Source organism: Bos grunniens, chromosome 21 (genome assembly GCF_055505025.1).
Source record: "Bos grunniens cultivar Pamir isolate PY7600 chromosome 21, Bosgru_T2T1.0, whole genome shotgun sequence".
Classification (NCBI taxonomy): Eukaryota; Metazoa; Chordata; class Mammalia; order Artiodactyla; family Bovidae; genus Bos; species Bos grunniens.
The window spans coordinates 69666990-70820422 of record NC_141185.1 but is presented as its reverse complement, the minus strand read 5'-3'; the positions used below and the strand labels follow the sequence as shown (position 1 = coordinate 70820422).

At 42.9% G+C, this 1153433-nt stretch overlaps 9 protein-coding genes, 10 long non-coding RNA genes, 4 other non-coding genes and 22 pseudogenes across 59 annotated transcripts; 23 read left to right on the top strand and 22 right to left on the bottom strand.

Moving 5' to 3' along the window:
* Positions 1-36994: 36994 nt before the first annotated feature.
* On the top strand, positions 36995-37101 carry LOC147349987 (U6 spliceosomal RNA). Its single transcript, XR_015150768.1, has one exon. It is a non-coding gene; the product is annotated as a U6 spliceosomal RNA (small nuclear RNA).
* A 15125-nt stretch (positions 37102-52226) lies between these two features.
* Positions 52227-58208, bottom strand: LOC147349986 (uncharacterized). Its single transcript, XR_015150630.1, has 2 exons — positions 57884-58208; positions 52227-53467 (listed from the first exon to the last, which is right to left on the bottom strand). It is a non-coding gene; the product is annotated as an uncharacterized LOC147349986 (long non-coding RNA).
* A 25176-nt stretch (positions 58209-83384) lies between these two features.
* Positions 83385-96830, top strand: LOC147349985 (uncharacterized). Its single transcript, XR_015150629.1, has 2 exons — positions 83385-83555; positions 94635-96830. It is a non-coding gene; the product is annotated as an uncharacterized LOC147349985 (long non-coding RNA).
* Positions 96831-129207: 32377 nt separating this feature from the next.
* LOC147349984 (uncharacterized) lies at positions 129208-130751 on the bottom strand (annotated as a pseudogene). Its single transcript, XR_015150192.1, has 2 exons — positions 130633-130751; positions 129208-130536 (listed from the first exon to the last, which is right to left on the bottom strand). The product of XR_015150192.1 is annotated as an uncharacterized LOC147349984 (transcript).
* A 3209-nt stretch (positions 130752-133960) lies between these two features.
* On the top strand, positions 133961-144016 carry LOC147349983 (liprin-alpha-1-like). Its single transcript, XM_086365004.1, has 5 exons — positions 133961-133970; positions 134111-134350; positions 136035-136195; positions 138845-139089; positions 140865-144016. The coding sequence occupies exons 1-5, from the start codon at positions 133961-133963 to the stop codon at positions 141208-141210; spliced, it is 1002 nt and encodes a 333-aa protein (XP_086221130.1). The 3' UTR covers positions 141211-144016.
* A 6754-nt stretch (positions 144017-150770) lies between these two features.
* On the bottom strand, positions 150771-154008 carry LOC147349982 (uncharacterized). The gene has a single exon (XM_086365441.1). It carries the CDS (start codon positions 153759-153761, stop codon positions 153060-153062), a length of 702 nt encoding a protein of 233 aa, XP_086221567.1. The 5' UTR covers positions 153762-154008; the 3' UTR covers positions 150771-153059.
* A 3342-nt stretch (positions 154009-157350) lies between these two features.
* On the bottom strand, positions 157351-157469 carry LOC147349981 (5S ribosomal RNA; annotated as a pseudogene).
* Positions 157470-167433: 9964 nt separating this feature from the next.
* Positions 167434-168460, bottom strand: LOC147349980 (olfactory receptor 4P4-like; annotated as a pseudogene).
* An 8897-nt stretch (positions 168461-177357) lies between these two features.
* LOC147349979 (olfactory receptor 4P4-like) lies at positions 177358-178263 on the bottom strand (annotated as a pseudogene).
* A 16081-nt stretch (positions 178264-194344) lies between these two features.
* LOC147349977 (olfactory receptor 5D3-like) lies at positions 194345-204703 on the top strand (annotated as a pseudogene). The gene is made up of 4 exons (XR_015150603.1): positions 194345-195763; positions 199661-199761; positions 201851-202615; positions 202911-204703. The product of XR_015150603.1 is annotated as an olfactory receptor 5D3-like (transcript).
* On the top strand, positions 194404-195685 carry LOC147349978 (olfactory receptor 5D3-like; annotated as a pseudogene).
* On the top strand, positions 201582-213214 carry LOC147349976 (olfactory receptor 1165-like; annotated as a pseudogene). Its single transcript, XR_015150601.1, has 3 exons — positions 201582-202024; positions 202606-202870; positions 211957-213214. The product of XR_015150601.1 is annotated as an olfactory receptor 1165-like (transcript).
* A 13183-nt stretch (positions 213215-226397) lies between these two features.
* On the top strand, positions 226398-227299 carry LOC147349975 (olfactory receptor 1165-like; annotated as a pseudogene).
* A 13054-nt stretch (positions 227300-240353) lies between these two features.
* LOC147349974 (olfactory receptor 5D13-like) lies at positions 240354-241428 on the top strand (annotated as a pseudogene).
* A 3784-nt stretch (positions 241429-245212) lies between these two features.
* LOC147349973 (olfactory receptor 5D3-like) lies at positions 245213-248377 on the top strand (annotated as a pseudogene).
* A 6597-nt stretch (positions 248378-254974) lies between these two features.
* On the bottom strand, positions 254975-255457 carry LOC147349972 (olfactory receptor 5W2-like). Its single transcript, XM_086365013.1, has one exon. It carries the CDS (start codon positions 255455-255457, stop codon positions 254975-254977), a length of 483 nt encoding a protein of 160 aa, XP_086221139.1.
* Positions 255458-263020: 7563 nt separating this feature from the next.
* LOC147349971 (olfactory receptor 5W2-like) lies at positions 263021-265537 on the bottom strand (annotated as a pseudogene).
* Positions 265538-267814: 2277 nt separating this feature from the next.
* LOC147349970 (olfactory receptor 5I1-like) lies at positions 267815-268785 on the bottom strand (annotated as a pseudogene).
* A 2893-nt stretch (positions 268786-271678) lies between these two features.
* LOC147349969 (coiled-coil domain-containing protein 3-like) lies at positions 271679-354902 on the bottom strand. Of its 16 annotated transcripts, none has more exons than XM_086365429.1 (8): positions 353740-354639; positions 349408-349582; positions 335603-335720; positions 292992-293104; positions 291319-291448; positions 291058-291212; positions 284531-284799; positions 271679-272221 (listed from the first exon to the last, which is right to left on the bottom strand). In XM_086365429.1, the coding sequence occupies exons 1-3, from the start codon at positions 354107-354109 to the stop codon at positions 335633-335635; spliced, it is 633 nt and encodes a 210-aa protein (XP_086221555.1). In that variant the 5' UTR covers positions 354110-354639; the 3' UTR covers positions 271679-272221; positions 284531-284799; positions 291058-291212; positions 291319-291448; positions 292992-293104; positions 335603-335632. The 16 variants fall into 16 exon arrangements, 12 of the variants coding, with proteins under 12 accessions (XP_086221555.1, XP_086221562.1, XP_086221557.1 ...); XM_086365432.1 differs by lacking the exon at positions 271679-272221 and adding an exon at positions 348589-348724 and having other exon boundaries at positions 281862-284799; positions 353740-354655; XM_086365436.1 differs by lacking the exon at positions 349408-349582 and having other exon boundaries at positions 353740-354653.
* Positions 354903-366295: 11393 nt separating this feature from the next.
* Positions 366296-373303, bottom strand: LOC147349968 (uncharacterized). Its single transcript, XR_015150623.1, has 4 exons — positions 373092-373303; positions 368266-368348; positions 367468-367527; positions 366296-367228 (listed from the first exon to the last, which is right to left on the bottom strand). It is a non-coding gene; the product is annotated as an uncharacterized LOC147349968 (long non-coding RNA).
* A 39591-nt stretch (positions 373304-412894) lies between these two features.
* Positions 412895-923104, bottom strand: LOC147349945 (ankyrin repeat domain-containing protein 26-like; annotated as a pseudogene).
* LOC147349967 (5S ribosomal RNA) lies at positions 438504-438622 on the top strand (annotated as a pseudogene).
* Positions 441326-446264, top strand: LOC147349966 (uncharacterized). Its single transcript, XR_015150620.1, has 3 exons — positions 441326-441456; positions 443319-443385; positions 444099-446264. It is a non-coding gene; the product is annotated as an uncharacterized LOC147349966 (long non-coding RNA).
* On the bottom strand, positions 447582-461345 carry LOC147349965 (uncharacterized). Its single transcript, XM_086365446.1, has 10 exons — positions 461150-461345; positions 460066-460226; positions 458221-458357; positions 457756-457945; positions 457145-457299; positions 455142-455373; positions 450164-450244; positions 449385-449536; positions 448367-448539; positions 447582-447997 (listed from the first exon to the last, which is right to left on the bottom strand). The coding sequence occupies exons 1-10, from the start codon at positions 461343-461345 to the stop codon at positions 447621-447623; spliced, it is 1854 nt and encodes a 617-aa protein (XP_086221572.1). The 3' UTR covers positions 447582-447620.
* Positions 465046-466627, top strand: LOC147349964 (uncharacterized; annotated as a pseudogene). The gene is made up of 3 exons (XR_015150642.1): positions 465046-465180; positions 465350-465465; positions 465689-466627. The product of XR_015150642.1 is annotated as an uncharacterized LOC147349964 (transcript).
* On the bottom strand, positions 471741-473838 carry LOC147349963 (liprin-alpha-1-like). Its single transcript, XM_086365426.1, has 2 exons — positions 473722-473838; positions 471741-471962 (listed from the first exon to the last, which is right to left on the bottom strand). The coding sequence occupies exons 1-2, from the start codon at positions 473836-473838 to the stop codon at positions 471741-471743; spliced, it is 339 nt and encodes a 112-aa protein (XP_086221552.1).
* Positions 504152-504258, top strand: LOC147349962 (U6 spliceosomal RNA). The gene has a single exon (XR_015150792.1). It is a non-coding gene; the product is annotated as a U6 spliceosomal RNA (small nuclear RNA).
* On the bottom strand, positions 515549-527363 carry LOC147349961 (endogenous retrovirus group K member 18 Env polyprotein-like). The gene is given in 6 exon segments (XM_086365445.1): positions 515549-516927; positions 520655-520777; positions 521345-521398; positions 521621-521772; positions 523283-523456; positions 527355-527363. Coding segments are annotated over 6 exon segments (1581 nt in total). The 3' UTR covers positions 515549-515858.
* LOC147349960 (liprin-alpha-1-like) lies at positions 515549-556895 on the bottom strand. 6 transcript variants are annotated; one of them, XM_086365420.1, is made up of 7 exons: positions 556667-556873; positions 546542-546873; positions 541492-541746; positions 539217-539437; positions 534950-535029; positions 529354-529577; positions 515549-527577 (listed from the first exon to the last, which is right to left on the bottom strand). In XM_086365420.1, the coding sequence occupies exons 6-7, from the start codon at positions 529575-529577 to the stop codon at positions 527379-527381; spliced, it is 423 nt and encodes a 140-aa protein (XP_086221546.1). In that variant the 5' UTR covers positions 534950-535029; positions 539217-539437; positions 541492-541746; positions 546542-546873; positions 556667-556873; the 3' UTR covers positions 515549-527378. The 6 variants fall into 6 exon arrangements, 5 of the variants coding, with proteins under 5 accessions (XP_086221546.1, XP_086221545.1, XP_086221547.1 ...); XM_086365419.1 differs by lacking the exon at positions 534950-535029 and having other exon boundaries at positions 556667-556874; XM_086365421.1 differs by lacking the exons at positions 534950-535029; positions 539217-539437.
* Positions 556895-561603, top strand: LOC147349959 (uncharacterized). Its single transcript, XR_015150612.1, has 4 exons — positions 556895-557257; positions 557693-557732; positions 557905-557959; positions 560847-561603. It is a non-coding gene; the product is annotated as an uncharacterized LOC147349959 (long non-coding RNA).
* On the top strand, positions 564047-568426 carry LOC147349958 (uncharacterized). The gene is made up of 2 exons (XR_015150622.1): positions 564047-566277; positions 568117-568426. It is a non-coding gene; the product is annotated as an uncharacterized LOC147349958 (long non-coding RNA).
* LOC147349957 (frizzled-3 pseudogene) lies at positions 596035-596906 on the bottom strand (annotated as a pseudogene).
* Positions 654513-686935, top strand: LOC147349956 (uncharacterized). Of its 5 annotated transcripts, none has more exons than XR_015150616.1 (5): positions 654525-654676; positions 668020-668055; positions 674930-675355; positions 679636-679782; positions 683020-683505. It is a non-coding gene; the product is annotated as an uncharacterized LOC147349956 (long non-coding RNA). The 5 variants fall into 5 exon arrangements; XR_015150618.1 differs by lacking the exon at positions 683020-683505 and adding an exon at positions 685862-686935 and having other exon boundaries at positions 654531-654676; positions 675039-675355; XR_015150617.1 differs by lacking the exon at positions 683020-683505 and adding an exon at positions 685862-686935 and having other exon boundaries at positions 654531-654676; positions 675030-675355.
* LOC147349955 (U6 spliceosomal RNA) lies at positions 695239-695344 on the bottom strand. Its single transcript, XR_015150797.1, has one exon. It is a non-coding gene; the product is annotated as a U6 spliceosomal RNA (small nuclear RNA).
* Positions 746061-752617, bottom strand: LOC147349954 (uncharacterized). Of its 2 annotated transcripts, XR_015150614.1 has the most exons (4): positions 752292-752563; positions 749711-749765; positions 748616-748705; positions 746061-746815 (listed from the first exon to the last, which is right to left on the bottom strand). It is a non-coding gene; the product is annotated as an uncharacterized LOC147349954 (long non-coding RNA). The 2 variants fall into 2 exon arrangements; XR_015150613.1 differs by lacking the exon at positions 748616-748705 and having other exon boundaries at positions 752292-752617.
* LOC147349953 (liprin-alpha-1-like) lies at positions 752653-792766 on the top strand. 6 transcript variants are annotated; one of them, XM_086365424.1, is made up of 8 exons: positions 752655-752880; positions 754510-754675; positions 762654-762985; positions 767804-768058; positions 770113-770333; positions 779968-780191; positions 781967-782189; positions 791035-792766. In XM_086365424.1, exons 5-7 carry the CDS (start codon positions 770268-770270, stop codon positions 782163-782165), a joined length of 489 nt encoding a protein of 162 aa, XP_086221550.1. In that variant the 5' UTR covers positions 752655-752880; positions 754510-754675; positions 762654-762985; positions 767804-768058; positions 770113-770267; the 3' UTR covers positions 782166-782189; positions 791035-792766. The 6 variants fall into 6 exon arrangements, 3 of the variants coding, with proteins under 3 accessions (XP_086221551.1, XP_086221550.1, XP_086221549.1); XM_086365425.1 differs by lacking the exon at positions 754510-754675 and having other exon boundaries at positions 752653-752880; positions 770248-770333; XM_086365423.1 differs by lacking the exon at positions 791035-792766 and having other exon boundaries at positions 781967-786835.
* LOC147349952 (liprin-alpha-1-like) lies at positions 789912-814811 on the top strand (annotated as a pseudogene). The gene is made up of 7 exons (XR_015150641.1): positions 789912-789947; positions 794789-795406; positions 796824-797040; positions 802189-802402; positions 812120-812200; positions 812863-813015; positions 813858-814811. The product of XR_015150641.1 is annotated as a liprin-alpha-1-like (transcript).
* Positions 822677-824315, top strand: LOC147349951 (endogenous retrovirus group K member 6 Env polyprotein-like; annotated as a pseudogene).
* LOC147349950 (5S ribosomal RNA) lies at positions 829998-830116 on the bottom strand (annotated as a pseudogene).
* Positions 844612-844718, bottom strand: LOC147349949 (U6 spliceosomal RNA). The gene has a single exon (XR_015150790.1). It is a non-coding gene; the product is annotated as a U6 spliceosomal RNA (small nuclear RNA).
* LOC147349948 (uncharacterized) lies at positions 851240-857113 on the top strand. Of its 2 annotated transcripts, none has more exons than XR_015150610.1 (3): positions 851240-851581; positions 851776-851861; positions 854968-857113. It is a non-coding gene; the product is annotated as an uncharacterized LOC147349948 (long non-coding RNA). The 2 variants fall into 2 exon arrangements; XR_015150609.1 differs by having other exon boundaries at positions 851240-851590.
* On the top strand, positions 884610-891594 carry LOC147349947 (uncharacterized). The gene is made up of 3 exons (XR_015150621.1): positions 884610-884741; positions 888498-888577; positions 891176-891594. It is a non-coding gene; the product is annotated as an uncharacterized LOC147349947 (long non-coding RNA).
* Positions 893985-894281, top strand: LOC147349946 (liprin-alpha-1 pseudogene; annotated as a pseudogene).
* Positions 923105-1021303: 98199 nt separating the features above from the next.
* On the bottom strand, positions 1021304-1022681 carry LOC147349944 (uncharacterized; annotated as a pseudogene).
* A 23897-nt stretch (positions 1022682-1046578) lies between these two features.
* On the top strand, positions 1046579-1119405 carry LOC147349943 (uncharacterized; annotated as a pseudogene).
* The last annotated feature ends 34028 nt before the right edge of the window (positions 1119406-1153433 follow it).

The window sequence follows — 1153433 nt, the reverse complement described above, 5'->3', positions numbered from 1 at the left end:
AAAAATGTTCCTTTCAAGCCCAGGAGACTTAGTAACTAGAGCCCTAAGTTGATTTGTTTCAGAAAAAGGTGGTCAGGGATAGCCCCCTGTAAATGTCAAAAAAGTTGGTGAAAAGCATAATATAATAAACAGTAGACAGACAGATTTTAGTTTTGGGGTAGATGCTGGAGCAGATCCAGGGAATCCCTTGAGTCCTGTTTCGACTTTGTCTGTCAGGTCCTCTCCACATGACGTTTGTCATGGTTGGGATCTCTCGTGGTGGCTCCCGACATATATCAGAAGCTTTCTCTATCTCCTTTATACTTTAACAAAACTTTATTACATAAAAAGCTCTGAGCAATCAAGCCTCATCACTGGCCCTGGATCGAATTCCTTTCCTCCAGAGGCCAAGTATCCTGGCATCTGTCACAGCTCATCGCAGCAACATTTCAATACTGAAGAGATCCTCCAAGAACTAAGAGTCTTTTAATAGTACAAAGCCATAGATTACAAAATGAAAATACATATGACCCCCCCCTAATTTGTGCAGCTTCACAGGTGCCACTATGTGGGTCAGGAAGATCCCCTGGAGGAGGGCATGGCAATCCACTCCATTGTTCTTGCCTGGAGAATACCATGGACAGAGGAGCCTGGCAGGCTACAGCACATAGGGTCGCACAGAGTGGGACACGAATGAAGTGACTTTACACTCATGCACCTTAATTTGTAAAGAAACAGCTGGAGTAACAGCAAATTTAGCCTTGGAGTACAGAATGAAGCAGGGCATAGACTAATAGAGTTTTGCCAGGAGAACACGCTGGTCATAGCAAACACCCTCTTCCAACAACACAAGAGAAGACTCTACACATGGACATCACCAGATGGTCAACACCGCAATCAGACAGATTATACTCTTTGCAGCCAAAGATAGAGAAGCTCCATACAGTCAGCAAAAACAAGACCGGAAGCTGACTGTGGCTCAGATCATGAACTCTTTATTGCTAAATTCAGACTTCTATTGAAGAAAGTCGGGAAAACCACTAGACAATTCAGGTATGACCTAAATCAAATCCCTTACAATTATGTAGTGGAAGTGATAAAAGAGATTCAAGGGAATAAGTCTGATAGAATGCCTGAAGAATTATGGGCGGAAGTTGGTGACATTGTACAGGAAACAGTAATCAAGACCATCCCCCCAAAAAAAGAAATGCAAAAAAGGCAAAATGGTTTTCTGAGGAGGCCACACAAATAGCTGTGAAAAAAAGAGAAGCAAAAGGCAAAGGAGAAAAGGAAAGATATACCCATTTGAATGCAGAGTTCCAAAGAATAGCAAGGAGAGATAAGAAAGCCTTCCTCAGTGATCAACCCAAAGAAATAGAGGAAAGCAATAGAATGGGAAAGACTAGAGATCTCTCCAAGAAAATTAGAGACACCAAGGGAACTTTTCCTGCAAAGATAGCACAATAAAGGACAGACATGGTATGGACCTAACAAAAGCAGAAGATATTAAGAAGAGGTGGCAAGAATACACAGACGAACTGTACAAAAAATATCTTCACAACCAAGATATTCACGATGGTGTGATCACTCACCTAGAGCCAGACATCCTGGAATGTGAAGTCAAGTGGGCCTTAGGAAGCATTACTATGAACAAAGCTAGTGGAGGTGATGGAATTCCAGTTGAGCTATTTCAAATCCTGAAAGATGATGCTGTGAAAGTGCTGAACCCAATATGCCAGCAAATTTGGAAAACTCAGCAGTGGCCACCAGACTGGAAAAGGTCCGTTTTCATTCCAATCCCAAAGAAAGGCAATGCCAAAGAATGCTCAAACTACTGCACAATTGCATTCATCTCACACGGTAGCAAAGTAATGCTCAAAATTCTCCAAGGCAGGTTTCAGTAGTATGTGAACTATGAACTTCCAGATGTTCAAGCTGGATTTAGAAAAGGCAGAGGAATCAGAGATCAAATTTCCAACATACGTTGGGTCATTGAAAAAGCAAGAGACTTACAGAAAAGCACATACTTCTGCTTAATTGACTACACCAGAGCCTTTGACTGTGTGTATCACTAAAAAAACTGTGGAAAATTCATCAAGAGATGGGAATACCAGACCACCTGACCTGCCTCTTAAGAAATTTGTATGCAGGTCAAGAAGCAACAGTTAGAACTGAATATGGAACAACAGACTGGTTCAAAATCAAGAAAGGAGTAAGTCAAGGCTGTATATTATCGTCCTCCTTATTTAACTTATATCCAGAGTACATCATGAGAAATGCTGGACTGGATGAAGAAAAAGCTAGAATCAAGATTATCAGGAGAAATATCAATAACCTCAGATATGCAGATGACACCACCCTTATGACAGAAAGCCATGAGGACCTTGATGAAGAGCCTCTTGATGAAGGTGAAAAAGAGTGAAAAAGATGGCTTGAAACTGAACATTAAAAAAAAAAAAAACAACTAAGATCATTATTTTGCCATCAAAAGTCCACCTTCTTAAAGAAACAGATTTTCCAGTAGTCATGTACGGATGTGAGAGTTGGACCGTGAAGAAGGCTGAGCATCAAAGAATTGATGCTTTTCAACTGAGGTGTTGGAAAAGACTCTTGAGAGTCCCCTGGACTGTATGGCAATCAAACCAATGAATCCTAAAGGAAATCAGTCCTGAATATTCATTGGAAGGACCGATGCTGAAGCTGAAGATTCAATACTTGGGCACCTGATGCGAAGAACACACTCCTTGGAAAAGATCCTGATGCTGGGAAAGAGCGAAGGCAGGAGGAGAAGGTGTGACAGAGGACGAGATGGTTGGATGGCATCACTGACTTGATGGACATGAGTTTGAGCAACTTCTGGGAAATAGTGAAGGACAGGGAAGCCTGGTGTGCTGCAGTCCATGGGGTCACAAAGGGTCAGACATGACTGAGCAACTGAACAACAGCAATTATTTCAAAGAATTCAAGTGATGTTGCATGTAAAGACAAATATGTGAAAGCCTATCTCCACTGGCTTTTTTTCCAAAATGAATTTTCTCACCTTTTGCTTTATAAATTGAATTCATTTTACCCCCTTAATCCAGACTCGAGATTCTGTTTGTATACGGGGAAATTCCTCCACCAACATGTGTGTAAGCCGATCCCCTTTAAAGTCTGCTTGTTTCTGAGTGTAAATCTGCTTGCTCCCCAAGCCCCTGCGACGAGTAATATCTGGTGACAGTAAGGTCCACCAGGTGCTCTGCCAAAGAGAAGCATTGGGAGTGACCTTTGACAAGTGAAGTCCCTGCCTCCCTCTGCACCTGCCCATCTGCTCTGGTGATGCTTAAGAGCCCACCAGAGGTGGCCATGGGAGGGGACCGCCTCAGGAACCAAGACATAGGCCGCTCACTTCGCGGCTCCCTGGTGTTTTAAAAGAAAGACCATACTTGCTCTTGGAGTTTATGAGTTTTTGTTTTTCCTGTTTTAGGCGATGCAGAGACTAAAAATGAAGAGCACAATAAATGCTTATCAGATACCTTGGATAAGCTTCTATCCGAATCAGATGAGAAACTTCAGCTTCATCTGAAGGAGAGAATGGCAGCTTTGGAGGATAAGGTGAGCCAGCCCCATGGCCTCTTTAGAAAGAGGCGCTTCTGGCCTGGCCTGGCCTGTGTGTGGGGGAAATATCCAGCATAGGAGTTGGAAAACTCTTCCCATAGAGGGCCCCGGAGTGAATGTCTTTACTGGTATGAATAATTGAGTAGCAGCATTCCATGCTAGTGAATAAGCGTGACAGCATCCACAGGCAGTGTGTAAAGGAACAGACATAGATGTGTGCCTGCAACCTTTACAGAAAGCCTCAGAGAGCCGGATCCACTGATGGCCCCAGTGTTACCAGCCACCATGCTAGAACTTTCTTCTAGGTCCACCCTCACCCTTTCGTTTCTTTCTTAGAAGTTTATTTCTGGGGCTTTGCTGGCAGTCCAGTGACTGAGAGTCTGCCTTGCAAGGTCAGGGACGCAGGTTCGATGGCTGGTTGGGGAGCTAAGATCCCACAGACCACGTGGCAACCATGACAAAGGAATCCCGCATGATGCAGCTAAGCTAAGGCCTGACACAGTCAAATCAATAAGTTTAGTTCAGGATCTTTTACATAAAGTGATAGAAAAGACTGAATCAACTAAAAGCAAGTATTCTCATATTCCAACTCCAGCCTTCTCTCTTTTCATTTCCTTTGAAAAATGGCTGAGAACCTCTACCAGAGCAGCTCAGTGGGCAACATTCTGGTTCAGGTTCGGTGAAAACCTGTCCCAGCTGCACCAGTGCCCTAAAGACGAGGCCCAGAACCTTCCCCGAGGTTGGCGTTTGGGCAACACTTGTCTGAGAGAGACCAATGGCCACTACAAGTTCTGTGGCACGTTTTCCCCCCACAAAACCCAAGATGAAACACACACCTCACTAGAGACCACACAGTGTGGTCTCCTCACTTCACCCTGACCTGTGGGCTGGCCCTGAGGTGGGGATAGTTTTGTCTCAGGCTTGAATTTGGCATGTGAAACCTGTGCCAGTTTCCTGAGTGACCACTGAACTGCAAAAAGCTATAAGCAGTTTCACTTCTCCCGGGACCTGGCCTCCTTGTATCTAAAAGATCAGTCAGGGAAGGAGGAGATTGTCTGTGTACAAGTTAATGTTAAAAGCTGTCATCCAGCCTCTTGCTGGCACTTCACTCTGGGCGCGAGGTCCGCCACTCATCCCGAGGTGCTTTATGCTTTCAGACAGAAGAGTAGCCATCCCACAGTCCATGCAACATCTGTAAGAATTGACACTAAAGCTGTTTGTATCTTTTTCAGAATGCTCTCCAATGGGAAGCTAAAAATGTTAAAAAGCAATTAGAAGAAATGCAAAATAACAAGCTACTTAAATCTCTAAATCGTTTAGCAATTTGTTAAGAGCTGAATTGAGCTGGGTTCATTGTTCCAGTCACTAAAGATGCTTAGCAGATGTCGAGTTACATTTTCCTTATGGCTAATCCACTGCTGTAACATGTATAGCATTTCTGGTTTTGAACACTGAATGTGTTTGCATTATAGATGGATTTAGAGTGTGTGGCCGTTGTGTGTGGTTCAGAATTCTGAGTAGTCCTTTCTGGGTTCACCCGAAAGCTGAGACAAAGCGTGAGCCTTTCACGTGGACTGTGCTGTCCGTTAGAAAGATAATATGAGCCACATATGCAATCTAAACTTTCTTAAAAACCAACAGGCTATTTGACGTCCTTTTTTCACTGCGAGTCTTGAAATCCTGTGTGATTTCCACATCGAGGTTTGCACCAGCCTGTCTCACGTGCTCAGGGGCTGCAGGAGGCGAGTGACTGCCATGGCCGACAGCACAGAGCTGCCAGGTTGAGTCAAGTGACTCAGAAACTTGGCCCGTTTGACTTGTTTTACCCCATGAAGAAGTGGGGTGTAGAGGAATGAATGTGAGGAATGCCCAGGAATGCAGGTGAGCTCCATGGATACAGTTTAAAGCAATGAGAGGAGCGAGGGCAATAGAGTGAGTCCTGCCCCCCTACCCGAAGCCCCGTCCCAAGTCCAGCTTCTCTCTACAGACTTCATCATTGTTAACGGCTTGCCGTGTTTCCTCCAGAAGCTTTTCTACACCTGAGATGGAACTTCTTATTCATTATGGTTTATAGGGCTTAATACTGTTCTGAGTGCTTCTATTTGCTATGGGACACTTAGAGAATATTTTCTCACAATTAAAATATTCGGAGTTGATAACTACTCCTGTAACCTGTTGTGCACATTTTGGTGCAAGTCATTTTACATCCAGAAAGCAAGCGGTGCAGTCTGTGTCATTTGCTTTTTCATAGGACCAGCTGATTCTAAACCTGGAGACCCTGAGAGCCGAACTGGACCAGACGAGGCTAAGAGGGGCTCCCTTCCACCATGGGTAGGCCGCTCCCCCAAGCAGCTCCCCTCAGCGCTATCGAGTGTGACAAGGTGTGTGGACAGTATGACTGGGTGTTGCTCATGGTCGCACCTCAAGGAGCCTGTAGCTTCATGGCCAGCGAGAGAGAAGAGACAAACATTGTTCCTTAGGGTCAAACTTGGTACCACGGAGTGGTAGTCACAGGATTGACAACACTCAAAAACACAGGCAGAGGTTTGGAACTGGTGGGGCGGGGAGGGCGACCAGTTGATATTTGGGTGTATTCATTTGAGGGGCCTGACAGACTGTGACACTGCTATTTCTTAAGAGTTGCAGAAGGATAATAACCTGTAGTCTTTTTCACATGAATGGAGACTGAGACATGACTTGTCGTTGACTATGGTGGGAGGAATCACCTGGCTTGTGAATGAGGCAAGCAGATCAAAGTGTAACACAACTGGGCACAGATTTCTCAAGCCTAGTTCTTCTAAAGCAGAGTTACACCACATGTATGAAACGCTCAAACCAGGACCAGAACTTGCTGCTGGTACAACTCCTGTGCGCCAGTTCAAAATCCATTTCAGGTCCCTCCCTGGTCATTAAGTAACCAATGTGGGCAAAGTCCTAACATCAAAAGTGAAAGGTCTTAAAAACACTTTTTCCAGAATTCTGTATGTATTAAACTCTGCCACCTAATCTCCTGTTGCCAAAGAGTAGTGTGAATAGCTTATACAAACCTGTGCAAATATTTCTTTTTTGAGTTCTCACACAGAATTACTCACACCAAGCTACTAAACAAGGACACTTGCTGTACCACATGTTGGAGGGGTTCTCTCTGAGATGGTCTCAAGGGGGAGGGGTGGGCAGGGTGGGCGCTGTCTGTCTGTGCACAGAGGAGAGGTGAGGCTCACAGGAGGAGGCCTGAACCCCCAGCACTCTTCTGTTTTCACGGTGACCGTTAGGTAGTTTCTTATAAATCATGACACCAGCAGACACGACCGCCAGAAACATCATGATTCCACATGGTTACACAACTCGGGCCTGAGGATCTGAGGGTGAGCAAATGCCACTTGACTTGTCTGACCGCCGGTATCACTGTCACACATCCCTTCAAGGAGCGGAACCTCAGAAAACTAGAGAAGATGGCCAGGCAAGTTGCCTCAGCAGAGTCCACACAGCATGCTCCCATCTTTCCGAGAGAACGGGCTCCACAGACGTCACCAGACTCGCCTGAGTGAATCAGAAGGAAATTTCAGCATCATCAGGAACACATTTGACAGGGAGTTGCGGGGGGTGGGGGTGGGGGTGGGGGAGGAAGAACCGGGAGACTCGGGTTGACATATATACAGCACTGATACTACACATAAAGTCAACGAGTGAGGACCTAGTGCATAGCACAGGGAAGTCTACTCAGTGCTCTGTGGTGAAGTAAATGGGCAGGAAATCTAAAAGAGAGGGAGATACATAGATAGATAGATAGATAGATAGATAGATGACTGATTCACTTTGCTGTACAGCAGAAATTGACACAGCAGTGTAAAGCAACTATACGCCAAAAAATGGATGAATGAATTTTTTAAAAAGGAACACACTGGGCACCCTAGAACTTGTAGAAATGAGGAGTCCACACCGAGGGTGCAGCACAGCGCTAGGGCTGCCCTAATGTTGGTTCACTGCCAACGGAATGCCTGGACCAGGCCTCTTCTACCCCAGAGATCTCAATGCAGAGGCGGGGAGGCAGCCAGTTGCGGGCTCGCCAGAGCTCTGCTCTTGCTCACACAGCCATGCCAAGGCTGAGATCACCGGGAGAACAAGGGACCCACAGTCCACCTCAGGACAACAGACACAGCTGCAGTCACTCACTTCATGAACATCCTGCTGCAGTTTCCTGTTCACGTCCTCGGACTTGAGGAGGTCCTTCCTGGCCATGTCCAGGTCCTCCTTCAGTCACATGGGCAAAGAGGGCTGCCAGGTGCTCCTCCATCTGGCTCTGCTCCTGCTTGTCTATGACTTCCTGGAAGTCGATCACCTTAGCCAGGTCTTCCTCGTAGCTTAGAGGGTCTCTAAGGGGGAAAGGAAGCCTTAGACAGCCTTGTTTTGAGAGGGAGGGACCACAGCACTTCCAGGCAATCGGTGAGGTCAAAACTGCCTTCTGCTCTCTGGGAGCTCACAAGACCCTCACAGCCACTCAGACCTACATGGTATGTTGGTGAGAGGTCCCGACAGCCCCACACAGACTGGATGGTAAGACAAAAACCAGACAGAGAGTGAGACCAAGGACTTGCCTTTCCATTGGCGCTTGGCATGTTTTCTTGCTCATGATTTACATCAAGCACCCTGTGCATTAGTATCTTTTCCTGGTTATTCTCCTCTTTAAGAATCATCTGCTAAAACCAAAAAGTTGAATTAGAGTAAAGAAATAAGTAAAGACAGCAAAACACCTGGAAAAATTCAAGTCTAAACTGAAAACGCAACATAAGAAGAAAATACATGGTGATGCTATCCATCCCGAATACCACCAGGTGATTAGAGTCAGAATTTGTCTTCTGCTGGACAAAGGGGTACTTAAGAGATCCTGCAACTCTGAGCCACAAGTCTAGTTTACTAGTCATTAAAATAACCCAGGTGGGAAGGTCCTCAATCAGAACGATAAATAACATCTGATGCCCACCACTACAGCTTTCATTCTTTTTTAAAATGAAAGGATTCAAATGACAAACCTTCACGGAAATTACACAATGAATGATCAAACTTACCTCTTTATGTGTGGCACCTAATTCTTCTTCTAACAAACTACACCTTTCGAGCGCTACTCGTAATCACGCTCTCAACTCAAATAAAAGGGGCCGAGTCACTGTGTGTTGATGTGTGTATATACATTAGTACACTTCTTAGTGTATACTCACCCTAATACATAGATACTGTCACAGAATACCTTTAATGTCTCTCATTGATCTTAACGTCAAGTAAATCTGCTTGTTAACAGCTTTAAATTCTAAATTTGAGAGAACAAAATGTTATCCTAAATAAATTCTATTACCCAGTTTTTAACTGCAAGTTGATATACAGAATATAATAAATCTGAAGACATTTATGCCAACTAACACTTTTTAACTGGGGGTTTCCCAGGTGGCTCAGTGGTAAAGAATCCGCTTGCCAATACAAAAGGGCAGGTTCGATCCCTGGGTTGGGAAGACTGCCTGGAGTGGAAGATGGACACCCACTCTAGTATTCATGCCTGGGAAGCCCCATGAAGAGAGGAGTGTGGTGGGCTACAGTCCACAGCGTCACAAAGATTTGGACATGACTGAGCATGTACACAGGCAACGCTTTTTAACTATATAAAACTCTGACTTATTACAGAAAAAATATATATACAAGAATTCAAGAAGCTCAAAAGTCAAGTAGTTACATAAATACATGCATCATCCACCTAACAATACAGCAAGTGTACAAATCCAGGACGACTGGGTGGCTGGTACCTTCTCGTCCAGGGTCGTGTGGTGCCCAAACAGCAATTTCAGTGCGCTGAGCACCTCCACATCGCTGGTCATGCCGGCTAGGGACTGCGCCTGCTGCTTGCCCACCGTCATCTGGAGGGATGACACATACCAGGAAACCAGGCACTCCAGGTGCTCCAGCAGCAGCTGCAGGGCAGGGCCAAAGGAGCACCTTCAACCTCATGCTTGATTCAGGCCCAATAACTCCTCTCAGACTCACCCTATAGCGGAAAACATGCTAAGGCACATCGGAATCCCGCCAGTTCAGGCTAAAGTTAGAGTGGACTTTCCCAGGGGCCCAGTAGTCAAGACTCCACACTTCTGCAGAGGTCATTGGTTTTAATCCCTGATCGGGGAACTAAGATCCCACACAAAGTGTAACATGGACAAAAATGTAAGTTAAGAGAACTCCCCCCTCAAATGTTCTAAAATTACATTAGCTCTCATCATAAATTTGAAGCAAGGTATGAGAACCCCGAACTGATCCACCCTGGTCTGCTCAGTGGGAAGGTGTGAAAAATGACTTGGAAATCAGACAGAGTTTAAAGACAGCACACGGAGGCCAGCGGTGACCCCCGCGGGGCAAATGTCAACACGTGAGAATCCCCCTACTGACCCTGGTATTGCTTCTTTCCACTCTAAGCTCAGCGATTTCTTCTTATTCTTTCAAGAAGCTGCTCCATGCATATTTTTAGTTCTTCAGTAGGAGTTGGAAACTCCTAGAAAACAGTTAAATGAGAAACTAAATGCAAACATAAATTAAAAAGAGAGAGAGACTGTGAAGACTGACCCTGTCAAGTCTCTCCAGGCTCCACACAAAGGATTTCCTTGCCCCTCCAGAGAAGAGGGGGTCCACTGACCCCACGAGCACACAGACCACCACAAGTCAGACCAGCCTTCGGCCTTCACCTCAACCTGGCAGGCATGTGGCAGGGGAGAACGTGGAATCCAAGCCTGCCTTCTCAAGACCCAGGGGCATCTGAGAAGCTTTCCAAAATATAAACCTAACAACAAAGTGGATAAAGAGATTCTTAAATGACACACAGACCAATGACCTAGAGCCACCGGGGAGAGTGAAGAATAAAGGGAAGGTCGACAAGGCCACCAAGATTTGGAGTGTTCCTCTGGGAGAAAGGCGGATGACACCTCAGGGCCATCTGTTAGCCTGACTCCACTGAAGCCACCCAGTCATTCAATCAAGTGGTTAAAATGTTAAATTTATGTTATATGTATTTTACCACAATTTGCGTGCACATGGGGCCCTCCACATGGTGAACTTTCTGAAACTGAACCACATGGAATCTTTCGTTCTTCTATTTTTCTTTGCAGAAATAAAAAAATCCTGGGCTACGTATCCCCTACTACATACTGAGTGTCCAGCACCCAGAACAATGCCCAGCACTTGTAAGAGGCATGTAGTAGACATGTGTAGTTATGAGGGTGTATGTCATACATGTAAGCAGTAGGTACCTGACATTAAAATACTGGACACACTGGTCTGTGCTTTGTAAGATGGGAGACATTAACGGGCTTAGCCTTTCTGCTTCAAGGACTGACTCTCTAGCTCGATCCTCATGCCCCAGAGACTCCTCCAGCCAGTGTATCCTTTCTTTGGAAGAAGGGAGACATTAAGGGGCTTAGCCTTTCTGCTTCAAGGACTGACTTTATAGCTTAGTCCACGTGCCCCAGTGACTCCTCCATGCAGTGTTTCCCTTCTTGTGGGGCCCCCACCCGTCCTCCACGTGGCACCTGCACAACCTCTTACAAGGTAATCCTGCTGGGGTCGATCGTGCCCACTAAGGCCAAAGCACCCTGGCCGGCAGGGCCCAAAACTATGCTAACAAAATGAAACACAACCCCAACACTTCGCTGGGTGAGGCCCAATCTGATGGGCCCAGCCCCCGGCTGCTCTCACCTCAGGCCGCTCTGCTTCCAGGACTTGGGCCGAGGCCAAGTTCTTCCTGGTCTTGGTCTTTGCCTTGGGGTTGCAACACTGAAAAAGTGCCCACAGGCGGGCCCTTTGGTTACACTCTCTTGCGGATGGGGGCAGCCCCCGACTTCAGGACCTGCCGAGAAGTGGGGGGGGACCTATGGGGCAGCCCAGGCTTCCAGACCGAGATGCTGGAAAGCTCCTCCCTGGGGTGGTGGTGGAAGGTGGGTGAAGGCTGCTGAGACTGAGCTTACAAGGACACCGCCCCCTCCCCAGCCTCAAGTCCCTCAGGCCCTAAGTGAACAGACAGCTCTGTCCCCACTGGACGTGTGTGTCAGAGGAAACTCTGGAGAAGGCAGCATCACTCAGAACCTCTAGGGTTTTCCAAACATAATGTCCAACATGCAACCAAAGAAGCAAAAAAGGGTGTAACAACAAACAGGACCAAGAGAAAAAGAGCTGAACCAGATCCAGAGCTATCAGATGTATATCAGCATATCAGAAGTGTGCTAGAGGTATCAGATGCAAATGTCACCTGTTCAAAAATATACTTGACAAAAGGAAAAATTTCTGAGAATCAAAACCGACTCTCGAACTTTACAATAACAGTGACTGAATTTAAGAACTCAGTCTCTGGGCTTAACACCAAATTGGACGTAGCTGAAGAGAGGATCAGTGAACTGAAGGACTGGTTGGGTAAAAAATATATATAAGAGAGAGAAAAAAAGGATAGAATATATTGAAGGAGTCTGTTGTTAAACTATGTTGTTAAAAAGTATAAATGGGGACCCTCATGGTGGAGAAAAGACAGAAAGGGGAATAAGAAATGCCTCCAGGGGTTGAAACTAGAGAGCCTCTTAATGAAAGTGAAAGGGGAGAGTGAAAAAGCTGGCATAAAACTCAACATTCAAAAAATGAAGATCATGGTATCCGGCCCCATCACTTCATGGCAAATAAATGGAGAAACAATGGAAACAGTGACAGACTTTATTTTCTTGGGCTCCAAAATTACTGCAGATGGTGAAATTAAAAGATGCTTGCTTCTTGGAAGGAAACCTATGACAAACCTAGACAGCATATTAAAAAGCAGAGACATTACTTTGCCAACAAAGGTTCACTGAGTCAAAGCTATGATTTTTCCAGTAGTCATGTATGGATGTGAGAGTCGCCCCATGAAGAAGGCTGAATGCCGAAGAATCGATGCTTCTGAACTGGGGAGTTGGAGAAGACTCTTGAGAGCCCCTTGGACTGCCAGGAGATCCAACAAGCCAATCCTAAAGCAAATCAGACCTGAATATTCACTGCAAAGACTGATGCCGAAGCTCCAATATTTTGGCCACCTGATGCAAAGAACTGACTCATTGGAAAAGAACCTGATGCTGGGGAAGACTGAGGGCAGGAGGAGAAGGGGACAACAGAGGATGAGATGGTTGGATGGCATCACCGAATTGATGGTCATGAGTCTGAGCAAGCTCCGGAGTTGGTGATGGACAGGGAAGCCTCATGTGCTGCAGTCCATGGGGTTGCAACGGGGCAGATACTGAGCAACTGAACTGGCTGACAGGGACAGTGGCAAGAGTTGGTTCAAGAATCAGACCACTGACTCAAAAATGAAAACCACCCATTGGTTTCAGCAGCTCTGTGGGTGCCTAAGGCTAGAAGAACATGTTCAAGTGTTCAGAGGAAAAATGGTGTGGCTTTTAATGGCACAGCAACACTGAGAGCTGACTTTTCAAGAACAAGGAAGTCAGAAAATAATGCACTGGCATCTGTAAAATGCTGAAAAACAAATAACCACCAACCTGGAATTCTATACCCAAGAAAAACACTCTTCGAAAATGAAAGCAAAATAAAGACTTTTAGGGCAAGTGGAAATGAGACAACTCATCACCCACACACATGCACTAAAAAAATATTCAGGCAGTGCTTTGGGAAAAAGAAAAGTAGTCTCTGATGGAAATATAAAAAACAAGTAGAGACCAACAATGAGGTAACTGTGAGGGTAAATACTAACTTTACAAAACAATGATGTTAACGCCAAATATATATCTAACAGTTCAAAGTGTAACAGTGACAAGGAGGAAACAGGGAGGCAGTAAAAGTACTAAGTTAGACTTGAATGTAAAACACATGCTGTGTCTCTGAATGTGCACCCAACAACCTGACAGAGGAGCACAGAACTAGAGAAACACTTCAAACTTCTAAAAGAAGGCAAGAGCAAAGAACACAGACTAGGTGGGACAAACAGAAAACACACAGCAACATGGTGTCTACACACTATCAACATTATAAGCAGAGCAAACACTCTCATTAAAAGATAAAGTGTCAAACTGATTCCAATGAAAACTGTACACTATTCACAGAGCTACATGTTAAGATGGAATATCTTTTAGACAGGTGAAACTAAAAGATACCCAGGCCAACAAGGACAGAAAACCGATGTGGCAATATCACTGTCAGATAGTCTCTAAAAAAGAAGCATTTCTAGCAATAAAAAGGAGCATCTCATACTGATACAAGTTCAATCTAGCAAGAAGATTAGGATTCTAAACTTGAATGTACCTAATAACATAACTTCAAAATATCAATACATAAAAACCGACAGAAATAGAAAAGGAGTAACAGCCGAGTTCATAATCCCAGTGGGAGACATTAAAGACACATCTCTCGTGGAACTGGGCCCCCTGGTATGTAGTCACCTGCAGCCATGAAGTACCTGAAATGTGGCTGGCTCTACAATCAGATGCACTGCAAGCATGAAACTCACACTGGATTTTAAAGACTTAGCATGAAAAAAAGAACGTGAACTATTTAATTAGGTTTTATCATGTTGATTACACACTGAAATGATAATATTTGGGGTGTGTTAAAATAAAATATATTACAGGTAATTTCACCTACTTCTGCTTTTATTCAACGTGGCTACCAGAATCTGAATTACATGAGTGACAAGCCTGATCTGACTGAAACACATGGAACACTGCATTCCCACTGATACATATTCAAGAGCCCAAGGAACATATAACAGAAAGAATATGTATTGAGCCATTAGGAAAGCTTGAATTATTTCAAAGGACTGAAATAATGCAGAGGATACTTAGGGATTGCAATGGGCTGACGGTTTATGGGCCCTCAAACTTCACCCAGCACATGGTGATGATCCGAGGAGGCAGGCACCCTGCGAAGGGTCAGGCCAGGAGGGAATGGGCTCCTGTGCTGTGAGGACAGGGAGAAGCAGGAGGCAGTCTAGGAACCAGGAAACAGGCCTCACCAGATGGGGCACCTGCTGGTGATTTTGGGACTCCCCAGCCTCAGGACTACAAGAAACAACTTTCTGTTGTTTATCAGCTAGTCTACGGGATTTATAACAGTAACCCCAAAAGCCTACGATGGGGCTCTTCATGGAATTAAGCTAGAAATCAAAAAAGGGTCACTGGAAAAAGCTCCCCAAACATTGCGAAGTTAAATGACACACTGCTTGAAGAATTTCATGAATAATTTTAAAAAACACAATGAAAATTAGAAAATACTTTTCCATAAAAGATAATGAAAATCTGGCTTATTCAAACCTGTGGGACACAGCGACTGTGTTTAGAGGGTAACTTAAAGTCTTAAACACATACACTGGAAAAAAAGGAAGGCTAAAAATCAATTAAGCCTCTCTCCCAAGAAACCAGGAAAAAAACATAGCAAATGAAACACAAGGTAGATGGGGGAAAAAAAAGGAGCAGAAAACAAGCAAACAGAAAGTAAATATGAAGTTTTTTAAAAACAAAGCCAAAAGTTTGCTCTTTGAAAGAAGTGATAAACCCCTAGAGAGACTTATTAAGACAAAGAGACAAAGCTCAAATCACCAGCATCAGGTGTTTTTAAAAGGGGAGACAACACATCTTGCAGATAAGAAAAATATTATGAACCACAGTTCACTTACTAACTGGAGAGTCTGCTTGCCTCAATAACTTCCTAGCAGGAGGGAAATGCTTTACTGAAATAGACCCAAGAAGACATACAAAATCAGAAAATTTTATTTGCGTGAAAAAAATTACATCTGAAATTAAAAGCCTCCCCACAATAAAACCAACTGGTTTTGCCAGTCAATTCTTCCAAAATTCTAGGGAAGAAAACAGTAATCTCACAGGAATTCTTGCAGTAAACAAGGAACACTCTCCAACCTTGTTTTATAAGACTAGCATAACCTTGATACTAAATCCAACCAGGAAGAAGTACAAGAAAGTAAAATTATAGACTCTGAGTATAGATGAAATAACCCTAAATAAAACTCTAAGAAATAAAGTCCAACTGAAAGAGAATACATTGAGATCAGGTTGGGGTTGTTTTAGAATCACAAATTTTTTTTTAAGTTAAATCACATAAAAGAAAAATAATCACATAAAAGAAAAATTACCTGTTTCAAAATCTGCAGAAAATAAACAAGAAAATGTAATGTAATAATTTTAGTTCACGACTAAGAAAAAACTTAGTAAACTAACAGAGAAGAATTTACATATTTTGATTAAACTATCTACAAAAAAGCTAATATCATGTGTGATGGTGAAATACTGAAAGCTTTTCCTCTGATAATGTGAAAGAGACAAGGATACTTATTCTTACTACTTCTGTTCACCAATGTACTCAGGACTGGAGATCCTAGTCCATACAATAAGGCAAGAAAAAGTAAAGGGTTATCACAGTTTCAAAGGGGAAAAAAGAACTGATTTGCAGACATAATTGTGTGTACATAAATAAATACAATTAGAATGATTTGAAATATATGGATTTACCAAGTGAATATAGAAAAGTAAATTCTGTATCTATTAGGAATTTATAATGGCACTGAAAATATCAAGATATCTAATCAAACATGTGCAAGACATACGGCAAACTATAAACTTCTAAGATAAATTAAAGAAGATCTTAAAAAATGGAGAGCTATCTATATTGTGTTCACGGATTATAAGAACAACATAAAAGACACACACACACACAGAGTTAACCGTGTGAGGTGATGCGTATGTAAGGCAATCATTCCATGATATCTATGGGCATCAAGTCATCGCAATGTAGACTTGAAATACACACAAACTGTATCTGTCAGTGACTCCTTAGTGAAGCTGGGGGTCTAAAATCAGGGCCTGGCACCTGGTAGCTAGCAGGTGTGGGAACCCAGGTTCACGTGCAGGCTGTACACACTCTTAATCACAGGTGAGACCTGAAGCAACCCAGCAACTCTCTATTTTTCTTTTTCTGTTTTGCTCTGTTTCCCTTGCCATTTGTGTTTAACAGATTCCCAGTATCGAGTGAGCAGTGTCAATGCAGCAATAACGTTTCCCCATCTAAGGCAGGAGCATGTAACACCAACAGACTTCCCATCACCCTGAGATAACTGGAGTGCCCTATCACAACAGAAAGCAAAGAAACACTACAGTCCCCGAGAGAGAGCTGCCCCACGGCAGGGGGAACTAGGTCCACCAGACGTCCCAAGGGGACCCCCAGGGGTTTGGAGCCCAGGCTGGGACCCTCAGCTTGAGGCCACACTTGCCTTTCCACCATTCTGGGGGTCCTGGCAGAAGAAAGCCAGGCCAAGGAAGGGGCATGGTGTGGCCGGCCCGTGGGACTCAGGGCAGGACTGACTTGGGTCTGTGCTGGGCTCCACGTTCAAGTCACCACCCTTGGAGTGTACAAAGCTCTTGGGATCATTGTAGGTTTTTGGCAAAAAGCAATGGAGCTGAAGTCACTTATGATGGTTTTTTTTTTAAAAAAATCCTCACTGAGGATTCCCTCAGTGCCAGCCTCGGCCCCTAGTGAGATGCAGACTCCTTGTCATCCATGGCTCTCCCCGCAGCCTGCCATGGCAAGGGGAGGCTACCGGACACTGGGTGCCACATGGGGTTCTTCCCCCACTTTGAGTGAAGGGCTGCACCCCCCCAGGATGAACCCGGCTCAACCCTCCACCTCTGATGCTGAGGCGCCCATGCCTCCCACGACCGGAGGATCCAGCCTCTCCCGGGGCCTCCGTGTCACTGCACAAGCCTTGTCCATGCGGCCCCAGCAGGCAGGGTGAGTCCTGTGTGGAGCCTCCCAGCTCGCTGGCCTCACTGCCCGCATCAGGGCCTTGTATGTCCACTGAATGAGTGGATGAGGGCCCCTCACAATGACGGTGATGGTGACGAGGAGGAGGAAGTGAAGTGGGCTGAGATCCAAATGTCAGTCCCTGATTCAGCCATCTGTGTGTATGAACTCATTTAACCTCATGACAAGATTGTGTGTTGGGGTTGGGGGGTAGGGGGTGGGTCCTGCCACTGTTCTCACCTTGGAGCCGGCAAGTTCACTCTCAGTGTCCAGGGGTGGCTGCAGCCACTGGCCACAGACTGGACAGCTTTAACACAAATTCATTCCCTACCCCAGTTCTGGAGTCAGAAACCTGTGATCAAGGTGTGGGCAGGGCTGAGCTCCCTCCAGAGGCTCCAGCGGAGGGTCCCTCTGGCCTGGTCCAGTCCTTGGGGGACGCCAGGCCACCCTGGGCTTCTGGCCACATCACCCCGACCTGTGCGTCCATCTGCACAAACCTTCTCCCCTGGGTGGCTCTGTGCCTCAGATCACCCCCTCTTTTCTTCCAAGGACACCTGTCGTTGGATTTAGGGTCCACATGCATCCCGGGTGATCTGTTGCAGAGGTCAGGAACTTACTTCCATCTGCCGAGACCTTTCATCGGAATAAGGCCACCTCTGGAGGCTGCAGAAGGATGGATGGCTTTTGGAGCCACTACTCAGCCCACCATACTTGTCATGAAGCCACAGGGCAGAGCCTCACTGGGCTTGGTGAAGGGAGCTTCGAAGAAGCAGGGCTCAGTCCTGGGGCTGCCTCAAGAAAACAGTTAGGATCAGGACACTCGGGCACAGAGACCAGATGGGCAGGGCTCGGAGGTGTGCTGGTGGGCGTGGGGCTCACCTGCAGGGAGCCTGGAGCCTGATATGACGGCCCAGGGCTGGGGGACACAGTGCATGGTTGGGAATGGACACATCCCAGCGCAGACAAGGGGAGGCAGGCCCGGGGGCTCAGGCCAGGGGAGCCCAGATCTTCCTGCTGCCCTCAAGGGGCAGGTCAGATGGGCACAGGAGGGAGCTGTGGTTTCAGCGACCTGGGTCGGAGTCCTGGTCTGCTGCTGTGTTGTCTCTGGTGAGTGACTCAGCCTCTCTGAGCCCACCGGAGAAGTGCTCGCTGGTGCCCGGGAAACAACGCATGCATTTTGGAACTGGGAGAAGAATCCTCGTGCCCGGGAAACAACGCATGCATTTTGGAACTGGGAGAAGAATCCTCGTCACTTATTGGTACAGCTCAATCTTTTCTGGAGGCCATAACCAATGTCTTTATGTTTGATGTTCATTTCAAAGTCAAAAGTTTTTAAAAAGATATGTGTGTCAAAGGATTTAATTGGACTTGGAAAGGCTCTTCTTTCTCCTTTATGAGCATGGCCATTTCATTATCATATGAGCAATAATGATATATGACTGAATATTCACATCACCAGTGAGAATTTCCCGAGTGCCAGACTCCAAGTTAAGTACTTTAGGATAACCCAGTGATGTAATGACTTGTTTCCCAGGTGGTTCAGCAGAAAAGAACCCGACAGCCAATGTAGGAGATGCAGGAGACCTGGGTTCAATTCCTGGGTTGGGAAGATCCCCTGGAGGAGGAAATGGCAACCCATTTCAGTATTCTTGCCTGAAAAATTCCACAGAGAGAGGATCTTAGGGGCTACAGGGCTGCAAGAGTTTGACACGTATGAGCCACTGAACATGCACACAGTCGTGTAAATACTGTTGTTATCTCTGACAAATGGTGAAGCTTCGGTGTTGTTGATTAGTCATCAGATTTTGTCCGATTCTTTGTGACCCCATGGAGTATACACTCCATGGAATTCTCTAGGCCAGAATACTGGAGTGGGTGGTGTTTCCCTTCTCCAGGGGATTTTTCTGACTCCCCACATATTGTAAGACTAAACTTGAGAATTCTTGTTTTTATTTCATTTCAAATAGCCTTTGGGAATCTGAAAGGACAGTGTAGGTACTTTCAAGATGTCTTCTGCAAAACAAAGCCCTTTCAGCAAATGTGGCCATTATACCCAGGTAGGTGTTGCTGTTGTAAGTGTCACATATCAGCCAGAGGCAAATTCTGAGCTCTTCCTCTGGCAGAAACAAATTGACAAAATAAGGCAAGAAAGAGAGCTGGGAAAACAAATCACATCAACAAGTGGAAAAGCGTTCCTCATGAGACAAAGCTAGAGAAAAACCCAACATCCTTGTGGCCCAAAAACCCTCTTAGAAATGAATGTTCCATAGGGAAGAGACGAAACATGTCAAGTTCCAAGGAGAGGCAATGCCCATGGCCAGTGTAGCTTAGAGACGGCCTGACCACTCGATGAAGACACACACCAACGTAAACCCTTTGCAGACAGCAGTGACAGTCATCACCATAGTAAGTGTTTAGTCTGGGGACAACCTGCCCTGGGCTCCAATAAGCAAGCAGACCTGGTTCTCTTCCTCTGCCCCCACACCATTCACTCATAATGGCAGCTCAGGTGCTTTCGTGCCCTGCCTGCCTGTCTGGCTCTTCCATGAGCTTTGACCACCTCCAGGAAAGGACTCTGCCTTCTCTTCTCTATGCGCCATGAATCTGCACACAGTGGGCCTTCAGAACCTCAGGAGACTCACCCCACCCCCACTATAGCCAGACCCTCCCCAGGCATTAAAACAGCTGTGGAATCACTTTGGCCCAAGTCCTACTTACGGATCCTTGGAGCCCACTACAGCCTCTACAGCATGATTAATCAGGCCCTTTATACACAGATTCCTGCCTGTCAGATCTGAGCTTTGGATTCATGGTCAGCTCTGTCCCTCCCGTGGCAGCCAGGTGGGTCACAATGCAGACAAAGGAGCTCAGGAGCTGAGTGTCAAGGGAAGCATTGAAAGGACAGTGATGGATGCAATCTGTTGCAAACTGAAGGAGGGTCCCTGCATGTCTCAGAAACGGCCTCTGGTGTGCAGGTGTCGAGAAAGGCCCCCACAGTGCAAAGGAAAGAGGGGTACTCGGGGGCAAAGGCACTTGGCCTCTCCAGTAGCAGCTCCAGGTGGTAGCTCGTGAACAGTGGACAGCCAATGTGGTCACATGAGCGTGACGCTTATTCCCTCACAAAGAAAGAGAAAGCGGGCAGGGTGTGGGAGTACCTGGAGGATGTGGTGGGTTGGATGGAGGGACGTATCCTTCCTCTCTCCAGTGAAAATCGCTTTTTTGAGTCTCAGAGCTGCGAGAAGGCAGTTACCAAGTTAGGTCCCCACAGTATCCGGTGTGGGCTGGGTGTCTTAGCCCCCGTCACATGGACAAGCCACACCATATGGCTTCCCTGAGTTCTAACGGCAGGATCTGGGGGTTTTGTCTAGGTACACACTTCCTTGCTCTAGCTGTGTTACCCCCTTCTTTGAGCCCCAGTTTTGTCCTCTAGAAAAAGGACATCGATTGCTACCTTAGCAGGTTGCTACCTTAATCCCATGAAGACTAATTAGGGTGATACTACAATGAATAGCTGGCCTTAAGAGATACTGGGCTTCCCTGATAGCTCAGCTGGTAAAGGATTCTCCTGCCATGCAGGAGACCCCGGTTTGATTCCTGGGTCGGGAATGCTGATCCGCTACAGAAGGGACAGACTACCCACTGCAGTATTCTTGGGCTTCTCTTGTGGCTCAGCTGGTAAAGAATCTGCCGGCAATGCGGGAAACCTGGGTTCAATCCCTGGACTGGGAAGATCCCCTGGAGAAGGGAAAGGCTACCAACTCCAGTATTCTGGCCTGGAGAATTCCATGGACTGTATAGCCCACAGGGTTGCCAAGAGGTGGACACGACTGAGGGACTTTCACTTCACTTTCAAGAGATATGACCTGAATCCAGATTAAACTGGAGTCTCCCAGTGTCATCTGGCATTTCTTCCCTGAAGCCAGCCAAAACCCACACAGGTGCATTTCCAGGGTCTTCACGTAGCCAGCTGGACAGAAAACCCAGCGTAGTCCAATCAAGCTGACAGTCAAGCAGGAGAGGACTCACGGGCAGACAGCTTCCCTCCGGTCTCAGGTGGAGCTCCGGGACCACAGCAGGAACTGGCGCTCTCAACCCCTGGGCTCAGCAGCACCCTCCTTATCAGGCCAGCGGCTCTGCCCTAACGGGCGCAAGAAGGTCACCAACTGCCCCAGGTGAACTCACGCCCCCTCCCACTGCTGCAGTCTGACCTCACAGGGCCCCACCCCTTCCGGCAGAGCCAGCCCTCCTCTTCCTTTGAATCCCCCTTGAGGCCTGGTCCTGGGTCCCGATTGGTCAGTGCCAATCATGGTGGCCAGGGATGGAGCACACTGATTGGCCAGGTCCAGGTCATGTGACCATACTCTCCAAGACACGTGTGAGCTGCTCACGCTCTGTCAGGGATGGAGAGAGTGCAATGCCCCCAGAGCAGGGCTGAGAGTCTGGTCACTCTGTCCGTGTGCTCAGTGTCCTGGGACATGCCTGCACATCATCTCTACACACCACTTTGTCTCCTCTGCAGACCAAATATTCATGACACACCTTTTCCCTTCCCAAGCGCTGTTTCACGCACTGACATTCAAGGGAGCATGACCTCCTTTTGGAAGGTAGGTTTGGAGATCCTCTCTTAAATTCTGGGCTTGTTCCTTGTATCATGTTAGAATAGTTTATTCAGTCTAAAAACCCTCACTGAGCACCACCATATGCTGCTTTGCCTATTCAGGATTCTTAGCTGTTCTGAGTAGAGGGCATGGCCTAGGGGCCTCCCAAAGGGAATGAATTTTTTCCAAGGAAGTACCTGAGAGGCTGAATCACTGAATCACTTTGCTGTAAACCTTAAACAAATTATTGTAAATCAACAATACCTCAATTTAAAGAAAAGATATTCCCTCATCAAAAATGGTTTGAAATTTTGTCAAGTTTTTCCTTCAATTGTTGGTTTTTAGTATGTGTCTAATTGATTTGGTGCTGTCTTTTGAGGAAGGGATCCAACTTACTTTCCCACATGGATACCAAATTGTCCCAATGGGACGATTCCTTTGTCCTTTCTCCTGGAAATATCCTTTCTGCGTTTACACATTAAGAAGCTTCTTTTAACAATGCCAAGTATCAAGAACTTCAGATCTTTGGAAATTTGTACAGCACCCCAGAAGCATGTTTCCATTTCTGTGTCTTCTCTTCACACTTCACCATTGCCTGTTTCTAGTATACACAAGTACCCTCAGAGGGTTCTCTGTAGTGAACTATGTATGTTTCTGTGAGGACAGAGGATGTGAGCACAGAGGAGGGACTGAGTGACCCTAGTGACCACATAACCATGCTCAGCAACCTCAATATTAAGTCTGGCTGAGACTTCCTAAGGCAAGGTCTATGTTTCTCCCTCTTGCTGTCTGGATATGCAAAAGGATGTTGGTGGATTGGGACATGGGTCCCTGGGTCCAGCAGTGTAGAAATATACCCATAGCCTGCTTTTCCATTATATTTTCCTCCTGTGGGCTCTGCTGAGCTGCTGTGGAGATATTTCTGCTAAAGGCTTGAGAGGTAGTCAATCCTTCTGCTTCTCATCCCCTGCCCTGTCTGTACTTCTGTCATTTTTTTAAATATAGCTAATTTTCAATGTTGTTAGTCCTTGTGTCATTCTGACTCTCAGGCACCTGTGGTTTAATAGACCTCCAAGTCCCAAGAGCTCTTTGCCTGGTGGAGACCTGGAGATCTCAGGGAGCAGCACCACATCACACTGGAGCCCGGACCAGAGAGAAGGTTCTTGCCAGGAAGGCTCCATCCCTGCTGGGGGTGGGGTGGGGTCGGGGTTCACATCTGATTGTGCATCCCCCGGGCCTTCGGTGCAGGCCCCACTCTGAGATCTGGAAAGGAGGTGGCTTCCCTCCCTGACACGGAACTAGTATTTTTTTTTTGTCCTTGTCATTGTCTAGTCCCATTTGGCTCCCAGGCTCTACACTTGACCCTCACCCACAGGATCAGGAGAGCCCAGTTCTAGAAGAGTTTCATACAGGGAGAGGCTCCAGGAGACACTCCAATGTCCGGGCCTAAATAAGCATTTCCTTGGAGTTTCACAGCCCTGGGAGGAGATACTGGGTTTGTGTCCATTTTACAGTTGAATATGTTGAGCCTCAGATCATTGTGTGATTTGCCCTGGGTCACTCTGCAGGTCAGTGTAAGGTGGGGTTTGAATCCAGACTCTATGTCTTGGAGCCTGTGACTGTACAGGTGTTTCTGCTCATCGGTAAATTTTATTTCATGGTTGTTGTTGTTGTTGTTTGATGCATTTGTATATGGTACTGTTCTGTTCTCTCTCTGATGGCTCATTTCCTGCTACATTGCTGAGTTTATTAGTTTTAATACTTGTTACTTGGTGGAGTTTTTATGGTTTCATATAAATCCTGTCATAATCGAATAGTGGCAGTGTAACTTCATTTGTTCCAATGGGGATGCTTTTATTTCCTTTTCTTGCCTAGTTATTCTGGGTAGGACACTTCCACTACTATGTTGAACAAGATTGGGGAGAGTGGGCATCCTTGTACTATTCCTGATCTTTTAGGAAAATCTTTCACCTCTTTACCACTGACTTGGATGTTAGCTGTGGGCTTGTCTTATATACCCTTTAGGATGTTCCACGTTTAACCACTGTATTGAGAGATTGTACCAAAATTGATGTTACACTTTGTTGAAAGCTTTTTCTGCAATTATTGAGATGATCACATGATTTCATTCTTAATTTTGCTCATATTGTGTATCACAGTGATTGATGTGCAAATAATAAATCATGCTTGCAGGCACAGAATAAATTCCATTTGATCATAGTGTATGATTCTTTTTAATGTGTCTTCAATTTGGTTTGCTAATATTCTTTTGAGGATTTTTACATCCGTGTACACCAGGGTTAGGGTTTTCTGGTGGTTCATATGGTAAAGAATCTGCCTGCAATGCGGGAGACCAGGGTTTGACCCCTGGGTCAGGAAGAGCCCCTTGAGAAAGGAATGGCTACACACTCCAATATTCTTGCCTGGAAAATTCTGTGGACAGAGGACCTGGTGGGCTACAGTCCATGGGTCACCAATAACTGGACATGACTGAGTGACTCACACTTACAAGAGTGCTTCTTGACATTCTTAATATCTAAATTTAAGATTTTATCTCAGTCAAAAATTACAGCCTAAGGCAAAAATGTCAAAAGTCCAAGAGTCCTTAGAAGTAAATGAGAATATGGCATAACAGATGAAAGCAAGAAGGACTCGACACAATGTACTTTTCATAAGAATTTTAGATCTTCAGAGGAATTCTCACTGAACTGAATTAAAATGCAAGCTTTAGTTTAAAATGCAAACCTTTTTTGGTATTATGTTTCTATGTTGAGACTGAAATGTTATTATGTATGTGTGAGATATTAAGCAATACTGTGTAGCTATTAAAATCATATTTTAAAATCATATTTTCAAAACCTTTAATGACATTTATAAGCACTTATAGTGGAAAAATAGCTAGGAATAGAAGATGATCCCATATAGCTTTAGATGACAGTACAAATGTGTTGAATGATAGTTTTTAGATTGTATTTATTAATTTTTAATTGAAGGATAACTGCTTTACATTGTTTGGTTTGTTTTCCTCATACAACAACATGAATAGGCCATAAGTATATTATCCACTCTTTGGTGAGCCTGCCTCCCACTTCCCGCCATCCCACCCTCTAGGTCATCACAGAGGACAGTGCTGGGCTCCCCATGTTACATAGCAACTTCCCACTAGCTAGCTATTTTACATATGGTAGTAGGTGATGTTTCAGTGCTACTCTCTCAATTCATCCCACCCTCTCCTTCTCCAGCTGAGTTCACAAGTCCTTCCTCTACATCTGTGTATCTATTTCTGCCCTTCAAATATTCACCAGTACCATTTTACAAGATTCCATGTGTATGCATTCATATACTATATTTGTTTTTCTCTTTCTGACTTACTTCACTCTGTATCACAGTTTCTAGGTTCATCTACCTCAGTTAAACTGACTCGTATTGTTCCTTTTCGTGGTTGAGTAATATTCCATTGTGTATATGTTCCATGACTTCTTTATACATTGTTCTCTTGATAGACATTAGGTTGCTTCCATGCCCTGGCTATTTTAAATAGTGCTGCAGTGGACATTGGGGTACATGTGTCTTTTTAGAGGTATGGTTTTCTCCGGGTATATGGCCAGTAGGGGATTGTTGCATCATATGGTAGCTTTATTCCTACTTTTTAAAGAAACCTACATTCCTTCTCCATAGTGGCTGTATCCATTTACATGTCTACCAACAGTGCAAGAGGGTTCCCTTTCTTCCATGTCCTGTCCAGCATTTATTATTTGTAGAATTGTTGATGATGGCCATTCTGACTGGTGTGAGGTGATACCTCACGTAGTTTTGATTAGCGTTTCATTAATAGTGATGTGGAGCATCTTTGCATGTGTTTGGTGGCCTTCTTAATGTCGTCTTTGAATAAATTTGTTCATGTCTTCTGGTCACTTTTCAGTTGGTTGCTTTTTATCTGATATTAGGCTTGATGATCTACTTGTGTACTTTGTAGATAATCCTTTGTCAATTGCTTCATTTACAATTGCTTTCTCCTATTCTGAGGGTTGTCTTTTCATCTTGTTTATAGTTTTCTTTGCTGCTTATATACTTTGAAGTTTCTCTAGATGCCATTTATTTTTATTTTTATTTCAGTCATTCTCGGAGGTCTTGCTGTGATAATTGGCAAAGAGTGTTCTGCCTATGTTTTCCTCTAAGAATTTTATAGTTTCTGGCCTTACATTTGGTCTTTAATCCATTGTGAATTATTTTTGTGTATAGTATGAAGAAGTGTTCTAATTTCATTCTTTTACATGTAGTTGTCCAGTTTCCCAGCACCACTTACTGAAGAGGCTCTCTTTTCTGTCCTTTCTCCATTGTACATTCTTGCCTCCCTTGTCAAAGAAAAGATGCCTATAGGAGTGTGGGTTCATCTCTCAGCTTTGTGTTTTGTTCCTTTGCTCTCTGTTTCTGCTTTTGTGCCTGTACCATAGTGTCTTGGTAGTATAGTCTGAAGTCAGAAGGTTGATTCCTCCAGTTCCACCTTTCTTTCCAAGATTGCTTTGGCCCTTCTGGGTCTTTTTCCCCCCATATAAATTGTAAAATTATTAGTCCTAGTTCATTAAAAAAATGTCATTGGTTGTTTGATAGGGATGAATTGAATCTTCAGATTGCTTTGGGTAGTATAGTCATTTTCACAACATTGATTTCTTTCTTTTTTTTATCATTTTTATTATGTGTTTATTTTATTTTATTTTATTTTTAAACTTTACCTAATTGTATTAGTTTTGCCAAATATCAAAATGAATCCACCACAGGTATACATGTGTTCTTTGAATTCAAGAACAAGGCATATCTTTCTATCTTTTTATTTCAACTTGGCTATGTTTCATCATACAGCCTGTCTTTCTGCATACATGTGTTTTGTCTGTTTAGGTAACTTTATTCCTAGCTATTGGGGAAGAAAAATGGAAACCCACTCCAGTACTCTTGCCTGGAAAATCCCATGTAGAAGGAGCCTGATAGGCTACACTCCATGAGGTCCCAAAGAGTTGGACACGACTGAGCGACTTCACTTTCACATTTCACCTTCATGCATTGGAGAAGGAAATAGCAACCCACTCCAGTGTTCTTGCCTGGAGAATCCCGGGGGTGGGGGAGCCTGGTGGGCTCCCATCTATGGGGTCGCACAGAGTCGGACGTGACTGACGTGACTCAGCAGCAGCAGCAGCATTCCTAGCTGTGCTATTCTTCTTGTTGCAGTGGGGAATGGCACTTTTTTCTTAGTTTCTCTTTCTGATTTTTCTTGTTGTGCTGTAAGTCTGCAAAGGATTTCTGTGTATTAATTTTGTATCCTGGGCTTTACTAAATTCATTGATTAGCTCTAGTAATTTTCTGGTTCTATCTATAGGGTCTTCTATGAATAGAAACAGGTCATCTGCAATCAATGACAGATGGACTTCTTCTTTTCCAATGTGCGTTCTTTCTCGTTTTCTTCTCTGATTGCTGTGTCTATGACTTATAAAAAAACTATATTGATTAATAGGAATAGAGTGGGCCCCATGATCTTGATGCTGATCTTAGAGGAAATGCTTACATTTTGACACCATTGAGAATAATATTTGCTGAGAGATTTTCCTATATGACCTTTCTTATGTTGAGGTAGATATCTTCCATGCCCATTTATGGAGTGCTTTTTAAACTGGTATTTAGTTTTGTCAAAACCTTTCTCTGCATCAGTCAAGATTATCATACGCTTTTTATCTTTCAGTTTGTTAATATAGTGTATCACATTGATTGATTTGCAGATAGCGAAGAATCTTTGAATCCCTGGGATAAACCCCACTTCAACTTGGTGTATGATCCTTTTCATGTGTTTTTGTTTGGTTTTTGAAACAATTTTCCCCAGGATTTTTGCGTTAATGTTCATCAGTGATGTTAGCCTGTAATTTTCTTTTCTGTGTGGCATTTCTGCTTCCTTTTGGTTCATGGTGATGGTGGCCTCGCAGAATGAGTTGGGAATGCTCCTCCCTCCACATTTTTCTGGAACAGTTCGACCAGCATAGGTATTATCACATCTCTCCCATTTGAGAGCATTCATCTGTGAAGTCCTGGGCATTTCTTTGTTGGAGACTTTTGATCCCAGTTAGTAGTGCTTGTGATTGATCTGTTCATAGTTAGAGCTTGTGACTGGTGTTGGTGCTTGACTTATTCATATTTTCTATTTTTTCCTGGTTCAGCCTTAGAAGATTGTACTTTTCTAAGAATTTGTCCATTTGTTCCAGGTTATCCATTTTATTGTCATGCAGTTGTTTCTAATTGTCTCTTATGATCCTTTCTCTTTCTGTGTTGTCTTTTGAAATGTCTCCTTTTTCATTTCAAGTTCATTTGAGTGGGCTGCCTTCTATGGGGTCACATAGAGTTGGACACGACTGAAGCGACTTAGCAGCAGCAGCAGCATATAAGGCTCAGCGACCCCGAGCTTTCCCAGATGTGGGATTTTTAGTGCTAAAACCAGGACAGAAGTCAGGATGATTTGAACTTAGGTAAAAAAAAAAGAAGTGGAGAAGGAAATGGCAACCCACCCAGTGTTTTTACCTGGAGAATCCCAGGGACGGGGGAGCCTGGTGGGCTACCGTCTATGGGGTCGCCCAGAGTCGGACACAACTGAAGCGACTTAGTAGCAGCAGCAGCAAAAAAAAAAAAAAAAGAGAGAGACACCAAGAGATCACTCTTTCTCCCCCTCCCTCCATCCCCCTCGCTTTTTCCCCCTACAGAGTCACCTAGGAAAGACCGTGTGAGCACACACTGAAAAGGAGCTCCCAAAGGGAGCTCTCAGCAGACATCCACCCTGTCAACATTGGGTCTCAGGCTTCCAGCCTCCAGAGTGGTGAGAAAACAAATTTCTGTAGTCAAAGCCACCAGCCTATGGTATTTTGTTATGGCGCACCCAGCGCGATAACACAGGGGTCATACCCAGTTCATATAACCATGCTGTGACGATTGATGGGTGTGGTCACACAGGCACCCTCCTGAGTCAGAGAGTTGCTTTCTATTCCAAAACCCTTCCAATAATACTTCCCATCCCATTTTAAGAACGTAAGTGTTCAACATGACAAGATTGACAAACCTATTTTTCTATCATTCTGCTTTACTTCTGCAAACAAGTATCTTAGAATAGTAACTTCTGGGACTGGAAGTGGTTACATGAATACAGTGGTTCAGTTTCAAATGTATGACTAATATTTTTTGCAGCTAAGTAGCATTTTCTGTTTTCCAATGATACTTTAAAGCCCATTTATGTTACTGAGTATGCATAATTAATTCCTCCTTTGGAAATGTCTTTGTTTTCTCCACTGAGCTGGTGATTCTTCATTGTCCCACTCAAATCCTACCACTCCCCTCCCACTCCTGGCCACACTTGTCATCCCGTTCCCTGCCTCAAAGCCTGACATCTACAAGCTGCAGCCCCCAGGCTTTGCTGTTCTTAGCGCCTCTTTCTCGGCTCTTGACCAAAGGGAAGCACTATTAGAGTGTGAAGAGAGGAGTGTGAAGGGCGGGGAGAGAGAGGGGTGGGTCTTCTCCCTCCCTCCCTGCCAGAGCCTGGTCTCCACCATGGGTGCCTTCCTCTGTCATATAGCACCCACACTGGGCGGCCCCTCTCCTATGACCACAGCTCTGGATGGGTTCTAGGAATAGCACACCCTTTCTCTTTTGTTTCTCCAGGCCCAAGGATGATGGAAGCTTCTGCTGTTAATAGTTCCCAGTGGCTTCTCCATTCGTCTTGATTCTCTTTACCTTGCCCACAGTGTGAGTTAAGGGTTGAGTTGTAACCCCTGCCCCCCATTCCTATGTTAAAGTTCTAACCCCCAAGACCTCAGAAAGTGACTGTCTTAGGAGAGTGTCTTCAAAAAGATAATTAAAGTTAAACAAAGTCATACAGGTGGACCCTAATCCAATCTGACTTGTGTTCATATAATAAGAGGCCCAGATGGCACTAGTGGTAAAGGACCCGCTTGCCAATGCAGGAGACATAAGAGATGTGGGTTCGATCCCTGAGTCTGAAAGATCAACTTGGAGGAGGGCATGGCAACCCACTCAAGTATTCTTGCCCGGAGAATTCCATGGACAGATGAGCCTGGTGGGCTACAGGTGAACACAACCTAGTTACTGACCAATGACAAAGTAGTGTAAAACAATTTTATAAAATCATAGGACGGGATGGGATTTATTGAGACATCCCAGTTTTACCACCTTCCCCCTCATTCACCCTCAAGTATTGAGTTACTCCTAATAAATACATTTCTTTGTCTCCAAAGCACTTTCACAACCACATTTCATTTGAGCCTCAAGGAAATTGTGTGAGGTAGATAGGGAGGTATTCATGTCTCCATTTTACAAATAAATGAAACTGAAGAGCAGGTAGTTGAAATGCCAGCATTCAAGGAGCTAAAAAGTGTTAGAGCTGGGCCTGGAGACTCATGATCCTCAGACCAGGTGGGTATTGATAGAGTTCCCATCGTTTACCCTCCCTGCTAATCTGGGCATGCGCACTAAAGACTGATGTCACACGTGGACATTCCATCCAAAACTCACAGCGAGGAAGGACTTCTCAACATCTGGCCGTGAGCAGAAAAGGCAGAGGAAGGGAGAGCGTGAGAGAAAGATCTAATACGAGCTGAGTTTACAGGGAGCAGGAAAGGGCACATGCACTCTTATCTCAGCCCCAACTGGGCAGAGCAACATAGGAGAGCAAGCAGATGTACAGAGGCTGAGCCTCTCCGAACACGGTCCCCCTCCTGACTCCATATTCAGCTGGCAGGCCCCAGGAGTCAGGTCATCCGTTACCTCCCTCTAATGCTCTGATGGATATGTTTGCAACACACGTGGTTTCCATTAATCTGGGGAAAGTCCTACTTTAGGCTTTCACTGATTCTGAAATTGCTTCAGCCATGACTGCTGTCTCCAGTGAACTGGGTCCCTCTTCTTCCACAGAGATGCCCCACACAGGCTGCTCTCGCCTGCACCCTCCACCTGCCTCTCTCTCTCTCTCTCTATGTATCTTTAAATTGGAGGATAATTGCCTTACAATGGTGTGGTGCTCTCTGCCGTACATCAGTATTAATCAGTCATAATGATATATATGTATATATCCCCTTACCCTCTTGAGCCTCCCTCGCCCCGCATTCCACCTCTCTAGGTCATCACAGAGCTCCAGGTTGGGCTCCCTGTGCTATATAGTAGCCTCCCACAAGTTATGAGCATACATGGGGCTTCCTTGGTGGTTCAAATGGTGAAGAATCTGCCTGCAATGAAGGAGACTCAGGTTTGATCCCTGGATTGGGAAGATCTCCTGGAGATGGGAATGGCAACCCACTCCAGTATTTTTGCCTGGGAAATCCCATGGACAGAGGAGCCTGGCAGGCTGTAGTCCATGGGGTCTCAAAGAGTCAGACACATCTGAGTGACTTTGAGAGTGAGTGAGTGTATATACATCAATGCTACCTTCTCAATTTGTCCTAGCCTGTCCTTCCCCCGCCATGTCCACAAGTCCATTCCCTACATCTGCATCTCCATTTCTTCTCTGTAAATAGATCTCTGTACTGTTTTCCTAGATTCTGTATATATGTGTGGTGCATGCATGCTGAATCACTTTGGTCGTGACTTTGGTCATATAGACCCCATAGACTGTAGCCTGCCATAATGCATATCATACATGCATTAATATACAATATTTGTTTTGCTCTTTATGACTTACTCACCTGCTCTCTTTACTCCTTCTCTACATCTATCCTTGGAGGCCCACCTTCTCCAAGAAGCTTGAGTGTTTCAACCCTCAGGGATTTTTGTCTCAGCTGCATTCCTGAAGCCATTATCATACAGACCCCCAAACTCAGCACTGAACATATGCTCTTCAGGACTAGTTCTCTGATGAGATGTCAGCCCCTGGAGAATCAAGCTGGAATCCCACATCCTACTGAATCTCTGCTCCTGCTAGTAGATCCATGCATGCTAGCTGTGACTTTTCTGGGAAAGAGTAGGCAAAACTAGGGTTAAACACAGCCAGTCATTGGAATCCAAGAGGAAAGGGGGAAGGAGTGGGAATTAATTGTCTTCCCGTGTTGGAAGTTTTCACTGTTGTTTCAAGATCCGTGTACAGTGAGCATATTCATGTTGCTCTAGGATTAGCACAAGGTAAAGAACAAACAGAAGCCTTCCTTTGTGCTATTTTAGGAACAAGGAAAATAAAACAATACCTTCCAAATGGAGGAACAGCCTAGCTTTCTGTGACACAAGAATGGGCTCATAACACCTCGGCTGTAACCGTTTCAAATGGAATCCTATTATAGTGCAGAGTATATTTATCCGTGTTTTTGAGGAACCCTTTCTCCTAAGTCCCCCCAGGGGGAGATCCACAGGCCCAGGCAGGCTCCTCTCAAACTCTCCTATTCCACCCTGGCAGGTCCCAGGGACTCCCCCACCCCACCACCTCTCCTCTTGGTAATTGTCACCACCACCCCAAGCTGTCAAGTTTCTCACCCCTTCCTGAGGGGCTCTGGAAACTGGTCTCTTTATGCCCACCTGTTGGACTGCACCTCACAGGCCTACAAAGCCTGCATTTGCCCAGCTTCAAGACTGATGAAAGCCTGGATTGGGCAACAGAGGGCTTCCCCGGTGGCTCAGCGGTGAAGAATCCACTAGCAATTCAGGAGACACAGGAGACGGGGGTTCGATCCCTGCACCAGGAAGATCCCCTGGAGAAGGGAATGGCAAACCCACTCCAGTGTTCTTGACCGGAGAATCCCATGAACAGAGGAACCTGCTGGGCTACAAGCCCATAAAGTTGCAAAGAGTCAGGCCTGACTGAAGTACCTTAGCATGCACACATGGATCAGGCAACAGAGACATCAGTGGTTTGACAGATGGGGCGCTTCTGTGTCTGAAGCAAAGTCCTGGAGTGACCTCCCACCCTGTGCAGCATACACCTTCAGGACGTGGCAGCAGTCTTTGCTCCTGGTGGAGGGGGAGATTGCCAGTTACAGGGGAGTTGATGTCAGATGGGCTCATCGATTACCAGGGAAACCAACAGAAGGGCACACACCTCACCGCCCCTTTGATAAGAACAATCACTAGCTGGCACCCAAGGCAAGTATGTAGGAAGGCCAGAGTAAGTATAAATGAAGCAGGCACTGGTCGGGCAAGGGACGGACAGAGAGCAAGAGGACAGCCTTCTTGAGTGGGCTAGTCAGCCACCACCCTTCCTGGTTGTCCCTGAAAAAAAGCTTGTAGACCCTCATTTTAAGACTTTAATGCCCATGATGACAAGAGGAAAGACAAAATATGGGTAATCACATGCATGTGTGTGTGTGTCCAGTGGCTAAGCTGTGTCTGACTCTTTGCAACCCCGTGGATTGTAGCCTGCCAGGCTCCTCTGTCCATGGAACGTTCCAGACAAGAATACTGGAGTGGGTTGTCATTTCCTCCTCCAGGGGATCTTCCTGACCCAGGGATCAAACCTGTATCACTTGCATTGGTAGGTGGATTTTTACCACTTGAGCCACCTGGGAAGCCTGAGGAAATATACAGAGTACAAATCTAACAGTCTTGAGTTTGGTCCAGAGCATGTGATGATCTGGTTGAAATAACTGGAAATTTCCTTTATGTCAACATTGGGTGTTGTAAGCAGATAGGGGAAGGGGTCCCTGGAGAAAGAGAATCAAGCATGACCTCATTTTGGCCCAAGGCATTTTGTGATCTAAGCCTGGCCACAATGCTTGCCCTTAAACAGGTCTCAGTAATTAATGATCTTAAGGGGAGAAAGGACTGCAGGCACGAAGGGAAAGCAGTCAAGAAACAATGGGTCTAGGACTCCCCTGGTGGTCCAGTGGCTAAGACTCTGAGCTCCCAATGCAAAGGGGCTGGGTTTCCATCCCTGGTCAGGGAACTAGATCCTGCATGCCACACGAACAGTTTGCATGCCCCAACTAAAGTCCTGCATGCTGTATGATGTGGCCATTGAAAAAGATTGGTCCACATTAAAATATATATACCTTAAAATTTTTTTAAATAGAGAAATAGAGGTGAGCAAGAAATAATCAACACAGCAACAGGCCTGTTTTTGTTCTTCATTTGTCTTTAGCTCTGGGGTAAAACCATCAGTTGTGGAGGAAAGGCTAAGCAGAAAATTCTAGCCAGGGTTTTGGAATTTAAGTCCAAGATTATATGATATGATATATATATATAATATAATATACCATTCAGCCTCCCAAATAGGTGACATAAAGTCAGGTTGTGCCACCAATGTGCACAGAACATAGAATTCCTATGGTTCTTTGTTAGTAGGGACTATGAATTTACATTTCAAAGCATCCATGCCTAAAAAAATTGGCTTCTAATGTAGTTTGCTGTAAAAAGCCAAACTATTTAGTACAAAGGGTTATACTCATGCACATACATATAGACTACATATGCACACGTATATATGTTTTAAGAATTTTTTTGATGTGGACCATTTTTAAAGTTGTTTATTGAATTTGTTACAATATTGCTTCTGTTTTGCGTTTTGGTTTTTGAGCAGTGAGGCATATGGGATCTTGGTCCCCCATCAGGGATTGAACCTGCAGCCCCTGCATTGGAAGGCACAGTCTTAACCATGGCACCACCAGGGAAGTCCCTTTTGTTTAACTCTTAAGTAAAAACAAGAAGCCATTTGGCCACAGTCTAAATATTCAGGGAAAGAAGTAAGTAGAATTACTCCTGTTGGAAATGCCACATTAATTTATTATGCATAGCATGATCAAACAAGAGGCCACAAGACAGAACAAGCAGACTATGCTCTTTCAGAGGTAAAAGAGAAATGCAAAGATGCTAAGTCGTGGTCCTTCCTGAGAAATACTTCTGTCCCCAGGACTCTTAGCAATTAGGTCTTTTCATCTTGGAGGTATCAGAGGCAAAGGAGGGCGCACAGCACCAAATCCGTGGCACAGAGTTCAACACACAGTATTCTACCTGTGGACGTGGAATCAAAAACCCAGCACTGAGAAGGAGTCATGCACAGACACAAGACTTATGGAGGTCATGCAGGGAAAGAAAATACATGGGTTACATGTCATACCACTCTGGATGCAACCATTTTTCACACAGCAGAAACTGAGAGAGAAGATAAAGGAGAAAGACAAAGAAAAGTGGGGAGGGGCTTTCCCTGGTGGTCCAGTGGTTAAAAATCTGCCTTCCAATGCAGGGGATGAGGGTTTGATCCCTGATGGGGGAACTAAGATGCCACAAGCCACAGGGCAATTAAGTTTGCAAGTCACAACTACTGAGCCCGGGAGCCACATGTAGAGAGAAGCCTGCACCCCACAATGAAAGGTCCCACATGCTGCAATTGAGACCCACCAAGGCGATGGAAAGCTGGAATCAAGATTGCCGGGAGAAATATCTATAACCTCAGATATGCAGATAACACCACCCTTATGGCAGAAAGTGAAGAGGAACTCAAGAGCCTCTTGATGAAAGTGAAAGAGGAGAGTGAAAAAGTTGGCTTAAAGCTCAACATTCAGAAAACTAAGATCATGGCATCTGGTCCCATCACTTCATGGGAAATAGATGGGGAAACAGTTGAAACAGTGTCAGACTTTATTTTTCTGGGCTCCAGAATCACTGCAGATGATGACTGCAGCCATGAAATTAAAAGACGCTTACTCCTTGGAAGAAAAGTTATGACGAACCTAGATAGCATATTCAAAAGCAGAGACATTACTTTGCCAACAAAGGTCCATCTAGTCAAGGCTATGGTTTTTCCAGTGGTCAAGTATGGATGTGAGAGTTGGACTGTGAAGAAAGCTGAGCACCGAAGAACTGATGCTTTTGAACTCTGCTGTTGGAGAAGACTCCTGAGAGTCCCTTGGACTGCAAGGAGATCCAACCAGTCCATTCTAAAGGAAATCAGTCCTGGGTGTTCTTTGGACGGAATGATGCTAAAGTTGAAACTCCAGTACTTTGGCCACCTCATGAGAAGAGTTGACTCATTGGGCAAGACTCTGATGCTGGGAGGGATTAGGGGCAGGAGGAAAAGGGGACAACAGAATGAGATGGCTGGATGGCATCACTGACTCGATGGATGTGAGTCTGAGTGAACTCAAACACCGGGAGTTGGTGATGGACAGGGAGGCCTGGCGTGCTGCGATTCATGGGGCCGCAAAGATTCGGACACAACTGAGCGACTGAACTGAAGTGAACTGAACTGAACTGAAAGGCGATGGCACCCCACTCCAGTACTCTTGCCTGGAAAATCCCATGGGTGGAGGAGCCTGGTGGGCTGCAGTCCATGGGGTCGCGAAGAGTCAGACACGTCTGAGTGACTTCACTTTCACTTTTCACTTTCATGCATTGGAGAAGGAAATGGCAACCCACCCCAGTCTTCTTGCCTGGAGAATCCCAGGGACGAGGGAACCTGGTGGGCTGCCGTCTATGGGGTCGCACAGAGTCGGACATGACTGAAGCGACTTAGCAGCAGCAGCAGCAGCAGCATAGCCAAAAAAAAAAATTTAAAATAGTAAAAAAAAGAAAAGTGGGGCAAGTAAAGGTAAAATCAAGAAAGAGAAGGATGGAGCCTTCTCCTGGCCACCTGGCTGACCCCTCGTCAGCAACTCAGCAGCCACTCAACATCAGCACTCTCTCAGTATCCCTGCTGTCTCCATGGTGATTTAATGTGATTCTGATGGATCTGACTAGTTCATGAACGCTTCCTCGAGTTTGGCACTGTTGGTGCTAACTCCATTTTCCAGATGAGAAAACAGTGCTTCCGAGATTGTTAACAACTTGTCCCAAATCACCAAGTTGCTAAAATTGTGGGATCAGGCCATTGAACCTAGGCTGTTTCAGGCCCAAGCGTGTGCTCTTGGTGAGCAAAGTAAAAAATAAGATGGTGTTTAATGGAGGAGAACATGAACATGTATTGAGTACTTAATATATACCTGGCATGTGATCCTCACAACAGTCCTGCAAGGGAGGTATCATTCCCATTTCATAGATGAAGAAATTGAGGCTCAGTGCTCACTTTGGCAGCACATATACTTAAATTGGAATGATACAAAGAAGATTAGCATGGCCCCTGCTCAAGGATGACATGCAAATTGGTGAAGCATTTCATGTTTTTATGGCAGAAACCATCACAACATTGTAAAGCGATTTTCCTCCAATTAAAAAATAAAGTTTAAAAAGTATGAATAAAACAGGGAAATGTCTTTAAAAGTTGAGGCTCAGAGAGGTTAGGTAACTTATCTAAAGTTGCACTGCAAAGCCCCGGTCTGGGGCACTTCACCTCCTCTGTGTCTATGCTGAGAGTTTTGTACTTTCTCTCTGAAATAAATCCTGTTTGCTTGCTACCATGAAAAAGAAAAAGGCCAGGTCTCTCAGACTGCAAAGCCCATATTCTATTTGTTAAAAAATATATATTGTTGTTTTGCTCCTAAATTTTATTTATTTATCATTATTTATTTGGCTTCTTCAGGTCTTGACTGTGGCATGTGGAATCTAGTTTCCTGACCAGGGATCAAACCCAGGCTCCCTACATTGGGACTAGTGTCTTAGCCAGTGGACCACCAGGGAAGTCCCCCATATTCTTTCTTATTTTTTCTTCCAGATAGAATTCGCAGGAATTTCATGAATGGAACTAAGTAATTAAAAATCTCTCCTTTAGATATTTTTAGTTCTGCATATCCAAACCAAACACCTAGTGTATTTGTCAGAATTTGAAAGAAGTCTATTAAAGACTACTTGCAAGTAAACCACTGTGTAAACTATGTTTTATAAGTTCTTCTGTTTTAATTATTTAGGTTTTCTAAAGTTTGAAGGGAAAAAAAGGAGATAGAAACCAGTTTTTAATGATTTGGAATTGGGATTCATGAATACACCGGATTCTTTCTTGGTACTGGGGGAAAGCAGAGAGTAAATGTGGTAGGAAACTATGAGGGTCCAGAGATTCAGACTTGAGCCTGGAAGAGACATTAAAGAGGTATTTCAGGGACTTCCCTGGTGGTCCAGTGGCTAAGACTCTGTGCTCCCAATGCAGTGGGTGTGGGCTCGATCCCTGGTCAGGGAACTAGATCCCACATGGACAAGGAAGATTGATCTTATGTGCTGCAACTAAGACCCGGTGCAGTGAAATAAATACTCAATAAATTAAATATTTAATAGAAACCTCAATTATTAAAAAATAAAAAAATATGCAATTCTAATTTATTTTAGAAATAGCTTGAGTGTCTGCTAGTCAACAGTAGAGCTAAGGCCAGAACCTGGGGTTTCCCAATTCTTAAACCATTGTTTTTTCTTAGACATGAACCATGAATTGCTTTAGAGAATACTCCTTTCTCCTCCTCTCTTAATCCAGATGGGGGGGGGGGAAAGTGAGAAAGCTTAAAGACTATTAAAAAACAATCGGGACATTAAGAATCAAGTTATCCTGGAAGGAGGTCAAGACAGTAACCACAGAGGCTGGAGTTAAGGGGAGGAGAACCAGGAAGATAAGATCTTAATCTAAAGCAATTAAAGTAAGCAGGCAAGCTTTTGTTACTTGTATTTAGCTGAACGCTGTGAACAGAAAGCTTTTTGAAATCCTTGGCTAAATCAAAACCTGGAAAGTGAGGACTTCTAACCTTCAAGAAAAAAAAGCTGAGCGTGAGACAAAAAGGTATTTGTTTTTATACTTAACTTGGTAGGGAAAAGGAAAGAAAAAACAAGATGTCAGTTCAGCTGTGTCCCAATTCCAGCCCTGGGAAGCCCAAAGCCCACCCCTCTTGGTTTTATTTTTAAGGATAGCATTTTTTCCCTCCCTTGGCCACGTTCAGTGTGTAGGATCTTAGTTCCCTTACCAAGGATAAAACCTTCACCCCCTGGAAGCGTGAAGTCTTAACCACTGGACTGCCAGGGAAGTCCCACCCTCCCCACCTTGGTTTTTGTAAATAGTCCTGAAGGGCTTTCTTGGTTTCTAGACTACTGAGATCTTGCTTCCGTGTGTAAATTGAGTCCAATTTCCTAAAGAGATGGAAGTCAGGCTTTATATCCCAGTAATAGGGAACAAATTTGGGAATGGCTGGGTTACCATCTAACATTGACATGTCATTTTCCCCTGCCGGGGCTCAGCTTCCATCCATCCAGCTGGCTTTTCTTTCATGGTCTTATTTCTTTCCTTTCTGCCCTCTGCCCCTACTCCTCTCTCCTTGCAGGAGCAGAAACAAGAAACTCTTCCTCTAATCTCCAGCCTGGCAGGTTTTCCCTCCCCTGGAGTCCAGGTGCCTGTAGCATTTGCTCCTCAGTGGCTTTCCCCCAAGGAGACAGCTCCCTCCTTCCTCTTCCCCAAAAGGAATCATGGGGCCAGCTGTTAAGATTTCAAACAATTATTTTTTTCACATCTTTACTCAACATGGGAAAATCTCTGAAGTTTAAGGTGGCACCTGGCTGTCCTGTAGTGCTTGTATTTTTTTCAAGGCTTTGTTCTGTCTGGAATTTTATTATAATAACTAATGATGGGATTTCTTTAATGGTCCAGTGGTTAAGATTCTGAGCTTCAAATGCAGGGGGTCACAGGTTCAATCCCTGGTCAGGGAATTAAGATCCCACATGCCACATAGTGTGGCCAAAAAGCAAAACAAACAAACAACCACTACAACAAAAAACTAATGGGAATGAACATACCTTGATGTTTACATAATTTTAATAAATCATCTTCAAAATGATAAAACATTAGTAATCAAATAGAGATTCACTCAGTCATGTCCAACTCTTTGGGACCCCACAGACTGTAGCCCGCAAGGCTCCTCTGTCCATAGGATTTTCCCAGGCAAGAATATTGGAATGGGTTGCAATTTCCTCTCCCAGGGGAATCTTCGCGACCCAGGGATCAAACCCGTGTCTCCAGTATTGGCAGGTGGATTCTTTACCACTGAGCCACATGGGAAGGCTAGCTTCTATCAATGATTCACACCAAAAGGTGGTTCAATGAAGCAGCTATGATGAGGCAGTGGTAGAATTCAAAGGGGAATCAGGTACCCTTGAAACTCAAACCTAATAATAGTAGAAAACATCACCCACTCACAGCAATATACACAGATTTGAAACTGTTTCTTTGAGAATGTTTCTGTTTGGGGGGATAATTCTCTTATTTGAAGGCTCCAAGTAATGACAGGCAGAGAAGATGCCTCAGTGACCTGATAGCCATGCCCTGGAGAGACAGCTGAGAGAGGGGTCCCTAACCTCTGGGATCTAATACCTGATGATCTGAGGTGGAGCTGATATAATAATAATAGAAATAAAGTACACAATAAATGTAATGCACTTGAATCATCCTGAAACCATCCCCACTTCTCCAATTCATGGGGAAAATCCCCTTTCATAAAACTGGTCCCTGGTGCCAAAAAGTTTGGGGATATTCAAAGGAATGTTCTTTGTCCTTCACACCCACGCTGTTTGTCTAACTGCCCCATCTCACAAAGCTTTAACCTCCCCTAGCGTCACACGCCTCTTCCCACTTTGAGGGGCAGGGTGCACACCAGTGTTCAGGCCTCAGGTCCTCCCTGGGCGCTGGTGATCTGTCCTTCTCATCCTGGCTCTGTAAGGCACTCCCCTAAGTTTTTCCTGCTCCCCTGTTTCTCTAGTTCCTCCTGAATCTTCCTAGATAAACCTGTCTAAATGATGCAAGAACTTTCTATCTAATGAATCTGTGATTTTCTCCACTTTAATCACACCTGGGCTGTGTCTACCACACTCTCTCCACAGCTGCACTTGTCTTTTCTGTTTCGTTTTCAGCTTTCTATTTTACACTGGAGCACAGCCGATTAACAATGTTGTGATGGCTTCAGGTGGACAGCAAAGGGACTCAGACGTATGTATTCCTGTGTCCATTCTCCCCCAAACCCCTCTCCCATCCAGGCTGCCACATAACATTAAGCAGAGTTCCCTGTGCTGTACAGTAGGTCCTTCATTATCCATTTTATTGTCAGATTTTATTTACTCCTTACTTTCTTTATGTCCCCTAAATGAATTTCCTCAAAACCCAGTTCCTCTCCTCTCAGGCCCCATAGCTAGTATTTCATTTTCACAATCACCTTGCCTCATGTAGGGGTGTGGTGGGCACGCGGGGGAGGGGGTGGCAAACTGGCGCAGTGGAGGGAGGGGGCCTTAGCCACCTGCAGTCTGCGGCCTGAACAGCCACAAGGCTCCCCCAGTGGCAGAGTGGTACAGACTCTGCCTGCCAAGGCAGGAGATGCAGTAGACTCGGGTTCGATCCCTGGGTCTGAAAGATCACCTGGAGTAGGAAATGGCAACCCACTGCGGTATTCTTGCCTGGAAAATTCCATGGAAAGGAGGAGCCTGGCAGGCTACAGTCCATGGGGTTGCAAAGAGTCAGACAAGACTGAGCACGCACGCATATCATAGACACCAATGTTGAGTCAAACATCCCAGCTCACTTTTGGAGGGTTTAATTATGCCTTAATGCTCCTTATCATAATTAAGCAGAAATAGTGATTCTAATTAGCATATTTACAGAAACCACACAAGTATGCTTCTCTGGTGGCTCAGATGGTAAAGAACCCACCTGCAATGCAGGAGACCCAGGTTCAATCCCTGGGTCAGAAGATCCCCTGGAGGAGGAAATGGCAACCCACTCCAGTATTCTTGCCTGGAGAATTCCATGGTCAGAGAAGCCTGGCAGGCTACAGTCCACAGGGTCGCAAAGAGTCAGACATGACTGAGCAAATAACACACACAAGTAGGTCCATATAATCGCACACTTCACCTACGCACACTTCACCTACTCATAGCTTAGTGGTGTTCCATCCGTGTTTACTTTGCCCTGGTTTCCCTTTCAGCTTGAATGAGCACAACTTTTGAAGTCTTTAATTTATGACTGTTTTAACTTAAGCAAGCCCTGCTAGAGGGTGACAGATGGTCAATGTCAAAAACCCAGAGAGAGGGTTTCTGTTTAGCCTTTGATTTTTGTTTTGTTTTTTAAGCCAGAGAAATGTCCGATTGTGTTCATAGTTTGTCGGAGAAGGCAATGGCAACCCACTCCAGTGTTCTTCCCTGGAGAATCCCAGGGAGAGGGGAGCCTGGTGGGCTGCTGTCTATGGGGTCGCACAGAGTCAGACACGACTGAAGAGACTTAGCAGCAGCAGCAGGAGAAAATTATTTCTGTTCTCAAAACACTATAATAATAACAAAAGTAAAACAAAGAACATGGACTTCCCTGGTGGCCTAGTGATTAAGAATCTGCCTGCCAATGCAGGGGACGCTGGGTCAATCCCTGGTCCAGGAAGATTCCATATGCCCGTGTGCCACAACCACTGAGCCAGAGCTCTAGAGTCTGTGCTCTGCAACAAGAGAAGCCATCTCAATAAGAATCCTGAGCACGGAAGGTAAAGAATAGCCCCTGTTCACTGCAACTACAGAATGCCCAAGGGCAGTAATGAAGACCCTATGTAACCAAAAATGAGTAAATAAATAAATCCTTCAAAAAAATCATCATCACCATGATGGCACTGATAATGGTGGCAGTGATTATAGCAGCCACCAACCCAGAGGTACTTGTATGTGCCAGGCACTGTCTCAGGAAGTATTCCTACCTTATTATTTTTTGAGGGGGGTTATACAGTGAGGCATGTGGGATCTTAGTTCCCCCTACCGGGATCAAACCTGCACCGCTTACATTGGAAGCACAGAGTCTTAACCATTGGACCACCAAGAAAGTCCCGTTCCTACATTACTTTATTTAACCTTCATAATAACTTTAAAAGGTAATCGTAACTGCTTCCATTTTACAGAAGAGAAAACTGAAGGTAGGATAAACTGATAAATTTTTCCACTACTACTGTGAAGACATAAGCAGTAAGACCCAGGGTCAGAATTTGAATCCAGGACTCTCCAGCTTCAGGCCACACAGTGAGCTTCTCTATCCTGTGTCGCCACCTCTCCTGCCATATCATTATACAGTTATTCCACAACTGCAGTTAGTTTGTTCATAACAAGATACGTTCTTAAAAACAGAACCCTGTTCTACCCATCTAAAACACAGAAACAATTTCCATTATGTAGGGGTAAACTATAGATTTTATCAATTATCAAAACTTCAGCCATTCCTAAAGAATTGGGAAATGAAAGTCTTTTTTTTTTTTTTTGAAAGTCTATTTTTTAATTGCCCAAAATGAAAGTCTTGTTTTTTTTTTTTTTTTTTTGTATATAAAATTCGTAAGGGTTTTTATGTGGTTGTAGCCTAAGGGAAGAGATACTGCTACGTTGAGAAGCTATTAAAGGTTTAATTTTTTTTTTTCTTTTAAGAGATTAGGGAAGCTTTGCTCAGTAAATTGGTTTGCTTAAATTGTTTGTGAAAATTTAAAAATTCCCCAAGTTCCTCCAAGCAGAATCAGTTAGTTTCTTATCCTTGTTTCAACTACTCTTTCTTTGTGCATATTTCTCTTACAGGATAGTACTTCGTATTCAGTGTTTGTGTCCTGGGCCATAGACTAGGCTCCCAGAAAGTGGGGTTAAGACCATTGTACCCTTAGCAGCTAGCACATAACAGTATTTAATACATATTTACTGATTTAGTGAGTGATTGTAAGTAGTAGAGTAAGAAGACATTTTACTTTTATATAAGCAATGGCTCATTACAAGATTAGTGTTCAGTGTTTTGTGTGAATCCTGGCAACCCACTCCAGTACTCTTGCCTGGAGAATCCCCATGGACAGAGGAGCCTGGTAAGCTACAGGCCATGGGGCTGAAAAGAGTTAGACAAGACTGAGCAACTAAGCACAGCACAGTGGGGATCTCACTTAAAATGGACATTCAAGGAATTCCCTGGTGGTCCAGTGATGAGGACTCCACACTTTCACTGCCAAGAGCAGGAGTTCAATCCCTGGTCAGGGAACTAAGAGCCCAAGTCACACGGGGTGGCCAAAAAAATAAAATAAATAAAATAAGATGGACATTCATTTCATTTTTCTGAGTTTATAGTGAATGAAATCTATTTTTGCTGGAAGAGGTCTTGTTTAACACCACTGGTAATAAAGAATACATGATAATAAAAAAGCATTTTCAGGGGAGAAAATTTGGGCATGAATGCTCATAACTATATACATAAATAAACATCATTAATTCTGAAAAGTACAAAATATTTGACCCATTAACAGAATAGATAATAATGAAAACTGATGACTTTTCTGTTAGATAAACAAAAACTTTGTTCCCTTTACCCAAAGCCATTTGAGACTTTTTTAAATGGCAAATGATGAAAAAAAATTTAATGCTTTTGTTTGCATATATTGAAATAACCAGACATCTTTTGTCTTTTATTCTGTGAATTACATGGACTGATTTTTTAATATTATGCCAACCTTACTCTCCTTGGATACATCCCACTTGGTCATCATGTATTATTCCTTTTTATATCTTACCAGGTTTAATTTGCCAATTTTTTCTTTAATAGAAAAACTGAAATTTACTATAACAAACTACTCCCTAAAGAAATGAAATACTAAGCAACAATGTGGCAATTTTCTCGTATCAGAACTATTCATCATCTTAAAATATGTGTGTGTTAGTTGCTTGCCGAGGTCCAGCCCCGGCTGATCCAGGGAGTTCGAAGCGGGGACGGTGTCGGCGAGGATAAGGATACAATAGCCTCAATTAGATATTAATTAGAGATGTAAAGAGTAATAGAATGAGGATAGCTCAGTAGGAAAATTCAGTGGAGAAAAGAGGCTAAGTAGCTTGGTTTACGTGGGAGACCAATAAAACTTCAAGACGAGAAGCTTGCACCACTTATGTAGGCCACAGGCGTCCTTCCATTCTCCCAAAGGAGAGGAGACACTGAGGCCTCCCGGTTTGGATCTTAGAAGCCCAGGCATAATTAGTAAGCATGGCGGGTTCCACACTCCAGATGGAGACTCAGCCAGAGTTTGAGAGAGAGAGCGACATGGGGAGACCAGTATTTCGAGAAACTGATCCCAATTCTCTATTTTCCAGGGTCTGTTTTTATACACTGAGGTGTTATACAAAAGTCATGTGGAGTCAGCAGTCCTGACTTTTATCAAAGTCAGGTGCTTCATACAAATGTATTCAGAGGTCTTAGGGGTGTTACATCATCTTCTGGCCAGGGGGCCTGCTGACAACTTATGACCCTCTCCTTGTGACAGCGGTCAGTCAGCCAGGACACTTATTTCTCCAGGGGTGATTATTCTTCAAAAAGACTCCACCTTCCGAAGGTACCAGATAAAGTTACATTCCTATAGGGTGAGGGTGTAGTGGGTTTTAATTAAGGAAAGAATTTACTTAGCCTAAGGTCTAACGTGATTAATATCAAAGGTTAATACTTATTTCTTCTATATATTCATTAATGTGTGTAAGGGCAGGGAATGTGGAGACTTAGCGACAAACATTGGCTCAACAAATGAAAAACCCTTCACCAATACAATTTCTAATCAGCCCACTATACTTATACTAATGGTTTTCTAACTTTTCTAGGGAACCTGTTTTTAGAAGGTTTAAAGCATCTCGTGCCTCTCACGGTTGGGAAGCTGTGAGCAATCACATGTGGCCCGACAAGCCTGTCAGGCAGGCTAGAGAACCTTCAGAGGAGTTTGTAGGTTAAAACACCCTTGTCGCACCCAGGAGTTTTTGTTAACTGGAACTCTAAGTTAACTCCTTCTCTGAAGGAGGTGGTGGGGGACAGCCCCCCATAAAGTCAGAGGTGTAGGTGAGAGTACAAAGTAGTAAAGTAGGCAGGCTCTGGTTATGGGGGTAGATGCTCGAGGATTTCCAGGGGGACTCCTGGGGCTCGATCCCGCCTTTGTGTATGTCGAGCCTCCTTCCTCATGACCCTTGCCACGGGCGGAGTGCCTCACGCTGGCCCCCAACAGTTGCTCAATCATGTCCGACTCTTTATGATCCTGCAGACTGTAGCCCACCAAGCTCCTCCAACCATGGGGATTCTCCAGGCAAGAATACTGGAGTGGGTGGCCATTCTCTTCTCCAGGGGATCCTCCCAACCCAGGGATCAAACCTGCATCTCCTGCATTGCAGGTGGGTTCCTTACCATCTGAGCCACCAGGGAAGTGCATAAATGGTTTCTGGAAAAAGAGCTATTGTTGAAGACCAAGTATTAAAATCAGTATTACATACAATACTCAAAACCTTTTTTCATTCTACAACCTGGTTGATCACTTTTCTCTCCTCTGTCCCAGAACAGCCCACGTGTCAGCTATTGAAGCCTTTCCCTGGCTATGAGTGATGTTGAATGAGAGTTAAGGAAAGCCTTGTGATAAAAGGAGTCATAGCTAGTGTAATTTTTAAAATAACTCTTCCACCACTGCACTTTACATTTTTCTTTTTAAAAGAAATTCTCATGAAGAACAGCCATCATTGAAATCAGAAAGACTGCTTTTATCATTGTAATTATAACAATATTAATTATGCAGTTTATTACTATATTAAATGTAGAGGGTTTCTACTTCAAGTAAACACAATAAAATGAAACGTAAATCAGCATGTTAAGAGCCAACTATTCATCTTTCAAAAGGATTCTCCAATTTAAAAATGACTCACTGCAGCTTTTCTATAAATAAAAAAAATTCCTGTGGTTTTAAAAATAATTTTAAAATTGTAATTTACACATAATTTTCAGGAATTCTTCTATTATACAACATGATGCATAACTGTGCATGTATATAGATCATGCCATAAAGAAAAAGCTCATACAAATTTCCCATAAGTTATCTAATTAACTGTGACTATAAGAATGAACATAAACTTTGGTTGCAATGCATAGAAAACCACTAGAAAAATTTATGCTCATACTATTTACTGTTTACAATTCTATGTAAGGACTTTACATTGCTAGTTTCTAAAGTGAAAAGAACTTTAATATGCCCATTATGCCATTTCCTAATTACTAATTTTTTGCAAACTTTTCTTTATTAATGATAGAAACATAAACATTCAGTTTGCCTGGTAGAATCACAGAAAATTTGAATTAGTTAAGTAAAATTTGATGACCCATAGGTAATAAATACTGCACATTACCCACAGAATCCCAGTGTCAGAATTGTGTACTGTAGGCATCAGAGACACAGAAATCCAGGAATCTGGAGAGAATGAGGAGCTCCAAGTCATAACCTGGTGGAACTGTGGTTTGTGAGTGTCAGATTACTTTCAACTAACATGGATATCTTGAAAAGAGCTGTTAAGTTCTTAGAACAAGGGAATTTTGAAGTCATGGTATATTTCTTTTGAAACAATGGCCTTCTCCAACTTAGTTCTAGAATTCCTAAGTAGCTGATGTTAGGAATTCTTCTTTTCCCAAATTTACCTTGGGCTTGGTAACATGGAGTTCTTTCACCATTTGAATATAATGCTTCTTCCATACACCCTGCTCATAGGGAGTTGGGGAGACATTGATATACCAGTTAAACCGTAAACATTTTAGCATCCAGAGGTGATCCAGTTCAGTTAAATTCTTCCAATGCCAGCTCACCTGGAGAAACAATGTTAAAAAACTATTCAGGTTACATGTCCACTTTCTCTAGGTTTTGAGCCGTCACCCTGGTACTGAGAGAACTTCTTTATTTTTTTTTCTGGAGTGGGTTGCCATGCCCTCCTCCAAGGGATCTTCCTGACCCAGGGATCGAATCCACTTCTCTGCATTGCAGGCAGGTTCTTTACCACTGAGCCACTGGGGAAGTGGATTCATGGATTCATTCATGAATGAATCAGAGCAAACATAATTTTAACTTGATAAACCAGGCCTGGAATTCACAAGTAGTTTCTTTTTGGTCCTTTTTTCCAAATCACAACCAAGTTACCTCTTACCTTAAGTGCTTCCTAACAAGGCAGGAAGATTTTTTTTTAATTGGAGGATAATTACAACATTATGATGGTTTTGCCATACATTGGCCATAGGTATACATGTGTCCCCTCCAACCTGAACACCACTTCCACCTCCCTCCCCATCCCATCCCTCCAGGTTCTCACATAGCACTGGCTTTAGGTACCCCTTTTTCTTTTCTTTTCTTTTTTTTAATGTTAATTCAGACAGAATCCAAGTCAACTAATATTTATTGAGCACCTATTAACCATCCTTGTCACAACCTGAAGGGTAGTATAATTAATATTCTCCCCTTGCAAATGGGGAAACTAAGCTTCAGATAAGACTTTGGAACTTCCTAAAGATCTCTGGCTATGCCAAAGCCTTTGACTGTGTGGATTGCAACAAACTGTGGAAAATTCTGAAAGAGATGGGAATACCAGACCACCTGACCTGCCTCTTGAGAAACCTGTATGCAGGTCAGGAAGCAACAGTTAGAACTGGACATGGAAAAACAGACTGGTTCCAAATAGGAAAAGGAGTACATCAAGGCTGTATATTGTCACCCAGCTTATTAACTTATATGCAGAGTACATCATGAGAAATGCTGGGCTGGAGAAAGCACAAGCTGGAATCAAGATTGCTGGGAGAAATATCAATGACCTCAGATATGCAGGTGACACCACCCTTATGGCAGAAAGTCAAGAAGAACTAAAGAGCCTCTTGATGAAAGAGGAGAGTGAAAAAGTTGGCTTAAAGCTCAACATTCAGAAAACTAAGATCATGGCATCCGGTTCCATCACTTCATGGCAAAATAGATGGAGAAACAGTGGCTGACTATTTTTATGGGCTCCAAAATCACTGCAGATGATGATTGAAGCCATGAAATTAAAAGATGCTTACTCCTTCGAAGGAAAGTTATGACCAACTTAGACAGCATATTAAAAAGAAGAGATGTTACTTTGCCAACAAAGGTCCGTCTAGCCAAGGCTATGGTTTTTCCAGTAGTCATGTATGGATGTGAGAGTTGGACTATAAAGAAAGCTGAGCGCCAAAGAATTGATGCTTTTGTACTGTGGTGTTCGAGAAGACTCTTAAAAGTGCCTTGGACAGCAAGGAGATCCAACCAGTCCATCCTAAAGGAGATCAGTCCTGGGTGTTTATTGGAGGGACAGATGTTGAAGCTGAAACTCCATTACTTTGGTCACCTGATGCGAAGAGCTGACTCATTTGAAAAGACCCTGATGTTGGGAAAGAATGAAGGCAGGAGGAGAAGGGGACAACAGAGGATGAGATGGTTGGATGGCATCACCAACTCAATGGACGCGAGTTTGGGTAAACTCCGGGAGTTGGTGATGGACAGGGAGGCCTGGTGTGCTGGGATTCATGGGGTCACAAAGAGTCAGACACGACTGAGTGACTGAACTGAATTGAACTGAAGGATCTCTGGGAGTCTGCATATGAACATTGTATGAAGGCTACAGAAACTCCAGTTGGCACATTGCTTATTTTTTTCATGATATGCCTCTGTTTTCCCTCCATGCTTATGATTTACCTAAATATATAAAGGGAACACAATGACTAATACTATATTGATGTGTCCTAAATAGCCTTTAAGATTCAATGAAGCATTAAGTATTTGTCCTGGGGACTTCCCTGGTGGTCTAGTGGCTAAGATTCTATGCTTTCAGTGCAGGGGGCCAGGGTTTGATCCCTAATTAGGGAACTGGATTCCACGTGCTGCAACTGACACCTGGTGCAGCCAAATTAATACATTTTTAAAAAAGTATTCTGTACATTCCACTTTCATAGCATTATGGTCAATCCTACATATCCAGCAAATGGTGGAGGTGACCCTATTATGTGTAGTAGTTTTTAAAATAATTTATTCCAGGTTTTAAATAAGTCTTAGTAGAAACTAGAGTCAAGTCCATATATAAAGTTCAGACTAGGCATTCCATATCTCTTAACATGAATTGCAGAGATGGTAGCTAGTCTTCACATTCATTTCATCTTTGGAAAACTGGCCTCTTTTTCAAGGTTAACTCAATAATAAATAATGTTTGAGTGCCCCCCAAAAGGAGCAGAACACTCTGTAATGGAACTCACTACCCATCCATCTGTTTATCTATCTGTCTGTCTTCCTCCCTCCTTCCATCCATTGTGTACGGAGTTTCAAAGTTACCCAAACTCACGTCCATTGAGTTGGTGATGCCATCCAACCATCTCATCCTCTGTTGTCCCCTTCTCCTCTTGCCTTCAATCTTTCCCAACATCAGGGTCTTTTCAAATGAGTCAGCTCTTCGCATCAGGTGGCCAGTGTGTTATGTCCAGGATTATTTTATGGGCTGAAGATAAGACATGTAGGGGAGAGGGAAGCAGAAGTGGGGCACAAATAGGAGAAACAGTAGGTTCAGGATCTAGATAGAGGAAAAGGCTTAGAGGATCTTATATAACACTGCAGGCAGAAACAGAGATCACAACCACTTTGTGCAACCCAGAATGAAACTGTACTGCCCTTAATCCTCATATGGTTAGTTAATTCAATCAAGATCTGAGGTTTGGGAGGGAGGGGATGGGGAGAAAGTTTTTCTCAACTCTCATCCTTTTCCTCTTTTGACTTAGATCGGGTTTAGACCTGGGTAGTTAAGTTGGGGTTCCCCCTCCCCTGCACAGGGGATAGATAAAATTTTGCTTTGTTTTTGATTTTTGCTGCTTTTTGTTTGTTTAAAACTAAACAGGAATGAGGAAAGTCGAGGGTGGGGAAGCTCTTTCAAAACTAAGACAACCGCCACCACATTTTCAAACAGCTCAAAGCTCATCTTGGTGCAATGACTTTATTGTTTACTTTAAATCTAGCTAAAGAACAATTGCCTCACAGTCAGTTCTGGGAAATAAAATAAAATGTTGAAATCTACCAAGATTGACATATGGTACACATAGATGATAAGATTATCTATTTCGTATCACATCTCCCTGGAATGATAACATTCTCATTGTGAAAAACATGGAAAATTCTGAGAAACCTGAAGAAAAACAATACCCAGAACCCTGTCAATCAGAGATGACCAAACATTATCAACAAGCTGGTAGAGTTATTTTCCTTTCTGTTTTTCAGGTATATATGAGAGCAAAATTGGGAAACTGCATGCAATTTAAAATCATGCTTTCTTCATTTTACACATAATAAGCATCTCTGTTCTTCCAAAACATGTTTTCTAATGACTGCCTAATAATTCTTTATATGGCAGAATGATACTCTATTACTGGGCATTTAAAACACTATGTTTTTTAAAAAACAAATTGTTTCAATTTTAGAATAATATGTGTACATCAATACTAAATTCAAAGATACCAAGGGGCACACTGTAAAAAAAGTGAAAAAAAAAATCCTCTCTCATCCTTGTCATATAGCCACTCATTTCCCTCTGTGAATGTAACCATTGTTACTGGCTTCTTGTGTGCCATTCCAGAAGAGCAACAAATATGGATACATTCTTTTATTCTTCCAAAGTGGTAGGATAATTCTGCACCTTTGTTGTTTTATTGATGATATATTGAGGAGATAGTTGCAACCAGTCTGCTATTAGCAGACATTTCCATTGTTTCCAACCTTTTGCTACTACAAACAATGATGCAATATTCTTATATAGACATACATTTTGCATGTGTTGAAGTATACCCATCAGACAAATTCCAAGAAGTGGAACTACTGGCCAAAGGTAATCTTGTTTTTTTTAATTAAAAAGATTTTTAAAGTTTTTAGCCATGTCTCATGGCTTGCAGGATCTCAGTTCCCTGACCAGGGATCAAACTCACACCCTTGGTAGTGAAAGCCACTGGATCGCCAGGGAATGTCCAGGAATCTTTATTTAAAAATTGGGTACTACCAAATTGTTCTCCTTGGTGTTTGCATCAATTTATCTATGAAGGTGCAACATATGAAGGTGCTTGTTTCCCCACACCCCTAACAATATAAAATGTTATCATTAAAAAAGAAACTAAAAAAAGAAACTCAATCCATCTGAGTCACAAAGGATGGCATGAAAATGAGGCTAAGCATTTTATCTATTTTTGAAACATCTGCTTTTCTTTCTGTGAACTATTTGTTCACTTCCTTTGCTCATTTTTCTGCTAGGCTTTGCTTTTTTTTTCTTCTTAATGTAGATTTATAATCGTTCTTTAAAAAATAAGAAAATTACCCCTTTGCTGGCAATATGTTTTTCCCCGGTTTATTTTAATTTTGGGGGGCCACACTGCAGCAGCTTGTGGGTTCATAGTCTCCCGGCCAGGGGCTGAACCTGAGCCCTCATCAGTGAAAGCACTGAGTCCTAACCACTCCCAGGGAGCTCCCTCCTGTTTACTGTCTGTATTTATTTACAGTTTTCTTCTCGACGGAGAAAATTTTAACTTTTATAATCACAACTGAAAATCTTGCTTTCTTTATTTATAAAGCATATATAATATATATACAAAATGTATAAAATAAATAAAGATTTTAAGTTATACATTTTCTCTTGAGGCTCTGAATATTATAGATTACTCACAAAGTCTTCCTTCCCTAGATTTCCTTTAATTACATTTTTCCCCCTTTAGTCATGCCTGGTGGCTTACAGGATCTTAGTTCCCCAAACAGGGATTGAACTTCTGCCCTCAGCAGTGAAAGAGCAGAGACTTAACCACCGGACCAGGGAATTCCCTCCTTTGAGTAGGGAATGGTTTTCCATAATTTCATATCAATCTTTTATCCTTCTAGAATTTTTTTTCAGATACTGCCCAATTGTCCCAGCACCAATTATTAAATACGTCATCTATCTTACTGCATTCATTTTCTTAATTTTTTTTTCATTTTCTTAATTTTAAAAACTAAAGTTACCCTGTGAATGCACAGTAACAGGGAATTTCTGGTCTTTCTAGACTATGAAAAGAAATCAACAAAATGACTATCAATTTTATATCTTAAAAAATTACTTGAATACACGGTGAAATTATTTGTAAGAAAATAATGGTCAGATGCTTTTCCAACCTGTGAGCACATTTGCCCACTCTGAACTCCTTTAGTCTCACATGCTTCTGTATTTATCACATTAGCACCTTATTTCATGCTTTTCTATTTATGAATGGCCTGCGCTCTACACTCTTAAGTTTTACTATTGTCCTCTGCTGTGCAATATAAGGCTATTCTGATGATGAACCATTATATACATGTGTATATATTTCCCCAACTGGCTAATACTATTTTACGGACACTTAGCAATGGCTTACTTTTTCTCCCTTTTGAGCACTAACTGCACAGCCAGACACAAAGAGATGGATGGGGCCAATCCAAACTGTGCAAACGAAACGCGGTGAGCCTCTTGTCGGTGTTCGGTTTTGTATGCATGTTTTCTTTTTTCCCTCAAGGTTCAGTGTTTTCTAGGCTGTCTTTACAAAACACCGAACCCTGCTTCTTTATCTGTGCCTGTGCACAGTGACAAAGGCTTTGGGGGTCCAGGAAAGAAAAGATGTATAAAGATAACACCTTTGGGAGCTTGGTCGTAAAATCCAGAGCTTCTGCTGGAATTTTCTCCTGAAGCTTTCAACAGCAGAACTTTTGCTGTGACAGGGAGCAGCGTTGTAACAGGACTGTCAGGATTCTTCTCCTCTGAGTGTCCATCCATTTGTCAAACTGGAAAAAAAAAAAAAAAAAAAAAAGCAAAGCAAAAAAAAAAAAAAAAAGCTCCAGGTTTAGTCTGACACCAGAGACGCATTATGAAAGAGATAAAGAACTGCATAGAAAGTGAGTTTAGTAACTTATTCTTAACGAATTGCATGCATTTCTTTCCCTAACAAGTACACCCCATGTTTTTCCACCTACCTGTTCTTTCTCACATGTGTGTGTGTGAGCCCAATCAAGGCCGGTGTGGACATAGACATGCACTTGACCTCAAAACTCGGAGTTACAGAAAAATTTGGGAGCTGGTCATAGTCGTAAACTGAGAATATATACAGACTTGTAAAATGTAGATCTTTAACTTCTGATGGGGCTATATCCCAATTAATCCATCATAAGTTGAAAGTATCATAAATTAAAAATGCACATAATACACTTAACCTACCAAACATCCTAGCTTAGCCCAGTCTACCTTAACGTGCTCAGAACGCTTACATGAACCCTGATGCTCCTTGCTGTTGTTTAGTCGCTCAGTCATGTCCAGCTGTTTTGCGACCCCATAGACTGTAGCTCAGCAGGCTCCTGTGTCCATGGGATTCTCCAGGCAAGAATACTGGAGTGGGTTGCTGTGCCCTCCTCCATGGGATCTTCCTGACCTAGGAATCAAACCTGAGTCTCCTGCATTGACAGAGGTATTCTTTATCACTGAGCCACCAGGGAAGCCCTCACATGAACCTACAGTTGGGCAAAATCATCTACCACAAAGCCTATTTTAGAAGAAAGCATTGACTAGTTCATGTAATTTATTGACTACTACACCTGGAGAAGGGAATGGCAACCCACTGCACTATTCTTGCCTGGAGAGTTCCATAGACAGAGGAGCCTGGTGGGCTACAGGCCATGGGGTTGCACAGAGTTGGACATGACTGACACAACTTAGCATGTATACAAGCACACTGAATGTGAAACCAGAATGGCTGTCTGGGTACTGATTGGTTTTAAGTGTATTTGGCCTGTACTCTTGTGACCGAGTGGCTGACTGGGAGCTGTGGCTCAGTGGCTGCCCAGAACCATAAATAAGTATCCTACTGCACATGGCTAGCCACCCCTCCCCAAAAAAACCCAAATACAAAATTTTAAATTTTAAATATGTATCCACTGAAAGTCTATCACTTTTGCATCACTGTAAAGCCAAAAAGTTGCTAAGCCAAAGCATCTTAAGCCACGGACTGTCTGTACAACCTTAAGAGAAGACACCTGGGCAGTCAGTCTTCGCCCATAGTTTACATCAGCTCATTAGTGATTAAAACTCCAGGACCAGAAACAAACCTTTGCATTCACAATTAGAGATAAGGCAATACAAGCAAATATCTCTGAGAAGGGGGAGTATATAGGGTTAAAGTCCTGTGTGTGTGTGTGTGTGTGTGTGTGTGTGTGTGTGTGTGTTCTCAGTCACTCACTCTTGTCTGACTCTTTGCTGAGCCCGCTAGGCTCTTCTGTCCATGGAATTTTCCAGGCAAGAATACTGGGATGAGGTGCCATTTCCTATTCCTAGGGATCTTCCCGACCCAGGGATCGAACTTGTGTCTTTTGGGTCTCCTGCATTGGCAGGTGGATTCTTTACTAAACACTAGCACCACCTGGGAAGCTCCAGTTAAAGTCTTGCTGCTGCTGCTGCTAAGTCGCTTCAGTTGTGTCCAACTCTGTGCGACCCCATAGACGGCTGCCCACCAGGCTCCCCCGTCCCTTGGATTCTCCAGGCAAGAACACTGGAGTGGGTTGCCATTTCCTTCTCCAATGCGTGAAGGTGAAAAAAGAAAGTGAAGTCGCTCAGTTGTGTCTGACTCTTAGCTACCCCATGCACTGCAGCTTACCAGGCTCCTCAGCCCATGGGATTTTCCAGGCAAGAGTACTGGAGTGGGGTGCCATCACCTTCTCCGAGTTAAAGTCCTACTAATATGTAAATGATTGATATGATTGGAAAGGAAAAGTTGATAGGAGGACCTGGAAAAAAAAAGAGTGCCAGAGACAGGAAGTACATGCCAAAGCAATCCGGGGCATACCAAACAAACGCTTGGGTTACTTCACAATTTTCCCCAGTGATGACCCCAAACCAGTCCCAAGATTAGTGACTCATCAAAGATGAGAGCGTGAGAGCTGGCCAAAATCAAAAGAAAGGTTCTTATGGGAACAGCTAGCAGAGGAAGGAGCTGTTATCAGAGTCTAAACCTCTGTTTTTCTTCTTTAGTCCATTAGAGAAGAGAAAACAGGAAAGTTTGGGGCTACCTGTATTTTATACACTATTGCATTTCACCAATAGGTATCTGCTAGTTAGTATAAAGTAATCAGAATTTTATAATACTTTACTTTTAATCATAAAATACATTGACCACCTAAAAAGGCATGAAAGTGAAAGTGAAGGCATTTCCAACTCTTTGCGACCCCATGGACTGTAGCCTATCAGGCTTCCCTGTCCATGGGATTTTCCAGGCAAGAGTGCTGGAGTGGATTGCCATTTCCTTCTCCAGGGGATCTTCCCGACCCAGGAATCGAACCTGGGTTTCCCGCATTACAGGCAGATGCTTTTACCATCTGAGCCACCAGGGAAGCCCTTTAAAAAAAAAAAAAAAAAAAGGCATATAAAGTAAAAATGTATTTTAAGCCTTATGACAAGTCAACTTCTTTGTAATAATAGGATCTATTTTTTTTTTATTAGTTGGAGTACTTCTTGATTAAAACCATTCACTGTGGGACTTCCTTGGAAGTCCAGTGGTTAAGAATCTGCCAGTGCAGTGGACATGGGTTCCATCCCTGGTCTGGGATGATTCCACCTGCTGCAAGGCAAGTAAGCCTGAGAGCCACAACTCCTGAGCCCACATGCCACAGCCCCTGAAGCACAAGCACCCTAGAGCCTGTGCTCTGCAACCAGAGAAGCCACTGCAGTAGGAAGACTGCGTCCTTCAAGTAGGGAAGAATGGTCCCATGCTCACGACAACTAGGGAAAGCCCGCACACAGCAACGAAGACGCAGCTCAACCATAAACAAATAAATAAAAAGAATCTGCCTTCCAAGGCAAGGGACTAGGGTTGATAACCTGCTCGGGGAACTAAGAGCCCACATTTCACAACTGGAGAAAGCCTGTGTTGCAACAAAGACCCAGTGCAGCCAAACCAAAGATTTTTAAATAAAACAAAAACTATTCACTGTTACCAGATCTTTTCAGCGCTCATCAATCTCACTTTGGACACTATTATTCAAGGGGGAGGGGGGACTCTCAAATGAAAAAAAAAAAATCAGAAACCTTAATTTACAAATAAGTGAATAAAATGTATTCATGTATGAATGTTCCCAGATTTCCTCTCCGCCTGTTTCTGCACAGTCCATATTTCTAACTAACATGAGACTTCTTTCCTTTGGGGATGGGTTATTAGAATGATAGAGAAGCCAGACCAGAGTGGTGAGGGCCAGGGGAAGGACCAGCCCACGATGCTGCAGTGATCTCTAAAACAAGGAGCCAGTGGGGGGCATATGGAGACAGGAGAGCGGCAGGGTTTTGGCATGTAGGCAGTTTGTGGCGGTTCAGACTGTAACTGCCTTTCCAGCAGTTATAGAGTGTGAGAGAACTGGGGAATGAAGAAAGGGGATCTGGTAAGTAGTGTTATGAGTTCTGAATTGACTCCCCTGTGATTTTTCTTTGAGAGACAACATGAAAATTGGTATTCATCTTTAAAATTACTTTGGGCAGTGCTATGTGCTACTCTGTAGAAACTGAGCTATGTGGGGACCCAGGATGATGAGGGAAGAAATGTTTATGGGATATAATTATCACTATAGTAAATCAGAAATAACCCCAAATGCCTCACAATAGTGAATCAGCTCAGCAACATGATAAGAGAAAATACGGCATTACATGTATACCTGTGATGGGTTCATTTTGATATTTGGCAAAACTAATACAATTATGTAAAGTTTAAAAATAAAATAAAATTTAAAAAAAATTAATCAAAAAAAAGAAAAGGATGCATGGGGGCTTTGGGAGTGAGGCCATTCAGAGTCTCACAAGAATATCTTAATTTCTTCCTTTACACATTGATTGAATAATTATATCGAAATTTAGAGTTACTGGGAAGATTAAAGAAATGAAAATATGTATAAAATTCCTAAAAGAGTGTATGACTCATTGTACTCATGGTAACGAATGTTATAAACAGTGGTCCCCAAACTTTTTGGCACCAGGGACCAGTTTCATAGAAGATAATTTTTCCACGGACGGGGGGAACAGGCAGGGAGGGATGGCTTCGGGGTGATTCAAGCGCATTGCATTTTATTGTAGTTCAGTCACTCAGTCATGTCTGACTCTGCAACTCCATGGACTGCAGCATGCCAGACTTCCCTGTCCTTCACCATCTGCTGGAGCTGGCTCACACTCACCTCCATTGGGTCAGTGATGTTTTCCTACCCTCTGGTCCTCTGTCGTCCCCTTCTCCTCCTGCCTTTAATCTTTCCCAGCATCAGTCTTTTCTAATGAGTCGGCTCTTCACATCCGGTGGCCCAAGTATGGAGTTTCAGCGTCAGCATCAGTCCTTCCAATGAATAATCAGGACTGACTTCCTTTAGGATTGACTGGTTTGATCTCCTGCAGTTCAAGGGACTCTCAAGAGTATTCTCCAACACCACAGTTCAAAAGCATCCATTCTTCATCACTCAGCCTTCTTTATGGTTCAACTCTCGCATCCATACATGATTCCTGGAAAAACTACAGCATTACATTTATTGTGCACTTTATTTCTAATGTGATACCACTGCTGATCTGATGAGAGGTACCAATGGGTCTGTGGCCCAGAGGTTGGGGACCCCTGTTAGAACATATCATAGTGATGTTAAAAATAATAAGCATGAGGGGCAAATCATTAGATATACAATAATTAAATTACAAAGCATAAAGTTACCATGTTTGTACATTAACAAGGACAGGAAGCACATTTGCAAGGATTGAGGTCAGCTCAATTATTGTCACAGATGCCCAGAAGAACAGAACAGGCTCAGATTGAAGAACAGTGATTTAGAATGAATATAAAAGATAATTACATTGGTTTCTCATTTATTTCCCTGATTATAACAGTCAAAGTTAATTTATATTTGGCTTTGATAGGTGTTCTTGCCTCAGGGGTTTCTCCTTTCTAATTGTGTTTATTTAGTCTAATAGAAAACGAATTTGCATTCCTTGAACTTCTACCAGTTGAAGGTGGGTAGATGACTGAGAAGAATGCTTAATAGCTGGGGGAAATCCCCTTGGAATTTAAAAGGTGCTGGGAATAATCCAAAAAGTAGATAATCCATGGAAGAATTAACTGTACATGAATTTGGTAAACACCCAGTATCTTTCTCTTTTAAAAAAAAAATGCTAAATTGAAGCATTGTTATTTTACAATCTTTTAGGTATCTAGCATATTGATTTATATATGTATACACACACACACACACATATTCTGTTTTAGATTTTTTTCCACTGTAGGTTATAATAAATATTGGATATAGTTCCTTGTGCTATACAGTAGGTTCCTGGGTTTGTTTTTTTTTTTCTCCAAATCTATTATATATAAATAGTAGTATATATATATATCTGTCCCACATCTCTTGCTTCAGCTCTTCAAGAAAAAAGAGCCATACCATCACAGCCAGGTATCTAATGTGTGAGGTAGGGGAGCAGCTAAGACCGTTTTCTTATCCTAGTACCATGTATGATACCTCATTTTACAGTTAGTTCCTTTTTAATATTAACATCATATAATTAGTATACGACATTGTGCTACATTATTTTATGCTATACTATCTTACATGACCATCACTGGTGACTGAGTGGAAAAGAATATGTCTGCCAAGCAGGAGACAGGGGGTCAATCCCTGGGTCAGGAAGATCCCTTGAAGAAGGAAATGGCAACTGGCTCCAGTATTCTTGCTTGGGAAATCACATGGACAGAGGAGCCTGGTGGGTTTACAGTCCACGGGGTCACAAAAGACTCAGACATGACTTAGTTACTAAACAGCAACAATACTATCTTATATCATATCATAATTATATTTTATAGTTACTTTTAATGCCTTTCGGGATTTCTTGACAATAGGATTGTGAAAATCCCATTTTCAGAGTAGTTGTTACAAGGATTCTTGCTGCACTTTCAAGATGTGAGGACCATTGCTAGGGCATCAGCGCCACTCATCGCACACCAAATGGCAAGGAAAGGAAAGTTCTCAGGCAGTGAGGTCAAGATGAAGGAAGAGGCTGTTATTTTTTTTTTTTTTTTTTTTTTTTTTTTGCTTTTTGGTTATATTATCCTGGGCTTCACTGGTGGCTCAGCTGGTAAAGAATCTGTCTGCAATGCAGGAGACCTGGGTTTGATCCCTGGGTTGGGAAGATCCCCTGGAGAAGAAAATGGCAACCCACGCCAATATTCTTGCTTGGAAAATCCCATGGACAGAGAAACTTGGCGGGCTATAGTTTATGGGGTCGCAAAAGAGTTAGACACGACTGAGCATGCACACATGGCTAAATATAAACTACTTTTTGGATTTTCTATCATTGAATAGGTTTCACATTACATCTTGCCCTTTACTATCCAGATTGTTTTTAAAAGTGACTTTACTTCTAATATGAGATTGATCTTTAAAGCTAATACTTGACTCGTACAATGAAAATCCCAAGTAATGCTAAGTTTAAAAATCAGTATCCTTGGGCTTCCCTGGTGGCTCAGTGGTAAAGAATCTACCTGCCAACGCAGGTAACATGGGTTTGATCCCTGATCTGGGAAGATCCTACATGCAGCGGAGCAACTAAGCCCGTGTGCCACAACTACTGAGCCTGTGTTGATCCCATGCACCACAACTTAAACGAGAAGGCTCTAGAGCCCAGTCTCTGCAACAAGAGAAGCCCTGGCAATGAGAAGCTTGTACACCACAACTATAGAAAAGCCTGTGCAGCGAGGAAGACTCAGCACAACCATAAATAAAGGAAAATTAAAAACAAACAAACAAAAAAAACCTGTATGCTTACTTACTTCTCTCCTTTCTTTTTTTTTTTTTTTTTATTGAAAATGCATTCCTTATGCTATCAATCTGTTATGTTGTTCATAAAACACACAGACAAATAAAGCCTAAACCTAAACTGGAGAGAGAAAACTGAATAAAAATAAACTGGAAATATCCACTTCAAACTTAATTCCTGTGGCTTTCATGGAGGTGTAAAGATTACCATATAATCTAGTGAATTTATGGAATAAGTTTGTTGTTGGGCAAAAGAGAAAAACCAGTGAGTACCATTTATTCATTTAGAAAATATTTATTAAATGCCTGATAGCATCAAGCAATGTACAACAAGGAGCATGGTAAAACCATGCCTGACCCTATAGTTTGGCTGATTGGAGTAGAGAGATAATTAGTGATCTTTGCAAATATCAGTGACCTTTGAAATATAGGCTTCTATTAGTTATGGTAAAAGAAAAGAATTAACAAGATCTTTTTAAAAGTTTGAAGACCTTGAATTTTATCCAGGGTGATATTAAAAATGTTTAACAACTGGCAATGCTATCAACCAATCAAAATCAGCAGAGGCTGCTCAGCCATACCAATGAATTCTGCCTGAACATTAGCCCTGGTTATATTAGTTTAGGGATTTACATTCATAGTAAGTAGAATGAAAATGCAAAGATAGTCATTTTAAATATGTCCCTTTTTATTTTATCTATGTGCTTTTTTTATAAGTCTCTTTTTTAAGTTGTTGGTAACAAAGTTAGTTTAAAAACACAAATACAATATGAGAAAAACTTAGCTAGATTTTAAATTTCGGGTATTTCTCATTTTGCCATTTTTAGTGAATTTATTTTATAAAATTTTATTATTATTTTGAATAGATATTACCTTCACATGATTAAAAACATTCACATGATTAAAAATTCAAAAGACACAAAAGGCTCTCCAGGTAAGAGTCTCTTCCACCCTTTAGACAGTTTTCCTGTCTGAAGGAAATCAATATTGCCCCTTTTCTTGTAAAAGTAAAGTGAAGTCGATCAGTCATGTCCAACTCTTTGCGACCCCACGATTGTAACCTGCCAGGCTCCTCTGTCCATGGGGTTTTCCAGGCAAGAATACTGGAATGGGTTGCCATTTCTTTCTCCAGAGGATATGTAAAGTCTTCCAGAAACATTGTGTACATGACTTTTTTTTCCTTCTTTAGGTTAGTAAATATCTTTAGACTGGAGCTTGTAGACCAGCACAGAAAAGAAGTGGTGACTAAATCAGACAAACAAGAACAGTAAGATACAGAGCTTTATGATGGATTGAATGTTTATGTCACCCCTAATTCTGAAATTGAAACCCTAACCCTGTGGTAATGACCCAGGGAGGTAGGTGGGCCTTTGAGAGGATTAGGTCATGAGGGAGAGCATTCGCATATGGGATTGCGAGCATCCATGCTCAATCGCTCAGTTGTGTCTGACTCTTTGCCACCCCATGGATTGTAGCCCACCAGGCTTCTCTGTTGATGGGATTTCCCAGGCAAGAATACTGGAGTGGGTTGCCACTTCCTATTCCAGGGGATCTTCCTGACCCAGACAGCAAACCAGAGTTTCCTGATTGGCAGGCGGATTCTTTACCACTGAGCCACCAGGGAAGCCCTCATGAACGGGTTTAGTGTCCTTTATTAAAGAGACTACAGAGTGACCTTTAGGCCTTTTGTCATATGAAGACACATGGAGAGTCTCTGAGCCAGAAAGCAGGTTCCAAGCAGACACCGAGTCTGCTAGCACCTTGATCTTGGACTTTCCGGCCTCTAGAACTATGAGAAATAAGTTTTCTGCTGTTTATAAGCCCCCGCCCCCACCAGTGTTCTGTTATAGCACCTGGAATGGACTAAGACATACGGGAAAATGAATCTCAGTAACTCACAGGGTAGGATATTCTGTCTACTGCTATATTCTGGGGCAAAGATGCTCCATTAAAAGGAAAGAAGGCTTTGACTGTATGCTTTAAAGATGGACTATTTCAAGTTCATTATATACATCTAGAGTTAAAGAAATCAAAGCATAATTTTTTAAAAGGGATCCTGATTTGTTTTTTTTAATTAAGGTACAATTCATACACCACACCACCCAGCATTTTCATATATTCACAAGGCTGTAAAGCCAGCACTACTGTCTAATTTCAGAACGTTTTCATTACCCCCCAAAATGAAGTCCATACCCATTACAGTCAGTCACTCCTCCCCTGCTCCCTGGCCCCTAGAAACCACTCATCTATTTTCTGTCTGTATGGATTTGTCTATTTTGAATATTTCTTATAAATGGAATCATATGCTAGATGGCTTCGGTGTCTGGTTTCTTTCACTCAGCATACTATGTTCAAAGTTTATGTTGTAGCGTATATCAGTACTTCATTCTTTTTTCTTGCCCGTGCTTTTTAAAATTTAACCATTTTTAAGTGTACAGTTCAGTGACATGATGCATACTCACACTGTTGTGCAACATCCCCACCATCCGTCTGCAGAACTGTTTTTAAAACTCAAGCTGAAACTCTACCGGTTAAGTAACATCCCTATTTCTTCGTAACCTGTATTTTACTTTCTTTCTCTGTGAATTTGCCTATTCTAAGAACTTCATAAAAGTGGAGTCAAACAATATTGGTCCTTTTGTGTCTGGTTTATTTCATGTAGCACAATATCTTCAAAGTTCACTCATGAGTAGCTTGAAACAGAACTGCCTTTCATTTTCAGGCTGAACACTGTTCCATTGTTTGGCTAGACCCCATTTTGTTTATCCATTTCTCACCAAATGGACGTTTGGGTGTTTACATTTTTGACAATTATGAATAATGCCACTGTGAACATTAGTGTACACATTTTTGTATGACCATGTTTCCAGTTCTCTTGGGTGGAAGAGACTCTCAGTGAGAACTATAGAGGAATTTGATGAGTAATACACATTAGCCAGAGATGGATAAAGTCCCCTCATACAAACATTTGAGTTTCGAACTTTCAAAGATGCGAATGTGTGTTTGCATGTCCAATCACATTAGTTCATGCGTCTGGCGTGCACGGTCATGTGTGTCCATCCACTACAGGTGGCTGTGCTTTTGTGTACTTTACAGTACAGTAGAGCAGTTTTTTAATTTCAAGCCCAGGATGTCTGGAAGCAAGCTTACAAACAGCGGGGTGTAGCCAGTTGTGTTAGTTGGGTACCGAGGCTGACTGTGTTGGATTTACGATCAAATTCGACCTATGAATTCGCTTTTGGAACAGAACTCATTCATACAGAGTGGACTTACTGTACTTTGATCATGGACAGTGGTCATTGAGACCATGTTTCCTTTGAGGAAGTGTGAAAGTAACTTAGATATGGATATATAGATTTATATACATTCCTTTGTTAATGTTCTTTTTCATTATGGTTTATTCCAGGATACTAGATATAGTTCCCTGTGCTATACAGTAGGACCTTGTTGCTTAGCCATTCTAAATGTAATAGCTTGCATCTACCAACCCCAAACTCCCGGTCTGTCCTGCTCCCTCCTCTCCTCCCACTTGGCAACCACAGGTCTGATCTCTACGTCTGTGAGTCTGTTTCTGTTTTGAGGGCAGGTTCATTGGTGCCACAGTTTAGATTCCACATATAAGTGATATTCATATGGTGTTTGTCTTTCTCTTTCTGACTTAGAATCAAGTATACTTTAAATAGTTACCCATTTTCCAAGCAGAGCTCTTCTTTCTTCAAATACAATTAAAAAAAAAAGATGGAATGATTTCATATTTTGTGGTTCAAAATACCCATTAAAAAGACATCATTAGGACTTCTCTGATGGTCCAGTGGTTAAATATCTGCCTGCCAATGCAGGGGACATTGGCTCAATCCTTTGTTCCAAAAGATTCCACATGCCTAGGTGCAACTGAGCACAAGTGCTACAAGAACTGAAGCCTGCATGCCCTAGAGCCCTGCTCCCCAACAAGAGAAGCCACCATAATGAGAAGCCTGCTCACTGCAGCCAGAGAGTGGCCCCTGCTTGCCAAAACTAAAGAAAGCCCATGCACAGCAATGAAAACCCAGCACAGTCAAAAATAAAATAAATGAATTTTAAAAAGACATCATTAAAGGATCAATCACTAAATATTGCCAGTCTTTTCCATTTTATCAACTGAGTATAAAGAGACAGATTTTGTACCTGAAAGGGTAACTTTATTTATAACTTGGGCAAACTTTCCTTTTTCTCAGTTTCTCCATGTGAGACAATTCATCTTAGAGAATAAATTTTTTAAAGGCAAGAAATAAGAAAAGAAGGGAACTATAAAGTGAAATCATTTTTGGAATATGAAAGGCGATGACAAAACTGACAAAGGAAAAATAGGAAAACGGACAACCTCCCTCCAAATATTTCAGCATGACTAGTATTAGAACTTGTGAAATTTATGAGTGAGTAGCTCTGTTTTTTTTTTTTTATTTCATGAGTTCACATACCAGTGGGTGTACATTACATATATGTTTGCATATGTGCGCCTCTGGGCTTATAGCTCAGTGTTTATCTGTATAGGTTTGTTGTTATATACCATCGAGGACAGAAACTATGTCTTATTCACCTTGACTTCTCCACTGCAGAGTGCTGTATGTGGCATATTACAAGTGCTCAAGCTTGCTGGAAGGAATGAATATGCTTGTGACAATGAATATCCTTTGGATGTATCGCTACCATGTGAGTGTATTTACATATTAGTGGAGAGGTGTTTTCCTGAGCTTCAGTCACTTGTGTATCTATCTGAATGGGTGAGGAAGGGACAACTTGAGTGAGGAGGTTTGGCAGAGGAGGACAAGCTGGAGCCAGGAAGCAAGAGACAGCAGGTAACAGGCGTGACTGTCTCTCTGGCGCCCACCCTGCGCTCTGTGGGCTTTCAAAATCAGGCTCCATGTTTTCCCTTCCTCCTGGCACTTTCTAAATTATCTTGCACTATTCCTATTTAGAAACTAGCTCAGGGCTATTTCTTCCCTTTTGTGGAGGAGGATGAGGAGCTGGTTTCATGCTTCCAACAGATCTGTTTTCCTTTCTTTTTTTAGACTCTCAAATTCTGCTTTCAAAGGGCAGGCAAAATGGAGACTGAAATAATTGATTCAACAACAACCTCAAGGCCGTAAAATGCCATCTTTGCTACTAACCAGGGAATATCATATATCACAGGTAGACACTTTTTATACTTTAGAGAAGAAGAAAAAGAATACCATTTTCTCCTCCCTCCTAATTAACTGCCCCTTGGGCTACTAGGACCCTCAAATAACAGTGACAGATGATCTCAGAATTTCTAGATAATAGAAATAGTAGAGGGGATTTCCTGGGTGGTCCAGTGGTTAAGACTCTGTGTTTCTGCTGCAGAAAGCAAGGGTTCAACCCCTGGTTGGGCAATTAAGGTCCCACAGGCCAATGAAGTGGTCAAAACAAGCAAACAAAGAAAAGGAAAATAGAAGAGAGCCTATAAAATAAAATTTAAAAACCTATAGAATTTTTCAGAAGACTGAAAAATCAGGATTCAGGGCTTTCATGGTGGTCCAGGGGTTAAGAATCTGCCTGCGAATGCAGGACATACAGGTTCCATTTCTGGTCAGAGAGATTCCACATGCCTCGGGGCAGCTAAGCCAGTGATCCACAACTATTGATCCTGCACGGCCTAGAGTCCACGTACTGCAGCTAGAGAGTAGCCTCCACTCGCTGCAACTAGAGAAAGCCCTCGTGCACCAATGAAGACTCAGTGCAGCCAAGAAAAAATAAAGAATAACAAAAGAAAGAGAAAAATCAGGATTCACACATTTCCTGAACCCTTCTCTTGTGTCTAACAAAGTCCTATCAAGCATCTAATTCCCTTCCTAAGTCTCGGGCACCAGCAATTTTCTGGCACACACTGGTCTCACTCTTCTCAACTTCTCCTCCACTTGCAGCCCATGCTCCACCTGACCTTTCTAGGATTCGCTATTGCCCGCCAGATGATTCTGTTCATTTTCCCTTCCCAGGTAGATTACACTTACTTTCCCTTATATGATCCACAGGTTCCAGGGGAAGCTCTCAACAAAACACCTGCTGACTGAACAACAACAAGAGATTCAGATGTTATAGAATTTTAGGGCTAAAAGGAATCTTAGGATCTTTTGGTTCACTTTTTCTGTTTTAGAGAGGATAAGCAGAGGCCCAAAGGGTTACCTTTATAGATTATAAAGAAAAATCATTGGTTCCAGACTGTATGTTCAGCTGAATAATATACTTGGTTCCTCACTAAAAAGCCATGTGGCACAAGCGTGCTTCAGATCAGATCAGATCAGTCACTCAGTCATGTCTGACTCTTTGTGACCCCATGAATTGCAGCACGCCAGGCCTCCCTGTCCATCACCAACTCCCGGAGTTCACTGAGAATCACATCCATCGAGTCAGTGATGCCATTCAGCCATCTCATCCTCTGTCGTCCCCTTCTCCTCTTGCCCCCAATCCCTCCCAGCATCAGAGTCCTTTCCAATGAGTCAATTCTTCGCATGAGGTGGCCAAAGTATTGGAGTTTCAGCTTTAGCATCATTCCTTCCAAAGAAATCCCAGGGCTGATCTCCTTCAGAATGGACTGGTTGGATCTCCTTGCAGTCCAAGAGACTCTCAAGAGACTTCTCCAACACCACAGTTCAAAAGCATCAATTCTTCGGTGCTCAGCCTTTTTCACAGTCCAACTCTCACATCCATACATTAGCACAGGAAAAACCATAGCCTTGACTAGATGAACCTTTGTTGGCAAAGTAATGTCTCTGCTTTTGAATATGCTATCTAGGTTGGTCATAACTTTCCTTCCAAGGAGTAAGCGTCTTTTAAATTCATGGCTGCAGTCATCATCTGCAGTGATTTTGGAGCCCAGATAAATAAAGTCTGACACTGTTTCCACTGTTTCCCCATCTATTTCCCATGAAGTGATGGGACCGGATGCTATGATCTTCGTTTTCTGAATGCTGAGCTTTAAGCCAACTTTTTCACTCTCCTCTTTCACTTTCGTCAAGAGGCTTTTTAGTTCCTCTTCACTTTCTGCCATAAGGGTGGTGTCATCTGCATATCTGAGGTTATTGATATTTCTCCTGGCAATCTTGATTCCAGCTTGTGTTTCTTCCAGTCCAGCATTTCTCATGATGTATTCTGCACATAAATTAAATAAACAGGGTGACAATATACAGCCTTGATGAACTCCTTTTCCTATTTGGAACCAGTCTGTTGTTCCATGTCCAATTCTAACTGTTGCTTCCTGGCCTTCATACAAATTTCTCAAGAGGCAGATCAGGTGGTCTGGTATTCCCATCTCTTGTGCTTAGTCATGTCCAAGTCTTGGAGACCCCATGGACTGTAGCCTGCCAGGCTCCTCTGTCCATGGGATTTCCCAGGCAAGAATATTGGACTGGGTTGCCATTTCCCACTCTCGGGGAATCTCCCTGACCCAGGGATCAAACCCACATCTCTTGCATGTCCTGCATTGACAGGCAGATTCTTTATCACTAACACCTAGGAAACCCTGCTAGAACCATGGTCTTTCTATTCTGACCCCCAACCTTGATCTTCCTTATTCAGACCTCAAGCCCTACATTCTCAATGAATTGCTGCCCATGGTTTGACCTGACAGTGGGACAAAATAACAATTAGGTCCCAGGATGACAACCTCCTTTCAAAAGGAGGTTGGGAGGACCATCGTGGTGTCCAATGACAACAGGAGGCATCAGAAAGAAAGGGGCACTGACTTGAAGGGGTGTGGAGAGTCAGCAAGAAAGTGGCAGGGGGACTTCCCTGGTGGTCTAGTGGCTAAGACTCCAAACTCCCTATGTAGGGGCCCGAGTTCCATCTCTGGTCAGGGAACTAGATTCCACTTGCTGCAACTAAAAAGATTCCACATGCCACATCTAGAGATCCTGCATGCCATCATGAAGACCCAGTGCAGTCAAACAAATAAATAAAATAAATATTTAAATAAATAAATAATAAATAAAGTCAGTCATTGATAATAAAATCAAATAAAGAGGGTAGGAGATAGGGTCTTTAGAGGGCCAATGACCAAGTCTAAGCAGAGTCCAAGCAAATCCAGCTCTTCACCAAAAGGCGATTAGAGTCAGGTGGGAACTGATAGGCGTGAGGGGCAGAAAGAGAAACACTAGACAAACTCAGATCTGGTTCTGACTCTACCCTTGACAAGAAGTATAATTTGGAACAAATTATTTAACTGTCAGGCCCTCAGGCAGACTCAGAATCTTACAGTCTCTGGTTGGGAGCAAGTCTTCATTCCAAGGCTTTGCAATCAGATTTTTGATCTTAAAAAGCTGGAAGAGGGTTGGAAGGATAAATTGGGAGTTTGGGATTAACATATGCAAACTGTTATATATAAAATAAATAACCAACAAGGACCTACTTATAGTACATACACTACTCAATATTGTGTAATCACCCATAAGGGAAAGAATCTGAAAAAGAATAGATATGTATAATTGAATCCCTTTGCTGTACACTTGAAACTAACACAACATTGTAAATCAGCCATACTTCAATTAAAATAAAAAAAGAGCCCGGAAATAGTATCACTTCAAGTGGAAAACATTAGAGAGAATCATCTTTCCTTGCAGAATGTTGCAGTTGGTTTACATCACAGTTTACTCACATCACAGTTTATTCAGAGCCTGCTGTTAAGTCAGAATCCCATGGTTGTTATTTTAGTCTGTTGACACTGTGGTTGCATATTTCACCATGTGACATCATTACCATGGAGGCATCAGACATTTTGGGGCTCCTAAATTATGACCAATGGATGGTGGTTAGGTGCTTTTTCTCAGAACACCCTTTTAACTACATGTGTACTGTACTACATGTGTACTGTACTACATGTGTGAACCATATTTAAAAAAAAAGAAATGTTCATCACTTTCAATTAAAACACTAGATGGAAAAAAAAAAAAACCTACACTAGACAGCAAAGAAATACATACTTATAAAACATTCCTCCTCTCAACATTTTCACAAGTCCTGAATTATCTTGTAATCTGAGGATGCTATAATTTTGGCATCTACATTTGAATTCAATCTCTCTGCTTAAAGCCTCTTGTGAAGTTAAACTCCTATGAGGTTTATTTTAGACTGAAACAGTTTCATATTTTTCATTTTACTACAGAATAGAAAAAAGGCAAAATTAAAACAAAAACCAGGGACTTCCCTAGTGGTACAGTGTTTAAGACTCCACGCTTGCAATGCAGGGTGCCTGGGTTCTATCCCTGGCCAGCAAACTAAAATCCCATATGCTGTGCAGTGTGGCCAAAACACAAAAAGAGGACCTCAAAATTACGCTGATCACTGGCAAATGCCCTGTTGTAGAAGTGTAGAAAAGCCCTTGAAGTTATCGTATGGACACGGTGTGCCCAGCTGTAAATTTAGGTATCTATTTTTAACCCCTTTCACAGTGTCAGAATGTTAGACCTGGAAGGGGCCTTTGAGGTCATCTGATCCAAGCCACTCAATTTCCAAAGGCAGGTAGTAAAGATCAGAGGCATAAGAGACTCACTGAAGTCAAGCAGGAGATTATTTAGTATAGCTGATCTGGAACCTGTGTTTTTCAATTCTCAGCATTACTGTTCTTTGCTCGCTTTTACTTATATCTGTTTTTTAAATTGTTAAATATCATTGCACTGTATACGGTAAAAAACAAAAACTCTCTCTTCCAACAGACTTCCCTCCCACTCTTCCATGTTGTCCAACATTTTAGGGGAAACCACTATTGATAGTTGGGCTTCTCTGGTGGCTCAACCAGTAAAGAACCCACCTGCCAATGCAGGAGACATAAAGAGACGTGGGTTTAATCCCTGGGATGGGAAGATTCCCTGGAGGAGGGCATGGCAACCCACTCTAATATTCTTGCCTGGAAAATTCCACGGACAGAGGAGCCTGGAGGCCTAGAGTCTGTGGAGTTGCAAAGAGTCAGACAAGACTGAGCACATGTGCACACACTATTATCAGTTTGCTGTATACATATGCAAATTCCATGTGTGTGTCTAAGTACTGATACATTCATTCACATACATATGGGTATATACACGGGCCAAGATTTTTTAAATTTGTATTATATTTAATTTTTATTGAATTATAATTGACATACAATATGATGTTAGTTTCAGGTGTACAACATAGTGATTTGACAGTTTTTTTTAATTTTAATTATTTTTTTATTGAAGGATTTTGCTTGACAGAATTTTGTTTTTTTCTATCAAACCTAAACATGAATCAGCCATAGGTATGCATATATCCCCTCCCTTTTGAACCTCCCTCCCTCTGTCTCGGAGAAGGTGATGGCACCCCACTCCAGTACTCTTGGCTGGAGAATCCCATGGACGGAGGAGCCTGGTAGGCTGCAGTCCATGGGGTCGCGAAGAGTCGAACACGACTGAGCAACTTCACTTTCATGCATTGGAGAAGGAAATGGCAACCCACTCCAGTGTTCTTGCCTGGAGAATCCCAGGGACGGGGGAGCCTGTTGGGCTGCCGTCTATGGGGTCGCACAGAGTCGGACACGACTGAAGTGACTTGGCAGCCCCTCTCTCTCCCCACCCCACCCCTCTAGGTTGATACAGTGCCCCTGTGTGAGTTTCCTGAGCCACGCAGCAAATTCCCATTGCCTATCTATTTTACATATGGCAGGCTAAGATTTTTGAAAATAGTTTTACTCCAAACTAGAACCTAACTAAACCAAACTAAAAATGGCAGGGGGGTGATAAAATGGGAGTTCTGAACAAGAAAATAAATATCATTTCTAATAGAAATTGTTATTTCTCTTATCATTGCTCATCTAGAAATAATCATGAAATTTTTAAACATTTTTATTTATTTGACTGCACTGGGTCTTAGTGGTGCCATGTGGGTTCTTTAGCTGCAGCATGCAAACTCTTGCGGCATGTGGGATCTAGTTTCCTGAACACAGATGGAACCCAGCCCCCTGCATTGGGAGCACAGACTCTGAACCACTGGGCCACCAGGGAATTCCCTAGAAATTCTCATAAAATTTGACAAAAGCTATTCAGGCTTCCCAGGTGGAGCCAGTGTTAAAGAACTCACCTGCTGGGACTTCCCTGGTGGTCCAGGGGCTAAGACTCCATGCTCCCAATGCAGGGGGCCTGGGTTTGATTTCTGGTCAGGGAACTAGATCCCACATGCTTCAACTAAGGGTTCACATGCTTCAACAAAATTGCAACCAAATAAATTAAAAAAAGAAAACTCACTTGCTAATGCAGGTGATATAAAGGACACTGGGTTCGATCCGTGGGTCATGAAGATCCCTTGGAGGAGGTCATGGCAACCTACTCCAGTATTCTTGCCTGGAGAATCCCACAGACAGAGGAGCCTGGCCAGCTATAGTCCATGGGGTCTCCAAGAGTTGGACATGACTCAGTGACTAACACACATGAAGGGGTCCTCAGTGCTATGCACGGTGGGTAGGGTGGAATTTATTCTTTGGAGCAGTCTGTTATCGCTTTTGCTTCATAGGATTAGTTTGGTATTTTAGAAAGATCATTCTGGGACCAGAATAGAGGATGGATTAGAGACAGTGAAACCAGCTGAGGGGTTACTGCAATGTGCCAGGCAAAGGGGTGTGAGTGTGTGAACTGAGAATGTGGAGCTGGATGTGCACAAGTCAAAGGAGAAAGGGGGTCTGGATGAAGAGACCTCGGAGGAAGACTCACAGAACCTGAAAACCAGTTGGATATAGAGGTAAAGGGGAGCTGGTAGACACTCCTCCTTCTCATCTCCTAAATCTTTAAAAAATGTTTATTAATTTATTTGGCTGTGCTGGGTCTTAGTTGCAGCACACAAGGTCTTTAGTTGCAGTATGTGGGACTGAATTTCCTGGCCAGTGATAGAACCTGGGCCCCAGCCCTGGGAGCAAAGAGCCTTAGCCACTGGACCACCAGGAAAGTCCCTAAGATCTTTCTTTCTAAGCAGGAACTTTGTCTCTCTTGCCAACTCTGGCCATGTAACTGGGGCTCAATTAAAGTTTTCTTTATTTTTGTTCTAAATGTATTTCAGTTTTTTTTCAATTAAAATTTTTGAAGAAATCCTTCATTTTTTTTATCCCCTATACAATCCTAAGCAATTCCTTTTCATGTTTTGATTACCAAAATTTTAATGCTTTTTTTTCCTTCAAAGTATGATTTCAACTAAGACAATAGTTCTTATTACTCACCCGGTCATTCAAAAGCTGATGGTTTAGGGGTGTCCAGGTACTCATCTTTGTCTGCATTTTGGGACCATTTGTGTTTTTTGGAGGTGCAAATGCCATCATGAAATAACTGGATATTCTTCTGTAAGAAAAACTAGGATTCATTTCTTCTGAAGATATAGTTTTTCTTACAGAAGAATATCCAGTTATTCTAAACTAAACTATAGTTAGTTTAAACTAACTAAACTAAACTAAACTCACTAAAAATGCTAACACCATATAATCTTTTTCAGTACACTGGGACAGGGACTAGGGGGAGAGTGACATTTACTGGGAGTATTTTATATGTCAGGCACTTAACAGGTTTGCTCAATTAAACCCATAACAATATGGTAAGGTGGTGGGTTTTAGCTTATTTTACAGATGAAGAAAATGAGGCTCACTTTGCTTTGCCCCGAGTTATACAGACAGTAGGTGGTGAAACAGAGAATCAGACCCAGGTCTGTTTAACTCTGTTTGATTTTCATTGGACCAAGCGGAAAAAATCAGAATCACTCTTAGCTAAGAACATACCATATTGGTCAGAAAGAAGTATTTATAAAATCACTGTGCAATCTGATCTACTCCATTTTGTCCCTTGTGACCTCCTTCTTCCTCTGTTAACTTTCTGACACCTAGCTAACAAGGGCTCTAGCTTGCTACCATATTTAAGAAGTAGAATAGTACAATGGACAAGGCCAAGAATTTATATATGGACAGATTTGGGTTTATTGAGAAAAATACACTGGGGAAAATATACAGTACACCCAGTACTGTATATGTCTGCCTTCATTTTTGTGGCCTCATGGCATGTGGGATCTCAGTTCTCCCACCGGAGATGAACTCACATCCCTTGTATTGGAAATGTTGAGTCTTAACCATGACTGCTGTTGTTCAGTCACTAAGTTGTGTCCAACTCTTTGCAACTCCATGGACTGAAGTACACCAGGCTTCCCTGTCCTTCACTATCTCCAAGTTTGCTCAGACTCATGTCCACTGAGTTGGTGATGCCATCCAACCATCTCATCCTTTCTTGCCTCCCTTCTCCTCCTGCCTTCAATCTTTTCCAGCATCAGGGTCTTTTCCAAGGAGTCGGCTCTTTGCATCAGGTGGCCAAAGTTTTGGAGCTTCAGCTGCAGCATCAGTCCTCCCAATGAATATTCAGGGTTGATTTCCTTTAGGATTGACTCATTTGATCTCCTTGCTGTCCAAGGGAGTCTCAAAGGTCTTCTCCAGTACCACAATTAAAAAGCATCGATTCTTCAACGCTCAACCTTCTTTATGATCCAATTCTAACCATTGGACAGCCAGGGAAGTCCCTGTGTATGTCTTCATTGGATTAAAGCACTCTAATTTCCATGAGGGATTACTTTTCCCTCAGTGTTTAGGGTCTGCTGGGTTGGTTAATCAAGGTGGCCTCCCCTTGCCCAGTCATAAGACTAAGCTAGGCCAGGTAACTGATGCTGGCTTATCCTTGCTTTACAGCCAAGGTGATCATTCAAAGTACCATAGATGCTCTGAGTAGACTGTTAAGCTGTTCTTAGACTCTTCTTGGAGGGGCTTCCTTGGTGGTGCTAGTGGTAAAGAATCTGCCTGCCAATTCTGGAGACATAAGAGATGCAGGTTTGATCCCTGGGCCAGGAAGATCCGCTGGAGGAGGCCATGGCAGCCCACTCCAGTATTCTTGCCTGGAGAATCCCTTGGACAGAGGACCCTGGTGGGCTATGGTCCCCAGGGTCACAAAGAATCAGACACAACTGAAGCAACTTAGCATGCATGCATGTCCTTTCTTATCCATTTTGTGAGCCACCTGATAGCCTTCAATAAATTTCACCTACATTAGCTAGAAGACCCTTCTTGTAGGGGAATCCCTGGTGGCTCAGATGGTAAGGAATCCGCCTGCAGTGCGGGAGACCTGGATTCGATACCTGGGTTGGGAAGAGTCCTTGGAGGAGGGCATGGTAACCCACTCCAGCATTCTTGGCTGGAGAATCCTCATGGACGGAGGAGCCTGGCGGGTGACAAAGAGTTGGAAACAACTGAGCGACTAAGCACACAGCACACACATATTAGCTAGAATCTATTTCTGTTGTTTGCAACCAAAACTTTTTACATTACACAGTTTGGATCCTGGCTCTAAAACTTACTAGCTTTGAAACTTTTTGCAAGTAGTCACTCAGTCATGTCCAACTAACCCTATGGACTGCAGCATGCCAGGCTTCCCTGTCCTTTCCCATCTCCCAGAGGTTACTCAAACTCATGTCCATTGAGTCAGTTATGCCATCTAACCATCTCGTCCTCTGGCATCCCCTTCTCCTCCTGCCTTCAATCTTTCCCAGCATCAGGGTCTTTTCTAATGTGTGGGCTCTTCGCATCAAGTGGCCAAAGAATTGGAGCTTCAGCTTCAGCATCAGTCCTTCCAATGAATATTCAGAACTGATCTCCTTTAGAATTGACTTGGACAGGTACACACTGCTATACTTAAAATGGATAACCAACAGGGACCCATGATATAGCACAAGGAACTGTGCTCAATGGCAGCCTGGCTGGGGGAGAATGGATACATGTATATGTATGGGTAAGACCCTTCATTGTTCATGTGAAACTACCACTACACTGTTAATTGGTTATACTCCAACACAAAATAAAATGTTAAAAAAAATTAGCATCACCACAGACTTTCTTAGAACTTCCTGTTATTTCCAGAGTTCTTCAAAGCCTGTCCTTGAAGGGGGCACAACAAAATATTTTAAGGTAAAAAATATTTAAAGCAGATGGATGGCATTTTCAGTATATAGCTTCAGTGTTTCTGTTTGTTTGTGCCTTCTTCCTCTCTGAAGGTATGTTTCAGATCCAAAGCAGTGGTGCTGAGTTGGAGCCTGCACAGGATTTGCCTGCCTGACCCAGGGCTCCAAAAATTATAGCAACAAATATAAGACAATTTTTAAAAAAGATTTATTTTTATTTATTTATCTGGCTGAGCCAGGTCTTTGTTAGGGCATGTGGGATGTAGTTCCCTGACCAGGGATAGAACCCAGGTCCCCTGGACCACCAGGGAATTCACCCAGACAATATTTTGATCCACATGCCACAACTAAGACCTGGCACAGACAAATAAATAAAAACAAATATTTTTTTTTTAATTAACCGTTAGTTTTGGACTTACAGAGGATTCCCCCAAATGCTAGATCTGAAATTTTGTGACTCTCACTTGACATGTAATATTCCCTCTCAGGTTTAAATTAGAGCTGCAGAGAAAGCCAATAGTTTTAAAACCTCAGGGTTTTAAACCATAGATAATGTCTTCCTGCAGTTGCCTGCTGATACCACTCCACTGGAATAAGGGGAAATAAAGGAGGTTCAGATGAGCCCTCACATTCTTAGCTCCTAACAGCTAAGTTGCAAAGATGTAAGAAATGATTTCATTACAGTGTTATTAATTGGCTGCTATAAAAATACACATGAGCAGGCAAATATATAAAGCACGGTCACTGAGTCTAGATCTGTTCAGTTAAAAATCACATATTTCCTTTTTTATTGCTATTTATTCATGTTTGACATTTCTTCTATTTAAATTGATTGAAGTTGTGTGTGTGTGTGTTTTAATTTTTATTTATCTGTTTAGGCTAAGCCACTCGGCTTACAGAATCTTAGTCCCCAACCAGGGATTGACCCTGGCCCTCGGCAATGAACATACAGAGTCCTAAGCTCTGGACTGCAGGGGAATTCCTTAAACCAATTGTTTTCAATCTTTTATTTTTTTCAGGGCTATAAAACTCTTTGAGGGTATGATGAAAACTATGAATCTTCTCCCTAGAAAAATTCATATTAACATTGCTGCTGCTGCTGCTAAGTCATTTCAGTCGTGTCCGACTCTGTGTGATCCCACAGACGGCAGCCACCAGGCTCCCCCGTCCCTGGGATTCTCCAGGCAAGAACACTGGAATGGGTTGCCATTTCCTTCTCCAATGCATGAAAGTGAAAAGTGAAAGGGAAGTCGCTCAGTCATGTCCGACTCTTAGTGACCCCATGGACTGAAGCCTACCAAGCTCCTCCATCCATGGGATTTTCCAGGCAAAGTACTGGAGTGGGGTGCCATTGCCTTCTCCTCATATTAACATTATATTTTGCTTATACCAGGTTAAAAACTTCTGTTGTAAGCTCAGAAACTCTCTTTTCCCAGTTTAAGTAGAAAACAATCTGACTGATTCTAAGCACGATTTCTGATTAAGACAAAGCAGCTTTTCCAGGTCCTCCCTAAGGTTTTGCATGTTTTTTGTTTGTTTGTTTTTGTTTTTTCCTTCCTGGTTCTTCAGAGCTACAAATCATTTGAATTAGGCTCTTTTTTTCAAATCAATTTGAATAAAGTTTGGTTTTCAGGAGATGGGCCTGGCTGAGCAAAAGAGCCCTCTTGGTAATAGTCTTCCTGAAGCAGGCAAATGGAGGTATCCTGCCCTGGTTTTTGTCGTTATCCTTTTACAGTTTTTCCCTCTGTCCACTCTAGAAGATGGGCAGTGTGCGTATCTGCATGTCCACACTGGTTCACAGTATAGACCACTCAGATGCTTTCATACAACATACAAAAAAATTACAAGACAAAGCAAGTTGCCTTCCCTCCTTCTACATACAAACCTTGCTGTTGTTTTTTCATGACCTCTTTCCCCCTTAATGGCTGTCCTTGCATGTTCCCCTTTAATTTTTCTTTGGATAAAGGGGAAGAAAAAGGGCTTCTGGCCCTTACCCCCAGTGTGTGCTTCTAGTGTCATGCTTAAAGGCAAGGATAGGTCCTCTGGTAAAGTTCCAGTGGTAACACACCTCCAATCCCATCTTCAAAGCCATTCTTCACACTGTCACCATTGCACAACTTCACTAAAGACTTATTAGGTCTGTATTACAGGTATAAAGACAAGCCTTGACTCTAATGGAGATTACAGTCTACTACAAGAGGGTTTTTTTAACAAAAAATGTATATATTTAAGGTGATGTTTTAGTATATGTACACATTGTGGAATGCTTACCACAATCAAACTATGTAACATATCCATCACCTCCCATAGTCACTGTGTGTGTGTGCATGTGTGCGTGTGTGTGCATGTGTGTGCTTCTGTGTGTGAGATTACCCTTGAGATCTACTCTTCTAGCAAATTTCAAGTATATAATATATTATTATTAACAATAGTCACCATGATCCCTGGGTAGGAAGATCCCCTGAAGTAAATGGCAACCCACTCCAGTATTCTTGCCTGGAGAATCCCATGGACAGAGGAACCTGGTGGGCTACAGTCCTTGGGGTTGCAAAAGTGGGACACAACTTAGCGACTAAACTACCACCACCATCATCACCACATAGTCACCATGCTGTACTTAAGGTCTCTAGAACTTATTCCTTTTATAACTGAAGGTTTGTACCCTTTGATCAATATCTCCACACTTCCCTCCTCCCCAACTTTGGCTAACCACTAGTCTATTCAGGGAAGTATTTTTTAAAAGGTCTGTTAGTCATTTTTCAGCTCAAAAACCTTCAGAGACTTGATAATGGCTACAGAATCCTTAGCATGCTAGTCTAGGTACACCATGAATTTACCTTTTTGGTTCATCCTCCTTCCTCTCCCTTCATGCACTATCTGTACAGACACACTGAACTTCAGATCAGAGAATGTGGTACAAAACTGGTGCTTCTCTGCTAATGTGGTTTTCTGAATGTGCTCACCTGAATCCTAAACTCAGTAGTGCACAGTAGGTGCTCAATAAAACCTTGTCTCAATCAGCGGAATGAATGAACACAACAGTGGAGGTGAGTGGTTTAAGGATTAAAGCTAGTGGCAAAGAAGGTACAACTCAACATTAGGAACCGAGCACTGGGGTTAGACTCAGGATAATCGGGTTTTTATTTGGTGTTTACAGAGCAGAACACGGTTGAGTTTCTCCACTAACACACAGCTCACCCATTGTACGCTGCAGTATCATCAGAGAAGGAAATAGAGATTACCAGGAAATGATCAGGAAATAGGGTACGGATGTGAGAGTTGGACTGTAAAGAAGGCTGAGCACCGAAGAATTGATGCTTTTGAACTGTGGTGTTGGAGAAGACTCTTGAGAGTCCCTTGGACTGCAAGGAGATCCAACCAGTCCATTCTGAAGGAGATCAGCCCTGGGATTTCTTTGGAAGGAATGATGCTAAAGCTGAAAGTCCAGTACCTTGGACACCTCATGCAAAGAGTTGGCTCATTGGAAAGGACTCTGATGCTGGGAGGGATTGGGGGCAAGAGGAGAAGGGGACGACAGAGGATGAGATGGCTGAATGGCATCACTGACTCGATGGATGTGATTCTCAGTGAACTCCGGGAGTTGGTGATGGACAGGGAGGCCTGGCGTGATGCGATTCATGGGGTCGCAAAGAATCGCACACAACTGAGCGACTGATCTGATGTGATCTGATCTAGATTTAAATATGAATTCATCTTATATTCAACTAGGTGGAAACAAAGAGAAACTATAAGACAATGCAAAGACCTAGTGCTTTGATAAGCATAGAAGTAATTATTTGTTGGTTGTTAATTTCATATATATGATGCACCTGGTCATTTAACTGCTAATACAGAGCAAAATGTAATTCCCGGGGTCACTACCAAGGCTCATGAGAAGCCCAGGAGGACCTGAGAGAAGAGCTCTCAAAAGAGTCTCCATCTTTTTCATGCAGTGATCACTGCTCTCACCTCTTTAAGTCTTTCTCTTCGAGTCTTTCTCCTCAAGCCTCTAGCACTGGTGTTGCCATAGCTCCTGTTTCTGTGACTCCGTCTAGCCCCCACCCCTTCCAGTAGGCCAATCACTACCTATAAATCTTTTCCCTGGCATCCGGGGTCTCTTAGGCAACAATGTGTGGTCTCTTGATTGGCTGGGAGATCCTGGTGGGCTGGCTCCAAATTTGGGCACAGGGACAGAATGGAAAAGTGGGAGGGCCCAGAGGGTGGGAAAGGCTGCCATCTCTCAATAGAGTGCTAGGACGAATATACAGCCAATCCTGAAACAAACAGCATTAAATGCCCCCATTCAAGCTGTAAGTATTGTCCAAATCAGGCCAACCTACTGAGCATGCCCAGTTATATCGTTCTGGTCACTCCGGGGTTCTGAAACGTAAACTCCGTTTCTCTGGGTTTTTAGAGTGGCCAACAGGTAAAAGAAGGTTGCAGGAAAAACAATTCTGGAGAGGTTCAATGAAAGAATAGCACCTGCACACAGGAAGGGAAAGAACGTGGGGAAATTGCCCAACACACAAACTCAGCAATGCTTCAACATGAATTGTAATTTATTGGATTAAGGAATTCAGGCCGACTAACAGATACACCAGGGAACCAGCAGATGGCATGCCTGAATAAGGATAACTCCAAATTTGGGAAATTTTCTCATCTGGTCTAATTTCATTAATGAAATTTATGAAGCATCTACCATGTAATGAGAGGCAGAGTGAGAATGCAAGAATAAAAAAAAAAAAAGAAGAAATCTAATGAGGATTTGAAAGTACAATGTAGAAATAACTACTGGTATAGAACTATAAACTAATGCTAGAGAAAAACAACATTTCAGAAGGGACATCTGGGAAGTGTAAAACAGTTCTTATGGGCAGCAGCTAACCAAATTCAAAAAAGAAGACTTTTCTCATTATCGCACGTTCTCTAAAATACATAAAAATGTACTCTCTTCCAAGGTAAATAAATGTAAACCCTATGTTTATATTGTTTCATTGTTTTGAAATAGGCAGCATTCGTATATCTCCCGTTTAAAAAGAAAATGAAAAGTAAAGCTCATAGAGGTTGCTGCTTTCTTTAGAGTTGACAAAGGATCAGTAAGTGGCCAAATCGAAACTTATGTTGTCTGAATTCCATCCCAGTGGTTTTAAGTATGGTTGTATGTTTTATGATCAGGTTGTACGTAAAATGAATAAACAAAGACTTTTGCAGGGGTGGAGGCCTGGGGGAGGTAAGTAGATGCAATACTAAATTACCATGTATTACGGTTAACATGGATGGTTTCAAAATGGGTTCATCCAGAAAGAGACCAGTTTTAACAACTCCCTGGGAGAGTGTTGGGTCTCGGTGAAGTTCCTGAGCTACCAGGGAAGCCCTAAAGACTTTCTATTGGTGGTTATAACATTGAATGAAAGAAAGATGGGATTAAAGAGAGCCCGACACTTTATCCCTGTTAGATCTGAATATTTTTATCCCTGAAAATAAGGTCCCTTTCATTGATCCTCTCAACTAGCATGCTCTGGACCTCTCCTTGTTCAGCCCTTCACATTGTGTTCATGGTGAGCACATTGGCTCAATGTCCTCGAAAATTTAACATTACTTTCATTTAAAATTTTTTTAAATTCCTTTTACAAATATTTATTTGGCTGCACTGGATCTTAGTTGCAGCACACAAGATCTTGGATCTTTAGTTGCAGTTTGTGGGATCTAGTTCCCAGTTGTTCTTCAGTCGCTAAGTCGTGTGTGACTCTGAAACCCCATCAACTGCTGCACTCCAGGCTTCCCTGTCTTGCACTAGTTCCCAGACCAGGGATTTAACCTAGGTCCTCTGCATTGGGAGGGTGGAATCTTAGTTACTGGACCACCAGGGAAGCCCCTCAACATTATTTTTAAAGGGAACATTTCAACCACAAAGAAAAGTTTACAGACTTGCCTAAGAAACACCCTTTTCTCCCTGCAGAGATTTTATAAAATGTTAACATTTTGCTTCATGTGTGTGATTAAGAGTTGAAGCCTCTTTTACATGCTGCCCAGATCTCATTTCCCACCCTGCCTGCCTAGAGGCATCCACTGTCATAAAATTTAGTGTGCTGCCTACTTGTCCACTTTTTATGCTTATTATATATATATGTTTGGCCTTGTAAACAGTGTGACTGTTTTAAAGAGCTATCATAATTTACGTACTTTGTAGTTCGCTTCTTTCACTCAGTGGTCTATTTCTGAGATGTGATCATGTTGATACATTCGAGGATAATTTCTACATCATTCCCACCTCCCACTAGGAGCCAAGATATGTTCTATGCCTGACAGTTTTCACAAGACCATGTGTAAATTGCATAAAAATGTGAGAGCAGCACATCTCTAGAGGATCTGAAGGTACAAGGGATCTAGAAGTACCCGAAGCAGGTCTATACTGCTTTTCATAAATGCTCTTAGCTGCTTCACTCACTCACCTTCAGTAGAGGCAGTGTTGGCTCCACAAGACACAATGACTTGATAAGAATCAGCCTATGGATCAATGTTATTTTTTTTAAAAAAAGTATTACTGCATTAGTATTTATTAACATTGAAAATGTCATTTCAGATCCCTTTTATGGTGCAATTTGCATAGCTCATCTTCTGACATCAAACGATATTTATGACTGTCTAAGCTCAGTATTTATTATCATTTAGGGAGCATCGTTAAAACAGATTGTTTCACTGGTGGCTCAAACAGTAAAGAATCTGGCTGCAATGCAGGAGACCTGGGTTCCATCCCTGGGTCGGGAAGATCCCCTGGAGAAGGGAATGGCAACCCACTCCAGTATTCTTGCCTGGAGAAGTCCATGGACAGAGGAACCTGGTGGGCTACAGTCCATTGGATCACAAAGAGTCGGACACGACTGAGGGACTAACACTTCCACTTTTCTTTGTATAAAATAGTTGCCTATAATTAAAGATGCCACAGAGATGTGTCCCAAGGGTTTGGACAAACCACAGATTATATAGCTGTTTTTGGTCAGTCTCCTAACATGGGGTGGCAAAGATTCAGACAGAAGATTATACTAAAATACACCATTTTAACCAAGTGTACAGTTGAAGAACGTTAAGTACAGTCATACTATGCTACAAGATCAAAGTATTTAAGTCCTGTGTGCTACCATAGAACAAAATGATGCCTGTGAAGTCTAGGTTGAAAAGGGAGGGAAAGGAAGAGAAAGGAAGGTAGGTAAAATGATAGAGGCAAAGGTAACAGCTTTGGCTTGGAATGAGTGAATCCAGACTCAGCCCTTAAAACGCTGCCTGGCTTTGGCTAAGTCTTTTTAACCTTTCTGGACCATTCTTTTCCGCGTCTGAATAATGAGAGGTTAGGTTTAGATGATTTCTAAGGAATCCTTAAGTTCTAGAATAGCTTATGTAGAAAAAAATAAAATCACTTATGAAGAAAAAGAGAGAAGAAACATTTCCCAAAGAACAGAAGATGGGGAATGCCACCAATAACCTCAAGCCCCACCTGCTGACTAAAGTGGGTGTCGGTAAAGAGGGTATCTACTCTGCTGCTTCAGCTTGGAGCTCTGCAATATGAAAGCTGACTACTTCTATCTGCACCCAGGACCACTCTCAGCACCCACCTCTTAATCAGTTCCAATCCCCGGGTTCCCAGGGGGCACGCTGGTTCTCAAACAGGTTTTGGTGGTCTCTCAATAATAGCGTTCCAGGCTTGAGTGATGAGAGTCGCTGCACTGTCTCAGCAGGGAAGGGAGGGAGAGCTTTGCAAAGGAGACTGAGGGCATTTAAGAAAAGCTTCCAGAGCGCAGAACGACTCCGTTGGAGCAGGACAGGGCCAGGCATCAGCCTCGGCGCGAGGTAAAGAGCAACGAAACCTGCAGACGGGTATCCAGAAGCTGGGCTCAAAATAGGAGCGCTCGGGCGAGCGTGCGCAGTGCGCCTGTGCAGTACGTGCGTGCGCATGTGCCGCGGCCATCGCGAAAGCTCTCGGTCGCTCGGAGGCGCACGCTGGTGGTCCTCGCTGGCTCCGTTTACCTGAGGGACCTTTGGCCGTCCCCAATCGGCGCCGCAGCCCCCCGGGAGCCCAGCCCCGAGGTGTGAGGTGAGCCCCGGGTCGTCCAGGCCCCTTCCCGTCCTGCTCAGCAGGAAAAGGACTTGGGAGTGGGGACTTAGGAGGTGCCGCCGCGGCTGCCCGCTCCTCGGTCTAAGCCTGTGCCAAAGAGCCACGAGCAGCTGCGGCACCTCCTCCTCAAGGATCGTTATTCTCGTCTCTGACAAAACAAAAGCCTTGGGCGCTGTGCTGTGGAGGGGTGTCTCCGGGCTTTCTCGGGGTGGGTGGCGGGCCGGCAGGGGAGCCCGGGTTTGGGGCTGGGCGGACTGTGTGCGCGGACTGGATTAACCCTCTCGGTCCCGAATCTGCGCCGAGCAACCGGGTCGAGTGTGGCCCACGCTTCCTGCACGCCGCCCTTGGCCCAGCTCTGGGGCTCAGTCAGCGCCGCAGGGGTGTGTGGCACTCCCGGGCCACTGGGGGCTGTGGGTGGAGCATGCAGCTGCTGGCGGGGAGGACGATGCACGGAGGGCTGGGTGCGGGGGTGCAGGCGGCATCGCAGCATCTGGACTGCTTCCTGTTTCTAGTCCTGAGGGTTGTCCCCTCTCCTCCCTCCCGTCAGTTTTGCAAAGTCTGCATATTCCTCCTCGAGGCTTTCCCCTCTGCCCCCTTGGACGCTCCGTGTGTTTGCCCTGGGGTACCTCGGGGAGGTTCATCCATAGCCTCTGAAATAAGGTTCTGTTAAACATTTCAAGACATTTTAACATCTTCCTAGAGGTCTTTTTCAGAATTAGTTGCCTTCCTCAATAAGAGAATAAGGGGTGGTTTTTTCTTTCTTTCTTTTTTCTTAACAAAAACATATGCCACTAATTTAGGCAGAGGAGTCAACTCGAAGTTGCAAAATATCTAGGAAGGACAAAAGGTCTGGTTTTGGGCCCAGAATGAATGAAATTTTGAATTTTTGTTCCCTTCTGAATGTAGGTAGACAGAGCAGCAGAGCAGACCAGCAGCTATAGAAATAAATGACTGCTCTATAAGATTGGTCAAACAATATATTATTTTATAGAAGTAGTTTGGAGAGACCTGTAATGTTTATATACGGGAATTGGGTTACTTGGCAAAGCCAATACCGCAGGAGCAAGGAAACAAACACTTGACAAGGGGGATGTTAACCTCCCTCTTGAGCCTTCTGAAGCGTTTAGTGGCATGCTAACAGTCAAAGGGATGGATAAATCCGTAGTTCTGTTATTAAGAACCATTAACTCCTCAAGATAATGATTTCCCTCCGTCCTTTTTTTTTTTTTTTTTTTTAACCCATCCGTACTTTTAAGCAAATCAATACCATCTTTTTCCTCCATAAGAAGAAGGAAAAAAAAAAGTGTTTGTTTGAAGTACCAAACCACAACATAGAGGTAATAAGATAGGAAAGTGATGTAAAAATTTAAGTGGGCAGGCTTGCAAGGATGTAGCTGAAAATAAAAGATAATTGAGATGCAGTTCTTCTTACAGTGTTGCCTTTTATTTAGTGAAATAAGAGGTTCCTCCTCTACTCCCCTCCCCACAAATGCTTTGAAACTGTCAGGAAAATAAGGTAATTAGTTTTCAGGAAGCATTTAACAGGAGGCTTCCTGTGTGCTGTTTTGGATCTGTCAGAAATTCTCTGTTCCTTATTAATTCCTAAATACTCAAGCGTCTCCTGGGGGCTGAGGAATCCAGGCATTTCCTTCATTAGATTTTCTATACGGAGATAAGTACCCTCTCCTTCTTGTGAACCATACAGTAAAAGTGATTGTTTACAACTCTCTCTCTCTTTAATATGGATCACCTATGTTTTGTAAGTCTGGAATTTTAATCTTTATCTTTGCTGAGAATAACTACCTTGTAAGACAGTCTATATGCCCACATCATGTTAATTAAAACCTTTGCTCCATCAGAGCTCTGATCCCCTTGTCTTTCTTTTTCTCTCTCTATCAGGCTATTTCTTTGGAGCACAGAAGCCCTCTGAATTCACTTTTCTGCCCAGGCTTCTAAGACCCTCTTGAGAAGGCGCTGTGCGCCTTCACCACATCGAGAGGGAGCCTGAGGCCTCCGTGAACTGAGCGAGCCCCGTGCCAGGGGCTTTCTTGGCTTTCTGCATAAACCAAGGAATATCAGCCTCTTTCTCTCCTTTACTTTCTTATCGTCGACTCTGGACCACCAGGGTCTGGTCCGTTAAAGGACCTCAACAATTAGTAAAGCCTATCGTCTTACCTTCTCTTTCCTCCTCCTCCATTTTTTCTTTTTTCTTTTTCTCTTCCACTAATATTCCCTGCCTCTACATCTCTCCTAAATCTACCAGTGCCCTATTAATAGAGGAAGAAAGGACTTTAGGTTCTTTGATCCCTTTTTTCATCTTAGGTACTGTATTCCTCTGACCTTTATTTTGTGCTTTGAACATTTAGGTGGATTTTTCTAGAGAGATCCCAGCCATGATTGAGATATTTGAAGTAGGGAGACTTGCTGCTGCTGCCACCAAGTCGCTTCAGTCATGTCTGACTCTATTCGACCCCACAGACAGCAGCCCACAAGGCTACTACATTCCTGGGATTCTCCAGGCAAGAACACTGGAGTGGGTTGCCATTTCCTTCTCCAATGCATAAAAGTGAAAAGTGAAAGTGAAGTCGCTCAGTCGTGTCTGACTCTTGGCGATCCCATGGACTGCAGTGCACCAGGCTCCTCAGTCCATGGGATTCTCCAGGCAAGAGTACTGGAGTGGGGTGCCATTGCCTTCTCCAGGGAAGCTAAATAGTAAAGTGCACGTTCTTTTTTTTGTATAGCACAGTGTTGTGAGCGCATCATCACTGGGCAAAGAGGGGGGGTTTTAAACTCACTGTAAGTCCTCTGTTGCCCACTTGACAGGCAAAACATCTCTCTCCCCGACTTAAATTTCGTAAGTGTTAGTGAAACTGTGAGATTTCATACTGAAAACTTACTCTGAGCATGTTAGTTTGTTGATGTTAGACTGCTGTTGACTTTTATTTTCTTCAGGAGACATGTGTTAGGAAACAGTTCTTACTGCATCTTTACCTTCTTTCACAGGGAAGAGCAGTGTTGGCCTCAAGCATTTTTTTAACCTCTACATCTCTAGAATTAGAGACATTTAAAGCTGCAGCTGCCCACAAAAAGAGCAGTAGTGCAAATGAAAAGCAAAACTTTGAAATATGTATGAGAGGAATTGTTCAGTATAGATTTGGGAGAAGAAGGGTCGCAGCGTCTTAAGGAAAGAAGTGAAGGTTTTTAATAGTGGCATTTCCAGAAGGTTAGGAATGAATGTTTGAAGAGTACCAGCTCCTCTTTGAGTAGAAATTAGTTTTAACTGACTGTTGCATCAGAAATGATGAATCTGTCTTTGAGTTACAATTTGTTATGCTGAGAACTAGCAACAGTTTTGGGGAATCCAAGGAATGCACTGTGAATGAAGTTTAAGAAAAAACAACTAGGCTGCTGCTGCTCCTGCTAAGTCACTTCAGTCATGTCTGACTCTGTGCAACCCCATGGACTGCAGCCTACTAGGTTCCTCCATCCACGGGATCTTCCAGGCAAGGGTACTGGAGTGGGGTGCCGTTGCCTTCTCCAAACAACTAGGCTAGTAGGCCTAAAAAACAAATCCTGGTCCTCAAAGTTTATCTCATTAAACTAATTTTATAGTTAAAACATGCAACCATGCTAAAGGGGAAAAAAAAAATCAGGAGCTTGATATTAGAGCATTTCCTGAACACATTTTAATGGAACAGGGAAACGAGGCTGGAATTTCAACCTTTTTTTTTTTTTTTTTTAAAGTCCAGACTCTGGCCATCTTTTAGTACTTCCCTGGTGGCTCAGATAGTTAAGTGTCTGCCTACAATGTGGGAGACCTGGGTTCAACCCCTGGGTTGGGAAGATCCCCTGGAGAAAGAAATGGAAACCCACTCCAGGAATATTGCCTGGAAAATCCCATGGACAGAGAGGCCTGGTAGGTTACAGTCCATGGGGTCGCAAAGAGTCGGAAACGACTGAGAGACTCCACTTCACTTCACTTCTGGCCATCTTTTAACTTTCCAGTTTTAGTTTTAAAAGATCTTCTGCTTCTGCTGTCTCTAGAATTAAAAGTATATATAAGTTCTAAGATGGACTGGATTTTGATGCCTACTATTCATTTTAGTTTTGAACTTTATTTGTTTTTCCTGTATTTTTTTAAGCCCCATCACTCAGCACACTGGAAGATTAGAATATCTTTTGTAATCAGTGGATGAGTAGACTGACTTTAAAAATGAGATAATGTAGCAAAGTGATACCTTGAGATTCCTAAGAATCTAGGCCCTATGAATTAAATATGCTACTGCTAAATCGCTTCAGTCATTTCCAACTCTGTGCAACCCCATAGACGGCAGCCTACCAGGCTCCTCCACCCATGGGATTTTCCAGGCAAGAGTACTGGAGTGGGTTGCCATTGCCTTCTCTGATGAATTAAATATGGAGCAGAGATCAGCCCTGGGATTTCTTTGGAAGGAATGATGCTAAAGCTGAAATTCCAGTACTTTGGCCACCTCATGTGAAGAATTAAATCATTGGAAAAGACTCTGATGCTGTGAGGGATTGGGGGCAGGAGGAGAAGGGGACGACAGAGGATGAGATGGCTGGATGGCATCACTGACTTGATGGACGTGAGTCTGTGTGAACTCCTGGAGTTGGTGATGGACAGGGAGGCCTGGCGTGCTGCAATTCATGGGGTCGCAAAGAGTCGGACACGACTTAGCGACTGAACTGAACTGATGCTTTAGCAACCAGAAAACAGTATCCTGAGAATGAATTTATTTTTTAAACAAGATATGGAAAACAAAAGGCCAAAACCCACATGAGTTTTAGGAAAAGGAATCTAGCACTTTGAGCAGTGATATGCTCTCAGTGTGTACTTTGCTCTCTTACAAGATGATGATTTCCTTGAGAGAAGAAGCTTCAGAGGTAGTGAGGGCTAATCCTTATAATGCAGTCTTGGAAAACTCTGAAAGAAGACCAAAGAATATCCTCCGGTTCCCATTGTAGCCAGTGTGTTTGAGGCAACCTTTAATTTGTGAATTGGAAACGCAAAATGCTATGTATATGTATAGTGTGTCCAGATAAGTAAATCTAAGCTGAGAAAGATGAAAGAAATCACTTTCTGTACAGAAAGTGTGAATTGGAATAGAATTGCTAGTATCTTTTGTTGCAGGGCCTTGCTGACAAGCCCCCAGGGCCCACTTTTGTCATTGTCTCTTCTAAGATTCTGCCGGCTTTCTTTCCTCTTCACAGCTGCCATCTCTTGCTTTTCCCACCTGAGTTCCTTGGGTCTGGCTTTGTAGCCAGCCTCTGAAGACAGTCTTCCGAGATTGCATGCCCTTTATTGCTGCTCTTCAGGACAAATACTCAACTTATTTTAGGGGCTTTTACTTTTTAACATCAAAAGAGAACTGGTAAATTGGGGAATATCAGATTCCTGATGTTACACATTGATAAAAATTAAACAGAACTGGACATGGAACAACAGACCAGTTCCAAATAGGAAAAGGAATATGTCAAGGCTGTATATTGTCACCCTGCTTATTTAATTTATATGCAGAGTACATCATGAGAAACGCTGGGCTGGAGGAAGCACAAGCTGACATTAAGATTGCCAGGAGAAATATCAATAACCTCAGATATGCAGATGACACCACCTTTATGGCAGAAAGTGAAGAAGAATTAAAGAGCCTCTTGATGAATGTGCAAGAGGAGAGTGAAAAAGTTGGCTTAAAGCTCAACATGCAGAAAACGAAGATCATGGCATCTGGTCTCATCACTTCATGGGAAATAGATGGGGAAACAGTATCAGACTTTATTTTTGGGGGCTCCAGAATCACTGCAGATGGTGATTTTAGCCATGAAATGAAAAGACGCTTACTCCTTGGAAGAAAATTTATGACCAACCTAGATACTATATTAAAAACCAGAGATATTACTTTGCCAATGAAGGTCCGTCTATTCAAGGCTATGGTTTTTCCTGTGGTCATGTATGGATGTGAGAGTTGGACTGTGAAGAAAGCTGAGCGCTGAAGAATTGATGCTTTTGAACTGTGGTGTTGGAGAAGACTCTTGAGAGTCCCTTGGACTGCAAGGAGATCCAACCAGTCCATTCTAAAGGAGGTCAATACTGGGTGTTCATTGGAAAGACTGATGTTGAAGCTGAAACTCCAATACTTTGGCTACCTCATGTGAAGAATTGACTCTGGAAAAGACCCTGATTCTGGGAGGGATTGGGGTCAGGAGGAGAAGGGGATGACAGAGGATGAGGTGGCTGGATGGCATCACCAACTCAATGGATATGAGTTTGGGTAAACTCTTGGAGTTGGTGATGGACAGGGAGTCCTGGCTTGCTGTGATTTATGGGGTCGCAAAGAGTCGGACATGACTGAGTGACTGAACTGAACTTTTTATCATCAAAAGAGAACTGGTAAATTGGGGAATATCAGATTTCTGATGTTACACATTGATAAAAATTAAAATGTAGGGTTAAATGTATCTAGTCCTTTTTGTTTTCTGATGAAATAGTCATCAGGTCACTTAATTGGAAATTAGTTTTCCACATATATTGCTCTGTAAAGAAGTGAATGTCTTTGCTCAGGGTTAGGGCATGAAAAACTGTTGCCAGACCCCTCACTTTTTACTGGTCCTTGATGCCTGAGACTGTTCCCTCCAGTTAATCCACCAATTCCCTTTATTCAACTGAGATTCTGCAGATTGCTATAGTAAAAGATATAATATCAAAAAGAATGGAAAAAATCTTTTAACCTTTATGTGATCAGTTGTATTTGGTCAGTATTTCCTGGTTTCCTCAATCTTCTGTGTCCTCTCTGAAACTTACAGCTTCTTCAAGGATGGTTCTCTTAGGAAAAAGGACTGTTGCTCTGCATACTCACGTGATCCTGATTAGAAGCATTCATTTCATTATGTTATTGAAAAGCAACTTAGAATATATATCAAAAGTTTTTTTTTAATGTGCATAATATTTGCTTCAGCTGAGAGGTGATCTGATTTTTTTCAGTATTCAAAACCAATTTTTGACCCATTCTAAATTTATCATCATTTTTTTTTTTTTCGCTTTTCTTGCTACCTGTAGTAGGGTATTTTTGTGTCCCTTGGCTTGTTATTTAATCAACAGCCAGTAAATCATTGATTCAAGTAGTAGTATTGTCAGCACACATTCATAGACTTAGCACTTAATGTTCCCATACATAAATAACATGCGACAGACTTTAAAATAACATTGCAGCATTTATAATACTTTACTACTTTTTTGTTTTGTTTTTGTTTTTTGACCACGCTCTGCAGCTTGTGGGACCTTAATTCCCTGACCAATGATGAAATTCGAGCTCCCTGACATAGAAGTGTGGAGTCCTAATCACTGGTTTGCCAGGGAAGTCCCTATAATATTGTATTTTTAAAGAGTTCAGGTAATTTTATTCTGTTCCGTGTATGTATATTTTTGACAGAAGTGGGAGACTATATGCTGTTTTGTAAACCATTTAAAATTTTATTTTCCAGTTTTTGTATTGTTACTGTCTTTTGAAGTCAGTATATACAGATCCTGCTCATCATTTTTAGTGAGTGTGTTATATGTTGGTTGTACCTTAGTTTAACCAATTCCTTAATGGCAGACTTTCAGATTGTCTCTGGGTTTTTGTACTAACATTTCAGTTATACATCATGTGTACTTGTGTTTACTTTCTTAGCATAAATTGTAGAATAGGTCTGCTGAATCAAATTATATACATTTTAAGGGCTTTTGATGTCCATAGCTGTTTTTTTTTTTGAAATACCAACTAGTTTGCTTTTCCTCCAGTAGTATTTGAAAATGGAGAATTTCCTGGCGGTCTAGTGGTTAGCCACTCCACTACTCTGGCCCGGGTTCAGTCCTTGTTTGGGGAACTAAGATTCTGCAAGTCGTGTGGGACAGCCAAAAAAAAAAAAAGTACTTCGAGGGGTTGGAATGTTGAATATATTCCTTTTTCTGCACCCTCTCCTATACTGTGTTCTGTTATTCTTACTTTGCTCATCTGATTGGCAAAAATGTTAAATATCATGTTTGTATGTTTTTATTAGTAAAGTTGAGTATCTTTTCATATGTTTGTTGGCCATTTGTAAATTTATGTCCTTTTTTGATTTTTCTATTAAGGTAGTATTCTTTATCTGCTTTTTAAAAAATTCATTTTATATATTACTTTTGCTAAGCACATAATTATGTGTAAATATCCTGTACTATTTTAAGTTATTCTATTTTAGGATAGCATTTCTCAAAATATGACTTATAGATCACTTGTAACAGTACAGAGATAATTGTTAGAATGCATGTATATCATTCATTTTCCAGAGGTTCGGATTTCTTAGACCCGTGGGGTTTCTATGAATCTACTGCACATTAAAATTAGGGAACCTCTAATTTGGAAGAAATATGAATTCCTTAATATTTTTACTGTTCCTATTTTTCTTCGTGTCTCATGGCATTCTACTGTTTTTTCTTATTTATCTTAATAATCATAAACTACAGTCTTAATGTATTGAGGTTTTATCCTATCCCAGCCTAACAATAATTTTACAAAAATGTTTGGATATATGGAAATTTGAATGTTAAAGTACATAAAGGAAAGCACTTTTGTAAGTCTGAGAGAAGTATTGTTTGTAAATGAGGCAAAAGGAATAACTGAGGGAAAAACAAGTAAAATAGAGTAGACAGAAGTATAAGGGGGTTTCTCATCTAGTTTAAAAAACTCAATATTACTTTGTTTCTTCCTCAAGTTTTGTGTGGTCATCTTTGAACCGTCAATTTAGAACCCATACAGCTTGAATAATAGTCTAAATGAAAAATTTGAAATTCTCATTGTTATACACATATTCAGTAGGGAGCAATGTTCTCTTTAATTTTTTTTTAAGTTGCAAGCAGATGAACATGCTGCATAAGGAGCAAACTACAAAAATGGAACTTATATGGATGTTTGATACTGTAGCCAAATAAAGCTTTCAGGGCTGATTTGACACATTTAATGATATGCATAATTGTTACCATGCTGCATGATAATTAAGCTTAAATATACATGACTGTGTTGAATATCTCTTTTCCATAGCCAGACATCACATTTCTGGGCCCAGCTTGAAGGAGGAAAAAATATGGCAGGCCAAGAAGCTTTAACAAATATTTCTGGTTTAGAGATTTCCGTATTAGAGAGATGAAACGTTTGGGGCAGAGGTTGCTTGTAACTTTGGTGTCTCTAATTCCTAAGGTTGTAGACTTTACTTTTCTCTTCTTCTACTCAAGACCATATGCTTGGGGGAGAAATTGGGAAGATTCAGCCATGGCTTTACTTTCTCCAAATAGTTTTTTCTGCCCAGTAATGAAAGCCTGGGATGCAGAGGGCCCTGTCATTGGTAGTGCGCAAAGGACAGTTTCTTTCTCTGCTTTAGCCAAGACGGTTCAAGTTCTCTGTCACAGGCCCTAATATCTATTTGAGTTGTCCTGTTAACCTGGGTCTCTGAGAATTTCTGAACCTGACTTTCTCATGTTTTCCCAGCTGAGGTTGTGTACTTCAAACAGAAATATTTGACATCTGTGAAGCAAAAATAAAGTAAAAGCAGACTTAACATCATTACAAAACCAAATGGAAGTATGATAGTTTTAGAATATGCTTTTTTCCTACCAATCCTGCCTTCCACTCTACCTACCCTTCCAGCCCCAAAAGAGATGCATATTTTTGTCTCTCCCTAGAAAAAAAAGTGAATGTGAAAGTTGCATCCAACTCTCTGTGACCCCACGGACTGTAGCCTGCCAGGCTCCTCTGTCCATGGCATTCTCCAGGCAAGAATACTGGAGTGGGTTGCCATTTCCTCCTCCAGGGAATCTTCCCAACCCAGGGATCGAACCCATGTCTCTAGCATTGCAGGCAGATTCTTTACCATCTGAGCCACCAGGGAAGCCCCCAGGAAAGGCAGTGTCAAATCCAACTCTGAAACTTGGTAGAAACTCTTCACTGGAAATCAATCATATTCCATGCTGTAACTTTCTAGAGTTGACTCTTCTCTGCAGCCTGACTGTGTATAATGAAGCATTTGTTGGTCAGAAGTTTTCTCCATCTATGTACTGAAGTTTTGTACTATCTAAAAGGATGAAGCATTGTTGGGAAAATGTCCTGATACTACTTTTAGAATCTTTGTTTGCCAGTTCAGTATTGGTTGATAGAAGTAAGTCTTTGTATCTGCTGTCATTCAGTAATAAAACTACCTAAAGTTTGATGTTGCTTTACCTTTTATAGAGTGCATTATTTTATAATTCACTCATACATCTTTGATAGGGAGGTGCAATTTTTAGAAAGGAAAATTCTGAGCTCAGAGAAGTTAAGTGATTCACATAGTTGGAAAGAGGCTTCATTCCATATCTTTTGATTTCTTTATAGTTTACACCTTTCACAGACACCATCTGCTGAATCATGTAATGATTAAAACGTATATAATAACATTTAAATAACTTGTTATTAAGTGTGGCAGATATTTAAATAAAATTTAGGACAACAGCATGCAAGTTTTTCAAAATGGATCAATTATGTCTTGTGACAAATGAAAAACTACCACTGTAGATGGGAAATTAAACTATATGTTATATAAACAACTGAGGGAAGAGATAGTGCTTTCCTTTAAATGCTGTTTATGGATTCTCTTGTATATCTATAGCAAGAATGAGAAGGTAGAGAAACTGTCGTATTTTTTCTGAAATATCCATGTATTTTATCTGTAAGGCAGTCAAAGTTTGTGATTGTTGTTGTTAGCCACATGCCTGGCCCTTGGAATTTTAGTTCTCCACCAGGGAGTGCACTGGAGCTCATCAGTGGATGTGTGCAGTTTTAATCACTGGACCACCAGAAAGTCCCAAAGGCAGTATGTTAAAATTTCTCTTTCTAGTAGCTGATTGTTAGTGTGTAGAAGCACAACTGATTTTTGTATACTGATTTTGTATCCTGCAACTTTACTGAGCTAATCAAAGTTTTAATTCAAGCTTGCAATATTTTAAGAGGAAATTGCTGATTTCACCCATTTTTTTTTTCAATTATTTTTCAGATATTTCAGTCAAAGGAAGAAATAGCTCTTCTCCTAAGATGGAACCTGTTGTTTGGGAATGTGGTTGATCAACTTGACACGCTGGCCACATGGTACCCGATGTAAGAAAATGAAAAGAAGAGGCAAGATGATGTCATTTTCCCATATTGTGAAACCAAAAACAAATGCCTTTTGTGAGACCAAGCTAACAAACATCTGACGGTGCAGAGTAATTCTGTTTGAAGAACTTAACAGTAAGATAGAAGAAGTACTTTCAAGCTGAGACCTGTAGGTGTACAAAGATCTAAAATACGTATTGAGTAGGCCTGATCATCTGAATCCCATTCAATTGAGAAAGCGTGGCTATGAGTTGGATCATCTTTTAACTGTGGCCCTTGACTATGTTTGTGGGCCATACAGGTGGACACAGTTTATTTTCTTTGAGCCTATTACCTTGCGGGTGTGCCAGGATTTGCCTTATAACACTGCCTTCATGCCCAGTCTTCTGAATCACTATGACCAACAGATGGTAGTTTTAGCAATGGAGGTAAGACTTCATCTATTATTTGGCATATCATAGAAAATTATTCTTGTATTGCCCTTTTAATCAGTCTAATGAATGTGTTTGATAAACAACAGGAACAACTAACATGTTATTTTTAACTGCATCTTGTACATTAAAAAGTTATGTATTTCGGCTCAGACTCTGATAGATTGAAGATTTCATGTTTGGGGGATGTTACTTATCTTAGTTTTCAGATATTATTCTTTTATGAAGAACTTTGAAACATTGGAACTGGGGAAGTAATAGCTTTTCAGAAGTTTAAATTGTCCAAGTTATGGTTACATCTTTTCTGTTATTTGATAATAAGACTTTAAAGAACAGACTATAATAATAATATTCATAATTCACTTAGTAAATATTGAAGGTAACATGATTTTGAAAATGGGTGCTTTGGTTCAGCTTTGAGGCTGGTGGGTTTACAGTATTTACATTGTCTTAAATAGTTAAGATGGTATCCTGGTCTTACTATCTTTACATCAATTTAAGAACAGTAACTCCCAAGCAGTGATAGAGGTTTTGCTGTGTGAATTATCTGTTCTTGACCTCTCAATACATCATGAAAATCTGTTGCCTTACTTGAATTTTTCTAATGATAATTCTTTAGGCACTTTTTATTTATTTTTATTATTATTATTATTTTTTACTTTACAATATTGTATTGGTTTTGCCATACATCAACATGCATCCATCACGGGTATACACGTGTTCCCCATCCTGAACCCCCCTCCCACCTCCCTCCCCATACCATCCCTCTGGGTCATCCCAGTGCACCAGCCCCAAGCTTCCTGTATCCCACATCGAACCCGGACTGGCGATTCATTTCTTATATGATATTATACATGTTTTAATGCCATTTTCCCAAATCATCCCCCCCTCCCTCTCCCACAGAGTCCAAAAAACTGTTCTATACATCTGTGTCTCTTTTGCTGTCTCGCATACAGGGTTGTTGTTACCATCTTTAGGCACTTTTTAATTATTTTACTTTAGAAGCTATGACAAATTAATGGATACAGTTAATAATAGGTTTAAATAATTTTGCATGTGTTTCAACAGTGGTTTTAGAATTGTGGACAAATATATGTTTACCAGATAGGAATTAGAGGGCAGTAAACTGTGACAACAAGAGGTAAAAGCTTTGGAATTATATAAACTGCAGCAGCAGCTACCACTTTCTACCTGTATTACTTTGGTCAAGTTACTTGGGCTTTCTTACCATTGCCACTTTGCTTGTAAAATAGAGTTAACACTTTGGAAGATACAAAATGAAGTGTTGATACAAAATGAAGCGTTTATAAAGTATTTGGCACAGTACTTTTGGAGTAAGTTCTGTTAAAATGATAGCTTTTACCATTTTCTCATATTCTAAGATTAATGTAGCTACGTAGTACATAGAATTTAAAGTTGTTGTTGTTGTTTTAATTTTAGTCTTTAATTCTTTGTTACAGTGCTTTCAGCAAATCGAATACTACTTGTTTTGGAATCTTCATTTTATTGTAAAATTCAAAGGTTTAATACTTCCAAGTAAACTAGCCTAAATCTGGGAAATTTTGTAGAAAGATGATTATTCATAGATTTTGAAACGTAGAGGGCAAGTTGTATAGTCCAAATACTTGAAAATGTTGTAGAGGTTGAATAAAATATTTCTGCTCTTCCACTGACTACACACAGTCTAACTGGTAAGGAGAGATTTGGTATAGACTGTTAGATTGGGTATATGAAAATGGGTATTGGTTTAATATAGGAATTTGGTTCCTTGCATGGTAGTCCCTGTTGGGTGTTAAAACTACACAGTTCTCTCACCAAAAAAATGAAGGAGGACTATCTTTGGTTCTGGTATCATTTTAAGTCAGTATAATTCCTTTGGAAAGCAAATAGGGTTGTCAGAAATAAGTCATAAAGATTTATATACTGATTTGGGTTTAACTTTTGCCTCTTTCACGTAGTAGCTTTCAGACCTTGAAATTAAGTCACCTAACATCTCTGTGATCTGGAGAAGGAAACCCACTCCAGTCCTCTTGCCTGGAAAAGCCCATGGACAGAGGAGCCTGGTAGGCTACAGTCCATGGGGTCACAAAGAGTCGGACACGACTGAGTCACTTCACTTCACTTCACTTCAACATCTTTGTGAAAATCATTTGTGAAAATGCACTAATAACAAAAATACTTTGAATGGCTATTAGGATTAAATGAGAGATTTAAGTAGCTAGCACAATGCATGATGCAGAATAGATGGTCCAGAAGTGTTAATTCTATTCCAAATTTCATTTCTAAGTGACCCTAGAAAGAAAGTACTAGAAAGACGATGTATTTGTTTCATATGAATTTGCATCTCTCATTGTGGGCTCCTGGGGCTTTCATAATGGTGGCATGGTGAGCTATCTCTGTTCTCTCTTCAAACATGCCCATATAGGCTAGACATTTTGCTGGCAGTGAGACTGCATCTTTTTGAATTTCACTCCTTCTAGGGAGAGCACCTAGATGTGTAAGAGAAAGCTCTGGTGATATGAAGTGATGTCGGGGATAGTTGGCTTGGTTGTCATATCAGGCCAGTGATGCCACTGACAGAGTCTCCTGACAGTCTGAGAGTGTAAAGTTTCTGTACTAGCAAAGGATATGGAAATTCAGCAATCAACACAGCACACTTGCAAATAGAAGTAAGCATTCTTAGATCCTTACAAGGACTTGTCTGCTGATGACACCCTCCTGTCTCTGATCCAGGAACTTTGGATCAGCTTGCCAGCTTTTAGTGGGAGCAAATAATTGGAGCAGGTAACCCCAGCACATTCTTGAGTGTTCTTTGTGGGAATGGATGAGTTGAAAGACATTTCCTAGGTAAAGCATCTTTCAGCAGACCCAGGCTTCAAGCCTGCCTTGGGTTCATTCCTGTACTGATGTTTGGTGAAATCAAAATGAGTGCTTCGAATGAAATAATATATGGTATTGAGCTAAGGATGCCAGGAGAGAAATTGCAGAATTTGGGTTATTTCAAATTTGCTTATTATTGTTCACAATCAACAAGTTGGGTGTTCTTTCATTGGGTATAGAGAATTCCTCAATACTTCGATTGAAATTGGAACATGTTCAAATAAATGGGGTGAATGTCCATGTATTAAATTGGAGAAAAGATCCTTGCTAGTATGTTAGTATGTTTATTTCTCTTTATAAAACGTGCATTTATACACAAACACACACGTTAAATTTTTCCTAAGTTCTTAACTTGATGTCTGTCTTTTCCCCGAGTATTGTGGCTTTTGATAGAAACAAGATTGCTCATTCCTGAGTTTGGCACACCGTTTTGAACTGTCTCAATTGCCAAGTACACGGTACAGTAGAGTTGTCTCCAATGTACAATTGATGTTGTACAGGAGACAGGAATCAAGACCATCCCCAAGAAAAAGAAATGCAAAAAAGCAAAATGGCTGTCTGAGGAGACCTGACAAATAGCTGTGAAAAGACGGGAAGGAAAAGCAAAGGAGTAAAGGAAAGATATCCCCATTTGAATGCAGAGTTCCAAACAATAGCAAAGAGAGATAAGAAAGCCTTACTCAGCGATCAGTGCAAAGAGATAGAGGAAAACAATAGAATGGGAAAGACTAGAGATCTCTTCAAGAAAATTAGAGATACCAAGGGAATATTTCATGCAAAGATGGGCTCAATAAAGGACAGAAATAGTAGGGACCTAACAGAAGCAGAGGATACTAAGAGGTGGCAAGAATACACAGAACTGTCCAAAAAAGATCTTCACGACCCAGGTAATCACGATCATGTGATCACTCACCTAGAGCCAGGCATCCTGGAATGTCAAGTCAAGTGGGCCTTAGGAAGCATCACTACGAACAAAGCTAGTGGAGGTGATGGAATTCCAGTTGAACTATTTCAAGTTCTAAAAGATGACGCTGTGAAAGTGTGGCACTCGATATGCCAGCAAATATGGAACACTCAGCAGTGGCCACAGGACCAGAAAAGGTCAGTTTTCATTCCAATCCCAAAGAAAGACAAAGGCAAAGAATGCTCAAACTACCGCACAAATGCACTCATCTTGCACTCCAGTTCAGTTCAGTTCAGTCGCTCAGTCGCATCCGACTCTTTGCAACCCCATGAATCGCAGCACGACAGGCCTCCCTGTCCATCACCAACTCCCGGAGTTCACTCAAACTCATGTTTGTCGAGTCGGTGATGCCATTCAGCCATCTCATCCTCTGTCGTCCCCTTCCCCTCCAGCCCCCAATCCCTCACAGCATCAGAGTCTTTTCCAATGATTCAACTCTTTGCATGAGGTGGCCAAAATATTGGAGTTTCAGCTTCAGCATCAGTCCCTCCATTGAACACCCGGGACTGATCTCCTTTAGGATGGGCTGGTTGCATCTCCTTGCAGTCCAAGGGACTCTCAAGAGTCTTCTCCAACACCACAGTTCAAAAGCATCAATTCTTCAGCGCTCAGCTTTCTTCACAGTCCAACTCTCACATCCATACATGACCACAGGAAACACCATAGCCTTGACTAGACGGACCTTTGTTGGCAAAGTAATATCTCTGCTTTTCAATATGCTATCTAGGTTAGTCATAACTTTCCTTCCAAGGAGTAAGCGTTTTTTAATTTCATGGCTGCAGTCACCATCTGCAGTGATTTTGGAGCCCAGAAAAATAAAGTCTGACACTGTTTCCACCATGTCCCCATCTTTCTGCCATGAAGTGATGGGACCGGATGCCATGATCTTCGTTTTCTACATGTTGAGCTTTAAGCCAACTTTTTCACTCTCCTCTTTTACTTTCATTGAGAGGCTTTTTAGTTCTTCTTCACTTTCCTGCCATAAGGGTGGTGTCATCTGCATATCTGAGGTTATTGATATTTCTCCCGGCAGTCTTGATTGCAGCTTGTACTTCTTCCAGCCCAACGATTCTCATGATGTACTCTGCATAGAAGTTAAATAAGCAGGGTGACAATATACAGCCTTGATGTACTCCTTTTCCTATTTGGAACCAGTCTGTTGTTCCATGTCCAGTTCTAACTGTTGCTTCCTGACCTACATACAGATTTCTCAAGAGGCAGGTCAGGTGGTCTGGTATTCCCATCTCTTTCAGAATTTTCCACAGTTTATTGTGATCCACACAGTCAAAGGCTTTGGCATCGTCAATAAAGCAGAAATAGATGTTTTTCTGGAACTCTCTTGCTTTTTCCATGATCCAGCAGATGTTGGCAATTAAGTAATGCTTAAAATTCTTGAAGCCAGGATTCAGCAATATGTGGAAAGAGAACTTCCAGATGTTCAAGCTGGTTTTAGACAAGGCAGAGGAAGCAGAGATCAAATTGCCAACATCCGCTGGATCATGGAAAATGCAAGAGAGTTCCAGCAAAACATCTATTTCTGCTTTATTGACTATGCTAAAGCCTTTGACTGTGTGGATCACAATAAACTGTGGAACATTCTGAAAGGGATGGGAATACCAGACCACCTCACCTGCCGCTTGAGAAACCTGTATGCAGGTCAGGAAAAACTGGACATGGAACAACAGACTGGTTCCAAATAGGAAAAGGAGTACGTCAAGGCTGTATATTGTCACCCTGCTAATTTAACTTCTATGCAGAGTACATCATGAGAAACGCTGGGCTGGAAGAAGCACAAGCTGCAATCAAGATTGCCGGGAGAAATATCAATAACCTCAGATATGCAGATGACACCACCCTTATGGCATAACGTGGAGAAGAATTAAAGAGCCTCTTGATGAATGTGAAAGAGGAGAGTGAAAAAGTTGGCTTAAAGCTCAACATGTAGAAAACGAAGATCATGGCATCCGGTCCCATCACTTCATGGCAGAGAGATGGGGACACAGTGGAAACAGTGGCTGATTTTATTTTGGGGGGCTCCAGAATCACTACAGATAGTGATTGCTGCCATGAAATTAAAAGATGCTTACTCCCTGGAAGGAAAGTTATGACCAACCTAGACAGCATATTAAAAAGCAGAGACATTACTTTGCTAACAAAGGTCCATCTAGTGAAGGCTATGGTTTTTCCAGTGGTCATGTATAGATGTGAGAGTTGGCCTATAAAGAAAGCTGAGCGCTGAAGAATTGATGCTTTTGAACTGTGGTGTTGCAGAAGGTTCTTGAGAGTCCCTTGGACTGCAAGGAGATGCAACCAGTCCATTCTAAAGGAGATCAGTCCTAGGTGTTCATTGGACGGAATGATGTTGAAGTTGAAACTCCAATACTTTGGCCACCTGATGCGAAGGGCTGACTCATTGGAAAAGACCCTGGTGCTGGAACAGATTGAGGGCAGGAGAAGGGGACGGCAAAGGATGAGATGGTTGGATGACATCATTGACTCGATTGACATGGATTTGGGTAGACTCTGGGAGTTGGTGATGGGCAGCGAGGCCTGGCATGCTGCAGTTCATGGGATCACAAAGAGTTGGACATGACTGAGCTACTGAACTGAACTGATATGCCTCTTAATTTATAGTTTCTCCTTCCCTTTCCCATCTTCCTTTTTTCTCATAACACACTTGCCCTGCAGATTGTCTCAGACTTTATTTTGCTGTTTGCATCCCTGTGATGCTTTTGACCATGTTCCTCTGTCTGTTTTTGTTTTGAAAGAATAGTTCCAAGGCCCTGTAATATCTGCTTGTTACTCTGTATAATTTTAGCAGCCGTTGATCTTTCCCTAGGTCAAGAATTTTATTAGGGGTTTGTAAAATGGTGATATTCTGTCATTCTTCTTTTCTCAGCTAGAATACTTTATAAACAGAAACTTCCTCATTTTGATTATTGGACTGTTGAGTTACTCTTGTGTTCAGTTTATATAAAAAAGACAGTAAATATGCAACTGTTCTCCTTTGTTAGTTTTTAGGATAATAAATTGATTCATAAGAATCTTTCAAATGTGACTAATGAGATCTTTCTCCTTTCAAATATCATCATTCTCCTTTCAAGTATCATTATGAAGTCATGGATTTTTATCATATTTTATGTGTTTCAGTCCATTGCAGTTATTATTTTGTTGTGGCTCAGTCTGTTCTGCTTTTGGCAGTGAGCACCTCTTCAAGATAGCTCCTAAGTGTTTTTGATACTACCCTAGTGGTTTCTGACTGCTTCCTTGCTTTCTGGTATGATCCAACCTCGTTTTGTAAAATTCTGCCTCAGAACTTGAATTATCAGTTTCTTTTGTGAGCGCTGGTTCCTTTTAGTTGGAAGGAATTTTCACGGATTTTTACAGACTGCTCTCTGGGTGCTATGCTTATTGATACTAGGTTAGTAATTTATAGGTCTCTTCAAAGATGGAGCTAGGAAATACTTTTAAATTCTTTTAAAAAAAGAAAGTTCAGCATGAGTTTATACTGATAACTTGTAATGAAATATTATTGGAGAGTTTTATTTAAAATTTTAGAATTTTTGTTTCTTCTCATACCGAAACCTTATAATATACAGACATTACATAATTTCAGAATAATATCAATATCATTACTGAAAGCACTGTAAGGTTTCTTTGTATTTCTTATGTCCTTAGGACGCATTTCACCAAGGATGTGCAGTCAGATTGCTGTGTTTTAGAGTTAAGCACTCCTCTGTTTGGTTTAACTCAATACACAGTGTAGGTTTGTTTTTCATTTTCATTTTGAGGAACGACTTAAAAATTGTTTTTGTTTAAATTTATTTTATAATCATGTTTAAAAACTTGATATATATGACAAGGTACATTGAGAGGAGTCTAGTTTCTGGACTGTGTTTGTGCTTAGTCACTCATTTGTGTCTGACTCTTTGAGACCCAATGGACTGTAGCCTGTTAGGCTCCTGTGTCTGTGGGGATTCTGCAGGCAAGAATACTGGAGTGGGTAGTCATGCCCTCCTTCAGGGGATCTTCCCAACCCAGGGATTGAACTCAGGTCTCCTGAATTTCAGGCAAATTATTTACCATCTGAGCCACCAGGGAAGGCCATGAATACTGGAGTGGATAGCCTATCCTTTCTCCAAGGGATTTTCCCGACCCAGGAATTGAACCAGAGTCTGCAGCTGGATTCTTTACCAGCTGAATCATCACCTTATTCTTTCCTTCCCTTGGGGGTAGTTGTTTTTTTAAAGCTTTTTGTTTATCCTTCCATTAAAAGTTACAGTAATTGTAGAAAATGTCTATATAATATCTGTGTATAGCTATATATTCTTCCACGCTCTTTTGGTATAGTGTCATACTGTTTGTTTTCTCTACCTTGTTTTTTTTTACTTAACAATATATCTTGGCTATTTCATAGTAGCACTTATAGATAATATTCCTCAGAATTTTTTTTTAAATTATAGCAAAATATACATGTTGAACTAGAGGTAAAGAAACTGCCTGCCAATGCAGGAGATGTGGGTTCGAGCCTAGGGTCGGGGAGATCCCCTCGAGGGAGGGCATGGCTTCCCAATCCAGTATTCTTGCCTGGGGAATCCAATGGACAGTGGAGTGTGACAGGCTACAATCCATAGTGTTGCAAAGAGTTGGACATGACTGAAGTGACTTAGCATGCGTGTACACAAAATATATATAACATAAAACTTACCATTTGAATCTTTTCTTGTTTGTTTTTTGGCATGCCATGCAGTTTGTGGGATCTTAATTCCTCAACCAGGGATTCAACCCAGTCCCCGGCAGTGAAAGTTCAGAGTCTTAACCATGAAACCACCAAGGAATTCCCCCATTCCAGTCATTTTTAAGTGTGCAGTTCAGTGGCATTAAGTACGGTCACCTTGGTATGTCATTACCACTATCCTTTACTTTTTCAGCTTCTGAAACTGAAACACTGTACCTATTAAACACTAATTCCCTGTTCTCCCCTCCCCTCAATCTTTGGCAACCACCATTCTACTTTTTTTCTTTCTCTCTGAATTTGACTACTCCAGTACCTCGTTTAAGTGAAATCGTAAAATATTTGTCCTTTTGTGATTGGCTTATTTCACTTTGTACAATGTCTTCAAGATTCATGCATGTCGTAACAAGTGTCAGAATTTCCTTCCTTTTTAAGACTGAATAATATTTCGTTGCATACTTATGCCCAATGTTTAATCATTCATGCATCAAACACTTGAGTTCCTTCCACTTTTTGGCTATTATGAATATAGCTGCTATGAATACAGATGTATAAATATTTGTTCCAGACATTGCTTTAAATTTTTTTTGGTTATTCTCAGAAGTGAAATTTTAGGATAGCGTGATAATTCTGTTTAATTTTTTGAGGACCCTCCGAACTGTTTTGTATAGCAGCTGCTCCATTCTACATTTTTGCTAGCGATGCACAAGGGTTCCAGTATCTCTGTATCCTCACCAACACTAGTTATTTTCTGGGTTTTTCTTTGGGAATAATAGCCATTGTATTGGGTACGAACTTGTCCTCATTTTTTAGTTCAGGTCCTACTGCAGGACATTTGCTTTAGAAAGCAGAATTTGCTATTGAGATCCTTATTCATCTTTGTAGGGCCAGCAGATAACATAGTACCTAACACATCAGATCAGATGAGGTCAGATCAGTCGCTCAGTCGTGTGCGACTCTTTGCAAACCCATGAATCACAGCACACTAGGCCTCCCTGTCCATCACCAACTCCCGGAGTTCACTCAGACTCATGTCCATCGAATCAGTGATGCCATCCAGCCATATCATCCTCTGTCGTCCCCTTCTCCTCCTGCCCTCAATCCCTCCCAGCATCAGTCTTTTCCAGTGAGTCAACTCTTCGCATGAGGTGGCCAAAGTACTGGAGTTTCAGCTTTAGCATCATTCCTTCCAAAGAAATCCCAGGGCTGATCTTTAGGCAGGCAGGGTAGGGAGCTCTGAAATATCATGGAAACAAGCCACAAAAATGTTCCCTCAGATATCCACACATTCTTTCCTCTTAAATGGCAAAATGTGCATTGACTCCTATACTTGCAACAAAGTAAATGATTTTTGGAAAAAAAAAAAAAACCCTTTCTGTGCTAAAAAAAAAAAAAAAAAAAAAATGAAATCCCAGGGCTGATCTCCTTTAGAATGGACTGGTTAGATCTCCTTGTAGTCCAAGGGACTCTGAAGAACTTCTCCAAAACCACAGTTCAAAAGCATCAATTCTTCAGTGCTCAGCTTTCTTCACAGTACAACTCTGACATCCATACATGACCACAGGAAAAACCATAGCCTTGACTAGACAGACCTTTGTTGGCAAAGTAATGTCTCTGCTTTTGAATATGCTATCTATGTTGGTCCTAACATTCCTTCCAAGGAGTGTCTTTTAATTTCATGGCTGCAGTCATCATCTGCAGTGATTTTGGAGCCCAGAAAAATAAAGTCTGACACTGTTTCCCCATCTATTTCCCATGAAGTGTTGGGACCGGATGCCATGATCTTCATTTTCCACATGTTGAGCTTTAAGCCAACTTTTTCACTCTCATCAAGAGGCTTTTTAGTTCCTCTTCACTTTCTGCCATAAGGGTGGTGTCATCTGCATATCTGAGGTTATTGATATTTCTCCCGGAAATCTTGATTCCAGCTTGTGTGTCTTCCAGGCCAGCGTTTCTCATGATGTACTCTGCATAGAAGTTAAATAAACCGGGTGACAATAAACAGCCTTGACGAACTCCTTTTCCTATTTGGAACCAGTCATAGGTAACTGCTAAATAAATGTTTGAGTGAGTTAATGAACTTCATAAACTGTGAATTCCAGAAGAGGTGGTGGTAGTCGTGTAGAGGTTGTAGAGCTGTACCCAAGCACATGATCTCCTGGAATTGTAAGTAGCTGTGAGTTTGTTGGGGTTAGTAATGGTAGTCCTGACAGGAGTACCAGAGATACCACTTTTCTGTGAACACCAGTGTTTAACTTGGCCCTTTTTTTTTTTTTTTTTTTGGAGCAGGGAAAGGTCAAAGTGACTTGAAGCTTTCGACAGTATGTGTTTCCATTTGTAAGTAGTATAGTAAAGTAAAGGACTAAAACAAACCCGCTTTCTTATCTCTAGACCTCTCATTCTCTTTCTGCCTAAATAATCATCTCATCTCCATCTTTGCCTGTCAAATTCTAATGGTTATACTTGGTGGATCCCTCCAGGCTTCTCTGTCAGTGGGGTTTCTCAGGCAAGAATACTGGAGTGGCTTTGCCATTTCCTCCTCCAGGGAATCTCCCTGAGCCAGGGATTGAACCAGAGTCTCCTGCTTGGCAGGTGGATTCTTTACTACTGAGCCACCAGGGAAGCCAAATCTGATACATTAATTAATAGGAAAAATATAGGAAGAGATAATAAAATACTATATATGGTATCATCCTGTTTTTGTTGAAGAAAAGAAGTGTATTCATGTTCATGTAGTGTAAGTGATCTGGAAAGATTTTTGTCAAGACCAACAGTGATTGTTCTTGAATTAGCACAGTTTATTGTGTTTTCTGTGTTTTTCATTTAATGTTTGTGTTTTCTGGGTTTTTTTGTAAGAAACACATTGTATTTTTAAAATAGTAAAATTAGTACAGAAACTTTATTTTTAAAAATCCCAGCTGTCCTTTTTTGTCTAGCTCCCAGTTGCAGTGTCTAAGACTTAGTAACTTTTATTAAATATGTTTTTATCTGAATGACTGAAACTTAAGGAAGAACTTGGTAAATGCCATAAATAGGCATATAGTGCTGAGAGGATTCAAAGAGAAAGAAAAGGATCATGTGTGGAAAGGATCAGTTGCAGATGATGTTTGAATTGACCTTGAAAGACAGAGTTTTCTGTTGTTTTGTTTTTAAGAGCATACTATAATTTAATACCCCTTTGTACCCGTGATTAACATTTGTGGATAGGCATTTGAGGAAATGAAATTTCTTTGATTGTATTTGTTCTTTAAACTCATGGCTTATATTTTTAGGATACGTGCATTATCCAGCAGACTGACTTATTATCTTCTATTTGGGTTAGTATTATTACGGTGGTTTTCCCTAAGCAAACAACAGCCTGGTGAAGTGGATTGAAGAGCCTATTGTGTGATAGGGAAACCAGCCAGGAATTAGGAAACTTCTGAATCGAAAAGTGTGGAAAATACACAAGTAGTGGAGAATTAATTGCATTTAGTGATTTCTGACTTTAAGAAAAAATAAGCTTTTAAAATTTTAATTGATTATGTTGCATTTTAGATCACTTTAAAAGAATTCCTTAAAATGCTTTCTGTAAAGTATTAATTGTGATGAATTTGGTTTGTAAAGTTTTATCTTTTGAGTCAGACTATAATTCACAACCATTCATGATACTTGAAATGTTAAAAGTACTTCCTGAAGAAAAGTCAGATTTTATGGGCTGCTCCAGGAGCTCCTCTTTGACTTAAGATAAATATACTCCTGTGATAAAGTCATATTTCTGCAAACTAGCTCACTGAACTAATATTGGAAAGTATTTAATATGCTGTCATAAGACATTAACAAAATAAATTTGTAAAAGAAAAGCAAATCTATGGGATTAAAGGTATTTTACAAACGTAGAATTTTTTATATATTCTATATAAAGTAATTCTTAAAGTTTTAGACCTTTTCTCTTTAGAATTTTATTCTTACAAAAACGTTTTCAAAGGTCTTATTTTACGTCACTTAAAATTATTCTAAAAAATTGTTTAAAATAATTTCTTACTCTAATTTGGATCTAAAATAGAATGAATACCATTTTTGAATCTTCAAGGCCATTCCACATTTGGTTTCACATTTAGTAAATTTAGTCATAATATTCCCAAACCCAGTAGGATACAGTTTCTGTGGTTCTCAGACCCTTTGTAGAGTGACAGAGATTGGAATTCTGAATCTCACGAGTCAAATGTTGGCCTTTGACTCTGTTCCCCATTCACACTCCTTGCTAAGCTTGGGCTGTTGCTATGCTTGAAGGCTTGTCAGCTAGCAGGTTCCTATGGTAACAGGAATGGAAATTTCAAAGAAGAAAGAGAATAGGAGCACAAAGGCTTGGTTGATTTGAATTTGAACAAAAAATAGAAGGTTCCCTGTCTTGCACCTTTGTTGAAGAAACCAGAAATTTAATATTAGAAAGTTATTTTTCAGTTTGTAAACTTCATATACCCTGGTCTTAATTTAGTGAATAAAAGTGCTGCTGCTTAGGGGAGTACTCAGTAAGAATCTTCTAAAAACTTTATCAGCTGAAGATTCTTTTTTCCTCCTTTATAGAGCTTTGATAGTCTGTGTTCCTTATATATATTCTCAACTTGGCAGTATGCTGGCTCACATTTAATTTTTACTTTGATGAAGTTAAAAATTGTTAAGAGTTATAATCAGGGCAGTTTGCTTATTTGAAAAATATTACTGTTTTTTGTTTTTACATAATTCTATTGAGGTATGATTTGTATACAGTTAACTGTACCCATTGAACAGTGTTCAGCTTGAGTTTTGACAGAAGCGTATATCTGTGAAACCATCATCACTATCAAGATATCATACATTTCCATCACCTCAAAAGCTTCCTAGGGATCTTCCCTGTGGCTCAGACACTAAAGAATCTGCCTGCAATGCAGGAGACCCAGGTTCGATTCCTGGATTGGGAAGATCCTCTGGAGAAGGGAATGGCAATCCACTCCAGTATTGTCGCGTGGAGAATCCCATGGACAGAGGAGCCTGGTGGCCCACAGTCCATGGGGTCACACAGAGTCCAACACTACTGAGCGACTAACACTGCTGCTGCTGCTAGGTTGCTTCAGTCGTGTCCGACTCTGTGCAACCCCATCGACGGCAGCCCACCAGGCTTCCCCGTCCCTGGGATTCTCCAGGCAACTGACACTACTACGCTGCAAAAGCTTCCCTGTGCGCATTGTAGTCCACCCCTCTGAGTTGACTCCCTGTGGAAACAGCCACTGATCTGCTTTCTGTCACTGTGGATTAGTGTGTTCATTTTCTAGAGTTTTATATGAATGTACTTTTTTATGTCTGGTTTCTTTCACCCAGAATTGTGATTTAGATTTTAATGCATGTTTTATTTTGCTTTTTAAAAACACCATTCCAGTTGACAATTGACTTTTTCACTTGGTAGTTGATTGAGCACAGGAAATTGAGCAGGGTTCCTGGTGCCCATCAGATAGGCCTTCTGCAGCTTTATTAATTTGTAACTCTTTCCTAATCTGTTTTTAAGCTGTCATTTACTAGGAGCTGTATCCTATTTTATATATTCTTATTTGTATATGTTGTTGTTGTTTGGTCGCTAAGTTGTGTCCGACTCTTTGCAACCCCATGGACTGCAGCATGCCAGGCTTCCCTGTCCTTCACCGTCTCCCGGAATTTGCTCAAACTCATCTCCATTGAGTCTGTGATGCCATCCAGTCATCTCATCTTCTGTCATCTCCTTGTTCTCCTGCCCTCAGTCTTTCCCAGCATAAGGGTCTTTTCTAGTGAGTCGGCTCTTCACATCAGGTGGCCAAAGTATTGGAGCTTCAGCATCAGTCCTTGCAGTGAATATTCAGGGTTGATTCCCTTTAGGATTGACTGGACTGGTTTGATCTCCTTAATACTTCTATATATATTAACACCATTTTATAGAGGAAAAGCTGAAATTTAGAGAGGTTACAGAGAACAAACTGGTTAATAAGTTCAAGGGCTCTGGACAAGAATGCCAAGGTTTAACTCTTGGGACTGTCTTTGTAGCTATTGATCTTCGGCGAGCTACTTAGCTTTCTGTGTCTTCTTTTCTTCACATTTATTATCAAATGGTATGACTAATGATAGTACCTGCCTTATGGGATTGTTGAGAAGATTAAGTTAGGTGTGTGAAGCACTTACAGCACTGCCCAGCCTGTAGTGAGTGTCCATCAATGCTAGCTGAGCCACAGCACAAGATACTTACAGCTAGTGAGTGACAGAAGCATACACTTAAAGCCTTATACTCAGTGCAAACAGCACAAAACGGTGATTCAAGTCAGTTTTATAATTCATGATGGGGCTCACAAATGCAGGTTTTACTAACATGGTAACATATCAATATCAGATTAGTTGGTATTGTATAGTTGAGGACTAAGCAAGTTTGAGACTTACTTAAGGCATACATATGCTTGTATGTATGATGTCTATACATACATCAGCATGTGAATATAATGCATTTTTAAGCTTTGAATTTTTTTTTTTTTGGTGGCACTGGGTCTTTGTTGCTGTGCACAGTCTTTCTCTAGTTGTGGTTTAAGAGCTTCTCCGTTGCAGGGGCTTCTCTTGTTTCAGGGCACAAGCTCGAAAGTGCATAGGCTTCAGTAGTCATGGAGCGTGGGCTTAATAGTTGCAACTTGCAGGCCACAGAGCTTGGGCTCACTAGTTGTGGCCGACTGGCTCAGTTGCCCTGTGGCATGTGGGATCTTCCCAGACCAGGGATTGAACTGGTGTCCCTTGCATTACAAGGTGGATTCTTAACCACTGGACCACCAGGGAATCCCTAAACTTGAAAATAGTTATAGACTCACAGGGAGAAGGCAATGGCAACCCACTCCAGTACTCTTGCCTGGAAAATCCCATGGATGGAGGAGCCTGGTAGGCTGCAGGCCATGGGCTGGCTAAGAGTCAGACACGACTGAGCGACTTCACTTTCACTTTTCACTTGCATGCATTGGAGAAGGAAATGGCAACCCACTCCAGTGTTCTTGCCTGGAGAATCCCAGGGACAGGGGAGTCTGGTGAGCTGCCGTTTATGGGGTTGCACAGGGTCGGACATGACTGAAGCAACTTAGCAACAGCAGCAGCTCAGGAAATTAAAGGAGTGTAGAAATTCTATATACTGTAGCTAGTTTCACTGGGGGCGGGGGGGGGGGGGGGGGCTGGGGAACTGTGCCTTGCTATCTTATGTAGCCATTAGTATCAAAACTGGGACCTTGGACTTCCCTAGTGGTCAAGTGGTTAAGAATCCTCCTGCCAGTTTGATACTGGGGGCACCAGTTTGATCCCTGATCCAGGAAGATCCCACATGCTTCGGGACAGCTAAGCCCAGGTACCACAACTACTGAAGCCTCTATTCCCTAGAGTCTGTGTTCTGCAACAAGAGAAGCCGCTGCAATGAGAAGCCCGCACACTGCAACTAGAGAGTAGCCCCCACTCACTGCAGCTAGAGAAAGCCTGCACTCAGCAGTGAAGACCCAGCACAGCCAAATAAATAAATAGTTTTAAAGGCACAGGTGATCTAAAAAAAAAAAAAAAAGGAATGTTATCATAGGTATACTCTTTAGCCCGTTATCATATTTCACCCGTTTTTACATGTACTCATTTTTGTGTCTGTATATGCACATGTCCATGTATTTTTATTGTCTTTGCATTTGTATCACATGTATAAGTTCATGGAGCCATCACTTTGGTTAAGATACTGTGGAAATTCCCTGGCAGTCCAGTGGTTAGGATTCTGTGCTTCCACTGCAGGGGGCACGAGTTCAGATCCCTGGTTGGGGAACTGAGATCCCACAAGACCCCCAGCGTGGCAAAAAGAAAACAAAACCCCAAAACGATACAGAACTGTTTTTATCACCACATCTTTCTTGTGCTTCCTTTCTCCCTACCACTCTTTCCTATTCCCAGGCAACCACTAATTTGTTCTCTGTCCCTATAATTTTGTCAAGAATGTTATATAAATAGATTCATACAGTGTATAATCTTTTGAGATTGACTTTTTTCGTTTAGCATAATACCTTGAGACCCATCCAAGTTGCTTCATATACCAGTAGTGACTGTTTTTAATTGCTGAGAAGTATTCCATTACAGAGATGTTCTGCAGTTTGTTTAATCATCCACTGAAGGATACTGAGTTGTCTCCAGCTTTTTGCTATTGCAAATAAAGGTGCTCTGAACATTCATGTACAGGTTTCTGTGCAGACATAAATTTTCCTTTCATGTAAATAAATGCCCAGGAGTGTGATTGCTGGGTTGCAGGATAAGCACGTATTTGAATTTTTAAGAAACGACTCAGCTATTTTCCATAGAAGTTCTACCATTTTACATTCTACCAGCAGTGTATGAGAGACGTATGTTCTCAGCATTCTTACCACCGTTTGGTATTTTCACTATTTTTTATTCAGCTTTTCTCAGATGATGTGATATCTTACATGATTTCAATTTGCATTTCCCTTATGACTAATAATATTGAACATCTTCATGTGCCATTCATGTATCTTCTTTGATAAAATGTCTCTTCATGTCTATTGTTCATTTTCAGTTGAATTGCTTTTTACTTCTGAGCTTTGAGAGTTCTTTATAGATTCTAGATACAAATCCTTTGTTGGAAATATAGTTTGTAAATAGTTTATTCTAGTCTATAGCTTGCTTTTGCAGCCTTTTAACAAAGTCTAAGAGACTAGAAGTCTTAAATTTTAACAATGTCCAGTTTACCAAGTTTTTTTCCTTTTAGGGACTGCATTTTTGGTGTCGTTTCTAAGAATTCTTCAGTGGGTCTGCAAATTCTCTGAAGTTTTATAGCTTTATGTCTCATATTTAAATCTATGATCAATTTTGAGTTAATTTGTATCAAGTGAGTTTCATTTTTTTGCCTGTGAATATCCACTAGCTTAAGCACCATTTGTTGGAAAGGTTATCTGTCCTTCCACCATTGAACTGCTTTTGCTTCTTCCTCAAAAATCAGTTATCTGTCCTTGCATAGATTTATATTTGAGTTCTCTATTCTGTCTTGTTGATCTTTGTGCCTATTTCACCACCAATACCACAGTGTCTTGATTTTTGGAGTGCCAAAGAATTGATGCTTTTGAACTGTGCTGTTGGAGAAGACTCTTGAGAGTCCCTTGGACTGCAAGGAGATGCAACTAGTCCATTCTAAAGGAGATCAGTCCTGGGTGTTCTTTGGAAGGAATGATGCTAAAGCTGTAACTCCAATACTTTGGCCACCTCATGCGAAGAGTTGACTCATTTGAAAAGACTCTGATGCTGGGAGGGATTGGGGGGCAGGAGGAGATGGGGACCACAGAGGATGAGACAGTTGGATGGCATCAGCAACTCAATGGACATGAGTTTGAGTAAACTCTGGGAGTTGCTGATGGACAGGGATACCTGGCTTGCTGCAATCCATGGGATCTCAAAGAGTTGGACACGACTGAGCAACTAAACTGAACTGAATATTAAGTAATCCGGACTTCATAGAATTTGTTCGGATTAGTTCTCTGCTGTTTTCTGGAAGAGATTGTGTAGAATTGGTATCCCTTTAAAATGGTTAGATTTTACCAATGAAAGCATCAGGCCTGAACATCTTTGTTCAGGAGATTTTAAACTACAAATTCAATTTGTTGAATCGTTACAGGACTGTTCATATTATCAGTTTCATCTTGGGTGAGTTTTGGCAGTCTGAGGAATTGGTCTACTTCATCTAAATTGTCTGGTTTATATGCATAGAGTTGTTTGTAATATTACTTAGGTATTTTTAACATTTTTATTGGAAAGTGAAAGTTAGTTTTGGTTGTGCTGGGTTTTCATTGCTGTGTGCAGTCTTTCCCTAGTTGCAGAGTGTGGGGGCTACTCTTTGTTTTAGGCTTTTCATTGTGGTGGCTTCTCTTGTTGCAGAGCCTGGGCTGCAGAGTGTGTGGGCTTCAGTAGTTGTGGCACATGGGCATGTCACTCTGAAGCATGAGGGAATTTCCTGGACCAGGGATTGAACCCATGTCCCCTGCACTGGCAGGCAGATTCTTAACCACTGGGCCACTAGGGAAGTCCTTCCTTATTACACTTTTAATGTCAGTACAGTCTCTAGTGATAGCCTCTTTTTCATTCTTGATATTGGTTAAGTTGTGTTTCTCTGTCGTTTTAAATCATTTGTACTAGAACCTTATCAATTGTACTACAGTTTTCAAAGAACCAGCTCTTGGGTTGTGTGATTTTTTTAAAAAAATTGATTTTCTGATTTCAGTGTCATTGACTTCTCTTCTTTGTTATTTCCTTTCCTTTGCTTGCTTTTGCTTTATTTTGCTCTTTATGGTTATTATGAATAACACTGCTCTGTTATGAACATTCATATGCACATTTTTGCTTCAGTTCAGGTCAGTCGCTCAGCCGTGTCCAACTCTCTGCGACCCCATGGACTGTAGCATGCCAGGCCTGCCTGTCCATCACCGACTGCCAGAGCTTGCTCAAACTTCTGTCCATTTAGTCGGTGATGCCATCCAACCATCTCATCCTCTGTCGTCCCCTTCTCCTCCCGTCTTCAATCTTTCCCAGCATCAAGGTCTTTCCCAGTGAGTCAGTTCTTCCCATCAGGTGGCCACAGTATTGGAGTTTCAGCTTCAGCATCAGTCCTTCCAATGAATATTCAGGACTGATTTCCTTTATGATAGAGTGGTTTGATCTCCTTGCCGTCCAAGGGACTCTCAAGAGTCTTATTCAACACCACAGTTCCAAAGCCTCAATTCTTTGGCACTCAGATTTCTTTATAGTTCAATTCTCACATCCATACATGACTACTGGAAAAACTACAGCTTTGATGAGACGGACCTTTGTTGGTAAGTAATGTCTCTGCTTTTTAATATGCTGTCTAAGATGATCATAACTTTTCTTCCAAGGAGCAAGTGTCTTTTAATATCATGGATGCAGTCAGCATCTGCAGTGATTTTGGAGGCCCCCAAAATAGTCTGTCAGTTTCCATTGTTTTCCTGTCTATTTGCCGTGAAGTGATGGCACTGGATGCCGTGATCTTAGTTTTGTGAATGTTGAGTTGTAAGCCAACTTTTTCACTGTCCTCTTTCACTTTTCATGCAGAGGCTCTTTGGTCCTTCTTTGCTTTCTGCCATAAGGGTTGTGTCATCTGCACATCTGAGGTTATTGATATTTCTCCCAACAATCTTGATTCCGGCTTGTGTTTTGTCCAGTCTGGCATTTCACATGATGTACTCTGCATAGAAGTTAAATAAGCAGGATTATTTTTGCTTAGATATGATTTAAAATTATTTGGGGTATATTCCTAGGAGTGGAATTCTGGATCACGTGGCAGTTTTATGTTTAACTGCTTGAATAGTCAGCAGACTGTTCTCCATAGTGGTTGCCTCATTTTACATTCCTATCAGCAAATTTTTTTTTGTACCTAGTCCAGCAATCTTACTCTCTTATGTAGTCGATAGTTCATTTATATATAATGCAATTGGTGATGTACTTGGGTTAATATCTGTCATCTTATTATTCGATTTCAGTTTTTCCAAACTGTTTTTCTTTTTCTCTCTCCTGTCTTGACTTCTTTTGTATTATTGTATTTCTCTCTCTGATTACCTAGTTAGTTGTGCATTCTTTTATTGCTTACCCCAGAAATTATGATATGTACTCTTGACTTACAGTATTCTAATACAAATAATAACTTTGATCACTCTCCCACTAGTGTTCCTCTGACTCCTGTCTTTATCATTTTATTATTACACATAATTATTTTGTATTTTATATGTCTCTTAAGGCATTATTTTTTGTTTTTACAGAGAATATTCATTTCTGTTTTCCCACATCTTCCTATTTATTTAGGGGCTTCTAAGAGGCTCAAAGCATTTTATGAAAGAGTTACACATTTCAAAGTTTGTTGATATTTCTAGAAAGCCATTCACATGTAACATATTTATTAAAAACATGGGGTTTACAGTCCCATCTGTAACACTTTGAGTCTCAGTTTCCTCATGGAAATATAGGGAATAATATGTTAAATACAGTAATATCTACCTCATAGGTGGCTGTGAAGATTAAATGAGAAAATAAAGTTAAGCCTCTTACTAGAATGCCATACACAAAGAAAAATTTCATTATTCTGTTGTGGCAAGTACATAATTCCTGAGGTTTAAAAAAGAATTGTTCTTATATTCTGTATTAGAATCATCATTTTGTCTTTTAAACATTGATTTTCGAAAGAACATGTTTCCTTTCCTAAAGTTTCCCCCTTCATTTTTTTCTCTTTCATCCATCTAATCCAATTATCTATGTCCCAAGAATTTTGATACTAGAACCTGTGTTTCAATAATAGAAATGTGTTACCGTAATAGAAGCAGCTTAGCCAAGACTGTCAAGTTCACCTTAGAGCCATTTGTAGAATTAAAAAAAAAAATTATTTGTGTAGAAAACAAACAACCCATTATTTCTGTTTTCAGCCACAGAAGGCAGCCCATCTGTTGTTTATCTAATCTTGATTCAGAAACATACAAAAATAGAACAATAACATCATATCTAACTTATAATTTTAGTTTCATTTTCTGATAACAGTGTTTCCCCTTCACCAGACAATAACAGAAGGACCTGACAGAGGAGCACAGAACTAGAGAAACACTGTTTATGTGTTTAAAAGACAAACTAGAGAAGCATTGTTTATGAAAGGACCATAAGGAAATGGGTATGTTTTGCTCTTCCAACATTAATGACAGCAAGTAATTCTCTATGAATATATAGTATATACTACTAATCTTTTTTTTTTCTGCTACTAATCTTTAAAGTTGGTAAGTATCCTGCCTGTGACTTCCTAGCACCAAACTGATTTGTCCTCAACATTGTTCAGTGCCTGTAATAGAGGGAAAGAGGGAGAATTACTGAAAAACTATTCAAAGTCTTTTATAGGAAAATATTTTGGAATATTATATTTTAGAAGTATAGACTATTAAATTTATTTTAAAAGTATTCATCCTATTATGTACAGGCTGTAAAATGCTATCAAGGGGCACTTTTGGATAAATACTTTAAAATATACGAGTCATTTTGGCCTGTGTGAAACAGACTAAATAGCCTAAGCCATGAGTTCCATTTTAGTCTTAACTCAGATCAACTGGTGGTGGTGGTGGTGGTAGTGGTCATTCGTTAAGTCATGTCCGACTCTTTGTGACCCATGAACTGCAGCACGCCAGGCTTCCCTGTCCTTCACTATCAAAGAGCCCTGTCTTTTTCACTATCAAAGAGCCCTGTCTTTTGGGGCTACTGTTGTAAATCCCGTAGACTAGCTGATAAACAACAGAAAGTTGTTTCTTGTAGTCCTGGAGGCTGGGGAGTCCCAAGATCATCAGCAGGGCCACGTCTAGTGAGTCATGTTTCCTGGTTCCTAGACTGCCTGCTGCTTCTCCCTGTCCTCGCAGCACGGGAGCCCATTCCTTCCTGGCCTGACCCCTCCCAGAGTGCCTGCCTCCTAGGATCATCACCACGTGCGGGGTGAAGTTTGAGGGCCCATAAACTGTCAGCCCATTGCAGTCCCTAAGTATACTCTGCATTATTTCAGTCTTTTGAAATAATTCGAGCTTTCCTAATAGCCCAATACATGTTCTTTTTGTTATATGTTCGTTGGGCTCTTGAAAATAATATGTATCAGTGGGAATGCAGTGTTCTATGTGTATCAGTTACATCAGGTTTGTCACTCATGTAATTCAGATTCCAGTAGCCACGTTGAATAAAAGCAGAAGTAGGTGAAATTACCTGTAATATATTTTATTTTAACACACCCCAAATATTATCATTTCAGTGTGTAATCAACATGATAAAACCTAATGAAATAGTTCACATTCTTTTTTTCATGCTAGGTCTTTAAAATCCAGCGTGTGTTTCAGGCTTGCAGCGCATCTCATTGTAGAGCCAGCCACATTTCAGGTACTTCATGGTTGCAGGTGACTATGTACGAGGGGGCCCAGTTCCACGAGAGATGTGTCTTTAACGTCTCCCACTGGGATTATGAACTCAGCTGTTACTCCTTTTCTATTTCTGTCAGTTTTTATGTATTGATATTTTGAGGTTATGTTATTAGGTACATTCAAGTTTAGAATCCTCATCCTCTTGCTAGACTGAACTTGTATCAGTATGAGATGTTCTTTTTTATTGCTAGTAATGCTTCTTTCTTTAGACACTATTTAACAGTGATATTGCCACGTCAGTTTTCCGTCCGTGTTAGCCTGGGTATCTTTTACTTTCACCTGTCTAAAAGACCTTCCACCTTAACATGTACCTCTGAATAGTGTATAGTTTTCACTGGAATCAGTTTGAGTATTGGCTCTGTTTATAATGTTGATATTTCAGTGTGTAGACACCATGTTGCTGTGTGTTTTCTCTTTGTCCCACCTAGTCTGTGTTCTTTGCTCTTGCCTTCTTTTAGAAGTATGAAGTGTTTCTCTAGTTCTGTGCTCCTCTGTCAGGTTGTTGGGTGTACATTCGCAGACACAGCGTGTGTTTTACATTCAAGTCTAACTTAGTACTCTTACTGCCTCCCTGACATGACTGTTTCCTCCTTGTCACTGTCACACTTTAAACTGTTAGATATATTTTTGGCATTAACATCACTGTTTTGTAGAGTTAGTATTTACCCTCACAGTTACCTCATTGTTGGTCTTTACTTGTTTTTTATATTTCCGTCAGAGACTACTTTTCTTTTTCCCAAAGCACTGCCTTAATATTTTTTTTTTTAGTTCATGTGTGTGGGTGATGAGTTGTCTCATTTCCATTTGCCCTCAAAGTCTCTCTTTTGTTTTCACTTTCGAAGAGAGTTTTTGTTGGATATAGAATTCCAGGTTGGTGGTTATTTGTTTTTCAGCATTTTACAGATGCCAGTCCGTTATCTTCTGACTTCCTTGTTCTTGGAAAGTCAGCTCTCAGTGTTGTTGTGCTGTTAAAAGCCACACCCTTTTTCCTCTGAGCGCTTGAACATTTTCTTCTTGCTTTGGCACCCGCAGAGCTGCTGAAACCAATGTGTGGTTTTCATTTTTGACTCAATGGTCTGATTCTTGAACCAACTCTTGCCACTGTCCCTGTCAGTCAGTTCAGTCGCTCCGTGTCTGACCCGTTGCAACCCCATGGGCTGCAGCACGCCAGGCTTCCCTGTCCATCACCAACCCCTGGAACTTGCTCAAGCTCATGTCCATCGAGTTGGTGATGCCATCCAACCAGCTCATCCTCTGTCGTCCCCTTCTCCTCCTGCCTTCAGTCTTCCCCATCATCAGGTTCTTTTCCAATGAGTCAGTTCTTTGCATCAGATGGCCAAAGTATTGGAGCTTCAGCATCAGTCTTTCCAATGAATATTCAGGATTGATTTGCATTAGGATTGACTGACTGATTGGATCTCCTAGTAGTCCATGGGGCTCTCAAGAGTCTTCTCCAACTCCCCAGTTCAGAAGCATTGATTCTTTGGTGTTCAGCCTTCTTCATGGGCCAACTCTCACATCCATACATGACTACTGGAAAAACCATAGCTTTGACTAAATGAACCTTTGTTGGCAGAGTAATGTCTCTGCTTTTTAATATGCTGTCTAGATTTGTCATAGGTTTCCTTCTGAGGAGCAAGCATCTTTTAATTTCCCCATCTGCAGGAATTTTGGAGCCCAAGAAAATAAAGTGTGTCACTGTTTCCACTGTTTCCCCATTTATTTGCCATGAAGTGATGGGGCTGGATGCTATGATCTTCACGTTTTGAATGTTAAGTTTTATGCCAGCTTTTTCACTCTCCCCTTTCACTTTCATTAAGAGGCTCTTTAGTTTCAACCCCTGGAGGCATTTCTTATTCCCCTTTCTGTCTTTTCTCCACCATGAGGGTCCCCATTTATAGTTTTTAACAACATAGTTTAACAACAGACTCCTTCAATACATTCTATCCTTTTTCCCTCTTATATATATATATATATATATATATATTGTAACCGATCCGTCCTTCAGTTCACTGATCCTCTCTTCAGCTACGTCCAATCTGATGTTAAGCCCAGAGACTGAGTTCTTAAATTCAGTCACTGTTATTGTAAAGTTCTAGATTGGTTTTGATTCTCAGAAATTTTTCCTTTTGTCAAGTATATTTTTGAACAGGTGACATTTGCATCTGATACCTCTAGCATACCTCTGATACGCTGATATATATCTCATACCTCTGGATCTGGTTCAGTTCTTTTTCTCTTGGTCCTGTTTGTTGTTACACCCTCTTTTGCTTCTTTGGTTGCATGTTGGACACTATGTTTGGAAAACCCTAGAGGTTCTGAGTGATGCTGCCTTCTCCAGAGTTTCCTCTGACGCAGACCTCCAGTGGGGACAGAGCTGTCTGTTCACTCAGGGCCTGAGGGACTTGAGGCTTGGGGGTCCTTTTAAGTTCAGTCTCAGCAGCCTTCACCCACCTTCCCCCCTGACCCCAGGGAGGAGCTTTCCAGCGTCTCCAGTGTCTGGAAGCCTGGGGTGCCTCCCAGGGCCCCCCCTTCTCGGCAGATCCTGAAGCCCACCGTCTCTCCTGAGCACCACGAGGTGACTGATAGTCAGCGCTCAGCCGGTTTGGGCAGAGTGTTGGGTACGTTTTCTGACATCCGGACTGACTCATCAGGCCTGCGCTCGACTTTTTGTCTCCACAGCCCAAGGAACCCTCCAGAGCTGTGTTAGCCAGCCCCCTCTGCTTGACTTTTTCCCTTCCTTTTCTTCACAGAGTCAGCTTTGCTCAGATGCCCCGAGGGAAGGAGCGGCCCTCTCAGTCTCCAGCTCCCTCACTGGGCTTTGCTTTTGTTTGAAATCTTGGATTGTGGCTGCCTAAGGACCTCTTTTAAACCTTATTTAGCTTTTCTAGCTCTTGGTAGGCTGACCTACAAGATGCTTGCGTCTGTCACTGGAAGTGGAGACACCCTGAGGGGGTCTTCTGTCATCTGAAGCCACATGTAACAGTCACAGTAATTGTCTTGATCAAGTTTATTTGATACCAGGGAAAACAAGAACCAGGGGTCCTTGCTTGGTACCCATGGTTGTGTTTCTGGTCAGAATCCCCAGCTTGCCTGGGCTGTTTCAGTGCCACGTGAACTTGGGAAGGAGGTGGAGCAGGCGGCCCACGTGGCCTGGAGACAGAGGAGCCAGTCTCCCCTCTGCCCTTGCCCCTGGCGGCCCAGGGCAGGCCTTGCAATGCCGGGCTGCTGGTGGTGGAGGCCAAGGCTGAGGAGGGAGGGGTTACGTGACCTGTATTCTGTGACATGGTCACATGTGGTTTTTCTTTTTCAGTTTGAAAAAATGACTGCTTTTAGTCTTTCCTCCAGTTTCACTTTAAGGTGGAAAATGAAGATTTTATTCGTAAAGTTGAGCACAGTGACCTTACAGTCTTTTTGAAAGCAACAGTTGATGTTTTAAGAACACATCTCAGAGAACTCCAGTAGATAAAGCTAAAAAAAGAGAACGTGTTCAGGGTGAACTGCGGGCGGGACCCCAAACTGTACCCTGTCTCTCCCAGAGTGTGTAATTGCTGAGATGGGTGGATATAGGACCCCAAGCACCCTGGGGACTGAGGTCCTCAAATGACAGCAGAGGTCCGGGCTGAGCCATGAGCAAGTGGCCTGTGCCCTGGCGAATGGAGAGCTGCGAGGGTGGGAGTGGAGCCAGGAGAGGGGTGGGAGACTCAGGCGGGGTCTGGGAGGCGCTGGCTGTCGCGGCTCGAGGCAGGGACACCCCTGAACCTCCACCATGCAGTCCCCACGGACTGCCAGAGTTGTCTGGCAGCCAAGGGTCGAAGTTAAGAGGGTGAGTTCGCAGCAGGTTGAATGAACCCCTGTACCCACTGTGGGTTCATTTTAAGTGCCTGGAGTGAGGTTGGTCAAGCCCTTGCTGAGCTCGAGTGAGGGAGTCTGACAGGGAGGATCGAGCTCAGGGTGAGAGTGAGGGGCAGCTAGCGTGGTGAGTCCTCCTCAGCTGGGTGGGTTCTGGGGACGCCGTTGAGTTCAGGGCTTCCTTTTCAGTAGCCTCACTGGAGGCTTGTTTGGGGGGTGGAGGGGGCAGAAGCCCACTTAGAAGACATGCTCATTCCAAGGGGTTGTGGTTTCTGAAGGAGTTTATACTGGTTGGTTCGACTGTGACCCAGTACCTTGCAGGGTCATGTTTGACAGGGGGCCGGAGCCGTGGGCACAGCCTGCCTTCTCCTGCACTCCACACTCAATTGTTGTCTTTTTGGCAGCCCCTCCCCCCTCTCTGCACCCTTGAGAGTGGGCTTGAGCCCAGCCCCCCTGTTGCCATGGAGCCCCTTGTGACTGAGTGGGTTCCAGTTCTGGGCTCCTGGGAGATGTGCTGGAGGCAGAGCCTTCATGCCATTTGGTGGTCATAGTGTGAGGGCAGTGGTCATAGTGTGAGAACGGTGTGTGTGAGTGGTGTGTGAGAGCAGTGTGTGTGAGAGTGGTGGTCATAGTGTGAGATTGGTGGTGATAGCTCGGTAGCCGAGGTATCCTACTGTGAAACAGCGGTTGCCCCTGAGTGGGGGGCTGCCCCCATCCGTGAGGATGGGTCGCAGAAGGGCCCGCCTTTGGGCGTTATTCCAGTGCTGCAACCCCAAGGCAAAGGCGAAGACTAGGAAGGACTTGGCCTCAGCCCACGTCCTGGAAGCAGAGCGGCCTGAGGTGAGAGCAGCTGGGGGCTGGGCCCGTCAGATTGGCCCTCACCCGGCGAAGCATTGGGGTTGTGTTTCATTTTGTTAGCATGGTTGTGGGCCCTGCCGGCCAGGGCGTTCTGGCCTTAGTGGGCAGGATCGACCCCAGCAGGTTTACCTTGTAAGAGGTTGTGCAGTTGCTGCGTGGAGGATGGGCGGGGGCCCCAAAAGAAGGGAAACACTGGCTGGAGAAGTCACTGGGGCACATGGACTGAGCTATAGAGTCAGTCCTTGAAGCAGAAAGGCTAAGCCCCTTAATGTCTCCCTTCTTGCAAAGAAAGGACATACGGGCTGGAGGAATCTCTGGGGCATGAGGATCGAGCTAGAGAGTCAGTCCTTGAAGCAGAAAGGCTAAGCCCGTTAATGTCTCCCATGTTACAAAGCACAGACCAGTGTGTCCAGTATTTTAATGACAGGTACCTACTGCCTACATGTATGACATACACCCTTATAGCTACACATGTCTACTACATGCCTCTTACAAGTGCTGGGCACTGTTCTGGGTGCTGAACACTTATGTAGTAGGGGATACGTAGCCCAGGGTTTTTTTAATTTCTGCAAAGAAAAATGGAAGAACGAAAGACCCCGTGTGGTTCAGTTTGAGCAAGTTCACCACGTGGACGGCCCCGCATGCATGCAAATTGTGGTAAAGTACATATAACATAAATTTAACATTTTAACCTGTTGACTGAATGACTGGGTGGCTTCTGTGGAGTCAGGCTAACAGATGGCTTTGAGGTGCCATCCGCCTTTTTCCCAGAGGAACACTCCAAAGCCTTGTGGCCTTGTAGACCTTCCATTTTTTCTTCACTCTCCCCAGTGGCTCTAGGTCACTGGTCTGTGTGTCGTTTAAGAATCTCTTTATCCACTTTGTTGTTAGGTTTACATTTTGGAAAGTTTCTCAAATGTCCCTGGGTCTTGAGAAGGCAGGCTTGGATTCCAGGTTCTCTCCTGCCGCGTGCCTGCCAGGTCGAGGTGGAGGCTGAAGGCCGGTCTGAGTTGTGGTGGTCTGTGTGGTCTTGGGGTCAGTGGACCCCTCTTCTCTGGAGGGGCATGGAGATCCTTTGTGTGGAGCCTGGAGAGACTTGACAGGGTCAGTCTTCACAGTCTCGCTCTCTTTTTAATTTATGTTTGCATTTAGTTTCTCATTTAACTGTTTTCTAGGAATTTCCAACTCCTGAAGAATACACATACAGGGAGCAGCTTTGTAAAAGCAAAGAGGAAATCGCTCAGTTAAAAGCTGAAAGAAACAACACCAGGGTCAGTAGGGGGATTCTCACGTGTTGACATTTGCCCCGCGGGGGTCACCGCTGGCCTCCATGTGCTGTCTTTAAACTTTGTCTGATTTTCAAGTCATTTTTCACATCTTCCCACTGAACAGACCAGGGTGGATCAGTTCTGGGTTCTCATACCTTGCTTCAAATTTCTGATGAGAGCTAATGTAATTTTAGTACATATGAGGGGGGAGTTCTCTTAACTTACCTTTTTGTCCACGCTACACTTTGTGTGGGATCTTAGTTCCCTGACCAGGGGTTAAAACCCATGATCCTTGAAGAAGTGTGGAGTCTTAACTACTGGACCCCTGGGGAAGTCCACTCTAACTTTCAACTGAACTGGCAGGATTCCGACGTGCCTTAGCATGTTTCCGGCTATAGCGTGAGGCTGAGAGGAGTTATCGGCCCAGAATTCGAGCATGAGGTTGAAGGTTTCTTTGGCCCTGCCCTGCAGCTGCTGCTGGAGCACCTGGAGTGCCTGGTTTCGCGATATATTCCACCCGTCGTGATGACAGCAGGCAAGCGGCAGGCGCAGTCCCCAGCCGGCATGAGGAGTGAGGTGGAGGTGCTCAGGGTGCTGAAATTGCTCTTTGAACACCACAAGGCCCTGGACGAGAAGGTACCAGCCATCTGGCTGTCCTGGATTTGTACACTTGCTGCCTTGTTAGGCGGATGATGCACATATTTATGTAACTAGTTGACTTTTGAGCGTCTTGAATTCTTGTATATACATTTTTTTCTGTAAGAAGTCAGAGTTTTATATGGTTAAAAAGCGTTGCCTGCATACATGATCAGTCATGTCCAAATCTTTGCAACCCTGTGGACTATAGCCCACCATGCCTCTCTCTTCATGGGGCTTCCCAGTCATGAATACTGCAGTGGGTGGCCATCTTCTACTCCAGGGAATTTTCCTGCCCCAGGGATCGAACCTGCCCTCTTGCATTGGCAGGTGGATTCTTTACCACTGAGCCACCTGGGAAGCCCCCAGTGAAAAAGTATTAGTTGGCATGAATGTCTCAAAATTTATTGAATTCTGTATATCAATTTGCAGTTAAAAACTGGGTAATAATTAATTTAGGATAACATTTTGTTCTCTCAAACTTAGAATTTAAAGCTGTTAACAAGCAGATTCTCTTGACGTTAAGATCAATGAGAGACATTAAAGGTATTCTGTGACAGTATCCATGTATTAGGGTGAGTATACACTAAGAAGTGTACTAACGTATATACACACATCAACACACAGTGACTCGGCCCCTTTTATTTGAGTTGAGAGCGTGATTACAAGTAGCGCTCGAAAGGTGTAGTTTGTTAGAAGAAGAATTAGGTGCCACACATAAAGAGGTAAGTTTGATCAGTCTTTGTGTAATTTCCGTGAAGGGTTTGTCATTTGAATCCTTTCATTTTAAAAAAGAATGAAGGCTGTAGTGGTGGGCATCAGATGTTATTTATCTTTCTGATTGAGGACCCGCCCACCAGGGTTATTTTAATGACTAGTAAACTAGACTTGTGACTCAGAGTTGCAGGATCTCTTAAGTACCCCTTTGTCCAGTAGAAGACAAATTCTGACTCTAATCACCTGGTGGTATTCGGGATGGATAGCATCACCATGGATTTTCTTTTTATGTTGTGTTTTCAGTTTAGAGTTGAGTTTTCCAGGTGGGATTTTGCTGTCTTTACTTATTTCTTTACTCTGATTCAATTTTTTTTGGTTTTAGCAGATGATTCTTTCAGAGGAGAATAACCAGGAAAAGATACTAACAGACAGGGTGCTTGATGTACATCATGAGCAAGAAAACATGCCAAGCGCCAATGGAAAGGCAAGTCCTTGGTCTCTCTCTCTGTCTGGTTCTCGTCTTACCATCCAGTCTGTGCGGGGCTGTTGGGAACTCTCACCGATGCACCATGTAGGTCTGAGCGGCCATGAGGGTCCTGTGAGCTCCCAGAGCGCAGAAGGCAGTTTTGACCTCACAGATTGCCCAGAAGTACTGTGTTCCCTCCCTCCCAAAACCAGGCTGTGTAAGGCTTCCTTTCCCCCTTAGAGACCCTCCGACGGCTCTCTAAGCCACAAGGAAGACCTGGCTAAGAAGATGGAGCTCCAGGAAATCATAGAGAGGCAGTTGCGGGAGCAGAGGCAGATGGAGGAGCACCTGGCAGCCCTCTCTGCCCACGTGAAACATCTGGAGGAGGACCTGGACATGGCCAGGAAGGACCTCCTCAAGTCCAAGGACATGAACAGAAAACTTGAGCAGGACGTCCGCGAATTGAGTGACTGCAGCTGTGTCTGTTGTCCTGAGGTGGAATGTGGGTTTCTTGTTCTCCCGGGGATCTCAGCCTTGGGATGGCTGAGTGAGTAAGAGCAGAGCACTGGAGAGACCACAACTGGCTGCCTCCCTGCCTCTGTGTCGAGGTCTCTGGAGTAGAAGAGGCCTGGTCCAGGTGGTCCGTTGGCAGTGGACCAACATGAGGGCAGCCCTGACGCTGTGCTGCACCCTGGGTGTGGACTCCTCATTTCCACAAGTTCTAGGGGGCCCACTGTGTTCCTTTTTTAAAAATTCATTCATCCATTCATTCATTTATTGGCGTATAGTTGCTTTACACTGCTGTGTCAATTTCTGCTGTACAGCAAAGTGAATCAGTCATCTATCTATCTATCTATCTATCTATTTACGTATCTGTCTCTCTTTTAGATTTCCTGCCCACAGAGCAGGAAAATTTGCTTCACCACAGAGCACTGAGTAGACTTCCCTGTGCTGTACACTAGGTCCTCACTCGTTGACTTCATGTGTAGTATCAGTGCTGTATATATGTCAACCCGAGTCTCCCGGTTCATCCCCGCCCCCCCCCGCAACTGCCTGTTGAATGTGTTCCTGATGATGCTGAAATTTGCTTCTGATTGACTCAGGCGAGTTTGGTGACACCTGTGGAGCCTGTTCTCTCGGAGAGATGGGAGCATGCTGTGTGGGCTCTGCTGAGGCAGCTTGCCTGGCCATCTTCTCTAGTTTTCTGAGGTTCTGCTCCTTGAAGGGATGTGTGACAGTGATACCTGCGGTCAGACAAGTCGAGTGGTGTTTGCTCACCCTCAGATCCTCAGGCCCGAGCTGTGTAACCATGTGGAATCATGATGTCTCTGGCGGTCATGTCTGCGGGTGTCATGATTTGTGAGAAACTCCCTAGCAGTCACTGTGAAAACAGGAGAGTGCTGGGGACTCAGGCCTCTTCCTGTGAGCCTCGCCTCTCCTCTGTGCACAGACAGACAGCACCCACCCGGCCCACCCCTCCCCCGTGAGACCATCTCAGAGAGAACCCCTCCAACATGTGGTACAGCAGGTGTACTTGTTTAGTAGCTTGGTGTGAATAATTCTGTGTGAGAACTCAAAACAGAAATATTTGCACAGGTTTGCATAAGCTATTCACACTACTCTTTGGCAACAGATTAGGTGGCAGAATTTAATACGTATAGAATTCTAGAAAAAGCGTTTTCAAGACCTTTCACTTTTAAAGTTAGGACTTTGCCCACATTGGTTACTTAGTGACAAGGGAGGGACCTGAAGTGGATTTTGAAGTGGCAGACAGGAGTTGCACCAGCAGCAAGTTCTGGTCCTGGTTTGAGCGTTTCATCCATGTGGTGTAACTCTGCTTTTGAAGAACTAGGCTTGAGAAGGCTGCTCCCAGTTGTGTACAATTTGACTTCTGTTTCCACTCGTTAATATTCTACTTTAATTCTGAGGAAATTGCATGAGACTTTTCCAACTTGTACTCGAGGAAACGAGCCTCAGAGCTCCCCGTTGGATCTGTTGAAGGTCCCTCCCTGTTCTGGGTCAAGCCCGCCTGTATGGTGTAGCAGACAGAGGACCTGACTTCATGCCAGATACCTTCCCTCCTGGAATTCTTGCAATAACAGGGTAGTTTAGTATACTTTTCGTTTGCTGTTTGGGTTTATTATGTAGAAAGAAGCTTGGTAAACCAAGTGGCTGGACAGAACGTTAAGACAGATGGGTGCCAATGGTGGCAAACGTGACCTTTGGGATAGGCGTATTTTTGCTCACGTCCGAGAAAACTGCCGTGTCTAGGACTTTTATTCTGAGGACGTTAACTTTATGTTTGATTTGAAACTTAGGACGACATCAATGATAAACTTGAAAATGAAATTACAAATAAGGATTCTAGGCATCGACAGGTAATGGCCTTTATGAACTGTGACTTTTATAGTAGTGAATTACTGAGGAAGGAAGGTAAAGATCTTTTCATGTGACTCCCACATTGGAAATCAAGTCCCAGTGTAAAGTTCTTATGACCCTAAAATACTGTGTTCAAAAGTGTGGATGTACATCATGGTAAATTAGCTGTACTGGAAGGAAATACATTTTTAAAAATTTGCGGGTGACTGCAACTTACAGGTTTGAATTATTTGGGACTTGGTTTAACCATTTTGTGGAATTCCATTCCTGACTCTTTTGTTTTACTTGAACATGAATCTGTTGGCTTGTTAGAGTTTTTACCGAAAGAGTAGAGAGCAGCAGGGAACTTCACGGCAGCTGGCTGCCTGTTGGGAACTGGGGTCACTGTGACAAAAGGCAGGGTTAGAGCTCCGGTCTGATTAGGGTTTGTACTTCCTGTGGTTTGGTGAGCCTTACTCGCTCCTGTTCCTGAGTGGTCTCAGATAATCAGGATTTAACCAGGAAAACCAAATCTGGCTTCTCCAAAACAAAGTGAGTCAGTCTGGTGTGTGCCAAAGTGTATCATTGTCCCCACCACAAAAATAAAATACTAGAAAGCCACTGAAATGTATGATGGGGAATGCTAATTAAAAGCATTACAATATACAAAATAATGGCTGTAAAAGGCAGATCAGAAAATACTATGTACCATATGCTATTGTTTTCTGCGGGTTTTAAAGCATAGCATATTGTTTGTGTACGTACATAGAGGAATACGCACACAGAAAAAGTAAGAAAGCTGCTTAGAAACAAATGCTAACCTCTCAGGAACCTGAGCTTATAGATACTTTAATTTTTTTCTTTTTTAAAAAAGAATCTGTCTAAATGTTCTACATTGAAAGTTTTTCAGAGTAAAAAGATCTGTTAAAAGAATAATCATGCATTTACAAATACTAGTTGACTGGCATTTCACCAGGCACGCTCTTATCAGGTCTGTATTTCAGAGGAGATGAAAGCCATATTTTGGCTTACACGCCCGTGGCCATCTGCGGTCGGTAGGGTTCCCTCTAAATGATGATTCTGGTGATGTTTTAAGAAGGGTCCGTAGTGAACCCTTCTTCCCTTAACTTGTCAGTAAGAATGAATAAGTCCAGGTTCAATGCACGATGCTGGATGCTTGGGGCTGGTGCACTGGGACGACCCAGAGGGATGGTATGGGGAGGGAGGAGGGAGGAGGGTCCAGGATGGGGAACACATGAGAAATAAAGGAATAAAAAATTTTAAAAAAATAAATAAAAATAAATGAAACATCTAAAAAAAAAAAAAGATTCTACAGATCTTCTTTAATATATAAGAACTTTTTTTTTTTTTTTAAGACGTCCTTGGGGAATGTTTAGGAAAAGCAAATACTCTGGCAGGAGGTGTTCTGCTCACTGAGACCAAGCCCAGGAACACTGAGAGAAAATTTACCCTGATGGAGCTTCTGAAACGGAATGAATCCACTAGACACGTGCATTTAGGTTTTGTCTCAGCTTACTTAAAGCTACAGTGGCTACACCTCTCGGCCTGTGTTGATCCTGTGCTCTCCCTTTGTAGACAGAGGATAAGAACCGCCAGTTGCAGGAGCGCCTGGAGCTGGTAGAGAAGCTGCAGCACAGACTGAGGAGGGCAGAGAAGCTGCCCGAGGTGGAGGCGGAGCAGGCGCAGAGGGTGGCCTCGCTCTCCAAGGTGCTGCTCTGGGTCCCTGGGGGGGCGGGCACAGGGAGGGCCTGTTCCCCTGCTCTCCCACCGCGCCCCTGCCCGTGCTGCTCAGTCCACACAGGAGCGCAGACGCGGGGGTCATGCTGCCCGTCTGAGATGGGAGCTCTCCCTGAGTGTCAGGCAGGCCCCACATCTGCGTCATCCCTACGTTAATTTCTCTCCAGTTTTGTCCCGAGTTCTGTGTGTCCCTAGGACACACACACGCTTCAGCTCCGAGTCACTGCTGCTCAGAGTTCAGTCAGCCACTCAAAGCCTAGCAGGATAGAGACCTCGAAAAATCCCATTCTCGTTTAAGAGATGGCCAAAATAGCTCTGTAATGAACACAGTTTTAAGTCATTATCCATACACTTGTTAAGGAAGTCCCAGCAGGGCACGTGCAGACCCGAGGCCCCACTCCCCACTAGCCGTCCCCAGGAGCCCGCGGGTGAGAGGCCATGTCCTTGGGATGTGGCGCTGCTGGGGGCATCGACCCCATTGCCAGCCAGCCAGCCACCCTGTCCTTCTGGCGGGAAAGGTGTTGCCCTGCGCCGCCGGTGGGCACTGGCTGAACATAGAGAGCCGGGCCGGGTCTGTGCTGACGCGGCTGTCGGAAGCCTTGCCAAGAGCTCAGTGAGCGCCTGAGGGGCCATCAGGTCGCGGGAGGCCGCCGGTGTCCGGTGCTCACAGACTCTCCCAGAGCAGAGTCACTAACAGCCGCCAGGGGGCACCCTTCTGCTGTGATCTTCCTCTCCAGGCTTGGTTTCTCCTCTCCCCTGGCATCTCTGCTGTCCATCCCAGGTCGGCCTTGTAGTCCGACCTTTTGTCTTCCGGAAGCTCTACCACTCAGGAGGCTAAACGGTTCGAACTTCCTTCCCAGCTTAGGAAGGTAGAACGTGTGCCTCGGGTTTGCCGCTGTCTGCTGCCAGCGCGGGCTCGCCACAGGCAGTCCGAGGAGGGAGCGCAGCAGCCGTGGGTGTGGGGCCCGGGGCACGGGGAGCACGTCTCCTCTCACGAGCTGGTCACCAGCATCCTCCGTGAGCTATGTGTCACACACGAAGCCACGCAGGCTGTGTGAGCAGGCATGCGGGCGTGCCCCCCGCGAACCCAGGGCCCGTGGTTCGCACAGAGCATGGCCCGCTTGCCGCCCCTGCGATCACAGCCCGTGTGCTGTCAGGACAGGGTTGTTGTGAGCGGAGCTGACGCTGTTCTTGGCCGACAGGCAGGAAAGAGAGACACAGCAGCATCGAGGATAGGCTGCGCCAGATGGAGGCCCAACTGGAGGAAAAGAACAAGGAGATGCAGCAGGTGCCTGTGCTGACGGGGAGGCGGCGTCTGGGCAGGAGACACGGCTTGGGTGGGGTCCAGCACTGCCTTTCTCCACCACTCCCATCTCTGGCATTGAGTGTGTGCCTGTGTGGCCCCATCTGCTGATCTGGGCACCCACCTCCTTGGGAGCAGGGCCAGAGGTGGTCGCCCATAGGCAGTGGGCAGGAGCCAGGGCTTCCCCACATTCAAAGAGGCTGCTTGTTGCTCTGACCAGCCAGTCTGGGGAGCTGCTTGGGATACAGGTGGACCTCACGACTGCCCCTCAGACAAACCTGGGGGAGCCAGCCCGGGGCCCATGAAACTGAAGGCATGGCACCCAAGTGTGGAGTCTGCTTGCCTCAGACGTGGCGCTGGAGTCCCACATGCCAAACTGCTGGTCCAGACACAGTGTGTGTGTGTGTAGGATGGCTGCCTCTAGACAGGAGAACCACAGTTGCGCTGCGACAGAAGGCGCGTCAGGAAAGGGTGATGGTGGAGGTTCGCATCACCGAGTCCTGAGAGAGGTTTCCCAGAAAGGTTGGCCACATGGCAATACAAACCATCGAGGAAATGGAGTGGGGATCCCGGGTCCAGCCTCAAGTGTCAGTACTGTCCCTACCATACCTGTGTTCTTGGGCCTGGACTGCAGAGCCTCACAGGCGGGCTTCCAGGGGGCAGTGGTTCTGACTCCCATCGTGAGACCTGCGGTGAGGCGCCCTCCCCGCTTAGGCAGAGAGCTCAATATCTCCCGATCAGGGGTGCACTTCTTACTTTCATAACTGCTGCTCAGAGGCTGTTGAGATCGGGATGCTGTTTATAACTAGACTAAGCCAATTCAAAGTCAACTTTTGTTTTGCTTTAAAAATCTTTGAATGCCAATGCCTTATTGTGTAAGCTGTGACAGGTGTTGTTTCCTTGGGCTCAAAAATCACTGCAGATGGTGACTTCAGCCATGAGATTAAAAAATGCTTGCTCCTTGGAAAGCTATGACAAACATAGACAGCATATTGAAAAGTAGAGACATCACTTTGCCAACAAACCATATACTCAAACCATATACTCAAAACTATCGTTTTTCTAGTAGTAACGTATGGGTGTGAGAGTTGGACCATAAAGAAGGCTGAGCACTGAAGAATCGATGCTTTCAAATTGTGTTGCTGGAGAAGACTCTGCTTTAACAGAAAATAAACTTTTTAAATGTATTACGATCGAAAATTGCAAACATGCACAAAAGTGGATGGAGTAGTATAATAAATACCCATGGCCCATCCCGTCAGTTAGTCTCAGCAATTTCTCATACAGAGCCAATCTCAAATAGATCATTCTTTTGTCTTCTCTCCATTTTTTTTTTTAATACAGTAGGCCCTAAAACAGCTTTTTAAACCTTGAAATTGATGCTCATTTTATAAAACACAGACTTGGCAACCTTGTTATTGCATTTAAAAATTGCTTGAGGTAATTATTTCCAGTTTTTTAATAAGAATTTTCATATTGGAAAAGACCCTGATGCTGGGAAAGATTGAAGTCAGGAAGAGAGTGGATGACAGAGGATGAGATGGTTGGACGGCATCACCAACTCAATGGACATGAGTTTGAGCAGATGCTTAGCAGAAGTCGAGTTACATTTTCCTTATGGCTAATCCACTGCTATAACACGTATAGCACTTCTGGTTTTGAACACTGACTGTGTTTGCATTATAGATGGATTTAGAGTGTGTGGCTGTTGTGTGTGGTTCAGAATTCTGAGTAGTCCTTTCTGGGATCACCTAAAAGCTGAGACAAAACGTGAGCCTTTCACGTGGACTGTGCTGTGCGTCAGAAAGATAATACGAGCCACCTACACAATCTAAAATTTCCTAAAAGCCAATGGGCTACTCGACGTCCTTCTTTCACCACGAGTCTTGAAATCCTCTGTGTGATTTCCACATCGGGCTTCGCACCAGCCTGTCTCACGTGCTCAGGGGCTGCACGAGGCGAGTGACTGCCATGGCCGACAGCACAGAGCTTCCAGGTTGAGTTGAGTGACTCACAAACTTGGCCCGTTTGACTTGTTTTACCCCATGAGCAAGTGAAGTGGGCTGTAGAGGAATGAATGTGAGGAATGCAGGTGAGCTCCATGGAAACAGTTTAAAGCAGTGAGAGGAGGGAGGGCAATAGAGTGAGTCGTGTCCCCCTGACCTGAACCCCCCGCCTGAAGTCCAGCTTCTCTCTACAGACTTCATCGTTGTTAATGGCTTGCCATATTTCCTCCAGAGAAACCTTTTCTACACCTGAGATGGAACTTCCTCTTCATTATGGTTTATAAGGGTTAATATTGTTCTGAGTGTTTCTATTTGCTAGGGACTCTTAGAGAACATTTTCTCAGAATTAAAATGTTCGGAGTGGATACCTACTGATGTAACCTGTTCTGCACATTTTGGTGCAAGTCACTTTACATCCAGAAAGCAAGCGGTGCAGGCTGTGTCATTTGCTGTTTCATAGGACCAGCTGATTCTAAACCTGGAAACCCTGAGAGCCGAAGTGGACCAGACGAGACTGTGAGGGGCTCCCTTCCACCACAGGTAGGCTGCTCCCCCAGGCAGCTCCCCTCAGCACTGTCGAGTGTGACAAGGGCCTGTCTGGTGTGTGGACAGTATGACTGGGTGTTGCTCATGGTCGCACCTCAAGGAGCCTGTAGCTTCGTGGCCAGCGAGAGGGAAGAGACAAGCATCGTTCCTTAGGGTCAAACTTGGTACCACAGAGTGGTCGTCACAGGATTGACAACACTCAAAACCACAGGCAGAGGTTTGGAAGTAGGGGGCCGACCAGTTGATATTTGGGCGTATTCATTTGAGGGGCCTGACAGACTGTGACACTGATGTTTCTGAAGAGTTGCAGAAGGTTAATGACTTGTAGTCTTTTTACTGCAGTGGGAGGAATCACCTGGCTTGTGAATGAGGCGAGCAGATTACTGAGCATCCTGATTTTTTTTTCCTCGTTGTTATAGGGGCGGTAATTCTTATTATTTAAATGTTTCTTTGGCTTCTTCACGGAAAATGGTCACAAGTGAGAGATAAACTTTAGCAAAGGTTATTAAGTGCTTACTGGTGACATTCATTCATCTGTAGGAAATGGACTACTGCTTGAATTCTGACTTAGGAGACAGTTTGGAGCCCATACGCATATTTCTGTGCTTGTGTGCTTAGGTGATCCTCGCAGTCCAGAGCCCCCACCCAGCCTTCTTCTAGAGAAAAGGAGATGTCATTTGAGACAAAGGCAGAGGCAGAAACTGGTCCTGTGTCTGAAACCACGGCGGGTGGAGTTCAAGGAGAGCACGTGCCCTGTAGAACAGGAGGGAACGTGGCCGGACTTGGTGGCAGAGCTCCTCCAGGGTGAGGGGCTGGGGCTGTCAGAGGTGGGGAAACCCTACTCCCAGGGTGGACGAGGTGAGTGTGAGGAGGACTGCGTAGACAGTGGAGGAAGAGGAGGTGGACACGGCCTCCTCCTCTTGGGAGTTTTTGGGTAACAAGGAGGGACCTGGTGCCAGGAACCGAGGCCTGACACAATTGGGGGCTTCAGATGGAGAAGCCTGGGGCCTGGTCACCAGTCCTGTGTGTGTCAGTGAGAGTGAGAGACGAGAAGAGGAAGCAGCCACGGGGCAGGAGGAGCTGCTGTGCTCTGAAGACAGTGGGCCACAGTAGCTGATGCGAGGGAGGGGTGTCTTCAGGAGGCAGCTCTGGAGGGGTCACAGCAGTGACTTAGCAGCACAGGTGGGGCCTCAGAGTGGGGCTTGTGGGCAGTGTGGGCTGGGTGGGGCCACTGTGCTGCCTCAGGAGGGAGGGAGTGGGGACTGAAAACTGGCTCACAGGCAGGGCAGGCACGGCGTATTTGGTGGGACCTCCCAGAGGAATTGGTCACCTTGTCTCTGAGACCTTCTCCTGGAGGAAAGAGCTTTGGTTGAGGAGGGGGAGAGAGATGGAGGCTGCACCCCGTGAGGGGACTGGGAGGTGATGGTTGGGGGTCGACCCAACCCAGAGGCCTCTGTGGCCCTCAGAGGACCCTCGAGGGTCCGCAGTCCACAGCGGGACTGTGTTGTACCCCCCACTCAGTTCCCAAGTGTGCTGTAGCCCCAGGCCCTTGGGTGGAAGTGGAGCAGAGAAGGGAACAGTTCTGTCAGGAGGGAGGGGAGACGGGAGGGAAGACAGGTGTGGCTCCGGGAGATTCCAGACTTCCATCTCCTGTGCAACACAGTGTTCGCAAAACCGTCGAGCAGAGCAGCGTGTGACCCTGAGCAGGCTGAGCTGGTGGTCGGCCCTGGCCACTCGGCAGACGTATGGGGTGTCCTGCCCTCGGAGGAAGGCCCTGTCTCCTGGGTTTAGGGACTCCTGCACATGAAGGCACCACCCTCGTCCCAGAGACAAGACTGAGCAGAGCCCGGGCGGTCCTGCAGTGCAGGCGGCTCACAGTCAAGGCGGGGCTGCCCTACCTCCCAGCAGGCCCCTGCTGAGTGAGCTCCTGGCACCTGCAGGCCCAGGCCTTAGTGCTCAGGGCCTGAGCATCTGTGCTGGGCCTTGTTCAGCCCAGAGTCTGGTGACACGCTCACCTCTGCTTTAATGGGAGACACCAATGGTGCTCAGCTCCGAGCTGTGGGTCCGAGGCTTTTCTGCTGTGGGTTGTCTGAGGAGCCTTTAAAAACACTGAGAGCGGTGCAGACAGTGTTCCAGGCACACCAGTGATTGTGATCCACAGACTTCCTGTGGGAGAGGGAGGTCAGAGCAGGCGTGGGCCGAAGGGGAGGTGGGGTGCCAAGGGGAAAGCGGAGCAGGTGCAGGCTTTGCCCTGGGACCTGAGAGTGGGCTCTAGGGGGACCCTGGACGCCCCAACCCCAGACAGCCGATCCTGTCCTAGTCAGCTCCACACCCTCGCGTCAGCACTGCCTTCCCCACATACGGGAGTTTTCCAGCTGCTGGGGATGAGCCCTAAGTGTCTGCAGAGCAGTGGGCGGCCTGTTGCTATTGGGACCAGGAGGGCAGTGCCCTCCCGGGGGCCCTTTTGCTGTGAAATTGCCGATCTTCCAAATGGACAGGCTTTGGCTCGTCTGACAGAGTGAGCTCTCTTTTCTTCTCACAGCACTCTTCTTCCCCGTGTGTTTCAGCCGACCCCACTTGGGCAGCGCCCCGGACCTCAGGTTCCCTGTGGCGGACCGGCCGGCAGACTCCTTGGGCAACCGGGCGGTGCTGCGGTGCCCCCAGAAAGGCCGGCTGGCAGCGCTGCACGATGAGCCATCCAAGGCAAGGACCCCGCCGCCCCCTTCCCATCCCTGGTGGGCACCTTGTGAGGCACCTGCCCCCTCACACTGTGGTCCTGAGGTGGTTTTGGAGCAAAGCGCTGATAGATCCCTTTACGTCTTCCCATTTTCCTTTTTCTGGCTAAGAGTTTACTTTGAAGGCATGCTCTTTTTTCCTTAACCAATTTTGATAATTTGTGGCCTACTGTGAGGCCCAGCATGGTACTAATTAGCACAGTTTTGAAATCGTCCTACGAGTAAATGGATACACATATCCATCAGCTTATAGTGAGAATTCTCATTGGAAGTTTAAGTGCCTTTATCTTTTCACCTCATTCATGCCATGTATTTGTTCATACATGTCTGTGTTTTGAGCTTCCACATTCAGTGAGCAGTTAGTTTGGGCTAGACATGGTCAGAAGTAGGACTCCAGCAGTGAATTAAAAACCATGTGTGTCCTTTATCCACTGCTATGTAACGAATCATTGCAAAGCTTAGTGACTTCCCAGGGAGCAGCTCACAGTCCCCAGTGCCTGTGCATTGTAGCAGGCGGGCCTGGTTCAGGGCCTCCTGAGGGCACAGACACGGTAAGGCACCCCAGGGCTGGATGGCAGGCTTTCAGACTCACCTGGCTGCTGGGGACAGGCCGAGGTCCCTGCCGTGTGGCTTTCCCATGGCCTGGCTTTCCTCGGAACACCCTCTGAGAGTGAGAGTAAGGGGTTTAGCCTGGGGCCTTTCACACCCTGGTCTCGAGGCCGCACACCTTCACTTCTGTTTGCGAGAGTGAGCTGCGAAGTCCTGCCTCGCTCAGGGGCTGAGCAGGAGTTGCCCCTTCTGCCTCTTGAAGGGAGGAGGATGGAAGAATTTGTGGACCCCTTTTTAAACCCGCACAGCCTGTTGAACAGTAATGAGCAGGGAAAGGAGACCAGAGTGCCTGAGTTGTCCAAGGAGGAGGGGACGATCGTATGTAAACAGGGTGGCCAGTGAGGTGACACCAGGAGGTGACCTTGAACCAGAGACCCCGAGGCAGGAAGAGATGTAGCCACTTGGAGATAGAAAAAGGTTCATGTCAACCAGCGGGGACAAGGGAGAGAGCAGGCCACATCAGGGAGGAGCCTGGGCTCAGGCCTGAGCAGCTCGAGGCCAGAACCTGTTTCCTGAGGTGAGGAGGGCTGCCAGGGCGGGGAGCTAAGAGCCGGGCCTCAGCCCTGTTGAGGTGGACGAGCCCATGGGGTGTCCCTGGGACGTGTCAGAACAGCTGAGTGTTCCGGCCTGCATCCGGGAGAGGGCTCATTTAGCTCAGGGTGGACTTGGGGTCATGGGCATACAGATGGCATTTAAAGGCACGAGCACGGTAAAGTCACCAGGCGGGTGCTGGTGGAGAGAGATGGGGTGCAAGGGTAGAGCTGTGGGGCATCCTGCATTCCAAGGTTGAGAAGGGGCACAAGGGACTGAGGAATAACCCCAGGGAGGGCAGGGCCTGGAGCCCAGGGAGAGACATGCTGGGGGGGGGGTGTTGTTGGGGAGGACAAGGATGAGGTAACATGGGTTCCTCGAGCCCCCGGGGAGTTGCCCTGTAGGGCGGGGCTCACCGCCTGCTGGCAGAGAAGTGGAGACCGGGCGGGGAGGGGGACCGTAGAGGCCACTCCCAAGGAGCTTTCAGAGACCTGCAGTGGGCGTTGCAGGGAGCCCTGGAGGAGGAATCTGCTGGTTCCCCTTGTGCGATTGGAAGGCGAGAGAAGGGAGAGGACATGCCGACCGGGCTGATGGGGGTGAACCCATAGGCAGCTGGTTCACTGGAGGGGAGCAGGAATGATGGCAGGTGGTCCTGGAGCCAGCGAATGGGGTAGCCCAGCCCTGGGGTGGGGTCGTGAAGAAGACAGGAGTCGGGGGCACCGGCCACAGGGGACAGGGAGCCAGCAAGCCAGCAACTCGAGGCTGCCCCTCAGTTCCTTTGAGGTCATGTCTGGGAAAGAAGGCAGGACCTGGGTGACAGTGTGGCAGGGGGGACGTTTTCAGAGAGAAGGGTGTGAGGTGTGAGAGCGGGAGGGCGGCACGGGGCCCCACAGGCACTATCCCATGTGTCTCTGATGACAGAGCCACCCTTGCGGTGCAAGGAGCCATCCCCCAGAACAGCCCTAGGGCCTGTGTCCCGAGAGGAGAGCCGCGGAGGGGCCGGCCTTCCCGTCTCCTGGCTGCCCCTGCTCGCGCCTCTCTGTGGGTGTTCAGACCAGCCTGGGAAACAGAGGACTGGGAGCCTTCGAGGACGGCACACTCTGGTGAACTGGTACCAGTGATGACCGCTGATAGGGACCCAGCGGCTGCCGAGCTGAAGGGTTCTTTTTTTTTATTTTCCTCCAGCCTGGCTGATGGAGGCATGGATGTATTTTTGTAATTTTCAGTTTCTGTCTCTGACTCCATCAGCCCACCCTTGTGAATAACCTCATAGGATTGCCTGCCGTCCACGCTGAGACCTGAGCGTCACCAGGCCATCTAGGAACTGGATTCTCCCCCTGCCTGTTTCTTGAGTCCTGTTCGCTTAAGAGATAGCAGTGTCTCATGAGCATGGCCCATTTATCCAGAGTCAGGGCTTCCATGTAAAATTGGGTTCAGTTCCTGATAGACTTGAGCTGCCCTGAATGTCGCTGACGAGACGTGGTCCTCTCATGCCCAGGTGCAGACCCTGAAGGAGCAGGACTGGGAGCGCACGCAGCAAGCCAGCATGCTGGCCGACGTGGCCCAGGCGTTTGAGAGTGACGAGGGCGTGTCTGACGACAAGGGCGACAGGGTCACCCTCTTCAGCTTGGCCACTCAGCTGTCGCCCAGCAGGCAGGCCGATGCCAAGACTCTGACCATGATGATGCAGGAGCAGCTGGACGCCATCAACGAAGAGATCCGGTGGGTAATCCTGAACTCAGCTCCCCAGAAACTCCGTTTCTCTGAGGAGGTGTCTTCTCCTAGGGACGTCTGAGTGTTCCATAGTAAGAAACCTGACCTCAGTTTTGCTTCAAGAATTTTCAGTCTTGAGATGGCCCTTGATTACAAAGCTCGGTCAGCCAGGGCGTTCTGTCCACGGTGTGGTGTCAGCACTCTGTGGGGGAGGGGGCGTTGTGGGGTGCCCCCCTCAGCTCTGAGCCCCAAGGTGGGTGAGGTGCCGAGTCGGTGTCCCCTGTGGCCCGTGGACCCTCCTGTGTCCCTCAGAGCCCCCCACGTTCTGGTGAAAAGCCGCCTGGTGAAAGCTGGGGTTTTGGGGTTGGCAAATTCCCACTCAGATCTGCATTTTCCTTTTTAACTTAATGCAGTGTGAAGATTGGCTTGTTGTAAGACAGTGGTCCAAGGACATGTGTTTGAGTTTTTCTCATCTCATCAGTATATTTAAGATGTTTTCTTTAGACACCATCTTGGCAGTTATAACAATTTTGAAAACAGGATAGAATCCAAAGGCCTGCCTCGTAGTGAGCAGGGGGCCTTGGGTCTGGGTGCAGCCAGGTGGCTGGGGGTCCCGAGGCCTGCCTGGTGCCACACCCGCACAGCTATGCCCGTGTCCCGAGTCCACATTCAGAGTGGCTACATGCCAGTGACCCTGCACAGGACCAGGCAGAGCTGCTTCTCAGACTGTTCTCATCACGTCAGCCCAGGCCGAGGTGCCCGTTCCTGTTGGCCGAGTGGGATGCTCCGGGGGAAAGGCAGGGGGTGAACGGGACAACCAGCAAATGCAGGTGGTGTCGCCTGCCCATTTGACGCCAAGACAGACAGCTTTGTGGGCCGTGTACAGATGAGCTCAGAAAGATGGTCTTTCTGCATCCCCGCAGGAAGTATGGAACGGTTATACATTAATATTTTTATTTTTACAGCAAGTTGTCAGGTAAAAGTGATTCTTCCTCATGCGACAAGTTGACTTGATGTAAATGGTCAATTCTGTCCATCAACTTGTTATCAACAGTGAAAAACTTTCCAGATGTATGAGTAGAAGTGAAGCTGGAGAGTTTACTTCCTGTAAGAATCTTGTATTTTAATTTGAAAATCATTTTATTTGCATAATCGTGTATTTAAACTGCTGTATAAAAACATCCACCACACATTAGGGGAGAAGAGCAGAAACTGTGAATTCTAGGTTAATGCAGCACATTGACATGAATCCAGAAACTCACACAAAGCTGGTGGAGAACTTCATCAAGTGATGCGTTTGTATATATACAACCTTAAAAAAAAAAAGATCAACTCAGCACTTCATCTGGTCTGGAGAGTTGTGTTTAGAAACTGCAGCTTCTTTGTGAATTGCTGTTTTGATTATACAGAGTTCCTGATTCCCAGTGGAAAAGACTTGAGGCACTGACGTGCATCTCTGCCCTGAGAGCAGGGGAGGTAAGGGTTGTCAACGTGAGGTATCTCTTCACAGGAAAGAGACTTGCCACCAGGACCCCTTCAGAATGTTAGAGTAAATAAGTGAAATCAAGCATGAATGATCAGGGCCAGTTTGTAAGACTCAATGCTAAGTTTTTCTTAGTTTGAGAATATTCAAAAGAGGAAACGTAGAACCTTTTGGCTGAGATGTTCATTGAGCAACTGTTTCTGGAATTTGCTAATCATGACACAGAATGCCAGCCCAAATTTATTGTCCAGACAGGTTCCTCTGCTGACAAAGGCAGGTGACACATTTTATTCTATTTTAGGTTGATTGAAGAAGAGAAGGAGAACACAGAGCAGTGGGCCGAGGAGACTGAGAGCAGGGAGGGAAGGGGGAGCTTAGGCAGCCTCCGTCGTTTTAAATCAGTGAGCTCCCTCAACCTGCTTCCCACCTCCTCGCATGCTGGCTCCTGCCCACCCCTGCCCAAGCCCAGAAGGAGGTGGCACAGCCTGGCCCAGGAGGGAGACCAGCTGGGCATCATGACTCTGGTATGTGTCTGCCTCCTCCCTGCCACATCCCTCCCCCAGCACGCTGTTTTTTGTTTGTTTTTTGTTTTTTTCTCTTTATACCCAGAACAAAATCAGGTACATTTGCTATGCTCAGAGGTCTAAAAGTTTTCAAACTGCCTTGTCTTTAATCATTCCACAATGGCACAGCGACAAATTAGTCTTGATATTTGGACCACTACTTAGCACGTCATCATGAACTCAGCCAGAGCCTGCCTCTGTAACGTTGGGCCTGGCCTGTGCTGGGCACAGCAGCTGCAGGGAAGTTTCTGTTCTCAGGGAGCAGACAGCTTCATGAAAGTAACCATAGGCAGCTCTCATGGCATGGGAAAGCCGTACAGCACATTTTCCATTGGGGATGCCTGGCTTCAGGGTGCAGGGCATGCGGTGGGAACAAAACAAAGAATCTACACTGGTCTGCTTGCTGATGGACCTCGCCACGCGCTCAGGCCAGCTCTGCGTGTGAAACCAGGTTAAAAGCCCAGGGCCCCAGGGAAGACGTTGGGCTGCCTCACTTTTCCGAGTCTAAAACTGGGATGATGACCTAGGGCTTTTGGTGACAGAGTGTGCGGCTCTAAAGCAGATGTTCCAGCTTTCTTGCGTGTTTACCTTAGGTGTTGTGAGTGCATTGCTGTTTACCCCATGAAATCACGTGTACAACATTCTGCTTTTTAACTGGACTTGTATTGTCTCTTTTTTCTGTTACCACCCATTTCATGTTAGCTGCATTGTTAGTCAGCTTATAATTAAATTAACCATGAATCATTTTAGCGGCCTGTGAAGTGGTAACTAGTCCATTTTGTGGTCTTTTGACACACTGTTTTTATAATTTGCATCATTGGCTAATTAGTTGATATTTAAAATTCTTTGATGATTTCTCTGCGGTTTCATGCTTGATTTCTTTCCAAATATTTAGAAAAGAACAGTTCTGTATGTTTTCCTTGCTGTTGGAGTTCTCTGACAGTGTGTCTGCTTTCATCATTGGTTTTGATTCCCTCTCTCATCCTGTTGTCTGCCTGGTTGTCATGAATCCAGATCCCCCCCAGCCCCCGAGGCTGTAGTTCACCTATCCATCTCCCCTCCTCCGTCCCCTCACTTGCTCTGGTCATAGCCGTGCTGTGGTCCACAGCGTGTGTCCCCTTAGTCGGGTTTGTGCTTTGTCTTCATGTCTCATTAAATGGCGTTTTCCCCCCATAGCAGTAAGTTGAATTGGTGTATCACTATGCAGTTACAGGAGAAGGCAACCCACTCCAATACTCTTGCCTGGAAAATCCCATGGACGGAGGAACCTGGTATGCTGCAGTCCATGGGGTCGCACAGAGTCAGACATGACTGAAGCAACTTAGCAGCAGCAGCACACAGTTATAAGCATAATATATGTAGATGGATCCTAAACTACATATCATGTGTAATTCATAAATGAGATTGTGCTTACATAAAGAAATGATCCTCTTAAGTGTAGAATTAATGGACTTTCAGATATGCAGATGACATCACCCTTAAGGCAGAAAGTGAGAGGAACTAGAAAGCCTCTTGATGAAAGTGAAAGAGGAGAGTGAAAAAGTTGGCTTAAAGCTCACCATTCAGAAAACTAAGATCATGGTATCTGGTCCCATCACTTCATAGGAAATAGATGGGGAAACAGTGTCAGACTTTATTTTTTGGGGCTCCAAAATCACTGCAGATGGTGACTGCAGCCATGAAATTAAAAGGTGCTTACTCCTTGGAAGCAAAGTTATGACCAATGTAGATAGTGTATTCAAAAGCAGAGACATTACTTTGCCAACAAAGGTCCGTCTAGTCAAGGCTATGGTTTTTCCTGTTGTCATGTATGGATATGAAAGTTGGACTGTGAAGAAAGCTGAGCATCAAAGAATTGATGCTTTTGAGCTGTGGTGTTGGAGAAGACTCTTGAGAGTGAGTCCCTTGGACTGCAAGGAGATCCAACCAGTCCATTCTAAAGGAGATCAGTCCTGAGAAGGACTGATGCTAAAGCTGAAACTCCAGCCCTTTGGCCACCTCAAGTGAAGAGTTGATGCATTGGAAAAGACTCTCATGCTGGGAGGAATTGGTGGCAGGAGGAGAAGTGGACGACAGAGGATGAGATGGCTGGATGGCATCACCAACTCAATGGACATGAGTTTGGGTGAACTCCAAGAGTTGGTGATCGACAGGGGGTCCTGGCATGCTGCGATTCATGGGGTCACAAAGAGTCGGACACGACTGAGCGACTGAACTGAACTGAACTGACACAATATCCTCTCTGTGTTGGTGCTTGTATTTTAAGACTGTAAATCTCATCAGCTTTTGCACAGTTAATGTCTCTATTAGACTCGTTAAAAAAGTATCTTCTATGGTTAATAAAATGTAAAGACTGCACCTGCTATTATGCTAGCTTTCATTCTTACATATTTTCACAGGGAACTTGCTTTAATGAATTTATTGTGAGAAGTTTTAAATCAAATTCTATGTCAAGATTTTACATTAATGTCCAAGAGGTGGTTAGATTTGTTCAGTGTTAAAATAGATATTATGGTAACTTCCTCATCAGTTAAATTAATAATTTAAAGTATAACATGTTTTTGATTAAGAGAAACTAACTTATAGAGAAATTTGGCTGAAAATAGACACCTGTTAAGGCCCTTTGTTGTACAGAATGCTATGCTTTAATAAATCATGATGTTGTAATAGAATTGTATCTTCCTGAGTAACAATTTATAGTGTTTCTCTAGTAAATCTTGAATAGCTTATTTAACTTCTGTGGTCAAAAAAAATGTTCTGTTTCCAGTCACATGTTCTCTAAATCTTCATGTCACTTACATGTTTGCCATCATTTTTGCTTTACTGTATTCGCCTCTATGGATTCTTGAAATTTTAGCTTCAAAGTCACAATAAATCTGGTTTCTCTTCATTTCTTTGCATGCATCTATCAGCCTAGTGATTTAAGGAAGCAGCGTCGAAAGGTAAACTATTTAGTCATTTAGCAGGCCTTTGTTTCTTTGTGAAGTATTGAAGAGTCCTTATCATTTAACGTGAATGAACACTGTGTAGTTATGTCCTGGTGAATAACTGATGTTTTAATGGAAGTGATGAAACTCACCCAGCACTTAAAATGTGCTGATGGTTCTGTTGGAAATAGGTCATTCGTTGGGACAGTTGTAACAGTTTGCCTTTCTCCCACTTGTTTGCCTTCTGATCATCTCATGCTTGTTTATAATAGACATAGTATTTTTTTTTTTTTTTTAATTTCTGTACTTATGCTTTTGGCCATGCTGCACAGCTTATGGGATCTTAGTTCCCCAACCAGGGATCAGACCAGTGTCCCGGCAGTGAAAGTGCCAAGTCTTAACCTTTGGACCACCATGGAATTTCCGCTTAGTGTTTTCTTATAAGAAATGACTGAATCAGAGCCATAGATGTTAGATTTGTGGGAAGCCAATTTAATGATGGTGGGTAGCAGTGTGCAGGAGACTCTGTGTGCCGGGCACGTGCTTTCCGAGTCTGTCATCTCATCCCCAGGTGAGGTCCAGGCTGCTGCTATCCCCATTCAGCAGACATAGATACTGAGGCTTAGCAAGGCCGGGCACCCTACCCAGGCTCTCACACCCAGCAGCATGGTGCGGACTGGTCTGATCAGAGCCTGGACACTTAACCATGGTGCTGTCCAGCCCGCTTTCTTCCAGAGGCTCTCGTGTCCATCACGGCATCCCTGATGGAGGGAGCATCAGGAGGGAGCTCTCTGCCTCTCCCCTCGGGTCACTTGGATGAGCTCCTGTTGTTGGAGTCCAGAGCCCCAAGGGCTGGCCTTCCTTGTCCCTCTCCTGCTCCCAGCACACTGACCGAGCACTCCTGGGCCTTCCCGCAGGACTGGGGTGGCTGCGCTCCAGTTCAGGTAGCTCAGTGCCTGGGAGCCCTTCTGCTGAGCACAGCAGAGCAGCGCCGTCCCCCTGGGGTTGGTGACCTGGGTGTGCCGCTCGCCTGCTCTGTGGCCTGCTTTGCCCTCCTGTTCAGCGAGGACATGGCACTGCCCTTCCTAGCCACATGTGGCACCAGTGGGGCAGCTCACATCCTGGGGGAGGGCAGCCAGGCTGCAGACCCAGAGGCCTTCCTCGGGAGGAGGCCTGGGGGAAGGGGCTAGCCTGGGCCCTGACTCTGAGGCAGGTGTTTGTCTCCACTGAGTCCATAGTCAACCCAGGCGTGTCACTTCCCTGCTGTGTTCGTTGTTGTTTTCTGATTTTTATAAATGCTTATTTTAACTTGAATTTGAGATCGATCCCTGTTCAGTTCCATGTGGAAAATTTCTAGCCTTTGTAGCCTTCTGTTGTCTGAGGGTTCTTGTTAGAGCTCAGGGGAGGGAGCCCAGTTTATCCAGCTGCTGTTAAATGAGTTCAGCTGTATTTTGCACTGAGTTACTTTGTTGTCACCAAGCTCCTGTGGGGCTGCACGGGATCAGTATTCTTTACAGAATCCCACCAAAAAGGCACAGGTTAGTTGGTTAAAACAACACACTCATTGTTTATAACAATACATGCCGTGCATGTTTCCTAAAACCTCCCCTGGTTTAACCACACACCGAAATGTATCAGTGAGACCTGTTTGTACCCTGCAGGGTTAATCTGTTCCCACACTGTCTTTCCTTTCCTCACACCCAGGACCAGCGGAAACGCTGGGAGTCCAAGAGAGATCATCTTCTTCTTTTTTTTTTTTAATTAGTTTATTTTTTAATTGAAAGATAATTGCTTTACAGAATTTTCTTTTCTGTCAAACCTCAACATGAATCAGCCATAGGTACCCATATATCTCCTCCCTTTTTGAACCTCCCACCCCTCTAGGGTGATACAAGATCATCTTTTAGTGAAGACCTGGGGGTGCCTTATGGAAACCACTGTGAGCGAATGACACTCGAACTGCGTGTAAGTACTTCAGTGGGTAGTCCCCAGTCTGTATGTTACCGAGAAATATGATCCAGGCACATGGTGTTCGCGTGGAGGGGTTAGGTACCTTTTCTGTGTTTCTCTTGTTGTCATGGGTTCCAGTAACCTGCATCATCACTACAAATGATCTTGGATGGTGGCACAAGCTGTGTCCTTTTCTCCTTCAAACAGAAAGGTCTGGACGGCTTTGCTGAGAGGTTTTGTACTCTAGCTGTGGTGCTTCTGAGCAGCATCTGGCGATGAGCACAGTCCTTTCATCAGGGCAGTTCATGCCGTTCAGGATTCACGGTGCCAGCATCGCTCTGCTGTCCTGCCCCGCAGGGCCATCTGGTCGCTGGATTCCAGGGAGGGCCGAGGCCGGCTGCAGGGAGGCTCCCGTCCGGGGTCTCTGCACTCAGTCAGATGCTCTCGCTGTCCCATAGCCCCGCTTTTTTTGAATAAGACGGTCCTTTAAGATGGCATTAAGCTAGAACAAGGGTTTTTTTGTACTTGGGGGAAAGCATAGCTAATAGATTTTCAAATAAGTTTCTGGTTATAATGTAAAGCCTGTGTGATTGCCTTTTTCAGAACAGTCTATTGTTAGCCAATTTGACACTTACCTCACTCCCTCAGCTGCCAGCTTTACGGGAAGAGGTAGGAGATGACAAGACCGCCATCAAATGTGAAACCTCGACCCTCGCCTGGCTGTGGTCCCTTCGGCTGGGCCGCCTGCACACGGGGGCGCTGCACACAGCCACCCATGAGGACCTCAGGGATGCCCACAAGTAAGCGACCTGTGTGTGCGTCGTCAGTTTCAGGAGCCCTGCGCCTCTTGTCTTGAAAGAGTTGCAAGGATGATTTTAAAGGAATACCACTGAGTTCGGTGCCTGTGTTTAGTGGTGAACTTCAGGTGCTGGGGAAGAAGAGCTCAGTGACCTCAGTGATTTTAGAAAACGTCCATCTCTACAGATTGACTCCTGTGGGAGCTTTCTTCCTGCTCTTGGTAGAGGTCTGCCCAGCCTGGGGCACGTTCCTGACGGTGACGGCCCCGTGCCTCTCGGGTTCGCTTTTGAGGGTCCCTCCCTTTTCTGCAGGGGTCTCCTCTCAGGAGACCCTGTCCCCTCCTGTGACTGACACTGTCCTCATTCAGACCACCACTTGCTGAGCTCCCGTCCTGAGCCAGGCAGCACTCGATGGAGGGCATGTGTGGTCACCTGACCAGCAGCCCTGCACGGTGACTGTTGCTCTCCTGCCACGGCCGGGGACAGTTACCCTGTGGGAGGCGGGGGGAACTACCCAGAGCAGGGGAGCTCGTCTTCTCCTGGAGCGTCGTCACCTGCCGAGCAGCGACTCTAAGGGAGGGTCAGAGCGCCCTCTGCACCAGCTGGCCTGGAGTCAAGCCCTCCTCACGGGAGAGCTCGAGGCAGAGAATCTCAGCTTGCCGGTGCGGTTGTCTGACGCCGGGAGCCTGCATTGCTCCTGTGGAGTGTGGTTGGTGAAGGAGACTCCAACTGTCAGCTGCGAGGTTGAGGCGCGGGTGTTGCTGGGTGCCCGTTTCTATCAGTAGCTCTTGTGGAGGGGTGTGTGTTTGCACAGGGGTGCCAGTTAAAGGTCGTTTTCTCTGCCCGAAGGTCCACAGGCTCTCAGGACAGCCCCAGGAATAACCCCAGCAGCAGCACCAGCAGCCAGGGCTCACTGCACAAAGCCCCAGAGAAGAAGGGCATCAAGTCCTCCATCAGCTGCTTGTTTCACAAGAAGGAAAAGGGCCGGCCTGAACACCCCAGCAAGGAGGCGTTAGGACCAGATGGGTGCTTCACCGTTCAGAGGGAGGAGGGCCTGCAGGCATCTCCCTTCTGTGTCTCCCCTGTCGTCCCCACGAAGCTCCTGTCAATCACGCTGGGGGTCCTCCTGGGAGCAGGAGTGGAGGATGCGTCTGTCTTCTCAATGGGTCTGAGATGATCGGCTGAGTTAATGAGTGGATGGTTGGATGGATGGATGAATTAAGAGTGGATGGATGGATTGATTAGTGAGTGGTGGATGGATGAACAGATGGCTGGCTGGATGGGTGGATGAACAGAGCATGGAATGAATAAAGCAGATGATTGTACTCCAGTGCTAGAAACATATTCTACGAAATTGATTGAGTAGGAGCTGGGTGATGATTGTTTCATCCTAACAGTGACATGTGTTTGGAAACGGCCTAAGTGCTCCTCAGTGAGGGGTGAGGTACAATCTGTGGACACCCCACAAGGAACAGCCCGCCCTCCTTCCTGCCACCTTCCCCATCCCCAGGAGCTCATCAGGGGTTCTGCTCATGCCCCCCACCCCACCCCACAGCCACACAGGTCCTCCTGGGGTCCCCTCATCACACAGGGTTATCATCAGGCCCCCATATCACTCAGCTTCCTCTCCTTGAGGACAGCATATGTTCCAGCCTCTTCAGCCACAAATTTGTTGAGTCTCGTTTGTGCTGGGTGTGGGATGTACAGGGGTAAGTAAAGCAGATGTGGTCTGGAGCACAGTTAAGTGACAAGAGAGAAAAAGGAGCAGATTATTAAATGCTATCCCTATTAGTAGTAAATACAATGCTGAGATGAATGGTGCATTGATTATGTACCAGATGCTGTGTGTGCCCCTTACCAAGCAGGTGCTGCCCCCTCCCGATTTACAGAGGAGGACACAGTGACATTCACGTGGTTAGGGAGCGGTGAGGGCAGGTTCACACCCACCCAGTGGGACCAGGCACTTTGCCGAGCCCCAGCCACCTCTCTCGTGGATGAAACAGGAATGAGATGGCTCTATGGCATGATGATTCAATGGACATGAGTTGGAGCAAACTCCAGGAGATAGTGAAGGACAGGAAAGCCTGGAGTGCTGCAATCCAAGGAGTGACAAGAGTCGGACACAACTGAGCGACTGAACTAAAACCTGAGTGTGTGCTAACCTGTTTCAGTCGTGTCTGACTCTGCGACCCCAGGGACTGTAGCCCACTAGCTCCTCTGTCCATGGGATTCTCCAGGCAAGAAGACTGGAGTGGGTTGCCATGCTCTCTTCCAGGGCATCTTCTCAACCCAGGGATCGAACCCACATCTCTCATTATCTATTGCATTGGCAGGCAGGATCTTTACCCCTAGAGCCACCTGGAAAGCCCCAGTGAATGCTGACAACTAGAATTGCAGAAAATAAGGGCTGCTCCTAAGTTAAACTGGAAGAGCAGCAAGCACAGGTTGTAAAGAGGAAAACACACGATGAGCGACAACAGCGCCAACAGAAACAAGGGATGTGTTCACCCACATAAAGAAAATATCTGTGCCATTCGGAAGAGGAGCCCGTCAGCCCTTGGAGGGACAGTTAGAACCAGAATGAAAACCGAGGCCATGATCAGCAGTGCCCACCACACGGCCTGGGTGGCGTGGTGTCACTCATCGGGCTTCCTGTATCCCCAGAGCTGCTGGCAGTAACATCTCTGAGGGCCAGGCTGGGCAGCATCCCCGAGTGAGCTAAGGCATCACTGCTGTCCTTCCAGTGCTGCTCCGGGGCCCTCTGTGGGCGGCCACCCTCATCCCCTGCCCTGCCACTTGCTGGGGCCCGGCTGTTCCCCTGGGATCCTTTCAGCCCTTGAGCTTGGGTGTTCCCAGCCCTCTGCCACACCGGACTGGGACGCAACTCAGGACTTGGGCTTGAGATATCAAGGAGACCGTGAATCTGGAAGGATACCACCCTGGGGCCTGTGAGAGAGCAGGAGAGCAAAGCCCCTACGGGGAGGAAGCAGAGCTGGGGGAACGTGCCCACAGCCTCCACTGCCTCCTGCACAAGTGCCTTTTCTTTGTCTCTCCTTGACCTGAAACAAACCCCAGCTGCTCCTGCTCCGCAGGTGATTCCTAAAGATGCACCTCCTGCCAGAGCTATTGTCTTGCTGCTCTGGGGCTGCCTGAGTGTGCTCAGGAGTATCAGACAAGTAGGGCTGCCACATCTCACACTGGAGGTGGGGGGCCTGATACTGGGGAAGGGTCGGAGGTGGGGGGAGGGTTTGAGAGTCGGGCAGGGCCTGATGGTGGCCTAGGGCCGTGACGCTGGACTGGGGTCTGATGCTGGACTAGGGTCTGATGCTGGGGGAGGACCTGATGCTGGACTAGGGTGCATCATTTGGGTCCCCGTCAAGGTTGCCCTCGGACACCCCACCCTGTGACTAATGGCGAGCCTCGACACGTGCACTTTGTTCCCACCCTCGGCCCGCTGCCCATACCTCAGCAGCAGAGGGGCCCTGTCCCCGCAGATGCTGAAGTGATGGGAGCCTCTTGTCTCCGGAGCCAAGGGCATGAACACACCGTCGGTCGTCCTCTAGGGACACCTATACTTCCGCCTTCTGGCCTTTCCATTGCATCCGTCCGTGTCTCTTAACAGAATGTCCGTGTGATGACACGGGCTCCCATTACCAGCTCTGGTCTGTTCTCAGTGAGAGTACAGCTTACCCTCGGCACTCTTTATTGGCCCTGGGGAATTTTGCTTCAGTACTTTATTGAAAGAAAGCAATAAATAATACTGTGATAAAAATAGTTCAAAAGGAGACTGTACATACTTTGTCACATATTCGGGAAGTTCACAAAAGATTAATAGGAAAATAGAATGATAACAATGAATTGTGCAAGTAAATTTAATTTAAAAGGCGGAACCCACATGTAAAGAGACATGCTGTCTCTGTCTACCAAGATACCAGCTGCATAATAAATACCACACTGTGACCTGAACGCATCTCTTGCTGGCTTTTTTAATGTGCCGCTGAAAAAGTAAAAATTACATTTGCTACTTATACAATCCAGAATGGCTATGTCGTCACAGTCTAAAAATGTACGCCTAGGTCCATTCTTTAAACATGTTTACAATCATGTAAAAAGATGATTTACATAAAAATAAGGCCTTTGTCAGAGCTACACTACCCTGTCTGTCTGGGAAGTGGCACCTTCACTGTCCAGCTCGATGGCTCTGCAGCGGGTGCAGGGCATCGCGATTGGTCCCCGAAGAGTCTCACCGGAGAGGAGGGATCTGGGTCCACAGAGACTGGGTTACAGGAGAGATTTTCATAGTCTTCTTCTAGGCATCCTTTCAGCCCAAATTTCATTAGAAGCTCACATTTAACACCCAGTACTGTTAAATCACTTCACGCTGTGGACAAAAAGCATTTCTTGCTAGAAAAAGTACAGTTTAGGCCAGTCGTTAACATCCAACAACAATTGGTTGAAATTAAGTTTGCTTATTTCAGAGTGATTGTTGGAGAGCTTGGTTACATTCTGGAAGGATAATAAAGCACAGCGTGTCATGATGATTTTACAATCGCAGGAAAACCCCTTCTCTCATGGTTTAACATTGAAAAATTAAACAAGAATAATTACAATAAATGCATCATTTACGAAAGCCCTGTGTTTGTTCATAGGATTTATACAGACAAGCACTACAGTACATTCATTTGAAAGACTGAAATCAGGTATCAGAACATGAATTGATCTGAAAGGATATTCATAGCCTGAATATACAAGAAAAGGGAAGTAATTATATAAATGAAGTCATAAGTTTACATAAATATCAGAAACATTAAATTCTAAAATATTTTCTCTATGGTATTCATGAATTTTTCACTAATTAAAAACCCTGTAATATCTTCGGGTCCATGTAACAAGTATTAACAGAGTAAAGATTACATCGAGTTCAAAATGTAGTCTTTGTTGTATACTGGATGCTGTATAAACATCTGGAGAATTCGTGCAGGTAAACTGGAAACACAGAAAAGTCAGTCCTGGGTTGGCAGCTGGTGCCCCAGCCCCTGTCCCTCCTGACACCCCCACCCCCCACCCCATTTGGGGCTTCAGCTGCTTTGAGAATTCAGAGAAACATGGAGGACCAAGCAGATCAAGGACAGAACTCTGTGGCTGACTTTATTCTGACATATAGCTAAAAGCTGCTGGTAAAAAAACCTCAAAAGCCCAATCCAGCTTTCTAGCTGAGATGTGAACAGGACAGAGCAGACAGCCTCCTGCCCTCAGAGTTGCTCGAGCAGGGCTGGGCCCCAGGGCCGGACCCACCAGAGGACCACCCAAAGCAGCACCTGCAAGGGAGCGTGGCCCCTTAGCAGCGGCCAAGCCCCAGATGCTGGTGCACCTCCGTGTGAAACGCTGGCCTCCACACGGAGAGGCCCAGGGCAGGGCAGCCTCGTCAACCCTGATGCTCTGGACCCTGTTCCCTCCGAGAACGTGCACGCAGGGTGTGGCCGGCAGCACTGCCGCTGTGGGAGGGATACCCATGAGTCCCTATGCGAGGGGCCTTGGCTATGCTCTGACCACTCCGGCGGCAGTGGGGCGCCAAGGTCACGTTCTCTGTTGTGAGGGTTCTCCCAGGCTAACCTCCAGAGACCCACTGACCCTCCACTCCCTAGGGCATGGGCTCCGTGCCCCCGCAGGACCAGGCCGGCCTGTACTCACCCCGAAGCACATCAGGAGCAAGTCCTGACTGTAGCAGAATCCAGCCCCTGCGTTCCGGCCATGCTGCCTGGTCCCATGAGCATGGGAGGAAGGGTGCAAACACAGTGCGGTTAGTCGTGCAACGTCACATGGGGCACGAGGACACACAACGCACACCCGCAGCAGTGCCCACTCCTACTGAGGGTCTGGGGAAACTTCTAGAGGGTGGATGAGCCGGAGAGAGCGAGCCTGGGGGCTGCCACGTGGGGGTCCCTGCCACCCAGGATGGGGGGAGGGCGGTCAATGGCACATTTGATGACGTAAACGTGGTCATGGGGACAGATACTCCAAGTCGGCAGCTGCCAGTCTCTCCTTAGACCTACGGATTCACAGAGCTCCACATTCACAGATTCCACACAGTCTATTGTTATTCAATTTTACACTTACCTCATTCCCTCAGCTGCCAGCTTTATGAGAAAGAGGTACGAGATGACAAGACCACCATCAAATGTGAGCCCTCGAGATCAGACGAAATCAGGCGCGTTCAGGGTGGTATGGCGGTAGAAGGAGGCGGCTGCCGCTGGGTGCCCTAAGAGCCCTGCGCTGTGCCTCCCTTTCGCTCTGACCTGCCGGTTGGGCCAGCCGGCCGCACCTCACCACGGGGGCACGCGCTGTACTTGAGCCAAAGGACCCGCGACCAGACTCCGCCGGCCAATGCTGCCACGCCCCCGAACACCGCCACCCCGCGGCCAGCAAACGCCTGGCCAGGTTCAGCAGCCCGGAGGGCTTCTGGGACCCCCAGCGGCATGCCGGGCGTGCGTGCGTGCGGGGCCTGGGGGGTGGGCTGAGGGGCGCGGAGGTCTCGGCGCCCTCCACCCCGGGCCTCTCCAGGCCCGGCCGCGCTCAGCGAGCCGGGCCTCCCTCGATCCCGTTCGCTGCCCAGGGCCACGCGGCCCGGAGGTTTCTGGCTTTCGGCCCTGCCGCCGCCCGAACCCCGCGGCCCTCGGGCCTCTGAGCCTCCTGTGGGCCTAGGCGCAGCCCAGCCAGGGCCCTGAGCACCCATCCTGCCCAACACCTGCCCGGTGCCCAAACCCACCGGGAGCCACGGAGGCAAGGTCCACCCGAGCGCCTCAGCCCCGCCCCTTCGCCCTACCGAGGTCCCCCCCTTTCCCCCATGCCGCCGGACAAGCACACAACCTTCCTGCGAGAGCAGACGAGCGACAGGCAGGCACACGGACAGACACACAGACAGTCGACAACCCGCCGTCACAACCTCGTCAGCCAGAGCCATAGCACCTGTGAGAGGCCGGGGCCAGAGGAACGGACGGGCCGCCGGGTGTCAGGAGAGACAGAGGCAGAAAGAGATGAAAGTTCAGAGATAGACTCCAGGACTGTGAGAGGGAGATACAGAGAGACAGACAGACAGACAGACGCATGCTCACGGGGCGCGCGCCCGCACACACACACACGGAGGCAGAGACAGAGGGAGACACAGAGCGAGTGACAGAGAGACAGCAAACAGGAGACAGACAGGGGAGAGAGGATGGCATCGGATCTGCGACAGACACACTGGCACAGCCCGTGACGCACCTCAGAGGAAGGCCACGCGGAAGAAGCATCTTCCCCAAGGGAGGGGGCGCCAGCCTTGGGCCGGGCCGGCTGGACGCGGTGCCCTGGGGCAGGCGGTCACCTGTGGGGACCCCAAGACTTCCTCGAAGCTGACGTCTCAAAGGTCCCCTTCGGCCTGGCTACCTAAGGCGAGACCCAGCCCCCACCCCCAGGCCAGAGGGTGAGTGTGTGAGAGTGTGTGTGAGTGTGTCGGTGGGTGAGGGTGGGGTCAGGTCGACTTGGGGCCGGGTGGATACCCAGAGTGGAGGGGGGAGGGTGTGGAGGCCAGGGGTTGGGAAGCTTGCGTGTCCTCTTGCTGTCTGTCTCTCCCTCTTTCTCCGTCTCCCTTACCTGTGGTTTCTAGCTCTTGACCTGTCTCGGTGGCAGGGTGTGTGTGTTTGTGTGTGTGTGTCTGTGTGTGTGTGTGTACCTCCAAACCCAAAGCAACTTTCTATGGAGACATAGTGAAGGGTAAATGCATTCTTACTCATCTGATATATCCTAAAACACTGGACATGTCTGGACTCAAACTTTCAGGGCCGCCTTCCTGCCACCTCTGGCAAGCATTGATGGTGCAACTGTAATCCTCTAAAGGACCAAAAGTCCTGTACAAATCCAGACATCTGCTCTGTACAGTCTCTTCCTACAGTACAGAAAAGTATAGAACAGAATGACACATTCTTTGTTAATTGTACAGATGAATCAGCTGCTATCTGCTGCCTAGTCAACATGGTCAACATGAGGGAGTCAAGCAAGAGTTCTAAATCTCTTGAATGTCGTCCTTGGAAATACTTCTGTTCTTAGTTACTCAGTTGTGCCCAACTTTTATGCTACCCATGGACTGTGGCCGGTCAGGCTCCTCTGTCCGTGGCATTTCCCAGTCAAGAATACTGGAGTGGTTTGCCATTTCTTTCTCCAGGGGATCTTCCCGACCCAGGGATCAAACCTGAGTCTCCTGCAGGTGGATGCCTTCCCAACTGAGCCACAATACAACTAATTGCCTAGTCAAAATACAAAGAAAAGAGCTAGTGTTCTACTAAGTGGAAAGATGATTTAAGAAATGGAAGCTTTCCTTTGTTGGTATATTTGAATCTTTATTTAGTTTTATTTTATTTTTACGATTAAGGCTACTTGAACAAGGCAATGGAGAAACCCCAGAGTTGAAAAGCAATTGACTTTTTAAAAGAAACATGTGGCAGGTGAAACTTTCTTCATTTTTTAGAGTTGGTTCAATGCAAAATCTTTATTCAACAAATATGACTCTTGTGAACTTTATTTCAAATCTCCACAATGAATCACTAAGGCATCAAGGAAGAAAGGAGTAGAGGTGGAGAAAAAAAGAGCAACCTTTCCCCTTGGCTCCATCTCAACCAGCTGCTTAGTTCCTTCATCTCATGAACTACGATCTGGGATAATCTTGTTTGTCTGATTTTTGTTTGGGGACCGTTTCTAGTCACAAGGCTAGAAACAGTGGAGGGGGTAAGCCCTTCTTTCCATTCCACATCAGACCCAGTGGGCAGTCCAGGCCCTGCCCACTGCATTGAGTCTGTAGCAACAGAATCACCAGTGATGCTGGTTAACAATGCATATTCCTGGAATCCATTCCATTCGCTACTGACTCTTTGAGGTGGTGGTCTGGAACCTCTACCTGGAAACTTTCTTGATGATTCCAAATCACACCAAAGTCTGAGGACTATGGAAGATGTTCACATTTCTGGAAGAGCTGCACACCTCCAGAAGGAACCACAAGACTTGCCTGAAATGGTAAAGGTATAAGTATTGGACTGAAAGTTGGAAGGTCTCCACCTTTGCTATGTAAGTAAAATGATCTTTCTTTGAAATGAAAATGGATAATACTAAAAGTTCACATTGTTCTAGAGCATTAAAAAAAAAACCCTGAATTATAGAAATCTGATGTACGAGTTCCTGGAAAGCAAGAACCTATATTTATTGATATGTCTTCATGCCTTAGATCGTGCCTTGAATATAGTGTGCACATCAACAGAAGAAAGAAAAGAACTGAATCCACAAAGATACAAAGAGATCAAAAGTGCTGAGCCAAGTGAAAAGTTGAGGCTTCACAGAACTTTTCTGTCTTTCACACACTGAATAAATATTGAGCACCTACTATGAGCTAGTAGGCATGCAATATGTTTCTGGAAATAGAATGCTGAGAGAAGACACACAGTTCCTTCTTTCACTGAGACTGATCTAATGATAAATAACAGGCAGATACTTTGAGAACTTCTATAGGGGCCTCTTCCCTCACCAAAAACTGGGTGTCAGAGAAGGCTTTTCAGACTAATAATTGAGTTGAGATCCATAGGTTAAACCAACGTAAACCAGGGTTGAGATGCAGGAAGAATTTCAGGCAGGTAAAATAGCATCTTGGAAGGCTACGTGACAAGGGAACCTTAGTACATTCAAGAAATGAAAAATGCCCTATAGGATGGAACCAAAAGAGTGCAGAGGGCATTCCAGTGAAAAGAGATCAGAGAAGAAAGTGGGGACCAAGCAATGAAGGGATTTGGTCATATCTTCACTATGATGGGAAAATACAAGAGCAGTTGGAGCAGGGAGGTGATAGAATTGCATCTGCATTTCCAAAAGGTCATCTTGCTCCACATCACTCATGATTGGACAGACTCAACTCCAAACTACAACGAGGTTCCACTTCACATTAGTCAGAATGGTCCCCATGGAAAAGTCTGTAGCTAACAAATGCTGGAGAGGATGTGGAGAAAAGGGAACTCGCCTCCACCATTAGTAGGAATGTGAGTTGGTATAGCCACTATGGAAAAGAGTATGGAGGTTCCTGAGGGAACTAAAACTAGAAGTACCATATGATTCAGCAGTCCCACTCCCAGGCATATATCCACCAAAAGTATAACTGAACAAGATACATGCACCGTCTGTGCACATATATCTGTGTGTGCGCGCGGGTGCACGCGAGCTCGGGCGTTCGCCTGTGAGGATGGGGGTGGGGGTGCGGCTGGGGGTAGGGCTGGGCCTGGGGCTGGGGCTGGGGCTGGAGCTGGTGCAGCCCCCGGGGATTGCCTGAGGCACGCCAAGGGAGCCCCAGACAGAGACCCGCGGGACAGTCGTCTGGTTTCCTGGAAGCCAAATGCCGAGGGGCTCGCGGGCCGCGCGGAGGCAACCCAGGTCTGCAGCGGGAGTCGGTGCCCTGGCCACCCACCCCCAGGAGGGGCTGGGGCTGCAGGAGCCCAAGAGTTGGGACGTGGGGCAGGGGCTAAAGGAGAGGGAAGGCAAAGAGCCTACAGCACCCGGTATGCCCAGGCGGTCTCCCACCCAAGTACTAACCAGGCCCGACCCTGCTTAGCTTCGGAGATCAGATGAGATAGGGAGCATTCAGGGTGCTATGGCCTTAGACGGAGGCTGTTGCCCCCCGGTGCCCTAAGAGCCCTGCGCTGCACCTCCCTTTCGCTCTGACCTGCCGGTCAGCCATTCCCTCTACAAGTAATTTTACTCCCTCCCCTTTCTCTCCCTGCTTTCTGAGAGTCTCTCTCCGTCCATACTTGATGGTGTAATGAATGGATGCCTTAGATCATTTTCCCTCAACATTTTTTTCTCTTTATTTTTACATTGATTTCTATGAATTCATCTTCAAGTTTATGGATTATTTCTGCTAGCATCTCAAATGTGCTGTTGAACCTATCAATTTTTCATTTCAATTATTTTAGTTTTCAAATCCAGAATTTATGTTAGTTTCCTTTAAAAAAAATAATTTGTAGCTCTTCATTGAGTCTCTCTGTTTGTTGACTTTGTATCATACTGTCATCTAATTCGTCAAACATGGTTCCATTATTTCATTTTGTAGTTATCATTATTTTGATATTTTATCTTTTGACCTTCATGCTGAATTTATAAGTGATATACTTATATGAGTTATCAGTGGTATGTTATACAAATGCTTTACTCACCACCGTTACAACATTAGAGTTTTCTGAGTTTAACTGTATACTTACCTGTCCCAGCAGGTTGATAAAGAGTCCAAGCCTAAAGCCCCTTTAAGGAGGAGGCAAGCTTGCTTTCTTTTTCACATTCTTTTGCCTAAGACAAGTAGGCATTGTAGGGAGCAGTATCTCAGGTTCAAGGACATTCCTCTTTTTGAGCTTTGGATGTATGTTATAGGAAAGGGTCTGGGCAAAACGCTGACATCCTTGAGATGTTTTTTGTCTATTCTCAGAGGCTAGTTGAGAAGTATATATGGCCCCACTTAAATTAATGAGCCCCTTCTGATGTCTGTGTCAGAAGCTTTTTCTGTCACCTTCACTTTAAATAAAATATACACAAAGCTCTGAGTGACTGAGACTGTCTTTGGCCCCAGAGTAATATCTTCTTCTTAGGCACCATGAATCCAGTGGCATCGGTCACCGTTGACTGCTAGGTTATCATCTTGGGGGCTTGTCCAAGATCTTCAAGACAAGGTAAGAACACTCAGAGTTGAGATTCTTTTGCTCTTTTACTGTGGTCTCTACTTTACTACGGAGAAGGCAACGGCACCCCACTCCAGTACTCTTGCCTGGAAAATCCCATGGGCGGAGGAGCCTGGTAGGCTGCAGTGCATGGGGTTGCTAAGATTTGGACACGACTGAGTGACTTCACTTTCCCTTTTCACTTTCCTGCATTGGAGAAGGAAAGGGCAATCCGCTACAGTACTCTTGCTTGGAGAATCCCAGGGGTGGGGGAGCCTGGTAGGCTGCCAACTCTGGGGTCTCACAGAGTCGGACACGACTGAAGCAACTTAGCAGCAGCAGCAGCAGCTACTTTACTAAATCAGAAGCATGCGGACTGAACTTCTTTTCCCCAGTCAGCTTTTCCTGGTCCCTCTGACCATTTCATATCTGCTTGGGGAATTAAAGTTATTAACCTTGTGTGCCGGATTGTAGACTTTCAAGGGACTTGCAATCCATGCTGTTATTGTGCTTTTCTAGCAAGGCCCCCACTCCAAGTTTTACAAGACACTGCAGACAGGATCACTTTAGGGAGCTAGCTGGAGCTCTAGCTCCAGGGACATCTCTCAGACTAGAAATCACCATCCTGATCCCACAGACACACAGGCAAGTTCTTGTCATGGCTATGCCTCTGGACTATATGGATTGAGGCATTGCTGGTGAGCATGAGATTCCTGAGGACACAGATTGGGACACTCCAGATTTGGGCAGATTGAAAGTGCATTGGGCTTCTTCCCTTAGTAACGCTAGCTCTTAGCAGAGCAGATGAAGCCCTCCAGTGGCTCTTGTCTCAACTCCTTAGGTATTCTTTTCGTACAGTCTGATGGACAGGAATAAAAAGGATGATGTTGGCACTCCATGAATATGAAGGATTAGTTTTCCCTCGCAGGCGGGCCCTCCATCGCCTCCTTTGTTATTAAATAGACTCGTGTGGCCACTCTCAGGAGGATGTCTTGGGTTTTCTGTTCATCCCTTTATGACTTGCCACTTATACTGTTATGAGGAATGTGCGCAGGTACACAGAAGTTGGGTGCTTCCCCTAGTGGTCTTGGCTCGGCAAGCATCCGGAAAACTACTCTGTTCCACCCCAGGTGGTGCCAGAATAAAAGGGAAATCAAACCAAGGTTTTAATGGTGAGGACCTGGACATCAATCTGGGATGCCATCAGGGCTAACCCTGGTGCATTCCACCATGCCTGGGTGGTAGAACGAGGGGGGTTGGGAGTAGGACACCTTCACCTGTAAGAGACAGGTTAGCTCTGGCCAGGGAAGGAAGCTTAGGTGGAAAATCAGTCTCCAACCCCGTCTAGAGCAGGGGCAGACACCTCTGGTAGAAAAAAGCCATGGCACTGAGCACTGCTTTTTTCTCTCTTACAGATGGGGCCTAACAGTCCAGAACCACCCCCCTTGAATAATATCTTGAAAAACTGGGATAATTTTGATCCTCAAGGCCTAAAAATCCCTTATATATGGGGTTTCTTTGCTTTAAGAGAAGACCTCACCTGCCCAGAGAGAGAATCCCTGCTGGGACATCTTATCGATCAGTCTACCCCTGTCATCAGAGCCAATTTGAGCACTCTCTGGTTTAAAGTTTAGCTATGAAGCTATGACTACATGAAGGAGAAATGACATTTTGAACCCTGAATGGCCATGTGTATTCTTTAGACTCCAGAGAAAACTAGGTAAAATGGAATCTTTTTGAAATTACAAAACTGGTTCTTTTTGCACATGTAATTACTAAAAGTTTGACTTGTGAAAATACTGTTTTGGGGAGCTCTGATCCTGCCTGAGAAACAGAAACATGCCTGGGGAAAAACCTGAGTTAACTCTTATCATGTCCTTGAGATACATAGCCCACTCTATCTGGGACTCCAGCCATGAGCTGGAACTCAAGCCAAGAAAATAAAATGGACAAAGAGACATTTTAAATTTCAGGTGGAAAACTGTGAGGTTTCTGTCTGTCCAGATTTGTGTGTGTCTCGGTGTATGTCTCCATCCTTGGAAAAAATTGCTAAAGGCTAAGTGGTTCAATGAGCTCTAATTAATTGGCCTAAAGAGAAGTCAGTGCTTACAAATCAAACAATTCTAAATTCAAGAAAATTAAAGTAAATGAATTTGAGGCTTGTGTGAACTGGGAAATAATCATTACTGAATTGATACATGGCATTGATGTTTGTTTATTGATCTAATTAACAGAGACATTGTGAAGATACTTTTATAAATGATATAACTTTGGGTGATTTATCCTTACCAATCTACAGAATGATGATGTAAAGTACAAGTCATGGTTTCTGAAGAAAAGTAAGATATGTGTTTTTAATAAAAAGTAATAAGGAATGGAATTCCATTCTATTAAGGAAAAGCAAAGTAAGTCTAAACGTACAGGTGGCTGTCCTCTAAATGGACAAATGAAGTGATGAATACAGAAAGTGTAAACAGGTGTGTTGCAAGTGAAAGAAGAGTTTTGTGCATGCTACAAGTTTGTTAAGACATTAAACTGCCTTTGAAGTCTTATTGTTACTATGACTAAGTGAATAACTATTGTTTCACAGTGAATATAAGCTGTTACCAAACTGGAATTTGGTTTTCTCTCACTGATTAAAAGAACAAAGTTTTGTTGGAATGTGTCTTTTGATAACAGACTACAGCACATATGAACAAAGCTCATTCTGCTTCTACAAAAGTTAACACCTCTTCAGGGAATTTAAAATGGATTTAAAATGGCCATAAACCAAAGAGTTTGGGCTATGAGAGGTCCAAGATGGCCACTTGGCTTTTCCTGGCTCCCTGACAAACCTTATTTTTATTTGATAATGCCTTTCCTGGCTTCAGGATTAATATCTCAGAATAGAAAAAAATGGTTAAAAGGTGCTTTCCACAATCTCCAGTGATCAGGGCACCCACTTTGCTGGATAGGTCATACAGACGTTCACAAATACTTCATGAGTCTCTTCGAGACTATTGCTTTCACTGATGTCCTTGGTCATGGGGCAAGGACAGCAGAACAAAGGGATCAATTGCATGGGATGGAGTAGACTGCTAAATATGACCACAATTTTCACGACTTTTTGTCTGACATATTGTTGACTTTTACTCTGTTTTTTCAGATATAAAGAAGCACTTCGTTTAAAACAATCTAGTGATTTACTCCTATGGGTAAAATTATACCTTTTTTCTCTCTGCCTCATTCCTCCAGAAACTGGAGACACTTGGGTTCTGAACAGCCTTATCAGGTAAATAAAAAGACTGTCTCCCGACATATACAGAAATCTCAACGTATACCGGGGAGCTCTAAAAGAAAAATCCACCTAACTGATGTCAGGCCTATGGCATCTATTATGTTTCACTGAATATTAAGTTCCAGTTTTTTTAATTAAGGTCTATATTTACTAAGACTCACTCCTTAGATAGTTCCTTGTGGTTATGTTACATTGCTAAGATGTTTAATTAAGTTGTTAAAAAGGACATTCTGAGTTTGTTTCTAAAGTTTATCTCAATAACCAGCCTTTGAATAAAGATCAGATGCTCAGGATCTACAACCAGGATATCAACAGCAAGCTATAGTCATTTAGCAAACTAAGTCAGATGACATGGAGATGTCACTGGGCTACACCTAATAGAAGTTCTTGACTTAACTTCTTACTTATGATTCTACTATTACTGCTATTGTTTTCAATATTGCCTGTTTCAAGAAGTGTTGTTCCTTACATTATCAAGTGTGTGACTGAGCCACTAAGTGAGTCACTGTATGACTTAGCTGTAAAAAGAAGAGAAGTGAAAAGCAAAGGAGATAAGGAAAGATATAAGCATCTGAATGCAGAGTTCCAAAGAACAGCAAGGAGAGATAAGCAAGCCTTCCTCAGCGATCAATGCAAAGAAATAGAGGAAAACAACAGAATGGGAAAGACTAGAGATCTCTTCAAGAAAATTAGAGATATCAAGGGGATATTTCATGCAAAGATGGGCTCGATAAAGGACAGAAATGGTATGGACCTAACAGAAGCAGCAGATATTAAGAAGAGGTGGCAAGAATACATAGAACTGTACAGAAAAGATCTTCACGACCCAGATAATCACGACGGTGTGATCACTGACCTAGAGCCAGACAACCTGGAATGTGAAGTCAAGTGGGCCTTAGAAAGCATCACTATGAACAAAGCTAGTGGAGGTGATGGAATTCCAGTTGAGCTATTTCAAATCCTGAAAGATGATGCTGTGAAAGTGCTGCACTCAATATGCCAGAAAATTTGGAAAAATCAGCAGTGGCCACAGGACTGGAAAAGGTCAGTTTTCATTCCAATCCCAAAGAAAGCAATGCCAAAGAATGCTCAAACTACTGCACAATTGCACTCATCTCACATGCTAGTAAAGTAATGCTCAAAATTCTCCAAGCCAGGCTTCAGCAATACACGAACTGTGAACTTCCAGATGTTCAAGCTGATTTTAGAAAAGGCAGAGGAACCAGAGATCGAATTGCCAACATCTGCTGGATCATGGAAAAAGCAAGAGAGTTCCAGAAAAACATCTATTTCTGCTTTATTGACTATGCCAAAGCCTTTGACTGCATGGATCACAATAAACTGTATAAAATTCTGAAAGAGATGGGAATACCAGAACCCCTGACCTGCCTCTTGAGAAATCTGTATGCAGGTCAGGAAGCAACAGTTAGAACTGGACATGGAAAAACAGACCGGTTCCAAATAGGAAAAGGAGTACGTCAAGGCTGTATATTGTCACCCTGCTTATTTAATTTCTATGCAGAGTACATCATGAGAAATGCTGGACTGGAAGAAACACAAGTTGGAATCAAGATTGCCGGGACAGTATCAATAACCTCAGATATGCAGATGACACCACCCTTATGGCAGAAGGTGAAGAGGAACTAAAAAGCCTCTTGATGAAAGTGAAAGTGGAGAGTGAAAAAGTTGGCTTAAAGCTCGACACGCAGAAAATGAAGATCACGGCATCTGGTCCCATCACTTCATGGGAAATAGATGGGGAAATAGTGGAAACAGTATCAGACTTTATTTTGGGGGGCTCCAAAATCACTGCAGATGGTGACTGCAGCCATGAAATTAAAAGACGCTTACTCCTTGGAAGAAAAGTTATGAACAACCTAGATAGCATATTCAAAAGCAGAGACATTACTTTGCCAACAAAGGTCCGTCTAGTCAAGGCTATGGTTTTTCCTGTAGTCATGTATGGATGTGAGAATTGGACCATGAAGAAGGCTGAGCACCGAAGAATTGATGCTTTTGAACTTTGGTGTTGGAGAAGACTCCTGAGAGTCCCTTGGACTGCAAGGAGATCCAACCAGTCCATTCTGAAGGAGATCAGCCCTGGGATTTCTTTGGAAGGAAAGATGCTAAAGCTGAAACTCCAGTATTTTGGCTACCTCATGCAAAGAGTTGACTCTTTGGAAAAAACTCCGATGCTGGGAGGGGTTGAGGGCAAGAGGAGAAGGGGACGACAGAGGATGAGATGGCTGGATGGCATCACCGACTTGATGGATGTGAGTCTGGGTCAACTCTGGGAGTTGGTGATGGACAGGGAGGCCTGGTGTGCTGCGATTCATGGGGTCACGAAGAGTCGGACACGACTGAGCGACTGAACTGAACTGAACCGACATAACATAAGAAATCCCCACATAATATGAATTAAAATCAGTATATGAGTTTTCTCATACAGTGTGATTTACTAACGAAAAGCAACCACCACCCCACAACCTGAACTGCTCATGAATCCAGACTGAATAAGGCAGGCAGAATAATGTCTTATTTTAAGCCTCATTCCGAGAGAGAGAGATTTGTATGAATGATGTCTCTGTGAAATGAAGCAATATATTCTGGGCTCTTAATTTCCTAGTACTTGTATTTATTAACAAGAGAGATAAGAATGGCATATATCGTAAGCATCTTTTTTTAAAAATTCCTTACCCAAAATATCTGATATTAAACTCTGTAGTTCATGGCTGAAGGTCATGGATTATGGTTTATGCTTAATTTACACATGAAGGCAGAGCTGAGGTCTCTATGGAAGGCTATTAAACACTATAAGCAAACACAGAGATGGGGATATTGAAAAATATCAGTTATTACCAGATATTTGCAACTATCTGGGAAGATGAATGGATGATCTTTATGAAAATGTAACTCCAAACAACTGATCCACTTGAGATAATTCAATTGGGAAAATAAGTAAGATTTGGTTAATTTACATTATTTACAACATATTCATTCAGTTACTTTGATAACTTCTGCCTCCTTAAGATTATTATTCAGAATTCTGAAACACCATTCTTTTTTGACATTTAAATATTAAGCAAAATATGCAAAATAATATTTGCAAAGTATCTTGCAAGTACAAAAATAAGACACATACATATTCAGTTCAGTTCAGTCCCTCAGTCGTGTCTGACTCTTTGAGACCCCATGTACTGAAGCACACCAGGCCTCCCCGTCCATCATCAACTCCCGGAGTCCACCCAAACCCATGTCCATTGAGTCAGTGATGCCATCCAGCCATCTCATCCTCTGTTGTCCCCTTCTCCTCCTCTCCTCAACCTTTCCAAGCATCAGGGTCTTTTCAAATGCGTCAGCTCTTCTCATCAGGTGGCCAAATTGTTGGAGTTTCAGCTTCAACATCAGTCCTTCCAATGAACACCCAGGACTGATCTCCTTTAGGATGGACTGGTTGGATCTCCTTGCAGTGCAAGGGACTCTCAAGAGTCTTCTCCAACACCACAGTTCAAAAGCATCAATTCTTTGGCCCTCAGCTTTCTTTAGAGTCCAACTCTCACATCCATACATGACTGCTGGAAAAACTATAGCTTTGACTAGACAGATCTTTGTTGCTAGTAAAGTAATGCTCAAAATTCTCCAAGCCAGGCTTCAGCAATACGTGCACAATGAACTTCCAGATGTTCAAGCTGGTTTTAGAAAAGGCAGAGGAACCAGAGATCAAATTGCCAACATCTGCTGGATCATCGAAAAAGCAAGAGAGTTCCAGAAAAATGTCTATTTCTGCTTTATTGACTATGCCATAGCCTTTGACTGTGTGGATCACAATAAACTGTGGAAAATTCTGAAGGAGACACACACATAACATAGCCAAATATTAATATGGCCTATCTTTGTGTGGAGAACAGTTAACAACATTTTTATGACATATTAATAATACGATTCTTTAAAATTCATAATCTGTCCTATTAATTCTACAAAATATTACATTATTTGAGAGAGAAACATTAGAAAATATCCTATTACCTAAAATAAATCTATAGTATTAAATATAGTTTAACTCATTATATAGAATACAAATCTATACTATTAATAGTTACATTTTATATCCAAAACTATGCACATTTTCATAAGAAAATGCAGCAATCTTAAAAATGTATTTCAAACAAAATGTATACTTTGCACTAGAAAATCATGAAAATCCTATAGGTATGGATGTATACACATTAGACTTCCCTGGTAGCTCAACTGGTAAAGAATCCACCTGCAATGCAGGAGACCCCTGGTTGATTCCTGGGTCAGGAAAATCCCCTGGAAAAGAGATAGGCTACCCACTCCAGTATACTTGGGCTTCCCTCATGGCTCAGTTGGTAAAGAGTCTGACTGCAATGTGGGAGACCTGGGTTCAGTCCCTGGCTTGGGAAGATCTCCTGGAGGAAAACATGGCAACCCACTCTGATATTTGTGCCTGGAGAATCCCCATGGACAGAGAAGCCTGGTGGGCTACAGTCCATGTGGCCACCGAGTCAGAAACACCTAAGCACAGCAGCAGAATATATATATATTCCCATCACTGAGTCTGATCTATATTTTGTCAAATATTATTTTAGGATTATTCTACACTTGAATTTAAATCGTAAGTGAAAGTCTTTTACTTTGAGATAAATCATCTATTTTGAGGAACTAAAGGATTTATATTTTCTTCTTTTTTGTAGCAAAGTCAGTTGTAGTTTATTCCTTGATCATGTATACTTAATGTCAAACCCAGTTAAAATAGCATGAGTTTGTATATATATATAAACACATATATTTTCCCCAATACTTACAATGTTACTTCACAAACAGATCACACAGTGACTTGCTTTTCAGACTGTAAGACTTGCCATGTAGACTATTAGGTTGGACTTTACACTATGTTGTATTTAGATCTATATATTCTTTTCACTTAAGTAAAATAATAGCAGTTCACAAATACACACAAAAAAATCTCTAGGTACTTGATTAAAAGAAATCTAGAGTTGTAGGATACGAAGCTAGGTATATAGTTCTGAAAGGAGTTTGCAGTATGTGATTGTTCTTATTTTCCTATAACTGCCTTTTTGTTTTTGTTTTTGTTTAGTCACTGAATCATGTCCAGCTATTTTGCATCCCCATGGGCTGTAGTCCACCAGATTCCTCTCTCCATGGGATTTCCCAGGCAAAAACACTGGAGTGGGTAGCCATTTCCTTCTTCAGAGGATCTTCCTGGCCCAAGGATTGAACCTGTGTCTCCTGCATTAGCCGGTGGATTCTTTAACTGTCTTTTACCTTTTAACATATTATTACCTTTTATACCTTGAGGCCAAGTATTTTGAGAGCTAGGTCTCCCCCAGGTTTAGCCTTCAATACAGGCAGGATCACTCTCCCTCCAGATTTTTCAGTGTGTTTTTACTCTGTAAAAAGTTTTTTCTTTTTTTTTTTTAAACAAAGGGGATTATTAGTGAAAAGTGAAATCAAGGTAAACGCATTGAGAAGAAAATAAAGAAGGAACCACTGAAGGCAAGCTGTTGTTGGAGGCTTGGCTTTTACACATTCTGACTGATTTTCCCATTAGCAGGAGAGAATCAGCAACAGAGGGAGTGATGAGAAGACAGTCACTGGCGTCAGAGATGAATGACCTTCAAATCATTAACCTCCCTTCCCAGAAACTTTTTATTGCACCAAACTCTTCTTATGGAATTTTTCATCTCCATGTTTCTAAGTGTGTAGATAAGCGGGTTGAGCATGGGGACAATAATTGTGTAGAAGAGCGTAAACACTTTATCTTCTGGTAATGTTGTGGCAGGTCTAATGTAAACAAAGATGACAAGTGTGAAAAAGAGGATCACGGACTGTGATGTGGGAACTACAGGTGGAAAGTGCTTTATGGTGGCTTTCTGCAGAATATGTGCACACATTATACAGAATCAAAATGTAGGAGGCCATCAAAACCACAAAGAGCACCAGTCCCATCAAGCCAGAATTGGCAATGACAAAAAAGCCAATTTTGTGTGTATCAGTGCAGGCTAGTTTCAACAAAAGATATGCATCACAGAAATAGTGATCTATTTCACTGGAGCCACAGAAAGGTAAAACAATTGCAAGAAGAAAGAGACCAAGAGAATGAAGAAGTCCCCCTGCACACGACGCTATGAGAATTGAGTGACGTTTTTGCCTGTTCATGGTGATGGCGTCGTGGAGAGGTTTGCTGATGGCCACATAGCAGTCACAGGCCATCCCTATAAGGATGAAGACCTCAATCCTCCCCCCCAAAGAAGTGGGTGGTGAAAAGCTGTGTCATGCAGTTTTTATAGGAAAAGGCCTTTTTCTCCATCAGTAAGTCAGTCATGAGTTTGGGTGTCACAGTGGAGGTGTAGAAGAGATCTGAGAGTGCAAGGCAGTTAAGAAAGAAGTACATGGGCTGGGTGATTAGCTGACTGCATGTAATAGAAATCACAGTGATCAAATTCCCCAAGCAAATAGCCAGGTAACAGAATAAGAAAAATAAAAAGCAGAGGATCTGGACTTTCTTGTCCATAGAAAGTTCTAAGAGGATAAATTCAGTAACATTATTTCTATCTTCCATGATCTGATGTTCAAGAAAGTTATCTGAAATGACAAAACCAATGAAACGAATCATTGATGAGAAAATGGAAACCTAATATCTACTTTAAATGGCACTAATGCCTTTTAAAGACAAGTTATTTTGAGACCCACTGAAATCATTTTCATTTAATATGAGTCTTTTGAATATCTAGTGCTAATATTCTTCTAAGAGCTAAGAATACAGTGATAAATTAGACAAAGTTCCAGTTTTTATATAATTTAAATTATTTTGTGAGGAAGCAAGAAATTATATTTGTTAAGAATTAAAAAAAGAGAGATAATCTTAATAGTGTTAAGTAGGGTGACATATAATGTGCCAATTTAGGATGTAAAATAGGGGTAACTATAGAATTTGCTTGATTAAGTGGTTTCTAATGAAATCACAAAATTGGTGTAGGGTGTGTGGGTGGGTTTTGCAGTGCTGGCACAGAGTCAATGTTAAATAAATGTCAATTAAATAAAAATCTGGAAAGTGAACAATATGCTATAATTTTGAAGGAATAATACAATAAATAATCATCCTTTAGTCAGGTAATTCATGATAAAACTGAAGAACAAATCATTTTTATGAGTGGACTCGTAATCCTTTTTGACTTTTAAGTTAGTTAAGTTGCTCAGTAGTGTCTGACTCTTTGCGACCCTGTGCACTGTAGCCCACCAGGCTCCTCCGTCCATGGGATTCTTCAGGCAAGAATACTGGAGTGGGTTGCCATTTCCTTCTCCAGGGGATCTTCCTGACTCAGGGATCAAACCCAGGTCTTCTGCATTGCAGGCAGATGCTTTAACCTCTGAGCCACCAGGGAAGCCCTTTTGACTTTTAAGAGGAAAAAATTCCTTCATGTGAAATACTCCATGAAACTTTCATATTTCTTAAACTTTATTTGTAGCATCTCTAGGTTAATATATTTACAACTCTGCTTTTCCTATTTGTCTATATTTCTCTTGTAAGATTATTTCCTCTTTCAAAATAAATTAACATTCAGAAGTTATTTGAGTTACATCTTATCAGACTGTAATTATAGTTGCCTAGTTTGGAAATAATATACTGAGAAATGGGTTCCTCTAATTCCAAAATAGTTCCCCCAAACACAATACAATAAACAAGATGTAGCACTTCTTCCCTTAATTTCTTAGAGAATTCACCCATACAATCTGCATGACTATATAGAGGAATCTCTTCGGTTCTCTAAAATAGAAGCAGTTATACCTGTATTCATGTAATCATCTGGTAAATACACTATGTAAGTAGGCAAAATAGCTAGTTTTTTCCTCCCACTTTGTTGCTTAATTGCTCATTCCCTAGGATCCCAGGCTCCCATTCATAAAATAAAAGTGATTAGATAATCGCTGAAGATCTCCCCAGATTCCAATAATGTGTGACTTCTGATTCTCCATTAATTTGGGGAAGACATCTGTTTACCTCTCTCCTGCCTTCCCTTCTCTGCTTGATACATTGAAACTATAAAAAGTAACAAATACAGTGGCAATTTCATTACAATTCCTGTGCCTCAGTTTACTTCTCTGTAAAATCAAGGTAAAGATAATATCTCTTTATATAGTGATTTTTTGAATAATTAGTTTCTAAATATGAAATTTCTTAAAGCAATATCTGGAAAGTACTATATATTTAATCGTTATTGGCCATCCTCAACAATTACTAAGGGCTTCCGTGGTAGCTCCAATGGTAAAAATCTGCTTGCCATGAAGGAGACCAGGGTTCAATCCCCGGGTTGGGAAGATCTCCTGGAGAAGGGAATGGCTACACACTTCAATAAATATTTTTGCCTGGTGAATTCCATGGACAGAGGAGCCGGGTAGGCTACAGTCTACGGGGTCACAAAGAGTCAGATACAACTGAGCAAATAACACACACATGATTACTAACTATAAGATCAAGGCCCCAGAGAAAATGTGAGTACACCATCTCAAGAACTGTACCTTGTACTATCCTTCCCTGAACAAGATAGGAAATATTATTGATATTAATATCAGAAACTTCAGAGATAAGAGTTGTGTTCAGACATAGCTCTGATACTCAAATGCAAGAGTCTTCACCTCCTCAAATACTTTTTCCTTCTTCCTTAAAATAAGCATGCAGTGCCTAATTTACAGGATTACTGTGGAATGTAAATAAGCTTACATATACAGAACTTGATGCTCAAAAACATGTTAGTTTCCCCTCCTTCCTCTTGGAACCCCCATAGTGTTATAAATTTAGGAGGTCCTCACACTATTTGAGTGGTAGTAGATTCTAGTAATTAAGGTTATGAGTTCTGGACCTACATAGAATGAGATGCTCCAAAATTCACTTGGAGCATAATCACAGATAAAATATATAACCTCAGCTTCTTCATCTATAAAATGAATAATACTGTAATTAACTCTGGGATCTGCTGTAAAGATATGATGAGTCCACTTATATAACAGCTTAAGACAGAAACTGGTATATATTAAGATAAAACATTTAGTAAATATTCCTTGTCATTGACATTATATTTGTCCTATCAATGGGTACACTGTATTATTCTTACTATATATTTTGAATCGCTTATTTAAAATATGTAATATTGTAACATGGGATAAATATGGATAAGACATAGCAGAGTTTCCCTGCCGTAAACAATCTGCTCTTTCTTACCTGAAGGCTGGGGTTGCTCACTGTGGGGAAATATCCTGTCATTAAGCCAAATCGTTCTCTTTGGTCTGGGTTGAGCTGACTTTCCACATTTCTGAAGATAAATGTACTGCTTATTTCAGCCAGTTAACACTTTTGTTTTCTTTCTTTTGAATTAATTAACCTTATTGATGGACAGGGAGGCCTGGTGTGCTGCGATTCATGGCGTCCTAGAGTCGGACACGACTGAGCAACTGAACTGGACTGAGCGACTGAACTGAACTGAACTGAACTGATCTGAATCAGACAGATATTTATGTTTCCCTTTGATAATTTTTCTTCATCTCAACTAAGGAAAAAGAAACATACCACTTAAATACTATCCATTCAAATAGCTTCTTTGAAAATTTCATCATATATTTTTGCTTCTGCATAATCTTAGTGTTCTTTTTTTTTTTTTTTTTAATTAGTATACATGTGTTCCCCTTCCTGAACCCTCCTCCCTCCTCCCTCCCCACACCATCCCTCTGGGTCGTCCCAGTGCACCAGCCCCAAGCATCCAGCATCGTGCATCGAACCTGGACTGGCATCTCGTTTCATACATGATGTTTCACATGTTTCAATGCCATTCTCCCAAATCTTCCCACCCTCTCCCTCTCCCACAGAGTCCATAAGACTAGAAGCATACTGGTGTTTTGATTTTAATTTTTTTAAAATATATCTTCAGTTCCTTCACTGCAATACCGTCCACTTATCTGCTGGGCCAGGGCATTCTTCTTCATGTTAAACTTTTTTCCATAATGGAATCCAAAGAGCTAATAATATGATTAAATTTTTGAAATATGAAAAGACAAATAAATCTAGCAATATTTTGAGAGCTGCTGAGAGACATGGCACTGATAATTTTAAGAGCTCATGTACAAATCACAAGTCATGATAGTTGAAGCCAGGTTTTCCCAAATAGTAAAAATAGCATTTTAAAGTTTCTGGAATTTTTCAAAGGTTAATTAGAAGGCTTAGATCATAAATACAATCAGAATGATTCAAATGTTCATTTTAAGGAAAATCACTATTATAATTACGAACTGGATTTAACTTACCAGCTGCTTAACTCATCAGACAGATTTCTTATAAGATGAGGCTTCACACCTAAGATAAAGTCAGAATTTTAAAACCTGGAATTTCCATGCAGTAATCCATCTCTAATTGCATAAAATCTTACAAGAGAACTTGTGAGTTCCACTGTTACAAATATGTTTGGTAAATTGAACTAATTTTGAGATTTTTTTTAGCATGCAGTTTTTCCACTTCTAAAAAATAAATATGTGTCTCTCTGATATTTTGCCTTTGTCTCTATAGAAAAGTGACATATATACATATATATGTATCAGTTCAGTTCAGTCGCTTGGTCATGTCTGACTCTGCGACCCCATGAATTGCAGCACGCCACGCTTCCCTGTCCATCACCAACTCCCGGAGTTCACTCAGACTCACGTCCATCGAGTCAGTGATGCCATCCAGCCATCTCATCCTCTGTCGGCCCCTTCTCCTCCTGCCCCCAATCCCTCCCAGCATCAGAGTCTTTTCCAATGAGTCAACTCTTCGCCTGAGGTGGCCAAAGTACTGGAGTTTCAGCTTTAGCCTCATTCCTTCCAAAGAAATCCCAGGGCTGATCTCCTTCAGAATGGACTGGTTGGATCTCCTTGCAGTCCAAGGGACTCTCAACAGTCTTCTCCAACACCACAGTTCAAAAGCATCAGTTCTTCGGTGCTCAGCCTTCTTCACAGTCCAACTCTCACATCTATACATGACCACAGGAAAAACCGTAGCCTTGACTAGACAGACCTTTGTTGGCAAAGTAATGTCTCTGCTTTTGAATATTCTGCTTGATGTTAAATTGGCATTTAAGGAGAATCCTGACAAAACGTGTAATATAGAAAAGGTCTCAATATCTCTAAAAATATAGAAATTTCCCATCAGTATACTTTACCAAAGATGTAAATCATAGCTTCAATTTCTCAATTTCTACCTAATAAATAAATATGCCAAAGTTCTTAATTATATTTCCCTATTGCATCAACATCCAAAGCACTGAGATCAGACATGGGACATGGAGACTATGAGGAAATGGAGTATATGATGACTATGGACATAGAGTATATAATGCTCATTTGTCAGGACAGGGCAGAATCAGTTAGCTGAGGGAGACTGAAGTGAGCTGCCATGGGAAATACTGAGAACCCTACAGCTAGAATTAAAAGTTCAGTGAGTAGACCCAGGATTTAAGACAATTCTTCCTGGGGAGGAAAAAAATAAGCTTGTTAGGGCATTATAATTTCTGGCTGATGCCTGGAAAAGACTCCTATGCTTTACTCCTATGCTTTTTTTTTTTTCCAGGAAGCTCACATACCCCCATGGGGCATCTGCGCATCTCTTGCAGATGTGCAGACAATTTCCCAATTTATCTTTGTAAGGCGAACTCCTTTGTAAAAAGATATGCTTTTTTCTGATTGAATTTTCCATATGTATATTTCAGAAAATATATTTTAGAAAGAACTATAACAAAAATAAAATGGTCTCATAAATTTATTCATATAAAAATATTTACTATGTCCTAATTCTAAAAGGTCTGACTTGGACAAAACTTACTATGGAGAATGCATTTGTTGTTGTTTAGTCACTAAGTTATGCCCCACTCTTTTGCAAACCCACAGAATGTAGCCTGCCAGGCTCCTCTGTCCATGGAATTTTCCAGCAAGAATATTGGAGTGGGTTTCTGCAATATGTTTCCTTCTCCAGGGGAACTTCTTGACACTGGGATCAAACTCACATCTCCTGCATTGGCAAGTGGGTTCTTTACCATAGAGCCACCAGGGAAGCCCTATGTATTTAGTGGTGAATAAAACAGCCTTTGTCCTCAGTGAGGCTGGAGACTAAGGAAAGAGACAGACAATGAAATAAACAAGAAAATAAGCAAATGTATAATTACAAATAGTATATTTTAAATAAATGAATAGGAAGTTGTGGGTCATTTCTTTTTAATCTATACAAATTTTAATCTGTAGACATTTTAGTCAAGTGTAAATCTTGGACATTCTTATGTTATACAGACATTTATTCCTTAGTTGCCTCTTGAATTTTACTTTATGTAATTCCATAAGACAATTGTATTTTCTCATCCATTTTTTACCTGCAAATGTAGTATTCATATTTGTTGAAAAGTTGAAATCATATGACTGAATTCATATTTTTAAAAATTTACTTAATCTTTATTGTTTGTCTAAAAGCTTCTAAGATCTTTTCATGTACCATTGAATTTTTTAAAACAGTCAGTGGGTATCTGTGAATGGATCTATTTCTATAGTTTCTTTAAAGTTTACCATTTGTAAAAGGATACATTTTAAAAGAGAATATTATTGAATTTTTATGCAAATGATGAATGGACACATGTCAAAGATTCTATTGAATTTATTATTAATATTTAATGTAGAAACCAGTAAGATGTTACCATCAGTTCAGGCAACAGTTCACCACATATTTATCATCAGTAAGGGGTGCTAAAATGAATTTATAAGTTGATGCAAAACTAGTCAAGTATCCAAAGGGCTATCATTACTTGCATTTCACCTGACACAATTTGAATTTCTATGGCCAGACATTGTTGACATTGATATTATTTTGTGTGAGTCAACTTCTCTATTTTGAGTTGTAAAATGTCTTAGCCAAAAATAATGAAAGATAGGTAATAACCTGAATGCAAGAACTAGTAAGGTCACTCACTAAATTACAGAGAATCTCACTGCTCTTTCTTGATATTATATGTGCTATTAATAACCCAACTGAAGAGAGAAATATGGCTGATGCTCTTGAGAAGCTGAGAAGGGAGGAGATCACAGTGCAAAAGTGAAGGAGTTAAATCATAATTCCCTAGTTAATGATTAATATTGACAATGAAGTGTTTGCTTGCTTATCTTATTAAACTATAGTTTATTTACAATGTTGTATTGGTTTTGGGTATATAGTCATGTGATTCAGTTCATATATATGTGTGTTCATGTGTATGTATATTTTCCATCTCAGATTACTTTTCATTATAGGTTATTATAAGATATTGAGTATAGTTTCCTGTGCTATACAATAGATCATTGTTGTTTATCTATTTTATATTTGGTAGTCTGTATCTGTTAATCCCAAACTCCCAATTTTCCCTCCCCTCCCCCTTTTTCTTTTGGTAACCATAAGTTTGTTTTCTGTGTCTGTGAGTCTTTTTCTGTTTTATAAATAAGTCCATCTGTGTAATTTTTTTTATAAACCACATATTAGTGATTATATATGTTTGTTTTTCTCTGTCTGACTTACTTTACTTAGTAAGATAATTTATTGGTCCATCCATGTTGCTGCAGACTCCAAGTATTTTAATAATCCACATTCACAACTTTTGTTCCAAGAATAAGAGTAAAACAGAAACATTTGTGTTAATTTTTGAAGTTTTATTTGTCAATAATACAAGTCTGGTTGGTTGGAGGATAGGGCTTCTGACGCAGAGGGAAACTTTGAGGGTTGGCTGGTCTTATTAAAGACCCTGCTTATTTCACACCAGAAAGTGATCTTTCACTTTCCTGCTCTGTTATGTTCTCTGACATGTATACTGTGCATGCCCTATCCAGGAGTTTTCAGAGAGCTGTCAAGAAGTAGGTTTAAAACAACAACAAGCAAATATGTTAGGATCTTTCTATAAGAATTTCTAGCACATAATATTTTTAGGTTTATTTGTTGGGCATTTTCAACTGAGTCATAGAACTATGCTATTTTTCTTTTTTATATTATGAACCCATCTTAAGAATCCTCAACATTGACAACTCATTTGTATCTAACCTGGCTCTCTCTACAACTTGAAAATAAATTCTCATGCAAGTACATCATATCCACAAAGTTTTTAAAAGACTTTTGAGATTCTACCCATTCCTAATCAGTTATCTAGTGGCCTGATCTTGCTCCTAGTCATTTCTGACATTGGGCAAAGGTGCTTCAGGATGACTTTAAATTCCTACTGGAAAACTGCTATTAACTTGAACAGTGCCAAAGATGTGATCATTGACTTTGAGTGATATTCTCCACTTGCCCACTCTAATAAAAGATTAATTTCACCAGTAATAGGTGCCCATTGCACACTGTGCTGTGCTTAGTCACTCAGTCATGTCCTACTCTTTGTGACCCCCTGGACTGTAGCCTGCCAGGTACCTCTTTCCATGGGGATTCTCCAGGCAAGAATACTGGAACAGATTGTCATGAGCTCCTCCAAGGGATCTTCCCACCCAGGGGTTGAACCCAGATTCCCCACATTGCAGGTGGATTCTTTACTGTCTGAGCCACCAGGGAAGCCTAGTAATAGGAGCATGACATTAATATGAGCCCCATTCTCACACCCTCACTGCTGCAAAGGAAAGTTATTATCAGAAGGGTTACATTTCTGATGCATAACAGGAGACTGGGCAATAAAATAACTCATACGTGTTGAGCACTTACTGTGTGACCAAGCAGTGTTTCAGTCCTGCACATATCCTCACCAGACTGTGTGCTGGGCTATTATTATCACTTGATGGATGGTTTGTTGAGCATATGTCCTAGTCCTCATAGTTAGTAAGCAATTCTGGGTCCAGAACACATGCCCGTAACAAATACACACCATCAGGTGCTAGAATTAGCCAGAGTTGCAGTTCACGTTTACACGGACAGAGTTGGGAAAGACAGTTCCTTTGAACAAAAGAAAAGAGATTGATGTGGGACTTAGGTAAGAGTACTGGTGTTGGACATATGAGAAGCTCCAGATCGCTGTTGGCTACAAAATTACCAGAGTAGAAAGCTATATTTTTAAGAAATATAGTTGCAGGTCCAAAATTTGGTCTTTTAGAATATTATTTACATGATGCAAGTAAAATGTTGGAATTATCTTCTAAATCATTGCTACCTGGGATTGGCTTTATTGACTAAAGTCACATACAAAAATGGGCTGTATATGTTCTCAGTGTTGATTTGTATTACATGATGCCTTTGTGGTCTACTGCTAAATATCTAAATTGATTACACAGCCAAAAGATCAGAGGGGAAGAGGAGATATAAATAAGAAAACAAGAAAACTAGAAAAGAGCACAGCAGAGTCTGGATAAATCCAGGGAGTTGTAAGCTTTTGCTTGTACTTAAATCTATATATTGCTAAAACAAAATGAAACAAAAAAGCATATAAGGCAAGCGTTATACATTTTAAAGTCTTCATTGTAGAAAATCCATATATTCAACCAAGTTCAGCAGTGAAAATCAGAGGTGTCTTTTAGTTCATTTCCTTTCTTACTGCGATATGGCACCAGAATTTCTTTATGTCATTCTTCATCTCCAAGTTTCTCAGTGTGTAGATTAGAGGATTGAGCATGGGAGCAATGATAGTATAAAAAAGAGCGAACACTTTGTCTTCTGGTAAAGTAGTTGCTGGTCGAATGTAAATGAAGAATAAAGGAGCAAAAAAGAGGACCACCACAGTGTTGTGGGAACTGCAGGTGGAGAGAGCTTTGCGGCGATTCTCTACAGAGTAGGACCTGACAGTGGACAAGATCACAGCTAGGATACCAACAAGACCACAGAAGTCACCAGGCCCATGAGGCCCGAGTTGGCAATGACAAGGAGACCAATTCTGGTGGTGTCAGTGCAGGTCAGTTTCAGCAAAGGATACACATGGGCCACAGTAGGGTAAAAAGATGGCCAGGAGAAACTGACCGAAGGAACGCAGGAATCCCCCAGCACAGCAAGCAGCGATCATGGCAACGCACTTCTGTCTGGTCATGATCAGAGTGTAGAGCAGAGGTTTGCAGATGGCCACATAGCAGTTATAGGGCATCCCTATGAGGATGAAGACCTCAATCCCCCTAAAGAAGTGCATGGTGAAGAGCTGTGTCATGCAGCCATGGTAGGAAATGATCTTCTTTGCTGCCAGCAAGTCAGCGATCAACTTGGGGGTCACAGTGGAGGTGTAACAAAGGTCTGTGAGGGAGAGGTGACTCAGAAAGAAATACATGGGCTGCTTCACAAGTTGACTGGAGGCGATAGAAATCATGACAAGTAGGTTTCCGATCAGAATTGCAACGTAACAAAGTAAGAACAGTAAAAACCAGAGAATTTCAATTTCCTTTTTCTGAGAAAGTCTTAAGAGAATAAATTCTGTGATGTTATTCCTATTTTCCATGACTCAGAGCAGTTTGTAGCCACTTGAAATTAAATAGTTATCAATCTTTACAAATATGTAAATATAATGACGTATATTATTCCTTGTCATGGGCATTTTAAAATTGAAAGCATTCAAAACTTGAAGAAAAAGATTTGATTTTTATTTTGAAGGGCTTTCCTTGCATTCTTTTTGTCCCTCTCTGGAAAATATTAATTCCTGATAAGCAACTTTGATACCTGATTTAAAAACTAACCCTGTAGAATGCAGCATATTTATGCAACCATTCTATTAGCATGTATTATCAAACATAACTGGATAATATGCCCTGGTTGAATTCAAGAAATGGTACTGTAGAAAAAAATAAGTCATCCCTTTCCTATTCTCACTATTTGTTATTGAGAAAATAGACACAGAAATGAAACCTTGAGAGAAAATAAAAAAGCACTTATATGTGGATAATGTTATATGTGAGAAATTTCCTTCCATCTATCCTAGGTGGAAATGTGGTAAATAGAAAAAATCAACCAATTTGGAATCATGAGGTATATCAGTTCAGTTCAGTTCAGTCGCTCAGTCGTGTCTGACTCTTTGCGACCGCATGAACCACAGCACGCCAGGCCTTCCTGTCCATCACCAACTCCCAGAGTTCACTCAAACTCACGTCCATCGAGTCAGTGATGCCATCCAGCCATCTCATCCTCTGTCGTCCCCTTCTCCTCCTGCCCCCAATCCCTCCCAGCATCAGAGTCTTTTCCAATGAGTCAACTCTTCGCATGAGGTGGCCAAAGTACATGGCCAAAATCAGCTATATATCTGTTGTACCTAATTTACAAATATTATTAATTTACAAATGTGCTTAATTTACAGATAGAATATTATATTTTATACTCAAACAAAAGGATAACAAGCAAAGTATAATTACCTTTATTTTTTCAAAGGTATCACCTCAAACTTTAAAAAATTTGTTTTTTATGTTCAGTAAGGCATTTGAGGTTAATAGTAGGTTTCACTTGAATTTTAGTCTCATACAGTGTCTTACTCACTAGCATAAATTGGCTTCTTTCTAAGCGATGTACTCAAGCTGTTCAACTCTTCCTAATAATCAGTCATCCTGAAAACATTTGCTTCTTTCTGTTCCTATATCACATGTCTTAGTATCTCAGGCTGGCTTTTCTCTCTTCCATTCCTCTTATTTTTACCTCCTCCTCCTTCTAGTCACTGCTGTAAAGTAAGGTAAAACCAGCTCTAATAATATGCTCATAACTATTATGCCTTTGAACAAACCAATACCTTTCTCCTGGCAGAGGCTCAAGAAGCATAGACTAGGGAGAACTACTGAGAATTAATCATTCCACTAAATTACACCAAAATTCTCTACTTCAACTATATAAAACACAAGGCCTTAGTATTTAAAATATTTTATTTCATTTACTCCAAATTTCAGAACCAATATATTCACAATTTATTTTCAAATCTGTAATGCTCCTCTCCTTATTTTCATTTTCAGTGAAATTGCCATTCAAATCTGTGTACATAAAGTAGGGTTTGGAAGAGAAAAACTGCAAATCTATCTAGTGTATGAGAGTCAACATCAGTGGCCACAAAATGACATTTAAGTATGTAACAACTGAAGAGTGAAGACAGGATATTTGTAGTGGTCAAATAAACCATCTCATTCAACTAACAATTACATTTTAGGCTTTTAAAATAATTCCCAATAATTTAAAAGAATGCAGGGCTCTATTCTAACTTCTCCCCTAAATTATATTCTTCTGATTTGGTGGGAAACACTGTAAGTTATATATTCAATCACAGATTATTCTTTATTTAATACTTGACTTACTGCATGAATTGATCAATTAACTTATATCTTCTCAGTGTCTTTTCCCTTACTATTTGTCTAAAATCCTATCTCTGAGATTCTTTATCAGATAGCAGGTCAAATCATATTTGAAAAAGACAATGTAAATGCCATTTTGGTAAGCGCATTTGCAGACTAAAAGTGGAAAATCAATGAAATGATTATGAATTACCAAGAAAATAAACAAAAGCTTTTAAAATGCAGATTCTTTTGTCTTACCAATACTTGAATATTTCAGACAAATTGAAAATTATTTAAAAAATTTTAATCTTGAAAATGCACTCAGTCTAGGCCATTAGAAAGAGAGGGAATATGTGAAAAATACCTACAAATTAATTTGCATTATAAAATATAAAAACTGTTTAATGCATGACTCAAAACCATAATCTATATTCCTGAACAACTTGAAAGCATTTTCCCTATTTTCAGGTATTTCTATGGAAAATAAGAAAGCGTGCCTCATATGTCTATAAGCGTCATTTTCATATTTTAAAAAATTAATAATTATATCAACAGAAGGTATTCTTTAAAATACTGGACTATTTGGAAAATGAAGCAAAATATTTTCTCCTTCATCTTGTTGTACTATTTTCTAACTTGTTGGCACGAGTATACACATCCCTTTTTTGTATTTCAGTTTAGGCATCAATAAGCAATGGGAGTTAAACTATATGTTTAAGGATCTCTGCTGGACCCTAACTCCTTGTCCATGGTTCCGACGTAAATTTGGGGGAGTCAATAGCTGGATGTTGATGACTATTATTTTCCAAACAAATCAGAATAAATTTACAACTCCCCTCCAGGTTATTGTCTCTCATTTCCTTTAAGATTAACTGATCCAGTCTCAGAAAGAAACACAACTCCTCCAGCTTTCCTTTTCTTTGGATCCTTTATAGCCTGATATTTTAAATTCCCTTTATCCAATCCAGGTATATAGAAGGCTCCATCATCTATAGTTCAAACTTAAGTATTCTTCTCTGGAATCCCTAATGATTCCCTGAGGTAGTGAACCTGGACTAGCAGTTTCAAACAAATCTTTGCTCAGTACTATCACAGTGTATTAAACTCTATGAAATCTACTACTTCCAGGTAGATTTCACTAAATACAGCCCACCATGCTATGGTTACTCAAATATTCTAAGTCTTGTGGTTCTTAGAACTATCTACCTTGCTTCGTATTTTTTTTTTCCTAATAATTACCAGATACTGTTAAGTCCTTTAGCTTATCTCTCTAAAACAATCTTATCTTGGTGAGAGTTAGGGCCAGTGCCTCATTTCCCCCCTAACTTGGACATAATGAAAAACAAAACCAAACAAAATTTATGCCATTCAAATCTATGTTGAACAGTGAATGTTTGACTTTGGAACAGATTATATAAACTTTCTGATCCATCTTACTTGTTTAATCTCTAAAGAAAAGAAAATTAAACTCATCTCTTTTGGATGAAGTTTTGTCTAGTCAAGGTTATGGTTTTTCCTGTGGCCATGTATGGATGTGAGAGTTGGACTGTGAAGAAGGCTGAGCACCAAAGAATTGATGCTTCTGAACTGTGGTGTTGGAGAAGACTCTTGAGAGTCCCTTGGACTGCAAGGAGATCCAACCAGTCCATTCTGAAGGAGATCAGCCCTGGGATTTCTTTGGAAGGAATGATGCTAAAGCTGAAACTCCAGTACTTTTGGCCACCTCATGCAAAGAGTTGACTCATTGGAAAAGACTCTGATGCTGGGAGGGATTGGGGGCAAGAGGAGAAGGGGACGACAGAGGATGAAATGGCTGAATGGCATCACTGACTCGATGGACGTGAGTCTGAGTGAACTCCGGGAGTTGGTGATGCACAGGGAGGCCTGGTGTGCTGTGATTCATGGGGTCACAAAGAGTCAGACACGACTGAGCGACTGATCTGATCTGATCTGATCTTGGATGTGGGAAAATTTATTAACCAGTTATCAATTACTATGTGTCAAGAATTGTGCTAGGTGAAAAAAAGACTAAAATCATCCAGGAGACTTTCTTGAAATTCTCATTTAGTAAGTTAGTTATCTAGTTCTCCCATAATAAGATTGTGACTGGATAATGACAAATTATGAAGGATTTGATGAATTAGATTATACAATACATTCCTCATTTAATCAATTATATGGCACTGTGTCTCATCATGAATTAAATTATTAATTCTGTTGGCTTTCCCATTATATCCTCACTCTATACTTTGATTATTTTAAGTATTCAGTATGCATTTGTCAAATAAATAAATTTTATTTCAATATTTGATAGAATGAAATGAAAATTCATTTTAATTACATGTCATTATCATTATCATTATTTTGTCATGTATTTAAGAGACATAAAAACACAGAATGCTTATAGTAAAATTTACTTCAGAATGATAGAGACTCAGAAAAATCATCTTAGAATTGCTTTCTAATTTTTCCTAGTATTCTATTGGAAAAAATCATTTGAAGGTCACATAAATCCATCCCTGTAACCTTCCCCCACTTCTCACTCCCTTGGCTTACTGTGGAGACTAGACCTTTAAGAGTAGTCTTATATATTAAAACTCAGTCACTTGCCCTAAAACCCTAGTTGTCTCCAACCTGGGTGGTCTCCAAACTGTACAGAACTAAATCTTACCATGCACTATTAGCCACTCTTTCATTTATTCTGAATATTTATTCAAATCATCTTCATTAACCTCCTCTTTTAATAGACAGCCCTGTCTTGGACAACTTGTAATAGAATAAGTGGTGTTTTTAAATACAGGAGTGAGAAACTCAAGCTACAAATATGGCACATTCAGGCAATTAATAGAAAGTGTGAGTGATTTAACATACTTTGTACTTCTTGAGTTTTTCCTTAACAGATTTTCTGTATCCTTTACTGGAATTTAAGTCACAGACTTTCTGCTTTACTAGCTTCCCTTTAACATTCCCCAAGTTATGAAAAAATGTTTATCACTGTCATTTTTATTACTTTATGCAATTGACATAGGAAGGGTAAGTTATCACACATGAGTTGCACAAAAAATGTGTAGCCATGAAAGAGATGCTCTGTGTTACCAGGTAGATAGAGCAATAGTTTCAAATGTTGAATGTATGAAAATGTGGTTAAAGTCTTCTAACAAACATTAGCCAAAGGGCAAATGATCATTAAATTATATTTAAATAATAAATTCTAAAATCATATTGATCTGATTAATTGTGGATTGATTAAAGAAAAGTTAATTCATGTCCAACTCACTTGGCTTAAATCTCAGGTACATGTAATATTTCACAGTACCATAATGTAAATTAACCAGTAAATTCTATGACTATGAAGTAATATGTCTCATTATACAAATAATTCTCTAGAAATCTGAAAATAGAAGTTACCTGTTCTCTAAGGTAAGGTGTCCAGCTTTTTTCTTAAGCAAATTCAAAAGGCTTTTCCCAGTCTTATTTTAATGTTTAAGAGAACAAAATGGTGCCATCATTTATGTTGGCAACTATTCTTTATTTCTCTTTAAATAATACTTTTATTATATTCTACGGTGAACATTAAAACAAAGACAACATAAGGTTCCTATCTGATTTCTAAGCAACTTTACCAGGGAGATATTTAACTTGCAGACATTTATTGCAGTATCTCTGTGAGTTTGGAAATTTCCTTTGGGATAATGTGACCAAAGTGAAGCTGAACTTTTCTGAACATTATTCAAAGACCTAAAAATAATTATATTGGCCAAATCATATTTTCCCTATGTGTATATGGAAACTAAGTACAACTTTCCTTGGGGGCTATTGTGAGAAAACTCAGATGACCTGGAAAGAAAGCTCATAACATGCACACCTCAGAAAGAAGAGGCAAAGAAAGAGAAGGAAACTCTTTCTTTGTTGCAGGTAAAATGAAAACATTGATGCTGCCTCAATTCAGTTTGTGGAGCGTGCTGGCTATTCCAGCATGCATCTCCTGTAGTCTATCAATAATAAAACCACTTTGAAAAGTTATCACAATCTGTTGTCCATTCTTCCTCAATGTCTTTCACTGTTGATTTTTCTGTCCACAGTTTACCCAAATAGCTCCCTTATATACCTCATCCCTGTAATGGAAGGTAACACCAAGTCTTTTTGTAGTTACTTACATTTTTCTTATTTCTCAGTAACATTTGGAGACAATATTTTCTCTTCTCTGACAGCATTTTATTCAAGCTCCAGAGACCATATTCCTCAAATGTTCACATTTTTTAAAAATGGCACTTGTAACAACTTTAAGTGCACAACTCAATGGCATTGCTTATATTTACAATATTGTGTAATTGCTATATATTTCCAAAACATTTTCATCACTCCAAACAGAAACTTTGCACCCATTAAGTAATAACTCCTCATCCTCCTTTCCCTCTGCCACTGATATCGTTTAATATACTCTGCCTCTGTGAATCTTCTTCTTCTATTTCATGTAAGGGAAATCATGCAATGTTTGTTTCTCTTATCTTTTTTTTTTTTAATTACTTAGTTACCTTGGCTGTATCAGGTCTCAGCTGTGGCACAGGGATATCTCATTGCACTGCCTGGGTTCTTCACTGCAGTGGGGGGTGTCAGTTGCTCCTCCACAGGTGGGATCTTAGTTTCCAACAAGGGATTGAACCTGTGTTCTCTGTGTTGCAAGGTGGATTCTTAACCACTGAACCACCAAGGAAGTCCCCTGTCCCTTTTTTTCTACATTGAAATTTAATCTTGATTTCTCACAAAATTCTTTTTTTTTTTTTACAATCTCTTTCTTGAGTCCAACCAACTCTTTTTTGGCATAATCTCTTTTTTCTATTCATGTTTTATTTTATATTTATGACATATTTTTAATATTTCCAAATAATATTTAAGGAGATTTTCATGCAAAGATGGGCTCGATAAAGGACAGAAATGGTATGGACCTAACAGAAGAAGCAGATATTAAGGAGAGGTGGCAAGAATACACAGAAGAACTGTACAAAAAAGATCTTCATGACCAAGATAATCATGATGGTATGACCACTGACCTAGAGCCAGACATCCTGGAATGTGAAGTCAAGTGGGCCTTAGAAAGCATCACTATGAACAAAGCTAGTGGAGATGATGGAATTCCAGTTGAGCTGTTTCAAATCCTGAAAGATGATGCTGTGAAAGTGCTGCACTCAATATGCCAGAAAATTTGGAAGACTCAGCAGTGGCCACAGGACTGGAAAAGGTCAGTTTTCATTCCAATCCCAAAGAAAGGCAGTGCCAGAGAATGCTCAAACTACCACACAATTGCACTCAATTCACACGCTAGTAAAGTAATGCTCAAAATTCTCCAAGCCAGGCTTCAGCAATACGTAAACTGTGAACTTCCTGATGTTCAAGCTGGTTTTAGAAAAGGCAGAGGAAGCAGAGATCAAATTGCCAACATCTGCTGGATCATGGAAAAAGCAAGAGAGCTCCAGAAAAACATCTATTTCTGCTTTATTGACTATGCCATAGCCTTTGACTGTGTGGATCACAATAAACTGTGGAAAATTCTGAAAGAGATGGGAATACCAGACCACCTGACCTGCCTCTTGAGAAACCTATGCAGGTCAGGAGGCAACAGTTAGAACTGGACATGGAACAACAGACTGGTTCCAAATAGGAAAAGGAGTACGTCAAGGCTGTATACCGTCACCCTGCTTATTTAACTTCTATGCAGAGTACATCATGAGAAACGCTGGGCTGGAAGAAACACAAGCTGGAATCAAGATTGCTGGGAGAAATATCAATAACCTCAGATATACAGATGACACCAACCTTATGGCAAAAAGTGAAGAGGAACTCAAAAGCCTCTTGATGAAGGTGAAAGAGGAGAGTGAAAAAGTTGGCTTAAAGCTCAACATTCAGAAAACGAAGATCATGGCATCTGGCCCCATCACTTCATGGGAAATAGATGGGGAAACAGTGGAAACAACGTCAGACTCTAATTTTTGGGGGCTCCAATATCACTGCAGATGGTGACTGCAGCCATGAAGTTAAAAGACACTTACTCCTTGGAAGGAAAGTTATGACCAACCTAGATAGCATATTGAAAAGCAGAGACATTACTTTGCCAACAAAGGTCCATCTAGTCATTCCAGGTGTCATGTATGGATGTGAGAGTTGGACTGTGAAGAAAGCTGAGCACCAAATAATTGATGCTTTTGAATTGTGATGTTGGAGAAGACTCTTGAGAGTCCCTTGGACTGCAAGGAGATCCAACCAGTCCATTCTAAAGGAGATCAGTCCTAGGTGTTCATCGGAAGGACTGATGCAAAGCTGAAACTCCAATACTTTGGCCACCTCATGTGAAGAGTTGACTCATTGGAAAAGACTCTGATGCTGGGAGGGATTGGGGGCAGGAGGAGAAGGGGATGAAAGAGGATGAGATGGCTGGATGGCATCACCGACTCTATGGACATGAGTTTGAGTGAACTCCAGGAGTTGGACAGGGAGGCCTGGCGTGCTGCAATTCACGGGGTCTCAAAGAGTCGAATACGACTGAGGGACTGAACTGAACTGAATAAATGATAATTTTATTATTAAAATTGTTGTGTTTTACTTATGGGCTAAGACATAGTCAATTTTTAAAACTTCTTAAGAAAGATTGGAAAAAATTATATTCCTTATTAGTAGATTTCTGTGATATAATGTAATTGTATCATTTGGGATTATAACAGAAACACAATCACACACACACACACACACATATATATATATATCATATATTGTTTTTAGTTTGAATTTAGAGTCTTTTTATTTCTCCTCTCATCTCTTATAGTTTATGGCTTATTAATATTTTTGCTTTGTCATTGAATTATATATATATGTTAATAACATTATAACTTCATTATGCATTCTTGTTTTTGTAATATATTAACAGTATTTGCTTCTGTAAGGATTTTAATATTTATACTAATATTTGCACATATTATTAACCATGTTTTTGTGTATTTACTTTTTATAAAATTAATTGAGATGAAGTGTTAACACTCTTCATTACCTAAACTATGTGATTATGTATCACTCCTAGTTCAAAAACGAAAATTGGAAAAACAAAGATAAAAATCAAAGGTGAATTGCTGCTTGAATATGATATAGTAAATTGCCATCTTTGAACACTGGTTTCCTTATTCCTGAAAGAGACATGAAATTACTAACAGACCAAAAAACAAACAAACAAACAACAACAACAAAATAAACCTAAAAAGAAAATTATTTTTTATTCTATGGACTTAAACCTAGAAAATAAGTGGCTTCCCTGGTGGCTCAGATAATAAATAATTCACCTGTAATGTAGGAGACCCAGGTTCAATTCCTAGGTCAGGAAGATCCCCTGGAGGAGGAAATGGCTACCCACTCCAAGACTCTTGATGGAGAATCCCATGGACAGAGGAGCCTGGTGGGCTACAGTCCATTGGGTCACAAGAGTCGGACATGACCGAGCGGCCACGCACACACAAACCTGGAAGACAACTTCTCAGTTAGTTCAGAGAAACTGCTCTGAAAAGGGAAGGGAGGAGTCAGGATGTATATGCATTTTTGCAACAAAAACCAGGTAGTCAGACCATCAGAAGATTGTCGGAAATTAAAACCAGAAAGCTCACGTTAATGAATTTAGGGCTTTCTGTGCCTGGGAGAGGGAACAGTCTGGGCTCCTTGAAATCATCCCTTTGAGCTGCACCTTGACTACTTAGGGCCAGTGCCCTGCTCTTTTCTATCCTGTGTTCCCTCAGGGTGCAGCTCTGTTCCAGAGAGTTCCTCAGGGCTCAGCAGCCTGAGCGGGAGGTTGGGGTGCAGGAGCCGTGCTGATGGCTTGGTGGCCTCAGCATCCTCTGTCGGTCGACATGACAGAGCACATTTTTCCTTCACAGAATAAAATGTTTTCAAAGTTATATTTAAACCACAAACATCTTGCTTTCTATCAGTTTCTGCTACTTTCTCTAAAGCAGTCAATCAATGCACATTATTTGTGCCTTGATTTAAATTACAGTGTCACTCTGCCATCTAGCAGATATGCTATTTGTATCACTTGTTGCTGCTGCTGCTAAGTCGCTTAAGTTGCTTCAGTCGTGTCCGACTCTATGCGACCCCATAGACTGGGCTATGCAGCCCACCAGACTCCCCAGTCCCTGGGATTCTCCAGGCAAGAACACCGGAGTGGGCTGCCATTTCCTTTTCCAATGCATGAAAGTGAAAAGTGGAAGTGAAGTCGCTCTGTCGTGTCTGACTCTTAGCGACCCCATGGACTGCAGCCTACCAGGCTCCTCCAGCCATGGGATTCTCCAGGCAAGAGTACTGGAGTGGGGTGCGATTGCATCACTTGTTAGGGAAAGACAAATTCATACTCTTTGCTACTAATTTGCAGAGGGATTTTATGCTACTTGAGGCTCAGAAGGTAAAGGATCCGTCTAGAATGTGAGAGATTCTGGGTTTGATTCCTGGATTGGGAAGATACCCTCGGGAAGGGAACAGCAACCCACTCCAGTATTCTTGCCAGGAGAATTCCAGGCAGAGAGGAGCCTAGCGGGCTACAGTCCACAGGGTTGCAAAGAGTCAACCATGACTGAGCGATTAGCACTTTATACTCTTAGATCCTATGAAAAAATTCTACCAATTACTATGTAATTTTGCTGAGAATGGGATGACAAATAGATAATGTAGGGTCAAACTGGGAATGTTGGGGAAAATAAAACCAACATTTCCTTCCCATTGTGTCAAACTAGTATTTAAACTGTATATAAACTTAAGCGGAAAAAATAACCTCTTGTGTAATAAGAAATAATACTGGACTGAGACTATCAGACTTACTTTAATTCTTTAATCTTTTCTGAATATGTGCCAGACTGGAGCCCCAGACCAGATCAAAGAAAGATAAATAAAACTGCCTGTGCACACACTAGACACCAGGGTGCCCGTGATGGCCTGCACTTCATACTTGCCATTCTCAGAGGTATCTACACATAAATACATGCAGGGAAAAAAGTGCAAGCGTTAGTTGCTCTGTCGTATCTGACTCTTCATGACTTCATGGACTATAGCCCAACAGGCTCCTCCATTCATGGAATTCTCCAGGCAAGAATACTGGAGTGAGTAGCCATTCCCTTCTCCAGGGGATCTTCCCAATCTAGGGATAGAAGCCAGGTCTCCTGCATTGCAGGTCAAATCTTCACTATCCGAGCCACCAAGGATCTATCTAAAATTACGTGTTTACATGTCATACTGAATTTAGGAGGCTATTTTGAATTGAATTTCTTACTTATTTTAAGCATACTTTACCTACATACACTTATAGGAATGATCTCTTTAGTTAAGTGCTGTGCTCAGTCATTCAGTTGTGTCCGACTCTTTGCGACCTCATGGATTAGAGCCCACCAAGCTCCTCTGTCCATGGGAATTCTCCAGGCAAAAATACTGGAGTGAGTTGCCATTCCCTCCTCCAGAGGATCTTCCCAACCCAGGGATCAAATCTGGGTCTTCTGCATTGCAGGAGGATTCTTAACCATCTGAGTCACCAGGGAAGCCCCTCCTTAGTTATAGACAAAGATTAATAAAGTTTGTATTTAATTCAGTCCTTATGTATTAAGGTGGTTAGAATGTACTACTTAGTTATAGTAGTAGATTTTTTTATCAGATGGAGTAGTTAAGTCAACCTGTTACAGATGGGTAAATTATGGATTTTGAGAATTATACAGATAATTTTAAAACAGTATTTTGGGAACACCAAGCAAAAAGTGATCTTAGTGAAAGCTCTAGGCCAGTGTGAGGACCAGTCACAGAATATGGGAAATGTAGAGAGACATTGTGGAGTTTAATATCTTGTCTACATTCTTCCGGAAAAGTCTTCCCCTTCCTTTTGTTTACATTAAAGTTTGTGTCTCTAGAGCCCCTTCTTATATACTTTTAGTGAAACTGGGCAACCCAGAGACTCTGAGTCATTCATACTATTCTGTTCATTGACACTGGAGAAAAAAATAGAAAATTCTTTTATTGTTGTTGGTCTGAAATTAGCTTCCTGCGGCTTTTAAAAGTTAATTCACTTAAAATTAAATTTCTGTCCTTAGGACACAGAAAAAAGGTCAGTGTTTCTTTCATATTTTAGCCTTGAAATATTTGAAGACAGTGGTAAGAGTCTCCGTTTGTTTTCCCTCCGTGTTCCAGATGTCTTCAGGCCTTTGGTTGGTTTATCAGATGCTCTAGCTCCCACATTACACCTCACTGTTTACTACTTCACATTGTAGGTGCCTGTGTAATTATTGCTAGCTTCTGGGAATCATTGACTCGTCTACAATGAGATGCTGTCAAGAACATAATGTTTGTTTCTGAAACAAAATGAAAATGGGAGTTAATTCTTTCTGTTTACATCAACAACTAATGCAACTGCATTGAATGCCATGATTATAATAGTGAAACTGAGTCCATTTCATTCCCATTGTCGACACCGTTTTACAACCACACTCTCTTCATTACTACATACTTGTCCTGTGGGCATAGAACTCTATTTCAACTCTATTCAGCAATCGGTTTAGTTCAGTTCAGTTCAGTTGCTCAGTCATGTCCGACTCTTTGCGACCCCATGAATTCCAGCACGCCAGGCCTCCCTGTCCATCACCAACTCCCGGAGTTCACCCAGACTCACGTCCATCGAGTCAGTGATGCCATCCAGCCATCTCATCCTCTGTCATCCTCTTCTCCTCCTGCCCCCAATCCCTCCCAGCATCAGTACTAATCCTAATTGCATTCTTTACATGATTTAGATTCTCTGGTCCTCTGATCGTATCTCATACTTTTTGTTGTTGTTCAGTCTCACAGTCATGTAAGACTCTTTGCAACCCTATGTCCTGCAGCATGCCAGGCTTCTCTGTCCCTCGCCATCTCCCGAAGTTTGCCCTGCATAAACTCGACTTCTAATTGAAAACAATTTGAACATTCAAATTCCTACCTTGGTTCAGACTGTCTTCTCTGCTTAAAATGTCTTTTGTTTTTCTTTCTTATCCCTTCAATCTATCTTAACACTATAGTTTGACTCAAAGTTCAAAGTCCTATTGTGATTTTATTGATCCGGAAATATCTTGGTCATTATTCAAGTATCTCAACATGTGAGGAACACTCTTAATATGCTTGACAAAAACTTAATGAAAAATAAATAAGCAAAACACAAAAATATGCACAGTGGCAATGCAGAAAAGTATAGTATTTTTTAAAGCAAATCATTATTTCTCTCACTACATTATAATTACACCATAACAATCCCACTGTTGAACTTCCCAGGTGGCGCTAGTGGTAAACAACCCAACTGTCAACCCAAGAAGACAGGTTTGATCCCTGGGCTGGGAAGTTTTCCTGGAGGAGAGCACTGCAACCCACTCCAGGGTTCTGCCTGGAGAATCCCATGGACAGAGGAGCCTGGCGGGCTTCAGTCCATACCCTCTCACAGAGTCAGACACCACTAAAGTGACTTAACACACATGCACCCAGTCACTTTATCATAAGCCATAATTGAGAACAAGCTTAAGTCTCTGCATTGCCACTCAGAGGACATCTGCCTACTGATCTGGAAATAATTTTAGACTTTGAACAATTGATAAATGCCTTCTATTGCATATGTTGACAAGGTGTGATCTGCAAAACAAATCTGTCCTACTGTCTTTTATAAATAAAATTTTATTGGAACAGAGTCATGCCTACTGATTTATATACTGCCTACAGGTGAATCCATGCTGCGAGATACAAAAGTGCATAGCTGAAATTGAGACTATGTGGCCCACAAAGGCTAAAGTATTTACTGTACAGCTTTTTCCAGAAAAAAGTGCTGCTCCCTGTTCTGTTAAACTGTTACTGGAGTTGAGATGTTTATATATTAAGATATGGCAGCTTCTTAAATAATAAATATACTATACTTCCCATAAACCTAGACTATAAACTGAAAAATAGAATACCAGTTTTTTTTTTTTTTTGCAATTTCAATAATAAATGTAAGAATAAAAAAGACTTGTGCTCATATTTGTAATAGTAATGGAAGTTGTATTATCTTAAGAAAACCAATGGTTTTTACAGAAAATGAAACTCACAACACAATGTTAAAGAAAGGGTAAAAACACTATAATATGATTCATATTGTATAAGTTTTACATCCAAACACGTCAATATGTCCCTCAGATACAGAGAAAGTGAAAGTTGCTCAGTTGTGACAGACTCTTTGTGACCCCATGGCCTGTACAGTCCATGGACTTCTCCAGGCCAGAACAATGGAGTGGGTAGCCTTTCCCTCCTCCACAGGGTCTTCCCAACCCAGGGATCAAACCCAGGTCTTCCGCATTGCAGGAGGATTCTTTACCAGCTGAGCCACAAGGGAAGCCCAAGAATACTGAAGTGGGTAGCCTATCCCTTCTCCAGGGGATCTGCCTGACCAGGAATTGAACCGGGGTGTCCTGAATTGCAAGAGGATTCTTTACCAACTGAGCTATGAGGGAAGCCCACAGATACAGGGGGACAACCGGAAATTCAACAAAAATTAAGAATCTTTGGATTGTTACCCAATAGTTGATTTTGCTTTTGTATATTTCTGCATTTTGCAGGTATTTAAAGACAAAATATAGTGTCTAGTTCAACATTTTTAAAAGATCAATGGACTAGAGTGCATGATGAAATTGTTCCCCAAACTTTGGGAAAAATGCATATGCAACCAAAGTATCACAAGGACATTATTTCATCTAATTGCCCCATTTGTGGTCTCAAGGCAATAGCTAAATAATATTCTCTAAGGTTAACCTCCTTGGGGTTTTGGTGGCATATATATGTTACAGTTTGATGTTAGGGTTCAGCTTTTTTGGTTTCCTTTTTTGGTGTCCTTTTCTCAGTCCTTTTCAAGTCTGAATATATTTTTAATACATTATAAGAGAAATTCATTTTCTGAAATATTCATTGCAATATACTTTAGATTCCTGTTAACTATTTTTCAGACTTATTACTATATTAAAAAAAAATGACTTCTCAGCATAAATTTTCCTGGAATCCATTGAACTTAGAAAAGAAGCTTTATTAAATGAGCCAGTCAAATTCTTCTACACTCAGGTGAGTTGATTTTTATTTCACTTTAAAAGGAATATAATATACTTCATTAATCTTTGCAGGAGGCAAACAAGCATGTGTATAAATCTAACTGCCAGATTACTTGTTTAGCTGACTAGAAGTCTTTGATTATTTATCTTTCACCACATTTATTATTGTTCACCATGCTACATCACAAGGAAATTTTTTTTTCTGGATCACAATATTTTCATTCTCTTTATACATACAAACTTTAATAATAAACAAGAACTATAAGTTGTCATTTGTGCTTATATGGATTATATCCTGGAATAATGCTCTAAGAAACAAATTGAGGCTGAGATTTTATAATTTTATAGTTTCTAAAATTCCTGTTACAGGACTGAGCACATAGTGGGTCTGCAATGGGAAAATTATTCCAGGGTAATTGCACAGAAAAGAAGATAAATACTATGCACAGCACCTGTGCTCACAGCTGAGCATGGCTGACACTTCCTGGGCTACATGGGTGATTGGGAACATTGGCCCCAAGCCTGTTGACAAGTACAGAGTGTGGGAGGTGGAGTGAAAGGCTACAGGTGTGGAGAAAGAGTGTGAGGAAGAAGGAACAAGTGTGCATCAGAAATTGTATTCATCTTTGGTGAAGATTTCCCTTTCAACCCTGGACTATTCAAACTTTGTTACCATAGACATAGGGAACAAATCCTGACTTTAAAAAAAAAGTGTTTTCAGTTAGAGAATATGTGCTCTATGATTTGTATGTTAAATTGAAACATACTTTCAGGGAATCAGGAATTAATCACCTGTTTAAGAATGTAAAGGAATAACTGAAGAAAAAGAATGGGGGAATATGTGAATGACATAGTTATACATGTACAGGAAATCTTGAAGTGTTATATGTGTTCTTGGAGTATAAAGTTATAAAACCTGAGTGAAAATAACAGAGTGTTTACTTTCAACTCCTAATGAGATATAGAATTTTTAGAGAAGTCTATGTGGAATGACTTCCCTTTATACTGAGTACCATTTCAGTTTTTGCTAAGAATTTAGGGAGTAGCTTTGAAAATAATGAATTTAATGTCAGAAAAAGACAGTAGAGGCATTTTGGAGGGAAAGAAGCTAATTAAAAAAATAATAATAATTCAATGCACTCTTTTTCCCCATAAGTACTCTCATTCTATGCCTAGGTCAGGAAGATCCCCTGGAGGAGGGCATGACAACACTTCCAGTGTTCTTGCCCAGAGAATCTCATGGACAGAGGAACCTGGCAGGCTACAGTCCATGGAGTCACAAAAACGTCCGACAATACTGAGGGAATAACATTATATTTCATTCAAATTTTGCTTCAGATTTCTCTGAATCAACTTTTATATTTTGTCCACAGGAACCAAGAAAATCAGAGTGCTGAAGTCACTTTCATTCTCTTGGGCTTCTCAGATTATCCAGAACTCCAGGTACCCCTTGTCCTGTTATTCTTAACCATCTACTCTGTCACTGTGCTGGGGAACCTGGGCGTGATCCTAATTATCAAGATAAATCCCAAACTCAACACCCCTGTGTACTACTTCCTCAGACATTTATCCTTCATTGATCTCTGTTACTCAACAGTAGTTACACCCAAGCTACTAGAAAACTTGATTGTGGAAGACAGAACTATCTCCTTCACAGGATGCATCATGCAGTTCTTCTTGGCCTGCATATTTGTGGTGACAGAGACATTCCTGTTGGCCGTGATGGCATATGACCGATTTGTGGCCGTTTGCAACCCTCTTCTCTACACAGCTGTCATGTCCCAGAAGCTTTGTTCTTTATTGGTGGGTGCATCATACTCTTGGGGTACAGTCTGTTCCCTGACTCTTACCCACTTTTTATCCGAATTGTCCTTTAGAGGAAATAATATCATAAATAACTTTGTGAACACGTGGCCATTGTTGCTGTTTCCTGCTCTAACCCCTACATTAGCCAGGAGATCATTTTAGTCTCTGCCACGTTTAATGAAATAAGCAGCCTGGTAATTATTCTCACCTCCTATGTTTTCATTTTTATCACTGTCCTGAAGATGCCTTCAACTGGGAGGCGCCACAAAGCCTTCTCCACCTGTGCCTCCCACCTGACCGCCATTACCATCTTCCACGGGACCATCCTTTTCCTCTACTGTGTTCCTAACTCCAGGAGTTCATGGCTCATGGTCAAGGTGGCCTCTGTCTTTTACACAGTGGTCATCACCATACTGAACCCAGTGATCTACAGCCTGGGGAACAAAGATGTGAAAGAGACTGCTAGGAAGCTAGTCAATACCAAATTATGTCAATGAATGTAAAATGGCTTAGGTTTGCTTTTTCATTTACAAGAGCACTGTGGAGAACTGTCCAAGTTTTGTAGCATTTTTAATACCATTTCAAATTCCAATTTTTAGGAAGGAAAAGAGTGCACACATTTAATATAATTCCCTTGTTGATACATTGTTCAACCACTTTAGTAAACTGTAGAGACTTAGCAATAAAATAATAAATAACACCTGATTAAAGCCTAGACTATTTAAGTCTGTAGATAAAGTGTTTGTCATGTAAAGATTTCTGAGTAAAGACACACTACCATTTGGCTGTTCAGGTGAGTCTTCTTTTTTTCTTTTCTTTAAGTCATTATAAGTCATCAAAGAATGGATTTGAGTTGTCATGAAAGTTTATAGTTAACCATGAGGGAGTTACATGAGTTGAATCATAGTAACTAAGAGTTATTCAACACTAAGACACTAAAGTTAAAAGACATTCCTGTGCTTAGTTGCTCAGTTATGTCTGACTGTTTACAATTCTATGGGCTTTAGCCTGCCAGGTTCCTGTGTCCATGGAAAGAATACTGGAGGGGGTAGCCATTCTCTTCTCCAGGGGATCTGCATGACCAGTAATCAAACGTATGTCTCCTGCATTGCAGGCAGATTCTTTACCATCTAAGGTACCAGGGAAGTCTAAATTTAAAGGATATATTTATTTAACACCACATAGAAAGAATTGGTACATTATAGGTGCAAAGATGGAGAAGGCAATGGTACCCCACTCCAGTACTCTTGCCTGGAAAATCCCATGGATGGAGGAGCCTGGTAGGCTGCAGTCCATGGGGTCGCTAAGAGTCAGACACGACCGAGCGACTTCACTTTCACTTTTCACTTTCATGCATTGAAGAAGGAAATGGCAATCCACTCCAGTGTTCTTGCCTGGAGAATCCCAGGGACGGGGGAGCCTGGTGGGCTGCCATCTATGGGGTTGCACAGAGTTGGACATGACTGAAGCGACTTAGCAGTAGCAGCAGTAAGTGCAAAGAAGTCATGTCTCTGCCCCCACAAATTCCTGAATAAGATTTGGTAAAATTCTACTTGTTAATATAAAATTTATTTGTTCTTTGTACATAAATCATCAAAAATAAAATTAAGAAATGCACACTTCAGAAATAGTTCCAGCTGAATCTAAAATAGTCTTTCATGTCAGTCAAATTACATATAAAATAGCTATTGCTCCACAATGATAACATAACAGAGAACTTAGTTGGTAAGTAACATTAATGGTGGATTGAATGGGGGCCCTGCTGATACCAATTAGAGCATCTTGGTTAACTTGATTTAATTTTGCCCAACTAGTAAACTCATGGATTTCCCTGGTGGCTCAGATAATAAAGAATCTGCTTGCAATGCAGGAGACTTTGGTTCTATCCCTGGGTGGGGAAGATCCCCTGGAGAAAGGGAGGGCAACCGATTCCAGTATCCTTGCCTGGAGAATCCCATCACAGAGGAGCCTGGTAGGCTTCAGTCCATGGAGTTACAAAGATTCAGACACGACTGAGCAACTAACACACTTCACAGTAAACTCACATCCAGTCTAAGGAGTGAATTCTATGTGCTGTGGTGCTTCCCAGGTGGCACTAGTGGTAAAGAACCTGACTACCAGTGCAGGAGATGTAGGAGACATGGGTTCAGTCCCTGAGTTGGGAGGATCCTCTGGAGGAGGGCATGGCAACCCATTCCAGTATTCTTGCCTGGAGAATTCCATAGACAGTGAAGCCTGGTGGGCTACAGTCCATAGAGTGGCAAGGAATCAAACACCACTGAAGCGACTTAGCATGCACACACCTTGATATCAGGTGTACCCAGACCCTCCTCCCTAAATAGACTCTACTATCACGTAAGATATATATTATCTGCCAGAAATTGGGGGGAAAGCCTAACACCTCTATGTGAAAAACTATTTTTTTCCCTGCTAAGCATTTTGTCTAATAGTAATTCTATGTTCATCCTTGTGAGAAGAACCACCAAACTTATTCTGTATGTCTGTAGCGATTCCCTGGTGGCTCAGATGGTAAAGCGTCTGCCCGCAGTGCGGGAGATGTGGGTTCGATCCCTGGGTTAGGAAGATCGCCTGGAGAAGGAAATGGCAACCCACTCCAGTACTCTTGCCTAGAAAATTTCATGGATGGGGGAGCCCGGTGGGCTGTAGCCCATTGGGTCACGAAGAGTTGGACACGACTTCAATAACTAAATATGTTGAGAATATTTTCACATGCTTTTTGGACATTTGTAAATTTTGTGTTGTATCTGATTTGACTTTTTGTCTTTATTGTTTCTTTTCTGTACCTTTTCTTTTCACTTTATTGATAATGTTTTTAATATACAAATATTTTAAATTTTGAGGAAGTTCAATTTAGCAATTTTTTGTTGTTGTTGTTGCTTATGTTTTTGTTCCCCTAAGAATCTACTTCCAAGTTCAAGGGCATTAAATGTAAGGCCTGTGCTTTTCTTGTAAGAGTTTTATAGTTTATGCTCTTTCATTCAGGACCTTGTTCACTTTCTGAGTTAACTGTTGTATATAATATGAGGCAAGTGTCGAATCCCGGAATTTTACTTGTGAATGCCCGATTGTCCTGGCATCATTTATTTGAAGAAGAATCTATTCTTTCTCCAGTGAATATTAAGAGAATCATAACCTCAGAAGCACCATGATGATGGTGAGGTACAAGTTGGGAGAAATCAGAGCCCGTATAGGGCACAGCTACCCAGTCAAATGTATTTTGAATCTTCCACTAGTGAGAAATAAGCTTGTTGTTATTGTTGTTCAGTCACTAAGTCATGTCCGAGTCTTTGCCACCCCATGGACTGCAGCACGCCAGGCTTTCCTGCCCTTCACTGTCTCCTGGAGTTTGCTCACACTCATGTCCATTGATTTGGTGATGCCATCTGACCATCTCATCCTCTGCTGCCCTCTTCTCCACTAGCCTTCAATCATTCCCAGCATCAGGGTCTTTTCCAGTGAGTTAGCTCTTCATGTCAGGCGGCCAAAGCACTGGACCTTCAGCTTCAGCATCAGTCCTTTCAATGAATATTCAGGGTTGATTTCCTTCCGGACTGACTGGTTGGATCTTGCTGTCTGAAGGACTCTCAGGAGTCTTCCCCAGCACCACAATTTGAAAGAACAATTCTTTGGCACTTTGTCTTCTTTATGTCCAGCTCTCACATCCATACCTGACTACTGGAAACAGCACGGTTTTGACTATATGGACTTTTGTTGGCAAAGTGATGTTTCTGGTTTCGAATGTGCTGCCTAGTTTTGTCATAACTTTTCTCCCATGGAGCAAGTGCATTTTAATTTCATGGGTGCAGTCACCATAAAGCAATGATTTTGGAGCCTAAGAAAGTAAAATCTTTCACTGCTTGCACTTCAGCTCCTTCTGCATCAAGTTATTATTATTTTTAACCTGTGTCCTTAAAGCCAAGTTGGATAGTTACCAAAATTAGTGAAAATATCATCCTTTTCATAAACAGATGTTTTTAGAAAACATATCATCCAAAATTTCTTTTTAGATTCAGTAATAAATATAAACATCTGAGAACATTCTATATTTGAAAAGCCAATGGAATCTGTTTTTTATCAATAGAATCAATAGTGTAAATATAAAATAAAGTTTATAGTACAAATTTTGTAAAGTATAAACCGTAAATATTGTAAAGTATAAACAGTATAATTATAATTTAGCAGCCATATGTTTAGAAACATAAGAATATATATATACCTTCATAAGAAAATTTTAAAAATTAAATATGGATTAATAAAAGATAAATCTATTGGTGTATAATTTCCCCTTGTGGATTTATATTTTATATCCACATAGATTTTTTTAATGGTGTTTTTTATTTTTTAAGATTAAATGAGTAAGGTTGATAATACAAATGCCCCAAGGCTTTAGGGAAACAATATACAATCAATATACCACTTGGGACAGAGTTCAGAGTTAAAATGTAATTAGTTGAATTGCAGTCATCAAGGCAGTACCTCAGTTATATTCTCTAGTTTTCACATGCCTAAGGTCATGGTGGCATATATTTGTGATAAAGCTTGGTGCCAGGATTTACTTTTCAGGCTTGATCTTATCTTTGGTATCTCTGAGTTTTCTTAACAGGTTGGAAAATCATAAAGTATGAAATAATTAATGAAAAATACTGGGCACTTTTACTACCCTTTTCAGGTGTGTTTCTATTAAGTCCTAAGCAGCAGCATTGCTGGAGTTCATTAATCTTAGCAAAGAGTTCTTCACTAAATGACTCATTCAAGTTCTTCTGTATTTAGGTGAGTTGACTCATGTCTCTCTTGTTTTACTTAAAAAAGAAAATACAAAGACCCAGTAATCTTTGTAGGAGACAGACACATGTGTAGAACAAGGTGTGCACAAAGAACCACGTTTTGGCTGAGAAGGTTTATGGAGTTATATTCCAATTCTTTCTTTCAAATAATTTGTATCCTAGTTTTCTCATTGGGTATCAACCATAAAGTCAGAAATGGAGAATTCTCCTTTTGGCAAAAGAAGGCCCACAAAGTGGGCCTTGTCTTCAAGATTTTCCTGTAATTTTCTAGAAATAAAGTGACAGTAACAGCCATATTTATAAATAATAGGGATATAACCTACAGTAATTGTGAGTGATAAATATGCAAGTTTGTCTGTATACAGAGGGGATGAAACAATGAGTCATGCCTATAAAAGAAGGTGGTAAAATAAAGCAAACATCATAAGAAAGAATAAAATTGGGAAATAAATTATAAAGAAATAGGCATGTACTATATAGCAGAGGTTGATAAATCCACCTTCACTAAGAAGGATGTATTAAGTGATAATGAGGTTGAATTTATAGATCCAAGCAGTTTTTGGAAAAGTCATATTGAATAATGTTAATGTTATACATTTGCTATTAACATTTATTTGGAATCTTAAAGTCACTGTTATATTAAACAATCATGGGAAATTATTCTCATAATCTTGCACAGACATAAATTGAAGGAATGTGGCTGGAATAATAGTCATAATCAATCTTTGCAGTGCTGAGACCTTACAAAGTCTTGTTACAGAGGGTCTGTTGTGGACATGGTCCTTGGAAGGTATCTTTCTTACAAGTTCATCATGTGGGAATCAGAGAAAGCTATAGTGTGGTGAGAAAACCTAGAGGAAAATAAGGAAAGGTGCATCTTAAACCAAGTGTTCTAATGAAATTCTACAGTGATTCTATTGTGTGGCTTCCAGAAGAAGGGATTTCTGCATTGTCTTCCCCAATGTGTCCACCAGTTGATAGATGTCCATGCTTGTGCTGGATTTTCACAAACATATCAGGTGTTTGAAATCATAACAATTATTCATAATTCTGATATATAAAAAAGGTAAATATCTGTTCTACCAGTTCCAATCTAGTGATTTAAAATTTATATTACTATTCTTATCTTACTATAGAGGAAAAGTTACTGATTATTGTGATCAGTAATAATCAAGAAATATTCTGGTGTCCAATTTGAAATAGGTGTTTTCTAGCCACTTTTCTTTGGAAGAACTAAAAACTTAATTCAAAATGGCAGAGTATATATTTGATTCATTCTGAAGCCTATATGCTTTCTCCAGTACTTCTACAGTTCTTATTTTTGTCACCCAAACTCCAAAATCTGCCACAATGGAAAAAATGAGCTTTCTGTTCAATATTGTTTCAACTATTATCACAGGAAGCATAGCTCATATTTTGTTTTGAAACTTCTGATGAATAATACAATTGGCTATGAAGAATACATTTAAACATTTTCAAAATTAATTCAAGATAAGTGAAAAAGTTTAGTATGTCTTATAGCATAGCTACAGAATGGGTTGAGAATTTGGAATTACTAGGAATAAGAAAGGAATTGAAAGGAGATACAACAACCAAGAATATATTATATTAACTTTTTTGCAGAGATGTTACAATTATACAAATTAGCATATAAGTTAATTGTCTCATAGCTCAGGAAGTGAGTCAGGTAAGAAACTGTGGAACCTAAAGACATGTTTTTCTCCAATACATGTAATTGGATTGTATATATCAGGTGTTTTCACACAGCTCAGAGTCACGCAAAGACAATGTCTCCTGAAAGTAACTGATAATAATGAGTTTTATTATTTGAAATAAAGCAGGAGCAATCTGTTTTAGTTCTTTGTTTCTGAAGATCATGTACAATGAAAATTATTACTGGCTGTATAATTGACATACAAGTGAACATTAGCATGTGAAATAAAGCAGAAGTATAGCATTTACAGAAACACTGTAAACAGAGACCCAGAGAGCTTCCCAACATATTTTCTATTCTCTCACCTATTTCAAAGTTTAGTTTTTACTCTTCTGGATCAACATTGATACTTTGTCCACAGGAACCAAGCAAACCAGAGTGATAAGGTCACTTTCATTCTCTTGGGCTTCTCAGAATATCCTCAGCTCCAGCTGCCCCAGTTCCTGGTCTTCCTGACCATCTACACAGTCACTCTGCTGGGGAACCTGGGCATGATCCTGATCATGAAGTCCAGTTCCAGGCTCCACACGCCCAGGTACTTCTTTCTCAGCCACTTATCCTTCGTTGATTCCTGTTACTTGACAGTAGTTACACCCATGCTGCTAGAAAACTTGGTTGTGGAAGACAGAACCATCTCCTTCACAGGATGCCTCATACAATTCTTCTTTGTCTGCATATTTGTGGTGACAGAGACATTCCTGTTGGCAGTGATGGCATATGACCGATTCGTGGCCATTTGTAACCCTCTTCTCTATGCTGTTGTGATGTCCCAGAAGCTTTGTTCCTTGTGGTTGTCTGCATTATACTCTTGGAGTATAGCCTGTTCCTTAATATACACATACGTTTTCTCAACGTTATCCTTTTGTGGGACTAAGTTCATAAATAACTGTGTCTGTGAGCACGCAGCCATTGTTGCTGTTTCCTGCTCTGACCTCTACATTAACAAGGAAATCATTTTAGTCTCTGCCACATTCAATGAAGTAAGCAGCCTGATGATTATTCGCACCTCCTATGTTTTCATTTTTATCACTGTCTTAAGGATGCTTTCGACTGGGGGGGCGCCACAAAGTCTTATCCACCTGTGCCTCCCACCTGACCACCATTACCATCTTCCAGGGGACCATCCTTTTCCTCTGCTGCTGCTGCTGCTAAGTCGCTTCAGTCGTGTCCGACTCTATGCGACCCCATAGTCTGGACTATGCAGCCCACCAGGCTCCGCTGTCCCTGGGATTCTCCAGGCAAGAACACTGGAGTGAGTTGCCATTTCCTTCTCCAATACATGAAAGTGAAAAGTGAAAGTGAAGTCACTCAGACGTGTCCAACTCTTAGCGACCCCATGGACTGCAGCCCACCAGGCTCCTCCGTCCATGAGATTTTCCAGGTAAGAGTGCTGGAGTGGGGTGCCATTGCCTTCTCCATCGTTTTCCTCTATTGTGTTCCTAACTCCAGAAGTTCATTGCTCATGGTCAAGGTGGCCTCTGTCTTTTACACAGTGGTCATCCCCATGCTGATCCCAGTGATCTACAGCCTCAGGAACAAAGATGTGAAAAAGTCAGTGAAGAAATTAATCAACATTAAATTGTTCTGTGATAAAATGTAAAGCTAGAAAGATTTTTTGAGAGTAAGAGTTTCTCAATAGCAAATAGAATCACGAACCTATTTTAACCTTGCAATTGACAGGCCAATTTCTGTTCACTCTTTTATTTTATTAAAGTAACTTTAAAATTACAAATAAAAATAGAAATAAAAGACTACTTCAACTAAAAGTTTGATACAAGCATTGAATTGCAATTTTTTGTGTGTATAATATCTGACCTTGTATTTGTCCTGGTTAAATTTCAGTTTAATTCAAGTCATGTGAACTGCAGGACTTTTATAAGGATCTGAAGAGTTATAGCCTACAGTAAGGAAGTTTATGTCTTAATGTAAAAGTAGTACATTGAGAGCTGCTCAGCATAAAAGTCTAAGTATCTTAAGACTTTATTAATTCCATAAGAAACATTTTGGCTTTGGAAGATTCCCAGGCAAACAAAGACAAATTTGAAATATATCTAACTTAAATAGTTCATAATATGGTATAGTTTAAATATAATTGCTAATATAACCAGATATAAATTATTCTCTATGTGCTGGTGCAAGAAAATGATACAAATGTTGGAGATATAGTGTATACCCATCACTTAAGTTTTTCCATGTACATCATTGTGGTTGTACATTTTAAAATGCATTTATCTATCTCTTTTACTAGAAATTTTACTTAGGTAATTTTCAATTCAATTTAAGTTACAGTATCTTTAAACCAGTTCTCCCATGATAGTATAACAACCAACAAATTGATTATGATTTAGTGTACAGATTTCAGTAAAGCATTAGCTATTTATTCATGAAAAAAGAAACATTTATGAACTCCAGTAGGTTGCAACAACAGCTATTTTTGAAATAGTGACTTTACTGAGGCAGTTCTGCTGATATGAGGCAGGTCACTTGAGCTTCAAGGCTGAGCTAATGGACCAACTAATCTTCACTCTACAGACCTGTATGTAAATCATCCTCCTTGGACCATTCTTATGCTGGAAGCAATCAAGTCCCTGTTTGGGTCTCATCTATGTTTGGGTCAAAGTAAAAAAAAAAAAAAAAAAAGGCTAAACTCAAAGGCAAGGTTTGAAAATTTTTGCTTCTTGTAGAGCTGTTATGTTTTAGGTCAGGGGTGTAGGGTGACATGAAGAAGTTGGCTCAGTATTTGTGCATGTGTGATGCGTGCCTTCTCAGTCAGGTCTGACATTGTGATGCCATAGACTGTAACCCCTCACGCTCCTCTGTTCATGGAATTTTCCAGGCAAGAATACTGGAGTGGGTCACCATTTCCTCCTCTAGGGGAACTTCCCAATACAGGAATCTAATCCAGGCTTCTCAGGATTGAACGAGAGTCTCTGGCATCTCCTTCTTGGCAGGCAGATTCTTTACCACTAGCGCCACCTGGAAAGCCCTGGCTCAATATTCACCAAAGATTAATTAAAACATTTACCTCATCAAAGATATTCTTTCTTGATAATTCCAGGTAATTCTATAGCAAATAGCAGAGAATCCATGACTATGACTGGTTTTACCAAAGGTTTTAATAATTGATGGGTCATTGGATTGCTTTAAGGAAATGACTGATTGAGATTAAACATAAGTCTTGCCTTTCCTATTTGTGTCTTACTAACGGGCTTTCCTGGCTTCCCTGGTGGCTCAGACGGTTAAGTGTCTGACCGCAATGTGGGGAGATGTGGGTTTGATGCCTGGGTCAGGAAGATCCCCTGGAGAAGGAAATTGCAACCCACTCCAGTATTCTTGCCTGGAGAATCCCATGGACAGAGGAGCCTGGTGGGCTACAGTCCATGGGGTCGCAAAGAGTCGGACACGACTGAGCAACTTCACTCACTTCATTCAACGGGCTTCCCTGGTGGCTCAGACGGTAAAGTGTCTGACTCCAATGCGGGAGCCCCGGGTTCAATCCCTGGGTCGGGAATATCCCCTGCAGGAAGAAATGGCAACCCACTCCAGTACTCTTGCCTGGAGAATTCTATGGACAGAGGAGCCTGGTGGGCTACAGTCCATGGGGTCGCAAAGAGTCGGACACGACTGAGTGACTTCACTTCAATCATGATTAAGGTTTATAAGCAGAAAAAAGGGAGGGGCTATGTGTTGTAGCTATAATTCAACAAATTAAATATTACATTTCCTTCCATGATTTAGAGCTTTCTATGAAAATTAAATATTTACCATAATGCTTTACACTAAATCATATGTCTTTTATTGTTTAGGAATATGCAGCAAAATTCCCGACCCTCTTTACGCATGGCAATAGAGTTAGGAATTTAACTTTTGTTTGTCATCCAAGGGTCATAACCAAATGTTCCTATCCAGTACAGGGAGCCCAGTCTGGTGGTCTCTGATTACTGGGAGGAATGGAATGAGGAGAGGGGAGGGAGCCTAGGAAAGGAGGGGATGCATGTATAATCATGGCTGATTAGCATTGTTGTATGGCAGAAACCAACACAGCATTGCAAAAATTAAAAAAAAAAAATCAGAAACAAAAATAGTGTGCTGTGTATCTGTGTGTAGTTTAATAAAGACATTAAAGATATTCCCTCACATAAGGGAAATTCAGAATCAAAAAATGTAAAAAGTTTAAAAATATAAAATCTACTAGATTTAGTAAGAAATTATTAAAAGAGCTTTTGTTCACATTTATGAAAAGATAGTTTCTTGATCTGTGACACCTATCTGCATTCTTGCATATTCTACTAACATAGCATCTCCAGTCCTAAACATGGTACTCTTCCAATGTGATCATTACTGTGCAATATCTTGATTCATTTTTTTCTTTTCTTTTTTTAAATCAATTCTTCAATTCTTTAAAAGAAGTATTTTCCTATTATAATGTTCTAGTGAGGTTTATGTTTTCCCAAAGAAATTCAAGCAAGAAGTGGTAATTTGGGGGAAGACTTTCAAAGATGAGTATTTGGACAATATCTTTAGCCTTAAACACAGACCAAGCATCATGTGAATAGAAAATTGGTTTCCAATAATCAATGGTCTGTAGTAATATTATGGTTTATAAATTATCCTTTGTGGATGACTATAATAGAGTGTTCACTGAAACAAATGTCTTGAAAAATTGGGTGTCAAGTGGGCCTTAGAAAGCATCACTACAAACAAAGCTAGTGGAAGTGATGGAATTCCAGTTGAGCTATTCCAAATCCTGAAAGATGATGCTGTTAAAGTGCTGCACTCAATATGCCAGCAAATTTGGAAAACTCAGCAGTGGCCACAGGACTGGAAAAGGGCAGTTTTCATTCCAATCCCAAAGAAAGGCAATGCCAAAGAATGCTCAAACTACCGCACAATTGCACTCATCTCACACGCTAGTAAAGTAATGCTCAAAATTATCCAAGCCAGGCTTCAGCAGTACATGAACTGTGAAATTCCTGATGTTCAAGCTGGTTTTAGAAAGGGCAGAGGAACCAGAGATCAAATTTCCAACATCCACTGGATCATGGAAAAAGCAATAGAATTCCAGAAAAACATCTATTTCTGCTTTATTGACTATGCCAAAGCCTTTGACTGTGTGGATCACAATAAACTGTGGACAATTCTGAAAGAGATGGGAATACCAAACCACCTGACCTGCATTTTGAGAAATTTGTATGCAGGTCAGGAAGCAACAGTTAGAACTGGACATGAAACAACAGACTGGTTCCAAATAGGAAAAGGAGTACATCAAGGCTATATATTGTCACCCTGCTTATTTAACTTCTATGCAGAGTACATCATGAGAAACTCTGGACTGGAAGAAACACAAGCTGGGATCAAGATTGCCGGGAGATATATCAATAACCTCAGATATGCAGATGACACCACCCTTATGGCAGAAAGTGAAGAGGACCTCAAAAGCCTCTTGATGCAAGTGAAAGTGGAGAGTGAAAAAGTTGGCTTAAAGCTCAACATTCAGAAAACAAAGATCATGGCATCTGGTCCCATCACTTCATGGGAAATAGATGGGGAAACAGTGTCAGACTTTATTTTTTGGGCTCCAAAATCACTGCAGATGGTGACTGCAGCCATGAAATTAAAAGATGCTTACTCCTTGGAAGGAAAGTTATGACCAACCTAGATAGCATATTCAAAAGCAGAGACATTACTTTGCCAATAAAGGTCTGTCTAGTCAAGGCTATGGTTTTTCCAGTGGTCATGTATGGATGTGAGAGTTGGACTGTGAAGAAGGATGAGCACCGAAGAATTGATGCTTTTGAATTGTGGTGTTGGAGAAGACTCTTGAGAGTCCCTTGGACTGCAAGGAGATCCAACCAGTCCATTCTGAAGGAGATCAGCCCTGGGATTTCTTTGGAGGGAATGATGCTGAAGCTGAAACTCCAGTACTTCGGCCACCTCATGCGAAGAGTTGACTCATTGGAAAAGATTCTGATGCTGGGAGGGATTGGGGGCAGGAGGAGAAGGGGACGACAGAGGATGAGATGGCTGGATGGCATCACTGACTTGATGGACGTGAGTCTGGGTCAACTCTGGGAGTTGGTGATGGACAAGGAGGCCTGTCGTGCTGCGATTCATGGGGTCGCAAAGAGTCAAACATGACTGAGCAACTGAACTGAACTGATGAAGAATACTGTCATGAAAGTTGTGGTGATCACAAGAAATGGGAGAAAATGAGGTATGTGTTCTTTTGATTGTCCTGGGGAGCTTGCAGTAGGAAGTGACAAAATTCTGGGCATCAACACTTTGGCAAATATTACTTTAAAAGAAGTTGAAATATCTTATGGTAGCCCTAAAAGAATCTTCATTTTTATTAAGCCACGAAGAAAGTTCCCTAAATTTCTCAGTGGGAAAACTGTGTGTCAGGGAGTATATAGTCCTCAACATCATAAAATAATTTTCTTTATCACATGATCTGTGGCATTCTGCAATATTGTTGGCATTCCAGTCTATTTTTATATTTTCCCCAGTTGCTTGTTGGTGTCTGTTAAGATACAGTCTGATTTTGTATCAGACAAATGAAACACTTCTCCCTTTGAAAAACTTTTTTCAACAATCTGTCTTTAATAAATTAACAATTTATTTTAATATCTCTCTGGCTTAGACTCTTGAACCTCAACATTTCTCCTACAAATATTGTCCTGTATTTTAACTTGTCTTTCTTCTAATTTTTCTTTTGTTTTTCTTTCTCACTGTACTTGTTGTAGTTGTTTAAAAAATAACAAATTCTGTAAATAAAACTATTTAGTCATTTATTCTTTAAATGAGTATTTGGCACTTACCACTTTCACAAATCTTTAAATCTGAATTTGAAATAATTGTTTTTTTAACGAAAAAGATGCCATATCACAAATACTTAAGACATCCATTTTTTAAAATATATTTACATAACGCAATCCCAACCTCTCTGTGGAAGCATGCACAATCTGGGCTTCTCTACCTAGAAGCACTGTCAAAGCTTATGAAATTAAGGTTTTCAAGCTTTAACTAAACTACATGTTGGAGGATAAAAACACTGTTTCGATCCCTGGTCTGGGAAGATCCCACATGTCACGTGGCAACTAAGCCTGTGCACCATGACTACCGAGCCTGTGTTCTGGAGCCATGAGCCAAAAATAAATAAATAAATATTTTTAAAAAAGAAACAAGTTAGTATCATATACACAGTCCTTGCTTTAACTAAAACTAGCATGCAATTATGAACAAAATTTGGAAGAAAGGAATTTAGAACTACAAAGTAATACTCTATAGAATTAATAAACGTTGCACTAATTATCTTTGGTCTACATGGACTTCAACTATCTTTATCATTTATATTTGATTTACTAATAAAAAGCATACTAAGAAATCTGTAAAATAGCAAAAAAGTAAAATACCAAAAACCTTCTATTTCAAGTGATTCTCTTTTAAAATGCTCCTTTGATTGGATTTATAAGCATATTTGTTGATTCCATCCCTGACAAAGCTTCAGTTGAAATATCAGGCCAACTGCATTGATGTGGTGATAACAGATGCTCAAACATGTAAGCAGATATTTTCTTTATTTCTTAGCCCTATATTAAAAATAGCTTACACTTATAAATGGGAACCTCAATTAGCTGCTGAGTTATAGGTTGCCCATTTGGCTAAATCTTCCAAAATTAGCTGCACCAGAATTGTCAATCCCTTTGAATAATTTGTGAATCTTTGTTTTCCAACACCCCTACGTATGTGTATATCATTTCTGACACAGGAAACTGTGTGTGTGTGTGTGTGTGTGTGTGTGTGTGTTCAGTTGTGTCTGAGTTTTTGAGACCCCCTAGACTGTAGCCCTCCAGGCTCCTCTGTCCATTCAATTGCCCAGGCAAGAATACTGGAGTTGTTGCAATTTCTTCCTCCAAAGAAACTATGTAGTATCATCTTATTGGGTCAATATTTTATATGGCCTTTTTTTTTCTTTCTTGATATGTGACATAAAGGAGTAGGTGAAGCAATCACATGGATGAATTAAAAATATTAGTGCTATGACCTCTGTGACTGTAGTACAGAAATATAGCTGGATCTATGGGAAACAGTAGAAACAGTGTCAGACTTTATTTTGGGGGGCTCCAAAATCACTGCAGATGGTGACTGCAGCCATGAAATTAAAAGACACTTACTCCTTGGAAGGAAAGTTATGGCCAACCTAGATGGCATATTCAAAAGCAGAGACATTACTTTGCCAACAAAGGTCTGTCTAGTCAAGGCTATGGTTTTTCCAGTGGTCATGTATGGATGTGAGAGTTGGACTGTGAAGAAAGCTGAGCACCGAAGAAGTGATGCTTTTGAACTGTGGTGTTGGAGAAGACTCTTGAGAGTCCCTTGGACTGCAAGGAGATCCAACCAGTCCATTCTGAAGATCAGTCCTGGGATTTCTTTGGAAGGAATGATGCTAAAGCTGAAACTCCAGTACTTTGGCCACCTCACGCGAAGAGTTGACTCACTGGAAAAGACTCTGATGCTGGGAGGGATTGGGGGCAGGAGGAGAAGGGGACAGCAGAGGATGAGATGGCTGCATGGCATCACCGACTCGATGGACATGAGTTTGAGTGAACTCCGGGAGTTGGTGATGGACAGGGAGGCCTGGCATGCTGCAATTCGTGGGGTCACAAAGAGTCAGACATGACTGAGCAACCGAACTGAACTGATCAGCAATATCATCAATTAGTCAGTCAGTTCAGTTGCTCAGTCATGTCTGCCTCTTTGTGACCCCATGGGCTGCAGAATGCCAGACTTCTCTGTCCATCACCAACTTCTGGAGCTTACTCAAACTCATGTCCACCGAGTCAGTGATGCCATTCAACCACCTCATCCTCTGTCGGCCCCTTCTCCTCCTGCCTTCAATCTTTCCCAACTTCAGGCTCTTTTCCAATGAGTCAGTTCTTTGCATCAGGTGGCCAAAATATTGGAGCTTCAGCTTCAGCATCAGTCCTTCCAATGAATATTCAGGACTGATATCCTTTAGGATGGACTGGTTGGATCTCCTTGCTGTCCAAGCTAGGATCATGACACCTAATCAATATCCACTCTACCAACCCATAGCTGATGGTACTCATACTCAGGGCATGAATAATAAGCCTAACTGGCTAAATGCAAAAATATGTATAGTATAATGTTGTGTGTTTTGTACAGTGTAATGTTAAGTGTGTTTCCATATCAATATATGTAGAGATATGTAAGACTAAAAAGCACATTGTATCAGCCATAATTTGGGTTAGGTTCATTGGAAAATATACGAATGTAATTTTTCATGATTTTAAGAAATATAGCCTCTGTATGGTCTTCCTAGGTGGCACTAGTGGTAAAGAACCCTCCTGCCAATGCAGGAGACATAAAGAGACAGGGGTTCAATTCCTGAGTCAGGAACATCCCCTGGAGGAGAGCATGGCAACCTGCTCCAGTATTCTTGCCTGGAGAATCCCATGGACAGAGGAACTTGGTGGGCTACATACAGTCCATGGGGTCACAAAGAGTCCAACATGACTGAAGCAACTTAGCATGCACAAACACAGCCTCTGTATGGAGGTGAATTATTTTTAAAAACATCAGCAATAGGTCAATGACAAAAGAAATCATACTGTAAATTACAGAAGAGGAATTTTCCTTTAGTTATTCTGTCTATAGCTCATGACAATAAACTCTGTAAGAATTCTTCAAGGTTTGAGTCCCTAGGGTTAGGTGATTAGATATAAAACAAATTAAAACACCATCATGAAGTATAATTTCTAAGTCTGCCTATTACTCAAGGACATGTTCATTCTCCTTCTGCAGTTTCTTGACTGTTGCAAAAATAACAGATTATATTTCTTGCTATTATTATTAACTATATTTTGTAAGAATCATCAACTTTCTTATTAAAGGATGGGAAATGTTTAAACAAAATTTAGATTTTGATACAAAATGTGTATGCAGCATATTAGTGTTAGCAAGGAATCCATCAGAGAAATACACCAGGGATATCTGGCATTTGGTGAGTTGATTGAACCTAGGATCATCCTTTCACTCTGATCTGAGGGATATGGAATCCAGATTTTTGGCAGAGGAGACCTATATGAACTGAAAACAGCAATATACAGGCTAAATTCTACTTTTATTAGTCCCAGAACCATCGTGCATGTGTAGTTATATGTTTAACCCCAGAGAAATTTACTATTATATTTTTCTTTATGTGTTAAAAATGTTTAATCTTTCCCAGGCCACTTCTGCTGTTATCATATGACTGCCATAACCCAATCAATGATTTGTCTAGTTTTTTTTTTTTTTTTCTTTTTTTATTTCCTTCTATGTAGCCCGTGTTCTCATATAATTATATTCTATCTTGGGGATATTTAGTACTCTATGCATTATACTCATTCAGGAATCATTTATATATAATACTACTACTGATAAATACTATTCTTTCTTATTTCCCAGATAAAGAAACTGAAGTTCTAAAGGATAAAGCTAATTCCCCATATTCAAATTTACTCAAGTTTTCAAGCAAAGACTTCAGCCTGACACTTCAGAACATTCCTGGGTGTACACTGATCACACCACCTTCATTAGCTTAGGTTGAGCAATCTTGAGCTTCTTTCACTCCACCTTCTCGTGTTTCATTGCTCAATTTTAATTCTTCTTTATTTTTATCTTTTCAATCAAGATCCATGGTTCTGAGTGAAGGAAATCAGAGCTCTGTGATCATGTTCATCCTCTTGGGCTTCTCAGAATACCTGCACCTCCTGGCACCCCTTTTCCTGGTGTTCTTGACCATTTACACAGTCACTCTGGTGGAGAACCTTGGCGTAATAGTGATCATAAGGACAAGTCTCAAACTCCACACACCCATGTACTTTTTTCTTAGCCATTTATCCTTTTTGGATATTTGTTCTTCCAGTGTATTTATACCCAAACTCCTAGATATCTTGGTACTGGAAGACAGAGTTAATTCTTTCAAAGGATGCATGGCACAGTTTTTCTTTGGCTGTACATTTGTGATTACGGAGATGTCCATGCTAGCAGTGATGGCCTATGACCGGTTTGTGGCTGTTTGTAACTCCTGCTCTACACAGCTGCTGTGCCTCCTAAGCTCTGCAGCCCCCTGGTTGCTGGGACTTACACGTGGGGTGGAATGTGTTCCTTGACAATCACATGTCCTCTTTTGGAGCTGTCCTTCTGCCGTTCTATGTCATACATCACTTTGGCTGTGAGTATTCTGCCATCATCTCTGCTTCCTGTTCTGACACCCATTTCAGTCAACTGACATGTTTCATTTCTACACTCAATGAGGTGTGTGTAGCCTCCTGATTATCTTCACCTCCTACATTTTCACAGTTGTCACACTCATCAAGATGCCTTCAGCTGCTGGACTCCGAAAAGCCTTCTCCACCTGTGCCTCCCACCTGACCGTCATCACCGTTTTCCATGGGACTGTCCTGTTCCTTCATTGTGTACCAAACTCCAAAAGCTCATGGCTCCTCATCAGAGTAACCACTGTGTTTTCTACTGTCATGATTCCTATGCTGAACCCCCTTATCTATAGCCTTAGGAATAAAGGTGTGAAAGAGACAGTCAGGAGTTTGAGAACTATGAAACTGCTTTCTCCCTCAATATAATTCAGAAGTCCAATAGGACTGAAAAACCACTTGAATTAAAGTCAAGCTGTGTATAACTCAAATAAATATGTTTATGTTCATATTATGCCAATAATTTTCTTATATATTTCTGATGCTAGTTTACCTTTATTTTAAATAAATATATGATTATGTTCCAAATAAATTGTATGTTGCATTTTACATTTTTTTTTGATGGTCAGGAGGAGCTACAATTATTTCTTTTTTTTTTTAATTAATTTTATTTTATTTTTAAACTTTACATAATTGTATTAGTTTTGCCAAATATCAAAATGAATCCACCACAGGTATACATGTGTTCCCCATCCTGAACCCTCCTCCCTCCTCCCTCCCCATACCATCCCTCTGGGTCGTCCCAGTGCACTAGCCCCAAGCATCCAGTATCGTGCATTGAACCTGGACTGGCATCTCGTTTCATACATGATATTTTACATGTTTCAATGCCATTCTCCCAAATCTTCCCACCCTCTCCCTCTCCCACAAAGTCCATAAGACTGTTCTATACGTCAGTGTCTCTTTTGCTGTCTCGTACACAGGGTTATCGTTACCATCTTTCTAAATTCCATATATATGCGTTAGTATACTGTATTGGTGTTTTTCCTTCTGGCTTACTTCACTCTGTATAATAGGCTCCAGTTTCATCCACCTCATTAGAACTGATTCAAATGTATTCTTTTTAATGGCTGAGTAATACTCCATTGTGTATATGTACCACAGCTTTCTTATCCATTCATCTGCTGATGGACATCTAGGTTGCTTCCATGTCCTGGCTATTATAAAGAGTGCTGTGATGAACATTGGGGTACACGTGTCTCTTTCCCTTCTGGTTTCCTCAGTGTGTATGCCCAGCAGTGGGATTGCTGGATAATAAGGCAGTTCTATTTCCAGTTTTTTAAGGAATCTCCACACTGTTCTCCATAGTGGCTGTACTAGTTTGCATTCCCACCAACAGTGTAAGAGGGTTCCCTTTTCTCCACACCCTCTCCAGCATTTATTATTTGTAGACTTTTGGATTGCAGCCATTCTGACTGGTGTGAAATGGTACCTCATAGTGGTTTTGATTTGCATTTCTCTGATAATGAGTGATGTTGAGCATCTTTTCATGTGTTTGTTAGAAATAATACATTATGGAAGTCAGAGTGATGAAAAGATATATATTGTTAGAGACTCACTCCTTATGCTACAGTTTATGTTGTGATTTGTAACACTGCTGCAAACACAGATGATGACTCTGTTTAGTGTCAGGGTTAGGGTTAGGGTTAAATTTGCACTCAGGTTCTCATAACTAACTTTTGATTCAGTTCTATAAAATGCAACTTTTAGCTTTTCTCAAAACTTTATTTTACTCCAGGTAAAATGAGGACTTTTGAGTTTGCATTATAAAAATATTACCTGATTTTAAGCAAGAAGATCCTGAAAATAATATCTAGTCTCTGTATGCATCACTAATTTTTTGAATACCAGTATAATATAGTTCAATAAAAGGTGTTTAAGATGATACTGAATACTGAGAAAAAGTTAAACGTATTTCTAAGGAGATATAATGATCACCCAGTGATAAAGCCCAAGTTAAGAACTGCTCTATTTTCTCTTCTTCTGACATATATACTCGTTCATGTCTCAGGTTTGCATTCATAATCCAAAGAAGAAGAAATGCTCTTTATCAATAATGAAGTATGAAAAAATTATAATAGATTAACAGATGTTTTTGAATAACTGGACCTAATCATGAATCTACCTCATTCAGTTTAATAAGTCTTTCTTATATTCCTTTGAAGTACCTGCCATTACCACATATTCTTTATGATAACTTTGAAGTAAATCTCACTATCCATTAGAGCAACTTCTGACATCTTTTCTTCCCTGTAAGTGGATCCTGTTTATCCTTGACTGTTTCATTTTCATACAGACTTCAGTATTTATTTTGTTCATTCTTTTATTTTTTTTTATTTTTTTGAGTTAAAAACCTCCATCACCTCAAATTTATTTGCCTATGATAAGAAATTTTAACATCTACTCTCTTTGCAATTTTCAAATATACAATAAAGTGGTTAGCTATAGTCACTATATTCTACAGTTGGTTTTATTTTATTTTATTTTTTTAAATTTTATTTTATTTTTAAACTTTACAATATTGTATTAGTTTTGCCAAATATTGAAATGAATCCGCCACAGGTATACCTGTGTTCCCCATCCTGAACCCTCCTCCCTCCTCCCTCCCCATACCCTCCCTCTGGGTCGTCCCAGTGCACCAGCCCCAAGCATCCTCTAAAATTTACATCATTTGTTCTTCAGCTCTGCATGTTCAAGCATGCTTGACTGTAGCCATGCCCTCTCTGCTTCAGTCATCTATACTCCTTTGTAATGATAAGATCATATTAACTGGTTTTTATTTTACCATTGTTTGAATTTATTTATTTTTATTTTTGGCTGTGCTGCACAGCATGTGAGATCTTAGCTTCCCAATCAGGGATAAAGCCTGTGCTCCCAGCAGTGGAAGCAAAGAATCTTAACCCCTGGACCACCAGGGAAATCCCACCATTGTTTTTATTGATGTGACTTTGCCATTTGATTCATTTCTCATTATCATTACTATGATTGATTCGGTTTCTGAGGGAAAAGAGAGACAACAAAGGCATGCTATATATTGAGTTTGACATACTGATTTAAAAATAATCCAAACTTTATCTCTTTCTTTACTGATTAGGGGGGAAAATTGGCATAGGTAAAATTCTACAGGCATGGCAGATAAGAATATATTGTGAAGAATCATTATTAAGAGATTATAAATCTTAGTGAAATAAACACCTTCCTTGAAAAAACATAGCATTCGATCTTATACAATAAAAATACAAAATCTAGGTAAAGTCTTATCTATTAAAGTAATGAATGTCTGTGTGTGCTTGGTCATGTCTGACTCTTTGTGACCCCATGGACTTTAGCCTGCCAGGCTTCTCTGTCCATGAGATTTTCCTGGCAAGAATACTGGAGTGGGTGGCCATGCTCTTCTCCAAGAGATATCCCTGACCCAGGATTGAACCCCCGTCTCCTGTGTCTTCTGTATTGCAGGTGAATTCTTTACCACTGAGTCACTGGGGAAGCCCAAAGTAATGGAATTTGTTTTCAAAAACTTCCTAACAAAGAAATCCTATGCCCTGTTTATTATGTTGGTGAATTTCTCAAAACATTTAAGAAATATTGTCAATCATGCACAAATCTTTCTAGAGAACAAATTGAGAGGATACTTAATAATGCATTATATTCACTGAGTTTTTAACAATCAATTCAAACAAAGCTATTATAAGAAATAAATTTGTAGATCAATCTTTCTCATGAGGTTAGATAATAAATATTCAAGACAGAATATTAACACACTGGGTTTTATTCCAGAAACTGAAAAGTGGTTTAACAGTCATGAATTAATAACCACAAATCAGCATATTAAAACAAAAGGGAAGGTATATCATTCTTGCAATTTACAGTTCTAGAAAAATAATTTGGTTAAATACAAAACTCATTTCATTCTGAATGGATGACTTTTCTCAACTCACATTTAATAAAATTTTTATTAGCTATAAGAAACTTTAAGTAGTCCTCATATTAACTACTGAAATTACTGTGACTAATTTTAAAATACTTTGGCTGTAATACTATGTATATATCTAAACCTACATCTCCCCAAGAATGTACAAATCCAAAGGCAGTCCCCTAGAGTTTTAATTGAAAAGTTCATATTTCCTTGATGGCTGTGACAAATATTTCTAGTATCCATGTGTTGAATAGAAATTAACCTCTTCCTGATAAGAGTGTGGGTGGCTCAAATGGTAAAGAATCCACCTGCAAGGCAGGAGACCTGGGTTCAATCCCTAGATTGGGAAGACTCCCTGGAGAAGGGAATAGTCAGCCATTACAGCAGTCTTGCCTGGAGAATTCCATGGACAGAGGAGCCTGGCGGACTACAGTCCATGGGGTCCCAAAGAATCAGGCATGACTGAGTGGTTAACACTTTCACTTTCTTGTTAAAGTATAGAATGTCAGAAATAGGCTATCATTGTGAAAAATATGGCCTGTTTACCATGAATACTAGAAATAGCTTGCCTTTGGTGTAATTAAGGTATTCAGGGATTACAGCTTAGCTATCAATAGTTTATTTTTAATCTTTATGCTTGCAGGAGACCTGCATTCGATCCCTGGGTTGGGAAGATACCCTGGAGAAGGAAATGGCGACCCACTTCAGTATTCTTGACTGGAGAATTCCATGGACAGAGGAACCTGGTGGGCTACAGGCCATGGGGTCACAAGAGTTGGACACGACTGAGAGACTAACACACACACATACATGCGTGCATGAATAAGTCTTGCAAATTATACTTTAAAAAGTCATTTTTATTTGCTCACCATTAGAATACAATGATGCAATTGATATTTTTATATATACTCATTTATGCACCACTAATGCATTCTGTTATTATTTTTTCATATTTTGGTTGCAAATTCCTTAGAACTTTCTATATACAGAATCTAGCTGGCAAATAAAGACAGTTTTACTTTCTACTTTCCAGTAATTATAATTTTCTTTCCTTATTCAGCAAAAAGTTAAAATAAGATGTTGAATAAAAGTGGTTGAGGACATTAGTTTTTTGGTTGTTTTTATACACAGGGTTAGGAGAAAATTAAGTTATTTTACTTTATGTAGGATTTCTTTTCTGTTTTCTGCTTTTACATTAAACATAATGCTAGCTAGAGGTACTTTTGTAGATGATCTTTATCAGATTGAAGGAATTTTCTTACATATCTTGTTTGCTGCTATACAGGTAATTGTTTTGGTTCCTCCCCTCCCCCCTCGAGTCATTATTTATTTTCCTATCATATACTGTGATATTTTATTTTCTAATATTTTATTCAGTATTTCTGTAATGAAGTACATTAGTTATCTTGATCTTTTTTTTTTTTTTTTACAACATCTTTGTCTGGTTTTGTTGTTGATGGTTGTTGGTTAGTTACTAAGTCATATCTCTTTTACAACCCCATGGATGATAGCCTGCCAAGCTCCTCTATCCATGGGATTCTGGTTTTTTCTGCCAAATATCCGTGAGTTCAACTGATTTCGCAGGTGATTCTGACAGAGGTTCTAAGAAACCTCTATGATAGAAACCAAAGATTTGTTGGTGGGGTGGATTGCCATTTCCTTCTCCAGGGGATCTTCCTGATCCAGGGATAAAACATGTGTCCTCTGCCTGTCAGATGGATTCTCTACCTCTGAACCACCAGGGAAACCCATGAAACACCAGAGATGTCCCAAAACTCAGAAAATGATCAGAAATATTGGTGGTGGCTCCTCCTCACTGTAGGGGACACCCACACCCTTTCTTTCCTGGTGTGCCTCTCTGCCTTGCTTCGATCTTAACTAAAGTTTCTCTGCCTGCTCTCCCACTTGTGCTATGTCTCTAAAAATAAACTTTGTACCTTCATTTACAATTTTTGCCTCCTTGAGAAATGCATTTTTTACTGGGGACAAAAAAATATATACATACTGATGGTTGCCAGTAACCCGCATGTCAGCTATCAGTTTTTAAACTATAGAGTTATGATTCACACATTCTAAACTAATCATTTTCAGGTTTTGCACTTTGTTGATTGAATTGTCTTTGCCTCTTCAACCAAATCCTGAGCTTCTGAAGGTCAGGAAGCAGGCCAAAGAATTCTATCATTGTACTTGCACAGCGCTGGGTTCTAGATATTTGTAGCTGAAAATCAAATCCAGAAATCTTTGGTTTCTATCATAGAGGTTTCTTAGAACCTCTGTCAGAATCACCTGCGAAATCAGTTGAACTCACGGATATTTGCCAGAAAAACCCAGGAATGTTCATTTTAAACAAGCCTCTTGGAATATTCTTATGTACATGGATGTTTGGGAATTAGAACTCTGTCACATACAAATAAACACAATCCTAAGTACATGTTTCACACAAGGTATAGGCAAGATAGTAACAGCATCAAGTTTAAATAACATGTCTTATTTCCTCCTCTAGCCCCTCCTCCCCTTCCTGTCTCAATCATCCTCCTGGAGCAAAATCCTAATCAAGTCCTTCTTTCAACTAAAACCTTCCCAATTGTGAGACTATAAAACCCATGATTATAAGCTTATCCTTTAAGAATCTTTATGGCCCAGTTGCAATCAAAAGACATAACTTTTTAACTAAGAGCACAAATTCTTGAGTAGCAATTGTGTTATGATCTGTTATTTTTAATCAATTTATCTATCAGATGATTGATTTTATGTATCATTTTAAACATCAGAATTTTAGTTTTGCTCAATCCCTTATTTCTATTTCACTGTCCATTTTCTATTTTTGATCACCATTCTCATCTTTTCCTCCTTCTATTTATTGTGAGATTAAAAACTATGTTTGCTTTCTTATCTTCTTATAATGGAATCACAAATCATCAAATTTCTTCTCTTAAGTAAAACATTCAAGCAAGTAGGTGCTATTTTAAATAGAATGAGGTATAAATGGAAAGATTACAAAGATGTTGACCTCATGAGTGACAAGTAGAAGTCTAAACTAGTCCTTAAGATTCCCCACCATTTGGTGCACACATGTATCTTCAACTAGCCATTCAATTACACATTAATCTGGGAGCTGCTGGCAAATACTTTTAAATTATAACTAGTTTTAAATCAGTTGATCATGAGAAAAGAAAGACTATCCTGATTGGTGAGTCTCATATAATCCGTTGATTTGTTTAAAACACTTGAATCCCTCTTTAAAGAGATGTGTGAATTATAAGAGGGTGTTGAGAGATTTGAAGTGTGAGAGTGACTTGAGCAGAGAAAACAAAGCAGATACCTAGAAGTGGATTCTAGGAACTGTGAATAACCCCAAAACAGATGTCAAGGAAATAAGACCTTATTCCCACAACTTCAAGGAACTGCATTATTCCAACAACATGAATGAGCTTGGAAGAGAACCAATTTCTAGATGAGAAACTTGATGACACTTTGATTTCAGCCTTGTGATAACTTGAAAAGAGGGACCAGGTGTATTGTGCTTAACTTCGGGCATACAAAATTGTGAATTAATAAATGAGTATTTTTCAAGCCAGTGAATCTGTAGCAGTTTATTATGATGAAATAGACCAGAAGGCAATGGCACTCCACTCCAGTACTCTTGCCTGGCAAATCCCATGGACAGAGGAGCCTGGTGGGCTGCAGTCCATAGGGTCGCTAAGAGTCGGACATGACTGAGCGACTTCCCTTTCACTTTTCACTTTCATGCATTGGAGAAGGAAATGGCAACCCACTCCAGTGCTCTTGCCTGGAGAATCCCAGGGACGGGGGAGCCTGGTGGGCTGCCATCTATAGGGTTGCACAGAGTCGGACAAGACTGTAGTGACTTAGCAGCAGCAGCATACCACATAATTCAGCAAACCTATCAATTGCATTATCAAAAAATGTATATTCAACAAGTTTTAATAATACAGGGAAACATTGGGATACAATAATAACTGCAAATGCTATAATATCATATTTCTATTCAGAGTGATATTGAATGTGTTTTTTGCAAATATAGATGTTCAAATAAGAAAACTTAGAGGAAAGACTGAAATAAACATAACACTATTCTTGGTCTATGGGAACAACACTATGCTTGGTCTATTGGACAGTAATTGTGATTTTCTCTTTCTGAATTTTGCAATTCACGTCTTCCATGATAAATATAAACAGGTTGATTGCTAGTGCTATTTTTCTAAGATGAGAAGATAAACATGCTCAAGCTACCTGTATGGTTTAATGATTTAAAATAAATTATATTTTAAATGAGGAATACGGGATTTTCTTTAAATTGTATTGTTTGTAGCTCATGGAAAACACCCCAATCAAAATTCTCTGGGGTGTGAATCCCCAGGTCACTGAGGTAGATGTAAATATACAGCATGACCACTAAGTTTAGTTTACAAGTATCGCTTACCCTTGAGAGTGTCTCTATTTTTTAATGAGAAAAAAATGTAATTTTCTTGATGACTTTACTGAAATATACTTTGGAAGAGGTTACAATACTCTTATTACAACAATTTTAATTAAATGTAAGTATTTTTGTTAAATACTTTTCAAGATTCTTATTTAAATTAAAGAAGTCTTCAGTAAATCAGTCTTTAAAGACTATATGGCTTCTGATGAGTTGTTTAAGTGATTTACTTTCATTCTGATGTGGGAAACTTTGAAATTAACAATAATTTTGGCAGAGAAGCACCTATGCAACCCCAGTGGCAATGAAATGGTACTCATTTAATTCATTAAAGGGTAAGAATACAAGATATTGAACTTATTTCTTATATCTTTAATATTCATGGGATGTATTTAGTTTTGAACTTTGCTTATATAGCTGAATGATGTCCTTGGTGGACATTCAAGTAGTAGTATTTGTTTTCAGTTAAAAATAATTTAAAAATTAGGGAAATATTAAAAAGAAATCTATAAAACCGTAAAGAAATATGCCAGACTTTGCATTAATTTTTTTGAGTTTAAAATCATTCAGGTGAAAGCAAGTTGGAGCAGTAGAGTAAATTTGAGTTCTGAATTAAACCCCAAAGTAGTCTGAAATATGTTGCCTGGTATTTGATATTAAAAGGTATTTATGCTTTTATATACCAAAATGTGTGCATTTTGTGCACAAAAATAAAAATTCCTGCAGTGAGTAAAATGAAAGAAGTAGCTATCAAGCAATCTAGGTAATGCAGCGATACTGTGCATGCCAAGTCACTTCAGTCCTTTCTGACTCTTTATAAACAATGCTATAGCCTGCCAGGCTCCTCTGTCCATGGGATTCTCCAAGCAAGAATACATACACACTTCCAGGGGATTTTCCGAACCCAGGGATAGAACCCGTGTCTCTTATGTCTGCTGCATTGGTAGTTTAGTTCTTTTAGAGATCACAGAAATCCAGACAGAAGCGTTCAGTTTGCAGGTAACTTGTATGGAGATGATTTTGAATATGGAAGTGAAAGGCAAAGGAGAAAAGGAAAGATATAAGCATCTGAATGCAGAGTTCCAAAGAATAGCAAGAAGAGATAAGAAAGCCTTCCTCAGCAATCAATGCAAAGAAATAGAGGAAAACAACAGAATGGGAAAGACTAGAGATCTCTGCAAGAAAATCAGACATACCAAAGGAACATTTCATGCAAAGATGGGCTTGATAAAGGACAGAAATGGAATGGACCTAACAGAAGCAGAAGATATTCAGAAGAGATGGCAAGAATACACAGAAGAACTGTACAAAAAAGATCTTCACACCCCAGATAATCACGACGGTGTGATCACTGACCTAGAGCCAGTCATCCTGGAATGTGAAGTCAAGTGGGCCTTAGAAAAATCACTACGAACAAAGCTAGTGGAGGTGATAGAATTCCAGTTGAGCTATTCCAAATCCTGAAAGATGATGCTGTGAAAGTGCTGCACTCAATATGCCAGCAAATTTGGAAAACTCAGCAGTGGCCACAGGACTGGAAAAGGGCAGTTTTCATTCCAATCCCAAAGAAAGGCAATGCCAAAGAATGCTCAAACTACCGCACAATTGCACTCATCTCACACGCTAGTAAAGTAATGCTCAAAATTCTCCAAGCCAGGCTTCAGCAATATGTGAACCATGAACTTCCTGATGTTCAAGCTGGTTTTAGAAAAGGCAGAAGAACCAGAGATCAAACTGCCAACATCCGCTGAATCATGGACAAAGCAAGAGAATTCCAGAAAAACATCTATTTCTGCTTTATTGACTATGCGAAAGCCTTTGACTGTGTGGATCACAATAAACTGTGGAAAATTCTGAAAGAGATGGGAATACCAGACCACCTGATCTACCTCTTGAGAAATTTGTATGCAGGTCAGGAAGCAAGAGTTAGAACTGAACATGGAACAACAGACTGGTTCCAAATAGGAAAAGGATTATGTCAAGGCTGTATATTGTCACCCTGCTTATTTAACTTATATGCAGAGTACATCATGAGAAAAGCTGGACTGGAAGAAACACAAGCTGGAATCAAGATTGCCAGGAGAAATATCAATAACTTCAGATATGCAGATGACACCACCCTTATGGCAGAAAGTGAAGAGGACCTCAAAAGCCTTTTTTTTTTTTTTTTTTTTGCAGTTATTCCTTCTTTCACTTTTTTTGTATAAAAATTTATTCATTGTCTACTTTCTTCCAATAAACGTTCTAGGCTCTGAAGATACACTGGTAAACAAGATAAGCAAAGGCCCCTGGTCACCTGGATATATTTTAATGGGAAAAGACAGCAAACAAGTAAATAAAAAAATGATTAAGGCTATTTCAGAAATAATAAGTGTTATGAGAACATAGAACAGTGACACATAGGTAGAAATATACATTGAATTAAGAGAGACTAAGTGGGAGAGGTAACAAGAGAGTTAAGACCAGAATATCTAAAGGAAATAGGAGCTATAATTTATTATTATTTTTTCTTTTTTTTCTTTTTTTTTTTTTTTCCTGAACCCTCCTCCCTCCTCCCTCCCCATACCATCCCTCTGGGTCGTCCCAGTGCACCAGTCCCAAGCATCCAGCGTCGTGCATTGAACCTGGACTGGCATCTCGTTTCATACATGACATTTCACATGTTTCAATGCCATTCTCACAAATCTTACCACCCTCTCCCTCTCCCACAGAGTCAATAAGCCTCTTGATGCAAGTGAAAGTGGAGAGTGAAAAAGTTGGCTTAAAGCTCAACATTCAGAAAACGAAGATCATGGCATCTGGTCCCATCACTTCATGGGAAATAGATGGGGAAACAGTGGAAACAGTGTCAGACCTTATTTTTTGGGCTCCAAAATCACTGCAGATGGTGATTGCAGCCATGAGATTAAAAGATGCCTACTCCTGGGAAGAAAAATTATGACCAACCTAGATAGCATATTCAAAAGCAGAGACATTACTTTGCCAACAAAAGTTCATCTAGTCAAGGCTATGGTTTTTCCTGTGGTCATGTATGGATGTGAGAGTTGGACTGTGAAGAAGGCTGAGTGCCGAAGAATTGATGCTTTTGAACTGTGGTGTTGGAGAAGACTCTTGAGAGTCCCTTGGACTGCAAGGAGATCCAACCAGTCCATTCTGAAAGAGATCAGCCCTGGGATTTCTTTAGAAGGAATGATGCTAAAGCTGAAACTCCAGTACTTCGGCCACCTCATGCAAAGAGTTGACTCATTGGAAAAGACTCTGATGCTGGGAGGCATAGGGGGCAGGAGGAGAAGGGGATGACAGAGGATGAGATAGCTGGATGGCATCACTGACTCGATGGACGTGAATCTGGGTGAACTCCGCGAGTTGGTGATGGACAGGGAGGCCTGGCGCACTGCGATTCATGGGGTCACAAAGAGTCAGACATGACTGAGCGACTGAACTGAACTGAACTGAAGCATTTGAGCGTGATTTTAAACTAAGATTGAATGAAAATTAGTCCTGAAGCATGGCTGTAGGTAGGCTAAATAAAGATAGCTGCTGAGTAGATGGGTGGTAGCTAGCAATTAAGATGGGAGTGTATTTTGAAGAATATGTTCATTTTGCCCTAATTAAATTTTTCACAGCCTTAACCTTGGATGGAAAAGAAATTATAGAGATACACACAAGGACAGGGAAAAATGGACAAAACAAAGCTCATGCCTTGATGGCTTGAGACATTAATGAAAATGTGTGGCTAAGAAGGAAACATTAGAAAATAATTAAGTAAGAAAAAGATTTCCTCCGTGTATGCATTTTTTATACTTCTTAGTCACTATTTGCACCATTTCAGACTTCGTAAAATTATAGGCAGTGCTACATTGTAGAATATTTTGAGGTCAAATATTTCAAATTGAAAGTAAACATGAAAAACAGCATTAGAAATACAAGAGAAGAAACTAAATTTGGTGGGCGCCATTTATTACATGTGAAATTAAAGTCTTAAATGTTTTAGAAAATAATTAAAGTTGGACTTTCCTGATAGCTCAGCTGGTAAAGAATCCGCCTGCAATGCATGGGACCCCAGTTCGATTCCTGGGTCAGGAAGATCTGCTGGAGAAGGGATAGGCTACCCACTCAAGTATTTCTGGTCTTCCCTTGTGACTCAGCTGGTAAAGAATCTGCCTGTAATGTGGGAGACCTGGGTCCAATCCCTAGGTTGGGAAGAACCCCTGGAGCAGGGAATGGCTACCCACTCCAGTATTCTAAACTAAATTTGGTGGTTGGGGGGCATTTATTACATGTAAAATTAAAGTCTTAAATGTTTTAGAAAATAATTCACTAATTTAAGTTATATTTTATACATAATTGTGTAGTAAAAACAAATTCTTATAATAGAATTATATTCTATAGGTAAGGTTTCAGACAGCTTAACTTGTCAGAGACATATTAATAAGTGACTGAGGTTAATTTGAAGGCAAGTTAAATTTGACTTGATTAAAGAGTCTAGAATGTTAACAAGACATCATTCATATTCTCTAGGAGATACAATATGTGACTTTTTACCAAGGTTTGGCCAGTTGGTGAAATCGTTAAGGGAATGTAAACCTGAGGCTTCTCTGATGAGGTGGTGCTGGATCTCTCAGTTGTGTGACTGGTGACTCCATGGCCTATAGCCCTCCAGGTTCCTCTGTCCATCAGATTTCACCAGCAAGGATACTGGAGTGGATTGCCAGTTATTTCTCCTGGGGATATTCCTGACCCAGGGATTGAACTCATGTCCCTTGCATCTCCTGCACTATCAGGAGGATTCTTTGCCATCACACTACCTGGGAAGCCTCTCTCTGATCAGAGAGCACTAAGGAAAAGTGAGAGAAAAGCAGGACATCTTGAGCAGTTAGAATGCCCTGAACAAACATAAGAATTTGCAAGCACAATCAACAGTTCAATTAAATGAAGCTAAAGAAAGGAATTCTCCATGTGGAGAAAAGGGAGACAGAGCTGGGAGAAATTCAAACAAGGACATATTCTGAGTCACCGTGACACTCAGCTCTTCCCAGTCCATCCTCTCCTTGCCTTTCCATCAGAAGCGGACTTGCATGCTCCACACCTGTAGACACACGGTATACCATTTGGGCTCCACCTGTCTTATTCGTATTCCTGGGAAATCCCAGACTTCACCACTGCAGACCAGTCCCCTGTCCAGGCTGGGGGAAAGAAAAGTACCCTCCGTTTCTGTCATGTCTGGTTGCTTAGGGTGAACTCTGGTTTTCTCTGGCAGAAACCATAGTGATGGATGAGAGAAATCAGAATCACCTTCATCCTCTCAGGCTTCTCAGAATACCCACAGCTCCAGGTGCCCCTATTCTTGGTCTTCTTCACTGTCTATACAGTCTCTGTGGTGGGGAACCTGGGTATGATTGTGACCATCAGAATCAATCCCAAACTTCACACCCCCATGTAATTCTTTCTCAGCCATCTCTCCTTTCTTGATTTTTGTTACTCTTCTATAACCACACCCAAACTCTTAGGGATCTTGGTTGTGGACACAAGGACTATCTCCTACATGGGTTGCATGCTGCAGTTCTTCTTTGGTTGCACACTTGTGATTACGGAGATGTCCATGTTAGCAGTGATGGCCTATGACCAGTTTGTGGCTGTTTGTAACCCCCTGCTCTACACAGTTGCTGTGTCTCCTAAGCTCTGCAGCCTCCTGGTCACTGGAACCTACACATGGGGTGGAATGTGGTCCTTGACAATCACATGTTCTCTTTTGGAGCTGTCCTTGTATGGTTCTAACATCATACATCACTTTGGCTGTAAGCATTCTGCAATTGGCTCTGCCTCTTGCTCTGACTCTTACTTCCATCAGATGACATGTTTTATCATTTCTACTCTCAATGAGGTGTGTCGCCTCCTGATTATTCTCGCCTCCTATGTTTTCATAATTGTCACATCATCAAGATGCCTTCAGCCGGTGGACTCCGAAAAGCCTATTCCACCTGTGCCTCCCACCTGACTGCCATCACCATTTTCCATGGGGTCATCCTTCTTCTCTACTGGGTACCCAACTCCAGAAGCTCATGGCTCTTCATCAAAGTAGCCACTGTGCTTTTCACAGTAGTGATCCCCATGCTAAATGGGGGTCTTACCACCAGAAAATTAGTCAACACCAAAATGTCTTCTCACCTAATGTAATTTTGAATGAGAAAAGAGATAGAGGAGAGCACTTTCTTAAATGTACTTTACACAGTGTGTTGATGGTTATTACATTTTTCTTCAAATGTGTGCTTATTCGCTGATTAGTGTGATCTTTGAGACCCCTTCTCTGTCCATGGGGAATCTCCAGGGAAGAATACTGGAGTGGGTTGCCATGCTCTCTTCCAGGGGACCTTCCCAAGCCATGGATGGAACTCATGTCTCCTGAAGTGCATGTTGATTCTTTAGTGACTGAGACACAATATATATATACATATATCATATTATATATATATATATATATTATATACAAGAGATTGTATGTTATATATATATGTGATTTTTAAACTGCAATGTGATTTTAAAATGTCAACTTCAGTTTAAAAGAAAAAAAGAAATAAAATTATGTTTATGTCTCACTTTAAGAGTGTTATAGGCTAAATAATGATCATCTAACACTGTCCATGAACTTCCCTGGTGGCTCAGATGGTAAAGAATCCCCCTGCAAAATGGGAGACCTGGGCTCTTTCCCTGGGTAGGGAAGAGCACCTACAGGAGGACGTGACAACCCACTCCAGTATTCTTGCCTGGAAAATCCCCATGGACAGAGGAGCCTGGTGGGCTACAGTCCATGGGGTCACAAAGAGTCGGATAAGACTGAGTGACTAAGCACAGCACATCAAAAGGTTGTCCACATCCTAAAATCCTCAGAATTTGCAAATGATTTCTGTTCCATGTCTTCTTTCTTTTTTTTTCCCTCTTTCTTTCATTTCCTTTCTATTTTTCTCACTCTCAAATTATGAAATGTGATAAATATACAAGTAATTCTGTATAATAGTCTTATATGTTGCTTTCTCCAAGAAATTAAAGACATTATCAGCTCTTTACAGCATGTCTGTAAGCATTTTTCTAGTCACTGTGCCCCTCTGATGCCTCTAGGAGCAAACTTCATTGCTGTGTTCAAAACTTTTTCTTCTAAACAGAGAATAGGTTCAGTTCAGTTCAGTTGCTCAGTTGTGTCTGACTCTTTGTGACCCCATGAATCGCAGTGCGCTAGGCCTCCCTGTCCATCATCAACTCCCGGAGTTCACTCACACTCACATCCATCGAGTCAGTGATGCCATCCAGCCATCTCATCCTCTGTCGTCCCCTTCTCCTCCTGCCCCCAATCCCTCACAGCATCACAGTCTTTTCCAATGAGTCACCTCTTCACATCAGGTGGCCAAAGTACTGGAGTTTCAGCTTCAGCATCATTCCCTCCAAAGAAATCCCAGGGCTGATCTCCTTCAGAATGGACTGGTTGGATCTCCTTGCAGTCCAAGGGACTCTCAAGAGTCTTCTCCAACACCACAGTTCAAAAGCATCAATTCTTTGGCACTCAGCTTTCTTCACAGTCCAACTCTCACATCCATACATGCCCACTGGAAAAACCATAGCCTTGACTAGACGGACCTTTGTTGACAAAGTAATGTCTCTACTTTTCAATATGCTAGGTTGGTCATATCTTTTATGACAGTTAAAATTTAACTTTGTTGCTTTTGAAATTTGTATTATTAAAATTTTAGAGTATATTCCCTTATGTCTGGCTTATTTGGCTCAGCATTTTTTTTCAAAAGAATTTTTAAGTGATTGACTATAACAGTAGTTCCATTTTTGTTGCTGAAGAATGTTCCACAAAATAAATATATGATATGATAATATGTTTATTCATACTTCTATTACAAGTGGAATTTGGCTATTTCCTCTTCTTTATTGAAGTATTATTTATTTACAGTGTTATAATAATTTTAGATGCACAACACAGTGATTCATTATGTTTTTAGACTATACACTATTAAAACTTAGTGTCTCAGTGGGTAAAGAACCTGCCTGCAATGCAGGCGATGCCAGAGATATGGGTTTGATTCCTGGGTGGGGAAGATCCCCTGGAGGAAGGCATGGCAACCCAATCCCATGGGCAGAGGAGCCTGGTGGGCTACAGTCCATGGGATCACAAAGAGTTGGACACAACTGAAGTGACTGAGCACAGCACAGCACACAAAAGATAATAGCTAGAAATTATGGAGCTAGGCAGCGGTATCCTTGTAGCTTATCTATTTTATACAGAGTATTTTGTAGACTTTATACTCCTAAATTGACCCTCCTCCTTTCTTTATAAAGTCTGCAAATAACAACTTTTGGAGAGAATTAGAAGAAAGAGAAACCTTGTGCATTGTGGGTGAGAATGAAAATTAGTAGAGCCAACTGCATATTGCTTGGAAAACAGTATGGAGTTTTGCACACACACGCACATAAACACATACACAAAAGCTAAAAATAGAACTACCATATGAGCCAGCAATTTCACTCCTGGTTATTTCACCCTTTTTGTCTTTAATGGAAATGCTGCATGAACATTCTTACACAAGTATGTGCTGCATTGCACATGAGCACTCACTGGGTGAGGTATGCTCTGTCTCTGAATGTTTTGGATCAAAGGCGCTTGTTTCTGATATTTTGCTAGGTGCCATCAAACAATTTTCCAAAATAGATGTATTAGTTTAAATTCCAACTATATTGCATGTGGGTTCTAATTATTGTCCATTCTTGCCAATATTTAATACTGTCATAGCAGACATTTTAGTATTTTGAGGTTGGTGGATGAGTAGGGGTACTTCATTTTGGTTATGAATTCAATTCCACTTTACTAATGTGGTTGAATTCCTATAATTTAGTTATCAGTCATTTGACTTGTCTTACTTCTTTGTGAAGGTCCTATTCAGGTTTTTTTTTTTTTTACCTATTTTTCTATTATGTTGTTAATATTCTATTATGAAATATGTATTTCATTATGCATTCTAAATAAAAGTCCTTTGATGTATGTATCATGAATATTTTCTCCTAGATTGTGGCTTGTCTATTCACTTGTTTGGTGATGTATTTAGGTGCACACATTTACTTATGTTTAATGGATTAATGTTTATCAAACTGTTTCTTTACACAGTGAAGTGCTTTTAATTTCTTATTTAAGATTCACTTCTTACCTCCAAAATAACAAAGATATTATCATACTTTATGTGCTAAATTATCACAAATTTCATACAGTATTATATTTTCTATTCTACTTCCTCTATTTTCAATTCAGAGTTTTATTTTCTCTTTTTACATTGATTTTTATATTTATTTCAAACTGAAAGTAAATTTTGATGGGGCATGACTATAATCTAATTTTATATTTTGACTTATTGGTGTATATTTACCCCAGAAATACTTATTGAAAAATGCACTCATTTTAACACTGCTTTGTGGTGCCAGAATATTCATAAAGTAAATATCAGTATATCTATACTTCTGTTCCTAGACTTTCTGTATGCTTCTAGCTGTTTTATAATCAGAACTACCCTTAACTAACAGGCGTTAACATCAAGTTGAACAGCTCTTAAAAAGTTACTTATTATCTTGCAGAATGTTTAAGATATTCTTTATTTTTACCTTTTAAAACAAACTTTAGAATTATTCTTGTTTAGATTTAGTGTAGAAAAACAGTAGAATTGTAGATCTATTTGCAAAGAATGATAAGTTTGCATCCTCAAGTCTTCCAAATCATAAGCATGCTACATTATTATGTTAATTTAGATCTACTTCATGTTTTACAATATAAGATATATCATATTTTTATAAAGTTGTTACATATATTTTTAAATTAATCTGGATGTGTGATTATTTTTCATACTATTTTAAATGTCATTTGTAAAATGTTTATTGTTTTTCAATTAGGATTCAATGCATTTTTGCAACTCTAACAATATTTTTAAATAATTTTATAATTTATTTGTAGATTACTTTTGATTTTCAGCATGCATATCACACAATCTCTAATAAACATTTTCTGGATATGTTGTTTCCAATGTTATTCTTTTTATTTTTTTCTTGTGTTTGGTTAACTAGCTGAAAACATTAGTACAATTTTGAATAAACAGTAAAAGTGGGTACCCTTGACTTCCTCATCTAACAAGAAACATTTCATGCTTAAAATGTTAAACAAAGTTATCTCACATACTTGTTTTGTATGTGTCTGTTTGTTATATTTTGTTTTTTAGTGAGTGAATGTTGAATTTATCAAGTTAATTTTCCTCATTTTAACTCCTTTAATATTTTGATATGGTAACTTGTATTTTTAAAAATTTTCTAATATCAAAATATGTGTTTTCTCCTAAGAAAATTACTATAATTATATATTTACCTTTCTTTTTTTTTTTTTAATTTTATTTTATTTTTATTTTTATTTATTTATTTTTTTTCCCCCAGGGAACTTCAGTTTATTTTTTATTTTTTATTTTTTTTATTTATTTTTTTATTCTTCCAATTTTATTTTATTTTTTTTTTATTCTTCCAATTTTATTTTATTTTTAAACTTTACATAATTGTATTAGTTTTGCCAAATATCAAAATGAATCCGCCACAGGTATACATGTGTTCCCCATCCCGAACCCTCCTCCCTCCTCCCTCCCCATACCATCCCTCTGGGCCGTCCCAGTGCACCAGCCCCAAGCATCCAGCATCATGCATCGAACCTGGACTGGCAACTCGTTTCCTACATGATATTTTACATGTTTCATTGCCATTCTCCCAAATCTTCCCACCCTCTCCCTCTCCCACAGAGTCCATAAGACTGTTCTATACATCAGTGTCTCTTTTGCTGTCTCGTACACCGGGTTATTGTTACCATCTTTCTAAATTCCATATATGTGCGTTAGTATACTGTATTTATGTTTTTCCTTCTGGCTTACTTCACTCTGTATAATAGGCTCCAGTTTCATCCACCTCATTAGAACTGATTCAAATGTATTCTTTTTAATGGCTGAGTAATACTCCATTGTGTATATGTACCACAGCTTTCTTATCCATTCATCTGCTGATGGACATCTAGGTTGCTTCCATGTCTTGGCTATTATAAACAGTGCTGCGATGAACATGTTGATTGGTTTAATGTGTCAATATTTTATGTATAATTTAAAATTCTGTGATCATTAGTAAGATTATTCTGTAATTTTCTTTTATTGTCCTTGTTAGTTTTTGCCATCAAGATTATATTTTTCTCTCAAAACAAAAATGATGAGAGTCTTCTTATTTAATTCAGTGAATATTATGTAGAAATTAAAATGAGAGTGTGATTGGGAGAAACACAGGACAGTATCATATCAAAAAAACCCACAAAACTATAAGTTAACTGCTATTCAGTTCAGTTCAGTTGCTCAGTCATGTTCAATTCTTTGCGACCCCATGGACTGTAGCATGACAGGCACACCTGTCCATCACCAAATCCAAGAGTTTACTCAAACTCCTGTCCATTGAGTCAGTGATGCCATCCAACCATCTCATTCTCTGTCATCCCCTTCTCCCACCTTCAGTCTTTCCCAGCATGAGGGTCTTTTCAAGTGAGTCAGCTCTTCACATCAGGTGGCCAAAGTATTGGAGTTTCAGCTTCAACACCAGTCCTTCCAATGAATATCCAGGATTGATTTCCTTTAGGATGGACTGGTTAGATCTCCTTTCAGTCCAAGGGACTCTCAAGAGTCTTCTCCAACACCACAAATCAAAAGCATCAATTCTTTGGTGCTCAGATTTCTTTATAGTCCATACATGACCACTGGAAAAACCATAACTTTGACTAGACTGACCTTTGTTGACAAAGTAATGTCCCTGCTTTTCAATATACTGTCTAGGTTGGTCATAACTTATCTTCCAAGGAATAGGGTCTTTTAATTTCATGGCTGCAATCACCATCTGCAGTGACTTTGGAGCCCCCACCCCCCCAAAAAAGAAAAGTCTGCCACTGTTTCCACTGTTTCCCCATCTATTTGCCATGAAGTGATGGGATTGGATGCCATGATCTTTGTTTTCTGAATGTTGAGCTTTAAGCCAACTATTTTACTCTCCGCTTTCACTTTCATCAAGAGGCTTTTTAGTTCTTCTTCACTTTCTGCCGTAAAGGTGTTGTCAGCTGCATATCTGAGGCTATTGATATTCCTGGCAGTCTTTATTCCAGCTTGTGCTTCATCTAGCCCAGGCTTTATCATGATGTACTCTCCATGTAAGTTAAATAAGCAGGGTGACAATATACAGCCTTGACGTACTCCTTTTCCTATTTGGAACCAGTCTGTTGTTCCATGTCCAGTTCTAAGTGTTGCTTCCTGACCTGCATACAGATTTCTCAAAATGCAGGTCAGGTGGTCTGGTATTCTCATCTCTTCCAGAATTTTCCACAGTTTATTGTGATCCACACAGTCAAAGCCTTTGTCATAGTCAATAAATCGTAAATAAATGCTTTTCTGGAAGTCTCTTACTTTTTTGATGATCCAGGGGATGTTGGAAATTGGATCTCTGGTTCCTCTGCCTTTTCTAAAATCAGCTTGAACATCTGGAATTTCGCAGTTCACGTATTGCTGAAGCCTGGCTTGGAGAATTTTGAGCATTACTTTACTAGTGTGTGAGATGAGTGCACTTGTGTGGTAGTTTGAGCATTCTTTGGCATTGCCTTTCTTTGGGATTGGAATGAAAACTGACCTCTTCCAGTCCTGTGGTCACTGCTGAGTTTTCCAAATTTTCTGGCATGTTGAGCATAGAACTTTCTGAGCATCATCTTTTAGGATTTAAAATAGCCTCAACTGGAATCCCATCACCTCCACTAGCTTTGTTTGTAGTGATGGTTCCTTAGGCCCACTCTCTTTGCATTCCAGAATGTCTGGTTCCAGGTGAGTGATCATGCCATCGTGATTATCTGGGTCCTGAAGATCTTTTTTGGACAGTTCTTCTGTGTATTCTTGCCATCTCTTCTAAATATCTTCTGCTTCTATTAGGTCCATACCATTTCTGTCCTTTATTGAGCCCATCTTTACATGAAATGTTCCCTTGGTATCTCTAATTTTCTTGAAGAGATCTCTAGTCTTTCTCATTCTATTGTAATTGAATAGAATGTTTTCCTCTATTTCTTTGCACTGATCACTGAGGAAATCTTTCTTATCTCTCCTTGCTATTCTTTGGAACTCTGCATTCAAATGGGTATATCTTTGCTTTTCTCTTTGCTTTTTGCTTCTCTTCTTTTCACAGCTATTTGTAAGGCCTCCTCAGAGAGCCATTTTGCATTTTTGCATTTTTTTCTTGGGGATGGTCTTGATCCCTGTCTCCTGTACAATGTCATGAACCTCCGTCCATAGTTCATCAGGCACTCTGTCTATCAGATCTAGTCCCTTAAATCTATTTCTCACTTCCACTGTATAGTCGTAAGGGATTTTATTTAGATTTTACCTCAATGGTCTACTTTCTTCAATTTAAATCTGACTTTAGCAATACAGAGTTCATGATCTGAGCCACAGTCAGCCCCAGTCTTGATTTTGCTGACTGTATAGAGCTTCTGCATCTTTGACTGCAAAGAATATCATCAATCTGATTTCGGTGTTGACCATCTGGTGATGTCCATGTGTAGAGTCTTCTCTTGTGTTGTTTGAAGACGGTGTTTGCTATGACCAGTGCGTTCTTTGGCAGAACTCTATTAACCTTTGCCCTGTTTCATTCGGTACTCCAAGGCCAGTTACTGTACTCCAAGCAATTACTGTACTCTAAACAATTACTTCAGTAATGGCTGTTACTGGTGTGCTTAGTCACTCATTTGTGTCTGACTCTTTGCAACCCCAGAGACTGTAGCCCACCAGGATCCTTTGTCCATGGTATTCTCCAGGCAAGAATACTGGAGTGGCTTGCAGTGCCCTCCTCCATGGGCTCTTCCTAACCCAGGGATTGGACCCAGTTCTTCCACATTGCAGGCAGATTCTTTACTGTCTGAGCCACCAGGGAACCTATTAGTGGAGGAGGCCCTAAAGCAACTGTGATTTTTATTATCTACTTATGCAAAGAAAATATTGTGTGCAAACCCTGACTTCACATACCAATTTTCTGGACCAGGAAATTTGATTTGTTGTGTCTTGCTTACTTCTTTGTGAAATGTGTATATTTGGTTAGTCAAAAAATTTGTTCTGGCTTTTCTGTAACATGTTATGGAAAAACTGGAATGAGCTTTATGGCCAGCCCAACATTATTAGGAAATTGTAAGTTTGCATTCACTAATTAGTTGTTATTTAGTTAATAATAAGTTTAAAAAATATTGCTTCAGTTCAGTTCAGTTCAGTTGCTCAGTCGTGTCCGACTCTTTGCGACCCCATGAATCGCAGCATGCCAGGCCTCCCTGTCCATCACCAACTCCCAGAGTTCACTCAGACTTACATCCAATGAGTCAGTGATGCCATCCAGCCATCTCATCCTCTGTTGTCCCCTTATCCTCCTGCCCCCAATCCCTCCCAGCATTGCTTACTACTCCCCAAAACTACCCCTCAACCTGGCCCCAACACACTGACAGTCACAGATACTAAAAGCAAAGTCTGGCAAATGTAGCAAAATGATGCAAAGTGGGAATATTGAGAGCTACTTATTTCATTTACACTTTTTCAGTTCAGAATTGATAGTATGTTGGCATAAAGCAGAGCTGTTTGTAGTATTGGAGATACAATAAAATGGGACTACTAATGTGAATGATGACATTTTAAGAATAAATTATATAATTTTTAATTTAAAAAATAAGTTGCAAAGATATTTCAGTTTTCATCACACCTCACTGTACATTGTTAGTAGGAATGCAAAATGTTGCAGCTGCTGTGGAAAATGGTATAGAGGTTCTTTATTAAGTTGAAAATTGAACTGTACATGATCCAGAAATCCTGCTTATGGGTATTATCCTAAAAATTTGAGGTCAAGCTTTTAAAAATATGTTAGCATTCCCACATTCACTGTAGAACCATTCACAATAGCCAGGGAGTGGAAACCACTGAAATATCTATGGACAGATAGTTGGATAAAATAATGCAGTGCATATGTGAACAGTAGAATACAACCTGACCTTTAAAAAGAAGAAAATTGTGTAATATGTGACTACATGGATGAAACTTGAGGACATTATGCTAAATGAAAATGTCAGCCATAGAAAGACAAATACTGTAGGATTCCACTTATGTGATATATCAGAATCAAGGAGTGGAATAATAGCTACCAGAGGCTAGTGGAGAGGGAAGCAGAAATTTACAAATCAATGGTCAAGAAGTTTTAATTTAGCAAGACACACAGCTGTGCTGTACAAAACTATATGTGTAGTCAACAGTACTGTATTATACACTTAAAAATATCTTAAGATGGTAGATCTCATATTGTGTTATTACCACAGTAAAATAAAATTTAAGAGAGAATTAAAGGTACATTTTAACAACTGAAATTTAAATTTAATTTGATTCCATCCGGTTTGTTTTTTCCCACTAATACACTCTTTTCTTTCTGAGATGTAATACGGGTGCAGCATTGGATTAGTTTTCACATCTCCTCAGTATCCTCTGGTCTGAAACAGTGTTTCACTCCTTTCTTGTTTTTTCTTGACTTTGACAATTCTAAGGAATATTGGTGAGGTATCCTGAAGAATGTTTCTGGATATGGGTTTACCTAATGATTCTCTCACATTAAATTGGGATTGTAGATTTTCAGTATGGTTTTATCACAGAAGTGAAGCTTTTCTCACAACATTGTATCAGGGTGAATGATATCCACATTACATCACTGGCGAAGACCATCTTTATCTTTTGCCTAAGGCAGAGCTGGCCAAATTTCTCTACTCTAAACTGGAATGCTGGATTTGAAATGCAGTTAATAACAATTATTTCTATATTTTTTCCATATTTCAAAGTCTACATTTTATGTTTATTCGATGAATACCTATTATTTTAAAAGTTCAATATCAAAAAAGTAATTCATGGGATAGATGTGGTGGTGTAATTATCTTTAATGATTTAGAAGAAAATCCATCCACTAAAATGACACAAGAGACAGTGTTTCACCTAATTAAATGGCTTGTGGTCCACTGAGTAATACTCCAATTACAATTCTGTGTACTTCATATATTCATGGTCATGGGGGGAAATATAAGACCCCAGAGTTTGGCAGAATTTATACTGTGAATTCAGCTTCTAAATTTTTCTTTGTATTTTTTTAATATTTCTAATGTTCCTGGAAATAAAATGCCATTTTACTGGCATGCTGATTGAAATATACTGCCATTTTTGCAAGCTGAAAGTCTTTTAATATCTTAAAGAATGTTTGAATAATGAGAAGAAATATACTGGAGGTTCATTAATCCTAAAAAGAAATTCTCAGTAAATTAATCAAGAACATCTGGTTTCATATCAGTTCATGTTTCTTTCTGTATGTTGCAAATTAAGTGGAAAAGATGGAGCTACCACTCGTACAGATTATTCCACAAACTATAGATGATCCCTTTCTATGATCAGAAACATTTTAATTTGCACTAATATGGCATGAAGTGGTTTTCACAATTAAGATTTGTATTACTGAAAGTGGTAGCAGTGAGCAACAGGGAAATTGCAAAGATGCAGAGAATTCTGTAATTCCATAAACCTGGTTCCAGTTTGCGGAGAAGGCAATGACACCCCACTCCAGTACTCTTGCCTGGAAAATCCCCTGGTGGGCTGCCGTCTATGGGGTCGCACAGAGTCGGACACGACTGAAGCAACTTGGCAGCAGCAGTTCCAATTTGAATACAAACCTACCAATAATCCACTGATTTTCTGCAAAATCATTTGAAATTGCTAACGTTGAACACCAAATCAATTTTTCAGTCTCTTTGGTTATTGATATGAGTATTGCATCAGTAAACTAAAACAGTGGTTCCAGTCTTCCTAATATACCAGGGTGTTGCTAATATTTTCAAATGTTGAAGGAAAGCCATTTGTTAAAATAGCCTGAATAATAATGAATATTTACAATGTATCTGCCCAGTCCCTCTTGCTATTGGAAAAAAAAATTCTGATGACATATTATTTATGTCTAGGGTTGTTTGTAGTGGATATCAACTAAGCCTTCATGGAGCTGAGTCTGTAGCCTGACACTTGATCTGGACAAAACAAAGATGAAGCAGACCATCCATCTAATTTTACTGAAGTTTTATGTCTGTATCTCGGGGCCATTCATTTTAAGGCATTGCAGCTCTTGCTTCCCTATCTTCTCCAAGTTTGCTTCCTCATAACAGAGGTTTACTCATTGGTAGAGAAAATTTGTAATTTTCACTGTATCTTGAATGCATTTTGTATAAATTTATTGTTGGTAAATATAACAATTAATTATATATAATTATATATAATTTATAAATATAAATTATATCATTTTGTTTCTCATAACATTATATATACTTTATATTATATATTTAATTATCTATTGGTGGCTGAGACAGTAAAGAATCTGTCTTCAGTAAACCGGGGTTTGATCTCTGAGTTGGGAAGATCCCCTGGAGAAGGCAATGGCAATCCACTCCAGTATTCTTACCTGGAGAATCACATGGACAGAGAAACCTGATGAGCTACAGTCCATGGTTTTTCAAAGAGTCAGACACGAGAAAGCAACTAACACTCACCTATAATTTTAGATATATATCAAAAATGTTTAGCTGCTAAGTCATACTGGAGTGGGTTGCCATCTCCTTCTCCAGGGGATCTTCCCGACCTAGGGATTGAACTCAGGTCTCCTGCATTGCAGGTGGTCTCCTGCATTGCAGGTGGATTATTTACTGACTCAGCCACCAGAGAGGCCCACAGCAGTACTGGGGTGGGTTGCCATTTCCTTCTCCAGGGAATCTTCCCCACCCAGGGATCGAACCTGTGTCTCCTGTGTCTCCTACATTGAAGGTGTATTCTTTACCATTAAGCCACTATGGAAGCCTTATATATTAAAATAGATGATCTAAAATCACATTTACAAATAATTAATATAAGTTAATTAGATTACATTAATGAATGAGTCAATGTTAAGCAAAATGTCAATATAAAAACCCAATAATTATCCCAGGAGGCAGTATAACCTTAATGGAGGTTTTGATGGAAGGTACATGATTATTTCATGAATAAGATTCTATAATTAATTTAAGCACAAGATGGAAGGCATAAACTAGTTACAACTTAAGATTTATGCCAATTCACAAACTTTTAATTTGTCAATTAAAAGTCAATTCTTTAATATGACTAGAATATAAAAAAAATTATACTGAGATTTATACGGCACCTTTTACACACCATGTGATCTTATTGATCCTTAGTGTAACTGTTAGAACCATAACAAAGTACTCTGCTTCTTTTTGGCATCTCAAAATTTTGAGATTTACACTTTCTTTTGTGTTCCAAATTTATATTTTAGTTGTATATTGAAAATACTAAGGGCTAAATTTTAAATGATAGCATGAATAGTCTGTATTTCCGTGGTTCTCATAATTTATCACGCATCAGAAATCACCTGGAGGCCTGGATAAATCACAATTTGTGAGCTACTTTCCAGAGTTTTTGATTCAGGAAGTTGGAGACAGGGCTTGAGAATTTGCATTCCTAACATATTCTTAGGCGTCCCTGCTGCTGCTGGTTTGAGGACCATATCTGGAGAATATATACCAGCTCCCCCAGAGACATATGAAGCTTCTGCCTTCTCTGTTTCTCTTTTGTATTCATTTCTACTTTTCAGGAATAATGTTTGGTCCTTTGTTCAACAGGAATCATCCTGCTATCAGAAGGAAATCAGAGTATCATACTCACATTAATTCTCCTGGGTTTTTCAGAATATCCAGAACTCTGGGTCCCACTTTTCCTTGTTTTCTTGTCTATCTACACAGTCACTGTGATGGGGAATTTGCTAAGTCACTTCAGTCGTGTCTGACTCTGTGCAACCCCGTAGACAGCAGCCCACCAGGCTCCCCCGTCCCTGGGATTCTCCAGGCAAGAACACTGGAGTGGGTTGCCATTTCCTTCTCCAGTGCATGAAAGTGAAAAGGGAAAGTGAAGTCGCTCAGTCGTGTCCGACTCTTAGCAACCCCATGGGATTTTCCAGGCAGGAGTACTGGACTGGGTTGCCATTGCCTTCTCCAGTGGTGGGGAATTTAGGCATGATCATAATCATCAAGGTCAATTCAAAACTCCACACGATCATGTACTTTTTCCTTAGTCACTTGTCCTTTGTCAATTTCTGTTTTTCTACTGTCAGTTCATTCACTCAGTCATGCCCGACTCTTTGCGACCCCATGAATCGCAGCACACCAGGCCTCCCTGTCCATCACCAACTCTCAGAGTTCACTCAGACTCATGTCCATCGAGTTGGTGATGCCATCCAGCCATCTCATCCTCTGTTGTCCCCTTCTACTCCTGCCCCCAATCCCTCCCAGCATCAGAGTCTTTTCCAATGAGTCAACTCTTCACATGAGGTGGCCAAAGTACTGGAGTTTCAGCTTTAACATCATTCCTTCCAAAGAAATCCCAGGGCTGATCTCCTTCAGAATGGACTGGTTGGATCACACCCAAACTGTTGGAGAATTTGATTGTGGAGGACAGAACCATCTCTTTCTCTGGTTGCATTGCGCACTTTTGTTTTGCTTGCCTGTTTGGTGTAGCAGAAACATTCATGTTAGCAGCAATGGCCTATGACCGCATTGTGGAGGTCTGAAACCCCTTGCTCTATGCCACTGTGATATCTCTTGGTGTGCTCTCTTGGTGGCTGGCTCTTACTCATGGGGTGTAGTGTGCTCCATGACACACATATTTTCTTCTTGCATTATCCTATTGCAAGTCTAGCACCATAATTTTATCTGTGACCACTCTGTAATTGTTTCTGTCTCCTGCTCAGATCCCTATATCAGTCAGATGTTATGTTCTGTTATCTCCATGTTCAATGAGGCGAGCAGCCTGGTGATTATTCTGATGTCCTATATATTCATTTTTATCACTGTTATGGGGATGCCTTCTGCAAGTGGGAGCTGGAAAACCTTCTCCACCTGTGCTTCCCACCTGACAGCCATCAGCATGTTCCATGGAACCATCCTTTTCCTTTACTGCATTTCTAACCCCAAAACTTCTTGGCTCACAGTCAAAGTGACTTCTGTGTTTTACACAGTAGTGGTTCCTATGCTGAACCCCTTGATCTACAGCTTGAGGAACAAAGAAGTAAAAAATACATTCACAAGATTAGTTTTCACAAAACCGCTTTGTCACTCCACATACTATTTTTAAATTCATTATTTTATTTCTGAAAAAAAATTGATATCCTATGCTACAGATTGTTCAGTTCTTGTGGTGTAATTGATGATTCAAATCTTTTGATAAATATAAAGCTTTAAGTTAGTATATCTGTGGCAGGATAGCATTTTATTGATGATTATTGATTTTTGCATACATCAGTGTTTAGTAAAATAGCTGTAAACCATATGTAAACCAAAATTTTTTTTAAATGACTGCTTTTTGTAGTATTTATAAATTATTTTGAGTGAATTCAATTGTATTAAAAGTTTATGGGTATATGATGAAATAAGCTATTTTTTTCTGTTTTGGACAGTTGGCATGTACCTCATAAGAAAAATGATTAAGGAGAAAGTTCAAGCTTCCTACAAAGAAGGCATAAACTGTTTATGATGTCCTCTTCAAAACACAAGTCTGGGAAAATTAAAGACAGGAGGGCAACACGGACTCCAAGAACTAATCAATCAAACACACAGTAACAATAAAATATGAGTGACCAATCAACAACACAATTATTCCAATCATACAATGACCAAGTATTGTCTTAAACTAAAGTGTTTAGGCACGCATGACAGCAATCTGTCCTTCACTATATCAGTTTGCTCATACTCATGTCCATTAAGTCAGTGAAGCTATCCAACTATCTCATTCTCTGTTGCCCACTTCTCTGCCTGCCCTCAACCTTTCCCAGCATCAGGGTCTTTTCCAATGAGTCAACTCTTCTCAACCGGTGGCCAAAATGTTGGAGCTTCAGCTTCAGCCTCAGTCCTTCCAATGAGAATTCAGGGTTGATCTCCTGTAGGATTGACCTGGTTTGATCTCCTTGCTGTTCAATGGACTCTCAAGAGTTTTCTCCAGCACCACAATTTGAAAGCAACAATTCAGCACTCAGCCTTCTTTATGGTCCAACACTCACATCTATACATGACTATTGGAAAAACAATAACTTGGACTATATGGACCTTTGTCAACAAAGTGATGCCTCTGTTTTTTAATACACTGTCTAGGATTGTCATAGCTTTCTTTCCAAGGAATCACAGATGAATGAATCATAGATGTAAACATAAAAATGAAAACTGAAAAATATTTAGCATAAAACAGAAAAAATCTTTCAAAAGTTAGGAGCAGAATGTTCTTTCTTGTGGAAAAGCCACGGTGTGTGTGTACAAATATAATAGAATGTAATGAGAAAATAGAAATGCTTGGAAAATGGCAAAATAAACTGTTCAAAGGATTAAAAAAAAAGTTAGGATGATAATTCTTTGAATGAACATAAAAAGAATGGATCTTTAAAAAACAATAAAAGGAGCTTCATTGCCATTAAAAATGTTTGGTAAAAGTTTCTTAAGCATAAATGACACCAATAATAAAGTGAAAATACAAGCCATAGATTGTGAGGAAGTATTTGAAAAATATATTTGATAAATGATTTCAATGTAAAACATACAGAGGAAGTCTTTATACTCAATATGAGAAAAAAGCCTACTTAAAGTTTTGATGAACTATCTGAGCACACATTTGACAAAACAGAACACACAAACATGTGAAAAAATACTAAGTATAGCTAGTCATCAATGACATTCTTATTAAAATTAAAACTTAAACCACAAGGAGAAACTACTGTACTCCCTTTAGAATAGCTAAAATGAATAAGAGTTTCAAATACTGGTGAAAATGTGGAGCAAGTTAAATGCTTATGCATTTCAGATAAGGGTTAAATAACTTTGAAAATAGTTCAGCAGTATCTTATGAAGTTACGCTTCCCAGACTATTATGCTACAGAAACTGTGATAGCAGTTGAAGCCTCGAAGTTGGTGGCAATTTGTTGTGCAGCCTGGAGAACTAATATCCAACAAGGTTGCTAGCTCTGGGTGACCAGGGTGTAGATACGGGCTCCAAAGCTAGTCCAGGGTACAGAGGTGTCAGCAGTGGGGGGAAGATGCACTGTGGAACTCAAGCCTGTCTCAGTGAGAGAATAACCATGCAGACTTGTGGGATTTTGGATCGAGACCATACTATGTACAATAATTCTATGCCTGGTAGGAAACAGCCTCTGGTGTGTTATGGGTTCCTGGTAGAGTCTGGCAAGTGTTAGTCAGGTTGTCAGGAGCCTAGGGAAAGCATTTGTTGCTGCTGTTTAGTTGCTAAACTGTGTCCAAATCTTTTGTGTATCCATGGACTGTAGCCCACCAGGCTCCTATGTCCAACAGATTTCCCAGGCAAGAATACTGGGGTGGGTGGCCATTGCCTTCACCAAGTGCTATTCCTGACTCCAGGCAGGGGTAGAATCTCTGTCTCCTGCACTGCAGCTGATTTTTTTTTTTTTTTTTTTTTTACCACCGAGCCACCAGGCAAGCCAGTGGTCTAACTGTGTGATATTTCACTGTAGTAGAACCAGTAGATTGACACTCAGAGGTTTTGGAGACTTAAACAAGTTTCCAAAATGCGTTTGCCATTTTTAAGAGACTGTATTATTTAATTGTATAAGCTAGGAAGTGTGGATTGCTTATATTTAGAAGAAAACACAATTTAGCTTCAGTAAAGAACATCACTGTTTCTGAAGACAATAATATTTATTTAGGTTAAGTAACAAATGCACTTCATACACAAAATGGGAAAGAAAAATCGCAAAGTAAATATATATAATAGCAGTTAATATCTCTGAGGGAATTCCCTGGTGGCTCAGAGGATAAAGCATCTGCCTGCCATGCGGGAGACCAGGGTTCAATCCCTGGGTTGGGAAGATCCCCTGGATAAGGAAATGGCAACCCACTCCAGAATTCTTCCTGGAGAATCCCATGGACAGAGGAGCCTGGCCGGCTACAGTCCACAGGGTCGCAAAGAGTCAGACACGACTGAGCGAGTTCACTTCACTTCACTTCACAATATCTCTGAACAGTTTCATTTTAGCTTATTTATCTTTCATTTTGGGTTTTACTGTAGTCACCAAGTTTTCTTATTCAGTTCATGTATTTTTTTTATAATTATTTTTAAAAGAAATTCATGAAATAGACTATTTGAGGTGCCATTTCCAGTGATTCAGGAAAAAAAAAAAAAAAAACTACTTTCTTGCAAGTTGCCACATAAAAAAAGCATTCAAGCTAATTTCTTGATATGTGATATAAAAATAAATAGCTCAAGAAATCTTCTCTGGGGTCTAAATCCCCAAGGTCATGGGAGCATACATAAGCCCTACATTTTGTTCATAGGAATCAGATTCAGCTTCCAAATCTCTCTCTCTCTGTTTCTTCCTTTCTCTGAGTTTTTCTGGATATTAAGAAAGAAGTATATTCCAGTCACATTGAATTTTTGTGGGCTCCTGCTATGTTGATTAACTCCTTAATGTTTTACATGATGTTTGAATTCTGAGTGGGAACTGCCCTGGAGACAATTAATAGTAGAAATGGAATCTTGGGGTAAGTTGGTTTCAGGCGGGATGATCTATCTTGTTTCTTTTCTGTCCTTTGGGGAACTCTGAGATCCTGAAACCCCTAAAGCAGTGGACACTCTTTGTCAGTCTTTGTGTGATAATGTCTCCTGAGTCCATTTTCCTGAGGGCTGAGCTTTGATATCCTCCCCCTTCACTGGGGTATCATCCTGACTTTTGCTCTGAGGATATCCACACTGTGCTTAGCAGAGTAGTCACAATGAAATTTTTAAAAAGACTGTTATAATGCCTGGTAATTCCTCAACACCTCAAAATTGAGTCAAAAGAAGATAAGAATAATATGCATAAAATAATAATAAATACCATAATATACAATTCCATTTTTCTGACAGTAATGTCTTCAGGTATGTCAAGGGTGTGGAAAATATGGCTGAAATGAAAAGGAAAAGTGTCCTCATGATAGTAATTTTCATGACATGTTTTATGTCTTGTTCAAGTGCTGCATCAGTATGTAAAAAAAGAGGAAATTATATTCTGAGAATACTGACATGAGCAGAGAAGGTTGAAAACTGGAGAATATAGCTAGGATAAGGGTTTAGGTAAAACTGAGCTGAGAAATTTAGATTTGATAAGTTAGTTAGTAGGGAGAAATTAAAGTTTTAAGAGTCAGAAAGCGTCATAACAACCACAGTAATCAAGAAGAGAAGAAATTGATTTTCTCACAGTGCAGGTTAGCAGCATCACAGGGAAGTTGGCTGAGCCTAGGTGACCGTGATATTAAAAAGGGATGATTAATAAGAGTCAGATAATAATGAGAAAACATAGGGGAAACAGAGACAATTTACTGAAGGATAGTGATTGATGAATTAACATGAACAGGGTCAAGAGGAAATTCAGAAAAAGAGTTGAGCTACTCTTTGACATCACAAATTGTTCCTGCAGTTTTGCTGCTACCAACTTTGAACCTTGATCTGTTTCTTAGATTGTTTAAAATAATACATTTAAAAATAATACCAATTATTCAGAGTATTAAGAATTAAAATGGATGAGGGTGGGAAAACCTATATATTTTGAACTGCATAACTGTAAGATTGTGCAAATTATATTAATGCCATTTCCTAACTTAATACTTATATACCTATAAAATATCATATCATTATTACTGATAAAGAAGTTGAGGCTCATAAAATCTGAGTGATTCACCAAAGATCATACAGTAAATGCCAAAGCTTGGAACTGAAGTTAAATTTATGTTTCCAACTCTTTACTTCTTTCATTGTGCCAGTCTGTCTGTCACTAACTCTTTTCCACTTCCCACTCATTCCCTTTTCTGCATATAGGAAATACATTTTTTGAGTGTCAAAAGCACCATAAAGCTATTCAAGAAATAATGAATTATTTCTCCCTTCACATGGTCAGACAAAACTAAAATTGCATCTGTGTTTATGAGGTTCAAACAAATAGTCCCTTTATTAATGAATATTTCAGATGTGTGCTTGTTGTTGGTTAATTTATTTAAAAATCTTTGCTAAATAAGTATACTTCTGTTGTTATAAACTGCTTACCAGTACAAGATGCTTTTGCTTTCTCAAAATAATGTGCACAATAATGATTGTATGACTCAAAGCAAGATTATCACCTGTAGTTTTAATCAAACTCAATATTCCTGTCACCAGAAGTTTTGAGGGTGATAATGTAACCACTTGTGTTTATCACCATATTTTCTGATTTTCTTGAGAAACAGTATAGAGTGTGAAAGAGTTGAGCAAAATATATTTTAAGTTACTCTGTAATTCAGATATTCTATAACCATTTAAATGTATAATATTCCTAATACATTTATTAGATTAAAAATATTGATAGCAAGTTAAGAGATATTGATCAAAGAATTTAAAAGACTATATTGAGAGCATCAGTGGCAGTATGTGAGACAAATGATAGTCAAATAGGAAAGAAAACAAAAGTGAGGGTACTACAAATTGTAATACAACTTCATTGCTTTACCAGGTCGCTGCATTGAACACAAAGCCAATAATTTTAGCATCAAACTGGAAGCATTGGAAAACTTGAAGATAGAGCTTTACTTCCTTCAATGTTCATTTATGTTTTCTAAAATGTGAAGATTCTTGTGGTGACTCATGACCTCTGCCTTTTTGATGATCTTCAGTTTGAATATAATGATAGAAGTCCTACGACCTCTAAAAATATTACTCCTCCTGCTTTTTAAAATAAATTTGAGTGCTATGTTTTCATTTATTGTTATGTTACTCCCACTAAACAGCACAGACCTTCAGAATGGTGGAACTATGAAAAACATGTTTTTCTGCAACACTATAGAAAACATTTCTAACTCTACATGAAATTCAATTTCTGTCACTCATGATCAACTTCAAACCTAACTCATCACTAGCAGGCTGTGTTAATTCAAACAAGTGTCTTAACTCATATATACTTCCATTTCCTTTTGTAAAATACGAGACCAGTTGTTTTGAAATTCATAAGTCTTATTTAGTGGTCAAAACTAATGTACCAATATTTTAATACAATGTCTGCTGCATGATAAATGTCATCATTATCATTGTTATCATTTTATTATCACTGTCTCAGATTTTCTCCAACAACAATTTTGTGGTTTGCTGAAGGAAATCGGAGTGCAGGAGCCACGTTCACCCTCTTGGGCTTCTCAGAATATCCTGACCTCCAGGTTCCCTTGTTCCTGGCTTTCCTCACCGTCTATGCAGTCACCGTGGTGGGGAACCTGGGCATGATCACCATCATCAGGATCAGTGCCAAACTCCACACCCCCGTGTACTTGTTTCTCAGTCACTTGTCCTTTGTTGATTTCTGCTATTCCACCACAGTTACACCCAAACTCTTGCAGAATTTGGTGTGGAAGACAGAACCGTCTCATTCACAGGATGCATCATGCAATTCTTCTCAGCTTGTATGTTTGCAGTGGCAGAGGCATTCGTGTTGGCAGTGATGGCCTATGACCGATTTGTGGCCATTTGTAAGCCTCTACTCTACACAGTGGTCATGTCCCCAAAGCTCTGTGCATCGTTAGTGGCTAGTCCCTGCACATGGGATATAGTCTCCTCCCTGACACTCACCTGTTTTCTCCTGGCATTATCCTTCTGTGGGCCTAACATCATAAATAATTTCCTCTGTGAGCACTCTGTTATTGTCTCCATCTCCTGCTCTGACCCCTTCATCAGCCAAGTGCTCTGTTTTGCCATTGCCATATTCAATGAGGTGAGCAGCCTGGCAATTGTCCTCACTACTTATATGTCCGTTTTTGTCACTATCATAAAAATGCCCTCTGCTGGGGGGTGCCAAATAGCCTTCTCTACTTGTGCTTCCCATCTGACCGCCATCGCCACGTTCCATGGGACTGTCCTGTTCCTTTATTGTGTACCCAGCTCCAAAAACTCATGGCTCACGGTCAAAGTAGGTTCTGTATTTTATACAGTGGTGAGTCCCATGCTGAATCCTCTGATCTATAGCCTCAGGAACAAAGATGTGAAAGAGAGTGTCAGGAAATTAATGAATCACTGAATACAATTTGGTTGAAGATCTGTATGTCCAAAAGAAATTTGATCATTACATAGTGTTGATTAAATCTTCTTGTAGAGATGAAGACTCAAATTATGTAGTCAACTCACTAGATCGTAAATTTAGAGCCATGAATTGGCTATTTGATCTCTTAGTTTTTGTTCAGTTCAGTGTCAAATAAAATAGCTGTATATCATGTGTAAAATGATGTGTGTTGTGGGTGTATGATAAGTGAAACTGTGAGTTGTTCAGTCATGTTTGACTCTTTGCCACCCCACGGACTGTAGCCTGCCAGGTTCTTCTGTCCATGGAAGTCTCAAGGAAAGAATGATAGAGTGGGTAGCCATTGCCTTCTCCAGGGGATCTTCCTGACCCAGGGTTTGAACCTGGATTTCCTACATTTCAGGGAAATTCTTCAACTTCTGAGCCAGCATGGAAGAGCTGTGGATGAATAGTGTCTCCCAAATATCCATGTCACCCAGAACTCAGAATGTCACCTTATTTGGAAATAAGATCTTTGCAGATATAATTAAGGTAAGAGTCAAGATGAGCGTAAAGTGAATCCCAAATCCAATGAGAGTGTCCTTACAAGAGACAGAAAAACATACACAGAGACACACAGGGAAGGAGGGTATGTGACTTCCACTTCTCTCTCTTTCCTCCTAAACCACACACAATTCTTAAAAAAAAAAAACTAATTTTTAGTATTGTTGGTACATCACTGCTTCCTGGCTGTTTGTAAATCTGTGCTTTACACAGCTGTTGTGACCCAGAAGCTGTGTTCCATCTTTCTGGTTGATGGTACAGCTGAGCACAGACTGTTTCTTACACTCATCCTTTCAGTTGTATTGCCTACTGTTGCCCTTTTGGATCTTGTTTTACTTTAGCCAATTCAATGAACTAAGAAAGTTCATAGTCATCATTTCCTAGCTTTGCCTTCTGTCACTATTTTAAAAATAGTTTCTACCTGTGGGCATCACAGAGTCCTATCTACCTATCCCTTCCACACATCATCATCCTTTCCCTCTATAGCACGTGCGTGCTGTGTGCTAAGTCACTTCACTCTGTTGACTCTTTGGACCCTGGACTGTAGCCCACCAGGCTCCTCAGCCCATGGGATTCTCCAGGCAAGAATATTGGAGTTGGTTGCCATGCCTTCCTCCAGAGGATCTTCCAGACGCTGGGACTGAGCCAGAACTGCTTATGTCTCCTGCAGGTACCTTATCACTAGTGCCACCTAGGAAGCCCTCTATAGTATAGATAGATAGATAGTGAAGTCGCTCAATCATGTCCGACTCTTTGCAACCCCATGGACAGTAGCCAACCAGGCTTCTCCATCCATGGGATTTTCCAGACAAGAATACTGGAGTGGGTTGCCATTTCCTTCTCCAGGGGATCTTCCCGACCCAAGGATCGAACCTAGGTCTCCCACATTGTAGGCGGACACTTTACCTTCTGAGCCACCAGGAAAGTCCTTTATAGTATGCTCTGTTCCAAATGCTCATAAGTGATTGTTCAAGTAGAGCCTGTTTCAAACCATGACAATCCTCACACTGAACTCAGTGACATACAGTATACATACTGACCCAGGGATCGAACCCAGATCTTCCACATTGCAGGCAGACGCTTTACCGTCTGAGCCACTGGAGAAGCCCCTATTAAATCATGTATGTGCCTATTCAAATAGCACCTTCCAAGAAAATTCTTTTCTGAAAATCTAATATAATGAGACAATCACTCTTTATCCCATTAACAATATATTTTTTTGCTTAGAAACAGATGATACATTAACTACATGCAATAATTTATTTGTTTCATTTCCTTCTCCCTCTATACACTCCAAAAGAGTAGAAATTTCTGGTATTATTATTGTATCTTATATCTCTAATGCCTAGAAAATTACCTAGAAAACACATTTGGTCTTCAATGAATACTTGCTGGATGAATACAAGATGAAAAGAAATGAAAATTTCTGACTAAATTCATAATATTTAGTACTGTGCTCACCTAGGTAAGGGAGCTTCCCTGGTGGCTCAGATGGTAAAGAATCCCCCTGCAATGCAGGAGACCCAGGTTCAATCCCTAGGTCAGGAAGATGCCCTGGAGAAGGAATGGCAATCCCCTCCAGTATTTTTCTCTGGAGAATCCCATGGACAGAGCAGCCGGGCTACAGTCTATGGGGTCACAAAGAGATGACACGACTAGGTGACTAACTCTTCACCTGGGTAAGACTTTAGATGATGTCTCCTTAATGAATATAGTTGTCACATGAGATTTAAAAAGCTAAAATACCATAAATAATACTCAAAGACTTATATGAGTGCTTCTATTGCCAAGTACTGTATCTTGGAATATATTTCTTTGCCTAATTTTAAGTCTTTAGCTGTAGCTGTATATTCTATAAACATTTGACTCTTTTACAGTTTTCAGAACCACAGAAATGACACTTCCATTATCAAAAGGGTCTCTCACAAATAGTCCTTGAATATAGTTTATTAACACTGGTCATATTCAATTTAGAGATTTTGCCCTTTCTAAGCTAATACAGATTTCAGAAAATCTGAAGAGTTTATTCAAAATTCTCCAAGCCAGGCTTCAAAATACGTGAACTGTGAAATCCCAGATGTTCAAACTGGTTTTAGAAAAGGCACATGAACCAGAGGTCAAATTGCCAACATCCGCTGGATCATCAAAAAAGCAAGAGAGTTTCAGAAAAACATCTATTTCTGCTTTATTGACTATGCCAAAGCCTTTGACTGTGTGGGTCACAATAAACTGTGGAAAATTCTGAAGGAGATGGGAATACCAGACCATCTGAGCTGCATTTTGAGAAATCTGTATGCAGGTCAGGAAGCAACAGTTAGAAGTGGACATGGAAAAACAGACTGGTTCCAAATAGGAAAGGGAGTACGTCAAGGCTGTATATTGTCACCCTGCTTATTTAACTTATATGCAGAGTACATCATGAGAAACGCTGGGCTGGAAGAAGCACAAGCTGGAATCAAGATTTCCAGGAGAAATATCAATAACCTCAGATATGCAGATGACACCACCCTTATGGCAGAAAGGGAAGAAGAACTAAAGAGCCTCTTGATGAAAGTGAAAGAGGAGAGTGAAAACGTTAGCTTAAAGCTCAAAGTTCTCCTTTTTTAGTTCCTTGGGGTATAAAAGGTCTAGCTTTTTTTTTTTTTTTTAATGTAAGCATTTTTTCACTACAAACTTTTCTCTTAAAGCTGTGTTTGTTGTAATTTGTTATTGTCCTCTAATTTTTGGCATGACATTTTTCTATTTCCATTTGTCTCAGTATATTTTTTAATTCTTTTTTGATTTCTTCTCTGAACTACTGGTTGTTCAGGGATATGTTTAATCTCCATACATTTGCAAATTTTAAAACTTATTTCTTTAACTGATTTCCAGTTATATACTGTCATGGTTGGGAAAGTGTTTGATATGGTTTAAATTTTCTGTGACATTCTTGAATGAAGGTCTTACTGTCTGTCAGAGTCAGATGATCTGGAGACATGTCGACCCTTAAAGTGTTAGTCACTCAGTCATGTCAGACTCTTTGTGACCTCATGGACTATAACCCACCAGGAACCTATGTCCATGGTATTCTCCAGGAAAGAATACTGAAATGGGTAGCCATTCCCTTCTCCAAGGAATCTTTCTGACCCAGAGATCAAACCCAGGTCTCCCATATTCCAGGCAGATTCTTTACCATATCCTTAGGATGGTCACAAAAGCTGAGGTGTATCTATATGTACAAGTTCCTTCCAGGGAGATATTGGTAAATTGAGGTGGGAGGCCTTCAGACAATTGAATAAGTCAATTTTTAATTTTATAATTCCATTTATAGGACTTAAAATATTCTTGCCTTTAGTTCACATCCACTAGATCTCATAATAACAGCCAGTATGTAGATGAATGAATCTTTAGATGCTCTGATACAGGGCAGTCAAAAAGAGAGAGATTACCTAACCAGATTACACATTTATATTCTCTAAATTAGCAACAATCCACCAACACTCCATTTTCTTGGACTGCTGCTAAGTCATTTCAGTCGTGTCCGACTCTGTGTGACCCCATAGATGGCAGCCCACCAGGCTCCCCATCCCTGGGATTCTCCAGGCAAGAACACTGGAGTGGGTTGCCATTTCCTTCTCCAATGCATGAAAGTGAAAAGTGAAAGTGAAGTCGCTCAGTCATGTCCGACTCTTAGCGACCCCCTGGACTGCAGCCTACCAGGCTCCTCTGTCCATGGGATTTTTCAGGCAAGAGCACTGGAGTGGGCTGCCATTGCCTTCTCTGTTTCTTGGACAATATATCTCAAAAAATGATTTCTACCATGTTTCTCCTCATAAATAACAGTTCTAAAATATTGTGTGTAAACTGAGAAAACATACCAGAGGTGAAAACCCCTGAAGTCTTTTATTTAAAAAAACAATTCTTCATAAATTCTTTCCAGTGTGATTCTGTGTAAGAGGTCAGTTTCTCACAAGTCCCCCTGTGGAAGCCAGAGAATCTTATTGGGCTTTAATTACATTCTGAAATGTTTTTGCACAAAGACACTCTACAATGATAGCTAGAAAATCTAAGAAACAGTGGTTTTCTAACTTTTGCAACTGTAATAAATAAGTACATGAATTTTACATGCTTCTTCAAATATATCTGTATTGTTTAGACATGCTGATTCAGTGCTTTAGCATCAGATTCTAGAGCAGAAACCCACAAAATAGAAACATATTAAGAATGTATACAGATGAATGCTCTTTACTTCTAGTGTGATGTGTATCTTCTTTATAGATAAGCACCCTAGTATTCACAGCCATTTTATATTCTTTCTTAAAATTTATTACATATATGTATTCAAGGCACATACTATATCTTCAGTTAAATTTTATTTTGTTAATTATTGATGTCTAATAAACACTCAAAAATGTTATCTACTCTTTTTATTCCTTCCTTTTCCTTTGCTTTGTTCTCTCTCTCTCTCGTTCTCCATTTGTGTCCCAAACATTAGGTAAGTGCTTTGGATAATACAGACAGAATGTAGAATCCTTGAGCAAAGGTTGTTCACAATCTCATACTGTAGGCCATGATTTCACAAACAGGACAATATCAAATAGAATGATTAAAGGAAATGGTTGTCTGTGAACTATAAAAAGGAACATTTAATCAAAGCTAAGAAGAGCAGGAGTTGATAGCTAATTATTAAGGAAAACTAAGCAATTTACCAAGGCACTTTAAATTGCTTTCAGTTTTGGATTTCTTAATTCTAAAAAGCTGTGTGTATGTGTGCATCTGTGTATTCAGTCACATCCAACTCTTTGTGACCCCAGGGACCACAGCCTGCCAGGCTCCTCTGTACATGGAACTTTCCAAGCAAGAGTATTGGAGCAAGTTGCCATTTCCTACTCCAGGGGCTCTACCTGCCCCAAGGATTGAATCCGAGATCCTGCATCACTTGCATTGGCAGGCAGATTGTTTACCACTGAGCCACTGGGAATCCCCTGGAAAGGTATACAGCTGCTGAACTCAAGACCTCTGTAAGTGTCAAATTATCTTCCTAGAATCATTTCCTTCCCAAATTTATTTTTGGATCTGACAATTAATATCTCCATTCAAGAAAACCTTTCTTCTGCACACTATGTTTTGACATTTGTTCCTAGATTTTTAACCCTGTTTTTTTAATTGATGAAAGTCTTAAACTTTATTATGAATTGTATGTGTGGTTAGTTAATAAATGTTTCTTTATTCATCTAGATTACAAGGTCCATTTTTATACAAACTAATGAGTTTTTCAAGAAATGTAAAGCACTTAGAGGCAGACAAAGAATAATTAAATAGTTGATAAATAATAATATACTTGAAATAATAATGTTTGAATGAATGGATACACACAAAAATGATAGAATTTGAAGAGCCAGGAAGTTTTGCACAGAGAAAGTTTCATAGATAAGGTCAAGACATACAATGAAGCATGACAAGTTTTGAAAACTGCAACAATTCCCTATGGCTGAACTTTAGTATAGCTACTCATTTATTAAATAACTTGATAAAATTATATTTCTCATGTGTCATACTGTATAATTTTGCAAAAGTAATTACTATATGTGTGTGCATATGTGTGATATAAATCTTTGAAGCCACCTTTTATTTTTAGTTTTCCTAAGGCATTTTTCACATCCTTGTTCCATAGGCTATAAATCAGAAGATTTGACATGGGAATCATAAGGGTGTAAAACAATGAGGTCATTTTGTCTTGATCTAAAGAGTAGAGTGAACTTGGCCCAAAGTACATAAAAAGCATAGTTTCCTGGGAAATTGCCACAGCAGTTAGGTGGGAGGTGCAGGTGGAGAAAGCTTTGAACCTCCCCTCAGCAAAATGGATCTTTGAGACTGCAAGGATGATATAATAATAAGAGACAGGAACTCCTGAAATTGAGCTCAATTCAATAACTCCAAAAACAATAAATACTGTCAATCCATTGACCTGTGTATCAGAGCAGGAAAGAAGGTAGAGTGGAGGTAAGTCACAGAAGAAGTGGTTAATCTCATTTGACCCACAAAAGTGTAAGTGGATTGCTAATGTCGTGTGTATCAGAGCATCTGCCAAATGGTGCCATTTCCCACCAGGTAAATCCCAGCCACAAGCAGAGAGCACGCCCCGCTGGACACGCTGACCACATAGAGCAAGGGGCTGCTCACGGCCTTGTACCGGTCATAGGCCATCACTGCCAGCAGGAGACACTCAGAATCTGCCAAGATACAGAAGACCAAGAATTGCAGAGCACAGCCACAGAAAGAGATTGACTTGTTCTTGGCAAATAGGTCCACCAACATCTTGGGGCCAGTGGCTGTGGAATAGCAGAGGTCACAGAAGGAGAGGTGGCTGAGGAAAAAGTACATGGGTGTGTGCAGCTGGGGGTCCATCCTAATCAGGGTTATCATTCCAAGATTTGCCAGAAGACTGATGAGATAAACAAGGAGAAACAAGGTAAATAGGGTCACTTTGTTCTCAGTCTTCTCAGTAATTCCCAAGAAAATGAATTCATTCACGGAGGAGCAATTATCTCTGTCCATTCCTCTTTGTTGTCTATACTCTTAGAAAAATATTTTAAAAAATAAATAACAAAGATACATGGATAGGTAACACTTTTGCACATCTGCAAAATATCATAAGACAGAACACATTTCTTTCTATAATTGTGTTTTTGTATTCAGAAAAGCATCCAGTCAAGTGCCCGCTCTTTAAAGAGGCAAAGCTATCTATTGGGGCTTCTTTGTTGGTTCAGACAATAAAGAATCTGCCTGCAACATGGGAGACCCAGGTTTGATCCCAAAGTCAGGAAGATCCCTTGGAGAAGGGAATGGCTACTCACTCCAGTATTCTTGTCTGAAGAATTCTGTGGACAGAGGAGGATGGTGGGCTACAGTTCTAGGGGGCACAAAGAGTCCAGCATGACTGAGTGACTAACACTTCTACAGGTATCTATTACCCAATAACAAAAACCGCCTAGAATAGACTGCTGAGAAACTGAACCAAATCTATTATGTCATTTATGAGGCATATTACTTCCTACAAGGTCATGTCGGAGTCTGATATTTTTATCTCAATGGATATATTTGAATTAATTTAGACTGGTTCCAAATAGGAAAAGGAGTACGTCAAGGCTGTATATTGTCACCCTGATCATTTAACTTATATGCAGAGTACATCATGAGAAATGCTGGGCTGGAAGAAACACAAGCTGGAATCAAGTTTGCTGGGAGAAATATCAATAACCTCAGATATGCAGATGACACCACCCTTATGGCAGAAAGTGAAGAGGAACTAAAAAGCCTCTTGGTGAAAGTGAAAGTGGAGAGTGAAAAAGTTGGCTTAAAGCTCAACATTCAGAAAACAAGATCATGGCATCTGGTCCCATCACTTCATGGGAAATAGATGGGGAAACAGTGTCAGACTTTATTTTTTGGGCTCCAAAATCACTGCAGATGGTGACTGCAGCCATGAATTTAAAAGACGCTTACTCCTTGGAAGGAAAGTTATGACCAACCTAGATAGCATATTGAAAAGCAGAGACATTGCTTTGCCAACAAAGGTCCGTCTAGTCAAGGCTAAGGTTTTTCCAGTGGTCACGTATGGATGTGAGAGTTGGACTGTGAAGAAGGCTGAGCGCTGAAGAATTGATGCTTTTGAATTGTGGTGTTGGAGAAGACTCTTGAGAGTCCCTTAGACTTGCAAGGAGATACAACCAGTCCATTCTAAAAGAGATCAGCCCTGGGATTTCTTTGGAAGGAATGATGCTAAAGCTGGAACTCTAGTACTTTGGCCACCTGATGCGAAGAGGTGACTCATTGGAAAAGACTCTGATGCTGGGAGGGGTAGGGGGCAGGAGGAGAAGGGGATGACAGAGGATGAGATGGCTGGATGGCATCACTGACTCGATGGACATGAGTCTGAGTGAACTCTGGGAGTTGGTGATGGACAGGGATGCCTGGCGTGCTGCAATTCATTGGGTCGCAAAGAGTTGGACATGACTGACTGAACTGAACTGAACTGATCTCTCTTTTCCTCTTCAAAATAATATGAACAAGACTCTAATGTATTAGAGATGCTGAGCTGTAGACAGGGCTAAGGATTCTCTCCACTTGAAAGTATTTACATGGAAACAAAATGGGATTACAGCTTTAATGTTTCTCACTACATGATTGGCTTAAGAATATTTGTATTAATTCCTGAAATAATGACTCTGTCACTGACTAATAATAATGATCGCTATTTTGTTACTGGTTTTATGTTGTATTTAATAGTGAAACATTTAAGTATTATTATCAGCCTTTATTCCTAGTAATTTATTATTGATCTGTCATAATACTCATTACCCCTTTGCAGAGATAGTTGTCAAAAATCAAGTCGCTTGATGAGTGAAAGAAAAGATCTAAAAGGAATTGAAAACAATAGAACACATTTGCATCTGTTTGGATTTTAAATGGGCTGTAATATTATAAAATGGAAATTAGACGAGAGACAATAAATTCTTCTGAGAGACACATACCCTCTCTCGTGTATGTATCTGTGTGTGTGTCGTGTTTGCTATGCCTATTTTTTTAATTGGAGTAAAACTGCTTTACAGTGTTGTGTTGGTTTCTGCCATGTAGCAAAGCAACTCAGCCACTATTATAAATATATCACCTCCCTCTTGACTTGTATATGTTTTTGATGTATATGAGAATAGAATGCATTTAATGAACTTCTTCCTTAAGCCTAAATAGATACGACGTTTTTTCACATGATAATTAATTTGAAAGTTCTTATTTTTACTGTGGTGGTTGTATTATTTTTTAAACAAAATGAAACAAACCTTCAATTCATGTATACACTTATCCAATGATAAAAGGAGTAAAAGATTTTTTGTGAGCCAACAAGAAAATAAAATCATTAAGAAGTCATACTGTGGTTATTAACAAGTTCAGGAAGATGGTTCCCAATCAGAGAAATCAAAATCATTTCTGGCAAATAAATGCAGAGTTAATTTAACTGAGTAAGTAGGCATAAATGCTTCACTTACAAATACATTTTTTCTTTCTCAAAAAGTTATTTCCTCTTATATTCTTTAAGATAGGACCTGGAAACCTACCTGAAGTGAGTAGATCTTGGGTAGCTAAATGATAATAAGTAGATGGTCTTTTATTTTACCAGGTGTATGGGGACTTAAATCCCTGAGTTACTGCCCCTGGGTTTTGATGTTAGCAAACATTTCATTAATTATGTTTCTGCTTCTGTGTATTCCCCTGTGAATTCAGAAACAACTTTGCAAAAGCTGAGTTTTGAAGCCTCACTATTGCTGCCAAATTGATCTATGGTAGAAGAAAATAGCAATTTGTTTGTATGGTGTGCTTCACAGTTACCCTGAAACTATCTCCTCCTTGTCCAGTCAAAGAGGAAACCTAATGAAACTCAAAAAGATCCTCCCGCCGTCATTTTCAGCTCCTTTGGATTGGTCATTTTGTCTTTGAAACAGTCTCCTTCAATACATTTAGAAATATTGCTACACTTTGACCATATGCTCTTTCTTATGTAAGTATGCAGTTCTTGTTTTTATTGTTTTTTAATTATACTTTCAAGATTGTTCAGTTATCTCCAGTCTCTAAATCCAGAATATTTTCATTACTTCAATAAGAACCCCCCACCTGCTACCCGTCAGTTCTCCTTCCTTAGCCCACAGCAACCACTAATTCTATGTGGTTTCCTATTATGGATGTCTCATACAAACAGAATCATGTGATACCTTTTTTTGTTCTCATATGTTTTGTTCATTTGTTTATTTGTTTATTTTCCTGTCAGGCTTCTTTCCTTGAAAATAATGTTTCCAAGTTGCATCCATGTTGTTCCACTTATCAGTATTTTGTTTCATCATTTTGGGACAATAATATTTCATTTTAAAGATACAATACACTTTGCAGATCCCCTCTTCAGTTAAGTGACTTTCAGGTTTTTTCTACTTTTTATCCGTTATGAATAACGATGCTATAACATTAGTAACAATCATCACCACACATTGTCTTATTCTCATCCTACCACATTACTTACAGGCATTTCAATGACTTTATGACTCCCTCACATTTCCTAAATAATGCATTTTTTTCTTTCTGAATTACATTTTATTTATATAAGAATATTTATATTACATTTAAGACCTCAGGAAAAATCAATGATTTTTTTTTCATTTCCTAAAATTTCTAGTGCAAAAATTTGAAAAGGTAATACTATCTAAATGTTCATTTACTACTAAGTATAGTAGTAATATTTCTGTCTATTAAAGTGGAGGCTGAGGAACAAAAATAAGAATGTAATTGTGTCCAGAATTTTCTACTGATAAAGTTCATATATGCAAAGATGACTCATTTAAAACTTTTTACACAAGTGATTTTTGTAAATAAACTGAGTTCATAATTTTTCTTAAAAAAGTTATTTGTTTGCTACTATCCACATTCATTCTATGAGACAGAAGACTCACTCATATTACATCCTCCCAAATTCTCCCTTCTAGACAGCAACGGAACTCTTTCAGTGAGTCAGTTCAGTCACTCAATCGTGTCTGACTCGATGCTACCCCATGGACTGCAGCATGCCAGGCTTCCCTGTCCATCACCAACTCCAGGAGCTTGCTCAAACTCATGTCCATGGAGTCAGTCACTTTGGTGCCCAAGAAAATAAAGTCTGTGACTGTTTCCATTGATTTCCCATCTATTTGCCATGAAGTGATGGGACCAGATGTTGTCATATACTCGATGGACATGAGTTTGAGTAAGCTCTGGGAGTTGGTGATGGGCAGGGAAGCCTGGCATCCTGCAGTCCATGAGGTTGCAAAGAGTCAGACATGACTAAGCATCTGAACTGAACTGAACTGACTTGGTGATGCCATCCAACCATCTCATTCTCTGTCATCCCCTCCTCCTCTGGCTTTCAATCATTCCCAGCATCAGGGTCTTTTGCAATGACAATCATAATCATTGGACACTCATTTTCCAATGAATCATAGTTCTGGTATCTTTGGAAGTAGCCCAATCATACCAGATATAAAGATCTTAGAGCAAACTTTGGGTATGAAGTCCCTTGGACTGCAATAAGAGCAAAGCAATCCATCCTAAAAGAAATCAGTCCTGAATATTCATTGGAAGGACTGATGCTGGAGCTGAAACTCCAATACTTTGGCCACCCGATGCAAAGAACTGACTCTTTAGAAAAGACCCTGATGCTGGGAAAGGTTGAATGCAGAATGAGAAGGGGATGACAGAGGATGAGATGGTTGGATGGCGACCCAATGGACATGAGTTTGAGCAAGCTCTGGGAGATAATGAAGGACAGGGAGGCCTGGCATGCTGCAGTCCATGGGCTCACAAAGGGTTGGACATGACTAAATGACTGAATAGCAACAAATCCTCCATTATAAATATGTTCTGAATTGTCTTTATCCATTCATCTGTTAACAGACATTTAGGTTACTTCTATGTCTTGGCTATTGTAAACAGCACTGTAATGAACATTGGGGTACACATATCCTTTCAAACTAGAGTTTTCTCTGAATATATGCCCTGGATGGGGATGGTTGGATCATGTGCTAGCTCCATTTTTAAGTTTTTAAGGGATCTTCATACTGTTCTCCATAGTGGCTGTACCAATTTACATTCCCACAACAGTGTAGGAGGTTCTTCTATTCTCCATACCCTCTCCTGACCTGCCTCTTGACAAATCTGTATGCAGGTCATGAAGCAACTGGACATGGAACAACAGACTGGTTCCAAATAGGAAAAGGAGTATGTCAAGGCTGTTTATTGTCACTCTGCTTATTTAATGTATATGCAGAGTACATCATGCGAAATGCTGGGATGGATGAAGCACAGGCTGGAATCACGATTGCCAGGAAAAATAATATAACCTCAGATATGCAGATGACACCACCTTTATGACAGAAAGTGAAGAAGAACTAAAAAGCCTCTTGGTGAAAGTGAAAGAGGAGAGTGAAAAAGTTGGCTTAAAGATCAACATTCAGGAAACAAAGATTATGGCATCTGATCCCATCACTTCATGGCAAATAGATGGAAAAACAGTGGAAACAGTGGCTGACTTTATTTTTTTAGGCTTCAAAACACTGCAGATGGTGACTGCAGCCATGAAATTAAAAGACCCTTACTCCTTGGAAGAAAACTTATGACCAACCTGCTGCTGCTGCTGCTAAGTTGCTTCAGTCGTGTCCGACTCTGTGCGACCCCATACACGGCATCCTACCAGTCTCTCCCATCCCTGGGACTCTCCAGGCAAGAACACTGGAGTGGGTTGCCATTTCCTTCTCCAATGCAGGAAAGTGAAAGTGAAAGTGAAGTTGCTCAGTCGTGTCCGACTCTTCGCGACCCCATGGACTGCAGCCCACCAGGCTCCTCCGTCCATGGGATTTTCCAGGCAAGAGTACTGGAGTGGGGTGCCATTGCCTTCTCCGCAATGACCAACCTAGACAACATATTAAAAAGCAGAGACATTACTCTGCCAACAAAGGTCCGTCTAGTCAAGGCTATGGTTTTACCAGTAGTCATGTATGCATGTGAGAGTTGGACTAGAAAGAAAGCTGGGCACCGAAGAATTGAGGCTTTTGAACTGTGGTGTTGGAGAAGACTCTTGAGAGTCCCTTGGACTGCAAGGAGATCCAACCAGTCCATTCTAAAGGAGATCAGTCCTGAATATTCATTGGAAGGACTGATGTTGAGGCTGAAACTCCAATACTTTGGCCACCTGATGTGAAGAGCTGACTCATTTGAAAAGACCCTCATGCTGGGAAAGATTGAAGGCAGGAGAAGGGGATGACAGAGGATGAGATGGTTGGATGGCATCTCATGGCAATGGACATGAGTTTGAGTAAGCTCCGGGAGTTGGTGATGGACATGGAGGCCAGGCGTGCTGCAGTCCATGGGGTCACAAAGAGTTGGACACGACTGAGTGACTGAACTGAAATGAAGTGGCACCCTCCCCAGCATTTACTGTTTGTAGGCTTTTTGATTATGGCCATTTCAACCAGTGTGAGATAATATCTCTTTGTGGTTTTAATTTGCGTTTCTTTAATGATTCACATGTTGATAATCTTTTCATGTGCCTCTTGACCATCTGTATGTTTTGTTTGGAGAAATGTCTATTCAGATCTTCTGTGCATGTTTTTGTTTGGATTGTTTGTTTTATATACTGAGCTGCATTAGCTGTTTGTAAATTTTGAAATTAATCCCTAGTTGCTCACATTGTTTACAAATATTGTCTCCCATTCTATGGGTTGTCCTTTCATTGTGTTTATGGTATCCTTTGCTGTGCAGAAGTTTTTGTTGTTGTTTTAGTTTAAATAAGTCCATTGGTTTATTTTTGTTTTTATTTCTGTTGCCTTAGGAGGTGGATACAAAAAAAAATATTGCTGTAATGAATGTCAAAGACTGTTATGCCTATGTTTTCCTCTAAGAGTTTTGTAATACCTCATCTTATATTTATGTCTTTAATCCATTTTGCACTTATTTTTGTGTACAGTGTTAGAGAATATTCTAATTTCATTCATTTACACTGGCTACACAATTTTCCAAGCACCACTTATTGAAGAGACTGCCTTTTCTCTTTTGATAGTCTTGCCTCTGCTGGATTTATAGTCCTCAATTTTTATTTCAGAGTGATTTTGAGGCTTCTTAGGAATTACCTGACTATGTAGTTAATTAATGCTTGCTATTAGCTCTAGCTTATAGTTATTAATATAGAAAATGCAGTGTGTATCATAGAATATAAAGGACCTAAATGCTCAAAGTTCTCTCAGTAAATATACAATAAATCTTAGGGTAATTGAAATAATATTTGAATGAAAGAATTAATCATAATATTCGACAAAATTGCAAAATTCTGGAAGTATTTGGCAAAAAGGAAGTGCTATATATTAGTTGTTATACACAATGAAAGCTGTGTTTTGGAATGGTAGTATTTTTAAAGATTACACTTTATTAAAAATAGTTATTCACTCCTTTAAAGTATTTGAAACAATTTCATTTCCCTTGGATCATGAATATAATTTTACAAAAACAACAGACATATGTATGTGTGTCTATATATTTATAGTACACCCTTTAAAACCACCTTTTATTTTCCAGTTTTTCAGGGCCTGTTTCACATCTTTGTTCTGTAGGCTATATAACAGAGGATTTAACATGGGAATCATAAGGATGTAGAGCAATTAGGTCATTTTGTCTTGATGTGGAGAGTAGGAAGTATTTGGCCTGAAATACAAGAAAAGTACAGTTCCCTAGAAAATTGTCACAACATTTAAATGAGAGGTGCAGACGGAGAAAGCTTTGAACTTCCCCTCAGAAGAGTGGATCTTCAAGATTGATAGGATGATATAATAAGAGAAAAGGACTCCTGAAATGGTACTCAGTTCAATAAAACCAAAAATAGTGAATAACGCTATTTACCTGAATTCATTTACCTGTATATCAGAGCGGGAGAGGAGGAAAAGTGGAGGTAAATCACAGAAGAAATGGTTAATCTCATCTGACCCACAGAAACATAAGCGAAATGCTAATGTTGTGTGTATCAGAGTATGTGCCATTCCCACCAGATAAACCCCAGCCACGAGCAGGGGGCACATCCGGCTGGACACGCTGACCACATAGAGCAAGGGGCTGCTGATGGCCTTGTACTGATCATAGGCCATTAGTGCCAGCAGGAGACACTCAGAATCTGCAAAGATACAGAAGACCAAGAATTGCAGAACACAGCCATAGAAGGGGATTGATTTGCTCTTGGCAAATAGGTCCATGGTCATCTTGGGGTGAATTGCAGTGGAATAGCAGAGGACACAGAAGGAGAGGTGACTGGGGAAAAAGTACATGGATGTGTGCAGCTGGGGGTCCAGCTGGGGGTCCTAATCAGGAATATCATCCCAAGATTTGCCAAATAGACAATGAGATAAACAATTAGAACCATGGTAAGTATGGTCACTTTGTGCTCGGTGTTATCAGTAATTCCCAAGAAAATGAACCCAGTCATGGAGGAGCAATTCCCTCCACCCATTTTTCTTTGTTCTTGTCTAAGCTTTCATAAAATGATCAAGAAAAGGACTCATGGATGTGTAACACTTCTGCACATCTGCAGTATATCATAAGATAGAACACAATTCTATCTGCAATTGTCTTCATATTCAGAAAATTATACATTCATGCACCCACTCTTGAAAAAGGCATAACTGTTTTTACTCAATAAAACAAGTACCTGGTATAGAACATTGGGAAACTGAACCTAATCTAAATGTAATTTGTGAGGCATGTTACTTTCTACAAGCTTGTCTCTGAGCCTTCCTTTCTTTACTTCAGAGAATACATTTGATGAATTTACCTGTCTTCTCCTCTTCAAAATAATGTGGGTGAGACTCTAATGTTAGAGATACCTGGCTGTAAGCTTCAGGACTAAGCATTTTCTGTGAATATTCATGTGGATACAAACCAAGATAACAATTCTAATATTTCTCAAAACCATGATTGTTTTAAGAGTATCTGTATCAGTTCCAGAAATAATGAGCATACCATGGATTGATCATAATACAATAATTATGTTTCTGGTTTGGGTTTGTGTTATGTTCAGTATTTGGTGAGACATTAAACAAGTATTAATGAGCAGTTCTCTAGATGTGTATTTTTGTTTTGTCATAATATTAATTACCTTTTTGTGGGAATAATCTGGTGCCAAAGAAAGAGTCTCTTTACTCACTGAAGGGAAACATTTCTACAAACTTATTTAACACATATATTTTTATCTCTTGAGCCTCCCTGTAGCTCAGCTGGTAAAGAATCAGCCTGCAATACAGGAGACCCTGGTTCGATTCCTGTGCCAGAAAGATCCCTGGAGAATGGGTAGGCTACCCACTCCAATATTTTTGCACTTCCCTGGTGGCTCAGATGGTAGAGAATCTACCTGCAATGTGGGAGACCTGGCTTCAATTCCTGGGTTGGGAAGATCCCCTGGAGAAAAGAACAGCTACCCACTCCAGTGAAATATAAAAAAGACTTTTTCTTTATAAAATGGAAATGAGATGAGTGATAATAAATGCTGTAGGCTTCCCTCATAGCTCAGCCGGTAAAGAATCTGTCTGCAATGAGGAAGACCTGGGTTTGATCCCTGGGTTGGGAACGAGCTCTTGGAGAAGGAGATAGCTACCCACTCCAGTATTCTAGCCTGGAGAATTCCATGGACTATATAGTTCATGGAGTCACAAAGAGTCAGACATGACTGAGTGACTTTCACTTTCAATTGTTTCTGAAATATATAGACTCATCTCCATTGTGTTTTCATGCATTTATATGTGTGTCACGTATTTGTATGTGTGTGTGTCTTGGATAATATGTGAAAATTGGAATATGAATGACGTGTATATTTTTTAGACCTAAAGAATATGATATATTGTTCACATGAAGTTCAATTTTTCACAGGTTGTTATTTGTAAGATACTTTTGAAATAACTACTTTTGAAATAAAACAACAAGAACCTTCAAACTAATGTTTATACTTGGTTGTTGTTGTTTTGAGACCCCCTGGACTGTAGCCCACCAGGCTCCTCTGTCTGTGGGATCCTATATGGATCGATACAATCTGACCATGGTCAACATGAAGAATAACATAATTCAGCCCAGTTATTTAACCTGTGCCATTTTAAGACAGTGTTTATATAGCAAGTAAAAACTGAAGCAGTATGAATAGAATATAAGCAGAGGGGAAAAATGTTTTGTTGATTATTAATTATTCCTGTTACATAATTTTATGAAATCATTTTTAATGTTTTGTATTATTACATAACGCTATGTATTATTATGTAATATAGATGTTAGATTTATAGATGAAATGAAGAAAATATTTGTAAAACATTTTTGCAACAAAGAATTTGTAGCTAGACTTACAAAAATGTTTATAAATAATAAAAACACAACCCAATTAAAAATAGGGACATGATTTGAACAGATACCTCACCAACAGATATATAAATGGCAATTAAATAATGATATAATAAATAATAATAATGAAAATAATAACAAACAGCAAAAATATAAGTTATAGAAACGTATTTTGAAATCATACATGTCCTTTTATGTCTAGACTTCAAGTGACTGTTCTCTGTGGCACTTCTGAATGTCACGTCAGTTGACCGGCCATTGAAGACACAGGTTATATGCTCAGTAGCTCATTGTGTTTCTGAGGTACCAGAAAAGGATGTTCCATACTTTCAGTAATACTTCCACACATAAAAATAAAAGATAGGGAGGAAAACAAATACTCTGCTTGCAATTAACCTTTAGTCTACAAGATGCCACTTAGAAAAAGTTTTCAAATTAATTTGGATTAGATTGGGTATAGAAGGTTCTTGACTTGTTATTGGACAGCATTTAAGAAAAGGTATTTGATATTGTTTTGATTGCTTTCCTAGCACCCCTGCCTCACACCATCTTGTTGCACTTTGTATATTTTAAATGATTAAAGAAATATATGTATTTAAGATCTATCAAGTGTTTAAAATGATTCAGGCATGATTGTCAGCATTTAGTCAAACATGCAACAGTCATTGATGTACGTACTATACTCTCCTCATTTTACAGGTCAGACAATTGAGACAGAAAAAATAAGTAACTTGACCAAAGTGCAATTGACTAGTTGGGTACAAGAGATAGCACAGAAACCAAAGGAATATGGCTTCCTCCCTAATCCAGTAATTTTGTAAATGCAATCTTGTTAATGAGATATTCTACACATGAAAACACACACAGACACAATCTCTGAGGTTCTTACTATATCTTTTAAGAAAACCTATTACAATCTGTTCTAGCATTAACTCCCAGCTCCTAATGGTTGGAATTGACAGACTTTATTTTCTTGGGCTCCAAAATCACTGCAGATGATAACTGCAGCCATGAAATTAAAAGATGCTTGCTCCATGGGAAAACAGGTATGACAAACCCAGACAGCATATTAAAAAGCAGAGACATTACTTTAGCAACAAAGATCTGTCAAGTTAAAGCTATAGTTTTTCCAGTAGTCATGTATGGATGTGAAAGATGGACCATAAAGAAGGCTGAGCACCAAAGAATTGATGCTTTTGAACCGTCATGTTGGAGAAGACTCTTGAGAGTCCCTTGGCCTGTAAGAAGATCAAACCAGTCAATAACAAAGGAATATTCATTGGAAGGACTGATGCCAAAGCTAAAGCTCCAATACTTTGGTCACCTGATATGAAGAACTGACTCATTGGAAAAGACCCCATAGCTGGAAAGACTGAAGGCAGGAGGAGAAGGAGACAACAGAGGATGAGATGGTTGGATGGCATCATCAACTCGATGGACATGAGTTTGAACAAGCTCCGGGAGGTGGTGATGGATAGGGAAGCCTGGCGTGCTGCAGTCCATGGGGTTGCAGAGTCAGACACCACTGAGTGACTGAACTGAATAGTTGGAAAGTTATCCAACTATTAGTTTGCAGCAATTTTGAAACTTTTAAATGTTTCCTTTATCTGGGGGCTATTAAATGTGTTTGGCTCTGTGAAAACAAGTGTTTGATAAAATGCTTGTGTGAGAAATTGTGTATGTGCTGGCAAGGTTGTTGCAGGTTGTTAGCTACAGTTTGTCCCAGGCATTGCAGGGGTAAAGAATCCGCCTGTCAGTGCAGGATAAGCAAGAGATACAGGTTCCATCCCTGGGTGAGGAAGATTCCCTGGAGGAGGAAATGGCAACCCACTCCAGTATTCTTGTCTGGATAATTCCAAGGACAAAAGCACCTGGTGGGCTATAGTCCATGTGGTCACAAAGAGCTGGACATGACTGAGCATACACACAGCTGGAGTTTGTAATCAGGGATTTAGATGAATCCTGGAACCTTATATCTCAGGAGGGATTTAGCTTTGGTTTTAAGACTCTTTCAGCAGCATCTTTCACGTCTTTGTTTCTCAAACTATAAATCAAGGGATTCAGCACTGGGATGATGATGGTGTAGAACACTGAGATGATTTTATCAGTGTTGGGAGAATACAGGTAGCTGGGTCATGAGTAAATGAAGAGCAGAGTTCCCTGGTAGATGGCCACATGTCAGGTGAGAAGCACGGGTAGAGAAGGTCTTCTTCCTCCTGCTGAAAGAACGGATCTTTAAAACTGAGAGGAGAATGTAAAAGTAGGAGATGATGATGACGATGAAACAGATAATTTCCACTGAGCTGCCGTACGTGCAGAGAAGCCACTCATTAAGTGACGTGTCTGTGCACAATAACTTAAGCAAGGGAGGGAGGTCACAGAAAAAATGACTAATGACATTTTTATCGCAGTATTTCAGAATAAATGCAAAGGATGTGTGCACCAGGGAACTCGTATTGCCTCCGAAGTATGACAAGATGATCAACCATATGTAGATACCCTGAGACATCATAGCCGTGTACAGTAAAGGGTTACAGATGGCAACATAGTGGTCATACGCCATGGCAGCCAAGATAAAGGATTTGGTATCTGCGAAAGTACAGAAGAAATAGAACTGCAGGGCACAGCTGTGATAGGAAATTGACTTGTTCTGAGAGAGGAGGTTGACAAGCATATTGTTAACGATGACTGAAGAATAGCAAAGGTCTACAAAGGATAGGTTACTAAGGAAAAAATATGTGGGGGTATTTTTGATCCGTTTGATCCATTGATCCGTTTGAAGGTGCGGATCAACCCTGATTAACATCATCAATCCAATGCTCCCCATTAAAATCATAGAGTACAAAGTCGGAAACAGGAGAAACAGGACAATCTGCAGTTCAGGATGAGTTGGAAACCCTAACAATAAATTCTGTTACCAAGGTACAGGTTCCATCTAAAAAGTCCATATTCTGTGCTGTTTTCTTCTTATGAGAATTCTAACATCCTAAGATGCTATGTTGATAGAAAGAGAAAAAGAATAGATATAGTTATAAGGTTATTTTATTGTTTCAACAAAAAAACAAGCAATCAAGTCAAGAGTCCCAGACCAAAGTGAAAGTGAAAGTGAAAGTGAAGTCGTGTCTGACTCTTTGTGACCCTGTGAACTGTAGCCTGCCAGGCTCCTCTGTCCATGGGATTCTCCAGGCAAGAATACTGGAGTGGGTTGCCATTTATATCTCCTTCCAAATATAAGTTATGAGAAACATATTTCAGAATTTAGTATCTTTATCTCATGGTTGATAGTTTTATTTTGTTTGTTTGATTAATAGCTAGTTCTTCCACTGGACAGACATGTGCAGATAACATCTCTTATTTCTTACCTTTTTTAATTCTCAAGTATAGACCTCTAGCTAGTACAGAGGATTGGATGAATAATGAAGTAATAAACGAAATGATGATAAAAGGAAAAATATATCTGTTATTAAAAGTATGTTAACTTGAGTACATCTTGCAATGATAATTCTAGAACAATGTACTCCTTCTGTCCAGTATTTAATAGATAGTAGTGTGTTGCACTCTTGACTGTAATTAGACTGATGCAATGAGATATACTTCAGCTATTAAAAAAATAATAAAAGCAAAAATAATATTAGTGAAATGAAAGCAAATGTCAGTAAACATCAGCTGAGAGCATGTTTTAGACAGGGAGGAGTTTAAGGCAATTCCTTAAATCCTATCAAGATACTAAGTCAAGGAGATTAAAGTGATTAACTGCTTTTCTCTTTGGCATTCTTTATCATTCTTGGCTTCTAGTAAGCACAGCATAAATATTAGATGACTGAGTAAAGTGGGCAAAAAATTAGTATTAAGTTAACTTCTCATCTTTAAAAATCACTCTATATAGCCTCCTCACTAATTATATATGTGAACAAACACAAATAGCTGTGTTTAACTTTTATCCTAATATAATTCAGGATAATTGAGTCTAAGAATTTTGTCAATTTCTGTTTCTGTAATCTCAGAGATTTTCTGGAAGCAAGGAGAATTTGAACATGACTTTGAAATATAAGACTTTTTATTGTAACCTTGAAAGATGACTTTGAAATCTATAAAACAAGCAAGTGAAACCTCCAATGAGCTTTGCTACTAGTGCCACAGTTGGCTAGAACAAATGGTTGGGGTAATTCTCTCACTTATATAAAATTACTGAGACAGCTACAGGGCTAAGAACTTCATTGTTGTAATATCATCTAATTACTAAAAGTATGCTATACCATAGGCACAGAAAAGTCTAAGAGAATTAGAAGGGTTAGGATGCTGTCTTATGTTATTACCTCAAAGAGTGTGAATGAGATGCAGTACCTTGTTAAAATAGTAGTTAATTTATTCTTATTTTGCCTGTTTTCAAGGTAATCAGAGTGTTAAGAAATGAAAGACCTAAATTTAGAGTTAATAAGCATTTGGTTAGAATCTCATATTAGCCACCTGGACTGTATGACCCTGAACAGTTGTGTGTGTGTGTGTGTGTGTGTATAATACATATATATATATATAGAGAGAGAGAGAGAGAGAGAGAGAATCTGCTATACTTAATACATATACTATATGTATATTATTACATATAACATTATATATATATATTTAAAATTTTACTATAATAATGACAACAGTATTTCACATGGTTTCTCTGTCAGGTTAAATTAGGAAAACTATCTATCTATACTTTTTTGCTGTCTCACTTTAGATAGACTGGCACATAATAGGTAAAGAGTGAAGATTAGTTTCAATTACTCCACTGCTATCTACTCAGCAGTAAAGAATCCATTTGTCAAAGCAGGAGATGTGGGTTCAATCCCTGATCTGGGAAGACCTTCAAGAGAAGGAAATGGGAACCCACTCCAGTATCCTTGCCTGGAGAATCTCATGGACAGAGAAGCCTGATGGGCTTCAGTCCATGGGGTCACAAAGAGTCGGACATGGCTTAACGACTAAACAACAAAAGAAACAACCCCACTGCTCTCACTTATCCCTAGCTAATAATTAGAACTATGTCACCAGATTTTTTAAATAATAGTTATCATTTATATAATGATTGTGATGTGAAATGCAATATTCTAAACACTTTACATATAATTTATTTACTTGTCACACAAAAGTACACTCACAAAGTTTCACAGCAGTTGCTGTTACTGTCGTCTTTCTCTTACAGTTGAGGGAGCTAAAGCACAGAGAGCTGGAGAGCTAAGATGTGATGAAAATAGGATTGGAGCCCAGGCTCCTGCCTCCAAAACTTCAAGACAGATTGGCTGTGTAAGCTAGATTCTCATTATTGATTCTGTATGTTGCATTGGGACATTGAAGCTTAATGTTCTGAGTCACTCTATAAGTAGTTGACAGGTATAATTCAAATTCAGATATGTGTGAAGTCAAAGTTCATGAGGACAACCATGAAGGTGGTTAGAGAATTAACAGTGCAGCCTCCGTGAGACAGGCTGTGGTGCAGACTTGCTGAAGACAGTGCAGAATGACTCAGTTATTTCCTGAAAACACAGTCCATTACTCTTGGGGATTCACAGAGAGCATCCCTTCCAATAGACTAAGAAGGATTTCCCTGGTGGCTCAGCCCTTAAAGAATCTACCTACAATGCAGGAGACCTGAGTTTGATCCCCGGTCAGGAAGATTCCCTGGTGAAAGAAATGGCAACCCATTCTAGTATTCTTACCTGGGAAATCCAATGGACAGAGGAGCTGGGTGGGGCCACAGTCCATGAAGAGTTGAACACGACTTAGTAACTAAATCACCTCTACCACCACCACCACCATCCATGTAGACAAACGTGAGTGAGAAGAGAAGCATGAGGGAGGGGAAAAGTCAGAGATGAGAGTGAATCTTGGATTCTTGCTTTGATTGGGAATGACCAAAAAGATTCAATCAAACTGACGTGATTTGCTAAATTTTTCATAAATGTATAGCAAAACAATGTTAGAATAGAAAATAAATTAATTGAAACTATCATGTTTTAGTTGGCTACATGCTAGCCAATCATGTTTCAGTTTATTTCTGTTAACAAAAAAAATTATTTAAACAAGGTAAGTGTCTCAGATCCCTGTAGAAGCTATAGAAGAATGACACGGGTAAATTTATTTGTGGGTAATATGCTAATACATATGATTTTGTAACTATTGTGACACATGTCAGAGGTCTCAGATCCATAAAAGTCTATTTTTGCATCAATAAAGCCAATCTGGTAAACACAGAAGCTACTTACCAAAGAAGGAGACATTTTCCTATTACCTAGATGAATAATTTCACCAATAGAACCAAGGACTTTTATATACATTCTCAAGTCATTAGGGACCCAATAACTGAAGGTTCCAAACATGTTCATTTCCAAGAGATTCCTAGGGAATAATTAGTAGGTTATTGTGAATTATTATTTTGAAACAGCTTCATAATTATAATAGCAATTCTGTTAGTGTTAGTTTGAAGAGGCAATTTTTACTCTCAGTAATATTGTGGTTGTTTTTTTTCTGACACTTGAAATCCCACTAGAGTCCTACACTCTAATACTGTAGAGGTTCTTTTAAATAGTTGATATATTTTAAAATGTAGCTCTCATTTAAAGTATTTCAAAAACCACATGGAAGTTCCTAAAAATGTTACTTGATGCCCTCAGCACTGAAATGTAATATTTTTTGTTGCACTGAAGGGTGAGACCCATGGAGGGTGCTATAGAACCTGTTACTGTAGGTGCCTTCTGAGGAGACGAAAGGACTTTATTTAAAAAAAATTATCTATCTACCTATCTATCTATTTTTGGCTGTGCAGGATCTTCCTTGCTGTGCATGGGCTTTCTCTAGTTGCAGAGAGTAGGGCTACTTTCTGTTGCAGACCATAGGCTCTAGACCATGGGCTCTAATATCATAGGTTCAGCAGTTGTGGTGCACAGCTTAGATGGAATGTGGCTTGTGGTTATCTTCCTGGACCAGGGATTGAACCCATGTCCTCTGTAGTGGCAGGTGGACTCTTAACCATTGGACCACCAGGAAAGTCCCAGAAGGACTTTTAAATAAGAGTCATATGCCTGAGAGCATCAAAGGGAGGCAAAACCATCCCAGTTACTAAATACAGTTTTTCATCATCAACTTGATTGTTCTTATGTGCGTTTTGTATGACGGTTTCACTAAAACAATATTTCAGCTGCTCTCAGAAAAACTTTCAGAACTTTTGGTGATTACACAGTACTAGAGTACCCTTGGAGAAGGCGATGGCACCCCACTCCAGAAATCTTGCCTGGAAAATCCCATGGATGGAGGAGCCTGGTAGGCTGAAGTCCATGGGGACGCTAAGAGTCAGACACAACTGAGCGACATCACTTTCACTTTTCACTTTCATGCATTGGAGAAGGAAATGCAACCCACTCCAGTGTTCTTGCCTGGAGAATCCCAGGGACGGAGGGAGCCTGGTGGGCTGCTGTCCATGGGGTCGCACAGAGTCGGACACGACTGAAGTGAATTAGCAGCAGCAGCAGCAGAGTACACAAACTGGGAAATTTGCATGGCTACAAACACAGAGCTGTTTTCCCTTCACAGCATTTGCCAAATTTTAAATTGCTTGGAGTGGGGGGTTAAAGATATGTCAAAAACCTCTGAAACACAAGAATAGACAATTCTATATTTTTGTGCTGAAGAGACTGAGAAAGCTCAAGTATTTATGTGAGTACCTAGTACTAGTATGAGGGGTGAACTGGAGATACAGTGCATGTTGCCAAAACCAAAAGAATCAGTTTTCTATTGAATGGAGCTTATCACTCTTAATTGCATCAGAAAAATAACTGAAGCTTCATTGATTTGAGAAATCCTGTAGAACATCTTTGTAGTCTGTATGGCATGTAATAAACAAATTACTAAGCATGATAACAGGAAAGATTTTATGCCCATACAAGAGGGAAAATTCCAAAAGCAAATACACATTGAACCAAAATTGGAGTTGGCAAGTAAGAATTTAAAAATAATTCTAAAAACATCCTAAAGAAAATTGTCAAAAAAAAAAATTGAAAATGACAAAAGTTGGGAGGCATTCTGCAAATGATTGGAAACCTTAGAAAATAAAATAGAATTGAAAAATACATCTAAATTAGAAACTTACTGAATGGATTTATTGATACATTGAATTTTTAAAAGCAAAGAATTGGATGAAAAGTGACAAGGTAAAAAGGGTTTGTATTAAGGATCTTTGGTTTGGAACTTGGCAACTAATGTGGTAAAGGAGGTCATCAAGAAAATATACGCTACTTCCACTCAAATACTTAAATGCTCACCATGAACCAGCCTTAAGAAAGCAGACTTTCCTAGCAAATGCTCTTTCACATTGGCACTGCTTGAGAGGAATGAACTTTAAAAGGTCAGGATGGGGAACACATGTATACCTGTGGCGGATTCATTTTGATATTTGGCAAAACTAATACAATTATGTAAAGTTTAAAAATAAAATAAAATTAAAAAAAAAAAAAGAAAAAGAAAAGGATGAAACTCAAAAAAAAAAAAAAAAAAGTGTTTCCCATGTACTGTAGATCCTAGAATTCTTACATCTTTCAGACAATAGATGGCACCAGAGACAACTATCTAATCTAGTCACTATGCCTCTGAGTCAGTCCTGAAAAATAAACTTTCAGTGTTCTTAAAGATTTTTGTGTAATTGAGATTTCCAATTATGTTAGTACTCTGTTTCTCACTGTATATATATGGTTTTTTTTTTTCCAGAAATTTAAATTTTCTTTTAAGAAATTCTCTCATTCCCTGATAAGTTGATAACACTCCTCTCTGTGCAGGAAACTGTGACTCTCAGGTTCCAGTAACCCATCATCAAACAAAAAGTCCTGATTCTTCTCATCCTTGGTATCAACACCCAGATATTCTTGTTGTTGTTTAGTCTCTAAGTCATGTCTGACTCTTTGCAACCCCATGGACTGTAACCCACCAAGCTTCCCTTTCCATGGAATTCTCTAGGCAAGAATACCGGAGTGGGTTGCCATTTCCTCCTCCAGGGGATCTTGCTGACCCAGGGATCAAACCTGGGTCTCCTGCACTGTAGGTGGATTCTTTATCATTGAACCACTGGGGAAGCCCTGATATCCCAATAAGTTGAATTAACTTTAAGGCAGGTCAGTAAAATACAATTGAATTAAAGTTGAACTCATGTTCTAGAATAAGCATCAAACTATTTCTTATAGTCTCACATATAGGGCTTTTCATGGGAGGCTGTGAGACAACTAGATCTCAATACCCACCAGTCAGAATTTCAAATATTTATATAGAGGTCTTGACCAGCTTCAAGCATGTATACTGTCCAGATGGTCTCAACAGCAAGTTGCTCTCTCAAGACTGCTTGTGTGGTCTTTGGAAATATCTCTCATTGAAGGAATGATGGACAGAATGCACATTCTAAAGACAAGGGAGAGGGTGAGGTGCATGCAGGTCCAGTGTGCCAGTCAACCAAATGTCACCTTCTCCAGATGACCTCCTCTCATGGTCCTAAATGAATCTGCCAAATAAGTCCCTTTATGTGCATAGTCATAGGTTGCTTCAGTCATGTCCGACTCTTTGTGACCCTCTGGACTGCAGCTCACCAGACTCCTCTGTCTATGGGACTCTCTAGGAAAGAACACTGGAGTGGATTGCCATACTCTCCCCCAGGGGATCTTCCTGACCCAGGGACTGAAACTGCATCTCCTGCAGCTCAGCAGGCAGACTCTTTACTGCTGAGCCACTGGGGAAGCCTGAATCCCTTTATACACAGTGTCATATCCATATTTCCAGAAGGAGTTGAATGCAGTTAATATCTTGAAAAAATTGTATGAGGTGGCTGAGCTACCCTATAAGTAGTCAAGTAAAGTATCTTGTGTCCCTTTAGAGGTGATAGCAAACTTCCTCTGAAAGGCAGTTGAAATAGGCACTGAACAGAATATATTAGCTAAATCTGGCTGCAGAAGACTTGACACTTGCTGATGGAATGAAGTCAGTAATTTCATTGCTATTGCCTAGTCAAGGCTATGGTTTTTCCAGTGGTCATGTATGGATGTGAGAGTTGGACTGTAAAGAAAGCTGAGCACCGAAGAATTGATGCTTTTGAACTGTGGTGTTGAAGAAGACTCTTGCGAGTCCCTTGGACTGCAAGTAGATCCAAACAGTCCATCCTAAAGGAGACTAGTCCTGGGTGTTCATTGGAAGGACTGATGCTGAGGCTGAAACTCCAGTACTTTGGCCACCTCATGCCAAGAGTTGACTCATTGGAAAAGATTCTGATGCTGGGAGGGATTGGGGGCTATTTTCACCTCTCTATTCTGTTTTCCATTATTATCAATTCAAAAATTTTATTGTTCCTGTAAATATTTTGTAAGCCACTTAAAATTGTTTTGGGGATAAAGACAGTTAATTTTAAAATGATGATCTTCCAGTGGTATTTCCAAATCATGTTTGTCTTTGATGTTATGCATATTTAGCCCTTTTACTATAAAACCTAATCAGTGAGCTGACCATTGGGTATTATGGGATACTATTTATTTTTTAAAAGTGTGTATTTCAATGTAATGTCTATAAAAGCAACAGTCATTTTTTAAATATATAATTTTTGTTTTTATTCATTTATTTATTTTAGTTTGGCCACAAGGCATGTGGGATCCTATTTCCCAGGCTAGGGATCAAATCTGGACCCTTGCAGTGGAATCAGGGAGTCTTAACCACTGGACCACCAGGAAAGTCCCAGTAGTCATAATTTTTATTCAGATTTTCCAACTTGGACAAAAGAGTCATTAAGCTGATCTTTCTGTCCAGGAACACCCAAGAGGTAAGAAGTAGGTACATCTGGCACTTAGGTTTCAGCTAGGAGTTCTAACTAGAATGCTCACCCCTCACATACTTACTGCATGTAAGAAATATCAGCCACAATTATCTCCGCGATCTTCCTAAATTACTCACATCTTTGATAATTGCTGTTGTTCTGCTGGTCCCATTTAATTCATTTATTCTTGTGGTTTTTTTGTGTGTGTATGTTGTTTATGTGAATGTGAATATGTTGAGCTGAGGTTGTCCATCTTCATTAAGTACTTGTCCTTTGCTATAGCTAGATTTTAAGCTTCTTGTGATAGTCTATACATCTTTCTATGGAGTATATAGTATATTTTCTCACAAAAGCAATTTCTTAATTTATTGAATAAATTAAAATGAGTCAACTTGATTGTTTCTCTACAATAGACCCCAAGATGTAAGCGAGGCTTTCTACCCAAAATTCAGAACAACCTCCTATACCCTCTTGTTTTATTTACTTATTTAATTCAGTGTAGACTGTAGTACTTGGATACTGATTAAAATTGCTTGTTGAAAGAATCATCAGTCTTTTTAGACCAGTACAGTTCAAGTGCAGAGGGTGTGTGTGTCTAGAAATTATACTCTTTTCACCCATTCTTGTAGCAGTTGCAAATTACATCATTGTTTTCAGTATATCAAACATAACTTCCATGGTTATGTGCTAACTAATTTGAAAGTTCACAGAGATGAAGCCACTGCAAAGAAGAGACATGCCTATATCCATATTCTAACAGTTTTAAGTGAGGACGAGGGTCAACATTTCAGCTACGAAAGTGTAGACACACATATAGGGCAGAAGGAACAGTCCATCCAACACTTGAGCACCCTGGGGAATTCCTTTTCCCTAGGAAAAGGAAAGCTGAACATGAATCTACTATACCAGCTACAATATTTCAGGCTGCTTATATATATTTATATTTTACATATAATATATATTAAGGATCAGAAGGTATTTAAACTTATTATTATAGAATTCTCCCAATGAAAATGTGATTTTAAAAAATATAAAAATGCTTTGACTGAGTCTTTAAAATGATCAGAAACAGGGGTCTGATAGATGACGTTATTAAGATATGATTTTATGTGTATAAGACTATGAAACAGTGCCTATTTTTTTCATTACCTTATCCTGACACCTTTATCCATGTTTATTCACCTATTTAGAGTGTAATACTTGGATACTGATTAAAATTGCTTGTTGAATGAGCCATCAGTCTTTTCAGTCCATTATGCGTCATGCCCTACATTTGATGAGTTAACCTCTGCCTTCAGAAACTACTGTCAGTTTTTTTTTTTTTTCTTTTATTGTATCTTCTTTTTATATAAGGTCTTCTCTCATTTTTTGGACTTCTGTCTAAATTATTCCTTTCTGTTCAAGTAGGATAGTACATTTGAATATCCCTAGGTCAAGAAGATCCCCTGGAGAAGGGAATAGCTACCCACTCCAGTATTCTTGCCTGGACAATTCCATGAACAGAGGAGCCTGGTGGGTTACAGTCTATGGGGTCACAAAGAGTCAGACATCCCTGAGCTACTAACACTTTCATTTTTTCACACAGGGTAGTACATTTGAAAGTCATATGGAAACTCAGGTTCAAAAAGTAGCCAGAATAAGTCAAAAAACAGAACTTGCAATAAAAAATACAGTGTTCTTAATTTACTGAAATATATTTTTATTCTTAACTTTGCTCTTCTTTGTCAAATGGAGCAAGATTTTATGAATCTTAAGCGGAATTATCAATGTAAAATCATATTTAAAGTAAGAAATGTTAAAGCTATTCAAATCCTATCCAAGTTACACTTAGTTTATAAACTCAATCTCATCAAAATTTTTCTTCTCAAATCTTCCAATGTCGCTGCTGGTTTCCAACTTCTGGAAACCTTTAGATAGCATGACTACTACACTCAGAAAGAAGAGCCACTAAATTGTTCAGGTTATGTAGCCACTTTTGTTTTTATCCAAATAACTCATGTTTGCTTTTCTGGTCTTTCCACTATGTGAGGATTATAATAAGCATGTACATTATCTATCATTAAAATGTACATGGTGCTATTGAAAGCAAGTTTGTAAAATCAAATTGAAGATAGGAAATAGAAGTCTAAAACTGGTGACTCCGGAAGTCTAATTCCTTGTGTGCTGCAGTCCATGGGGTCACAAAGCGTCGGTTACAACTGACCAACTGAACTGAATGGAACTGAATTCCTATTTGAAGCTTCTAAAGATTAAAATTAAAGCATACCAAAATCTCTTTCATATTGTCAGATTCAGTTACCATAAAAGTTATTTTTAACAAACAGGATTTGATGTAAACAGGGTGAAAAATCCTTTTAATAAAGTTCATTTACTATCTTATTCCTTAGTTATATACAATTAATTTTAATGAGATATCACAAGATTTAATACATGCAAACTTCTTAAATACATACTTAACACATAGCATCACTTAATAAAAGTTGGCATTTAAATTATTATGATAGTGATGCAGAAGTTGGTAAACTTTGGTATACTGGCCCACAATATTATAAAGTACTTTTGTAATTTTTTATTTGATAATATAATGATGTGGGTCAGAAAAGTAAAAAGGCTATCTGAATCAGAGTTTTGAAATTAAACAACAATAACAACAAAAGTTTCCTTCCTAAATTTTCTGAAATGAGTGTTTTTTGCCTGATGTTACATATAAACAGGTACATTTAAAACTAAATTCAACACTGGACCAAAATGAGGCATGCTCACCTGTTTAGATTCAAGTTAAATATAATGCTTACCTTTATTAATTGAGTTTTTGAGTTAAAAGCTGATAGAAACTGTAAAAGGTTTATATATATATATATATATATATATATATATATATATTGTTTTTGTTTTTTTTTTGGCAGTTAGGTAATTCATGATACCAAGAATTTGATACCAGGTTTAACTGCCCTCTAAAATATCTTCTATCTTCATAACAATTAGGGCTCTTTAAATACGAATTATTCTTACCCTCGGGATCAGCTTCTTCCCCAGGTCACTTTCTAATTGAGCTAAACCTTTCTGCCTGCCACTCAAGAAGTTTGGTGCAACAAGTAAAACCAGACCTGTCTACACCACATGTTCTCTACATTCTTTATATCTCTTGCTGATTTTTGTAATTACTAAGAAATATAAACATTGCAAAACAATAATTCATGATGCTATATTATTTTTATAAAATAAAGATGGTCTAAAAAGATGTTAATATACACTGTCTTACAGGGAATTTTGTTTTTCTGACAGTAAGTGTTCTACAGTAAGAAATCCAGGACTGTCAGGGCATCTGTGTCATCTTCAATACAGATCTTCCATCTCTACGTCCACATGAGTCAGATAGTCCTCACCACTTCCCAGACTACAGGGGGATACAGAGGAACGCTCACTCACTCCTTTTCAGATGTACAAACTGGAAACAGAATACTGAATTTCCAGGCATGACCCCTCATGTCAACATTAGTTACAATATCAGGCTAAACTGGAAGAGAGGACAGAAATATTTCTAGCTGTGCTGCCGTGTGTCCAGCCAAGACTCCTATTTCTATCAACTGCCCTCAGTTGTCACAGACTAAAGCTCTAAGAAGTTACTGTATTCTCTCCCCAGGTAAGCATGCCCTTAAGTTAATTGTGGCAACTCTTGGTACAGTGATTATAAAGTAATAGAACTGTATTTTTTGTAGCACACCCTACAAACACACATAGACGCCAACTCACAAAATGCAATGGAGAAGAATATTAGATTTAACTAAGGCAATGGCACCCCACTCCAGTACTCTTGTCTGGAAAATCCCATGGTCAGAGGAGCCTGGAAGGCTGCAGTCCATGGGGTCGCTGAGGGTTGGACACGACTGAGCGACTTCACTTTCACTTTTCACTTTCATGCATTGGAGAAGGAAATGGCAACCCACTCCAGTGTGCTTGCCTGGAGAATCCCAGGGATGGGGGAGCCTGGTGGGCTGCCATCCATGGGGTCGCACAGAGTTGGACATGACTGAAGCGACTTAGCAGCAGCAGCAGCAGCATACGGAGTAGGAATAGATTTATACTCTTATGAAGATTAATACTTAAAGAGATAATTTAGAAATTTGATGCCCTGCATTGAAAGCTGTTCAAAAGTTATATATATACACACCGATTTTGAATTATACCATTTTGTAATTTGTTTTATTTAACTCTAACAATTGAAATACATGTTTAGCATAATCTCATTTTTGTTTTCATTTGCATTTTGATAATGACTAATGACAGTGACTATCCTTTATGTGATCATTTGACTTCTGCTTATCTCCTTTAGTAAAGAATCTATTTAAGAGTTTCTATATTTAGTGAACATTTAGGTTACTTCCATGTCCCAGCTGTTGTAAATAGTGCTGCAGGTCCATGTGTCTTTTTGAATTGTGGTTTTCTCAGGTATATGCCCAGTAGTGGAATTCTTGAGTCAATGGCAGTTCTACTCTTTTAGTTTCTTAAGGAACCTCCATACCTGTCTGCACAGTGGCTATATCAATTTAAGTTCCCACCAACAGTGCAAGAGGGTTCCCTTTTCTCCGTACCTTCTCTAGCGTTTCTTGTTTGTAGATTTTTGATGATGGCCAGAGAGCTAGTGGGAGCCTGCTGTAAAGCACAGGGAGCTCAACTCAGTGCTCTGCGGTGACCTAGATGATGGGATATCAGGAGTCGGAGGGAGGGGAAGTATGCAAACATATAGCTAACTCACCTCACTATACAGTAGAAACTAGCACAGTACTGAATAACAGTGATACTCCAATGAAGGAAAAAAGAAAAACCTTGTACATTGATGTTAGATTGCTTCTTTTCTTCCTGTTGCTTTTGAGACTTCTTTGCATAATCTTTCTATATATTTCTTATTTGAAAGTCACACATTTGGTAAAGAATCTGCCTGCAATGCAGGAGACCTCATTTGATTCCTGGGTTGGGAAGATTCGCGGGAGAAGGGATAGGCAACCCACTCCAATATTCTTGGGCTTCCCTTGTGACTCAGCTGGTAAAGAATCTCCCTGAAATGAGGGAGACCTGGGTTCGATCCCTGGGTTGGGAAGATCCTCTGGAGAAGGGCAAGGTTACCCACTCCAGTATTCTGGCCTGGAGAATTCCATGGACTGTAGAGTCCACGGGGTCACAAAGAGTCAGACACAACTGAGAGACTTTCACTTTCATTTTATATTTGTGAAGACAATTAGGACAACTGACTCCTCCTTTAGAGACCTTTCAAAAACATTTTGCTGACTTTATCTTAATGATAAAATTTTAGATGTAGGAGTTTATTAGGACTGTATGAATATTCAAAACAAAAATAGATTGAAAACAGATCAGTGCAGATACAGGTATTATTAACAATGTCTCTTGAAATCATTTTTATCTTTGGGCTACTATTTCAAGTAATGATGAAGGGGTCATACTTGTCATGAACCAAGTTATAAGAAAAGTTCAAGGCCTGCAGGTTTAACAATGCTTTTACATGTCAGAATTATACAACAACAAAATTGATTATAAAATGAAGTATTATTTAAAATGTAAGGGATTTGTCTAACAACTGCTTTCAGATCATCAAATTCCTAGCTGTGGAATATCATAATTATGAAAGCCACACTTACAGAAGCATGCAATTCTTTTCTGTGAAATATCAAGAGATCATTCCAGGGCCTTTCTTACTATTCTTCCCATTGACATTGTGGATACATTAAATTCTTGCAAAATGCTTATGAAATGTGTCTATATTCACAGCTATCTACATCCACAGAAGTTCAGAAATCGGATGAAGTTGGGTTGAACGCATGCACAGAAAAGAAAAGCACACTTCCCTTGGAACATCCAAAATGTCAGTCATAACACACACATTAAAAGTATTAAAAACTGATATTATTCAGCTGCTAAAAAGAATGAAGTGATGTAATTTGAAGCAACATGGATGGAATTAGAGATTGTCATACTGAGTGAAGTCAGACATAGAGAAATATCGCATGATATCATTTACATGCAGAAATTTAAAAAGAAAAGATGTGACGAACACACTGCTATACTTAAAATGGATGTTGAATAAAGACCCACCTACTGCACAGGGAGTGCTGCTCAATATTATGTAACAATGTAAAAGGGGAGAGAGTTTGAAACAGAAAAGGTACATGTATATGTATAATTGAATCACTTGCTATACACATGACATTTGGTGAATTTAGGGAACAGCACTATTTCCATGACGTTGTGATTCCTGCTTTCCTAAATTTCAGAAACAAAACTGATATCATCATCTTTATCATCACTATTATAATCCTCATCCTAGATTACATTACAGACTATATATAAAAGTATATAAACATACTAAACATTTAATTAGAAGGTATATATGCATATAGACACTATGAATAAAATGCATAAATAACTAAACCTCGTACTGCCTACATATTAAAGGAAGCAAATAGACTTGAGACATGAACTATAACTAGCTTCACCATGGGAGCTAACATTGCCTTAACACGTGTGGGCAATTATAACTAAAACAACAAAAGAGCATACTGTCCAAAGCACTGCCAGCAGACGTAATCTCTAAATGAGCTGTTGAGTGTGTGTGTGTGTGTGTGTGTGTGTGTGTGTACGTGTGCGCTCAGTCGTATTTGACTCTTTGGGGCCGCTGGACTGTAGCCCACCAGGCTCCTCTATTCATGGAATTTCACAGGCAAGTAGACTGGAGTGAGTTGCCGTTTCCTGTTCCAGGGGATCTTCCTGACCCAGGGATCGAACTAGTGTCTCTTGCATCTCCTGCATTGGCAGGCAGATTCTTTACCACCGTGCCATCTGAATGGAATTGGGAGGATACCTGTTAATGATTCTATTGACAGATGCTCATTTTCCTTGTGAATGTGAGTTCAAAGGTTTAAAAATTATATCACTTATAGAAGGTTAAAACTATGGAGGATTAGACAAGGCACACTAATGTAAAAACAATTGTGGAAACTTTGTGCCATTCTGAAAAGAACTAACATTTTCTTTACATTAAAAATGCATATATTTTATTTTTAAATTATGAATTAGCATTGGGGTAGTTTGGAAGGCAGTGATGAAATAATTCAAAGCAGATTATTTTGGGGTCAAAATTGCTACATATAATATAGAAATATGTACAAAGTAAAAGTGTTGAGACAAACAGGGAGATTCTTCTATAACATGCAGTTAGGAAAAGTACTCAGTACATGAAAGATTTTCTTTTGCTATGATGATTGAAGTAATTGCTCATGAGGGTACAGTGGGCTAAATAAACATACTCCTAGTGTTTATTGATTTTATTGGTTCAGTGATTCAGAAAGCAATTTTAAAGGTTAAAAAAAAGCAGAAGTTTAAAACAATTATTGTCGATGTGAAGTGAATTAAATGTGAATTATAAAATTAAAGTGGAATTATTGTTATAGTGGTGCTTATATAATCTGATAATTCAAAGAACAAGAGGATCAACTTAAAATTTTAAAAATTGAACAAGACAACTTAAACATAATTCAAGAGGATGGTACCAGTTCTAAACCACAATATTTTCTTTTCCTCCTAGTAGTCTTGTTTTATACCAATTGGTCTTATAAATGAAAGGATTCTCTAGTGAGAATCATTCTGATAGGTCAATTTGGTGATAACTGTGATGGAAACGGAAATATTTAAAGGGAGAAACAAGTGCCCCCTTCCTTCCAGAAAACTACCAAACCAACTGCTCTAAGGGAAGTAGAGGAAACACATAAGCTGTATAGATCCAAAACATACTTTACAATGAGGTGAATTCAAGCACATGACAGATGAACAAATTAGCCTGCAAAAATTGGTTGACTTACTTTAATTTCTCTACAAGATCCTGTCTCGCCCTTTCTTCAATCTCCCGTTTATACTGCTCTACTTCACTGTGTTCTATCATATTCATTTCTATATGACTTCTGAGGTTCACTACTTCTTGCTCCAACTTCTTTTTATTCTTCTCTAGTTTTTCACATTTCTTTTGCATTCCTTTCATAGATAATAACTCCTCTCGAAGAACTTGATTTTTTGCATCCAGGTGCAGACCTTTTGAAGATGCAGTTTCCAGCTCTGCTGTAAGATCATCAATCTGCAAGAATAAAACAATACTGTTTGGTAATGAGGCAAGTGCACTGAGCACAGCCTAACTCAAACCCAGGATCAAATAGATATGATGGTATTTGTATTGTAGAATGTAGAACCAGGGATTACTCAGAGAATCAAGAAAGAAGTTCAAACCACCAAGAATCACAAAATATATTCTTCACTGTCATCATTTTTGTCACACAACATTTGCACTTGATTTTACATTCTTTTCTTTTTTTTCTCCATAAAATGACTACAAGTCACCTCTTAGTAGAATGTCTCTTACTCCTTCCCCCCATCTTAATGCCCCATGTTTTAAAGAAATTTGAGGGATACTGTATTGAGTTATCTAGGGCTGAGTTAATAAACGCTTCCCAAAAGAAGATTGTGAAAATAAGACTCTCATTAATAAATCTTATAAATATGGATTCTAATCCCATGTATTTTTCTGAACTATGAATCAGATCAAATCAGATCAGATCAGTCGCTCAGTCGTGTCCGACATTTTGTGACCCCAAGAATCACAGCACGCAAGGCCTCCCTGTCCATCACCAACTCCCGGAGTTCACTCAGACTCACGTCCATTGAGCCAGTGATGCCATCCAGCCATCTCATCCTCTGTCGTCCCCTTCTCCTCTTGCCCCCAATCCCTCCCAGCATTAGCGTCTTTTCCAATGAGTCAACTCTTCACATGAGGTGGCCAAAGTACTGGAGTTTCAGCTTTAGCATCATTCCTTCCAAAGAAATCCCAGGGCTGATCTCCTTCAGAATGGACTGGTTGGATCTCCTTGCAGTCCAAGGGACTCTCAAGAGTCTTCTCCAACACCGCAGTTCAAAAGCATCAATTCTTCGGCACTCAGCCTTCTTCAGAGTCCAACTCTCACATCCATACATGACCACAGGAAGGGTGGCCGAGAGGAGATACCCAGCGTCCGAAGTCAGGGCAGCGACGAGTGGAGTTACCCCACGTCGGAGGTCAGGGGCGGCAGCTGGGAGGAGATACACCACGCCCTTAGGCCCGAGGCCAGGGGCCGCGGCAGGGAAGAGCAACCCCACACCGTGGTTGCGCGGGCACAGGAGGGCCTAGAGGAGCTATCCCACATTGAAGGTCAGGAAGGGCGGCGGTGAGGAGATACCCCTCGTCCAAGGTAAGGAGTATTGACTGCGCTTTGCTGGAGCAGCTGTGAAGAGATACCCCACGCCCAAGGTAAGAGAAACCCAAGTAAAATGGTGGTGTTGCAAGAGGGCATTAGAGGGCAGACACACTGAAACCATACTCACAGAAAACTAGTCAATCTAATCACACTAGGACCACAGCCTTGTCTAACTCAATGAACTATGAATAGTTTTTGCTAATTTGAGCTGCATTCCAAAGAAAAATAATTCAAAAGGTTAAAGAAATCCCATCTCCTAATAGCTTAGTGAGATGATCCACACATTTTTCTGAACAACAATAACAACAAAAAATGCCTCATTTTTGTAACCATTTGTTACTTTTAACAGAACAGAACATACCAAACAAAACAACAAACAAAATTTGCGGGAATTTCAGTAACACCGAGTTGCAAAGAACTTTCCTTTAGACAGAATGATTACTTGGTAAGTCGAAGTGAGTGGATGTGGTGGTATTGAAACTGTCTACAAATTCTTTGACACATTTCTCTGAAATGTCCTCCCCTTAAATATATGCTGGCCTCAGTAACTGATTTCTACTGGACGGAGTCTGGGGAAACTGACTTTTGCTCTGTGCAAAAGCCCACATTTAGCATCAGTCACTATGCTGCGAAGAAGCCCAGACCACACACTGAACACCTTGTCAGTGCCCCCACTGACCACCCCCAACTAATGCCCCATCCAAAAGCTATCTCCAACTGCCAGACATGTGCATGAACTAATCTTCAGATGACTCTGGTCCCCACCTTCACAATATCCCAGCTGATGCTGACTGGAAAAGAAACGTGCTGGCCTCATTCACTGAGCCTTGCCTCAACACAAATGTTTGAACAAAGTAAATGCTGTTTTGAGCCACTAGGCTTTGACATGGTTTATTATACAATTCGCTGGCAATAAATACCTGGCACAGATACTGATATTAAAAATGCCATTAAAAAAGAACTAAAAGATGTGAGAATGCCTTTCAACCTGGAGGTAGGTGAGATCTGAATGGATGCAGAGAGAGAAATTAAAACCCAAAGGGCTTCATGACATTGTAAATTGAATCCTGATGGCCCTTAAAGAGGCTGTTGGTTACAGCATCTAGGCAAGAGAAGAAAACAACACTGAAACACAGAGGAAAGGAGACTCTTGCTATGAATCAGCTGAAAGTAACATCAATGAGAGTGATAAGCTATCAAAAAAAGGGGGGGCTATTAAATGTAAAGGAACAAGGCTCAATTATGTTTGGGTTCAATATCTGTTATCTCCTTTACAGCATCTCCACATGTCCAGTGGTCACATGATGCTAAAAGAAAGAAACAGCTTGTGGGCTAAGATCAAATCTACGGTGCTGCCAGGAAAACATGGTCTAAAGGTGAAGCCTGTAAAACCCTTCATTAAGACCCTGGAAAGACTTAAGGTGGTGCCTCAAATTCCTTTAAAGATCTTAAAGGCATACAAATTTAAAAGGCATCATCCTACAAAGCTTCACAAGAAGCCCAAGGTGCAGAGCTTCTCTTAAAAATTTAAAAGATTTGTGAGGGTAGCCTCTCCAATGACATGAACCCCAATCCAATTTTCAGGACAGTAAAAGCTTTAAAGAGAACCTTGGCAGCAAAACAAAACAAAACAAAACAAAACAAAACACTGCTTGGCCTAACAGAGACCAAGGAATACAAATGAGAATAGCCCTTTGGGATTTTCTTAGAAGTTCAATAAAGAGGAAGCTGGCTTAAGAAACATGACTCAGCTATAGACAGAGGTCATTTCTTATGAAAAGGACAGCACACAGAGCTCAGAGGGTAGAGCAAAGGAGAAGCACTCCTATGGGCAGAACCAAGTCCTCATCAAAGAGCTGGCAGCACCAAACTGGACCTCAGAACTGCTATGGACTATGGTGCCTCCCGTTTCCCATTTCTGAACGGGAGAGTCTAGTCATTCAGCAGAATGGTGGGGGTGTGGGTGGCAGATAACTTGTCCCTTTAGTTATCGAGTCTTAGTACTGAGAGGGTTGTGCTCACAGGGTCACACTCTAGAAATCACACCAAGAACCCTCATCTGCTTGTGCCACCTGTACCTGATGAAGACAGTAAGACCTGTACTTGAGCCTGGGCCTGACACTGTTAACAACTGAGACTTGTGAGGGAACGGGTAGGGCAAAGGGTATTTTTAATTGGGAGGAATATAAAAAATTGTGGCCAGTGAGTAACTGTGCTAGTTTTTAAATGTACCCATTCGTTTTAAAAACTTTATTCTGTAAAAAATGGTAGAATATAGGCCAAGTATAAGTGACTTGCTCCTATTGAACAGAAGATGATGAAAATGATGCTGTGTGAACTGCAAAGCGAGGTTAGACAAGGCAGCAGAGCTTCTGCCTGGCTCTCAACCTGGGAATCAGGCTCCATGTTGCGAGTAAGGCCAGGCTGCAAACAGAGCCTAGGTGTTCAGGGTAGGTGTTTCACTTGTCTGCCTTCACCAAAGTCCAGCCAACCACAGATACCAACTATCAGACATGGGCATGAACACACCTTCACCCGATTCCAGCCCCCAGCCCTCGAGCTGCCCCACCTGAAGCCAAGGGGATGAGAAGACAGCCGTCCTGGCCACCTTTTCCTAAGTGTAGATTTTGAACGAAACCAATGTTGTTTATTGAAGCCACTAAACTTAAAGGTGATTAGGAAAAAAAAAAAAAAGAAAAATGGATTTTTGAAAAAGAGAAAATAAAGAAACATAACTTAAATGCAGGTAGGAACTAGTCTCCTACAAACTGGAATATAATAAAAGGTGAGATTTTTAATGACAATGTTAATGAGGAGAAGCATATAACTAGAAGGAAGACTTAAGAACTATTCATGAAGAAGTTTTTTTGGGTTCCCTTCAATTACAATTTCTTACAAATAGGCAGATGTGACTCCTTAGAATTTATGCTCAAGTTTGAAAGCAATGGAGACTAGTAAGCAATGAGACATATGATTTGTACTATAAGAAATAACTAGAAATAGTTTCATTACCAAAATCAGACTTTTGACCTCATCTCAATTTACTAAAATTTTAAAAGAGATGGGTAGCTTTGACTAGTTACTAATCTAGAACTCAATCTTCATTGTCCTCTCCTCAGAGAGAGAAATAAAACACCATGAGATGCCACTTCATACTTGCTAGGATGGCTATACTCACAGAGACAGGTAATGACTAGTGTTGACAGGAATGTATAGAAATAGGAACGTTTTACATACTTTGGATAAAAATATAAAATGATGCAGCCATGCTGGAAAACAGTATGGCAGGCCCTCAAAAGGTTAAACAGAGTTGCTGTGTATACAGGCTAGTAAAGTAATGCTCAAAATTCTCCAAGCCAGGCTTCAGCAATATGTGAACCATGAAATTCCTGATGTTCAAGCTGGTTTTAGAAAAGGCAGAGGAACCAGAGATCAAATTGCCAACATCTGCTGGATCATGGAAAAAGCAAGAGAGTTCCAGAAAAACATCTATTTCTGCTTTATTGACTATGCGAAAGCCTTTGACTGTGTGGATCACAATAAACTGTGGAAAATTCTGAAAGAGATGGGAATACCAAACCACCTGATCTGCCTCTTGAGAAATTTGTATGCAGGTCAGGAAGCAACAGTTAGAACTGGACATGGAACAACAGACTGGTTCCAAATAGGAAAAGGAGTATGTCAAGGCTGTATATTGTCAACCTGTTTATTTAACTTATATGCAGAGTGCATCATGAGAAAAGCTGGACTGGAAGAAACACAAGCTGGAATCAAGATTGCCGGGAGAAATATCAATAACCTCAGATAGGCAGATGACTCCACCCTTATGGCAGAAAGTGAAGAGGAACTAAAAAGCCTCTTGATGAAAGTGAAAGTGGAGAGTGAAAAAGTTGGCTTAAAGCTCAACATTCAGAAAACGAAGATCATGGCATCCAGTCCCATCACTTCATGGGAAATAGATGGGGAAACAGTGGAAACACTGTCAGACTTTATTTTGGGGGGCTCCAAAATCACTGCAGATGGTGACTGCAGCCATGAAATTAAAAGACGCTTACTCCTTGGAAGCAAAGTTATGACCAACCTAGATAGCATATTCAAAAGCAGAGACATCACTTTTGCAACCAAGGTTCGTCTAGTCAAGGCTATGGTTTTTCCTGTGGTCATGTATGGATGTGAGAGTTGGACTGTGAAGAAAGCTGAGCACCAAATAATTGATGCTTTTGAACTGTGGTGTTGGAGAAGACTCTTGAAAGTCCCTTGGACTGCAAGGAGATCCAACCAGTCCATTCTGAAGGAGATCAGCCCTGGGATTTCTTTGGAAGGAATGATGCTAAAGCTGAAACTCCAGTACTTTGGCCACCTCATGTGAAGAGTTGACTCATTGGAAAAGACTCTGATGCTGGGAGGGATTGGGGGCAGGAGGAGAAGGGGATGGTAGAGGATGAGATGGCTGGATGGCATCACTGGCTCAATGGACGTGAGTCTGAGTGAACTCCGGGAGCTGGTGATAGACAGGGAGGCCTGGTGTGCTGCAATTCATGGGGTCACAAAAAGTCGGACACGACTGAGCGACTGATTTGATCTGACAGCAATTCTATTCATAACTGTTTTCCCAAAAGAAATGAAAAAATATGTTCACACCAAAACTTAGACATAAATGTGCACAGCAACATTACTGGCATTAGCCAAAAAGTAGAAACATTCCCAAAGGTCCATCAGATGATGAATGAATAAATTGAATGTGGTACATCCATACAATAGAATATTACTGAGCAATAAAATCAAGGAAATACTGATACATGTTAGATGTACCTTGAAAATTTTATGCTAAATGAAAGAAGGCAGTCACAAAGGATCCCATATTGTGTGATTCCACTGACACAAAATGTCCAGAAAAGGGACATCTACAGAGTCAGGGAGTAGAGTCATGGTTTCCTCAGGCTGGGAAGATCAGGAAAGGAAAACTGGCACAGGGTTATTTCTTTGGAGGATGATGAAAATGTTCTAATGTGGTAATGTCTGTATAACTCTTTAAACACAATAAAGTTACTGAACTGTACAGTTTAAATGAATGAACTGCATGGTATGTTCATTAGATTTCAACAAACCTGTCACCAAAAACAATGGATGCTTTGGGGTCATTAGTGCTGTGCTGCTGAGCTTCAGATCACCAGCCAGGGTTCAAGACAGAGAGAGTCAAGAGTGTGCCCTTTTTATCTCAAAATGATATAGGGAAAATCTGTCTTTTTCACTGGTGTCCAACCTAAAAAAATAATAGACAAATCTGTGTTTCACTGCTGAAAGCATGGAATGATTTATATTTCCCCAAATTAAGTGATTTGGGGGTTCTAAAACTGATTAAAAATTACCTTCTGTTTTAGCATATTAATTTGAATATCCATTTCAGTTTGACTGGTTTTTAAATCTCCATGGAAACTACGCTCTCCATTTTCATATTCATTTAACTTCCTTCTTGTCATTTTTAAGAGTTTCTTAAATCTGTAGAAATGTATAGAATGAGTAAGTTCTTTAAGAGCAGATATCTAATAATTAAACAGATATATGTTCTATCAGATAAAACAAACAAAATATAAATTATAATCCTTTCTCATTGTTCAAGTTTATATTCCTTGAAAGCATAATAACTAAATTCTAATCTTAGATAAATATTATGAAAAAAAATTTTACATTTAAATATACTGTGTGTGATATATGTAATATATGAGTTCTTATAAATAAGTTAACATCAATTTTTAGCATACTAGTGTGAAATATTAATGTATTATTAAGTGTTAGTTATAAACCAGAGATCAGTATTCAAACTAAAGATGAAGAGATATTATATATGAATGTTTCTTCAAAAAACACAAGACACGTTTTTTCCTACTGACCACAGCCTCTACTAAAAGAAAAGAAAGTAGATACAAAAAGCCAACAAGATTCTTACCCAAAATTGAAAAAAAAAGAAAAATCTTTGGAGCCTGAGTTAAATGGGAAATAACCCAGGCTGAGAGTTTCAGAAGAAAGGAAATCAGAAGAGAGAGCGAGGGTACCAGTCTCTTCAAGACTGTTTTAAGAGGTGTAGAAATCTTGCCCAGCACATTGTTAACAAAATGCAAAGCAATGTAGAGAAAATTAAAAGAGAAAAATATTAATGGGAATCAGAGAAGAACCCTTTGTATCCCTCGGCATCCACAGAGGACTGGTTAAAAAAAAAACCCCAACACTCTGTAGATACAAAATCCACGGATACTCAAGTTTCCCTAAGCACATCTTCCCTATACTTTCAGTCATCCCTAGATCACTTACATTATCTAATACAATGTAAATGCTTTGTAAATAGTTATAAATACAGTATAAACACTATGGAAATAGTTGCCAGCTTGAGACCAATCCAAGTTTTGCTTTTTGGAACTTTCTCAAATTTTTTTCCCCTGAATACTATTGATCTTGGGTTGGCTGAATCTGTAGATGATGAGAGTTAACTGCACTCAGAAAAAAAAAAAAAAAAAAAAACCGAAGCAGTTTTTTATCTTACTGATCAAAACATGGTCACTAATATTATTATTGTTTAAGTTACACATAGATTTTTGTATGTACATTTTATCTAAAATTTGGGGGCAAAAAGAAAATATAAGCCAAATCAAGATACTTTTTAATGTTGTCCAACAATAACACAGGTAGGTTTTTAGAAAATAAATTACTTGAATGATTACGGGAAGGAACACAATTAAAAGAAGGCAGAATTACCAAAAAAAACAAAGATACTTTGCAGAAGTAAAAATTCAGCATAATGAGGAAGAGAGTGACATTACTATATGCAGAGTCACGGTTGTTACTGTTTTAGAAATCATTACAGATAAGTATAACACTGCTTCAGTCAAAAACATTTCATATTGCACTGACTTTCCACAGTAAACCTTGAAATAGGATAATGTGTTTAATTATGAAAATACACATAAAAATGAATCTGTATCTAAGGTTTTAAATAAAATTATACTTTTATTAATAGTTGAGATTATCAGAAATATTAAAATCTTACCCAGTAATCTCTTTTTCTAACTCACTGTTTTTCTTCTTTTCTTGGTCCAAGCTATTTTCCAGCGATTGTTTTAATTCAATGTATTTCTTTAATTGTTCCTTTTCATCCTCAGACTTAGAAAAAAAACAAGTTTAGAAAATTATTTTTAAACACCTAGAGAGTCTTATTCTTTCTTAATAATATTATTTCTCATGAGTTCACAAGTTAATATGAATTTATAGTAAACACAGTTTTTAAACCTGATTGATGCCAATAATAGATTTCAAAATTGATGACTTTTCTTAAACAACTTAAAATGATTTTTCATTTCATAATTTTTCTGGAATTTAAATTGCCAACATTTATTTGTTAAAAATAGAGACTTTTACACATAAAATACTAAATGTTAATGAAAGTTTTTATAAACACTGCCTATATTTACATTTTACTTCCTAGAGATGCTCTAAAATCATTTTCATCAATGGTTCGAGATATTTCAGGTTTTGTTAAGTCACACCTTACTAAAATAATCTTTGAAAAATTCCCATGCAACCCCCATCCCTTAAAAAAATTCCAACAAATGAAAAATACAGTCGTCCAGAAAAATGGTTCTATGCAGACATAGTGTTCATTCTTAATGAAGAGAACAAACTACAATAGTTAAAATAATTCATTCTCAAAAATCTCACAGAAAGATCTGGATTACAAAAGGAACTCAAAATTCTCAATCAAATCATTACTCAAATTTCTGGACTCAAATAGATGTTTGGGTACCAATGTTCAAAGCAACATTATTAACAATAGTCAGAAGGTGGAATTTCATTGACAGATGAATGAATAAACAAAATGTGGTCTATATAAAATATTGCTTTTGGATTGTCACAATTTTTAAAATTAAATTCTTACTATAAAAATCATGAATTTTATGAATTCAGTAGACTTCTATAGAGGAATCATAGTACTAGTAGCAAGCAGAATCAATAAAAATACAATAGGTTAATCAATGAGACTTTTCATATTGTCCAAAATATTCCTATATATTACTAGTAAAAAAATCAAAATCCTTTCTCAGTATGACAGAAATTAAGAGACAAAGACACCGATTTCCCCATCTACTCGAGATAAGGCCTGATGCCCAGTACAGACTCCAAAGTAACACTGAGAATAAAGTCACAACACGAAGGGCCACTGACACCCCGGTTGTGTCCTCCAGAAAAAGATGCAGGTTCCAAATCCAACTGGGCAAGAGGCCTGACACCTCATGCACAACTGAAGAGGCAAGCCGAGTTCAGTGCCTCAACACAAGACGAGGCCTGCTTCCCCTGTTCAAACTCCACAGAGACCTTGAGATGGATGTCAGAAATGGAGAAGAACCCTGAGGTTCCCGCCTTAAGTCGAAATGAGGCCCTATTCATCCCTGCAGCGACGTGAGAGGAATCCCAAGGTGCCCCTCACAACTCGAAATCAGATCTGACTTCCCTGAGAAAACTCGAGCGGGTCCCCCAAGTCCCCACACAACTCGAGAGGAACCCTAAGCTTCCCACCACAATTCCACAAAAACCATGAAATTCTCCCATCCACACGAAATGAGGCCCTTTTATGCTGCAGTGTTTCCCAAGAAATCTCACGTTCCCTCTTGGAACTGGAAAGGGAACTTGTCACCCTTTATGAAACCCCAGAAGCTTCCCGAGATATCCATGCCCACTTGAGAGGAATGCTGAGTTTCCCGCCACAGCTCAAGAAGAGCCCTATTTCTCCCTCCTCAACTCGAGATGACTGTCGATTACTCTGCTTCATCAGTAAAGGAATCCCAGTGTTGTCGTCGCCCCTCAAGAGGAGGCTGGTCTCACCTTGAAACTCGAATGCATTCCCAGGAGTCGTGCCTCAATTCAAAAAGGCCCAGATTTCCCCATCTACTACAGATAAGACTGATTCCCCTGCACTGACTCGACTGCAACCCCGAGGATGGACTTAAAACACAAAGGGAGGTGTGACAGCACCAGGGTACCTCGAGAAAAAGCCCCAGATCCCTATGCCAACTCAACGGGAAGCCTGATACCCCTTTTACACCTCGAGAGGGAAGCGGAGTTCCATGTCTCCACACAAGACGAGGCCTGATTCCCATACTGAAACTCCATAAGAACCCTGAGATCCATGTCAGAACTGGAGAGGAACACTGAGGTTCCAGCCTCAACTCGAGATGAGGCCCTGTGCTCCTGCACCGACTGGAGATGAATCCCAAGAGGCCCCTCGAAACTCGAATAGAGACTTGACTTTCCTGAGGCAACACGAGCAGGTCCCTGAGGTCCCCATCACAACTGGAGAGGAACACCAAGTTTCCTGCCACAACTCGAGAAAACCCAGGGGATTCTCCCCTCAACACGAGATCAGGCCCCTTTCCACTGCAGCATCTCGAGAGAAATCCCACCTTCCTTCTTGAGCCTCGAAAGGGCAATTGACACCATTTAGGCAACTCAAGAAGTTCCCGACATACACTTCTCCAATCGAGAGGAACAGTGAGTTTTCCACCACAACTCAAGAAGAGCCCCATTTCCCCCTCCTCATCTCGAGATGAGGGTCCATTCCCCTGCTTACTCTGCAAAGGAACCCCGTGTTCCTGTCGCACTTCAGGAGGAGGCCGGTCTCACCTTGAAACTCAAGAGGAACTCCAGGGGTCGGGCCACTATTTGAAAAGACCCCGATGTAACCAGCCACTCAAGATAAGGCCTCATTCCCCTGCAACGACTCAAATATCATGCCGAGTATCAACTCACAACACAAAAGGAGGACTGAGAGCCCCTTGGGGCCTCTAGAAATAGCCCATGATCCCTACCTCAACTTGATAGGAGCCTGACACCCCTTTTCCACCTGGAGAGGGAAGCGGAGTCCCATGCCCCAACACAAGACAACGTTTGACTCGCCAGTGGAATCTCCATAGGAACCCTGAGATCCCTGTCAGAGCTGGAGAGGAAACCTGAGTTTCCCGCCTCAACTCGAGACAAAGCCCTAGTCCCCTGCACCAACTCAAGAGGAATCCTGACGTGCCCCTCACAACTCAAAAAGAGACCTGACTACTCGCAACATGAGCAGTTCCCTGAGGTCCCCGTCACAACTCAAGAGAAACCCCAAGCTTCCCACCCAAACTCGTGAAAAACCACGAGATTCCCCCGTCATCGCGAGATGAGGCCCTTCTTTACCTGCAGGGCATAAAGAGCAATCCCGAGTTCCCTCTCAAAACTCCATAGGAGGCTTGACTCCATTTAGGCCACTCAAAGGGCTCCAGGAGATGCCCGTAGCAACTTGAGAGGAGAGCAGAGTTCTTTGCTTCAACTCGACTGACTCCCTAGTTGGACCTTAATTGCGACCTGGACATCCCTGTCACCACTGGAGAGGAACACGGAGTTTCTGGACACAAGTCTATCTGAGGCCTATTTCCCCTGCAGTGACTTGTGAGGAATCCAGAGGTGCCTGTCATATCTCGAAATGAGACCTGATTTCCCTAAGGCAATACGAGCGGGACCTTGAAGTCCATGTCGCAACTCGTGAAGAACCCCAAACTTCCCACCAAGACTCGAGGAAAACAAGGGGATTCTCCCCTCAACAGGAGATGAGGCCCTTTCCCACTGCAGCGTCTCGAGAGAAATCCCACGTTCCCTCTTGAAACTCGAAACGTTACTGGACACCCTTCATGCAACTCAAGAATTTTCCGACATACCTGTCCTCATGTGAGAGGAACATAGAGTTTCCCAGCACACCTCAACCTGAGCTGCTTTGTCACTCCTCATCTCAAATGAGGGTCAATTCCCCTGCTTTGTCTGGAAAGGAATCCCGACGAACCTGTCACATCTCAAGAGGAGGCCGGTCTCACATTGAAATTCGACAGGAAACTTCGTGGGCCATGCCACAATCCCAAAGACACAGATTTCCACATCCACTCGAGATAAGGCATGATTCAAATGAAATCCCAAGTACTCAGTTGCAACACGAAGGGGCACTAAGATCCCGGTTGCATCCTCTTGAAAAAGCCACAGGTTCCAAATGCAACTCGACAAGAGGCCTGACACCCCATTCCCAACTCAAGAGGCAAGCCGAGTTTCATGCCTCAACACAAGACGAGGCCTGCCTCCCCAGTTCAAACTCCACAGAAACCCTGAGATCGAATCAGAAATGGAGAGGAATCCTGAGGTTCACGCCTCAACTCGAGATGAGGCCCCATTCATTCCTGTAGTGATGCAAGAGGAAACACGAATGGATCCCCCAGGTCCCCACGCAACTCTAGAGGAACCCTAAATTCCAGCCACAACTCCACAAAACCACAAAATTCTCGCTTTAATGCGAGATGAGGCCCTTTTACGCTGCAGCATATCCCAGGAAACGCCCCCTTCTCTCTTGGAACTCGAAAGGGAATTTGACACCCTTTATGAAACCCAAGAAGCTTCCTCAGATACCCGTCCCCACTCGAGAGGAACACTGAGTTTCTCGCCAAAACCCAACAACAGCCAAGTTTTCCCCTCCTCAACTAGAGATGAGAGTCAATTCCCCAGCTTCATCTGGAAAGGAATGCCAATGTCCCAGTCGCACCTCAAGAGGAGGCCGGTCTCGACTTGAAACTGGAGAGGAACCCTGGGGTCTTGCCACAAATCGAGAGACTCTGAGTTCCCCATCCGCTCGAGATAAGGCCTGATTCCCTTGCACTAATTCGAATGGAACCCAGAGAATCAACTCACAACACAAAGGGAGGACTGATACCCCGTTTGCAAATTCGAGAAAAGCCCCAGATCCCCAATTCAACTGGACTGGAGGCCTGAAAACTCTTTTACAGCTCGAGAGGAAAGCAGACTTCTATGCCTTAACACAAGTCGAGACTGACTCCCTGTTTGAAATGGGAGACACACCCTGAGATCCATGTCAGAATAGGAGAGGAACCCTGAGGTTCCTGCCTCAACTGGAGATGAGGCCCTCCTCCATTGCACCGACCCCAGGGGAATCCCGAGAGGCACCTCACAACTAGACAGGATTCCTGACTTCCAATAGGCACCATGAGAAGTACCCTGAGGTCCACGTGGCAACACGAGGGAACCCCCACTACCTGCTGCAACTCGAAAAACACCTTGAGATTCCCCCTTCCATGAGAATTGAGGCTTGATTCCCCTGATGTGACTCCAAAGCACTCCTGTGGTTGCCCTCGGAACTTGAATGGAGACTTGACTTTCTTGAAGCCACACGAGCTGGATTGAGGTCCCTGTCACAACTCGAGAGGAGCCCAGGTTTTCTGCCGCAACTCGAGAAACCCCAGGAGACTTTTCCCATCAACGAGAGATGAGGCCCCTTTTGGCTACAATGTCTCGAACGGAACCCTGAAAATCAATTCACAAAATGAAGGGAAGACTTATACCCCGTTTCCTAATTCGAGAAAAACACCAGATCCGCAATTCTACTAGACTGGAGGCTTGAAACCTCTTTACAGCTGGAGAGGAAAGCAGAGTTCCATGCCTCAACATAAGTCGAGACTTATTCCTTTTTGAAACTGCAGACACACACCAAGATCCACGTCAGAAAAGGAGAGGAAACCTGAGGTTCTCACCTCAACTGGAGATGAGGCCCTCTTCAATTGCACTGACCCCAGAGGAATCCTATGGGCCCCTCACAACGAAAGGATTCCTGACTTCCCATAGGCACCATGAGAAGTTACCTGAGGTTACCGTCGCAACTCAAGGGGCCCCAAAGTTTCCAGCTGCATCTCGAGAAAGACCTTGAGATTCCCCCTTCTACGTGAACTGAGGCCTGATTGCCCTGCCGTGACTCAAGAGCAATCCCCCGCACCCCATAGCAAGTTGAATGGAGACTGGACTTCTCTGGGGCAACACGGGAGGCTCCCTGAGTTCCCCATCATAACTAGAGAGAAACCCCAGACTTCCCGCCAAAACTCGAGAAAAGCCACGAGATTACCCTGTCATCGCGAGATGAGGCACTTCTTTTCCTGCAGGGCTTAGAAAGCAATACTGAGTTCCCTCTCAAAACTCCATAGGAGGCTTGACTCCCTTTAGGCCACTCAATGGCTCCAAGAGATGCCCGTTGCAACTCGAGAGGAGAGCAGAATTCCTTCCTTCAACTCGAGATGAAGCCTGACTCCCCAGGTGAACCTTGAGTGCAACCCACAGATCTCTGTCGCCACTGGAGAGGAACACGGAGTTTCTGGACACAAGTCTATCTGAGGCCTATTTCCCCTGCAGTGACTTGAAAGGAATCCAGAGGTGCCTGTCACAACTTTAAATGAGACCTGACTTCCCAGAGGCAATACTAGCAGGACCCTGAGTTCCATTTCACAACTCGAGAGGAACACCAAACTTCCTGCCAAACCTCGAGGAAAACCACGGGATTCTCCCCTCAGCGCGAGATGAGGCCCTTTCCCACTGCAGTGTCTCAAGAAAAATCCCACGTACCCTCTTGAATTTCAAATCTGTACTCGAAACCTTTATGCAATTCAAGAAATTCCTCGACATATGCGTCCCCATTTGAGAGGAATACCGAGTTCCCAGGCACACTTCATTCTGACCTCTGTTGCCCCTCCTCATCTCGAAATGAGGGTCGATTCTCCTGCTTTGTCTGGAAAGGAATCCCGACATTCCATCACACCTCAAGAGGAGGCTGGTCTCACACTGAAACTCGACAGGAAACCTCGTGGGTCGTGTCACAATCCCAAGGACACCGATTTCCCCATCCACTCGAGATAAGGCCTGAGTCGAATGGAACCCCAAGTACTGATTGCAACACCAAGGGGCTCTGACACCCAGGTTGCATCCTCCAGAAAAAGCCATAGGTTCCAAATGCAACTCTACAAGAGGCCTGATACCCCATTCACAACTTGAGAGGCAATCAGAGTTCCATAACTCAACACAAGACGAGGCCTGCCTCCCCTATTCAAACTCCACAGAAACCCTGAGATTGATGTCAGAAATGGAGAGGAACCCTGAAGTTCATGCCTCAATTCGATATGAGGCCCTATTCATCCCTGCATCAACACAAGAGGAATCCCGAGGTGCCCCTCACAACTTGAAAGCAGATCTGACTTCCCTGAGGAAACACGAGTGGGCCCCCCAGGTCACCATGCAACTTGAGAGCAACCCTAAGCTTCCCACTACAACTCCACAAAAACCAAGGAATTCTCCCCTCCACGCGAGATGAGGCCCTTTTACGCTGCAGTGTTTCCCAAGAAATCCCACGTTCCCTCTTGGAAGTAGAAAGGGAACTTGACACCCTTTATGAAACCCCAGAAGCTTCCTGAGATAACTGTCCCCACTCGAGAGGAACAGTGAGTTTCCCGCCACAACCCAAGAAGTGCCACTTTTCCCCCACCTCAACTCGAAATGAAGGTCGATTCCCGTGCTTCATCTGGAAGGGAATGCCGACGTCCTCTTCGCACCTCAAGAAGAGGCTGGTCTCAAATGGAAACTGGAGAGGAACCGGGGGTCTTGCCACATTTCGAGAGACACGGAGTTCCCCATCCACTCGAGATAAGGCCTGATTCCCTTGCACCAATTCGAATGGAACCCCGAGAATCAACTCACAACCTGAAGGGAGGACTTATACCCCATTTCCAAATTCGAGAAAAGCCCCAGGTCCCCAAATCAACTCGACTGGAGGCCTGAGAACTCTTTTACAGCTGGAGAGGAAAGCAGAGTTCCATGCCTCAACCTAAGTCGAGACCTGACTCCCTGTTTGAAACTGCAGACGCACCCCAAAATCCACGTCAGAAAAGGAGAGGAATCCTGAGGTTCCCACCTCAACTGGAGATGAGGCCCTCTTCCTCTGACAACATGAAAGGATACCTGACTTCCCATAGGCACCATGAGAAGTTCCCTGAGGTCACCGTCACAACTCGAGGGACCCCAAAGTTTCCAGCTGCAACTCGATAAAGACCTTGAAATTCCCCCTTCTACGCGAACTGAGGCCTGGTTGCCCTTCCATGACTCGAGAGCAACCCCCCGCTCAACATCGCAAGTTGAATGGAGACTGAACTTCTCTGGGGCAACACGCTAGGCTCCCTGAGTTCCCTGTCGTAACTCGAGAGAAACCCCAACTTCCCGCCACAACTCAAGAAAAACCACGAGATTCCCCCGTCATCGCGAAATGAGGCCCTTCTTTTCCTGCAGGGTCTAGACAGCAATACCGAGTTCCCTCTCAAAACTCCATAGGAGTCTTGACTCCCTTTAGGCCACTCAGTGGCTCCAGGAGATGCCCGTTACAACTCGAGAGGAGAGCAGAGTTCCTTCCTTTAACTCTAGACGAGGCCTGACTCCCCAGGTGAACCTTGAATGCAACCCAGAGATCCCTGTCACTACTGGAGAGGAACACGGAGTTTCTGGACACAAGTCTGTCTGAGGCCTATTTCCCCTGCAGTGAGTTGAGAGGAATCCAGAGGTGCCTGCCACAAGTTGCAATGAGACCTGACTTCCCAGAGGCAATACGAGCAGGATCCTAAGATTGACGTCACAACTCGAGAGGAACACCAAACTTCCTGCCAAACCTCGAGGAAAACCACGGGATTCTCCACTCAACGCGAGATGAGGCTCTATTCCACTGGAGTATCTCGAGAGAAATCCCACGTACCCTCTGGAAATTCGAATCGGTACTCTACGCCTTTATGCAATTCAAGAAGTTTCCTGACATACGCGTCCCCATTTGAGAGGAATACCGAGTTCCCGGGCACACTTCATTCTGACCTCTTTTGCCCCTCATCTCAAGATGAGGGTCGATTCTCCTGCTTTGTCTGGAAAGGAACCCCGACATTTCTGTAGCAACTCAAGAGGATGCCAGTCTCACCTTGACACTCGACAGGAAACTTCGTGGGTCATGTCACAATCCCAAAGACACCCATTTCCCCATCCACTCGAGATAAGGCCTGATTTGAATGGAAACCTGAGTACTGAGTCGCAACACCAATGGGCACTGACACCCCAGTTGCATCCTCCAGAAAAAGCCACAGGTTCCAAATGTAACTCCACAAGAGGCCTGACACACCATTCACAACTTGAGATGGAAACGGATTTCCATAACTCAACACAAGACGAGGCCTGCCTCCCCTGTTCAAACTCCACAGAAACCCTGAGTCGATGACAGAAATGGAGAGGATCCCTGAGGTTCACGCCTCAGTTCGAGATGAGGCCCTATTCATCCCTGCATTGACACAAGAGGAATCTGGAGGTGCCCCTAGCAACTCAAAAACAGACCTGACTTCCCTGAGGAAACACGAGCGGGTCCCCCAGGTCCCCACGCATCTTGAGAGCAACCCTAAGCCCCCCACTACAACTCCACAAAAACCAAAGAATTCTCCGCTTCACACAAGATGGGGCCCTTTTACGCTGCAGTGTTTCCCAAGGAATCCCACGTTCGCTCTTGGAAATAGAAAAGGAACTTGATACCCTTTATGAAACCCCAGAAGCTTCCCAAGACAACTGTCCCCACACGAGAGGAATGCTGAGTTTCCTGCCACAACCCAAGAAGTGCCACTTTCCCCCTCCTCAACTCAAAATGAGGGTTGATTCCTTGCTTCGTCTGGAAGGGAATGCCGATGTACCAGTTGCACTTCAAGAGGAGGCACGTCTTAAAAGGAAACTGGAGAGGAACCCGGGGGTCTTGCCACAGTTCGAGAGACACAGAGTTCCACATCCACTAGTGATAAGGCCTGATGCCCTTGCACCAATTCAAATGGAACCCCGAGAATCAACTCACAACATGAAGGGAGGACTGATACCCCATTTCCGAATTCGAGAAAAGCCCCAGGTCCCCAATTCAACTGGCCTGGAGGCCTGAAACCTCTTTTACAGCTGAAGAGGAAAGCAGAGCTCCATGCCTCAACCTAAGTCGAGACCTGACTCCCTGTTTGAAACTGCAGACACACCCCGAGATCCATGTCAGAACAGGAGAGGAATCCTGAGGTCCCCGCCTCAACTGGAGATGAGGCCCTCTTCCATTGCACTGACCCCAGAGAAATCCTAAGAGGCCTCTCACAACATGAAAGGATACCTGACTTCCCATAGGCACCATGAGAAGTTCCCTGAGGTCACCGTCACAACTCGAGGGACCCCAAAGTTTCCAGCCACAACTCGATAAAGACCTTGAAATTCCCCCTTCTACACGAATTGAGTCCCGATTGTCCTGCCATGACTGGAGAGCAATCCCCCGCTCCCCATTGCAAGTCGAATGGAGACTGGACTTCTCTGGGGCAACATGCGAGGCTCCCTGAGTTCCCAGTCGTAACTCGAGAGAAACCCCAAACTTCCCACCGCAACTCAAGAAAAACCACGAGATTCCCCTGTCATCGTGAGATGGAGGGGTGGGGGTGGGGCGGCTAGAGAGCAATCCCGAGTTCCCTCTCAAAACTCTATAGGAGTCTTGACTCCCTTTAGGCCACTCAAGGGCTCCAGGAGATGCCCGTTACAACTCGAGAGGAGAGCAGAGTTCCTTCCTTCAACTCGAGATGAGGCCTGACTCCCCAGGTGAACCTTGAACGCAACCCAGAGGTCCCTGTCACCACTGGAGAGGAACACGGAGTTTCTGGACACAAGTCTATCAGGCCTATTTCCCCTGCAGTGACTTGAGAGGAATCCAGAGGTGCCTGTTACAACTTTAAATGAGACCTGACTTCCCAGAGGCAATACGAACAGGACCCTGAGTTCCACGTCACAACTCGAGAGGAACACCAAACTTCCTGCCAAACCTCGAGGAAAACCACAGGATTCTCCCCTCAACGCGAGATGAGGCCCTTTCCCACTGCAGCGTCTCAAGAGCAATCCCACGTACCCTATTGAAATTCGAATCAGTACTCGACACCTTTATGCAATTCAAGAAGTTCCCCAACATACGCATCCCCACCTGAGAGGAATACAGAGTTCCGGGCATACTTCATTCTGAGCTCTTTTGCCCCTCCTTATCTCGAGATGACAGTCGATTCTCCTGCTTTGTCTGGAAAGGAATCCCGACATTCCCGTCGCAACTCAAGAGGAGGCCAGTCTCACCTTGACGTTCGACAGGAAACCTCGTGGGTTCTGTCACAATCCCAAAGACACCGATTTCCCCATCTACTCGAGATAAGGCCTGAGTCGAATGGAACTCCGAGTACTGAGTCTCAACACCAAGGGGCACTGACACCCCAGTTGCATCCCCCAGAAAAAGCCACAGGTTCCAAATGCAACTTGACAAGAGGCCTGACACTCCATTCACACCTGGAGAGGGAAGTGGAGTTCCATAACTCAACACAACACGAGGCCTTCCTACCCTGTTTAAACTCCACAGAAACCCTGAGATCGATGACAGAAATGGAGATGAACCCTGAAGTTCACGCCTCAACTCGAGATGAGGCCCTATTCATCCTTCCAGCAACACAAGAGGAATCCCGAGGTGCCCCTTGCAACTCGAAAGCAGATCTGACTTCCCTGAGGAAACATGAGTGGGTCCCCCAGGTCCCCACTCATCTTGAGAGCAACCCTAAGCTTCATACTACAACTCCACAAAAACCATGGAATTCTCCCCTTCACGAGAGGTGAAGCCCTTTTACATTGCAGTGTTTCCTAAGAAATCCCACGTTCCCTCTTGGAAATAGATAGAGATCTTGACACTTTTTATGAAACCCCAGAAGCTTCCCGAGATACCCGTCCCCACTCCAGAGGAACGCTGAGTCTCCCACCACAACCCAAGAAGAGCCACTTTTTCCCCTCCTCAACTCGAAATGAGGGTCAAATCCCCTGCTTCATCTGGAAGGGAATGCCGACGTCCCTGTCGCACCTCAAGAGGAGGCTGGTCTCAAATTGAAACTGGAGAGGAACCCAGGGGTCTTGCCACAATTCGAGAGACACAGATTTCCCCATCCACTCGAGATAAGTCCTGATTCCCTTGCACCGATTAGAACGGAACCCTGAGAATCAACTCACAACACGAAGAGAGGACTGATAACCCAGTTCCAAATTCGAGAAAAGCCCCAGGTCCCCAGTTCAACTCGACTGGAGGACTGAAACCTCTTTTACAGCTGGAGAGGAAAGCAGAGTTCCATGCCTCAACCTAAGTCGAGACCTGACTCCCTGTTTGAAACTGCAGACACACCCGAAAATCCACGTCAGAAAAGGAGAGGAATCCAGAGGTTCCCACCTCAACTGGAAATGAGGCCCTCTTCCATTGTACAGACACCAGAGGAATCCCGAGAGGCCCCTCACAACTCGAAAGGATTCCTGACTTCCCATAGGCACCATGAGAAGTTCCCTAGGTCACCATGGCAACTCGAGGGAACCTGAAGTTTCCTGCCGCAACTTGATAAAGACCTTGAGATTCCCCCTTCAACGCGAATTGAAGCCTGATTCCCCTGCCTTGAATCAAGAGCAATTCTGCGCTCCCCATCTCAAATCTAATGGAGACTGGACTTCCCTGGGGCAACACGAAACGCTTCCCGAGTTCTCCGTCGTAACTCGAGAGAAACCCCAAATTTCCCCCCGCAACTCGAGAAAAACCACGAGATTGCCCCATCATCGCGAGATGAAGCCCTTCTTTCTTGGAGGGCCTAGAGAGCAATCCTGAGTTCCCTCTGAAAACTCCATAGGAGTCTTGACTCCCTTAAGGCCACTTAAAGGGGTCCAGGAGATACCTGTTGCAACTCAAGAAGAGAGTAGAGTTCTTTGCTTCAACTCAAGACAAGGGCTGACTCCCCAGGGGAACCTTGAACACAACCTGGAGATCCCTGTCCCCACTGGAGAGGAACATGGAGTTTCTGGACACAAGTCTATCTGAGGAATATCTACCCTGAAGTGACTTGTGAGGAATCCTGAGGTGCGCGTCACAACTCAAAATGAGACCTGACTTCCATGAGGTAATATGAGCGGGATCCTGAGCTCCACGTCGCAAATCAAGAGGAACCCCAAACTTCCCGCCAAGCCTCGAGGAAAACCACGGGATTCTCCCCTCAATGCGAGATGAGGCCCTTTCCCAATGCAGCGTCTCGAGAGAAATCCCACGTTCCCTCTTGAAACTTGAAACGGTACTCAACACCCTTTATGAAACTCAAGAAGTTCACCGACATTCCTGTCCCCACTTGAGAGGAATACTGAGGTTCCCAACGCACCTCAATCTGAGCCCCTTTGCTACTCCCAATCTCGAGATGAAGGCCGATTCCCCTGCTTTGTCTGGAAAGGAATCCCATCGCACCTCAAGAGGAGGCCGGTCTCACATTGAAAACCTACAGGAAACCTCGTAATCCCAAAGACACCGATTTCCCCATCCACTCGAGATAAGGCCTGATTCGAATGGAACCTCGAGTACTGTGTCACAACACCAATGGGCACTGACACCCCAGTTGCATCCTCCATAAAAAGCCGCATGTTACAAATCCAACTCGACAAGAGGCTTGACACCCCATTCCCAACTCGAGAGGCAAGCCGAGTTTCATGTCTCAACACAAGACGAGGCCTGCCTCCCCTGTTCAAACACCACAGAAACCCTCAGATCAATGTCAGAAAAGGAAAGGAACCCTGAGGTCCCGCCTTAACTCGAGATGAAGCCATATTCAGCCCTGCAGCAATGGGAGAGGAATCCCAAGGTGCCCCTCGCATTTGAAAGCAGATCTGACTTCCTGAGGAAACACGAGCTGGTCCCCCAGATTACCACGCAACACGAGAGAAACCCTATGCTTCCCACCACAACTCCACAAAAACCATGAAATTCTCCCCTCAACACGATAAGAGGCCATTTTACGTTGCAACGTTTCCCAAGAAATCCCACGTTTCCTCTTGGAACTCGAAAGGGAACTTGACACCCTTTGCGAAACCCCAGAGGCTTCCCGAGATACCTGCCCCACTCCAGAAGATGCTGAGTTTCCCACCACAACTCAACAAGAGCCCCGTTTTCCCCTCCTCAAGTCGAGATGAGGGTCGATTCCCCAGCTTTGTCTGGAAGGAATGCCGATGTCCCTGTCACACCTCAATAGGAGGTTGGTCTCAATGTAAAACTGGAGAGGTCCTGGGGGTTTGCCACAATTCGAGAGACATGGATTTCCTCAACCATTCGAGTTAAGGCCTGATTCCCTTGCAACGATACGAACGGAACCCCAAAAATCTACTCACAACCCAAAGGGAGGACTTATACCCCATTTCCTAATTCGAGAAAAGCCTCAGGTCCCCAATTCAACTCGACTGGAGGCCTGAAAACTCTTTTACAGCTCGAGAGGAAAGCAGAGTGCCATGCCTCAATATAAGTCGAGACCTGACTCCCTGTTTGAAACTGCAGACACACCCCAAGATCCATGTCAGAAAAGGAGAAGAAACCTGAGGTCCCTGCTTGAACTGGAGATGAGGCCCTCTTCCATTGCACTGACCCCAGAGGAATCGTAAGAGGCCCCTCACAACTCGAAAGGATTCCTGACTTCCCATAGGCACCATGAGAAGTTCCCTGAGTTCACCGTCGCAACTCGAGAGACCCAAAAGGTTTCTGGGCAACTGGAGAAATACCTTGAGATTCCCCCTTCTAAGCGAATTGAGGCCCGATACCCCTGCCGTGACTCGAGAGAAATCCCGAGCTCCTCATCGCAACTCAAATGGAGATTGGACTTCGCTGGGGCTACAAGAGAGGCTCCCTGAGTTCCCAGTCGTAACTCAAGAGAAACCCCAAACTTCCCGCCGTAACTCGAGAAAAACCACGAGATTCCCCCGTCATCGTGAGATGAGGCCCTTCTTTTCCTGCAGGGCCTAGAGAGCAATCCCAAGTTCCCTCTCAAAACTCCATAGGAGGCTTGACTCCCTTTAGGTCACTCAAGGGCTCCAGGAGATGCCCGTTACAACTCGAGAGGAGAGCAGAGTTCCTTCCTTCAACTCGAGATGAGGGCTGACTCTCCAGGTAAACCTTGAACGCAAACCAGAGATCCCTGTGGCCACTGGAGAGGAACACGGAATTTCTGCACACAAGTCTATCAGGCCTATTTCCCCTGAAGTGACTTGAGAGGAATCCAGAGGTGCCTGTCACAACTCGAAATGAGACCTGACTTCCCAGAGGCAATACGAGCGTGACCATGAGGTCCACATCACAACTCGAGAGGAACCCTAAATTTCCTGCCAAACCTTGAGGAAAACCACGGGATTCTCCCCTCAACGTGAAATGAGTCCCTTTCCCACTGCAGCATCTCAAGAGCAATCCCACGTACCCTCTTGAAATTTAAAATAGGTACTCAACACCTTTATGCAATTCAAGAAGTTCCCCAACATACACGTCCCCACTTGAGAAGAATACCGAGTTCCCAGGCACACTTCATTCTGAGCACTTTTGCCCCTCCTCATCTCGAGATGAGGGTCGATTCTCCTGCTTTATCTGGAAAGGAATCCTGATATTCCCATCACAACTCAAGAGGAGGCCGTTCTCACATTGACACTCGACAGGAAACCTCGTAGGTCGTGCCACAATCCCAAAGACACCGATTTCCCCATCCACTCTAGATAAGGCCTTATTTGAATGGAATCCCGAGTACTGAGTTGCAACACCAATGGGCACTGACACCCCGGTTGCATCCTCCAGAAAAAGCCACAGGTTCCAAATCCAACATGACAAGAGGCCTGACACCCCATTCACAACTCGAGAGGGAAGATGAGTTCCATTCTTCAACACAAGATGAGGCCTGCCTCCCCTGTTCAAACTCCATAGAAACCCTGAAATCGATGTCAGAAATGGAGAGGAACACTGAGGTTCCCGCCTCAACTCGAGATGAGGCCCTATTCATCCCTGCAGTGACAGAAGAGGAATTCCGAGGTGCCCCTTGCAACTTGATAGCAGATCTGACTTCCCTGAGGAAACACGAGCAGGTCCCCCAGGTCCCTATGCAACTTGAGAAGAACCCTTAGTTTCCCACTACAACTCCACAAAAACCACGGAATTCTCCCCTCCATGTAAGATGAGGCCCTTTTACACTGCATTGTTTACCAAGAAATCCCAAGTTCCCTCTTGGAAGTAGAAAGGGAACTTGACACCCTTTATGAAACCCAAGAAGCTTCCCGAGATACCTGTCCCCACTCCTGAGGAAAGCTGAGTTTCCCGCCAAAACCCATGAAGTGCCACTTTTTCTCCTCCTCAACTCGAAATGATGGTCGATTCCCCTGCTTCATCTGGAAGGGAATGCCGACGTCCCAGTCGCACCTCAAGAGGAGGCTGGTCTCAAACTGAAACTGGAAAGGAACCCGGGGGTCTTGCCACAAATCAAGAGACACAGAGTTCCCTATCCACTCGAGATAAGGCCTGATTCCCTTGCACTAATTCGAATGGAACCCCGAGAATCAACTCACAACACAAAGGGAGGACTGATACCCCATTTGCAAATTCGAGAAAAGCCCCAGATCCCCAATTCAACTGGACTGGAGGCCTGAAACCTCTTTTACAGCTTGAGAGGAGAGCAGAGTTCCATGCCTTAACACAATTCAAGACCTGACTCCCTGTTTGAAATGGAAGACACACCCCGAGATCCACGTCAGAACAGGAGAGGAACCCTGAGGTTCCCACCTCAACTGGAGATGAGGCCCTCCTCCATTGCACCAACCCCAGGGGAATCCTGAGAGGGCCCTCACAATTTGACAGGATTCCTGGCTTCCAATAAGCACAATGAGAAATACCCTGAGGTCCCCGTGGCAACTCGAAGGAATGCACACTTCCTGCTGCAACTCGAAAAACACCTTGAGATTCCCCTTTCCATGCGATTTGAGGCCTGATTCCCCTGCTGTGACACCACAGCACTCCTGCACTCGTCCTCGCAACTCAAATGGAGACTTGACTTTCCTGAGGCAACATGAGCTGGTTTGAAGTCCCTGTCACAACTCGAGGGGAACCCCAAGTTTCCTCTGCAATTCGAGAAACCCCAGGAGATTCTCCCCTCAAGGCGAGATGAGGCCCCTTTCTGCTGCTGCGTCTGGACAGAAATCCCACCTTCCCTCTTGAGCCTCGAAAGGGTACTTGACACCCTTTAGGCAACTCAATAAGTTCCCCGACATACCTGTCTCCACTCAAGAGGAACACCGAGTTTCCCGTCACAACTCAAGAAGAGCCCAGGTTTCCCCTCCTCATCTCGAGTTGAGGGTCCATTCTCCTGCTTCGTCTGCAAAGGAATCCCGACGTACCCGTCGCACCTCAGGAGGAGGCCCATCTGACCTTGAAACTTGAGAGGAACTCCAAGGGTCGTGCTAGCATTTGAAAAGACCCTGATGTCCCCGTCCACTCGAGATAAGGCCTCGTTCCCATGCAACAACTCGAATGTCATCCCGAGTATCAACTCACGACAAGATGGGAGGACTGAGAGCCCCATCGCTCCTCTAGAAATAGCCCGTGATCCCTACCTCAACTCGACAGGAGGCCCCACACCCCTTTTCCACCTCGAGAGGGAAGCAGAGTTCCATGCCCCAACACGAGATAACGTCTGACTCCCCAGTGGAATCTCCATAGGGACCCCAAGATCCCTATCAGAGCCAGAGTGGAAACCTGAGGTTCCTGTCTCAAGTCGAGATGAAGCCATATTCACCCCTGCAGTGAAGGGAGAGGAATTCCAAAGTGCCCCATGCAACTCGAAAGCAGATCTGACTTCCCTGAGGAAACCCGAGCAGGTCCACCAGGTCCCCATGCAACTCGAGAGAAACCCTAAGCTCACTGCCACAACTCCACAAAAACCACGAAATTCTCCCCTCAATGCGAGACGAGGCCCTTTGATGTTGCAGCGTTTCCCAAGAAATCACACGTTCCCTCTTGGACGTAGAAAGGGAACTTGACACCCTTTATGAAACCCAAGAAGCTTCCTGAGATACCCGTCCCCACTCCAGAGGAATGCTGAGTTTCCCGCTACAACCCAGGAAGAGCCCCATTTTTCCCTCCTCAACTCCAGATGAGGGTCGATTCCCCAGTTTTGTCTGGAAAGGAATGCTAATGTCCCCATCGCACCTCAAGTGGAGGTCGGTCTCAACGTGAAACTGGAGAGGACCTGGGGGTCTGGCCACAGTTCGAGAGACATGGATTTCCCATCCACTCGAGATAAGGCCTGATTCCCTTGCACAGATTTGAATGGAACCCCGAGAATCAACTCACAACCTGAAGGGAGGTCTTATACTCCATTTCCTAATTTGAGAAAAGCCCCAGGTCCCCAGTTCAACTCGACTGGAGGCCTAAAACCTCTTTTACAGCTCGAGAGGAAAGCAGAGTTCCATGCCCCAACATAAGTTGAGACCTGACTCCCTGTTTGAAACTGCAGACACACCCCGAGATCCATGTCAGAACAGGAGAGGAAACCTGAGGTTCCTGCCTCAACTGGAGATGAGACCCTCTTCCATTGCACTGACCCCAGAGGAACCCTAAGAGGCCCCTCACAACTCGAAAGGATTTCTGACCTCCCATAGGCACCATGAGAAGTTCCCTGAGTTCACCATTGCAACTCCAGGGACCCCAAAGTTTCCTTCCACAACTCGAGAGAGACCTCGAGATTCCCCCTTCACGCAAATTGAGGCCCAATTCCCCTACCGTGACTCGAGGGCAATCCCACGCTCCCCATCTCAAATCTAATGGAGACTGGAATTCCCTGGGGAAACACGGGATGCTCCCTGAGTTCCCAGTCATAACTCGAGAGAAACCCCCAAACTTCCCACCGCAACTCGAGAAAAACCACGAGATTCCTCCATCATCGCGAGATGAAGCCCTTCTTTCGTGGAGCGCCTAGAGAGCAATCCCGAGTTCCCTCTGAAAACTCCACAGGAGTCTTCACTACCTTAAGGCCACTTAAAGGGCTCCAGGAGATACCCGTTGCAACTTGAGAGTAGAGTAGAGTTCTTTGCTTCAAATCGAGACGAGGCTTGACTCCCCAGGGGAACCTTGAATGCAACCCGGTGATCCCTGTCCCCACTGGAGAGGAACATGGAGTTTCTAGACACAAGTCTATCTGAGGAATATTTACCCTGCAGTGACTTGTGAGGAATCCGAGGTGCGCGTCACAACTCGAAATGAGAGGCAATACTAGCTGGATCCTGAGGTCCACGTCGCAACCCAAGAGGAACCTCAAACTTCCTGCCAAGCCTCGAGGAAAACCACGGGATTCTTCCTTCAACGTGAGATGAGGCCCTTTCCCACTGCAGCATCTCAAGAGTAATCCCACGTTCCCTCTTGAAACTCGAAATGGTACTTGACACCCTTTATGAAACTCAAGAAGTTCCCCGACATACCTGTCCCCTATTAAGGTGAACACAGAGTTTCCCGACACGCCTCAATCTGAGCCCCTTTGCCCCTCCTCATTTCGAGATGACGGGCAACTCCCCTGCTTTGTCTGGAAAGGAATCCCAACGTTCCCGTCGCACCTCAAGAAGAGGCCGGTCTCACATTGAAACTCGACAGGAAAGCTCGTGGGTCGTGCTACAATCCCAAAGACACCGATTTCCCCATCCACTCGAGATAAGGCCTTATTTGAATGGAACCCCGAGTACTGAGTCGAAACACCAAGGGGCACAGATACCCCAGTTGCATGCTCGAAAAAAAGCTGCAGGTTAAAAATCCAACTTGACAAGAGGCTTGAGACCCCATTCCCAACTCGAGAGGCAAGCCGAATTCCATGCCTCAACACAGGACAAGACCTGCCTCCCCTGTTCAAATTCCACAGAAACCACGAGATCCCTGTAAGAGCTGGAGAGGAACCCCAAGGTTCCCGCCTCAACTCGAGATGAGGCCCTATTCATCCCTGCAGCGATGGGAGAGGTATCCTGAAGTGCCACTCACAACTCAAAAGCAGATATGACTTCCCTGAGGAAACACTAGTGGGTCCCCCAGGTCCCCACGCAACTCTAGAGGAACCCTAAGCTTCCCGCCACAACTCCACAAAAACCACAAAATTCTCCCCTCAACGTGAGATGAGGCCCTTTTATGCTGCAGCATATCCCAGGAAACCCCCGTTCCCTCTTGGAATTCAAAAGGAAACTTGACACCCTTTATGAAACCCCAGAAGCTTCCCGAGATACCCGTTTCCACTCAAGAGGAATGCTGAGTTTTCGCCACAACCCAACAAGAGCTCCGTTTTCTCCTCCTCAACTTTGAGATGAGGGTCGATTCCCCAGATTCATCTGGAAGGGAATGCTGACATCGCCGTTGCACCTCAAGAGCTGGCCGGTCTCAGCTTGAAACTGGAAAGGAACCCAGCGGTCTTGCCACAAATTGAGAGACACAGAGTTCCCTATTCACTCGAGATAAGGCCTGATTCCCTTGCACTGATTCAAATGGAACCCCGAGAATCAACTCACAACAAGAAGGGAGGCCTGATACCGTTTGCAAATTCGAGAAAAGCCCCAGATCCCCAATTCAACTCGACTGGAGGCCTGAAACCTCTTTTACAGCTCGAGAGGAAAGCAGAGTTCCATGCCTTAACACAATTCGAGACCTGACTCCCTGTTTGAAATGGAAGACATACCCCAAGATCCATGTCAGAACAGGAGAGGAACCCTGAGGTTCCCGCCTAAACTGGAGATGAGGCCCTCTTCCATTGCACTGACCCCAGAGGAATCCTAAGAGGCCCCTTACAACTCAAAAGGATACCTGACTTCCCATAGGCACCATTAGATGTTCCCTGAGGTCACCGTGGAAACTCGAGGGACCTCAAAGTTTCCTGCTGCAACTCGAGAAAGATCTTGAGATTCCCCCTTCTATGCGAATTGAGGCCTGATTCTCCTACCATGACTCGAGAGCAATCCCACGCTCCCCATCGCAACTAGAATGGAGACTTGACTTCTCTTGGGCAACATGGGAGGCTCCCTGAGTTCCCCGTCGTAACTCAAGAGAAACCCCAAACTTCCCGCCATAACTCGAGAAAAACCACGAGATTCCTCCGTCACCGCGAGATGAGGCCATTCTTTTCCTGCAGAGCCTAGAGAGCAATCCCAAGTTCCCTCTCAAAACTCCATAGGAGGCTTGACTCCCCCGCTCCAGGAGATGCCTGTTGCAACTCGAGAGGAGAGCAGAGTTCCATCTTTCAACTCGAGACAAGGCCTGACTTCCCAGGTGAACCTTGAACGCAACCCAGAGATCCCTGTCACCACTAGAGAGGAACACAGAGTTTCTGGACACAAGTCTATCTGAGGCCTATTTCACCTGCAGTGACTTGCGAGAAATCCAGAAGTGCCTGTCACAACATGAAATGAGACCTGACTTCCCTGAGGCAACAAGAGCAGGACCCTGAGGTCCACGTCACAACATGAGAGGAACCCCAAACTTCCTGCCAAACCTCAAGGAAAACCACGGGATTTCCCGCTCAAAGTGAGATGAGGCCCTTTTCCACTCCAGTGTCTCAAGAGCAATCCCATGTACCCTCTTGAAATTCGAATCGGTACTCGACACCTTTATGCAGTTCAAGTAGTTTCCTGACATACGTGTCCCCACTTGAGAGGAATACCAAGTTCCCAGGAACACTTCATTCTGAGCTCTTTGGCCCCTCCTCATCTCGAGATGAGGGTTGATTCTCCTGCTTTGTCTGGAAAGGAAGCCCAACAATCCCATCGCAAATCAAAAGGAGGCCAGTCTCATATTGAAACTTGACAGGAAACCTCGTGGATCATGCCACAATCCCAAAGACACCGATTTCCCCATCCACTTGAGATAAGGCCTGATTCAAATGGAACCCCCAATACTGAGTCACAACACAAAGGGGCACTGACACCCCAGTTGCATCCTCTAGAAAAAGCAACAGGTTCCAAATTCAACTCAACAGGAGGCCTGACACCCCATTCACAACTCGAGAGAGAAGCCGAGCTCCATGCCTCAACACAAGACGAGGCCTGCCTCCCCTGTTCAAACTCCACAGAAACCCTGAGATTGATGTCAGAAATGGAGAGGAACCCTGAGATTCACGCCTCAACTCGAGATGAGGCCCTATTCATCCCTTCAGCGACGTAAGAGGAATACCGAGGTGCCCCTTGCAACTCGAAAGATCTGTCTTCCGTGAGAAAACACAAGTGGGTCCCCCAGGCCCTCACACAACCTGAGAGCAACCCTGAGCTTCCCTCTACAACTCCACAAAAACCACAGAATTCTCCCCTCTACTTCAGATGAGGCCCTTTTATGGTGCAGTGTTTCCCAAGAAATCCCAAGTTCCCCTTGGAAGTAGAAAGGGAACTTGACACCCTTTATGAAACCCCAGAAGCTTCCCAAGATACCCATGCCCACTCCAGACGAACGCTGAGTTTCCCGCCACAACCCAAGAAGAGCCACTTGTTACCCTCCTCAACTCAAAGTGAGGGTCGATTCCCCTGCTTTGTCTGAAAGGGAATGCAGACGTCCCTGTAGCACCTCAATAGGAGGCCAGTCTCAAACTGAAATTGGAGAGGAACCCACGGGTCTTGCCACAATTCGAGAGACATGGAGTTTCCCATCCATCAAGATAAGGCCTGATTCCCTTGCACCGATGCGAATGGAATCCCGAGAATCAACTCACAACACGAAGGGAGGACTGATACCCCAGTTCCAAATTCGAGAAAAGCCCCAGGTCCCAATTCAACTTGACTGGAGGCCTGAAACCTCTTTTACAGCTGGAGAGAAAAGCAGAGTTCCATGCCTGAACACAGTTGAGACCTGACTTCCCATTTGAAACTTCAGAAACACCCCGAGATCCACGTCAGAACAGGAGAGGAACCATGAGGTTCCCGCCTGAACAGGAGATGAGGCCCTCTTCCATTGTACAGACACCAGGAATCCTGAGAGGCCCCTCACAACTCGAAAGGATTCCTGACTTCCCATGGACACCATGAGAAGTTCCCTGAGGTCACCGTGGCAACTCTAGGGACCCCAAAGTTTCCTGCCGCAACTCGAGAAAGACCTTGAGATTCCCCCTTCAACGTGAATTGAGGCCCAATTCCCCTGCCGTGACTTGAGAGAAATCCCACGCTCCCCATCTCAAATCTAATGGAGACTGGACTTCCCTGGGGCAACACGGGAGGCTCCCTTAGCTCCCAGTCGTATCTCGAGAGAAACCCCAAGCTTCCCACCAGAACTCGAGAAAAAGCACGAGATTGCCCCATCATCGCGAGATGAAGCCGTTCTTTCTTGGAGCGCCTAGAGAGCAATCCTGAGTTCCCTCTGAAAACTCCATAAGGGTCTTGACTCCTTTAAGGCCACTTAAACGGCTCCAGGAAATACCCGTTGTAACTCGAGAGTAGAGTTCTTTGCTTCAAATAGAGACGAGGCTTGACTCCCCAGGGGAACCTTGAATGCAACCTGGAGATCCCTGTCCCCATTGGAGAGGTACACGGAGTTTATGGACACAAGTCTATCTGAGGAATATTTACCCTGCAGTGACTTGTGAGGAATCCCGAGGTGCCCGTTACAACTCGAAATGAGACCTGACTTCCCTGAGGCAATACAAGTGGGACCCTGAGGTCCACATTGCAACACGAGAGGAACCCCAAACTTCCTGCCAAACCTCGAGGAAAACCATGGGATTCTCCCCTCAATGCGAGATGAGGCCCTTTCCCAATGCAGCGTCTCGAGAGAAATCCCACGTTCCCTCTTGAAACTCAAAACGGTACTCCACACCCTTTTAGAAACTCAAGAAGTTCCCCGACATACCCGTCCCCACTTGAGAGGAACACAGAGTTTCCCGACACTCCTCAATCTGAGCCCCTTTGCCCCTCCTCGTCTTGAGATGAGGGTCGATTGCCCTGATTTGTCTGGATAGGAATCCCGACGTTCCCGTCGCAACTCAAGAGGAGGCCGGTCTCACCTTGACATTCGACAGGAAACCTCGTGGGTTCTGTCACAATCCCAAAGACACCCATTTCCCCATCCACTCGAGATAAGGCCTGATTCAAATGGAACCCCGAGTACTGAGTCGCAACACCAAGGGGCACTGACACCCCGGTTGCATCCTCCATAAAAAGCTGCAGGTTACAAATCCAACTTGACAAGAGGCTTGACACCCCATTCCCAACTCGAGAGGCAAGCCAAATTCCATGCCTCAACACAAGACGAGGCCTGCCTCCCCAGTTCAAACTCCACTGAAACCCTAGTTCGATGTCATAATTGGAGAGGAACCCTGAGGTTCTGGCCTCAACTTGAGATGAGGCACTATGCTCCTGCACCAACTGGAGAGGAATCCCGAGAGGCCCCTTGCAACTCTAATGGACACTTGACTTTCCTAAGGCAACACGAGTGGGTTTCAGGTCTCCTTCGCAACTCGAGAGGAATCCCAAGATTTCTGCCGCAACTCAAGAAACCCCAGGATATTCTCCCCTCAACGTGAGATGAGGCCCCTTTCCACTGCAGCATCTCAAGAGAAATCCCACCTTCCCTCTTGAGCCCCTGAAGGGCACTTGACATGCTTTAGGCAACGCAAGAAGTTCCCCCAACAAACACATGTCCACTCGAGAGGAACACTGAGCTTCCCGCCACAACTCAGGAAGAGCCCCGGTTTCCCCTCCTCATCACAAGATGAGGGTCCATTCCCCTGCTTCGTCTGCAAAGGAATCCCGATGTTCCCGTCGCAACTCAGGAGGAGGCCAGTCTCACCTTGAAACTCCAGAGGAACTCCAGGGGTCATGCTGCCATTCAAAAAGACCCCGATGTCCCCATCCACTCGACATAAGGCCTCATTCCCCTGCAATGACTTGAATGTCACCCAGAGTATCAACTCACGACAGGAAGGGAGGACTGTGAACCCCGTGGCAACTCTAAAAATAGACCCTGATCCCTACCTCAACTCTACAGGTGGCCTGACACCTCTTTTCCACCTCGAGCGGGAAGCGGAATTCCATGTCCCAACAAGAAAAGATGTCTGACTCCCAGTGGAATCTCCATAGGGACCTCGAGATCCCTGTCAGAGCTGGAGAGGAACCCTGAGTTTCCCGCCTCAAATCGAGATGAGGCCCTAGTCGCCTGCACCAACTCAAGAGGAATCACGAGAGGCAACTCACAACTCGAAAGGATTCCTGATTTCCCAGAGACAACATGAGAGGCTCCCTCAGGTCCCCATGGCAACTCGCGGGAACCCACACTTCCTGCCGCAATTCGAGAAACACCTTGGGATTCACTCTTCCATGTGAATTGAGGCCTGATTCCCCTGCCATGACTCCAGAGCACTTCTGCGCTTGCCCTTGCAACTCGAATGCAGACTTGACTTCCCTGAGGCAACACAAGAGGCTGCCTGAGTTCCCCATTGTACATGGAGAGGAATCCCAAGCCTCCTGCTGCAACTTGAGACACACCATGAGATTCTCCAACCAATGCGAGATGAGGCCCTTTTTTCCTGCATCACCTCGAGAGCAATCCCGAATTCCCTCTCAAAACTCTAGAGGAGGTTTGACTCCCTTCATGCAACTCAAGGGGGCCCAGAGATTCCTGTCACAACTCGCGATGAAAACCGAGTTTCCCACCAAAACTCGAGAAGAGCCCCGTGTGTCCCATCTCATCTGGAGATGAGGGCCCATTCCCTGCTTCAACACAAGAGGAATCCCAACTTCCCCTCGCACCACAAGAGGAGGCCTGTGTCAGCAACTGAGTCTTGAGTGGAACCCCGTGGATCCTGCTGCAAGGAAAAAGATGCCAAGTTCCCCTCAGTTCCAGATAAGTCCTGATTCCCCTGCACCGGCTCCAATGGAACACCGAATCTCCGCTCACGACAGGATGGGAGACCTGTTGGCCCTGCCTATCCTATTGAAAAAGCCCAAATTCCCCGCCTGAGCTCGACCGGAGGCCTGGCACCCCTTTGACAACCCGAGAGGAATGCAGAGTTCCATGCTTCAACACCAGACGAGGCCGGACTCCCTAGTTGAACCTTGATAGGAAGCCCGAGATCCCTGTTGCCACCATAGAGGAACACTGAGTTTCCCGACTGAACTCTAGACACAGCCCTATTGGCGGGCAGCAACTTGAGAGTAATCCTGACGTGCCCCTCGCAACTCCAAAGAGACCTGACTTCGCTGAAGCAACACGAGCGGCTCCCTGAGGTCCCTGTTGCAACTCGAGAGGAACCCGATGCTTCCCGCCTCAACTCGAGAAAAACCACGAGATTCCCCTCAACGCAAGATGAGGCCCTTTTCCAGAGCAGTGTCTCGAGAAAAATCCCACGATCCCTCTTGAAACGCAAAAGGGAACTTGACACCCTTGATGCAACTCAGGAAGGTCCCTGAGATACCCATCCCCACTCGAGAGGAACACCGAGTTTCACACCACAACTCAAGAAGACTCCGTTTTCCTCCTCCTCAACTAGAGATGAGGGTCGATACCCCTGCTTCATCGGGAAAGGAATCCCGGCATTGCCGTTTCCCATCAAGAGGAGGCCAGTCTCACCTTGAAACTCGAGCACATCCCCGGGAGTCATGCCTCAATTCGAAAAGACCCCGATTTCCCCAGCCACTCCAGATAAGCCTGATTCCCCTGCACTGACTCGACTGGAACCCCGAGGATCGACTCAGAACACAAGGGAGGTGTGACAGCCCCGTGGCACCTCGAGAAAAAGCCCCAGACCCCTAGGTCCACTCGACAGGAAGCCTGACACCTCTTTGAAACCTCGAGAGGGAAGTGGAGTTCCATGTCTCCACATGAGAAGAGCCCTGACTCCCATGTTGAAACTCCATAAGAATCCTGAGATCCATGCCAGAACTGGAGAGGAACCCTGAGGTTCTGGCTTCAACTCGAGATGAGGCCCTATGCCCCTGCACCGAATGAAGAGGAATCCCGAGAGGCCCCTCACAACTCAAATGGAGACTTGACTTTCCTGAGGCAACACAAGTGGGTTTGAGGTCCACGTGGCAACTCGAGAGGAACCCCAAGGTTCCTCCGCAACTCGAGAAACCCCAGGAGATTCTCCCTTCAAGGCGAGATGAGGCCCCTTTCCACTGCAGCATCTCGAGAGAAATCCCACCTTCACTCTTGAGCCTCAAAAGGGTACTTGACACCCTTTAGGCAACTCAATAAGTTCCCCGACATACCTGTCTCCACTCGAGAGGAACACCAACTTCCCGCCACAACTGAAGAAAAGCCCCGGTTTCCCCTCCACATCTCGAGATGAGGGTCCAATCCCCTTCTTCGTCTTCAAAGGAATCCCGACGTTCCCGTCGCACCTCAGGAGGAGGCCTTGAAACTCGAGAGGAACTCCAGGGGCCCTGCCACAGTTCGTATAGACCCCAATGATCCCGTCAGCACGAGATAAGGCCTCATTCCATGCAACGACGTGAATGTTACCCCGAGTTTCAACTCACGACACGAAGGCAGGACTGAGAGCCCCATGGTGCCTCTAGAAATATCCCCTGATCCCAACCTCAACTTGACAGGAGGCCTGAAACCCCTTTTCCTCCGGAGTTCCATGCCCCAACCACATCTGACTCCTCAGTGGAATCTCCATAGGGACACCGAGGTCCCTGTCAGAGCTGAGAAGGAACCCTTAGTATCACACCTCAACTCGAAATGAGGCCCTAGTTGCCTGCACCAACTCGAGAGGAATCCCCAGAGGCTCCTCACGACTGGAAAGGATTCCTGACTTCCCAGAGACAACATGAGAGGCTCCCTCAGGTCCCCGTTGGACCTCGAGGGAATGCACACTTCCTGCCGCACTCGAGAAACACCTTGAGATTCCCCCTTCCATACGAATTGAAACCTGATACCCTGCCTTGACTCCAGAGCACTCCCACGCTCGCCCTCGCAACTCAAATGGAAACTTGACTCCCTGAAGAAACACGAGAGGATGCCTGAGCTCCCCATGGTACTTGAAGAGGAATCCCAAGCCTCCTGCCCAACTCGAGAGAAACCACAAGATTCCCCCGTCAACGCGAGATGAGGCCCTTTTCTCCTGCAGCACCTCGAGAGCAATCCCGAGTTCCTGTCAAAACTCGAGAGGAGGCTTCACTCCCTTCACGCAACTCAAGGGGGCCCAGAGATTCAAGTCACAACTCGAGATGAAAGCCAAGTTTCCCGCCACAACTCGAGAAGAGCCCCGCGTGTCCCACCTAATCTGGAGATGAGGGCCCATTCCCTCCTTCAACACAAGAGGAAACCCAACTTGCCCTCATACCACAAGAGGAGGCCTGTGTCAGCAACTGAGTCTTGAGTGGAACCCCGTGGATCCTGCCGCAAGGGAAAAGGACACCAAGTTCCCCCTCAGCTCCAGATTGCTGGGGTCCAGCCCCGGTGGATCCAGGGAATTCGAAGCGGGGACGGCGTCGGCGAGGATCAGGAAACAATTGCTTAATTAAACGTTAATTAAGGATATAAAGAGTAATAGAATGAGGATAGCTCAGTGAGGAAATTCAGTGGGGAAAAGAGGCTGAATAATTCAGCCAGAAGGTAAGAGAAAGAACGACATGGTGAGACCAAGTTTCGGTGAACAAGGCCCCGCACTTTAGTTTCCAAAGTAGTTTTTATACCTTAAGTTATGCATAGAGGATAATGGGGGAAGGGGTAGAGTCATGCAGTAAGCCAGGCTTTCTTCCTGCAAACTTATCATATGCAAAAGTTTAGGTGATTTGCATCATCTTCTGGCCCGGAGGCCTTTTTCTCTAAAGGTGATTATTCTAAAGTCAGGCGCCAGCCTCCAAAAAGCATTAGATAAAGTTGCATTCCTACAGAGCAAAGGTGTGGTGGACTATAACAAGAAAAAGAATTAACTCAAGGGTCCCAGGTTACAAACATTAAAGCTACTACTTACACCAATTATATTAATCAATACACTGCCAGGGACACAGCAGATAAGGGATATGGAAACTTAGCAGCAAACATTGGCCCAACAAGTGAAAATCCCTTCACCAATACAATTTCTAATCAATCTTTTAACTGCTCAAAGGAATCTGTATTTAGACAGTTTAGAACACCTCATGCCTCTCAGTTTGGAGGCTCTGAGCAATCACATGTGGCCGGAAAAACCTATTCAGGCAGGCTAGAGGACTTCCAAGGGAGTTTGTAGGTTGAAACACTGTCACACCCAGGAATTATTAACTGGAGCTGTAAGCTAACTCTTTTTTCAGAGAGAGGTAGTGGGGGACAGCACCCCGTAAAGTCAGAGGTGTAGGTGAAAGCACAAAGCAGAAAGTAGGCAGACTCTGGTTTGGGGGGTAGATTGCTCGAGAATTTCCAGGGAGACTCCTGAGGCTTGATCCCACCTTTGCGTATGCCAAGCCTCCTTCCTCATGACCTTTGCCAGGGGCGGAGCTCGCTCCCCACATCTCCCCCTTTTTTATTTCTTAAAACAGCCAGATGCAGCTCAGTCACGAGCTTTTGAATGTTCTGCCGAAGAATCCTGACAATACAAGGAAGAATGATTATGAGAAGAAAAATTAGAACTAAAGATATTAGACAGAATGTTTTTTCCAGAAGTAAAGTTAGAGAAGGTGTGAAATAAGTCATTAGCGGCTCCAGCGGTGGTAAAATCCAGTCGACAGTGTTCCAGGGTCTGTACTTGATTATGAAATTTCCCTAAGTCCAGACCAATGTCAGAGCTGTTGCAAACACCTGAGATATGTTTTTTGATTTTTTCCCATTCATAATCTGTCTCGTTTACCTTTAAAGATGTCACGCATATCCACCAGTAATCAGCGTGGCATGACAGAGCCATTTTCACTTTTAAAGCCTGGAACTCAGTCCCAATATGCATTATTGCCTCTTCTAAGGCGTCTACTCTCATCTCCAATTTTCTATCTATAACTTCCTGTGTTGCTAGAGTTAAAGAGACATTTTTAGACATAGCATCAACATATTGGGCAGTATGCACTTGTTGAGTCAATGATATTGCTGCCACAGTAACAGACGTAATTGCTGCTATTAAAGCTGCTATTGCTAAAATAAGTACCCACAAATTGTCACGATCACATTAAATCTTGTAGTTGTTGTAACACAGCAAGACTATAGTTATATCAATAAGTGGTTACATCATAAGATAAGGTGGACATTGTAACACTACCAAAGAGCAAACATTATATTGAGGGTTTAAACAAGATGAGAGCATGCATTGTTCACAAGTCACTGCACTGGGTCCACCAGTGAAAGTCACATGTACATTAAGTTTTCCAGAATCGAGAAAAACATAAGGAGAGGGTAGACAAGCCAAAACAGAATAAAGTAGAATTATTTTCTGGTTGGAGTTCGAGCTGCAGCAGCCCCGCCGGTCGTGCCAGGATCTCGATGTTTATCTTGCCTCCCCTTCCGGCGGGCTCCTCTTTTGTGATCGAAGCAATGGGGGAACTGGATGTCTGGGGGTCTGCAACATGGCGAATCAACCTGTCTTGGATCTAAATTGGAGAATCTGCATCCTGTGGAAAAATGCAAGCACATCCTCGACCGCTAGTTAATAATGGGTCAGGACCCTTCCATTGTCCGGAGAGGAGGTCCTTCCATTTAACTAATGGTTTTGCATTCAATTGCTCCAGGCACCAATGACGAAGCATTGCAGTAGTTCCAGCCAGATCAGTATTTAGAATATTTATTACGAAAAGAGCAAATATTTATTACAAAAAGAGCATGTTGCAAGATTTGATGGGGACAGCTATACTTAAACTCCCCTTCTTTTAGTTTTTGAATTTGGATTTTTAATGTTTGATGTGCTCTTTCCACAATGGCTTGTCCCTGGGGATTATAAGGGATGCCTGTATTATGTTTAATTTGAAACTTTATACAAAATTCCTGAAAAGACTTAGAAGTATAAGCAGGAGCATTGTCAGTTTTCAAGGCTTTTGGTAGGCCCAAATATGAAAAACAAGTAAAGAGATGTTGTATTACATCTTTAACTGCCTCTCCGGTATGAGCAGTTGCAATAATAAAATGAGAAAAGGTATCTACAGTTACATGAACAAAGGACAGTTTTCCAAATGAAGAGACATGAGTTACATCCATTTGCCAGAGTACATTAGGTTTGAGACTGCGAGGATTAACTCCCATAGGTAGACTATTATAAACAGTGGGGCAGTGTAGACAAGAACGCACAATCTCTCGAGCAGTCTCTCTGGGAATTTGGAATTGATATCTTAAAGCAGTAGCATATTGATGATGAAGTGAGTGAGAGGCTCTGGCCTCCTCAATCACAGTAGCCACTGTATTTCTGGTTAACAAGTTAGCCAAATCATTAAAGGCATTTTAAGGGCCGGGCAATCTGGAATGAGCCCGAATGTGTCCAATGAAAAATATTTTATTTCTTTTCCAATTTGTTGCTGTAATTTACTTAACAAGTGAAATATGGTAGTTTTACTTTCAGGCAAAACCGCAGTTTTAATGTGTGGAAACAACCTGACAATATACTGAGAATCCGAATAAAGGTTAAATTCCTCATCTGCAAACATAGCAAAAGCCTCTATGACTGCTGTTATTTCAGCTCTTTGAGGTGAAGTTTCCCGTGTTTCTAAAACCTTTTGGTGATTTTTAGTAACTATGGAGCTTTACTGTTTGCTGCCTGTCAGTAAAGGTTATCTGTGCATTTAGAATAGGAGAATAGCATCTGACAGGAAAAGTAACTGGATGTTTGGACATAAAATTCAACAAAACATGTGAGGGTAAATGATGCAAAAATTGACCACAATAATTTCCTATGGCAATCTGCCAATCCTCATCAAACATTAGAAGAGCATCAAGTTGTTCCTTATTATATGGAATTACAATCTCTGCTGGCTCTTTGCCGAATAGTTCAATGCTCCGCTTTTTTCCTTTAATATCAAAGTAGCTATCAATCCCGGATAAGAAGCCACTACATTTTTAGTTTGAGCGGGAAGATGGACCCAACTCTAGGGGGCCGTTTTGTTATAAAACCAATTTTTTGTCTGGTTACCCCAATTACACCTATGGGGGTTTTATGGCAAAGGAATTATCAAGCAGTTGTCAATTTAATTTTTAAAATTTACATTTTAACAATATAAATTTAGAGATATGTTAATTTAGGTCTAATGTTTAGTTTAGGTCTCTATAAATTTAAATAATAAATGTATAACCTCCTTATCTCATTTTGATATACAGATATACCTAAATGCAAAATGTATTTATATATGGCAACAAGTATAGACTTATTGACATAATATACTTGAATTAATCTTTATAATTAATGTTAATTAATATATATTACAGCAATATAACACATACACAGCTAATACCAACCAACACAAACCAATGTACTGTAATAATACATGTCACACATATATAATATAATTATACAGTATACAGAACATATATCACAGCACATCAATCTATACCAATTAATATCAGCCACACACATTATATTACTGCAATATATATTTAATTATACAGTATATATATAATATGCATATATAGTATACATACTAATTTATATACAAATTAATTAAGTATAGATCTAAAAATAGAATTAGGTACACCTTTATATATTTTATTTATACCCATATCTAATTAGGCAAACTGTAATTAGGCAAATATATTTATATTACGTATTTATAACAATATATAAAGTATTGTTAATTGTACCTCCTGTTGATAACTAAGAAATTGAGAAAACCCTTCTCTGAGTATCTCCTATTTGAGACAGCATGTCCCTCCCCCATAGGGTAAAGGGGAGCATAGGAACTACATAGGCTTGGAAAGTTCCACAGGTATCCTCAAACTGCCAATCTAACATTTTTGAACTTTTAACTACTGTGGGGGCTTGAGGGCAAATGAAACAAAATTTGACCCCTGAAATCTATCAGGGCAACTTGCCAATCATCACTACTTTGTAAAAGACTTGCAGTTGATCCTTATTGAGTGAAATTACTATATTTGCTACTTCTTTTCTAAAAAGTTCCACATTCTTTTTTTCCTCCTTTTATAATTAATTGTGCCACCAAGCGGGGATAAGATAAAACTATATTTCTTGGGGTCACTGGTAGATGGAACCAATAGGCCTTTTTGTCACAATCACCCTGTAGGTGTGTTTTATGGCAAGAATAATTTAATTTCATCTTTTGGTAATATTAATCCTAATTAACTGATCATTTAAAGTCTCATCTACTTTAACAAGAGCCAACTCTGTCTCATTAGTCAACTTAGAACTGGAATTAGGGTCGCTTTTTAAGCAATTAAACAAAGGCTTTAAATCTGCAGTAGTCAGTTTTAAATGAGGGCGTATCCAATTAATGTCCCCTAATAATTTTTGGAAATCATTTAAAATTAGTAAACGATCTCTCCGCAGCTTCAAAGGGGCATTATCAGTTTTTAAAACTTTTGGCAGACCTAAATATGAGAAGCAAGTAAAGAGGTGTTGCACAACATGTTTATAAGCTTCTCCAGTTATCGTTTTGTAATCTAAATCTGGTCTATAGCCTTTTAGATGACAAGCAACCATCTAATCTTTGCTTGAATACTTCCAGCAACGGGGAACTCACTACTCTTCAAGGTTTTAAACTCTCCCTCACCCTTTTCTCTACAGCATTCCCACCCCGCATACCACTTTTTCTAATCTCAACTCATTTTCAGTAGTATGTGTTGGCCAGGAGTTGGGTCAGTCTTTCCCAGCAATGTTAAGAGACGTCTGTTCCTGTGTCTAATAGCCCTGACATTTTATTTTCTTGAATTAAAAGATCTTTTAAAGGCCTTGGAGCTGTAATTTCCTGCACCCAAAAGGCTAGATCACTAGATCTAAACACTCTGTGGCTCTTAGCTTGAGAAATCAAGTTTTTTCTTGTCTGATAAGGTAAAAGCAAAAGCTGTGTTATTCTTTGACCTTTATTAATTTGCACAGTTTTGGTAGGCGGCGGGATCAAAACTTTAATTTCTCCAATATAATCATAATCTACTACACCATACACCACCCAAATTCCTTGAAAAGAAAGCGAGCTACATCCTAGCACAAGTCCTACAATGCCCTCAGGCGGAGCAACCGCAAGTCAGGGATTAAAATTGTTGCTAAATCCCCTTACCGGTCCGCTTTTTTCTTAGCCTGGGTGAGACCGCCCCCCCCCCCCCCCCCGAGGGGGTTTTCTCCAAGGAGCACTGCATACTGTGCAAGCAGTCTGTTTTAAAATCTCCACTGTTCAAAAAACTTTTTATCTTCCTCAGGCTTAGGCAACACTTTGAGAGGCTTTGGGGGCAAAGTGGGGAACTCTTGGGCCCTGGAAGGCGCAAACGGAGGCGGCAGCAATCGCCTTAAATCAGAAAGTGGTGGATAAGTTTTTTTTTTTTTTTTTTTTTAAAGGTTTGCGCAGAGGGGAGGGAGCTCGCCAGGGCGCGGGGTCCCAGCGTCTCTTACTGTCTCTCTCTCTCTCTCTCCTTCTCTTCCTGCCTTTCTCACTTTTCTCTCCCCCTTGCTTTTTTTGCTACCCTTCTCTTTCCTTCGTTTCTTTCCCTTTACCCTCTTTCTCTCTTTTTCTTCCCTCCTCCCTTCTTTTTCTCTCTGTATCTCTTTTTCTAACTTCCTTTCTTCCTTTCTCAATCTTGCTGCGTTCCCTGATTCCTTCCTTCTCTGTTCCTCTCCTTTTCACTCTTTAGCTCTTTCTCTATCTTTAGATCTTTCTCGATTTTCTTTCCTTTTTTCTTTTTCAGTTTTTTTTTCTTTTTCTTTTTCTTTTTTTTGCTTGGGTGAGGCCCCCCTGAGGGGGTTTTTCTGCAATGAGCAGGCTCTGTATATTGTGTATTCTTTAAAAGCTCCTTTGTTTAAAAGAAATCTTTTTTATCTTTTTCAGCTTTAGGCAATGCTCTGGGAGACTTTGGATGTAAACTGGGGAATTCTTAGGCCCTGGGAGGTGCAAGCAGAGGTGGAGTAGTCACCTTAAATCAGAAATTGTTGGATAAATTTTTAAAGGTTTGTGTAGAGGGGGAGGGGGGTTCGCCCGGGCGCCCGGCTGCAGCGTCCTGTAAGCCCTCTCCTTCCTCCAGAGGTACAGCACAGTCTCCCTCTTTTCCTTCGTCAATGGCAGAAAATATGATCTGCGCAGAAGGTGGAGACCCACTACCATCCACCGCTATAGCCTCTCCCATAGGCTATCCCACAGCCTCATGATGAGGGTCCAGAACATTTTAAATCATATTTATAGGATAGGTTTTTAGTTGTTTTTTACCTTCACCCAAGTATCTAAATTAACAGTAGCCTCTTTAACAGTTTCAAGATTACTTGTATAAAGAGTTGCCATTCTTAGTTTCAGTGTTACCCATGTCAGAAAATTAAGTATAATAGAAGATAAAGCTTTTAGCTTTTAAAAGATCAGGCTTTTCTTTGGCCTTTTAACTCTAGAAACCGGGTTTTCTCTCAAACCCCTTTGACACTTTCAATAAAAACCGGGTTTTCTCTCAAACCCCTTTAACACTTTCAATAAAAACCGGGTTTTCTCTCAAACCCCTTTAACACTTCCCACCACTACTCGCCCTGTCTGTCCTACAGGGGGGTCCGCGGCACCCTGGGTGGGGGCCTATCCGTCCCGTAAATTCAACACTTTCTCAACACTTTTTCAATTCAATACTTTCTCAACACTTTTTCAATTCAACACTTTCTCAACACTTTTTCTGAGGTACCTACCTTCGAATCAGCCTGTTCGGGCGCCACTTGCCTGGGTCCAGCCCCAGTGGATCCAGGGAATTCGAAGCGGGGACGGCGTCGGCGAGGATCAGGAAACAATTGCTTAATTAAACGTTAATTAAGGATATAAAGAGTAATAGAATGAGGATAGCTCAGTGAGGAAATTCAGTGGGGAAAAGAGGCTGAATAATTCAGCCAGAAGGTAAGAGAAAGAACGACATGGTGAGACCAAGTTTCGGTGAACAAGGCCCCGCACTTTAGTTTCCAAAGTAGTTTTTATACCTTAAGTTATGCATAGAGGATAATGGGGGAAGGGGTAGAGTCATGCAGTAAGCCAGGCTTTCTTCCTGCAAACTTATCATATGCAAAAGTTTAGGTGATTTGCATCATCTTCTGGCCCGGAGGCCTTTTTCTCTAAAGGTGATTATTCTAAAGTCAGGCGCCAGCCTCCAAAAAGCATTAGATAAAGTTGCATTCCTACAGAGCAAAGGTGTGGTGGACTATAACAAGAAAAAGAATTAACTCAAGGGTCCCAGGTTACAAACATTAAAGCTACTACTTACACCAATTATATTAATCAATACACTGCCAGGGACACAGCAGATAAGGGATATGGAAACTTAGCAGCAAACATTGGCCCAACAAGTGAAAATCCCTTCACCAATACAATTTCTAATCAATCTTTTAACTGCTCAAAGGAATCTGTATTTAGACAGTTTAGAACACCTCATGCCTCTCAGTTTGGAGGCTCTGAGCAATCACATGTGGCCGGAAAAACCTATTCAGGCAGGCTAGAGGACTTCCAAGGGAGTTTGTAGGTTGAAACACTGTCACACCCAGGAATTATTAACTGGAGCTGTAAGCTAACTCTTTTTTCAGAGAGAGGTAGTGGGGGACAGCACCCCGTAAAGTCAGAGGTGTAGGTGAAAGCACAAAGCAGAAAGTAGGCAGACTCTGGTTTGGGGGGTAGATTGCTCGAGAATTTCCAGGGAGACTCCTGAGGCTTGATCCCGCCTTTGCGTATGCCAAGCCTCCTTCCTCATGACCTTTGCCAGGGGCGGAGCTCGCTCCCCGCACCAGATAAGTCCTGATTTCCCTGCACCGGCTCCAATGGAACACCGAGTATCCTCTCACGACAGGATGGGAGGCCTGTTGGCCTTGCGTATCCTATTGAAAAAGCCCAAATTCCCTGCCTGAACTCGACTGGAGGCCTGACACCCCTTTGACAACTCGAGAGGAATGCAGAGTTCCGTGCTTCAACACCAGACAAGGCCTAACTCCCTAGTTGAACCTTGATAGGAAGCCCGAGATCCCGGTCGCTGCCAGAGAGAAAAACTGAGTTTCCCTACTGAACTCTAGACACGGCCCTATTCGCATGCAGCGGCTTGAGAAGAATCCCGACGTGCCCCTCACAACTCGAAAAGAGACCTGACTTTGATGATGCAACACGAGCGGGTCCCTGAGGTACCCGTCACAACTCGAGAGGAAGCCCAAGTTTCTGGCCACTACTCGAGAAAAACAACGAGATTCTCCCCTCAATGTCAGATGAGGCCCTTTTCCAGAGCAGTGTCTCGAGAAAAATCCCACGATCCCTCTTGAAACGTGAAAGGGAACTTGACACCCTTGATGCAACTCAGGAAGGTCCCCAAGATACCCATCCCCACTTGAGAGGAACACCGAGTTTCATGCCACAACTCAAGAAGATCCCCATTTTCCCCCTCCTCAACTAGAGATTAGGGTTGATTCCCCTGCTTCGTCAGGAAAGGAATCCCAACGTTGCCGTTTCCCATCAAGAGGAGGCCGGTCTCATCTTGAAACTCGAGCTCATATCCGGGAGTCATGCCTCAATTCAAAAAGACCCCGATTTCCCCAGCCACTCCAGATAAGCCTGATTCCCCTGCACTGACTCGACTGGAACCCCGAGGATCGACTCAAAACATGAAGGAAGGTGTGACACCCCATGGCACCTTGAGAAAAAGCCCCAGACCCCTATTTCCACTCGACAGGAAGCCTGACACCTCTTTGAAACCTCAAGAGGGAAGCAGAGTTCCATGTGTCCACACGAGACGAGGCCTGACTCCCCTGTTGAGACTCCATAGGAACCCCGAGATCCATGTCAGAACTCGAGAGGAACCCTAAGGTTCTGGTATCAACTCGAGATGAGGCCATATGCCTCTGCACCGACTGGAGAGGAATCCCAAGAGGCCCCTCGCAAATCGAATGGAGACATGACTTTCCTGAGGCAACATGAGAGGTTTTGAGGTCCCCGTCACAACTCGAGAGGATCCCTAAGTTTCCTGCTGTGACTCGAGAAACCACAGGAAATTCTCCCCTCAACGTGAGATGAGGCCCCTTTCCACTGCAGCGTCTCGAGAGAAATCCCACCTTCCCTCTTGAGCCTTGAAAGGGTACTTGACACCCTTTAGGCAACTCAAGAAGTTCCCCAACACACCCGTCTCCACTAGAGAGGAACACCGAGCTTCCCGCCACAATTCAAGAAGAGCCCAGGTTTCCCCTCCTCATCTCGACATGAGGGCCCATTCCCTTGCTTTGTCTGCAAAGGAATTCCGACGTTGAAATCGCACTTCAGGAGGAGGCCGGTCTCACCTTGAAACTCAAGAGGAACTCCAGGGGTCGTGCCACCGATCGAAAAAATCCCGATGTCCTCATCCACTCAAGATATGGCCTCATTCCCTTGCAACGACACGAATGTCACCCTGAGTATCAACTCACGACACAACGGGATGACTGAGAGCCCCGTGGCACCTCTAGAAATGATCCCTACCTCAACTCGACAGGAGGTCTGACACCCCTATTCCAACTAGAGTGGGAAGGGGAATTCCACGCCCCAACATGAGACAACGTTTGACTCCCCAGTGGACTCTCCATAGGGACCCCGAGGTCACTGTCAGAACTGGAGAGGAACCCTGAGTTTCCTGTCTCATCTCGAGACAAGGCCCTAGTCGCCTGCACCAGCTCGAGAGGAATTCCGAGAGGCCCCTCACAACTTGAAAGGATTCCTGACTTCCCAGAGATGACATGAGAGGCTCCCTAAGGTCCCTGTGGCAACTCGAGGGAACGCATACTTCCTGCCACAACTCAGAAACACCTTGAGATTCCCCCTTCCTTGCGAATTGAGGCCTGATTCCCCTGCCGTGACTCCAGAGCACCCGGGCGCTTACCCTCGCAACTCGAATGGAGACTTGCTTCCCAGAGGCAACACGAGAGGCTGCCTGAGTTACCCATGGTACCTGGAGAAGAATCCCAAGCCTCCCACCGCAACTCGAGACAAACCACGAGATTCCCCCGTCAACGCGAGATGAGGCCCTTTTCTCCTGCAGTGCCTCGAGAGCAAGCCCGAGTTCCTTCTCAAAACTCGAGAGGAGGCTTGAATCCCTTCATGCAACTCTAGGGGGCCCAGAGATCTCCGTCACAACTCAAGATGAAAGCCGAGTTTCCCGCCACAACTGGAGAAGAGCCCTGTGTGTCCCACCTCATCTGGAGATGAGGGCCAATTCCCTGCTTCAACTCAAGAGGAATCCCAACTTCCCCTCGCACCACAAGAGGAGGCCTGTGTAACCAATTGAGTCTCGAGTGGAACCCCGCAGATCCTGCCGGAAGGAAAAAGGATGCTGAGTTCCTCCATATTCCAGATAAGTCCTGATTCCCCCGCACCGGATCCAACGGAACATCGAGTATCCTCTCACGACAGGATGGGTGGCCTGTCGGCCCTCTCTATCCTCTTGAAAAAGCCCAAATTCCCCACCTGAACTCCACTGGAGGCCTGACACCACTTTGACAACTCGAGAGGAATGCAGAGTTCCATGCTTCAACACCAGAGGAGGCCTGACTCCCTAAATGAACCTTGATAGGAAGCCCGAGATCCCTGTCGCAGCCAGAGAGGAACACTGAATTTCCCGACTGAAATCTAGACACGGCCTATTCGCGGGCAGTGTCTCAAGAGGAATCATGACGTGCCCCTTGCAACTCGAAAAGAGACCTGATTTCGATGAGGAATCATGAGCGGGTCCCTAAGGTCCCTGTCACAACTTGAGAGGAACCCCAGGCTTCCCACCGCAACTCGAGAAAAACCACAAGATTCTCCAGTCAACTCAAAATGAGGCCCTTTTCCAGAGCAGTGTCTCGAGAGAAACCCCACGTTCCCTCTTGAAACGTGAAAGGGTACTTGACACCCTTGACACAACTCAGGAAGGTCCCCGAGATACCAGTCCCCACTCGCAAGGAACACCGAGTTTCATGCCACAACTCAAGAAGAGCCCCGTTTTCCCCCTCCTCAACTCGAGATGAGGGTCGATGCTTCTGCTTCGTCGGGAAAGGTATCCCAACATTGCCGTTGCCCCTCAAGATGAAGCTGGTCTCACCCTGAAACTCGAGAGCATCCCCGGGAGACGTGCCTCAATTTGAAAAGACCCCGATTTCCCATTACTCCAGATAAGCCTGATTCCCCTGCACTGACTCGACTGGAACCCCGAGGATCGACTCAGAACACAAGGGAGGTGTGACAGCCCCGTGGCACCTCGAGAAAAAGCCCCAGACCCCTAGGTCCACTCGACAGGAAGTCTGACACCTCTTTGAAACCTCGAGAGGGAAGCGGAGTTCCATGTATCCACACAAGACGAGGCCTGACTCCCCTGTTGACACTCCATAGGAATCCCAAGATCCATATCAGAACTGGAGAGGAACCCTGAGGTTCTGGCCTCAACCCGAGATGAGGCCATATACCGCTGAACCGGCTGGAGAGGAATCCCGAGAGGCCCCTCTCAACTTGAATCGAGAATTGACTTTCCTGAGGCAACGCAAGCGGGTTTGAAGTCCACGTCACAACTCGAGAGGAACCCTGAGTTTCCTGCCACAACTCGGGAAACCCCAGGAGATTCTCCCCTCAAAGCGAGATGAGGCCTTTTCCCACTGCAGCATCTTGAGAGAACTCCCACGTTCCCTCTTGAGGCTCGAAATGGTACTCAACACCCTTTATGCAACTCAAGAAGTTCCCTGACATACCTCACTCAAGAGGAACACCGATTATCTCGGCCCAACTCAATCTGAGCCCCTTTGCCCCTCCTCATCTTGAGATGAGGGTCGATTCCCCTGCTTCATCTGGAGAGGAATGCCGACGTCCCCGTCGCCCCTCAAGAGGAGGCTGGTCTCAACTTGAAACTAGAGAGGAACACGGTGGTCTTGCCACAATTCGAAAGACACGGATTTCCCTATCCACTCGAGATAAGGCCTGATTCCCTTGCACCGATTCGAATGGAACCCCAAGCATCAACTCACAACATGAAGGGAGGACTGATACCCTGGTTACAAATTTGAGAAAAGCCCTAGGCCCCCAATTCAACTTGACTGGAGGCCTGAAACCTCTTTTACAGCTCGAGAGAAAAGCAGAGTTTCATGCCTCAACACAAGTCGAGACATGACTCCCTGTTTGAAACTGCAGACACACCCCGAGATTCACGTCAGAACAGGAGAGGAAACCTGAGGTTCCTGCCTCAACTGGAGATGAGGCCCTCTTCCATTGCACCCACCCCAGAGGAATCCCGAGAGGCCCCTCACAACTCGAAAGGATTCCTGACTTTCCACAGGCACCATGAGAAGCTCCCTGAGGTCACCGTCGCAACTCGAGGGAACCCAAAGTTTCCTCCTGTAAATCGGGAAAGACCTCGAGATTCCCCCTTCAATGCAAATTGAGGCCCGATTCCCCTGCCGTTACTCGAGAAGAATCCCGTGCTCCCCCTCGCAACTCGAAGGGAGATTGGACTTCCCTGGGGCAACACAAGAGGTTCCCTGATTTCCCTGTCATAACTCGATAGAAACCCCAAACTTCTCACCACAACTCAAGAAAAACCACGAGATTCCCCAGTCATCGCCAGATGAGGCCCTTCTTTTCCTGCAGGGCCTAAAGAGCAATCCTTAGTTCCCTCTCAAAGCTCCATAGGAGGCTTGACTTCCTTTAGGTCACTCAAAGGGCTCCAGGAGTACTGGTTGCAACTGGAGAGGAGAGCATAGTGCTTAGCTTCAACTCCAGATGAGGCCTGACTCCCCAGGTGAACCTTGAATGCAATCCCGAGATCCCTGTCACCACTGGAGAGGAACACGGAGTTTCTGGACACAAGTCTAGACAAGGCCTATTTCCCCTGCAGTGACTTGTGTGGAATCCCGTGGTGCCTGTCACAACTTGAAATGAGACCTGACTTCTCTGAGGTAATATGAGCGGGACCCTGAGGTCCACGTCGCAACTTGATAGGAACCCCAAACTTCCAACCAAGCCTCGAGGAAAACCACAGGATTCTCCCCTCAATGCGAGATGAGGCCCTTTCCCACTGCAGTATCTCAAGAGAAGTCCCATGTTCCCTTTTGAAACTCAAAACGGTACTCGACACCCTTTATGAAACTCAGGAAGTTTCCCGACATACCCATTCCCACTCAAGAGGAACACCGATTTTCCCGGCACACCTCAATCTGAGCCCCTTTGCCCCTCCTCATCTCGAGATGAGGGTCGATTCCTTTGCTTTGTCTGGAAAGGAATCCCGACATTCCCATTGCACCTCAAGAGGAGGCCTGTCTCACAGTGAAACTTGACAGGAACGCTCGTGGGTCATGCCACAACGCCAAAGACACTGATTTCCCCATCCACTCGAGATAAGGCTTATGCCCCTGCACCAATTGCAGTGGATCCCCAAGTATCATGAATAAACATTAAAACCATTTTCAGTGAAAAACATCCATATAGAAAAGGCCACACAGATCCCATATTCACGTCTGCTTTAAATACATCAAGTTTGCCCAAATCACTGAAAATTTCAGTTACACTCTTAAAAAGAAAAAAAAAAAAAGGATGGGAAGAAAAGATATATTCATACAATTGAACAATTGCTGAAATATGAGTGGGGCTGTGGATTACATTATACTGTAGAAACGATATATTTTCCTGATTTTGGAGATTATGTGCAGGTTTTGCTGGAGCATGCACCCATTTTGAATAAAACACATAGAGTATTTCAGATGATGTGGCAAATGTGAGCACTTTTTCCCATTGCTAGGTGTTTTCTGTACAGTTCAAATTCCCAGAAAGTAAATTATGTCTCAAAACAAACAAGTCAATATCGTAAAAGAAAATCAGATTAGAAAGGCATGAAACTTTCCTATAGAGGTCAAGACTTACCCAGACAAAGTTCAAGGGAAGCTGTGATGCTCACTGCCCTTGAAGGAGTCCACATGGAATGAAGAAGTACTGTGGGAAGTCTACTAGTAACCACCATGCCTTGGGTCCTCTGGATGACCTATTGCAGGAGAAACAGATTTTACAAATAAAAGTTTCCCCATAACTTCACAAAAAGTTGTTAGATTACATTCAGTAAAGTTGAATAACTTCCAATGAATTTACAATCATATAAAATACTACAACGTACAATCCCAGTCAATATACAAAAATCATTTGTGTTTCTATAAATTAATAACAATCAGAAACAAAAATTAAGAAAATCCCACTTATAATTGCATCTAAAAGAATAAAACATCTAGCAACAAACTTAATCAAGGACATAAAAGACCAGTAGTCAGAAAGCTAGAAAACACTGATAAGAAACCAAAGAAAACACAAATAAACAGAAAACTATTTCACGCCCATGCACTGGAACAATGAGGAATTAAAATGTCCATTCCAACCAAAGCCATCAACAAATACACTGACTGCAATCACAAAATAATATTCAATGGCCTTTTTCACAGAAATAGAAATATTCCAAATATTAGGCTCCTAATATTGAACAGGACCTTAAATGGCCAAGAAGACTCTGAGAAAGAAGAACACAGCTGGAGACATCTTCCTCTCCAACTTCAAACTACATCACAGACCTGTAGTAACCACCACAGTGAGGAACTGGCAGGAACACAGACACATGGACTCCAGGAAAGAATAGAGAGCCCAGGAATGAACCTACACGTACGTGGTCAGTTCATGAAAATCAAACCAGGAACAAGAGAAGAGGAAAGGACAGTCTTCTTAAGAAACAGTGACAGGAAAACTGGCCACCTATTCGGAAGAACATCAGTGAAGGTCATCCTCTAGATCATCTGACAGAAATAAAACTGAAAACCTGCCATTTTGCACATGGAGCTCTTTCCCCCACTGAGTCCTGAGATGGCCCTCCAGTCAGCGCTCAGCTGGACACAGGAAACATTTACTTTATCGTCATTTTTCCCTCTTGCAGCGCCGCCCTGCTGGCAGGCACTGAGGCAACCCCGCTCCTCTCAGCCAGGACGCAGCCCCGTTACCCAGAAGCCTGAGCCCTGAGGGCCCTGAGGAGACAAAACTGCCGCCAGCTGGTCACCGAGCCCAGTCTGAAGGCAAAGCATCCTGCGCCCGCGGGTCAGAGGGGGTTTTGGCGCCCCCTGTGGGCTGCCAGAGAAGAGCAGGCAGCCCTGCCCTCACAGATCTCAGAAGGCTCACCCAGAAGCAGCTCTGCTGTGAGCACTGAGACTGGAAGCCCAAACTGAAATGGAGCAGAATAGCTCCATGACCCTCCTCAAAACATGGCTAAAGTACGATCAGAGCCTGTATGGAATGCAGCCATAAAAAGGAACAAATTTGAGTCAGTTCTAATGAAGGGGATGAACCTAGAGCGTATTAAACAGGGAAGTCAGTCAGAAAGAGAAAAACATGGAATCGAAAAGGATGGGTCTGACGAATCTGTTCACATAGCAGCAACGGAGATGCAGACATAGAGAACAGACTTACTAACAAGGGTAGGGAACAAGAGGGAGAGGGTGAGATGAATGGAGAGAGCAGCATGGATGCATGTACACCAACATTTGTAAACAGACAACCAGTGGGGATTTGCTGTATGACTCAGGAAACTCAAACTGGGGCTCTATAATAACCTAGAGAGGTGTGGATGGATGGGATGTGGGAGGGATATTCAAGAGTGAGGGGACACACGTACACCTATGGTTAATTCATGTGGATGTATGACAAATCAAACCAATATTGTAAAGCAGCAATCAATCAACTAAAAATAAATATCTGTTAAAAAAAAAAGTGAAATGAACAGAAACACAAACTTTGCAACTAACACTGTAATTCAATTTAAAAAATATACAATTTTAGAAAACAACAAAGGATCTACATGACCTTTGGTCAGGTGATGAGTTATAACACACAACAAAAAAGTCAACTTACCAAATTAGGAATATAAATTATTTAAAACACTGACTTGTACAATTTTATACATTTACTCTGTGAAGGACCTTATTCAAGAGAACCAAAAGACAAACTGTTAAATGAACCACTGACCATCCACCCTTGCCAGGCAACAGAGAAGAGAAAACACTTGCAGGAGTCATCTTACAATAGGAGGTCCTGGTAAGGAACAAGGAACTAACAAGCTACCACCAACCAGGATTCTGGAGAGGTCAAAAAGAGATGGGAGACTGCAGTCTAGAGGTCCTACCAACTTCCCAGGATCCTCCTCGTTGGAATCAATTTCAGCTGAGTGATGCGTGTGCCCCCAGGAAGGATCCTGATTCAGAATGACTGGCAAGAGACAAACCAGAAACTAACCCAATGACCATAAATCCTTGACAGTGAGCCACGTGGCAGAGCAGTTCTCTCCGTTTCCCTCACCCTCCTGTCTTCTGCCCCAACAGCCCTTCCCAGTGAAGTCTCTCGCTTGGACGGCACTCCTCTTCTCAAACAATTTGTTTGCAAGTGTCAGACAAGAATCCATTCTCAAGCCCTGGAAGGATCCCCCTTCCTTCATCAAAACCACAATCAGGAGAAAATATCTTCCAAATGCTACCTTGTAGAGAAGGCAATGGCACCCCTCCAGTATTCTGGCCTCAGAAATCCCAGGGACAGAGAAGCTTGGCAGGCTACAGTCCAACAGCAGGGCATTTCTGAGGGGAGGAAACAGTCCCAGGGAAGCTGAGGCGCTTGCCAAAGGCCCCAGAGCTTTGGATGGCACAGCCAGAACTGTGGCTGAGGACTCCCAGTGGCCAGGCCTCTTGATCCTGGCCTCTCTCACCAGGTACATGTGTGGAAAACTAGAATCAAAAATATGAGTGAGGGCTTCCCTGGTAGCTCCGTGGTAAAGAATCTGCTTGCCAGTGCTGGAGATGCAGGTGTGATCCCTGCTATGGGAAGATCCCACATGCTATGGAGCCCGTGTGCCACAACTGCTGAGCCTATGCTCTAGGTCCTGGAAGACACAATGCCGAGCTCACATACTGCAACCACTGAAGCCCGTGAGCCTGTGCCCCACAACAAGAGAAGCCACTGTAGTGAGAAGCCCCCACACCGCTAGTTATGGCCCATGCTCACCCGAACTAGGGAAAAGCCCACACACGAAGACCCAACACAGCCAAAAATAAATACAATTGTTTTCCTTAAAAATGCATATCTGACAAAGAATCTGTACTCAAATTGTCCAAGAACACTAGAACAAACAAGCCCATTCATAATTGGTAAAGATTGAAATAGACACCTGGCCACGGAGGGTATACTGATAGTAAACTATCCTACAGAAACATACGCAAGATACTGGTGGGATGCATGCACAGCCCCCTTTGGAAGACAGTCTGACAGTTTTTTCAGTAACCACATGGGACTAGCACTGAATTCTATACATGACAAGTGGTGGAAGCCAGGTATCTTACCATTGGAATGGGAAGTTATGGAGAAACGAAAGGAAAGGTTCCAAGATCCATGGAGACATCATCACAAATCACCTTTAACTGAATATGTTCAAACGTAAGCTGGAATACATGTATATATTTCCGAGTATGGTCAGCTGAGCATATTTAGCTGCTACATGTATGTTTTGCATATCATTCTCTAATGAAAGGGAACAGAAAATGTCCCTGGTGGTCCGACGGTAAAGGATCTACCTACCAATGCAGGGAACATGGGTTCACTCCCTGGTGCTAGAAGATTCCACATGCCCAGGGACAACTAAGCCCCCATACAACTATTGAAGTACTTGGATGCTCCAGAGCTCAAGTTCTGCAACCAGAGAAACTGCTGCAATGAGAAGCCAGGTCATGGCCACTAGAGAGCAGGCTCTGTTCACTACAACTAGACATCTAGCAACAAAGACCTAGCATAATCAAAAATAATTCAATGTTAAAAAAAAAATAAAAGGACAGAAGTTCTTTGAATAAATGACTGAGATTAGGGGTAAGGCAGTACATATATGAGCCAGGATAATCTTAAAGTATGACAAAGTAAAGAAAGTAAAGACAACTATCAAGCTGTCCAAACTGATACAAATGAATGATTACAGTTTTATCTGTATACACTAGCAAATAATAATCTGAAAAGGAATTAAAAAAAAAAAAAACAATTCCCTTTCAATAATGTCAACATTAATAAAATACTTTGCGATGGATGTAACGAGGATGACAAGACTGGCACACCGGAAATTATACACAATTGCTGAAAAAATATCCTGAATACATGTACAGATATCCCATAGCGATGGAAAGACTTAAGATGGCAATACCATGGAATGCATCTTCAACCTGAAATGAAGATCCAATATGACTTGATCACTCAGAGCTTTTGTGTCATAAAGTTTTATTAAAGTATAAAAGAGAGAAAGCTGCTGATACAGACTTCAGATGGGTGCAGAATACCCCCTGCTGGTCTTTAGCCAGATATTATACAGCCACTGCTAAGTCACTTCCATCGTGTCTGACTCTGTGTGACCCCATAGACGGCAGCCCACCAGGCTTCCCCGTCCCTGGGATTCTCCAGGCAAGAACACTGGAGTGGGTTGCCATTTCCTTCTGCAATGCATGAAAGTGAAAAGTGAAAATGAAATCACTCAGTCGTGTCCCACTCTAGTGGTCCCATGGACTGCAGCCTACCAGACTCCTCCATCCATGGGATTTTCTAGGCAAAAGTACTGGAGTGGGGTGCCATTGCCTTCTCCAATACACCACTAGCAGTCTGCTAAGGAAAGAAAGGCAATGTCTCAGAGAATGACACCATGCCCCTCATCCACACATGCATTGAGATAACATTGGCAGCAGGTGAGTCATCCTGGGCCATAAAATGATTGACATGAATCTTGAAGAAAGGCAGGTTTCCAGGCAAATATATTGTTTCATTAACATAGATTAGGAGAACAAGGTATGAGTAAGACATACTGGTTTGTCAAGTCTGTTCTGAGCCTTTAGGGGGAACCAACCTGAAGACAGAGTCTAGCGGAAATACATAGTATATTAACATAGCTTAAGACAAACATTTCCTTATGAAAAAAATGCGTTGCTTAGCTCAAGGTTTGAGAAAAGTTAAGTTCAGGTGGAGCCAGGAATCGTCACGGCAACACAGAATTTTCAGAGAAACCTCCTTTTAAATTTGTATGGAGAAGGGGAAAAAATGTAACACTAGTTTGTTTCCTCCGGCTGCTTAAGAGAGAGAGAAAAAAACGTCTGACACTTGCAGCCTATTCCCTCTGTCTGGAGACCCCCAGCCTTCCTGCTTGTTACCCTCTCGGGGCCTTTAGGAAGCAATACACAAGCTGACCCTAACATACACATGGAATGACAAGGGACTCCAAAGAGCCAGAATTATCATATGAGTCTGCAATTCTAAGGTCCTCTGGTATGCTGTGCTAAAAGTCACTTCAGTCACGTCTGACTGTCAGAGCCCGCCAGGCTCCTCTGTCCATGGGAATTTTCCAGGCAAGAATACTGGAGTGGGTTGCCCTGCCCTCCTCCAGGGGATCTTCCCAACCCAGGGATCGGATTCCTGCATTGGCAGGGAGGGTCTTTACCACGAGCACCACCTGGGGCAAAAGTGCCTAAATGGAGATCAGGGAAACCCAGTTAGAAGGGACTCAGAGGAAAGGAAGTGAGGGAAGGAGACTCTTAGTCACACTCAGAGAAGCCCAGTAGGTAGTTCTGCAGGTGGAAGAGAGGAGGAAGCAGGCTGAAGCTGTGTAGAAGATGAAAGAGGGAACTAAAGCAGGGGCCCCCAACCTCGAGGATCTAATGCCTGGTGATCTGAGGTGGAGCCGATGAAATAATACTAGAAATAAGTGTTCGATCACTCAGCGGTGTCCAACCCTTTGTAGCCCACCAGGCTCCTCAGTCCATTGAATTCTTCAGGCAAGAATACTGGAGTGGTCTGTCATTTCCTTCTCCAGGAGATCTTCCCGACCCAGGGACTGAACCTGGGTCTCCTGCACTGTGGGCAGACTCTTTACCAACGGAGCCACCAGGGAACAAAAATAGAAATAGAGTGCACAATAAATGGACTGCACTTGAAACATCCCAAAACCTTCCCCCGCCTCTGTCTGTCAAAAAATTGTCTTCCAAAAAAAAACTCCCGAGGTCAAGGAAGGAACTTCAAGTGTACTCGACTGTCCCAGGTTGCTGGCTTAGGGAGATGCTGAAGCAGAGGTGTCCCAAGAGGTAGAACCTCCCTTGCGTGGGTTCCTCAACAGACATCCGATAGCCTTGGTGATGATGGGAAAGATTTGGTTCATTTTTTTAAAATATCCTTGTGGGATAAACTTAAAACGTAGCAATTCTCTTAGAGTCTTCCTAATAAAACGTTTTCTTTCTTTACTGATCTGTGAAGTACCAACTGTGACAATCATTGTTCTAATATACCTCATAGTGTTGCTGACACTATGGATATAATTATGTGAAATTGAACTTACTCAATAAAAATGATGAAGCATCTGCCTGTGCCCAGCACTTTCCAAGGGTTTGGGAGTACAATGAAAATACTCCATGAGATGCACAGCTGGTAGGCACATTCTTTAAAAAAGCCTTTTACATTTCCACCAAGAGTTTATTCTCAATGTCAACACTTGCCAATTAATGACCATGCTGGGTGGGAAGCTCATTAAAAACCCAGGAACCAGGGTTCCTGGAAGGATATCCTATTCTCCCTTGTACAGTCCTCCACCCTCTCTAGCTCTCAGTTTCCTCATCTGCAAAATCATGGACAACTGACTATAATTCATCCCTGGAACCCAAGTCTATTGAGGGGAAGGGGGAAATATTACTCCAAGGCCTGGGTGAGAGACCAGATTGAAAGAAAATGTGTCATTGCTGGTTTTCAGTCAAACAGACAGATACATTGAAGGAAGGAGCCCCTGGCTCTGCGGGATTTGCCTAGGGGTCTAGTCTGGGAAATTCTTACACATCAGGAGATGGCTCTGAGCTGGATTTCCACGAACAAGAACATCCATACAAAGGACAAGCCTGCATAGCTCTGTGCCCATCAGCCACAGGAAGAGACTCCTCCAGACAGTCAGCAGTATTTACAAGTGACCTCCTAAGGCCTTCACCAAACTATAGGGGCACTTCTGAGTTTTCTGTTTCCCTCACTTTTCTGACTCTTTTCTTAAAAAAAACACACATTTCTTCATAGAATGCCACAATGAAAGGAAAATAGGCTTTCAATTTTTAGACCTCAATTTGCAAAGAATTTGGAGCTTGTTTTTTTTTTTTTTTTAATTAAAGCACCACATAATTTAAAAATTTTACACGTTCTAATTATTCATTTCCCAAACCCCAAACTTATTGCACAGGGTCCCCATGGAAAGGTCCCCTCTCAGCAGGACATTCACAGATTCCACCATGAAAGGGCAGCAAGGTGCCCTCCTCCCTTCTTTTCTGCCTGGGTGGCCACCAGATGTTTAAATCCATCCACCCTAAACAATTTCTAGGGTGCAACTGGTGGACCCTTCCGTTTCCCATCCCAGAAGGTGGTCAAGGGCCTGCTGGGCTGCAAAGTGGCAGAAGCAGGGCTGGGCCAGCCAGCCAGAGTAAGAGTTATGAAGTCCCCGCAGGTGAAATCACCAGGAAGGATAAATCCCTAGGACTTCCAGAAGGCACTAGGCTGCTTGGGAAAACCCACATGGGTCTGAGCTTTATGCGAAGGGGTAAAGCAGTAAAGGCCTTGGCCCCAAAGGCAAGGCCTTTCCACGACCGCCAGGTTAGGGGGCTCCGAGACTGTGCCAACAGAGAGGGCGGAATACGTGGTTCCCTGCTCCACTGAGTCCCAGTTCCCTTAACCTGTGGTTCGCACCCCTCTGCTCCGCTCACTGGATGCCGATCCCTGGGGACCCAGGAGTGCACAAAATGAGTGCTCCCAGCCGCAGTGGTGACCCCTGAGAGCACAACTGGAACCCCCTGCCCCAGACACGCTCCCGGTGCGCCTCACCCCACCCCAACACGTGCTCCCGGTGCACCCCGCCCCCACGCCCACTTTCAGGAGAGGCTCGCGGGCCTTGCTACTGCCCCAGATGAAACACAAGTACAAGCAAATCCACCCAACAGAGACAATCCAAGCTTTTTATCAGCTGATCTGTCTATGATTCAGGGATAAAACTACGGCTACAGAAAGGAAAGATGACCTGACCTAGGACAGCCATGATATTCTATAGAACCAGACAAAATTGGTTACAAGGAAACTTCTTTTTTTCTTGGAAACCATAAAGCTGGTTCTTTTGCATATGCAATTAAAAACAATTAGCTTGTTACAAAGGCCTGCCTAGGGCAACACTTGAAGTTAATCCTTGCCACAGAATTCAACAACTTCCCTGGTGGCTCAGACGGTAAAGTGTCTGCCTGTAATGCGGGAGACCAGGGTCCAATCCCTGGGTCGGGACGATCTCCTGGAGAAGGGAATGGCAACCCACTCCAGTGTTCTTGCCACCACCTGCCTCCCCCCACCCTCACTCCCCCAAAAAAAAGCGGCTCAAAGAAATTTTTTAAATCTCAGGTGGAAAACTAGAAGATTCCTTGTCTGTCTGTCTGGATTTATGTATGTCTCAGTGTGAGTCTTCTGTTTTTTGATAATATTGCTCAAGTTCTGAGTTCTTATTTAAATGGAAGCCCTTACAAATCAAACAGTTGAAAATATAAGAAAACATTGACCTAAATGAATTTCAGATTCACGTGAACTGGGAAATTGTCAGTATTAAATATCTAGTATTTTTTTTTTTTCGCTACTCTACTATAGACATATCTAAGAGTCATTAACATTAAGCACAAAATTTTCATAGTGCCTAGGTTTAGTATAAGTTAAAAATTGCTATATTGTTGTATCTGTCACAAGCTTGTCAACAATAAGGTACCTCTAAACAACAACAAAAAATCAAAAAAATGTAAATATGATATGAGCTTTTAGATAAAATATTAATAATTATACTCTAAAATTTATATTTTTATAAATATATTATTATATTCTAAAATTTTTTCTCAACATTGAAACTCTGGTATCTAACACAGCAGCTGCCTCATGGCAGTCACTCAACAGTCACTTTCTAAAGACTGGACTCAACAATTCCACAAAATGAGGTGTGTACTGATATAACATTATACATGTCCACACTCCATGTAATATCCATGGACTGGAAACAGTGTAAGTACCTATCAACAGGGAACTTGATTAAATACACAGTAAGGCATTAATACAATGGAATATGATGCAGCTGTTTAAACCAATATACATGTCTAGATATAGCAAATTACATGTCTACTTACATGTACCCACTTGTGAACAAAGCAGGGCACAACCACGTGTGCACATTGCAGTGCCACTGGTACCAAAATTGTGTGTTAGTCACACAGTCATGTCGACTCTTTGTGACCCCATGGACTGAAGCCCATCAGGCTCCTCTGTCCATGGGATTCTCCAGGCAGGAATATAGGAGTGGGCTGCCATGCCCTTAAAGAAGACAGTGAATCTTGACTGAAGTGTTTGTTGGGGGAGAATACTCATTTGAAGCTTACAAGAAACTATTAACAGTGGTTATTTGGAGGGTAGGTGGGAACTGGATGGATGGGTGCCAAAAGTGGGAGAAAAAAACTCTACTGACTACCATTTTATACTTTCAGATTTGGGAATCCACATGAACATGGTTTACAACTCAGTACATGAATTTTTAACTGCTCTGTGACCAGAACCCAGCAAATTCTGTTGAATGAATTACAACACACATGAGAGCTTCCTCATCATCTGTTCCCCACTCTGCCACCTACCCTTTCACCATTGCTCCCACTGCCACTGCCCTGGCAGAAGCTTTTTAAAAGTTGCATCATCTTTAAGTTTTAAAGCCATACTTTCTAATGATCCATTTATAGTCATAAACCCCTCCATCACTCTTTACAACTGACAAAGTGCTTTCAAACCTATGATCTAATTGGGTCCTTAGAACAACCTGAGACAGTTTATATGTTTTGAAAGTGAAAGTTGCTCAGTGGCTTTGTGACACCATGGACTATAGAGTTCATGGAATTCTCCAGGCCAGGATACTGGAGAGGATAGACTTTCCCTTCTCCAGGGGATTTGCCAACCCAAGGATCGAACCCTGGTCTCTTGCACTGCAGGGGGATTCTTTACTAGTTGAGCCACAAGGGAAGCCCAAGAATACTGGAGTGGGTAGCCTATCCCTTCTCCAGCAGATCTTCCTGACCCAGGAATCAAACTGGGGTCTCCTGCATTGCAGGTAGATTTTTTACCAGCTGAGCTATCAGGGAAGGAGAAAACTGAAGTTTTGGGAAATTAAGGGTTCTGCCTGTGGTCATGCCTCTGAAAATGGCACAGCCAATCCTGATTGCCTGATGAGGATGGCACCTCCCTCACCATCTTTTTCAACTCTAAAAAGGGAAAAAAGAAAGATGACAGGACGTCTTCCACAGATTTTATGTCAGTCCCATGACACTCTAGGTCGGATTGCTGTATGAGGGGGTCAGTCTGGGTCATGGTCCCTTGGAACAGGACTTGCTGAGAGAGGAAAACAGCCAACTTTTGTTTTTATTGTTATACTCACCCAGCAGGGAAGGAAAAAGGAAAGGAAAATGTTCTTGGCTGACGTGGAGAGCACCCTGACAGAAAATGGGATGGATGCTCTAACTTGCCAAAGACATCCCCAGAGGCCCCATTAACACCATGATACTGAACCAGAGAGATGCTGAACACTTGGGAGTGCTGCTGATTCCCTGGCAACTTTTGAAAGCAAGCTTATGTTTCCACTGACTGAAGCAAGGGGCGGGGGCTGGGGGGTGGGTGGAGGGTGGGGGTCGAGGGAGGGGAATGTCTAAGGATGGAATTAGAGAATGGGAGGATTTGGCTGCTGAGGACGGAGTTGCAGGTTGTCCTGGGTATGTATCACAAAAAGTTTCCCTACATCAGATTTTCCTCTGGTTCCATTTCTTAACCTCCAGACTGATCCTAAAGTCCCAGATTCATGTGATGCTGCAAGTGAATGAGAAGGAGGAGATGCACCCTTCATGACCATGATCTAAACACACTGTTCGAGCTGACTGGGGACTTAGAGAAGAGCAGCAACAACAGTGGAAATGATGAGAATTCATCAGTGTGCCCCCTGAATTCATCGTCATCTAAGACACAGCATGTGATATACGGAAATTGTGTAATGTGCACCGTCCAGGGCCATTCACATGTTCCCATTAGCAAGAGTCTAACTGGAATAAAAAAGTGACCCAAACAAGCTCCTCTGACCCCGTCTAAGATGGAAGACCCATCACCTTAGGAAAAACAGACTGTGTAGTAACATGATTTATTTACCCTGCATAGGAGAGAAAGCAGAATACTCATCTTCACACAGAAAAAGCAGAGAGGATGTCCCTGGTGGCACAGTGGATAGGAATTCATCTGCCAGAGCAGGGACATTGGTTCAATCTCTGGTCCAGGAAGATTCCACAAGCTGCAGATCAACTAGGCCTGTGTGCCAAAACTAGTGAGCCCACAACACACAACTACTGAAGCCCATGTGCTCAGAGCCTGTGCTCTGTGACGAGGGAAACTAATGCAATAAGAAGCCTGTGCACTGCAACAAAGAGTAGCCCTTGCTTGCCATAACTAGAGAAAAGCCCTCATGGCAACAAAGATCCAGCACAACTGAACATAAGTTTTTTTTTTTTTTTTTTTAAGGCAGATAATTTTTAGTTTTAGTGTTTGTTTTTTTTTTTTCCCAAGAAAGGAACAAGTAACTGTCCATAACTCTTCATCTAATTCTGACACCTTCAATTCACAACAATTTTAATCACTGCAGATAAAGTAAAAATTTCTCAAGGAATATCACAAAATATAAATGCTAGCACCTTAGTTTTATTTTAAACCTAAATTCTCAAATGAACTAGCTAATTTAACTCAGCTCTGATATGGTATCTTTCAAAGTGGGCAGAAGAAGAAGCCAAGATGTGATACATACAAAGTCCATCAACACCTCAATTTGGCTCTGCAGCAGCTCAGCAACCTGGGACAATTAATTCTCTTTCCCCAAAAGCTTATGATTCAGTGCAAACACACATACCCACCCTCTGTTATCTAAGAGACCAGGATGATGAAAGGGAAAAGGAATTCTCCCCAAGATCAACATCTGACCACCCAAAATAGGACTGCCTTCACATTAAATCAATTTTCCACAGTCTCATTGTTCTATTTGTTTCAAATGATGGAAAATCTAATTGCAGTAAAATGTTAATAGCTTCATTGTGTGACCATAGGGCTAATCAGTTATATATTTAAAGAGTTTGGGGTTCAGCTGTGAGGAATTTTTGGATCAATATCTGATGTCTTGACATCAGTGTACTATTACCAAGGATTTAGGACATGAAGCAAAAATCCAACAAAATGGAGAACCACAGGACCAAGACTAAAAAGATTTAATTTGAACATGCTATGGCCTGACCCAGGCTGGGGATACTCAGGCTTATACTTGGTGGGTCCAGTTCAATGTGGAGTGGGTGCTGGCACAGATTAAGAGTTGGGTAGGGGAAAAAAAAAAAGAGTGGGGCAGGGGGAAACAAAAGTGCTTAGATCCATGTGGGGAGTGAAATATATGACAATCACTCAGAAAATTTTGGCAAATCTTGAAGAGGGGTCAGGGAGTTGAGAACTGTCAGTAGGGTAGGCCTAAGGAAGGAACCCTGGATAATGTATGGAAAGGAAGAATCAACACTTCTCCACAGTCAGATGTACTTGCCCACGATGAGAACAGTTTCTGTGCAAAGAACCTCCAGGTACCATGGAGCCCTGGGCAGGAGGTTAGAAAGAACAAAGGCACTCCCCTAGGCCCACCCAGCAGACAAGAGAAAGATAGCCCCCGCCCCCCCACCAAGGGCACCATAGATGGGGGAAAGAAGGAAACCACCTAATACCTGCACATTGGTTCATTAACCCACATCAGAACTGTCTCCTGTGGTCTGTCACATGGTCCTATAAACATCTTGGTGGGAGACTGGGAGCGATGGGCCACGGCCTCTCTGCTCCCCTGGCTCAGCTGCGACAATGCCACTGCACAGAGAAAGCGATAGTCCTCAAAATATCCCCACAACTCAGGCATCTGCCTCAGACTGAAAGATGCCTTTTCTGTCTTCATGCCCAGAGTGATCCGGATCCTTCTGTTCCATGGGAACTAGGTCCTGCCACTAAGGGTTTGCATGTTGCAACTGAAGATCCTGCATGCTGCAAGGAAGACTGAAGATCCCACATGCCACAACTAAGACCCAGCAGGGCCAAGTAAAAACATACATAAGTATTTAAAATCAACAACAGAAGTAGTCATAACACTCAGTGTATTGAGTGCTTACTCTCAAACACCTCACTAAAGGCTTTACCTATGGACATTCCCTGCCTAGTTAAATCATGTCGCATCTGCCCTAAGATACAGATGTTACAATGGCTTTCAATTTACAGAAGAGGAAACTGAGGCACAGCATGCCAACCATCAGCCTATCTTGTCCCCTCACTCTGTGAGGAACCTCATGCCACACAGTACAGCCTGAGGACTCCAGAGTTTATAAGCAGTGCTTGTCAACTTCTGGGAGGGCTGTGGAGAGGGTGAAAAATACCTCTTGATCTGGACTTGATCTGGACTTGATCTGGAAGAGGACTCTTGATTCCCTTGCTCACAACATTCATATGAGTCATAGCTATCTTATTATTTTGCTGTAGCACAGGGTATACCCAATTCTTACCCTAGTGTCTTCTTGGACCTCCCAGTCACTGGAGAAAGTTGCCACCTGCTGCCCTTGTGAACAGTTTGAAAACTGAAAAAGGCTAGAAAACATCCTTCTGTTCTCTTGAGTGTCTGGAAAGATGGCATCTTGCAAATTGACTCCATGAGGCAAGAGGTTATAGTTCTCATCCATCCTAATGGAAAAAAAGAGGCAAGAGCTGTAGACTGGACACCCATGAGGTGTACCATCTTGAATCGAGAGTCAACAGAAGACTGTGACAGTGTTGCCAGTTATACAACATCTTTTTTATTTTTAAAGTAGAGTTTAATTACAATGTTGTGCTAATTTCTGCTGTAATGTGACTCAGTTATACATATACATACATTTTTTAAATATCTTTTCCATTATGGTTTATCCCAGGAGATTGGATATGGTTCCCTGTGCTAAGGTAGGACCTTGTTGTTTATTCCATATGCAGCAGTTTGCATGTGCTAATCCCAAACACCCAGTTCATCCATCTCCCTCCCTCCATTGCCCTTGGGAACCACAAGTTTATTCTCTGTATCCATTTGTCTGTTTCTGTTTTGTAAACAGGTTCATTCGTGCCATATTTTACATTCCACATATAAGTGATATAACATGGTATTTATTCTTCTCTTTGTGACTTACTCCGCTTAGTATGATTATCTCTATTTCCATCCATGTTGCCACAAATGGCATTCTTTCTTTCTTCTTACGGCTGAGTAATATCCATATATATGTACCACATTTTCTTTAATAATTCAACCATCAAGGGACATTTAGGCTGTTTCCATATCTTGGCTGTTGGGAATAGTGCTGCTATGAACATGGGGGTGCATGTATATTCCTGAATTAAAGTTTTGTCCGGGGATACGCCCATGAGGGGGACTGCTGGGTCATATGGTGGTCCTATGAATTTTCTGAGGATCCCCCATACTGTTTTCCATAGTGGCTACCCCAACTTACATTCCCACCAACAGTGTAGGAGAGTTCCCTTTCGCCACACTCTCTCCAACATTTGCTATTTGTTCTGTTTTTGATGATAGCCATTCTGCCTGATAGGAGATGGTACCTGGCTGCAGCTTTGATTTGCGTTTCTCTAAGAATTAGTGACTCTGAGTATATTTTTATGTGTCTACTGGCCATCTGCATGTCTTCTTTGAAGAAATGTCTATTAAGGTTTTCTGCCCATTTTTTGATTTTTTTTTTTTTATTGTGGTTGAATTGTATGGTCTGTATACTTGAGATTAAGCCCTGGTCTATTGCATCAGTTGCAAATATTTTCTCCCATTTTTTAGGTTGTCTCTCTCTCTTTTTTTTTTTTTTTTTACGGTTTTCTTCACTGTGCAGAAGCTTGTAAGTTTGATCAGGTCCCCTTTGTTCATATTTGGTTTTATTTCTATCACCTTGGGAGACTGACCTAAGGGGAAAAAAAGGTCCAATTTATGTCAGAGAACACTTTGCCCATGTTCTCTTCTAGGAGTTTTATGGCATCATGTCTTATGTTTAAGTCTTTAAACCATTGTGAGATATTTTTGTGCAGTGTGAGGGCATATTCTAACTTCACTGATTTACATGCAACTTCAATTACACATCTACATGACTCACATTAGAGGAGTCACTCTCTCTGATTGTTTCTCTACCTCACACTGCATGTATCTATCCTTAAGTTTTTCAAAATATGTGAATTGGAGGATGGGTGCGAGTGAACATTTGTGAATCTCCCAAGCCGCCTTCCTTCCCCTAGTGGAGTGCTCCTTGTTTCCTGGGCAAAGGAAAGCCAACTGGAATGACCCAAGATTCAAGTCCTATCACTGCTACTTATCTCTTGTTTGACACACAGTGGATTTCTTACATTCTCTAAGATTAAATGTACAATCTATAAAACAAGGATGACAACAGCATCCTTATTTGTTTAATGGTAAGGAGTGCATTTTTTTTTAAAGTAAGTAAAGTATTTGGCACAGAGTAAGCACAGTATAAAATTTAACATTTTTACAGAACCCTGCATAAAGTACCTGTTGGCAAGATAGAGAAGCCAAGAGAAGGAAAAGGAGAGATGGAAGTGGCACTTCAGCCCAATGTAGGCATTTGGGGGCTCACCAGGGAGTCTCCACTGCCACTTTCTCCTTTGACACTGACCAGAATCCTTTCTCCTTTCTGAGGGGCCCAGAATAACAGAGGAATGATTTGTATGTGGTTGTTAACACACACGGAGAAGGCAATGGCAACCCACTTCAGTACTGTTGCCTGGAAAATCCCAAGGACGGAGGAGCCTGGTAGGCTGTAGTCCATGGGGTCTCGAAGAGTTGGACACGACTGAGCGACTTCACTTTCACTTTCATGCATTGGAGAAGGAAATGACAACCCACTCCAGTGTTCTTGCCTGGAGGATCCCAGGGACAGGGGAGCCTGGTGGGCTGGCGTCTATGGGGTCGCACAGAGTTGGACACGACTGAAGCGACTTAGTAGCAGTTAACATGCATCAGGGCAACACAGCCCTGTGAAATAGAAATCTTGTCGGACTACCATTTGACTCTGTATCTCTGCCTTAACATTTTATAAATATGTCAGAGAAAAAGAGGAAAGAGCTGTCTGCCCACCAGAGAGCCAGTGGACAAAACTGCATTTCATTATAAAATCGGAAAAGAAGATAATTTCTTTTTAAGTACTGTGGCTCTTTTTACTTTGGAAAATAAAGTTTTCTTGTTGAATAGTTTTAGAGCTGGTTTTCCTAAATAAAGACATGTAAAAATCTAAGTTTCTCAATATCAAGAAGGTACTACTTCATTCCTTGCCAGTTTTATTTAGAAACTGTACTTCTCCAGTATTTTTTTTTAATTCAACTTAATCTGGCTAAACCACCCAAGCCAACACAAAACACGCCATGTATTCTAAACTTAGATATTCTGGCTTTAATATGGAAAACAGGTGTTACCACGACCTTATGGATGCCCCTCTGTGGAACCTTCTGTCTTCTTTCTCAGTGATGTGAAATCTCAAGACCTCAAAGTTAGTCTGCAGACCAAGGTCATGGCCATTCCAAATATCCTTAATGTTACGCCACATACTGGGAAGATGGGACTTATTGTCCAATCACTATCCATTAGATTGCATTTTGAGGTTCCTCCCAGTTCCTCTGTATCAGCCTCCTCCTCCAACTGGAGAGAACCAATGCATTAGGGTTCCACCTGCTGTTTTGTATTGCAAACTTCAGTTGAGCCCATAACCTGAACCCTTATCTACATACATTTCATCGTGACCACATAAACGTTCATGGAACTTCACAAGATTCCAGGAGTCTCCCAACAGACAAGGCCTGGTCTAATTCACCTCTCTGTTCTTCAAAGTCCTGTGAGCACCTTCCCAATTCCTTAATGCACCCACCCCCAGGCCCTTCCTCTATAAACTTTTGCTATTTGGAAGAGCCCGGCATTGAGGTCTGCTGGCAGCTGATATGAGTGAATCCAAGTGAAACAAGAGGACAGCTGGGCTGCATTCCACACCAGTCCCATCTTGGCATTTAAGCAGGTGTGCAGGATTGAGTAACTACACATTCCTCATCTAACCTGCACCAGGTGTTCTGCACCAGTTACTAGGATTTAATCTCAACCAACCTTGTTTGGCACATTATGAAGGTGAGGCTCTTGAGGTTCTTGACAAGGTCAGTAACTTGCTCAAAATGACAGGAAGAATGGAGCCAGAATTCCAAGAACCATCTGATTCCAAAGGTGTTTGGATTGGTTTTGACCACTGTCCATCCCAAACAACTCCCATGGCATCCACTTTAAAATATAGCTTTCCTCCTCTATAAGGAGTCCACCTCAATTAGGGTTCCACTTTCTTAATTCAAACTCCAGGAGATGCCATAGCCTGAACTCTTATCCACAGGCATCTCATCTGCACCACAGATCAACTTGCATGGAACTCAACCAGAGAGGGCTCCTGTCCGATTGCCATTCATACTTCTCAGAGTGCTGTGACCAGGGCCTTCTTCCCCTATTACCCCCCGCATAAACCTCTGTTATTGGGAATAGGCTGTTTGTTGCTGGAAACCACCTTGAGCTTTGGCCTAAAACACTCTTCCCTGGTCAAGCATGGGAGCCATCCCTGTTTTTCCAACAGTGTTAGCCAGAGGCACCCAAGATCTCTGTAGACTCAACATGAGGAGCACCAAAGAGCAGAAAATGGGAAGGAGACTAGGGCATCACTTAACATCACCCAGACAGGATTCTGGAGGAGTTCCTGAGCCTGCTGGGGATAAAGGTACCTCTGCTGGCCATGCCAGGTGGCCAAAGGGATGGTATGGGCGAGAGGTGGCAGGCTCACCTGAGGAAGAATAGGAGTAATCCTGGACCACGGTGTGGGAGTGACAGGAGAAGTAGCCCAGGCCGGTGAGGTTGAGCCTGGAGCCCCCAGGCACCTCGAGCATGGTGCCCCATGCCTGGTCACACAGCATCTCAATCTCAGCGGAGTAGAAGAGCCCCAAGTCGCTGGCCTCATACCGCCAGGGCAGGTAGTTGTACAGGCCATGCACCTCCTCGTGCAGCGCCAGCATCTTGGCGTGCACGATGATCTCGGCCAGCTCCGCTTGGCAGCCCTCGCTCAGGAGTCTCCACTCCGAGGGCAGCTGGCCGCCGCGGGTGGCCTCCAGCCGGCCTGCCAGGCAGAGCGCGGGGAGCCGCAGCGGGCGCAGCATGCCGGCGGCTAGGGCGGGCGGCGAGAACCGCCGGGTGGGCTCTGTGCTACCGGGGGCGCGTGGCCAGGGGAGGGGGGGAGCCCTGCGGCGGCAGCGAGAGCACTTTTGGGGGAACCGAAAGTGCGGGGCCCCACCAGCGGGAGGCGCAGCCCTAGGAGCTCGGCTCCGCGCACCGCTGCGGAAGTTCAGCGTGCTGCTCCCTCCTCCGCCGGGATCCCCCTGCGGGGCCTGCTTGGGAGGCTTTTAAAAAGGCACGGGGAGGTCCGGCCACCGCTGCCTCCTGCCCGCCCGTGGCTGGGTCGTGGGCGGCAGCGGGAGGGGCGGAGGCGGGAAGCCGTCACGTGGCGCGGGGTTCTGGGGAGACAGCGCAGTTGGCGCTGGACCAGGAGCCCCAGGGCCGAATTCGGTCTTTGCGCCAGCGCAGAGGTCCGCGGCCCAAAAGTCAGTGTGGGGAGAGGCGGCCCGGCCCTCTTCTGGCGCCCTGCGCACCGACCAGGTGGAAGCTTTGCAGGCACAAAGCGCGCGCTCCAGACATGGCCTTCTTAGAATGATTGTCTTCAATTCCCATGAGTACTCAGGGTACGTTTTTGCATTTTCTGAGTAATTCATTTACACTCAAATGGCACAGAAATCTAACTTTACCGTCCCAGAGTTTACCTTGGAAATTCTGTGTGATCTAATGAACTTTTCCGAATCTCTCTCTCCCTTTCCATCTCTTCTGTTTTAAGGATGCTCTTAGGAAAGCCTTCAACATCTGAAAAGCTGTAGGATTTTCCTACAGCTACATGGTCTCATGATTAACCTCATTCCTACGTTCAGATTCAGAACACCCTACACCTGAGAAATAGATTAAGAAGTTTCAAAGATCTTTTCACAAGTCAATGAGTGACTCTGAAGAGACCTAAACCCCACAGTTAAATCTTTATTTCTAAATTAGGCAATTCCTTTTATCTCCCAATTGCCTTAATTATTCTTCATGTAGTAAGAAAAAAAAAAAAGATTATTTATAAATATAAATATTTTGTATAGTCAAAACATCATATATATGAAATAACATGGATATAATATATATATCATCATGCATATGTAATAAATATTATATTTACAATAAGTTGATAAGCAAAACTGCTGTAAAATGGAAGGCTCTTTGTTCTGCAAGCATCTTATTAACAAGGCTTTCTGAAAGTTTAAGTCTTAGAACTCAGCCAAAGTCTTCTCTGACTGAAAGGAAGAGTTCTTAGGGAATTCGGAAAGTAAAGGTAAGGAGAAAATTGCAGGGGGGGGGGGGAGAGAAAATTCCAAGGCCTCACATGCTGTGACAACCAAATCTTCCTGTGATCCCCAAGTCTTCAGTTAGGACAATTAAATTCATGCATGCTTCTTGTGACAGGGCAGAAATCCAGCTGGCATGAGGCAGGGACTCAGGAGGAAGAGGACATGAGCAGCATGGTCTCAGGGAACCAGAAACCCTGGGAGGGCTTTGGGCATGCCTTGAAGTGAAATGGCCAGGACTCCAGCCAGTGTGGCCCAGCTTCTGAGGGAATGAAGGCTAAAGATCCATAGAGTCACACCAATCCAGAATCCAACCAGTGACTCAATGGACAGATGTGTGCTTAATCACTCAGTCATGTCCTACTCTTTGTGACCCCAGGGACTGTAGCCTCCCAGGTGCCTCTGTTCATGGGATTCTCCAGGCAAGAGTACTGGAGTGGGTTGCCATGCCCTCCTCCAGGGGATCTTCCCAACCCAGAGATCGAACCCAGATCTCCCACATTGCAGGCAGATTCTTTATCGTCTGAGCCACCAGGGAAGCAGTGACTCAATGGACCAGATTCTTATTCCTACAAGATCATCTGTGTTGGAAGAGGAAAGAAGTAAGAGTAAGAGCTCCTCACAGACAATAACTATCCTCTACATAGCTGGAAGTCAGCCTGGAGCCTTGATTAATTCTGTAGAAAACAGTTATATTGAGGGAAGCAAGTGGACAGTAGTCCTGATGGTATATGACTCCTCCCAACAACCCCACCACCACCATGGGAGATGGTAGAGTTAAGCTTTTCCCACATGGAGAAATGGCATTTGAGGATGGCATCAGACATCCTACATTAGGACTGCCCATTTGTCTCTCATTCAATATACAAGTTAAAACGTTTCATAACGTCTTAGTCTGTTCAGGGTGTCATGGCAAAATACCACAGCCTGAGGTGCTTAAACAACAGACATTTATTTCCCAAAGTGCTGGAGGCTGGAAGTCCAAGATCAGGGTGTCAGTGGGATTGGTTCCAGGCTAGTAAACGGCCACCTTTCCTCTGTGTCCCCACATGGCCTGTCTTCTTTGTACATGTAGAGAGAAAGAAATGTCTGGCCCTTCTAAGGACACCAGGCCCATCAGATTAGACCACACTCTTGTGACCTCATTTAACCTTAATCACTTCTGTAAAGGTGCTATCTCCAAATACAGTCTCACTGGGTGTTAAAACTTGAACAGAAAAATTCAGGGCAGAGAGGAGGGGATGTCAACAAGGGACAGAATTCAATTCATAACAGTCATTTAGCAGGTGTTCTGCAGGTTTGTAGAGAAAGAGGGAATATAAAATGGTTTATATTTCTAGCACGCTAACTTAGAGCAAGCATTGCCAAATTATAATATTAACAATAACAACTGCTAACATTTATTCACTGCTTACTATGTGCCAAGCACTATTGTAACATATTGCCTATGTTATTGTAATGAATGCTCCAAACACTCAAAATGGACACTGTTACCATCCTCAGTTTAGAGACAGGGGACTTAGGTACGGAGAGGTTAATTGACTTACCCAGGATCACATAGCCAGAAAGGAACTGAGCCAGGATTCAAACACTAGCATCAGATTTCAGAGTTCATGTTCTTAACTACAGCATTAAAATATGGACAAAACAAGCAATGTTTTAAAGGCACAGGTGGGCCCTTTATCAAGAAACAAGTAGAGAGGACTTCCCTAGTGGTCTGTGGCTAAGACTCCATGCTCCAAATTCAGGGAACCCAAGTTCAATCCCTGATCCAGGAAATAGATCCCACATGTTACAATTAAAACCTGGTGCAGCCAAATAAGTAAATGACTATTTAAAAAGAAGCTGAGTTTATAAATAGTAATAACCTTCACAGAATCACCAGTGATGGCTAAATGAGGGAGTAACTGGACTAACATTAATTTTGTTTTTTTTTAATTGTATCTAGTGCTTCAGAGGGCTGGAAAAAGTTTTCTGTTTCTACAGACCTGAAGACCCTGATTATTCTTTCCATTTAGATGAACAAATAAATAAAAATCAGTATGCACAGCTGATGTCTCTCTTGTTGTGTAAACTGGACAGAATCAAAACTCTTCCAGTGCTACCCAGAATGCATTTTCCGGATGCAGGGGCCTGTGAGGGTTGTCCTTCTCCTGGATTCTTCACAGACACATCAGTCATGTTTTTGCTTCTCTAGAAGGTCTGGCAAAGTGCCTCCCTGATTGGGGTTGTTCACCTGGAGCCCTGGACATATGTGAGCATCCCCTGGTGAGCAGCTCCCCTTTGGGGACCAAGATCTCCAAGGAAGCAGAGCTCAAAGAAGCCAGGATGGGAAGCAAAAATTCTACAACTGGGTTGTGCGTTCAGTAGTGAAACAAGCCGCTTCCATCCCTTGATTACAAGACACGTATGTTCTGGCTGTGGGGCGAAGATAGCACCATTATGCTTCAAATATACACTATATCCTTCACAGCATGTACAATACCCTTTAAAACTGCACCCCACCCTTTCAGAATGTTGACTCCCATCTGACACACTTGAGTCTTCATTAGCTGTCACACTGTCTCAGTAAGCTTTCAAAATTTGCCCAGTTGTTTCTAGGTGATGGTGTCCTCGGTAAAACCAGTTAATCCCACAGCCAAGGGCACATTGCTGTATTCCCTTTGCCATCAAAGAAGAGATGCTATGAAAATCACTGATCAGAAGCAATGCTATAGGAAATACCACGATGCTAGAAAATGGGTTCTGTGGACAGAGTTCCTGGAAGAAGCACTCTGGGGCAGGAAAGGCAGATCTACACCTAGAATGTATCTACTCCAGTGAGGACAAAGTCTCTGCTCCCTCCAAGATGGAAGAGGTTCAGTGTAGTCACTTCAGTCATTTCAGTTGCTCGATTGTGACTGACTCTTTGCAACCTCATGGACTGCAGCACACCAGGCTTACCTGTTCATCACCAACTCCCAGAACTTGCTCAGACTCATGTCCATTGAGTCAGTGATGCCATCCAAACATCTCATCCTCTGTCATCCCCTTTTCCTCCTGTCTTCAATCCTTCCCAGCATCAGGGTCTTATCAAATGAATCAGTTCTTCACATCAGGTGTCCGAAGTATTGGATCTTCAGGGTCATTTCTTCCAATGAGTATTCAGGACTGATTTCCTTTAGAATTGACTGGTTTGATCTCTTTCCAAACCAAGGGTCTTCTGCAACACTTGACGTACTCCTTTCCCAATTGGGAATGAGTCCGTTGTTCCATGTCCAGTTCCAACTATTCCATCTTGTCCGCATACAGATTTCTCAGGATACAGGTTAGGTGGTCTGCTATTCCCATCTCTTTAAGACTTTTCCACAGTTTGTTGTGACCCACAAAGTTAAAGGCTTTAGTGGAGTCAATGAAGCAGAAGTAGATATTTTTCTGGAATTCTCTTGCTCTTTCTATGATCCAACAGATGTTGGCAATTTGATCTCTGGTTCTTCTGCCTTTTCTAAATCCAGCTTGAACATCTGGAATTTCATGGTTCATGTACTGTTGAAGTCTGGCTTGGAGAATTTTGAGCATTACTTTATTAACAAGTGAAATGAGTGCAATTGTGTGGTAGTTTGAGCATTCTTTGGAATTGCCTTTCTTTGGCATTGGAATGAAAACCGACTTTTTCCAGTCCTGTGGCCACTGCTGAGTTTTCCAAATTTGCTGGCATATTTGAGTGCAGCACTTTCACAGCATCATCTTTTAGGGTTTGAAGTAGCTCAACAGGAATTCCATCACCTCCACTAGCATTGTTCGTAGTGATGCTTCCTAAGGCCCACTTGACTTCACATTCCAGGGTGTCTGGTTCTAGTTGAGTGATTGCACCATCATGGTTATCTGGATCATGAAGATCTTTTTTGTATAGTTCTTCTGTGTAGTCTTGCCCCCTCTTAATATCTTCTGCTTCTGTTAGATTCATGCCATTTCTGCCCTTTGTTATGCCCATCTTTGCATGAAGTGTTCTCTTGATATCTCTAATTTTCTTGAAGACATCTCTAGGCTTTCCTTTTCTATTGTCTTCCTCTATTTCTTTGCATTGATCACTTAGGAAGGCTTTCTTATTTCTACTTGCTATTCTTTGGAACTCTGCATTCAGATGGATATATTTTTCCTTTTCTCTTTTTCCTTTTACTTCTCTTCTTTTCTTGGTTATTTGTAAAGCCTCCTCAGACAACCATTTTTCCTTTTTGCATTTCTTTTTCTTGGGGATGGTTTTGATTGCTGCCTCCTGTACAGTGTTATGAACCTCCATCCATAGTTCTTCAAGCACTCTGTCTATCAGATCTAATCCCTTGAATCTGTTTGTCACTTCCACTATATAATCATAAGGGATTTGAATTAGGTCATACTTGAATGGTCTAGTGGTTTCCCTACTTTCTTCAATTTAAGTCTGAAGTTTGGTATAGGTCCCAACTACTGACAGAGTAAGCCCTCAGCCTTGGAGTTAGTGAGGCTGACCTTAGTAAGAAAAATTCAGAAGCACAAAGTGAGCAAATACTGGTGGGAAAATGGTACCAACTGACTTGCTCAACACCAGGCAAACACCAGCCAAACACCAAGTTTAACCACAAAACTTCAGTTTGTAAATAAAATATCTGTAAAGTGCAATGAAGTGAAGCATAATGAAATATATATATATATATATATATATATATATATATATCTTCATCTGTTTTTCTGACAATGCCTGACTAGCACACTATCCAATCAAACCCCTTCACCCATCATTTTAATATTGTATATGTGGAACAGGGCTGACCAGAGACATGTGGAAAGGCTGAGCAGAGACCAACAACTTAAAAGACATTCTTCCCATTATATCATATTTCCCAGTTGTATGGTGCCTTTCTTGGAGGTTCTCAATGTGCTATGTAAATATTAAATCAGTCTTCCTTCTGTCCCCTTGGGAGGCAGGAAGCCAGTATTATTTCACAGGCAAAGAAGCTGAGTCCCAAGGATTAAATGCCTTGCCCTGTTCACATAACTACAGGCAGTTAGGGGTGCTGGGAATGGGGCTTGGGGTTAGGAATCCCTGCCTGGGGTCTCTTGGCTCCCAAACAGCACCTTCCTTAAAGATAATTCTGTGTTCAAACTCTGTGGGAATCTTGTCCTATAACAGGGAAGTTATGGGGTTGCTGACATGCCACATACATTGTCCTTCCCTTGCCTGTTCATACAGAGTACATTTTCAGAAGGCAGGTTTAGGACATGTAGGCATTGTCTATAATATCTTCAATCCATCCAATCTGGGGACCAATATTTAGCCTAAACAACCATTCTGATGCTGAATTCATGACAATTCTATCAGGAGAAGATAGAAACAAGAGGGATGGACTCTTGATAGACATCTCACTCTGTAGGTTTCCATGTGTGCATTTCAGAAAAAGAAGGAGCTAAGAGTGGAGTTGACAAGCACCTCGCAGGAATGCATCACTCTGTTAGGTGTTAAACACTGCACTCACATTTTTCCCTCACTCTGTCATGGTGAAGACTTGGCCAGACCCCTTTTCACAGTTGCCAAAACAGAAACAGGGGGACTAGTTGATTTTTCCAGAAGCTGAGCTGAGGGTCTAAGAATTCCTGTTGCAATTTTAAGTCTATCAAACTAAATCCCCATCATCCTCTCGTGTAAGTTTCTAGATGTCAAATGGAAGTGGTTAGGCATAGATTGAGCATCTTGACACTGCTGTCAATCACATGTACATTTCAACAAATAACTTGCAATATTTCGCTTTCAACTACCATGTGTCAGGCACTATTCTAGGCTCTGGGGATACAGAAGTGAATAAAACAGAGCACCCTCCTTTTGGGGGGGAATATCCACCAAAAATCAAATTGGTGCCATCAACAGGTTGGGGAGAGAAAGGCTTGCCTTGGAAGACACAGCCTTTACCTGGGGAAGAATGGCTTGAAAGCCTTGTTCAACGTCCTCGGAAACACCTTCTCTTAAATAAAGTCCATGGAACAGACCACAGTTAAGATTTAGCATGGTGGGGCTCAGATGAGTCTCTAAGGAGCCAAGTTCCCCTTTATATTTCAGAGCATAACCAACCCTCAGACTGAGAGCAAGGTGGTTTCATTGACATTGATATCACACTGTTCCCTTTCACATCAGTATCCTTGGAAGCAAATGGAAATAAGCCACAGTTGAGAAGTGGAGAGAGGGTGTCTGTGTGATTATTCTAATGCTGCTCTGACTTTCCCTGAGATATTATCAAGGAGTGGTTCTTTCCCACAGGAAGTGAAGTCTCCTGGGGAGGTAGTAGAAGCCATGGCAGGCTGAATGGGATACAGTTCTTAAAAGGGAAGAGCCCTCCTGCTAAAGAGAAGACCCACAGCTGAGTCCACTCTCTATACTGTGAATTCACACACTGTGTAGCCTGGACCAATTCTCACCTCCGAGCACTTGCCTGAGTCCTCAGCTCTTCAGTACCTGTCCTGAGAATGTATGAAGCTGACTGAATAGCACACATGGGAAATTTCATTAAGACCCAAGCATACAGACCACTGTGTGTTTTCAATTTGCTGGTTTGATGTTTTGGCCAGCTGCATAGAAGAGTTAAAATCCTGTTGTAAAGTTTGCTGAGAAACAGGCTCTTATTCCAGAGGAAGGATCTCACAGGATTTTTGGCTTGATGGGACACTGTGATGACTGTTGAGAAGAGCTCAACAGTCAACTCCTTTCAGGAGGAGAGCTCATTCCTGAAACCAGCTTCTATCACAGTAGCTAAAGCAGTGCTGCCCAGAAGTGTAGCTTCCTTTGCTCAGTTCTCTTATCTCCTCTACAAAGGGGAAATGTGAAAGGGAAATATAGAGGGATCTGCCCTCTGAGTACAATACCTACCTCCTTTCACTACGTTCTGACCAACCAGCCTCCCATCACCTAATGGATGGATTCTCTCCAGTATGACAGACACTGTAGAGACAGGAGATTCTTTACTCCTTTTTTACTGCTTTACTACTTCTTGACCCACTCCTTCCTCTATCTTCCCACAAGAGATGAAGATGTACTGATTTTGTTGCCCAGCACCCAGGACATGCCTCAGGTCACATTTGCCAGGAGCAGGCTCATGGTGCCTTGGAGGATTCCATGGATAGGGAGAGCTTTCTTGTCAGCGTCCTTCTGTACACTGTGCAGAAGTTCTCTTCACAGAGCATTCATTTCTTTTCTCCACCTCTTCCACACTTTACAATGGCATGCTAAGTAGGCCAGACTTCTCTCTAGTTCTTTTGCACCCCAAAGTTACATCTGAGTGGGTTGCACCAATATTTAGATTCAGGGTTAAAAACATAAGCTCCTCTTAGACAGTGAGCCTGAATCACATACTTCAACTCAGCTTCTACCAGAATGTTAAGCCCTGTCTGGTCCTAGGGCCTGCTCAGTTATAAATTGAGTGGTACTGGAGTGCCTCTCATTATATGAGAATCCAATGTCTGGGTTGTTTAAAAGAAGCAAAACTTCTTAAAGAAAATTATTCATTAATTAACTGACTACTTATAAAATTAATATCTAACTGAAGACCCATTCTTTCAAGACATTAGTATCCATCCTACCAACATTATAGCAGATAATAAATTCAAGGACAGTAAAAGTGAAAACAAATTGTAAATATTGCAAAAGGTGCAGGATTTCATGAAGTTGAGGAAAGCGGTACCATAGAACTGCTTGAAATATGCCAAGTTAATAATAAATGAGAATATACACAGCTTGTGAAGGTGGTGGTTTAATCACTAAGTCATGTCCGACTCTTGCAACCCCATGGACTGTAGTCTGCCAGGCTTCTCTGTCCATGAGATTCTCCAAGCAAGAATACTGGAGTGGGTTGCCATTTCCTTCTCCAGGATATCTTCCTAACACAGGGATCCAACCTGGATCTCCTGCATTGTAGGCAGATTCTTTACCAACTGAGCTTACAAGGGAAGGCCTTATATACAACTTGACCAGTTAACAATTTAAGAAGAGAAAATAAAGATGTTGACAAAAATACAGAGCATGTGGGTAAAAATTAAAATTTTGAATATTTTTGCGAAAGTGGCCCTTTTCTGACCATATGGCCAAAGTCAAACTTGAAGTCAAAAATATTTTATCCTACCATTATTCAAGTGCATCTAAAAACCATTAGTGATCTGTTTGGCTGATCTATTGCTGCGTAAGAAACCACCCATATATTTAAAGACTTAGTAACCATGTAAATTTCTCCCAATTCCTCTGGATGGTCTGGCAGTTCTGCTTTACATGGTACCTTTAAGATTCTTAGAAGTTTTCTTGTTTAGCTGAGAGGATCACTGAGATACTCTTTAAATCTTGCTCATGTTTTCACAGAGACGTTGACCCTGAGGTCATGTTTTACTAACAGCACTCTGGATTTCATCTTCAAACCAAGGCCATTTTTCACTTTGAGAAATTTTCCTTGGAGAGATGAAAGCAATTTTTTAAATCAAACCCACAAGGTCTAGTGCCTTTTCAGTTCTTCTAAATGTGCTTAAAATCTAAACATTTCCTTCTTTAGCTCAAGTAGCTCCTCCTGGACTTTACCACAGGTGTCTAAAAGGAGGCAGATGACACTTTCAACATCCTGTCCAGGAAAATCCTTAGTCAGACCCCAAGTTCATGAGGCGCCTCTTCTAGTTCCCATATTTCCACCAGCATAGTTCCGGTAACTGTTCTGTGGCTATAGAACTCAAGTTCTCTTTCCTGCAGCTTCCAGTAGGATAGTCTTCACTGTGTTTCAGCCTGCACCAAACAGTCTCTTCATCATTCCTCCAAACTTCTCCACTCTACCACCAGGTACAAAATCAATGCCACCTGTGGTGGCAGGACTCCACATGGCTCTGTTTTAGCTATCGACTGCTGCATAACACATCACCCCAAATTTAATGGCTTCTCACAATTTCTTAGTCCTTCTTACAACTCTGGGGGTTGACCACAAGGTTACTAGGCTTCAAGAATGTTGCTGGCTTTGAGTTTGATGTCTAGAAGATCTAAAATGAACTCAGAGATGGATGGAAATCAGTACTGGCTGCAGGCTGGGAGCCCAGTTGGGAGTTGGCTTAAGGCCTCCATTCTCCTCCAAGTGGGCTTCTCCTCATGGCTGCTTATGCTTCTTCAAAGCATGGCAGATGGATTCCAAGAAAACAGAGCCCAATGTGGAAGGACTGACCAGGCTTTCACTTGCATTACTCTTCCTAATGCTCCACTGGTCAAGGCTCATCACATGGCCAAGTCCAGAATCAGTGTGTGAGGGGATGCCCAGGGTACAAGTTTAAAGTAAGCCAGAATACTGAAGTGGGTAGCCTTTCCCTTCTCCAGGGGATCTTCCCAACCCAGGGATTGAACCCAGGTCTCCCACATTGCAGGCCAATTATTTACCAGGGTAAGCCACAAGGGAAGCCCACAGTGTATATGAACCCTCTAACATGGACTTTATCATTTAACTATTGCAGCACTACAAGGTAAATATTATCAGCCTCATTTATTGATAATCAACTAAAGCAATAGTTTAGAGAGGTTATATTAACTTGCTTAAGTTCTCAGGGTCGTACTGCTAGTAAATGCTGGAGCCAACATTTAAACATTCTATCCTATCTTCTCAATTAGTGATGGAAACCAAGGTTAATATTCCTCTTAGGGAGATACCATGATTCTGCAGTGGAATGCTGACCACATTTTTGACCAGGACGCCCTGCTGTACAAGGGGACTTCCGTGGTGGCTCAGACGGTAAAGCATCTGACTACAATGCGGGAGACCCAGGTTCAATCCCTGGGTTAGGAAGATCCCCTGGAGAAGGAAATGGCAATCCACTCCAGTATTCTTGCTGAGCAAAACAAGAGCAAAAAGCACTGAAGCTTGCAGAGGCCACTTCTACCTAGTAAAGTCTCCACATGTAAGATTGCCACCCAGAAATAGAGAGACCCATGGTCCTTCTACTTGGGCATCCTGAAATAATCCCAGAGCTGCATGTTATCCACTTTTAAGTCTCAAACTTCTGGAAATTTTTGTGACATGAGGAAAGCTGCTTTGATACTGCCTGAGGAACTAGTTTCATTCTGTACATTTGAATTACAAACAGAAGAGACTGAAGGAAATCTCTGTAACATGCAGCTCTGGGATTATTTCAGGATGCCTAAGTAGAGCGCACCATGGCTCTCTATTTCTGGGTGACAATCTTACATGTGCGGACTTTACTAGGTGGAAGTGGCCTCTGCAAGCTTCAGTGCTTTTTGCTCCTGTTTTGCTCCAGCATGTCTTACATTAATTTTCTACTAGATTCCTGAAAGTCGGATAAAGTAACTTGCACCTTTTAGCATGACACTATGATGGGTTTTATAGCACAGCAGCCAAACAATAGATATTACTACTACTACTACTAAGTTGCTTCAGTCGTGTCTGACTCTGTGCGACCCCATAGATGGCAGCGACCAGGCTCCCCCGTCCCTGGGATTCTCCAGGCAAGAACATTGGAGTGGGTTGCCATTTCCTTCTCCAGTGCATGAAAGTGAAAAGTGAAAGCGAAGTCGCGCAGTCATGTCCGACCTCAGTGACCCCATGGACTGCAGCCTTCCAGGGTCCTCCATCCATGGGATTTTCCAGGCAAGAGTACTGGAGTGGGGTGCCATAGATATTAGGCACCCCTCCCCCCAAAAAAGAGAGAGAGAGAGAGAAAGAAAGAAAGAAAACGAATACCACCAAAACTTAACAGATGGAACAAAAGACGTTCTCAGAGGAAAGTTTATAACAATAAATGTGTACATTAAGGAAAAAGAACGTTCTCAGATAAGCAACCTAATAAGGAACCAGAAAAAGCGGACCATATCAAGCCCAAAATTAATATAAGGAAAAGAACAGAATGGAAATAAATAGAAACTAAAAAAATAACATAAAATCAATGAAACTAATAAGCTCTGTTTTTTTTTTAATATAAACAAATCTTTAGCTAGACTCATCAAGAAAAAGAAAGGGCTGAAATAAAATTTTAAATGAAGGAGAAGACATTACAAATGATAGGATACAATAACAAAGGATTGTTAGAGACTTCGATGAACAATTATATACCAAAAACTCGGATAACCCTAGCAGATACAGACAAATTCCTCTTTGTTCTCATATATCAAAAAGTTCCTCAAATACCTAAAACATTCTTTTTTACTGTAGGCTTCTTTGAGACAATATGCAAGGTTATTATTATGTGACTTAGGTCTCTTTTCCATTTCTTTCACATTAGAACATTCCCCTTCCTTTCCCATGTCATTGAGTAGCTTGAAAAAACTGGGCTCAGAATTCTGAAGGACTTGCCACACTCTGAATAAGTTATGAAGCCATTTCTTAAGCTGTGAACCACCCCCTGGCCAGCTAGGATTTCTAGAGGCATATCGTTTGATATTGTGGACAATCTGCATTGTCTCACTTAATGAAACTGGTGCATGTATCATCTGTGTCCACACCACCCTACTCCTCCCCTGAATCCACTTAGAACCCCAAGCAATAGCTTTCTTCTCTAGGAGGTCCCTAACAGTTTTCCAAGGAGAGCTGAAAAGGAGAGTAGTGTTTCCACAACCCAGAGAAACAGAAGCTTAGGGTTGTGTAGGCGCTCTGCTGGGAAAGAACAAAAGTTGATTGCCTCAGGAAAACAAACAGCCAACAGTATCTGTGTTCTGGAAGAGGAAGCTCCTATCACAAACACATGTAGAGGACTTGCCGAGGTTCAGCAACAGAGTTGCCACATGTCTTCTTGGAAGGCAGGCAGCAAGCAGCAGGCTGAGGTGCTCAGGTGGATTTCACGTGAACCCAAGTTGCTCCTTTCCTTGTACTTACACGCAGCCTGCATCAACAGGTTAGAAACAATAATATGGATGAAGTACCTGCAGCTCGGAATACCTGGGGGCCAGCACCTTGCTCTGGATAATAAGGATCCTGGGCAGGGGGATTGATGAGCTTGCCAGGGGGCCTCTTCTACACACCACCCCAGCAGCAGTGGCAGCTCATCTTGGCCACATCTTGCGTGGCTTCAAGGTTCTGAACTTCAAGGCAAGAACTCATGCCTTCTGAGTTCCCACTCACCTGGGCTACTTTCAGGGTCCAGTTTCCTCCCAATAATCCAGGGGAGCCTGATAGGAATCCCTGGAGGAATCAGAAATGAAAAACTCTAGGATACTCCTTTTGATAAGCTAAGAGAGCAGCTCAAATGCAAACATGTACGTGCTTCAGTCTGGATGAACACATGCTGGCTGGCTGTCAGCTTTGAGCCAGGCTTGGTGCTCGGCACTGGGGTGTATGGAGAATATTCCAGACTACTCCAGACTGGAATATCCCACTCTTCCCAAAGCTGTCAGTCTGGGCACAGTAGTGTTCTATCCATCCCTGACCTTCTGTTTTTTGTTTTTTTTTTTTTCCCCAAGTATTTTCAGAATGGATTCCAACTTAAATGTTTCTTCTATAGCTTATACTCCTCTTGCTACTGCCTTACACTATAAATGAATATCAAATCATACTAATTAAATACCATTAGCATCTTTGAAGCCTTTTCAGATGGCAGAGTGGTAAAGAATCTGCCTGCCAATGCAGGAGATGCAAGAGAGCTTGGGGTGATGCCCTAGAGGAGGTAATGGCAACCCACTATTCCAGTATTCTTGCCTGGAAATTTGCATGGGCAGAGGAACCTGGTGGTCTACAGCCCATGGGGTCGCAGAGAGTTGGACAAAGCTTGGCAACAAGTATCTTTTGCATGGGACATTACACTGCTTCACAAACACTGGCCATGAGTAGTAAATTCATCTGTAAATTGATTCCAAATTCACAGATGGATAGTAGTAGGTGGGTGTGTAGAGTCAAGAGATATCAGAAAAAATTCTGACTTACCATTAATAACTTGCATTATGATCTCAGGCAAACCCCTCCACCTCCCTGGAGCCCTGTGTCCTCTCTGCATGCAGCACCGGCAGCTGAAAATAAAATGATCCTTGGTATTTGAAACTCTGGGAGAGGTTACTTTTAGTCATCATCATAGTAGCAGAAGCATTATTTATATGTAGAGACCAGGGGTCTAGATGCTGTTTCTCCTGTACAGCAAAGTTTCACAGAAATAGATTTTCCTGCCCCAAATGCCAGGGGAGGTCATTTACACTGGTCTCTTTCACCCTTCCCTGCTGTACAATCTATGCACGTTGGTCACTGACAGTGAGCCTGACTACTCAGCAAGTTGAGCTATGCTCAGAAGGAAACCGGAGAAGGCAATGGCACCCCACCCCAGTACTCTTGCCTGGAAAATCCCATGGATGGAGGCGCCTGGTAGGCTGCAGTCCGTGGGGTTGCTAGGAGTTGGACACAACTGAGCGACTTCACTTTCGTTTTTCACTTTCATGCATTGGAGAGGGAAAGGGCAACCCACTCCAGTATTCTTGCCTGGAGAATCGCAGGGATGGGGGAGCCTGGTGGGCTGCCATCTATGGGGTCTCACAGAGTCGGACACAACTGAAGCGACTTAGCAGCAGCAGCAGCAGAAGGAAACAGCTGGAGCCAATCCACGAGGACAGGTAGAATAAGTCCAGGTTGCTGAACTCCTGGTCATGTGCTCACTTGAAATTCCAGGTAGTCTTGGAGAGCAACCTTCGGCTGTTTGTAATGACACAGTCCTTTCTTTAGTAAATTATGTCCTGTGTGTGCTAAGTGAACTAAAATTATTCACTGTGTATCTGACTTACAGATAAACTCCTTTAAGTCCTAAGGAATCAATCACTCTGTTGTTCAATTGTTGTTTAGACCCTAAGTTGTGTCTGAATTTTTGTGAACCTAAATTCCAACTAACTTTACAAGGGTTGTCTCAAATGAAATACCTCACATTGAAGAATAAAATATAAAGCTCCAAAGTTGGAGTAATTATTTTTTTAACTGTATGTCTGAATGCACTTAAAAAAAAAAAAAAAGGTATCCTCAAAAGTTTTCCAAAAAAAGACACAAAAGCATAGATGAAGTCAACTTAGCCAGAAAAAAACTATAAATTTGGGCACTTTGAGGTAAGTTGAAACAGGTTTAGTATTTCTCTTGGTTTCTAAAAGTCAGTGTCTTTAATTAAAAATAAAACTAAAGTTAGATGACTGGTGTTTTGACATCCAACCAAGTTTTACTTCTGGTACAACTATCCAGACTGAAACACCACTCATGGCAAAACTTGCCCATTTTTATGTGAATGTTTGTTTATACTCAGCTCTCTAAGCTCCACACCATCATGTCCTGTTCTGAGTTAAGTAATCTTGTCCAATGGTATGTGGAAGTACACTTATCTGTTCATTTAGCCTCGCTGTAAGTCCTTTCCAAATGTCTGACAGAAAACCTGGATGAAATGTGAAGGCCCCAGACAGGAGCCATCAGACAAGGCCCACGTGCTAACACCCACCACACTGTTCAGGGTTATATGATCAATAAGGTTTCTGAGTGGGCCACCCCAGACTCAAAAGATTCCAATCGGTTTTCTTTGACCTTGGACTTGCCCATGATGTCATGCATAAGGTGAAGAGTCTGAAGACAGGTGACCTGCTTCCAAATACTAACCCCACCATTTCTTGGTGTGTCATCACAGGCAAACCATGTAAATCCTCTGAGCCCCAGTTTCTTCTTTCTACCTACCTACCTACCTATCCATCCATCCATCCATCTTCTACCTTCATCTATCACAGCAGGTTGTGGTAAGGAGGAAAAGAGGAAGTATAAAGAGGGAGACATTTTGAAAACTGCAAATGCACAAATTAATAGCAGTCATTCAGATGATGATAGATGGACAAGGGCTTAGGGCCTAGGCCTAAACTTGGGCTTTCTATTGTCTGAGAGTTTCTGGGATTTGAGGCAAGAGTGAGACAGGGAGCGTGGGCCAGGGGACGATGACTCCCCGGATAGTTCCATGAGGTGGTCCCAGGGCCAAGTCAACATGATTGTCATTAAGTATGAAAGAAATGAGTGCCACATGTCAGAGGAGGAGAGTAGTGGTAACGTGGAATATAAGTTGGAGCTGAGGACCTATTAGACCTGGATCCTTGACTAGAAGGAGGGCAGTGGGAGGAAGTGTGGAAAGAGCGTGAACCAGACCAAATGGAGCCATTTCTGGACCCCTGTATTTTCATTCTCCTTATGTGCTGTTGGATATAAAAACCTTCCATTTCCTGCTTGGTTACCCCTTAAAGTAATTCTTTAAACTGTATGTTTTTTCAAATTATTCATTTGTGCATCTTTCAAAATGCATAGTAACACTATCATTTGACAAAAAAATAAAAAACCACTGTATGTCTGTTCACATTTGTTTAAGTTAACAGCTAAACCATTTCTTCATCAACTTAAATCATTGCAAAGGATAAAATCTCTGGTGAATCAGAAATAGGAAATTTTAAAAATAAAATTCTAATATGACTTCTTCACTCTTTCCAGGACAATCTAATACCACAGCAATTTGATATCTACCATAATTCATTTTAATATACACCTACAAGCTCATCTTTAGTAGGCAAAAATTATTTCATTTACTCTTTAAATTTGTATTTCCACTCTACTTTCTTCACATATTTTATGTTAATGTGATACATTTTATGCATAAAATCCTTTCATTGATCATCCATAATTATCTGCAGCAAAAATATGTATATAACTTGAATTCAATTTTGTACATTTTAATTTGAAGGTAAAGTTTAAATCCTGTAGCCAAATAGCTCTAGGTATTAAAGAAATAATTCTAAACTGAATTATCACTATAGATACTATTAATATGTGATTTATCACACAGGATTTTATTAATATTAACTATAAAAGGTAAAATTTTATTGGAAAAAACAGTTTTCATCAGACTTACTAAATGAAGATGCATCTATTTCCTAAAACAGATGGCAATCCTCAACAACATTAATCTCAATTTACAATTATTGTTGTTACAGTTGTTGTACACACGATGAAACATTTTTCATGAAAATGAAAGGAACTTTATCATAGTAATGTCCATTACTGAGCTCCTCTTATAGGGTGATCTATCATCAAAATGATTTTTAATGATCTAACTTTTGACAGAGCTCAACTCGGTGTTTCCTCAAATTTCATGAAAGAAAAGTATTAGAAATCATCTGAGTTGGAAAAAGATTTAATACTAAATCAACAGACTTTCACTTTCTCAAAAAACACTATTTTGTCTGGCACTCAAAAGATCTGTGGGCCCTGGAGAAACTCATCATAGTAAACAGAGGGAGAGAGGGCAGGTCTCACCTTTATTGAGAGGTCTTTGTAGAAAGCAAGACCCTCCACCCACCAGGGATTGCTCACTGCTGCTCAGCTCTCGGCAGAACAACCTTTGGAAAGCGTGCATAGGCAGGCTGTGGATCTTCAATTTTTTTTTTTAATCCACGTATTGATGTAACCTTAGCCAGCATTCACATACTGGGGGTTCAATTGTGAAGGCTACCACTTTGGACTGTCTGGGAGCTGACTCCCACTGACCTGGGAGCTGAGTCTCAGCAGAGCTGGCAACTCTGGACAGCGGGAGATTCCCTGACCTCTCCAGCTGGCATTCTCCAAACTGGGTTGGGGCGGGGGCACAGGGGGGCATTTGTGCATGTTGAAAATGTGAGTGATTCCCAGTGAAGACAGAATCCCAGTTGAAAAACATTTGGGAAAAGCTCCCTTTTATTTCCCCCTCTTAGAGATTTGCAATCAAACCAGGATAATAAAGGCTAAAGAAAGCTGTTTAACTTTCTTTAGCATAGATTTTAGGAAATGAATTTGCTCCTCCACCCCAGTCTTTTCTCCCAAAGAACAAACAGTTATATAGAAAGAGACTAAATCATCTGCTCAGATCCCCAGTGCTCCAGACTGAGTCTCCTATGAGATCTATGTGGTCTGACTTGTTCGTGACAGCTACAGGCCTCTCTAGTTTCCAGGGGATCTGAGATTGGTTGGTTTTCAAGGGCTGTTAACCTGCTAGAGCAGTGTTACCCTCTGCCCCAGTCTTCCTACTGAGGTTACCCATTTTTAGATGGATGTTCTAGTACAACAGGAAGGTTTCTGTGCTACTGATGTAGGGGCAGCACCCACTGCAGCCATGAACTTGAAGCTTTCTGATCAGCTCTCAAATAACCACCAGTGGAGGGTCAGTTTGGTGCCTCCCTAGCCGTCTTTCTGCGCCCATGATGGTGTGGGCTGAGTCAAGAGAGGCGTATAATTAGATGCAGAGTACAATTAAAATCAAACATATGTGAGTGGAATGTGTGTGTGAGAAATAGACTGTGTCTCATCATATGACTGTCTTTATTACATCCAGAGCTACGTGGATTATAATCATCTGGTTTGAATTGTCCATCTTTTCATTGTCAAACATGAAGAGTTTGCTACATTACCACGATGAAGATTAAAATACACAGTTCAAGTACCCACTGGGGAGAGACGTCCCTGACACTGTTCACTACATGGGAAAGAGGGCTGGGTCACCTGACTTGGGTCACGTTTTGGAACTTTGCAGGTATTTGATCTAAGACACCACCACTGACAATACACAAGAACAAGTCCCTGCTATCCTTTCCTCCAGGAAGACCCCAGGACTTCAAGTTAGAAATCAGTCAATATGCAATGCACCAGTGCTGAACATTTTGGTTAGCATGGAGATCCAATCAGACTTTCCACTCTGACAGCAGCTCAGAACTCAAACAAATCCGTCATACCTGCTGGCAACAAGGTTGAAGAGTAAGCTGGTGGAGCATCTCTGTTCTTGGAACACAGGAACTGTGAAGCGTTCTGCCTGTACCTTAACTCTGCACACAATCTTCACTCTACACAGAACAAGACAGCAGATGAGAACCGGAGGCCAACCACATGGATGACTGGTCCAGCCTCAAATGGAACTGGTTTGGCCCTTGGGAAGCCTCTGCTCTCACCTGTGAAGCTGCAAAATAACCAATGCATTTTAATAAGCCTCTGCAAACCAAGAACAGAACTCAAAACAGCTGGAAGAAATGAGATAAGGCATCAAAACTAGCTTTTGATCTTAAAACCACTAGAAATTTCCTGGGAAATCATCCTCCCAAACTCCCTTTTATGGGAAGACAAGGGGAGCAGAAATCAAACGGTTTGCCTACAGGTAAAGGGGGAGAGCTCTCAGCATTTCAGGTCATGGATTCTAGATGTTAAGGTTCAGAGAAACCTGCAGGGAAGTGCCAGGGAATAACCACCACACAGCAAGTCTGTGAGCAGGATACTCTACATGCTCAGTGAAACCTCGTGGACAAATTTGGCTTAAATATTTTCTTCTTAATGCTTTGTAGGAGGGCTGGTAAGAAGAGCTGGGTGAGGAAAACAAAGTAATGAGATTAAAATTTCTTCCGTGTAATGAGATAGGCAAAATACAACCTCAAATTATAATATGTCTAAGTGTAAGTCTTAAGGAATACAGCTTTCTTTATTAAACAAGAAATATGGGGTCGCACAGAGTCGGACACGACTGAAGTGACTTAGTAGCAGCAGCAACAACTTTTAATTACACTAACATTCCTCCTTTGGTTTCAAATCGTCCTGATCCTCTTCTTAATATGCTCATTGTCTATGCCCTTCATGTGTCTTATGATCATAAATTTAACTCTTTAAAGCAGCTGGATGATATAAGTATGGATCTGTGAGAAGCATACAATAAATATGTCATGTCAAGCTTTCCTACCATTTACCAACTTATTAATTATTTTTAATATGGTACAATTGAGGCTAGATCACTGAAAAACCAAAGAGATGATCTTGCTAAATTACAAACTTCTGGCTTCTCATCCTTTATAACTGAAGTACCGGGGTCCAGCCCCGGTTGGATCCAGGGATTCCCTCAGGATGACGGCGTCGGCAATTAGAATAGCAAAGCAAAGAGATTAGAGGCTCATTATAACTGGTTTATGCGGAAAATCAATATAACCCATGACACCAGGTTTGCTCTGACCACGGAGGCCGCAGACGCTCTCTCGAATCGCTGAAGGTGCCCCACCTTGGGCACCTTCTCGAGTGGGTCTTAGAAGCCTGAGCAAGTAAGTGGTCTCAGAGGACTTCCGTGCTCCAATTATTTTGGCCTGAAGGAAGATCAGAAGAGAAAAGGAGAAAAAGGAAACAAGAAAGAATGACATGGGGAGACCAAGCTTTGAGCAAGGCCCGTAGCTTTATTTTCAAAGGGAGCTTATATATCTTAAGTTGTGCATAGAGGATAATAGGGGGTGTGAAATCATGCAAAGTCAGCAGTCTTTGATCCTTATCAAGACCAGGCTTTCTTTTCTGCAAGCTTATCGTATACAAATGGTTCAGGTGGTTTACATCATAGAACCATTCAACTTCAGTTTCTTCAGCATTACTGGTTGGAGCATAGACTTGGATTACTGTGATATTGAATGGTTTGCCTTGGAAACGAACAGAGATCATTCTGTCATTTTTGAGATTGCATCCAAGTACTGCATTTCAGACTCTTTTGTTGACCATGATGGCCACTCCATTTCTTCTGAGGGATTCCTGCCTGCAGTAGTAGATATAATGGTCATCTGAGTTAAATTCACCCATTCCAGTCCATTTCAGTTTGCTGATTCCTAGAATGTCGACATTCACTCTTGCCATCTCTTGTTTGACCACTTCCAATTTGCCTTGATTCATGGAAGTGACATTCCAGGTTCCTATGCAATATTGCTCTTTACAGCATCGGACATTGCTTCTATCACCAGTCACATCCACAGCTGGGTATTGTTTTAGCTTTGGCTCCATCCCTTCATTCTTTCTGGAGTTATTTCTCCACTGATCTCCAGTAGCCTATGGGGCACCTACTGACCTGGGGAGTTCCTCTTTCAGTATCCTATCATTTTGCCTTTTCATACTGTTCATGGGGTTCTCAAGGCAAGAATACTGAAGTGGTTTGCCATTCCCTTCTCCAGAGGACCACATTCTGTCAAATCTCTCCACCATGACCCGCCTGTCTTGGATTGCCCCACGGGCATGGCTTAGATTCATTGAGTTAGACAAGGCTGTGGTCCTAGTGCGATTAGATTGACTAGTTTTCTGTGAGTATGGTTTTAGTGTGTTTGCCCTCTGATGCCCTCTTGTAACACCCGTCCCAACCAGTAATGCTGAAGAAACTGAAGTTGAACGGTTCTATGAAGACCTACAAGACCTTTTAGAACTAACACCCAAAAAAGATGTCCTTTTCATTATAGGGGACTGGAATGCAAAACTAGGAAGTCAAGAAACACCTGGAGTAACAGGCAAATTTGGCCTTGGAATACGGAATGAAGCAGGGCAAAGACTGATAGAGTTTTGCCAAGAAAATGCACTGGTCATAACAAACACCCTCTTCCAAAAACACAAGAGAAGATGCTATACATGGACATCACCAGATGGTCAACACTGAAATCAGATTGATTATATTCTTTGCAGCCAAAGATGAAGAAGCTGTATACAGTCAGCAAAAACAAGACCAGGAACTGACTGTGGCTCAGACCATGAACTCCTTATTGCCAAATTCAGACTTAAATTGAAGAAAGTAGGAAAAACCACTAGACCATTCAGGTATGACCTAAATCAAATCCCTTATGATTATACAGTGGAAGTGAGAAATAGATTTAAGGGCCTAGATCTGATAGATAGAGTGCCTGATGAACTATGGAATGAGGTTCGTGACACTGTACAGGAGACAGGGATCAAGACCATCCCCATAGAAAAGAAATGCAAAAAAGCAAAATAGCTGTCTGAGGAGGCCTTACAAATAGCTATGAAAAGAAGAGAAGCAAAAAGCAAAGGAGAAAAGGAAAGATATAAACATCTGAAAGTAGAGTTCCAAAGAATAGCAAGAAGAGATAAGAAAGCCCTCTTCAGCGATCAGTGCAAAGAAATAGAGGAAAACAACAGAATGGGAAAGACTAGGGATCTCTTCAAAAAAATGAGAGATACCAAAGGAACATTTCATGCAAAGATGAGCTCGATAAAGGACAGAAATGGTATGGACCTAACAGAAGCAGAAGATATTAAGAAGACGTGGCAAGAATACACAGAAGTGTACAAAAAAGATCTTCATGACCCAGATAATCACAATGGTGTGATCACTGACCTAGAGCCAGACATCCTGGAATGTGAAGTCAAGTGGGCCTTAGAAAGCATCACTACAAACAAAGCTAGTGGAGGTGATGGAATTCCAGTTGAGCTGTTTCAAATCCTGAAAGATGATGCTGTGAAAGTGCTGCACTCAATATGCCAGCAAATTTTGAAAACCCAGCAGGGGCCACAGGACTGGAAAAGGTCAGTTTTCATTCCAATCCCAAAGAAAGGCAATGCCAAAGAATGCTGAAACTACCACACAGTTGCACTCATCTCACACACTAGTAAAGTAATGCTCAAAATTCTCCAAGCCAGGCTTCAGCAATATGTGAGCCGTGAACTTCCTGTGTTCAAGCTGGTTTTAGAAAAGGCAGGGGAACCAGAGATCAAATTACCAACATCTGCTGGATCATGGAAAAAGCAAGAGAGTTCCAGAAAAACATCTATTTCTGCTTTATTGCCTATGCCAAAACCTTTGACTATGTGGATCACAATAAACTGTGGAAAATTCTGAAAGAGATGGGAATACCATAACAACTGATCTGCCTCTTGAGAAATTTGTATACAGGTCAGGAAGCAACAGTTAGAACTGCACATGAAACAACAGACAGGTTCCAAATAGGAAAAGAAGTACATCAAGGCTGTGCATTGTCACCCTGTTTATTTAACTTATATGCAGAGTACATCATGAGAAACGCTGGACTGGAAGAAACACAAACTGGAATCAAGATTGCCGGGAGAAATATCAATAACCTCAGATGTGCAGATGACACCACCCTTATGGCAGAAAGTGAAGAGGAACTCAAAAGCATCTTGATGAAAGTGAAAGTGGAGAGTGAAAAAGTTGGCTTAAAGCTCAACATTCAGAAAACAAAGATCATGGCATCCGGTCCCATCACTTCATGGGAAATAGATGGGGAAACAGTGGAAACAGTGTCAGACTTTATTTTTCTGGGCTTCAAAATCACTGCAGATGGTGACTGCAGCCATGAAATTAAAAGATGCTTACTCCTTGGAAGGAAAGTTATGACCAACCTAGACAGCATATTCAAAAGCAGAGACATTACTTTGCCAACAGATGTTTGTCTAGTCAAGGTTTTTCCTGTGGTCATGTATGGCTGTGAGAGTTGGACTGTGAAGAAGGCTGAACGCCAAAGAATTGATGCTTTTGAACTGTGGTGTTGGAGAAGACTCTTGAGAGTCCCTTGGACTGCAAGCAGATCCAACTAGTCCATTCTGAAGGAGATCAGCCCTAGAATTTCTTTAGAAGGAATGATGCTAAAGCTGAAACTCCAGAACTTTGGTCACCTCATGCAAAGAGTTGACTCATTGGAAAAGACTCTGATGCTGGGAGGGATTGGGGGCAGGAGGAGAAGGGGACGACAGAGGATGAGATGGCTGGATGGCATCACTGATTCGATGGACATGAGTTTCAGTGAACTCCGGGAGTTGGTGATAGACAGGGAGGCCTGGCGTGCTGCGATTCATAGGGTCGCAAAGAGTCGGACACGACTGAGCGACTGATCTGATCTGATCTGGCCAGAAAGCCTGTTAACATTTTATGACTCTGATAAAGGTTTGTCAAACATAAGACTTATTTTCTCTAAGAGTAATTATTTTAAAGTTTGGTGCCATCCTCTGAAGGTGTTAGATAAAGTTGCATTCCTATAGGGCAGAGGTGCAGTGGGTTTACAACAAGGAAAGAATTTATTACCTTACGGGTCTAAAGTTGTTAGCACCAAGGCCACTACTTATTTTTTCTATGTACCAACTATATTAATCAATACACTTTTAAGGATACAGTACAGGGGATGTGGAAACTTGGCAGCAAGCACTGGCTTAACAATGAAATCTTCTACTAGTTCTAACAATTTCTAACTCTCCGAGAGGCTCTATACTATTTGAATCTCTTAAGCTTCCTGTGCCTCTTGCGGTTGGGAGACTGTAAACAATCGTATGCATAGCTGTAGGAGTCCGGGTAAACCTGTCAGGCAAGTTAGAGAGCCATCTGAGGGGTTTGGATTGAAACACTCCTATTATGCCCAAGAGGCTAATTAGCTAGAGCTCTAATATGATTTCCTTCAGAGAAAGGTGGTCGGGGATAGCCTCCTGTTAATGTCAGAGGAGTTGGTGAAAGTCGTAAAATAGTAAAACAGACAGATTCTGGTTTTGGGGTAGATGCTCAGGCAGGTCCAGGGGGGGCCCTCGAGTCCTGACTTGCCTTTGCATACCAGCCCTCTCCGCATGACCTTTGTCATGGGTGGGAACTTCCATGCTGGCTCCTGGCACTGAAGGTTGTTAACAAGATTATTCTTTTAATCCCTTTGCTACTCTGCCATCTTTACTGTAGGTTTATGGATGTTCATAACATCCTTGCTTAACAACAATTCTAGGAAGCTAATTCTGTTCATTCATCTCAAATATCCTGTTCATTGCCATCAATCAGGGCCCAGGCCATATCCCAGCCCTCCCGACCTAGTCTTCTCTCCCGACCACACTAGCTCACTTCCATGCAACTTCCTCTTAAATTCCTGCCACACTCTCTTTGATATCACTGAAAATTCAAAACTTACCATCTGACATTGTCATTAATATATAAATATATTATATATTATATATATATAATATGTAAAATGTAGTATGTGAATTATACGTAAAATATAATATAGAGAAATTATAAAGAGTCCTTGAAATAAAGAATTCCACTGAATTGGTTCCAAATGACTTGGTATGTTTTTTCTTGTCCTCTACTTGTATGACAGTCATTTGAAATTCAACTATTATTAGAACTGCAAGAAAGAGAGGACTAGGATTTTGCCTCCTGGAGCTCCCTTGTCAGTACTTTTATCCTCCTTCCCTGGTCTCATGCCCCCTTGAGCTCTCCTTTCTCTCTTTATCTCTCTTTCATGACCCACTTTTTTATTCTTTTTATAGGTTTCTCTACAATATTTTCTCTTTACCTTATTTTTTTAAGTATGTTTCATCACCTCCATTCTTTACTGTTTAATCTTTCTCAGAAGCACAAGTACACACACACACACACACACACACACACACAAGTTCCCATACAAGCTCTGTGTTTAGGTGCTGTTTGACTGGGCTGTCTCTGTGTTTGACTCACGTTTTCATATTCCACAATATTACCACATGCCAGGAGAGGCAACCATTTTCCTGTCTGCTTCTCCTTTTGACCCACATTACACTAAAATGAAGCAAAAGGAAGGGTCGCAGACAGACCACTGAATGCTTTAAGATGCTGGCCTTTTAGAATTATATCTCATGTTTTCCAAAGCATCAGAGCCCTGGCCAGTCATTTGGCACCTTCTGCAGGACACAAAGAGCCACAGGCTGGGAAAATCAGATCTGATTTCATGAATCTGATTGAATTTGATTTAATTCAAGGTGGCCACCACACACCCAGAACCACTCTGAATAAACCATTTCCTGCTGTCAAAATAATTGTACTAACCAAAGCAATACACAGATTCGATGCAATTTGTATCAAATTACAAATGGTGTTTCTCATAGAACTAGAACAAAAAATTTTACAGTGTGTATGGAAATACAAAACACCCTGAAGAGTCAAAACAATTTTGAGAAAGAAGAGCAGGAGCTGACAGGATCAGGCTCCCTGACTTCAGACTACACTACAAGCTATAGTGATCAAAACACTGGTACTGGCACAAAACCCAAAATACACTGCATAGATCAATGGGACAGGATAGGAAGTCCAGAGAGAAACCCACGCACTTGTGGTCAGTTAATTTAAGACAAAGGAGGCAAGACTGTACAATGGAGAAAAGACAGCCTCCTTAATAAGCAGTGCTGAGAAAACTGGACAGCTACATGTATAAGAATGAAATCAGAACACTCCCTAACACCATCCACAAAAATAAACTCAAAATGGATTAAAGACCTAAACATAAGGACAGACATTATAAAACTCTTAGAGGAGAACACAGACACAACACTCTGCCACAAATCACAGCAATGTATATTTTTTGACCCACCCATTAGAGTAATGAAACTAAAATCAAAAGTAAGCAAATGGGGGACAATATTTGCAAATGAGGCAACTGACAGATTAATCTCCAAAACATTCAAACAGCTCAAAGAGCTCAATAAAAAAAAAAAAAAAAAAAAAAAAAACAACTACCCAATCAAAAAATGAGTGTAAGATCTAAATAGACATTTCTCTAAAGAACACTTACAGATGACCAAAAAGCACATGAAACGATGCTCAGAAAGGATGCTCAACATCCCTAATTACTAGAGAAGTGCAGAAATACTACAATGGGGTATCATTTCACACCGGTCAGAATAACCAGCATAAAAAATCTGCAAACAATAAATGCTGGAGAGGGTGTGGAGAAAAGGGAGCCCTCCTACAGTGTTCATGGGAATGTAACTAGGTACACCCACTGTGGAGAACAGAATGGAGGTTTCTTGAAAAACTAAATATAGAGTTGCCATACAAGTCAGCAATCCCATTCCTGGTCAATTATCCAGAGGAAACCATAATTTAAAAAGATACATGCACCCCAATATTCATTGCACCAATATTTACAATAGCCAATACATGGAAGCAACCTAAATATCCATCAACAGATGAATGGATAAAGAAGATGTGGTACACACACATACACACAATGGAGTATTCAGTTCAGTTCAGTTCAGTCGCTCAGTTGTGTCCGACTCTTTGCGACCCTATGAATCGCAGCATGCCAGGCCTCCCTGTCCATCACCAACTCCTGGAGTTCACTGAGACTCACGTCCATCAAGTCAGTGATGCCATCCAGCCATCTTGTCCTCTGTAGTCCCCTTCTCCTCCTGCCCCCAATCCCTCCCAGCATCAGAGTCTTTTCCAATGAGTCAACTCTTTGCATGAGGTGACCAAAGTACTGGAGTTTCAGCTTTAGCATCATTCCTTCCAAACAACACCAAGGGCTGATCTCCTTTATGTTTTTTTTTTTTTTTAACTTTACAATATTGTATTGGTTTTGCCAAATATCGAAATGAATCCACCACAGGTATACATGTGTTCCCCATCCTGAACCCTCCTCTCTCCTCCCTCCCCATACCCTCCCTCTGGGTTGTCCCAGTGCACCAGCCCCAAGCATCCAGTATTGTGCATCGAACCTGTACTGACAACTCATTTCATATATGATATTGTACGTATTTCAATGCCATTATCCCAAATCTTCCCACCCTCTCCCTCTCCCACAGAGTCCAAAAGACTGATCTATACATCAGTGTCTCTTTTGCTGTCTCGTATACAGGGTTATTGTTACCATCTTTCTAAATTCCATATATATGCATTAGTATACTGTATTGGTGTTTTTCTTTCTGGCTTACTTCACTCTGTATAATAGGCTCCAGTTTCATCCACCTCATTAGAACTGATTCAAATGTATTCTTTTTAATGGCTGAATAATACTCTGTTGTGTATATGTACCACAGCTTCTTATCCATTCATCTGCTGATGGACATCTAGGTTGCTTCCATGTCCTGGCTATTATAAACAGTGCTGCGATGAACACTGGGGTACACGTGTCTCTTTCCCTTCTGGTTTCCTCAGTGTGTATGCCCAGCAGTGGGATTGCTGGATCATAAGGCAGTTCTATTTCCAGTTTTTTAAGGAATCTCCACACTGTTCTCCATAGTGGCTGTACTAGTTTGCATTCCCACCAACAGTGTAAGAGGGTTCCCTTTTCTCCACACGCTCTCCAGCATTTATTGCTTGTAGACTTTTGGATCACAGCCATTCTGACTTGCATGAAATGGTACCTCATAGTGGATTTGATTTGCATTTCTCTGATAATGAGTGATGTTGAGCATCTTTTCATGTGTTTGTTAGCCACCTGTATGTCTTCTTTGGAGAAATGTCTATTTAGTTCTTTGGCCCATTTTTTGATTGGGTCATTTTTTTTTTTTTCTGGAATTGAGCTGTAGGAGTTGCTTGTATATTTTTGAGATTAGTTGTTTTTCAGTTGCTTCATTTGCTATTATTTTCTCCCATTCTGAAGGCTGTCTTTTCACCTTGCTTATAGTTTCCTTTGTTGTGCAGAAGCTTTTAAGTTTAATTGGGTCCCATTTGTTTATTTTTGCTTTTATTTCCAATATTCTGGGAGGTGGGTCATAGAGGATCCTGCTGTGATGTATGTCAGAGAGTGTTTTGCCTATGTTCTCCTCTAGGAGTTTTATAGTTTCTTATCTTACATTTAGATCTTTAATCCATTTTGAGTTTATTTTTGTGTATGGTGTTAGAAAGTGCTCTAGTTTCATTCTTTTACAAGTGGTTGACCAGTTTTCCCAGCACCACTTGTTAAAGAGATTGTCTTTAATCCGTTGTATATTCTTGCCTCCTTTGTCAAAGATAAGGTGTCCATATGTGCGCAGATTTATCTCTGGGCTTTCTATTTTGTTCCATTGATCTATATTTCTGTCTTTGTGCCAGTACCATACTGTCTTGATGACTGTGGCTTTGTAGTAGAGCCTGAAGTCAGGTAGGTTGATTCCTCCAGTTCCATTCTTCTTTCTCAAGATAGCTTTGGCTATTTGAGTTTTTTTGTATTTCCATACAAATTGTGAAATTATTTGTTCCAGCTCTGTGAAGAATACCATTGGTACCTTGATAGGGATTGCATTGAATCTATAAATTGCTTTGGGTAGTATACTCATTTTCACTATATTGATTTTTCCAATCCGTGAACATGGTATATTTCTCCATCTATTAGTGTTCTCTTTGATTTCTTTCACCAGTGTTTTATAGTTTTCTATATATAGGTCTTTAGTTTCTTTAGGTAAATATATTCCTAAGTATTTTATTCTTTCCGTTGCAATGGTGAATGGAATTGTTTCCTTAATTTCTCTGTTTTCTCATGATTAGTGTATAGGAATGCAAGGGATTTCTATGTGTTGATTTTATATCCTGCAACTTTACTATAATCATTGATTAGTTCTAGTAATTTTCTGGTGGAGTCTTTAGGGTTTTCTATGTAGAGGATCATGTCATCTGCAAATAGTGAGAGTTTTACTTCTTCTTTTCCAATTTGCATTCCTTTTATTTCTTTTTCTGCTCTGATTGCTGTGGCCAAATCTTCCAAAACTATGTTGACTAGTAATGGTGAAAGTGGGCACCCTTGTCTTGTTCCTGACTTTAGAGGAAATGCTTTCCATTTTTCCCCATTGAGGATAATGTTTGCTATGGGTTTGTCGTATATAGCTTTTATTATGTTGAGGTATGTTCCTTCTATTCCTGCTTTCTGGAGAGTTTTTATCATAAATGGATGTTGAATTTTGTCAAAGGCTTTCTCTGCATCTATTGAGATAATCATATGGTTTTTATTTTTCAATTTGTTAATGTAGTGTATTACATTGATTGATTTGCAGATATTGAAGAATCCTTGCATCCCTGGGATAAAGCCCACTTGGTCATGGTGTATGATCTTTTTAATGTGTTGTTGGATTCTGATTGCTAGAATTTTGTTAAGGATTTTTGCATCTATGTTCATCAGTGATATTGGCCTGTAGTTTTCTTTTTTTGTGGGATCTTTGTCAGGTTTTGGTAGTAGGATGATGATGGCCTCATGGAATGAGTTTGGAAGTTTACCTTCCTCTGCAATTTTCTGGAAGAGTTTGAGTAGGATAGGTGTTAGCTCTTCTCTAAATTTTTGGTAGAATTCAGCTGTGAAGCCGTCTGGACCGGGGCTTTTGTTTGCTGGAAGATTTTTGATTACAGTTTCAATTTCCATGCTTGTGATGGGTCTGTTAAGATTTTCTATTTCTTCCTGGTCCAGTTTTGCAAAGTTGTACTTTTCTAAGAATTTGTCCATTTCTTCCACGTTGTCCATTTTATTGGCATATAATTGTTGATAGTAGTCTCTTATGATCCTTTGTATTTCGGTGTTGTCTTTTGTGATCTCTCCATTTTCATTTCTAATTTTGTTGATTTGATTTTTCTCCCTTTGTTTCTTGATGAGTCTGGCTAATGGTTTGTCAATTTTATTTATCCTTTCAAAGAACCAGCTTTTGGTTTTCTTGATTTTTGCTATGGTCTCTTTTGTTTCTTTTGCATTTATTTCTGCCCTAATTTTTAAGATTTCTTTCCTTCTACTAACCCTGGGGTTCTTCATTTCTTCCTTTTCTAGTTGCTTTAGGTGTAGAGTTAGGTTATTTATTTGACTTATTTCTTGTTTCTTTAGGTATGCCTGTATTGCTATGAACTTTCCCCTTAGGACTGCTTTTACAGTGTCCCACAGGTTTTGGGTTGTTGTGTTTTCATTTTCATTAGTTTCTATGCAAATTTTGATTTCTTTTTTAATTTCTTCTGTGATTTGTTGGTTATTCAGCAGCGTGTTGTTCAGCCTTCATATTTTGGGATTTTTAATAGTTTTTCTCCCGTAATTGAGATCTAATCTTACTGCATTGTGGTCAGAAAAGATGCTTGGAATGATTTCTATTTTTCTGAATTTACCAAGGCTAGATTTATGGCCCAGGATGTGATCTATCCTGGAGAAGGTTCCATGTGCGCTTGAGAAAAAGGTGAAATTCGTTGTTTTGGGATGAAATGTCCTATAGATATCAATTAGGTCAAACTGGTCTATTGTATCATTTAAAGTTTGTGTTTCCTTGTTAATTTTCTGTTTAGTTGATCTATCCATAGTTGTGAGTGGGGTATTAAAGTCTCCCACTATTATTGTGTTATTGTTAATTTCTCCTTTCATACTTGTTAGCATTTGTCTTACATATTGCAGTGCTCCCATGTTGGGTGCATATATACTTATAATTGTTATATCTTCTTCTTGGATTGATCCTTTGATCATTACGTAGTGACCTTCTTTGTCTCTTTTCACAGCCTTTGTTTTCAAGTCTATATTATCTGATATGAGTATTGCTACTCCTGCTTTCTTTTGGTCCCTATTTGCATGGAAAATCCTTTTCCAGCCCTTCACTTTCAGTCTGTATGTGTCCCCTGTTTGAGGTGGGTCTCTTGTAGACAACATATGTAGGGGTCTTGTTTTTGTATCCATTCAGCCAGTCTTTGTCTTTTTGTTGGGGCATTCAACCCATTTACATTTAAGGTAATTACTGATAATTATGATCCCGTTGCCATTTACTTTATTGTTTTGGGTTTGAATTTATACACCGTTTTTGTGTTTCCTGTCTAGAGAATATCCTTTAGTATTTGTTGGAGAGCTGGTTTGGTGGTGCAGAATTCTCTCAGCTTTTGCTTGTCTGAAAAGCTTTTGATTTCTCCTTCATATTTGAATGAGATCCTTGCTGAGTACAATAATCTGGGCTGTAGGTTATTTTCTTTCATCATTTTAAGTATGTCTTGCCATTCCCTCCTGGCTTGAAGAGTTTCTATTGAAAGATCAGCTGTTATCCTTATGGGAATTCCCTTGTGTGTTATTTGTTTGTTTTTTTTTTTTTTTTTCCCTTGCTGCTTTTAATATTTGTTCTTTGTGTTTGATCTTTGTTAATTTGATTAATATGTGTCTTGGGGTGTTTCACCTTGGGTTTATCCTGTTTGGGACTCTCTGGGTTTCTTGGACTTGGGTCATTATTTCCTTCCCCATTTTAGGGAAGTTTTCAACTATTATCTCCTCAAGTATTTTCTCATGGTCTTTCTTTTTGTCTTCTTCTTCTGGGACCCCTATGATTCAAATGTTGTAGCATTTAATATTGTCCTGGAGGTCTCTGAGATTGTCCTCATTTCTTTTAATTCGTTTTTCTTTTATCCTCTCTGATTAATTTATTTCTACCATTCTATCTTCTAATCCATGAATCCTATCTTCTGCCTCTGTTATTCTACTATTTGTTGCCTCCAGAGTGTTTTTAATTTCATTTATTGCATTAGTCATTATATATTGACTCTTTTTTATTTCTTCTAGGTCATTGTTAAACCTTTCTTGCATCTTCTCAATCCTTGTCTCCAGGCTATTTATCTGTGATTCCATTTTGATTTCAAGGTTTTGGATAAATTTCACTATCATTATTCAGAATTCTTTATCAGGTAGATTCTCTATCTCTTCCTCTTTTGTTTGGTTTGGTGGGCATTTATCCTGTTCCTTTATCTGCTGCATATTCCTCTGTCTCTTCATCTTGCTTAAATTGCTGATTTTGGGGTGTCCTTTCTGTATTCTGGCAGTTTATGGAGTTCTCTTTATTGTGGCATTTCCTCGCTGTGTGTGGGTTTGTACAGGTGGCTGGTCAAGGTTTCCTGGTTAGGGAAGTGTGTGTCGGTGTTCTGGTGGATGGAGCTGTATTTCTTCTCTCTGGAGTGCAATGAAGTGTCCAGTAATGAGTTATGAGATGTCTATTATTTTGGGGTGACTTTGGGCAGCCTGTATCTTGGAGATCAGGGCTGTGTTCCTTTGTTGCTGGAGAATTTGCTTGGTATGTCTTGCCCTGGAACTTGTTGGCCCTTGTGTGGTGCTTGGTTTCAGTGTAGGTATGGAGGCGTTTGATGAGCTCCTGTCAATTAATGTTCCTTGGAGTCAGGAGTTCCCTGGAGTCAGGGTTTGGACTTAAGCCTCCTGCTTCCAGTTATTGGTTTTATTTTTACAGTAGTTTCAAAACTTCTCCTTCTATACAGCACCACTAATAAAACATCTACGTTAAAGACGAAAAGTTTCTCTACTGTGAGGGTCACCCAGAGAGGTTCACAGCGTTACATGGAGAAGAGAAGAGGGAGGAGGGAGTTAGAGGTGACCTGAATGAGATGAGGTGGAATCAATAGAGGAGAGAGTGGGCTAGCCAGTAATCACTTCCTTATGACTGCTCAGAGATGTTCACGGAGTTATACAGAGAAGAGAAGAAGGAGGAAGGAGACAGAGGTGGCCAGGAGGATAAAAGGGGGGAATGAAAAAGAGGGATACAGATTCAGCCAGTAATCAGTTCCGTAAGTGTTCTCCATCGTCTGGAACACACAGAAATTCACAGAGTTGGGTAGAGTAGAGAGGGATTAGGGAGGAGACACAGGCGACCTGGTGGAGAAAAAGGAGAGTCCAAAGGGAGAGAGAGAGCAGTCAATCCAGTAATCTCGCTCCCTAGTGAAAAATGGGTACTGAAGATTGGGTTCTTAAAGGTACAAAATTGGTAACAAATACATAAAAGCAAAAATTAAAAATCTAGAGTAGAGTTTGGAATTTAAAAAATATGGTGTTAAAGAAAAGAAGAAGGAAAAGAAAGAGAAAAAATGAACAAACAAAAACAAAGTCGCAAAAATTATAAAGAAAATACAGGTACAAAATTGGTATCAAATACCAAAAAGCATAAATTAAAAATCTAGAGTAGAGTTTGGAATTTCAGATGTACAATGTTATATAAAAGAAGAAGAGAAAGAAACAAACAAAAAAAAAGTCACAGAAATTATATATATATATAAAAAAAAACTATAGGTACAAAATTGATAACAAATACCAAAAAGCTAAAATTAAAAACCTAGAGTAGAGTTTGGAATTTCAAAAATACAATGTTAAAGAAAAGAAGGAAAAAAAAAAAAAAAAACAAGTTCAAAAAATTATAAAATATATATATATGAAGTTTGCTTTTTAAAAAAAAAGGGTCTTTTTTTTTTGCAAAGTAATAGGTTATAAAAGTGAAAATTAAAGGAATAATAGAGGACTTAATTTTTTTTTTTTTAAATTAAAAAAAAGAAAGAAAGAATGATCGTAAAAATAGTAAAAATATATCTAGGACTTTCTCTGGTTTTGTTGTGAGTATTGTGGGTTCAGTTCATTTTTGGCTAGTTCCTTGGTCTGACTTATATTTCTCAAGATCTATAGGCCCCTTCCTATGTAGTCGGTAGTAACCACAGGGTTTTAATCTATTGTCTGTAGCTTCCAAGGCGGTTCCCTCTGTTATAGCTTCTTCTGTTTGCTGGTCTCTTCAGTGTCTGGTTTCCGCCCTGACACAAAGGGGACGGTGGAGGATGCCTTTTTTTTTTTTTTTTTAGGCTCACTTGTTCAGTCGCGCTGTGGGGAGGGAGGGAGGGATGCTGCAAACAAATAACACTGGTGTGTGCTCACAGTGCCTCAGCCACACTGGGTCTCCCCTGCTCACAGCGCATGTAGCCTCCCTGCCCACACGGCTCAGGCTCTAGGTTGCTCCGCCAGGAACCATCCGTGGCTGGCTCTGGGCTGCCTGCACCTCCCAGGTCCAAGCCGCTCAGGATCAGGCACTCGGGTAGTTCTCAGAGGCACAGACTTGGTTGGGCCTGCGTTTTGTGCCCTTCCCAGGTCCGAGCAGCTCAGGTGATGAGGTGTTTGGCGAGCACAATTGCTGTGATTTATCATCTCTCTGCTGCTCGGTTACCTAGGTGTACAACCAGCACACCTTCTCAGGTAGATGTTGACCATCCAGACCCCCAAGAAGTTTTAGTTAGCAAAGAAGCCTGCTTACAGTTTTATAGATAATGTCTCTCTGGGGCTGCGATTGCCCTCTTCTGGCTGCCTGTCACCGGAGGGGGAAGGTCTGCAGCCGGCTATCTCTGTTCAGTCCTTTGTTCTGTGCACGGGCCTGGCAGTGTCTTAGGTTAGGGCTGGCTTTTCGCATGGTAGATATCCCACAGTCTGGTTTGCTAGCCCAAATTATTTCGCTCAGATAGCGCTCAGGGTATTCAGGCCAGGTCCTTACTCTAAGCGATGCAGCCCGCGCCGCGCCTCCCTGCCCAGCCCCTGCTTGCTAATGGCATGTGCAGGTGTCTGTGCTGCTTCTCTGCTGGGGGAGTTACCGCAGGGCTCGCAATCTGCGGGTTTTAATTATTTATTTATTTTTCCTCCCTGTTATGTTGCCCTCTATGCTTCCAAAGCTCGGCACAGATTTGGCAGTGAGAAGGTTTCCTGGTGTTTGGAAACTTCTCTTTTTAAGACTCCCTTTTGTCTCTTTTTTTTGTCTTTTATATTTTTTCCTACCTCCTTTCGAAGACTTGGGTTGCTTTTCTGGGTGCCTGATATCCTCTGCCGGCATTCAGAAGTGGTTTTGTGGAATTCACTTGGTGTTTAAATGAAAATAACCTACAGCCCAGATTATTGTACCCAGCAAGGATCTCATTCAAGTATGAAGGAGAAATCAAAAGCTTTTCAGACAAGCAAAAGCTGAGAGAATTCTGCACCACCAAACCAGCTCTCCAACAAATACTAAAGGATATTCTCTAGACAGGAAACACAAAAATGGTGCATAAACTCGAACCCAAAACAATAAAGTAAATGGCAACGGGATCATACTTATCAGTAATTACCTTAAACGTAAATGGGTTGAATGCCCCAACAAAAAGACAAAGACTGGCTGAATGGATACAAAAACAAGACCCCTACATATTTTGTCTACAAGAGACCCACCTCAAAACAGGGGACACATACAGACTGAAAGTGAAGGGCTGGAAAAAGATTTTCCATGCAAATAGGGACCAAAAGAAAGCAGGAGTAGCAATACTCATATCAGATAAAATAGACTTGAAAACAAAGGCTGTGAAAAGAGACAAAGATGGTCAGTACATAATGATCAAAGGATCAATCCAAGAAGAAGATATAACAATAATAAATATATATGCACCCAACACAGGAGCACCACAGTACGTAAGACAAATGCTAACAAGTATGAAAGGAGAAATTAACAATAACACAATAATAGTGGGAGACTTTAATACCCCACTTACACCTATGGATAGATCAACTAAACAGAAAATTAACAAGGAAACACAAACTTTAAATGATACAATAGACCAGTTAGACGTAATTGATATCTATAGGACATTTCATCCCAAAACAATGAATTTCACCTTTTTCTCAAGTGCACATGGAACCTTCTCCAGGATAGATCACATCCTGGGCCATAAAGCTAGCCTTGGTAAATTCAAAAAAATAGAAATCATTCCAAGCATTTTTTCTGACCACAATGCAGTAAGATTAGATCTCAATTACGGGAGAAAAACTATTAAAAATTCCAACATATGGAAGCTGAACAACACGCTGCTGAATAACCAACAAATCACAGAAGAAATAAAAAAGAAATCAAAATTTGCATAGAAACTAATGAAAATGAAAACACAACAACCCAAAACCTGTGGGACACGGTAAAAGCAGTCCTAAGGGGAAAGTTCATAGCAATATATGCACACCTCAAGAAACAAGAAAAAGTCAAACAAATAACCTAACTCTACACCTAAAGCAACTAGAAAAGGAAGAAATGAAGAACCCCAGGGTTAGTAGAAGGAAAGAAATCTTAAAAATTAGAGCAGAAATAAATGCAAAAGAAACAAAAGAGACCATAGCAAAAATCAAGAAAACCAAAAGCTGGTTCTTTGAAAGGGTAAATAAAATTGACAAACCATTAGCCAGACTCATCAAGAAACAAAGGGAGAAAAATCAAATCAACAAAATTAGAAACGAAAATGGAGAGATCACAACAGACAACACAGAAATACAAAGGATCATAAGAGACTACTATCAACAATTATATGCCAATAAAATGGACAACGTGGAAGAAGTGGACAAATTCTTAGAAAAGTACAACTTTGCAAAACTGGACCAGGAAGAAATACAAAATCTTAACAGACCCATCACAAGCATGGAAATTGAAACTGTAATCAAAAATCTTCCAGCAAACAAAAGCCCCGGTCCAGACGGCTTCACAGCTGAATTCTACCAAAAATTTAGAGAAGAGCTAACACCTATCCTGCTCAAACTCTTCCAGAAAATTGCAGAGGAAGGTAAACTTCCAAACTCATTCTATGAGGCCATCATCACCCTAATACCAAAACCTGACAAAGATCCCACAAAAAAAGAAAACTACAGGCCAATATCACTGATGAACATAGATGCAAAAATCCTTAACAAAATTCTAGCAATCAGAATCCAACAACACATTAAAAAGATCATACACCATGACCAAGTGGGCTTTATCCCAGGGATGCAAGGATTCTTCAATATCTGCAAATCAATCAATGTAATACACTACATTAACAAATTGAAAAATAAAAACCATATGATTATCTCAATAGATGCAGAGAAAGCCTTTGACAAAATTCAACATCCATTTATGATAAAAACTCTCCAGAAAGCAGGAATAGAAGGAACATACCTCAACATAATAAAAGCTATATATGACAAACCCATAGCAAACATTATCCTCAATGGGGAAAAATGGAAAGCATTTCCTCTAAAGTCAGGAACAAGACAAGGGTGCCCACTTTCACCATTACTAGTCAACATAGTTTTGGAAGATTTGGCCACAGCAATCAGAGCAGAAAAAGAAATAAAAGGAATGCAAATTGGAAAAGAAGAAGTAAAACTCTCACTATTTGCAGATGACATGATCCTCTACATAGAAAACCCTAAAGACTCCACCAGAAAATTACTAGAAATAATCAAAGACTATAGTAAAGTTGCAGGATATAAAATCAACACACAGAAATCCCTTGCATTCCTATACACTAATCATGAGAAAACAGAAAGAGAAATTAAGGAAACAATTCCATTCACCATTGCAACGGAAAGAATAAAATACTTAGGAATATATCTACCTAAAGAAACTAAAGACCTATATATAGAAAACTATAAAACACTGGTGAAAGAAATCGAAGAGGACACTAATAGATGGAGAAATATACCATGTTCACGGATTGGAAGAATCAATATAGTGAAAATGAGTATACTACCCAAAGCAATTTACAGATTCAACGCAATCCCTATCAAGCTACCAACAGTATTCTTCACAGAGCTAGAACAAATAATTTCACAATTTATATGGAAATACAAAAAACCTCGAATAGCCAAAGCGATCTTGAGAAAGAAGAATGGAACTGGAGGAATCAACCTACCTGACTTCAGGCTCTACTACAAAGCCACAGTTATCAAGACAGTATGGTACTGGCACAAAGACAGAAATATTGATCAATGGAATAAAATAGAAAGCCCAGAGATAAATCCACGCACATATGGACACCTTATCCTTGACAAAGGAGGCAAGAATGTACAATGGATTAAAGACAATCTCTTTAACAAGTGGTGCTAGGAAATCTGGTCAACCACTTGTAAAAGAATGAAACTAGACCACTTTCTAACACCATACACAAAAATAAATTCAAAGTGGATTAAAGATCTCAACGTAAGACCAGAAACTATAAAACTCCTAGAGGAGAACATAGGCAAAACACTCTCTGACATACATCACAGCAGGATCCTCTATGACCCACCTCCCAGAATATTGGAAATAAAAGCAAAAATAAACAAATGGGACCTAATTAACCTTAAAAGCTTCTGCACATCAAAGGAAACTATAAGCAAGGTGAAAAGACAGCCTTCAGAATGGGAGAAAATAATAGCAAATGAAACAACCGACAAACAACTAATCTCAAAAATATACAAGCAACTCCTACAGCTCAACTCCAGAAAAATAAACGACCCAATCAAAAAATGGGCCAAAGAACTAAATAGACATTTCTCCAAAGAAGACATACAGATGGCTAACAAACACATGAAAAGATGCTCAACATCACTCATTATCAGAGAAATGCAAATCAAAACCACTATGAGGTACCATTTCACACCAGTCAGAATGGCTGCCATCCAAAAGTCTACAAATAATAAATGCTGGAGAAGGTGTGGAGAAAAGGGAACCCTCTTACACTGTTGGTGGGAATGCAAACTAGTACAGCCACTATGGAGAACAGTGTGGAGATTCCTTAAAAAACTGGAAATAGAACTGCCTTATGATCCAGCAATCCCACTGCTGGGCATACACACTGAGGAAACCAGAAGGGAAAGAGACACGTGTACCCCAGTGTTCATCACAGCACTGTTTATAATAGCCAGGACATGGAAGCAACCTAGATGTCCATCAGCAGATGAATGGATAAGAACGCTGTGGTACATATACACAATGGAGTATTACTCAGCCATTAAAAAGAATACATTTGAATCAGTTCTAATGAGGTGGATGAAACTGGAGCCTATTATACAGAGTGAAGTAAGCCAGAAGGAAAAACATAAATACAGTATACTAATGCATATATATGGAATTTAGAAAGATGGTAACAATAACCCGGTGTACGAGACATCAAAAGAGACACTGATGTATAGAACAGTCTTATGGACTCTGTGGGAGAGGCAGAGGGTGGAAAGATTTGGGAGAATGGCATTGAAACATGTAAAATATCATGTAAGAAATGAGTTGCCAGTCCAGGTTCGATGCACGATACTGGATGCTTGGGGCTAGTGCACTGGGACGACCCAGAGGGATGGTATGGGGAGGGAGGAGAGAGGAGGGTTCAGGATGGGGAACACATGTGTACCTGTGATGGATTCATTTTGATATTTGGCAAAACTAGTACAATTATGTTAAGTTTAAAAATAAAATAAAATTAGAAAAAAAATAAATAAATGTTCTTTTGATGAATTTGTGGGGGAGAAAGTGTTCTCCCCATCCTACTCCTCTGCCGTCTTGGTTCCTCCCCTGGCCTGTTTTATAACAGCTTTTTTTTTTTTTTAATTTTTTAAAGATTTCTTGATGTGGACCACTTTTAAAGTCCTTACTGAATTAGTTCCAATGGTGCTTCTATTTTATGTTTTGGCTGTCTGACCCTGGGTCATGTGAGATCTTAGATTCTATGACTATCAAACCCACACTGCCTACATTGGAAGATGTCTTACTAACCATCTTAACCACTGCACCACCAGTTCAGTTCAGTCACTCAGTCATGTTTGACTGTTTGCAACCCCATGAATTGCAGCACACCAGGTCTCCCTGTCCATCACCACTCCTGGAGTTCACTCAGACTCACATCCATCGAGTCAGTGATGCCATCCAGCATCTCATCCTCTGTCGTCCCCTTCTCCTCCTGCCCCCAATCCCTCCCAGCATCAGAGTCTCTTCCAATGAGTCAACACTTCACATGAGGTGGCCAAAGTACTGGAGTTTCAGCTTCAGCATCTCTCCCTCCAAAGAAATCCCAGGGCTGATCTCTTTCAGAATGGACTGGTTGGATCTCCTTGCAGTCCAAGGGACTCTCAAGAGTCTTCTCCAACACCACAATTCAAAAGCATCAATTCTCCGGTGCTCAGCTTTCTTCACAGTCCAACTCTCACATCCATACATGACCACTGGCACCCCTAGGGAATTCTCCAAAAAAGGTTTTCGTTACCTATTTCTGCATCCATCTCTCCCAACCTATGAAATGTCTAGTTAACACTCATTCTTAGTTTCCATAACAGAGAGTGACAGCCAATGTATCAGCAGAGCCTAAAAATAATTTGTTTTCACTAAAAGTTCTAATAGCTGAACTGAAAATCCAATTGATGGATTGAAATAATTCTTGTTTGCCCAAACTGGAATAAACCTGATGACTTAAAACAAAGTGGAAGAATAGGCTTTTCCTTCTCTATTGTCTGTTCAAGGTTGAGAGACGAATCTGAATCCATCCAAAATAGGAGTCTTGGTCTGTCAGCAGGGATACCACTTTCTGAGATGGCACCACTTCTCTCCTTTACTCTAAGGGATTACAGGGAGTTTCCCCACAATGTCGAAACTTAAAATGTACACAAGTCAAAGAACTAATTTATATCTTTAACTTATATGCTACATGGGTACTTCTCAGTCTCTGCTGAGGGCCATGGGAGTAGATGTGGGAGCCAGGAAGGCCAATTGTCAAATCACAGGTCAGCTCATTTTAACCAGGGTTAATTCAACTATTGCCTAATTAAGTAAAAGTAGGACACAGCTACTTTACAAAGCTGCTGTGATGACTCTATGAGGTCACAAATGTTAAGCACGTAATGCAGTGTCTAACCCAGAGTAGAACACTGAACAACCATTAGTTTCTCTTCTCCATGTTCCCTTAGTTAAACATATAATTTAAAACATCCATAAAATCCTACCTCCTTGAAGAGTCCTCTTCAGAACTCTCATCCACTATTAAAGAAAAAAGCAAGATAAATTTTAAATCAACAGAAGAAAAATACAGAATATTAAAACCTCAAGACTGAGGCTTTGTTTAAAAGTATTCCTTTCAAACCACACCTGGAGGCCACACTAGAGGAAAGGAACAATGGTTGTACTATACTCGTAGGCCACTAATGCCTAAGAACCCTCCCTTTATAGTCATCAAATGCAAAACAAAACAACAAAGAAAAGAACTGCTGTTTACAATGACCATAATCCTAACCAAACTCTAGGAAACTGACAGAAAATGATACTATACCATTAATACAATAAGTACTATAAGCTGAAAATAGCACGCTTAAACAGCACAGTATTTCTGGATTTCTATTGCCTGGAGCACTGAACAGAGACTATTGGTGTCTTACTGGGACATGACAACATCTCTGGCTCTTCAGTTCACAATGAAAACGCCCTATCACAGGGAAGCTTGGTCAAAGGCACTGAACCTCAGAGCAAGGTAAAACATTGGAAACAAAAGTCTTCTCTTCCTGGCCCTCTTTCCAAAGTCAAGAGAAATATGTAGTGATTCCAAGTTTAGAAAGGACAATCTCTTGAAAGGCAGGTGGGGGAGGGCAAACGGGTAAAGAGGCTCAATTCAGTGATGAGAATGTGGACTAGACTTGTAGTAGTGAGCATGAAGTAGGGTACACAAAAGCTGAACTTTTTTTAAAAGTTCCCTATATATTTTTTAAAGAGTTCAGCTTCTGTTTGTGTGTGTGTGTGTGTGTGTGTGTGTATACATATATGGAACTTTTAAAAAAAGTTCAGCTTCTGTGTGTATATATACTAACATGTTTAAAAAGAATCTCTTGGGACTATCTCCTTCCATTGCTCAAGAGCAGGATGGTCCAAAGAGTGCTGTGTACTCTTGAGGGATATCATTATATCAGTCCTTCCCATTATGTAGCAAATGTTTATAGAAATCATGCTTTTTCAGCTTGGAAGACATACATCATCACATTCTAAGCTGATGAACAAGGGGAGGGAGGGAAGGATGGAGGGAGCCACGGACTCTGGTGCTGTTAGACAACATTTCCCAGGGTCGTCATGATCTGATGCTGGAGGGATGACTCACATGCAGTGACTCCACGGGGAGAGGAGCACTGCAAGCTTGAGCAAGGAGAGCAAGGGCAGTGATTTTTAAATGTTTGCACTCTGTGACATCAGAACAATGCTTAGTACTTAAAAGACACTTGAAATTTCTGTTTAGTGAACAAATGAACAAGTAAATAAGCATGTTTTCTTTGAAAATTTTCTTTAGAAAAATATAGAAATTAACCAGAGAAAAATGCTATTCTGAGCGTATTGAAGACCAAGATACTGTCATCTCTGTATCTCCCCTGACTAGTGTAATAAACCAATCTATAGTACTTTGATAGATGTTTTTGTTGTTCAGTCACCAAATGGTGTCTGACTCTTGTGATACTGTGGACTACAGCTCACCAGGCCCTTCTGTCCATGGGATTTCCCAGGCAAGAGTATGGGAGTGGGTTGCCATTTTCTTCTCCACGGGATCTTCCTGACACAGGGATCAAGCCGTATATCCTGCATTGGTGGGTGGATTCTTTACTACTGAGCCACCTGGGAAGCCCCCTTTGATTAGATAGAGGTCTACTCAATTAAAGGTATCCTTGGACACCCTGTACAATGTGCTAAATGCCACATCCTGTGGACCTAATGCTGTTTTTGTTAATGCAAAGTATTTTTATGCTTTTATTAGAACCTGCAGAGTCCCAAGTTGTTCTATTTGAATATCTATTATGATAATCTTTTAATTGATGGCAAGAGAACATCTTGTTCTTACAAAACTATACTCTCACGACAACTGTCCAACACACAAAAGAAAATATCTGATCCTAATAAAGTCAACCTATCTCACTCTCTCTGGATCTGTAAGGATTGAAGTTGGTAATCTAGAACTGTTGGTACAATAGGCAAAATAACTGGTTCTCAACCAGGCATTGCTTTTCTGCCTTCTGTACAATTGGTAGGTATCTTTCAGAAATAATCTCTCACTACTATGCTGCACACTGCCTCAGCTTTGCAGTTATTGTTTATCATTTCTTATCCTACCAGGAAGGGATTATTCAAGCTCCCAGGTTTAATGATGGTAACTATTTTAGTGAAACTAATCACTACACAGTAACTACTAACTATTCATTCACTAAATGTAAACGATTTCTAAAAATGAAAGTTCACTTTCATAAGACGTCCAATCTGCTGTACTATGACTATAGATGAAATATACATTATACTCACTTAAATTTTTTTTCTGATTTACACAAAGATCTAATATAGGACTTTAGGGGCCATATTAAAGAGATGGATTTCTTTTTAGACAATAATGTCTTTGATGTTAAATCGCCTACAATTAACTTCTTAAAGAATTCTGAATACTAGAGTATAAAGAAATTAATTAAAAAAATAAAATACACATGCAATTTACACTAATTTTTTCATAGTTCTTTCACTATTGAAACTTCCTCATTCCTACTTTATCTATGGTAGAATCACCGAGAGTAATTCGGTATCAGATGACGTACCTGGGTTGCTATTGTCAGGAGAAGATTTAGATCTCCTTTCTTTATATTCAGAAATCAGTTGGTGAAAGCTATGTATTAAAAATGCGATAAATAATATTTTAACACTGATATGAAAAACAACTACCAAATTCTTAGATCATTTCAGACAATGTCAGAGATATGAAAACTTCAATTGTCACATACATTTCAAGTTTCTAAGTTCTATAAACTTTTATTTAGCATGTAGTAAAGGAGAAAGTAAAGGTATATTTTCACCCTGCTTATTTAACTTATATGCAGAGTACATTATGAGAAACACTGGGCTGGATGAAGCACAAGCTGGAATCAAGATTGCTGGGAGAAATATCAATAACCTCAGATATGCAGATGACACCACCCTATGGCAGAAAGTGAAGAACTAAAAAGCCTCTTGATGAAAGTGAAAGAAGAGAGTGAAAAAGTTGGCTTAAAGCTCAACATTCAGAAAACTAAGATCATGGCATCCGGTCCCATCACTTCATGGCAAATAGATGGGGAAACAGTGACTTACTTTGCTTTTTGGGGCTCCGAAATCACTGCAGTTGGTGATTGCAGCCAAGAAATCAAAACACGCTTAATCCTTGGAAAGAAAGTTAGACCAACTTAGCATATTAAAAAGCAGAGACATTACTTTCTCAACATAGGTCCGTCTAGTCAAGGTTATGGTTTTTCCAGTAGTCATGTATGGATGTGAGAGTTGGACTATAAAGAAAGCTGAGCACAGAAGAATTGATGCTTCTGAACTGCGGTCTTGGAAAAGACTCTTGAGAGTCCCTTGGACTGCAAGGAGATCCAATCAGTCCATCCTAAAGGAAATCAGTCCTGGGTGTTCATTGGAAGGACTGATGTTGAAGCTGAAACTCCAATATTTTGCCCACCTGATGCGAAGAGCAGACTCATTTGAAAGACCCTGATGCTGGGAAAGATTGAAGGCAGGAGGAGAAGGGGACAACAGAGGATGAGATGGTTGGATGGCATCACTGATTCAATGGACATGATTTTGGGTAAACTCTGGGAGTTGGTGACAGACAGGGAGGCCTGGCATGCTGTGGTTCACGGGGTCCCTAAGAGTCAAACACGACTGAGCAACTGAACTGAAAGGAGAAAGAAAAGGAAGATGAAGTAGTCATGAACTCAGGACAGTACAGCTCCAATAATTAACTAGATTTAGCTTGACATACGGAAAATCTCTTGAGCTTGCAAATCCTACCTCTATAACCAACTGCTCTTTGTTCCTGGAGGAGTTGTTTCTCTTCTGTTCAAAGTCTTCCTCTACACAACTGGGATATTACTACCTTATTTCACAAGAGGATTAATAGGATGTAATGAGATAATATACCCCCAAAATGCTTGCAGAAACAGTCAAATAGTGGAATAATTTCATCTTCAACTTTATTGCTGTAACTACTTTGGAATTCCAAGTAAATCCCAATGTGTGCTTTTTCATACGTTTCACATTCAAGTGTTGCATGAAACTGTTATTAATTCTGGTGATTAGATGTTCTTTGTGGTTTGTAATTTAGGGAATCTCCGCTTTTAGATAATGTGTACCTAAATTTATTTATAACATATGAATTCACTACATTAGAGAACATAATGATCCCCCATTATTGCAGCTAATTACACCAAGAGCAGAAAACTAATCACAATCAAGACCTGGCCTGGACCACTACTCTTCCTTCTCTATCTCCTCAAACTCTGAACCAGCAGATCTTTCTGACAATGATGTTTAATCTCCATGTTCCTCTCCAATTCACTTGGAAGACATATCCCTACTCTTACACTGGGTACTGGCAAGTTCTAAACAGGGCTTACCTCTCTGAATTCCAACTATCTTATTTGAGATTTAGGGATTTCTGCTGAATTGGTTCCTTATGGGGCAGATTCTGAAAACATTTAAGGTGGAGGCAGACAGAAGTCCGTTGGAAATTTTTCATTATTACAGGAAACAGATCCCATGAGGGGCCAAGCATAATTAGGGAATTTCAGGCAAGTTGGCACCCACTACTCTGGGAAGGATGACAGGGAACCTGTGACCTAAGGAAAAGTGCCCCCACAGGACAGAAATCTGCCTTGAGGTTCAAATCTAGATACAAAGGAGAAAGGGAAGTCTGCTCAATCCCTGCAGGAGCACCTGACCCTCTTTGACAGCCTAAAAGGGTCCCCACTGACATCTGCTAGCAGAAAAGACAAATAAGAGCCTCAAGGGCACCTCATCATGACTATCTAGGCTTCCACGTGGGCTCCACATAAGGTTTCTGAGTGAGGGGGGAAGCTAGGCGGCCCAGATGCCTGAATTGGGTGCTGGAGCTTTGTTTGCAACAGTAACTGAGCGACAAGCGTACATATGAGAACAAAGGAGCTCTCACTCTGAAGTAGACATGTGCATCACCTTAAAGGCTGGGGAACCTGGACCCAGAGGGGCAGCCTGGGAGCAAAGGTCAATCATGAGCCCACTGCAGGATGAGTTGTTGTTGTTGTTGTTTTTCCTTTTAAAATGATTTTATTAAAGGTCTTTATAGAACCACATCCAGACTCCAGATCCAGCTGCCAAGGAGACCTTATCAAGACCAGCTGTAGCAGCAGTGCTGCAGCAGTAGAATCAGTGCAAGAAACAGAATGCTGAGAAGGAACTATTTTCTCCCCTCCAAATGACTTGTGGAAGAGGACTGTCTCGTTGATCTTAGGGAATTCTCTGGGTTCTTGGAAAATTCAAGTGAAAGCATATAGACAAGCAAACCCTCAAGGGAAAAAAGGATTTGCTGCTGAAATAAATATTTCAAGATCCAAAGAACTAGGTAGAAATATCACAACTGTGGCACTGTTCATACGCCATACCAAGAGGTCACACTTGGAATGAAATAGCTAATGTCAAGCTTTCTAAGGATCAAGGTCTACATGTCCTGAGATAAAGCATCCCAAACCCACAGCCAAGAGTAACTAATTGGCCTTTGCTTGGCTTTCAGCTCCTGAGGGGAAACATCTCACCACCATTCTCCAAACCGCCTGCACCAAACTGGAGCTCTCACTGGTCATGTAGCAAGTAACAGTTAAAATTATTTTTGGCTGCAGTTTAGTGAGAACTGGCATTTTAATGTGAACACTTACATATTAAAACCACTGATAACAGCATATTCTTCTGCAGTCCATCCAAAAACATCTTGAGAAAAGATGTCAGCACCTTGTTGAAGAAGAAGTCTGACAACATTTGTTGATTCATACTTGACAGCAAGCATGAGGGCTGTTCTAAAACAACAGAGATGACTTCAGCCTCAGGAAGTTGAGTTGACTTAAACAGTTAATTTGAGATGCTTTACCAAGTGAACGCCTTGCCCTTTCATGAAGAACTGACCATTTAGAGGCTCAAGTGTGCATCTTTGCAAATTACCTCCAAGGCTAAAATGAAGGGACAGAAAAGAAGCCTCCTGTCCCACTGGGATGCCAGGTAGCAGCACTTACTATTTCAAAAGTCCCTGTTGGGGACTTCCCTGGTGGGCCAGTGGATAAGACTCCAGGCTCCCAATGCAGGGGGCCTAGGTTCCATCCTTGGTCAGGGAACTTGATCCCATATGCTGCAGCTAAGAGTTCCTACAACTAGGACCCCATGTAGCCAAATAAATAAATGTTTTTTAAAAATAATAATAAAGTCCTTGATGGACAAGAAATGATGCTGAGGTCACTTATCTGAGGCAGATGACTATTGAAGGGATAAATTCCCTATTTCCTCCTTAGTCTGATATATTCGGCTTCAAAGTCAGCTAGAGGTTGGGTTAAGGAAAGGCTACTTGCAGGTTTAAATAAAAAAATATTGATAATAATGGGAATAAAAACAGTCATGGTGGCAGTTAATGATGTGGACAATCGTGTGCTAGGTGTTAAAATGAAATACCATATATAAAATCTTTCTTACACACAGGCACCTTTGAAAGATGCATTACTATTTGCCTTTTGTACCAGGAAACTTATTTGCTGATGATAACCCTAATTGGTAGGAAACCTAGGAATTGAACCTAGCCTGAATCTAAAGCCCATCATTTTCATCTGTATCATTCACCTCTGACTTGTCTTTGTTAAAGGAACTGTTTATCTGATCAAAGCTATCTTTCTTGCTTCTACCTGCATTAAAAATGGAAATATCAAAATGTACTAAAATGAGAAAGGATAAAAACTGATGAGCCCGCAGGATCAGGTGACCGTGAGTAATAATCACCTTTTTGTGGCTGTTGTTATTTAGTCGCTATGTTGTATCTGACTCTTTTGCAACCTAGTAACATCGGCATTCTTCAAACACAGTAATTTAAAACAAAGAGTTATCCAAAAGACAAAATCAAGTCTTTTAGGTTTACTATGCATCTTATAAAAGTATATACATACAGAGTAGAGGTTAAAGAATTCTTTTAAAAGAATTAAGAAACTTGATACTGTCATGAGGTAAACTAAAAAGCAGAATCCATATTTCACAAAGCTAATAAAACTAATTTGAAATCCCTCAGCTATTACAAGATCAACCAACCAAACAAAAAGAGGTTGAATATGACATTGGTCAATATTATAAAGGAATATGAATCCTGCTATATATTGTTCATGATACCCAGTCATAATAATTGATTTTCTACCTAAGTGATGATGTGTTGATCACAAATGAATCCGCTTATTCATTTAATCTTGATATTACCATCCTAGAACAGCACTAAGGGTTTTTTTTTTAAATTTTATTTTATTTTTAAACTTTACAATATTGTATTAGTTTTGCCAAATATCGAAATGGATCCACCACAGGTATACATGTGTTCCCCATCCTGAACCCTCCTCCCTGCTCCCTCCCCATACCATCCCTCTGGGTCGTCCCAGTGCACCAGCCCCAAGCATCCAGCACTAAGGGTTTTAAAAAGAAAAAGAAAAACAGTACCTTTTCATCTTATCAACTGCATTTATATTTGCTTTTTTCTTTACTAAAACCTCCACAATTTGCCCTCTCCTTTCACATATCACAAGTAACAGTGGTGTCAGGTCATCCTATAAAACAGGGAAAACCATTTCTAATGTACACAGTTAACCTATTTCTAAACTGAAATTAAAATCATGCAATAGATTCTCTGAACTTAAAAATAAAAGTCAGAGTAAATGAAAGAGAGCCCCCTCCTCATTGCCCTGTGCACCTTCTTTCTCTTTAATATGTTCCTCCCCTGGGCTTTCCCTGGTGGTCCAGTGGCTAAGTGTCAAGCTCCCAATGCAGGTGTGGGAGCACGTATCATTTAGCTACTGTATCAACTGAATATTTTAGGGACAATGCTGAGGCAGAAATATATAATACTATCTGTAGCATGCATAACCTATCCAAGGATGACCATGAGTAAACTCAAAAGGTTTACAGACATTCCAGTCAAAATATTATTCTCTACATGAACATGCAAAGAGAGAAACTTTTTTTTTTTCTCTTTCAAAAAGTCAACTGTGGGAACCCTGTTTTACTGCTTTCTCAGAAATGTCTCCTGGAATTTAATCTTATTCATTCTCTCTTCCTTGCTTGCTCTTTCCACTGCCCTTCCTTAAGTTAGATATTCTGGCTGAGAGGTCAGCATTAGCTAGATACTAACTGCATGCAGAATGAGCACCCTCCCCGCCTTATCTTCAAAGACCCTTCTTGATGACTCTCATGTGATTACCTCCAGACCACCAGGAGGAAGCTTCCAAAATCCTAGAGTTCTGGTGTCTGTCTTGCTTTACTGCTCTTAGTTAAAGACTGCAACATAAAGTTACCAATGAATACATGCTCAACATTTTCTCGGGGAGTTGCTCTTCCACCAGCTCTCCCTGCACTGTCTCTTATAATCTTGTGTGTTTGTGAGAGTTATTCAGTGTGAAACTGCCACAACCAACTTAAAAATTCTAATTTGAAAAATTCAATCCCATTCTTAAGAGATTTTTTTAAATATGAAATCAATTATAGATTAATTAGGTTGTCTTTAAAAACCTTCAAATATTTATCAAAATAAACTATCAATCAAAAATTGGAAACTCAAATGCTTATGGACGGAAAGCTGATGACCTGAGTAAGTGAAAAAGCCAGGTGAGACTGGTAACCCTGAAAACACATGTCCCACATAGAAGGGGTGGCCTCTGCATGCAGACCAAACAGTAGGATAGGCTCAAGGGAGTCCAGATTTGGTCCTTCTGCAAGAGCCTCCTAAATTTGAAATGTTGACTCAATGTATGGAGGTAAACTAAACATATCCAAGGGCCATGTTTGGGTTATGGCCCACTTTTGGTTTTATGTTTGCTGTTTCCAAACAGGTAGGTATAAAGCAAATATTTGTATGTGAAACATTTCCTTTCTTTAGTATCATATGTTTCACAAAATAAAAATTGGGTCCCAATATGTAATAAATAAGGCTATTAAGACTCATAATTCAATTAAACATAAAGTCTTTTAAAAAGACTCATAATTCACAGTCAAGAATGTTTCCACTGCCTGTTCAAACTACAATCTATCTCTAGAATTCTTCTAGATTGTTAATAAAATGGATCATGAGTTTCCAAGCCTGCTGAAAATAAATGCTTAAAACAATCCCCCTCTGTACTGTTACTAACTTCACGGGTTTTAAAGCTCTCATCTGCTTATGCCAGGGATCAGCAATTCTAACAGACACACTGCAAGAGTCTGTCCTGCAGCTGGCACCAAAAAAGGCTCATGAGTTACTATTACTGCAGTCAGGAAAACCCTGTTGGTAACAAACATCTGTTGACCTAATGACCTGGATGATAAATGAAGGTGCAAAATCCTTAAAGGGTCAGACTCTACATATGAAGTGACTTCACCATGAGCAAATCGCTAAAGACTCTCAGAGTGTCACTGAATGATGAGTGGTTGGAAGGAAAAGAAGTTATTGTTCAAGCCTATAGATATTGCCAAAGATACTCCTTTTAATGTCTCAAGCACAGGGGCAGAGAAAAAGTCAGGCTAATATTGTTGGAAAGGAGGGAGCTGATGGAAGTAGCTAGCATTGATCAAACTCCAACGCTTCAGGAGACTACTTTCTGTTGTGAAGGGTGCATTTAGAAATTACATGTATTCACTCCATAGTTATCCATCAAGGACTAGATCAGAATCTCAAGGGAATAGTTCTAAATACACACGTCCATGCGTTCCTCAATTTACTCAGTCAAAATCTACAGCAAACAGCCTAGGCTTATACATTTTTAAAATAAGTTTTCCCAAATAACTGTGGTTCACCAGCAGAATATAGCTGAGAATTAGTGCAGCAACCACTCCAGTCTCATCTCTTACTCACATGGCCAATTCCTTCTCTTACGTGAAGGTTTGAATAAAAAAGAAAAGTGTAAGAGGCAAGAGTCATCAAAACTGCAATTTTTAAAAATTTTCTGGGTAAACAGTGGTAGAATAGGGTCTAGTAAACCCAAAAGGCAACCTGATCTCATTATTTATAACCCCCTTACTTCCTTCCCATTAAGATATTCTAGATGGGAGAGTAGAGTCTAGACTCTTATCTAAGTGGATGGTTCTGCCAGAATAGGATAATATCAGGTAGTTATTTGTTCTTCTTTCTTAATTCCCACCTAATCACCACCTGTTCACTGTCAGTCTGTTTTGATCAGAGTCTTCTTAAAACTGGCACCTAGGCAAGTTACAATTCACTCACACTGTTTTTCAAAATAGCAACTATTATCCCTGAAAACTGAAAAGCATATAAGAAATATATAAACTGAAGGGAATAAAAAGCACAAACCAAAATCTCAGGACTTCCGTGGTGGTCCCATGGCTGGGTCTCAGTGCTCCCAGGAAAGAGGGCCTGGGTTCGACCCCTGGTCAGAAAACTAGATCCTACATGCTGAAATGAAGCCCAGCTCAGCCAAATAAATAAATATTAAAATAAATAAATCCTCTTCTTGGCATTTCCCAACTGCCAAAATTCCAGCTTGACTTGCACTTTTCACTTGCTTGCTCCTTTTCCTTTCCTTTTACCTTATTAAGACTTGGGCAATGAGAGAGAAACTGTGTTTATATAAACCATTTTTCATAAGATGGGAATTTGTGAACAGCAGCAAGATTTCTAATATGTTGTAAAATGCTTTCGTTATGTTTGAATTTTAAGACAAAGTCTACTGAGACAACTTTTGCTTTACTGTGTTATTTTAGACTGATTACAAAAAAAAAAAAAAAAAACTGGGGTAAAATATTTGGAAAATGTTTTACTTAACAAGTGCAGTGTTATCACAAATACCAGCAATAAACACATAAAGGAATGCTTTACTCTCTAATGCTTGAGAAATATCATGATTTAAAGTGAAATCCTCGTTTGGTTCCTTCAAAATACTTACACTCAGGGAAGGCTGGAGCTTCCAAAGATGGAAAACTGAGCCCACCTGTGAGAGTGGAGGGAGTTCCTGGTGGGGCTGCAGCTGCAGGACGTCACGTGCGTCCTGGAGAAAGCAGGAGGGGCGGCTATACCATCACCAGCTCCACATGCACAGCTGCAACCCCGCTGAGCAGGTCCTGGGGCTGAGCGCAGGAGACCCTGAGGTATACATCATGAACCAAGCAGTCACCAGCACCAGTGAATGCCCTTGCTGGGAGTCAAACATGACCTGACCCTCTTGGCCGGATCTCAGAACCGGGGTCCTGGAGGGCTCAGGGCTCCAGGCTTGCTGCCTCCCAGGCCCACTTGCACTCACCCGGCTGCCCCTCATGGGCACTGGGTCTCCTTCCTCCTCCAACCCACCCCCAGGGGCACCCATTCTTTGAGCCCCTGGAAGCAGCCACTCCTCACATTGCTTCACTCCCCCCAGGCCTTCATCATCTGTGGGCTCTGAGCCTACCACCAACTCCCGGGCATGGTCTGATGGGAAATCTTCCTTCTGAGGTATACAGTTGGCTGGGAGACAGAGCTTTGCCCTCTCTGTGGGCTCCAACATTTTTCCCCACCCCTTGCAGTGGCTTTGGAGTTGTTTCCATGGTAACAGGGCTTGTTGGACACTATTCCGTTTACCTATTTACATAGTTAGAAATAAAACACTTCTAGTTTAAAAAAATGCTTTGCAAATATTTTGTAAATAAAGTTAGTTGAGATATACCTTGTTCATGGCTTCTATATTGGCGTCACAGGAAAGCAGCTTTGCTGTGAGTGATATATTCTGGCAAAAGACAGCGTAGTGGAGAGCGGTGTTCTCACAGACGTCCATGACATTTGGGTTGGCACCATGCTCCAGCAGAAGGGTCGCACACTCCTCTTCTTGGCATTTTATGGCCTGTCAGTGTTGCACCAAGAAACAGAGTGTAAATTCTAGGAATTCAAAGTAAACAGTCCACAAGCTTCACCGGTTTGCTATATCTAAATGAGATGAATTCACTTTTAGTCTCAGTAGTTAAATCACATCCACCTCGTGTGGACATGGTTCACTGCCCCATACCTTCATCAGCGCTGTCCTGTTTTCATCATCACAGAGGTTAAGTAGGCATTTTCTCTCCAGGAGCAGAGTGACCACCACTGCATGGCCATTGGCACAGGCCAAGTGGAGGGCAGTCCTATGAAAGCAAGAGGAGTTTTCAGGAAACTGTAGTGTTACTGTTTCAAAACAAACAACTGTTCCCGTGATTGAAAACATTCAATAGTATGCTGTTCCTATCCCTCTAAAACAAATATTTCGTTTCCTTCTGGAGAAAGAAAGAACATTATACATTAGCATTAGCTCTTCTTGACACAGTAATGAAAGAAAATTTACTTGAATACAATGACCATGACCTTGAGATTCAGCTCAACTTGGATTTGAATTTGACTTTCATTCTGTCACTTAGCTGTCACTCAGCCTCTCTGTGCCTCAATTTCTTCATCAACAAAATGGAGAGAGAGAAGTAGTTCTCTCACAGGACAGCACTGCGATGCTTAAATGAGATCCATGCCTAGAGTTTAGAACCATTTCTGGCACAGGTAACAGCTCAGTAACTGTTAGGTAATATAATCATACTTATTACTATTACTACTTTTTTACAAGGACAACATCTCAATGAAGTCAAAGGATATCATACCTCCTTTGCAGATACATTTTGAGGATTAGAGACAACACTGTGCTTCAGTGATTCTAATATGTTCATTTTCTGACATTTTAACGTCTCTGACATTGGAATGAAATTTATAATTCACAATGTCTGTACAACTATAATTGGTAGCATTTTTGTTTGCTCATTTCTCATTTTTCCTGTTGATCTAATTACCATAAGGTCTTTTGTCTACGGTTGCTTCTTTTTAATTAAAATATAGATGATGCATATTACATATTATTATATATTACAGGTACACAACATTGTGATTCACAATTTTTATAAGTCATACTCCATTTAAAGTTATTATATGGTATTTGCTATGTTCCCCGTGTTGTACAATACATCCCAGCAGCTGGCAGGATTTTAGTTTCCCCACCAGGTATCGAACCCTGGGCCCACAGCAGTGAATCTTAACCATGGATGACCAAGGAACTCCCTAGATTCCCTTGACTTCTGAAAAGGCTGAAAGCTGTCAGAAAATATCAATCCTCAAAACAAATTCTAAAAAAAAATTGAAAGTGAGAAATCATTTTTATCTGTGCCACATTCCTATTAGTGCCAAAAAGACAAGCCCTGTCTGGTAAGCCGACTTGCCTATAGACAGCTTGATCTACAAAGAGTTTTAAATTTTTTGTGTTGTTAAAATGTTAAATCAACATCCAGATTTCTTTTTGTTGTGTGTGTGCGTGTGTGTGTGTGTGTGTGTGTGTGTGTGTGTGTGTGTGTGCTGAAATCCAGGAAACTCCAGAATTCTTACTTTTGAAATCATTCTTAGAAAGGTCTTTGGGGTGGGAGGGAGGCTCATAATGAAGGGGCTATGTGTACACTTACAACTGATTTATGATGTTATACAGCAGAAAACAACACAACATTGTAAAGCAATTATTCTCCAATTTAAAAAAAATTAAGGTTAAGAAACAGTAGAAATAGAAAAAAAAAAAAAAAAAAGGTCTCTGTCCACAGATAAAAAATGTATAAATAGGAACCTGAGTTTTATTCTGGCACTTTTCTCACTGTGCATATTTGAAATGTTTGATCCATACTCTATCTGAAACTTTTTGGTGAGATAAAAATTGAGTTACTTTTCTCTTTTACCAGGTTATTTCTCCACCATCTACACACAGTTTATCATTTCTAACAGAAAAGGTCATCATTTTCAAGTTCTAAAGTTTTACATACATTTGGGTGTTTGGGCATTCTGTTCCATTCATTTATCTATCTTTTCAGTTGTTAGTAAATGAACATTTGTGGGCACTTATAGCACATTTTGATATCTAGAAGGGCAAATCTTCCTCTACTATACAAAACTTTTAATTTCATCACAACAATTAAAGACAGCATATGTAACCCAAAATCTTTAAAATTATGAAATGTTGATTTGCTTTAAATATAGAAAGACCATACATCCTAAGAAAATGTCTTTCTATTCAAGGACACAGCCAGCTTCCTGCTTCAAAGCTGTCTTCTAAGGTCCTTCAGCAAAGAACACATATACCTAAGTGTACACTTATATAAAATGGATATTGAATTGTATTTTTAATCCAGAAGTTGATTTGACATGGGAATTATTTTGCTCACTATGCAGTTTTCTGTACTATATAACCTTACGGTATAAAAAATGTACATTAAAAATAAGATATTGACAACAGCAGAAATCTGTCCACTGCCATGATCCACAATAGGTGATCCATGAAGAAGTGCTTTCATAAATCACATGAGAAAAAATGTGAGAGCCAGAAGGTTCAGAAGATTTCTTGAAGGCTATATAATTTGAGAGTTTTTACTCATGAGTACATCATGCTAACCCATGCAAATAAAAAGTAGGAGGAAGAAAGGAAAAACAGATGCTATTCATGTTTCATTTCATTTCTGTGATTACCGACATTCAGTTAAATGACTTCAAAACTATCAGTAAAGCTCTATAAAGAGAATTATAAGTGGGTCCAAAACCAACTAAGGATTTTTGCTGCCTATAGAGTCTGTGGGGTGCTGGATCCCAGGAAGGTATCCAGGAGCCTTGGAAGGGAAACTCACAGGAGGGATCTCTGCCAGGCCCTTCCACCCCGCTTACCTGTTCATCTTTTCCCTGTCGTTCAGGCCATTTTTCCCAAACAACAGAACATGCTGCACTTTGGCTACGTTGCCCACAATGGCAGCTTCGTGGATCCTTCTGAGGTCTTTGTCTCGGATGCGGTATCCTGGCTGGAAGTTGATTCCATGACCGCTGTCTCTCACCGGGTTGATGGAGGAGACAAAGGGCGACACACCGTTCTTACTCCTGAAGCCAAAACTCTTCTTCATCGCAGAGCCTACGGACTCCAAACACATCTCACCTCTCCCTTGGCTCTTCACAGTCCCCTAAACCCAACACGAGCACTACAGGTAAGCCAGAGCCATCTGCCACAACCTCCAAGCTGGGAAGCTCAATGGTTTGGAAGCTTTCATCCCAGGATGATCATCGCTAAGCAACACCTCTAAACACATTGCCCATGCACACAGAGGCCTGGTGTGCCAGCCCAGTGCTCATATGCAAGAACTGTAAGTTCATTTCCTGAAAGAAACAAACAATATCAATAAACCCTTACCTAAACTAAGAAGGAAAGAGAGGAAACTGAAATATAGAAATGAAAGTGACATTATAACTGTATAACTGTCAAAATAACTATAGTATCCAAAGCAATCTATAGATTAAGTGCAATTTCTATCAAATTACCAATGGCATCTTTCATATAACTGGAACAAAAAATTTTACAGTGTGTATGGAAACAAAAGACCCCAAATAGACAAAGCAATCTTGAGAAAGAAAAGCAAGAGCTGACAGAATCAGGTACCCTGACTGCAGACTACTCTGCAAGCTTCAGTAATCAAAACACAGTACTAGCACAAAAACAGAAATATATTGAATGATCAATATAACAAGATAGAAAGTCCAGAGAGAAACCTACTTACGTACCTGTGGTCAATTAATCTAGGATAAAGGAGGCAAGACTATACAAAGGAGAAAAGACAGCCCCTTCAATATTGGTGCTGAGAAAACTCAACAGCTACATGTATAAGAAGGAAATTAGAATGCTCCCTAACATCATACATAAAAATAAACTCAAAATGGAATAAATACCTAAATATAAGACAGGTCCTGTAAAACTCAGAGGAGAATACAGGCAGAACACACTCTGACATAAATTACAGCAGGATCTTTTTTCATCCACCTCTTAGAGTAATGAAAATAAAAACAGAAATAAGCAAATGGGATATAATTAAACATAAAAGCTTTTGCACAGTGCAGGAAATTGTAAACAAGACAGACCACAACCCACAGAATACTTGCAAATGATGCAATTGACAAGGTATTAATCTCCAACATATTCAAACAGCTCAAAGAACTCAATATCAAAAAGCAAACAACCTGATCAAAAAAATGAGTATAAGATCTAAATACACATTTCTGTAAGGAACACCTACAGACAACCAAAAAGCACATTAGGGATGCTCAGAAAGGATGCTCCACATCACTAATTATTATAGAAATGCAGAAATACTATAATAAGGTATCATTTCACACCAATCAGAATAGCCACCTTCAAAAAATACACAAATAATAAATGCTGGAGAGAGTGTGGAGAAAAGGGAATCCTTCTACACTGCTTATGGAATGCAACGAGGTACACCCACTGTAGAAAACTCTATAGAGGTTGCTATAAAAACTAAATATAGAGTTGCCATATGATTCAGCAATCTCAGTCCTGGGCATATATCTGGAGAAAACCATAATTCAAAAAGGTACATGCACCCCAATGTTCACTGCAGAACTATTTACAATAGCCAAGACATTGAAGCAACCTAAGTGTCCATCAACAGAAGAATGGATGAAGAAGATGCAGTACACACACACACACACACACACACACACAACGAAAATGGAATATTACTCGGCCATAAAAAGAAATAATAATGCCATTTGCAGCAACACACATGGATCTTGAAATTACAACACTAAGTGAAGTAACTCAGACAGAGAAAAACAAGTATCACATCACTTACATGTGGAATTTAATAAAAATAAACTTATTTACACAACAGAAACCAACTCAAAAGATCTCAAAATCAAATTATCATTATGAAAGGGGAAACATGAAGGGAAGGACAAGTTAGGAGATTGGGATTAACATATACACACTATTTTCTAGTAGTCATGTATGGATATGAGAGTTGTACAATAAAGAAGTCTGACTGCCAAATAAGTAGTGCTTTTGAAGTGTGGTGTTGGGAGTAGACTCTTGAGAGTCCTTGGACTGCAAGGAGATTAAACCAGTCAATCCTAAAGGAAATCAATCCTGAATATTCATTGGAAGGACTGATGTTGAGGCTGAAGCACCAATACTTCAGCTACTTGATGTGAAGAGCTGACTCATCAGAAAAGACCCTTATGCTGGGAAAGACGGAAGGCAGGAGGAGAAAGGGGACAACAGAGGACGAGAGTGTTGGATAGCATCACCAACTCAATGGGCATGAATTTGAGCTAACCCCACAAGATAGTGGAGGACAGAGGAGGCTGGCGGGCTGCAGTCCATTGGTCGCAGAGTCGGACACAACTAAGTGACTAACACTTTCACTTTGAATATGGAAAACTTAGTGTTGGTTTTTAAATCGCTTAAGTTAGCTGCAGAGAAAATACTTAGTATCAAAAGTACTTAGATACTACTGTTTAAATGTAGTATTAATACTACTTAAAAGTAGTATTTTTAAAATGCCATATAAATTTTCATCATACACACAAAAATATTTCCCTTTAATAAAGATTTTATCATCATGTTTAATGAGAAACAACTAAAATGTCATGAAAACAGTCCAGAAGGGAAATTTTTACTATTTATCTTTCAGATCATATATTTTTTTCTTCAAAATCTGTACATATTCTTGTGATGTTTTCAAAAGCAGGTCCTGAGACATATTTGACCCATCTGTAGCTCCTAGAGAAGACAATCCACAGGACTCAGATTCAAATTCAGCAGCAGCTGGAAAGAAAAGGGATTACATTCTTTATCTAAAATACTTGAGCTAACTCAGTATTAGTAAAAAAAGAAAAAAAAAAACCCTGAGATATTTCTAAGTGCTCTAAAAAATGAAACATATCTATAAATGACAGAAAACAAAATACAAGATTACAATTATATAATCAGCCCACGGTCCCACACGTGGCTGAGTATCAGAGCTTCTGGCTTTCTCATTCTTCATTCATTTACTCAATAACTGTCAACTAAGGTGCTGTGACAAACACTGGAATTACAAGATGAAGGTGACCCAGTCACCCTGAGAAAGGATAATGCCATAAACTGTAAAAATAGATGAACAGACAATTTCCATATGGTGTCATAAATACTAAGACAGATATACAAGATGGTACAAGGAACACTCAGAAGGGACGGCCGGCTTAGTGTCAATACTGCCAGCTTTTTGGTGGAGGTGCTATGGAAGTAGCTACCTGAAGGACAGTAAAAAGTACAAGAGTCAGAGGGGAGAAGCACGTACAAAGATCAGAGGTGAGGAAACGAATCTGTAGGATCCTACACAGTCTGTCTGGTTAGATGCACAGCTAAGGGGCAGAATAAGGTGGTAAAGAGATAAGGCCAACTACTTTGGAAGAACCGAAATTGATGCAGGTGTTTGGAGCTTTTCCTGAGGGCAAGAGATAAACTAGTGACAAAGTCAATTACACAGAAATTATAAAGTCACCCACCAAGTGACAGCTACACAAACATAATTGCTTGAGTCTGGGTGTTCTAGCCTTAACCACTACCAGACACTTGAGACATTGATTAACTCCATGCTTTCTGAGAATGGTCTCAGGGTGCAGATGGACAGTTCCACAGCGATGGCAGTAGTAGAGAAAGGATACAGCCAGAAATAAATAGAATTACATAGACCTTTTGAGATTTTTTTAAACTATGGAACATGATGAATAAATGAGGAAGAAGAATATTTTTCACTATGACTGCTCATGCTTTCACATTTTTCATTTGCTATGTATACGAAAAAAAATATTTAACATAGCATCTGTTATCCAAACCATGGAAAGAGATGTCATTTTTTGTTTACAGTGTATTTCAGAAATCAATGTCTAAATTTAATTCATACATTTTGGCAACATACCTTCTCTTAGTTCTCTAGTTATACTCCTGTCCAACTCTTGCCGCATCTAAAATAAGTCAAATATTATTTATCTTTAAGTTAAGCAAGAGATATTATCATAGGAATGTTATACAGCTTACTAAATGTGACATTTAAATAATACTTTTAGAGACTAGACCTAACTTGAAGATTACTTAAGTAGAAAAATAATCACATAAATAAAAGAAAATGAATTCCTACTTATTCTGCTTATAGATAACAGAGAACATATATATGGAACGTTAATCTGATAAAAAGTACAATAAATATCAGTCTATCAAGTACACATAATTTCAAAGAATTAAAGAATGACCCATGATCCTAGGAATGACCCACATGATTACTATCTTCTCCCCTTAACAGCTCCTGCCCTAAATACATACTTCTGAGACCTTTATTTTGATTTCTAGGTGAGGATCCTGTTCAAATGGAGGAAGTAGTTTGAGTTGAATGTTATTAAGGAGAACACACCTGCAATTTTCTTTAAACTTTTCCATTTAACAAAAACACAGAAAGGTGAGAAAATTATACATAAGAATAAAATGTACCAGCAAGTTTTTATTCTAAAGGCATTTAGTGAGAAGGATTAACACATAACTGTTAGTTTCTGAACTATGTCCCATAGAAGGGGAAGGTCCCACAGGGGTCACTGCAGGGTTGAGGAACTGAGAAGTCACAAGTGCAGGACCTCTGGCCACTCCTTTGGCTAAAAGGCTTTATACTTGTCTCTGTTTTATATAATATGGTTCCACACAAATTTTTTTTTTTAAGAAAGGTAGTTTTCCTTGAAAAAAAAAAAAAAAGACTTTTTTAAAGGTATGAGAATCATGATTTAGGCAAAGTTCGTAATTCTACAAAAGAAGAAAGCCAATGACTTTCTTACTGAGTCCAGAGTCCTATGCCAGCTACTTCCTCAGATTAAGAAAAAACACATGGATTTTTAATATAATGCAGAGGAAATGAATATGTAAAACCTTCTTACATAGTTCAATAATGCTTGTGGCATGACATGACATAGTAGCTTTCTAACTAAATCATGTTTTAAAGGCGAGAACAAGAATAAATTATTGTCAAACTCCTATATGTAGCAGTCAGTTGATATAGTTAATTTATAAAGCATACATTTTAAAAAAACAAATGACAGGGAACTTGAAGGAGAAAAGTTTCAAGGTGAGGACTTATACTCCTACCCTCCTTATGAGAGGTGAGGAGATTTACCTAACCGGTGAGTTTGGGAGAAGAGTTTGCTTGGTTCCAAATCTCTACTTTGAAAAGATGTGCCCATAGCACCATGAACTTGGGTGTGCAGTAGGCAGCCTGTGTCTGGGACAGGGGTCAAGCATTTGCTTCCTCCTCTTAGGCCTGCGTGGGGAAGTGTCTGACTTGGGATGAAGTGTTTGGAGGCCCGCTGTAACTGCACAGCTAAAGCACGTCCTCCAGTTTCACAGCTCTCAAGTACTAAGACCCAATGTAGATGCAGTGCTGTCAAAGAAACCTTAATTGCTCTCCTACGATGGCAAGAAGCCAAATGAGGAAACAGATTGAGACTGCATTTAACAAGGGCTACTTTTCCATACATCACAAACATCAGGAAAACACCATTAAAACTATAAACCTGTGTGCACTTACTGAAATGGATATTTTAATCACAATGATTCAACAGTGAAAACTGGTTGCAATTTAAAGACTCCCCATCATTGCTATCTTAGATACCACGCATCCAGGTGATGTCAAGATAGAGATAAAGTGAGCTTCATTTATAATGTTTAAATGTTTGAATTAACTACAAATCTAGAAATATTCTAGAAATTCTCAGCAAGATTTTTTTTAAATTTTTAAATAAAAAATGCTATAGGTAAAAAAGCAATTAAAGAAAATGAAAAAAATGTCATTTTTGTAAGAAACGACAAAATGTTTGTAAGAAAATGACAAAAAATGTTAAGCCAAAACTAGAAATTAATGTTTTTGTTTAGTATTTTAAGTTTATTTAATACATAAAAAGGATTTACCTAGGATTCCTTTAAACAAAAAGCATCCATATGTGGTTAGTGTTTAGATGCCAGTGATTCACTTATGCTTAGAGGTAGAAAAACTTTGTTGGGTACAGCAGAGCTTGGAAATGATTATGAACCGTTGCCAACTGAAATCAATGAGAAAGGAAGTGAAACATCTGAAAGAAAACTTTTGGATACTAGGCAATAAGATTTCATTTCTAAAGTAGAATTTAAACGCAGCTTTTCAAGAAATTTAATAATTTAGTAAGTATCTCTTAAAATCAAGAACTCTTGGACAAAAAAATCATAACATTTCTGTCTCCTTTATTAGCACAGCTAATTATGGCTTTTACTTAGTGTGCATTAAGTCAAATAAACAACTCAGAAGTTCACTAAATTAAAAACAAGGATCAATCATATCAGAAATCTGAAACCCAGTGGAAAAAAGATAAGAGGACTAACCTTGGTCAAGTAAGTCTCCATGCTGTTATTCTAAGGGCGTGGAATTGAAGTAGAAAAACCTACCTTTGATCTTGGAGTAAGATTTCCATTGAGCACTAAAGGATTATTGAAATTTCCAACACAAGGGGGGCTCCAGCACTGGCCTTGTGCTAAGAGTGCTGAGTAAAGATTTGTTCTGCTCTTTCTCCACCTCAAGTTTGGTGCTGATCACTGCCAGCCTCTCCTGAGTCCTGGGGAAGATGGAAAACACCAACTTAATGATTTGCATTTTTAAAGTTGCCATATAGTAAATGGAATTCCCAATAAACTGTTTGAACACTGACAACACAGAGCAGACCTCCTGTAAACAATGATAGCTGTAACCTTGCTCTAAAGAAGTACACATGTGTCTAGGGCTCCTCAAGTAACAAGTCACAGTTGGGAGAGGAGAGAAAGGGCATCAGAGAGAAAGGGAGGTGGCCTCACAGTGACACTTGCTGCCCTCTGGGACACACCTGCCTCCAGGAAACAGTTCAGGGATGAAGAAACACCCCATCCCACAAAGCCACTTTCAAGCATTTGCTTTCACCACCCTTGTATACATGTTTCACTCATGACCTCGGAGAAATTAAGCTTTTGCCTCTGAGGAATCATCTAGAGTCACAATCTAGAGGGAAGGACAAGAAAGTCAATGGGTGATTGAAAAGAGCTAAAACAGCCCCAGGAACAATTACAAGTATCCCCTGCTTTTCCAAAGTTCACTTTATGTTACTTCACTTCTAGGAAAGGCCTAACTCAGCATCTGTTTTTGATAATAAAAAAAAAAATTTTTTTTTGAAGAGAATTTTTGATTTCCTAGAAAAAGGTTCAGTGTACGTTTTACAGTGAGAGGCATCGCGCTCCCCAAGCAGGGAGACTGGCCCCACTGAACTCCTTCCCTGGAAGCCACACCCCACATCTCAGTGTCAAGTCACTACAACCCTGAACCCTATCTGGGAGCACCTGTGCTTCACTTGTGCATATTCATTTTAGGCTTCAAGTAGCAGAACGTGCCCTTGGGTACCTGCTTCTTTGCTGTATGCTGTTTTGGCTTATGAAAGGCTTCCCAGGAATGCTCTGCTTTCAGACAGTGGGGAAACCTGGACTAGGCACTGGAGGTGCCATCTGCCCTTTCCATCCTCCACACCCCACCTCAGTCAGGTCGCCATACTATTTCTAGCCACTCTGAATTATCCTGTCTTTCACTCCTGTGTTAATTGCCCCCAATTTCACAAGCATGCCTTTATGCAGTGTGCTGCTGCTGCTAAGTCACCTCAGTCGTTTCCGACTCTGTGTGGTAAAACTTAGAAGGACACTGTATTAATAGTTTATCTTAGCCCACCCTCTAGCAGTGACCATCTAGTTAGCTTTCACTTCCTACTAATCTCATGAACTGTGCTCTACAAAAATTAGGCTTTAGAGACAAATTAATGAACTAAATTTACTTTCTGTGTTTTGACTTACTTGTCTAGTTTACCTTCCAATGACTTTCTAACTTCTAGTTCTACTAGGTAGAGTTGCTTATATTTTTCCAACTCTGCTTTTTTAGAATCTTCTTGCAAAGTTTTCACCTTGGAGAGTTCAGATTCCAAGTCTTTAATTCTGAGTTCCATCTGACTTCTTATGGAAGCATTATTCTTCTCTTGTAACTGCTCTAAGTTCTCCCGAGAGGTGCTTGTATCTAAGGCAAATTTTAAAAGATAACATTTTAAAAATAATCATTAACCTGGAAAATGATATTTGTTCACTTTAGTTTTGAGTCAGTGATTCAGAAAGCAATTTTAAAGGTTAAAAAAAAGCAGAAGTTTAAAACAATTATCATCAATGTGAAGTGAATTATATGAAAATTATAAAATTAAAGTGGAATTATTGTTATAGTGGTGCTTATATAACCTGATAATTCAAAGAACAAGAGGATCAACTTAAAATTTTAAAAATTGAACAAGACAACTTAAAAATAATTCAAGAGGATGGTACCAGTTCTAAACCACAATATTTTCTTTTCCTCCTAGTAGTCTTGTTTTATACCAATTGGTCTTATAAATGAAAGGATTCTCTAGTGAGAATCATTCTGATAGGTCAATTTGGTGATAACTGTGATGGAAATGGAAATATTTAAAGGGAGAAACAAGTGTCCCCTTCCTTCCAGAAAACTACCAGATCAATTGCTCTAAGGCAAGTAGAGGAAACACATAAGCTGTATAGATCCAAAACATACTTTACAATGAGATGAATTCAAGCACATGACAGATGAACAAATTAACCTGCAAAAATAGGTTGACTTCCTTTAATTTCTCTATGAGATCCTGTCTCACCCTTTCTTCAATCTCCCATTTATACTGCTCTACTTGACTGTGTTCTATCATATTCATTTCTATATGGCTTCTGAGGTTCACTACTTCTTGCTCCAACTTCTTTTTATTCTTCTCTAGTTTTTCACATTCCTTTGCATTCCTTTCATAGATAATAACTCCTCTCGAAGAACTTAATTTTTTTTTTTTGCATCCAGGTGCAGACGTTTTGAAGATGCAGTTTCCAGCTCTGCTGTAAGATCATCAATCTGCAAGAATAAAACAATACTGTTTGGTAATGAGGCAAGTGGACTGAGCACAGCCTAACTCAAACTCAGGATCAAATAGATATGATGGTATCTGTATTGTAGAATGTAGGACCAGGGATTACTCAGAGAATCAAGAAAGAAGTTCAAACCACCAAGAATCACAACATATACTCTTCACTGTAATAATCTTTGTCACACAACATTTGCACTTGATTTTACACTCTTTTCTATTTTTTCTCCATAAAATGACTACAAGTCACCTCTTAGTAGAATGTCTCTTACTCCTTCCCCCCATTTTAATGCCCCGTGTTTTAAAGAAGTTTGAGGGATACTGTATTGAGTTATCTAGAACTGAGTTAATAAACACTTCCCAAAAGAAGATTGTGAAAATAAGACTCTCATTAATAAATCTTATAAATATGGATTCTAATCCCATAAGTCTTTTTCTGAACTATGAATGGTTTTTGCTAATTTGAACTGCATTCCAAAGAAAAATAATTCAAAAGGTTAAAGAAATTCCATTTCCTAATAGCTTAGTGAGATGACCCATACATTTTTCTGAACAACAGCAACAAAAAAAATGCCTCATTTTTGTAACCATTTGTTACTTTTCACAGAACAGAACATACCAAACAAAACAACAAACAAAATTTGCAGGGAATTTCAGTGACACCGAGTTGCAAAGAACTTTCCTTTAGACAGAATGATTACTCGGTAAGTTGAGGTGAGTAGAGGTGGTGGTATTGAAACTGTCTACAAATTCTTTGACACTTTTCTCTGAAATTCCCTCCCCTTAAATATGTGCTGGCCTCAGTAACTGATTTCTACTGGACAGAGTCTGGGGAAACTGACTTTTGCTCTGTGGGAAAGCCCACACTTAGCATCAGTCACTACACTGTGAAGAAGCCCAGACCACACACTGAACACCTTGTCAGTGCCCCCACTGACCGCCCCCAACTAGTGCCCCATCCAAAAGCCAGCTCCAATTGCTAGACATGTGCATGAACTAATCTTCAGATGACTCTGGTCCCCACCTTCACGACATCTCAGCTGATGCCGACTGGAAAAGAAATGTGCTGGCCTCACTCACTGAGCCTTGCCCCAACACAAATTATTGAACAAAGTAAATGCTCTTTTGAGCCACTAGGCTTTGACTTGCTTTATTATACAATTTGCTGGCAATAAATACCTGGCACAGATACTGATATTAAAAATGCCATTAAAAAAGAACTAAAAGATGTGAGAATGCCTTTCAACCTGGAGGTAGGTGAGATCTGAATGGATGCAGAGAAAGAAATGAAAACCCAAAGGGCTTCATGACATTGTAAACTGAATCCTGATGGCCCTTAAAGAGGCTGCTGGTGACAGCTTCTAGGCAAGAGAAGAAAACTGAAACACAAGGAAAAGGAGACTCTTGTTATGAACCAGCTGAAAGTAACATCAATGAGAGGGATAAGCTATCAAAAAAAAAAGGGGGGGAGGGGACTAATAAATATAAAGGAACCAGTATTAATTATATTTGGGTTCAATATCTGTTATCTCCTTTACAGCATCTCCACATGTCCAGTGGTCACATGATGCTAAAAGAGAGAAACTGCTTCTGGGCTAAGATCAAATCTAGGGTGCGGCCAGGAAAATATGGTCTAAACGTGAAGCCTGTAGACTGTAAAACCCTTCATTAAGACCCTGGAAAGACTTAAGGTGGTCCCTCAAATTCCTTTAAAGATCTTACGGGCATAAGAATTTTAAAGGCATCATCCTCCAAAGCTTCACAAGAAGCCCAAGGTGCAGGGCTTCTCTCAAAAAAAATTTGTGAGGGTAGCCTCTCCAATGACGTGAACCCCAATCCAGTTCAAAGGACACTAAAAGCTTTAAAGAGAACCTTGGGAGCAAAAAAAAAAAAAAAGTGCTTGGCCTAACAGAGACCAAGACATATAAATGAGAATAGGCCTTTGGGATTTTCTTAGAAGTTCAATAAAGAGGAAGCTGGCTTAAGAAACATGACCCAGCTACAGACAGAGGTCATTTCTTATGAAAAGGACAGCACACTGAGCTCAGAGGGTAGAGCAAATGAGAAGCACTCCTATGGGTAGGACCAAGTCCTCATCAAAGGGCTGGCAGGACCAAACTGGACCTCAGAGCTGCTATGGACTACGGTGCCTCCCGTTTCCCATTTCTGAACACAGAATGGTGGGGGTGTGGGTGGCAATAACTTGTCCCTTTAGTTATCAAGTCACACTCTAGAAATCACACCAAGAACCCTCATTTGCTTGTGCCACCTGTACCTGATGAAGACAGTAAGACCCATACTTGAGCCTGGGCCTGACACTGTTAACAACTGAGACTTGTGAGGGAACGGGTAGGGCAAAGGGTATTTTTAATTGGGAGGAATATAAAAAATTGTGGCCAGTGAGTAACTGTGCTAGTTTTTAAATGTACCCATTCGTTTTAAAAACTTTATTCTGTAAAAAATGGTAGAATATAGGCCAAGTATAAGTGACTTGCTCCTATTGAACAGAAGATGATGAAAATGATGCTGTGTGAACTGCAAAGCGAGGTTAGACAAGGCAGCAGAGCTTCTGCCTGGCTCTCAACCTGGGAACCAGGCTCCATGTTGTGAGTAGGGCCAGGCTGCAAACAGAGCCTAGGTGTTCAGGGTAGGTGTTTCACTTGTCTGCCTTCACCAAAGTCCAGCCAACCACAGACACCAACTATCAGACATGGGCATGAACACACCTTCACCCGATTCCAGCCCCCAGCCCTCGAGCTGCCCCACCTGAAGCCAAGGGGATGAGAAGACAGCCGTCCTGGCCACCTTTTCCTAAGTGTAGATTTTGAACGAAACCAATGTTATTTATTGAAGCCACTAAACTTAAAGCTGATTAGGAAAAAACAGAAAAATGGATTTTTGAAAAAGAGAAAATAAAGAAACATAACTTAAATGCAGGTAGAAACTGGTCTCCTGTAAACTGGAATATAATAAAAGGTGAGATTTTTAATGACAATGTTGATGAGAAGAAGCATATAACTAGAAGGAAGACTTAAGAACTATTCAGGAAGAAGTTTTTTCAGGGTTCCCTTCAATTACAATTTCTTACAAATAGGCAGGTGTGACTCCTTACAATTTCTGCTCAAGTTTAAAAGCAATGAAGACTAGTAAGCAATGAGACATATGATTTGTACTATAAGAAATAACTAGAAATAGTTTCATTACCAAAATCAGACTTTTGACCTCATCTCAATTTACTAAAATTCTAAAAGAGATGGGTAGCTTTGAGTAGTTACTAATCTAGAACTCAATCTTCATTGTCTCTCCTCAGAGAGAGAAATAAAACACCACGAGATGCCACTTCATACTTGCTAGGATGGCTATACTCACAGAGACAGGTAATGGCTAGTGTTGACAGGAATGTATAGAAATGGGAACGTTTTACATACTTTGAATAAAAATATAAAATGATGCAGCCATGCTGGAAAACAGTATGGCAGGTCCTCAAAAGGTTAAACATAGTTGCTGTGTAATACAGCAATTCTATTCATAACTGTACTCCCAAAAGAAATGAAAAAATGTGTTCACACCACAGTCAGGGAGTGGAGTCATGGTTCCCTCAGGCTGGGAAGATCAGGAAGGGAAAACTGGCACCCTTCTTTGGAGGGTGATGAAAATGTTCTAACATGGTAATGCCTGTATAACTCTTTAAACACAATAAAGTTACTGAACTGTACAGTTTAAATGAATGAACTGCATGGTATGTTCATTAGATTTCAACAAACCTGTCACCAAAAACAATGGATGCTTTGGGGTCATTAGTGCTGTGCTGCTGAGCTTCAGATCACCAGCCAGGGTTCAAGACAGAGAGAGTCAAGAGTGTGCCCTTTTTATCTCAAAATGATATAGGGAAAGCTGTCTTTTTACTGGTGTCCAACCTAAAAAATTAATAGACAAATCTGTGTTTCACTGCTGAAAGCATGGAATGATTTATATTTCCCCAAATTAAGTGATTAGGGGGTTCTAAACCTGATTAAAAATTACCTTCTGTTTTAGCATATTAATTTGAATATCCATTTCAGTTTGACTGGTTTTTAAATCTCCATGGAAACTAAGCTCTCCATTTTCATATTCATTTAACTTCCTTCTTGTCATTTTTAAGAGTTTCTTAAATCTGTAGAAATGTATAGAATGAGTAAATTCTTTAAGAGCAGATATTTAATAATTAAACAGATATATGTTCTATCAGATAAAACAAACAAATCTATAAATTATAATCCTTTCTCATTGTTTAAATTTAATATTCTTTGAAAGCATAATAACTAAATTCTAATCTTAGATAAATATTATGAAGAAAAATTTTATCACATTTAAATATACTGTGTGTGATATATGTAATATATGAGTTCTTATAAATAAGTTAATGTCAATTTTTAGCATGCTAGTGTGAAATATTAATTTATTATTAAATATTAATTATAAACCAGAGATCAGTATTTAAGCTAAAGATGAAGAGATATATGAATGTTTTTTGAAAAGACATAAGACACATTTGTTCCTACTGACCACAGCCTCTACAAAAAGAAAAGAAAGTAGATATAAAAAACCAACAAGATTCTCACTCAAAATTGAAAAAAAAAAGAAAAATCTTTGGAGCCTGAGTTAAGCGGGAAATAACCCAGGCTGAGAGTTTTAGAAGAAAGGAAATCAGAAGAGAGAGTGTGTGTTCCAGTCTCTTCAAGCTGTTTTAAGAGATGTAGAAATCTTGCCCAGCTCATTGTTAACAAAATGCAAAGCAATGTAGAGAAAATTAAAAGAGAAAAATATTAATGAGAATCAGAGAAGAACCCTGTGTATAATCATCCCTTAGCATCCACAGAGGACTGGTTCAAAAATCCCCCAACACTCCGTGGATACAAAACCAACGGATGCTCATGTCTCCCTAAGCACATCTCCCCTATACTTTCAGTCATCCCTAGATCACTTAGATTATCTAAAACAATGTAAATGCTTTGTAAATAGTTATAAATACAGTGTAAACACTATGGAAATAGTTGCCAGTTTGAGACCAATCCAAGTTTTGCTTTTTGGAACTTTCTCAAATTTTTTTTCCCTGAATACTTTTGATCTTGGGTTGGCTGAATCTGTAGATGATGAGAGTTAACCATACTCAGCAAAAAAACAGAAGCAGATTTTTATCTTACTGATCAAAACATGGTCATTAACTTTGTTATTCTTTAAGTTACACATAGATTTTTGTATGTACATTTTATAACTAAAATTTTGGGGCAAAAAGAAAATATAAGCCAAATCAAGATACTTTTTAATGTTGTTCGACAATAACACAGGTAGGTTTTTAGATAATAAACTACTTGAATGATGAAGGGAAGGAACACTATTAAAAGAAGGCAGGATTACCAAAAAGAACAAAGATACTTTGCAGAAGTAAAAATTCAGCATAGATGATGAGGAAGAGAGTGACATTACTATATGCAGAGGCACGGTTGTTACTGTTTCGGAAATCATTACAGATAAGTATAACACTGCTGCACTCAAAAACATTTCAGATTGTGCTGACTTTCCACAGTAAACTTTGAAATGGGATAATGTGTTTAATTATGAAAATACACATAAAAAATGAATTTGTGTCTAAGGTTTTAAATAAAATAAAATTATACTTTTATTCATAGTTGCGATTATCAGAAATAAAATCTTACCCAGTAATCTCTTTTTCTAACTCACTGTTTTTCTTCTTTTCTTGGTCCAAGCTATTTTCCAGAGATTGTTTTAATTCAATGCATTTCTTTAATTGTTCCTTTTCATCTTCAGACTTAGAAAAAAACAATTTAATAAAATTATTTTTAAACATCTAGAGAGACTTATTCTTTCTTAAAAATATTATTTCTCATGAGTTCACAAGTTAATATGAATTTATAGCAAACACAGGTTTTAAACCTGATTGATGCCAATAACAGATTTCAAAATTGATAACTTTTCTTAAAACAACTTAAAAGGATTTTTCATTTCATCATTTTTTCTGGAGTTTAAATCGCCAACATTTATTTGTTAAAAATAGACACTTTTACACATAAAATACTAAATGTTAATGAAAGTTTTTTTTAAGACTGCCTATTTACATTTTACTTTCTAGAGATAATCTAAAATAATTTTCATCAATGGTTCAAGATATTCCAGGTTTTGTTAAGTCACACCTTACTGAAATAATCTTTGAAAAATTCCCATGCAACCCCCATCTCTTAAAAAAAAAAAAATCCAACAAATGAAAAATACAGTCATTCAGAAAAATGGTTCTATGCAGACATAGTGTTCATTCTTAATGAAGAGAACAAACTACAATAGTTAAAATGATTCATTCTCAAAAATCTCACAGAAAGATCTGGATTACAAAAGAAACTCAAAATTCTCAATCAAATCATTACTCAAATTACTAGACTCAAATAGATGTTTGTGTACCAATGTTCAAAGCAGCATTATTAACAATAATCATAAGGTGGAATTTCATTGACAGATGAATGAACAAACAAAATGTGGTCTATATAAAATATTGCTTTTGGACTGTCACAATTTTTTAAATTAAAATCTTACTATAAAAATCATTAATTTTATGCATTCAGTCGACTTCTTCTATAGAGGAATCACAGTACTAGTAGCAAGCAGTATCAATAAAAATACAATAAGCTAATCAATGAGACTTTTCATATTGTCCGAAATATTCTTATATTTTACTAGTAAAAAAATTAAAATCCTTTCTCAGTATGACAGGAATTAAGAGGTTGACTTACTAATCTTGTACTTAACAGGTTTTTCTGAAGCTGTTCAATTTTGCCCACTTGCTTTTTGACTGTAGTTTGTAACTCGGCATTTTCAATTTCAAGCCTAAAATGCAGATTTTAAAATAATTATTCTCACACATAGGGTTTTTTTTAAGGTTTTTTTTTTTTTTTTTTGGACCTAGACCATTTTTAAAGTCTTTATCGAATTGACTGCAATATTGCTTCTGTTTTATGTTTTGTTTTTTTGGCTGTGAGGCACGTGGGGTCCTAGCTCCCCAATCAGGGATCAAACACACACCCTCTGCCTTGGAAGGCATAGTTTAACCCCTGGACTGTAACGGCATTCCTTCACACATAGATTTTTTAAATATCCCACTGTTTTTGAACAAACATCTGCAGGTTCATTTACATAGGTTCTTAGAATTTTGAAAAGTAGATGATTTGGCAACTGTACTGTTTCTATTTGTGACTAATCGCCTTCCCTGGTGGCTCAGATGGTAAAGAATCTGCTGACAATGCAGGAGACCCAGGTTCGATCCCTGAGTCAGGAAGATCCCCTGGAGAATGGAATGGCAACCCACTCCAGGATTATTGCATGGAGAATTCCATGGACAAAGGAGCCTGGAAGGCTAGAGTCCATGGGGTTGCGAAGAGTCAGACATGACTGAGCGATTAAAACTTTCACTTTTCACTTGTGGATAATATGCAAAATATGGAAATAATGGGGGAAAATTATGCATCTCAAAACAGCTCAAAGCTGAAATGTTACACAGCTTCACGATAATGTGTTTATTATCACTATTGATCTGTTCTCATATTATACTGTTTATCTGCTTTATACTTATTTTCTATGCTGCTTTAAATCATACTTTTGGACGTGATCCTGTGTTTTCTCAGCACATCTCACAGCCTCTGTAAGTTGATCCTGTGCTTCTTGCAACCAAAAAAAAAGAAAAAACAACTGTTTTAACTACTAATAACCTAGTAAATCTGCCATCATTGGTTTTTGTCTCTTTTGTCTGCTTATTGTTAACAGCTGCTTTCCTGCCATACAGCAGAGATGAGTTGTTACAACAGACACCTTACAGACCACAAAGTGAAAATATTTCCTGTCTGCCCTCTGCAGGTTACTGACCTCTCCACTGCACTCAAACACAACATCATCCATGCTTTAAATCAGATTTTCTCAAATAAACACACAAATTTATAAACTACTCAAATGAGGAAAGACAGAAAACTACCTTATGGTAAACAAAAATTTTTTTTTTATCCAGGCTCCACATTGGCCATCACTTTAAACATCCACATATGTAAATGACCACAGATCTTCCAGTGGTTATGAGCGCTAACACTGCTGTTGGTGAAAACAGGATGCTTCAGGAACTAGTGCGAGAGGTAGTAACTACACAGGAGCCAGAATGCGTGGGCCTGTGTCACAGTTCCATCAGTTCTGAGCTGTGTGTCCTGGAGCAAATCACTTAACCTTTCTGTATCTCAGTTTATCATAAAATGGAGATAATGGTAGCATCAATCTCAGTGGGATGTTTGGGCTACAGTCCAACAGCACGGCATTTCTGAGGGGAGGAAACAGTCCCAGGGAAGCTGAGGCGCTCGCCAAAGACCCCAGAGCTTTCGACGGCACAGCCAGAACTGTGGCTGAGGACTCCCAGTGGCCAGGCCTCTTGATCCTGGCCTCTCTCACCAGGTACATGTGTGGAAAACTAGAATCAAAACTATGCCTGAGGGCTTCCCTGGTGGCTCTGTGGTAAAGAATCCACCTGCCAGTGCTGGACACGCAGGTGTGATCCCTGCTATGGGGTGATCCCTGCTATGGGAAGATCCCATATGCTATGGAGCCCGTGCGCCACAACTGCCGAGCCTATGCTCTAGATCCTGGAAGACACAATGCCGAGCTCACATACTGCAACTACTGAAGCCCTTGAGCCTGTGCCCCACAAGAGGAGACACTACAGTGAGAAGCCCCCACACCACTAGTTATGGCCCATGCTCACCCAAACTAGGGGAAAGCCCACACACGAAGACCCAACACAGCCAAAAATAAATACAATTGTTTTCCTTAAAAATGCATATCTGACAAATAATCTGTACTCAAGTTGTCCAAGAACACTAGAGCAAACAAGCCCATTCATAATTGGTAAAGATTGAAATAGACACCTGGCCACGGAGGGTATACTGATAGTAAACTATCCTACAGAAACATACGCAAGATACTGGTGGGATGCATGCACAGCCCCCTTTGGAAGACAGTCTGACAGTTTTTTTCAGTAACCACATGGGACAAGCACTGAATTCTATACATGACAAGTGGTGGAAGCCAGGTGTCTTACCATTGGAATGGGAAGTTATGGAGAAACGAAAGGAAAGGTTCCAAGATCCATGGAGACATCATCACAAATTACCTTTAACTGAATATGTTCAAAGGCAAGCTGGAATACATGTATATATTTCCGAGTATTGTCAGCTGAGCATCTTTAGCTCCTACATGTATGTTTTACATAATATTCTCTAATGAAAGGGAACAGGGAATGTTCCTGGTGGTCCGGTGGTAAAGGATCTGCCTACCAATGCAGGGAACACGGGTTCACTCCCTGGTGCTAGAAGATTCCACATGGTCAGGGGCATCTAAGCCCCCATACAACTACTGAAGTACTTGCATGCTCCAGAGCCCAAGTTCTGCGACCAGAGAAACTGCTGCAATGAGAAGCCAGGGCACGGCCACTAGAGGGCAGCCTCTGCTCACTACAGCTAGACACCTAGCACCAAAGACCCAGCATAGTCAAAAATAATTCAATGTTATCAGTCTTATGGACTCTGTGGGAGAGGAAGAGGGTAGGGAGATTTGGGAGAATGACATTGAAACATGTATAATATCATGTATGAAACGAGTCGCCAGTCCAGGTTCGATGCACGATACTGGATGCTTGGGGCTGGTGCACTGGGACGACCCAGAGGGAGGGTATGGGGAGGGAGGAGGGAGAAGGGAGAAGGGAGAAGGGTGGGGAGCACGGGTATACCTGTGGCGGATTCATTTTGATGTTTGGCAAAACTAATACAATATTGTAAAGTTTAAAAATAAAATAAAATTTAAAAAAGAAAAAAAAATAAAAGGACAGAAGTTCTTTGAATAAATGACTGAGATTAGGGGTGTGAGGTAGTAAATATATGAGCCAGGATAATCTTAAAGTATGAGAAAGTAAAGAAAGTAAAGACAACCATCAAGCTGTCTAAACTGATAAAAATGAATGATTACACAGTTTTATCTGTATACACTAGCAAATAATAATCTGAAAAGGAATTTAAAAAAACAATTCCCTTTCAGTAATGTCAACATTAATAAAATACTTTGCCATGGATGTAACAAGGATGACAAGACTGGCACACATGAAATTATACACAATTGCTGAAAAATATCCTGAATACATGTACAGATATCCCATAGGGATGGAAAGACTTAAGATGGAAATACCATGGAATGCATCTTCAATCTGAAATGAAGATTCACTATGACTTGATCACTCAGAGCTTTTGTGTCATAAAGTTTTATTAAAGTATGAAAGAGATAGAGAAAGCTGCTGACATAGACTTCAGAGCGGGGCAGTAAGAGTACCCCCTGCTGGTCTTTAGCCAAATGTTATACAGCCACTAGCAGTCTGCTAAGGAAAGAAAGGCAATGTCTCAGAGAATGGCACCAGGCCCCTCACCCACAACATGCATTGAGATAACATTGGCAGCAGGTGAGTCATCCTGGGCCATAAAATGATTGACATGAATCTTGAAGAAAGGCAGATTTCCAGGCAAATATATCATTTCATTAACATAGATTAGGAGAACAAGGTATGAGTAAGACATACCGGTTTGTCGAGTCTGTTCTGAGCCTTTAGGAGGAACTGACCTGAAGACAGAGTCTAGCGGAAATACATAGTATATTAACATAGCTTAAGAAAAACATTTCCTTATGAAAAAAAAAATGCATTGCTTAGCTCAAGATTTGAGAAAAGTTAAGTTCAGGTGGAGCCAGGAATTGTCACGGCAACACAGAATTTTCAGAGAAACCTCCTTTTAAATTTGTATGGAGAAGGGGAAAAAATGTAACACTAGTTTGTTTCCTCCGGCTGCTTAAGAGAGAGAGAAAAAAACATCTGACACTTTCAGCCTATTCCCTCTGTCTGGAGACCCCTGGCTTTCCTGCCTGTTACCCTCTCCGGGCCTTTAGGAAGCAATACAGAATCTGATCCTAACATACACGTGGAATGACAAGGGACTCCAAAGAGCCAGAACTATCACGTGAGTCTGCAGTACTAAGGTCCTCTGATATGCTGTGCTAAGTCTCTTCAGTCACGTCTGACTGTCAGAGCCCGCCAGGCTCCTCTGTCCATGGGAATTTTCCAGGCAAGAATACTGGAGTGGGTTGCCCTGCCCTCCTCCAGGGCATCTTCCCAACCCAGGGATCGGATTCCTGCATTGGCAGGGAGGGTCTTTACCACTAGCACCATCTGGGGCAAAAGTGCCTAAACGGAGATCAGATCTCCCAGTTAGGAGAAGGGACTCAGAAGAAAGGAAGTGAGGGAAGGAGACTCTTAGTCACACACAGAGAAGCCCAGCAGGTAGTTCTGCCGGTGGAAGAGGGGAGGAAGCAGGCTGGAGCTGTGTAGAAGATGAAGGAGGGAACTAAAGCAGGGGCCCCCAACCTCAAGGATCTAATGCCTGATGATCTGAGGTGGAGCTGATGGAATAATACTAGAAATAAGTGTTCGGTCACTCAGATGTGTCCAGCCCTTTGTAGCCCACCAGGCTCCTCAGTCCATTGAATTTTTCAGGCAAGAATACTGGAGTGGGCTGTCATTTCCTTCTCTGGGAGATCTTCCTGACCCAGGGACTGAACCCGGGTCTCCCGCATTGAGGGCAGACTCTTTACCAATGGAGCCACCAGGGAAAAAAAATAGAAATAGAGTGCACAATAAATGGACTGCACTTGAAACATCTCAAAACCTTCCCCCACCTCTGTCTGTCAAAAAATTGTCTTCCAAAAAAAAACTCCCGAGGTCAAGGAAGGAACTTTAAGTGTACTCGACTGTCCCAGGTTGCTGGCTTAGGGAGATGCTGAACCAGGGGTGTCCCAAGAGGAAGAATCTCCCTTGCATGGGGTCCTCAACAGACCTCCGATAGCCTTGGTGATGATGGGAAAGATTTGTTTCATTTTTAAAAAATATCCTTGTGGGATAAACTTAAAACGTAGCAATTCTCTTAGAGTCTTCCTAATAAAACGTTTTCTTTCTTTACTGATCTGTGAAGTACCAACTGTGACAATCACTGTTCTAATATACCTCATAGTGTTGCTGACACTATGGATATAATTATGTGAAATTGAACTTACTCAATAAAAATGATGAAGCATCTGCCTGTGCCCAGCACTTTCCAGGGGTTGGGGAGTACAATGAAAATACTCCATGAGATGCACGGCTGGTAGGCACATTCTTTAAAAAAGCCTTTTACATTTCCACCAATCAGATCAGATCAGATCAGTCGCTCAGTCGTGTCCAACTCTTTGCCATCCCATGAATCACAGCACGCCAGGCCTCCCTGTCCATCACCAACTCCCGGAGTTCACTGAGACCCATGTCCATGGAGTCAGTGATGCCATCCAGCCATCTCATCCTCTGCCGTCCCCTTCTCCTCCTGCCCTCAATCCCTCCCAGCATCAGAGTCTTTTCCAATGAGTCAACTCTTCGCATGAGGTCGCCAAGTACTGGAGTTTCAGCTTTAGCATCATTGCTTCCAAAGAAATCCCAGGGCTGATCTCCTTCAGAATGGACTGGTTGGATCTCCTTGCAGTCCAAGGGACTCTCAAGAGTCTTCTCCAACACCACAGTTCAAAAGCATCAATTCTTTGGCACTCAGCCTTCTTCGCAGTCCAACTCTCACATCCATACATGACCACAGGAAAAACCATGGCCTTGACTGGACGAACCTTTGTTGGTAAAGTAATGTCTCTGCTTTTGAATATGCTGTCTAGGTTGGTCATAACTTTCCTTTCAAGGAGTAAGCGTCTTTTCATTTCATGGCTGCAGTCACCATCTGTAGTGATTTTGGAGCCCAAAAAAATAAAGTCTGACACTGTTTCCACTGTTTCCCCATCTATTCCCCATGAAGTGATGGGACCAGATGCCATGATCTTCGTTTTCTGAATGTTGAGCTTTAGGCAAACTTTTTCACTCTCGACTTTCACTTTCATCAAGAGGCTTTCTAGTTCCTCTTCACTTTCTGCCATAAGGGTGGTGTCATCTGCATATCTGAGGTTATTGATATTTCTCCCGGCAATCTTGATTCCAGCTTGTGTTTCTTCCAGTCCAGCGTTTCTCATGGTGTACTCTGCGTATAAGTTAAATGATCAGGGTGATAATATACAGCCTTGACGTACTCCTTTTCCTATTTGGAACCAGTCTGTTGTTTCATGTCCAGTTCTAACTGTTTCTTCCTGACCTGCATACAGATTTCTCAAGAGGAGATCAGGTGGTCTGGTATTCCCATCTCTTTCAGAATTTTCCACAGTTTATTGTGATCCACACAGTCAAAGGCTTTGGCATAGTCAATAAAGCAGAAATAGATGTTTTTCTGGAACTCTCTTGCTTTTTCCATGATCCAGCAGATGTTGGCAATTTGATCTCTGGTTCCTCTTCCTGCCAATTAATGACCATGCTGTGTGGGAAGCTCATTAAAAATCCAGGAGCCAGGCTTCCTGGAAGGATATCCCATTCTCCCTTGGACAGTCCTCCACCCTCTCTGGCTCTCAGTTTCCTCATCTGCAAAATTATGGACAACTGACTATAATTCATCCCTGGAACCCAAGCCTATTGAGGGGGAGGAGAAATATTACTCCAAGGCCTGGATGAGAGACCAGATTGAAAGAAAAATATGTCATTTCTGGTTTTCAGTCAGACAGACAGATACAGTGAAGGAAGGAGCCCCTGGCCCTGTGGGATTTGCCTAGGGTACACATCAGGAGATGGCTCTGAGCTGGATTTCCAACAACATCCATGCAAAGGACAAGCCTGCAGAGCTCTGTGCCCATCAGCCACAGGAAGAGACTGCCTCCTGACAGCCAGCAGCATTTACAAGTGACCTCCTAAGGCCTTCGCCAAACTACAGGGGCACCTCTGGGTTTTATGTTTCCCTCACTTTTCTGACTCTTTTCTTTTAAAAAAAAAAAAATGCACATTTCTTCATAGAATGCCACAGTAGAAGGAAAGTAGGCCTTCAAATTTTAGACCTCAATTTGCAAAAAACTTGGAGCTTGGTTTTTTGTTCCTGTTTTTAATTAAAGAACCACATAATTTAAAAATTTTACACGTTCTAATTATTCAGTTCCAAAACACCAAACTTATTACACGGGGCCCCCATGCAAAGGCCCCCTCTCAGCAGTATAGCCACAGATTCCACAATGAAAGGGCAGCAATGTGCCCTCCTCCCTTCTTTTCTGCCTGGGTGGCCACCAGGTGTTTAAATTCATGCACCCTACTAAGTTTCTAGGGTGCAATTCATGGACCCTTCCCTTTTCCATCCCAACAGGTGGTCAAGGGCCTGCTGGGCTGCAAAGTAGCTGAAGCAGGGCTGGGCCAGCTGGCCAGAGTAAGGGTTATGAAGTCCCCACAGGTGAAATCACCAGGCAGGATATATCCCTTGGACTTCCAGCAGGCACTAGGCTGCTTGGGAAAACCGCGCAGGTCTGAGCTTTATGCGAAGGGGTAAAGCGGTAAAGGCCTTGACCCCAAAGGTGAGGCCTTTCCGTAACCGCCAGGTTAGGGGGCTCCAAGACTGTGCCAACAGAGAGGGTGGAAAACGTGGTTCCCTCCTCCACCGAATCCCAGTTTCCTTATCTGTGGTTCGCTCCCCTCCTCTCCGCTCTCTGGATGCCAATGGATGTGGACCCAGGAGCACAGGAAATGGGCATTCCCAGCCGCAATGGCGACCCCCGAGAGCACAATTGGGACACCCTGCCCCCGACGCGCTCCTGGTGCACCATCCGCCCCACCCCCCACCATGCGCTCCGGTTCGCCCCGCCCCCACCCCCACTTTCAGGAGAGTCCCGCAGGCCTCGCTACTGCCTCCAGGTGAAATACATGGACAAGCAAATCCACCCCACAGAGACAATCCAAGCTTTTGATCAGCTGATCTGTCTGTAGTTCAGGGATAAAACTATGACTACAGAAAGGAAAGATGACCTGACCTAGGATGGCCATGATATTCTATAGAATCAGACAAAATTGGTTACAAGGAAACTTCCTTTTTTTCTTGGAAATTATAAAGCTGGTTCTTTTGCATATGCAATTAAAAACAATTAGCTTGTTACAAAGGCCTGCCAAAGGCAACGCTTGAAGTTAACCCTTGCACAGAATTCAACAACTTCCCTGGTGGCTCAGACGGTAAAGCGTCTGCCTACAATGTGGGAGACCTGGGTCCAATCCCTGGGTCGGGAAGATCTCCTGGAGAAGGGAATGGCAACCCACTCCAGTATTCTTGCCTCCACCCACCTCTCCCCTGCCCGCCCATCCCCCGATAAAAGTGGCTCAAAGATATATTTTAAATCTCGGGAGGAAAACTAGAAAATCCCTTGTCTGTCTGTCTGGATTTATGTATGTCTCAGTGTGGGTCTTCTGTTTTTTGATAATATTGCTCAAGTTCTGAGTTCTTATTTAAATGGTCTCAAGAAAAGGAAACCCTTACAAATTAAACATTTGGAAATACAATAAAACATTGACCTAAATGAATTTCAGATTCATGTGAACTGGGAAATAGTCAATATTAAATATCTAGTATTTTTTTTCCACTACTCTACTATAGACATGTCTAAGACATTAACATTAAGCACAACATTTTCATAGTGCCTAGGTTTTTTATAAGTTAAAAATTGCTATATTGTTACATCTGTCACAAGCTTGTCAACAAGAAAGTACCTCTAAACAACAAAAAAACTTAAAAAATGTAAATGTGATATGAGCTTTTAGATAAACTATTAACAATAAGTATACTCTAAAATATCTGTCTCTAATAGTCTCAACTGAAGGCAGAGGAGAAAGTGATGATAGAGGATAAGATGGTTGGATGGCATCACTGACTCGATGGACATGAGTTTGAGCAAGCCCCTGGAGTTGGTGATGGACAGGGAAGCCTTGCGTCCTGCAGTCCACAGGGTCACAAAGAGTCAGACACGACTGAGCAACTGAACCGAACTGAACTTACAATAGTTTCTCCAGATTTTGGTTACCTGAGTTTCTATCATTGTGCTAAATTAAGTGATGACAGTGTATTGAATAGCTAGGTCATTTCCAAATAAATTAAGGTTCTGAAACATTCACTACTTGAAAGGACCTCCTTCTTACACAGAAACAAAAGAGATTTTTGACTATCTATGAATAGTGTCTGGTGCCATCCTGACATGTTCAGTGTAAGAAAGCATTTTTTTTTTTTTTTTTTTTGGAATTATCACTGATACATACGTTCACGAATCTATAGAATGCCAATATAAAAGTCAGTTCGTGGTTGCTTAAGGGAAATGTATGACTTGTTATTAAAGAAGGTATGAGGAATGAAATCACATTTTATGAAGGAAGACGAAGTAGTTCTGTCTTACAGGTGGCAGTTTCAGGATGGGAGAAGCAAAGGAATGGGTACAGAACGGGATAAGGAGGTTTTATGGAAAGTGGACACCCAGAAAAGAGTTTTGTGCCTAATACAAGTTTTCTTGAGATGTTGAACTGCCTTTGCTAATGGATTTTAAGTTTCTTTACCTCTTAAGTGAGCTGTTCTAGGTTTACCTTTGAAATCTTTTGTTGACTTTGGCTAAGTGGAGAAGTATTGTTTCACAGTGACTTATGTGATCCTACCTGACTGTTATAAACCCTTTTGATATGTATGAACAAGCCTGCCTAAATAATTGGCTTCTAGCTAACTTTGGGATGCTTCAGAGGGCCCCTGAGACCTCCCGAAGAGAGATATTAATCAACCTGAGTTCATTTGGCATGTTAAACTACATGGGAAGTGCTGTCAGAAAGAGTAATGAATCTTCCCAAGTTATATTATATGGTGGATGTTTCTGTAAGGTATAGTTTGGACCGAGTCAGAAAAGAAGGAGAGAAAGATGGCATTTGTAGTTGGGCAGGGGGTGATAAGTCCCAGATAGATACAACTGTCCTGGAGCCTCAGGGCAGGACCTAAAGTTCGCTTTTGTTTTCTCCAAAGTTAGATGATTCAGCAAGGGCCTTTGAGACTGTTGTTTTCTTTTCTAGGCCAAAGACTCCTTCAGTTACTAATATGGGTATCCTAGAAATTATGTGACATCCATGAAAATCTGATACATCCGGGTAAAATGCTGTCAGTTATAATTCTAGTTATCATATTCAAGTGTTTCAAGTCACAGCAGTGACCAGACTACTTTGTCAATTTCTATCTAATCAGGTTTTAAACATGCTTTCTATGGTTTCACACGGATGCCTTCGCAAAAATACTGCTACTTCAAAATACATGTGGACAAGACTTTTCTAAGCTTACCCATAAACAATTTTGTTTGTTTGTTACCTGGTAAGCTGGTACCAGACTGGAATTTAGTCTCCTGTCTAGGTTAAGAGAACAAAATTTCCTTAGAATGCACCTTTCAATCACAGATGATGAATTTCTTTAACTTTCAGTGATTTATATTTGTTTCTATCAGCTGTTTTTTTTACTTCGATAAAGAAAATAAGCATTATTTAAGATTATGGTACATATAGGACAGACCAAGCTTTCCCCACTCCTGCAAATTCCCTTAAGCCCTCATATTCTTCTTATGGGACCAAGGTCTCACTTACCTCCAGAAGGACAATCCAAGCTTTTTATCAGCTGATCAGCCCCTGATATCAGAGTCAATTTGAGCACGAGTTGGTCTATAATTTAGGCATGAAACTATGACTATATAAAGGAAAGATGACTTTTTGATGCAGGATGGCTCTGATATGCCTTGGACTTCAGAGAAAATTGGTTAAAATGAACCTTATTTCCCTTGGAAACTGCAAAGCCAGTTCTTTTAGCATATGCAATTGAAAACATCTAGGTTGTTAGGTCAGGTTTCATTCCAGTCCTAAAGAAAGGCAATGACAAAGCATGTTCAAACTGCCGCACAATTGGACTCATCTCACATGCTAGTAAAGTAATGCTCAAAATTCTCCAAGCCAGGCTTCAGCAATACGTCAACAGTGAACTTCCAAATGTTCAAGATGGATTTAGAAGAGGCAGAGGAACCAGAGATCAAATTGCCAACATCTGCTGGATCATCGAAAAAGCAAGAAGGTTCCAGAAAAACATCTATTTCTCCTTTATTGACTATGCCAAAGTCTTTGACTGTGTGGCTCACAATAAACTGTGGAAAATTCTGAAAGAGATGGGAATACCAGACCATCTGACCTGCCTCTTGAGAAGCTATATGCAGGTCAGGAAACAATAGTTAGAACTGGACATGGAACAACAGACTGGTTCCAAATAGGAAAAGGAGTACGTCAAGGCTGTATATTGTTACCCTGCTTATTTAACTTCTATGCAGAGTACATCATGAGAAACGCTGGGGTGGAAGAAGCACAAGCTGGAATCAAGATTGCCGGGAGAAATATCAATAACCTCAGATATGCAGATGACACCACCCTTATGGCAGAAAGTGAAGACCAAGTAGAAAGCCTCTTGATGAAAGTGAAAGAGAACGAAAAAGTTGGCTTAAAGTTCACCATTCAGAAAACTAAGATCATGGCATCTGGTTCCATCGCTTCATGGGAAATAGATGGGGAAACAGTGTCAGACTTTATTTTGGGGGGCTCCCAAATCACTGCAGATGGTGATTGCAGCCATGAAATTAAAAGATGCTTACTCCTTGGAAGGAAAGTTATGACCAACATAGACAGCATATTCAAAACCAGAGACATTACTCTGCCAACAAATGTCCATCTAGTCAAGGCTATGGTTTTTCTAGTGGTCATGTATGGATATGAAAGTTGGACTGTGAAGAAAGCTGAGCACTGAAGAACTGATGCTTTTGAACTGTGGTGTTGGAGAAGACTCTTGAGAGTCTCTTGGACTGCAAGGAGATCCAACCAGTCTACTCTAAAGGAGATCAGTCCTGGGTTTTCATTGAAAGACTGATACTAAAGCTGAAACTCCAGTACTTTGGCCACCTCACGCGAAGAGTTGACTCATTGGAAAAGACTCTGATGCTGGGAGGGATTGGGGGCAGGAAGAGAAGGGGACGATAGAGGATGAGATGGCTGGATGGCATCACTGACTCCGGACTGCTGGAGTCCAGTCGCGGGTCTTGTGGCTCAAGTACAGTGTGCGCCCCTGTGGAGAGGTGCAGCAGGCCAGCCGGCCGGCCCGACCAGCAGGTCAGAGCGGAAGGGAGGTGCAGCACAGGGTTCTTAGGGCTCCCAGCAGCAGCCACCTCCGTCTAGGGCCACACCACTCTGAACGTGCCTGATCTCCTATGATCTCAAAAGCTAAGCAGGGTCGGGCCTGGTTAGTACTTGGATGGGAGACCGCCTGGGAATACCAGGTGCTGTAGCCTTTTTGCCTCCCCTCTCCTTTAGCCCCTGCCCCCCGTCCCAGATCTTGAACCTCCGCAGCCCCAACCCTCCCAGGGTGGGTGGTCAGGGCACCAACTCCCGCTGCAGACCTGGGTTGCCTCCGTGAATCCCTCAAGCCCCTCCGCATTCGGCTTCCAAGAAACCAGACGACCGTCCCTCGGGTCTCCATCTGGGGCTCACTTGGCATGCCTCAGGCGATCCCGGGGGCCGCACCAGCTCCAGCCCCAGCCCCACCCCCAGCCTCACAGGCGATCGTGCGTGCTCGTGCGTGCCTGTGCACACACAGATATATGTGCACAGATGGTGCATGTATCTTGTTGAATTATAGTTTTGGTGTATATATGCCTGGGAGTGGGGCTGCTGAATAATATGGTACTTCTAGTTTTAGTTTCTTGAGGAACCTCCATACTCTTCCATAGTGGCTGTACCAACTCAGATTCCAACTAACAGTGGAGGAGAGTTCCCTTTTCTCCACATCCTCTCCAGCATTTGTTATCTACAGACTTTGCAATGAGGACCACTCTGACTAATGTGAAGTGGTACCTCATTGTAGTTTGGAGTTGAGTTTCTCCAATCATTAGTGATGTTGAGCAAGATGACCTTTTTAAAATGCAGATCCGATTCTATCACCTCTCTGCTAAAACTGTTCTTGTATTTTCCCATCATATTTAATATATGACCAAATCCCTTCATTGCTTGGTCCCCACTTTCTTCTCTGTCTTTTCACTGGAATGCCCTCTGCACTCTTTTGGTTACATCCCATAGGGCATTTTTCATTTCTTGAATGGACTAAGGTTCCCTTGTCACATAGCCTTCCAAGATGCTATTTTACCTGCCTGAAATTCTTCCTGCATCTCAACCCTGGTTTACGTTGGTTCAACCTATGGATATCAACTCAATTATGACTCTGAAAAGCCTTCTCTGACACCCAGTTTTGGGTGAGGGAAGAGGCCCCTATAGAAGTTCTCAGAGTATCCGCCTGTTATTTATCATTAGATTAGTCTCAGTGAAAGCAGGAACTGTGTGTCTTCTTCTCTCAGCATTCTATTTCCAGAAACATATTACATGCCTACTAGCTCATAGTAGGTGCTCAATATTTATTCCGTGTGTGAAAGACAGAAAAGTTCTGTGAAGCCTCAACTTTTCCCTTGGCTCAGCACTTTTGATCTTTTTGTATCTTTGTTGATTCAGGTCTTTTCTTTCTTCTGTTGATGTGCACACTATATTCAAGGCACAATCTAAGGCATGAAGACATATCAATAAATATAGGTTCTTGCTTTCCAGGAACTCGTACATCAGATTTCTATAATTTAGGGTTTTTTTTTAATGCTCTAGAACAATGTGAACTTTTAGGATTATCCATTTTCATTTCAAAGAAAGATAATGTTACTTACATAGCAAAGGTGGAGACCTTTCGACTTTCAGTCCAATACTTATACCTTTACCATTTCAGGCAACTCTGGTGGTTCCTTCTGTAGGTATGTGGCTCTTCCAGAAATGTGAAGATTTTCCATCGTCCTCAGACTTTTGTGTGATTTGAAATCATCAAGAAAGTTTCCAGTTGTAGGTTCCAGACTACCACCTAGCTAATGGAGTGGATTCCAGGAATATGCACTTTTAACTAGCAACGCTGGTGATTCTGTTGCTACAGACTCAATGCAGTGGGCAGGGCCTGGACTGTCCACTGGGTCTGATGTGGAATCGAAAGAAGGGCTTCCCCACCACTGTTTCTAGCTTTGTGACTAGAAACTGTCCCCAAATAAAAATCAGACAAACAAGATTATCCCAGATCGTAGTCCACGAGATGAAGGAACTAAGCAGCTGGTTGAGATGGAGCCAAGGGGAAAAGTTGCTCATTTTTTCTCCACCTCTACTCCTTTCTTTCTTGATGCCTTAGTGATTCATCGTGGAGATTTGAAATAAAGTTCACAAGAGTCATATTTGTTGAATAAAGATTTTGCATTGAACCAACTCTAAAAAATGAAGACAGTTTCACCTGCCACATGTTTCTTTTAAAAATTCCATTGCTTTTCAACTCTGGGGTTTCTCCATTGCCTTGTTCAAGTAGCCTTAATCATAAAAATAAAATAAAACTAAAAAAAGATTCAAATATACCAACAAAGGAAAGCTTCTGTTTCTTAAATCATCTTTCCAATTAGTAGAACACTAGCTCTTTTCTTTGTATTTTGACTAGGCAATTAGTTGTATCATGGCTCAGATGGAAGGCATCTGCCTGCAGGAGAGTTGGATTTGATCCCTGGGTTGGGAAGATGCCCTGGAGAAGGAAATGGCAACCCACTCCAGTATTCTTCCTGGGAAATACCACGGACAGAGGAGCCTGACGGGCCACAGTCCATGGGTCACATAAAAGTTGGGCACAACTGAGCCACTGAACAGAAGTATTTCCAAGGACCACATTCAAGAGATTTGGAACTCTTGCTTGACTCCCTCATGTTGACCATGTTGACTAGGCAGCAGATAGAAGCTGATTCATCTGTACAATAAAAAAAGAATGTGTCATTCTGTTCTATACTTTTCTGTACTGTAGGAAGAGACTGTACAGAGCAGATGTCTGGACTTGTACAGGACTTTTGATCCTTTAGAGAATTACAGTTGTTGCACCATCAATGCTTGCCAGAGGTGGCAGGAAGGCGGCCCTGAAAGTTTGAGTCCAGACATGTCCAGTGTTTTAGGATATATCAGATGAGTAAGAGTGCATTTACCCTTCACTACGTCTCCACAGAAAGTTGCTTTGGGTTTGGAAGTACACACACACGCCCTGCCGCCGAGACAGGTCAAGAGCTGGAAACCACAGGTAAGGGAGATGGAGAAAGACGGAGAGAGAGACAGCAAGAGGACACGCAAGCTTCCCAACCCCTGGCCTCCACACCCTCCCCCCTCCACTCTGGGTATCCACCCGGCCCCAAGTCGACCCAACCCCACACTGACACACTCACACACATGCTCACACACTCACCCTCTGGCCTGGGGATGGGGGCTGGGTCTCCCCTTAGGTAGCCAGGCTGAAGGGGACCTTTGAGACCTCGGCTTCGAGGAAGTCTTGGGGTCCCCACGGGTGACTGCCAGCCCCAGGGCACCGCGTCCAGCCGGGGCCTGGCCCAAGGCTGATGCCCCCTCCCTTGGGGAATCTGCTTCTTGTGTGTGGCCTCCCTCTGAGGTGCCTCTCGGGCTGTGCCAGTGTGTCTGTCTCGGATCCGATGCCATCCTCTCTCCCCTGTCTGTCTTCCGTTTGCTGTTTCTCTGTCACTCGCTCTGCGTCTCCCTCTCTCTGTCTCTGCCTCCCTGTGTGTGTGTGTGTGTGCGCGTGCGTGCACGTGTATGTCTGTCTGTCTGTATCTCCTTCTCGCTGTCTTGGAGTCTGTCTCTGAACCTTCGTCTCTTTCTGCCTCTGTCTCTCCTGACACCCGGCGCCCATCCGTTCCTCTGGCCCCGGCCTCTCACAGGTGCTATGGCTCTGGCTGATGAGCTTGCACCGGCCGGCTGTCTCCTGTCTGTGTGTCTGTCCGTGTGCCTGCCTGTCGCTCATCTGCTCTCTCAGGAAGGTCGAGTGCTTGGCGGGCTTTGTGGGGGCAAGGGGGGCCTCGGTAGGGCGAAGGGGCAGGGCTGAGGAGTACCGGTGGACTGTGCCTCCGTGGCTCCCGGTGGGTTTGGGCACCGGGCAGATAATGGGCAGGATGGGTGCTCAGGGCCCTGGCTGTGCTGCGCCTAGGCCTGCAGGAGGTTCAGAGGCCCACGGGCTGCAGGGGGTGGGCGGCGGGGCTGGAAGCCAGACACCTCCAGGCCACGTGGCCCTGATCAGTGATCGGGATGGGGGGAGGCCCGGCTCACAGAGTGCGGCTGGGCCTGGAGAGGCCCAGGGTGGGAGGGCGCCAAGACCTCCAAGCCCCTCAGCCCACCCGCCCAGGCCCCGCACGCATGCACGCCCGGCCTGCCGCTGGGGGTCCCGGAAGCCCTCTGGGCCGCTGGACCTGGCCAGGCCTTTGCTGGCCATGGGGTGGTGGTGTTGGGCGGGGGGAGGGTGGCGGTGTTCGGGGGTGTGGCGGCATTGGCCGCCAGGGTCTGGTCACAGGTTGTTCGGCTCAAGTACAGCGTGCGCCCCGTGGAGAGGTGCGGCCGGCTGGCCCGACCTGCAGGTCAGAGCGAAAGGGAGGTGCAGCACAGGGCTCTTAGGGTGCCCCGCAGGAGCCGCCTCCTTCTACGGCCATACCACCCTGAACGCGACTGATCTCATCTGATCTCGAGGTTTCACATTTGATGGTGGTCTTGTCATCTCGTACCTCTTCTCGTAAAGCTGGCAGCTAAGGGAATGAGATAAGTGTAAAATTGAATAACAATAGACTGTGTGGAATCTGTGAATCCGTAGGTCTAAGGAGAGGCTGGCAGCTGCTGACATGGAGTATATGTCCCCATGACAGCGTTTATGTCATCAAATGTGCCATTGACCACCCTCCCCCCATCCCGGGTGGCAGGGACCCCCACGTGGCAGCCCCCAGTCTTGCTCTCTCCAGCTCATCCACCTTCTAGAAGTTTCCCCAGACCTTCAGTAGGAGTGGGCACTGCTGCGGGTGTGCGTTGTGTGTCCTCGTGCCCTGTGTGACATTGCACGACTAACCACACTCTGTGTTTGCACCCTTCCTCCTACGCTCATGGGACCAGGCAGCCTGGCCGGAACGAAGAGGCTGGATTCTGCTACAGTCAGGACTTGCTCCTGATGAGCTTCAGGGTGAGTACAGGCTGGCCTGGTCCCGCAGGGGCACAGAGCCCACGCCCTGGGGAGTGGAGGGTCAGCGGGTCTCTGGAGCTTGGCCTGGGAGAGCCCTCAGCAGCAGACAACGTGACCTTGGCACCCTGCTGCCGCCGGACTGGTCAGAGCATGGCCGACGCCCCTCGAGAAGGGGTGCATAGGTGTCCTTCCCACAGCAGCAGTGCTGCCGGCCACGCCCTGCGTGCACGTTCTCAGAGGGAACAGGGCCCAGAGTATCAGGGTTCAGGAGGCTGCCCTGCCCTGGGCCTCTCTGTGCAGAGGCCAGTGTTTCACATGGAGGTGCACCGGCATCTGGGACTCGGCTGCTGCTGAGTGGCCACCCTCCTTTGCAGGTGCTGCTCTGGGTGGTCCTCTGGTGGGTCCGGCCCTGGGGACCAGCCCTGCTTGAGTGGCTCTGAGGGCAGGAGGCTGTCTGCTCTGTCCTGTTCACATCTCAGCTAGAAAGCTGGATTGGGCTTTTGAGTTTTTTTTTACCAGGAGCTTTTAGCTATATGTCAGAATAAAGTCAACTACAGAGTTCTCTCCTTGATCTGCTTGGTCCTCCATGTTTCTCTGAATTCTCAAAGCAGCTGAAGCCCTGAATGGGGTGGGGGGTGGGGCTATCAGGAGGGGCAGGGACTCCGGCACCAGCTGCCCACCCAGAACTGACTTGTCTGTGTGTTTGTTTCCAGTTTACCTGCACTAATTCTCCAGATGATTATACAGCATCCAGTACACAACAAAGACTACATTTTGAACTCGATGGAATCTTTACTCTGTTAATACTTGTTACATGGACCCGAAGATATTACAGGGTTTTTAATTAGTGAAAAATTCATGAATACCATAGAGAAAATATTTTAGAATTTAATGTTTCTGATATTTATGTAAAGTTATGACTTCATTTATATTATTACTTACTTTTCTTATATATTCAGGCTATAAATATCCTTTCAGATCAGTTCATGTTCTGATACCTGATTTTAGTCTTTCAAATGAATGTACTGTAGTGCTTGTCTGTATAAATCCTATGAACAAATATAGGGCTTTTGTAAATGATGCATTTATTGTAATTATTGCTTAATTTTTAAATGTTAAACCATGAGAGAAGGGGTTTCCCTGCAATTGTAAAATCATCATGACACGGTGTGCATTATCCTTCCAGAATGTAACCAAGCTCTCCAACAATCACTCTGAAATAAGCAAACTTAATTTCAACCAATTGTTGTTGGATGTTAACAACTGGCCTAAACTGTACTTTTTCTAGCAAGAAATGCTTTTTGTCTGCAGCGTGAAGTGATTTAAAAGTACTGGGTGTTAAATGTGAGCTTCTAATGAAATTTGGGCTGAAAGGATGACTAGAAGACTATGAAAATCTCTCCCATAACCTAGTCTCTGTGGACCTGGATCCCTGCTCTCTGGTGAGACTCTTCAGGGACCAATCGTGATGCCCTGCACCCACTGCAGAGCCATCGAGCTGGACAGTGAAGGTGCCACTTCCCAGACAGACAGTGTAGTGCAGCTCTGACAAAGGCCTTATTTTTATGTAAATCATCTTTTTGCCTCTGTTTGTAAACATGTTTAAAGAATGGACCTAGGTGTACATTTTTAGATTGTGAGGACATAGGCATTCTGGATTGTATAAGTAGCAAATGTAATTTTTACTTTTTCAGCAGCACATTAAAAAAGCCAGCAAGAGATGCGTTCAGGTCATGGTGTGATATTATGCAGCTGGTATCTTGGTAGACAAAGACAGCATGTCTCTTTACATGTGGGTTCTGCCTTTAATTTACTTGTACAATTCATTGTTATCGTTCTATTTTCCTATTAATCTTTTGTGAACTTCCCGAATATGTGACAAAGTATGTACAGTCTACTTTTGAACTATTTTTGTCACAGTATTATTTATTGCTTTCTTTCAATAAAGTACTGAAGCAAAATTTCCCAGGGCGAATAAAGAGTGCTGAGGGTAAGCTGTACTCTCACTGAGAACAGACCAGAGCTGGTAATGGGAGCCTGGGTCATCACACGGACATTCTGTTAAGAGAAACAGATGGATACAATGGAAGGGCCAGAAGGTGGAAGCATAGGTGTCCCCAGAGGACAACCGACGGTGTGTTCATGCCCTTGGCTCCAGAGACAAGAGGCTCCATCACTTCAGCATCTGTGGGAACAGGGCCCCTCTGCTGCTGAGGTGCGGGCAGTGGGCTGAGAGTGGGAAAAAAGTTCAGGTGTCGTGGCTTGCTGTCGGTCCCAGGGCGGGGTGGCCGAGGGCAACCCTGACGTGGATCTGAATGATGCACTAGGGAGTGTGCATGTGCACACTTGTGTGTGGGAGCTTTTCATGTTATTTTAGTCAACAGTCTTTATTATTCATATATCCATAGAAACAAGAATGTAACAAAGGGAGGTGGGAGAGAGATTCAAGAGGGACAGGACATATGTACACCTATGGTAATTCATGTTGATGTATGGCAGAAATCAACCGATATTGCACAAAATTATCCTTAAATTAAAAAGAAGATAGCAAGCTGGTCAGGAAAGTATGAAAAACATATTTCTCATAGAGATTTATCCTCAATTCCATGTACATCTGGGAGCAGGCTGCCCACCATCATCAGACCTTTCCCTCAGCATCAGACCCTGGTCCAGCATCAGACTCTAGTCCAGCATCAGACCCTAGTCCAGCATCAGACCCCAGTCCACTATCATGGCCCTAGTCCAGCATCAGGCCCTCCCCCACTCTCAGACCCTCCCCCCACTTCTGACCCTTCCCAGTTTCAGGCCCCCCACCTCCAGTATGAGGTGTGGCAGCCCTACTTGTCTGATGCTCCTGAGCACACTCAGGCAGCCCCAGAGCAGCAGGACAATAGCTCTGGCAGGAGGTGCATCTTTAGGAATCACCTGCGGAGCAGGAGCAGCTGGGGTTTGTTTCAGGTCAAGGAGAGACAAAGAAGAGGCACTTGTTCAGGAGGCGGTGGAGGCTGTGGGCACGTTCCCCAGCTCTGCTTCCTCCCCGTGGGGGCTTTGCTCTCCTGCTCTCTCACAGGCCCCAGGGCAGTGTCCTTCCAGATTCACGGCCTCCTTGATATCTCAAGCCCAAGTCCTGAGTTGCATCCCAGTCTGGCATGGCAGAGGGCTGGGAACACCCAAGCTCAAGGCCTGAAAAGATCACAGGGGGAGAGCTGGGCCCTAGCGGGTGGCAGAGCAGGGGATGAGGGTGGCCGCCCACAGAGGGCCCCAGAGCAGCACTGGAAGGAGAGCAGTGATGCCTTAGCTCACACGGGGATGCTGCCTGGCCTGGCACTGAGATGTTACTGCCAGCAGCTCTGGGGATGCAGGAAGCCTGGTGAGTGGACACCACGCCACCCAGGCCATGTGGTGGGCACTGCTGACCATGGCCTCGGTTTTCACTCTGGTTCCAACTGTCCCTCAAAGGGCTGATGGGCTCCTCGTCCGAATGGCACAGATATTTTCTTTAGGTGGGTGAACGCATCCCTTGTTTCTCTCGGCGCTGTTGTCGCTCATCATGTGTTTTCCTCTTTACAACCTGTGCTTGCTGCTCTTCCAGTTTAACTTAGGAGCAGCCCTTATTTTCTGCAATTCTAGTTGTCAGCATCCACTGGGGGTTTCCAGGTGGTTCTAGGGGTAAAGATCCTGCCTGCCAATGCAATAGATAACGAGAGATGTGGGTTTGATCCCTGGGTCGAGAAGACGCCCTGGAGGAGGGCATGGCAACCCACTCCAGTCTTCTTGCCTGGAGAATCCCATGGACAGAGGAGCTAGTGGGCTACAGTCCCTGGGGTCACAGAGTCAGACAAGACTGGAGCAGGTTAGCACACACCCAGGTTTTAGTTCAGTCGCTCAGTGGTGTCTGACTCTTGCCACTCTGTGGACTACAGCACTCCAGGCTTTCCTGTCCATCACTATCTCCTGGAGTTTGCTCCAACTCATGTCCATTGAATCATCATGCCATAGAGCCATTTCATTCCTATTTCATCCAAGAGAGAGGTGGCTGGGGCTCGGCAAAGTGCCTGGTCCCACTGGGTGTGAACCTGCCCTCACCTCTCCCTAACCACGTGACTGTCATTGTGTTCTCCTCTGTAAATCGGGAGGGGGCAGCACCTGCTTGGTAAGGGGCACACACAGCATCTGGTATATAATCAATGCACCATCCATCTCAGCATTGTATTTATTAATAATAGGGATAGCATTTAATAATCTGCTCTTTTTTCTCTCTTGTCATTTAACTGTGTTCCAGACCGCATCTGCTTTACTTTCCCCTGAAAATCCCACACCCAGCACAAACAAGACTCAACAAATTTGTGGCTGAAGAGGCAGGAACATACGCTGTCCTCAAGGAGAGGAAGCTGAGTGAGATGGGGGCCTGATGATAACCCTGTGTGATGAGGGGACCCCAGGAGGACCTGCATGGCTGTGGGATGGGGTGGGGGTGATGGGCAGAACCCCCGGATGAGCTCCTGGGAATGGGGAAGGTGGCAGGAAAGAGGGCGGGCTGTTCTTTGGATGTCCACAGATTGTACCTCACCCATCACTGATGAGCACTTAGGCCGTTTCCAAACACGTGTCACTGTTAGGATGAAACAATCACTTTCTAGCTCCTACTCAATTTCATAGAATATGTTTCTAGCATTGGAATACAATCATCTGCTTTATTCATTCCATGCTCCATTCATCCACCCATCCAGCCAGCCATCTGTTCATCCAACCACCACTCACTAATCAATCCATCCATCCACTCAATTCATCCATCCATCCACCCATCCACTCATTAACTCATCCGATCATCTCAGACCCATTGAGAAGATAGATGCCTCCTCTGCTCCTGCTCCGAGGAGGACCCCCAGCGTGAGTGACAGGAGCCTCATGGGGACGACAGGGGAGACACAGAAGGGACATGCCTGCAGGCCTTCCTCTCTCTGAACGGTGAAGCACCCACCTCGTCCTAACTCCTCCTTGCCGGGGTGTTCAGGCTGGCCCTTTTCCTTCTTGCAAAACAAGCGGCTGATGGAGGACTTGATGCCCTTCTTCTTTGGGGCTTTGTGCAGCGAGTCCTGCCTGCTGGTGCTGCTGCTGGGGTTGTTCCTGGGGCTGTCCTGAGAGCCTGTTGAGCTTTGGGGAGAGAAAACAACCTTTAACTGGCACCCTCGTGCAAACACACACCCCTCCACAAGAGCTACTGATAGAAATGGGCACCCAGCAACCCCCGCACTTCAACCTCACAGCTGAAGGAGTCTCCTTCACCAACCACACTCCACACAAGCAATGCAGGCTCCCGGCCTCAGACAACCACGCCAGGAAGCTGAGATTCTCTGCCTTGAGCTCTCCCCCAAGGAGGGCTTGACTCCATGCCAGCTGGTGCAGAGGGCGCTCCGACCCTCCCTCAGGGTCGCTGCTCAGAAAGGACGACGCTCCAGGAGAAGGCGAGCTCCCTTGCTCTGGGCAGGTCCCCCGCCCCCCCGCCTCCCACAGGGTGACCATCCCTGGCTGTGGCAGGAGAGTGATGGTCACCGTGCAGCGCTGCTGGTCAGGTGACCACACGTGCCCTCCATTGAGTGCTGCCTGACTCAGGACGGGAGCTCAGCAGGTTGTGGTCTGAATGAGGACAGTGTCAGTCACAGGAGGGGACAGGGTCTCCTGAGAGGAGACCCCTGTGGAAAAGGGAGGGACCCTCAAGGGCAAACCTGAGAGGCACGGGACCGTCACCATCAGGATCGTGCCCCAGGCTGGGCAGACCTCTACCAAGAGCAGGAAGAAAGCTCCCACAGGAGTCAATCTGTAGAGATGAACGTTTTCTAAAATCACTGAGGTCACTGAGCTCTGTTTCCCCAGCACCTGAAGTTCACCACTAAACACAGGCACTGAACCCTGTATTCCTTTAAAATCATCCTTGCAACTCTTTCAAGACAAGAGGCACAGGGCTCCTGAAACTGATGACGTGCACACAGGCCGCTTACTTGTGGGCGTCCCTGAGGTCCTCATGGGTGGCTGTGTGCAGTGCCCCCGTGTGCAGGCGGCCCAGCCGAAGGGACCGCGGCCAGGCGAGGGTCGAGGTTTCACATTTGATGGCGGTCTTGTCATCTCCTACCTCTTCCCGTAAAGCTGGCAGCTGAGGGAGTGAAGTAAGTGTCAAACTGGCTAACAATAGACTGTTTTGAAAATAGTAATCACACAGGCTTTACATTATAACCAGAAACTTATTTGAAAATCTATTAGCTATGCTTTCCCCCAAGTACAAAAAAAAACCCTTGTTCTAGCTTAATGCCATCTTAAAGGAGTGTCTTGTTCAAAAGAAGCAGGGCTATGGGGCAGTGAGAGCATCTGACTGAGTGCAGAGACCCCAGAAGGCAGCATCCCTGCAGCCGGCCTCCGCCCTCCCTGGAATCTAGCGACCAGATGGCCCCACCGGGCAGGACAGCAGAGTGACGCTGGCACAGTGAACCCTGCATGGCATGAACTGCCCTGACTGTGCTCATCGCCAGATGCTGCTCAGAAGCACCACAGCTGGAGTACAAAACCTCTCAGCAAAGCCGTCCAGACCTTTCTGTTTGAAGGAGAAGAAGACACAGCTTGTGCCACCACCCAAGATCATTTGTAGTGATGATGCAGGTTACTGGAACCCATGACAACAAGAGAAACACAGAAAAGGTACCTAACCCCTCCATGCGAACACCATGTGCCTGGATCGTATTTCTCGGTAACATACAGACTCGGGGCTACCCACTGAAGTACTTACACACAGTTCGAGTGTCATTTGCTCACAGTGGTTTCCATAAGGCACCCCCAGGTCTTCACTAAGAGATGATCTTATATCACCCTAGAGCGGTGGGAGGTTCAAAAGGGAGGAGATATATGGGTACCTATGGCTGATTCATGTTGAGGTTTGACAGAAAAGAAAATTCTGTAAAGCAATTATCTTTCAATTAAAAATTAAACTAATTAAAAAAAAAAAAAAAAAAAGATGATCTCTCTTGGACTCCCGGCATTTCCGCTGGTCCTGGGTGTGAGGAAAGGAAAGACAGTGTGGGAACAGATTAACCCCTCAAGGTCCAGACAGCTCTCACTGATCATCTGGGTGTGTGGTTAAGCCAGGGGAGGTTTTAGGAGACATGCATGGTATGTATTTTTATAAACAATGAGTGCATTGTTTCAACCAACTGACCTGTGCCTTTTTACTGGGATTCTGTAAAGAATATTGATCCTGTGCAGTGACAACAAAGTGAGTTAGTGTAAAATACAGCTGAACTCATTTAACAGCAGCTGGATAAACTGGGCAGCCTCCCCTGAGCTCTAACAAGAACCCTCAGACAACAGAAGGCTACAAAGGCTAGAAATTATCCACATGGAACTGAACAGGGATCGATCTCAAATTCAAGTTAAAATAAGCATTTATAAAAATCAGAAAACAGCAACGAACAGAGCAGGCAAGTGACACACCTGGCTTGAATATGGACTCAGTGGAGACAAACACCTGCCTCAGAGTCAGGGCTCAGGCCAGCCCCTTCCCTTGGGCCTCCTCCTGAGGAAGGCCTCTGTGTCCGCAGCCTGGCTGCCCTCCCCCAGGATGGGAGCTGCCCCACTGGTGCCATATGTGGCTAGGATGGGCAGTGCCATGCCCTCACTGAACAGAAGGGCAAAGCAGGCCACAGAGCGGGCGAGCGGCACACCCAGGTCACCAACCCCAGGGGAGTGGCGCTGCTCTGCTGTGTCCAGCAGAAGGGCTCCTGGGCACTGAGCTGCCTGAACTGCAGCGTGGCTGCCCCAGTCCTGCAGAAAGGCCCAGGAGTGCTCAGTCAGCGGGCTGGGAGCAGGAGAGGGACAAGGAAGGCCAGCCCTTAGGGCACTGGATTCCAATAACGGGCCTCATCCAGGTGACCTGAGGGGAGAGGCAGAGGACTCCCTCCTGATGCTCCCTCCATCAGGGATGCCGTGATGGACACGAGAGCCTCTGGAGGAAAGCGGGCTGGACAGCACCACGGTTAAGTGTCCAGGCTCTGATCAGACCAGTCCACACCACACTGCTGGGTGTGAGAGCCTGGGCAGGGTGCCTGGCCTCGCTAAGCCTCAGTGTCTATGTCTGCTGAATGAGGATAGCAGTAGCCTGGACCTCACCTGGGGATGAGATGACAGACTCGGAAAGCATGTGCCCGGCACATAGAGTCTCCTGCACACTGCTACCCACCATCATTAAATTGGCTTCCCTCAAATCTAACATCTATGACTGATTCAGTCATTTCTTTTCTTTTTTTTTTTTTCAGTTTTTTTTTTTTCCAGTCATTTCTTATATGAAAACACTAAGCAGAAATTCCATGGTGGTCCAGAGGTTAAGACTTGGCACTTTCATTGCCGGGACACTGGTCTGATCCCTGGGTGAGGAACTAAGATCCCATAAGCTGTGCAGCATGGCCAAAAAAATAAGTAAAGAAAATTTTAAAAATAATAAATAATACTATGTCTATTATAAAAAAGCATGAGATGATCAGAAGGCAAACAAGTAGGAGAAAGGCAAACTGTTACAATTGTCCCAATGAATGACCAATTTCCAACAGAACCATCAGCACATTTTAAGTGGTGGGTGAGTTTCATTACTTCCATTAAAACATCAATTATTCACCAGGACATAACCACACACTGTTAATTCATGTTAAATGATAAGGACTCTTCAATACTTCACAGAGAAACAAAGGCCTGCTAAATTACTAAATAGTTTACCTTTCGACGCTGCTTCCTTAAATCACTAGGCTGATAGATGCATGCAAAGAAATGAAAATAAACCAGATTTATTGCGACTTTGAAGCTAAAATTTCAAGAATCCGTATAGGCAAATACAGTAAAGCAAAAATGATGGCAAACATGTAAGTGACATGAAGATTTAGAGAACATGTGACTGGAAACAGAACATTTTTTTGACCACAGAAGTTAAATAAGCTATTCAAGATTTACTAGAGAAACACTATAAATTATTACTCAGGAAGATACCATTCTATTACAACATCATGATTTATTAAAGCACAGCATTCTGTACAACAAAGGGCCTTAACAGTTGTCTATTTTCAGCCAAATTTCTCTATATGTTAGTTTCTCTTAATAAAAAACATGTTATACTTTAAATTAGTAATTTAACTAATGAATAAGTTACCATAATACCTAGTTTAACACTGAACAAATCTAACCACCTATTGGACATTAGTGTAAAATCCTGACATAGAATTTGATTTAAAACTTCTCAAAATAAATTCATTAAAGCAAGTTCCCTGTGAAAATATGTAAGAATGAAAGCTAGCATAATAGCAGGTGCAGTCTTTACATTTTATTAACCATAGAAGATACTTTTATAACGAGTCTAATAGAGACATTAACTGTGCAAAAGCTGATGAGATTTACAGTCTTAAATACAAGCACCAACACAGAAAGGATATTGTGTCAGTTCAGTTCAGTTCAGTCGTTCAGTCGTGTCTGACTCTTTGTGACCCCATGAATCGCAGCACACCAGGCCCCCCTGTCCATCACCAACTCCTGGAGTTCGACCAAACTCACGTCCATCGAATCAGTGATGCCTCCAGCCATCTCATCCTCTGTCGTCCCCTTCTCCTCCTGCCCCCAATTCCTCCAAGCCTGAGAGTCTTTTCCAATGAGTCAACTCTTCACTTGAGGTGGCCAAAGTGCTGGAGTTTCAGCTTTAGCATCAGTCCTTCCATGAACACCCAGGACTGATCTTCTTTAGAATGGACTAGTTGCATCTCCTTGCAGTCCTAGGGACTCACTCTCAAGAGGCTTCTCCAATACCACAGCTCAAAAGCATCAATTCTTTGGTGCTCAGCTTTCTTCACAGTCTAACTTTCATATCCATACATGACAACTGGAAAAACCATAGCCTTGACTAGATGGACCTTTGTTGGAAAAGTAATATCTCTGCTTTTTAATACGCTATCTAGGTTGGTCATAACTTTCCTTCCAAGGAGTAAGCGTCTTTTAATTTCATGGCCGCAGTCACCATCTGCAGTGATTTTGGAGCCCCAAAAAATAAAGTCTGACACTGTTTCCCCATTTATTTCCCATGAAGTGATGGGACCGGATACCATGATCTTAGTTTTCTGAATGGTGAGCTTTAAGCCAACTTCTTCACTCTCATCTTTCACTTTCATCAAGAGGCTTTCTAGTTCGTCTTCACTTGCTGCCATAAGGGTGATGCCATCTGCATATCTAAAAGTCTATTAATTCTACACTTAAGAGGATCATTTCTTTATGTAAGCACAATCTTATTTATGAATTACACATGATATGTAGTTTAGGATCCATCTACATTATGTTTATAACTTCGTGCTGCTGCTGCTAAGTCGCTTCAGTCGTGTCTGACTCTGTGGGACCCCATGGACTGCAGCCTACCAGGTTCCTCCGTCCATGGGATTTTCCAGATAAGAGTACTGGAGTGGGTTGCCATTGCCTTCTCCTGTAACTGCATAGTGATAAACCAATTCAAATTACTGCTATGGGGGAAAAACTCCATTTAATGAGCACAAACCCGACTAAGGGGACACACACTGGACCACAGCATGGCTATGACCAGAGCAAGTGGGGGTACGGGGGAGGGGAGATGGATGGGTAAACTACAGCCTCGGGGGCTGGGGAGGGGGGTCTGGATTGATGACGACTAAGAAGACAACAGGATGAGAGAGGAAATCAAAACCAATGATGAAAGCAGACACACTGTCAGATAACTCCAACAGCGAGGAAAACATACAGAACTGTTCTTTTACAAACATTCGGAAAGAAATCAAGCATGAAACCACAGAGAAATCATCAAATAATTTTAAATATCAACTAATTAGCCAATGATGCAAATTATAAAAACAGTGTGTCAAAAGACCACAAAATGGACTAGTTAGCACTTCACAGGCTGCTAAAATGATTCACGGTTAATTTAATTATAAGCTGACTAACAATGCAGCTAACATGAAATGGATGGTAACAGAAAAAAGAGATAATACAAGTCCAGTTACAAAGCAGAGTGTTGTATACATGATTTCACGGGGTAAATAGCAATGCACTCACAAAACCTAAGCTAAACACACAAGAAAGCTGGAACATGTGCTTTAGAGCTGCACACTCTGTCACCAAAAGCCCTAGGTCATCATCCCAGTTTTAGACTTGGAAAAGTGAGGCAGCCCGATGTCTTCCCTGGGGCCCTGGGGCCCTGGGGCCCTGGGCTTTTAACCTGGTTTCACATGCAGAGCTGGCCTGAGTGCGTGGCCAGGTCCATCAGCAAGCAGACCAGTGTAGATTCTTGGTTTTGTTCCCACCACATGCCATGCACCCTGCAGCCAGGCATCCCCAATGGAAAATGTGCTGCACGGCTTTCCCACACCATGAGAGCTGCCTATGGTTACTTTCACGAAGCTGTCTGCTCCCTGAGAACAGAAACTTCCCTGCAGCTGCTGTGCCCAGTACAGGCCAGGCCCAATGTTACAGAGGCAGGCTCTGGCTGAGTTCATGATGACGTGCTAAGTAGTGGTCCAAATATCCAGACTAATTTGTCACTGTGCCATTGTGGAATGATTACAGACTAGGCAGTTTAAAAACTTTTAGACCTCTGAGCGTAGCAAATGTACCTGATTTTCTTCTGGGTAAAAAGAGAAAAACCAAAAAACAAACAAAGAAAAAAAAAAACCAGTGTCCTGGGGGAAGGATGCGGCAGGGAGGAGGCAGACACATACCAGAGTCATGATGCCCAGCCGGTGTCCCTCCTGGGCTGGGCTGTGCTGCCTCCTTCGGGGCTTGGAGTGCCCACTGTGGGGCGGGCAGGAGCCGGCATGCGAGGAGGCGGGAAGCAGGTTGAGGCAGCTCACTGATTTAAAACGACGGAGGCTGCCTAAGCTCCCCCTGCCCTCCCTGCTCTCAGTCTCCTCGGCCTGCTGCTCCGTGTTCTCCTTCTCTTCTTCGATCAACCTAAAATAGAATAAACCCCGTCACCTGCCTTTGTCAGCAGAGGAATGTGTCTGGACAACAAATTTGGGCTAGCATTCTGTGTCATGATAAGCAAATTCCAGAAACAGTTGCTCAATTAACATCTCAGCCAAAAGGTTCTACTTTTCCTCTTTTGAATATTCTCAAACTTAGAATAACTTAGTGTTGAGTCTTACAAACTGTCCTTGATCATTCACACTTGATTTCACTTATTTACTCTAACATTCTGAAGGGGCCCTGGTGGCGACTCTCTCCCTGTGAGGAGATACCTCAAGCTGACAACTTTTACCTCCCCTGCTCTCAGGGCAGAAATGCACGTCAGTGTCTCAAGTCTTTTCTACTGGGAATCGGGAACTCTGTACAATCAAAACACCGATTCAAGAACAAGCTGGAGTTTCTAAACACAAGTCTCCAGACCAGATGAAGTGCTGAGTTGATCTTTTTTTTTTTTTTAAAGGTTGTATATGTACAAACGCATCACTCAATGAAGTTCTCCACCAGCTTTGTGTGAGTTTCTGGATTCATGTCAATGTGCTGCATTAACCTAGAATTCAGTTTCTGCTCTTCTCCCCTAATGTGTGGTGGATGATTTTATATGGCAGTTTAAATACACGATTATGCAAATAAAGTTATTTTCAAATTAAAATACAAGATTCTTACAGGAAGTAAACTCTCCAGCTTCACTTCTACTTTCACATCTTGAAAGTTTTCCACTGTTGATAACAAGTTGATGGACAGAATTTACCATTTACATCAAGTCAACTTGTCCCATAAGGAAAAATCACTTTTACCTGACAACTTGCTGTAAAAATAAAAATATTAATATATAACCGTTCCATACTTCCTGCACGGATGCAGAAAGACCATCTTTCTGAGCTCATCTGTACACAGCCCACAAAGCTGTCTGTCTTGGCATCAAATGGGCAGGTGGCACCACCTGCTTTTGCTGGTTGTCCCGTTCATCCCCTGCCTTTCCCCTGGCCCCCGTGCTCGGCCGACAGGAATGGGCACCTCGGCCTGGGCTGACGTGATGAGAACAGCCTGAGCAGCAGCTCTGCCTGGTCCTGTGCAGGGTCACCAGCCTGCAGCCACTCTGAACGTGGACTTGGGACATGTGCATAGCTGTGCGGGTGTGGCACCAGGCAGGCCTCAGGGCCCCCAGCCACCTAGCTGCACCCAGAACCAAGGCCCCCTGCTCACCACGAGGAAGGCCTTTGGATTCTATCCCATTTTGTAAATTGTTATAACTGCCAAGACGGTGTCTAAAGAAAACATCTTAAATATACTGATGAGATGAGAAAAACTCAAACACATGTCCTTGGACCACTGTCTTACAACAAGCCAATCTTCACACTGCATTAAGTTAAAAAGGAAAATGCAGATCTGAGTGGGAATTTGCCAACCCCAAAACCCCAGCTTTCACCAGGTGGCTTTTCACCAGAAGGTGGGGGGCTCCGAGGGACACAGGAGGGTGCACGGGCCACAGGGGACACCTCCTCGGCACCTCACTCCCCTTGGGGCTCAGAGCTGAGGGGGCATACCCCACCACGCCCCCCCACAGAGTGCTGACACCACACCGTGGACAGAACACCCCAGCTGACAGAGCTCTATAATCAAGGGCAATCTCAAGACTGAAAATTCTTGAAGCAGACCTGAGGTAGGTTTCTTACCATGAAACACTCAGACGTCCCTAGAAGAAGACAGCTCCTCAGAGAAACCGAGTTTCTGGGGAGCTGAGTTCGGGATCACCCACCGGATCTCTTCGTTGATGGCGTCCAGCTGCTCCTGCAGCATCGCACTCAGAGTCTTGGCATCGGCCTGCCTGCTGGGCGACAGCTGAGTGGCCGAGCTGAAGAGGGTGACCCTGTCGCCCTCCCCATCAGACACGCCCTCGTTACTCTCAAATGCCTAGGCCATGTCGGCCAGCACGCTGGCTTGCTGTGCACGCTCCCAGTCCTGCTCCTTCAGGGTCTGCACCTGGGCATGAGAGGACCACATCTCATCTGTGACATTCAGGGCAGCTCAAGTCTATCAGGAACTGAACCCAATTTTATATGGAAGCCCTGACTGTGGATAAATGGGCCATGCTCATGAGACACTGCCATCTCTTAAGCGGGCAGGACTCAAGAAACAGGCAGGGGGAAAATCCAGTTCCTAGATGGCCTGGTGACACTCAGGTCTCAGCGTGGACGGCAGGCAATACTATGAGGTTATTCACAAGGGTGGGCTGATGGAGTCAGAGACAGAAGCCGAAAATTACAAAAATACATCCATGCCTCCATCAACCAGGCTGGAGGAAAATAAGAAAAAAGAACCCTTCAGCTCGGTAGCCGCTGGGTCCCTATCAGCGGTCATCACTGGTACCAGTTCACCGAAGTGTGCCGTCCTCACAGGCTCCCAGCCCTCCGTTTCCCAGGCTGGTTTGAACACCCACAGAGAGGAGTGAGCAGGGGCAGCCAGGAGACGGGAGGGCCAGCCCCCCCGCAGTTCTCCTCTTGGGACACAGGCCCTCGGGCTGTTCTGGGCGACAGACCCTCGCACCACAAGGACGGCTCTGTCATCAGAGACACACGGGAGAGTGCCCGCAGGGCCCCGTGCCGCCCTCCCGCTCTCAAACCTCACACCCTTCTCTCTGCAAACCTCCTCCTTGCCCCACTGTCACCCAGGTCCTGCCTTCTTTCCCAGACATGACCTCAAAGGAACTGAGGGGCAGCCTCGAAGTGCTGGCTTGCTGGCTCCCTGTCCCCTGTGGCCAGTGCCCTCGTCTCCTGTCTTCGTCACGACCCTGCCCCAGGGCTGGACTACCCTCTTCGCTGGCTCCAGACCCACCTGCCATCGTTCCTGCTCCGCTCCAGCGAAACAGCTGCGTATGGGTTCACCCCCATCAGCCCGGTCAGCACATCCTCTCCCTTCTCTCGCCTTCCAATTGCACAAGGGGAACCAGCAGATTCCTCCTCCAGGGCTCCCTGCAGCACCCACTGTGGGTCTCTGAAAGCTCCCTGGGAGCAGCCTCTATGATTCCCCTCCCCGCCAGGTCTCCAAGTCTCTGCCAGCAGGTGGTGTGCCCTGCCCTGCAGAGCACCTCCCTGGGGGCTCCAGGAACCCATGCTACCAAGCCCCCTCCCCTCCTTGCCATCCCCCACGCCCTCCCCCCTGCCCCGCAGCATGTCTCTCCCTGGGCTCCAGGCCCTGCCCTCCCTGCGGTTATTCCTCAGTCCCTTGCACCCCTTCTCAACCTTGGAATGCAGGGTGCCCCACAGCCCTACCCTTGCACCCCATCTCTCTCCGCCGGCACCCGCCTGGTGACTTTACCATGTTCGTGCCTTTAAATGCCATCTGTATGCCCACGACCCCAAGTCCACCCTGAGCTGAATCAGTCCTCTCCCGGATGCAGGCTGGAACACTCAGCTGTTCTCCTGACACGTCCCCGGGACACCCCATGGGCTCGTCCACCTCAACAGGGCTGAGGCCCGGGTCTTAGCTCCCCACCCTGGCAGCCCTGCTCACCTCAGGAAACAGGCTCTGGCCTCGAGTTGCTCAGGCCTGAGCCCAGGCTCCTCCCTGATGTGGCCCACTCTCTCCCTTGTCCCTGCTGGTTGACATGACCCTTTTTCTATCTCCGAGTGGCTACTTCTCTTCCTGCCTCCAGGTCTCTGGTCCAAGGTCACCCTCCTGGTGTCACCTCGCTGGCCACCCTGTTCACACACGATCGTCCTCTTCTTGGACAACTCAGGCACTCTGGTCTCCTTTCTCTGCTCAGTACTGTTCAACAGGCTGTGCGGGTTTAAAAAGGGGTCCACAAATTCTTCCATCCTCCTCCCTTCAAGAGGCAGAAGGGGCAACTCCTGCTCAGCCCCTGAGTGAGGCAGGACTTTGCATCTCACTCTCACAAACAGAAGTGAAGGTGTGCGGCCTCTAGACCAGGGTGCAAAAGGCCCCGGGCTAAACCCCGCGCTCTCACTCTCAGTGGGTGTTCTGAGGAAAGCCAGGCCATGGGAAAGCCACACGGCAGGGACCTGGGCCTGTCCCCAGCAGCCAGGTGAGTCTGAAAGCCTGACATTCAGCCCTGGGGGGCCTTCCCATGTCCGTGCCCTTAGGAGGCCCTGAACCAGGCCCGCCTGCTACAATGCACAGGCACTGTGGACTGTGAGCTGCTCCCTGGGAAGTCACTAAGCTTTGCAATGATTCATTACGTAGCAGTGGATAAAGAACACACACAGTTTTTAATTCACTGCTGGAGTCCTACTTCTGACCATGTCTGGCCCAAACTAACTGCTCACTGAATATGGAAGCTCAAAACACAGACATGTATGAAAAAATACATGTCATGAATGAGGTGAAAATATAAAGGCACTTAAACTTCCAATGAGAATTCTTCTCACTATAAGCTGATGGATACGTGTATCCATTTACTAGTAGAACAATTACAAAACTGTGCTAATTAGTACCATGCTGGGCCTCACAGTAGGCCACAAGTTATCCAAATTGGTTATTTTAAGGGAAAAAAAAAAGCATGCCTTCAAAGTAAACTCTTAGCCAGAAAAAGGAAAATGGGAAGACGTAAAGCTATCTATCAGCGCTTTGCTCCAAACCCACCTCAGGACCACAGTGTGAGGGGGCAGGTGCCTCACAAGACGCCCACCAGGGATGGGAAGGGGGCGGTGGGGTCCTTGCCTCGGATGGCTCGTCGTGCAGAGCTGCCAGCCGGCCTTTCTGGGGGTAACGCAGTACTGCCCCATTGCCCAAGGAGTCTGCCGGCCGGCCAGCCACAGGGGACCTGAGGTCTGGGCTGCTGCCCAAGTGGGGTCGGCTAAAACACACGGGGAAGAAGAGCGCTGTGAGAAGAAAAGAGAGCTCACTATGTCAGTCGAGCCAAAGCCTGTCCATTTGGAAGATTGGCAATTTCACAGCAAAAGGGCCCCCGGGAGGGCACTGCCTTCCTGGCTCCAATAGCAACAGGCCGCCTGCTGCTCTGCAGACACTCAGGGCTCATCCCCAGCAGCTGGAAAACTCCCGTATGTGGGGAAGGCAGTGCTGACGCGAGGGTGTGGAGCTGATTAGGACAGGATCTGCTGTCTGGGGTTGGGGCGTCCAGGGTCCCCCTGGAGCCCACTCTCAGGTCCCAGGGCAGGGCCTGCACCTGCTCTGCTTCCCCTTGGCACCCCACCTCCCCTTCCGCCCGCCCCTGCTCTGACCTCCCTCTCCCACGTGAAGTCCGTGGATCACAAACACAGGTCTGCCTGGAACACTGTCTGCACCGCTCTCAGTGTTTTTAAAGGCGCATCAGACAACCCGCAGCAGAAAGGCGTCCGAACCACAGCTCGGAGCTGAGCACCATTGGTGTCTCCCATTAAACCAGAGGTGAGCGTGTCACCAGACTCTGGGCTGAACAAGGCCCAGCACAGATGCTCAGGGCCTGAGCACTAAGGACTGGGCCTGCAGGTGCCAGGAGCTCACTCAGTAGGGGCCTGCTGAGAGGCAGGGCAGCCCCGCCTTGACTGTGAGCCGCCTGCACTGCAGGACCACCCAGCTCTGCTCAGTCTTGTCTCTGGGAAGAGGGTGGTGCCTTCACGTGCAGGAGTCCCTAAACCCGGGAGACAGGGCCCTCCTCCGAGGACAGGACACCCCATAAGTCTGCAGAGTGGCCAGGGCCAACCACCAGCTCAGCCTGCTCGGGGTCACATGCTGCTCTGCTCGACAGTTTTGCAAACACTGTGCTGCACAAGAGATGGAAGTCTGGAATCCCCCCGAGCCACACCTGTCTTCCCTTCCATCTCTCCTCCCTCCTGACAGAACTGCTCCCTTCTCTGCTCCACTTCCATCCAAGGGTCTGGGGCTAGAGCACACTTGGGAACTGGGTGTGGGGGGTACGACACAGTCCCACTGTGGACTGCAGACCCTCGAGGGTCCTCTGAGGGCCACAGAGGCCTCCGGGTTGGATCGCCCCCCAACATCGGCTCCCAGTCCCCTTGCAGGGTGCAGCCTCCATCTCTCTCCCCCTCCTCACCCGAAGCTCTTTCCTCTGGGAGAAGGTCTCAGAGACAAGGTGACCAATTCCTCTGGGAGGTCCCACCAAATACGCTGTGCCTGCCCTGCCTTTGAGCCAATTTTCAGTCCCCACTTCCTCCCTCCTGAGCCAGCATAGTGCCCCCCACCCAGCCCACACTGCCTGCAAGCTCCACTCCGAGGCCCCACCTGTGCTGCTAAGTCACTGCTGTGACCCCTCCAGAGCTGCCTCCTGGAGACACCCCCCCCCTCGTACCAGCCACTGTGGCCCACTGTCTTCAGAGCACAGCGACCCCTCCTGCCCTATGGCTGCTTCCACTTCTCATCTCTCACTCTCACTGACACACACGGGACTGGTGACCAGGCCCCAGACATCTCCATCTGAACCCCCCAATTGTGCTAGGCCTCGGGTCCTGGCACCAGAGCCCTCCTCATTACCCAAAAAACCCCAAGAGCAGGAGGCCATGCCCACCCCTTCCTCCACTGTCTACGCAGTCCTCCTCACACTCACCTCATCCACCCCGGGAGCAGGGGTTCCCCACCTCTGACACACCAGCCCCTCACCCTGGAGGAGCTCTGCCACCAAGTCTGGCCATGTCCCCTCCCGTTCTGCAGGGCACGTGCTCTCCTTGAACTCCATCCGCCATGGTTTCGGACACAGTTTCTGGCTCTGCCTTTGTCTCAAATGACATCTCCTTTTCTCTAGAAGAAGGCTGGGAGGGGGCCCTGGACTGCGAGGATCCCCTAAGCACACAAACACAGAAATATGCGTATGGACTCCAAACTGTCTCCTAAGTCAGGATTCAAGCAGTAGTCGATTTCCTACAGATGAATGAATGTCACCAGTTAAGCACTTAATGACCTTTGCTAAAGTTTCTCTCTCACTTGTGACCATTTTCTGTGAAGAAGCCAAAGAAACATTTAAATACTTAATAAGAATTACGGCCCCTATAACAATGAGTAAGAAAAAATCAGGATGCTCAGTAATCTGCTCTCCTCATTCACAAGCCAGGTGATTCCTCCCACCGCAGTCAACGGCAAGTCATGTCTCAGTCTCCACTCACATAAAAAAGACTACAGGTCATTAACCTTCTGCAACTCTTCCGAAACATCAGTGTCACAGTCTGTCAGGCCCCTCAAATGAATACACCCAAATATCAGCTGGTCGGCCCCCTACTTCCAAACCTCTGCCTGTGGTTTTGAGTGTTGTCAATACTGTGACTACCACTCCATGGTACCAAGTTTGACCCTAAGGAACGATGCTTGTCTCTTCCCTCTCACTGGCCACGAAGCTACAGTCTCCTTGAGGTGCGACCATGAGCAACACCCAATCATACTGTCCACACACCAGACAGGCCCTTGTTACACTCGACAGCGCTGAGGGGAGCTGCCTGGGGGAGCAGCCTACCTGTGGTGGAAGGGAGCCCCTCGCAGTCTCGTCTGGTCCACTTTGGCTCTCAGGGTTTCCAGGTTTAGAATCAGCTGGTCCTATGAAACAGCAAATGACACAGCCTGCACCGCTTGCTTTCCGGATGTAAAATGACTCACACCAAAATGTGCAGAACAGGTTACTGTAGTAGGTATCAACTCCCAACATTTTAATTCTGAGAAAATGTTCTCTAAGAGTCCTTAGCAAATAGAAACACTCAGAACAATATTAACCCTTATAAACCATAATGAAGAGGAAGTTCCATCTCAGGTGTAGAAAATGTTTCTCTGAAGGAAACATGGCAAGCCATTAACAATGATTAAGTCGGCAGAGAGAAGCTGGACTTGGGGCGGGGGTTTGGGTCAGGGGGACACGACTCCCTCTATTGCCCTCACTGCTTTAAACTGTCTCCATGGAGCTCACCTGCATTCCTCACATTCATTCCTCTACAGCCCGCTTCACTTCCTCATGGGGTAAAACAAGTCAAACGGGCCAAGTTTGTGAGTCACTCAGCTCAACCTGGAAGCTCTGTGCTGTTGGCCACGGCAGTTACTCGCTTCATGCAGCCCCTGAGCACGTGAGACAGGCCGGTGCAAAGCTCAATGTGGAAATCACACAGAGGATTTCAAGACTCGCGGTGAAAGAAGGACGTCAAGTAGCCCGTTGGTTTTTAGGAAATTTTAGATTGTGTAGGTGGCTCGTATTATCTTTCTGACGCACAGCACAGTCCACGTGAAAGGCTCACGCTTTGTCTCAGCTTTCGGGTGATCCCAGAAAGGACTACTCAGAATTCTGAACCACACACAACAGCCACACACTCTAAATCCATCTATAATGCAAACACATTCAGTGTTCAAAACCAGAAGTGCTATACATGTTACAGCAGTGGATTAGCCATGAGGAAAATGTAACTCAACTTCTGCTAAGCATCTGCTCAAACTCATGTCCATTGAGTTGGTGATGCCATCCAACCATCTCATCCTCTGTCATCCACTCACTTCCTGACTTCAATCTTTCCCAGCATTAGGGTCTTTTCCAATATGAAAATCCATATTAAAAAACTGGAAATAAGCAATTTTTAAATGCAATAACAAAGTTGGCAAGTCTGTGTTTTATACAATGAGCATCAATTTCAAGGTTTAAAAAGCTGTTTTAGGACCTACTGTATTAAAAAATAATGGAGAGAAGACAAAATAATGATCTATTTGAGATTGGCTCTGTGTGAGAAGTTGCTGAGACTAATTGACGGGGTAGGTCATGGGTATTTATTATACTACTCCATCCACTTTTGTGCATGTTTGCAATTTTCCATCATAATACATTTAAAAAGTTTATTTTCTGTTAAAGCAGAGTCTTCTCCAGCAACACAATTCGAAAGCATCAGTTCTTCAGTGCTCAGCCTTCTTTATGTTCCAACTCTCACACCCATACGTGACTACCAGAAAAACCATAGTTTTGAGTATATGGACCTTTGTCGGCAAAGTGATGTCTCTACTTTTCAATATGCTGTCTATGTTTGTCATAGCTTTCCAAGGAGCAAGCATTTTTTAATGTCATGGCTGCAGTCACCGTCTGCAGTGCTTTTGAGCCCAAGGAAACAAAACCTTTCACAGCTTCCACAATAAGGCATCAGCATTCAAAGATTTTTAAAGCAAAACAAAAGTTGATTTTGAATTGGCTTAGTCTAGTCATAAACAGCATCCCAATCTCAACAGCCTCCGAGCAGCAGTTATGAAAGTAAGGAAGTACACCCCTGATCGGGAGACATTGAGTTCTCTGCCTAAGAGGGGAGGGCACCTCACCGTGGGTCTCAGGATGGGAATCAGAACCACTGCCCCCTGGAAGCCCACCTGTGAGGCTCTGCGGTCCAGGCCCAAGAACACAGGTATGGTAGGGACAGTACTGACACTTGAGGCTGGACCCGGGATCCCCACTCCATTTCCTGGATGATCTGTATCGCCATGTGGCCAAGATTTCCAGGAAACCTCTCTCAGAACTCAGTGATGCGAGCCTCCACCATCACCCTTTCCTGACGCAGCACAACTGCAGTTCTCCTGCCTAGAGGCAGCCATCCTACACACACACTGTGTCTGGACCAGTGGTTTGGCATGTGGGACTCCAGCACCACGTCCGAGGCAAGCAGGTTCCACACCTGGGCACCATGCCTTCAGTTTCATGGGCCCCAGGCTGGCACCCTCAGGTTTGTTTGAGGGGCAGTCATGAGGTCCACCTGTATCCCAAACAGCTCCCTGGACTGGCTGGTCAGAGCAACAGGCAGCCTCTTTGAATGTGGGGAAGCCCTGGCTCCTGCCCACTGCCTATGGGTGACCACCTCTGGCCCTGCTCCCGAGGAGGTGGGTGCCCGGATCAGCAGATGGGGCCACACAGGCACACACTCGACGCCAGAGATGGGAGTGGTGGAGAAAGGCAGCGCTGGCCCCCGCCCAAGCCACATCTCTCGCCCAGGCGCCACCTTCCCGTCAGCACAGGCACCCACTGCAGCTCCTTGTTCTTTTCCTCCAGTTGGGCCTCCATCTGGCACAGCCTATCCTCAATGCTACCGTGTCTCTCCCCTGCCTGTTGGCCAAGAACAGTGTCAGCTCCGCTCGCAACGACCCTGTCCTGACAGCACACGGGCTGTAACCACAGGGGCGGCAAGTGGGCCATGCTCTGTGCAGACCACTGGCCCCGGGTTCGCAGGGGGCACGCCCGCATGCCTGCTCACACAGCCTGCGTGGCTTCGTGTGTGACACGTGGCTCACGGAGGGTGCTGGTGACCAGCTCGTGAGAGGAGACGTGCTCCCGGTGCCCCGGGCCCCGCGGCTGCTGTGCTCCCTCCTCGGACTGCCTGTGGCGAGCCAGCGTGGGCAGCAGACAGCAGCAAACGCGAGGCACACTTTCTACCTTCCTAAGCTGGGAAGGAATTTCGAACCGTTTAGCCTCCTGAGTGGTAGAGCTTCCGGAAGACAAAAGGTCGGACTACAAGGCCGACCTGGGACGGACAGCAGAGATGCCAGGGGAGAGGAGAAACCAAGCCTGGAGAGGAAGATCATAGGCAGAAGGGTGCCCCCTGGTGGCTGTTAATGACCCTGCTCTGGGAGGGTCTGTGAGCACCGGACACCAGCTGCCTCCCGCGACCTGATGGCCCCTAAGGCATTCACTGAGCTCCTGGCAAGGCTTCCAACAGCCGTGTCAGCACAGACCCGGCCTGACTCTCCATGTCCAGCCAGTGCCCACTGGCAGCGCAGGGCAACACCTTTCCCGCCAGAAGGACGGGGTGACTGGCTGGCTGGCAGTGGGGACGATGCCCCCAGCAGCGCCACATCCCAAGGACGCGGCCTCTCACCCGCGGGCTCCTGGGGACAGCGAGCGGGGAGTGGGGCCCTGAGTCTGCACGTGCCCTGCTGGGACTTCTTCAACGAGTGTATGGATAATGACTTAAAACTGTGTTCATTACAGAGCTATTTTGGCCATCTCTTAAACGAGAATGGGATTTTTCTAGGTCTCTGTCCTGCTAGGCTTTGAGTGGCTGCCTGAACTCTGAGCAGCAGTGACTCAGAGCTTAAGCGTCCTGGGGACACACAGAACTCGGGACAAAACTGGAGGGAAATTAACGTAGGGATGACGCAGAAGCAGGGGCTGCCTGACACTCAGGGAGCGCTCCCATCTCAGATGGGCAGCACGACCCCCGCATCTGCCCTCCTGTGTGGACTGAGCAGCACAGGCAGGGGCGCGGTGGGACAGCAGGGGAACAGGTCCTCCCCACGCGTGCTCCCCAGGGACCCAGAGCAGCACCTTGGAGAGAGAGGCCACCCTCTGCGCCTGCTCCGCCTCCACCTCGGGCAGCATCTCCGCCCTCCGCAGCGTCTGCTGCAGCTTCTCTACCAGCTCCAGGCGCTCCTGCAACTGGCGGTTCTTATCCTCTATCTACAAAGGGAGAGCAGAGGATCAAAACAGGCCGGCAGGTGTAGCCACAGTCATTTTAAGTAAGCTGAGACAAAACCTAAATGCACTGGTCTACTGGATTCCTTCTGTTTTGGAAGCTGAGTCAGGGTAAATTTTCTTTCAGTGTTCCTGGGCTTGGTCTCAGTGAGCAGAACACCTCCTGCCAGAGTATTTGCTTTTCCTAAACGTTCCCCACGGACGTCTTAAAAAAAAAAAAAAAAAAAAAAAAAAGTTCTTATCTATTAAAGAAGATCAGTTTTCTGTAGAATCTTATTCATTCTTATTGACAAGTTAAGGGAAGAAGGGTTCAGTACGGACCCTTCTTAAAACGTCACCAGAATCATCATTTAGAGGGAACCCTATCGACCGCAGATGGCCACGGGCATGTAAGCCAAAATATGGCTTTCATCTCCTCTGAAATACAGACCTGATAAGAGCGTGCCTGGTGAAATGCCAGTCAACTAGTATTTGTAAATGCACGATTATTCTTTTAACAGATCTTCTTACTCTGAAAAACTTTCAATGTAGAACATTTAGACAGATTCTTTTTTTAAAAAGAAAAAAATTAAAGTATCTATAAGCTCAGGTTCCTGAGAGGTTAGCATTTGTTTCTAAGCAGCTTTCTTACTTTTTCTGTGTGTGTATTCCTCTATGTACGTACACAAACAATATGATATGCTTTAAAACCCTCAGAAAACAATAGCATATGGTACATAGTATTTTCTGATCTGCCTTTTACAGCCATTATTTTGTATATCATAATGCTTTTAATTAGCATTCCCCATGATACATTTCAATAGCTTTCTAGTATTTTATTTTTGTGGTGGGGACAATGATACACTTTGGCACACACCAGACTGACTCACTTTGTTTTGGAGAAGCCAGACTTGGTTTGCCTGGTTAAATCCTGATTATCTGAGACCACTCGGGAATAGGAGCGAGTAAGGCTTACCAAACCACAGGAAGTACAAACCCTAATCAGACCGGAGCTCTAACCCTGCCTTTTGTCACAGTGACCCCAGTTCCCAACAGGCAGCCAGCTGCCGTGAAGTTCCCTGCTGCTCTCTGCTCTTTCGGTAAAAACTCTAACAAGCCAACAGATTCATGTTCAAGTAAAACAAGAGTCAAGAATGGAATTCCACAAAATGGTTAAACCAAGTCCCAAATAATTCAAACCTGTAAGTTGCAGTCACCCCCAATTTTTTTAAAATGTATTTCCTTCCAGTACAGCCACACTTTTGAATGCAATATTTTAGGGTCATAAGAACTTTACACTGGGACTTGATTTCCAATGTGGGAGTCACATGAAAAGATCTTTACCTTCCTTCCTCAGTAATTCACTACTATAAAAGTCAGACACAGTTCATAAAGGCCATTACCTGTTGATGCCTAGAATCCTTATTTGCAATTTCATTTTCAAGTTTATCATTGATGTCGTCCTTAGTTTCAAATCAAACATAAAGTTAACATCCTCAAAATAAAAGTCCTAGACATGGCAGTTTTCTCAGACATGAGCAAAAATGCGCCTACCCCAAAGGTCACATTTGCCACGATTGGCACCCATCTGTCTTAATGTTCTGTCCAGCCACTCGGTTTACCTGGCTTCTTTTCTACATAATAAACCCAAACAGCAAACAAAAAGTATACTAAACTACCCTGTTATTGCAAGAATTCCAGGAGGGAAGGTATCTGGCATGAAGTCAGGACCTCTGTCTGCTACACCATACAGGCGGGCTTGACCCAGAACAGGGAGGGACCTTCAACAGATCCAACGGGGAGCTCTGAGGCTCGTTTCCTTGAGGAAAAGTTGGAAAAGTCTCATGCAATTTCCTCAGAATTAAAGTAAGAATATTAACGAGTGGAAACAGAAGTCAAATTGTACACAACTGGGAGCAGCCTTCTCAAGCTTAGTTCTTCAAAAGCAGAGTTACACCACATGTATGAAACGCTCAAAACAGGACCAGAACTTGCTACTGATGCAACTCCTGTCCACCACTTCAAAATCCATTTCAGGTCCCTCCCTGGTCACTAAGTAACCAATGTGGGCAAAGTCCTAACATTAAAAGTGAAAGGTCTTAAAAACGCTTTTTCTAGAATTCTATACGTATTAAACTCTGACACCTAATCTCCTCCTGTTGCCAAAGAGTAGTGTGAATAGCTTATACAAACCTGTGCAAATATTTCTGTTTTGAGTTCTCACACAGAATTACTCACACCAAGCTACTAAACAAGTACACCTGCTGTACCACATGTTGGAGGGGTTCTCTCTGAGATGGTCTCATGGGGGAGGGGTGGGCAGGGTGGGGGCTGTCTGTCTGTGCACAGAGGAGAGGCAAGGCTCACAGGAAGAAGCCTGAGTCCCCAGCACTCTTCTGTTTTCACAGTGACCGCTAGGGAGTTTCTCATAAATCACGACACCCACAGACACGACTGCCAGAAACATCACAATTCCACATGGTTACACAGCTTGGGCCTGAGGATCTGAGGGTGAGCAAACACCACTCGACTTGTCTGACGGCCGGTATCACTGTCACACATCCCTTCAAGGAGCGGAACCTCAGAAAACTAGAGAAGATGGCCAGGCAAGCTGCCTCAGCAGAGCCCACACAGCATGCTCCCATCTCTCCGAGAGAACAGGCTCCACAGGTGTCACCAGACTCGCCTGAGTGAATCAGAAGGAAATTTCAGCATCATCAGGAACACATTTGACAGGCAGTTGCGGGGGGGCGGGGGGAGGGATGAACTGGGAGACTTGGGTTGACATATATACAGCACTGATACTACACATAAAGTCAATGAGTAAGGACCTAGTGTACAGCACAGGGAAGTCTACTCAGTGCTCTGTGGTGAAATAAATGGGCAGGAAATCTAAAAGAGAGACAGATACGTAAATAGATAGATGACTGATTCACTTTGCTGTACAGCAGAAATTGACACAGCAGTGTAAAGCAACTATACGCCAACAAATGAATGAATGGATGGATGAATTTTTAAAAAAGGAACACAATGGGCCCCCTAGAACTTGTGGAAATGAGGAGTCCATACCCAGGGTGCAGCACAGCGCCAGGGCTGCCCTCATGTTGGTCCACTGCCAACGGACCGCCTGGACCAGGCCTCTTCTACCCCAGAGACCTCATCTCAGAGGCAGGGAGGCAGCCAGTCTTGGTCTCTCCAGTGCTCTGCTCTTACTCACGCAGCCATTCCAAGGCTGAGATCCCCGGGAGAACAAGGGAACCACATTCCACCTCAGGACAACAGACACAGCCACCGTCACTCACTTCGCGGACGTCCTGCTCAAGTTTTCTGTTCACGTCCTCGGATTTTAGGAGGTCCTTCCTGGCCGTGTCCAGGTCCTGCTCCAGCTCTGTCACGTGGGCAGAGAGGGCTGCCAAGCGCTCCTTCATCTGGCTCTGCTCCCGCGACTGCCTCTCTATGATTTCCTGGAGCTTGATCACCTTAGCCAGGTCTTCCTCCTGGCTTAGAGAGCCGTCAGAGGGTCTCTAAGGGGGAAAGGAAGCCTTACACAGCCTGGTTTTGGGAGGGAGGGAACACAGTACGTCTGGGCAATCGGTGAGGTCAAAACTGCCTTCTGCGCTCTGGGAGATCACAGGACCCTCATGGCCACCCAGACCTACATGGTGCATCAGTGAGAGGTCCCGACAGCCCTGCACAGACTGGATGGTAAGACGAGAACCAGACAGAGAGCGAGACCAAGGACTTTCCTTTCCATTGGCGCTTGGCATGTTTTCTTGCTCGTGATGTACATCAAACACCATGTCCGTTAGTATCTTTTCTTCGTTATTCTCCTCTGAAAGAATCATCTGCTAAAACCAGAAAATTGAATCAGAGTAAAGAAATAAGTAAAGACAGCAAAACTCCACCTGGAAAAACTCAACTCTAAACTGAAAACACAACATAAAAAGAAAATACATGGTGATGCTATCCATCCCGAATACCACCAGGTGATTAGAGTCAGAATTTGTCTTCTACTGGACAAAGGGGTACTTAAGAGATCCTGCAACTCTGAGCCACAAGTCTAGTTTACTAGTCATTAAAATAACCCTGGTGGGCGGGTCCTCAATCAGAAAGATAAATAACATCTGATGCCCACCACTACAGCCTTCATTCTTTTTGAAAATGAAAGGATTCAAATGGCAAACCCTTCACTGAAATTACACAATGACTGATCAAACTTACCTCTTTATGTGTGGCACCTAATTCTTCTTCTAACAAACTACACCTTTTGAGTGCTACTCGTAATCACGCTCTCAACTCAAATAAAAGGGGCCAAGTCACTGTGTGTTGATGTGTGTATATACGTTAGTACACTTCTTAGTGTGTACTCACCCTAATACATGGATACTGTCACAGAATACCTTTAATGTCTCTCATTGATCTTAACGTCAAGAAAATCTGCTTGTTAACAGCTTTAAATTCTATGTTTGAGAGAACAAAATGATATCCTAAATTAATTCTATTACCCAGTTTTTTTATTTTTTTTATTTTTAAACTTTACATAATTGTATTAGTTTTGCCAAATATCAAAATGAATCTGCCACAGGTATACATGTGTTCCCTATTACCCAGTTTTTAACTGCAAGTTGATATACAGAACATAATAAATCTTGAGACATTCATGGCAACTAATACTTTTTAACTGGTGGCTTCCCAAGTGGCTCAGTGGTAAAGAATCCGCCTGCCAATGCAAGACGGCAGGTTTGATTCCTGGGTCGGGAATATTCCCTGGAGTAGAAGATGGCAACCCACTCCAGTATTCATGCCTGGGAAGCCCCATCAAGAGAGGAGCATGGTGGGCTATAGTCCATAGTGTTACAAAGATTCGGACATGACTGAGCATGTACACAGGCAACGCTTTTTAACCATATAAAACTCTGACTTCTTACAGAAAAAAATGTATATACAAGAATTCAAGAAGCTCAGAAGTCAACTAGTTACATAAATACGTGCATCATCCACCTAACAAAGCAGCAAGTGTACAAATCCAGGACGGCCGGGTGGCTGGTACCTTCTTGTCCAGGGCCTTGTGGTGCTCAAATAGCAATTTCTGCGCCCTGAGCACCTCCACCTCTCTGGTCATGCCGGCTGGGGACCGTGCCTGCTGCTTGCCCACTGTCATCCGGAGGGATGGCATGTACCGGGAAACCAGGCACTCCAGGTGCTCCAGCAGCAGCTGCAGGGCAGGGCCAAAGGAACACCTTCAACCTCATGCTCGAATTCCAGGCCAATAACTCCTCTCAGCCTCACGCTATAGCCAAAAACATGGTAAGGCACGTCGGAATCCCACCAGTTCAGTCTAAAGTTAGAGTGGACTTCCCCAGGGGCCCAGTAGTTAAGACTCCACACTTCTCCAGGGGTCATGGGTTTTAACCCCTGGTCGGGGAACTAAGATCACACAAAGTGTAGCATGGACAAAACTGTAAGAGAACTCTCTCCTTTCAAATATACTAAAATTACATTAGCTCTCATCAGAAATTTGAAGCAAGGTATGAGAACCCTGAACTGATCCACCCTGGTCTGCTCAGTGGGAAGATGTGAAAAATGACTTGAAAATCAGACAAAGTTTAAAGACAGCAACACGGAGGCCAGTGGTGACCCCCGAGGGACAAATATCAACACGTGAGAATCCCCCTACTGACCCTGGTGTTGTTTCTTTCGGCTTTTAGCTCAGCGATTTCCTCTTCTCTTTTAAGAAACTGCTCCCTGTATATTTTTAGTTCTTCAGGAGTTGGAAACTCCTAGAAAACAGCTAAATGAGAAACTAAATGCAAACATAAATTAAGAAGAGAGTGAGACTGTGAAGACTGACCCTGTCAAGTCTCTCCAGGCTCCACACAAAGGATCTCCATGCCCCTCCAGAGAAGAGGGGTCCACTGACCCCAAGACCACACAGACCACCACAACTCAGACCAGCCTTCAGCCTCTACCTCGACCTGGCAGGCACGTGGCAGGGGAGAACCCGGAATCCAAGCCTGCCTTCTCAAGACCCAGGGACATCTGAGAAACTTTCCAAAATATAAACCTAACAACAAAGTGGTAAAGAGATTCTTAAACAACACACAGACCAGTGACCTAGAGCCACTGGGGAGAGTGAAGAATAATGGGAAGGTCTACAAGGCCACGAGGCTTTGGAGTGTTCCTCTGGGAGAAAGGCAGATGGCACCTCAGGGCCATCTGTTAGCCTGACTCCACTGAAGCCACCCAGTCATTCAATCAACTGGTTAAAATGTTAAATTTATGTTATATGTACTTTACCACAATTTGCGTGCATGCAGGGCCATCCACTTGGTGAACTTGCTCAAACTGAACCACGTGGAGTCTTTCATTCTTCTCTTTTTCTTTGCAGAAATTAAAAAACCCTGGGCTACGTATCCCCTACTACATACTGAGTGTTCAGCACCCAGAACAGCGCCCAGCACTTGTAAGAGGCATGTAGTAGACATGTGTAGCTATGAGGGTATATGTCATACACGTAAGCAGTAGGTACCCATCATTAAAATACTGGACACACTGGTCTGTGCTTTGCAAAATGGGAGACATTAACGGGCTTAGCCTTTCTACTTCAAGGACTGACTCTCTAGCTCGATCCTCATGCCCCAGAGATTCCTCCAGCCCGTATATCCTTTCTTTGCAAGAAGGGAGACATTAAGGGGCTTAGCCTTTCTGCTTCAAGGACTGACTGTATAGCTCAGTCCATGTGCCCCAGTGACTTCTCCAGCCAGTGTTTCCCTTCTTGTGGGGCCCCCGCCCATCCTCCACGCAGCAACTGCACAACCTCTTACAAGGTAAACCTGCTGGGGTCTATCCTGCCCACTAAGGCCAAAACGCCCTGGCCGGCAGGGCCCACAGCCATGCTAACAAAATGAAACACAACCCCAATGCTTCACTGGGTGAGGGCCAATCTGACGGGCCCAGCCCCTGGCTGCTCTCACCTCAGGCCGCTCTGCTTCCAGGATGTGGGCTGAGGCCAAGTCCTTCCTAGTCTTGGCCTTTGCCTTGGGGTTGCAGTGCTGGAATAACGCCCACAGGCGGGCCCTTCTGTGACCCATCCTCGCGGATGCGGGCAGCCCCCCACTCAGGGGCAACCACTATTTCACGGTAGCATACCTCGGCTACCAAGCTATCACCACCAATCTCACACTACGACCACCGCTCTCACACACACTGCTCTCACACACCACTCTCACACACACCGCTCTCACACTATAACCACTGCTCTCACACTATGACCACCAAATGGCATGAAGGCTCTGCCTCCAGCACATCTCCCAGGAGCCCGGAACTGGAACCCGATCAGTCACAAGGGGCTCCGTAGTAACAGGGAGGCTGGCCTCAGGCCCACCGTCAAGGGTGCAGAGAGGGGGGAAGGGCTGACAAAAAGACGACAGGTGAGTGTGGGGTGCAGGAGAAGGAAGGCCATGCCCACGGCTCAGGCCCCCTGTCAAACATGACTCTGCAAGGTACTGGGTCACAGTCGAACCGACCAGTATAAACTTCTTCAGAAACCACCACCCCTGGGAATAAGCACGTCTTTTAAGTGGGCTTCTGCCCCCTCTACCCCCAAAACAAGCCTCCAGTGAGGCTACTGAAAGGGCAGCCCTGAACTCAAGGGCGTCACCAGAACCCACCCAGCTGAGGAGGACTCACTGCGCTAGCTGCTCCTCACTCTCACCCTGAGCTCGGTCCTCCCTGTCGGATTCCCTCACTCGAGCTCAGCAAGGACTTGACCAACCTCGCTCCAGGCACTTAAAATGAACCCACAGTGGGTACAGGGGTTCATTCAACCTGCTGTGAACTCGCCCTTTTAACTTCAACCCTGGGCTGTCAGACCACTCTGCCCCGTGGGGGCTGCACGGTGGAGGTTCAGGGGTGTCCCTGCCTCGAGTTGAGACAGCCAGCACCTCCCAGACCCCGCCTGAGTCTTCCACCCCTCTCCTGGCCCCACTCCACCCTCGCGGCTCTCCACTCACCAGGGCACAGGCCACACTGCTCCTGGCTCAGCCCGGACCTCTGCTGTCACTTGAGGACCTCGGCCCCCAGGGTCCTTGGGGTCCTATATCCACCCATCTCATCAATTACACACTCTGGGAGAGACAGAGTACAGTTTGGGGTTCCGCCAGCAGTTCACCGTGAACACGTTCTCTTTTTTTGGCTTTATCTACTGGAGTTCTCTGAGATGTGTTTTTAAAACCTCAACTGTTGCTTTCAAAAAGACTGTAAAATCACTGTGCTCAACTTTATGAATAAAATATTCATTTTCCAACTTAAAGTGAAACTGGAGGGAAGACTAAAAGCAGTCATTTTTTCAAACTGAAAAAGGAAACCCACATGTGACCAAGTCACAGAGTACAGGCCACGTAACCCCTCCTTCCTCAGCCTTCTCCTCCACCACCAGCAGCCTGTCATTGCAAGGCCTGCCCTGGGCCGGCAGGGGCAAGGGCAGAGGGGAGACCGGCTCCTCTGTCTCCAGGCTGCGTGGGCCGCTTGCTGAAACAGCCACTGAAACAGCCCAGGCAAACTGGGGATTCTGATCAGAAACACAACCATGGGTACCAAGCAAGGACCCCTGGTTCTTGTTTTCCCCGGTATCAAATAAACTTGATCAATACAATTACTGTGACTGTTACATGTGGCTTCAGATGACAGAAGAGCCCCAGGGTGTCTCCACTTCCAGTGACAGATGCAAACAGTTTCTAGCCTACCAAGAGCTAGAAAAGCTAAATACGGTTTAAAAGAGGTCCTTAGGCAGCCACAATTCAAGATTTTAAACAAAAGGGAAGACCAGTGAGGGAGCTGGAGACTGAGAGGGCTGCCCCTTCCCTCGGGGCATGTGAGCAAAGCAGTCTTTGTGAAGAAAAGGCAGGGAAAAAGTCAAGCAGAGGGGGTTGGCTAACACAGCTCTGGAGGGTTCCTTGGGCTGTGGAGACAAAAAATCGAGCTAAGGCCTGACGCGTCAGCCCAGATGTCAGAAAACGTACCCAACGCTCTGCCCAAACCAGCTGAGTGCTGACTATCAGTCACCTTGTGGTGCTCAGGAGACAGACGGTGGGCTTCAGGACCTGCTGAGAAGTAGGAGCCCTGGGAGGCACCCCAGACTTCCAGACGCTGGAAACTCAAGAAAGCTCCTCCCTGGGGTCGGAGGGGAAGGTGAGTGAAGGCTGCTGAGACTGAGCTTACAAGGACCCTCCAGCCTCACGTCCCCCAGGCCCTGAGTGAACAGACAGCTCTGTCCCCACTGGAAGTCTGCATCAGAGGAAACTCTGGAGAAGGCAGCATCACTCAGAACCTCTAGGGCTTTCCAAACATAATGTCCAACATGCAACCAAAAAAGCAAAAGAGGGTGTAACAACAAACAGGACCAAGAGAAAAAGAGCTGAACCAGACCCAGAGGTATCAGATGTATATCAGCATATCAGAGGTATGCTACAGGTATCAGATGCAAACGTCACCTGTTCAAAAATATACTCGACAAAAGGAAAAATTTCTGAGAATCAAAACTAACTCTAGAACTTTACAATAACAGTGACTGAATTTAAGACCTCAGTCTCTGGGCTTAACATCAGATTGGACGTAGCTGAAGAGAGGATCAGTGAACTGAAGGACGGATCGGTTACAATATATATATATAAGAGGGAAAAGGGATAGAATGTATTGAAGGAGCCTGTTGTTAAACTATGTTGTTAAAAACTATAAATGGGGACCCTCATGGTGGAGAAAAGACAGAAAGGGGAATAAGAAATGCCTCCAGGGGTTGAAACTAAAGAGCCTCTTAATGAAAGTGAAAGGGGAGAGTGAAAAAGCTGGCATAAAACTCAACATTCACAAAATGAAGATCACGGCATCCGGCCCCATCACTTCGTGGCAAATAAATGGGGCAACAATGGGAACAATGACAAACTTTATTTTCTTGGGCTCCAAAATTACTACAGATGGTGAAATTAAAAGACGCTTGCTCCTTGGAAGGAAACCTATGACAAACCTAGACAGCATAATAAAAAGCACAGACATTACTCTGCCAACAAAGGTTCATTTAGTCAAAGCTATGTTTTTTCCAGTAGTCATGTATGGATGTGAGAGTTGGCCCATGAAGAAGGCTGAACACCAAAGAATCAATGCTTCTGAACTGGGGAGTTGGAGAAGACTCTTGAGAGCCCCATGGACTACGAGGAGATCCAATCAGTCAATCCTAATGCAAATCAGTCCTGAATATTCATTGGAAAGACTGATGCTGAAGCTCCAATACTTTGGCCACCTGATGCAAAGAACTGACTCATTGGAAAAGAACCTGATGATGGGGAAGACTGAAGGCAGGAGGAGAAGGGGACGACAGAGGATGAGCAGGTTGGATGGCATCACTGACTTGATGGACATGAGCTTGAGCAAGGTCCGGGAGTTGGTGATGGACAGGGAAGCCTGGCATGCTGCAGTCCATGGGGTTGCAACGGGTCAGACATGGAGTGACTGAACTGACTGACAGGGACAGTGGCAAGAGTTGGTTCAAGAATCAGACCATTGACTCAAAAATGAAAACCACACATTGGTTTCAGCAGCTCTGCAGGTGCCTAAGGCAAGAAGAAAATGTTCAAGCGCTCAGAGGAAAAAAGATGTGGCTTTTAATGGCACAACAACACTGAAAGCTGACTTTCCAAGAACAAGGAAGTCAGGAGATAATGGACTGGCATCTGTAAAATGCTGAAAAACAAATAACCATCAACATGGAATTCTATACCCAACAAAAACTCTCTTCGAAAGTGAAAGCAAAATAAAGACTTTTAGGGCAAATGGAAATGAGACAACTCATCACCCACACCCATGAGCTAAAAAAAAATATTAAGGCAGTGCTTTGGGAAAAAGAAAAGTAGTCTCTGATGGAAATATAAAAAACAAGTAAAGACCAACAATGAGGTAACTGTAAGGGTAAATATTAACTCTACAAAACAATGATGTTAACACCAAAATTATATCTAACAGTTTGAAGTGTAGCAGTGACAAGGAGGAAACAGTCGTGTCAGGGAGGCAGTAAAAGTACTAAGTTAGACTTGAATGTAAAACACATGCTGTGTCTGCGAATGTGCACCCAACAACCTGACAGAGGAGCACAGAACTAGAGAAACACTTCATACTTCTAAAAGAAGGCAAGAGCAAAGAACACAGGATAGGTGGGACAAACAGAAAACACACAGCAACATGGTGTCTACACACTGAAATATCAACATTACAAACAGATCAAATACTTTCATTAAAAGATAAAGTGTCAAACTGATTCCTATGAAAACTATACACTATTCAGAGGTACATGTTAAGACGGAAGGTCTTTTAGACAGGTGAAAATAAAAGATACCCAGGCCAACAAGGACAGAAAACTGACATGGCAATATCACTGTCAAATATTGTCTAAAGAAAGAAGCATTACTAGCGATAAAAAGGAGCATCTCATACTGATACAAGTTCAGTCTAGCAAGAAGATGAGGATTCTAAATGTGAATGTACCTAATAACATAACCTCAACATATCAATACATAAAAACTGACAGAAATAGAAAAGGAGTAACAGTCGAGTTCATAATCCCAGTGGGAGACGTTAAGGACACATGTCTTGTGGAACTGGGCACCCTGGTATGTAGTCATCTGCAGCCATGAAGTACCTGAAATGTGGCTGGCTCTACAATGAGATGCGCTGCAAGCCTGAAACACACACTGAATTTTAAAGACTTAACATGAAAAAAAGAACGTGAACTATTTCATTAGCTTTTATCATGTTGATTACACACTGAAATGATAATATTTTGAGTGTGTTAAAATAAAATATATTACAGGTAATTTCACCTACTTCTGCTTTTATTCAACGTGGCCTCCAGAATCTGAATTACATGGTGACAAACCTGATCTAACTGGTATTGCATTCCCACTGATACCTATTATTTTCAAGAGCCCAAGGAACATATAACAAAAAGAATATGTATTGGGCCATTAGGAAAGCTCAAATTATTTCAAAGGACTGTAATAACGCAGGGTGTACTTAGGGATTGCAGTGGGCTGATGGTTTACGGGCCCTCAAACTTCACCCGGCACGTGGTGATGATCTGAGGAGGCAGGCACTCTGGGAGGGGTCTGGCCAGGAGGGAATGGGCTCCTGTGCTGTGAGGACAGGGAGAAGCAGCAGGCAGTCTAGGAACCAGGAAACAGGCCTCACCAGATGTGGCACCTGCTGGTGATCTTGGGACTTCCCAGCCTCCAGGCCTACAAGAAACAACTTTCTGTTGTTTATCATCTAGTCTATGGGATTTATAACAGTAGCCCAAAAAGACGAAGATGGGGCTCTTCATGGAACTAAGCTAGAAATCAAAAAAGGGTCACTAGAAAAACCTTCCCAAACATTGGGAATTTAAATGACATACTGCTTGAAGAATTTCATGAATAATAATTTTAAAAAACACAATGAAAATTAGAAAATACTTTTCCATAAAAGATAGTAAAAATCTGGCTTCTTCAAACTTGTGGGATGCAGCAGACTGTGTTTAGAGAGTAACTTAAAGCCTTAAACACATATACTGGAAAAGAAGGAAGGCTAAAAATCAATTAAGCCTCTATCCCTAGAAACAGAAAAAAAGCAAAGCAAATGAAACACAAGGCAGATGGGGAAAAAAGCAGCAGAAAATAAGGAAACAGAAATCAAATATGAATTTTTTTTTTAAACAAAGCCAAAAGTTGGCTCTTTGAAAGGACCGATAAACCTGATAAACCTCTAAAGAGACTGATTAAGAAAAAGAGACAAAGCACAAATCACGAGCATCGAGGATTTTTAAAAGGGGAGACAACACATCTTGCAGATAAGAAAGATATTATGAACCACAGTTCACTTACTAACTGGAGAGTCTGCTCGCCTCAATAAATTCCTAGCAGGGGGGAAATGCTTTACTGAAATAGACCCAAGAAGACATACAAAATCAGAAAATTTTATTTGCATGAAAAAAATTACACCTGAAATTAAAAGCCTCCCCACAATGAAACCAATTGGTTTTGCCAATCATTTTTTCCAAAACTCTAGGGAAGAAAACAGTAATCTCACAGGAATTCTTGGGGTAAACAAGGAACACTCTCCAACCTTATTTTATAAGACTAGCATAACCTTGATACTAAAACCAACCAGGAAGAAGTACAAGAAAGTAAAATTACAGACTCTGAGTATAGACGAAATAATCCTAAATAAAACACTAACAAATAAAGTCCAACTGAAGGAGAATACATCGAGATCAGGTTGGGGTTGTTTTAGAAACACTAAATTTTTTAAAAGTTAAATTACCACATAAAAGAAAAATCATCTGTTTCAAAATCTGCAGAAAATAAACTTAAGAAAATTTAATGTAATAATTTCAGTTCATGACTAGGAAAAAACTCTTACTAAACTAACAGAGAAGAATTTACATATTTTGATAAAAATATCTACAAAAAAGCTAATATCCTGTGTGATGGTGAAATATTGAAAGCTTTTCCTCTGATAATGGGACAGAGACAAGGATACTTATTCTCACTACTTCTGTTCACCAATGTACTGGAGATCCTAGTCCGTATAATAAGGCAAAAAGAAGAAAAGGGTTATCACAGTTGCAAAGGGAAAAAAAAAAAACTTATTTGCAGACATAATTGTGTATACATAAATAAATACAATTAGAATTATTTGAAATAAATGGATTTAGCAAGTGAATATAGAAAAGTCAGTTCTATATTAGGAATTTATAATGGCACTGAAAATATCAAGATATCTAATTAAACATGTGCAAGACATACAGCAAACTATAAACTTCTAAGATAAATTAAAGAAGATCTAAAAAAATGGAGAGCTATATATATTGTGTTCATGGATTGTAAGAACAACATAAAGACATACACACACACACACAGAGTTAACCGTGTGAGGCGATGCGTATGTTGGGCAATCATTCCACAACGTCTATGGGCATCAAGTCATCACAATGCAGACTTGAAATACACACAAACTGTATCTGTCAATGACTCCTTAGTGAAGCTGGGGGTCTAAAATCAGCGCCTGGCACCTGGCACCTGGCAGGTGTGGGAACCCGGGTTCACGTGCAGGCTGTACACACTCTTAATCACAGGTGAGACCTGAAGCAACCCAGGAACTCTCCATTTTTCTTTTTCTGTTTTGCTCTGTTCCCCTTGCCATTTGTGTTTAACAGATTCCCAGTATCGAGTGAGCAGCGTCAATGCAGCAATAATGTTTCCTCATCTAAGGTGGGAGCATGTAACACCAGCAGACTTCCCAATTGCCCCGAGATAACTGGGGTGCCCCATCACAACAGAAAGCAAAGAAACACAACATTCCCTGAGAGAGAGCTGCCCGACGGCAGGGGGAACTAGGTCCACCAGACGTCCCAAGGGAACCCCCAGGGGCTTGGAGCCCACGCTGGGCCCCTCAGCTTGAGGCCACACTTACCTTTCCACAATTCTGGGGGTCCTGGCAAAAGAAAGCCAGGCGACAGAAGAGGGATGGTGTGGCTGGCCCATGGGACTCAGGGCAGGACTGACTTGGGTCTGTGCTGGGCTCCACGTCCAGTCACCACCCTTGGAGTGTACAAAGCTCTTGGGATCATTGTAGGTTTTTGGCAAAAAGCAATGGAGCCGAAGTCACTTATGATAGATTTTTAAAAAAATCCTCACTGGGGAGTCACTCAGCACCAGCCTCGGCCCCTAGTGAGATGCAGACTCCTGGTCATCCATGGCTCTGCCAGCAGCCTGCCAGGGCAAGGGGAGGCTCCCAGACACCAGGTGCCACGTGGGGTTCTTCCCCCACTTTGAGTGAAGGGCTGCACCCCCCAGGATGAACCTGGCTCAACCCTCCACCTCTGATGCTGAGGTGCCCATGCCTCCCATGACCAGAGGATCCAGTCTCTCCCGGGGCCTCCATGTCACTGCACAGGCCTTGTCCATGCGGCCCCAGCAGGCAGGGTGAGTCCTGTGCAGAGCCTCCCAGCTTGCTGGCCTCGCTGCCCCCATTGGAGCCTTGCAGGAACACTGCGTGTCCAACTGAATGAGTGGATGAGGGCCCCTCACAATGACGGTAATGATGACGAGGAGGAGGAAGTGAAGGGGACTGAGATCCAAGTGTCAGTCCCTGATTCAGGCATCTGTGTGTATTAACTCATTTAACCTCATGACAAGATTGCGTGTCGGGGTGGGAGGGTGGGGGGCGGGTCCTGCCACTGTTCTCACCTTGGAGCCCACAAGTTCACTCTCAGTGTCCAGGGGCGGCTGCAGCCACTGGCCACAGACTGGACAGCTTTAACACAAATTCATTCCCTCCCAATTCTGGAGTCAGAAACCTGTGATCAAGGTGTGGGCAGGGCTGAGCTCCCTCCAGAGGCTCTAGCAGAGGGTCCCTCTGGCCTGGTCCAGCCCTTGGGGGACCCCAGGCCTCCCTGGGCTTGTGTCCACATCACCCCGACCTCTGCATCCATCTGCACAAACCTTCTCCCCTGGGTGGGTCTGTGCCTCAGATCACCCCTCTCTTTTCTTCCAAGGACACCCGTCATTGGATTTAGGGTCCACATGCATCCTGGGAGATCTGGTGCAGAGGTCAGGAACTTACTTCCATCTGCCGAGACCTTTCATCGGAATAAGGCCACCTCTGGAGTCTGCAGAAGGATGGACGGCTTTCGGGGCCACCACTGAGCCCACCACACTTGTCATGAGGCCACAGGGCAGAGCCTCACTGGGCTTGGTGCAGGGAGCTTCAAAGAAGCAGGGCTCAGTCCTGGGGCTGACTCAAGAAAACAGTTAGGATCAGGACACTCGGGCACAGAGACCAGATGGGCAGGGCTCGGAGGTGTGCTGGTGGGCATGCGGCTCACCTGCAGGGAGCCTGGAGCCTGACATGACGGCCCAGGGCTGGGGGACACAGCGTATGGTTTGGGAATGGACACATCCCAGAATGGACGAGGGGAGGCAGGCCCGGGGACTCAGGCCAGGGGAGCCCAGATCTTCCTGCTGCCCTCAAGGGGCAGGTCAGATGGGCACAGGAGGGAGCCATGGTTTCAGCAACCTGGGTCGGAGTCCTGGTCTGCTGCTGTGTGATCTCTGGTGAGTGACTCAGCCTCTCTGAGCCCACCGGAAAAGTGCTCGGGGGTGCCCGGGAAACAGCAAATGCATATTGGAACAGGGAGAAGAATCCTCATCACTTATTGGTACAGCTCGATCTTTTCTGGAGGCCATAACCAATGTCTTTATGTTTGAAGTTCATTTCAAAGTCAAGAAGTTTTTAAAAAGATATGTGTGGCAAAGGATTTAACTGGACTTGGAAAGGCTCTTCTTTCTCCTTTGTGAGCATGGCCATTTCATTATCATATGAGCAATAATGATATATGACTGAATATTCACATCACCAGTGAGAATTTTCCGAGGGCCAGACTCCAAGTTAAGTACTTTAGGATAACCCAGTGATGTAATGACTTGTTCCCCAGGTGGTTCAGCAGAAAAGAACCCAACAGCCAATGGAGGAGATGCAGGAGACCTGGCTTCAATTCCTGGGTCGGGAAGATCCCCTGGAGGAGGAAATGGCAACCCATTTCAGTATTCTTGCCTGAAAAATTCCACAGAGAGAGGATCTTAGGGGATACAGGGCTGCAAAGAGTTTGACACAAATGAGCCACTGAACATGCACACAGTCGTGTAAATACTGTTGTTATCTCTGTTTGACAAATGGTGAAGCTTCAGTGTTGTTGTTTAGTCATCAGATTTTGTCTGATTCTTTGTGACCCCATGGAGTATACACTCCATGGAATTCTCTAGGCCAGAATACTGGAGTGGGTAGTGTTTCCCTTTTCCAGGTTTTTTTTTTTTTTTCTGACTCCCCACATATTTTAAGACTAAACTTGAGAATTCTTGTCTTTTATTTAATTTCAAATAGCCTTTGGGTATCTGAAAGGACAGTGTAGGTACTTTCAAGATGTCTTCTGCAAAACAAAGCCCTTTCAGAAAATGTGGTCATAATATCCAGGTAGGCGTTGCTGTTGTAAGTGTCACATATCAGCCAGAGGCAAATTCTGAGCTCTTCCTCTGGCAGAAACAAATTGACAAAATAAGGCAAGAAAGAGAGCTGGGAAAACAAACCACACCAACAAGTGGAAAAGCGTTCCTCATGAGACAAAGCTAGAGAAAAACCCAACACCCTTGTGGCCCCAAAATCCTCTTGGAAATGAATGTTCAATAAGGAAGAGACGAAACATGTCAAGTTCCAAAGAGAGGCAATGCCCATGGCCAGTGTAGCTTAGAGACGGCCTGACCACTCGATGAAGACACACACCAATGTAAACCCTTTGCAGACAGCAGTGACAGTCATCACCATAGTAAGTGTTTAGTCTGGGGACAACCTGCCCTGGGCTCCAATAAGCGAGCAGACCTGGTTCTCTTCCTCTGCCCCCATGCCATTCACTCATGAAGGCAACTCAGGTGTTATCGTGCCCTGCCTGCCTGTCTGGCTCATCCATGAGCTGTGACCACCTCCAGGGAAGGACTCTGCCTTCTCTTCTCTGTGCGCCATGAATCTGCACACAGTGGGCCTTCAGAACCTCAGGAGACTCACCCCACCCCCACTATAGCCAGACCCTCCCCAGGCATTAAAACACCTGTGGAATCACTTTGGTCCAAGTCCTACTTACGGATCCTTGGAGCCCACTACAGCCTCTACAGAGTGATTAAGCAGGTCCTTTATACACAGATTCCTGCCTGTCAGATCTGAGCTTTGGATTCACGGTCAGCTCTGACCCTCCCGTGGCAGCCAGGTGGGCCGCACTGCAGACAAAGGAGCTCAGGAGCTGAGTGTCAAGGGAAGCATTGAAAGGACAGCGATGGATGCAACCTTTTGCAAACTGATGGAGAGTCCCTGCATGTCTCAGAAACGGCCTCTGGTGTGCAGGTGTGGAGGAGGGCCCCTACGGTGCAAAGGAAAGAAGGGTACTCAGGGGCAAAGTCTCTTGGCCTCTCCGGTAGCAGCTCCAGGTGGTAGCTCGTGAACAGTGGACAGCCAATGTGACATTAGCGTGATGCTTATTCCCTCACAAAAAAAGAGAAAGGGGGCAGGGTGTGGGAGTACCCAGAGGATGTGGTGGGTTGGATGGAGGAACGTATCCTTCCTCTCTCCAGGGCAAATCGCTTTTTTGAGTCTCAGAGCTGCCAGAAGGCAGTTACAAGTCAGGTCCCCACAGTATCCAGCGTGGACTGGGTGTCTTAGCCCCAGTCACATGGACAAGCCACACCATATGGCTTCCCTGAGCTCTAACAGCAGATCTGGGGGTTTTGTCTAGGTACACACTTCCTTGCTGTAGCTGTGTTACCCACTTCTTTGAGCCCCAGTTTTGTCCTCTAGAAAAAGGACATCGATTGCTACCTTAGCAGGTTGCTACCTTAGCAGGTTGGTACCTTAATCCCATGAAGACTAATTAGGGTGATCCTACAATGAATAGTTGGCCTTAAGAGATACTGGGCTTCCCTGATAGCTCAGCTGGTAAAGAATTCTCCTGCCATGCAGGAGACCCCGGTTGGATTCCTGGGTCGGGAATGCTGATCCGCTACAGAAGGGACAGACTACCCACTGCAGTATTCTTGGGCTTCTCTTGTGGCTCAGCTGGTAAAGAATCTGCCTGCAATGCGGGAAACCTGGGTTCAATCCCTGGACTGGGAAGATCCCCTGGAGAAGGGAAAGGCTACCCACTCCAGTATTCTGGCCTGCAGAATTCCATGGACTGTATAGCCCACAGGGTCACCAAGAGGTGGACATGACTGAGGGACTTTCACTTCACTTTCAAGAGATATGACCTGAATCCAGATTAAACTGGAGTCACCCAGTGTCATCTGGCATTTCTTCCCTGAAGCCAGGCAAAATCCACACAGGTGCATTTCCAGGGTCTCCACGTAGCCAGCTGGACAGAAAATCCAGTGTGGTTCAAACAAGCTGACAGACAAGCAGGAGAGGACTCATGGGCAGACGGCTTCCCTCTGGTCTCAGATGGAGCTCCAGAACCACAGCAGGAACCGGCGCTCTCAACCCCTGGGCTCAGCAGTGCCCTACTTCTCAGGCTGGTGGATCTGCCCTGATGGGCGCAGGAAGGTCACCAACTGCCCCAGGTGACCTCACGCCTCCTCCCACTGCTGCAGCATGACCTCACACGGCCTCAGACCTTCTGCAGAGCCAGCCCTCCTCTTCCCTTGATTCCAGCTTGAGCCCTGGTCCTGGGTCCCAATTGGTCAGCACCAATCATGGTGGCCAGGGGTGGAGCACACCGATTGGCCAGGTCCAGGTCATGTGACCATACTCTCCAGGACACGTGTGAGCTTCTCACTCTCTGTCAGGGATGGAGACAGTTCAATGCCCCCAGAGCAGGGCTGAGAATCCGGTCACTGTGTCCGTGTGCTCAGTGTCCTGGGACATGCCTGCGCATCATCTCTACACACCACTTTGTCCCCTCTGCAGACCAAATATTCATGAAACACCTTTTCCCTTCCCAAGCGCTGTTTCACACTCCGACATGCAAGGGAGCAAGACCTCCTTTTGGAAGGTAGGTTTGGACATCCTCTCTTAAACTCTGGACTTGTTTCTTGTATCATGTTAGAATAATTTATTCAGTCTAAAAACCCTCACTGAGCACCACCACATGCTGCTTTGCCTATTCAGGATTCTTAGCTGTTCTGAGTAGAGGGCATGGCCTAGGGGCCTCCCAAAGGGAATGAATTTTGTCCAGGGAAGTACCTGAGAGGCTGAATCACTGAATCACTTTGCTGTACACCTTAAATAAATTATTGTAAATCTACAATACCTCAATTTAAATAAAAGATACTCCCTCATCAAAAATGGTTTGAAATTTTGTAAAGTTTTTCCTTCAATTGTTGGTTTTTAGTATGTGTCTAATTGATTTGGTGCTGTCTTTTGAGGTAGGGATCCAACTTACTTTCCCACATGGATACCAAATTGTCCCAATGGGACGATTCCTTTGTCCTTACTCCTGCAAATGTCCTTTCTGCATTTACACATTAAGAAGCTTCTTTTAAAAATGCCAAGTATCAAGAACTTCAGATCTTTGGATATTTGTACAGCACTCCAGAGGCATGTTTCCATTTCTGTGTCTTCTCTTCACACTTCACCATTGCCTGTTTCTAGTATACACAAGTACCCTCAGAGGGTTCTCTATAGTGAACCATGTATGTTTCTGTGAGGACAGAGGATGTGAGCACAGAGGAGGGACTGAGTGACCATAGTGACCATGTAATCATGCTCAGCAACCCCAATATTAAGTCTGGCTGAGACTTCCTAAGGCAAGGTCTATGTTTCTTCCTCTTGCTGTCTGGATATGCAAAATGATGTTGGTGGATTGGGACTTGGGTCCCTGGGTCCAGCAGTGTAGAGACATACCCACAGCCTGCTTTTCCATTATATTTTCCTCCTGTGGGCTCTGCTGAGCTGGTGTGGAGATATTTCTGCTAAAGGCTTGAGAGGTAGTCAATCCTTCTGCTTCTCATCCCCTGCCCTGTCTGTACTTCTGTCATTTTTTTAATATAGCTAATTTTCAATGTTGTTAGTCCTTGTGTCATTCTGACTCTCAGGCACGTGTGGTTTAATAGACGTCCAAGTCCCAAGAACTCTTTGCCTTGTGGAGACCTGGAGAACTCAGGGAGCAGCACCACATCACACTGGAGCCTGGACCAGAGAGAAGGTTCTTGCCAGGAAGGCTCCATAACTGCTGGGGGGAGGGGTTCGGGGTTCACATCTGACTGTGCATCCCCCAGGCCCTTGGTGCAAGCCCCACTCTGAGATCTGGAAAAGAGGTGGCTTCCCTCCCTGACACAGAACTAGTATTTTTTTTTGTCCTCGTCCTTGTCCAGTCCCATTTGGCTCCCAGGCTCTACACTTGACCCTCACCCACAGGATCAGGAGAGCCCAGTCCTAGAGGAGTTTCATACAAGAGAGGCTCCCGGAGACACTCCAACACCCGGGCCTAAATAAGCATTTCCTTGGATTTTCACAGCCCTGGGAGGAGATACTGGGTTTATGTCCATTTTACAGTTGAATATGTTGAGCCTCAGATCATTGTGTGATTTGCCCTGGGTCACTCTTCAGGTCAGTGTAAGGTGGGATTTGAACCCAGACTCTATGTCTTGGAGCCTGTGACTGTACAGGTGTTTCTGCTCATCAGTAAAATTTATTTCATGGTTGTTTTTTTATGCATTTGTATATGGTACTGTTCTGTTCTCTCTCTGATGGTTCATATCCTGCTACATTGCTGAGTTTATTAGCTTTAATACTTGTTACTTGGTGGAGTTTTTATGGTTTCATATAAATCCTGTCATAATCGAATAATGGCAGTGTAACTTCATTTGTTCCAATGGGGATGCCTTTATTTCCTTTTCTTGCCTAGTTATTCTGGGTAGGACACTTCCACTACTATGTTGAACAAGATTGGGGAGAGTGGGCATCCTTGTACTATTCCTGATCTCTTAGGAAATTCTTTCACCTCTTTACCACTGACTTGGATGTTAGATGTGGGCTTGTCTTATATACCCTTTAGGTTGTTCCATGTTTAACCACTATATTGATAGATTGTACCAAAATTGATGTTACACTTTGTTGAAAGCTTTTCCTGCAATTATTGAGATCACATGATTTCGTTCTTAATTTTGTTCATATTGTGTATCACAGTGATTGATGTGCAAATAATAAATCATGCTTGCAGGCACAGAATAAATTCCATTTGATCATAGTGTATGATTCTTTTTAATGTGTCTTCAATTTGGTTTGCTAATATTCTTTTGAAGATTTTTACATCCGTGTACACCAGGGTCAGGGTTCTCTGGTAGTTCATGTGGTAAAAAATCTGCCTGCAATGTGGGAGACCAGGGTTTGACCCCTGGGTCAGGAAGATCCCCTCGAGAAAGGAATGGCTACACACTCCAATATTCTTGCCTGGAAAATTCTGTGGACAGAGGACCTGGTGGGCTACAGTCCATGGGTCAGAAATAACTGGACATGACTGAGTGACTCACACTTACAAGAGTGCTTCTTGACATTCTTAATATCTAAATTTAAGATTTTATCTCAGTCAAAAATTACAGCCTAAGGAAAAAATGTCAAAAATCCAAGAGTCCTTAGAAGTAAATGAAAATACAGCATAACAGATGAAAGCAAGAAGGACTCCACATAATTTACTTTTCATAAGAATTTTAGGTCTTCAGAGGAATTCTCATTGAACTGAATTACGATGCAAGCTTTAGTTTAAAATGGAAACCATTTTTGGTATTATGTTTCTATGTTGAAACTGAAATGTTATTATTTATGTGTGAGATATTAAGCAATACTGTGTAGCTATTAAAATCATATTTTCAAAACCTTTAATGACATTTATAAGCACTTATAGTGGAAAAATAGCTAGGAATAGAAGATGATCCCATATAGCTTTAGATGACAGTACAGTGTTGAATGATAGTTTTGAGATTGTATTTATTAATTTTTAATTGAAGGATAACTGCTTTACAATATTTGGTTTGTTTTCCTCATACAACAACACAAATAGGCCATAAGTATATTATCCACTCTTTGGTGAGCCTGCCTCCCACTTCCCACCATCCCACCCTCTAGATTGTCACAGAGCACCATGCTGGGCTCCCCATGTTATATAGCAACTTCCCACTAGCTAGCTATTTTACATATGGTAGTGGCGATGTTTCAGTGCTACTCTCTCAATTCATCCCACCCTCTCCTTCTCCAGCTGAGTTCACAAGTCCTTCCTCTACATCTGTGCATCTATTCCTGCCCTTCAAATATTCACGAGTACCATTTTATAAGATTCCATGTGTATGCATTCATATACTATATTTGTTTTTCTCTTTCTGACTTACTTCACTCTGTATCACAGTTTCTAGGTTCATCCACCTCAGTTAAACTAACTCGTATTGTTCCTTTTCATGGCTGAGTAATATTCCATTGTGTATGTGTTCCACGACTTCTTTATACGTTGTTTTCTTGATAGACATTAGGTTGCTTCCATGCCCTGGCTATTTTAAATAGTGCTGCAGTGGACATTGGGGTACATGTGTCTTTTTAAAGGTATGGTTTTCTCCGGGTATCTGGCCAGTAGGGGATTGTTGCATCATATGGTAGTTTTATTCCTACTTTTTAAAGAAACCTACATTCCTTCTCCATAGTGGCTGTTGGGGATTTTCTCCCCAGGACTTGGAAGCGACAAACCTGAAAGAAGGACACTCAGACAGTCTCTTGCAAGGACTGACAAGTTTATTTCTGCAGTCAAGCCTTTTTATAGAAGTAGGAACAAAGAGCTTAGAGTATACAGCCAGCCGAGTGCGTACAGGGTTAACACCTAATCAGTAAAAATATTTCAAGGACATTGCGCTCTAAGTGACCCATGTGCTTATCCCATAACCTGTTTTCTCAAGCAACATCCTTAATATTTATTATTAAATCTTGGCGCCGGGCATATCCAAAGGCAGGAGATGTTTTTCTGCCCGAGCACACCAAGCCGGTGTATTTCTGGCCCTTCGCCATTTTCCCAAGACTTCCTCCAAGTGGCTATTTTGTACTGGGCTTCCCAACAGTGGCTGTAATCCATTTACATGGCTACCAACAGTGCAAGAGGGTTCCCTTTCTTCCATGTCCTGTCCAGCATTTATTATTTGTAGAATTGTTGATGATGGCCATTCTGACTGGTGTGAGGTGATACCTCATGTAGTTTTGATTAGCGTTTCGTTAATAATGAGTGATGTGGAGCATCTTTGCATGCATTTGGTGGCCTTCTTAATGTCTTCTTTGGAGAAATTTGTTCATGTCTTCTGCTCACTTTTCAGTTGCTTGCTTTTTATCTGATATTAGGCTCGATGATCTACTTGTGTACTTTGTAGATAATCCTTTGTCAATTGCTTCATTTACAATTATTTTCTATTCTGAGGGTTGTTTTTTCATCTTGTTTATAGTTTTCTTTGTTGCTTAAATACTTTGAAGTTTCTCTAGATGCCATTTTTTTTTTATCTTTGTTTTTATTTCAGTCATTCTTGGAGGTCTTGCTGTGATAAATGGCAGAGTGTTCTGCCTATGTTTTCCTCTAAGAATTTTATAGTTTCTGGCCTTACTTTTGGTCTTTAATCCATTGTGAATTATTTTTGTGTATAGTGTGAAGAAGTGTTCCAATTTCATTCTTTTACATGTGGTTGTCCAGTTTCCCAGCACCACTTACTGAAGAGGCTCTCTTTTCTGTCCTTTCTCCGTTGTACATTCTTGCCTCCCTTGTCAAAAAAAGATGCCTATAGGAGTGTGGGTTTATCTTTAGGCTTTGTATCTTGTTCCATTGCTCTATGTTTCTGCTTTTGTGCCTATACCATAGTGTTTTGGTGGTATAGTCTGAAGTCAGAAGGTTGATACCTCCAGTTCCACCTTTCTTTCCAAGATTGCTTTGGCCCTTCTGGGTCTTTTTTCCCCCCATATAAATTGTAAAATTATTAGTCTTAGTTCTTTAAAAAAAAAATGTCATTGGTTGTTTGATAGGGATGAATTGAATCTGCAGATTGCTTTGGGTAGTATAGTCATTTTCACAACATTGATTTCTTTTAAGTTAAGAACAAGGCATATCTTTCCATCTGTTTGTTTCATCTTTGCTATCTTTCATCATACAGCCTGTCTTTCTGCATACATGTGTTTTGTCTGTTTAGGTAACTTTATTCCTAGCTATTGGGGAAGAAAATGGCAACCCACTCCAGTACTGTTGCCTGGAAAATCCCATGGACAAAGGAGCCTGATAGGCTACAGTCCATGAGGTCCCAAAGAGTCGGACACGACTGAGCAATTTCACTTTCACATTTCACTTTCATGCATTGGAGAAGGAAATGGCAACCCACTCCAGTGTTCTTGCCTGGAGAATCCCAGGGATGGGGGAGGCTGGTGGGCTCCCATCTATGGGGTCGCACAGAGTCAGACGTGACTGACGTGACTTAGCAGCAGCAGCATTCCTAGCTATGCTATTCTTGTTGCAGTGGGGAGTGCCACTGTTTCCTTAGTTTCTCTTCCTGATTTTTCTTGTTGTGCTGTAAGTATGCAAAGGATTTCTGTGTATTAATTTTATATCCTGGGCTTTACAAAATTCATTGATTAGCTCTAGTAACTTTCTGGTTCTATCTTTAGGGTCTTCTGTGAATAGAAACAGGTCATCTGCAATCAATGACAGATGGATTTCTTCTTTTTCAATATGCGTTCTTTCTCATTTTCTTCTCTGATTGCTGTGTCTTTGACTCACAAAACTATATTGATTAATAGGAATAAGAGTGGGCACCATGGTCTGGATGCTGATCTTAGAGGAAATGCTTACATTTTGACACCATTGAGAATAATGTTTGCTGAGAGATTTTCCTATATGACCTTTCTTATGTTGAGGTAGGTTTCTTCCATGTCCATTTATGGGGTGCTTTTTAAATCATAAACTTGTATTTAATTTTGTCAAAACCTTTCTCTGCATCGATCAAGATTATCATATGCTTTTTATCTTTCAATTTGTTAATATAGTGTATCACATTGATTGATTTGCAGATAGTGAAGAATCTTTGAATCCCTGGGATAAACCCCACTTGAACTTGGTGTATGATCCTTTTCATGTGTTTTTATTTGGTTTTTGCTACAATTTTCCCCAGGATTTTTGCGTTGATGTTCATCAGTGATGTTAGCCTGTAATTTTCTTTTCTGTGTGGCATTTCTGCTTCCTTTTGGTTCATGGTAATGGTGGCCTCGCAGAATGAGTTGGAAATGCTCCTCCTTCCACATTTTTCTGGAACAGTTTGACCAGCATAGGTATTATCACATCTCTACCATTTGAGAGCATTCATCTGTGAAGTCCCGGGCATTTCTTTGTTGGAGACTTTTGATCCCAGTTAGTAGTGCTTGTGATTGATCTGTTCATAGTTAGAGCTTGTGACTGGTGTTGGTGCTTGACTTATTCATATTTTCTATTTCTGCCTGGTTCAGTCTTAGAAGATTGTACTTTTCTAAGAATTTGTCCATTTGTTCCAGGTTATCCATTTTATTGTCATGCAGTTGTTTCTAATTGTCTCTTATGATCCTTTCTCTTTCTGTGTTGTCTGTTGTAACGTCTCCTTTTTCATTTCGATTTCATTTGAGTGGGCTGCCTTCTATGGGGTCGCATAGAGTTGGACATGACTGAAGTGACTTAGCAGCAGCAGCAGCATATAAGGCTCAGGGACCCCGAGCTTTCCCGAATGTAGGATTTTAGTGCTAAAACCAGGACAGCCCGGGCAAACCAGGATCTTGGTCACCCTAGTTCTGTGTATCATCTTCCTTAATCCTGAATGCTCCCCCTTGTCTGTCCCACCCCGTGTTTACTATCCAATACTCCTCATCTTCCGTTTCTGTTTGCACATCACTTCTGCTGCCCCCAGGGAGTGGTTTATTCGTCCTATCTAGGCGCTCTGGGGCTTCCCAGGAGGCACTGAACAGAAAGTGAAAGTGTTAATCGCTCAGTCGTGTCCTGACTCTTTTGCGACCCCATGGACTGTAGCCCGCCAGGCTCCTCTGTCCATGGAAATCCCAGGCGAGAATACTGGTACCCATGCCCTCCTCCAGGAGATCTTCCTGACCTGGGGATAGGACCCAGGTCTCCTGCACTGCAGGTGAAATCTTTACCATCTGAGTCACCATGGGTGCAAGTGGAAAAGAACCCGCTGCCAGTTTAGGAGATCCAAGAGACATGGGTTTGATCCCTGTGTCTGGAGAAGGAAATGGCAACACCCTCCAGTATTCTTGCCTGGAGAATCCCATGAATAGAGGAGCCTGGTGGGCTACAGTCCAAGGGGTCTCAAAGAGCCGAACATGACCGAGTGACTTAGCACAAATGCTCAGGCTCTCCTGGCAGTGACCACCATGTTCTAACAGCTTCTCTGTCTCTCTTCAAGTTATAAACTCATTAAAGACTGAGGCAGTTTTTTTTTTTTTTTTTTTTCCCCTTCTACCTATAATGTCAGAGCCTAGCAGAGATTTGGGCACACAGTAGGTGTGCAATGAAGTTTTATTGATTTAATGACTATCAGTATCAACATATCAAGTGTCATCTATTTCATATCACTACGTGGGATGTTACGGACTGAATGTTTGGGGTCCCGTCCAAAACTCATATGTTGAAATCTTAACCCCCAGAGTGGCTGTATTTGGATGTGGAGCCTCATCTCCAACTCTCTGTGACCCCATGGACTATAGCCTGCCAGGGTCCTCTGTCCATGGGATTTTCCAGGCAAGGATACTGGAGTGGGTTGCCATTTCCTCCTCCAGGGGATCTTCCTGACTCAGGGATCAAGCCTGTGTCCCAATGCAGGGGTCCTGGGTTTGATCCCTGGTCAGCAAACTAGATCGTACATGCCGCAACTAAGCCCTGGTGTGATCAAATAAATTTTTTTTTTAATTCAAGTAACACTAAATACAACACTATACATTAAAAACAGCATGTGCAGATTGAGCCTATTCCTGTTACAGTCACTCTATCTATGTAGCTCTCTATGCATCCTTCTATCTGTATTTCTTATAATGGTGTTCACCAACTGTGGATATTTATAGTATTTCTGTGATCATAAAGTCAGGACGATTTGAACTTAGGTTAAAAAAAAAAAAAAAAGAAGTGGTGAAGGAAATGACAACCCACTCCAGTGTTCTTGCCTGGATAATCCCAGGGACAGGGGAGCCTGGTGAGCTACCGTCTGTGGGGTTGCACAGATTCGGACACGACTGAAGTGATTTAGCAGCAGCAGCAGCAAAAAAAAAAAGAAAAAAAGAAGAGACAGCAAGATATCACTCTTTTTCCCCCTCCCTCCATCCCCCTTGCTTTTTCCCCCTGCAAAGTCACCCAGGAAAGACCATGTGAGCACACACTGAAAAGGAGCTCCCAAAGGGAGCTCTCAGCAGACATCCACCCTGTCAACATTGGGTCTCAGGCTTCCAGCCTCCAGAGTGGTGATAAAACAAATTTCTGTTGTCCAAGCCACCAGCCTGTGGTATTTTGTTATAGCACCACCAGTGCAATAACACAGGGGTCGTACCCAGTTCATATAACCATGCTGTGACGATTGATGGGTGTGGTCACACAGGCACCCTCCTGAGTCAGAGAGCTGCTTTCTATTCCAGAACTGTTCCAGTAATACTTCCCATCCCATTTTAAGAACATAAGTGTTCAACATGACAAGATTGAAAAACCTATTTTTCTATAATTCTGCTTTACTTCTGCAAACAAGTATCTTAGAATAGGAACTTCTGGGACTGGAAATGGTTACATGAATATGTGGTTCAGTTTTGAATGTATGACTAGTATTTTTTGCAGCTACGTAGCATTTTCTGTTTTCCAATGATACTTTAAAGCCCATTTATGTTACCTGAGTATGCATAATTAATTCCTCCTTTGGAAATATCTTTGTTTTCTCCACTGAGCTGGTGATTCTTCATCGTCCCACTCAAATCCTACCACTGCCCTCCCACCCCTGGCCACACTTGTCATCCTGTTCCCTGCCTCAAAGCCTGATATCTACAAGCTGCACGCCCCAGGCTTCGCTGTTCTCAGTGCCTCTTTCTCGGCTCTTGACCAAAGGGAAGCACTATTAGAGTGTGAAGGGAGAAGTGTGAAGGGCGGGGAAACAGAGGGGCGGGTCTTCTCCCTCCCTCCCTGCCAGAGCCTGGTCTCCACCATGGGTGCCTTCCTCTGTCATATAGCACCAACGCTGGGCGGCCGCTCTTCTATGACCACAGCTCTGGACGTGTTCTAGAAATAGCACACCCTTTCTCTTTTGTTTGTCTAGGCCCAAGGATGATGGAAGCTTCTGCTATTAATAGTTCCCAGTGGCTTCTCCATTAGTCTTGATTCTCTTTACCTTGCCCACAGTGTGAGTTAAGGGTTGAGTTGTAACCCCTGCCCCCCATTCCTATGTTGAAGTTCTAACCCCCAAGACCTCAGAAAGTAACTGTCTTAGGAGAGTGTCTTCAAAAAGGTAATTAAAGTTAAACAAAGTCATACAGGTGGATCCTAATCCAATCTGACTTGTGTCCATATAATAAGAGGCCCAGGTGGCCCTAGTGGTAAAGAACCCGCTTGCCAATGCAGGAGACATAAGAGATGTGGGTTCGATCCCTGGATCTGGAAGATCACCTTGGAGGAGGGCGTGGCAACCCACTCAAGTATTCTTGCCTGGAGAATCCCATGGACAGAGAAGCCTGGTGGGCTACAGTGCATGGGGTGCCAAAGAGTCAGACACAACTGAGAAACTTAACATATACACAGTTAGAGAAGATTAGGACATCAACAAGCAGAGAAGGAAGACAGTCTGTGGGGAAGGCAGCCGTCTGCAAGCCAAAGAGAGAGGCCTCAAAAGAAACCAACCCTGCCCACATCTTAATCTTGGACTTCCCAGCCTCCAGAAAATAAATGTCTGTTGTTTTTAAGCCACTCATCAATTGTGGTGGTGGCTTAGTCACTCAGTCATGTCCAACTCTTTGTGACCCTGTGGGCTGTAGTCCACCAGGCTCCTCTGTCCATGGGATTTCCCAGGCAAGAATACTGGAGTGTGTTGCCATTTTCTTCTCCAGGGCATCTTCCTAATCCAGGGATCAAGCCTAAGTCTCCTACATTGCATGCTGTTTCTTTACCTCTGAGACATCAGGGAAGCCCATTTATCAATGGTACTTTTGTTACAGCAGCCTAAACGGACTAAGGCTTTGTTACAGCATCCCCAGCAAACTATGACACCATGGTCAATCGTCCCATCACTAAACCACTTGTGGAGCCCTGGGGATGTGCTGGTTATATCCTTCTCGGACCTGGTCTCACACAGCCAACCTCACCAAGGACACTTATCATATGTCCCTTTATCCATTCCACGGTATCATCACATTCCTCAGTTTATAAATATGTCAATGTTTGTGTTGTGAATAACTGTTCCTGAAATACTGCAGGACTTGCTTTCACAATAAGGTTCCTAAGCTGTTTCTAAGCGAGGAGCCAAGTGACACCCAAGTCTCTGTGTAGAGCATCTTGTCGTTTTTGGAAAAGTCTTTTCAAATTTTTTACATCAGCTGCTGCTGGAAGGCCTGGGGTGATGACTGAAGTCCAGAGAGCCTCTGGAGATGCTGTGTGAGAGTTTTTGTTGCTGCTTCAGTGGCTGGGAGACCCAGTGGCTGGTGAGGAAGCCGAACAAGGTGAGCTGGAACGTGTAGGGAGGCCCTGGGTTCTGCATTTAAGGGGATCTAGGGAGGAAAAAAGATATCGCTAGAGTGAGAGTTGTTAAAACAGCAGAAAAAGCTATCTAATTCAACTTATTGAAGGAATATAAAGGGCTTCCCTGGTGGCTCAGTGGAAAAGGATCCACCTGCCAAGCAGGAGATGTGGGTTTAATTCCTGGGTTGGGAAAATCCCTGGGAGAAAGGAATGGCCTTGCACTCCAGTATTCTTGCCTGGAGAATTCCATGGACAGAGGAGCCTGGTGGGCTACAGGCGGACACAACCTAGTTATTGACCAACGACAAAGTAGTATAAAACAATTTTATAAAATCATACGACGGGATGGGATTTATTGAGACATCCCAGTTTTACAACCTTCCCCTTCATGCAACCCCTCAAGTATTGAGTTACTCCTAATAAATACATTTCTTTGTCTCCAAAGCACTTTCACAACCATATTTCATTTGAGCCTCAAGGAAATTGTGCGAGGTAGATAGGGAGGTATTAATGTCTCCATTTTACAAATAAATGAAACTGAAGAGCAGGTAGTTGAAATGCCAGCGTTCAAGGAGCTAAAAGGTGTTAGAGCTGGGCCTGGAGACTCGTGATCCTCAGACCAGGTGGGTATTGATAGAGTTCCCATCGTTTACTCTCCCTGCTAATCTGGGCATGCACACAAAAGACTGATGTCACACGTGGACATTCCATCCAAAATTCACAGCGAGGAAGGACTTCTCAACATCTGACCGTGAGCAGAAAAGGCAGAGGAAGGGAGAGAGTGAGAGAAAGACCTAATATGAGCTGAGTTTACAGGGAGAAGGAGGGGGACACATGCACCCTTATCTCAGCCCTGACTGGGCAGAGCAACACAGGAGAGCAAGCAGATGTACAGAGGCTGAGCCTCTCTGAACACAGTCCCCCTCCCGACTCCATATTCAGCTGGCAGGTCCCAGGAGTCAGGTCATCCGTTACCTCCCTCTAATGCTCTGATGGATATGTTTGCAACACACAGGGTTTCCATTAATCTGGGGAAAGTCCTACTTTAGGCTTTCACTGAATCAAAAATTGCTTCAGCCATGACTGCTGTCTCCAGTGAACTGGGTCCCTCTTCCTTCACAGAGATGCCCCACACAGGCTGCTCTCGCCTGCACCCTCCACCTGCCTGTCTCTCTCTATATATATATCTTTAAATTGGAGGATAATTGTGTTACAATGATGTGGTGCTCTCTGCCATACATCAATATTAATCAGTCATAATTATATACATGTATGTATCCCCCTACCCTCTTGAGCCTCCCTCACCCCACATTCCACGCCTCTAGGGCATTACAGGGCTCCCTGTGCTATATAGCAGCCTCCTACAAGTAATGAGCATACATGGGGTTCCTTGGTGGTTCAAATGGTAAAGAATCTGCCTGCAATGAAGGAGACTCAGGTTTGATCCCTGGATTGGGAAGATCTCCTGGAGATGGGAATGGCAACCCACCCCAGTATTTTTGCCTGGGAAATCCCATGGACAGAGGAGCCTGGCAGGCTGTAGTTCATGAGGTCTCAAAGAGTCAGACACATCTGAGTGACTTTGAGAATGAGTGAGTGTATATACATCAATGCTACTTTCTCAACTTGTCCTACCCTCTCCTTCCCCCGCCGTGTCCACAAGTCCATTCCCTACATCTGCATCTCCATTTCTTCTCTGTAAATAGGTTCATTAGTACTGTTTTCCTAGATTCTGTATCTATGTGTGGTGCATGCATGCTGAGTCACTTTGGTCGTGACATTGGTCATATAGACCCCATAGACTGTAGCCTGCCATAATGCATACCATACATGCATTAATATACAATATTTGTTTTTCTCTTTCTGACTTACTCACCTGCTCTCTTTACTCCTTCTCTACATCTGTCCTTGGAGGCTCACCTTCTCCAAGGAGCTTGAGTGTTTCAACCCTCAGGGACAGGGATTTTTGTCTCAGCTGCATTCCTGAAGCCATTATCATGCAGACCCCCAAACTCAGCACTGAACATATGCTCTTCAGGACTAGTTCTCTGATGAGATGTCAGCCCCTGGAGAATCAAGCTGGAATCCCACATCCTACTGAATCTATGCTCCTGCTAGTAGATCCATGCATGTTAGCTGTGACTTTTCTGGGAAAGAATAGGCAAAACTAGGGTTAAACACAGCCAGTCATTGGAATCCAAGAGGAAAGGGGGAAGGAGTGGGAATTTGTCTTCTTGTGTTGGAAGTTTTCACTGTTGTTTCAAGATCCGCGTACAGTCAGCATATTCATGTTGCTCTAGGATTAGCACAAGGTAAGAGAACAAACAGAAGCCTTCCTTTGTGCTATTTTAGGAACAAGGAAAATAAAATAATACCTTCCAAATGGAGGAACAGCCTAGCTTTCTGTGACACAAGAATGGGCTCGTAACACCTCGGCTGTAACAGTTTCATATGGAATCCTATTACAGTGCAGAGTATATTTATCAGTGTATTTGAGGAACCCTTTCTCCTAAGTCCCCCCAGGGGGAGATCCACAGGCCCAGGCAGGCTCCTTTCAAATTCTCCTATTCCACCCTGGCAGGTCCCAGGGATTCCCCCACCCCACCACCTCTCCTCCTGGTAATTGTCACCACCTCCCCAAGCTGTCAAGTTTCTCACCCCTTCCTGAGGGGCTCTGGAGCCAGGTCTCTTTATGCCCACCTGTTGGACTGCACCTCACAGGCCTACAAAGCCTGCATTTGCCCAGCTTCAAGACTGAAGAAAGCCTGGATTGGGCAACAGAGGGCTTCCCTGGTGGCTCAGAGGTGAAGAATCCACTAGTAATACAGGAGACACAGGAGATGGGGGTTCGATCCCTGCACCAGGAAGATCCCCTGGAGAAGGGAATGGCAAACCCACTCCAGTGTTCTTGACCAGAGAATCCCATGAACAAAGGAACCTGCCAGGCTACAGCCCATAAAGTTGCAAAGAGTCAGGCCTGACTGAAGTGCCTTAGCATGCACACGTGCATCAGGCAACAGAGACATCAGTGGTTTGACAGATGGGGAGCTTCTGTGTCTGAAGCAAAGTCCTGGAGCGACCTCCCACCCTGCTGCAGCAGACACCTTCAGGATGTGGCAGCAGTCTTTGCTCCTTGTGGAGGGGTAGATTGCCAGTTACAGGGGAGTTGATATCAGATGGACTCATTGATTACCAGGGAAACCAACAGAAGGGCACACACCTCACCGCCCCTTTGATAAGAACAATCACTAGCTGGCACCCAAGGCAAGTATGTAGGAAGGCCAGAGTAAGTGTAAATGAAGCAGGCACTGGTCGAGCAAGGGACGGACAGAGAGCAAGGGAACAGCTATCTTGAGTGGGCTAGTCAGCCACCACCCTTCCTGGTTGTCCCTGAAAAAAAGCTTGTAGACCCTCTTCATTTTAAGACTTTAATGCCCATCATGACAAGAGGAAAGACAAAATATGGGGAATTACATGCATGTGTGTGTGTGTCCAGTGGCTAAGTTGTGTCTGACTCTTTGCAACCCCGTGGATTGTAGCCTGCCAGGCTCCTCTGTCCATGGAACTTTCCAGACAAGAATACTGGAGTGGGTTGTCATTTCCTCCTCCAGGGGATCTTCCTGACCCAGGGATCAAACCTGTATCTCCTGCATTGGTAGGTGGATTTTTTACCACTTGAGCCACCTGGGAAGCCGGAGGAAATATACAAAGAGTACAAATCTAACAGTCTTGAGTTTGGTTCAGAGCATCTGATGATCTGGTTGAAATAACTGTAAATTTCTTTTATGTCAATATTGGGTGTTGTAAGCAGATAGGGGAGGGGGTCCCTGGAGAAAGAGAATCAAGCATGACCTCATTTTGGTCAAAAACATTTTGTGATCTAAGCCTGGCCACAATGCTTGTCCTTAAACAGGTCTCAGTCATTAATGATCTTAAGGGAAGAAAGGACTGCAGGCACGAAGGGAAAGCAGTCAAGAAACAATGGGTCTAGGACTCCCCTGGTGGTCCAGTAGCTAAGACTCTGAGCTCCCAATGCAAAGGGGCTGGGGTTCCATCCCTTGTCAGGGAACTAGATCCTGCATGCCACAACTAAGGGTTTGCATGCCCAACTAAAGATCCTGCATGCTATATGATGTGGCCATTGAAAAAAATTGGTCCACATTAAAAAATAGAGGTGAGCAAGAAATAATCAACACAGCAACGGCCGGTTTTTGTTCTTCATTTGTCTTTAGCTCTGGGGTAAAACTATCAGTTGTGGGGGAAAGGCTAAGCAGAAAATTCTAGCCAGGGTTTTGAAATTTAAGTCCAAGATTATATAGATGGCACCATTCAGCCTCCCAAATATGTGACATAAAGTTGGGTTGTGCTGCCAAATGTGCACAGGACATTGAGTTCCTATGGTCCTTTGTTAGTAGGGACTATGAATTTACATTTCAAAGCATCCATGTCTGAACAAATTGGCTTCTAACTTAGTTTGCTGTAAAAAGCCAAACTATTTAGTACAAAGGGTTATACACATGCACATACATATAGACTACATATATATATTTTTTAAGAATTTTTTTGATGTGGACCATTTTTAAAGTTGTTTATTGAATTTGTTACAATATTGCTTCTGTTTTTCGTTTTGGTTTTTGAGCAGTGAGACATGTGGGATCTTGGTCCCCCCATCAGGGATTGAACCTGCAGCCCCTGCATTGGAAGGCACAGTCTTAATCACGGCACCACCAGGGAAGTCCCTTTTGTTTAACTCTTAAGTAAAAACAAGAAGCCATTTGGCCCCAGTCTAACTATTCAGGGAAAGAAGTAAGTAGAATTACTCCTGTTGGAAATGCCACGTTAATTTATTATGCATAGCATGATCAAACAAGAGGCCATAAGACAGAACAAGCAGACTATGCTCTTTCAGAGGTAAAAGAGAAATGCAAAGATGCTAAGTCGTGGTCCTTCCTGAGAATTAATTTTGCCCCCAGGATTCTTAGTAATTAAGTCTTTTCATCTTGGAGGTATCAGAGGCAGAGGAGGGCGCACAGCACCAAATCCATGGCACAGAGTTCAACACACAGTATTCTACCTGGGGGCGTGGAATCAAAAACCCAGCACTGAGAAGGAGTCATGCACAGACACAAGACTTATGGAGGCAGTGAAGGGAAAGAAAATATATGGATTACATGTCATACCACTCTGGATGCAATCATTTTTCACACAGTAGAAACTGAGAGAGAAGATAAAGGAGAAAGACAAAGAAAAGTGGGGAGGGGCTTTCCCTGGTGGTCCAGTGGTTAAAAATCTGCCTTCCAATGCAAGGAACGAGGGTTTGATCCCTGGTGGGGGAACTAAGATCCCACAAGCCACAGGGCACTTAAGTTTGCAAGTCACAACTATTGAGCCTGGGAGCCAAATCTAGAGAGAAGCCCGTGCCCCACAGTGAAAGATCCCACATGCTGCAATTGAGACCCACCAAGGTGATGGCAAGCTGGAATCAAGATTGCCGGGAGAAATATCAATAACCTCAGATATGCAGATGACACCACCCTTATGGCAGAAAGTGAAGAGGAACTAATAAGCCTCTTGATGAAAGTGAAAGAGGAGAGTGAAAAAGTTGGCTTAAAGCTCAACATTCAGAAAACGAAGATCATGGCATCTGGTCCCATCACTTCATGGGAAATAGATGGGGAAACAGTGGAAACCGTGTCAGACTTTATTTTTTGGGGCTCCAAAATCACTGCAGATGGTGACTGCAGCCATGAAATTAAAAGATGCTTACTCCTTGGAAGAAAAGTTATGAACAACCTAGATAGCATATTGAAAAGCAGACATTACTTTGCCAACAAAGGTCCGTTAAGTCAAGGCTATGGTCCAGTGGTCATGTATGGATGTGAAAGTTGGCCTGTGAAGAAAGCTGAGCGCCGAAGAATTGATGCTTTTGAACTGTGCTGTTGGAGAAGACTCCTGAGAGTCCCTTGGACTGCAAGGAGATCCAACCAGTCCATTCTAAAGGAGATCAGTCCTGGGTGTTCTTTGGAAGGAATGATGCTAAAGCTGAAACTCCAGTACTTTGGCCACCTCATGTGAAGAGGTAACTCATTGGAAAAGATTCTGATGCTGGGAGGGATTAGGGGCAGGAGGAAAAGGGGACAACAGAATGAGATGGCTGGATGGCATCACCAACTCGATGGATGTGAGTGTGAGTGAACTCCGGGAGTTGGTGATGGACAGGGAGGCCTGGCGTGCTGCGACTCATAGGGCCACAAAGAGTCAGACACAATTGAGTGACTGAACTGAACTGAACTGAACTGAAAGGCGATGGCACCCCACTCCAGTACTCTTGCCTGGAAAATCCAATGGATGCAGGAACCTGGTGGGCTGCAGTCCATGGGGTCGCGAAGAGTTGGACACGTCTGAGCAATTTCACTTTCACTTTTTACTTTCATGCATTGGAGAAGGAAATGGCAGTCCACTCCAGTGTTCTTGCCTGGAGAATCTCAGGGACGAGGAAACCTGGTGGGCTGCGGTCTATGGGGTCGCACAGAGTCGGACATGACTGAAGAGACTTAGCAGCAGCAGCAGCAGCAGCATAGCCAAAAAAATAATTTAAAATATTTTAAAAAAGAAAAGTGGGGCAAGTAAAGGTAAAATCAAGAAAGAGAAGGATGGAGCCTCCTCCTGGTCACCTGGCTGACCCCTTGTCAGTAACTCAGCAGCCACTCAGCATCAGCACTCTCTCAGTATCCCTGCTGTCTCCATGGTGATTTAATGTGATTCTGATGGATCTGACTATTTGATGAATGCTTCCTGCAGCTGGGCACTGTTGTTGACAACTCCATTTTCCAGATGAGAAAACAGTGCTTCCGAGATTGTTAACAAGTTGTCCCAAATCACCGAGTTGCTAAAATTGTGGAATCAGGCCATTGAACCTAGGCTGTTTCAGGCCCAAGCGTGTGCCCTTGGTGAGCAAAGTAAAAAATAAGATGGCGTTTAATGGAGGAGAACATGAACATGTTTGAGTACTTAATATATACCTGGCATGTGATGTTCACAACAGTCCTGCAAGGGAGGTATCATTCCCATTTCATAGATGAAGAAATTGAGGCTCAGTGCTCACTTTGGCAGCACATATACTTAAATTAGAATCATACAAAGAAGATTAGCATGGTCCCTGCTCAAGGATGACATGCAAATTGGTGAAGCATTTCACGTTTTTATGGCAGAAACCATCACAACATTGTAAAGCGATTTTCCTCCAATTAAAAAATAGTTTAAAAAGTATGAATAAAACAGGGAAATTTCTTTAAAAATTGAGGCTCAGAGAGGTTAAGTAACTTATCTAAAGTTGCACTGAAAAGCCCCGGTCTGGGGCACTTCACCTCCTCTGTGTCTATGCTGTGAGTTTTATACTTTCTCTCTGAAATAAATCCTGTTTGCATGCTGCCATGAAAAAGAAAACGGCCAGGTCTCTCAGACTGCAAAGCCCATATTCCATTTGTTAAAAATATATATTGTTGTTTTGCTCCTGAATTTTATTTATTTATTTATTTGGCTTCTTCAGGTCTTGACTGTGGCATGTGGAATCTAGTTTCCTGACGAGGGATCAAACCCAGGCTCCCTACATTGGGACTAGTGTCTTAGCCACTGGACCACCAGGGAAGTCCCCCATACTCTTTCTTATTCTTTCTTCCAGATAGAATTCTCAGGAATTTCATGGATTGAACTAAGTAATTAAAAATCTCTCCTTTAGATATTTTTAGTTCTGCATATCCAAACCAAACACGTAGTGTATTTGTCAGAATTTGAAAGAAGTCTATTAAAGACTGCTTGCAAGAAAACCACTGTATAAAATATGTTTTATAAGTTCTTCTGTTTTAATTAATTAGGTTTTCTAAAGTTTGAATTAAAAAAAAGGAGACAGAAACCAGTTTTTAATGATTTAGAATTAGGATTCATGAATACACCGGATTCTTCCTTGGTACAGGGGAAAGCAGAGAATAAATGTGGTGGGAAACTATGAGGGTCCAGAGATTCAGACTTTAGCCTGGAAGAGACATTAAAGAGGTATTTCAGGGGCTTCCCTGGTGGTCCAGTGGCTAAGACTCTGCTCCCAATGCAGTGGGTGTGGGTTTGATCCCTGGTCAGGGAACTAGATCCCACATGCCACAAGGAAGATTGATCTTATGTGCTGCAACTAAGACCCAGTGCAGTAAAATAACTACTTAATAAATAAAATAAATATTTAAAAGAAACCTCAATTATTAAAAAAAAAAAAAAAGATGCAATTCTAATTTATTTTAGAAATAGCTTGAGTGTCTGCTACACAACAGTAGAGCTAAGGCCAGAACCTGGGGTTTCCCAATTCTTAAACCATTATTTTTTCTTAAACATGAACCATAAATTGCTTTAGAGAATACTCCTTTCTCCTCCTCTCTTAATCCAGATAGGGGGGAAAAAAGTGAGAAAACTTAAAGACTATTAAAAAACAATCAGGACATTAAGAATCAAGTAATCCTGGAAAGAGGTCAAACGGTAACCACAGAGGCTGGAGTTAAGGGGAGGAGCAACAGGCAAGATAAGGTCTTATCTAAAGCAATTGCAGTAAGCACGCAAGCTTTTGTTACTTGTATTTAGCTGAACACTGTGAACAGAAAGCTTTTTGAAATCCTTGGCTAAATCAAAACCTGGAAAGTGAGGACCTCTAACCTTCATGAAAAAAAAAAGCTGAGTGTGAGACAAAAGGGTATTTGTTTTTATACTTAACTTGGGAGGGAAAAGGAAAGAAAAAACAAGATGTCAGTTCAGCTGGGTCCCAATTCCAGCCCTGGGAAGCCCAAAGCCCACCCCTCTTGGTTTTCTTTTTAAGGATAGCATTTTTTCCCTCCCTTGGTCAAGTTCAATGTGTAGGATCTTAGTTCCCTTACCAAGGATCAAACCTTCACCCCCTGGAAGCGTGAAGTCTTAACCACTGGACTGCCAGGGAAGTCCCACCCGCCCCACCTTGGTTTTTGTAAATAGTCCTAAAGGGCTTTCTTGGTTTCTAGACTACTGAGATCTTGCTTCCATGTGTAAATTGAGTCCAATTTCCTAAAGAGATGGAAGGCAGGCTTTACATCCCAGTAATAGGGAACAAATTTGATTGGGAATGGCTGGGTTACCATCTAACACTGACATGTCATTTTCCCCTGCCCGGGCTCAGCTTCCATCCATCCGGCTGGCTTTTCTTTCGTGGTCTTATTTCTTTCCTTTCTGCCCTCTGCCCTCCCCCTGCCAACCTCTCCTTGCAGGAGCAGAAACAAGAAACTCTTCCTCTAATCTCCAGCCTGGCAGGTTTTCCCTCCCCTGGAGTCCAGGTGCCTGTAGCATTTGACCCTCAGTGGCTTTCCCCCAAGGAGACAGCTCCCTCCTTCCTCTTCCCAAAAAGGAATCATGGGGCCAGCTGTTAAGATTTCAAACAATCATTTTTTTCACGTCTTTACTCAACATGGGAAAATTTCTGAAGTTTAAGGTGGCACCTGGATGTCCTGTAGTGCTTGTATTTTTTCAAGGCTTTGTTCTGTCAGGAATTTTATTACAATAACTAATGATGGGACTTCCATAATGGTCCAGTGGTTAAGACTCTGAGCTTCCAATGCAGGGGGTCACAGGTTCAATCCCTGGTCAGGGAATTAAGATCCCACATGCCACATGCTGTGGCCAAAAAGCAAAGCAAACAAACAACCACCACAACAAAAAACTAATGGGAATGAACATACCTTGATATTTACATAATTTTAATAAATCATCTTCAAAATGATAAAGCATTGGTATCAAATAGAGATTCACTCAGACATGTCCAACTCTTTGGGACCCCACAGACTGTAGCCTGTGAGGCTCCTCTGTCCATAGGATTTTCACAGGCAAGAATATTGGAATGGGTTGTCATTTCCTCTCCCAGGGGAATCTTCCTGACTCAGGGATCAAACCTGTGTCTCCAGTATTGGCAGGTGGATTCTTTCCCACTGAGCCACATGGGAAGGCTAGCTTCTATCAATGATTCACACCAAAAGTTGGTTCAGTGAAGCAGCTATGATGAGGCAGTGCTAGAATTCAAAGGGGAATCAGGTACCCTTGAAACTCAAACCTCATAATAGTAGAAAACATCACCCACTGACAGCAATATACACAGATTTGAAACTGTTTCTTTGAGAACGTTTCTTTTTGGGGGGATAATTCTCTTATTTGAAGGCTCTAAGTAATGACAGGCAAACAGACAAGATGCCTCAGTGACCTGATAGCCATGCCCTGGAGAGAGAGCCGAGAGAGGGGTCCCCAACCTCCGGGATCTAATACCTGATGATCTGAGGTGGAGCTGATGTAGTAATAGAAATAAAGTACATAATAAATGTAATGCACTTGAATCATTCTGAAACCATCCCCCCTTCTCCAAGTCATGGGAAAAATTCTCTTTCATAAAACTTCTCCCTGGTGTCAAAAAGTTTGGGGATATTCAAAGGAATGTTCTTTGTCCTTCACACCCGTGCTGTTTGTCTTCTAACCGCCCCATCTCACAAAGCTTTAACCTCTTCTAGCATCACACGCCTCTTCCCACTTTGAGGGGCAGGATGCATGCCAGTGCTCAGGCCTCAGGTCCTCCCTGGGCGCTGGTGATCTGTCCTTCTCATCCTGGCTTTGTAAGGCGCTCCCCTAAGTTTTCCCTGCTCCCCTGTGAGAGGGTAACAGGCAGGAAGGCCAGGGGTCTCCAAATAGAGGAAATAGCCTGCAAGCGTCAGACATTTTTATCTCTCTTAAGCGGCAGGAGGAAACAAACTAGCAATATTTTTTCCTTCTCTATACAAATTTAAAGGGAGGTTTCTCTTAAAATACTGTGTTACTGTGTTGCCATAATGACAGCTGGTTTTGCCTTAGTTAGCTATTCTTGAGCCTAGAGATAACCAATGCCTTTTTCTTATGGAAATGTTTGTCTTAAGCTATGCTAATGTACTATGCCTTTACCCCAAACTCGGTCTCCAAGTCGGTTCCACCTCTTGGCCCAGAACCTACTTGACAAACCAGTATGGATATTGTTCCTCTAATCTATGTAAATGAAACTATTTGTATGGTGGTCTGCCCTGCTTCAAGATTCAAGTTAATCGTTTTATGGCCCAGGATAAACCATTTGGTGCCAAGATTATCCCAAAATGCATCTTATGGGTGAGGGGCCTGGTACCATTCTGAATTTTAAGACATTCCTTTCTTTCATTAACAGACTGCTAGTGACTATATAACATCCAGCTAAAGACTAGCAGGGGGGTGCTCTTTCTGCCCCCTTCTGATGCCTATGTCAGAAGCTTTCTCTATCTCCTTTATACTTTAATAAAACTTTATTACACAAAAGCTCTGAGCGATCAAGCCTCGTCTCTGGCCCCGGATTGAATTCTTCTCCTCTGGGGGCCAAGAATCCTGGTATATTCGCGTGATTCAACAACAACCTTTCACCTGTTTCTCTAGTTCCTCCTCAATCTTCCTAGATAAACCTGTCTAAATGATGCAAGAACTTTCTATCTAATGAATCTGTGATTTTCTCCACTTTAATCACACCTGGGCTGTGTCTACCACACTCTCTCCACAGCTGCACTTGTCATTTCTGTTTCGTTTTCAGCTTTCTATTTTACACTGGAGCACAGCTGATTAACAATGTTGTGATGGCTTCAGGTGGACAGCAAAGGGACTCAGACATACATATTCATGTGTCCATTCTCCCCCAAACCCCTCTCCCATCCAGGCTGCCACATAACATTAAGCAGAGTTCCCTGTGCTGTACAGTAGGTCCTTCATTATCCATTTTATTGTCAGATTTTATTTACTCCTTACTTTCTTTATGTCCCCTAAATGAATTTCCTCAAAACCCAGTTCCTCTCCTCTCAGGCCCCATAGCTATTATTTCATTTTCACAATCACCTTGCCTCATGTAGGGGTGTGGTGGGCGGGGGCGGGGAGGCAAACTGGCACTGTGGAGGGAGGGGGCCTTAGCCACCTCCAGCCTGCGGCCTGAACAGTCACAAGGCTCCCCCAGTGGCAGAGTGGTACAGACTCTGCCTGCCAAGGCAGGAGATGCAGTAGACTCGGGTTCAATCCCTGGGTCTGAAAGATCTCCTGGAGGAGGAAATGGCAACCCACTCCAGTATTCTTGCCTGGAGAATTCCATGGCCAGAGAAGCCTAGAGGGCTACAGTCCACAGGGTCGCAAAGAGTCAGACATGACTGAACAAATAACACACACAAGCAGATCCATATAATCGCACACTTCACCTACTCGTATTTAATGGTGTTCCATCCTTGTTTACTTTGCCCTGGTTTCCCTTTCAGCTTGAATGAGCACTTTTGAAGTCTTTAATTTGTGACAGTTTTAATTTAAGCAAGCCCTGCTAGAGGGTGACATGCCCGCCCGGAAGCTGGGGGGTCCCAGCGGTTGCTGGCCTGGGGTTGACAGTGTTCGGGGGCGTGGCAGCATCGGTAGGCTGGAGTCCCATCGCGGATTCTGCTGCTCAAGTACAGCGCGCGACCCCCAAGGAGAGGTGCGGCCCGTTGGCCCCACCAGCAGGTCAGAGCGAAAGGGAGGCGAAGCTCAAGGCTCTTAGGGCGCCCAGCCGCAGCCGCCTCTGTCTCCTGCCATATCAGCCTGAAGGCACCCAACCTCGTCTAATCTTCGAAGCTATGCAGGGTCAGGCATGGTTAGTACTTGGATGGGAGACCACCTGGGAATACCGGGTGCTGTAGGCTTTTTGCCTACCAGAAGAGGTCCTTTAGCCCCCGCCCCGCGTCCCAATTCTCGGACCCCTCGCAGCCCCAGCCCCTCCCGGGGCCGGGGGATTGAGTGGCCTGGGCCCCGACTCCCGCTGCAGACCTGGGTTGCCTCCGTGCGGCCCGCGAGCCCCTCCGCATTCGCATTCGGCTTCCAGGAAACCAGACCACAGGTCGTCCCGTCTCCGTCTTGGGCTCCCTTGGCGTCCTCAGGCAATCCCAGGAGCTGCACCGGCTCCAGCCCCAGCCCCAGCCCCCGCCCCCGCCCCACCCCCAGGCTCGGAGGCCATCCATCGCGCGTTCCCACGCGCGTGCACGCACAGATATATGTGCCCAAATGGGGCATCTATCTTGTTGACTTATATTTTGGGTGGATCTATGCCTGGGAGTGGGACTGCTGAACCGTAGGCTACGTTTAGTTTTAGTTACTTCAGGAACCTCCAATACTCTTTTCCATACTGGCTGTAGCAACTCCCATTCCTACTCACCTTGAAGGAGAGTTCCCTTTGCTCCACATCTTCTCCAGCATTTGTTATTGACAGACATTGCAATGAGGCCCAATCGGACTCATGTGAAGTGGTCCCTCCTTGTAGTTTGGAGTTAAGTCTCTCCAATCATTAGTGATGTGGAGCAAGATGACCTTTTGGAAATGCAGATGCAATTCTATCACCTCCCTGCTCCAACTGCTCTTGTATTTTCCCATCATATTGAATATAGGACCAATTCCCTTCATGCTTGCTCCTCACGTTCTTCTCTGATATCTTTACATTGGAATGCCCTCTGCACTCTTTGGCTTCCATCCCATAGGGCATTTTTCATTTCTTGAATGTCCTAAGTTTCCCTGGTCACATAGCCTTCCAAGATGCTATTTTCCCTGCCTGAACTTCTTCCTGCATCTCATCCCTGGTTTACGTAGGTTCAACCTATGGATCTCAACTCAATCGTTACTCTGAGAAGCCTTCCCTGACACCCAGGTTTTGGTGAGGGAAGAGGCCCCTCTATAAGTTCTCAAAGTATCTGCCTGAGATTTATCATTAGATTCGTCTCAGTGAAAGAAGGAACTCTGTGTCTTCTTCTCTCCGCATTCTATTTCCAGAAACTTATTACATGCCTCCTAGCTCATCGTAGGTGCTCAGTATTTACTTAGTGTGTGAAAGACAAAAGGCTTCTTGGAAGCCTCAAGGTGTCACTTGGCTCGGCACTTTTGATCTCTTTGTATATTTGGCGATTCAATTCTTTCCTTTCCTGGGTTGATGTGTACACTATATTCAAGGCACAATCTAAGGCATTAAGACATATCCATCAATATAGGTTCTTGCTTTCAAGGAATTCGTACAGCAGATTTCTACAATTTAGGGTTTTTACAATGCTCTAGAAGAATGTGAACATTCAGTATGATCCATTTTCATTTCAAAAAAGATCGTTTGACTTACATAGCCAAGGTGGAGACCTTCCAACATTTAGTCCAATACTTATACCTTTACCATTTCAGGCAAGTCTTGTGGTTCCTTCGGTTGGGGTGTGGCTCTTCCAGAAATGTGAAGATCTTCCATCATCCTCAGACTTTGGTGTGATTTGCAATCATCAAGAAAGTTTCCAGGTATAGGTTCCAGACCACCACCACAAACAGTCAGTAGCGAATGGGGTGGATTCCACGAATATGCATTGTTAACCAGCATCACCGTTGATATTGTTGCTGCACACTCAATGCAGTGGGCAGGGACTGGATTGTCCACTGGATCTCATGTGGAATGGAAAGAAGGGCTTCCCCCTGCCCACTGTTTACAGCCTTGTGACTAGAAACGGTCCCCGAAACAAGAATCAGACAAACCAGATAAGCCCAGATCGTAGTCCATGAGATGAAGGAACTAAGCAGCTGGTTGAGATCGCACCAAGGGGGAAGGTTGCTCTTTTTGTCTCCCCCTCTACTCCTTTCTTCCTGGAGGCCTTAGGGATTCATCATGGAGATTTGAAAGAAAGTTCACAAAAGTCATATGTGTTGAATAAAAATTTTGCATTTAACCATCTCTCAAAAATAAAGAGAGCTTAACCTGCACATGTTTCTTTCAAAAAAGTCAATTGCTTTTCAGTTCTGGGGTTTCTCCCTTGCCTTGTTCAAGTAGCCTTAATAGTAAAAATCAACAAAAACTAAATAAAGATTCAAAGATACCAACAAAGGACACCTTATGCTTCTTAAATCATTTTTCCACTTAGTAGAACATGAGCTCTTTTTGTTGTATTTTGCCTAGGAAATTAGCAGTATCCTGGTTCAGATGGCAAGGCATCCGCCAGCAGGAGACTCGGGTTTGATCGCTGGGTCTGGAAGATCCCCTGGAGAAGGAAACGGCAACCCACTCCAGTATTCTTGCCTGGGAAATGCCACGGACAGAGGAGGCTGATGGGCTGCAGTCCATGGGTCATAGAAAAGTTGGGCTCAACCCAGCAACTATGAACAGAAGTATTTCCAAGGATCACACTCAAATGTGTGTGTGTGTGTGTGTGTGGTGTGTGTGTCTGTATCTCCCTCTCACCATCTTGGAGTCTGTCTCAGAAACTTCATGTATTTCTGCCTCTGTCTTTCCAGAAACCCAGCCGCCCATCCGTTCCTCTGGCCCCAACCTCTCAACGGTGCTATGGCTCTGGCTGAGGAGCTTGAGCCGGCAGGCTGTCTCCCTTCGTGTGGGTGCGTGCGAGTGTCTGTGTGTCTGTCCGTGTGCCTGCCTGAGGCTCCTCTACTTTCTCAGGAAGGTCGAGTGCTTGGTGGGGGCAAGGGGGTGCCTCGGTAGGGTGAAGGGGCGGGACTGAAGCGCTTCGGTCCACTGCGCCTCGTGGCTCCCAGTGGGTTTGGGCACTGGGCAGGTGCTGGGCAAGATGGGTGCTCAGGGCCCAGGCTGGGCTGCGCCTGGGCCCGCAGGAGGCTCAGAGGCCTGTGGCCGCAGAGGTGCGGGCGGCTTCAGGCCCCGAAGCCAGACACCTCCGTGTTGGTGTGGCCCTGAGAAGTGAACGGGATGGAGGGCGGCCCCGCTCGGCAGACGAGGGAGCAGAGCCAGGCCTGTAAGAGGCCCCGGATGGGAGGGCACCCAAACCTCAGGGCCCCTCAGCCTACCCCACAGGCCCCGCATGCACGCCTGCTGGCCCAGTCCCTGGGGGATCCCAGCTGTTGCTGGCCTGGGGTTGCGGTGCTAGAGGGCATGGTGGCGTCGGCAGGCCAGATTCTGGTCCCAGGTCGTGCGGCTCAAGTACAGTGTGCGCCCCCAGAGGAGAGGTGTGGCTGCCTGGCCCTACTGGCAGTTCAGAGTGAAAGGGAGGCACAGCTAAAGGCAGGCGCAGGGAAAGGCTCTTAGGGCACCCCGCAGCAGCCGCCTCCGTCTCCGTCTCTGGCCATACTACCCTGAAAGCACCTGATCTCCTCTGATCTCAAGGTTTCACATTTGATGGTGGTCTTGTCATCTCGTACCTCTTCCCGCAAAACTGGCAGCTGAGGGAATGAAATAAGTGTAAAACTGAGTAACAATAGACTGTGTCGAATCTGTGAATCTGGAGCTCTGTGAATCCATAGGTCTAAGGAGAGACTGGCAGCTGCTCACCAGGAGTAGCTGTCCCCATGACGGCGTTTCTTTCATTGAACGTGCCGTTGTTGCTCTAGTGTGACCGCCTTCCCCCCGCGGATGGCAGGGACCACCACGTGGCAGCCCACTGGCTCGCTCTCTCTGGCTCATCCACCTTCTAGAAGTTTCCCCAGACCCTCAGTAAGAGTGGGCGTCACTGTGGGTGTGAACATGTGTGTCCTCGTGCCCTGTATGGCGTTGCACGACTAACCGCACTCTGTGTTTGCACGCTTCCTCCCACATTCGTGGGACAGGGCAGCGTGGCGGAAACACAGAGGCTGGATTCCGCTACAGTCAGGACTTGCTCCTGCTGAGCTTCAAGGTGAGTACAGGCCAGCCTGGTCCCTCGGGGGCATGGAACCCATGCCCCGGGGAGTGGAGTGTCAGTGGGTCTCCGGAGGTTGGCCTGGGAGAGCCCTCAGCAGCAGAGAACGTAACCCTGGTGCCCCTCTGCCGCCGGAGTGGTGAGAGTAAAGCAGAGGCTCCCTCGCATCAGTGTGCACGGGTTTCCCTCCCACAGCGGCGGTGACCCTGCCCACGCCCTGCGTGCACGTTCTCTGAGGGAGCAGGGCCCAGAGAGTCAGGGTTCACCAGGCTGCCATGCCCTGGGCCTCTCCGTGTGGAGGCCAGCATTTCACACAGAAGTGCACCAGCATCTGGGGCCACCCCTGCTGAAGGGCCACCCTCCCTTGCAGGTGCTGCTCTGGGTGGTCCTCTGGTGGGTCTGGCCCTGGGGCCCAGCCCTGCTCGAGCCGCTCTGAGGGCAGGAGGCTGTCTGCTCTGTCCTGTTCACGTCTCAGCTAGAAAGCTGGATTGGGCTTTTGAGGTTTTTTTTTTTTTTTTTTTTACCAGCAGCTTTTAGCTATATGTCAGAATAAAGTCAGCCACAGAGTTCTCTCCTTGATCTGCTTGGTCCTCCATGTTTCTCTGAATTCTCAAAGCAGCTGAAGCCCTGAATGGGGTGGAGGGGTGTCTGGAGGGGCAGGGGCTTGGGCACCACCTGCCGTCCCAGGACTGATTCATCCGTGTGTTTGTTTCCAGTTTACCTGCATTAATTCTCCAGATGATTATACAAAAGACTACATCTTTAAGTCAACACAATCTTTACTGTGTTAATACCTGTTACATGGACCCGAAGATATTTTATTACAGGGTTTTTAATTAGTGAAAAATTCATGAATACCATAGAGAAAATATTTTAGGATTTAATGTTTCTTATATTTATGTAAACTTATGACTTCATTTATATAATTCCTTACATTTTCTTGTATATTCAGGCTATGAATATCCTTTCAGATCAATTCATGTTCTGATACCTGATTTCAGTCTTTCAAATGAATGTACTATAGTGCTTGTCTGTATACAGCCTATGAACAAATATAGGGCTTTTGTAAATGATGTATTTATTGTAATTATCATTGTTTAATTGTTAAATGTTAAACAATGAGAGATGGGGTTTTCCTGCGATTGTAAAATCATGACACGGTGTGCATGATGTAACCAAGGTCTCCAACAATCACTCTGAGGTAAGCAAACTTATTTCAACCAGTTGTTGTTGGATTTTAACGACTGGCCTAAATTGTACTTTTTCTAGCAAGAAATGCTTTTTGTCTGCAGCGTGAAGTGATTTAAACATACTGGTTGTCAAATGTGAGCTTCTAATGAAATTTGGGCTGAAAGGATGACTAGAAGATGATGAAAATCTCTCCTGTAACCTATTCTCTGTGGACCCGGATCCCTCCTCTCCGGAGAGACTCTTCGGGAACCAATTGCTATGCCCTGCACCCGCTGCGAAGCCATGGAGCTGGCCAGTGAAGGTGCCACTTCCGAGACAGACAGGGTAGTGCAGCTCTGACAAAGGCCTTATTTTTATGTAAATCCTCTTTTTACCTGTTTGTAAACATGTTTAAAGAATGGACCTATGTGTACATTTTTAGATTGTGATGACATAGCCATTCTGGATTGTATAAGTGAAAATATAACTAACTTTTTCAGCGGCACATTAAAAAAGCCAGCAAGAGATGTATTCAGGTCATGGTGCAATATTTATTATTGTTGGGGATTTTCTCCCCGGGACTTGGAAGCGAAGAACCTGAAAGGACACTTGGACAGTCTCTTGCAAGGACTGACAAGTTTATTTCTGCAGTCAAGCTTTTTTATAGAAGCAGAAACAAAGAGCTTAAAGTATGCGGCCAGCAGAGCGCATACGGAGTTAACACATAATCAGTAGAAACATTTCAAGGACAGCGTGCTCTAAATGACTCATGGGCTTCTCCCACAACCCGCTGTCACAAGTAACATCCCTATTTATTATTAACTCTTGGCGCCGAGTATAACCAAAGGCAGGAGATGTCTTTCTGTCCATAGTGCAAAGCCGAGTACTTCTGGCCCTTCGCCATTTTCCCAAGGACTTTCTCCTTTTATGGCTATTTTGAACTACGCTTCCCAACATATCCTCTTTTTGTTTTTAAATTAAGCACGGCAGCAGCTAGTTGGACTCCATTGTAGGAGGCATGGAGTCTTGAGTAGATACTTCTATATCCCATAATCAAGGACAAAAAGAGCAGGGTGATTAATACATATATAAAAATATTGCTTCCTGAAAGCCAAGCTCTAGGGTCTAGAGACGATAGGGTTTTGGTTAAAGTATCATAGAATTGAGTGCTATACAATTCTCTAGGTACTCTAACTTGAAAATTAGCAAGTTGTTGTTTCAACAAATTGATGTCTAAACTTTAGTTACTTGTGGGATCCTGCAAATGCGTCTTAACCTTATTCCAAGGATATTCAGTGCTATTATAGGGCATGTTAGTCAGACAAAAAGAAGTAAAATTCCAGTGACAGCGTATACGTGTTTGGAAAGTCAGTTGCTGCATTTGATCTCCTAAGTAGATAACCACAGTTTGTAACTCATTAATTCGTGTTTGTAATTGCTGATCTATTTGAGCTTGCCGAGTCCACAGATCATGAGAGTCTTTGTGCCAAGCAGTGATAAAATCATGATTTTGTATAGAATTATGTAAAGCCATACCAGACAAAGTTCCTACAGTCACAATGGAGATAAGGCTTAAGATGCCTGCAATAATCCACCCAATGATGTGCTTAGATCGCCTAAGCCTAGTTTTCAACAATACAGAAAGAAATATAGAATCAGTCCAAGGCTCAATTAAGTTTATGGGAAGCCATAACTCAGATCTTTGTTTAACTAGCGCAATGCTAGCATTGTGATATGAAATGGTGTGATTAAGGCAGGTATACAATGCACATGCAGTACAATTGACAATCTTGGCTGATAAGTCAATATCAAAATGCCCTACAATAAACAAGTATGGAAGGTGAAAACATGATTGAATATAGCCAGTACTATTATATAGGAAGGTATAATTAGAAGGACGAAACACACCCATAGTCCCATAAATACTAGTGAAGTGCTCTAAGGCTGCTGGAATTTTCCAAATGTGCCATTGCTCTGGCCCCACAATGGGGACGACAATCCTGGGTCATGGGGGTGATAAGCCCCCATTATACCAATTCAGCAATATGTCCTTATCAGTCGAGAAACTTGTCTTAGATTTATGAAAGCCTCCAATGCTTGATCTATTAAACCAGGAGCAATTATGATGTTCCTCCTGCTCTTCAGAACAGTTTACATTGCCAGAAACAGCTTATCTGGAGTCATAGGAGTTCCAGTACTCTTCAGTGTCTGCTCAGCCTGACGAGTCATGTTTTCACTTGAGCCCATGTCGGGTAAGGATTCAGACAATGGCGTTTCCTCATTGGCTCCTCCATGGTCATTGATGAGACCCTTTGCATCAACTTCATCACTTCCCGAGGGAGTCCGGTCTTGGGGTCCTTCTCGGTAGCAGACATGGTGAAGGGGAACCCAGATTTCCTCTCCATCTGCAATGACAAGACCATAACCCTTGCCTAGGAGTCGTAAGATTCCTGGCAGCCACTGATTAAATTGCTTATACTATATTGGTGTATCTCCTCTTCCATATTCCCCCTTTCTGTTTTAACAAATGAGTTTTAGGGTGCAGTGGGCTCTTTCAATAATGGCTTGCCCCTGAGGATTATAGGGTATTCCTGTAATGTGTGTTATGTTCCATTCTGATAAAAATGAATGAAATGAATGTGAGGTCAATGCAGGTCCATTGTCTGTTTTCAAGACAGAAGGAATCCCCATAATGGGGAAGGTGAGTAAGAGTGTGGAAAAGGCGTGTTTATTGGATTCTGAAGAGACAGGTACTGTCCAGATAAAGTTGGAAAATATATCTATTGAGACAAAAAGTAAAGAAAATTTTCTTTAAGGAGCAGTGGGTGAAGTCAGATTGCTAAAGGGAATTAGGTTGTTGCCCCTGGAGATTAACTCCTGAAATCGTAGTTCGTAAGTGCAGAGGGGCGCAGACATCACAGGTTTTAATAATATGTCGTGTTTCAGTGAGAGGAATATGGTATTTAGAGTGCAATCTGTTAGCATTGGTATGAAGATTAGCATGTTCATCATTGGCAGATGTAAAAATGGGAGCTGTGAGCCTGTCAACAGCATCATTTCTTGTGACCAGAGGGCCAGGTAAACCTGAATGAGCACATATATGTGCAATAAAGAAAGGTTCTGTACGTGAGTGAATTAAAGCTTGAGTCTGTGAAAAGAGAGTATATAATTCTTCATCTAGGTTGTATAAAAAGGCGGTAACAAACTCAGGAAAAAGGGAAGCAAGGTATTTGGAATCAGTATATATGTTGAAGGATAATGGTTGAAGTGACAAAAGAGCATATAAAGCATATAATTCAACTCTTCAACTCATCAGGCCCTAGTCCAGCATCAGACCCTCCTCCAGCATCAGGCTCTCGTCCAGCACCAGACCTTCCCCTAGCATCAGACCCTCCCCCAGCATCAGACCCTAGTCCAGCATCAGGCTCTAGTCCAGCACTAGACCCTAGTCCAGCATCAGGTCCTCCCCCACCCTCAGACCCTCCCCCACCCTCCAACCCTTCCCCAGTATCAGGACCCCTCCTGAAGTATGAGGTGTGGCAGCTCCACTTGTCTGATGCTCCTGAGCACATTCAGGCAGCCCAGAGCAGCAGGACAATAGCTCTTGCAGGAGGTACATCTTTAGGAATCACCTGCAGAGCAGCAGCAGCTGGGCTCTGTTTCAGGCAAACGAGAGGCAAAGAAGAGGCACTTGTGCAGGATGCAGTGGAGCCTGTGGGCACGTTCCCCAGCTCTGCTTCCTCGCCGTGGGGACTTTGCTCTCCTGCTTTCTCATGGGCCCCAGGGCGGTGTCCTTCCAGATTCACGGTCTCCTTAACATCTCAAGGCCAAGTCCTGAGTCACATCCCAGTCCCAAGTGGCAGAGGGCTGGGAACACCCAAGCTCAAGGCCTGAAAAGATCCCAGGGGGACAGCCGGGCCCCAGCGGGTGGCAAGGCAGGGGATGAGGGTGGCTGCCCACAGAGGACCCCACAGCAGCACTGGAAGGAGAGAAGTGATACCTTAGCTCACACCGGGATGCTGCCCGGACTGGCACTCAGAGAGGTTATGGCCAGCAGCTCTGGGGATGCAGGAAGCCCAGTGAGTGACACCACACCACCCAGGCCGTGTGGTGGGCACTGCTGACCGTGGCCTCGGTTTTTATTCTGGTTCCAACTGTCCCTCCAAGGGCTGATGGGTTCCTCTTCTGAATGGCACAGATATTTTCTTTATGTGGGTGAAAGCATCCCTGCTTGTTTCTGTTGGCCCTGTTGTTGCTCATCATGTGTTTTCCTCTTTACAACCTGTGCTTGCTGCTCTTCCAGTTTAACTTAGGAGCAGCCCTTATTTTCTGCATTTCTAGTTGTCAGCATTCACTGAGGCTTTCCAGGTGGTGCTAGGGGTAAAGATCCTGCCTGCCCATGCAACAGATAACAAGAGATGTGTGTTCGATCCGTGGGTCGAGAAGATGCCCTGGAGGAGGGCATGGCAACCCACTCCAGTCTTCTTGCCTGGAGAATCCCATGGACAAAGGAGCTAGTGGGCTACAGTCCCTGGGGTGGCAGAGTCAGACACGACTGAAGCAGGTTAGCACACACTCAGGTTTTAGTTCAACCACTCAGGTGTGTCCGAATCTTTGCCACTCCGTGGACTGCAGCACTCCAGGCTTTCCTGTCCTTCACTATCTCCTGGAATTTGCTCCAACTCATGTCCATTGAATCATCATGCCATAGAACCATCTCATTCCGGTGGCCTCCACCAGAAAGGTGGCTGGGGTTTAGCAAACTGCCTGGTCCCGCTGCATGGGTGTGAACCTGCCCTCACCACTCCCTGACCATGTGACCGTCACAGTGTCCTCCTCTGTAAATCAGGAGGGGGCAGCACCAGCTTGGGAGGGGCATACAAAGCATCTGGTATATAATCAAGGCACCATCCATCTCAGCATTGTATATATTAATAATAGGGATCGCATTTAATAACCTGCTCCTTTTTCTCTCTTGTCACTTAACTGTGCTCCAGATCACATCTGCTTTACTTACCCCTGTAAATCCCACACCCAGCACAAACAAAGACTCAACAAATTTGTGGCTGAAGAGGCAGGAACATACCCTGTCTTCAAGGAGATGAAGCCAAGCAAGAGAAGGCCCTAATGATAACCCTGTGTGATGAGGGGACACCAGGAGGACCTGTGTGGCTCTGAGCTGGAGTGGGGGCATGGGCAGAACCCCTGATGAGCTCATGGGGATGGGGAAGGTGGCAGGAAGGAGGGCAGGCTGTTCCTTGTGGGATGTTCACAGATTGTACTCCACTCCTCACTGATGAGCACTTAGTCAGTTTCCAAACACGTGTCACTGTTAGGAGGAAACAATCATTGCCCAGCTCCTACTCAATCAATTTCGTACAATATGTTTCTAGCATTGGAGTACAATCATCTGCTTTATTCATTCCATGCTCCATCCATCCACCCATCCAGCCAGCCATCTGTTCATCCATCCATTCACTCACTAATCCATCCATCCATCCATTCATTAACTCATCCGATCATATCAGACCCATTGAGAAGACAGATGCCTCTTCCACTCCTGCTCCCAGGAGGACTCCCAGTGAGAGTGACTGGAGCCTCATGGGGACAACGGGGGAGACACAGAGGGACATGCCGGCAGGCCCTCCTCCCTCTGAAAGGTGAAGCATCCACCTGGTCCTAATGCCTCCTTGCTGGGGTTTTCAGGCTGGCCCTTTTCCTTCTTGCAAAACAAGCGGCTGATGGAGGACTTGATTAATGCCCTTTTTCTTTGGGGCTTTGTGCAGCGAGTCCTGCCTGCTGGTGCTGCTGCTGGGGTTGTTCCCAGGGTTGTCCTGAGAGCCTGTCGAGCTTTAGGGAGAGAAAAGGACCTTTAACTGGCACCCTCGTGCAAACACACACCACTCCACAAGAGCTACTGATAGAAACGGGCAGCCAGCAACACCCGCGCCTCAACCTTGCAGCAGACAGTGGAGTCTCCTTCACCAAACACACTCCACACGAGCAATGCAGGCTCCGAGACACAGACAACCACCCCCAGGAAGTTGAGATTCTCTGTCTGGAGCTCTCCCTTGAGGAGGGCTTGACTCCAGGCAAGCTGGTGCAGAGGGCACTCTGACCCTCCAGCAGGGTCGCTGCTCAGCAGGTGAAAACGCTCCGGGAGAAGGCAAGCTCCCCTGCTCTGGGCAGTTCCCCCCGCTTCTTGCAGGGTGACTGTCCCCAGCCGTGGCAAGAGAGCAACAGTCACCGTGCAGGTCTGCTGGCCAAGTGACCACATGCGTCCTCCATCGCGTGATGCCTGGCTCAGGACGGGAGCTCAGGTGGTGGTTTCAATGAGGACAGTGTCAGTCAAAGGAAGGGACAGAGTCTCCTGACAGGAGATCCCTGAGGAAAAGGGAGGGACCCTCAAGAGCGAACCTGAGAGGCACGGGGTCGTCACTGTCAGGAACGTGCCCCAGGCCGGGCAGACCTCTACCAATATCAGGAAGAAAGCTAACACAGGAGTCAATCTGTAGAAAAGGACGTTTTCTAAAATCACTGAGGTCACTGAGCTCTTCTTCCCCAGCACCTGAAGTTCACCACTAAACACAGGCACTGAACCCAATGGTATTCCTTTAAAATCATCCTTGCAACTCTTCGAAGAAAAGAGGCGCAGGGCTCCTGAAACTGACGACGCGCACACAGCCCGCTTACTTGTGGGCATCCCTGATGTCCTCGTGGGTGGCTGTGCAGAGTGCCCCCGTGTGCAGGCGGTCCAGCCAAAGGGACCGCGGCGAGGTGGGGGTCGAGGTTTCACATTTGATGGCGGTCTTGTCATCTCCTACCTCTTCCCGTAAAGCTGGCAGCTAAGGGAGTGAGGTAAGTGTCAAATTGGCTAACAATAGATTGTTTTGAAAATGGCAATCACACAGGCGTTACATTATAACCAGAAACTTATTTGAAAATCTATTAGCTATGCTTTCCCCCAAGTACAAAAAAACCCCTTGTTGTAGCTTAATGCCATCTTAAAGGACTGTCTTGTTCAAGAGAAGCAGGGCTTTGGGGCAGCGAAAGCATCCGACTGAGTGCAGAGACCCTGGACGGGAGCCTCCCTGCAGCCGGGCTCCACCCTCCCTGGAATCCAGAGACCCGATGGCCCTGCCAGGCAGGACAGCAGAGCGATGCTGGCTCCGTGGACCCTGCATGGCATGAACTGCCCTGATGAAAGGACTGTGCTCATCGCCAGATGCTGCTCAGAAGCACCACAACTAGAGTACAAAACCTCTCAGCAAAGCCGACCAGACCTTGCTGTTTGAAGGAGAAAAAGATACAGCTTGTGCCACCACCCAAGATCATTTGTAGTGATGATGCAGGTTACTGGAACCCATGACAACAAGAGAAACACAGAAAAGGTACCTAACCCCTCCACGCGAACACCACGTGCCTGGATTGTATTTCTCGTTAACATACAGACTCGGGGCTACCCACTGAAGTATTTACACACAGTTCAAGTGTCATTCGCTCACAGTGGTTTCCATAAAGCACCCCCTGGTCTTCACTAAGAGATGATCTTGTATCATCCTGGGGGGGGGGGAGGTTCAAAAGTGAGGAGATATATGCGTACATATGGTTGATTCATGTTGAGGTTTGACAGAAAAGAAAATTCTGTAAAGCAATTATCTTTCAACTAATAAATAAACTAATTTAAAAAAAAAGAGATGATCTCTCCTGGACTCCCAGGTTTTCCACTGGTCCTGGATGTAGGACAGGAAAGACAGTGGTGGCAACAGTGTGGGGAACAGATTAACCCCTCAGGGTCCAGTCAGGTCTCACTGATACATCTGGGTGTGTGGTTAAGCCAGGGGAGGTTTAGGAGACATGCATGGCATGTATTTTCATAAACAATGAGTGTGTTGTTTTAACCAACTAAACTGTGCCTTTTTAGTGGGATTCTGTAAAGAATACTGATCCCGTGCAGTCCCACGGGAGCTTGGTGACAGCAAAGTGACTTAGTGCAAAATACAGCTGAACTCGTTTAACAGCAGCTGGATAAACTGGGCCCCCTCCCCTGAGCTCTAACAAGAACCCTCAGACAACAGAAGGCTACAAAAGCTAGAAATTATCCACATGGAACTGAACAGGGATCGATCTCAAATTCAAGTTAAAATAAGCATTTATAAAAATCAGAAAACAGCAACAAACAGAGCAGGCAAGTGATACACCTGGGTTGACTATGGACTCAGTGGAGACAAACACCTGCCTCAAAGTCAGGGACTGCAGCCAGCCCCTTCCCCCGGGCCTCCTCCTGAGGAAGGCCTCTGGGTCTGCAGGATGGCCGCCCTCCCCCAGGATGGGAGCCGCCCCACTGGTGCCCACATGGCCAAGCTGGGTAGCGCCGTGTCCACTTAACAGGAGGGTAAAGCAGGCCACAGGGCAGGCGAGCAGCACACCCAGGTCATCAACCCCAGGGGGATGGCGCTGCTCTGCTGTGCCCAGCAGAAGGGCTCCCAGGCACTGAGCTGCCTGAACTGGAGGGCGGCCACCGCAGTCCTGTGGGAAGGCCCAGGGGTGCTCGGTCAATGGGCTGGGAGCAGGAGAGGGACAAGGAAGGCCAGCCCTTGGGGCACTGGACTCCAACAACAGGGGCTCATCCACGTGACCCGAGGGGAGAGGCAGCGAGCTCCCTCCTGATTCTCCCTCCATCAGGGATGCTGTGATGGACACGAGAGCCTCTGGAGGAAAGCGGGCTGGATGGCACCATGGTTAAGTGTCCAGGCTCTGATCAGAACAGTCCGCACGGCGCTGCTGGGTGTGAGAGACTGGGCAGGGTGCCCGGCCTCACTAAGCCTCAGTGTCTATGTCTGCTGAATGGGGATAGCAGCAGCCTGGACCTCACCTGGAGATGAGATGACAGATTCAGAAAGCACGTGCCCGGTGAACAGAGTCTCCCGCACACTGCTACCCACCATCATTAAATTGGCTTCCTGCAAATCTAACATCTATGGCTCTGATTCAGTCATTTCTTATAAGAAAACACTAAATGGACATTCCATGGCGGTCCAGAGGTTAAGACTTGGCACTTTCACTGCCGGGACACTGGTCTGATCCCTGGTTGGGGAACTAAGATCCCATAAGCTGTGCAGCATGGCCAGAAACATAAGTAAAGAAAATTTTAAAAATAATAAATAATACTATGTCTATTATAAACAAGCATGAGATGATCAGAAGGCAGACAAGTGGGAGAAAGGCAAACTGTTACAATTGTCCCAACGAATGACCAATTTCCAACAGAACCATCAGCACATTTTAAGTGGTGGGTGAGTTTTATTACTTCCATTAAAACGTCAATTATTCACCAGGACATAACCATACAGTGTTCATTCACGTTAAACAATAAGGACTCTTTAATACTTCACAGAGAAACAAGTCTGCTACATTACTAAATAGTTTACCTTTCGACGCTGCTTCCTTAAATCACTAGGCTGATGAATGCATGCAAAGAAATGAAGAGAAATCAGATTCATTGCGACTTTGAAACTAAAATTTCAAGAATCCATAGAGGCAAATACAGTAAAGCAAAAATGATGGCAAACATGTAAGTGACATGAAGATTTAGAGAACATGTGAGTGGAAGCAGAACATTTTTTTTGACCACAGAAGTTAAGTAAGCTATTCAAGATTTACTATAGAAACACTATAAATTATTGCTCAGGAAGATACCATTCTATTACAACATCATGATTTATTAAAGCACAGCATTCTGTACAACAAAGGGCCTTAACAGTTGTCTATTCTCAGCCAAATTTCTCTATAAGTTAGTTTCTCTTATTAAAAAACATGTTATACTTTAAATTAGTAATTTAACTGATGAGGAAGTTACCATAATACTTAGTTTAACATTGAACAAATCTAACCACCTATTGGACATTAGTGTAAAATCCTGACATAGAATTTGATTTAAAACTTCTCAAAATAAATTCATTAAAGCAAGTTCCCTGTGAAAATATGTAAGAATGAAAGCTAGCATAATAGCAGGTGCAGTCTTTACATTTTATTAACCATAGAAGATACTTTTTTAACGAGTCTAATAGAGACATTAACTGTGCAAAAGCTGATGAGATTTACAGTCTTAAATACAAGCACCAACACAGAAAGGATATTGTGTCAGTTCAGTTCAGTTCAGTCCCTCAGTCGTGTCCGATTCTTTGTGACCCCATGAATTGCAGCATGCCAGGCCCCCCTGTCCATCACCAACTCTCAGGATTCAACCAAACTCATGTCCATCAAGTCGGTGATGCCATCCAGCCATCTCATCCTCTGTCGTCCCCTTCTCCTCCTACCCCCAATCCCTCCCAGCATCAGAGTCTTTTCCAAAGAGTCAGCTCTTCACTTGAGGTGGCCAAAGTGCTGGAGTTTCAGCTGTAGCATCAGTCCTTCCATCAACACCCAGGACTGATCTCCTTTAGAATGGACTGGTTGCATCTCCTTGTAGTCCAAGGGACTCAGTCTCAAGAGTCTTCTCCAACACCACAACTCAAAAGCATCAATTCTTCGGTGCTCTGCTTTCTTCACAGTCCAACTTTCATATCCATACATGACAACTGGAAAAACCATAGCCTTGACTAGATGGACCTTTGTTGGAAAAGTAATGTCTCTGCTTTTTAATACACTATCTGGGTTGGTCATTAACTTTCCTTCCAAAGAGTAAGCGTCTTTTTAATTTCATGGCTGCAGTCACCATCTGCCATGATTTTGGAGCCGAAAAAATAAAGTCTGACACTGTTTCCCCATCTATTTCCCATGAAGTTATGGGACCAGATGCCATGATCTTAGTTTTCTGAATGGTGAGCCTTAAGCCAACTGTTTCACTCTCCTTTTTCACTTTCATCAAGAGGCTTTCTAGTTTGTCTTCACTTTCTGCCATAAGGGTGATGTCATCTGAATATCTAAAAGTCCATTAATTCTACACTTAAGAGGATCATTTCTTTATGTAAGCACAATCTCATTTATGAATTACACATAATATGTAGTTTAAGATCCATCTACATTATGCTTATAGCTTCGTGCTGCTGCTGCTAAGTCACTTCAGTCCTGTCCGACTCTGTGTGACCCCATGGACTGCAGCCTACCAGGCTCCTCTGTCCATGGGATTTTCCAGGCAAGAGTACTGGAGTGGATTGCCATTGCCTTCTCCTGTAACTGTATAATGATAAACCAATTCAAATGACTGCTATGGGGGAAAAACACCATTTAATGAGACATGGAGACAAAGCACAAACCCGACTAAGGGGACTCATGCTGTGGACCACAGCACTGCTATGACCAGAGGAAGTGGGTGGACGGGGGATGGAAGATGGATGGGTAAACTACAGCCTCGGGGGCTGGGGGGGGGGGGGTTCTGGATTGATGACGACTAAGCAGACAACAGGATGAGACAGGAAATCAAAACCAATGATGAAAGCAGACACTGTCAGAGAACTCCAACAGCAAGAAAACATACAGAACTGTTCTTTTCCAAATATTCAGAAAGAAATCAAGCATGAAACCACGGAGAAATCATCAAAGAATTTTAAATATCAACTAATTAGCTAATGATGCAAATTATAAAAACAGTGTCAAAAGACCACAAAATGGACTAGTTAGCACTTCACAGGCTGCTAAAATGATTCACGGTTAATTTAATTATAAGCTGACTAACAACACAGCTAACATGAAATGGGTGGTAACAGAAAAAAGAGATAATACAAGTCCAGTTACAAAGCAGAGTGTTGTACACATGATTTCATGGGGTAAATAGCAATGCACTCACAACACCTAAACTAAACATGCAAGAAAGCTGGAACATGTGCTTTACCGCTGCACACTCTGTCACCAAAAGCCCTAGGTTGTCATCCCAGTTTTAGACTTGGAAAAGTGAGGCAGCCCGACGTCTTCCCTGGGGCCCTGGGGCCCTGGGCTTTTAACCTGGTTTCACATGCAGAGCTGGCCTGAGTGCGTGGCCAGGTCCATCAGCAAGCAGACCAGTGTAGATTCTTGGTTTTGTTCCCACTGCATGCCATGCACCCTGAAGCCAGGCATCCCCAATGGAAAATGTGCTGCATGGCTTTCCCACGCCATGAGAGCTGCCTATGGTTACTTTCACGAAGCTGTCTGCTCCCTGAGAACAGAAACCTCCCTGTAGCTGCTGTGCCCAGCACAGGCCAGGCCCAACTTTACAGAGGCAGGCTCTGGCTGAGTTCATGATGACATGCTAAGTTGGTGGTCCAAATATCAAGACTAATTTGTCGCTGTGTCATTGTGGAATGATTAAAGACTAAGCAGTTTAAAATCTTTTAGACCTCTGAGCGTAGCAAATGTACCTGATTTTCTTCTGGGTATAAAGAGAAAAAACAAACAAAAAACCAGCGTGCTGGGGGAGGGATGCAGCAGATAGGAGGCAGACACATACCAGAGTCATGATGCCCAGCCGGTCTCACTCCTGCGCCAGGCTGTGCCGCCTCCTTCTGGGCTTGGGCAGGGGCAGGCAGGAGCCAGCATGTGAGGACGCGGGAAGCAGGTTGAGGGAGCTCACTGATTTAAAACGACGGAGGCTGCCTAAGCTCCCCCTGCCCTCCCTTCTCTCAGTCTCCTCGGCCTGCTGCTCCGTGTTCTCCTTCTCTTCTTCGATCAACCTAAAATAGAATAAACCCTGTCACCTGCCTTTGTCAGCAGAGGAACCTGTCTGGACAATAAATTTGGGCTGGCATTCTGTGTCATGATAAGCAAATTCCAGAAACAGTTGCTCAATTAACATCTCAGCCAAAAGATTCTACGTTTCCTCTTTTGAATATTCTCAAACTTAGAATAACTTAGTGTTGAGTCTTACAAACTGTCCTTGATCATTCACACTTGATTTCACTTATTTACTCTAACATTCTGAAGGGGCCCTGGTGGCGACTCTCTTTCTGTGAGGAGATACCTCAAGTTGACAACCCTTACCTCCCCTGCTCTCAGGGCAGAGATGCATGTCAGTGCCTCAAGTCTTTTCCACTGGGAATCGGGAACTCTGTATAATCAAAACAGCAATTCATGAACAAGCTGCAGTTTCTAAACACAAGTCTCCAGACCAGATGAAGTGCTGAGTTGATCTTTTTTTTTTTTTTAAGGTTGTATATATACAAACGCATCACTTGATGAAGTTCTCCACCAGCTTTGTGTGAGTTTCTGGATTCATGTCAATGTGCTGCATTAACCTAGAATTCACAGTTTCTGCTCTTCTCCCCTAATGTGTGGTGGATGACTTTATATAGCAGTTTAAATACACGATTATGCAAATAAAATGATTTTCAAATTAAAATACAAGATTCTTACAGGAAGTAAACTCTCCAGCTTCACTTCTACTCATACATCTTGAAAGGTTTTCACTGTTGATAACAAGTTGATGGACAGAATTTACCATTTACATCAAGTCAACTTGTCGCATAAGGAAAAATCACTTTTACCTGACAACTTGCTGTAAAATAAAAATATTAATATATAACCGTTCCATATTTCCTGCAGGGACGTGGAAAGACCATCTTTCTGAGCTCGTCTGTGCTCAAACACGGCCCACAAAGCTGTCTGTCTTGGCGTCAAATAGGCAGGCGACACCACCTGCATTTGCTGGCTGTCCCGTTCACCCCCTGCCTTTCCCCCGGAGCCCCGCACTTGGCTGACAGGAACGGGCACCTCGGCCTGGGCTGACATGATGAGAACAGCCTGAGCAGCAGCTCTGCCTGGTACTGTGCAGGGTCACCGGCCTGCGGCCACTCTGAACGTGGACTCGGGACCCAGGCATATCTGTGCGTGTGTGGCACCAGGCAGGCCTCGGGGCCAACAGCCACCTGGCTGCACCCAGACCAAAGGCCCCCTGCTCACCATGAGGAAGGCCTTTGGATTCTATCCCGTTTTGAAAATTGTTATAACTGCCAAGACGGTGTCTAAAGAAAACATCTTAAATATACTGATGAGATGAGAAAAACTCAAACACATGTCCTTGGATCACTGTCTTACAACAAGCCAATCTTCATACTGCATTAAGTTAAAAAGGAAAATGCAGATCTGAGTGGGAAGTTGCCAACCCCAAAACCCCAGCTTTCCCCAGGTGGCCTTTCACCAGAACGTGGGAGGCTCCGAGGGACACAGGAGGGTGCACGGGCTGCAGGGGACACCGCCTCGGCACCTCACCCTCCTTGGGGCTCAGAGCTGAGGGGGAACACCCCACAACACCACCCCACAGAGTGCTGACACCACACCGTGGGCAGAACGCCCTGGCTGACAGAGCTCTATAGTCAAGGGCACTCTCAAAACTGAAAATTCTTGAAGCAGACCTGAGGTCAGGTTTCTTACTATGGAACACTCAGACGTCCCTAGAAGACAGCTCCTCAGAGAAACCGAGTTTCTGGGGAGCCGAGTTTGCGATCACCCACCGGATCTCTTCATTGATGGTGTCCAGTTGCTCCTGCAGCATCACAGTCAGAGTCTCGGCATCGGCCTGCCCGCTGGGCGACAGCTGAGTGACCGAGCTGAAGAGGGTGACCCTGTCGCCCTCACCGTCAGACATGCCCTCGTCACTCTCGAATGCCTGGGCCACTTCAGCCAGCACGCTGGCTTGCTGCGCGCACTCCCAGTCCTGCTCCTTCAGGATCTGCATCTGGGCATGAGAGGACCACGTCTCGTCAGTGACATTTAGAGCAGCTCAAGTCTATCAGGAACTGAACCCAATTTTATATGGAAGCCCTGACTGTGGATAAATGGGCCATGCTCATGAGACACGGCCATCTATTAAGCGAGCAGGACTGAAGAAACGGGCAGGGGGACAATCCAGTTCCTAGATGGCCTGGTGACACCCAGGACGGCAGGCAATCCTATGAGGTTATTCACAAGGGTGGGCTGATGGAGTCAGAGACAGAAACTGAAAATTACAAAAATATGTCCATGCCTCCATCAGCCAGGCTGGAGGAAAATAAGAAAAAAGAACCCTTCACCTCGGCAGCCGCTGGGTCCCTATCAGCGGTCATCTCTGGTACCAGTTCACCAGAGAGTGCCATCCTCTCAGGCTTCCAGCCCTCCATTTCCCAGGCTGGTCTGAACACCCACAGACAGGAGCGAGCAGAGGCAGCCAGGAGACAGGAGGGCCAGGCCCCCTGTAGCTCTCCTCTTGGGACACAGGCCCTTGGGCTATTCTGGGGGACGTGCCCGCGGGGCCCCGTGCCGCCCTCCGGCTCTCACACCTCACACCCTTCTCTCTGCAAATGTCCCCTCTGCCACACTGTCACCCAGGTTCTGCCTTCTTTCCCAGACATGACCTCAAAGGAACTGAGGGGCAGCCTCGAAGTGCTGGCTTGCTGGCTCCCTGTCCCCTGTGGCCAGTGCCCTCGCCTCCTGCCTTCGTCACGACCCCACCCCAGGGCTGGGCTACCCGCTTCGCTGGCTCCAGGCCCACCTGCCATCATTCCTGCTCCGCTCCAGCGAACCAGCTGCGTATGGGTTAACCCCCATCAGCCCGGTCAGCACGTCCTCTCTGTTCTCTTGCCTTCCAATAGCACAAGAGGAACCAGCAGATTCCTCCTCCAGGGCTCCCTGCAGCACCCACTGTGGGTCTCTGAAAGCTCCCTGGGAGTGGCCTCTACGGTCCCCTCCCGCCTGGTCTCTAGCTCTCTGCCAGCAGGCGGTGGATGTGTCCCAACCTGCAGGGCAGCTCCCGGGGGTTCGAGGAACCCTTGTTACTAAGCCCTCTCCCCTCCTGGCCCTCCCCCATGCCCGCCCCAGCATGTCTCTCCCTGGGCTCCAGGCCCTGCCCTCCCTGGGGTTATTCCTCAGTCCCTTGCACCCCTTCTCAATCTTGGAATGCAGGGTGCCCCACAGCTCTACCCTTGCAGCCCATCTCTCTCCACTGGCACCCGCCTGGTGACTTTACTGTGCTCGTGGCTTTAAATGCCGTCTGTATGCCCACAACCCCAAGTCCACCCTGAGCTGAGTGAGTCCTCTCCCGGATGCAGGCCAGAACACTCAGCTGCTCTCCTGACATGTTCCCTGGGACACCCCATGGGCTCATCCACCTCAACAGGGCTGAGGCCCGGCTCTTAGCTCCCCGTCCCGGCAGCCCTCCTCACCTCAGGAAACAGGCTCTGGCCTCAAGCTGCTCAGGCCTGAGCCCAGGCTCCTCCCTGATGTGGCCCACTCTCTCCCTTGTCCCTGCTGGTTGACACGACCCTTTTTCTATCTCTAAGTGGGTACTTCTCTTCCTGCCTCCGGGTCTCTGGTTCAAGGTCACCCTCCTGGTGTCACCTTGCTGGCCACCCCACACACAATCGTCCCTTCCTCCTTGGACAACTCGGGCACTCTGGTCTCCTTTCCCTGCTCATTATTGTTCCACAGGCTGTGTGGGTTTAAAAAGGGGTCCACAAATTCGTCCATCCTCCTCCCTTCAAGAGGCAGAAGGGGCAATTCCTGCTCAGCCCCTGAGCGAGGCAGGACTTCGAAGCTCACTCTCGCAAACAGAAGTGAAGGTGTGCGGCTTCGAGACCAGGGTGCAAAATGCCCCGGGCTAAACCCCAGGCTTTCGCTCTCAGAGGGTGTTCTGAGGAAAGCCAGGCCATGGGAAAGCCACAGGGCAGGGACCTGGGCCTGTCCCCAGCAGCCAGGTGAGTCTGAAAGCCTGACATTCAGCCCTGGGGGGCCTTCCCGTGTCTGTGCCCTCAGGAGGCCCTGAACCAGGCCCGCCTGCTACAATGCACAGGCACTGTGGACTGTGAGCTGCTCCCTGGGAAGTCACTAAGCTTTGCAACGATTTGTTACATAGCAGTGGATAAAGAACACACACGGTTTTTAATTCACTGCTGGAGTCCTACTTCTGACCATGTCTGGCCCAAACTAACTGCTCACTGAATATGGAAGGTCAAAACACAGACATGTATGAACAAATACATGCCATGAATGAGGTGAACATATAAAGGCACTTAAACTTCCAATGAGAATTCTTCTCACTATAAGCTGATGGATATGTGTATCCATTTACTCGTAAGATGATTTCAAAACTGTGCTAATTAGTACCATGCTGGGCCTCACAGTAGGCCACAAGTTATCCAAATTGGTTATTTTAAGAAAAAAAAAAAAGCATGCCTTCAAAGTAAACTCTTAGCCAGAAAAAGGAAAATGGGAAGACATAAAGTGACCTATCAGCGCTTTGTTCCAAACCCATCTCAGGACCACAGTGTGAGGGGGCAGGTGCCTCACAAGGTGCCCACCAGAGACAGGAAGGGGGCGGCAGGGTCCTTGCCTCTGACAGCTCATCGTGCAGCGCTGCCAGCTAGCCTTTCTGGAGGCATCGCAGCACTGCCCCATCTCCTGAGTAGTCTGCCAGCTGGTCTGCCACAGGGAACCTGAGGTCCGGGGCACTACCCAAGAGGGGTCGGCTGAAACACACGGTAAACAGCAGTGCTGTTAGAAGAAAAGAGAGCTTACTCTGTCAGTCGAGCAATAGCCTGTCCATTTGGAAGATCGGCAATTTCACAGCAAATGGGCCCCCGGGAGGGCACTGCCCTCCTGGCTCCAACAGCAACAGGCCGCCTGCTGCTCTGCAGACACTCAGGGCTCATCCCCAGCAGCTGGAAAACTCCCATATGTGGGGAAGGCAGTGCTGACATGAGGGTGTGGAGCTGACTAGGACAGGATCAGCTGTCTGGGGCTGGGGCGTCCAGGGTCCCCCTGGAGCCCACTCTCACGTCCCAGGGCGGGGCCTGTACCTGCTCTGCTTCCCCTTGGCACCCGAGCTCCCCTTCGGCCCGGACCTGCTCTGACCTCCCTGTCCCATGTGAAGTCCGTGGATCACAATCACCGGTCTGCCTGGAACACTGTCTGCACCGCTCTCATTGTTTTTAAAGGTGTCGCAGACAACCTGCAGCAGAAAGGCCTCGGACCCACAGCTCGGAGCTGAGCACCACTGGTGTCTCCCATTAAAACAGAGGTGAGCGTGTCACTGGACTCTGGGCTGAACTAGGCCCAGCACAGATGCTCAGGCCCTGAGCACTAAGACCTGGGCCTGCAGGTACCAGGAGCTCACTCAGCAGGGGCCTGCTGAGAGGCAGGGCAGCCCCGCCTTGACTGTGAGCCACCTGCACTGCAGGACTGCCCGGGCTCTGCTCAGTCTTGTCCCTGGGAAGAGGGTGGTGCCTTCACGTGCAGGAGTCCCTAAACCTGGGAGACAGGGCCCTCTTCCGAGGATAGAACACCCCATACGTCTGCAGAGTGGCCAGGGCCAACCACCAGCTCAGCCTGCTCGGGGTCACACGCTGCTCTGCTCGACGGTTTTGCGAAGAACACTGTGTTGCACAGGAAATGGAAGTCTGGAATCTCCCGGAGCCACACCTGTCTTCCCTCCTGTCTCCTCTCCCTCCTGACAGAACTGCTCCCTTCTCTGCTCCACTTCCACCCAAAGGCCTGGGGCCAGAACACACTTGGGAACTAGGTAGGGGGTAGGACACAGTCCCACTGTGGACTGCAGACCCTCGAGGGTCCTCTGAGGGCCACAGAGGCCTCCAGGTTGTGTCGCCCCCAACCATCACCTCCCAGTCCCCTTGCGGGGTGCAGCCTCCATCTCTTTCCCCCTCGTCACCTGAAGCTCTATCCCCCGGGAGAAGGTCTCAGAGATAAGGTGACCAATTCCTCTGGGAGGCCCCACCAAATATGCCGTGCCTGCCCTGCCTGTGAGGAAGGTTTTCAGTCCCCACTCCCTTTCTCCTGAGCCAGCATAGTGCCCCCCACCCAGCCCACAGTGCCCGCAAGCCCCACTCCAAAACCCCACCTGTGCTGCTAAGTCACTGCCGTGACCCCTCGAGAGCTGCCTCCTGGAGACACCTCTCCCTCGCACAAGCCACTGCGGCCCACTGTCTTCAGAGCACAGTGGGCCCTCCTGCCCCGCGGCTGCTTCCTCTTCTCGTCTCTTACACTCACTGACACACGGTGGACTGGTGACCAGGCCCCAGGCTTCTCCATCTGAGCCCCCCAACCATGCCAGGCCTTGGGTCCTGGCACCAGGGCCCTCCTTATTACCCCAAAACCCCCAAGAGCAGGAGGCCATGTCCACCTCCTCTTTCTCCACTGTCTACACAGTCTGCCTCACACTTACCTTGTCCACCCCGGGAGCAGGGGTTCCCCACTTCTGACAGCACCAGCCTCTCACCTTGGGGGAGCTCTACCAGCAAGTCCAGCCATGTCCCCTGTCCGTTCTGCAGGGCACCTGCTCTCCTTGAACTCCACCCACTGTGGTTTTGGACTCCACCTGCCAATTTCTGGCTCTGCCTTTGTCTCAAATGATATCCCCTTACTCTAGAAGAAGGCTGGGTTGGGTCCCTGGACTGTGAGGATCCCCTAAGTACCCAAACACAGAAATATGCGTATGGGCTCCAAACTGTCTCCTAAGTCAGGCTTCAAGCAGTAGTCGATTTCCTACAGATGAATGAATGTCACCAGTTAAGCACTTAATGACCTTTGCTAAAGTTTCTCTCTCACTTGTGACCATTTTCCCTGAAGAAACATTTAAATACTTAATGAGAATTACCACCCCTAGAACAATGAGTAAGAAAAAATCAGGATGCTCAGTAATCTGCTCGCCTCATTCACAAGCCAGGTGATTCCTCCCACTGCAGTCAACAGCAAGTCATGTCTCAGTCTCCACTCACATAAAAAAGACTACAGGTCATTAACCTTCTGCGACTCTTCAGAAACATCAGTGTCACAGTCTGTCAGGCCTCTCACATGAATACGCCCAAATATCAACTGGTCGCCCCCACACTTCCAAATATCTGCCTGTGGTTTTGAGTGTTGTCAATACTGTGACTACCACTCCATGGTACCAAGTGTGACCCTAAGGAATGATGCTTGTCTCTTCCCTCTCGCTGGCCACGAAGCTACAGGCTCCTTATGTGCGACCATGAGCAACACCCAGTCTTACTGTCCACACATCAGACAGGCCCTTGTCACACTCGACAGCGCTGAGGGGAGCTGCCCGGGGAAGCAGCTTACCCATAGTGGAAGGGAGCCCCTCGCACTCTCGTCTGGTCCAGTTCGGCTCTCAGGGTTTCCAGGTTTACAATCAGCTGGTCCTAAGAAACAGCGAATGACACAGCCTGCACCGCTTGCTTTCCTGATGTAAAATGACTTGCACCAAAATGTGCAGAACAGGTTACATGAGTAGGTATCAACTCCAAACATTTTAAATCTGAGAAAATGTTCTCTAAGAGTCCCTAGAAAATATAAACACTCAGAACAATATTCACCCATAAACCATAATGAGGAGGAAGTTCCATCTCAGGTGTAGAAAAGGTTTCTCTGGAGGAAACATGGCAAGCCATTAATAAAGATGAAGTCTGTAGAGAGAAGCTGGGCTTCAGGCGGGGGTTCAGGTCAGGGGGACAAGACTCACTCTATTGTCCTCACTCCTCTCATTGCTTTAAACGGTCTCCATGGAGCTCACCTGCATTCCTGGGCATTCCTCACATTCATTCCTCTATAGCCCACTTCACTTCCTCATGGGGTAAAACAAGTCAAACGGGCCAAGTTTCCGAGTCACTTGACTCAACCTGGCAGCTCTGTGCTGTCAGCCATGGCAATCACTCGCCTTGTGCAGCCCCTGAGCACGTGAGACAGGCTGGTGCAACACTCGATGTGGAAATCACACAGAAGATTTCAAGACTCGCAGTGAAAGAAGGATGTCAAGTAGCCCGTTGGGTTTAGGAAATTTTAGATTGTGTAGGTGGCTCATATTACCTTTCTGACGCACAGCACAGTCCACGTGAAAGGCTCACGCTTTGTCTCAGCTTTCGGGTGATCCCAGAAAGGACTACTCAGAATTCTGAACCACACATAATGGCCACACACTCTAAATTCAACTATAATGCAAATACATTCAGTGTTCAAAACCGGAAGTGCTATACGTGTTACAGCAGTGGATTACCATAAGGAAAATGTAACTCGACTTCTGCTAAGCATCTGCTCAAACTCATGTCCATTGAGTTGGTGATGCCATCCAACCATCTCATCCTCTGTCATCCACTCTCTTCCTGCCTTCAATGTTTCCCAGCATCAGGGTCTTTTCCAATATGAAAATTCATATTAAAAAACTGGAAATAATTACCTCAAGCATTTTTCAAATGTAATAACAAAGTTGGCAAGGCTGTGTTTTATAAAATAAGCATCAATTTCAAGGTTTAAAAAGCTGTTTTAGAACCTACTGTATAAAAAAAAATGGAGACAAGACAGAAGAATGATCTATTTGAGATTGGCTTTGTGTTAAAAATTGCTGAGACCAATTGACGGGTCATGGGTATTTATTATACTACTCCATCCACTTTTGTTCATGTTTGAAATTTTCCATTGTAATACATTTAAAAACAGTTTATTTTCTGTTAGAACAGAGTCTTCTCCAGCAACACAATTCAAAAGCATCAGTTCTTCAGGGCTCAGCCTTCTTTATGGTCCAATTCTCACACCCATCCGTGACTACTGGAAAAACCATAGCTTTGACTATATGGATCTTTGTTGGCAAAGTGATGTCTCTACTTTTCAATATGCTGTCTATGTTTGTCATAGCTTTCCAAGGAGCAAGCATTTTTTAATGTCATGGCTGCAGTCACCGTCTGCAGTGATTTTGAGCCCAAGGAAAGAAAACCTGTCACAGCTTCCACAATAAGGCATCAGCATTCAAAGATTTTTAAAGCAAAACAAAAGTTGACTTTGAATTGGCTTAATCATAATCAGCATCCTGATCTCAACTGCCTCTGAACAGCAGTTCTGAAAGTAAGGAAGAGCACCCCTGATCGGGAGCCATTGAGCTCTCTGCCTAAGCACGGAGGGCGCCTCACCACAGGTCTCACAATGGGAGTCAGAACCACTGCCCCCTGGGAGCCCGTCTTTGAGGCTCTGCAGTCCAGGCCCAAGAACACAGGCATAGTGGGGACAGTACTGACACATGAGGCTGGACCTGGGATTCCCCACTCCATTTTCTGAATGGTCTGTATCACCGTGTGGCCAACCTTTCCGGGAAACCTCTCTCAGGACTCGGTGATGCGAGCCTCCACCATCACCCTTTCCTGACACGCCTTCTGTCAAAGCACAACTACGGTTCTCGTCCTGCCTAGGAGCAGCCATCCTACACACACAGTGTCTGGACCAGCAGTTTTGCATGTGGGACTCCAGTGCCACGTCCGAGGCAAGCAGGCTCCACACCTGGGCGCCATGCCTTCAATTTCATGGGCCCTGGGCTGGCACCCCCAGGTTTGTCTAAGGGGCAGTCATGAGGTCCACCTGTATCCCAAGCAGCTTCCGGACTGGCTGGTCAGAGCAACAAGCAGCCTCTTTGAACGTGGGGACGCCCTGGCCCCTGCCCACCGCCTATGGGTGACCACCTCTGGCCCTGCTCCCAAGGAGGTGGGTGCCCAGATCAGCAGATGGGGCCACACATGCACACACTCGGCAGCAAAGAAGGGAGCAGCGGAGAAAGGCAGCGCTGGCCCCCACCCAAGCCGTGTCTCCTGCCCAGACGCCGCCTCCCGTCAGCACAGGCACCCGCTGCAGCTCCTTGTTCTTCTCCTCCAGTTGGGCCTCCATCTGGCACAGCCTATTCTCGATGCTGCCATGACTCTCTCCCTCTTGTCGGCCAAGAACAGCATCAGCTCCGCTTGCAACGACCCTGACGGCACGCGGGCTGTGATCACAGGGGCGGCAAGAGGACCATGCTCTGTGTGGACCACAGGCCCCAGGTTCGTGGGGGGCATGCCCACATGCCTACTCACGCAGCCTGTGCAGCTTTGTGTGTGACGCGTGGCTCACAGAGGGTGCTGGTGACCGGCTCATGAGAGGAGACATGCTCCCCCCTGCCCCGGGCCCCGCAAACGCGGCTGCTGCACCCACTCCTCGGACTGCCTGTGGCAAGCCAGCGCAGGCAGCAGGCAGCCCCAAGTGCGGGACACGCGAGGCACACATTCTACCTTCCTAAGCTGGGAAGGAAGTTAGAACCATTTAGCCTCCTTAGTGGCAGAGCTTCCGGAAGACAAAAGGTCGGACTACAAGGCCAACCGTTGACGAACAGCAGAGATGCCAGGAGGGAGGAGAAACCAAGCCTGGAGAGGAAGATCACAGGCTGAAGGGCGCCCCCTGGCGGTTGTTAGTGACCCTGCTCTGGGAGGGTCTGTGAGCACCCGACACCGCCTGCCACCCACCAACGGTCGGCCCCTCAGCTGCTCACTGAGCTCCGGGCAATGCTCCCAATAGCCACGCCAGCACAACCCCGGCCCAACTCTCCATCCCCAGCCAGTGCCCACCGGCAATGTGGGGCAACACTTTCCCACCAGAAGGACAGGGTGGCGGACTGGCTGGCTGGCTGGCAGTGGGGACGATTCCCGTAGCAGTGCCACATCCCCGGGATGTTTCTCATAAATCATGAGCCCCCACAGACACGACCGCCAGAAACATCATGATTCCACATGGTCACACAGCTTGGGCCTGAGGATCTGAGGGTGAGCAAACACCACTCGACTTGTCTGACTGCTGGTATCACTGTCACATCCCTTCAAGGAGCGGAACCTCAGAAAACTAGAGAAGATGGCCAGGCAAGCTGCCTCAGCAGAGCCCACACAGCATGCTCCCATCTCTCTGAGAGAACGGGCTCCACAGATGTCACCAGACTGTCTGAGGGAATCAGGAGGAAATTTCAGCATTCAACAGGCAGGTGGAAGCGGGGATGAACTGGGAGACTGGGGTTGACATATATACAGTACTGATACTACACATAAAGTCAATGAATAAGGACCTAGTGTACAGCACAGGGAAGTCTACTCAGTGCTCTGTGGTGAAGTAAATGGGCAGGAAATCTAAAAGAGAGGCAGATAGATAGATAGATAGATAGATAGATATATGACTGATTGACTTTGCTGTACATTAGAAATTGACATAGCAGTGTAAAGCCACTATACACCAATAAATGAATGAATGGATGAATGAATTTTTACAAAAGGAGCACAGTGGGCCCCCTAGAACTTGTGGAAATGAGGAGTCCACACCCAGGGTGCAGCACAGCACCAGGGCTGCCCTCATGTTGGTCCACTGCCAATGGACTGCCTGGACCAGGCCTCTTGTACTCCAGAGACCTCGACACAGAGGTGGGGAGGCAGCCAGTTGTGGTCTCTCCAGTGCTCTGCTCTTACTCACGCAGCCATCCCAAGGCTGAGATCCCCGGGAGAACAAGAAACCCACATTCCACCTCAGGACAACAGACACGACCGCCGTCACTCACTTCACGGATGTCCCACTGCAGTTTCGTGTTCACGTCCTCAGACTTGAGGAGATCCTTCCTGGCCATGTCCAGGTCCTCCTCCAGCTCTGTAACGTGGAAAGAGAGGGCTGCCAGGCGCTCCTTCAACTGGCTCTCCTCCTGTGACTGCTTGTCTATGACTTCCTGAGTGCAATCACCTTAGTCAGGTCTTCCTCGTGGCTTAGAGAGCCGTAGGAGGGTCTCTAAGGGGGAAAGGAAGCCTTAGCCTTGTTTTGAGAGGGAAGGAACACAGCACTTCCAGGCAATCGGTGAAGTCAAAACAAGGCACTAAGTGTACAAATCCAGGATGGATGGGTGGCTGGTACCTTCTCGTCCAGGGGATTGTGGTGCTCAAACAGCAATTTCAGTGCCCTGAGCACCTCCACCTCTCTGGTCATGCTAGCTGGGGACTGTGCCTGCTGCTTGCCTGCCATAATCTGGAGGGATGGCACGTACCAGGTAACCAGTAACCCCAGGTGCACCAACAGCAGCTTCAGGGCAGGGCCAAAGGAACACTTTCAACCTCATGCTTGACTTCAGGGCCGATAACTCCTTTCAGACTCACACTACAGCTGGAAACACGCTACGGCACGTTGGAGTCCTGCCAGTTCAGTCTAAAGTTAAGAGTGGACTTCCCCAGTGGCCCAGTAGTTAAGACTCCACCCTTCTGCAGGGGTCATGGGTTTTAATCCCTGATTGGGGAACGAACATCCCACACAAAGTGTAGCATGGACAAAAATGTAAGTTGAGAACTCCCCTCTCAAATGTACTAAAATTACATTAGCTCTCATCATAAATTTGAAGTAACGTATGAGAACCACGAACTGATCCACCCTGGTCTTCTCAGTGGGAAGATGTGAAGAATGACTTGAAAATCAGACAGAGTTTAAAGATAGCAACACGGAGGCTAGTGGTGACCCACATGGGGCAAATGTCAACACGTGAGAATCCCCGTACTGACCCTGGTTTTGCTTCTTTCCGCTTTCAGTTCAGTAATTTCTTCTTCTTTTTTAAGAAGCTGCTCCCTGCGTATTTTGAGTTTTACACTAGGAGTTGGAAACTCCTAGAAAACAGTTAAATGAGAAACTAAATGCAAACTTAAATTAAAAAGAGAGTGAGACTGTGAAGACTGACCCTGTCAAGTCTCTCCAGGCTCCACACAAAGGATCTCCTTGCCCCTCCAGAGAAGAGGGGGTCCACTGATCCCAAGACCACACAGACCACCACAACTCAGACTGGCCTTTGGCCTCCACCTTGACCTGGCAGGCACGTGGCAGCGGAGAACCCGGAATCCAAGCCTGCCTTCTAAGACCCAGGGATGTCTGAGAAGCTTTCCAAAACATAAACCTAACAACAAAGTGGATAAAGAGATTCTTAAATGACACACAGACCAATGACCTAGAGCCACTGGGGAGAGCGAAGAATAAAGGGAAGGTCTACAAGGCCACCAAGCTTTGGAGTGTTCCTCTGGGAGAAAGGCAGGTGGCACCCCAAGGCCATCTGTTAGCCTGACTCCACTGAAGCCACCCAGTCATTCAGTCAACTGGTTAAAATGTTAAATTTATGTTATATGTATTTTACCACAATTTACATGCACGTGGGGCCATCCACATGGTGAACTTGCTCAAGCTGAACCACATGGAGTCTTTCGTTCTTCTATTTTTCTTTGCAGAAATATAAAGATCCTGGACTACGTATCCCCTACTACATACTGAGTGTCCAGCACCCAGAACAGTGCCTAGCACTTGTAAGAGGCATGTAGTAGACATGTGAAACTATTACGGTGTATGTCATACACGTAAGCAGTAGGTACCCACCATTAAAATACTGGACACATTGCTCTGTGGTTTGTAAGATGGGAGACATTAACGGGCTTAGCCTTTCTACTTCAAGGACTGACTCTCTAGCTCGATCCTCATGCCCCAGAGACTCCTCCAGCCAGTGTATTCTTTCTTTGGAAGAAGGGAGACGTTAAGGGGCTTAGCCTTTCTGCTTCAAGGACTGACTTGATAGCTCAGTCCACATGCCCCCGTGACTCCTCCAGCCAGTGTTTCCCTTCTTGTGGGGCCCCTGCCCATCCTCCATGCAGCACCTGCACAACCTCTTACAAGGTAAACTGCTGGGGTCGATCCTGCCCACTAAGGCCAAAATGCCCTGGCCAGCAGGGCCCACAACTATGCTAACAAAATGAAACACAACCCCAGCGCTTCACTGGGTGAGGGCCAATCCGACGGGCGTAGTCCCTGGCTGCTCTCACCTTGTTGAAGTCCTTTAATGGATTGGAACCTGGTGGTCTAGAGTCGATGATAAGAAGGTAAAGGAGAGAGAGAGGCTGATATTCCTTGATTTATGCAGCAAGCCAATAAAGCCCCTGAGATGGGACTTGCTCTGTTCACAGAGGCCTCAGGTGCCTTCTCGATGGAGTGAAGATGGAGAGCACCTTCTCGAGAGGGTCTTAGAAGCCCGGGTAGGAAAGTGTACTCAGAGAGCCTCTGCACTCCAAGGGATCAGCCTAAAAATGAGAGAGAGAGAGAGAGAGAAATACATGGGGACCAGAGCTCTGATGGAGCAAAGGTGTTTTAATCAACATGGTGTGGGCATATATACTGTCTTACAAGGTAGTTATTCTCAGCAATGATAAAGATTAAAATTCCAGACTTACAAAACATAGGTGATCCATATTAAAGGGAGAGAGAGTTGTATACAATCAATTTTACCGTATGGTTCACAGGAAGGAAGAGGGTACTTATCACCGTATAGAAAAACTAATGAAGGAAATGCCTGGATTCTTTAGCCCATGGGAGAGGCTTGCCTCTCCTCTTCAGGAATTAAAAAGGAGCAGAGAATTCCTGACAGTTCCAAAACAGCACACAGGAAGCCTCCTGTTAAATGCTTCCTGACAATTCCCTCTATTTTATTATATATTTTTTTTAAAAAAAGGTCTTGACCAAATGAGTTTGGTGAGTATTAACCAACCTTATAGAAAGGCGATGGTAAACAACAAATATAATTATCAAGACAATCACCAAAGCTACAGTTCCAGACCCGATACTGTGGGTAATACTTTGAAACCATCCTCGTGGGTCTAACCCAGGTAATTTGTTCAGCTAAAGTTTCCAAATTAGGGGCAGAGGGCAGATTTTTAGAAAAAGTTTTAAAGATTTTCTTTTATAGTAATTGTACATTCAGAGAGGCATTATCATGTATATTTTTTAAATGAAATTTGATTTGTTCCCAGTTGTAGGCACTATGATTGGAGTGAACAGGAATAACACAAAATTGAGTAGCTTAAAGAAATAGAGGAGTTAATACAAGTATATAGTTTGCAATTAAAACAAGTTACAGAACGTAAAAGTCTTATTAAATTGTAAATTTTCTACGGCTATAACAAAAGGAAGTGGGACATAGGTCTGTATAAAATATGACTGATTGTAGGGAAAGAAATAGTTACTATGACGACTGGTCCCTATGAAATGTCCGGTCCAAGTTCCAAGTTCTTCTGTGCTCTGATGCTCACATCAAGTTTCCAAATGGCCCATTGGTCAGGCCCACTCTGTTTATCGAGGACGATCTTAGGAGGAGGTGGGGCTAATCCACGGTCAAGCCACTCAAGAAGTCCTTTGTTATAGTAATGTTCCACTGTAGTGTCAGTGACCTTCCATATCACACACAGTGTTGTTAATATCATCTAAGCAGTCAGATAACCACATACCATGGGGTCCCCAATCAACAACTGTATGATTAGCCACAAACATTGATTTTCTTGATTTGGTTTGACATTTGTCCCAAGGAATGGGAGTATAAGTAAAGTTTTTATAAGTAAAGCCTTTGCATAAAGTTCTTTGTTCTCTCCCTAACTCTTTCCCTAAAGTTTCAGTAGTATAAACATGGTTTACAGACAAAGATAGGGCAGTAAATAATCCAAGCAGCATCTGAAAGTCTTCTTTTGGAGGCAGGACGAAAGCCCAAATTTGTCAGCCCAAATTTGTCGGCTAACATTTATGCACAATTTTGCTGGGCCCGTGCACAAGGGAAGGACTTCATAGCCTAAAGAAATATTAATGAGTTTTCTTTCCTGCCCAGGGTGTGAGGGCCCTTTCATGTACTAGGGAGAAAGCATATGTATAGGGTCATTAGTTGAAATGATTGGTTCTCTCTCCATCCATTCGACCCCCTGTAATAGAGGGGGGTTGGGTGTTAGTCTGAGCTTGAGCAGGGGGAGGTACAGGCCAAAAGACTGCGCATTGCCAGAAGAATGTATTCAGGACTCGGAGGCAACCCCTGTTGAGAGACCAAAATTTCAGCTTGATTAGTAGGGTTTTTATTTGTCTCCAAGTGAGGAGATCATCGGGGTGATGCCTCCGAGGGCAGTGCTTTCTGGAGATCTTTGGAGCAGACATAGCCCGTATTGGAATTTCTTCTTCCTGGGGTTCTTGTTTCATCTCCATTTTGAATGCCGGGGGCCCCCTTGGGTCGAATCTTAAGAAGAGGTTAAAGAATTTAAAACAAATAAAGCTGTATTAACAATAGTTATAGGTTTAGAAAATATGTTAGAACCTAGTAAAGTCTGCTTTAGATAAGGAAGACAGTAGTGTACCTGTGTATTCCCCTTTTAAAAATTTTTTTATTTGTAACTTTAGTGTGTGATGTGTTTGTTTTGACTATGTCTTGTGTCTGTGGATTATAAGGAATACCTGTAATATGTATTTATTGATAGGTATTACAATTTTATGAGGATCGGAGCCAATTAGAGTTTTAGTTCTAATTCTTCCATTGATAATGATTAGAGCAATTAAATCAAGGTTGGGTGTAAGTGATTTTATTTCCATAAAACGGGTATAGATCCATTTTACTGGGCGTTCTTGTTGGGCAATAAGTCATGTGGGAGAATGAGAGGGGAGTATAAACAATTCTAGAGGTAAATCTATTTTGATATGAGTAAGAAATTGTTTTTGTAATTTATTTTGCACCAAACAGTTCTTCTCGTGCCTCTTGAGAAAGTGAATGAGGGCTATTTAAGTCAGGATCTCCTTTTAAAGTACTAAATAGGTTATTCAGTTGATAATTAGCAGTGCCTAAAGAAGGTCTAATCCAATTAATATCACCTAAGAGCTTTTGAAAATCATTTAAGGTTGATAATTTATCAGCACGGATCTGAGTTAGTTGGGGAGTAATGCGTTGCCTATTAACAACGAACCCCAAGTAATAGTAAGGTGTAGAGGTTTGAATTTTTTCAGGGACAATGATTAATCTAGAGGTTTTAAAGCATAGTTGAGCTATATCAAACATGTGTTCAGTGTTTAAGATAGATGGAGCCGAAAACAATATATCATCCATATAGTGAATAACAAGAAAGTTAGGAAATTGCTTTCTCACAGGCTCAAGGATTTTGGCTACGTAGTATTGACACATGGTGGGAGAATTCATCATCTCTTGTGGCAGTACAGTCTATTGGTACTGTTTAGGAGGTCTAATGTGATTAGGATAAGAAAGAGAGAAAGCGAATCTCTCTTGGTCTAAAGGGTGTAAAGGTATATTAAAAAAGCAATCTTGTCCTGCTTGCAATGCACCCATAGGTTTCATAGACGCACTAACTTTTCTAAGGTCTGTTAGCAGACACCATTTGTTAAATTTTTTTTTTTTTTAATGACAAAAATAGGAGTTCCAAGGAGAACAAGATTCTTCAATATGTTTTAATTCTAGTTGTGCATCTATAAGTTCCTTAGCTGCCTGTAATTTCTCTTTCGTGAGAGGCCATTGCTCTGTCCAAATAGGCTCGTCATTCTTCCAAGTTATCTTAATAATTATATTGTTTGTTAAATGAGCAGTGGTCCCCAGGGAAAATGTGGAATGTATATCTGAGTATGTCATATCTTACATCTTTTTATTAAAAGCATATATCTCACTTTTCCTTAGCAACTATGAAGTGTCTTGTATATTAGCATTTTATAGATTGGTGAATATATCAATATATTATACATTATAAAATATATTTATTAAGTTTAAAATCTCTTTAGTTTTTCTGTAAGAAAAACTTTTTGTAAGAGGAAGTTAATGTTTAGTAATTAATGTTTTAAAATCTTATTTTATTTGGAACTGACCTAGCTATTTAATAAACTTTTATTATTTAGTTTAGTACAACTCTAGAAATTTAAGTTATTCCAATCCTGAGACTATTTTAGATTATAATAAGATTATAATAATAGATTATTCTATTAAAAATATAATTACTTTTAATAGAGTTTATCTAAAAGTTTTTATCTCATTTATATATATATATATATATAAAGAGTTACCTTTTTGTTGACAAATTTAGTTTACCTTAAACCTAGGCATAATAAAAGTATTATACAATGCTGATGACTTAAGACATGTCTTAATTAGATTAGCAAACAATTATATTTGAATTATATTTAAATAATTATATATATTTAATATTTTTCAGTTCACGTGAATTTGAATTTAAATAGAGCTCATTAACTTCATAGTATCTAAAAACAAAGCTGGTATACCATCGATGGCAGCACTGCCAGATGTTGAGGGTTTCAGGTAAAAGATGGAATTTGTCTCAGGTTTTTGTTGACGGGGACGTGGTGGGGGGGTCCCTGCTTGCAGTTTTCTGGAATAGGTTTTCTTTCATTGTCAGATTTAGACTTACAATCTTTGGCCCAATGCATTCCTCTACTGTAGCGATGGCAGATTTTTGGAGGTTTTTTATCTTTATATATTTTTCTTTTCTTTTTTTTTTTAAGCTTTCTTAGGGCCATCCCTTTTTAAATGGTTATTATTTCCACATGTAAAGCATCCTTTATTTCCCTTTCTTAAGGCAGCAGCTATTGTTTCAACTATCATTTGCATCTTTTGAGTTTCTAATCCTAGATTGCGACAAGCCTTCAAATAATCAATAATAGTCCCTTTCTCACGAATTGGAGCTATAGCTTTTTGACATCCCTGATTTGCATTATCACATAATGCAAGTAATTTGCAAGTAATTAAAGGTCTTTTAATCAACATGGTGTGGGCATATATACTGTCTTACAAGGCAGTTATTCTCAGCAAAGATAAAGGTTAAAATTCCAGACTTACAAAACAGGCAATCCATATTAAAGAGAGAGAGAGTTTTAAAGCAAATAATTTCTCTAGTTGCCTTTTGGCTTCTCCAAATACACTACGGGAAATAGCAGTTTCTAATCTAGCTAAAAAATCAGCATGCATTTCGTTAGATCCCTGAACTTTAAATAAGTGATGAAGTAAAGTAGAAAAGTGATGGGGCTTTCCAGCCTTTTTACCCATGTCTTAGTACTTACCGGCCTCAATAGGCCCTGGGGTCACTCCGTCCAAGAATCTGCCTACATGTACCAAGTCCCTGTTCTGGGCGCCACTTGTTGAGGTCCTTTAATGGACTGGAACTTGGTGGTCCAGAGTTGACGATAAGAAGGTAAGGGACAGAAAGAGGCTGATATTCCTTGGTTTATGCAGAAAGCCAATAAAGCCCCTGACACGGGACTTGCTCTGTTCACGGAGGCCTCAGGTGCCCTCTTGATGGAGTGAACATGCAGAGTGCCTTCTCGCGAGGGTCTTAGAAGCCCAGGAAGGAAAGTGAACTCATAGAGCCTCTGAAGAGCTCCAAGGGATCAGCCTGAAAAAGAGAGAGAGAGAGAGAGCAAAAGAAAGACATGCGGACCAGAGCTCTGATGGAACAAAGGTGTTTTAATCAACATGGTGTGGGCATATATACTGTCTTACAAGGTAGTTATTCTCAGCAAAGATAAAAATTAAAATTCCAGACTTACAAAACATAGGTGATCCATATTAAAGAGAGAGAGAGTTGTAAACAGTCACTTTTACCGTATGGTTCCCAAGAAGGAAGAGGGTACTTATCACTGTATAGACAAATTAATGAAGGAAATGCCTGGATTCTTCAGCCCACGGGAGAGGCTTGCCTCTCCTTCAGGAATTATTAAGGAGCAGAGAATTCCTGACAGATCCAAAACAGCACACAGGAAGCCTCCTGTTAAATGCATCCTGACATCACCTCAGGCCACTCTCCTTACAGGACTTGGGCCGAGGCCAAGTTCTTCCTTGTCCTGGCCTTTGCCTTGGGGTTGCAGCACTGAAAAAGCGCCCACAGACGGGCCCTTCTGCAACCCATCCTTGCGGATGGGGGCAGCGCCCCACTCAGGGGCAACTGCTGTTTCACGGTAGGATAACTCTGCTCCTGAGCTATAACCACCGATCTCACACTACAACCACTGCTATTCACACTATGACCACCGCTCTCACACACACTGCTCTCACACACCATTCTTACACACACCACTCCCACACTATGACCACTGCTCTCATACTATGACCACTAGCACCACTGTCTCAAGCAGAAATGGCACAAAGGCTCTGCCTGCAGCACGTCTCCCAGGAGCCTGGAACTGGAACCCACTCAGTCACAAGGGGCTCCATGGTAACAGGGGGGCTGGGCTCAGGCCCACCGTCAAGGGTGCAGAGAGGGGGGACAGGCTGCCAAAAAGATGACAGGTGAGTGTGGGGTGCAGGAGAAGGAAGGCTGTGCCCACGGCTCAGGCCCCCTGTCAAACATGACTCTGCAAGGTACTGGGTCACAGTTGAACCAACCAGTATAAACTCCTTCAGAAACCATCACCCCTGGGAATGAGCACGTCTTCTAAGTGGGCTTCTGCCTCCTTTAAGCCCCAAACAAGTCTCCAGTGAGGCTACTGAAAGGGCACCCATGAACTCAAGGGCGTCCCCAGAACCCACCCGGCTGAGGAGGACTCACCACGTTAGCTGCCCCTCACTCTCCCCCTGAGCTCGGTCTTCCCTGACTGACTCCCACACTCGAGCTCAGCAAGGACTTGACCAACCTCGCTCCAGGCACTTAAAATGAACCCACAGGGGTTCATTCAACCTGCTGTAAACCCGCCCATTTAACTTCGACCCTGGGCTGTCAGACCACTCTGCTCTGTGGGGGCTGCAAGGTAGAGGTTCAGGGGTGTCCCTGCCTCGAGCCACGACAGCCAGCGCCTCCCAGACCCCACCAGGTGCTGTCCCACCCTCCGCCCCCGAGTCTCCCACCCATCTCCTGGCCCCACTCCCACCCTTGAGGCTCTCCACTAGCTAGGGCACAGGCCACTTGTTCCTGGCTAAGCCTGGACCTCTGCTGTCACTTGAGGGCCTCAGTCCCCAGGGTGCTTGGGGTCCTATATCCACCCATCTCAGCAATTACACACTCTGGGAGAGACAGAGTACAGTTTGGGGTCCCACCCGCAGTTCACCTGGAACACGTTCTCTTTTTTGGCTTTATCTACTGGGGTTCTCTGAGATGTGTTTTTAAAACCTCAACTGTTGCTTTCAAAAAGACTGTAAAATCACTGTGCTCAACTTTAATAAAATATTCATTTTCCACCTTAAAGTAAAACTGGAGGGAAGACTAAAAGCAGTCATTTTTTCAAACTGAAAAAGAAAACCCACATGTGACCATGTCACAGAATACAGGTCACGTAACCCCTCCCTCCTCAGCCTTCTTCACCACCAGCAGCCCGTCATCGCAAGGCCTGCCCTGGGCCGGCAGGGGCAATGAAAGAGGGGAGACCAGCTTCTCTGTCTCCAGGCTGTGTGGGCTGCTTGCTCCACCTCCTTCCCAAGTTCACGTGGCACTGAAACAGCCTGGGCAAGCTGGGGATTCTGACCAGAAACACAACCGTGGGTACTAAGCAAGGACCCCTGGTTCTTGTTTTCCCCAGTATCAAAGCTGATCAATACAAGTACTGTGACTGTTACATGTGGCTTCAGATGACAGAATACACCCAGGGTGTCCCCACTTCCAGTGACAGATGCAAGCAGCTTGTAGGTCAGCCTACTGAGAGCTAGAAAAGCTAAATACAGTTTAAAAGAGCTCCTTAGGCAGCCATAATCCAAGATTTCAAATAAAAGGGAAGCCCAGTGAGGGAGCTGAAGACTGAGAGGCCCGCTCCTTCCCTCGGGCCATCTGAACAAAGCTGATTCTGCGAAGAAAAGGCAGGGTAAAAGTCAAGCAGAGGGGACTGGCTAACACAGCTCTGGACGGTTCCTTGGGCTGGGAAGACAAAAATTTGACTGCAGGCCTAGTGAATCAGTTCGGATGTCAGAAAACGTACCCAACACTCTGCCCAAACCGGTTGAGCACTATCTGTCACCTCGTGGTGCTCAGGAGACAGACGGTGGGCTTCAGGACTTGCTGAGAAGGGGGCGGCCCTGGGAGGCAGCCCAGGCTTCCAGATGGAGATGCTGGAAAGCTCCTCCCTGGGCTCGGGGGAAAAGGTGGGTGAAGGCTGCTGAGACTGAGCTTACAAATAACCCCCAGCCTCAAGTCCATCAGGCCCTGAGTGAACAGACACCTCTGTCCCCACTGGAGGTCTGTGTCAGAGGAAACTCTGGAGAAGACAGCATCACTCAGAACCTCTAGGGTTTTCCAAACATAATGTCCATCATGCAATCAAAAAAGCAAAAGAGGGTGTAACAACAAACAGGACCAAAAGAAAAAAAACTGAACCAGATCCAGAGGTATCAGATGTATATAAGCATATCAGAGGTATGCTAGAGGTATCAGATGCAAATGTCACCTGTTGAAAAATATACTTGACAAAAGGAAAAATTTCTGAGAATCAAAACCGACTCTCGAATTTTACAATAACAGTGACTGAATTTAAGAACTCAGTCTTTGGCCTTAATATCAAATTGGACATAGCTGAAGAGATGATCAGTGAACTGAAGGATGGGTCAGGTAAAAAATATATATAAGAGAGAAGAAAAGGGTAGAATGTATTGAAGGAGCCCCTTGTTAAACTACGTTGTTAAAAAGTATAAATGGGGACCCTCATGGTGGAGAAAAGACAGAAAGGAGAATAACAAATGCCTCCAGGGGTTGAAACGAAAGATCCTCTTAATGAAAGTGAAAGAGGAGAGTAAAAAAGCTGGCAAAACTCAACATTCAAAAAAAATGAAGATCACGGCATCCGGCCCCATCACTTCATGGCAAATAAATGGGGCAACAATGGAAACAGTGACAGACTTTATTTTTTTGGGCTCCAAAATTACTGTAGACAGTGAAATTAGAAGATGCTTGCTCCTTGGAAGGAAAGCTATGACAAACCTAGACAGCATATTAAAAAGCAGGGACATTACTTTGCCGATAAAGGTCATTTAGTCAAAGCTATGGTTTTTCCAGTAGTCATGTATGGATGCGAGAGTTGCCCCATGAAGAAGGCTGAACGCCAAAGAATCGATGCTTCTGAACTGGGGAGTTGGAGAAGACTCTTGAGAGCCCCGTGGACTGCCAGGGGATCCAACAAGGCATTCCTAAAGCAAATCAGACCTGAATATTCACTGCAAAGACTGATGCCTAAGCTCCAATATTTTGGCCACCTGATGCGGAAGACTGACTCATTGGAAAAGAACCTGATGCTGGGGAAGACTGAAGGCAGGAGGAGAAGGGGACAACAGAGGATGAGATGGTTGGATGGCATCAATGACTCGATGGTCATGAGCCTGAGCAAGCTCGGGGAGTTGGCGATGGACAGAGAAGCCTAGTGTGCTGCAGTCCATGGGGTCGCAATGGGTCAGATACTGAGCGACTGAACTGACTGACAAGGACAGTGGCAAGAGTTGGTTCAAGAATCAGACCACTGACTCAAAAATGAAAACCACACATTGGTTTCAGCAGATCTTCAGGTGCCTAAGGCAAGAAGAGAATGTTCAAGCACTCAGAGGAAAAAAGGTGTGGCTTTTAGTGGCACAGCAACACTGAGAGCTGACTTTCCAAGAACAAGGAAGTCAGAAGATAACGGACTGGCATCTGTAAAATGCTGAAAAACAAATAACCACCAACCTGGAATTCTATACCCAACAAAAACACTCTTCGAAAGTAAAAGCAAAATAGAGACTTTTAGGGCAAATGGAAATAAGACAACTCATCACCCACACACATGAACTAAAAAAATATTCAGGCAGAGCTTTGGGAAAAAGAAAAGTTGTCTCTGATGGAAATATAAAAAACAAGTAGAGAACAACAATGAGGTAACTGTGAGGGTAAATACTAACTCTACAAAACAATGATGTTAATGCCAAATATATATCTAACTGTTCAAAGTGTAACAGTGACAAGGAGGAAACAGTCGAGTCAGGGAGGCAGTAAAAGTACTAAGTTAGTCTTGAATGTAAAACACACGTTGTGTCTGAAAATGTGCACCTAACAACCTGACAGAGGAGCACAGAACTAGAGAAACACTTTATAGCTTTAAAAGAAGGCAAGAGCAAAGAACACAGACTAGGTAGGACAAACAGAAAACACACAGCAACATGGTGTCTACACATTGAATATCAACATTATAAACAGAGCAAATATTCTCATTAAAAGATAAAGTGTCAAACTGATTCCAATGAAAACTATACACTCTTCACAGAGCTACATGTTAAGATGGAATATCTTTTAGACAGGTGAACCTAAAAGATACCCAGGCCAACAAGGACAGAAAACTGATGTGGCAATATCACTGTCAAATAGTGTCTAAAGAAAGAAGCATTACTAGTGATAAAAAGGAGCATCTCATACTGATACAAGTTCAGTCTAGCAAGAAGATGAGGATTCTAAATGTGAATGTACCTAATAACATAACCTCAACATATCAATACATAAAAACTGACAGAAATAGAAAAGGAGTAACAGCAGAGTTCATAATCCCAGTGGGAGACGTTAAAGACACATCTCTCGTGGAACTGGGCCCCCTGGTATGTAGTCACCTGCAGCCATGAAGTACCTGAAATGTGGCTGGCTTTACAATGAGATGTGCTGCAAGCCTAAAACACATACTGGATTTTAAAGACTTAGCATGAAAAAAAGAACGTGAACTATTTCATTAGGTTTTATCATGTTGATTACACACTGAAATGATATTTTATGTGTGCTAAAATAAAATATATTACAGGTAATTTCACCTACTTCTGCTTTTATTCAACGTGGCTACCGGAATCTGAATTACATGAGTGACAAGCCTGATCTGACTGATACACATGGAAGATTGCATTCCCACTGATACATACTATTTTCAAGAGCCCAAGGAACATACAACAAAAAGAATATGTATTGGGCCATTAGGAAAGCTCAAATTATTTCAAAGGACTGAAATAATGCAGGGTATACTTAGGGATTGCAATGGGCTGACTGTTTATGGGCCCTCAAACTTCACCCGACAGGTGGTGATGATCCTAGGAGGCAGGCACTCTGGGAGGGGTCAGGCCAGGAGGGAATGGGCTCCCGTGCTGTGAGGACAGGGAGAAGCAGCAGGTAGTCTAGGAACCAGGAAACAGGCCTCACCAGATGTGGCACCTGCTGGTGATCTTGGGACTCTGCAGCCTCCAGGCCTACAAGAAACAACTTTCTGTTGTTTATCAGCTAGTCTACGGGATTTTTAACAGTAGCCCAAAAAGACGAAGATGGGGCTCTTCATGGAATTAAGCTAGAAATCAAAAAAGGGTCACTAGAAAAACCTTCCCAAACATTGGGAAGTTAAATGACATACTGCTTGAAGAATTTCATGACTAATAATTTTAAAAAACACAATGAAAATTAGAAAATAATTTTCCATAAAAGATAATGAAAATCTGGCTTATTCAAACTTGTGGGATGCAGCGAACTATGTTTAGAGGGTAACTTAAAGCCTTAAACACATATAATGAAAAGAAGGAAGGCTAAAAATCAATTAAGCCTCTCTCCCAAGAAACCAGAAAAAAAAACCATAGCGAACAAAACACAAGGCAGATGGAAAAAAAAAAGAGCAGAAAACAAGGAAACAGAAAGCAAATATGAAGTTTCTTTAAAAAGAAAGCCAAAAGTTGGCACTTTGAAAGGAATGATAAAACTGATAAACCCCTAGAGAGACTTATTAAGATGCACAAATCACCAGCATCAAGGATTTTTAAAAGGGGAGACAACACATCTTGCAGATAAGAAAGATATTATGAACCACAGTTCACTTACTAATTAGAGAGTCTGCTCATCTCAATAAATTCCTAGCAGGGGGAAATGCTTTACTGAAATAGACCCACGAAGACATACAATATGAGAAAATTTTATTTGTATGAAAAAAATTACACCTGAAATTAAAAGCCTCCCCACAATGAAACCAACTGGTTTTGCCAATCAATTTTTCCAAAAATCTAGGGAAGAAAACAGTAATCTCACAGGAATTCTCGGGGGTAAACAAGGTACACTCTGCAAACTTGTTTTATAAGACTAGCATAACCTTGGTAGTAAAACCAACAAGGAAGAAGTACAAGAAAGTAAAATTACAGACTCTGAGTATAGATGAAATAATCCTAAATAAAACACTAAGAAATAAAGTCCAACTGAAGGAGAATACATTGAGATCAGGTTGGGGTTGTTTTAGAATCACAAAATTTTTAAAAGTTAAATCACCACATAAAAGAAAAATCACCTGTTTCAAAATCTGCAGAAGATAAACTTAAGAAAATTTAATGTAATAATTTTAGTTAATGACTAAGAAAAAACTGCTTAGTAAACTAACAGAGAAGAATTTGCATATTTTGATAAAAATATCTACAAAAAAGCTAATATCCTGTGTGATGGTGAAATAGTGAAAGCTTTTCCTCTGATAATGGGACAGAGACAAGGATACTGACTCTCACTATTTCTGTTCACCAATGTACTGGAGATCCTAGTCCGTACAATAAGTCAAGAAAAAGGAAAGGGTTATCACAGTTGCAAAGGGGAAAAAAAGCACTTATTTGCAGACATAATTGTGTATACATAAAAAAATACAATTAGAATAATTTGAAGTAAGTGGATTTACCAAGGGAATATAGAAAAGTCAATTATATCTCTATTAGGAATTTATAATGGCACTGAAAATATCAAGTTATCTAAATAAACATGTGCAAGACATACAGCAAACTATAAACTTCTAAGATAAATAAGATCTAAAAAAATGGAGAGCTATCTGTATTGTGTTCATGGATTATAAGAACAACATAAAAGGCACATACACACACAGAATTAATCGAGTGAGGCGATGCATATGTGGGGCAATCATTCCACGACGTCTATGAGCATCAAGTCATCACAATGTAGACTTGAAATACACACAAACTGTATCTGTCAATGACTCCTTAGTGAAGCTGGGGGTCTAAAATCAGCGCCTGGCACCTGGTAGCTGGCAGGTGTGGGAACCTGGGTTCACGTGCAGGCTGTACACACTCTTAATCACAGGTGAGACTTGAAGCAACCCAGCAACTCTCCATTTTTCTTTTTCTGTTTTGCTCTGTTCTCATTACCATTTGTGTTTAACAGATATCCAGTATCGAGTGAGCAGCATCAATGCAGCAATGTTTCCCCATCTAAGGCAGGAGTATGTAACACCAGCAGACTTCCCAATCACTCTGAGATAACTGGAGTGCTCCATCACAACAGAAAGCAAAGAAACACGACATTCCCCAAGAGAGAGAGCTGCCTGACGGCAGGGGGAACTAGGTCCACCAGACGTCCCAAAGGGACCCCCAGGGGCTTGGAGCCCACACTGGGCCCCTCAGCTTGAGACCACACTTGCCTTTCCACCATTCTGGGGGTCATGGCAGAAGAAAGCCAGGTCATGGAAGGGGGAGGGTGTGGCCGGCCCGTGGGACTCAGGGCAGGACTGACTTCGGTCTGTGCTGGGCTCTATGTCCAGTCACCACGCTTGGAGTGTACAAAGCTCTTGGGATCATTGTAGGTTTCTGGCAAAAAGCAATGGAGCTGAAGTCACTTAGGATGGCTTTTAAGGAAAAAAATCCTCACTGAGGATTCCCTCAGCGCCAGCCTCAGCCCCTAGTGAAATGCAGACTTCTGGTCATCCATGGCTGTGCCCGCAGCCCACCAGCTCCAGGGAAGGACTCCGCCTTCTCTTCTCTGTGTGCCATGAACCTGCACAGCAGGCCTTCAGAACCTCAGGAGACTCACCCCACCCCCACTATAGCCAGAACCCTCCCCAAGCATTAAAACAGCTGTGGAGTCACTTTGGCCCAAGCCCTGGTTACAGATCCCTGGAGCCCACTACAGCCTCTACAGCATGATTGATCAGGCCCTTTATACACAGATTCCTGCCTGTCAGCTATGAGCTTTGGATTCACGGTCAGCTCTGTCCCTCCCGTGGCAGCCAGGTGGGCCACAATGTAGACAAAGGAGCTCAGGAGCTGAGTGTCAAGGGAAGCACTGAAAGGACAGAGATGGATGCAACCTGTTGCAAACTGAAGGAGGGTCCCTGCATGTCTCAGAAACGGCCTCTGGTGTGCAGGTGTGGAGGAGGGCCCCCACGGTGCAAAGGAAAGGGAGGTACTCAGTGGCAAAGGCTCTTGGCCTCTCCGGTAGCAGCTCCAGGTGGTAGCTCATGAACAATGGACAGCCAATGTGGTCACATGAGCGTGACACTTATTCCATCACAAAGAAAGAGAAAGGGGGCAGGGTGTGGGAGTACCCGGAGTGTGTGGTGGGGAGGATGAAGAGAGGTGTCCCTCCTCTCTTCAGTGCAAATTGCTTTTGTGAGTCTCAGAGCTTCCAGAAGGCAGTTACCAAGTCAGGTCCCCACAGTATCCAGTGTGGGCTGGGTGCCTTAACTCCTGTCACATGGACAAGCCACACTACATGGCTCCCTGAGTTCTAACAGCAGATCTTGGGGTTTTGTCTAGGTACACACTTCCTTGCTGTAGCTGTGTTACCCACTTCTTTGAGCCCCCGTTTTGTCCTCTAGATAGAGGACATCAATTGCTACCTTAGCAGGTTGCCAGCTTAATCCCATGAAGACTAATTAGGGTAATCCTACAATTAATATCTGGCCTTAAGAGATATCAATGAATAGCTGGCCTTAAGAGATATCAATGAATAGCTGGCCTTAAGAGATACTGGGCTTCCCTGATAGCTCAGCTGGTAACGAATCCTCCTGCCATGAGGAGACCCTGGTTTGATTCCTGGGTTGGGAACGCTGAGCCGCTACAGAAGGGACAGGCTACCCACTTCAGTATTCTTGGACTTCTCTTGGGGCTCAGCTGGTAAAGAATCTTCCTGCAATGCAGGAAACCTGGGTTAAATCCCTGGACTGGGAAGATCCCCTGGAGAAGGGAAAGGCTACCCACTCCAGTATTCTGGCCTGCAGAATTCCATGGACTGTATAGCCCATGGGGTTGCCAAGAGTTAGACACGACTGAGGGACTTTCACTTCACTTTCAAGAGATATGACCTGAATCCAGATTAAACTGGAGTCTCCCAGTGTCATCTGGCATTTCTTCCCTGAAGCCAGCCAAAACCCAGGAGCATTTCCAGGGTCTCCACGTAGCCAGCTGGACAGAAAATCCAGTGTGGTTCAAACAAGCTGACAGACAAGCAGGAGAGGACTCACAGGCAGACGGCTTCCCTCCGGTCTCAGGGGAGCTCCGGGACCACAGCAGGAACCGGCGCTCTCAACCCCTGGGCTCAGCAGCGCCCTCCTTCTCATGCCGGCGGCTCTGCTCTGACGGGTGCAGGAAGGCCATCAACTGAGCCAGGCTGACCTCACTCCCCTCCCCCGGCTGTAGCCTGACCTCCCCTGGCCTCACTCCTTCCGGCAGAACCAGCCCTCCTCTTCCCTTGATTCCAGAGTGAGGCCCGGCCCTGGGCCCTGATTGGTCACCGCCCCAGTCCTGAGCCACTCACGGTGGCCAGGGAGGATGGAACACACCAATTGGCCAGGTCCAGATCATGTGACCATACTCTCCAGGATACGTGCGAGCTGCTCACCCTGTGTCAGGGGTAGAGATAGTGTGATGCCCCCAGAGCAGGGCTGAGAGTCCAGTCCATGTGTCCATGTGCTCAGTGTCCTGTGACGTGCCTGCACATCCTCTCTACACACCGCTTTGTCCTCTGCATAAAAAATATTCATGACACACCTCTTCCCTTCCCAAACGCTGTTTCACACACCCACATTCAAGGGAGCAAAACTTCCTGTTTGAAGGTAGGTTTGGAGATCCTCTCTTAACCTCTGGGCTTGTTTCTTGTATTTCTACCAGTGCTACTGCTAAGTCACTTCAGTCGTGTCCGACTCTGTGCGACCCCATAGACGGCAGCCCACCAGGCTCCCCCATCCCTGGGATTCTCCAGGCAAGAACACTGGAGTGGGGTGCCATTTCCTTCTCCGGTTTCTTATATTGTTAGAATAATTTATTCAGTCTAAAAACCCCCACAAGCACCACCATATGCTGCTTTGCCTATTCAGGATTCTTAGCTCTTCTGACGGAAAAGGCAATGTCCCCTCCAGCTTTCTTTTGATTTCCATTTGCATGGAACACCTTTTTCCAGGCCCTCAGTTTTAGTCTGTGTGTGTCCCTAGGTCTGAGGTGGATGTATTATCAACAACATTTATATGGGGCTTGTTTTTGTTTCCATTCAGCCAATCTGTGTTTCAGTTGGACCATTTTATCCATTTATAGGTAAGGTAATTATTGCTATGCATGATACTATTATTTACTTTATTATTCTTTTTTTTTTTTTTTCCATGTCTATTCACTCCCTTCTATTTCCTGCCTAGAGTGCATCCTTTAATATTTGTTGTAAAGCTACTTTGGTGGTGCTGAATTTTTTAACTTTTGCTTATTTGTAAAGGTACTGAGTTCTTTGAATCTGAATGAGATCATAGCTGGTTGGAGTAGTCTTGCTGGTAAGTTTTTCCCTTTCATAACTTTAAGTATATCATGCCACACCCTTCTGGCCTGCAGCGTTTCTTCAGAAAGATCAGCTCTTAAACTTATGGGGATTCCCTTGTTATTTGTTGCTTTTCCCTTTCTGCTTTTAATAGTTTCTCTTTTTGCTAAGTTTTTCTTAGTTTGATTAGTATATGTCTTGGCATGTTTCTCCTTTGGTTTACCCTGTGTTGGACTCTCTGTGCTTCTTGGACATGGGTGTGTTTCCTTCAACAATATAGGGAAATTTTCAGTCATTGTTTCTTCAAGGGAGAGTTTATCTTTCTCTCTTCTCCTTGAATTCCTATAATGTGAATGTTAGTATGCTTGATATTATGCACCAAATGCCTTAAACTATCCTCAATTTTTTGGCTTATTTTCTTCTTTTTGGTGCTCAGATCGGGTGATTTCCACTACTTTGTTTTTCTTTTTATTTTTTTTTTAAATATAAATGTATTTATTTTAATTGGAGGCTAATTAGTTTACAGTACTGTAGTGGTTCTGCGATACATTGACATGAATCTGCCACGGGTGCACACGTGCTCCCCGTCCTGAGGCCCCGCCCCCTCCCTCTGAGTCAGCCCAGTGCACCGGCACTGCTCTGTGTGTCAGCTTACTGATCTGTCCTCTGAATCATCCAATCTCTTGACTCATCTGCTGTATTTTTCATGTCAGTTATTGTATTCTTCCATTATAATCAGTTCTTTTTTATACTTATTGCCTCTTTCTGGAGTTCTCACTCCGTTCTTTCATGCTTCCCCTGATGGAAGTAAATATCTTTTATTCGTTTGTTTAATGGGTCCACTGGGGCTTGCTGTGTCATTGGTTTTCTCTAGTTGCATAGAATGGGGGCTGCACTCAGTTTTGGTGCGTGGGCTTCCCATCATTCTGTCTTCTCTTGTGGAGCACAGGCTCTAGGGTGCATGAGTTCAACAGCTGTGACATGCAGCTTTACTTGCCCCATAGCCTGGGATCTTAGTTCCCAGACTATGGGTTGAATCTTTGTTGCCTACATTGTCCGGAAAATCTTAACAAATGAACCAGCAGGGAAGACCCAGTAAATATCTTTATGACCCTTACTTTGCAGTCATTTGATGTAGATTATTTATCTCCATCTTGTCTAGTTCTTTTTCTGAGTTTATATCTTAGCTGTTCATTTAGCATAGATTCTTTGTCTCTTTATTTTGCCTTTTTGTTTCTATGCATTAATATTAGGTAGATGAACTATGTCTCCATGTTGAATACGTGGATTTTTGTAGAGTGTCTCCTATGCAGCCCAAAGGAACAGTTCCCCCAGGTCACCAGAGACAGGAAATCCAGGGTGTCTCCTGTGTAGGCTGAGTTTGGTGTTCTGTTAGATGTACCCGCGTTGCTTTGGGCATGCTGGTGGGTCTGGCTGGCCCCCAGTGCAGCTGAATGTAAGCCCCACCTCAACAGTTGCAGGTGTACTTGTGGCTGGAGCTGACCTGGAGTGGGAATCACCTTGAGGGAATGCAAGTCACAGCTGAGTCCACCCACTGTGAATGGTAGGAAAGGAGGCGATTGTGTGGGAATCCAGGCCCTTGAGGGCAAAGCCATTTTGGAGGAGCGTTGTGGGCATGGCTGGGCTGGATATGTCTGTTCCACAGGGAATGCAGAGACATAGCAGGGCAAGCAGTGCTAGCAAGGTAAGTTAGGAATGTCAGAAAAGTCTCCTGCTAGCACTGGGACAGCTGGGTACAGGGAGGATTTTTTTAAATGTCAAGTGATTTCATCCCTGGATGAAGTTTCAAGAAATCCTTGCCCCTTTGGCACGTGTCCTAAAATTAGCATATAATTCTCTTTCCCATGTGACCTGTGGCTACATTGAGCGTCATTACTGACAACATTCAGCATCAGTAAGTTTGGCACTAACCTATTAAGCATGGGGTCTTGGCTTACTACAGCCCCAAGCTCTCTCCCAGACGTAGCTCTGCTGGTTTCAAATCAAGATATGGGGGCTTGTCTTCCTCATTCAGGTCACCAGGGCTCAGGTGCTCAGCATGTCCTCCCAGGGAAGATACCAAGTTGGTAATGTCCCCTCCTAATTCTGGGTCACCCATCAGGAGTATGGGTCCTGACTAGAGTCTATCTCTCCCTTCCAATGCATCTCCATATTGTTTTTTCTTTACAACCTTAGTTGTGGAAGAGCTACTCTGCTAATTTTCAAGTTGGCATCTGGGTTTTCCATGTGAGGAAGCTCTCAGAATAGAATAGAGTAAGTGTCTCAAAAAGTGCCATTTCAGTTTCTGTAGAAGCTGTCTCCTTGTGTAAGTCAGTGGTTCTCAAAGTGTCATCACTGGACCAGCCATGTTAGCATCACCTGGGAAGTGGTTAAAACTGGAGTTTCTTAAGGTCCACCCTGATCTACTGTATGAGATGCTCTGAATCATTCCTCCAAGCCATACACATGCTCAATACTAAATTAACCTGAAACACATCTCCCCCAAGGTTCTGGGACCACCGTGCCCCTTAGCTTTAACCAGGTACTACTGTTTTGCAATTCTGAGGAATTTTAGGAATTTGGGGGGCATGTTTCACCACTCTCACTTGGAAGATACTAAGGAATATCTAATAAGTTGGACATGATACTTCTCTCTCGTCACCCATTGTGAGAGTTCTTAGTACACAAAGTAAAAATAAAGAGCAATTTGATTGGTAAAGAAAATCCTACAGCAGGTTGGAAAGGTGCAGATGCTGCATTAAGATCAAGGTCTTGTACAAGGTTCATGGGAGTACAGGATGTACGGATATTTTGTAAACTTCATGGAAAAGAAACAAGGGTGGAGCAGAGTAGCCACTCGGCTTCAGTGACCCCCTACTGATTAGCTGTGCACCTTCCTGCAGGTGTGATCACCACTGGACCCTGGGAAGAGCACTTCACACCTTGAACTGTGAGGCTCCCCAGCAGGCTGGCCTGTGACCTCCTGGGCACCATCACCTTCTGCTGCTTCCTGAACTGGCCACGTTTTCTCCCTCTGCCTTCATCTCCTCTGCCTTTATCTCCTCATCTTTTGTGGGGTTGCCAGTACCTTGTTGTCTGTGCTGGGCCAAGGAAGATGCACCTTTGCGCTTCTGAACTCTACTGGCCCCCTGAAGACACGTCATCCTTCCATGATCGTTAACTCTGGCCCTGATGGGAGAGAGCTGTGTTCACTCACCTCTGATGTACTCTCTTTTAGCTAAAGAAGCAATCCGTTCTAATCATGCTTTTTAGGTGGCTGGATTTACCAAACAGAAATACACAAATCCCAGTTAAATTTGAATTTTAGGGAAACAATGAAAACTTTTTTTTCTCTTTTTTTAGTAGAAGTCCATCTCCTGCAATACTTGGGATGTACTTAATACTAAAAAATTATTCACTGAAAACCAAATTTAACTAAATGTCTTGTTTTTTACCTGACAGGCTTACTCCCAAGGTAAAGGGGTTCCCATTTTAGCTTCCCATCCTAGGAGTGGCACTTTGTCTTAGAAAGAAATGTATTTAGTCATCAAAATAAGGTCAGAATTACCTGCACGCCAGCCATGACTTGTGACATATTGATCACATGTTGAAATGATAATATTTTGTGTTTACTGGATTAAAATATAATTTGAAAATTAATTTCATCTGCTTCTTTATGGTTTTAAATGTGGTTACTAGAAAATTTAAGGTATTATATGGAGCTTGAGTTTGTAGTCCATAGTACACTTCACTGGACAGCTTTGGCCTAGAGCAAAAGCCATGCTGGGGGACCTAACAACCATTGGGCTGGGAGTGGGGCACCCCTCTCCCCAGAAAGAGTTAGACTCTCCCCTTTGGTGTCGTTTGTGGCTGAATTGGTTGGAGGCATACAGATTCCTTGAGTGTAGTTTGTCTTTACAAAGATTTTATTGTTTGAATTTTTCAGTTCTGACCAAATCTTGGTGGTTTTTGATTGACGAGAGACCAAACAGGCCTGGAGTGCATTTACTGTTAAGTATATTTGTAGCAGGGTGCTTCTCAGGTGACTCTGGTGGTATAGAACCCATCTGCCAATTTAGGACACACAGAAGACTAGGGATAAAAGTTTGACCCCTAGGTCAGGAAGATCGCCTGGAGGAGGGCAAGACAACCCACTCCAGTATTTTTGCATGGAGAATCCCATGGACAGAGAATCTTGGTGGGCTACAGTCCATGGGGATGCATTGAGTTAGACATGACTGAAATGACTGAGCACACACGTGTATTTGCAGTTGAATTATGACAGCATATTGCAACACATGGGAAGAAGCATGATGGGTGTGGAAAGGGGGTCTGGTTTCTGGAAGCTGTACCGTGTTGTCCTTTTTACTCCTCTTTTTCTTCTTTTGGTTTTATGATTGCATACTGGTGGTGGCAAGACAACACTGACTGCATTTGCTAGAAGCAGGTGTCCCCATTAATTTAGATTTTAGAGACTGAAATTTAAGGAGGATGCATTATGCAATATGAAAGAAGGAAATGAAAATTTCTTTGGCAACATTCAAACTCTGAATATCTCCTGAGTTGGGTTCGTGGCGGTGGAAGTCTTTTTATATAAGTCTTATATAAGATATAAGACAATATCTTAGGATCATAGTTTAGTTGTAGGACTACAGTTCTCCTTGATCATTCACTGCTTTCCTCTCCCTATCCCCTAACCTTCTGAAGTTCTTAGAAAGTCAAGAAACAGTAGTGAGAGCAAAGCAAATAAAAATGCAAGAGCTTTCAGAGGCCAAGGACTTGGTCTCTGGTCAAATAACCTGACCTTTACTCAGTTCCATTTACAATCTCTCTTCTGGGAAGGCTTGGACAGTAAAAGAATCTGCCTGCAATGCGGGAGACGTGGGTTCGATCCCTGGGTTGGGAAGATCCCCTACTCCAGTATTCTTGCCTGGAGAATCCCCATAGATAGAGGAGCATGGAGGGCTACAGTTCATGAGGTCGCAAAGAGTCAGACATGACTGAGCAACTAAGCATAGCACACGCCAAGCACAGCAACTTGGAGAACCTACTCTTGCTGCAGGATCCACCTTCTGTCCACTTCCACTTTTCCCTCCAGGTCTCACTACCTGCTGATCATGTTGCCAGAGTGTCCCTCATAGGTGTCTTGTCAGCAGTTTGAGGACATGACCTCCAAGATGTCAGGCCAGTGGGAAGTTGATGCCACATATCTTAGCAGCTGGCAGTCTGGCGCATCTGGTGATAATTTCATTAAGCTCAGCCCTCCCCCACCCTAGGTCTTCTTGTTGGCATTGTTGTTAATTTGAGGACTTCTATAGGACACGTGTGACACATGGCTCTTCAGTAAGAGGAGCTGATAGCCTTGGCTGGCAGAATGAGGCATGGGGCTGTGTGCTAGGTTCCATTTTCTGAGGAGGAGAACACCTCAATTTCATGAGGCCTTGAGCTCTCAGACCCAAAGGAGAGAAACCAAGGGTGTAGAAGGTTGACAGGCACTGACTGGAAATCTGTGTGAGAAGGTGTTACTGCTGGCTGTGTCCTGTGTCTCATGCTGAGCCCAGAAAAACTGATGCTTTTGAACTGTGGTGTTGGAGAAGACTCTTGAGAGTCCCTACAACCAGTCCATCCTAAAGGAAATCAGTCCTGGGTGTTCACTGGAAGGACTGATGTTGAGGCTGAAACTCCAACATTTGGCCACCTGATGCGAAGAGCTGACTCATTTGAAAAGACCCTGATGTTGGGAAAGACTGAAAGCTGGAGGAAAAGGGGACAACAGAGGGTGAGATGGTTAGGTGGCATCACCGACTCAATGGACATGCTTTGGGTAAACTCCAGGAGTTGGTAATGGACAGGGAGGCCTGGCGTGCTGCGATTCATGGGGTCACAGAGTCAGATTCGACTGAGCGACTGAACTGACTGACTGACTGACCACCACCATCATCGTGCACGGTCACTGGCCCTTGTTCAAGTCCAACAGGTCCAACTCCCCTTATCCCCTGGCAGCCTTATTCTACCTTGTATTTGCAATGGACTTATCTGGACATCTCACAGTGGAATCATAGATTATTTGTCCATTTCTGTTTAGCTTGTTTCACTTGGCATATGACTTCGAACTTTACTCAATTTGCAACACATGTCATAATGTCCTTAGTTGTTAAAAATAAATAGCACACAGGCTCACCATCATGTACAATCAGGGAATTACAAATTAAAATCGTGATATATCACACCACACCTCTTAGGACTGCTAAACTCCAAATATAAGATAATACTAATTGCTGGAGGGTGAGGAACAAGAGCAATTCCTCATTGCTGGTGGAATGCATGTACAGCCCCCATGAGAGACAGTCTGGTAGTTTTCCCCAAAGCTCAACATGTCTCACCTTGGGATCCAACAATCATGCTTTCAGTATTTACACAGTTGCTCTGAAATTCTATGTCCAAATGCAAACAAGGATGCAGTTTTGCACAGCAGTTCTATTCACAATGGCTACAAACTTGAAGAAATCAGGATATCTTTCAGTAGATGAATGTGCAAGCAAATTGGTGTACACAGACATCAAGGGGACCAGAACACACCACCCCAAATTATGTCTGACATGAGTTAGTTTAGTTTAACTTAAAATAATAATAATAATAAATTCTGAGTAGAGGTTGCCCCCTATTTTTTTTTTTTTTAATGTGTTCATTTCTTTATGGCCACACTGTGTCTTCGTTGCTTTGAGAGGCCTTTCTCTAGTTGTGGAGAGCTGGTTCTGCTCTTGTTGCAGAGCGTGGGCTCTAGGTGTGCAGGCTTCAGTAGTTGTGGCGCCTGCATGTAGTAGTTGTGGCTCCCCAGCTCTAGAGCGCTGGCTCAGTAGTTGTGGTGCATGAGCTCAGCTGCTCTGAGGCATGTGGGATACTCCTGGATCAGGGATAGAACCTGTGTCCACCGCATTAGCAGGCAGATTTTTAGCAGCTAGCTCACCAGGGAAGACTGAGGTTGCCCTTTTGTGAGGTACATTTACATTTATTAGAGAAATCTCCATTTGTAAGGGTGTCCCCTTTTGAACCTAGGAGAGGAATAATTACATCTCAAGGAAGGAACACTTATCAGTGAAGAAGTCAGGACTTAAATCTGCAAACAATCATCTGTTTATTTACTGTGCTTTGCATGATAACCTGCCATAAATGGCCTCTGCCTTCCCCTCAGGGTTTTTCTTCTGTTTGGGGTTGAAGAGCTATTTATGGTGAAGTCTTTGGTCATTTCAGGGAGTGACTCAGTTTTCCTTGGCATCTCCTCTCTATGCAAAAGGTATACATGTTCATTAAACTTCTTTCTCCTGATAATTGGTGTTTAATGATGGAGAAGGAGGGCTCAACCAAGAACCTGGAAGGGGAGAGGGAAATTTGTTTTCCTCTTATATACATGCAAAGGAATAACACTCAACAGTGAAAAGGAATGAAACATCAACCCTTGAAAGACAGGGATAAATCTTAGATGCACATGGCTAAGTGAAAGAATCCAGTTGAAAAGGCTGCACCCAGTATGACCCCATTGTGACATTCTTGGAAAGGTAAATCTACATAGATGATAAGCAGATCACGGAGTGGGGAATTGGAAGTGATCGTTTAGGATGGATACCTGTCAATATGCATTTGTCTAAGCCTGTCACTTTATATAGCACAAAGGGTCAATCAGAATCTATTCAAATGTACTTATGCATTGTATAAGTAAGTCAGGATGGAATACCAAACACAACAGAATCTCAACATCACTCAATATTCTATCACTATTCAGTTCAGTTCAATTCAGTCGCTCAGTCATGTCCGACTGTTTGTGACCCCATGAATTGTTGGTGGGAATGTAAATTGACATAGCCACTTTGGGAGACAGTATGTACGTTCCTTAAAAAACTGAAAAGAGAACCACCATACCACCCAGTAATCCCACTGGGTTTGCTGAGACTACCATAATTCAAAAAGACATATGCACGGTCATGTTCATTGCAGCCCTATTTACAATAACTAGGACATGAAATCTGGAGAAGGAAATGGCAACCCACTCCAGTAATCTTGCCTGGAAAATCCCATGGACGGAGGAGCCTGGTAGATTACAGTCCATGGGGACAGGAAGAGCTGGACAGGACTGACTGAGTTCACTTTCACTTTTCAGTTTCATGCATTGGAGGAGGAAATGGGAATCCACTCCAGTATTCTTGCCTGGAGAATCCCAAGGATGGGGGAACCTGGTGGGCTGCCGTCTATGGGGTTGCACAGAATCAGACACGACTGAAGTGACTTAGCAGCAGCAGGACATGGAATCAACCTAAATGTCCATCAACTGCAAAATGGGTAAGGAAGAGTGCTACATATATACAGTGTAATATTATGTAGGCATTAAAGGAATGAAAGTGGGTCCTCTGAAGAAATGTGGATGGACGGTCAGTCATAAAGTGAAATGAGACAGGAAAACAAAAACATATATTGTATCTTCATATATATTTATTCGTATATATGAATTTATACGTTTATCTGTCTATCTATAGGCTTCCATAGTAGCTCAGCTGGTAAAGAATCCTCCTGTAATGCCGGAGACCCTGGTTCAATTCCTGGGTTGGCAATATCCCCTAAGAAAGGATAAGCTACCCATTCCACTGTTGTTGGGCTTCCCTTGTGGCTCAGACGGTAAAGAATCTGCCTGCAATGTGGGAAACCTGAGTTTGATCCCTGGTTTGGGAAGACACCCTGGAAAAGGGCATGGCAACCCACTCTAGTATACTTGTGTGGAGAATCTCCTTTGGCAGAGGAGCCTTGCAGGCAACAGAATGAACGGGATTGAGCAGCTAAGCACAGCGTATATGGAAAATGGTGCTGAGGCCCTTATCTCCAGAGCCCACATAGAGGCACAGACACAGAGAAGGACCTTGACGACGCAGCAGGGGAGGGAGGAGGGGCAAACTGAGAGGCCAGCAGGGACATGCATGCCCTGCTAGGATGTACATTTCCTGTTGTTTCGTTTGTTTTTAAATTTCCTTTATTTATTTCTAATAATCCTCAGGTCTTTAACCAGACAGCTAGTGGAGAGCAGCTGTCTAATATACAGAGCTCAGCTTGGTGCTCTCCATTGACCTAAAGAAGCGGAATGAGGGGGTGGGTGGGAAGCTCAAATGGGAGCAGATATATATGCACATATAAATGATTTACTTCATTGTACAGCAGAGAATAATGTAACATTGTAAAATGACTATAACACAATTTAAAAAAAGAGAGAGAAAACAAATAGGTGGTCCTGGTGCTACGACTCTGCACTCCCAAAGCAGGGAGCCCAGATTTGACTCATAGTCAGGAAACTTTATCCCACAAACTGCAACTGAGACCAAGCGTAGCCAAATTTTTTTAAAAAAAGAAAAATTACGAATGCCACAGACAGCATAAAAAATAAAATGGTATCCATATATTTCTGATAAACGTTATAAAAAATGGGGACATTTCCTTTTCAGGAAAAGCCCTGACAGTTATTAGAAATAAATTAAGGAAATTTAAAAACAAACAAAAAGCAACAACAGAAAACCTATTATGCCAAACAAAAGAAGTCTGACACACATGCAAACACATGATCTGGTTTTTCTGAAATCCGAGACAATAGATCTAATCTCTCGAAACCAGCAAATCATTGGCTGCCTGGTGTTGATCAAAGTGGTTGGGAAAAGGACAAGAGAAGATTTGTGGTGATGGAAACATTCTGTATCTTGCTTGTGGTGGCTGTACATGGGTGTATTTATCTGTCAGAAATCATAAAACTATACCCTTAAGTTTTATTGCATGTAGATTATACTAAGGTCATGAAACGATACTTAACATGATTTGTCACTAGAGAAATGCAAGTTAAAACCACAATGAGAAACTATCTCACATCTAAGATAGCTTCAATGTAAAGATCAGAAACAACAGAATATGACAAGAGTGCACAGGATTAACAAGTGGTGGGAGAACGTGGAGACACTGGAACCCTGTATCTTGCTGGGGAGAATGGAAGATGATGTGGCCACTGTGGAAAAAAGTTCACACATTCCTCAAAATGTTAAAATTGACCTATGAGCTGGCAAAACTGTTAGGGGAAGCACACTGATTGAAACCGCCCACCCTGGCCAGGCACCATAGTAACCATTTGCATGAGTTGTTTTATGACAGGAGATCCTGATAAGGAATACGGAACTCACCACCAACAGGAAGAGTTCGGGAGAGGTTAAAAGGAGACACTGTGTGTCCGTCCACTTCCCAGAATCCCTCTGGCTAGCATCCATCTTGGCTGAGCGATGCGTGTGCCACCAGGAAAGACTCTGAATTAGAATGATTGGCCAAAAACCACCCAGAAACTAATACCATCACCATAAACCCTGAGACTGCGAACCACATGGCAGCACAGTTCTCCTGGGTTCCCTTACAGTACTGCTCTCCACCCGGGTGCCCTTTCCCAATAAAATCTCTTGCTTTGTCAGCACATGTGTCTCCTTGGACAATTCATTTCTGAGTGTTAGACAAGAGCCCAGTTTCGGGCCCTGGAAGGGGTCTTCCTTCCTGAAACAAAACTACTCTAGGTCTAAACCCAAAAGAATTGCCAGTAGGGACTCCAACAGATACTTGTACACGAATATTCATACCAGCACCATTCACAACAGACAAAAGGGAGATGAAACCCAAACGTTCATCCATGGGCAATGGATAAGCAAAATGCGTTACAAACACAGTTACCCCTCAAACGACACAGATTTGAACTGCACAGGTTCACTTACACCTGTATTTTTTTTCAATAAATATATACTATGGCATGTCCCATGGTTTTTGAATCCACAGACATTAAACCGAGGTTATAAAGGGCTGACTGTAAAGTGTACACAGATTTTTGACTACATGGAGGATCTTAATACTTTCTTGCTTTCAGAGAACTAATTTTGTAAAGGGAATGGTGCTCAGAGATATAACTTGATACTTTCATCTCCACCTGCCTACCTCCCATCTTCATTCTGAAGTCTAAGATCTGCCTCAGTATCAGCAGGGCCACAGCCATGACTTTCCCCCTCTACTCTGTTCCTGCAGGTGCACCCCCACCCCTCCCCCATAGTAGTCACTGCTTATTGTTTCTCAGGCCCAAACAACGATTCCATTCTTGGCTCCTTCCTTCCACCAGCTCCAGACATGAATTGAAGAAAATAAAGTTGATTCTGTCTTTGAGATATATCTAGTTCTACTCATACATGAGTACTTGCTTTATTACAGTACTAGTACCAGTGACTTCCCTGATAGCTCAGATGGTAAAGAATCTTCATGCCATGTAGGAGACCCAAGTTCAATTCCTGGCTAGGGAAGATCCGCTAGAGAAGGGATAGGCTACCCACTCCAGTATTCTGGCCTAGAGAATTCCATGGAGTGTACAGTCCAGGTGGCTGAAAAGAGTCAGACACGACTAAGTGACTTTCATTCATTCACTCACTGACTCAGTACCAGTGAGCAGGCAAGTAGATTTAAAGTAAATGCTGCTTAGTTAACTGCCCATCTAGATGGAATAAAATCGATCCAACAAAAGTCAGTTCCAAGTGAATAGTGAACCTAAGTGGAAAGGAAAGAAAACCCGGTAGATGACATAGGGGAATATCTTCATGGCCTCAGGTAGTCAAAAGTCCAAGGGCAGGAATTTGTGTCTGCTGCATTCATGCCGCATCTCCAGTATAGATGCCCAGTGTTTCCAGAGGGAATATAAAGGAAACTTCAACACCATCTAGAGGAAACTACACACATGCAAGCACTTGGGTCATTGTGAAGACACGCAGTGTTCTTAATGATCAGATTGAATGTCATATACATGTCACTTCTCATTAGTCTAACATCTAATGCAATCCTAATTAACAGCCATTCAGACTGATTTTCAGGATAAACTGATTCTAAGTTTCACATGAAAAATGAGCAAGAATACCTAGGAAAGCCTGAGGGAAAAAAGCCAGGTCCAGTGATGAGGTGTGATAAGGCCTACCAGGAGATAAGACAGATTTTAAAGCCAGGATTATTATCATTTTTTTGTTGTTGTTGAAGAATCCAGGCCACTACTGTTACAAGTTTCATTATTGGCTCGGATACCACTACATAAAACACTATTCCGAAGACTCTTGACTTGTTAGGTGCCTCCTGATTCAGAGATCGGGAGGGCCCTGGGAGGTGCAAACGGAGGTGGCAATCGCCTTAAATCAGAAAGTGGTGGATAAGTTTTTGGTTTGCGCAGAGGGGGAGGGGGATCGCCAGGGTGCCCGGCTGCAGTGCCCTATAAGCCCCCTCCTTTCTCAGGAAGTAGAGCACAGTCTCCCTCCTTTTCTTCATCAATGGCAGAAAAATATGATCTGCGCAGAAAGTGAAGACCCACCACCATCCACCACCATAGCCTCCCCCACAGGCCATCTAACAGCCTCATGACGGGGGTCCAGGACATTTCTAATCACATTCCACAGAGCAAAAGCATCTACAGGAACACTTTTTGGCCCACGTTTCTCTTTCCCTGTTCCGGAGATCTTTTAACTGTTTGGTGACTGAATCTTATGAATGGTCTGATTGGGGATGTTTCTCTTAAGCTCTTAGGAGCAATTTTAGCTAAAAAAGACCAATCTTCATTAGAATGGTATTGGGCTGCTGCCTCTTTTAAATATTTTTCATCTTGAGGTGAAGTATATTAATTATAAACAATTAAATTGTTTTTATTAATAATTTATAATTATTTATGCATTGTCATAAATAAACATATGTATTTATATAATTGTACATTTTAATTAAAGTAATATATTGTAAATGTAAGTATTTACAATACATTTTTGTAATACTATTTATGTAATGTAAATAATTACAATGTAATTCATAGCTAATATTAAATATTAATCATATATAATGTATATGTATATACATAAGTATAATTAATATATATAATACATAATATAATAATGTAATAATAGCATTATTTAATAAATGTAATACATTTATATATTATATTACACAAACATTTATCAATATTAAAAATATATTATTTAATTACAAAATAATATTAATACATTTTAATAAATTAATGTAAATTATTTATATATTTTATTACTAAGTCACGTTGGCAATTAATGTAGTGGATTAACCAGATTCATGAGCAGGATCTAAAGCGTCTCTAATCATATTTCATAGAGAAAAGGTGTCAGTGGGGACCTTTTCTGGGCCATGTAAAGTGTAATAAGTTTTTAGGGGCTTCCCTACCTTTTCCCAGATATCTAGCTTAACAGTGCCCTCTTCTGTAAACCAAGGACAATGCTCTTGTACAAATGTAAAAAATATTGAACATTAGCTTTCTTAAACTTAATTCCTCTTTTGTTTAACAGTTGTAAGATTACTCCTATAAAGAGTTGTTGTTCTTTTGACTCATTGTTACCCGTGTCATAAAATTATCATTTTTACCTCTTTGTCGAAAAGATTTTTACTTCCCACTGTTTTTTACTTTACCTATTTTATGCAGGGGGGTCTGTGCCATCCTGAGTGGGGTCCTAGCCGTCTGAAAAACTGTACAATGGGGGAGACTTACCTTCAGGACCCTGTTTTGGGTGCCACTTAGCGGGGTCCAGCCCCAGTTGGATCCAGGGATTCCCTCAGGAGAACGGCATTGGCAAATAGAGAAAGTAAAGAAGATAGATACAAGGGGAAAAAATAGGCTTAATCTTCCTTGGTTTACACAGAAAGCCAATAAAGTTCCTGACACAGAACTTGTTCTGTTCACGGAGTCCACAGGCGCCCTCTCAGGTGGTGTTAGGACGCAGGATGCCCTCTCCCCGGTGAAGACACAGGGCGCCTTCCCGATTGGGTCTTAGAAGCCCAGGCAAAAAGTGAACAGATAGCCCCTGTGTTTTAAGTAGTCATCCTAAAAAAAGAACAGAGAGAAAAAAATAGTGAAAAGGAAAAAAAAAAAAAAAAAATGACACAGGGAGACCAAGCTCTGATGAAGCTGGGTCTGTAGCTTTATTTTCAAAAGGAGCTTTTATACCCTAAGTTACACATTTCCAGAAGTGAAAGATACAGAGTTATATAGAGTCAGCTCAACACTACATCAGTTTCACCTTTATCAAAAGCAGGACATTTTTTGCATAGCTTTTTATAAACAAGGGTCTTATGTTGTGCACACCATTTTCTGGCCCTGTGGCCTGTTAACATTTTGTAACTTTTTCTTGATAAAGGTTGGTCACCCAGAAAACCTGTTTTCCCTTTATCTTTTTAGTCTGCAGTCCCCCTCAAGAAACAGAGATACATTCTTATGGAACAAAGGCACAGTGGGTTACAACAAAGAAAGAACTTGCTAACTCAAGGGTTTTATGTTGCTAATGCCAAGGCTACTGCTTGTTTTTCTTGCATACCAACTATTTTTGTTAATGTACTCCCAGGCGCACATTGGGTAAAGGACAAGGAAACTTGGCAGCAAACATTGGCTCAACAATGCAGTATTATTTTAATAAAGCTTTTTTATCGCTCGAAGGTTATGCTTGGGGTGTTGTGAACAATCATGTGCATTAGTTGTAAGAATGTGGATAAACCTGCCAAACAAGCTAAAATAGTAACAGAGGGGTTAAAGTAAAAATGTTCCTTTCAAGCCCAGGAGACTTAGTAACTAGAGCCCTAAGTTGATTTGTTTCAGAAAAACGTGGTCAGGGATAGCCCCCTATAAATGTCAAAAAGTTGGTGAAAAGCATAATATAATAAACAGTAGACAGACAGATTTTAGTTTTGGGGTAGATGCTGGAGCAGATCCAGGGAATCGCTGGAGTCCTGTTCCTCCTTTGTCTGTCAGGTCCTCTCCACATGACGTTTGTCATGGTTGGGATCTCTCGTGGTGGCTCCTGACATATATCAGAAGCTTGCTCTATCTCTTTTATACTTTAATAAAACTTTATTACATAAAAAGCTCTGAGCAATCAAGCCTCATCACTGGCCCTGGATCGAATTCCTTTCCTCCAGAGGCCAAGAATCCTGGCATCTGTCACAGCTCATCGCAGCAACATTTCAATACTGAAGAGATCCTCCAAGAACTAAGAGTCTTTTAATAGTACAAAGCCATAGATTACAAAATGAAAATACATATGACCTCCCCTAATTTGTGCAGCTTCACAGGTGCCATTATGTGGGCCAGGAAGATCCCCTGGAGGAGGGCATGGCAATCCACTCCATTGTTCTTGCCTGGAGAATACCTGGACAGAGGAGACTGGCAGGCTACAGCATATAGGGTTGCACAGACTGGGACACGAATGAAGTGACTTTACATTTACACACCTTAATTTGTCAAGAAATAGCTGGAGTAACAGCAAATTTAGCCTTGGTGTACAGAATGAAGCAGGGCAAAGACTAATAGAGTTTTGCCAGGAGAACACATTGGTCATAGCAAACACCCTCTTCCAACAACACAAGAGAAGACTCTACACATGGACATCACCAGATGGTCAACACCGCAATCAGACAGATTATACTCTTTGCAGCCAAAGATAGAGAAGCTCTATACAGTCAGCAAAAACAAGACTGGAAGCTGACTGTGGCTCAGATCATAAACTCTTTATTGCTAAATTCAGACTTCTATTGAAGAAAGTGGGGAAAACTACTAGACAATTCAGGTATGACCTAAATCAAATCCCTTACAATTATGTAGTGGAAGTGATAAAGAGATTCAAGGGAATAAATCTGATAGAGTGCCTGAAGAACTATGGGCGGAAGTTGGTGACATTGTACAGGAAGCAGTAATCAAGACCATCCCCCCAGAAAAAGAAATGTAAAAAAGGCAAAATGGTTTTCTGAGGAGGCCACACAAATAGCTGTGAAAAGAAGAGAAGCAAAAGGCAAAGGAGAAAGGGAAAGATATACCCATTTGAGTGCAGAGTCCCAAAGAATAGCAAGGAGAGATAAGAAAGCCTTCCTCAGTGATCAATCCAAAGAAATAGAGGAAAGCAATAGAATGGGAAAGACTAGAGATCTCTCCAAGAAAATTATAGACACCAAGGGAACTTTTCCTGCAAAGATAGCACAATAAAGGACAGACATGGCATGGACCTAACAAAAGGAGAAGATATTAAGAAGAGGTGGCAAGAATACACAGAAGAACTGTACAAAAAAGATCTTCACAACCAAGATATTCACGATGGTGTGATCACTCACCTAGAGCCAGACATTCTGGAATGTGAAGTCAAGTGGGCCTTAGGAAGCATCACTACGAACAAAGCTAGTGGAGGTGATGGAATTCCAGTTGAGCTATTTCAAATCCTGAAAGACAATGCTGTGAAAGTGCTGAACTCAATATGCCAGCAAATTTGGAAAACTCAGCAGTGGCCACCAGACTGGAAAAGGTCCGTTTTCTTTCCAATCCCAAAGAAAGGCAATGCCAAAGAATGCTCAAACTACTGCACAATTGCATTCATCTCACAAGGTAGCAAAGTAATGCTCAAAATTCTCCAAGGCAGGTTTCAATAGTACATGAACTATGAACTTCCAGATGTTCAAGCTGGATTTAGAAAAGGCAGAGGAATCAGAGATCAAATTTCCAACATACATTGGGTCATTGAAAAAGCAAGAGACTTACAGAAAAGCACATACTTCTGCTTAATTGACTACACCAGAGCCTTTGACTGTGTGTATCACACACAAAAAAAAACTGTAGAAAATGCATCGAGAGATGGGAATACCAGACCACCTGACCTGCCTCCTAAGAAATTTGTATGCAGGTCAAGAAGCAACAGTTAGAACTGGATATGGAACAACAGACTGGTTCAAAATCGGGAAAGGAGTAAGTCAAGGCTGTATATTATCGTCTTCCTTATTTAACTTATATCCAGAGTACATCATGAGAAATGGTGGACTGGATGAAGAAAAAGCTAGAATCAAGATTATCAGGAGAAATATTAGTAACCTCAGATATGCAGATGACACCACCCTTATGGCAGAAAGCCACGAGGACCTTGATGAAGAGCCTCTTGATGAAGGTGAAAAAGATGGCTTGAAACTGAACATTAAAGAAAAAAACTAAGATCATTATTTTGCCATCAAAGGTCCACCTACTTAAAGAAACAGATTTTCCAGTAGTCATGTACAGATGTGAAGTTGGACCGTGAAGAAGGCTGAGCATCAAAGAATTGATGCTTTTCAACTGAGGTGCTGGAAAAGACTCTTGAGAGTCCCCTGGACTGTATGGCAATCAAACCAATGAATCCTAAAGGAAATCAGTCTTGAATATTCATTGGAAGGACTGATGCTGTGGCTGAAGATTCAATACTTGGGCACCTGATGTGAAGAACACACTCCTTGGAAAAGATCCTGATGCTGGGAAAGAGGAAAGGCAGGAGGAGAAGGTGCGACAGAGGACGTGATGGTTGGATGGCATCACTGACTCGATGGACATGAGTTTGAGCAACTTCTGGGAAATAGTGAAGGACAGGGAAGCCTGGCATGCTGCAGTCCATGGGGTCACAAAGGGTCAGGCACGACTGAGCAACTGAACAACAGCAATTATTACAAAGAATTCAAGTGATGCTGCATGTAAAGAAAAATATGTGAAAGCCTATCTCCACTGGCTTTTTTTCCAAAATGAGTTTTCTCACCTTTGGCTTTATAAATTGAATTCATTTTACCCCCTTAATCCAGACTCAAGATTCTGTTTGTATACTGGGAAATTCCTCCACCAACATGTGTGTAAGCTGATCCCCTTTAAAGTCTGCTTGTTTCTGAGTGTAAATCTGCTTGCTCCCCAAGCCCCTGTGACGAGTAATGTCTGGTGACAGTAAGGTCCACCAGGTGCTCTGCCAAAGAGAAGCGTTGGGAGTGACCTTTGACAAGTGAAGTCCCTACCTCCCTCTGCACCTGCCCATCTGCTCTGGTGATGCTTAAGAGCCCACCAGAGATGGCCATGGGAGGGGACTGCCTCGGGAACCAGGACACAGGCCGCTCACGTCGTGGCTCCCTGGTGTTTTAAAAGAAAGACCGTACTTGCTCTTGAAGTTTCTGAGTTTTTGTTTTTCCTGTATTAGGCAATGCAGAGATTAAAAATGAAGAGCACAATAAACACTTATCAGATACCGTGGATAAGCTTCTATCCGAATCAGATGAGAAGCTTCAGCTTCATCTGAAGGAGAGAATGGCTGCTTTGGAGGATAAGGTGAGCCAGCCCCACGGCCTCTTTAGAAAGAGGTGCATCTGGCCTGGCCTGGCCTGGTCTGTGTGTGTGGGGGGGAAATCTCCAGGATAGGAGTTCGAAAACTCTTCCCATAGAGGGCCCCGGAGTGAATGTCTTTACTGGTATGAATAATTGAGTAGCAGCATTTCATCCTAGTGAATAAGCGTGACAGCATCCACAGGCAGTGTGTAAAGGAACAGACATAGATGTGTGCCTGCAACCTTTACAGAAAGCATCAGAGAGCCAGATCCACTGATGGCCCCAGTGTTACCAGCCACCATGCTAGAACTTTCTTCTAGGTTCACCCTTACCTTTTCGTTTCTTTCTTAGAAGTTTATTTCTGGGGCTTTGCTGGCAGTCCAGTGACTGAGAGTCTGCCTTGCAAGGTCAGGGACGCAGGTTCGATGGCTGGTTGGGGAGCTAAGATCCCACAGACCACGTGGCAACCATGACAAAGGAATCCCGCATGATGCAGCTAAGCTAAAGCCTGACACAGTCAAATCAGTAAGTTTAGTTCAGGATCTTTTACATAATGTGATAGAAAAGACTGAATCAACTAAAAGCAAGTATTCTCATATTCCAACTCCAGCGTTCTCTCTTTTCATTTCCTTTGAAAAATGGCTGAGAACCTCCACCAGAGCAGCTCAGTGGGCAACACTCTGGTTCAGGTTCGGTGAAAACCTATCCCAGCTGCACCAGTGCCCTAAAGACAAGGCCCAGAACCTTCCCTGAGGTTGGCGTTTGGGCAACCCTTGTCTGAGAGAGACCAATGGTCACTACAAGTTCTGTGGCACGTTTTTCCCCCACAAAACCCAAGATGAAACACACACCTCACTAGAGACCACACAGTGTGGTCCCCTCACTTCACCCTGACCTGTGGGCTGTCCCTGAGGTGGGGATAGTTTTGTCTCAGGTTTGAATTTGGCATGTGAAACCTGTGCCAGTTTCCTGAGTGACCACTGAACTGCAAAAAGCTAAAAGCAAGTATAAAGCAGTTTCACTTCTCCTGGCCTCCTTGTATCTAAGTGATCAGTCAGGGAAGGAGGAGATTGTCTGTGTACAAGTTCGTCTTAAAAGTTGTCATCCATCCTCGTGCCAGCACTTCACTCTGGGCGCGAGGTCCGCCACTCATCCCAAGGTGCTTTATGTTTTCAGACAGAAGAGTAGCCATCCCGCAGTCCATGCAATGTCTGTAAGAACTGACACTAAAGCTGTTTGTATCTTTTTCAGAATGCTCTCCTATGGGAAGATGAAAATGCTAAAAAGCAATTAGAAGAAATGCAAAACAACAAGCTACTTAAATCTCTAAATCGTATAGAAATTTGTTAAGAGCTGAATTGAGCTGGGTTTGTTGTTCCAGTCACTAAAGATTCTTAGCAGACATCGAGTTACATTTTCCTTAGGGCTAATCCACTGCTGTAACACGTATAGCATATCTGGTTTTGAACACTGAATGTGTTTGCATTATAGATGGATTTAGACTGTGTGGCCATTGTGTGTGGTTCAGAATTCTGAGTAATCCTTTCTGGGTTCACCCGAAAGCTGAGACAAAGCGTGAGCCTTTCACGTGGACTGTGCTGTCCATTAGAAAGATAATATGAGCCACATATGCAATCTAAACTTTCCTAAAAACCAACAGGCTATTTGACGTCCTTTTTTCACTGCAAGTCTTGAAATCCTGTGTGATTTCCACATCGAGGTTTGCACCAGCCTGTCTCACGTGCTCAGGGGCTGCACGAGGCGAGTGACTGCCGTGGCCGACAGCACACAGCTGCCAGGTTGAGTCAAGTGACTCAGAAACTTGGCCCGTTTGACTTGTTTTACCCCATGAAGAAGTGAAGTGGGGTGTAGAGGAATGAATGTGAGGGATGCCCAGGAATGCAAGTGAGCTCCATGGATACAGTTTAAAACAATGAGAGGATCGAGGGCAATAGAGTGAGTCCTACCCCCCTACCCGAACCCCCGCCCCAAGTCCAGCTTCTCTCTACAGACTTCATCATTGTTAATGGCTTGCCATGTTTCCTCCAGAAGCTTTTATACACCTGAGATGGAACTTCTTATTCATTATGGTTTATAGGGTTTAATATAGTTCCGAGTGCTTCTATTTGCTATGGGACACTTAGAGAATATTTTCTCAGAATTAAAATATTCAGAGTTGATAACTACTCCTGTAACCTGTTCTGAACATTTTGGTGCAAGTCATTTTACATCCTGAAAGCAAGCAGTGCAGGCTGTGTCATTTGCTGTTTCATAGCACCAGCTGATTCTAAACCTGGAAACCCTGAGAGCCGAACTGGACCAGACAAGGCTACGAGGGGCTCCCTTCCACCACGGGCAGGCCACTCCCCCGAGCAGCTCCCCTCAGCGCTGTCGAGTGTGACAAGGGCCTGTCTGGTGTGTGGACAGTATGACTGGGTGTCTGTAGCTTGGCCAGTGACAGAGAAGAGACAAACATTGTTCCTTAGGGTCAAACTTGGTACCACGGAGTGGTAGTCCCAGGATTGACAACACTCAAAAACACAGGTGGAGATTTGGAACTGGGCGGGGGGGGGGGGGGGGGGGGGCGACCAGTTGATATTTGGGTGTATTCATTTGAGGGGCCTGACAGACTGTGACACTGCTATTTCTTAAGAGTCACAGAAGGTTAATAACCTGTAGTCTTTTTTACATGAATGGAGACTGAGACATGACTTTTCGTTGACTATGGTGGGAGGAATCACCTGGCTTGTGAATGAGGCAAGCAGATCAAAGTGTAACACAACTGGGCGCAGATTTCTCAAGCCTAGTTCTTCTAAAGCAGAGTTACACCACGTGTATGAAACGCTCAAACCAGGACCAGAACTTGCTGCTGGTACAACTCCTGTGGCCCAGTTTAAAATCCATTTCAGGTCCCTCCCTGGTCATTAGGTAACCAATGTGGGCAAAGTCCTAACATTAAAAGTGAAAGGTCTTAAAAACGCTTTTTCCAGAATTCTGTACGTATTAAACTCTGCCACCTAATCTCCTGTTGCCAAAGAGTAGTGTGAATAGCTGATATAAACCTGTGCAAATATTTCTGTTTTGAGTTCTCACACAGAATTACTCATACCAAGCTACTAAACTGTACCACATGTTGGAGGGGTTCTCTCTGAGACGGTCTCATGGGGGAGGGGTGGGCAGGGTGGGCGCTGTCTGTCTGTGCACAGAGGAGAGGAGAGGCTCACAGGAGGAGGCCTGAACCCCCAGCACCCTTCTGTTTTCACAGTGACCGTTAAGGTAGTTTCTCATAAATCATGACACCCGCAGACACGACCGCCAGAAACATCATGATTCCACATGGTTACACAACTCGGGCCTGAGGATCTGAGGGTGAGCAAATGCCACTCAACTTGTCTGACTGCCGGTATCACTGTCACACATCCCTTCAAGGAGCGGAACCTCAGAAAACTAGAGAAGATGGCCAGGCAAGCTGCCTCAGCAGAGTCCACACAGCATGCTCCCATCTCTCTGGGAGAACGGGCTGCACAGATGTCACCAGACTCGCCTGAGTAAATCAGAAGGAAATTTCAGCATCATCAGGAACACATTTGACAAAGGGAGTTGCGGGGTGGGGGGGCGGGGCGAGGGGGAGGATGAACTGGGAGACTCGGGTTGACATATATACAGCACTGATACTACACATAAAGTCAACGAGTAAGGATCTAGTGCACAGCACAGGGAAGTCTACTCAGTGCTCTGTGGTGAAGTAAATGGGCAGGAAATCTAAAAGAGAGGGAGATACATAGATAGATAGATAGATAGATAGATGTCTGATTCACTTTGCTGTATAGCAGAAATTGACACAGCAGTGTAAAGCAACTATACACCAATAAGTGAATGACTGGATGAATGAATTTTTAAAAAAGGAACACACTGGGCACCCTAGAACTTGTAGAAATGAGGAGTCCACACCCAGGGTGCAGCACAGCGCCAGGGCTGCCCTAATGTTGGTTCACTGCCAACGGACCGCCTGGACCAGGCCTCTTCTACCCCAGAGATCTCAACGCAAAGGCGGGGAGGCAGCCAGTTGCGGTCTCGCTGGAGCTCTGCTCTTGCTCACACAGCCATGCCAAGGCTGTGTTCACCGGGAGAACAAGAGACCCACAGTCCACCTCAGGACAACAGACACAGCCACCGTCACTCACTTCACGGACATCCCACTGCAGTTTCCTGTTAATGTCCTCGGACTTGAGGATGTCCTTCCTGGCAGTGTCCAGGTCCTCCTTCAGCTCTGTCACGTGGGCAGAGAGGGCTGCCAGGTGCTTCTCCATCTGGCTCTGCTCCTGCTTGTCTATGACTTCCTGGAGGTCAATCACCTTAGCCAGGTCTTCCTCGTGGCTTAGAGGGTCTCTAAGGGGGAAAGAAAGCCTTAGACACCCTTGTTTTGAGAGGGAGGGAACACAGCACTTCTGGGCAATTGGTGAGGTCAAAACTGCCTTCTGCACTCTGGGAGCTCACAAGACCCTCACCACCACTCAGACCTACATGGTATGCTGGTGAGAGGTCCCGACAGCCCCACACAGACTGGATGGTAAGACAAGAACCAGACAGAGAGCGAGACCAAGGACTTGCCTTTCCATTGGCGCTTGGCATGTTTTCTTGCTCATGATTTACACCAAGCACCCCGTGTGTTAGTATCTTTTCCTGGTTATTCTCCTCCTTAAGAATCATCTGCTAAAACCAAAAAATTGAATCAGAGTAAAGAAATAAGTAAAGACAGCAAAACACCTGGAAAAATTCAAGTCTAAACTGAAAACGCAACATAAAAAGAGAATACATGGTGATGCTATCCATCCCGAATACCACCAGGTGATTAGAGTCAGAATTTGTCTTCTGCTGGAAAAAGGGGTACTTAAGAGATCCTGAAGCTCTGAGCCACAAGTCTGGTTTACTAGTCATTAAAATAACCCAGGAGGGCGGGTCCTCAATCAGAATGACAAATAACATCTGATGTCCACCACTACAGCTTTCATTCTTTTTTAAAATGAAAGGATTCAAATGACAAACCCTTCACGGAAATTACACAATGACTGATCAAACTTACCTCTTTATGTGTGGCACCTAATTCTTCTAACAAACTACACCTTTCGAGTGCTACTCGTAATCGCGCTCTCAACTCAAGTAAGAGGGGCCGAGTCACTGTGTGTTGATGTGTGTATATACGTTAGTACACTTCTTAGTGTGTACTCACCCTAATACATGGATACTGTCACAGAACACCTATAATGTCTCTCATTGATCTTAACGTTAAGAAAATCTGGTTGTTAATAGCTTTAAATTCTATGTTTGAGAGAACAAAATGTTATCCTAAATTAATTCTATTACCCAGTTTTTAACTGCAAGTTGATATACAGAATATAATAAATCTTGAGACCTTCATGCCAACTAATACTTTTTAACTGGGGGTTTCCCAGGTGGCTCAGTAGTAAAGACTCTGCCTGCCAATGCAAGAGGGCAGGTTCGATCCCTGGGTCGGGAAGATTGCCTGGAGTAGAAGATGGACACCCACTCCAGTATTCATGCCTGGGAAGCCCCATGAAAAGAGGAGAGTGGTGGGCTACAGTCCACAGGGTTGCAAAGATTCGGACATGACTGAGCATGTACGCAGGCAACGCTTTTTAACCATATAAAACTCTGACTTCTTACAGAAAAAAATGTATATACAAGAATTCAAGAAGCTCAAAAGTCAACTAGTTACATAAATAGGTGCATCATCCACCTAACAAGGCAGCAAGTGTACAAATCCAGGACGGCTGGGTGGCTGGTACCTTCTCGTCCAGGGCCTTGTGGTGCTCAAACAGCCATTTCAGCACCCTGAGCACCTACACCTCGCTGGTCATGCCGGCTGGGGACTGCGCCTGATGCTTGCCCACCATCATCCGGAGGGATGGTACATACCGGGAAACCAGGCACTCCAGGTGCTCCAGCAGCAGCTGCAGGGCAGGGCCAAAGGAACACCTTCAACCTCATGCTCGAATTCAGGGCCGCCAACTCCTCTCAGCCTCATGCTATAGCCGGAAACATACTAAGGCATGTCAGAATCCCGCCAGGTCAGTCTAAAGTTAGAGTGGACTTCCCCAGGGGCCCAATAGTTAAGACTCCACACTTCTGCAGGGGACACAGGTTTTAGTCCCTAGTCAGGGAACTAAGATCCCACACAAAGTGTAGTGTGGACAAAATCTAAGTTAAGAGTACTCCCCCCTCAAATATACTAGAAATAAATTACTGCTGCTACTGCTGCTACTGTTGCTGCTAAGTCGCTTCAGTCGTGTCCGACTCTGTGCGATCCCATGATCTGCAGCCTACCAGGCTTCCCCTCCCTGGGATTCTCCAGGCAAGAACAATGGAGTGGGTTGCCATTTCCTTCTCCAATGCATGAAAGGAAAAAGTGAAAGTGAAGTCACTCAGTAACGTCCGACTCTTCGCGACCCCATGGTCTGCAGCTTACCAGGCTCCTCCATCCATGGGATTTTCCAGGCAAGAATACTGGAGTGGGGTGTCATTGCCTTCTCCAACACTACATTAGCTCTCATCATAAATTTGAAGCAAGGTATGAGAACCCCGAACTGATCCACCCTTGTCTGCTCAGTGGGAATATGTGATAAATGACTTGAAAATCAGATAAAGTTTAAAGACAGCAACATGGAGGCTAGCGGAGACCCCCGTGGGGCAAATGTCAACACGTGAGAATCCCCCTACTGACCACGGTGTTGCTTCTTTTGGCTTTTAGCTGAGCGATTTCATCTTCTCTTTTAAGAAGCTGCTCCTTGTACCTTTTGAGGTCTTCACTAGGAGTTGGAAACTCCTAGAAAACAGTTAAAGGAGAAACTAAATGCAAATATAAATTAAAAAGAGAGCGAGACTGTGAAGACTGACCCTGTCAAGTCTCTCCAGGCTCCACACAAAGGATCTTCTTGCCCTCCAGAGAAGAGGGGGTCCACTGACCCCAAGCCCACACAGACCACCACAACTCAGACCGGCCTTCGGCCTCCACCTCGACCTGGCAGGCATGCGGCAGGAGAGAACCCGGAATCCAAGCCTGCCTTCTCAAGACCCAGGGACGTCTGAGAAGCTTTCCAAAACATAAGCCTAAAAACAAAGTGGATAAAGAGATTCTTAAAAGATACACAGACCAATGACCTAGAGCCACTGGGGAGAGTGAAGAATAAAGGGAAGGTCTACAAGGCCACCAAGCTTTGGAGTGTTCCTCTGGGAGAAAGGCAGGTGGCACCCCAAGGCCATCTGTTAGCCTGACTCCACAGAAGCCACCCAGTCATTCAATCAACTGGTTAAAATGTTAAATTTATGTTATATGTAGTTTACCACAATTTGCGTGCATGCAGGGCCATCCACGTGGTGAACTTGCTCAAACTGAACCACACGGAGTCTTTTGTTCTTCTCTTTTTCTTTGCAGAAATTAAAAAATCCTGGGCTACGTATCCCTTACTACATACTGAGTGATCAGCACCCAGAACAGTGCCCAGCACTTGTAAGAGGCATGTAGTAGACATGTGTAGCTATGAGGGTGTATGTCATACACGTAAGCAGTAGGTACCCGTCATTAAAATACTGCAAGCACTGGTCTGTGCTTTGTAAGATGGGAGACATTAACGGGCTTAGCCTTTCTACTTCAAGGACTGACTCTCTAGCTCGATCCTCATGCCCCAGAGACTCCTCCAGCCAGTATATCCTTTCTTTGGAAGAAGGGAGACGTTAAGGGGCTTAGCCTTTCTGCTTCAAGGACTGACTGGATAGCTCAGTCCACGTGCCCCAGTGACTCCTCCAGCCAGTGTTTCCCTTCTTGAGGGGCCTCCGCCCATCCTCCATGCAGCACCTGCACAACCTCTTACAAGGTAAACTGCTGGGGTCGATCCTGCCCACTAAGGCCAAAACACCCTGGCTGGCAGGGCCCACAGCCATGCTAACAAAATGAAACACAACCCCAATGCTTCGCCGGGTGAGGGCCAATCTGACGGGCCCAGCCCCTGGCTGCTCTCACCTCAGGCCACTCTGCTTCCAGGACGTGGGCCGAGGCCACGTTCTTCCTTGTCTTGGCCTTTGCCTTGGGGTTGCAGCACTGGAATAACGCCCACAGGCGGGCCATTCTGTGACCCATCCTCACAGATGGGGGCAGCCCCCCACTCGGGGGCAACCGTTGTTTCACGGTAGGATACCTCGGTTCCTGACCTATCACCACCGATCTCACACGACACCCACCACTATTCACACTATGACCACTGCTCTCACACTATGATCACCAGCACCGCTGTCTCAAGGAGAAATGGCACGAAGGCTCTGCCTCCACCACGTCTCCCAGGAACCCGAAACTGGAACGCTCTCAGTCACAAGGGGCTCCGTAGTAACAGGGGGGCTGGGCTCAGGCCCACCGTCAAGGGTGCAGAGAGGGGGGAGGGGCTGCCAAAAAGATGACAAGTAAGTGTGGGGTGTGGGAGAAGAAAGGCTGTGCCCATAGCTCAGGCCCCCTGTCAAACATGAGCCTGCAAGGTACTGGGTCACAGTCGAACCGACCAGTATAAACTCCTTCAGAAACCACCACCCCTGGGAATGAGTGAGAGAGACATTTCCTAGGCAGGTTGGTAGGGAGTCTAGGGGTCCCCAAGGAGAGAGGGGTCTGGAATTCTCAAGGAGGAAGAAAGGACAAACTTTTTTTCTTTCTCCACATTCCTTAGGATTATATAACAATAATGTATCCTGCCTAAGGACAGTCTTTGGATTCAACCTTCTGTTATCTTAAAATGTTAATTATGGGAGTAGACCTGGTCTTTACAAGGATGTATCTTGCCTGAGGACAGTGTTATCTTAAAATGTAAATTATGGGAGTAGGTCTGATGAGGTTTTTACAACCTCCAGACATTCTTTGGATTATATAACCTCATTGTTAACACTAGCAAGTGGGTACTCTTTCTGCCCCCTTCTGATGCCTATGTCAGAAGCTTTCTCTATCTCCTTTATACTTTAATAAAACTTTATTACACAAAAGCTCTGAGCAATCAAGCCTCGTCTCTGGCCCCGGATTGAATTCTTCTCCTCCGAGGGCTAAGAATCCTGGTGTATTCGTGTGATTCAACAACAACCTTTCATGAGCACATCTTCTAAGTGGGCTTCTGCCCCCTTTAAGCCACAAACAAGCCTCCAGTGAGGCTACTGAAAGGGCACCCATGAACTCAAGGGCGTCCCCAGAACCCACCCGGCTGAGGAGGACTCACCACGCTAGCTGCCCCTCACTCTCACCCTGAGCTCAGTCCTCCCTGACTGACTCCCTTACTCGAGCTCAGCAAGGGCTTGACCAACCCCACTCCAGGCACTTAAAATGAACCCACAGTGGGTACAGGGGTTCTTTCAACCTGCTGCGAACTTGCCCTCTTAACTTCAACCCTGGGATGCCAGAAAACTCTGCCCCATGGGGGCTGCAAGGTGGAGGTTCAGGGGTGTCCCTACCTCGAGCCATGACAGCCAGCGCCTCCCAGACACCGCCTGAGTCTCTCACCCCTCTCCTGGCCCCACTCCCACCCTCGCGGCTCTCCACACTGCTCCTGTTTCAGCCCGGACCTCTACTGTCACTTGAGGACCTTGGTCCCCAGGGTGCTTGGGGTCTTATATCCACCCATCTCAGCAATTACAGACTCTGGGAGAGACAGAGTACAGTTTGGGGTCCCACCCACAGTTCACCCTGAAAACGTTCTCTTTTTGGGGCTTTATCTACTGGAGTTCTCTGAGATGTGTTTTTAAAACCCCAACTGTTGCTTTCAAAAAGACTATAAGGTCTCTGTGCTCAACTTTATGAATAAAATCTTCATTTTCCACCTTAAAGTGAAACTGGAGGGAAGACTAAAAGCAGTCATTTTTTTCTTTTTTTCTTTTTTTAAAGCAGTCATTTTTTCAAACTGAAAAAGAAAACCCACATGTGACCATGTCACAGAGTACAGGTCACATAACCCCTCCATCCTCAGCCTTCTCCTCCACCACCAGCAGCCCGTCATTGCAAGGCATGCCCTAGGCTGGCAGGGGCAAGGGAAGAGGGGAGACCAGCTTCTCTGTCTCCAGGCTGTGTGGGCTGCTTGCTCCACCTCCTTCCCAAGTTCACGGGGCACTGAAACAGCCCGGGCAAGCTGGGGATTGTGATCAGAAACACAACCATGGGTACCAAGCAAGGACCCCTGGTTCTTGTTTTCTCCAGTATCAAATAAACTTGATCTATACAATTACTGTTACTGTTACATGTGGCTTCAGATGACAGAAGACCCCCAGGGTGTCTCCACTTCCAGTGACAGATGCAAGCAGCTTGTAGGTCAGCCTACCAAGAGCTAGAAAAGCTAAATACGGTTTAAAAGAGGTCCTTAGGCAGCCACAATCTAAGATTTTAAACAAAAGGGAAGCCCAGTGAGGGAGCTAGAGACTGAGAGGGCCGCTCCTTCCCTCGGGCATCTGAGCAAAGCAGACTCCGTGAAGAAAAGGCAGGGAAAAAGTCAAGTAGAGGGAGATGGCTAACACAGCTCTGGAGGGTTCCTTGGGCTGTGGAGACAAAAAATCGAGCGCAGGCCTGACGAGTCAGTCCAGATGTCAGAAAACGTACCCAACACTCTGCACAAGTGGCTGAATGCTGAGTGTCAGTCACCTCGTGATGCTCAGCAGACAGACGGTGGGCTTTGGAACCTGCCGAGAAGGGGGGACCTGGGAGGCACCCCAGGCTTCCAGACGCTGGAGATGCTGGAAAGCTCCTCCCTGGGGTCGGGGGGGAAGGTGGGTGAAGGCTGCTGAGAACTGAACTTACAAGGACCCCCCAGCCTAAAGTCCCTCAGGCCCTGAGTGAACAGACAGCTCTGTCCCCACTGTAGGTCTGTGTCAGAGGAAACTCTGGAGAAGGCAGCATCACTCAGAACCTCTAGGGTTTTCCAAACATAATGTCCAACATGCAATCAAAAAAGCAAAAGAGGGTGTAACAAAAAACAGGACCAAGAGAAAAAAAAAAAACTGAACCAGATCCAGAGGTATCAGATGTGTATCAGCATATCAGAGGTATATCTGATACCAGAGGTATCAGATGCAAATGTCACCTGTTCAAAAATATACTTGACAAAAGGAAAAATTTCTGAGAATCAAAACCGACTCTCAAACTTTACAATAACAGTGACTGAATTTAAGACCTCAGTCTCTGGGCTTAACATCAGATTGGACATGGCTGAAGAGAGGATCAGTGAACTGAAGGATGGATTGGTTAAAATATATATATAAGAGGAAGAAAGTATAGACTATATTGAAGGAGCCTGTTGGGAAACTACGTTGTTAAAAACTATAAATGGGGACCCTCATGGTGGAGAAAAGACAGAACGGGGAATAAGAAATGCCTCCAGGGGTTGAAACGAAAGAGCCTCTTAATGAAAGTGAAAGGGGAGAGTGAAAAAGCTGGCATAAAACTCAACATTCAAAAAATGAAGATCATGGCATCCGGCCCCATCACTTCGTGGCAAATAAATGGGGCAACAATGGAAACAGTGACAAACTTTATTTTCTTGGGCTCCAAAATTACTGCAGATGGTGAAATTAAAAGGTGCTTGCTCCTTGGAAGGAAACCTATGACAAACCTAGACAGCATATTAAAAAGCAGAGACATTACTCTGCCAACAAAGGTTCATTGAGTCAAAGCAACGGTTTTTCCAGTAGTCATGTATGGATATGAGAGTTGGCCCATGAAGAAGGGAGAACACCAAAGAATCAATGCTTCTAAACTGGGGACTTGGAGAAGACTCTTGAGAGCTCCATGGAGTACTAGGAGATCCAATCAGTCAATCCTGATGCAAATCATTCCTGAATATTCATTGGAAAGACTGATGCTGAAGCTCCAATACTTTGGCCACCTGATGCAAAGAAGTGACTCATTGGAAAAGAACCTGATGATGGGGAAGACTGAAGGCAGGAGGAGAAGGGGATGACAGAGGATGAGGTGGTTGGACGGCATCACCGACTCGATGGACATGAGCTTGAGCAAGTTCCAGGAGTTGGTGATGGACAGGGAAGCCTGGCGTGCTGCAGTCCATGGGGTTGCAACGGGTCAGACACGGAGCGACTGAACAGACTGACAGGGACAGTGGCAAGAGTTGGTTCAAGAATCAGACCATTGACTCAAAAATGAAAACCACACATTGGTTTCAACAGCTCTGCGTGTGCCTAAGGCAAGAAGAAAGTGTTCAAGCGCTCAGAGGAAGAAAGGTGTGGCTTTTAAAGGCACAACAACACTGAGAGCTGACTTTCCAAGAACAAGGAAGTCAGAAGATAATGGACTGGCATCTGTAAAATGCTGAAAAAAAAAAAAAAAAAAACTGTCAACCGAGAATTCTGTACCCAACAAAAACACTCTTCAAAAGTGAAAGTGAAATAGAGACTTTTAGGGTAAATGGAAATGAGACAACTCATTACCCACAGACATGAACTAAAAAAAATATTAAGGTAGTGCTTTGGAAAAAATAAAAGTAGTCTCTGATGGAAATATAAAAAACAAGTAAAGATCAACAATGAGGTAACTGTGAGGGTAAATATTAACTCTTCAAAACAATGATGTTAACGCCAAAAATGTATCTAACAGTTTAAAGTGTAACAGTGACAAGGAGGAAATAGTCATGTCAGGGAGGCAGTAAAAGTACTAAGTTAGACTTGAATGTAAAACACACGCTGTATCTGCGAATGTGCACCCAATAACCTGACAGAGGAGCACAGAACCAGAGAAACACTTCATACTTCTAAAAGAAGGCAAGAGCAAAGAACACAGACTAGGTGGGACAAACAGAAAACACACAGCAACATGGTGTCTACACATTGAATATCAACATTATAAACAGAGCAAATATTCTCATTAAAAGATAAAGTGTCAAACTGATTCCAGTGAAAACTATACACTCTTCACAGAGCTACATGTTAAGATGGAATATCTTTTAGACAGGTGAACCTAAAAGATACCCAGGCCAACAAGGACAGAAAACTGATGTGGCAATATCACTGTCAAATAGTGTCTAAAGAAAGAAGCATTACTAGTGATAAAAAGGAGCATCTCATACTGATACAAGTTCAGTCTAGCAAGAAGATGAGGATTCTAAATGTGAATGTACCTAATAACATAACCTCAACATATCAATACATAAAAACTGACAGAAATAGAAAAGGAGTAACAGCAGAGTTCATAATCCCAGTGGGAGACGTTAAAGACACATCTCTCATGGAACTGGGTCCCCTGGTACGTAGTCACCTGCAGCCATGAAGTACCTGAAATGTGGCTGGCTCTACAATGAGATGTGCTGCAAGCCTAAAACACACACTGGATTTTAAAGACTTAGCATGAAAAAAAGAACGTGAACTATTTCATTAGGTTTTATCATGTTGATTACACACTGAAATGATAATATTTGGGGTGTGTTAAAATAAAATATATTACAGGTAATTTCACCTACTTCTGCTTTTATTCAACGTGGCTACCGGAATCTGAATTACATGAGTGACAAACCTGATGTAACTAATACACATGGAAGATTGCATTCCCACTGATACATATTATTTTCAAGAGCCCAAGGAACATATAACAAAAAGAATATGTATTGGGCCATTAGGAAAGCTCGAATTATATCAAAGGACTGAAATAATGCAGAGTATACTTAGGGATTGCAATGGGCTGACGGTTTATGGGCCCTCAAACTTCACCCGGCACGTGGTGATGATTCGAGGAGGCAGGAACTCTGGGAGGGGTCAGGCCAGGAGGGAATGGGCTCCCGTGCTGTGAGGACAGGGAGAAGCAGCAGGCAGTCTAGGAACCAGGAAACAGGCCTCACCAGATGTGGCACCTGCTGGTGATCTTGGGACTCCCCAGCCTCTAGGCCTACAAGAAACAACTTTCTGTTGTTTATCAGCTAGTCTATGGGCTTTATAACAGTAGCCCAAAAAGACGAAGATGGGGCTCTTCCATACTGAAGGACAGGGAAGCCTGGAGTGCTGCAGTTCATGTGTCACAAAGAGTCGGACATGACTTAATGAATGACCACCACCACCATGACCAGCTGATCTGAGTTAAGACTAAAATGGAACTCATGGCTTATGCTATTTAATCTATTTAGCGCAGGCCAAAATGACTAGTATATTTTAAAGTATTTATCTAAAAGTGCCCCTTGATAGCATTTTACAGCCTGTACATAATAGGATGTATACTTTTAAAATAAATTTAATAGTCTATACTTCTAAAATATAATATTTCAAAATATTTTCCTATAAGAGACTTCGAATATTTTTTCAGTAACTCTCCCTCTTTCCCTCTATTACAGGCACTGAACAATTTTGAGGGAAAATCAGTTTGGTACTAGGAAGTCACAGGCAGGATACTTACCACTTTAAAGATTAGTAGCAGGAAAAAAAATTTAGTAGTATATACTATATATTTATAGAGAATTATTTGCTGTCATTAATGTTGGAAGAGCAAAACATACCGATTTCTTTATGGTCCTTTCATAAACAATGCTGATTCCTTTTGGTATTATCTGGTGAAGGGGAAACACTGTTATCAGAAAATGAAGTTAAAATCATAAGTTATATATGATGTTATGATTCTATTTTTGTATGTTTCTGAATCAAGATTAGATAAACAACAGATGGGCTGCCTTCTGGGGCTGAAAATAGAAATAATGGGTTTTTTGTTTGTTTTCTACACAAATAATTTTTTAAAAAATTCTACAAATGGCTCTAATGTGAACTTGACAGTTCTGGCTAAGCTGCTTCTATTACGGTAACACATTTCTATTATTGAAACACAGGTTCTAGTATCAAAATTCCTTGGGACATAGATAATTGGATTAGATGGATAAAAGAGAAAAACACGAAGGGGAAACTTTAGGAAAGGAAACATATTCTTTTGAAAAATCAATGTTTAAAAGACAAAATGAGGATTCTAATACAGAATATAAGAACAACTTTTTTTTAAACCTCAGGAATTATGTACTTGTGACAACAGAATAATGAAATTTTTCTTTGTGTATGGCATTCTAGTAAGAGGCTTAACTTTATTTTCTCATTTAATCTTCACAGCCACATATGAGGTAGATATTACTGTATTTAACATAGTATTCCCTATATTTACATGAGGAAACTGAGACTCAAAGTGTTACAGACGGGACTTTAAACCCCATGTTTTTAATAAATATGTTACATGTGAATGGCTTTCTAGAAATATCAACAAACTTTGAAATGTGTAACTCTTTCATAAAATCATTTGAGCCTCTTAGAAGCCCCTAAATAAATAGGAGGAAATACTTTACAAGGCAAAACAAAAAAAAAAAACAACAAAAACAACAACAACAACAAAAAACCTAAGTACCTGGAAAATTACTGTTACTTAAATAATACATAAGATGAAACATATTCTAGGAATAAACTTTACTGATTTTAAACTGTAAAATATACATTATTCTGAAAAGCTATATTTCACGACCAACTCTTTTCAGGCATTAAATATTACATTCTCAAGAATTATTTAACACACATTTTTAAAAAAGTGTTCTTGCAAAAAACAGTTGGTATAAAGCATTTTAAAATCCAAGCAGTGAATTCCTGTTTTCAGCATGGACATTCATCTTAAATATTTTAAAATACTTTACACAAGCCCACTTTTCTTCAAATCAGGGACTTAAATACATGACATTTACTTTAAACCCAACTGGGTATTTTGAAACAATGTGATCAACTACCTCAAACAGTTTTCAAATGTTTGAAAGTTTCATTAGTATGAGAAATGACACTGATAGAAACCGCACTGATAGTCACGTGAACATACATTCAAATATTACATTCTCCAAGACCTGAGGCAGCTACCTCAAGGATAACATCATTACTTAATACATTTTAAAAACCTCTCATTAGGAATTATCATCAAAACTTGAGAAGCATTCTTTTAGGCATGGTCAGTAACAGTAAATCATATTCAATTATGTATGGATATTACTTCAAATAGGAATTCAATAGCTCTAGCGCTCAGTTTACAAGTCTGTATAAAATTCCTCTGAAGTAAAATCCTGAATGAAAACTAATATTATACTTATAGTGTTTGAGTTTCATTAATATGAGGTACCCAGGGCAATCAAATTCATAGAGACATAAAGTAGAACAATGGTTGCCAAAGGCCAGGAGACAGGGAGGAATGGAGAATTACAGAATTTCAGTTTGGAAAGATGAAATTTCTCTCTCTTTACTTCAAAGATACCATGACAGAGGATTTTTACAGGATGAAACACCGACTCTTTCAAAGAGCAGACAGTCCCTATTCATTGTAAAAACTGTTTCCAAGAACAGGAGGAAAAGACCTCACTTTATGAAGCTATTACAGCCTTGACACCAAAAAGGAAAAATACGTGGCAAGAAAAGAAAAACTATTAATATCGCAGTCTATATCTCTCCTGAGTATAGACACAAAAATCTTAAATAAAATATAAGAACTGGAATGTGAGATATGAACTTGGCCTTGCTTGCAGCAACAGGATTTCTACAAAGAATACATAAGAGAATTTACACACAATGGCAACCCACTCCAGTACTCTTGCCTGGAAAATCCCATGGATGGAGGAGCCTGGAAGGCTGCAGTCCATGGGGTTGCTGAGGGTCGGACACGACTGAGCGACTTCACTTTCATGCATTGGAGAAGGAAATGGCAACCCACTCCAGTGTTCTTGCCTGGAGCATCCCAGGGACGGGGGAGCCTGGTGGGCTGTCGTCTATGGGGTCACACAGAGTCGGATACGACTGAAGTGACTTAGCATAGAGCTAGCAGAAGAGTTCAGCAGGGATGCTCAATACAAGGTCAATATATAAAAATCAGTGGCATTCTTGTAGACCACCAAAAACCTACTGAAAAATGTAACAGAAAAGATCTCATTCACAATTGAAACAAATACTGTAAGGTACCTAGGAACAAATCAATGAATACATACATCAAGAAACAAAAAGATACTAAAACTCAGTATCACAAAGACAGAAATTTCCCCTGGATTCATTTAAAACCTAAAACAATTTCAACAAAATGCAAACTGTTTCTCATGAAGAAATTATTCTAAAATTCAAACAGAAGAGTGCCAGGAACAGTTAAAATAATTTTGAAGAAGCATAAGGTAGAGGAAATGTGGGATTGAAACAAGGTTGTTCAAACAGAGCAGTAAATAAGACAGCCTAAAAATGGAACTTGTATGTTACAGTAATGCATTATTATTCACATGGGCTATTTGATAAATGTGGCAAAAAGCACCATTCATAAGAAAAACTAAAATTGTTACTCATAACACAGATAAAAATGAATTTCAAGAGATCAGAGTCATGAATTAAAAGATCAAATTTTAAAAACTGCTGGGAAAAAATGGCAGACCATTTTTATGATTTTTAGAGGTAGGCAGGGATTTCTGAAAACACAAAAGGCAAAGAAAACACAAAGTAAAAAGACAAGCTAGAGAGCAGGATAAGATATCTGCAATGCAAGTAACTGAAGAAGAATTTAAACAAGAATAACAACAGAAGGCAAATAACATGACAGAGCAGAGGACAAAGGCAACAAATAGGCAAATCACAGAAGAGAAACCCCAAACAGCCAATACACATATGAAAACATCGAGGCATAAGGGAAATAAAAATAAACATCAAGACAGGCTTGAGATATTGTTTCAAAGGTTGACAAAAACTTAAAAGCCTGAGAACACCAAGATGGGGCGAAATGGAACATTCCAACTCTATACTGCCAGTGTCAATTAAAATAACCACTTGAGTTGAAGATGCCTATATGTTAAAAGGCTGGGACTACACTTTTGGGTATACACCCCATGAACATTCTTGGTCATGTACAAGGAAGATAGGTATTACAACAGTAAAACACTTGGAACTCTACGTCCCTCAGCAAAATAATGAGTAAATGAATTAAAGTATATTTGTCCATTAAACCTCTCTACTGCAGTTAAAATGAACAAGTTAGTGGTACACATACTGTTGTGTATATTCTCAATAACTTAAACATGGCATTTGCTAAAGTTTGGTACTGAATGGTTTAAAAAACAGTTTATGTATGTATGTGTGTGTGTAAATAACAGTAACAGAAGCAACAATAAATTAAAAAATGAGTAACAGAACTAACATTCGAGCACTTTTTATACAGAAGGCACTCTTCTAACTGCATGTAGATGCCTAAAAACAGTCCTAGGAGACAGATTCTACTACTATTTCTATCTAACATGATTACTCTCTTATTACTATGAGATTCCATTACTCATTCTACAGATGAGGAATTGAAGTGGAAAGAGGTGAAGTTGATCTAAAACTATAAAACTAGTAAATAATAAGAGTGAGATATGAAGCCAGGATTCCTGACCCAGACTTTATACCTTAATAACTATGTTAGTTATTATACCATTTTCTATTCTTTTTAGGATGTTGGAAATCCAACATTATTTCTGGAAGTTGGAAATAAAAAACACTTATAGAACCTACGACTGTAAAGAAATGAATACACACCCAGGTTTTTATATAGCTCAAACTGGTTCTAAAGATGCTAAAAGATTCTCAGGAATATTTTGAAAATAGTGGTGTACCAACTACTCTAATTTACTATTTTATATGTTTGAGGTCTGGTATTTTTCAGATCATTATTTCTGAGCCAAATATTATTTCTTTTATAGTCCTAAGATAATATATATTTGGAATCCTAGAAACCTCACATGGAGAAGCACATGATGTAGTTCAATCATCTCTTTCTCTCTCATCAGAGGCAAAATTTGATTACTTAGCTTCAGGCCTGAAAACTCATATTAAGAGTTTTTAATAAGCAATTCTATCAAGAAATGTAATAAAATTTCAATTATTCATTTTTTCTGGCCTCTCAATTATAGGTTGGTGTTTTAAAAGCCAGTAGCTAATATTTATAATACTATATTATATATAAATTATAAAGATATAATAATTAAAATGTAATTTTGTGTAGAATTATTTACACCACAAAATAAAAAAGGAAATGGCATTTTCAGTCATCAAGCATTTACGAGAATTGACTATGTGCTAATCACACACTCCTTGTTTCCAGTAAAACTGGAACATTTCTTAAAAATGTCTTTTCTTCTCAATCTACACATTCCCATTCTCAATGCCATCATCTACTCACCTATAGAACATGCTTTGAAAAAATATGAAAAAGATGTTCTTGTGTTTAAAGAGTTCACTGTCTACTAGGGGAAAGAGACAAGTAAACAGAAGTTATCTATAATGCGTAAGTACTTTAATAAAGTGAGCAAGTCACTTAACATTTCTAAGCCTCAAATGAGATAGGTGTTTAAGAACTCTAAATTACAGAGGGAACTTGAATAAACCATCTCTAAGGTCCTCTCTAGATCTAAAATTCTATGATTATCCGATGTCTTTAAATTAAAAGATAAATCACAAAATATTCAGTATGCAAAAAAGAAAAACTAAGACCAACTGAAAGATGAAACTGTTTGTACAAATGCATTCTAATTTTTTTTCAAAACTGTTAAAACTTCAGTTCTAAGTATCAGTAAAATTTCCACAGACACTGTCTTTTAATCAACATCTTCCCCTCAAACCTGCAGACTTCTAAGTAATCAACAAGCAACTATTTTGTGATAACAGAAGTAAAGTGCTTAAAAGCCCATGGCTTGGACTCACGGAAGTGATCTTTTAAAACGAAGATGTTAACAGAAAAGTGTGTATGACATTCTTATTACAATAAATTTGTTCATTAACTTCACTTCAAAATTTTAATGTTCAGGTTTTTCATGAAGAGTTAAAAAAAAAAAAAAAAAACAGCTAAGATTAGCTCTTTTCACTGTTAAATATTTTGAAATTTAGAACAAGGTTTCCCTGACCTTATATGGACATGGAATGTGATACGCTCTGCAGCGTTCTTGTATCCACGTTGTTTCCCAGATGCCGCGGTAAGCTTGCTCATAAAAGTAGCATCCAATTACAATCATGAGTGGTACGAGATACAGAGTGCTGAAAACACCAATCCAGATCATAAACTTCACCAGTTTATCCTGGTTCACCTTTTGTAATGGAATCTCAACTCGCACTCTGTTTAGGGATATAATGCCGGCTAAAAGGAGTGAAACCCCAAATACCACATACAGGCAGAGGGGTGCAAGAACAAAATACCTCAAGGCATCACCATCATAGAGGCCAACAAAACACACGCCACTGATACTGTCACCTTCAATTTTATTCATCGCTAAAAGGATGATGGTCAGCGTTCCAGGGACGCCCCACACACTGGCATGGAACAGCAAGGCTTCCTTCCCAATAGCTTCACTACCCGACTTCGGCACAGCTGCCAAGAACCACGTGATGGTAAGAATCACCCACCAAATGCTGCCAGCCATAGTGAAAAAAATAGAGTATCATAAGGAGCATGATACAGGCTTTGTTATGAGATCCTTGGGTGACTGTGGAAGCCTTATACTGTGCAGGGCTGGATGAATTGCAGGCGACTCGGTCCTCAAGCAAAAACCCAATAAAGAAAATTAATAACACCATCATGTAGCAGACGGCATAAATTCTAACGGTTCTTTCAGAATACCGGAATCTTATCACATCAATCAAAAAAGTTAAAAAAGTAAACAACGTGGCAGAGAGGCAAATGACTGAAATCAATCCTATGAAATACCGAGCAAATGAAAGCTCTTCTCTCCTAAAGTACATATTTGGACAAGGAGGTGAACAATCACGCATGTGCAAAAAGCAACAGCCAAGATCAGGATCAATTTTCAACTCTCAGGGACACCAAAAGCCATAGTCCCTCTGCACTGCCACTGAGGCTCCTTCAGTAGGATCGCCAGCTAAATTCAGGTCCACCAGCCGAGGATACGGCTCACCACAATCTGGGAACCTAAAAACACAAGACAAGAATCATTTACTTATTGGGAACCTAATGATTTGGATTTCCACATTTAGCAGTTGTGACTTATTTATGCTTATGTCCTTGGAGAACATTACGGTATGTCGAAGAGATAATGCAAATATCTTGCTTGTGGGTCATATGATGAGATATTCCACAGTTGGCAAAAAAAACAAAAAATGTATACTTAAGTTTGTTTCGGCTTCAAAAAGATTATTCTTTATTAAAACAGGCATAGCCATTAGTAAATAGTGTAATTAATACTATTTATTTAGGACACACAGTTTACAGTAAGATTTCAAACTATAAATAAGTATATATAAAATAAACATACACAAATAAAAAGCTTCAGTAGAACAGTAGCTAAAAGTGTTTTTTTAACATTTAATTACAAGATAGTCCTCAATTTACCCCAGACTCCAATAGAACTTTCTTAAAAATAAGAGGTAAAAATCTTCCCTAGAACAAGATGGTGGAGGAGCAGGTGGACGTGGGGTACATCTCTCTCCAAGGATGCATCAAGAATACACCTTCAAAGACAGAAGTGCATGCAGAACACCAGCTAACAGGTTAGGGACAATAGTACCTGACCAGTGGAAAAGAATATATAGAACCACGCAAAACTTGGTAGGACGAAGGAACTACGGGAAAAACAGGAGTGTTAGAAGGACTGGATCTGCCCTCGGTGGGTAGGGGAACTGAGGCAGGGGTCCAATCCCTGCATGGGGCAATTGTCTGAGTCAGAGGAGAAACATTTAAGGCTGAGAGTGAAACAGCTGATCTGTGGCAGCCTAAATGGAATAAGAATCAGACAGTCCTTACTACAGCCATACACACCCCGGACAGGGACACAGGTCCCCTGGAAGGCCCAGCAGCTGGGAGCTGGAGTTTAGGATTGTGCTGCAATCCCAGGGCGAGGGCTGCTGTTGAGTGCGGAGGGATGGACTGAGGAGTTGTGAGGGAAAAGAGACGGATTGAGGGGATATGAGGGAGGAAAGCCAGGCAGCCACAGAAGCAAAGCGATACTGCTGAGTCAGGGGTAGGGGATGGAGCCATCACCATAGCGTCTCTCCCTCAAAATGCCAGCATCGGCAGCTGGCCCATCAAATGCCTGACACACTGCACTACAGAGCAAGACCCCACCCAGAGTGCCACTTTAAGTGCCAGGGGCGCCAACCTACAGACTAGGATCCCAACCAGGAGGGCCCCTCTATGTGCCTGACACACCGAACAACAGAGAAGGACCCCAGGCAAGGTAGCCCTCTAAGTGCCTGAACAGGCAGAGCTACAGATAGGCCTTTTGATCGCCAGCTACAAGAGGCTCGAAAAAAGACTCTGATAGGGACTTAACTCCTGCAGTGGAGGCAGTCCGTGTCCTTGCACACTTGGCGCTGCCAGGGTCCCTGCAAGCCAAGCAGCTGCATCACCTTCATGCTCAACTCTCACTGGGGCAGAGCTGCCACAGGCTAACAAAGTCTTGCATCTGTGCCCACAGGGTCACTTCAGTCATGTGCAGCTCTTTGCCGCCCTGTAAACTGTGGCCTGCCAGGCATCTCTGTCAGGGAGGAGGGGGTTCTCCAGGCAAGAATCCTGGAGCGTACTGGCCAATACTGGTTGCCATACCCTTCTAGAGCACTGTATTTCCTGCTGCCCTAGCAGCCAACTCCCCTGAGTACCTGGTGCTGCCAGAACCCCTGCGCCCTAAGCAGCTGCACCACCTCCACACCTGGCCCTCACAGGGGCAAACCCAAGCCCTCCAGGGCAGCCCCGGGAGGAAACCCCAGTGGATGACCCACATATATAGGTGGAAATGTAACCACAGTTGAAACCCAGGGGCAGTGTGGCCAAGGAAGAAGACCTAAAACCTTACCACCAGCTGTACAAGCTGCAGATTAAATCCACACGATCAACTAGGAAGACTCTGTCTCTATGGAACAGAGAAAAGGTCATTGAGAGCTCCCACAAAAGAACACTCACTAGTTCTGATAGCTGTGGACACTGGAGGCAAGAACACACTGGAGTAGAACCAGATTAGAATCTGATCTGCCCCCACAGCAGGTCCAAAGTTCAGCACAGTGGTGGAGGGCATCCGAGGCGGGTAAAGTGGACTATGACTCCCAGCAATGACTCAAGAAAAACACTTATTATTCTTATTTTTTGACTTGTTCTGTAGATTCTTTTGGATTTTTTTTCTTTTTTCTCTTTTTTATCCCCCTCTGTTGTAGCTGTCGATTTTACTGGCACTGTGAAATCCAATTAAGCTTTTGAGCTTTATTTTTTCTAGTCACACTTTTTACTGTTATAAACCTCTGCCTCTATGTTGGGCTTCTGCAGTTCTGTGGAGTTTTCCTCTTTATTTAATTTTTTAAACCTATTTTTATTTTTTCTATATTTCTCAGTTTGCTTTTCTTATGGTTCTTTTCTCCTAGCAGTTAATCTTTAACATATATAAATCTTCTTTATCTACCTTTATCTAACTTTGCATATCTATTCTTTCTTTTGTTTCTTTCTCTCCTTTCCTCTCAACATAGTTGTTAGTTTTAGTTTCAATGCTTTATTCCCCAGTTGGCACTTTGCTTTAGTTTTGTTTTCTAGTTTGTGCTTTGGCTAGTTTTGTTCTGGTAGATATAATTTTTGGTTTCTTTTGTTCACTGGGTCAATCTACTGTACTTTATTTTTGCTGGACTTTTTTGATTTTGCCTATGGGTGTGTTGGAGAAGGAAATGGCACCCTACTCCAGTACTCTTGCCTGGAAAATCCCATGGATGGAGGAGCCCGGTAGGCTACAGTCCATGGGGTCGCTAAGAGTTGGACATGACTGAGCGACTTCACTTTCACTTTTCACTTTCATGCATTGGAGAAGGAAATGGCAACCCAGTCCAGTGTTCTTGCCTGGAGAATCCCAGGGACGGGGGAACCTGGTGGGCTGCCGTCTATGGGGTCGCACAGAGTCGGACATGACTGAAGCGACTTAGCAGCAGCAGCAGCATGGGTGTGTATGTATATGTGCATATTCAGTCACACTTTTTAATGTTGTTATAAACCTCTGCCTCTACATTGGGCTTTTGTAGTTCTGTGGAGTTTTCCTTTTTTCTTTCTTCTTCCATTTTTTTTCTTTTCTCCTCTTTATAATTTTAATTTTTTAAAACCTATTGTATTTTTGGCATATTTATCCCTTTCTTTGCCTTTCCTACTGTTTTTTTCCCCTTGCAGTTAATCTTTGATGTATATAGATCTTCATCTATCTCTATTTAATTTGCATATCCATTCTTTCTTTTCTTTTCTTCCTTTCCTCTCAACATATTTGTTAGTTTTGTTTTCATTGCTCTATCCCCCACTTGGCACATTGCTTTAGTTTTGTTGCCCAGTTTGTGCTTTAGTTAGTTTTGTTCTTAACTGGTAAATATAATTTTTTATTTCCTTTGTTTGCTGGATCAATCTACTGTACTTTATTTTTGTTGGACTGTTTTGACTTTGCTCATGGGTGTATAAGTTTATGTGTATTTTATATAAGTTATGTGTAATTTATATAATTATTTTAACTATTATTTGCCTGATTTTGTAACTGCCATTTGTCTGGGGTTCATCTTTGGTTTCTCATTTTCGGATATTTGTTTTAATCTCACTTAATGCCATAACAAACCACTGTGGAGTCTTTGTTTCTGACCAGAGATCAAGTCTTGAACCTTTGGAGTAGGAGCACTGACTCCAAGACCCTAGACTACCTGAGAACTAACAGTAGGGAGTATCCAATAGTGAGAACTCACACAAAGGAAACCACTTGAACACAAGACCCGGCATCAACCAACCACCAGTAGCACCCTGTGCAGGACGCCTCATCTAAACAACAAACAAAACAAAAATACAAACTGAGTCATCAGCAGACAGGATTACCACCCCACTCAGCCTTACCCATGAGAGGAAACACAAACAAACAAAAACTCAGCACAAATCTCACTCTACACAAAGCTTACACAACCACTGGACCAGGCTTAGGAGGGCAGAAACCAAAAGAAATAATTCAGCCTTCTTCAAGGAAAGAATTCAACTTCGCTTGCAGCCTGGGAAAAGGAGACTTCAAACACAACAAGTGAAGAAAAAATTATGAAAAGGCAGAGAAATACTACACAAATGAAGGAGCAAACCAGAAACACAGAATTCCAAATAAATGAAGAGGAAACAGACAAACTACCTGAAAAACAATTCAGAATAAAGATAGTAAAGATGATCAAAAACCTTGAAAACAAAATGGAGAAAATGCAAGAATCAATTAACAAAGGCCTAGAAGAATTAAAAGAATGAAAAGAACTGAGGATAGTCTCAGAGACCTCTGGGACAACAGCAAATGCACCAACATTCAAATTATAGGGGCCCCAGAAGAATGAGAGAAAAAGAAAGGGTATGAGAAAAATTTTGAGAGATTATAGTTGAAAACTTCTCCAACGTGGAAAAGGAAACAGTCCATCAAATCCAAGAGGCTCACAGAGTCCCATACAGGATAAACACAAGGAGAAACACGCCAAGACAAACACTAATCAAAGTAACAAAAACTAAACACAAAGAAAGAATATTCAAAGCAGCAAGAGAGAAGCAACACGTAACATACAAAGGGAACCCCATACACTTAACAGCTATCTTTCAGCAGAAACTCTTCAGGCCAGAAGGGAATGGCAGGATATATTTCAAGTACTGAAAGGGAAAAATCTACAACCAAGATTACTGTACCTGGCAAGGATCTCATTCAAAATTGATGGAGAAATAAAAAGCTTTTCAGACAAGCAAAAGTTAAGAGAATTCAGTACCACCAAACAAGCTTTACAACAAATGTTAAAAGGACTTATACAGTCAAGAAATAGAACAGAAGAGAAAAGATCTAAAAAATCAACCCCAAACAATTCAGAAAATGGCAATAGGAACATATATAGCAATAATTACTTTAAATGTAAATGGATTAAATGCTCCAACCAAAAGACACAGACTGGCTGAATGGATACAAAAGCAAGACTCATATATATGCCATCTACAAGAAACCCACTTTAGACCTAAAGACACATATAGACTGAAAGTGAGAGGATGGAAAAATATATTGCATGCAAATGGGAAATAAAAGAAAGCTGGAGTAGCAATCCTCATATCAGACAAAGTAAAGAAAAGTACAAGAGATAAGGAAGGACACTACATAATGATCAAGGGATCAGTCCAAAAGGAAGACATAACAATTCTAAATATCTATGCACCCAACATAGGAGCACCTCGATACATAAGACAAACACTAACAGACATAAAAGGAGAAACTGACAGGAACACCATAATAGGAAGAGACTTTAACACCCCACTCACACCAATGGACAGATCATCAAAACAGAAAATTAATAAGGAAACACAAGTCTTAAATGACACATTAGATGCGATGGATCTGATTGATATCTTCAGGACATTCCGTCCAAATGCAGAAGAATACACCTTCTTCCCAAGGGCACATGGAACATTCTCCAGGCTAGACCACATCTTAGGTCACAAATCAAACCTCAGTAAATTTAAGAAAATTGAAATCGTATCAAGCATCTTCTGCAACCACAACGCTATGAGACTAGATATCAATTACAAGAAAAAACCTGTAAGAAACACAAACACAGGGAGATTAAACAACATGTTTCTAAATCACCAACAGGTTACTCAAGAAGATAAAAGGGAAATAAAAAAATTCCTAGAAAAATATGACAACGAAAACATGACAACTCAAAACCTATGGCATGCAGCAAAAGCAGCTCTAAGAGGGAAGTTTATGACAATACAATCCTACCTCAAGAAACAAGAAAAACGTGGAATAGACAACCTAACTTTACACCTAAAACAACTGAAGAAAAAAGAAAAGTCCCAAAATTAGTAGAAGGAAAGAAATCACAAAGATCCAAGCAGAAATAAATGAAAAAGAAATGAAAGAAACAATAATAAAGATTAATAAAACTAAAAGCTGGTTCTTTGAGAAGATAAACAGAGTGACAAATCTTTAGCCAGATTCATCAAGAAAGAGAGAGAGAAGAATCAAATCAACAAAATCAGAAATGAAAATGAGAGGTTACCCCAGACAATGCAGAAAGACAAAGGATTATGAGACTATTATGAACAAAATCGGAGAAGGCAATGGCACCCCACTCCAGTACTCTTGCCTGGAAAATCCCATGGATGGAGGAGCCTGATAGACTGCAGACCATGGGGTCACGAAGAGTTGGACACGACTGAGCGACTTCACTTTCACTTTTCCCTTTCATGCATTGGAGAAGGAAATGGAAACCCAGTCCAGTGTTCTTGCCTGGAGAATCCCAGGGACGGGGGAGCCTGGTGGGCTGCCGTCTATGGGATCGCACAGAGTCGGACACGACTGAAGCGACTTAGCAGCAGTAGCAGTATGGTAATAAAATGGATAACCTGGAAGAAAACGACAGATCCTTAGAAAACTTCTATCTCTCAAGACTGAACCAGGAAGAAATAGAAATTATGAACAACCCAACTGCAAGCACTGAAATTGAAGCTGTGATAAAAAATCTCCCAAAAAACAAAAGCCCAGGACGAGATGGCTTCAAAGGAGAATTCTATCAAACATTTAGAGAACATCTAATACCTATCCTTCTAAAACTCTTTCAAAAATTGCAGAGGAAGGAACACTTCCAAACTCATACTACAAGGCCACCATCAACCTGATACTAAAACCAGACAAAAACAATTAAAACAAACAAACAAACAAACAAAAACCTCCAGGCCAATAACACTGATGAACAGAGATGCAAAAATCCTCAACAAAATTTTAGCTAACAGAATTCAGCAACACATCAAAAAGCTCATACACCATGATCAAGTTGGGTTTATACCAGGAATGCAAGGATTCTTCAATATATGCAAATCAATCAATGTGATACACCATATTAACACATTGAACAAAAGATCATATCATCTCAGTGGATGCAGAAAAAGCCTTTGACAAAATTTAGCACCCATTTATGATTAAAACTCTTCAAAAAGTGGGCACAGAAGGAACCTTCCTCAACACAGCAAAGGGCATATATGATAAGTCTACAGCAAACATTATTCTCAATGGTGAAAAACTGAAAGCATTCCCCCTAAGATCAGGAACAAGATAAGGGTGTCCACTTTCACCACTATTATTCAACATAGTTCTGGAAGTCCTAGCTACAGTAATCAGAGAAGAAAAAGAAATAAAAGGAATTCAGATCAGAAAAGAAGTAAAGCTCTCACTGTCTGCAGATGGCATGATACTGCACATAGAAAACCCTAAAGACAGTATCAGAAAATGACTAGAGCTAATCAGTGAATTTAGCAAAGTTGCAAGATACAAAATCAATACACAGAAATCACTTGCATTTCTATATACTAACCATGAAAAATCATGAAGAGAAATTAAGGAATCAATCCCATTTACCACTGCAACAAAAAAATTAAATATCTAGGAATAAACTTACCTAAGGACACAAAAGAACTGTACAGAGAAAAGTATAAGACACTGATGAAAGAAATCAAAGACGACACAAACAGATGGAGCCATATTCCATGTTTCTGGGTAGGAAGAATCAATATTGTGAAAATGACTATACTACCAAATGCAATCTAAAGATTCAACGCGATCCCTATCAAATTACCAATGGCATTTTTCACAGAACTAGAACAAAAAATTTCACAATTCATATGGAAACACAAAAGATCCCCAATAGCCAAAGCAGTCTTGAGAAAGAATGGAGTTGGAGGAATCAACCTTCCTGACTTTAGATTATACTACAAAGCTACAGTCATCAAGATAGTACGGTACTGACACAAAAATAGAAATATAGACTAATGGAACAAGATAGAAAGCCCAGAAATAAACCCATGCACCTATGGTACCTTATTTTTTACAAAGGAGGCAAGAATTTACAATGGGGCAAAGACAGGCTCTTCAATAAATGGTGCTGGGAAAACTGGACAGCTACATGTAAAAGAATGAAATTAGAACACTTCCTAACATCTACACAAAGATAATCTCAAAATGGATTAAAGACATAAATGTAAGACCAGAAATTATAAAACTCTTAGAGGAAAACATAGAACACTTTATGACATAAATCAAAGCAAGATACTCTATGACCCACCTCCTAGAGTAATGGAAATAAAAACAAAAGTAAACAAGTGGGACCTGATTAAACTTGAAAGCTTTTGCACAGCAAAGCAAATGATAAGCAAGGTGAAAAGACAGCCCTCAGAATGGGAGAAAATGATAGCAAATGAAACAACTGACAAAGGATTAATTTCCAGAATATACAAGCAGCTCATACAAGTCAATGCCAGAAAAACAAACAACCCAACCAAAAAGTAGGAAAAGACCTAAAGAGACATTTCTCCAAAGAAGACATACAGATGGCTAACAAACACATGAAAAGATGCTCAACACTGCTCATTATTAGAGAAATGCAAATCAAAACTACAATGAGATATCACCTCACAGTAGTCAGAATGGCCATCATCAAAAAATCTACAAACAATAAATGCTGGAGAGGGTGTGGGGGAAAGGGAATGCTCTTGCACTACTGATGGGAATGTAAATTGATACAGCCACTATGGAAGATGGTATGGAGATTCCTTAAAAAACTAGGAATAAAACCACCATATGACCCAGCAATCCCACTCCTAAGTATATACCCTGAGGAAACCAAAGTTGAAAAAGACCCATGTATCCCATTGTTCATTGCAGCACTATTTACAATAGCTAGACTATGGAAGCAACCTAGATGTCCATTGACAGATGAATGGATAAAGAAATTGTGCTACATATACGCAATGGAATATTACTCAGCCATCAAAAGGAAGGCATTTGAGTCAGTTCTGATGAGGTGGATGAACCTAGAACCTATTATACAGAGTGAAGTGAGTCAGAAAGAGAAATATAAATATTGTATTCTAATGCATATATATGGAATCTAGAAAAATAGTACTGAAGAATTTATTTATAGGGCAACAATGGACAAACAGACATAGAGAAGAAACTTAAGGACATGGGGAGAGGGTAGGAGAGGATGATACATTTTTCACCACCTCAAATTCTATTTTATTATGCCTGTGGTAGAGCCCAAGAAATCTGCATTTTGACAATTTTCCAGACTTGAGAGAGTATCACACGCACAGTACAGAAAAAAACAGGGATGTGCTGCAGACATTCTCACATGATCGGAAGTACTGTTCTCATGAACTTCCTGCATTTTCAGTTTTCTTGACAGCATGAGTTTCTAAGCCTTCAGACTCCCATCAACTAGATATTCAGTAGTTACATGGATCAAATAGTTTCCAAGAAACTGTCACTGATATTAAGTTTGCCAAATACATGTATAAACTTATACTGAAGCTGATTAATACAAACCATTTTCTTCACAAGGCTTGGATTATAAAGCCAAATGACAGAAACATTGCACAGAGACATTTATTAGAACTCTGTGGTAAGCCAGGGCTTTAAGAGAAAAACACCTAAACAACACTCTTGAGTTCAAAAGAAGGCACAAACTTGTAAACACAATACAAAATACAGCAGCATGACGTATGAAGCAATCAAAATTAGGAGAGACTTCATGTCAGTCCCTCAACACAGGATTTTTGAACTGGTATTTGCCAGTACTGCCAATATGGCAATCAGTATTCTAACAAAAAAGGCGAGCAAAGGCACAGAGGTTCGAACAGGGTGTGTTTAGTACTGCTGGGGCACGAAGAGTGCATGAACTGTAAGCACAAGAGGTAAGCACTTTCAGAAATATGTGTGTGCATGTGTGTGCATACACACTGGTATAAACATATCAATGGATATATCTGTACATCCAACTGCCAATTCACCACATACACACTCCTTACGTTTTAATCCTTCCAAAACCAAACTCTTGATTTCCACTCCTTAGATTCTCCATTTTCACAAATGGTAATCCCATTCTTCTAGTTGCTCAGGCTGAAACCCTTGGGATCCTCCTTGAAACTGCTTCTGTCATGTCCACCTCACAACCTACCAGCACTTCTTGTCATTTGACTTGGCAATGTATCTAGAATCTGAACACTTTCCATGTCCTCCACAGCGTCCACCTAGTTTGAGCTATTAGTACCTCATCCTTGGATTTCTGGAGTGGCTTCCAGTTCATCTCCATTTGTACACAAGAACCAAAGCGATCCTTGAACCAGAGTGATCCTTGAAAGACACGCCACCCCTGTGCTCATCATCATGTTTCTTCTGCTCAAAATCGTCTAACTCACTCAGAATCAAATCCAAATTCCATAAAGGAGCTCTAAACACACCCCCAACCCCAGTGCTTTCTGATCGTATTTCCTTCCCTTCTCCCTTACTCACATGGCTCTAGCCTCTGTCGTGTCCCTGTTGTTCTGTGATATAACCAGCACGCTTCCACTTCAGAGCCTCTGCACGTGTTGCTCTGCTTCTTCTGCCTGGACTGATCTTCCCTAGATATCTGTATCATTTGTTCTCTCATTTCACTCATGTCCCTGTCACAGTGTCTCCGTCTTAAAAAGGACTTCCCTAATATCTCTGTACTATATCACTATCACCTAACTATTCTTTCTTATTGACATTCATTGCCATATGACATCTATTTACTTCCTAGCACTTAATTCTATTCTTTCTTATTGGCATTCACTGCTATCTGACATTTCTGTTTATTTATATCTTACCATTACAACCATCATTAGAACTGTAGCTCCATAAGAACAGACCATGTTTTGTTCACTACTCATCTTCACTATCTGGAATAGTGTCTAGCACATGCTGCTGCTGCTGCTGCTGCTAAGTCGCTTCAGTCATGTCCGACTCTGTGTGACCCCATGGACGGCAGCCCACTGGGGTTACCCCAGTCCCTGGGATTCTCCAGGCAAGAATATTGGAGTGGGTTGCCATTTCCTTCTCCCATGCATGGAAGTGAAAAGTGAAAGTGAAGTCACTCAGTTGTGTCTGACTCTTACTGACCCCATGGACTGCAGCCTACCAGGCTCCTCCGTCCATGGGATTTTCCAGGCAAGAGTACTGGAGTGGGTTGCCATTGCCTTCTCTGGTCAAGCACATGGAAGACATCCAATTAATATTTGCTGAATGGATAACTGTTGACTAAATATTTGCTGAATTGATGACTGTTGACTAAATATATTCATATAGCCCTTACCCAACTTAACAGCTTCCCTGCTGCCTCAACTGGTAAAGAACCTACCTGCTAATGCAGGAGACGCAAGAGACGTGGGTTCGATCCTGGGGTTGGAAAGATCCCCTGGAGAAGGAAATGGCAACCCACTCCAATATTCTTACCTGGAAAATTCCATGCATGGACAGAGGAGCCTGGTGGGCTATATATACCGTCCATGGGGTCTCAAAGAGTTGTACATGACAAAGCACTCACCCCACATACAAGTTAATTAGAAAGATGACTAGAAGGAGTACAGAAGACATTTGAGCTGTACAAAATTGAGAGCAGAGATATCTGATGAGCCATAACTAAAACCAGATAAGGCAGTGAGAATGAGACAGCAATGAAATGAGCTAAATAAAAGCAACAGAATCTACAACTGACTGGATGTGGGAGCTTAGGTCAATGAAGGAGGAATATGCCTTCTAGGAATTAAAAAAAAAAAAATGAGCAAGGAGTAAAATCAATTTTATACATGTTGAAGTTGAGGTACTTGAGACAAATTCAGGTTAGGATATCCAATGGCTGCTTGTTAGGCAGATTTGGAACTTACCAGAAAGATGCCAAGGCTATAGATTTGTATTTAGGAGTCATCAGCATGTGAGTAACAGTTAAAATCAGTGAGATGAAATTACCCAGGGGAAGCATGTAGAATCAAAAAGAACAGAAACAGATTGCTAAGAAGCACCAGGAAGAAGAAGGCTCAAGAAAGGAAATTGAGAAGGACTGGACTGAGATGTAGCAGGCCACAAGAGTGTGCACAAAATGCCAAAGTAATTTTCAGGAAAGGAGGACAGACTGAGGTTGAGGGGAGTAAGGGTCTAATATGGAATAAAGGTGAAATGAAATATAGGTTTGAAGTGAGTGACATAGATTTGGTGTAAGTGCTGAGGAGAATGAATAGAAACTTTCCTGTTGACCACACTGGAAACTGACTAAAGACAAAGAGCAAATAGAGCGGCTATGGTTTAAAATGTCTATCAATAGGAGAACGGATAAGCAAAATACAGTAATCTATACAATGGAAGACAAGAAAAAGGAAAGAACTATTAATGAACACAAAAACATTAATGAGTCTTGAAAATAGAGCAAAGAAGAGCAATCTTAACTCAAGCAAAATAAGAGTTATACAATGTATGACTTCATTTGTATGAAGTTCTAGAATACACAAAGTAATTCTCTAGGAAGGATGCTAAACAGTAGTTGCTTCCAGAGGATGATATAGACATGGGCTGACTATCAAGGAGCATGAGAGCATGAGGTAATGGTAATGATCCAGTTCTACACCCTTCTAAGGATTTGACTCTCTATGCTGCAGATTTTTATCAAAACTCATGTGCTATCTTTAGATTTGTGCATTTCCCTGTAAAGTTTTAAATAGGAAAAAAAAAAAAAAAAACTATAGACAAATGTTTGGTGAAGGACCTGATAAAATATTTGTGAGGACAATACCTGTTGTCTCTAATTTATTTTGAAATACACTCAAAGAATAATGTAGATGAGTGGATCAATAGAGGGATGGACAGATGTGATAAATATAATAAAACAATGATAGAATCTGGACTATAGTAAAACAAAAAAAAAGGAGCGGCTATAGTTTAAATAATTAAATATGCAGCATATTTAATTTGTAAGAAATTAATTGAATTGGTCCAGCTAGAGATCTGAACAAGCACAGTAGACAGAATACATCGAAATTGTTAGCAAAAGTACTATTTTATGTGACAGACAACAAAGCTTAATCTAAGTAAGAAAAGAAATGAGATCAGGAAGGGAGCTATTAGGAAAGGTGAGAGCAAACCCCCAAACTTTGGGGTATCCATAAAACTGAAGAACAGGTGCAGTATGAACAAGGATATGAGAGATGTGGAAGAATGAAAGGTTATTATGAAAGATCAGTTTGTCAGAACTTAAGCAAGAATTCAGAGTTAGGCAATTCCAGGCAAAATAGTGAGGACATAAAACAGATTTAATACTATCAAAACAGAGATCATAATGACATTTCTATAACTGTACATAATCTAATAAAATAAAAAGACCATCAAACAATAGGAGTTAGACACAAAACATAAAATAGGATTCCTGCCGAGGTAATTCATAACTGTTGTTATAAATACCAATAAATTTAGATTTCTAAAATAGGAACTATAAACATTATAAAGTTTTGGGGAGACAGCAGATGAATGGTTTGATGGGTTAGGGTTAGGGTTAGACAAGAGAGTATGTCAAATAGGTGGAAAATAGAGTAGACAAATAAAAGAAAGCAAACTGTCAGTGAACTGACTACAAGTAACTAATATATGTTTTAAGTTTCTCCATCTATCAATGACAGTAACAGCATAGGCTTTTTACCTATCTCCAAGGGCTATTGATGGTTGACTCATTGGAAAAGACTCTGATGCTGGGAGGGATTGGGGGCAGGAGGAGAAGAGGATGACAGTGGATGAGATGGCTGGATGACATCACCGACTCAATGGATGGGAGTCTGAGTGAACTCTTGGAGCTGGTGATGGACAGGGAGACCTGGTATGCTATGACTCATGGGGTCACAAAGAGTCAGACACGACTGAGCGACTGAACTGAACCAAAGGGCCATTGACAGATGATAAATAAAATTAATTTTAAACATGAAGGAGAAAAAAAAGTGTTCTGTGCAGCACTGCCCATGATAGCAAACCCTTGGAAATAACTTAAATAACCATCAGTAGAAGATGGCTAAATAACTACAGATAATAATATTAACACAATTGGCCATTACACAGCAATTAAGAGGAAAGAACCAGACTAACAAATAGAAACAACAGATACAGATATAAACACAGATACATAAACAACACTATATATTTCTATATATATGAAACCTAAAAAAGTATATAATGTTGCTTATGGATATGTTTGTAATGTATAGTAAGAGTATAAAAATAAACATAAGAAGAATTAACAACAAATTCAACATAATGATTATCTCATCTCTGCGGAGAAAAGAAGGAAATGAAATCAAGATGGATACTAATGAAGGAATCTTCAACTCTACCTGTACTGTTTTATTTCTTTAAAAAAGAAATCTGGGGCATTCCCTGGTGGTCCGATGGTTAGGACTTGGTATTCTCACTGTCTGGGCCCCAGGTTCCATCCTTAATTGGGGGAACTAAGATCCTGCAAGCCATAGGGGATCTTGGGTGTGGCCAAGAAAAAAAAATCTGAAGCAAACACTGCAAAATATTATTGGACAAAGCTAGATAGTAAGAGTTTTATAGCTATTCATCTATGCTTTATCCTTGAAACATTTAAGAAAACAAAAAAGGCACATTATAGTATAAAAAATGCAGTATTACTACCATACACGTTATTACTAACAATTATGTTCTCTTATACAAATCTATAGGACTGTCAGGTAAATATCCTCAAGACTTTAGGAACTGCTTACAATCTATATATTGGAAATGATCTGAAAAGTATCTGACATTTTCTGGGTCTGGGTATGTTAATACATGACAGTAAAACAGAACCAAGGGACTTTCCTGGCAGTCCAGTAGTTGATTCCGTGCTTCCAGTGCAGAGGCCATGGGTTCTATCTCTGATCAGGGAACTAAGAGCCCACATGTTGCATGGTCAAAAAAACAAAATTGAAAAAAAAAAAAAAAGAAAGAAAGAAAAATAGAAATGACAGAACTACTATAGTCATTAACACTGAAATCATAAAGATATTCAAGTCCCATTAAATCATTAAAGATGTTTAATAATGAGGCAACAAATGATTATGTTCTCTATATCTTCTCATTTTTTATAAATGGCATTACTTTTATAACCAGGAAAAAAAAAAAAAAAACATAAGGGAAAGATATCAACAATCAATATCTTGATTATGTTTTTCTTAATTGTTTTTAAAATTTCTTCATAGAAATGTTTTTCTTTTTCTACCTTTTTCATTTCATTCCAAATTCCTAAGGAAATGAACAGCTCTGAGGCATGAAACTTCTGTTCAAAATTATAAGTAATATACACACTTTGAAAAGTTCTTAAAAACTGATGAACTAGAAGACAAATAATTTTAAATATGCTGCAAAAGAAGCAATGGTCCATGAAAAATCTATGATTTTCACACCTACTGCATTCCATATCTTCAGGCCAAGCAACACCAAACAGCTCCATGAGCTTCAAACACTCACTGTGAGCCCGCTGACAGAACCTATGGCAGGGAGGTGTGACACAACTGTATTCCACACAGATAGGAGCACAGAGTGCACAGGGAGATGGCCGGAAACCCCGAGAGCAGTCCAAATTCACCACAGGGCGGAATGGCCAGGAAAAAGTTCAAATCAGATCATTAGATGGAGAGTTGTATGTATACAAGTCAAAGTTTTCTTCATATATAATATGGCAATATTCTTGTTTTTTCTGTTTTGGAAGATTTCTGAAGGCAATTAAAATTTTCTGAAGGTAAATTTTTGTTATTTTCAACAAAACCCTCTTCACCCTACCCCTAGAGATTCTGAATTGGTTAAGTATGAGGTGCATTGTAGAATCTATATGGATATTTTCATTATTACAGGTGATATTAATGAAAAGGCCTGGCTGAAAACAACAAATAACAATACAGTCCATTTTACACACAAAAATCCACAAAAGATATGCGTCAAATGCTCAGAAACCTGACTAATCACTGCTTGGTAATGGGATTACAAGAGATTTCAATTTTGTTTTTCTTATGTACTTCAATTTCTGTATTTTTGTCAACTAACATGTATCAATAGGAGAGGAGGATGAAAAATGAAAGAAAAGGAGAGGAGAGGAAGAGTAGTCATTACACATAGTAGTACATATTTTGAGGTGGGAGGTAAAGGAAGAGATATCACTTTGGTCTCATATTTTCCTGTTCTTTTTACATTAAAAGAAAAATTTAAAAACATACACTAGAGTTTTTTGAACTCTGAAATCACAAGATGTAAACAGAGCTAACACTGTAAGCTGATATTAAGGAAACAGAAAAAATAGTGGCCCCAAACATAAAACCATGCTAAAATTATCATCATACCTACAGGAATAGATCAATTATTCCAAGAAGTGTACATCTGGGCTTTTGACTACCAAATTTTTTTTCACATGTTTATGTAACCGGTTTCAGAGTGAGAGGGTAACAGGCAGGAAGGCCAGGGGTCTCCAAACGGAGGAAATAGCCTGCAAGTGTCAGACATTTTTCTCTCTCTTAAAGGGCAGGAGGAAACAAACTAGCGATATTTTTTCTTTCTCTATACAAATTGAAAAGGAGGTTTCTCTTAAAATACTGTGTTGCCATAACGACACCCGGTTTCACCTGAAGTTAACCAATGCCTTTTTCTTATGGGAATGTTTGTCTTAAGCTATGCTAATGTACTATGCATTTACCCCCAAACTCTGTCTTCAAGTTGGTTCTGCCTCTTGGCTCAGAACCTGCTTGACAAACCAGTATGTTAGACTTAGATATTGTTCCCCTAATCTATGTAAATGAAACTATTTGTATGGTGGTCTGCCCTTCTTCAAGATTCAAGTTAATCATTTTATGGCCCAGGATAAACTATTTAGTGCCAAGATTATCCCAAAATGCATCTTATGGGCGAGGGCCCTGGTGCCATTCTGAATTTTTTAAGACATTCCTTTCTTTCATTAACAGACTGCTAATGACTATATAACATCCAGCTGAAGACTAGCAGGCGGGTATTCTTCTGCCCCCTTCTGATGCCTATGTCAGAAGCTTTCTCTATCTCCTTTATACTTTAATAAAACTTTATTACACAAAAGCTCTGAGTGATCAAGCCTCATCTCTGGCCCCAGATTGAATTCTTCTCCTCTGGGGGCCAAGAATCCCGGTGTCTTTGTGTGATTCAACAACAACCTTTCAAGAGTCATTGCTGATTTTTAACTAATAATATATTCTCACCACAAGGCCTTTCCACTAAGACTCAATCAATTTATTTCTACATTGATATAAAACATTTTCCAGAAGACTTCTATACTCAACGCAGTCACAAAACCAAGAGTCACTTAGAGAAACTGGTGTTAAAAGAAGTTAATTGTATAAGAGATGTGATAACTGATACGTAACTATATGTGACAATCATTTTACCAATTATATTAATATATAAAATAACACTACATATAATATTATATATATACACTATATGTAATAAATAGAACATACATTTATATATAGTAACATATAACAAACTATATGCAACCAGCACTTCCAAGCATGAAGAAATAATTTTAAATTAATAACTTTAAATTAAATCAATGTTCCCATCAAGAACATTTTCAAAATATAGGAAAAGTTTTAAAGTATCTATTGAAGGCTACTAGGGAACTACTGAAGGAAAAGAACTAGACAGACCAGGAATCAGAGAGCAGGAAAGCCTGGTAAGTGTGGCCACTTCTCCAAGGAGGTATCTGTTGAACCTGGGTGTAAGGCAAGAGACTGAGAAGCAAGTTTTGCTCAGGCTGATGCTAGAGAACCAAGAAACCAGCAGGGCTCTAGTAGTCGAGCAAGACCATATATAACTGAATCACCTTGCTGTACCCCCTGAAACTAATACAACACTGTTAATAGATGATGCTCCAATATAAAATAAAAATTAGAAGGAAAAAAAAAAAAAAAGACTACAGACAAAATTCAAAACAAAAGTGACAGATGGGTCAAAAGGGAAGTTCCTTGGTTTGGGCCCTTCAAGATATTTGAAAATTCTGGAGATGCACAGGGCAGGAGGTTAAAAAGCTAAGCACAAAACCTCTGAAAAGCAGAGTGGAGATTTTGGCAGCATTATCAGTATGAGGAAACATAAATTAGAGGCTCAAGTCCAGCTAGGGGAAATGAGCATAACTCACTTGCAGCTGGAAGCCCCTCCCCTGAGTGACCACACTTCAGCAGTGGGGGCAAATGACAGGGAGGCAGAGACCGATCAAAACTGAAACCCAGCCTCAACTCAGCTCAGTCCCAAGACTACATGAGAAATATGTTGGAGAAAATAAAAGATGAAGGATTCCAAAAAATTGGAATCTATCATAAGAAGGGCCAAATGGAAATTCTGTAAGTGAAAAATAAACGATGACATTAAGAGCTCATTAGATATACCAGAAGAACGAACTGGCAAAATGGAAAACAAGGCAATAGAAAATATCCAAACCAGAAGCACACAGATCAAAACCTATGGAAAAATACACAAAAAAGCATAACAGATGTGTAAAACACATGAAAATGTTTAGGATATACATAACTGGAACCTCAAAAGCGGGAAGAAAGAATGAACAGAGGCAATATATAAGAAGATGATGGTCAAGAATTTCTCAAAACTGATTAAAGACAACCCATATTCAAAAAGTTATGCAAATCCCCAGAAGAATACATACAAAAGATATACCTAAGCATATCACATTTAAACTGTGGGGGAAAAAAAGAAAAATATTGTAAAAGCAGCCAGTGGCGGGGGAAAAAGATATCTTACCTTCAACAGAACAACTATTGCTGGACTTTGGAATGCTAGAAAACAACAGAATGACTTATTTAAAGAGCTAAGAGAAAGCTGCTTACCATAATACTATGGTCAGAAGAAATAACCTTTAATAAGTGAAGGCAAAGTAAACACATTTTCATATAGGCAAAAACAGAAAAATTACTGGCCCAAACCTACACTAAAAGATAAAAGTAATCTAAGATGAAAATTCAAAAGGAATTAAAAGCCACAAAAGAGGTGAATATGTGGGAAAACAGAAATGAATATTCTCTGTAAAAACAAAAAATGCCTTAAAAGACATATAAAATACAAAATAATTATGTGTAATAAAAAAATGATAAAGACAGGGGCCAGAGGAACACTAATGGGAGACTGATCAAAGTTGTTATTTTTATTAGAATACTGTAAGTCAAGAGTACATATCATAATTTCTGGGGTAAGCAATAAAAGAATGCACAACGAACTTGTTAATCAGAGAAATACAATAATACAAAAGAAGTCAAGACAGGAGAGAGAAAAAGAAAAGCAGTTTGAAAAAACTGAAATCGAATACTAAGATGGCAGATATCAACCCAAGTACATCACCAATTGCATTATATATAAATGAACTATCGACTACATAAGAGAGTAAGATTGCTGGACTAGGTACAAAAAAAATTTGCTGACACGAATGTAAAATGAGGCAACCACTATGGAAAATAGTCTGGTGACTATTCAAGCAGTTAAACATAAAACTGCCACATGATCCAGCAATTCCACTCCTAGGAATATACCCCAAATAATTTTAAATCATGTCTAAGCAAAAATAACCCTGCTTATTTAACTTATATGCAGAGTACATCATGCAAAATGCCAGACTGGACAAAACACAAGCCAGAATCAAGATTGCTGGGAGAAATATCAAGAACCTCAGATGTGTAGATGGCACAACCCTTATGGCAGAAAGCAAAGAAGAACCAAAGAGCCTCTGGATGAAAGTGAAAGAGGAGAGTGAAAAAGTTGGCTTACGACTCAACGTTCAGAAAACTAAGATCACGGCATCCAGTCCCATCACTTCATGGCAAATAGGAAAACAATGGAAACAGTGACAGACTATTTTGGGGGCCTCCAAAATCACTGCAGATGCTGACTGCAACCATGAAATTAAAAGACACTTGCTCCTTGGAAGAAAAGTTATGAACATCCTGGCATAATAAAAAGCAGAGACATTCCTTTGCCAACAAAGGTCCGTCTAATCAAAGCTGTGGTTTTTCCAGTAGTCATGTATGGATGTGAGAGTTGAACTATAAAGAAAGCTGAGTGCCAAAGAATTGATGCTTTTGAAATGTGGTGTTGAAGAAGACTCTTGAGAGTCCCATGTACAGCAAGGAGATCAAACTACTCTGTCATAAAGGAAATCAGTCCTGAATATTCATTGGAAAGACTGATGCTGAAGCTGAAACTCCAATACTTCCACCACCTGATGGGAAGAACTGACTCATTGGGAAAACCCTTGATGCTAGGAAAGATTGAAGGCGGGAGGAGAAGGGGACCACAGAGGATGAGATGGTTGGATGGCATTGCCAACTAAATGGACAGGAGTTTGAGCAAGCTCTGGGAGTTGGTGATGGACAGGGAGGCCTGGCACGCTACAGCCCATGGGGTTGCAGTGAATTGGACACGGCTGAGTGACTGACCTGAACTGAAGCAAAAATGTGCATATGAATGTTCACAACAGAGTAGTGTTATTCATAATAACCACAAAGAGCAAAATAAAGCAAAAGCAAGCAAAGGAAAGGAAATAATAAAGAAGAGAAGTCAATGACACTGAAATCAGAAAATAAATTTTGTAAAAAAGTCACGCAACCCAAGAGCTGGTTCTTTGAAAACTTTAGTACAATTGATAAGGTTCTAGTATGAATGACTTAAAACGACAGAGAAACACAACTTAACCAATATCAAGAATGAAAAAGAGGGTACCACTAGACACTGTACCGACATTAAAAATATAATAAGGAAAGACTTCCCTAGTGGCCCAGTGGTTAAGAATCCGCCTGCCAATGCAGGGGACACAGGTTTGATCTCTGGTCCAGGAAATTCCCTCATGCTTCAGAGTGACATGCCCGTGTGCCACAACTACTGAAGCCCACACACTCTACAGCCCAGGCTCTGCAATGAGAGAAGCCACCACAATGAAAAGCCTAAAACAAAGAGTAGCCCCCACACTCTGCAACTAGGGAAAGACTGCACGCAGCAATGAAAACCCAGCACAGCCAAAACTAACTTTCACTTTCCAATAAAAATGTTAAAAACACCTAAGTAATAATACAAACAACTCTATGCATATAAACCAGACAATTTAGATGAAATAGACCAATTCCTCAGAAGTCAAACTGCCAAAACTCACCCAAGATGAAACAGATAATCTGAACAGTCCTATAACTATTCAACAAATTGAATTTGTAGTTTAAAATCTCCTGAAAAAAGATATTCAGGCCTGATGCTTTTATTGGTAAAATCTAACAATTTTAAAAGAATACCAATTCTACACAATCTCTTCCAGAAAACAGCAGAGAACTAATCCGAACAAATTCTATAAAGTCCGGATTACTTAATATTCAGTTCAGTTTAGTTGCTCAGTCGTGTCCAACTCTTTGAGACCCCATGGATTGCAGCAAGCCAGGTATCCCTGTCCATCAGCAACTCCCAGAGTTTATTCAAACTCATGTCCCCTGAGTTGCTGATGCCATCCAACCATCTCATCCTCTGTGGTCCCCTTCTCCTCCTGCCTTTAATCTTTCCCAGTATCAGAGTCTTTTCAAATGAGTCAGTTCTTCACATCAGCTGGCCAAAGTATTGGAGTTTCAGCTTCAACATCAGTCCTTCCAGTGAATATTCAGGACTGATTTCCTTTAGGATGGACTGGTTGGATCTCCTTGCCACCCAAGGGATTCTCAAGAGTTTTCTCCAACACCACAGTTCAAAAGCATCAATTCTTCAGCACTCAGCTTTCTTTATAGTTCAACTCTCACATCCATACATGACTACTGGAAAAACCATAGCTTTGACTAGACGGACCTTTGTTGGCAAGTAAAGTCTCTGCTTTTTAATATGCTGTCTAGGTTGGTCATAACTTTTCTTCCAAGGAGTAAGTGTCTTAATTTCATGGCTGCAGTCACCATCTACAGTGATTTGGGAGCCCCCCAAAATAAAGAGTGTCACGGTTTCCCCACTTATTTCCTATGAAGTGATGGGACCAGATGCCATGATCTTAGCTTATTTTCTGAATGCTGAAATGATCTGAAAAAGAAAATGATCTTATTTTCTGAATGTTGAGCCTCAAGCCAACTTTTTCACTCTCCTCTTTCACTTTCATCAGGAGGCTCTTTAGTTCTTCACTTTCTGCCATAAGGATGGCATCATTCATCTGCATATCTGAGGTTATTAATATTTCTCCCGGTAATCTTGATTCCAGCTTGTGCTTCCTCCAGCCCAGCGTTTCTCATGATGTACTCTGCATAGAAGTTAAATAAGCAGGGTGACAATATACAGCCTTGACATACTCCTTTTCCTATTTGGAAACAGTCTGTTGTTCCATGTCCAGTTCTAACTGTTGCTTCCTGACCTGCATACAGACTTCTCAAGAGGCAGATCAGGTGATCTGGTATTCCCATCTCTTTAAGAATTTTCCAGAGTTTGTTGTGATTCACATAGTCAAAGGCTTTGGCATAGTCAATAAAGCAGAAATAGATGTTTTTTCTGGAACTCTCTTGCTTTTTTGATGATCCAGTGGATGCTGGCAATTTGATCTCTGGTTCTTCTGCCTTTTCTAAAACCAGCGTGAACATCTGGAAGTTCATGTTCACATACTGTTGAAGCCTGGCTTGGAGAATTTTGAGCATTACTTTACTAGCCTGTGAGATGAGTGCAACTGTGCAGTAGTTCGAGCATTCTTTGGCACTGCCTTTCTTTGGGATTGGAGTGAAAACTGACCTTTTCCAGTTCTGTGGCCACTGCTGAGTTTTCCAAATTTGCTGACATATTGAGTGCAGCACTTTCACAGCATCATCTTTTAGGATTTGAAATAGCTCAAATGGGATTCCATCACCTCCACTAGCTTTGTTCGTAGTGATGCTTCCTAAGGCCCACTTGACTTTGCATTCCAGGATGTCTGGCTCTATGTGAGTGGCCAGACCATCGTGATTATCTGGGTTGTGAAGATCTTTTTTGTATAGTTCTTCTGTGTATTCTCACCACCTCTTCTTAATATCTTCTGCTGCTGTTAGGACCATACCATTTCTGTCCTTTGTGGAGCCAAACAATCTTGCTGTTCCAAAGAATAGCAAGGAGAGATAAGAAAGCCATCTGTCTTCAGTGATCAGTGCAAAGAAATAGAGGAAAACAACAAAATGGGAAAGATTAGCGATCTCTTCAAGAAAGTTAGAGATACCAAGGGAACATTTCATGCAAAGATGGGATCAATAAAGGGCAGAAATGGTATGCACCTAACAGAAGCAGAGGATATTAAGAAGAGGTGGCAAGAATACACAGAAGAACTCTTTAATATTAAAGCAAAACAGAAGTGTGTTAGTCGCTCAGTCATATCTGACTCTTTGTGATCTCGTGGACTGTAGCCCGACAGTCTGCTCTGTCCATGGAAAGCTCCAGGCAAGAATACTGGAGTGGGGTGTCATTCTCTTCTCCAGGGGATCTTCCTGACCCAGGGATTGAACCTGTGTCTCCTGCATTGCAGCCAGATTCTTTACTGTCTGAGTCACCAAGAAAGCCCAACAAAGATAATACAAAAGATGAAAACTATAGACTAATACCACCCCCTTAAAAATGCAAAAATCCTTCATAAAATAGTAGGAAATCAAGTCCAAAAACATACTAAAAGTATTACACAACACCACAACTTAGTAGGATTTGTTCCAGAAATCCAAAGCTGGTTCAATATTCCAACATCAGTCTAATCCACCAAATCAACAGGCTAACATAAAAAGAAAAATCACACGATTATACCAAATGATGCAGAAATAGCATTCATGATTTTAAAAGTTTTCAGCAAACTATGGCAAGTAACTTCTTCAACCTGAAAAAGTATATATAAGAAAACCCTATAGTCAACATCATACTTTGTGGTGAAACACTGGATTTCTATCTTCAATGTTGGAAACAAGGGAAGAATGCCTAGTCCCACCACTCATATTCAGCAGAGTACTAGAAGTCCCATCAGCACAAAACAAGAAAAGGAAATAAAAAGTGTAGAGAGTGGAAAAAGAAAACTGTCCCTTTTTGCATGTGACATTACTGTCTACATAGAACATCCCAAGGGATCTCAAAAAAACATTTTTAAATTAGTAACAACAACAAAAAACTAATACAATTTGTTAGTCCTAGAATGAGTAAGTTCAACAAGGTTGCTGAATACAAGAAAAACATACCTAAAAATTTAATTTCTGTATACAATTGTATTTTTATACATAATGAACATGGAGGAACAAAATTAAAACAATACATTTATAATCACATTTATTTTTTAACAAAGAAACACCTGGGTATATACTTAACAAAACATGTATGTCTTCTGTGCCAAAAACTATAAAATGCTGATGTAATCAAGGAAGATATAAATAAATGAACAGATATATGTTTTATTAGTTTGCTAGGGCTGTTATAACAAAGTCCCTCAAACTGAGTGGCTTAACCAACAGAAATTGATTGTGTCACATTTCTGGAAGCTAAAAGTCTGAGATCAAGGTGCTCCAGAGGATACTCCCTCTAAAGGTGATAGGGAAAGATATGTTCCAGGTATCTTTCTTAGTTTCTAGTAGCTCCTTGCCTTGTGGCAGCACAAACCTAGCCTTCACAGAGCATTCTCTCCATGCTTCTACACGAATCTTCCCTCTATGTGTACCTGTGTCCAAAGTTACCTTTTACAAGGACACCTGTCATACTGGAACAGGAGTCCCTCACTACTTCAGTATTAATCTGTCTTAACTAATAACATTTAGAATGACCCTATTTGAGGTACATTCTGAGGTACTGGAGGTTAGGGCTTATCAGGCGGGCTCAAGGGACTCCCCTGATGGCTCAGACAGCAGAGGATCTGCCTGCAATGCAGTCGAACCAGGTGCAATCCCTGGATCGTAAAGAGCCTCTGGACAAGGGAATGGTTACCCACTCCAGCATTCTTCCCTGGAGAGAATTCCATGGACAGAGGAGCCTGATGGGCTACAGTCCATGGGGTCACAGAGAGTCAGACACGACCAAGCGGCTAACACTTTCACTTTTCAGGGGGACTCAAGTCAATCCATAACAACACTGTTTATGGATTGGAGATTCCACATCTGACCTCCAGACTTAATAACATTTCTGTCAAAATTCAGTAACACTTTTAGTAGTTAAAGACACGCTTATTTTAGATTTTATATGGAAAAGAAAGTAGAATAAAAGAAACAATTTTGAAAAAAAAAAAAGTGGGAAAAAACTCTATCAGTTCACTTCACTTCAGTCACCCAGTTGTGTCCGACTCTTGGCAACCCCATGAATTCCCGCACCCCAGGCCTCCCTGTCCATCACCAACTCCCGGAATTCACTCAGACTCACATCCATCGAGTCGGTGATGCCATCCAGCCATCTCATCCTCTGTGGTCCCCTTCTCCTCCTGCCCCCAATCCCTCCTAGGATCAGAGTCCTTTCCAATAAGTCAACTTTTCGCATCAGGTGGCCAAAGTATTGGAGTTACAGCTTTAGCATCAGTCCTTCCAAAGAACACCCAGGACTGATCTCCTTTAGAATGGACTGGTTGCATCTCTCTGCAGGCCAAGGGACTCTCAAGAGTCTTCTCCAACACCACAGTTCAAAAGCATCAATTCTTCAGCGCTCCAAAAATCAAGACACTGTGGTATTGGTGGTGAAATAGGCACAAAGATCAACAAGACAGAATAGAGAACTCAAATATAAATCTATACAAGGACAGATAACTGATTTTTAAGGAAGAAACAAAAGCAGTTCAATGGTGGAAGGATAGACAGCCTTTCCAACAAATGGCACTGAAGCTAGTGGATATTCACAGGCAAAACAATGAAACTCACTTTATACAAATTAACTCAAAATTGATCATAGATTTAAATGTGAGACATAAAGCTATAAAACTTCAGAGAATTTGCAGACCCAGTGAAGAGTTCTTAGAAATGACACCAAAAACACAGTCCCTAAAAGGAAAAAAGCTTGGTAAACTGGACTTTGTTAAAATTTAAGGCTTCTTTTCTCCTAGGCTTTGTTAAAAGGATGAAAAAGCAAGCTATAGACTAGAATAAACTATTTACAAACTACATTTCCAACAAAGTATTTGTATCTAGAATATATAAAGAACTCTCAAAGCTCAAAAGTAAAAAACAATTCAACTGAAAATGAACAATAGACATGAACAGACATTTGATCAAAGAAGATATATGAATGGCACATGAAAAGATGTTCAATAGTATTAGTCATAAGGGAAATGCAAATTGAAATCATGTAAGATATCACATCATCTGAGAAAAGCTGAATAAAAAATAGTGAAAATACCAAATGGTGGTAAGAATGCTGAGAACACATGTCTCTCATACACTGCTGGCAGAATGTAAAATGGTAGAACTTCTATGGAAAATAGTTGAGTAGTTTCTTAAAAATTCAAAGATATGCTTATCCTATAACCCAGCAATCACAATTCTGGGCATTTATTTACACAAAAGGAAAATTTATGTCTGCACAAAAGCCTGTACATGAATGTTCAGAGCAGCTTTATTTGTAATAGCAAAAAGCTGGAAACAACTCAATATCCTTCAGTGGATGATTAAATAAACTGCAGAACATCTCTATTGCTGGAATACTACTCAGCAATTAAAAACAGTCACTACTGGTACATGAAGAAACTTGGATGGGTCTCAAGGGTATTATGCTAAATGAAAAAAGTCCATCTCAAAAGATTATATACTGTATGAATCTATTTATATAACATTCTTGACAAAATTATAGGGACAGAGAACAAATTAGTGGTTTCCTGGGAATAGGAAAGGGTGGTAGGGAGAAAGGAAGCACAAGAAAGATGTGGTGATAAAAACAGTTCTGTATCATTTTGGTGTTTTGTTTTCTTTTTGCCACGCTGTGGGTCTTGTGGGATCTCAGTTCCCCAACCAGGGATCTGAACTCGTGCCCCCTGCAGTGGAAGCACAGAATCCTAACCACTGGACTGCCAGGGAATTTCCACAGTAGCTTAACCAAAGTGATGGCTACATGAACTTATGCATGTGATAAAAATGCAAAGACAATAAAAGTACATGGACATGTGCATATACAGACACAAAAATGAGTACATGTAAAAATGGGTGAAATATGATAAAGGGCTAAAGAGTATACCTATGGTAACTTTCCTTTTTTTTTTTAGATCACCTGTGCCTTTAAAAAGTTTTATTTATGAATTTGGCTGTGCTCGGTCTTCACTGCTGAGTGCAGGCTTTCTCTAGCTGCAGTGAGTGGGGGCTACTCTCTAGTTGTGGTGTGTGGGCTTCTCATTGCAGCAGCTTCTCTTGTTGCAGAACACAGACTCTAGGGCATAGAGGCTTCAGTAGTTGTGGTACATGGGCTTAGCTGTCCCGAAGCATGTGGGATCTTCCTGGATCAGGGATCAAACTGATGTCCCCCGTATCAAACTGGCAGGAGGATTCTTAACCACTTGACCACTAGGGAAGTCCAAGGTCCCAGTTTTGATACTAATGGCTACATAAGATAGCAAGACACCATTCCCCAGCCCCCCGGCCCCGGTGAAACTAGCTACAGTATATAGAATTTCTACACTCCTTAATTTCCTGAGCTGCTGCTGCTGCTAAGTTGCTTCAGTTGTGTCCCACCCTGTGCGACCCCATAGATGGCAGCCCACCAGACTCCCCCGTCCCTGGGATTCTCCAGGCAAGAACACTGGAGTGGGTTGCCATTTCCTTCTCCAATGCATGAAAGTGAAAAGTGAAATTGAAGTCACTCGGTCATGTCCGACTCTTAGCCACCCCATGGCCTGCAGCCTACCAGGCTCGTCCATCCATGGGATTTTCCAGGCAAGAGTATTGGCTTCTCCCTGTGAGTCTATAACTATTTTAAAGTTTAGGGGTTCCCTGGTGGTCCAGTGGTTAAGAATCCACCTTGTAATGCAAGGGACACCAGTTCAATCCCTGGTCTGGGAAGATCCCACATGCCACAGGGCAACTGAGCCAGTGGGCCACAATTAGTGAGTCCGAGCTCTGGAGCCTGCAAGTTGCAACTATTAAGCCCATGCTCCATGACTACTGAAGGCTATGCATTTTTGAGCCTGTGCCCTGAAACAAGAGAAGCCCCTGCAATGGAGAAGCTCTTAAACCACAACTAGAGAAAGACTGTGCACAGCAACAAAGACCCAGTGCCACCAAAAAAAAAAAAAAATTCAAAGCCTAAAAATGCATTATATTCACATGCTGATGTATGTACAGACATCATACATACAAGCATATGTATGCCTTAAGTAAGTCTCAAACTTGCTTAGTCCTCAACTATACAATACCAACTAATCTGATATTGATATGTTACCACATTAGTAAAACCTCCATTTGTGAGCACCATCATGAATTATAAAACTGACTTGAATCACCATTTTGTGCTGCTTGCACTGAGTATAAGGCTTTAAGTGTATGCTTCTGTCACTCACTAGCTGTAAGTATCTTGTGCTGTGGCTCAGCTAGCATTGATGGACACTCACTACAGGCTGGGCAGTGCCGTAAGTGCTTCACACACCTAACTTAATCTTCTCAACGATCCCATAAGGCAGGTACTATCATTAGTCATACCATTTTATAATAAATGTGAAGGAAAGAAGACACAGAAAGTTAAGTAGTTCGCCAGAGATCACATAGCTACAAAGATAGTCCCAAGAGTTAAACCTTGGCATTCTTGTCCAGAGCCCTTGAGCTTATTAACCAGTTTGTTCTCTGTAACCTCTCTAAATTTCAGCTTTTCCTCTATAAAATGGTGTTAATATATATAGAAGTATTAAGGAGATCAAACCAGTCCAGTCAATCCTAAAGGGAATCAACCCTGAATATTCACTGCAAGGACTGATGCTGAAGCTCCAATACTTTGGCCACCTGATGTGAAGAACTGACTCACTAGAAAATATCCTGATGCTGGGAAAGACTGAGGGCAGGAGGAGAAGGAGATGACAGAGGATGAGATGACTGGATGGCATCACAGACTCAATGGAGATGAGTTTGAGCAAATTCCAGGAGATGGTGCAGGACAGGGAAGCCTGGCATGCTGCAGTCCATGGGGTTGCAAAGAGTCGGACACAACATAGCGACCAAACAACAACAACATATACAAATAAGAATATATAAAATAGGATACAGCTCCTAGTAAATGACAGCTTAAAAAGAGATTAGGAAAGAGTTACAAATTAATAAAGCTGCAGAAGGCCTATTTGATGGGCACCAGGAACCCTGCTCAATTCCCTGTGCTCAACTACCAAGTGAAAAAGTCAATTGTCAACTGGAATGGTGTTTTTAAAAAGCAAAATAAAACATGCATTAAAATCTAAATCACAATTCTGAGTGAAGGAAACCAGACATAAAAAAGTAGATGCTATATGTACATTCATATAAAACTCTTAAAATGAACACACTAATCCACAGTGACAGAAAGCAGATCAGTGGTTGCTTCCACAGGGAGTCACCTCAGAGGGGTGGACTACAGTGGGCACAGGGAAGCTTTTGCAGCATAGTAGTGTTAGTTGCCTGGAGAATCCCAGGGATGGGGAAGCCTGGTGGGCTGCCGTTGAAGGGGTCGCACAGAGTCGGACACAACTGAACTGACCTAGCAGCAGCAGCAGCAGTGTTAGTCGCTCAGTTGTGTTGGACTCTTTGCAACCCCATGGACTGTGGCCCACCAGGCTCCTCTGTCCATGGGATTCTCCACGCAACAATACTGGAGTGGATTGCCATTCCCTTCTCCAGAGGATCTTCCCAATCCAGGAATCGAACCTGGGTCTCCTGCAGATTCTTTAGTGTCTGAGCCACAGGGAAGATCCCTAGGAAGCTTTTGAGGTGATGGAAATATATGATATCTTGATAGTGATGATGGTTTCACAGATATATACTTCTGTCAAAACTCAAGCTGAACACTGTTCAATGGGTACAGTTAACTGTATACAAATCATACCTCAATAGAATTATGTAAAAACAAAAAACAGTAATATTTTTCAAATAAGCAAACTGCCCTGATTATAACTCTGAACAATTTTTAACTTCATCAAAGTCAAAATTAAATGTTAGCCAGCATACTGCCAAGTTGAGAATATATATAAGGAACCCAGACTATCAAAGCTCTATAAAGGAGGAAAAAAGAATCTTCAGCTGATAAAATTTTTAAAAGATTCTTACTGAGTACTCCCCTAAGGAGCAGTACTTTTATTCACTAAATTAAGACCAGGGTAAATGAAGTTTACAAACTGAAAAATAACTTTCTAAAATTAAGTTTCTGGTTTCTTCAACAAAGGTGCAAGACAGGGAACCTTCTATTTTTTGTTCAAATTCAAATCAGCCAAGCTTTTGTGCTCCTATTCTCTTTCTTCTTTGAAATTTCCATTCCTGTTACCATAGGAACCTGCTAGCTGACAAGCCTTCAAGCATAGCAACAGCCCAAGCTTAGCAAGAAGTGTGAAAGGGAACAGAGTCAAAGGCCAACATTTGAGTCATGAGAATCAGAATTCCAATCTTTGTCACTCTACAAAGGGTCTGAGAACCCAGAAACTGTATCCTACTGGGTGTGGGAATATTATGACTAAATTTACTAAATGTGAAACCAAATGTGGAATGGCCTTGAAAATTCAAAAATGGTATTCATTCTATTTTAGATCCAAATTAGAGTAAGAAATTATTTTAAACAACTTTTTAGAATAATTTTAAGTAATGTAAAATAAGACCTTTGAAAGCTTTTTTGTAAGGATAAAATTCTAAACAGAAAAGGTCTAAAACTTTAAGAATTACTTTATATATGTGTGTGTGTGTGTGTGTGTGTGTGTATATAATTCTACGTTTGTAAAATACCTTTAGTCCCATAGATTTGCTTTTCTTTTACAAATTTATTTTGTTAATGTCTTATGACAGCATATTAAATACTTTCAAATATTAGTTCAGTGAGCTAGTTTGCAGAAATATGACTTTATCACAGGAGTATATTTATCTTAAGTCAAAGGGGAGCTCCTGGAGCAGCCCATAAAATCTGACTTTCCTTCAGGAAGTACTTTTAACATTTCAAGTATCATGAATGGTTGTGAATTATAGTCTGACTCAAAAGATAAAACTTTACAAACCAAATTCATCACAATTAATACTTTAAAATAAGCATTTTAAGGCATTCTTTTAAAGTGATATAAAATGCAAGAAAATCAATTAAAATTTTAATAGCTTATTTTTTCTTAAAGTCAGAAATAACTAAATGCAATTAATTCTCCACTACTTGTGTATTTTCCACGTTTTTCAATTTAGAAGTTTCCTAATTCCTGGCTTGTTTCCCTATCACACAATAAGCTCTTCAATCCACTTCACCAGGCTGTTGTTTACTTAGGGAAAACCACCATAATAATACTAACCTAAATAGAAGATAATAAGTCAGTCTGCTGGATAATGCACGTATCCTAAAAATATAAGCCATGAGTTTAAAGAATAAATACAATCAAAGAAATTTCATTTCCTCAAATGCCTATCCACAAAATGTTAATCACTGGTACAAAAGGGTATTAAATTATAGTATCCTCTTAGAAACAAAACAACAGAAAACCCTGTGTTTCAAGGTCAATTCAAACATCATCTGCAACTGATCCTTTCCACACATGCTCCTTTTCTCTTTGAATCTTCTCAGCACTATATGCCTTTTTATGGCATTTACCAAGTTCTTCCTTAAGTTTCTGTCATTCAGATAAAAACATATTTAATAAAAGTTACTAAGTCTTAGAAACTGCAACTGGGAGCTAGACAAAAAAGGACAGCTGGGATTTTTAAAAATAAAGTTTCTGTACTAATTTTAGAATTTATAAATACAATGTGTTTCTTACAAAAACATCAGAAAACACAAACATTATATGAAAAACACAGAAAACACAATAAATTGTGCTAATTCAAAAACAATCAACTGTTGGTCTTGACAAAAATCTTTCCAGATCACTTACTCTACATGAACATGAATACACTTCTTTTCTTCAACAAAAACAGGATGGTACCATATGTATTATTTTATTATCTCTTCTTATTTTTTTCCTATTAATTAATGTATCAGATTTGGCTTCAGTGGTGGCTCAGTAGTAAAGAATCCACCTGCCAAGCAGGAGACGCTGGTTCAATCCCTGGCTCAGGGAGATTCCCTGGAGGAGGAAATGGCAAAGCCACTCCAGTATTCTTGCCTGGGAAATCCCACAGACAGAGAAGCCTGGAGGGATCCATCAAGTACAACCATTAGAATTTGACAGGCAAAGATGGAGATGAGATGATTATTTAGGCAGAAAGAGAATGAGAGGTCTAGAGATAAGAAAGTGGGTTTGTTTTAGTCCTTTACTTTACTATACTACTTACAAATGTAAACACATACTGTCGAAAGCTTCAAGTCACTTTGACCTTTCCCCGCTCCAAAAAAAAAAAAAAAAAAAAATGGCTAAGTAAAACACTGGTGTTCACAGGAAAGTGGTATCTCTGGTACTCCTGTCAGGACTACCATTACTAACCCCAACAAACCCACAGCTACTTACAATTCCAGGAGATCCAGCTGTGCTTGGGTACAGCTCTACAACCACAAACACGACTACCACCACCTCTTCCAGAATTCAGTTTATGAAGTTCATTAACTCACTCAAACATTTATTTAGCAGTTATTATATGTTAGGAACTATGTTACCTGCTGGCCCTACAAAGATGAATAAGGACCTCAATAGCAAGTTCTGCTTTCAAAAGCAAATGTCCTGCAGTAGGACCTGAACTAAAAAATGAGGACAAGTTCGTACCCAATACAATGGCTATTATTCCAAAACAAAACCCCAGAAAATAACTAGTGTTGGTGAGGATACAGAGATACTGGAACCCTTGTGCATCGCTAGCAAAAATGTAAAATGGAGGAGCTGCTACACAAAACAGTTTGGAGGGTCCTCAAAAAATTAAACAGAATTATCATGCTATCCTAAAATTTCACTTCTGAGAATAACCAAAAAAAATTTAAAGCAAAGACTGGAACAAATATTTATACATCTGTATTCATAGCAGCTATATTCATAATAGTCAAAAAGTGGAAGGAACTCAAGTGTCTCATGAATGAGTGATTAAACTAAACACTGGGCATAAATATACAATGAAATATTATTCAGTCTTAAAAAGGAAGGAAATTCTGACACTTGTTACAACATGGATGAATCTTGAGGACATTGTACAAAGTGAAATAAGCCAATCACAAAAGGACAAATATTTTATGATTTCACTCAAATGAGGCACTGGAGTAGTCAAATTCAGAGAGAGAGAAAAAAAAAAGTAGAATGGTGGTTGCCAAAGGTTGAGGGGAGGGGGGAACAGGGAATTATTGTTTAATGGGTATAGTGATTCAGTTTCAGAAGCTGAAAAAGTAAAGGATAGTGGTAATGACTTACCAAGGTGATTGTACTTAATGCCACTGAACTGCACACGTAAAAATGATTGGAATGGGGGAATTCCTTGGTGGTCTCATGGTTAGGACTCTGAACTTTCACTGCCGGGGACTGGTTGAGGAATTAAGATCCCAAATGCCAAAAAACAAACAAGAAAAGATTCAAATGGTAAATTTTATGTTATATATATTTTGCGTGCATGCATGCTAAGTCACTTCAGTCATGTCCAACTCTTTGCAACACTATGGATTGTAGCCTGTCACAGTCCTCTGTCCACTGGATTCTCCAGGCAAGAATATTGGATTGGGAAGCCAGCCCTCCTCCAGGGGATCTCCCCGACCCTAGGATCGAACCCACATCTCCTGCATTGGCAGGCGGTTTCTTTACCACTAGTGCAACATGTATATTTTGCCACAATTAAAAAAAAAATTCTGAGGAATATTATCTGTAAGTGCTACTATGAAATAGCCAGGATATATTGTTAAGTAAAAAAAAAAAACAAAAAAACAAGGTAGAGAAAACAAACAGTATGACAATATATCAAAAGAGCGTGAAAAAATATATAGCTATACACAGATATTATATAGACATTTTCTACAATTACTATAACTTTTAATGGAAGAATAAACAAAAAGCTTTAAAAAGACAACTACCCCCAAGGAAAGGAAAGAATAAGGTTAGGATTCAGCTGGTAAAGAATCCAGCTGCAGACTCCGGTTCAATTCCTGGGTCAGGAAGATCCCTTGGAGAAAGGATAGGCTATCCACTCCAGTATTTATGGCCTTCCCTCGTGGCTCAGATGGTAAAAAATTTGCCTGAAATTCAGGAGACCTGAGTTCGATCCCTGGGTTAGGAAGATCCCCTGAAGGAGGGAATGACTACCCACTCCAGTATTCTTGCCTGGAGAATCCCCAAGGAATCAGGAGCCTAACAGGCTACAGTCCATTGGGTCTCAAAGAGTCAGACACAAATGAGTGACTAAGCACAAACACAGTCCAGAAACTAGACTCCTCTGAATGTACCTTGTCATATACATCAAATTTTTAAACATGATTATAAAATAAATTTAAATAAAAAAAATTTTTAAGTCGTTCCTCAAAATCAAAATGAAAAACAAACCTAAACTGTGTATTGAGTTAAACCAAACAGAGAAGTGCTTAACTCTAAAACACAGCAATCTGACTGCACATCCTTGGTGAAATGCGTCCTAAGGACATAAGAAATACAAAGAAACCTTACAGTGCTTTCAGTAATGATACTGATAGTATTCTGAAATTATGTAATGTCTGCATATCATAAGGTTTTGGTATAAGAAGAAACAAAAATTCTAAAAAAATAAAAACTCTCCAATATTATTTAATTACAAGTTATCAGTATAAACTCATGCTGAACTTTCTTTTTGTAAAAAAGTATTTCCTAGATCCATCTTTGAAGAGGCCTATAAATTACTAACCTAGTATAGCACCCAGATAGCAGTCTGTAAATATCCATGAAAATTCCTTCCAACTAAAAGGAGCCAGTGCTCACAAAAGAAACTGATAATTCAAGTTCTGAGGCAGAATTTTACGAAATGAGGTTGGATCATACCAAGAGAGCAAGGAAGCGATCAGAAACCACTAGGGTACTATCAAAACACTTGGGAGCTATCTTGAAGAGGTACTCACTGCCAAAAGCAGAACAGACTGAGCCACAACAAAATAATAACTGCAATGGACTGAAACACATAAAATATGGTAAAAATCCATGACTTCATAATGACAATTGAAAGGAGAATGATGATATTTGAAAGGAGAAAGATCTCATTAATCACTTTTGAAAGATTCTTATGAATCAATTTATTATCCTAAAAACTAACAAAGGAGAACAGCTGCATATTTACTGTCTTTTTTATATAAACATAAGAGTAACTCAACAGTCCAATAAGCAAAATGAGGAAGTTTCTGTTTATAAAGTATTCTAGCTGAGACATGAAGAATGACAGAATATCACCATTTTACAAACCCCTAATAAAATTCTTGACCTAGGGAAAGATTGATGGCTGCTAAAATTAAACAGAGTAACAAGCAGATATTACAGTGCCTTGGAACTATTCTTTCAAAACAAAAACAGACAGAGGAACGTGGTCAAAAACACCACAGGGATGCAAACAGCAAAATAAAGTCTGAGACAATCTGCAGGGCAAGTGTGTTACAAGAAAAAAGGAAGATGGGAAACGGAAGGAAAAACTATAAATTAAGAGGCACATCAGTTCAGTTCAGTCACTCAGTCGTGTCCAACTCTTTGCGACCCCATGAACCCCAGGACACCAGGCCTCGCTGCCCATCACCAACTCCAGAGTCTACCCAAATCCATGTTGATCGAGTCGATGATATCATCCAACCATCTCATCCTCTGTCTTCCCCTTCTCCTCCTGCCCTCAATCTGTCCCAGCATCAGGGTCTTTTCCAATGAGTCAGCTCTTCGCATCAGGTGGCCAAAGTACTGGAGTTTCAACATCAACATCAGTCTGTCCAATGAACACCCAGGACTGACCTCCTTTAGGATGGACTGGTTGGATCTCCTTGCAGTCCAAGGGACTCTCAAGAACCTTCTCCAACACCACAGTTCAAAAGCATCAATTCTTCAGCGCTCAGCTTTCTTTATAGGCCAACTCTCACATCTATACATGACCACTGGAAAAACCATAGCCTTGACTAGACGGACCTTTGTTGGCAAAGTAATGTCTCGGCTTTTTAATATGCTGTCTAGGTTGATCATAACTCGTTCCAAGGAGTAAGTGTCTTTTAATTTCATGGCTGCAATCACCATCTGCAGTGATTTTGGAGCCCCCAAAAAATAAAGTCAGCCACTGTTTCAACCGTGTCCCCATCTCTCTGCCATGAAGTGATGGGACTGGATGCCATGATCTTAATTTTCTACATGTTGAGCTTTAAGCCAACTTTTTCACTCTCCTCTTTCATGTTCATCAAGAGGCTCTTTAATTCTTCTTCACTTTATGCCAAAAGGGTGGTGTTATCTGCATATCTGAGGTTATTGATATTTCTCCCGGCAATCTTGATTGCAGCTTGTGCTTCCTCCAGCCCAGCGTTTCTCATGATGTACTCTGCATAGAAGTTAAATAAGCAGGGTGACCATATACAGCCTTGACGTTCTCCTTTTCCTATTTGGAACCAGTCTGTTGTTCCATGTCCAGTTCTTCTTGACCTGCATACAGGTTTCTCAAGAGGCAGGTCAGGTGGTCTTGTATTCCTATCCCTTTCAGAATTTTCTACAGTTTATTGTGATCCACACAGTCAAAGGCTTTGTCATAGTCAATAAAGCAGAAATAGATGCTTTTCTGGAACTCTCTTGGTTTTTCCATGATCCAGCAGATGTTGGCAATTTGATCCCTGGTTCTTCTGCCTTGTCTAAAACCAGCTTGAACATCTGGAAGTTCTCAGTCAATGTATTGCTGAAGCCTGGCTTGGAGAATTTTAAGCATTACTTAATTGCCAATATCCGCTGGATCATCGAAAAAGCAAGAGAGTTCCAGAAAAACATCTATTTCTGCTTTACTGACTATGCCAAAGCCTTTGACTGTGTCGACCACAATAAACTGTGGAAAATTCTCAAAGAGATGGGGATACCAGACCACCGGACCTGCCTCTTCAGAAACCTATATGCAAGTCAGGCAGCAACAGTTAGAACTGGACATGGAACAACAGACTGGTTCCAAATAGGAAAAGGAGTACGTCAAGGCTGTATATTGTCACCCTGCTTATTTAACTTTTATGCAGACTACATCATGAGAATCGCTGGGCTGGAGGAAACACAAGCTGCAATCAAGATTGCCAGGAGAAATATCAATAACCTCAGATATGCAGATGACACCACCCTTATGGCAGAAAGTGAATAGGAACTAAAAAGCCTCTTGATTAAAGTGAAAGAAGAGAGTGAAAAAGTTGGCTTAAAGCTCAACATGTAGAAAACTAAGATCATGGCATCCAGTCCCATCACTTCATGTCAGAGAGATGGGGACGTGGTGGACACAGTGTCAGACTTTAATTTTTTGGGCTCCAAAATCACTGCAGATGGTGATTGCAGCCATGAAATTAAAAGACGTTTACTCCTTGGAAGGGAAGTTATGACTAACCTAGACAGCACATTGAAAGGCAGAGATATTACTTTGCCAACAAAGGTCCGTCTATTCAAGGCTATGGCTTTTCCAGTGGTCATGTATGGGTGTGAGAGTTGGACTGTGAAGAAAGCTGAGCGCCTAAGAATTGATGCTTTTGAATTGTGGTGTTGGAGAAGACTCTTGAGAGTCCCTTGGACTGCAAGGAGATGCAACCAGTCCATCCTAAAGGAGATCAGTCCCGGGTGTTCAATGGAGGGACTGATGCAGAAGCTGAAAGTCCAATATTTTGGCCACCTCATGCAAAGAGCTGACTCATTGGAAAAGACCCTGATGCTGAAACAGATTGATGGCAGGAGGGGAAGGGGACGACAGAGGATGAGATCACTGGATGGCATCACCGACTTGATGAACATGAGTTTGAGTGAACTCCGGGAGTTGGTGATGGACAGAGAGGCCTGGCATGCTGCGATTCATGGGGTCGCAAAGAGTCGGATGCGACTGAGCAACTGAACTGAACTCGAGTGTGAGATGAGTGCAATTGTGCAGTAGTTTGAGAATTCTTTGCAATTGTCTTTCTTTGGGATTGGAATGAAAACTGACCTTTTGTGGTCCTGTGGCCACTGCTGAGTGTTCCTTATTTGCTGGCATATTGAGTGCAGCACTCTCACAGCGTCATCTTTCAGGATTTGAAATAGCTCAACTGGAATTCCATCACCTCCACTAGCTTTGTTCATACTGATGCTTCCTAAGGCCCACTTGACTTCACATTCCAGGATGCCTGGCTCTAGGTCAGTGATCATACCATCGTGATTATCTGGGTCGTGAAGATCTTTTTTGGACAGTTCTTCTGTGTATTCTTGCCAACTCTTCTTAATATCCTCTGCTTCTGTTATGTCCCTACCATTTCTGTGCTTTATTGAGCCCATCTTTGCATGAAATGTTCCCTTGGTATCTCTAATTTTCTCAAAGAGATCTCTAGTCTTTCCCATTCTATTGTTTTCCTCTGTCTCTTTGCACTGATTGCTGAGGAAGGCTTTCTTATCTCTCCTTGCTATTGCTTGGAACTCTGCATTCCAATGGGGATATCTTTCCTTTACTCCTTTGCTTTTCCCACCCATCTTTTCACAGCTATTTGTAAGGCCTCCTCAGACAGCCATTTTGCTTTTTTGCATTTCTTATTCTTGGGGATGGTCTTGATTCCTGTCTCCTGTACAACGTCAATTGTACATTGGAGACAATTGTACTGTACCATGTACTTGGCAATTGAGACAGTTAAAAATGGGTATGCAAAACTCAGCAATGAGCAATCTTGTTTCTATCAAAAGCCACAATACTCGGGGGAAAGACAGACATCAAGTTAAGAACTTAAGATAAATTTAATGTGTGTGTTTGTGTATAAACACACATTTTGTAAAGTAAGAGAAATAAACTTACTAACAAGGATCTTTTCTCCAATTTAATAAATGGACATTCACCCCATTTATTTGAACATGTTCCAATTTCAATCGAGGTATTGAGGAGGAATTCTCTACACACAATGAAAGAACACCCAACTTGTTGATTGTGAACAATAATAAGCAAATTTGGAATAACCCGAATTCTGCAATTTCTCTCCTGGCATCCTTAGCTCAATACCATATATTATTTCATTCGAAGCACTGATATTGATTTCACCAAACATCAGTATGGGAATGAACCTGAGGCAGGCTTGAAGCCTGGGTCTGCTGAAAGATGCTTTACCTAGGAAATGTCTTTCAACTCATCCATTCCCACAAAGAACACTCAAGAATGTGCTGGGGTTACCTGCTCCAATTATTTGCTCCCACTAAAAGCTGGCAAGCTGATCCAAAGTTCCTGGATCAGAGACAGGAGGGTATCATCAGCAGACAAGTCCTTGTAAGGATCTAAGAGTCCTTACTTCTATTTGCAAGTGTGCTGTGTTGATTGCTGAATTTCCATATCCTTTGCTATTACAGAAACCTTACACTCTCAGACTGTCAGGAGACTCGGTCAGTGGCATCACTGTCCTGATATGACGACCAAGCCAACCATCCCCAACATCACTTTATATCACCAGAGCTTTCTCTTACTCATCTAGGTGCTCTCCCTAAAATGAGTGAAATTCAAAAAGATGCAGTCTCACTGCCAGCAAAATGTCTAGCTTATATGGGCATGTTTGAAGAGAGGACAGAGACAGCTCACAATGCCACCATTATGAAAGCCCCAGGAGCCCACAATGAGAGATGCAAATTCATATGAAACAAACACATCATCTTTCTAGTACTTTCTCTCTAGGGTCACTTAGAAATGAAATTTGGAATAGAATGAACACTTCTGGATCATCTATTTTGCATCATGCATTGTGCTAACTACTTAAATCTCTCATTTAATCCTAATAGCCATTCAAAGTATTTTTGTTATTAGTGCCTTTTCACAAATGATTTTCACAAAGATGTTGAAGTGAAGTGAAGTGACTCTTTGCGACCCCATGGACTGTAGCCTACCGGGCTCCTCTGTCCATGGGATTTTCCAGGCAAGAGTACTGGATTGGGTTGCCATTTCCTTCTCCAGATCCCAAAGATGTTAAGTGACTTAATTTCAAAGTCTGAAAGCTACTACATGAAAGAGGCAAAAGTTAAACCCAAATTAGTATATAAATCTTTATGACTTATTTCTTACAACTCTATTTGCTTTCCAAAGGAGTTATACTGACTTAAAATGATACCAGAACCAAAGATAGTCCTCCTTCATTTTTTTGGTGAGAGAACTGGGTAGTTTTAATACCCAACAGGGACTACCATGCCAGGAACCAAATTCCTATATTAAACCAATACCCATTTTCATCTACCCAATCTAACAGTCTATACCAAATCTCTCCTTACCAGTGAGACTGTGTGTAGTCAGTGGAAGAGCAGAAATATTTTATTCAACCTCTACAATATTTTCAAGTATTTGGACTATACAAGTTGCCCTCTACGTTTCAAAATCTATGAATAATCATCTTTCTACAAAATTTCCCAGATTTATGTTAGTTTACTTGGAAGTATTAAATCTTTGAATTTGACTATAAAATGAAGATTCCAAAACAAGTAGTATTTGATTTGATGAAAGCACTGTAACAAAGGATTAAAGACTAAAATTAAAAAAAAAAAACTTTAAATTCTATGTACTATGTAGCTACATTAATATTAGAATATGAGAAAATGGTAAAAGCTATCACTTTAAGAGAACTTACTCCAAAAGTACTGTGCCAAATACTTTATAAACGCTTCATTTTGTATAAACGCTTCATTTTGCATCTTCCAAAGTGTTAACTCTATTTTACAAGCAAAGTGACAATGGTAAGAAAGCCCAAGTAACTTGACCAAAGTATTACAGATAGAAAGTGGTAGCTGCTGCTGCAGTTTATACAATTCCAAAGCTTTTATCTCTTATTGTCACAGTTTACTGCCCCCTAATTCCTATCTGGTACACATATCTTTGTCCACAATTCTAAAACCATCGTTGAAACACCTACAGAATTATTTAAACCTATTCTTAACTATATCCATAAATTTGTCATAGCTTCTAAAGTAAAATAATTAAAAAGTGCCTAAAGAATTATCATTAGAAAAATTCAAGAAAGGCAACAGATTTTCGTGACGTCCTGAGAGGTCAAAACAGATACTTCACACAACAAAACCTCTATCACTGCTTGGGACTTACTGTTCTTAAACTGATGTAAAGATAGTGAGACCAGGATACCATCGTCAGTATTTAAGACAATGTAAATACTGTAAACCCACCAGCCTAAAGGCTGAACCAAATAACCCATTTTCAAAATCATGTTACCTTCAATATTTACTAAGTGGATTATGAATATTATTATTAGAGTCTGCTCTTTAAAATCTTATTATCAAATAACAGAAAAGATGTAACCATAACTTGAACAATTTAAACTTCTGAAAGGCTAATGTTCCAATGTTTCAAAGTTCTTCATAAAAGAATAATATCTGAAAACTAAGATGAGTAACATCCCCCAAACATGAAATCTTCAATCTATCAGAGTCTGAACCTAAAGACATAACTTTTTAATGTACAAGATGCAGTTAAAAATAACACGTTAGTTGTTCCTGTTGTTTATCAAACACATTCATTAGACTGATTAAAAGGGCAATACAAGAATAATTTTCTACGACACGTCAAATAATAGATGAAGTCTTACCTCCATTGCTAAAACTGCCGTCTGTTGGTCATAGTGATTCAGAAGATTGGGCGTGAAGACAGTGTTATAAAGCAAATCCTGGCACATCCTCAAGGTAATAGGCTCAAAGAAAACAAACTGTGCCTAACTATATGGCCCACAAACATAGTCAAGGGCCACAGATAGCAGACGATCCAACTCATAGCCACGCTTTCTTGATTAAATGGGATTCAGATGATCAGGCCTACTCAATACGTATTTTAGATCTTTGTACACCCGCAGGTCTCAGCTTGAAAGTACTTCTATCTTACTGTTAAGTTCTTCAAACAGAATTACTCTTTGCACCATCAGAGGCTTGTTAGCTTGGTCTCACAAAAGGCGTTTGTTTTTGGTTTCACAATATGGGAAAAGGACATCATCTTGCCTCTTCTTTTCATTTTATTACATCGGGTACCATGTGGCCAACGTGTCAAGTTGATCAACCACTTTCCCAAACAACAGATTCCATCTTAGGAGAAGAGCTATTTCTTCCTTCGACTGAAATATCGGAAAAATAATTTTTTTTTAAAAATGGGAGAAATTTGCAATTTCCTCTTAAAATATGACAGGCTTCATATTAAAACTTTGATTAGCTCAGTAAAGTTACAGGATACAAAATCGTTGCGTTTCTACACACTAACAATCAGCTACTAGAAAGAGAAATTTTAAAACACTGCCTTTGGGACTTTCTGGTGGTCCAGTGATTAAAATTGCACACATCCACTGCTGAGCTCCAGTGCACTCCCTGGTGGAGAACTAAAATTCCAAGTGCCGGGTGTGTGGCTAACATCAACAACAATCACAAACTTTGACGAGAGACACCATACTGCCTTACAGATATCAAATACATGAGTATTTCAGAAAAAAATACAACAGTTTCTCTATCTTCTCATTCTTACTATAGATATACCAAAGAATCCATAAATAGCATTTAAAGGAAAGCACTATTTCCTCCCTCAGTTGTTTATAGAACATATAGTTTAATTTCCCATCTACAATGGTAGTTTTTCATTTGTCACAAGACATAATTGATCCATTTTGAAAAACCTGCATGCTGTTGTCCTAAATTTTATTTAAATATCTGTCACACTTAATAACAAGTTATTTAAATTTTATGATATACGTTTTAATCATTCCAGGATCCAGCAGATGGTATCTGTGAAAGGTGTAAACTATAAAGAAATCAAAAGATGTGGATTGAAGCCTCTTCCCAACTATGTGAATCACTTAACTTCTCTGAGCTCAGAATTTTCCTTTCTAAAAATTGCACCTCCCTATCAAAGATGTATGAGTGAATTATAAAATAATGTACTCTATAAAAGGTAAAGCAACATCAAACTTTAGGTAGTTTTATTACTGAATGACAGCGGATACAAAGACCAACTTCTATCAACCAATACTGAACTGGCAAACAGAAGATTCTAAAAGTAGTATCAGGACATTTTCCCAATAATGCTTCATCCTTTTAGATAGTACAAAATTTTAGTACATAGATAGAGAACACGTTTGACCAACAAATGCTTCAATACACACAGTCAGGCTGCAGAGAAGAGTCAACTCTAGAAAGTTACAGCGTGGAATATGAATGATTTCCAGTTAAGAGTTTCTACCAAGTTTCAGAGTCGGATTTGACACTGCCTTTCCTGGGGGCTTCCCTGGTGGCTCAGACGGTAAAGAATCCACCTGCAATGCTAGAGACATGGGTTCCATCCCTGGGTTGGGAAGATTCCCTGGAGGAGGAAATGGCAACCCACTCAAGTATTCTCGCCTGGAGAATGCCATGGACAGAGGAGCCTGGTAGGCTACAGTCCGTGGGGTCATAGAGAGTTGGATGCAACTTTCACATTGACTTTTTTTCTAGGGACAAAAATATGCATCTCTTTTGGGGCTGGAAGGGTAAGTAGAGTGGAAGGCAGGATTGGTAGGAAAAAAGCATATTCTAAAACTATCATACTTCCATTTGGTTTTGTAATGATGTCAAGTCTGCTTTTACTTTATTTTTGCTTCACAGATGTCAAATATTTCTGTTTGAAGTACACAACCTCGGCTGGGAAAACATGAGAAAGTCCGGTGCATAAATTCTCAGAGACCCAGGTTAACAGGACAACTCAAATAGATATTAGGGCCTGTGACAGAGAACTTGAACTGGCTTGGCTAAAGCAGAGAAAGAAACTGTCCTTTGCGCACTACCAATGACAGGGACCTCTGCGTCCCAAGCATTCATTACTGGGCAGAAAAAAACTATTTGGAGAAAGTAAAGCCATGGCTGAATCTTCCCAATTTCTCCCCCAAGCATATGGTCTTGAGTAGAAGGGAAAAGGAAAGTCTACAACCTTAGGAATTAGAAACACCAAAGTTACAAGCAGCCTCTGCCCCAAACGTCTCATTTCTCTAATATGGAAATCTCTATATCAGAAATATTTATTAAAGCTTCTTGGCCTGCCATATTTTTTCCTCCTTCAAGCTGGGCCCAGAAATCTGATGTCTGGCTATGGAAAAGTGATATTAAACACAGTCATGTATATTTAAGCTTAATTATCATGCAGCACGGTAACAATTATGCATATCATTAAATGTGTCAAATAAGCCCTGGAAACTTTATTTGGCTACAGTATCAAACATCCATATAAATTGCATTTTTGTAGTTTGCTCCTTATGCAGCATGTTCATCTGCTTGCAACTTAAAAAAAATTAAAGGGAACATTGCTCCCTACTGAATATGTACATAACAATGAGAATTTCAAATTTTTAATTTAGACTATTTTTCAAGCAGTATGGGTTCCAAATTTACGGTTCAAAGAAGATGACCACACAAAACTTGAGGAAGAAACAAAGTAATATTGAGTTTTTTTAACTAGATAAGAAACCCCCTTATACTTCTGACTACTCTATTTTACTTGTTTTTCCCTCAGTTATTCCTTTTGCCTCATTTACAAACAATGCTTCTCACAGACTTACAAAAGTGCTTTCCTTTATCTACTTTAACATTCAAATTTCCATATATCAAAACATTTTTGTAGAATTATTGTTAGGCTGGGATAGGATAAAACCTTAATACATTAAGACTGTAGTTTATGATTATTAAGATAAATAAGAAAAAACAGTAGAATGCCATGAGACAAGAAGAGGAACAGTAAAAATATTAAGGAATTCATATTTCTTCCAAATCAGAGGTTCCCTAATTTTAATGTGCAGCAGATTCATAGAAACCCCATGGGTCTAAGAAATCTGAACCTCTGGAAAATGAATGATATACATGCATTCTAATGATTATCTAGGTACTGTTACAAGTGATCTATAAGTCATATTTTGAGAAATGCTATCCTAAAATAGAATAACTTAAAACAGTACAGGATATTTGCACATAATTATGTGCTTAGCAAAAGTAATATATAAAATGAACTTTTTAAAAAGCAGATAAAGAATACTACCTTAATAGAAAAATGGAAAAAGGACATAAATTTACAAATGGCCAACAAACTTATGAAAAGATATTCAACTTTACTAATAAAAACATACAAACATGATATTTAACATTTTTGCCAATCAGATGAGCAAAGTAAGAATAACAGAACACAGTATAGGAGAGGGTGCAGAAAAAGGAATATATTCAACATTCCAACACTTGGAAATACTTTTTTTGGGGGGCTGTCCCACACGGCTTGCAGAATCTTAGTTCCCCAAACAAGGACTGAACCCGGGCCAGAGTAGTGAAGTGTCTAACCACTAGACCGCCAGGAAATTCTCCATTTTCAAATACTACTGGAGGAAAAGCAAACTAGTTGGTATTTCAAAAAAATAGCTATGGACATTAAAAGCCCTTAAAATGTATATAATTTGATTCAGCAGATCTATTCTACAATTTATGCTAAGAAAGTAAACACGAGTACACATGATGTATAACTGAAATGTTAGTACAAAAAATCAGAGACAATCTGAAAGTCTACCAATAAGGAATTGGTTAAACTAAGGTACAACCAACACATAACACACTCACTAAAAATGATGAGCAGGATCTGTATATACTGACTTGAAAAGACAGTAACAATAGAATAAGTGATCGATAAAATTTTAAATGGTTTACAGAACAGCATATAGTCTCCCACTTTTGTCAAAAATATACATACATGGAACAGAATAAAACTACCTGAATTTTTTAAAAATACAATATTATAGGGACTTCCCTGGCAATCCAGTGATGAGGACTCCACAATTCTATGTCAGGGAGCTCGAATTTGATTGCTGGTCAAGGAATTAAGGTCCCACAAGCTGCACAGTGTGGTCAAAAAAACAAAAACAAAACAAAAAAGTAGTAAAGTATTATAAACGCTGCAATGTTATTTTAAAGTCTGTCACATGTTATTTGTGTATGGGAAAATTAAGTCTGCTAAATCTATGAATGTGTGCTGACAATACTACTACTTGAATCAATGATTTACTGGATGTTGATTAAATAACAACCCAAGGGACACAAAAATACCCTACTACAGGTAGCAAGAAAAGCAAAAAAAATGATGATAAATTTAGAATGGGTCAAAAATTGATTTTGAATACTGAAAAAAAATCAGATCACCTCTCAGCTGAACCAAATATTATGCACAGTTAACAAAAACAACTTTTGATATATATTCTAAATTGCTTTTCAATAACATAATGAAATAAATGCTTCTAATCAGGATCACATCAGTATGGATAGCAACAGTCCTTTTTCCTAAGAGATCCATCTTTTGAAGAAGCTGTAAGTTTCAGAGAGGACACAGAAGATTGAGGAAACCAGGAAATACTGACAAAATATAGCAACTGATCACATAAAGATTATAAGATATTTGGCATTCTTTTTGATATTATATCTTTTACTATAGGAATCTGCAGAATCTCAGCTGAATAAAGGGAATTGCTAGATTAACTGGAGGGAACAGTCTCAGACATAAAACCAGTCAAAAATGAGGGGTCTGGCAACAGTTTTTCATGCCCTAACCCTGAGAAAAAACATTCACTTCTTTACAGAGCAATATAAGATATATGGAAAACTAAATTCCAATTAAGTGACCTCATGACTATTTCATCAGAAAACAAAAAGGACTAGATACATTGAACCCTACATTTTAATTTTTATCCATGTGTAACATCAGGAATCTGATATTCCTCAATTTACCAGTTCTCTTTTGATGATAAAAAGTTCAGTTCAGTTCAGTCACTCAGTCATGTCTGACTCTTTGCGACCCCATAAATCACAGCACGCCAGGCCTCCCTGTCCATCACCAACTCCCAGAGTTTACCCAAACTCATATCCATTGAGTCGGTGATGCCATCCAGCCATCTCATCCTCTGTCATCCCCTTCTCCTCCTGACCCCAATCCCTCCCAGAATCAGGGTCTTTTCCAATGAGTCAATTCTTTGCATGAGGTAGCCGAAGTATCGGAGTTTCAGCTTCAGCATCAGTCCTTCCAATGAACACCCAGGACTGACCTCCTTTAGGATGGACTGGTTGGATCTCCTTGCAGTTCAACGGACTCTGAAGAGTCTTCTCCAACACCACACCCAGTTCAAAAGCATTAATTCTTCGGCGCTCAGCTTTCTTCACAGCCCGACTCTCACATCCATACATGACCACAGGAAAAACCATAGCCTTGAATAGTCAGACCTTTGTTGGCAAAGTAATGTCTCGGCTTTTTAATATTCTATCTAGGTTGGTCACAACTTTAGTTCCAAGGAGTAAGCGTCTTTTAATTTCATGGATAAAATCACCATCTGCAGTGATTTTGGAGCCCCCCCCCAAAAAAAAGTCTGACACTGTTTCCCCATCAATTTCCCATGAAGTGATGGGACCAGATGCCATGATCTTCGTTTTCTGCATGTTGAGCTTTAAGCCAACTTTTTCACTCTCCTCTTTCACGTTCATCAAGAGGCTCTTTAATTCTTCTTCACCTTCTGCCATAAGGGTGGTGTCATCTGCATATCTGAGGTTATTGATATTTCTCCTGGCAGTCTTGATTTCAGCTTGTGCTTCTTCCAGCCCAGCATTTCTCATGATATACTCTGCATAGAAGTTAAATAAGCAGGGTGACAATATACAGCCTTGACGTACTCCTTTTCCTATTTGGAACCAGTCTGTTGTTCCATGTCCAGTTCTGTTTAATTTTTATCAATGTGTAACATCAGGAATCTGATATTCCCCAATTTACTAGTTCTCTTTTGATGTTAAAAAGTAAAAGCCCCTAAAATAAGTTGAGTATTTGTTCTGAAGAGCAGCAATAAAGGGGATGCAATCTTGGAAGACTGTCTTCAGAGGCTGGCTACAAACCCAGACCCAAAGAACTCAGGTGGAAAAAGCAGGAGATGGCAACTGTGAAGAGGAAAGAAAGCAGGCAGAATCCCAGAAGAGACAATGACAAAAGTGGGCCCTGGGGGCTTGTCAGAAAGGCCCTGCAACAAAAGATGTTAGCAATTCTACTCCAGTTCACACTTTCTGTACACAAAGTGATTCCTTTCATCTTTCTCAGCTTAGATTTACTTATCTGGACACACTATACATGTACATAACATTTTGCGTTTCCAATTCAGAAATTAAAGGTTGCCTCAAACACACTGGCTACAATGGGAACAGGAGGATATTCTTTTGTCTTCTTTCAGAATTTTCCATGGAGAAGGCGATGGCAACCCACTCCAGTACTCTTGCCTGGAAAATCCCATGGACGGAGGGGCCTGGTGGGCTGCAGTCCATGGGGTCGCTAGGAGTCGGACATACTGAGAAGCTTCACTTTATTTTTTCACTTTCATGCATTGGAGAAGGAAATGGCAACCCACTCCAGTGTTCTTGCCTGGAGAATCCCAGGGATGGGGTAGCCTGGTGGGCTGCCGTCTATGGGGTCGCATAGAGTCAGACACGACTGAAACGACTCAGCAGCAGTTTTCCAAGACTGCATTATAAGGATTCATTATAAGGATTCACTACCTCTGAAGCTTCTTCTTTCAAGGAAATTATCATCTTATAAGAGAGCAAAGTACACACTGAGAGCATATCACTGCTCAAAGTGCTAGATTCCTTTTTCTGAAACTCATGTGGGTTTTGGCCTTTTGTTTTCCATATCTTAGTTAAAAAATAAATTCATTCTCAGGATACTGTTTTCTGCTTGCTAAAGTGTAAGTTCAGTTCAGTGGCTCAGTCATGTTCGACTCTTTGTGACCCCATGAATCGCAGCATGCCAGGCCTCCCTGTCCATCACCAACTCCCAGAGTTCATTCAAACTCATGTCCATCGAGTCAGTGATGCAATCCAGCCATCTCATCCTCTGTCGTCCCCTTCTCCTTCTGCCCTCAATCCCTCCCAGCATGAGTCTTTTCCAATGAGTCAACACTTCGAATGAGGTGGCCAAAGTACTGGAGTTTCAGCTTTAGCATCATTCCTTCCAAAGAAATCCCAGGGCTGATCTCCACTCTGTATTTAATTCATCAGAGAAGGCAATGGCAACCCACTCCAGTACTCTTGCCTGGAAAATCCCATGAACAGAGGAGCCTTGTAGGCTTCAGTCCATGAGGTCGCAGTCAGACACGACTGAGCGACTTCACTTTCACTTTTCACTTTCATGCATCGGGGAAGGAAACAGCAACCCACTCCAGTGTTCTTGCCTGGAGAATCCCAGGGATAGGGGAGCCTGGTGGGCTGCCATCTATTGGGTCGCACAGAGTTGGACACGACTGAAGCCACTTAACAGCAGCATATTTAATTCATAGGGCCTAGATTCTTACTAATCTCAAGGTATCACTTTGCTACTTTATCTAATTTTTAAACTCTGTCTAGCCATCTACTAATTACAAAAGATAATCTAATCTTCCAGTGTGCTGAGTGATGGGGCTTAAAAAAATACAGGAAAAACAAATAAAGTTCAAAACTAAAATGAATAGTAGGCATCAAAATCCAGTCCATCTTACAAATTATACATACTTTTAATACTAGAGAAGGCAGAAGCAGAAGATCTTTTAAAACTAAAAACAAAACTGGAAAGTTAAAAGATGGCCAGAGTCTGGACTTAAAAAAAAAAAAAAAATCAGGTTGAAATTTCAGCTTCGTTTCCCTGTTCCATTAAAATGTATTCAAAAAATACTCTAATAACAAGCTCCTGATTTTTTTTTCCCCTTTAGCATGGCTGCATGTTTTAACTGTAAAATTAGTTTAATGAAATAAACTTTGGGGACCAGGATTTTTTTTTAGGCTTACTAGCCTAGTTGTTCGGAGAAGGCAATGGCACCCCACTCCAGTACCCCTGCCTGGAAAATCCCGTGGATGGAGGAGCCTGGTAGGCTGCAGTCCATGGGATCCCACAGAGTTGGACATGACTGAAGTGACTTAGCAGCAGCAGCAGCCTAGTTGTTTTTTCTTAAACTTCATTCACAGCACATTCCTTGGATCCCCCAAAACTGTTGCTAGTTCTCAGCATAACAAATTGTAACTCAAAGATAGATTCATCATTTCTGATGCAACAGTCAGTTAAAACTAATTTCTACTCAAAGAGGAGCTGGTACTCTTCAAACATTCATTCCTAACCTTCTGGAAATTCCACTATTAAAAACCTTCACCTCTTTCCTCAAGACACTGTGACCCTTCTTCTCCCAAGTCTATACTGAACAATTCCTCTCATACATATTTCAAAGTCTTGCTTTTCATTTGAACTACTGCTCTTATTGTGGGCAGCTGCAGCTTTAAACATCTCTAATTCTAGAGATTTAGGGGTTAAAAAACACTTGAGGCCAACACTGCTCTTCCCTGTGAAAGAAGGTAAAGATGCAGTAAGAATTGTTTCCTATCACATGTCTCCTGAAGAAAATAAAGTCAACAGCAGTCTAACATCAACAAACTAACATGTTCAGAATAAATTTTCAGTATGAAATCTCATAGTTTTACTAACACATACGAAATTTAAGTCAGGGAGAGAGATGTTTTGCCTGCCAAGTGGGCAACAGAGGACTTACAGTGAGTTTAAAACCCCCTCTCTTTGCCCAATGATGACACGCTCACAACACTGTGCTATACAAAAAAAGAATGTGCACTTTACTATTTATCTTCCCCGGAGAAGGCAATGGCACCTCACTCCAGTACTCTTGCCTGGAAAATCCCATGGATGGAGGAGCCTGGTGCACTGCAGTCCATGGGATCACCAAGAGTCGGACACGACTGAGCGACTTCACTTTCACTTTTCACTTTTATGCATTGGAGAAGGAAATGGCAACCCACTCCAGTGTTCTTGCCTGGAGAATCCCAGGGATGGGGTAGCCTGGTGGGATGCTGTTTATGGGGTCGCATAGAGTCGGACACGACTGAAGCGACTTGGCGGCAGCAGCAGCAAGCCTCCCTACTTCAAATATCTCAATCATGGCTGGGGCTCTCTCTAGAAAAATCCACCTAAATGTTCAAAACACAAAATAAAGCTCAGAGGAATATAGTACCTAAGATGAAAAAAGGGATCAAAGAACCTAAAGTCCTTTCTTCCTCTATTAATAGAGCACTGGTAGATTTAGGAGAGATGTAGAGGCAGGGAATATTAGTGTATAAGAAAAAGAAAAAAGAAAAAATGGAGGAGGAGGAAAGAGAAGGTAAGATGATAGGCTTTACTAATTGTTGAGGTCCTTTAATGGACTGGACCAAAGGAGAGAAAGAGGCTAATATTCCTTGGTTTACGCAGAAAGCCAAGAAAGCCCCTGGCACAGGGCTCGCTCAGTTCACGGAGGCCTCAGGCGCCCTCTCGATGCGGTGAAGGCGCACAGTGCCTTCTCAAGAGGGTCTTAGAAGCCCAGGCAGGAAAGTGAATTCAGAGGGCCTCTGCATTCCAAAGAAATAGCCGGATAGAGAAAAAGAAAGACACGGGGACCAGAGCTCTGATGGAGCAAAGATGTTTTAATTAACATGGTGTGGGCATATAGACTGTCTTACAAGGTAGTTGTTCTCAGCAAAGATAAAGATTAAAATTCCAGACTTACAAAACATAGGCGATCCATATTAAATACAGAGAGAGTTGTAAACAATCACTTTTACTGTATGGTTCACAAGAAGGAAGAGGGTACTTTTCTCCATATAGAAAAACTAATGAAGGAAATGCCTGGATTCCTCAGCCCCTGGGAGAGGCTTGAGTATTTAGGAATTAATAAGGAACAGAGAATTCCTGACAGATCCAAAACAGCACACAGGAAACCTCCTGTTAAATGCTTCCTGAAAACTAATTACCTTATTTTCCTGACAGTTTCAAAGCATTTGTGGGGAGGGGGGTAGAGGAGGAACCTGTTATTTCACTAAATAAAAGGCAACACTGTAAGAAGAACTGCATCTCAATTATCTTTTATTTTCAGCTCCATCCTTGCAAGCCTGCCCACTTACGGTTTTACATCACTTTCCTATCTTATTACCTCTACGTTGTGGTTTGGTACTTCAAACAAACACTTTTTTTTTTTTCCTTCTTAAGGAGGAAAAAGATGGTATTGATTTGCTTAAAAGTACAGATGGGAAAAAAAAAAGGGACGGATGGAAAGCATTATCTTGAGGAGTAAATAGTTCTTAATAACAGAACTATGGATTTATCTATCCCTTTGACTGTCAGCACACCACTAAAGGCTAAAAGAAGGCTCAAGAGGGAGGTAACATCCCCCTTGTCAGGTGTTTGTTTCCTTGCTCCTGCGGTATTGGCTTTGCCAAGTAACCCAATTCCCGTATATAAACATTACAGGTCTCTCCAAACTACTTCTATAAAATAAGATATTGTTTGACCAACCTTATGGAGCAGTCATTTATTTCTATAGCTGCTGGTCTGCTCTGCTGCTCTGTCTGCCTACATTCATAAGGGAACCAAAATTCAAAATTTCATTTATTCTGGGCCCAAAACCAGACCTTTTGTCCTTCCTAGATATTTTGCAACTTCAAGTTGACTCCTCTGCCTAAATTAGTGGCATATGCTTTTGTTCTTTGAAGAAAGAAAAAACCACTCCTTATTCTCTTATTGAGGAAGGCACCTAATTCTGAAAAAGCCCTCTAGGAAGATGTTAAAATGTCTTGAAATGTTTAACAGCACCTTATTTCAGAGGCTATGGATGAACCTCCCTGCGGTACCCCAGGGCAAACACACCGAGCGTCCAAGGGGGAAGAGCGGGAAGCCTCAAGGAGGAATATGCAGGCTTTGCAAAACTGACGGGAGGAAGGAGAGGGGACAACTTTCAGGACTAGAAACAGGAAGCAGTCCAGATGCTGGGATGCTGCCCGCGCCCCTGCACCCAGCCCTCAGTGCATCGTCCTCCCTGCCAGCGGCCGCATGCTCCACCCACAGCCCCCAGCGGCCCAGGAGCTCCACAAGCCCCCGTGGGGCCAACCGAGCCCCAGGGCTGGGCTGAGGGTGCGCACAGGGAGCACGGGCCACACTCAAACAGGTTGTTCGGCACGGGCTCGGGACTGAAAGGGTTAATCTAGTCCGCGGGCACAGTCAGCCCAGCCCCAAACGCGGGCTCCCACGCCGGCCCACCACCCACCCAGAGAAAGCCCCGGGACACCCTTCCACAGCACAGCACCCAAGGCTTTTGTTTTGGCGGCGATGAGAATAACGATCCCTGAGGAGGAGGTGCCGTGGCTGCTGGTGGCTCTTCCACACAGGGTTAGATGGAGGCGGGGGCAGCTGCGGAGGCACCTCCTCAGTCCCCACTCCCAAGTCCTTTTCCCGCTGAGCCGGACGGGAAGGGGCCTGCACGACCCGGGGCTCACCTCACACCTCAGGGCAGGGCTCCCGGGGGAGCTGCGGCACCGCCGGGGTGGGCCGCAGGTCCCTCAGGTAAATGGAGCCAGTGAGGACCACCAGTGTGCACCTCGGAGCCACCGTGAGCTTTCGCGACGGCCGGGGCACATGCGCACGCATGTACAGTGCAAGCACACTGCGCGTGCTGGGCCAAGTGCTCCTATTTTGAACCCAGCTTCTGGATACCCGTCTTCAGGTTTCGTTGCTCTTTACCTCGCGCCGAGGCTGATGCCTGGCCCTGTCCTGCTCCATCAGAGTCATTCCGCACTCTGGAAGCTTTTCTTAAATGCCCTCAGTCCCCTTTGCAAAGCTCTCCCTCCCTTCCTTGCTGAGACAGTGCAGCGACTCTCATCACTCAAGCCTGGAATGCTATTACTGAGAGACAACCAAAACTTGTTTGAGAACCAGCGTGCCCCCTGGGAACCGGAGGATTGGAATTGGTTATGAGGCGGGTGCTGAGAGTGGTACTGGGTGCAGATAGAGGTAGTCAACTTTCATATTGCAGAGCTCCAGGCTGAAGCAGCAGAGCAGATACCCTCTTTACCAATACCCACTTTAGTGAGCAGGTGGGGCTTGAGGTTATTGGTGACATTCCCCATCTTCTGTTCTTTGGGAAATGTTTCTTCTCTCTTTTTCTTCATAAGTGATTTTATTTTTTTCTACATAAGCTATTTCAGAACTTAAAGATTCCTTAGAAATAATCTAAACCTAACCTCTCATTATTCAGACGCAGAAAAGAACGGTCCAGAAAGGTTAAAAAGACTTAGCCAAAGCCAGGCAGCGTTTTAAGGGCTGAGTCTGGATTCACTCATTCCAAGCCAAAGCTGTTACCTTTGCCTCTATCATTTTACCTACCTTCCTTTCCTTCCTTTCCCTCCCGTTTCAACCTAGACTTCACAGGCATCATTTTGTTCTATGGTAGCACACATGACTTAAAGAAATACTTTGATCTTGTAGCATAGTATGACTGTACTTAACGTTATTCAACTGTACACTTGGTTAAAATGGTGTATTTTAATATAATCTTCTGTCTGAATCTTTGCCACCCCATGTTAGGAGACTGACCAAAAACAGCTATATAATCTGTGGTTTGTCCAAACCCTTGGGACACATCTCTGTGGCATCTTTAATTATAGGCAACTATTTTATACAAAGAAAAGTGGAAGTGTTAGTCCCTCAGTCATGTCCAACTCTTTGCAATCCAATGGACTGTAGCCCACCAGGCTCCTCTGTCCATGGACTTCTCCAGGCAAGAATACTGGAGTGGGTTGCCATTCCCTTCTCCAGGGGATCTTCCCGACCCAGGGATGGAACCCAGGTCTCCTGCATTGCAGCCAGATTCTTTACTGTTTGAGCCACCAGTGAAACAATCTGTTTTAAAGGTGCTCCCTAAATGATAATAAATACTGAGCTTAGACAGTCATAAATATAGTTTAATGTCAGAAGATGAGCTATGGGAATTGCATCATAAAAGGGATCTGAAATGACATTTTCAACTTCATTAATAAATACTAATGCAGTAATACTTTTTTTTTTAAAAAGTAAGGTTGATCCATAGACTGATTCTTATCAAGTCATTGTGTCTTGTGGAGCCAACACTGCCTCTACTGAGGGTGAGTGAAGCAGCTAAGAGCATTTATGAAAAGCAGTATGGACCTACTTCGGGTACTTCTAGATCCCTTGTACCTTCAGATCCTCTAGAGATGTGCTGCTCTCACATTTTTATGCAATTTACACATGGTCTTGTGAAAACTGTCAGGCATAGAACATATCTTGGCTCCTAGTGGGAGGTGGGGATGATGTAGAAATTATCATTGAATGTATCAACATGATCACATCTCAGAAATAGACCACTGAGTGAAAGAAGCGAACTACAAAGTATGTAAATTATGATAGCTCTTTAAAACAGTCACACTGTTTACAAGGCCAAACATGTATATATAATAAGCATAAAAAGTGGACAAGTAGGCAGCACACTAAATTTTATGACAGTGGATGCCTCTAGGCAGGCAGGGTGGGAAATGAGATCTGGGCAGCATGTAAAAGAGGCTTCAACTGTTAATCACACACATGAAGCAAAATGTTAACATTTTTAAAAATCTCTGCAGGGAGAAAAGCGTGTTTCTTAGGCAAGTATGTAAACTTTTCTTTATGGTTGAAATGTTTCCTTTAAAAATAATGTTGAGGGGCTTCCCTGGTGGTCCAGTAACTAAGATTCTACCCTCCCAATGCAGAGGACCTAGATTTAATCCCTGGTCTGGGAACTAGTGAAAGACAGGGAAGCCTGGAGTGCTACAGTTAATGGGGTTTCAGAGTCAAATACGACTTAACGACTGAAGAACAACTGGGAACTAGATCCCACAAACTGCAACTAAAGATCCAAGATCTTGTGTGCTGCAACTAAGATCCAGTGCAGCCAAATAAATATTTTTAAAAGGAATTTAAAAATTTTTTAATGAAAGTAATCTTAAATTTTCGAGGACATTGAACCAATGTGCTCACTGTGAACACAATGTGAATGGTGGTGTTCATTAGGGGATCAGCAGTCACACTGATGAAGGGCTGAACAAGGAGAGGTCCAGAGGATGCTAGTTGAGAGGATCAAGAAAGGGACCTTATTTTCAGGGATAAAAATATTCAGATCTAACAGGGATAAAGTGTCCGGCTCTCTTTAATCCCATCTTTCTTTCATTCAATGTTATAACCACCAATAGAAAGCCTTAAGGGCTTCCCTGGTAGCTCAGGAACTTCACCGAGACCCAACACTCTCCCAGGGAATTGTTAAAACTGGTTTCTTTCTGGATGAACCCATTTTGAAACCATCCATGTTAACTGGTAATACATGGTAATTTAGTATCGAATCTACTTACCTCCCCCAGGCCTCCACCCCTGCAAAAGTCTTTGTTTATTCATTTTACGAACAACCTGATCATAAAACACACAACCATACTGAAAACCACTGGGCTGGAATTCAGACAACGTTAAGTTATCATTTCAATTTGGCCACTTACTGATCCTTTGTCAACTCCAAAGAAAGCAGCAACCTCTATGAGCTTTACTTTTCATTTTCTTTTTAAATGGGAGATATACAAATGCTGCCTATTTCAAAACAATGAAACAATATAAATATAGGGTTTACATTTATTTACCTTGGAAGAGAATACATTTTTATGTATTTTAGAGAATGTGAGATAATGAGAAAAGTCTTCTTTTTTTAATTTGGTTAGCTGCTGCCCATAAGAACGGTTTTACACTTCCCAGATGTCCCTTCTGAAATGTTGTTTTTCTCCAGCATTAGTTTATAGTTCTATCCCAGTAGTTATTTCTACATTGCATTTTCAAATCCTCCTCATTAGATTTTTTAAAATTCTTTCATTCTCACACTGCCTCTCAGTACATGGTAGATGCTTCATAAATTTCATTAATTATATTAGATCAGATGGTAAAATTTCCCAAAGTTGGAGTTATCCTTATTCAGGCATGCCATCTGCTGGTTCCCTGGTGTATCTGTTAGTCGGCCTGAATTCTTTAATCCAATAAATTACAATTCATGTTGAAGCATTGCTGAGTTTGTGTGTTGAGCAATTTTCCCACGTTCTTTCACTTCCTGTGTGCAGGTGCTATTGTTTCATTGAACCTCTCCAGAATTGTTTTTCCTGCAACCTTCTTTTACCTGTTGGCCACTCTAAAAACCCGGAGAAATGGAGTTTACGTTTCAGAACCCTGGATTGACCAGAACGATATAACTGGGCATGCTCAGTAGGTTGGCCTGATTTGGAACATACTTACGGCTTGAATGGGCGCATTTAATGCTGTTTGTTTCAGGATTGGCTGCATATTCGTCCTAACATTCTACTGAGAGATGGCAGCCTTTCCCACCCTCTGGGCCCTCCCACTTTTCCATTTTGTCCGTGTGCCCAATTTTGGAGCCAGCCCTCTAGGATCTCCCGGCCAATCAAGAGACCACACATTGTTGCCTAAGAGACCCCGGATGCCAGTGAAAAGATTTACAGGTAGTGATTGGCCTACTGGAAGGGGTGGGGGCTAGACGGAGTCACAGAAACAGCTATGGCAACACCAGCACTAGAGGCTTGAGGAGAAAGACTCGAAGAGAAAGACTTAAAGAGGTGAGAGCAGTGATCACTGCATGAAAAAGATGGAGACTTTTAAGAGCTCTTCTCTCAGGTCCTCCTGGGCTTCTCACGAGCCTTGGCAGTGACCCCGGGAATTACATTCTGCTCTGTATTAGCAGTTAAATGACCAGGTGCATCATATATATGAAATTAACAACCAACAAATAATTACTTCTATGCTTATCAAAGCATTAGGTGTTTGCATTGTTTTATAGTTTATCTTTGTTTCCACCTAGTTGAATATAAGATGAATTCATATTTAAATCTAACCATACCCTATTTCCTGATCATTTCCTGGTAATCTCTATTTCCTTCTCTGATGATACTGCAGCGTACAATGGGTGAGCTGTGTGTTAGTGGAGAAACTCAACCGTGTTCTGCTCTGTAAACACCAAATAAAAACCCGATTATCCTGAGTCTAACCCCAGTGCTCGGTTCCTAATGTTGAGTTGTACCTTCTTTGCCACTAGCTTTAATCCTTAAACCACCTCACCTCCACTATTGTGTTCATTCATTCCGCTGATTGAGACAAGGTTTTATTGAGCACCTACTGTGTACTACTGAGTTTAGGATTCAGGTGAGCACATTCAGAAAACCACATTAGCAGAGAAGCACCGGTTTTGTACCACATTCTCTGGTCTGAAGTTCAGTGTGTCTGTACAGATAGTGCATGAAGGGAGAGGAAGGAGGATGAACCAAAAAGGTAAATTCATGGTGTACCTAGATTAGCATGCTAAGGATTCTGTAGCCATTATCGAGTCTCTGAAGGTTTTTGAGCTGAAAAATGACTAACAGACCTTTTAAAAAATACTTCCCTGAATAGAGTAGTGGTTAGCCAAAGTTAGGGAGTAGGAAAGTGTGGAGATATTGATCAAATGGTACAAACCTTCAGTTATAAAAGGAATAAGTTCTGGAGACCTTATATACAGCATGGTGACTATGTGGTGATGGTGGTGGTAGTTTAGTTGCTAAGTTGTGTCCCACTCTTGCAACCCCATGGACTGTAGCCCACCAGGTTCGTCTGTCCATGGAATTCTCCAGGCAAGAATACTGGAGTGGGTTGCCATTTACTTCTTCAGGGGATCTTCCTGCCCAGGGATCATGGTGACTATAGTTAATAATAATATATTATATACTTGAAATTTGCTAGAAGAGTAGATCTCAAGGGTAATCACACACACAGAAGTGCACAAATGCACACACATGCACACACACACAGTAACTATGGGAGGTGATGGATATGTTACATAGTTTGATTGTGGTAAGCATCCCACAATGTGTACATATACTAAAACATCACCTTAAATATATACATTTTTGTTTAAAAAAACCCTCTTGTAATAGACTGTAATCTCCATTATAGTCAAGACTTGTCTTTATACCTGTAATACAGACCTAATAAGTCTTTAGTGAAGTTGTGCATTGGTGACAGTGTGAAGAATGGCTTTGAAGATGGGATTGGAGGTGTGTTACCACTGGAACTTTACCAAAGGACCTATCCTTGCCTTTAAGCATGACACTAGAAGCACACACTGGGGGTAAGGGCCATAAGCCCTTTTTCTTCCCCTTTATCCGAAGAAAAATTAAAGGGGAACATGCAAGGACAGCCATTAAGGGGGAAAGAGGTCATGAAAAAACAACAGCAAGGTTTGTATGTAGAAGGAGGGAAGGCAACTTGCTTTGTCTTGTAATTTTTTTGTATGTTGTATGAAAGCGTCTGAGTGGTCTATACTGTGAACCAGTGTGGGCATGCAGATATGCACACTGCCCATCTTCTAGAGTGGACAGAGGAAAAAGCTGTAAAAGGATAATGACAAAAACCAGGGCAGGATACCTCCATTTGCCTGTTTCAGGAAGACTGTTACCAAGAGGGCTCTTTTTCTCAGCCAGGCCCATCTCATGAAAACCAAACTTTATTCAAGTTGATTTGAAAAAAAAAGCCTAATTGAAATAATTTCTAGCTCTGAAGAACCAGGAAGGGAAAAAAAAAAAAAACAATGCAAAACCTTAGGGAGGACCTGGAAAAGCTACTTTGTCCTAATCAGAAATCATGCTTAGAATCAGTCAGTTTTTTTTCTACTCAAACTGGGAAAAGAGTTTCTGAGCTTACAACAGAAGTTTTTAACCTGGTATAAGCAAAATGTAATGTTAATATGCATTTTTCTAGGGAGAAGATTCATAGTATTCATCATATCCTCAAAGAGTTTTATAGCCCTGAAAAAAATAAAATAAAAGATTGAAAACAATTGGTTTAAGGAATCCCCTGGCTGTCCAGAGTTTGGGACTCTGTACATTCATTGCCGAGGGCCGGGGTCAATCCCTGGTTGGGGACAGATTCTGCAAGCTAAGTGGCTTGGCCTAAACAGATAAATAAAAATTAAAACACACACACACACACAACTTCAATCAGTTTAAATAGAAGAAACATCAAACATGAATAAATAGCAATAAAAAAGGAAATATGTGATTTTTAACTGAGCAGATCTAGACTCAGTGACCATGCTTTATATATTTGCCTGCTCATGTGTATTTTTGTAGCAGCCAATTAATAATACTGTAATGAAATCATTTCTTACACCTTTGCAACTTAGCTGTTAGGAGCTAAGAATGTGAGGGCTCATCTGAACCTCCTTAATTTTCCCTTATTCCAGTGGAATGGTATCAGCAGGCAAGTGCAGGAAGATATTATCTATGGTTTAAAACCCTGAGGTTTTAAAACTATTAGTTTTCTCTTCAGCTCTAATTTAAACCTGAGAGGGAATATTACATGTCAAGTGAGAGTCACAAAATTTCAGATCTAGCATTTGGGGGAATCCTCTGTAAGTCAAAAACTAACGTTTTTTTAATTTTTTTTTTTTTTTTTAAAAACTAAAGCGCGGTCGGCCTCTGGGAGCGTCCGGGGCCCTGGCCGGGCGGGCTCTACCGCGCGCGCCTCCCGCCCCTTCCCAGAAGGCCAGCTCCGGCGCTCCGGGCCTGGTTATCCGCTGGCGCCGCCGCGCAGGCGGAGTTCTCGGGCTCACCAGCCGGCTCCGGGTCGGCCGTTTTTTTAATTTAAAAAAAAAATTTATTTATTTGGCTGTGCCAGGTCTTAGTTGTGGCATGTGAATCAAAATATTGTCTGGGTGAATTCCCTGGTGGTCCACGGGACCTGGGTTCTATCCCTGGTCAGGGAACTACATCCCACATGCCCTAACAAAGACCTGGCTCAGCCAGATAAATAAATAAAAATAAATATTTTTTTAAATTGTCTTATATTTGTTGCTATAATTTTTGGAGCCTTGGGTCAGGCAGGCAAATCCTGTGCAGTCCCCAACTCAGCATCACTGCTTTGGATATGAAACATACCTTCAGAGAGGAAGAAGGCACAAACAAACAGAAACACTGAGGATATATACTGAAAATGCCATCCATCTGCTTTAAATATTTTTTACCTTAAAATATTTTGTTGTGCCCCTTTCAAGGACAGGCTTTGAAGACCTCTGGAAATAACAGGAAGTTCTAAGAAAGTCTGTGGTGATGCTATCTATTTTAATTTTTTAACTTTTTATTTTGTGTTGGAGTGTAACCAATTAACAGTGTTGTGGTAGTTTCACATGAACAATGAAGGGTCTCACCCATACATATACATGTATCCATTCTCCCCCAGCCAGGCTGCCATTGACCACAGTTCCTTGTGCTATATTGTGGTCCCTGTTGGTTATCCATTTTAAATATAGCAGTGTGTACCTGTCCAAGTCAATCCTAAAGGAAATCAGTCCTGAATATTCATTGGAAGGACTGATGCTGAAGCTGAAGCTCCAATTCTTTGGCCACTTGATGCGAAGAGCCCGCACATTAGAAAAGACCCTGATGCTGGGAAAGATTGAAGGCAGGAGGAGAAGGGGATGCCAGAGGACGAGATGGTTGGATGGAATAACTGACTCAATGGACATGAGTTTGAGTAACCTCCAGGAGATGGGAAAGGACAGGGAAGCCTGGTGTGCTGCAGTCCATGGGGTTAGTCGGACACGACTGAGTGACTACTTGCAAAAAGTTTCAAAGCTAGTAAGTTTTAGAGCCAGGATCAAAACTGTGTAATGTAAAAAGTTTTGGTTGCAAACAACAGAAATAGATTATAGCTAATGTGTGCATGCTGTGTGCTTAGTTGCTCAGTTGTTTCCAACTCTTTGTCACCCACCAGGCTCCTCCGTCTATGGGGATTCTCCAGCCAAGAATACTGGAGTGGGTTGCCATGCCCTCCTCCAGGGAATCTTCCCAACCCAGGGATCGAATCCAGGTCTCCCACATTGCAGGCAGATTCCTTACCATCTGAGCCACCGGGGATGCCCCTACAAGAAGGGTCTTCTAGCTAATGTAGGTGAAATTTATTGAAGGCTATCAGGTGGCTCACAAAATGGATAAGAAAGGACATGTGTGCATGCTAAGTTGCTTCAGTCGTTTCTGATTCTTTGTGACCCTGGGGACCATAGCCCACCAGGGTCCTCTGTCCAAGGGATTCTCCAGGCAAGAATACTTGAGTGGACTGCCATGGCCTCCTCCAGGGGATCTTCCTGACCCAGGGATCAAACCTGCATTTCTTATGTCTCCAGCATTGGCAGGCAGATTCCTTACCACTAGCACCACCTAGGAAGCCCCTCCAAGAAGAGTCTAAGAACAGCTTAACAGTCTACTCAGAGCATCTACGGTACTTTGAATGATCACCTTGGCTGTAAAGCAAGGATAAGCCAGCATCAGTTACCTGGCCTAGCTTAATCTCATTACTGGGAAAGGGGAGGCCACCTTGATTAACCAACCCAGCAGACCCTAAACACTGAGGGAAAAGTAATCCCTTATGGAAATTAGAGTGCTTTAATCCAATGAAGGCAGACATAGGGACTTCCCTGGCTGTCCAATGGTTAGAATTGGATCATAAAGAAGGTTGAGCATTGAAGAATCGATGCTTTTTAATTGTGGTACTGGAGAAGACCTTTGAGACTCCCTTGGACAGCAATGAGATCAAATGAGTCAATCCTAAAGGAAATCAACCCTGAATATTCATTGGGAGGACTGATGCTGCAGCTGAAGCTCCAAAACTTTGGCCACCTGATGCGAAGATCCGACTCCTTGGAAAAGACCCTGATGCTGGGAAAGATTGAAGGCAGGAGGAGAAGGGAGGCAAGAGAGTATGAGATGGTTGGATGGCATCACCAACTCAATGGACATGAGTCTGAGCAAACTGGGAGATAGTGAAGGACAGGGAAGCCTGGTGTACTTCAGTCCATGGAGTTGCAAAGAGTTGGACACAACTTAGTGACTGAACAACAGCAGTCATGGTTAAGACTCAACATTTCCAATTCAAGGGATGTGAGTTCCATCTCCGGTGGGAGGACTGAGATCCCACATGCCGTGAGGCCACAAAAATGAAGGCAGACATATACAGTACTGGGTGTACTGTATATTTTCCCCAGTGTATTTTTCTCAATAAACCCAAATCTGTCCATATATAAATTCTTGGCCTTGTCCATTGTACTATTCTACTTCTTAAATATGGTAGCAAGCTAGAACCCTTGTTAGCTAGATGTCAGAAAGTTAACAGAGGAAGGAGGTCACAAGGGACAAAATGGAGTAGTTCAGATTGCACGGTGATTTTATAAATACTTCTTTCTGACCAATATGGTATGTTCTTCGCTAAGAGTGATTCTGATTTTTTCCCCTTGGTCCAGTGAAAATCAAACAGAGTTAAACAGACCTGGATCTGGTTCTGTGTTTCACCACCTACTGTCTGTATAACTCTGGGCAAAGCATGGAACTTCAGTGAGCCTCATTTTCTTCATCTGTAAAATAAGCTAAAACCCACCACCTTACCATATTGTTATGGGTTTTAACTGAGCAAATCTGTTAAGTGCCTGACATATAAAATACTCCCAGTAAATGTTATTCTCCCTCTAGTCCATGTCCCAGTGTACTAAAAAAGATTTATGGTATTAGTATTTTTAGTATTCTGAAGATTGTATGAGTCATTTCTTCTGCAGGTGTAGTTTTTCTTACAGAAGAATATCCAGTTATTTCATGATGGCATTTTCACCTCCAAAAAACAGAAATGGCCCCAAAATGCAGACAAAGATGAGTACCTGGGCACCCCTAAACCATCAGCTTTTGAATGACCGGTTGAGTAATGAGAACTACTGTATTAGTTGAAATCATGCTTTAAAGGAAAAAAAAAAAGCATTAAAATTTTGGTAATCAAACCATGAACAGGAATTGCTTAGGATTGTATAGTGGATAAAAAAAAAATGAAGGATTTCTTCAAAAATTTTAATTGAAAAAAACTGAAATAAATTTAGAACAAAAATAAAGAAAACTTCAATTGAGCCCCAGTTACATGGCCAGAGTTGGCAAGAGATACAGAGTTCCTGCTTAGAAAGAAAGATCTTAGGGACTTCCCTGGTGGTCCAGTGGCTAAGGCTCTTTGCTCCCAGGGCTGGGGCCCAGGTTCTATCACTGGCCAGGAAATTCAGTCCCACATACTGCAACTAAAGACCTTGTGTGCTGCAACTAAGACCCAGCACAGCCAAATAAATTAATAAACATTTTTTAAAAGATTTAGGAGATGAGAAGGAGGAGTGTCTACCAGCTCCCCTTCACCTCCATATCCAACTGGTTTTCAGGTTCTGTGAGTCTTCTTCCGAGGTCTCTTCATCCAGACCCCTCTTCTCCTTTGACTTGTGCACATCCAGCTCCACATTCTCAGTTCACACACTCAGCCCCCTTCGCCTGGCACATTGCAGTAACCCCTCAGCTGGTTTCACTGTCTCTAATCCATCCTCTATTCTGGTCCCAGAATGATCTTTCTAAAATACCAAACTAATCCTATGAAGCAAAAGTGATAACAGACTGCTCCAAAGGATAAATTCCACCCTACCTACTGTGCATAGCACTGAGGACCCTTCATGTGTGTTAGTCACTGAGTCATGTCTGAGTCTTGGAGACCCCATGGACTATAGCCGGCCAGGCTCCTCTGTCTGTGGGATTCTCCAGGCAAGAATACTGGAGTAGGTTGCCATGACCTCCTCCAAGGGATCTTCATGACCCACGGATCGAACCCAGTGTCCTTTATATCACCTGCATTAGCAAGTGAGTTTTCTTTTTTTAATTTATTTGGTTGCAATTTTGTTGAAGCATGTGAACCCTTAGTTGCAGCATGTGGGATCTAGTTCCCTGACCAGAAATCAAACCCAGGCCCCCTGCATTGGGAGCATGGAGTCTTAGCCCCTGGACCACCAGGGAAGTCCCAGCAGGTGAGTTCTTTAACACTGGCTCCACCTGGGAAGCCTGAATAGCTTTTGTCAAATTTTATGAGAATTTCTAGGGAATTCCCTGGTGGCCCAGTGGCTCAGAGTCTGTGCTCCCAATGCAGGGGGCTGGGTTCCATCTGTGTTCAGGAAACTAGATCCCACATGCCGCAAGAGTTTGCATGCTGCAGCTAAAGAACCCACATGGCACAACTAAGACCCAGTGCAGTCAAATAAATAAAAATGTTTAAAAATTTCATGGTTATTTCTAGATGAGCAATGATAAGAGAAATAACAATTTCTATTAGAAATGATATTTATTTTGTTGTTCAGAACTCCCATTTTATCACCACCCCCATTTTTATTTTGGTTTAGTTAGGTTCTAGTTTGGAGTAAAAGTATTTTCAAAAATCTTAGCCTGCCATATGTAAAATAGATAGGCAATGGGAATTTGCTGCGTGGCTCAGGAAACTCACACAGGGCCACTGTATCAACCTAGAGGGGTGGGGTGGGGAGGGAGAGGGGAGGGAGGTTCAAAAGGGAGGGGATATATACATACCTATGGTTGATTCATGTTGAGGTTTGACAGAAAACAACAAAATTCTGTCAAGCAAAATCCTTCAATAAAAAAATAATTAAAATTAAAAAAGTGTCAAATCACCATGTTGTACACCTGAAACTAACATTATATTATATGTCAATTATAATTCAGTAAAAATTAAATATAATAAAAATTAAAAAAATCTTGGCCCGTGTATATACCCATATGTATGTGAATGAATGTATCAGTACTTAGACACTCAAGTGGAATTTGCATATGTATACAGCAAACTGTTAATAGTGTGTGCACATGTGCTCAGTCTTGTCCGACTCTTGGCAACTCCACAGACTGTAGCCCTCCAGGCTCCTCTGTCCATGGAATTTTCCAGGCAAGAATATTAGAGTGGGTTGCCATGCCCTCCTCCAGGGAATCTTCCCATCCCAGGAATTAAACCCACGTCTCTTTATGTCTCCTGCATTGGCAGGTGGGTTCTTTACTGGTTGAGCCATCAGAGAAGCCCAACTATCAATAGTGATTTCCCCTAAAAAGTTGGACAACATGGAAGAGTGGGAGGGAAGTCTGTTGGAAGAGAGAGTTTTTGTTTTTTACCGTATATAGTGCAATGATATTTAACAATTTAAAAAACAAATATAAGTAAAAGCAAGCAAAGAACAGTAATGCTGAAAATTGAAAAACACAGGTTCCAGATCAGCTATACTAAATAATCTCCTGCTTGACTTCAGCGAGTCTCTTATGCCTCTAATCTTTACTACCTGCCTTTGGAAATTGAGTGGCTTGGATCAGATGACCTCAAAGGCCCCTTCCAGGTCTAACATTCTGAGACTGTGAAAAGGGTTAAAAATAGATACCTAAGTTTACAGCTGGGCAGACTGTGTCCATAAGATAACTTCAGGGGCATTTCTACACTTCTATAACAGGGCATTTGCCAATGATCAGCGTAATTTTGAGGTCCTCTTTTTTTGTTTTGGCCACACTGCACAGCATATGGGATTTTAGTTTGCTGGCCAGGGATAGAACTCAGGCATCCTGCATTGCAAGCATGGAGTCTTAAACACTGTACCACTAGGGAAGTCCCTGGTTTTTGTTTTAATTTTGCCTTTTTTCTATTCTGTAGTAAAATGAAAAATATGAAACTGTTTCAGTCTAAAATAAACCTCATAGGAGTTTAACTTCACAAGAGGCTTTAAGCAGAGAGATTGAATTCAAATGTAGATGCAAAAATTATAGCATCCTCAGATTACAAGATAATTCAGACCTTGTGAAAACGTTGAGAGGAGGAATGTTTTATAAGTAAGTATTTCTTTGCTGTCTAGTGTAGGGTTTTTTTTTTTTTTTTCCATTTAGTGTTTTAATTGAAAGTGATCAACATTTCTTTTTTTTTTTTTTTTGTAATATGGTTCACACATGTAGTACAGTACACATGTAGTTAAAAGGGTGTTCTGAGAAAAAGCACCTAACCACCATCCATCGGTCATAATTTAGGAGCCCCAAAATGTCTTATGCCTCCATGGTAATGATGTCACATGGTGAAATATGCAACCACAGTGTCAACAGACTAAAATAACAACCATGGGATTTTAACTTAACAGCAGGCTCTGAGTAAATTGTGATGTAAACAAACTGCAACATTCTGCAAGGAAAGACGATTCTCTCTAATGTTTTCCACTTGAAGTGATACTGTTTCTGGGCTCTTTTTTTATTTTAATTGAATATGGCTGATTTACAATGTTGTGTTAGTTTCAAGTGTACAGCAAAGGGATTCAGTTATACATATCTATTCTTTTTCAGATTCTTTCCCTTATGGGTGATTACACAATATTGAGTAGTGTATGTAGCATAAGTAGGTCCTTGTTGGTTATTTATTTTATATATAACAGTTTGTATATGTTAATCCCAAACTCCCAATTTATCCTTCCAACCCTCTTCCACCTTTTTAAGATCAAAAATCTGATTGCAAATCCTTGGAATGAAGACTTGCTCCCAACCAGAGACTATAAGATTCTGAGTCTGCCTGAGGGCCTGACAGTTAGATAATTTGTTCCAAATTATACTTCTTGTCAAGGGTAGAGTCAGAGCCAGATCTGAGTTTGTCTAGTGTTTATCTTTCTGCCCATCATGCCTATCAGTTCCTACCTGACTCTAATCGCCTTTTGGTGAAGAACTGGATTTGCCTGGACTCTGCTTAGACTTGGTCATTGGCCCTCTGAAGACCCTATCTCCTATCCTCTTTATTTGATTTTATTATCAATGACTGACTTTATTTATTATTTATTTATTTAAATATTTATTTTATTTATTTGTTTGACTACACTGGGTCTTCATTACGGCATGCAGGATCTCTAGATGCAGCGTGTGGAATCTTTTTAGTTGCAGCAAGTGGAATCTAGTTCCCTGACCAGAGATGGAACTCGGGCCCCTACATAGGGAGTTTTGAGTCTTAGCCACTAGACCACCAGGGAAGTCCCCCTGCCACTTTCTTGCTGACTCTCCACACCCCTTCAAGTCAGTGCCCCTTTCTTTCTGATGCCTTCTGTTGTCATTGGACACCACGATGGTCCTCCCAACCTCCTTTTGAAAGGAGGTTGTCATCCTGGGACCTAATTGCTTTTTTTTTTTTCCCATTCTTAGGTCAAACCATGGGCAGCAATTCATTGAGAATGTAGGGCTTGAGGTCAGAATAGGGAAGATCAAGTTTGGGGGTCAGAATAGAAAGACCATGGTTCTAGCAGGGTTTCCTAGGTGTTAGTGATAAAGAATCTGCCAGTCAATGCAGGACATGCAAGAGACGTGGGTTTGATCCCTGGGTCAGGGAGATTCCCCTAGAGTGGGAAATGGCAACCCAGTCCAGTATTCTTGCCTGGGAAATCCCATGGACAGAGGAGCCTGGCAGGCTACAGTCCATGGGGTCTCCAAGACTTGGACATGACTAAGCACGCTTGCACCACATGGCTTTTTAGTGAAGAAACAAGTATATTATTCAGCTGAACATACAGTCTGGAACCAATGATTTTTCTTTAAAATCTATAAAGGTAATCCTTTGGGCCTCTGCTTATCCTCTCTAAAACACAAAAAGTGAACAAAAAGATCCTAAGATTCCTTTTAGCCCTAAAATTCTATGACATCTGAATCTCTTGTTGTTGTTCAGTCAGCAGGTGTTTTGTTGAGAATTTCCCCTGGAACCTGTGGATCATATAAGGGAAAGTAGTTGTAATCTACCTGGGAAGAGAAAATGAACAGAATCACCTGGCGGGCAATAGCGAATCCTAGAAAGGCCAGGTGGAGCATGGGCTGCAAGTGGAGGAGGAGTTGGGAAGAGTGAGACCAGTGGGTGCCAGAAAATTGCTGGTGCCCGAGAGTTAGGAGGGGAATTAGATGCTTGATAGGACTTTGTTAGACACCAGAGAAGGGTTCAGGAAATGTGTGAATCCTGATTTTTCTCTCTTTTTTTTGTTATTCTTTATTTTTTCTTGGCTGCACTGAGTCTTTGTTGGTGCACAAGGGCTTTCTCTAGTTGCAGCGAGCAGGGGCTAGACTCTCCAGCTGCAGTACATGGAGTCTAGGCCGTGTAGGATCAATAGTTGTGGATCACTGGCTTAGCTGCCCTGAGGCATGTGGAATCTTCCCTGACCAGGAATGGAACTTGTATGTCCTGTATCGGCAGGCATATTCTTAACCCCTGGACCACCATGAAAGCCCTGAATTCTGATTTTTCAGTCTTCTAAAAAATTCTATAGGTTGTTTTATTTTATTTTATAGGCTCTCTTCTATTTCCTTTTTCTTTGTTTGCTTGTTTTGACCACTGCATTGGCCTGTGGGACCTTAATTGCCCAACCAGGGATTGAACCCTTGCTTTCTGCAGCGGAAACACAGAGTCTTAACCACTGGACCACCAGGGAAATTCCCTCTACTATTGTCATCTAGAAATTCTGAGATCATCTTTCACTGTTATTTGAGGGTCCTAGTAGCCCAGGGGGCAGTTAATTAGGAAGGAGGAGAAAATGGTATTCTTTTTCTTCTTCTCTAAAGTATAAAAAGTGTCTACCTGTGATATATGATATTCCCTGGGTAGTAGTAAAGATGGCATTTTACAGGCCTTGAGGTTGTTGTTGAATCAATTATTTCAGTCTCCATTTTGCCTGCCCTTTGAAAGCAGAATTTAAGAGTCTAAAAAAAGAAAGGAAAACAGATCTGTTGGAAGTATGAAATCAGCTCCTCATCCTCCTCCACAAAAGGGAAGAAATAGCCCTGAGCTAGTTTCTAAATAGGAATGTTCTGACAGTGCGAGAGAATTTAGAAAGTGCCAGGAGGAAGGGAAAACATGGAGCCCAATTTTGAAAGCCGACAGCACGCAGGGTGGGTGCCAGAGAGACAGTCACACCTGTTACCTGCTGTCTCTTGCTTCCTGGCTCCAGCTTGCCCTCCTCTGCCAAACCTTCTCACTCGAGTTGTCTGTCCCTTCCTCACCCATTCAGATAGATACACAAATGACTGAAGCTCAGGAGGACACCTCTCCACTAATATGTAAATACACTCACATATTAGCGATACATCCAAAAGATATTCATTTGTCACAAGCATATTCATTCCTTCCAGCAAGCTTGAGCACCTGTAATATGCCACGTACAGCACCCTGTGGTGAAGAAGTCAAGGTGAATAAGACATAATTTCTGTCCTCAATGGTATGTAACAACAAACCTATACAGATAAACACTGAGCTATAAGCCCAGAGGTGCACATATGCAAACATATATGTAATGTACACCCACTGGTATGTGAACTCATGAAATAAAAAAACAGAGTTACTCACTCATAAATTTCACAAGTTCTAATACTAGTCATGCTGAAATATTTGGAGGGAGGTTGTCCGTTTTCCTATTTTTCCTTTGTCAGTTTTGTCATCGCCTTTCATATTCCAAAAATGATTTCACTTTATAGTTCCCTTCTTTTCTTATTTCTTGCCTTTAAAAAATTATTTATTTTCTAAGATAAATTGTCTCACATGGAGAAACTGAGAAAAAGGAAAGTTTGCTCAAGTTATAAATAAAGTTACCCTTTCAGGTACAAAATCTGTCTCTTTATACTCGGTTGATAAAATGGAAAAGACTGGCAATATTTAGTGATTGATCCTTTAATGATGTCTTTTTAAAAATTTATTTATTTTATTTTTGACTGTGCTGGGTTTTCACTGCTATGCACGGGCTTTCTTTAGTTTTGGCAAGCAGGGGCCACTCTCTGGCTGCAGTGAGCAGGCTTCTCATTATGGTGGCTTCTCTTGTTGGGGAGCAGGGCTCTAGGGCATGCAGGCTTCAGTTCTTGTAGCACTTGTGCTCAGTTGCACCTAGGCATGTGGGATCTTTTGGAACCAAGGATTGAGCCAATGTCCCCTGCATTGGCAGGCAGATATTTAACCACTGGACCATCAGGGAAGTCCTAATGATGTCTTTTTAATGGGTATTTTGAACCACAAAATATGAAATCATTCCATCTTTTTTTTTAAATTGTAGGTATTTGAAGAAAGAAGAGCTCTGCTTGGAAAATGGGTAACTATTTAAAGTATACTTGATTCTAAGTCAGAAAGAGAAAGACAAACACCATATGAATATCACTTATATGTGGAATCTAAACTGTGGCACCAATGAACCTACCCTCAAAACAGAAACAGACTCACAGACATAGAGATCAGACTTGTGGTTGCCGAGTTGGAGGAGAGAAGGGAGCAGGACAGACCGGGAGTTTGGGGTTGGTAGATGCAAGCTATTACATTTAGAATGGCTAAGCAACAAGGTCCTACTGTATAGCACAGGGAACTATATCTAGTATCCTGGAATAAACCATAATGAAAAAGAACATTAACAAAGGAATGTATATAAATCTATATATCCATATCTAAGTTACTTTCACACTTCCTCAAAGGAAACACAGTCTCGATGACCATTGTCCATGATCAAAGTACAGTAAGTCCACTCTGTATGAATGAGTTCTGTTCCAAAAGTGAATTCATAGGTCCAATTTGATAGTAAATCCAACACAGTCAGCCTTGGTACCCAACTAACACAACTGGCTACACCCCGCTGTTTGTAAGCTTGCTTCCAGACATCCTGGGCTTGAAATTATAAAACTTCTCTACTGTACTGAAAAGTACACAAAAGCACAGCCACCTGTAGTGGATGGACACACATGACCGTGCACACCAGACACATGAACTAATGTGATTGAACATGTGAACACACATTCGCATTTTTGAAAGTTCGAAACTCAAATGTTTTTCTCTATCCATCTCTGGCTAATGTGTATTACTCATCAAATTCCTCTACAGTCTCATTGAGAGTCTCTTCCACCCAAGAGAACTGGAAACATGGTCATACAAAAATGTGTACGCTAATGTCCACAGTGGCATTATTCATAATTGTCAAAAATGTAAACACCCAAACGTCCATTTGGTGAGAAATGGATAAACAAAATGGGGTCTAGCCAAACAATGGAATAGTATTCATCCTTAAAATGAAAGGCAGTTCTATTTCAAGCTACTCATGAATGAACTTTGAAGACATTGTGCTACGTGAAATAAACCAGACACGAAAGGACCAGTATTGTTTGACTCCACTTTTATGAAGTTCTTAAAATAGGCAAATTCACAGAGAAAGAAAGTAAAATAGAGGTTACGAAGAAATAGGGACGTTATTTAACGGGTAGAGTTTCAGCTTGAGTTTTCAAAACAGTTCTGCAGACGGATGGTGGGGATGTTGCACAACAGTGTGAGTGTGTATCATGTCACTGAACTGTACACTTAAAAATGGTTAAATTTTAAAAAGCATGGGCAAGAAAAAAGAATGAAGTACTAATATATGCTACAACATAAACTTTGAACATAGTACGCTGAGTGAAAGAAACCAGACACTGAAGCCATCTAGTATATGATTCCATTTATATGAAATAGTCAAAATAGACAAATCCATACAGACAGAAAATAGATGAGTGGTTTCTAGGGGCCAGGGAGCAGAGGAGGAGTGACTGACTGTAATGGGTATGGAATTTATTTTGGGACGTAATGAAAATGTTCTGAAATTAGACAGTAGTGCTGGCTTTACAGCCCTGTGAATACATGAAAATGCTGGGTGGTGTGGTGTATGAATTGTACCTTAATTTAAAAAAACAAATCAGGATCCCTTTTAAAAAATTATACTTTGATTTCTTTAACTCTAGATGTATATAATGAACTTGAAATAGTCCATCTTTAAAGCATACAGTCAAAGCCTTCTTTCCTTTTAACAGAGCATCTTTGCCCCAGAATATAGCAGTAGACAGAATATCCTACCCTGTGAGTTACTGAGATCCATTTTCCCGTATGTCTTAGTCTATTCCAGGTGCTATAACAGAACACTGGTGGGGGCAGGGGCTTATAAACAGCAGATAATTTATTTCTCATAGTTCTAGAGGCTGGAAAGTCCAAGATCAAGGTGCTAGCAGACTCGGTGTCTGCTGGGAACCTGCTTTCTGGCTCAGAGACTCTCCATGTGTCTTCACATGACAAAAGGGCTAACAGGTCATTCTGTAGTCTCTTTAATAAAGGACACTAAACCCATTCATGAGGGCTTCCCTGGTGGCTCAGTGGTAAAGAATCTGCCTGCCAATCAGGAAACTATGGTTTGCTCTCTGGGTCAGGAAGATCCCCTGAGTAGGAAGTGGCAACCCACTCCAGTATTCTTGCCTGGGAAATCCCATCAACAGAGAAGCCTGGCAGGCTACAATCCATGGGGTGGCAAAGAGTCAGACACAACTGAGAGACTGAGCATGGATGCTCGCAATCCCGTATGTGAATGCTCTCCTTCATGACCTAATCCTCTCAAAGGCCCCACCTACCTCCCTGGGTCATTACCACAGGGTTAGGGTTTCAATTTCAGAATTAGGGGTGACATAAACATTCAATCCATCATAAAGCTCTGTATCTTACTGTTCTTGTTTGTCTGATTTAGTCACCACTTCTTTTCTGTGCTGGTCTATAAGCTCCAGTCTAAAGATATTTACTAACCTAAAGAAGGAAAAAAAAGTCATGTACACAATGTTTCTGGAAGACTTTACATATCCTCTGGAGAAAGAAATGGCAACCCATTCCAGTATTCTTGCCTGGAAAACCCCATGGACAGAGGAGCCTGGCAGGTTACAGTCATGGGGTCGCAAAGAGTTGGACATGACTGATCGACTTCACATTACTTTTACTTTTACAAGAAAAGGGACAATATTGATTTCCTTCAGACAGGAAAACTGTCTAAAGGGTGGAAGAGACTCTTTTTTTTTTTTTTTTAAACTTTACATAATTGTATTAGTTTTGCCAAATATCAAAATGAATCCGCCACAGGTATACATGCTTTCCCCATCCTGAACCCTCCTCCCTCCTCCCTCCCCACACCATCCCTCTGGGTCGTCCCAGTGCACTAGCCCCAAGCATCCAGTATCGTGCATCGAACCTGGACTGGCAACTCGTTTCTTACATGATATTTTACATGTTTCAATGCCATTCTCGCAAATCTTCCCACCCTCTCCCTCTCCCACAGAGTCCATAAGACTGTTCTATACATCAGTGTCTCTTTTGCTGTCTCGTATACCGGGTTATTGTTACCATCTTTCTAAATTCCATATATATGTGTTAGTATACTGTATTGGTGTTTTTCCTTCTGGCTTACTTCACTCTGTATAATAGGCTCCAGTTTCATCCACCTCATTAGAACTGATTCAAATGTATTCTTTTTAATGGCTGAGTAATACTCCATTGTGTATATGTACCATAGCTTTCTTATCCATTCATCTGCTGATGGACATCTAGGTTGCTTCCATGTCCTGGCTATTATAAACAGTGCTGCGATGAACATTGGGGTACATGTGTCTCTTTCCCTTCTGGTTTCCTCAGTGTGTATGCCCAGACAGTATGGTACTGGTACAAAGACAGAAATATAGATCAATAGAACAAAATAGAAAGCCCAGAGATAAATCCACGCACCTATGGACACCTTATCTTTGACAAAGGAGGCAAGAATATACAATGGATTAAAGACAATCTCTTTAACAAGTGGTGCTGGGAAATCTGGTCAACCACTTGTAAAAGAATGAAACTAGAACACTTTCTAACACCATACACAAAAATAAACTCAAAATGGATTAAAGATCTAAACGTAAGACCAGAAACTATAAAACTCCTAGAGGAGAACATAGGCAAAACACTCTCTGGAAGAGACTCTTACCTGGAGAGCCTTTTGTGTCTTTTGAATTTTTAATCATGTGAATCTTTTTAATCATGTGAAGGTAATATCTATTCAAAATAATAACAAAATTTTATAAAATAAATTCACTGAAAATGGCAAAATTAGAAATACCCGAAATTTAAAATCTAGCTAAGTTTTTCTCATATTGTATTTGTGTTTTTAAACTAACTTTGTTACCAACAACTTAAAAAAGAGACTTATAAAAAAAGCAAATAGATAAAATAAAAAGGGACATATTTAAAATGACTATATTTGAATTTTCATTCTACTTACTATGAATGTAAATCCCTAAATTAATATAACCAGGGCTAATGTTCAGGCAGAATTCATTGGTATGGCTGAGCAGCCTCTGCCTATTTTGATTGGTTGATAGCATTGCCAGTTGTTAAACATTTTTAATATCACCCTGGATAAAATTCAAGGTCTTCAAACTTTTAAAAAGATCTTGTTAATTCTTTTATTTTACCATAACTAATAGAAGCCTATATTTCAAAGGTCACTGATATTTGCAAAGATCACTAATTATCTCTCTACTCCAATCAGCCAAACTATAGGGTCAGGCATGGTTTTACCATGCTCCTTGTACATTGCTTGATGCTATCAGGCATTTAATAAATATTTTCTAAATGAATAAATGGTACTCACTGGTTTTTCTCTTTTGCCCAACAGCAAACTTATTCCATAAATTCACTAGATTATATGGTAATCTTTACACCTCCATGAAAGCCACAGGAATTAAGTTTGAAGGGGATATTTCCAGTTTATTTTTATTCAGTTTTCTCTCTCCAGTTTAGGTTTAGGCTTTATTTGTCTGTGTGTTTTATGAACAACATAACAGATTGATAGCATAAGGAATGCATTTTCAATAAAAAAAAAAAAAGAACGGAGAGAAGTAAGTAAGCATACAGGTTTTTTTTTTTTTTTTTTTTTTTAATTTTCCTTTATTTATGGCTGTGCTGAGTCTTCCTCGCTGCACAGGCTTTTCTATAGTTGTGGTGTGCAAGCTTCTCATTGCCAGGGCTTCTCTTGTTGCAGGGACTGGGCTCTAGAGCCTTCTCGTTTAAGTTGTGGTGCATGGGATCAACACAGGCTCAGTAGTTGTGGCACACGGGCTTAGTTGCTCCGCTGCATGTAGGATCTTCCCAGATCAGGGATCAAACCCATGTTACCTGCTTTGGCAGGTAGATTCTTTACCACTGAGCCACCAGGGAAGCCCAAGGATACTGATTTTTAAACTTAGCATTACTTGGGATTTTCATTGTAGGAGTCAAGTATTGGCTTTAAAGCTCAATCCCATATTAGAAGTAAAGTCACTTTTAAAAACAATCTGGATAGTAAGGGGCAAGGTGTAATGTGAAACCTATTCAATGATAGACATTCCAAAAAGTATTTTATATTTAGCCATGTGTGCATGCTCAGTCATGTCTGACTCTTTTGTGACCCCATGAACTATAGCCCACCAAGTTTCTCTGTCCATGGGATTTTTCAAGCAAGAATATTGGAGTGGGTTGCCATTTCCTTCTCCAGGGGATCTTCCCAACCCAGGGATCAAACCCAGGTCTCCTGCATTGCAGACAGATTCTTTACCAGTGATGCCCAGGATAATATAACCAAAAAGCAAAAAATAAAAATAAAAATAACAGCCTCTTCCTTCATCTTGACCTCACTGCCTGAGAACGTTCCTTTCCTTGTCATTTGGTGTGCAATGAATGGCGCTGATGCCCTAGCAATGGTCCTCGCATCTTGAAAGTGCGGCAAGAATCCTTGTAACAACTACTCTGAAAATGGGATTTTCACAATCCTATTGTCAAGAAATCCTGAAAGGCATTAAAAGTAACTATAAAATATAATTGTGATATGATGTAAGATAGTATTGTTGCTGTTTAGTAACTAAGTCGTGTCTTAGTCTTTTGCGACCCCATGGACTGTAAACCCACCAGGCTCCTCTGTCCATGTGATTTCCCAAGCAAGAATACTGGAGCCAGTTGCCATTTCCTTCTTCAAGGGATCTTCCTGACCCAGGGATTGACCCCTTGTCTCCTGCTTGGCAGACGTATTCTTTTCCACTGAGTCACCAGTGATGGTCATATAAGATAGTATAGCATAAAATAATGTAGCACAATGTCGTATACTAATTATATGATGTTAATATTAAAAAGGAACTAACTGTAAAATGAAGTATCATACATGGTACTAGGATAAGAAAACGGTCTTAGCTGCTCCCCTACCTCACACATTAGATCCCTGGCTGTGATGGTATGGCTCTTTTTTCTTAAAGAGCTGAAGCAAGAGATGTGGAACAGATATATATATATACTACTATATATATATATATATATATAAAATAGATTAAAAAAAAACCAAACAAACAGGAACCTACTGTATAGCACAAGGAACTATATCCAGTATCTTATCATAACCTACAGTGGAAAAGAATCTAAAACAGAATATGTGTGTGTGTGTGTGTGTGTGTACATATATAAATCACTATGCTAGATACCTAAAACACTGTAAAACAACAATGCTTCAATTTAGAAATTTTTTTTAAAAAAGAGAAAGATACTGGGCGATTACCAAATTCATGCACAGTTAATTCTTCCATGGATTATCTACTTTTTGGATTATTCCCAGCACCTTTTAAATTCCAAGGGGATTTCCCCCAGCTGTTAAGCATTCTTCTCAGTCATCTATCCACCTGTAACTGGTAGAAGTTCAAGGAATGCAAATTCATTTTCTATTAGACTAAATAAACACAATTAGAAAGGAGAAACCCCCAAGGCAAAGAACACCTATCAAAGCCAAATATAAATTATCTTTGACTGTTATAATCAGGGAAATAAATGAGAAACCAATGTAATTATCTTTTTAATCTCTAGAGGGACAGGTTTGAATATTTTCTTTTATAGATTTCTTCAGTGCTTTATAATCCTAATGTTCTTTTATATTCATTCTAAATCACTGTTCTTCAATCTGAGCCTGTTTTCTTCTGGGCATCCCTGACAATAATTGAGCTGACCTCAATCCTTGCAAATGTGCTTCCTGTCCTTGTTAATGTACAAACATGGTAACTTTATGCTTTGTAATTTAATTATTGTATATCTAATGATTTACCCCTCATGCTTATTATTTTTAATATCACTATGATATTTTCTAACAGGGGTCCCCAACCTCTGGGCCACAGACCCACTGGTACCTCTCATCAGATCAGCAGTGGCATCACATTAGAAATAAAGTGCACAATAAATGTAATGCTGTAGTTTTTCCAGGAGTCATGTATGGATGCGAGAGTTGAACCAGAAAGAAGGCTGAGCGATGAAGAATTGATGCTTTTGAACTGTGGTGTTGGAGAAGACTCTTGAGCATCCCTTGAACTGCAAGGAGATCAAACCAGTCAATCCCAAAGGAAGTCAGTCCTGATTATTCATTGGAAGGACTGATGCTGAAGCTGAAACTCCATACTTGGGCCACCGGATGTGAAGAGCCGACTCATTAGAAAAGACTGATGCTGGGAAAGATTAAAGGCAGGAGGAGAAGGAGACGACAGAGGACCAGAGGGTAGGAAAACATCACTGACCCAATGGAGGTGAGTGTGAGCCAGCTCCAGCAGATGGCGAAGGACAGGGAAGTCTGGCATGCTGCAGCCCATGGAGTTGCAGAGTCAGACATGACTGAGCGACTGAACTACAACAAAATGTAATGCGCTTGAATCACCCTGAAGCCATCCCTCCCTGCCTGTTCCCCCCGTCCGTGGAAAAATTCTCTTCTATGAAACTGGTCCCTGGTGCCAAAAAGTTTGGGCACCACTGTTTATAATATGAGCTACCATGAGTACAATGAGTCATACACTCTTTTAGGAATTTTATACATATTTTCATTTCTTTAATCTTCCCAGTAACTCTAAGTTTAGGTATAATTATTCAATCAATGTATAAAGGAAGAAATTAAGAGATTCTTAGTGAGACTCTGAATGGCCTCACTCTCAAAGCCCCCATGCATCCTTAATGCTGTATTTTCTCTTATCATGTTGATGAGCTGATTCACTATTGTGAGGCATTTGGGGTTATTTCTGATTTACTGTAGTGATAATTATATCCCATAAACATTTCTTCCCTCATCATCCTGGGTCCCCACATAGCTCAGTTTCTACAGAGTAGCACGTAGCACTGCCCAAAGTAATTTTAAAGATGAATACCAATTTTCATGTTGTCTCTCAAAGAAGAATCACAGGGGATTCAATTCAGAACTCATAATACTACTTACCAGACCCGCTTTCTTCATTCCCCAGTCCTCTCACACTGTATAACTGCTGGAAGGACAGTTAAAGTCTGAACCACCACAAACTGCCTACATGCCAAAACCCTGCAGCCCTCCTGTCTCCATATGCCCCCCACTGGCTCCTTTTTTTAGAGATCACCGCAGCATGGTGGGCTGGTCCTTCCCCTGGCCCTCACCACTCTGGTCTGGCTTCTCTATCATTCTAATAACCCATCCCCAAAGGAAATAAGTCTCATATTATGTTAGTTAGAAATATGGACTGTGCAGAAACAGGCGGAGAGGAAATCTGGGAACATTCATACATGAATACATTTTATTCACTTATGTGTAAGTTAAGGTTTCTGATTTTTTTTTTTTTTTTTCATTTGAGAGTCCCCCCTCCCCCTTGAATGATAGTGTCCAAAGTGAGATTGATGAGCACTGAAAAGATCTGGTAACAGTGAATAGTTTTTGTTTTATTTAAAAATCTTTGGTTTGGCTGCACTGGGTCTTTGTTGCAGCACACAGGCTTTCTCTAGTTGTGGCATGTGGGCTCTTAGTTCCCCGAGCAGGTTATCAACCCTAGTCCCTTGCATTGGAAGGCAGATTCTTTTTATTTATTTGTTTATGGCTGAGCTGCGTCTTCGTTGCTGTGTGTGGGCTTTCTCTAGTTGTCGTGAGCATGGGACCACTCCTCCCTACTTAAAGGACGCAGTCTTCCTACTGCAGTGGCTTCTCTGGTTGCAGAGCACAGGCTCTAGGGTGCTTGGGCTTCAGTCACTATGGCGTGTGGGCTCAGCAGTTGTGGCTCTCAGACTTACTTGCCTTGCAGCATGTCGACTCATCCCAGACCAGGGATGGAACCCATGTCCACTGCACTGGCAGATTCTTAACCACTGGACTTCCAGGGAAGTCCCACAGTGAATGGTTTTAATCAGGAAGTACTCCAACTACTTTAAAAAAATAGATCCTATGATTACAAAGAAGTTGACTTGTCATAAAGCTTAAAATACATTTTTACTTTATATGCCTTTTTTATTTTATTTTTTTTTTAAGGGCTTCCCTGGTGGCTCAGATGGTAAAAGCATCTGCCTGCAATGTGGTAGACCTGGGTTCGATTCCTGGGTTGGGAAGATCCCCTGGAGAAGGAAATGGCAATCCACTCCAGCACTCTTGCCTGGAAAATCCCATGGATGGAGGTGCCTGATAGGCTACAGTCCATGGGGTCACAAAGAGTTGGACACGACTTCAGTTTCACTTTCCTGCCTTTTTAGGTGGTCAATATATTTTATGATTAAAACTAAAGTATAAAATTCTGATTACTTTATAATAACTAGCAAATATCTATTGGTGAAATGCAATAGCGTATAAAATACAAGTAGCCCCAAATTTCCCTGTTTTCTCTTCTCTAATGGTCTAAAGAAGAAAAACAGAGATTAAGACTCTGATAACAGCTCCTTCTGCTGCTGGCTGTTGCCATAAGAACCTTTCTTTTGGTTTTGACCAGCTCTCACACTCTCATCTTTGATCAGTCACTAATCTCGGGACTGGTTTGGGGTCATCACTGGGGAAAATTGTCAAGTAACCAAAGCGTTTGTTTGGTATGCCCCAGATTGCTTTGGCATGTACTTCCTGTCTCTGGCACTCTTTTTTTTTTTTTTCCAGGTCCTCCTATCAACTTTTCCTTTCCAATCATATCAATCATTTACATATTAGTAGGACTTTAACTCGGAGAAGGCAATGGCACCCCACTCCAGTACTCTTGCCTGGAAAATCCCATGGGCTGAGGAGCCTGGTAGGCTGCAGTCCATGGGGTCGCTAAGAGTCAGACACAACTGAGCGACTTCACTTTCTTTTTTCACCTTCATGCATTGGAGAAGGAACTGGCAACCCACTCCAGTGTTCTTGCCTGGAGAATCCAAGGGACAGGGGAGTCTGGTGGGCTGCCATCTATGGGGTCGCACAGAGTCGGACACGACTGAATCGACTTAGCAGCAGCAGCAGCAGCAGCAGGACTTTAACTGGAGCTTCCCAGGTGGTGCTAGTGGTAAAGAATCCACCTGCCAATGCAGGAGACCCAAAAGACACAAGTTCGATCCCTGGGTCGGGAAGATCCCTTGGAATAGGAAATGGCACCTCATCCCAGTATTCTTGCCTGGAAAATTCCGTGGACAGAGGAGCCTAGTGGGCTCAGCAAAGAGTCAGACAAGAGTGAGTGACTGAGAACACACACACACAGGACTTTAACCCTATATACTCCCCCTTCTCAGAGATATTTGCTTGTATTGCCTTATCTCTAATTGTGAACGCAAAGGTTTGTTTCTGGTCCTAGAGTTTTAATCACTAATGAGCTGATGTAAACTGTGGGGGAAGACTGACTGCCCAGGTGTCTTCTCTTAAGGTTGTACAGACAGTCCGTGGCTTAAGATGCTTTGGCTTAGCAACTTTTTGGCTTTACAGTGATGCAAAAGTGATAGACGTTCAGTGGACACCATATTTAAAATTTTGTATTTGGGTTTTTTTGGGAAGGGTGGCTAGCCATGTGCAGTAGGATACTTATTTATGATGGTTCTGGGCAGCCAGTGAGCCACAGCTCCCAGTCAGCCACTCGGTCACAAGAGTACAGGCCAAATACACTTAAAACCATCAGTACCCAGACAGCCATTCTGGTTTCACATTCAGTGTGCTTGTATACATGCTAAGTTGTGTCAGTCATGTCCAACTCTGTGCAACCCCATGGCCTGTAGCCCACCAGGCTCCTCTGTCTATGGAACTCTCCAGGCAAGAATACTGGAGTGGGTTGCCATTCCCTTCTCCAGGTGTAGTAGTCAATAAATTACATGAACTAGTCAACGCTTTATTCTAAAATAGGCTTTGTGGTAGATGATTTTGCCCAACTGTAGGTTCATGTGAGGGCTTCCCTGGTGGCTCAGTGATAAAGAATACCTCTGTCAATGCAGGAGACTCAGGTTTGATTCCTGGGTCAGGAAGATCGCATGGAGGAGGGCACGGCAACCCACTCCAGTATTCTTGCCTGGAGAATCCCATGGACACAGGAGCCTGGTGAGCTACAGTCTATGGGGTTGCAAAACAGCTGGATATGACTTAGCGACTAAACAACAGCAAGGAGCATCAGGGTTCATGTAAGCGTTCTGAGCACATTAAGGTAGACTGGGCTAAGCTAGGATGTTTGGTAGGTTAAATGTATTATGTGCATTTTTAATTTATGATACTTTCAACTTATGATGGATTAACTGGGATATAGCCCCATCAGAAGTTAAAGATCTACATTTTACAAGTCTGTATATATTCTCAGTTTACGACTATGACCAGCTCCCAGATTTTTCTGTAACTCCAAGTTTTGAGGTCAAGTGCACGTCTGTCCACACCGGCCTTGCTTGGGCTCACTCACACACATGTGAGAAAGAACAGATAGGTAGCAAAACATGGGGTGTACTTGTTAGGGAAAGAAATGCATGCAATTCGTTAAGAATAAGTTACTAAACTCACTTTCTATGCAGTTCTTTATCTCTTTCATAATGCGTCTCTGGTGTCAGACTAAACCTGGAGCTTTTTTTTTTTTTTGCTTTCCTTTTTTTTTTTTTCCAGTTTGACAAATGGATGGACACTCAGAGGAGAAGAATCCTGACAGTCCTGTTAGAATGCTGCTCCCTATCACAGCAAAAGTTCTGCTGTTGAAAGCTTCAGGAGAAAATTCCAGCAGAAGCTCTGGATTTTACTACCAAGCTCCCAAAGGTGTTATCTTTATACATCATTTCTTTCCTGGACCCCTAAAACCTTTGTCGCTGTGCACAGGCACAGATAAAGAAGCAGGGTTCGGTGTTTTGTAAAGACAGCCTAGAAAACACTGAACCTTGAGGGAAAAAGAAAGCACACATACAAAACCGAGCACCAACAAGACGCTAACCACGTTTCATTTGCACAGTTTGGATTGGCCCCATCTCTTTGTGTCTGGCTGTGCACTTAGCGCTCAAAGGGGAGAAAAAGTAAGCCATCGCTAAGTGTCCGTAAAATAGTATTAGCTAGTTGGGCAAATATATACACATGTATATAATGGTTCATCATCAGAATAGTCTTATATTGCAGAGCAGAGGACCATAGTAAAACTGAGAGTGTAGAGTGCAGGCCATTCATAAATAGAAAAGCATGAAATAAGGTGCTAATGTGATAAATACAGAAGCATGTGAGACTAAAGGAGTTCAGAGTGGGCAAATGTGCTCACAGGTTGGAAAAGCATCTGACCATTATTTTCTTACAAATAATTTCATGGTGTATTCAAGTATATTTTTTAAGATATAAAATTGATAGTCATTTTGTTGATTTCTTTTCATAGTCTAGAAAGACCAGAAATTCCCTGTTACTGTGCATTCACATGGTAACTTTAGTTTTTAAAATTAAGAAAATGAAAAAAAATTAAGAAAATGAATGCAGTATGATAGATGACATTTAATAATTGATGCTGGGACAATTGGGCAGTATCTGGAAAAAAATTCTAGAAGGATAAAAGATTGACATGAAATTATGGAAAACCATTCCTTACTCAAAGGAGGGAATTCCCTGGTCCAGTGGTTAAGTCTCTGCTCTTTCATTGCTGAGAGCAGAAGTTCAATCCCTGTTTGGGGAACTAAGATCCTGTAAGCCACCAGGCATGACTAAAGAGGAAAAAAGTGTAACTAAAGGAAATCTAGGGAAGGAAGACTTTGTGAGTAATCTATAATATTCAGAGCCTCAAAATAAAATGTATAACTTAAAATCTTTATTTATTTTGTATATTTGGTATATATATTATATATGCTTTATAAATAAAGAAAGCAAGATTTTCAGTTGTGATTATAAAAGTTAAAATTTTCTCCATCGAGAAGAAAACTGTAAATAAATACAGACAGTAAACAGGAGGGAGCTCCCTGGGAGTGGTTAGGACTCAGTGCTTTCACTGATGAGGGCTCAGGTTCAGCCCCTGGCCCAGAGACTATGAACCCACAAGCTGCTGCAGTGTGGCCCCCCAAAATTAAAATGAACGGGGGAAAAACATATTTCCAGCAAAGGGGTAATTTTCTTATTTTTTAAAGAATGACTATAAATCTACATTAAGAAGAAAAAAAAAGTAAAGCCTAGCAGAAAAATGAGCAAAGGAAGTGAACAAATAGCTCACAGAAAGAAAAGCAGATGTTTCTAAAATAGATAAAATGCTTAGCCTCCTTCTCATGCCATCGTTTGTGACTCATATGGATTGAGTTTCTTTTTTTCTTCTTTTAGTTTCTTTTTTGATGATAACATTTTATATTGTTAGGGATGTGGGGAAACAAGCACCTTCATATGTTGCACCTTCATAGATAAATTGATGCAAACACCAAGGAGAGCAATTTGGTAGTACTCAATTTTAAAATAAAGATTCCTGGACATTCCCTGGCGATCCAGTGGCTTTCACTACCAAGGGTGTGAGTTTGATCCCTGGTCGGGGAACTGAGATCCTGCAAGCCATGGGACATGGCTAAAAACTTTAAAAATCTTTTTAATAAAAAAAAAAAAAACACACACACACAAGATTACCTTTGGCCAGTAGTTCCACTTCTTGGAGTTTGTCTGATGGGTATATTTCAACACATGCAAAATGTCTGTCTATATAAGAATATTGCATCATTGTTTGTAGTAGCAAAAGGTTGGAAACAATGGAAATGTCTGCTAATAGCAGACTGGTTGCAACTATCTCCTCAATATATCATCAATAAAACAACAAAGGTGCAGAATTATCCTACCACTTTGGAAGAATAAAATAATGTATCCATATTTGTTGCTCTTCTGGAATGGCACACAAGAAGCCAGTAACAATGGTTACATTCACAGAGGGAAATGAGTGGCTAGATGACAAGGATGATAGAGGCTTTTTTTTTTTTTTTTTTTACTTTTTTTACAGTGTGCCCCTTGGTATCTTTGAATTTAGTATTGATGTACACATATTATTCTAAAATTGCAACAATTTGTTTTTTAAAAAACATAGTGTTTTAAATGCCCAGTAATAGAGTATCACTCCGCCATATAAAGAATTATTAGGCAGTCATTAGAAAACATGTTTTGGAAGAACAGAGATGCTTATTATGTGTAAAATGAAGAAAGCATGATTTTATTTTTTTTATTTTTTATTTTTTTAGAAAGCATGATTTTAAATTGCATGCAGTTTCCCAATTTTGCTTTCATATATACCTGAAAAACAGAAAGGAAAATAACTCTACCAGCTTGTTGATAATGTTTGGTCATCTCTGATTGACAGGGTTCTGGGTATTGTTTTTCTTCAGGTTTCTCAGAATTTTCCATGTTTTTCACAATGAGAATGTTATCATTCCAGGGAGATGTGATACGAAATAGATAATCTTATCATCTATGTATACCATATGTCAATCTTGGTAGATTTCACCATTGTATTTAATTTCCCAGAACTGACTGTGAGGCAATTGTTCTTTAGCTAGATTTAAAGTAAACAATAAAGTCATTGCACCAAGATGAGCTTTGAGCTGTTTAAAAATGTGGTGGGGGTTGTCTTACAGTTTTGAAAGAGCTTCTCTACCCTCAACTTTCCTCATTCCTGTTTAGTTTTAAACAAACAAAAAGCAGCAAAAATCAAAAACAAAGCAAAATTTTATCTATCCCCAGTGCAGGGGGGGGGGACCCCAACTTAACTACCCAGGTCTAAACCCTATCTAAGTCAAAAGAGGAAAAGGATGAGAGTTGAGAAAAACTTTTTCCCCATCACCTCCCTCCCAAACCCCACATCTTGATTGAATTAACTAACCATATGAGGATTAAGGGCAGTGCAGTTTCATTCTGGGTTGCACAAAGTGGTTGTGATCTCTGTTTCTGCCTGCAGTGTTGTATAAGATCCTCTAAGCCTTTTCCTCCATCTAGATCCTGAACCTACTGTTTCTCCTAATTGTGCTCCCCTTCTGCTTCCCTCTCCCCTACATGTCTTACCTTCAGCCCATAAAATAATCCTGGATGTAACACACTGGCCACCTGATGCAAAGAGCTGACTCATTTGAAAAGACCCTGATGTTGGGAAAGATTGAAGGCAGGAGGAGAAGGGGACAACAGAGGATGAGATGGTTGGATGGCATCACCAACTCAATGGACGCGAGTTTGGGTAACTTTGAAACACCGTACACAATGGATGGAAAAAGGAGGAAGAGAGATAGATAGATAAACAGATGGATGGGTAGCGAGTTCCATTACAGAGTGTTCTGCTCCTTTTGGGGGCACTCAAACATTATTTATTATTGAGTTAACCTTGAAAAAGAGGCCAGTTTTCCAAGGATGAAATGAATGTGAAGATTAGCTATCATCTCTGCAATTCATGATAAGAGACATGGAATGCCTAGTCTCAACGTTATATATGGACTTGACTCTAGTTTCTACTAAGACTTATTTAAAACCTGGAATAAATTATTTTAAAAACTACTACACATAATAGGGTCACCTCCACCATTTGCTGGCTATGTAGGATTGAACATAATGCTATGAAAATGGAGATGGTAACGATAATCCTGTATACGAGACAGCAAAAGAGACACTGACGTATAGAACTGTCTTATGGACTCTGTGGGAGAGGGAGAGGGTGGGAAGATTTGGGAGAATGGCATTGAAACATGTAAAATATCATGTATGAAACGAAAAAAAAAAAAAAAGAAAATGGAATGTACAGAATACTTTTTAAAAAATGCACTAATTTGGCAACACCAGATGTCAGTTGCAGCATGTGGAATCCAGTTCCCTAACTAGGGATCAAACCCTGGCCCCCTGCACTGAAAGCATAGAATCTTAGCCACTAGACCACCAGGGAAGTCCTCAGGACAAATAATGCTTTATTGAATCTTAAAGGCTATTTAGGACACACCAATATAGTATTAGTCATTGTGTTCCCTTTATATATTTAGTTAAATCATAAGAATGGAGGGAAAACAGAAGCATATCATGAAAAACAAGCAGTGTGCCAACTGGAGTTTCTGTAGCCTTCATACAATGTTCATATGCAGACTCCCAGAGATCCTTCAGTTCAGTTCAGTTCAGTCACTCAGTCGTGTCTGACTCTTTGTGACCCCATGAATCGCAGCACACCAGGCCTCCCTGTCCATCACCAACTCCCAGAGTTTACCCAAACTCACGTCCATTGAGTTGGTGATGCCATCCAACCATCTCATCCTCTGTTGTCCCCTTCTCCTCCTGCCTTCAATCTTTCACAACATCAGGGTCTTTTCAAATGAGTCAGCTCTTCGCATCAGGTGGCCAAAGTAATGGAGTTTCAGCTTCAACATCTGTCCCTCCAATAAACACCCAGGACTGATCTCCTGTAGGATGGACTGGTTGGATCTCCTCACTGTCCAAGGGACTTTTAAGAGTCTTCTCAAACACCACAGTTCAAAAGCATCAATTCTTCGGTGCTCAGCTTTCTTTATAGTCCAACTCTCACATCCATACATGACTACTGGAGAAACCATAGCCTTGGCTAGACGGACCTTTGTTGGCAAAGTAACGTCTCTTCTTTTTAATATGCTGTCTAAGTTGGTCATAACTTTCCTTTGAAGGAGTAAGCATCTTTTAATTTCATGGCTTCAATTATCATCTGCAGTGATTTTGGAGTCCAGAAAAATAGTCAGCCACTGTTTCCACTGTTTCTCCATCTATTTTGCCATGAAGTGATGGGACCAGATGCCATGATCTTAGTTTTCTGAATGTTGAGCTTTAAGCCAACTTTTTCACTCTCCTCTTTCATCAAGAGGCTCTTTAGTTCTTCTTGACTTTCTGCCATAAGGGTGATGTCACCTGCATATCTGAGGTTATTGATATTTCTCCCAGCAATCTTGATTCCAGCTTGTGCTTTCTCCAGCCCAGCATTTCTCATGATGTACTCTGCATATAAGTTAATAAGCTGGGTGACAATATACAGCCTTGATGTACTCCTTTTCCTATTTGGAACCAGTCTGTTTTTCCATGTCCAGTTCTAACTGTTGCTTCCTGACCTGCATACAGGTTTCTCAAGAGGCAGGTCAGGTGGTCTGGTATTCCCATCTCTTTCAGAATTTTCCACAGTTTGTTGTGATCCACACAGTCAAAGGCTTTGGCATAGCCAGAGATCTTTAGGAAGTTCCAAAGTCTTATCTGAAGCTTAGTTTCCCCATTTGCAAGGGGAGAATATTAATTATACTACTCTTCAGGTTGTGACAAGGATGGTTAATAGGTGCTCGATAAATATTAGTTGACTTGGATTCTGTCTGAATTAACATTAAAAAAGAAAAGAAAAAGGGGTGCCCAAATCCAGTGCTCTGTGAGAACCTGGAGGGATGGGATGGGGAGGGAGGTGGAAGTGGTGTTCAGGTTGGAGGGGACACATGTATACCTATGGCCAATGTATGGCAAAACCATCATAATGTTGTAATTATCCTCCAATTAAAAAAAAAAAATCTTCCTGCCTGGTTAAGAAGCACTTCAGGTAAGAGGTAATTTGGTTATGATTTGGACGAAAAGGACCAAAAAGAAACTACTTGTGAATTCCAGGCCTGGTTTATCAAGTTAAAATTATGTTTGCTCTGATTCATTCATGAATGAATCCATGAATCCACTTCCCCAGTGGCTCAGTGGTAAAGAACCCGCCTGCAGTGCAGAGAAGTGGGTTTGATCCCCGGGTCAGGAAGATCCCTTGGAGGAGGGCATGGCAACCCACTCCAGAAAAGAAATAAAGAAGTTCTCTCAGTACCAGGGTGACGGCTCAAAACCTAGAGAAAGTGGACATGTAAACTGAATAGTTTTTTAACATTGTTTTTTCCAGGGTGAGCTGGCATTGGAAGAATTTAACTGAACTGGATCATCTCTGGATGCTAAAATGTTTATGGTTTAACTGGTATATCAATGTCTCCCCAACTCCCTATGAGCAGGGTGTATGGAAGAAGCATTATATTTAAATGGTGAAAGAACTCCATGTTACCAAGCCCAAGGTAAATTTGGGAAAAGAAGAATTACTAACATCAGCTACTTAGAAATTCTAGAACTAAGTTGGAGAAGGCCATTGGTTCAAAAGAAATATACCATGACTTCAAAATTCCCTTGTTCTAAGAACTTAACAGCTCTTTTCAAGATATCTATGTTAGTTGAAAGTCATCTGACACTCACAAACCACAGTTCCACCCAGGTTATGACTTGGAGCTCCTCATTCTCTCCAGATTCCTGGATTTCTGTGTCTCTGACGCCTAGAGTACACAATTCTGACACTGGGATTCTGTGGATAATGTGCAGTATTTATTACCTATGGGTCATCAAATTTTATTTAACTAATTCAAATTTTCTGTGATTCTACCAGGCAAACTGAAGTTTATGTTTCTATCATTAATAAGGAAAAGTTTGCAAAAAATTAGTAATTAGGAAATGGCATAATGGGCATATTACAGTTCTTTTCACTTTAGAAACTAGCAATGTAAAGTCCTTACATAGAATTGTAAACAGTAAACAGTATGAGCATAAATTTTTCTAGTGGTTTTCTATGCATTGCAACCAATGTTTATGTTCATTATTATAGTCACAGTTAATTAGATAACTTATGGGAAATTTTTATGAGCTTTTTCTTTATGGCATGATCTATATACATACAGAGTTGTGCATCATTTTGTATAATAGAAGAGTTCCTGAAAATTATGTGTAAATTACAATTTTAAAATTATTTTTAAAACCATGGGGATTTTTTTTAATAGAAAAGCTGCAGTGAGTCCTTTTTGAATTGGAGAATCCTTTTGAAATATGAATAGTTGGCTCTTAACATGCTGATTTACATTTCATTTTATTGTGTTTACTTGAAGTAGAAACTCTACATTTAATAAAGTAATAAACTGCATAATTAATATTGTTATAATTACAGTCTTTCTGTAATTATAAAAAACAGTCTTTCTGTTTTTTATAAAAACAGATAAAAAGATGAAAGCAGTCTTTCTGATTTCAATGATGGCTGTTCTTCATGAGAACTTCTTTTAAAAAGAAAAATGTAAAGTGCAGTGGTGGAAAAGTTATTTTATTTTATTTTTTATTTTTTTAATTTTATTTTATTTTTAAACTTTACAATATTGTATTAGTTTTGCCAGATATCAAAATGAATCCACCACAGGTATACCTGTGTTCCCCATCCTGAACCCTCCTCCCTCCTCCCTCCCCATACCCTCCCTCTGGGTCGTCCCAGTGCACCAGCCCCAAGCATCCAGTATCGTGCATTGAACCTGGACTGGCAACTCGTTTCATACATGATATTATACATGTTTCAATGCCATTATAATAGCCAGGAAGAGTTATTTTTAAAATTACAATAGCTATGACTCCTTTTATCATAAGGCTTGCCTTAACTCTCATTCAACGTCACTCATAGCCAGGGAAAGGCTTCAATAGCTGATGTGTGGGCTGTTCTGGGACAGAGGAGAGAAAAGTGATCAACCAGGTTGTAGAATGAAAAAAGGTTTTGAGTATTGTATGTAATACTGATTTTAATACTTGGTCTTCAACAATAACTCTTTTTCCAGAAACTATTTATGCATTTCCTTGGTGGCTCAGATGGTAAGGAATCCACCTGCAATGCAGGAGATGCAGGTTTGCTCCCTGGGTTGGGAGGATCCCCTGGAGAAGGGAATGGCCACCCACTCCAGTATTCTTGCTTGGAGAATCCCCATGGTTGGAGGAGCTCGGTGGGCTACAGTCTGCAGGATCATAAAGATTCGGACATGACTGAGCAACTAACATACACATATTTTAAGATAATGAATAGTTCTGAAACAAGAAAATTGCCACATTGTTACTTAGTATTTCATTTCTTTAGGGAGTAGTTTGTTACAGTAAATTTCAGTTTTTCTATTAAAGAAAAAATTGGCAAATTAAACCTGGTAAGATATAAAAAAGGAATAATACATTATGACCAAGTGGGATGTATCCAAGGAGAGTAAGGTTGGCATAATATTAAAAAATCAGTCCATGTAATTCACAGAATAAAAGAGAAAAGATGTCTGGTTATTTCAATATATGCAAACAAAAACATTTACCATTTTTTCATCATTTGCCATTTAAAAAAGTCTCAAATGGCTTTGGGTAAAGGGAACAAAGTTTTTGTTTACTTAACAGAAAAGTCATCAGTTTTCATTATTATCTATTCTGTTAATGGGTCAAATATTTTGTACTTTTCAGAATTAATTATGTTTGTTTATGTATATAGTTACGAGCATTCATGCCTAAATTTTTTCCCCTGAAAATGCTTTTTTATTATCATGTATTCTTTATTACCAGTGGTGTTAAACAAGACCTCTTCCAGCAAAAATAGATTTCATTTGATATAAACTCAGAGAAATGAAATGAATGTCCATCTTATTTTATTTATTTTATTTTTTTGGCCACCCCGTGTGACTTGGGCTCTTAGTTCCCTCACCAGGGATTGAACTCCTGCTCTTGGCAGTGAAAGTGTGGAGTCCTCAGCACTGGACGACCAGGGAATTCCTTGAATGTCCATTTTAAGTGAGATCCACACTGTGCTGTGCTTAGTTGCTCAGTCGTGTCCAACTCTTTTCAGCCCCATGGCCTGTAGCTCACCAGGCTCCTCTGTCCATGGGGATTCTCCAGGCAAGAGTACTGGAGTGGGTTGCCAGGAGTCACACAAAACACTGAACACTAATCTAGTAATGAGCCATCGATTATATAAAAGTAAAATGTCTTCTTACTCTACTACTTACAATCACTCACTAAATCAGTAAATATGTATTAAATACTGTTATGTGCTAGCTGCTAAGGGTACAATGGTCTTAACCCCACTTTCTTGGAGCCTAGTCTATGGCCCAGGACACAAACAAATAGTTACCACACTGAATACGAAGTACTATCCTGTAAGAGAAATATGCACAAAGAAAGAGCAGTTGAAACAAGGATAATAAACTAACTGATTCTGCTTGGAGGAACTTGGGGAATTTTTAAATTTTCACAAACAATTTAAGCAAACCAATTTACTGAGCAAAGCTTCCCTAATCTCTTAAAGAAAAAAAATAAATTAAACCTTTAATGGTTTCTCAACATAGCAGTATCTCTTCCCTTAGGCTACAACCACATAAAAACTCTTATGAATTTTATATACAAAAAAACAAGACTTTCATTTTGGGCAATTAAAAAATAGACTTTCCAAAAAAAAAAAAAAAAAGACTTTCATTTCCCAATTCTTTAGGAATGGCTGAAGTTTTGATAATTGATAAAATCTATAGTTTACCCCTACATAATGGAAATTGTCTCTGTGTTTTAGATAGGTAGAACAGGGTACTCTTTTTAAGAACGTATATTGTTATGAACAAACTAACTGCAGTTGTGGAATAACTGTATAATAATATGGTAGGAGAGGTGGCAACACAGGATAGAGAAGCTTACTGTGTGGCCTGAAGCTGGAGAGTCCCGGATTCAAATTCTGACCCTGGGTCTTACTGCTTATGTCTTCACAGTAGTGGTGGAAAAATTTATCAGTTTATCCTACCTTCAGTTTTCTCTTCTGTAAAATGGAAACAGTTACGATTACCTTTTAAAGTTATTATGAAGGCTAAATAAAGTAATGTAGGAACGGGACTTTCCTGGTCGTCCAATGGTTAAGACTCTGTGCTTCCAATGTAAGCGGCGCAGTTTCGATCCCTGGTAGGGGGGACTAAGATCCCACATGCCTCACTGTATAACCCCCCTCAAAAAATAATAAGGTAGGAATACTTCCTGAGACAGTGCCTGGCACATACAAGTACCTCTGGGTTGGTGGCTGCTATAATCACTGCCACCATTATCAGTGCCATCATGGTGATGATGATAATGACTTTTTTAAAGGATTTATTTATTTATTAATTTCTGGTTACAAAGGGTCTTCATTACTGCCCTTGGGCATTCTGTAGTTGCAGTGAACAGGGGCTATTCTTTACCTTCCATGCTCAGAATTCTTATTGCAATGGCTTCTCTTGTTGCAGAGCACAGACTCTAGAGCTCTGGCTCAGTGGTTGTGGCACATGGGCATGTGGAATCTTCCTGGACCAGGGATTGACCCAGTATCCCCTGCATTGGCAGGCAGATTCTTAATCACTAGACCACCAGGGAAGTCCATGTTCTTTGTTTTACTTTTGTTATTATTATAGTGTTTTGAGAACAGAAATAATTTTCTCCTTCTGTTGCTGCTGCTGCTAAGTCTCTTCAGTCGTGTCTGACTGTGCAACCCCATAGACAGCAGCCCACCAGGCTCCCCTGTCCCTGGGATTCTCCTGGCAAGAACACTGGAGTGGGTTGCCATTGCCTTCTCTGACAAACTATGAGCACAATCGGACATTTCTCTGGCTTAAAAAACAAAACAAAAATCAAAGGCTAAACAGAAACCCTCTCTCTGGGTTTTTGACATTGACCATCTGTCACCCTCTAGCAGGGCTTGCTTAAAGTTAAAACAGTCATAAATTAAAGACTTCAAAAGTTGTGCTCATTCAAGCTGAAAGGGAAACCAGGGCAATGTAAACACAGATGGAACATCATTAAGCTACGAGTAGGTGAAGTGTGTGATTATATGGACCTACTTGTGTGTGTTATTTGCTCAGTCATGTCTGACTCTTTGCGACCCTGTAGACTGTAGCCTGCCAGACTTCTCTGTCCATGGAATTCTCCAGGCAAGAATACTGGAGTGGTTTGCCATTTCCTCCTTCAGGGGATCTTCTGACCCAGGTATCGAACCTGGGTCTCCTGCATTGCAGGTGGGTTCTTTACCATCTGAGCCACCAGGGAAGCATACTTGTGTGGTTTCTGTAAATATGCTAATTAGAATCACTATTTCTGCTTAATTATGATAAGGAGCATTAAGGCATAATTAAATCCTCCAAAAGTGAGCTGGGATGTTTGACTCCACATTGGTGTCTATGATATGCGTGCATGCTCAGTCTTGTCTGACTCTTTGCAACCCCATGGACTGTAGCCTGCCAGGCTCCTCCTTTCCATGGAATGTTCCAGGCAAGAATACTGCAGTGGGTTGCCATTTCCTACTCCAGGTGATCTTTCAGACCCAGGGATCGAACCCGAGTCTACTCATCTCCTGCGTTGGCAGGCAGAGTCTGTACCACTCTGCCACTGGGGGAGCCTTGTGGCTGTTCAGGCCACAGACTGCAGGTGGCTAAGGCCCCCTCCCTCCACTGCGCCAGTTTGCCCACCCCTCCCACCCCGCCCACCACACCCCTACATGAGGCAAGGTGATTGTGAAAATGAAATACTAGCTATGGGGCCTGAGAAGAGAGGAACTGGGTTTTGAGGAAATTCATTTAGGGGACATAAAGAAAGTAAGGAGTAAATAAAATCTGACAATAAAATGGATAATGAAGGACCTACTGTAAAGCACAGGGAACTCTGCTTAATGTTATGTGACAGCTTGGACGGAAGAGGGGTTTGGGGGAGAATGGACACATGAATACATACGTCTGAGTCCCTTTGCTGTCCACCTGAAGCCATCACAACATTGTTAATCGGCTGTGCTCCAGTGTAAAATAGAAAGCTGAAAACGAAACAGAAACAACAAGTGCAGCTGTGGAGAGAGTGTGGTAGACACAGCCCAGGTGTGATTAAAGTGGAGAAAATCACAGATTCATTAGATAGAAAGTTCTTGCATCATTTAGACAGGTTTATCTAGGAAGATTCAGGAGGAACTAGAGAAACAGAGGAGCAGGGAAAACTTAGGGGAGCGCCTTACAGAGCCAGGATGAGAAGGACAGATCACCAGCGCCCAGGGAGGACCTGAGGCCTGAACATTGGTGTGCACCTTGCCCCTCAAAGTGGGAAGAGGCGTGTGATGCCAGGGGAGGTTAAAGCTTTGTGAGATGGGGCAGTTAGAAGACAAACAGCGTGGGTGTGAAGGACAAAGAACGTTCCTTTGAATATCCCCAAACTTTTTGGCACCAGGGACCAGTTTTATGAAAGGGGATTTTTCCCATGACTTGGAGAAGGGGGGATGGTTTCAGGATGATTCAAGTGCATTACATTTATTGTGTACTTTATTTATATTATTATTACATCAGCTCCACCTCAGATCATCAGGTATTAGATCCCGGAGGTTGGGGACCCCTCTCTCAGCTCTCTCTCCAGGGCATGGCTATCAGGTCACTGAAGCATCTTCTCTGTTTGCCTGTCATTACTTAGAGCCTTCAAATAAGAGAATTATCCCCCCAAACAGAAACATTCTCAAAGAAACAGTTTTAAATCTGTATATATTGCTGTGAGTGGGTGATGTTTTCTACTATTATTAGGTTTGAGTTTCAAGGGTACCTGATTCCCCTTTGAATTCTAGCACTGCCTCATCATAGCTGCTTCATTGAACCACCTTTTGGTGTGAATCATTAATAGAAGCTAGCCTTCCCATGTGGCTCAGTGGTAAAGAATCCACCTGCCAATACTGGAGACACGGGTTTGATCCCTGGGTCGTGAAGATTCCCCTGGGAGAGGAAATGACAACCCATTCCAATATTCTTACCTGGGAAAACCCTATGGACAGAGGAGCCTCGTGGGCTACTGTCTGTGGGGTCCCAAAGAGTTGGATATGACTGAGTGAATCTCTATTTGATTACTAATGCTTTATCATTTTGAAGATGATTTATTAAAATTATGTAAACATCAAGGTATGTTCATTCCCATTAGTTTTTTGTTGCAGTGGTTGTTTGTTTGCTTTGCTTTTTGGCCACACCATGTGGCATGTGAGATCTTAATTCCCTGACCAGGGATTGAACCTGTGACCCCCTGCATTGGAAGCTCAGGATCTTAATCACTGGACCATTATGGAAGTCCCATCATTAGTTATTATAATAAAATTCCAGACAGAACAAAGTCTTGAAAAAAATACAAGCACTACAGGACATCCAGGTGCCACCTTAAACTTCAGAGATTTTCCCAAGTTGAGTAAAGACGTGAAAAAAATAATTGTTTGAAATCTTAATAGCTGGCTCCACGATTCCTTTTTGGGAATAGGAAGGAGGGAGCTGTCTTCTTGGGGGAAAGCCACTGAGGAGCAAATGCTACAGGCACCTGGACTCCAGGGGAGGGAAAACCTGCCAGGCTGGAGATTAGAGGAAGAGTTTCTTGTTTCTGCTCCTGCAAGGAGAGGGGAGTAGGGGCAGAGGGCAGAAAGGAAAGAAATAAGACCACGAAAGAAAAGCCAGCCGGATGGATGGAAGCTGAGCCTGGGCAGGGGAAAATGACATGTCAGTGTTAGATGGTAACCCAGCCATTCCCAATCAAATTTGTTCCCTATTACTGGGATGTAAAGCCTGCCTTCCATCTCTTTAGGAAATTGGACTCAATTTACAGATGGAAGCAATATCTCAGTAGTCTAGAAACCAAGAAAGCCCTTCAGGACTATTTACAAAAACTAAGGTGGGGAGGGCGGGACTTCCCTGGCAGTCCAGTGGTTAAGACTTCACGCTTCCAGGGGGTGAAGGTTTGATCCTTGGTAAGGGAACTAAGATCCTACACACTGAACTTGACCAAGGGAGGGAAAAAATGCTATTCTTAAAAAGAAAACCAAGAGGGGTGGGCTTTGGGCTACCCAGGGCTGGAATTGGGACCCAGCTGAACTGACATCTTGTTTTTTCTTTCCTTTTCCCTACCAAGTTAAATATAAAAACAAATACCTTTTTGTCTCACGCTCAGTTTTTTTTTTTTTCTTGAAGGTTAGAAGTCCTCACTTTCCAGGTTTTGATTTAGCCAAGGATTTCAAAAAGCTTTCTGTTCACAGCATTCAGCTAAATACAAGTAACAAAAGCTTGCGTGCTTACTCCAATTGCTTTAGATTAAGACCTTATCTTGCCTGGTTCTCCTTCCCTTAACTCCAGCCTCTGTGGTTACCGTCTTGACCTCCTTCCAGGATAACTTGATTCTTAATGTCCTGATTGTTTTCTAATAGTCTTTAAGCTTTCTCACTTTTTCCCCCCTATCTGGATTAAGAGAGGAGGAGAAAGGAGTATTCTCTAAAGCAATTCATGGTTCATGTCTAAGAAAAAACAGTGGTTTAAGAATTGGGAAACCCCAGGTTCTGGCCTTAGCTCTACTGTTGACTAGCAGACACTCAAGCTATTTCTAAAATAAATTAGAATTGCATCTTTTTTTTTAATAATTGAGGTTTCTATTAAATATTTAATTTATTGAGTATTTATTTCACTGCACCGGGTCTTAGTTGCAGCACATAAGATCAATCTTCCTTGTGGCACGTGGGATCTAGTTCCCTCACCAGGGATCGAACCCACTGCATTGGGAGCTCAGAGTCTTAGCCACTGGACCACCAGGGAAGCCCCTGAAGTACCTCTTTAATGTCTCTTCCAGGCTCAAGTCTGAATCTCTGGGCCCTCATAGTTTCCCACCACATTTACTCTCTGCTTTCCCCCAGTACCAAGAAAGAATCCAGTGTATTCATGAATCCTAATTCTAAATCATTAAAAACTGGTTTCTGTCTCTTTTTTCCTTCAAACTTTAGAAAACCTAAATAATTAAAACAGAAGAACTTATAAAATATAGTTTATACAGTGGTTTTCTTGCAAGCAGTCTTTAATAGACTTCTTTCAAATTCTGACAAATACACTAGGCATTTGGTTTGGATATGCAGAACTAAAAATATCTAAGGGAGAGATTTTTAATTACTTAGTTCCATTCATGAAATTCCTGCGAATTCTATCTGGAAGAAAGAATAAGAAAGAGAATGGGGGACTTCCCTGGTGGTCCAGTGGCTAAGACACTAGTCCCAATGTAGGGGGCCTGGGTTTGATCCCTGGTCAGGAAACTAGATTCCACATGCCACAGTCAAGACCTGAAGAAGCCAAATAAATAATGATAAATAAATAAAATTCAGGAGCAAAACAACAATATGTATTTTTAACAAATAGAATATGGGCTTTGCAGTCTGAGAGACCTGGCCTTTTTCTTTTTCATGGTAGCAAGCAAACAGGATTTATTTCAGAGAGAAAGTACAAAACTCTCAGCATAGACACAGAGGAGGTGAAGTGCCCCAGACCAGGGCTTTGCAGTGCAACTTTAGATAAGTTACTTAACCTCTCTGAGCCTCAACTTTTAAAGAAATTTCCCTGTTTTATTCATACTTTTTAAACTTTATTTTTTAATTGGAGGAAAATCACTTTACAATGTTGTGATGGTTTCTGCCATAAAAACATGAAATGCTTCACCAATTTGCATGTCATCCTTGAGCAGGGCCATGCTAATCTTCTTTATATCATTCTAATTTAAGTATATGTGCTGCCAAAGTGAGCACTGAGCCTCAATTTCTTCATCTATGAAATGGGAATGATACCTCCCTTGCAGGACTGTTGTGAGGATCACATGCCAGGTATATATTAAGTACTCAATACATGTTCATGTTCTCCTCCATTAAACACCATCTTATTTTTTACTTTGCTCACCAAGAATACATGCTTGGGCCTGAAACAGCCTAGGTTCAATGGCCTGATCCCACAATTTTAGCAACTCGGTGATTTGGGACAAGTTGTTAACAATCTCAGAAGCACTGTTTTCTCATCTGGAAAATGGAGTTAGCAACAACAGTGCCCAGCTGCAGGAAGCATTCATGAACTAGTCACATCCATTAGAATCACATTAAATCACCATGGAGACAGCAGGGATACTGAGAGAGTGCTGATGCTGAGTGGCTGCTGAGTTGGTGATGAGGGGTCAGCCAGGTGGCCAGGAGGAGGCTTCATCCTTCTCTTTCTTGATTTTACCTTTACTTGCCCCACTTTTCTTTTTTTTAATATTTTAAATTATTTTATGGCTATGCTGTTGCTGCTGCTGCTGCTGCTAAGTCGCTTCACTCATGTCCGACTCTGTGCGACCCCATAGACGGCAACCCACCAGGTCCCCTTGTCCCTGGGATTCTCCAGGCAAGAACACTGGGGGTGGGTTGCCATTTCCTTCTCCAATGCATGGAAGTGAAAAGTGAAAGTGAAGTCGCTCAGACGTGTCTGACTCTTCGTGACCCCATGGACTGCAGCCCACCAGGCTCCTCCACCCATGGGATTTTCCAGGCAAGAGTACTGGAGTGGGGTGCCATCCCCTTTCAGTTCAGTTCAGTTCACTGCAGTTCAGTCGCTCAGTTGTGTCCAACTCTTTGCGGCCCCATGAATCGCAGCACGCCAGGCCTCCCTGTCCATTACCAACTCCCAGAGTTCACTCAGACTCACATCCATCGAATTAGTGATGCAATCCAGCCATCTCATTCTGTTGTCCCCTTTTCCTCCTGCCCCTAATCCCTCCCAGCATCAGAGTCCTTCCCAATGAGTCAACTCTTTGCATGAGGTGGCCAAAGTACTGGAGTTTCACCTTTAGCATCATTTCTTCCAAAGGACACCCAGGACTGATCTCCTTTAGAATGGACTGGTTGGATCTCCTTGGAGTCCAAGGGACTCTCAGGAGTCTTCTCCAGCAGCACAGTTCAAAAGCATCAATTTTTCGGCACTCAGCTTTCTTCACAGTCCAACTCTCACATCCATACATGACCACTGGAAAAACCACAGCCTTGACTAGACAGACCTTTGTTGGCAAAGTAATGTCTCTGCTTTTCAATATGCTATCTAGGTTCGTCATAACTTTTCTTCCAAGGAGTAAGCGTCTTTTAATTTCATGGCTGCAGTCACCATCTGCAGTGATTCTGGAGCCCAAAAAAATAAAGTCTGACACTGTTTTCACTGTTTCCCCATCTATTTCCCATGAAGTGATGGGACCAGATGCCATGATCTTAGTTTTCTGAATGTTGAGCCTTAAGCCAACTTTTTCACTCTCCTCTTTCACTTTCATCAAGAGGCTTTTTAGTTCCTCTTCACTTTTTGCCATAAGGGTGGTGTCATCTGCATATCTGAGGTTATTGATATTTCTCCTGGCAATCTTGATTCCAGCTTGCCATCGCCTTGGTGGGTCTCAATTGCAGCATGTGGGATGTTTCATTGTGGGGTGTGGGCTTCTCTCTAGATGTGGCTCCCGGGCTCAGTAGTTGTGACTTGCAAACTTAATTATCCTGTGGCTTGTGGGATCTTAGTTCCCTCACCAGGGATCAAATCCTCGTCCCCTGCATTGGAAGGCAGATTTTTAACCACTGGACCACCAGGGAAAGCCCCTCCCCACTTTTCTTTGTCTTTCTCCTTTATCTTCTCTCTCAGTTTCTGCTGTGTGAAAAATGGTTGCATCCAGAGTGGTATGACATGGAACCCATATATTTTCTTTCCCTGCATGGCCTCCATAAATCTTTTTTTTTTTTTTCCAGTTTTTTAAAAATTTTATTTTATTTTTAAACTTTACATAATTGTATTAGCTTTACCAAATATCAAAATGAATCCACCACAGGTATACATGTGTTTCCCATCCTGAACCCTCCTCCCTCCTCCCTCCCCATACCATCCCTCTGGGTCATCCCAGTGCACTAGCCCCAAGCATCCAGTATTGTGCATCGAACCTGGACTGGCATCTCGTTTCATACATGATATTTTACATGTTTCAATGCCATTCTCCCAAATCTTCCCACATAAATCTTGTGTCTGTGCATGACTCCTTCTCAGTGCTGGGTTTTTGATTCCACGTCCCCAGGTAGAATACTGTATGCTGAACTCTGTGCCATGGATTTGGTGCTGTGCACCCTCCTTTGCCTCTGATACCTCCAAGATGAAAAGACCTAATTGCTAAGAATCCTGGGGGCAAAATTAATTCTCAGGGAGGACCACGACTTAGCATCTTTGCATTTCTCTTTTACCTCTGAAAGAGCATAGTCTGCTTGTTCTGTCTTGTGGCCTCTTGTTTGAGCATGCTATGCATAATAAATTAATGTGGCATTTCCAACAGGAGTAATTCTACTTACTTCTGTCCCTGAATATTTAGATTGTGGCCAAATGGCTTCTTGTTTTTACTTAAGAGTTAAACAAAAGGGACTTCCCTGGTGGTGCCGTGGTTAAGACTGTGCCTTCCAATGCAGGGGCTGCAGGTTCAATCCCTGATGGGGGGACCAAGATCCCACATGCCTCACTGCTCAAAAACCAAAACGAAAAACAGAAGCAATATTGTAACAAATTCAATAAACAACTTTAAAAATGGTCCACATCAAAAAAATTCTTAAAAATTATATATGTGTGCATATGTAGTCTATATGTATGTGCATGAGTATAACCCTTTGTACTAAATAGTTTGTCTTTTTACAGCAAATTACATTAGAAGCCAATTTGTTCAGACATGGATGCTTTGAAATGTAAATTCATAGTCCCTATTAACAAAGAACCATAGGAATTCTATGTTCTGTGCACATTCAGTGGCACAACCCGACTTTATGTCACCTATTTGGGAGGCTGAATGGAATATATATATATATATATATATATATATATATATATATATATCATATAATCTTGGACTTAAATTCCAAAACCCTGGCTAGAAATTTCTGCTTAGCCTTTCCCCCACAACTGATGGTTTTACCCCAGACCTAAAGACAAATGAAGAACAAAAACAGGCCTGTTGCTGTGTTGATTATTTCTTGCTCACCTCTCTCTATTTAAAAAAAAATTTTAAGGTATATATTTTTTAATGTGGACCAATCTTTTTCAATGGCCACATCATACAGCGTGCAGGATCTTTAGTTGGGGCATGCAAACTCTTAGTTGTGGTATGTAGGATATAGTTCCCTGACCAGGGATGGAACCCCAGCCCCTTTGCATTGGGAGCTCGGAGTCTTAGCCACTGGACCACCAGGGGAGTCCTAGACACATTGTTTCTTGACTGCTTTCCCTTCATGCCTGCAGTCCTTTCTTCCCTTAAGATCATTAATGACCGAGACCTGTTTAAGGGCAAGCATTGTGGCCAGGCTTAGATCACAAAATGTTTTTGACCAAAATGAGATCATACTTGATTCTCTTTCTCCAGGGACCCCCTCCCCTATCTGCTTACAACACCCAATGTTGACATAAAGGAAATTTCCAGTTATTTCAACCAGATCATCAGATGTTCTGGACCAAACTCAAGACTGTTAGATTTGTACTCTGTATATTTCCTCAGGCTTCCCAGGTGGCTCAAGTGGTAAAAAAAATCCACCTACCAATGCAGGAGATACAGGTTTGATCCCTGGGTCAGGGAGATCCCCTGGAGGAGGAAATGACAACCCACTCCAGTATTCTTGTCTGGAAAGTTCCATGGACAGAGGAGCCTGGCAGGCTACAATCCACGGAGTTGCAAAGAGTCAGACACAGCTTAGCCGCTGGACACACACACACAGACGCATGTAATTCCCCATATTTTGTCTTTCCTCTTGTCATGATGGGCATTAAAGTCTTAAAATGAGTGTCTACAAGCTTTTTTTCAGGGACAACCAGGAAGGGTGGTGGCTGACTAGCCCACTCAAGATGGCTGTTCCCTTGCTCTCTGTCTATCCCTTACCCGACCAGTGCCTGCTTCATTTACACTTACTCTGGCCTTCCTACATACTTGCCTTGGACGCCAGCTAGTGATTGTTCTTATCAAAGGGGTGGTGAGGTGTGTGCCTTCTGTTGGTTTCCCTGGTAATCAATGAGCCCATCTGACATCAACTCCCCTGTAACTGGCAATCTCCCCCTCCACCAGGAGCAAAGACTGCTGCCACGTCCTGAAGGTGTCTGCTGCACAGGGTGGGGTGTCGCTCCAGGACTTTGCTTCAGACACAGAAGCTCCCCATCTGTCAAACCACTGATGTCTCTGTTGCCTGATGCACGTGTGCATGTTAAGGCACTTCAGTCAGGCTTGACTCTTTTCAACTTTATGGGCTGTAGCCCGGCAGATTCCTCTGTTCATGGGATTCTCTGGTCAATAACACTGGAGTGGGTTTGCCATTCCTTCTCCAGGGGATCTTCCTGGTGCAGGGATTGAACCCCCATCTCCTGTGTCTCCTGCATTGCTAGTGGATTCTTCACCACTGAGCCACCAGGGAAGCCCTCTGTTGCCCAATCCAGGCTTTCGTCAGTCTTGAATCTGGGCAAATACAGGCTTTGTAGGCCTGTGAGGTGCAGTCCAACAGGTGGGCACAAAGAGACCGGTTTCCAGAGCCCCTCAGGAAGGGGTGAGAAACTTGACAGCTTGGGGTGGTGGTGACAATTACCAAGAGGAGAGTTGATGGGGCAGGGGAGCCCCTGGGACCTGCCAGGGTGGAATAGGAGAATTTGAAAGGAGCCTGCCTGGGCCTGTGGATCTCCCCCTGGGGGGACTTAGGAGAAAGGGTTCCTCAAATACACTGATAAATATACTCTGCACTGTAATAGGATTCAATTTGAAACTGTTACAGTTGAGGTGTTATGAGCCCATTCTTGTATCACAGAAAGCTAGGCTGTTTCTCAGTTTGGAAGATATTATTTTATTTTCCTTGTTCCTAAAATAGCACAAAGGAAGGCTTCTGTTTGTTCTTTTACCTTGTGCTAATCCTAGAGCAACATGAATATGCTGACTGTACGTGGATCTTGAAACAACAGCAAAAACTTCCAACACAAGAAGACAATTAATACCCACTCCTTCCCCCTTTCCTCTTGGATTCCAATGACTGGCTGTGTTTAACCCTAGTTTTGCCTATTCTTTCCCAGAAAAGTCACAGCTAGCATGCATGGATCTACTAGCAGGAGCAGAGATTCAGTAGGATGTGGGATTCCAGCTTGATTCTCCAGGGGCTGACATCTCATCAGAGAACTAGTCCTGAAGAGCATATGTTCAGTGCTGAGTTTGGAGGTCTGTATGATAATGGCTTCAGGAATGCAGCTGAGACAAAAATCCCTGAGGGTTGAAACAGTCAAGCTTCTTGGAGAAGGTGGGTCTCCAAGGATAGATGTAGAGAAGGAGTAAAGAGAGCAGGTGAGTAAGTCAGAAAGAGAAAAACAAATATTGTATATTAACGCATGTATGGTATGCATTATGGCAGGCTACAGTCTATGGGGTCTATATGACCAAAGTCACGACCAAAGTGACTCAGCATGCATGCACCACACATATATACAGAATCTAGGAAAACAGTACTGATGAACCTGTTTACAGAGAAGAAATGGAGATGCAGATGTAGGGAATGGACTTGTGGACACGGCGGGGGAAGGAGAGGCTAGGACAAACTGAGAAGGTAGTATTGATGTATATACACTCACTCACTCTCAAAGTCACTCAGATGTGTCTGGCTCTTTGAGACCCCATGGACTGCAGCCCACCAGGCTCCTCTGTCCATGGGATTTCCCAGGCAAAAATACTGGAGTGGGTTGCCATTCCCATCTCCAGGAGATCTTCCCAATCCAGGGATCAAACTTGAGTCTCCTTCATTGCAGGCAGATTCTTCACCATTTGAACCACCAAGGAAGCCCCATGTATGCTCATAACTTGTGGGAGGCTGCTATATAGCACAGGGAGCCCAACCTGGAGTTCTGTGATGACCTAGAGGGGTGGAATGCGGGGGGAGGGAGGCTCGAGAGGGTAAGCAGATATATACATATATATCATTATGACTGATTAATATTGATGTACGGCAGAGAGCACCACACCATTGTAAGGCAATTATCCTCCAATTTAAAGATATATATATAGAGAGACAGGCAGGTGGAGGGTGCAGGCGAGAGCAGCCTGTGTGGGGCATCTCTGTGGAAGAAGAGGGACCCAGTTCACTGGAGACAGCAGTCATGGCTGAAGCAATTTGGAAACCCTGTGTGTTGCAAACATATCCATCAGAGCATTAGAGGGAGGTAACGGATGACCTGACTCCTGGGACCTGCCAGCTGAATATGGAGTCGGGAGGGGGACCGTGTTCGGAGAGGCTCAGCCTCTGTACATCTGCTTGCTCTCCTGTGTTGCTCTGCCCAGTCGGGGCTGAGATAAGAGTGCATGTGCCCCTTCCTGCTCCCTGTAAACTCAGCTCGTATTAGGTCTTCTCTCACTCTCTCCCTTCCTCTGCCTTTTCTGCTCACGGCCAGATGTTGAGAAGTCCTTCCTCGCTGTGAGTTTTGGATGGAATGTCTACGTGTAACATCAGTCTTTTGTGCGCATGCCCAGATTAGCAGGGAGGGAACTCTATCAATAACCACCTGGTCTGAGGATCATGAGTCGCCAGGCCCAGCTCTAACACTTTTAAGCTCCTTGAATGCTGGCATTTCAACTACCTGCTCTTCAGTTCCATTTATTTGTAAAATGGAGACATTAATACCTCCCTATCTACCTCACACAATTTCCTTGAGGCTCAAATGAAATATGGTTGTGAAAGTGCTTTGGAGACAAAGAAATGTATTTTTAGGAATAACTCAATACTTGAGGGGTTGCATGAAGGGGAAGGTGGTAAAACTGGGATGTCTCAATAAATCCCATCCCGTCCTATGATTTTATAAAATTGTTTTACACTACTTTGTTGTTGGTCAGTAACTAGGTTGTGGCCGCCTGTAGCCCACCAGGCTCCTCTGTCCATGGAATTCTCCGGGCAAGAATACTGGAGTGCAAGGCCATTCCTTTCTCCCAGGGATTTTCCCAACCCAGGAATTAAACCCACATCTCCTGCTTGGCAGGTGGATCCTTTACCACTGAGCCACTAGGGAAGCCCTTTATATTCCTTCAATAAGTTGAATTAGATAGCTTTTTCTGCTGTTCTAACAACTCTCACTGTAGCGGTATCTTTTTTCCTCCCTAGATCCCCTTAAATGCAGAACCCAGGGCCTCCGTATACATTCCAGCTCACTTTGCTCAGTTTCCTCACCAGCCACTGGGACTCCCAGCCACTGAAGCAGCAATAAAAACTCTCACACAGTATCTCCAGAGGCTCTCTGGACTTCAGTCATCACCCCAGGCCTTCCAGCAGCAGCTGATGTAAAAAATATGGAAAGATTTTTCCAAAAACGACAAGATGCTCTACACAGAGACTTGGGTGTCATTTGGCTCCTCACTTAGAAACAGCTTAGGAACCTTATTGTAAAAATAAGTCCTGCAGTATTTCAGGAACAGGTATTCACAACACAAACATTGACATATTTATAAACTGAGGAATGTGATGATAGATACCATGGAGTGGATAAAGGGACATATGATAAGCGTCCTTGGTGAGGTTGGCTGTGTGAGACCAGGTCCGAGAAGGATATAACCAGCACATCCCCAGGGCTCCACAAGTGGTTTAGTGATGGGACGATTGACCATGGTGTCATAGTTTGCTGGGGCTGCTGTAACAAAGCCTTAGTCCGTTTAGGCTGCTGTTACAAAAGTACCATTGATAAGTGGGCTTCACCGATGTCTCAGAGGTAAAGAAACAGCATGCAATGCAGGAGACTTGGGTTTGATCCCTGGGTTGGGAAGATGCCCTGGAGAAGGAAATGGCAACCCACTCCAGTATTCTTGCCTGGGAAATCCCATGGACAGAGGAGCCTGGTGGGCTACAGCCCACAGAGTCACAAAGAGTTGGACACGACTGAGTGACTAAGCCACCACCACCGTTGATGAGTGGCTTAAAAACAACAGACATTTATTTTCTGGAGGCTGGGAAGTCCAAGATTAAGATGTGGGCAGGGTTGATTTCTTTGGAGGCCTCTCTCCTTGGCTTTCAGATGGCTGCCTTCCCCACAGACTGTCTTCCTTCTCTGCTTGTTGATGTCCTAATCTTCTCTTACTGTGTATATGCTAAGTTCCTCAGTCATGTCTGACTCTTTGGCACGCCATGGACTGTAGCCCGCCAGGCTCCTCTGTCCATGGGATTCTCCAGGCAAGAATACTTGAGTGGGTTGCCATGCCCTCCTCCAAGGTGATCTTCCAGACCCACGGATCAAACCATCTCTTATGTCTCCTGCATTGGCAAGCGGGTCCTTTACCACTAGTGCCACCTGGACCTCTTATTATATGGACACAAGTCAGATTGGATTAGGGTCCACCTGTATGACTTTGTTTAACTTTAATTACCTTTTTGAAGACACTCTCCTAAGACAGTCACTTTCTGAGGTCTTGGGGGTTAGAACTTCAACATAGGAATGGGGGCAGGGGTTGCAACTCAACCCTTAACTCACACTGTGGGCAAGGTAAAGAGAATCAAGACGAATGGAGAAGCCACTGGGGACTATTAACAGCAGAAGCTTCCATCATCCTTGGGCCTGGAGAAACAAAAGAGAACATGTGTGCTATTCCTAGAACCCATCCAGAGCTGTGGTCACAGGAGAGGGGCCACCCAGCGTGGGTGCTATATGACAGAGGAAGGCACCCATGGTGGAGACCAGGCTCTGGCAGGGAGGGAGGGAGAAGACCCGCCCCTCTCTCTCCCCGCCCTTCACACTCCTCCCTTCACACTGTAATAGTGCTTCCCTTTGGTCAAGAGCCGAGAAAGAGGCGCTGAGAACAGCGAAGCCTGGTGGGTGCAGCTTGTAGATATCAGGCTTTGAGGCAGGGAACAGGATGACAAGTGTGGCCAGGGGTGGGAGGGCAGTGGTAGGATTTGAGTGGGACGATGAAGAATCACCAGCTCAGCGGAGAAAACAAAGATATTTCCAAAGGAGGAATTAATTATGCATACTCAGGTAACATAAATGGGCTTTAAAGTATCATTGGAAAACAGAAAATGCTACGTAGCTGCAAAAAATACTAGTCATACATCCGAAACTGAACCACATATTCATGTAACCATTTCCAGTCCCAGAAGTTCCTATTCTAAGATACTTGTTTGCAGAAGTAAAGCAGAATTATAGAAAAATAGGTTTTTCAATCTTGTCATGTTGAACACTTATGTTCTTAAAATGGGATGGGAAGTATTACTGGAACAGTTTTGGAATAGAAAGCAGCTCTCTGACTCAGGAGGGTGCCTGTGTGACCACACCCATCAATCGTCACAGCATGGTTATATGAACTGGGTACGACCCCTGTGTTATTGCACGGGTGGTGCTATAACAAAATACCACAGGCTGGTGGCTTGGACAACAGAAATTTGTTTTATCACCACTCTGGAGGCTCGAAGCCTGAGACCCAATGTTGACAGGGTGGATGTCTGCTGAGAGCTCCCTTTGGGAGCTCCTTTTCAGTGTCTGCTCACACAGTCTTTCCTAGGTGCCTCTGCAGGGGGAAAAAGCAAGGGGGATGGAGGGAGGGGGAGAAAGAGCGATCTCTTGGTGTCTCCTCTTCTTTTTTTTTTTTTTTTTTGCTGCTGCTGCTAAGTTGTTTCAGTTGTGTCCGACTCTGTGCGACCCCATAGACGGTAGCCCACCAGGCTGTCCCGTTCCTGGGATTCTCCAGGCAAAAACACTGGGTGGGTTGCGATTTCCTTCCCAACTTCTTTTTTTTTACCTAAGTTCAAATCATCCTGACTTTATGATCAGAGAAATACTATAAATATCCACAGTTGGTGAACACTGTTATAACAAATACAGATAGAAGGATGGATGGAGAGCTATATAGATAGAGTGACTGTAACAGGAATAGGCTCAATCTGCACATGCTGTTTTTTAAGTATACTGTTGAATTTAGTGTTACTTGAATTTTAAACAAAATTTATTTAATCACACCAGGGCTTAGTTGCGGCATGTATGATCTAGTTTGCTGACCAGGGATCAAACCCAGGCCCCCTGCATTGGGACACAGGCTTGATCCCTGAGTCAGGAAGATCCCCTGGAGGGGGAAATGGCAACCCATTCCAGTATCCGTGCCTGGAAAATCCCATGGACAGAGGAGCCTGGCAGGCTACAGTCCATGGGGTCACAGTGAGTGGAGACGACTGAGTGAATTAGCACACACTCATGCATTTCCCTAAAGGCTCCACGTCCAAATATAGCCACTCTGGGGGTTAAGACTTCAACATAGGAGTTTTGGAGGGGACCCAAACATTCAGTCCATAACATCCCACGTAGTGATATGAAATAGATGACACTTGATATGTTGATACTGATAGTCATTAAATCAATAAAACTTCATTGCACACCTACTATGCGCCAGAATCTCTGCTAGGCTCTGAGATTATAGGTAGAAGGAAAAAAAAAAAAAAAAACTGCCTCAGTCTTTAATGAGTTTGTAACTGGAAGAGAAACAGAGAAGCTGTTAGAACACAGTGGTCACTGCCAGGAGAGCCTGAGCATTTGTGCTAAGCCACTCGGTCATGTTCGGCTCTTTGAGACCCCTTGGACTGTAGCCCACCAGGCTCCTCTATCAATGGGATTCTCCAGGCAGGAATACTGGAGTGGGTTGCCATTTCCATCTCCAGACCCAAGGATCGAACCCACATCTCTTGCGTCTCCTGAACTGGCAGCGGGTTCTTTTCCACTAGCACCCCTGGTGACTCAGATGGTAAAGATGTCACCTGCAATGTGTGAGACCTGGGTTCTATCCCCAGGTCAGGAAGATTTCCTTGAGGAGGGCATGGGTACCAGTATTCTTGCCTGGGATTTCCATGGACAGAGGAGACTGGTGGGCTACAGTCCATGGGGTCGCAAAAGAGTCAGGACACGACTGAGCGACTAACACTTTCACTTTCTGTTCAGTGCCCCCTGGGAAGCCCTAGAGCACCTAGATAGGACGAATAAACCACTCCCTGGGGGCAGCAGAAGTGATGTGCAAACAGAAATGGAAGATGAGTATTGGATAGTAAACACGGGGTGAGACAGACAAGGGGGAGCATTCAGGATTAATGAAGACGATACACAGAACTAGGGTGACCAGGATCCTGGTTTGCCCGGGGCTGTCCTGGTTTTAGCACTAAAAATCCCACATATGGGAAAGCTCGGGGTCGCTGAGCCTTATATGCTGCTGCTGCTGCTAGGTCGCTTCAGTCGTGTCTAACTCTATGCGACCCCATAGAAGGCAGCCCACTCAAATGAAATCGAAATGAAAAAGGAGACGTTACAACAGACAACACAGAAAGAGAAAGGATCATAAGAGACAATTAGAAACAACTGCATGACAATAAAATGGATAACCTGGAACAAATGAACAAATTCTTAGAAAAGTACAATCTTCTAAGACTGAACCAGGAAGAGATAGAAAATATGAATAAGTCAAGCACCAACACCAGTCACAAGCTCTAACAATGAACAGATCAATCACAAGCACTACTAACTGTGATCAAAAATCTCCAACAAAGAAATGCCCAGGACTTCACAGATGAATGCTCTCAAGTGGTAGAGATGTGATAATACCTATGCTGGTCAAACTGTTCCAGAAAAATGTGGAGGGAGGAGCATTCCCAACTCATTCTGCGAGGCCACCATCACCATGAACCAAAAGGAGGCAGAAATGCCACACAGAAAAGAAAATTACAGGCTAACATAACTGATGAACGTCAACGCAAAAATCCTGGGGAAAACTGTAGCAAAAACCAAACAAAAACACATGAAAAGGATCATACACCAAGTTCAAGTGGGGTTTATCCCAGGGATTCAAAGATTTTTCACTATCTGCAAATCAATCAATGTGATACACTATATTAACAAATTGAAAGATAAAAAGCATATGATAATCTTGATCGATGCAGAGAAAGGTTTTGACAAAATTAAATACCAGTTTATGATTTAAAAAACACTCCATAAATAGGCATGGAAGATACCTACTTCAACATAAGAAAGGTCATATAGGAAAATCTCTCAGCAAACATTATTCTCAATGGTGTCAAATGTAAGCGTTTCCTCTAAGATCATCATCAAGATCATGGTGCCCACTCTATTGCCATTAATCAATATAGTTTTGTAAGTCATAGACAGAGCAATCAGAGAAGAAAACGAGAAAGAATGCATATTGGAAAATAAGAAGTCCATCTGTCATTGATTGCAGATGACCTGTTTCTATTCATAGAAGACCCTAAAGATAGAACCAGAAAATTACTAGAGCTAATCAATGAATTTCATAAAGCCCAGGATACAAAATTAATACACAGAAATCCTTTGCATATTTATAGCACAACAAGAAAAATCAGAAAGAGAAACTAAGAAAAAAGTGCCATTCCCCACTGCAACAAGAAGACTAGCATAGCTAGGAATGCTGCTGCTGCTAAGTCACGTCAGTCACGTCCGACTCTGTGCGACCCCATAGATGGGAGCCCACCAGCCTCCCCCATCCCTGGGATTCTCCAGGAAGAACACTGGAGTGGGTTGCTATTTCCTTCTCCAATGCATGAAAGTGAAATGTGAAAGTGAAGTCGCTCAGTCGTGTCTGACTCTTCGGGACCTCATGGACTGTAGCCTATCAAGCTCCTTGTACATGGGATTTTCCAGGCAAGAGTACTGGAGTGAGTTGCCATTTTTCTTCCCCAATAGCTAGGAATAAAGTTACCTAAACAGACAAAACACATGTATGCAGAAAGACAGGCTGTATGATGAAAGATAGCAAAGATGGAATAAACAGATAGAAAGATATGCCTTGTTCTTGACTTGAAAGAAATCAATGTTGTGAAAATGACTATACTACCCAAAGCAATCAATTCATCCCTATTAAACAACCAATGACATTTTTTTAAGGAACTAGGACTAATAATTTAACAATTTATATGGGGGGGGGGGGGGAGACCCAGAAGGCCAAAGCAATCTTGGAAAGAAAGGTGGAACTGGAGGAATGAACCTTCTGACTTCAGACTATACTACCAAGACACTATGGTACAGGCACAAAAGCAGAAACATAGAGCAATGGCATAGGACACAAAGCTGAGAGATAAACCCACACTCCTATATGAATCTTTTCTTTGACAAGGGAGGCAAAAATGTACAATGGAGAAAGGACAGAAAAGAGAGCCTCTTCAGTAAGTGGTGCTGGGAAACTGGACAACTGCATGTAAAAGAATGGAATTAGAACACTTCTTCATACTATACACAAAAATAATTCACAATGGATTAAAGACCAAAAGTAAGGCCAGAAACTATAAAATTCTTAGAGAAAAACATAGGCAGAACACTCTTTGCCATTTATAACAGCAAGACCTCCAAGAATGACTGAAATAAACATAAAAATAAATGGCATCTAGAGAAACTTCAAAGTATATAAGCAGCAAAGAAAACTGTAAACAAGATGAAAAGACAACCCTCAGAATAGGAGAAAGTAATTGTAAATGAAGCAATTGACACAGGATTATCTACAAAGTACACAAGTAGATCATCGAGCTTTATTATAATATCAGATAAAAAGCAACCAACTGAAAAGTGACCAGAAGACATGAACAAAGTTCTCCAAAGAAGACATTAAGAAGGCCACCAAACACATGCAAAGATGCTCCACATCACTCATTATTAATGAAACGCTAATCAAAACTATGTGAGGTATCACCTCACACCAGTCAGAATGGCCATCATCAACAATTCTACAAATAATAAATGCTGGATAGGACATGGAAGAAAGGGAACCCTCTTGCAACTGTTGGTAGACATGTAAATGGATACAGCCACTATGGAGAAGGAATGTAGGTTTATTTAAAAAGTAGGAATAAAACTACCATATGATGCAACAATCCCCTACTGGCCATATACCCGGAGAAAACCATACCTCTAAAAAGACACATGTACCCCAATGTCCACTGCACCGCTATTTAAAATAGCCAGGGCATGGAAGCAACCTAATGTCTATCAAGAGAACAATGTATAAAGAAGTCGTGGAACATATACACATGGAATATTACTCAGCCATGAAAAGGAACAATACGAGTCAGTTTAACTGAGGTACATGAACCTAGAAACTGTGATACAGAGTGAAGTAAGTCAGAAAGAGAAAAACAAATATAGTATATGAATGCATACACGTGGAATCTTGTAAAATGGTACTGGTGAATATTTGAAGGGCAGGAATAGATACACAGATGTAGAGGAAGGACTTGTGAACTCAGCTGGAGAAGGAGAGGGTGGGATGAATTGAGAGAGTAGCACTGAAACATCACCACTACCATATGTAAAATAGCTAGCTAGTGGGAAGTTGCTATATAACATGGGGAGCCCAGTATTGTCCTCTGTGACAACCTAGAGGGTGGGATGGCGGGAAGTGGGAGGCAGGCTCACCAAAGAGTGGATAATATACTTATGGCCTTTTTGTGTTGTTGTATGAGGAAAACAAACTAAACAATGCAAAGCAGTTATCCTTCAATTAAAAATTAATAAATACAATCTGAAAACTATCATTCAACACATTTGTACTGTCATCTAAAGCTATATGGGATCATCTTCTATTCCCAGCTATTTTTCCACTATAAGTGCTTATAAATGTCATTAAAGGTTTTGAAAATATGATTTTAATAGCTACACAGTATTGCTTAATATCTCACACATAAATAATAACATTTCAGTCTCAACATAGAAACATAATACCAAAAAAGGTTTCCATTTTAAACTAAAGCTTGCATTTTAATTCAGTTCAGTGAGAATTCCTCTGAAGATCTAAAATTCTTATGAAAAGTACATTATGTGGAGTCCTTCTTGCTTTCATCTGTTATGCCGTATTCTCAATTACTTCTAAGGACTCTTGGACTTTTGACATTTTTGCCTTAGGCTGTAATTTTCGACTGAGATAAAATCTTAAATTTAGATATTAAGAATGTCAAGAAGCACTCTTGTAAGTGTGAGTCACTCAGTCATGTCCAGTTATTCGTGACCCATGGACTGTAGCCCACCAGGTCCTCTGTCCACAGAATTTTCCAGGCAAGAATATTGGAGTGTGTAGCCATTCCTTTCTAGAGAGGCTCTTCCTGACCCAGGGGTCAAATCCTGGTCTCCCACATTGCAGGCAGATTCTTTACCATATGAACCACCAGAGAACCCTGACCCTGGTGTACACGGATGTAAAAATCCTCAAAAGAATATTAGCAAACCAAATTGAAGACACATTAAAAAGAATCATACACTATGATCAAATGGAATTTATTCTGTGCCTGCAAGCATGATTTATTATCTGCAAATCAATCACCGTGATACACAATATGAGCAAAATTAAGAATGAAATCATGTGATCTTCTCAATAACTGCAGAAAAAGCTTTCAACAAAGGGTAACACCAATTTTGGAACAATCTCTCAATACAGTGGTTAAACATGGAACATCCTAAAGGGTATATAAGACAAGCCCACAGGTAACATCCAAGTCAGTGGTAAAGAGGTGAAAGATTTTCCTAAGAGATCAGGAATAGTACAAGGATGCCCACTCTCACCAAAGTTGTTCAACATAGTAGTGGAAGTGTCCTACCCAGAATAACTAGGCAAGAAAAGGAAATAAAAGCATCCCCATTGGAACAAATGAAGTTACACTGCCACTATTCAATTATGACAGAATTTATATGAAACCATAAAAACTCCACCAAGTAACAAGTATTAAAATTAATAAATTCAGCAATGTAGCAGGATATGAACCATCAGAGAGAGAACAGAACAGTACCATATACAAATGCATCAAAAAAAAAAAACATGAAATAAATTTTACTGATGAGCAGAAACACCTGTACAGTCACAGGCTCCAAGACATAGAGGCTGGGCTCAAATCCCACCTTACACTGACCTGAAGAGTGACCCAGGGCAAATCACACAATGATCTGAGGCTCAACATATTCAACTGTAAAATGGACACAAACCCAGTATCTCCTCCCAGGGCTGTGAAACTCCAAGGAAATGCTTATTTAGGCCTGGGCATTGGAGTGTCTCCAGGAGCCTCTCCTTGTATGAAACTCCTCTAGAACTGGGCTCTCCTGATCCTGTGGGTGAGGGTCAAGTGTACAGCATGGGAGCCAAATGGGACTGGACAAGGACGAGGACAAAAAAAAATACTAGTTCTGTGTCAGGGAGGGAAGCCACCTCCTTTCCAGATCTCAGAGTGGGGCCTGCACCAAAGGCCAGGGGGATGCACAATCAGATGTGAACCCCAAACCACCCTCCCCACCCCCCAGCAGGGATGGAGCCTTCCTGGCAAGAACCTTCCCTCTGGTCCGGGCTCCAGTGTGATGTGGTGCTGCTCCCTGAGTTCTCCAGGTCTCCACCAGGCAAAGAGCTCTTGGGACTTGGAGGTCTATTAAACCACAGGTGCCTGAGAGTCAGAATGACACAAGGACTAACAACATTGAAAATTAGCTATATTAAAAAAATGACAGAAGTACAGACAGGGCAGGGGATGAGAAGCAGAAGGACTGACTACCTCTCAAGCCTTTAGCAGAAATATCCCCACACCAGCTCAGCAGAACCCACCGGAGGAAAATATAATGGAAAAGCAGGCTATGGGTATGTTTCTACACTGCTGGACCCAGGGATCCAAGTCCCAATCCACCAACATCATATTGCATATCCAGACAGCAAGAGGGAGAAACACAGACCTTGCCTTAGGAAGTCTCAGCCAGACTTAATATTGGTCACTATGGTCACTCAGTTCCTCCTCTGTGCTCACATCCTCTGTCCTCACAGAAACATACATGGTTCACTACAGAGAACCCTCTGAGGGTACTTGTGTATACTAGAAACAGGCAATGGTAAAGTGTGAAGAGAAGACACAGAAATGGAAACATGCCTCTGGGGTGCTGTACAAATTTCCAAAGATCTGAAGTTCTTGATACTTGGCATTTTTAAAAGAAACTTCTTAATGTGTAAATGCAGAAAGGACATTTGCAGGAGTAAGGACAAAGGAATCGTCCCATTGGGACAATTTGGTATCCATGTGGGAAAGTAAGTTGGATCCCTACCTCAAAAGACAGCACCAAATCAATTCGACACATACTAAAAACCAACAATTGAAGGAAAAACTTTACAAAATTTCAAACCATTTTTGATGAGGGAGTATCTTTTCTTTAAATTGAGGTATTGTTGATTTACAATAATTTGTTTAAGGTGTACAGCAAAGTGATTCAGTGATTCAGCCTCTCGGGTACTTCCTTGGACAAAATTCATTCCCTTTGGGAGGCCCCTAGGCCATGCCCTCTACTCAGAACAGCTAAGAATCCTGAATAGGCAAAGCAGCATGTGGTGGTGCTCAGTGAGGGTTTTTAGACTGAATAAATTATTCTAACATGATACAAGGAACAAGCCCAGAGTTTAAGAGAGGATCTCCAAACCTACCTTCCAAAAGGAGGTCTTGCTCCCTTGAATGTCAGTGCGTGAAACAGCGCTTGCGAAGGGAAAAGGTATGTCATGAATATGTGGTCTGCAGAGGGGACCAAGTGGTGTGTAGAGATGACGTGCAGGCATGTCCCAGGACACTGAGCACACGGACAGAGTGACTTCAGCTCTGCTCTGGGGGCATTGCACTCTCTCCATCCCTGACAGAGCGTGAGCAGCTCACACGTGTCTTGGAGAGTATGGTCACATGACCTGGACCTGGCAAATCAGTGTGCTCCATCACTGGCCACCATGATTGGCGCTAACCAATCAGGACCCAGGACCAGGCCTCAAGCTGGATTCAAGGGAAGAGGAGGGCTGGCTCTGCCGGAAAGGCTGGGGCCCTGTGAGGTCAGGTTGCAGCAGTGGGAGGGGGCGTGAGGTCACCTGGAGCAGTTGGTGACCTTCTTGCGCCCGTTAGAGCAGAGCCCCCGGCCTGAGAAGGAGGGTGCTGCTGAGCCCAGGGAGTGAGAGCACCGGTCCTGCTGTGGTCCCGGAGCTCCACCTGAGACCGGAGGGAAGCCGTCTGCCCGTGAGTCCTCTCCTGCTTGTCTGTCAGCTTGTTTGAACCACGCTGGGTTTTCTGTCCAGCTGGCTACGTGGAGACCCTGGAAATGCACCTGTGTGGATTTTGCCTGGCTTCAGGGAAGAAATGCCAGATGACACTGGGAGACTCCAGTTTAATCTGGATTCAGGTCATATCTCTTGAAAGTGAAGTGAAAGTCCCTCAGTCGTGTCCACCTCTTGGCGACCCCATGAGCTATACAGTCCATGGAATTTTGCAGGCCAGAATACTGGAGTGGGTAGCCTTCCCCTTCTCCAGGGGATCTTCCCAGTCCAGGGATTGAACCCAGGTTTCCCACATTGCAGGCAGATTCTTTACCAGCTGAGCTACAAGAGAAGCCCAAGAATACTGCAGTGGGTAGTCTGTCCCTTCTGTAGCGGATCAGCATTCCTGACCCAGGAATCCAACCGGGGTCTCCTGCATGGCAGGAGAATTCTTTACCAGCTGAGCTATCAGGGAAGCCCAGTATCTCTTAAGGCCAACTATTCATTGTAGGATCACCCTAATTAGTCTTCAAGGGATTAACGTAGCAACCTGCTAAGGTAGCAATCGATGTCCTTTTTCTAGAGGACAAAACTGGTGCTCAAAGAAGGGGGTAACACAGCTACAGCAAGAAAGTGTGTACCTAGACAAAACCCCCAGATCTGCTGTTAGAACTCAGGGAAGCCATATGGTGTGGCTTGTCCATGTGACGGGGGCTAAGACACCCAGCCCACACTGGGTGCTGTGGGGACCTGACTTGGTAACTGCCTTCTTGCAGCTCTGAGACTCAAAAAAGTGATTTTCACTGGAGAGAGGAAGGATACATCCCTCCATCCAACCCACCACATCCTCCGGGTACTCCCACACCCTGCCCCCTTTCTCTTTCTTTGTGAGGGAATAAGCGTCACGCTCATGTGACCACATTGGCTGTCCACTGTTCATGAGCTACCACCTGGAGCTGCTACCCGAGAGGCCAAGAGCCTTTGTCCCCGAGTACCCCTCTTTCCTTTGCACTGTGGCGGCCCTCCTCGACACCTGCACACCAGAGGCCATTTCTGAGACATGCAGGGACCCTCCTTCAGTTTGCAACAGGTTTCATCCATCGCTGTCCTTTCAATGCTTCCCTTGACACTCAGCTCCTGAGCTCCTTTGTCTGCATTGCGGCCCACCTGGCTGCCATGGGAGGGACAGAGCTGACCATGAATCCAAAGCTCAGATCTGACAAGCAGGAATCTGTGTATAAAGGGCCTCATTAATCGTGCTGTAGAGGCTGTAGTGGGCTCCAAGGATCCGTAAGTAGGACTTGGGCCAAAGTGATCCCACAGCTGTTTTAATGCCTGGGGAGGGTCTGGCTATAGTGGGGGTTGGGTGAGTCTCCTGAGGTTCTGAAGGCCCACTGTGTGCAGATTCATGGTGCATAGAGAAGAGAAGGCGGAGTCCTTCCCTGGAGGTAGTCACAGCTCATGGATGAGCCAGAGAGGCAGGAAGGGCATGAAAGCACCTGAGTTGCTTTCATGAGTGAATGGTGTGGGGGCAGAGGAAGAGAACCAGGTCTGCTCGCTTATTGGAGCCCAGGGCAGGTTGTCCCCAGACTAAACATTTACTATGGTGATGACCGTCACTGCTGTCTGCAAAGGTGTGTGTCTTACATTGGTGTGTGTCTTCATCAAGCGATCAGGCCATCTCTAAGCTACACTGGCCATGGGCATTGCCTCTCCTTGGAACTTGACATGTTTCGTCTCTTCCTTATTGAACATTCATTTCCAAGAGGGTTTTTGGGCCACAAGGATGTTGGGTTTTTCTCTAGCTTTGTCTCATGAGGTACGCTTTTGCACTTGTTGGTGTGGTTTGTTTCCCCAGCTCTCTTTCTTGCCTTATTTTGTCAATTTGTTTCTGCCAGAGGAAGAGCTCAGAATTTGCCTCTGGCTGATATGTGACACTTACAACAGCAACGCCTACCTGGATATTATGACCACATTTGCCGAAAGGGCTTTGTTTTGCAGAAGACATCTTGAAAGTACCTACACTGTCCTTTCAGATACACAAAGGCTATTTGAAATGAAATAAAATCAAGAATTCTCAAGTTTAGTCTTACAATATGTGGGGAGTCAGGAAAAAATCCCCTGGAGAAGGGAAACACCACCCACTCCAGTATTCTAGCCTAGAGAATTCCATGGAGTGTGTACTCCGTGGGGTCACAAAGAATCAGACAAAATCTGATGACTAATCAACAACACCGAAGCTTCACCATTTGTCAGAGATAACAACAGTATTTACACGACTGTGTGCATGTTCAGTGGCTCATACGTGTCAAACTCTTTGCAGCCCTGTAGCCCCTAAGATCCTCTGTGGAATTTTTCAGGCAAGAATACTGAAATGGGTTGCCATTTCCTCCTCCAGGGGATCTTCCCCACCCAGGAATTGAACCCAGGTCTCCTGCATCTCCTACATTGGCTGTCGGGTTTCTTTTCTGCTGAACCACCTGGGAAACAAGTCATTACATCACTGGGTTATCCTAAAGTACTTAACTTGGAGTCTGGCCCTCGGGAAATTCTCACTGGTGATGTGAATATTCAGTCATATATACTTATTGCTCATATGATAATGAAATGGCCATGCTCATAAAGGAGAAAGAAGATCCTTTCTAAGTCCAATTAAATCCTTTGCCACACATATCTTTTTAAAAACTTCTTGACTTTGAAATGAACATCAAACATAAAGACATTGGTTATGGCCTCCAGAAAAGATCGAGCTGTACCAATAAGTGACGAGGATTGTTCTTCCAGTTCCAATATGCATGCATTGTTTCCTGGGCACCACCGAGCACTTCTCCGGTGGGCTCAGAGAGGCTGAGTCACTCACCAGAGACAACACAGCTGCAGATCAGGACTCTGACCCAGGTCGCTGAAACCACGGCTCCCTCCTGTGCCCATCTGACCTGCCCCTTGAGAGCAGCAGGAAGATCTGGGCTCCCCTGGCCTGAGTCCCTGGGCCTGCCTCCCCTCGTCCACGCTGGGATGTGTCCTTTCCCAAACCATGCGCTGTGTCCCCCAGCCCTGGGCCGTCATGTCAGGCTCCAGGCTCCCTGCAGGTGAGCCCCACGCCCACCAGCACACCTCCGAGCCCTGCCCATCTGGTCTCTGTGTCCGAGTGTCCTGATCCTAACTGTTTTCTTGAGGCAGCCCCAAGACTGAGCCCTGCTTCTTCGAAGCTCCCTTCACCAAGCCCAGTGAGGCTCTGCCCTGTGGCTTCATAACAAGTATGATGGCTCCGAAAGCCGTCCATCCTTCTGCAGCCTCCAGAGGTGGCCTTATTCCGATGAAAGGTCTCGGCAGATGGAAGCAATTTCCTGACCTCTGCACCAGATCACCCGGGATGTGTGTGGACCTTAAATCCAACGACAGGTGTCCTTGGAAGAAAAGAGGGGCTGATCTGAGGCACAGAGCCACCCAGGGGAGAAGGTTTGTGCAGATGCATGCAGAGGTTGGGGTGATGTGGCCACAAGCCCAGGGAGGCCTGGGGTCCCCCAAGGGTTGGACCAGGCCAGAGGGACCCTCTGCTGGAGCCTCTGGAGGGATCTCAGCCCTGCTCACACCTTGATCACAGGTTTCTGACTCCAGAACTGGGGGGGAATCAATTTGTGTTAAAACTGTCCAGTCTGTGGCCAGTGGCTGCAGCCACCCCTGGACACTGAGAGTGAACTTGCCGGCTCCAAGGTGAGAACAGTGGCAGGACCCGCCCCCCACCCTCCAACCCAATACACAATCTTGTCATGAGGTTAAATGAGTTAATACACACAGATGCCTGAATCAGGGACTGACACTTGGATCTCAGCCCGCTTCACTTCCTCCTCCTCCTCACCATCACCATCATTGTGAGGGGCCCTTATCCACTCATTCAGTGGACATGCAAGGCCTTGATGTGGGCAGCGAGGCCAGTGAGCTGGGAGGCTCCTCACAGGACTCAGCCTGCCTGCTGGGGCCGCATGGAAAAGGCTTGTGCAGTGACACAGAGGCCCCGGGAGAGACTGGATCCTCCTGTCATGGGAGGCATGAACGCCTCAGCATCAGAGGTGGAGGGTTGAGCCGGGTTCATCCTGGAGGGGTGCAGCCCTTCACTCAAAGTGGGGGAAGAACCCTATGTGGCACCCAGTGTCCGGTAGCCTCCCCTTGCCCTGGCAGGCTGCGGGCAGAGCCATGGATGACCAGGAGTCTGCATCTCACTAGGGGCTGAGGCTGGCACTGAGGGAATCCTCAGTGAGGATTTTTTTAAAAAACCATCATAAGTGACTTCAGCTCCATTGCTTTTGGCCAAAAACCTACAATGATCCCAAGAGCTTTGTACACTGCAAGGGTGGTGACTGGACGTGGAGCCCAGCACAGACCCAAGTCAGTCCTGCCCTGAGTCCCACGGGCCGGCCACATCATCCCCCTACCTTGGCCTGGCTTTCTTCTGTCAGGACCCCCAGAATGGTGGAAAGGTAAGTGTGGCTTCAAGCTGAGGGGCCCAGCATGGGCTCCAAGCCCCTGGTAGTCCCTTTGGGACGTCTGGTGGACCTAGTTCCCCCTGCCGTCGGGAAGCTCTCTCTCAGGGACTGTCGTGTTTCTTTACTTTCTGTTGTGATGGGGCACCCCAGTTATCTCAGGGTGGTTGGGAAGTCTGTTGGTGTTACATGCTCCTGCCTTAGATGAAGAAACGTTATTGCTGCATTGACACTGCTCACTTGATACTGGGAATATGTTAAACACAAATGGCAAGGGGAACAGAGCAAAACAGAAAAAGAAAAATGGAGAGTTGCTGGGTTGCTTCAGGTCTCACCTGTGATTAAGAGTGTGTACAGCCTGCACGTGAACCTGGGTTCCCACACCTACCAGCTACCAGGTACCAGGCCCTGATTTTAGACACCCAGCTTCACTAAGGAATCATTGACAGATACAGTTTATGTGTATTTAAAGTCTACATTGTGATGACTTGATGCCCATAGACGTTGTGGAATGATTGCCTTACATATGCATCGCCTCACACGGTTAACTGTGTGTGTGTGTATCTTTTATGTTGTTCTTATAATCCATGAACACAATATAGATAGCTCTCCATTTTTTAAGATCTTCTTTAATTTATCTTAGAAGTTTATAGTTTGCTGTATGTCTTGCACATGTTTAATTAGATATCTTGATATTTTCAGTGCCATTATAAATTCCTAATAGATACAGAATTTACTTTTCTATATTCACTTGGTAAATCCATATATTTCAAATCATTCTAATTGTATTTATTTATGTATGCACAATTATGTCTGCAAATAAGTTCTTTTTTTCCCCTTTGCAACTGTGATAACCCTTTACTTTTTCTTGCCTTATTGTATGGACTAGGATCTCCAGTACTGAGTACATTGGTGAACAGAAGTAGTACGAATAAGTATCCTTGTCTCTTTCACATTATCAGAGGAAAAGCTTTCAGTATTTCACCATCATACATGATATTAGCTTTTTTGTAGATATTTTAATCAAAATATGTAAATTCTTCTCTGTTAGTTTACTAAGAGTTTTTTCTTAGTCATGAACTAAAATTATTACATTAAATTTTCTTAAGTTTATTTTCTGCAGATTTTGAAACAGGTAATTTTTATTTTATGTGATTATTTTTCTTTTATGTGATTTAACTTTTAAAAAATTTTGTGATTCTAAAACAACCCCAACCTGATCTCAATGTATTCTCCTTCAGTTGGACTTTATTTCTTAGTGTTTTATTTAGGATTATTTCATCTATACTCAGAGTCTGTAATTTTACTTTCTTGTACTTCTTTCTGGTTGGTTTTAGTATCAAGGTTATGCTAGTCATATAAAACAAGTTTGGAGAGTGTTCCTTGTTTACTGCAAGAATTCCTGTGAGATTACTGTTTTCTTCCCTAGAGTTTTGGAAGAATTGATTGGCAAAACCAGTTGATTTTATTGTAGGGAGGCTTTTAATTTCAGATGTAATTTTTTTCATGCAAATAAAATTTTCTGATTTTGTATGTCTTCTTGGGTCTATTTCGGTAAAGCATTTCCCTCCTGCTAGGAATTTATTGAGGCAAGCAGACTCTCCAACTAGTAAGTGAACTCTGGTTCATAATATTTTTCTTACATGCAAGATGTGTTGTCTCCCCTTTTAAAAACCCCTGATACTGGTGATTTGAGCTTTGTCTCTTTCTCTTAATAAGTCTCTCTAGGGGTTTATCAGTTCTTTCAAAGAGCAAACTTTTGGCTTTGTTATTAAAAAACTTCATATTTGCTTTCTGTTTCCTTGTTTTCTGCTCCTTTTTTCCCCCCCATCTACCTTGTGTTTCTTTTGCTATGTTTTTTTCCTGGTATCTTGGGAGAGAGGCTTAATTGATTTTTAGCCTTCCTTCTTTTCCAGTATATGTGTTTAAGGCTTTAAGTTACCCTCTAAACACAGTTGCTGTGTCCCACAGGTTTGAATAAGCCAGATTTTCATTATCTTTTATGGAAAAGTATTTTCTAATTTTCATTGTGTTTTTTAAAATTATTATTCATGAAATTCTTCAAGCAGTATGTCATTTAACTTCGCAATATTTGGGGAGCTTTTTCCAGTGACCCTTTTTTGATTTCTAGCTTAATTCCATGAAGAGCCCTGTCGTAGGTTTTTGGGGTTACTGTTATAAATACCATAGACTAGCTGATAAACAACAGAAAGTTGTTTCTTGTAGTCCTGGAGGCTGGGGAGTCCCAAGATCACCAGCAGGTGCCACATCTGGTGAGGTCTGCTTCCTGGTTCCTAGGCTGCCTCCTGCTTCTCCCTGTCCTCGCAGCACAGGAGCCCATTCCCTCCTGGCCTGACCCCTCCCAGAGTGCCTGCCTCCTTGGATCATCACCACATGCTGGGTGAAGTTTGAGGTCCCATAAACCGTCAGCCCATTGCAATCCCTAAGTATATTCTGCATTATTTCAGTCCTTTGAAATAATTCAAGCTTTCCTAATGGCTCAATACATATTCTTTCTGTTATATATTCCTTGGGCTCTTGAATATGTATCAGTGGGAATGTAATGTTCCATGTGTATCAGTCAGATCAGGCTTGTCACTCATGTAATTCAGATTCCAGTAGCCACGTTGAATAAAAGCAGAAGTAGGTGAAATTACCTGTAATATATTTTATTTTAACACACACCAAATATTATCATTTCAGTGTGTAATCAACATGATAAAACCTAATGAAATAGTTCACATTCTTTTTTTCATGCTAAGTCTTTAAAATCCAGTGTGTGTTTCATGCTTGCAGCACATCTGGTTGTAGAGCCAACTGCATTTCAGGTACTTCATGGCTGCAGGTGACTTCATACCAGGGGGCCCAGTTCCATGAGAGATGTGTTTTTGATGTCTCCCACTGGGATTATGAACTTGGCTGTTACTCCTTTTCTATTTCTGTTGGTTTTTATGTATTGATATTTTGAGGTTATGTTATTAGGTACATTCACATTTAGAATCCTTATCTTCTTGCTAGACTGAACTTGTATCAGTATGAGATGCTCCTTTTTACCGCTAGAAATGCTTCTCTTTTAGACACTATTTGACAGTGATATTGCCACATCAGTTTTCTGTCCTTATTGGCCTGGGTATCTTTTAGTTTCACCTGTCTAAAAGATATTCCATCTTAACATGTAGCTCTGTGAATAGTGTATAGTTTTCATTGGAATCAGTTTGACACTTTTTCTTTTAATAAGAGTATTTGCTCTGTTTATAATGTTGATATTCAATGTGTAGACACCATGTTGCTGTGTGTTTTCTGTTTGTCCCACCTAGTCTGTGTTCTTTGCTCTTGCCTTCTTTTAGAAGTATGAAGTGTTTCTCTAGTTCTGTGCTCCTCTGTCAGGTTGTTGGGTGCACATTCGCAGATACAGTGTGTGTTTTACACTCAAGACTAACTTAGTACTTTTACTGCCTCCCTGACATGACTGTTTCCTCCTTGTCATTGTTACACTTTGAAATGTTAGATATATATATTTGGTGTTAACATCATTGTTTTGTAAAGTTAGTATTTACCCTCACAGTTACCTCATTGTTGGTCTCTACTTGTTTTTTATATTTCCATCAGAGACTACTTTTATTTTTCCCAAAGCACTGCCTTAATATTTTTTTAGTTCATGTCTGTGGGTGATGAGTTGTCTCATTTCCATTTGCCCTAAAAGTCTTTATTTTGCTTTCATTTTCGAAGAGTGTTTTTGTTGAGTATAGAATTCCAGGTTGGTGGTTATTTGTTTTTCAGCATTTTACAGATGCCAGTCCATTATTTTCTGACTTCCTTATTCTTGAAAAGCCAGCTCTCAGTGTTGCTGTGCCATTAAAAGCCACACCATTTTTCCTCTGAACACTTGAACATTTTCTTCTAACCTTAGGCACCCACAGAGCTGCTGAAACCAATGGGTGGTTTTCATTTTTGAGTCAATGGTCTGATTCTTGAACCAAATCTTGCCACTCTCCCTGTCAGCTGGTTCAGTTGCTCAGTATCTGCCCCGTTGCGACCCCATGGACTGCAGCACACGAGGCTTCCCTGTCCATCACCAACTCCGGAGCTTGCTCAGGCTCATGACCATCAAGTCAGTGATGCCATCCAACCATCTCATCCTCTGTCGTCCCCTTCTCCTCCTGCCTTCAGTCTTCCCGAGCATCAGGTTCTTTTCCAATGAGTCAGTTCTTTGCATCAGGTGGCCAAGTATTGGAGCTTCGGCATCAGTCTTTGCAGTGAATATTCAGGTCTGATTTTCTTTAGGATTGGCTTGTTGGATCTCCTGGCAGTCCAAGGGGCTCTCAAGAGTCTTCTCCAACTCCCCAGTTCAGAAGCATCGATTCTTCGGCATTCAGCCTTCTTCATGGGGCAACTCTTACATCCATATATGACTACTGGAAAAACCATAGCTTTGACTAAATGAACCTTTGTTGGCAAAGTAATGTCTCTGCTTTTTAATATGCTGTCTAGGTTTGTCATAGGTTTCCTTCCAAGGAGCAAGCATCTTTTAATTTCACCATCTGCAGTAATTTTGGAGCCCAAGAAAATAAAGTCTGTCACTGTTTCCATTGTTTCCCCATTTATTTGCCATGAAGTGATGGGGCTGGATGCCATGATCTTCATTTTTTGAATGTTGAGTTTTACGCCAGCTTTTTCACTCTCCTCTTTCACTTTCATTAAGAGGCTCTTTCGTTTCAACCCCTGGAGGCATTTCTTATTCTCCTTTCTGTCTTTTCTCCACCATGAGGGTCCCCATTTATAGTTTTAACAACGTAGTTTAACAAGGGGCTCCTTCAATACATTCTACCCTTTTTTTCTCTCTTATATATATTTTTTACACGACCTATCCTTCAGTTCACTGATCCTCTCTTCAGCTACGTCCAATCTGATGTTAAACCCAGAGACTGAGTTCTTAAATTCAGTCACTGTTATTGTAAAGTTCGAGAGTCGGTTTTGATTCTCAGAAATTTTTCCTTTTGTCAAGTATATTTTTGAACAGGTGACATTTGCATCTGATACCTCTGGTATCAGATATACCTCTGATATGCTGATACACATCTGATACCTCTGGATCTGGTTCAGCTCTTTTTCTCTTTGTCCTGTTTGTTGTTACACCCTTTTTTGCTTCTTTGGTTGCATGTTGGACATTATGTTTGGAAAACCATAGAGGTTCTGAGTGATGCTGTCTTCTCCAGAGTTTCTTCTGACACAGACCTCCAGTGGGGACAGAGCTGTCTGTTCACTTAGGGCCTGAGGGACTTGAGGCTGGGGAGGGGAGTGGGGTCCTTGTAAGCTCAGTCTCAGCAGCCTTCACCCACCTTCCACCCCAAACCCAGGGAGGAGCTTTCCAGCATCTCAGTCTGGAAGCCTAGGCTGCCCCATAGGGCCCCCCATTCTCGGCAGGTCCTGAAGTGGGGGGCTGCCCCCATCTGCGAGGGTGTGTAACAAAAGCGCCCATCTGTGGGCGCTTTTTCAGTGTTGCAACCCCAAGGCAAAGGCCAAGACCAGGAAGAACTTGGCCTTGGCCCAAGTCCTGGAAGCAGAGTGGCCTGAGGTGAGAGCAGCTGGGGGCTAGGCCTGTCAAACTGGCCCTCACCCAGTGAAATGTTGGGGTTGTGTTTCATTTTGTTAGCATAGTTATGGGCCCTGCCAGCCAGGGTGCTTTGGCCTTAGTGGGCAGGATCGACCCCAGCAGGTTTACCTTGTGCTGTGTAAACCCCAGCAGGTTTACAGGTGCTGCGTGGAGGATGGGCGGAGGCCACACAAGAAGGGAAACACTGGCTGGAGGAGTCATAGGGGCACGTGGACTAAGCTATCAAGTCAGTCCTTGAAGCAGAAAGGCTAGGCCCCTTAATGTCTCCCTTCTTCCAAAGAAAGGATACACTGGCTGGAAGAGTCTCTGGGGCATGAGAATCGAGCTAGAGAGTCAGTCCTTGAAGTAGAAAGGCTAAGCCCGTTAATGTCTGCCATCTTACAAAGCACAGACCAGTGTGTCCAGTATTTTAATGATGGGTACCTACTGCTTACGTGTATGACATACACCCTCATAGCTTCACATGTCTACTACATGCCTCTTACAAGTGCTGGGCACTGTTCTGGGTGCTGGACACTCAGTATGTAGTAGGGGATACGTAGCCCAGGATGTTTTTATTTCTGCAAAGAAAAATAGAAGAACGAAAGATTCCGTGTGGTTCAGTTTGAGAAAATTCACCATGTGGAGGGCCCCATGTGCATGCAAATTGTGGTAAAATACATATAACATAAATTTAACATTTTAACCAGTTGACTGAATGACTGGGTGGCTTCAGTGGAGTCAGGCTGACAGACGGCCCTGAGGTGCCATCCGCCTTTCTCCCAGAGGAACACTCCAAATCTTGGTGGCCTTGTAGACCTTCCCTTTATTCTTCACTCTCCGCAGTGGTTCTAGGACATTGGTATGTGTGTCGTTTAAGAATCTCTTTATCCACTTTGTTGTAAGGTTTATGTTTTGGAAAGCTTCTCAGACATCCCTGGGTCTTGAGAAGGCAGGCTTGGATTCCAGGTTCTCCCCTGCCACGTGCCTGCCAGGTCGAGGTGGAGGCTGAAGGCTGATCTGAGTTGTGGTGGTCTGTTGGTCTTGGGGTCAGTGGACCCCCTCTTCTCTGGAGGGGCAAGGAAATCCTTTGTGTGGAGCCTGGAGAGACTTGACAGGGTCAGTCTTCACAGTCTCGCTCTCTTTTTAATTTATGTTTGCACTTAGTTTCTCCTTTAACTGTTTTCTAGGAGTTTCCAACTCCTACTCAAGAACTAAAAATATGCAGGGAGCAGCTTCTTGAAAGAAAAGAAGAAATTGCTAAGCTTAAAGCAGAAAGAAGCAATACCAGGGTCAGTAGGGGGATTCTCAAGTGTTGACATTTGCCCCGCAGTGGTCACCACTGGCCTCCGTTTTGGTGTCTTTAAACTCTGTCTGATTTTCAAGTCATTTTTCACATCTTCCCACTGAGCAGACCAGGGTGGATCAGTTCGGGGTTCTCATACCTTGCTTCAGATTTATGATGAAAGCTAATGTAATTTTAGTATATTTGAGGGGGGAGTTCTCTTAACTTACATTTTTGTCCATGCTACACTTTTGTGTGGGATCTTAGTTCCCCGATCAGGGATTAAAACCAATGACCCCTGGAGAAGTGTGGAGTCTTAACTACTGGGCCCCGGGGGAAGTCCACTCTAACTTTAGCCTGAACTGGCGGGATTCCGATGTGCCTTAGCATGTTTTCCACAATAGGGTGAGTCTAAGAGGAGTTATTGGCCCTGAATCAAGCTTGAGGTTGAAGGTGCTCCTTTGGCCCTGCCCTGCAGCTGCTGCTGGAGTACCTGGAGTGCCTGGTTTCCTGGTATGTGTTGTCCCTCCAGATGATGGTGGGCAAGCAGCAGGCGCAGTCCCCAGCCGGCATGACCAGCGACGTGGGGGTGCTCAGGGCACTGAAATTGCTGTTTGACCACCACAAGGCCCTGGACGAGAAGGTACCAGCCACCCGGCCATCCTGGATTTGTACACTTGCTGTCTTGTTAGGTGGATGATGCACGTATTTATGTAACTACTTGACTTTTGAGCTTCTTGAATTCTTGTATATATATTTTTTCTGTAAGAAGTCAGAGTTTTATGTGGTTAAAAAGCGTTGCCTGTGTACATGCTCAGTCATGTCCAAATCTTTGTGACCCTGTGGACTGTAGCCCACCACGCTCCTCTCTTCATGGGGCTTCCCATGCATGAATACTGGAGTGGCTGTCCATCTTCCACTCCAGGCAATCTTCCCGACCCAGGGATCAAACCTGCCCTCTTGCATTGGCAAGCGGATTCTTTACCACTAAGCCACCTGGGAAACCCCCAGTTAAAAAGTATTAGTTGGCATAAATGTCTCCAGATTTATTATATTCTGTATATCAACTTGCAGTTAAAAACTGGGTAATAGAATTAGTTTAGGATAACATTTTATTCTCTCAAACTTAGAATTTAAAGCTGTTAACAAGCAGATTTTCTTGATGTTAAGGTCAATGAGAGACATTAAAGTGTTCTGTGACAGTATCCATGTATTAGGGTGAGTACACACTAAGAAGTGTCCTAACGTATATACACGCATCAACACACAGTGACTCGGCCCCTCTTACTTGAGTTGAGAGCGTGATTACGAGTAACACTCAAAAGGTGTAGTTTGTTAGAAGAAGAATTAGGTGCCACACATAAAGAGGTAAGGTTGATCAGTCATTGTGTAATTTCCGTGAAGGGTTTGTCATTTGAATCCTTTCATTTTAAAAAAGAATGAAAGCTGTAGTGGTGGGCATCAGCTGTTATTTATCATTCTGATTGAGGACCCGCCCACCTGGGTTATTTTAATGACTAGTAAACTAGACTTGTGGCTCATAGCTGCAGGATCTCTTAAGTACCCCTTTTTCCAGCAGAAGACAAATTCTGACTCTAATCACCTGGTGGTATTCGGGATGGATAGCATCACCATGTATTTTCTTTTTATGTTGCGTTTTCAGTTTAGAGTTGAGTTTTTCCAGGTGTTTTGCTGTCTTTACTTATTTCTTTACTCTGATTAAATTTTTTGGTTTTAGCAGATGATTCTTAAAGAGGAGAATAACCAGGAAAAGATACTAACACACGGGGTGTTTGATGTAAATCATGAGCAAGAAAACATGCCAAGCGCCAATGGAAAGGAAAGTCCTTGGTCTCGCTCTCTGTCTGGTTCTTGTCTTACCATCCAGTCTGTGTGGGGCTGTCGGGACCTCTCACCAACATACCATGTAGGTCTGAGTGGCGGTGAGGGTCTTGTGAGCTCCCAGAGCGCAGAAGGCAGTTTTGACCTCACCGATTGCCCAGAATGCTGTGTTCCCTCCCTCTCAAAACAAGGCTGTCTAAGGCTTCCTTTCCCCCTTAGAGACCCTCTAAGCCAGGAGGAAGACCTGGCTAAGGTGATCGACCTCCAGGAAGTCATAGACAAGCAGGAGCAGAGCCAGATGGAGAAGCGCCTGGCAGCCCTCTCTGCCCACGTGACAGAGCTGAAGGAGGACCTGGACACGGCCAGGAAGGACCTCCTCAAGTCCGAGGATGTGAACAGGAAACTGCAGCGGGATGTCCCCAAAGTGAATGACAGTGGCTGTGTCTGTTGTCCTGAGGTGGACTGTGGGTCCCTTGTTCTCCCGATGATCTCAGCCTTGGCATAGCTGTGGGAGCAAGAGCAGAGCTCTGGCGAGACCTCAACTGGCTGCCTCCCTGCCTCTGCATTGAGATCTCTGGGGTAGAAGAGGGCTGGTCCAGGCGGTCCATTGGCAGTGAACCAACATTAGGGCAGACCTAGTGCTGTGCTGCACCCTGGGTGTGGACTCCTCATTTCTACAAGTTCTAGGGTGCCCAGTGTGTTCCTTTTTAAAAAATTCATTCATCCATTCATTCATTTATTGGCGTATAGTTGCTTTACACTGCTGTGTCAATTTCTGCTGTACAGCAAAGTGAATCAGTCATATATCTGTCTATCTATCTATGTATCTCCCTCTCTTTTAGATTTCCTGCCCATTTACCTCACCACAGAGCACTGAGTAGACTTCCCTGTGCTGTGCACTAGGTCCTTACTCGTTGACTTTATGTGTAGTATGAGTGCTGTATATATGTCAACCGGAGTGTCCCGGTTCATTTTCCCTCCCGCCCCCACCCCGCAACTCCCTGTTAAATGTGTTCTTGATGATGCTGAAATTTCCTTCTGATTTACTCAAGCGAGTCTGGTGATGTCTGTGGAGCCTGTTCTCTCGGAGAGATGGGAGCATTCTGTGTGAACTCTGCTGAGGCAGCTTGCCTGGCCATCTTCTCTAGTTTTCTGAGGTTCTGCTCCTTGAAGGGATGTGTGACAGTGATACCGGTGGTCAGACAAGTCGAGTGGCATTTGCTCACCCTCAGATCCTCAGGCCCGAGTTGTGTAACCATGTGGAATCATGATGTTTCTGGCGGTTGTGTCTGTGGGTGTCATGATTTATGAGAAACTACCTAATGGTCACTGTGAAAACAGAAGAGTGCTGGAGGTTCAGGCCTCCTCCTGTGAGCCTCGCCTCTCCTCTGTGCACAACGTCCACCCTGCCCACCCCTCCCCCTGAGACCGTCTCAGAGAGAACCCCTCCAACATGTAGTACAGCAAGTGTCCTTGTTTAGTAGCTTGGTGTGAGTAATTCTGTGTGAGAACTCAAAACAGAAATATTTTTCACAGGTTTGTGTAAGCTATTCACACTACTCTTTGACAACAGGAGATTAGTTGGCAGAGTTTAATACGTACAGAATTCTGGAAAAAGCGTTTTTAAGACCTTTCACTTTTAATGTTAGGACTTTGCCCACATTGGTTACTTAATGACCAGGGAGGGACCTGAAATGGATTTTGAACTGGCGCACAGGAGTTGTACCAGCAGCAAGTTCTGGTCCTGGTTTGAGCGTTTCATACATGTGATGTAACTCTGCTTTAGAAGAACTAGGCTTGAGAAATCTGCGCCCAGTTGTGTTACACTTTGATCTGCTTGCCTCATTCACAAGCCAGGTGATTCCTCCCACTGTAGTAAATGACAAGTCATGTCTCAGTCTCCATTCATGTAAAAAAGACTACAGGTTATTAACCTTCTGTGACTCTTAAGAAATAGCAGTGTCACAGTCTGTCAGGCCCCTCAAATGAATACACCCAAATATCAACTGGTCGCCCCCCCCCCCCCCCCCCCAGTTCCAAACCTCCGCCTGTGTTTTTGAGTGTTGTCAATCCTGTGACTACCACTCCGTGGTACCAAGTTTGACCCTAAGGAACAATGTTTGTCTCTTCTCTCTCACTGGCCACGAAGCTACAGACACCCAGTCATACTGTCCACACACCAGACAGGCCCTTGTCACACTCGACAACGCTGAGGGGAGCTGCTCGGGGGAGCAGCCTACCCGTGGTGGAAGGGAGCCACTGGTAGCCTCTTCTGGTCCAGTTCGGCTCTCAGGGTTTCCAGGTTTAGAATCAGCTGGTGCTATGAAACAGCAAATGACACAGCCTGTACCACTTGCTTTCTGGATGTAAAATGACTTGCACCAAAATGTGCAGAACAGGTTACAGGAGTAGTTATCAACTCCGAATATTTTAATTCTGAGAAAATATTCTCTAAGTGTCCCATAGCAAATAGAAGCACTCAGAACAATATTAAATCCTATAAACCATAATGAATAAGAAGTTCCATCTCAGGTGTATAAAAGCTTCTGGAGGAAACACAGCAAGCCATTAACAATGATGAAGTCTGTAGAGAGAAGCTGGACTTGGGGCAGGGGTTCAGGTAGGGGGGCAGGACTCACTCTATTGCCCTCACTCCTCTCATTGCTTTAAACTGTATCCATAGAGCTCACCTGCATTCCTGCGCATTCCTCACATTCATTCTTCTACACCCCACTTCGCTTCTTCATGGGGTAAAACAAGTCAAACGGGCCAAGTTTCTGAGTCACTTGACTCAACCTGGCAGCTCTGTGCTGTCGGCCACAGCAGTCATTTGCCTCGTGCAGCCCCTGAGCACGTGAGACAGGCTGGTGCAAACCTCGATGTGGAAATCACACAGGATTTCAAGACTCGCAAAGAAAAAAGGACATCAAATAGCCTGTTGGTTTTTAGGAAAGTTTAGATTGTATATGTGGCACATATTATCTTTCTAACAGACAGCACAGTCCACGTGAAAGGCTCACGCTTTGTTTCAGCTTTCAGGTGAACCCAGAAAGGACTTCTCAGAATTCTGAACCACACACAACAGCCACACACTCTAAATCCATCTATAATGCAAACACATTCAGGGTTCAAAACCAAATATGCTATACGTGTTACAGCGGTGGATTAGCCTTAAGGAAAATGTAATTCGATATCTGCTAAGCATCTTTAGTGACTGGAACAACGAACCCAGCTCAATTCAGCTCTTAACAAATTTCTAAACGATTTAGAGATTTAAATAGCTTGTTGTTTCACATTTCTTCTGATTGCTTTTTAGCATTTTCAGCTTCCCATAGGAGAGCATTCTGAAAAAGATACAAACAGCTTTAGTGTCAATTCTTACAGACGTTGCATGGACTGCGGGATGGCTACTCTTCTGTCTGAAAACATAAAGCACCTCAGGATGAGTGGCGGACCTCACGCCCAGAGTGAAGTGCCGGCACGAGGCTGGATGACAACTTTTAACACTAACTTGTACACAGACAATCTCCTTCTTCCCTGACTGATCTTTTAGATACAAGGAGGCCAGGTCCTGGGAGAAGTGAAACTGCTTTATACTTGCTTTTAGCTTTTTGCAGTTCAGTGGTCACTCAGGAAACTGGCGCAGGTTTCACACGTCAAATTCAAATCTGAGACAAAACTATCCCCACCTCAGGGACAGCCCACAGGTCAGGGTGAAGTGAGGGGACCACACTGTGTGGTCTCTAGTGAGGTGTGTGTTTCATCTTGGGTTTTGTGGGGGGAAAACATGCCACAGAACTTGCAGTGACCATTGGTCTCTCTCAGACAAGCGTTGCCCAAATGCCAACCTCGGGGAAGGTTCTGGGCCTTGTCTTTAGGGCACTGGTGCAGCTGGGATAGGTTTTCACCAAACCTGAACCAGAATGTTGCCCACTGAGCTGCTCTGGTGGAGGTTCTCAGCCATTTTTCAAAGGAAATGAAAAGAGAGAAGGCTGGAGTTGGAATATGAGGATACTTGCTTTTAGTTGATTCAGTCTTTTCTATCACATTATGTAAAAGATCCTGAACTAAACTCATTGATTTGACTGTATCAGGCCTTAGCTTAGCTGCATCATGCGGGATTCCTTTGTCATGGTTGCCACGTGGTCTGTGGGATCTTAGCTCCCCAACCAGCCATCGAACCTGCATCCCTGACCTTGCAAGGCAGACTCTCAGTCACTGGACTGCCAGCAAAGCCCCAGAAATAAACTTCTAAGAAAGAAACAAAAGGGTGAGGGTGGACCTAGAAGAAAGTTCTAGCATGGTGGCTGGTAACACTGGGGCCATCAGTAGATCTGGCTTTCTGATGCTTTCTGTAAAGGTTGCAGGCACACATCTATGTCTGTTCCTTTACACACTGCCTGTGGATGCTGTCACGCTTATTCACGAGCATGAAATCCTGCTACTCAATTATTCATGCCAGTAAAGACATTCACTCCGGGACCCTCTATGGGAAGAGTTTTCCAACTCCTATCCTGGAGATTTCCCCTACATGCAGACCAGGCCGGGTCAGGCCAGGCCAGGCCAGATGCACCTCTTTCTAAAGAGGCCGTGGGGCTGGCTCATCTTATCCTCCAAAGCAGCCATTCTCTCCTTCAGATGAAGCTGAAGCTTCTCATCTGATTCGGATAGAAGCTTATCCACGGTATCTGATAAGTGTTTATTGTGCTCTTCATTTTTAATCTCTGCATCGCCTAAAACAGGGAAAAAAAAAAAAAAAAAAAACTCAGAAACTTCAAGAACAAGTACGGTCTTTCTTTTAAAACACCAAGGAGCCGCCACATGAGTGGCCTGTGTCCTGGTTCCCGAGGCGGTCCCCTCCCATGGCCACCTCTGGTAGGCTCTTAAGCATCACCAGAGCAGATGGGCAGGTGCAGAGGGAGGTAGGGACTTCACTTGTCAAAGGTCACTCCCAACGCTTCTCTTTGGCAGAGCACCTGGTTGACCTTACTGTCACCAGACATTACTCGTCACAGGGGCTTGGGGAGCAAGCAGATTTACACTCAGAAACAAGCAGACTTTAAAGGGGATCGGCTTACACACATGTTGGTGGAGGAATTTCCCAGTCTACAAACAGAATCTTGAGTCTGGATTAAGGGGGTAAAATGAATTCAATTTATAAAGCAAAAGGTGAGAAAATTCATTTTGGAAAAAAAAGCCAGTGGAGATAGGCTTTCACATATTTTTCTTTACATGCAACATCACTTGAATTCCTTGAAATAATTGCTGTTGTTCAGTTGCTCAGTCGTGCCTGACCCTTTGTGACCCCATGGATTGCAGCACGCCAGGCTTCCCTGTCCTTCACTATTTCCCAGAAGTTGCTCAAACTCCATGTCCATCGAGTCAGTGATGCCATCCAACCATCTCGTCCTCTGTTGCACCTTCTCCTCCTGCCTTCGCTCTTTCCCAGCATCAGAATCTTTTCCAAGGAGTGTGTTCTTCACATCAGGTGCCCAAGTATTGAATCTTCAGCTTCAGCATCAGTCCTTCCAATGAATATTCAGGACTGATTTCATTTAGGATTCATTGGTTTGATTGCCATACAGTCCAGGGGACTCTCAAGAGTCTTTTCCAGCACCTCAGTTGAAAAGCATCAATTCTTTGATGCTCAGCCTTCTTCACGGTCCAACTCTCACATCCGTACATGACTACTGGAAAATCCATTTCTTTAAGTAGGTGGACCTTTGATGGCAAAATAATGATCTTAGTTTTTTTTTTTTTTTAATGTTCAGTTTCAATCCATCTTTTTCACTCTTTTTCACCTTCATCAAGAGGCTCCTCATCAAGGTCCTCGTGGCTTTCTGCCATAAGGGTGGTGTCATCTGCATATCTGAGGTTATTGACATTTCTCCTGATAATCTTGATTCTAGCTTTTTCTTCATCCAGTCCAGCAGTTCTCATGATGTACTCTGGATATAAGTTAAATAAGGAGGACAATAATATTCAGCCTTGACTTACTCCTTTCCAGATTTTGAACCAGTCTGTTGTTCCATATCCAGTTCTAACTGTTGCTTCTTGACCTGCATACAAATTTCTTAGGAGGCAGGTCAGGTGGTCTGGTATTCCCATCTCTCGATGAATTTTCCACAGTTTTTTTTTTTGTGATACACACAGTCAAAGGCTCTGGTGTAGTCAATTAAGCAGAAGTATGTGCTTTTCTGTAAGTCTCTTGCTTTTTCAATGACCCAATGTATGTTGGAAATTTGATCTCTGATTCCTCTGCCTTTTCTAAATCCAGCTTGAACATCTGGAAGTTCATAGTTCACATACTATTGAAACCTGCCTTGGAGAATTTTGAGCATTACTTTGCTACCTTGTGAGATGAATGCAATTGTGCAGTAGTTTGAGCATTCTTTGGCATTGCCTTTCTTTGGGATTGGAAAGAAAACGGACCTTTTCCAGTCTGGTGGCCACTGCTGAGTTTTCCAAACTTACTGGCATATTGAGTTCAGCACTTTCACAGCATCGTCCTTCAGGATTTGAAATAGCTCAACTGGAATTCCATCACCCCCACTAGCTTTGTTTGTAGTGATGCTTCCTAAGGCCCAGTTGACTTCACATTCCAGGATGTCTGGCTCTAGGTGAGTGATCACACCATCGTGAATATCTTTGTTGTGAAGATCTTTTTTGTACAGTTCTTCTGTGTATTCTTGCCACCTCTTCTTAATATCTTCTGCTTTTGTTAGGTCCATAACATGTCTGTCCTTTATTGTGCTATCTTTGTAGGAAAAATCCCCTTGGTGTCTCTAATTTTCTTGGAGAGATCTCTAGTCTTTCCCATTCTATTGCTTTCCTCTATTTCTTTGGATTGATCACTGAGGAAGACTTTCTTATCTCTCCTTGCTATTCTTTGGAACTCTGCATTCAAATGGGTGTATCTTTCCTTTTCTGCTTTGCCTTTCGCTTCTCTTCTTTTCACAGCTATTTGTGTGACCTCCTCAGAAAACTGTTTTGCCTTTTTTGCATTTCTTTTTTTGGGGGGATGGTCTTGATTACTGCTTCCTGTACAATGTCACCAACTTCCGCCCTTGGTTCTTCAGGCACTCTATCAGATTTATTCCCTTGAATCTCTTTATCACTTCCACTACATAATTGTAAGGGATTTGATTTAGGTCATACCTGAATTGTCTAGTGGTTTTCCCGACTTTCTTCAGGAGAAGTCTGAATTTAGCAATAAAGAGTTCATGATCTGAGCCACAGTCAGCTTCCTGTCTTGTTTTTGCTGACTGTATAGAGCTTCTCTATCTTTGGCTGCAAAGAGTATAATCTGTCTGATTGCGGTGTTGACCATCTGGTGATGTCTATGTGTAGAGTCTTCTCTTGTGTTGTTGGAAGAGGGTGTTTGTTATGGCCAGTGTGTTTTCCTGGCAAAACTCTATTAGTCTTTGCCCTGCTTCATTCTGTACTCCAAGGCTAAATTTGCTGTTACTCCAGCTATTTCTTGACAAATTAAGGTGTGTGAGTGTAAAGTCACTTCATTCGTGTCCCACTCTGTGCGACCCTATGTGCTGTAGTCTGCCAGTCTCCTCTGTCCATGGTATTCTCCAGGCAAGAACAATGGAGTGGATTGCCATGCCCTCCTCCAGGGGATCTTCCTGACCCACATAGTGGCACCTGTGAAGCTGCACAAATTAGAGGGGGTCATATGTATTTTCATTTTGCAATCTATGGCTTTGTACTATTAAAAGACTCTTAGTTCTTGGAGGATCTCTTCAGTATTGAAATGTTGCTGCGATGAGCTGTGACAGATGCCAGGATTCTTGGCCTCTGGAGGAAAGGAATTCGATCCAGGGACAGTGTTGAGGCTTGATTGCTCAGAGCTTTTTATGTAATAAAGTTTTATTAAAGTATAAAGGAGATAGAGAAAGCTTCTGATATATGTCGGGAGCCACCACGAGAGATCCCAACCATGACAAACGTCATGTGGAGAGGACCTGACAGACAAAGGCTGAGCAGGACTCAAGGGATTCCCTGGATCTGCTCCAGCATCTACCCCAAAACTAAAATCTGTCTGTCTACTGTTTATTATATTATGCTTTTCACCAACTTTTTTGACATTTACAGGGGGCTATCCCTGACCACCTTTTTCTGAAACAAATCAACTTAGGGCTCTAGTTACTAAGTCTCCTGGGCTTGAAAGGAACATTTTTACTTTAACCCCTCTGTTACTATTTTAGCTTGTTTGGCAGGTTTATCCACATTCTTACAACTAATGCACATGATTGTTCACAACACCCCAAGCATAACCTTTGAGAGATAAAAAAAAAAAGCTTTATTAAAATAATACTGCATTGTTGAGCCAATGTTTGCTGCCGAGTTTCCTTGTCCTTTACCCAATGTGTGCCTGGGAGTACATTAACAAAAATAGTTGGTATGCAAGAAAAACAAGCAGTAGCCTTGGCATTAGCAACATAAAACCCTTGAGTTAGTTAGTAAGTTCTTTCTTTTTTGTAACCCACTATGCCTTTGTTCCATGTGAATGTATCTCTGTTTCTTGAGGGGGACTGCAGACTAAAAAGATAAAGGGAAAACAGATTTTCTGGGTGACCAACCTTTATCAAAAAAGAGTTACAAAATGTTAACAGGCCACAGGGCCAGAAGATGGTGTGCACAACATAAGACCCTTGTTTATAAAAAGCTATGCAAAAAATGTCCTGGTTTTGATAAAGGTGAAACTGATGTAATGTTGAGCTGACTCTATATAACTCTGTATTTATCACTTCTGGAAATGTGTAACTTAGGGTATAAACGCTCCTTTTGAAAATAAAGCTACAGACCCAGCTTCATCAGAGCTTGGTCTCCCTGTGTCATTTTTTTTTTTTTTTTCCTTTTCACTCTTTTTTTCTCTCTGTTCTTTTTTTAGGATGACTACTTAAAACACAGGGGCTCTCTGTTCACTTATTGCCTGGGCTTCTAAGAGCCGATCAGGAAGGTGCCCTGCGTCTTCACCGGGGAGAGGGCATCCTGAGTCCTAACCCCACCTGAGAGGGCGCCTGCAGACTCCGTGAACAGAACAAGTTCTGTGTCAGGGACTTTATTGGCTTTCTGTGTAAACCAAGGAAGATTAAGCCTATTTTTTCCCCCTTTTATCTATCTTCTTTACTTTCTCTATTTGCCGACGCTGTTCTCCTGAGGGAATCCCTGGATCCAACTGGGGCTGGACCCTGCTAAGTGGCACCCAAAACAGGGTCCCGAAGTTAAGTCTCCCCCATTGTACAGTTTTTCGGACGGCTAGGACTGCACTCAGGATGCCGCAGACCCCCCTGCATAAAATGGGTAAAGTAAAAAACAGTGGGAAGTAAAAATCTTTTTGATGAAGAGATAAAAAAGATAATTTTCTGACACGGGTAACAATGAGTCAAAAGAACGACAACTCTTTATAGGAGTAATCCTACAACTGTTAAACAAAAGAGGAATTAAGTTTAAGAAAGCTAATGTTCAATATTTTTTACATTTGTACAAGAGCAATGTCCTTGGTTTCCAGAAGAGGGCACTGTTAACCTAGATATCTGGGAAAAGGTAAGGAAGCCCCTAAAAACTTATTACACTTTACATGGCCCAGAAAAGGTCCCCACTGACACCTTTTCTCTATGAAATATGATTAGAGACGCTTTAGATCCTGCTCATGAATCTGGTTAATCCACTACATTAATTGCCAACGTGACTTAGTAATAAAATATATAAATAATTTACATTAATTTATTAAAATGTATTAACATTATTTTGTAATTAAATAATATATTTTAATATTAATAAATGTTTATGTAATCTAATAATTTATAAATGTATTACATTTATTAAATAATGCTATTATTACATTATTATATTATGTATTATATATTAATTATACTTATGTATATACATATACATTATATATGATCAATATTTAATATTAGCTATGAATTACATTATAATTATTTACATTACATAAATATTACAAAAATTCATTGTAAATACTTATATTTACAATATATTACTTTAATTAATTAAAATGTACAATTATATAAATACATATATTTATTTATGACAATGCATACATAACTATAAATTATTAATAAAAACAATTTGTTAATTGTTTATAATTAATATACTTCACCTCAAGATGAAAAAGATTTAAAAGAGGCAGCAGCCCGATACAGTTCTAATGAAGACTGGTGTTTTTTAGCTAAAAATGCTCCTAAGAGCTTAAGAGAAACATCTCCAATCAGACCATCTGTAAGATTCAGTCACCAAACAGTTAAAAGATCTCCGGAACAGGGAAAGAGAAACATGGGCCACAAAGTGTTCCTGTAGATGCTTTTGCTCTGTGGAATGTGATTAGAAATGTCCTGGACCCCCGTCATGAGGCTGTTAGATGGCCTGTGGGGAAGGTTATGGCGGTGGATGGTGGTGGGTTTCCACATTCTGCGCAGATCATATTTTTCTGCCATTGATGAAGAAAAGGAGGGAGACTGTGCTCTACCTCCTGAGAAAGGAGGGGACTTACAGGGCACTGCAGCTGGGCGCCCTGGTGAGCCCCCTCCCCCTCTGCCCAAACCTTTAAAAACTTATCCACCACTTTCTGATTTAAGGCGATTGCCGCCGCCTCCTTTTGCGCCTCCTAGGGCCCTCCCGATTTCTGAATCCGGAGGCACCTAACAAGTCAAGAGTCTTCAGAATAGTGTTTTATGTAGTGGTATCCGAGCCAATAATGAAACTTGTAACAGTAGTGGCCTGGATTCTTCAAAAAAAAAAAAAAATGATAATAATCCTGGCTTTAAAATCTGTCTTATCTCCTGGTAGGCCTTATCACACCTTATCACTGGACCTGGCTTTTTTCCCTCAGGCTTTCCTAGGTATTCTTGCTCATTTTTCATGTGAAACTTAGAATCAGTTTATCCTGAAAATCAGTCTGAATGGCTGTTAATTAGGATTGCATTAGATGTTAGACTAATGAGAAGTGACATGTATATGACATTCAATCTGATCATTAAGAACACTGTGTGTCTTCACAATGACCCAAGTGCTTGCATGTGTGTAGTTTCCTCCAGATGGTGTTGAAGTTTCCTTTATGTTCCCTCTGGAAACACTGGGCATCTATACTGGAGATGCGGCATGAATGCAGCAGACACAAATTCCTGCCCTTGGACTTTTGGCTACCTGAGGCCATGAAGATATTCCCCTATGTCATCTACCGGGTTTTCTTTCCTTTCCACTTAGGTTCACTATTCACTTGGAACTGACTTTTGTTGGATCGATTTTATTCCATCTAGATGGGCAGTTAATTAAGCAGCATTTACTTTAAATCTACTTGCCTGCTCACTGGTACTGAGTCAGTGAGTGAATGAATGAAAGTCACTTAGTCGTGTCTGACTCTTTTCAGCCACCTGGACTGTACACTCCATGGAATTCTCTAGGCCAGAATACTGAGTGGGTAGCCTATCCCTTCTCTAGCGGATCTTCCCAAGCCAGGAATCGAACTTGGGTCTCCTACATGGCATGCAGATTCTTTACCATCTGAGCTATCAGGGAAGTCACTGGTACTAGTAGTGTAATAAAGCAAGTACTCATGTATGAGTAGAACTAGATATATCTCAAAGACAGAATCAACTTTATTTTCTTCAACTCATGTCTGGAGCTGGTGGAAGGAAGGAGCCAAGAATGGAATCGTTGTTTGGGCCTGAGAAACAATAAGCAGTGACTACTATGGGGGAGGGGTGGGGGGGTGCACCTGCAGGAACAGAGTAGAGGCGGAAAGTCATGGCTGTGGCCCTGCTGATACTGAGGCAGATCTTAGACTTCAGAATGAAGATGGGAGGTAGGCAGGTGGAGATGAAAGTATCAAGTTATATCTCTGAGCACCATTCCCTTTACAAAATTAGTTCTCTGAAAGCAAAAAAGTATTAAGATCCTCCATGTAGTCAAAAATCTGTGTACACTTTACAGTCAGCCCTCTATAACCTCTGTTTAACGTCTGTGGATTCAAAAACCATGGGACATGCCATAGTATATATTTATTGAAAAAAATACAGGTGTAAGTGGACCTGTGCAGTTCAAATCTGTGTTGTTTGAGGGGTAACTGTGTTTGTAACGCATTTTGCTTATCCATTGCCCATGGATGAACGTTTGTCCCTTTTCTCTGTTGTGAATGGTGCTGGTATGAATATTCGTGTACAATTATCTGTTGGAGTCCCTACTGGCAATTCTTTTGGGTTTAGACATAGAGTAGTTTTGTTTCAGGAAGGAGGACCCCTTCCAGGGCCCAAAACTGGGCTCTTCTCTAACACTCAGAAATGAATTGTCCAAGGAAACACATGTGCTGACAAAGCAAGAGATTTTATTGGGAAAGGGCACCCGGGTGGAGAGCAGTAGGGTAAGGGAACCCAGGAGAGCTGCTGTGCTGCGTGGCTCGCAGTCTCGGGGTTTATGGAGATGGGATTAGTTTCTGGGTGGTCTTTGGCCAATCATTCAAATTCAGAGTCTTTCCTGGTGGCGCACGCACCGCTCAGCCAAGATGGATGCTAGCGAGAGGGATTCTGGGAAGTGGACGGACACATGGTGTCTCCTTTTAACATTTCCCAAACTCTTCCTGTTGGTGATGGCTTATTAGTTCCGTATTCCTTATCAAGATCTCCTGTCATAAGACAACTCATGCAAATGGTTACTATGGTGCCCGGCCAGGGTGGGCGGTTTCAATCAGTGTGCTTCCCCTAACAGTATTGCCAGCTCATAGGTCAATTTTAACTTTTTGAGGAATGTGTGAACTTTTTTCCACAGTGGCCACATCATCTTCCATTCTCCCCAGCAAGATACAGGGTTCCAGTGTCTCCACGTTCTCCCATCACTTGTTAATCCTGTGCACTCTTGTCATATTCTGTTGTTTCTGATCTTTACATTGAAGCTATCTTAGATGTGAGATAGTTTCTCATTGTGGTTTTGCATTTCTAGAGAAAAAACTTGCATTTCTCTAGTGACAAATCATGTTAAGTATTGCTTCATGACCTTAGTATAATCTACATGCAATAAAACTTAAGGGTATAGTTTTATGATATCTGACAGATAAATACACCCATGTACAGCCACCACAAGCAAGATACAGAATGTTTCCATCACCACAAATCTTCTCTTGTCCTTTTCCCAACCACTTTGATCAACACCAGGCAGCCAATGATTTGCTGGTTTCGAGAGATTAGATCTATTGTCTAGGATTTCAGAAAAACCAGATCATGTGTTTGCATTTGTGTCAGACTTCTTTTGTTTGGCATAATAGGTTTTCTGTTGTTGCTTTTTGTTTGTCTTTAAATTTCCTTAATTTATTTCTAATAACCATCAGGGCTTTTCCTGAAAAGGAAATGTCCCCATTTTTTATAACATTTATCAGAAATATATGGATACCATTTTATTTTTTATGCTGTCTGTGGCATTCGTAATTTTTCTTTCTTTTTTTTTTTTTAAATTTGGCTATGCTGGGTCTCAGTTGCAGTTTGTGGGATAAAGTTCCCTGACTATGAATCAAATCTGGGCTCCCTGCTTTGGGAGTGCAGAGTCGTAGCACCAGGACCACCTATTTGTTTTCTCTCTCTTTTTAAAATTGTGTTATAGTCATTTTACATTGTTACATTATTCTCTGCTGTACAATGAAGTAAATCATTTATATGTGCATATATATCTGCTCCCCTTTGAGCTTCCCACCCACCCCCTCATTCCTCTTCTTTAGGTCAATGGAGAGCACCAAGCTGAGCTCCGTATATTAGACAGCTGCTCTCCACTAGCTGTCTGGTTAAAGACCTGAGGATTTTTAGAAATAAATAAAGGAAATTTAAAAACAAACAAAAGCAACAACAGGAATCGTACATCCTAGCAGGGCATACATGTCCCTGCTGGCCTCTCAGTTTGCCCCTCCTCCCTCCCCTGCTGCGTCGTCAAGGTCCTTCTCTGTGTCTGTGCCTCTATGTGTGCTCTGGAGATAAGGCCCTCAGCACCATTTTCCATATACGCTGTGCTTAGCTGCTCAATCCCATTCATTCTGTTGCCTGCAAGGCTCCTCTGCCAAAGGGGATTCTCCACACAAGTATACTAGAGTGGGTTGCCATGCCCTTTTCCAGGGTGTCTTCCCAAACCAGGGATCAAACTCAGGTTTCCCACATTGCAGGCAGATTCTTTACTGTCTGCGCCACAAGGGAAGCCCAACAATAGTGGAATGGGTAGCTTATCCTTTCTTAGGGGATATTGCCAACCCAGGAAATGAACCAGGGTCTCTGGCATTACAGGAGGATTCTTTACCAGCTGAGCTACTATGGAAGCCTATAGATAGACAGATAAACGTATAAATTCATATATATGAATATATATATATATATATATGAAGATACAATATATGTTTTTGTTTTTCTGTCTCATTTCACTTTATGACTGACCGTCCATCCACATTTCTTCAGAGGGCCAACTTTCATTCCTTTAATGCCTCCATAATATTACACTGTGTATATATAGCACTCTTCCTTACCCATTTCTCAGTTGATGGACATTTAGGTTGATTCCATGTCCTGCTGCTGCTAAGTCACTTCAGTCTTGTCTGATTCTGTTCAACCCCATAGACGGCAGCCCACCAGGTTCCCCCGTCCCTGGGATTCTCCAGGCAAGAATACTGGAGTGGGTTCCCATTTCCTTCTCCAATGCATGAAAGTGAAAAGTGAAAGTGAACTCACTCAGTCCTGACCAGCTCTTCCTGTCCCCATGGACTGTAATCTACCAGGCTCCTCCGTCCATGGGATTTTCCAGGCAAGATTACTGGAGTGGGTTGCCATTTCCTTCTCCAGATTTCATGTCCTAGTTATTGTAAATAGGGCTGCAATGAACATGACTGTGCATATGTCTTTTTGAATTATGGTGGTCTCAGCAAACCCAGTGGGATTACTGGGTGGTATTGTAGTTCTCTTTTCAGTTTTTTAAGGAACTTACATACTGTCCCCCAAAGTGGCTATATCAATTTACATTCCCACCAACAATTCATGGGGTCACAAAGAGTCGGACATGACTGAGTGACTGAACTGAACTGAACAGAATAGTGATAGAATAGTGAGTGATGTTGAGACTCTGTTGTGTTTGGTATTCCATCCTATGACTTACTTATACAATGCATAAGTACATTTGAATAGATTCTGATTGACCCTTTGCGCTATATAAAGTTACAGGCTTAGACAAATTCATATTGACAGGTATCCATCCTAAACTATCACTTCCAATTCCCCAACCTCTGCTTATCATCTATGTAGCTTTACCACTCCAAGAATGTCACAATGGGGTCATACTGGGTGCAGCCTTTTCAACTGGATTCTTTCACTTAGCCATGTGCATCTAAGATTTATTCCTGTCTTTCAAGGGTTGATGTTTCATTCCTTTCCACTGTTGAGTGTTATTCCTTTGCATGTATATAGGAGGAAAATAAATTTCCCTCGCCCCTTCCAGGTTCTTGGTTGAGCCCTCCTTCTCCATCATTAAACACAAATTATCAGGAGAAAGAAGTTTAATGAACATGTATACCTTTTGCATAGAGAGGAGATGCCAAGGAAAACTGAGTCACTCCCTGAAATGACCAAAGACTTCACCATAAATAGCTCTTCAACCCCAAACAGAAGAAAAACCCTGAGGGGAAGGCAGAGGCCATTTATGGCAGGTTATCATGCAAAGCACAGTAAATAAACAGATGATTGTTTGCAGATTTAAGTCCTGACTTCTTCACTGATAAGTGTTCCTTCCTTGAGATGTAATTATTCCTCTCCTAGGTTCAAAAGGGGACACCCTTACAAATGGAGATTTCTCTAATAAATGTAAATGTACCTCACAAAAGGGCAACCTCAGTCTTCCCTGGTGAGCTAGCTGCTAAAAATCTGCCTGCTAATGCGGTGGACACAGGTTCTATCCCTGATCCAGGAGTATGCCACATGCCTCAGAGCAGCTGAGCTCATGCACCACAACTACTGAGCCAGCGCTCTAGAGCTGGGGAGCCACAACTACTACATGCAGGCGCCACAACTACTGAAGCCTGCACACCTAGAGCCCACGCTCTGCAACAAGAGCAGAACCAGCTCTCCACAGCTAGAGAAAGCCCTCTCAAAGCAACGAAGACACCGTGTGGCCATAAAGGAATGAACACATTAAAAAAAAAAAAAAATAGGGGGCAACCTCTACTCAGAATTTTTATTATTATTATTATTTTAAATTAAACTAAACTAACTCACGTCAGACATAATTTGGGGTGGTGTGTTCTGGTCCCCTTGATATCTGTGTACACCAATTTGCTTGCACATTCATCTACTGAAAGACATCCTGATTTCTTCAAGTTTGTAGCCATTGTGAATAGAACTGCTGTGCAAAACTGCATCCTCGTTTGCATTTGGATGTAGAATTTCAGAGCAACTGCGTAAATACTGAAAGCATGATTGTTGGATCCCAAGGTGAGACATGTTGAGCTTTGGGGAAAACTACCAGACTGTCTCTCATGGGGGCTGTACATGCATTCCACCAGCAATGAGGAATTGCTGTTCTTCCTCACCCTCCAGCAATTAGTATTCTCTTATATTTGGAGTTTAGCAGTCCTAAGAGGTGTGGTGTGATATATCACGATTTTAATTTTTAATTCCCTGATTGTACATGATGGTGAGCCTGTGTGCTATTTATTTTTAACAACTAAGGACATTATGACATGTGTTGCAAATTGAGTAAAGTTTGAAGTCATATGCCAAGTGAAAAAAGCTAAACAGAAATGGACAAATAATCTATGATTCTACTGTGAGATGTCCAGATAAGTCCACTGCAAACACAAAGTAGAATAAGGCTGCCAGGGGATAAGGGGAGTTGGACCTGTTGGACTTGAACAAGGGCAAGTGACCGTGCACGATGATGGTGGTGGTCAGTCAGTCAGTCAGTCAGTTCAGTCGCTCAGTCGAATCTGACTCTGTGACCCCATGAATCGCAGCACGCCAGGCCTCCCTGTCCATTACCAACTCCTGGAGTTTACCCAAAGCATGTCCATTGAGTCGGTGATGCCACCTAACCATCTCACCCTCTGTTGTCCCCTTTTCCTCCAGCTTTCAGTCTTTCCCAACATCAGGGTCTTTTCAAATGAGTCAGCTCTTCGCATCAGGTGGCCAAATGTTGGAGTTTCAGCCTCAACATCAGTCCTTCCAGTGAACACCCAGGACTGATTTCCTTTAGGATGGACTGGTTGTAGGGACTCTCAAGAGTCTTCTCCAACACCACAGTTCAAAAGCATCAGTTTTTCTGGGCTCAGCATGAGACACAGGACACAGCCAGCAGTAACACCTTCTCACACAGATTTCCAGTCAGTGCCTGTCAACCTTCTACACCCTTGGTTTCTCTCCTTTGGGTCTGAGAGCTCAAGGCCTCATGAAATTGAGGTGTTCTCCTCCTCAGAAAATGGAACCTAGCACACAGCCCCATGCCTCATTCTGCCAGCCAAGGCTATCAGCTCCTCTTACTGAAGAGCCATGTGTCACACGTGTCCTATAGAAGTCCTCAAATTAACAACAATGCCAACAAGAAGACCTAGGGTGGGGGAGGGCTGAGCTTAATGAAATTATCACCAGATGCGCCAGACTGCCAGCTGCTAAGGTATGTGGCATCAACTTCCCACTGGCCTGACATCTTGGAGGTCATGTCCTCAAACTGGTGACAAGACACCTATGAGGGACACTCTGGCAACATGATCAGCAGGTAGTGAGACCTGTAGGGAAAAGTGGAAGTGGACAGAAGGTGGATCCTGCAGCAAGAGCAGGTTCTCCGAGTTGCTGTGCTTGGCATGTTCTATGCTTAGTTGCTCAGTCATGTCTGACTCTTTGCGACCTGATGAATTGTAGCCCTCCATGCTCCTCTATTCATGGGGATTCTCCAGGCAACAATACTGGAGTAAGGGATCTTCCCAACCCAGGGATCGAACCCACGTCTCCTGCATTGCAGGCAGATTCTTTTTACCGTACAAGCCTTCCCAGAAGAGAGATTGTAAATGGAACTGAGTAAAGGTCAGGTTATTTGACCAGAGACCAAGTCCTTGGCCTCTGAAAGCTCTTGAATTTTTATTTGCTTTGCTCTCACTACTGTTTCTTGACTTTCCAAGAACTTCAGAAGGTTAGGAGATAGGGAGAGGAAAGCAGTGAATGATCAAGGAGAATTGTAGTCCTACAACTAAACTATGATCCTAAGATATTGTCTTATATCTTATATAAGACTTATATAAAAAGACTTTCACCGCCACAAACCCAACTCAGGAGATATTCAGAGTTTGAATGTTGCCAAAGAAATTTTCATTTCCTTCTTTCATATTGCATAATGCATCCTCCTTAATTTTCAGTCTCTAAAGTCTAAATTAATGGGGACACCTGCTTCTAGCAAATGGAGTCAGTGTTGTCTTGCCACCACCAGTATGCCATCATAAAACCAAAGGAAGAAAAAGAGAAGTAAAAGGGACAACACGGTACAGCTTCCAGAAAACAGACCCTTTCCCAAATCACCCCCTTTCCACACCCATCTTGCTTCTTCCCATGTGTCGCAATCTGCTGTCATAATTCAACTGCAAATACACGTGTGCTCAGTCACTTCAGTCATATCTGACTCAGTGCATCCCCATGGACTGTAGCCCACCAGGATTCTCTGTCCATGGGATTCTCCATGCAACAATAATGGAGTAGGTTGTCTTGCCCTCCTCCAGGCGATCTTCCTGACCTAGGGATCAAACTTTTATCCCTAGTCTTCTGTGTGTCCTAAATTGGCAGATGGGTTCTATACCACCAGAGTCACCTGGGAAGCACCCTGCTACAAATATACTTAACAGTAAATGCACTCCAGGCCTGTTTGGTCTCTCGTCAATCAAAAACCACCAAGATTTGGTCAGAACTGAAAAATTCAAACAATAAAATGTTTGTAAAGACAAACTACACTCAAGGAATCTGTATGCCTCCGACCAGTTCAGCCACAAATGACACCAAAAGGGAGAGTCTAACTCTTTCTGGGGAGAGGGGTGCCCCACTCCCAGCCCGATGGTTGTTAGGTCCCCCAGCATGGCTTTTGCTCTAGGCCAAAGCTGTCCAGTGTAATGTACTATGGACTACAAACTCAAGCTCCATATAATACCTTAAATTTTCTAGTAACCACATTTAAAAACATAAAGAAGCAGATGAAATTAATTTTCAAATTATATTTTAATCCAGTAAACAAAAAATATTATCACTTCAACATGTGATCAATATGTCACAAGTCATGTCTGGCATGCAGGTAAGTCTGACCTTATTTTGATGACTAAATACAATCCTTTCTAAGACAAGGTGCCACTCCTAGGATGGGAAGCTAAAATGGGAACCCCTTTACCTTGGGAGTAAGCCTCTCAGGTAAAACACAAGACATCTAGTTAAATTTGGTTTTCAGTGAATAATTTTTTAGTATAAGTACATCCCAAGTATTGCAGGAGATGGACTTCTACTAAAAAAAGAGAAAAATAGTTTTCATTGTTTCCCTAAAATTCAAATTTAACTGGGATTCGTGTATTTCTGTTTGGTAAATCCAGCCACCTAAAAAGCATGATTAGAACAGATTTCTTCTTTAGCTAAAAGAGAGTACACCAGAGGTGAGTGAACACAGCTCCCTCCCATCAGGGCCAGAGTTAACGATCACGGGAGGATGACTTGTCATCAGGTGGCCAGTAGAGTTCAGAAGTGCAAAGGTGCATCTTCCTTGGCCCAGAAGAGACCACAAGGTACTGGCAACCCCACAAAAGACGAGGAGATAAAGGCAGAGGAGATGAAGGCAGAGGGAGAAGACATGGCCAGTTCAGGAAGCAGCAGCAGGTGATGGTGCCCAGGAGGTCACAGGCCAGCCTGCTGGGGACCTTCACAGTTCAAGGTGTGAAGCGCTCTTCCCAGGGTCCAGTGGTGATCACACCTGCAGGAAGGTGCACAGCTAATCAGTAGGGGGTCACTGAAGCCCAGTGGCTACTCTGCTCCACCCTTGTTTCTTTTCCATGAAGTTTACAAAATATCCGTACATCCTGTACTCCCATGAACCTTGTACAAGACCTTTATCTTAATGCAGCAACTGCACCTTTCCAACCTGCTGTAGGATTTACTTTACCAATCAAATTGCTCTTTATTTTTACTTTATGTACTAAGAACTCTCACAATGGGTGACGAGAGAGAAGTATTGTGTCCAACTTATTAGATATTCCTTAGTATCTTCCAAGTGAGAGTGGTGAAACATGCCCCCCAAATTCCTAAAATTCTTCAGAATTGCAAAACAGTAGTACCTGGTTAAAGCTAAGGGGCACGGTGATCCGAGAACCTTGGGGGAGATGTGTTTCAGGTTAATTTAGTATTGAGCATGTGTATGGCTTGGAGGAATGATTCAGAGCATCTCATACAGTAGATCAGGGTGGACCTTAAGAAACTCCAGTTTTAACAGGTGATGCTAACACGGCTGGTCCAGTGATGACACTTTGAGAACCACTGACTTACACAAGGAGACAGCTTCCACAGAAATTGAAATGGCACTTTTTGAGACACTTACTCTATTCTATTCTGAGAGCTTCCTCACATGGAAAACCCAGATGCCAACTTGAAAATTAGCAGAGTAGCTCTTCCACAACTAAGGTTGTAAAGAAAAAACAATATGGAGATGCATTGGAAGGGAGAGATAGAGTCTAGTCAGGACCCATACTCCTGATGGGTGACCCAGAATTAGGAGGGGACATTACCAACTTGGTATCTTCCCTGGGAGGACATGCTGAGCACCTCAGCCCTGGTGACCTGAATAAGGAAGACAAGCCCCCATATCTTGATTTGAAACCAGCAGAGCTACGTCTGGGAGACAGCTGGGGGCTGTGGTAAGCCAAGACCCCATGCTTAATAGGTTAGTGCCAAACTTACTGATGCTGAATGTTGTCAGTAATGACGCTCAATGTAGCCACAGGTCACATGGGAAAGAGAATTATATACTAATTTTGGGACACGTGCCAAAGGGGCAAGGATTTCTTGAAACTTCATCCAGGGATGAAATCACTTGACATTTAAAAAAATCCTCCCTGTACCCAGCTGTCCCAGTGCTAGCAGGAGACTTTTCTGACATGCCTAACTTACCTTGCTAGCACTGCTTGCCCTGCTATGTCTCTGCATTCCCTGTGGAACAGACATATCCAGCCCAGCCATGCCCACAACGCTCCTCCAAAATGGCTTTGCCCTCAAGAGCCTGGATTCCCACACAATCGCCTCCTTTCCTACCATTCACAGTGGGTGGACTCAGCTGTGACTTGCATCCCCTCAAGGTGATTCCCACTCCAGGTCAGCTCCAGCCACAAGTACACCTGCAACTGTTGAGGTGGGGCTTACATTCAGCTGCACTGGGGGCCAGCCAGACCCACCAGCATGCCCAAAGCAACGTGGGTACATCTAACAGAACACCAAACTCAGCCTACACAGGAGACACCCTGGATTTCCTGTCTCTGGTGACCTGGGGGAACTGTTCCTTTGGGCCGCATAGGAGACACTCTACAAAAATCCATGTATTCAACATGGAGACATAGTTCATCTACCTAATATTAATGCATAGAAACAAAAAGGCAAAATAAAGAGACAAAGAATCTATGCTAAATGAACAGCTAAGACATAAACTCAGAAAAAGAACTGAACAAGATGGACATAAATAATCTACATCAAATGACTGCAAAATAAGGGTCATAAAGATATTTACTGGGTCTTCCCTGCTGGTTCATTTGTTAAGATTTTCCGGACAATGTAGGCAACAAGGGTTCAACCGGTGGTCTGGGAACTAAATCCCAGGCTGTGGGGCAAGTAAAGCTGCATGTCACAGCTGTTGAACTCATGCACCCTAGAGCCTGTGCTCCATAAGAGAAGACAGAACGATGGGAAGCCCACGCACCAAAACTGAGTGCAGCCCCCACTCTATGCAACTAGAGAAAGCCAATGACACAGCAAGCCCCAGTGGACCCATTAAATAAACGAATAAAAGATATTTACTTCTATCAGGGGAAGCATGAAAGAACAGAGTGAGAACTCCACAAAGAGGCAATAAGTATAAAAAAGAACTGATTATAATGGAAGAATACAATAACTGACATGAAAAATACAGCAGATGAGTCAACAGATTGGGTGATTCAGAGGACAGATCAGTAAGCTGACACACAGAGCAGTGCCGGTGCACTGGGCTGACCCAGAGGGAGGGGGCAGGGAGGGAGGGGGCGGGGCCTCAGGACGGGGAGCACATGTGCACCCGTGGCGGATTCATGTCAATGTATCACAGAACCACTACAGTACTGTAAACTAATTAGCCTCCAATTAAAATAAATACATTTATATTAAAAAAAAAAAAAGAAAAAGAAATACAGAGTAGTGGAAATCACCCGATCTGAGCACCAAAAAGAAGAAAATAAGCCAAAAAATTGAGGATAGTTTAAGGCATTTGGTGGATAATATCAAGCATACTAACATTCACATTATAGGAATTCAAGGAGAAGAGAGAAAGATAAACTCTCCCTTGAAGAAACAATGGCTGAAAATTTCCCTATATTGTTGAAGGAAACACACCCATGTCCAAGAAGCACAGAGAGTCCAACACAGGGTAAACCAAAGGAGAAACATGCCAAGATATATACTAATCAAACTAAGAAAAACTTAGCAAAAAGAGAAAATATTAAAAGCAGAAAGGGAAAAGCAACAAATACCAAGGGAATCCCCATAAGTTTAAGAGCTGATCTTTCTGAAGAAACGCTGCAGGCCAGAAGGGTGTGGCATGATATACTTAAAGTTATGAAAGGGAAAAACTTACCAGCAAGACTACTCCAACCAGCTACGACCTCACTCAGATTCAAAGAACTCAGTACCTTTACAAATAAGCAAAAGTTAAAAAATTCAGCACCACCAAAGTAGCTTTACAACAAATATTAAAGGATGCACTCTAGGCAGGAAATAGAAGGGAGTGAATAGACATGGGAAAAAAACAGAATAATAAAGTAAATAATAGTATCATGCATAGCAATAATTACCTTACCTATAAATGGATAAAATGGTCCAACTGAAACACAGACTGGCTGAATGGAAACAAAAACAAGTCCCATATAAATGTTGTCGATAATACATCCACCTCAGACCTAGGGACACACACAGACTAAAACTGAGGGCCTGGAAAAAGGTATTCCATGCAAATAGAAATCAAAAGAAAGCTGGAGTAGCAATTCTCATATCAGATAAAATAGACTTTTAAATAAAGACTATTACAAGAGACAAGGAAGGACACTACGTAATGATAAAGAGATTGATCCAGGAAGAGGATATTGCAATAATAATACACACACATCCAACACAGGAGCACCTAAATACGTAAGACAAATACAAATAACCATAAAACAGGGAATCGACAGTAAGAAAATAATACTAGGGGACTTTAACACTCCACTTATACCAATGGACAGATCATCCACAAAGAAAATGAATATAGAAACATAAGCCTTAAATCACACATTAGCCTAGATGGACCTTATTGATATCTTTAGCATATTCCATCACCAAACAGCAGAATACATTTTTTTTTTTTCTCAAGTGCACATGAAACACTCTCTGGAATGGATCACATCTTGGGTCACAAATCAAGCCTTGCAAAATTTAAGAAACTGAAATCACAGCAAGCATCTTTTCTGATCACACTGATACATGATTAGGGATCATTTATAGGAAAATTTGTAAAAAACACAAACACATGGAGAAACCAAACAGGTCACTGAAGAAATCAAAGAGGAAATTTAAAAATACCTAAAAACAAATGGCAATGAATAAATGACAACCCAAAACCTATGTGATGCAATAAATCAATGCTAAGAGGGAAGTTTATAGCAATACAAGAAGCCTACCTCAAGAAATGAAAAGAACATCAAATAAACAACCTAATCTAACACCTAAAGAACCTAGAAAAAGAGGAAAATGGCTACAAAACCTCCAAAGTTAGCAGAAGGAAAGAAATCATAAAGATCAGAGCAGAAGTAAATGGAAATGAAGGAAACACGAGCAAAGATCAATAAAACAATAAGATATGTCTTGGAGAACATAAACAAAATTGACAAATCATTAGCCGGGCTCATCAAGAAAAACAAGGAGAAGACTCAAAGCAACTTGAAATGAAAAAGGAGATGTTACAACAGACCACACAGAAAGACAAAGGGTCATAAGAGACAATTAGAAATAACTGCATGACAATAAAATGGATATCCTGGAACAAAAGGACAAATTCTTTGAAAAGTACGATCTTCTAAAGACTGAACCAGGAAGAAATAAAAAATATGAATAAATCAAGCACAATAATTGAAATATTATTTAAATTAAAATAAATTAAATATTAATTTAAACAAATTAATTTAATATTTAACAGTTAATTTAATCAATATAATAAATTAATTTATAATATTAATATAATAAATAATTTAATATTTAATAATTAAATTAAATCAATAATTTAATTTAATAATTTCGATTATTAAATTTAAAAATATTCAATTACTCAAGGACAAAGGAATCGTCCCATTGGGACAATTTGGTATCCACGTGGGAAGGTAAGTTGGATCCCTACTTCACAAAACACCACCAAACCAATTAGACACATACTAAAAACCAACAATTGAAGGAAAAACTTTACAAAATTTTGAACAATTTTTGATGAGGGAATATCTTTTCTTTAAATTGAGGTATTGGTGATTTACAGTAATTTGTTTGTTTAAGGTGTACAGCAAAGTGATTTAGTGATTCAGCCTCTCAGGTGCTTCCTTGGACAAAATTCATTCCCTTTGGGACGCCTCTGGGCCATGCCCTCAGAACAGCTGCTGCTGCTAAGTCGCTTCAGCCATGTCGGACTCTGTGCGATCCCATAGACCCACCAGGCTCCCCTGTCCCTGGGATTCTCCAGGCAAGAACACTGGAGTGGGTTGCCATTTCCTTCTCCAATGCATGAAAGAGAAAAGTGAAAGGGAAGTCACTCAGTCCTGTCCGACTCTCCGTGACCCCATGGACTGCAGCCTACCAGGCTCCTCTGCCCATGGGACTTTCCAGGCAAGAGTACTGGAGTGGGTTGCCATTGCCTTCTCTGTCAGAACAGCTAAGAATCCTGAATAGGCAAAGCAGCATATGGTGGTGCTCGTGGGGGTTTTTAGACTGAATAAATTATTCTAACAATACAAGAAACCGGAGAAGGCAATGGCACCCCATTCCAGTGTTCTTGCCTGGAGAATCCCAGGGACGGGGGAGCCTGGTGGGCTGCCGTCTATCGGGTCGCACAGAGTCGGACACGACTGAAGTGATAGCAGTAGCAGTGGTAGCAATACAAGAAACAAGCCCAGAGGTTAAGAGAGGATCTCCAAACCTACCTTCAAACAGGAGGTCTTGCTCCCTTGAATGTGGGTGTGTGAAACAGCGCTTGGGAAGGGAAGAGGTGTGTCATGAATATTTTGTATGCAAAGGACAAAGCGGTGTGTAGAGAGGATATGCAGGCACGTCCCAGGACACTGAGCACACGGACACATGGACTGGACTCTCAGCCCTGCTCTGGGGGCATCACACTATCTCTACCCCTGACACAGGGTGAGCAGCTCGCACGTATCCTGGAGAGTATGGTCACATGACCTGGACCTGGCCAATCGGTGTGATCCATCCTCTCTGGCCACCGTGAGTGGCTCAGGACTGGGGCGGTGACCAATCAGGGCTCAGGGCCGGGCCTCACACTGGAATCAAGGGAAGAGGAGGGCTGGTTCTGCGTGAAGGAGTGAGGCCAGGGGAGGTCAGGCTACAGCCGTGGGAGGGGAGTGAGGTCAGCCTGGGGCAGTTGGTGGCCTTCCTGCACCCGTCAGGGCAGAGCCGCTGGCCTGAGAAGGGGGGCGCTGCTGAGCCCAGGGGTTGAGAGCGCCGGTTCCTGCTGTGGTCCCCGAGCTCGCCTGAGACGAGGGAAGCCGTCTGCCTGTGAGTCCTCTCCTGCTTGTCTGTCAGCTTGTTTGAACCACACTGGATTTTCTGTCCAGCTGGCTATGTGGAGACCCTGGAAATGCTCCTGTGTGAGTTTTGGCTGGCTTCAGGGAAGAAATGCCAGATGACACTGGGAGACTCCAGTTTAATCTGGATTCAGGTCATATCTCTTGAAAGTGAAGTGAAAGTCCCTCAGTCGTGTCTAACTCTTGGCAACCCCATGGGCTATACAGTCCATGGAATTCTGCAGGCCAGAATACTGGAGTGGATAGCCTTTCCCTTCTCCAGGGGACCTTCCCAGTCCAGGGATTGAACCCAGGTTTCCTGCATTGCAGGAAGATTCTTTACCAGCTGAGCCCCAAGAGAAGTCCAAGAATACTAAAGTGGGTAGCCTGTCCCTTCTGTAGCGGCTCAGCGTTCCCAACCCAGGAATCAAACCAGGGTCTCCTCATGGCAGGAGGATTCGTTACCAGCTGAGCTATCAGGGAAGCCCAGTATCTCTTAAGGCCAGCTATTCATTGATATCTCTTAAGGCCAGATATTAATTGTAGGATTACCCTAATTAGTCTTCATGGGATTAAGCTGGCAACCTGCTAAGGTAGCAATTGATGTCCTCTATCTAGAGGACAAAACGGGGGCTCAAAGAAGTGGGTAACACAGCTACAGCAAGGAAGTGTGTACCTAGACAAAACTCCCAGATCTGTTGTTAGAACTCAGGGAAGCCATGTGGTGTGGCTTGTCCATGTGATAGGGGCTAAGGCACCCAGCCCACACTGGATACTGTGGGGACCTGACTTGGTAACTACCTTCTGGCAGCTCTGAGACTCAAAAGCAATTTGCACTGAGGAGGGGAGGGACACCTCTCTTCATCCTCCCCACCACACCCTCTGGGTACTCCCACACACTACCCCCTTTCTCTTTCTTTGTGAGGGAATAAGTGTCACGCTCATGTGACCACATTAGCTGTCCACTGTTCATGAGCTACCACCTGGAGCTGCTATCGGAGAGGCCAAAGCCTTTGCCCCTGAGTACCTCTCTTTCCTTTGCACCATGGGGTCCCTCTTCCACACCTGCACACCAGAGGCCATTTCTGAGACATGCAGGGACCCTCCTTCAGTTTGCAACAGGTTTCATCCATCGCTGTCCTTTCAATGCTTCCCTTGACACTCAGCTCCTGAGCTCCTTTGTCTGCATTGTGGCCCACCTGGCTGCCACGGGAAGGACAGAGCTGACCATGAATCCAAAGCTCAGATCTGACAGGCAGGAATCTGTGTATAAAGGGCCTGATTAATCATGCTGTAGAGGCTGTAGTGGGCTCCAGGGATCTGTAACCAGGGCTTGGGCCAAAGTGATCCCACAGCTGTTTTAATGCCTGGGGAGAGTTCTGGCTATGGGGGGGTGGGGTGAGTCTCCTGAGGTTCTGAAGGCCCACTGTGCAGGTTCATGGCACACAGAGAAGAGAAGGCGGAGTCCTTCCCTGGAGCTGGTGGGCTATGGGCACAGCCATGGATGACCAGAAGTCTGCATCTCACTAGGGGCCAAGGCTGGCACTGAGGGAATCCTTAGTGAGGATTTTTTTCCTTAAAAGCCATCCTAAGTGACTTCAGCTCCATTGCTTTTTGCCAGAAACCTACAATGATCCCAAGAACTTTGTACACTCCAAGCGTGGTGACTGGACATAGAGCCCAGCACAGACCGAAGTCAGTCCTGCCCTGAGTCCCACGGGCCAGCCACACTCTCTCCCTTCCATGGCCTGGCTTTCTTCTGCCACGACTCCCAGAATGGTGGAAAGGCAAGTGTGGTCTCAAGCTGAAGGGCCCAGCGTGGGCTCCAAGCCCCTGGGGGTCCCCTTGGGACGTCTGGTGGACCTAGTTCCCCCTGCCGTCGGGAAGCTCTCTCTCTTGGGGAATGTCTTGTTTCTTTGCTTTCTGTTGTGATGGAGCACTCCAGTTATCTCAGGGCGATTGGGAAGTCTGCTGGTGTTATATGCTCCTGCCTTAGATGGGGAAACATTATTGCTGCATTGACGCTGCTCACTCGATACTGGGTATCTGTTAAACACAAATGGCAAGGGGAACAGAGCAAAACAGAAAAAGAAAAATGGAGAGTTGCTGGGTTGCTTCAGGTCTCACCTGTGATTAAGAGTGTGTACAGCCTGCATGTGAACCTGGGTTCCCACACCTGCCAATTACCAGGTGCCAGGTGCTGATTTTAGACCCCCAGCTTCACTAAGGAGTCATTGACAGATACAGTTTATGTGTATTTAAAGTCTGCATTGTGATGACTTGATGCCCATAGACGTCGTGGAATGATTGCCCCACATACACATCGCCTCAAATGATTAACTCTGTGTGTGTGTGTGTGCCTTTTATGTTGTTCTTATAATCCATGAACACAATACAGATAGCTCTCCATTTTTTTTAGATCTTCTTTATCTTAGAAGTTTATAGTTTGCTGTATGTCTTGCACATGTTTAATTAGATAACTTGATATTTTCAGTGCCATTATAAATTCCTAATAGAGATAGAATTGACTTTTCTATATTCCCTTGGTAAATCCACTTACTTCAAATCATTCTAATTGTATTTTTTTATGTATACACAATTATGTCTGCAAATAAGTGCTTTTTTTCCCCTTTGCAACTGTGATAACCCTTTCCTTTTTCTTGACTTATTGTACGGACTAGGATCTCCAGTACATTGGTGAACAGAAGTAGTGAGAATAAGTATCCTTGTGTCTATCCAATTATCAGAGGAAAAGCTTTCACTATTTCACCATCACACAGGATATTAGCTTTTTTGTAGATATTTTTATCAAAATATGTAAATTCTTCTGTTAGTTTACTAAGCAGTTTTTTTTCTTAGTCATGAACTAAAATTATTACATTAAATTTTCTTAAGTTTATCTTCTGCAGATTTTGAAACAGGTGATTTTTCTTTTATGTGGTGATTTAACTTAAAAAAAAATTTTGTGATTCTAAAACAACCCCAACCTGATCTCAATGTATTCTCCTTCAGTTGGACTTTGTTAGTGTTTTATTTAGGATTATTTCATCTATACTCAGAGTCTGTAATTTTACTTTCTTGTACTTCTTCCTGGTTGGTTTTAGTATCAAGGTTATGCTAGTCTTATAAAACAAGTTTGCAGAGTGTTCCTTGTTTACCCTGAGAATTCCTGTGAGATTACTGTTTTCTTCCCTAGATTTTTGGAAAAATTGATTGGCAAAACCAGTTGGTTTCATTGTGGGGAGGCTTTTAATTTCAGATGTAATTTTTTTCATGCAAATAAAATTTTCTCATATTGTATGTCTTCGTGGGTCTATTTCAGTAAAGGATTTCCCCCTGCTAGGAATTTATTGAGATGAGCAGACTCTCCAAATAGTAAGTGAACTGTGGTTCATAATATCTTTCTTATCTGCAAGATGTGTTGTCTCCCCTTTTAAAAATCCTTGATGCTGGTGATTTGTGCTTTGTCTCTTTTTCTTAATAAGTCTCTCTAGGGGTTTATCAGTTTTATCATTCCTTTCAAAGTGCCAACTTTTGGCTTTCTTTTTAAAGAAACTTCATATTTGCTTTCTGTTTCCTTGTTTTCTGCTCTTTTTTTTCCATCTGCCTTGTGTTTCATTCTCTATGGTTTTTTTTCTGGTTTCCTGGGAGAGAGGCTTAATTGATTTTTAGCCTTCCTTCTTTTCCAGTATACGTGTTTAAGGCTTTAAGTTACCCTCTAAACATAGTTCGCTGCATCCCACAAGTTTGAATAAGCCAGATTTTCATTATCTTTTATAGAAAAGTATTTTCTAATTTTCATTGTGCTTTTTAAAATTATTAGTCATGAAATTCTTCAAGCAGTATGTCACTTAACTTCCCAATGTTTGGGGAGGTTTTTCTAATGACCCTCTTTTGATTTCTAGCTTAATTCCATGAAGAGCCCTGTCTTCGTCTTTTTGGGCTACAGTTATAAATCCCAAAGACTAGCTGATAAACAACAGAAAGTTGTTTCTTGTATGCCTGGAGGCTGGGGAGTCCCAAGATCACCAGCAGGTGCCTCATCTGGTGAGGCCTGTTTCCTGGTTCCTAGACTGCCTGCTGCTTCTCCCTGTCCTCGCAGCACGGGAGCCCATTCCCTCCTGGCCTGACCCCTCCCAGAGTGCCTGCCTCCTCGGATCATCACCACCTGTCAGGTGAAGTTTGAGGGCCCATAAACCATCAGCCCATTGCAATCCCTAAGTATACCCTGCATTATTTCAGTCCTTTGAAAAAATTTGAGCTTTCCTAATGGCCCAATATATATTCTTTTTGGTATATGTTCCTTGGGCTCTTGAAAATAATATGTATCAGTGGGAATGCAATGTTCTGTGTGTATCAGTCAGATCAGGCTTGCCACTCATGTAATTCAGATTCCGGTAGCCACGTTGAGTAAAAGCAGAAGTAGGTGAAATTACCTGTAATGTATTTTATTTTAGCACACATAAAATATCATTTCAGTGTGTAATCAACATGATAAAACCTAATGAAATAGTTCACGTTCTTTTTTTCATGCTAAGTCTTTAAAATCCAGTATGTGTTTTAGGCTTTCAGCGCATCTCATTGTAGAGCCAGCCACATTTCAAGTACTTCATGGCTGCAGGTGACTACATACCAGGGGGCCCAGTTCCACGAGAGATGTCTCTTTAACGTCTCCCACTGGGATTATGAACTCGGCTGTTACTCCTTTTCTATTTCTATCAGTTTTTATGTATTGATATTTTGAGGTTATGTTATTAGGTACATTCACATTTAGAATCCTCATCTTCTTGCTAGACTGAACTTGTATCAGTATGAGATGCTCCTTTTTATCACTAATAATGCTTCTTTCTTTAGAGACTATTTGACAGCAATATTGCCACATCAGTTTTCTGTCCTTGTTGGCCTGGGTATCTTTTAGGTTCACCTGTCTAAAAGATATTCCATCTTAACATGTAGCTCTGTGAATAGTGTATAGTTTTCATTGGAATCAGTTTGACACTTTATCTTTTAATGAGAGTATTTGCTCTGTTTATAATGTTGGTATTCAGTGTGTAGACACCGTGTTGCTGTGTGTTTTCTGTTTGTCTCCCCTAGTCTGTGTTCTTTGCTCTTGCCTTCTTTTAAAGCTATGAAGTGTTTCTCTAGTTCTGTGCTCCTCTGTCAGGTTGTTAGGTGCACATTTGCAGACACAGCGTGTGTTTCACACTCAAGACTAACTTAGTACTTTTACTGCCTCCCTGACTTGACTGTTTCCTCCTTGTCACTGTTACACTTTGAACTGTTAGATATATATTTGGCATTAACATCATTGTTTTGTAGAGTTTGTATTTACCCTCACAGTTACCTCATTGTTGGTCTCTACTTGTTTATATTTCTGTCAGAGACTACTTTTCTTTTTCCCAAAGCTCTGCCTGAATATTTTTTAGTTCATGTGTGTGGGTGATGAGTTGTCTCATTTTCATTTGCCCTAAAATCTCTATTTTGCTTTCACTTTTGAAGAGTGTTTTTGTTGAGTATAGAATTCCAGGTTGGTGGTTATTTGTTTTTCAGCATTTTATAGATGCCAGTCCATTATCTTCTGACTTCCTTGTTCTTGGAAAGTCAGCTTTCAGTGTTGCTGTGCCACTAAAAGCCACACCTTTTTTCCTCTGAGTGCTTGTACATTCTCTTCTTGCCTTAGGCACCTGCAGAGCTGCTGAAACCAATGTGTGGTTTTCATTTTTGAGTCAGTGGTCTGATTCTTGAACCAAATCTTGCCACTGTCCCTGTCAGTCAGTTCAGTCGCTCAGTATCTGACCCATTGTGACCTCATGAACTGCAGCACACCAGGCTTCTCTGTCCATCACCAACTCCCCGAGCTTGCTCAGGCTCATGACCATCAAGTCATTGATGCCATCCAACCATCTCGTCCTCTGTTGTCCCTTCTCCTGCTGCCTTCAGTCTTCCCCAGCATCAGGTTCTTTTCCAGTGAGTCAGTCCTTTGCATCAGGTGGCCAAAATATTGGAGATTCTGCATCAGTCTTGGCAGTGAATATTCAGGTCTGATTTGCTTTAGGAGTGACTTGTTGAATCTCCTGGCAGTCCACGGGGCTCTCAAGAGTCTTCTCCAACTCCCCAGTTCAGAAGCATCAATTCTTTGGCGTTCAGCCTTCTTCATGGGGCAACTCTCACATCCATACATGACTACTGGAAAAACCATAGCTTTGACTAAATGGCCTTTGTCGGCAAGTAATGTCTCTGCTTTTTAATATGCTGTCTAGGTTTGTCATAGCTTTCCTTCCAAGGAGCAAGCATCTTCTAATTTCACTGTCTACAGTAATTTTGGAGCCCAAGAAAATAAAGTCTGTCACTGTTTCCATTGTTTCCCCATTTATTTGCCAAGAAGTGATGGGGCCAGATGCCATGATCTTCATTTTTTTGAATGTTGAGTTTTGCCAGCTTTTTTACTCTCTTCTTTCACTTTCATCAAGAGGGTCTTTCGTTTCAGCCCCTGGAGGCATTTCTTATTCCCCTTTCTGTCTTTTCTCCACCATGAGGGTCCCCATTTATACTTTTTAACAACGTAGTTTAACAAGGGGCTCCTTCAATATATTCTATCCTTTTTTTCTCTTATATATATTTTTTACCCGACCCATCCTTCAGTTCACTGATCATCTTTTCAGCTTTGTCCAATTTGATGTTAAGCCCAGAGACTGAATTCTTAAATTCAGTCACTGTTATTGTAAAGTTCGAGAGTCGGTTTTGATTCTCAGAAATTTTTCCTTTTGTCAAGTATATTTTTCAACAGGTGACATTTGCATCTGATACCTCTAGCATACCTCTGATATGCTGATATACATCTGATACCTCTGGATCTGGTTCAGTTTTTTTTTCTCTTGGTCCTGTTTGTTGTTACACCCTCTTTTGCTTTTTTGATTGCATGATGGACATTATGTTTGGAAAACTCTAGAGGTTCTGAGTGATGCTGTCTTCTCCAGAGTTTCCTCTGACACAGACCTCCAGTGGGGACAGAGGTGTCTGTTCACTTAGGGCCTGATAGACTTGTGGCTGGGGGTTCCTTGTAAGCTCAGTCTCAGCAGCCTTCACCCACCTTTCCCCCTGAGCCCAGGTAGGAGCTTTCCAGCATCTCCGTCTGGAAGCCTGGGCTGCCTCCCAGGCTCCCCACTTCTCAGCAGGTCCTGAAGCCTACCGTGTGTCTCCTGAGTACCACGAGGTGACAGATAGTGCTCAACCGGTTTGGGCAGAGTGTTGGGTACGTTTTCTGACATCCGAACTGATTCAGTAGGCCTGCACTCAAATTTTTGTCTTCCCAGCCCAAGGAACCGTCAAGAGCTGTATTAGCCAGCCCCCTCTGCTTGACTTTTACTCTGCCTTTTCTTCACAGAGTCGGCTTTGTTCAGATGGACCGAGGGAAGGAGCGGGCCTCTCAGTCTTCAGCTCCCTCACTGGGCTTCCCTTTTGTTTGAAATCTTTGATTGTGGCTGCCTAAGGACCTCTTTTAAACTGCATTTAGCTTTTCTAGCTCTTGGTAGGCTGACCTACAAGCTGCTTGCATCTGTCACTGGAAGTGGGGACACCCTGGGTGTATTCTGTCATCTGAAGCCACATGTAACAGTCACAGTACTTGTATTGATCAACTTTGATACTGGGGAAAACGAGAACCAGGGGTCCTTGCTTAGTACCCACGGTTGTGTTTCTGGTCAGAATCCCCAGCTTGCCCAGGCTGTTTCAGTGCCATGTGAACTTGGGAAGGAGGTGGAGCAAGCAGCCCACGTGGCCTGGAGACAGAGGAGCCAGTCTCCCCTCTTCCCTTGCCCCTTCTGGCCCAGGGCAGGCCTTGTGATGATGGGCTGCTGGTGGTGGAGGAGAAGGCTGAGGAGGGAGGGTAACGTGACCTGTACTCTGTGACATGGTCACATGTGGGTTTTCTTTTTCAGTTTGAAAAAATGACTGCTTTTAGTCTTCCCTCCAGTTTTACTTTAAGGTGGAAAATGAATATTTTATTAAAGTTGAGCACAGTGATTTTACAGTCTTTTTGAAAGCAACAGTTGAGGTTTTAAAAACACATCTCAGAGAACTCCAGTAGATAAAGTCAAAAAAAGAGAACGTGTTCAGGGTGAACTGTGGGTGGGACCCCAAACTGTACTCTGTCTCTGCCAGAGTGTGTAATTGCTGAGATGGGTGGATATAGGACCCCAAGCACCCTGGGGACTGAGGCCCTCAAGTGACAACAGAGGTCCAGGCTTAGCCAGGAACAAGTGGCCTGTGCCCTAGCTAGTGGAGAGCCTCAAGGGTGGGAGTGGGGCCAGGAGATGGGTGGGAGACTCGGGGGCGGAGGGTGGGACAGCACCTGGTGGGGTCTGGGAGGCGCTGGCTGTCGTGGCTCGAGGCAGGGACACCCCTGAACCTCTACCTTGCAGCCCCCACAGAGCAGAGTCATCTGACAGCCCAGGATCGAAGTTAAATGGGCGAGTTCACAGCAGGTTGAATGAACCCCTGTGGGTTCATTTTAAGTGCCTGGAGTGAGGTTGGTCAAGCCCTTGCTGAGCTCCAGTGTGGGAGTCAGTCAGGGAAGACCGAGCTCAGGGGGAGAGTGAGGGGCAGCTAACGTGGTGAGTCCTCCTCAGCCGGGTGGGTTCTGGGGACGCCCTTGAGTTCATGGGTGCCCTTTCAGTAGCCTCACTGGAGACTTGTTTGGGGCTTAAAGGGGGCAGAAGCCCACTTAGAAGACGTGCTCATTCCCAGGTGTGATGGTTTCTGAAGGAGTTTATACTGGTTGGTTCAACTGTGACCCAGTACCTTGCAGAGTCATGTTTGACAGGGGGCCTGAGCCGTGGGCACAGCCTTCCTTCTCCTGCACCCCACACTCACCTGTCATCTTTTTGGCAGCCTGTCCCCCCCTCTCTGCACCCTTGACGGTGGGCCTGAGCCCAGCCCCCCTGTTACCACGGAGCCCCTTGTGACTGAGTGGGTTCCAGTTCCAGGCTCCTGGGAGACGTGCTGCAGGCAGAGCCTTCGTGCCATTTCTGCTTGAGACAGTGGTGCTAGTGGTCATAGTATGAGAGCAGTGGTCATAGTGTGGGAGCAATGTGTGTAAGAATGGTGTGTGAGAGCAGTGTGTGTGAGAGCGGTGGTCATAGTGTGAATAGCAGTGGTTGTAGTGTGAGATCAGTGGTTATAGCTCAGGAGCAGAGTTATCCTACCGTGAAACAGCAGTTGCCCCTGAGTGGGGGGCTGCCCCCATCCGCAAGGATGGGTTGCAGAAGGGCCCGTCTGTGGGCGCTTTTTCAGTGCTGCAACCCCAAGGCAAAGGCCAGGACAAGGAAGAACTTGGCCTCGGCCCAAGTCCTGTAAGGAGAGTGGCCTGAGGTGATGTCAGGATGCATTTAACAGGAGGCTTCCTGTGTGCTGTTTTGGATCTGTCAGGAATTCTCTGCTCCTTAATAATTCCTGAAGGAGAGGCAAGCCTCTCCCATGGGCTGAAGAATCCAGGCATTTCCTTCATTAATTTGTCTATACAGTGATAAGTACCCTCTTCCTTCTTGTGAACCATACGGTAAAAGTGACTGTTTACAACTCTCTCTCTCTTTAATATGGATCACCTATGTTTTGTAAGTCTGGAATTTTAATTTTTATCTTTGCTGAGAATAACTACCTTGTAAGACAGTATATATGCCCACACCATGTTGATTAAAACACCTTTGTTCCATCAGAGCTCTGGTCCGCATGTCTTTCTTTTGCTCTCTCTCTCTATCTCTTTTTCAGGCTGATCCCTTGAAGCTCTTCAGAGGCTCTATGAGTTCACTTTCCTTCCCGGGCTTCTAAGACCCTCGCGAGAAGGCACTCTGCATGTTCACTCCATCAAGAGGGCACCTGAGGCCTCCGTGAACAGAGCAAGTCCCGTGTCAGGGGCTTTATTGGCTTTCTGCATAAACCAAGGTATATCAGCCTCTTTCTGTCCCTTACCTTCTTATCGTCAACTCTGGACCACCAAGTTCCGGTCCATTAAAGGACCTCAACAAGTGGCGCCCAGAACAGGGACTTGGTACATGTAGGCAGATTCTTGGACGGAGTGACCCCAGGGCCTATTGAGGCCGGTAAGTACTAAGACATGGGTAAAAAGGCTGGAAAGCCCCATCACTTTTCTACTTTACTTCATCACTTATTTAAAGTTCAGGGATCTAACCAAATGCATGCTGATTTTTTAGCTAGATTAGAAACTGCTATTTCCCGTAGTGTATTTGGAGAAGCCAAAAGGCAACTAGAGAAATTATTTGCTTTAAAACTCTCTCTCTCTTTAATATGGATTGCCTGTTTTGTAAGTCTAGAATTTTAATCTTTATCTTTGCTGAGAATAACTGCCTTGTAAGACAGTATATATGCCCACACCATGTTGATTAAAAGACCTTTAATTACTTGCAAATTACTTGCATTATGTGATAATGCAAATCAGGGATGTCAAAAAGCTATAGCTCCAATTCGTGAGAAAGGGACTATTATTGATTATTTGAAGGCTTGTCGCAATCTAGGATTAGAAACTCAAAAGATGCAAATGATAGTTGAAACAATAGCTGCTGCCTTAAGAAAGGGAAATAAAGGATGTTTTACATGTGGAAATAAGAACCATTTAAAAAGGGATGGCCCTAAGAAAGCTTAAAAAAAAAAAAAGAAAAGAAAAATATATAAAGATAAAAAACCTCCAAAAATCTGCCATCGCTACAGTAGAGGAATGCATTGGGCCAAAGATTGTAAGTCTAAATCTGACACTGAAAGAAAACCTATTCCAGAAAACTGCAAGCAGGGACCCCCCCACCACGTCCCCGTCAACAAAAACCTGAGACAAATTCCATCTTTTACCTGAAACCCTCAACATCTGGCAGTGCTGCCATCGATGGTATACCAGCTTTGTTTTTAGATACTATGAAGTTAATGAGCTCTATTTAAATTCAAATTCACGTGAACTGAAAAATATTAAATATATATAATTATTTAAATATAATTTAAATATAATTGCTAATCTAATTAAGATATGTCTTAAGTCATCAGCATTGTATAATACTTTTATTATGCCTAGGTTTAAGGTAAACTAAATTTGTCAACAAAAAGGTAAATCTTTATATATATATATATATATATATATATATATATATAAATGAGATAAAAACTTTTAGATAAACTCTATTAAAAGTAATTATATTTTTAATAGAATAATCTATTATTATAATCTTATTATAATCTAAAATAGTCTCTTAGGATTGGAATAACTTAAATTTCTAGAGTTGTACTAAACTAAATAATAAAAGTTTATTAAATAGCTAGGTCAGTTCCAAATAAAATAAGATTTTAAAACATTAATTACTAAACATTAACTTCCTCTTACAAAAAGTTTTTCTTACAGAAAAACTAAAGAGATTTTAAACTTAATAAATATATTTTATAATGTATAATATATTGATATATTCACCAATCTATAAAATGCTAATATACAAGACACTTCATAGTTGCTAAGGAAAAGTGAGATATATGCTTTTAATAAAAAGATGTAAGATATGACATACTCAGATATACATTCCACATTTTCCCTGGGGGCCACTGCTCATTTAACAAACAATATAATTATTAAGATAACTTGGAAGAATGACGAGCCTATTTGGACAGAGCAATGGCCTCTCACGAAAGAGAAATTACAGGCAGCTAAGGAACTTATAGATGCACAACTAGAATTAAAACATATTGAAGAATCTTGTTCTCCTTGGAACTCTCCTATTGTTGTCATAAAAAAAAAAAAAATTAACAAATGGTGTCTGCTAACAGACCTTAGAAAAGTTAGTGCGTCTATGAAACCTATGGGTGCATTGCAAGCAGGACAAGATTGCTTTTTTAATATACCTTTTATATATACCCTTTAGACCAAGAGAGATTCGCTTTCTCTCTTTCTTATCCTAATCACATTAGACCTCCTAAACAGTACCAATAGACTGTACTGCCACAAGAGATGATGAATTCTCCCACCATGTGTCAGTACTACGTAGCCAAAATCCTTGAGCCTGTGAGAAAGCAATTTCCTAACTTTCTTGTTATTCACTATATGGATGATATATTGTTTTCGGCTCCATCTATCTTAAACACTGAACACATGTTTGATATAGCTCAACTATGCTTTAAAACCTCTAGATTAATCATTGCCCCTGAAAAAATTCAAACCTCTACACCTTACTATTACTTGGGGTTCGTTGTTAATAGGCAACGCATTACTCCCCAACTAACTCAGATCCGTGCTGATAAATTATCAACCTTAAATGATTTTCAAAAGCTCTTAGGTGATATTAATTGGATTAGACCTTCTTTAGGCATTGCTAATTATCAACTGAATAACCTATTTAGTACTTTAAAAGGAGATCCTGACTTAAATAGCCCTCATTCACTTTCTCAAGAGGCACGAGAAGAACTCTGTTTGGTGCAAAATAAATTACAAAAACAATTTCTTACTCATATCAAAATAGATTTACCTCTAGAATTGTTTATACTCCCCTCTCATTCTCCCACATGACTTATTGCCCAACAAGAACGCCCAGTAAAATGGATCTATACCCGTTTTATTGAAATAAAATCACTTACACCCAACCTTGATTTAATTGCTCTAATCATTATCAATGGAAGAATTAGAACTAAAACTCTAATTGGCTCCGATCCTCATAAACTTGTAATACCTATCAATAAATACATATTACAGGTATTCCTTATAATCCACAGACACGAGACATAGTCAAAACAAACACATCACACACTAAAGTTACAAATAAAAAAAATTTTAAAAGGGGAATACACAGGTACACTACTGTCTTCCTTATCTAAAGCAGACTTTACTAGGTTCTAACATATTTTCTAAACCTATAACTATTGTTAATACAGCTTTATTTGTTTTAAATTCTTTAACCTCTTCTTAAGATTCGACCCAAGGGGGCCCCCGGCATTCAAAATGGAGATGAAACAAGAACCCCAGGAAGAAGAAATTCCAGTACGGGCTATGTCTGCTGCAAAGATCTCCAGAAAGCACTGCCCTCGGAGGCATCACCCCGATGATCTCCTCACTTGGAGACAAATAAAAACCCTACTAATCAAGCTGAAATTTTGGTCTCTCAACAGGGGTTGCCTCCGAGTCCTGAATACATTCTTCTGGCAATGCTCAGTCTTTTGGCCTGTACCTCCCCCTGCTCAAGCTCAGACTAACACCCAACCCCCCTCTATTACAGGGGGTCGAATGGATGGAGAGAGAACCAATCATTTCAACTAATGACCCTATACATATGCTTTCTCCCTAGTACATGAAAGGGCCCTCACACCCTGGGCAGGAAAGAAAACTCATTAATATTTCTTTAGGCTATGAAGTCCTTCCCTTGTGCACGGGCCCAGCAAAATTGTGCATAAATGTTAGCCGACAAATTTGGGCTGACAAATTTGGGCTTTCGTCCTGCCTCCAAAAGAAGACTTTCAGACGCTGCTTGGATTATTTACTGCCCTATCTTTGTCTGTAAACCATGTTTATACTACTGAAACTTTAGGGAAAGAGTTAGGGAAAGAACAAAGAACTTTATGCAAAGGCTTTACTTATAAAAACTTTACTTATACTCCCATTCCTTGGGACAAATGTCAAACCAAATCAAGAAAATTAATGTTTGTGGCTAATCATACAGTTGTTGATTGGGGACCCCATGGTATGTGGTTATCTGACTGCTTAGATGATATTAACAACACTGTGTGTGATATGGAAGGTCACTGACACTACAGTGGAACATTACTATAACAAAGGACTTCTTGAGTGGCTTGACCGTGGATTAGCCCCACCTCCTCCTAAGATCGTCCTCGATAAACAGAGTGGGCCTGACCAATGGGCCATTTGGAAACTTGATGTGAGCATCAGAGCACAGAAGAACTTGGAACTTGGACCGGACATTTCATAGGGACCAGTCGTCATAGTAACTATTTCTTTCCCTACAATCAGTCATATTTTATACAGGCCTATGTCCCACTTCCTCTTGTTATAGCCGTAGAAAATTTACAATTTAATAAGACTTTTACGTTCTGTAACTTGTATTAATTGCAAACTATATACTTGTATTAACTCCTCTATTTCTTTAAGCTACTCAATTTTGTGTTATTCCTGTTCACTCCAATCATAGTGCCTACAACTGGGAACAAATCAAATTTCATTTAAAAAATATACATGATAATGCCTCTCTGAATGTACAATTACTATAAAAGAAAATCTTTAAAACTTTTTCTAAAAATCTGCCCTCTGCCCCTAATTTGGAAACTTTAGCTGAACAAATTACCTGGGTTAGACCCACGAGGATGGTTTCAAAGTATTACCCACAGTATCGGGTCTGGAACTGTAGCTTTGGTGATTGTCTTGATAATTATATTTGTTGTTTACCGTCGCCTTTCTATAAGGTTGGTTAATACTCACCAAACTCATTTGGTCAAGACCTTTTTTTAAAAAAAATATATAATAAAATAGAGGGAATTGTCAGGAAGCATTTAACAGGAGGCTTCCTGTGTGCTGTTTTGGAACTGTCAGGAATTCTCTGCTCCTTTTTAATTCCTGAAGAGGAGAGGCAAGCCTCTCCCATGGGCTAAAGAATCCAGGCATTTCCTTCATTAGTTTTTCTATACGGTGATAAGTACCCTCTTCCTTCCTGTGAACCATACGGTAAAAGTGATTGTATACAACTCTCTCTCCCTTTAATATGGATCACCTATGTTTTGTAAGTCTGGAATTTTAATCTTTATCATTGCTGAGAATAACTACCTTGTAAGACAGTATATATGCCCACACCATGTTGATTAAAACACCTTTGCTCCATCAGAGCTCTGGTCCCCATGTATTTCTCTCTCTCTCTCTCTCTCATTTTTAGGCTGATCCCTTGGAGTGCAGAGGCTCTCTGAGTACACTTTCCTACCCGGGCTTCTAAGACCCTCTCGAGAAGGTGCTCTCCATCTTCACTCCATCGAGAAGGCACCTGAGGCCTCTGTGAACAGAGCAAGTCCCATCTCAGGGGCTTTATTGGCTTGCTGCATAAATCAAGGAATATCAGCCTCTCTCTCTCCTTTACCTTCTTATCATCGACTCTAGACCACCAGGTTCCAGTCCATTAAAGGACTTCAACAAGGTGAGAGCAGCCAGGGACTATGCCCATCGGATTGGCCCTCACCCAGTGAAGCGTTGGGGTTGTGTTTCATTTTGTTAGCATAGTTGTGGGCCCTGCTGGCCAGGGCATTTTGGCCTTAGTGGGCAGGATCGACCCCAGCAGTTTACCTTGTAAGAGGTTGTGCAGGTGCTGCATGGAAGATGGGCGGGGGCCCCACAAGAAGGGAAACACTGGCTGGAGGAGTCACGGGGGCACGTGGACTGAGCTATCAAGTCAGTCCTTGAAGCAGAAAGGCTAAGCCCCTTAACGTCTCCCTTCTTCCAAAGAAAGAATACACTGGCTGGAGGAATCTCTGGGGCATGAGGATCAAGCTAGAGAGTCAGTCCTTGAAGTAGAAAGGCTAAGCCCGTTAATGTCTCCCATCTTACAAACCACAGAGCAATGTGTCCAGTATTTTAATGGTGGGTACCTACTGCTTACGTGTATGACATACACCGTAATAGTTTCACATGTCTACTACATGCCTCTTACAAGTGCTAGGCACTGTTCTGGGTGCTGGACACTCAGTATGTAGTAGGGGATACGTAGTCCAGGATCTTTCTATTTCTGCAAAGAAAAATAGAAGAACGAAAGACTCCATGTGGTTCAGCTTGAGCAAGTTCACCATGTGGATGGCCCCACGTGCACGTAAATTGTGGTAAAATACATATAACATAAATTTAACATTTTAACCAGTTGACTGAATGACTGGGTGGCTTCAGTGGAGTCAGGCTAACAGATGGCCTTGGGGTGCCACCCGCCTTTGTCCCAGAGGAACACTCCAAAGCTTGGTGGCCTTGTAGACCTTCCCTTTATTCTTCACTCTCCCCAGTGGCTCTAGGTCATTGGTCTGTGTGTCATTTAAGAATCTCTTTATCCACTTTGTTGTTAGGTTTATGTTTTGGAAAGCTTCTCAGACATCCCTGGGTCTTAGAAGGCAGGCTTGGATTCCGGGTTCTCCGCTGCCACGTGCCTGCCAGGTCGAGGTGGAGGCCAAAGGCCAGTCTGAGTTGTGGTGGTCTGTGTGGTCTTGGGATCAGTGGACCCCCTCTTCTCTGGAGGGGCAAGGAGATCCTTTGTGTGGAGCCTGGAGAGACTTGACAGGGTCAGTCTTCACAGTCTCACTCTCTTTTTAATTTAAGTTTGCATTTAGTTTCTCATTTAACTGTTTTCTAGGAGTTTCCAACTCCTAGTGTAAAACTCAAAATACGCAGGGAGCAGCTTCTTAAAAAAGAAGAAGAAATTACTGAACTGAAAGCGGAAAGAAGCAAAACCAGGGTCAGTACGGGGATTCTCACGTGTTGACATTTGCCCCATGTGGGTCACCACTAGCCTCCGTGTTGCTATCTTTAAACTCTGTCTGATTTTCAAGTCATTCTTCACATCTTCCCACTGAGAAGACCAGGGTGGATCAGTTCGTGGTTCTCATACGTTACTTCAAATTTATGATGAGAGCTAATGTAATTTTAGTACATTTGAGAGGGGAGTTCTCAACTTACATTTTTGTCCATGCTACACTTTGTGTGGGATATTCGTTCCCCAGTCAGGGATTAAAACCCATGACCCCTGCAGAAGGGTGGAGTCTTAACTACTGGGCCACTGGGGAAGTCCACTCTTAACTTTAGACTGAACTGGCAGGACTCCAACGTGCCGTAGCGTGTTTCCAGCTGTAGCATGAGTCTGAAAGGAGTTATCGGCCATGAAGTCAAGCATGAGGTTGAAAGTGCTCCTTTGGCCCTGCCCTGAAGCTGCTGTTGGTGCACCTGGGGTTACTGGTTGCCTGGTACGTGCCATCCTTCCAGATTATGGCAGGCAAGCAGCAGGCACAGTCCCCAGCTAGCATGACCAGAGAGGTGGAGGTGCTCAGGGCACTGAAATTGCTGTTTGAGCACCACAATCCCCTGGACGAGAAGGTACCAGCCACCCATCCGTCCTGGATTTGTACACTTAGTGCCTTGTTTTGACCTCGCCGATTGCCTGGAAGTGCTGTGTTCCTTCCCTCTCAAAACAAGGCTAAGGCTTCCTTTCCCCCTTAGAGACCCTCCTACGGCTCTCTAAGCCACGAGGAAGAACTGACTAAGGTGATTGCACTCAGGAAGTCATAGACAAGCAGTCACAGGAGGAGAGCCAGTTGAAGGAGCGCCTGGCAGCCCTCTCTTTCCACGTTACAGAGCTGGAGGAGGACCTGGACATGGCCAGGAAGGATCTCCTCAAGTCTGAGGACGTGAACACGAAACTGCAGTGGGACATCCGTGAAGTGAGTGACGGCGGTCGTGTCTGTTGTCCTGAGGTGGAATGTGGGTTTCTTGTTCTCCCGGGGATCTCAGCCTTGGGATGGCTGCGTGAGTAAGAGCAGAGCACTGGAGAGACCACAACTGGCTGCCTCCCCACCTCTGTGTCGAGGTCTCTGGAGTAGAAGAGGCCTGGTCCAGGCAGTCCATTGGCAGTGGACCAACATGAGGGCAGCCCTGGTGCTGTGCTGCACCCTGGGTGTGGACTCCTCCTTAACACAAGTTCTAGGGGGCCCACTGTGCTCCTTTTGTAAAAATTCATTCATCCATTCATTCATTTATTGGTGTATAGTGGCTTTATACTGCTATGTCAATTTCTAATGTACAGCAAAGTGAATCAGTCATCTATCTATCTATCTATGTATCTGCCTCTCTTTTAGATTTCCTGCCCATTTACTTCACCACAGAGCACTGAGTAGACTTCCCTGTGCTGTACACTAGGTCCTTATTCATTGACTTTATGTGTAGTATCAGTACTGTATATATGTCAACCCCAGTCTCCAAGTTCATCCCCACTTCCACCTGCCTGTTGAATGCTGAAATTTCCTCCTGATTCCCTCAGACGAGTCTGGTGACATCTGTGGAGCCCGTTCTCTCAGAGAGATGGGAGCATGCTGTGTGGGCTCTGCTGAGGCAGCTTGCCTGGCCATCTTCTCTAGTTTTCTGAGGTTCCGCTCCTTGAAGGGATGTGACAGTGATACCAGCAGTCAGACAAGTCGAGTGGTGTTTGCTCACCCTCAGATCCTCAGGCCCAAGCTGTGTGACCATGTGGAATCATGATGTTTCTGGCGGTCATGTCTGTGGGGGTCATGATTTATGAGAAACATCCCGGGGATGTGGCACTGCTACGGGAATCGTCCCCACTGCCAGCCAGCCAGCCAGTCCGCCACCCTGTCCTTCTGGTGGAAAAGTGTTGCCCCACATTGCCGGTGGGCACTGGCTGGGGATGGAGAGTTGGGCCGGGGTTGTGCTGGCGTGGCTTTTGGGAGCATTGCCCGGAGCTCAGTGAGCAGCTGAGGGGCCGACCATTGGTGGGTGGCAGGCGGTGTCGGGTGCTCACAGACCCTCCCAGAGCAGGGTCACTAACAACCGCCAGGATGCGCCCTTCAGCCTGTGATCTTCCTCTCCAGGCTTGGTTTCTCCTCCCTCCTGGCATCTCTGCTGTTCGTCAATGGTTGGCCTTGTAGTCCGACCTTTTGTCTTCTGGAAGCTCTGCCACTAAGGAGGCTAAATGGTTCTAACTTCCTTCCCAGCTTAGGAAGGTAGAATGTGTGCCTCGCGTGTCCCGCACTTGGGGCTGCCTGCTGCCTGCGCTGGCTTGCCACAGGCAGTCCGAGGAGTGGGTTCAGCAGCCGCGTTTGCGGGGCCCGGGGCAGGGGGGAGCATGTCTCCTCTCATGAGCCGGTCACCAGCACCCTCTGTGAGCCACGCGTCACACACAAAGCTGCACAGGCTGCGTGAGCAGGCATGTGGGCATGCCCCCCACGAACCTGGGGCCTGTGGTCCACACAGAGCATGGTCCTCTTGCCGCCCCTGTGGTCACAGCCCGCGTGCCGTCAGGGTCGTTGCAAGCGGAGCTGATGCTGTTCTTGGCCGACAAGAGGGAGAGAGTCATGGCAGCATCGAGAATAGGCTGTGCCAGATGGAGGCCCAACTGGAGGAGAAGAACAAGGAGCTGCAGCGGGTGCCTGTGCTGACGGGGAGGCGGTGTCTGGGCAGGAGACACGGCTTGGGTGGGGGCCAGCGCTGCCTTTCTCCGCTGCTCCCTTCTTTGCCGCCGAGTGTGTGCATGTGTGGCCCCATCTGCTGATCCGGGCACCCACCTCCTTGGGAGCAGGGCCAGAGGTGGTCACCCATAGGCGGTGGGCAGGGGCCAGGGCGTCCCCACGTTCAAAGAGGCTGCTTGTTGCTCTGACCAGCCAGTCCGGAAGCTGCTTGGGATACAGGTGGACCTCATGACTGCCCCTTAGACAAACCTGGGGGTGCCAGCCCGGGGCCCATGAAATTGAAGGCATGGCGCCCAGGTGTGGAGCCTGCTTGCCTCGGACGTGGCGCTGGAGTCCCACATGCAAAACTGCTGGTCCAGACACTGTGTGTGTGTAGGATGGCTGCTCCTAGGCAGGAGGAGAACCGTAGTTGTGCTTCGACAGAAGGCGTGTCAGGAAAGGGTGATGGTGGAGGCTCGCATCACCGAGTCCTGAGAGAGGTTTCCCGGAAAGGTTGGCCACACGGCGATACAGACCATTCAGAAAATGGAGTGGGGATCCCAGGTCCAGCCTCACGTGTCAGTACTGTCCCCACTATGCCTGTGTTCTTGGGCCTGGACTGCAGAGCCTCAAAGACGGGCTCCCAGGGGGCAGTGGTTCTGACTCCCATTGTGAGACCTGTGGTGAGGCGCCCTCCGTGCTTAGGCAGAGAGCTCAATGGCTCCCGATCAGGGGTGCTCTTCCTTACTTTCAGAACTGCTGTTCAGAGGCAGTTGAGATCAGGATGCTGATTATGATTAAGCCAATTCAAAGTCAACTTTTGTTTTGCTTTAAAAATCTTTGAATGCTGATGCCTTATTGTGGAAGCTGTGACAGGTTTTATTTCCTTGGGCTCAAAATCACTGCAGACGGTGACTGCAGCCATGACATTAAAAAATGCTTGCTCCTTGGAAAGCTATGACAAACATAGACAGCATATTGAAAAGTAGAGACATCACTTTGCCAACAAAGATCCATATAGTCAAAGCTATGGTTTTTCCAGTAGTCATGGATGGGTGTGAGAATTGGACCATAAAGAAGGCTGAGCCCTGAAGAACTGATGCTTTTGAATTGTGTTGCTGGAGAAGACTCTGTTCTAACAGAAAATAAACTGTTTTTAAATGTATTACAATGGAAAATTTCAAACATGAACAAAAGTGGATGGAGTATTATAATAAATACCCATGACCCGTCAATTAGTCTCAGCAATTTTTAACACAAAGCCAATCTCAAATAGATCATTCTTCTGTCTTGTCTCCATTTTTTTTATACAGTAGGTTCTAAAACAGCTTTTTAAACCTTGAAATTGATGCTTATTTTATAAAACACAGCCTTGCCAACTTTGTTATTGCATTTGAAAAATGCTTGAGGTAATTATTTCCAGTTTTTTAATATGAATTTTCATATTGGAAAAGACCCTGATGCTGGGAAACATTGAAGGCAGGAAGAGAGTGGATGACAGAGGATGAGATGGTTGGATGGCATCACCAACTCAATGGACATGAGTTTGAGCAGATGCTTAGCAGAAGTCGAGTCACATTTTCCTTATGGTAATCCACTGCTGTAACACGTATAGCACTTCCGGTTTTGAACACTGAATGTATTTGCATTATAGTTGAATTTAGAGTGTGTGGCCATTATGTGTGGTTCAGAATTCTGAGTAGTCCTTTCTGGGATCACCCGAAAGCTGAGACAAAGCGTGAGCCTTTCACGTGGACTGTGCTGTGCGTCAGAAAGGTAATACGAGCCACCTACACAATCTAAAATTTCCTAAACCCAACGGGCTACTTGACATCCTTCTTTCACTGCGAGTCTTGAAATCTTCTGTGTGATTTCCACATCGAGTGTTGCACCAGCCTGTCTCACGTGCTCAGGGGCTGCACAAGGCGAGTGAATGCCATGGCCGACAGCACAGAGCTGCCAGGTTGAGTCGAGTGACTCGGAAACTTGGCCCGTTTGACTTGTTTTACCCCATGAGGAAGTGAAGTGGGCTGTAGGGGAATGAATGTGAGGAATGCCCAGGAATGCAGGTGAGCTCCATGGAGACCGTTTAAAGCAATGAGAGGAGTGAGGACAATAGAGTGAGTCTTGTCCCCCTGACCCGAACCCCCGCCTGAAGCCCAGCTTCTCTCTACAGACTTCATTGTTGTTAATGGCTTGCCATGTTTCCTCCAGAGAAACCTTTTCTACACCTGAGATGGAACTTCCTCCTCATTATGGTTTATGGGTGAATATTGTTCTGAGTGTTTATATTTTCTAGGGACTCTTAGAGAACATTTTCTCAGATTTAAAATGTTCAGAGTTGATACCTACTCATGTAACCTGTTCTGCACATTTTGGTGCAAGTCATTTTACATCAGGAAAGCAAGCGGTGCAGGCTGTGTCATTCACTGTTTCTTAGGACCAGCTGATTGTAAACCTGGAAACCCTGAGAGCCGAACTGGACCACATGTGAGTGCGAGGGGCGCCCTTCCACTATGGGTAAGCTGCTTCCCCGGGCAGCTCCCCTCAGCGCTGTCGAGTGTGACAAGGGCCTGTCTGATGTGTGGACAGTAAGACTGGGTGTTGCTCATGGTCGCACATAAGGAGCCTGTAGCTTCATGGCCAGCGAGAGGGAAGAGACAAGCATCATTCCTTAGGGTCACACTTGGTACCATGGAGTGGTAGTCACAGTATTGACAACACTCAAAACCAGAGGCAGATATTTGGAAGTGTGGGGGCGACCAGTTGATATTTGGGCGTATTCATGTGAGAGGCCTGTCAGACTGTGACACTGATGTTTCTGAAGAGTCGCAGAAGGTTAATGACCTGTAGTCTTTTTTATGTGAGTGGAGACTGAGACATGACTTGCTGTTGACTGCAGTGGGAGGAATCACCTGGCTTGTGAATGAGGCGAGCAGATTACTGAGCATCCTGATTTTTTCTTACTCATTGTTCTAGGGGTGGTAATTCTCATTAAGTATTTAAATGTTTCTTCAGGGAAAATGGTCACAAGTGAGAGAGAAACTTTAGCAAAGGTCATTAAGTGCTTAACTGGTGACATTCATTCATCTGTAGGAAATCGACTACTGCTTGAAGCCTGACTTAGGAGACAGTTTGGAGCCCATACGCATATTTCTGTGTTTGGGTACTTAGGGGATCCTCACAGTCCAGGGACCCAACCCAGCCTTCTTCTAGAGTAAAGGGATATCATTTGAGACAAAGGCAGAGCCAGAAATTGGCAGGTGGAGTCTGAAACCACAGTGGGTGGAGTTCAAGGAGAGCAGGTGCCCTGCAGAACGGACAGGGGACATGGCTGGACTTGCTGGTAGAGCTCCCCCAAGGTGAGAGGCTGGTTCTGTCAGAAGTGGGGAACCCCTGCTCCTGGGGTGGACAAGGTAAGTGTGAGGCAGACTGTGTAGACAGTGGAGAAAGAGGAGGTGGACATGGCCTCCTGCTCTTGGGGGTTTTGGGGTAATGAGGAGGGCCCTGGTGCCAGGACCCGAGGCCTGGCATGGTTGGGGGGCTCAGATGGAGAAGCCTGGGGCCTGGTCACCAGTCCACTGTGTGTCAGTGAGTGTAAGAGACGAGAAGAGGAAGCAGCCGCGGGGCAGGAGGGCCCACTGTGCTCTGAAGACAGTGGGCCCCAGCGGCTGGTGCGAGGGAGGGGTGTCTCCAGGAGGCAGCTCTCGAGGGGTCACGGCAGTGACTTAGCAGCACAGGTGGGGTTTTGGAGTGGGGCTTGCGGGCACTGTGGGCTGGGTGGGGGGGCACTATGCTGGCTCAGGAGAAAGGGAGTGGGGACTGAAAACCTGGCTCACAGGCAGGGCAGGCACGGCATATTTGGTGGGGCCTCCCAGAGGAATTGGTCACCTTATCTCTGAGACCTTCTCCCGTGGGATAGAGCTTCGGGTGACGAGGGGGAAAGAGATGGAGGCTGCACCCCGCAAGGGGACTGGGAGGTGATGGTTGGGGGCGACACAACCTGGAGGCCTCTGTGGCCCTCAGAGGACCCTCGAGGGTCTGCAGTCCACAGTGGGACTGTGTCCTACCCCCTACCCAGTTCCCAAGTGTGTTCTGGCCCCAGGCCCTTGGGTGGAAGTGGAGCAGAGAAGGGAGCAGTTCTGTCAGGAGGGAGGGGAGACAGGAGGGAAGACAGGTGTGGCTCCGGGAGATTCCAGACTTCCATTTCCTGTGCAACACAGTGTTCCTCGCAAAACCGTCGATCAGAGCAGCGTGTGACCCCGAGCAGGCTGAGCTGGTGGTTGGCCCTGGCCACTCTGCAGACGTATGGGGTGTTCTATCCTCGGAAGAGGGCCCTGTCTCCCAGGTTTAGGGACTCCTGCACGTGAAGGCACCACCCTCTTCCCAGGGACAAGACTGAGCAGAGCCCGGGCAGTCCTGCAGTGCAGGTGGCTCACAGTCAAGTCGGGGCCACCCTGCCTCTCAGCAGGCCCCTGCTGAGCGAGCTCCTGGTACCTGCAGGCCCAGGTCTTAGTGCTCAGGGCCTGAGCATCTGTGCTGGGCCTAGTTCAGCCCAGAGTCCAATGACACGCTCACCTCTGTTTTAATGGGAGACACCAGTGGTGCTCAGCACCGAGCTGTGGGTCCGAGGCCTTTCTGCTGCAGGTTGTCTGCGACACCTTTAAAAACAATGAGAGCGGTGCAGACAGTGTTCCAGGCAGACCGGTGATTGTGATCCATGGACTTCACATGGGAGAGGGAGGTCAGGGCAGGTCTGGGCCGAAGGGGAGCTGGGGTGCCAAGGGGAAGCAGAGCAGGTGCAGGCCCCGCCCTGGGACGTGAGAGTGGGCTCCAGGGGGACCCTGGACGCCCCAGCCCCAGACAGCTGATCATGTCCTAGTCAGCTCCACACCCTCATGTCAGCACTGCCTTCCCCACATATGGGAGTTTTCCAGCTGCTGGGGATGAGCCCTGAGTGTCTGCAGAGCAGCAGGCGGCCTGTTGCTGTTGGAGCCAGGAGGGCAGTGCCCTCCCGGGGGCCCTTTTGCTGTGAAATTGCCGATCTTCCAAATGGACAGGCTATGGCTCGACTGACAGAGTAAGCTCTCTTTTCTTCTAACAGCACTGCTGTTTGCCGTGTGTTTCAGCCGACCCCTCTTGGGTAGTGCCCCGGACCTCAGGTTCCCTGTGGCAGACCAGCTGGCAGACTACTCAGGAGATGGGGCAGTGCTGCGATGCCTCCAGAAAGGCTAGCTGGCAGCGCTGCACGATGAGCTGTCAGAGGCAAGGACCCTGCCGCCCCCTTCCTGTCCCTGGTGGGCACCTTGTGAGGCACCTGCCCCCTCACACTGTGCTCCTGAGGTCGGTTTGGAACAAAGCGCTGATAGGTCACTTTATGTCTTCCCATTTTCCTTTTTCTGGCTAAGAGTTTACTTTGAAGGCATGCTTTTTTTTTTTTCTTAAAATAACCAATTTGGATAACTTGTGGCCTACTGTGAGGCCCAGCATGGTACTAATTAGCACAGTTTTGAAATCATCTTACGAGTAAATGGATACACATATCCATCAGCTTATAGTGAGAAGAATTCTCATTGGAAGTTTAAGTGCCTTTATATGTTCACCTCATTCATGGCATGTATTTGTTCATACATGTCTGTGTTTTGACCTTCCATATTCAGTGAGCAGTTAGTTTGGGCCAGACATGGTCAGAAGTAGGACTCCAGCAGTGAATTAAAAACCATGTGTGTCCTTTATCCACTGCTATGTAACGAATCATTGCAAAGCTTAGTGACTTCCTAGGGAGCAGCTCACAGTCCACAGTGCCTGTGCATTGTAGCAGGCGGGCCTGGTTCAGGGCCTCCTGAGGGCACAGACACGGGAAGGCCCCCCAGGGCTGAATGTCAGGCTTTCAGACTCACCTGGCTGCTGGGGACAGGCCCAGGTCCCTGCCGTGTGGCTTTCCCATGGCCTGGCTTTCCTCAGAACACCCTCTGAGAGCGAAAGCCTGGGGTTTAGCCCGGGGCATTTTGCACCCTGGTCTCGAAGCCGCACACCTTCACTTCTGTTTGCGAGAGTGAGCTGCGAAGTCCTGCCTCGCTCAGGGGCTGAGCAGGAGTTGCCCCTTCTGCCTCTTGAAGGGAGGAGGATGGAAGAATTTGTGGACCCCTTTTTAAACCCACACAGCCTGTGGAACAATAATGAGCAGGGAAAGGAGACCAGAGTGCCCGAGTTGTCCAAGGAGGAAGGGACGATTGTGTGTGGGGTGGCCAGCAAGGTGACACCAGGAGGGTGACCTTGAACCAGAGACCCGGAGGCAGGAAGAGAAGTACCCACTTAGAGATAGAAAAAGGGTCGTGTCAACCAGCGGGGACAAGGGAGAGAGTGGGCCACATCAGGGAGGAGCCTGGGCTCAGGCCTGAGCAGCTTGAGGCCAGAGCCTGTTTCCTGAGGTGAGGAGGGCTGCCGGGACGGGGAGCTAAGAGCCGGGCCTCAGCCCTGTTGAGGTGGATGAGCCCATGGGGTGTCCCAGGGAACATGTCAGGAGAGCAGCTGAGTGTTCTGGCCTGCATCCGGGAGAGGACTCACTCAGCTCAGGGTGGACTTGGGGTTGTGGGCATACAGACGGCATTTAAAGCCACGAGCACAGTAATGTCACCAGGCGGGTGCCAGTGGAGAGAGATGGGCTGCAAGGGTAGAGCTGTGGGGCACCCCCCATTCCAAGGTTGAGAAGGGGCGCAAGGGACTGAGGAATAACCCCAGGGAGGGCAGGGCCTGGAGCCCAGGGAGAGACATGCTGGGGCGGGCATGGGGGAGGGCCAGGAGGGGAGAGGGCTTAGTAACAAGGGTTCCTCGAACCCCCGGGGAGCTGCCCTGCAGGTTGGGACACACCCACCGCCTGCTGGCAGAGAGCTAGAGACTAGGCGGGAGGGGACCGTAGAGGCCACTCCCAGGGAGCTTTCAGAGACCCACAGTGGGTGCTGCAGGGAGCCCTGGAGGAGGAATCTGCTGGTTCCTCTTGTGCTATTGGAAGGCAAGAGAACAGAGAGGACGTGCTGACCGGGCTGATGGGGGTTAACCCATACGCAGCTGGTTCGCTGGAGCGGAGCAGGAATGATGGCAGGTGGTCCTGGAGCCAGCGAAGCGGGTAGCCCAGCCCTGGGGTGGGGTCGTGACGAAGGCAGGAGGCGAGGGCACTGGCCACAGGGAACAGGGAGCCAGCAAGCCAGCACATCGAGGCTGCCCCTCAGTTCCTTTGAGGTCATGTCTGGGAAAGAAGGCAGGACCTGGGTGACAGTGTGGCAGAGGGGACATTTGCAGAGAGAAGGGTGTGAGGTGTGAGAGCCGGAGGGCGGCATGGGGCCCCGCGGGCACGTCCCCCAGAATAGCCCAAGGGCCTGTGTCCCAAGAGGAGAGCTACGGGGGGCCTGGCCCTCCTGTCTCCTGGCTGCCTCTGCTCGCTCCTGTCTGTGGGTGTTCAGACCAGCCTGGGAAATGGAGGGCTGGAAGCCTGAGAGGATGGCACTCTCTGGTGAACTGGTACCAGAGATGACCGCTGATAGCGACCCAGCGGCTGCCGAGGTGAAGGGTTCTTTCTTCTTATTTTCCTCCAGCCTGGCTGATGGAGGCATGGACATATTTTTGTAATTTTCAGTTTCTGTCTCTAACTCCATCAGCCCACCCTTGTGAATAACCTCATAGGATTGCCTGCCGTCCTGGGTGTCACCAGGCCATCTAGGAACTGGATTGTCCCCCTGCCCGTTTCTTCAGTCCTGCTCGCTTAATAGATGGCCGTGTCTCATGAGCATGGCCCATTTATCCACAGTCAGGGCTTCCATATAAAATTGGGTTCAGTTCCTGATAGACTTGAGCTGCTCTAAATGTCACTGACGAGACGTGGTCCTCTCATGCCCAGATGCAGATCCTGAAGGAGCAGGACTGGGAGTGCGCGCAGCAAGCCAGCGTGCTGGCTGAAGTGGCCCAGGCATTCGAGAGTGACGAGGGCGTGTCTGACGGTGAGGGCGACAGGGTCACCCTCTTCAGCTCGGTCACTCAGCTGTCGCCCAGCGGGCAGGCCGATGCCGAGACTCTGACTGTGATGCTGCAGGAGCAACTGGACACCATCAATGAAGAGATCCGGTGGGTGATCGCAAACTCGGCTCCCCAGAAACTCGGTTTCTCTGAGGAGCTGTCTTCTAGGGACGTCTGAGTGTTCCATAGTAAGAAACCTGACCTCAGGTCTGCTTCAAGAATTTTCAGTTTTGAGATTGCCCTTGACTATAGAGCTCGGTCAGCCAGGGCATTCTGTCCACGGTGTGGTGTCAGCACTCTGTGGGGTGGTGTTGTTGGGTGCCCCCCTCAGCTCTGAGCCCCAAGGTGGGTGAGGTGCCAAGGCGGTGTCCCCTGCGGCCCGTGCACCCTCCTGTGTCCCTCGGAGCCTCCCAGGTTCTGGTGAAAGGCCACCTGGGGAAAGCTGGGGTTTTGGGGTTGGCAACTTCCCACTCAGATCCGCATTTTCCTTTTTAACTTAATGCAGTATGAAGATTGGCTTGTTGTAAGACAGTGATCCAAGGACATGTGTTTGAGTTTTTCTCATCTCATCAGTATATTTAAGATGTTTTCTTTAGACACCGTCTTGGCAGTTATAACAATTTTCAAAACGGGATAGAATCCAAAGGCCTTCCTCATGGTGAGCAGGGGGCCTTTGGTCTGGGTGCAGCCAGGTGGCTGTTGGCCCCGAGGCCTGCCTGGTGCCACACACGCACAGATATGCCTGGGTCCCGAGTCCACGTTCAGAGTGGCCGCAGGCCGGTGACCCTGCACAGTACCAGGCAGAGCTGCTGCTCAGGCTGTTCTCATCATGTCAGCCCAGGCCGAGGTGCCTGTTCCTGTCAGCCAAGTGCGGGGCTCCGGGGGAAAGGCAGGGGGTGAACGGGACAGCCAGCAAATGCAGGTGTTGTCGCCTGCCTATTTGACGCCAAGACAGACAGCTTTGTGGGCCGTGTTTGAGCACAGACGAGCTCAGAAAGATGGTCTTTCCACGTCCCTGCAGGAAATATGGAACGGTTATATATTAATATTTTTATTTTACAGCAAGTTGTCAGGTAAAAGTGATTTTTCCTTATGCAACAAGTTGACTTGATGTAAATGGTAAATTCTGTCCATCAACTTGTTATCAACAGTGAAAACCTTTCAAGATGTATGAGTAGAAGTGAAGCTGGAGAGTTTACTTCCTGTAAGAATCTTGTATTTTAATTTGAAAATCAATTTATTTGCATAATCGTGTATTTAAACTGCTATATAAAGTCATCCACCACACATTAGGGGAGAAGAGCAGAAACTGAATTCTAGGTTAATGCAGCACATTGACATGAATCCAGAAACTCACACAAAGCTGGTGGAGAACTTCATCAAGTGATGCGTTTGTATATATACAACCTTAAAAAAAAAAAAAAATGATCAACTCAGCACTTCATCTGGTCTGGAGACTTGTGTTTAGAAACTGCAGATTGTTCATGAATTGCTGTTTTGATTATACAGAGTTCCCGATTCCCAGTGGAAAAGACTTGAGGCACTGACATGCATCTCTGCCCTGAGAGCAGGGGAGGTAAGGGTTGTCAACTTGAGGTATCTCCTCACAGAAAGAGAGTCGCCACCAGGGCCCCTTCAGAATGTTAGAGTAAATAAGTGAAATCAAGTGTGAATGATCAAGGACAGTTTGTAAGACTCAACACTAAGTTATTCTAAGTTTGAGAATATTCAAAAGAGGAAAAGTAGAATCTTTTGGCTGAGATGTTAATTGAGCAACTGTTTCTGGAATTTGCTTATCATGACACAGAATGCCAGCCCAAATTTATTGTCCAGACAGGTTCCTCTGTTGACAAAGGCAGGTGACGGGGTTTATTCTATTTTAGGTTGATCGAAGAAGAGAAGGAGAACACGGAGCAGAGGGCCGAGGAGACTGAGAGCAGGGAGGGCAGGGGGAGCTTAGGCAGCCTCCGTCGTTTTAAATCAGTGAGCTCCCTCAACCTGCTTCCTGCATCCTCGCATGCTGGCTCCTGCCTGCCCCTGCCCAAGCCCAGAAGGAGGCGGCACAGCCTGGCGCAGGAGTGAGACCGGCTGGGCATCATGACTCTGGTATGTGTCTGCCTCCTATCTGCTGCATCCCTCCCCCAGCACGCTGTTTTTTTGTTTGTTTTTTCTCTTTACACCCAGAAGAAAATCAGGTACATTTGCTACGCTCAGAGGTCTAAAAGTTTTTAAACTGCTTAGTCTTTAATCATTCCACAATGACACAGCGACAAATTAGTCTTGATATTTGGACCACCAACTTAGCATGTCATCATGAACTCAGCCAGAGCCTGCCTCTGTAAAGTTGGGCCTGGCCTGTGCTGGGTACAGCAGCTACAGGGAGGTTTCTGTTCTCAGGGAGCAGACAGCTTCGTGAAAGTAACCATAGGCAGCTCTCATGGCGTGGGAAAGCCATGCAGCACATTTTCCATTGGGGATGCCTGGCTTCAGGGTGCATGGCATGCGGTGGGAACAAAACCAAGAATCTACACTGGTCTGCTTGCTGATGGACCTGGCCACGCACTCAGGCCAGCTCTGCATGTGAAACCAGGTTAAAAGCCCAGGGCCCCAGGGCCCCAGGGAAGACGTCGGGCTGCCTCACTTTTCCAAGTCTAAAACTGGGATGACAAGCTAGGGCTTTTGGTGACAGAGTGTGCAGCTGTAAAGCACATGTTCCAGCTATCTTGCATGTTTAGTTTAGGTGTTGTGAGTGCATTGCTATTTACCCCATGAAATCATGTGTACAACACTCTGCTTTGTAACTGGACTTGTATTATCTCTTTTTTCTGTTACCACCCATTTCATGTTAGCTGTGTTGTTAGTCAGCTTATAATTAAATTAACCGTGAATCATTTTAGCAGCCTGTGAAGTGCTAACTAGTCCATTTTGTGGTCTTTTGACACTGTTTTTATAATTTGCATCATTAGCTAATTAGTTGATATTTAAAATTCTTTGATGATTTCTCCGTGGTTTCATGCTTGATTTCTTTCTGAATATTTGGAAAAGAACAGTTCTGTATGTTTTCTTGCTGTTGGAGTTCTCTGACAGTGTCTGCTTTCATCATTGGTTTTGATTTCCTGTCTCATCCTGTTGTCTGCTTAGTCGTCATCAATCCAGAACCCCCCCCCCCAGCCCCCGAGGCTGTAGTTTACCCATCCATCTTCCATCCCCCGTCCACCCACTTCCTCTGGTCATAGCAGTGCTGTGGTCCACAGCATGAGTCCCCTTAGTCGGGTTTGTGCTTTGTCTCCATGTCTCATTAAATGGTGTTTTTCCCCCATAGCAGTAATTTGAATTGGTGGTTATTTGTTTTTCAGCATTTTACAGATGCCAGTCCATTACCTCCTGACTTCCTTGTTCTTGGAAAGTCAGCTTTCAGTGTTGCTGTGCCACTAAAAGCCACACCTTTTTTCCTCTGAGTGCTTGTACATTCTCTTCTTGCCTTAGGCACCTGCAGAGCTGCTGAAACCAATGTGTGGTTTTCATTTTTGAGTCAGTGGTCTGATTCTTGAACCAAATCTTGCCACTGTCCCTGTCAGTCAGTTCAGTCGCTCAGTATCTGACCCATTGTGACCTCATGAACTGCAGCACACCAGGCTTCTCTGTCCATCACCAACTCCCCGAGCTTGCTCAGGCTCATGACCATCAAGTCATTGATGCCATCCAACCATCTCGTCCTCTGTTGTCCCTTCTCCTGCTGCCTTCAGTCTTCCCCAGCATCAGGTTCTTTTCCAGTGAGTCAGTCCTTTGCATCAGGTGGCCAAAATATTGGAGATTCTGCATCAGTCTTGGCAGTGAATATTCAGGTCTGATTTGCTTTAGGAGTGACTTGTTGAATCTCCTGGCAGTCCACGGGGCTCTCAAGAGTCTTCTCCAACTCCCCAGTTCAGAAGCATCAATTCTTTGGCGTTCAGCCTTCTTCATGGGGCAACTCTCACATCCATACATGACTACTGGAAAAACCATAGCTTTGACTAAATGGCCTTTGTCGGCAAAGTAATGTCTCTGCTTTTTAATATGCTGTCTAGGTTTGTCATAGCTTTCCTTCCAAGGAGCAAGCATCTTCTAATTTCACTGTCTACAGTAATTTTGGAGCCCAAGAAAATAAAGTCTGTCACTGTTTCCATTGTTTCCCCATTTATTTGCCAAGAAGTGATGGGGCCAGATGCCATGATCTTCATTTTTTTGAATGTTGAGTTTTGCCAGCTTTTTTACTCTCTTCTTTCACTTTCATCAAGAGGGTCTTTCGTTTCAGCCCCTGGAGGCATTTCTTATTCCCCTTTCTGTCTTTTCTCCACCATGAGGGTCCCCATTTATACTTTTTAACAACGTAGTTTAACAAGGGGCTCCTTCAATATATTCTATCCTTTTTTTCTCTTATATATATTTTTTACCCGACCCATCCTTCAGTTCACTGATCATCTTTTCAGCTTTGTCCAATTTGATGTTAAGCCCAGAGACTGAATTCTTAAATTCAGTCACTGTTATTGTAAAGTTCGAGAGTCGGTTTTGATTCTCAGAAATTTTTCCTTTTGTCAAGTATATTTTTCAACAGGTGACATTTGCATCTGATACCTCTAGCATACCTCTGATATGCTGATATACATCTGATACCTCTGGATCTGGTTCAGTTTTTTTTTCTCTTGGTCCTGTTTGTTGTTACACCCTCTTTTGCTTTTTTGATTGCATGATGGACATTATGTTTGGAAAACTCTAGAGGTTCTGAGTGATGCTGTCTTCTCCAGAGTTTCCTCTGACACAGACCTCCAGTGGGGACAGAGGTGTCTGTTCACTTAGGGCCTGATAGACTTGTGGCTGGGGGTTCCTTGTAAGCTCAGTCTCAGCAGCCTTCACCCACCTTTCCCCCTGAGCCCAGGTAGGAGCTTTCCAGCATCTCCGTCTGGAAGCCTGGGCTGCCTCCCAGGCTCCCCACTTCTCAGCAGGTCCTGAAGCCTACTGTGTGTCTCCTGAGTACCACGAGGTGACAGATAGTGCTCAACCGGTTTGGGCAGAGTGTTGGGTACGTTTTCTGACATCCGAACTGATTCAGTAGGCCTGCACTCAAATTTTTGTCTTCCCAGCCCAAGGAACCGTCAAGAGCTGTATTAGCCAGCCCCCTCTGCTTGACTTTTACCCTGCCTTTTCTTCACAGAGTCGGCTTTGTTCAGATGGACCGAGGGAAGGAGCGGGCCTCTCAGTCTTCAGCTCCCTCACTGGGCTTCCCTTTTGTTTGAAATCTTTGATTGTGGCTGCCTAAGGACCTCTTTTAAACTGCATTTAGCTTTTCTAGCTCTTGGTAGGCTGACCTACAAGCTGCTTGCATCTGTCACTGGAAGTGGGGACACCCTGGGTGTATTCTGTCATCTGAAGCCACATGTAACAGTCACAGTACTTGTATTGATCAACTTTGATACTGGGGAAAACGAGAACCAGGGGTCCTTGCTTAGTACCCACGGTTGTGTTTCTGGTCAGAATCCCCAGCTTGCCCAGGCTGTTTCAGTGCCATGTGAACTTGGGAAGGAGGTGGAGCAAGCAGCCCACGTGGCCTGGAGACAGAGGAGCCAGTCTCCCCTCTTCCCTTGCCCCTTCTGGCCCAGGGCAGGCCTTGTGATGATGGGCTGCTGGTGGTGGAGGAGAAGGCTGAGGAGGGAGGGTAACGTGACCTGTACTCTGTGACATGGTCACATGTGGGTTTTCTTTTTCAGTTTGAAAAAATGACTGCTTTTAGTCTTCCCTCCAGTTTTACATTAAGGTGGAAAATGAATATTTTATTAAAGTTGAGCACAGTGATTTTACAGTCTTTTTGAAAGCAACAGTTGAGGTTTTAAAAACACATCTCAGAGAACTCCAGTAGATAAAGTCAAAAAAAGAGAACGTGTTCAGGGTGAACTGTGGGTGGGACCCCAAACTGTACTCTGTCTCTGCCAGAGTGTGTAATTGCTGAGATGGGTGGATATAGCACCCCAAGCACCCTGGGGACCGAGGCCCTCAAGTGACAACAGAGGTCCAGGCTGAGCCAGGAGCAAGTGACCTATGCCCTGGCTAGTGGAGAGCCGCGAGGGTGGGAGTGGGGCCAGGAGAGGGGTGGGAGACTCGGAGGCGGAGGGTGGGGCAGCACCTGGTGGGGTCTGGGAGGCGCTGGCTGTCGTGACTCGAGGCAGGGACACCCCTGAACCTCCACCTTGCAGCCCCCACAGAGCAGAGTCATCTGACAGCCCAGGGTCGAAGTTAAAAGGGCGAGTTCACAGCAGGTTGAATGAACCGCTGTCCCCATTGTGGGTTCATTTTAAGTGGCTGGAGCGAGGTGGTCAACCCTTGCTGAGCTCGAGTGAGGGAGTCAGTCTGGGAGGATTGAGCTCAGGGTGAGAGTGAGGGGCAGCTAGCGTGGTGAGTCCTCCTCAGCTGGGTGGATTCTGGGGACGCCCTTGAGTTCATAGGTGCCCTTTCAGTACCCTCACTGGAGGCTTGTTTGGGGCTTAAAGGGGGCAGAAGCCCACTTAGAAGATGTGCTCATTCCCAGGGGTGGTGGTTTCTGAAGGAGTTTATTCTGGTTGGTTCGACTGTGACCCAGTATCTTGCAGGCTCATGTTTGACAGGGGGCCTGAGCGGTGGGCATGGCCTTCCTTCTCCCGCACCCCACACTCACCTGTCATCGTTTTGGCAGCCCGTCCCCCCTCTCTGCACCCTTGACGGTGGGCCTGAGCCCAGCCCCCCTGTTACCACGGAGTCCCTTGTGACTGAGTGGGTTCCGGTTCCAGGATCCTGGGAGACGTGCTGGAGGCACAGCCTTCATGCCATTACTCCTTGAGACAGTGGTGCTAGTGGTCATAGTGTGAGAGCAGTGGTCATAGTGTGGGAGCGGTGTGTGTGAGAGTGGTGTGTGAGAGCAGTGTGTGTGAGAGCAGTGGTCATAGTGTGAATAGCAGTGGTTGTAGTGTGGGATCGGTGGTTATAGCTCAGGAGCAGAGGTATCCTACCGTGAAACAGCAGTTGCCCCCGAGTGGGGGTCTGCCCACATCCGCGAGGTTGGGTTGCAGAAGGGCCCGCCTGTGGGCGCTTTTTCAGTGCTGCAACCCCAAGGCAAATGCCAAGACAAGGAAGAATTTGGCCTCGGCCCAAGTCCTATAAGAAGAGTGGCCTGAGGTGATGTCAGGATGCATTTAACAGGAGGCTTCCTGTGTGCTGTTTTGGATCTGTCAGGAATTCTCTGCTCCATTAATTCCTGAATGAGAGCAAGCCTCTCCTGCGGGCTGAAGAATCCAGGCATTTCCTTCATTAATTTTTCTATACAGTGATAAGTACCCTCTTCCTTCTTGTGAACCATATGGTAAAAGTGACTGTTTACAACTCTCTCTCTCTCTGTAATATGGATTGCCTATGTTTTGTAAGTCTGGAATTTTAATTTTTATCTTTGCTGGGAATAACTACCTTGTAAGACAGTATATATTTCCACACCATGTTGCTTAAAACAACTTTGTTCCATCAGAGCTCTGGTCCCCGTGTCTTTCTTTCTCTCTCTCTATCTCTTTTTCAGGCTGATCCCTTGGAGCTCTGCAGAGGCTCTATGAGTTCACTTTCCTACCCGGGCTTCTAAGACCCTCTCGAGAAGGCACTCTGCGTGTTCACTCCATCAAGAGGGCACCTGAGGCCTCCGTGAACAGAGCAAGTCCCTTCTCAGGGGCTTTATTGGCTTTCTGCATAAACCAAGGGATATCAGCCTCTTTCTGTCCCTTACCTTCTTATCGTCAACTCCAGACCACCAAGTTCAGGTCCATTAAAGGACCTCAACAAGTGGCGCCCAGAACAGGGACTTGGTACATGTAGGCAGATTCTTGGACGGAGTGACCCCAGGGCCTATTGAGGCCGGTAAGTATTAAGACATGGGTAAAAAGGCTGGAAAGCCCCATCACTTTTCTACTTTACTTCATCACTTATTTAAAGTTCAGGGATCTAACGAAATGCATGCTGATTTTTTAGCTAGATTAGAAACTGCTATTTCCTGTAGTGTATTTGGAGAAGCCAAAAGGCAACTAAAGAAATTATTTGCTTTAAAACTCTCTCTCTCTTTAATATGGATCGCCTGTTTTGTAAGTCTGAAATTTTAATCTTTATCTTTGCTGAGAATAACTACCTTGTAAGACAGTATATATGCCCACACCATGTTGATTAAAAGACCTTTAATTACTTGCAAATTACTTGCATTATGTGATAATGCAAATCAGGGATGTCAAAAAGCTATAGCTCCAATTCGTGAGAAAGGGACTATTATTGATTATTTGAAGGCTTGTCGCAATCTAGGATTAGAAACTCAAAAGATGCAAATGGTAGCTGAAACAATAGCTGCTGCCTTAAGAAAGGGAAATAAAGGATGCTTTACATGTGGAAATAAGAACCATTTAAAAAGGGATGGCCCTAAGAAAGCTTAAAAAAAAAAAAAGAAAAGAAAAATATATAAGATTAAAAAACCTCCAAAAATCTGCCCTGGCTACAGTACAGGAATGCATTGGGCCAAAGATTGTAAGTCTAAATCTGACAATGAAAGAAAACCTATTCCAGAAAACTCCAAGCAGGGACCCCCCGGGTCCCCTTCAGCAAAAACCTGAGACAAATTCCATCTTTTACCTGAAACCCTCAACATCTGGCAGTGCTGCCATCGATGGTATACCAGCTTTGTTTTTAGATACTATGAAGTTAATGAGCTCTATTTAAATTCAAATTCACGTGAACTGAAAAATATTAAATATATATAAGTATTTAAATATGAATATAATTTAAATATAACTGTTTGCTAATCTAATTAAGACATGTCTTAAGTCATCAGCATTATATAATACTTTTATTATGCCTAGGTTTAAGGTAAACTAAATTTGTCAACAAAAAGGTAACTCTCTCTCTCTATATATATATAAATATATAAATGAGATAAAAACTTTTAGATAAACTATTAAAAGTAATTATATTTTTAATAGAATAATCTATTATTATAATCTAAAATAGTCTCTTAGGATTGGAATAACTTAAATTTCTAGATTTGTACTAAACTAAATAATAAAAGTTTATTAAATAGCTAGGTCATTTCCAAATAAAATAAAAACATTAATTACTAAACATTAACTTCCTCTTACAAAAAGTTTTTCTTACAGAAAAACTAAAGAGATTTTAAACTATTAATAAATATATTTTATAATGTATAATATATTGATATATATAAATATAAATACATATTTATATGTAATAAATATATTCACCAATCTATAAAATGCTAATATACAAGACACTTCATAGTTGCTAAGGAAAAGTGAGATATATGCTTTTAATAAAAAGATATAAGATATGACATACTCAGATATACATTCCACATTTTCCCTGGGGGCCACTGCTCATTTAACAAACAATACAATTATTAAGATAACTTGGAAGAATGACGAGCCTATTTGGACAGAGCAGTGGCCCCTCAGGAAAGAGAAATTACAGGCGGCTAAGGAACTTATAGATGCACAACTAGAATTAAAACATATTGAAGAATCTTGTTCTCCTTGGAACTCTATTTTTGTCTTAAAAAAAAAGAAATCTAACAAATGGCGTCTCCTAACAGACCTTAGAAAAGTTAGTGCATCTATGAAACCTATGGGTGCATTGCAAGCAGGACAAGATTGCTTTTTTAATATACCTTTACACTCTTTAGACCAAGAGAGATTTGCTTTCTCTCTCTCTTATCCTAATCATATTAGACCTCATAAACGGTACCAATAGACGGTACTGCCACAAGAGATGATGAATTCTCCCACCATGTGTCAGTACTACGTAGCCAAAACCCTTGAGCCTGTGAGAAAGCAATTTCCTAACTTTCTTGTTATTCACTATATGGATGATATATTGTTTTCGGCTCCATCTATCTTAAACAGTGAATACATGTTTGATATAGCTCAACCATGCTTTAAAAACTCTAGATTAATCATTGCCCCTGAAAAAATTCAAACCTCTACACCTTACTATTACTTGGGGTTCGTTGTTAATAGGCAACGCATTACTCCCCAACTAACTCAGCTCCGTGCTGATAAATTATCAACCTTAAATGATTTTCAAAAGCTCTTAGGTGATATTAATTGGATTAGACCTTCTTTAGGCATTGCTAATTATCAATTGAATAACCTATTTAGTACTTTAAAAGGAGATCCTGATTTAAATAGCCTTTGTTCACTTTCTCAAGAGGCACGAGAACTCTGGTGCAAAATAAATTACAAAAACAATTTCTTACTGGCATCAAAATAGATTTACCTCTAGAATTGTTTATACTCCCCTCTCATTCTCCCACAGGACTTATTGCCCAACAAGAACACCCAGTAAAATGGATCTATACCCATTTTATGGAAATAAAGTCACTTACACCTGACCTTGAGTTAATTGCTGTAATCATCAATGGAAGAATTAGGACTAAAACTCTAATTGGATCCGATCCTCATAAACTTGTAATACCTATCAATAAATACATATTACAGGTATTCCTTATAATCCACAGACACAAGACATAGTCAAAACAAACACATCACACACTAAAGTTACAAGTAAAAAAATTTTTAAAAGGGGAATACACAGGTACACTACTGTCTTCCTTATCTAAAGCAGACTTTACTAGGTTCTAACATATTTTCTAAACCTATAACTATTGTTAATACAGCTTTATTTGTTTAAAATTTTTTAACCTCTTCTTAAGATTCGACCCAAGGGGGCCCCCGGCATTCAAAATGGAGATGAAACAAGAACCCCAGGAAGAAGAAATTCCAATACGGGCTATGTCTGCTCCAAAGATCTCCAGAAAGCACCGCCCTCGGTGGCATCACCCCAATGATCTCCTCACTTGGAGACAAATAAAAATCCTACTAATCAAGCTGAAAATTTGGTCTCTCAACAGGGGTTGCCTCTGAGTCCTGAATACATTCTCCTGGCAACGCTCAGTCTTTTGGCCTGTACCTCCCCCTGCTCAAGCTTGGACTAACACCCAACTCCCCTCTATTACAAGTGGTCAGATGGATAGAGAGAGGACCAATCATTTCAACTAATGACTCTATACATATGCTTTCTCCCTAGTACATGAAAGGGCCCTCACACCCTGGGCAGGAAAGAAAACTCATTAATATTTCTTTAGGCTATGAAGTCCTTCCCTTGTGCATGGGCCCAGCAAAATTATGCATAAACGTCAGTCGACAAATTTGGGCTGACAAATTTGGGCTTTCGTCCTGCCTCCAAAAGAAGACTTTCGGACACTGCTTGGATTATTTACTGCCCTTTCGTTGTCTGTAAACCATGTTTATATTACTGAAACTTTAGGTAAAGAATTAGGGAAAGAACAAAGAACTTTATGCAAAGGCTTTACTTATAAAAACTTTACTTATACTCCCATTCCTTGGGACAAACATCAAACCAAATCAAGAAAATCAATGTTTATGGCTAATCATACAGTTGTTGATTGGGGACCCCATGGTATGTGGTTATCTGACTGCTCAGATGATATTAACAACACTGTGTGTGATATGGAAGGTCACTGACACTACAATGGAACATTACTATGACAAAGGACTTCTTGAATGGCTTGACTGTGGATTAGCCCCACCTCCTCCTAAGATCCTCCTCGATAAACAGAGTGGGCCTGACCAATGGGCCATTTGGAAACTTGATGTGAGCATCAGAGCACAGAAGAACTTGGAACTTGGACCGGACATTTCATAGGGACCAGTCGTCATAGTAACTATTTCTTTCGCTACAATCAGTCATATTTTATACAGGCCTGTGTCCCACTTCATTTTGTTATAGCCGTAGAAAATTTACAATTTAATAAGACTTTTATGTTCTGCAACTTGTATTAATTGCAAACTATATACTTGTATTAACTCCTCTATGTCTTTAAGCTACTCAGTTTTGTGTTATTCCTGTTCACTTCAATCATAGTGCCTACAACTGGGAACAAATCAAATTTCATTTACAAAATATAAGTGATAATGCCTCTCTGAATGTACAATTACTATAAAAGAAAATCTTTAAAACTTTTTCTAAAAATCTGCCCTCTGCCCCTAATTTGGAAACTTTAGCTGAACAAATTACCTGGGCTAGACCCACGAGGATGGTTTCAAAGTATTACCCACAGTATCGGGTCTGGAACTGTAGCTTTGGTGATTGTCTTGATAATTATATTTGTTGTTTACCGTCGCCTTTCTATAAGGTTGGTTAATACTCACCAAACTCATTTGATCAAGACTTTTTTTTTTAAATATAATAAAATAGAGGGAATTGTCAGGAAGCATTTAACAGGAGGCTTCCTGTGTGCTGTTTTGGAACTGTCAGGAATTCTCTGCTCCTTTTTAATTCCTGAAGAGGAGAGGCAAGCCTCTCCCATGGGCTAAAGAATCCAGGCATTTCCTTCATTAGTTTTTCTATACAGTGATAAGTACCCTCTTCCTTCCTGTGAATCATACAGTAAAAGTGATTGTATACAACTCTCTCTCCCTTTAATATGGATCACCTATGTTTTGTAAGTCTGGAATTTTAATCTTTATCTTTGCTGAGAATAACTACCTTGTAAGACAGTATATATGCCCACACCATGTTGATTAAAACACCTTTGCTCCATCAGAGCTCTGGTCCTCATGTATTTCTCTCTCTCTCTTTTTTAGGTTGATCCCTTGGAGCACAGAGGCTCTCTGAGTACACTTTCCTACCCGGGCTTCTAAGACCCTCTCGAGAAGGTGCTCTCCATCTTCACTCCATCGAGAGGGCACCTGAGGCCTCTGTGAACAGAGCAAGTCCTGTCTCAGGGGCTTTATTGGCTTGCTGCATAAATCAAGGAATATCAGCCTCTTTCTCTCCTTTACCTTCTTATCGTTGACTCTGGACCACCAGGTTACAGTCCATTAAAGGACTTCAACAAGGTGAGAGCAGCCAGGGACTATGCCCATCGGATTGGCCCTCACCCAGTGAAGCGTTGGGGTTGTGTTTCATTTTGTTAGCATAGTTGTGGGCCCTGCCGGCCAGGGAGTTTTGGCCTTAGTGGGCAGGATCGACCCCAGCAGTTTACCTTGTAAGAGGTTGTGCAGGTGTTGCATGGAGGATGGGCGGGGGCCCCACAAGAAGGGAAACACTGGCTGGAGGAGTCACGGGGGCACGTGGACTGAGCTATCAGGTCAGTCCTTGAAGCAGAAAGGCTAGGCCCCTTAAAGTCTCCCTTCTTCCAAAGAAAGAATACACTGGCTGGAGGAGTCTCTGGGGCATGAGGATCCAGCTAGAGAGTCAGTCCTTGAAGTAGAAAGGCTAAGCCCATTAATGTCTCCCATCTTGCAAACCACAGAGCAATGTGTCCAGTACTTTAATGATGGGGACCTTCTGCTTACGTGTATGACATACACCCTTATAGCTTCACATGTCTACTACATGCCTCTTACAAGTGCTGGGCACTGTTCTGGGTGCTGGACACTCAGTATGTAGTAGGGGATACGTAGTCCAGGATCTTTCTATTTCTGCAAAGAAAAATAGAAGAACGAAAGACTCCATGTGGTTCAGCTTGAGTAAGTTCACCACGTCGACAGCTCCGCGTTCATGTAAATTGTGGTAAAATACATATAACATAAATTTAACAATTTAACCAGTTGACTGAATGACTGGGTGGCTTCAGTGGAGTCAGGCTAACAGATGGCCTTGGGGTGCCATCTGCCTTTGTCCCAGAGGAATACTCCAAAACTTGGTGGCCTTGTAGGCCTTCCCTTTATTCTTCACTCTCCCCAGTGGCTCTAGGTCATTGATCTGTGTGTCATTTAAGAATCTCTTTATTCACTTTGTTGTTAGGTTTATGTTTTGGAAAGCTTCTCAGACGTCCCTGGGTCTTGAGAAGGCAGGCTTGGATTCCGGGTTCTCCCCTGCCACGTGCCTGCCAGGTCGAGGTGGAGGCCAAAGGCCAGTCTGAGTTGTGGTGGTCTGTGTGGTCTTGGGGTCAGTGGACCCCCTCTTCTCTGGAGGGGCAAGGAGATCCTTTGTGTGGAGCCTGGAGAGACTTGACAGGGTCAGTCTTCACAGTCTCGCTGTCTTTTTAATTTATGTTTGCATTTAGTTTCTCCTTTAACTGTTTTCTAGGAGTTTTCAACTCCTAGTGTAGAACTCAAAATATGCAGGGAGCAGCTTATTAAAAAAGAAGAAGAAATTGCTGAACTGAAAGCAGAAAGAAGCAACACCAGGGTCAGTACGGGGATTCTCATGTGTTGACATTTGCCCCACGTGGGTCACTGCTAGCCTCCGTGTTGCTATCTATAAACTCTGTCTGATTTTCAAGTCATTTTTCACATCTTCCCACTGAGAAGACCAGGGTGGATCAGTTCGTGATTCTCATACCTTACTTCAAATTTATGATGAGAGCTAATGTAATTTTAGTACATTTGAGAGGGGAGTTCTCAACTTACATTTTTGTCCATGCTACACTTTGCGTGGGATCTTAGTTCCCCAATCAGGGATTAAAACCCATGACCCCTGCAGAAGGGTGGAGTCTTAACTACTGGGCCACTGGGGAAGTCCACTCTTAACTTTAGACAGAACTGGTGGGATTCCAACGTGCCTTAGCATGTTTCCAGCTGTAGCATGAGTCTGAAAGGAGTTATCGGCCCTGAAGTCAAGCATGAGGTTGAAAGTGCTCCTTTGGCCCTGCCCTGCAGCTGCTGTTGGAGCACCTGGGGTTACTGGTTGCCCGGTACATGCTGTCCCTCCGGATTACAGCAGGAAAGCAGCAGGCACAGTCCCCAGCTAGCATGACCAGCGAGGTGGAGGTGCTCAGGGCGCTGAAATTGCTGTTTGAGCACCACAAGGCCCTGGACGAGAAGGTACCAGCCACCCATCCATCCTGGATTTGTACACTTAGTGCCTTGTTTTGACCTCACTGATTGCCTGGAAGTGCTGTGTTCCTTCCCTCTCAAAACAAGGCTAAGGCTTCCTTTCCCCCTTAGAGACCCTCCTACGGCTCTCTAAGCCACGAGGAAGAACTGACTAAGGTGATCGCACTCAGGAAGTTATAGACAAGCAGTCACAGGAGGAGAGCCAGTTTAAGGAACGCCTGGCAGCCCTCTCTTTCCACGTTTCAGAGCTGGAGAAGGACCTGGACACAGCCAGGAAGGATCTCCTCAAGTCCAAGGATGTGAACGTGAAACTGCAGTGGGACATCCGCAAAGTGAGTGACGGCGGTCATGTCTGTTGTCCTGAGGTGGACTGTGGGTCCCTTCTTCTCCCGGTGATCTCAGCCTTGGCATGGCTGCGTGAGTAAGAGCAGAGCACTGGAGAGACCACAACTAGCTGCCTCCCCACCTCTGCGTCGAAGTCTCTGGGGTAGAAGAGGCCTGGTCCAGGCAGTCCGTTGGCAGTGGACCAACATGAGGGCAGCCCTGGCACTGTGCTGCACCCTGGGTGGGGACTCCTTCTTTCCACAAGTTCTAAGGGGCCCACTGTGCTCCTTTTGTAAAAATTCATTCATCCATTCATTCATTTATTGGTGTATAGTGGCTTTAAACTGCTGTGTCAATTTCTGCTGTACAGCAAAGTGAATCAGTCATCTATCTATCTATCTATGTATCTGCCTCTCTTTTAGATTTCCTGCCCATTTACTTCACCACAGAGCACTGAGTAGACTTCCCTGTGCAGTACACTAGGTCCTTACTCATTGACTTTATGTGTAGTATCAGTACTGTATATATGTCAACCCCAGTCTCCCAGTTCATCCCCGCTTCCACCTGCCTGTTGAATGCTGAAATTTCCTCCTGATTCCCTCAGACGAGTCTGGTGACATCTGTGGAGCCCGTTCTCTCAGAGAGATGGGAGCATGCTGTGTGGGCTCTGCTGAGGCAGCTTGCCTGGCCATCTTCTCTAGTTTTCTGAGGTTCCGCTCCTTGAAGGGATGTGTGACAGTGATACCAGCGGTCAGACAAGTCCAGTGTCATTTTCTCACCCTCAGATCCTCAGGCCCAAGCTGTGTGACCATGTGGAATCATGATGTTTCTGGCGGTCGTGTCTGTAGGGGTCATGATTTATGAGAAACATCCCTGGGATGTGGCACTGCTACAGGAATCGTCCCCACTGCCAGCCAGCCAGCTAGTCAGCCACCCTGTCCTTCTGGTGGGAAAGTGTTGCCCTGCACTGCCGGTGGGCACTGGCTGGGGATGGAGATTCGGGCCAGGGTTGTGCTGGTGCGGCTGTTGGGAGCGTTGCCCGGAGCTCAGTGAGCAGCTGAGGGGCCGTCCGTTGGTGGTCGGCGGGTGGTGTCGGGTGCTCGCAGACCCTCCCAGAGCAGGGTCACTAACAACCGCCAGGGGGCGCCCTTCTGCCTGTGATCTTCCTCTCCAGGCTTGGTTTCTCCTCCCCCGCTGGCATCTCTGCTGTCCGTCCCTGGTTGGCCTTGTAGTCCGACCTTTGGTCTTCAAGAAGCTCTGCCACTAAGGAGGCTAAACGGTTCGAACTTCCTTCCCAGCTTAGAAAGGTAGAATGTGTGCCTTGTGCGTCCCACACTTGGCACTGCCTGCTGCCTGCACTGGCTTGCCACAGGCAGTCAAAGGAGAGGGTACAGCAGCCGCGGTTGTGGGGCCCGGGGCAGGGGGGAGCACGTCTCCTCTCATGAGCCGGTCACCAGCACCCTCCGTGAGCCACGCGTCGCACACAAAGCTGCACAGTTTGCATGAGCAGGCATGTGGGCATGCCTCCCACGAACCGGGGCCGTGGTCCACACAGAGCATGGTCCTCTTGCTGCTCCTGCATCACAGCCCGCGTGCCGTCAGGACAGGGTCGTTGCGAGCGGAGCTGATGCTGTTCTTGGCCGACAAGCGGGAGAGAGTCATGGCAGCATTGAGAATAGGCTGTGCCAGATGGAGGCCCAACTGGAGGAGAAGAACAAGGAGCTGCAGTGAGTGCCTGTGCTGATGGGGAGGCGGCGTCTGAGTGGGAGACACGGCTTGGGTGGGAGCCAACGCTCCCTTCCCTGCTGCCGAGTGTGTGCATGTGTGGCCCCATCTGCTGATCCGGGCACCCACCTCCTTGGGAGCAGGGCCAGAGGTGGTCGCCCATAGGTGTTGGGCAGGGGCCAGGGCATCCCCACGTTCAAAGAGGCTGCTTGTTGCTCTGACCAGCCAGTCTGGGAGCTGCTTGGGATACAGGTGGACTTCACGACTGCCCCTCAGACACACCTGCGGGTGCCAGCCCGGGGCCCATGAAACTGAAGGCATGGCGCCCAGGTGTGGAGCCTGCTTGCCTCGGACATGGCGGTGGACTTCCACATGTCAAACCGCTGGTCCAGACACGGTGTGTGTGTAGGATGGCTGCTGCTAGGCAGGAGGAGAACCGTAGTTGCGCTGTGACAGAAGGCGCGTCAGGAAAGGGTGATGGTGGAGGCTCCCATCACTGAGTCCTGAGAGAGGTTTCCTGGAAAGGTTGGCCACAGGGCGATACAGACTATTCAAGAAATGGAGTGGGGATCCCAGGTCCATCCTCACGTGTCAGTACTGTCCCCACTATGCCTGTGTTCTTGGGCCCGGACTGCAGAGCCTCACAGGCGGGCTCCCAGGGGGCAGTGGTTCTGACTCCCATCGTGAGACCCACGGTGAGGCGCCCTCCCCGCTTAGGCAGAGAGCTCAATGGCTCCTGATCAGAGGTGCTCTTCCTTACTTTCAGAATTGCTGTTCAGAGTCTGTTGAGATCAGGATGCTGTTTATGACTAAGCCAATTCAAAGCCAACTTTTGTTTTGCTTTAAAAATCTTTGAATGCTGATGCCTTATTGTGGAAGCTGTGACAGGTTTTCTTTCCTTGGGCTCAAAAATCACTGCAGATGGTGACTGCAGCCATGAGATTAAAAAATGCTTGCGCCTTGGAAAGATATGACAAACATAGCATATTGAAAAGTACAGACATCACTTTGCTGACAAAGATCCATATAGTCAAAGCTATGATTTTTCCAGTAGTCATGGATGGGTGTGAGAATTGGACCATAAAGAAGGCTGAGCCCTGAAGAACTGATGCTTTCGTATTGTGTTTCTGGAGAAGACTGTTCTAACAGAAAATAAACTGTTTTTAAATGTATTACAATGGAAATTTTCAAACATGCACAAAAGTGGATGGAGTAGTATGATAAATACCCATGACCCATCAATTAGTCTCAGCAATTTTTAACACAAAGCCAATCTCAAATAGATCTTTCTTCTGTCTTCTCTCCATTGTTTTTTATACAGTAGGTTCTAAAACAGCTTTTTAAACCTTGAAATTGATGCTCATTTTATAAAACACAGCCTTGCCAACTTTGTTAATACATTTAAAAATTGCTTGAGGTAATTATTTCCAGTTTTTTAATATGAATTTTTATATTGGAAAAGACCCTGATGCTGGGAAAGATTGAAGGCAGGAAGAGAGTAGATGACAGAGGATGACATGGTTGGATGGCATCACCAACTCAATGGACATGAGTTTGAGCAGATGCCTAGCAGAAGTCAAGTTACATTTTCCTTATGGCTAATCCACTGCTGTAACATGTATAGTATTTCTGGTTTTGAACACTGAATGTGTTTGCATTATAGTTGGATCTAGAGTGTGTAGCCATTATGTGTGGTTCAGAATTCTGAGTAATCTTTTCTGGGATCACCCAAAAGCTGAGACACAGCATGAGCCTTTCAAGTGGACTGTGCTGTGCATCAGAAAGATAATACGAGCCACCTACACAATCTAAAATTTCCTAAAACCCAACGGGCTACTTGACATCCTTCTTTCACTGTGAGTCTTGAAATCTTCTGTGTGATTTCCACATCGAGTGTTGCACCAGCCTGTCTCACGTGCTCAGGGGCTGCACGAGGCGAGTGATTGCCATGGCTGACAGCACAGAGATGCCAGGTTGAGTCGAGTGACTCGGAAACTTGGCCCGTTTGACTTGCTTTACTCCATGAGGAAGTGAAATGGGCTGTAGAGGAATGAATGTGAGGAATGCCCAGGAATGCAGGTGAGCTCCATGGAGACCGTTTAAAGCAATGAGAGGAGTGAGGGCAATAGAGTGCGTCATGTGCCCCTGACCCGAACCCCCACCTGAAGTCCAGCTTCTCTCTACAGACTTCATCGTTGTTAATGGCTTGCCATGTTTCCTCCAGAGAAACCTTTTCTACACCTGAGATGGAACTTCCTCCTCATTATGGTTTATGGGTGAATATTGTTCTGAGTGTTTATATTTTCTAGGGACTCTTAGAGAACATTTTCTCAGAATTAAAATGTTCAGAGTTGATACCTACTCATGTAACCTGTTCTGCACATTTTGGTGCAAGTCATTTTACATCAGGAAAGCAAGCGGTGCAGGCTGTGTCATTTGCTGTTTCTTAGGACCAGCTGATTGTAAACCTGGAAACCCTGAGAGCCGAACTGGACCAGACGAGAGTGCGAGGGGCTCCCTTCCACTATGGGTAGGCTGCTCCCCCAGGCAGCTCCCCTCAGCGCTGTTGAGTGTGACAAGGGCCTGTCTGATGTGTGGACAGTATGACTGGGTGTTGCTCATAGTTGCACCTCAAGGAGCCTGTAGCTTCGTGGCCAGCGAGAGGGAAGAGACAAGCATCGTTCCTTAGGATCAAACTTGGTACCATGGAGTGGTAGTCACAGTATTGACAACACTCAAAACCACAGGCAGAGATTTGGAAGTGTGGGGGCGACCAGTTGATATTTGGGTGTATTCATTTGAGGGGCCTGACAGACTGTGACACTGATGTTTCTGAAAAGTTGCAGAAGGTTAATGACCTGTAGTCTTTTTTACATGAATGGAGACTGAGACATGACTTGCTGTTGACTGCAGTGGGAGGAATCACCTGGCTTGTGAATGAGGCGAGCAGATTACTGAGCATCCTGATTTTTTCTTACTCATTGTTTTAGGGGCGGTAATTCTTATTAAGTATTTAAATGTTTCTTTGGCTTCTTCACGGAAAATGGTCACAAGTGAGAGAGAAACTTTAGCAAAGGTTATTAAGTGCTTAACTGGTGACATTCACTCATCTGTAGGAAATCGACTACTACTTGAAGCCTGACTTAGGAGACAATTTGGAGTCCATATGCATATTTCTGTGTTTGTGTACTTCGGGGATCCTCACAGTCCAGGGCCTCAACCCAGCCTTCTTCTAGAGTAAAGGGATATCATTTGAGACAAAGGCAGAGCCAGAAACTGGTAGGTGGAGTCCGAAACCACAGTGGGTGGAGTTCAAGGAGAGCACGTGCCTTGCAGAACGGATAGGGGACTTGGCTGGACTTGCCGGTAGAGCTCCCCCAAGGTGAGAGGCTGGTGCTGTCAGAAGTGGGGAACCCCTGCTCCCGGAGTGGACAAGGTGAGTGTGAGGCAGACTGTGTAGACAGTGGGGAAAGAGGAGGTGGACATGGCCTCCTGCTCTTGGGGGTTTTGGGATAATGAGGAGGGCCCTGGTGCCAGGACCCGAGGCCTGGCATGGTTTGGGGGCTCAGATGGAGAAGCCTAGGGCCTGGTCACCAGTCCCCTGTGTGTCAGTGAGTGTGAGAGACAAGAAGAGGAAGCAGCCACGGGGCAGGAGGGCCCGCTGTACTCTGAAGGCAGTGGGCCCCAGCGGCTGGTGCGAGGGAGGGGTGTCTCCAGGAGGCAGCTCTAGAGGGGTCACGACAGTGACGTAGCAGCACAGGTGGGGCTTCGGAGTGGGGCTTGCGGGCACTGTGGGCTGGGTGGGGGGCACTATGCTGGCTCAGGAGAAAGGGAGTGGGGACTGAAAACCCAGCTCACAGGCAGGGCAGGCATGGCATATTTGGTGGGGCTTCCCAGAGGAATTGGTCACCTTGTCTCTGAGACCTTCTCTGGGGAGATAGAGCTTCGGGTGACGAGGGGGAAAGAGATGGAGGCTGAACCCCATGAGGGGACTAGGAGGTGATGGTTGGGGTGCAACCCAACCCGGAGGCCTCTGTGGCCCTCAGAGGACCCTCGAGGGTCCGCAGTCCACAGTGGGACTGTGTCGTACCCCCTACCCAGTTCCCAAGTGTGTTCTGGCCCCAGACCCTTGGGTGGAAGTGAAGTAGAGAAGGGAACATTTCTGTCAGGAGGGAGGGGAGACAGGAGGGAAGACAGGTGTGGCTCCGGGAGATTCCAGACTTCCATCTCCTGTGCAACACAGTGTTCCTCACAAAACCGTCGATCAGAGCAGCGTGTGACCCCGAGCCAGCTGAGCTGGTGGTTGAACCTGGCCACTCTGCAAACGTATGGGGTGTCCTTTCCTCGGAGGAGGGCCCTGTCTCCCGGGTTTAGGGACTCCTGCACGTGAAGGCACCACCCTCTTCCCAGGGACAAGACTGAGCAGAGCCCGGGCAGTCCTGCAGTGCAGGTGGCTCACAGTCAAGTCGGGGCCACCCTGCCTCTCAGCAGGCCCCTGCTGAGTGAGCTCCTGGCACCTGCAGGCCCAGGCCTTAGTGCTCAGGGCCTGAGCATCTGTGCTGGGCCTTGTTCAGCCCAGAGTCCGGTGATACGCTCACCTCTGTTTTAATGGGAGACACCAGTGGTGTTCAGCTCTGAGCTGTGGGTCCAAGGCCTTTCTGCTGCGGGTTGTCTGCGGCACCTTTAAAAACACTGAGAGCAGTGCAGACAGTGTTCCAGGCAGACCGGTGATTGTGATCCACGGACTTCACACGGGAGACGGAGGTCAGAGAAGGTGCAGGCCAAAGGGGAGGTGGGGTGCCAAGGGGAAAGCAGAGCAGGTGCAGGCCCCACCCTGGGACCTGAGAGTGGGCTCCAGGGGGACCCTGGATGCCCCAGCCCCAGACAGCCGATGCTGTCCTAGTCAGCTCCACAACCTCAAGTCAGCACTGCCTTCCCTACATACGGGAGTTTTCCAGCTGCTGGGGATGAGCCCTGAGTGTCTGCAGAGCAGCAGGCGGCCTGTTGCTGTTGGAGCCAGGAGGGCAGTGCCCTCCCGGGGGCCCTTTTGCTGTGAAATTGCCAATCTTCCAAATGGACAGGCTCTGGCTTGACTGACAGAGTCAGCTCTCTTTTCTGCTAACAGCACTGCTCTTTGCCATGTGTTTCAGCCTACCCCACTTGGGCAGTGCCCTGGACCTCAGGTTCCTGGTGGCAGACCGGCCGGCAGACTACTCAGGAGATGGGGCAGTGCTGCGATGCCTCCAGAAACGCCAGCTGGCAGCGCTGCATGATGAGCCACCAGAAGCAAGGACCCCGCCGCCCCCTTCCCGTCCCTGGTGGGCACCTTGTGAGGCACCTGCCCCCTCACACTGTGCTCCTGAGGTCGGTTTGGAACAAAGTGCTGATAGGTCGCTTTATGTCTTCCCATTTTCCTTTTTCTGGCTAAGAGTTTACTTTTAAAGCATGCTTTTTTTTTTTTTTTCTTAAAATAACCAATTTGGATAACTTGTGGCCTACTGTGAGGCCCAGCATGGTACTAATTAGCATAGTTTTGAAATCATCCTATGAGTAAATGGATACACATATCCATCAGCTTATAGTGAGAAGAATTCTCATTGGAAGTTTAAGTGCTTTTATATTTTCACCTCATTCATGGCATGTATTTGTTCATACATGTCTGTGTTTTGACCTTCCATATTCAGTGAGCAGTTAGTTTGGGCCAGACATGGTCAGAAGTAGGACTCCAGCAGTGAATTAAAAACTGTGTGTGTTCTTTATCCACTGCTATGTAACGAATCATTGCAAAGCTTAGTGACTTCCCAGGGAGCAGCTCACAGTCCACAGTGCCTGTGCATTGTAGCAGGCGGGCCTTGTTCAGGGCCTCCTGAGGGCACAGACACGGGAAGGCCCCCCAGGGCTGGATGGCAGGCTTTCAGACTCACCTGGCTGCAAGGGACAGGCCCAGGTCCCTGCCGTGTGGCTTTCCCATGGCCTGGCTTTCCTCGGAACACCCTCTGAGTGCGAGAGCATGGGGTTTTGCCCGGGGCCTTTTGCACCCTCGTCTTGAGGCCGCACACCTTCACTTCTGTTTGTGAGAGTGAGCTGCGAAGTCCTGCCTTGCTCAGGGGCTGAGCAGGAGTTGCCCCTTCTGCCTCTTGAAGGGAGGAGGATGGAAGAATTTGTGGACCCCTTTTTAAACCTACGTAGCCTGTCGAACAGTAATGAGCAGGGAAAGATCAGAGTGCCCGAGTTGTCCGAGGAGGAGGGGACGATTGTGTGTGAACAGGGTGGCCAGCAAGATGACACCAGGAGGGTGACCTTGAACCAGAGACCCGGAGGCAGGAAGAGAAGTAGCCACTTGGAAATAGAAAAAGGGTCGTGTCAACCAGTGGGGACAAGGGAGAGAGCGGGCCACATCAGGGAGGAGCCCGGGCTCAGGCCTGAGCAGCTCGAGGCCAGAGCCTGTTTCCTGAGGTGAGGAGGGCTGCCGGGACGGGAAGCTAAGAGCCAGGCCTCAGCCCTGTTGAGGTGGATGAGCCCATGGGTGTCCCGGGGACGTGTCAGGAGAGCAGCTGAGTGTTCCGTCCTGCATCCGGGAGAGAACTCACTCAGCTCAGGGTGGACTTGGGGTTGTGGGCATACAGATGACATTGAAAGCCACGAACACAGTAAAGTCACCAGGTGGGTGCCGGTGGAGAGAGATGGGGTGCAAGGGTAGAGCTGTGGGGCACCCTGCATTCCAAGGTTGAGAAGGGGTGCAAGGGACTGAGGAATAACCCCAGGGAGGGCAGGGCCTGGAGCCCAGGGAAAGACATGCTGGGGCGGGCGTGGGGGAGGGCAAGGAGGGGAGGGGGCTTGGTAACATGGGTTCCTCGAACCCCCAGGGAGCTGCCCTGCAGAGTGGGGCACACCCACCGCCTGCTGGCAGAGAGCTAGAGACTGGGTGGGGAGGGGACTGTAGAGGCCGCTCCCAGGGAGCTTTCAGAGACCCACAGTGGGTGTTGCAGGGAGCCCCGGAGGAGGAATCTGCTGGTTCCCCTTGTGCTATTGGAAGGCAAGAGAACAGAGAGGACGTGCTGACCAGGCTGATGGGGGTTAACCCATACGCAGCTGGTTCGCTGGAGCGGAGCAGGAATGATGGCAGGTGGTCCTGGAGCCAGCGAAGTGGGTAGCCCAGCCCTGGAGTGGGGTCGTGACGAAGGCAGGAGGCGAGGGCACTGGCCACAGGGAACAGGGAGCAAGCAAGCCAGCACTTCGAGGCTGCCCCTCAGTTCCTTTGAGGTCATGTCTGGGAAAGAAGGCAGGACCTGGGTGACAGTGTGGCAGGGGGGACATTTGCAGAGAGAAGGGTGTGAGGTGTGAGAGCCGGAGGGCGGCACGGGGCCCCGCGGGAACTCTTCCATGTGTCTCTGATGACAGAGCCTCCCTTGTGGTGTGAGGGGCCGTCCTCCAGAACAGCCCGAGGGCCTGTGCCCCGAGAGGAGAACCACGGGGGGGTGGGGGGGGCTGGCCCTCCTGTCTCCTGGCTGCCCCTGCTCGCTCCTGTCTGTGGGTGTTCAGACAAGCCTGGGAAATGGAGGGCTGGAAGCCTGAGAGGATGACACTCCCTGGTGAACTGGTACCAGAGATGACCGCTGATAGGGACCCAGTGGCTGCCGAGCTGAAGGGTTTTTTTTTCTTATTTTCCTCCAGCCTGGCTGATGGAGGCATGGACGTATTTTTGTAATTTTCAGTTTCTGTCTCTGACTCCATCAGCCCACCCTTGTCAATAACCTCATAGGATTGCCTGCCGTCCTGGGTGTCACCAGGCCATCTAGGAACTGGATTGTCCCCCTGCCCGTTTCTTCAGTCCTGCTCGCTTAATAGATGGCCGTGTCTCATGAGCATGGCCATTTATCCACAGTCAGGGCTTCCATGTAAAATTTGGTTCAGTTCCTGATAGACTTGACTGCTCTGAATGTCGCTGACGAGATGTGGTCCTCTCGTGCCCAGATGCACACCCTGAAGGAGCAGGACTGGGAGCACGCGCAGCAAGCCAGTGTGCTGGCCGACGTGACCCAGGCATTCCAGAGTGACGAGGGCATGTCTGACGATGAGGGCAACAGGGTCACCTTCTTCAGCTCGGTCGCTCAGCTGTCACCCAGCAGGCAGGCCGATGCCGAGACTCTGACTGTGATGCTGCAGGAGCAGCTGGACACCATCAATGAAGAGATCTAGTGGGTGATGGCAAACTCGGCTCCCCAGAAACTCGGTTTCTCTGAGGAGCTGTCTTCTAGGGACGTCTGAGTGTTCCGTAGTAAGAAACCTGACCTCAGGTCTGCTTCAAGAATTTTCAGTTTTGAGATTGCCCTTGATTATCGAGCTTGGTGAGCCAGGGCATTCTGTCCACGGTGTGCTGTCAGCACTCTGTGGGGGGGCATTGTGGGGTGTCCCCCTCAGCTCTGAGCCCCAAGGTGGGTGAGGTGCCGAGGCGGTGTCCCCTGCGGCCCGTGCACCCTCCTGTATCCCTCGGAGCCCCCCACGTTCTGGTGAAAGGCCACCTGGGGAAAGCTGGGGTTTTGGGGTTGGCAACTTCCCACTCAGATCTGCATTTTCCTTTTTAACTTAATGCAGTGTGAAGATTGGCTTGTTGTAAGACAGTGGTCCAAGGACATGTGTTTGAGTTTTTCTCATCTCATCAGTATATTTAAGATGTTTTCTTTAGACACCATCTTGGCAGTTATAACAATTTTCAAAACAGGATAGAATCCAAAGGCCTGCCTCGTGGTGAGCAGGGGGCCTTGGGTCTGGGTGCAGCCAGGTGGCTGGGGGCCCCGAGGCCTGCATGGTGCCACACCCGCACAGCTATGCCTGTGTCCCGAGTCCACGTTCAGAGTGGCCGCAGGCCGGTGACACTGCACAGGACCAGGCAGAGCTGCTGCTCAGACTGTTCTCGTCACGTCAGCCCAGGCCGAGGTGCCCATTCCTGTTGGCTGAGCGCGGGGCTCCGGGGGAAAGGCAGGTGGTGAACGGGACAACCAGCAAACGCAGGTGGCGCCGCCTGCCCATTTGACGCCAAGACAAACCTCTTTGTGGGCTGTGTTTGAGCACAGACGAGCTCAGAAAGATGGTCTTTCCACGTCCCTGCAGGAAATATGGAATGGTTATATATTAATATTTTTACTTTACAGAAAGTTGTCAGGTAAAAGTGATTTTTTCTTATGGGACAAGTTGACTTGATGTAAATGGTAAATTCTGTCCATCAACTTGTTATCAACAGTGAAAAACTTTCAAGATGTATAAGTAGAAGTGAAGCTGGAGAGTTTACTTCCTGTAAGAATCTTGTATTTTAATTTGAAAATCATTTTATTTGCATAATCTTGTATTTAAAATGCTATATAAAATCATCCACCACACATTAGGGGAGAAGAGCAGAAACTGTGAATTCTCGGTTAATGCAGCACATTGACATGGATCCAGAAACTCACACAAAGCTGGTGGAGAACTTCATCAAGTGATGTGTTTGTATATACACAACCTTAAAAAAAAAAAAAATGATCAACTCAGCACTTCATCTGGTCTGGAGACTTGTGTTTGGAAACTGCAGCTTGTTCATGAATTGCTGTTTTGATTATACAGAGTTCCCGATTCCCAGTGGAAAAGACTTGAGGCACTGACGTGCATCTCTGCCCTGAGAGCAGGGAGGTAAGGGTTGTCAACTTGAAGTATCTCCTCACAGAAAGAGAGTCACCACCAGGGCCCCTTCAGAATGTTAGAGTAAATAAGTGAAATCAAGTGTGAATGATCAAGGACAGTTTGTAAGACTCAACGCTAAGTTATTCTAAGTTTGAGAATATTAAAAAGAGGAAACGTAGAACCTTTTGGCAGAGATATTAATTGAGCAACTGTTTCTGGAATTTGCTAATCATGACACAGAATGCCAGCCCAAATTTATTGTCCAGACAGGTTCCTCTGCTGACAAAGGCAGGTGACGGGGTTTATTCTATTTTAGGTTGATCGAAGAAGAGAAGGAGAACACGGAGCAGAGGGCCGAGGAGACTGAGAGCAGGGAGGGCAGGGGGAGCTTAGGCAGCCTCCGTCGTTTTAAATCAGTGAGCTCCCTCAACCTGCTTCCCGCCTCCTTGCATACTGGCTCCTGCCTGCTCCTGCCCAAGCCCAAAAGGAGGTGGCACAGCCCGGCACAGGAGTGAGACTGGCTGGGCATCATGACTCTGGTATGTGTCTGCCTCCTCCCTGCCGCATCCCTCCCCCAGCAAACTGGTTTTTTTGTTTGTTTGTTTTTTCTCTTTATACCCAGAAGAAAATCAAGTACATTTGCTACACTCAGAGGTTTAAAAGTTTTTAAACTGCCTAGTCTTTAATCATTCCACAATGGCACAGCAATAAATTAGTCTTGATATTTGGACCACTAACTTAGCACGTCATCATGAACTCATCCAGAGCCTGCCTCTGTAACGTTGGGCCTGGCCTGTGCTGGGCACAGCAGCTGCAGGGAAGTTTCTGTTCTCAGGGAGCAGACAGCTTTGTGAAAGTAACTATAGGCAGCTCTCATGGCATGGGAAAGCCATGCAGCACATTTTCCATTAGGGATGCCTGGCTACAGGGTGCAGGGCATGCGGTGGGAACAAAACCAAGAATCTACACTGGTCTGCTTGCTGATGGACCTGGCCACGCACTCAGGCCAGCTCTGCATGTGAAACCTGGTTAAAAGCCCAGTGCCCCAGGGCCCCAGGGAAGACATCGTGCTGCCTCACTTTTCCGAGTCTAAAACTGGGATGACAAGCTAGGGCTTTTGGTGACAGAGTGTGCAGCTCTAAAGCACATGTTCCAGCTTTCTTGTGTGTTTAGCTTAGGTGTTGTGAGTGCATTGCTGTTTACCCCATAAAATCACGTGTACAACACTCTGCTTTGTAACTGGACTTGTATTATCTCTTTTTTCTGTTACCACCCATTTCATGTTAGCTGCATTGTTAGTCAGCTTATAATTAAATTAACCGTGAATCATTTTAGAGGCCTGTGAAGTGGTAACTAGTCCATTTTGTGGTCTTTTGACACTGTTTTTATAATTGGCATCATTGGCTAATTAGCTGATATTTAAAATTCTTTTATGATTTCTCTGTGGTTTCATGCTTGATTTCTTTCCGAGTATTTGCAAAAGAACAGTTCTGGATGTTTTCCTTGCTGTTGGAGTTCTCTGACGGTGTGTCTGCTTTCATCATTGGATTTGATTTCCTGTCTCATCCTGTTGTCTGCTTAGTCGTCATCAATCCAGACCCCCCCCCTCCAGCCCCCGAGGGCCATCTCCCCTCCATCTACCCATCCATCTCCCCTCCACCGTCCCCCCACTTCCTCTGGTCATAGCAGTGCTGTGGTCCACAGCGTGAGTCCCCTTAGTCGGGTTTGTGCTTTGTCTTCATGTCTCATTAAATGGTGTTTTTCCCCCATAGCATTAATTTGAATTGGTGTATCACTATGCAGTTACAGGAGAAGGCAATGGCAATCCACTCCAGTACTCTTGCCTGGAAAATCCCATGGACGGAGGAGCCTGGTAGGATGCAGCCCATGGGGTCACACAGAGTCAGACAGGACTGAAGCGACTTAGCAGCAGCAGCATGCAGTTATAAGCATAATGTAGATGGATCCTAAACTATATATTATGTGTAATTCATAAATGAGATTGTGCTTACATAAAGAAATGATCCTCTTAAGTGTAGAATTAATGGACTTTTAGATACGCAGATGACACCACCCTTATGGCAGAAAGTGAAGAGGAACTAGAAAGCCTCTTAATGAAAGTGAAAAAGGAGAGTGAAACAGTTGGCTTAAAGCTCACCATTCAGAAAACTAAGACCATGGCATCTGGTCCCATCACTTTATGGGAAAAAGATGGGGAAACAGTGTCAGACTTTTTTTTTTCCTTGGGCTCCAAAATCACGGCAGGTGGTGATTGCAGCCATGAAATTAAAAAGACGCCTACTCCTTAGAAGGAAAGTTAATGACCAACCTGGATAGGTATTAAAAAGCAGAGACATTACTTTTCCAACAAAGGTGCATCTAGTCAAGGCTATGGTTTTTCCATTGGTCATGTATGGATATGAAAGTTGGACTGTGAAGAAAGCAGAGCGCCGAAGAGTTGATGCTTTTGAGCTGTGGTGTTGGAGAAGACTCTTGAGAGTGAGTCCCTTGGACTGCAAGGAGATGCAACCAGTCCATTCTAAAGGAGATCAGTCCTGGGTGTTGATTGGAAGGACTGATGCTAAAGCTGAAACTCCAGTACTTTGGCCATCTCAAGTGAAGAGTTGACTCATTGGAAAAGACTCTGATGCTGGGAGGGATTAGGGGCAGGAGGAGAAGGGGACGACAGAGGATGAGATGGCTGGATGGCATCACAGACTCGATGGACATGAGTTTGGTTGAACTCCGAGAGTTGGTGATGGACAGGGGGACCTGGCATGCTGCGATTCATGGGGTCACAAAGAGTCGGACACGACTGAGCGACTGTACTGAACTGAACTGACACAATATCCTTTCTGTGTTGGTGCTTGTATTTCTGGAAATCTCATCAGCTTTTGCACAGTTAATGTCTATGTTAGACTCATTTAAAAAGTATCATCTATGGTTAATAAAATGTAAAGACTGCACCTGCTATTATGCTAGCTTTCATTCTTACATATTTTCACAGGGAGCTTGCTTTAATGAATTTATTGTGAGAAGTTTTAAATCAAATTCTATGTCAGGATTTTACATTAATATCCAATAGGTGGTTAGATTTGTTCAATGTTAAACTAGGTATCATGGTAAGTTCCTCATCAGTTAAAATACTAATTTAAAGTATAACATGTTTTTTAATAAGAGAAACTAACTTATAGAGAAATTTGGCTGAGAATAGATAACTGTTAAGGCCCTTTGTTGTACAGAATGCTGTGCTTTAATAAATCATGATGTTGTAATAGAGTGGTATTATTCCTGAGTAATAATTTATAGTGTTTCTCTAGTAAATCTTGAACAGCTTATTTAACTTCTGTGGTCAAAAAAAAAAAAAAAAAAAATGTTCTGCTTCCAGTCACATGTTCTCTAAATCTTCATGTCACTTACATGTTTGCCATCATTTTTGCTTTACTGTATTTGCCTCTACAGATTCTTGAAATTTTAGCTTCAAAGTCGCAATAAATCTGGTTTCTCTTCATTTCTTTGCATGAATCCATCAGCCTAGTGATTTAAAGAAGCAGCGTCGAAAGGTAAACTAGTAATTTAGCAGGCCTTTGTTTCTCTGTGAAGTACTAAAGAGTCCTTATTGTTTAACATGAATGAACACTGTGTGGTTATGTCCTGGTGAATAATTGACGTTTTAATGGAAGTAGTAAAACTCACCCACCACTTAAAATGTGCTGATGGTTCTGTTGGAAATAGGTCATTCGTTGGGACAATTGTAACAATTTGCCTTTCTCCCACTTGTTTGCCTTCTCATCATCTCATGCTTGTTTATAATAGACATAGTATTATTTATTATTTTTAAAATGTTCTTTACTTATGTTTTTGGCCATGCTGCACAGCTTATGGGATCTTAGTTCCCCAAGCAGGGATCAGACCAGTGTCCCAGCAGTGAAAGTGCCAAGTCGTAACCTCTGGACCACCATGGAATTTCCGCTTAGTGTTTTCTTATAAGAAATGACTGAATCAGAGCCATAGATGATAGATTTGTGGGAAGCCAATTTAATGATGGTGGGTAGCAGTGTGCAGGAGACTCTGTGCTCTGGGCACATGCTTTCTGAGTCTGTCATCTCATCCCCAGGTGAGGTCCAGGCTGCTTCTATCCCCATTCAGCAGACATAGATAGACACTGAGGCTTAGCGAGGCCAGGCACCCTGCCCAGGCTCTCACACCCAGCAGCGCCGTGCGGACTGGTCTGATCAGAGTCTGGACACTTAAATGTTGTGCCGTCCAGCCCGCTTTCTTCCAGAGGCTCTCGTGTCCATCACAGCATCCCTGATGGAGGGAGCATCAGGAGGGAGCTCACTACCTCTTCCCTCGGGTCACTTGGATGAGCTCCTGTTGTTGGAGTCCAGTGCCCCAAGGGATGGCCTTCCTTGTCCCTGCCCTGCTCCCAGCCCATTGACCAAGCACCCCTGGGCCTTCCCACAGGACTGCGGTGGCCGCCCTCCAGTTCAGGCAGCTCAGTGCCCGGGAGTCCTTCTGCTGGGCACAGCAGAGCAGCGCCATCCCCCTGGGGTTGGTGACCTGGGTGTGCCGCTCGCCTGCTGTGTGGCCTGCTTTGCCCTCCTGTTAAGTGGACATGGCGCTGCCCAGCCTGGCCACGTGGGCACCAGTGGGGCAGCTCCCATCCTGGGGGAGGGTGGCCAGGCTGCAGACCCAGAGGCCTTCCTCAGGAGGAAGGGGCTGGCCTCAGTCCCTGACTTTGAGGCAGGTGTTTGTCTCCACTGAGTCCATAGTCAACCCAGGTGTGTCACTTCCCTGCTCTGTTCGTTGCTGTTTTCTGATTTTTATAGATGCTTATTTTAACTTGAATTTGAGATCGATCCCTGTTCAGTTCCATGTGGATAATTTCTAGCCTTTGTAGCCTTCTATTGTCTAAGGGTTCTTGTTAGACCTCAGGGGAGGGGGCCCAGTTTATCAAGCTGCTGTTAAACGAGTTCATCTGTATTTTGCACTAAGTCACTTTGTTGTCACCAAGCTCCCTTGGGACTGCACGGGATCAGTATTCTTTACAGAATCCCACTAAAAAGTCACAGGTTAGTTGGTTAAAACAACACACTCATTGTTTATAAAAATACATGCCATGAATGTCTCCTAAAACCTCCCCTGGCTTAACCACACACCCAGATGTATCAGTGAGACATGTCTGGACCCTGAGGGGTTAATCTGTTCCCCACACTGTTACCACCACTGTCTTTGTCCTCACATCCAGGACCAGTGGAAAAGCTGGGAGTCCAGGAGAGATCATCTCTTCTTTTTAAAATTAGTTTATTTTTTAGTTGAAAGTTAACTGCTTTACAGAATTTTCTTTTCTGTCAAACCTTAACAAGAATCAGCCATAGGTACCCATATATCTCCTCCCTTTTGAACCTCTCACCCCTCTAGGGTGATACAAGATCATCTCTTAGTGAAGACCCAGGGGTGCTTTATGGAAACCACTGTGAGCGAATGACACTCGAACTGCGTGTAAGTACTTCAGTGGGTAGCCCCGAGTCTGTATGTTACTGAGAAATACGATCCAGGCACATGGTGTTCGCGTGGAGGGGTTAGGTACCTTTTCTGTGTTTCTCTTGTTGTCATGGGTTCCAGTAACCTGCATCATCACTACAAATGATCTTGGGTGGTGGCACAAGCTGTATCTTTTTCTCCTTCAAACAGCAAGGTCTGGTCGGCTTTGCTGAGAGGTTTCATACTCTAGCTGTGGTGCTTCTGAGCAGCATCTGGCGATGAGCACAGTCCTTTCATCAGGGCAGTTCATGCCATGCAGGGTCCACGGTGCCGGTGTCACTCTGCTGTCCTGCCCAGCAGGGCCATCTGGTCGCTGGATTCCAGGGAGGGTGGAGCCCGGCTGCAGGGAGGCTCCCATCCAGGGTCTCTGCATTCAGTTGGATGCTCTCGCTGCCCCATAGCCCTGCTTCTCTTGAACAAGACTTTGTTCTTTATGCTCATTATGTTCAAAATGCCTTTAAGATGGCATTAAGCTACAACAAGGGGGGGTTTTGTACTTGGGGGAAAGCATAGCTAATAGATTTTCAAATAAGTTTCTGGTTATAATGTAATGCCTGTGTGACTGCCATTTTCAAAACAGTCTATTGTTAGCCAATTTGACACTTACCTCACTCCCTCAGCTGCCAGGTTTACGGGAAGAGGTAGGAGATGACAAGACTGCCATCAAATGTGAAACCTCGACCTCCCACCTCGCTGCAGTCCCTTCGGCTGGACCGCCTGCACACGGGGGCGCTGCGCATAGCCACCCACGAGGACATCAGGGACACCCACAAGTAAGCGGCCTGTGTGTGCATCATCAGTTTCAGGAGCCCTGTGCCTCTTGTCTTGAAAGAGTTGCAAGGATGATTTTAAAGGAATACCATTGGGTTCAATGCCTGTGTTTAGTGGTGAACTTCAGGTGCTGGGGAAGAAGAGCTCAGTGACCTCAATGATTTTAGAAAACGTCCTTCTCTACATATTGGCTCTTGTGGTAGCTTTCTTCCTGATATTGGTAGAGGTCTGCCCGGCCTGGGGCACGTTCCTGACAGTGACGACCCCGTGCCTCTCAGGTTCGCTCTTGAGGGTCCCTCCCTTTTCCTCAGGGGTCTCCTCTCAGGAGACTCTGTCCCTTCCTTTGACTGACACTGTCCTCATTGAGACTACCACCTGAGCTCCCGTCCTGAGCCAGGCAGCACTTGATGGAGGACACACGTGGTCACTTGGCCAGCAGACCTGCACGGTGACTGTTGCTCTCCTGCCACGGCTGGGGACAGTCACCCTGCAGGAGGCGGGGGGAACTGCCCAGAGCAGGGGAGCTTGCCTTCTCCTGGAGCATTTTCACCTGCCGAGCAGCGACCCTGATGGAGGGTCGGAGTGCCCTCTGCACCAGCTTTCCTGGAGTCAAGCCCTCCTCGGATGAGAGCTTGAAGCAGAGAATCTCAACTTTCTGGGGTGGTTGTCTGTGTCTCAGAGCCTGCATTGCTCGTGTGGAGTGTGTTTGGTGAAGGAGACTCCACTCTCTGCTGCAAGGTTGAGGTGCGGGTGTTGCTGGGTGCCCGTTTCTATCAGTAGCTCTTGTGGAGTGGTGTGTGTTTGCACGAGGGTGCCAGTTAAAGGTCCTTTTCTCTCCCTAAAGCTCGACAGGCTCTCAGGACAACCCCGGGAACAACCCCAGCAGCAGAACCAGCAGGCAGGACTCGCTGCACAAAGCCCCAAAGAAAAAGGGCATCAGTCAAGTCCTCCATTAGCTGCTTGTTTCGCAAGAAGGAAAAGGGCCAGCCTGAAAACCCCAGCAAGGAGGCATTAGGACCAGGTGGGTGCTTCACTGTTCAGAGGGAGGAGGGCCTGCAGGCATGTCCCTTCTGTGTCTCCTCCATTGTCCCCACGAGGCTCCAGTCACTCACACTGGGAGTCCTCCTGGGAGCAGGAGCAGAAGAGGTGTCTGTCTTCTCAATGGGTCTGAGATGATCAGATGAGCTAATGAGTCGATGGATGGATTGATTAGTGAGTGGATGGATGGATGAACAGATGGCTGGCTGGATGGGTGGATGGATGGAGCATGGAATGAATAAAGCAGATGATTGTACTCCAATGCTAGAAACATATTGTACGAAATTGATTGAGCAGGAGCTGGGCAATGATTGTTTCCTCCTAACAGTGACACGTGTTTGGAAACTGACTAAGTGCTCATCAGTGAGGGGTGAAGTACAATCTGTGGACATCCCACAAGGAACAACCTGCCCTCCTTCCTGCCACCTTCTCCATCCCCAGGAGCTCATCAAGGGTTCTGCCCATGCCCCCAACCCACCCCACAGCCACTCAGGTCCTCCTGGGGTCCCCTCATCACACAGGGTTATCATTAGGCCCTCATCTCCCTTGGCTTCATCTCCTTGAAGACAGGGTATGTTCCTGCCTCTTCAGCCACAAATTTGTTGAGTCTTGTTTGTGCTGGGTGTGGGATTTACAGGGTTAAGTAAAGCAGATGTGATCTGGAGCACAGTTAAGTGACAAGAGAGAAAAAGGAGCAGGTTATTAAATGTGATCCCTATTATTAATAAATACAACACTGAGATGGATGGTGCATTGATTATATACCGATGCTGTGTGTGCCCCTTCCCAAGCAGGTGCTGCCCCCTCCCGATTTACAGAGGAGGACACGGTGACGGTCACACGGTCAGGGAGTGGTGAGGGCAGGTTCACACCCACGCAGCGGGACCAGGCACTTTGCCAAGCCCCAGCCACCTCTCTGGTGGATGCCACCAGAATGAGATGGTTCTACAGCATGATGATTCAATGGACATGAGTTGGAGCAAATTCCAGGAGATAGTGAAGGACAGGAAAGCCTGGAGTGCTGCAGTCCATGGAGTGACAAAGAGTCGGACACACCTGAGTGGCTGAACTAAAACCTGAGTGTGTGCTAACCTGCTTCAGTCGTGTCTGACACTGCGACCCCAGGGACTGTAGCCCACTAGCTCCTCTGTCCATGGGATTCTCCAGGCAAGAATACTGAGTGGGTTGCCACGCCCTCCTCCAGGGCATCTTCTCGACCCATGGATCGAACCCACATCTCTTGTTATCTGTTGCATGGGCAGGCAGCATCTTTACCCCTAGCACCACCTGGAAAGCCCCAGTGAACGCTGACAACTAGAAATGCAGAAAATAAGGGCTGCTCCTAAGTTAAACTGGAAGAGCAGCAAGCACAGGTTGTAAAGAGGAAAACACATGATGAGCAACAACAGGGCTGACAGAAACAAGCAGGGATGCTTTCACCCACATAAAGAAAATATCTGTGCCATTCAGAAGAGGAACCCATCAGCCCTTGGAGGGACAGTTGGAACCAGAATGAAAACCGAGGCCATGGTCAGCAGTGCCCACCACACGGCCTGGGTGGCATGGTGTCACTCACGGGGCTTCCTGCATCCCCAGAGATGCTGGCCATAACGTCTCTGAGTGCCAGGCTGGGCAGCGTCCCTGTGTGAGCTAAGGTATCACTGCTCTCCTTTCAGTGCTGCTGTGGGGCCCTCTGTGGGCAGCCACCCTCATCCTCTGCCCTGCCACCCCCTGGGGCCCGGCTGTCCCCCTGGGATCTTTTCAGGCCTTGAGCTTGGGTGTTCCCAGCCCTCTGCCACTCGGGACTGGGATGCGACTCAGGACTTGGCCTTGAGATGTCAAGGAGACCGTGAATCTGTAAGGACACCACCCTGGGGCCCAAAAGAAAGCAGGAGAGCAAAGCCCCCATGGCGAGGAAGCAGAGCTGTGGAACGTGCCCACAGGCTCCACTGCGTCCTGCACAAGTGCCTCTTCTTTGCCTCTCCTTGGCCTGAAACAGAGCCCAGCTGCTGCTGCTCCGCAGGTGATTCCTAAAGATGTACCTCCTGCAAGAGCTATTGTCCTGCTGCTCTGGGCTGCCTGAATGTGCTCAGGAGCATCAGACAAGTGGAGCTGCCACACCTCATACTTCAGGAGGGGGCCTGATACTGGGGAAGGGTTGGAGGGTGGGGGAGGGTCTGAGGGTGGGGGAGGACCTGATGCTGGACTAGGGCGTGAAGCTGGACTAGGGTCTAATGCTGGACTAGAGCCTGATGCTGGGCTAGGGTCTAATTCTGGGGGAGGGTCTGATGCTGGGGGAAGGTCTGGTGCTGGACAAGAGCCTGATGCTGGAGGAGGGTCTGGCTGGACTAGGGCCTGATGCTGGGGAAGGGCCTGATGCTGGATGAGGGCCTGACACTGGAGGAGGGTCTGATGCTGGGGGGAAGGTCTGATGATGGTGGACAGCCTGCTCCCAGATGTACACGGAGTTAAGGATAAATCTCTATGAGAAATCTTTTTTTCATACTTTCCTAACCACCTTGCTATGTTCTTTTTAACTTAAGGATAATTTTGTGCAATATCGGTTGATTTCTGCCATACATCAACATAAATTACCCATAGGTGTACGTATGTCCTATCCCTCTTGAATCTCCCTCCCACGTCCCCTTGCTACATTCTTGTTTCTATGGATATATGAATAATAAAGACTGTTGACTAAAATAACATGAAAAGCTCCCACACACAAGTGTGCACACACACACTCCCTAATGCATCATTTGGGTCCACGTCAGGGTTGCCCTCGGCACCCGCTGCCCTGGGACCGAAGGTGAGCCTTGACACCTGCACTTTGTTCCCACCCTTGGCCTGCTGCCCGTGCCTCAGCAGCAGAGGGGCCCTGTCCCCGCAGATGCTGAAGTGATGGAGCCTCTTGTCTCCAGAGCCACGGGCATGAACACACCGTCGGTCGTCCTCTGGGGACACCTATGCTTCCACCTTCTGGCCTTTCCATTGTGTCCGTCCATTTCTTTTAACAGAATGTCCGTGTGATGACACAGGCTCCCATTACCAGCTCTGATCTGTTCTCAGTGAGAGTACAGCTTACCCTCGGCACTCTTTATTGGCCCTGGGAAATTTTGCTTCAGTACTTTATTGAAAGAAAGCAATAATCCTGTGATAAACATAGTTCAAAAGTAGACTGTACATACTTTGTCACATATTCAGGAAGTTCACAAAAGGTAAATAGGAAAATAGAATTATAACAATGAATTGTACAAGTAAATTAAAGGTGGAACCCACATGTAAAGAGACATGTTGTCTCTGTCTACTGAGATACCAGCTGCATAATTGTTGGGAAGTGTAGTGCAAAATAGCCATTAAAGGAGAAAGTCCTTGGGAAAATGGTGAAGGGCCAGAAGTACTTGGCTTTGCACTACGTACAGAAAGACATCTCCTGCCTTTGGTTATGCTCAGCGCCAAGAGTTAATAATAAATAGGGATGTTACTTGTGAGAGTGGGTTGTGGATGAAGCCCATGAGTCATTTAGAGCACGCTGTCCTTGAAATGTTTCTACCGATTATGCGTTAACTCCGTATGCGCTCTGCTGGCTGCATACTTTAAGCTCTTTGTTTCTGCTTCTATAAAAAAGCTTGACTGCAGAAATAAACTTGTCAGTATTTGCAAGAGACTGTCCAAGTGTCCTTCTTTCAGATTCGTCGCTTCCAAGTCCCAGGGAGAAAATCCCCAACAAGTGGCGCCATGAACAGGGACTTGAGAGAAAGGCTGAACAAAGCGATGAGCCCCTGCAGAAAGAGGTAAGCAGGATGGGACAACATAGCAGTAAAATTCCTTTCATTTCTATAATGCATCATTTTTTGAAACAAAACGGTGTTAATGTTTCAAGAGATCAGTTGAATGACTGCTATCATATACCAGTGGAACATAAGCCATGGTTCCCGGAGGAGGGGACACTTGATCTTGATGTACGGAAAAGGGTTAAAAATATTATTTTGCGAGCGTATCAGCAAGGGTTACATGGTCACTCATATGGGCTATCATAGAACAAATTGAAGGGCATAACATTGATTTGGAAGTAAAAACTATTCGATATTTACATGAATATGAGCTTAAGGAAGAAGATATGCAAGGTGCTTTGAAATATAAGAATGTTATGCTCAATCAGACACAATCCTTAGAAAAACAACTTAGAGACATATATATATACAGGATATGTCAAAACTGAAGCCACTTGGAACGGAGGTCATTTCATTCAACGGACAGCCCAAATCTAAGGTTTTTCCTTCTGCTCCGCCTGTAACAGCAATTGCTAACTTTGCTTGTACTAATCATTTCACTCCTCCTCGGGAGATGCCTGCTTGCACTTTTGCTTTCCCAGTGCAATTTAATCAACCTGCCCAAGACCAAAATACTTAGGCTAATCTAGATTTTGGCATGTTGTCTAGCTTTAAGAAAGCATGTACTCTGTATGGACCTACTTCTCCTTACTGTATAGAATTTCTCAGAGGACGGGCTGACTGTTGGATGCCATATGATTTTTTTCAAGTAACAAAGATGGTTTTAAATCCTCAACAATTACTGCAATGGCAAATGTGGGTTAATGATGAGGCCCAACAGCTGATGATTGACAAGCAATCTCATGGTAACCCTGCCAATTTAACCTATGATATACTCACTGGAACAAGAGCCATGGCCAATATGATTGCACAACTAGCTAATATTACCTCTTAGATGTTACATTTCATTAAAGAAACTGCCTGTAGGGCATAAGCAAGGGTTGATAGCACTAACTCTGATGGTTCATTTGTTAAGATTATTCAAGGACATGAAGAGGAATATTCTCAATTTATAGGAAAATTAAAGGATGCAATTGAGAAATCTATTAAGGATGCGACTTTACAAAATACTATTTTAAAACAACTTGCTTTTGAAAATGCTAATGAGGAATGTTGATCCGTGCTCAGACCTATTCGAGAGACTGGCTCTCTTATGGAATATTTGAAAGCATATAAGGATATCAGATCTATGTCCATAGAACAAAATTGGAAACCTTTAATGTACAAAAGGCTGCTAATGCCAAATGTTTTAACTGTGGGAAGCCCAGCCATAAGAAAAAACAATGCCGCATGCCAACACAGGCCAAAAAAAATAATACTACTTCTAATAAGAAGAGAACCCCAGGAGTATGTCCAAGATGTAAAAGGGGATTTCATTGGCTGAATGAATGTCATTCTAAATTTGATAAGGATAGAAACACTTTAAACCGCAATGCACAGCAAAAACAACAGGGAAACTAGTAAAGGGGCCATCCTCTAGCCCCACTACAAAAGGAGGACCTAGCGTTATGATGCTACAAGCAGCTACATCTAAGAGTGCTTGCATTGATATACCTAGTCCTTATGATATGGAACTAATAGAATTATACAACCCCCACAAAATTCCCACTGGATATTATGGCCCGATTCCACCCCAGGACAATGGGACTGATTTTGGGACGTAGTAGCTACACAATGAGAAGTTTAGTGGTATTGACCGGTGTTGTGGACTAAGATTATGAAGGGGAAATACATGTTATGGTAAATGTTATCAAAATGGAAAATGCATACTTACAAAAAAGGGGAATATTTTGCACAATTATTACTTTTACCATATGCCAAACCAATGAAGACATCTGATAAAGTTCGACAAGGAGGCTTTGGCAATACCAACCTTACTGCTGCACTATCCACCTTACTAAAGGAACATCAGAAACCCATGCTTTCTTTACGCATACGGAGAAAAAAATTCACAGGCATGTTAGATACTGGAGCCGACATTTCAATCATTAGAGCTGCAGAATGGCCCCTCGAATGGGGTAAGGTTATGGCTCCTTCTAGACTATTAGGAATGGATGAAACTGATGCCACACAAACTTTTGTCAGTGCATCCTATTTACAAGTGTATGGCCCTGATCAAATTGTAGCTTATCTTAAACCATATGTTACTAATATCCCAATCAATTTATGGGGACAGGATTTTCTTGAACAAATGAAAGCCACAATTTCTTTAAATGAACCTTTTTAATGGGGGCCATTGAGTTAACAACGCTGCCCCTTGATTGGGAATCTGATACCCCAGTATGGACACCTCAATGGCCCCTAACTAAAGAAAAATTGGCAGCTCTTATGCAATTAGTTAATGAACATTTACAAAAAGCTCATATAGAACCTTCATTTTCCCCATGGAATTCCCTTATTTTTGTAATAAAAAAAGAAATCAGGAAAATGACGAATGTTGATAGATTTAAGAAATGTTAATAATACCATGTCACCTATGGGGCCCTTACAACCCGGATTGCCCTCCCCTTCTATGGTACCAAAAGAATGGTCTGTAGTTATTATTGACTTACAAGACTGCTTTTTTACTATATCTTTGCACCCTAAACATAGAAAACATTTTGCCTTTTCAGTTCCTTCTATAAATCACATGGCTCCTGTTAAAAGATTCCAATGGAAGGTGCTACCTCAGGGAATGATGAACTCCCCTACCATTTGCCAATATCTCATATCTGTTTTATTACAACCCATTAGAGACAAGTATCCTACTGCGTTTATAATTCATTATATGGATGACATACTTCTTTCTATGGAATCTGAATTCTGTTTGCAACAGTTATATAATGAAGTTACTACTACTTTTCAAAATCATGGCCTGCTTGTAGCACCAGATAAAATTCAGTGGAAAGCACCCTTTAATTATTTAGGACATGTTATGGAAGAATCTAAAATCAAACCTCAAAAAACTCAAATTTCTGGGCAATCTCTACACACGCTGAATGATTTTCAAAAATTGCTAGGAGATATTAATTGGCTGTGGCATCTGTTGGCATCCCCACCTATGCCTTACAAAATCTATTTAAAATTTTAGAGGGATCCCCCGACCATAATAGCCCTAGGCAGCTAACAAAAGAGGCCAAAGAAGAACTGGCCTTAATGGAGAAATGCATTCAACAATCTTTTTTCAACTCAGCTAGATTATGATCAACCAGTTTCTTTATATATATTCCCTACTGAACATTCACCCACTGCAATTATAGCTCAGCATAGCCCAATAGAATGTGTATATTTACAAACTAAACAGTCTAAAAAAATTGTAGAATATATTGAGAAAATAGGGCACTTAATTGTGTCAGGAAGAAGCCATGTACAAACTTGGACTGGATTTGATCCATATGCAATACACGTTCCCTTGACAAAACAGGAATTGCAAATCGCCTTCCATTATAACCTGACCATGCAAATGGCATTAAGTGATTTTCAGAATGTTATCTCATTTCATCTGCCGAAAGGAAAATTATGGGACTTTCTACAATGTACTAAATTCATTGTAACTAATATCATTGCATCCCAGCCTATTATCAATGCACCCACCTATTTCATTGATGGCAACAAGAAAGGCAGAGCAGGGATTGTCAGCCCTGATATCAAAGAGAAATTACCCAACACCTATTCTTCAATACAAAGAGTTGAATTATATGCTTTATATGCTCTTTTGTCGCTTCAACCATTATCCTTCAACATATATACTGATTCCAAATACCTTGCTTCCCTTTTTCCTGATTTTGTTACCGCCTTTTTATACAACCTAGATGAAGAATTATATACTCTCTTTTCACAGACTCAAGCTTTAATTCGCTCACGTACAGAACCTTTCTTTATTGCACATATATGTGCTCATTCAGGTTTACCTGGCCCTCTGGTCACAAGAAATGATGCTGTTGACAGGCTCATAGCTCCCATTTTTACATCTGCCAATGATGAACATGCTAATCTTCATACCAATGCTAACAGATTGCAGTCTAAATACCATATTCCTCTCACTGAAACACGACATATTATTAAAACCTGTGTTGTCTGCACCCCTCTGCACTTATGAACTACAATTTCAGGAGTTAATCTCCAGGGGCAACAACCTAATTCCCTTTAGCAATCTGACTTCACTCACTGCTCCTTAAAGAAAATTTTCTTTACTTTTTGTCTCAATAGATATATTTTCCAACTTTATCTGGACAGTACCTGTCTCTTCAGAATCCAATAAACACGCCATTCCCACACTCTTACTCACCTTCCCCATTATGGGGATTCCTTCTGTCTTGAAAACAGACAATGGACCTGCATTCACCTCGCATTCATTTCATTCATTTTTATCAGAATGGAACATAACACACATTACAGGAATACCCTATAATCCTCAGGGGCAAGCCATTATTGAAAGAGCCCACCGCACCCTAAAACTCATTTATGTAAACAGAAAGGGGGAATATGGAAGAGGAGATACACCAATATAGTATAAGCAATTTAATCAGTGGCTGCCAGGAATCTTACGACTCCTAGGCAAGGGTTATGGTCTTGTCATTGCAGATGGAGAGCAAATCTGGGTTCCCCTTCACCATGTCTGCTACCGAGAAGGACCCCAAGACTGGACTCCCTCGGGAAGTGATGAAGTTGACGCAAAGGGTCTCATCAATGACCCTGGAGGAGCCAATGAGGAAACGCCATCTGAATCCTTACCCGACATGGGCTCAAGTGAAAACATGACTTATCAGACTGAGCGGACACTGAAGAGTACTGGAACTCCTATGACTCCAGATAAGCTATTTCTGGCAATGTAAACTGTTCTGAAGGGCAGGAGGAACATCATAATTGCTCCTGGTTTAATAGATCAAGCATTGGAGGCTTTCATAAATCTAAGACAAGTTTCTTGACTGATAAGGACATATTGCTGAATTGGTATAATGGGGGCTTATCACCCCCACGACCCAGGATTGTCATCCCCAATGTGGGGCCAGAGCAATGGCACATTTGGAAAATTCCAGCAGCCTTAGAGCACTTCACTAGTGTTTATGGGACTATGGGTGTGTTTCGTCCTTCTAATTATACCTTCCTATCTAATAGTACTGGCTATATTCAATCATGTGTTCACCTTCCATACTTGTTTATTGTAGGGCATTTTGATATTGACTTGTCAGCCAAGATTGTCAATTGTACTGCATGTGCATTGTATACCTGCCTTAATCACACCATTTCATATCACAATGCTAGCATTGTGCTAGTTAAACAAAGATCTGAGTTATGGCTTCCCGTAAACTTAATTGATCCTTGGACTGATTCTATATTTCTTTCTGTATTGTTGAAAACTAGGCTTAGGCAATCTAAGCATATCATTGGGTGGATTATTGCAGGCATCTTAAACCTTATCTCCATTGTGACTGTAGGAACTTTGTCTGGTATGGCTTTACGTAATTCTATACAAAATCATGATTTTATCACTGCTTGGCACAAAGACTCTCATGATCTGTGGACTTGACAAGCTCAAATAGATCAGCAATTACAAACATGAATTAATGAGTTACAAACTGTGATTATCTACTTAGGAGATCAAATGCAGCAACTGACTTTCCAAACACATATACGCTGTCACTGGAATTTTACTTCTTTTTGTCTGACTAACATGCCCTATAATAGCACTGAATATCCTTGGAATAAGGTTAAGGCGCATTTGCAGGATCTCACAAGTAACTAAAATTTAGACATCAATTTGTTGAAACAACAACTTGCCAATTTTCAAGTTAGGGTACCTAGAGAATTGTATAGCACTCAATTCTATGATACTTTAACCAAAACCCTATCGTCTCTAGACCCTAGAGCTTGGCTTTCAGGAAGCAATATTTTTATATATGTATTAATCACCCTGCTCTTTTTGTCCTTGATTATGGGATATAGAAGTCTCTACTCAAGACTCCATGCCTCCCACAATGGAGTCCAACTAGCTGCCGCTGTGCTTAATTTAAAAACAAAAGGAGGATATGTTGGGAAGCATAGTGCAAAATAGCCATAAAAGGAGAAAGTCCTTGGGAAAATGGTGAAGGGCCAGAAGTACTCGGCTTTGTACTACAGACAGAAAGACATCTCCTGCCTTTGGTTATGCTCAGTGCCAAGAGTTAATAATAAATAGGGATGTTACTTGTGAGAGCGGGTTGTGGGAGAAGCCCATGAGTCATTTAGAGCACGCTGTCCTTGAAATGCTTCTACGGATTATGTGTTAACTCCGTATGCGCTCTGCTGGCCGCATACTTTAAGCTCTTTGTTTCTGCTTCTATAAAAAAGCTTGACTGCAGAAACAAACTTGTCAGTCTTTGCAAGAGACTGTCCAAGTGTCCTTTCGGGTTCGTCGCTTTCAAGTCCCGGGGAGAAAATCCCCAACAATAATAAATATCGCACCATGACCTGAATATATCTCTTGATGGCTTTTTTAATGTGCTGCTGAAAAAGTAAAAGTTACATTTGCCACTTCTACATTCCAGAATGGCTATGTCATCACAATCTAAAAATGTACACCTAGGTCCATTCTTTAAACATGTTTACAAACAGGTAAAAAGATGATTTACATAAAAATAAGGCCTTTGTCAGAGCTGCACTACCCTGTCTGTCTCAGAAGTGGCACCTTCACTGTCCAGCTCCATGGCTCCGCAGCAGGTGCAGGGCATTGCAATTGGTTCCTGAAGAGTCTCTCTGGAGAGGAGGGATCCGGGTCCCCAGAGAATAGGTTATGGGAGAGATTTTCATCATCTTCTAGTCATCCTTTCAGCCCAAATTTCATTAGAAGCTCACATTTAACAACCAGTACGTTTAAATCACTTCACGCTGCAAAAAGCATTTCTTGCTAGAAAAAGTACAATTTAGGCCAGTTCTTAAAATCCAACAACAATTGGTTGAAATAAGTTTGCTTACCTCAGAGTGATTGTTGGAGACCTTGGTTACATCATGCACACCGTGTCATGATGATTTTACAATCACAGAAAAACCTCATCTCTCATGGTTTAACATTTAACAATTAAACAAGGATAATTACAATAAATACATCATTTACAAAAGCCCTATATTTGTTCATAGGCTTTATACAGACAAGCACTACAGCACATTCATTTGAAAGACTGAAATCAGGTATCAGAACATGAATTGATCTGAAAGGATATTCATAGCCTGAATATACAAGAAAAAGTAAGGAATTATATAAATGAAGTCATAAGTTTACATAAATATAAGAAACATTAAATCCTAAAATATTTTCTCTATGGTATTCATGAATTTTTCACTAATTAAAAACCCTGTAATAAAATATCTTCAGGTCCATGTAACAAGTATTAACACAGTAAAGATTGCGTTGAGTTCAAGATGTAGTCTTTTGTATAATCATCTGGAGAATTAATGCAGGTAAACTGGAAACAAACACACAGATGAATCAGACCTGGGACGGCAGGTGGTGCCCAAGCCCCTGCCCCTCCAGACACCCCTCCACCCCATTCGGGGCTTCAGCTGCTTTGAGAATTCAGAGAAACATGGAGGACCAAGCAGATCAAGGAGAGAACTCTGTGGCTGACTTTATTCTGACATATAGCTAAAAGCTGTTGTTAAAAAAAAAAAAAAAAAAACTCAAAAGCCCAATCCAGCTTTCTAGCTGAGACGTGAACAGGACAGAGCAGACAGCCTCCTGCCCTCAGAGCGGCTCGAGCAGGGCTGGGCCCCAGGGCCAGACCCACCAGAGGACCACCCAGAGCAGCACCTGTAAGGGAGGGTGGCCCTTCAGCAGCGGCCGATCCCCAGATGCTGGTGCACCTCCGTGTGAAACGCTGGCCTCCACATGGAGAGGCCCAGGGCATGGCAGCCTGGTGAACCCTGACTCTCTGGGTCCTGCTCCCTCAGAGAACGTGAACGCAGGGTGTGGGTAGAGGCACCGCCAATGAGGGAGGGAAACCCGTGCACACTGACGCGAGGGAACCTCTGCCTTACTCTCACCACTCCGATGGCAGAGGGGCGCCAGGGTTACACTCTCTGCTGCTGAGGGCTCTCCCAGGCCAACCTCCAGAGACCCGCTGACACTCCACTCCCCGGGGCGTGGGTTCCATGCCCCCGAGGGACCAGGCGGGCCTGTACTCACCACGAAGCTCAGCAGGAGCAAGTCCTGACTGTAGTGGAATCCAGCCTCTGCGTTCCCGCCATGCTGCCCAGTCCCACTAGCGTGGGAGGAAGCATGCAAACATAGAGTGCGGTTAGTCGTGCAATGTCATACGGGGCACGAGGAGACACACACTCACACCCACAGTGGCACCCACTCCTACTGAGGGTCTGGGGAAACCTCTAGAAGGTGGATGAGCCAGAGAGAGCGAGCCAGTGGGCTGCCACATGGTGGTCCCTGCCATCCGTGGGGGGAAGACGGTCACACTAGAGCAACAACCGCACGTTCAATGACAGAAACGCCGTCATGGGGACAGCTACTCCTGGTGAGCAGCTGCCAGTCTCTCCTTAGACCTACGGATTCACAGAGCTCCAGATTCACAGATTTGACACAGTCTATTGTTATAAAGTTTTACACTTACTTCATTCCCTCAGCTGCCAGCTTTACAGGAAGAGGTATGAGATGACAAGACCACTATCAAATGTGAAACCTCGAGTTCAGACGAGATCAGGCGCGTTCAGGATGGTATGGCCAGAGACGGAGACGAAGGCGGCTGCCGCGGGGTGCCCTAAGAGCCTTTCCCTATGCCTCCCTTTTGCTGTGCCTCCCTTTCGCTCTGAAATGCCGGTCGGGCCAGGCGGCCACACCTCTCCTCTGGGAACGCATGCTGTACTTGAGCCACACGACCTGGGACTGGACTCCAGCCTGCCGACGGCACCATGCCCCCCAGCACCGCAACCCCAGGCCAGCAACTGCTGGGACCCCCCAGGGACCGGGCGAGCAAGCTTGCATGCGGGGCCTGTGGGGTAGGCTGAGGGGCTCTGAGGTTTCGGTGCCCTCCCACCCGGGGCCTCTACAGGCCTGTCTCTGCTCCCTCGTCCGCTGAGCAGGGCCGCCCCCCATCCCGTTCGCTTCTCAGGGCCACGCGGACCCGGAGGTGTATGGCTTCGGGGCCGAAGCCGCCCGTCCCCCCAGCGGCCCACAAGCCTCTGAGCATCCTGCCGGCCTAGGCGCAGCCCAGCCTGGGCTCTGAGCGCCCATCTTGCCCGACACCTGCCTAGTGCACAAACCCACCAGGAGCCACGTAGGCACGGTGGACCTGAGAGGCTTAGCCCCGCCCCTTCGTCCTACCGAGGCACCCCCTTGCCCCCACGCCGCCCGCCAAGCACTCGACCTTCCTGAGAAAGAAGAGGAGCCTCAGGCAGGCACACGGACAGACACACAGACACTCACATGCACTCACGCGAAGGGAGACAGCCTGCCGGCGCAAGCTCCTCAGCCAGAGCCATAGCACCTGTGACAGGCCGGGGCCAGAGGAAAGGATGGGCGGCTGGGTTTCCAGAAAGACAGAGGCAGAAATACACGAAGCTTCTGAGACCAACTCCAAGACTGTGAGAGGGAGATACAGATAGATAGACATCTACCACACACACACACACACACACACACACACACTTGAGTGTGATCCTTGGAAATATTTCTGTTTGTAGTTGCTGGGTTGAGCCCAACTTTTATGCGACCCATGGACTGCGGCCTGTCAGGCTCCTCTCTCCGTGCCATATCCCAGGCAAGAATACTGGAGTGGGTTGCCATTTCCTTCTCCAGGGGATCTTCCCGACCCAGGGATCAAACCCAAATCTCCTGCAGGTGGATGCCTTGCCATCTGAGACAGGATACTGCTAATTCCCTAGTCAAAATACAAAGAAAAGAGCTCGTGTTCTACTAAGTGGAAAGAGGATTGAAGAAACGGAAGGTGTCCTTTGTTGGTATCTTTGAATCTTTATTTAGTTTTCGTTTATTTTTACTATTATAGCTACTTGAACAAGGCAAGGGAGAAACCCCAGAATTGAAAAGCAATTGACCTTTTTCAAAGAAGCATGTGGCAGGTTAAGCTCTCTTCATTTTTTAGAGGTGGTTAAAGGCAAAATCTTTATTCAACACATATGACTGTGGTGAACTTTATTTCAAATCCCCATGATGAATCCCTAAGACCTCCAGGAAGAAAGGAGTAGAGGGGGAGACAAAAAGAACAACCCTTCCCCTTGGTGCCATCTCAACCAGCTGCTTAGTTCCTTCATCTCACGGACTACTATCTGGGATTATCTGGTTTGTCTGATTCTTGTTTGGGGGACCGTTTCTAGTCACAAGGCTGTAAACAGTTGGGTGGGGGGAAGCCCTTCTTTCCATTCCACATGAGACCCAGTGGACAATCCAGGCCCTGTCCACTGCATTCAGTCTGTAGCAATAGAATCACTGGTGATGCTGGTTAACAAGGCATATTCCTGGAATCCACTCCATTCGCTACTGACTGTTTGTGGTGGTGGTCTGCAAAGTATAACTGCAAGCTTTCTTGATGATTCCAAATCACACCAAAGTCTGAGGATGATGAAAGATCTTCATATTTCTGGAAGAGCCACACACCTACAGAAGGAACCACAAGACTTGCCTGAAATGGTAAAGGTATAAGTACTGGACTAAACATTGGAAGGTCTCCACCTTTGCTATGTAAGTCAAAAGATCTTTCTTTGAAATGAAAATGGATAATACTGAAGGTTCACATTGTGCTAGAGCATTTTAAAAATGCTAAATGGTAGAAATCTGCTGTACGAGTTCCTTGAAAGCAAGCACCTATATTTTTGGATATGTCTTAATGCCTTAGATTGTGCCTTGAATATAGTGTACACATCAACCCAGGAAAGGAAAGAATTGAATCACCAAATATACAAAGAGATCAAAAGTGCCGAGCCAAGTGACACCTTGAGGCTTCCAAGAACTGTTCTGTCTTTCACACACTAAATAAATACTGAGCACCAACAATGAGCTAGGAGGCATGTAATAAGTTTCTGGTAATAGAATGCTGAGAGAAGTAGACACAGAGTTCCTGCTTTCACTGAGACAAATCTAATGATAAATCACAGGCAGATACTTTGAGAACTTATAGAGGGGCCTCATCCCTCAGAAAACCTGGGTGTCAGGGAAGGCTTTTCAGAGTAACGATTGAGTTGGGATCCATAGGTTGAAGCAACGTTAACCACGGTTGAGATGCAGGAAGAATTTCAGGCAGAGAACATAGCATCTTGGAAGGCTATGTGACAAGGGAAACTTAGGACACTCCAGAAATGAAAAATGCCCTACGGGATGGAAGCCAAAGAATGCAGAGGGCATTCCAGTGAAAAAATATCAGAGAAGAACGTGGGGAGCAAGCAATGAAGGGATTTGGTCATATATTCAATATGATGGGAAAATACAAGAGCAGTTGGAGCAGGGAGGTGATAGCATTGCATCTGCATTTCCAAAAGGTCATCTTGCTCCACATCACTAATGATTGGAGAGACTCAACTCCAGATTACAAGGAGGGACCACTTCACATGAGTCCAAATGGTCCTCATTGCAGAGTCTGTCAATAACAAATGCTGGAGAGGATGTGGAGCAAAGGGAACTCTCCTCCCCTGTGAGTAGAAATGGGAGTTGGTACAGCCAGTAGGGAAAAGAGTATGAGGGTTCCTCAAGGAACTAAAAGTAGAAGTAGCCTATGCTTCAGCAGTCCCACTCCTAGGCATAGATCCACCCAAAGTATAAGTCAACAAGATAGATGCCCTGATTGGCCTCATCTATCTGTGCATGCACGCGCGCGGGCCCAGGCACGATTGCCTGCGAGGCTGGGGGTGCGGCGGGGGATGGGGGTGGGGCTGCGGCTGGAGCTGGTGCAACCCCCAGGATTGCCTGAGGCATGCCAAGTTAGCCCCTGACAGAGACCCGAAGGCAGGTCCTCTGGTTTCCTGGAAGCCAAATGCTAATGCGGAGGGGCTCGCGGGCCGCGGGGAGTCAACCCAGGTCTGCAGCAGGAGTCCGGGCCCCTGCCACCCACTCCCCCCGCCCCGGGAGGGGCTGGGGCTGCGGGGGGTCCAAGAGTTGGGACGCGGGGCGGGGGCTAAAGGACCTCTTCTGGTAGGCAAAAAGCCTCCAGCGCCCGGTATTCCCAGGTGGTCTCCCATCCAAGTACTAACCAGACCCGAACCTGCTTAGCTTCCGAGATCAGAGGAGATGGGGCGCCTTCAGGCTGATATGGGCAGAGACGGAGGCGCCTGTCGCTGGGCGCCCTAAGAGCCTTGCGCTGCGCCTCCCTTTCACTCTGACCTGACCGTGGGGCCAATGGGACCCACCTCTCCTCAGGGGCCACGCGCTGGACTTGAGCCACATGACCTGAGATCGGACTCCAGCCTGCCGAGGCCGCCACGCCCCGAACACCACAATCTCAGACCAGCAACTGCTGGGACGCCCCAGCGGCTGGTCGGGCGTGCCTGCGTGCGGGGCCTGGGGGTTTGGCTGAGGGGTGCGGAGGTCTCGGCGCCCTCCCACCCCGGGCCTCTCCAGGCCCGGCCACGCTCGCCGAGCGGGGCCTCCCCCCGATCCCATTCTCTGCTCAGGGCCGCGCGGCCCCAGAGGTGTCCTGTTTCGGGGCCCGCCGCCGCCCGCCCCCTGCGGCCCGCGGGCCTCTGAACCTCCTGCGGGCCTAGGCACAGGGCAGCCAGGGCCCTGAGCGCCCATCTTGCCCGATCCTGCCAGGCGCCCAAACGTACAGGGAGCCACGGAGGCGCAGTCGACTGGAGCGCCTCAGCCCCGCCCCTTCGTCCTACCGAGGCACCCCCTTGCCCCCACGCCGCCCGCCAAGCACTCGACCTTCCTGAGAGAGCAGACGAGCCACAGGCAGGCACACGGACAGACACACAGACACTCGCATGCACCCACGCCAAGGGAGACAGCCGGCCGGGGCCAGCTCCTCAGCCAGAGCCATAGCACCTGTGAGAGGCCAGGGCCAGAGGAACGGACGGGTGGCCAGGTGTCGGGAGAGACACAGGCAGAAATACATGAAGCTTCCGAGACCAACTCCAAGATGGCGAGAGGGAGATACAGACAGACAGACACCCACCACACACACACACACACACACACACACACACTTGAGTGTGATCCTTGGAAATACTTCTGTTCGTAGTTGCTGGGTTGAGCCCAACTTTTCTACAACCCATGGACTGCGGCCCATCAGGCTCCTCTGTCCATGGCATTTCCCAGGCAGGAATACTGGAGTGGGTTGCCATTTCCTTCTCCAGGGGATCTTCCCGACCCAGGGATCAAACCCGAGTCTCCTTCGGGCAGATGCCTTGCCATCTGAACCAGGATACTGCTAATTCCCTAGGCAAAATACAAAGAAAAGAGCTCGTGTTCTACTAAGTGCAAAGATGATTTAAGAAACAGAAGGTGTCATTTGTTGGTATCTTTGAATCTTTATTTAGTTTTCTTTGATTTTTACTATTAAGGCTACTTGAACAAGGCAAGGGAGAAACCCCAGACTTGAAACACAATAGACTTTTTTGAAAGAAACATGTGCAGGTTAAGCTCTCTTCGTTTTTGAGAGATGGTTAAATGCAAAATCTTTATTCAACACATATGACTGTGGTGAACTTTATTTCAAATCCCCATGATGAATTGCTAAGGCCTCCAGGAAGAAAGGAGTAGAGGGGGAGACAGAAAGAGCAACCTTTCCCCTTGGTGCCATCTCAACCAGCTGCTTAGTTCCTTTATCTCATGGACTACGATCTGGGCTTATCTGGTTTGTCTGATCCTTGTTTCGGGACCGTTTCTAGTCACAAGGCTGTAAACAGTGGGGGTATGGGGGGAAGCCCTTCTTTCCATTCCTCATGAGACCCAGTGGACAATCCAGGCCCTGCCCACTGCATTGAGTGTGCAGCAACAATATCAACGGTGATGCTGGTTAACAATGCATATTCCTGGAATCCACTCCATTCACTACTGACTGTTTGTGGTGGTGGTCTGGAACCTATACCTGGAAGCTTTCTTGATGATTGCAAATCACACCAAAGTCTGAGGATGATGAAAGATCTTCACATTTCTGGAAGAGCCACACACCTACAGAAGGAACCACAAGACTTGCCTGAAATGGTAAAGGTATAAGTATTGGACTAAAAATTGGAAGGTCTCCACCTTGGCTATGTAAGTCAAACGATCTTTCTTTGAAATGAAAATGGATCATACTGAACGTTCACATTCTTCTAGAGCATTGTAAAAACCATAAATTGTAGAAATCTGCTGTACGAGTTCCTTGAAAGCATATTGATGGATATGTCTTAATGCCTTAGATTGTGCCTTGAATATAGTGTACACATCAACCCAGGAAAGGAAAGAATTGAATCACCAAATATACAAAGAGATCAAAAGTGCCGAGCCAAGTGACACCTTGAGGCTTCCAAGAACTGTTCTGTCTTTCACACACTGAGTAAATACTGAGCACCTACGATGAGCTAGGAGGCATGTAATAAGTTTCTGGAAATAGAATGCAGAGAGAAGACACAGAGTTCCTGCTTTCACTGAGATGAATCTAATGATAAATCACAGGCAGATACTTTGAGAACTTATAGAGGGGCCTCTTTCCTCACCAAAACCTGGGTGTCAGGGAAGGCTTTTCAGAGTAACGATTGAGTTGAGATCCATAGGTAGAACCTACGTAAACCAGGGTTGAGATGCAGGAACAAGTTCAGGCAGGGAAAATAGCATCTTGGAAGGCTATGTGACAAGGGAAACATAGGACATTCAAGATATGAAACATGCCCTATGGGATGTAAATCAAAGAGTGCAGAGGGCATTCCAGTGAAAAGACATCAGAGAAGAATGTGGGGAAGAAGCAGTGAAGGGATTTGCTCGTATATTCAATATGATGGGAAAATACAAGAGCAGTGGAGCAGGGAGGTGATAGAATTGCATCTGCATTTCAAAAGGTCATCTTGCTCCACAACACTAATGATCGGAGAGACTCAACTCCAAATTACAAGGAGGGACCACTTCACATGAGTCCAAATGGTCCTCATTGCAAAGTCTGTCAATAATAAATGCTGGAGAGGATGTGGAGCAAAGGGAACTCTCTTCCACTGTGAATAGGAATGGGAGTTGGTACAGCCAGTATGGAAAAGAGTATGGAGGTTCCTGAAGGAACTAAAAGTAGAAGTAGCCTATGGTTCAGCAGTCCCACTCCCAGGCATAGATCCACCCAACGTATAAGTCAACAAGTTAGATGCCCCATTTGGGCACATCTATCTGTGAGTGAGCACGCATGCACATGGGTGATCACCTGCGAGGCTGGGGGTGGTGCAGGGGGCTGAGGCTGGGGCTGGAGTTGGTGCAACCCCCAGGATTTCCTGAGGCAAGCCAAGGGAGCCCCAGATGGAGACCCGACAGCCAGTAGTCTGGTTTCCTGGAAGCCGAATGAAAATGCGGAGGGGCTCGCGGGCCACGCGGGTGCAACCCAGGTCTGCAGCGGGAGTCGGGCCCCCGGCCACCCACTCACCCCACCCCGGGAGGGGCTAGGGCTGCGGGGGGTCCAAGAGTTGGGACGCAGGGCGGGGGATAAAAGACCTCTTCTTGTAGGCACAAAGCCTACAGCACCTGGTATTCCCTGGTGGTTTCCCATCCAAGTACTAAGTACAGTGCAGGCCGGACCCTGCATAGCTTCGAAGATCAGACGAGATTGGGAACCTTCAGGCTGATATGGCAGGAGACGGAGGTGGCTGCGGCTGGGCCCCCTAAGAGCCTTGAGCTTGGCCTCCCTTTCGCTCTGTCCTGCTGGTGGGGCCAACGGGCCGCACCTCTCCTTGGGGGTCGCACACTGTACTTGCGCCGCATGATCCGCGACCTGACTCCAGCCTGCCGACGCCGCTATGCCTCCGAACATTGTCAACCCCAGGCCAGCTACCGCTGGGACCCCCAAGCGTCCGGGCGGGCATGTCACCCTCTAGCAGGGCTTGCTTAAATTAAAACCATCATAAATTAAAGACTTCAAAAGTTGTGCTCATTCAAGCTGAAAGGGAAACCAGGGCAAAGTAAACAAGGATGGAACACCATTAAGCTACGAGTAGGTGAAGTGTGTGATTATATGGATCTACTTGTGTGTGTTATTTGTTCAGTCATGTCTGACTCTTTGCGACCCTGTTGACTGTAGCCCGCTAGGCTTCTCTATCCATGCAATTCTCCAGGCAAGAATACTGGAGTGGTTTGCCATTTCCTCCTCCAGGGGATTTTATGACCCAGGGATTGAACCTGGGTCTCCTGCATTGCAGGTGGGTTCTTTACCATCTGAGCCACCAGGGAAGCATACTTGTGTGGTTTCTGTAAATATGCTAATTAGAACCACTATTTCTGCTTAATTATGATAAGGAGCATTAAGGCATAATTAAACCCTCCAAAAGTAAGCTGGGATGTTTAACTCAACATTGGCGTCTATGATGTGCATGCATGCTCAGTCTTGTCTGACTCTTTGCAACCCCATGGACTGTAGACTGCCAGGCTCCTCCTTTCCATGGAATTTTCCAGGCAAGAATACTGCAGTGGGTTGCCATTTCGTACTCCAGGAGATCTTTCAGACCCAGGGATTGAACCCGAGTCTACTGCATCTCCTGCCTTGGCAGGCAGAGTCTGTACCACTCTGCCACTGGGGGAGCCTTGTGGCTGTTCAGGTCGGAGGCTGCAGGTGGCTAAGGCCCCCTCCCTCCACTGCACCAGTTTGCCCCCTCCCACTCCCGCCTACCACACCCCTACATGAGGCAAGGTGATTGTCAAAATGAAATACTAGCTATGGGGCTTGAGAAGAGAGGAACTGGGTTTTGAGGAAATTCATTTAGGGGACATAAAGAAAGTAAGGAGTAAATAAAATCTGACAATAAAATGGATAATGAAGGACCTACTGTACAACACAGAGAACTCTGCTTAATGTTATGTGGCAGCCTGGATGGGAGAGGGGTTTGGGGGTGAATGGACACAGGAATACATACGTCTGAGTCCCTTTGCTGTCCACCTGAAGCCATCACAACATTGTTAATCGGCTGTGCTCCAGTGTAAAATAGAAAGCTGAAAACAAAACAGAAGCGACAAGTGCAGCTGTGGAAAGAGTGTGGTAGACACAGCCCAGGTGTGATTAAAGTGGAGAAAATCACAGATTCATTAGATAGAAAGTTCTTGCATCATTTAGACAGGTTTATCTAGGAAGATTGAGGAGAAACTAGAGAAACAGGGGAGCAGGGAAAACTTAGGGGAGCACCTTACAAAGGCAGGATGAGAAGGACAGATCACCAGCGCCCAGGGAGGACCTGAGGCCTGAGCACTGGCGTGCACCCTGCCCCTCAAAGTGGGAAGGGGCGTGTGACACTAGGAGAGGTTAAAGCTTTGTGAGATGGGGCGGTTAGAAGACAAACAGCGTGGGTGTGAAGGACAAAGAACGTTCCTTTGAATATCCCCAAACTTTTTGGCACCAGGGACCAGTTTTATGAAAGAGAATTTTTCCCATGATTTGTAGAAGGGGGATGGTTTCAGGATGATTCAAGTGCATTACATTTATTGTGTACTTTATTTCTATTATTACTACATCAGCTCCACCTCAGATCATCAGGTATTAGATCCCGGAGATTGGGGACCCCTCTCTCAGCTCTCTCTCCAGGGCATGGCTATCAGGTCACTGAGGCATCTTCTCTGTTTGCCTGTCGTTACTTAGAGCCTTCAAATAAGAGAATTATCCCCCAAACAGAAACATTCTCAAAGAAACAGTTTCAAATCTGTGTATATTGCTGTCAGTGGGTGATGTTTTCTACTATTCTGAGGTTTGAGTTTCAAGGGTACCTGATTCCCCTTTGAATTCTAGCACTGCCTCATCATAGCTGCTTCACTGAACCAACTTTTGGTGTGAATCATTGATAGAAGCTAGCCTTCCCACGTGGCTCAGTGGTAAAGAATCCACCTGCCAATACTGGAGACACAGGTTTGATCCCTGGGTTGGGAAGATTCCCCTGGGAGAGGAAATGACAACCCATTCCAATATTCTTGCCTGGGAAAATCCTATGGACAGAGGAGCCTCGCGGGCTACAGTCTGTGGGGTCCCAAAGAGTTGGACATGACTGAGTGAATCTCTATTTGATTACCAATGCTTTATAATTTTGAAGATGATTTATTAAAATTATGTAAACATCAAGGTATGTTCATTCCCATTAGTTTTTTGTTGCAGTGGTTGTTTGTTTGCTTTGCTTTTTGGCCACACCATGTGGCATGTGGGATCTTAATTCCCTGACCAGGGATTGAACCTGTGACTCCCTGCATTGGACGCTCAGAATCTTAACCACTGGACCATTAAGGAAGTCCCATCATTAGTTATTATAATAAAATTCCAGACAGAACAAAGTCTTGAGAAAATACAAGCACTACAGGACAGCCAGGTGCCACCTTAAATTTCAGAGATTTTCCCATGTTGAGTAAAGACGTGAAAAAATAATTGAAATCTTAACAGCTGGCCCCAGGATTCCTTTTGGGGATGAGGAAGGAGGGAGCTGTCTCCCTAGGGGAAAGCCACTGAGGAGTAAATGCTACAGGCACCTGGACTCCAGGGGAGGGAAAACCTGCCAGGCTGGAGATTAGAGGAAGAGTTTCTTGTTTCTGCTCCTGCAAGGAGAGGTTGGTGGGGGGACGGCAGAGGGCAGAAAGGAAAGAAATAAGACCACTAAAGAAAAGCCAGCCGATGGAGGGAAGCTGAGCCCCGGCAGGGGAAAATGACATGTCAGTGTTAGATGGTAACCCAGCCATTCCCAATCAAATTTTTCCCTATTACTGGGATATAAAGCCTGCCTTCAACCTCTTTAGGAAATTGGACTCAATTTACACATGGAAGCAAGATCTCAGTAGTCTAGAAACCAAGAAAGCCCTTCAGGACTATTTACAAAAACTAAGGTGGGGAGGGCGGGACTTCCCTGGCCTTCCAGTGGTTAAGACTTCACGCTTCCAGGGGGTGAAGGTTTGATCCTTGGTAAGGGAACTAAGATCCTACACATTGAACTTGGCCAAGGGAGGGAAAAAATGCTATCCTTAAAAAGAAAACCAACAAGGGTGGGCTTTGGGCTTCCCAGGGCTGGAATTGGGACCCAGCTGAATTGACATCTTGTTTTTTCTTTCCCTTTTCCTCCCAAGTTAAGTATAAAAACAAATACCTTTTTGTCTCACGCTCAGCTTTTTTTTTCCTGAAGGTTAGAGGTCCTCACTTTCCAGGTTTTGATTTAGCCAAGGATTTCAAAAAGCTTTCTGTTCATAGTGTTCAGCTAAATACAAGTAACAAAAGCTTGCCTGCTTACTCTAATTGCTTTAGATAAGACCTTATCTTGCCTGTTGCTCCTCCCCTTAACACTAGCCTCTGTGGTTACCACCTTGATCTCCTTCCAGGATAACTTGATTCTTAATGTCCTGATTGTTTTTTAATAGTCTTTAAGTTTTCTCACTCCCCCGCCCCCCAATCTGGATTAAGAGAGGAGGAGAAAGGAGTTGAAAGGTTGTTGTTGAATCACACAAATACACCGGGATTCTTGGCCCCCGGAGGAGAAGAATTCAACCCGGGGCCAGAGCCGAGGCTTGATCACTCAGAGCTTTTGTGTAATAAAGTTTTATTAAAGTATAAAGGAGATAGAGAAAGCTTCTGACATAGGCCTCAGAAGGGGGCAGAAAGAGTACCCGCTTGCTAGTGTTAACAATGAGGTTATATAATCCAAAGAATGTCTGGAGGTTGTAAAGACCTCATCAGACCTACTCCCATAATTTACGTTTTAAGATAACACTGTCCTCAGGCAAGATACATCCTTGTAAAGACCAGGTCTACTCCCATAATCAACATTTTAAGATAACAGAAGGTTGAATCCAAAGACTGTCCTCAGGCAGGATACATTATTGTTATATAATCCCAAGGAATGTGGAGAAAGAAAAAGTTTGTCCTTTCTTCCTCCTTGAGAATTCCAGACCCCTCCCTCCTTGGGGACCCCTAGACTCCCTATCAACCTGCCTAGGAACTGACTCTCATTCCCCCCTTTTCTTTTAGGAGAATTATGTTGCATAGGGAAAAGGGGCGTCGTTCTCGGTCCATAACTACTTCCGAGCTGACAAGGAGCGTTGTCCCTAAATTGGTGAGGCAACATATTCTCCTATTCCTCATATTGAGGATATCTGATCCAGGGGCCCCAAATAGTAGCTGGAGGAAGCTACAGCAGTAGCAGGAGTTTGAGCAACCATTTGTAACTTAAAAGCTTTCATGTGGCTAGAAACAAATCCAGTTATACAGTTACAGATGCAGGGAGCAAACAGCAAGAACAAAATAATCAGAATCAAAATTAAAAGTCACATTATGTCCATAGTTAAAGTACAAAGTGTTGCACCAGTCCATTTTAGGGTTGGTAGATGTCATCAGATGAATAAGAGGCATTGCATATGATTGTTGTCAAAGGTATTCACAGACTTGGAGAAAGCCCTTTCCTTGAAGTGGGGATGTCCACCACGGGAAGCCTTCCACTGATGAAGAGGGGAGCACTCCGCAGACCCAGCAGTTTATCCTTTAGATCCTCCCGAGCTGCATAGTTTAAAGTTAGGAATTGAGAACAATCGTGATCAGGTGTTTCATTTTCCTTCTCAGGAAGGAAAGTGGCAGGATTTAAATTTCCACAAACTTTAAGCGTAGTTACTGGTCCTTCTAACAACAATGACTGATACTTAGGAAGCCTACTGTCTGTCATCCAAATATTAACCTTAAAATTTAAGATTCCACTCACATCATGAGAAGTCAGTACAGTAAGGTTTCGTCCATTAATTATTTTTAAAGCTTCAGGTGCTAATAAAGCCACTGCCCCAATTACTCTTAGGCAGTGGGACCACCCACATGAAACCACATCTAATCCTCTGCTTAGATAAGCAATAGGTTGCTGGTGAGGCCCTTGGGGTTGTGTCAAAACTCCCAATGCCACACATTTTGTTTCAGTGACAAACAAACTCTGACCCTGTGGGCAAGCTCAGAGCTGAAGCTTGCAGGAGAGCAGTCTGAAGAACCTTAAAAGCCTTTTGAGTTTCTGGAGACCAAACCAGTTTGTCAGTTTGGGCCTGCTGAGTTTCAGCTATAAGTTTATATAAAGGCCGGGCCAGTTCCCCATAACCCGGAATCCAAATGGGACAGTAACCTGTGATTCCCCAAAATCCTCTCAATTGTCTTAAAGTCATAGGTAGGAGGTGATTTAGTATAGGTTTAATTCTCTCAGGGACTATGGCCCTAGTCCCTTCTGATATGACTAGGCCCAGATATCTAACCAATTGTTGACAAAGCTGAGCCTTTTTTCTTGATGCCTTGTAACCACAGTCTGCCAGAAAGTTTAAGAAATCTTCTGAGGCTCACGAACAAGCTTCCTCTGTCTCAGCACAGAGCAAAATATCATCTACATATTGTAACACCACTGCTTCAGAGCTGTTAAAGTTTTGTAGATCCTGTGACAAACTTTGTACAAATAAGTGAGGACTGTCACGAAATCCCTGGGGCAAAACTGTCCAGGTTAACTGAGAAGATGGCTGTGTAGGGTCTTCAAAGGCAAATAGAAATTGACTTTCTTCCGCCAAAGGCACTGAAAAGAAGGCATTCTTTAAATCAATTACTGAGAAATATTTGGCCCGTTCAGGAATTTCAAACAATAGAGTATAAGGATTAGGCACCACGGGGTGTAAAGGAACTACAGCCTCATTTATTATTCGTAAATCTTGAACTAGTCTCCATTTACCATTCGATTTCTTTATACCCCAAATAGAAGTGTTGCAAGGACTGTTACAGGGAATTAATAGTCCCTGCTCCTTTAAATTTTCGATGATGGGTTTTAGCCCTTCCTTAACTTCAGGTTTCAGTGGATACTGCTTCTTATGTGGAAATACATGTGGGTCTTTGAGCTTAACAACTACAGGAATAGCATCTTGTGCTCGACCCACAGATTTTCCATCAGCCCATACTCTAGGATTTACATTTTGTTCAACCAAAAGGAGAGAAAGGAAGGGCTCCATATTCATGAAAACAGAGGCATGGACCTTGCTCAGTATATCCCTTCCCAAAAGGGGTGAGGGAGATTCTGGCACGATCAGAAACTCGTGTGAAAACAGCACAGAATCCCAGTTGCAAGATAAAGAATAACTGAAATAATACCTTTTGGCTCGTCCAGACAGTCCCATTATGGAAGCAGATGGGGAAGAAAGTGGGCCAGGGGCTTCAGTAAGCACAGAATAAGTTGCCCCAGTATCTAAAAGGCAATCGATGGATTGACCCCCCAACAATTATTAATACCCGGGGTTCCTCAGGTGTAATTAGGACGGGAGCTTGTGTGGGGACCCCCGGGTACCTTCAGTCCTGATTGTCTTGAGAGTCTGACCCGTTAGACCTACGCCTCTGGGGCAGTCTCTCTTCCAGTGTGGTCCTTTGCAGACCGAACATGCAGCCGGGGGTGGCTTAGATGCCTGAGGGCAATCCCGCTTGAGGTGCCCCTCCTTTCCACAGTAAGAGCAAACCCATCCCTTTTCACCTGGGCCCCTCTAGGCATTTTTCTCAGGCTGTTTAAGAACGTTTTTCATAGCCATGGCGAATGCTTCCACCTTTTCCTTTGTCTTTTTTTTTTTTTTTTGCCTTTCTTTCTTTTCCTCATATTCCCTACCATAATAAACTGTCTGAGCCGGTTGTAACAGAGTATCTAAAGACTGATTTGGTCCATACGCCCGTTTTAATAGCTTACAGCGGCTATCTGGAGCCGACTGAGTGAGAAATCTATCCTTTAAGATCACTTTTCCCTCTTCACTTTTGGGATCAATCTCAGTGAATCTGTGAAGGCCTTCTCTCAGTCTATCTAGGAATTTACCAGGAGCTTCCTTCTCCTCCGATTCTATGTCTGCCAATTTGCCATAGTTTAAAGGCTTAGAATGTGCCTGCCTAAGTCCTTCAAGAATACATCTAAGAAAATGACTCTGATCCCATCTTCCTTTAGCTGTGTTGTAGTCCCAGTCTGGTTCTATAGTTGGGACCGCCTGATTCCCAGTGGGGAGGGCCGATATCTCATTCTTCCTCTTCCCTACTGATTTATTACCAAGCCATTCATCTCCATAAGCAGCCGCTTTCCCCAAAACTCGAGTCTTTGACTTGAGAGTCAGCATTTGTCCCAAGATATACATCACATCCTTCCAAGTGAAATCATAAAGCAGAGTAACACCTTTAAAATCTCTAATATATTTTTCTGGGTCCTCTAAATAGTCTTGCAAATCCTCCTTGATTCTTTGTATTTCTTGATAAGAGAAAGACTTATTAGCACTCACAGACTGATTATTTCTCCTGGTGGGTGTTTCATAAAGAGGCAACAGCTTGTGTGGCTGTTCCTCAGTCTCTTTGGCTGCTCTGTGCATATGATCCCAGGGATAGATTGGAGAAACCTGTTTTTCCTCTTCTCTTTATCTCCTGTCCTCCATCTCATCTCTTACTTCGATGGTCTGAGTTTCTACTGAAACCAGAGTAGTCTGAGGTCGTACTGAGACAGGAGTTGTTTGGACCTCCATGTGGGCAGTTTGAATCCCAGTTTGGAGTCCCAGGTACGGGGCAAAGTAAGAGGACAGGAGGGAGCTGAAGGTTTCACGCCCAAATCTATACCCTTAGGACATAAGTCTGGCATATTTCACAGAGAGAAAAAGGGCAACACATATGCTACTTCTACCCATTTCCCTTGTTCCTTACAGAACCGGTCTAATTGTAGAACAGTATTATACTTAAGAGATTCTACAACTGGCCACCGTTTGCCATCCTCCAATGGATACCGTGGCCATGCAGTATCACATAGGAAAACCAGGTGTGTCTTCTTTAAGCCCTGGGGATAAAATCTATCCCAGTTTTTCAGGATACAGTTCAAAGGAGTGAGGCTGGAATTGTTAGCTCCCATCTGTAAGAGAGAAAAAAAGCGACCAAGGCCATTTTTCTACCAGAGGCGTCCCTCCTTGCTCTAGATGAGGGTGTCGACAGACGTTACACCAAAAGCTTTTCCTTCCTGGTTGGACTTAGTCTGTCCCTTACCGACACAGGTGCCGTACTCGTCCCTCCCAGTTCTACCACCGAGATGGGGTGGGGATGTACCAGGGGTAGACTTGATAGCATCCCTACTTGACGTCCAGCTCTTCACCTTTAACATTGCTTGCCTCTGATATCACACAGGGTGAATCAGAGTAACCTTCCGGAATGCCTCCCAAGCTAAGACTGCTGTGGGAAACATTTGTCACCTGAGTGCCTGTGCACGACCCTATTTCCTGACCACAATAAGACCGACACGAGCATAAAACTGAGATGTTCTTTCCAAGCATCACCACACCAGTATAAGAGCCTCCTCTGATCTACTAAGAGCCGGCATTACCAAAGAAAAAAACCCATTGTAGTCCCAATAACCTCTAACCTCAGAGATGTTCTGGGAGCTAGAGCTCCATCTAGCTTCCGAACTTTCGATTCCTAGCGAGGCTAGGTGCTTTCTTGACTATCAATCCAAGTTTGGGACCTAAGCCACAGTACAAAATAACAGTATAGATCACAAGTCCCTTGAAAGTCTATGATCCGATAGTTTAGGTTAGTACTTCTAATTCCCAAGGAGTTATGAAATGGTCAAAGAGACCGAAAAGTTTGAGAAAGGAGAGTTCGGTCCACACGCTTTGCCCATTTCTGGTCGGTTCCCGAAGGAGACATTGGGTGCCTCTTGGCATTGGCAGTTCGGTATAATGCCCTGACAGGTTTCTGCCATAAGCCCTATGAGATCACCGTGGAACCGCAGAGCAGGGCTCCTTACTTGATTTACGCAGGGCATGCCATTCATTTGCACAAGCACATGGTAGAGTTAGTAAAGTACAGCAGAAAACGTGTTCGCTAAGAGAACAAAGAACTAAAGCTCCAAGCATCCTTACCTTGTACTGAAGGATCCCAGATGAGCCCCCAAGATGAAAGGTTGTTGTTCAATCATGTGAATACACCAGGATTCTTGGCCCCCGGAGGAGAAGAATTCAACCCGGGGCCAGAGCCGAGGCTTGATCACTCAGAGCTTTTGTGTAATAAAGTTTTATTAAAGTATAAAGGAGATAGAGAAAGCTTCTGACATAGGCCTCAGAAGGGGGCGGAAAGAGTACCCGCTTGCTAGTGTTAACAATGAGGTTATATAATCCAAAGAATGTCTGGAGGTTGTAAAGACCTCATCAGACCTACTCCCATAATTTACGTTTTAAGATAACACTGTCCTCAGGCAAGATACATCCTTGTAAAGACCAGGTCTACTCCCATAATCAACATTTTAAGATAATAGAAGGTTGAATCCAAAGACTGTCCTTAGGCAGGATACATTATTGTTATATAATCCTAAGGAATTTGGAGAAAGAAAAAAAGTTTGTCCTTTCTTCCTCCTTGAGAATTCCAGACCCCTCTCTCCTTGGGGACCCCTAGACTCCCTATCAACCTGCCTAGGAACTGACTCTTTCAGAGTATTCTCTAAAGCAAATCATGGTTCATGTTTAAGAAAAAACAATGGTTTAAGAATTGGGAAACCCCAGCCTTAGCTCTACTGTTGACTAGCAGACACTCAAGCTATTTCTAAAATAAATTAGAATTGCATCTTTTTTTTTTTTTTAATAATTGAGGTTTCTTTTAAATATTTATTTAATTTATTAAGGAGTTATTTCACTGCACCGGGTCTTAGTTGCAGCACATAAGAACTTCAATCTTCCTTGTGGCATGTGGGATCTAGTTCCCTGACCAGGGATCACACCCACACCCACTGCATTGGGAGCAGAGTCTTAGCCACTGGACCACCAGGGAAGCCCCTGAAATACCTCTTTAATGTCTCTTCCAGGCTAAAGTCTGAATCTCTGGACCCTCATAGTTTCCCACCACATTTATTCTTTGCTTTCCCCCGTACCAAGGAAGAATCCAGTGTATTCATGAATCCTAATTCTAAATCATTAAAAACTGGTTTCTGTCTCCTTTTTTTCCCTTCGAACTTTAGAAAACCTAATTAATTAAAACAGAAGAACTTATAAAACATAATTTATACAGTGGTTTTCTTGCAAGCAGTCTTTAATAGACTTCTTTCAAATTCTGACAAATACACTAGGTGTTTGGTTTAGATATGCAGAACTAAAAATATCTAAAGGAGAGATTTTTAATTACTTAGTTCAATCCGTGAAATTCCTGAGAATTCTATCTGGAAGAAAGAATAAGAAAGAGTATGGGGGACTTCCCTGGTGGTCCAGTGGCTAAGACACTAGTCCCAATGTAGGGGGCCTGGGTTTGATCCCTGGTCAGGAAACTAGATTCCACATGCCACAGTGAAGACCTGAAGAAGCCAAATAAATAAATAAATAAAACTCAGGAGCAAAACAACAATATATATTTTTAACAAATGGAATATGGGCTTTGCAGTCTGAGAGACCTGGCCTTTTTCTTTTTCATGGTAGCGTGCAAACAGGATTTACTTCAGAGAGAAAGTACAAAACTCTCAGCATAGACACAGAGGAGGTGAAGTGCCCCAGACTGGGGCTCTGCAGTGCAACTTTAGATAAGTTACTTAACCTCTCTGAGCCTCAATTTTTAAAGAAATTTCCCAGTTTTATTCATACTTTTTAAACTATTTTTTTATTGGAGGAAAATCGCCTTACAATGTTGTAATGGTTTCTGCCATAAAAACATGAACTGCTTCACCAATTTGCATGTCATCCTTGAGCAGGGGCCATGCTAATCTTCTTTGTATCATTCTAATTTAAGTATATGTGCTGCCAAAGTGAGCACTGAGCCTCAATTTCTTCATCTATGAAATGGGAATGATACCTCCCTTGCAGGACTGTTGTGAGGATCACATGCCAGGTATATATTAAGTACTCAAACATGTTCACGTTCTCCTCCATTAAACACCATCTTATTTTTTCACTTTGCTCACCAAGAGCACACGCTTGGGCCTGAAACAACCTAGGTTCAGTGGCCTGATCCCACAATTTTAGCAACTTGGTGATTTGGGACAAGTTGTTAACAATCTCGGAAGCACTGTTTTCTCATCTGGAAAATGGAGTTAGCAACAACAGTGCCCAGCTACAGGAAGCCTTCATGAACTAGTCAGACCCATCAGAATCACATTAAATCACCATGGAGACAGCAGGGATACTGAGAGAGTGCTGATGCTGAGTGGCTGCTGAGCTGCTGACAAGGGGTCAGCCAGGTGGCCAGGAGGAGGCTCCATCCTTCTCTTTCTTGATTTTACCTTTACTTGCCCCGCTTTTCTTTTTTTTAAAAATATTTTAAATTATTTTATGGCTATGCTGCTGCTGCTGCTAAGTCGCTTCAGTGATGTCCAACTCTGTGCGACCCCATAGACGGCAGCCTCTCGTTCCCTCGTCCCTGGGATTCTCCAGGCAAGAACACTGGAGTGGACTGCCATTTCCTTCTCCAATGTATGAAAGTGAAAAGTGAAAGTGAAGCCACTCAGACGTGTCTGACTCTTCGCGACCCCATGAACTGCAGCCCACCAGGGTCCTCCACCCATGGGATTTTCCAGGCAAGAGTACTGGAGTGGGGTGCCATCCCCTTTCAGTTCAGTTCAGTTCAGTCACTCAGTTGTGTCTGACTACTTGCAGCATGAATCGCAGCACACCAGGCCTCCCTGATCATCACCAACTCCCGGAGTTCACTCAAACTCATATCCATCGAGAGGGTGATGCCAACCAGCCATCTCATTCTGTTGTCCCCTTTTCCTCCTGCCCCTAATCCCTCCCAGCATCAGAGTCTTTTCCAATGAGTCAACTCTTTGCATGAGATGGCCAAAGCACTGGAGTTTCAGCTTTAGCATCACTCCTTCCAAAGAACACCCAGGACTGATCTCCTTTAGAATGGACTGGTTGGATCTCCTTGCAGTCCAAGGGACTCTCAAGAGTCTTCTCCAGCAGCACAGTTCAAAAGCATCAATTCTTCAGTGCTCAGCTTTCTTCACAGTCCAACTCTTACCTCCATACATGACCACTGGAAAAACCATAGCCCTGACTAAACGGACCTTTGTTGTCAAAGTAATGTCTCTGCTTTTCAATATGCTATCTAGGTTGCTCATAACTTTTCTTCCAAAGAGTAAGTGTCTTTTAATTTCATGGCTGCAGTCACCATCTGCAGTGATTTTGGAGCCCCAAAAAGTAAAGTCTGACAGGGTTTCCACTGTTTCCCCATCTATTTCCCATGAAGTGATGGGACCAGATGCCATGATCTTAGTTTTCTGAATGTTGAGCTTTAAGCCAACTTTTTCACTCTCCTCTTTCAGTTTCATCAAGAGGCTTTTTAGTTCCTCTTCACTTTCTGCCATAAGGGTGGTATTCATCTGCATATCTGAGGTTATTGATATTTCTCCCGGCAATCTTGATTCCAGCTTGCCATCGCATTGGTGGGTCTGAATTGCAGCATGTGGGATCTTTCACTGTGGGGCGTGGGCTTCTCTCTAAATTTGGCTCCCAGGCTCAGTAGTTGTGACTTGTAAACTTAATTGCCCTGTGGCTTGTGGGATCTTAGTTCCCCCACCAGGGATCAAACCCTCGTTCCCTGCATTGGAAGGCAGATTTTTAACCACTGGACAACCAGGGAAAGCCCCTCCCCACTTTCTTTGTCTTTCTCCTTTATCTTCTCTCTCAGTTTCTGCTGTGTGAAAAATGGTTGCATCCAGAGCGGTATGACATGTAACCCATTTATTTTCTTTCCCTGCACGGCCTTCATAAGTCTTGTGTCTGTGCATGACTCCTTCTCAGTGCTGGGTTTTTGATTCCACGCCCCCAGGTAGAATACTGTGTGTTGAACTCTGTGCCATGGATTTGGTGCTGTGCACCCTCCTCTGCCTCTGATACCTCCAAGATGAAAAGACCCAATTGCTAAGAATCCTGGGGGCACAATTAATTCTCAGGAAGGACTACAACTTAGCATCTTTGCATTACTCTTTTACCTCTGAAAGAGCATAGTCTGCTTGTTCTGTCTTGTGGCCTCTTGTTTGATCATGCTATGCATAATAAATTAACGTGGCATTTCCAACAGGAGTAATTCTACTTACTTCTTTCCCTGAATAGTTAGACTGGGGCCAAATGGCTTCTTGTTTTTACTTAAGAGTTAAACAAAAGGGGCTTCCCTGGTGGTGCCGTGGTTAAGACTGTGCCTTCCAATGCAGAGGCTGCAGGTTCAATCCCTGATGGGGGAACCAAGATCTCACATGTCTCACTGCTCAAAAACCAAAACAAAAAACAGAAGCAATATTGTAACAAATTCAATAAACAACTTTAAAAATGGTCCACATCAAAAATATGTATGTGCATGTGTACAACCCTTTGTACTAAATAGCTTGGCTTTTTACAGCAAACTAAGTTAGAAGCCAATTTGTTCAGACATGGATGCTTTGAAATGTAAATTCATAGTCCCTACTAACAAAGAACCATAGGAATTCAATGTCCTTTGCACATTTGGCAGCACAACCCAACTTTATGTCACGTATTTGGGAGGCTGAATGGTGCCATCATATAATCTTGGACTTAAACTTCAAAACCCTGGCTAGAATTTTCTGCTTAGCCTTTCCCCTACAACTGATAGTTTTACTCCAGAGCTAAAGACAAATGAAGAACAAAAACCGGCCGTTGCTGTGTTGATTATTACTTGCTCACCTATTTCTCTATTAAAAAAAATTTTAAGGTATAATTTTTTAATGAGGACCAATTTTTTTCAATGGCCACATCATACAGCATGCAGGATCTTTAGTTGGGGCATGAAAACTCTTAGTTGTGGCATGCAGGATACAGTTCCCTGACAGGGATGGAACCCAGCCCCTTTGCATTGGGAGCTCAGAGTCTTAGCCACTGGACCACCAGGGGAGTCCTAGACCCATTGTTTCTTGACTGCTTTCCCTTCATGCCTGCAGTCCCTTCTTCCCTTAAGATCATAAATAACTGAGACCTGTTTAAGGGCAAGCATTGTGGCCAGGCTTAGGTCACAAAATGTCTTGGACCAAAATGAGGTCATGCTTGATTCTCTTTCTCCAGGGACCCCCTCCCCTATCTGATTACAACACCCAATGTTGACATAAAGGAAATTTCCAGTTATTGCAACCAGATCATCAGATGCTCTGGAACAAGCTCAAGACTGTTAGATTTGTACTCTTTGTCTATTTCCTCAGGCTTCCCAGGTGGCTCAAGTGGTAAAAAAATCCACCTACCAATGCAGGAGATACAGGTTTGATCCCTGGGTCAGGAAGATCCCCTGGAGGAGGAAATGACAACCCACTCCAGTATTCTTGTCTGGAAAGTTCCATGGACAGAGGAGCCTGGCAGGCTACAATCCACGGGGTTACAAAGAGTCAGACACAGCTCAGCCACTGGACATACACACACACTCATGTAATTCCCCATATTTTGTCTTTCCTCTTGTCATGATAGGCATTAAAGTCTTAAAATGAGGGTCTACAAGGTTTTTTTTCAGGGACAACCAAGAAGGGTGGTGGCTGACTAGCCCACTCAAGATGGCTGTTCCTTGCTCTCTGTCCGTCCCTTGCCCGACCAGTGCCTGCTTCATTTACACTTACTCTGGCCTTCCTACATACTTGCCTTGGGCGCCAGCTAGTGATGTTCTTATCAAAGGGGTGGTGAGGTGTGTGCCCTTCTTTTGGTTTCCCTGGTAATCGATGAGCCCATCTGACATCAACTCCCCTGTAACTGGCAATCTCCCCCTCCACCAGGAGCAAAGACTGCTGCCACATCCTGAAGGTGTCTGCTGCACAGGGTGGGGGGTCGTTCCAGGACTTTGCTTCAGACACAGAAGCTCCCCATCTGTCAAACCACTGATGTCTCTGTTGCCTGATGCACGTGTGCATGCTAAGGCACTTCAGTCAGGCCTGACTCTTTTCAGCTTTATGGACTGTAGCCCGGCAGATTCCTCTGTTCATGGGATTCTCTGGTCAAGAACACTGGAGTGGGTTTGCCATTCCCTTCTCCAGGGGATCTTCCTGGTGCAGGGATCGAACCCCCATCTCCTGTGTCTCCTGCATTGCTAGTGGATTCTTCACCGCTGAGCCACCAGGGAAGCCCTCTGTTGCCCAATCCAGGCTTTCTTCAGTCTTGAAGCTGGGCAAATGCAGGCTTTGTAGGCCTGTGAGGTGCAGTCCAACAGATGGGCATAAAGAGACCGGTTTCCAGAGCCCCTCAGGAAGGGGTGAGAAACTTGACAGCTTTGGGAGGTGGTGACAATTACCAAGAGGAGAGGTGGTGGGGCAGGGGAATCCCTGGGACTTGCCAGGGTGGAATAGGAGAGTTTGAGAGGAGCCTGCCTGGGCCTGTGGATCTCCCCCTGGGGGGACTTAGGAGAAAGGGTTCCTCAAATACACTGATAAATATACTCTGCACTGTAATTGGATTCCATTTGAAACTGTTACAGCCGAGGTGTTACGAGCCTATTCTTGTGTCACAGAAAGCTAGGCTGTTCCTTCATTTGGAAGGTATTATTTTATTTTCCTTGTTCCTAAAATAGCACAAAGGAAGGCTTCTGTTTGTTCTCTTACCTTGTGCTAATCCTAGAGCAACATGAATATGCTGACTGTACGTGGATCTTGAAACAACAGAAAAACTTCCAACACAAGAAGACAAATTCCCACTCCTTCCCCCTTTCCTCTTGGATTCCAATGACTGGCTGTGTTTAACCAGAGTTTTGCCTACTCTTTCCCAGAAAAGTCACAGCTAACATGCATGGATCAGTAGGATGTGGGATTCCAGCTTGATTCTCCAGGGGCTGACATCTCATCAGAGAACTAGTCCTGAAGAGCATATGTTCAGTGCTGAGTTTGGGGGTCTGCATGATAATGGCTTCAGGAATGCAGCTGAGACAAAAATCCCCGTCCCTGAGGGTTGAAACACTCAAGCTTCTTGGAGAAGGTGGGCCCCCAAGGATAGATGTAGAGAAGGAGTAAAGAGAGCAGGTGAGTAAGTCAGAAAGAGAAAAACAAATATTGTATATTAACGCATGTATGATATGCATTATGGCAGGCTACAGTCTATATGACCAAAGTCACGACCAAAGTGACTCAACATGCATGCACCACACATATATACAGAATCTAGGAAAACAGTACTGATGAACCTGTTTACAGAGAAGAAATGGAGATGCAGATGTAGGGAATGGACTTGTGGACACGGCGGGGGAAGGAGAGGCTAGGACAAACTGAGAAGGTAGTATTGATGTATATACACTCACTCACTCTCAAAGTCACTCAGATGTGTCTGACTCTTTGAGACCTCATGAACTACAGCCTGCCAGGCTCCTCTGTCCATGGGATTTCCCAGGCAAAAATACTGGAGTGGGTTGCCATTCCCATCTCCAGGAGATCTTCCCAATCCAGGGATCAAACCTGAGTCTCCTGCATTGCAGGCAGATTCTTTACCATTTGAACCACCAAGGAACCCCCATGTATGCTCATAACTTGTGGGAGGCTGCTATATAGCACAGGGAGCCCAACCTGGAGTTCTGTGATGCCCTAGAGGGGTGGAATGCGGGGCAAAGGAGGCTCAAGAGCGTGGGGGGATACATATATGTATATCATTATAACTTGCTGGGAGCCAGCTAGAGACATTCCACTCATGACAAAGGTCATGAGGAAGGAGGCTCGGCACACGCAAAGGCGGGATCGAGCCTCAGGAGTCCCCCTGGATATTCTCGAGCATCTACCCCCAAAAACCAGAGTCTGCCTACTTTATTGCTTTGTGCTCTCACCTATAACTTTACTGGGGGCTGTCCCCTACCACCATCTCACTCTCTCTGTCAAAGAGTTAACTTACAGCTCCAATTAATGAAGTTCCTGGGCAATTAGGAGTGTTTAAATCCAAACCCCTCAGATAGCTCTCTAATTCGCCTGACAAGTTTACCCGGACTCCTACAGCTATGCATACGATTGTTTACAGTCTCTCAGCCTCGAGAGGCTTGGGAAGCTTAAGATATTCAAATAGATTAGAGCCTCTCAGAGAGTTAGAAACTGTCAGAATAAAGCTAGTAAACGATTTAATTGATGAGCCAATGCTTGTTGCCAAGTTTTCATATCCCCTGAATTGTATCCTTGAATGTGTATTAATTAATAGTTGGTATGTAGAAAAAATAAGTAGTGGCCTTGGTGTTAGTAACTTTAGACCCTTAAGGTAATAAATGCTTTCCTTTGTTGTAAACCCATTACACATCCACCCTACAGGAATGCAATTTTATCTAACATCTTCGGAAGATGGCGCCAAACCTTAAAATAATTACTCTTAGAGAAAATAAGTCTTATGGTTGATAAGTCTTTGTCAAGAGTCATAAAATGTTAATAGGCCTTCTGGCCAGAAGATGATGTAAATCACCTAAACCATTTGTATACGATAAATTTGCAGGAAAGAAACCCTGGTTTTTGATAAGGATCAAGGACTGCTGACTTTGCATCCCCTATTATCCTCTATGTGTAACTTAGGGTATAAAAGCCCCTGTTGAAAATAAAGCTACGGGCCTTGCTCACCAGAGCTTGGTCTCCCCATATCATTTCACTCCTTAACTTCCAGCTGAGTCTCCATCTGGAGCGCAGATATCCTCTGTGACCATTTATTTGCCTGGGCTTCTAAGACCCACTCGAGAAGGTGTCTAAGGTGGGGGCACCTTCCGCTATTCGAGAGGGCACCTGCGGCCTCCGTGGTCAGAGCTAATCTGGTGTTATGGGTTATATTGATTTTCTGCGTAAACCAAGCTACTCAGCTTCTTTTCTCCACTGAATTTTCCTACTGAGCTATCCTCATTCTATTACTCTTTATATCTCTAATTAACATTTGAATAGGTCGCTGACGCCATCTCCCCTTCGAATACCCTGGATCAGCTGGGGCTGGACCTCGGCAGGTGGCGCCTGAGACAGGCGTTTCGAAGGTAAGTCCCCAACCCCATTCCCCCAGTGTTGAGTTCTTGGGACGGATAGGACCCCACTTAGGGTGCTGCAGACCCCCCTGTAGAATAGACAGGGTGAGAGGAGTGGGAAGTGTTGAAAGTGTTGAAGAGTTAGAGAGAAAAAACGGTTTCTAAAAAGGCTGACAAAAAAGGCCTAATCTTTTGATAGCTAAAAGCAAAATCTTTTACTATACTTAATTTTCTGACATGGGTAACACTGAATCAAATGAAAGACAACTCTTTATAGGAGTAATTTTACAGTTATTAAGTAAAAGAGGAATAAGAGTTAAAAAATCTGCCATTCAATCATTTTTTTTTTTTTTTCATTTGTACAAGACCACTGCCCTTGGTTTCTACAACAGGGCACTGTTAACCTAGATATCTGGGAAAAAGTAGGGAAACAGCTAAGAGCTTATTGTGTTCAGCATGGCTTGGAGAAAATCCCTACTTACACCTTTCCTCTGTGGAATATGACTAGAGATGCTTTAGATCCAGCTCATGAGTTTAAAATGTACCTGTTACAGAGGAAAGTTAAGTCGGAAAAGTACCTGTTAAACAGAAAAGCGAATCTGAAAAGGTACCTGTTATAAAGGAAAGTGAAAATGAAGAGGCTATACCTAGCTATTGGCAGCTAAACAAATGGCTAGCCGCTATGACTGCCAATGAGCATGTAAAAAATAGGGATGAGAAAAAAGATCAACTCTCCCCTCAGGATAAAAAAGATTTAGAAAAAACAACAGCTCGATACCATTCTGATGAGCATTGGTCTTTTTTAGCTAAAGATGCTCCTAAAAGTTTAAGAAAAACATCCCTAATCAGACCATCCGCTCCTAGGAGCTTGAGGGAAACATCCCCGATCAGATCGTCCGTAAGATTTAGTCACCAAACAGTTAAAGGATCTCCGGAACAGGAGAGGAGAAATACGGGATGCTCCCATCCCCCCATGCCTCCTCCTCCATGTCGGGGTAAGGGGCCTCTGCTAGGAGTTTCCCAGAGAAGGGTTTTCTCTAGTCCAGAGGATAAATTTGATCCTCACCTTGAGGCTTCTTTTCTAGTCCCTGCTGCAGTTTAGCCAGGGTAAAGAGGTTACAAAATAAATAAAAATATTCTCAAAAAAAAATTTAAAAAATGGGTTTCTCTGCATCTAAGAATAGACAAATGTTTATTGGCTCTGTGAAATATGATTAGAAATGTCCTAGACCCCTGTCATGAGGCTGTTAGATAGCCTATGGGGGAGGCTATAGCGGTAGATGGTGGTGAGTCTCCACTTTCTGCACAGATCATAATTTCTGCTATTGGAAAAAAAGAAAAAAAAGGAGAGAGAAACTGCTCTACCTCCCAAGGAAGGAGAGGGCTTACAGGACGCTGTGGCCGAGTGCCCTGGCGAGCTCCCTCCCCCTCTGTGCAAACCTTTAAAAAACTTATCCACCACTTTCTGATTTAAGGCGATCGCCACTGCCTCCGTTTGTGCCTCCCAGGACCCAGGATTTCCCCACTTTGCCCCCCAAACCTCTCAAAGCGTTGCCTAAGCCTGAGGAAGATAAAAAGTTTTTTAAACAAAGGAGCTTTTAAAACAGACTGTGTGCACAATATGCAGAGCATGCTCCTTAGAGAAAACCCCCTCGGTGGGGGGGTCTCACCCAGGCTAAGAGAAAAGAAGAACTGGTGAGGGGATTTAGCAACAATATTAACCCTTGATGTGCCGCTTACTCCAATTCCAACGGGAGTGGCTGGCCCCCTACCCGAGGACATTGTAAGATTTGTCCTGGGGCGTAGCTCGCTTTCTTAAAAAAAAAAAGAAAGAAATTTCAGTGGTGCATGGTGTAGTAGATTCTGATTATATTGAGAAATTAAAGTCTTCATCTCACCGCCTACCTAAACTGTACAAATTAATAAAGGTCAAAGAGTAACACAGCTTTTGCTTTTACCTTATTATCAGATAGGAAAAAACTTGACTTCTCAAGCTAGGAGCCACAAAATATTTGGATCTAGTGATCTAGCCTTTTGGGTGCAGGAAATTACAGCTCCAAGCCCTTTAAAAGATCTTTTAACTCAAGAGAATAAAATGCCAGGGCTATTAGACACAGGAACAGATGTCTTTAACATTGCTGGGAAAGACTGGCCCAGCTCCTGGCCAACACATACTACTGAAAATGAGTTGGTGGGATTAGAGAAAGTGGTATGTGGGGTGGGGATGCTGTACAGGTGGTACATTTAACAATACTTTATATATTGTTATAAATACATAATATAAATATATTTGCCTAATTACAGTTTGGCTAATTAGGTATGGGTATAAATAAAATATAATAAAGGTATAACTAATTCTATTTATAGATCTATACTTAATTAATTTGTATATAAATTAATATATATACTATATATACATATATATACTGTATAATTAAATATATATTGCAGTAATATAATGTGTGTGTGGCTGATGTTAATTGGTATGGATTGATGTGCTGTGATGATATATGTTCTATATACTGTATAATTATATATGTGTGACATGTATTATTGCAGTACATTGGTTTGTGTTGGTTGGTATTAGCTGTGTACATGCTGTATTACTGTAATATATATTAATTAATATATTAATTATAAAGATTAATTCAAGTATATTGATTTATATATATTATATGTCAATAAGTTTATACTTGTTGCCATATATAAATATATATATATAAATACATTTTGCATTTAGGTATATCTGTATACCAAAATGAGATAAGGAGGTTATACATTTATTATTTAAATTTATATAGAGACCTAAACTAAACATTAAACCTAAATTAACATATCCCTAGGAAAACAGCTGGACAAATAGTAAAGTTATGTCCAAATTGTAATTAATCACTTAAACGTAAACACACAGGGGCAGACTACAATGATGAGACACTAGATGCCTGAATTACAGGCTACAACTTGGCCCCTGGTCAAGTAAAAAGACCTCCTTACTGGAAAGTGAAAAAGGCCAGATGTGTTGCCAACTTGTGGGAGAGGGTATGCTTGTGTATTTCTACAGAATGCAGATTCTCCGATTTGGATCTCAGAAAAATTCATCATGTCACATTCCCCAAAGACCAGGTTCATGGTGCGTGCACTCGCTCGCTCCCCCTCCCCCAGCCAGCTCTCGCCTTCGCGCCGCCAGCAGCGCCCCGCACCCCCTCGCTGCACCCTGTGACCAAGAGCTAAGAAATCTGTGTGGCGAGTGAGGGCCAGAAAGAAAAGTGTGCCCGCGGAGTGCCGTCCAGACCAGCACGGCCCCACTGGCAAGAGGGGAACGCCCCAAGCCCAAGCAGCGGCGGCTAGCCCGAGTCCGCAAACCCCGCCCGTCCACCTGCTGTAAGGGCCGCGGCCCACAGCCTGCCATTCGCATTCTGCCTCCTGCTGCTGGGGACACTGCTCCCCTGGGCCGATGCCTACAGCTGCTCCCTGGTTCATCTTGTTTAAATCCTCAATATAATGTTTGTTCCTTTGTGGTGTTGTTGTGGACAATGTATGCACTCATCTTGTTTAAACCCTCAATATAATGTTTGCTCCTTTGTAATGTTACAACATCCACCTTATCTTATGATGTAACCACTTGTTGAGTTATGCTCTTGCTGTATTACAACAACTATAGGATTTAATGCGAACACAATGGTTCGTGGGCTTACTTATCTTGGGAATAGCAGCTTTGATAAGTGCAATTACTTCCGTTACTGTGGCAGCAATATCATTGACTCAACAAGTACATACTGCTCAATATGTTGATTCTATGTCCAAAAATGTTTCTTTAGCATTGACAACACAGGAAGCTATAGACAGAAAATTAGAAATGAGGGTAGACGCCCTAGAGGAAGCAGTAATACATATTGGGACTGAATTGCAGGCTTTAAAGGTAAAAATGGCATTGTCCTGTCATGCTGACTACCGGTGGATGTGCGTAACACCCCTGAAAGTAAATGAGGCAGATTTTGAATGGGAAAAGATTAAAAACCATATTTCAGGTATCTGGAACAGCTCTGATATTGGTTTAGACTTAGGGAAACTTCACAATCAAATAGCAACCATTGAACACTTCCGATTAGATTTTACTGCTACTGGAACAGCAAGTGATTTCTTCCATACTTTCTCTAACTACATCTCAAGAAAGAATATTCTGTCTACCGTCCTTAGCTATGCTGCAGTGGCTGCTTTAATTCTGCTTCTCATAATCATTCTCCCTTGTACTGTCAGGATTCTTAGGCAGAGCATTCAGAGGCTCGCGACTGAGCTACATCTGGCTGCTTTAAGAAATAAAAAAGGGGGAGATTCCAGGAGCCGGCAAGAGACATTCCACTCATGACAAAGGTCATGAGGAAGGAGGCTCGGCACACGCAAAGGTGGGATCGAGCCTCAGGAGTCCCCCTGGATATTCTCGAGCATCTACCCTCCTAAAACCAGAGTCTGCCTACTTTATTGCTTCGTGCTCTCACCTCTGACTTTACTGGGAGCTGTCCCCTACCACCATCTCGCTCTCTCTGACAAAGGGTTAACTTACAGCTCCAATTAATAAAGGTCCTGGGCAATTAGGAGTGTTTAAATCCAAACCCCTCAGATAGCTCTCTAACTCGCCTGACAAGTTTACCCGGACTCCTACAGCTATGCATACATTTGTTTACAGTCTCTCAGCCTCGAGAGGCACGGGAAGCTTAAGATATTGAAATAGCTTAGAGCCTCTCAGAAAATTAGAAACTGTCAGAATAAAACTAGTAAACGATTCCATTGATGAGCCAATGCTTGTTGCCAAGTTTTCACATCCCCTGAATTGTATCCTTGAATGTGTATTAATTAATATAGTTGGTATGTAGAAAAAATAAGTAGTGGCCTTGGTGTTAGTAACTTTAGACCCTTAAGGTAATAAATGCTTTCCTTTGTTGTAAACCCATTACACATCCACCCTACAGGAATGCAATTTTATCTTTGGAAGATGGTGCCAAACCTTAAAATAATTACTCTTAGAGAAAATAAGTCTTATGGTTGATAAGTCTTTGTCAAGAGTCATAAAATGTTAATAGGCCTTCTGGCCAGAAGATGATGTAAATCACCTAAACCATTTGTATACGATAAATTTGCAGGAAAGAAACCCTGGTTTTTGATAAGGATCAAGGACTGCTGACTTTGCATCCCCTATTATCCTCTATGTGTAACTTAGGGTATAAAAGCCCCTGTTGAAAATAAAGCTACGGGCCTTGCTCACCAGAGCTTGGTCTCCCCATGTCATTTTACTCCTTAACTTCCAGCTGAGTCTCCATCTGGAGCGCGGATATCCTTTGTGACCATTTATTTGCCTGGGCTTCTAAGACCCACTCGAGAAGGTGTCTAAGGTGGGGGCACCTTCCGCTATTCGAGAGGGCACCTGCGGCCTCCGTGGTCAAAGCTAACCTGGTGTCATGGGTTATATTGATTTCCGTGTAAACTAAGCTACTCAGCTTCTTTTCTCCACTGAATTTTCCTACTGAGCTATCCTCATTCTATTACTCTTTATATCTCTAATTAACATTTGAATAGGTCGCCGACGCCATCTCCCCTTCGAATACCCTGGATCAGCTGGGGCTGGACCTCAGCACTCGGGGTCACTGAGCCTTAAATGCTGCTGCTGCTGCTAAGTCACTTCAGTCGTGTCCAACTCTATGCAACCCCATAGAAGGCAGCCCACTCAAATGAACTGGAAAGGAAAAAGGAGACGTTACAACAGACAACACAGAAAGAGAAAGGATCATAAGAGACAATTAGAAACAACTGCATGATAATAAAATGGATAACCTGGAACAAATGGACAAATTCTTAGAAAAGTACAATCTTCTAAGACTGAACCAGGAAGAAATAGAAAATATGAATAAGTCAAGCACCAACACCAGTCACAAGCTCTAACTATGAACAGATCAATCACAAGCACTACTAACTGTGATAAAAAGTCTCCAACAAAGAAATGCCCGGGACTTCACAGATGAATACTCTCAAATGGTAGAGATGTGATAATACCTAGGGTGGTCAAACCATTCCAGAAAAATGTGGAGGGAGGAGCATTCCCAACTCATTCTGAGAGGCCACCATCACCATGAACCAAAAGGAAGCAGAAATGCCACACAGAAAAGAAAATTACAGGCTAACATCACTGATGAACATCAACGCAAAAATCCTGGGGAAAATTGTAGCAAAAACCAAACAAAAACACATGAAAAGGATCATACACCAAGTTCAAGTGGGGTTTATCCCAGGGATTCAAAGATTCTTCACTATCTGCAAATCAATCAATGTGATACACTATATTAACAAATTAAAAGATAAAAAGCATATGATAATCTTGATCAATGAAGAGAAAGGTTTTGACAAAATTAAATACAAGTTTATGATTTAAAAAGCACCCCATAAATGGACATGGAAGAAACCTACCTCAACATAAGAAAGGTCATATAGGAAAATCTCTCAGCAAACATTATTGTCAATGGTGTCAAAATGTAAGCATTTCCTCTAAGATCAGCATCAAGACAATGGTGCCCACTCTTATTCCTATTAATCAATATAGTTTTGTGAGTCAAAGACACAGCAATCAGAGAAGAAAATGAGAAAGAATGCATATTGGAAAAGAAGAAGTCCATCTGTCATTGATTGCAGATGACCTGTTTCTATTCACAGAAGACCCTAAAGATAGAACCAGAAAATTACTAGAGCTAATCAATGAATTTCGTAAAGCCCAGGATACAAAATTAATACACAGAAATCCTTTGCATACTTATAGCACAACAAGAAAAATCAGAAAGAGAAACTAAGGAAACAATGCCACTCCCCACTGCAAAAAGAATAGCATAGCTAGGAATGCTGCTGCTGCTAAGTCATGTCAGTCACATCTGACTCTGTGCGACCCCATAGATGGGAGCCCACCAGCCTCCCCCATCCCTGGGATTCTCCAGGCAAGAACACTGGAGTGAGTTGCCATTTCCTTCTCCAATGCGTGAAAGTGAAATGTGAAAGTGAAGTTGCTCAGTCGTGTCCGACTCTTTGGGACCTCATGGACTGTAGCCTATCAGGCTCCTTCGTCCATGGGATTTTCCAGGCAAGAGTACTGGAGTGGGTTGCCATTTTCTTCCCCAATAGCTAGAAATAAAGTTACCTAAACAGACAAAACACACGTATGCAGAAAGACAGGCTGTATGATGAAAGATAGCAAAGATGAAACAAACAGAAAGATATGCCTTTTTCTTAACTTGACAGAAATCAATGTTGTGAAAATGACTATACTACCCAAAGCAATCTGCAGATTCAATTCATCCCTATCAAACAACCAATGACATTTTTTAAAAGAAGTAGGACTAATAATTTTACAATTTATATGGGGGGAAAAAAGACCCAGAAGGGCCAAAGCAATTTTGGAAAGAAAGGTAGAACTGGAGGAATCAACCTTCTGACTACAGACTATACTACCAAGACACTATTATACAGGAACAAAAGCAGAAACATAGAGCAATGGAACAAGATACAAAGCTGAGAGACAAACCCACACTCCTATGGTCATCTTTTCTTTGACAAGGCAGGCAAGAATGTACCATGGAGAAAGGACAGAAAAGAGAGCCTCTTCAGTAAGTGATGCTGGGAAACTGGACAACTACATGTAAAAGAATGAAATTGGAACACTTCTTCACACTATACACAAAAATAATTCACAATGGATTAAAGACCAAAAGTAAGGCCAGAAACTATAAAATTCTTAGAGGAAAACATAGGCAGAACACTCTTTGCCATTTATCACAGCAAGACCTCCAAGAATGACTGAAATAAAAACAAAAATAAAAAAAATGGCATCTAGAGAAACTTCAAAGTATTTAAGCAGAAAAGAAAACTATAAACAAGATGAAAAGACAACCCTCAGAATAGGAGAAAAGAAGTGTAAATTAAGCAATTGACAAAGGATTATCTACAAAGTACACAAGTAGATCATCGAGCCTAATATCAGATAAAAAGCAACCAACTGAAAAGTGAGCAGCAGACATGAACAAATTTCTCCAAAGAAGACATTAAGAAGGCCACCAAACGCGTGCAAAGTTGCTCCACATCACTCATTATTAAGGAAATGCTAATCAAAACTACATGAGGTATCACCTCACACCAGTCAGAATGGCCATCATCAACAATTCTACAAATAATAAATGCTGGACAGGACACGGAAGAAAGGGAACCCTCTTGCACTGTTGGTAGACATGTAAATGGATACAGCCACTGTTGGGAAGCCCAGTACAAAATAGCCGGTTGGAGGAAGTCCTTGGGAAAATGGCGAAGGGCCAGAAATACCCAGGCTTGGTGTGCTTGGGCAGAAAAACATCTCCTGCCTTTGGATATGCTTGGCGCCAAGATTTAATAATAAATATTAAGGATATTGCTTGAGAAAACAGGTTATGGGATAAGCACATGGGTCACTTAGAGCGCGCTGTCCTTGAAATATTTTTACTGATTAGGTGTTAACCCTGTATGCACTCTGCTGGCTGTATACTCTAAGCTCTTTGTTCCTTCTTCCATAAAAAAGCTTGACTGCAGAAATAAACTTGTCAGTCCTTGCAAGAGACTGTCCGAGTGTCCTTCTTTCAGGTTCGTCACTTCCAAGTCCCGGGGAGAAAATCCCCAACAGCCACTATGGAGAAGGAATGTAGGTTTCTTTAAAAAGTAGGAATAAAACTACCATATGATGCAACAATCCCCTAGTGGACATATACCCGGAGAAAACCATACCTCTAAAAAGACATATGTACCCCAATGTCCACTGCAGCACTATTTAAAATAGCCAGGGCATGGAAGCAACCTAATGTCTATCAAGAAAACAACGTATAAAGAAGTCGTGGAACACATACACAATGGAATATTACTCAGCCATGAAAAGGAACAATACGAGTTAGTTTAACTGAGGTGGATGAACCTAGAAACTGTGATACAGAGTGAAGTAAGTCAGAAAGAGAAAAACAAATATAGTATATGAATGCATACACATGGAATCTTGTAAAATGGTACTGGTGAATATTTGAAGGGCAGAAATAGATACACAGATGTAGAGGAAGGACTTGTGAACTCGGCTGGAGAAGGAGAGGGTGGGATGAATTGAGAGAGTAGCATTGAAACATCGCCACTACCATATGTAAAATAGCTAGCTAGTGGGAAGTTGCTATATAACATGGGGAGCCCAGCATGGTGCTCTGTGACGACCAGAGGGTGGGATGGCGGGAAGTGGGAGGCAGGCTAACCAAAGAGTGGATAATACACTTATGGCCTATTTGTGTTGTTGTATGAGGAAAACAAACCAAACATTGTAAAGCAGTTATCCTTCAATTAAAAATAAATAAATACAATCTAAAAACTATCGTTCAACGCATCTATACTATCATCTAAAGCTATATTGGATCATCTTCTATTCCTAACTATTTTTCCACTATAAGTGCTTATAAATGTCATTAAAGGTTTTGAAAATATGATTTTAATAGCTACACAGTATTGCTTAATATCTCACATATAAATAATAACATTTCAGTCTCAACATAGAAACATAATACCAAAAAAGTTTTCCATTTTAAACTAAAGCTTGCATTTTAATTCAGTTCAATGAGAATTCCTCTGAAGATCTAAAATTCTTATGAAAAGTAAATTATGTGGAGTCCTTCGTGCTTTCATCTGTTATGCTGTATTCTCATTTACTTCTAAGGACTCTTGGACTTTTGACATTTTTGCCTTAGGCTGTAATTTTTGACTGAGATAAAATCTTAAATTTAGATATTAAGAATGTCAAGAAGCACTCTTGTAAGTGTGAGTCAGTCAGTCATGTCCAGTTATTTGTGACCCATGGACTGTAGCTCACCAGGTCCTCTGTCCACAGAATTTTCCAGGCAAGAATATTGGAGTGTGTAGCCATTCCTTTCTCGAGGGGATCTTCCTGACCCAGGGGTCAAACCCTGATCTCCCGCATTGCAGGCAGACTCTTTACCATATGAACCACCAGAGAACCCTGACCCTGGTGTACACAGAAAAATCTTCAAAAGAATATTAGCAAACCAAATTGAAGACACATTAAAAAGAATCATACACTATGATCAAATGGAATTTATTCTGTGCCTGCAAGCATGATTTATTATTTGCACATCAATCACTGTGATACACAATATGAACAAAATTAAGAACGAAATCATGTGATCTTCTCAATAATTGCAGAAAAAGCGTTCAACAAAGTGTAACATCAATTTTGGTACAATCTCTCAATATAGTGGTTAAACATGGAACATCCTAAAGGGTATATAAGACAAACCCACAGCTAACATCCAAGTCAGTGGTAAAGAGGTGAAAGAATTTCCTAAAAGATCAGGAATAGTACAAGGATGCCCACTCTCACCAATCTTGTTCAACATAGTAGTGGAAGTGTCCTACCCAGAATAACTAGGCAAGAAAAGGAAATAAAAGCATCCCCATTGGAACAAATGAAGTTACACTGCCACTATTCAATTATGGCAGGATTTATATGAAGCCATAAAAACTCCACCAAGTAACAAGTATTAAAGCTAATAAACTCAGCAATGTAGCAGGATATGAACCATCAGAGAGAGAACAGAACAGTACCATATACAAATGCATAAAAAAAACAACCATGAAATAAATTTGACTGACAAGCAGAAACACCTGTATAGTCACAGGCTCCAAGACATAGAGGCTGGGTTCAAATCCCACCTTACACTGACCTGCAGAGTGACTCAGGCCAAATCACACAATGATCTGAGGCTCAACATATTCAACTGTAAAATGGACACAAACCCAGTATCTCCTCCCAGGGCTGTGAAACTCCAAGGAAATACTTATTTAGGCCCGGGTGTTGGAGTGTCTCTGGGAGCCTCTCCTTGTATGAAACTCCTCTAGAACTGGGCTCTCCTGATCCTGTGGGTGAGGGTCAAGTGTACAGCCTGGGAGCCAAATGGGACTGGACAAGGACGAGGACAAAAAAAAAAATACTAGTTCTGTGTCAGGGAGGGAAGCCACCTCCTTTCCAGATCTCAGAGTGGGGCCTGCACCAAAGGCCCAAGGGATGCACAATCAGATGTGAACCCTGAACCACTCCCCAGAAGGTATGGAGCCTTCCTGGCAAGAACCTTCTCTCTGGTCCAGGTTCCAGTATGATGTGGTGCTGCTCCCTGAGTTCTCCAGGTCTCCACCAGGCAAAGAGCTCTTGGGACTTGGACGTCTATTAAACCACAGGTGCCTGAGAGTCAGAATGACACAAGGACTAACAACATTGAAAATTAGCTATATTTACGAAAGTGACAGAAGTACAGACAGGGCAGGGGATGAGAAGCAGAAGGACTGACTACCTCTCAAGCCTTTAGCAGAAATATATCCACACCAGCTCAGCAGAGCCCACAGGAGGAAAATATAATGGAAAAGCAGGCTATGGGTATGTCTCTACACTGCTGGACCCAGGGACCCAAGTCCCAATCCAACATCATTTTGCATATCCAGACAGCAAGAGGAAGAAACATAGACCTTGCCTTAGGAAGTCTCAGCCAGACTTAATATTGGGGTTGCTGAGCATGGTTACATGGTCACTATGGTCACTCAGTCACTCTTCCATGCTCACATCCTCTGTCCTCACAGAAACATACATGGTTCACTACAGAGAACCCTCTGAGGGTACTTGTGTATACTAGAAACAGGCAATGGTGAAGTGTGAAGAGAAGACACAGAAATGGAAACATGCCTCTGGGGTGCTGTACAAATTTCCAAAGATCTGAAGTTCTTGATACTTGGCATTTTTAAAAGAAGCTTCTTAATGTGTAAATGCAGAAAGGACATTTCCAGAAGAAAGGACAAAGGAATTGTCCCATTGGGACAATTTGTTATCCATGTGGGAAAGTAAGTTGGATCCCTACCTCAAAAGACAGCACCAAATCAATTAGACACATACTAAAAACCAACAATTGAAGGAAAAACTTTACAAAATTTCAAACCATTTTTGATGGGGGAATATCTTTTCTTTAAATTGAGGTATTGTTGATTTACAATAATTTGTTTAAGGTGTACAGCAAAGTGATTCAGTGATTCAGCCTCTCAGGTACTTCCCTGGACAAAATTCATTCCCTTTGGGAGGCCCCTAGGCCATGCTCTCTACTCAGAACAGCTAAGAATCCTGAATAGGCAAAGCAGCATGTGGTGGTGCTCAGTGGGGGTTTTTAGACTGAATAAATTATTCTAACATGATACAAGAAACAAGTCCAGAGTTTAAAAGAGGATCTCCAAACCTACCTTCCAAAAGGAGGTCTTGCTCCCTTGGACGTTGGTGTGTGAAACAGCGCTTGGGAAGGGGAAAGGTATGTCATGAATATTTGGTCTGCAGAGGGGACAAAGTGGTGTGTAGAGATGACGTGCAGGCATGTCCCAGGACACTGAGCACACGGACAGAGTGATCGGACTCTCAGCCCTGCTCTGGGGGCATTGCACTGTCTCCATCCCTGACAGAGCATGAGCAGCTCACACGTGTCCTGAAGAGTATGGTCACATGACATGGACCTGGCCAATCGGTGTGCTCCACCCCTGGCCACCATGATTGGTGCTGACCAATTGGGACCCAGGACCAGGGCTCAAGCTGGAATCAAGGGAAGAGGAGGGCTGGCTCTGCAGAAGGGCTGGGGCCCTGTGAGGTCATGCTGCAGCAGTGGGAGGGGGCGTGAGGTCACCTGGGGCAGTTGGTGACCTTCCTGCGCCCGTCAGGGCCGATCTGCTGGCCTGAGAAGAAGGGCACTGCTGAGCCCAGGGGTTGAGATGCTGGTTCCTGCTGTGGTCGCGGAGCTCCACCTGAGACCGGAGGGAAGCCATCTGCCCATGAGTCCTCTCCTGCTTGTCTGTCAGCTTGTTTGAACCACGCTGGGTTTTCTGTCCAGCTGGCTACGTGGAGACCCTGGAAATGCACCTGTGTGGGTTTTGGCTGGCTTCAGGGAAGAAATGCCAGATGACACTGGGAGACTCCAGTTTAATCTGGATTCAGGTCATATCTCTTGAAAGTGAAGTGAAAGTCCTTCAGTCGTGTCCACCTCTTGGCGACCCTGTGGGCTATACAGTCCATGGAATTCTGCAGGCCAGAATACTGGAGTGGGTAGCCTTTCCCTTCTCCAGGGGATCTTCCCAGTCCAGGGATTGAACCCAGGTTTCCCGCATTGCAGGCAGATTCTTTACCAGCTGAGCCACAAGAGAAACTCAAGAATACTGCAGTGGGTAGTCTGTCCCTTCTGTAGCGGATCAGCATTCCCGACCCAGGAATCCAACCGGGGTCTCCTGCATGGCAGGAGAATTCTTTACCAGCTGAGCTATCAGGGAAGCCCAGTATCTCTTAAGGCCAACTATTCATTGTAGGATCACCCTAATTAGTCTTCATGGGATTAAGGTAGCAACCTGCTAAGGTAGCAATCGATGTCCTTTTTCTAGAGGACAAAACTGGGGCTCAAAGAAGGGGGTAACACAGCTACCGCAAGAAAGTGTGTACCTAGACAAAACCCCCAGATCCTGCCGTTAGAACTCAGGGAAGCCATATGGTGTGGCTTGTCCATGTGACGGGGGCTAGGACACCCAGCCCACACTGGATACTGTGGGGACCTGACCTGTAACTGCCTTCTGGCAGCTCTGAGACTCAAAAAAGCAATTTTCACTGAAGAGAGGAAGGATACGTCCCTCCATCCAACCCACCACATCCTCCGGGTACTCCCACACCCTGCCCCCTTTCTCTTTCTTTGTGAGGGAATAAGTGTCACGCTCATGTGACCACATTGGCTGTCCACTGTTCACGAGCTACCACCTGGAGCTGCTACCGGAGAGGCCAAGAGCCTTTGCCCCCGAGTACCCCTCTTTCCTTTGCACTGTGGCGGCCCTCCTCGACACCTGCACACCAGAGGCCGTTTCTGAGACACGCAGGGACCCTCCTTCAGTTTGCAACAGGTTGCATCCATCGCTGTCATTTCAATGCTTCCCTTGACACACAGTTCCTGAGCTCCTTTGTCTGCAATGTGGCCCACCTGGCTGCCACGGGAGGGACAGAGCTGACCATGAATTCAAAGTTCAGATCTGACAGGCAGGAATCTGTGTTTAGAGGGCCTGCTTAATCACTCCGTAGAGGCTGTAGTGGGCTCCAAGGATCCGTAAGTAGGACTTGGACCAAAGTGATTCCACAGCTGTTTTAATGCCTGGGGAGGGTCTGGCTATAGTGGGGGTGGGGTGAGTCTCCTGAGGCCCTGAAGGCCCACTGTGTGAAGATTCATGGCGCAGAGAGAAGAGAAGGCGGAGTCCTTCCCTGGAGGTGGTCACAGCTCATGAATGAGCCAGACAGGCAGGCAGGGTATGATAGAACCTGAGCTGCCTTCATGAGTGAATGGTGTGGGGGCGGTGGAAGAGAACCAGGTCTGCTCGCTTATTGGAGCCCAGGGCAGGTTGTCCCCAGACTAAATACTTACTATGGTGATGACCGTCACTGCTGTCTGCAAAGGGTTTACATTGGCGTGTGTCTTCATCGAGTGGTCAGGCCGTCTCTAAGCTACACTGGCCATGGGCATTGCCTCTCCTTGGAACTTGACATGTTTCATCTCTTCCTTATTGAACATTCATTTCTAAGAGGGTTTTGGGGTCACAAAGATGTTGGGTTTTTCTCTAGCTCTGTCTCATGAGGAACGCTTTTCCACTTGTTGGTGTGGTTTGTTTTCCCAGCTCTCTTTCTTGCCTTATTTTGTCAATTTGTTTCTGCCAGAGGAAGAGCTCAGAATTTGCCTCTGGCTGATATGTGACACTTACAACAGCAACGCCTACCTGGATATTATGACCACATTTGCCGAAAGGGCTTTGTTTTGCAGAAGACATCTTGAAAGTACCTACACTGTCCTTTCAGATACCCAAAGGCTATTTGAAATGAAACAAAAACAAGAATTCTCAAGTTTAGTCTTACAATATGTGGGGAGTCAGAAAAATCCCCTGGAGAAGGGAAACACCACCCACTCCAGTATTCTGGCCTAGAAAATTCCATGGAGTGCATACTCCATGGGGTCACAAAGAATCAGACAAAATCTGATGAATAACAACAACAACACCGAAGCTTCACCATTTGTCAGAGATAACAACAGTATTTACATGACTGTGTGCATGTTCAGTGGCTCTTACGTGTCAAACTCTTTGCAACCCTGTAACCCCTAAGATCCTCTCTCCGTGGAATTTTTCAGACAAGAATACTGAAATGGGTTGCCGTTTCCTCCTGCAGGGGATCTTCCCCACCCAGGAATTGAACCCAGGTCTCCTGCATCTCCTCCATTGGCTGTCAGGTTCTTTTCTGCTGAACCACCTGGGAAACAAGTCATTACATCACTGGGTTATCCTAAAGTACTAAACTTGGTGTCTGGCACTCGGGAAATTCTCACTGGTGATGTGAATATCCAGTAATATATCATTATTGCTCATATGATAATGAAATGGCCATGCTCATAAAAGAGAAAGAAGATCCTTTCAAAGTCCAATTAAATCCTTTGCCACACATATCTTTTAAAAAACTTGTTGACTTTGAAATGAACATCAAGCATAAAGACATTGGTTATGGCCTCCAGAAAAGATTGAGCTGTACCAATAAGTGACGAGGATTCTCCCAGTTCCAATATGCATGCATTGTTTCCCGGGCACCACCGAGCACTTCTCCGGTGGGCTCAGAGAGGCTGAGTCACTCACCAGAGACAACACAGCAGCAGACCAGGACTCTGACCCAGGTCGCTGAAACCATGGCTCCCTCCTGTGCCCATCTGACCTGCCCCTTGAGGGCAGCAGGAAGATCTGGGCTCCCCTGGCCTGAGCCCCCGGGCCTGCCTCCCCTCGTCCGTGCTGGGATGTGTCCATTCCCAAACCACGCGCTGTGTCCCCCAGCCCTGGGCTGTCATGTCAGGCTCCAGGCTCCCTGCAGGTGAGCCCCACACCCACCAGCACACCTCCGAGCCCTGCCCATCTGGTCTCTGTGCCCGAGTGTCCTGATCCTAACTGTTTTCTTGAGGCAGCCCCAGGACTGAGCCCTGCTTTTTCAAAGCTCCCTTCACCAAGCCCAGTGAGGCTCTGCCCTGTGGCCTCATGACAAGTGTGGTGGGCTCAGTGGTGGCCCCGAAAGCCGTCCATCATTCTGCAGACTCCAGAGGTGGCCTTATTCCGATGAAAGGTCTCAGCAGATGGAAGTAAGTTTCTGACCTCCGCACCAGATCACCCGGGATGCATGCGGACCCTAAATCCAATGACAGGTGTCCTTGGAAGAGAAGAGGGGGTGATCTGAGGCACAGAGCCACCCAAGGGAGAAGGTTTGTGCAGATGGATGCAGAGGTCGTGGTGATGTAGCCACAAGCCCAGGGAGGCCTGGGGTACCCCAAGGGCTGGACCAGGCCAGAGGGACCCTCTGCTGGAGCCTCTGGAGGGAGCTCAGCCCTGCCCACACCTTGATCACAGGTTTCTGACTCCAGAACTGGGGGGGAATCAATTTGTGTTAAAGCTGTCCAGTCTGTGGCCAATGGCTGCAGCCACCCCTGGACACTGAGAGTGAACTTGCCGGCTCCAAGGTGAGAAGAGTGGCAGGACCCGCCTCCCACACCCCACCCTGACACACAATCTTGTCATGAGGTTAAATGAGTTAATACACACAGATGCCTGAATCAGGGACTGACACTTGGATTTCAGCCCCCTTCACTTCCTCCTCCTCGTCATCATCACTGTCATTGTGAGGGGCCCTCATCCACTCATTCAGTGAACACACAGTGTTCCTCCAAGGCCCTGATGTGGGCAGTGAGGCCTGCGAGCTGGGAGGCTCCGCACAGGACTCACCCTGCTTGCTGGGGTCGCATGGACAAGGCCTGTGCAGTGACATGGAGGCCCCGGGAGAGGCTGGATCCTCTGGTCATGGGAGGCATGGGCGCCTCAGCATCAGAGGTGGAGGGTTGAGTCGTGTTCATCCTGGGGGGTGCAGCCCTTCACTCAAAGTGGGGAAAGAACCCCACGTGGCACCTGGTGTCTGGGAGCCTCCCCTTGCCCTGGCAGGCTGCGGGCAGAGTCATGGATGATCACGAGTCTGCATCTCACTAGGGGCCGAGGCTGGTGCTGAGTGACTCCCCAGTGAGGATTTTTTAAAAAAAAACCATCATAAGTGACTTCGGCTCCATTGCTTTTTGCTAAAAACCTACAATGATTCCCAAGAGCTTTGTACACTTCAAGGGCGGTGACTAGACGCGGAGCCCAGCACAGACCCAAGTCAGTCCTGCCCTGAGTCCCATGGGCCAGCCACACCATCCCCTTTCTGTGGCCTGACTTTCTTCTGCCAGGACCCCCAGAATGGTGGAAAGGCAAGTGTGGCCTCAAGCTGAGGGACCCAGTGTGGGCTCCAAGCCCCTTGGGGTCCCCTTGGGACTTCTGGTGGACCTAGTTCCCCCTGCCATCGGGCAGCTCTCTCTCAGGGAATGTTGTGTTTCTTTACTTTCTGTTGTGATGGGGCACCCCAGGTATCTCGGGTTGATTGGGAAGTCTGTTGGTGTTACATGCTCCTGCCTTAGATGGGGAAACATTATTGCTGCATTGACACTGCTCACTCGATACTGGGAATATGTTAAACACAAATGGCAAGGGGAACATAGCAAAACAGAAAAAGAAAAATGGAGAGTTTCTGGGTTGCTTCAGGTCTCACCTGTGATTAAGAGTGTGTACAGCCTGCACGTGAACCCAGGTTCCCATACCTGCCAGGTACCAGGCGCTGATTTTGGACCCCCAGCTTCACTAAGGAGTCATTGACAGATACAGTTTGTGTGTATTTCAAGTCTACATTTTGATGACTTGATGTCCATAGATGTCGTGGAATGACTGCCAAACATACGCATCACCTCACACGGTTAACTCTGTGTGTGTATGTGTGTGTGTCTTTTATGTTGTTCTTATAATCCATGAACACAATATAGATAGCACTCCATTTTTTTTAGATCTTCTTTACCTTATCTTAGAAGTTTATAGTTTGCTGTATGTCTTGCACATGTTTAATTAGATATTTGATATTTTCAGTGTCTTTATAAATTCCTAATATAGAATTGACTTTTCTATATTCACTTGCTAAATCCATTTATTTCAAATAATTTTAATTATATTTATTTATGTGTACATAATTATGTCTGCAAATAAGTTATTTTTTTTCCCTTTTGCAACTGTGATTACCCTTTTCTTCTTCTTGCCTTATTGTATGCCCAAGGATCTCCAATACAGCGTACATTGGTGAACAGAAGTAGTGAGAAGAAGTATCCTTGTCTCTGTCCCATTATCAGAGGTAAAGCTTTTAGTATTTCTCCATCACACAGAATATTAGCTTTTCTGTAGATATTTTTATCAAAATATGTAAATTCTTCTCTGTTAGTTTACTAAGAGTTTTTTCTTAGTCATGAACTAAAATTATTACATTAAATTTTCTTAAGTTTATTTTCTGCAGATTTTGAAACAGGTGATTTTTCTTTTATGTGGTAATTTAACTTAAAAAAAAATTTTGTGTTTCTAAAACAACCCCAACCTGATCTCGATGTATTCTCCTTCTTTTGGACTTTATTTGTTAGTGTTTTATTTAGGATTATTTCATCTATACTCAGAGTCTGTAATTTTACTTTCTTGTACTTCTTCCTGGTTGGTTTTAGTACCAAGGTTAAGCTAGTCTTATAAAACAAGGTTGGAGAGTGTTCCTTGTTTACCCTGAGAATGCCTGTGAGGTTACTGCTTTCTTCCCTAGAGTTTTGGAAGAATTGATTGGCAAAACCAGTTGGTTTCATTGTGGGGAGGCTTTTAATTTCAGATGTAATTTTTTCATGCAAATACAATTTTTTGATTTTGTATGTCTTCCTGGGTCTATTTCAGTAAAGCATTTCCCTCCTGCTAGGAATTTATTGAGGCGAGCAGACTCTCCAGTTAGTAAGTGAACTGTGGTTCAGAATATCTTTCTTATCTGTAAGATGTGTTGTCTCCCCTTTTAAAAATCTTCGATGCTGATGATTTGTGCTTTGTCTCTTTTTCTTAATCAGTCTCTCTAGGGGTTTATCAGGTTTATCGGCCCTTTCAAAGAGCCAACTTTTGGCTTTGTTTTTTTAAAAATTCATATTTGATTTCTGTTTCCTTATTTTCTGCTCCTTTTTTCCCCATCTGCCTTGTGTTTCGTTTGCTTTGCCTTTTTTCTGGTTTCTAGGGATACAGGCTTAATGTATTTTTAGCCTTCCTTCTTTTCCAGTATATGTGTTTAAGGCTTTAAGCTGCTCTCTACACACAGTTTGCTGCATCCCACAAGTTTGAAGAAGCCAGATTTTCATTATCTTTTATGGAAAAGTATTTTCTAATTTTCATTGTGTTTTTTAAAATTATTATTCATGAAATTCTTCAAGCAGTATGTCATTTATCTTCCCAATGTTTGGGGAGGTTTTTCTAGTGACCCTTTTTTGATTTCTAGCTTAGTTCCATGAAGAGCCCTGTCTTTGTCTTTTTGGGCTACTATTATAAATACTGTAGGCTAGATGATAAACAACAGAAAGTTGTTTCTTGTAGGCCTGGAGGCTGAGGAGTCCCAAGATCACCAGCAGGTGCCACGTCTGGTGAGGCCTGTTTCCTGGTTCCTAGACTGCCTGCTGCTTCTCCCTGTCCTCGCAGCACGGGAGCCCATTCCCTCCTGGCCTGACCCCTCCCAGAGTGCCTGCCTCCTCGGATCATCACCACCTGCCGGGTGAAGTTTGAAGGCCCATAAACCATCAGCCCATTGCAATCCCTAAGTATACCCTGCATTATTCAGTCCTTTGAAATAATTTGAGCTTTCCTAATGGCCCAATATATATTCTTTTTGGTATATGTTCCTTGGGCTCTTGAAAATAATATATATCAGTGGGAATGCAATGTTGTGTGTATCAGTCAGATCAGGCTTGTCATTCATGTAATTCAGATTCCGGTAGCCACGTTGAGTAAAAGCAGAAGTAGGTGAAATTACCTGTAATATATTTTATTTTAGCACACCCAAAATATCATTTCAGTGTGTAATCAACATGATAAAACCTAATGAAATAGGTCACGTTCTTTTTTTCATACTAAGTCTTTAAAATCCAGTGTGTGTTTCAGACTTGCAGCGCATATCATTGTAGAACCAGCTGCATTTCAGGTACCTCATGGCTGCAGGTGACTTCATAACAGGGGGCTCAGTTCCACAAGAGATGTGTCTTTAACCTCTCCCACTGGGATTATGAACTTGGCTGTTACTCCTTTTCTATTTCTGTTGGTTTTTATGTATTGATATTTTGAAGTTATGTTATTAGGTACATTCAAATTCAGACTTGTCATCTTGCTAGACTGAACTTGTATCAGTATGAGATGCTCCTTTTTATCACTAATAATCCTTCTTTCTTTAGAGAATATTGACAGTGATATTGCCACGTCAGTTTTCTGTCGTTGTTGGCCTGGGTATCTTTTAGGTTCACCTGTCTAAAAGATATTCCATCTTAACATGTAGCTCTGTGAATAGTGTATGGTTTTCATTGGAATCAGTTTGACACTTTATCTTTTAATGAGAATATTTGCTCTGTTTATAATGTTGATATTCAGTGTGTAGACATCATGTTGCTGTGTGTTTTCTGTTTGTCCCACCTAGTCTGTGTTCTTTGCTCTTGCCTTCTTTTAGAAGTTTGAAGTGTTTCTCTAGTTCTGTGCTCCTCTGTCAGGTTGTTGTGTGTACATTCACAGACACAGCGTGTGTTTTACATTCAAGTCTAACTTAGTACTTTTACTGCCTCCCTGACACAACTGTTTCCTCCTTGTCACTGTTACACTTTGAACTGTTAGATATATATTTGGTGTTAACATCGTTTTGTAGAGTTAGTATTTACCCTCACAGTTACCTCGTTGTTGGTCTCTACTTGTTTTTTATATTTCCGTCAGAGACTACTTTTCTTTTTCCCAAAGCACTGCCTGAATATTTTTTTAGTTCATGTGTGTGGGTGATGAGTTGTCTCATTTCCATTTGCCCTAAAAGTCTTTATTTGCTTTCACTTTCGAAGAATGTTTTTCTTGGGTATAGAATTCCAGGTTTGTGGTTATTTGTTTTTCAGCATTTTATAGATGCCAGTCCATTATCTTCTGACTTCCTTGTTCTTGAAAAGTCAGCTCTCAGTGTTGCTGTGCCACTAAAAGCCACACCTTTTTTCCTCTGAGCACTTGAACATTTTCTTCTTGCCTTAGGCACCTGCAGGGCTGCTGAAACCAATGTGTGGTTTTCATTTTTGAGTCAGTGGTCTGATTCTTGAACCAAATCTTGTCACTGTCCCTGTCAGTCAGTTCAGTCGCTCAGTATCTGACCCATTGCGACCCCATGGACTGCAGCACACCAGGCTTCTCTGTCCATCACCAACTCCCCGAGCTTGCTCAGGCTCATGACCATCGAGTCATTGATGCCATCCAACCATCTCATCCTCTGTCATCCCCTTCTCCTGCTGCCTTCAGTCTTCCCCAGCATCAGGTTCTTTTCCAATGAGTCAGTTCTTAGCATCAGATGGCCAAAGTATTGGGGCTTCGGCATCAGTCTTTGCAGTGAATATTCAGGTATGATTTTCTTTAGGATTGACTTGTTGGATCTCCTAGCAGTCCACGGGGCTCTCAAGAGTCTTCTCCAACTCCCCAGTTCAGAAGCATCAATTCTTCGGTGTTCAGCCTTCTTCATGGGGCAACTCTCACATCCATACATGACTACTGGAAAAACCATTGTTTTGACTCAATGAACCTTTGTCTGCGAAGTAATGTCTCTGCTTTTTAATATGCTTTCTAAGTTTGTCATAGGTTTCCTTCCAAGGAGCAACCATCTTTTAATTTCACCATCTGCAGTAGTTTTGGAGCCCAAGAAAATAAAGTTTGTCACTGTTTCCATTGTTGCCCCATTTATTTGCCAAGAAGTGATGGGGCCGTATGCCATAATCTTCATTTTGTGAATGTTGAGATTTATGCCAGCTTTTTCACTCTCCTCTTTCACTTTCATCAAGAGGCTCTTTCGTTTCAACCCCTAGAGGCATTTCTTATTCCCCTTTCTGTCTTTTCTCCACCATGAGGGTCCCCATTTATACTTTTTAACAATGTAGTTTAACAAGGGGCTCCTTCAATATATTCTATCCTTTTTTCTCTCTTATATATATTTTTTACCTGACCCATCCTTCAGTTCACTGATCCTCTCTTCAGCTACGTCCAGTCAGATGTTAAGCCCAGAGACTGAGTTCTTAAATTCAGTCATTGTTATTGTAAAGTTCGAGAGTCGGTTTTGATTCTCAGAAATTTTTCCTTTTGTCAAGTATATTTTTGAACAGGTGACGTTTGCATCTGTATGCCTGTAGCATACCTCTGATATGCTGATATACATCTGATACCTCTGGATCTGGTTCAGTTTTGTTTTGTTTTTTTTTTTCTCTTGGTCCTGTTTGTTGTTAAACTCTCTTTTGCTTTTTTGGTTGCATGTTGGACATTATGTTTGGATAACCCTAGAGGTTCTGAGGGATTCTGTCTTCTCCAGAGTTTCCTCTGACACAGACCTCCAGTGGGGACAGAGCTGTCTGTTCACTCAGGGCCTGACGGACTTGAGGCTGGGGGTTCCTTGTAAGCTCAGTCTCAGCAGCCTTCACCCACCTTCCCCCCCGATCCCAGGGAGGAGCTTTCCAGCATCTCGGTCTGGAAGCCTCGGCTGCCTCCCAGCCCACCACCCCCCCCCCCCCCCACACACACACCTTCTCAGCAAGTCCTGAAACCCACCGTCTGTCTCCTGAGCACCACGACGTGACAGATAGCACTCAGCCGGTTTGGGCAGAGTGTTGGGTACGTTTTCTGACATCTGGACTGACTCGTCAGGCCTGCGCTCCATTATTTGTCTCCACAGCCCAAGGAACCCTCCAGAGCTGTGTTAGCTATCCCCTTCTACTTGACTTTTTCCCTGCCTTTTCTTCACAGAGTTGGCTTTGCTCAGATGCCCGAGGGAAGGAGCGGCCCTCTCAGTCTTCAGCTCCCTCACTAGGCTTCCCTTTTGTTTGAAATCTTGGATTGTGGCTGCCTAAGGACCTCTTTTAAACTGTATTTAGCTTTTCTAGCTATTGGTAGGCTGACCTACAAGCTGCTTGCCTCTGTCACTGGAAGTGTAGACACCCTGGGGGTCTTCTGTCATCTGAAGCCACATGTAACAGTCACAGTAATTGTATAAATCAAGTTTATTTGATACCGGGGAAAACAAGAACCAGGACTCCTTGCTTGGTACCCATGGTTGTGTTTCTGATCAGAATCCCCAGGTTGCCCGGGCTGTTTCAGTGCCACATGAACTTGGGAAGGAGGTGGAGCAAGCAGCCCATGCAGGCTGAAGACAGAGGAGCCGGTCTCCCCTCTTCCCTTGCCCCTGCAGACCCAGGACAGGCCTTCCAATGACGGGCTGCTGGTGGTGGAGGAGAAGGCTGAGGAGGGAGGGGTTACGTGACCTGTACTCTGTGACATGGTCACATGCGGGTTTTCTTTTTCAGTTTGAAAAAAAGACTGCTTTTAGTCTTCCCTCCAGTTTCACTTTAAGGTGGAAAATGAAGATTGTATTCGTAAAGTTGAGCACAGAGACCTTATAGTCTTTTTGAAAGCAACAGTTGAGGTTTTAAAAACACATCTCAGAGAACTCCAGTAGATAAAGCCAAAAAAAGAGAACGTGTTCAGGGTGAACTGCGGGCGGGACCCCAGACTGTACTCTGTCTCTCCCAGAGTGTGTAATAGCTGAGATGGGTGGATATAGCACCCCCAGCACCCTGGGGACCAAGGTCCTCAAGTGACAGCAGAGGTCCGAGCTGAGACAGGAGCAGTGGGGCCTGTGCCCTGGCTAGTGGAGAGCCGCGAGGGTAGGAGTGGGGCCAGGAGAGGGGTGGGAGACTCAGGCGGGGGTCTGGGAGGCGCTGGCTGTCACGGCTCGAGGCAAGCACACCCCTGAACCTCCACCTTGCAGCCCCCATGGGGCAGAGTTGTCTGGCAGCCCAGGGTCGAAGTTAAGAGGGCAAGTTCGTAGCAGGTTGAAAGAACCCCTGTACCCACTCTGGGTTCATTTTAAGTGCCTGGAGGGAGGTTGGTCAAGCCCTTGCTGAGCTCGAGTGAGGGAGTCAGTCAGGGAGGACCGAGCTCAGGGTGAGAGTGAGGGGCAGTTAACGCGGGGAGTCCTCCTCAGCTGGGTGGGTTCTGGGGACACACTTGAGTTCATGGGTGCCCTTTCAGTAGCCTCACTGGAGGCTTGTTTGGGGGTTAGAGGGGGCAGAAGCCCACTTAGAATACGTGCTCATGAAAGGTTATTGTTGAATCACGCAAATACACCAGGATTCGTGGCCCCCAGAGGAGAAGAATTCAATCCGGGGCCAGAGACGAGGCTTGATCACTCAGAGCTTTTGTGTAATAAAGTTTTATTAAAGTATAAAGGAGATAGAGAAAGCTTCTGACATAAGCATCAGAAGGGGGCAGAAAGAGTACCCACTTGCTAGTGTTAACAATGAGGTTATATAATCCAAAGAATGTCTGGAGGTTGTAAAGACCTCATCAGACCTACTCCCATAATTTACATTTTAAGATAACACTGTCCTCAGGCAAGATACATCCTTGTAAAGACCAGGTCTACTCCCATAATTAACATTTTAAGATAACAGAAGGTTGAATCCAAAGACTGTCCTTAGGCAGGATACATTATTGTTATATAATCCTAAGGAATGTGAAGAAAGAAAAAAAGTTTGTCCTTTCTTCCTCCTTGAGAATTCCAGACCCCTCTCTCCTTGGGGACCCCTAGACTCCCTATCAACCTGCCTAGGAAATGACTCTCTCACTCATTCCCAGGGGTGGTGGTTTCTGAAAGAGTTTATACTGGTTGGTTCGACTGTGACCCAGTACCTTGCAGGCTCATGTTTGACAGGGGGCCTGAGCTGTGGGCACGGCCTTCCTTCTCCTGCACCCCACACTCACTTGTCATCTTTTTGGCAGCCCCTCCCCCCTCTCTGCACCCTTGACGGTAGGCCTGAGCCCAGCCCCCCTGTTACCATGGAGTCCCTTGTGACTGAGTGGGTTCCGATTCCGGGCTCCTGGGAGACGTGGTGGAGGCATAGCCTTCATGCCATTTCTCCTTAAGACAGCGGTGCTGGTGATCATAGTGTGAGAGCAGTGGTCATAGTGTGAGAGCGGTGTGTGTGAGAGCGGTGTGTGATAGCAGTGTGTGTGGCAGCAGTGGTCGTAGCATGAATATTGGTGGTGGTAGTGTGAGATCGGTGGTGATAGGTCAGGAGCTGAGGTATCCTACCATGAAACAACGGTTGCCCCTGAGTGGGTGGCTGCCTCCATCCGTGAGGATGGGTCACAGAACGGCCCGCCTGTGGGCGTTATTCCAGTGCTGCAACCCCAAGGCAAAGGCCAAGACAAGGAAGAACGTGGCCTCGGCCCACGTCCTGGAAGCAGAGTGGCCTGAGGTGAGAGCAGCCGGGGGCTGGGCCTGTCAGATTGGCCCTCATCCGGTGAAGCATTGGGATTGTGTTTCATTTTGTTAGCATGGCTGTGGGCCCTGCCGGCCAGGGTGTTTTGGCCTTAGTGAGCAGGATCGACCCCAGCAGATTACCTTGTAAGAGGTTGTGCAGATGCTGTGTGGAGGATGGGTGGAGGCCCCAGAAGAAGGGAAACACTGGCTGGAGGAGTCACTGGCGCATGTGGACTGAGCTATCGAGTCAGTCCTTGAAGCAGAAAGGCTAAGCCCCTTAACGTCTCCCTTCTTCCAAAGAAAGGATATACTGGCTGGAGGAGTCTCTGGGGTATGAGATCGAGCTAGAGAGTCAGTCCTTGAAGTAGAAAGGCTAAGCATGTAAATGTCTCCCATCTTACAAAGCACAGACCAGTGTTTGCAGTATTTTAATGATGGGTACCTACTGCTTACATGTATGACATATACCCTCATAGCTACACATGTCTACTACATGCCTCTTACAAGTGCTGGGCACTGTTCTGGGTGCTGAACACTCAGTATGTAGTAGGGGATATGTAGCCCAGGATTTTTTAATTTCTGCAAAGAAAAAGAGAAGAACAAAAGACTCCGTGTGGTTCAGTTGGAGCAAGTTCACCACATGGGTGGCCCCACATGGACACAAATTGTGGTGAAGTACATATAACATAAATTTAATATTTTAACCAGTTGACTGAATGACTGGGTGGCTTCAGTGGAGTCAGGCTAACAGATGGCCCTGAGGTGCCATCCGCCGTTCTCCCAGAGGAACACTCCAAAGCTTGATGGCCTTGTAGACTTTCCCTTTATTCTTCACTCTCCCTAGTGGCTCTAGGTGATTGGTCTCTGTGGCGTTTAAGAATCTCTTTATCCACTTTGTTGTTAGGCTTATGTTTTGGAAAGCTTCTCAGATGTCCCTGGGTCTTGAGAAGGCGGGCTTGGATTCCGGGTTCTCTCCTGCCACATGCCTGCCAGGTCGAGGTGGAGGCCGAAGGCCAGTCTGAGTTGTGGTGGTCTGTGTGGTCTTGGGGTCAGCGGACCCCCTCTTCTCTGGAGGGGCATGGAGATCCTTTGTGTGGAGCCTGGAGAGACTTGACAGGGTCAGTCTTCACAGTCTCACTCTCTTTTTAATTTATGTTTGCATTTAGTTTCTCCTTTAACTGTTTTCTAGGAGTTTCCAACTCCTAGTGAAGACCTCAAAAGGTAAAAGGAGCAGCTTCTTAAAAGAGAAGACGAAATCGCTCAGCTAAAAGCCAAAAGAAGCAACACCATGGTCAGTAGGGGGATTCTCAGGTGTTGACATTTGCCCCGTGGGGGTCACCGCTAGCCTCCGTGTTGCTGTCTTTAAACTTTGTGTGATTTTCAAGTCATCTTTCACATATTCCCACTGAGCAGACTAGGGTGGATCAGTTCGGGGTTCTCATACCTTGTTTCAAATTTACGATGAGAGCTAATGTAGTTTTGGAGAAGGCAATGACACCCCACTCCAGTATTCTTGCCTGGAAAATCCCATGGATGGAGGAGCCTGGTAGGCTGCAGACCATGGGGTCACAAAGAGTCAGACATGACTGAGCGACTTCACATTCACTTTTCACTTTCATGCATTGGAGAAGGAAATGGCAACCCACTCCATTGTTCTTGCTTGGAGAATCCCAGGGAGGGGGAGCCTGGTAGGCTGCAGATCATGGGATCGCACAGAGTCAGACACGACTGAAGCAACTTAGCAGCAACAGTAGCAGCAGTAGAAGCAGTAATTTAGTTCTAGTACATTTGAGGGAGGAGTACTCTTAACTTAGATTTTTGTCCACACTACACTTTGTGTGCGATCTTAGTTTCCCGACTAGGGATTAAAACCCGTGTCCCCTGCAGAAGTGTGGAGTCTTAACTACTGGGCCCCTGGGGAAGTCCACTCTAACTTTAGACTGAACTGGTGGGATTCTGACATGCCTTAGCATGTTTCCGGCTATAGCATGAGGCTGAGAGGAGTTATCGGCCCTGAATTCAAGCATGAGGTTGAAGGTGCTCCTTTGGCCCTGCCCTGCAGCTGCTGCTGGAGCACCTGGAGTGCCTGGTTTCCTGGTATGTACCATCCCTCCAGATGACGGCGGGCAAGCAGCAGGCGCAGTCCCCAGCCAGCATGACCAGAAAGGTGGAGGTGCTCAGGGCACTGAAATGGCTGTATGAGCACCACAAGGCCCTGGACGAGAAGGTACCAGCAACCCAGCTATCCTGGATTTGTACACTTGCTGCCTTGTTAGGTGGATGATACAAGTATTTATGCAACTAGTTGACTTTTGAACTTGAATTCTTGTATATACATTTTTTTCTGTAAGAAGTCAGAGTTTTATGTGGTTAAAAAGCGTTGCCTGCGTACATGCACAGTCATGTCCGAATCTTTGCAACCCTGTGGACTGTAGCCCACCACGCTCCTCTCTTCATGGGGCTTCCCAGGCATGAATACTGGAGTGGGTGTCCATCTTCTACTCCAGGCAATCTTCCCGACCCAGGGATCGAACCTGCCCTCTTGCATTGGCAGGAAGATTCTTTACTACTGAGCCACCTGGGAAGCCCCCAGTTAAAAAGTATTAGTTGGCATGAAGGTCTGAAGATTTATTATATTCTGTATATCAACTTGCAGTTAAAAACTGGGTAATAGAATTAGTTTAGGATAACATTTTGTTCTCTCAAACTTAGAATTTAAAGCTATTAACAAGCAGATTTTCTTGACGTTAAGATCAATGAGAGACATTAAAGGTATTCTGTGACAGTATCCATGTATTAGGGTGAGTACACACTAAGAAGTGTACTAATGTATATACACACATCAACACACAGTGACTCAGCCCCTTTTATTTGAGTTGAGAGCACAATTACGAGTAGCACTCGAAAGGTATAGTTTGTTAGAAGAAGAATTAGGTGCCACACATAAAGAGGTAAGTTTGATCAGTCATTGTGTAATTTCCGTGAAGGGTTTGTCATTTGAATCTTTTTGTTTTAAAAAAGAATGAAGGCTGTAGTGGTGGGCATTAGATGTTATTTATCTTTCTGATTGAGGACCCTCCCTCCTGGGTTATTTTAATGACTGGTAAACTAGACTTGTGGCTCAGAGCTGCAGATTTCTTAGTACCCCTTTGTCCAGTAGAAGACAAATTCTGACTCTAATCACCTGGTGGTATTCCGGATGGATAGCATCACCATATATTTTCTTTTTATGTTGTGTTTTCAGTTTAAAGTTGAGTTTTTCCAGGTGGAGTTTTGCTGTATTTACTTATTTCTTTACTCTGATTCAATTTTTTTGGTTTTAGCAGATGATTCTTACAGAGGATAATAACCAGGAAAAGATACTAACGGACAGGGTGCTTGATGTACATCACGAGCAAGAAAACATGTCCAGCGCCAATGGAAATGCACGTCCTTGGTCTCACTCTCTGTCTGGTTCTTGTCTTACCATCCAGTCTGTGTGGGGCTGTCAGGACCTCTCACCGATGCACCATGTAGTTCTGAGCAACCGTGAGGATCCTGTGAGCTCCCAGAGCGCAGAAGGCAGTTTTGACCTCACCGATTGCCCAGAAGTACTGTATTCCTTCCCTCCCAAAACCAGGCTGTGTAAGGCTTCCTTTCCCCCTTAGAGATCCTCTGACTGCTCTCTAGGCCACGAGGAAGACCTGGCTAAGGTGATCGAGCTCCAGAAAATCATAGAGAGGCAGTCTCGGGAGCAGAGCCAGATGAAGGAGCGCCTGGAAGCCCTCTCTGCCCATGTGACAGAGATGGAGGAGGACTCCTCAAGTCCACGGACGTGAACAGGAAACTGAAGCGGGACATCCATGAAGTGAGTGACAGCAGCTGTGTCTGTTGTCCTGAGGTGGAATGTGGGTCCCTTGTTCTCCCGGGGGTCTCAGCCTTGGCATGGCTGCGTGAGTAAGAGCAGAGCACTGGAGAGACCACAACTGGCTGCCTCCCTGCCTCTGCGTCGAGGTCTCCAGGGTAGAAGAGGCCTGGTCCAGGCGGTTGGTTGGCAGTGGACCAACATGAGGGCATCCCTGGTGCTGTGCTGCACCCTGGGTGTGGACTCCTCATTTCCACAAGTTCTAGGGGGCCCACTGTGTTCCTTTTTTAAAAATTCATTCATCCATTCATTCATTTATTGGCGTATAGTGGCTTTACACTGCTGTGTCAATTTCTGCTGTACAGCAAAGTGAATCAGTCATATGTCTATCTATTTATGTATCTGCCTCTCTTTTAGATTTCCTGCCCCTTTACTTCACCACAGGGCACTGAGTAGACTTCCCTGTGCTGTACACTAGGTCCTTACTCGTTGACTTTATGTGTAGTATCAATGCTGTATATATGTCAACCTGAGTCTCCCGGTTCATCACCCCCCACCCCCCGCCCCCCGCCCCACAACTGCCTGTCGAATGTGTTCCTGATGATGCTGAAATTTCCTTCTGATTCACTCAGGCGAGTCTGATTACACCTGTGGAGCTCGTTCTCTCGGAGAGATGGGAGCATGTTGTGTGGGCTCTGCTGAGGCAGCTTGCCTGGCCATCTTCTCTAGTTTTCTTAGGTTCTGCTCCTTGAAGGGAGCTGTGACAGTGATACCGGCAGTCAGACAAGTTGAGTGGCATTTGCTCACCCTCAGATCCTCAGGCCCGAGCTGTGTAACCATGTGGAATCATGATGTTTCTGGCGGTCGTGTCTGCAGGTGTCGTGATTTATGAGAAACTCTCTAGCAGTCACTGTGAAAACAGAAGAGTGCTGGGGACTCAGGCCTCCTCCTGTGAGCCTCGCCTCTCCTCTGTGTGCAGACAGACAGCACCCATCCTGCCCACCCCTCCCCCATGACACCGTCTCAGAGAGAACCCCTCCAACATGTAGTACAGCAGGTGTCCTTGTTCAGTAGCTTGGTGTGAGTAATTCTGTGTGAGAACTCAAAACAGAAATATTTGCACAGGTTTGTATAAGCTATTCACACTACTCTTTGGCAACAGGAGGAGATTAGGTATCAGAGTTTAATACATATAGAATTCTTGAAAAAGCATTTTTAAGACCTTTCATTTCTAATGTTAGGACTTGGCCCACATTGGTTACTTAGTGACAAGGGAGGGACCTGAAATGGATTTTGAACTGGCGGATAGGAGTTGCACCAGCAGCAAGTTCTGGTCCTGGTTTGAGCGTTTCATCCATGTGGTGTAACTCTGCTTTAGCAGAACTAGGCTTGAGAAGGCTGCTCCCAGTTGCGTACAATTTGACTTCTGTTTCCACTCGTTAATATTCTTACTTTAATTCTGAGAAAATTGCATGAGACTTTTCCAACTTTTCCTCAAGGAAACGAGCCTCAGAGCTCCCCATTGGATCTGTTGAAGGTCCCTCCCTGTTCTGGGTCAAGCCCACATGTATGGTGTAGCAGACAGAGGTCCTGACTTCATGCCAGATACCTTCCCTCCTGGAATTCTTGCAATAACAAGGTAGTTTAGTATACTTTTTGTTTGCTGTTTGGGTTCATTATGTAGAAAAGAAGCTTGGTAAACCAAGTGGCTGGACAGAACCTTAAGACAGATGGGTGCCAATCGTGGCAAATGTGACCTTTGGGGTAGGCACATTTTTGCTCGCCTCTGAGAAAACTGCCATGTTTAGGACTTTTATTTTGAGGACATTAACTTTATGTTTGATTTGAAACTTAGGATGACCTCAGTGATAAACTTGAAAATGAAATTACAAATAAGGATTCTAGGCATCGACAGCTAATGGCCTTTATGAACTGTGTCTGACTTTTATAGTAGTGAATTCCTGAGGAAGGAAGGTAAAGATCTTTTCATGTGACTCCCACGTTGGAAATCAAGTCCCAGTGCAAAGTTCTTATGACCCTAAAATATTGCGTTCAAAAGTGTGGATGTGCATCATTGTAAATCAGCTGTACTGGAAGAAATACATTTTTAAAAATTTGGGGGTGACTGCAACTTACAGGTTTGAATTATTTGGGACTTAGTTTAACCATTTTGTGGAATTCCACTCCTGACTCTTTTGTTTTTCTTGAACGTGAATCTGGTGGCTTGGTAGGGTTTTTACTGAAAGAGCAGAATGCAGCAGGGAACTTCATGGCAGCTGGCTGCCTGTTGGGAACTGGGGTCACTGTGACAAAAGGCAGGGTTAGAGCTCCAGTCTGATTAGGATTTGTACTTCCTGTGGTTTGGTGAGCCTTACTCACTCCTGTTCCAAGTGGTCTCAGATAATCAGGATTTAACCAGGAAAACCCAATCTGGCTTCTCCAAAACAAAATGAGTCAGTCTGGTGTGTGCCAAAGTGTATCATTGTCCCCACATGCCAAAGTGTATCATTGTCCCCACCACAAAAATAAAATACTAGAAAGCCATTGAAATGTATGATGGGGAATGCTAATTAAGAGCATTACGATATACAAAATAATGGCTGTAAAAGGCAGATCAGAAAATATTGTGTACCATATGCTATTGTTTTCTGAGGGTTTTAAAGCATATCATATTGTTTGTGTATGTACATAGAGTAATACACACACAGAAAAAGTAATAAAGCTGCTTAGAAACAAATGCTAACCTCTCAGGAACCTGAGCTTATAGATACTTTAATTTTTTTCTTTTTTAAAAACGAATCTGTCTAAATGTTCTACATTGAAAGTTTTTCAGAGTAAGAAGATCTGTTAAAAGAATAATCGTGCATTTACAAATATTAGTTGACTGGCATTTCCCCAGGCATGCTCTTATCAGGTCTGTATTTCAGAGGAGATGCAAGCCATATTTTGGCTTACACATCCGTGGCCATGTGCTGTCAGTAGGGTTCCCTCTAAATGATGATTCTGGTGATGTTTTAAGAAGGGTCCGTACTGAACCCTTCTTCCCTTAACTTGTCAATAAGAATGAATAAGACTCTACGGAAAAATGATCTTCTTTACTATATAAGAACTTTTTTTTTTTTTTTTTAATACGTCCTTGGGGAACATTTAAGAAAAGCAAATACTCTGGCAGGAGGTGTTCTGCTGAGACCAAGCCCAGGAACACTGGGACAAAATTTACCCTGATGCAGCTTCCAAAACAGAAGGAATCCAGTAGACACGTGCATTTAGGTTTTGTCTCAGCTTACTTAAAGTGACAGTGGCTACACCTCTCGGTCTGTTTTGATCCTCTGCTCTCCCTTTGTAGACAGAGGATAAGAACCGCCAGTTGCAGGAGCGCCTGGAGCTGGTAGAGGAGCTGCAGCAGACGCTGCGGAGGGTGGAGACGTTGCCTGAGGTGGAGGCGGAGCAGGCGCAGAGGGTGGCCTCTCTCTCCAAGGTGCTGTTCTGGGTCCCTGGCGGGGTGGGCGCTGGGAGGGCCTGTTCCCCTGCTGTCCCACCGTGCCCCTGCCCATGCTGCTTGGTCCACACAGGAGCGCAGACTCGGGGGTCCTGCTGCCCGTCTGAGATGGGAGCGCTCCCTGAGTGTCAGGCAGCCCCCGCTTCTGTGTCATCCCTAAGTTAATTTCCCTCCAGTTTTGTCCCATGTTCTGTGTGTCCCTAGGACGCTTCAGCTCCGAGTCACTGCTGCTCAGAGTTCAGTCAGCTACTCAAAACCTAGCAAGATAGAGACATCGAAAAATCCCATTCTCGTTTAAGAGATGGCCAAAATAGCTCTGTAATGAACACAGTTTTAAGTCATTATCCATACACTTGTTGAAGAAGTCCCAGCAGGGCACATGCAGACCCGGGGCCCCACTCCCCACTGGCCGTCCCCAGGAGCCCGCGGGTGAGAGGCCGCGTCCCTGGGATATGGCGCTGCTGGGGGCACCATCCCCACTGCCAGCCAGCCAGCCACCCCGTCCTTCTGGCGGGAAAGGTGTTGCCCCGCCCTGCCGGTGGGCACTGGCTGGGCATGGAGAGTCGGGCCGGGTCTGCTGGCGCGGCTGTCGGAAGCGTTGCCCGGGGCTCAGTGAGCACCTGAGGGGCCGTCAGGTCGCGGGCGGCCGGCGGTGTCGGGTGCTCGCAGACCCTGCCAGAGCAGGGTCACTAACAGCCGCCAGGGGGCACCCTTCTGCCTGTGATCTTCCTCTCCAGGCTTGGTTTCTCCTTTCCCCTGGCATCTCTGCTGTCCGTCCCCGGTCTGCCTTGTAGTCCGACCTTTTGTCTTCCGGAAGCTCTACCACTCAGGAGGCTAAACGATTTGAACTTCTTTCCCAGCTTAGGAAGGTAGAACGTGTACCATGTGCTTGCAGCTGCTGCCCACGCTGGCTCACCACAGGCAGTCCGAGGAGGGAGCACAGCGGCCATGGGTGCAGGGCCTGGGGCAGGGGGAGCACGTCTCCTCTCACGAGCTGGTCACCAGCACCCTCCGTGAGCCATGTGTCACACATGAAGCTGTGCAGGCTGCATGAGCAGGTGTGCGGATGTGCCCCCCCTTGAACCCGAGCCCCGTGGTCTGCATAGAGCATGGCCCAATTGCCGCCCCTGCGGTCACAGCCCGAGTGCTGTCAGGACAGGGTCGTTGCAAGCGGAGCTGATGCTGTTCTTGGGCGACAGGCGGGACAGAGTCACGGCAGCATAGAAGATAGGCTGCGCCAGATGGAGGCCCAACTGGAGGAGAAGATCAAGGAACTGCAGCGGGTGCCTGTGCTGACGGGGAAGCGGTGTCTGGGCAGGAGACACGGCTTGGGTGGGGGCCAGTGCTGCCTTTCTCCGCCACTCCCATCTCTGCTGCTGAGTGTGTGCCTGTGTGGCCCCATCTGCTGATCCGGGCATCCACCTCCTCGGGAACAGGGCCAGAGGTGGTCGCCCATAGGTGGTGGGCAGGGGCCAGGGCGTCCCCACGTTCAAAGAGGCTGCTTGTTGCTCTGACTAGCCAGTCTGGGAGCTGCTTGGGATACAGGTGGACCTCAGGACTGCCCCTCAAACAAACCTGAGGTTGCCAGCCTGGGGCCTATGAAACTGAAGGCATGGCGACCAGGTGTGGAGCCTGTTTGCCTCGGACGTGGCACTGGAGTCCCAAATGCCAAACTGGTGTTCCAGACACGGTGTGTAGTAGGATGGCTGCTCCTAGGCAGGAGGAGAACAGTAGTTGCGCTTCGACAGAAGGCGCATCAGGAAAGGGCGATGGTGGAGGCTCACATCACCAAGTCCTGAGAGAGGTTTCCCGGAAAGGTTGGCTACATGGTGATACAGACCATCCAGGAAATGGAGTGGGGATCCCAGGTCCAGCCTCACGTGTCCGTACTGTCCCCACCATGCCTGTGTTCTTGGGCCTGGACTGCAGAGCCTCACAGGCGGGCTCCCAGGGGGCAGTGGTTCTGACTCCCATCGTGAAACCCACAGTGAGGCACCCTCCCCGCTTAGGCAGAGAGCTCAATGTTTCCCGATCAAGGGTGCTCTTCCTTACTTTCAGAACTGCTGCTCAGAGGCTGTTGAGATCAGGATGCTGTTTATGACTAAGCCAATTCAAAGTCAACTTTTGTTTTGCTTTAAAAATCTTTGAATGCTGATGCCTTACTGTGGAAGCTGTGACAGGTTTTCTTTCCTTGGGCTCAAAAATCACTGTCGATCGTGACTGCAGCCATGAGATTAAAAAATGTTTGCTCCTTGGAAAGCTATGACAAACATAGACAGCATATTGAAAAGTACAGACATCACTTTGCCGACAAAGGTCCATATCGTCAAAGCCATGGTTTTTCCGGTAGTCACGTATGGGTGTGAGAGTTGGACCATAAAGAAGGCTGAGCACTGAAGAATTGATGCTTTCGAATTGTGTTGCTGGAGAAGACTCTGCTTTATCAGAAAATAAACTGTTTTTAAATGTATTACAATGGAAAATTTCAAACATGCACAAAAGTGGATGGAGTAGTATAATAAATACCCATGACCCATCCCGTCAATTAATCTCAGCAAATTCTCACACAGAGCCAATCTCAAATAGACCATTCTCTTGTCTTCTCTCCATTTTATTTTTTAATACAGTAAGTCCTAAAACAGCTTTTTAAACCTTGAAATTGATGCTCATTTTATAAAACACAGACTTTCCAACTTTGTTATTACATTTAAAAATTGCTTGAGGTAATTATTTCGTTTTTAATATGAATTTTCATATTGGAAAAGACCCTGGTGCTGGAAAAGATTGAAGGCAGGAAGAGAGCAGATGACAGAGCATGAGATGGTTAGTCGGCATCACCAGCTCAATGGACATGAGTTTGAGCAGATGCTTGCGGAAGTCGAGTTACATTTTCCTTATGGCTAATCCAGTGCTGTAACACGTATAGCATTTCTGGTTTTGAACACTGAATGTGTTTGCATTATAGATGGGTTTAGAGTGTGTGGCCATTATGTGTGGTTCAGAATTCTGAGCAGTCCTTTGTGGGTTCACCCGAAAGCTGAGACAAAGCGTGAGCCTTTCACATGGACTGTGCTGTGCGTCAGAAAGATAATATGAGCCACCTACACAATCTAAAATTTCCTAAAAACAAATAGGCTACTTGACGTCCTTCTTTCACTGCGAATCTTGAAATCCTCTGTGTGATTTCCACATCGAGCTTTGCACCAGCCTGTCTCACGTGCTCAGGGGCTGCACGAGGCGGGTGACTGCTGTGGCCGACAGCACAGAGCTTCCAGGTTGACTTGAGTGACTCATAAACTTGGCCCATTTGACTTGTTTTACCCCATGAGGAAGTGAAGTGGGCTGTAGAGGAATGAATGTGAGGAATGCACGTGAGCTCCATGGAGACACTTTAAAGCAGTGAGGGCAATAGAGTGAGTCATGTCCCCGTGACCCAAACCCCCGCCCCAAGTCCAGCTTCTCTCTACCCACTTCATCATTGTTCATGGCTTACGATGTTTCCTCCAGAGAAACCTTTTCTACACCTGAGATGGAACTTCCTCTTCATTATGGTTTATAAGGGTTAATATTGTTCTGAGTGTTTATATTTGCTAGGGACACTTAGAGAACATTTTCTCAGAATTAAAATGTTCGGAGTTGATACCTACTCATGTAACCTGTTCTGCACATTTTGGTGCAAGTCATTTTATATCCAGAAAGCAAGTGGTGCAGGCTGTGTCATTTGCTGTTTCGTAGGACCAGCTGATTCTAAACCTGGAAACCCTGAGAGCCGAAGTGGAGCAGACGAGACTGTGAGGGGCTCCCTTCCACCACAGGTAGGCTGCTCCCCCGGGCAGCTCCCCTCAGCACTGTCAAGTGTGACAAGGGCCTGTCTGGTATGTGGACAGTATGACTGGGTGTTGCTCATGGTCACACCTCAAGGAGCCTGTAGCTTCGTGGCCAGCGAGAGGGAAGAGACAAGCATCGTTCCTTAGGGTCAAACTTGGTACCATGGAGTGGTAGTCACAGGATTGACAACATTTAAAACCACAGGCAGAGGTTTGGAAGTGGGGAGCCGACCAGTTGATATTTGGGTGTATTCATTTGAGGGGCCTGAGAGACTGTGACACTGATGTTTCTGAAGAGTCACAGAAGGTTAATGACCTGTAGTCTTTTTTATGTGAGTGGAGACTGAGACATGACTTGCCGTTGACTGCAATGGGAGGAATCACCTGGCTTGTGAATGAGGAGAGCAGATTACTGAGCATCCTGATTTTTTCTTACTCGTTGTTATAGGGGCAGTAATTCTTAAGTATTTAAATGTTTCTTTGACTTCTTCACGGAAAATGGTCACAAGTGAGAGAGAAACTTTAGCAAAGGTTATTAAGTGCTTAACTGGTGACATTCATTCATCTGTAGGAAATCGACTACTGCTTGAATCCTGACTTAGGAGACAGTTTGGAGCCCATACTTCTGTGTTTGTGTGCTTAGGGGATCCTTGCAGTTCAGGGCCCCCACCCAGCCTTCTTGTAGAGAAAAGGAGATGTCATTTGAGACAAAGGCAGAGCCAGAAATTGGTCCTGTGTCTGAAACCATGGCAGGTGGAGTTGAAGGAGAGCACGTGCCCTGCAGAACGGGAGGGGACATGGCCGGACTTGGTGGCAGAGCTCTTTCAGGGTGAGGGGCTGGTGCTGTCAGAGGTGGGGAACCCCTGCTCCCCGGGTGGATGAGGTGTGAGGAGGACTGCGTAGACAGTGGAGGAAGAGGAGGTGGACACGGCCTCCTGCTCTTGGGGGTTTTTGGGTAATGAGGAGGGCCCTGGTGCCAAGACCCGAGGCCTGGCACAATTGGGGGGTTAAGATGGAGAAGCCTGGGGCCTGGTCACCATTCCACTGTGTGTCAGTGAGAGTGAGAGATGAGAAGAGGAAGAAGCCGTGGGGCAGGAGGGGCCTCTGTGCTCTGAAGACAGTGGGCCACAGCGGCTGGTGTGAGGGAGGGATGTCTCTAGGAGGCAGCTCTCGAGGGGTCACGACAGTGACTTAGCAGCACAGGTGGGATTTCGGAGTGGGGCTTGCAGGCAGTGTGGGCTGGGTGGGGGGCACTATGCTGGCTCAGGAGGAAGGGAGTGGGGACTGAAAACCTGGCTCACAGGCAGGGCAGGCACGGCGTATTTGGTGGGACCTCCTAGAGGAACTGGTTACCTTGTCTCTGAGACCTTCTCCGGGAGGATAGAGCTTCGGGTGAGGAGGGGGAAAGAGATGGAGGGTGCACCCCGCGAGGGGACTGGGAGGTGATGGTTGGGGGGCTACCCAACCCGGAGGCCTCTGTGGCCCTCAGAGGACCCTCGAGGGTCCGCAGTCCACAGTGGGACTGTGTCGTACCCCCTACCCAGTTCCCAAGGGTGTTCTGGCCCCAGGCCCTTGGTGGAAGTGGAGCAGAGAAGGGAGCAATTCTGTCAGGAGGGAGGGGAGACGGGAGGGAAGACAGGTGTGGCTCCGGGAGATTTCAGACTTCCATCTCCTGTGCAGCACAATGTTCCTCGCAAATCCATCGAGCAGAGCAGCGTGTGACCCCGAGCAAGCTGAGCTTGTTGTTGGCCCTGACCACGTGCAGACGTATGGGGTGTCCTGTCCTTGGAGGAGGGCCCTATCTCCCGGGTTTATGGACTCCTGCATGTGAAAGCGCCACCCTCTTCCCAGGGACAAGACTGAGCAGAGCCCAGGAGGTCCTGCAGTGCAGGTGGCTCACAGTCAAGGCTGGCCACCCTGCCTCTCAGCAGGCCCCTGCTGAGTGAGCTCCTGGTAGCTGCAGGCCCAGGCCTTAGAGCTCAGGGCCCGAGCATCTGTGCTGGGCCTTGTTCAGCCCAGAGTCTGGTGACATGCTCACCTCTGCTTTAATGGGAGACACCAATGGTGCTCAGCTCCGAGCTGTGGGTCCGAGGCCTTTCTGCTGCGGGTTGTCTGAGGCGCCTTTAAAAACACTGACAGCAGTGCAGACGGTGTTCCAGGCAGACCGTTGATTGTGATCCATGGACTTCACATGGGAGAGGGAGGTCAGAGCAGGTGCGGGCCGAAGGGGAGGTAGGGTGCCAAGGGGAAAGCAGAGCAGGTGCAGGCCCCGCCCTGGGACCTGAGAGTGGGCTCCAGGGGGACCCTGGATGCCCCAGCCCCAGACAACCGATCCTGTCCTAGTCCCACACCCTCACGTCAGCACTGCCTTCCCCACATATGGGAGTTTTCCAGCTGCTGGGGATGAGCCCTGAGTGTCTGTGGAGCAGCGGGTGGCCTGTTGCTGTTGGAGCCAGGAGGGCAGTGCCCTCCCGTGGGCCCTTTTGCTGTGAAATTGCCTATCTTCCAAACGGACAGGCTCTGGCTTAATTGACAGAGTGAGCTCTCTTTTCTTCTAACAGCGCTGCTCTTTGCTGTGTTTTTCAGCCAACCCCACTTGGGCAGTGCCCCGGATCTCAGGTTCCCTGCGGTGGACTGGCCAGCAGACTACTCGGGCAATGGGGTGGTGCTGGGATGCCCCCAGAAAGGCAGGCTGGCAGCGCTGCACGGTGAGCCGTCTGAGGCAAGGACCCGCCGCCACCTTCCCATCCCTGGTGGCACCTTGTGAGGCACCTGCCCCCTCACACTGTGGTCCTGAGGTGGGTTTGGAACAAAGCGCTGATACATCACTTTACGTCTTTCCATTTTCCTTTTGCTGGCTATGAGTTTACTTTTAAGGCATGCTTTTTTTCCTTAAAATAACCAATTTGGATAACTTGTGGCTTACTGTGAGGCCCAGCATGGTACTAATTAGCATAGTTTTGAAATCATCCTACGAGTAAATGGATACACATATCCATCAGCTTATAATGAGAAGAATTCTCATTGGAAGTTTAAGTGCCTTTATATTTCCACCTCATTCATGGCATGTATTTGTTCATACATGTCTGTGTTTAGAGCTTCCATATTCAGTGAGCAGTTAGTTTGGGCCAGACATGGTCAGAAGTAGGGCTCCAGTAGTGAATTAAAAACTGTGTGTGTTCTTTATCCACTGCTATGTAACGAATCATTGCAAAGCTTAGTGACTTCCTAGGGAGCAGCTCACAGTCCACAGTACTTGTGCATTGTAGCAGGCAGGCCTGGTTCAGGGCCTCCTGAGGGCACAGACACGGGAAGGCGCCCCCAGGGCTGGATGGCAGGCTTTCAGACTCACCTGGCTGCAAGGGACAGGCCCAGGTCCCTGCCGTGTGGCTTTCCCATGACCTGGCTTTCTTTGGAACACCCTCTCAGAGCGAGAGCATGGGGTGTAGCCTGGGGTCTTTGGCGCCCTGGTCTCGAGGCCACACACCTTCACTTCTGTTTGTGAGAGTGAGCTGCGAAGTCCTGCCTTGCTCAGGGGCTGAGCAGGAGTCGCCCCTTCTGCCTCTTGAAGGGAGGAGGATGGAAGAATTTGTGGACCCCTTTTTAAACTGGTGCAACCTGTCAGACAGTAATGAGCAGGGAAAGGAGACCAGAGTGCCCGAGTTGTCCGAGGAGGAGGGGATGATCATGTGTGAACAGGGTGGCCAGCGAGGTGACACAAGGAGGGTGTCCTTGAACCAGAGACCCGGAGTTAGGAAGAGAAGTAGCTGCTCGGAGATAGAGAAAGGGTCGTGTCAACCAGCAGGGACAAGGGAGAGAGCAGGCCGCATCAGGGAGGAGCCTGGGCTCAGGCCTCAGCAGCTCGAGCCCAGAGCCTGTTTCCTGAGGTGAGGAGGGCTGCTGGGGCGGGGAGCTAAGAGCTGGACCTCAGCCCTGTTGAGGTGGACGAGCCCATGGGGTGTCCCAGGGACATGTCAGGAGAGCAGTCTGAGTGTTCTGGCCTGCATCCGGGAGAGGATTCACTCAGCTCAGGGTGGACTTGGGGTCGTGGGCATACAGATGGCATTTAAAGCCACGAGCATGGTAAAGTCACCAGGCGGGTGCCAGTGGAGAGAGATGGGCTGCAAGGGTAGAGCTCTAGGGCACCCCCCATTCCAAGGATGAGAAGGGCACAAGGGACTGAGGAATAACCGCAGGGAGGGCAGGGCCTGGAGCCCAGGGAGAGACATGCTGGGGCAGGCATGGGGGAGGGCAAGGAGGGGAGGGGGCTTGATAACACGCGTTCCTGGAACCCCCAGGGAGCTGCCCTGCAGGGCAGGGCCCACTGCCTGCTGGTAGAGAACTGGAGACCAGGCGGGGAGGTGGACTGTAGAGGCCACTCCCAGGAAGCTTTCAGAGACCAGCAGAGGGTGCTGCAGGGAGCCCTGGAGGAGGAATCTGCTGGTTCCCCTTGTGTGATTGGAAGGCGAGAGAAGGGAGAGGACGTGCTGACCGGGCTGATGGGGGTGAACCCATAGGCAGCTGGTTTGCTGGACCAGAGGAGGAATGATGGCAGGTGGTCCTGGAGCCAGCAAAGGGGGTAGCCCGGCCCTGGGGCAGGGTCATGATGAAGACAGGAGGCAAGGGCACTGGCCACAGGGGACAGGGAGCCAGCAAGCCAGCACCTCGAGGCTGCCCCTCAGTTCCTTTGAGGTCATGTCTGGGAAAGAAGGCAGGACCTGGGTGACAGTGTGGCAGGGGGGACGTTTTCAGAGAGAAGGGTGTGAGGTGTGAGAGCAGGAGGGCGGCACGGGGCCCCACAGTCACTCGCCCGTGTGTCTCTGATGACAGAGCCACCCTTGCGGTGTGAGGAGCCATCCCCCAGAACAGCCCAAGGGCCTGTGCCCCAAGAGAAGAACCGTGGAGGGGCTGGCCCTCCCGTCCCCTGGCTGCCCCTGCTCACTCCTGTCTGTGGATGTTCAGACCAGCCTGGGAAACGGAGGGCTGGGAGCCTGCGAGGACGGGACTCTCTGGTGAACTGGTACCAGTGATGACCGCTGATAGGAACACAGTGGCTGCCAAGCTGAAGTGTTCTTTTTTCTTATTTTCCTCCAGCCTGGCTGATGGAGGCATGGATGTATTTTTGTAATTTTCGGTTTCTGTCTCTGACTCCATCAGCCCACCCTTGTGAATATCCTCATAGGTATGCCTGAGACCTGAGTGTCACAAGGCCGTCTAGGAACTGGATTGTCCCTGTGCCTGTTTCTTCAATCCTGCTCACTTAAGAGATGGCAGTGTCTCATGAGCATGGCCCATTTATCCACAGTCAGGGCTTCCATGTAAAATTGGGTTCAGTTCCTGATAGACTTGAGCTGCCCTGAATGTCGCTGACGAGAAGTGGTCCTCTCATGCCCAGATGCACACCCTGAAGAAGCAGGACTGGGAGCGTGCTCAGCAAGCCAGCGTGCTGGCCAACGTGGCTCAGGCATTCAAGAGTGACGAGGGCGTGTCTGACGGTGAGGGCGACAGGGTCACCCTCTTCAGCTCGCCAACTCAGCTGTTGCCCAGCGGGCAGGCTGATGCCGAGACTCTGACTGTGATGCTGCAGAAGCAGCTGGACGCCATCAACGAAGAGATCCAGTGGGTGATTGCAAAGTCAGCTCCCCAGAAACTCGGTTTCTCTGAGGAGCTGTCTTCTCCTAGGGACGTCTGAGTGTTCCATAGTAAGAAACCTGACCTCAGGTCTGCTTCAAGAATTTTCAGTTTTGAGATTGCCTTTGATTATAGAGCTCGGTCAGCCAGGGCATTCTGTCCATGGTGCGGTGTCAGCACTCTGTGGGGGGGCGTTGTGGGGTGCCCCCCTCAGCTCTGAGCCCCAAGGTGGGTGAGGTGCAGATGCGGTGTCCCCTGTGGCCCGTGCACACTCCTGTGTCCCTCGGAGCCCCCCCACGTTCTGGTGAAAAGCCACCTGGTGAAAGCTGGGGTTTTGGGGTTGGCAAATTCCCACTCAGATCTGCATTTTCCTTTTTAACTTAATGCAGTGTGAAGACTGACTTGTTGTAAAACAGTGGTCCAAGGACATGTGTTTGAGTTTTTCTCATTTCATCAGTATATTTAAGATGTTTTCTTTAGACACCGTCTTGGCAGTTATAACAATTTTCAAAACGAGATAGAATCCAAAGGCCTGCTTCTTGGTGAGCAGGGGGCCTTGGGTCTGGGTGCAGTCGGGTGGCTGGGGGCACTGAGGCCTGCCTGGTGTCACACCCGCACAGCTATGCCCATGTCCCGAGTCCACATTCAGAGTGGCCGCAGGCCGCTGACCCTGCACAGTACCAGGCAGAGCTGCTGCTCAGACTGTTCTTGTCACGTCAGCCCAGGCCAAGGTGCCCACTCCTGTTGGCCGAGAGCGAGGGGCCTGGGGAAAGGCAGGAGGTGAACAGGACAACCAGCAAATGCAGGTGGTACAGCCTGCCCATTTGACGCCAAGACAGACAGCTTTGTGGGCCGTGTTTGAGCACAGACAAGCTCAGAAAGATGGTCTTTCTGTGTCCCTGCAGGAAGTAAGGAATGGTTATATATTAATGTTTTTATTTTTACAGCAAGTTGTCAGGTAAAAGTGATTTTTCCTTATGCAACAAGTTGACTTGATGTAAATGGTAAATTTTGTCCATCAACTTGTTATCAACAGTGAAAACCTTTCAAGATGTATAAGTAGAAGTGAAGCTGGAGAGTTTACTTCTTGTAACAATCTTGTATTTCAATTTGAAAATCATTTTTTTTGCATAACTGTGTATTTAAAATGCTATATAAAATCATCCACCACACATTAGGGGAGAAGAGCAGAAACTGTGAATTCTAGGTTAATGCAGCACATTGACATGAATCCAGAAACTCACACAAAGCTGGTGGAGAACTTCATCAAGTGATGCATTTGTATATATACAACCCTAAAAAAAAAAAAAAAAATCAACTCAGCACTTCATCTGGTCTGAATACTTGTGTTTCAAAACTCCAGCTTGTTCGTGAATTGCTGTTTTGATTGTACAGAGTTCCCGATTCCCAGTGGAAAAGACTTGAGGCACTGACATGCATCTCTGCCCTGAGAGCAGGCATGGTAAGGGTTGTCAACTTGAGGTACCTTCTCACATGAAAAGAGTCGCCACCAGGGCCCCTTCAGAATGTTAGAGTAAATAAGTAAAATCAAGCATCAATGATCAGGGCCAGTTTGTAAGACTCAACGCTGTTATTCTAGGTTTGAGAATATTCAGAAGAGGAAAAGTAGAAATTTTTGGCAGAGATGTTAATTGAGCAACTGTTTCTGGAATTTGCTAATCATGACACAGAATGCCAGCCCAAATTTATTGTCCAGACAGGTTCCTCTGCTGACAAAGGCAGGTGACAGGTTTTATTCTATTTTAGGTTGATCGAAGAAGAGGAGAACATGAAGCAGCGAGCCGAGGAGACTGACAGCAGGGAGGGCAGGGGGAGGTTAGGCAGCCTCCATCGTTTTAAATCAATGAGCTCCCTCAACCTGCTTGCCACCTCCTCGCATGCCGGCTCCTGCCCGCCCCAACCCAAGCCCAGAAGGAGGCGGCACAGCCCGGCGCGGGAGGGAGACCGGCTGGGCATCATGACTCTGGTATCTGTCTGCCTCCTCCCTGCCACATCCCTCCCCCAGCAAACTCTTTTTTTGTTTGTTTGTTTGGTTTTTGTTTTTTGTCTTTATACCCAGAAGAAAATCAGGTACATTTGCTACACTCAGAGGTCTAAAAGTTTTTGAACTGCCTAGTCTTTAATCATTCCACAATGGCACAGTGACAAATTAGTCTTGATATTTGGACCACCAGCTGAGCATGTCATCATGAACTCAGCCAGAGCCTGCTTCTGTAACCTTGGGCCTGGCCTGTGCTGGGCACAGCAGCTTCATGGAAGTTTCTGTTCTCAGGGAGCAGACAGCTTCGTGAAAGTAACCATAGGCAGCTCTCATGGCATGGGAAAGCCGTGCAGCACATTTTCCATTGAGGAAGCCTGGCTGCAGGGTGCAGGGCATGCGGTGAGAACAAAACCAAGAATCTACACTGGTCTGCTTGCTGATGGACCTGGCTACGTGCTCAGGCCAGCTCTGCATGTGAGACCAGGTTAAAAGCCCAGTGCCCCAGGGCCCCAGGGAAGACGTTGGGCTGCCTCACTTTTCCAAGTCTAAAACTGGGATGACGACCTAGGGCATTTGGTGACAGAGTGTGCAGCTGTAAAGCACATGTTCCAGCTTTCTTGCATGTTTAGCTTAGGTTTTGTGAGTGCATTGCTATTTACCCCATGAAATCACTTGTACAACACTCTGCTTTGTTACTGGACTTGTATTATCTCTTTTTTCTGTTACCACCCATTTCATGTTAGCTGCATTGTTAGTCAGCTTATAATTAAATTAACCGTGAATCATTTTAGCAGCCTGTGAAGTGGTAACTAGGCCATTTTGTGGTCTTCTGACACACTGTTTTTGGAATTCGCGTCATTGGCTAATTAGGTGATATTTAAAATTCTTTGATGATTTCTCTGTGGTTTCATGCTTGATTTCTTTCTGAGTATTTGGAAAAGAACAGTTCTGTATGTTTTCCTTGCTGTTGGAGTTCTCTGACGGTGTGTCTGCTTTCATCATTGGTTTTGATTTCCTGTCTCATCCTGTTGTCTGCTTAGTCGTCGTCAATCCAGATCCCCCCCCAGCGCCCGAGGCTGTAGTTTGCCCATCCATCTCCCCTCCCCCATCCCCCCACTTGCTCTGGTCATAGCAGTGCTGTGGTCCACAGCGTGTGTCCCCTTAGTCAGGTTTGTGATTTGTCTTCATGTCTCATTAAATGGTGTTTTTCCCCCATAGCAGTAATTTGAATTGGTGTATCACAGTGCAGTTACAGGCAAAGGCAATGGCAACCCACTTCAGTACTCTTGCCTGGAAAATCCCATGGACGGAGGAGCTTGGTGGGGTCCATGGGGTCCAACAGAGTCAGACACGACTGAAGTGACTTCGCAGCAGCTGCACGCAGTTATAGGCATAATGTAGATGGATCCTAAACTACATATCATGTGTAATTCATAAATGAGATTGTGCTTACATAAAGAAATGATCCTCTTAAGTGTAGAATTAATGGACTTTTAGATATGCAGATGACACCACCCTTATGGCAGAAAGTGAAGAGGAACTAGAAAGCCTCTTGATGAAAGTGAAAGAGGAGAGTGAAAAAGTTGGCTTGAAGCTCACCATTCAGAAAACTAAGATCATGGCATCTGGTTCCATCACTTCATGGGAAATAGATGAGGAAACAGTGTCAGACTTTATTTTTTGGGGCTCCAAAATCACTACAGATAGTGATTGCAGCCATGAAATTAAAAAGACGCTTACTCCTTGGAAGGAAAGTTAATGACCAACCTAGATAGGGTATTAAAAAGCAGAGACATTACTTTGCCAACAAAGGTCCATGTAGTCAAGGCTATGGTTTTTCCAGTTGTCATGTATGGATATGAATGTTGGACTGTGAAGAAAGCTGAGCACCAAAGAATTGATGCTTTTGAGCTGTGGTGTTGGAGAAGACTCTTGAGAGTGAGTCCCTTGGACTGCAAGGAAATGCAACCAGTCCATTCTAAAAGAGATCAGTCCTGGGTGTTGATTGGAAGGACTGATGCTAAAGCTGAAACTCCAGTACTTTGGCCACGTCAAGTGAAGAGTTGACTCATTGGAAAAGACTCTCATGCTGGGAGGAATTGGGGGCAGGAGGTGAAGGGAACGACAGAGGATGAGATGGCTGGATGGCATCACCAACTCGATGGACATGAGTTTGGTTGAACTCTGAGTGTTGGTGATGGACAGGGGGGCCTGGCGTGCTGCAATTCATGGGGTCACAAAGAGTTTGACACGATTGAGTGACTGAACTGCACTGAACTGACACAATATCCTTTCTGTGTTGGTGCTTGTATTTTAGACTGTAAATCTCATCAGCTTTTGCACAGTTAATGTCTCTATTAGACTCATTAAAAAAGTATCTTCTATGGTTAATAAATTGTAAAGACTGTACCTGCTATTATGCTAGCGCTCATTCTTACATATTTTCACAGGGAACTTGCTTTAATGAATTTATTTTGAGAAGTTTTAAATCAAATTCTATGTCAGGATTTTACATTAATGTCCAATAGGTGGTTAGATTTGTTCAATGTTAAACTAGGTATTATGGTAACTTCCTTATCAGTTAAATTACTAATTTAAAGTATATCATGTTTTTTATTAAGAGAAACTAACTTATAGAGAAATTTGGCTGAGAATAGACAACTGTTAAGGCCTTTTGTTGTACAGAATGCTGTGCTTTAATAAATCATGATGTTGTAATAGAATAATATCTTCCAGAGTAATAATTTTTACTGTTTCTCTAGTAAATCTTGATTGGCAACCCACTCCAGTACTCTTGCCTGGACAGTCCCATGGACAGAGGAGCCTGGTAGGCTGCAGTCCATGGGGTCACTAAGAGTCGGACACGACTGAGTGACTTCACTTTCACTTTTCACTTTCATGCATTGGAGAAGGAAATGGCAACCCACTCCAGTGTTCTTGCCTGGAGAATCCCAGGGACAGGGGAGCCTGGTGGGCTGCCATCTATGGGGTCACACAGAGTCAGACACTACTGAAGCAACTTAGCAGCAGTAAATCTTGAATAGCTTATTTAACTTCTGTGCTCAAAACAAATGTTCTGTTTCCAGTCACATGTTCTCTAAATCTTCATGTCACTTAACGCGTTTGCCATCATTTTTGCTTTATTGTATTTGCCTATACGGATTCTTGAAATTTTAGCTTCAAAGTCACAACTAATCTGGTTTCTCTTCATTTCTTTGCATGCATCTATTGGCCTAGTGATTTAAGGAAGCAGCATTGAAAGGTAAACTATTTAGTAATTAAGCAGGCCTTTGTTTCTCTGTGAAGTATTAAAGAGTCCTTATCGTTTAACATGAATGAATACTGTGTGGTTATGTCCTGGTGAATAATTGATGTTTTAATGGAAGTAATGAAACTCACCCACCACTTAAAATGTGCTGATGGTTCTGTTGGAAATTGGTCATTCGTTGGGACAATTGTAACAGTTTGCCTTTCTCCCACTTGTTTGCCTTCTCATCATCTCATGCTTGTTTATAATAGACATAGTATTATTTATTATTTTTAAAATGTTCTTTACTTATGTTTTTGGCCATGCTGCACAGCTTATGGGATCTTAGTTCCCCAAGCAGGGATCAGACCAGTGTCCCGGCAGTGAAAGTGCCAAGTCTTAACCTCTGGACCGCCATGGAATGTCCACTTAGTGTTTTCTTATAAGAAATGACTGAATCAGAGACATAGATGTTAGATTTGCGGGAAGCCAATTTAATGATGGTGGGTAGCAGTGTGCAGGAGGCTCTATGCGCTATGCACGTGCTTTCTGAGTCTGTCATCTCATCCCCAGGTGAGCTCCAGGCTGCTGCCATCCGCATTCAGCAGACATAGACACTGAGGCTTAGCGAGGCCGGGCACCCTGCCCAGGCTCTCACACCCAGCAGTGCGGTGCGGACTGGTCTGATCAGAGCCTAGACAATTAACTGTGGAGCCATCCAGCCTGCTTTCCTCCAGAGGCTCTCGTGTCCATCACGCCATCCCTGATGGAGGGAGCATCAGGAGGGAGCTCGTTGCCTCTCCCCTTGAGTCTCTTGGATGAGCCCCTGTTGTTGGAGTCCAGTGCCCCAAGTGTTGGCCTTCCTTATCCTTCTGCTGCTCCCAGCCCGCTGACCAAGCACTCCTGGGCCTTCCCGCAGGACTGGGGCAGCAGCGCTCCAGTTCAGGCAGCTCAGTGACCAGGAGCCCTTCTGCTGTGCACAGCAGAGCAGCGCTGTCCCCCTGGGGTTTGTGACCTGGGTATGCCGCTCGCCTGCTCTGTTCCAAATCTCTTCTTTGAAAAGATGTAGGTGCCCCCAGCACCGTGAACTTGGGTGTGCAGTAGGCAGCCTGTGTCTGGGATGGGGGTCAAGCATTTGCTTCCTCCCCTTAGGCCTGCATGGGGAAGTGTCTGACTTGGGATGAAGTTTTCGGAGGCCTGCTGTGACTGCACAGCTAAAGCACGTCCTCCAGTTTCACGGCTCTCAAGTACTAAGACCCAACATAGACACAGTGCTGTAGAAGAAACTTTGGGTTGCTCTTCTATGATGGCAAGATGTCAAATGAGAAAACAGGTTGAGACTGCATTTAACAAGGGCTACTTGTCTCTGCATCACCAACATCACAGAAACAGTATCAAAATGATAAACCCATGTGCACAGACTGAAATGGATATTCTAACTACAATGATTACAAAATGAAAACTGGTTGCAATTTCAAGACTCCCTATCATTGCTATCTTAGATACCATTTATCCAGATGATGTCAAGATAGAAATAAAGTGAGATAAAGTCCGTGGTATTTTCCTGGCAAGAGTATTGGAATGGGTTGCCAGTGTCACTTATGCTTAGGTGTAGATAAACTGTGGTGGGTGCAGCAAAGCTTGGAAATGATTATGAACCACTGCCAAAGTGAAATCAATTGGAAAGTAAGTCAAACATCTTAAAGTATACTCTCAGTTACTAGGCAATAAGATTTCATTTCTAAAGTAGAATATCAATGCAGCTTTTCAAGAAATTTAAAAGTATCTCTTAAAACCAGAGATCTAGGACAAAAAAAAAAAAAAATCATTAAATGTCTCCTTGATTAGCACAGTTAATGACAGCTTTTACTTAGTGTGCATAAGTCAAATAAACAACTTATAAGTTCACCAAATTAAAAACAAGGATCATTCATATCAGAAATCTGAAACCCAATGAACAAAAGATAATAGAACTAACGTCGGTCAAGTAAGTCTCCATGCTGTTTTTCGAAGGGCGTGGAATTGAGGTAGAAAACTCTATGTTTGCTCTTGGAGTAGGATTTCCGTTGAGCACTAAAGGATTATTGAAATTTCCAACACAACAGGGCTCCAGGACTGGCCTCGTGCTAAGAGGACTGAGTAAAGATCTGTTCTGCTCTTTCTTCACCTCAAGTTTGGTGCTGATCACCGCCAGCTTCTCATGAGTCCTGGGGAAGATGGAAAACACCAACTTTACTCATGTTTCCCCAAATTATCTGCATTTTAAAGTTGCCATATAGTAAATGGAATTCCCAATAAACTGTTTGAACACTGAAAACACAGAGCAGACCTCCTATAAACAATGATAGTTGTAACCTTGTTCTAAAGAACTACACATGTGTCTAGGGCTCCTCAATCAACAAATCACAGTTGGGAGAGGAGAGAAAGGGCATCAGAGAGAAAAGGAGGTGGCTTCACAGTGACACCTGCTGCCATCTGGGACACACCTGCCTCCAGGAAACAGTTCAGGGATGAAGAAACACCCCATCCCACAAAGCCACTTTCAAGCATTTGCTTTCACCACCCTTGTATACATGTTTCACTCATGACCTTGGAGAAATTAAGCTTTTGGCTCTGAGGTATCACTTAGAGCCACATTCTGAAGTGAGGCTGAGAAAGTCAAAGGATGAGGCCGAAAAGAGCTAAAACAGCCCCAGGATCAGTTACAAGTACCCCGTGCTTTTCCACAGTTCACTTTAGGTTACTTCACTTCTACGAAGGACCTATGTCAGTACCTGTTTTTGATGATAGAGAAATAAAAAATCTGAAGACAATTTCTGGTCTCATTTAAAAAGCCAAAACTCTAAACAGTGTTCAGTGTACAGTTTTACAGTGAGAGGCATTGCACTCCCCCAGCAGGGAGACTGGCCCCACTGAGCTCTTTCCCCAGAAGCCACACCCCACATCTCAGCATCAAGTCCCCAAAGCCCTGTCTGGGAGCACCTGTGCTTCACTTGTGCATATTCATTTTATGTATCAACTAGCAGAATGTGTCCTTGGGTACCTGCTTCTTTGCTTTATGCTGCTTTGGCTTATGAAAGGCTTCCTAGGAGTGCTCTGCTTTCAGATAGTTGGGGAAACTTGGACTAGGCACTGCAGGTGGGATCTGCCCTTTCCATTCTCCAGACCCCTCAGTCAGGTCACTATATTACTTTTAGCCACTTTGTGATTTATCCTGCCTTTAACCCATGTGTTCATTTCCCCCTATTTCATAAGTATGCCTTTACATAGTGTGGAAAAACTTGATACAGTACTAATAATTTGTCTTAAAGCGTCCGCTTAGCAGTGACCATGTAGTTAGCTTTCACTTCCTACTCATCTCATGTACCCCACTCTATAAAAATTAGGCTTCAGAGACAAATTAATGAACTAAATTTAGTTTCTGTGATTCTGTGTTTTGACTTGCTTTTCTAGTTTATCTTCCAATGACTTTCTAACTTCACATTCTACTAGGTAGAGATGCTTATATTTTTCCAACTCTGCTTTGTTAGAATCTTCTTGCAAATTTTTCATTTTGGACAGTTCGGATTCCAAGTCTTTAATTCTGAGTTTCATCTGTTGAAATTCAGCTTGTGTCTAAGGCAAATTGAAAAAGATAACATTTTTAAAATAATCATTAACCTTGAAAATTATACTTGTTCCCTTTACTTTTGAGTCAGTGATTCAGAGAGTGATTTTAAAGGTGAAAAAAAAAAAAAAAGAGCAGAAGTTTAAAACAATTATCCTTAATGTGAAGTGAATTAAATCTGAATTATAAAATTAAAGTGGAATCACTGTTATAGTAGTACTTATATAATCTGATAATTCACAGAATAAGAGGATCAACTTAAAATTTTAAAAATTGAACAAGATGACTTAAGAATAATTCAAGAGGATGGTACCAGTTTTAAACCACAATATTTTCTTTTCTTCCTAATGACCTTGTTTTTTACCAATTGGTCTTATAAGTAAAAGGATTCTCTAGTGAGAATCATTCTGAAAGATCAATTTAGTGATAACTGTGATGGAAACTGAAATATTTAAAGGGAAAACAAGTGCCTCCCTTCCTTCCAGAAATCAACAAAACTAACTGCTCTAAGGGAGGTAGAGAAAACATGTAAGCTGTATAGATCTAAAATGTAATGTACAGTGAAAGTGAATTCAAGCATATGACAGATCAACAAATTAACCTGAAAAAATAGGTTGCATTCTTTTCATTTCTCTACAAGATCCTGTCTCACTCTTTCTTCAGTCTCCTGCTGATATTGCTCTCCTTGAGTGTGTTCTATCATATTCATTTCTATATGACTTCTGAGGTTCACTACTTCTTACTCCAACTTCTTTTTCTTCTTCCCTAGTTTTTACATTTCTTTTGCATTAGTTTCATAGATAATAACTCCTGTTGAAAAACTTGATTTTTTGCATCCAGGTGCAGACATTTTGAAGATGCAGTTTCCAGCTCTGCTGGAAAATCATCAGTCTTCAAGAATAATAAGATACTGTTTGCTAGTGAAGAAAGTGGACTGAGCACAGCCTAACTCAAATTCAGGATCAAATAAGTATGACGATATCTGTATTATAGAATATAGGACTAGGGATTACTTAGAGAATCAAGAAAGAAGTTCAAACCAAGAGTCACAAAATATGTTCTTCACTGTCATCTTTGTCACACAACAATTGCACTTGATTTTACACTCTTTTATTGTTCTACAATAATGTTTTTCTTTCTTCAGAAAATGACTACAAGTCACCTCTTAGTAGAATGTCTGTTACTCCTCCCCCATTTTAATATCACAGGATTTTAAAGAAGTTCAGGGATACTGTACTGAGTTATCTAGGGCTAAGTTAATAAGTCCCTCCCAAAAGAAGACTGTGAGAATAAGACTCTAATTAATAAATCTTATAAATATGGATTCTAATCCCATAAGCCTTTTTCTGAAGTACTAAGACTTTTTGCTAATTTGAATTGCATTCCAAAGAGAATTATTTGCAAAGTTAAAGAAATCCCATTTCCTAACAGTTTACAGAGATGATCCACACATTTTTCTGAACAGCAACAATAAAAAATGCCTCATTCTTGTAATCCTTTGTTACTGTCCATTTATACAAGACAAGTGATGTGCATATCAATAAATATTCCCTATTACACCAATGTATACTTAGCCAAGATTCCCCCTCATGCAAGAAATGTCAACAGTGTAAAATTAGGGGCTAAACTCTTCCTCAGAGACTAGGTAACAAGTGCTGATGTGAAAAGGCTCAAAGAGCTGGACAGTCACAAAAGCTCCACGAAGGACGAGAGACTGGGCTCCAGGTCTCAAATAATGAAGGACTACCGAAGAGGAAAAGAAACTGTAAAGACAGAAATGACAGTCTGAGCAAGGGCCAAGAAAAGGTGAAATCAGCCAGCTAACTTTGAGGATAAGATCCAACCACAGGGAAATAAAACCATGTGCACACAGAATCATGGAAATCAATGTTCAAAACAGCATTATTAATAGTCCCAAAGCAGAAACAACCCAAAGTTCCATCAAGTGATGATGGATACATGGCTTAGCTTACTGTTGACAACCAACAGAAATGGAAAAACTGATACTTGTTATCACATGGATGAACTGTGAAAACATGAAATCAAATGAGCAAAGCTAATTCCATTTATATAAAACACCGAGGACAGGCCTGTCTACAGAGACAGATATTAGACTGGGGGTTGCCTGGGGCTGAGGGAGATGGGAAGCCATGAGTGGTGGCTAAAGGATGCAGGGTTTCCTTTAGTGGGTGATGGAAATGCTCTAAAATTGACTGTAGTCACCGGTTACACCTCTCTAGCCTAAGAGATACTGAACTACACATGTTGAGTGGGTGTACCTCCATGCTTTTACAACATCCTTAAAATGAAAAGGAAAGAAGGCAATGCCTAAACTTCAACTGGTTTGTATAATACCCTTTCTGCACAAGTTATTCTGAAATCCATGAAATAAATATATACAGAACTCTACAGCCATTCACAAAAGGAAAGATGAGAAATGATAATTTTCTGAATATTCCATTAAATTTATATTATCCTCTGATTTTAATCTGGCTTGCCTCATCATGGTAATACAGCTATCACTTTTAAAAGTATTGTTTCAAAGGAAAAAAAGGCTCTCAACTTGTGTGAATAATGAGGCACAATTCTCAACTTTCCTAAGGATAAATAATATAAGGAAAAAGTAATATAATGCAAATGGTAGGCTGAAAGTCAGAGTTTAAGGAACGAGTACATTATAAAGATAAGAAAATTATAGTAAGTTACTTGTAACAAAAATACAGAAGAAAGCTGACCATGAAAATGAGCGTCCTAAAACACTTTATCCTACATATTAACTGTTAACACGTTCAATTTCATACATACTTGACTTGTGAGTTGACGTAGTTGTAGTAGTTTACAATTGTTCTTCAAATCCTGAGCCTCAGCACAAAAACTTAGCACAATAACATGACATGACTTTCAGTTAAGCCTCCAACATAGACTGCTTTTTTACAGCGTCATCCAGTTCCTGTTGAAGTTGTCTCACAACTGCCTAATAAGATGCTCTCTCACTGAGTTTATCAAACCACTTTACTATTATGTTATGTTAATAATAGGTAACTCCAACATATGGACTTTGAAAACCATCACCACAGACAGCAACTCATCTTCTTTTTCCTCCTCACTGACTCTGGTTATAGACACAGAAGGGGCCACCCTCCAGCCTTCCTGATATTAAGTTACTCAGACAAAGGATGTGGCCCCACTGTCCACACCTTGCCCCTCCCAATAAATCTGCAGAGCTTCACCACCTCACGTCCAGAAAGAAATGAATGTGTAGGTGGGAAAAGTGATGGAAAATTCCACACTATGGAAACAATGTGGAAATATTTTCCTTTCCTTTTTTATTAGAAGCTTTGATTAACTCAGAGATCTTCACATATTCCAACCGTTGCTCAGATCTTTCCAATAGATTCCTACCTCAGCAGAAAAATGAAGCCATTCCCTTGTGGCTTATCTATTTTATATATAGTAGTGTGTCTATATTAATCCCAAACTCCTAATTTATCACTCCTCCCCACCTTTGCCCTTAGCTAACCGCTTTCCTCAATATTTTGTAGTCACCTACCTGGGAAAAGGAACTGAAAAATAATGGATATAGTGTACAAGTAACTGAATCAACTTGCTGTACATCTGAAACTAACACAAAATTATAATCAACCATCAGTTCAGTTCAGTTCAGTCACTCAATCATGTCCAACTCTTTGCAACCCCATGAATTGCAGCACACCAGGCCTCCCTGTCCATCATCAACTCCCAGAGTTCAATCAGACTCACGTCCATTGAGTCAGTGATGCCATCCGGCCATCTCATCCTCTGTCCTCCCCTTCTCCTCCTGCCCCCAATCCCTCCCAGCATCAGAGTCTTTTCCAATGAGTCAACTCTTCACATGAGGTGGCCAAAGTACTGGAGCTTCAGCTTTAGCGTCATTCCTTCCAAAGAAATCCCAGGGCTGATCTCCTTCAGAATGGACTGGTTGGATCTCCTTGCAGTCCAAGGGACTCTCAAGAGTCTTCACCCACACCACAGTTCAAAAGCATAAATTCTTCCGTGCTCAGCCTTCTTCACAGTCCAACTCTCACATCCATACATGACCACAGGAAAAATCATAGCCTTGACCTTTGTTGGCAAAGTAATGTCTCTGCTTTTGAATATGCTATCTAGGTTGGTCATAACTTTCCTTCCAAGGAGTAAGCGTCTTTTAATTTCATGGCTGCAGTCACCATCTGCAGTGATTTTGGAGCCCCAAAAAATAAAGTCTGACTTTATTGTTTCCACTGTTTCCCCATCTATTTCCCATGAAGTGATGGGACCAGATGCTATGATCTTCGTTTTCTGAATGTTGAGCTTTAATCCAACTTTTTCACTCTCCACTTTCACTTTCATCAAGAGGCTTTTTAGTTCTTCTTCACTTTCTGCCATAAGGGTGTTGTCATCTGCGTATCTGAGGTTATTGATATTTCTCCCGGCAATCTTGATTCCCGCTTGTGCTTCCTCCAGCCCAGTGTTTCTCATGATGTACTCTGCATATAAGTTAAATAAGCAGGGTGACAATATACAGCCTTGACGTACTCCTTTTCCTGTTTGGAACCAGTCTGTTGTTCCATGTTCAGTTCTAACTGTTGCTACCTGACCTGCATACACATTTCTCAAGAGGCAGGTCAGGTGGTCTGGTATTCCCATCTCTTTCAGAATTTTCCACAGTTTATTGTGATCCACACAGTCAAAGGTTTTGGCATAATCAATAAAGCAGAAATAGGTGTTTTTCTGGAATTCTCTTGCTTTTTCCATGATCCAGTGGATGTTGGAAATTTGATCTCTGGTTCCTCTGCCTTTTCTAAAACCAGCTTGAACATCAGGAAGTTCACAGTTCATGTATTGCTGAAGCCTGTCTTGGAGAATTTTAAGCATTTCTTTACTAGCATGTGAGATAAGTGCAATTGTGTGGTAGTTTGAGCATTCTTTGTCATTGCCTTTCTTTGGGATTGGAATGAAAATTGACCTTTTCCAGTCCAGTGGCCACTGCTGAGTTTTCCATATTTGCTGGCAAATTGAGTGCCGCAGTTTCACAGCATCATCTTTCAGGATTTGAAAGAGCTCAACTGGAATTCCATCACCTCCACTAGCTTTGTTCATAGTGATGCTTTGTAAGGCCCACTTGACTTCACATTCCAGGATGTCTGGCTATAGGTCAGTGATCACACCATCATGATTATTCCAATATAAAAGAAAAATGCAATCTAAAAAATGAGGTTGCTCCCATGGCCTTCAAGGAGCCTTGATAACCTGGCCTCTACCTGCTTCCAGATTGCAGATCCTACAACCCTCTCCCTGACTCACTCCATTCCTGCTGCTCACGAATCCTACCATCCTTCATTTTTAGAGGACCAGCTTGTATTCAAATGATAGTAATTGATACTTGAAATGAGAATTATGAGGAAATTGTTTGTAAAAATGTTAAGTAAATCATAAATACCAGTGGGAAAATTAAATCAAGAATAGTTTTGCTAAAACTCAACACCTGAGTCCCAAATTATGATTTAATGATAAGTAGATGCATTTGAAGAGTTGGGAGGCTTAAAGAATAAATTATTCAAGGCTAAAGTGTTTCCCATATTAACTCAAACTGACTTGAATAAAAATAAAATTGTACCAACAAATATAACAAAAAGCTATGATAAGCTACTGAAGCCAAAGTACGATATATAAAATACAGCCTCTGGGAAATCTGGAATTGACTATCAAGATAATCCAGGTAACTGAAGCTTCATTTCAAAATTTTTATTTCAGGTTTGAGCATTTCATTTATCTTCTTTGTCATGATACTGAAATGTGGTAACATAAAGATTAAAATTATTACCTTAATAAAGAGTAAATTACCAGTACCTGTCTATGTTAACAATTTAGAACTAAATCTCTTAACATTTCATAAATGACACGATGTCCCTACTCAAAGTAAAGGATTTCTTCGGTCTAATTTTTATTTGCTGGATACAAGGTATGCTTTTAGGCTGGTTGAGAGGCCATAGATTCACAGCCTGTGTATTTTTGTATTCAACTAGATTCAACACTTCGGAGAAGGCAATGGCACCCCACTCCAGTACTCTTGCCTGGAAAATCCCATGGATGGAGGAGCCTGGTAGGCTGCAGTCCATGGGGTCGCTAAGAGTCAGACACAACTGAGCAACTTCACTTTCACTTTTCACTTTCATGCATTGGAGAAGGAAATGGCAACCCACTCCAGTGTTCTTGCCTGGAGAATCCCAGGGACAGGGGAGCCTGGTGGGCTGCCGTCTATGGGGTCACACAGAGTCAGACACGACTGAAGCGACTTAGCAGCAGCAGCAGTAGCAGATTCAACACTTAGCCAGAATGAAGAATCACTTTGAACTTTTTTCAGGAAGTCTGAGAATTATTTCTCCTTCTGGATACTCATTTCTCCTTCTGCTTTCTTATTTTCATACCAATACATTCTCTCTTTTAAATGATTCCATTCCTTGATTAACTCCTTGTTTCTTTTCTTGAGCATCAGACCTTGTTTCTCACATTCAGCCTGAAATTTTCTCATGATCTGCTCAAACTGGTCTTGGATGCTAATGACCGTCTTCTCTTTACTGTTGGCTCTGTTTCATGCATTACCCAGTTGCTGTCAGAGCAACATGTTTTCACTCTGGAGTTGAGATAATCTATCCTCTAAGGACTCCTGCTTTCCAAGGTATGTATTCACTTTGCTTTGTTCATTCTGATACATGTGTTCAATTTCCTGCTTTTGACACTTTGATTGGCTTAGATCTCTCTGGACACATTCTAACATCAAAGTCTTTTCTCTAAGATCATCTCTCATGTGATGCAGCTTGATTTTCAGCTTATTGAATATACTTTCCACTGTAGGTGGTTGCTGGGAAAGCATCTTGATGTTATCTTTTAGATTAGCCACATCATACTTCATTTTTTCCCGCAAACATAACCACTCGTCTCTTGCTCTCCAGAAGGCAAGTTCCAGATCTCTTTTTGATGTCTGACCTTGATCATGATCATGTAAGGCAGCAGCCAGTCTAGAACGGTAGGATTTTACTTCCGTTTCCAGTCTTTGTTTGCTTTCTTTTTCATTCTCCAGCTTAGAGTTTAGCACTGTATTCTCAGCTGTCTGAGCATTAAGCTGGCCTGTATAGTAGGATATAGTCTTTGTTAACATTTCCTCATTCAGTTTTATTGCCTTTTGAAGATCATTATTCTTTACTTTGAGAATGTCAATGTCCTCAAAATAGTTCTCTTCCTTTTCCCGGTGCTGATTTTTCAGTGCATCTATCTCCAGTCTTAGCATGGCAATTTCCTCTTGCAACATGTGCTTTTTGTGCAACAGGTCTTTTGTTTCTTCACAACTATCATAAACCTAAGTGAAACAAAGGAGATGTTTAGCTAGTACTCAGTAAACTGACATTCTATGATTTCTTCTGAAATGAAAGACTAACTTGTATGTTTATACAATGAGAAGACTGCACCAAGTGTGTCTCCAACAGGAAAAAAAATAAGGTTCAATACAAATCTCAGACTTTATACAAGCATAAATTCCCAAAGGTTCAAAAATTTAATGGAAGACAATGAATCCACGAAAGTCAAAAAGAAATCCCAAGAGACTTTTCAAGAAGCTCAGAACTGGAAAGGCTTCTCTCTGAACTACAACAAACCCAGAAGGCTTAAAATAAAAGATTCATAGATCTGACTACACTTAAAAATTGCATCTGATGTGGAATATTTATATAATGGAAAACTAGTAAGCCATAAAACAGAATGAAATAATGCTATTTGCAGCAACAGGGACGGACCTAGACATTATCACCCTAAGTGATGTAAATCAGACAAAGATATGTGTGAGTGAGTGTGTATGTGTTTTAGTCACTCAGTCATGTCCAACTCTTTGGGACCCCATAGAATATAGCCTGCCAGGCTCCTCTGTCCATGGAATTTCCCAGGCAAGAATAGTGGAATGGGTAGCCATTTCCTTCTCCAGGCTGCTGCTGCTACTGCTGCTAAGTTGCTTCAGTCGTGTCTGACTCGGTGCGACTCCTTAGACTTTAGCCCAACAGGCTCTCCCATCCCTGGGGTTCTCCAGGCAAGAACACTGGAGTGGGTTGTCTTTTCCTTCTCCAATGCATGAAAGTGAAAAGTGAAACTGAAGTCGCTCGGTCGTGTCTGACTCTTAGCGACCTCATGGACTGCAGCCTACCAGGCTCTTCCGCCCATGGGATTTTCCAGGCAAGAGTACTGGAGTGGGGTGCCATTGCCTTCTCCGCCTTCTCCAGGGGATCTTCCAAACCCAAGGACTGAACCCAGGTCTCCTGCATTGCAGGCAGATTCTTTACAGTCTGAGCCAACAGGGAAGCCCCATTTATATAATATACACACACATATACATATATATCTGAATCACTGTGCTGTATACCTGAAACTAACAGAATATTGCTAATTAACTATAATTCAATAAACAACACCACTTTCTAGGTTTATAAACACTACATTTGATACCTCCTATAAATCTACTTCACAGTAAGAGCCTTAACTCTTTATAAATAGACTAAATTTTGTACAAAAGTTTTTCCTTGAGAATATGCTACCTTCTAACATTTTAATAGGCAATTACAAGAATTATACCTATTGACAACTGTACTAGGCACTTCTACAAACATTAATTAACTCATTAGCTGTAATGATTCTGGAAAGGAAAAAGTTAAAAATATGAGTAAGCTGCAGCCTTTCTCCAGGTCTTTGGACTCTACTAGTCTTCTTACATCAAACCACATGTCTCTAGTACAAACATATCAATACAAAATAAGCTTCCTATTTCATTCATGGTACATACACTAATGGTAAATAAGCTAAAATTTAGAAAGCTCTTAGAAAACTATAAGATTATTTGCTGCTGCAATAACTTTCATTATCTCTCCATAATGTTTAAAATAGTAAAATGGGGAAAATACAATGAAAAACACTTAATAACTATCACTAAATATATATTATGTCATATCTATCACTGTTTTCAAAAGTTCCTTGTACTGAAATAGGACACTCACAGAGCAGAGTGCTCATTTTCTCACAAGTAGAAGAATCACACCCAAAATGTGGTCTCTGAACTGCCTATAGTTACCTCTTTACCATTAGGGAAAGTGATAAGCTAACCTAATGATCAATCAAGGAAGTGAAATCATTACCAAAACCCAGAATATCTTTAATTGGTAGCAAGAGTCCCCCCTCCTCCCCAACTTGGTGTGGGGGAGGCACTTTTATAAGTTTATTCTGAAGAAACGAATTTTTAAAGTGTTCAAAAGTGTTTTTACAACTGATGTCATAGTTTTTACAAAATGAAAAACAGTAAATGATGTGAAAAGATCGTTGACAGGGTATTGGTTAAAGAAATGACAGTGGAGCCAAGAATGAACTCTGATTCAGACACTGAAGGTGATGATGTGCGTGGAGTGACTGACACCTTCACTCCAAAGCAGAGGGACTTGGTAGACCACACATGGTCTTCCTTGCCTAAATCACAATCAGGGTGCCGGCTCCTCTGAGATAGTCACAAAAATTTTGAGATTGATTCCTATGGAAATATTAAAGGCCTCTCCTTGGATGAGGCCATCGTATGTCACCACCTGACTGCTCTAGACAAATGGATTTGAATTAAAAATACTACTTTCCCGAGCTCTTCCCGAGACGTTTTATTGTGGGAGATCTGTTGCTAGGACCTCGGGGATGGGACCCAGTCCATGTTTGAGAGGGACATCGGGTGTGGAAGCAAATTCCTCTGCTGTGAGATGCCACTCGAGAACTCTGCCAAAGGAAGGACAATCAACTTCAAGAATGTCTGGTTTCTACCAACTGCTGGAAAAAAAATTCCTGCACCTTTCAAGGATGCCAGTTAACACCTGTCCTTGATTACTCTGCTGTGAGGGAGAACACAGCTGAGAAAGCTGTAGCCTGTTCTGAGCTGTTCATGGGGCAGGTGGACTGGAGGGCTGATGGGCACAGAGGGAGGGGGGTCCACGACCCTCAGCCACCTGCCAGATTGAAGACCAGAGGCAACTTGATGTAAAATTAGGCACGATGGTCCCTCCCAGCACCCCTTCTCTTCTAGACCTATTCACTCACGAATGGTCTGTCAAGGCTGAAGGATCGGTTGCCTGAGGTGGGCTGAGAGCTTAACCTCCGGTTTCTACACCATTCTCAACCCTGTAGTTTCTCAAGATCTATTGTGTGAGCTATTGCTGTGACCTCTTCATCCCTCTGCTCGAAAAAGTGCACCTAGCACGTCAGGATCATGCAATTCTTATTTCTGGCCTTGTTACTTTGGGAACTTTGAATTTCTTTTCTTTTGTTTTTAACAATTTACCTAAAATTTCCCATAACACTAAACAAAATGACACTAAATAAATGATATTTTTTTAAAGGGGATATTATAAATAATATTGATAAAATCGTATTTGAAATTTCCACCAAAGATTACTCTACCTGATTCAGATTATTTCTCTCAGTCTTCACTTTCGCTTCTACTGCTTGGAAAGTGAGTTCTAGGTACTGTTTCACTTCAACTTCTTTACTATATCGGTCTTCTTTTCTTCTTAAATGCTCCCTCATTTTTTCATGCAACATCTTGGTATTTCTTCTGTTCTCTTCTTCTTGCTTTAAGGTGAATCTGCAAAATTTAAAACTCTTCTTAGAAAATCATGAGGTTATTCACTGTTGCAATAACTTTCGTTCCCTCTTCACAATGTTTAAAATAGTAAATTTGGGGGGAATACAATATAATGGTCACTGTTTTAAGACAGAGGGTTAAGAATAAAACTGCATAAATTTTGTTTTCATCTTCTCTTGAGAAAAATGGCTACTTCATAAATCTGTGGGTGGGAGTGTAAAGTAATATAAACTTTCCTAAGAATAGTTTAGAAACATAGATCACAGACCATTTTTAAGTTCTCATACTTTGACCAAATTATAGGATATTATTAAAGAAAATGCATTTAAAATAATTAGAAAGGTAGAAATGAATTTATAGAAAAGGTGTTCCTTGCAGTATTAAATAGAATACAGAAAAGTGAAAAACAACTGAAAGTCAATTTGGTAAATATTTAATGGGGTTTCCATTATGGTGGACCTCTGTATACTCATGAAAATGATGATTTGGAAAAATGTACATTAAGTTATTAGAAGCATTCACTGTTAAGAACCTGCTATATTATTTCCAAGAATTTCACACTCCACAATACTAGTAACACTTTCTCCCCTGTAAAATCCTAGAGGATAAGTTAGTCCTTACAACATGTCTATGTCTCTGCAGTATTAAAGGAAACAATAGTTCAAATATTTCTTTAAAATCGAGGTGTACAGTACCTCAAGCTGCTGAGCTCTCGTTCCCACTTCACTTTCTGTTGCTCTAACTGTAATTCCACTTCTTTGGTTTCTGACAGCTCTTTTTGTAGCCCATGAACCTTACTTTTCTTTCTGTAAAATTCTCCTCTAAGTAGTTCACAGTGGCTTTGAAAATCTACTAATCTTTCCTGCAAAAGAATTGTATCCTGAATTTTCAACAAGCTAACAGAATCTGCATGATGAAGAAAACAAAGATAGAAACAAACAAAAAAAATTATATGAGTAATTTTTGAGCATAAAGGACTGTGCCTTTCATGTTCACTCATCCACGCACTGAACAAGTATTAAGGGTCTATAATGTGAAAGACATTATTCTAAAGCTCTACAAATGAAACAGATGCTCCTGGGTCTTTTTTAGCTTGAAGTCTAGTAGAATACAAAGACAAATAAAATAATTATGAACTTAGATAGATGCTCTAAGAAAAGAGAGTTCTATGATCACATAACAGAACTTGGCATATACTGGGTCCAAGAAAGATTTCCCTGGGGAAGAGATGTCACACTGAGAAATGGATGAGCAGGAAGTAGTAAGTAGAGTAGGAAGAACAACCCTGTGGACAGTCTCCAGCTGCCATTATGTTTTTAACCAAGACAGAGTGAACAGCTACTGATTTACCTTCCTGAGGGGAGCAAGCAAAAACAACGCCGACAAAATACATTAAACAATGATTTTCATGACAAAGGACTTCAGGGAATGAAAGACAATGATCCTGGAAACACATGAGGTTAGCCTAAGGAATGCCCCAGCTCACTGCCTTGAGAGAATTTCCAGGCCCCAACACAGGGAGAAGGAATGGAAGCTGAGTTAACCAGACTCCCTGACAGGAGGTGATGAAGCTGACAGTCTGGTGAACTGTGGTGAAAGGGGGCAGAGATCACAGATCAGAACCACGGAGAGGAGAGAGTGGAACAGAGAGAAAAAGGACCCTGGAGATCTAAGGAGGAGCCCTTCGGGTATTCAGCAGAGGAATGAACAGAGCCCATCTGGGAGAAACCACCTGAGACCAGGGAGAAACCATCTGAAAAGACTATAGGAACCTGTGACTGGTGCTCACTCAATCCCAGGAATTCTATCTATTCTCATGACCCAGGCTGGAAAATTCCTAGGTACCAGCAGAATGAACAGGGTAGTCAGCAAGGTCTTGCCTCCAAGGCAGGAAATAATCAGCCCTAGCCCCAGAGCCCCCCTGGAAGCACCTAATGAATCATGAGAAGCAAGAGCACAGAAGGATCTCTGGAAAACTCTCAATATTTGGAAACTAAATCATATGGAAATAACCCTTGGATCAAAAAGGTAATGAAAAGAGAAAGTACAAAGTATTTTGAACTGAAGGAAAATGAAAAGGTTAAGACCAGCAGACATTTTAGGGAACTGACAAGCTGATTCTAGAATTCATGTAGAAAGAAGGGTGAAAACTAAAACCAGATGGAACCACACAATTGTGACCTTTAACCACATAGCAAAGAGAAGCAACAGTTGGGCTTGAAGCAAGAGGGTAGCATGATGAGACCTGAATGTTTAAAAATAGGCAATAATTACAGTTGCTGTGCAGACCGAGGTTCTGCCAGGTGGAGTGGCAGGGAAAGAAGTCCTGAGATTATTTCAGTTACTCTAGGAGGAAAATAATGCTGGCCTGACCATGGGTGAAGGCACAGGAAAGAAGAGTCAACAGAAGGTACAGTGAGTGAGAGTATCATAGGCCTGTGGCTCAGAGTATACTCTCACTTTCATGTCCTTTTAATGCAAAACAAACTTCTGAGATGCACAGCACTGTAGCATATCCCTGGCTCTAGAGCAGTACTGACAAGGTGTGCATATATCACTACTCTATACACAGACAGGCTTTCCATTAACATTTACACTGTGGTCCTACTTTTATACCCCATGTTGAGAGGTTCTACTTGGAACATGGAATTCATAGAGTAAAGCACGTCACCATCCTCAGAAATAGTCTCGGATGACTGAGTTAAGTCATCCAGTTTGTTCACGTAATTAATTTGTTATTTGACCTACACGTAAACAATACTGTTTCACAATGTGCTTAAAATATGTATAAATACACCAAGTGTACAGAGGTGATAAATCTCCGTATCAAAACAAAAACAGACATTTCTTAAAAGAAGAGATTTTTATCAAAAGGATAACTTTATCAACAGTGTTTCTAAATGATGTATTCAAAGTAAACTTCTCTACAACAAAGGAAGATTTTCTATTTTACCATTATTCCTTTGGCAAAGTATTTTCAACAAGGATAATATTTTTGACAGTTCATTTTTTTTTTTTTTTTTTTTTTTACTATACCTTCTTCTTTTCATATGGTGTTTACCTTGCAGGCCTTAAAGAACAAATGATTCTTTTCTGGCTAATATTAAATATTCAAAAATACAAACAATACCTAAACTTTACTTTTTTATATAAACTCTTTGCATTGGCAAGTAATTGTCTATAAAGGATGCAGAAATAAATAAGAGCAGCATTAAAGGACACAGAAAATATATCAGCAATTTGTGAAAGAATGCTAATAATGTTTTTCTATTGAATATAAATAAAATATTCCCCTTTTCCCTGGAATCTATATATAACTATGAAGTTAATATGATGTGATGTTTCAACTGCTGCTACTGCTAAGTCACTTCAGTCGTGTCCGACTCTGTGTGACCCCATAGACAGCAGCCCAGCAGGCTCCCCCGTCCCTGGGATTCTCCAGGCAAGAACACTGGAGTGGGTTGCCATTTCCTTCTCCAATGCATGAAAGTGAAGTCGCTCAGTCGTGTCCGACTTTTAGTGACCCCATGACAGCAGCCCACCGGGCTCCTCCATCCATGGGATTTTCCAGGCAAGAGTACTGGAGTGGGGTTCCATTGCCTTCTCTGATGTTTCAGAGCACCTTACAAAATCATAGCTACTCATCATGTTACTATCAATTAGAATCATCAAGGAATGACTATATCCTATTCAGTATAGCCTAAGTGTTTGTAAATTCACAATTATGTAATTTTTGAAAATCTATATATAATAGAATTAATTTAAGCAATCATCTGAATATTCCATTACATAGAAATATTACACTTCAGAACCAATGAACAAGCCCTTACCATAAAACTATACATGAATAGAAATAGTATGTACAATTAGTTCACTGTAATAGTTTAAAGATAATGTCATACAATCAATAAGCTTTCTAGTATTGGAAATGCAAACAAGACTAAACTAAATAAATATGCCATCTGCTGGCTCATTTCCAATAGCATGCTGCTGCTACTGCTAAGTCACTTCAGTCGTGTCCGACTCTGTGTTACTCCATAGACAGCAGCCCACCAGGTTCCGCTGTCCCTGGGATTCTCCAGGCAAGAACACTGGAGTGGGTTGCCATTTCATTCTCCAATGCATGAAAGTGAAAAGTGAAAGTGAAGTCGCTCAGTCGTGTCCGACTTTAAGGACCCCATGGACTGCAGCCCACCAGGCTCCTCCCTCCATGGGATTTTCCAGGCAAGAGTACTGGAGTGGGTTGCCATTGCCTTCTCCCTCCAATAGCATACATACTCTAAAAGCTCCCTTCTTAACATAAAACAAGTAACACCTGTGAACTCCACATTCCTCTTCAGTTACCATCCAGTTCTTCATTGCCTGTCCCAATAACATTCCCTACTGAATGTTTACATGTATTCATTACAGTCCAGCTTCCAAGGGGACTATTTACTGAAATGACTTCTGGCCAAAGGCACTGGTCCTCACCTTAACCTTTCAGCAGTGTTTGTTCACTAGAGTTGAGCAATCTCTTGTCTTGGCCTGAGCATTGTATAATGCTGCTCTATTTCCAGAAGAAGTATTCAGTGCTAATATATCTTCCCCTACAAGCAAGGAATCTGGAGAATGTACCTGTCATCACCCTGATCCACTTCCCTTAAAATGCCATCATCATTCACATGCAGCAGACAACTAGTCAGTGAATCGGTCTTTTCAAATATTGGTGCAATCACACGTTCTTCCAGTGTCCATTTGTCATCGTGCTTTTTCTTTACTTCCTTCCTATGCACACCAGGATCGCTACTTTAAAAAGTCCACAAAAAAGCCAGTGTTTTCCAATAATTCAAAGGATAAAGAATAAAAAACAACCAATTCTTATAAAATTCCAACTCTTACCCGTCTTAAGTCATTTATTAATTCACAAGACAGTTATAGAGTACCAATCATATGCAAGAAAACAAATTCTTCCTTCAAACGCAGATATGATTATGATACAATATGATATATAAAACTTGACATATGAAAGTGATAAGTGAAATAAGGAAGGATTTGCAGAAGAAGTGAAGAGAGGAGGTCATGAGAAACAGAAAAGGGAGAAAATCATTCTACTTGGAGATTCTAATGTGAGCACAACCATCAAGCACAGGGCATCTGGCTTGTTTCTGAGGAACCTGGAAGGAAGAGCACAAAATACATGGAAGACAGTAGAGAGATGCATCTGGAAAGACATTGAGAAAAACCTCAAGGGCCACACTGAAAACCTGGAGTCCACTGGCTAAGCACCTTGACTCTTAAACATGGAAGTCATAAGTAGATTTACACTATATTTTTTGTTTTGCTTCTAAATATAATAATGGTGAATTTAAGGACTTCCCTGGTGGTCCAGTGCTTAGGAGTTCACCTACCAATAAAGGAGGAAAATGTTCCATTCCTGGTCAGGGAAGATTCTGCATGCCATGGTGCAACTAAACCGTGCTCCACAGCTACTGAAACCAGCACTCTAGAGCCCACGCTCAGCATCCAGAGAAGCCACCACACTGAGAAGCCCAAGCACTGCTGTGGCAAAGATCCAGCACAGCCAAAAATAAATGAAAAAGAGAATTCACAGGAAAAAAAAGCCACTTTTAACTTAGGTAGTATTTTAAAAGACATGAGGCACATATACCACGAAAGAAGAAACCAAGGAAATATTTGGCCAGGGGAGGAAAGCTCACTTTTAAACCATCCATATGATGCGGCGACAGCAGCATCACAGCTGAAAGACTGATGCCTCATCGGTTCTCCTGCCACCATCAGCAATTTGGCCTCCCTCCATGGACATACTCAAAGTGCTAGGAGAGAAAAACCTGCCAGCCAAGAGTACTCTTTCCAGAAAAGTTGTCTTTCAGAAATGAAAGAGAAATAAAAACTGTCCCAAACAAAGCAAACCTGATGGAGTTCATCACCACTAGTCCCGCCTCATGAGAAATGCTGAAAGAAGTCTTCAAACTGAAACGAAAGGATGTTCATTAGTGATAAAACAAATTTAAATATACAACATGCTGATTAAGGCAAATATGCAGTCAAATCCAGAATACTCTAATATGTAACATGGCGGTATGTTAAAAAAGGAACTCTAGTAATAAGGCTAAAGGACAAGAGTATTAAAAATAACTATATCTCTAGTAAAATATAAAATGTGTACATCACAAACATTAGCTCAAGTTAGAAATTATTTTATAGGAACATAACAAGGGCTGTGCTGTTAAATATTGATATAGGGTTACCTATCAGAACCCTTATTCTGCATAGCAGGAAACTCCTGGTTGCTGTTTCCTCCACTCTTTCTCTGCTGAAACAATCCACTCTCATCAGCAGCATCACATATGTTCTCTGATACCTCCACTTCACTACTTTTGAGCTTCTTTTCTTCTTCAACCTTTAATGGAAGTTTGACACTAAGAATAACTGCTATGTATTGATTACAAATATCTTTGTTTTCAATTTTATTATTTGACTCAGTGCTCACCCTGAATTTAAGTGATAAAAATATTTTTGTGTTTATTTTAATTTTATCACTTACAAGTCACTGAAATTTTTGTAAAATCTGCTCCTTTCTGTTTGAAGAAAAGAAGCAAAATTCCCCAAAATTTCAAAAATGGCTTTCTTAATAACATGCGATTATTCATATTCAGTCTTCCCAGTCATCTGACTGGCAGAGACAGAGAGATAAAAAGACAAAGACACAAAATCTGTCCTCTTTGGTCTTTACTACCACTACCGGGATTTTCCATTAAACAGCCAGATTTAGAGGACATGACACCTTCGGACCTCAGAAAGGAAACATTCTTCTCTCTGCACTAAAGCTATTCTTTCCCCTCTGCCTTTCACAATTCTTTTTTCACTTGGATCCGGGAGGTAGCAAAAAAGTGACAGTGTTCACTAAATTAAATGAACCAGAGTTTACCAAAACACAAGGAGCAGAATGAAACTGAGGAGTTGTTAGTGTGGAATTCTGGAATATAAGTAATGCTTCCCAATTCCACATTCAATAACCATCAAACCTTACAGCTAGAGGGTATAGAAATAATTACCTAGTATTGCCCCACTATTTACCAAAAACAGCAATTAAAAAAAAAATGTTCACGGTTTTGTTTAAGGCCCCTAAACTGGCACTCCCTAGCATTTTATGGCATCAAAAGAGATGATACAATTCTGGAACGTTGAATGTTATATATTATCAAATGAATTCATCAGATTAATCAGATAAGTTAAAAGCGTGACTTTGGCACAGTAACTCAATGCCTTAGTTGGGGGTAGGGCTCATCTCCTTTTTTTTTTTTTTTAAAACAGGAGAATACATAAAGTTTTTTTGTTTCTTTTTTTTTTTTTTAATCTTTTTATCTGTTGTTCAAATTCAGTCAAAACACAAAACAGCAAACAAACAAGTTTACAAACCTATTACTGAAGAAAGAAAAATCTCACAGCATCTCAGAACTCAGTCTTCTCCTTTGTAGATAAACACTTAATTTTCTTTTTCTTTTTTGCTCAGGGTTTGTACTACCTATGGGCTTCCCTGGTGGCTCAAATATTAAAGAATCCACCCTCAATGGGGAGACCTGGGTTCGATCCCTGGGTTAGGAAGATCCTCTGGAGAAGGGAACAACTAGCCACTCTGGTATTCTTTCTGGCCTGGGGAATTCCATGGGCAGAGGAGCCTGGCAGGCTACAGTCCAAGGGTTCACAAAGAGTTGGACATGACTGAGCAACTTTCACACACACACACACACACACACACAATCTATGTAACAAAATCACACATGTCAAAACTTTCCACATTTTAGTAAACAACATAATGGAAAAGTCTGTCTCAAAAGAAACATCTGAGAGTGCTGATTAAAGCATATTGGGAGCACACATATTTGTTATTAAAAAGATCCTGAAGTGGCCATGCTGGAAATCTAAGTGCCCAGTGATTGCAGAAAGCAAAGAAGATCACACATATTCAGCCACAATGAAGAGATTAGAGGGAACACATGGGCATGTCCCATCTCTCAGTCAGTGCTTTATTCCCATCCTACAGAAATATAACATATTTAACCCAATAGAGTTAAAGGGGAAAAAAAGACACAAAACCCTAGCTGATTATTCTTCTTAAGCAATTTCCTTGGTGCTTATTCTGGCTCAGAAGACCACATGGTACATAGCTAAATGAGTTTCCCAGTCCATATAAAGATGGATGGAGAAGAACTAGATATGAGAATTTATTGAAGGACAAAAGCCATGAAAATAGTTTCCTGAATTCCTGTTATTGAAATAATAATCGATTTCTACACAATTACCTCTTTGGATGACCCTGCTTTATTCATAAATGGAAAATCAAAATGGACCACATCATCAAGAAAGAGACAAACCAAAGCAAGAGAAAATGAGAAACTCTTTGGAAATTAGATTTTCTTTTTTTCCAGAGCCAGCAGCTCTACTTGAAACATGTCTATTTCATTCTTAAACCTCTGCATATCTTCTCTAATTCTTCATTTACATACAGTTCAGATATGCTGTGACTATTAGGTGGAGAAGTATTCCCATTTTCTAATTTGGTTTCCATGCTTTTATTGCTACTAGCACTGCAATTATCTGCATGCAGTGGTTTCTGGAACCAGTCCTGTATTGCTTTATTTTTCAGAACAGTATTTTAACAACAGTAAGGGGAACATGAATTTTTATTTGAATTCTATGTTTCATCTTACCAGAGTAGACAAGCCACAGACTAGAATGACATGCCTGTCCCGTGTCAAATTTCCAATTAGTGGTATCTTGCCTCATATTTTGTGACATTTGCATATCAATCTCTTGGTCTTTTACTTCAAATATAAATACTGGCTCCCCTACTTTTTTATTTTCTGTATTATTATAAAAATTCTCCTCAATTTTCATAAACACATGTTCAATGTCTAGTTGACAATTTTCAAAGTCTATTTATTTTCAGGGAAATAAAGTTTTGAAGATGACAGACAAGTCTATCCAAGGGACCCAGAGTTTACAGACCACGGAAAAACATTTTTGAGACTAGGTTCTTTTTGTTCAGGAAATGTTTGGAATACTAGAGAGACAGATACTCCAAATTCATCTTTTTCCTCACAATCAAGTATATTATTTGTGAGATTAGGAGATATTTCCTTTTGGATTGCTCCTTCTTTAGGGCTATCACATAGTGGATCTTCCTGAGGAGAAATGGTAATTGGTATTCCTCACAAAATTTAACTGATCTTCCACTTTAACTCATTTGTGATGGGTGTTAACTTATCTTTCCATTCTAATTTGCCTTGTTTGATACACATTTTCTCATACAGTACTACACCAGATAATGAAATTTAAAGTTTTACATAACTGTGCATGGTTACTCTCATATTCATCAAATTTTTCTTGTTCTTTCTCTGTTATCATTTCAAAGTCTAGTTCTCTCGACAGATCTTCATGTTTAGTTAAAATTACTTAGAATGTTTAGATAAAAGACATAATCCTCATTTAAAACAGAGATCTAAAACATTGCATGAAATAACAGATTAAATCAATCTTAATCTTCAGCTGAATATTTACTTCTTTAAGAACTACTTCCAATGACCTGAAAACTTCAACAAACCATTTGGGAAATACCAGACGTCACCAGTTTCAGTTCAGTTCAGTTCAGTCGCTCAGTCGTGTCTGACTCTTTGTGACCCCATGAATCACAGCACGCCAGGCCTCCCTGTCCAACACCAACTCCAGGAGTTCACTCAGACTCATATCCATCGAGTCAGTGATGCCATCCAGCCATCTAATCCTCTGTTGTCCCCTTCTCCTTCTGCCCCCAATCCCTCCCCGCATCAGAGTCTTTTCCAATGAGCCAACTCTTCACATGAGGTGGCCAAAGTACTGGAGTTTCAGCTTTAGCATCATTCCTTCCAAAGAAATCCTAGGGCTGATCTCCTTCAGAAAGGACAGGTTGGATCTCCTTGAAGTTCAAGGGACTCTCAAGAGTCTTCTCCCACACCACAGTTCAAAAGCATCAATTCTTCAGCACTGAGATTTCTTCACAGTCCTACTCTCACATCCATACATGACCACTGGAAAAACCATAGCCTTGACTAGATGGACCTTTGTTGGCAAAGTAATGTCTCTTATTTTCTTACAAGCACACAAACAGCTCAAAGATTCAGTCACAGATTGATCAAACAGCAGTGAACAAAACAATCAGAAACCAAACAAAATACAAGACAGACATATAAAGTCATCATACATTCTCTTCTCTACTTCATAACAGGACATTTTTAACAACATGCCAAGCATCAGGGAGATGGCAATGGCAACCCACTCCAGTACTCTTGCCTGGAAAATCCCATGGGTGGAGGAGCCTGATAGGCTGCAGCCCATGGGGGTGCAAAGAGTTGGACACGACTGAGTGACTTCACTTTCACTTTTCACTTTCATGCATTGGAAAAGGAAATGGCAACCCACTCCAGTGTTTTTGCCTGGAGAATCCCAGGGACGGGGGAGCCTGGTGGGCTGTGATCTATGGGGTCACACAGAGTCAGACACGACTGAAGCAACTTAGCAGCAGCAGCCAAGCATCAACTGCAACATTATTCATGGTTTACAAAATTCCTCTTACTTTTTAGCTTTTGTCAGTTCCTTCATCTGAAATTCTTCCCTCTACTCTTCTGACAAATTACTTTTCATCTTTTAAAGCTCAACCTGCTTGTGAAGTTGTCTTTGATTACTGCCATCTTTCACCTGATAAAGAGGTAGCCTTTCCTTGTAGCTCCCTTAGTACTTTAAAGATTTTTCTGGTGTATCTTTCTAGATTTTCCTAGTGACAGATATAGATCTGAACTGTAAATCATTTCTTTACATGTCTATCCTCTTGGCTCCTAGACTGCAGAGGACATGCTCTTAAAAGTCACCTGTATATAGCTTTTTTTTTTTTTTTTTAATTGAAGGATAACTGCTTTACAGAATTTTGTTGTTTTCTGTCAAAACTCAACATGAATCAGCCATAGGTACACATATATAGCCCCTTTGAACCTCCGTCTCATCTCCTTCCCTCCCCTCATCCCATCCCACCCCTCCGTCTCATCCTATCCCACCTTCTCTAGGTTGATACAGAGCCCCCATGTCTCTTATTCAATAATTATTTATCGGGTTTCTGCTCAGTACTAGATACTGGAGTTTCATGAAAAATGTAGAAAAGTGTGTCAGGGATGGCTTTTCTAGAGAGAATGCCTGAGTGCAGACTTACACTGTTCAAGGGAACAGAGGGCAGGAGAGGGAGAGCATTTCAGGTTGTAGCAAGATGGGGAGAGAAGCACACACACCACAGGGTAGATATTTGTCCAAAGTGAAGGGATGGACTGATGAAGATCATGGCATCCAGTCCCATCACTTCGTGGCAAACAGATGGGGAAACAATGAGAACAGAAACAGACTTCATTTTCTTGGGCTCCAAAATCAATGCAGATGGTGACTGCAGTCATGAAATTAAAGGACATCTGCTCCTTGGAAGAAAAGATGTGACAAACAGCATATTAAAAAGCAGAGACATTACTTTGCTGACAAAGGTCCGTCTAGTCAAAGCAAAGGCTTTTCCAGTAGTCATGTATGGATATGCGAGTTGGACCAAAAAGAAGATTGAGCACTGAAGAACTGATGCTTTCAACTGTGGTGTTCGGAAAGACTCATGACAGTCCCTTGGACTGCAAGGAGATCCAACCAGTCAATCCTGAACAAAATCAGTTCTGAACATTCATTGGAAAGACTGACGCTGGTGCTGAAGCTCCAGTACTTTGGCCACCAGATTTGAACAGTTGACTCATTAGAAAAGACCCTGATCCTGGGAAAGGTTGAAGTCGGGAGTAAAAGGGAATGACCGAGGATGAGACGGTTGGATGGCATCACCGACTCCATGAACCTGAGTTGAGCAAGCACCAGGAGATGGTGAAGGACAGGGAAGACTGGTGTGCTGCGCTCCATGGGGCCATGTAGAATCAGACACGACTGAGCGACTGAACAACAACAGGGACAAGTGACGAGGGCACCAGCAGCAGTTCAGAATTCTAGAGCAAAGGACTGAAAGGGCTAGAGATAGAGAATCAGGCAGAAGTCAGATTATGAGAGCATCAATGGTGCTTTAAGAGGTCTAGACATTAATGTGACTCAGAGTGCCTCATGGTAACGTGTGCTTTTGAGATTGGTGACTCTAAACACCACGGGAGGGAGGAATCTGAAGGGCATATGAATAACTGGAGGAAGGCAAATCTGAGGGCACTAATACTGGGAATAACAAGGTGATGCAGGCCTGAACTGAGGGAGTGTTTACAGAAATATTTAGGATATAAAACTTTCAGGGTACAGTATAGAATAAATCTTTAAGAATCCAATGAATGTACAAATCCAGGGACCCTGAAGGATAAAATAACTGCTCATTATTTTATAAAGTGTATTGACTGAGAAGAAAATGATCAACATGAACTGACTGAAGTGGCTTCTATCTATTTTGTAGTTTTCCTATCTCACATCGTCCAGTGTTGAAGGGACTCATGTAGGCATTTCTTTGAACTTGTTTTTCCTGGACCTACCAAGCTCATGGAGAGACAAGAGCAAATGACTCAGTTGTATAGATTACAAGAAAAACAAAAAACAACAAAAAAAAGACAAACAGGTTGAGTTTAGGGCCTGTAGTCACTATACTAGGAGATAACTGATAATATTCTGTAAATGCAAGGAGAAGATAGAAAAGAAAAAAGTACAGGAGTGAAAAAAGAAAAAGTGGATGATTTCTTACCATAGTCCTGACCGTATGACTGATTAAGGGCACTAAATTTATTAGTATTTATGGACAACACATTCTTAGACGTGGTTACTCAATAGACTGGGCATCCTAGTAGAATCAGAATTGACTTTCTATATACTGCTTTTAAGTGATACACCACTCCTTTATACCAACTTCCCTTGTGAACTCTTAATTCATTACAAATACTAAAACAAGTTGATATACTATGTGGACACAGCTGAGAAGGAGGTACTATATAGCAAATTTCCCATGACTCCCATTCCCACTGGGAAAGCCAATTCTAAAAACATGAAGTCACAGAAAACACAAGAAGTATTTTAGTATTTGGTATCAGGGTTGCTTTTGCAGTTATAGTGAATATAATCATGATTAATACTTATGAATTGACAGCCATATAAAATCATTGCTACAAAGTCCCATTTTGAGAAGGCAGTCTCTAGATGGCTACCTAGTCTCCCAACTAGTCCCAGAGTTCTAAACATAATCCTGCTACCCACTCTTAGGTGTATGCTAAACACCAGCCTGAACGAATTACGTTTTCCCAACTCTCTTTGTTATTTATTGTATTACTATGGTCAGAGGGGCTTCCTTGGTGGCTCAGAGATTAAAGCGTCCGCCTACAATGCCGGAGACCTGGGTTTGATCCCTGGGTCGGGAAGATTCCCTGGAGAAGGAAATGGCAACCCACTCCAGTATTCTTGCCTGGAGAATCCCATGGATGGAGAAGCCTGATGGACTATAGTCCATGGGGTCGCAAAGAGTCAGACACGACTAAGAGATTTCACAACTTCACAAATGGTCAGAGGGAGAATGCAAACACCTTGCTAAGAGCTACTGAATGGCTGTAGGTTGTATAAAAGGAGTTAGCACAAGGTAGACTTTGCCACAGAATTTAATTTGGAACCATCAGAAGGATGGTAAGGCCATGCCCAGGTGGCCCACAGCTGAGTGCTCTGGGCTTCTGCATTACCTTCTTTCCTTCCTCTGTTTCCTGGCAGCTCCGATTTGCATAGAGGACGGAGCAAGTAATTCCCTACCAGGAACACCAATACAGTCTCTATCTTCATTTTATCTATTACAGTCTTCTGTCCAAATTCTGTGGATGCTGACTGATTTTTGTCATTGAATGGGCCACCAATGCACACTGACCATCAACTCTCAAATGCCTGGCTCGTTGACAAGTCTCATTACTGAGGGTCAAAGCAGCAGAAGCCCAATTTGAAAAATGTGAAAACAAGGTCTCCATTTATTAGAATGTGAGAATACAACTCTGACTAACTTGTACAAAGTCTTTCTTCAGAGAATCAGTTCCATACCCACCTGTCCCCTGAAACTCACTAGTCCTTCACAGCTTACAGTATCTCACACGTCACCATGATTCAAGAAGAGACGTAAACTAGTGTGTCTCATTTCTTCTACTTTTTAATTGCCTAGTAGTACTGATTTATTACCTTATTAAGAAATTCAGACTTAAATTGAAGAAAGTAGGGAAAACCACTAGACCATTCAGGTATGACATAAATCAAATCCCTTATGATTATACAGTGGAAGAGATAAATAGATTTAAGGGCCTAGATCTGATAGATAGAGTGCCTGATGAACTATGGAATGAGGTTCGTGACATTGTACAGGAGACAGGGATCAAGACCATACCCATGGAAAAGAAATGCAAAAAAGCAAAATAGCTGTCTGGGGAGGCCTTACCAATAGCTGTGAAAAGAAGAGAAGTTAAAAGCAAAGGAGAAAAGGAAAGATATAAACATCTGAATGCACAGTTTCAAAGAATAGCAAGAAGAGATAATAAAGTCTTCCTCAGTGATCAATGCAAAGAAATAGAGGAAAACAACAGAATAGGAAAGACTAGAGATCTCTTCAAGAAAATTAGAGATATCAAGGGAACATTTCATGCAAAGATGGGCTCGATAAAGGGCAGAAATGGCATGGACCTAAAACAAGCAGAAGAAATTAAGAAGAGGTGGCAAAAATACACAGAAGAACTGTACAAAAAAGATCTTCATGTCCCAGATAATCACCATGGTGTGATGACTGACCTAGAGCCAGACATCCTGGAATGTGAAGTCAAGTGGGCCTTAGAAAGGATCACTACGAACAAAGCTAGTGGAGGTGATGGAATTCCAGTTGAGCTATTTCAAATCCTGAAAGATAATGCTGTGAAACTGATGCACTCAATATGCCAGCAAATATGGAAAACTCAGCAGTGGCCACAGGACTGGAAAAGGGCAGTTTTCATTCTGATCCCAAAGAAAGGCAATGCCAAAGAATGCTCAAACTACCAAACAATTGCACTAATCTCACATGCTAGTGAAGTAATGCTCAAAATTCTCCAAGACAGGCTTCAGCAATATGTGAACCGTGAACTTCCTGATGTTCAAGCTGATTTTAGAAAAGGCAGAGGAACCAGAGATCAAATTTCCAACATCCACTGGATCATCAAAAGCAAGGGAGTTCCATAAAAACATCTATTTCTGCTTTATTGACCATGCCAAAACCTTTGACTGTGTGCATCACAATAAACTGAGGGAAATTCTGAAAGAGATGGGAATACCAGATCACCTGACCTACCTCTTGAGAAATATGTATGCAGGTTAGGAAGCAACAGTTAGAACTGGACATGGAACAACAGACTGGTTCCAAATAGGAAAAGGAGTATGTCAAGGCTGTATATTGTCACCCCGCTTATTTAACTTCTATGCAGGGTACATCATGAGAAATGCTGGACTGGATGAAACACAAGCTGGAATCAAGATTGCCGGGAGAAATATCAATAACCTCAGATACGCAGATGACACCACCCTTATGGCAAAAAGTGAAGAGGAGCTAAAAAGCCTCTTGATGAAAGTGAAAGTGGAGAGTGAAAAAGTTGGCTTAAAGCTCAACATTCAGAAAATGAAGATCATAGCATCCGGTCCCATCACTTCATGGGAAATAGATGGGGAATCAGTGGAAACAGTATCAGACCTTATTTTGGGGGGCTCGAAAATCACTGCAGATGGTGACTGCAGTCATGAAATTAAAAGATGCTTTCTCCTTGGAAGGAAAGTTATGTCCAACCTAGATAGCATATTCAAAAGCAGAGCCATTACTTTACCAACAAACGTCCGTCTAGTGAAGGCTATGGTTTTTCCAGTGGTCATGTATGGATGTGAGAGTTGGACTGTGAAGAAGGCTGAGCACCAAAGAATTGATGCTGTTAAACTGCGTTGTTGGAGAAGACTCTTGAAAGTCCCTTTGACTGCAAGGAGATCCAACCAGTCCATTCTGAAGGAGATCAGCCCTGGGATTTCTTTGGAAGAAATGATACTAAAGTTGAAACTCCAGTACTTTGGCCACCTCATGCGAAGAGTTGACTCATTGGGAAAGACTCTGATGCTGGGAGGGTTTGGGGTCAGGAGAAGGGGATGACAGAGGATGAGATGGTTGGATGGCATCACTGACTCGATGGACGTGAGTCTGATTGAACTCCGGGAGTTGGTGATGGACAGGGAGGCCTGGAATGCTGCGATTCATGGGATCACAAAGAGTCGGACACGACTGAGCGACTGAACTGACTGCCTGATTACTGATTTTGATTCACTTAACTTCTATTACATATTCTATATTCCATAAGAACTTTACCAATAATTATTTTTTCAACATCAGTTCAATTTAGTTACTCAGTCGTGTCTGACTCTTTGCGACCTCATGAACTGAAGCACACCAGGCTTCCCCATATATCACCAATTCCTGGAGTCTACGCAAACTCATATCCATTGTGTCAGTGATGCCATCCAACCATCTCATCCTCTGTTGTCCCCTTCTCCTCCTGCCCTCAATCTTTCCCAATATCAGGGTCTTTTCAAATGAGTCAGCTCTTCACATCAGGTGGCCAAACTATTGGAGTTTCAGCTTCAACATCAGTCCTTCCAATGAACACCCAGGACTGATTTCCCTTAGGATGGACTGGATGGATCTTGTTGCAGTCCAAGGGACTCTCAAGAGTCTTCTCCAACACTACAGTTCAAAAGCATCAATTTTTCTGCATTCAGCTTTCTTTATAGTCCACCTCTCTCATCCATACATGACTATTTTTCAACATACAAATATATTATTTAAAAAATGTGTATCTACCTTATTTTACACTTAATTATGCCTTGTAATACTGTGTGCTCTAGAGACCATGGTTTTAAAAACACTTTTAATGAATGCTACTACTTTAATTAATATTACAAACCTAGACAACATTAAAAAGCAAAGACATCACTTTGCTGACAAAGGTCCATACAGCAAAGCCATGGTTTCTTCAGCAGTCATGTACAGATGTGAGAGTTGGACTATACAGAAGGCTGAGTGCCAAAGAATTGATGCTTTCAAAGAGTGATGCTAGAGAAGACATCTGAGAGTCCCTTGGACAGTAAAGAGATCAAACCAGTCAATCATAAGAGAAATCAATGCTGAATATTCACTGGAAGGACTGATGCTGAAACTAAAGCTCCAATAATATGGGCACCTCATGTGAAGAGCTGAATCACTGGAAAAGACCCTGATGCTGGGAAAGATTGAGGGCAGGAGGAGAAGGAGACGTCAGAGGATGAGATGGTGGTATAGCATCACTGATGCAATGCATATAAACTTGGGCAAACTCTGGGAGATTGTGAGGCACAGGCAGGCCTAGCGTGCTGCAGCCCATTGGCTCACAAAGAGTTGGACCCGACTTAGCGACTGAACACCACCACCAATGACACCTTTAATTACAATGAGATGGTTTTTCCTCAGATTATCAATATCTTCAGAACTGATTTTTTTAAGCCCTGGATAGACATCATAAACTTATATGAGACATGATAGTCTTATGGGTGGCCAATTGTTTCTACATAAAAATAGGATAAGTCTAGGACCACACTGGATCCAAAGAGCACACAGAGCACCATGAGGGAAGAATGAACGCAACACAGAAATATTTGCTTTAAAAAAAAAAAAAAAAAAGGAACTCTCTGGTCTAAATTTCTTAAGAGAAATCAAAGAAACAAGCAAGAAATGTAAAAGTGAAACTTTAAACCCCGTGTCAACACAAGGGTCCCTTTATCATTTCACATCCAACCATGCCAATGATTTAAAACGGTGGTTCTGTAGTGTGCCCTGAGAATTCCTGAAGTCCAGAGACCCACTGGGCAAGGGGGTCCAAGAGACCAAAACTCTTTTCACAACAACTCTAAACATTACTTCCATGTTCAATTATGTTCTGAGTGCACACGGAAGTTCTCCAGAGACAGGATATGTGATATCAGAACTCTAATGACTAATGGAATTAGCCATTATGATTGTGTGTGCCTGTATTTTTACCTTTTTTAGTTTTATTTTCCAGGAGTCTCTGGCTGAGGCAAGGGTTGGAGGTGGCCTGCTGCACAGCCAGGGTCACTGAGTGCAGCAGTGCATGCATGGGACCTGTTGAAGGAGGTGCCATTATCTTCATTACCTACACCATAGTTTGGCCTCAGGTCAAAAAACAGGGAGGGAACACAGCCCCATCCATCAACAGAAAATTGGATTTAAGATTTACTGAGCACAGCCCCGCCCATCAGAGCAGGTTCTAGTTTCCCCCTGTCAGTCTTTCCCATCAGGGATTTTCCATAAGCCTCTTATCCTTAGCCATCAGAGAGCAAGCAGACTGAAAACTTCAATCACAGAAAACAAACCAAACTGATCACATGGACCACAGACTTATCTAACTCAATGAAATTATGAGCGAGCCATGCCATGAACTGCCATCCGAGACAGATGGGTTATGCTGTAATGTTCTGACAAAACATGGTTCACTGGAGAAGGGAATGGCAAACCACTTCAGTATTCTTGCCTTGAGAACCCCATGAACAGTATGAACAGGAAATAAGATAGGACACTGAAAGATGAACTCCCCATCAGCAGGTCTATAGGTGTCCAATATGCTACTAGAGATCAGTGGAGAAATAAACCCAGAAAGAGTGAAGAGATGATCCAAAGCAAAAGCAACACCTAGCTGTGGATGTGACTGGTGATGGGAGTCAAGTCCAAGGCTGTAAAGAGCAATACTGCATAGGAACCTGGAATGTTAGGTCCATGAATCAAGGCAAATTGGAAGCGGTCAAGCAGGAAATGGCAAGAGTGAACATCGACATTTTAGGAATCAGTGAACTAAAATGGACTGGTTTGTGGTTTAGGCCATAAGTCGGCTTAAACCACAAACCAGTCCATTTTAGTTCACTGATGCTTCTGACCCCATGGGCTATTTGTAGCTCGCCAGACTCCTCTGGTGATAGGATTTTCCAAGCAAGAATGCTGGGGTGGGTTGCCATTTCCTTCCTCAGGAGATCTTCCTGACCCAGGCATCAAACTTGGGTCTTATGCATGGCAGGTAGATTCTTTACCAACTGAGCTACCAGGGAAGCCCCCAAATGGACTGGTGCTGGGGTCCAGCCTCAGTTGGTTCCAGGGATTCCCTCAGGATGACGGCGTTGGCGATTAAGGGATAGCAAAGGCTGAGAGATTTATTAGACTCTCAATAATAACTGGTTTACATGGGAAATCAATAAAGTTCATGACACCAAACTTGCTCTGACCACGGAGGCCACAGGCGCCCTCTCGAACAGCAGAAGGTGCCCCACCTTAGGCACCTTCTCAAGTGGGTCTTAGAAGCCCAGGCAAATAAGTGGTCACAGAGGACCCCTGCGCTCCAAATTATTTTGGCATGAAGGAAGAACAGAAGAGAAAAGGAGGAAAAGGAAACAAGAAAACACGACACGGGGAGACCAAGTTCGGTGAGCAAGGCCCGTAGCTTTATTTTCAACAGGGGCTTTTATACCGTAAGTTGCACATAGAGGATAATAGGGGGTGTGAAATCATGAAAAGTCAGCAGTCTTTGATCCTTATCGAAACCAGGGTTTCTTTTCTGCAAACTTATCGTATACAAATGGTTTAGGTGATTTACATCATCTTCTGGCCAGAAGGCCTGTTAACATTTTATGACTCTGACAAAGGTTTGTCAACCATAAGACTTATTTTCTCTAAGAGTAATTATTTTAAAGTTTGGCGCCATCCTCCAAAGGTGTTAGATAAAGTTGCATTCCTATAGGGCAAAGGTGCAGTGGGTGTACAACAAAGGAAAGAATTTATTACTTTAAGGGTCTAAAGTTGTTAACACCAAGGCCACTACTTATTTTTCCTACATACCAACTATATTAATTAATACACTTCCAAGGATACAATAAAGGGGATGTGGAAACTTGGCAGCAAGCATTGGCTCAACAATGAAATCTTCTACTAGTTCTATCCTAACAATTTCTAACTCTCTGAGAGGCTCTATACTATTTGAATATCTTAAGCTTCCCATGCCTTTCGCAGCTAGGAGACTGTAAACAATCGTATACATAGCTGTAGGAGTCCGGGTAAACCTGTCAGGCAAGTTAGAGAGCCATCTGAGGGGTCTGTCAACCAAAACACTCCTGTCACACCCAGGAACTTTATTAACTGGAGCTGTAAGTTAACTCTTTTTCAGAGACAGAGACGGTGGTGGGGGACAGGCCCCCGTAAAGTCAGAGGTGTAGGTGAGAGCACAAAGCAGTAAAGTAAGCAGACTCTGGTTTTGGGGGTAGATGCTCGAGAATTTCTAGGAGGACTCCTGAGGCTTGATCCTGCCTTTGCGTATGTTGAGCCTCCTTCCTCATGCCCTTTGCCATGGGCAGAGTTCCTCACGCTGGCTCCTGGCATCTCCCCCTTTTTTATTTCTTAAAACAGTCAGATGCAGCTCAGTCGCGAGCCTCGGAATGTTCTGCTGAAGAATCCTGACAATACAAGGAAGAATGATTATAAGAAGCAGAATTAAAGCAGCCACAGCAGCATAGCTAAAAACAGTAGACAGAATATTCTTTCCTGAAGTCAAGTTAGAGAAAGTGTGGAAGAAGTCATTTCCTGTTCCAGTGGCAGTAAAATCTAATCGGGATTGTTCCATGGTTGCTGTTTGATTGTGAAGTTTCCCTAAATCTAATCCAATGTCAGAGCTGTTCCAGACACCTGAAATATGGTTTTAAATTTTTTCCCAGTCATAATCTGTCTCATTTACTTTCAAGGGTGTTACACATATCCACTGGTAGTTGGCATGACAGGACAATGCCATTTTCACTTTATTTTATTTTATTTTATTTTTAAACTTTACAATATTGTATTAGTTTTGCCAAATATCGAAATGAATCCACCACAGGTATACCCACGTTCCCCATCGTGAACCCTCCTCCCACCTCCCTCCCCTACCCTCCCTCTGGGTCGTCCCAGTGCACCAGCCCCAAGCATCCAGTATCCTGCATCGAACCTGGACTGGCAACTCGTTTCATACATGATATTATACATGTATGGCAATTCAGTTCCAATATGTATTATTGCTTCCTCTAGGGTGTCTACCCTCATTTCTAATTACCTATCTATAGCTTCCTGTGTTGCCACTGTTAAAGAAACATTTTGGACATAGTATCAACATATTGAGCAGTATGTACTTGTTGAGTCAATGATATTGCTGCCACAATAACAGAAGTAATTGCAATTATTAAAGATGCTATTCCCAAGATAGTAAACCCACAAATTGTCGTGTTCACATCAAATCCTGTAGTTGTTGTAATACAGCCAAACCGTAATTATCATACCAGTAATTAGGCACAGTTACAGGTATCATGAGATAGGGTGGGTGTTTTAACACCACAAGAGAACAAACATTATATTGGGGGGTCAAACAAGATGAAAGCATACATTGTTCACAAGTTACTATATTAAGTTCGCCTGAATAATTCTTGTATACATTTAGTCTCTTGGAGTCATTAGTAAAGAGAAAAAGCATAAAGTGAGGGTAGACAAGCTAAAACAGAATAAGTAGAATTGCTATCTGGATGGAATAAGGAAATGGGAGCAGTGACAGCAAGGGCCCTCCAAATTTCTGGCTGCCACAAGGTTCTGTTCTTAGTTGTGTAAGACAATGTAGGAGGAACAAATTGATTATTATGCCATCTAGTGATGTTTAATGGCCAAGGAACCAAGTCTTTCTTCCAATTATAATATCTATTGAGAAAGTCACCAAGGAACAATGGGCTTGTACCTGGGTCTGGGTTACTCCAGTCTTGAATCATGTAATTTCCTCCTCCTGGTATTCTATAATCAATTCTCGAATCATAAGTACAATATTTCCAAATCGGATACCCTGTACAATCATCTATGGTGTTCCATATGATATCTGAAGGCTCAGTATTATAACAACTTGGATATCCAGGAGGGGGTCTATGGAATACAGTTTTGTGGGGATCAAGGGCCCTGGGCATACAAGCCTGTAACATCCAAACCGCTAGACGCCCTCTAAGTTCAATACTTGAGGCTGGAGAATGGGTCAGAATGGCTTTTTTAGAGGCTCCAATACATCCTTCCTTAGAGGGAGTAATAAAGCTTTCTATATTGTTGGGGAAGTTGAAGCAAACAGGAGGATCGTCTGTTAATCACCTGAAGGTAAAATCAAAATTAATAGGATATTTATCTGTTATATGGGAAGTATATGACCCTTCTAGTAACTGAGGCCGGTTTGTGCGGACCCAAAAGGGGTCACTGTTCCAAGTAACTACTTGAAAGGTTGGAGGATCTGGGAAGTAAGCCCAATACTTTTCGGGAGTTGGGGAGGAGGTGCTTACCTGGCAAGATAATAAGGCAAACATAGCAATAAACACCTTCTCAGGGGAGGCAGGAGAGCCCTGCGGGGAAGCTATCCCTTGTGCCTGGTGACAGAGCATCTTAATCTGTCCCCAGGTAGGTATGGAAGCTTGTTGAGTTTCCCCTTGTAGGACATCCCGGTCATTTCCTGCGGGGTAAAGAATTAGGGGGAACAATATCTCTTATACGGAGTTGTGACGTCTGTCCGGTGGGTGGTTCCTCTTCCTGTTCATCCGGGATCTCTGGTGTCATTCGTCTGGACACCAACTGGGCTTCCTGTGTTGGCGGAGGGAGTGGAGGTAGAGGAGGTCCCTTCCTTTTTTGTGGTCATGGCAGCGGAGGGACCAGATGCCTGGGGAGCTGTGACATGACGAATCAGTCTGTCCGGTATCCAAATCGGAGAATCTGCGTCCTGTGGAAAAATACAAGCATATCCTCGACCGCTGGTTAACAATGGGTTGGAACCTTTCCATAGTCCGGAGAGGAGGTCCTTCCATTTAACTAATGGTTTTGCATTCAATTGCTCCCAGCACCAATGGCCAAGCATTGCTGTAGTTCCGGCTGAATCAGCATTTAAAATATTTATTATGAAAAGAGCATGTTGCAAGATTTGATGGGGAGAGCTGTACTTAAACTCCCCTTCTTTTACTTTTTGAATTTGGATTTTTAATATTTGATGTGCTCGTTCCACAATGGCTTGTCCCTGTGGATTATAAGGGATGCCTGTATTATGTTTAATTTGAAACTTTATACAAAATTCCTGAAAAGACTTAGAAGTGTAAGCAGGAGCATTGTCAGTTTTCAAAGTTTTTGGCAGGCCCAAATATGAAAAACAAGTAAAGAGATGTTGTATTACATCTTTAACTGCTTCCCCTGTACAAGCAGTTGCAATAATAACATGAGAAAAGGTATCCACAGTTACATGAACAAAAGCCAATTTTGCAAATGAAGAGATGTGAGTTACATCCATCTGCCAGAGTGCATTAGGTTTAAGACCGCGAGGGTTAACTCCCATAGGTAAACTATTCAAAGCAGTGGGACAATGAGAACAGGAACAAACAATCTCCCGAGCAGATTCTTGAGGAATCTGAAATTGATATCTTAGCACAGTAGCATTTTGATGGTGGAGTGAATGAGAAGCTCGGGCTTCTTCAAAAGCAGAAGCCACTGTGACTTTAGTTAGTGAATCTTCCAGATCATTTAAGGCATTTAAAGGTCCAGGCAATCCAGAATGAGCCTGAATATGGCCAATAATTCGTTTCCAAATTTGCTGCTGCAGTTTAGTTAACAAGTGAAATATTGCAGTTTTGTTCTTGGGCAGAACCGCAGTCTCAATGTGTGGAAACAGCCTGACCACATACTGAGAGTCAGTTCAGTTCAGTTCAGTCACTCAGTCGTGTCTGACTCTTTGTGACCCCATGAATCACAGCACGCCAGGCCTCCCTGTCCATCACCAACTTCCTCAGTTCACTCAAACTCACGTCCATCGAGTCAGTGATGCCATCCAGCCATCTCATCCTCTGTCTTCCCCTTCTCCTCCTGCCCCCAATCCCTCCCAGCATTAGAGTCTTTTACAATGAGTCAACTCTGCATGAGGTGGCCAAGGTACTGGTGTTTCAGCTTTAGCATCATTCCTTCCAAAGAAATCCCAGGGCTGATCTCCTTCAGAATGGACTGGTTGGATCTCCTTGCAGTCCAAGGGACTCTCAAGAGTCTTCTCCAACACCACAGTTCAAAAGCATCAATTCTTCGGTGCTCAGCCTTCTTCATAGTCCAACTCTCACATCCATACATGACCACAGGAAAAACCATAGCCTTGACTAGATGGACCTTTGTTGGCAAAGTAATGTCTCTGCTTTTGAATATGCTATCTAGGTTGGTTATAACTTTCCTTCCAAGGAGTAAGCGTCTTTTAATTTCATGGCTGCAGTCACCATCTGCAGTGATTTGGGGGCCCAGAAAAATAAAGTCTGACACTGTTTCCACTGTTTCCCCATCTATTTCCCATGATGTGATAGGGCCAGATGCCATGATCTTTGTTTTCTGAATGTTGAGCTTTAAGCCAACTTTTTCACTCTCCACTTTCATTTTCTTTAAATTCCTCCTCTGCAAATATAACAAAAGCCTCTATAACAGCTGTGAGTTCAGCTCTCTGGGCCGAAGTCTCCTGCATATGGAAAACTTTATGCTGATCTCTTGTAGCTATAGAAGCTCTGCCGTTAGCTGACCCGTCAATAAAATCCATTTGAGCGTCTGAGATGGGGGAGTATTTACATCTAACAGGGAAAATAACTGGATGTTCAGACATAAAATTTAGCAAAACATGTGAAGGTAAATGATGCAGAATTTGGCCAAAATAATTTCCTATAGCAATCTGCCAATTTACATCAAACATTAGAAGAACATCAAGCTGTTCTTTATTATATGGAATTACAATTTCTTCTAGCTCTTTACCAAATAATTCAATACTCTGCTTTCTCCCTTTAATATTAAAGTAGCCACTAAACCTGGATAAGAAGCCACTATCTTTTTAACTTGAGCAGGAAGATGGATCACTCTAGGGGGCCGTTTTGCCATAAAACTCCTGTAGGTGCTGTTGGAGTAGCCAGGCAAAGGAGTTGCCAGTTTGTTTGTAAATCAATTCTTTTTACATAGCTATCAGATAAAGCTGCTTCTACTTTGTCTAAGGCCTCCCGAGCCTCAGCAGTTAATTGTCTTTTAGAAGTTGGATCAGGATCCCCACGTAAAATGTTAAAAAGAGGCTTTAATTCAGCAGTGGTTAGTTTTAAATAGGGACTAATCCAATTAATATCACCTAAAAGTTTTTGATAATCATTGAAAGTAACAAGGTGATCTTTTCTTAATTGTAAAGGAGCATGAGTCACTGTTTCTGAGTTGATAAGTTATAGGCGGATTGACCTGAATTTTTCTGGGGCAATTTTTAAGCCTCTGGCTGTCAATGCCTGGGTCAAATCTTGGAGGACAGTTTGTAAATGAGCTCTATCAGGATGAGCTATTAAAATATCATCCATATAGTGAATCATATACAGTTGTTCATATTTAGCCCTAATATCTTCTATAGCTGCATTAACAAATTTTTGACACAAAGTTGGGCTATTTTTCATTCCCTGGGGCAACACTTTCCATTGAAACCTTAAATGAGGCTGTTTAAAAATTTTCTGCTGGTACACTAAAGGCAAATCGCTTTTTATCCTCAGCATTTAAGGGGATGGTGAAAAAACAGTCTTGCAAATCAATTACAATAATATTATATCCTTCTGGGATGGCTACTGGGGAAGGAAGCCCAGGTTGTAAGGCCCTGATATCTTCCATAGTGGCATTAATAGCTCTTAAATCTTGTAAAAGTCGCCACTTGCCAGATTTTTTCTTAATAACAAAAATAGGAGTGTTCCAGGGACTAGTGGAGGGCTCAATATGTCCCAGTTGCAGTTGTTCAGAAATTAACATTTTAGCTGTCAGTAATTTTTCCTGAGGCAGAGGCCATTGTTCTACCCACACTGGGTCTTGAGATTTCCATGTAATGGGATCAGCAGCAAAAACAATGGCCTCCATTATAAATTTGGATATCCCAATCCAGTATGTAGCTGTCGAGGGGTTGGGCAAATTGGCTCAATTATTCCTTCCTGTTGTTTACCTAATCCTTTGGATGGATCATAGCCCATATGGAGCATTTGAGAGGTCACTTTTTCATCGGGACTGAAAAGTAGCACTCCTATTTGAGATAACACATCCCTCCCCCATAGAGTAAAGGGGAGTGAAGGAACTACATAAGGCTGGAAAGTTCCACAGGTATTCTCAAACTGCCAATCTAATATTTTTGCACTTTTAGCTACCGCCTGGGCTCTCCCTATTCCCACCAAGTCATTTTCAGTTGTATGCATTGGCCAGGAACTAGGCTAGTCTTTCCCAGCAATGCAGGAAACATCTGCCCCTGTATCTAACAGCCCCACAACAGACTTGCCATAAACCAAGATAGTTTTCATAGGGCATTTCTGAGTAATCTCTGTTACCCAAAAGACCATATCACTAGACCCAAACCCTCTTTCTTGTCTCTCACTTTGAGTAGCAGCATGCCCTATGGCAGTGTGATAAGGTAAAAGTAAAAGCTGAGCTATTCTTTGTCCTTTATGAATTTGTATAGTTTTAGTTGGGGGTGAAATCATTATTTGAATTTCTCCTGTAGCTGCTACTGCTGCTAAGTCGCTTCAGTCGTGTCTGACTCTGTGCGACCCCATAGATGGCAGCCCACCAGGCTCCCCCGTCCCTGGGATTCTCCAGGTAAGAACACTGGAGTGGGTTGCCATTGCCTTCTCCAATGCATGAAAGTGAAAAGTAAAAATGAAGTCGCTCAGTCATGTCCGACTCTTTGCGACCCCATGGACTGCAGCCCACCAGGCTCCTCCATCCATGGGATTTTCCAGGCAAGAGTGCCAACGCCTTCTCCTCTCCTGTAGAGTCTGAATCAATTACTCCAGGGACAATTGTAAGTCCTTGCATGGCTAAAGAGCTTCTGCCTAATATGATTCCTACCAAGCCTGTCGGTAATGGGCCTCTAATCCCAGTAGGGATTTTTATAGTGAGACTATCTGGTGTCAATATTGTTGAGGTGGTGGAACTGAGGTCCAGTCCTCCGCTGCCTGGGGTTGCTCTGTTGAGCTCTGTGATGGGACGAAAGGTATGAATGGGTTCATTGTTGTTGCCATTGCCCCAGTCGTTATCAGGGCCTGAGGCTGGCCCCTCAACCCATTTCCCGACTGCTGGTCAGGAACTAGCGAGGTTCTGTTTTTATGGAATCTTGATCTACAGGCTTTAGCCCAATGATATCCCTTCTGGCAATGAGGACAAAGTGATTTAGGGAGATTAGGAGTCATAGCCATGGAGGCAGGGTGTGGCTGAGAAGAGTTAGCTGTTCTTTAGGGGCAGGCACGTGTAAAATGCCCCTCCTGACCACAAGAAAAGCAGGCTCTGGACGAGCCAGCATTCCAGCCTTGATTATTGGAATTCCTGCCTGTAAGAAAAGATTGAACTGCTTGCTGATAAGAATCTCCTTTTATGGCTGCTGCTATGGCAGCACCCTGCATCATTGCTGGCCCTACATCTGCACATTGCTTGATGAAATCTGACAGTGTTCCATATTTTTTATAGGACGTAGGATAGCCTGGCAAGTAGAGTTAGCACTTTCGAATGCTAATTGTTTTATCAGTATGTCAGCTGCCTCATTACTAGAAATTACTCTGTGAATTCCTTCCATAAGCCGTGCTACAAAGTCCTCATATGGCTCCTCTGGTTTTTGTTTGATGTTTGAAAAGGAAGATGTTGATTCCTTTCCTTGATACAGTGATCGCCAGGACTTAAGGGCACAGCCTGTCGCTTGATCTAGAATCCTTGTGTCTAGAGCCATTTGATCTCCCAGTGTTCCAAATGCATTAGTTCCTGCTATCATATCTTTGGTAATATGACTCAGGTCATGTCTGCAGTTGGCATCAGCCTGCTGTTGGGAAGCATCAGAATATTCAGCTTTCCAAAGCATAAATTGCCCTCCAGATAGGCAAGCCTTAGCAACTGATTTCCAATCATGAGGTGTCATCCATTTGGCCGCTAAGGCCTCTAACAGTGTTATAGTATAGGGGGCTGTAGGCCCATATGTAGCACAAGCTTGTTTAAGCTCTTTTATCATTTTCACTGGAATGTGTTCCCAGTAAGGGGATTTTCCCGTACCATGTGCATCATACACTATTGGAAAACAGGCTTCGATGTAGGGATTAATCTCCTCGTCAGGGCCCGAGAGGACCCTCCTCTGAGGAACTCCTGATAGGGGCCTTTTATTCCCATAAGGGTGGGGAGGAATGGGAGAGCAGGAGCGTCTCCTCTCCTGTTCTGGAGATCCCCTGACTGTCTGATACCCAGATCTTACAGATGGCCTAATTGGGAATGTTTTTCCAAAGTTCTCAGAAGCGGATGGCCTGACTGGGGATATTTCTCTTACTTCTTCAGGGATGTTTTCTGCTAGGAGAGGCTGATCCTCATCAAAATGATACTGAGCTGCTGCCTACTCTAAAGATGTTTCATCTTGAGGGGAAAGCTGATCTTTCTTTTCATCTTTATGACTGCTGGTTTTCATAGCAGCTAATACAGTCCTTAGTTCTTGATAGGTATGTCTGGACTCTTTATTTTCATTTTCTTTTTTATCAGGTACTGTTTCATTTTCATTGCCTTTTTCTACAGGTAACTTTTCAAGCCCACTTTCTTTTCTATCTGGTATTTTTTCATTTTTAGTTTCCTTTTTAGTGAGTCCCTTTCCAGATTCAAAAGCAGAATCTAAAGCATCTCTAATCATATTCCACAGAGAAAGGTGTTGTTGGAAATTTTCTCTGGGCCGTGCTAAGCACAAGAAGCTCTTAGCTGTGTACCTACTTTTCCCCAGATATCTAGGTTAACAGTGCCCTCTTGTGGAAACCAAGGGCATTGCTCTTGTACAAATGTAAAGAAGGATTGAGTATTAGTTTCCTTAACCTTAATTCCTCTTTTACTTAACAACTTCAAGATTACTCGTATAGAGTTGCCGTTCTTTAGTTTCAGTGTTACCCATGTCAGAAAGTGTGCCATCTTTTCTACTTTTCTCTTTGAAAAGATTTCACTACTTCCCACCCTTCTTTACCCTACCTTATGCAGGGGGTCCCAGGCACCCTTGAGTGGGGTCCTAGCCATCCAAAAACTGCACAATTAGGGGGATTAACTGACTGAAAGCCTGGTTTGGGCGCCACTTACCGGGGTCCAGCCCCGGTTGGATCCAGGAATTCCCTCAGGATGATGGCATTGTGATTAAGGGATAGCAAAGGCTGAGAGATTTATTAGACTCTCAATAATAACTGGTTTACATGGGAAATCAATAAAGTTCATGACACCAAACTTGCTCTGACCAAGGAGGCCACAGGCGCCCTCTCGAACAGCAGAAGGTGCCCCACCTTAGGCACCTTCTCAAGTGGGTCTTAGAAGCCCAGGCAAACAAGTGGTCACAGAGGACCCCTGCACTCCAAATTATTTTGGCATGAAGGAAGAACAGAAGAGAAAAGGAGGAAAAGGAAACAAGAAAACACGACACGGGGAGACCAAGTTCGGTGAGCAAGGCCCGTAGCTTTATTTTCAACAGGGGCTTTTATACCGTAAGTTGCACATAGAGGATAATAGGGGGTGTGAAATCACGAAAAGTCAGCAGTCTTTGATCCTTATCGAAACCAGGGTTTCTTTTCTGCAAACTTATCGTATACAAATGGTTTAGGTGATTTACATCATCTTCTGGCCAGAAGGCCTGTTAACATTTTATGACTCTGACAAAGGTTTGTCAACCATAAGACTTATTTTCTCTAAGAGTAATTATTTTAAAGTTTGGCGCCATCCTCCAAAGGTGTTAGATAAAGTTGCATTCCTATAGGGCAAAGGTGCAGTGGGTGTACAACAAAGGAAAGAATTTATTACCTTAAGGGTCTAAAGTTGTTAACACCAAGGCTACTACTTATTTTTCCTACATACCAACTATATTAATTAATACACTTCCAAGGATACAATAAAGGGGATGTGGAAACTTGGCAGCAAGCATTGGCTCAACAATGAAATCTTCTACTAGTTCTATCCTAACAATTTCTAACTCTCCGAGAGGCTCTATACTATTTGAATATCTTAAGCTTCCCATGCCTTTCGCAGCTAGGAGACTGTAAACAATCGTATACATAGCTGTAGGAGTCCGGGTAAACCTGTCAGGCAAGTTAGAGAGCCATCTGAGGGGTCTGTCAACCAAAACACTCCTGTCACGCCCAGGAACTTTATTAACTGGAGCTGTAAGTTAACTCTTTTTCAGAGACAGAGACGGTGGTGGGGGACAGCCCCCTGTAAAGTCAGAGGTGTAGGTGAGAGCACAAAGCAGTAAAGTAGGCAGACTCTGGTTTTGGGGGTAGATGCTCAAGAATTTCCAGGAGGACTCCTGAGGCTCAATCCCGCCTTTGAGTATGTCGAGCCTCCTTCCTCATGACCTTTGCCATGGGAGGAGTTACTCACGCTGGCTCCCGGCAGACTGGAATGGGTGAATTTAACTCAGATGACCAATATGTCTACCACTGTGGGGAAGAATCCCTTAGAACAAATGGTGTAGCCATCACAGTCAACAAGAGTCCCAAATGCAGTACTTGGATTCAATCTCAAAAATGACAGAATGATCTCTGTTCGTTTCCATGGCAAACCATTCAATATCACAATAATGCAAGTCTATACTCTGACCAGTAATGCTGAACAAGCTGAAGTTGAACAGTTCTATGATGACCTACAAGACCTTCTAGAACTAACACTGAAAAAAAGATGTTCTTTTCAATATAGGGGACTGGAATGCACAAGAAGGAATTCACGAGATACCTGGAGTAACAGGTAAATTTGACCTTGGAGTACAAAATGAAGCAGGACGAAGGCAAACAGAGCTTTGCCAAGAGAACATACTTGTCATAGCAAACACCCTCTTCCAACAACACAAGAGTAATTATTTTTAGAGAGTAGTAAACTCTACTACACGTGTAGTAGACTCTACTACACATGGACTTCACAAGATGGTCAATGATGAAATCAGAATGATTCTATTCTTTGCAGCCAAAGATGAAGACACTCTATACAGTCAGCAAAAACAAGACCAGGAGCTGACTGTGGCTCAGATCATGAACTCCTGATTGCCAAATTCAGACTTAAATTGAAGAAAGTAGGGAAAACCACTAGACCTTCCAGGTATGACCTAAATCAAATCCCTTAGGATTATACAGTGGATGTGACAAATAGATTCAAGGGATTAGTTTTGATAGACAGGGTGCCTGAAGAACTATGGACGGAGATTCGTGACATTGTACAGGAGACATTGATAAAGAACATCCCAGAGAAAAAGAAATTCAAAGAGGCAAAATGATTGTCTGACGAGGCCTTACAAATAGCTGAGAAAAGAAGAGAAGCTAAAGGCAAGGGAGAACAGGAAAGATATACCCATTTGAATGGAGAGTTCCAAAGAATAGCAAGGAGAGATAAGAAAGCCTTTCTCAGTGGTCAATGCAAAGAAATTGAGGAAAATAATAGAACGGGAAAGACTAGAGATCTCCTCAAGAGAGTAAGAGATACCAAGGGACCATTTCATGCAAAAGTGGACACAATAAAGGAGAGAAATAGTATGGACCTAACAGATGCAGAAGGTATTAAGAAGAGGTGGTAAGAACACACACATAAAAACTATATAGAAAAGAGCTTCATGATCCAGATAAGCATGATGGTGTAATCCTTTACTTAGAGCCAGACATTCTGGAGTGTGAAGTCAAGTGGGCTTCAGGAAGCATCACTATGAACAAAGCTAGTGGAGGTGATGGAATTACAGTTGAGCTATTTCAAATCCTAACAGATGATGCTATGAAAGTGCTGCCCTCAATATGCCAGCAAATCCGGAAATCTCAGCAGTGGCTACAAGACTGGAAATGGTCAGTTTTCATTCCAATCCCAACGAAATGCAATGCCAAAGAATGTTCAAACTACCACACAATTGCACTCATCTCACACGTTAGCAAAGTAATACTCAAAATTCTCCAGGCCAGGCCTCAACAGAATACGAAATGTGAACTTCCAGACATTAAGGTGGACTTAGAAAGGGCAGAGGAACCGGAGATCAAAGTGACAACATCCACTGGATCATCGAAAAAGCAAGGGAGTTCCAGACAAAATATCTACTTCTGCTTTATTGACCACTGCAAAGCTTTTAACTGTGTGGATCACAACAAACTGGAAAATACTTAAAGACACGGGAATACCAGACCACCTGACCTAAGAAATCTGTATGCAGGTCAAGAAGCAACACTTAGAAATGGACATGGAACAATAGACTGATTTCAAATAGTGAAAGGAGTATGTCAAGGCTGTATATTGTCACCCTGCTGATTTAACTTATATGCAGAGTACGTCATGCAAAATTCCGGGCTGGATGAAGCACAAGCTGAAATCAAGATAACTGGAAGAAATATCAATAACCACAGATATGCAGATGACACCACCCTTATAGCAGAAATCAAAGAAGAACTAAAGAGCCTTTGGATAAAAGTGAAAGAGGAGAATGAAAAGGTTGGTTTAAAATTCAACATTCAAAAAACTCAGATCATGGCATCCGGCCCCATCCCTTCATGCAAATAGAAGGGGAAAGAAAAGAAACACTGACATACTTTATTTGGGGGGGCTCCAAAATCACTGCAGATGGTGACTGCACCCATGAAATTAAAAGACGTTTGCTGCTTGGAAGAAAAGCTGTGACTGACATTGACAGCATATTAAAAAGCAGAGACATTAGTCTGCCAACATCAGTCTGTCTCGTCCAAGCTATGGTTTTTCCAGTAGTCATGTATGGATGTGAGAGTTGGACAGTACATAAATCTGCACACTGAAGAATTGATGGTTTTGAATTGTACAGTTGGAGAAGACTCTTGAGAGTCCCTTGGACTGCAAGGATATCCAACCACTCATCCAAAGGGAATTCAGTCCTGAATATTCATTGAAAGGACTGATGCTGAAGCTGAAACTCCAATACTTTGGGAACCTGATGTGAAGAACTGACTCACTGGAAAAGACCCTGATGCTGGCAAAGACTGAAGGCAGGAGGAGAAGGGGAAGACAAAGGATGAGATGGTTGGATGGTATCACCAACTCGATGGACTTGAGTCTGAGTAAACTCTGGAAGTTCTGATGGACAGTGAAGCCTGGTGTGCTGCAGTCCATGGGGTCGCAAAGAGTCGGACACAACTGAGCGACTGTACTCAACTGAACTTCCATATAGTAAACATCAATAGACATAAACAAAAGTTCCTTGGAATTCTCAGTAATTTTTAGAAGTATAATAAGATCCTAAAGCCAACAACTTTCAGAATCACTGTTTCAAAAGATTAGGTCTATCCAATAGTCATTAAAGTATGATTACTTCCCCTACTTCTAATAATCAAAGACATCACAAACTCACACACACACACAAACACACGCACATACAAACACACACACACACACACACACAGCCTGCTCATCAAAACACCTGATTGGCCTACATTCATCTGTGTAACAATACTATAATGAAACAATTATAAGCTGAAATACAACTGACATATTAGCAAGTGAAGTTTTACTCTAAGGAAAGGTTAGAGTTCAAACAAGCACTTTTGGACATTGGAAAAAACTTAGAGTCTAAAATTTAATCTCAGAGTATTCCTGAGAAGTATAGAGATTCCAAAGTGAGAACTTCAGAGTGTCAAAGCATATACAGAAACATGTTGAGTTTAAGCTTACAATTTAAAATTTTCTTGTTCTTATGCTTGTAAATATCTTTTGTTTCAAAACACAGGTATCAACAATAGCATTTGCTTTATGTATGTCCAATTCTTCAATTAAATTTGGAAAGAAAATATTAGAAGTATGAAGACTGAGCATTTCAAATAGTTCAGTGTCCCTCTTTCCAGAGTTAACTGTGTATTGCAAAATTTACGTGAACTGGATGTTTGTAAATCCTTCATTCCAACTGTTTTACTAGCAACAGACTCTTTCATTCTGACTGCTGGCTGAATGGGGTTTAGAAACAAGTTGATTACTAAATAATATACATAGGAGACGATCCACAGTTCAGAATTCAGGGTAAAATCATGAACGTGTTTATCTTCACGTTAGGATATTTCCCAGAGAATCTCAAAGGAAAAAGGGCCATAAAATTAATTACATGTAAATATGAAAGCCAGTTGTACATTCATGCAGAGTTAGTACTGAGCAGAATCCTCGCATTCAGCCTTGGCACTGAATATATTCAGTTTTAGTGTCTTGTTTTTAGGGGGATCTTAGGACACTGGTAAGACAGACATAGGAATCCACTGAAGATAGTGAAAAGGAAATACTACATTTAATTGCCACAGAATTATTAGAAATTAAAAATCTTGCATATTTCAAATTCAGTGTAGTATTTATTAAAAGTATTTCTAGAATTTAGGGAATGAACCCTATTAATCTGTTTGGCCTCAAAATTTAGTTTGGCTTGGTACATCATGCTAATGCTTCAAAGGATTTCTATGAAACAACTTTCAAAGAATTAGCTATCCTTAAAAAAAAGTCAATACCTCCTTTTACAAATTAATCTAATTTGAATAACAAATACCAGCACAACATATATCTTTGATGCCTAAGAGTTACTCGGAGGGGTTGTGGTTTCCCCCACTTCTAGCACCCCCTCCCACCTCCAGGATTATCTGGAGCAATAATGATCTTATCTCTTTTCAGGGCAAATACACTGAAGTCATCTAGAAGGAGTTCTCTTAAGTGTCCTCATCAACTCCAAACTCACCTCCCTAAGGCCTTCCTTTCCTGCCTTTGTCCTTTCATTAGATTCTCTCCTATCCAAAGGGTAATAATCTCTGGATCTTTGGACTTAAATCTTCCCCCTTGACATCCTTTTATGGATCACCCCTACCTGTGGTCTTCTTAACAGACTGGGGCCTGGTGGACCAGAGTCGAAGAAAAGAAAGCAAAAGAGAGAGACTCATATTCCCTGGGTTACATGGAAAACCAATAAAGCCCTAGAATAGGGCTTGTACCGCTCACTAAGGCACAGGGTATCCTCTCAAAGAGGTCTTGGAAGCCCAGGCAGGAAAGTGAGTTCGGCAGGCCTCCATGCTCCAAAGAACTAGCCAGAGAGACAAAGAAGGACATGGGAGACCCAAGTCTCTAGTGGAACAAGGGTACATTTTTCATGTTTGTGTGAATTTATATATTGTTATACAAGGGAGCTTTAGGCAAAAAAATAAAGTTAAGAAAAGAACAAAAGCCAGATGTATAACAACGGTCACCAAGGGAATAACAAGGAATAACAATCGCCACAAGGCCAGAAGACAATCCATATCTTGAGTAAGAGTGTCGTGACTAAACGGTTTTACTGTAGGGTAAAAGTTACTGAAGGAAATCCATGTATGTGTTCTGTCCCATGACCTCAGTCCTGGGAACAGCATACCGCTCCACTTGTTCCTGTATACCAGGAACTGATAAGGAACAGAGGGTTCATGAGAAACAGAAAACAACACACAGGAGTCCTAAAGTTAAACATTCCCTGACACCTACAATTTCTTTCTCCCTCTTTGCTTAGCAATGGTATCTTACACCTATAACTGCTACTTCAACTCTTTGCTTCCCTCTGGCTATAAACACGCTCAGAAAGAAACACAAAATGATGCTTTTTCTTGATCCTGTTATGTCCTGCACTATCCAATGCTCTTCTTCCAGATTTCTCTATATGCAAGGCTACACCCTTGCTACTCAGAGAGCCTGTTAGAAACACAGAATCTCAGACCTCCTGCTCAGCATGTGCACTTCACACATGGTCCCCAAGTAACTAATTAAATTTTGAGAAACTCTGGTTTACACGGAGTCTACTTCTACATGACTTCAATTTAATTCATTCTCTGGAAATCTCAGCCTCCGTTTCCTCACGTGAACATGTCCCCCTAAACTGAAATGGCATTAGAAGTTGGAAACCTTCCAGTGGACTCTCTATGAGGCTGTGGGTTCCTTAGTCTCCCCATCACACCCCCTGCTCTATCCTCCTTTCCCGTTCTCTTATTTTGTCCCATGTGACACCATGCTGGAAAGCAGCAACATTTCATATGACACCAATTTGCACACATTACAGCTGAGTACCTATGCCCACGCTCCCCCAGAGGATGACACACCACTCTGCATGCCCAGGGACCACAGTTCTGAACGTCTTCCTAATAACGAGTAAACAGGAAGAGGCGAGAACTTTGCTGTTTTTCTTTGACAAGTTTTGGAGCCAGAAGCTCACTTCACATTCACCATCCATGTCAAATACTCTTGCTTTATCTAAAGACCTTCATTACTTATTGCCCCCTTCCCCCACAGACCTGTGCTTCCTTTTCTTCATTTCTTCCCTGTACCCTCTGCCTCTCTCATCCTTCATTCCCTCTTCCCTCTTATTTCTTAACTTTCCTTAGGTCATAGAGTATCTTGAAACCGAATTAATGATTTGTTTTTGGTCATGTGTTACATGGAATCTTAATTCCCTGAGCAGGGATCGAAACTGCACCACCTGCATTGGAGAGTCTTAACCGGACAAGGTCTTAAACATTGGACTGCGAAGTAAGTCTAAGAACTAATAATTTAGTTCCTTAAACTGGATTCTCAATGTAATCTGTGGTAGACACCTGATAAGATACATAATTGCCCTCCTTTTCTCATCTTTTTTCTCACTACTCATCCGACAGGTGATTTTCTGTGCCTATTAGAATGTGCCAGCATTCCCAATTTCAATCAACATTTTTTCAAATGATTTTTCTGTAAAATACAGTTCTTACCTTCTACTTGTCCATTTAATGTCTTTTTTCCTCTTTGACCAGCAGTTCCAGGTAAATGATCCACATATTTCTGTGGAAGGCTCTCAGAGATACTTTGCTAGAATGGATGGTAACAATGAGTTGCATGAAGTTTTCCTAATCACTTTTGAAGAAATACCCTACTTTTAACCTGGTGAAGACAGGTTTTGCCAAGATCCCACAGTTTCCATATGACAGAACCAGGATGCTGAATTCAAACACGGTGCAGCATCACCAAGCAGTGGCTGCCACATCTAAGAGATCAGGCCCTTCTTATATCCTTCCATAGCTGCCTCCTTCAAACAGGGCATGGTTACTTTATGTTACTTCAAGTACGGTTGCCATAAAGGTACTCTGCACGTGCTACTTAAGCTATGCAAAATTGTTTGCACTTACTAAAACATCACTAAAGCTAACTGCTGTTATTATAGCCTCACATATTTATTACTATTTCCCATGCTTTTGCTTCTCTTGAATTGTCCCTTGCAGATCAACTTGACAATCCAAATGTAGCAATACTTTTAAGACTCAAGCCCTATATTGTCAACATTGATTTGGTAAAAAACCACAGTAGAAATAAAAATCAAAACTACAATGAGATACCACCTCACACCAGGCAGAATGGCCATCATGCAGAAGTCTGTTACCTCTGCTGCTGCTTAGTCGCTTCAGTCATGTCTGACTCTGTGCTGCCCTAGGACTGAAGCCTTCCAGGCTCCCCTGTCCATTGGATTCTCCAGGAAAGAATACTGGAGTGGGTTGTCATGCCCTCCTTTCCGACTCAGGGATCAAACCCAGGTCTCCCACTGAAGGCAGATTCTTTACTGCTCAGCTACAATGAGATACCACCTCACACCAGTCAGAATGGCCATCATCAAAAAGTCTACAAACAATGAATGCCTGAGAGGGTGTGGGGGGAAAGGGAACCCTCTTACACTGCTGGTGGCAAGGTAAATTGATACAACCACTATGGAAGATGTTATTCAGGTTCCTTAAGAAACTAGGAACAAAACCACTATATGCCCCAGCAATCCCTCTCCTAGGAGTATACCCTGAGGAAACCAAAATGGATAAAGACACATGCACCCTGATGTTCATTGCAGTGCTGTTTATGATAGCTAGAACATGGAAGTAACTTAGATGGGCATCGACAGATGAATGGATGAAGATGTGGTGGTACATATATACAAACGAACACAACTCAGCTGTAAAAAGGAATGCATTTGAGTCAGTTCTATTGAGGTGGATGAACCTAGATCCTATTATACATAGTGAAGTAAGTCAGAAAAAGAAATATAAATATCTGATACTAACGCATATGTATGGAGTCTAGAAAGATGGTACTGACGAATTTATTTGCAGGGCAGCAATGGAGAAACAGAGAGAACAGACTTAGAGACACGGGTGAAGGGGAAGAGGGGAGAGGGTGAGATGGATGGAAAGAGTAACATGGAAACTTACAATTCCATATGTAAAATAGATAGCCCATGGGAATTTGACCTATCACTCAGGGAACTCAAAGAGGGGCTCTTCAACAATTTAGAAGGGTGGGATGGAGAGGGAGATTGGAGGGGGGTTTGGGAGGGAGGGGACATGGGTGTACCTAAGAGTGATTCTTGTTGATGTCTGACAGAAAACAACAAAATTCTGGAAAGCAATTATCCTTCATTTAAAAATAAATGGATTTTTTTTACAAACCTGTTTGAACATTCAGATGGTTTACTGCCTCTTTCCATGTAAACAGCACACTAACGACTGTAACTTCTTATCTATGTCTTCTGGAATGGTAGGTAAAGATTAAAGGAATAACCTAGATATAAAAAAAGGAGTAAAACTATGATTATCCAAGTTGAAGGTTTAAAAGTTTTCTAATACATTTATGATGATCAACAAGGACTCAATATTCACATCGGGAAAGAAAAAAAAAACAAGTAAAAAAATCAAGTAACCCCAATGACTAACTTTTCTATATGGAAGAATTTACACGTTAGTTTCACATAACAAAGAATTGACATGATAATTTAACATCTATAAACACTGAAATTAATTAAGTTTCTTAAAAATAGTATGAGGGGCGCAGTCCTAAGATGGCAGAGGAATAGGACGGGCAGACCACTTTCTCCATCACAAATTCATTGAAAGAACATTTGAATGCTGAGCAAACTCCACAAAACAACTTCTGAATGCTGGCAGAGGACATCAGGCACCAAGAAAGGCAGCCCATTGTCTTTGAAAGGAGGTAGCACAAAATATAAAAGATAAAAAGAGAGAAAAAGAGGTAGGGATGGAAATCCATCCCAGGGAGGGAGTCTTAAAAGGGGAGAAGTTTCCAAACACCAGGAAACACTCACAGGCGGGTCTGTGGGGAGTTTTGGAATCTCAGAGGGCAACATAACCAGGAGGAAAAATAAATACATAAATAAATAAACCCCACAGATCACGTGCCTAACTGGAACTCCCTGCACTTGCATCCACCACCAGCAAGTGGGGGCTGAACAGGGAGGCACGGGCTGCACTGCCTAGGGTAAGGACTGGGCCTGAATGCCCTGAGGGGGCAATCTGAGGGAACTAACATGAGATAGCAACCCAAACTGTGGGATAGCCAGAGAGAGAGAGAAGAGAGAGAGAGAGAGAGAGAACTATCCTGCAAAAAGCCCTAACCTAAGGCACTGCCAGGCCTGCTCAAAAAACAAAGGACTGAGCAAATACCAGAGGAGACCTAGATGGCTGTGAGTCGGCCCATCCCCAACTAGAGACAGGGAGGCAGGATGGGGGCAGCCAGAGCTGGAAAGAGGCAAACTCGGCCCCCGAGAGGCATCCTCTACCAAGCTGCAAGCAGGCACCCAGTCGCTAACCAAAACCCCTTGGGATTCTGGATGGTAGACTTCTGCTGGGAGGGTCACAGCCAGAGATCAGCTCCCCAGAAGAGACATACGGCACACTGGAGACGGGAGCACCCATTTCCACCCAGGAAACCGAGCTGCTGGGACCAGGGATGTGATAAGACGCACTCCCCACCTGGGGAGACAGCGCTCACCAAGCACCTGGTCGCCTGAGCTGCTCGGACCTGGGAAGGACAAAAAATGCAGGCCCAACCAAGTCTGCCCCTTTGTGGACTACCTGAGAACCTGAACCTGAGTGGCTTAGACCTCAGAAATGCATGCAACCCAGGGCCCACCTCAGATGGTTCCTCGGCAGAGCAACCTAGAGCCTGAGGAGTGTAGAGTAGGAAAGCACATGCACCATGAGCAGGGGCAAACCCAGTTTGGCCGAGAAGCTGCAAGCGCTCCCCACACATGCCAGTGATATTTATTTGCAGTGTCCCTCTGTCCCCACAGCAGTACTGAACAAATGAGCCTAAATAAGTGACCACCTTCGCCCCCCTTGTGTCAGGATAGAAATTAGACACTGAAGAGAACGCAAAAGGAAGAAGCTAAAATAAACAGAGGGAACTGCTTTGGAAGTGACGAGTGCAACAGATTAAAACCCTGTAGTTAGCAGCGACTACATTGGAAGGGGCCTATAGATCTTGATAAGTATAAGCTGGATTAAGGAACTATCTGAAACTGAATTGACCCCACACTGCCCACAACAGCTCCAGAGAAATTCCTAGATATATTTTTACTATTATCATTATTTATTTATTTATTTTATTTTTATTTTTAAGTTCTCTATTACTCCGTCATGGTTTTTGTAGACCAGGACCTGGGGACTGGAGTCTACGAGAAGAGGGATGCAGGGGACCCAAGTCTCGAGTGAAACAAGTCTTGAGTGCTTTGTTTGCAGAAAAGCATGTTTATGTATCTTCATACAAGGCAGCTTTAGGCAGTAAAAAAAAAAAAAAAAAAACTGAGCAAAAACAAAACCAAGCAAATAACAATCTTCGAAGGGCCAGAGAGCATTGCATGTCCACATAACTGAGCAGATCACATTTCAGTGAGGTCACTGGAGGGAGTCACTGAAGGGACCAAGCAGGTGCCCTTTCTCAGGATCTCAGTCCCAAGAACTGGGTGCAGCTCTGCTCGTTCCTGTAGCAATTGATGAGAAATAGAGAATCCTTGAGAAATGGCACACAAAAGAAAAGAATAACATATTGGATTCCTTAAAGCTGAATGTCCCCTGACATTACTCCTTCAATTTTCATTTTTAGAACCTACTATTATCTTGCAAAAAAAAAAAAAAGACCCATTTTTAAAGCAAACTTCATGTATATATTTCATAATTTTTGTGACTTTGTTTTGTTTTTCTAATATTGTATTTTTCAGAGTCTAACCTCTACTCTAGATTTTTAATCTTTGCTTTTTGGTATTTGTTATCAATTGTGTACCTTTAAGAACCCAATCTTCAGTACCCATTTTTACTTGGGAGTGTGAGTACTGGCTTGATTGCTCTCTCCCCTTTTTGACTCTTCTTTGTCTCCACCAGGTCGCCTCTATCTCCTCCCTGCCTCTTTTTTTCTCTACCCAACTCTTTGAATCTCTTTGTGTGTTCCTGACTGTGGAGAATACCTAGGGACATGATTAGCGCCTGGATCTGTCTCTCTCCTTTTCATTCACGTTTTTCTCCTCCTGGTCACCTCTGTCTCCTTCCTCCCTCTTCTCTTCTCTTTGTAACTCCATGAACCTCTCCAAGGGGTCCAGACTGTGGAGAGCACATAGGCAAATGATTACTGGCTATCTTGCTCTCACCCCTTTTGATTCCCCCTCTCCTACTCCTGGTCACCTCTATCTCCCTTCTCCCTCTTCTCTTCTCCATGTAACTCTGTGAACCTCTGCAGGTGTTCCTTACTGTGGAGGAGCTTTTCATCATTAACCTAGATGTTTTATCATTGGTGCTGTATAGATGGAGAAGTCTTGAGGCTACTGTAAGAATAAGACTGAAAACCAGAGGCAGGAGGCTTAAGTCCAAAACCTGAGAACACCAGAGAACTCCTGACTCCTGGGAACATTAATCGATAAGAGCTCATCCAAAAGCCTGCATACCTACACTGAAACCAAGCACCACCCAAGAGCCAACAAGTTCCAGGGCAAGACAAGCCACTCAAATTCTCCAGCAATACAGGAACATAGCCCTGAACTTCAATATACAGGCTGCCCGAAGTCACACCAAACCCATAGACATAGAAAAACTCACTACTGGACACTTCATTGCACTCCAGACAGAAGAAATCCAGCTCCACCCACCAGAACACCGACACAAGCTTCCCTAACCAGGAAATCTTGACAATCCAACTATCCCCACCCACAGCAAGGAACCTCCACAATAAAGAGGAACCACAAACTGCCAGAATACTGAAAGGCCACCCCAAACACAGCAATCTAAACAAGATGAAAAAACAGAGAAATACTCAGCAGGTAAAGGAACATGATAAATGCCCACGAAACCAAACAAAAGAGGAGGAGATAGGGAGTCTACCTGAAAAAGAATTCAGAATAATGATAGTAAAAATGATCCAAAATCTTGAAAACAAAATGGAGTTACAGATAAATAGCCTGGAGACAAGGATTGAGAAAATGCAAGACATGTTTAACAAAGACCTAGAAGAAATAAAAAAGAGTCAATCAATAATGAATAATGCAATAAATGAGATCAAAACACTCTGGAGGGAACCAACAGTCGAATAGCGGAGGCAGAAGATAGGATAAGTGAGGTAGAAGATATAATGGTAGAAATAAATGAAGCATAGAGGAAAAAAGAATTACAAGAAATGAGGACAACTTCAGAGACCTCTTGGACAATGCTAAACACCCCGACATGTGAGTCAGAGGAGTCCCAGAAGAAGAAGACAAAAAGAAAGGCCATGAGAAAATACTTGAGCTGATAATAGTTGAAAACTTCCTTAAAATGGGAAGGAAATAGTCATCCAAGTCAAAGAAACCCAGAGAGTCCCAAATAGGATAAACCCAAGGCAAAACACTCCAAGACACATATTAATCAAATTAACAAAGAAAAAATATTAAAAGCAGCAAGAGAAAAACAACAAATAACACACAAGAGGATCCCCATAAGGATAGCAGCTAATCTTTTGATAGAAACTCTTCAGGCCAGAAGGGAACGCCAGGACATACTTAAAGTGATGAAAGAGAAAAACCTACAATCCAGATTACTGTATCCAGCAAGGAGTTCATTCAAATATGAAGGAGAAATCAAAAGCTTTACAGATAAGCAAAAGCTGAGCAAATTCAGCACCACCAAACCAGCTCTTCAGCAAATGCTAAAGGATCTTCTCTAGACAGGAAACACAGAAAGGGTGTATAAACTCGAACCCAAAACAACAAAGTAAATGGCAACGGGATCATATTTATCAATAATTAACTTAAATGTAAGTAGGTTAAATGCCCCAACCAAAAGACAAAGACTGACTGAATGGATACAAAAACTAGACCCCTATATATGTTGTATACAAAAGACCACTTCAAAACAGGGGACACATACAGACTAAAAGTGAAGTCCTGGAAAAACTTATTTGACACAAATGGAGACCAAAAGAAAGCAGGAATAGCAATACTATATCAGATAAAATAGACTTTAAAATAAAGGCTATGAAAAGAGACAAAGAAGGAAACTACATAATGACCAATGGATCAATCCAAGAAGAAGAAATAACAATTAAAATATATATATATATGCACCAACATAGGAGCACCACAATATGTAAGGCAAATGCTAACAAGTATGAAAGCAGAAATTAACAATAACACAATAATAGTGGGAGACTTTAATACCTCACTCACACCTATGGATAGATCAACTAAACAGAAAATTAACAAGGAAACACAAACTTTAAATGATACAATGGACCAGTTAGACCTAAATGATATCTATAGGACATTTTACCCCAGAATAATGAATTTCACCTTTTTCTCAAGTGCGCATGGAACATTCTCCAGGATAGATCACATCCTGGGTCATAAATCTAGCCTTGGCAAATTAAAAAAAAAAAAAAATGAAATCATTCCAAACCTCTTTTCTGACCACAGTGCAGTAAGATTAGACATCAATTACAGGAGAAAAACTATTAAAAATTCCAACATATAGAGGCTGAACAACACTCTTCTGAATAACCAACAAATCACAGAAGAAATCAAAAAAGAAATCAAATATGCATAGAAACTAAGGAAAATGAAAACAAAACAACCCAAAACCTATGGGACACTGTAAAAGCAGTGTTATGGGGAAGGCTCATAGCAATACAGGCTTACCTCAAGAAACAAGAAAAAAGTCAATTAAATAACCTAACTCTACACCTAAAGCAACTAGAAAAGGAAGAAATGAAGAAGCCCAGGGTTAGTAGAAGGAAAGAAATCTTAACAATTAGGGCAGAAAGAAAAGCAAAAGAAACAAAAGAGACCATAATAAACAAATCTAAAAGCTGTTTCTTTGAGAAGATAAATAAAACTGACAAACCATTAGCCAGATTCATCAAGAAACAAAGGGAGAAAAATTAAATCAATAAAACTTAGAAATGAAAATGGACAAATCACAACAGACAGCACAGAAATACAAAGGATCATAAGAGACTACTATCAGCAACTATATGCCAATAAAATGGACAACTTGGAATAAATGGACACATTCTTATAAAAGTATAACTTTCCAAAACTGAACCAGGAAGAAATAGAAAATCTTAACAGACCCATCACAAGCACAGAAATTGAAACTGTAATCCAAAATCTTCCAGCAAACAAAAGCCCAGGTCCAGATGGCTTCACAGCTGAATTCTACCAAAAATTTAGAGAAGAGCTAACACCTATCCTACTGAAACTCCTCCAGAAAATTGCAGAGGAAAGTAAACTTCCAAACTCATTCTAGGAGGCCACCATCACCCTAATACTAAAACCAGATAAAGATGCCACAAAAAAAGAAAACTACAGGCCAATATCACTGATGAACATAGATGCAAGGATCCTTAACAAAATTCTAGCAAACAGAATCCAACAACATATTAAAAAGATCATACATCATGACCAGGTGGGCTTTATCCCAGGGATGCAAGGATTTTTCAATACCCGCAAATCAATCAATGTAATACACCACATTAACAAATTGAAAGATAAAAACCATATGATTATCTCAATAGATGCAGAGAAAGCCTTTGACAAAATTCAACATTCTTATATGATAAAAACTTTCCAGAAACCAGGAACAGAAGGAACATACCTCCACATAATAAAAGCTGTATATGACAAACTCACAGCAAACATTATCCTCAGTCGTGAAAAATTGAAAGCATTTCCCCTCAAGTCAGAAACTTGACTTGAGGGGAAAAGACAAGGGAAAAGACAAGGGTACCCACTCTCACCACAAGGGTGCCCACTCTATTCAACACGGTTTTGGAAGTTTTGGCAACAGCAATCAGAGCAGAAAAAAGCAATAAAAGGAATCCAGATTGGAAAAGAAGAAGTAAAACTTTCTGTTTGCAGATGACATGATCTTCTACATAGAAAACCCCAAAGACTCCACCAGAAAATTACTAGAGCTAATCAATGAATATAGCAAAGTTGCAGGATATAAAATTAACACACAGAAATCCCTTGTATTCCTATACATGAACAATGAGAAAACAGAGAAATTAAGGAAACAATTCAATTCACCATTGCAACGAAAAGAGTAAAATACTTAGAATATACCTACCTAAAGAAACAAAAGACCTATACATAGAAAACTATAAAACACTGTTAAAAGAAATCAAAGAGGACACAAATAGATGGAGAAATATACCATGTTCATGGACTGGAAGACTTAATATAGTGAAAATGAGTATACTACCCAAAGCAATCTATAGATTCAATGCAATAGCTATCAAGCTACTGACGATATTTTTCACAGAACTAGAACAAATAATATCACAATTTGTATGGAAATACAAAAAAACTTCGAATGACCAAAGCAATTTTATGAAAGAAAAATGGAACTGGAGGAATCAACCTGCCTGACTTCAGGCTATACTATAAAGCTACAGTCATCAAGACAGTATGGTACTGGCACAAAGACAGAAATATAGATCAATGGAACAAAATAGAAAGCCCAGAGATAAATCCATGCACCTATGGACACCTTATTGATGACAAAGGAGGCAAGAATATACAATGGACAAAAGACAGTCTCTTTAACAAGTGGTGCTGGGAAAACTGGCCAACCACTTGTAAAAGAATGAAACAAGAACACTTTTTAATACCATACACAAAAATAAACTCAAAATGGATTAAAGATCTAAACATAAGACCAGGAACTATAAAACTCCTACATGAAAACATAGGTAAAACACTCTCCGACATAAATCACAGCAGGGTCCTCTATGACCCACCTCCCAGAGTAATGGAAATAAAAGCAAAAATAAACATAATGGGACCCAATTCAACTTAAAGGCTTTTGCACAATGAAGGAAACTATAAGGATGCTGCAGAGAGAGATTCAGAATGGGAGAAAATAATAGCAAATGAAGCAACTGACAAAGAATTAAACTCAAAAATATACAAGCAGCTCCTGCACCTCATTCCAGGAAAATAAACGACCCAATCAAAAAGTGGGCCAAAGAACTAAACAGACATTTCTCCAAAGAAGACATACAGATGACAAACAAACACATGAAAAGATGCTCAACATCACTCATTATAAGGAAAATGCAAATCAAAACCACCATGTGGTACTCTCTCACATCGGTCAGAATGGCTGCTATCCAAAAGTCTACAAACAATAAATGCTGGAGAGAGTATGGAGAAAAGGGAACCCTCTTCCATTGTTGGTGGGAAAGCAAACTAGTACAGCCACTATGCAGAACAGTGTGGAGATTCCTTAAAAAACTAGAAATAGAACTGCCATATGACCCAGCAATCCCACTGCTGGGCATACACACTGAGGAAACCAGAAGTGATAGAGACAGGTGTACCCCAGTGTTCATCGCAACACTGTTTATAATAGCCCGGACATGGAAGCAACCTAGATGTCCATCAGCAGATGAATGGATAAGAAAGCTATGGTACATATACACAATGGAATATTACACAGCCATTAAAAAGAATATGCTTAAATCAGTTCTAATGAGGTGGATGAACCTGGAGCCTATTATACAGAGTGAAGTAAGCCAGAAAGAAAACCACCAATATAGTATATTAATGCATTTATATGGAATTTAGAAAGATGGTAACAATAACCCTATATGCGAGACAGCAAAAGAGACACAGATGTAAAGAACAGTCTTTTGGACTCTATGGGAGAAGGCAAGGGTGGGATGACTTGAGGGAATAGCATTGAAACATATATATTATCATATGTGAAACAGATCGCCAGTCCAGGTTCGATACATGAGACAGGGTGCTCAGGGCTGGTGCACTGGGATGACCCAGAGGGATGGGATGGGGAAGGTGGTGGGATGGAAGTTCAGGATGGGGAACACATGTACATCCATGGCTGATTCATGTCCCTGTATGGCAAAACCGCTACAATATTGTAAAGTAACTAGCCTCCGATTAAAACAAAAAATAAATAAATAAAAATAATATGGAAGGTACATGTTGCTAGAGATATTTTTAAAAGAAAAAATATCTTCCACAGATAATTTTATAAACTCTGGTGGTAATTTTTCTTTCCTTATTATTTAATAATAACAAGTAGTCTATATAAATGGCAACCCACTACAGTGTTCTTGCCTGGAGAATCCCAGGGACGGGGGAGCCTGGTGGGCTCCTTTCTATGGGGTTGCACAAAGTCAGACATGACTAAAGTGACTTAGCAACAGCAGCAGCAGTCTATATAAGAAAAAAGCATAAATTGTGATCTCATTCATTTAATGTATGTAATTACCCATTATTTGCTGACATTCAGAAAAAAGAAATCAGAATCTCTCCAGAGGAAAAAATATACTTCTACATTTCTTATTTCAGAATGTTGCAGCTGAAAATTTTCTCATTTAATGAAGAGAGATTAAGAATCTCATTTATAAAATTATAAATTATAATTTTAGTAAAAAGAATAGATAAAATGCTTATGTATTTCCTCTTTATTTTCAGAAAGATCTAAAACACCCACCAAGGTTATAGCAAACAGTAAGATAAATTAAATAAGTACAGTAAGTATTTAGTGTTGGGCACTACTGATTGACTGAACTGACGTGAAGTTAGAAACCACAAGAAACAGAAGGGCCAGAAATTCTTAATTCATAATACACCTCTGGAGGCCTAAAACAGGGCTCATCTTGAATTATCTCTAAACAAAAGTTTTGCTAGGTTAAATAGAAGGCATAGCTTCATTAATTTCAAAGCAAGAATTTTTTTTTTAAAGAGAAATCCTTCAAATTTAAATAAACTTCCAGAGGGAACTATAAACAAATCACATTGCTATACACCTGAAACTTACACAGTATTTTAAACTGACTACACTTCAATTCAACAAAAAAACTAGAACCACCATCAACCTCGAAAACAATCACCAGAAGAAAAAAAAAGGAACACACTTTTTTTTAGTTCTTCATAAAAATCAGCTATATGTCATTCAAAAAAGTATGAGCATTGTTTTTTTACAACCTCACTTTCTCTTATTAAGTTGAATTAGAAATAATTTCTCATATTTATAATATAGAGTTCCTGGTCTGACTGACCCCACAATTTCTGTTGTGTTTGTATAATATCTGTCTCATCTTCACCCTCATTCCATCTTATATTCATCTTGTCCTTCTTAAAGGAATTCTTCCCCTTCATCCTCCTCCCCATCTTCATATGCATTTAGTTGTTTTTCCTCAGTGCTTTGTAATTATTTTCTTTCATAACAGCATACTTAGTATGCCAATATTTATAAATCTGAATAATGCACATGTATGGCTCTTATTATCACACCATTTCATATTGTGACTTTGAGGGCTTCTATTTCTGTGGTGGGATACTTTTTGTCATCATAAGGATCAGGGGACTGGTATGTGAACAAATACAGGAAAGGAAGAGTTACAAACAGAACAAACTTACCTTTGTATGACCAAGGCCTGCTACAGACTTGAGAAGTTATGAAACAGACTCAGGCGATGGGAAGGCAGGATGACAGATGCCCTCAAACCAGGGTGATGGTTTGGGAAATGTTTCAACCACATCTTCAACATTACTATCAGAATTATTTTCCTGAGAGAAAGTTGTACTCTCTGGTCTCAAAATGCCACATTTTGCTTCTAGTACACTGAACAGAGAGAGTACATGAGAACATGTGTCATTTCAAATCAAGGAATAACACCAGGAGGACAGTCTTCAAATAACTTACTGTTTCTCATGGATTGCTGAGAAGCCTTCATTAGCTTCATTAACTTTGATTTCAGGACATGCTGGAGAAGAAATTAAGAGCTTGAAGAATATAACAGGTATCAACCTGAATAAAAGAATTATAACATCCCCCATTCCTCTATGATCTAACACAATGAGCACAGGCTCTGGAGTCATTCAGATGTGGATTCAAATCCCAGTTCTGTCACTGACTGATCTGCTCATGGGGAAAGGATTATGACAGATGACATCAGAAGCCCCAGATGTTCCTCTCCTTACCCCTGATTGACTGCTATACAAATACTAGGACACTCACTAGATTACTTTCTCTACCAAAATGTTCTAGAGTAATAATTTATCCCCGGTATTTTAGAGCACTATTGAAAAACTAAAACATTTAAATTAATTGCTATATTTTGAAATTTGCTTCCATGGTTAATATATACATGGATTATCACTTGTGAAGGGAAATATGAAAGTTTAGGTTTTAACAGAACCTTATTTAGATGAGCTAGAACTGCAAACACGATAAGCTACTTCTATTCTGTTTGTCAAACAGCTGGAGACCAATGAAACAGGGGGGAAAAATTCAGCTGCTTCCATGAAACAGGGGAAAAAAAAAAAACAAGGTTAAACCCATAGGGCAAGTATAATAACGTATGTGGAGAAACACATATATTTAGACTTTATATACAGTAGATCAGTAACATATCAGTATTCTTAAGGATATACTATGAGCAAAGCCTCCATTTCATATGATTTTATTAATATATTTTTATGCATCTACACTGTTCTTCAAATTTTATGAAAATATCAACATCAGTTCAGCTCAGTTCAGTTGCTCAGTTGTATGCAACTGTCTGCGATCCCATGGACTGCAGCACACCAGGCTTCCCCGTTCATCACCAACTCACAGAGGTTTTATAAACTCTTGTCCATTGAGTCGGGGTGCCATCCAACCATCTCATCCTCTGTCGTCCCCTTCTCCTCCAGCCTTCAAACTTTCCCAGAACTGGTATTTTCCAATGAGTTGGTTCTTCACGTCAGATGACCAAACTATTGGAGTTTCAGCTTCAGCATCAGTCCTTTCAATGAATATTCAGGGCTGATTTCCTTTAGAATGGACTAATTGGATCTCCTTGCAGTCCAAGGGACTCTGAAGAGTCTTCTCCAATACCACAGTTCAAAAGCAGCAATTATTTGGCGCTCAGCCTGCTTTATAGTCCAACTCTCACATCAATACATGACTACTATAAAAACCATAGGTTAGACTAGACAGAACTTTGATGGCAAAGTAATGTCCCTGCTTCTCAATCTGCTGTCTAGGATGGGAATAGCTTTTCATGCAAGGAGCAAGCGTCTTTTAATTTCATGGCTGCAGTCACCATCTGCAGTGATTTTGAAGCCCCAAAAAAGAAGTTTGTCATGCTTTCCATTGTTTCTCCATCTATTTGCCATGAAGTGATGGGACCAGATGCCATGACCTTAGTTTTCTGAATGTTTTGTTGTAAATCAACTTTTTCACTCTCCTCTTTCACTTTCATTAAGAGGTTCTTTAGTTCTTCAATTTCTGCCATCATGGTGGTGTCATCTGCGTATCTGAGGTTATTGATATTTCTTCTAGCTATCTTGATTCCAGCTGTGCTTCATCCAGCCCAACATTTCACATGATGTATTCTGCATATAAGTAAAATAAGCAGGGTGTAAATTGATATCCTTGATGTACTCCTTTCCTGATTTGGAACCAGTCTATTGTTCCATATCCAATTCTAACTGTTGCTTCTTGTCCTGTATATAGATTTCTCCGGAGGCAGGTCAAATGGTCTGGCATTCCCATCTCTGGTTCCTCTGCCTTTTCTAAATCCAAATTGAACATCTGAAGTTCATGGTTCACGTACTCTTGAAGGCTGGCTTGGAAAATTTTGAGCATTACTTTGCCAGCATGTGAGATGTGTGCCATTATGTGGTGGTTTGAACATTCTTTGGCATTGCTTTTCTTTGGGATTGGAAGGAAAACTGACCTTTTCCAGTCCTGTGGCCACTGATGAGTTTCCAGATCTGCTGGCATATTGAGTGCAGCACTTTCACAGCATCATCTGTGAGGATTTGAAATAGCTCAACTGCAATTCCATCACCTCCACTAGCTTTGGTCATAGTGATGCTTCTTAAGGCCTACTTGACTTCACATTCCTGGATGTTTGGCTCTAGGTGAGTGATCACACCATCCAGGTTATCTGGATCATAAAGATCATTTTTGTAGAGTTCTGTGTATTCTTGCCACCTCATCTTAATATCTTCTGCTTCTCTTAGGTCCATACCATTTTGTCCTTTATGGTGTCCGTCTTTGCATGAAATGTTCCCATGGTATCTCCAATTTTCTTCAAGAGATCTCTAGCCTTTCCCATTCTATTGTTTCCTCTATTCCTTTGCATTCATCACTGAGAAAGGCTTTCTTATCTCTCCTTGCTATTCTTTGGAACTCTGCATTCAAATGGGTATATCTTTCCATTTCTCCTTTGCCTTTTGCTTCTCTTCTTTCCTCAGGTATTTGGAAGGCCTCCTCAGACAACCATTTTGCCTTTTTGCTTTTCTTTTTCTTGGGGATGGTCTTGATAGCTGCCTCTTGTACAATGTCACAAATTTCCATCCATAGTTCTTCAGGCACTCTGTTTATCAGATCTAATCCCTTGAATCTATTGGTCACTTCCACTGTCTAATCATAAGAGTAAATACTACATGAAACTAATTTCAGAGCAGGAAAACTAATTTCACAACAAAACACTTTTACCTTGGTTTTAAGATCTAAGACTTCATTGTCTGATGTAGGCCCTAAATCAATGCCAGGTTTCTTGGGAAACCTTTAAAGCAAAAACATACAATAAAAACGAGTGAGCTCATGTCCTTGAACAAAAGAAAAAAAAAAGTGAAAGTTTGTCTATATATCAAATGAACTTTCTTGACATGAATAAAATTTGGCCTGTTTTAAAACAGCTTTTTTTTTTTTTTTTTTTTTTAAGATTTCTTGATGTGGACCACTTTTAAAGTCTTTACTGAATTAGTTCCAATGGTGCTTCTATTTTAGGGTTTTGGCTGTCTGACCCTGGGTCATGTGAGATCTTAGCTTCTCTGAGTATTGAACCCATACTGCCTACATTAGAAGATGTCTTACTAACCATCTTAACCACTGCACCCCTAGGGAAGTCTCCAAAAAAGTTGTTTGTTACCTATTTCTGCATCCATCTATCCCAACCTATGAAATATCTAGTTAACACTCATTCTTAGTTTCCATAACAGAGACTGACAGCCAATGTGTCGGCAGAGTCTAAAAATAATTTTTCAGTAAAAGTTCTAATTGCTGAACTGAAAATCCAATTGATGGATTGAAATAATTCTTGTTGCCCAAACTGGAATAAACCTGATGACTTAAAACAAAGAGAAAGAATAAGCTTTTCCTTCTCCATTGCCTGTTCAAGGTTCAGAGACGAATCTGAGTCCATCCAAAATGGGAGTCTTGGTCTGTCAGCAGGGATATCACTTACTGAGATGGCACCACTTCTCTCCTTTACTCTAAGGGAGTACAGGGAATTTCCCCACAATATCGAAACTTAAAATGTACATAAGTCAAAGAACTAATTTATATCTTAACTTATATGCTACATGGGTACTTCTCAGTCTCTGCTGAGGGCCATGGGAGTGGACGTTTGAGCCTGAAAGGCCAATTGTCAAATCACAGGTCAGCTCATTTTAACCAGGGTCAATTCATTAACCTCCTGAAACCACAGTTGTCTAATTAAGTAAAAGTAGGACCCAGCTACTTTACAAAGCTGCTGTGATGACTCTATGAGGTCACAAATGTTAAGCACGTAATGCAGTGTCTAACCCAGAGTAGAACACTGAACAACCATTAGTTTCTCTTCTCCATGTTCCCTTAGTTAAACATATAATTTACAACACCCATAAAATCCTACCTCCTTGAAGAGTCCTCTTCAGAACTCTCATCCACTATTAAAGAAAAAAAGCAAGATACATTTTAAATCAATGGAAGAAAAATACAGAATATTAAAACCCCAAGACTGAGGCTTTGTTTAAAAGCATTCCTTTCAAACCACACCTGGAGGCCACACTAGAGGAAGGGAACAGTGGTTGTACTATACTCCTGGGCCACTAATGCCTAAGAACCACTCCTCCCCTTTATAGTCATCAAATGCAAAACAAAACAACAAAGAAAATAACTGCTGTTTACAATGACCATAATCCTAAACAAACTCCAGGAGACTGACAGAAAATGATACTATACCATTAATACAATAAGTACTATAAGCTGACAATAGCACGCTTAAAAAGCACAGTATTTCTGGATTTCTATTGCCTGGAGGACTGAACAGAGACTACAGGTATCTTGCTGGGACATAACTACTCTGGCTCTTCAGTTCACAATGAAAACACCCTATCACAGGGAAGCTTGGTCAAAGGCACTGAACCTCAGAGCAAGGTAAAGCATTGGAAAAAAAGTCTTCTCTTCCTAGCCCTCTTTCCAAAGGCAAGAGAAGTAAGAAAGACATAGTGATTCCAGGTTTAGAAAGGATAATCTCTTGAAAGGCAGGTGGGGGAGGGCAAACAGGTAAAGGGGCTCAATTCAGTGATGAGAACGCGGACTAGACTTGTAGTGGTGAGCAAGAAGTAGGGTATACAGAAGCTGAACTTTTTTAAAAAGTTTCTTATATATATATATATGGAACTTTTTAAAAAGTTCAGCTTCTGTGTGTGTATATGTATGTATGTGTATATATATATATATACATGTATACTAACATGTTTAAAAAGAATCTCTTGAGACTATCTCCTTCCATTGCTCAAGAGTATCTGGACCACACAGATCAGGATGGTCCAAAGAGTGCTATGTACTAGTGAGGGATATCATTATATCAGTCCTTCCCATTATATGTCAAATGTTTATAGAAATCATACTTTTTCAGCTTGGAAGGTATACATCATCACATCCTAAGCTGATTAACAAAGGGAGGGAGGGAAGGATGGAGAGAACCACGGACTCTGGTGCTGTTGGACAACATTTCCCAGGGGTCGTCATGATCTGATGCTGGAGGGATGACTCACATGCAGTGACTCCACAGGGAGAGGAGTACTGCAAGCTTGAGCAAGGAGAGCAGGGGCAGTGATTTTTAAATGTTTTCACCCTGTGACATCAGAACAATGCTTAGTACATAGAAGATACTTGAATGTATCTGTTTAGTGAACAAATGAACAAATAAATAAACATGTTTTCTTTGAAAATTTTCTTCAGGAAAATTCAGAAATTAACCAGAGAAAAACTGTATTCTGAGCGTATTGAAGACCAAGACACTGTCATCTCTGTATCTCCTCTGACTAGTGTAATAAACCAACCTACAGTTCTTTGATAGATGTTTTTGTTGTTTAGTCACCAAATCGTGTCTGACTCTTGTGATTTCATGGACTACAGCTCATCAGGCCCTTCTGTCCATGGGTTTTCCCAGGCAAGAGCTTCAAAGCGGGTTGCCATTTTCTTCTCCAGGGGATCTTCCCGACACGGGGATCAAGCCGTATCTCCTGCAGTGGTGGGTGGATTCTTTACTACTGAGCCACCTGGGAAGCCCCCTTTGATTAGATAGAGATCTACTCAGTTAAAGGTATCCTTGAATACCCTGTACAATGTGCTAGATGCAACATCCAGTGGACCCAATGCTGTTTTTGTGCTTTTATTAGAACCTGCAGAGTCCCAAGTTGTTCTATTTGAATATCTAGTATGATAATCTTTTAACTGATGGCAAGATAACATCTTGTTCTTACAAAAATATACTCTCATGACAATTGTCCAACCCACAAAAGAAAATATCTGATCCTAATGAAATCAACCTATCTCACTGTCTCTGGATCTGTAAGGAATGAAGCTGGTAATCTAGACCTGCTTGGTACAATAGGAAAAATAACTGGTTCTCAACCAGGCATTGCTTTTCTGCCTTCTGTACAATTGGCAGATTCTTTCAGAAATAATCTCTCACTACTATGCTGCACACTGCTTCAGCTTTGCAGTTATTGTTTATCATTTCTTATCCTACCAGGAAGGGATTATTCAAGTTCCCAGTTTTAATGATGGTAACTATTTCAGTGAGACTAATCACTACAGGGGATGACAGAGGATGAGATGGCTGGATGGCATCACTGACTCGATGGACGTGAGTCTGGGTGAACTCCAGGAGTTGGTGATGGACAGGGAGGCCTGGCATGCTGTGATTCATGGGGTCACAAAGAGTTGGGCACGACTGAGCGACTGAACTGAACTGAACTGAATCACTACACAGTAAAAGTTAAAGTGAAAGTGAAGTCACTCAGTCGTGTCCGACTCTTTGCGACCCCATGGACTGTAGCCTACCAGGATCCTCTGTCCATGGGATTTTCCAGGCAGTAGTACTGAAGTGGATTGCCATTTCCTTCTCCAAGGGATATTCCTGACCCAGAGATCAAACCTGGGTCTCCTGCATTGTAGACAGATGCTTTACCATCTGAGCCATCATTCACTAAATCCAAACTATTTCTAAAAATGAAAGTTCACTTTCATAAGATGTCCAATCTGCTGTACTATGACTATAGATGAAATATCCATCATACTCACTGAATTTTTTCTGATTTACACAAAGATCTAATATATGACTTTAGGGGCCATATTAAAGAGATGGATTTCTTATCAGATAATACTGTCTTTGATGTTAAATCACCTACGATTAACTTCTTAAAGCATTCTGAATACTAGAGTATAAAAAAATTAATTAAAAAATAAAATGCACATGCAATTTACACTACTTTTTTCATAGTTCTTTCATTATTGAAACTTTCTCATTCCTACTTTATCTATGGTAGAATCACTGAGAGTAATTTGGTATCAGATGACGTACCTGTGTTGCTATTTTCAGGAGAAGTTTTAGGTCTCTTTTCTTTATATTCAGAAATCAGATGGCAAAAGCTATGTGTTAAAAATGTGATAAATAATATTTTAACACTGATACGAAAAACAACTGCCAAATTCTTAGATCATTTCAGACAATGTCAGAGATTATATCAAAACTTCAATTGCCATATACTTTTCAAGTTTCTAAGTTCTATAAACTTTTATTTAACATGTAGTAAAGGAGAAAGTAAAGGTATATTTTCACCCTGCTTATTTAACTTATATGAAGAGTACATTATGAGAAACACTGAGCTGGATGAAGCACAAGCTGGAATCAAGACTGCCGGGAGAAATATCAATAACCTCAGATATGCAGATGACACCACCGTTATGGCAGAAAGTGAAGAAGAATTCAAAAGCCTCTTGATGAAAGTGAAAGAAGAGAGTGAAAAAGTTGGCTTAAAGCTCATCATTCAGAAAATTAAGATCATGGCATCTGGTCCCATCACTTCATGGCAAATAGATGGGGAAAGAGTGACTGACTTTGTTTTTTGGGGATCCAAAATCACTGCAGATGGTGATTGCAGCCAAGAAATCAAAAGACGCTTACTCCTGGAAAGTAAGTTAGATCAACTTAGCATATTAAAAAGAAGAGTCATTACTTTCAGGTCAAGGTTATGGTTTTTCCAGTAGTCATGTATGGATGTGAGAGTTGGACTATAAAGAAAGCTGAAAGCAGAAGAATTGATGCTTCTGAACTGTGGTCTTGGAAAAGACTCCTGAGAGTCCCTTGGACTGCAAGGATATCCAACCGGTCCATCCTAAAAGAAATCAGTCCTGGATGTTCATTGGAAGGACTGATGTTGAAGCTGAAACTCCAATATTTTGGCCACCTGATACGAAGAGCAGACTCATTTGAAAAGACCCTGATACTGGGAAAGATTGAAGGCAGGAGGAGAAGGGGACAACAGAGGATGAAATGGTTGGATGGCATCACAGACTCAATGGGCATGATTTTGAGTAAACTCTGGGAGTTGGTGATGGACAGGGTGGCTTGGCGTGCTGTGGTTCATGGGGTCCCAAAGAGTCGAACACGACTGAGCAACTGAACTGAACTGAAAGGAGAAAGAAAAGGAAGATGAAGTAGTCATGAACTCAGGGCAGTACAGCTCCAATAATTAACTAGATTTAGCTTGGCATATGAAAAATCTCTCAAGCTTGCAAGTCCTACCTCTATAACCAACTGCTCTTTGTTCCTGGAGGAGTTGTTTCTCTTCAGTTCAAAGTCTTCCTCTACACAACTGGGATATTACTACCTTATTTCAAAAGAGGATTAATAGGATGTAATGAGATAATATACCCCCAAAATGATTGCAGAAACAAAGAGTGGAATAATTTCATCTTCAAATTTATTGCTGTAATTACTTTGGAATTCCAAGTAAATCCCAATGTGTGCTTTTTCATATGTTTAATATTAAAGTGTTGCATGAAACTGTTATTAATTCTGGTGACTAGATGTTCTTTGTGGTTTGTAATTTAGGGAATCTCAGCTTTTAGATAATGTGTACCTAAATTTATTTATAACATATGAATTCACTACATTAGATAACATAATAAACCACCATTATTTCAGCTAATTACACCAAGAGCAGAAAACTAATCACAGTCAAGACCTGGCCTGGACCACTACTCTTCCTTCTCTACCTACTCAAACTCTGAACGAGCAGATCTTCCTGACAATGATGTTTAATCTCCATGTTCCTCTCCAATTCACTTGGAAGACATATCCCTACTCTTACAGTAGGTACTGGCAGGTTCTAGACAGGGCTTACCTCTCTGAATTCCAGCCTACTTACTTGAGATTTAGGGATTTCTGCTGAATGGGTTCCTTATGGGGCAGATACTGAAAACATTTAAGGCAGAGGCAGACAGAAGTCCGTTGGAAGATTTTCATTATTACAGGAAACAGATCCCACGAGGGGCCAAGCATAACTAGGGAATCTCAGGCAAGCTGGCACCCACTACTCTAGGAAGGATGACAGGGAACCTGTGACCTAATAAAAGGTTCCCCCCACAGGACAGAAAGCCACCTTGAGTTTCAAGTCTAGATACAAAGGAGAAAGGGAAGTCTGCTCAATCCCTGCAGGAGCACTTGACCCTCTCTGACAGCCTAAAATGGTCCCCACTGATATCTGCTAACAGAAAAGATAAATAAGAGCCTCAAGGGCACCTCATCATGAAGATCTAGGCTTCCATGTGGGCTCCACATAAGGTCTCTGAGTGAGGGGGGAAGCTAGGCCTCCAAGCTGCCCAAACTGGGTGCTGGAGCTTTGTTTGCAGCAGTGACTGAGTGACAGCATACATATGAGAACAAATGAGCTCTCACTCTGAAGTCGACGTGTCCATCACCTTAAAGCCTGGGGAACCTGGACCCAGAGGGGTGGCCTGGGAGCAGAGGTCAATCATGAGCCCACTGCAGGATTTTTTTTTTTTTCTTTTAAAATGATTTTTTGGTGTGTGTGTTAGTAAAATTTTTTTTTTTTTTTTTTTACTTTACAATATTGTGTTGGTTTTGCCATACATCAACATGCATCCGCCACGGATGTACATGTGTTCCCCATCCTGAATGATTTTATTAAAGGTTTTTTATAGAGCCACATCCAGACTCCAGATCCAGCTACCAAGCAGACCCTGTCAAGACCAGCTGTAGCAGCAGTGCTGCAGCAGTAGAATCAATGCAAGGAACAGAATGATGAGAAGGAACTATTTTCTCCCCTCCAAATGACTTGTGGAAGAGGACTGTTTCATTGATCTTAGGGAATCCTCCGGGTTCTTGGAAAATTCAAGCAGAAGTGTATAGAGAAGCAAGCCCTCAAGGGAAAACAGGATTTGATGCTGAAATAAATATTTCAAGACCCAAAGAACTAGTTAGAAATATCACAACTGTGACACTGTTCATACACCATACCAAGAGGTCACACTTGGAATGAAATAGCTAATGTCAAGCTTTATAAGGATCAAGGTCTACATGTCCTGAGATAAAACACCCCGAGCCCACAGCCAAGAGTCACTAACTGGCCTTTGCTTGGCTTTAAGCTCTTGAGGGCGAACATCTCACCACCATTCTCCAAACTGCCTGTACCTAACTGGAACTCTCACTGGTCACGTAGCAAGTAACAGTTAAAATTATTTTTGGCTACAGTTTAGTGAAAACTGGCATTTTAATGTGAACACTTACATATTAAAACCACTAATAACAGCATATTCTTCTGCAGTCCATCCAAAAACATCTTGAGAAAAGATGTCAGCACCTTGCTGGAGAAGTCTGATGACATTTGTTGATTCATGCTTGACAGCAAGCATGAGGGCTGTTCTAAAATAACAGAGAAATGACTTCAGCCTCAGGAAGTTGAGTTGACTTACTTAAACAGTTAATTTGAGATGCTTTACCAAGTGAACGCCTTGCCCTTTCATGAAGAACTGACCATTTACAGGCTCAAGTGTTCATCTTTGCAAATTAACCCCAAGGCTAAAATGAAGGGACAGAAAAGAAGCCTCCTGTCCCACTGGGATGCCAGGTATCAGCACTTACTATTTGAAAAGTCCCTGATGGGGACTTCCCTGGTAGGCCAGTGGATAAGACTCTAGGCTTCCAATGCAGGGGGCCTAGGTTCCATCCCTGGTCAGGGAACTTGATACCATATGCTGCAACTTAGAGTTCCCACAACTAGGACCCCACGTAGCCAAATAAATAAATGTTTTTTAAAAATAATAATAAAGTTCTTGACGGACAAGAAACGATGCTGAGGTCACTTATCTGAGGCAGATGACTATTTAAGGGATAAATTCCCTATTTCCTCCTTAGTCTGATGTATTCGGCTTCAAAGTCAGCTAGAGGTTGGGTTAAGGGAAGGCTACTTGCAGGTTTAAATAAAAAATATTGATAATAATGGGAATAAAAATAGTCATGACGGCAGTTAATGATGTGGACAAGCATGTGCTAGGCACTAATAATGAAATACTATATATAAAATCTTTCTTACACACAGGCACCTTTGAAAGATGCATTACTCTTTGCCTTTTGTATCAGGAAACTTATTTGCTGATGATAACCCTAATCGGTAGGAAACCTAGGAATTGAACCTAGCCTGAATCTAAAGCCCATCATTGTCATCTGTATCATTCACCTCTGACTTGTCTTTGTTAAAGAAACTGTTTATCTGATCAAAGCTATCTTTCTTGCTTCTACCTGCATTAAAAATGAAAATATCAAAATGTACTAAAATGAGAAAGGATAAAAACTGATGAGCCCACAGGATCTGGTGACCGTGAGTAATAATCACCTTTTTGTGGCTGTTGTTATTTAGTTGCTATGTTGTATCTGACTCTTTTGTAACCTAGTAACATCAGCATTCTTCAAACAAAGCAATTTAAACATACAGTTATCCAAATGACAAAATCAAGTCTTTTAGTTTTACTATGCATCTTATAAAAATATATACATACAAAGTAGAGGTTAAATAATTCTTTTAAAAGAATTAAGAAACTCGATACTGTCATGAGGTAAACTAAAAAGCAGAATCCATATTTCACAAAGCTAATAAAACTAATTTGAAATACCTCAGCTATTACAAGATCAACCAACCAAACAAAAAGAGGTTGCATATGACATCGGTCAATATTATAAAGGAATAGGAATCCTTCTATGCATTCCTGCTATATATTGTTCATGATTTCCAGTCAGAATAATTGATTTACTACCTAAGTAGATCACAAATGAATCCTCTTATTAATTTAATCTTGATATTACCATCCTAGAACAGCACTAAGGGTTTTAAAAAGAAAACGAACAATGGTACCTTTTCATCTTGTCAACTGCATGTATATTTGCTTCTTTACTAAAAACTCCACCATTTGCCCTCTCCTTTCACGTATCACAAGTAACAGTAGTGTCAGGTCATCCTGTAAAACAGGGAAAACCATTTCTAATGTACACAGTTAACTTATTTCTAAACTGAAATTAAAATCGTGCAATAGATTCTCTGAACTTAAAAATAAAAGTCAGAAAGTAAATGAAAAAGAGCCTCCTCCTCATTGTCCTGTGCATCTTCTTTCTCTTTAATATGCTCCTCCTCTGGGCCTTCCCTGGTGGTCCAGTGGCTAAGTGTCAAGCTCTCAATGCAGGGGGTGTGGGTATCATTTAGCTACTGTATCAACTGCATATTTTAGGGACAATGCTGAGGCAGAAATATATAATACTATCTGTAGCATGCATAACATATCCAAGGATGACCATGAGTAAACTCAAAAGGTTTACAGACATTCCAGTGGGAATATTATTCTCTACATGAACATGCAAAAAGAGAAACTTTTTCTTTTTCTTTTTCAAAAAGTCAACTGTGGGAACCCTGTTTTACTGCTTTCTCAGAAATGTCTCCTGGAATTTAATCTTATTCATTCTTTCTTCCTTGCTTGCTCTTTCCACCGCCCTTCCTTAAGTTAGACATTCTGGCTGAGAGGTTAGCATTAGCTAGATGCTAACTGCATGCAGAATGAGCACCATCCCCACCTTATCTTCAAAGACCCTTCTTGATGACTCTCATGTGATTACCTCCAGACCACCAGAAGGAACCTTCCAAAATCCTAGAGTTCTGGTGTCTGTCTTGCTTTACTGCTTTTAGTTAAAGATTGCAACATAAAATTACCTATAAATACACTCTCAACATTTTCTCAGGGAGTTGCTCTTCCACCAGCTCTCCCTGTGCTGTCTCTTATAATCTTGTATGTTCAGTGTGAAACTGCCACAACCAACTTAAAATGTTTGTACAAACGTAATTATATGGATCTACATGGAATAGATCTCATATGAACATGAGATTGAGCAAGCTCCTGGGGATGGTGAAGGACAGGAAAGCCTGGCGTACTGTAGTCCATGGGGTCGCAAAGAGTTGGACATGAATTTGTTGTTGTGACCAATGCCTGCCAGGAGCCGGCGAGAGGCACTCCACTCATGACAAAGGTCATGAGGAAGGAGGCTCGGCATACGCAAAGGCGGGATTGAGCCTCAGGAGTCCCCCTGGATATTCTCGAGCATCTACCCCCAAAAAACCAGAGTCTGCCTACTTTATTGCTTTGTGCTCTCACCTCTGACTTTACTGGGGGCTGTCCCCCACCACCATCTCACTCTCTCTGTCAAAGAGTTAACTTACAGCTCCAATTAATAAAGTTCCTGGGCAATTAGGAGTGTTTAAATCCAAACCCTTCAGATAGCTCTCTAGCTCGCCTGACAAGTTTACCCGGACTCCTACAGCTATGCATACGATTGTTTACAGTCTCCCAGCCTCGAGAGGCACGGGAAGCTTAAGATATTCAAATAGCTTAGAGCCTCTCAGAGAGTTAGAAACTGTCAGAATAAAGCTAGTAAAAGATTTCATGTTGGAGAAGACTCTTGAGAGTCCCTTGGACTGCAAAGAGATCCAATCAGTCAATCCTGAAGGAGATTAGTCCTGAATATTCATTGCAAGGACTGATGCTGAAGCTGAAGCTGCAATACTTCGGCCACCTGATGTGAAGAACTGACGCATTACAAAAGACCCTGATGTCGGGAAAGATTGATGGCAGGAGGGGAAGGGGATAACAGAGGATGAGACTGTTGGATGACATCACCGACTCGATGGACATTAGTTTGAATAAGCTCCAGGAGTTGGTGTTGGACAGGGAAGCCTGTTGTGCTGCAGTACATGGGGTCGCAAGAGTTGGAATTGTCTGAACGACTGAACTGAACTTAACTAAACACATATATATGCGATCTAAAAAAATGGTACTGAAGAATTTATTTACCAGGCAGCAAAGGAGAAGCAAACATAGAGAATAGACTTATGAACATGGGGAAAGGGGAGGAGGGCGTGAGATGTATGCAAAGAGTAAAACAGAAACATACGTTACCGTGTGTAAAATACAGTGGGAGTTTGCCGTATGGCTCAGGAAACTCAAACAGGAGCACTGTATCAATCTAGAGGAGTTTGATGGGGAGGGAGAGGGGAGGGAGGTTCAAAAGTGAGGGGATATATGTATACCTATGGTTGATTCATGTTGAGGTTTGACAGAAAACAACAAAATTCTTTAAAGCAATTATTCTTCTTAATAAATAAATAAATTTAAAATTTTAAAAAATTAAAAAAAAAAAAAGATTTCATTGATGAGCCAATGCTTGCTGCCAAGTTTCCACATCCCCTGTATTGTATCCTTGAATGTGTATTAATTAATATAGTTGGTATGTAGAAAAAATAAGTAGTGGCCTTGGTGTTAGCAACTTTAGACCCTTAAGGTAATAAATTCTTTCCTTTGTGGTAAACCCATTACGCATCTGCCCTATAGGAATGCAATTTTATCTAACACCTTCGGAAGATGGCGCCAAACCCTAAAATAATTACTCTTAGAGAAAAGAAGTCTTACGGTTGATAAGTCTTTGTCAAGAGTCATAAAATGTTAATCGGCCTTCTGGCCAGAAGGTGATGTAAATCACCTAAACCATTTGTATATGATAAATTTGCAGGAAAGAAACCCTGGTTTTTGATAAGGATCAAAGACTGCTGACTTTGCATGATTTCACATCCCCTATTAGGGGATAAAAGCCCCTGTTGAAAATAAAGCTACGGGCCTTGCTCACCAAAGCTTGGTCTCCCCATGTCATTCTTTTCCTCAATTTCCAGCTGAGTCTCCATCTGGAGCACGGAGGTCCTCTGCAACCATTTATTTGCCTGGGCTTCTAAAACCCACTCAAGAAGGTGTCTAAGGTGGGGCACCTTCCGCTATTCGAGAGGGCGCCTGCGGCCTCCGTGGTTAGAGCTAACCTGGTGTCACAGGTTATATTGATTTTCCGCATAAACCAAGCTACTCAGCCTCTTATCTCCACTGAATTTTCCTGCTGAGCTATCCTCATTCTATTACTCTTTATATCTTTGATGAATATTTAAATAGTCACCGAGGCCATCTCCCCTTCGAATACCCTGGATCAGCCAGGGCTGGACCTTGGCAAATGCCATGATCTTAGTTTTTGGTTTCTTATTTTTTTAATACTTAGCTTTAAGTGGGCTCTTTCACTCTCTTCCTTCACTTTCATCAAGAGGCTTTTTAGTTCATCTTTGCTTTCTGCCACTAGAGTGGTATCATGTGCAATATCTGAGGTTTTTTATGTTTCTCTTGCCTATCATGATTCCAGCTTGTATTTCTTCCATCCTGACATTCCTCATGATGTGTTCAGTGTATAAACTAATCAGACTGGGTGACATCACACAGCCCTATTGTACTCCTTTCTCAATCTTGAACCAAATAATTGTTCCATACAGGGTTCTAAGTGTTGCCTCTTGACCTGCATACACGTTCCTCAGAAGACAGGTGAGATTGTCTGGTATTCCAATCTCTTAAGAGCTTTCCACAGTTTATTATGATCCACAGTTAAATACTTTGGAGTAGTCTAAGAAACAGAGGTAGATTGCTTTCTGGAATTCCCCATAGCTTTCTCTATGATCCAGTGAATGTTGGCAATTTGATCTGTATTTCCTCTTCCTTTTCCAAACCTAACTTGGATATTGGAAGTTCCTGGTTCATATAATGCTAAGCCTAACATGCAAGTTTTTTAAGATGACCTTACTAGTTCTATGCTTCTTGGAGATTGGGATGAGGATTGACCTTTTTCAGTGGCCACTGCTAGGTCTTCCAAATTTGCTGACATATGGAATGAAACACTTTATGGCATCACCCTTTAGAGGTTTTGAATAGTTCTACAGAAATTTCATCTCATCCACTAGCTTTATTAACAGCAGTACTACCTAAGGCCCTCTTGGCTTCACTCTCCAGAATATGTAGCTCTGGGGGCTTGACCACATGATTGAATTAATCTGGTTCATTGAGATTTTTTTGTACAGTTCTTCCATTTATTCTTTCCATCTCTTCTTGGTCTCTTCAACATCTACTAGGTATCTACCATTTCTGTCCTGTATTCCGCCCATCTTTGGAGAAAATATTCCCTTGTTTCTCCAATTTTCCTGAAGAGATCATTAGTCTTTCCCCTTCTGTTGTTTTCTTTTAGTTTTAAAATCCCACTTATCCACTGATAAGTTAAGATATTATATTCAGGTACTAAATTTTGGAATAAGAAAGGCTCTTCATTTCATTCACTTCACTGCATCTGAGTCCTTAGCTGTTAGAATGGCTGCTTCTACTTGCTCACATTGATGTCAGGGATTAATTTTTATGATTGTATAATAATATAAAAGTTAGGTAAAATAAATCCTATAATGTTGGCCTTATATTCACCTGTTTCCATTAATCTGGATAAATAAGTGATTCACATTTTTCTTTATGTTTATTATATTGCTTGTACTCTTTCAACCTCAACTGCATGCACTGCAATTCAGGGTATGGTTCTGAATAAGACTGTCCTTATTTTGATACCAGATACAATTCAGGGGTCCCAAGTTTACCCATAATTCTGATCAGCTAGTTATAAATTCAAGGGATTCCCATGACTCTTTAAGAGCCTTCCCTGATTGCTCGGATGGTAAAGAACCTGAATGGAATGTGGGAGACCTGGGCTCAATCCCTGGGTCAGGAAGATTCGACCAACTCCAGTATTCTTGCCTGGAGAACCCCATAGACAGAGGAACCTGGCAGGCTACGGTCCATGTGGTCACAAAGAGTCACACATGACAGCAACTACACTTTCACTTTTTTCATGACTGTTTTGGGATTCCTGGGTGGCTCAGATGGTAAAGAATCCACCTGTAATGCCAGAGATCTGGGTTTGATCCCGGGGTTGGGAAGAGCGTCTGGAGTAGGGAAAATCTACCCATTCCAGTATTCTTGCCTGGAGAATCCCATGGAGAGGAGGCTGACAGGCTACAGTCCATGAAGTCACAAAGAGTCATACACAATTGAGAGACTAAGTACACATGCGCAACTCTTTCAAGTTCCACAATTCACTAGAAAGACTTACAGAACTCACTAAGAATTCTATATATAGAATTATGGCTTATTGTGATGGATATACATAAGATGAGATCTGGGAGATTTCTTCCCTGGGTAAATTTCCCGTGCCCTTTCCTTGTGGGTCAGGGTGTATCACCCTTTTAAGATATTACTGTGTTCACCACTGAGCTTTAGTTCCAGAGATTTTACTGGGGTTTCATTATGTATGCATGAGTGTTTCAATCACTGGCCATGTGATTGAACTTAGTTTTCAGTCACCCCTCTCTGCCCTCATAGTCTGGAAGCTGACAGCCCCAATCTTTTAGTCAGGATTGATATTTATGAGAAACAGATGCAGCTTGGAAGTAATTCACTGGTCCCCCATAACCAGTGGTTATTGGCATAGAGAGGACTCTCTTGTCATTCAGAAAATTACAAAGATTTTTTAATCTGAGCCAGGAACACGGAACAAAGACCAGACAAATTCTTAATTATACCACAACCTGTGATGACAACTTAAATGCAGTCTCATCCCCTTCCTTTTCTCTAAATTCTATTTTATGCCTATTGCCATCCTTGTTAGACTGAACTTTCTATGTTTCTGGAAAGGCTGAGAGAAGGCTTTTTTTTTTTTTTTCCCATAGAAGGCAGGAGTGTAGAAAATTAAGTTTTCCTCCAAGACAGTGATTTTATGGACTTCACTATGTGGTAGGGGACAAATTAACATAGATAATTTTTTAATATCCCCTTTAAGGATCAGAGACTTGCCATGTTGATGAGGTTTTCATAACTCAATGAAACTATGAGTCATTCCATGCCAGGCCACCCAAGACAGATGGGTCATAGTGAAGAGTTCTGACAAAATGTGGTCCACTGGAGAAGGGAATAGCAACCTACTCCAGTAATCTTTGCTGGAAAACCCAATAGACAGTATGACAAGGCAAAAATATATGACACCACAAGATGAGCCCCCAGGACAATAGGTGTCCAATATGCTACTGGGGAAGAGTAAAGGACAATTACTTATAGCTCCAGAAGGAATGAAGCAGTTGGCCAAAGCAGAAACGATGCTGCATTGTGGATGTGTCTGGTAGTGAAAATAAATCCCATCCTTTAAAGAACAAAACTGCATAAGAACTTAGACTGTTAAGTCGATAATCAGAGTAAATCGGACATGGTCAAGCAGGAGATGGCAAGGGTGAACATCAGCATCTAAAGAATCAGTGAACTAAAATGGGCAGGACTGGGAGAGTTTAATCCAGATGACAATAATTATATGTACTACCTTGGGCAAGAATCCCTTAGAAGAAATAGAGTAGTCCTCATAGTCAACAAAAGAGTCTGAAATACAGTACTTGAGTGCAATCTGAAATATGACAGAATGATCTTGGTCCATTTCCAAAGCAAATCATTCAACATCAAAGAAATTCAAGTTTATGCTCCAACCTCTGATGTCAAAGAAGCAGAAGTTGACCAATACTAAAAAGTAATTAGCCTCCAATTAAAATAAATTAATAAATTTTAAAAGGCCTATAACATATTCTAGAATTATCAGCAGAAAAGATGTCCTTTTCATCATAAGGGATCAGGATGAAAAAGTAGAAAGTCAAGAGATACCTGGGTGCTGCTGCTAAGTCACTTCAGTCGTGTCCGACTCTGTGTGACCCCATAGACGGCAGCCACCAGGCTCCCCCATCCCTGGGATTCTCCAGGCAAGAACACTGGAGTGGGTTGCCATTTCCTTCTCCAATGCAGGAAAGTGAAAAGTGAAAGTGAAGTCGCTCAGTCGTGTTTGACTCTTCGCGACCCCATGGACTGCAGCCTACCAGGCTCCTCCATCCATGGGATTTTCCAGGCAAGAGTACTGGAGTGGGGTGCCATTGTATTCTCCGAGAGACACCTGGAGTAACAGGCAAATTTGGCCTTGGAGTACAACATGAAGCAGGGCAAAGTCTAACAGAGTTTTACCAAAAGAACACATTGGTCATAACAAACACCATTTTCCAACAACCCAACAGACAGCTCTACACATGGACATCACCAGATGGCCAATACTGAAATCAGATTGATTATGTTGTTTTCAGCCAAAGATGGAAAAGTTCTATATAGTCATCCAAAACAAGACCTTGCACTGACTGTGGCTCTGATCATGAGCTTCTTATTACAAAAGACAGGATTAAATGGAATAAAGTAGGGAAAAACATTAGAAAATTCAATTATGACCTAAATCGATCCCCTTAATATTATACAGTGGAAGTGACAAATAGATTCAAATGATTACATCTGGTTGATAGTGTGTCTGTTAAGGAGGTTTGTAGCACTGTGCAGGAAGGAGGGACTAAACACATGTCAAAGAAAAAGAAAGGCAAGAAGACAAAGTGGTTCTAAGTTGGCTTTCCAAATAGCTGAGAAAAGAAGAGAAGAGAAAGGCCAGGGAGAATGGGAAAGATATATCCAACTGAATGTAGAGTTCCATAGAATAGTAAAGAGAGATAAAAACGTTTTATTACATGAGCAATGCAAAGAAATATAGGAAAACAATAGAACGGGAAAGACTAGAGATCTCTTCAAGAAAATTGGAGACATCAAGGTAAAATTTCATTTAAGGATGGACATGAAAATGGACAGAAATGATAAAGACCTAACAGAAGCAGAAGACATTAAGAAGAGGTAGCAAGAATACACAGAAAAATTATACAAGAAAGGTCTTCAGTTCAGTTCAGTTCAGTTCATGGCTCAGTCGTGTCCGACTCTTTGTGACCCCATGAACTGCAGCACGTGAGGCCTCCTTGTCCAACACCAACTCCCGGAGTTCACTCAGATTCACGTCCATCAAGTCAGTGATGCCATCCAGCCATCTCATCCTCTGTCTTCCCCTTCTCCTCCTGCCCCCAATCCCTCCCAGCATCAGAGTCTTTTCCAATGAGTCAACTCCTCGCATGAGGTGGCCAAAGTACTGGAGTTTCAGCTTTAGCATCATTCCTTCCAAGGAAATCCCAGGGCTGATCTCCTTGAGAATGGACTGGTTGGATCTCCTTGCAGTCCAAGGGACTCTCAAGAGTTTTCTCCAACACCGCAGTTCAAAAGCATCAATTCTTCGGCACTCAGCTTTCTTCACAGTCCAACTCTCACCTCCATACAGGACCACTGGAAAAACCATAGCCTTGACTAGATGGACCTTTGTTGGCAAAATAATGTCTCTGCTTTTCAATATGCTATCTAGATTGGTCATAATTTTCTTCCAAGGAGTAAGCGTCTTTTAATTTCATGGCTGCAGTCACCATCTGCAGTGATTTTGGAGCCCAGAAAAATAAAGTCTGGCACTGTTTCCACCATTTCCCCATCTATTTCCCATGAACTGATGGGACCAGATGCCATGATCTTTGTTTTCTGAATGTTGAGCTTTAAGCCAACTTTTTCACTCTCCTCTTTCACCTTCATCAAGAGGCTTTTTAGTTCCTCTTCACTTTCTGCCATAACGGTGGTGTCATCTGCATATCTGAGGTTATTGATATTTCTCCCGGCAATCTTGATTCCAGCTTGTGTTTCTTCCAGTCCAGCGTTTCTCATGATGTACTCTGCATAGAAGTTAAATAAGCAGGGTGACAATATATAGCCTTGACGTACTCCCTTTCTATTTGGAACCAGTCTGTTGTTCCATGTCCAGTTCTAACTGTTGCTTCCTGACCTGCATACACATTTCTCAAGAGGCAGGTCAGGTGGTCTGGTATTCCCATCTCTTTCAGAATTTTCCACAGTTTATTGTGATCGTCACAGTCAAAGGCTTTGGCATAGTCAATAAAGCAGAAATAGATTTTTTCTGAAACTCTCTTGATTTTTCGATGATCCAGCAGATGTTGGCAATTTGATCTCTGGTTCCTCTGTCTTTTCTAAAGCCAGCTTGAACATCAGGAAGTTCACAGTTTACATATTGCTGAAACCTGGCTTGGAGAATTTTGAGCATTACTTTATTAGCGTGTGAGATGAGTGCAATTGTGTGGTAGTTTGAGGATTCTTTGGCATTGCCTTTCTTTGGGATTGGAATGAAAACTGACCTTTTCCAGTCCTATGGCCACTTCTGAGTTTTCCATATTTGCTGGCATAATGAGTGCAGCACTTTCACAGCATCATCTTTCAGGATTTGAAACTAGCTCAACTGAAATCCCATCACCTCCACTAGTTTTGTTCATAGTGATGCTTTCTAAGGCCCACTTGACTTAACATTCCAGGATGTCTGGCTCTAGGTGAGTGATCACACCATCGTGATTATCTGGGTCATGAAGATCTTTTTTTGTATAGTTCTTAATTGATGCTTTTGAACTGTGGTTTTGGAGAATACTCTTGAGAGTCCCTTGGACTGCAAGGAGATCCAACCAGTCCATTCTGAAGGAGATCAGCCCTGGGATTTCTTTGGAAGGAATGATGCTAAAGCTGAAACTCCAGTACTTTGGCCACCTCATGCGAAGAGTTGATTCATTGGAAAAGACTCTGATGCTGGGAGGGATTGGGGGCAGGAGGAGAAGGGGATGACAGAGGATGAGATGGTTGGATGGCATCGCTGACTCGATAGACGTGAGTCTGAGTGAACTCTGGGAGTTGATGAGGGACAGGGAGGCCTGGCGTGCTGCAATTCATGGGGTCGCAAAGAGTCGGACTGATCTGAGTGACTGATATGATCTGTGTATTCTTGCTACCTCTTCTTAATATCTTCAGCTTCTGTTTGGTCCCAGAAAGGTTTTAATGACCCTGATAAACAATATGATGTGGTCACTCATGTAGAGCCAGACATACTGATGTGTGGGCCTTATAAAGCATTACTGCAAACAAATCTATTGGAGGTGTTTGGATTCCAGGTGAACTATTAATATTTAAAATCCTAAAAGATGATGTTGTTAAAGTGCCACATTCAATACGTCAGCAAATATGGAAAACTCAGCAGTGGTCACAGGACTGGAAAATGTCAGTTTCCTTTCTAATCTCAAAGAAGGGTTAGCCTAAGAATGTTTAAAGCCTAAGAATGTTTAAACTACCATATGATGGTACTCATTTCACATGCTAGCCAGGTTTTTTTCTGAAAATCCTTCAAGCTAGACTTCAGCAGTGCATGAAGTAAGAACTTCCAGAGGTACAAACTGGATTTCATAGAGGTAGAGGAATAAGAGATCAAATTGTAACATTTGTTGGAACATAGATGAAGGAAGGAAGCTTCAGAAAAACATCTACTTCTGCTTCATTGACTATGCTAAATCTCCTGACCGTGTGGATCAACATACTGTGGGAAACTCTTAAAAGCATGGGGATATCAGACTACTTTACCCATCTCCTGAGAAACTTGTATGTGGATCAACAAGAAACAGTTAGAACTGGACATGAAATAATAGATTGTTCTAAAATTGGTGTAGGAGTATGACAAAACTACATATTCCCATCCTGTCTAATTAATGCATATGCAGAGTACATCATGTAAAATGATGGGCTGGATGAGGAATGAAAGCTATGACAAACATAGGCAATATATTAAAAAGCAGAGACATAATTTAGTCAATAAAAGTATTTTGCCAACAAAAGCTTTGGTTTATACAATAGTCATGTACAAGCGTGTGAGTTGTATCACAAGGAGACTGAGCATTTAAGAATTGATGCTTTTAAATTATGGTCCAGAGAAGAGTCTTGAGAGTGCCCTGGACTGCAAGGAGATCAAACCTGCAAAACTTAAACAAAATCAACTCAGAATATTCACTGGAAGGTCTGTTGCTGATGGTGAAGCTCCAATACTTTGGCCACCTGAGCAAAGAGCCTATTCATTGGAAAAGATCCTGATGATGGAAAGATTAAAAGCAAATGGAGAAGGGAGTGGCAGAGGATGATCAATGAACATGAATGTGAGTGAATTCCCGGAGACAGTAGAGGAGAAAGGATCCTGGTGTCATATGGTCCATGGTGTCAAAAGGAAATGATTTAGCCATTGAACAATAACAACAAAAACAACTGTATACTATGTGGCTTTGAAATCTTAGCTCTATTTTATCTCAGTTATTCACAACTAATTCCACAGGTGATTCTTATATTTTATTTTAATGACTTTATTGAGGTATAATTGATGTGTGAACGCTACATATATTTAAAGAGTATATGCTGAAAAATAAATACTCATGGAAATATGACCCCAATTAAGATAGTATTCATCACTCTCATATTCCTGTAATTGTATTTGAGGTCACTTTTACCTTCAGGTAACCAATGATCTGCTCTCTGTCACAATAGTCTGCATTTTCTATAATTTTATATTAAAAAATTATTCTGCATACATTTTCTCTTTGACTTCTTTACTCAGCATGGTTATTTTAAGATTCTGTTATACCACACACCAGAAGCAACAGTTATAACTGGACATGGAACAACAGACTGGTTCCAAATCAGAAACGAAGCATGTCCAGGCTGTATATTGTCACCCTGCTTATTTAACTTATATGTAAATATGCAGTTCAGTTCAGTAGCTCAGTCATTACTGAGTCTTTACTATCCCATGGAATGCAGCATGCCAGGCATCCCTTTCCATCAGCAACTCCCAGAGCTTACACGAACTCATGTACATTAAGTCAGTGATGCCATCCAACCATCTCAATCTCTGTCATCACCTTCTCTTCCTACCTTCAGTCTTTCCCAGCATCAGGGAGTCATTTTTCAAATGGTCAGTTTTTCGCATCAGATGGCCAAAATATTGGAGTTTCAGTTCAGCATCTTCCTTGCAGTGAATATCAGGACTGATTTCCTTTAGGATGGACTGGTTGGATCTCCTTGCTGTCCAAGGGACTCTCAAGAATCTTCTCCAACACCACAGTTCAAAAGCATAAATTCTTCAGTGCTCAGCTTTCTTTATAGTCCAACTCTCACATCCATACATGAATACTAGAAAAATAATAGCTTTGACTAGATGGACCTTTCTTGGCAAACTAATGTATCTGCTTCTTAATGAGCTGTCTAGGTTTGTCATAAATTTTCTTCCAAAGAGCAAGCTTCTTTTAATTTCATGGCTGAAGTCACCATTCGCACTGATTTTAGAGCTCCAAGAATAAAGTCTGTCACTGTTGCCATTGTTTCCCCATCTATCTGTCATTAAGTGATGGGACCAGATTCCATGACCTTAGTTTTCTGAATGTTGAGTTTTAAGCCAACCTTTTCACTTTCCTCCTTTACTTTCATCAAGAGGCTCTTCCATTATTTTTCACTTTCGGCCATAAGTGTCTTGTCATCTGCATATCTGAGGTTATTGATATTTCTCCTGGCAATCTTGACTCCCGCTTGTGCTTCCTCCAGCCCAGCATTTCTCATGATGTATTCTGCATATAAGTTAAATAAATAGGGTGACAATATACAGCCTTACCACACTCCTTTCCCGATTTGGAACCAGCCTGTTGTTCTATGTCCAGTTCTAACTGTTGTTTCCCGACCTGCATACAGATTTCTCAAGAGGCAAGTCAGGTGATCTGGTATTCCCATCTCTTGAAGAATTCTCTACAGTTTGTTGTGATCCACAAAATCAGAGTTTAGTATAGTCAGTGAAAAAGAAGTAGATATTTTGCTGGAACTCTCTTGCTTTTTTGATGATCCAACAGATGCTGACAATTTGATCTCTGGTTCCTCTGTCTTTTCTGAATCCAGCTTGAACATCTGGAAGTTCACAGTTCACGTACTGTTGAAGTCAGGCTTGGATAATTTTGAGCATTACTTTGCTAGCATGTGAGATGGATCCAATTTTTCAGCAGTTTGAGAATTCTTTGGCATTGCCTTTCTTTGGGATTGGAGCACTGGAGTGACTGTGAGGAGATACCTCTATGTGACAAGGCATAAGCGCGGTGGCTGTGATGGCACACAAGCATGGCCAAGAGGAGCTACCCCAGGTCAAAGGTCAGGGACAGCGACTGAGAGGAGTTACCCCACATCCAAGGTAAGGAGTGGCAGCTGCACTTTGCTGCAGTGGCCGTGAAGAGATACCCCACGTCCAAGGTAAGAGAAACCCAAGTAAAATAGTAGGCGCTGAGAGAGGGCATCAGAGGGCAGACAGACTGAAACCACAATCACAGACAACTAGCCAATCTGATCACATGGACCACAGCCTTGTCTAACTCAATGAAACTAAGCCATGCCTGTGGGGCCACCCAAGATGGATGGAGAGATCTGACAGAATGCGGTCCACTGGAGAAATGGCAAACCACTTCAGTATTCTTGCCTCGAAACCCCATGAACAGTATGCAAAGGCAAAAAGATAGGCCGTTGAAAGATGAACTCCCCAGGTCAGTAGGTGCCCAATATGCTACTGGAGATCAGTGGAGAAATAACTTCAGAAAGAATGAAGGGATGGGGACAAAGCAAAAACAAAACCCGATTGTGGATGGGACTGGTGATAGAAGCAAGATTTGATTCTGTGAAAAGCAATACTGCATAGGAACGTGGAGTGTTATGTTAGGTCCATGAATCAAGGCAAATTGGAAGTGTTCAAACAGGAGATGGCAAGAGTGAACATCAACATTCTAAGAATCAGCGAACTAAGATGGGCTGGAATGGGTGAATTTAACTCAGATGACCATTATATCTACTACTGTGGGCAGTAATCCCTTACAAGAAAGGGAGTAGTCATCATAGTCAACAAAAGAGTCCAAAATGCAGTACTTGGGTGCAATCTCAAAAATGACAGCATGAACTCTGTTCGTTTCCAAGGAAAACCGTTCAATACCACGGGAATCCAAGATTATGCCCTGACCAGTAATGCTAAAGAAGCTGACGTTGAATGGTTTTATGAAGACCTACACCCACTTCAGTGTTGTTGCCTGGAGAATCCCGGGGACTGGGGAGCCTCATGGGCTGCCGTCTATGGGGTCGCACAGAGTCAGACATGACTGAAGCGACTTAGCAGCAGCAGCAGCACAAGACCTTTTAGAACTAACACCCAAAAAAGATGTCCTTTTCATTATAGGGGACTGGAATGTAAATGTAGGAAGTCAAGAAACACCTGGAGTAACAGGCAAATTTGGCCTTGGAGTACAGAATGAAGCAAGGCAAAGGCTAATAGAGTTTTGCCAAGAGAATGCACTGGTCATAGCAAACACCCTCTTCCAACAACACAACAGAAGACTCTACACATAGACATTATCAGATGGTCAACACCAAAATCAGATTGATTATATTCTTTGAGTCCAAAGATGGAGAAGCTCTATACAGTCAGTAAAAACAAGGAAGCTGACTGTGGCTCAGATCATGAGCTCCTTATTGTCAAATTCAGACTTAAATTGAAGAAAGTGGGGAAAACCACTAGACCATTCATGTATGACCTAAATCAAATCCCTTATGACTATACAATGGAAGTGAGAAATAGATTTATGGGATTATATGTGATATATAGAGTGCCTGAAGAACTATGGATAGAGGTTCATGAGAATGTACAGGAGACAAGGATCAAGACCATCCCCAAGAAAAGGAAATGCAAAAGAGTGAAATGGCTGTCTGAGGAGGCATTACAAATAGCTGTGAAAACAAGGGAAGCAAAAAGCAAAGGAGAAAAGGAAAGATATACCCATTTGAATGCAGAGTTCCAAAGCATAGCAAGGACAGATAAGAAAGCCTTCCTTATTGTATATTCTTACCTCCTTTGTCAAAGATAAGGTGTCCATATGTGTGTGGATTTATCTCTGGGCTTTCTATTTTGTTCCATTGATCTATATTTCTGTCTTTGTGCCAGTACCATACTGTCTTGATAACTGTGGCTTTGTAGTAGAACCTGAAGTCAGGTAGGTTGATTCCTCCAGATCCATTCTTCTCTCTCAAGATAGCTTTGGCTATTTGAGTTTTTTTGTATTTCCATACAAATTGTGAAATTATTTGTTCTAGCTCTGTGAAGAATACCGTTGGTAGCTTGACAGGGATTGCACTGAATCTATAAATTGCTTTGGATAGTACACTCATTTTCACTATATTGATTCTTCCAATCCATGAACATGGTATATTTCTCCATCAAGGAGGCAAGAATATACAATGGATTAAAGACAATCTCTTTAACAAGTGGTGCTGGGAAAACTGGTCAACCACTTGTAAAAGAATGAAACTAGAACACTTCCTAACACCATACACAAAAATAAACTCAAAATTGATTAAAGATCTAAACTTAAGACCAGAAACTATAAAACTCCTAGAGGAGAACATAGGCAAAACACTCTCCGACATACATCACAGCAGGATCCTCTATGACCCACCTCCCAGAATATTGGAAATAAAAGCAAAAATAAACAAATGGGACATAATTAAACTCAAAAGGTTCTGCACAGCAAAGGAAACTATTAGCAAGGTGAAAAGGCAGCCTTCAGAATGGGAGAAAATAATAGCAAATGAAGCAACCGACAAACAACTAATCTCTAAAATATACAAGCAACTCCTACAGCTCAACTCCAGAAAAATACATGACCCAATCAAAAAACGGGCCAAAGAACTAAATAGACATTTCTCCAAAGAAGACATACAGATGGCTAACAAACACATGAAAAGATGCTCAACATCACTCATTATCAGAGAAATGCAAATCAAAACCACTATGAGGTACCATTTCACGCCTGTCAGAATGGCTGCGATCCAAAAGTCTACAAGCAATAAATGCTGGAGAGGGTGTGGAGAAAAGGGAACCCTCTTCCATTGTTGGTGGGAAAGCAAACTAGTACAGCCACTATGCAGAACAGTGTGGAGATTCCTTAAAAAACTGGAAATAGAACTGCCTTATGATCCAGCAATCCCACTGCTGGGCATACACACTGAGGAAACCAGAAGGGAAAGAGACACATGTACCCCAATGTTCATCGCAGCACTGTTTAGAATAGCCAGGACATGGAAGCAACCTAGATGTCCATCAGCAGATGAATGGATAAGAAAGCTGTGGTACATATACACAATGGAGTATTACTCAGCCATTAAAAAGAATACATTTGAATCAGTTCTAATGAGGTGAATGAAACTGGAGCCTATTATACAGAGTGAAGTAAGCCAGAAAGAAAAACACCAATACAGTATACTAACGCATATATATGGAATTTAGAAAGATGGTAACAATAACCCTGTGTACGAGACAGCAAAAGAGACACAGATGTATAGAATAGTTTTATGGACTCTGTGGGAGAGGGAGAGGGTGGGAAGATTTTGGAGAATGGCACTGAAACATGTATAATATCACGTATGAAACGAGTCACCAGTCCAGGTTCGATGCACGATACTGGATGCTTGGGGCTGGTGCACTAGGACGACCCAGAGGGATGGTATGGGGAGGGAGGAGGGAGGAGGGTTCAAGATGGGGAACACATGTATACCTGTGGCCGATTCATTTCAATATTTGGCAAAACTAATACAATATTGTAAAGTTTAAAAATAAAATAAAATTAAAACTAAAAAAAAAAAAGAAAGAAAGCCTTCCTCGGTGATCAATGCAAAATAAATAGAGGAAAACAATAGAATAGGAAAGACTAGAGATCTTTTCAAGAAAATGAGAGATACCAAGATCTTTCATGCAAAGATGGGCTCAATAAAGAACAGAAATTGTATGGACTTAACAGAAGCAGAAGACATTAAGAAGAGGTGGCAAGAATACACAGAAGAACTGTACAAAAAAGATCTTCATGACCCAGATAATCATGAAGGTATGATAACTCACACTCACCTAGAGCCGGACATCCTGGAATGTGAAGTCAGGTGGGCCTTAGGAAGCATCACTACTAACAAAGCTAGTAGTGACAATGGAATTCCAGTTGAGCTATTTCGAATTCCAAAAAATGATGCTGTGAAAGTGCTCTTTTCACTATGTCAGCAAATTTGGAAAACTCAGAAGTTGCCACAGGACTGGAAAATATCCGTTTTCATTCAAATCCCAAAGAAAGGCAATGCCAAAGAATGCTCAAACTAGTGCACAATTGTACTCATCTCACACGCTTGTAAAGTAATGCTCAAAATTCGCCAAGTCAGGCTTCAGCAATACGTGAATCATGAATTTCCAGATGTTCAAGCTGGTTTTAGAAAAGGCAGAGGAACCAGAGATCAAATTGTCAACATCTGCTGTATCATTGAAAAAGCAAGAGAGTTCCAGAAAAACATCTATTTCTGGTTTATTGACTATCCCAAAGCCTTTGACTGTGTGGATCACAATAAATTGTGAAAATTTTTTCAAGAGATGGGAATACCAGACCACCTGATCTGCCTCTGGAGAAACCTGTATGCCGGTCAGGAAGCAACAGTTAGAACTGAATATGGGACAACAGACTGGTTCCAAATAGGAAAAGGAGTACATCAGGGCTGTATATAGTCCCCTACTAATTTAACTTATATGCAGAGTACATCATGAGAAACGCTGGGTTTTGGAAGCACAAGTGGGAATCAAGATTTCCAGGAGAAATATCAATAACTTCAGATAACACCTGATAACAACACCAGATAACAACATGCAGATAACACCACCCTTATGGCAGAAAGTTAAGAACTAAAGAGCCTCTTGATAAAAGTGAAAGAGGAGAGTGGAAAAGTTGGCTTAAAGCTCAACATTCAGAAAACTGAGATCATGGCATTCGGTCCCATCACTCCATGGCAAATAGATGGGGAAACAGTGGGAAAAGTGGCTAATTTTATTTTTATGGGGTCCAAAATCACTGCAGATGATGACTGCAACCATGAAATTAAAAGATGCTTGCTCCCTGGAAGGAAAGTTATCACCATTCTAGACAGCATATTAAAAAGCAGAGACATTACTTTGCCAAAAAAGGTCCGTCTATTCAAGGTTATGGTTTTTCCAGTAGTCATGTATCGATGTGATAGTTGGACTATAAAGAAAGCTGAGTGCAGAAGAATTGATGCTTTTGAACTGTGGTGTTGGAGAAGACTCTTGAGAGTCCCTTGGACTGCAAGGAGATCCAACGATTTCATCCTAAAGGAGATTAGTCCTGGGTGTTCATTAGAGGGACTGATGTTGAAGCTGAAACTCCAATACTTTGACCACCTGATGCAGAGAGCTGACTCATTTGAAAAGACCCTGATTCTTGAAAGATTGAAGGCAGGAGGAGAAGAGTACAACAGAGGCTGAGATTGTTGGATGGCATCACTGACTCAATAGACATGGGTTTGGGTGGACTCCGGGAGTCGGTGATGGACAGGGAGGCCTGGTGTGCTACAGTTCATGGTGTCTCAAAGAGTTGTACTCGACTGAGTGACTGAATTGAAATGAACTGAAGGGTAGAGAAGCTCCACAAGATGATAGGTACTAGAATGGCAGCACCTCCACAAGATGGTAGGTGCTGGAGTGACTTTGAGAAGATATCCTTCTTCCAAGAGCACAGAAGAATCCGCAGCAAGACACTAAGAGGGGTGAAATCTCCATTTAGAGTTAAACCCAAAACCTGCTGAGATTCTCAGAGGGTTCAAACAAAGCTTGTTCACACCAGGAAACCCCATAGGGACTGAGAAAGAACAGTCTGGGTGTCTCCTGAGAAGGTATGTGTCAGCAGTGCACTGCTGCAGGGGCAGGGGCTCTGGGTGCAGTAGGCCTGGGTATGGCATAAGTCCTCTTGGAGGAGGTTACCATTAACCAACCCTAGATCCACCAAAATTTACACAGGACTGGGGATACAGACTCTTGAAGGGCACAAACAAAATCTTGTTTGCACCAGGACCCAGGAGAAATGAGCAGTGACCCCACAAGAGACTGACCTGGACTTGCCCTGTATGTCCAGGAGTCTCAGGCAGAGGCATGGGTCAGTGGTGGCTTGCTGCAGGGTTGGGGGCACTGAGTATAGCAGTGCCTGCATGGGACATTTTGAAGCAGGTCACCATTATCTTAATCACTTCCACCATAGTTTGGCCTCAGGTCAAATAAGGGGGAGGGAACACATAGCCCTGCCCTTAAACAGACAATTGGATTAAAGATTTACTGAGCATGGCCCTGCCCACCCAGTTTTCCCCTCAGTCAGTCTCTTCCATCAGGAAGCTTCCATAAGCTTCTTATCCTTCTCCATCAGAGGTCAGACAGACTGAAAACAACAATCACAGAAAACTGACCAATCTGATCACATGGGCCACAGCCTTATCTAACTTAATGAAATTATGAGCCATGCCCTGTAGTGCCACCCAAGACGGATGGGTCATGGTGGAGAATTCTGACAACATGTGGTCCACTGGAGAAGCAACTGGCAAACCAGTTCAGTATTCTTGCCTTGAGAAACCCCATGAACAGTATGAAAAGGCAAAAAGATAGGACACTGAAAGATGAACTTTCCAGGTCGGTAGGTGCCCAATATGCTGGTGGAGATCAGTGGAGAACTAATTCCTGAAAGACTGAAGAGATAGAGCCAAACCAAAGACAACACCCAGTTGTGGATGTGACTGGTGATGGAACTAAAGTCCAATGCTATAAAGAGCAATATTGCATAGGAACCTGGAATGTTAGGTCCATGTTAGAATCAAGACAAACTGGAAGTGGTCAAATAGGAGATGGCAAGAGTTAATGTTGACATTTTAGGAATCAGCGAACTAAAATGGACTGGAATGGGTGAATTTAACTCAGATGACCATTGTATCTACTACTGTGGGCAAGAATCCCTTAGAATAAATAGAATATCCATCATAGTCATAAAAAGAGTCCAGAGGAGAACAAGATGGTGGAGTAGTAGGTGGACATGGAGTACATCTCTCTCCATGGATACATCAGGAATACACCTTCAGACACAGAAGTGCATGCAGTACACCAGCTGAGAGTGGACAGCAGGAACTGACCAGTGGAAAACAGTATATAGAACTATGCAAAACTCAGTAGAATGAAGGAACTAGGGGAAAACACAGGAGCGTTAGTAGAACTGGACCTGCCCTTGGCGGGTGGGGGTACTGAACCAGTGGTCAGATCCCCACATCGGGGCAATTGCCTAATTCAGAGGAGAAATGTTTAAGGCTGAGAGTGAAACAGCTGATCTATGGCAGTGCAAATTGAATGAGAATCAGACAGTCCTTGCTGCAGCCATACATATGCTGGGCAGGAACATGGAACTCCTGGAAGGGACAGCAACTGTGGAGAGATGGATTGATGGAATGTGAGGGAGAAGATCATGGTGGGAAATGCCTTTGGAGGAAAGTCAGGCAGCCACAGAAGCAAGACGATACTGCTGAGTCACGCATAAGGGTTGGAGCCATCACCATAGTCCCTCTCTCCCTACAAGCCAGTATAAGTAGCTGAACAATAGAGAGGCTGGCCCATCAAGTACCTGACACACTGAACTACAGAGTAGTACTCCACGCAGGGTGCCCCTTTAAGTGCCTGATGCACTGATATACAGAGTAGGACCCCAGTCAGGGAGGCCCCTTATGTGGCGGATGTGCTGAACAACAGAGAAGGACCCAAGGCAAGGGATCCCTCTAAGTACCTGAACAGGTGGAGCTACAGAGAAAAACAGGCCAAAGAGGCCTTCTGATGGCCAGCTATAAGAGGCTTGAAAAAAGACTCTTATAGGGCCATAACTCCTGTCATGGAAGCAGTCTGTGTCCCCGAACATTAGGCACCCCCAGGGTCCCTGCAAGCCAAGCAGCTGCACCACCTTCATGCTTAACTGTCACTGGGGCAGAGCTGCCACAGGCAAAAGAAAAAAAAAAAACCTCTTGTGCTTATGCAAGAGGAGTTGATTCAGTCCTGTCTGAGTCTTTGCTACCCTGTAGACTGGGGCTGCCAGGTATTCTTTTCCAGGCAAGAATACTGGAGCATATCACCATACCCTTCTAGAGCACTATATTTCCTACTACTCTAGCTGCCAAACCCTCTGAGTACCTGGTGCTGCCAGAACCCCTGTGACCCAAGCAGCTGCACCACCTTCACACCTGGCCCTCACAGGGGCAGACCCAAGTCCTCCAGGGCAGCCTCAGGAGCTAAACCTCAGTGGACGACCACATATAGAGGTGGAAATAAAACCATAGTTGAAACCCAGGGGCAGTGTGGCTAAGGAAGAAGACCCAAAACCTTCCCACCAGCTGCACAAGCTGCAGATTAAACCCACACTATCAATTAAGCAGACTGTGTCTATGGAATATATAAAAGGCCACTGAGAGCTCCCACAAAAGAAAATGCACTAGCTCTAATAGCTGTGGACATCAGAGGCAAGGACACACAGGAGTAGGACCAGATTAGAATCTTAGCAGCCCTCACAGCAGGTTCAGAGATCAGTACAGTGTTGGAGGGCATCCTAGGAAGGTAAGGTGGACTGTGATTCCCAGTGCTGGAAAGGATTCTAACAGCAGTGACTCAAGAAAAATATTTAATATTCTTATTTTTTGACTTGTTCTGTAGGTTCTTTTGGATTTTTTTTTTCTGTTTCCCCCCCCCCCCCCTTTTGTACCCCTCTCTGCTGTAGTTGTTGATTTTATTGGCACTGCTGCTGCTGCTGCTAAGTCGCTTCAGTCGTGTCTGCCTCTGTGCGACCCCATAGATGGCAGCCCACCAGGCTCCCCTGTCCCTGGGATTCTCCAGGCAAGAACACTGGAGTGGGTTGCCATTTCCTTCTCCAATGCATGAAAGTGAAAAGTGAAAGTGAAGTCGCTCAGTCTTGTTTGACTCTGCAGCCTACCAGGCTCCTCCATCCATGGGATTTTCCAGGCAAAAGTACTGGAGTGGGGTGCCATTTATTGGCACTAAGAAATTCAATTAAGCTTTTGAGCTGTTTTTTTTTTTTCTTTCTTTCTTTTTCCTCAGTCACATTTTTTATTGTTGTCATAAACCTCTGCCTCTACATTGGGCTTTTGAAGGTCTGTGGAGTTTCCCTCTTTTCTCTCTCTCTCTCTCTCTCTCTCTCTTTTAATTTTATTTTTTTAAACCTATTGTTATTTTTTCTACATTTATTACTTTGTTAGCTTTTCTTACTGTTCTTTTACCCTTGAAGTTAATCTTTAAGGAATATAAATCTTATCTACCTTTATTAATTTTGCATATCTATTCTTTTTTCTTTTCTTTCAATCCTTGTCACTCAACATATTTGTTAGTTTAATTTTCATTGCTTTTTTCCCCAATTGGCACCTTGCTTTAGTTTTGTTTTCCAGTTTGTGCTTTAATTATTTTTGCTCTGGTAGATATAATTTTTGCTTTCCTTTGTTGACCAGGTCAAACTATTGTACATAATTATTGTTGGACTGTTTTGGTTTTGCTTATGGCTATATATATGTATATGTGTATATTCAATCGCACTTTCTTTGGTTGGTATAAATCTCTGCCTCAAAAAAAAAAAAAAAAAAAATCTCTGCCTCTACATCGGGCTTTTGCAGTTCGGTGGACTTTTTCTTTCTTTCCCCTTTTATCTTTCTTCTTCCATTTTTTTTCTTTTTTCTCTAATTTTAATTTTTTAAACCTACTATATTTTTTTCTACATTTATTCCTTCATTTGCCTTTCCTACTTTTCTTTTCCCCTTGCAATCAATCTTTAACATATATAAATCTTCTTCATCTACCTCTAACTTTGCGTGTGTATTCTTTCTATATTTTCTTTCTTTCCTTTCCTCTCAACATACTTGCTGATTTTGTTTTCATTGCTATATTCCCCACTTGGCACCTTGCTTTAGTTTTGTTTTGCAGTTTGTGCTTTTTGTTTTGTTCTTAACTGTTCTTTGCCAGATCAATCTACTGTACTTTATTTTTGTTGGACTGTTTTCACTTTGCTCATGGGTATATATATATGCATATTCCATTATTTTAACTATTATTTGCCTGATTTTGTAACTGCTATTTGTCTGGGATGCATCTTTTATTCCTAGTTTTTGTGCATTTGTTTTACTCTCCCTCAGTGCCATAACAAACCAACAGTGGAATCTTCATTCCTGAGCAGAGATCAAACCCTGAGCCTTTGGAGTGGGAACACTGACTCCAAGGCCCTAGACTATCAGACAACTAACCCTAGGGAGTATCAAATAGTGAGAACTCACATGAAGGAAACTATTTGAATACAAGACCTGGGATCACCCAACTACCAGTAACACCCTGTGAAGGACACCTCATCTAAACAACAAACAAAACAAAAATACAAACCCAATCATCAGGAGACAGGAGTACCACCTCACTTAGCCTTGCCCGTCAGAGGAAAAACAAACAAGCAAATAGAAACTCAGCACAAGTCTCACATTATACAAACCTCACACAAATCACTGGACCAACCTTAGGAGGGCAGAAACCAAAAGGAAGAAATAATTCAACTTTCTTCAAGGAAATAATTCAATTTTCCTTGAAGCCTGGGAAAAGGAGACCTCAAACACAATAACTATTTTAAAAAATGAAAAGGCAGAGAAACACTGCACAAATGAAGGAACAAACTAGAAACACAGAAGTGCAAAAAAAAAAAAAATGAAGAGGAAATTAAGAGGAAATAGTAAAATTACGTGAAAAAGAATTCAGAATAATGATAGTAAAGATGATCAAAAACCTTGAAAACAAATGCAAGAGAAACAAATGGAGAAAATGCAAGAATCAATTAACAAAGACCTAGGGCTTCCGTCATAGCTCAGTCAGTAAAGAATCTGTCTGCAAGGTAGGAGACCTGGGTTAAATTCCTGGGTCGGGAAAATCCCCTGGAGAAGGAAATGACAATCCACTTAAGTATTCCTGCCTGGAAAACCCCATGGACGGGGGAGCCTGGCAGGCTACAGTCCATGGGGTTATAAGAGTCAGACACGACTTAGTGGCTAAACCACCACCACAGGAAAGTTAAAGAATAAGCATAAAGAGACAAACAACACAATTACTAAAATTAAAAATACTCTATAAGGAATCAATAGCAGAATATCTGAAGCAGAAGAACGAGTCAGTGAGCTGGAAGGTAAAATGGTGGAAATAACGTCTGAAGAGCAGAATAAGGTAAAAAGAATGAAAAAAGCTGAGGACAATCTCAGAGACCTCTGGGACCATATCAAATGAACTAACATTCAAATTATAGGGGTTCCAGAAAAAGAAGAGGAAAAGAAAGGGTATGAGAAAATTTTTGAAGAGATTATAGTTGAAATTTTCCCGAATATGGAAAAGGAACTAGCCAATCAAGTCTAACAGGTACAATGAGTCCCATACAGGATAAGCCCAAGGAGAAACATGCCAAGACACATACTAATCAAACTAACAAAGATTAACACAAAGAAAGAATATTAAAAGCAGCAAGGGAGAAGCAACAAGTAACATACAAGGGAAACCCCATATGCATAACAGCTGATCTTTCAGCAGAAACTCTGCAGGCCAGAAGGGAATGGCAGGACATATTTAAAGTACTGAAAGGGAAAGATCTACAATCAAGATTACTGTACCCAGCAAGAACCTCATTCAAAACTGATGGAGAAATAAAAAGCTTTCCAGACAAACAAAAGTTAAGAGAATTCAGCACCACCAAACCAGCTTTACAACAAATGTCAAATGGACTTATATAATCAAGAAATACAACAAAAGAAAAAAGATCTACAAAATCAACCCCAAACAATTAAAAAATGGCAATATGAATATATATATCAATAATTAATTGAAATGTAAATGGATCAAATGCTCCAACCAAAAGACACAGATTGGCTGAATGGATACAAAAACAAAACCCATATATATGCTGTCTATAAGAAACCCACTTCAAACCTCAGACACATATAGACTGAAATTGAGAGGATCAAAAGATATAGTCCATGTAAATGGGAAGCAAAAGAAAGCTGGAGGAGAAATCCTCATATCAAACAAAATAGACTTTAAAATAAAGAAGATTACAAGAGATAAGGAAGGACACTACATAATGATCAAGGGATCAATCCAAGAGGAAGACATAACAATTGTAAATATCTAGGCACCAAACATAGGAGCAACTGAATACGTAAAAGACAAACACTAACAGACATAAAAGGAGATAGTGACAGTAACACAACAATAGTAGGAGACTTAAACACCCCACACACACCAATAGGCAGATCATCAAAAAAGAAAATTAATAAGGAAATACAAGTCTTAAATGATTCATTAGATGAGATGAGTATCTTCAGGACATTCCATCCAAATGCAGAAGAATACACCTTTTTTTCAAGTGCACCTGGAGCCTTCTCCAGGATGGACCACATCTTGGGTCACAAATCAAACCTCAGTAAATTTAACAAAATTGAAATTTTATCAAGCATCTTCTTTGATCATGATGCTATGAAAATAGATATAAATTACAATTTAAAAAACTGTAAGAAACAAAAACATATGGAGATTAAATAATATGTTTCTAAATAATCAACAGGTTACTGAAAAAAATCAAAAGGGAACTCAAAAATTTCTAGAAACAAACGACAATGAAGACATGACAACTTAAAGCCTATGGGATGCAGCAAAAGCAGTTCTAAGAGGGAAGTTTAGAGCAATACTATCCTACCTCAAGAAACAAGAAAATTATTGAATAGACAACCTAACTTTACACCTAAAGAAACTGGAAAAAGAAGAAAAAAAAATTAGTAGATGGAAAGAAATCATACAGTTCCAAGCAGAAATAAATGAAAAAGAAATGAAATTTAAAAATAGCAAAGATTAATAAAACTAAAAGCTGGTTCTTTGAGAAGATAAACAAAATTGACAAATCCTTAGCCCAGACTCAGTGAGAAAAAAAGAGAGAATCAAATCGACAAAATTAGTAATGAAAAAGGAGTGGTTACAATAGATAATGCAGAAACACAAAGGAATATAAGAGACAGTTATGAACAACTATATGGCAATAAAATAGATAACTTGGGAGAGATGGACAGATTCTTAGAAAAGTTCAATCTTCCAGGAGGAAATACAAATTATGAGCAACCCAATTACAAGTACTGAAATTGAAGTTGTGATAAAAAATCTCCCGAAAAACAAGAGCCCAGGACTAGATGGCTTCACAGGAGAATTCTATCAAACATTTGGAGAAGAGCTAATGCCTATCCTTCTAAAACTCTTTCAAAAAATTTCAGAGGAAGGAACAATTCCAAACTCATTCTATGAGGCCACCATTACCCTGATACCAAAACCAGACAAAGACAATACACACAAAAAGAAAACTACAGATCAATATCACTGATGAACCTAGATGCAAAAATCCTCAACAAAATTTTAGCAAACAGAATTCAACAACACGTCAAAAAGCTCATATACCATGATCAATTTGGGTTTATTCCAGGGATGCAAGGATTCTTCAATATATGGAAATCAATCAATGTGATACACCATATTAACAAATTGAAAGAAAAAGAAAACATATGATCATCTCAATAGACACAGAAAAAGCCTTTGACAGAATTCAACAACTATTTATGTTGAAAAATTTTCAAAATATGGGCATAGAAGGAAACTACCTTATGATAGTAAAGGCCATATAAGATAAGCAAACATTATTCTCAATGGTGAAAAACTGAAAGCATTCCCCTTGAGATCAGAAACAAGACAAGAATGTCCACTTTTGCAACTATTATTCAACATAGTTCTGGAAGTCCTAACTACAGGAATCAGAGAAGACAAAGAAATTAAAGGAATCCAGATCAGAAAAAAAGTAAAGCTCTCTCTGATTGCAGATGATGTGATACTGTACATAGAAAACACTAAAAATGGTATCAGAAAAATTACTAGAGCTAATCAGTGAATTTAGCAAAGTTGCAGGACACAAAATTAGTACAGAAAAATCATTTGCATTTCTATATAATAATAATGAAAAATCAGAAAGAGCAGTTAAGGAATTAATCCCATTCACCATTGCAACAAAAATAATTAAATATCTAGGAATAATCTTACCTAAGGAGACAAGAGAACTGTACACAGAAAATTATAAGACACTAATGAAATAAATCAAAGATGACATAAACAGATGGAGAGATATTCCATGTTCCTGGGTAGAAATAATAAATATTGTGAAAACGACTATACTACCAAATGCAATCTACAGATTTAATGCAATTCCTATAAAATTACCAAGGGCATTTTTCACAGAACTACAACAAAAATTTTTCACAGCTCATATGGAAACACAAAAGACCCAGAATAGCCAAAGCAGTCTTGAGAAAGAAGAATGGAGCTGGAAGAATCAAGCTTCCTGATGTTAGGTTACACTACAAAACTACAGACATCAAGACAGTATGGTATTGGCACAAAAACAGAAATATAAACCAATGGAACAAGATATATAGTCCAGAAATAAACCCATGCAACTATGGGTATCTTATTTTTGACAAAGGAGGCAAGAATACACAATGAGGCAAAGACAACCTCTTCAATAAGTGGCTGGTTCTGGGAAAACTGGACAGCTACACATAAAAAAAAAATGAAATTCGAACACTTCCTAACACCATACAAAAAAGATAAACTCAAAATGGATTAAAGATCTAAATATAAGACCAGAAACTATAAAACTCTTAGAGGAAAGCATAGGCAGAACACTTGATGACATAAATAAAAGCAAAATCCTCTGTGACCCACCTCCTAGAGTAATGGAAATAAATACAAAAGTAAACAAGTGGAACCTGATTAAACTTAAAAGCTCTTGCATAGCAAAGGAAACTGTAAACAAGGTGAAAATAAAGCCCTCAGAATGGGATAAAATAATAGCAAATGAAACAACTGAAAAAGGTGTAATTTCCAAAATATATAAGCAGCTCATACAACTCAATACCAGAAAAACAACCCAATCAAAAAGTGGGAAAAAGACCTGAAAAGACATTTCTCCAAAGAAGACATACAGATGGCTAACAAACACATGAAAAGATGTTCGGTAGAGCTCACTGTTCAGTTCAATTCAGTTCAGTTCAGTCGCTCAGTCGTATCCGACTATTTGCGACCCCATGAATCGCAGCAGGCTAGGCCTACCTGTCCATCACAATCTCCCAGAGTTCACTCAAACTCATGTCCATCGAGTCAGTGATGCCATCCAGCCATCTCATCCTCTGTCGTTCCCTTCTCCTCCTGCCCCCAATCCCTCCCAGCATTCAGAGTCTTTTTCAATGAGTCAACTCTTCACATGAGGTGGCCAAAATACTGGAGTTTCCGCTTCAGCATCATTTCTTCCAAAGAAATCCCAGGGCTGATCTTCTTCAGAATGGACTGGTTGGATCTCCTTGCAGTCCAAGGGACTCTCAAGAATATTCTCCAACACCACAGTTCAAAAGCATCAATTTTTTGGCTCTCTGTCTGCTTCACAGTCCAACTCTCAAATCCATACATGACCACTAGAAAAACCATAGCCTTGACTAGATGGACCTTTGTTGGCAAAGTAATGTCTCTGCTTTTGAATATGCTATTTAGGTTGGTCAAAACTTTCCTTCCAAGGAGTAAGCGACTTTTAATTTCATGGCTGCAGTCACCATCTGCAGTGATCTTGTATCCCCCCAAAATAAAGTCTGACACTGTTTCCACTGTTTCCCCATCTATTTCCCATGAAGTGATGGGACCAGATGCCATGATCTTCGTTTTCTGAATGTTGAGCTTTAAGCCGACATTTTCACTCTCCACTTTCACTTTCATCAAGAGGCTTTTGAATTCCTCTTCACTTTCTGCCATAAGGGTGGTGTCATCTGCATATCTGAGGTTATTGATATTTCTCCCAGAAATCTTGATTCCAGCTTGTGTTTCTTCCAGTCCAGCGTTTCTCATGATGCACTCTGCATAGAAGTTAAATAAGTAGGGTGGCAATATACAGCATTGACCTACTCCTTTTCCTATTTGGAACCAGTCTGTTGTTTCATGTCTAGTTCTAACTGTTGCTTCCTGACTTGCATACAGCTTTCTCAAGAGGCAGGTCAGGTTGTCTGGTATTCCCATCCCTTTCAGAATTTTCCACAGTTTACTGTGATCCACACAGTCAAAGGCTTTGTCATAGTCAATAAACCAGAAATAGATGTTTTTCTGGAACTCTATTGCTTTTTCCATGATCCAGCAGATGTTGGCAATTTGATCTCTGGTTCTTCTGCCTTTTCTAAAACCAGCTTGAACATCAGGAAGTTCACGGTTCACATATTGCTGAAGCCTGGTTTGGAGAATTTTGAGCATTACTTTACTAGTATGTGAGATGAATGCAATTGTGCAGTAGTTTGAGCATTCTTTGGCATTGCCTTTCTTTGCAATTGGAATGAAAACTGACTTTTCCAGTCCTGTGGCCACTTCTGAGTTTTCCAAATTTGCTGGCATATTGAGTGCAGCACTTTCACAGCATCATCTTTCAGGATTTGAATTAGCTTAACTGAAATTCCATCACCTCCACTAGCTTTGTCTGTAGTGATGCTTTCTAAGGCCCACTTGACTTCACATTCCAGAATGTCTGGTGCTAGATGAGTGATCACACCATCGTGACTATCTGGGTCGTGAAGATCTTTTTTGTACAGTTCTTCTGTATATTCTTTCCACCTTTTCTTAATATCTTCTGCTTCTGTTAGGTCCATACCATTTCTGTCCATTGTCGACCTCATCTTTGCATGAAATGTTCCCTTGGAATCTCTAATTTTCTTGAAGAGATCTCTAGTCTTTCCCATTCTGTTGTTTTCCTCTATTTCTTTGCATTGATCGCTGAGGAAGGCTTTCTTATCTCTTCTTGCTATTTTTTGGAACTCTGCATTCAGATGCTTATATCTTTCCTTTTCTCCTTTGCTTTTTGCTTCTCTTCTTTTCACAGCTATTTGGAAGGCCTCCCCATACAGCCATTTTGCTTTTTTTCATTCCTTTTCCATGGGGATGGTCTTGATCCCTGTGTCCAGTACAATGTCACGAACCTCATTCCATAGTTCATCAGGCACTCTATCTATCAGATCTAGGCCCTTAAATCTATTTCTCACTTTCACTGTATAATCATAAGGGATTTGATTTAGGTCATACCTGAATGGTCTAGTGGTTTTCCCTACTTTCTTCAATTTAAGTCTGAATTAGGTAATAAGGAGTTCATGATCTGAGCCACAGTCAGCTCCTGGTCTTGTTTTTGTTGACTGTATAGAGCTTGTCCATCTTTGGCTGCAAATAATATAATCAATCTGATTTTGGTGTTGACCATCTGGTGATGTCCATGTGTAGAGTCTTCTCTTGTGTTGTTGGAGGATGGTGTTTGCTAAGACCAGTGCATTTTCTTGGCAAAACTCTATTAGTCTTTGCCCTGCTTCATTCCGTATTCCAAGGCTAAATTTGCCTGTTACTCCAGGTGTTTCTTGACTTCCTACTTTTGCATTCCAGTCCCCTATAATGAAAAGGACATCTTTTTTGGGTGTTAGTTCTAAAAGGTCTTCTGAGGGATTCCTGCCCGCCGTAGTAGATATAATGGTCATCTGAGTTAAATTCACCCATTCCAGTCCATTTTAGTTCGCTGATTCCTAGAATGTCGACATTCACTCTTGCCATCTCTTGTTTGAACCCTTCCAATTTGCCTTGATTCATGGACCTGCTGTTCCAGGTTCCTATGCAATATTGCTCTTTACAGTATCAGACCTTACTTCTATCACCATTCACATCCACAACTGGGTATTGTTATTGCTTTGGCTCCATCCTTTCATTCTTTCTGGAGTTATTTCTCCATTGATCTCAGGTAACATATTGGGCACCTACTGACCTGGGGAGTTCCTCTCAGTATCCTATCATTTTGCCTTTTCATACTATTCATGGGGTTTCAAGGCAAGAATACTGAAGTGGTTTGCCATTCCCTTCTCCAGTGGACATCAAAACTACAATGAGATATCACCTCATATCAGTAAAAATGGACCTCATCAAAAATGTCTACAAACAAGAATGCTGCTAAGGGTATGGAGAATATGGAACAGTCTTGCACTGTTGGTGGGAAAGTAAACTGATACAGCCACTATGGAAGACAGTATGGAAATTCCTTTAAAAACTAGAAATAAAACCACCATATAGGTCAACAATCCCTCTCCTAGGCATATACCCTGAGGAAACCAAAATTGAAAGAGACACTTGTATCCCATTGTTCATTGCAGCATTATTTACAGTAGCTATATCATGGAAGCAACCTAAATGTCCATAGACAGATGAATGGATAAAGAAGTTGTGATATATATACACATTGGAATGTTACTCAGCCATACAAAGGAATATGTTTGAGTTACTTCTAATGAGGTGGATGAACCTAGAACCAACTATACAGAGTGAAGTGAGTCAGAAAGAGAAACATAAATACCATATTCTGACACATATATGTGGAATTTAGAAAAATGGTACTGAAGAATTTATTTACAAGGCAGAATGGAGAAATAGACAGAATAGACTTATGGACTTGGGGAGAGAGGAGAAGAGAGTGAGATGTATGGAAAGAATAACATGTAGACTTACATTACCATATGTAAAATAGATAGCCAACAGGAATTTGCTGTATGGCTCAGGAAACTCAAGCAGGGGCTCAGTGTCAACCTAGTGGGGTGGGATGGGGAGGAAGATGGGGGAGATTTTCAAAAGAGAGGGGATATATGTATGCCTATGGCTGATTCATATTGAGGTTTGTCAGAAAACAGCAAAATTCTGTAAAGCAATTATCATTCAATTAAAAAATAAAAGATACATTTTGGGGGGAAAAGGGGTCCAAAGTGCAGTACTTGGGTGCAACCTCTAAAAGGACAGAATGATTTCTGTTCGTTTCCAAGGCAAATCATTCAATATCACTGTAATCCAGGTCTATGCTCCAACAAATAATGCTGAAGAAGCTGAAGTGAATGGTCCTATGAAGACCTACAAGACCTTCTAGAACTTGTACCCCAAAAAGATGTCCTTTTCATTATAGGGGACTAGAGTGCAAAAGTAGGAAGTCAAGAAACACCTGGAGTAACAGACAAATTCAGCTTTGGAATACAGAATGAATCAGGGCAAAAGCTAACAGAGTTTTGTCAAGAGAATGCACTAGTCATAGCAAACACCCTCTTCAAACAACACAAGGAAAGACTCTACAAATGGACATCACCATATGGTCAATACCAAAATCATATTAATGATGTTCATTCCAGCCAAAGATGGAGAAGCTCTATACAGTCAGCAAAATCAAGACCGGGAACTGATTGTGGTTCAGATCACGAAATCCTTTTTGCCAAATTCAGACTTAAATTGAAGAAAATATGGGAAACCAGTAGACCATTCAGGTATATCCTAAATAAAATCTTTATGACTATACAGTGAAAGTGAAAAATAGATTCAAAGGATTAGATCTGATAGACAGAGTGCCTGAAGATCTGTGGATGGAGGTTCATGATGTTGTACAGAAGACAGTGATCAAGACCATTCTCAAGAAAAAGAAATGGAAAAGGCAAATTGGTTGTCTTAGGAGGCCTTACAAGCAGCTATGGAAAGAAGAGACGTGAAAGGCATAGGAGAAAAGGAAAGATATACCCATTTGAATGAAAAATTCCAAAGAATAGCAAGGACAGATAAGAAAGCCTTCCTCATTTATCAATGCAAATAAATGGAGGACAACAATAGAATGGGAAAGACTAGAGATATCTTCAAGAATATTAGCGATATCATGGGAACTTTTCATGCAAAGATGGGCACAATAAAAGACAGAAATGGTATGGACCTAACAGAAGCAGAACATATTAAGAAGAGGTGGCAAGAATACACAGAAGAACTATACATAAAAGATCTTCATGACCCAGATAATCACGATGGTGTGATTACTTACCCAGAGCCAGACATCCTGGAATGCAAACTCAAGTGGACCTTAGGAAGCATCATTATGAACAATGCTATGGAAGTGATGGAATTCCAGTTGCACTATTTCAAATCCTAAAAGATGATGCTGTGAAAGTGTTGCACTCAATATGTCCACAAATTTAGAAATCTCAGCAGTGGCCACAGGACTGGAAAAGATCAGTTTTCATTCTAATTCCAAAGAAAGGCAATGCCAAAGAATATGCAGAGTACATCATGTGAAATGTCAGGCTGGTTGAAGCACAAGCTGGAATCAAGACTGCTGGGAGAAGTATCAATAACCTCAGATATGCAGATGACACCACCCTTACGGCAGAAAGTGAAGAAGAACTAAAGAGCCTCTTTATGAAAGTAAAAGAGGACAGTGAAAAAGTAGGCTTAAAACTCAATATTGAGAAAACTAAGATCACAACATCTATTCCCATCACTTCATGGCAAATAGATGGGGAAACAATGGAAACAGTGACAGACTTTATGTGGTGGGGGGCGGGGGGAGTTGTCTAAAATCACTGCAGATTGCTACTTGAGCCATGAAATTAAAAGATGTTTGCTCCTTGGAAGAAACCTTATGACCAATCTAGACAGCATATTGAAAAGCAGAGATATTACTCTGTCAACAAAGGTTTGTCTAGTTAAGGTTATGGTTTTTCCAGTAGTCATGTATGAATGTGAGAGTTGGACTATAAAGAAAGTTGAGTGCCAAAGAATTTATGCTTTTGAACTGTGGTGTTGGAGAAGACTCTTGAGAGTCCCTTGGACTTCAATGAGATCCAACCAGTCCATCCTAAATGAAGTCAGTCCTGAATATTCACTGAAAGGACTGATGCTGAATCTGATGCTCCAATACTTTGGCCACCTGATGCGAGGCACTAACTCATTGGGAAAGACCCTGATGCTGGGAAAGATTGAAGGCAGGAGGAGAAAGGGATGATAGAGCATGAGATGGTTGGATGGCATCCCCGACTCAATGGACATGAGTTTGAGCAAGTTCTGAGAGTGATAGACAGGGAAGCCTGATGTCTGTAGTCCATGGGTTGCAAATAGTCCAACATGACTAAGTGACTGAACTGAACTGACTGAAGACTTCATGCATTTTAATGCTAAATAGTATTCTAATATGAGAATAAACCACAAATTGTGTTTTTTTAATCCATTCTGTTTAACCATTTTATCACTCTGTTTAACTCTGTTGATAACATTTTAACTGTTTCCAGCTTAGAGTTATTAGAAATAAAATTTTTATGAACATTAATATATAATACTTTGTATGCAAATATGCCTTCATTTCTCTACATGGAAATGACTTGGCTAGATCATATGGTATTCAATGTTTAACTTTCAAAGAAATTGCCAAAATATATTTTTCCAAAGTTATTGTAGGCTTTCATATTCCCACTAATATTACATGAGCATACCAGTTGGGCTTCCCTTTTGGCTCAGCTAGTTAGGAATCTGCCTGTTATGTGGGACACCTGTGCTTGAACCCTGGGTTGAGAAGATCCCCTGGAAAAGGTAGAGGCTACCCACTCCAGTATTCTTGCCTGGAGAATTCCATGGACTGTATCGTCCATGGGGTCACAAAGAGTCGGACACAACTGAACAACTTTCAATCACACTAGCTCCTCCACATCCTCACAGACACTAGGTACACTCATTTTAATTTGGGGCCATTCTAATAAGTATGCAGTGTTATCACACTGTAGTTTTAATTGTATTTACCTAATGGTTAATGATAGTTACCACTTAGTCATGTGTTTATCATCAACCACATGCCATCTTTGGTGAAATGTGCTTTGCAAATATTTTGTTGCAGTTATTATTTTTATTATCTTAACAGATTTTTTTAAGAGCAGGTAAGTGTTTTTAACCATTTTATTATCTGTTCTTTAAGGGATTTTGCATGTTGTTACCAGAGCTAAGGAATTCTTCTAGAACAAGGCATCAAATAATTTCTCCAAAATTTTCTTATAGAAGTGTTATGGCTTTAGTTTTAATTTGTGCTATGCTTACTATTTAAATAGTATATTTTATAGTTATCAAATTTGATTAAAATTTATAGGTATGTTATATTCTATTCTGTTTCATTAATCTATTTGAAACAGCACATTGTCTTGATTAATTTTGCTTTATCATAATTCTAAAAATGAGATATTCTTTGTATTTCATCTTTAATCTTCTTTTGAAAGGTTGTTTTCATTATTCTAGATTTTTAAATTACAGTTGGACTTCTATAATTAATTTGTTAATTTCTAACAAAGCATCTGCTAGGATTTTGACTGGAATTGTATATAATATATTAACAGCTTGGAAAACAATTAAATTCTTTAATCTTCTGACCTACAGATCTGGTTTAGTTCAGTTCAGTTCAGTTGCTCAGTCACGTCCAACTCTTTGCGACCCCATGGACTGCAGCACGCCAGGCACGGGCGGCCACGACTGGCACACTTGTCATGGCCGAGAGGAGCTACCCCATGTCCGAGGTCAGGGGCAGAAGCCGGGAGGACCCCATGCCTGAGGGGAGGTGGCCGAAAGGTGTTACCCCATGTCTGAGGTCAGGAGCAGCGGCCAAGAGTGCAGAAAGTGACAGTGCAGGAATGGCCGAGAGGAGGTACCCCATGTCCGAGGTTAGGGGCGGCAGCCAGGAGGAGCTACCCCACACGTGAGACCAGATAGAAATTGTATGGACCTAACAGAAGCAGAAGATATTAAGAAGAGATGGCAAGAATACACAGAAGAAATATACATAAAAGATCTTCATGACTCAGATAATCACGATGGTGTGATTATCTGGTGATGGCCAGGAGGAGCAACCCCACCTCCAAGGAGCAGTGGTTGTGCGGGCACAGGAGGGCCTAGAGGAGCTATTCCACCTTCAAGGTCAGAAAGGGTGGTGGTAAGGAGATACCCCTGGTCCAAAGTAAGGAGCAGCGGCTGCGCTTTGCTAGACCAGTCGTGAAGAGATAACCTATGTCCAAGGTAAGAGAAACCCAAGTAAGACGGTAGGTGTTGCAAGAGGGCATCAGAGGGCAGACACACTGAAACCATACTCACAGAAAACTAGTCAATCTAATCACACTAGGACCACAGCCTTGTCTAATTCAATGAAACTAAGCCATGCCCGGGTTGAGGGGGGGGCTGTCACCCAAGATGGGCGGGTCATGATGGAAAGGTCTGACAGAATGTGGTCCACTGGAGAAGGGAATGGAAAACCACTTCAGCATTCTTGCCTTGAGAACCCCATGAACAGTATGAAAAGGCAAAATGATAGGATACTGAAAGAGGAGCTCCACAGGTTAGTAGGTGTCCAACATGCTACTGGAGATCAGTGGAGAAATAACTCCAGAAAGAATGAAGGGATGGAGCCAAAGCAAAAACAATACCCAGTTGTGGATGTGACTGGTCATAGAAGCAAGGTCTGATGCTGAAAAGAGCAATATTGCATAGGAACATGGAATGTCAGGTTCATGAATCAAGGCAAATTGAAAGTGGTCAAACAAGAGATGGCAAGAATGAATGTCAACATTATAGGAATCAGCGAACTAAAATGGACTGGAATGGGTGAATTTAACTCAGATGACCCTTATATCTACTACTGCAGGCAGGAATCCCTTAGAAGAAATGGAGTAGCCATCATGGTCAACAAAAGAGTCTGAAATGCAGTATAAAGTATTAGTCGCTCAGTCATGTCTGACGTTTTGCGACCCCGTGGACTGTAGCCCGCCAGGTTCCTCTGTCCATGGGATTCTCTAGGCAAAAATACTGGAGTGGGTTGACATTTCCTTTCTCCATGGTCAACAAGAGTCCGAAATGCAGTACTTGGATGCAATCACAAAAAAGACAGAATGATTTCTGTTCATTTCCAAGGCAAACCATTCAATATCACAGTAATCCAAGTCTATGCCCTAACCAATAATGCTGAACAAGCTGAAGTTGAACGATTCTATGAAGACCTACAAGACCTTTTAGAACTAACACCCCAAAAAGATGTCATTTTCATTATAGGGGACTGGAATGTAAAAGTAGGAAGTCAAGAAACACCTGGAGTAACAGGCAAATTTGGCCTTGGAATACGGAATGAAGCAGGGCAAAGACTAATAGAGCTTTGCCAAGAAAATGCACTGGTCATAGCGAACACCCTCTTTCAACAACACAAGAGAAGACTCTACACATGGACATCAAAAGATGGTCAACACAGAAATCAGATTGATTATATACTTTGCAGCCAAAGACCGAGAAGCTCTATATAGTTAGCAAAACAAGACCAGGAGCTGACTCTGGCTCAGATCATGAACTCCTTATAGCCAAATTCAGACTTAAAATGAATAAAATTGGGAAAACCACAAGACCATTCAGGTGTGATCTAAATCAAATCCCTTATGATTATACAGTGTAAGTGAGAAATAGATTTAAGGGCCTAGATCTGATAGATAGAGTGCCTGATGAACTATGGACTGACATTCGTGACATTATACAGGAGACAGGGATCAAGACCATCCCCATGGAAAAGTAATGCAAAAAACCAAAATGGCTGTCTGGGGAGGCCTTTCAAATAGCTGTGAAAAGAAGAGAAGCAAAAAGCAAAGGAGAAAAGGAAAGATATAAGCATCTGAATGCAGAGTTCCAAATTATAGGAAGAAGAGATAAGAAAGCCTTCCTCAGTGATCAATGTAAAGAAATAGAGGGGAACAACAGAATAGGAAAGACCAGAGATCTCTTCAAGAAAATGAGAGATACCAAAGGAAGATTTCATGCAAAGATGGGCTCGATAGAGGAGAGAAATTGTATGGACCTAACAGAAACAGAAGATATTAAGAAGAAATGGCAAGAATACACAGAAGAACTGTGCAAAAAAGAACTTCATGACCCAGATAATCACGATGGTGTAATCACTCATCTAGAGCCAAACACCCTGGAATGTGAAGTCAAGTGGGCCTTGGAAAGCATCACTATGAACAAAGCTAGTGGAGGTGATGGAATTTCAGTTAAGCTATTTCAAATCCTGAAAGATGATGCTGTGAAAATGCTGCACTCAATATGCCAGCAAATCTGGAAAACTCAGCAGTGGCCACAGGACTGGAAAAGGTCAGTTTTCATTCCAATTCATAGAAAGGTAATGCCAAAGAATGCTTAAACTACCGCACAATTGCACTCATCTCACATGCTACTAAAGTAATGCTCAAAATTCTCCAAGTCAGGCTTCAGCAATACATGAACCATGAACTTCCTGATGTTCATGCTGGTTTTAGAAAAGGCAGAGGAACCCGAGATAAAAATGCCAACATCCGCTGGATCATCAAAAAAGCAAGAGAGTTCCAGAATAATATATATTTCTGCTTTATTGACTATGCCAAAGCCTTTGACTGTGTGGATCACAATAAACTGTGGAAAATTCTGAAAGAGATGGGAATACCAGACCATCTGACCTGCCTCTTGAGAAATCTGTATGCAGGTCAGAAAGGATCAGTTAGAACTGGACATGGAACAAGAGACTGGTTCCAAATAGGAAAAGGAGTACATCAAGGCCGTATATTGTCACCCTGCTTATTTAACTTCTATGCAGAGTACATCATGAGAAACCTTGGACTGGAAGAAAGACAAGCTGGAATCAAGATTGCCAGGAGAAATATCAATAACCTCAGATATGCAGATGATACCACCTTTATGGCAGAAAGTGAAGAGGACTAAAAAGCCTCTTGATGAAAGTGAAAGTGGAGAGTGAAAAAGTTGGCTTAAGTCTCAACATTCAGAAAAAGAAGATCATGGCATATGGTCCCATCACTTCATGGAAAATAGATGGGGAAACAGTGGAAACAGTGTCAGACTTTATTTTTGGGGGATACAAAATCACTGCAGATGGTGACTGCAGCCATGAAATTAAAAGTCGCTTACTCCTTGGAAGGAAAGTTTTGACCAACCTAGATAGCATCCAAAAGCAGAGACATTACTTTACTAACAAAGGTCAGTCTCATCAAGACTATGGTTTTTCCTGTGGTCATGTATGGATGTGAGATTTGGACTGTTAAGAAGTCTGAGCGCCAAAGAATTGATGCTTTTGAACTGTGGTTTTGGAGAATACTCTTGAGAGTCCCTTGGACTGCAAGGAGATCCAACCAGTCCATTCTGAAGAAGATCAGCCCTGGGATTTCTTTGGAAGGAATGATGCTAGAGCTGAAACTCCAGTACTTTGGCCACCTCATGCGAAGAGTTGACTCATTGGAAAAGACTCTGATGCTGGGAGGGATTGGGGGCAGGAGGAGAAGGGATGACAGAGGATGAGATTGCTGTATGGCATCACTGACTCTGTGGATGTGAGTCTGAGTGAACTCTGGGAGATCCTGATGGACAAAGAGGCCATGAATGCTGCGATTCATGGGGTTGCAAAGGGTTGGATAGGACTGAGCGACTGAACTGAACTGAACTGAACTAGAGTGAGATAAAGGGTTTAGGGTGCAGTTTGTGTTGAGGGATGGGACAAAGGTGGTGTGTTTTTTCTTGGAGACTTGAGTGCTGTTTGTTCTTAGTCTAATTTACATATGAACCACTCATCAGATACATCACTTGCAAGGAGTCTCTTATGTTCAGTTGACTATCTTTCTGAATTGTGAAATCTTGATTCCCTGGTGGCTCAGACGGTAAAGTGTGTGCCCGCAATGTGGGACCCTGGTTTGATCCTTGGGATGGGAAGATCCCTTTCAGAAGGAAACAGCAACCCACTCCAGTACTCTTGCCTAGAAAAGTCCATGGATACAGGAGCCTGGTGGGCCACAGTCCATGGAGTCGCAAAGAGTCGGACACGACTGAGCGACATCACTTTACTTATGGTTGGCACAGTCAGATTTGTATTTTAAACACCACTAAAGGCTCTGCATGGGTGCAGGACGGCTGAGAGGAGCTACTCCACGTTCAAGGTCAGGAGGGGCAGCCCTGAAGAGATACCCCTTGTCCAAGGTAAGGAACAGTGGCTGCACTTTGCCAGGGCAGCTGTGAATAGATACCCCACGACCAAGGTAAGAGAAATCCAAGTAAGATGGTAGGTGTTGTGAGAAGGCATCAGAAGGCACACACACTGAAACCATAATCACAGAAAAGTAGCTAATCTTATCACATGGAACACAGCCTTGTCTAACTCAATGAAACTAAGCCATGCCGTGAGGGGTACCCAAGACAGATGGGTCATAATGGAGAGATCTGACAGAATGTGGTCCACTGGAGAAGGAAATGGCAAACCACTTCAGCATTCCTGCCTTGAGAACCCCATGAACCGTATGAAAAGGTAAAATGGTAGGATCCTGACAGAGGAACTCCCCAGGTCAGTAGGTGCCCAATATGCTACTGGAGATCAGTGGAGAAATAACTACAGGAAGAATGAAGGGATGGAGCCAAAGCAAAAAGAATACCCAGCTGTGGATGTGACTGGTGATAGAAGCAAGGTCCAATGCTGTAAAGAGCAATATTGTGTGGGAACCTGGAATGTTAGGTCCATGAATCGAGGCAAATTGGAAGTGGTCAAACTTCCAAGGAGATGGCCAGAGTGAACATCAACATTCTAGGGATCAGCGAACTAAAATGGACTGGAATGGGTGAATTTAACTCAGATGACCATTATATCTACTTCTGTGGGAAGGAATTCCTTAGAAGAATTGGAGTAGCCAAAATGGTCATCAAAACAATCTGAAAGGCAGTATTTGGATACCATCTCAAAAATGACAGAATGATCTCTGTTCATTTCCAAGGAAAACCATTTAATATCACGGTAATACAAGCTTATGTTCCAACCAGTAATGCTGAAGAAGTTGACGCTGATCAGTTCTATGAAGCCTTTCAAGACCTTTTGGAACTCACACCCAAAAAAGATGTTCTTTTCATTATAGGGGAATGGAATGCAAAAGTAGGAAGTCAAGAAACACCTGGAGTAACATGAAAATTTGGCCTTGGAGTATGGAGTGAAGCAGGGCAAAGACTATTAGAGTTTTGCCAAGAGAATGCACTGGTCATAGCAAACACCCACTTCCACCAACACAAGAGAAGACTCTACACATGGACATCACCAGATGGTCAACACCAAAATCAGATTGATTATATTCTTTTCAGCCAAAGATGGAGAAGCTCTATACATTCAGGAAAAACAAGACTGGGAGCTGCCTGTGGCTCTGATCATGAACTCGTTATTGCCAAATTTAGACTTCAATGGAAGAAAGTAGGGAAAACCACTAGACCATTCAGGTATGACCTAAGTCAAATCCCTTATGATTATACAGTGAAAGTGAGAAATAAATTTAAGGGACTAGATCTGATAGAGTGCCTGATGAACTATGGTCAGAGGTTCGTGACATTGTACAGGCACAAGGATCAAGGCCATCCCCAAGAAAAAGAAATGCAAAAAAGCAAAATGGCTGTCTAAGGAGGCCTTACAAATAGCTGTGAAAGGAAGAGAAGAGACAAGCAAAGGAGAAAAGGAAAGATATAAGTATCTGAATGCAGAGTTCCAAAGAATAGCAAGGAGAGACAAGAAAGCCTTCCTGAGCAATCAATGCAAAGAAATAGAAGAAAACAACAGAGTGGGAAAGACTAGAAATCTTTTCAAGAAAATTAGAGATACCAAGGGAACATTTCATGCAAAGATGGGCTCTATAAAGACAGAAATGTTATGGACCTAACAGAAGCAGGAGATATTAAGAAGAGATGGCAAGAATACAAAGAACTGTACAAAAAAGATCTTCACGAACAGATAATCACGATGGTGTGATCACTCACCTAGAGCCAGGCATCCTGGAATGTGAAGTCAAGTGGGCCTTGGCATCACTAGGAACAAACGAGTGGAGGTGATGGATTTCCAGTGGAGCTATTTCAAATCCTGAACGATGATGCTGTGAAAGTGCTGTACTCAATATGCCAGAAAATTTGGAAAGCACAGCAGTGGCCACAGGATGGAAAAAATAAGTTTTCATTCCAATCCCAAAGAAAGACAATGCCAAAGAATGCTCAAACTACTACGCAATTGCACTCATCTCACAAGCTAGTAAAGTAATGCTCAAAATTCTCCAAGGGAGGCTTCAGAAATAAGTGAACTGTGACCTTCGAGATATTCAAACTGGTTTTAGAAAAGGCAGAGGAACCAGAGATCAAATTGCCAACATCCACTGGATCATTGAAAAAACAAGAGAGTTCCAGAAAAACATCTATTTCTGGTTTATTGACTATGCCAAAGCCTTTGACTGTGTGGATCATAATAAACTGTGGACAATTCTGAAAGAGATGGGAATACCAGACCACCTGGCCTGCCTCTTGAGAAACCTATATGCATGTCAGGTAGCAACAGTTAGAACTGGACATGGAACAACAGACTGGTTCCAAATAGGGAAAGGAGTATGTCAAGGCTGTATATTGTCACCCTGCTTATTTAACTTCTATGCAAGGTACGTTACGAGAAATGCTGGGCTAGGAGAAGCACAAGCTGGAATCAAGATTACCAGGAGAAATATCAATAGCCTCAGATAGACAGATGACACCACCCTTATGGCAGAAAATGAAGAGGGAACTAAAAAGCCTCTTGATGAAAGTGAAAGTGGAGAGTGAAAATGTTGGCTTAAAGCTCAACATTCAGAAACTAAGATCATGGCATCTGGTCCCATCACGTCATGGCAAATAGATGGGGAATTGTTGAAACAGTGTCAGACTTTATTTTGGGGAGGCTCCAAAGTCACTGCAGATGGTGACTGCAGCCATGAAATTAAAAGACACTTACTCCTTGGAAGGAAAGTTATGATTAACCTTGATAGCATATTGAAAAGCAGAGACATTACTTTGCCAACAAAGGTCCGTCTCGTGAAGGCTATGGTTTTTCCAGTGTTCATGTATGCAGGTGAGAGTGGGACTGTGAAGAAAGCTGAGTGCCAAAGAATTGATGCTTTTAAACTATGGTGTTGGAGAAGACTCTTGAGAGTCCCTTGGACTGCAAGGAGATCCAACCAGTCCATTCTGAAGGAGATCAGCCCTGGGATTTCTTTGGAAGGAATGATGCTAGGGCTGAAACTCCAGTTCTTTGGCCACCTCATGCGAAGAGTTGACTCATTGGAAACAACTCTGATTCTAGGATCAATTGGGGGCAGGAGGAGAAGGGGACGACAGAGGATGAGATGGCTAGATGGCATCATTGATTTGATGGACGTGAGCCTGAAAGTACTCCGGGTGTTGGTGATGGACAGGGAGGCCTGGCATGGGGTGGCAGAGAGTCGGACAAGACTGAGCGACTGAACTGAATATGTAAACGAAGAGAGGAGGCCTACTGGGGATATTTTTCATCCATTGGGAAAGTAAATTGGATCCCTGTCTCACAAAACACCACCAAAGCAATTAAGACACATACCAAGAACCAACACTTGAAAGGAAAACTTGACAAATTTTTCAACAATTTTTGATGAGTGAATACCTTTCTTTTTCATTGTGGTATTATGGATTTTTAAAGAGTTGTTAGTTTAAGATGTACAGCAAAGTGATTCAGGGATTCAGTGTCTCAGATGCTTCCTTGGACAAAATTCACTCCATTTGAGGGGCCCCTGGCACATTATCTCTACTCAGAACAGGTAATAATCCTGAAAACACAGAGCAGTATGTGGTGGTGCTCGTGGGTATTTTTAGACTGAATCAATTATTCTAACATGAGCCACAGAAGAAGCCTAGATGCTAGGAGGGGGATCTCCAAACCTATCTTCAAACAGGAGGCCTTGCTCCCTTGAATATGGTTGCATGAAACTGCGCTTGGGAAGGGAAGAGGTGTGCCATGAATATTTTGTCTGCAGAGAGCAAAGCACTGTGTAGAGAGGATGTGCAAGCTTGTCCCAGGACACTATGCACATGAACACAGTGACTGGATTCCCAGCTCTGCTCTTGGGGCATCGCACTGTCTCTACCCCTAACATATGGTGAGGCACTCACAGGTGTCCTGGAGAGTATGGTCACAAGACCTGAACCTGTCCAATCAGTGTGTTCCATCCTCCCTGGCTACCGTGATGGGCTCCGGACTGGGGCAGTGACCAATCGGGGCCCAGGGCCGGGACCCACGCTGGAATCAAGGGGAAGAGGAGCCCTCCGCTGCTGGAAGGGGCGGGGCCAGTGAGGTCAGTCTACAGCAGTGGGAGGGGCGTGAGGTCAGCCTGGGGTGATTGGTGACCTTTCTGCTCCCATCAGGGCAGAGGCGCTGGCTTGAGAATGAGGGTGCTGCTGAACCCAGGGCTTGAGAGCACTGGCTCCTGTTGTGGTCCCGTAGCTCCCCCTGAGACCTGAGGGGAGCCGTCTGCCTGTGAATCCTTCTGCTTCTCTGTGACCTTGTTGGAACCACGCTGGGTTTTCTGTCCAGCAGACTACATGGAGACCCTGGAAATGCAAGTGTGTGGGTTTTGGCTGGCTTCAGGGAAGACATGCCAGATGGCACTGGGAGCCTCCAGTCTACTCTTGATTCAGGGGATATCTCTTGAAAGTGAAATGAAAAGTCTTTCAGTCATGCCCAACTCTTTGTGACCCCAGAAACTACATGATCTATGGAATTCTGCAGGCAAGAATACTGGAGTGGGCAGCCTTTCCCTTCTCCAGGGGATCTTCCAAACCCAGGGGTTGAACCCAGGTTTCCGGCATTGCAGGCAGATTCTTTCCCAGCTGAGCCACAAAGGAGGCCCAAGGATATTGGACTGGGTAGCCTGACCCTTCTGCAGTGGATCAGGATTCCTGACCCGGGAATCAAACTGGGCTCTCCTGCAATGCAGGAGGATTCTTCACTAGCTGAGGTATCAGGGAAGCCCAATATCTCTTAAGACCAGCTTCTAATTGAAGGATTACCCTAAAGAGTCTTCACACAATTAAGGTAGCAACCTGCTAAGGTAGCACTCTATATCCTTATTCTAGAAGAGAAAACTGGGGCTCTAAGAAGTGGGTAACTCAGCTACAGCAAGAAAGTGTGTACCCAGACAAACCACCCAGTTACTGCTGTTAGAACTCAGGGAGGCCACATGGTGGGTGTTGTCCGTGTGACAGGGGCTAAGGCACCCTGCCCACACTGGGTACTGTGGGGCCCTGACTTGATAACTGCCCATCTGGCAGCTCTGAGACTCACAAAATCAGTTTGCACTGAAGAAATGGAAAAGCACCTCCCTTCCTCCACCTCACCAAACCCTCTGGGTACTCCTACACCCTGCTCCCTTTCTCTTGCTTTGTGAGGAAATTAGAGTCATGCTCATGTGACCACATTGGCTGTCCAATGTTCACAGGCTACCACTGGAGCTGCTACAGGAGAGGCCAAGAGAGTTTGCCCCTGAGTATCTCTCTTTCCTTTGCACCATCGGGGCCCTCCTCCACACTGGCACAGCAGAGGCCTTTTCTGAGACAGGCAGGGACCCTCACTCAGATTGCAACAAGTTGTATCCACTGCTGTCATTTCAATGCCTCCCTTGAAACTCAACTCATGTGCTCCTTTGCCTGCATCGTGGCCCACCTGGCTGCCATGGGAGGGGCAGAGCTGACTGTGAATCCAAAGCTCAGATCTGACAGCTGGGAATCTGTGTATCAAGGACCTGATTATTCACACTGTAAAGGCTGAAGTACGCTCCAGGGGTCTAGAACTAGGGCTTGGGCCAAAGTGACTCCACAGTTGTTTGATGCCTGGGGAGGCTTCTGGCTACAGTAGAGATGGGGCGAGTTTCTTCAGGTTCTGGAGGCCCACTGTGTGCAGGTTTATGGTGCATAGAGAAGAGAAGGTGGAGTCTACCCTGGAGGTGGTTGCAGCTCATGGATGAGCCAGACAGGCAGGCAGGTCCTGAAAGCGCCTGAGCTGCCTTCCTGAGGGAGTGACGTGGGGCAGAGGAAGAGACCCAGGTCTGCTCCTTTGTGTGGTACCCGGGACAGGTTGTCACCAGACTAAGCACTTACACAGTGATGACCATTGCTGCTGTCTGCAAAAGGTTTACACTGCCATGTGTATTCATCTGAGAGGACAGGCCATCTCTAAACTACTCTGGCCATGGGCATGGCCTGTCCACCCCAACATGTTTATTCTCTTCCTTACTGAACATTTATTTCCAAGAGGGTTTTTGGGCCATAAGATTTTGGGTTTTCTCTAGCTTTGTCCAATGAGGAACACTTTTGGGTCATTGGTATCATTCGTTTTGCAGCTCTCTATTTTGGCTTACTCTGTGAATTTGTTTGTGGAACAGAAAGAGCTCAGCATCTCCCTTCTGGCTGAGATGTCACATTTACAACAGCAATGCCTCCCTGGAGGTTCTGACTACATTGGCCGAAAGGGCTTCATTTTGCAGACAGCATCTTGAAAGTACCTACACTGTCCTTTCAGTTACCCAAAGGCTACTTCAAATGAAATGAAAACAAGAATTCTCAAGTTTAGTCTTCCAATATGTGGAGAGTCAGAAAAATCCCCTGGAGAATGGAAAAGCTACCCACTCCAGTATTCTGACCTAGAAAATTCCATGGACTGTAAAATCCATGGGGCTGCAAAGAGTCTCACAAGACTAAGTGACTCTAACTTTCACTTTCAGTCAGGAAAAAAATCCATTTTTTTGTCATTTCAGTGATTGGCATTGAGTGTGGACACCCAAAAAATGGGAAGAAATGGAGAAAGAACAAGACTAAATGTTGTCAGGTCGGGGAGGAAGGAATGGGGAATGCTTGACACAAATCCAGGCTTTGCTGGGAAGTGGGGGGGCTGGAATGAGAGGGTCTGAATGTAGACAGCAGTGATGTTACACAGCATTGTGAACGACTTTATATTTCCAAATTGCATCAATTAAAGTAAAATTTATTAACAAAAACTTAACTAAAAATAATACATAAAACCATAAAAAAATAAAACATCACAAGAAAGCTACACATAAAGCAGATGAGAAAAAGCTCAGGGGAATAGAACTCAATCTTCCCTGGATGGGGAGTGAGTTGATGGCATCCACGGGAAACAGAAAGGGATGGAGGCTGCAGAGCCAACTGCTCCCCTGGACGAGGTGTTTCCAGAAAGCGCTCTGGGTCTGTGTCCAGAGCAGGGGCCTCTTCTTGCTGCAGGGGTGGGTCAGTTATCATGGGCATCTGGGTCTTGGGCAGGAGCCAGGGCAGGCCCTCCCTGAAGAGGTGGTGACTCATCCCTTGACACGGGTTCTCCTGCCAAAGCCCCAGCAGGTACAGGTGCAGGTGGAGGTGGATGTTCTCCTTGAGGGGGTGGGACATTGGTGCCTGTGGCTGGGGGTCCTGCAGGCACAGAGGTCCGATATGCCAAGTGTGCTGGCCAGTACCCAGCTGGCCCGGTGTCTTTGGGAAGGGAAGTCTCAGGTCTCTATCTCCCCTCAGTGGATCCCTGGGTCCTGTACCTGTAGCAACCACTGCTGTAGGGACAGGACTTGGAAGTGGAGCCTGGTTGTAATTAGAGGCCAGTGCAAGAGCTGTGAGAGAAGAGAAGGTTACCCATCGCCAGCATTTGGATGTGTATATATAGGGACAGAAAGCTTCCCAGAGAATCCCAAAGAATATCCAGCATAGGATGCACTCTGACTGCAGTGTGAAAGATGGGTGGTGTGAGGCCAGCCTTTGCTCCAGGCCTAGACCCAGCTCTGGGGGCCTCCAACCTGTGTGGCTCAGCACCACAATCCCACACACTCACATGCACAGCTCCAGCCTCCTCACCTCTGTGCTCTGCCATGCTGGGCTCCAGGTCCTCCTGCTGCCTCAGAGGCAGGGGTTCTCAGGGCTCTGGGTCAGAGCCGGGTTGCTGAGCTCTGTGGCAGCCTGAGACTGGGCCCTGGAGTGTGTCTGTGCAGCAGGCCTTCCCCGCTTCCTCTTCATTCCCAGTTGGGCTGACCCCTCCATGGGCACTCACCTGGAACCTGCACTGGGCCTCACGGGCAGGGGGATGGTGGTCCGACCCCTCCCTCGGGGAGGTGAACGGGGTGACCCCCTCATCGGCCACATCCAGTGGGAAGTTCTCAAATGACAGTGACTGTCAGCCAGCCTTGCTTGGAGTTTACTGAGCTGGGCCTGAACAGTATGGCGGCTGCTTCTGCCCGCTCGAACTTCTGCTCCCAGCAGAAACATGTGTCTGCCCAGGTACCCACCTTTGATGAAGGAGACCCCCCTGAGAGCATGGGTTCTGCACCCAGGCCTGCCAAAGCTGTGGGGTGGGTGGTGTGAGTGTCACTGTGCCTGCACATGGCCTAAGCAGCGCAGGCTGCCAGGACTCTCTCCATCCCTCACAGCCTGCTCTCCCGTGGGGTGTGGACACACCCAGCCCACATACTTCTGACCCACATCTGCCTGGGCTTGCTTGAGGCAGACATAGCCCGAGACATCCCCATCCACACACACAGGGAAAGGACTCAGGGTTACCTGGGCGGGATGGGAGAGGGGACATGGCCCGCCTGGGGCTCCCGTGTTACCTTTCTGTTTGTTGGACAAAGGGCCAGAGGCCTCTCAGGGGGGTCCTGAGCCAGCATTGACCGCGTTCCGACATGCTCTGCCTCTGATCTCTCCTGAGGCCCTGGCCACTGGGAAGGGACAAACAGCAAAACATCTTGGCAGCACAAGAACTGGCTGGGAGCTCCTCTCAGCTGTGAGGCCTGGAGACCCAGCTTCCGGGTTCTGTTGAGTTCTCTTGCCAGGAAGTGACATCATTTCCTGGGTTCATTGTCGAGGTCCCTTACACAAAGCTCCCGAAGTGAACCTCCAGGTTTCTGAATGATCACCCACCTGCTTAGGCCATGTGCAGGCACAGTGACACTCACACCACCCACCCCACAGCTTTGGCAGGCCTGGGTGCAGCTAGGACCTGCGCTTTGAGGACACAGCTCTTTCAGACAGGCTCCTTCTTCTCATCTGTGATGTGGCCCTGGACAAGCCATATGCCCCTCAGGGTTTCCCCAGTCTCTCCATCTGCAGAGTGGGGGTCAATCTGCCATCTACTGCCTAGGTCTGTCAGCCTACAACACCTACATGCCTTTCAACCTGGGGCTGGTATCACATGGAACTTGTGCACTGGGACTCCTTAAAGCCAATATTCAATACAGGGCTGACCTAGCACAAAATGGGACAGAAACAGGCCTGGATGGGCTCTGGGACCTAGGAAAAGGCACTCCCCTTCCTGCCAATTTGGGGAGCCTGCCCCCCCCAATGGAGGACTGAAAGGAAGACTCAAAGGTCACATTTTCTTATATCAAAGAGGACCCAACTTTCTGGTCCTCTTTTTCCATTGAGATTCTGTTCAAGTACCCCATCTCAGCTTCTTGGGTGGCTGAGCCTATAATGGCTTCCCTGCATTCTTGTCTTTTACTCTTATAACCCTGGGTCCTTTTCCCCCTTCTGGTGTGGATGGACACAGTTATTGCTTCTAACTTCAAGATAGATTTATGAAATGTCTGTAAAATCTACTCATTTCCTCTCTTTTGTTCATTGTCTCTTTCTAGATATGTGTCTTTCTTTTCTTTTATAAATGTAGTCTCTGTCTTCCTTTTTCTCTTTCTCTCTGCCTCTCCTGTGGATGGATGGATGCCTTTGAATGCACATGTATATGGTTAGCTTAGGCTTAGGTTTTAGGGATAGGTTAGAGTGAGATAAAGGGTTTAGGTTGGAGTTGGTGTTGGGGGATGGGACAAGGGTGGTGTGTTTTTTCTTGGAGACTTGAGTGCTGTTTGTTCTTAGTCTAATTTACATATGAACCGCTTATCAGATACATCACTTGCAAAGAGTCTCTTATGTTCAGTTGACTATCGTTTTGATTTGTGAAAACTTGATTCCCTGGTGGCTCAGACGGTAAAGTGTCTGCCCACAATGTGGGACCCTGGTTTGATCCCTGGGATGGGAAGATCCCCTGCAGAAGGAAATGGAAACCCACTCCAGTACTGTTGCCTAGAAAAGTCCATGGATGCAGGAGCCTGGTGGCCGCAGTCCATGAGGTCGCACAGAGTCGGACACAACTGAGCGACTTCACTTTACTTGTGGTTGGCATAGTCAGATTTGTATTTTAAACACCATTAAAGGTTGTGCACGCGTGCAGGAAAGCCGAGAGGATCTACTCCACTTTCAAGGTCAGGAGAGTTGGCCCTAAAGAGATACCCCTCATCCAAGGTAAGGAGCAGTGGCTGTGCTTTGCCAGAGCGGCCGTGAATAGATACCCCACGACCAAGGTAAGAGAAACCCAAGTAAGACCATAGGTGTTGTGAGAGGGCATCAGAGGGCAGACACACTGAAACCATAATCACAGAAAACTAGCCAATCTGATCACGTGGACCATAGCCTTGTCTAACTCAATGAAAACAAGCCTTGCCGTGAGGGGCCGCCCAAGACAGACGGGTCATGATGGAGAGATCTGACAGAATGTGGTCCACTGGAGAAGGGAATGGAAAACCACTTCAGCATTCTTGCCTTGAGAACCCAATGAACAGTATGAAAAGGCAAAATGATAGGATACTGACAGAGGAACTCCCTGGGTCTGTAAGTGCCCAGTATGCTACTGGAGATCAGTGCAGAAATAACTCCAGAAAGACTGAAGGAATGGAGCCATAGCAAAAACAATACCCAGTTGTGGATGTGACTGGTGATAGAAGCAAGGTCCGATGCTGTAAAGAGCAATATTGCGTGGGAACCTGGAATGTTAGGTCCATGAACCAAGGGAAATTGGAAGTGGTCAACAAGAGTTGGCCAGAGTGAACATCGACATTCTAGGGATCAGCGAACTAAAATGGACTGGAATGGGTGAATGTAACTCAGATGACCATTATATCTACTTCTGTGGGCAGGAATCCCTTAGAAGAATGGAGTAGCCATCATGGTCAACAAAAGAATCTGAAAGGTGGTACTTGGATTCCATCTCAAAAATGACAGAATGATCTCTGTTCATTTCCAAGGCAAACTATTTAATATCACGGTAATACAAGCCTATGCCCCAACCAGTAATGCTGAAGAAGTTGACGTTGAACGGTTCTATGAAGACTTTCAAGACCTTTCGGAACTTACACCCAAAAAGGTGTCCTTTTAATTATAGGGGACTGGAATGTAAAAGTAGGAAGTCAAGAAACACCTGGAGTAACAGGCAAATTTGGCCTTGGAGTACGGAATGAAGCTGTGCAAAAGCTAATAGAGTTTTGCCAAGAGAACGCACTGGTCATAGCAAACACCCTTTTCCAACAACACAAGAGAAGACTCTACACATGGACATCACCAGATGGTCAACACTGAAATCAGCCTGATTATATTCTTTGCAGCCAAAGATGGATAAGCTCTATACAGTCAGCAAAAACAACACCAGGAGCTGACTGTGGCTCAGATCATGAACGCTTTTGTTGCCAAATTTAGACTTCAATGAAAGAGAGTAGGGAAAACCACTAGACCATCAGGTATGACCTAAATCAAATCCCTTATGAGTATACAGTGGAAGTGAAAAATAGATTTAAAGACTAGATCTGATAGAGTGCCTAATGAACTATGGACGGAGGTTCAGGACACTGTACAAGAACAGGGATCAAGGCCATCCCCAAGAAAAAGAAATGCAAAAAAGCAAAATGGCTGTCGGAGGAGGCTTACAAATAGCTGTGAAAAGAAGAGAAGAGACAAGCAAAGGAGAAAAGGAAAGATATAAGCATCTGAATGCAGAGTTCCAAAGAATAGAAAGGAGAGACAAGAAAGCCTTCCTGAGCGATCAATGCAAAAGAAATAGGAGAAAACAACAGAGTAGGAAAGACTAGAGATCTCTTCAAGAAAATTAGAGATACCAAAGGAACATTTCATGCAAAGATGGGTGTGATAAAGACAGAAATGGTATGGACCAAACAGAAGCAGAAGATATTAAGAAGAGGTGGCAAGAATACACAGAAGAACTGTACCAAAAAGATCTTCACGACCCAGATAATCACGATGGTGTGATCACTCACCTAGAGCCAGACATCCTGGAATATGAAGTCAAGTGGGCCTTGGCATCACTACAAACAAACGAGTGGAGGTGATGGATTTCCAGTGGAGCTATTTCAAACCTGAAAGATGATGCTGTGAAAGTGCTGTACTCAATATGCCCGCAAATTTGGAAAGCACAGCAGTGGCCACAGGACTGGAAAAGGTCAGTTTTCATTCCAATCCCAAAGAACGGCAGTTCCAAAAAATGCTCATACTACCGCGCAATTGCACTCATCTCATAAGCTAGTAAAGTAATGCTCAAAATTCTCCAAGGGAGGCTTCAGAAATAGGTGAAGCATGACCTTCGAGATATTCAAGCTGATTTTAGAAAAGGCAGGGGAACCAGAGATCAAATTGCCAACATCCGCTGGATCATCGAAAAGGCAAAATAGTTCCAGAAAAACATCTATTTCTGCTTTATTGACTATGCCAAGCCTTTGACTGTGTGGATCACAATAAATTGTGGAAAAATGTTCAAGAGATGGAATACCAGACCACCTGACCTGCCTCTTGAGAAACATATATGCAGATCAGGAAGCAACAGTTAGAAATGGACATGGAACAACAGACTGGTTCCAAATAGGGAAAGGAGTACGTCAAGGCTGTATATTGTCACCCTGTTTATTTAACTTCTATGCAGAGTACATCATGATAAACGCTGGGCTGGAAGAAGCACAAGCTTGAATCAAGATTGCTGGCAGAATTATTAATAACCTCAAATATGCAGATGACAACACACTTATGGCAGTAAGTGAAGCGGAACTAAAGAGCCTCATGATCAATGTGAAAGAGGAGAGTGGAAACGTTGGATGAAAGCTCAACATTCAGAAAACGAAGATCATGGCATCTGGTCCCATCATGTCTTGGCAAATAGATGGAGAAACAATGGAAACAGTGTCAGACTTCATTTTTTTTTTGGGTGGGGGGCTCCAAAATCACTGCAGATGATGACTGCAGCCATGAAATTAAAAGACACTTACTTCTTGGAAGCAGAATTATAACCAAACTAGACAGCATATTAAAAATCAGAGACATTACTTTTCCAGCAAAGGTCCATCCTGTCAAGGCTATGGTTTTTCCAGTAGTCGTGTATGGATGTGAAAGTTGGACTTAAAGAAAGCTGAATGCCTAAGAATTGATGCTTTTGAAATGTGGTGTTGGAGAAGACTCTTGAGAGTCTCTTAGACTACAAGGAGATCCAGCCAGTCCATCCTAAAGAGATCAGTCCTGAATGTTCATTGAAAGGACTGATGTTGAAGCTGAAACGCCAATATTTTTGCCACCTGATGTGAAGAGCTGACTCAGTTGAAAAGACCCTGATGCTGCGAAAAATTGAGGGCAGGAGGAGAAGGGGTCAACAGAGGATGCGATGGTTTGATGGCATCACCGACTCAATGGACATGAGGTTTGGTAAGCTCTGGGAGTTGGTGATGGACAGGGAGGCCTAGCATGCTGCAGCTGATAGGGTAGCAAAGAGTTAGACGCGATTGAGTGACTGAACTGAACTGAATGTCACACTTTTCCTTATCCATTTCTCTCTTGATGGACATTAGGTTGATTCCATGTCTTAATTATTGTAAACAGGGCTGCAGTGAATGTGAACATGCATATGTCTTTCTGAATTATGGTAGTCTCAACATACCCAGTGGGATTGTTGGATTATATGGTAGTTCTATTTTCCGTTTTTAAGGAACCTGCATACTGCCCTCCCTCTGTAGTGGCTATATCAGTTTACATTCCCACCAACAGTGCAAGAGGGGTCTCTTCTCTACATCCTGTCCAGCATTGTTTGTAGATTTTTTGATGATGGGCATTATGACTGATGTATGGTAATACCTCATTTACAGTTTTTATTTGCATTTCTCTAATGATGAATACATAGTGAGTGATGTTAAGATTCTGTTGTGTTTAGTATTCCATCCTATGACTTATACAAAAAATAAGTAAATTTGAATAGATTCTGCTTGACTCTTTGTGTTATACAAAGCAATACACTTAAACCAATGCATATTGACAGGTATCCATCCTAAATGACACTTCCAATTCCCCACCCCATGATCTGCTTATGGTCTATGTAGCTTTTTCTTTCCAAGAATGTCACAATTGGGTCCAGAGCTCCTCTTCCCCTTGGTTCCAGCATGAGTCCCAGCCCTGAGCCCTGATAGGTCACTGCCCCAGTCCTGAGCCCATCCCGGTGGCCAGGGAGAATGGAACACACCGGTTGGACAGACCCAGGTCGTGTGACCTACTCTCCAGGACACCTATGAGCTGCTCATCCTGTGTCAGGGGTGGAGACAATGCAATGCCCCAAGAGCGGGGCTGAGAATTCAGTCACTGTTTCCATGTCCTCAGTGTCCTGGGATGTACCTGCGTCCTCTCTACACAGCACTTTGTCCTCTGCAGACAAAATATTCATAACACACGTCTTCCTTTCCAAAGCCCTGTTTCAAGCACCCACATTCAAGGGAGAAAGGTCTCCTGTTTGAAGATAGGTTTGGAGATCCCCTCCTAGCATCTAGGTTTTTTTTTTTTTTTTGTAGTATTATATTTAGTCAAAAACACCCACGAGCACCACCACATCCTACTTTGCATTTTCAGGATTCTTAGCTTTTCTGAATAGAGGACATGGCCAAGGGGCCTACTAAAGGAAGTGAATTTTGTCCAAGAAAGCACCTGAGACACTGAATCACTTTGCTGTACACCTTAAACTAGCACTTTGCTGTCAATCAGCAATACCTCAATTAAAAAAAAAATTCCCTCATCAAAAATTGTTCTAACCTTGAATGGTTAGTTGTATTTGTCTTATGTATTTAGGTGTCCCTATCTTGGATGCATGTGCATTTATATTTGCAATATCTTCTTCCTGGATTTATCTCTTTATCTTTATCTAGTGTCCTTCCTTGTCTCTAGTAATAGTCTTTATTTAAAAGTCTGTTTTATCTAATATGAGAATTGCTACTGCAGCATTTTTTAAAATTTCCATTTGCATGGAATATCTTGTTCCAGGCCCTCACTTTTAGTCTTTATGTGTCACTAGGTATGAAGTGCATGTATTGTCGACAGCATTTATATGGATCTTGTTTTTGCTTCCATTCAACCAGTCTGTGTTTCAGTTGGAATATTTAATCAATTTATATTTGTTACTTATTTATAGGCATGAAATTATTATTATTTAATTTATTGTTTTTTTTTTTAAGGCCTATTCATTCCCTTCTATTTTCTGCCTAGAGAACATCCTTTAATATTTGTGGAAAGCTCCTTTGGTGGTGTTGAATTTCTGAACTTTTGCTTATTTGTAAAACTACTGAGTTTTTCTTTGAATCTGAGTGAGATCTTAGCTGGCTACAGTAATCATGCTGGTAGGTTTTTCTCTTTCATAAATTTAAGTATATCATGACACACCCTTTTAGCCTGCAGCATTTCTTCTGAAAGATCAGCTGTTAAACTTAAATGGATTCCCTTGTTACTTGTTACTTTTCCCTTCCTGCTTTGAATATTTTTTCTTAAAATTTTTTTTTTTCTTAGTTTGATTAATATGTGTCTTGGCATGTTTCTCCTTTGATTTACCCTGTATTGGACTCTCTGTGCTTCTTGGACCTGTGTGTGTTTCCTTCACAAAGACAGGGAAATTTTCAGCCAGTGTTTATTCAAGGGAGTTTATATCTTTCTCTCTCTCTTCTCCATGAATCCCTATAGTGGGAATGTTAGTATGCTTGATACTATCCACCAAATGCATTAAACTATCATCAAATTTTTGGCTCATTTTTCCTTTTTGGTGTTGACATTGGGTGATTTCCACTACTATGTATCTCAGCTTACTGATGTGTCCTTCTGAATCATCTAATCTATTGATGCATCTGCTGTATTTTTCATGTCAGTTACTGTATTCTTCAATTATAATCAGTTCCTTTTTATACTTATTGCCTCTTTGTGGAGGTTCTCACTCCATTCTTTCCTTCTTCCCCTGAGATGAGTAAATACCTTTTATTTACTTATTTCATGGGTCCACTGCATCTTGTTGTGTCATTGGCTTTCTCTAGTTGCCTAGAGTGGGGGCTGAATTCTAGTTTTGGTGTGTGAGCTTCCCACGGTTCTGTCTTCTCACATTGTGGAGCACAGGCTCTAGGGTGCATGAGTTCAACAGTTGTGACACGCAGGTTTAGTTGCCCCACCGCCTGGGATCTTAGTTCCCAGGCCAAGGGTTGAACCCTTGTCCCCTACATTTTCAGGAAAATCTTAACCAATGATCCAGCAGGGAAGACGCAGTATATATCTCTATAAGCATTACTTTGCACTCATTTGATATAGATTATTTTTTTTTTTTAGGTCATTCATTAATCTATATCTTGTTTAGTTCTTTTTCTGAAGTTATGTCTCGGCCGTTTGTTAGGAATATATTCTTTGTCTCCTTATTTTGCCTATCTTTTTGTTTCTATGCATTAATATTAGGTAGATGAACTATGTCTCCATGTTGAATGAGTGAACTTATGTAGAGTGTCTCTTGTGTGGCCCAGAAGAACAGTTCCTCCAGGTCAGCAGAGACAGGAAATCCAGAGTGTCTCCTATGTAGGCTGAGTGTGGTGTTCTGTCGGATGTACCAATGTTGCTTTGGGCAGGTTGGTGGGTCTCGTTGAACCAGTGCAGCTGAACGTGAGCCCCACCTCAACAGTTGCAGATGTGCTTCTGGCTGGAGCTGATGTGGAGTGGGAACCATCTTGAGGGGATGCGAGTTGTGGCTGAGTCCCCTCACCATGTGTGGAAGGGAAGGAGGCACTTGTGTGGGAATCCAGGCCCTCGGGGGTGAAGCCATTTTGGAGGAGTGTTGTGGGCATGACTGGGTTGGATATGTGTTTTCCACAGAGAACAGAGACATTGTAGGGCAAGCAGTGCTAGCAAGGTAAGTGGGGAATGACAGAAATGTCTCTTACTAGCACTGGGCCAGCTGGGTACAGGGAGGATTTTTTTAAGTGTCATCAATCAGTGATTTCATCCCCTAGAGAAAGTTCCAACAAATCCTTGCCCCTTTGGCAATTCTCCTGAAAGTAGTCCATAATTCTGCTTCCCATATGATGCATGCACTTTTCAAGCTGCTGCCTCTGAGCTGACATTCAGCTTCAGTATGTTTGGCACAAACCTATTAATCATGGGGTCTTGACTTACCATAGCTCTCTCCCAGACATAGCTCTGCTGGTTTCAAATCCAGATATTATGGGGGTTTATCTTCCTGATTCAGGTTACCAGGGCTCAGCTGCTCAAAATGTCCTCCCCAGGGAAGATACCAAGTTTGTAATGTCCCCTCCTGCTTCTGGGTCATCTATCAGCATTATGTGTCCTGACTAGAATGCATTTCTGCCCTTCCCATGCATCTCCAAATGGTTTCATCTTTACATCCTTAGTTGTGGAAGAGTTACTGTGCTACTTTTCAGGTTGACATCTGGGTTTTCTATGTGAGGAAACTCTAAGAATAGAGTAAATGTCTCAAAAATCGCTGTTTCAATTTCTGTGGAAGCTCTCTCCTTGTGTAAGTTAGTGGTACTCAAAGTGTCATCACTGGACCAGCAGTGTTAGCATCACCTGGGAAGTGGTTAAAAATGGAGATTCTCAATTTCCACCCTGATTTACTGTATCAGACACTCTGAATCATTCCTCAAAGCCTTACACGTGTTCAACACTAAATCAACCTGAAACACATCTACCCCAAGGTTCTGTGACCACCATGCCCCTTAGTTTAACCAGGTACTGTTTTGAAATTTTTAGGAATTTTAGGAATGGGGGGGAGCATATTCACCACTCTCACTTGGAGTACACAAAGGAATATCTAATAAGTTGGACACAATACTTCTCTCTTAATGTTGTAGCCATGCATTCCAGAAAACAGACTCACTCAGAGGGACAATGCAGATAGTGGAGTGCAGTTTATTACACCAGTGGTCCCAAGGCAGGGTTTCCTCTTAGTCAAGGATCCTGACCAGTGTTTGTGAAAACCTTATTTACTCTTAAGTGTACATGCTGTAACCCACCTACCCAAATTCCCTGAAACTAGTCTGAACAAAGGAAAAGAAATATAGTCAAAGTTAACCCGTGATTCATATACCTTAAGCATAGGTAGTTAACAGTGGACAATTATCAATAGGTCTGTGGTCATACCCCAATAAGCATAGTAGAATTTATAATTCTATTTGGTTACACAGATAATTAGGCTGTTCTTTTAGGCAATGGAGAGTCTAGGTACAAGCCCTTGGGCTCTTTTTTTCTGGGGGTTCTGGCTTTCCAATTGATATGTTGTTACCATAGACACTAGGCATATAGCTCAAAGACCACAGTATGGACCAAGATGGAGTCCTGCTTTCAAGATAGAGTCCCTTCTGTTTGCTTCCGCCTTCACTGTCACCCCTTGTGAGAGTTCTTATTACATAAAATAAAAATAAAGGAAAATTTATTGCAAAAGAAAATCCACAGCAGGTTGGAAAAGTGCAAATGCTGCATTAAGATCAAGGTCCTCAACAAGGTTCATAGGAGTCAGTCAGTTTAGTGAGTTCAGTCACTCAGTCATGTCCGACTCTTTGCGACCCCATGAATCGCAGTGCGCCAGGCCTCCCTGTCCATCACCAACTCCCAGTGTTCACTCAAACTCACATCCATCAAGTCGGTGATGCCATCCAGCCATCTCATACTCTGTTGTCCCCTTCTCCTCCTGCTCCCAATCCTTCCCAGCATCAAAGTCTTTTCCAATGAGTCATCTCTTCACATGAGGTGGCCAAAGTACTGGAGTTTCAGATTTAGCATCATTCCTTCCACAGAACACCAGGACTGATCTCCCTTAAAATGGACTGATGGCAATACAGGATGTACAAATATCTTGTAAACTTCATGGAAAAGGAAGAAGGGTGGAGCAGAGTAGCCACTGGGCTTCTGCAACTACGGCTGCTCAGCTGTGCGCCTTCCTGCAGGTGTAATCACCACTGGACCCTGGGAAGGGTGCTTCACACCTTGAACTGTACCACTCCCTAGCAGGCTGGCCCCTGCCCTTCTGTGTTCCATCACCTTCTGCTGCTTCCAGAACTGGCCACCTTTTCTCCTTTGGCCTTCATCTCCTCTGCCTTCATCTGCTTCTCTTTTGTGGGGTTGCCACTACCTTGTGGTCTGTGCTAGGCCAAGGAAGACACACCTATACCCTTCCTGCCTCAACTGGCCACCTAATTACACGTCATCCTCCCATGACTGTAACTCTGGCCCTGATGGGAGGGAGCTATGTGCACTCACCGCTGATGTACTCTATTTTAGCTAAGGAAGGAATCAGTTCTAATCATTCTTTTTAAGTGGCTGGATTTACCAGATAGAAATACAGGAATCCCAGTTAAATTTGAATTTTGGAAAAACAATGAAAACATTTCCTTTTTCAGTAGAAGTCCATCCCCTGGAATGCTTCAGATGTACTTGTACTAAAAATTTATTCATTGAAAACCAAATTTAACTAGGTGTCTTGTATTTTACCTGACAGGCTTATTCCCAAGGAAAAGGGGTTCCCATTTCAGCTTCCCATCCTAGGAGTAGAACTTTGTCTTAGAAAGGAAAGTATTTAGTCATCAAAAAAAGGTCAGACTTTTCTGCATGCCACCCATGACTTGTGACATATTGATCACATATTGAAATGATAATACTTTTTGTATACTGGATTAAAATGTAACTTGAAAATTAATTTCATCTGCTTTTTTTTTTTTTTTTTGCTTTTAAATGTGGTTACTAGAAACTTCAGCTTTTACATGGAGCTTGAATTTGTAATCCACAGTACACTTCATTGGACAGCTTTGGGCTACAGTGGAAACTAAGATGGGGGACCTCATGACCATCAGGCTGAGAGTGGGGCACCCTTCTTCCCAGAAAGAGTTAGACTCTCCCCATCAGAGTCATGTGTGGCTGAACTGGTCAGAGGCAAACAGAATCCTTGAGTGTTGTCTTTACAAAGTTTTTATTGTTTAAATTTTTCTGTTCTGACAAATCTTGAGAGTTTTTGATTGATGACAGAGCAAACAGGCCTGGAGTGCATTTCTTGGTAAGTATATTTGCAGCAAGGTGATTCCCAGGTAACTCTAGTTAAATAGAACCCGTCTGCCAATTCAGGACACATAAAAGACTAGGGATAAAAGTTTGATCCCTAGGTCAGGAAGATTGCCTGCAGGAGGGCAAGAAAACCCACTCCCATGGATAGAGAATCCTGGTGGGCTACAGTCAATGGAGATGGACTGAGTCGGACATGACTGAGGTGACTGAGCACACACACATATTTACAGTTAAATTATGACAGCATTTTGAGACACATCAGAGGAAGCAAGATGGGCGTGGAAAAGTGGTGATTTGGGAAAGGTTCTGTTTTTGGGAAGCTGTACCTTGTTGTCCTTTTTTATTCTTCATTTTCTTTCTTTGCTTTTATGATTGCATACTGGTGGTGGCAAGACAACACTGACTGCATTTGCTAGAAGCAGATTTCCCCATTAATTTAGATTTTAGAGACTGAAAATTAAGGAGGGTGCACTATGTAATATGCAAGAAGCAAATGAAAATTTCCTCAGCCACGTTCAAACTTTGAATATCTTCTGATTTTTCAAGACTTTTCAGAACTGGATTCTTAGAGGTGGATGTCTTTTTATAATTGACAATATCTTAAAATCATAGTTTAGATCTAGGATTGCAATTCTCCTTGATCATTCACTCCTTTCCTCCTCTACCCTCTGACCTTCTGAAGTTCTTGGAAAGTGAAGAAGTAGTAGTGAGAGCAAAGCAAATAAAAATTCAAGAGTTTTCAGAGGCCAATGGCTTGGTCTCTGGTCAAATAACCTGACCTTTACTCAGTTCCATTTACAATCTCTCTTCTGGGGAGACTCAGATGGTAAAATAATGCCTGCAATGTGGGAGACGTGGGTTCGATCCCTGGGTTGGGAAGATGCCCCAGTGCAGTATCTGGCCAGGAGAATCCCCATAGATAGATGAGCCTGGAGGGCTAGAGTTCATGAGGTCACAAAGAGTCAGACATGACTGAGCAACTAAGCACAGCATATGCCAAGCACAGCAACCTGGAGAATCAGCTCTTGCCACAGGACCACCTTCTGGCCATTTCCACTTTTCCCTCCAGGTCTCATTACCCACTGATCATATTGCCACAGTGTCCCTCACAGGAGTCTTTTTACCAGTTTGAGGACATGACCTCCCACATGTCAGGCCAGTGGGTAGTTACTGCCACATGCCTTAGCAGCTGGCAGTCTGGTGTATCTGGTGATAATTTCATTAAGCTTAGCCCTCCCTGACCTGAAGTCTTCTCCTTAGCATTGTTGTTGTTCATTTGAGGACGTCTATAGGACATGTATGACACTTGGTTCTTCAGTAACAGGAGCTGATAGCCTTGGCTGGCAGAATGAGGCATGGGGCTGTTGCCAGGTTCCATTTTCTGAGAAGGAGAAGACCTCACTTCCATGAGGCCTTGAGCTCTCAGACCCAAAGGAGACTGACCAAGGGTGTAGAAAGGGTGACAGGTGCTGACTGGAAATCTGTGTGAGATGGTATTGCTGCTGGCTGTCCTGGGTCTCATGGGTAGTCTGGGCTCTTCTGGAAAGTGGTCTGGGGCAATAGCCTGGCTTATCATTCTTCCAGGTGAAAGTGGAGATTTTCCAGAGGCTCATCCCCTGGAGAAGTTAATGGAAACCCACTGTAGGCCTCTTGCCTAGAGAATTCAATGGGAAGAAGAGCTAGTTGGGTTACAGTCCATGGGGTCAGACATGAATAAGATACTAACATTACCACCACCATCATCATACAGGGTCATTCAGTTCAGTTCAGTCACGCAGTCATATCCGACGCTTTGCAACCCCATGAATCACAGCACGCCAGGCCTCCCTGTCCATCACCATCTCCCGGAGTTCACTCAAACTCACATCCATCGAGTCGGTGATGCCATCCAGCCATCTGATCCTCTGTTGTCCCCTTCTCCTGCCCCCAATCCCTCCCAACATCAGTCTTTTCCAATGAGTCAGCTCTTCACATGAGGTTGCTAAAGTACTGGAGTTTCAGCTTTAGCATCATTCCTTCCAAGGAACACCCAGGGCTGATCTCCTTTAGAATGGACTGGTAGGATCTCCTTGCAGTCCAAGGGACTCTCAAGAGCCTTCTCCAACATCACAATTTAAAAGCATTAATTCTTCAGTGCTCAGCTTTCTTCACAGTCCAACTCTCGCATCCATACATGACCACTGGAAAAACGATAGCCTTGACTAAACAGACCTTTGTCGGCAAAGTAATGTCTCTGCTTTTCAATATGCTTTCTAGTTTGGTCATAAATATTCTTCCAAGGAGTAAGCGTCTTTTAATCTCATGGCTGCAGTCACTATCTGCAGTGACTCTGGAGCCCCCAAAAATAAAGTCTGACACTGTTTCCATTCTTTCCCCATCTAATTCCCATGAAGTGATGGGACCAGATGCCTTGCCCAAGTCCAACAGGTCCAACTCCACTTATCCCCTGGCACCCTTATTCTACTTTGTCTTTGCAGTTGACTTAACTGGATACCTCAGAGTGGAATCATAGATTATTTGTCCTTTTCTGTCTGGCTTATTTTACTTGGCATAGTGACCTCAAACTTTATTCACTTTGCAACACATGTTAGAATTTCCGTAGTTGTTAGTAATAACACATAGACTCTCCATCATATACAATCAGGGAATTATAAATTAAAATCATGATATATCTCACCACACCCATTATGAGTGCTAAACTACAAATATAAGATAATACTAATCGCTGGAGGGTGAGCAACGACAGGAACCATTACTCATCACTGGTAGGATGCATGTACAGCCACCATGAGACAGTCTGGCTGTTTTCCCCAAAGCTCAACAAGACTCACCTTGGGATCCAGCAATCGTGCTTTCAGGATTTAGGCAATCACTCTGAAAATCGATGTTCAGTGCAAACAAGGATGCAATTATGCACAGCAGTACTATTCATAATGGCTACAAACTTGAAATCAGGATATCCTTTGGTAGATGAATGTGCAAGCATATTGGTGTACACAAATGTCAAGGGGAACAGAACAAGCCATCACAAATTATGTCTGTTTGACCTTTGAGTTATTTGGTCTGATTAGTTTAAAATTATAATAATTTTTAAAGCTGAGTAAAGGTTGCCTTTTTTTTTTTTTTTTTGGATTATTCAAAATTTTTATTTTTTCTGGTTGGTTTTATTTTTTCCAGGAGTTTATCCATCTCAACTTAATTTTTTTTTTTACCTTTCTTTTTTTAAAATTTCATTTTATTTTTAAACTTTACAATATTGTATTAGTTTTGCCAAATATTGAAATGCATCCGCCCTTTTTTAAATGCATTTTTCTAAGCATATCAACTTGTATAGCACAAGGGGTCAATCAGAATCTATTCAAATTTACTCATTTATTGTATAAGTAAGTTATAGGATGGAATATCAAATACAACAGAATCTCAACATCACTCACTATTTGATCACTATTAGAGAAATGCAAATCAAAACTGCAAATGAGGTATTACTTTACATCAGTCACAATGCCCATCATCAAAAAATCTACAAATAATGATGGAGAGGATGTAGAGAAAAGAGGCCCCTCTCACACTTTGGTGGGAATGTAATATGATATAGCCACTACGGAGGGCAGTATGAAGGTTCCTTAGAAAACTGAAAATAGAACTACCATACAACACAGCAATCCCACTACCATTATTCAAAAAGACATATGCACACTCATGCTCATTGCAGCCCCATTTACAAATAACTAGGACATGGAATCATCCTAAAAGTCCATCAACAGAAAAATGGATAAGGAAAAGTTCTGCATATTTACAGTGTAATAGCATGTAGCAATTAAAGGAATGTAAGTGGGTCCTTTGTAGAGATGTGGATGGACAGTCAGTCATACAGTGAAATGAACCAGAAAAACAAAACCAAATATTGAATATTAACACATACATACACAGACATATGGTCTTCCATGGTAAATCAGCTGGTAAAGAATCCTCCTGTAATGCAGGAGACCCAGGTTCAGTTCCTGGGTTGGCAAGATCCACTAAGAAAGGATAGGCTACCCTCTTCACTGAGCTTCCGATGGAGGAAACAGACAGAACAGGTTCTATCTTGAAATCAGGACTCCATCTTGGGCTGGACTGTGGACTTTGAGCTATATGCCCAGTATCTATGGAAATGACATACCAAGTAGAAAAATAAGCCCCTGGCAGGAAGAGCCCCAGGGCTCATTCCTAGACTCCCAGCCACTTAAAAGAATATCCTAATTATCTATGTAACCATACAGAATCATACATTCTATTATGCTTATTGGGGTATGACCACAGGCCTATTGATAATTGTCCACTGTTAACTTCCTAGGCTTAAGGCATGTGAATAAAAGGTTAACTTTGTTTGTGTCTTTCTTTTCCTTTGTTCAGACTCATTTCAGGGAATTTGGGGAGGTGGAATTGGGCAAATGCACTTAGGGTATATGAGGTTTTCACAAAAACTGGTCAGGGTGCTTGGCTATAGAGGACTCTGTCTTGGGCCTGCCGGTGTAATAAACGGCACTCCAGTATCTGCATTGTCCCTTTGAGTGGGTTTGTTTCCTGGAACGTGTGGCTGCAACATCTGAGCATCTCTTGTGGCTCAGACGGTAAAGAAACTACCTGCAATGTGGAAAACCTGAGTTTGATCCCTGGTTTGGGAAGATACCCTGGAGAAGGGCATGGAAACCCACTCTAGTATACTTGTGGAGAATCCCTTGGCAGAGGAACCTGGCAGGATACAGTCCCTGCCAGAGGAGCCTTGCAGGCTACAGTATGAACAGGATTGAGCAACTAAGCACAGCATATTTATATAAATGGCACTGATGAACTTACCTACAGAGCTCAAACAGAGGCACAGATATAGAAAATGAACTTGTGGACATAGCAGGGTAAGGAGAGAAGGGAACCAACTGAGAGACTAGCATTGACATATATACACTACCATGTGTAAAACAAATAGCTAGTGGAAAGTGGCTGTGTAGCATGCGGAGCTCAGCTTGGTGCTCTGCATTGACCTCAAGAGGAGGAGTGAGGGGATGGGAGGGAGGCTCAAAGGGGAGTGGACATATCTATACATATAAATGATTCACTTTATTATACAGAAGATAGTAATGTAACATTGTAAAATGATGATAAGAGAATTTATAAAAAAAGAAAAAAAAGAGAGAACAAATACAAATATGAATATCCAGGAATCCCCTGGTGGTCCTGGTGCTACAATTCTGCACTCCCAAAGCAGGGAACCCAGATTCGATTCCTAATCAGGGAATATATCTCACAGACCACAACTGAGACACAGAGCAGCCAAATTAAAAAAAAAAAAAAAAAACAAAAAAAATTAAAAGATACTAATGCCACAGACAGCATAAAAAATGATATACATATATTTTTGATAAATATTATATAAAATGGGGACATTTCCTTTCCAGGAAAAGACCTGAAGATTGTTAGAAATAAGGAAACTTAAAAACAAGCACAAAGCAACAACTTAAAACTTATTATTCCCAACAAAAGAAGTCAGACACAAATGAAAACACATGATCCGATTTTTATGAAATCCTAGAAAAAAGATCTCATCTCTGGAAACCAGCAGATCATTGGCTGCCTGGTGTTGAGCGATGTGGTTCATAAAAGGATAAGAGAAAATTTGGGGTGATGGAAACATTCTGTATCTTGCCTGTGGTTGCTGAACCTGTGTGTATAAATGTCAGAAATCATAAAACTATATCATTAAATTTTCGTGCATGTAGATTATACTAAGCTCATGAAAAGATACTTAACATGATTTGTCACTAGAGAAATGCAATTAAAAACCACAATGAGAAACCACCTCACATTAAAGATAGCTTCAATGTAAAGATCAGAAACAACAGAATATAACAAGAGTGGACAAGATTAACAATTGGAGCGAGAACGTGGAGACACTGGAACCCTGTATCTTGCTGGGAAGAATGGAAGATGATGTGGCCACTGTGGAAAACAGTTCACAGATCCCTCAAAGATGTTAAATTACTATATGGCCCTGCAATACTCCTCCAAAATCTAAACCCAAAATAATTGCCAGTAGGGTCTCCAACAGATACTTGTGTATGAATATTCATTCTAGCACGTTTCACAACAACCAAAAGGTAGATGCAATCTATCGTTCATCAGTGGGGCAATGGATATACAAACTGTGTTACATACACAGCTACCCCTCAAACAACACAGATTTGAATTGCACAGGTCCACTTACAACTGGATTTTTTTCAATAAATACATACTATGACATGTCCCATGGTTTTTGAATCCACAGAAGTTAAACTGAGGTTATAGAGGGCTGACTGTAAAGTGTCCACAGATTTTTGACTACATGGAGGGTCTTAATACTTTTTTGCTTTCACAGACCTAATTTTGTAAAGGGAATGGTGCTCAGAAATACAACTCGGTACTTTCATCTCCACCTGCCTAACTTCCCATCTTCATTCTGAAGTCTAAGAGCTGCCGCAGTGTCAGCAGGGCCCACATCCATGATTTTCCACCTCTATTCTGATCCTCCAGGTGCTCCACCCCCCACCTCTCTCCATAGTTGTCACAGCTTCTAGTATCTCAGACCCAAACAACGATTCCATTCTCGGCTCCTCTTCCCACCAACTCCAGACATGAATTGAAAATAAATAAATAAAGTTGATTCTGTCTTTGAGATACATCTAATTCTACTCATGTATAAGCACTTTCTTATTACACTACTAGTACCAATGACTTCCCTGAGAGCTCAGATGGTAAAAAAAATCTGTGTGCAATGCAGGAGAACCTGGATCAAATCCTGGCTTGAGAAGATCCACTAGAGATGGGATAGGCTACCCACTCCAGTATTCTGGCCTGGAGAATTCCATGTACAGTCCATGTGGCTAAAAAGAGTCAGATACGACTGAGTAACTTTCATTTATTCACTCACTGAGTCAGTACCAGAGACAGGGAAGTAGATTTTGGGTAAATGCTGCTGAATTACCTGCCCATCTAGACAGAATAAAATCAATTTTATTTTATTGATAAAATAAATACCCAAAGTCAGTTCCTAGTGAATAGTGAATCCAAGTGGAAAGGTAAGAAAAACCGGTAGATGACATAGGGGAATATCTTCATGATCTCAGGTAGGCAAAAATCCAAGGAGAGGAAATCATGTCTGTTGTGTTCATGCTGTATGTCTAGTGTAGATGCCCAGTATTTACAGAGGACACATAAAGGAAAGTTCAACACCATCTATAAACATCCACACACATGCAAGTACTTGGCTTATTGTAAAGACACACAGTGTTTTTAATGCTAAGATTGAATGTCATATAAATGTCACTTCTCCTTAGTCTAACATCTAATGCAACCCTAATTAAGAACCACTCAGACTGATTTTCAGGATAAACTGCTTCTAAGTTTCACATAGAAAATTGAGCAAGAATAACTAGGAAAGCCTTGAGGGAAAACAAGTCAGGTCCAGTGATGAACTGTGATAAAGCCTACCAGGAGATAAGAGAGATTTTAAACCAGGGTTGTTATCAATTTTTTGAAGAATGCAGGCCACTTCTATTACAAGTGCCATTACTGGCTAAGGTACCACTACAAAAAACACTATTACTAAGGCTGACTTGTTAGGTTCCTCCCGATTCTGAGATCTCCACTCTTTTTTATTTCCTGTTTAGCAATCAGATCATGTATTAAGAGTGAAAGCTGGGCTATCTCATTCAGGCTTATGCAACACAAAATGTAATACACATACTGAGAGTGTTAATAGCCTCTGTAGGCAGGTCAGAGGTGCCCAAGTGGCAGGAGAAAATAAAACTGCAATTGGTGGACTTTTAAAATTCCTTTTATCTGTGAAAATTCTCTGTTGTCATGATAATAAATGGTTATGCGTGAACTTAACTTTATCTCAAATCTTGAGCTTACCAATGTGTTTTTATCATGGAAATATCTTCCTTAGACTATATTAATGTGTTAAAATATATATATGTATTTGCTTGGAAATCTGCCTTTCTTCAAGATTCCTGTCAACTGTTTTATAGCCAGGCACGACTCACCTTGTTCCAATGCTGTCTCAAAATAAATGTTGTAGCTGAGGTGCCTGGTGCAACTCTCTCAGTTGAGGTGTTACTTTTCTCTAATGAAGCTTTGCTAATAGGTATATAACTCCTCAGAGAAGGAAATGGCACCCCACTCCAGTACTCTTGCCTGGAAAATCCCATGGATGGAGGAGCCTGGTGGGCTTCAGTCAATGGGGTCTCTAAGAGTCGGACACAACTGAGTGACTTCACTTTCACTTTTCACTTGCATTCATTGGAGAAGGAAATGGCAACTCACTCCAGTGTTCTTGCCTGGAGAATCCCAGGGAAGAGGGAGCCTGGTAAACTGCCATCTATGGGGTCACACAGATTCGGACACGACTGACGTGACTTAGCATATATAACTCCTTGTTAGAAACTAGCAAGTAGGCACCTCTTCTGCTCCCTTCTGAGCTCTATATCAGAAGCTTTCTCTATCTCTTATATACTTTAATAAAAGTTTATTATATAAAAAGCTCTGAGCAACCAAGCCTCATCCCTGGCACCATATCGAATTCCTCATCTCCGGAGGCCAAGAATCCCAGTATCAATCACAGCTCATTGCAACAATATTTCAATACAAAAGAGATCCTTCCAGAACTAAGAGTCTTTTAGTAGTACAGAGCTATAGAATACAAAATGAAAATACAAGTGACCCCCATACTTTGTGTGGCTTCACAGGTGCTCTATGGGGGTCAGGAAGATCCCCTGGAGGAGGGCATGGCAATCCACTCCAGTATTCTTGCCTGGAGAATACCATGGACTGAGGCTCCTGAAAGGCTACAATACATAGGGTTGGACAGAGTGGGACACAAATGAAGTGACTTTGCACTCACACACCCTAAATTGTCAAGAAACAGCTGGAGCAACAGGTTAATTTGACCTTGGAGTACAGAATGAAGCAGGGCATAGGCTAACAGAATTTTGCCAAGAGAACACACTGGTACTACCAGACACCCTCTTCCAACAACACAAGAGATGACTTTACACATGGACATCACCAGATGGTCAATAACAAACTCAGATTGATTATATTTATATTATTTGCAACCAAAGATGGAGAAGCTCTATACAGTCAGCAAAAACAGGATGAGGAGCTGACTATGGCTCTGATCATTTACTCTTTATTGCCAAATTCAGATTTTAATTGAAGAAAGTAGGGAAAACCAATAGACCATTCAGGTATGACCTAAATCATATCCCTTACAATCACACAGTGGAAGTGACCAATAGATTCAATGGATTGGATTTGGTAGACAGAGTACCTGAAAAACTATGGACAGAAGTTGCTGACATTGTACAGGAAGCAGAGATCAAGATCATCCCCAAGAAAAAGAAATGCAAAAAGGCAAACTAGCTATCTGAGGAGGCCTTACAAAAAGCTATGAAAAGAAGAGAAACAAAAGGCAAAGGAGAAAAATAAAGATATACCCATTTGATGCAGAGTTCCAAAGAATAGCAAGGAGAGATAAGAAAGCCTTCCTCAGTGATCAATGAAAAGAAATAGAGGAAAACAAGAACACAAAAGAATAGATATAGTTCCAAAAAAATTAGAGACACTAAGAGAACTTTTCATACCAAGATGGGTACAATTAAAGACAGAAATTGTATTGACATAACAGAAGTAGAAGATACTAAAAAGAGGTGGCAATAATACAAAGAAGAATTATGCAAAAAAGATCTTCACAACCCCAGATAATCACCATGGTGTGATCACTCACTTAGAGCCAGACATGCTGGAATTCGAAGTCAGGTGAGCCTTAGGAAACATCACTATGAACAAAGCAAGTGGAGGTGGTGGAATTCCAGTTGAGCTATTTCAAATTCTAAAAGATGATGCTCTGAAAGGGCTGCACTCAATATGCCAGCAAATTTGGAAAACTCAGCAGTGGCCACAGGACTGGAAAAGGTGAGTTTTCATTCCAATCCCAAAGAAAGGCAATGCCAAAGAATGTTCAAACTACCACACAATTACACTCATCTCACACGTTAGCAACTCAATGCTAAAAATTCTCAAAGTCAGGTCAAAAGTAAATGAACAATGAACTTCTAGATATTCAAGCTGTATTTAAAAAAGGGAGAGGAACCATAGATCGAATTTCAAGCATCCCTTGGATCATCAGAAAAGCAAAAGAGTTTCAGAAAAACATATACCTCTGCTTAATTGACTACACCAAAGCCTTTTACTGTGTGGAACACAACAAACTGTCTAAAATTCTTCCAGAGATGGGGATACCAGAGCACCTGACCTGCCTCCTGAGAAATCTGTATGCAGGTCAAGAAACAACAGTGAGACCTGGACATGGAACTACAGACTGGTTCCAAATTGGAAAAAGAGTAAGTCAAGGCTGTATATTATGATTCTGTTTATTTAACTAATATGAAAAGTACATCAAGAGATATGCTGGACTGGATAAAGCACAAGCTGGAATCAAGATTGCCAAGAGAAATATCAATAACCTCCAATATGCAGAGGACACCACCCTTATGACAGAAAGCAAAGAGGAGCTGAAGTGCCTCTTGATGAAGAAAAAAGAGAGAGAAAAAGCTGGCTTGAAACTGAGCATTTAAAAAAACGAAGATCATGGCATATGGTCCCATCACTGCATGGCATATAGAGAGGGAAACAGTGGAAACAGTGAGAAACATTATTATTTTGAACTCTAAAATCACTGCAGATTGTGACTGCAGCCAGGAAATTAAAAGACCCTTGCTCCTCGGAAGAAAATTTATTACCAAGGTAAACAGCATATTAAAAGCAGAGACATTACTTTGCCAACAAATGTCCATCTAGTCAAAGCAATGGTTTTTCCAGTTGTCATATATGGATGTGAGAGTTGGACTGTAAAGAAAGCTGAGTACCAAAGAATTGATGCTTTTGAATTGTGATGTTGGAGAAGGTTCTTGAGAGTCCCTTGGACAGCAAAGATATCCAACCAGTCCATCCTAAAGGAACTCAGTCCTGAATATTCACTGGAAGGACTGATGCTGAATCTGAAACTCCAATACTTTGGCCACCTGATGAGAAGAACTGACTCATTTGAATGACCCTGTTGCTGGGAAAGACTGATGGTGGGAGGAGAAGGGGATAACAGGATGAGAGGCTGGATAGCATCACTGACTCAATGGAGATGACTTTGAGTAATCCCTGGCAGTTAGCGAAGGACTGGGAGGTCTGGTGTTCTGCAGTCCATGGGTTAATAAACAGCTGGACACAACTGAGTAACTGAAGTGAACTGAACCCGAATTTGTTAGGAAATTATTGTCACAGACAATACGAGAAGAGCTGAAATACATGTGCAGGTACAAAATGAATAATGAAAGCAACAAATTTGCACCATCCCCCAAATATTCTGATAGGCAGAACAGATAGTAGACATGTGAAACAGCAGTTATATACAAACCTCTGTCATTCCTGAAGATGTATTCATTAAGTGAAGTCCATGGAAGGGCTTTTACTTGAAGATGCAAGCTCGATGAAAGCTGCCTCTAGACATGCCTATCCTAAGAAAAATTCCTACCTTGCCCCTGTCTGGATTCCACCACACACAAAAAAAATGGGGTCAACTTCACACTTCCTAACTAGACACTTTGAAACTGGAATAAAATGGAAAGAACACAAAGGCAGCCGTGGTGCACCCGCTCCCCAGGGTGTGATCCGAGCTCACTTGTCTTTCAGTCCAGCTGTCTTTCTTGCTGAAAGGGATATGACAGCTAATGGCAGGGCCACAGAGCTGTGTCTGCTCAAGTCAGGGTCACCCGAATGACCTCCCTGAAAGGCTGAAGTCTGAACCACAGACCTCAGATTGAGTGTATGTCATGAATGTTCGGTGTCTAGGACAATACATTTCTCACCAGGACGGTGGAAACTTGGACTTCAGTCATAGCCTGCTCTATTCTCCACTCCCATTCATATGGCAACACTCAACTGCCATCCCAACCTCGAGTCCAACAGGCTGTTTCAGTCCCTGAGAGCCAGGCTGGCCTTGGGAACCTCTATTCACGGGCAATGTCTGGATGACCCGATGCACCCCTACGGGCTGGATTATGGCTGTGCTGCACGTCGGGAAGTGGATGAGCACCCGCCGCATCAGGAGGGCGAGAGGTTGGTCCAGTCGATGCCCTGGTGCCCTGCAAGTCTTCATGAATTTCAGTTTCCCAATCTCTAAAAGTCAATGACCAGTTTTCCCAACACCATTTACTGAAGAGACTGTGTGTTCCTTTTATATTTATTCTGCATTTTAAGGAAAGATGGGATCCTAGCTGTTAGCCTAGTCCACCTTCACTGAAAACCTACCTATAACCACATTAATGTAACTTTTTCAATTTTTTAAATTTATTTCCAGGGAGTAAAATTCATTACAAAATTTATTCTTATTACATACACCTTTTGGAGGGTGTTTGTGGTGTCTACATTATGAACATATTTCCTCATTGCTATACAACTTCTTACAGATGATACTTGACACATGTAATTATTGTATAGGGAACAGAAAATTGTACACATGACAACAGGGGAAAGTAATGAATGTGATCAAAGAAGCTGTCATAGAAATGAATTTACCCTAGATTTACTTGGGCCTGGAGTGCTAGGCTAAAATGTAACACTCAGTTGTTGCCATTTTCATCCCATGAAATCCTTTTATGTTTCATTGCAAATTAGGTCAAGTATTAAGAAAAGTACCACCACCAAAAAAAGTATGTAAGTCAGAGAAAGGCAAATATTGTATATTAATGCGTGGGTATGGAATCTAGAAAGATGTTACTGATGAACCCATTTGTAAGGCAGAGACGGAGATGCAGACATAGAGAACTGACTACAGACTTGTTGACACAGTGGGGTAAGAGAGTGTGGGACCAATAGAGAGAATAGCACAGAGACATATATATTACCTCATGTGAAACCAAAGCAAGTGGAATTTGCTCTGTGACAACCTGGAGGGCTGGGATGGACAGGGAGAAGGGAGGGAGTTAAAAAAGGAGAGGGAAATATGTATACCTGTGGCTGAGACATCTTGATATATGGCAGAAACCAACACAAGATTGTAAAATAATTATTGTCCAATTTAAAAAATGAAAAGAAACATGATGTAGTAAACACAAAATTAAAGGCTATTGGGAAAGACAGACCAGATTGCCTTTCTATCATAGAAAAAACATTTCTAGTGTTAACAGCATTTCACTGCTATGACTACATCTGAAAAAGCTTTAAATAAACCCTTTAGACTGATCTTCATATAACAACAGTATAGGAGACAAAACTTTATCTTTTTTCTTTGAAGATAGTAAAAAGTGAAACTTTATGGATATCTTTTTTAATGTCCATAAAAATGATCAACTTCAGTTTAAATACTTTTCACTTTATCAATGAAGGTATAAAATACTCAAATATACATATTTAAACACTATTATTTTTAGAATCATTCATCTCATCTATTCATACTGACAGCAGGTTTCCAATGCTTCCACAGTACCATAAATAACTACATCTCTGAAAAATCATGAACTCTTAAAAATAACACACAAAAGAGAACAATTTATGCAGTGTACCATCCTAATGAGGGATGGTGATGCTTGTCTCCCCTAGTGATTAGTGAGACTGAGCATCTAAAACTTGTCGGACATTTGTGTGTCTTTGGAGAAATGTAGTTTGTCAAAAACAAATCCAAGCATCCATGGTCAACTCATTTGTGACAAGGAAGGGAAGAATATAGAAATGGGAACAAGAAAGCGTCTTCAGTAAATGTCCATGGAAAACCTGGACAGCTATATCCAAAGAATTCTATTGGTTTTTAATCTCATACCACCTGAATATTCATGAAACACATCAACCCATAGGCTGATGTTATGAGATTTCTAGAAATAAGCATAGATCGTAGGCTCCTTAACATCAGAGTGTCCTTCAATTTGGTGGGCAGAGGCAGAAATGGGTCTCTTTTCAAATAAGGGAAACAGGAAAACAAAGCACACCAATGGGTTTCCATCCAACTGAACAGCTTTGCAATGAAAAAGAGAAGCATCACTTCAGTTCAGTTCAGTCCCGTTCAGTCGTTCAGTCATGTCCAACTCTTTGCAAACCCATGAATTGCAGCATGCCAGGACTCCCTGTCCATCACCAAATTCCAGAGTTCACTCAAATTCATGTACATTGAGTCGGTGATGCCATCCAGCCATCTTATCCTCTGTTGTCCCCTTCTACTCCTGCCCTTAATCCCTCCCAGCATCAGTCTTTTCCAATGAGTCAACTCCTCACATGAGGTGGCCAAAGTATTGGAGTTTCAGCTTTAGCAACAGTCCTTTCAATGAACACACAGGACTGATCGCCTTTAAAATGGACTGATTGGACCTCCTTGCAGTCCAAGGGACTCTCGAGAGTCTTCTCCAACACCACAGTTTAAAAGCATCAATTCTTCGACACTCAGCTTTCTTCACAGTCCAACTCTCACATCCATACATGACCACCGGAAAAACCATAGCCTTGACTAGACGAACCTTTGTTGGCAAAGTAATGTCTCTGCTTAAATATGGTATCTAGGTTGGTCATAACTTTCCTTCCAAGGAGTAAGCGTCTTTTAATTTAATGGCTGCATTCACTATCTGCAGTGGTTTTAGAGCCCCCCAAAATAAAGTCTGACACTGTTTCCACAATTCCCCATCTATTTGCCATGACGTGGTGGGACCAGCTATCATGATCTTAGTTTTCGGAATGTTGATCTTTAAGTCAACTTTTTCACTCTCGTCTTTCACTTTCATCAAGAGGCTCTTTAGTTCTTCTTCACTTTCTGCCATAAGGGTGTTGTCATCTGTGTATCTGAGGTTATTGATATTTCTCCCGGCAATCTTGATTCCAGCTTGTGCTTCTTCCAGCCCAGGGTTTCTCATGATGTACTCTGCATAGAAGTTAAATAAGGAGGGTGACAATATACAGCCTTGAGGTACTCCTTTCCCTATTTGGAACCAGTCTGTTGTTCCATGTCCAGTTCTAACTGTTGCTTCCTGACCTGTATATAGTTTTCTCAAGAGGCAGGTCAGGAGGTCTGGTACTCCAATCCCTTGAACAATTTCCCACAGTTTATTGTGATGCACACAGTCAAAGGCTTTGGCATAGTCGATAAAGCAGAAATAGATGTTTTTCTGGAACTCGCTTTTTCAATGATCCAGCGGATATTGGCAATTTGATCTCTGGTTCCTATGCCTTTTCTAAAATCATCTTGAATATTTGGAATTTCACAGTTCATGTATTGCTGAAGCCTCACTTGGAGAATTTTGAACATTACTAGCGTGTGAGATGAGTGCAATTGTGTGGTAGTGTGACCATTCTTTGACATTGTCTTTCTTTGGGATTGGAATGAAATATGACCTTTTCCAGTGCTGTGGTCACTGCTGAGTTTTCCAAATTTGATGGCATATTGAGTGCATCACTTTCATAGGATCATCTTTCAGGATTTGAAAGAGCTCCACTGGAAATACGTCACCTCCACTAGCCTGTTCATAGTGATGCTTTCTAAGGCCCACTTGGCTTCACATTCCAGGATGTATGCTTTAGGTGAGTGATAACACCATCGTGATTATCTGGGTTATGAAGATCTTTTTGGTACAGTTCTTCTCTGCATTCTTGTCACCTCTTGATATCTTCTGCTTCTGTTAGATCCATACCATTTCTGTCTTTATTGAGTCCATCTTTGCATGAAGTGTTCCCTTGGTATCTCTAATTTTGTTGAAGAGATCTCTAGTCTTTCCCATTCTGTTGTTTTCCTCTATTTCTTTGCATTGATCGCTCAGGAAGGCTTTCTTATCTCTCCTTGCTATTCTTTGGAAGTCTGCATTCAGATACTTATGTCTTTGCTTTTCTCCTTTGCTTTTCTCTTCTCTTCTTTTCACAGCTATTTGTAAGGCCTCCTCAGACAGCCATTTTGTTTCTTTACATTTCTTTTTCTTGGGGATGTCTTGATCCCTTTCCTGTACAATGTCATGAACCTCTGTCCCTAGTTCATCATGCACTCTATCAGATCTAATCCCTTAACTCTATTTCTCACATCCACTGTATACTCATAAGGGATTTGATTTAGGTCATACCTGAATGGGCTAGTGGTTTCCCCTACTTTCTTCTATTTAAGTCTAAATTTGTCAATAAGGAGCTCATGATCTGAGCCACAGTCAGATCCCTTTTTTCTTTTTGCTGACTGCATATAGCTTCTCCATCTTTGGCTGAAAAGAATATAATCAGTCTAATTTCAGTGTTGACCATCTGTTGATGTCCATGTGTAGTCTTCTCTTGTGTTGTTGGAAGATGGTGTTTGCTATGACCAGTGCGTTCTCTTGGCAAAACTCTATTAGCCTTTGCCCTGCCTCATTCCATACTCCAAGGCCAAATTTGCCTGTTACTCCAGGTGTTTCTTGACTTCCTACTTTTGCATTCCAGTTCCCTATAATGAAAAGGACATTTTTTTGGGGGGGGGGGTATTAGTTCTAAAAGGTCTTGAAAGTCTTCATAGAACCATTCAACTTCAACTTCTTCAGTGTTACTGATGGGGGCATAGGCTTGTATTACCGTGATATTAAATGGTTTGCCTTGGAAACGAACAGAGATTATTCTGTCATTTTTGAGATTGCATCCAAGTACTGCATTTCAGATTCTTTTGTTGACCACGATGGCTACTCCATTTCGTCTAAGAGATTCCTGCCCACAGTAGTAGATAAAATGATCATTTGAGTTAACTTCACCCATTCTAGTCCATTTTAGTTCGCTGATTCCTAGACTGTCAATGTTCACTCTTGCCATCTCCTGTTTGACCACTTCCAATTTGCCTTGATTCGTGGACCTAACATTCCAGGTTCCTATGCAATATTGCTCTTTTTTTTTATTTTATTTTATTTTTAAACTGTACATAATTGTATTAGTTTTGCCAAATATCAAAATGAATTCACCACAGGTATACATGTGTTCCCCATCCTGAACCCTCCTCCCTCCTCCCTCCCCATACCATCCCTCTGGATCATCCCAGTGCACTAACCCCAAGCATCCAGTATCGTGCATCGAACCTGGACTGGCATCTCGTTTCATACATGATATTTTACATGTTTCAATGCCATTCTCCAAAATCTTCCCACCCTCTCCCTCTCCCACAGAGTCCATAAGACTATTCTATACATCAGTGTCTCTTTTGCTGTCTCGTACACAGGGTTATTGTTAAGCTCTTTCTAAATTCCATATATATGCGTTAGTATACTGTATTGGTATTTTTCCTTCTGGCTTACTTCACTCTGTATAATAGGCTCCAGTTTCATCCACCTCATTAGAACTGATTCAAATGTATTCTTTTTAATGGCTGAGTAATACTCCATTGTGTATATGTACCACTGCTTTCTTATCCATTCACCTGCTGATGGACATCTAGGTTGCTTCCATGTCCTGGCTATTATAAACAGTGCTGCGATGAACATTGGGGTACACGTGTCTCTTTCCCTTCTGGTTTCCTCAGTGTGTATGCCCAGCAGCGGGATTGCTGGATCATAAGGCAGTTCTATTTCCAGTTCTTTAAGGAATCTCCACACTGTTCTCCATAGTGGCTGTACTAGTTTGCATTCCCACCAACAGTGTAAGAGGGTTCCCTTTTCTCCACACCCTCTCCAGCATTTATTATTTGTAGACTTTTGGATCGCAGCCATCCTGACTGGTTTGAAATGGTACCTCATAGTGGTTTTGATTTGCATTTCTCTGATAATGAGTGATGTTGAGCATCTTTTCATGTGTTTGTTAGCCATGTGTATGTCTTCTTTGGAGAAATGTCTATTTAGTTCTTTGGCCCATTTTTTGATTGGGTCATTTATTTTTCTGGAGTTGAGCTGTAGGAGTTGCTTGTATATTTTTGAGATTAGTTGTTTGTCAGTCGCTTCATTTGCTATTATTTTCTCCCATTCTGAAGGCTGTCTTTTCACCTTGCTAATAGTTTCCTTTGATGTGCAGAAGCTTTTAAGGTTAATTAGGTCCCATTTGTTTATTTTTGCTTTTATTTCCAATATTCTGGGAGGTGGGTCATAGAGGATTCTGCTGTGATGTATGTCAGAGAGTGTTTTGCCTATGTTCTCCTCTAGGAGTTTTATAGTTTCTGGTCTTATGTTGAGATCTTTAATCCATTTTGAGTTTATTTTTGTGTATGGCATTAGAAAGTGTTCTAGTTTCATTCTTTTACAAGTGGTTGACCAGATTTCCCAGCACCACTTGTTAAAGAGATTGTCTTTAATCCATTGTATATTCTTGCCTCCTTTGTCAAAGATAAGGTGTCCATATGTGTGTGGATTTAACTCTGTGCTTTCTATTTTGTTCCATTGATCTATATTTCTGTCTTTGTGCCAGTGCCATACTGTCTTGATAACTGTGGCTTTGTAGTAGAGCCTGAAGTGAGGTAGGTTGATTCCTCCAGTTCCATTCTTCTTTCTCAGGATCACTTTGGCTATTCAAGGTTTTTTGTATTTCCATACAAATTGTGAAATTATTTGTTCTAGCTCTGTGAAGAATACTGTTGGTAGCTTGATAGGGATTGCATTGAATCTATGAATTGCTTGGGGTAGTATACTCATTTTCACTATATTGATTCTTCCAATCCATGAACATGGTATATTTCTCCATCTATTAGTGTCCTCTTTGATTTCTTTCACCAGTGTTTTATAGTTTTCTATATACAGGTCTTTAGTTTCTTTAGGTAGATATATTCCAAAGTATTTTATTCTTTCCATTGCAATGGTGAATGGAATTGTTTCCTTAATTTCTCTCTCTGTTTTCTCATTATTAGTGTATAGGAATGCAAGGGATTTCTGTGTGTTGATTTTATATCCTTCAACTTTACTATAGTCATTGATTAGTTCTAGTAATTTTCTGGTGGAGTCTTTAGGGTTTTCTATGTAGAGGATCATGTCATCTGCAAATAGTGAGAGTTTTACATTATCTTTTCCAATTTGGATTCATTTTATTTCTTTTCCTGCCCTGATTGCTATGGCCAAAACTTCCAAAACTATGTTGAATAGTAATGGTGAAAGTGGGCACCCTTGTGTTGTTCCTGACTTTACAGGAAATGCTTTCAGTTTTTCACCATTGAGGATAATGTTTGCTGTGGGTTTGTCATATATAGCTTTTATTATGTTGAGGTATGTTCCTCCTATTCCTGCTTTCTGGAGAGTTTTTTCATAAATGGATGTTGAATTTTGTCAAAGGCTTTCTCTGCATCTATTGAGATAATCATATGGTTTTTATTTTTCAGTTTGTTAATGTGGTGTATTACATTGATTGATTTGTGGATATTGAAGAATCCTTGCATCCCTGGGATAAAGCCCACTTGGTCATGGTGTGTGATCTTTTTAATGTGTTGTTGGATTCTGATTGCTAGAATTTTGTTAAGGATTTTTGCATCTATGTTCATCAGTGATATTGGCCTGTAGTTTTCTTTTTTTGTGGGATCTTTGTCAGGTTTTGTATTAGGGTGATGGTGGCCTCCTAGAATGAGTTTGGAAGTTTACCTTCCTCTGCAAATTTCTGGAAGAGTTTGAGTAGGATAGGTCTTCTCTAAATTTTTGGTAGAATTCAGCTGTGAAGCCGTCTGGACCTGGGCTTTTGTTTGCTGGAAGATTTTTGATTACAGTTTCAATTTCCGTGCTTGTGATGGGTCTGTTAAGATTTTCTATTTCTTCCTGGTCGAGTTTTGGAAAGTTGTACTTTTCTAAGAATTTGTCCATTTCTTCCACATTGTCCATTTTATTGGCATATAATTGTTGATAGTAGTCCCTTATGATCCTTTGTATTTCTGTGTTGTCTGTTGTGATCTCTCCATTTTCATTTCTAATTTTATTGATTTGATTTTTCTCCCTTTGTTTCTTGATGAGTCTGGCTAATGGTTTGTCAATTTTATTTATCCTTTCAAAGAACCAGCTTTTGGTTTTGTTGATTTTTGCTATGGTCTCTTTTGTTTCTTTTGCATTTATTTCTGCTCTAATTTTTAAGATTTCTTTCCTTTTACTAACCCTGGGGTTCTTCATTTCTTCCTTTTCTAGTTGCTTTAGGTGTAGAGTTAGGTTATTTATTTGACTTTTTTCTTGTTTCTTGAGGTGTGCCTGTATTGCTATGAACTTTCCCCTTAGGACTGCTTTTACCGTGTCCCATAGGTTTTGGGTTGTTGTGTTTTCATTTTCATTCGTTTCTATGCAAATTTTGATTTCTTTTTTGATTTCTTCTGTGATTTATTGGTTATTCAGCAGCGTGTTGTTCAGCCTCCATATGTTGGAATTTTTAGTAGTTTTTCTCCTGTAATTGAGATCTAATCTTACTGCATTGTGGTCAGAAAAGATGCTTGGAATGATTTCTATTTTTTTTGAATTTACCAAGGCTAGCTTTATGGCCCAGGATATGATCTATCCTGGAGAAGGTTCCATGTGCGCTTGAGAAAAAGGTGAAATTCATTGTTTTGGGATGAAATGTCCTATAGATATCAATTAAGTCTAACTGGTCTATTGTATCATTTAAAGTTTGTGTTTCCTTGTTAATTTTCTGTTTAGTTGATCTATCCATAGGTGTGAGTGGGGTATTAAAGTCTCCCACTATTATTGTGTTATTGTTAATTTCTCCTTTCATACTTGTTAGCATTTGTCTTACATATTGTGGTGCTCCCGTGTTGGGTGCATATATATTTATAATTGTTATATCTTCTTCTTGGATTGATCCTTTGATCATTATGAAGTGACCTTCTTTGTCTCTTTTCACAGCCTTTGTTTTAAAGTCTATTTTATCTGATATGAGTATTGCTACTCCTGCTTTCTTTTGGTCCCTATCTGCATGGGAAATCTTTTTCCAGCCCTTCACTTTCAGTCTGTATGTGTCCCCTGTTTTGAGGTGGGTCTCTTGTAGGCAACATATGTAGGGGTCTTGTTTTTGTATCCATTCAGCCAGTCTTTGTCTTTTGGTTGGGGCATTCAACCCATTTACGTTTAAGGTAATTACTGATAAGTATGATCCAGTTGCCATTTACTCTATTGTTTTGGGTTCGAATTTATACACTGTTTTTGTGTTTCCTGTCTAGAGAATATCCTTTAGTATTTGTTGGAGAGCTGGTTTGGTGGTTCTGAATTCTCTCAGCTTTTGCTTGTCTGAAAAGCTTTTGATTTCTCCTTCATACTTGAATGAAATCCTTGCTGGGTACAATAATCTGGGCTGTAGGTTATTTTCTTTCATCACTTTTAGTATGTCTTGCCATTCCCTCCTGGCTTGAAGAGTTTCTATTGAAAGATCAGCTGTTATCCTTATGGGAATTCCCTTGTGTGTTATTTTTTGCTTTTCCCTTGCTGCTTTTAATATTTGTTCTTCGTGTTTGATCTTTGTTAATTTGATTAATATGTGTCTTAGGGTGTTTTGCCTTGGGTTTATCCTGTTTGGGACTCTCTGGGTTTCTTGAACTTGGGTGATTATTTCCTTCCCCATTTTAGGGAAGTTTTCAACTATTATCTCCTCAAGTATTTTCTCATGGTCTTTCTTTTTGTCTTCTTCTTCTGGAACCCCTATGATTCGAATGTTGTAGCATTTAATATTGTCCTGGAGGTCTCTGAGATTGTCCTCATTTCTTTTAATTCGTTTTTCTTTTATCCTCTCTGATTCATTTATTTCTACCATTCTATCTTCTAATTCACTAATCCTATCTTCTGCCTCTGTTATTCTACTATTTGTTGCCTCCAGAGTGTTTTTAATTTCATTCATTGCATTATTCGTTATATATTGACTCTTTTTTATTTCTTCTAGGTCCTTGTTAAACCTTTCTTGCATCTTCTCAGTCCTTATCTCCAGGCTATTTATCTGTGATTCCGTTTTAATTTCGAGATTTTGGATCAATTTCACTATCATTATTCGGAATTTTTATCAGGTAGATTCTCTATCTCTTCCTCTTTTGTTTGGTTTGGTGGGCATTTATCCTGTTCCTTTATCTGCTGCATATTCCTCTGTCTCTTCATCTTGTTTAAATTGCTGAGTTTGGGGTGTCCTTTCTGTATTCTGGCAGTTTGTGGAGTTCTCTTTATTGTGGCTTTTCCTCACTGTGTGTGGGTTTGTACAGGTGGCTTGTCAAGGTTTCCTCGTTAGGGAAGTTTGTGTCGGTGTTCTGGTGGGTGGAGCTGTATTTCTTCTCTCTGGAGTGCAATGAAATGTCCAGTAATGAGTTATGAGATGTCTATGGTTTTGGGGTGACTTTGGGCAGCTTGTATCTTGAAGCTCAGACTATGTTCCTTTGTTGCTGGAGAATTTGCTTGGTATGTCTTGCCCTGGAACTTGTTGGCCCTTTTGTGGTGCTTGGTTTCAGTGTCGGTATGGAGGCGTTTGATGAGCTTCTGTCTATTAATGTTCCTTGGAGTCAGGAGTTCCCTGGAGTCAGGGTTTGGATTTAAGCCTCCTGCTTCCACTTATTGGTCTTATTTTTACAGTAGTTTCAAAACTTCTCCTTCTATACAGCACCATTGATAAAACATGTACATTAAAGATGAAAAGTTTCTCTACTGTGAGGGTCACTCAGAGAGGTTCACAGCGTTACATGGAGAAGAGAAGAGGGAGGAGGGAGTTAGAGGTGACTCAAATGAGATGAGGTGGAATCAATAGTGGAGAGAGTGGGGTAGCCAGTAGTCACTTCCTTATGTGCACTCCACAACTGAACCACTCAGAGATGTTCACGGAGTTATACAGAGAAGAGAAGAAGGAGGAAGGAGACAGAGGTGCCCGGAAGGATAAAAGGGGGGAATGAAAAGGAGGGAGACAGATCCATCCAGTAATCAGTTCCCTAAGTGTTCTCCACCATCTGGAACACAGAGAAACTCACAGAGTTGGGTAGAGTAGAGAGGGGTTAGGGAGGAGACACAGGCGACCTGGTGGAGAAAAAGGAGAGTCCAAAGAGAGGGAGAGCAGTCAAGCCACTAATCTTGCTCCCTAGTGAAAAATGGGTCCTGAGGATTGGGTTCTTAAAGGTACAAAATTGGTAACAAATACATAAAAGCAAAAATTAAAAATCTAGAGTAGGGTTTTGAATTTCAAAAATATGATGTTAAAGAAAAGAAGAAGGAAAAGAAAGAGAAAAAATGAACAAACAAAAACAAACAAGGTCGCGAAAATTATAAAGAAAATACAGGTACAAAATTGATAACTAATACCAAAAAGCAAAAATTAAAAATCTAGAGTAGAGTTTGGAATTTCAAAAATACAATGTTAAAAAACAAGGAAGAAGAGACATAAAGAGAGAAAACAAACAAACAAACAAAAACAACGTTACAAAAATTATAAGGAAAATACAAGTACAAAATTAATATCAAATACCAAAAAGCATAAATTAAAAATCTAGAGTAGAGTTTGGAATTTCAGATATACAATGTTATATAAAAAAGAAGAGAAAGAAACAGAAAAAAAAAGTCAAAGAAATTATAAAAAAAAACTATAGGTACAAAATTGATAACATATACCAAAAAGCTAAAATTAAAAAACTAGAGTAGAGTTTGGAATTTCAAAAATACAATGTTGAAGAAAAGAAGGAAAAAAAAATAAGGTCAAAAAATTATAAAATATATATATATGAAGTTTGCTGAAGAAGAAAAAAATAGGGTCTTTTTTTTTTTTGCAAAGTAATAAGTTATAAAAGTGAAAATTAAAGGAACAATAGAGGACTTAAACAATTTTTTTTTCTAAAAATTAAAAAAAAAAAAGAGAGAAAGAAAGAATGATTGTAAAAATAGTAAAAATATATGTAGGACTTTTTCTGGTTTTGTTGTGAGTATTGTGGGTTCAGTTCATTTTTGGCTAGTTCCTTGGTCCGACTTATATTTCTCAAGATCTATAGGCCCCTTCCTATGTAGTCCGTAGTAACCACGGGGTTTTAATCTATTGCCTGTACCTTCCAAGGCGTTTCCCTCTGTTATAACTTCTTCTGTCTGCTGGTCTCTTCAATGTCCGGTTACTGCCCTGACACAAAGGGGACAGTGGGGGAAACTTTTTTTTTTTTTTTTTAGGCTCACTTGTTCAGTCACGCTGTGGGGAGGGAGGGAAGGATGCTGCAAACAAATAACACTGGTGTGTGCTCGCAGTGCCTCAGCCACACTGGGTCTGCCCCTGCTCACGGCGCGTGTAGCCTCCCTGCCCACACTGCTCGGGCTCTAGGTTGTTCTGCCGGGAACAATCCGAGGCCGGCCCTGGGCTGCATGCACCTCCCAGGTCCAAGCCGCTCAGGTTCAGGCACTCGGGTAGTCCTCAGAGGCGCAGACTCAGTTGGGCCTGCGTTTTGTGCTCTTCCCAGGTCCGAGCAGCTCAGGTGATGAGGTGTTTGGCGAGTGCCAATGCTACGACTTATCGCCTTCCCACCACTCGGTTATCTGGGTGTAAAACCAGCGCACCTTCTCAGGCAGATGTTGACCGTCCAGACCCCCAAGAAGTTTTAGTTAGCAAAGAAGCCTGCTTACAGTTTTATAGATAATGTCTCTCTGGGGCTGAGATTGCCCCCTTCTGGCTCTGGCTGCCTGTCACCGGAGGGGGAGGGTCTGCAGCCGGCTATCTCTGTTCAGTCCTTTGTTCCGTGCGCGAGCCTGGTGGTGTCTTAGGTTGGGGCTGGCTTTTTGCATGGTAGATATCCCACAGTCTGGTTTGCTAGCCCAAATTATTTCACTCAGATAGTGCTCAGGGTATTCAGGCCAGATTCTTACTCTGAGTGATGCAGCCCGCGCCATGCCTCCCTGCCCAGCCCCCGCTTGCTAATGGCGCGTGCAGGCGTCTGCGCTGCTTCTCCTCTGGGGGAGTTACTGTAGGGCTCGCAATCTGCGAGTTTTAATTGTTTATTTATTTTTTCTCCCTGTTATGTTGCCCTCTGTGCTTCCAAAGCTCAGCACAGATTCGGCAGTGAGAAGGTTTCCTGGTGTTTGGAAACTTCTCTCTTTTTAAGACTCCCTTCCCAGGACGGAGCCCCATCCCTCCCTCTTTTGTCTCTTTTTTTGTCTTTTATACTTTTTCCTACCTCCTTTCGAAGAGTTGGGTTGTTTTTCTGGGTGCCTGATGTCCTCTGCCGGCATTCAGTAGTTGTTTTGTAGAATTTACTCGATGTTTAAATGCTCTTTTGATGAATTTGTGGGGGAGAAAGTGTTCTCTCCATCCTACTCCTCTGCCATCTTGGCTCCTTCTCTCTGCAATATTGCTCTTTACAGCATTGGACCTTGCTTCCATCACCAGTCACATCCACAACTGGATAGTTTTTGCTTTGGCTTCATCCATTCAGTATTTCTGGAGTTATTTCTCCTCTGAACTCCAGTAACATATTGGGCATTTACTGATCTGGGGATTTCCTCTTTTCGTATCCTATCATTTTGCCTTTATCATACTGTTCATGGGGTTCTCATGGCAAGAATATTGACGTGGTTTGCCATTCCCTTCTCCAGTGGACTACATTCTGTCAGACCTGTCCATCATGACCCATCCATCTAGGGTGGCCCCTCACAGCATTGGTAGTTTCATTGAATTAGACAAGGCCATGGTCCATGTGATCAGATTGGCTAGTTTTCTGTGATTATGGTTTCTGGGTGTCTCACCTCTGATGCCCTCTCACAATACCTACCATTTTACTTGGGTTTCTCTTACTTTGATCATGGGGTATCTATTCATGGCTGCTCCAGCAAAGTGCAGCCACTGCCCTCTACCTTGGACAAGGGGTATCTCTTCAGGGCCGCCCCTCCTGACCTTGAACGTGGAGTAGCTCCTCTTGGCCCTCCTGCACCCACGCACAAATTTTAGAGGTGTTTAAAACACAAATCTGACTGTGCCAAACACAAATATGAAGTTGCTCAGTCGTGTCTGACTCTTTGTGACTCCATGGACTATAGCCCACCAGGCTCTTCCATCCATGGAATTTTCTAGGCAAGGGTACTGGAGTGCGTTGCCATTTCCTTCTCCAGGGCATCTTCCTGTCCCAGGGATCAAACCAGGATCCAACATTGCGGGCAGATGCTTTACCATCTGAGCCGCCAGGGAATCAAGCTTTCACAAATCAAAAAGATAGTAAACTGAACATAAGAGACTACTTGCAACTGATGTACCTTATAAGTGGTTCATATGTAAAATAGACTAATAACAAACAGCACTCAAGTCTCTAAGAAAAAACACACCACCCTTGTCCAATTCCCCAACACCAATTCCAACCTAAACCCTTTATCTCACTCTAAACTATCCCTAAACTTAACCCTAAGCTAACAATATACATGTGTATTCAAAGGCATCCATCCATCCACAGGAGAGACAGAGAGAAAGAGAAAAAGGAAGACCAAGACTGAATTTAGAAAGGAAAAGAAAGAGACATATCTAGAGAGAGACACTGAACAAAAGAGAGGAAATTAGTAGATTTTACAGACTTTTTATAAATCTATCTGGAAGTTAGAAGCAAAGACAGTGCCCATCCACCCCAGAAGGGGGGAAAAGACCCAAGATTATGAGAGTAAAATACAAGAATGCAGGGAGCCATTATAGGCTCAGCCACTCACAGAAGCTCAGATGGGGCATTTGAACAAGAATCTCAGAATCTCAATGGAAAAAAAGGACCCGAAAGTTGGGTCCTCTTTGGTATAAGAGAAGGTGACTTTCGAGTCTTCCTTTCAGTTGTCCATTGGGGGCGGGTCTCAAAATAGGCAGGAAGGGGGTGCCTTTTCCTTGGCCAAAGCCCATCCAGGATAGTTTCTGCCCCATTCTGTGCTAGGTCATCCTGCCTTTGGGAACTCCTAGTGCACAAGCTCCATGTGATATCAGCCCCAGGTTGAAAAGCATGTAGGTGTTGTAGGCTGACAGACCTAGGCAGTAGATGGGAGATTGACCCCCACTCTGCAGATGGACAGACTGGGGAAACCTTGAGGGGCACATGGCATGTCCAGGGCCACATCACAGATGAGAAGAAGGAGCCAGTCTGAAAGAACTGTGTCCTCAGTCTCAGGTCCTGGCTTCACCCAGTCCTCCCAGAGCTGTGGGGTGGGCAGTGTGTGTGTGTCACAGAGCCTGCACATGGCCTAAGGTGGTGAGTGAACAGTCAGAAACCCCGAGGTTCCCTTGGGGAGCTTTGTGTAAGGGACCTCGTCAATGAACCCAGGAATTGATGTCACTTCCTGGCAACAGAACCCAACAGAATCCGGAACCTGGGTCTTCAGGCCTCACAGTGGAGAGCAGCCCCCAGCCAGATTGCTTGCTGCCAAGATGTTCTGCTCTTTTCCCCTTCCCAGATTCTGGGGCCTCAGGAGAGTGCACAAGCAGAGTCTGTGGGAATGCCGTCGACACTGGCTCAGGCCCACCCCCCGCCCCCGAAAGGCCTCTGGCCCTTTACCTGAAGGAACAGAAAGGTAACGTGGGAGCCCCAGGCCGGGCCAGGTCCCCTCTCCCATCACACCCAGGTAACCCTGAGTCATTTCCTTGTGTGTGTGGATGGGGGATTCTCAGGGTATGTCTGCCTCAAGCAAGCCCAGGCTGATGTGGGTCAGATGTCTGTGGGCTGGGTGTGTCCACACACCAGGGGAGAGCAGGCTGGGCGGAATGGGGAAAATCCAGGCAGCACCGGCTGCCCAGGATGATCCCGTGCCCTCAGAGGGGTTCTCCTTTGTCCCGAGTGGGTACCTGAGCACACAGATGTTTCTTCTGGGAGCACAAGTTTGAGCAGGCAGAAGCAACAGCCATGCTGGTCAGGCCCAGCTCAGTATACTCCAAGAAGGGCTTGCTGATGGTCACTGTCATTTCAGAGCTTCCCACTGGATGTTGCCGATGAGGGGAACACTCTGTTCACCTCCCTGAGGGAGGAGTCAGACCACCATCCCCCTGCCCGTGAAGCCCAGTGTAGGCTCCAGGTGAGCATGCCCACGGAGGGGTCAGCCCAAATGAGAATGAAGAGGAAGTGAGGAAGGCCTGCTGCCCAGAAACCACCCGGGACACACCCCAGGGCCCAGTCTCAGGCTGCCACGGAGCTCAGCACACTGGACTCCGACCCAGAGCCCCGAGAACCCCTGCCTCTGAGGCAGCAGGAGGACCTGGGACCCACCACAGCAGAGCACAGAAGTGAGGAGGATGGGTCTGTGCAAATGAGTATGTAGCGGGGGGGGTGGGGGGGGAGCGGTGGTGGTGCTCAACCACACAGGGAGGAATCCCCCAGAGCTGGGGCTGGACTTGGAGCATAGACTGGCTTCACAGCACCCATCTTTCACACTGCAGTCAGAGTGCATCCTATGCTGGGTATTCTTTATGGTTCTCTGGGCAGCTTTCTGTCCCCCTATCAGTTCAGTTCAGTTCAGTAGCTCAGTCGTGTCCGACTCTTTGCGACCCCATGAATCGCAGCACGCCAGGCCTTCCTGTCCATCACCAACTCCTGGAGTTCACTCAGACTCACGTCCATCGAGTCAGTGATGCCATCCAGCCATCTCATCCTCTGTCGTCCCCTTCTCCTTCTGCCCCCAATCCCTGCCAGCATCAGAGTCTTTTCCAATGAGTCAACTCTTCGCATGAGGTGGCCAAAGTACTGGAGTTTCAGCTTTAGCATCATTCCTTCCAAAGAAATCCTAGGGCTGATCTTCAGGATGGACTGGTTGGATCTCCTTGCAGTCCAAGGGACTCTCAAGAGTCTTCTCCAACACCACACTTCAAAAGCATCAATTCTGTCCCCCTATACACATATCAAAAGGCTGGAATGGGTAAACTTCTCTTCTCTCACAGCTCTAGCACTGGCCTCTAATTACAGCCAGACTACACTTCCAAGTCCTGTCCCTACAGCTGTGGTTTCTATAGGTGCAGGACCCAGGGATCCACTGAGAGGAGATCTAGACCTGAGACTTCCCTTCCCAAAGACACCAGGCCAGCTGGGTACCGGCCAGCACACTGGGCATATCAGACCTCTGTGCCTGCAGGACCCCCAGCCACAGGCACTGATGTTCCACCCCCTCAGCAAGAACTTCCACCTCCACCTGCACCTGTACCTGCTCAGGCTTTGGCAGGAGAACCCAAGTCAGGAGATGAGTCACCACCTCTGCAGGGAGAGCCTGCCCTGGCTCCTGCCCAAGACCGCGACTCCCATGATGACTGACACACCCCTGCAGGTAGAACAGGCCCCCGCTCTGAACAGATACCCAGAGCCCTTTTTGGAAACACCTTGTCTGGGAAGCGGTTCTCTCTGCAGCCTCCATCCCTGTCTGCTTCCAGTGGATGATAACAACTCACTTCCAACCCAAGGGAGATTGAGTTGCCTTCACCTGAGCTTATTTTCATCTGGTTTGTGAGTAGCTTTCTTGTGATGTTTTATTTTTTTATAGCTTTATATATTTTTTTCTGTTAAGTTTTTGTTAATAAATTTTACTTTAATTGATGCAATTTTGGAATATTAAGGCCTTCACAATTCTGTGTAACCATCACCACTGTCTGCATTGGGACCCTCTCATTCTATTCTCCCCACTTCCCAGCAAAGTCTGGATTCATGTCAAGCACTCCCCATTCCTCCCTCCCTCACCTGACAACATTTAGTCCTCTTATTTCTCCATTTCTTCCCATTCTTTGGGTGTCCACAATCAATGCCAATCACTGAAATGACAGAAAAATGGATTTTTTTTTTCTGACTGAAAGTGAAGGTTATAGTCACTTAATATTGTTAGACTCTTTGCAATCCCATGGATTTTACAGTCCATGGAATTATCTAAGCCAGAATACTGTAGTGGGTAGCTTTTCCTTTCTCCAGGGGATTTTTCTGACTCTCCACATATTGTAAGACTAAACTTGAGAATTCTTGTTTTTATTTCATTTGAAGTAGCCTTTGGGTAACTGAAAGGACAGTGTAGGTACTTTCAAGATATCATCTGCAAAACGAAGCCCTTTTGGTAAATGTGGTCAGAACTTCCAGGTAGGCATTGCTATTGTAAATGTGACATCTATGTCAGAAGGGAGATGCTGAGCTCTTCCTGTTCCACAAACAAATTCAGAGAGTAAGCCAAAAGAGAGAGCTGGAAAACCAACAACACCAATGAAAAAAAAAGCGTTCCTCATTGGACACAGCTAGAGAAAACCCAATATTCTATGGCTCATAAACCCTCTTGGAAATGAATGTTCAGTAAGGAAGACAAGAAACATGTGAGGGTAGACAGGCCTTGCCCATGGCCAGTATAGTTTAGAGATGGCCTGATCTCTCAGATGAAGACACATGCCAGTGTAAACCTTTTGCAGACAGTAGCGATAGTCATCACTGTGTAAGTGTTTAGTCTCGTGACAACCTACCCTGGGTACTACATGAGGGAGAAGATCTGGGTCTCTTCTTCTTCCCCTCATCACACCCTCAGGAAAGCAGCTCAGGTGCTTTCAGGACCTGCCTGCCTGTCTGGCTCATCCATGAGCTTCTACCACCTCCAAGGTAGACGCCACCTTCTCTTCTCTATGCACCATGATCCTGCACACAGTGGGCCTTCAGAACCTCAAGAAACTCGCCCCAGACCCACTATAGCCAGAAGCCTCCCCAGGCATCAAAATGTCTGTGGAGTCCCTTTGGCCCAAGCCCTAGTTCTGGACCCCTGGAGCCCATTTCAGCCTTTACTGCATGAATAATCAGGTCCTTTATACACAGATTCCCAGCTATTAGATCTGAGCTTTGGATTCACAGTCAGTTCTGTCCCTCCCATGACAGCCAGTGGGGCCACGATGAATGCAAAGGAGCACATTAGCTGAGTTTCAAAGGAGGAATTGAAAGGACAGTGGTGGATACAACATGTTGCAAACTGAGCGAGGGTCCCTACATGTCTCAGAAAAGGCCTCTGGTGTGCAAGTGTGGAGGAGGGCCCCGATGGTGCAAAGGAAAGAGAGGTACTCAGCGGCAAACTCTCTTGGCCTCTCCTGTAACAGCTCCAGTGGTAGCCTATGAACATTGGACAGCCAATGTGGTCACATGAGCATGACTCTAATTTCCTCACAAAACAAGAGAAAGGGGACAGGGTGTGGGAGTACCCAGAGGGTGTGGTGGGGTGGATGAAGGGAGGTGCCCTTCCTCTCTTCAGGGCAAACTGCTTCTCTGAGTCTCAGAGCTGCCAGACAGCAGTTACCAAGTCAGGTCCCCACAGCACCCAGTGGGGGCAGGGTGCCTTAGCCCCTGTCACACGGACAAGCCCCACCATGTGGCCTCCCTGAGTTCTAACAGCAGGAATTGGGTGGTTTGTCTGGGTACACACTGCCTTGCTATAGCTGAGTTACCCCCTTCTTAGAGCCCCAGTTTTTTCCTCTAGAATAAGGACATCGATTGCTACCTTAGCAGGTTGCTACCTTAATCCTGTGAAGACTCTTTAGGGTAATCCTCCAATTAGAAGCTGGTCTTAGGAGATACTGGGCTTCCCTGATACCTCAGCTGGTGAAGAGTCCTCCTGCATTGCAGGAGAGCTCAGTTTGATTTCTGTATCAGAAATCCTGGTCCACTGCAGAAGGGACAGGCTACCCAGTCCAATATTCTTGGGCCTCCTTTGTGGCTCTGCCAGTAAAGACTCTGCCTGCAATGCGGGAGACCTGGGTTCGACTGCTGGGTTTGCAAGATCCCCTGGAGAAGGGAAAGGCTGCCCACTCCCATATTCTTGCCTGCAGAATTCCATGGATCATATAGTCTATGGGTTCGCAAAGAGTCAGACACGACTGAAGGACTTTTCACTTCACTTTAAAGAGCTATCACCTGAATCCCAATTACACAGGAGTCTCAGTGTCATCTGGCATTTCTTCCCTGAAGCCAGCCAAAACCCACACACTTGCATTTCCAGGGTCTCCACTTAGCCCGCTGGACTGAAAACCCAGCGTGGTTCCAACAAGCTCACAGATAAACAGAAGGACTTGCAGGCAGACGGCTTGCCTCAGGTTTGGGTGGAGCTCCGGGCCCACAGCAGGAACCAGAGCTCTCAACCCCTGGGCTCAGCAGTGCCCTCATTCTCAAGCTAGCACCTCTGCCCTGACAGGAGCAGGAAGGTCACCAATCGCCCCAGGCCGACCTCACGCCCCTCCCACTGCTATAGACTGACCTCGCTGGCCCCAACCCTTCCAGCAGAAGGAGAGCTCCTCTTCCCCTTGATTCCAGCATGAGTCCTGGCCCTGTGTCCTGATTGGTCACTGTTCCAGTCCCGAGCCCATCATGGTGGCCAGGGAGGATGGAACACACAGATTGGACAGATCCAGGTTGTGTGACCATACTCTCCAGGACACCTGTGAGTGCCTCACCATATATCAAGGGTGGAGACAGTGCGATGCCCCTAGAACATGGCTGAGTATCCAGTGAGTGTGTCCATGTGCACAGTGTCCTGGGATGAGCTTGCATATCATCTCTACACACTGCTTTGTTCTCTGCAGACAAAATATTCATGACACACCTCTTCCCTTCCTAAGTGCAGTTTCACGCTACCATATTCAACGGAGCAAAGCCTCCTGTTTGAAAATAGGTTTGGAGATACCCCTCCTAGCATCTAGGCTTCTTCTGTGTGTCATGTTAGAATAATTGATTCCATCAAAAAATACCCACGAGCACCACCACATGCTGCTCTGTGTTTTCAGGATTATTACCTGTTCTGAGTAGAGGACATATCCCAGGGGCCTCTAAAATGTAGTGAATTTTGTCCATGGAAGCACCTGAGACATTCAATCCCTGAATCACTTTGCTATACACCTTAAACTAACAAATCTTTAAAAATCCATAATACCTCAATTAAAAAGAAAGATATTCACTCATCAAAAATTTTTGTAAAATTTGTCAAGTTTTCCTTTCAAGTGCTGGTTCTTAGTATGTGTCTTAATTGCTTTGGTGGTGTTTTGTGAGGAAGGGATCCAAGTTACTTTTCCAATGGATGCAAAATACCCTCAGTGGGCCTCCTCTCTCCATTTACATATTAAGAAGCATTTTTCAAAATCCCAAGTAGCAGAGAATTTAGAGCTTTGGCAATTTGTGGAGCACCCTAGAGGCAGGTTTCCTTTTCTGTGTCTTCTGCTTGCATTTGGCCTTTGCCAGTTTCTAGTGTACAGAAGTGCCCTCAGAAGGTTCTCTGTAGTGAACCATGCATGATTCTTTGAGGACAGGGAATGTGAGCACAGAGGGGCTAAGTCCATAGTGACCACTGACCATGCTGAGCAACCCCAACATTAAGTCTAGTGTGATAAAATCACATCTTATAAGGGATTTGTACCTTTAACATTGAGAACTCCTAAAACAGAACATAAACAACCTGTTTAGAACATGCACAAAGAAGTTAAATAAACGTTTCTCCAAAGACACACAAATCTTCAGCAAGTTAAAGATGTTCAGCCTCAGTAATCACTAAAGAAGTCAAGGATCAAGCTCCCATGTTAGGATGGCACACTACATCAATTTCTGTGTGTGTGTGTGTTTCCCACAGTTCATGATTTTATATATCTAAAAAATATAGTGGTGGGGAGAGTAATATAGGGGTGGGGGAGAAAAAAGTGTTATTATGGGAATATAGGAGATTAGGTGAAATCATGTATGAACCTTTTGAAAGTTGTAGAGCACCTTAGAATTTAAAAATATTTCTATAAAAATATTAAAATTTTAAACACTCTTAAGTACGATATTTCTTTTTTTTAATTTTAAGTTTGGTTTTGTCGAGACTTAGTTGCTACATGTTGGATTTTCACTATATTTTGCCAGAACACTTGCTGTGGTACGCAGACTCCAGTTTTGTTGTATGGCCTCCAGAGTGTGCAAGCCTCAGTAGTTGTGGGGCGTAGAGCCAGTTGCTTCATGGCATGTAGGATTCTGGTTCCTGAGTCCCCTGAATTTCAAGGTGAACTCTCAACCACTGGGCCACCAGGGAAGTTCCCTGGTTTTCATCTTGAGGTGTTTAAAGTTTCTGAAATTACATAGTGTAATGGCTATTTTTGAATATAATAAAAGCCTCTGATTTGTAAGCTCTAAATAGATGAATTGCATGTTAATATGAATTTTATCTCAATAGAGCTGTTACTTTAAGAGCCCCTTAAGAGCAGAAGAGCTTGTAGGACATCAGGGGAGGCAGAGAACAGGCCAGCTCCAAGAGATTTTGACGTTGCAATACTGTATGTCCCTTCTCTGTGAGGTCAGTGGGTAGGGGGCACCAAGGCATCCTCCTAGGCTGCACTAAGCGCAGGCATATCTTGGTTTATTGAGTCTTGATTTATTGCCTTCACACATCATTCCCTTGAAAAAAAAATGTTTTAAACAAATCTATGGTTTGTAGCAGCCCTTTGTGGAGCAAGTCAATGGATACCAAAGACCCTTTTCTCAGATAAGATCCCTTCACAGTTTCTGGAGCACAGATCTTTCGGGGACACCATTCAACCTGCTTTCTATATAAAGTGAGCCTCTTCTAGGAACTGAGTGAGGTCCCATATAAATTGGAACAACACCAGCTATGTAGGTGGGGTTCTGGGGAGAATGAGGACTCTAAAAACAGGATGTGTTGGGGCTGGGGGATAGGCTACCTCCAATCTTACCTTTTGGATTTTCACTTCAGTTCTGGGACAGTGTTGGCCTCACCACTGGGCTTCGTTTTTATGCAGTCAGATTATCAGTTTGTGTGGCTTGCAGATTCTTCACATATTTGGAAAGGCCTTCCTAGTCTGAGGATGTAATAATTGTTATCCTTTGGCTTCTACACAATTGTTTGTCTCTTGGCTTTTGGTTGCACACCTTTGGGCCAGCTGTAGGGTGTGTGTGTCTGTGTATAAAGTGTGAGACAAGAATATCTTTTCCTAGATGACTACCTAGTTTTCTCACTATCAGTCAAGAAAAGATCTCCCTTTTCCCAACTATCTGAAATGTTATGTTAATCTTCTACTAAAATTATACATGTTTGGGAGTCTATATTGGCTTTTTCATTGTTTGCTTTATCTCTCTAAGAATCCATGCTTCAAGGCCAGTCCAAGGCACATATATCTTCACATTTCTGAGAAATCTGAATTGGGAGGCACCTAACAAGTCAGAACCTAAATAATTGGCAGTATTTTTAGTGGTGGTTCATGAGGCAGCAATGCACTTTTTATTACACAGTGGCCTGAAATCTTCAACAAAATAATAATCATGGCTTTAAAATCTGTCTCATCTCCTGGTAGGCCTTATGACAACTCATCACTTGACCTGAGTTTTTCCCCTCAGGGGTTTCCTGAGGTATTCTTGCTCAGTTTTCCTATGTGAAGCTTAGACTCAGTTTATCCTGAAAATCACTCTGAATGTTATTTAATTAGGATTGCATTAGATGTTAGACTAATAAGAAGTGACATTTCTCACATTCAATCTTATTAAGAACACTGTATGTCTTCACAATGACTCAAGTACTTGCATATGTGTAGATTTCTCCAGAAGGTGTTGAAGTTTCCTTTAGGTTCCTTCTGTTAATAATGGGCATCTACACTGGAGATGCAGCATGAAGAAAGTAGACACAATTTCCTGTCTTTGGATTTTTGCCTATCTGAGATTAAGAAGATATTCCCCTATATCTTCTTCCAGGTTTTCTTACCATCCCATTTAGATCCACTATTCACTTAGAACTGACTTCTGTTGGACTGATTTTATTTCATCTACATGGGCAGTTCAGAGACGGCAATGGCAACCCACTCCAGTACTCTTGCCTGAAAAATCCCATGGATAAAGGATGCTGGTAGGCCATAGTCCATGGGGTTGCTAGGAGTTGGACACAACTGAGCGACTTCATGTTCACTTTTCACTTTCATGAATTGGAGAAGGAAATGGCAACCCATGCCAGTATTCTTGGCTAGAGCATCCCAGGGACGGGGTAGCCTGTTGGGCTGCCATCTATGGGGTCGTACAGAGTTGGACACGACAGAAGCGACTTAGCAGCAGCAGCAGAAGCACATGGGCAGTTAATAAAGCACCATTGACTTAAAATCCACTTCACTGCTGACTGGTACTAGTAGTGTAATAAAGCAAGTGCTTATATATGGGTAAGACTAGATACATTTGAAAGACAGAATCAACTTTATTTTTCTTCAATTCATATCTTTGTATCTGGAGTTGGTGGAAAGGAAATAGCCAAGAATGACACCATTGTTTGGGACTGAGAAACAAGAAGCAGTGACAACTATGGGGGAGGCCCCTGGTGGAACAGACGGGAAGTGACAAGTCATGTATATGGACTTGCCTGAACTTGAGGCATCTCTTAAATTTCAACATGAAGATGGGAAGTAGGAAGGTGGAGATGAAAGTAACAATTTATATCTCTGAGCACCATTCCCTTTAGAAAACTTAGTTATTTGAAAGCAAAAATTATTAAGACCCTCCATGTAGTCAAAAATAATGTGTACACTTTACAGTCAGCCCTCTGTAGCCTCAGTTTAACATCTGTGGATTCAACAATCATGGGTTATGTCATTGTATGTATTTATCAAAAAACCCAGGTGCAAGAGGACCTGTGCAGCTCACATCTGTGTTGGTTGAGGATTACCTATATATGTAATAGATACAGAATGAATCCATCACCTCAAATATTCTTTTGTCCTTTTCCTAACCACTTTAATCAACCAGAGGCAGCCAATAATCTGCTGATCTCTAAAGATTAGATCTACTTTTCTAGGATTTCATATAGATCGGATCATGTATTTTCCTCTGTGTCTGACACCTATTGTTTGGCATAGTAAGTTTCGGTTACTTTTTATTTGTTTTTAAATTTCCTTAATTTATTTCTGTTAATGTTCAAGTCTTTTCCTTAAAAGGAAATGTACACACTCTTTATAAAATTCATTAGAAATATATGGATTGTGGGGAGCGAGCTCCGCCCCTGGCAAAGGTCATGAGGAAGGAGGCTTGACATACGCAAAGGTGGGATCAAGCCTCAGGAGTCCCCCTGGAAATTCTCGAGCAATCTACCCCCAAAACCAGAGTCTGCCTACTTTCTGCTTTGTGCTTTCACCTACACCTCTGACTTTATGGGGGGGCTGTCCCCCATTACCTCTCTCTGAAAAAAAGAGTTAGCTTACAGCTCCAGTTAATAATTCCTGGGTGTGACAGTGTTTCAACCTACAAACTCCTTTGGAAGTCCTCTAGCCTGCCTGAATAGGTTTTTTCCTGCAACATGTGATTGTTCAGAGCCTCCCAACTGTGAGAGGCAGGAGATGTTCTAAACTGTCTAAACATAGATTCCTTTGAGTAGTTTAAAGATTGATTAGAAATTGTATTGGTGAAGGGTTTTTCACTTGTTGGGCCAATGTTTGCTGCTAAGTCTCCATATCCCTTACCTACTGTGTCCTTGGCATTGTATTGATTGATATAATGGGTGTATAGAAATGTAAGCAGTTGCCTCAATGTTTGTAAACTTGGACCCTTGAGTTAATTCTTTTCTTGATTGAGCCCACCTCACCTTTGCCCTATAGGAATGCAACTTTCTCCAGTGTTTTCTGGAGGCTGGCGCCTGACTTTAGAATAATCACCTTTAGAGAAAAATAAGTTTCTTAAAATGTTAACAGGCTTCCTGGCCAGAAGATGATGTAAATCACCTAAACTTTTGCATATGGTAAGTTTGAAAGCCTGACTTCGATAAGGATCAGGAACTGCTGTCTTTGCATGACTCTACCCCTTCCCCCATTATCCTCTATGCACAACTTAAGGTATAAAACTACTTTGTAAAATAAAGTATGCCTTTTTGTTCACCGGAATTTGGTCTCCCCATGTCGTTCTTTCTTTCACCTTCTAGCTGAACTTTTCCTCTGAGGCAGGGAAGCTCGTCAAGCCTACTAATTTTGCCTGGGCTTCTAAGATCTGACCGGGGAGGCCTTAGTGTCTCCTCTCCTTCGGGAGAACGGGAGGACGCCTGCGGCCTTCGTAGGTGACGTAAATTCCCTGCTTTGGAATTTTATTCAGCCTCTTTTCTTCACTGAATTTCTTCGCTGAGCTATCCTTATTTCACCACTCTTTATATCCTTAATAAACGTTTAATTAAGCATTTGTTTCCTGATCCTCGCCAACGCCGTCCCCACTTTGAATTCCCTGGATCAGCCGGGGCTGGTCCCCGGCAATGGATAACATTGTGTTTATTTATGCTGTCTATGACGTTTTTATGTTATAATTTAGTTTTTTTATTTGGTTGCTCTGGATCTCAGTTGTGGCATGTGGGATCTAGTTCCCTGACTAGTACAGGAATCTTGGATCCCTGTATTCAGTTCAGTTCAGTCGCTCAGTCGTGTCTGACTCTTTGCGACCCCATAAATCGCAGCACGCCAGGCCTCCCTGTCCATCACCAACTCCCAGAGTTCACCCTGACTCATGTCCATCAAGTTAGTGATGCCATCCAGCCATCTCAATCTCTGTCGTCCCCTTCTCCCCCTGCCCCCAATCCCTGCCAGCATCAGAGTCTTTTCCAATGAGTCAACTCTTCTCATGAGGTGGCCAAAGTACTGGAGTTTCAGCTTTAGCATCATTCCTTCCAAAGAAATCCCAGGGCTGATCTTCAGGATGGACTGGTTGGATCTCCTTGCAGTCCAAGGGACTCTCAAGAGTCTTCTCCAACACCACATTTCAAAAGCATCAATTCTTTGGCGTTCAGCCTTCTTCACAGTCTAACTCTCACATCCATACATGACCACAGGAAAAACCATAGCCTTGACTAGACGAACTGCTGGGAGCGAGCTCTGCCCATGGTAAAGGTCATGAAGAAGGAGGCTGGGCATACGCAAAGGTGGGATCGAGCCTCAGGAGTCCCCCTGGAAATTCTCGAGCATCTACCCCCAAAACCAGAGTCTGCCTACTTTCTGCTTTGTGCTCTCACCTACACCTCTGACTTTACGGGGGGGCTGTCCCCGACTACCTCTCTCTGAAAAAAAGAGTTAACTTATATCTCCAGTTAATACAGTTTCTGGGTGTGATAGTATTTCAACCTGCAAACTCCTTTGGAAGTCCTCTAGCCTGCCTGAATAGGTTTTTCTGGCCACATGCGATTGCTCAGAGCCTCCCAACTGTGAGAGGCATGAGATGTTCTAAACTGTCTAAATACAGATTCCTTTGAGCAGTTAAAAGATTGATTAGAAATTGTATTGGTGAAGGGTTTTTCACTTGTTGGGCCAATGTTTGCTGCTAAGTCTCCATATCCCTTACCTGCTGTGTCCCTGGCAGTGTATTGACTAATATAATTGGTGTAAGTAGTACCTTTAATGTTTGTAACCTTGGACCCTTGAGTTAATTATTTTTCTTGTTACAGCCCACCACACCTTTGCCCTATAGGAATGCAACTTTAATGCTTTTGGAGGGTGGCGCCTGACTACTCACATTTAGAGAAAAATAAGTTTTCTGAAGAAAGGGTCTTATAATGTTAACAGGCCTCCGGGCCAGAAGATGATGCAAATCACCTAAACTTTTGCATATGATAAGTTTGCAGGAAGAAAGCCTGGCTTACTGCATGACTCTACCCCTTCCCCCATTATCCTCTATGCATAACTTAAGGTATAAAAACTACTTTGGAAAATAAAGTGTGGGCCTTGTTCACCAAAGCTTGGTCTCCCCATGTCGTTCTTTCTCTCACCTTCTGGCTGAATTATTCAGCCTCTTTTCTCCACTGAATTTCCTCACTGAGCTATCCTCATTCTATTATTCTTTATATCTTTGATGAATATTTAAATAAATTGGTCGCCGACGCCGTCTCTCCTTCGAATACCCTGGATCAGCCGGGGCTGGACCCCGGCAGGTGGCGTCTGAGACAGGCTATTTGAAGGTAAGCTCCCCAAAGCAATCAGGGTCATCAGCCCTATTGCCCCCCCTTCTCGGAACAATCTGGGTCATCAGCCCTATTGTTCTTCCAGTTTGCAGGATGGCTAGGACCCCACTCAGGGTGCTGCGGACCCCCCTGTAGAATAGACAGGGTGAGAGGAGTGGAAAGTGTTGAAAGTGTTAAAGAGTTAGACTTAGAGAGAGAAAATGGTTTCTGATGTTAAAAGGCAAAAGAAAAGCCTGAGCTTTTAAAAGCTAAAAGCTTTATCTTCTATTATACTTAATTTTCTGACATGGGTAACACTGAATCAAATGAAAGACAGCTCTTTATAGGAGTAATTTTACAGTTATTAAATAAAAGAGGAATCAAAGTTTAAAAATCTACCATTCAATCATTTTTTTCCTTTGTACAAGAGCACTGTCCCTGGTTTCCAGACGAAGGCTCTGTTAACTTAGATGTCTGGGAGAAAGTAGGAAAACAGCTAAAAACTTACCATTCCGAACATGGCTCAGAAAAGGTGCCTAATGACGCCTTTTCCTCATGGAATATCATTAGAGATGTCTTAGACCCTGCCCTGGATTCAGAAAAAGTACATCTTAAAAGGGATAGTGAAAAAAATGCTGTAGCTAAACCTGCCCCTGAATCTAAAAGAGTAACAAGTTCTAATGAGGTGGATGAAACTGGAGCCTATTATGCAGAGTGAAGTAAGCCAGAAGGAAAAACACCAATACAGTATTCTAACACATATATATGGAATTTAGAAAGATGGTAACAATAACCCTGTGTACGAGACAGCAAAAGAGACAATGATGTATAGAACAGTCTTATGGACTCTGTGGGAGAGGGAGAGGGTGGGAAGATTTGGGAGAATGGCATTGAAACATGTAAAATATCATGTTTGAAACGAGATGCCAGTCCAGGTTCGATGCACGATACTGGATGCTTGGAGCTAGTGCACTGGGATGACCCAGAGGGATGGTATGGGGAGGGAGGAGGGAGGAGGGTTCAGGATGGGGAACACATGTATACCTGTGGTGGATTCATTTTGATATTTGGCAAAACTAATACAATTATGTAAAGTTAAAAAAAAAAAAAAAACTAAGTAAAGAGGAAAATGAGGTCGAAACTGTAGTTAAACCTGAGGAAAATGAGAAAAACGAAGACCCGCCTGACTATTGGCAACTAAGAAAAATGTTAGCAGCCATGACTACTCAGGAACAACTTAAAGATATGGATGAGAAACAAGATCAGCCTTCCCCAAAAGAAAAAGAGAATTTAGACGAGATAACAGCTAAATATCACTCCGATGAAGATCAGCATCTCTTAAACAAAGATGCCCCAAAAGGCCTAAGAGAAACTTCCCCTGTCAAACCATCAGCTCCAAAGAACTTAAGGGAAACCTCTCCCATCAGGCCATATGCCCCTAGGGATTCCCAAGAGACCTTCCCAGTTAATCCATATGTAACCTCTGGATATCAAACAGTTCAAAGAGCTCCAGAGTACAGAGCAGAGAATGTGGAACCTATGCCATTGCCACCTCCTCCCATACCACCTCCCATACCACCTCCCACACCACCTCCCATACCACCTCCCATACCAAGCCGTACAGGTCCTATTAAACATGCATTATTGCTGTCACCTCTCTATCGAAGTGGGAAAATTCCAATATCGATCCCACGGAGACAGACCTTTTCTGCCCCTGGCGAGAAATTCGATACCCAACTTCAGGCTTGTTTCCCTTTAATTTTTGACAATGATGAAAGAGAATAAAAGGCTATCGACTGGGAGCCTGTTTCTTTTCATTTGGTAAAAGAACTTAAAAATGCATGTATTTTATATGGGCCTAAAGCCCCATATACGATGCAGCTAGTAGAAAATTTAACAGGCCAATGGTTAACACCTCAAGAATGAAAATTAATTGCTTAGGGCCTGCCTGTCCGGAGGACATTTTATACTTTGGAAATCTGAATATGATGATCTCGCTCGTATATATGCTTTTTCTAATCAAAATGGAGACTTTAAACATATCACTGAACCTATATTACTTGGACAGGCTGACTACCCCTCGTATGATGAACAGATGAAATTAGATAGGACTGCTATACAACAGGTGGCTGATTGTGCCTTTACTGCCTGGTGCTCATTGCCCGATGGTAAGGCATCAGGTGCCACTCTATCTGATATTAAACAAAAGTCCTGAAGATTTTGTCTCACGACTCTCAGAAGCTGTCCAGAGAATAATTTCTGACTCTGAGGCAGCTAAACTGTTAACAAAACACTTGGCCTTTGAAAATGCTAATTCTACCTGCCAGGCTATATTGCACCCTGTTAGAAGAACTGGATCTTTAATTGATTATATGAAACAGTGTGCAGATGTAGGACCGTCAATGCTACAGGGTGTTGCTATAGCTGCAGTGATAAAAGGGAACTCTTATCAGCAGGCAGTCCAATCTTTTTTTACTAACAAAAATAAGCCATTACAAGGTGATACCAATAACCAAGGCAGGAATGCATTCCCTGGAACTTGTTTTTCCTGTGGCCAGAAGGGACACACTTTTCATGACTGCCCTCAAAGAACACCCTGTTCTTATCTGCCTAATCCAGCCCAACCGGCTGTGTCTGCTCCACAAAACCCTGCCCCCCTGCCCATTAATCCTAGGTCTCTTTGCCCTCGCTGCCAGAGAGGATATCATTGGGCAAGGGACTGTAGGTCAAGATTTCATAGAAATGGAGCCTTTTTAGGCCCCAACCAGCAGTCGGGAAACGGGTTGAGGGGCCAGCCCCAGGCCCCGACAACGACTGCGGCAGCCTCACTGAACCCATTCATTCCCTTCGTCCCATTGCAGAGCTCATCAGAGCAACCCCAGGCAGCGGAGAACTGGACCTCAGTTCCACCACCTCAACAATATTAACACCAGATAGCCCCACTATAAAAATATAGTTAAAGGTTAAAGGAGTTAAAGGTCCGTTACCAACAGGCCTGGTAGGAATTATACGAGGCAGAAGTTCCTTAGCTATACAAAGTCTTACAATTTTTCCTGGAGTAATTGACTCAGATTATACAGGAGAAATTCAGATAATGATTTCACCCCCGACTAAAAGTTTCCAAATACATCAGGGACAGAGAATAGCCCAACTTTTACTTTTGCCTTATCATAATGCAATTGGGCAAACAGCCAACCAAAATGAAAGGCAGGACAAAGGATTTGGATCTAGTGACATGGCTTTTTGGGTAACAGAAATTACTAAGAAGTGTCCTATGAAATCTATTCTTGTTAGTGGCAAGTCTATTGAAGGACTATTAGATACAGGAGCAGACGTTTCTTGTATTTCTGGGAAAGACTGGCCCAGTTACTGGCCCACACATACTACTGAAAATGATTTGGTGGGCATAGGAAGAGCTCCTGCAGTAGCTAAAAGTGCTAAAATTTTAGACTGGCAATTTGAGAATACCCGTGGAACATTCCAACCATATGTAATTCCTTCGCTCCCCTTTTCCCTGTGGAGGAGAGCTGTGCTGTCTAAAATGGGCATATTACTTTTTAGCCCTGATGATAAAGTAACTTTTCAAATGCTACAAATGGGCTATGACCCCTCAAAAGGGTTAGGTAAACAGTAGACAGGAATAATTGAGCCAATTTGCCTGGCTCCTCGAAAGTTCCATACTGGATTAGGGTATCCAAATTTTTGATGGAGGCCATTTTTTTTTGCTGCTGACCCCATTACATGGAAATCTCAGGACCCGGTGTGGGTAGAACAATGGCCTCTGACTAAAGAAAAACTACTGGCAGCCAAAGTGTTAATTTCTGAACAACTAGAATTGGGACATATTGAGCCCTCCAATAGCCCCTGGAATACTCCTATTTTGGCTATTAAGAAAAAAATCTGGCAAGTGGCGACTTTTACAAGATTTAAGAGCTATTAATGCCACTATGGAAGACATTGGGGCCTTACAACCTGGGCTTCCTTCCCCAGTAGCCGTCCCAGAAGGATATAATATTATTGTAATTGATTTACAAGACTGTTTTTTCACCATCCCCTTAAATGCTGAGGATAAAAAGCGATTTGCCTTTAGTTTACCAGCAGAAAATTTTAAACAGCCTCACTTAAGGTTTCAATAGAAAGTGTTGCCCCAAGGAATGAAAAATAGCCCTACTTTATGTCAAAAATTTGTTAAGGCAGCTATAGAAGATATTAGGGCTAAATATGAACAACTTTATGTGATTCACTATATGGATGATATTTTAATAGCTCACCCTGATAGAGCTCATTTACAAACTGTCCTCCAGGATTTAACCCAGGCATTAACAGACAGAGGCTTAAAAATTGCCCCAGAGAAAATTCAAGTCAATCCGCCCGTAACTTACTTAGGACGGGTTATCATTCAGAAACTGTGACTCATGCCCCATTAAAATTGAGAAAAGATCACCTTGTTACTTTAAATGAGTATCAAAAACTTTTAGACGACATTAATTGGATCAGACCTTATTTAAAATTAACCACTGCTGAATTAAAACCTCTTTTTAACATTTTACGTGGGAATCCTGATCCAACTTTTAAGAGACAATTAACTGCTGAGGCTCAGGAGGCCTTAGAAAAAGTGGAAGCAGCTTTATCTGATAGCTATGCAAAAAGAGTTAATTTACAAACAAATTGGCAATTCCTCTGCCTAGCTACTCCAACAGCACCTACGAGAGTTTTATGGCAAAACGGCCTCCTAGAATGGGTCCATCTCCCCGCCCAGGCTAAAAAAGTAGTGGCCTCTTATCCAGGACTGATAGCTACATTGATATTGAAAGGGAGAAAATGTAGCATTGAATTGTTTGGTAAAGAACCAGCAGAAATTGTAATTCTATATAATAAAGAACAACTTGATGCTCTTCTAATGTTTGATGAGGATTGGCAGATTGCTATAGGACATTATTTTGGCCAAGTTCTGCATCATTTACCTTCACATGTTTTGCTAAATTTTATGTCTAAACACCCGGTTATTTTCCCTGTTAGATGTAAATACTCTCCCATCTCAGATGCTCAAATGGTTTTTACTGACGGGTCTGCTAATGGTAGAGCTTCTATAGTTACAAAAGATCAGCATAAAGTTTTACATACGCAGGAGACTTCGGCCCAGAGAGCTGAACTCACAGCTGTTATAGAGGCTTTTGTTATGTTTGCAGAGGAGAAATTTAACCTTTACTCTGATTCTCAGTATGTGGTCAGGCTGTTTCCACACATTGAGACTGCGGTCCTGCCCGAGAACAAAACTGCAATATTTCACTTAACTAAACTGCAGCAGCAAATTTGGAAACGAAGCCGAGCATATTTTATTGGCCACATTCGGGCTCATTCTGGGTTGCCTGGACCTTTAAATGCCTTAAACGACCTGGCAGATGCACTAACTAAGGTCACAGTGGCTTCTGCTTTTGAAGAAGCCCGAGCTTCTCATTCACTCCACCATCAAAATGCTACTGCGCTAAGATATCAATTTCAGATTCCTCAAGAATCTGCTCGGGAGATTGTTCGTTCCTGTTCTCATTGTCCCACTACTGTAAATAGTTTACCTATGGGAGTTAACCCTTGCGGTCTTAAACCTAATGCACTCTGGCAGATGGATGTAACTCAAATCTCTTCATTTGCAAAATTGTCTTTTGTTCATGTAACAGTAGATACCTTTTCTTATGTTGTTATTGCAACTGCTCATACAGGGGAAGCAGTTAAAGATGTAATACAACATCTCTTTACTTGTTTCTCATATATAGGTCTGCCAAAAGCCTTGAAAACCGATAATGCTCCTGTTTACACATCTAAGTCTTTTCAGGAATTTTGTCTAAAGTTTCAAATTAAACATAATACAGGCATCCCTTATAATCCACAAGGACAAGCCATTGTGGAAAGAGCACATCAAATGTTAAAAACTCAAATTCAAAAACTAAAAGAAGGGGAGTTTAAATATAGTTCTCCCCATCACCTCTTGCAACATGCTCTTTTTGTAATAAATATTTTAAATACTGATTCAGCTGGAATTACTGCAATGCTTCGCCATTGGTGCCCGGAGCAGCTGAATGCAAAACCATTAGTTAAATGGAAGGACCTCCTTTCCTGAAAATGGAAAGGTTCCGACCCATTGTTAAGCAGCAGTCAAGGATATGCTTGTATTTTTCCACAGGACGCAGATTCTCCAATTTGGGTTCCAGATAGATTGATTCACCATGTCTCAGCCCCTTGGATACCGGATTCCATGGCCGCCGCGACCACAAAAGAGGAAGGGGCCTTCTCTGCCCTTGATCCCCCCACCAGCACAGAAAACATCACTGACATCGGAGCAACTGACATCAGGAATCCCGGATGAGCAGGGAACGGATCCGCCCACAAAACAGATGTCTCAACTTCACATACAGGATATTGCTCCCCCCGATCCTTTGCTTCACAAAAGGGTGTCAAGCCGCCTGACTCAGGCGACCCGGAATGCCTCCATACCCACTTGGGGACAAATAAAAACACTCTGCCCCCAGGCACGGGAAATAGCTTCCTTACAGGGATCTTCAGCTTCTCCTGAGAAAATGTTTATTGTCATGCTTGCTTTGCTTTCCTGTCAGGTAAGCGCCTCTCCTATTCCAACCAAATATTGGGCATATCTCCCAGATCCTCCAACTTTCCAAGTTATTACTTGGAATGATGAGCCTATACGGGTCAACACAGACCAACCTCTGCTCTTGGGAGGATCCTATACTTCTTACACTAGAGATAAATATCCTATTAACTTCAATTATACCTTCAGGGGATTAACAGGTGATTTCCCTGTTTGCTTTAACTTCCCCAATGACCCTAGAAGCTTTATTACCCTCACCAAAGAAGGATGTGTTGGGGCCTCTAAAAAAAATAATTATAACAGATTCCTGGTCTTTACGTCATCGGTCAGCTTGTGTATTATTGGCTCGTATGCCCGAGATTCTTGACCCCTATGTAACCCTGCATTTCAAATCTCCACCAAAATATCCGAATTGTTATAAGGTTGTTCCTTCAGACAAAGTATGGAACACCATAGACAGTCGTACAGGGTGTCCGACTTGGACATCTTGTACTTATGATTCAAGGATTGATTATAGGATACCAGGAGGTGGAGATTATACTATTCAGGACTGGAGCAACCTGAATCCAGGTGAGGACCCATTGGCCAACGATACATTTGAGGGCAGATTCGAGGATTGGGATAGGATTCCTCTTCCTTGGCCAATACATGCCACTAGAAGGCATCGTAATCAATTTGTTCCTCCTATGCTGTCTTATACAACTAAGAAACAGACCTATTGGCAACCTGAAATTTGGAGAACCCTTGCTGCTACTGTTCCTGTTTCCTTATACCGCCCAGATAGCAATTCTACTTATTCTATTTTGGCTTGTCTACCCTCCCCTTATGTTTTTCTTTTTACTAATGACTCCAAGAGACTTAATGTATGCATGAATTATTCAGGTGGACCTAATATAGTGACTTGTGAACAATGTATGCTTTCATCTTGTTTGACCCCTCAATATAATGTTTGCTATTTTGTGGTGCTACAACGCCCACCCTGTGACAGTGACTAGCCACTGGTATGACAATTACAGCCTCGCTGTGTTACAACAACTACAAGATTTAATGTGACAACGGCGATTTGTGGGCTTACTTATTTTAGGAATATCAGCTTTGATAGCAGCAAATACTTCTGTTACTGTGGCAGCAATATCATTGACTCAACAAGTGCATACTGCCCAATATGTTGATACCATGTCTAAAAATGTTTCTCTAACTCTAGCAACACAGGAAGCTATAGATAGGAAATTAGAGATGAGAGTAGATGCCTTGGAAGAGGCAATAATGCATATTGGGACTGAGTTACAGGCTTTAAAAGTGAAAATGGCTCTGTCATGCCACGCTGATTACCGGTGGATATGCGTGACATCTTTAAAGGTAAACGAGACAGATTACGAATGGGAAAAAATCAAAAATCATATCTCAGGTGTTTGGAACAGCTCTGACATTGGCCTGGACTTAGGGAAACTTCATAATCAAATACAGACCTTGAAACACTCTCAACTGGATTTTACCACCGCTGGAGCAGCTAATGACTTTTTTCACACCTTCTCTAACTTTATTTCTGGAAAAAACATTCTGTCTAATCTTCTCATAATCATTCTTCTTGTATTGTCAGGATTCTTCAGCAGAACATTCAGAAACTCGCGACTGAGCTGCATCTGGCTGTTATAAGAAATAAAAAGGGGGAGATGCTAGGAGCGAGCTCCGTCCATGGCAAAGGTCATGAGGAAGGAGGCTGGGCATACGCAAAGGCGGGATCGAGCCTCAGGAGTCCCCCTGGAAATTCTCGAGCATCTACCCCCAAAACCAGAGTCTGCCTACTTTCTGCTTTGTGCTCTCACCTACACCTCTGACTTTACGGGGGGGGCTGTCCCCGACTACCTCTCTCTGAAAAAAGAGTTAACTTATATCTCCAGTTAATACAGTTTCTGGGTGTGATAGTGTTTCAACCTGCAAACTCCTTTGGAAGTCCTCTAGCCTGCCTGAATAGGTTTTTCTGGCCACATGCGATTGCTCAGAGCCTCCCAACTGTGAGAGGCATGAGATGTTCTAAACTGTCTAAATACAGATTCCTTTGAGCAGTTAAAAGATTGATTAGAAATTGTATTGGTGAAGGGTTTTTCACTTGTTGGGCCAATGTTTGCTGCTAAGTCTCCATATCCCTTACCTGCTGTGTCCCTGGCAGTGTATTGACTAATATAATTGGTGTAAGTAGTACCTTTAATGTTTGTAACCTTGGACCCTTGAGTTAATTATTTTTCTTGTTACAGCCCACCACACCTTTGCCCTATAGGAATGCAACTTTAATGCTTTTGGAGGGTGGCGCCTGACTACTCACATTTAGAGAAAAATAAGTTTTCTGAAGAAAGGGTCTTATAATGTTAACAGGCCTCCGGGCCAGAAGATGATGCAAATCACCTAAACTTTTGCATATGATAAGTTTGCAGGAAGAAAGCCTGGCTTACTGCATGACTCTACCCCTTCCCCCATTATCCTCTATGCATAACTTAAGGTATAAAAACTACTTTGGAAAATAAAGTGTGGGCCTTGTTCACCAAAGCTTGGTCTCCCCATGTCGTTCTTTCTCTCACCTTCTGGCTGAATTATTCAGCCTCTTTTCTCCACTGAATTTCCTCACTGAGCTATCCTCATTCTATTACTCTTTATATCTTTGATGAATATTTAAATAAATTGGTCGCCGACACCGTCTCTCATTTGAATACCCTGGATCAACCAGGGCTGGACCCCAGCAACGAACCTTTGTTGGCAAAGTAATGTCTCTGCTTTTGAATATGCTATCTAGGTTGGTCATAACTTTCCTTGAAAGGAGTAAGCGTCTTTTACTTTTATGGCTGCAGTCACCATCTACAGTGATTTTGGAGCCCCCAAAAATAAAGTCTGATGCTGTTTCCACTGTTTCCCCATCTATTTCCGATAAAGTGATGGGAACAGACACCATGATCTTCGTTTTCTGAATGTTGAGCTTTAAGCCAACTTTTTCACTCTCCACTTTCACTTTCACCAAGAGGCTTTTTAGTATCTCTTCACTTTCTGCCATAACGGTGGTGTCATCTGCATATCTGAGGTTATTGATATTTCTCCCAGAAATCTTGATTCCAGCTTGTGTTTTTTCCAGTCCAGTGTTTCTAATGATGTACTCTGCACATAAGTTAAATAAGCAGGGTGACAATATACAGCCTTGACATGCTCCTTTTCCTATTTGGAACCAGTCTGTTGTTCCATGTCCAGTTCTAACTGTTGCTTCCTGACCTGCATACAGATTTCTCAAGAGACAGATCAGGTGGTCTGGTATTCCCATCTTTTTCAGAATTTTCCACAGTTTATTGTGATCCACACAGTCAAAGGCTTTGGCATAGTCAATAAAGCAGAAATAGGTGTTTTTCTGGAACTCTCTTGCTTTTTCCATGATCCAGTGGATGATGGCAATTTGGTCTCTGGTTCCTCTGTCTTTTCTAAAACCAGCTTGAACATCAGGAAGTTCACGGTTCTCATATTGCTGAAGCCTGGCTTGGAGAATTTTGAGCATTATTTTACTAGCGTGTGAGATTAGTGCAATTGTGCGGTAGTTTGAGCATTCTTTGGCATTGCCTTTCTTTGAGATTGGAATCAAAACTAACATTTTCCAGTCCTGTGGCCACTGCTGAGTTTTCCAAATTTGCTGCCATATTGAGTGCAGCACTTTCACAGCATCATCTTTCAGGATTGAAATAGCTCCACTGGAATTCTATCACCTCCACTAGCTTTGTTTGTAGTGATGCTTTCTAAGGCCCATTTGACTTCACATTCCAGGATGTCTGGTTATAGATGAGAGATCACACCATCATGATTATTTGGGTCATGAAGATCTTTTTTGTGCAGTTCTTCTGTGTATTCTTGCCATCTCTTCTTAATATCATCAGCTTCTGTTAGGTCCATACCATTTCTGTCCTTTATTGAGCCCATCTTTGCATGAAATGTTCCCTTGGTATCTCTAATTTTCTTGAAGACATCTCTAGTCTTTCCCATTCTGTTGTTTTCCTCTATTTCTTTGCATTGATCGCTGAAGGTTTCTTATCTCTTTACGCTATTCTTTGGAACTCCGCATTCAGATGCTTATATCTTTCCTTTTCTACTTTGCTTTTCACTTCTTTTCACAGCTATTTGTAAGGCCTCCCCAGGCAGCCATTTTGCTTTTTTGCATTTCTTTTCCATGGGGATGGTCTTGATCCCTGTGTCCAGTACAATGTCACGAACCTCATTCCATAGTTCATCAGGCAGTCTATCATATCTAGGCCCTTAAATCTATTTCTCACTTCCACTGTATAATCCTAAGTGATTTGATTTAGGTCGTACCTGAATGGTCTAGTGGTTTTCCCTACTTTCTTCAATTTAAGTCTGAATTTGGCAATAAGGAGTTCATGATCTGAGCCACAGTCAGCTCCTGGTCTTGTTTTTGCTGACTGTATAGAGCTTCTCCATCTTTGGCTGCAAAGAATATAATCAATCTGATTTCGGTGTTGACCATCTGGTGATGTCCATGTGTAGAGTCTTCTCTTGTGTTGTTGGAAGACGGTGTTTGCTATAACCAGTGTGTTCTCCTGGCAAAACTATTAGCTTTTGCCCTGCTTCATTCCGTACTCCATGGCCAAATTTGCCTGTTACTCCAGGTGTTTCTTGACTTCCTACTTTTGCATTTCAGTCTCCTATAATGAAAAGGACATCTTTTTTGGGTGTTAGTTCTAAAAGGCTTGTAGGTCTTCATAGAACCGTTAAACTTCAGCTCCTTCCGTGTTACTTGTTGGGGCATAGACTTGGATTACTGTGATATTGAATGGTTTGCCTTGGAAACGAACAGAGATCATTCTGTCGTTTTTGAGATTGCATACAAGTACTGCATTTCGGACTCTTTTGTTGACCATGATGGCTACTCCATTTCTTCTGAGGGATTCCTGCACGCAGTAGTAGATATAATGGTCATCTGAGTTAAATTCACCCATTCCAGTCCATTTTAGTCCGCTGATTCCTAGAATGTCGACATTCACTCTTGCCATCTCTTGTTTGACCACTTCCAATTTGGCTTGATTCGTGGACCTGACATTCCAGGTTCCTATGCACTATTGCTGTTTACAGCATCGGACCTTGCTTCTATCACCAGTCACATCCACAGCTGGGTATTCTTTTTGCTTTGGCTGCATCCCTTCATTCTTTCTGGAGTTATGTCTCCACTGATCTCCAGTAGCATATTGGGGACCTACTGACCTGGGGAGTTCCTCTTTCAGTATCCTATCATTTTGCCTTTTCATACTGTTCGTGAAGTTCTCAAGGCAAGAGTACTAAAGTGATTTGCCATTCCCTTCTCCAGTGGACCACATTCTGTCAGACCTCTCCATCATGACCCGCCCATCTTGGGTTGACCCTGGGCATGGCTTAGTCTCATTGAGTTAGACAAGGCTGTGGTCCTAGTGTGATTAGATTGACTAATTTTCTGTGAGTATGGTTTCAGTGTGTCTGCCCTCTGATGCCCTCTTGCAACACCTACCATCATACTTGGGTTTCTCTTACCTTGGGCGTAGGGTATCCCTGTATTGGGAGCATGGAATCTTCACCAGTGGACTACCAGGGGAGTGCTGGATGTTCATATTTTCATTTGCTTTTTCTTTTAGCTTATATCTAATTGGGTTATAATTATTTTACAATGCTGCATTAGTCTCTGCTGTAAAGTGAATGAATCATTTGTATGAGTATATATACACCGTCCCTGTTGATCCTCCTCCACCCCTCATTCCTCTTTAAGTCATCCCAGAGCACCAAGCTGAGCTCCCTGTGTTGCTCAGTTGCTTCCCACTAGCTAGCATTTTACACATGGTAGTTTATATACGTCAATACTACTCTCTCAGTTTGTCCCCTTATTTTCCTCCTCTGCTCTGTCCATGAGTTCATTTTTTATATCTTACCTCTATTTCTGCTCTGTAAATAGACTCATCAGTATGTATATGTGTGTATATATATATATTCACACACACACATATATATTATGTGCTTAGTTGCTCAGTCCTGTCTGAGTCCTAGCAACCCCATGAACATTAGGGTGTATATGTGTGTGTGTGTGTGTATATATATATATATATATATATATATATATATATATTCATTCTGTGGTTAGTTGCTCAGTCCTGTCTGAATCCTTGCAGCCCCATGAACAGTAGGGTGCACGTCTCTTTTCAAAGTGTGGTTTTCTAGGGTATTGCCAAGAAATGGAATTGCAATGTCATAAGAGAGTCTTATTTTTAGAATATTAAGGAACCTACATACTGCCCTCTGTAGTGACTGTATCAATGTACATTCCCAGCAAAAGTACAAGAGGGTTCCCTTTTCTCTGTAACCTCTCCTGCATTGTTTGTAGATTTTTTGATGATGCCAATTTTGACTGGTGTGAGGTAATATAACATTTGTAGTTTTGATATGCATTTCTCTAGTACTGACAGAATAGGGAGTGATGTTGAGCATCTTTTCATGGGTTTCTGGCCATCTATATGTCTTCTTTAGGAGACATCAAAATCTTCTATGTTTCAGCCTCCATTGATCTTCATTTCTGTTCTTGTGCCACTGCCATACTGTCTTGATTACTGTAGATTTATTGTATGGTCTGAAGTGAGGGAGGCTAGTTGTTCCAGATTCATTTCTCATTCTTAAGATGACTTTGGCTATTTGGGTTCTTTTGTGTTTTCACACAAATGGTAAAAACTTTTGTTCTAATTCTGTGAAAAATGCCATTGGTAATTTGAAAGGAACTGCACTGACTCTAGATAGCTTTGAGTTCAGTTCAGTCTCTTAGTCGTGTCCGACTCCTTGCAAACTCATGGATCTCAGCAGGCCAGGCCTCCCTGTCCATCACCAACTCCCAGAGTTCACTCAGACTCCTGTCCATCGAGTCAGTGATGCAATCTAGCCATCTTATCCTCTGTCGTCTTCTTCTCCTCCCGCCCCCAATCCCTCCCAGCAGCAGAGTCTTTTCCAATGAGTCAACTCTTCAAATGTGGTGGCCAAAGTACTGGAGTTTCAGCTTTAGCATCATTTCTTCCAAATAAATCCCAGGGCTGATCTCCTTCAGAATGGACTGGTTGGATCTCCTTGCAGTCCAAGGGACTCTCAAGAATATTCTCCAACACCACAGTTCAAAAGTATCAATTCTTCGGTGCTCAGGCTTCTTCACAGTCCAACTCTCACATCCATACATGACCACAGGAAAACCTACAGCCTTGACTAGACGGACCTTTGTTGGCAAAAGGAATGTCTCTGCTTTTCAATATGCTATCTAGGTTGGTCATAACTTTTCTTCCAAGGAATAAGCGTCTTTTAATTTCATGGCCACAGTCTCCATCTGCAGTGATTTTTGAGCCCCAAAAAATAAAGTCTGACACTGTTTCCACTGTTTCCCCATCTATCTTCCATGAAGTGATGGGAACAGATGCCATGATCTTCGTTTTCTAAATGTTAAGTTTTAAGCCAACTTTTTCAGTCTCGTCTTTCACTTTCATCAAGAGGCTTTGTAGTTCCTCTTCACTTTCTGCCATAAGGGCGTTGTCATCTGCATATCTGAGGTTACTGATGTTTCTCCTGGCAATTTTGATTCCAGCTTGCGCTTCTTCCAGCCCAGTGTTTCTCATGCTGTACTCTACATATAAGTTAAGTAAACAGGGTGACAATATACAGCCTTGACGTACTCCTTTTCCTATTTGGAACCAGTCTGTTGTTCCATGTCCAGTTCTAACTGTTGCTTCCTGACCTGCATACAGATTTCTCAAGAGGCAGATTAAGTGGTCTGGTAATCCCATCTCTTTCAGAATTTTCCACAGTTTATTGTGATCCACACTGTCAAAGGCTTTGGCATAGTCAATAAAGCAGAAATAGATGTTTTTCTGTAACTGTCTGGCTTTTTCCATAATCCCGCAGATGTTGGAAATTTGATCTCTGGTTCCTCTGCCTTTTCTAAAACCAGCTTGAACATCAGGAAGTTCATGGTTCTCATATTGCTGAAGCCTGGCTTGGAGAATTTTGAGCATTACTTTACTAGTGTGTGAGATGAGTGCAATTGTGCAGTAGTTTGAGCATTCTTTGGCATTGCCTTTCTTTGGGATTGGAATGAAAACTGACTTTTTCCAGTCCTGTGGCCACTGCTGAGTTTTCCAAATTTGCTGGCATATTGAGTGCAGCACTTTCACAGCATCATCTTTCAGGATTTGAAATAGCTCCACTGGAATTCCATCACCTCCATTAGCTTTGTTTCTAGTGATGCTTTCTAAGCCCCACTTGACTTCACATTCCAGGATGTCTGGCTCTAGGTGAGTGATCACACCATCGTGATTATCTTGGTCTTGAAGATCTTTTTTGTACAGTTCTTCTGTGTATTCTTGCCACCTCTTCTTAATATCTTCTGCTTCTCTAGGTCCATACCATTGCTGTCCTTTATCAAGCCCATCTTTCTAAGAAATATTCCCTTGGTATATCTAATTTTCTTGAAGAGATATCTTGTCTTTCCCATTCTGTTTTTTCCTCTATTTCTTTGCATTGATCGCTCAGGACTGCTTTCTGATCTCTTCTTGCTATTCTTTGGAACTGTGCATTCAGATGCTTATATCTTTCATTTTCTTCTTTGCTTTTTGCTTCTCTTCTTTTCACAGCTATTCGTAAGGCTTCCCCAGGCAGCCATTTTGCTTGTTTGCATTTCTTTTCCATGGGATTGTCTCAATCCCCATTTCCTGTACAATGTCACGAATCTCCATCCATAGTTCATCAGGCACTCTATCTATCAGATCTAGGCCCTTAAATCTATTTCTCACTTTCACTGTATAATCATAAGGGATTTTATTTCGGTCATACCTGAATGGTCTAGTGGTTTTCCCATAGCTTTGACTGGATGGACCTTTGTTGGCAAAGTAATGTCTCTGCTTTTTAATATGCTGTTTAAGTTGGTCATGAATTTTCTTACAAGGAGCAAATGTCTTTCAGTTTCATGGCTGCAGTCATGATCTGCATTGATTTTGGAGCTCCCCAAAATAAAGTCTGACACTGTTTCCACTGTTTCTGTATTGATTTGCCATGAAGTGATGGGACCAGATGCCATGATCTTAGTGTTCTGAATGTTGAGCTTTAAGCCAACATCTTTGCTCTCCTCTTCCACTTTCATCAAGAGACTCTTTAGTTCTTCTTTGCTTTCTCACATAAAGGTGGTGTCATCTGCCTATCTGAGGTTATTGTTATTTCTCCTGGCAATCTTGATTCTAGCTTGTGCTTCATCCAGCCCAGCATTTTATCATGTACTCTGAGAAATGGTGTCTTAGTTGCTGCTAAAAGTCCACCTTTGGGGGTGGCAAGAGGGACAGTTAAAATCAATTATGAGAGAGTTGCCTGGTAGCATAATGGTTAGGATTTTACCCTTTCTCTGTTGTGACCATAGTTCAATCCCTGGTTGGGAAACTGATATTCAGCAAGCAGTATGGTCAAAACAAACAAAAAACTGAAAGCTGAGTGTAAAAGTGCAGTTTGTAGGGAAAACTCCTTCGGTTCTCATCTCTGAATTTCACTCCTCTTGCCCTCATTTTAGAAGATTCTGAAGCATATACTCTTTTTCCTTGTAAAGCTATTGTGTCAGAGTTTGAGACACCACCAGTTTTTTGGGCCTAGCCCTTCATTAGCTTCATCAGAGGGGCTTGGGTTAAAAAGAGAACCAAGGTAGATAGGCCTGTGTCCACCCCACGAATAAGTCCCATCAAGGCACCATGACGCACAAACTGAAGGGAATCTCTGCCCTCAGGACTGGCCCGCCTCCTTCTTTTCACCTGCTGATCGGAGGCCCAGACACCCCCATCGTGGTTCCGCCTGCTAGGGCCTGGATTAGGAATGTCTTTGAAATAGCAGGACCCTCTTACTTCTGTATCTGCCGGCACATAAGCATGTCTTAAAAGAGTGTGAGTGTTTCTGCTCTTGGGAAGCCATGGCCAGCATTGTCTGAATTAGGATTTCTGTTCCAAGCCAGAGACAGAAGTCAGACAATGGCAGTGAAAGAGTTGAATCCTGACCACTAGATCAGTGATCAGTGACAAGGCCCTGGCTGAGTGGCTTTGTAGAAATGAATTTCCACAAAGAAAGCAGAAAGTGTTGAAACTAGTAAAGTTCTTATTAGGACGAAAAACACTATGTGTGAATAGACAAAACTGCACTCTGAAAGAGGTTTCACCATTGCGGTAGCTTAAATCACTTATATGCAGTTTCTTACAGGTTTTCTGGCTAATCATCTTGCTCTGCCTGGTTCTGAGTTGGCATTTGGTTTATCTCAGGGTCCTTCCTGTGTGTGTGCATCTCTTAGCCAAATCAGGTCCTAGCAAGGAAGCCTAAGTGTAATCAATGTCACTTACTGACTGTAGGTTGGCACACTCTCGCCCTTTGACCCTTTGGAGCTTTTCTGCACATGTGTAGTTAAAAAGATCTTCTTGACCTTGAGAATGAGGATTCTGTGGTCTTTTATCTGCTATCTGAACAGGCATCAGCTCTTTTTCCCTCCTGCTATTGTCTTCATCTTGTAGTATCTGTCCACATAGGAGAGCCTCCGGGTTCTCAATCTGGGGCCTATCTCTCTTTTGCTTCATTTCCAGCTAGTGTTGGTGGAATGATGGGGTGTGAGGTTACTACATCTGCATGGTATTCCAGGTACTGAGATCTGTGCATTTCCCCAGGTAGTCATCTCCCCACACCATCCTCCCAGGAAGCCTAGATCCAGGATGTGGAGGGCTTATCTATATCTCTTATGTCCCCTTGCTTCTCTGTAACTTCCACTCCCACAGTGAGGAACAAGGCTCCCACCATCTGTCATTTATCTGTGCACTGTACCTTTCCAGATTATATAAACAGTGGTTTCAGAATTGTTAGCTACTTCACTTCCCTTGTGGCTCTGGTGGTAAAGAATCCACCTGCAGTGCAGGAGGCCAGGGTTCGATCCCTGGGTTGGGAAGATCCCCTGGAGAAGGGAAAGGCTACCAACTCCAGTATTCTGGCCTGGAGAATTCCATGGACTATACAGTCCACAGGGTCACCTAGAGTCAGACAGGACTGAGTGACTTTCACTTTCACACTCTGGAAAGAACTCCATAAAACAAACCTTACTGCTTATGTATAGTCCATTTTGCCTTTAATCTAGAGAGTCTGTTCATTTCAAAAGTTCACTTAGGTCAGCACCTTTTTCCCACCCCGTATAGTGAAATTTTTCCATGCATTTCTAATACAGTTAGATTCTGTTGTATTTGGCATCCCATTCTATGTACTCCTATAGTCTGAAAAAGTAAATTTGAATAGATCATGATTGACCCCTTGAACTATATGAATTGATATGTTTAGCAAATTAACAGGAATCCATCAAAAGGATCACTTCAAATTCCCCACCCCAGGATCTGTTTTAACATCTTGTGTAGATTTGCCTTTCCAAGAATGTCATCAATGAGGTCATACTGTGCACAGCTTCTTCAGACTGGATTCTTTCACTTAGCCATATGCATCTAACATTTATCCCTGTCTTTCAAGGGCTGCCTTTTCACTCCTGTACACTGTTGAGTATTATTCCTTTGCATGTGTATAGGAGGGAAAACAATTTGCCTCTGCCCTTTTAGTTCTTGATTGAGTCTACCTTCTCCATAATTAAAGCCAAATTATTAGGAGAGAAACAGAAGTTTAATAACATATATACCTCTTGCATACATGGGAGATGCCAAGGAAAACTGAGTCACTTCCTGCAGTGACCAAAGCCATCACCTTAAATACTGTCTTCAGCTAAAAACATATGAAAGACTTTGGGGGAAAGGGGGAGGCCAGTTACGGCAGGTTATCATGGAAAGCACAGTAAACAAGCATATGATTCTTTGGATATTTACGTCGGGACCTCTTCACTGATAAGAGTTCCTTGAGATGTAACTATCCTGTTTTAGGTGCAAAGAAGGACATCCCCTTATATACAGAGACTTCCCTACTAAATGTAAATGTAACTCACAAATGGGCAACCTCGGGCTCCCGTGGTGTTCTACTGATTAAGGATCTGCCTGCTAATGCATGGGATAGGGTTTGATTCTTGGTCCAGGAGTATTTCACATGCCTCAGAGTAGCTAAACTCATCTGCCACAACTACTGAGCCAGCGCTCTGGAGCCTCGGAGTCACAACTACTAAACACATGCACCATAACAGCTGAAGCCTGCACACCTAGACCCCGTGCTCTGCAACAAGAGTAACCCCCACTCACCAAAACTAGAGAAAGCCCTCTCGAAGCAATGAAGATCTAGCATGGACAAATCTTAAAATAAAAAACGGCAGCTTTTACTCAGCTTTTCGTTCTTTCTTTCTTTTATTTTATTGAATTAAATACAGCAAAATAACCCTATGTCAGAGACATATTTTAGGGTGACATGTTCTACCCCCCTTGACTTGAATGTAACCCAATTTACCTACACATTCATCGACTGAAGGATATCACGATTTCTTAAAATTTATAGCCATTTTGAATAGAACTGCTGTACATAATTATGCACTTGTTTGCATTTGGACATAGATTTTTAGGAGCAGTTACCTAAATACTGAAAGCATGATTGTCAGATCCCAAGGTGAGACTTATTTATCTTTGGGGAAAACTGCCAAACTGCATTAGAACATTACTATACATGCATTCCACCAGCAACGAGGGATAGGTCCTATTGTTGCTCACCCTCCAGTGATTGGTTTTATCATATAGTTGGAGTTTAGCTGGAGTTAGTTTATCATATAGTTGGAGTTGCAGTCCTAATAGTTGTGGTGTGATATGTCATGATTTTGATCTGTAATTCCCAGATCGTACATGATGTTGAACCTACGTGATATTATTAACAACTAAAGAAATTCTGAAATGTGCTGCAAAGTGAGTAAACTTTGAAGTCATATGCTAAGTGAAACAAGCCAGGCACAAAAGGACAGACATTCTATGATTGCATTATGAAGTGTCCATGTAAGTCTACTGCAAAGACAAAGTAGAATAAGCGTACCAGGGCCTGAGGGGAGTTAGAAATGTTGGTCTTGGGCAAGGGCCAATGACCACGTATGCTGGTGATGGTGGTGGTGGTGGTGGTAGATGCTCCATCGTATCTGACTCTTTGTGAACCCATGGGCTGTAGCCCACAAGGCTCCTCTTTCCATGGAGTTCTCTAGGCAAGAAACTGCAGTGGGTGGAATTCCATTCTCTAGGAGATGAGCTGGAGAAGGCAATGGTGCCCCACTCCAGTACTCTTGCCTGGAAAATCCCATGGACGGAGGAGCCTGATAGGCTGTAGTCCATGGGGTCGCTAAGAGTCAGACACGACTGAGCAACTTCCCTTTCACTTTTCACTTTCATGCATTGGAGAAGGAAATGGCAACCCACTCCAGTGTTCTTGCCTGGAGAAACCCAGGGATGGGGGAGCCTGGTGGGCTTCCGTCTATGGGGTCACACAGAGTTGGACATGACTGAAGCGACTTAGCAGCAGCAGCAGCAGGAGCAGGAGATGAGCCTCTGGCAAACCTCCAGCTTCACCTGGCAGAACTCTAAGCCAGCATTGTCCCAGTTGAGTTCAGTTCAGTCACTCAGTGATGTCCGACTCTTCCCTCTCCAGATGAGCCTGGACTACCCAGGAGAGATAGGACACAGCCAGTAGCAACACCTTCTCACATAGTTTTCCTGCTTAACACCTAACACCATTTCTACACTCTTTGTCTGTCTCCTTTAGGTCTGAGAGCTCAAGGCTTCTTGGAAGTGAGGTTTTTTTCCTTCTCAGAAGATGGAACCTGGCACACAACCCTGTGTCTCATCCTCCCAGCTAAGAACATCAGTTCCTCTTACTGAAGAGCTATGTGTCATATGTGTCCTACACAAGTCCTTAAATTAACAACAACAATGTCAACGAGAAGACCTAGGGTCAGGGAAGGCTGAGGGTTAGTTAAATTATCACCAGATTCACCAGATTGCCAGCTGCTAAGCTTAGTGGCAGCAACTTCCTACTGGCCTGATATCTTAGGGATCATTTCCTCGACCTGGTGACCAGGTACCTGGGGGACACTGTGGCAATATGATCAGTTGGTAGTGAGACCTGGAGGAAAAAGTGGAAATGGACAGAATGTGGATCCTGCAGCAAGAGCTGACTCTCAGGGTTGATGCAGTTGGCTTAGAATTTAAATGGAACTGTGTAGTGGTGAGGTTATTTAATCTTAGACCAAGCCCTTGGACTCCACATGCTCTTGAATGTTTATTTGTTTTGCTCTCACCAAGGTTTCTTGACTTTCCCAAAACTTCAGAAGGTTAGGGAGTATGAGGAAGGAAGGGAGTGAATGATTAAAGATAATTTAAATCCTAGTTCTAAACTATGAGAGTCTAAGATATTGGCAGTTACAAAAAAATATCCCTCCTCCAAGAATTTAGTTCTGTAAATAGTTTTCAGAAGTCAGGAGGCTTTCAGAGATTGAACTTGGCTGATGAAGTAGTTGTTTGCTTATTCCATATTGCATAGTGCACCCTCCTTATTTTCAGTTTCTAAAATCTAAATTAATGAAACATCTGTTTCTAGCAAACACAGTCAGTGTTGTCCAGCCACCACCAACATGCAACCTGAAAACCAAAGCAAGAAAAAGAAGAGCATGAAAGGACAACCCAGTACAGCTTACAGAAACCAGAACCTTTCTCAACTCACCTGCATTCCACCCCCATTCTGTCTCCACTGACGTGTCTCAATCTGCTGACATTATTTAACTGCAAATACGCATGTGTGCTCAGTCGCTTCAGTCATGTCTGATGCTGTGTGACCCCATAAACTGTATCCCACTAGGCTTCTCTGTCCATAGATTCTTCAGGCAGGAATACTGTAGTGGGTTGTCATGCCCTCCTCCAGAGGGTCTTCCCAACCAAGAGATCAAACCTGAGTCTCTTATATCTCCTGCATTGGCAGGTGGGTTCTTTACCACTAGAGTCACCTGGGAAGCCCCAGCTCAAATACACTTACAAGGAAATGTGCTCCAGGCCTGTTTGTTCTGTCATCAATCAAAAACCACCAAGATTTGGTAAGAACCAAAACAAGCAAATGATGAAAATTTGTGACGATAAACTACACTCAAGGATTCTCTATGCCCACAGCCAGTTCAATCACACACAGCTCTAATGGGGAGAGTCTAACTCTGTCTTGGCAATGGTGTGCCTAGCTCCCAGCCTGACAGTCATTAGGTCACCTTGACTTGGCTTCCGTTCTAGGCTAAAGCTCTCCATGGAATGTAATGTGGACTACAAATTCAAGCTCCATATAAAACCTCAAAATTTCTATTATCCACATTTGAAAGGCAAATATAAGCATTGGAAATTAATATTCAAATCATATTTTAATCCAGCATACAAAAATATTATCATTTCAATATGTGATCAGTATGTCACAACTCATGGCTGGCATACAGATAAAACTGTCCTTGTTTTCATGACTAAATATGTTCCTTTTGAAGACAGTGCCTCTCTTGGGATGTGAAGTGGAAATTGGAACCCCTTTTCCTTGGGAGTGAGCCTGTCACTAACACCCATCACAAGCTCTGTATATGAATAATTAATCACAGACACTGCTAATTTTGATCAAAAGTCTACAATGAACAAAAGCCCAGGGCTTCACAGGTGAATGCTATCGAAGGTTTCGTGATGAGCTAACACACATCCTGATCAAAGTTTTTCAAAAACTGCAAGCAGGGTGACACTCTGAAACCCAATCTGTGAGACTGCCATCACAGTTATACCAAAACCAACAGAAATGCCACACAGAAAAGAAAATAAAAAGCCAATATCATTGATTAACATAGATGCAAAAATCTTGAACAAAACACTAGAAGAAAAAAAAATAAAATGACACGCAATGCTACATAAAAGGATTGCACACCAAGTTCAAGTGGAGTTTATCCCAGAGTGTGTAAATTTTTCTCTATATGCAAATCAAACTATTTTATATATTATATTAACAAATTGAAAGATAAAAATCATATGATAATCTCAATAGGTGCAGAGAAAGTTTTTTGACAAAATTCAACACCAATTTATGATTAAAAAGAAAAAAAACTCTCCAGATACAGTATACTAATGCATATATATGGAATTCAGAAAGATGGTAATGATAACTCTGTATGGGAGACAGCAAAAGAGACATAGATGTATAGAACAGTCTTTTGGACTCTGTGGGAGAGGGGGAGGGTGGGATGATTTGGGAGAATGGCATTGAAACATGTATAATATCATATAAGAAATGAATCACCAGTCCAGGTTCGATGCAAGATACAGGATGCTTGGGGCTGTTGCACTGGGAGGACCCAGAGGGATGGTACAGGGAGGAAGGTGGGAGGGGTGTTCAGGATGGGGAGCACATGTACACCCGTGGCAGATTCATGTTGATATATGGCAAAACCAATACAATATTGTAAAGTAATTAACCTCCAATTAAAATTTAAAAAAATTTAATTAAAAAAAAAAAAAACTCTCCAGAAAATGGGCACTATCCAGAAAATAGGCTCCAGAAGGAGCCTACCTCAACATAATAAAGCTCATGTATGACAATCTCACAGCAAACATTATTCTTGATGGTGAAAACCTGAAAGCATTTCCTCCAAAATCAGGAACAACCAGGGTGCCTACTCTCACTGTTATTATACAATAAGTTTTGTAAGTCATAGCCAGAGCAATCAGACAAGAAACACAAATAACAATCCAGATTTAAAAAAACACAAAGAAGTAAAACTCTCATTGTTTGCAGATTATATATGGGATTTAGAAAGATGGTAACGATAACCCTGTATACGAGACAGCAAAAGAGACACTGATGTATAGAACAGGCTTATGGACTCTGTGGGAGAGGGAGAGGGTGGGAAGATTTGGGAGAATGGCATTGAAACATGTGAAATGTCATGTATGAAACGAGATGCCAGTCCAGGTTCAATGCATGATGCTGGATGCTTGGGGCTGGTGCACTGGGACGACCCAGAGGGATGGTATGGGGAGGGAGGAGGGAGGAGGGTTCAGGATGGGGAACACATGTATAATTTTTTTTTAATTAATATTGAATAAAAAAAATAAAAAAATAAACTCAGACTCCTCAAACAGGAAAAAAAGAAAAAGAAAACCCTAAAGATACAACCAGAGAATTACAGGAGCTAATCAATGAATTTAGTAAAGCACAGGACACATAATTAATACACAGAAATCCCTTGCAATCCTATACAACACCAATGAAAAATCAGGAAAAGAAATTAATGAAACAGTATCATTCACAACTGCAAGAATAAAATGCATATGTGCTGAGGACCAGCCCCGGCTGATCCAGGGTATTCGAAGGGGAGATGGGGTCGGCGACTATTTATATGCTAATTAGAGATATAGAGAACAATAGAATGAGGATAGCTCAGTAGGAAAATTCAGTGGAGAAAAGAAGCTGAGTAGCTTGGTTTACGCGGGAGACCAATAAAACTTCAAGACAAGAAGTTTGCACCACTTACGTAGGCCGCAGGCGCCCTCTCGAATAGCGGAAGGTGCCTCACCCTAGACACCTTCTCGAGTGGGTCTTAGAAGCCCAGGCATAATTAGTAAGCGTGGTGGGTTCCGCGCTCCAGATGGAGACTCAGCTGGAAGTTAAAAGAAAGAATGACATGGGGAGACCAAGCGTTGGTGAGCAAGGCCCGTAGCTTTATTTTTAACAGGGGCTTTTATACCCTAAGTTACACCTAGAGGATAATAGGGGATGCAAAGTCAGCAGTCTTTGATTCTTATCAAAAACCAAGGTTTCTTTCCTGCAAATTTATCGTATACAAATGGTTTAGGTGATTTACATCATCTTCTGGCCAGAAGGCCTACTAACATTTTATGACTCTTGACAAGGACTTATCAACAAAGACTTATTTTCTCTAAGAGTAATTATTTTAAGGTTTGGCACCATCTTCCAAAGATAAAATTGCATTCCTATAGGGCGGATGTGTAATGGGTTTACAACAAAGAAAGAATTTATTACCTTAAGGGTCTAAAGTTACTAACACCAAGGCCACTACTTATTTTTTACTATATACCAACTATTAATTAATACATATTCAAGGATACAATTCAGGGGATGTGAAAACTTGGCAACAAACATTGACTCATCAATGAAATCCTTTACTAGTTTATTCTGACAGTTTCTAACTCTCTGAGAGGCTCTAAGCTATTTGAATATCTTAAGCTTCCCATGCCTCTCGAGGCTGGGAGACTGTAAACAATCGTATGCATAGCTGCAGGAGTCCGGGTAAACTTGTCAGGCGAGTTAGAGAGCCATCTGAGGGGTTTGGATTTAAACACTCCTAATTGCCCAGGAACTTTATTAATTGGAGCTGTAAGTTAACTCTTTGACAGAGAGAGAGAGAGAGATGGTGGTAGGGGACAGCCCCCAGTAAAGTCAGAGGTGAGAGCACAAAGCAATAAAGTAGGCAGACTCTGGTTTTTTTGGGGAAAATGCTCGAGAATATCCGGGTGGACTCCTGAGGCTCGATCCTGCCTTTGCGTATGCCGAGCCTCCTTCCTCATGACGTTTGTCATGAGCAGAATGCCTCACCGGCTCCCCGCACATAGGAATAAACCTACCTAAAGAGACAAAACATGTGTATGCAGTAAGAAAGATGTATGAAAGTGTGCAGCTGTATGATGAAAGATATCAAAGATGACCCAAAAGACAGGTATATGATGTTCTTGAACTGGAAATATCAGTCTTGTGAAAATGACTGTAATATCCAAAGCAATCTGCAGATTCAATTCATCTCTATCAAATTACCAATGGCATTTTTCAAAGAACTAGAAAATATAATTTTATAATTTGTACGGGGAAAAAACAAGACCCCTAATGGCCAAAGCAATCTTGAAAAAGAAAGGTGGAACTAGAAGTTTCAAGTTTTCTGACTTCACACGATACTACAAAGCGAGTGTCATCAAGACAGCACGCTATTGGCACAAGAACAGAAATATAAACCAATCGAAGAAGATACCAAGCTGAGAGATAAACTCATGCACCTATAGGTACATTTTCTTTCACAAAGGAGGTAATAATATAATGTGTATAAAGGACAAAAAAGAGAGCCTCTTCAATAAGTGGTTCTGGGGATACTGGACAGCTACATGTACAAGAATCAAATTAGAACACTTCTTAGCGCTGTACATTAAAGTAAATACAAGATTGATTAAAAACCTGAATGTAAGGCCAGAAACTATAAAACCTTAGAGGAAAACATAGGCAGAACTCTCTTTGACATATATCAAAGCAAGATCCTCTTTGACCCACCTCCTAGAGTAACAGAAATAAAAAACAAATTAAACACACACACACACACACACACACACACACACACACACAAATGGCATTTAGCTAAACTTCAAAGTATTTAAGCAGCAATGAAAATTATAAACAAGATGGAAAGACAGCTGTCAGTATGGGAGAAAATAATTGCAAATGAAGCAACTGAAAAATGATTCATCTCAAAGTTTACAGGTGGATCATACAGTTTGATATCAGAAAAACAAACAACCAATTAAGAAATAAGCAGAAGACTTAAACAGACATTTCTCAAAGAAGACATTAAGAGGATCAACAAGCATATGAAAATATGATCAACACTGCCCATTATTAAAGAAATGCAGATCAAAACTACATGAGGTATCATGTCGCACAAGTCAGAATGGCCATCATAGAAATTCTACAAATAATAAATGCTGGACAGGAAATGGGAAAAAGAGAAGCTTTTGCACTCTTAGAGGGAATAGAAACGGATATAGCCACTAAGGAGAACACTGTGGAGGTTCTTTATAAACTAGGAATAAAACTATCATATGACCAAACAATCCCCTTCTGGGCATATGCTCTGAGACAATAATAATTGAAAAAAGACATACGTACTCCAATATTCATTGCAGCATAATTTATACAGCCAGGGCATGGAAGCAACCAAGATGTTCATCAATAGATGCATGGATAAAGAAGTTGTGGAACATACACACAATGGAATATTACTTAGACTCAAAAGGATCAAATAAAAGTCAGTTTAACTGAGGTGGATGAATCTAGAGCCTTTGATACAGATTGAACTAAGTCAGAAAGAGATAAACAAATATTATATACCAGTACATATATATGGAATCTTGGAAAATGGTACTACTGAACTTTTTTGCAAGGCAAAAATAGATACACAGATGCAGAGGCAAGACTTGTCTGCCTAGCTATGGTAGGAGAGGGTGGACCAAATTGAGAATAGCATGGAAACATAGCCAGTAGCATATGTAAAATAGCTAGCTAGTGGGAAGTTGCTATATTATATAGGGAGACCAACACAGTGCTCCGTGATGACCTAGAAGGGTGGGATGGTGGGAGGTGGGAGGGAGGCTCACCAAAGAGGAGATATATATATATACTTACAACTGATTCATGTTGTTGTATGAGGGAAAGCAACTAAATGTTGTAAAGCAGTTATTCCTCAATTAAAAATAAATACATTTGAAAAATTTCACTCAATATATTTGTACTGTCATCTAAACTATATGGGATCATTTTCTATTCATAGCTACTTCCCCAATATATTTTAGTGCTTATTCATTCCTTAATGATTTTGAAATATGATTTTAATAGCTACACCCTATTCCTCAATATCTTACATAAATTAGAAAATTTTCAGTCTCATCATAGAAATATAATACCAAAATAGTTTTATATTTAAAATTAAACCTTTCATGTTAAATTCAGTTTAAAAAGAATTCCTCTGAAGATCTAAAATTCTTATGAAAAGTCGTTATTTGGAATTTTTTTTCATCTGTTATGCTTTATTGTAACTTTGTTCTAACGACTCTTTTATTTGTGTATTTTTTTCCTTCGACTGTACTTTTTCAGTGAATTAACATTTTAAATTTAAACGTAAAGAATGTCAAGAGGCACATATCATATTCTATGTGACCTACGGACTGTATCTTGACCGGCTCTTCTGTCCAAACAGTTCTGTGGGCAAGAATACTGGAGTGGGTAGCCATTCCCTCCTCCAGGGGACCTTCCTGACCCAGGGATCAAACCTGGGTCTCCTGCATGATAGGCAGATTCTCTAATATCTGAACCACCAGAGAAGACTGACATTGGTGTAAATGGATGCAAAAATCCTCAAAGAATATCAGCAAACCAAATTCAAGTATACATTAAAAGTATACTTTTAGCATCATACACTATGGTACTGCTGCTGCAAAGGCGCTTCAGTCGGGTCCGACTCTGTGCGACCCCATAGACGGAAACCAACCAGGCTCCCCCATCCCTGGGAATCTCAGGCAAGAACACTGGAGTGGATTGCCATTTCCTTCTCCAATGCATGAAAGTGAAAAGTGAAAGGGAAGTCGCTTAGTCGTGTCCGACTCTTAGGGACCCCATGCACTGCAATCTACCAGGCTCCTGCATCCAGGGGATTTTCCAGGCGAGAGTACTGGAGTGGGTTGCCATTGCCTTCTCCATCATACACTATAATCAGATGGAATTATTTCTAAGGATGTGAGGATGACATTATCTGTAAATCAGTCAATCAATGTGAGACACCATATGAGCAAAATAAAGAATAAAAATAGTATGTTCACCTCACTAGTTGCAGCAAAAACTCTTGATCAAGTGTAATATCTATATATTATTCCAACTTTCAATAAAGTGTTTATACATGGAACATACTAAAGGCTATATAAGACAAGACCACAGCTAACATCTGACTAAGTGGTAAAAAGTTGAAAGTTTTCCCTAAAAAAAAGATCAGGAATAATACAGGCATGCTCACTGTCACCAATTTTATTCAACATAGTATTGGAAGTCCTCCCCAGAACAATTTGGCAATAAAAGAAAATAAAGGCATCTGCATTGGAACAGAAGATGTAAAACTGTCACTATTTGATTATGACCTGATATTACGTGAAACCCTAAAAACTCCACCAGAAAATGACTATTCGAACTAATAAATTCGGCGATAACAGGATATGAACCATCAGAGAGAGAAATGAAGAAAACAGCCCCATTTACAAATGCTTCAAAAGGAATAAAATATCTTGAAATAAATGTAAACCAGGAGCTGAATGACTTGCACAGAGTTATGGACTCCGAGACAGGAATTCTGAGTTGAAATCCCAGCTCAAGCAATGACCTGCTGAGTGACCCTGGGCAAATCACACAATGATCTGGGGCTCAACCATTTCAACTGCAAAATGGATTCAAAACCCATTTTGAGTCCCAGGGTTGTGAAACCAAAAGGAAATGCTTATTTAGACCAGGGGGTTGGAGGGTCTCCAGCAGCCTCTCCTTGTGTGAATCTTTTCTGGAACTGGGCTCTCCTTAACCTGTGGGTGAGGGTCCAGTGTGGAGCTGAGGAGCCAGATAGGGCTGGACACGGACCGAGGCAAAAAAAAAAAATATATATATATATATATATATACTAGTTTCTTTTTCAGGGGAAAAGCCACCTCCTTTCCAAATCTCAGAGCGGGGCCTCCACCAAGAACCCGGGGGTGCACAATCAGAAGTGAACTCCGAACACCCCACAGCAGGGATGAAGTCTTCCTGGTAAGAATCTTCTCTCTGGTCCTGGTTCTAGTGTGATATGGTGCTGCTCCCAGAGTTCTCCACGTCTCCACCAGGCAAAGAGCTCCCTGGAGCTGCAGGTCTATTAAACCACAGGTGCCTGAGTGTCAGAATGACACAAGGACTAAGAGCATTGTGAAGGAACCATATTGATAAAAATGACAGAAGTACAGATGAGACAAGGGGTAGGAAGCACAAGGACTGCCTTTCAGGCCTTTACCAGAAATGTATCAGAAATATCTCCACACCAGCTCAAGAGAGCCCAAATGGTAGAAATATAATGGAAACTCAGGCTATGGATCTAATCTCTACACTGCTGGTTCAAGAGAATCAGGTTTCAAACCATCAAACTTTTTGTGGGCAGCTAGACATCAAAGGAAGAAACACAGACCTTGCCTTAGGGAGTCACAGCCAGACTAACATTGAGGTTGCTGGGCATGGTCAGTGGTCATTATGGACTTAGCCTCACCTCCGTGCTCACATCCTCTGTCCTCACAGAAACATGCATGGTTCACTACAGAGAACTTTCTGGGGGCACTTCTGTATACTGCTGCTGCTGCTGCTAAGTCGCTTCAGTTGTGTCCAACTCTGTGTGACCCCATAGATGGCAGCCCACCAGGCTTCCCTGTCCCTGGGATTCTTCAGGCAAGAACACTGGAGTGGGTTGCCATTTCCTTCTCCAATGCATGAAAGTACAAAGTGAAAGTGAAGTTTCTCAGTCGTGTCCAACTCTAAGTGACCCCATGGACTGCAGCCTACCAGGCTCCTGCATCCTTGGCTTTTACAGGCAAGAGTAATGGAGTGGGGTGCCATTGCCTGCTCCACTTCTGTATACTAGAAACTGGCAATGGTGACGTGTTAGGAGGAGACACAGTAAAGGACACCTGTCGCTGGGGTGCTCCACAAATTACCAAAAATCTGAAGTTCTTAATACGTGGGGTTTTGAAAAATGTTTCTTAGTATGTAAATGGAGAACAGAAACCCATTGGGACTATTTGGTATCCATTGGGGAAGTAAGTTGAATCCCTACCTCACAAAACACCACCAAAGCAATTAGAAATATACCAACACTTGAAAGGAAACCTTGACAAATTTTAGAACTATCTTTGATGAGTGAATATTGTTTTGTTTTGTTTTTTTTTAACTTTAGGTATTGTTGATTTTTAATGTTTTGTTAGTTTAAGGTGTAAAGCTAAGGGATTCAGTGATTCAGTGTCTCAGGTGCTTCCTTCACTCCCTTTGGCAGGCCCCTGGGCCATGTCCTCTACTCAGAACAGGTAATAATCCTGAAAACACAGAGCAGCATGTGATGTTGCATGCTGGTATTTTTTGACAAAATGAATTATTCTAATATGACACACAAAAAAACAAACCTAGAGACTAGCAGAGGATCTCCAAACATATCTTCAAACAGGAGACCTTGCTCCCTTGAATGTGGATACGTGAAACAGGGCTTGGAAAGAGAAGAGGTGTGTCATGAATATTTTGTCTTTATAGGACAAAGCGGTGTGGAGAGAGGAGCAGGCAAGTCTCAGGACACTGAGCACATGGACACAGTGACTGGACTCTCAGGCCTGCTCTTGAGGTATCACGTTGTCTTCACCCCTGATATATGGTGAGGCGCTCACAGGTGCCCTGGAGAGAATGGTCACATGACCTGGATCTGTCCAATCAGTGTGTTCCATCCTCCCTGGCCACCGTGATGGGCTCAGGACTGTGGCAGTGACCAATCGGGGCCCAGGGCCAGGACTCATGCTGGAATCAAGGGGAAGAGAAGCTCTCGTGCTGCTGGAAGGGCTGGGGCCAGTGAGGTCAGTCTACAGCAGTGGGAGGTGCGTGAGGTCGGTCTGGGGCGGTTAGTGACCATCCTGCTCCCATCAGGGCAGAGCCGCTGGCTTGAGAAAGAGGGCGATGCTGAGCCCAGGGATTGAGAGCACTGGTTCCTGCTGTGCTCCCGGAGCTCCACCTGAGACCTGAGGGAAGCCATCTGCCTGTGAGTCCTCCTGCTTATCTGTGAGCTTGTTTGAACCACACTGGATTTCCTGTCCAGTGGGCTAAGTGGAGACCATGGAAATGCAAGTGTGTGGGTTTTGGCTGGCTTCAGGGAAGAAATGCTAGATAATACTGGGAGACTCCAGTCTAATCTGGATTCAGGTGATATCTCTTCATAGTGAAGTGAAAAGCCCTTCAGTCATGTCCACCTCTTTATGACCCCGTAGACTACATGACCCATGGAATTCTGCAGGCAAGAATACTGGAATGGGCAGCCTTTCCCTTTTCCAGGGGATCTTCCAAACCCAGGGGTCGAATCCAGGTCTCCCACATTGTAGGCACATTGTGTATCAGCTGAGCCACAAAGGAGGCCCAGGAATATTGGACTGGGTAGACTGTCTCTTCTGCAGTGGATCAGGATTCTTGACCCAGGAATCAAACTGGGCTCTTCTGCAACGGAGGAGGATTCTTCACCAGCTGAGGCATCAGGTAAACCCAATATCTCTTAAGACCAGCTACTAATTTTAGGATTACCTTAAAGAGTCTTCCAATTTGCCTTGATTCATAGACCTGACATTCCAAGTTCCTATGCAATATTGCTCTTTACAGTATCGGACCTTGCTTCTATCACCAGTCACATCCACAGCTGGGTATTGTTTTTGCTTTGGCTCCATCCCTTCATTCTTTCTGGAGTTATGTCTCCACTGATCTCCAGTAGCATATTGGGCACCTACTGACCTGGGGAGTTCCTCTTTCAGTATCCTATCATCTTGTCTTTTCCTACTGTTCATGGGGTTTTCAAGGCAAGAATACTGAAGTGGTTTGCCATTCCTTTCTCCAGTGGACCACATTCTGTCAGATCTCTCCACCATGACCCACCCATCTTGGGTGGCCCCACAGGCATGGCTTAGTTTCATTGTGTTAGACAAGGCTGTGGTCCTAGTGTGATTAGATTGACTAGTTTTCTGTGAGTATGGTTTAAGTGTGTCTGCCCTCTGAAGCCCTCTTGCAACACCTACAATCTTACTTGGGTTTCTCTTACCTCGGGTGTGTGGTATCTCTTCACGGCTGCTCCAACAAAGCACAGCTGCTGCTCCTTATCTTGGATGAGGGCTCCTCACTGCCGCCCTTCCTGACCTTCAACATGGGATAGCTACTCTAGGCCCTCCTGCGCCTGTGCAGCCATTGCTCCTTGGACGTGGGGTTGGTCCTCCCAGCGGCTGCCCCTGGCCTCAGGCATGGGGGCGTGGGGTAGCTCCTCCCGGCTCAGCCCCTGACCTCGGACGCAGGGTAGCTCCTCCCAGCCACCGCCCCTGACCTCAGACTTGAGTAGCTCTTCTCAGCCATTCCTGCACCGTTGCAGCTGGCACTCTCGGCTGCTGCCCCTGACTTCGGACGTGGGGTAACTCCTTATGGCCGCTGCCCTTTGGGCATGGGGTCCTCCCGGCTTCTGCCCCTGACCTTGGATGTGGGGTAGCTCCTCTCAGTCACGCTTAGGGAATTTGAATCAAGGCAAATTGTAAGTGGTCAAACAAGAGATGGCAAGAGTGAATGTCGACATTCTAGGAATCAGCGAACTAAAATGTACTGGAATGGGTGAATTTAACTCAGATGACCATTATATCTACTACTGCGGGCAGGAATCCCTCAGAAGAAATGGAGTAGCCATCATGGTCAACAAAGAGTCCAAAATGCAGTACTTGGATGCAATCTCAAAAACAAAAGAATGCTCTCTGTTCGTTTCCAAGGCAAACCATTCAATACACAGTAATCCAAGTCTATGCCCCAACAAGTAATGCTGAAGAAGCTGAAGTTCAACGGTTCTATGAAGACCTACAAGACCTTTTAGAATTAACACCCAAAAAAAGATGTCCTTTCATTATAGGGAACTGGAATGTAAAAGTAGGAAGTCAAGGAACACCTGGAGTAACAGGCAAATTTGGCCTTGGAATACGGAATGAAGCAGGGCAAAGACTAATAGAGTTTTGCCAAGAAAATGCACTGGTCATAGCAAACACCCTCTTCCAACAACATAAGAGAAGACACTACACATGGACATCACCAGATGGTCAACACCAAAATCAGATTGATTATAGTCTTTGCAGCCAAAGATGGAGAAGCTCTACACAGTCAGCAAAAACAAGACCTGGAGTTGACTGTGGCTCAGATCATGAACTCCTTATTACCAAATTCAGACTTAAATTCAAGAAAGTAAGGAAAACCGCTAGACCATTCAGGTATGACCTAAATCAAATCCCTTATGATTATATGGTGGAAGTGAGAAATAGATTTAAGGGTCTAGATCTGATAGATAGAGTGCCTGATGAACTATGGAATGAGGTTCACGACATTGTACAGGAGACAGGGAAAGATGGAGAAGCTCTATACAGTCAACAAAAACAAGACTCAGAGCTGACTGTGGCTCAGATCATGAACTCCCTATTACCAAATTCAGGCTCAAATTGAAGAAAGTAGGGAAAACCACTAGACCATTCAGCTATGACCTAAATCAAATCCCTTAGGATTATACAGTGGAAGTGAGAAATAGATTAAAGGCCTAGATCTGGCAGACAGAGTACCTGAAAAATTATGGATAGATGTTTCAGACATTGTACAGGAAGCAGTGATCAAGATCATCCCCTAGAAACAGAAATGCAAAAAGGCAAACTAGCTATCTGAGGAGGACTTACGTATAGCTAGGAATAGAAAAGAAGCAAAAGACAAAGGAGAAAAAGAAAGCTATACCCATTTGATGCAGAGTTCCAAAGAATAGCAAGGAGAGATAAGAAGGCCTTCCTCAGTGATCAATGAAAAGAAATAGAGGAAAACGAGAATTCAAAAGAATATAGATAGCTCCAAAAAAATTAGAGATACTAAGGGAACTTTTCATACCGAGATAGGCACAATAAAAGACAGAAATTGTATGGACATAACAGAAGTAGAGGTATTAAGGAGAGGTGGAAAGAATACACAGAAGAATTATGCAAAAAAGATCTTCACAACCCCAGATAATCACCATGGTGTGATCACTCACCTATAGCCAGACATCCTGGAATTCGAAGTCAGGTGGGCCTTAGAAAGCATCACTATGAACAAAGCAAGTGGAGGTGATGGTATTCCAGTTGAGCCATTCAAATTCTAAATGATGATGCTGTGAAAGTGCTGCACTCAATATGCCTGCAAATTTGGAAAACTCAGCAGGGGCCACAGGACTAGAAAAGGTGAGTATTCACTCCAATCCCAAAGACAGGCAATGCCAAAAATACTCAAACTACCACACAATTACACTCATCTCACACGTTAGCAATGCAATGCTAAAATTTCTCAAAGTCAGGTCAAAAGTAAATGAACTGTGAACTTCCAGATGTTCAAGCTGTATTTAGAAAAGGCAGAGGAACCATATCAAATTTCCAGCATCCCTTAGATCATCAGAAAAGCAAGAGATTTCCATAAAAACATCTACCTCTACTTAGTTGACTATACCAAAGCCTTTGACTGTGTGGAACACAACAAAGTGTCTAAAATTCTTCAAGAGATGGGAATACCAGAGCACCTGACCTGCCTCCTAAGAAATCTGTATGCAAGTCAAGAACCAACAGTTAGACATGGACATGGAAAGACAGATGGTTCCAAATTGGAAAAGGAGTAAGTCAAGGCTATATATTATCATTTTCTTTATTTAACTGATATGAAGAGTACATCATGAGAAATGCTGGATTGGATGAAGCACAAGCTGGAATCAAGATTTCCAAGAAAATATCAATAACCTCAGCTTTGCAGAGGATACCAGCCTTATGACAGAAAGCAAAGAGGAATTGAAGACCTCTTAATGAAAGTAAAAGAGAGAGAAAATGCTGGCTTGAAATTGAACATTTACAAAAATGAAGATCACGGTATATGGCCCCATCACTCCATGGCATATAAATAGGGAAACAGTGGAAACAGTGAGAAACATTATTATTTTGGACTCCAAAATCAGTGTAGATTGTGACTGCAGCCAGAAAATTAAAAGATGCTTGCTCCTAGCAAGAAAAGTTATGACCAACGTAAACAGCATATTAAAAAGCAGAGACATTACTTTGCCAACAAAGGTCCATCTAGTCAAAGCGATGGTTTTTCCAGTTGTCATGTATGGATGTGAGAGTTGGACTGTAAAGAAAGCTGAGCGCCAAAGAATTGATGCTTTTGAACTGTGGTGTTGGAGAAGACTCTTGAGAGTACCTTGGACAGCAAAAAGATCCAACCAGTCCATCCTAAAGGAAATCAGTCCTGATAATTCACTGGAAGGACTGATGCTGAAGCTGAAACTCCAATACTTTGGCCACCTGATGAGAAGAACTGACTCATTTGAATGACCCTGATGCTGGGAAAGACTGATGGTGGGAGGAGAGGGGGATGACAGAGGATGAGAGGCTGGATAGCATCATCGACTCAATGGAGATGACTTTGAGTAATCCCTGGGAGTTGGTGAAGGACTGGGAGGTCTGGTGTGCTACAGTCCATGGGTTCAAAAACAGATGGACACAACTGAGCAACTGTAGTGAGCAAGTGTACTGAACCCTAATTTGTTAGGAAATTATTGTAACAGACAATATGAAGAGTGCTGAAATACATGTGCAGGTACAAAATGAACAATGAAAGCAACAAATTTGCACCACCCCCAACACTCTGATAGGCAGAACAGATAGTAGACATGTGAAACAGCAGATATATACAAATCTCTGTCATTCCTGAAGATGTGTTCATTAAGTGAAGCCCATGGAAGGGCTTGTGTTTGAAGATGCAAATTCGATGAAAAAGCTGCCTCTAGACATGCCTACCCTAAGAAAAATTTCTACCTTGCCCCTGTCTGGATTCCACCACAAAAAATGGGGTCAACTTCACCCTTCCTAACTAGACACTTGCAAACTGTAATAAAATGGAAGGAACACAAAGGCAGCCCTGGTGCACCCGCTCCCCTGGGTGTGATCTGAGCTCACCTGTCCTTAAGTCCAGCTCCCTTTCTTGCCAACAGGGATGTGACAGCTTATGACAGGGCCACAGAGCTGTATCTGCTCAAGTATGGGTCACCCAAATGACCCGCCTGAAAGGCTGAAGTCTGAGCCACAGACCTCAGATCCAGTGTATGTCGGGAACGTTTGGTGTCTAGGACAACACATTTCCCACCAGGACGGTGGAACCTTGGACTTTAGTCATAGCCTGCTCTATTCTCCCCTCCCATTCATTTGGCAACTCTCAACTGCCATCCCAAACTCGAGTCCAGCAGGCTGTTTCAGTCCCTGAGAGCCAGGCTGGCATTGGGAACCTCTCTTCATCAGCAAGCTCTGGATGACTCAATGCACCCCTACTGGCTATGCTGCATGTCGGGAAGTGGATGAGCACCCACCACATCAGGACGGTGAGAGGCTGGTCCAGATGATGCCCTGGTGCCCAGCAAGTCTTCTTGAATTTCAGTTTCCCCATCTCTCAAAGGCAATGACCAGTTTTCCCAACACAACTTATTTAAGAGACTCTCTTTATTTCTCTATTGTGTGTTCCTTTTATATTTAATACTTCATTTTAAGGAAAGATGGGATCCTAGCTGTTAGTCTAGTCCACCTTCACTGAAAACCTATCTATAACCCATATTGATGTCACTTTTTCTATTTTTTAAATGTATTTCCAGGGAGTGAAATTCATTACAAAATTTATTCTTATTACATACACCTTTTGGAGGGTGTTTGTTGTGTCTGCATTATGAACATATTTCCTCATTGCTATACAACTTCTGACACACGATACTTGACACATGTAATTATTATGTAGGAACAGAAAATTGTACACATGATAACAGGGGAAAGTAGTGAATGTGATCAGTCAAAGAAGCTGTCATAGAAATGAATTTACCCTAGATTTACTTGGGCCTGGAGTGCTAGGCTAAAAGGTAACACTCAGTTGTTGCCATTTTCATCCCATGAAATCCTTCTATGTTTAATTGCACATTAGGTCAAGTATTAAGAGAAGTACCACCACCAAAAAAAAAAAAAAAAAGGTATGTAAGTCAGAGAAAGGCCAATATTGTATATTAATGCATGGGTATGGAATCTAGAAAGATGTTACTGATGAACCTATTTGTAAAGCAGAGATGGAGATACAGACATAGAGAAATGAATACAGACTTGTGGACACAGTAGGGTAAGAGAGGGTGGGACCAATAGAGAGAATAGCATGGAGACATACATATTACCTTATGTAAAACCAGAGCAAGTGGAATTTGCTCTGTGATAACCTGGAGGGGTGGGATGGGCAGGGAAAATGGAGGGAGTTAAAGGAGGAAGGGGGCATATGTATACCTGTGGCTGAGACATCTTGATATTATGGCTGAAACCAACACAAGATTGTAAAGTAATTATTCTCCAATTTAAAAAATGAAAAGAAACACGATGTAGTAAACACAAAATTAAAGACTATTGAGAAAGACAGACCAGATTGCCTTTCTATCATACAAAAACATTTCTGGTGTTAACAGAACTTTCACTGCTATGTCTACATCTGAACAAGCTTTAAATAATTTAGACTGATATTCATATAACAACATTATAGGATACAAAAATTTACCTTTTTTTTCTTTGAAGATAGTAAAAACTGAAACTTTAAGGATATATTATTTAATGTCCATAAAAATGATCAACATCAGTTTCAATACTTTTTGCTTTATCAAAGAAGGTATAAAATACTCAATTATACATATTTAAACACTATTATTTTTAGAATCAGTAATCTCATCTCTTCATACTGACAACATGTTGCCAATGCTTCCACAGTACCATAAATAACGATATCTCTGAAAAATCGTGAACTCTTAAAAAATAACACAAAAGAACACAATTTATGCAGTGTGCCATCCTAAAGAGGTATGGTGATCCTTGTCTCCCCTAGTGATTAATGAGGCTGAGCATCTAAAATTTGTTGGCCATTTGTGTGTCTTTGGAGAAATGTCATAAAGTTGAGTTTGTCAGAAACAAATCCAAGCACCCATGGTCAACTCATTTGTGACAAAGAAGGGGAGAATATACAAATAGGAACAAGAAAGTGTCTTTGCTAAATGTCCATGGAAAAACTGGAGAGCTACATCCAAAGAATTCTATTAGTTTTTATCTCATACCACCTGAATATCCGTGAAACACATCAACCCAAAGGCTGATGTTCTGAGATTTCTAGAAATAAGCATAGGTCGTAGGCTCCTTAACATCAGAGTCTCCATCACATTTGGTGAGCAGAGGCAGAAATGGGTCTCTCTTCAAGTAAGGAAACAATAAAACAAAGTACACCAACGGGTGTCCATCCAATTGAACAGCTTTGCAATGGAAAAGCTAAGCATCGCTTAAGTTCAGTTCAGTTAGTCGCTTAGTCATGTCCGACTTTTTGCAACCCCATGAATCACAGCGCACCAGGCCTCCCTGTCCATCACCAACTAGCAGACTTCACTCAAACTCACGTGCATTGAGTTGGTGATGCCATCCAACAATCTCATCCTCTGTCGTACCCTTCTGCTCCTGCCCCCAATCCCTCCCAGCATCAGTCTTTTCCAATGAGTCAGCACTTTGCATGAGGTGGCCAAAGTATTGGAGTTTCAGCTTTAGCATCAGTCCTTCCAATGAACACCCAGGACTGATCTCCTTTAGAATGGAATGGTTGGACCTCCTTACAGTCCACGGGACTCTCAAGAGTCTTCTCCAACACCACAGTTTAAAAGCATCAATTATTCGGTGTTCAGCTTTTTTAATTCCAACTCTCACATCCATACATGACCACTGGAAAAACCATAGCCTTGACTAGACAGACCTTTTTGGGCAAAGTAATGTCTGTGCTTTTGAATATGCTATCTAGATTGGTCATAACTTTCCTTCCAAGGAGTAAGCGCCTTTTAAATTAATGGCTGCAATCACCATCTGCAGTGATTTTGGAGCCAACAAAAATAAAGTCTGACACTTTTTCCACAGTTCCCCATCTATTTGCCATGACGTGATGGGACCAGATGCCATGATCTTAATTTTCTGAATGTTGAGCTTTAAGCCAACATTTTCACTCTCCTCTCAAGTTCATCATGAGGCTCTTTAGTTCCTCTTCACTTTCGGCCATAAGGGTGGTATCATCTGCATATCTGAAGTTATTGATATTTCTCCCGGCAATATTGATTCAAGCTTGTGCTCCTTCTAGCCTAGCGTTTCTCATGATGTACACTGCATATAAATTAAATAAGCAGGGTGACAATATACAGCCTTGACGTACTCCTTTTCCTATTTGGAACAAGGCTGTTGTTCCATGTCCAGTTCTAACTGTTGATTCCTGACCTGCATATACGTTTCTCAAGAGGCAGGTCAGATGCTCTGGTATTCCCATCTTTTGAACAATTTACCACAGTTTATTGTGATCCACACAGTCAAAGGCTTTGGCATAGTCAATAAAGCAGAAATAGTTGTTCTTCTGGAACTCTCTTGCTTTTTGTATGATCCAGTGGATGTTGGCAATTTGATCTCTGGTTCCTCTGCCTTTTCTAAAACCAGCTTGAATGTCAGGAAGTTCATGGTTCACATATTGCTGAAGCCTGGCTTGGAGAATCTTGGACATTACTTTACTAGCATGTGAGATGAGAGCATTTGTGCGGTAGTTTGAGCATTCTTAGGCCTTGCCTTCCTTTGGGATTGGAATGAAAACTGAACTTTCCCAGTCTTGTGGTCACGGCTGAGTTTTCCAATTTTGCTGGCATATTGAGTGCAGCACTTTCATACATCATCTTTTAGGATTTGAAACACCTCACCTAGAATTCCATCACCTCCACTAGCTTTGTTCATACTGATGCTTCCTAAGCCCCACTTGACTTCACATTCCAGGATGTCAGGCTCTAGGTGAGTGATCACAGCACCGTGATTATCTGGGTTATGAAGATCTTTTTAGTATAGTTCTTTTGTGTATTCTTGCCACCTCTTCTTAATATCTTCTGCTTCTGTTAGGCCTATAGCATTTACGTCCTTTATTGAACCCATCTTTGCATGAAATGCTCCCCTGCTATCTCTCATTTTCTTGAAGAGATCTCTAGGCTTTCCCATTGTATTGTTTTCCTCTATATCTTTGCAACAATCACTGAGGAAGGCTTTCTTATCAATTCTTGCTATTCTTTGGAACTCTGAAGTCAAATGGGTATATCTTTCCTTTTCTCCTTTGCTTTTCTCTTCTCTTCTCAGCTATTTGTAAGGCCTCCTCAGACAACCCTTTTGCTTTTTTCATTTCTTTTTCTTGGGGATAATCTTTATACCTGTTACTGTACAATGTCACAAACCTCTGTCAATAATTCATCAGGCTCTCTGTCAGAACTATTCCCTTAAATCTATTTGTAACATCCACTGTATAATCATAAGGGATTTGATTAAGTCATACCTGAATGGTCTAATGGTTTCCCCTACTTTCTTCCATTTAAGTCTGAATTTGGCAATAAGGAGTTCATAATCTGAGGCACAGTCAGCTCTCAGTCTTGTTTTTGCTGACTGTATAGAGCTTCTCCCTCTTTGGCTACAAAGAATATAATCAGTCTGATTTCAGTGTTGACCATCTGGTGATGTCCATGTGTAGAGTCATCTCTTGTGTTGTTGGAAGAGGGTGTTTGCTATGACCAGTGTGTTCTCTTGGCAAAACTCTATTAGTCTTTGCCCTGCTTCATTCCATACTCCAAGGCCAAATTTCCCTGTTACTCCAGGTGTTTCTTGACTTCCTACTTTTGCATTCCAGTCCCCTATAATGAAAAGGACATCTTTTTTTGGTATTAGTTCTCAAAGGTCTTGAAAGTCTTCATAGAACCGTTCAACTTCTTCAGCATTACCGGTTGGGGCATAGGCTTGGATTACCGTGATATTGAATGGTTTGCCTTGGAAATGAACAGAGATCATTCTATCGTTTTTGAGATTGCGTCCAAGTACTGCATTTCAGACTGTTTTGTTGACCATGATGGCTACCCCATATCTTCTAAGGGATTCCTGCCCACAGCAGTAGATATAATGCTCATCTGAGTTAAATTCACCCATTCCAGTCCATTTTAGTTCGCTGATTCCTAGAATGTTGATGTTCACTCTGGCCATCTCCTGTTTGACCACTTCCAATTTGGCTTGATTCATGGACCTAACATTCCAGGTTCCCACACAATATTGCTCTTTACAGCATTGGACCTTGCTTTTATCACCAGTCACATCCACAGCTGGGTATTGTTTTTGCTTTGGCTCCATCCCTTCAGTCTTTCTGGAGTTATTTCTGCACTGATATCCAGTAGCATATTGGGCAGTTCCTCTTTCAGTATCCTATCATTTTGCCTTTTCCTAATGTTCATGGGGTTCTCAAGGCAAGAATAGTGAAGTGGTTTGCCATTCCTTTCTCCAGTGGGCCACATTCTGTCAGACCTCTTCATCATGACCCGTCCATCTTGGGTGGCCGGCCCCTCATGGCATGGCCTAGTTTCATTCAGTTAGACAAGGCTGTGATCCATGTGATCAGAGTGGCTAGTTTTCTGTGATTATGGTTTCAGTGTGTCTGCCCTCTGATGCCCTCTCGCAACACCTACTGTCTTACTTGGGTTTCTGTTACCTTGGTCATGGGGTATCTATTCATGGCTGCTCCAGCAAAGCGCAGCAACTGCTCCTTACCTTGGACAAGGGGTACCTCTTCAGGGCCGCCTCTCCTGACTTGAATGTGGAGTAGCTCCTCTAGGCCCTCGTGCACCCTCAAACGACCTTTACTGGTGTTTAAAATACAAATCTGACTGTGCCAACCACAAGTAAAGTGAAGTCGCTCAGTCGTGTCCGACTCTTTGTGACTCCATGGACTGTAGCCCACCAAGTTCCTCCATCCGTGGAATTTTCTAGGCAAGATACAGGAGTGGGTTGCCATTTCCTTCTCCAGGGGATCTTCCCATGCCAGGGATCAAACCAGGGTCCCACATTACGGGCAGACGCTTTACCATCTGAGCCACCAAGGAATCAAGCTTTCGCAAATCAAAAAGATAGTAAACTGAACATAAGAGACTACTTGAAAGTGATGTATCTGATAAGCGGTTCATATGTAAAATAGACTAAGAACAAACATCATTCAAGTCTCCAAGAAAAAACACACAACCCTTGTCCCATCCCCCAATACCAACTCCAACCTAAACCCTTTATCTCACTCTAACCTATCCCTAAAATCTAACCCTAAGCTAACAATATACATGTGCATTCAAAGGCATCCATCCATCTACAGGAGAGACAGAAAGAGAAAAAGGAAGACAGAGACTGAATTTAGAAAGGAAAAGAAAGAGACATATCTAGAGAGAGACACTGAACAAAAGAGAGGAAATGAGTAGATTGTACAGATTTTTCATAAATCTATCTGGAAGTTAGAAGCAATGACAGTGCCCATCCACCCCAGAACGGGGAAAATGACCCAAGGTTTTGAGAGTAAAAGACAAGAATGCAGGGACCCATTATAGGCTCAGCCACCCACAGAAGCCAAGATGGGGCACTTGAATCAGAATCTCAATGGAAAGAAAAGGACCAGAAAGTTGGGTCCTCTTTGATATAAGAGAAGGTGACCTTCGAGTCTTTCTTTCAGTCCTCCATTGGGGGGCGGGTTCTCAAAATCGGCAGGAAGGGGAGTGCCTTTTCCTAGGTCCCAGAGCCCATCCAGGCTGTTTCTGCCCCATTCTGTGCAAGGTCAGCCCTGTATTGAATTCTGCCTTTGGGAAGTCCCAGTGCACAAGTTCCATGTGATACCAGCCCCAGGTTGAAAGGCATATAAGTATTGCAGTTTGACAGACCTAGGCAGTAGATGCGAGACTGACGCATCTCCATCTCTGCAGATGGAGAGACTGGGGAAACTCTGAGGGGCATATGGCTTGTCCAGGGCCACATCACAGATGGGAAGAATGAGCCTGTGTGAAAGAGCTGTGTCCTCAGAGCTCAAGCCCTGGCTGCACCCAGGCCTGCCAAAGCTGTGGGGTGAGAGGTGTGGGTGTCACTGTGCCTATACATGGCCTAAGGGCATGGGTGAACAGTCAGAATCCCAGAGGTTCCCTTACAGAGCTTTGTGTAAAGGACCTCAGCAATGAACCCAGGAAATGATGTAATTCCTGGCAACAGAACCCAGCAGAACCCAGAACCCAGGTCTCCAGGCCTCACAGTGGACAGGAGCCCCAGTCAGATCACGTGCTGCCAAGAAGTTCTGATGTTTGCCCCTTCCCAGAGGCCAGGGCCTTGGGAGAGCGCACAGACAGAGTGTGTGGAAATGTGGCTGACGCTGGCTCAGGTTCCCGCCGAGAGGCCGCTGGCCCTTTGCCCGAAGGAAAAGAAAGGTAACACGGGAGCCCCAGGCCAAGCCACATCCCCTCTCCCATCCCACCCGGGTAAGCCTGAGTCCTTTCCCTATGTGTGTGGATGGGGGTTTCTCAGGGTATGTCTGCCTCAACCAAGCCCAGGCAGATGTGGGTCAAAAGTCTGTGGATCAGGTGTGTCCCCACCCCAGGGGAGAGCAGGCTGGGCGGGATGGGGAGAGTCCAGGCAGCACTGGCTGCCCAGGATGACCCCATGCCCTCAGGGGGGTCTCCTTCATCCTAGGTGGGTACCTGAGCAGACACATGTTTCTCCTGGGAACAGAAGTTCAAGCGGGCAGAAGGAGCAGCCATACTGGTCATGCTCAGCTCAGTAAACTCCAAGCGGGCCTGGCTGATGGTCACTGTCATTTCACAGCTTCCCACTGGATGTGGCCGATGAGGGGGGCACTCCGTTCACCTCCCCAAGGGGGTGTCGGACAACCACGCCCCTGCCCATGAGACCCAATGCAGGCTCCAGGTGATCGTGCCCATGGAGGGATCAGCCCAACTGGACATGAAGAGGAAGCAGGGAAGGCCTGCTGCACAGACGCCAACCAGGACACAGCCAGGGCCCAGTCTCAGGCTGACACGGAGCTCAGCATACCCGGCTCTGACCCAGAGCCCCAAAAAATCCTGCCTCTGAGGCAGCAGGGGGACCTGGAGCCCAGCATGGTAGAGCACAGAGGTAAGAAGGCTGGGGCAGTGAATGTCAGTATGTGGGGAGGGGGTGCTGAGCCACACAGGAGGAGTCCCCCAGACCTAGGGCTGGGCCTGGAGCAAAGGCTGGCCTCACATCACCCATCTTTGACACTGTAGTCAGCGTGAATCCTATGCTGAGTATTCTTCGGGATTCTCTGGGAAGCTTTCTGTCCCCGTATACGCACATCAGAAGACTGGCAATGTGTAACCTTCTCTTCTTTCACAGCTCTGGCCTCTAATTACAACCAGACTCGACTTTCAAGTCCTGTCCCTACAACAATGGTTGCTACAGGTGCAGGATCCAGGGATAAACTGAGGGGAGATCGAGACCTGAGACTTCCCTTCCCAAAGACACCGGGCCAGCTGGGTACTGGCCAGCACACTGGGCATATCGCACCTCTTTGCCTGCAGGACCCCAGACACAGGAAGCTATGTTCCACCCCCTCAACGAGAACATCCACCTCCAACTGCACCTGTACCCGCTGGGGCTTTGGCAGGAGAACCCAAGTCAGAGGATGAGTCACCACCTCTGCAGGGAGAGCCCTCCCTGGCTCCTGCCCAAGACCCAGCCACCCATGATGACTGACCCACCCCTGCAGGGAGAATGGGCCCCCGCTCTGAACAGAGACCCAGAGCCCTTTCTGGAAACACCTTGTCCAGGGGAGTGGTTGGCTCTGCAGCCTCCATCCCTGTCTGCTTCCAGTGGATGCCATCAACTTGCTCCCCACCCAGGGCAGATTGAGTTCCCTTCCCCTGAGCTTCTTTTCATCTGGTTTGTGTGTAGATTTCTTGTGATTTTTTTTTTTTATGGCTTTATGTATTTTTTTCTGTTAAGTATTTGTTAATAAATTTTACCTTAATTGATGCAATTTGTGAATATTTAGGCCTTCACAATGTTGTGTAACCATCAACACTGTCTACATTTGAACCCTCTCATTCTATCCCCCCTACTTCCCAGCAAAGCCTGGATTCATGTCAAGGATTCCCCATTCCTCCCTCCCCCGCCTGACAACATTTAGTCTTCTTCTTTCTCCATTTCTTCCCATTCTTTGGGTGTCCACAATCAAAGCCAATCACTGAAATGATAGAAAAATGGATTTTTTTCTGACTGATACTGAAAGTTATAGTCACTTAGTCTTGTTAGACTCTTTGAAACCCCATGAATTTTACAGTCCATGGAATTATCTAGGCCAGAATACTGGAGTGGGTAGCATTTCCATTCTCTAGGGTATTTTTCTGACTCTCCGCATATTGAAAGACTAAACTTGAGAATTCCTGTTTTCATTTCATTTGAAGTAGCCTTTGGGTAACTGAAAGGACAGTGTAAGTACTTTCATGATATCATATGCAAAATGAAGCCCTTTCGGCAAATGTGGTCAGAACCTCCAGGTAGGCATTGATGTTGTAAGTGTGAAATCTCATCCTGAAGGGTGATGCTGAGCTCTTCCTCTTCCACAAGCAAATTCAGAGAATACGCCAAAAGAGAGAGCTGGAAAACGAACAACACCAATGACCAAAAGGTGTTCCTCATTGGACAAAGCTAGAGAAAACCCAACATCCTATGGCCCAAAAACCCTCTTGGAAATGAGTGTTCAGTAAGGAAGAGAAGAAATATGTGATGGTGGACAGGCCATGCCCATGACCAGTGTAGTTTAGAGATGGCATGACCTCTTAAATGAAGACATACGCCAGTGTAAACCCTTTGCAGACAGCAGCGATGGTCATCACTGTGTAAGTGTTTACTCTGGTGACAACCTTCCCCGGGTACCACACGAGGGAACAGACCTGGGTCTCATCCTCTGCCCCACATCACTCCCTCAGGAAGGCAGCTCAGGTGCTTTCAGGACCTGCCTGCCTGTCTGGCTCATACATGAGCTGAGACCACATACAGGGTACACTTCACCTTCTCTTCTCTATGCACTGTGAACCTGCACAGTGGTCCTTCAGAACCTCAAGATGCTCTACCAGTCCCACAATAGCCAGAAGCCACCCCAGGCATCAAAACACCTGTGGAGTCACTTTGGCCCAAGCCCTAGTTCTGGACCCCTGGAGCCTACTTCAGCCTTTACAGTGTGAATAATCAGGTCCTTTACGCAGATTCCCAGCTGTCAGATCTGAGCTTTGGATTCACAGTCAGCTCTGTCCCTCCCATGACAGCCAGGTGGGTCACAATGCAGGCAAAGGAGCACATGAGCTGAGTTTCAAGGGAGGCATTGAAAGGACAGCTGTGAATACAGCCTGTTGCAAACTGAGGGAGGGTCCAAACATGTCTAGGAAAGGCCTCTGCTGTGCAAGTGTGGAGGAGGGCCCTGACGGTGCAAAGGAAAGAGAGGTTCTCAGGGGCAAAGGCTCTTGGCCTCTCTTGTAGCAGCTCCAGTGGTAGCCTGTGAACATTGGACAGCCAATGTGGTCACATGAGCATGACTCTAATTTCCTCACAAAGCAAGAGAAAGGGGACAGGGTGTGGGAGTACCTGGAGGGTGTGGTGGGGTGGATGAAGGGAGGTGCCCTTCTTCTCTTCAGTGAAAACTGCTTTTGTGAGTCTCAGAGCTGCCAGACAGCAGTTACCAAGTCAGGTCCCCACAGCACCCAGTGTGGGCTGGGTGCCTTAGACCCTGTCACACAGACAAGCCCCACCATGTGGCCTCCCTGAGTTCTAACAGCAGGAACCAGGGGTTTGTCTGGGTACGCACTTCCTTGCTATAGCTGAGTTATCCCCTTCTTAGAGCCCCAGTTTTGTCCTCTAGAATAAGGACATCGATTGCTACCTTAGCAGGTTGCTATTAATCCTGTGAAGACTCTTTAGGGTAATCCTACAATTAGTATCTGGTCTTAAGAGATATTGGGCTTCCCTGATACCTCAGCTGGTGAAGAATCCTCCTGCATTGCAGGAAACTCCAGTTTGATTCCTGGGTCAGGAATCCTGATCCGTCACAGAAGGGACAGGCTACCCAGTCCAATATTCTTGGGTCTCCTTTGTGGCACAGCCAGGAAAGAATCTGCCTGCAATGCGGGAGACCTGGGTTTGACCCCTGGGTTTGGAAGATCCCCTGGAGAAGGGAAAGGCTGCCCACTCCATTATTCTTGCCTACAGAATTCCATGGATCATACAGTCTATGGGGTCGCAAAGAGTAGGACACAACTGAAGGACTTTTGACTTCACTTTTAAGAGATATCCCCTGAATCAAGAGTAGACTGGAGTCTCCCAGTGCCATCTGGCATGTCTTCCCTGAAGCCAGCCAAAACCCACACACTTGCATTTCCAGGGTCTCCACTTAGCCTGATGGACAGAAAACCCAGCGTGGTTCAAACTAACTCACAGAGAAGCAGGAGGACTCACAGGCAGACGGCTTCCCTCAGGTCTCAGGTGGAGCTCCAGGACCACAGCAGGAACCAGTGCTCTCAATCCCTTGGCTCAGCAGCACCCTCAGTCTCAAGCCAGTGGCTCTGCCCTGATGGGAGCAGGAAGGTCACCAACTGCCGCAGGCTGGCCTCATGCCCCTCCCACTGCTGTAGACTGACCTCACTGACCCCGCCCCTTCCAGCAGAATGAGAGCTCCTCTTCCCCTTGATTCCAGAGTGAGTCCCGGCCCTGGGCCCCAATTGGTCACTGCCCCAGTCCTGAGCCCATCAAGGTGGCCAGGGAGGATGGAACACATCGATTGGACAGATCCAGGTCGTGTGACCATACTCTCCAGGACCCATGTGAGTGCCTCACCATATGTCAGGGGTGGAGACAGTGCAATGTCCCAAGAGCAGGGGTGAGAATGCAGTCATGTGTCCATGTGCTCAGTGTCCTGGAATGAGCTTGCACATCATCTCTACACACCATTTTGTTCTCTGCAGACAAAATATTCATGACACATCTCTTCCCTTCCCAACCGCAGTTTCACACAACCATATACAATGGAGCAAGGCCTCCTGTTTGAAGATAGGTTTGGAGATCCCCCTCCTAGCATCTAGGCTTCTTCTGTGGGTCATGTTAGAATAATTGATTCAGTCAAAAATACCCACGAGCACCACCACATGCTGCTCTGTGTTTTCAGGATTATTGCCTGTTCTGAGTAGAGGACATATCCCAGGGGCCCCTCCAATGGAGTGAATTTTGTCCAAGGAAGCACCTGAGACACTGAATCCCTGAATCATTTTGCTGTACGCCTTAAACTAACAAATCTTTAAAAATCCATAATACCTGAACTAAGAAGAAAGGTATTCACTCATCAAAATTTTTTTTCAAAATTTCTTTTCAAGTGTTTGTTCTAAGTATGTGTCTTAATTGCTTTGGTGGTGTTTTGTGAGGCAGGGTTCCAACTTACTTTCCCAATGGATGCAAAATAGCCCAATGGGCCTCCTCTCTCTGTTTACATATTAGTAAGCATTTTTCATAATCCCAAATAGCAAGGATTTCAGAGCTTTGGCAATTTGTGGAGCACCCCAGAAGCCAGTTTCCTTTTCTGTGTCTTCTCTTCGCATTTGGCCTTTGCCAGTTTCCAGTATACAGAAGTGCCTTCAGAAGGTTCTCCGTAGTGAACCATGCATGTTTCTTTGAGGACAGGGAATGTGAGCACAGAGGGGCTGAGTCTATAGTGGCCACTGACCATGCTGAGCAACCCAAAATTAAGTCTAGTGTGATAAAACCACATCTTATAAGGGATTTATAACTTTAACATTGAGAACTCCTGAAACAGAATATAAACAACCTGTTTAGAACATGCACAAAGAAGTTAAATAGCTGTATCTCCAAAGACACACAAATGTCCAGCAAGTTAAAGATATTCAGCCTCACTAGTCACTAGGAGAGACAAGGATCACCTTGACCTGTTATGATGGCACACTACATCAATTTGTGTTTTTTTGCGTTTATTTTTCACAATTTACGATTTTATATATCTAAATAATATAGTAGTGGGGACAGCAATATAGGGGTGTGGGAGAAAAAAGCGTTATTATGGGAATATAGGAGATTAGGTGAAATCATGTGTGAACCTTTTGAAAATTGTAGAGCACCTTAGAATTTTAAAATCTTTCTATAAGAATATTAAAATTTTAAACGCTCTTAGGTATGATATATCTTTTTTTTAATTTTAAGTATTTGGTTTCGTCAAGTCTTAGTTGCTACCTGTTGGATCTTCTCTACATTTTGCCAGGCCACTTGCTGTGGTGCACAGACTCCAGTTTTGCTGTACAGCCTCCAGAGTGTGCAAGCCTCAATAGTTCTGGGGCATAGACCCAGTTGCTTCATGGCATGTAGGATTCCAGTTCCTGAGTCCCCTGAATTGCAAAGTGAACTCTCAATCACTGGGCCACCAGGGAAGTTCTCTGGTTTTCATCTTGAGGTGATGAAAGTTTCTGAAATTAAATACTGTAATGGCTATTTTTGAATATAATAAAACCACTGATTTGTAAGCTCTAAATGGATGAATCACATGTTAGTATGAATTTTATCTCAATAGTGCTGTTACTTTAAGAGCCCCTTAAAAGATGAAGAGCTTGTAGGACATCAGGGGAGGCAGAGCACAGGCCAGCTCCAAGAGATTTTGATATTGAAATACTGGATAACCCTGTTGTGTGAGGTCAGTGGGTAGGGGGCACCAAGGCATCCTCCTAGGCTGCACTAAGCGCAGGCATGTCTTGGTTTATTGAGTCTTGATTTATTGCCCTTCAAATATCATTTCCTTGAAAAAATATTTTTTTAAACAAATCTATCATGTTTTTTCCTATGGTCATGTATGGATGTGAGAGTTGGACTGTGAAGAAGGCTGAGCACCGAAGAATTGATGCTTTGAACTGTGGTGTTGGAAAAGGCACTTGAGAGTCCCTTGGATTGCAAGGAGATCCAACCAGTCCATTCTGAAGGAGATCAGCCCTGGGATTTCTTTGGAGGGGATGATGCTGAAGCTGAAACTCCAGTACTTTGGCCACCTCATGCGAAGAGTTGACTCATTGGAAAAGACTCTGATGCTGGCAGGGATTGGGGGCAGGAGGAGAAGGGGATGACAGAGGATGAGATGGCTGGATGGCATCACTGACTTGATGGATGTGAGTCTGAGTGAACTCCGGGAGTTGGTGATGGACAGGGAGGCCTGGTGTGCTGTGATTCATGGGGCCGCAAAGAGTCAGACACAACTGACTGAACTGAACTGAACTGATGGTTTGTAGCAACCCTTTGTGAAGCAAGTCTATTGATATCAAAGACCCTTTTCTCAGATAAGATCCCTTCACAGTTTCTGGAGCACAGATCTTTAGGGGACACCATTCAACCTGCTTTCTATAGAAAGTGACCCTCTTCTTCTAGGAACTGACTGAGTTCCCATATAAACTGGAACAACACCAGCCATGTGGGTGGGGTTCTGGGGAGAATGCGGACTCTGAACAAGATGGGTTGGGGCTAGGGGCTAGACTACCTCTAATGTTACCTTTTGGATTTTCACTTCAGTTCTGGGACAGGGTTGGCCTCACCACTGGGCTTCATTTTTATGCAGTCAGATTATCAGTTTGTGTGGCTTGTAGACTCTTCGCATATTTGGAAAGGCCTTCCTAGTCTAAGGATATAATAGTTGTTATCCCTTGGCTTCTACACAACTGTTTGTCTCTTGGCTTTTGGTTGCACATCTTTGGGCCAGCTGTAGGGTCTGTGTGTCTGTGTATAAAGTGTGAGACAAGAATATCTTTCCTAGATGACTACCTCGTTTTCTCACTATCAATGAAGAAAAGATATCCCTTTTCCCAACTATCTGAAATATTATGTTAATCTTCTACTAAAATTATGCATGTTTTGGAGTCTGTATCTGGCTTTTTCATTATTTGCTTCATTTCTCTGAGAATCCATGCATCAAGGCCAGTCCAAGGCACACATGTCTTCACATTTCTGAGAAATCTGAATTGGGAGGCACCTAACAAGTCAGAACCTAAAAAATTGGCAGTATTTTTAGTGGTGGTTCATGAGGCAGTAATGCACCTTGTACTACACAGTGGCCTGAATTCTTCAACAAAATGATAATAATCATATCTTTAAAATCTGTCTCATCTCCTGGTAGGCCTTACCACACCTCATCACTTGACCTGATTTTTTCCCCTCAGGCGTTCCCTGAGGTATTCTTGCTCAGTTTTTCTGTGTGAAGCTTAGACTCAGTTTATCCTGAAAATCACTCTGAATGTTATTTAATTAGGATTGCATTAGATGTTAAACTAATAAGAAGTGACATTTCTCACATTCAATCTGATCATTAAAAACACTGTATATCTTCACAATGACTCAAGTAATTGCATGTGTATAGATTTCTCCAGAAGGTGCTGAAGTTTCCTTTATGTTCCTTCTGTTAATTCTGGGCATCTATACTGGAGATGCAGCATGAACAAAGTAGACACGATTTCCTGTCCTTGGACTTTTGCCTGCCTGAGATTATAAAGATATTCCCCTATATCTTCTTCCAGGTTTTCTTACCTTCCCATTTAGATCCACTATTCACTTGGAACTGACTTTTGTTGGACTGATTTTATTCTATCTACATGGGCAGTTCAGAGAAGGCAATGGCAACCCACTCCAGTACTCTTGCTTGAAAAATCCCATGGACGAAGGAGGCTGGTAGGCAGCAGTCCATGGGGTCGCTAGGAGTTGGACATGAATGAGTGACTTCACTTTCACTTTCATGCATTGGAGAAGGAAATGGCAACCCATGCCAGTATTCTTGCCTAGAGAATCCCAGGGACGGGGGAGCCTGGTGGGCTGCTGTCTATGGGGTCGTACAGAGTCGGACACGACTGAAGTGACTTAGCAGCAGAGCAGCACATGGGCAGTTAATAAAACACCATTGACTTAAAATCCACTTCACTGCTGACTGGTACTAGTAGTGTAATAAAGCAAGTACTCATATATGGGTAAGGCTAGATATATTTGAAAGACAGAATCTCCTTTATTTTTCTTCAATTCATATCTTCGTATCTGGAGTTGGTGGAAAGGAAGTAGCCAATAATGACACCATTGTTTGGGCCTGAGAACAGGAAGCAGTGACAACTATGGGGGAGGCCCATGGTGGAACAGATGGGAAGTGACAAGTGATGGCTGTGGACTTGCCCGAGCTTGAGGCATCTCTTAGATATCAACATGAAGATGGGAGGTAGGCAGGTGGAGATGAAAGTAACAATTTATAACTCTGAGCCCTTTATAAAATTTTGTTATTTGAAAGCAAAAAAGTATTAAGACACCCATGGAGTCAAAAATAATGTGTACACTTTACAGTCAGCCCTCTGTAGCCTCAGTTTCACATCTGTGGATTCAAAAATCATGGGTCATGTCATAGTATGTATTTATCAAAAAACAATCCAGGTGTAACACCTGTGTTCACATCTGTGTTGGTTGAGGATTACCTATATATGTAATAGATACAGAATGCATCTATCACCCCAAATATTCTCTTGTCCTCTTCCCAACCACTTCAATCAACCCCAGGCAGCCAATAAAACTGCTGATCTCTGGAGACTAGATCTACTTTTCTAGGATTTCATACAGATCGGATCAGGTATTTTCCTTTGTGTCTGACACCTATTGTTTGGCATAGTAAGTTTTCGGTTGCTTTTTGTTTGTTTATAAATTTCCTTAATTTATTTCTGTTAATGTTCAAGTCTTTTCCTTATAAGGAAATGTGCCCACTCTTTATAAAGTTCATTAGAAATATATGGATAACATTGTGTTTTTTATGCTGTTCGTGGTATTTGTATGTTTTAATTTAGTTTTTCATTTGGTTGCTCTGGGTATCAGTGTGGCATGTACTAGTTCCCTGAGTAGTACAGGAAACTGGGATCCCTGTATTGGGAGCATGGAATCTTCACCACTGGACCACCATGGGAGTCCTGGATATTCATCGTTTCATTTGCACTTTCTTTTTTCTTATTTCTAATTGAGTTATAGTTATTTTACAATGCTGAATTAGTCTCTGCTGTAAAATGAATGAATCATTTGTATGTGTACATATACACCCTCCCTGTTGATCTTCCACCCCTCATTCCCCTTTAGGTCATCCCAGAGTACCAAGCTGAGCTCTCTCTGCTGCCCAGCAGCTTCCCACTAGCTAGCATTTTACACATGGTAGTGTATATATGTCAATGTTACTCTCTCAATTCGTCCCCCTCTTTCCCTCCCATGTTGTGTCCACGAGTTCATTTTTTAAAACTTACCTCTATTTCTGCTCTGTAAATAGACTCATCAGTACGATTTTTCTAGATTCCATAAACACACACACATACACACACACACATATATATTATATATATGTATTATGTATATATGTATATTATATATATATGTATTATACATATGTGTGTATTATATATATATATATATATATTCTGTTTTTAGTTGCTCAGTCCTGTCTGACTCCTAGCAACCCCATGAACAGTAGGGTCTCTCTCTCTCGCACCCCACTCCAGTACTCTTGCCTGGAAAATCCCATGGGCAGAGGAGCCTGGTAGGCTGCAGTCCATGGGGTCGCTAGGAGTCGGACATGACTGAACGACTTCACTTTCACTTTTCACTTCCATGCATTGGAGAAGGAAATGGCAAGCCACTCCAGTGTTCCTGCCTGGGGAATCCCAGGGATGGGGGAGCCTGGTGGGCTGCAGTCTCTGGGGTCGCACAGAGTCAGACATGACTGAAGCAACTTAGCAGCCATATATATATTTATATATCCATTCTGTGGTTAGTTGTTCAGTCTTGTCTGAATCCTTGCAACCCAATGAACAGTAGGGTGCATGTATCTTTTCAAATTATGGTTTTCTAGGGTACTGCCAAGAAATGGGATTGCTGTGTCATAAGGTAGTCTTATTTTCAGAATTTTAAGGAACCTACATACTGCCCTCCATAGTGGCTATATCAATGTACATTCCCAGCAAGAGTACAAGAGGGTTCCCTTTTCTCTATAACCTCTTCTGCATTGTTTGTAGATTTTTTGATGATGCCAGTTGTGACTGGTGTGAGGTAATACCACATTGGTAGTTTTGATTTGCATTTCTCTAGTACTGACAGAATAGTGAGTGATGTTGAACATCTTTTAATGGGTTTCTGGCCATCTATATGTCATCTTAAGAAGACATCAAAATCTTCTTCCATGTTCCAGCCTCCATTGATCTTTATTTCTGTTCTTGTGCTACTGCCGTACTGTTTTGATTACTTCAGCTTTGTTGTATAGTCTGAAGTGAGGGAGGCTAATTGTTCCAGATTCATTTCTCATTCTTAAGATGATTTTAGCTATTTGGGTTCTTTTGTGTTTCCACACAAATTGTCAAAATTTTTGTTCTAATTCTGTGAAAAATGTCATTGGTAACTTGACAGAGATTGCATTGACTCTCTAGATCGCTTTGGGTAGTAGAGTCATTTTCAAAATATTGATTCACTCAATCCAACAACATGGTGTATCTCTCCATCTGTTTCTGTCATCTTTGATCTTTAAGCATAAGGTTTTGATATTCACGAATTTTAAAGGTGTCTGCAGTTCATTCCTTTATTAAGCTACTTCTGCATTGTTCAGACGTTTATTGTTCATCTGTTGAACAATTGCTTCATTCTCCACCAAGTTTTGGCTATTTTAAGTAAAACTATTATAAACAGTTTAGTTCAGTGCATTTCAGTTTCTCAGTCATGTCTGATTCTTTGCGACCCCATGGACTACAGCACACCAGACTTCCCTATCCATCACCAACTCCTGGAGCCTGCTCAAACTTACGTTCATCACGTCGGTGATACCATCTCATCCAACCATTTCATTTTCTGTCATCTCCTTCTCCTCTCACCTTCAACCTTTCCCAGCATCAGGGTCTTTTCAAATGAGTCAGTTCTTCACAACAGGTGGCCAAAGTATTGGCATTTCAGCTTTAGTGTCAGTCCTTCCAATGAATATTCAGTACTGATTTTCTTTAGGATGGACTGGTTGGATCTCCTTGCAGTCCAAGGGACTCTCAAGAGTATTCTCCAACACCACAGTTCAAAAGCATAAATTACTCAGAACTCAGCTTGATTTATAACCCAACTCTCATATCCATACATCACTACTGGAAAAACCATAGCCTTGACTAGACAGACCTTGTTGGCAAAGTAATGTCTCTGCTTTTTAATATGCTGTCTAGGTTGGTCATATATTTTCTTCTAAGGAGCAAATGCCTTTTAATTTCATGGCTGCAATCACAATCTGCAGTGATTTTGGAGCCCCCCAAAATAAAGTCTGACACTATTTCCACTGTTTCTGTATTGATTTGCCATGAAGTGATGGGACCAGATGCCATGATCTTAGTGTTCTGAATGTTGAGCTTTAAGCCAACTTTTTCTCTCTCCTCTTTCACTTTCATCAAGAGACTCTTTAGTTCTTCCTTGCTTTCTGGCATAAAGTTGGTGTCATCTGCATATCTGAGGTTATTGTTATTTTTCCTGGCAATCTTGATTCCAGCTTGTGCTTCATCCATCCCAGCATTTTTTATAATGTACTCTGAGAAATAGTGTCTTAGTTGCTGCTAAAAATTGACCTTTGGGGGGTGGCCAGAGGGACAGTTAAAATAAATGATGAGAGAGTTGCTTGGTAGCATAATGGTTAGGATTTTACCCTTTCTCTCTTGTGATCAGAGTTCAATCCCTGGTTGGGAAACTGATATTCAGCAAGCAGCATGGCCAAAACAAACCCAAAACAAACAAAAAACTGAAAGCTGAGTGTAAAAGTGCAGTTTGTAAGAAAAGCTCCTCAGGTTCTCATCTTTGAATTTCACTCCTCTCGCCCTCATTTTAGAAGGTTCTGAAGCATATACTCTTGTTCCTTGTAAAGATATTGTGTCAGAGTATGAGACTCCACCAGTTTTATGGGCCTAGCCCTTCATTAGCAGCATCAGGGGGGCTTGGGTTAAAAAGAGAACCAAGGTAGCTATGACCGTGTCCACCCCGGGAATAAGTCCCATCAGGGCACCGTGGCTCACAAACTTAAGGGAATCTCTGCCCTCAGGACTGGCCCGCCTCCTTCTTTTCACCTGCTGATCGGAGGCCCAGACACCCCTATCATGGTTCCACCCCCTAGGGCCCGGATTTCAGATTGGCTTTGGGTAGCAGGGCTCTCTTACTTCTGTATCTGCCGGGACATGAGCATGTCTTAAAAGAGTGTGAGTGTTTCTGCTCTTGGGAAGCCTTGGCCAGCATTGCCTGAATTAGGACTTCTGTTCTGAGCCAGAGACAGAAGTCAGGCAATGGCAGTGAAAGAGTTGAATCCCAATAACTAGACCAGTGATCAGTGACAAGGCCCTGGCTGAGTGGCTTTGTAGAAATGAATTTCCACAAAGAAGCAGAAAGTTTTGAAAAAAGTAAAGTGCTTATTAGGATGAAAAACTCTATGAGTGAATAGACAAAACTGTGCACTCTGAAAGAGGTTTCACCATTGTGGTGGCTTAAATCACTTATATGCAGTGTTTCTTACAGGTTTTCTGGCCAATCATCTTGCTCTGCCTGGTTCTGAGTTGGCATTTGGTTTAATCTCAGGGTTCTTCCCGTGTGTGCATCTCTTAGCCAAGTCAGGTCCTAGCAAGGAAGCCTAAGGGTAGTTGATGTCACTTACTGACTGTAGGTTGGCACATTCTTGTCCTTTGACCCTTTGGAGCTTTTCTGCACATGTGTAGTTAAAAAGATCTCCTTGACCTTGAGAATGAGGATTCTGTGGTCTTTTATCTGCTATCTGAACAGAGATCAGCTCCTTTTCCCTCCTGCTATTGTCTTCATCTTGTAGTATCTGTCCACATAGGACAGCCTCTAGGTTCTCAGTCTGGGGCCTATCTCTCTTCTGCCTCATTTCCAGCTAGTATGGGTGGAATGATGGGGTGTGAATTTACTACATCTGCATGGCATTCCAGGTATTGAGATCTGTGCATTTCCCCAGGTAGTCATCTCCCCACACCATCCTCCCAGGAAGCCTAGATCCAGGATGTGGAGGGCTTATCTATATCTCTTATGTCCCCTTGCTTCTCTGTAACTTCCACTCCCACAGTGAGGAACAAGGCTCCCACCATCTGTCATTTATCTGTGCACTGTACCTTTCCAGATTATATAAACAGTGGTTTCAGAATTGTTAGCTACTTCACTTCCCTTGTGGCTCTGGTGGTAAAGAATCCACCTGCAGTGCAGGAGGCCAGGGTTCGATCCCTGGGTTGGGAAGATCCCCTGGAGAAGGGAAAGGCTACCAACTCCAGTATTCTGGCCTGGAGAATTCCATGGACTATACAGTCCACAGGGTCACCTAGAGTCAGACAGGACTGAGTGACTTTCACTTTCACACTCTGGAAAGAACTCCATAAAACAAATCTTACTGCTTATGTATAGTCCATTTTGCCTTTAATCTAGAGAGTCTGTTCATTTCAAAAGTTCACTTAGGTCAGCACCTTTTTCCCATCCGGTATAGTGAAGTTTTTCCATGCATTTCTAATACAGTTAGATTCTGTTGTATTTGGCATCCCATTCTATGTACTCCTATAGTCTGAAAAAATAAGTTTGAATAGATCATGATTGATCCCTTGAACTATATGAATTGATATGTTTAGCAAATGCATATTAACAGGTATCCATTTAAAGGATCACTTCAAACTCCCCACCCTAGGATCTGTTTTAACATCTTGTGTAGATTTGCCTTTCCAAGAATGTCATCAATGAGGTCATACTGTGCACAGCCTCTTCAGACTGGATTCTTTCACTTAGCCATATGCATCTAACATTCATCCCTGTCTTTCTTTTTTTTTTTTTTTTTTTCATTGCAGAAAGAAAGTTTTATTCAAGCTTTATCAAATGGACTGTTCAAAAAGCATATACAAGTGCAAAAAATGTCACATGCAATCAAACTTGTTTTGCCTTTTATAGTCACTGGTTCTCTTTTGGAAAATAACACACATTTGAGTGACTTCTTCTAATTCAAACATTTCCCAACTGTTTCTATTTATTTCCTTCTTTAAAGCAAGCAACAATAGATACATTTTAAGTCACTGATCATCTTTCTCATCTTTATCCTACCTGTCTTTCAAGTGATACCTTTTCACTCCTATACACTGTTGAGTATTATTCCTTTGCATGTGTATAGGAGGGAAAACAATTTCCCTCTGCCCTTTTGGTTCTTGTTTGAGCCTTACTTCTCCAAAATTAAAGCCGAATTATCAGGAGAGAAACAGAAGTTTAATAACATATATACCTCTTGCATACATGGGAGATGCCAGGGAAAACTGAGTCACTTCCTGCAGTGACCAAAGCCATCACCTTAAATACCGTCTTCAGCTAAAAACATATGAAAGACTTTGGTGGAAAAGGGGAGACCAGTTATGGCAGGTTATCATGGAAAGCACAGTAAACAAGAATATGATTCTTTGCATATTTACGTCAGGACCTCTTCACTGATAAAGAGTTCCTTGAGATGTAACTATCCTGTTTCAGGTACAAAGAGGGACATCCCCTTACAAACAGAGACTTCCCTACTCAACGTAAATGTAACTCACAAAAGGGCAACTTCAGGCTCCCCTGGTGTTCTACTGGTTAAGGATCTGCCTGCTAATGCATGGGATAGGGTTTTATTTTTGGTCCAGGAGTATCTTACATGCCTCAGAGTAGCTAAACTCATCCAAAACAACTACTGAGCCAGCACTCTGGAGCCTGGGAGTCACAACTACTAAACACATGCACCATAACAGCTGAAGCCTGCACACCTTGATCCCGAGCTCTGCAACAAGAGTAACCCCTACTCACCAAAACTAGAGAAAGCCCTCTCAAAGCAATGAAGATCCAACATGGGAAAAAATAAATTAATAAATCTTAAAATTAAAAAGGGTAGCTTCTACTCAGCTTTTCTTTTTTCTTATTTTTTTGAATTAAATAGAGCAAAAAAAAAAAAAAAAAACTATGTCAGAGACTTATCTTAGGGTGACATGTTCTGCCCCCCTTGACTTTAATGTAACCCAATTTACCTACACATTCATCAACTGAAGGATATCACGATTTTTTTTTTTAATTTATAGCCATTTTGTATAGAAGTTCAGTGCAAAATTGCATCCTTGATTGCATTTGGACATAGATTTTCAGAGCAATTGCCTAAATACTGAAAGCACGATTGTCAGATCCCAAGGTGAGACTTATTTAACTTTGGGGAAAACTGCCAAACTGCCTCAGAATGTGACTATACATGCATTCCACCAGTAACGAAGGATAGGTCCTCTTGTTGCTCACCCTCCAGTGATTGGTTTTATCATATAGTTGGAGTTTAGTTGGAGTCAGTTTATCATATAGTTGGAGTTGCAGTCCTAATAGTTGTGGTGTGATATATCATGATTTTGATCTGTAATTTCCAGATCATACATGATATTGAACTTAGGTGATATTATTAACAACTAAAGAAATTCTGAAATGCGCTGCAAAGTGAGTAAACTTTGAAGTCACTATGCTAAGTGAAACAAGCCAGGCACAAAAGGACAGACATTATATGATTGCATTATGAAGTGTCCATGTAAGTCTACTGCAAAGACAAAGTAGAAAAAGGGTACCAGGGGCTGAGGAGAGTTAGACCTGTTGGTCTAGGACAAGGGCCAATGACCATGTATGATGGTGGTGGTGGTGGTGGTGGTGGTAGATGCTCCATCATATCTGACTCTTTGTGAACCCATGGACCATAGCCCACCAGGGTCCTCTTTCCATGGAGTTCTCTAGGCAAGAAACTGCAGTGGGTGGAATTCCCTTCTCTAGGGGATGAGCCTCTGGCAAACCTCCAACTTCACCTGGCAGAACTCTAAGCCTGATGTCATTGCCCCAGTTGAATTCAGTTCAGTCACTTAGTGATGTCTGACTCTTCCCTCTCCAGTTGAGCCTGGACTACCTAGGAGAGATAGGACACAGCCAGTAGCAATACCTTCTCACAAAGCTTCCTGCTCAGCACCTACCACAATTTCTACACTCTTGGTCTGTCTCCTTTAGGTCTGAGAGCTCAATGCTTCTTGGAAGTTAGGTTTTTTTCTTTCCTTCTCAGAAGATGGAACCTAGCACATAGCCCCGTGCCTCATCCTGCCAGCCAAGGACATCAGCTCCTCTTACTGAAGAGCCATGTGTCACTTGTGTCCTACACAAGTCCTCAAATTAATAACAACAATGCCAAGGAGAAGACCTAGGGTCAGGGAGGGCTGAGGGTTAGTTAAATTATCACCAGATTCACCAGACTGCCAGCAGCCGTGAGTGGCAGATACTTCCTACTGGCATGACATCTTGGGGATCATTTCCTCGACCTAGTGACAAGGTACCTGGGCGACACTGTGAAAATATGATCAGTGGGTAGTCAGATATGGAGGGAAAAGTGGAAATGGACAGAAGGTGGATCCTGCAGCAAGAGCTGACTTTCTGGGTTGATGTGGTTGGCTTAGAATTTAAATGGAACTGTGTAGTGGTGAGGTTATTTAATCTTAGACCAAGCCCTTGGACTCCACATGCTCTTGAATGTTTATTTGTTTTGCTCTCATTAAGCTTTCTTGACTTTCCCAAAACTTCAGAAGATTAGGCAGTATGGAGCAGGAAGGGAGTGAATGATCAGAGATAATTTAAATCCTAGCTCTAAACTATGAGAGTCTAAGATATGGGCAGTTACAAAAAGATATCCCTCCTCCAAGAGTATAGTTCTATAAATAGTTTTCAGAAGTCAGGAGGTTTTCAGAGATTGAACTTGGCTGATGAAGTAGTTGTTTGCCTATTCCATATTGCATAGGGCACCCTCCTTACTTTTGGTCTTTAAAATCTAAATTAATGAGGAAATCTGCTCCTAGCAAACACAGTCAGTGTTGTCCTGCCACCACCAACATGCAATCTGAAAACCAAAGCGAGAAAAAGAAGAGCATGAAAGGACAACCCAGTACAGCTTACAGAAACCAGAACCTTTCTCAACTCACCCTCATTCCATCCCCATTCTGCCTCCACTGACGTGTCTCAATCTGCTGTCATAATTCAACAGCAAATATGCATGTGTGCTCAGTCACTTCAGTCATGTCTGATGCTGTGTGACCCCATAAACTGTAGCCCACTAGGCTTCTATGTCCATGGATTCTCCAGGCAAGAATACTATAGTGGTTTGCCATGCCCTCCTCCAGAGGGTCTTCCCAACCAAGAGATCAAACCTGAGTCTCTTATGTCTCCTACATTGGCAGGTGGGTTCTTTACCACTAGAGTCACCTGGGAAGCCCCAGCTCAAAAACATTTAACAAGAAATGCGCTCCAGGCCTGTTTGTTCTGTCATCAATCAAAAACCACCAAGATTTGGTAAGAACCAAAACAAGCAAACAATGAAAATTTGTGAAGACAAACTACACTCAAGGATTCTCTATGCCCACAACCAGTTCAATCACACACAGCTCTAATGGGGAGAGTCTAACTCTGTCTGGGCAAAGGTGTGCCTCGCTCCCAGCCTGATGGTCATTAGGTCACCTTGACTTGGTTTCTGTTCTAGGCCAAAGCTGTCCATGGAATGTAATGTGGACTACAAATTCAAGCTCCATATAAAACTTCAATTTTCCATTATCCACATTTAAAAAGCAAAAATAAGCATTGGAAATTAATATTCAAATTATATTTTAATCCAACACACAAAAAATATCACTTTAATATGTGATCAGTATGTCACAACTCATGGATGGCATGCAGATAAAGCTGTCCTTGTTTTTATGTCTAAATATGTTCCTTTTGAAGACAGTGCCTCTCTTGGGATGTGAAGTGGAAATTGGAACCCATTTTTCTTGAGAGTGAGCCTGTCACTAACACCCATCACAAGCTCTGTATATGGATAATTAATCACAGCCACTACTAACTGTGATCAAAAGTCTACAATGAACAAAAGCCCAGGGCTTCACAGGTGAATGCTATCAAAGCTTTCGTGATGAGCTAACACCCATCCTGATCAAAATTTTTCAAAAACTGCAAGCAGGAGGACACTCTGAAACCCATTCTGTGAAACTGCCATCACAGTGATACCAAAGCCAACAGAAATACCACACAGAAAAGAAAATAAAAAGCCAATATCATTGATGAACATAGATGTAAAAATCTTGAACAAAACACTAGAAGAAAAAAAATAAAATGACACACGATGCTACATAAAAGGATCACACACCAAGTTCAAGTGGAGTTTATCCCAGAGTGTGTAAATTTTTCTCTATATGCAAATCAAACTATTTTATACACTGTTAACAAATTGAAAGATAAAGATCATATGATAATCTCAATAGGTGCAGAAAAGTTTTTTGACAAAAGTCAACACCAACTTATGATTTAAAAAAAAAAAAAACTCTCCAGAAAATGGGCACTTTCCAGAAAATAGGCTCCAGAAGGAGCCTACCTCAACATAATAAAGCTCATGTATGACAATCTCACAGCAAACATTATTCTTGATGGTGAAAACCTGAAAGCATTTCCTCCAAAATCAGGAACAACCAGGGTGACTACTGTCACTGTTATTATACAATATAGTTTTGTAAGTCATAGCCAGAGCAATTAGACAAGAAACACAAATTAAAACAATCCAGATTAAAAAAAAAAGAAGTAAAACTCTCATTGTTTGCAGATGACCTGTTTCTATACATAGAAAACCCTAAAGATACAACCAGAGAATTACAAGAGTTAATCAATGAATTTAGTAAAGCACTGCTGCTACTGCTGCTAAGGCACTTCAGTTGTGTCCAACTGTACGACCCCATAGACGGCACCACCAGGCTCCACCATCCCTGGGATTCTCCAGGCAAGAACACTGGAGTGGGTTGCCATTTCCTTCTCCAATGCATGAAAGTGAAAGTGAAGTCGTTCAGTTGTGTCTGACTCTTAGCGACCCCATGGACTGCAGCCCACCAGGCTCCTCCGTCCATGGGATTTTCCAGGCAAGAGTACTGGAGTGGGTGCCAAGTAAAGCACAGGACACATAATATACAGAAATCCCTTGCATTCCTATACAACACCAATGAAAAATCAGAAAAAGAAATTAAGGAAACAGTATCATTCACAACTGCAAGAAGAATAAAATACCTAGGATTAAACCTACCTAAAGAGACAAAACATGTGTATGCAAGTAAGAAATTCTGTATTATGAAAGATATCAAAGATGACACAAAAGACAGTATATGATGTTCTTGAAATGGAAGAATCAATATTGCGAAAATGACTGTAATACCCAAAGCAATCTGCAGATTCAATTCATCTCTATCAAATTACCAATGGCATTTTTCAAAGAACTAGAACATATAATTTTATAATTTGTATAAAATAAAACAAGACCCTTAATGGCCAAAGCAATCTTGAAAAAGAAAGGTGGAACTAGAGGTTTCAACTTTTCTGATGTCACACGATACTACAAAGCAAGTGTCATCAAGACAGCATGGTACTGGCACAAGAACAGAAATATAAACCAATCGAAGAAGATACCAAGCTAAGAGATAAACTCATGCACCTATAGGTACCTTTTCTTTCACAAAGGAGGCAAGAATATAATGTGGACAAAAGACAGAAAAGAGAGCCTCTTCAATAAGTGGTTCTGGAGAAACTGGACAGCTACATGTACAAGAATCAAATTAGAACACTTCTTAGCACTATACACAAAAGTAAATGCAAGATTGGTTAAAAGCCTGAATGTAAGGCCAGAAACTAAAACTTTAGAGGAAAACATAGGCAGAACCCTTTTTGACATATATCAAAGCAAGAGCCTTTTTGACCCACCTTCTAGAGTAATATAAAAACAAACCAAACACACACACACATGCACACACACACACACACGTGCACACAGATGGTGTTTAGCTAAACTTCAAATTATTTAAGCAGCAAAGAAAACTATAAACAAGATGGAAAGACAACTGTCAGTATGGGAGAAAATAATTGCAAACAAAGCAACTGAAAAAATATTTCATTTCAAAGTTTACAGGTGGATCATACAGTTCGATATCAGAAAAAACAAACAACCAATTAAGAAATAAGCAGAAGACTTAAATAGACATTTCTCCAAGAAGACATTCAGGGGTCAACAAGTATATGTAAAGATGATCAACACTGCCCATTATTAAAGAAATGCAAATCAAAACCAAATGAGGTATCATGTCGCACCAGTCAGAATGGCCATCATCAAAAATTCTACAAACAATAAACACTGGACAAGAAATGGGAAAAAGAGAAGCCTCTAGCACTCTTGGAATAGAAATGGATATAGCCACTAAGGAGAACACTATAGAGGCTTCTTTATAAACTAGGACTAAAACTATTATATGACCAAACAATCCCCTCCTGGGCATATACTCTGAGACAATAATAATTGAAAAAAGACATATGTACCCCAATGTTCATTGCAGCACAATTTGCACACCCAGGGCATGGAAACACCAAGATGTTCATCAATAGATGCATAGACAAAGAAGTTGTGGAACATATACACAATGGAATATTCAGATCAGATCAGATCAGTCACTCAGTCGTGTCCGACTCTTTGTGACCCCATGATCGCAGCACGCCAGGACTCCCTGTCCATCACCAACTCCCAGAGTTCACTGAGACACACGTCCATCGAGTCAGTGATGCCATCCAGACATCTCATCCTCTGTCGTCCCCTTCTCCTCCTGCTCCCAATCCCTCCCAGCATCAGAGTCTTTCCAATGAGTCAACTCTTCGCATGAGGTGGCCAAAGTACTGGAGTTTCAGCTTTAGCATCGTTTCTTCCAAAGAAATCTCAGGGCTGATCTCCTTCAGAATGGACTGGTTGGATCTCCTTGCAGTCCAAGGGACTCTCAAGAGTCTTCTCCAACACCACGGTTCCAAAGCATCAATTCTTTGGTGCTCAGCCTTCTTCACAGTCCAACTCTCACATCCATACATGACCACAGGAAAAAACATAGCCTTGACTAGATGGACCTTTGTTGGCGAAGTAATGTCTCTGCTTTTGAATATGCTATCTAGGTTGGACATAACTTTCCTTCCAAGGAGTAAGCGTCTTTTAATTTCATGGCTGCAATCACCATCTGCAGTGATTTTTGAGCCCCCAAAAATAAAGTCTGACACTGTTTCCACTGTTTCCCCATCTATTTCCCATGAAGTGATGGGACCGGATGACATGATCTTCATTTTCTGAATGTTGACTTTTAGCCGACTTTTTCACTCTCCACTTTCACTTTCATCAAGAGGCTTTTTAGTTCCTCTTCACTTTCTGCCATAAGGGCGATGTCATCTGCATATCTGAGGTTATTGATATTTCTCCCGGCAATCTTGATTTCAGCTTGTTTTTTCCAGTCCAGTGTTTCTCATGATGTACTCTGCATAGAAGTTAAATAAACAGGATGACAATATACAGCCTTGACAAACTCCTTTTCCTATTTGGAACCAGTCTGTTGTTCCATGTCCAGTTCTAACTGCTGCTTCCTGACCTGCACACAAATTTCTCAAGAGGCAGATCAGGTGTTCTGGTATTCCCATCTCTTTCAGAATTGTCCACAGTTTATTGTTATCCACAGAGTCAAAGGTTTTGGCATAGTCAATAAAGCAGAAATAGATGCTTTTCTGGAACTCTTTTGTTTTTCCATGATCCAGCAGATGTTGGCAATTTGATCTCTGGTTCCTCTGCCTTTTCTAAAAGCAGATTGAACATCAGAAAGTTCATGGTTCACATATTGCTGAAGCCTGGTTTGGAGAATTTTCTTTTTTTTAATTTAACTTTAAAATATTGTATTGGTTTTGCCATATATCAAATTGAATCTGCCACAGGTATACATGTGTTCCCCATCCTGAACCCTCCTCCATCCTCCCTCCTCCCTCCCCATACCTTCCCTCTGGGTCGTCCCAGTGCACCAGCCCCAAGCATCCAGTATCGTGCATTGAACCTGGACTGGTGACTCATTTCATATATGATATTATACATATTTCAATGCCATTTTCCCAAACCATCCCATCCTCTCCCTCTCCCACAGAGTCCAAAAGACTGTTCTATACATCAGTGTCTCTTTTGCTGTCTCGTATACAGGGTTATTGTTACCATCTTTCTAAATTCCATATATATGCGTTAGTATACTGTATTGGTGTTTTTCTTTCTGGCTTACTTCACTCTGTATAATAGGCTCCAGTTTCATCCACCTCATTAGAACTGATTCAAATGTATTCTTTTTAATGGCTGAGTAATACTCCATTGTGCATATGTATCACAGCTTTCTTATCCATAGGTCTGCTGATAGACATCTAGGTTGCTTCCATGTCCTGGCTATTATAAACAGTGCTGTGATGAACATTGGGGTACACGTGTCTCTTTCCCTTCTGGTTTCCTCAGTGTGTATGCCCAGCAGTGGGATTGCTGGATCATAAGGCAGTTCTATTTCCAGTTTTTTAAAGAATCTCCACACTGTTCTCCATAGTGGCTGTACTGCCACCAACAAGTGTAAGAGGGTTCCCTTTTCTCCACACCCTCTCCAGCATTTATTGCTTGTAGACTTTTGGATCGCAGCCATTTTGACTGGCGTGAAATTGTATCTCATAGTGGTTTTGATTTGCATTTCTCTGATAATGAGTGATGTTGAGCATCTTTTCATGTGTTTGTTAGCCATCTGTACGTCTTCTTTGGAGACATGTCTATTTAGTTCTTTGGCCCATTTTTTGATTGGGTCATTTGTTTTTCTGGAATTGAGCTGTAGGAGTTGCTTGTATATTTTTGAGATTAGTTGTTTGTCTGTTGCTTCATTTGCTATTATTTTCTCCTATTCTGAAGGCTGCCTTTTCACCTTGCTAATAGTTTCCTTTGTTGTGCAGAAGCTTTTAAGTTTAATTAGGTCCCATTTGTTTATTTTTGCTTTTATTTCCAATATTCTGGGAGGTGGGTCATAGAGGATCCTGCTGTGATGTATGTCAGAGAGTGTTTTGCCTACGTTCTCCTCTAGGAGTTTTATAGTTTCTGGTCTTACATTGAGATCTTTAATCCATTTTGAGTTAATTTTGTGTATGGTGTTAGAAAGTGCTCTAGTTTCATTCTTTTACAAGTGGTTGACCAGTTTTCCCAGCACCACTTGTTAAAGAGATTGTCTTTAATCCATTGTATATTCTTGCCTCCTTTGTCAAAGATAAGGTGCCCATATGTTCGTGGATTTATCTCTGGGCTTTCTGTTTTGTTCCATTGATCTATATTTCTGTCTTTGTGCCAGTACCATACTGTCTTGATGACTGCGGCTTTGTAGTACAGCCTGAAGTCATGCAGGTTGATTCCTCCAGTTCCATTCTTCTTTCTCAAGATAGCTTTGGCTATTCGAGGTTTTTTGTATTTCCATACAAATTGTGAAATTATTTGTTCTAGCTCTGTGAAGAATACTGTTGGTAGCTTGATAGGGATCGCATTGAATCTATAAATTGCTTTGGGTAGTATACTCATTTTCACTATATTGACTCTTCCAATCCATGAACATGGTATATTTCTCCATCTATTAGTGTCCTCTTTGATTTCTTTCACCAGTGTTTTATAGTTTTCTATATATAGGTCTTTAGTTTCTTTAGGTAGATATATTCCTAAGTATTTTATTCTTTTCATTGCAATGGTGAATGGAATTGTTTCCTTAATTTCTATTTCTATTTTCTCATTATTAGTGTATAGGAATGCAAGGGATTTCTGTGGTTGATTTTATATCCTGCAACTTTACTATAGTCATTGATTAGTTCTAGTAATTTTCTGGTGGAGTCTTTAGGGTTTTCTATGTAGAGGATCATGTCATCTGCAAACAGTGAGAGTTTTACTTCTTCTTTTCCAATTTGGATTCCTTTTATTTCTTTTTCTGCTCTGATTGCTGTGGCCAAAACTTCCAAACCTATGTTGAACAGTAATGGTGAAAGTGGGCACACTTATCTTGTTCCTGACTGAATTTTGAGCATTACTTTACTAGCATGTGAGATGAGTGCAATTGTGCAGTAGTTTGAGCATTCTTTGGCATTGCCTTTCTTTGGGATTGGAATGAAAACTGACCTTTTCCAGTCCTGTGGCCACTGCTGAGTTTTCCAAGTTTGCTGGCATATTGAGTGCAGCACTTTCACTGAGCCTCAAAAGGATCAAATACAAGTCAGTTTAACTGAGGTGGATGAATCTAGAGCCTTTGATACAGATTGAACTAAGTCAAAAAGAGATAAACAAATATCATATACCAGTGCATATATATGGAATCTTAGAAAATGGTACTGCTGAAGTTTTTTTCGAGGCAAAAATAGATAAACAGATGCAGAGGAAAGACTTGTCTGCCTAGCTATGGTAGGAGAGGGTGGGCCAAATTGAGAGAATAGCATAGAAACATAGCCAGTAGCATATATAAAATAGCTAGCTAGTGGGAAGTTGCTATATTATATAGGGAGACCAACACAGTGCTCTGTGATGACCTAGAAGGGTGGGATGGTGGGAGGTGGGAGGGAGGCTCACCAAAGAGGGGATATATATATATACTTACAACTGATTCATGTTGTTGTATGAGGGAAAGCAACTAAATGTTGTAAAGCAGTTATTCCTCAATTAAAAATAAATACATTTGAAAAATTTCACTCAATATATCTGTACTGTCATCTAAACTATATGGGATCATTTTCTATTCATAGCTACTTCCCCAATATATTTTAGTGTTTATTCATTCCTTAATGATTTTGAAATATGATTTTAATAGCTACACCCTATTCCTCAATATCTTACATAAATTAGAAAATTTTCAGTCTCATCATAGAAATATAATACCAAAATAGTTTTATATTTAAAATTAAACCTTTCATGTTAAATTCAGTTTAAAGAGAATTCCTCCAAAGATCTAAAATTCTTATGAAAAGTCATTATTTGGAATTTTTTTCATCTGTTATGCTTTATTGTCATTTTGTTCTAAGGACTCTTTTACTCATGTAATTTTTCCTCTGACTGTACTTTTTCAGTGAATTAACATTTTAAATTTAAAGAATGTCAAGAGGGACCCTTGTGTGTGTTAGTCACTCAGCCATGTCCAATTCTTTGTGACCTATGGACTGTATCTTGACAAGTTCTTCTGTCCAAACAATTCTGCTGGCAAGAATATTGGAGTTGAATGACTTGCACAGAGTCCTGGACTCCGAGACAGGAATTCTGAGTTCAAATCCCAGCTCAAGCGATAACCTGCTGAGTGACCCTGGGCAAATCACACAATGATCTGAGGCTCAACCATTTCAACTGCAAAATGGACGCAAAACCAGTACCTCCTCCCAGGGTGGTGAAACCAAAGGAAATGCTTATTTAGACTAGGGTGTTGGAGGGTCTCCAGCAGCCTCTCCTTGTGTAAATCTTTTCTGGAACTGGGCTCTCCTTAACCTGTGGGTGAGGGTTCAGTGTGGAGCTGGGGAGCCAGATGGGGCTGGACGTGCACTGAGGCAAAAAAAAAAAAAAAAATGCTAGTTTTTTTTTTTTTTTTCAGGGGGGAAGCCACATCGTTTTCAGATCGCAGAGTGGGGCCTCCACCAAGGACCCGGGAGGTGCACAATCAGAAGTGAACTCCGAACACCCCACAGCAGGGATGAAGCCTTCCTGGTAAGAACCTTCTCTCCAGTCCAGGTTCTAGTGTGATATGGTGCTGGTCTCAGAGTTCTCCATGTCTCCACCAGGCAAAGAGCCCCTGGGAGCTGCTGCTGCTGCTAATTCACTTCAGTTGTGCCCAACTCTATGTGACCACATAGACGGCAGCCCACCAGGCTTCCCTGTCCCTGGGGTTCTCCAGGAAAGGACACTGGAGTGGGCTCTCATTTTCTTCTCCATTGCATGAAAGTAAAAAGTGAAAGTGAAGTCGCTCAGTAGTGTCCAACTCTTAGCAATCCCATGGACTGCAGCCTACCGGGCTCTTCCGGCCATGGATTTTCCAGGCAAGAGTAGTGTAATGGGTGCCACTGCCTTCTCCACTTCTGTATACTGGAAACTGGCAATGGTGACATGTTAGGAGAAGAGACAGAAAAGGATACCTGTCTCTTGGGTGCTCCACAAATTACCAAAGACCTGAAGTTCTTAATACTTGGGATTTTGAAAAATGTTTCTTAATATGTAAATGGAGAGGGAAACCCAGTGGGACTGTTTGGGATCCATTGGGAAAGTAAGTTGAATCCCTACCTCACAAAACACCACCAAAGCAATTAGAAACATGCCAACACTTGAAACCTTGACAAATTTTAGAACTAATTTTGATGAGTGAATATCGTGTTTTTTTTATTTGTTTGTTTGTTTTTAACTTGAGGTATTGTGTGAAGAAAGCTGAGCACAGAAGAATTGATGCTTTTGAACTGTGGTGTTGGAGAAGACTCTTGAGAGTCCCTTGGACTGCACGGAGACCCAACCAGTCCATTCTGAAGGAGATCAGCCCTGGGATTTCTTTGGAGGGAATGATGCTAAAGCTGAAACTCCAGTACTTTGGCCACCTCATGTGAAGAGCTGACTCATTGGAAAAGACTCTGATGCTGGGAGGGATTGGGGGAAGAAGGAGAAGGGGACGATAGAGGATGAGATGGCTGGATGGCATCACTGACTCCATGGACATGGGTCTGAGTGAACTCCGAGAGTTGGTGTTGGACAGAGAAGCCTGACGTGCTGCAGTTCATGGGATCACAAAGAGTCGGACACGACTCAGCGACTGAACTGAACTGAACTGATGTTCCTTCTATTCCTGCTTTGGAGAGTTTTTATCATAAATGGATGTTGAATTGTCAAAGGCTTTCTCTTCATCTATTGAGATAATCATATGGCTTTTGTTTTTCAATTTGTTAATGTGGTATATTATATTGATTGATTTGCAGATATTGAAGAATCCTTGCATCCCTGGGATAAAGCCCACTTGGTCATGGTGTATGATCTTTTTAATGTGTTGTTGGATTCTGATTGCTAGAATTTTGTTAAGGATTTTTGCATCTATGTTCATCAGTTATATTGGCCTGTAGTTTTCCTTTTTTGTGGCATCTTTGTCAAGTTTTGGTATTAGAGTGATGGTGGCTTCATAGAATGAGTTTGGAAGTCTACCTTCCTCTGCAATTTTCTGGAAGAGTTTGAGTATGATAGATGCTAGCTCCTCTCTAAATTTTTGGTAGAATTCAGCTGTGAAGTCATCTGGACCTGGGCTTTTGTTTGTTGGAAGATTTTGGATTACAGTTTCAATTTCTGTGCTTGTGATGGGTCTGTTAAGATTTTCTATTTCTTCCTGGTTCAGTTTTGGAAAGTTGTACTTTTCTAAGAATTTGTCCCTTTCTTCCAAGTTGTCAATTTAGTGGCATATAATTGCTGATAGTAGTCTCTTATGATCCTTTGTATTTCTGTGTTGTCTGTTGTTATCTCTCCATTTTCGTTTCTAACTTTATTGACTTGATTTTTGTCACTTTGTTTCTTGATGAGTCTGGCTAATGGTTTGTCAATTTTATGTATCCTTTCAAAGAACCAGCTTCTGTCTTTGTTGATTTTTGCTATGGTCTCTTTTGTTTCTTTTGCATTTATTTCTGCCCTAATTTTTAAGATTTCTTTCCTTCTACGAATCCTGAGGTTCTTCATTTCTTCCTTTTCTAGTTGCTTTAGGTGTAGAGTTAGGTTATTTATTTTACTTTTTTCTTGTTTCTTGAGATATGCCTGTATTGCTATGAACTTTCCCCTTAGCACTGCTTTTACAATGTCCCACAGGTTTTGGGTTGTTGCGTTTTCATTTTCATTCATTTCTATGCATATTTTGATTTCTTCTGTGACTTGCTGGTTATTCAGCAGTGTGTTGTTCAGCCTCCATATGTTTGGATTTTTTTTTTTATGGAATTTTTTTTTAATTTTATTTTATTTTTAAACTTTACAATATTGTATTAGTTTTGCCAAATATCAAAATGAATCCGCCACAGGTATACCTGCGTTCCCTATCCTGAACCCTCCTCCCTCCTCCCTCACCTACCCTCCCTCTGGGTCGTCCCAGTGCACCAGCCCCAAGCATCCAGTACCATACATCGAACCTGGACTGGCGACTCGTTTCATAAATGATATTATACATGTTTCAATGCTATTCTCCCAAATCTCCCCACCCTCTCCCTCTCCCACAGAGTCCATGAGACTGATCTATACATCGGTGTCTCTTTTGCTGTCTCATACACAGGGTTATTGTTACCATCTTTCTAAATTCCATATATATGTGTTAGTATACTGATATCCGCAAATCAATCAACGTTATACACCACATTAACAAATTGAAAAACAAAAACCATATGATTATCTCAATAGATGCAGAGAAAGCCTTTGACAAAATTCAACATCCATTTATGATAAGAACTCTCCAGAAAGCAGGAATAGAAGGAACATACCTCAACATAATACAAGCTATATATGACAAACCCACAGCAAACATTATCCTCAATGGTGAAAAACTGAAAGCATTTCCTCTAAAGTCAGGAACAAGACAAGGGTGCCCACTTTCACCATTACTATTCAACATAGTTTTGGAAGTTTTGGCCACAGCAATCAGAGCAGAAAAAGAAATAAAAGGAATCCAAATTGGAAAAGAAGAAGTAAACTCTCACTGTTTGCAGATGACATGATCCTTTACATAGAAATCCCTAAAGACTCCACCAGAAAATTACTAGAACTAATCAATGATTATAGTAAAGTTGCAGGATATAAAATCAACACACAGAAATCCCTTGCATTCCTATACACTAATAATGAGAAAACTGAAAGAGAAATTAAGGAAAAAACTCCATTCACCATTGCAATGGAAAGAATAAAATACTTAGGAATATATCTACCTAAAGAAACTAAAGACCTATATATAGAAAACTATAAAACACTGGTGAAAGAAATCAAAGAGGACACTAATAGATGGAGAAATATACCATGTTCATGGATTGGAATCAATATAGTGAAAATGAGTATACTACCCAAAGCAATTTATAGATTCAATGCAATCCCTATCAAGCTACCAACGGTATTCTTCACAGAGCTAGAACAAATAATTTCACAATTTGTATGGAAATACAAAAAACCTCGAATAGCCAAAGCTATCATGAGAAAGAAGAATGGAACTGGAGGAATCAACCTACCTGACTTCAGACTCTATTACAAAGCCACAGTTATCAAGACAGTATGGTACTGGCACAAAGACAGAAATATTGATCAATGGAACAAAATAGAAAGCCCAGAGATAAATCCACGAACATATGGACACCTTATCTTTGACAAAGGAGGCAAGAATATACAATGGATTAAAGACAATCTCTTTAACAAGTGGTGCTGGGAAAACTGGTCAACCATTTGTAAAAGAATGAAACTAGAACACTTTCTAACACCTTACACAAAAATGTTTGGATTTTTAATAGTTTTTCTCCTGTAATTGAGATCTAATCTTACTGCATTGTGGTCAGAAAAGATGCTTGGAGTGATTTCAATTTTTTTTAACTTACCAAGGCTAGATTTATGGCCCAGGATTTGATCTACCCTGGAGAAGGTTCTGTTTGTGCTTGAGGAAAAGGTGAAATTCATTGTTTCGGGGTGAAATGTCCTATAGATATCAATTAGGTCTAACTGGTCTATTGTATCATTTAAAGTTTGTCTTTCCTTGTTAATTTTCTGGTTAGTTAATCTATCCATTGGTGTGAATGGGGTATTAAAGTATCCCACTATTATTGTGTTATTGTTAATTTCCCCTTTTATAGTTGTTAACATTTATCTTACATATTGCGGTGCTCCTATGTTGGTTACATATATAATTGTTATATCTTCTTCTTGAATTGATCCTTTGATCATTATGTAGTGTCCTTCTTGTCTCTTTTCACAGCCTTTGTTTTAAAGTCTATTTTATCTGATATGAGTATTGCTACTCCTGCTTTCTTTTGGTCTCTATTTGCATCAAATAACTTTTTCCAGCCCTTCACTTTCAGTCTGTGTGTGTCCCCTATTTTGAGGTGAGTCTCTTGTAGACAACATATATAGGGGTCTTGTTTTTGTATCCATTCTGCCAGTCTTTGTCTTTTGGTTGGGGCATTCAACCCATTTACTTTTAAGGTTTATTGATAAGTATGATCCCATTGCCATTTACTTTATTGTTTTGGGTTCGAGTTTATACACCCTTTTTGTATTTCCTGTCTAGAGAATATCCTTTAGCATTTGTTGGAGAGCTGGTTTTGTGGTTCTGAATTCTCCCAGCTTTTGCTTGTCTATAAACCTTTTGATTTCTCCTTCATATTTGAATGAGCTCCTTGCTGGGTACAGTAATCTGGGATGTAGGTTATTTTCTTTCATCACTTTAAGTATGTTTTGCCATTCCCTTCTGGCCTGAAGAGTTTCTATTGAAAGATCAGTTGTTATCCTTATGGGAATCCCCTTGTGTGTTATTTGTTGTTTTTCCCTTGCTGCTTATAATATTTGTTCTTTGTGTTTGATCTTTGTTAATTTGATTAATATGTGTCTTGGGGTTTTCCTCCTTGGGTTTATCCTGTTTGGGACTCTCTGGGTTTCTTGGACTTGGGTGATTATTTCCTTCCCCATTTTAGGGAAGTTTTCAACCATTATCTCCTCAAGTATTTTGTCATGGTCTTTCTTTTTGTCTTCTTTTTCTGGGACTCCTATGATTCGAATGTTGGGGCATTTAATGTTGTCCTGGAGGTCGCTGAGATTGTCTTTATTTCTTTTAATTAGTTTTTCTTTTTTCCTCTCTGATTCATTTATTTCTACCATTCTATCTTCTGTTTTACTAATCCTATCATCTTCTGCCTCTGTTATTCTACTATTTGTTGCCTCCAGAGTATTTTTTTATCTCATTTATTGCATTATTCATTATATATTGACTCTTTTTTATTTCTTCTAGGTCCTTGTTAAACCTTTCTTGCATATTTTCAATCCTTTTCTCCAGGCTATTTATCTGTGATTCGCTTTTGATTTCAAGATTTTGGATCATTTTCACTATCATTATTCAGAATTCTTTATCAGGTAGATTCTCTATCTCTTCCTCTTTTATTTGGTTCGGTGGCCATTTATCCTGTTCCTTTACCTGCTGGATATTCCTCTGCCTCTTCATCTTGTTTATACTGCTGAGTTTGGGGTGGCCTTTCCGTATTCTGGCAGTTTGTGGAGTTCTCTTTATTGTGGAGTCTCCTTGCTGTGGGTGGGGTTGTACAGGTGGCTTGTCAAGTTTTCCTGGTTAGGTAAGCTTGTGTCGGTGTTCTGGTGGGTAGAGCTGGATTTCTTCTCTCTGGAGTGCAATGAAGTGTCCAGTAATGAGTTATGAGATGTCAGTGGGTTTGGAGTCACTTTGGACAGCCTATATATTGAAGCTCAGAACTGTGTTCCTGTGTTGCTGGAGAATTTGAGTGGTATGTTTTGCTCTAAAACTTGTTGGCCCTTGGGTGGTGCTTGTTTTCAGTGTAGGTATGGAGGTGTTTGATGAGTTCCTGTTGGTTAATGTTCCCTGGAGTCAGGAGTTCTCTGGTGTTCTCAGGATTTGGACTTAAGCCTCCTGCTTCTGGTTTTCAGTCTTATTTTTACAGTAGTCTCAAGACTTCTCCATCTATACAGCACCACTGATAAAACTTCTAGGTTAAAGATGAAAAGTTTCTCCACAGTGAGGGACACCAGAAAGGTTCACAGAGTTACATAGAGAAGAGAAGAGGGAGGAGGAAGAAAGAGGTGACCAGGATGAGATGAGGTGGAATCAAAAGAGGAGAGAGCAAGTTAGCCAGCAATCACTTCCTTATGTGCGCTCCACAGTCTGAACTACTCAGAGATGTTCTCAGAGTTATACAGAGAAGAGAAGAGGGAGGAAGGAGACAGAGGTGGCTAGGAAGATAAAGGGGGGAATGAAAAGGAGAGAGACAGATCCAGCCAGTAATCAGTTTCCTAAATGTTATCCACAGTCTGGAACACACAAAGAGATTCACAGAGTTGGGTAGAGAAGAGAAGGGGGAGGGAGGAGATAGAGGCGACCTGGTGGAGAAAAAGGAGAGTCCAAAGGGGGAGAGAGCAGTCAAGCCAGTAATCTTGCTCCCAAGTAAAAATGGGTACTGAAGATTGGGTTCTTAAAAGTACAAAATTGATAACAAATACCAAAAAGCAAAGATTAAAAATCTAGAGTAGAGGTTGGATTTTCAAAAATACAATATTAAAAAAAAAGGCACTATATATATATATATATATATATATATATACACACACACACACACACACACACATATATATATATATATATATATATATATATATATATATATATATATATATATATATATATAAGTTTGACACTAGGACCACCCAGAGGGATGGTATGGGGAAGGGAGGAGCGAGGAGGATTCAGGATGGGGAACACATGTATACCTGTGGCAGATTCATGTTGGCATATGGCAGAACCAGTACAATATTGTAAATTAAAAAAAAAAAATTAAAAGGGTCTTTTTTTTTTAAAGTAATAGTAGGTTATAAAAATGAAAATTAAAGGAGTAATAGAGGACTTAAAAATAAAATAATAATAACAATAATAAAGAATGATTGTAAAAATATATCTAGGACTTTTGCTGGTGTTGTTGGGAGCAGTGTGGGGTCAGTTCATTTTCAGATAGTTCCTTGGCCTGGCTTATATTTCTCAAGATCTATAGGCCCCTTCCTATGTAGTCGGTACTAACTACAGAGTTTTAATCTATTGCACCTGTCACTTCCAAGGCAGTTCCCTCTGTTTTAGCTTCTTGTTTGCTCGTCTCTTCAGTGTCTGTTTTCCGCCCTGACTCAAGGCGGGTGGTGGTGGACACTTTTTTAGGCTCACTTGTTCAGTCGTGCTGTGGGGAGGGAGGGATACTGCAAACAAATAACACCAGTGTGTGCTCACAGTGTCTCAGCCACACTGGGCCTGCCCCTGCTCATGGCGTGTGTGCCCTCCTTGCCCACACTTCTCAGTCTCTATGTTGCTCCACCGGGAACCGTCCAAGGATGGCCCTGGGCTGCATGCACCTCCCAGTTTTAAGCCGCTCAGGTTCAGGCACTCAGGAAGCCCTCAGAGGTGCAGACTCGGTTGGGCCTGCGTTTTGTGCCCTTCCCAGGTCCGAGCAGCTCAGGTGATGAGGTGTTTGGCTAGTGTGGTAGCTGCGACTTATTGCCTCCCCCATCCATGCCACACGGTTTTCTGGGTGTACAACCAGCACACCTTCTCAGGTGGATGTTGACTGTCCAGAACATCAAGAAGTCTTAGCAAAGAAGCCTGTTTGCTGTTTTGTAGATAATGTCTCTCTGGGGCTGTGGTTGCCTCCTTCTGGCTCTGGCTGCCTGTCACCGGAGGGGAATGGTATGCAGGCAACTAGATCTGTACAGTCCTTTGTTCTGTGAGTGGGCCTGGTGGTATCTTAAATTAGGGCTTTTCGTGTGGTAGCTATCCCACAGTCTTGTTTGCTAGCCCAAGTTAGTTCCCTCAGATTGCCCTCAGGGCATTCAGGCCTGGTCCTTACTCTAAGCAATGCAGCCCATGCCTCCCTGCCCAGCCCCCGCTTGCTAGTGGTGGGTGCAGGCGTCTGCACTGCTTCTCCATTGGGGGAGTTACCATTGGGCACATAATCTGTGGGTTTTAATCATTCATTTTTCCTCCGAGTTATGTTGCCCTGTGTGGTTCCAAGGCTCACCACAGACTCAGCAGGGAGAGTGTTTCCTGGTGTTTGGAAACTTCTCTCTTTTTAAGACTCCCTTCCCAGGATGGAGCTCCATCCCTACCTCTTTTGTCTCTTTTTTTGTCTTTTATATTTTTTTCTACCTCCTTTCAAAGACAATGCGATGCTTTTCTGGGTGCCTGATGTCCTCTGCCATCATTCAGAAATTGTTTTGTGGAATGTATTCAGCGTTTAAATGTTCTTTTAATGAATTTGTTGGGGAGAAAGTGGTCTCCCCGTCCTATTACTCCGCCATCTTAGGACCGCCTCCGAGGCTCTATCTTGAAAGCAGGACTCCATGTTGGGCCACACTGTGGACTTTGAGCTATATGCCTAGTGTCTATGGAGACAACATATCAACTGGAAAACCAGAACCCTCAGACAAAAGAGCCCAAGGGCTTGTACCTAGACTCTCCATTGCCTAAAAGAATATCCTAATTATCTGTGTAACCAAATAGAATTATAAATTCTACTATGCTTATTGATGTATGACCACAGGCCTATTGATGATTGTCCACTGTTAACTACCTAGGCTTAAGGCATATGAACCACGGGTTAACTTTGATTGTATCTTTTCCTTTGTTCAGGCTAGTTTCAGGGAATTTGGGGAGGTGGGTTACAGCGTGTACACTTAAGAGTAAATAAGACTTTCACAAAAACTGGTCAGGGTCCTTGGCTACGAGGAAACTCTGCCTTGGGATTACCAGTGTAATAAACTGCACTCCACTATCCGCATTGTCCCTCTGAGTGAGTCTGTTTCCTGGAATCCATGGCTACAACAACGAGAGAGAAGTATTGTGTCCAATTTATTAGATATCCCTTCGTGTATTCCAAGTGAGAGTGCTGAAATATGCCCCCACCAAATTCCTAAATATTTCAAAACAGCACCTGATTAAACTAAGGGGCATGGTGGTCACAGAACCCTGGGGGAGATGTGTTTCAGGTTGATTTAGTGTTGAGCACGTGTAAGGCATGGAGGAATTCTGATACATTAGATCAGGCTGGAAATTGAGAATCTCCATTTTTAACCACTTCCCAGGTGATGCTAACACTGCTGGTCCAGTGATGACACTTTGAGTACCACTGACTTACACAAGGAGAGAGCTTCCACAGAAATTGAAACAGTACTTTTTGAGACATTTACTCTATTCTTAGAGTTTCCTCACAGAGAAAACCCAGATGTCAACCTGAAAACTAGCAGAGTAACTCTTCCACAACTAAGGATGTAAAGATAAA

What these genes read in the sequence shown, in the direction of transcription:
- LOC147349960 (XM_086365418.1), bottom strand. Translation starts at nt 556,762, where the DNA reads ATGAGAAGGAGGGCGCTGCTGAGCCCAGGGGTTGAGAGCGCCGGTTCC. An exon ending in CGGAGGGAAGCCGTCTGCCT is followed by an intron (nt 529,578 to 556,666) that starts GTGAGTCCTCTC and finishes TCTCATGCCCAG; the next exon opens with ATGCAGATCCTGAAGGAGCA. An exon ending in ACCATCAATGAAGAGATCCG is followed by an intron (nt 527,578 to 529,353) that starts GTGGGTGATCGC and finishes ATTCTATTTTAG; the next exon opens with GTTGATCGAAGAAGAGAAGG.
- LOC147349972 (XM_086365013.1), bottom strand. Translation starts at nt 255,457, where the DNA reads ATGGACAGAGATAATTGCTCCTCCGTGAATGAATTCATTTTCTTGGGA.
- LOC147349969 (XM_086365432.1), bottom strand. Translation starts at nt 354,109, where the DNA reads ATGCTGCGCCCGCTGCGGCTCCCCGCGCTCTGCCTGGCAGGCCGGCTG. An exon ending in TTACTCCTATTCTTCCTCAG is followed by an intron (nt 349,583 to 353,739) that starts GTGAGCCTGCCA and finishes TTTTTCCATTAG; the next exon opens with GATGGATGAGAACTATAACC. An exon ending in AGGTCCAAGAAGACACTAGG is followed by an intron (nt 348,725 to 349,407) that starts GTAAGAATTGGG and finishes TTCTCTGTGCAG; the next exon opens with TGGCATTGTCGCAGCTGAGC.
- LOC147349965 (XM_086365446.1), bottom strand. Translation starts at nt 461,345, where the DNA reads ATGTTGGGGGGCGATCCAACCCGGAGGCCTCTGTGGCCCTCAGAGGAC. An exon ending in AGAGATGGAAGGGAAGACAG is followed by an intron (nt 460,227 to 461,149) that starts GTGTGGCTCGGG and finishes TTCTTCTCACAG; the next exon opens with CGCTCTTCTTCCCCGTGTGT. An exon ending in TGCACGACGAGCCATCCGAG is followed by an intron (nt 458,358 to 460,065) that starts GCAAGGACCCCA and finishes TGGGTGCTGCAG; the next exon opens with GGAGCCCTGGAGGAGGAATC.
- LOC147349953 (XM_086365425.1), top strand. Translation starts at nt 770,268, where the DNA reads ATGGCCAGGAAGGATCTCCTCAAGTCTGAGGACGTGAACACGAAACTG. An exon ending in TGCAGTGGGACATCCGTGAA is followed by an intron (nt 770,334 to 779,967) that starts GTGAGTGACGGC and finishes TCTCATGCCCAG; the next exon opens with ATGCAGATCCTGAAGGAGCA. An exon ending in ACCATCAATGAAGAGATCCG is followed by an intron (nt 780,192 to 781,966) that starts GTGGGTGATCGC and finishes ATTCTATTTTAG; the next exon opens with GTTGATCGAAGAAGAGAAGG.
- LOC147349963 (XM_086365426.1), bottom strand. Translation starts at nt 473,838, where the DNA reads ATGGGTCACAGAAGGGCCCGCCTGTGGGCGTTATTCCAGCACTGCAAC. An exon ending in TGGAAGCAGAGCGGCCTGAG is followed by an intron (nt 471,963 to 473,721) that starts GTGAGAGCAGCC and finishes CCTGCCCTGCAG; the next exon opens with CTGCTGCTGGAGCACCTGGA.
- LOC147349982 (XM_086365441.1), bottom strand. Translation starts at nt 153,761, where the DNA reads ATGGCTCTGGCTGACGAGGTTGTGACGGCGGGTTGTCGACTGTCTGTG.
- LOC147349983 (XM_086365004.1), top strand. An exon ending in CTACTCCCAGGGTGGACGAG is followed by an intron (nt 134,351 to 136,034) that starts GTGAGTGTGAGG and finishes TTCTTCTCACAG; the next exon opens with CACTCTTCTTCCCCGTGTGT. An exon ending in TGCACGATGAGCCATCCAAG is followed by an intron (nt 136,196 to 138,844) that starts GCAAGGACCCCG and finishes GTCGCTGACGAG; the next exon opens with ACGTGGTCCTCTCATGCCCA.